The 1,064,131-nt window shown below is 42.0% G+C and overlaps 3 protein-coding genes and 4 long non-coding RNA genes across 17 annotated transcripts; 4 read left to right on the top strand and 3 right to left on the bottom strand.

Moving 5' to 3' along the window:
- Positions 1-52,769: 52,769 nt before the first annotated feature.
- GRAMD4 (GRAM domain containing 4) lies at positions 52,770-194,943 on the top strand. Of its 2 annotated transcripts, XM_048836252.2 has the most exons (20): positions 52,770-52,993; positions 94,103-94,313; positions 112,076-112,196; positions 156,553-156,673; positions 164,788-164,849; positions 167,675-167,807; positions 168,644-168,669; positions 170,137-170,228; positions 171,988-172,079; positions 173,513-173,561; positions 174,499-174,570; positions 176,558-176,601; positions 176,705-176,814; positions 179,293-179,447; positions 185,181-185,198; positions 185,797-185,944; positions 186,435-186,528; positions 187,686-187,770; positions 189,625-189,693; positions 190,966-194,943. In XM_048836252.2, exons 1-20 carry the CDS (start codon positions 52,965-52,967, stop codon positions 191,065-191,067), a joined length of 1,833 nt encoding a protein of 610 aa, XP_048692209.1. In that variant the 5' UTR covers positions 52,770-52,964; the 3' UTR covers positions 191,068-194,943. The 2 variants fall into 2 exon arrangements, with proteins under 2 accessions (XP_048692209.1, XP_048692212.1); XM_048836255.2 differs by lacking the exon at positions 185,181-185,198 and having other exon boundaries at positions 52,771-52,993.
- On the top strand, positions 79,708-81,061 carry LOC142070639 (uncharacterized). Its single transcript, XR_012666580.1, has 2 exons — positions 79,708-80,659; positions 80,855-81,061. It is a non-coding gene; the product is annotated as an uncharacterized LOC142070639 (long non-coding RNA).
- A 229,048-nt stretch (positions 194,944-423,991) lies between the features above and the next one.
- On the bottom strand, positions 423,992-489,634 carry CERK (ceramide kinase). Of its 3 annotated transcripts, none has more exons than XM_075124484.1 (13): positions 489,616-489,634; positions 474,828-474,941; positions 473,559-473,681; positions 469,640-469,765; positions 468,680-468,743; positions 456,706-456,851; positions 443,581-443,655; positions 442,472-442,624; positions 436,017-436,122; positions 434,194-434,264; positions 429,954-430,165; positions 427,323-427,531; positions 423,992-425,875 (listed from the first exon to the last, which is right to left on the bottom strand). In XM_075124484.1, the coding sequence occupies exons 2-13, from the start codon at positions 474,850-474,852 to the stop codon at positions 425,776-425,778; spliced, it is 1,410 nt and encodes a 469-aa protein (XP_074980585.1). In that variant the 5' UTR covers positions 474,853-474,941; positions 489,616-489,634; the 3' UTR covers positions 423,992-425,775. The 3 variants fall into 3 exon arrangements, with proteins under 3 accessions (XP_074980585.1, XP_048692214.1, XP_048692213.1); XM_048836257.2 differs by lacking the exon at positions 489,616-489,634 and adding an exon at positions 489,117-489,576 and having other exon boundaries at positions 429,954-430,162; XM_048836256.2 differs by lacking the exon at positions 489,616-489,634 and adding an exon at positions 489,117-489,574.
- Positions 489,635-539,867: 50,233 nt separating this feature from the next.
- Positions 539,868-994,208, top strand: TBC1D22A (TBC1 domain family member 22A). 7 transcript variants are annotated; one of them, XM_048836262.2, is made up of 13 exons: positions 539,868-540,107; positions 549,967-550,023; positions 560,015-560,355; positions 561,603-561,722; positions 612,056-612,126; positions 627,366-627,494; positions 632,064-632,126; positions 658,886-659,000; positions 710,548-710,654; positions 750,733-750,808; positions 806,861-806,988; positions 876,974-877,069; positions 990,910-994,208. In XM_048836262.2, the coding sequence occupies exons 1-13, from the start codon at positions 540,046-540,048 to the stop codon at positions 991,036-991,038; spliced, it is 1,494 nt and encodes a 497-aa protein (XP_048692219.1). In that variant the 5' UTR covers positions 539,868-540,045; the 3' UTR covers positions 991,039-994,208. The 7 variants fall into 7 exon arrangements, with proteins under 7 accessions (XP_048692219.1, XP_048692218.2, XP_074980583.1 ...); XM_048836261.2 differs by lacking the exon at positions 990,910-994,208 and adding an exon at positions 935,829-935,928 and having other exon boundaries at positions 561,543-561,722; XM_048836265.2 differs by having other exon boundaries at positions 539,869-540,096; positions 561,543-561,722.
- Positions 798,468-807,971, bottom strand: LOC142070638 (uncharacterized). 2 transcript variants are annotated; one of them, XR_012666579.1, is made up of 3 exons: positions 807,908-807,971; positions 801,511-807,081; positions 798,468-800,411 (listed from the first exon to the last, which is right to left on the bottom strand). It is a non-coding gene; the product is annotated as an uncharacterized LOC142070638 (long non-coding RNA). The 2 variants fall into 2 exon arrangements; XR_012666578.1 differs by having other exon boundaries at positions 798,468-800,408.
- LOC125630391 (uncharacterized) lies at positions 970,120-972,650 on the top strand. The gene is made up of 2 exons (XR_012666862.1): positions 970,120-971,407; positions 971,987-972,650. It is a non-coding gene; the product is annotated as an uncharacterized LOC125630391 (long non-coding RNA).
- Positions 994,209-1,019,820: 25,612 nt separating the features above from the next.
- Positions 1,019,821-1,045,741, bottom strand: LOC142070933 (uncharacterized). The gene is made up of 3 exons (XR_012666861.1): positions 1,045,677-1,045,741; positions 1,045,430-1,045,526; positions 1,019,821-1,020,938 (listed from the first exon to the last, which is right to left on the bottom strand). It is a non-coding gene; the product is annotated as an uncharacterized LOC142070933 (long non-coding RNA).
- Positions 1,045,742-1,064,131: the final 18,390 nt, after the last annotated feature.

The following is a 1,064,131-nucleotide window of genomic DNA, read 5'->3' as shown; positions in this document are numbered from 1 at the left end:
TCATTTAGTTGTCATCACTGCCTTACTTGTCAGAGTCAGGTTCTGAGGTAGAGGTTAGGTAGTATAATTAGCATTATATAGGTAATTATTATCTGGGAAGGTCTCCAAATGCTCCTTATAAATAAGGGTTAATCAACACTAGATGCACTAAAGGTACGTACGTTTGTACGTAACGTTCTTCTCACTGCTGAAGTAAGGGGTGGAGGATGTGCAACTTGCAAGTCAAGTGCAGAGGAGAATTTTTTTCTCCAGGTCTGGCCGCAGGTAATTTCTTGCATTGTCTGGTATTCCCAGAAACATCCTATTATCTTAAGATGTTCTAGCCTGGAAGCTGAAGTGAGGAAAGAGGACAAGAATGATCCCAGGAGCCTCCAGCTTTGTTCATGAAAACATCCTTCCTACAAACTTTGTACAGCCTCGGGCATGAGAAGGGCAGAACAGCGTCAAGCTTGTACTCTGTATCCATGTTGACAAGCCATTGTTTTCACTCAGTTTACATGCAGATGGTTTACAGACTATGGTCTGATCCTGTTTCTGTTGAACTTAGTGGTAAAATTCCCACTGACTTTAGTGAAAGCAGGGTCAAGCTGTGATGGGATATACCATACATCTGATGCCCCCTGCTGGAGGCCCTGTTGCTTTGGTGCAGCCTGCCCAAAGGTGTCCTTCAGGGTAAAAGAACAGTGAGTTTAGACCTTCAAGAAATGCCTAGAGACGCCATCCAGAATCACCTGCTGGCAGAATCAACAAGAATTAGTACTCCAGCGGCTTGGAGCAGGCAGTAGCCAATCAGAGGCCAGGAGGCAAGGTAAAAAGTGCTATCTGCTTCCTCCAAGGGGCAGTTTTGGGTGAAGCTGGGCCAGTGGAGGAAGGATTTTCCCTGTCTTAACCCAAAAGCCCAACTTGGTCAGGGGCCTACCTCTGACTTCACCTTTTGACTGAGCCAGCAAAGGATTGTTTTGGTTTACATTGTGGAATTTAAAGCCCAGGTGGCCATCAACTGCCTGCTGTAAAATTAAAGGGAGCTTGCTTGGCAAGACACATCACAAGTTCAGGTGATCCAGTGACACAGGCACTATGTTTATGTTCAATGGGATACTCTCAGTGTCTTATTCAGTTTCAAACCACATCGGCCGGTTACCAAATATGCAGCGCTATTACTGCACTACTCAGCAATGACTTGGCAAATGGCTAGTTCAGAATGGCAGAGTACGTCTACAAATCAGCTAACCAGATTGCAGGGAGTGGGGGAGGGTTGCCCGTCTAATCTGTGCTTGACAGCAAGGGCACGTACAACATTTTTAGCTCCAGAAAGCCCCTTGGGCATGTCTGTAGAATGGAGACTTCCAGCTGGCTATGGAACTTCATCCTTAAGCTGTTGTTTCAGCTGTCTTCTTGTGATGTGAGGAAAACAGCAAAGACGCCCCTTGCCTTTGCATGCCCCACATGAAGTCTCAGGCCATCATCCACACACCACATGTAACATATACACATGATCATATAGGGAGTTATTAATCACCAAGGTCAAGCACTGTGCAAAAAAAAGATGCCTGCATGACCTTCACTGCTTATTGCACTAACTACGGTGGCACGGACAGCATTTTTGGAAACAATGTCTAGAAGGTTGAGAGACAGGAGTGAAAATATTCTTGAAGCTGATGCTGCCCCTGCTATAGTGAGTTGCGAGCACTTGTTTTCTCCAAAGCCTTAAACAAACAAACCAGGCTGCGTATTTCCTGATGAGGCAGGGTACCTGGAGGATCTGGTCATGGTTCAGCTGGCAAAAGCAATGTTCCCTTAGGCTAGTCCACAAACACACGTGTAACTGTGCCAGTAGGAAACCCCTCCGAATGCCTTACAGCACATATTACTTTTCAGCACATAGTTCATAAAGCCATGGGATAGCGCTTTTCAAAGACTTGTGAAATATAACAGGAAATAGTCTCGCCTATTAATCTGATGAAAGGTTTGTTGGATGCTAGATTAAATGAAATGTAATGAGATGAGCTCTGCAGTGTTCTTATTCTAATCCTGCACAGCTGAGGGATTTGTTTTGCTTAATTGTTACTTTGTGGAGGGCCACTTTGCCTCAGATTCACCACTCCCTCTCATGCTGGAGAAGATTTTTGTAAAAATGTCACACAAACTTCTTCAGTGAGAAATGACAGTCAGCCTTGGTAAGGTGTGCGCTGGCCAAGAGAAAACCTCATGCTTATGAAACCCACTGGTCAACTCTAAAGTACGGGCTTGGCGAAAGGAGCCAAATTCTGCCTGCATCCAGCCAACCCTTTGGACTTCAGCTGGGGCTAGCTGGGCATAACTGAGTACAGAATTTGGCCTACTGTGAACAAGATCTGCAAGAGGGATGGTACTCGGGAGGGGTTATGGATCAGGGTGCAAATTGTATAGAATAGAGGGTGGAATGGAATAGGGGATAAGCAGCTGATTGAGTGGGAAGAAGGATGGATGAAGGGTGGATCACAGACATGGGGAAGAAAGCAGAATACTTTGAGAGACCAATAACCATCCAGATTTTTGTGGCGTATCTCAACTGATCCTCTCTCAGAAGTTACTGAGATGTAATGCAACAACAGGGACTGGCCACAAAGCTGTAGGTGGGAATAATACCTGTGGCAAGGGAGGGTCCTCCACAGATATAAAGCTGCAAAGCTAGCTTTTATGTCTCCCCTCCAGATAGCCCCAGTGCAGGGGGGGGTGTTGTAGTGGGAGAGGGATATGGCTGGAGCCTGGTCTGCTCTGGCAATTCCTAATTGCCAGATAGTCCTTTAGTGATCATTGCTGGAAGGTGCATTTGAGAGTATCCTCAGGCTCTAATCCATGCCTAGAGTCAAGGAGCCCTACCCAGCTCCCTGATGCTCCTCCTGTCACTGCACTGCACCTAATGGAATCTGGGAACAGCAGAAAATCTGGCCCAATATCTCTGTTTAGGTTGCTTTGCCACCCTCTGCTCTTTCCCTACACGAATCCACCAACTCTGGGAATGAACAAGAGGCTTCTTCTAGACATGCAGAGGCAGTGACAGTGGAATCCAACAGGTGTGACTTGTGACCCAAAATTTCTGTAGCAATTTTCCATTTTCATCCATCTTTGAATTCTTGTGATTGGGACAGGAGGTTACGGCCATCACGTACAATTGGAATACTTGTTCCCAAGCAGCTTGAATGTCTAATCACAACCAGCTGCCATGCAGTCCTCTCCTGCTTGTCCTCACCTCCAACATTTATCTAGGCTCCTGCACTATATATTAGAGACAAGGTGGGTGAGGTAATATCTTTTATTGGACCAACTTCTGTTGGTGAGAGAGACAAGCATTTGAGTTTACGCAGAGGTCTGTGTAAGCTCAAAAGTTTCTCTCTCTCTGTGTAAACTCAAAAGCTTGTCTCTCTTACTAGCAGAAGTGTGTTCAATAAAAGACATTACTTCACCCCGCTAGTCTCGCTAATATTTTGGGACTGACACGGCTACAACACTGCATACCACAATGGCGTCATATTTTAACAGTTTTGTTAGGAAGAACAATGCAGGGATTTGATAGTTACTAGTTTAAACATAACTGCTCTAGAATCATAGAATCATAGAATATCAGGGTTGGAAGGGACCCCAGAAGATCATCTAGTCCAACCCCCTGCTCGAAGCAGGACCAATTCCCAGTTAAATCATCCCAGCCAGGGCTTTGTCAAGCCTGACCTTAAAAACCTCTAAGGAAGGAGATTCTACCACCTCCCTAGGTAATGCATTCCAGTGTTTCACCACCCTCTTAGTGAAAAAGTTTTTCCTAATATCCAATCTAAACCTCCCCCACTGCAACTTGAGACCATTACTCCTCGTTCTGTCATCTGCTACCATTGAGAACAGTCTAGAGCCATCCTCTTTGGAACCCCTTTTAGGTAGTTGAAAGCAGCTATCAAATCCCCCCTCATTCTTCTCTTCTGCAGGCTAAACAATCCCAGCTCCCTCAGCCTCTCCTCATAACTCATGTGTTCCAGTCCCCTAATCATTTTTGTTGCCCTTCGCTGGACTCTCTCCAATTTATCCACATCCTTCTTGAAATGTGGGGCCCAAAACTGGACACAGTACTCCAGATGAGGCCTCACCAATGTCGAATAGAGGGGAACGATCACGTCCCTTGATCTGCTCGCTATGCCCCTACTTATACATCCCAAAATGCCATTGGCCTTCTTGGCAACAAGGGCACACTGCTGACTCATATCCAGCTTCTCGTCCACTGTCACCCCTAGGTCCTTTTCCGCAGAACTGCTGCCTAGCCATTTGGTCCCTAGTCTGTAGCTGTGCAGTCATGGTAGAGGCAGTCATGGTTTCCTGCCAGGTCCAATCCCAACATCTGTAGCTGGAAATCCAAATTATTATTATTATTATTGCAACAAGCATTTATTTGGAGCCTATCACTATTTTCTCTGCAACTCTTACAAGACTCAAACTGAAACAATAAAGTTCTGAACAAGAAAGACTGAACACCATGCTTCCCTGCCACCTGCAGCTTGACCAATCAGTTAGGAAATGTGGATTTAGAGTCTGTTCCCAAAAGATACTGAGAGCTTCTTCTGAGTTGCTGAACCCCCACAAACCAATGGGAGTCGAGAGCACTCAGCATCTCTCAGAGTTAGCTCTATAGGCTGAATCCAGAACCACTGAAGTCAATGGGAGTTTTGCCACTGACTTCAGTGGAAGCATGGAATGCAATGGGACTCAGAATGTGCATAAGGATTCACATTGGCAGACCCCTGGATGGATCAGAGTCTAAATATGACATGCACAGAACACACTTTGGACTTAAAGGGACACCATCAAGCAGTTTAAGCCAAAATTAGATTTGATAAAGGAAAAACGGTTGGAAAACCTTATATTGATGTAAGCAGAGTCAGGATGAGCTCCACCCTGACATCTGGTGGTGAGGTGTGGCAAGTTGTGGAAAAGAACTTCAGGGGCTGATCTCATTTGCATAGGCACACCCACCCCGCTTAGAATGAGGCCATAGCTGCCCAAATGGTCACTTTGGCTGCTGTGGGATCCCCAGTGTCTCTGTTATTGGGGCAGGAAGAATAAATTGTTATTACCCTGATTATGGGAATCAAGGACAGTGGAACTGTACTTGGCCTTTTGTTATGATGGAGTTACTCACCATCAACTAAGTAGCACTCGCTAGGCAAGGGACATCGGTTCCAAAACTCTGTGAATTGAGAGAGGCTTGAGACAGGCATTAGTACCTGGTGGTGTGGGCCCTTTGTGAGGGCCTGAAACACCAATTGCACCTCTGTCTCGCTCCACTGTGGAATGTCAGAGCTAATTTTGGGTCTATTAAGTGTCTCACTACAGGTGCTGTGCTGAATTCACTTTGGCCTTATGGTGCACCAGCACTAAGGCTCCCACTACTGTGAGCTGAAATCACTGAGCACTGTGTCAAGTAGTGGGGAGCCGGAATATCTAGAGTGCAGCGGTGCGTTCGTGAGATGGCAGAGCGGAGCCCTGTGGGACAGTCAGCTTCAGGTCACATAAGGTGCCCCTCACCTCTTTCCACCCCACACAGGCACATTTTTAGCCAGACTGGGGAGTAACACTCTGCAGATGAACTTTTGAACTCTGGGGCTGGACTTTTTGGACTTTGGGTGATTTTTTGGCTTGTTGGACTCAAGAGACGTTTGGATTGTGGGACTCAAGAACCCGAGGGAAAGGATGTGGCCCAATTTGCTGGGGTGGTTCTTTGCTTATGGTTTGGTTAATGAACGCTAGTTGGTGTTTTCCCAATTTAATGCTGATGTCGTTTACCTCATATTATTTAAGATTCTCTGCTGCACCGAGACCCTGTGCTTGCGAGAGGGGAAGTATTGCCTCTTTGAGGTGCCCAGGGGGTGTGTAGGATTTTCCCAGGTCACTGGGTGGGGGGCTCGAGCCAGTTTTGCATTTGCTTTGATGAGAGGGAACCCCTGTGTACTGAACCCGGCCCTTGCTGCTATCAACTTGGCCTGGCAGAAAGGTTACATTAATAAAAATTTTTACTGATTTTAGAGACAATTGCTATAAATTACACAAAAAATTATGTTAAAAGAAAATTATTATGGTTGCAAAGTCAAGCACTCAAAAGTCAGGAAATACCTCCTAGGCAAGCTTGCCTTTGTGATAGATGGTCCATTACACAATAATATTCAGGTTATGCCCAGTCACAAAGGACCTGTCACTTACCCAAGGTCAATTACACTTTAGATCTTACACCAAAGACAATGCTTGTAGCCAATCCTATAATAAAGTAACTAAAGATTTATTAACTAAGAAAAAGAAATGAGAATTATTTACAAGGTTTAAAGCAAGTAATCATACACACACAAATGAGTTACAGTCTTAAGTTTCAAAAGGTAATAGAAGCTGCTGTAATATGCAAACTCTCTATGTTCTCTAGGGCTAGCCAGCTGGGTTTGTTTATGCTTAGAAATCTTGCCCTCCCAAAATCCAAGTAGCATACAGATACAGTTTCTTCTTGTCAGGGATTTTTATTCCCTTCCCCCAGAGTTCAAGCTGATTGGACGAGTCCACCTGTGTGTCTCCTCTTCATGGGCATCAGGGGGAGGGGCGGGGAAGCAATCAATGAGGTCTTATCCTCTGGTGTTCCACAATGGTTTGTCTGGTATCTATGGGCCTTCTATTGTTGGGCAGTAGATAACACCCCCAGTGGCAAACTGGTACTTCATACTTGGTAATGCTTCTCTCCTGACTGGTGGTTTGTGTTTCAGAACAAACACTTTTGCAGTTACAGAGCAAACACTTAAATATTACCTTATACCATGGGTATGCATGCAGCAACTTCAGAGCATTTCGTAAAGTCTAAACACAAAACCCCCCTTTTTAAATCTAATACCTATTTCAACAATACTAACACACAAGTGAACCAGAACTGGTTTCCAGCTATGCATTTGTCACAGTGTTAAGGCCTAGGGACCTGTGCATGAGCGGGCACCTGGTCTGCATCACATCAAGCAGTTGAAGTTTGGCTAAAAGTTACAAGCATCTGAAAATGAGGTCTTATAATGGGAAGTGTTGAGCAACCTTAATAATAGGTAGACTACCAGCCCTGCCTATAACGAAAATAGGGTTGTTTTTTTTAATAATCCCATGCAATGTTAGCAACCTAAACACTCTAGCATTGTGCTAGTGTATGAGAAACTGATAATGAAATTGACTGGAAATTTACTATAATCAAAAGCAAAACTGCTTAGTGTATTTTCATCATGCAAGCGGAGAGAAGAATGCAAAAAGTAGGCAATGTCATCCTCCCTCCAGGAGGTTGATGGTGGGTGTGAAGTACAGAATTATACCATTGGTGCTGGATACTGGCATGCAAGCATTGTAAAACTGAGCCCTTGGGTAGGAATAATTTAGTGGGTTTCTGTGCTGTTGGGTGTGTCTTCTTATCCAAGAGACCCTTTTTCACAGAGTCCAAAAGCTGTGTTTAGTGTCATGCAATTCACTTTCCATCCACTGGGTAGAGGCAAACACTATTACAAAATAGATAAAATGACAGAAGAACTTTTCAGACGGTTCAACAGGTATTTCAAAAACTCTGATCCATTTGTCATTGAACGAAAGCTCCTAACAAATATGTGTTAATGGTCCTGTTTAAATAATTCTGGCTACATGCAAATATCAATATTATTTCTTAATCTCATCCTCTCTCCTAGTCAATTGGTTAATAAGAAGGCATTTCCAAGATATGAACAACATGTATCAAGCATGCTCTAATTATACACCACTGTATCCAGGATGTTGGAAAGAAGCACTGATTTAGGATATACAGCTGATTTGCAACTATACAAAATAAATCAAACCAATGAACTAAATATCTGACATCTCAAATAGCTTTCTCTGAAACAATTTAAAAGGCATTGTCTCCTTTTTAAGCAGTTAGCACAACAACCTAATAATATGCCAGTTAATAGATTTCTAAAACACTATCTCTTGTAATCAGATTTGATGAAAAAAGTAATGAAAACTTTCAAAATCTTGGAGCTACAAATTCATAAGAAAGTGTTAAATATAAATAGGAATGTACAATTTATTCCCAGTTTTTTCCTCAGTTTGAAAGTTGGTTTTTTTTTATGAGGAGCAAAAAACTAAAATGTGTATTATGGAATAATTCAGGACAAATTTTACTTATGTACTTTATTCACTATCTAGTAAAATCATAGGCCATGATCCTGCAAAGATTTATGCATGTGCTTGACTTTATGGACTGAGAGTATTTGTGTTGCTTGTGTTGCAGTAGCATCTGGGAGCTCACGTCATGGACCAGGATTCCATTATCTTGTAGTTCTATTGGCAGCAGTGGGACTGTGCATGGTGTATAAATATCAGGCCTGTAAGTATTTGCAAGAGTGGGGCCTTAATTGTTTGCATGCTAGCACCTTCAAATTGTTGAGTGAAAAACAACACATTCCTTAGTCAAACATACGTCTGAACTCAAAAGTTATTTTAAAGATGTTTGAAAGTTGAGGAGCTTTCTAATGCAACTGAAGTACAACTGCATCAGCATTTAAAATGTGGTGTAAATGATGCCAGAGAAACATCAAAAGACTGATTACACGTTATTTTATAGGCTATAAGATTATGTTTTAAAAGTACTGTACATAGAAGTGAACTTTACAAAATAATATGCCAGTTTGCTTTCTAGAATCTATTGGGGGAGAAATATACAAAATAGTTTCTCAAGAACTAAGGGAACATATCAGTAAATGAATAAAATTCTACTGATAGACTAATAGGCTAATATAACAAATACAGTGTGAGTGAAATCCTGGCTCCATTGAAGTCAATGGGAACTTTGTCCTTGACTTCAATAGTATAAGAATTTCACCCATATACACATTTACTGGGAACTTTGGAAAGACAGACTAATTAGCTCAAAAAAATGCAATTAACAGCCAAAACTTTCCAGTTTGTTTCCTATTCACACTGTAGCAACAGCTTGTAAAAGAACAGTGAAATGTTAATATGTAGAACTGGCGGCTCGCACACATTTAAGAGGCAGCCTTCATCAGTGATATCATTGCTTGGCATTTGGAGACAGTGAACATTCTAAAAACTGTTACCAAGTACAGGCAGGTCTATACGACCATTTAAGTTGATCTAACTTACGTCGCTCAGGGGTGTGAAAAAGCCCCTCCCCGAGCGACACAAATTTTGCACAGTCCACACTGGCGCTATGTTGGCGGGAGAAGGAGTAATTATGGGAGAAAACTCTCTTGCCGGCATAGTGTGTCTTCACCAGACGTGTTACTGCGGCGCAGCTGCACCAATGTAGTGCTGTAGTGTAGACATGCCCTATGTCATTTACATTCTCAGGCTTGCACGCACGCACACACACACCCACCCACCCACATCGTTATGTCCTGTGACCACATCATGCCGCCTTTCTCCTACTCTTCCATACCCAGTCCAGTGCAGACATAGATACTTACCATTGCATGGCAGAGGACTGTGAACATTTCTCCATACTGTAGATATCCCTACGCAGATGCGGTATGCTAGTGCTTTGCCTCTCCACGCTTCATAGCAGCCTGCAGAACTGCACCCCAGATGAATATCACAACTAATGGAACTAAGAAGGTGAACCTGACTTCATTGATTTTCAGAGGGAAAATAGAGCTAAGTGACCCAGATTTGATATTTATTTTGCTTTTAGGCCCTATCCTTGCAAACGCTTACATCTGTGCTTAACTTTACTACTAGAGAGACAAGGTGGGTGAGAATGAACCAGAGGCCCATTTATGGTTTACTACTCTGTGTCCTGTAAGGCCTGACATACTTACTACACCTACCACACTGTTGTCATCTAAAAAGTGGCATGTAAGATATAATTGGAAAACTAATAACTCATTGATCATTAATATCCTTATATGATGTATGCACAATGTGTTTACAAAAAGTTATGAATATATGCTAGAATTACATTGTTACAGTGCGTTTGGCAAGCAATGCCTAAGCACAGTCTGCCTTAGGCAAAGGAATGTGGGTTTAACCTCAATTTACATTGTGATGCTGGTACACCAGGTACTAGATCTTGACAAGACATCAGCTGATCACTCACAAATTCATAGCTGGAAACCAGACCAGCTCACCTGTATATTAGTGTCATTCAAGATAGGTGTTAGACTTGTAAAGATGTGTATAGTGTTTAGTCTCTGTCAAATGTTTGTCAGCTGCTGCATGCATTAATCTTACTTGTCATGTCTGTATCCCATGCTACAAGGTAAAATATAAGTTTGTTTTATAATTGTAAGAATGCTTGGTCTGAACTTGTGAACTCAGACAGGAAACGTGGCTCCTCCATCCATGCAGGAGGACTATCAAAATTAACTGGGCCATCATAGGATATAAGCTTTGTTAATTGCCCCAACTTCCCATGGAGAGGTACTGTACATGTAGAAGGCCTCATCCCATCAGTCTGAATGCTGCAGAGGTCAATAAAAATATCTGACATGAAGATTTTTCACTCTTTGCTGTTTGGACTCTTACAAGGGCTGGCGCTAAGAAACAAAAAGCAGAGATCCCCAAGGTTGACCTGGGTTGAGCCCTAAAAAGACATTCAGTTCTGACAGATTACTACATCTGTTACCTTTTGAATCACAGGCTGAGGGCTTGGCTACACTTGTGAGTTACAGCGCATTAAAGCAGCCCCAGGCACCCTAGCTCACTACCCATCCACACTGGCAAGGCACGTAGAGCGCTCTGACTCCACAGCTAGAGCTCTCCTGGTACTCCACCTCGGTGAGAAGATTAACGCTTGCTGTGTCTTGGATGAAACACCCGGGCGTCAGTGTGACTGAGGTGTTGCATTACTGCACTCTGATCAGCCTCTGGAAACATCCCATAGTCCCCTTAAGTTAAGTGGCCACTCCTGTCACTGTTTTTGAATGGCTGCAGGAATGTGGATATGCCCTTTGAAAGCTCCGTTTCTGACAGCCGACCGTTTATCTGCTCCGAGACAAAGCAACCACTACTGTGGAATGCTGTGTGTGAGAGAGGGAGGTGGGGTGGGGGGAGGGGGGTCTACTGCTCTCTGAACTTACAAGACAGCATGCTGACATGCTCTCAGCCCCCCAAAAACCCACTATCTCTCCCCCCACATACACACAACACACTCCCTGTCACACTCCACCCCACCACCATTTGAAAAGCACGTTGCAGTCACCTGCATGCTGGGATAGCTGCCCATGATGCACCGTTCTCAATGCCGCTGCAAGTGCCGCAAATGTGACTATGCCAGTGCGCTTGAAGCTGTCAGTGTGGACAGACTGCAGCATTTTCCCTACTGCGCTCTCCGAAGGCTGGTTTAATTCAAAGCGCTCTACATCTGCAAGTGTAGCTATGCCCTGAAACTCATGTGTATATATATTTGCTTGTTTTAAACCTGTAAATAACTTTTGTTTCTTTTTCCTATTTCATGAACCTTTTGTTGGTTTGTAATGGCATCAGCTATAAACACTATTTTTGGTGTGAGATCTAAGGTACAAATTGATCTGGAGTAAGCAACTAGTCTCTTGGGACTGAAAGCAACCTGAATATTCTGTGATTTTTGTGTGTGTGTGTGTGTGTGTGTGTGTGTGTGTAAGTGACTATTTATCAGTAAATCCAGCTTGCCTGGGTGGCAAGATAGACTGGAGAGCCCACGTGAGCTGTCTGTGACTCTATGGTAAGACTGTTACAGTGATCCAGCAGTTCAGATTTTCCCAGTCCAGTAACAAATACGATTATAGATCACACCACCACTTTGGGGTGTCTGCTCTGCTCTTTGACAGTCTGCCCTGAGGTAGGCACTCATGGCTGTGAACCACTTCAGACAGCATGAAATACATATAAGCAGTAAACAAGGTCATCAAACTAACAAGGGGGGAGATGACAGAAAACAGAACAATTTACATTTTAGCAAACACTGCTGGGGGAAGAAAGCATGGAGTTTCCTTCACCACCAGATTCTATGTTGCCTTTCTCACAGCTTGAATAAACTTTATCTTGAGGGGTAACCCTCAGAAAAATCAATTTAAAAGGTTTACTGGTCTATAAAGACAGGGGTCTGAACGTCAAGTGATAAGCCATTGGATCAACATACTGTATACAATATTACAGTATTATAGAAGTATATTGAATGAGGTCTTTTCTGGAAGCTAATGACACACTGGTGATTGATATAATTGTGAAGTGTATTTATTAACTCTGTAAGGAAATATGCATACTTAATGATATTATGCTTTAAAATCTGTGGCCAAACAGGGAGAAACACTTTCCCTCCCAGACAGGAGAGGGAACAGTTGTCTACTCATCTCCAATAGGATTAAGCCTGGTAGACTTAAAACAATTGAAGCCCCATTTACATACAGGGGGAGGGGAAGCCCACAGAAAGGAAAGAACAGCATGAGGCCACCCTGCCTTTTGAAACAAAGTCATCGAACTTTGGAAGATATAAGCGAGGACAGAAGCATTGTGGGCATCCATCACTAGACAGACACAAGGGAACAGAATTCTTGCAAGCTGAGAACAATGGCTCCTTCCACCAGGGTGTGTGTTTGTTGAAGTCTCTGGAAACTGAATACAGGTGAGAAACCTGCTTAGGCAAAAATCTTTCACCTAGGAAGACAAGGAAACCATAATCTTGTACATTTGTGGAAGGTCCTGACTGAGAGAAAGACAGCCCTGGCTGGGAAGAAGAATAACTAGTGAGATAAACCATCTCAAACAAAGCCTGCAGCTTGTTAAATTAAGCTTTAAACTTTTAAAAGTGCATTTTATTTTGTTTTACTTGTAACTCTTGCAACCTTCATTTCTTATACTTGTACTCACTTAATACTGTGTATATTTTGTTAATAAATTGTTTTATTTTTACTATAAACCAACTCAGTGCTGTGTTTAAAGGGTAGGCTCTATTTACCCCAGCAAAGTTAGTAAGTTGTGATGTGTTTTTGTCTCTTTAAAGGAACAAACCATATAATGTCTCTGAGCTGTCCAGGATAGGGCTGGACACTTCAGGGCACATGGTTTTGGGGAAAACTGAGGGCTAGGGGTGAGTTGGTGTCCCCTTGCTGGTTGTAACCAAGGCTGGAGGAAGTCAGAGTGGGGCTGCAGACAGCAGGAGCGGTGGAAGCACCCTAAATTTTTTTTTGGGGGGCTTACATTGCGCCACCCCAAGGTCCTGCCCCTGCACTGCCTCTTCTTCCCAAGTCCCCATCTTTGCACCGCCCATTCCCTCCGAGACCCTGCCCTCGCACCACCTTCCCCCCCCCCCCCCAAGAACCCACTCCAGCACCACCTCTTCCCTCCAAGACATGCTAGACAGGCTTCTGGGTTCAGAGCTGCTGAACCAGTGCCAGCTGCATAGCACACAGACATTCAGGGTGAGACCTGGATGCTTGTTGCTGAATGTGAGCATCCCAGGCAGAGAGCTACTGTAGCAAACTATTTTGAGGCACCCAGGGTTACAGGGTAAGAGATGCCACAACCCCTTACTGGTCTGAATTGCACCCCGAGCACCATGTCAGGGAGGTAATATATTTTATTGCTTAGCTAAATAGAAGATGGAACAGATTGTTGTGATGCCCTGAGTACCTTTCCCAGACCTGAAGAAGAGCTCTGTGTAGCTCAAAGGCTTGTTTCTCTTATCCAACAGAAGTTGTCCAATAAAAGATATTACCTTGCATATCCTGGAACAAACACAGCTACAAGAACACTGCAAATAACTTTACTAGTGCGAGTAGTCCTACTGAAATATGCTAGTAGAACTCAAAGTGTTTTTTGCAAATTTTAAAAAGGCCTAATGTCTTACAAAAATCAATATCTCTTTCTGAGTGCTACAATATTTGGGACTCCACACTGCAAGAAGATGTCTACTCAGGAGTTGAAGGTCACAGATATTTTAGGTTTCTTGTATACTATAGTTCTGTGCATATTCAGTGGAGTCAAGGCTTTGTCCCTTCCCTGCCCAATCTAGCAGAGTGGGATTAGTGGCCCCACCCACACCTGTGATGTGGTTACTGGGTAGCTTGTGCACTGGAGTAAGGAGTTGCTCACACCCATTTACTCCCCAGTTTGGGAGTGTTGAGCAAGCACCAGTCTTCCCTTAATTAGTGTGTGAAGAACTTTGAAGATGAAAAGTGCTATAGAACTCAGGATATTAATATGTAGATATCACATTTTGACTCCTTTTAGTGTGAAAAACACTCAAACGTTAACAAAAAGAGGTTTGGTTCTGGTTACAGACTTCTTCTGACTGGCACTCTGCCCAGAAGAGTTCTCAAAATTTCAAAGCCTCACAGCTCTTTAGGTATCTGCTTCCCTCCCCCAGGTTGCTATCAAAAGGGGAGATCTATCATTTGGAAGGGCTTATTAGTTTCCCAGGAGGATGTTCTGAAAGGTATTGACTCTACAGAGCTAGGGTGTGTTAGGAACAGCTCCATAGCACAGAGTGGGTAGGTGCCAAACTTAACACTGACTCATTATTAACTTTGCTGCAGTGGAAGAGGGCCAGTGTGTTTCCCCTGACCGCATCTCTTCTCCACCTGTGCATCCTCAGCCCTATCAAAGGGCTTTGTGGGAAACAGAGAAAAGGGGAAATGATGTCACATAGATAGCACTTCCTCATCTTCCACCCCCAACTTGGGTTCTGTATTGTTTTATTCCTGTCAGAGGGGGGATGGGGATTTAAGAGTTTATCTAAGATATTAAAATAATTATCATGTTCAGAAACAACAAGGAGTCTAGTGGCACCTTAAAGACTAACAGATTGATTTGGAAATAAGATTTCATGGGTGCCACCGGACTCCTTATTTTTTTGTGGATACAGACTAACATGGCTACCCCTCTGATACTTGGTATCATGTTCAGTCAGGCCAGTTTTCTATATTTAAAAAAAACAAAACAAAAAAAACACTGATGAGCCCTGATAGAGTAAAACTTACTCAAGATCATGTACCTGGCCTGGCTCAACCTCATTCCAGTTCAAAAGACATAAAGCAAATATATTAATTCTGAACAAAAGGGAGATGTGTAATAGGCTTAATACCCTTCCCAAGGCAGCTATTTCATAGCAGGTTGGTTGGTGCCTCATCTCTGGGAATGCATGGAAATGTTTGGGTGGAAGTGTTTTGGTATCCTTTTATACAAATATAATTTTGCAATTTGGCCATGATTTTAACCCCAAATTAAATATAGTAGGAAAAAAATATCACTTCACCTACCAACCCACCATTAAAATGCAGTCATGGTGAGAATCTAATGCTGGAGAAGGAACACCAGCTCAGAGAACTTAGACTTGATCCAGCATATCACTTAGGCACTTCTTTAGTTTAAAGTAAAGCACTGTGAAAAAGCTGGAGAATCCCTAGTACAGGATACCAATCTGGGAAATATTAGTGGCAGTCAATTGGCATATCATAGTGTAGAAAAAGGAACTGCTTGGCTTCTGTTCAAGCTGTACCACTGCTATAATGGTTCCCCGTTAGCCTGCTTTCATGATGGCTAGGAGTAACAGCTGGCATGTGTTACTGAGCTGCAGGGTTTTTTTATTTCCCTTGACAGAAAAAACACATGAATACTTCAGACTTCTAAATCAAATAGGAAGCATATGGTAAAAGAGAATGAAGACAGGTGACTTCTCCAGTATTCCCACCCATGAGAAGTCAAATCACATTGAAGCAATTGCAATTCAGCTGCAGGTGGTAAAAAAACCCTACTTACTAATATGCTAGGCACTATCTGAAATCAGGTATTTTAATTGCATTTTTGTTCCATTGCTGGTAACCACTGTTACCAGCAATGGAACAGTGAACTGCTGTGAAAACTGATCTTGTCGTCTCACAGGGCAGACTACTGTTAATGCTAGGTTGCAAAGTCAGATGCTCCAGTCTTCTTAATAGGAGATTTTTACAACTGTAATGTAAAACATTTTCCCCTATTGATTATCACGTGAGAACTACATAAGGAGGAAGAAAGAAAAGGAGTACTTGTGGCACCTTAGAGACTAAGGTTAGTCTCTAAGGTGCCACAAGTACTCCTTTTCTTTTTGCGAATACAGACTAACACGGCTGTTCCTCTGAAACCTGTCATAAGGAGGAAGGGAGCTGCTTCTTCTCTTTTATCTTATCTGAAGGGAAACAGAAAATGCCAGTGTGAGCCACTGATGAATCAGCAAATGTCACAAGCTACCACCAGGTCAGTGAGGAATTAGATTAGATTGGGTTACCGCTGGGAGTTTGTGTGAGACAGTCAGCACTGTGGAATTTTCAGCCCTGGGCCAGAGAGCTAACACTTATCAAACTCAAGGGTTTCATTTCAGCTCTTCTTTAACTTCCATACAAGTTAATACAGTAATAGCCTGTTTCTAAATAGCCTTTTTCTATGCAGAAAATTTAAGGACAGGACTAGATTAAGGCATGCATACTCTAGATCAGTGCCTAGGGCCTCAGCTCCTATAGTCATAGGATTACATCAGTATCTGAGCTTTCATTAACACCCTCCACACCCCTAAATCTCTAAAGGCCCCCTTGCTCCCATTCCTGCCTCCTGAAGCTGGGGAGGGAGGATCCTCTCACACTACCCCTGAGGGGAGGTTGGACTCTACTGCCACTCCTGGGGAGGAGAGTGGACACTGCCAGTTCAAGTGTGGGACTGGAGCATGACTGCAGGGCACATTTTAGGGCCGTGGATATTAATACATAATGCTTTGTATGGCTTGATCTATCAAATGCACCTGAAGCTTGATTAGTTTGAATAGCAGATTGTGACAGGGTGAGCCAAGCCTTTGAGGAGGTTAGGCCCCGTCAAGGTTCCTTCCCCACTCTGAACTCTAGGGTAACAGATGTGGGGACCTGCATGAAAGACCCCCTAAGCTTATTCTTACCAGCTTAGGTTAAACGCTGCCACCACCGAAGTGGTGCACAAAGAACAGGGGAAGTGCCCACTTGGGAACATCTCCCCCTCAAAATATTCCCCGCCCCCCCCCCCAAGCACTGCACCTCCTTTCCTGAGGAAAGCTTGATAAAAATCCTCACCAATCTGCACAGGTGAACATAGTCCCAAACCCTTGGATCTTAAGAACAATGAAAAAAGCAATCAGGTTCTTAAAAGAAGAATTTTAATTGAAGAGAAAGTAAAAGAATCACCTCTGTAAAATCAGGATGGTAAATCCCTTACAGGGTAATTAGATTCAAAACATAGAGAATCCCTCTAGGCAAAACCTTAAGTTACAAAAAGACACAAAAACAGGAATATACATTCCATTCAGCACAACTTATTTTATCAGCCATTTAAACAAAACAGAATCTAATGCATATCTAACTAGATTGCTTACTGACTTTTTACAAGAGTTCTGACCTGCATTCCTGCTCTGGTCCCAGCAAAAGCATCACACAGACAGAGAGAAACCTTTGTTTCTTCCCCCTCCCAGCTTTGAAAGTATCTTGTCTCCTTATTGGTCATTTTGGTCAGGTGCCAGTGAGGTTATCTTAGCTTCTTAACCCTTTACAGGTGAAAGGGTTTTTCCTCTGGCTAGGAGGGATTTAAAGGTGTTTACCCTTCCCTTTATATTTATGACAGGCCCAGATCCTCAAAGGCCCTTAACTTGCATTGATATGGAGGATCTAGGCCCAGCTCTCCAGTGAGCAGAAAGAGTGTAGGGGGTTACATGCCAAGGAGGAGCAAGATACTAACTCAGGCCTGCTGCAGAATATAGGGGCATCCTGAGCCCCCTCACTCTGAGTTGGGAAGGGAGTTTGGTGGGAGAAGGGTCGGTGATAGTTCTCCAGGCCTCAAGTATAAAGCCTGGGAGAAAGAGAAGCCTCAGCTGAGGGACCTGTAGGGAGCAGGAGGCTGCTGGGTAAGAAACCCAAGTTAGGAGGGCTGCGAAGGACTGAGCTGGAGGGAGATGAAGGGCAGGGGAAGTCCCCATTAAGGACCGTTAAGACTTTTGAGCCACCATAAGCTGAAAGGACTAATTGAGCCAAGGGAAGAGGGCTGGAATGTTTTGAATGTTTATTAACCACACCCAGCAGGAGCCAGTATTGTGGAAACAGCAGTTTGTTTGATGTGAGGCAGTGGATGGGCCTGAAGCCAGGCTGAATAAATTCCTGCTACACAGATAGGTATAAAAACCCAATGTGCAGTGACATGAATGTGACCGGAACATGCAAAGGCCATAAAGAGCTATGTGCCATAGTCTGCTCCACCTGATTCACTAGAATGTGGACTCACACGATCATTCACATTCTTGTCCTGCAAAATTTCTATTGCATATAAGAATGATTTACTTCCCTGTGTTTGGCAGCTGTGCAGTCTAACTCAAGCACCACATTTCAGGTAAGCGAGTAATGTGAACCGAAGACAATATGGCAAATTCATCCCTGGTGTAGTTCTGTTCAGATTCTGTTCTCCTGAAGTCCAAAACTGAGCTGAAGTGAACTGTGTGATGAAGAGCTGAGTTAACATAATTCCATATATAGGTATGCCTGAAAATGTCAGGCATGTATTACCTTTCACCCAGCAGACTGGTGTAGAGTTGACAGCTACAAATCAATCCTCCTTCTCTGCTTTCCAAAGAAAGACAATAAGCCACTCAAGCTCTGGCACGATCAAGTAACATTCAGAGCCAGCAAATAGCTTCCTGTTGGTCCGAGCATTACTTCTGCTAGAGTGATTTCTGAGAGCATCAGAGAGACGAGAATAAAAGGAGCTTTGGCTGTACATGAATTACTTATTGACTTTTTATTGGTATCACAAACGTCTTTATATTACATCTTTATATTGTGAGCCCAACTCAAACATTTGGGTGGATATTTGTTTATTTTAATGTGTGTTCCCACTTGTTCCAAGAGCAGGAAGTGAAGGTGCCATTGGAATGATGGAGGAAAAAGGCCAGGGAGCCTGGATTGTTTGCTTTTGTTTACTTTTACATGATCAAAGTATAAGTGTTTATTCTTTGTCACAGCATTTCCAAACACTATACAGTGTAGATTTGTACATCTCAAAATGTGCACACACAGCTGTAGGCCACTAACTCCAGCCAGTCATTGATCACAAGGGATCACATGTTGCCAGGGTCACAACTGCTTTAAGGGAAATTGCAAATCAGAGATTTTCTAATCAGAAGAGTAAATTACTGGAGATGTTGAAACATGTCTGACAATTTACAAGGAAAATGAAAAAAATCAAACAGGAAGCCATCAATCTGAGAAGCTGAAGATTTAGTAAGAAATACAAGAAATGCACCTTACCACTGACAACCATGAAAAAAGCAGAGACTTTCATAGCTTTTGAAAGCCAAATTATTACAGTACATTCCAGGGTCAAATTCTGCTGTCAGTTATGCTGGTGCAAATGGAGTAACACTTTTTACATCAGGAGAGTTGATCCAGATTTAAAGTGGTATAACTATGGTGAGATAAGTTAGCCAAAATTAATAGCAGCAACCAAAAAAAATTAAGCTTACAACAGGAGCTAGGTGAACAATGGAAAAAGTTAATCACGATGTGTTCCTAGAATTGTTTTTATGATATTAATGAATTATTTGCCCAGTGCTATGAAGTGGGGAAATGATGGGGGAATATTCTTTAAATTATTAAATTTTAAATACTAGAGCAAACACTATTCAATCAGTTCTGCTGACGCTGCGGGAGTCTGTACCTGTCTCATCCTTTCCAGGCGGAGCACCATCTCCTGTAGCTTTATCTACTTCCCAGCACAAGGTCTAATCTGAAGATTAAAGGGGAAGTTTGCTCCTGCCCTGTAGTACTGGCACAGAGTGGGTGTAAAGGGGCTGCACAGCCTGGGGTAAATTCCCAATGGAACAGAGTCAGCTCCACTGCTGCCACCTCTGCGGAAGTCCCAGTGCCAGGGGAATTGGGACAAAATGGTGCGGGGAGGGAGGAGGAAGATATAACCTGTGTGGACTTGGCCCCTAGCTCTTCTCCATTGCCTCAAAACTCATAGGAGCTGTGGCAGCACAAGGCATAGGTTAGGGCAATCTCAGGGCTGCCCTCGCTTGCACAGTGGCCTCCAGAAGCTGTGAATAGGGGAGGAGGTACTAGCAGCCACTCCTGTGTCCCAACGTCAGCCCAAGTGTTGGCACAAGGATGAATCCATCCCAGGGTGTCTGCTCCAGTTCAGAACTGTTCACTGAGGGGAGACAACAGTGATGACAGGCACCTATGAAAACTGCTTTGAAAGTTCTTTTGGCCTGTATTTTCTCATACAGGAAGAATTTCTCTCTCTCTCTCTGGGATTATAAATAAGCACTTCAGTTTTCCCTTAAGTGAAAAGGTTCTTCCTTTAGAAGGCAAAGCAGTGTAGGTAAGCTTCATGAATAGGATTAAAAACAGAATAGACATGATGTTTTCAAAGGGCAGGAAATTTGCCACCTCAGAACAGCACAGAATGCATCATTCAGTGTGTTCTGGTTTCAGATTGCCTGAATCATCTCTCAACAGTGGTGGGCAACCTGCAGCCCATCGGGGTAATCCACTGGTGGGCCGCGAGACAGTTTGTTTACATTGACCGTTCGCAGACACTGCTGCCTATAGCTCCCAGTGGCCGCAGTTCGTTGTTCCAGGCCAATGGGAGCTGCGGGAAGCAGTGGCCAGCATGTCCCTGCAGTCCACTTCGCTTCCCGCAGCTCCCATTGGCCAGGAACAGCAAACTGCGGCCACTGAGAGCTGCGGTTGGCAGTGCCTGTGGACAGTCAATGTAAACAAACTGTCTCGCGGCCCGCCAGCAGATTACCCTGACGGTCTGCGTGCGCCCTGTGGGCCGCAGGTTGCCCACTGTCTCTTAACGTTCAATTGTGTTTGTCACTTCAAATACACACACCCACAGTCACCATTTAAAGGCTAAGATAAATTAGTACAGAATGTTAATGACTGACATGCAAGATGGTCCCCGAGGGTCAAATCCATCCTTATTGTTTCCTTATACTCCTGTCTTTCCTGTTCCCACCTGTTGTCTCCTGTTTTAAGCTTAGATTGTAAGCTCCTTGATGCAGGGACCATCTTTTGGTTCCATGTTTGTACAGCAGCTAGCCCAACTGGGTCCCGCTCTGTGACTGGGGTTTACAGGCACTACTGTAATACAATTATTTATTAATAGTGTTGGTGACACTGGGCACTACTCTAGGTAACTCGGGAGGGTGGAAGACCACGAGTGTCGATGAAGCCCTCTTGCTCTAGGCCCAGGCAAACCGAAGCCCCTCCGCTCCTTGAACTTTCTGTGACCCTACACAACTATGAGGAAGCTAACACACAGACAGGTTTGCACACGGCTCGCTAGCCAAGGCCAGCTTCGGCCTGGGAAACTTATAGATAAGGCAGAAATGTTTAGCAAAAACCAGTAACAAATAGACCCAAATAAGGCAAGGCTCAGGCAATGCTACTGAGGAAAAACGTAACTGGCTGCTTTAGCTGATTGGCTACGGTATTGTACGGGGCAACAGGCAATTGGTTGCATAAGCTTGTGTAGTGAAGTAGGCAAAGGTAGAAAATGTATACTGGAATCTGCATGCAGGGCTGCAGGATTTGAGACAGCTCAGTCTCCCTGTGCCATATCTGAAGCTTCAAATAAAACTCTCTGCTTCTCCACCCCGTTGTGGTCATTGGCGCGACGCACACCGGGCAACGAACCCAGCTATTGCTTGCCTCGGGCACTCTGTGCCGGCAACAATAGTAACAATAATACATAAAGGGGCAGCACTAGACTAGCACCAGTGACATGTCACTATGGTGTGAGGTTGAGGTAGTGAAGATTCAGAGCCTGGCATACCAAGAATCCAGCTAGCCTTGAAAAAACATTTGGTTTTCACATTGTGAAGATGGTATACCCAGTCCCTGCAGCGGGACAGTGCAGTGTATTGAAATGGGATAGTTTGTGATCCCTCTAGTTGTATTCACTGGATTCTGTGTTTGAGAATCTGCTTGAACAGCAATATGTATGAAGCTAGGTCTTAGATGTTTGTGTATATTTAGTTATTTGGGACCCAGCTGGACCCATGCGGTTTCTTCATATTTCTTTTGTTGTGTAAAGAGCAAAGGACAACAGATTGTCTTTTCCATTACATAACTAACCTCTCAGACTGAAAAGGAGCTGTTTGCATAACGCACTGGTCTGCATGGAATACTGGGACTGGGGGGGGGGGGGGGGGGAGGGAGTCAAACTCCCCTGATTCCCCTCCTGGCATTCATTAATTTTGAAAGTGCCTTTTTCAGACTGGTATCGGACCACATGGAGGACACACTGCTGAGCCCCTCGGTCTGTTAATATGAACAGGATGCTGCATTTAAAATCATGCAGGCAGATGGATTTGGCTATGCAGTTTCATAGGGTTGTTGATGCTACAGTGATATGGCTAATGGAAGAGGATGAAGGAGAGCACGTATCTGGAGTTGCTTTACCCAGCGGAGTGCCACTTCTGGCCTCAACCAACTAGGAGTGACTAGTAGGAGATGGTAGTGATGCAGAACTGAGGTGACCAGAAGTGGCAGGAGAATTTCTGGATCATAAAGGCAACTTTTCTAGAAATCTTTGTAGCGCTCACCCTAGAACTGCAGTATCATCATACTAACATGGCAGTTTCCCTCAATGTGAAGAAGGGTGATGTCATCACCATCTGGAAGCTTGCCACTTCCAGTTGCAACCAATCAGTAGCTAAACAGTTTGGTGTTCGTAGATTGACTGTCAGGGTTGTTGTCATAGATGTCTGTGATGACATGAAGAGGGTGCTGCTGTGCCATGTTATAAAACCTGGCAACACACAAGAGGTTATTGATGGTTTTGCATGGATGGGGTTTGTGGCCTTTTTAGATCCAGATCCAGAACCAGAACAGAGACTGGGCAGATCAGCCATTTTTTATTATGCAGCTCAAGTCTTTGATCTTGGCAGTCTGTAAAAATAGTCAGCAGGCAGGCGGACAATTATCCTGTCCTCAGGGCTTAGCTTTAAAAGTCTGGGTTTTTGCATAACCAGAGCTGGGGAATTTGCATTAACCTCTCTAAAGTGGATTTCCTAGGGAATCCCTAAATACTTATTGTCCCAAAAGGCCATATTTGTTTGGCACATTTTCAATATAGTCTTTTGAACTCCCAGGTCTCACATCTCCCCCCACCCTTACCCTGAGAGGTTACATGCAGTCCTGGCCCCCCAATAATATATAAACTTAAAACAATAAGATGTTAAGAATATTACAGGAAATTGCCCTGTCTGTCACAGACCTGCTCTTCTAGGAAACCCACATCCTGCCTAGTAAGAGTGATCAGAAGCTCAGTTAATCTGCAATACCTTGAGATAAATCTCCTATAATACCCATTTAAATACAGTATCTGATACACCTGGCTGGCTGGCGAGGGTTGTGGGGATTGCCTGCTATGGTAGTTATCTTTTCTGGGTCCGTCTTTATGCAGAAGGTACATGCAATACAGCCTAGGAAAGACAGTTCTCAATGACAAAAAACTAGCACATGTCAGGGTCAGTGCCTGCTCACCGCCGTCAGGTTAACAATGTTCTACAGTTCTATGACAAAGTGTAAACTGGGAGGTGGGAATGGAAAAATAAATGTGCAAGTTGTATAAAAGTGTGTCTACTATAATTCATACTATATATAGTGCCAAAAATTTTGCTAGGCACTTTAAAAGGCAGGTTTCCATCCTGAATCTAGGCAGAGAGTTTAGGACCAGATTTTAAAGGTATTTAGGCACCTAAGAATGCAGATAGACACCGACAATCCTTGTGGGTGCCTAGGAACCTAGTGGGAATTAGGCATCTATCTGGATCTTTAGCAGACTAAAAGGCATTTAGGCACGAAGGGCCAGATTTTTAACAAGGAAGGAAACAATTAGAGTGTAAGGAGATCTGGAGTGGCTCCTGACAGTGTGCTAACCTCAGGGCAGACTGTCAAAAGCAGGGCAGACACCCTAACTACAGAACATACCACCAGTTCGGGTAAGTCTACACTACAAAATTAAGTTGACCTAAGTTACGTTGACATACAGCCACCAGAGTAATTAAATCACTTTTGCATGTTCCTTGTGTCAGTGGTGAATGTCCTCCCCAGGAGTGCTTGCACCAATTTTACTGTCAGTGTGGGTGTAGCGAAGTGAGACTCACCAGTGCGGCACCTCCTGCTGGTCGTCCTGGGAATTAGCTCTTTCCAGCCTTCAGAGTGCCCTCTGCAGGCTGGTGTCTTGCCTGCCGCTGGCCCCGTGTCCCTCCTGGACCCCAGTGCCCTTTATCCCCGGTGCGGTTCTGCCCCAACAGTACCCCCACGCTCTGGGTCTCCCTCCCTGGGCAACCCCCAACCCTCTAAACCCACCTTGTCTCAGTGGCTACTGCCAGTCATCATCTAACCCCCACTCACCGGGGCAGACTGCAAAGTTAATGGCCATTCATCATTGGCAAGGAGTTAGGCCTCTGCCTATTCCCAAGTTGCCCCTCTGCAGCCGCAGTACCTTTGTAGGCCTTCACCAAGGCCTGCAGCCTGGGGGTTTACTAGGCTGGAGCTCCCCACCTCCCTTTGCCCTTCCCCAGCACTGCTCCGCTTCAGATACCTTGTTCTCAGGCAGCTAGCCCTTCCCACTCCAGAGCTAGAGTAAGACTCCTCCGGTTTCTGGCCCACAGCCCTTTTATCAGGGTCAGCTGGGCCCTGATTGGGCTGGCCACAGCTGTGGCTGCTTCCCCAATCAGCCTAGCTGTTCCCAGCCACAGCCCTCTCCAGGGCTGCTTTAACCCCTTCAGGGCCGGAGCGGGGTGACCACCCCGCTACAGCGGGGCATTGTGGGACAGCTTCTGAAAGGCAGCAATAGTCAATGTAAGCAACGTAGTGCCTAAACTGACACTGCGTTGCCCTAACTACATCGACCTAAGCACTATGCCTCTCATGGAGATGGATTATTAGGTCGGTGTAGTGGGCAAGTTACATCGGTGGGACCTACATTTTAATGTAGACGCTTACAGAGTTAGGTTGATGTAAGTTACCTTATGTTGACCTAATTCTGTAGTGTAGACCAGACGTTAGATTTCACCAACCTAGTAACAAATATTAACTCCTAGATCACTATAACAGTCTTACCTTGGAGTTACAGACAGTACCCTTACATTCTCCAGCCTATTTTGCCATCCAGGCAAGCTGGACTTAGTGATACACGGCCACTTGAACACACACAAAATATTCAGGTTGTTCTCCGTCTCAAGAGACCAGTCACTTACCCCAGATCAATTTGTACCTTAACTCTCACACCAAAGGGAACACCTGTAGCCAATCCTGTAATAATAAACTAACAAAAGGTTTATTAACTAGGAAAAGAAAATGAGTTATTTACCGATTAAAGTAAGCAAGCCTACACACAGATGAGTTTCAAGCTTGGTCTACACTAGCAACTTATGTTGGTATAATTAAGTCTCTCGGGGTGTGGATTTTCCACACCCCGGAGCGATGCTGTTATATCGACCTATAGTGCGGGGTAGACAGCACTGTGTTGACAGGAGGGCTTCTTCCGGTGACATAGCTACTACATCTCAGGGAGGTGAATTCCCTAGACCAACAGGAGAAGTCCTCCCTCGGTGTAGGTAGTGTCTTCACTGAAGTGCCACAGTGGCACACCTGCATCAGTGCAGCTGCATTGCTGCAGCTTTTTAAGCGTAGATAAACCCTATGTCTGATTCAAAAAGATGACAGATGTAGTAATCTGTCAGCACTGAATGTCTTTTTAGGGCTTAACGCCCTGTGGGTCTCCTCTTTTTGTTTCTTAACTCCAGCCCTTGTGAGAGTCCCAACAGCAAAGAGATGAAAAATCTTCATGTCAGCTATTTTTGTTTCCCTCGTCCAGCATTCAAATCCCTGGTCTACACTGGTGGGGGGGAGGGGGCAGGTGAATAACGTAGCTGAAGTCGACGTACTTAGATCGACTTACTGTGGTGTCTTCACCACAGTGAGTCGACTGCTGCCGCTCCCCCGTCGACTCTGCCTGCTCCTTTCGTGGCGGTGGAGTACAGGAGTCGACGTGACAGGAGACTAGACGCAATAAATGGACCCCCGCTGGATCAATCGCTGCCCGCCGATCCGGCGGGTAGTGTAGACATACCCAAACTGATGAGACAAGGCCTTCTGCACATACTTCCCTATGGGTGGTTGGGGCAAATAAAGCTTTTGTCCTACAATAACCCAATTAATTTTTATGGTCCTTTTGGATGGACAGGGGAATTCACCCTTACTTCAGAATTGGGTCCATAATCTAAGATTTCATTGACAATACTCTTATGCTTCTAGTTCCTGTGGTTGTGAAGAAAAACTGAAAAACATGATCCAAATGGAAACTTTTCTTCCAAACAGCCTGAACCAATAGCTCATATTAGTTTCAATGGAGTGTTAACACTGAATGTAGGAACTGCCATATTGGATCAGATCAGTGATCATCCAGTTCAATATCATGTTATCAACAGTGGCAAGTAGCAACTTCCTCTGAAGCAGTTGGAAGAGACTCTGCAGCAGGCAGTTATGGGATAACCTGTCCCAAGGGAATGTTTCCTCCTGACCCTCAGTAGTTATAGATTGCCTTAGCTGTGAAGCAGGAGGGTTTGTACCTTTTCCAATTTTATGTTTTAGTATTTGCTATTAAAATGGGATGTTTTTGCCATCCATATAAGTGTCTAATCCCTTTTTGAATCCTGCTAAACTCTTGGCCACCATGATACCTTGTGGCAAGGAGTTCCTCAGGCCAATCATGTTGTTTGATTTTTATCAGTTTGATCTTTGCTACCTTCCCAATTCATTCAATATCCCCTTGTTCTTGTACAATGAAACAGGGTAGATCACCTATACCAGTGAACTACTGGCCCCTGCAGCTGCTGAATAAAGGTGCAAATTGCCTCTCCTCTGTTCCTACATGGGTGCTGTCAGGGTTCCTTCCCCACTCTGAACTCTGGGGTACAGATGTGGGGACCTGCATGAAAGACCCCCTAAGCTTATTTTTACCAGCTTAGGTTAAAAAATTTCCTAAGGCACAAATTCCGCCTTGTCCTTGAACAGTATGCTGCCACCACCAAATGATTTAGACAAAGAAGCAGGGAAAGGAGCACTTGGAGTCTTATTCCCCCAAAATATTTCCCCAAGCCCTACATCCCCTTTCCTGGGGAAGGCTTGAGAATAATATCCTCACCAATTGGTACAGGTGAACACAGACCCAAACCCTTGGATCTTAAGAACAATGAAAAATCAATCAGGTTCTTAAAAGAAGAATTTTATTTAAAGAAAAGGTAAAAGAATCACCTCTGTAAAATCAGGATGGTAAATACTTTACAGGGTAATCAGATTCAAAACACAGAGGATTCCCCTCTAGGCAAAACTTTAAAGTTACAGAAAACCAGGATAAACCTCCCTCTAGCAAAGGGAAAATTCACAAGTTGAAAACAAAAGGTAATCTAATGCGCCTTGCCTTATTTACTTACTCTTTTTGTAGTATCAGAGACTTGTACAGGATGGTTTATAGAAGGAGTTTTTTGACCTGATGCTTCTCTGCTTTCCCCAGAAAACACACCAACAAAGTCTCTCCCAAGATTTGAAAGTATCTTCTTTCCCCATTGGTCCTTTTGGTCAGGTGCCAACCAGGTTATTTGAGCTTCTTCACCCCTTACAGGTAAGGAGGAATTCTAGGCTACCCTTAGCTGTATGGTTATGACAGGTGCAAACATCAGTTCAAGAATGAATTGGTCCCTTAGTTCCTAAGCTTAAAAAAAGAAAAGAAAGATGTAACTAGGCAGCATATGCTAACAGGGTCAAAAAGGTGAGCAAGAGTCTTGAGTGAAAGGGAATGAGTGGAAAAATCTAAAATCTTTAGTCTTGGAAATGAAACTATAGCTTGACAGCTGTCTCTCCAGTTGTGGATTTGGAATTTATGATAAAATAAAACTCCAGCCCCCCTGAGAGGCGGTAGCTATGTCAGCGGGAGGCAGGTGTAACTTATGTCACTCAGGGGAGTGGCTTATTCACACCTGAGTGACTTAACTTATACCAACGTAAGCTGTAGTGTGTACATAGTCTTAGGGCAGCCACTGGGGTGGAGCAGGCTGTGATGGTGTGCTCTGAAAAAAAAGGCAGCCTTTAGGAAGAGAGTCCTGGGAGGGATTTAACTGGGGAATAGACCAGGGGAAGCTAGAAAGGGATGAAAGGTCATGTATGACAGAAGTGGGTTTAAGTTTATACCTGTTGGTTTGGGATTTTGTTGGGGGATTCCAAGGGAGGGCCCTGAGAGTCCTGGGCCTGAAGCTAGGGTGAACCTAGAGAGGTTGTTGGGCAGAAGGCCTGAGAAATGCTTGGTAAGAAGAAGTCTGGTGCAGTGAACCTTGGCTGCCTATCCTAGGGTCCCTGGACTGTAACCTGGTATGGTGGGATGGCCTGGGTTCCCTTACCAGCCACTGGTAAAGTGGCATGAGGCCCGAGAAGGAGACAAAGATGGTGGAGAGACCTGAGAGAAGTGTGCAACGAGAACAGGGCCCAGAGTTAGGGCTGAAGAACTTTTTGTAAGGACTATCTTACAAACAATATCTATTTGTTGGACTCTTGTTATCCTGAGGAGTGGACTAAATTGTGACTTGGTGGGAAGGCTGAGTTATGAGAAGAGAGACCACTGCAGGGCCAGAGTGACCATTGGCAGGGAGTGTTAAAGAGCAGAGAGCCTGCCATGCTCAGCCTTGAAGAGGCACTCTAGCCTGGTCTTCTACAGATCCTTAGAGAGGATGGGGGCCATAGTGGTGGGCAGGCTTATTTAAAAAGCAGTACTTGGACATTTTATTTGTAATGTTGATGACTGTGCAGAGACTAGTAAAAGCAGCTTCATATCTCTTCTGCATCAGAGGAGGCTGTTGATGTCTCAAAAGAACCCCCTCTCATTTAATATAAATTGAGTAAGTTACATGAAGCAGTGCTCAAAGAATAAAATCACTGATTATCATTCAGGCTTGAGGAGAACGGTTAATCTTAGGGAGAAATCAGTTCAAATCAAAAACAGTTATGCAGGCTGCCTCCAAAAAGCTAAGGCTGGCTATGGCGGAGGAGGCTAGTTCCAGAGCAGTGAGCAGTAGATGAGTTTGTTGGCAGCAGAGGAGAAGGCAGGGAGCAGGAGAGGAAGTGCTGAGGCACAAAGCCTCTGTGAAAGGAATACACAGATCTCTACAGGACCTGTGGATTTCAACTACTGACTCTCCTGGACATTCCATTTGTAGTGGGATGGGGGTGGGGGAATAAAGCCTTTCTCTTGGATGGAACAAAACAGAGGAAACACTACAAGTCAGGTGGATTGTCTAGAATTTTTAATCTCCTCTGCATGGTCATCCCACGCCCCCTTAGTATGTGATCGGGGCTGTGGCTAGGAGAGTTAATTCTGATATTATTAGAATTTTGTAATTATTATTTTGAACACAAAGTCTTGGAATTCTGGGTTGATTTTAAAAAGTCAACTGTTTGGGTGTGAGGAAATTTAACACTTTCCTGAAAAATTTTCTAAAAGAAATCAAAAGCCTCACTTCTCTCCTTTCCTCACACCATCTGTACAAAAATTTTTGAGACTGTCTTTTGTGAACAATCTCTTCACTCTATGGATTGCATTCACCTGGCCTACTGATGAGTTTATGCACATGGGTAGGAGTGGGATGAATGGTAGTGAATCAGAGCCAACAAATAGCAGCTTTTGTCTCATCCTGGCTTATGTAGTTTGTGGGGGGGAGGAACTGCCAGAAAACTCACCTCCTGCATTAGTTTAGGCTAGGCAGAAGCTCTGATTACAGCCTCAAACCTGCAGTGCTTGTAAACCAATGACCTTCTGTGATTCTACCCAGTTTATAAGCTCTGCAGAAATCCTTGCCTTAGTAGCTCTCCCAGGCCTGAGGAGAAAAGTGTGTTTTGCCAAACAGTTAGAGACCAGATTGTGCTGTGCCCTTATGTGAGAGCCCAAGCAGTGAGAGGAGGGTGGTAAGCATGGTGCCGCAGGCAACTCCCATTGCACACGAGGGGTGCTGGGAAGCATGAAGCCTGCCAGTCACAATGCCCTCCAGACCCCTCTGGGGCACCACACTGCCCCAACATGGATCCATACCCTAGCAGTACAACCTAGCCCTAAATTATTAAGTGGGCTGTAATAATTCTCTTACCACCCGACATGCTTGGTGAAGTTGAACATAGGCTATGTAGTAGTAGTATGGAGGTTAAAACTGAGCCAAACCTTGTAAAACCCTGCTTGGCTTGATAATCACATGGGGGGCGGGCGGGAGAGAAACCCAGACGCTTTCCAGAGCTCAAGAGCCAGATTTGCAGTGAAATAGCAAAAAGCTGGAAGAGCAGTGTGGGTCCTGCTGTGCAAATTAGCAAGACAAAAAGAAGGAAAGTCTACAAGAAAAAAAGAATCTGCTGGGAAGATTGTTACAAATTCAGATTACTAAATTATAGGTTCTTAAAATGCTTTCTCCCCTAATTACACTAGCCCTAGGGGCCCAGAAAATGTAATCATCACCCAGTTAGTGTACAAGATGATGTTCACTATTCCCTTAGCTATTATTTCTATTTTAAGTCCTGTTTGGATATTTGGAATTCTTTTCCACTATGTAACAGCTGTTTTAGTACTCGTCTCCCATTTCGTTGGATAAATCATCATGCTAATGTCCCACGGACAAGCTATTCACTTTGATGTAACTACCATTCACTTTTTAAAAAAGGCTTTCATATTAGGGAGTTTTCATGTGCTGTAGTCAACAGTCACCATCTCCATAACTTTCATAGCCCCACCTCTCCCATTTTCTAATGATCAAAGATATTGCTAATTGTAATGATTAATAATTAAAATCGGTAATACATGTATGTACTGTAGTACCTTTCATACCAAAGAATTCCGAAGTGCTTCTATATCTACAGTATACACAGCACTACCGAAATGTGCCACACCTGGGTCAGAGGGCTACAGCTAGGCAGAAAGCAATGTGGGTAGAAGTTCGGGTCAAAGACAGTCAGGCAAATTACTATTGTTAATACAGATAAGGGCTTCTTCTCTGAGGACCCAAACTTGCACCATTGAGTTCAATGAGAGCAGGCTTGGGCCCTCCCCTCCGCTTAATCCTGCAATGAAAATATAGTGCTAAATTCTACCCATCAGTTACACTAGGTGTTATGGGGCACATTCACTGCTAGAGCACCCTCTCAAGTCAGGGCACAGTACTGCAGGGATTCCCTCACTCTAGCCCATCTTATCCAGCCTCATTTCTTACCCCTCTGCAGCTTCTGTGGCCTATCGCTCTAGCCAGACCACCTCTTGGTCCAGGAAAGTAGGCAGCAACCAAGGGGTGCTGTGATAGTCTGTGAGGAGCAGCAACAGAACCTAGCACAAACAGCTGGGTCCCTGAAGAGAGGTAAGTGGCCAGGAGGCAAGGGAGTGACTCAATCCAAACATCCCATTTTTCCTGCCCTCATATCTCAGCAAGAAATGTGAGCCAGCCCGCAACGCCAAAACATCCCGTTTGGGTTACAGGAGGGTCAGGGGTTGAGTTCTCCACTGAGGCATAGCTTGTTCATTCACTCCTCACCGTTTGGAGGTAGAGCGAAGAGTAGGGCTTGAAATTTTCCTGCGCATCTACCTGCTATTAGTCTGGGTGGATCGTTTAAGCAGCTAGATTTTTTTTAAAAACAAGCATCACACAATATTATCAACATAGTTTTTAATCAACACTGATTTTATTCTGTACATATTCTACATGATATACTCCCTTTATATTGCTATCAGTCTCAACCCTTCTGTTTGTAAAGTGGGCCCAGTTGTATAGCTGAAGGACAGATGGGCATTGAGAAACCAGTGTTAATATTTCATGTTGAGGACAGTAGCCTTTGTGACCAGAGTCCCAGAGGGGCCACGCTGAGACTGCTCATTAAGGGCAAACTGCAAAGAATGGGGCAGACAATCTCCCAAACTGGTGGCTATTCTAATACTTAGATTCACCAAGATAGCAGCAAAACAGATTCTACAATACTTTACTGGTTACCCAGAAGCCAGAAATACAGATCCCTTAAAACTGTACAGAATAGAATCTTAATATATTGAAACCAGTCCTTTAGATAAAACTTTAGACAAAGACCTCATCTGTTAGTTTTAAATTTCAGACCCCTGGTACATTTTGAAAAGATTCTGAAATAAACCAGTATCCCAGTCAATATTTCCTCTCCCAGTGAACAGGTTCTAATGTCCAACCCAAGGCTGTGAGCGTAGTTGAGTAATAATGGCCATGCTATTTGTCTAAATATTTGTTGTCATTCTGCCATCTATCTCTCTGCTTTGTAGAGCACTGTGAGATGCTTGAAAAGTACATTATAATATCAAACTCTATTCTATTTCTTCCTCTGATGACTGATCTTATTGAAAGTTATAAGACTCGCTGAAGTCTAAGGTAAGTTCCCCAAGGCCCATTGCAAACATTTCTAATCTAGAGACGAGAGCTGGAATTTTTTGCACAGATGCTCAAATCCATGTGAACTTAGTCTAGTGCCAAGGGTCATATGGCTGAACCATAACACACAGAAGTCTCATTGGCAAACATGGACTGAAGCTGTTCACAAAACATCAGAAGAGAGTCACCAGCAGGCACTCTGACAAAGAACATAGTAGTTCATAGACTAGAATATCAGGGCTGGAAGAAGGAGGTCATCTAGTCAAACCCTCTGCTCAAAGCAGGACCAATCCCCAACTAAAACATCCCAGCCAGGGCTTTGTCAAGCCTGAACTTAAAAACCTCTGTGGAGGGAGATTCCACCACCTCCCTAGGTAACCCCATTCCAGTGCTTCACCACCCTCCTAGTGAACATTTTTTTCCTAATATCCAACCTAGACCTCCCCCACTGCAACTTGAGACCATTGCTCCTTGTTCTGTCATCTACCACCACTGAGAACAGTCTAGATCCTTCCTCTTTGGAAACCCCTTTCAGGTAGTTGAAATCAGCTATCAAATCCCCCCTCATTCTTCTCTTCTGCAGACTAAAAATCCCAGTTCCCTCAGCCTCTCCTCATAAATCATGTTCTTCACCCCCCTAATTATTTTTGTTGCCCTCCACTGGACTCTTTCCAATTTTTCCACATCCTTCTTGTCGTGTGGGGCCCAAAACTGGACACAGTACTCCAGATGAGGCCTCACCAATGCCGAATAGAGGGGAATGATCACATCCCTCGATCTGCCGGCAATGTTCCTACTTATACAGCCCAAAATGCCGTTAGCCTTCTTGGCAACAAGGGCACACTGTTGACTCATATCCAGCTTCTCGTCCACAGTAACCCCTTGGTCCTTTTCTGCAGAACGGCTGCCTACCCACTCAGCCCCTAGTCTGTAGCAGTGCATGGGATTCTTCCGTCCTAAGTGCAGGACTCTGTACTTGTCCTTGGTGAACCTCATCAAATTTCTTTTGGCCCAATCCTCCAATTTGTCTAGGTCCCTCTGTATCCTATTCCTATCCTCCAGCGTATATACCTCTCCTCCCAGTTTAGTGTCATCTGAAAACTTGCTGAGGGTGCAATCCACGCCATTCTCCACATCATTAATGAAGATATTGAATAAAACCAGCCCCAGGGCTGACCCTTGGGGCACTCTGCTTGATACCGGCTGCCAACTAGACATGGAGCCATTGATCACTACCCATTGAGCCTGATGATCTAGCCAGCTTTCTATCCACCTTATAGTCCATTCATCCAGCCCATACTTCTTTAACTTGCTGGCAAGAATACTGTGGGAGACTGTAACAAAAGCTTTGCTAAAGTCAAGGCATAACACATCCACTGCTTTCCCCTCATCCACAGAGCCAGTTATCTCATCATAGAAGGCAATTAGGTTAGTCAGGTATGACTTGCCCTTGGTGAATCCATGCCGACTGTTCCTGATCTTTCCTCTCCTCTAAGTGCTTCAGAATTGATTCATTGAGGACCTGCTCCATGATTTTTCCAGGGACTGAGGTGAGGCTGACTGGCCTGTAGTTCCCCGGATCCTCCTCCTTCCCTTTTTTAAAGATGGGCACTACATTAGCCTTTTTCCAGTCATCCGGGACCTCCCTGATAGCCATGAGTTTTCAAAGATAATGGCCAATGGCTCTGCAATCACATCCGCCAACTTCTTTAGCACGCTTGAATGCAGTGCATCTGGCCCCATGGACTTGTGCTCATCCAGCTTTTCTAAACAGTCCTGAACCACTTCTTTCTCCACAGAGGGCTGGTCACCTCCTCCCCATACTGTGCTGCTCAGTGAAGTAGTCTGGGAGCCGACCTTGTTCATGAAGACAGAGGCAAAAAAAGCATTGAATACATTAGCTTTTTCCACATCCTCTGTCACTAGGTTGCCTCCCTCATTCAGTAAGGGGCCCATACTTTCCTTGACCTTCTTCTTGTTGTTAACATACCTGAAGAAACCCTTCTTGTTACTCTTACATCCCTTGCTAGCTGCAACTCCAAGTGTGATTTGGCCTTCCTGATTTCACTCCTGCATGCCTGAGCAATATTTTTATACTCCTCCCTGGTCATTTGTCCAATCTTCCACTTCTTGTTGTAATAGAACTTATTTCTCTGGTGGGCCTTGGGATCAGATCCCTTTTCTTCTACATTCCTGTGTTTTCTTTTCCCTTCTCTGACTGCTCTCAATGGTGTGGGACCAATCTATGTGACAAAAACAAGTTTGAAGGTGACTCCAGTACAACACAGTTGTTCCCCGACCCAGATGCAGCTTTTTAATTTGTAGCATGGCCAAGAATTAACTGAATCATATAACTAGAATTCAGTTAAATCCCACATCTACATTACAAATTTTACTGGGTCAAAGGACAAATATGTTGTAATCTAGTCTCCTGACTTCAATGTTTTTGTATTGTAGTTGAATCCTTAAGAGACCTCCATTGCAAGCAAGCCTGCTCCAGCCCCTTGTTCCTGCTCTGTCTCCAGCTTCATCCCCAACCTGCTGTTGTATAGTCTCAACCCTACTTCTTCTTTGCTGCAAAAATTCTTTCCCTACACCTACCTATGGCTGGGGCTCTTTAGTGAGGAGGCGTGACCTCCCTCTGAGATTGACAGGAAGGGACCATAACCTGCCACCTGCTCGGCAGAGCTAGGAAGGCCAAGCCCCACCTGCTGGAAACGGAGGAGTAGTACAAGAAGAGGAAGTATAAAAAGTCGGCTGGCAGCTCAGATGGACTGGAGCTGCCAAGAGAGACAGATGCATCCTGATGGAGCCTGAAGAGGACCCTGGCCATACTGAGGACTGGCGAACACTCCCAGGACCACCAGAGACACCAAGGAGCTGCTGGGACTGCCTCCTGAGGACTGGCCAGAGCTCCCAGAGCCATTGGCCGACTGAGACCCAGACGAGCTGCTGGGGCTGCTGTTGGCCACCTACCCTGGGGAGACGGAGGACAACAACGTAGAGGTACCAAACCCCAGGGATGTAGGAAGTAGTCCAGGGAAATTAGACAACAGTCTGATTGACTGTTGGCCTGATACAAGGTCAATGTGTTGTGGGCATACCTCCACTGACCCAGTGGCGGAACACTTGGCTCTGGGCTAGGGCACGGTGGAGTCAGGTGGGCCTGCGTCTCCCTAGCCCCTGCAGTGGCAGTCTTCCCACCTTAGGCCAGGAGGCCTGTGTTAGTGTACCTTCTGCTGAGCCATGACACTAGACTGTGCTAGTGCTCACCCCTGCCTGAGCCCCACAGACTGTTTTGATGCGCACCCCCTGCCTCTGGGCCTGGGGCTTCCAGAGGTTGTTGCTCTGCCCTGGTTGCAGGCCAGAGCCCTATAGAATATTTGCTACCCCGCCCTGACTGAGCTTTATCGCTCTGCCTGGCCTGAGGGCCTGAACACTAGGAGCAGCTAATTCTCCTTTTTAGATCACCCTCACAGGTGTGCCAGTGAGGAGGCGTGGCCTCCCTCAGAGATTGACAGGGAGGGATGGCCATGCACTCTTACAGGCTCCAGCAGAACTTGGTTTGTGATCTGAATTCTGCGGAGGGTAGAAGAGACTGATGCGAATGGGGCTGAAATGCATGTTAAAGGGGATGGAGTGCAAACACAAGAGAGAAGAGGAACAAGAAGCGTATGTACACACACAGAACTACAGTACAAAAAAACAAACCCCGGATCAAATTAGGTGTATATTTGATTAGTAAGTTTTTGTTCTCCTTCTGTCTTTGGAGGGGAGGAGGTATGGCCCTTCACTCCATGCCTGGCAGACTTTTTGGTCGTTGGGCCAGACTTATCTCATTATATACAAATTTGTACAGAATGGCCAAGCTGTGCTTAGAAATACAACATGGTTGAAATGAACCACATTGCACCAAAGTATATCAAAAGTTGCCAGTATTTTCTGGTGGAGCAGACACCCTGCCGCACCATGTCGGGTTTGCTTGACCACTTTCAGATGGTAGCAGCCTCCAGCACCCCATTTGTATGAGAGATCCTAATGACAACAATTCCTCATTACAATAGACATGAAGGGCCAAATCTTTTGACCAAAATAAGTGCCCTGGAAGGTGCTGATTTCAGTGAAACCAGTGTTAGGTTAGGGCAGAATGTGGGGAGTCAGCACCTGCCCATGGTGGAGCTATGCCACCTGGGGGTCCTTCCACTTTAGGATGCATGGGAGTGGTATCAGGACCATAGGGACTAGCTTTCTTGCATGTAGCATCTTGATGGGTGTAAGAGGACCATCATCCCAGTCTTTTTATTGTGATGTCTCACAATGGCCCAATTAGTTTTGATAGTCCTTCTTGATGGGTGGGGGGAACCACTCCTTCTGCCTGGATTCTGAAGTTCAGAGCAGGCATTTTTACAGTTATAAAGCAAAACTTACATATTGCCTTAGCATCGGATCCAGACATTACAAATAAGATTAATGCATGCAGCAACTGAGAAGCATTTTATCGAGTCGAAACACTAAACGCATAGTTACAAATCTAACACCTATCTTGAACAATACTAACGTACTGGTCTGGTTCCAGCTATGAATGTCTCCAGCTATGACTCCTACAGCCTTGGCAAGACCTGGCACCTGGTCTACAAGTGTCACATGTGTTTGAAAAATTCATGTAGAACAGAGGGGTTTGGTGTTTAAAATCCTGTGTTGGCCCTCAAAATGTTGGGCATGCTTAGAAGCTGTGAGACCTAGCTATTTAAACAGCTTATTTTTCACTTTTGTGGGCCTCTTTCTCGGTAGTAGCTTGGGGGGAAAAATCATTCCACTTTTCTTTCTTGTTTGGAAACTTGGAGATATTTCTTCTCAAGGGGAAAGCATTTTTCCAAGAAAATAAACAACAGTGTGCTTGCCCCTGTTCTTGGATTGGCATCTTGACAGAAAAATATCACAATCATGGTCTAGAAGAATGTTTCACATTGGCATTTTTTAATGTGCTCTTTACATATTTATTAATTTTTATTCCCACCTCTGCCCCAGTTTCAAAGCGAACACAGTGCTCCTGAAAGATGCCAGATTGTTTATCAGCCAGGTAGAGCATGGGCAACACACTGTCCCATTAACTTGCTTAACCCCTCTCCTGGATATTGTGAGTAGGATCTTACTCATTCCAGTCATAGCTCAGACATCTGTTTTTAAGCTAAGCTCTATTTGCTTAATTGTTACTTCACCTTTTCAGTTCCTACCTTGTCCCTGTTTTTCTGATGTGCCCTCTCCAACACCCTAGATTATCATTTCTCTAGGGCAGGGACTATCTTCCTTGTAATTTGTCTGTACAGTGCTTAACACAATAGGACCCTGACCTGAGGAGGGTTCCTAGGTGTAAGCATAAAATAAATAATGCTAATAATGGCTGAAAGGGCTACCAGTAACACTATAAGCAGCTCTAGCTGAAAATTTCCCACTGAAACAGCTTGACTAAAAACTGGGTTATAAACAATTTTATTTTATTTCTTTTTTTGCAAAAAATGTCTGGTTTCCATGTGTAGCGGTTCATGCATACCCCGTCTCCTGTTGGGGTGGATAGTAGGTGTGCTAACACTGCGGTTACTGTCTACCAGACGGACTTGGGCCTCACCACAATGAGATCCAAGGATCAGAGTCAAAGCAGTGTACCTTGGGTTCTGGGCTGCGTGGCCTAATGCCCGGAATCAATACCACAGCCCTTGCATGCAGGGCAGCGTGGCCTAGAGGCCAGTGTCACTATAGCAGCCCTCAGGTACAGGGCAGTGTGGCCTCGAATGCAGGACTGTGTAGCCTAGTGGCCAGATCCAGGGAGCCACCAACAGAAGGAGTGGTGGCCTGGGTTGTGGGACTCAGGGACACCCGACTCCACTGGGTCCCAACCCAGGGCTCTAACAGTGTCAGAGTGATCTGCCAATGGATAAAGTGGGGAATCCAACTACAACACACTGACCTTACAAGGGTGAGAGATACCATTCACTCACCCTTGCTGGGTGACTTCCTACCGGCTTCCTGAAACAGCAGTCTATAAGGCATTGGGGTCTCTGGGCTCTTCGGCACAGGTAACTCCCATGGGACTCCGATGGCAACAGATCTCCGGTCCGGGTCTCGGGATCTCTGGCTCCCGCAGACAAGGGTTCTAATGGATCCAGGGCTGGAGCCTCCACCAAGTGTCCTTCTTTCTTGGCATTCTGCCCAGACTGAGCTGGGCTGCTCTCCTTTATACTAGTGGAGCAGCTGGAGCATGCTCAGTACGGTCTGAGGGACGGGACTTCCTCCGTCCATAATGTGGGATTAACCCTTCTCTGCCCAGCGTGGGGTATGCACAACCCATCACACCATATTAAAAAATAAAACATCTGAACACTTTTCAGTCTGCAAACCAAAAAATTATTTGGAAATGCTGCCACAAGGTCTGCTGGGAATTGTAGTTTGGGTGACTTATGCCCTCATTCTCCTCTTTGGGCTGATCTCCCCAGCCGGACTACATTTCCCATAACACACCACAGCCAGGGATTCCCATGGTGCATCGCAATGGTTCACCAAAAGGGGAAACCATGGTGCATCATATGAGATGTAGTCCAGCTAGAGAGCCTAGCCCATAGGAACAGGGACATGAAGCATGTAAACTATAACTCCCATGAAGCACCAAGGCAGCATTTCTGAATAGAAATGTTTGGTTTTCAGCTGGAAATTTCTGGTTTGCAATTTTGTTGTTGATGAAAATGACTTTTTAAAGTTCTCATCAAAATCTTCTGCAGAGTAAAAACCATTTCCCAACCAGGGTGGCTGCGACTACCCTCCACATCTAGGATAACCAGCAGGTTGGTAAAAGGTGTTAGATGTGTCCAGCTCTGTGCCAATTGTAATTTGCTTCAACAAAGTGAAGAAAATACTTCACATGCTTTTGGCTCTCCTGGTAAGAGGGGAAAGCAAAGTGGGGAAGGAAACAAGCTGAAGAAATCTGTCTATTTTTTTTTATAAAACATAAATCACTATAGTATCTCGATACCAATGGGGTCTAAAATGGGATGAGGCATCAACCCAGAAAAGCCTATTTCTGTCTACATCTTCCCTAGGTCCCGTAAATCCTGGCTGCAGCCCTGTCTGGAGAGAGCCAACTTAAGGGCTGAGATGGTGGTTCAGTGTCTGTGCCCTTTCCATTCTTGGTCTCACTGATGCAATTGAAACAAGGTGCCAGCTAGTACCAACTGTGGTAGGAGGGGAGTTTATTGGCTCATTTAGACTATGAGCCCCTTTTCACAACACTTTTCACATATGGAGCCAAACAGCTGTCAGCTTTTCAATTCCTATCAGGCTGGACCAGATTCAAAGCAGTGACCTCGAGCTGTTCAGCTCCATAGCCCATTCTAAATCCACAGCTGATCTCCAGTCATAATATATTAATGAACCTGACAAGTTATATTGGCATAATAATTTCTTTGTTTTTCTGAGTTTTTTATACGAAAAAAAAGCATGTTTGGGAAAAGCATGAGATCTTAGCCTTCAAACTTTATTAGAGTTTGAATGCTCCTGATATTTGTTAAATTTTTGGCAAGCTATTTTAGTTCTTGCTAGAGTAAATAAAAGCCATTTGGACACTGCCATTTACTCAACTCTTTACAGATGAATTGTTTTGTTAGTTCTGTCCAATTAATTCTCCTTTCTTTAATTCCTCTTGCAGAACCAAATCAAGCAAATCTGGCTTTAATCCTACATGTCAAGGAACTTAAATTGAAACTTGCTGCTACTCTTTCTGTTATCATCTCCCAAGCACAAAGAAGGGCTGCAAATTACAGTATGTTCCCATGGAAAGAAAATAAAAGCTTGTCGTAATGGGCTCTTTCATCTGTTCAGAAACATTTATAAAAGCACAGACAAAATGTTTGTAAAATGCAGTTTAGGAATGGCCAGACTGCCATCAAGTGACAGGGCTATTATTGGAATACTGTATTACTACAAACTTCAATCCATTCCTTTTTATGATACATGGTATTCTTTCTTAAAGGCACTCAACATTTGGATTATCTAACCCTAACACGTACTGTTAGGACTCACATTAATAGAATTCTAGAAAAGAAATGGACACTTTGAGATTACTTGGATCTTAAGTGTATCTCAGGGTATAAATGGGTTCCAATACTGATGATTCATTGTGATGCAGGAGGGCTTGCTTGCTCACATGAAGAACTGATTGCCACATTTCAAACCAGAAGGAATTATTTTCTCTGTCATATATTGTGAGAAACGTTAGTGGTGTTGTTATATTTGCCTTCTTTTGGAATACTGAATAGGGACCATTTATTAGGATAAGATGAGCTTATCCCAAATGACTAATTTCCTGCAATTGCAGGGGAGCATGGGGATTGGTAGATACCAATCCTTCTCATCTCTTTCTAGGCCTCCTTTTTAACAGACCATAATTTTTAAAAAATAATCTAGTAGGGAGGATCCACTGTATTTGAAATATGGGATTTTTTACAAAGTGATCATTTAATCACTGACAGCTAAATTCTATGTTTGGGTAAATGAAGGCAGTTCCAATTGATTCTAACCAGATGTTTTTGACCGTGAGAAGATTAGAATATTACCTGCCCTCGAGTTGCATATATGCGAGTGTTACATAGGCTGGAAACAACCAAGGATTTCTGAGTTGCTGCCAGCCTGTCTAATACTTTCACAAATCCTATGTAACCTATAAGAAACAAATTTTATGACTTATTATAGCCAGAGGTCTTTGTTCCCTGCCACATGATTGTGCTTATACTTGTATATGTTTTCCTATCTCAGTATTTGTTTGTAGTTTGGGGAAAACATGCATATTTTAAATACCAGAATAGCTATTTTTGTGAGGCCCATAAAAAACAATGTTTCATATTCCTTCTGCCAGAGCTGCAAACTATTCTCAGGGCTATTGTGACATCATAGCAAATGAACAAGCAAAGATATCTGAGCGTCATACGGTGCTGCATACAGGATGTATAATTTGAATTTTTAAACAAGGAAAAGTAAAGTTCAGCCCCACTTATAACACATGGAGAAAGAAATGTTTGACTAATAGAAAAGCACACTATTGGTAGAAGAAAAGCTTTTCTCTGTAGGCTAAATACTGTTGTCTTTATGATGGCTATTGAAAACAAGTAATGTTTAACCTGGACTGAACTCCACGGGTCTGATTTTTCAGAGATGGTGGTGGATTCACCTTAACTTCAGCTGGAGTTTGGAATGTCCAGCACCTTTGAAAATCGGGCTCTGTATTTTTTGAGGATTTTGTTATTATAAATAAGAGCATTTTAAAAAAAGTCCTTTTAAAAATTACATTTAGCTGCACGTTAATAAGAACACTATCAGCGTCCATTTTGGAAGCTCATTATCATGCACAGCTTGACTAAAGGCTAATACATGCAAACAAAGAATTAATGTTTTCCACAGTGTGACATTACACCCCATATTCCTCATAGAAATATTGTATATGAATATGGCATAACTAAGATATACTTTATGCAAGATGGCTCATGTAAGGTATCATTAGAAAAGTTATAATCTACTGAATGTGATTATCCAGTTTATATGCATGTATCATCATAAAGTTAGGAATATTGACCACGTATCTGTATTTCAAATGTGCTACTTTGGGTGACACCCACAACTAGCCATTCAGGTACATCAATGAAAAAGTCGGACAGGGCTGATGGCCCATCAGCAAAGACAATGGACTGTGAAAGAGCTTAGTCTTCCTGTGGACCCTCCAAACAGCGTGCAAGTAATGGCTGCTATGACCCTACCGAGACATGTGACTGAGCCACCTGTTACTGGACACCCACCCCTTCCTCCCCTCGAATGCCAGTGGTTTTTCCACTGGAAGACAAAGCGGTCCCACCATACACAAAAGCTATTTTAGGCAGGGGAATGACATCATCATGGTTCTTCTCTGCCTCCCCACCCAAAGAGACACTAGAAAACACCTGGAAGCAAGAACTGAACTGGGGGGAGAAGAGTTGAGCCCAGGATGGAAGGGTGTCTAGCCTGTTAGTCATAATACCTGAAGTTTCAAGCTGCAGGTCAATGCAGCTGGCTTTCAAGAATCTCTGTAATCTGCCTGAAAAAACTTTTAGGGTGAGAAATTACTATTTGTAGCCAATTTCTTTAGTGAATCAAACTTAGTTCGCGTTTTGCGTGGTTTTTTTTTTTTTTGCTTAGTAATCTGCTTTGTTCGGTTTGCTATCCCTTTAACCACTTAAAATCTGTCTTTTATAGTTGTTAAAATTTTATTATTGTTTATTATTTATTTGTTTATCTCTCTTCACATTGAGGTAGAGGGTAAATTTTTATGAGCTTGCACTGTGCAGATTTTTCTATACAGCGCAAGACAATATACCTTTGGGTCTGTACTCCAAGGGAGGTGGGTGCCTGAGTGCTGGGGCAAGCCCTTAATCTGAGTCTTCCCAGAGCTGATCTCAGTGTCTGTGTCTTTCTGCAGTCTGATATGGCCCTACCTGTGCGTGCGCTAGAGGAGGCTTAAGAGCCTGGTTTCGCAAGACAGATTAAACAGGACCCATGCTGGCAGAACAGGCGGGCTTAGTGGTATCTCAACACATCAGGTGGCACGTTGAAGGGGGGCAACCTGTCACACACAGATCAATACACATAAAATGTTTTAAGAGTACTTCTAGTATGGTACATAGCAGAAGCTTGAAATCATTACTCAGCTAGTTCTCCCAAAAGGAGATCCAGGGCTTTGAGATGTATGGTATATTACACTTGGAGAACCTTCACTTCCCAGGGCAGTCCTGAAGCATTCAAAGCAAAGATGTATTTACATTAAGGGGAGTGTGCATAGGCTGAGTCCCTAAACCATACTTCACAAAGCACACAGATCCTGAGTTAGGGTCCAAACTCATTCCCAGTTTGATGTTATTAGTAAATTAAATTATCACAACAGAACCTGCTACTCTACATTTCACTGTTTCTGGGATTGCTTGCCTTTGTCCTAGATCCCTTTACCTAAGGGGAGGCTCCTAACCCCTTTATATCCTGGCAAGAGCTAACTAGATTCACCTGTCAACCTGTCAGTACTAATTACCATAAATCTTAATGCAGGGTTTAGCACCTGCCCGGAGGGTGATTTAGCGGGGGAGTCCTTCATTCTCAGACAGGTCTTACGGTCCGCCAGCCTCTTTTAGGAAGATGACCTCAAACAGAGCTGCAGCAATCTAGCTTCGTGAAAAAAGAAAACAAAGCATCCCAGTAGCTCAGCAACCATATAATAGTGCCCAAGCCTGTACAAATCTTCTTTAGCATTTACAAAGCCTACAGAGATGCCAATCTGAAGGATGAAAAAGGATGTGAATAGGCAACCAGCTTCTGGAATAATATCTACATCAGCATACATATTAACAAGTTCTCACTTATTACATAATACCCAGTTCTACTGCTATTAAATATCAGAGAATTGAAAAATACATGTTTCCTGCTAAAGTATCAATACCAAGGCTCTTATAAATCACACTATATTTTTAATTATTTACAGTCATTGGGGGAAAGTAAAAGAATATACTCCAACTCCCTCTCTTATGTTTGTTTAGCACCTAGTACAAAAGGGCCCTGGTTTCTTGACGCTACCAATAGTACAAATAAGTGGTATCAGTTCACTTATTATTAATTATTATTTATTATTATTATTATACCGTCTATTTGAACCATTTATTCGGTCTTTTCATAATGGAAAGACTACTGAAGTCCCATGTTATACTGTACATTGGTGATGAAAAAATATATAGCCAGCCACGACCAAACATATAGGGAAAAAGAGGCACAACCCAGAACTTGCAACTCATGAGGAGGGGAGGTTAAGGCAGCTTTAAGTCACCTGGAGGCCTGATTCAGCCAGCTCTTCAGGTTGCCTTATAGGAATTTCCACAACACAGGAGTTGTGGTGCTATCCCTGACATGTCATTTCTGGCCCCAGCCAAAGCTTGGTAGGGGACCCTTGGAAGATATTCTCCTGGCTGTCTTCCACAGTGTTTGTGCCAGGGTGATCTTCCTCCAGCCAAACTGAGGCTTTTAGTGCCCTTTTATGCTGCTCTGGCCCCATCCCAAATACTTACTGTGGTCACACCACTTGGACTGGGTGAAATATGCCTGGATCTAAAAAACCTCCTGTAATAGAGCCTTCATAGCTAAAGCCCCAAGACATTCTTTTTAATTTGTATAATTTTTCAGTTTTATTTTATTGTCAGAGGCCCGGAGTGTCAGGTCCTGCCACTGGGTGTTCGTGTGGGAGGCCCAGAGGGTGGGTGTTTGATCCTGACCGCAGGGATGTGTGTGGGAGGGCTGGTGGCATTGCAGAGAGAGCCCAACACACAGTGGTGGCTTCTGCCCCACAGAGCTGGTCTGGGCTCCCCTACTCTGGGCATTGAGACTTGCCACATGGGGTTGCAACACCACTCACTTAGATTTGGCCTGGAAGCTCCGTCATGATAGAGCCAGGCCAAAACTGAGCAATGCTGCGATTCCGTGCACCAGGCACAACACCCAGAGTGGGGAGCTGGGACCAGACCCATAGGAGAAGAGCAGCCAACGTGGGGTAAGGTGATTTTTTTTGTTTTTTTAATTTTATGAGTTGTTTTTCATTTATTTCACACTTGCAAAAAACTTAGGGCTCTATTCACAGCTATCTGTTTCCAAACCAGATGGAAGAATATGGGCAAAGATCACACCTATACTGCCACTAAGGCCTAGAGAAGTTGCAATGATTGTAATGCCCACAACAATGTAATGCACTGTTGTAATGGAGAGTTCAGTTCTCTGTATCGTGGAAAGTATAGCATAGAAAGACTTTTAAACTGTCTTAATGTCATTTGTGTACATGTGACATATGCACACACAATCAAATAAGATGCCAACTGGGCAATAAATACCATGAACCACTTATTCTATGCAGGGAATTCTTAATGGTATAAAAGGCTGTTCCCTTTGGAGATTGAAGAGAGGCGGTGGCTGGTCCCTGTACACCAGTAATAAATCATGAGTGAAATTTCTTTTAAATGAATAACTTTAAAATCAGGTTTTATTTTTCAAGTTACCTTGCCCAAAAGTATACAGCCCTCTCTACATTTCAGAAGACTCATGAAAGATTAGCAGAGTGTGGGCTATTAACAAAAAGGTCTGGAATAAGTGAAGGCTTCTTTATCATTACTGTAAACTGTGGCTGCCTCAGAGCATAAAATTTAAACTCAGGCATTTTGGCTGAAGTAGAAAAGAAGTAAATGGTGTGGCAAGATGGCCGATTTAAGTCTGGTGGGTCCTGCGCTTTTCTTGGTGGGGAGCTAAGATGCCACCCTTTGTCCCTGCTCTTGGGTGCCGAGGGCCCCGCTACTAGCCCGGGAAGGTGGTAGAGGAGGGAAGCAGGGGAGGGATCTGGGTTTGCTCCTCGCTCTGAGTCCCAGCCCCTCTCAACCCCTGTGGGTTTCTTACCCCTCATCTCCCTTAGGTGGGGTTACCCTCAGTCCTTAGATGCTGGGGGAAAGGGAGTCTCCCTGTCCTGCTGGGCAGGGTCTCCCTTACTTCAATTCTCAGGTCTTCCAAATCTCTCAGCACACATCCAACCTCCAGTCCCTTCCTCCTCCTCCTCCCCTTACTGCCTGATGCAAGGGGTTTTATTATTATTTATTATAAGGTTCCTAACAGGGCCTTAATTGACTGCAGGTGCTCCAATTAACCTGCAGCCACCTTCCCTAGTCTACAGGAAAACATGCCTTAATTAGCCTTGAGCTCATATATTTCCCCTCTAGCACTCTCCCACTGCTCCATGGCCCTCCTGTATCACAATGGGTACAAACTCAAAATTATTACATACTCTGCCAGAAGCTACATGGAAGAGATTGGTAGAGATCATGAGATTTCATTCAATGTTACAACCAAGCTTTGAATAAGTAGTGATAATTTTAATGTATACGTTGTTAATAATACTTGGCACTTACATAGCAACTTTCACGCAAATATCTCCAAGTACTTTAAAAAGGAGAATAAATATTATAACAACCCATTTTACAGATGGGGAACTAAGAGACAGTGGAGTTAAGTGGTCTTCCTCACGTCACATAGCATGTCAGTAATAACAGGAATAGAACGCAAGACTACTGATGCCCATAACCTGCTCTTTCCACTAGATCAACTGCCCCCAGTTTGGGTGAACTATTGGTATTAAAGGTTATCTCAGAACTACAGTATTTAAAGGGACATTGTCAATATGTTGAGTTCTCTCATGTACTTCTCACTTTACTGTTCAGTTATTCTTATAATACCTATTATAAATGCTAACGTGTAATCAAAATCAAAGGTATCTTCGTAATGCCAATGCTCAACATTATTAAGTAGCTATACAGCCTTAGGTGAGGGGTCTGACCATTGGAACTACACCAGCTAAACAGATGAGCAAGAGTGTAGATTGCCAAATTAACATGCATGCATATTTTATTTATTTGTACGGCAATAGCCCGTAGGAGCTACAGTCATTGTCCAGGACTCCATTGTGATAGGTGCCAGACAGACACAAAACAAAAATTCCCTGCCCCAAACAGTTCACAGTCTAAGTTGGAATGCATGCCTGTGTACATCAAGCAAGGATGCTAAGAGCTCTGAACCTGAGACAGTCTCCCTCACTGCCACCACTATGCCAGAGATAAATATCAACTGAGCAGGTGGAAAAATATGTGCTGCAACAGGGGTGATGGTAATTCCTGACTGAATTCTAATTGGTGGCTAGAAACTAGGAGCAGACCACCAGTGACTGAGCTCACCTTGAAAATTACTGCAATTTAGGCTCAAACTAGGACCTTCTTAGTTCAAAAGCAGCAGCTCTAACATATGAGTTAAGAGCAACCAACTGTCCTTGACTGAGCCAGTGAGAGCCCGATCATCTACAACTTGCTTTAGTGTATCTGACAGTACTATGTCTCCTTTTAGACACAGTTGATCACTCCCACCTCTGCCACTTGTTCTCATGACTATGCTCTCCACACCTGCTTCTTCATCATATCCGTTGGTGATTGCCTTTCCCCCTTCCTTCCCACTTTTCTGTTGATGATTGTGTTCTTCATCCCCTCTTTCTCTGTATTCACTCCTGGGTGAGTTCATTCATGCTATGGGTTCAGCTACCGCCTCTATACTGATGACTCCTAAATCTATCTCCTCACACTGACTTCTCTCCCTCATTGATTATGCTCATTTATTAATATGAGAACAATAATCAGCATTGGACTGAGGGCCTGAATAGGCACATAATCTTTTTTTTAAGGAGCAGGGGGAGATCAGGTGGCTGCTGCATTTCTTCCTGTATCTTTAATATGTAGTAAAGACATATTTTAATGCTTATATAAATCTCAATCAACAAAACAGCACTCTTGTGCTAGGTGCTATATAAACACGTAGGAAGACTTGGCCCCTACCCCACAGAGTTTACAGTCTCAGATCTTTCACTGCCTCTCCAGCATCTCCACTTGGATGTCCTATCACCTCTCAAACTCAGCATGCTGGCAACTAACCTCATCTTCCCCTCCTTTCTGTCTTTGTAGGTAACTCTCTGTTCCCTTCAGCCAAGCTTGTAACATTATGTTGATACGAACTTCCCCACTCCACCTTCATCAATATCCTTTCTCTTGCCTAACTTTGTTTCAGAGTAATAAACATTTATAAAATATCCTTTCCCTACTGCTAAGAGTTTTGTTTCAACTTCAAAATAGCTTCAACTGCTGCAACTTATTCCTCTATGGCCTCCCTGCATCTCATTTCACCCCATTCCAGTGACAAAATGCTGCTAAAGCCTTCCTCTTCCCTTCTCTGGCTTCCTCTCACCTTCCATGTCAAATACAATATTCTTGACCTGATTTCTGAGACTCTATACAACTCCCTACATTTCTGTACTTAGTTCCTCTTAATGTCCCTCCCAATGCCTACAGGATGTTCCTCCTAAGCCTTACTGACACCATTGTATCTTTCTCTCACTCTCATCTTTATATCTTCTTCCCAGCAACCCTTTATGCCTGAACCACCCTCTGCTAACTCCAAATGATCCCCTTCCTCAACACACATTTCTTTCACTAAGCCTTTAGGTGATGATCCCCTGCATCGTTTTGAGACTGACCTTCCAACTTATGCACCATATTTCTGAAATGTCATGTCTCATTTCAATGTTAAGCTCTTTGTGATATATATATTGTATCCTATATATTTGTACAAGAATATTCAACCTTGACAGATCATATCTTAAAGAGGGTCTGTGAAATGACACGATAAGGGTGATGAATAACACTCGCTACAAAGGAAAACGTTGAGTTGCTGTAGGAGGCATATAAATTCCCCCTCTCTTTCTGACTCAGGTAAGCTGCCAAAAAAGTGGAGGCGGATACTGTGGTATGGAACTGTTTTGACTCCAGCCAACTGCTTGTGTGTGTGTGTGCGTGCGTGTGTTTTTAAGGAGAAGACAGTTAAATTGTTAATCAGATTTTTTATTAAGATTTATATTTAAAGATCCAAACCTAACACTTGGCTTTAGCACTCAGTCGAATTACTAGTGCACACTGAGTTAAAGGACATTGTCTACTGTAGCTTTCCAGCAGCACACATCTGCCCCTCCGGAGATACATGTGTTTCCACAATCAGATCTTCCTATTTCTGAAAGCATTTTTTTCTCACCAGCAGCTGTATGAAAACCAGGGAAATTGACTAGCTAAGGTCCCAGTCCTGCAATTACCTCCATAGAGGCAGATCTTGCACCCACACCAAGTTCTTTACAGGATCTGAGCCTAATTGACTGAAGAGGGAATACACTGACAATGACTATACAAAACATGCTGCCCATTGTACAAAAGAAGGAAACTGGGGACAGGGGGCAAGAGAAACATATTTCCACACTCTTACTTGTAACAACAGTAACTAAAAGTATTCACAAAAAGGAGTACTTGTGGCACCTTAGAGACTAACACATTTATTTGAGCATAAGCTTTCGTGAGCTACAGCTCACTTCATCGGATCCATTCAGTGGAAAAATTCAGACAGGAGTGTGACTTTGTTTTTTTTAAGTTGACAGTAGCCTGTTCATCTGAAGGGTTAAAGAATTCAACCCAAAAGAAACCACAGACAAAAAAAAAACAACCCAGAAGTTGTAAGACAGTGCTCATAATCATGGGTGTGGCGGGTCCAGAGTAATCCTCTAGCTCTTTTGAGGGGTGCAGGATAGTCCTCTTGCTTCCCTACGTTGACACTGTAGGCTCAACACACTACTTTCAGAAGTCCATGCCTGAATCCTCCAGAACATTCAGTCCAGTCAGTGCTCCCTATTCCTCCCTCTACCTGTTACTTATCTGTACATATGTTTCTGACAGGGCAGGGAGCAGAGTACTTGAGAATATGACAAAGTGCAGATCAGGAGATGCAATAGGACTGGATTAGCAGAGTGAGTCAGCACCCATGTGACAGCTGGGAAATGGAAGATCTGGACTGGATTAACATGGGTGTGTAAACCTGGAGAAAGGGTGGAGTGGGGTGAAGAAGGGCAAGAAAGAAAGGGATGAACAGAATGAGAGGGACAGAGTAGCAAACTGGCATGGAATTAAGGAGCAAAAAGAGAAAAACTGTGGCATGTGAAGTGGGATGAATGAGGGCAGAGAGCAAATGTAAAAGCAGAGAGGGATAGAGGGAGAAAAGAAGGAAGGGGAGGACACAGTAAGGGGGCTAGAGAATGAGGGAGCAGGCATGAGAGGGCACAAGTGGAGAGAAGGGAGGAGTTTGAAGTAACAGACCTACAATTAGGTGGGATGGAAGAAGAGAGAAACAATGGATGAGAAGCAGGAGAGAGGAGATGGGAGAAGAAAGAAAGAAAAACAAGAAGCTGAGGAAACTGAAGAGAGAATGGGCTGGAGAAAACATATCCTGCTAGAACACCACTTTTGACAGTCACAGAGAGGAGGCACTGCTGCTTCAAGGAGGGACGATTCCGGCAACAGGAAGTGCAGGAGATTAAAAAAGAGATGGAGAATAATCTCCTGATCTCAAGTAGGACATAAAAGAAGAGACCAAGGGAAGAAGAATGATTAATGTCCCTGTTTTATTGGTTTCAACATGCTTTCCTGTTACAGTCCAAAGCAGTGCCAATATATGGCTACACCTACATGTCAGGAATGTGCTCCTGGACCTCATTATGGCTAAAGCAGCCTTTGTCCCCATGTCCCCTTATGTTCCTGGGCTCTATTAAAATATTTCAACATCTGAGTTTAGAGTTCCTGCTCCTCCAAAATTACCACATCACCATTGCAGTATAGTTCAGGAGAGGATTAAGAAACAAAGAAGGATGGAATTTAGAGAAAAGTTAAATAACTAGAAAAACTTACTAGCATGTAAGGAAAAATTAAATTGCTGCTGGGTAAATAAACCGTCATTTCCTTGCACGTCAAATACTATGAACAAAGAAGGGTGTAGGATGTACATTCATGTTAAGAAATTCTTACTGTAATTAGCATGCATTCTGTGAAATATTTTAAAAAAACCAGGAAAAGAACAGGCTGTAATAAAACTGATACTGAGGAAATGGAGTAAAACCCCAGGAAGACCAAACAAGGTTCCCAGTGTAGACCAGTTTGAGAAACCAGAATTTTATTAGTAGTAACAGAAGCAGCATATGAGGCTGAATGAAACCATATTTGTAAATGTGATATGCAATTGCATATGCAATTGCACAAACTCCCTCCTTGGTTTGATTTTCCATCAGCTGACTCAGCCACTGCACAGATTGACTCCCCCACCTTTTGATTCATAAATTCTTGATAGTGTAAAAATAAAAAGCTAGCGTCAAAAGCATCATGTGAGCAAAAGGGCACAAGATGACATGAAACACAACAATGTTGGAGGACAAGGAACATGCAATGAATTATCACCAAGTGAACAAAAAAAACCCAACCAAAACATCCAACAACAACCGCTACCACCCTCAAAGGAGATTGCAAAAATATAAAAAAGTTAAGCTCATTCCCTGCAGCAGTCTGAAGGATACAACACATAAGAAGCTAAATCCTGTCTCCATTCTACTAGAGACAAAGAATGAGGTATATTAATGCATCACAAAGTGTATGACATATGGTTTAAATTGCACAAGTGCCCAATTATGTATTCCTTGTGTATCCAAAGTCAAAAGAAGCTTTTGATGTACAAGGAATGTGGTATAAGAGGGCCTTAAGTAGTATAACGGTCTATATTCTTGCAGTGTACAAAAAAGATAATATACAGCACAATATCCAGCAAATAATGCATGATAAAATATAATGTATAGGAAAGGTATGTAATGTTTACTAAATAACTACAATACATAAACTGTATATATATAGATATAAAGTGTGTAAGTTATATATAATGTATAAGAAAGGTATGTAATAAGGTATGTAAATAACTACAGTACATATATATCTATAATGTAGATATAAAATGTGTATATTTGAATGATTTTCCTCCCACCCTCTTTATGTCCTGGTCCTCTGAGATCCTAATCCTCCAAACATTTACGCACGGGAGTAACTTCGCTAACAGGAATAGCACCATTGCTACCAATGGGACTACTCACCTGATCCATGTTTGCAGGATCATAGCCTTAGACAGTGAGGCCCTGGGGGCAGGGAACTCCAACCTTGCACAGAGTGTGTGCTTAACGTTCAGGCTGGGAGCAGTCCCGCTGATTACAAGGGAGCTATTCACGCGCGCGAAGCGAAGTACAACTCTGGGGGGTGGGGAGGTCCCCCCAGGACAGCCACCCTGCGTGTTGGTAGAGCCCCGAGCACAACGGGGCCCGCACTTTGCTGGCGGCTTTCGGGGCGCCACCACAATACAAAGGGCTCGTGAGAGGGACACCGCGGGGCCGCGGCGCAGAGCGGCTGGAGGGAAGCCCGTGCCTAGGCACCGAGCAGACGCAGCCCAGCCCGCCCGGCTAGACTCCCCGGGCGCAGGCGCTCCCCCCGGGCGCAGGCTCCGCGCGGCAGCAGGTGCACCGGCGACAGGCCTCTCTCAACAGCCCGGAAGGACTAAAAGCTGCCTGGACCCCAGCCAGCCCCCTCCCAGGAGCCTCCGCCGACCGGCGGCGCCCAGACCGGCCTCCACCCCCTAGTACAAGGCGGGCGGGCCGCGGGTCCCGGAGCCGGCCGCGCCCCCACAGCACCACCCCTCGGAGCGCTGACGCGAGGGGGCGGGGCGCGGCTGCGCAGGGCGCGGGGCGGGGCGGGCTAGCGGCGGCGGCGGCGCGGGCCCGGCGGCCTGAGGACGGAGGCAGACGACGGGCAGCGCGCGTCTCCCTGCCAGCGGTTGGGCGCAGGGGCTGAGCGGCCCGCCCGGCCTAGCAGCGGCGGCAGCAGCGGCGGGGTCTCTCCGCGCCGGGCGGCCCCTGGCGGGCGGAGCGGCCCCTGGGCTCGGCGGGGAGCCGGACGGAGCCGCGCCGTCCGCGTGAATGAGAGTGTGCCCCGAGTGCCGGGCAGGGTGAGTCCGCAGCGCCCCGGGGCGGGATGGCGGAGACCCTCTCTCCTCGCCGTGAGGGAAACGCCCCCGTTCCTCCAGATCCCAGGAGCTCCCCCTTCCTCTCCGGTGCTGCGAGTTCCCTGCTCCCTCAAGGAGACACCCCCTCCCCGCCCCCCAGATCCAGCCCAAGGGGGCAGAGAGCTGCTGCCTTCCCATCCGCGGGGCCATTGTCTCTCTGCGGCCCTTTGTCTGGCATCTGGGGAGGGAGGAGCAGCTGCTCAGCCCCAGAGAGACCCTGTGGAAGAGGCTGACTCCTTTCTGTGTGACCCCCTCGCCCCTCCCTTGCCTTGGCCTGTGGGAGCAGCGCCCTGTGTAGATGCTAATGCCATTTGTGTAGTGCTTTCAGGATGTGAAGGGTTAAGTATATTGTGTGGGGTTGTTGTGTCCTCTTGGATGTGAGCAGGGGAGGGAACGGCTATGTTGTGCTTCACAATTTGCATGCAGTGGTGTGTTGTGTGGATTCGTGTATGTTTCATTATTGGGGCTATGTATGGGAGGGGATTGTTCACTACTGGGGGTTATGTGTAGGGGGATTGTTGGTTCACTGCTGGGTGTGACATCAGCATCCTGAGTATTGGTGGGTGTTTTGTGTCTTACTGCATGGAAGCAGAATCCTTTTTTGTGAGGGTGATGGGGTGGTGTATCTGCTGGTGAAAGCAGCACTGTGTAAGTATGTATGCTGTTGCCTGTCTCACGTGAGAGCAGGAAGGTGTCTGGTCAGTTTATTTGCAGTGTGGTTAGAAATGGGAACCTTGGGGGTTGTTTTTGTGCCACTTACTTGCTCTGTGACCTCTGGCATCTATCCTCTTTGGGCTTATGTTTCTCACTGTGTAAAACAGTGATTCTCTCCATCTACTTTTTTGGCCTGGTTGTTGCTTTTTTATGCTTTCTTTTCATATTGCTTTGGAAGGTTGTCGCGCTCTTCCCAATACAAGTTGTTATGAAAATTATCCCTGGCCCTTCTCATGTTGGAGAGTATTTGGCTTTAGATTCCTTTCAAAGAGTTAGGTAAATCAAGGTTTACAAAAAAAGAAAAAACTAATGAACTAGTTTATTTTTGTTTCCCTTGGTATTTCAGTAGCTATGAAGGAAGACTTAATAGTGCTGTGTCAGTACACTATGCAGGACACTAATAATCTCCATAAAGATCAGACACTGGGGGAGATGAAGATACTTCAGATGCTCCTTAAGCACATAGGGATACTCTTACATAACAACCTCTCCTGCAGGATGCATTCGTTTTCGTAGTGAGGGTTGGGGTTGATGGTAAAGTGACCCTGGCAGACTTGCCCCTTTTCTGATCCTGAGACTTTTCTCTGATCTGCAAGTGGAAGCTGGTTCTTGAGCACTGTAATGCATTCTTTGGGGTGACTGGTAGGGTCTCTCCTGAAGAAGTGAAGGACAGGAGTGACCTGCACACTACTGCCCTGCATATATCACCAGTGTCTTGTATAAAGAGCCTAATCTGGTCATTTCATGCAAACTGACTAAATTTTCATTTGAAAATAAAGACCTAGTGGAGTAAGACCTACTGCAAGGCATTGTCTAGTTACTTCACTAGGTAGAGATTGAATGTCTATCTTCAGTTTGAATAAGCATGCTTAAATGCAATATCAGCAATGTATTATCTGAAATGCATTGATCTTAGCAGTAAGGTGTATCGAAAAATGACTGACAATGTGGAGCAGGAAGCAGAGGAAGAATGAAGGAATGATAGCAGCAAATAATTGTGTCTAGGATTTCCTCCTTTCAAACAGACAGTGAAGGGAGGAGGATGGATTGAAGGGTAGAGGCTCATCTGAGTTCCATTGATAGACAAATGTCTGGTGTTATACAGGCGAAGCTGTATGCCAGTAAATTTATTGAGGAAAGGGTCTTCTGGTGGGTATGCCCACAAATATATCGGTAGATTCCTCTCTCCAGCCTTTTTTGAGTCTATTAGAGAAATCATTTACTCCTTACCTACAAAAAATTTTTGTGAAGTGTTATCAAGAGTTAATTCAATTACTGAAGCTGTAAACTCTTCTATACTAATGCATTTTAGATTGAGTAAACTTGAGTTTTAAGCATGTGTGTGGGGGGGGGGGCAGTGAGGGGGAAGGATGGGAAAGATTGATTGCATTAGACCTTAGCTTTCATGTCGGGGTAGGGGAGGGAGGTGGGCATGTTTATTAAACCAAAGATTCTAGTTACAGTACTTTAGAATGTCAGATATTCTAGAGCTGCTGCAAACTTCTGCCTTAGAGCTTTTATCTATGGATGTTAAATACTTGTTTGACAAACTGGGAGGAGTGGTAGATATGCTGGAGGGTAGGGATAGTATACAGAGGGACCTAGACAAATTAGAGGATTGGGCCAAAAGAAATCTGATGAGGTTTGTCAAGCTTCCTTCCCCACTCTGAACTCTAGGGCACAGATGTGGGGACCTGCATGAAAAACCCCCTAAGCTTATTTTTACCAGCTTAGGTTAAAATTTTCCCAAGGTACAAACTATTTTTCTTTTTGTCCCTGGACTTTTTATTGCTGCCACCACCAAGCGTCTAACAAATATAACAGGGAAAGAGCCCACTTAGAAACGTCTTTCCCCCCCCAAGTCCCCCCAAGCCCTACAGCCCCTTTCCTGGGGAAGGCTTGATGATAATCCTCACCAATTTGCATAGGTGAACACAGACCCGAACCCTTGGATCTTAAGAACAAGGAAAAAGAATCAGGTTCTTAAAAGAATTTTAATTAAAGAAAAAGTAAAAGAATCACCTCTGTAAAATCAGGATGGTAAATACCTTACAGGATAATCAGATTCAAAACATAGAGAATCCCTCTAGGCTAAACCTTAAGTTACAAAAAGACACACAAACAGGAATATACATTCCATTCAGCACAACTTATTTTATCAGCCATTTAAACAAAACAGAATCTAATGCATATCTAACTAGATTGCTTATTAACCCTTTACAGGAGTTCTGACCTGTGTTCCTGCTCTGGTCCCAGCAAAAACCAACACACACACAGACAGAGAACCCTTTGCGCCCCCCCCCCCCCACCTTTGAAAGTATCTTGTCTTTTCATTGGTCATTTTGGTCAGGTGCCAGCGAGGTTGTCTTAGCTTCTTAACCCTTTACAGGTGAAAGGGTTTTTTCCTCTGGCCAGGAGGGATTTAAAGGTGTTTACCCTTCCCTTTATATTTATGACAAGGTTTAACAAGGACAAGTGCAGAGTCCTGCACTTAGGATGGAAGAATCCCATTAACTGCTACAGACTAGGGACTGAGTGGCTAGGCAGCACAAAAGCACCAAGGGGTTACAGTGGACGAGAAGCTGGATATGAGTCAACAGTGTGCCCTTGTTGCCAAGAAGGCTAATGGCATTTTGGGCTGTATAAGTAGGAGTACTGCCAGCAGATCGAGGGACGTGATCATTTCCCTCTATTCGGCATTGGTGAGGCCTTGGAGTACTCTGTCCAGTTTTGGACTGAGGGTAACTTGGATTGTTTAGTTTGCAGAAGAGAAGAAAGAGGGTGGAATTGATAGCTGCTTTCAGCTACCTGAAAGGGGGTTCCAAAGAGGATGGATCTAGATTCAGTGATACCAGGTGATAGAACACAGGGTAATGGTCTCAAGTTGCAGTGGGGGAGGTTTAGTTGGATATTAGGAAAAACTTTTTCACTAGGAGGGTGGTGAAGCACTGGAATGGATTACCTCAAGAGAGGGTGGAATCTCCTTTCTTAGAAGTTTTTAAGGTCAGGCTTGACAAAGCCTTGGCTGGGATGATTTAGTTGAGCCCAGATTGGCCCTGCTTTGAGCAGGGGGTTGGACTAGATGACTTCCTGAGGTCCCTTCCAACCCTGATACTCTGATTCTTCTCTTTAAAATAGTAGAGATCTGTACAGCAAACCAGACTCTCTTGAGCACCTCCATGTGTATATGTCTGCAGTTACTAAAAATGCAGGAAAGTGATATCCTTATGAAAGTGCATTGGCTTCCAGCAACACATTTCTGTGGAAATCTTTTTTAAGCTTAAAGCAGTTTTAAACTTATGAGAATGAGTGTTTTAGAACTATGTTATTAGTAACATGAGCAATTATGCATACTAACTAAAAATCTCATTTACATTTCAGCACTTCCTTATGCTGCCTGTTATGGAGTAGGGAGGGAAGTGTGTGCAATACATTTAATGTGGATGGGGTAGATGAACTAGACTTTCTGAAAAGAAAAGGAGTACTTGTGGCACCTTAGAGACTAACAAATTTATTTGAGCATAAGCTTTCGTGCGCTACAGCTCACTTCATCGGATGAAGTGAGCTGTAGCTCACGAAAGCTTATGCTCAGATAAATTTCAGAGGAACAGCCGTGTTAGTCTGTATTCGCAAAAAGAAAAGGAGTACTTGTGGCACCTTAGAGACTAACCAATTTATTTGAGCGATGAAGTGAGCTGTAGCTCACGAAAGCTCATGCTCAAATAAATTGGTTAGTCTCTAAGGTGCCACAAGTACTCCTTTTCTTTTTGCGAATACAGACTAACACGGCTGCTACTCTGAAACTAGACTTTCTAGTTCACTTTCAGGTTCTCGTGCCCTACTATAGGGGCACATTAGGCCCTGCTTCAGCAAGGAGCAACATGCTGTCAGACCCTATGAGCCTGGTTCCTTTCAGGATTCTGGCCATTGGTTGTAAACTTGGCAAGAATATCCTTAAATCCAGACACACTTGTTTAAGTGGAAAACAGCTTTTGTCTTTCTTTCACCCTGGCTCCTGTAGGTACATCACAGTGATCAGACCCCATAGTGACTGATGGGGCTTTGAGGGATGGAGTGGAAGGGGTCTCCTGCAGCATTGTTCCTATCTGGCTTTGCAGATATATCCTGTAGAGCTCGTTGCCTCAGGTAGCACAGCAACCAGTTCCTGTGGAGTCCCATTCCCCCTTTGCGCTCCCCCCCCCCCCCCCCCGGCAAGGTTTTTGGATTGTTATGGGGGAATCAGATGAAGACAGCAGATTGCTATTGGAGTTGTGCTGTCAGGGTAGAGGTAATTGGAGGAGCAGCAGGAAGAGATGCCTGGAGGTCACTTGCTGTTAGACTGTAGGATTAGTAGGCCATGCCTTTTTCTTTCTTTCCCTGAGATCTCTTCTCAAACCTCTGCTAGGTGATGGTAGGAGGTCCTAGGCCCTGAGTGCAGCTTCAGTTTTCCAGCTTCAATGTCCTGCTCCACTTGCTTTTTTCCATGGGAAAGGCTAAGCTAGCCCTTTGTTAGGTATAAAATGGTTTCTCTGTCATTTCAAGCAGAACATTGATATTTAACACAAGGTATTAGCTCAGCCATACTGAGGCAGAAACTAAAGTGTGCATAGAATAACTTGTAGCATGTTTTTCCATATACAAATCTCACAGGATGATCTTGAAGCAATGACTTCATAGCTCAGCATGTGATGAACACTGCAAACCTTTCATACATTCTTATCTTAGGCAGTTCCTGTATTATTTCAAGAATGTTTGCTGTGTTGTTGTTGTGGTATTGGTTCTAGGATGTGATTGAGATAAGTTAGGTGAGGTAATATCTTTTTTTATTGGACCAGCTCTTGTTGGTGAAAGAGACAAGTTTTGAGCATACACAGAACTCTTCTCCAAGTAAGTTTGTGTTTACATATTTCTTTTTTTTAATCTCCATATCCACTTTTTTCTAATTGAATGAATATAGTGCCTTTGAAAAGTCCTGGTGTACTTGGCCTCTGGAGACTGAACTTCATGCACAGAATACATACATTTCTTTGAAGTGCCGTGCCTAGTGGCTTCAAACTTGGCTAGGAGGGGCCACTTCTAGAAGTGAGTTGTTCAGTCTCCAAACCTATTCAACTGGCTTCTTCTGCTGGGATGGCAAAACCTGCGATTCCACTTCTGGTGTGAACTATCAACCAGGAAATGGACTCACTCACACTTCATTCCATGTAGGCCAGCAAAAAGCCATCAGTTGGTAATGACTTTACCCTATGTTAAGTATCCTTACACCTTCTTGTCAGCTGTCTAAATGGGCCATCTTGATTATCACTACAAAAGTTTTTTCTTCTGCTGATAATAGCTCATCTTAATTAATTAGCCTCTTACAGTTTGTATGGCAACTTCCACCTTCTCTGTATGTGTATATATATATATCTTCTTACTATATGTTCCATTCTATGCATCCGATGAAGTGGGCTGTAGCCCATGAAAGCTTATGCTCTAATAAATTTTAGTCTCTCAGGTGCCACAAGTACTCCTTTTTGCGGATACAGACTAACACAGCTGCTACTCTGAAATCTACCAAACTAACTGTATTACAGTTGGTGATTGAGATAAAAGGATCCATCTTACATGACTTTCCAGTTATAATAATCTCTTATTGGAGTAACTTCTGTTGGTGAAAGAGAAATGCTTTTGAACTAAACAGAGCCCTTCAGATCTGGGAAAGGTACTCGGAGACCTTATCTACACTACCCAGTTTTGTCGGCAAAAGGCAGCTTTTGTTGATAAAACAGTGAAGGTGTACATGCTAGAATGCTCTTCCTGCCAACAAAACTCTCCTGCTTTGCTGACAAAATAAAACCACCTTGATCAGAAGCACAGAGCTTTTTGGGGCAAAGTTAGATTGACAAAATTAGATTTGGGGGGAGGGATAGCTCAGTGGTTTGAGCATTGGCAGGCTAAACCCAGGGTTGTGAGTTCAATCCTTGAGGGGGCCATTTAGGGATCAGGGGCAAAAATTGGGGATTGGTCCTGCTTTGAGCAGGAGGTTGGACTAGATGAGCTCCTGAGGTCTCTTCCAACCCTGATATTCTATGAAAGAATCAGTGTAAATGCTACATTCGTTACATTGCCGTGACTGGCCCCCAGGAGTATCCCACCATGACCGCTCTGCTCACTGTTTTGAATCCACTGCCCTGCATCCAGCTACACAGTCATGCACCCTTGCCCTTTCAAAGCCCCAGCATCGAGAGCTTACATAGCTACCACCCAGCTGAGCATGCCGGCTACCGGCAGCAAACTTACTCTTGCCTGGACTACAGGGGAAGGAGTGGATGGGGGGAGGGATAGCTCAGTGGTTTGAGCATTGGCCTGCTAAACCCAGGGTTGTGAGCTCAATCCTTGAGGGGGCCATTTGGGATCTGGGGCAAAAATTGGGGATTGGTCCTGCTTTGAGCAGGGGGTTGGACTAGATGACCTCCTGAGGTCCCTTCCAAACCTGATATTCTATGATTCTATGATCTCTTTGGTCTGTGGAGAGAGGAGGCTGAGAGAGAGTTTGGAAGGAATCACAGAATCAAAACATTAAGAAGTAATTCTGCTCTCCCTGACACTAGGACTGCAGCGGCAGGCAGGGTGGGCTGCTGCTGCTGTGGGGGGCAGGAGGAGAGCCTGGAGAAGGAGGCAGGGCTGATATCAGGGTGTCCCCCGCCCCCTATTGGTGTATTGGTCTCTGCTGAGCTGGGGTGGGGAATGGGGGACACCAGCTGTCTGTGTATCCGCTTCTGCCTTGGGATTGGTTGCTTGTGGCAGATGTCTGAACTTGGAGGCAGCGTGCTGACACACACTTCCCCAACACACGCTCTTGTCTGTCTCTCACATACACATTCCCCCCCAGTCTCTCTCACTCCCTCAACACACACACACTCTCTCTCACACCGCCTGTCACACACACTCCCCTCCACACACGTACACACTTCTTTGCGCTTCTTGTGTTAGTGCTCAGCAATGTCAGTTTGGTCAGATTACCAAGTGCTACTTTAAAAAGTGATTTAAAATGTCTTACTTTTTGGGCACACACAGCAGTAATTACAAGGTTCAGAGCATGATGCAAGCAAACAGTGCCAGGCTCAGCACACTACCTGCCCCCATGGAGCATTGCAAACCCTTCCCAAAGCACCCTGCAGCCAACTGCACAGTGGGATAGCTACCCACTGTGCACTGCTCTGTGTCGAGGGAAGAGCTGTTATTGTGGATGCGCTCCACTGACACAAGGAACATGGTGTAGGCATGCAACAGCAGTTTAATTTTAGCGGTGGCTGTATGTTGGTGTAACTTGCGTTGACAAAATTGTGTAGTATAGGCAAGGCCAGAGTGTCACAGCTAAATGCAAGGTAGAACAGATTGTTTAGCATAAATAGCTAACATATATATGAGACCATTCAAGGAGAAGCGGCCAGTTAACACCAATGCACATGTAGGACAAAATAGGGGAATTTAGTGGGTTACAAATAGTTGTAATAAACCATAAATCCAGTCTTTTTATTAAGACTCTGATTTTTATTATCTAACAAAGTTATGAATTTAACCTCCTGGGCTCATCTTTTGAAGGTTTTGTGTAGTTTTCCTTTGAGGACTGAGAGGTCAGATATGGATTGATCATTCTGTAAAAAGCATTCGCCCACGGGTGATATGGTGTTTTTAGAGTGACAAGGTGGGTGAGATAATATCCTTTACCTCTCCCACCTTGTCTCTCTAACATCCTGGGACCAACACAGCTGTAACAACACTACATACAGCAATAGTGTTTTTGTCTTTTATTATTTTTTCTGTGTGAGTTCATTTGAGAATGTAGTGATTGTCTGGTTTTGCCCATATAGTTGTCATAGGGGCAGTAGTCATATGTCTTAACTACTTAAGCTAAAGAATCTGTTCCACCTTGCATTTAGCTGTGACACTCTGGAAGCTCAAAAGCTTGTTTCTTTCACCAATAGAAGTTGGTCCAATAAAAGATATTACCTCATCTGCCTTGTTTCTTTAGTATCCTGGGAACAACATGCTACAACAACACTGCAAACAGTTCCAGTAACTAAATCTCTTTTTAAGTGAAACTACTCTGTTCAAGCAGATATAAATCATAGCTTCCAAGACTTTTCTCTGCTGCTGTTTTGTGTTTATGAATTTGGAACACCATTTACGAATGTTGGACAACTTGCCTAGGCCACTCATGATTGGCTGAAATTTTCTTTAAAGCTAGTTAGCTGGTCAGGATCCCCCATATTTATCAAGCCTAACAATGATGCCAACAGTAACTGAACCTTCCTAAAGCAGTAGCTACAGCATAAGGACCTGATTCTGCTTGCCGGTCTCCCATATGGGCTTGGAGAATAGGGTCTAAAGTTAACAGTTAAAAGTTCAAATGGCTGTTCCAAAGCTGTCATGCCCATATTCTGTGCCACTATCTTTTCTCCCTTCCTTTCTAAATGATTATTTCCCCCACTTCCAGTACCAGCCCATATTCTATAAACAGTCTCTAAGATTGCATTCTGACTAGAGCTCATTGGAAATCCTTCAGCAAAATGTTTTTCATCAAAAATACTGATTCATCAAAACCAAAACTTCTGGCAAGAAAGTGTTGGTTTTGATGAATTTCACATTTCAGATTTTTTTGAAAAGCTTCAGAATTGGCAAAATGTTCCATTTGGACATTTTTGAAACAAAGTTCTGTGTTTTTGGATCAAAATGATTATGCATTTTGAAATTTAAGGTATATATTAACCCCCCGCCAATCAAAACAGAACACTTTATCCTGAACTAATTATATTTTATTTTTTTAAATTTTTGGTTGGTAGAAATTTTTGAGATTCACTTTTATTTGGATTGGGGGAAAAAATTTCAAAATCTCAAATTTTCCTGGGGTGGAAAAATGGCTTCTTGTTCAGCTCTAGTTCTGATTGTGTTGCTGGAAGTTACTTTCACTTTACTTCCCTAATTTTAACTGATGAGGTGTTGGATCCGTGACATTACCACTGAATTATAGAATCATAGAACTGGAAGGGACCTCGAGAGGTCATCTAGTCCATTCCCCTGCACTCAAGGCAGGGCTAAGTATTATCTATACCATCCCTGGCAGGTGTTTGTCCAACCTGCTCTTAAAAATCCCCAATGATGAAGATTCCACAATCTCCCTAGGCAATTTATTCCAGTGCTTAACCACTCTGACAGTTAGGAAGTTTTTCCTAATGTCCAACCGCCCTTGCTGCAATGTAAGCCCATTGCTTCTTGTCCTATCCTCAGAGGTTAAGAAGAACGATTTTTCTCCCTCCTCCGATTTTTCTCCCTCCTCCTTGTTACAACTTTTTATGTACTTTAAAACTGTTACCATGTCCCCTCTCAGTCTTCTGTTCTCCAGACTAAACAAACTCAATTTTTTCAATCTTCCCTCATAGGTCATGTTTTCTAGACCTTTAATCATTTTTTGTTGCCCTTCTCTGCACTTTCTCCAATTTGTCCACATCTTTCCTGAAACGTGGTGCCCAGAACTGGACACACTACCCCAGTTGAGACCTAATAAGTGTGGAGTAGAGTGGAAGAATTACTTCTCCTGTCTTGCTTACAATACTCCTGCTAATACATCCCAGAATGTTTGCTTTTTTTGCAACAGCGTTACACTGTTGACTCATATTTAGCTTGTAATCCACTATGACCCCCAGATCCCTTTCTGCAGTAGTCCTTCCTAGGCAGTCATTTCCCATTTTTTATGTGTGCAACTGATTGTTCCTTCCTAAGTGGAGTACTTTGCATATGTCCTTATTGAATTTCATCCTATTTACTTCAGACCATTTCTTCAGTTTATCCAAATCATTTTGAATTTTAATCCTATCCTCCAAAGCACTTGCAACCCCTCCCAACTTGGTATCGTCCACAGACTTTATAAGTGTACTCTCTGTGCCATTATCTAAATCATTGATGAAGATATTGAACAGAACCGGACCCAGAACCGATCCCTGCGGGACCCCACTTGTTATGCCCTTCCAGCATTATTGTGAACCGCTGATCACTACTGTCTGGGAACAATTTTCCAACCAGTTATGCACCTACCTCATAGTCGCTCCATCTAGGTTATATTTCCCCAGTTTGTTTATGAGAAGGTCATGCGAGACAGTATCAAAAGCCTTACTAAAGTCAAGATATACTGCTTCCCCCCCCATCCACAAGGCTTTTTACCCTGTCAAAGAAAGCTATCCCATTGGTTTGACATGATTTGTTCTTGACAAATCCGTGCTGACTGTTACTTTTCACCTTATTATCTTCTAGGTGTTTGCAAATTGATTATTTGCTTCATTATGTTCCCAGCTACAGAAGTTAAGCTGACTGGTTTGTAATTTCCCGGTTTGTCTTTATTTCCATTTTTATAGGTGGGCAGTATATTTGCCTGTTTCCAGTCTTCTGGAATGTCTCCCGTCTTCCATGACATTTCAAAGATAATTGCCAATGGCTCAGATATCTCCTCCTTCAGCTCCTTGAGTATTCTAGGATGCATTTCATTAGGTCCTGGTGATTTGAAGACATCTAACTTGTTTAAGTAATTTTTGACTTGTTCTTTCCCTTTTAGACTCTGATCCTACTTCATTTTCACTGGCATTCACTATGTTAGATGTCCAATCGTTACCAACCTTCTTGGTGAAAACCAAAAAGTCATTAAGCACCTTTGCCATTTCCACATTTTCTGTTATTGTCTTTCTCCCCTCATTTTCTAACTTTGTCCCTACATACTTGTTTCAGAGTAACAACAGTGTTAGTCTGTATTCGCAAAAAGAAAAGGAGTACTTGTGGCACCTTAGAGACTAACCAGTTTATTTGAGCATAAGCTCACTTCTATTATTTATTTATATTCATCCTTTGTAATTTGACAGTTTCCACTTTTTGTAGGACTCTTTTTTTTTTGAGTTTTTTCACTTTGTTTCTACTGCCTGTTCCTCCCTTCTCACATTTATATCCAGACTACTTCTCCTTGTCCAGACCTATTCCACCCCCAACAATCTTCTATTCATTGAACTTTTTGAAACTTTGCACTTGTAGAGAGAGGTAAGGGATTGACTCAGTGTACTCAAATTTGCAGAGGGACAATAGGGTTGAGGTCTGTTATTTCTCACCTCTATATATTTATTTATTTATTTAAAACATTTTTTGCTGTTAACAAGCATGTTATCTCTGGAGACACAAATCCACAGTTTGAGAACTGCAAAACTAAGCATCTCTGATGGTATCTTTTAGACTGAGTATTGAGTACCATTGGGTAGATAGAAATATTAACCTAAATAATCTATACAGAAGCCCCTGGAATGCCATAAGATTGGATCCCTAATCCATGAACTATTGTAACTCATTTACAAAACTTTTCTTAAACATTACGTGAATATATTGTCTCATACCATAGAATTAGAATTTATAATCCCTATTCCACGATGAGATATTTTTGAGGTCTAATGTATCTTAATTAAAACGACCTTTAGATAGGTTTTTTCCTCAAAGCATTTTATCAAAAAAAATCCGATTTTTAAATTCATCGATTATTATCCACCCTGGTGACTGGGCAACAAAATGGCACATGAAATTCAATGTTGATAAATGCAAAGTAATGCACATTGGAAAACATAATCCCAACTATACATATAAAATGATGGGGTCTAAATTAGCTGTTACCACTCAAGAAAGAGATGTTGGATTAATTGTGGCTATTTCTCTGAAATCATCTACCCAGTGTGCAGCGGCAGTCAAAAAGCTAATAGAATGTTGGGAATCATTAAGAAAGAGATGGATAATAAGACAGAAAATATCATATTGCCTCTATATAAATCCATGGTCCGCCCACATCTTGAATACTGCATGCAGATGTGGTCGCCCCATCTCAAAAAAACAATATATTGGACTTGGTAAAGGTCAGAAAAGGGGAACAAAAATCATTAGGGGTATGGAGCAGCTGCCATATGAGGAGAGATTAAGACTGGGACTTTTCAGCTTGGAAAAGAGACAACTAAGGGGGGATATGATAGAGGTCTATAAAATCATGACTGGTATGGAGAAAGTAATTAAGGAAGTGTCATTTGCTCCTTCTTATAACACAAGAAGAGGGGTCATCAAATGAAATTAATAGGCAGTAGATTTAAAACAAATTGAAGTATTTCTTCACACACTGCACAGTCAATCTGTTGAACTCTTGGCCAGAGGATGTTGTGAAGGCCAAGACTATAACAGGGTTAAAAAAAAAAAAGTAGATAAGTTCAGGAAGGATAGGTCCATCAATTGCTCTTAGCCAGGATGGGTAGGGATGTTGAAGCCTCTGTTTGCCAGAAGCTGGGAATGAACAACAGGGGATGGATCACTTGAGGATTACCTGTTATGTTCATTCTCTCTGGGGCACCTGGCATTGGCCACTTTTGGAAGACAGGATCCTGGGCTAGATGGACCTTTGGTCTGATCCAGTATGGCCGTTCTTATATAAGAACATAAGTTAGCAAAAAGTGTCAAGTTTAATTTAAATATATGTTTAATAGCAAAGCAACTGTTTTAGTGGTTACCTATCAATGAAGATGATCCTTTCTTTAGGAAAATATCTAAAGTATAAATGCAAAAGTAGTTTTAAAATCAATTATTTAAATCAAGGTTTCTGCTTGCTGATTTAAATCACTGATTTTGATCACAATTTAAATCAATCCACTGTGGCTGCTGTTCAGAGTGAGCATTTCTCATGCTCTAGAAATCATGAGTTAAGTTGTTGTCTAAATCAAGATTTCACTAAGGGCACAGAAATCATGAAAATGTTCTCAAACTGTGATCTTTTAAATATTATTTTTAAAAAAGGAAAATGTCTGCAACAAAATTTTTAATAAAAAAAGTTACCTTAGGCTAGTCAGTTTCAAGGGTGGAAAGTAAAGCAGTACTTGTAAATTCATCCTACCCTTAAAATTGACTAAATTTGGTCATAAAATTCATTTAAAGAAAAGTCTGTGAAATTCAGTATTTTGATATTTACACTGTTGTAATTTTTTTTAGTGTTCTGCAGAGGGCCATAGTCATTAACTGTACAAGGTGAGGAGAGCGTGTTCTCTCTCCCCCCTCACCCCCCCGAAAGCTTTTTCAAATGGGCACTGCGTCTCAAAACACCAAATAACAAAAACCAAAACCATTGTGTGTAAAATGTTAGTTAAATTCAGTGTAGGACTTTCTAAGTTGAGCACAAATTTAAGTGGTATTTGTTAGATATAGCTGTAATGTAAGTCCACCTCTTGTCTGGTAACTTCACCCTTATTTTGTAGACGTGCTTAGTTTTTATTTTAACTCCATCTTGTTAAATTCTTCGCTACTGTTGGAACACAAGTGTACAGTTTTTGATGGCTTGGTGAGATATATGCTATGCTATGTCTAGCTTCACTGGATAAGCACAGTAATGGATGTAATTGTTATGTTACTTGGTGAAGAAATGGTGAGTTGTATTAGGAACAAGTGAACTGGAGTGCCCCTAGACTAAATAACCTATGATAACTATTTTCTTGGGCTACTGAATTCTGTAATGACATGGCTAAAGACGTTAATGAGGTCAACACTGGGCTTAAAAATGGAGATAAATAGAGTGAAGTTCAAGTTCCCTCCCTCCCCTTGCTTTTTATGTCTGTGGACTCTAGTGGAGCCTTCACAATATTATTTATACAGATGGATGAGCTAGTAATATTGGCATTGGTGTAAAGAGTGCTACATCCTTGTAGTGCAAACACAGCTTCACTACTCGTAGAACTACACTCCCTTCTCTTTCCTCTCCCCACCAAGTCTCATGAAATACTTGTTGCCCTAACAGTTTTTTCTTTATAGGGCTGTTGCTAAGAATTTTTGGGGGTGAGGGGTTGAATGGTGAAGCATCACCTTATCCTCACAATTATCCTCAGTCTCTAGTACTCCTCCTCTGTTGTTCTTCTCTCACATCTAGCTTTTTTTCGGTATGGTCTCTTTCATGAATAACTCAAGACTCTGCTTCCGTTCCTGGCTTTTCCTGGCCAACATCATTAAATTGTCACGATGGAAAGTTTCACAGCTACCCACAAGCAGCAGCAGTGAACCTGACAATCATGTAAGCTTCCCTCTGCCTCTGGGTAGCAATGCTATGATCCATAAAGGATGTGCTGGGGTTGCAGGCAGACTTGAGAACAGAGAGCAGCATATATATATAACAGTTTATAACATTTGCTTCATGTTTAGGATGTTCTCTACTATGATAAGAGCTAGAAACTCAATTTAAAAAAATGAAGACTAAAATCTATAGACATTTATGGGTAATGCCCTGGGGAAGCTTTCCACTCTCCTCTGGCAGGTGGATTTTTTCAGTCATGTGAGAGAGTATAGCTACAGCATGTGAAAAAAGCATTTCAATGTTGGATATAAGCAGGCTACTTGCTACCCATGTCAAAAACGGGCAGCCTTTTCAGTATACTTGGGGTTGCCATCAAAATACTAAAAACCCAAAAACCAAACCTGATTTTATCCAAAGCTGCCAAAGTATTAACTTTGTATTAAAAATTGCTGGGTGTTGCAAGGTGTACTTTAAAGATTTAGAGAAGTTCCTTGCCCTGAAGAGCTTAAACTGGGGGAGAGGGAGGGAGGGAAATACAAGAAAAACAACCATCACAGCAATTCAGATAAAGGAGATTGAGGTGAAATTATTAGTGAAAAGAAAAGAGGAAGAACTCCTGAAAGTTGGTTTTAAGGTGGCTTTTGACAGAGGTCGTTGGGGCTTGAAAACTCTTCTGTAGAGGTGGTAGTAAATAAGATATGAAAGTGGCTTTAAAAAAAAAAGCGAGCAGTAAAGTATGAAGATTTATGTATGTGGAAGAGCAGGAAAGTAGATCAGAAATGTATGTGAAGAAGGTTAGCAAAAGCCTTCAAGGGAAGGGCAAACTTACTTGACATTTACATCACTTCTGTTTGCTCTGCATCTTCATATGCTATGGTTATATGTGCATAATACATATATGCAAAAAATAGTTGCATAATATGAGAGGAAAGGCAATATTTATCTTAGAGAGCAAAGCTACTCCATGCTACTCTTATGCATACAGTTAGTGACTAAGTGCTTGCTTATCTCATTTAGCACAGATTTCTGTTTTCAGCCTAATGACCTGTTTACCTTCCTAATTCTGACCTACTGACTGCTATTCCTACCTACATGCCTCCAGCTTTCATCCAGATCACAGCACACGATCCATTGTCTACAGCCAAGCTCTACATATAACCACATTTGCTCCAACCCCTCAGACAGAGACAAACACCTACAAGATCTCTATCAAGCATTCTTACAACTACAATACCCACCTGCAGAAGTGAAGAAACAGATTGATAGAGCCAGAAGAGTACCCAGAAGTCACCTACTACAGGACAGGCCCAACAAAGAAAATAACAGAAAGCCACTAGCCATCACCTTCAGCCCCCAACTAAAACCTCTCCAACGCATCATCAAGAATCTACAACCTATCCTGAAGGATGACCCATCACTCTCACAGATCTTGGGAGACAGGCCAGTCCTTACTTAGACAGCCCCCCAACCTAAAGCAAATACTGACCAGCAACCACACACCACACAACAGAACCATTAACCCAGGAACCTATCCTTGCAACAAAGCCCATTGCCAACTGTGTCCACATATCTATTCAGGGGACACCATCATAGGCCCTAATCACATCAGCCACACTATCAGAGGCTCGTTCACCTGCACATCTACCACTGTGATATATGCCATCATGTGCCAGCAATGCCCCTCTGCCATGTACATTGGTCAAACTGGACAGTCTCTACGTAAAAGAATAAATGGACACAAATCAGATGTCAAGAATTATAACATTCAAAAACCAGTTGGAGAACACTTCAATCTCTTTGGTCACTCGATTACATACCTAAAATTTACAATTCTTCAACAAAAAAACTTCAAAAACAGACTCCAGTGAGAGACTGCTGAATTGGAATTAATTTGCAAACTGGATACAATTAACTTAGGGTTGAATACTGGGAGTGGATGTGTCATTACACAAAGTAAAACTATTTCCCCATGTTTATTTCCCCCCCCCACCCCCGTTCCTCAGAAGTTCTTGTCAACTGCTGGAAATGGCCCACCTTGATTATCATTACAAAAGGTTGCCCCCCCCCCCCCCCCCGCTCTCCTGCTGGTAATAGCTCACCTTAAGTGATCACTTTCATTACAGTGTGTATGGTAACAGCTATTGTTTCATGTTCTCTATGTATATAAATCTCCCCATTGTATTTTCTACTGAATGCGTCTGATGAAGTGAGCTGTAGCTCACGAAAGCTTATGCTCAAATAAATTGGTTAGTCTCTAAGGTGCCACAAGTACTCCTTTTCTTTTTGTGAATATAGACTAACACGGCTGCTACTCTGAAACCTTCCTAATTCTATCATCCAAGAAATGAGGCCTCCCTCCATGTGTTAATTACTCATTACAGGCCAGGCCTCAGCTAGAATAGTCATGCTGTGATTGACTAAGGGCTTGTCTACACTGGCAGTTTACAGCGCTGCAATGTTCTCGCTCAGGGTTATAAAAAAACTTATCTTATCAGCCCTGTAATATAAGACTGTGTCAGAGACTTGCGTTAGAGCCTCATATTATTACTTACCATTTATACAGTGCCTCTAAAAATCATTCTCCCTTTCATCTCGTATCCCTTTCAGGTACGAGGTTATTTTTACTTATTTTTTGAATTTATTATTTAAAAAAACAAAATAAAGGCAAAACCAAGTTTTGAAGGCTGAAAGTTGGCATTCGAGTTTTCAGTGAGGAATACACAAACCTGTGTATATAACAGTCTTCAACTAAACCAAAGATAATTTGAAGCTTGAAGTATCTAGATTAGAACTTCTGTTGTTTATGTGGCAGAAACAAATGCTGGAGTCTGTTTTCCTTCCTACAAGATGATGTGGTGGGTGAAAGACCTGCCTTCCTCTATCTCCAGCCTTTCTTTGTCTCTGGAGGGAGGCCCTCTGCCGTATACCACTGTTGCTGCTACAGGGACAGTTGGGTGACTACAGGTTTGTATGTCCTACTGCTAGCTCTAATGTTAGGGTGGCTTTGGATACTGATCTTCGAATCCCAGGTCTGATTGGTCTGGAGCCTATTTTTATTGTCAAGCCATATACCAACTTTGGCTGAATGTATTGCTAGGACCATTACCATTGGGAGGGGTAAGCATTAATGGAATTTGTCTAACTGCCTTCTCGCTTAACCTGATGGATGCAACTGTATTTAAAAACTGTTTTTAGGCTTTATTTCAGTCCTCTTAACTGTAATTTATAACTCTGCACTTCTATAGTACTGTTCATTCAAGGACTTCAAAGTACTTTTTATACGTTAATTTGCAATGCCCAACCCTCTTGAGAGACATGTGGGATTGCTTCATGCAGCCACCTCTGGAGTGAGACATAGCAGCTTGACAGCAGTGTTACTCAACAGTTTGGGTCAGGAAATGAAGAATATCGTATCTAACAAATTACAGAGGCAGAATGAGTTGCTGCCTCTTAGGAAAATTACAGACTTCTATAGTTGTCAGGACCTCTGTCTCTCATCCCAAGTGAGATTCGGGAGCAGTGTTCCTTAACACCGTGCTGGGGTGCTGATTTATTAGTGACTTGGAGATAAAAACGCCATTATCTAATCGCCAACATCACCTCCAAGATATCGGTGACTTAGCACAGCCCTACTTGGCTTCTGAGACCTGAAAGGATCACAGTGCAAAACTTTATGATTACAGACATACTCTTTTATATAGATATAGAAGGGACTTCCTGGGTCATGGAATCCAGCCACCTGCTATTTCAGGTAACACTATCATATAATCTTGTTCATAAATTTATCAACCTCCATCTTAAAATTAGGTTGGTTGTTTTTCCCACTACTCCTGTTGGGGAAGCTGTTCCAGAACTTCACTCCTCTGATGGTTAGAAAACTTCTAATTTCCATCCAAAATTTATTCATAGCCCGTTTATATCCATTTGTTGTTCTGCCAGCATTGTTTCTTTATCTTAAATAGCTCTTCTCCTTCAGTGATGTATTTATAGAGAGCAATCATATGCTTTCTTGGCTTGTTTAGCCTAGCAAAATGAAGGCTAAGCTCTTTTAGTCTCTTCTCCTAAGGTCGGCTCTGCATTCCCCGATAATTCTACAAGCTCTTCTCTACATGTGTTCCAGTTTGAATTCATCTTTTTTTGAATATGGGTGATCAGAATTGCATGTAATATTCCAAATGAGGTATTAATACTTCCCTAGCTGTACTGGAAATATATCACATGATGCATCCTAGGATAATATTTGCTTTTTTTATGGCCATATTACATTGATGAGAAAAGAGGGCAACCTTTTTTTATGTTGCTTAAGGCCCTTTTTTACTTTATATATTGTATTTTTTTATATACTGTAAATTATATTTTTATTTTTTTATTTTTTATGATCGGAAATTAATGTTATTTTGTATAAAAACATTTTACAATACTTTATATAGTTAAACTTACAGAGTTTTTGTTTTGTTTTTTAAAATGCAGTACATACGATGCTAATAGTGGCTGAAATATTTGCTTATGCAATAAATAGATGCAGTACTTTTGGTCTTAGTTGTCAGGTTGAAATGCTTGGTCTGGGAACCTCAAATTTAAACCCTTTCAGTGCCATTGCTAAACTGCTGGATTGCGATCTTTGATAATAAAGCTACATGTACAATAAACTATACGTTCCTGCTCCAGGTGAATGGATGTGATGATCCGAGTCACGGCACCACCAATGTTGGGATTCCCTCGGAGGCCTTTTCCACTCAGCTTATTCAGAACACCTCATCCAGATCTGGGAGAACACTTCCTTCAATTCTCTGGGATCTAAAAAACTCAGTTTGACTCTAGATTGCTTCACTTAGGTGTCTTTATTTGGAGTACAACAAAGCTACGCTGAGTTGGTCAGACTCAAACTAAGAGGTGGGTGGGTATAGGCATACCACACATTCAAAGTTTCACTGAATACCTCTTTCTTTAAAACATTTACACATTACGTTGCATTTACTGTACATTACATCTCACTTTTTTGGATTGGCTTGGTGACTTTTTAGGAACCAATCCCTGTGCAGCATGCTCTATCCATGCTCAACCTCATCTCTATATTGCTAACTGATCTTGTCCAAAGTTATCTTGTTTGTATTAAGTAAATGGTTCCCTGGGTGTTGTCCCTCTTATCCTAGCTGGCTCAGACGTTGTCTTTTTAGTCTACTGATCTGTTTACTTATCGTATTTAGCACAGATTTCTGTTTTCAGCCTAATGACCTGTTTACCTTCCTAATTCTATCATCCAAGAAATGAGGCCTCCCTCCATGTTTTAATTACTCATTACAGGCCAGGCCTGAGCTAGAATAGTCATCCTGTGATTGACTAAAGGCTTGTCTACACTGGCACTTTACAGCGCTGCAACTTTCTTGCTCAGGGGTGTGAAAAAACACCCCCTTGACCGCAGTAAATGTCAGCACTGTAAAGCGCCAGTATAGGCAGTGCCCCAGTGCTGGGTGCCGCGCCCCTTGTGGAAGTGGTTGGGTTTTTTTTAAAGAGCACTGGGAGAGCTGCTGCGTTCGTGCTTTAGTGTTGCCAGTGTAGAGAAGCTCTAATACACCTAGTGTTTCCCCTCTGTTTCCAGCTGGTGGAACCCCCAGCTAATAGCAGTGTTTCCGTGGGAGTCACTGATAACCTGTTGAATTCCTGTTGATGAAGAGCTTTGCTTCCTTCCATGCTGAAACCAGAAGCGTCAGATCCAAATTGGTGTCAGGGAAATTGAACTATCCTGTTTTTCTTTTGGTCAACATCTTTACAATGGAAATGAGTAGTTGCGTTAGAAAATCCAGCTTCCTTCTTGGGATGGGGATATTCATTTCTGGACGTTGCCTGTCTTTAAATTTTTTTTGGTGAACTTTGTCCATATAGCAATCTCTTAAAAAATTAAAACCTTTTAACATCAATTATCTACATTAGGATTTGCATCCCCTTGAGCCTCTTGTGCATTTCTTGGATGAAGTGAAGGTACCCTATCTCTGCCTCTTGCCCACGTGCATGTCTTTGTACATGTCTGTTACAATATGGCAGTGCTCAGGAGCCCTGACCCAATATTTGGGGCCCCATTTTGCTTGGTGCTATGCAAACATGAAAGACACAGTTCTACAGAGTTTACTGTTAAAACTATCAGCCTGTGGAAGATGGGGAAGAAGGATATTATTCAACATAGACTTGCTACTTTTGTAATTTATATAAATATTGACTTCCTTAGTTGCTTGCCCCCCGAGCTGTCACTCAGGATAGTCCTGCTACCTTAGTCAGTGGCACAAATACCCTGCCTCTCATCCTCCTACATCACACAGACCGTTATACACCAGTGACCCAGGTTCATTTAAGGCATAAACCATTATCTGTGGCTTATTGCTCAAATAGTGGCTCTCCTGTTTACATTTCCTCTTATGTCTGTTTTTCAGGATAACTGTGAATGCTTGAAGTAAAACCGATGTAATTTTTATCTTGCTGGTTAAGGTAGAACCTGCACTGAGGGCTAAACTTTCATATGATGGCTGGGATTTAGTTGCGTTTTAATAGGAGTGCTGTAAGAATGGCCGTATTGGGTCAGACCAATAGTCTGTCTAGCCCAGTATCTTGTCGTCTGACCGTGTCTGGAGCCAGATGCTTCAAAGGGAATGAACAGAATAGGGCAATTATCAAGTGAGCAATCCCCTGTCATCCAGTTCCAGCTTTTGGCAGTGAGAAGTTTAGGGACACCCGGAGCACGGGTTGTCGATGACCATCTTGACTAATAGCCATTGATGGACCTATCCTCCATGAGCTTATCTAATTCTTTTTGGAACCCAGTTATACTTTTGGCCTTCACAGCATCCCTTAGCAATGAATATCATAGGTTGACTTTGCTTTATGTGAAGTACTTCCTTATATTTGTTTTAAATCTGCTGCTTATTACCATATATACTCGTTCATTAGCCCATTCATTTATAAGCCGACCCCCAAAGATGGATAGGTAAATAAAGTAAAAACTGTATGACCCTTTCATAAGCCGACCCTGTATTTTAGGGGTTGGCAAACTTTGGCTCCTGGCCTGTCAGGGTAAGCTGCTGGCAGGTTAGGACGTTTTGTTTACCTGGAGTGTCTGAGGCATGGAGCCCCTCAGTTCCCTGTGGCCGCATTTCGCCATTCCCAGCCAATGGAAGCTCCGGGAAGTGGTGCCACACCCCGCAGCTTCCATTGGCTGGGAATGGCGAAATGCGGCCACAGGGAACTGCGGGGTTCCATGCCTGCAGACGGTCCAGGTAAACAAACCAGTGTATTAGAAATTCAATCCAATGATTTCATAGAGTTTAAAAGAATGAAATTTTGGTGTAGACCCGTTTATAAGCCGACCCCCGCTCTTTGATGCATCATTTTTTTTACCAAAAATATTCGGCTTATGAACGAGTATATACGGTAATTTCATTGAGTGACCACTGGTTCTTGTGTTATGTGAAAGGATAAATAACACTTCCTTATTCCTTTTCTCCACACCGTTCATGATTTTATACAGCGCTATCATATTCCCCTTTATCTGTTTTCTAAGATCGACAGTCCCAGGTTTTTGTAATCTCTCCTCATATGGAAGCTGTTCCAAACCTGTAACCATTTCTGTTGCCTTTCTATATCCTTTTTCCAATTCTAATATATTTTTTTTGTGATGGGGTGCACACAGAACTGCATGCAGTATTCAAGGTATAGGCACACCATGTATTTATAAACTGACATGATATTTTCTATCTTATTATATTTCCCTTTGACTGCTGCTGTTCTTGAGTGGATGTTTTCAGGGAACTGTCCAAATGACTCCTAGATCTTCCTTGAGTAGTAACACCTAATTTAGACTCCATGATTTTTGTATGTATAATTGGGATTATATTTTCTACTTTGCATTACTTTGTATTTATCAGTATTGAATGTCTTCTGCCATTTTGTTGCCCAGTCACCCAGTTTTGTGAGATCCCTTTGTAACTCTTCGCAGTCAGCTCCGGGCTTAACAATCTTGAGTAATTTTTTATCATCTGTGAATATTGCCACCTCACTGTTCACCCTCTTTTTCAGATGGGATGACAAGCTTTCTAATCATGTCTGTCAGTATTTGGAATAGCTTTGACATTTTTGCAGGTATAAATGTTCACAAAGCAATTCTGTTTTTGTTTTTTGTTGTTTGGGGGAAGAACAGGAAAACACAATAAATCTTGCAACAACTTATTAATTAAAACATGTTTCCTTACTGAATGGGACACAGTCTTTCTGTTGGGACCCAAAACCCAATTCTCTTCAGCATCCCTAGACTATTTTCTCTTTAATTGTTTGCATCCTCTGTCCTAAATATAGCACAAGGAAGACTGTCGCAGTAGCATGTGTGTGCCCTTGCTAGGCAAGCTAGCATTGCCTTAGCCCCTTCACTTGTACACAGAGTCTGTTCCCTACCCTTCCCAACCATACCCAATGTTTATCTAGTTGGACTTTAAGATGTTTGGAGCAGGGACCGTGCCTTCCTACGATTCTGTTCTCTTTTGATTCTTGTACTGGTACCAAGAACCCTCTGTTCTGAATGGGCTTTTGGACACTACCATAGTTTGCATATAAACAAAAATAGTCTATCTTCTAGGACATGCAGACATTCTTCAAAGCAGCACTTGCAGCAGTAAGTGAATCCTCATGAAATTTTTCCATTGTTGCAATGAGTTATTAGGAGCTCTGACACATCTAAATGACACATTGTTGGGCAGTGGAGCTGCAGAAAAAAAGAAAACCTGGACTATGAGGGACTCTCCTGCACTTTTGAAAATTCCTTTTATGGGCTGGTTATGGCTATTGCTTTGTTGTATAGTGTTCAGTACACCTTTCTGTAATTAGAAAAACAAAACCAACAACTTTAACCCCTTTTAGGAGTAAAAGAAAGGGTATGGGAGCTTCCAGTGCATGGGTGTTGTCATGCACAGGCATGTTAATTAGTGACTACTAAACTGTGTGTAAAATGCTTTGTTTTCAGGAGTTTTAACTAAATTGGAGAAACTCATTCAGTTTGAAAGTGAACTTCAGTCACATGTTTGTAAACTGCGAATTACAATACAAAAGTGTTTTTTTAAAAAAAAACTTAAGGTTGCAACAAACCCTATTATAAGTGAAATATCAATATGAGGTAGAATGTAACCACTGTTTGAAAAATGACTTTTCCCTCATGGTTAAAACCTCCATATAAATGTTGTTTTAAGTGCAACTTAATAAAAACAAAAAATTACATGGATATAAGGGAAAAATAATCCCAAAGGGTTCAGTAGGAACTTTGTCTTGCTAGTGACAGGATTGGAGATCTGTAAAAAAGGCAACTGATGAAGCTGAGGAAAACGTATTGTTTTCATCTTCAAGTGAAAAACTGCTGTTCCTTAATTGCTTATGTTGTTGTAGTGTAGGTATTTTTCTCAAGTACTCAAGGGTCTTGTAATGTATTGGGTTCTAACCTCTGTATTTGCATGAATGAGGGGCAAAAGTGCGTATCTGTCAATATGATGTTGAAAAATTGGTGTACTCAGATAAAGCGGAATGGCTAGCACTTCAGCTTGATATCTCACCTGTTTAAAACCAGAGGTCAACTCTGACAGCTGGCTAGGCTTTCAAAAGCTTTTTAACACATTGTCTCATTAAATATTTCAAAATATCTGTGACATTTCAGGCACTGAGTACATGAATACAATAGAAATGCCAAACTGGACAGGTAAATTACAATTTGGAAGAAGTTTCTTCAAGTTTCTGTCACTTAAGGCAGGGATTCTCAACCTTTTTCTTTCTAAGCCTCTTCCCCAACATAGTATAAAAACTCCACAGCCCACCTTCGTCATAATAACTGGCTTTCTGCATATAAAAATCAGGGCCAGCGTTAGAGGGTAGCAAGCAGGGCAGTTGCCTGGGACCCCATGCCACAGGGGCCCTGCGAAGCTAAGTTCAGCTTCAGCCTCGGGTGGTGGGGCTCAGGGCCCTGGACTTCAGCCACATGTGGTGGGCCTTCAGTTTTCTGCCCTGGGCCCCAACAAGTCTAACACTGGCCCTGCTTGGTGGACCCCCTGAAACCTGCTCATGGCCTCTTAGGGGGCCTTGGACCTCTGGTTAAGATCCACTGACTTAAAGCAACAATAACAAAGAAACAGATAAGGCCACTGCTTGTCTATTTCCACTGCTCTCTGGAGTTTAATTTCTACTCCTTCAAATGTCAGTTTCTGAACATACACGATATTAATATTTCCTCTCTTCGGGGAATTCCTTTTATAGGGAGTGCAGACACTGGGTTTTCATTTGTGAAGTTGCTCTTATGATCCTGCCATGGAGATGGAGTTGTCATCTTCTGCTTCTCTTTGCTGAAGTGGCACAAGATTTAGAAGATCCAAATATCGGGCTGGGGTAGGGGAGTATATCAGTTGGCGGGAAGGGGCATCTATGCAAAGGCACCATATCCATCTACATATGTCAAGGATCCTCCCCCACGCTGAACTCTAGGGTACAGATGTGGGGACCTGCATGAAAAACCTCCTAAGCTTATCTTTACCAGCTTAGGTCAAAACTTCCCCAAGGTACAAAATATTCCACCCGTCGTCCTTGGATTGGCCGCTACCACCACCAAACTAATACTGGTTACTGGGGAAGAGCTGTTTGGACGCGTCTTTCCCCCCAAAATACTTCCCAAAACCTTGCACCCCACTTCCTGGACAAGGTTTGGTAAAAAGCCTCACCAATTTGCCTAGGTGACTACAGACCCAGACCCTTGGATCTTAAGAACAATGAACAATCCTCCCAATACTTGCACCCCCCCTTTCCTGGGAAATGTTGGATAAAAAGCCTCACCAATTTGCATAGGTGACCACAGACCCAAACCCTTGGATCTGAGAACAATGAAAAAGCATTCAGTTTTCTTACAAGAAGACTTTTAATAAAAATAGAAGTAAATAGAAATAAAGAAATCCCCCCTGTAAAATCAGGATGGTAGATACCTTACAGGGTAATTAGATTCAAAAACATAGAGAACCCCTCTAGGCAAAACCTTAAGTTACAGAAAAGATACACAGACAGAAATAGTTATTCTATTCAGCACAGTTCTTTTCTCAGCCATTTAAAGAAATCATAATCTAACACGTACCTAGCTAGATTACTTACTAAAAGTTCTAAGACTCCATTCCTGGTCTATCCCCAACAAAGACAGAATATAGACAGACACACACACCCTTTGTTTCTCTCCCTCCTCCCAGCTTTTTTCTTGTCTCCTCATTGGTCATTTTGTCAGGTGCCAGTGAGGTTACCTTTAGCTTCTTAACCCTTTACAGGTGAGAGGAGCTTTCCCCTGGCCAGAAGGGATTTCAAAGGGGTTTACCCTTCCCTTTGTATTTATGACAACATATATTAAGCTCTGAGAATGCATATAGCTAAAATGTTTTTCTGTGGCTTCTGATTTGCCTTATTATTGCATTATTTTCTTTCTTGACTATTTAGGCAGATGAAGTATGTTTATAAATAAAAACTACGTTGACCTCTGGACCTTGTCATTATGAACTGAAGTTTCAGCATAGCAAAAATACATACTTAAATTCTGACTAATATAATTTTTGCTCTGCTACCAGTTTTAGAGGCATAAATATCAACCACCCTTCAACTTGCTTGAAAACTGGTTGGTCTAGTTATAGTTAAGCTCAAGAGTGGATTAATTGTTTTCTGTTATGGTGTGGTTTATATATTTCTTTCTTAAACTTCTTGTATGAATTTATTAGACTTCTGAGGTAGGATTTATGTAGTCTCAAAGAATTGCTAGATTATTCACCAGCAATTGAATTTCCTTAGTCTGTTGCAACATTTCAGGTATCTGACAGTTTACATAACACTAATGATGCTTTTTGTTTCCTTTTGTGGGGCAGGAAAATGTTTTATTTAAAATTTGGGTTTGAAGGATTAGGTTTTTCAGTGTCAGTAAACGTCGATTTCACTGTACACACCCAAGCCAATGGGAAGAAAAAGTTTCTATTGATGATGATGATAGGCAAGTAAGAAAATGTTTGACTTAAGGATACTTATTTGTATATTTTGACTCGTGTTTTTTCATAGATGCCAAGGCCAGAAGGGACCATTGTGATCACCTAGTCTGACCTCTTATATAACACGGGCAATAGAACTTCCTCCAAATAATTCCTAGAGCCTATCTTTAGAAAAACATTCTATCCTGATTTAAAAATTGTCAAGGATGGAGAATCCACCATGACCCTTGCTAAACTGTCCTGCTGGTTAATTACTCTCATAATTAAAAATGTATACCTCATTTCCAGTCCAAATTTTTCTAGATACATTTTCTAGTGATTGGATTGTGTTATACCTTTCTCTGCTTGATTAAAGAGCCCATTATAAAATGTGTTCCCCATATAGGTGCTTATACACTGTAATCAAGTAACCCTTCATCTTCTTTTTAAGCTAAATTGATTGAGCTTTTTGAATCTATCACTGTAAGGCATGTTTTCTAATCTTTGAATCATTCTCATGGCTCTTCTCTGAATCCTCTTCAGTTTATCAACATCCTTCCTCAACTGTTTGCACAGAAACTGGACACAGTATTCCAGCAGCAGTCACACTAGTGCCAAATATTCGAGGTAAAAAAACCCTCTCTGCTCCTGCTTGAGATTCTCCAGTTCATGCATTTTAGGATTACATTAGCTCTTTTTGCTACAGTGGAAGCTCAGTTTCAGCTGATTATGTACCATGACCCCAAAATCTTTTGAGAGTCTCTGCTTCCCAGGATAAAGTCCCCCTATCTTGTAAGTATGGCCTACATTCATTGTTCCTAGATGTATACATTTAGATTTAGCCATATTAAAATGCATATTGTTTGTGCCCAGTTTGCCAAACAATCCTGATTGCTCTAAATCAGTGACCTGTGTTCTTCATTATTTACCACACCCTTCAATTTTTGTCATCTGCAAACTTTCAGTGATGAATTTGTTTTCTTCCAGGTCACTGATAAAAATGTTGGACAACAAAGGGGCAAAGAACTGATCGCTGCAGATTGCCATTTGAAACAGACCTGCTTGATGACGATTCCCTGTTTACAATTAGATTTTTGAGACCTCTCTGTGAGCTAGTTTTTCATCTGTTCAGTGTGTGCCATGTTAATGTTGACAATTGGTGTTTTAATGGTTATAAAGCCTTAACTTTTTGAATCTCAGTGTCTGTCATTAATTAACTGCGTGGAGGGGGTCCAGACAATATTTCCCACAACTGTGAAAATAAGTTGATAAAAATTGGGGAAAAAATACTTAACGTGCATACTTTTGGTAACTGAATTTAAAATCTATTAGAAATATAAAAAACATGTAAAATATCCACTAAAATTATTTTTTAAAATTGAATTCTGCCGAGCCTATTTAAAATAGAGCATGTCAGAAACAGAGTGGATCAAGGAGTATGAGATGGGTATAGTACTGGGTTCACTTTAGCATCTGAAGTGGTGCTCCTCAAACAGTAAATAACTATGTTACTAAAGACAGGTTTCAGAGTAACAGCCGTGTTAGTCTGTATTCTCAAAAAGAAAAGGAGTACTTGTGGCACCTTAGAGACTAACCAATTTATTTGAGCATGAGCTTTCGTGAGCTACAGCTCACTTCATCGGATGCAGCTCATCCGATGAAGTGAGCTGTAGCTCACGAAAGCTCATGCTCAAATAAATTGGTTAGTCTCTAAGGTGCCACAAGTACTCCTTTTCTTTATGTTACTAAACTTGTTTAAAATTGAAAGCGCAACCTAAATTACCTGTGAGACTTATCTCCAAACACCCCATTCTTCCGAAGCCTGTCTTGTATAAAGCACCATTGCTAGTGGCAGTGTGTTCTGGAAAGAAATGATATCCAGGGAGATGGTGATGCCTGATACTACACTCTGTTATTGGGGGAAGGTTGCTTCCAGACATAGCTGTATCAGAGTTCATTTCAGAGGTGTGTGTGTTTGTCTCAGAGAGAGAATATGAATGAATGTAATGGGGGAAGGGGAGCTTGGATTTTTCCATCTGACCCTGTTCGCTTTAAGACTTCTTCTAGGATATCGAATATTTGAGCTTTCTACTTGTTTCAATCTCAAAGGGAAAATATGTTCAGCTGATCCTGCAGTTTAGAAGTGTTTTTTTTAAAAACACATTAGCCCTATATATTTGTAATTTGGTCAGTTTTATTTTCATTTGCTTGAAACTTTGCATGCAAATTGTCAAGCCAGATACAAACTTGTTTTTCTAAATAGAATTTAAATTAGGGCTGTCAATTAATTGCAGTTAACTCAAGCATTACCTCAAACCAAATTAACTTGATTAAAAAAATCATGATTAATCACAGTTTTAATTGCACTGTTAAACAATACTAGAATACCAGTTTAAATTTAGTATAAATATTTTTGGATGTCTTCCTACATTTTCAGATATGTTGATTTTAGGTTTTTTAAGCTCACAGTACTTTAAACCTAGGGTCTCTTATTGCACTATGCTGCCTCCTCTGCTATATTTGGTGACACTTCTCCAGAAGATTGTTTTTTCTGGCCAAGGACCAATGCCCTGACTAACTCCAAACAAAATAGTCACTCTGCTGCTATCTGCTCCTGTTAAAAAATATAAAAATTTAGGGGATTCTGAATCTTTTGCTAAGATGGAAGCAAGGATTTTGGTGGGGGGAATGGAGACCTAAACCTTGGGCAGCAAACTCAAATGAACTGAAAATTGCCTTCCTGAACCGCGAGGGCAGACTGCACAACTAGCAGAGGGCTGTATGGCTTCAGACACTGAAATGGAATGCTTAAACAATCGGTGAGGTCCAGAAAAGTTTGTGTACCAGGTGGCCCTTCAGAGCACAATGACTCAAACTTACTTCTGTTTTATGGGAAAACTCTGCTAGAAGTGCGAAGCATACATATATGCATAAAAGAAAATCTTACTTCATTCCTGGAGATTATGGGGATGATACATAACTCCCAGCGAGGCAACACTATTCTTGTAGTTCTGTCTAATATGAGTGATTGAGACAAGATTTTACTTACCACATATAATATAAATATAATGGAAAGGGGCAAAACTGTTTAACGCCCCTCTCCCATATCTCTGACTAGCTGCATGGCTAGGAGAGAGGATTTTGCTATTTTGAAAGAAATTTTGTGCACGTCCTTTGCAGCAAAACTCTATCATTTTGATGGGAAATAGTTATATTTTGGGATCAAATAGCAGCAGTCAGATGACACTACTATGATGATACTCATGGTGAGGACTGTGGTACAGAAGGAACTAAAGAGGACTGAAATAGGACTTGCTGTGTATGATACTTAACTCCCTTGGCCTCCTTTGACTTATTCACAACCGGCGAAGTCCTTGTTCTGTGTATCTTGCAACACAGCATTCTTTGGCACAAGGTGTCCATGTTAGTCCACAAGGCTGCTGGTGTGAACCTGTCTAAATGCTCGGTAGTGCTTCACTTAGAAGTCGGTGTGGTAAGAAAGTAGAAGACTACATCCCCTCCTGCACCTCCCCCTCATTGCAGGAGCATCTTCAGTTGTTTCACAAGTATTGTTTTTTCCATCCACACTTCCCCTCCCTCCAAAAATGGACACTGTTACATCATTGGCACTTTGAAGAATGGATACACTGTGTCACGGAGTCCCTGGGCGATGCTCTGGAACTGCTCCCCATGAAGCTAGTCAGGACTCTGGGGAGGTCTCCTTTCTGTGAGCAGCCTGTCTCCAGGACACAAAGCTCACACAGGTTCCACCTTCTGGGGTCTGACCTCGGAGCATTCAGCATCCTCTGCCCCTCCGTGTGCTTCCCACAGCGAGTCCACTCAGGCGGGGCTCCTGGGGAAGCCAGAGGGTCCTGCACCCCAACTTCACAGTCAGACGTGACTCTCAGCCAGCCTGTAAAACAGAGGTTTATTAGACAACAGGAACATGGTCTAACAGAGCTTGTAGGTGCAGAGAACAAGACCCCTCAGCTGGGTCCATTTTGGGGGGCCATGAGCCAGACAACCACGTCTGTACTTCACTCCATGTCCCCAGCCAGCCTCAAACTGAAACTCCCTCCAGCCCCTCCTCCTCTGGGCTTTGTCCCTTTCCCGGGCCAGGAGGTCTCCTGATTCCTTTGTTCTCCCACCCTTTAGCTCTCACCTTGCAAGGGGGAAGGGCCCAGGCCGTCAGTTGCCAGGAAACAGGGTGTTGGCCATTCTCTGCGTCCAGACCCTTGCAACACACCTGCCCTCCAGGGCTCTGCAATGATCATACACCCTTACCCCACCCCCTAGATACTTAAGAACTGCATAGGGGAAACTGAGGCACCCCCACACTATTCAGAGGAAACATTAAGAACAGTCTCACTTTGTCACACACTGTCCACTCCCTTCCCCCTTGTGCAATGATCTTGATTTACTAAAATGTTAACTATAAAGTTATACTTTAGAAATGTTTATTTTCTTGGATTATACTGACCTTGACCGTGTGTTTGTAAACCAGTGATACTATTAATCAGGATTATAGATGGAGGTCATAGCCTGTATGATGATTATTATATATTCTTGGAGGTCTCTTTCACCTGTGTACCAGAAATGTGCACATCTTCATTTTTCCCTTTCTCATATATTTAAAAAAAAAAAAAAACTGAAAGAAAGTGGCTAGAAGTGATACGCTATGGTTTTATTTAAATATAATAAATAACATGTCTCTGTTTGGATAACATTTTCGTGTTTTTTACAGTCCAGTTTCTTTTTAATGTTTAAAAGAATCTCATTCAAACTGCAGAACCATGCAGTTACAGGTTAGCAACAAATGTTCTATTCATAGTTACTACTGTCCTTGAAATGTGTGATTTCTTATGAAAGATCACCTTTGATCACAAAAGATATTCATGCAACAAACATCTAATTAATAGAGCTGTTTGGGGAAAATTTCAATGGAAAATTGTGTGTGTGGTGGGGTAGGGAAAGAATCTTCCTAATTTCCTGGTCAGGTAGTGCAGAAATGTTAGTTGTTAATGCAGGGCTCTGTCTTCTTGGATTCGCTGCTGTCAGTGTGTTGAGGACTGAGGAAGATAACGGTGGTACTATGGAGCAAGATCTGTTTCACTGCACAACAGGGTGGATTTGATTTAAATTTGAATGACGCTTTTCCTGCCCCAGTTAAAGAAGAATAGTGTCGTTATCTAACTACACCCCTTTAAAATAAATATATTTCAAGGGTCAGAGGACACATGTAGCCAAATCATGAATGTGTTTGCAGTAAGAAATGCAGGGCTAGAATCTCTGCTTCTTTGAGCTTCTGTACAGGGTGGATTTGATTTAAATCACTAGTCAGGAAGACTTGATTTAATCATGGATTTCTACATAAAAGTACATTGTTGTTGGTTGTTATAACCTTAATACATATTCTTCACAACTCAGAGATAGATGTAGGTTTCATTTTTAGAAGGTACACACTATACATTTTTAAAGTGATGATCCTTTCATCATCTTCAATGCAGCTTCCTCCTGAGCAGGAACGCTTCTCATGATGTTTCATTCGGGCAACGAGGCCTTGCATTTCTTTGTTGCACTGTTTGCATTTTGCACATGTGCCTGTCTTACCCACAGATAGAGGAACTTCATTAAAATATTCCCAAACTGGGCCTCTCTTACGGCCTGCTGCCATTATAGGTTTTCCCTTCTAGTGAGAGAATGGTGCGGTAGATCTCAAATCAATGAAGGCTACACTCAGAAAGACCTCAAGACTTCTGGAATATGCTGCTCAAACAGTTTCACTTTTGTTTCTGCTGCCTGTCCCTCCCTTCTCTCATTTATCTCCAGACTACTTCTCCTTGTCCAGATCTATTCTGCCCCAACAATCTTCTATTCATTGAACTTTTAGAAACTTTGCACTTTTAGAGAGGGATAAGGGATTGACTCTGTGTACACAAATTTGCAGAGGGACAATAGGGTTAAGGTCTGTTGTTTCTCACCTCAACATATTTATTTATTTTATTTATTTTAAAAACATTTTTGCTGTTAACAAGCATGTTATCTCTAGAGACACAAATCCACAGTTTGAGACTGCAAAACTAAGCATCCCTGATATTATCTTCTAGACTGAGTTTTGAGTCCCATTGGGTGGGTAGATGATTTAGGTTAATGCTTTTATACAGAAGCCCCTGGAACCCCATGAGATTGGGTCCCTAATCCATGAACTATTGTAACTCATTTACAAAACTTTTCTTAAACATTACAGGAATATATTGTCTCCTGCTATAGAATTAGAATTTATAATCCCTATTCCATGATCAGATATCTTTGAGCTATAATGTATCTTAATTAAAACTATCTTTAGATAGGTTTTTTTCCTCAAAGCATTTTATCAAAAAAATCTGATTTAAAAAAAATTTTTTTTAAATTATTTTTATCCATACTGCTGCACAAAAGCTAATTCTTGTGGCTGTACTACAGCTCTTCTGTTTTCACACCTTTTGATAAGTTGTTTGTAAAAATTTACTGCTTGCTAAAATGTGACACACAATCCCATGTGTAGGTGCTGGGGCATGTGACTCATTCAATTCTGTGAAGTTTTCCTATAAATGTGTGCATGCACAATTTGTCATATGTCATATGCATTTCTTGGGAAGGTAGGGGTGAATGAAAATAGGAAGGTGAATGATCACTGCTCCAGCAATGTAGCTACATACAAATGGCTGTAGCTAGACTCTGTGGTACTTTGGGGAGGCACAGAGATACTTGGCAAACCTATAACCAGCCTGCCTATCCTAGGTTGGGGGCGTGAATGCATAGTCATTCTCCTAAATTAGTCTTTTGATTTATGCCTTTTATTATGTTCTCTCCAATTGTTAGGTTGGCCAAGAAAATGAACTGAGTTAAGATGGTGAATTTTCACCCCTTGCTGACTTGCATGCATGTGTTTCCTGAGACTTATTTAGGGGTCTGTTTTGCTAATCCTGGATCCTGCCAGTTTTTCAAGACACCATTCACTATTTAGATCCTTGGTTTGAGGTTTTAACACCTGGACTCTGAGAGGTTTTGCTTCCTAAACCAGGCCTGTTCCCAGAATCTAGTGAATTTCTGCTTTTGTCTAGAAAACTTTGAACTGATTTTGCTCTGTAAGGGAATTTGGAGACCGTGGTTCTTTGGGTGTGTAAATGAATTGCTCCTCTTTGCCAAACACATCCTGCTGCCACTGCCACCACATACACATTTTGTTAATATTATCAGAGAGCCAAAATTGACTTGGTTTGAATCTAAATGGCAGTGAGCTAATGTGCCTCAATCCTCTTGCTCCTTGTTGGGGTAGATGGATAGGGATAATGGCAATGCTTCTGCAAAAGGTGTAACTGTTCTGTGGATAATAAGACTTCAAAATTCTGCCTTGCAAAGAACTACCAAAATGGCCACGTCTTAGTTTCTATATAAAATGTGCTGTCTTTAGAAATGCAGAAAAGATTATTTAGACACTGCTGCCAACTCAATCCGAAAGTAGAGCTTCTTTCTTGCTTATCACCAGTAACAAAGATTTTACAGGCTAAGTTATGGAATGCAGTGGGTTTGAACAGATGTAACTGACTTGGTAATTAGAATTCTTACACACAAAAAGGAATAAACCCCATCTCACTCTTCTGTAGCTGTAGTATCTCTTCAAGCAGAGGTGACTGGTAACTGCTGATAGTGGGCTCCCTGCTCTGCACTGGGCTGCCCCCGAGTCCTGATTTGCCCTTCCCAGCCGAGCTGCTGCCTGGGCTCCCCACTCCCAGCTGGACAGTTGCTCGGATTCCTGGCTCCCCGTTCCCTGCTGGGAGCATGGCAGCCGCCCAACGGGGAGCAGGGTGTTGAGGGGGTAGGGGCAGCTGTGCCCCTGGCAGAGAGTGGGGAGCCAAGAGCCCTGGTGTCTGCTGTGCTCCTGGCAGGGAGCGGGGAACCTCAGGGTAGCTGGGAATGGGAAGTCGGGAGCCGTGGGAAGCATGGGGGCAACCCACAGGGGAGCTGGGAACCAGGGCAACAGCCCGGCTCCAAGCAGGAAGTCCAGGCAGCCCCCAGGCTCCCATTGAGGAGGCCAGGAGTCTCAAGGGAGCCCAGGGGTAGCCTGGCTCCCAGGGAGAGCTGTGCTTGGAGCTGAGGCTTTCAGTCCCCCACACTGCTCCCCTTAGGTTGGTGGAAGCACTTCTGGTGAGGACGCACACCACCTACTGAAGAAGGGCAGTGTGGACATGAATCACCACAGGTAATTACTGTGGTGGCTATAAGTCAACCTAACATAGGTTGACTAAGTTTTTAGTGCAATATGCCTGTAATATGACTATAGTTACTGATTAAACTTGCAACATATTGAATCACCACTGCGTGCCCTCCCCCCTGAGCAATTTGTCAGAATGCACAGGAAGTGGTCACTCTCTTCCAACAAACTCTTGTTAGTCATCGTGTGATAGGTTTAACTAATAATATTTTAAACAGATTTGTTTGCCAGAACTGTCTCATGTTTAAGCTTCTTTTTCCCTAGAGCTCATGTAAGTGTGTTTATAATCAGTGTCTCTAGAGGGTGAGCAGGGAGCAAGATTTTTTTTTTAGTTTAAATTGTAGTTTTAGAAAAAAAGTTCCGTACCTCACAACCTTTGTGATTTGCTTTTTGTGACCAAAAGAGTAAGATCATGAAAAGGAAGAGTTGTTTGTGTTACATATGTATTGACCCTGGAAATGCCAATGTTATCTTATTGAAGGTCTGGGATAAAGTAATAGAAATCTAGAAAACATGGTTAATTGAGTACCAGCTTCAGAGTTCAGCGCTAAGACTCCCTTTCTGTCTTTGGCTGAAGTCCAATAACCAGTAATAACATTACTTGTTTGTTAAAATGTATAAAATCAATTTTTCTTAGGGGTTTCTTTGTCAGAATTTTACTTGCCCATCTGGAGTCACACCATGATGGGAGGGTGTCTCTTGCGATTGAACCTGTTGTAAGTTTTTTGGCCAATGCTTATAATTGTTGTTGCTAGGATATAGAATATAGGTGTGTGTATGTGCTTATATTTGTATTTTGGATGTAGCCAACATCAAGTGGCCTTCAGATTAGTAAAGGAATGCTTGGGTGGAAACTGAGTCATGGTAAAAGGAAAATTATTTCCAACACCTTGCATTCTGGGACACTGTTTCTACTTTATTTGGTCACAATGCACACAGTGAAATTCTGGTGCAAAAGGCCCATACGAGCCCCGAACCACTCTCATGCCCTTTAATGCTGGGCTTGAGAGGAAGTACACCCTTTGTACAGATGTAAAACTAACCCAGAATACTCTCCAGTTTTGGAGATCAATAAAAAACAATAATGCTCACAATCTTCAGTTTTCCCCTTCCCTACTCAGTTTTATGGCTTGGGGAAACTGAGTTCTGTTGCCTTGGGCAAATCACTCGTATTGCCAGTGGCAGAGTTAGGCAGAACTCTTGACCCTCAGTCTGATCCACTAGATCATGCTGTGCCTCTGATTTTAAGATTCCCTGTGGCCAAAAAGCAGAGGTAGCCAGAAAGGAGGTGCAAGGAAAAATAATGGAAATCTGTAATCCACTTTTAAAGAGATCCTCCACCCAGGGCTGGATTAAGGTAATCTGAAGCTGTAGGCGCACATGGCTCTGCCTCCTTTCTGTGGCCTTCTCCACCATGTAGAGAGGTGGTGGTAGTAGGGAGGATGCCACTTTTGTACTTCAGGAGAAATTGCATCTCTTTGAAAGCTTCTTGATATTCCTAGATGTCTCCTCTTGTTGAATGTTCTGAAAAATGAAGTGTCCTGCAGCTTGATTCTTACAATTCTGATGCCTTCAAAGATTTAACCTCTGTTTATCTTGCAATGGCAATTAAAAAAAGACAAGAAAATCAGAATAGCTTGAAACTTTTAGTGGCAATGATGTGATAATAAAATAACTACCCTACAGTATAATATAAAGCATCAGGAGTGTTTTTTCATGGCAGCGTAAGATAGAATTAAGGGCTAAATTTTTTAACTGGGTGGTGAAATGTAGCAATGGAACCTAATTTTAATCACTTAAATATGAGTGACATGATTCTTTCCCCCTTAACCTACTATGCTGAGTGTGATTCAGAAGTCTGTTGCTCTCTATTAATTTCATTGCTCTTGAGAACAGCTGAGGTCTTCGAACTGTCATCTGCAGCACACTGTTTTGAACACACTTTTCATGTAAATTACACACTCTGCCACTTCTATTTTGCAATGTGCTTTTTTTCCCTAGGGCTTATGTTCTAAAACTAGTCTATTGTAATTGTAAGGAGGAATGTTTCACCACAGAGCCAGTACTGAACTAGTTACCTGTTTCTGGAATTGTAGGTACTTGGTAAGAAATTAGAAATGGGTAAAAACAAAACCATTCATTACATAGTAGTATAATTTAGTTGCTGGACCATGCAGATGTTCTTGACCATGAGAATGTAAATAAAAGAAAATCTAATGGACACAATTTCAAAACAATGTGATAATTAAGCTCATAAATCTCATAAACCACTAGAATTGTGAGTTTGACTCCTTTTGTCATGCTGTGGAAATTTGATGGGCAGTGTAATCTGTTTCCTGTTACCAGAATTAACTTCGCAAAGGGAAAGGTGGGAGGAGGGAAGCTATTTAAACTACATAGTTGCGGGGAAAATATTGCTCTACATCTTTGGTTTTGAGGACTTTATTTTTCAAAATGTGTTTGTAGGAATGGCTTTTTTTGTGTTAAAGTTAATAAATATACACCTGAAAAACTCCATATTAGCAGATATTTCTGGCTTGCTACTGTGTGGTGGTGGGGTTTTGTTTTTGTTTTTTTAAGAAGGTTATTTTCCTATAGTCCTGCATACACAATCCAGCTATCAACTTTGATGCTCCCTAGTGGGGGAAAAATGACTAGAAGCAGTATGAAATTGACAGTGGAGATTGGGACATGCATGGCAAATCTTTTGGGGCAGGGTGGGGGTTTATTGTGCATGTTTGCAATGTATCTGTAATTTACCAGTAAATCTAATTCTAACCTGTGCTCCCATTTTTATAAATATTGCCGAAGTGTTTAGCAGAAGACTTGTTTTCAGTCTGAAGCTTACTTAATTTTCTAGCTTGGGATGTCCAAAGCTGTGAGAAACTAATTCATAATGCTGATCCTGGGAGTCTACCTAAGTGTTGCCATGTTTGTTGACTTCACTTTTTTAGCAGCTAGTTGCAGAAGTATGACACTAGGTGTGTTGTAATCAGACAATGCTGCACTTCTGTATAAAAACCGAGTTTACTTATGTCCTAGTAATGTTGCAAACATAGTTTTCTTAAAGGAATAAATTGTGAAGATGGTTGTAGCCATAAGCAATATTACGGAACCAGAAGTCGGGAGTTCTCCATAGTTTTCAGACCTGTACTGGAAAAAATGCTGCTTTAATTTGTACCACTGTTTTCAGTTTATAACTGAAAAAATCCTACTTCTGACCAGTAACATCTTTCCTGAAAAAGAGAGAGGAAAATGACTAAGAACTATTTCCTTTCCTTTTTAACTTTCAGCCTGATAAGCTGTTTTGGTCCCTGCCAATGTTTGTACCTTGTGGTAGCCTATTTTTGAGCTTAAAATTTAAATTGAAGACTTATTTTGATCAGCAGAGCAAGTTTGTTAGTATTTTACTTTTAAAATGTCTTGCATTTTCAAAACTACAGGTGATAATAACCCAATTAAAGGTGGACATATCAATTACAGTGGCAAATTAAGCAACCTGACAATGTTTTAAATAGAGTGGAACCTCAGAGATACAAACACCTCGGGAAGGGATGTTGTTCATAACTGTGAAATGTTTGTAACTCTGAACAAAACGTTATGGTGGTTCTTTCAAAAGTTTACAACTGAGCATTGACTTAATAAAGTGAAATTTTACTATGCAGAAGAAATATGCTGCCTTTTAACCATATTAATTTAAATGAAACAAGCACAGAAATAGTTTCCTTACCTTGCCATGTCTTTTTTTAAAAAAAATTCCCTTTATTTTTTTAAAAGCTTACATTTAACACAGTACTGTACTGCATATTATTTGTGTTTTTTGTTACTGTTGCTGCCTGATTAGGCAATTCCTGTTCTAAATGAGGTGTGTGGTTAACTGGTGAGTTTGTAACTCTGCTGCTCGTAACTCTGAGGTTCTATTGTATACCTAATGCAGAAATCTGCATTTAAATAACATCAAGCTGCCATTATGCCACTAACAGATGCAAAGAAAATATTTTTGTCAAAAATTCAGTCTTTAAACTTGTTGTGTACCATGAATCAAAACATACATGAAACTAGTGTAGCATAGATTCTTGACCTGTAAGTCTTAGCTTGGAAAAGACTTGTTTTTAATCACAGATGATGTTTTTAATACTCGTTACATGGGTTTCTTACACATCCATTCTCTGCTGTGCCCTCCCCAGCCCATATTTGTTTAATAGGTAAATGTCTTGTAGGCTATGGAAGGGGGTTACTGTGGGACTTTTGTCACTTTCAAATTCACATCTCTAATGTGTCAGTAGTCTTGTCAACATACTAAAAGGACTTTTGCCATGATATAAATTATGTGCCTTCTAAGACTTCACATCTGCTTTGGAGAGACCAGTTTTTTTTAGCTGAGGTGCTATGCTGGGAAAGCAAGGATTGTTTCAGGCTGCTGGAATTTGAAGAGGGGCCTCTGCTGGACTCTTTCTCCAATCTGTATTCCCAATATTATCTAACGTTGTGTTGGAATATGAGGCTGAAGAAGAATAGAACAAGCAGTGTATCATTGCTGAGGGTGACAGTAGGGGCAAGGCAGGTAAGGGAAAACTCGTTTGATAGCAAGGAAGGCTAACTTGTATTAGGCACACTGCATGAGAAGGGGGCAGGGGGCCTCCAGTCCTGACAGGAGATTTTGAAGTGGGGAGGTTCATTTTCCTGAGGATTGGGAGGGAACATTCAGGCTTCTATCTGATACAAAGAGGAGAGGGCCAGGAAGTCTGCCCTGCTCCAGTCTTTCAGTAAACAGCAAATATGCTTGCTTTTGGCTTTGTGAGTCAAGCTGCATCCTGTTCAAAAGAAGCTTTTGAAGTCAAATGCTTTTCTGCCTCAAATAATTGAATCTGTTTTAAGAATTAAACTGTGTTCCCTCAAAAATCAACCTCTCCCACCAAGAAAATATCTTGAGTGTAATGGGTGGATTTTCCCTGTTTAAGTTTAGCCTGGATACAAACTGGAAGGCAAAGCAGTTAAACCTCAGACGTTAATTTTTCCACCCGTGTTTTAAAATATAACAGACATTAGCTGTAGAGATGTTCTGGATGGTAACTAACTTATATCTTCGTCTTTGATGAAAGACTGAGTTCACAAATTCTTCACATGTTAATATGATGTCCAAACTATTCCATTTATAGAAAACTCTTAGCTGTGTGTCTTGCTCAGTTCCATTTTTTCAGTGCTTTTCTTCATGAAATAGTGTTTTTAAAAAATAATGGTTTGACTAATTTCCCTCCCCCACCCCGGAGAAGCAAGAGAGAAGAAGTCTCTCTTAGCAAGGCTTTGTTTCTCTAGAATTCTGTGTGGATCAGCGAGCAGTGGTGGTTTTGGAGATGGATCTGATGACTGCTTGCACAGATTGAATGTAGGTCAATGCCTCTGTTGAATACTCTTAATTTTGATGAAGTCTTTGATTCCAGTTGGTCGTCTAGTAGATTTCTTCAGTAAATCCTATGCAGTATCTATGCAAGTCCTTGAGTAATAGTTTAGCAGTGTGCTGGCCTCTAAACTACCAATTTCTTGCTATGGTTTGTAAGTCTCTTGAAAAATGTGATCTCAGCTATTCAGTGGAGGAGTGGTATATCTTGATTAGATGTTGCCGCAAGTCCGTATGTGTGTGAATTTACCCTCAGAATAGACTTAATAAAAAAGCAGAAAACCCAAATGAAACAAACAAAATCCTTTGTGGGTCACTTGAGTTAGCAGGTTGGTACCTGCTGGGAAAGGTCGCCATCAATTATCAGCTATTAGAAACAGGCTCTGCTCACTGTCATACTTGAAAATAAGTGCTTCTTGGAACGCTAAAGTGTTTCCTTCTATAAATAACTGTTTAACCAGAAAGCACTTGAAAAATGATTGAAAGCACTCTTTGTAATTAGAATGTTTGTATTCAGGCATACTGCAAATGTTTTAATAATAATCATTTAATAAAGCATATTGTTTTCTTTTATTTCTTGTAGGGACTCCAACCGTCATGTTAAGGTAAAGCAGAAAAGTGCAGTGCTGAACATGCTAAAGAGGTTAGACAAAATAAGGTTCAGAGGTCACAGGAGAGATGAGTTCCTTGATTTAGCAGAGTCTCCAAATGCTTCAGATACTGAATGTGGAGATGAAATCCCAGTGAAAATACCTCGAACGTCACTCAGAGAGAATGAAGAACTAAGAGACCCTGTAAGTATTCAATCTGGCTACATTTTTAAAGCTATTATCAGATTAAAAAAATAATGGAACATGGTAGCTGTTAATGCTGCTCTCCTGATTTTATTTTTTTTTTTTTTTGGAAGTAATATTTCAGGATTAAGAAAGCAAATAAGAGGTGCACAGTTTTGAACATGCTCATATTTTTGTAACTCTACTTCAGTTCTTCCTTTTTGTTTGTGGACGTTAAGCCTATTTACTCCAATGGTCCACTGCTATCTTTGTCATGGAAGTATAAAGTTGTATTTAAAATGTGGTGTTTCTTTATTCATGCTGTCCGCTCTTGCTTCCCCTGGATTTTGTGGGCCCATAGGTCTATGGATGTAGTTAGCACAGGAAAGGAAGGAGAATGATACGTAGCAACACCAGCTCGGATTTTTCGGGGCAGTTAAGTGGTGGCAGAATGTTAACCAAGTCTCCCTCAACAAACTAACATACTGTGGAGAAAAGGAGTACTTGTGGCACCTTAGAGACTAACCAATTTATTTGAGCATGAGCTTTCGTGAGCTACAGCTCACTTCATTGGATGCATACCGTGGAAACTGCAGCAGACTTTATATATACACAGAGAATATGAAACAATACCTCCTCCCACCCCACTGTCCTGCTGGTAATAGCTTAGGGAGGAGGTATTGTTTCATATTCTCTGTGTATATATAAAGTCTGCTGCAGTTTCCACGGTATGCATCCGATGAAGTGAGCTGTAGCTCACGAAAGCTCATGCTCAAATAAATTGGTTAGTCTCTAAGGTGCCACAAGTACTCCTTTTCTTTTTGCGAATACAGACTAACACAGCTGTTACTCTGAATACTGTGGAGAATGTGGGAGATTTTTGTATTTCTGTGAATATATTTGTCCCTTAATTTACTTGTTATTATTCTGTCTGACTGCCGTTGAGTTAAATCACAGGAGGTTGTTAGGGGAAAACAAATGAAACATTGACACGGGAAGATACCTCTAGAGAGAACACCAGCAGAACAATGGGGAGAGCAATTGACTGGGAGATACCCATCTGCCTAGCTCCTGCTAGGTCAAAAGGTTTATTTGTCCCAGGCCCAAGCCTAGCATCAGAGAGAGCTAAACCATTAAAGATCCCTGTCTATCAAGAAATGGGGGTGAGTAGGAAGCAGTGCTGGAAGTGAGATTGACACACACTTAGAGAATGCTGCTGGAGCTGGCTGTGTCTCTCCCAGTGCAGGAGTAGGGGTCTCTAGGCTGAGTGGAACTTACCTAAACCTCATGCACGTTTTGGCTAAGATGCATGAGTTTAGGCCGCCTTGTTATTTTAATCCATTTCTCTAACTACTGTATTCCTGTTGGGTAATACATAAACCTTCTGTTTTGAAAAGGCTGCACTGTGTTGCTGCATACGCTTTCTGGTTACAAAGCGCGCACTTTCTCTCTCTCCCCCTCCTCTAAGACTCCTGCAGGGAGCCAAGCCAAATTGGCTCTGCCAAAGGAGCCATGGTGAAATATGGGAGGAGGGGGGCTGAAGCCTAGGGGTCCAGTCTAACAGTAGCAGAGTTGCAGGATGCTTCCTTGAGTGAAGTGGAGACCCACACCCTCTTTCTAGGATGGGTGTACTCACAAGAGACAGCAAAGGGGTATAAGGCATAAATCGCTATGTGAGCCATGATGCATCGACTTGAAACTGCTATGTGCCTTTAACCTGAGAAACTCAAAAAGCTTTAAACAGCAATGTCCAGATCTAAAAAGTGCCCTATTCCCATTCAGAATAATAAGAGGTACTGAGGACTTGTGGAAAATCTGGCCATTAAAAATTGCAGTGGCCCTGTGTGGGGGTTGGGGGGTGTCACTTTTTAATTCTCTAATGAAATGCAGCAGCCTTTGGTGTGAAACACAAGGCCTGTTTAACACTATGCAGCAGCTGAGGAAGGGAGGTGAAGGACACAGGTCAAGACTTTCAAAAGTTACTAGTGCTTTTGGACACCTCTGTTTATGGGTCCCCAGACTGAGACACATTTTAAAAAAGAGTGACTTTTCAGAAAAGGATGAACATCTGTCATCTGAAAATCAATCCACTTTTAAGGTGTCTCAAATTGAATGTCCACAAATAGTCATCCAAAATCACTAGTTACACTTAAAATTTTTGGCCACTGTGTACAATGTAAATTGCAATGGAAATTTTTTGTAAAGACAAGTTTCCAGAATTGGAGTTGGGCCTGGACACCAGAACTCTCACCCCTTTTATTAAGAAATATGCTGTATTATCTTTATTGACCACCGATGGTCTTTGTTCTTACATGTTATCTGAAATTTGAAATGGTGCTCTCTAACTACTTGCTGGGACACTAGTTCAGTGTTGATGTATTTCTGCTGTACCTGTATGTCCAGTGGTTATCTCTACTCTATCCCATTTACTTAAAGGCTGCTGGCAACCTTACATTAAATCAGGTTAGCTTGATCAGCACAAGGCATGTATTTTTGTATTTTTAATGTAATGTTGCTGATTAAATATAATAATGTGTTGATAAATTCAACAGCTATCTGGCTTTTAAGTAACCATATCCTATCAGATGTCTTGCTATTTCTTTAAAGCATGTCACTTAACTTAGACAGGAATTTGGGTTGTGGATTTTTTTCCCTAAATTTTATGCAACAGTTTAGTTCTGTGTCCTCTTTAAATTACATGGAAATCAATAGCTATGCATTGCTTTGGGCAGGAAAAGTACACCAGAAAGGGTATCTTTCTTTCTATACAGGGAATTGAGTCATTCTGCATATAAAGTTAAGACTGTACCTCTTCCCATTAGACTTTCTAGGCTGTAAAGCACTCTGGTATGTGCTTATGTTCCGGCAGCTTCATGTTCTCAAAAATGGGCACTTTGCTGTATTTGGTCTATGTAAGAGAGTGTTTCTTTCCATACTGACTATATAAATGCAAGAAAGCTACTCTGATTTTCCTTCTAGGGTTTAGCAGAGTTTCTAGTTAAAATTAAAAGCCTTTTGTTTCTGGCCCTGCTTATGACTAATATGGAACTCCGAACTGCACCTCAGGTGGCAGTGATATCGGCACAAGATAAGAATGTCTGTAATGTTTGTCCTGGGTGACAAATAATCAGATTTATCAGGGAGGAAAGAAATTCTTTTGCTTTTAAGGTACTGGACTGTTAAATGGGGATAAAATAATTCTCTACCTTATGGGGGTGTGGAGGATAAGTACATTAATGGTTTGAGATTCCAATACTACAGTGATCGGGGCTGTATAACTGCTAATCAAAATGTAGGTCCTGCTGTCAAAACTCTTATTAACTGACAAGGTGTGTGTGTGTGTACACGCACGTGTGAGAAAGTGAGGGATAGAGATAAATGGTGCCTGGTTTTAAGGACAGTGACTGTAAATTGGAGGGATTATTTACCAAATGTGAGTACAGTAGAACCTCAGAGTTAATACCTTGGGAATGGAGGTTGTTTGTAACGCTGAACAAAATGTAATGGTTGCTCTTTCAAACGTTCACCCATTTATCACTGTATTGACTCAAATTATTGGGCTCAATACAGGGATAAATGGGTGAAATTGAATGGCCTCGGATGTACAGGTAATTAGCAGTGTTCCCTCTAATTTTTCCCACTACTGTGTGGAATAAATTTTGTTATGTGCACCAATATGGTGCACATAACAAAATTCATGTGGTGGGGTGGGGCCAAGGGGTTTGGAGTGTGGGCTGGGGCTCAGGACTGGAGCAGAGGGTGGGGGTGCAGGCTTGGGGTGGGGGTGCAGGCTCTGCGGTAGGGCCAGGGATGAGGGGCTCAGGGCTGGGGCAGAGGGTTGCGGGGGTGAGGGGTCTGGCTGGGGGCGTGGGCTCTGGAATGGGGCTGGGGATGAGGGGATAGGTTCAGTGGGGCTTCCCAGGGCTATGGTGGGGAGAGAGGACTCCCCACCCCCAGCAGCACCTGGGCTGGGGGTGAGGGGGAGGAAAGGTGCCTCTCCCCACCACGGCAGGTCCAGGCCAGGCTGGGTCAGGGCCGGGGGAGGGGCGCCTTTCCCCCTGTCGTGGCAGGTTCCATGCTGGGCTGGGTCGGGGTGCTGCGGCAGGTCCAGGGCTTGGGGAGAGGCATCTCTCCCCACCACAGCCCTAAGCACCTGCGTGGCACTTAATAGGCAGCCGCACAGCTTTGTGGGAACTTGGGTAGTCAGACTAGATGATTAACGCTCCCTTTTGGCCTTAAACTCTGTGTTCTAACTCTTTTACCTGAGGAAAAGAAATCTCTCAAGTATCAAAATCCCAAGGTTTGCTGGTAAAGTTTTAAAGAAAGCCCGACCACTGAACTGGTAGAATTCACTGGCTAAATACCTGGAACCAGAATTTGAAGTGCTTACACCAGCCTAGGAGTAGTCTCGTCTGTCAGTGAAGAGAGACTGTTTTCTTAATTTCATTCAGGTCATTTCAGTGAGTAGTTTATTCAAAGTTCAGAAACCAGTTGGTGGCTGAAAAAGAGGGAAAGCTTGTTTCCTCTTCCAATCATGAATAAAAATAAGGTGTGAAGATAAGTTCTTCTAGTTGTAAAATCTTAAAGGTTATGGTGACCAGACATAAGAAGATCGATGGATTAACTGCAGATAATCAGTTAACCTTCGCTTAATCAGTTTTAAATGCAAAACATGTTTTGAGAAACTTTACTTATGTATCCAGCACATTTAAATTAGTTTTAACTAATGAAAAACAACTTTAGAATGCTGTTCCTGTGTCTTAATTGAAGTTCAATTTCCATCCAAACGGAGCTTTGTAATAAAAAATAAAAAAATCATCAATCACCATCAAATAAGAAACGATAATAGAAGTGAAACTTAAGAATCTGAATGTTGTAAGCTGCATAACTGCTTAAATAAATGTGTGGCTATAGTGTACTATCCTGGTTGGTAATTAGTATCATTTTTAGTATGAAAGCTATGTTTAATTGCAAATGTACATGTTATAATGAAAGTGGATGGGTCATTCTGCAAGCAGATAACAAGATTAGCTAACACACCTGAGCTAGTAGTAGTATTAATAGGGGATTTTAACTTCCCTGATATCTGTTGTAAGATTGTTAGAGCAAAATATTATATGTTTTGCAAGTTCTTAGCATGTGTAGGGGACAACCTTCTGAGGAAACGACAAGGGGATCATTCATTTTGGATCTGGTTTTGACAAACAGGGATGATTAGTTGCAAACATGAAGGTGGTCAGGAACTTGGAAGGAAGTGATCATGGTCTAATAGAATTCAAGATCCTAAGGAATGGAGGACATGAGAACAGCAAAACAAGGACACAAGACTTCAGAAATGCAGACTTTAACCAACTGAGAGAAATAGGAAAGACCCCATTGAAAGAGCAATTAGAAAGAAAAGGAGTCAAAAGGGGCTGGCAGTTTTAAAGATGTAATACTAAAGGCTCAACATCAAGGTACTCTGATGCAGAGGAAAGATAAGAGCCACAAGAGGCCAGTGTGGCTGCACTAGGCTGCACTTTTTAGCTATCAAAAAACCTAAAGGGATACCTACAGGAAATGGAAGGAGGTATACATGGGAATAGCGCGAGTGTGTAAGGACAAAATCAGGAAAGCTAAGGCAAAGAATGTTTGTGACAACAAGAAGGGGTTCTACAAATAAGTCAGACGAAAAAAAGATAGTGTGGGTCTTCTGCTCAATGGAGAAGGTGAGCTGGTAACGGAAGATGATAGGAAGGCGGGGCTGTTCAATGCCTGTCTTGCTGCAGTCTTCTCACAACAAATAACGTGACTGGACAACTAGCAAAGTTATCATAAACAGTAAAGGGGAAGGGATGCAGATCAGGATAAGTGAAGAACACATCAGAGATCTTCTGACCAATTTGAATGAATTCAAGTCAGCAGGGCCTGATGCGATTCACCACTGGGTACTGAAGGAATTAGCTGAAGAAATCTCAGAGCCACTGGCAATAATATTTGCAAACTCATGCATGATAGGAGAGGTCCTGGAAGAGTGGAGAAGAGTATTGCCCATCTTTAAAAGGAGGGAAAAGGAGGAGCCAGGGAACTATAGACCAATCAGCCTGACTTCAATACATGGGGAGTTATTCAATTTGCAAATACCTGGAGGATGAAGGGGTAATCACTAGCAACCAGCATGGATTTACTAAGAATAAATCATGCCAAACCAACTTGATTTCCTTCTTTGGTAGGGTAACTGGTTTGGTGGATAGAAGGAATGCAGAGGGACATAATATACCTGGACTTTAGCAAGGCTTTTGACACAGTCCCACATGACATTCTGGTAGGTAAGATGGAGAAATGTGGGCTTGGCAAAACTGCCATTAAGTGGACACACATTTGGTTAACCAATAGCAAACAGAGTAACTATTAATGGAATGGTGTCAGATTGGAGAGAGGTCTCAAGTGGGGTTCTACGGGGATCTGTTGTGGGTCTGGTGTTTAACGTCTTCATTAATGATCTGGATGTAGGAATAGGGAGCACAGTGATCAAATTTGCAGCTGCCACAAAGCTGGGGGGGTTGCCAACTCTTGGGAGGATAGAGCTAAAATTCAAAGGGCTCTTGATAAATTGAAGAAGTGGGCTATAGATAACAAAATGAAATTCAACAAAGGCAAACATAAGGTGCTACACTTGTGGAAGAAAAATCAAATGCACAAATACAGAATGGAAGATAACTTGCTTGGTAGCAGCACTGCTGAGAAGGATCTGGGAATTGTGGTGGATCACAACCTCAACATGAGTCAGCAATGTGATGCTGTTGCAAAAAAAAAAAAAGGCAGCAAATGCAATTTTGGGTTGCATTAAACAGAGGCATAGCATGCAAGTCATGGGAGGTTATAGCACCACTCTACTCGGGTCTGGTTAGGCCTCAGGTGGAGTACTGTGTCCAATTTTGGTCACTAATATATTAGAAAGGGTGTAGAGAAACTGGAAAAGATCCAAGGACCAATGACAAAGATGATCGAAGGGATGGAATGCAATCCATATGCGCAAAGCCTGAAGGAAGTGGGTATATTTCGTTTGGAAAAGAGGCGATTAAGGAGGGACATGATAGCCGTCTTCAAACACTTGAAAGACTGTCTAAAAAAAGATGGAGAAAAGTTGTTCTCTCTTGCCACAGAGGGCAGGACAAGAGGCAATGGGTTCAACCTACAGCATAGTTGATTTAGATTAAATCTCAAGAAAAACTACTTAATTGTAAGAACATTAGCACAATGGAACAGACTGCCTAGGGAAGTTGTGAAAGCTCCTTCACTGGAGGTTTTCAAAAGGAGGCTGGATAGCCATCAGTCTTGGATGGTTTAGACACAACAAATCCTGCATCTTGGCAGAGGTTAGACTAGATGACCCTTATGGTCCCTTCTAACCCTATCGTTGTATGATTCTGTGGATACCAGTGAATGAGAATCAACCTTTTTTTGGGAAAATTGATTCAAATTAGTTATTTAAATCAAAGTTTGTTGATAAAAATCACTAATTTAAATCAATTCACCCCGATTGTAACCATGTTGCCTCTCAGTAATCTTTGTGATAAACTAAATAGATTGCGCTGTTTAAATCTCTCAGTGGATGGAGAAAATGCCTTACCTTGAATAATTTTTGTGGCTCCTTTCTGCACTCCTATGTTTCAGAATCCTTTTTAGGAAGTGGACATCTGAACTGTACGCATTATTCCAGTATCTTTCACTAATGCTGTATACGGAGGTAAAATCACTTCCCTACTCCTATTCACTACTCTGCTGTTACATATCCAAGGATCGCGCATTAGTCCTTTTTGCCATGTCATAGTCTGAGCTCATGTTGAGTTTGTGCACTGACTCCTAAATCCTTTTTAGAGTCATTACTTTCCAGGGTACAGTTTCTCATTCTGTAGGTATGGCTTGCATTCCCTTTTCCTAGATGGACAGTATAACTTTGCATTTGGTTGTATTAAAATGCATTAAAACATTAGTATTGCTGCTTTGTTTGGTAAGATGCAACCTGTTATAGTGGCTCGGGCTTCAAACTGGAAACAGCAGATCTGCCTTTTATTCCTCAGCTCTGCCACTGACTTGCTGTGACCATGGCCAATGTCTTGACTTCTGTGCCTTAGCTTTTCCTAGCTGTGAAATAAGGTGGTAATGCTTATTCACCTTTGTAAAACTTTGTGTCCAAAGGATGGAGAAAACATTTTACAGTGCTAAATGCTGTTTAATGGGATTAATTGATATTTGTGTGCAAAGGAACTGTGGGCAGTTTGTTTGTTGATAATTCATATAGTCTCTTGGAAAAACCAAGGTTCTGTGCAAAACTTATTAAGAACCTGCATTGAATGGACAAAGTGAGACTGCAAATTGATGCTGCTACTTTGTCCTTAACTGGGTACTCTTTTGTACCTGGCATGTCATCTGAAAACACAATGTACACAACTTACAATGAAAGTCCACCACCTGACTCCTAGGATTAAATCTGACCGAGTTATTGTAGTGTATAAAATGTGTAAAAAAATTAGTTGTTGAGCATCACTTTAAATTGAACCTTTAACATTACTGTCCCCAAACTATTTCTACATTGCTCTGAAGATGCAAAGCACCATGTGAATGCTACTAGTTCTGTAAAATGTCTTTCAGTATTTAATATCTAAACTAGAATAGTATTAGATTTTTGGGGTTGTGTGGCATGCAACAGGGTCCCTAGTTTTAACTTTTTGCTGTTCTTCAAACTCTGGAAATAATTCCAAATTCTACATGTTAATTCAGAGAGTTTTACCAACTTACCCACTTTTCCTTTCACTTTTCTCTCTCTCTCTCTCTCTCTCTCTTTTTTTAACACATCCCAGAGCCCTTTGTTCCAGACACACCGTCCTTCCAGTCAGAAGTACTGGGCAGTACTTGCCTCCCTTTATAACCAAGGCCACTCTTTGGATGGCCAAGTAGGTTACTTGAAATGACAAGTGGTATTATCTCCCAAGGGCTTGGTATGCTGCCTTGTCACTCGCTCACATGTTGTTGCCCTCGGTAATAGGAGACCAACTTAAGAATGATGTCAGTATCTAAGAAGGGTTTCTTTAGGTATGTTGGCAACAAGAAGAAAGCCAAGGAAAGTGTGGGCCCCTTCATGAATGAGGGAGGCAACCTAGTGACAGAGGATGTGGAAAAAGCTAATGTACTCAATGGTTTTTTTGCCTCTGTCTTCACTAACAAGGTCAGCTCCCAGACTGCTGCGCTGGGCATCACAACATGGGGAATAGATGGCCAGCCCTCTGTGGAGAAATAGGTGGTTAGGGACTATTTAGAAAAGCTGGACGTGCACAAGTCCATGGGGCCGGATGAGTTGCATCCGAGAGTTCTAAAGGAATTGGCGGCTGTGATTGCAGAGCCATTGGCCATAATCTTTGAAAACTAGTGGTGAATGGGGGAAGTCCCAGATGACTGGGAAAAGGCTAATGTAGTGCCAATCTTTAAAAAAGGGAAGGAGGAGGATCCTGGGAACTACAGGCCAGTCAGCCTCACCTCAGTCCCTGGAAAAATCATGGAGCAGGTCCTCAAAGAATCAATCCTGAAGCACATACATGAGAGGAAAGTGATCAGGAACAGTCAGCATGGATTCACCAAGGGAAGGTCATGCCTGACTAATCTAATTGCCTTCTATGATGAGATTACTGGTTCTGTGGATGAAGGGAAAGCAGTGGATGTATTGTTTCTTGACTTTAGCAAAGCTTTTGACACGGTCTCCCACAGTATTCTTGTCAGCAAGTTAAAGAAGTATGGGCTGGATGAATGCACTACAAGGTGGGTAGAAAGTTGGCTAGATTGTCGGGCTCAACGGGTAGTGATCAATGGCTCCATGTCTAGTTGGCAGCCGGTGTCAAGTGGAGAGCCCCAGGGGTCGGTCCTGGGGCCGGTTTTGTTCAATATCTTCATAAATGATCTGGAGGATGGTGTGGATTGCACTCTCAGCAAATTTGCGGATGATAGTAAACTAGGAGGAGTGGTAGATACGCTGGAGGGCAGGGATAGGATACAGAGGGACCTAGACAAATTGGAGGATTGGGCCAAAAGAAATCTGATGAGGTTCAATAAGGATAAGTGCAGAGTCCTGCACTTAGGACGGAAGAATCCAATGCACAGCTACAGACTAGGGACCGAATGGCTAGGCAGCAGTTCTGCGGAAAAGGACCTAGGGGTGACAGTGGATGAGAAGCTAGATATGAGTCAGCAGTGTTCCGTTTTTGCCAAGAAGGCCAATGGCATTTTGGGATGTATAAGTAGGGGCATAGCGAGCAGATCGAGGGACGTGATCGTCCCCCTCTATTTGACATTGGTGAGGCCTCATCTGGAGTACTGTGTCCAGTTTTGGGCCCCACACTACAAGAAGGATGTGGATAAATTGGAGAGAGTCCAGCAAAGGGCAACAAAAATGATTGGGGTCTGGAACACATGACTTATGAGGAGAGGCTGAGGGAACTGGGATTGTTTAGCCTGCAGAAGAGAAGAATGAGGGGGGATTTGATAGCTGCTTTCAACTACCTGAGAGGTGGTTCCAGAGAGGATGGTTCTAGACTATTCTCAGTGGTGGAAGAGGACAGGACAAGGAGTAATGGTCTCAAGTTGCAGTGGGGGAGGTTTAGGTTGGATATTAGGAAAAACCTTTTCACTAGGAGGGTGGTGAAACACTGGAATACGTTACCTAGGGAGGTGGTAGAATCTCCTTCCTTAGAAGTTTTTAAGGTCAGGCTTGACAAAGCCCTGGCTGGGATGATTTAATTGGGGATTGGTCCTGCTTTGAGCAGGGGGTTGGACTAGATGACCTCCTGAGGTCCCTTCCAACCCTGATATTCTATGATTCTATGATTCTAAGATACACATAAAACAAGCAAATACATTAGCTTACAGTGCAGTTTTGCAAGCCTCACCTGACACTCTCTTCTTATCCTAAGCCAGTTAATCAAACTGTGGTTTTCTTCATTCTCCATGGCTAGGTGCTCAAAATTAGCTGCAGACTCAAATGTCCAGACGCTCATTTTTGTACATAGTATTTTGATTGTACTGAACTTTTTGTATTTTTAACTCCTTTAGATTTATGCTTCCTAGAAAGTGTATCATATATTGAAGGCGTCCTAGACATTGTGCAAAGTACATGGCGAGAAAAAATACCAGATGACTGAACTGTGCCATTTACCATAAACCAAACCATCAAGCCAGGCAAATTACAACTACAATTACCCTCCTTGACCAACAGTGCACAATATTCACCATATTAAGATATATTTATATTAAATAAGAGGCACCGTTGTCCAATAGCTAAAGCACAGGATTGGGAATGAGGAGGCCTAGGTGCTCTGGTCAGTGAGGGCAATGGCCAACATCTTACACATCTTTTATCATTTCTTTAAATAATAGTTTAAGATCTCTGCTTTGGATGTTCGATGTGAATGACTAAAAAATGAGACATTGGTGGAATATAGCCTTGAGTAAGTCTGTTGCCTTTTACTCCTGGGGGAATTCTGCGTCACTGCGCTTGTGCAGAATTCATGTTCCCTACAGATTTCTTTGCTTCCCTGCAGAAAAATGACTCCTGATAGGGAAGCAAAGGGAAGCCGCAAGAGTGGTCCTGTGCCCCATCCCTGGCAGTGCAGGCAGGTTGGTTTGGGCAGCCAGAGCAGCCAGTAGAGACATAAATCACCGCCAGGGCGAGGGGGGATTAGGGCTGGGCAGTCGTGTGTGTGAAAGAGAGAGAGAGAGACTGTCCGTCTTGCTCGCTGTTGCGGCACACTCGGCGTGGAGGGGTAGGGCTTTGAGGTGTCTCTGAAGAGGTAGGCGTGGGGCAGGCTCTGTTCCCTCAGGCAGAGCAGAATGTAGCAGCCTGCCTGCTTAATGAATTGTTCCCATTGTTCTTAGTGAATTCCCCCAGGACTATAAAACAGGTGTAAAAAATTTTAAGGCTCCTTTACGTTGCTAGAGTGATGTAAAGGAGCCTTATTGTAAAGGCCAGTGTGGCCTTATAAATACTTATGGTGCTTTAGTGATTAGAATTGGTCTAAATCTTTGGACTGAAAAAGTTTCCTATGAAAATGTGCTCCATGAACTGTTTGCTACTGACCTTTTTTGAGATGGTCAGTAGCCAGTATAAATTGTGAGTTTGATTCCCCAGCCCTCAGTTGCCTATGATGTAACACTAAGCATATGGCTGCATATATTTGTTGACTAATAACTAGAAGTTAAAGGGGTCAACATGAGCTCCATTACTATTAGAGAAAGGGGGTTTGGTGATTTCCTCCAATGCTCCCCAGTCCCATTCTCCATCCATTGTATTGTAGTTTAAATAGATGACCAAAATAATTGAAACCAGCTTGATTATATTGTACAGATTATAATATGCAGAATTTGCAGAATTTTAAAATATTGTGCACAGAATATTTAATTTTGTGCAGAATTCCCCAAGAAGTAGCCCTTAAACTTGTGTATTGCTTTTAATGTAATGCATTGCCAACTACCATTCTCATACTTTGTGACTGAGTGGTGTCAATATCCTCAGTATTAAACAAGCAGAAGACACATAGTTTCTGGTTTAGGGAGTTTGCAATATGAATTTGAATGCAGACTGAAGCTGAGAGTTGCTTACTGTGAAATGCTTTTGTATGCACTACCCTTTAAATCCTGAGTTGGTGGGTTACTGCTTCAAACCACAGAACTTTGGTGGTGATCTGAAGCATGTGTGCCACTATCTTCCTTCGCGCTACTCCCTTCCATTGCTGAGCCGTCACTCTCTTGGCTCTTGTGATGTTGTCATTTCAGTAGTTGTCAGAAAGTCTTAGACCTTGTCTTCACTATAAAATTTAATTGTGTTCAAATGTTAACTACCGTGATGCTTCCTACAACTCTGTATATAGGAACACTTTGTGGTCAGCATCATATCAACTAGTCCTAATTTTGTCCGGGCTAGAGAGGAACTGAACTGCCTAATGTGAGAAATTAGCAGAAAACTATTCTGCTTGGGAATCTCTTTCCAGGCTTTTTCTACACATCACAAAGATGCAAGAAGGGGCATAAGCCTGATTTCTGCCTGCCTCCCTCTTCCACTTCCTTTTTAAAGTGAGCAATTTTCCTGCATTTGGCCACACTGGCAAACCTTGCTAACTCCTTTGTATCCTGGATTACTGGTAGCTTTGCTTCCCCCTTCCTGGTCGCTCCCAGGCATTCAGGGATGTATTACGTATTTGATATGAATCCAATTTTGAGATGTACTTTTTCTACACATCACAAAGATGCAAGAAGGGGCATAAGCCTGATTTCTGCCTGCCTCCCTCTTCCACTTCCTTTTTAAAGTGAGCAATTTTCCTGCATTTGGCCACACTGGCAAACCTTGCTAACTCCTTTGTATCCTGGATTACTGGTAGCTTTGCTTCCCCCTTCCTGGTCGCTCCCAGGCATTCAGGGATGTATTACGTATTTGATATGAATCCAATTTTGAGATGTACTTCTTTTTAAACTAAGAAAAATTAATCCCATGGTGGCTTCCAGAATCGCATGGAATTGACTTTGGTGGAGTGATTGAATAGTGGGGACTGGGTTGTAGCTCTTCAAAAGCAGTGTCCTTAGAGATTTCCTGATATGGTTCTGCTGGCCAGTGAATATTTCTGCTTGGTATGGCATCCTGTTCTGTGACATTATGCAGTTTGATGTGTGGTATGCTGTGGTACAGTTCCTAAAACAGCCCTGTATTATCTCTTTTACACTGGGAGTTGAGGATCTGTCACTTGTAAGTGCTTGATGCCGACTGCATAACTGATAGCTGATGCTTAAGGGTGTGGCTTTTTCACACCCCTGTGCACTGTAGCTATGTTGACGTAAGTCTTAAGTGTAGAGTAGACCTGAGTTTCTTCAGATGTCTTACAAATAATAACAAATGAAGTTTTGTAACAGCTTTGTAAGTGTACTAGATGATCCATATTTACAGATGAGGAAACTAGCCAATAAGATAGTTTTCAACAATGGTTTTAAACAGGTTGGATTGATTTTTAAATTAGTGATTTAAATCACCAAACAGGGAACCTTGATTTGTAAATCATAGACTTTAATAATTTTCCAAAAGATAGGTTGATTCTCATTGGTTAATAACAATTCAAATATGTTGCTTTTCAACTAAATATAGCCTTTACTCTACATTTGGGGCTTCTTTTTGCTAGCTAGGAGGATATATAGTATCTACACACACCTATATAATTGCTTAAATAACTTAATTTACATGTATTGAGATTTTTAATTTTTACATTTTTATTAGAAAATGGTGAATGATTCATTTCTTATTTACTAGATTAATATCTTGAGACTTGTGTCAAGCTCTACTAGGATTGAAATTCAAATTCAGTTAATGATCAAAAACAATTGTTTATTTTTATTTTTCTAATTAAATAAAGCTAACTTAAAGTTGTTGGATACATAAGGGAAATCATTTTTTTGGCATTGAAAACTGATTTACTAAACAAAGGAAGTATTATCTGTAGTTTAATATATTGAAATGCTTGTTTCTGGTAATCATGTCCTTCCGCAGTTTAGAACTAGTAGATCTGATCCTCTTACACTTAGTTTTTATTCATAGATTGGAAGAGGAAAACAACCTTGCCTACTTCTTAAACTTCCAGGTGACATTACTTAACTTTTGAATGAAGTAGTCATTGAACTGAACCAGTTGAATAAACTGAAATGAAGAAAATAGTCTCTCTGAACCTGCAGAAGAGGCTAGTGCTATCAAAAGTTGGGTTAGCACTTCAGCAAATTCTGGTTCCTGTTGTCTGACTTTCTTTAAAACTTGGCAGAAAAATGTACTGTTTAAATTAAGTACAAAAATATTAAATGATTTTAATAGATTATAATAAATGTAGGCCTTAACATAGGTTACCAATTTCAAATTTAATTTTATATTTTTTTAAAAGTAACCTTTGTTTGAAGTTAAAAAATCAGATTTTTTTAACATCAATTTTTATCAATCCTGATTTGAAATCTTGTAAGAATAGAATCTGTTATATTACAGTTCATTAGTGTGAAATTCAAGTTCTGCATCTTTATAACTCCAAGAAAACATGTACATTTAATAAAATGGTACTGTGATGGTTCTTGAGGTACCCAGGACTGAGAGTCAGGTTTCATGGAAAAACACCTGCTCAGCAAGATATCTCTTCAGTGAATGGATGCACGGAAGGTCTTTCTCTTCTCTTTCACATACTGAATCAGTCTTTTGTTTCTGTTCACTAAGGGCTTGTCTACATTACCCGCTGGATCAACGGGCAGCAATCGATCCCGGGGGAGGGGGTGGGGTGTCAATTTATCACATCTAGTCTAGACGCAATAAATCGACCGCCGAGCGCTCTCCCGTCAACTCCAGTACTCCACCAGGGCAAGAGGCGCAGGCGGAGTCGACGGGACAGCGTCAGCCATCGACTTACTGCAATGAAGACACCGCGGTAAGTAGATCTAAGTACGACGACTTCAGCTACGTTATTCACGTAGACAAAGTTGCATAACTTAGATCGATTTCCCCCCTCCCCCCACCCTAGTGTAGATCAGGCCTAACAGGGTTCGCAAACTCCTTAGACTAGGAACTATGTGTCTTCTGCTTCTGAGGATATTGACACCACTCAGCCACAAAGTCTGTTATAATGTTTCTTGTTACCTTCAAATGGCTTTGATTGTTTACAGTTAGTTTTCCATTGACTGTTCGGGGATGGGGCAAGGGTAGGCGATTGAACCATATATTACAAAATTGGCCTGCCAGGGAGGGGTAACAACTCCCTCCCGCTTGAAAGGGTCATCACCGACACATGATTCCCTGGATCACTCACCCAGGATCATAAGGGTATAATTTTCAACAGTTACGTTATTCCTTAAATATTATCTCCATACACACATCTTGTAATTATTAAGGGTATTGATAAGTTACAAGCTTTCAGTAGAGATCTTATAAGCTACTCCTTGTGGATAAATTATCATGAAACAGTATATTAGGTGTAGTGAGTTTCAGGTCTGATATAGGACTTGATCATAGAGAACAGTGAACCCTTTTGCCTGTTGGCACCAATGGGCCTCTGTGTTACAGGTACATTGACAGGGTACTTAAAAAGTGTAAATCATTCCTAACAGTGAAAATGTATATGCTGTGTATGTTGTGAATAAATCACTGATCTGCTTTTAAAACTTTTGGATGACATACAAAAGAACACTTTAAAAACTAAATACTTTGTTTTTAAACATTTAATTTATTTTAAAATTTAAAACAGTTCTATTAACTTGCTGAATTACTTGACTATATTTAGATCATATTATATTAATTCAGTTACTGGATTTTATTTTTGTATAAAATGTTTCATTTCTTTCAAAAGTACTCATGTTCTCACTTGAGTTCTGAATGTATACAGTTGACTAAACCATGGGCTAAGAATAAAAAATCACCTTTGCTTTACTTATAAAATGAATAGTATAAAAGCTTGCATCTGGTAAGCATTTAATACCAGGAGTAGCTCCAAGAACTTACACCCAAAATCAATCTATAGGGTTTGTACATTGCTAGTTGTGAGTGCACATGTTGTTTTAATTAACTGTCTTGCAAAACAGAAATCTGTCTTCCTTGTAATTTAACAGACTTCTATTTCCAAAAATGTAGCATACTCACCTGACTTTTACTATGAAAGTACATCTGTTCCTTTGTTGTTTCACTTTGTGCAAGCTGCTGCTGCTTCAGTTCGAAGCCATGCATTCTTTGATTTTCACATTCTGCAGTATTTCCAGTGCTTAGTTTATGTGGCCACTGCTGGTAAAGATGATGATAGATCACCTCCAAAAGATGCAAGAGCCTAGAGTTTTTGTCCTGCAGCATCATCTTTTGGACACTACCCATATTCATTTAAAAATGAAACAAAATAGCCCTGCTGGATTTTTATTGCCTTTCTTGCATCAGGATTGTAGATTTTCTTCTTTCAGGATTATGTCTTGATGCTAAAGTATTCACACATATGTGAGAGAGGATTTTGTACAGAATGGTAGTCGGTGCTTAGAAAATCTGTTTTTGTTAGGTAGGGCTTGTCTGCTACAGGGGATTACAGCACTATAGCTATGGAACTGCAGCTCTGCCTTTGTGACACCATAGTGTAGACATACAGTACCGCAACTGAATTAACTCCTCCTGTAGTAACTGCACCTCCCTGAGCAACAGTAGCTAGGTCAGCAGAAGAATGCTTTCATCAACCTTACTGTGTCTGCACTGGGTGTTGAGGTCGGCATAGCTGTGGCACTCAGGAATGTGGCTTTTTAACAGCCCCGAGAGCTGTAGGTATGTCAAACTAAGTTTTAAGTGTAGACCAGGACAAAGATTGTTGCTTGTGTGCATATTGGATTTTCTTTTGTTTTAATTGGCCATGTGTCAAATTAAAAGGAAAGGGGCGTTATTTGAAATGCACCTTCAGCCAGCAGGAGGGAAGTGAAATGATCATCATGTTGCAGCAACCATAGAATCTTTCTAGGCAAACACACTGAGCAAACCTGTTTGAGGGAGATGATGTATGTTTGATCAGCTGTTATTGATTCATTTTCAGTAATTCTAATGCTGAATAAGAGCGTTGCTGAGTTGTTGGCTTCAAATGCTTACACGTCTTTTCACACAGCTCTTTGTTTACTGTCTTTTAGGTAAATTGAAGTATTTAAATGATGCTTCAGGGAGAAGCTTCCTTCTGAGTTGTCAATGTTTTTTTCTTCTTTCCCTCCCGCCCCCCAATACTTTTTCATAGGCTGGTCCAGGGACCATCAACATGGCATCAGGAGTCCAGGATTTTAACAGAACAGAGTCTGATAGATTAAATGAGATCAAAGGTCACCTGGAAATCGCCTTACTGGAAAAACACTTTTTACGTAAGTAATAAAGAATGCTCTTGAATAAGAAATGTCCGAGCTTATTGAAATATGGCTTGGTGTACATGGAGAGTAGGAAAATATGGAAAACCTGTTTGGCAGTGGCTGAGTTTTTTTGGTGCATGCCGTCTGTCTTTGGGTTTGATGCAAGATGTGTACCACATATAAGGTGGTCTTCAGAAAAGTGACAAGGTGTATTTTTTTGTTTTTGTTTTTTTTTAAAAAGCCTCATCAGAATAATTCAGAGTGGCGGTAGGTTTTTGAAAAAATCTATTTATAAATTCGTAGGAAAAGGGAAAAAATAAGTGATTCTTTCAAATATTTTATGTACTATATGCAGTTGGTGAATGTTTCATACATATTGACATCTGAGGGTAGCTCTAAAATAACAATGTGCTATTTTTTTCCCTTATCCTAGTAGCTTAATTATGAGAAGGGGGAAAGAAGATTTTTTTTTTAAATAAGTCAAATTAAGCATTTCCTTAGCAAGTGCTCTGCTTTGCCAGACACATCTTAAAATATGTATGTTTTTCTCTTTTAATTATATAGAAACTGTTACTAAATATAAAATGTTGGTGGTCCGTAAAATAGCAACTAAATGAAATATAGGCATGAAAGAATTCCCATTCATACCCAGAAGTTATGGTATTGTGGAATAGAAAAGCTGTAGGAATCTGACTGCACTTCTATGTTAGTAACATTGGAGTTCAAATTTGTCAGGTAGTTGCATTAAGACAAACATTAAGGATAGGAGTGAAAGGCAAACAATTCTCTTTTTAGCTGATATTAAGAAAATCTGTTCTTCTGACTGATCATAAAATTTGGTGCTCATGTATTGTTAAAGTTGGTGTTCTCGCTCAATTGCTTCCCTACAAGAGGCAATTTTAATGCACTTTTTTAAAACTTCAAAATATTAAGTTTCATTAAGTTCATGACCTGTCCCTGACTTTTACTAAAAATATGCATGATAAAATGGGAAGGGACTGCCCAGCCACCCCGCAGCTGCCAGCTCTGGGGCCCCCACCACCCATGGGGACTCAGCTCCAGGGTCCCTCTGCCTCCAGCAGCACAGGGGAACTGCAGGGTCCCCCTCCCCAGTAGCGGGGAGCTATGGGAACCCCCCTGCTGCCACTGCAGTGGGGAACTGCGGGGGGTGCCCCGGCCCACCCCACTGTGGCAGCCGGGGAGCTGCGGGGGTCCCCCTGCTCCCCACCCCACAGTGGCGGCCAGGGATCTGCGGGGTACCCCCTGCCTCCGATGGCCTGGGAGCTTGGAGGCTCGCTGCCACAGCTCCCTGCCACTGTGGGAGGTGGTGGGACCCTGCAGCTCCCAGCCACTGGGGCTGAAGTCACAGAGGTCTTTGGAAGTCATGGATTCCATGACTTCCATGACCTTCATGACAAAATCATAGCCTTACTCATGAAATACAGATCAATTTTCCCCCGCCCCTTGTAAGAAACCCCTTGTCGTATTGCCAAAGCAGCAGCCTTGCTTATACTGCAGTGACAGAATCTTGTCCTGACTGAGGCTGGGTAGCAGCCAAATATGGATACAAAAAGGGGAGTTGTAGTGAAGAAATCACCAAAATTTTACATCTTAAAATACATTTCTAGCCTGATTATTCTAATCTGGCTGCTGATCTATTGTACTAGACCAGAATTTATTTTCCTGATATGGTTCCTTTCTCCTTTCCATTCCCTGCCCCCCTTGCTCATGCTCTCTAGCTTGAACAAATGCTAAGTGTGGTGTTGTTTTTTTTATAGATTATGGTATCAGCCCAGATAATGGTGAGCATCCCATGGTACTAGCAGTGTTTGGTTGCCTCCAGGGGGAGATACATGCTGAATAGAAGAATATGATTGAAACATGAAGTCTGTTTACTTTATCCTTGGAGGATAGATTTCAAAATGGAGGACGAGAGTGGGGCTGTCAAAAGTAAAATATAGAAAACAGTAAAGGGAGGCTTGTCATGCAGCTGTCTGCAAAATACATCTTGTATAAAGAGGGAATTTGATATTTTGAAAAGTAGGATAAATGGATGCTCTCTTCACCAATATATCTTAAGAGTCATTTATGTATAAACAAAAAGTACTCTTCCATTACGTCTCATTCCCATTTTCCCCAAGGAAGCCTACAAGAAACTAGTCAGCTAATAATGACAAGACAGGAGGATGATTGGGAGCTAGTTCATGAATAAACAAAAGGCAGCCCCATGGAACTACCAATATGTGTGCCAACTGTCAGCCTTTGAACCCTCTGTTTGTATCTTTTCCCTTCCTCCCCTTCATTACCTTTCTCCTTCCAGATTGTAAGCTAGTGTATTCTGGGCGCTACTGCATGCTGAATAATCATTCTGTTTGAACATAGAGAATTTATGGGTCAGTGTTCCCTCTAAGCCAGACAGCCACCAAGAGTCAATCAAGTGCCGAGCACTTGATTAGCAGAGCTGTGCACATCCAGCGACTGTGTTCAGATGCCCCTTCCCCTGCTGCTCTGCAGCCACGTTGCTCTTGCCCTCTTCCTTGAAGCCCCTAGCTAGCTGCTTCCGGGACCCTCCTGCTCGCTGAGCAGAGCGGGAGGGGATGCTGATGTCAGGGTGTCTCCCTCCCCCCGCCCAGGTACCCCATCTCTGCAGAGGGAGGAGGGACAGAGCTTGGGAGTTAGATGTGGCTGCTGCTGCTGAGGTCTGAGTGAGCCTTCAGACTGGTGAGTGCCTGTCTGATTAAAGACAGGTTTCAGAGTAACAGCCGTGTTAGTCTGTATTCGCAAAATATATACACACAGACCATGAAAAAATACACATTGTAAGGAGAGTGATCACTTAAGATGAGCTATTACCAGCAGGAGAGTGGGGTGGGGGGAGAGAAAACCTTTTGAAGTGATAATCAAGGTGGACCATTTCCAGGAGTTAACAAGAACGTCTGAGGAACAGTGGGGAGGGGGAGGGGGGGAGGAATAAACAAGGGGAAATAGTTTCACTTAGTATAATGACTCAACCACTCCCAGTCTCTAGTTAACTTAGGTTTGAATAGAGACTGGGAGAGGTTGAGTCATTATACTAAGTGAAACTATTTCCCCTTGTTTATCCCCCCACCCCGTTCTTCAGCTGTTCTTGTTAACTCCTGGAAATGGCCCACCTTGATGTATATTTTTTAATGGTCTGTGTGTATATATAAAATCTGCTCACTGTACTTTCCACTTTATGCATCCGATGAAGTGAGCTGTAGCTCACGAAAGTTTATGCTCAAATAAATTGGTTAGTCTCTAAGGTGCCACAAGTACCCCTTTTCTGTCTGCTTAAAGAGACAGCGCATGGTCTTTCATACGCTTCCCCAGCAGCTAGCTCGCTCTCTCTCTCTGGGTCTCACATACGCCTCTGTAATTTTATTCTTTCAAAGTGCTGCTATTTTAGTTTTTTGACTGGTCTATGCATTTCATAATTTTATTTCTTTTTTTAATTCTTTGAGTAGTGAGTTCTAAAATGCCTAACTTGTCCTGGCTGGGGTAATTATCCCAATGGTAACTTTTTAAGAATATATATTACAACTTGGTGTTTTGTTTCTTACTGGTGGTGTACATCCGCACATTACACCAATATCGGTGCACATGGATGAAAAAAATTAGAGGAAACATTGTAAAGGGCCATATTTTTTTGTGCATTTCCATTCCATGTAGCTTAGTGGAGGATGCACATATGGTGCAAGTGGAGCAGAAGTTTGACCTCTTGCGTTAAATTTTGACTTTTACATCTCCATGGCAATGAATTTGATGTCTCAAACACAGGACTGGCTTAGATAACAGACCAAACAGAAAGAAGCTGTGTTGTGAATGAGAAATATCTTAGAACATCTTTACAGTTAGCAAAGAAGTGTTGATGTCCATTTTTTGTTAATATATGTATGTATGACTTTTTCTTCCAGTTAGCACCAACGAGGGTCTCTTTCAAAAACAATTTTTGTTTCCTGACTGATTGTAGGTGGAAAAAGCAGGTTTAATGGCAATTGTGGTCTTGGTTTCCTTATGGGTATATTTTACTGGTTTTTATTTGTGATCAAAGGCTAAGGCTAATGCGGGACACTTTTTTTCTTTTTGAAATATTAAATGCAGAAAAGACTGGGTGTGTGGAGGGAATGAAGCAGTGGAGAGGATGACAGAAGTCTAAGTTAGTCCATCTGAGTGGCTTAGGCTAGTACCAGGGTATATCTGGGTTACCTTGATGCACTCAGAACTTGTTCGCTTATTCTTAAATAGTAATACATAATTGGGTGACTTGTATAAATTAGTGCATTTATAATTAGTACACTTACTGTGGTAGGTTTGCTAATACATCCTGTGTTGATGCTTAGGCAGTTTTTTCTTTAAGGTTGTGTGTTGCCCTTAGCTATCTGATATCTGTATGTGTTACATTTTAGCAAAGTGCCAAATGTGGTACCACAACGTGATACTAAACTAATGCTCCCATGCTGTGTATGTACTAGAAAAGAGTCCAAAGCAGCTTGGAGAATCATACTATGTTTTCTCTCTCATATGGTTAGTTAACACATTTCTGTCTTGTCAGCAAGAAAACACAGGGGCTGAGGTTAGGTCAGTTAGCCTTTGGAATGTCTCTAAACCTCAGTTTTAATTAACTACTTCCTCAATGCAAAACAACAAGCTTCAGGCAAAGATAATCTTGAGAATTATTGAGTAATGGCAAGGAACCATAAATCTTCACTTTTTAGATCCCAAATTAAGTTCATTGCATAAGGAGGAGGCAGTACCTATTTATTGATCTATATATTAGGTTTATAGAAAAGGTACATACAATAAAGCACAGAAATGTTCCTTTGGATAGTAAATGTTTTTATTCATTGTCACTAGAACCGAGATGCTAAAATTGTGGATCTGATGAAATATGGCCTTCAGTGGCTCTGTTTTTAATGTTAGTTGCACAATATATCCATCCAGTTCACCAAAGATGCAAGTTTGCATAACCACAAAGAGATGGAAGGCAAATGGTGTGTGCCCGCCTATAGTTGTTTTTGCTTAATTTAGCAAATGTCCTGGAATTAAACTTGAAGCCTAAAGAGATTTTGTAAAAGCTTTGAAAATGTCTTTAAATTGTTAACATGGCCAAATAATATTTTGTTATAAGAACATGAGTCATGGCATCAGCTGGGCTAAGGGAAAAGGTGTGTCTCCCTTTTATATATTATAGTGTACGAGTGTTCAGACAAACCTGAATTTCTCCTTTTGGTAGATGAAGGAAATGCAGTGGATGTAACATTTGATATTATGTCTTTCAAGTTCTTAGTTAAAAAAATTAACTGTTGGCTTGAATAGGAACTCTGTTTATTAAAAGGATAGAAACTCTGTCCTGTGGCTGAAAAGACTAAACAAAGGTGAGCTGGCAATGTATCAAATTGGATGGATAGTTCTAGAGGGGTACTGCAAGGATTGGCGAACAGACTGCTCTGAACTTATGAATATAATGACCTTAAAAGGTAAGAAAATGGCATGTTAATTGGATTTGCAGTTGATTCTAAAGTTGGAATTGTGAACACTCTTCAAGACCGAAGAAAATGATACAGAAGGACCATATCAGAAATATGGACAATAAATAACAAAATGAGATGCTATTTGGAAAAATGGAAGCTAAATTATGAGAGATGTTTCTGTTCAATATATCTTGTGAGGAAGAAACTTGGGAAGCAGTAATAGTGAAAAGAGACCAGGGTGTTGGCAAATTCACCACATGTTAAACATGTTCAGCAAAACCGTTCTGGGTTGTATGTGCAAATATATTACCTAATACAGTAGGAGGGTAACTGACTTTCTCTCTACTCAGCTTTGGTCTGACCATACTGGGAATATTGTGCGTACTTGTGTGCACTACATTAAAAGAGTGAGAAGCTGAAGCAAATTCAGAGTAGATCAACAAAAATTATCAATGAACTAGTGTGGTTAAATTACAAGGAAAGTTTAAGAGTGAAAGAAGTAGAGCTTGGCTAAGCAGTGATTTGGTAAAGAGACATAGCCTACAAATAATTTGAGGGTGTGAAGAGCGAGGATTTGGAGGAATAGTTTAGGGTGGTACACAAGGCTGTAACTAGTCATAGAAGGAGGAAATTGAGGGGCAGGTAAACTTTAGGCTGAATATCAGGAAGAATTTGTAAAAAATGAAAGGCTGTGACTGTTTTACTTGGTTCTTTTGCATTTAAAAGCCTTATTTTATCTACTGTGACACTTTTGTAGTATAAAGAACAGGAGTACTTCTGGCACCTTTAGAGACTAACAAATTTATTAGAGCATAAGCTTTCGTGGGCTACAGCCCACTTCTTCCGATGCATAGAATGGAACATATAGTAAGAGATAGATAGATAGATATAGATACAGATATAGATAAGTTGGAAATTACCATACAAACTGTGAGAGGCTAATTAGTTAAGAAAAGGAGTACTTGTGGCACCTTAGAGACTAACCAATTTATTTGAGCATGAGCTCATGCTCAAATAAATTGGTTAGTCTCTAAGGTGCCACAAGTACTCCTTTTCTTTTTGCGAATACGGACTAACACGGCTGTTACTCTGTAATTAGTTAAGATGAGCTATTATCAGCAGGAGGAAAAAAAGAATTCTGTAGTGATAATCAAGATGGCCCATTTAGACAATTGACAAGAAGGTGTGAGGATACTTAACTTAAGAAAATAGATTCAATATGTGTAATGACCCAGGCACTCCCAGTCTCTGTTCAAACCCAAATTAATGGTATCTAGTTTGCATATTAATTCAAGCTCAGCAGTTTCTTGCTGGAGTCTGTTTTTGAAGCTTTTCTGTTGCAAAACTGCCACCCTTAAATCTTTTACTGAGTGGCCAGGGAGGTTGAAGTGTTCTCCTACTGGTTTTAGAATGTTATGATTCCTGATGTCAGATTTGTGTCCACTTATTCTTTTGAGACTGTCCGGTTTGGCCAATGTACATGGCAGAGAGGCATTGCTGGCACATGATAGCATATATCACATTGGTAGATGTGCAGGTGAACGAGCCCCTGATTAGACAGCCCCCCAACCTGAAGCAAATACTCACAAGCAACCACACACCACACAACACAACCACTAACCCAGGAACCTATCCTTGCAACAAAGCCAGATGCCAACTCTGTCCACATATTTATTCAAGCGACACCATCATAGGACCTAATCACATTAGCCACGCCATCAGGGGCTCATTCACCTGCACATCTACCAATGTGATATATGCCATCATGTGCCAGCAAATGCTCCTCTGCTGTGTGCATTGGCCAAACCGGACAGTCTCAAAAGAATAAGTGGACACAAATCTGATATCAGGAATCATAACATCCTAAAACCAGTAGGAGAACACTTCAACCTCTCTGGCCACTCAGTAAAAGATTTAAGGGTGGCAGTTTTGCAACAAAAAAGCTTCAAAAACAGACTCCAGCTTGAATTAGTATGCAAACTAGATACCATTAACTTGGGTTTGAATAGAGACTGGGAGTGCCTGGGTCATTACACATATTGAATCTATTTCCTTAAGTTAAGTATCCTCACGCCTTCTTGTCAACTGTCTAAATGGGCCATCTTGATTATCACTACAAAAGGTTTTTTTTGTCCTCCTGCTGAGAATAGCTCATCTTAACTAATTAGCCTCTCACAGTTTGTATGGTAACTTCCAACTTACCTGTATGTGTATCTATATCTATCTATCTCTTACTATATGTTCCATTCTATGCATCGGAAGAAGTGGGCTGTAGCCCACGAAAGCTTATGCTCTAATAAATTTGTTAGTCTCTAAGGTGCCACAAGTACTCCTGTTCTTTTTGCAGATACAGACTAACACGGCTGCTACTCTGAAACCTTTCTTAGTGTAATTATTTTAATAGATTTGCAGATTACTCAGTCTCTCATCAGGTGTCCAGATGTAATCCTTAACTCTGATACACTGATTATCATGAATATCAAGCCCAGAAAATTAGTTATTTTCGTAGATGCTTCATTTTGGCTTACTCTTTTAACCTCTTATCTCATAGAATTTACATCCCCCTCACATCTTGGCTTTGGGCATCATTCAAATAGAGAATATGTATTATATTAATTAAGTGGCTTACTCCTGGCCAGGGTGGATTGATTTTAATCACTGATTTTAATCACTGATTTTAATCACTGATTTTAATCTTGATTTAAATCACTGATTTTAATCTTGATTTAAATCACTGATTTTAATCTTGATTTAAATCACTGATTTTAATCTTGATTTAAATCACTGATTTTAATCTTGATTTAAATCACTGATTTTAATCTTGATTTAAATCACTGATTTTAATCTTGATTTAAATCACTGATTTTAATCTTGATTTAAATCACTGATTTTAATCTTGATTTAAATCACTGATTTTAATCTTGATTTAAATCACTGATTTTAATCTTGATTTAAATCACTGATTTTAATCTTGATTTAAATCACTGATTTTAATCAGCAAGCAGGAAACCTTGATTTAAGTTGTAGACTTTAATTGTGCATTGTATTTATACTAGTTATTTTCCTAAAGAAAGGTTCATTCTCATATGCGTTAGATTCTGTTTTCTTTAAATGGCTGAGAAAATACGCTGTGCTGAATGGAATGTATATTCCTGTTTTTGTGTCTTTTTGTCACTTAAGGTTTGCCTAGAGGGATTCTCTATGTTTTGAATCTAATTACCCTGTAAGGTATTTACCATCCTGATTTTACAGAGGTGATTGTTTTTACTTTTTCTTCTATTAAAATTCTTCTTTTAAGAAACTGAATGCTTTTTCATTGTTCTTAAAATCCAAGGGCTTGGGTCTGTGGTCACCTATGCAAATTGGTGAGGATTTTTATCAAACCTTCCCCAGGAAAAAAAGGGGGTAAGAGGATTCTGGGGGGGGGAAGAAGGACGTTTCCAAACGAACTCTTTCTCAGTAACCGGTGTTAGATGTTTGGTGGCAGTGGAAGTCGAAGGGCAAAGGGTAAAATAGTTTGTGCCTTGGGGAAGTTTTAACCTAAGCTGGTAAAAGTAAGCTTAGGAGGTTTTCATGCAGGTCCCCACATCTGTACCCTAGCGTTCAGAGTGGGGAAGGAACCTTGACAGTAACCATTAAGATGTTTTGATTTACAACTTAATATAGTCTTTACACTAGATTTGGTGGTGCTTTTTGCTGCCAAAGAGGGTGCACTATATGTGTACACATTTAAATAATCATTTAGCTTAATTTACACTTATTCAGATTTTTTACATTTTTTGTGTTAGAAAATGATGAATTTATATATTAATGACTAGAGTTTAGTTTTGTGGTTGTGACATGTCAAGCTTTACCTGTGAGATGGTGGTTTTATAGGTATGTTAAGTGACTTGCACAGAGAAATACAGAGAATCCGTGTTGGAAATGGAAGTCTCCCACTTAATAAGGGCCCAGATCCTCCCATTCCACAGTAGGTGATTCTGGGTGAGGAACTCTGCATGTGGGTCTCCTTCTGGAGCTACCCTCAAAACTTTCCATAACAGGAATAGAGTTTGCTCCTAGCAGTGTTTGTGTGCCCCCCGGCCCCTTCAGAAAAGGCCATGGGGCCTGCCTCCAAACTTGGTGGATCTCCAGGGATTGATTTAAAAACAGTGATAAAAGCACTGGGCTCTGAAAGACAAATTGGGATATTTCTGGTTTTTAAGGAAATGTGGGTTATGTGATATATAAGGATTTTCATTAGGAGTTAATTATGAATATTATTCAACAAATGAGGCGTATGGAGGCTGCTCATACTGATCTTAGAGGGGCTATTACAGAGTGTGCTGTTAAATATGTTAAAAAAAATTAGCCAAATGTTAAGAGCTCATGGAAAAACTACAGGTAGCACTAAGTTCTGGTTTCCATTATATAACCACCTTTTTGCACATACTTACCATATTTTTGTCATATTCTCCTGTTTGTGTAGGCGTTTCCCATGCTTGGTTTCAGATTAGAGTTGACTTTAACTTTTTTGGTTTTGTGTTTTTGTTTTTACAAGTCTGAGCAAAAGTAATTTTGGCCATTTCAGAGTGAGGGAGATAATTTCCACTTTTTAAAAAAAAATACTTTTTTGCTTTCCAGTTCAATCTTCAAACTTTTGTATGCAGCTTTCCTCTACAAGGGAGTCCTTGAGAATTTGGGGGAAGTGGAGTAAATTAATGTTGCGAATGATTAAAGAATCACTTTGATCATGCTTGCTGGAGATCAGTGATATGCTGTCTGGAGTGGTTCACGACCATGAGTGTCTACCCAGGGCACACTGTCAAAAGCAGAGCAAAAACCCCAAACTGATGGTATGTGCTATAATTAGATTTCACCAACCGAGTAACAAATGTGAACTCCCAAAGTACTGCAGTAGTCTTCTAATGGAGTCTGAGGCAGTCTCCTTAGACACTCCAGTCTATCTTGCCACCCAGGCAACCTGGACTATGTGATAGATGGTCAGTTCCTCCAAAAATCACAAAATATTCAGATTACATACAGTCCCAAGAGACCAGTCACTCAACCAGGTCGATTTGCATCCCAGATCTCACACCAAAGACAGCACCATTCTGTAGTAAACTAACTAAAGGGTTATTAAGAAAAAGAAATGTGAGCTATTGAGGGTAAAGTGGGTAAAATATATGTGCAGGCAAGTCACAGTCTATAATTTCAAAAGGTAGCAGAGATGTAGTGTTTTTCAGGGCTACCCAGAATACCTGGGGAATCTCCACCTCCTTGTTCAGTTCTCTGCCCTATTAGAATCTAAACAGCCAACAGAGGAAGAATTTTTCCTTGTGACCATATTTATATCTTCTCTCAGAAAACAAATTGACAGCACCAGTTTCCATTCAGTTCCCTTATTCATGGAGCAGGGGAAGAACGCACTTAATTAAGTCTTTGATCCTTGATCTCACACAGTGGCTCATTTGCGTTTAATGAACAGGATTTAACATGTTGTTAGGGACCATCATTTGCATTATACAAGGCTTTTTCCCTGTCTGAGTTACATAGCAAATGCTTGCTATCACTTTATAACATGGGGTATAGTTGAGTGAGAACAATACGTTCAACATCCTACAAGCATTTTATAAAACACTACACATACTCTTATCAACTTAACATCTAGTGTTTATTTTGATAATGCTAACACACAGAGAAGCAAGACTGGTTTCCAGCTATGCATTTGTACGTTTGCAGTGAGGCCTGAGGCCTTGGCAAGAACTGGCACCTGGTCTGCCACTGTCACAATCAGCTAAGACATTTAAGCTATGGCTACACTACAGTGCAGATGCTCTCAGCTGACGGGAGAGAGTTCTCCCATCAACTTAATTACTCCAGCCTCTGCAAGCGGCGGTAGCTATGTCAGCAGGAGACGATCTCTCACCAACATAGCATTGTCCACACCAGTATTTAAGTCTGTGTAACTTACATTGCTTGGGGGGTGTGTGTGCTTATTCACACCCCAGAGCGACATAACTTATATCGACATAAGCTGTAGTGTGTACAGAGCCCTCCATGCCCTGTGTGACATTGCTAAAGGGCTGGACAAGCTTCTTATTCTCCCTCTCCATCTGTACTAACCCAGATTTGCCTCACTGCCTGGACAGTTCACTTGAAGAAAACTCTAATTTCTCACTGAAGCTCTTAAAATAAAATAAAAAAGCATTAACAGCAACAGAAAATTTTGTAGTTCCTGCAGTTCTAAATAGGTTCTGCAGTTTATTTATTGTATTAACTGTAGTACCTAGGAGCAATAGTCAGGGATCAGGACCCCCTTTTGCTAGGTACTGTAGAAACACAGAACAAAAAGACTATCTCTGCTCCATGGAGCTAACATTTTTTTGCTGCATTTGGTAAATGTCTGGAGCTTTACAACCATTAATTAAAAACCTTGCTGGTTTGTAAATTCAGCCAGAAAATGTGTCCCTGGCAGGCAAGATAGAAACGTACCTGTTCTTACCCTCACCCCCACACATTACATTTACTTTAGTAAGGTTTGCATGTCTAAAACTATTTAGGATATCTTAAATGTTAGTAGGCAGCTTTTTTCTTTTAAAGGTGATCTGTAAGGAAAACTAGCTGGTCTTGTGCCTTTTTGGTTTTTGCCTTTCACATGCTGTAACTGTGTTTGTGGTATATAGGCCATATATATAAGTAAAGCATGACTGTAATGCAAAGCCTATAGGCTGAGGCTTGTAAGATTTCAGCTTAGCCCCACAAGGCTTCAGGATGCTTGACGTAAGGGGGGTGACACTATAATTAACCACATAACTATCAATTCATTCAATTTAATCTCTTTCACAAAAACCCACCTTTTCTCCTTCTCCTTTTTTAGTTTTAGAAATAGGTTTTGTCTACCCTGGTGAACTCTATGGCATTTGACTATCTAGTGAAAATATGATGTTACAAGACAGTCAAACCTGAGCAATTGAGAGGGAAGGGGATTTTAGTCACTGTTTAATGTGTCATCCTCGCACATGCTCTGGGAGAAAGGGTTGTCTTCCTTACAGATTAAATGCCCCTTGCTCCCGAGACGTCCATGTCTTCCAGCAATTCTAGGAAGGCTAGGTATAGCATTCTTGATATTTCTAAGGTAAAAATCATTAGGGAAACTTATCTTTGAGGAAAAACTGCTCAGGGCTCCTTTGTGGCACCATATTGAAGTGCACCAGATCCCCACCCCCCAGAGAAACTTTAACCCAATCAACAAAGAATGCTTTTCAGGTCACTTTCCTCAAAATAAATAAATTTAAAAAACTAAGGAAATTAAATACTTAACTATTTGAATGTACCATTAATGTTTCAAATTTAAACACAAGTCAGAATGAGATGTTAAGGTTTTCACAGTGGCACAGTTCAGCCACACTCTGTGTGAATACACGTGGGAAGTTCCCACATCAAATTGTGCACATAGCAAGCCTCTTATCACTGCATGAGTTTATCAGTTCCTCTCCTTTACCTTGCATAATGACAGGTTTCAGAGTAGTAGCCATGTTAGTCTGTATTCGCAAAAAGAAAAGGAGTACTTGTGGCACCTTAGAGACTAACCAATTTATTTGAGCATGAGCTTTCGTGAGCTACAGCTCACTGGGAGTTAGTCTCTAAGGTGCCACAAGTACTCCTTTTCTTTCTCCTTTACCTGTGCCCCTGCCCATTTTTTGTTTTCATTCACTTGTGTCTCCAATTAGCTCTAAGGTCTTGGGGACAGGGACTGTTCGTTTTTCCTGTGTGTTTGTACAGTACTTAACACAGGGATCCTGATTGTGGCCCCTGGGTCCTGCAGTACTACAGCTTTATACTGGAGGTTGATATGAATGGGGAGCCAGTGGAATTCACTTGATAATGGGAGTGCTGTAGTCTTGCTGCTTTGTGTCTGTACCCAGGGCAGAGAGCAGGGAACAGTGCTTGCAAGTGAAAACAGGGGAAAGCGTGGATAGATGGGGAGGGTTGAAGAGGGGGAGACCTGCCCAATTGCGTGTGTACATCAAAGCCTGAATTTTCATCCTGAAATGCATACATGGAATTGGGGAAAGCAGAGTTTTTCTCTGAGAAAAATGATTGGTTTAAAAATGATCATGTCTTCAGGGGGGTCTGTTTTTGTGATTTCTGAAGTGTGAATATGTGTTCTCCCTTGTATGCCTAACTATAGCTCTGATCATGCAAATAATTACTAACTTTACTGTGGAAATAATTCCATTGAGTTAACTCATATAGGTCTACTCATATAACTAAAGTCTCTCACGTGAGTACTTTTGTGGAATTGGAGCTTGCGTGCAATATAAAATTGCTTGACTGTCTAAGAAGTGAATGAAATCTTATCCCACTCCTTATATTTCTTTTCCTTGTTTCCGTTCAGTTTCTATGATACGTCGCTATAGTCTGGCTGCATTGTGTGTTCTGACTTTGAAGTGAAATTGTCTAAAATCCTATTGTCAGAAAATCTGCTTGCCAGCACTTCAGCGAGCAGCATTTTAGGGAGCACCACTTGGCTGCTAGCTCACTGAACACAACAACAGTGCTGTGGTGGTGTATGTTAGAGAAATAGAACAATGAATCTTGAACAAGCCTGTGTCAGCTAGAGAGTCAGGTGATAATTGTGTCCAAAAGAAGTCACTGTATCTAGGCTTCAGGCTGTACTAGAAAAAAAGCACCTATTCTCTTTCCAGTGGACAGGTACATTGACAAAGTGAGTGGGCTTTTCAGACAGCTCTGGCTTGTAGTTAGAGAGCATTGCTCCCCGACTGCTAGGTCCTGCTGATTCACACTTACCTTCTCCATAAGGTCTTAGACTGAGCTGGTAAGCTGCCAATTTTCAGGAGTGCTCCCAGGAAGCCTTTAGGCATGGCAGCCAGGAAAGGCTGAGAAGTGGGTCCTCTTCTCTTCCCTCGCCCCAATGCACCAGTGTAGGGAGCAATCATGCACTGACAGCAGGATGGGATCAGATTTTGTCCTCCAACAAAACCAGGGAAGATATTGCTGATATTTCTAAGGTAAAAAACACCCAGAAACTAAATCAAAAAACAAGGTCTGAGGGAAGGGTGCCTTTTTGGTGCCCTTATACATCATAAAGAAGAAGAAAGGGGAGCAAACCAGTTTTCTTACCCAAAAAAACCCAATCGTCACCCCACACACACATCTCACACCCTTTGCTGTTCACCTTTAGTGTTTTTCGTCTTTTTTTGTATGATTCATATAGTAAACCCACATTCTAGTTTTTATAGCTGCTCTGTGATACTGAGCAGAGCACTGAAATCATTCTTGAAAGAGTTAACACTTCAACTACAGTGAATAGATCCATTAAATAGAAAAAATAGTTCTGAAAAGCATCTGTCAACTATTTCATAGCTGTGAAAACACTATTTGTAATCATAGTTTTTAAACATTGCAGCTAAGTCTTTTGTACCAGTTGTTGTCAGTTGGCAAGTGTGTGTGTTCTCGCCATGTGCTGTCCCAGCTCTGCACAGATAGCCAACCCAGCAGACCTCGATAGTATTATCCAGAAGGACCACAGACTTGGTTCTGTGGTGAAGGTGCTCGGTCAGGTTTATTGTCCTCAGGACACAGTACTGGCTTCCTGGATCAATGTCTACAGCTACACTAACACATGAGTGCCCAGTGGCAAGGACTTGGCTGAGTCAGTGGCAGGACTTTCCACTGCTCCCTATGCTGAACAAAGGGTTACGGTGAGGTTCCCTGAAATTTATAGGCTGAGACAACTGACATACCACCTTACGTGTTTCATGACATCTGCTTGTTACCTCCCCTTGTACCTTGCTCCAGATGTCTCAGGCAAAACATCCCTATTCATCACTTCTGTCAAATCCTCTTACCTTATGTTAGGTCAGGATGTACTGTGTCTAATCTTTTGAAGTGTATTCACATACATATTGTGATAGACCCAGGCCAGTTGGGTACAACAGAGTAATAGAAGGCAGATATACTGGCCACTGGATAGGTAGTTTTCTATTTCCTGACTGACCAGAGCAGGGGCTGCTCCAGGCTAGGGTGGACACCTGACTCCAGTTAACCTGCAAAGAGTCAGGTGAGGCTGTTAAGCTAATGTGAACACCTGACTCTAATTAAGGCCCCTCTGATACTATAAGAGGGCTCGCTCCAGTCAGGCCAAAGGGAGCCAGAGGAGAGGAAGTGTGGCTGAAGGGCTGGGTAATGAAGACACCCTCAAACCCCTGGAAAGGGAGCCCTAAGGTAAGGGTGAAGAAGGCGTTAAGAGAAAGAAAGTAGCGGGGGAACTGTGGGGAAGAGGCTCAGGGAAATGTAGCAACTCTGGCAGTGAAAGGTTGGCTGCCAACAGCTGCTGCCATTAGGGTCCCTGGGCCGAAACCCAGAGTAGAGGGCGGGCCCAGGTTCCCCCCAACCCACCACGACAGAAACCACCTCCTGGGAGGGGAAGACAGGCCCCTGTCAGGACAAGAGGCTAAACTGCTCTGGAATGAGCCGTAGGAACAACAGAGACTGTGGGAGTTCTCTCACCAACCTCCTTGCTGGCTTATGATGAAAAGGGCTCAGTAAACTGTACCCTGGCCATAGAGAGAGAGAGAGAGAGAGAAGGGCTATGTGGAGGGTCACAATGAGCCTCTGAGGCTAGCATAAGCCACCTGGAAGTGTGGGACCCATGGGGACAAGGTCAGAGCTCTGCCACAGTACCCAGTATCTGTTGCTTCTCAGGAGTGCCTGTATTTTAGTAACACTAGCAATACCTTTGCCAGTGTCATGTATTGGACAGTAAACTTGTAAGCATCTGCTTTAATACATGGCCTAACTTGTCTGACTGTGTTTCAGACCTCAGGTGCTACACCAGCCCTAAACTAACAAGTGAGCATTGAATTCCAAAGTACTTGGAATTCTTTGACTTCAGTTATCATTGTGATGTTTCTCTCCATATTCTTTATGAAAATATGCTGCTGCTTCTAATGCTTGTTCATGTCAATTCCAATCAGGTGTGTGCGCATGCATGTGCACAGTAGCCAGAAGATTTTCCCCCTAGTAGCAACTGTAGGGTCGCCTGGGCACCCCCTGGAGTTGCGCCTTCACGGTGCCCAATATAGAGCCCTGCCGACTCTCCACCCCCTCAATTCCTTCTTACTGCAAGTGACAGTAGTTGGAACTTCCCCTTGCTCTTCTCTTGCTTCAGCAAGTGGAGTAGCAGTGCTTTAGCTGTATGCTGTACATAATTAGTTTCCAGTAGTTACTATAGTTTAGTAGTTCTGTATAAGCTTCAGTTACAGGGAGTTACCTTCCCCCTTCACCTCCCCTCTCTGCCCCGCCCCATCTCCTCCCCCATATTTGTTACCAGGGCATGCTGCGATCCCTGGGCTTTAATACTTGCCAGATTTACGCAAAATGCATGCCAAAAAGGAAACTCTCCCAGCATGTTATCGTCAGTGCAAAGCTGTCCGGTGCTGTCTTCAAAGGATCCGGCGCCGAAGAAAGATGCTGGCAAGGAAGCTCAGCACTGGCATGGAGCGTCTCGGGGACATCCCAGCCTTTGGCACTGGTCCCAGTCACCGGCACAGAAGTAAAAAAGGTTAGAGAGAGGCCGATCTCCCTTGGCAAGACTCGGGGAACAGTCACCAGGGGCAGCTTAGTCAGGCCACGGCTCGGAGACTCAGTGGGACCACGTTGACTCCTGCCCAAGCGAGGCTGTCGAGTCTAGGCCCGTCTTGCTCAGGGCTCCCATCGGAACATTTACCTCTCCTGTCCATCCCAGAGGCTTTCAAAGTGGCGCAGGACCTATTGAGGCTCATGGTGCCATACTCGTCGCCGAGATAGGAGAGCATCCTGGCACCGCAGGTTCCATCCCGGCACCCTGTGCAGTCAAAGGGAAAGCTGGCGATGATGGCACGCCAATCTCCAGCACCGCCATCCCAGGAGCGCAGTCAGTCCCCTGCTTCTCAACGCTCTACCTCAAGGGGAGCAGCGCCACCCTGGTCCTCCTACTCGGCGTCAGAGTTGGACTCAAACCGCTCCAACTGTAGCAGGAGCAGAAGATCCTCCTTGTAGCACCATAGGCCGTCCTGTTATACCAATAAAATAAAAACCAGCAGGATCTTATTAAAGGGGAAAAGGCAAAATGCCACATTTATTGTGAATACAGAAAGAATCATAGTAAGTGGTTATAACATTATAGCTATAACATTCCATTCAATTTCATATTTATTCACACATTCATTCATACACACACACGCACAGGTTCTGCAAGGTTGTTATCTTAGTTACCAGCCTTAGAGTTGCTCATGCCAAGCCACTGGCCAGGTGGCCTGGACACGAGGAGGGAGCAGGGCCTTGTCAGATGCACTTCTGATGCTCCTGGAAGTTGGTTTGCAGAGTCAGACCCCAAAGCTCTCAGTTTCTAGAGTCCATTTTTATAGGAATTTACTCCTATGCCAATCTATGGGAATTGCTTCATCATGCTGTTGCTGAATCAATTAGCAGATGGCACATTCCTGACGGCTCTGTGCTGCCAGATGTTATCTTGTTCTTCGGTTCTCCCATCCTTGAGGCTGTTGGGTGGATTCCAGTCTTCCCTCCGGGGGTCCTCTGATTGTTTCCACTTGCCACCTTCTTCCGCCGATGGACACTGGATTCTTAGGCTGGCACCTCCCTGATCATTCATTTATTATCCACACCAAAAAGAAAAGGAGTACTTCTGGCACCTTAGAGACTAACCAGTTTATTTGAGCATAAGCTTTTGTGAGCTACAGCTCACTTCATCGCATGCATTCAGTGGAAAATACAGTGAGGAGATTTATATACACACAGAACATGAAAGAATGGGTGTTTATCATGCACACTGTAAGGAGAGTGATCACTTAAGATGAGCTATTACCAGCAGGAGAGTGGGGGGGAAGAAAACCTTTTTTGTAGCGATAATCAAGGTGGGCCATTTCCAGCAGTTAACAAGAACGTCTGAGGAACAGTGCCAGTGGGGGGGGGGGGGGTGGAATAAACAAGGGGAAATAGTTTTACTTTGTGTAATGACTCAACCACTCCCAGTGTCTATTCAAGCCTAAGTTAAATTGTATCCAATTTGCAAATTAATTCCAATTCAGCAGTCTCTCATTGGAGTCTGTTTTTGAAGTTTTTTTGTTGAATAGCCACTTTTAGGTCAGAAATCGAGTGACCAGAGAGACTGAAGTGTTCTCCGACTGGTTTATGAATGTTAAAATTCTTGACATCTGATTTGTCAGAGCCGCTAACCCAGGAATCTATCCTTGCAACAAAGCCCGTTGCCAACTGTGTCCACATATCTATTCAGGGGACACCATCATAGGGCCTAATCACATCAGCCACACTATCAGAGGCTCGTTCACCTGCACATCTACCAATGTAATATATGCCATTATGTGCCAGCAATGCCCCTTTGCCATGTACATTGGTCAAACTGGACGGTCGCAACGTAAAAGAATAAATGGACACAAATCAGATGTCAGAATTTTAACATTCATAAACCAGTCAAAGAACACTTCAGCCTCTCTGGTCACTCAAATTCTGACCTAAAAGTGGCTGCTATTCAACAAAAAAAACTTCAAAAACAGACTCCAATGAGAGACTGCTGAACTGGAATTCATTTGCAAACTGGATACAATTAACTTAGGCTTGAATAGAGGCTGGGAGTGGTTGAGTCATTACACAAAGTAAAACTGTTTCCCCTTGTTTATTCCCCTCCCCTTTTATCACTACAAAAGGTTCCCCCCCCCACTCTCCTGCTGGTAATAGCTCATCTTAAGTGATCAATCTCCTTACAGTGTCCATGATAAACACCCATTTTTTCATGTTCTGTTTGTATATAAATCTCCTCACTGTATTTTCCACTGAATGCATGCGATGAAGTGAGCTGTAGCTCACGAAAGCTTAAGCTCAAATAAATTGGTTAGTCTCTAAGGTGCCACAAGTACTCCTTTTCTTTTTTGCGAATACAGACGAACACGGCTGCTACTCTGAAACCTATCCACACCAAGCATCCATCCACATACATCCTCTGTTAACAATTGTGATTAAAATAGTGATAGAGATAAATACAACAAAAGGGTGGGGAGTCTCTGGGTGCTGTTTCTGTTGTTACAGAGTATCACTTTGACTCTCTCTGTATGAGTAGTTGTTGTTACTAAGTATTGCTATGAGAACAGATGCTGTCTTAGGATATACTAACACAATTAGCAGCTTGCAAGTTTCAGACAGAGAGGGAGAGAAACTACCAAAAACCGAGACCTCTTATTTAGTAATACCCTGGAATTTAAACTATGGGGAATCAAACTAATTTGTGATTTTAATACAGAACTTCTTTAATATGATCCAGCATAATCCCCCTTTTGACATTAAGATTTAAAATTGTCAGTGTCACTTTCTATGTAGCCTATTCAAGAGACGGTACTGTGGGGTAATTTGAGTTTGTGATTCCAATTCATCCCACATACGTGATCCTAGTGTTGTATCTTTACTACAAGGTTCTTGGAACAGGCAAGGTGACGCACACCCACTTTTGAGGAGTCCATTTGGTACAACCTTGAGTGTCCAATAGCTTTCCTCCCTCCCCAGCCCACTGGCTCGAGCTCCAGGGTAGCCAGAAGGATCCCATATGTAATATGGGGAGTGGGCTAACCTTCCATACCTTTGCCTCCAGGGACTGTTGGTGTACAATTTTGACAACAATTTCTCCCATTAACAAGTCTGGTTTTACAGTACTGGAAACGGATTGCATCCATTCATATTGATAAGTGTCAAACAATGATCTCTTTCTTTGCTTTTGTATTAGGCTGTCCTGTAGCTGGGACAGAGAGCTTAATTTATTCTTAATTACTTGCAGGTCTACGGTATTTTTTTTAAACACACAACAGTGCTAGCAACAAGACAAAACAAAAGACAAAACATAGAACACAAAACACAATTTCTATTGTGACAGTAGATTCATGGTATTGGGTTGCTCTTCAGCTGGCATCAGCTTTTCCTGATTTTCTGAAAGACAAAAAGAACATGTTTCTACCCCTTTTGGGGTGGCAGATTATTGCTTAAAATATTTCTTTTACAAATACCCTTGCTGATTGCAGGCAAAACAGAGGAATTACCCCTATATTTTCCTGTGTGTGTTCTATAGGTAGGCCAGGTTTCAATGGCTTCTATCTTTTAAGGGTTATGGGGAAATTATCCCACTGTTTAGTCATTAAATCCCTGAGGTGGGGTACCTCAGTTTCCCTTCTTATACAGTAGACCAAGTTTATAATGTTTTTCCTGCTGTGTTAAGCTTTACGTTTATTTACAGGTAATAGCTGAGAAGCATCATTACCATATGACCTTAAAGGATTTTTCCAAAAATCATACACACTATGCATTGTTACAGGGTACTTATTATCATTAAATTTATTAAAGTTACCTTGTTATACCATGCCTTTTATTTAGACAGCTTGTTTGCTGACCAGGTATGTCCTTTGTCTGCAGCTCCTTTGTGCTGCTAGTTCTTTCCTTCCTTTATCATTTAGGTGATTTGCATTTTCACAGACTATTCCTGCTTGCTTTTGGATATAAAGCCATCAGCAGCTCAGAGACTCTATCGTAAAAGGGACACAATCAACTTTCACCAGAGTTTTGATTACTTTTAACTTCTGCTTCCAAAACCCACAGTAATCTGAAAAAGAAAACCCAACCTATTGTGGCTCCCTGTGGAGCCCTAATAGCATTTTAATTAGGTTTCATGGTATGTTTGCATTTCTTTTGCCCCTTATACAATATACACTGCACATGTTCTGGGGAAAATGCGCATTCCTTCCATAGTGTAACTTCTATAACATTATCCATTATCAATTTTTACATAAGGTGTAACTATTTCTTTTGTGCTTACAGTGTTTTCATGTACCTTTATCAAAGTGACCGTCTGATTACTAAGAGCCATTTTAAGACTCAGTGTTTCTAACATTGCTTTTTCTTTTTAACATTTTCACAAAGTTTAACTGCTTAATTCTCTCCAGCCTCTGCAAAGTTAACTTTTCACTCTTTTCTTTTCGTAGTTTTGCCTGGGGGTGCCGTATATAAGACGTTCTCCCCCTTCACCCACTGTAATAGCTGCTACCTGGTTAGTGGCAAAGTCCAATTTTTGTCTGACTCTTCTCACGACAACTGTGATTTGCAGGTGCTCTGCCCTGCTTCAAGGTTAATTTCTTTACTGTACCTTGGAGCACATGATTCTCTTTCAATTTTCTCAAGGCTTTAGCTTGGTCTGCCAGGAATCTTTCTCTCTGTGCATTCCTGGAGTGTCTCTTTCACTATTTCCAGCTGACTCTGGGTATTTGTAGCCAGCACCTTCCAATTGTCTGTTCCCTTTTCCGTTTGGTTTAGCTTTTCCTGTAAAGATGCTGTCATAAATATAAAGGGAAGGGTAAACCTCTTTAAAATCCCTCCTGGCCAGAGGAAAAATCCTCTCACCTTTAAAGGGTTAAGAAGCTAGGATAACCTCGCTGGCACCTGACCAAAATGACGAATGAGGAGACAAGATACTTTCAAAAGCTGGGAGGAGGGAGAAAAACAAAGGGTCTGTGTCTGTGTTATGTTTTTGCCGGGGACAGAACAGGAATGGAGTCTTAGAACTTAGTAAGTAATCTAGCTAGAGATATGTTAGATTATGATTTCTTTAAATGGCTGAGAAATTAAGTTGTGCTGAATAGAATGAATATTCCTGTCTGTGTGTCTTTTTGTAACTTAAGGTTTTGCCTAGAGGGACTCTCTATGTTTTGAATCTAATTACCCTGTAAGGTATTCACCATCCTGATTTTACAGAAGTGATTCTTTTTTACTTTTTACTTATTCAGTTTCTGAAAAGGATTTTAATAGAAGGTTTTTTTATTATTCTTAAGATCCAAGGGTTTGGGCCTGTGGTCACCTATGCAAATTGGTGAGGATTTTTACCAAACCTTCCCCAGGAAGTGGGGTGCAAGGGTTGGGAGGATTTTGGGGGGGAAAAGACGTTTCCAAACAACGCTTTCCTAATAAAAATAAACCCAGATAAATGTTTGGTGGTGGCAGTGGAAGTCCAAGGGCAAAGGGTAAAATAGTTTGTACCTTGGGGAAGTTTTAACTTAAGCTGGTAAAAGTAAGCTCAGGAAGTTTTCATGCAGGTCCCCACATCTGTATTTATGACAGATGCCTTTTCCTCCTTACATGAAGACAAGCAGAGGTAGGAATCATTACATGCCTGCCACAACAACCAAATTGCTGCTGCATCTCTTTTGGCAGCACTAGGAGGTATGTATATGAGGATATACTGAGCCAATCTATCCTCTAGGTCCGAAATAGTGCAGACTTCAGCTAGGGCTTGTTTAGTCCAAGGACTGTGCCCAGATTTTTGAAGGATTTGTTTAAAAGGTGTAATTCCTTTAACAAAAGGTGTGGTTGGAGTTCCTTCTGACTCCATTCCTCCCTCTGGTACCGGCTTACCCTGTTTTCTTTTAAACATCTTAACAAGGGTATTTCAATCTCTTTGTCACTCCCAGTATTACTCAGCGAGTGACACAGCCTAGATTCTGAAATCGTAGCTCATCAGACTTCCTCATCACACCTGGCGCAGGTCAGCGAGTGACACAGCCTAGATTCTCTGATCCTGCTACTCCTTGTTCCAGCGAGCAGCACTGCCTGGCTCTTAGGCCTTCTTGTTGCCCCTGATACTTCAGTGAACAATAGGACTTGGATTCTGTAATTGTACCTTAGTAATATGAGCTCTGTGTATTTTACCTCTGCCTCCTGGAGGCCAGAAGGCTGGTTAACCAAATAGAAATGCCGAGTTCAATAGAGCTGATGGTATGCACACCAATATTTACAATAACTGAGGTTTTTTACCAATATTTCCCCTTTCGCAATTCTCCACCAAAATGTTATAGCAATAAAATAAAAATCAGCAGGATCTTATTAAAGGGGAAAAGGCAAAATGCCACATTTATTGTGAATACAGAAAGAATCATAGTAAGCAGTTAGTTATCTATAACATTCCATTCAATTTCATATTTATTCACACATTCATTCATACACGCACAGGATCTGCAAGGTTGTTATCATAGTTACCAGCCTTAGAGTTGCTCATGTCAAGCCACTGGCCAGGTGGCCTGGACACGAGGAGGGAGCAGGGCCTTGTCAGATGTACATCTGACGCTCCTGGAAGTTGGTTTGCAGATTCGGACCCCAAAGTTCTCAGTTTCTAGAGTCCATTTTTGTAGGAGTTTATTCCTATGCCAGTCTATGGGAATTGCTTCATCATGCTGTTGCTGAATCAATCAGCAGATGGCACATTCCTGACGGCTCTGTGCTGCCAGATGTTATCTTGTTCTTCGGTTCTCCCATCCTTGAGGCTGTTGGGTGGATTCCAGTTTGCCCTCCGGGGGTCCTCTGATTGTTTCCACTTGCCACCTTCTTCCGCCGATGGACACTGGATTCTTAGGCTGGCACCTCCTTGATTATTCATTTATTATACACACCAAGCATCCATCCACATACATCCTCTATCACTATTTTAATCACAATTGTTAACAAAGCGAGATGAATACAACAAAAGGGCGGGGAGTCTGTGTGCTGTTTCTGTTACAAAGTATTGCTTTAAGAATAGACTCTGTCTTTGGATGTACTAACACAATTAGCAGCTTGCAAGTTTCAGACCGAGAGGGAGAGAAACAGTACCAAAAACCAAGAGACCTCTTAATTAGTAATACCCTGGAATTTAAACTATGGGGAATCAAACTAATTTGTGATTTTAATACAGAACTTCTTTAATATGATCCAGCAGTCCCACCCGATGTAGTGGGCCCCTCAATGGAAAAATCTGCCACAGTGGACCTTTTATACTCCATGGGCTTTCCATCAAGCTCAGGGTCGGAGCCAGGATTCCCGATCGGGTGCAGCATCAGTGGCGTCTATGACGTTGGTTCCGCCACTATTGGCACCAGATCCAGTGTCTCGGTCATTAGCACTGGCACTGACTGCAGCACCGATATCGACTGCTTCGGCACTGGAGGAATCAGCGGCCCTGACTGCGGCTACGACGCACCCTCTGCACTGACGATGACACGGGTGCCAGCACAGACACCGCCTGCGTCATTGGCATTGGCTGCGATGGTACATACAGGAACCCTGGCACACATGCTGCACCAGGCATCGGCACGGGGCCCCACATGGGCACCGACACCACGCCTTTCACAGCACCTGGACCAGGCCAACCTACCGCAGTTTCCACGGGGTCAAGAGATCCCTCGGGTGGGTATGGTAGGGAGCAACCACCTCCCCTGGTGGTCTCCTCCTCACCAGATGAGTCTCTAGTGGGCACTTCAGTAGCCCAAGCTCTGGAAGACTCCCGGGTGTCTGAGGATTAAGGTGGAGGAAGTTGTGGATGATGTGGACCCTATGGTGGACATCCTGGCTCCCTCTGGCCCTGCCCATTATCACCTTACCTCTGATAAAGACAATCACGGAGATGACCAAGACCCTTTGGCAGACCCCGGCCTCGCTGCCCACCTATGGCCAAGCGCAATGAGCGCCAGTACTTTGTGCCCTCCAAGGGCTATGAACACCTCTATTCCCACCCTCAACCTGATTCCCTGGTGGTCGATGCCACTAAGCAGCAGGAGAGGCAAGGATTTCAAGGCCCTTCGCGGATGAATAGGGACACCAAAAAACTAGACCTTTTCAGGCAAAAGGTCTACTCCATGGGGGGACTGCAACTCCGAATATCCAACCAGCAGTCCATCGTCTGCAGTTACGCCTACAATACCTGCTCAGCAATGGCTAAATTTAGAGTTGCTCCCCTCGGATTCCTGTGCTGAATTTTTGGCTTTGGTTGAGGGAGGGAGACTGATCTCCAGAGCATCCCTACAGGCAGCACTTCGCTGGGCAGATGTGGCAACCAGTGTTATGGCTACTGGAGTGGCCATGAGAAGGGGCTCATGGCTCCAGGTTTCTGGCCTCCCCTATGAGGTACAGCAAACCATCCAAGACTCACAGAAGACAGACAAAAGGCTAAACTGCCTTAAAGATTCCAGAGTCACCCTCAGGTCCCTGAGCCTCTATATTCCTTCAAAGCAGCAGAGACTTCCACAGCCCCAGCAGCGGTTCGGTCAGCAGAACCGCCAAAACGGGTCCAGAAGGAGGAATCAGAATGGCAGGAGAAGGCCGCGCCAACCCTCTAGCCAGGGCTTGTGACAACCGAAATCATCTTCAGGGGGGCCAAGATGGCCTTTTGAAGGCACGGTCGAGGACAGTGTACCACACCTGACAATGGATCCATCCCATCTTACCTTCTTGTCCCAACTATCCCTTTTCTACGTGCATGGTCCCCTATCACCTTGGACCGGTGGGTGCTTTGCATGGTAGAGGGGGGATACTCCATCCAATTCTTTGCCCTCCCTCCCTTCCAGCCCCCCTCCCCGTCCCTCTTCAGGGACCCTCCTCATGAGCAGCTCTTTATCCAGGAGGTGCATGCAATCACCCCTATCTTTAGGGGCAGTGGAGGAGGTTCCTCAGGAGCATAGGGGCGAGGGCTTTTATTCCTGGTATTTCCTAATACTGAAAGCTAAAGGCGGCCTCAGGCCAATCCTGGATCTGCGAGAAATCAACAAGTTTGTGAAGAAACTCAAGTTCCGCATGGTCTCTTTGGCCTTCATCATTCCCTCATTGGATCCAGCAGACTGGTATGCCTCCCTCGACTTGAAGGACACATACTTTTCATATCACGGTCACCCAGCCCTATTGGAAGAACCTCAGGTTCGTGGTGAACAACACCCACTACCAATTTACAGTCCTCCTATTCAGCCTGTCAGCAGCACCTTGTGTTTTCACCAAGTGCATGGCAGTCGTTGCTGCGTTTCTGCACAGGCATTGGGTACAGGTGTTTCCGTACCTCGACGACTGGCTGATCAAGGGCCTTTCCAAGACCCAAGTGGAAGCTCAGGTCAGATTGATCAGAGCCACCTTTGACAACCTGGGTCTCCTAAACGAAGCGAAATCGCTGTCCCCTGTCCAGAGGAAAGAATTGACCCAGGCCAGGGCATACCTGCCTCAAGCGACACTTCTGGCCCTGATCGATATCATTCAAGGCCTCAGCCAGTTTCCCACTTCCACAGCAAGAAACTGCCTGAAGCTTCTCCGACCCATGGCTGCCTGTACCTACGTGGTGCAGTATGCCAGACCCAGACTTCGACCTGTTCAGTTATGGCTTGTGACAGTGTACCGCCCGGCCAGGGACAGCTTGGACAGGATAGTGATCCCGCCTCACCCGGTCCTCGACTCCCTCCTTTGGTGGCTCAACCCTCAGGAGGTATGCTCAGGGATTCCCTTTGCCAGTCCGCAGCTGTCTCTGTCGCTAGTGGCGGACACATCAGACTTGGGCTGGGCAGCACATCTAGGAGACTGCAGTACTCAAGGTCTTAGGCAGATCTGACTCTCCACATCAATGTCAGAGAGCTGAGAGTGGTGTGCCTGGCATGCCAGATCTTCCGGGCATACTTAATGGGACAACATGCATCAGTCATGATGGACAACAAACAGGGGTGTACGCTCCTCTCGCCTGTTCCAGGAAACCCTCATGCTGTGGGACTTCTGTGTAGAACATTCAATACTGCATCATACCTCCCTGGGGTACAGAACAAGCTGGCGGACCACCTCAGCAGGTTGTTTCACAGCCATGAGTGGTCGCTTCGCCCGAACGTCACAATTTCAATCTTCCAGAGGTGGTGCTTTCCCCAGATAGACCTGTTCGCCATGCGATACAACAGGAAGTGCCAGCAGTTCTGCTCCTTCCAAAATCACAGCCTGGGTTCCAGCACGGATGTGTTCCGCCTCCACTAGGGAGATTGTCTCCTATATACCTTTCCACCCATACTGCTCGTTCACAAGGTGCTCCTCAAGATCCAGAGGGAATGAGCTCAGGTCCTATTGATAGTACCAGCCTGACCCAGTCAGCACTGTTACATATCTCTCATAGGCATGTCCATGGAAACCCCGATCACCCTGCTGCTCTTCCCGGACCTTTTGACCCAAGATCATGGTTGTCTTCAACATCCGAACCTCGAGTCGCTTCACCTCATGGCGTGGAAGCTCCATGGTTGAAGATGGAGCTTTCCTGTTCAGACCAGTTTAGACAGGTCTACTTGGCAACAGAAAATCCTCTACAAGAGCCACATATCTTGCCAAGTGGAATAGATTTTCAGTCTGGTTGGCGCAGCGCCATTCGTCCCTGACACTAGCATCAGTGTTGTTTATTCTGGACTGCCTCCTCCATCTGCAGCAGCAGGGGCTTTCGTTGTCATCAGTAAGGGTGCACTTAGCTGCCATCTCGGCCTTTCACCTGGGCGAGGAGGGCCGCTTGGAGGGCCGTTTGCTAACCCCAGGGTCAGATGGTTCTTAAAAGTATTCGATAGGCTATACCATAATATCAGTCAGCCTGTCCCAGTCTGGACCTCAACCTGGTCCTTTCTAGACTCATGGGACCACGCTTCGAGCCCTGGGCAACATGCTCCCTCTCTTACAAGGTAGGATTTCTGGTGGCGATAACCTTGGCCAGAGGGTGTCTGAACTCAGGGCCCTATCGTCAGAGCCCCCTTATACCGTGTTCTGTAAGGACAAGGTGCAGCTCAGACCTCATCCTGCTTTTCTTCCAAAGGTGGTGTCCCAGTTTCATATTAACCAGGCCATCTTTCTCATGGTGTTCTACCCTAAACTGCATTCTAGCGACAGGGAGCAGATCCCACTGACAAGCTGTCCAGAGGGCGCTAGCTTTCTACATCGAGAGAATGAAGCCGTTCAGAAAATCGATCCAGCTATTCATGACGGAGAGAATGAAAGGCCTACCTGTGTCATCACAATGCATTTCATTATGGATCACATTCTGCATCCGCGAGTGCTACAACTTGGGGGATGTTCCCACACCCCCGATGGCTGCGCACTCCACCAGGGCACAGGCTTCATCAGCAGCATTCCTGGCGCAGATCCCTACTCAGGAAATCTGCGGAGCAGTGACGTGGTCCTCCATCCATGCCTTTACCACACACTTTGTGATTATGGAGCAGGCCAGAGATGATGCGGCCTTCGGGCAAGCAGGGCTCCAATCAGTGGAAGACTCTGACCCCGCCTCCTGAACTTGGCGGAGGAAGGAGTTGGCGGATGTGATTGCAGAGCCATTGGCCATTATCTTTGAAAACTCATGGCGATCGGGGGAGGTCCCGGATGACTGGAAAAAGGCTAATGTAGTGCCCATCTTTAAAAAAGGGAAGGAGGAGGATCTGGGGAACTACAGGCCAGTCAGCCTCACCTCATTCCCTGGAAAAATCATGGAGCAGGTCCTCAAGGAATCAATTTTGAAGCCCTTCGAGGAGAGGAAGGTGATCAGGAACAGTCAGCATGGATTCACCAAGGGCAAGTCATACCTGACTAACCTAATTGCCTTCTATGATGAGATAAGATGGCTCTGTGGATGAGGGGAAAGCAGTGGACGTGTTATTCCTTGACTTTAGCAAAGCTTTTAATAGGGTCTTCCACAGTATTCTTGCCAGCAAGTTAAAGAAGTATGGGCTGGATGAATGGACTATAAGGTGGACAGAAAGCTGGCTAGATCATCTGGCTCAGTGGGTAGTGATCAATGGCTCCATGTCTAGTTGACAACCAGTATTAAATGGAGTGCCCAAGGGTTGGTCTTGGGACCAGTTTTGATGATTTAGTTGGGAATTGGTCCTGCTTTGAGCAGGGGTTTGGACTAGATGACCTCCTTGAGGTCCCTTCCAACCCTGATATTCTATGATTCTGTGAAGTCATAGAAGTCTCTCTTTCTACAAATGACCTGAAGAAGAACTCTGTGTAAGCTTGAAAGCTGTGTCTCTCACCAACAGAAGTTGGTCCGATTAAAAGATATTACCTCACCCACCTTGTGTCTCTACTTATGTCAGATTCACCCATACTTTCCATCGTATGGAAATAGTTTAAACTATTTGTTTGGTAGCGGAGGGGATTGGTATGGAGGAGGAAATGCAGATATTAAAGAAGAAAAATGTTACATGCATTTTAAACAGGCACTTGAAATTTAATCTGTTTAAAAAAAAAAAAAAATCTAAACGTAGTTTCAGGTACAGCACCTGCCACTGAGTTCCCCCTGCCAATATTTATGGCTGTAACCAAATCATGTTTTCCTATTCTTAAAAATGCTTCTCTCACTAGTTACTGGGTAAAAGACCCATGCAGGCAAGAGGAAGACTGCCTGCCTGCACATGGGAATTCATTAAATTGACAATACACAAGTATGTTGCCAAACACATGAAGTAAACAAAACTAGCAGAGAACTGTTTTCTCTCTAATCTTTTGTGTATAATGACTTTAGGTATTTTTGATACTACCTATAAGGGACTGTGTCCTGTTCATGGCCCTTATCACCTTAGTTTCTGAATACCTTACTATTCTTCTGCTGAAAATAGTGGGTGTCAAACTTCAGACAGAAAAGCTAATAATGTCCCTTTCCTATCATTCACGATTGCATTTCAGAGGAAATCTGAATGAGGTGAAGAAGACTTCCTTTTCTCTCACTACAAACAAGTCTGACTAGCTGTGAGGACTAACTATTTGTATTTGAGAAAGTTAAATAGTTCACAATAACTAAGAATAAGATAGAGAGAGGTTATCACATGCAGAGGTGGCAGAAGAAGGAAGTGATCTGCCACTTCAAAAAATAATAGTCATGCCCATTTATTGAAAGATCACACTGAAATTCTTCAGGCAGGCAATCCTCTTTCCCCTCACCCCTTTTTGTTTCTTCCACTTCCTGTGCACTGGTAACAAATTTTGACTGCAATGGCAGATCTGATTGTCATCTTTTTTAGGTAGGCATGTTTATTATTTCTAAGCACACATTGCTTGAGGTCTTTCACTTTTGCCACCTATTTATCTTGCATTATGTATGGATTTCTTTCTTCTATTGAGGTTTACACAAAATAAATGTCTCTAATAAACCAATCATAATGACACAGGATATGCTGACCTACATTATCTTTTGACTCTGCAGTGCTTGGAGAGACAAGGTGGGTGATGTAATATCTTTTATTGGATCTGCATCTGTTGGTGATAGAGACAAGTTTTCAAGCTTATACATAGCTCTTCTTCAAGTCTGGGTTTCCATTTCAGATGGTAAAATCTGGTATCTTCCAACATTGCATATCTGCAATGGTTGGCAGTTCACCAAAATGAGTCTTGTTAAACACGCGTGATATTTGAAATTAAAGTACATTGTCACTAAGACATTATTCCTGTAAATTAATTTGTACAATTAGGATTACATCTTGAATGTAGGATGCTACTCATGACAGCTCAATAGAACAAACTAACCATGAGAATTTCCTGTACAATATATTTATTATAACTCAATTTTAAATGATTCTAGGTAGTAGTAATGAATCTGACACTCGTTACTTTGATTATATGTGCCCTGAAAACTGACTTTTGATTGAAAAATGAATCGTAGTACATTTTAAACAGACTAGTTCGGTTTGACTTATTTGGATGATGAATGAGTTGAGGGGAAAAAAAGACTTTATGTTCTTAATTCTGTTTTCATTGGAACTCTCAGCCAAGTAAGAATGGGGAAGCTGTTGCAGACACCAATACATTGGGAATTGCAACAGTTTAATATAGCATTCATCATACATGCAACACTGTAGTAACCTTTGTTTTGTGTTGTGTACAGGGGTAGCTCAAGTGGCTCATAAGCAGGAAGAGGATGATACATGCAATATTTAACCTGCTGTAAGTATACACCCTTACACAAAAACATGTAGGGCAAGATCCGTGTTTACTCATCATTCATCTGGGTATCTAAATATAGATTCAAACAAACAACCCCTTTCTCCCTCCTGTCCCCATCTTGTCCCCACCCTCAAAGCAACAAGTTTGGCCAAAGTCAGAAAGTTCCTGTCCCAAGAGGTTTATAGTTTAACTCAAACATAGACATGAGGTAGCAATATAAAAGCAAAGTGGCATGGTATGGGTACAAAAAGGTCAATTTAGGAAAACTTCCCCAAAGTCAGTTTTAAGGAAGAATTTGGAGGAGGAAGGTTTTTTGATGCCAGAATTGGTCTTTGTGCCCTGCAAAGTCCACAGTTATGGGCCTCTTTGATTTAAGGGAGCTGTAAATGTAAAGGAAAATCTCCGGGTACATGTATGTGTGTGTATTCCTAGCCCACTTCCTTGTAAGGAAAGCATTGAAATTATACAGTGATTGCTAGGCTTAAAAGAAAATAAGTACCTGGGCTCCAGGTTAGCAGCAGTGTACGTAGAGTGTAGGGACCTAAAGTGTGTGTGCGCATGTGTAACTGTGCCTTAGTGGGTCACAGCTGAGGGTGCCAAATTCAGGACAAACTGCTGAGAAATAGGACAAACACAACCCAAAACTGGTGGTTTAATCTTTTATAAGATATACCAAACCAGCAACAAAAGTAAACTCCTAATTCACCACACTGGCTAACAAGAAAACATAAAGGCAGTTTCCTCAGGCATTCCAGTTCTTATATCGCCACCAAAAACACTAGATTCAGAAATGAGTGGTTCTTTACAACTAGTCTCATCAAATAGGTTCTTCTGATCCCAAAGGACCAGCCACACACCCAGGTCAATATATAACTTACCCAAAAATCATGCCAATCCCTTAGTATATAAAATCTAAAGGTTTATTTATAAAAAGAAAGAAAGGTGAGAGTTAAAATTGGTTAAAGGAATCAATTATATGCAGTAATGACAAAGTTCTTGGTTCAGGCTTGTAGCAGTGATGGAATAAACTGCTGGCTTAGGTCAAGTCATGAATACATCCACAGCTTGGATAGGTCATTCAGTCCTTTGTTCAGATCTTCAGTTTGTAGCAAAGTTTCTCCAGAGGAAAGAAGCAGGATTTTTATGTAAAGTGAGCTAGTTAAGTTTGGTGTGTCTCTCAGATTCATCTTGCTAGTACTTGTGCATGATGGTGGACAGGAATTGGTTACATTTTGGAGGCAAGGGAGGAGGGACATGGAAACTGTTTCTCAGGCCTGCTATAAAATGCTAAGGCATATATGAAGTAGGGGGGAGAGGGGAGGGTCAGCGCTAAGTGTAGAAATCAAACATGAAAGAAGGCCTGAAGCAGAGAGATGATAAAGAAACCAAGGGAACAGGAAATAGAGAAAATGAGGAGCCTAGAGTATTGGTTTTGGGAGACAGTTGCTGTATATAGCAGCAGCTAGGTAGAGGTAAAGGGAGGATTAGTTTAATACTACACATGCAAGTAGGAAATTGGAATTTGTGTGAGGTCTTGCAGAGGGAGATGCGCCACTTACACAGGCTCTTGTTTGTAGCAGGTTAAAAACATAACGGCCATACTGGGTCAGACCAGTGGTCCATCTAGCCCAGTATCCTGTCTTCCGACAGTGGCCAATGCCAGGTTGCGTCAGAGGGCATGAACAGAACAGGCAATCATCAAATGGATCCATCCAGTCGTCCACTCCCAGTTTCTGGCAATCCCGAGGCTAGGGACACTCACATGCTATTACATCCCTTCCCATCGTCGTTAATAGCCATGATGGATCTATCTTCCATGAACTTATCTAGTTCTTTTTTGAACTCTGTTATAGTCTTGGCCTTGACAACATCCTCTGGCAAAAAGTTCTACAGGTTGACTGTGCATTGTGTGAAGAAATACTTCCTTTTGTTTGTTTTAAACCTGCTGCCTACTAATTTCATTTGATGACCCCTAGCTCTCGTGTTATGAGAAGCGGTAAATAACACTTCCTTAATTACTTTCTCCACACCAGTCATGATTTTATAGACCTCTGTCATCTTAGTTGTCTCTCTTCCAAGCTGAAAAATCCAAGTCTTATTAATCTCTCTTGATATGGAAGCAGTTCCATACCTGTCATCATTTTTGTTACCCCTTTTCCGTACCTTTTCCAATTCCAATATATCTTTTTTTTTTAGATGGGGCTGCCAGATTTGCACGCAGTATTCAAGATGTGTACATACCATGAATTTATATAGAGGCAATATGATATTTTCTGTCTTAAGGCCCTACCAAATTCACGGTCATGAAAAAACGCATCATGGACTGTGAAATCTGGTGTTTTGTGTGCTTTTACCCTATACTATACAGATTTCAAGGGGGAGACCAGTGTTTCTCAGATTGGTGGTCCTGACCCAAAAGGGAGTTTCAGGGGGGTTGAAGTATTGCCACCCTTACTTCTGCACTGCCTTGAGAGCTGGGCTGCTGGAGAGCGGTGGCTGTTGGCCGGGCACCCGTCTCTGAAGGCAGCGCCACCACCAGCAACAACGCAGAAGCAAGGGGAGCAGTACCCCCAACCCCCACTTCAATAACCTTGTGACTCCCCCCCCAACTCCTTTTTGGGTCAGTACCCCTACAATCACAACACTGTGAAATCCATATTTAAATAGCTGAAATAATGAAATTTACAATTTTTAAATTTCTGACCATAAAATTGACCGAAATGGACCATGAATTTGGTAGGGCCCTATTTATTTTCTATCCCTTTCCTAATGATTCCCAACATGCTGTTAGCTTTTTTGACTGCCGCTGCATATTGAATGGATGTTTTCAGAGAACTATCCATAATGACTCCAAGATCTCTCTCTTGAGTGGTAACAGCAAATTTAGATTCCATCATTTTACATGTATAGTTGGAATTGTTTTCCAATGTGCATTACTTCACATTTATCAACATTGAATTTCATGTGCCATTTTGTTGCCCAGACACCCAGTTTGTGAGATCCCTTTGTAGCTCTTCGCAGTCTGCTTTGGGCTTAACTGTCTTGAGTAGTTTTGTATCCTCTGCAAATTTGGCCACCTCACTGTTTACCCCTTTTTCCAGATCATTTATGAATATGTTGAATAGGTCTGGTCTCAGTTCAGACCCGTGAGGGGACACCACTATTTACCTCTCTCCATTCTGAAAACTGATCATTTATTTCTACCCTTTGTTTACAATCGTTTAACCAGTTTCTGATCCATGAGATGACATTCCCTTTTATCCTATGACAGCTTACTTTGCGTAAGAGCCTTTGGTGAGGGACCTTGTCAAAGGTTCTCTGAAAATCTAAGTGCACTGGATCACCCTTGTCCATACCCTTATTCTCAGGTTTTGGTATTATACTATGGTTCCCAGGCAGATCACTACTGGAAAATGTTTTGCCAGATTTTTTATTTGAAGAATATGTATTGGGAGTAGACAAATTCATTCCCATGTTCAAGGAGTTGTAAGCTTTCCTGCTTTTAGCCAGAGGAAACCCTTTGCTCAGGGTAGAGTGGTGGTAGGAGACAAAAAAACAATTTGGGTTTTTTTTATGGAGTTTTTTCTTTTGGCAGATCTGGCTGCTAAATATTGTGAATTAGAAAATGACAAGCAATGGCATGGATGCCTTTTAGGCTTTCATCTGTGTTTTCTCCTCAGGCAGAAAATGAGCTTTCCTCTGAATGTTTGAGCAATTGGATACACCACAGGAGATAGGGGGAAATGGGATATTGATCTCTGTGGTTGACTGAATATGTAAATGTTAGTTTATAGTTTATTTTTATTACTGATATTGGGGTTACTGGCTTTGATTGAAATCTGTATCAAAAATAGGAACAAGCCTGGTAGTTAATATGTCAAGAGTCCTATTCTGAACTCTGTCAGACAGATGCTGACATTCTACAAGCAGTACTGTATGTCTGACCCTCTTGGAAAACTTTTAAATGTTCGCTTCGGGGGAAAAAACAAAGCTGGCAATGGTAGTAAGTACTTGTTAAAATTATTTTACAGTGTCTGGCGCTGCCATTGTTGCTGACAGATCCAGTTTCCCAGTGTGTGACTGGGATTTAGTATGTTAGTCTGTACCAATTACACAACATGTTTGAACTGAAATAGTATTCAGGGAGTCCTAGCGGATTTACCATAATTAACACAGACATAGAGGAACTATTTCTGTCTTAAGCTTACACTGGGAAACATCAGTGTTTAACTGTCTATAACCAGAGCGCATATTTAACCTTTCCATTGCCACTTTTATTCAACTCATTGTCCTCAAAGTCAGTATAATACAGTGCCTGATATTGTACTGCTTTGGTAAACATAAATCTTGCCTTATGGGCTGTACTCCAGCACTGACCTGAAATTTGAGGTACTATCACACAAACATACTGTCAGGCTGCCTGGAGTGACTCATGAATGTGGGTGCCAACTTAGGGCAGATTGTCAAGAAGCAGGACACAAACCCCAAATCAGTTGTATGTTCTGTAATTAGATTTTGCCAGCCAAGTAACAAGTATGAACTCCACAAGCACAACAATAGCCTTAACATGGAATCACACAGTCCCCTTGGATATTCCGCTCTATCTTGCCGCCTTGGCAGTCCTGCCTTTGTGATAGAGGGTCCCTTACACCAAAAATCACAATAATATTCAGATTACTCTGAGGCCCAAAGGACCAATCACTTACCCCAGGTTAATTGCACTGCAGAGCTCTCTTTAAAGTATGCACTTTCTAGCCAATCCTGTAAAAAAAAACTAACTAAAGATTTATTAACTAAGAAAGGAACTAGTTATTTAAAAAGTTAATGCAGGTAAACATACACACACAAATGAGTTACAGTCTTAGGTTTCAAAAGGTAATAGTAGCTGCTATAATATGCAAATCTATCTTGTATCTAACTGTGACAATCTGAGTACATTTCCTGGACATGAAGAAGAGCTCTGTATAATCTTGAAAGCACGTATCTCTCACCAACAAAGGTTGGTCTAGTAAAATATATTATTTCAGCCACCTTGTCTCTCATATCCTGGGACTGACAAAGCTACCACAACACTGCATACAAGCTCTCTATATGTTCGTTGTGGCTAACCCAAGCGAAGGAGCTTGGGGATCCCTTGCTTATGCTTATAAATATTGCCCTCTTTGAATTCCAAGCAACGTAGTGATAACAATTTCTCCTTAGCAGGGATTTTTATTCCCTTCTCCCAGTGTTCAAGCTGTGGTGGGATGAGGGCTTATGCACATACCTTCTTCATGGGTGTGGGGGAAGCAATCAACAAAGTGTTTTGTCCACTGATGTTCAACAATGGTTTGGCCTGAGTCTATAGGCTTCTTTTGTTGGGAAGGAGATGACACAAGTTGTGGGAAACTGGTATTTCACACTAAGTAATGCTTCTCTCCTTACTGTGGGGTTTATAGTCTTATCAAATGTTTTTATAGTTACAGAGCAAACACTTAAATATTATCCTATAATGTGGGATACAGATATTCTAAATAAGATTACTACATGCAGCATCTGACAAGCATTTCATAATGTCTAAACACGTTCTTACAACTCTGTCTGTTTTAACAACACTAGGACCCAGACGAGCCAGACTGGTTTCCAGCTATGCATTTGTCAGTTAAGTGTTCAGTGCGGCCCAGTGACCTTGGAATGAGCTGGCACCTGGTCTGCCAGTGTGTCACATACCTCTATATTTAGCAAGCAGTGCTGCTACATAGATTATCTGGTAAAAGGCACAATAGATACTGCAGCAGTTATGATCGGTATTAAGAGAAGACTGTCCTCCTTACCGTGTGTGCATTTCTGATGAGATTAGAAATCTAGTTTACTGCCATAATGAGTCTTCCCAGTCTATAATGTAGTATGTTACTATTTTACATACAGACATTGCCAAAAATGACCTGCTTCACTTCAAAAGTATTCAATCTAATGAAAAGGCGGTCTTCTAGCTAACTAGTATCATCAAAGGATTTTTGATAAGGAAAACACTGAAATGTGCATTATCTGCACGGAGCTGTAGATGTCTGACTGACCTAACTGCCTTTTGTATCATTACAATCTCTAGACATTTTATTCTGGCATCAAGATGTTACCGTGCAGACAAAAATTCTTGGTGCAGACAAACTTCCTGTTGTCATATGAAGTTCTAGATCTAAGGCATACAGAATTTGGCTATCATATTTGAGGAAGGCATTGGTGAAGAGGGGGGATGCTTTGGAAAAACTGAAGACCCTACATTTATTTTGGAATCTCATCTTGCATCCAAAAGTTGTTTTGGAATCTCATCCTACTGCTGATGATTTCTGCTATTAGGGTCTATTGTACTATATACTTATCTAACCTAAACTATAAACTATTTAATTGTACTTAAATCTTACAATTTAAACTTGTTCAGATAATTTCCCTTCATTGTTTTAATGACTTTTTTAAAATAATTTTTATTTATACAGCACCCAAGTCTTTGTAATAGAATGAGACATGACCCTGTTACAGAAAAAATTGCAGGGCGCTTTTCTAAAATCACCTTTGGTGATGGTGCTAAAACTGTACATTGTAATTACTGAAAAATTATGCTGGTAGGTAGGTCCAGTATATAAAGTGTGTGGGAGTGTATGTTTGGGCCAGAGGGACGTAAGGAGCTACAACATAGAAGGTCCTGGAAGAAAACTGTAGCAAAAGCCAACTTAGACTGAGGTTTCTGGCGTGTGTATGTGTATCTGTATTCTGGGAACTGGGGGTGGGATCTTTAAGATCAAATCACAGGAGGGGGGGCTGAGTTTCAGGTACTAATTCAAGTTTTTGTCATCTGTTGAGGGTGCAGTAGGATTCACCCATTTGTAATACTTTACAGACAAGTTGCTGTGTACCCTGAAGAATTTTCCCCTGTAAAAGATTCTTGTGGACTTTTTTTGAGTAGCTCTAAGAACTCCACTGTGTGCAGCAGACCATTGAAATTCTGCAGGGACAAAGTCCTGGAGCTAGAGATGTGTCTATCTTTGTCCCATTAAATTGTGTTCAAATTTGCCCGAGTTACAAACTGTTGAAAACTGCCACTTACTCTTCAGTTACTTAGCAGGATTTGTAAGCATGAACGTTCTAAAGAGCCAGACCTACACTGCTGTCAAAAGTAGCAGACGTTGCATTGGGAGTGTCTGCTACTGCTCCAAAGCAGCTGTATTGGTGGGAAATTGGGGGAAGGAGGTGTCGTCTTCAACACCAACATATCCTGGACCAGTGCATGGTCCCTTTCTGCTTCCCTTCTGGGATAGGTCTTCTGCTGATGCTACCTAATGTAGTTAGTTATATGCTGAAGTTCTGAATGTCTAGAGTTCAAACTCCTCTGATATGGGGGCTGTTTTTACCATTGTTTTCCTTTTAGAAAAACCTTCCCCAAAAACCTAGGAAATCACATACTAAAAGTCTACATTAAAGGAACATTATTTGAGTTCCAAAATTATGAACTTGAAAGTTAGGAAATGTCAGATTTATGGTTGTCCTTGCAATCTTAATTTTGCTATCTTGTGCATATGCTTTATTGTACAGTCTTAAATATGATGATCACATATTTTTTCCCATAGGACCCCTGCCTCATTCAATGTATAGGATGAATGCACAAGAGACCAGAATTAAGGTTCCAACTTATATTCAGGAATTTGCTAACTGTCATACACAGCAGTGGTAGAGCCCCTCCTGGCTGGACACTCACCAGGTGGTTGTGTTTGGGGCCCAGCAAAGTGGGCTGTGTGCTTTAAACCTTCTGAGTCTGAACAAAGTCCAGGCACTGCTCCTGGTTGGGCTGTCTAGGCATACTCTTGATTGATCTGGCACTATCTTCTGAGAAATGAGACCCTGCAGTCCAACTGCCTAGTACCTGGGACAGTGCTGACCCCTCAGACTCTGCTCATAGCTTAAGCACATGCTCTCCCAGAACTCCAGCTGAGAGGGTGCTCTGGGTTTGCAGTTTAATTCTTCAGGGCCATGTGAAAGTGCAGGCCAACAGACACCCAGACAGACATCTTTTGCATAGGATTTTAAACACAATCACTCTACTTAGATATTACAAGAAATACAAATCTAGACAAAATAATAAACACACCTATACACATTTCTCTGTGTCAGTTTTGTCACTGTTCTAGAGAGTCCTTTGGATTGAGGGCAGAGACCTCTGAGGGGTCCAGGATCATGGAGTCCCCCTCTTAAAGTCAGTTAGCACTCTTCTTTCCTGGCTGGTCCTGAGGTAAGCAGGACCCTCTGCTATGAAAGCATTCTCCTCTCCTTTCCAAATTTCCTGTACATCTGGCTCTCTCCAGTTTACATGTCCCAACAACAACCTGGTTTCTTTATTTTGTTGCTGAGGGTTTTTCACTCTCCACTTCTACGGCCCTATGCAAACAAAACTTCATTAAATTGATTTCTCTTGGCATTAGCCAACCCATTGTCCCAAGGTGCTTCTATTTGAAAAGGTGACCAAAAATTATAGGTCCAACAATCCACCATTGCACCTGAACAGCTTCACCTCAGTCCCCAGAAAAATCATGGAGCAGATCCTCAAGGAATCTATCCTGAAGCACTTACACGAGAGGAAAGTGATCAGGAACAGTCAGCATGGATTCACCAAGGGAAGGTCATGCCTGACTAATCTAATCGCCTTCTATGATGAGATTACTGGTTCTGTGGATGAAGGGAAAGCAGTGGATGTATTGTTTCTTGACTTTAGCAAAGCTTTCAACACGATCTCCCACAGTATTCTTGTCAGCAAGTTAAAGAAGTATGGGCTGGATAAATGCACTATAAGGTGGGTAGAAAGTTGGCTAGATTGTCGGGCTCAACGGGTAGTGATCAATGGCTGCATGTCTAGTTGGCAGCCGGTATCAAGTGGAGTGTCCCAAGGGTCGGTCCTGGGGCTGGTTTTGTGCAATATCTTCATAAATGATCTGGAGGATGGTGTGGATTGCACTCTCAGCAAGTTTGCGGATGATACTAAACTAGGAGGAGTGGTAGATACGGTGGCAGGTAGGGATAGGATACAGAGGAACCTAGACAAATTGGAGGATTGGGCCAAAAGAAATCTGATGAGGTTCAACAAGGATAAGTGCAAGGTCCTGCACTTAGGATGGAAGAATCCAATGCACAGCTACAGAGTAGGGACCGAATGGCTAGGCAGCAGTTCTGCGGAAAAGGACCTAGGGGTGACAGTGGACGAGAAGCTGGATATGAGTCAACAGAGTGCCCTTGTTGCCAAGAAGGCCAATGGCATTTTGGGATGTATAAGTAGGGGTATAGCCAGCAGATCGAGGGACGTGATCGTTCCCCTCTATTTGACATTGGTGAGGCCTCATCTGGAGTACTGTGTCCAGTTTTGGGCCCCACACTACAAGAAGGATGTGGATAAATTGGAGAGAGTCCAGCAAAGGGCAACAAAAATGATTGGGGTCTGGAACACATGACTTATGAGGAGAGGCTGAGGGAACTGGGATTGTTTAGTCTGCAGAAGAGAAGAATGAGGGGGGATTTGATAGCTGCTTTCAACTACCTGAGAGGTGGTTCCAAAGAGGATGGTTCTAGACTATTCTCAGTGGTAGAAGATGACAGGACAAGGAGTAATTGTCTCAAGTTGCAGTGGGGGAGGTTTAGGTTGGATATTAGAAAAAACTTTTTCACTAGGAGGGTGGTGAAACACTGGAATGAGTTACCTAGGGAGGTGGTAGAATCTCCTTCCTTAGAAGTTTTTAAGGTCAGGCTTGACAGAGCTCTGGCTGGGATGATTTAATTGGGGATTGGTCCCGCTTTGAGCGGGGGGTTGGACTAGATGACCTCCTGAGGTCCCTTCCAACCCTGATATTCTATGATTCTATGAACTGGGAGGGACACACTACAGCACTGAAAGCACATGGCAGACTCCATTACTCCTGACAGAATTCTATGCTCCAGTCTGCATATTTTTGTGTCTCCCTGTGCAGAAAAATACAAAAGAAATCTGCAGGGGGACACATGCCTCTTCCCCAGTAGCCCAGGCAGCGCATCTGTTCTGGCGTGCCTGGAGCAGCCTCAGAGACGCAAATCAGTGCAGGTGGAGGGAACTGGGCATGCCTATGGGGGAGATGTTAATCATTGTCATGGGGCTGGGCTGGCTAACAAGCGAGGGAGAGACTGTCCCTCTCGCTTACTAATGTGGCTTGCCGGGCGTGCAGGGGGCTAGTTCTTTTTATTACGCATGAGCAAGACTCTGTCCCCGAGGCAGAAACGTAGCAGCCTGCCTGCTAGTTAATTGATCTCATTTGCTGAGGCAGAAATGTAGCAGCCTGCCTGCCTAGTAACATGCCTGTAACTCTTTGAGAATCGAAAAAACACCCAATTAAATAGTATCATTTTACTGAAAATTGTTTGCTTTGAAATTAAAGAAAATAGCTTTTGTAAAAAAACCAGCCCCACATTTTGTTAATGTTGCTGTTGATGCTTTATTGATCTCATTCCCTGAGGCAGATGTGTAGCAGCCTGCCAGCTTAGTAACATTGTTAATGTTCCTATTGTTAGTTAATTGTTCCCATTCTGTAAAACCTTTAAGGCCCCTACCTTGCCAGAGTGAGGTAAAGCCTTATAAATGACAGTAAGGGAATCAGCTAGGCAGATCTATGTGCTTTCTCACTTTTTTCCTGTGCCAAAGTGGCACAGTGAGGTTAGATTACAGCTCAGGATTTATTATACTTACTCATTTAAAAAAAAAGACTTTGAGGGCAAATAATACATTTACCAAGCAGTAAATAAAATGTCAGGAAAATCAGAACCAAATGCTTCCCAAAGTATCCAGCCAGGTCCAGGACAATGATTAGCGAAATGGTATGACTTTCATGTGTGAAAGTCTGAGCAATTTAAAACTACATTCTGTTCTTTCTTTCTTTGCTGTTTGGTGTTCTGTAATGTAATTTAAATGCAGGCTATTAGTTACCAAGTGTTTTGTAACCTAACTTCAATGTATTTAGGAAATGCTGAATAGTTATTCGTGACTTTTTTCTGTATTGTAGTTTAAATAACTTACCAAAACAATTGAAACTGGAGATTATAGTGTATTGTTTTGACAAAATTTTCAGGATATGTAATTTTTTTGGCACAGAATCCCCCCCCGGAGTACCACATCTATAATTATGCATTCCATGATACAGTAGTTTCATAATAACTTTATAATATCAACCAGAACTCATAAGTTATACATTGTGTGATGATTCAGGCAACATGTATGATTTTCACACGCTTGACTTTTTTCAATTTAATTTTGTATGACTGAATCAATGAAAACAAACTGTGGAAAGGAAATAGGGTCTAAGCAACAATCTTTCATGGTGATTGAGGTTTATATGCACCACTTGGTGGGTCTGCTGTGTACATCTACACTGTAAAATCATTTTGTCTTTCTTCATTGTAATGTTAATGTTAATCTGTATATTTCATTCGCTCTGGCCCATTACATTTTTACCCAGCACTGGGGCTTCACCTGATACTTTGTTGCAATATTTCACTAACTTTTAACTAGTCTGAATTGTCACCCCTGGCTCATTGACTGTTACGCTGAAACTGTTTTGTTTATCTACAAAACAGATACAGTTTGTGTAATAGCTGTCAAAGTTTCCTCCTCCTTCTTTCCCTATTGTGTCACAACACTGACACAGAGGAAACTCCTTTAGGGGTTTGAGGGTGGCTTTGTTTCCATGCTCATTCAATACTTGACCGTCTTTTTGCAGGGACTCCTTACAAGACATCAGTGGTATAAAAATTTTCATTCCCTCCAGACATGGGTGGCAATTGAACCAGTAACCTAGCAATAAATGGAACTGTATCCTATGATCAGTCACTTGAGTCACTTATTTTACCCCAAATGTATTGTAAACATTTAGTGTGTATTCAGAGTTGAGGGAAATGGAGAGTGGACAGAACATCTCCCTATCTGCCACCAACTCACTTAAAATATATTAAAATGTTCTTGCAAATTGCACAACCGACAGAACAGCTAGCCAGAGGACAGGACATATTATTATAAGCATGTGTTGTTAGTTTGTATGAAATAACTTATAGCATAGATCTGTTTCTGTGGGGATAGCAGGATTAGCTGGTTTCCCTTGTCTGGTTTGCTTTGAGTTTGAGACATTACAGCTGTTCTCCTGCTTATTGTCAAGGCAATTAAAAAAAAAAGCAACAAAATACTGAGCAGAGTAACTTTCATTTTTAAAAATTTAATGAGAATTCCTGTCTTGTTTTGTTTCATGCCTTTGTGCATCTGTTCAGAGTGATGTGCTGGAAGTGACATTGAATCCTTTTGTTCATTGGAGACTAATATGGAATTGTGAAAAGGATACTATTAGTAAACTCTCCAACCTCTCAGACTGCAAGATTAATTAGTCATTAAGTAGGCTTTTCATTGGTTGTACTGGTTGATTCAACACGACAGGCTTTTCTTAAAAGCATGTATCATAACACCCTATTGAAATGTAACCTACATCTTGGGTAGGAATGGGCCTCAGTGGCAAAGTTTATATTAAAAACTTGCCCAAATTTAAAAGTGCTCAGATCTAGGGTGTTGGTTTGGACCTATATCTAATGTAAAGGGAAAATAAAAAATTGCCTTGTATTTCCTGTGCTGTATCTTAATGTGAAGAACCCTTCTATCACTTGAGAAACTTCCCTGTTCCTGGGATCCAATATAGAAAACTGTATTGGGTACTGATAGCTTATGCCTCAAGTTTATTTCATGTTTCTTTTTTACTATTTTAACTGTTTTGCAAGTGCATTGTAATTAACCCCATCCTTTTAAAATAATTGTTAACCAATGTTACCTTTCTATGGTGCATATGGACATGTTGAAAAATAGACTTCCTTTTTATGAAGAGCATATTCAACAGCAATTACAAAATATTATATAAATTGGTCTTTCTGTTCTTCTGGACAATGTATTTGCATAGACATGCATGTAAAGCAGTCCATTTGGTTACTTATTTGTCTTGATGCGTTGCTTTTTTTAGATTTTTCTTAACACTTCAAGGTAATTAAACCTTTCTTCCTTCCTTTCTTAACAGAGGAAGAGCTCAGGAAGCTCAGAGAAGAAACAAACGCCGAAACCTTAAAACAAGAACTAGAAAAAGAACGTCAGAGGAGATTGGAACTAGAACAAAAGGTCAATGAAGTACTTAAAACAAGGTAAGAGAAATCACTGCATAAAGTATAGCTCAAGTGTCAGCTGAACTATCTGGGTGGCACTGAGTGAAGAGTTACAGAGAAACATTAAAAAACTCATGTTTGTTTATTCACCCAGGGTTTCACTAGAGAGAGTAGGGAAGTCAGAATTGATGGATTAAAAAGTTCAGAAGGGACCATTGTGGTTATCTAATCTGATCTCATGCATAACACAGGCCATTGAACTTTCCTGAATTAATTCTTTTGAATTAGAACATGTTTTTTTTAGAAAAACATCCAGTCTTGATTTCAAAATTTCCAGTGATGGAGAATCCACCGCAACCGTTGGAATAAGTTGGTGAACTGTTTCACTTGTTAATAATCCTTCCACCCACACACACACAAACCCCCTCTTTTTTTCTCTTTTTTTAAATGCCTTGTTTCCAGTCTGAATTTGTCTATCTTCAGCTTCTAGCCACTGGATCTTGTTATGCCTTTATCTGTTAATTTGAAAGAGAGTTCTTTAATCTTCTATTCTCCATGTAGGTACTTACAGACTGATTAAGTTGCTCCTTAAATGTCTTTTCAGGAGCTCAATCTGTTCAGCCTGAGTCTTTCAGTATAAGACACTTTTCCCCAATCCTTTAATCATTTTCATGGCTCTTCTCTGAACCCTTTCCAATTTATCAATATTCTTCTTGAGTTGTGGATATTGAAGCTGGACACAGTGCCAAATACAGATGTAATGTAAGCCCCACTACTACTCAAAATTCTCCTGTTTATGCTTGCAAAGATTGCATTAGTCCTTTTGTCCACAGAGTTGCACTGGAAGCTCGTGTTCAGCTGATGATCTAACATGATCCCTGTCACAGCCCTGGTTGAGCTCCTGCTACTGGACACTCACCAGAATGCTGTAGTTGGACCCACATGCTGGGCTTATGTAATTTTTAAGTTTCCCTTGGTCTGGGTAGGCTCCAGCACTGTCTCTGGTCTAGCCTCTCTGGCACACATCTTGTATGCCAAACTGTCTGATACCCCTTTTGGAAGTGGAGCCCCGAGGCCCAGCTACCCTAAGCCCCCAGGGCCAGTACTGACAGCCCAAGAAACTCCAGTACACTGCTCAAGTACACTCCTTCCCAGAGCTTCATCCTGTAGACACTCATACGTAGTTTACGCCTTTGGGAATATGTGATAGAATCATAGAATATAAGGGTTGGAAGGGACCCCAGAAGGTCATCTAGTCCAACCCCCTGCTCGAAGCAGGACCAATTCCCAGTTAAATCATCCCAGCCAGGGCTTTGTCAAGCCTGACCTTAAAAACCTCTAAGGAAGGAGATTCTACCACCTCCCTAGGTAACGCATTCCAGTGTTTCACCACCCTCTTAGTGAAAAAGTTTTTCCTAATATCCAATCTAAACCTCCCCCACTGCAGCTTGAGACCATTACTCCTCGTTCTGTCATCTGATACCATTGAGAACAGTCTAGAGCCATCCTCTTTGGAACCCCCTTTCAGGTAGTTGAAAGCAGCTATCAAATCCCCCCTCATTCTTCTCTTCTGCAGGCTAAACAATCCCAGCTCCCTCAGCCTCTCCTCATAACTCATGTGTTCCAGACCCCTAATCATTTTTGTTGCCCTTCGCTGGACTCTCTCCAATTTATCCACATCCTTCTTGAAGTGTGGGGCCCAAAACTGGACACAGTACTCCAGATGAGGCCTCACCAATGTCGAATAGAGGGGAACGATCACGTCCCTCGATCTGCTCGCTATGCCCCTACTTATACATCCCAAAATGCCATTGGCCTTCTTGGCAACAAGGGCACACTGCTGACTCATATCCAGCTTCTCGTCCACTGTCACCCCTAGGTCCTTTTCCGCAGAACTGCTGCCTAGCCATTCGGTCCCTAGTCTGTAGCTGTGCATTGGGTTCTTCCGTCCTAAGTGCAGGACCCTGCACTTATCCTTATTGAACCTCATCAGATTTCTTTTGGCCCAATCCTCCAATTTGTCTAGGTCCTTCTGTATCCTATCCCTCCCCTCCAGCGTATCTACCACTCCTCCCAGTTTAGATTAGTGTCTTTTCAGTGTTCCAGGTCTTGTTTATGCCTTCTCCTTGTAACATGGAGTCAGCTCTCACTCTTGTAGCCAGTTTCCTTCTCGTTCTCCCTCTGTAAAATGGCTGTTGCCTTCCTTCCTTCCTTCCTTCTGTGACTTCCAGCCCCCTTTATCAGGCGATATTCTGTTCAGCCTCAAACCCCCAGTCAGGCAATCAGTTGTCTGGATTCCAGCCCATCTTGGGTGGACTGGTTCTTCTTGATGATAGCCAGCTCATTGAACTAGGGTTCCTCCATTTAAATAGAAGACCACTGTAATCCTTGTGTTACCACCCATTGGAATTTCAGATCAAGATGGAGGTAAAAAGGCAGAGAAGGCACAGACCAGCCTTATAATCAAAATGGGGTTTGTAGTTTGATATAGATACATAGTCCATAATATCAAACAGAATTCAAAAGTTGCACATGGATTCTCCAAATTGTCAGAACCCCCAAGTTTGTTCCTGTTTCACCAGTTCTGCCCTCTGTTCTGTTTGTGAGGCATGCAGATGTGTGTAAGACAAAAAAGACAACAGCACTGAGAAAGTTTCCATGTTTATGCTCATGTAAGCTCAGTCTTTATTTTAAGGTGCCTTCCACTTGAGTGAATTAAGTGTCTTTTATTTCTTTTTGATCAGTTACACGTAACACAAAGTGTATTTTAAAACACCTTAAATGATTTTCATGCACAGACACAAACGATTTTCTCGCTTACAAATGTGAACAGCCAAACAAAACCAAAACTAATCAAGCTGTAGAGTAGGAAGAAGAAGATTGCTTCCATTTTTAAATAGTTAGGAGGTACTCAGATACTACAGTTTTGTTGGGTCCTGTAAGTACCCCAAGACGAATACAGATGTTGCAACTACAATTCAGTGAAGGCAAGAAAAGGGATGCTTAAGAGGACCATCTTGTCAAAAACCTGGCTTCTTTCTTCTGTTTCTCTCTATTGTTCTTGATTTTGAAGCTGTGGTGCCCACACCAACATACAGTATTTGGGAAGGAACTGTTTGAGAACATGAGGGCACCCAGATAGAGGCTTTTTTGTAGGGTTGTCCTTGGACTGCCCAGTCTTTGGTACAGCAGCTGCAGCTTGCAGTGCTTTGCCAGTGGAATGATGCATAACTGATCTGCCAGGTTAGCAAATGAGAGACCAGGACCCACATCACAGATTCTTTTGGCTCTTTTGGATGACAGTGCATAACACTCGTCTGCGAAACATCCAGTTGGCTGCACTTCTTGTTTTATTTATTTTTAATCTGCCTGAGATAGTGATAGGTTGCATGTACAGTACTACTCTTGAGAATGTTTTTATCTGTTGTGAAACCTTTTAACATCCCAGGAACATCTGTTCATCCTAAAAACACATGGACCAGTATTGTTTTGTTGACAGGATCTCCTGTGTGAGTCCTGTTTCTGTTGGCAAAGAACCTACAAGCATAGGATGTTAGCTACATAAAGTATGCTAGATGTTTACAAGTATGGGAGTGTTTGGTGGGCAGGGAGAAAGGGAAGTCAGTGTATTTTTTGTAAATCTTTAATCATTCCTCTGAAGTAAATTTAACATGAAAATAATGTTGGGTGTATTCAAACAAGAGGAGTGAAATCCAGAATATATGTAGCTGTTGTGTTAACTCACCTATTGCTGTACGTAAGATTACTCCAAGTTCAGAAACCTTTACTTTGCATGGGCACAATTTGGATGACACTTTTCCTGCCCCAGTTTGAGAAGAATAGTGTCATTGTCTACCTACACCCTTTTAAAATAAATATATTTCAAGGGTTGGAGGACACTTATAGCCTAACCCTGAACGTGTTTGCAGTAAGAAATGCAGGGCTAGAATCTCTGCTTCTCTGAGCTTCTGTAGCAGTCATCAGGAGGCCAGTTATGTCACCAGTGAAGTGCTGATGTTAGAATCCTGGCATTTTGGAGACCACCTCTGTGTTCTGTCCACATCATGATGCACTTTGTGGCAAAGTACACTTAATTTAATTTCAAAGTACCTCAGTATGGTTAGAATGGGTATACAGTGGCTCCAAGCTTTTAAAAAAAAATTTTTCCTCCAAAAATTGTAATGATATTGTCATGTCATGCAACTTCCAAAAAAACACTTGGGTTTGCGTAACACTTTGAGAATGTTGGAGTAAATGACCAGCATGTCTGGTGTCAGGTTTCCTTTTTAATTTATGCATCATGCATGCAGCTATAAAACTCATGCTTACTAATATCTTGATGTTGTTGCAGGGTGTTTCTATGGTTCAGAACTGAGTGGAAGCATGTGACCCTGTACGTTGCCACTGTGTAATATTACATGTTATTTGCTACTTATGAACAGCTATAAATGACATTTCATGCTTTCCTAATTGCAATATGCTTAAGCACAAATGAACCCATTTAAAAAAAAATCTGCATTTCTATTGGGTACAGTGGCCTTTTTATCAATTTAGTCAGTCCTTGCGTTCAAGTGCAGATAATTTGAGGTTGAGTAAGCATATGACTTACTGTAATCTTAATGCTAGTACCCCTTAGAGTTAGCCCTTCCTCTCTCCCCATTTTTCTGGGTGGGAGTTCCTAGTTGCAGTAGAACTGATGTGATTTTTTGAATTTGGATTTGGAGTGGATTTACGAAGCTTGTACCATGCTGCCCAGCTCCAGGTGGTGTGGGAGTTGTGGGGACAGTGATTAAGCCAGTGTGCCCCAGGATTTCCCTGGCTGAAGGAGGAGCTCAGGAGCTGCGGAGAAGAGAGGATGTCTCCAACCCAGCCTGTTTACTCAATGTGTCCTAGTTCTAGTACTTGGTCCACTATTTTACAAGTGCACAAGCCTGAAACAAAGGAGTTCATGGCTTCTCCCTATGAATCTGTCTGAAGCAATTCATTACAGTCCCTGTGCCACCCCACCCCCGCAGATGCAACTAAAGCTGCCATGGACTATCATCTCATAACCTGATTCTGAGCGGTCAGGCTGTGGGCAGAGGTGAGTGGCAAGCAGATGTTAGCTTAGTCATCTCAAGAAATTACCACCCAAGGTTGCATTAATCTTATTCAGATTGGCATTCAGAACTAATTTTAAATCATAAGTTAAAATCCTTTCTCCTTGCGAGAAATATGTGACAAAAAATGTCACTGTGCTGCTCGTGGTATTGTATTTCAAATAAGACTCAAAGCTGAGGACCTGACTGCTTATGGCCATTGGTTCCTGCGGCACTTTTGTGTACGTCTTTGTAAGAATGCAGGTGTGAACCCCTGTGTCCTGGCAGAATACTTGCTTGAATAATTATATCCTGCCTACCTAAACCTGATATTTCAGGGTCAGTAGGAGAAGTTGCTGGTGGCATTATTAATATATATTGCTTTACAGATTAAAAAAGACATTGTGCTACAGAGAGTTTACAATCTAAATGCCTGATTTTGCAAACACCATCATGTGTAGTGCAACATGAGCGGGCCTGTAATGAAGCTGACGGAACAGGAAGTAAAACAGAGTGGGGTAGGGAAAGAGAGCTGAGGGAGAAAATGAGTTGTATAGCAAGTGACTAAAGCTTAAACATAAATAGAGCAAGACTAGAGAAGTAGATAATACATGTGCAGAAGTCATAATTAAGCAATAAGACTAAATTAATGAATTTTCAGAAGGGGTTTGAAGGAGAGTTAAAATGCTTGATGCTGAAAAAGGAATGCCATGCAGCATGGAAAAGGCCCAGGGAGGAAGTAGGAGGCACATCACTGTCTTTCATTTTTTAAATTGTAATTTTAGCAGTCTGCATTTCAGAAAGTGAATTATTCCTCAATATTGAATCTGTAAAAGTTCTGTGGGAATTGTTCAGGATAGAGGAGGTTTGTAAAGTATTAGAATATATAAAGATGTTTGGAACTGAGATCTAAATTACCTGCCCCTCCTTCAGTTGTTCTCTATGTTCAGTTCTGTTTCTGAATAGTGTCATGTTGCTGAGTTCTTTGCATTTCGTATTCACAGACAAATAATTGTGTCTCTTTGCCCTTCCCTATGGTCAGATAGGTAGTGACATAACTTGGCTGTCTGAAGATCAGTTAGTTGGCAAGACCCAGAAACTTTCAGTTCTGTGGTATTGGATCTAATCCTTGTAAATCAATTTTGCAATTTAATTAGGTTGTGCATAACAGAGGCTTGTGAAGCATTGCCTCACATCCTTTTTTTATTGTAGTCACTTAGCTCACTAAGACATTGAATTCAAATTGCATTCTGGACATCTTTGGTGGAGAGAGCTGCCTGGCTTTCCTCATGCTTAATCTCCACAATGGCTTGCCCACATTATATCTGGTGTTCCTCCCCTGGCTGTAGTGGGGTTTAATCCACGTTGGAGGATGTTATGATTTGCATAGGTTTATCTTGTGGTGCACCACTTTAGGATGGAAGGGAGCTTCCTCCCCATGCAACAATAGGGTCTGGGCCTTTGGGAGATCTGTTAACCTTTAATTGCTGCTAGCTGACCGACTGATGCATCATGTCTTTGAGGGGCCATGTTCTACCTGTTACAGGATCCTTCCTCTTCCCTGGTGCTGTATATGCTGCAGCCTGCAGTGATCAGCAGCTAGGGGTGAACGCTGCTCCTGTACAGATAAGCAGCATAGCATCAGGCTAGTTGCACTTCTGAGCCCCACAGCCTATCCGGTGGAATTCTGCCTTGTATGCATGATTCCTGTAGTTAGAGGAAGGTTCATCTGCAGTTTGCTGACCTAGGTAGGATTTGGCTCTTAGTGTTTATGGAGAAAAATACACTTGAGAGCACCTATATCATAAAACTTTGAGAATGCGTTTATGTGACTTATCATACCTTTGCTTCAAGCAGTAGGTTTGGAAATCATGTAAGTTCATGTTAAAGAAGCTCTTATTATATCCTACACGGTCAGAGTAACTTCTCCAGTGGAGCAGTTTAGTTGCATGGTATCAGAGCCATGCTGTATGGATTGGAAGATGCCTGAAGGTCACAGTTTTATCGAAGAGCATCCTAGCAGCAGCTGGCTATGGATCGAAATAGAGTTGCTGAGAATTAGTGTAAAAATAACAACAAAATGGAAAACTAGGTATGGGAACAGACATGTATATGCATCTAAATATATTGTGATAACATTTGAATATAAATGTACCAAAGTTAACTTTTCAAACTGGCAGGATATTGGACTTGAAGGACCTTTGATCTCATCTGTTATGACCAATCATGTTTGCTGTAGGCATTTCAGGTATCTATCACCTCAGCTCTCCTGGTATGTTCAATATACAGAAATGTTGAGCTTTTGCATAACCTGTATTTTCCCACTAGTGAAATAATGATTAACTTAACTACAGCAAGTTTTAAAAGTAATTTCATCATAAGTTGATATCTGTGCACTCTGTATTGTTGTATAGGAATTTAAACAATACCATATTTAAAGAAACTCTTTGTCTTATTCTTAATTTAGTGAAAATAAGTAGCTGGTGGCTCTAGTAGTAATGATGGCATAATTAAATCTTTTGGAGTATTGTTCTAGAACTGTGCTTCTCAATCCCCCACCCAGTCAGCAGTATTGGAAGGAAGCATGGTCAGGAAATCCTGATGCATGTTGGGAACATCAGTTCTGGATCATTGTACTGTACATGCAACACGTGTACAGAGATATCTTGGAATGAACTGTAGAATGGCTGGCTGTAGAGCTAAAGGAAGGAGGAATTGAATAGTCAGGGAAGAGGGGCATGCTTTAGCCTTTCGCTGTAAACGTATTCTGTTTTCACAGATTCTAAAAATCTGTGAAAATAAATCTACAGTGAATATTTTACTTCCCCGTTGGCTACCAGCACAGCTTGCACTGCAATGGAAACAAACCTAACTCCTCCTCCTGCCTCCCTCCTCCCACGCTCTTGTGCTGCCTCGGCCATGGAAACAGACAGTGACAGCACTTCTCCCATTCCCCAGCAGAGGCAGTTCTGCAGCATGAAAATATGCATCTGGTTCATTCATGGGAAATTATAAGCATGAAATACTCTGATTCTACAGGAATTCATCTCTTCTTTTTGCTTTTTTTCTTTATAGAACAGAAGAGCTGCCTACAACACAGCAACCCGCAAAACCACCGACACAAGTCAATGGAACAGGTAGTTTTGACTAAGTCAGTACTAGTTATTTAATTCACTTATCAGTTTTTATTCACACGAGCTCTTCTCTCAAAACTGATCTGCAAGATGATACTGGAACATTTCTGTACTAGCTGTTGGTTCTTTATTCAGGCTTTTGGAAAGCTACATATGAAGATTATGTGGATATACTCTTCTGTTCACACAGCCATGGTTTAACTTAACAAACCTAAGTTTACAGGATGAAAGGAAAGAGTGCTCTGTGTCACTCTTGATTTCCTTTGAAGTTAAATGAGAATGCTGGTGTTAAAATGTTCTTTAGTATTTGACATTAAGTAGAATGTTTGTTTGTCCTCTTCTAAAAGCAAAGATGAACATATGTACATCAGAACAGCCATCTAGCCCAGAATCCTGTCTTCTGACAGTGGCAAATACCAGGTGCTTCAGAGGGAATGAACAGAACAGGTGATCATCAAGTGATCCATCCCGTCACCTGTTCCCAGGCAAACAGAGACTAGGAACACATTTTGGCATTTTGGGATGTATAAGTAGGGGCACAGCGAGCAGATCGAGGGACGTGATCGTTCCCCTCTATTCGACATTGGTGAGGCCTCATCTGGAGTACTGTGTCCAGTTTTGGGCCCCACACTTCAAGAAGGATGTGGATAAATTGGAGAGAGTCCAGCGAAGGGCAACAAAAATGATTAGGGGTCTGGAACACATGAGTTATGAGGAGAGGCTGAGGGAGCTGGGATTGTTTAGCCTGCAGAAGAGAAGAATGAGGGGGGATTTGATAGCTGCTTTCAACTACCTGAAAGTGGGTTCCAAAGAGGATGGCTCTAGACTGTTCTCAATGGTATCAGATGACAGAACGAGGAGTAATGGTCTCAAGCTGCAGTGGGGGAGGTTTAGATTGGATATTAGGAAAAACTTTTTCACTAAGAGGGTGGTGAAACACTGGAATGCGTTACCTAGGGAGGTGGTAGAATCTCCTTCCTTAGAGGTTTTTAAGGTCAGGCTTGACAAAGCCCTGGCTGGGATGATTTAACTGGGAATTGGTCCTGCTTCGAGCAGGGGGTTGGACTAGATGACCTTCTGGGGTCCCTTCCAACCCTTATATTCTATGATTCTATGAACACTTCAGAACATGGTTTTGCATCCCTGCCCATCCTGGCTAATAGTAATTGATGGACCTGTCCTCCATGAACTTACCTAGTTATTTTTGGAACCCTGTTATAGTCTTAGCCTTCACAACATCCTCTGGCAAAGAGTTCCACAGGTTGACTGTGCGTTGTGTGAAGAAATACTTCCTTTTGTTTGTTTTAAACCTGCTGCCTACTAATTTCATTTGGTGACTCCTAGTTCTTGTGTTATGAGGAGTAAATAACACATCCTTATTTACTTTTTCCACACTACACAATATTTTATAGACCTCTGTCATTCGTCTCATTTCCAAACTGAAAAGTCCCAGTCTTATTAATCTCTCCTCATAAGGAAGCTGTTCCATACCCCTAATCATTTTTGCCCTTTTCTGTACCTTTTCCAATTCCAGTATATCTTTTTTGAGATGCAGCGACAACATCTGCATGCAGTATTCAAGATGTGGGTGTACCATTGATTTATATAGAGGCAATATGGTATTTTCTGTCTTATCTGTCTCTTTCCTAATGATTGCAAACATTCTGTTAGCTTTTTTGCCTGCCGCTGCACATTGAGTGGATGTTTTCAGAGAACTATCCATAATGACTCCAAGATCTCTTGAGTGGTAACAGCTGATTTAGACCCCATCATTTACATGTGTAGTTGGGATTATGTTTTCCAATGTGCGTTACTTTGCATTTCTCAGCATTGAATTTCATGTGCCATTTTGTTGCCCAGTCACCCAGTTTTGTGAGATCCCTTTGAAACTCTTTGCAGTCTGCTTGGGAGTTAACTATCTTGAGTAGTTTTGTATCATCTGCAAATTTGGCCACCTCACTGTTTATCCCTTTTTCCAGATCATTTATGAATATGTTGAACAGTACTGGTCGCAGTCCTTGGGGGACACCACCATTTATCTCTCTCCATTCTGAAAACTGACCATTTATTCCTACCTGTTGTTTCCTATCTTTTAACCAGTTACTAATCCATGAGAGGATCTTCCCTCTTATCCTATGACCGCTTACTTTGCTTAAGAGCATTTGGTGAGGGACCTTGTCAAAGGCTTTCTGAAAAATCTAAGTATACTATATCCACTGGATAATCCTTGTCCACATGCTTGTTGACCCCCTCAAAGAATTCTAATAGATTGGTGAGGCATGAGTTCCCTTTAAATAAAACCACGTGGACTCTTCCCTCAACAAATTATGTTCATCTATGTGTCAGATAATTCTGTTCTTTCCTATAGTTTCAACCAATTTGCCCAGTACTGAAATTAGGCTTACTGGTCTGTAGTTGCCTACTGTATATAATTGGCAGAGTATCTGAAAGAGAAGCAATCCAGAAGAAACATACAAATTAGATGAACTACTGCTACTTGTAATAAAACTTTTTTATCTAGAAGCATCTACATTTAACTGTAATATTTCTCTTAAAAGATCAGGAGACACATGTTAATTTAAAAAAGTGGATGGCTCTAGATTGTTTTTAATTTCCAGAGTTGGTGGAGAAGGAACCATTCAATCCCATTGGAATCTGCAGTGGGGTTCTTGAGGGAGGTGATAACTTACAAAGAATGCCACTAAACTACAAAGAAAAACTAGATCTGGAGCAGTTCTAGTTGCATGTTACAAAATGAGTTATTTTCAGTTGATTTTTCAAAAGTTGTTTTTTGTCTAACATACAAAATATGCTGTTCGGATTTATAGATAAACGCAGTCAGATGATGTGTTCAAGAGTCCAGAAGTGGTTTTATGACAAATTTGGGGAGTATGTTGAAGACTTCAGATTTCAGCCGGAGGAAAACACAGTGGAAACTGAAGAGCCACTTAGCGCTAGAAGGTAAAAATACTTGTAGAACTTTTGTTTGTTTGTTTTTTCTTTTTGGATAAACCAGCATAAAACTTGTCACAAATGATTCTACTATAATGAAATACATGTAAGGAAATATATTTGTATAAAAAGTTATAGAAGTTGAAGAAGCAGGGCTAATTTTGGCTCTGTATGTATGCTTCTAAATTAGTGTTAGCAGCAGAGAGTTGAAATCCCATATTTTTCTGCATGTCTAGAATGAAATTAGACTTGGGGTATGTCCACACTGCATCTCAGTGTGTGCTTTCCAGCTCGGGTAAACAGACAGGTGCTAGCCCTGCTCAAGCTGGGCACTCCAAAAATAGCAGAGTAGCCAGGGGTAGCACAGGTGGCAACTTTGGTACATACTTGGGTGGCCAGCCTGAGGGTTCTGGCAGTTTTGTACTCAGGTGGTTAGCCCAAGCTGCCACTCATGCTATTCCTTGCTACACTGATATTATTAGCATGGTAGCACAAGCAGGGCTAGCGCATCTGTCTATTCGTGCTGGAAAGTATACTTCAGCTACAGTGTAGACATACCCATAAACTAGTTACTGGGTCCGCAGGGTGCAAGAAAAGTTTTCCTTTAGCACTGAGGCTAAGTACCTCATTAGGCTTGGTTTTGGCTTCAATTTTGATTTGATATCAGATAGGGCTTAGTTGTAATTCATTTTTAAATGCATTTTGGCAGCTGAGAGTAGCTTTACACCATTGATACGCAGTCTAATGTATGTGCTGTACATATTGTACTAGAACAGAAGTACAGGTATGTTGAGAAATGCTTAATATCTGCCTAACATCATGTTGTATTATCCATATTTTTCTAGGTTAACTGAAAATATGAGACGATTAAGTAAGTATCCAGCAACATCATTGTCTTGACATTAAATCAGATTTTTTTATCGCTTAACTTAATATTTGTGCATATAAACATGCAGAAGTCCTGAGAAATTCTTCTGCTAGTTTATAGGTGGAAGCATTTCTGAAGCCTTGAATTAATCTTTGTTGTAGATAGTAACTTAAGTAAGCAGTATAACACCAGGGATGATGCTGTCTACCACATTATTAAATAGTGGCAGAAGCTATTCCCTTGTTAAGCTCTAAGTAAACAAGACGTTCCCATAAAAACTGTAATACAGTATGCTAAATAAATACCCAGTCTGGTGAAACTTAACTCTTCAGAGCTGGGTAACTGAAAGCCTATCTTACATACCCTTGCTCCCACTTAGTTAATGGAACTATGAGCAGAGATAGAGGCCTTCTAGAGTCAGTAAAAGTTTGCAGGCATGAACCATAACTGACCAGGAGGAGTACTTCATTGTTTCCATCTATCCTACTGCTTTGTACAGTCTAGTTTTTAAAGTAAAATTATCATAGTGTGTTGCTTCCATCATTTGCTTTGGGAGACTATTCTATGGCTTGTCCTCCTTATTAGGAATTCGGGGAGTCCTGTCTGAGTAAAAAATGTCAGATTGCACCCTTGATATTTACGTAGGAGATCCGAATAGTTTTTAATTCCTTCAGGTGAGCAGTGAGGGCTAGACTGACTGACTTAAGTAAGGGGTTGTAAAGATTTCCCTAAGCCATCCAGACTCCTTGTGCCTAGGTACAAAGGAAGGCAAGCAATGCTAACTTCTTTTGAGGGTCTTGCAAAGGCTGGGCAGCCATCTTAATGCAGTACAGCACTGTTGACAGTAGCTGCTGTAGAGAGCAATTAAACCAATGAGCTCCTCTGGTGCTATCGCCCTCCCAGCTAGTTCCATGCAATCCTTAGGATGTGATGTTGGTCCTTAGAGCTACCCTTTTGCAAATCTAGCCCTGGTTGTTTAAGAACTTCCCATGGAAGGCATAGCAGGGATAGATGAATTTTGAGCAGTAGAAATTAAGGGCCTTGTCCTGTACTCCTGGAAGTTAACAGGAGTCTTGACTAAGGACGACAGGAGATCAGATTGGGCCCATCAATAGGGTACAGGGTTGGAAGGAGAAGAGTATTTAAAGGATCTAAGCCACAGTTCAAATCATATTTGTACTTCTTTGTGTTAAAACCTTTTTAGTTTGTGGGAGTGTGATTCTCTTTAATTGCTCAGTAATCTTGAAGTCTTTCTTTTGCTGTGTGTTTTTTTGTTTTTTTTTAACTAATTTGGGCGCTGAGATTTTGGGCAGCTCTTGCATTTAAATAAAAATGTATGTAATCCAATCCATAAATCTGTCTTTAACATTCAATAAAGATCTCAGATTATTTCCAATTTACTTTTGTTGTTTTACAAATGATTTAATTGCTGTTAATTATTTACCACATTTGTTTTTTTCTTCTGCCTAGAGAGAGGTGCCAAACCTGTTACTAATTTTGTGAAGAATCTTTCTGCCTTATCAGATTGGTATTCTATCTACACTTCTGCTATTGCCTTTATTGTAAGTTATCCTTTTCTTCCAGGTGTAATAACAGTTGAAAACTCTATAGCCATCACCTAGTGGCATTCTTTGAAAGTGTCTACTATAATTCAGCATTAGCAAACATGGCAAAGTCAAAACAGTGTAGTATAATTTTGTTCTATATTAAATAAAATGATTTTTCTTATTTCAGAACTATTTTTAATATTAGGATTCTTTGCTCATTTTTTAACAATGTCAGATATTCAAACAAAAGTTTCCATATTTGCAAATGGTTTACAGCCTAGTGGATATTTCATCCTGTTGCCTGCGATTGCCACCACTCCCTCCCCGCCCCCCGGAAAATGCGTCCAATCATCTGACTGATGTTCCTCTGTGAAATATCTTATCAATCTCAGTCCAGTTCCGAAAGTGGACAGTTCCACATCAAATGAAAGTCTTTCCTGTCAGTACCCCCACCATAACATCATAGTTTGCATTAATTTGGCGCTCTTTGTCAGAAGGGAGGCCCAGGGAATAGGCATACAGACTGAACTAGAATTGATGTACACTGGTGAGAGTTTTGTGAGGAGGACTTGTACTGCTTGGTCTGTGGATAATTACAGAACTTTGGTCTCTAGATCTGTCTGTGTGGCACACTTTATCCACACCACATCTAATTTAAAATATGCTGGAAAAATCTAAAATTCTAATTTAAAAATAAATTACAGATAACTGAATGGAAGAGTTCTAGCAATATCCTAAAACATGCAAGTGAAGTTTCATTATTTTATGTAGTTACAGCTGCACTTTCATTGATTGTAACCCCGCAAGTCTACATGGGTTGTTGATTTAATACTGTTTTTTAATACACCAATCAAGGAACATTAAAAAGAACCACCTCCATTCTGGGCTCCCTTACCCCCTTCTAACACTGCCTCTACACCCCTTTTCCCAAACCTCTATCCACCTCTTTCATCTCTTCATCTCTCAAATTCTTGCTTCTCATCTGAAAAGTGATTTATATAGAAGCAGTGTGGTCTGCTATATATATAGAAGAGCCTTATCTGGGAGCTGCTAGTCCTGATACTGGCTGGGCACTGTCTTGTTGTGTGGCTTCGAGTAGAACACCTTACTATGTTACTTGTCCATAAAGTGGCCTTTGCAAAGGTGGTGAGAGCAGTTATGTATGTAAAGCACTTCTGAAGTGTAATCTGTTATGCGAGTGCTAAATAATTTTTTCCCTTTTCTTCTTAGACATCTCACTTTTCCTTCCCCCGAATGGTATTAAACTTGGTGACACATTGGAGTATTGCTTCTGTGAATAAAATACAATTCAGTATCTTGGTGCTCATACTGCTTCCTCTCCCTCAAGTGCCCAGTCGCTAGAACTACCCTGACTTCCAGTCAGCACTCTGACTCACTGCTAGTGTGGCCTTGCTAGGTCAGACTAGATGATCATAATATGGCCCCTGCTGTCTTAAATTCTGTTAATCTAATGACTTTTTGTTATTGTTGTGCTCAAGCGACTATGAGAGATTCATCTGCCATGCATGCAGCTCAGAGCTGCTGAAGTAGCAGTTCATTGTGATTGACTGAATCTCCTAGTTAATGTTTGACCCTGGGTGTATGAATCAGCTGCGTTTTCATCAGTCACAGGGGTGCTTTCACATCCTTAAGTGTTAATAGCTTTGGGAGTTGTGTTTTAGCAGTGTACCTAGTAACACAGTTCAGGTATTGTTTCATGCAAATCATTGTAATTTAGCTTGTAATCTGCAACTCTTTCCTTTTTTATCTGCAGATTTACATGAATGCTGTATGGCATGGCTGGGCCATTCCTATGTTCTTATTTTTAGCAATTTTGAGGTTATCCCTAAATTACCTCATAGCCAGGTATTTACTTTGCTTAAATATTAAGGATTTAGCCATTCGTGTAACTTAATTTATCTACAGGCTTTTATTTTGTTCTTACACTGAAATAATTTTAAGCTGTTAACTTTGCTATCAGCAAGGGTTAAAATGTGGGTTTAAATAAATTTGTGGTTCTAAAGCTATGACAAATATGAAAAGGCATAGAATCCAAACTAGTCTTGTTGTCATAAAGATCTATCACCCTTGTAAGTAAATACTTTTGGTTTGCAATGACTCAGGTCGCCATAAGGGATGCTGCACATTCACTCACTTAATGCAGTGATTTATTGTTATAGTAAAATCCCCCAAAGGAGGCAGTTTCCATCTTCCAGAAGTACTGGAGGCAATTGGAGAGCAGCACGTTACAGGCTGAAGCCTGTTCACATTTTTATAGAAAGAACTTTTTCTTTCATCCAGGCATAACACAGGTTGAATTAATATTTTAACTTGGATACAAATATGTTAATGAAAAGATATTTCATTTTTTTCACAATTTTAAACCTAACTAGGCTTCCTGCTCTTAGATGTCATGGCATTTTTTGTTGTAAATGTAAAACTCAGCCCCTATATAAAATCTGTTTGTACAAGAAACCTAAAAATACAGTATATGCTGACTGTTCTGAGAAACTGAGGTATTTGAAAATGTCCATTTCCTGAGAGTCATGAAGAATCCTTCCTACTAAAACCTCAGTGTCAGGCTTAGGACTCTTAAGAGTGCAAAGTCTCGCTTCCAATACTGATCACTTATTTCAAGCTATAATATATATCAACAGTTCTGCAAAGGAAGGGGGAAAGCTCAGATCCCTGAACTAAAGGCTTTTCTAATTAGAACTTACCAGGTCAAATTTAGTGTGTGTGGGGGTGTGCAACTCCAGTGACTTCATGACAGCTTCATCTGTTTAAACCAGTGCCGACTTGGATCCATAATGTATAATTATTCAGTTGTTAAGAAAAAAATATAAACTTTGATGGTTCAGTTGCAAATGGCCTGTGCACCATTAGTATATATTTATGGAACAATACTGTAATTCCTTAATTACTGCTTATTGTCAGAAAGGGGTTGATGTGCTTATTTTTTTAAAATGGAACTCCCAGCACAAATGATGATTTTGAACAGTTGATGTCTATTCTAAACATACAAGTGGCTATCATTTCATTGCCATAAATCAGTGTAAAATGTTTGAAATATCAAGGCCATGTGACTGGTTATTGGAGAGAGAGAGAGAGAGAGAGAGAGAGAGTGTGTGTGTGTGTAGATTTGAAAGGACACTGTTAGCTACCCTGTCATAGATGTTTTAAAACGTCATTATTTTGTTAAAGTCACATAAGTGTTGGTTGCAGAAAAGCATTTTAAACCCTGCTTGGTAGACTTGTGGAGAAGAGATATCTACATAGTTTGTTTGTTTGACTTTTAGGGGTTGGAGAATACAGTGGAGCATTGTGCCTGAAGTTTCTGAGCCCATTGTAAGTCTTTAATCCTCATTTTGCACTGCATGTTGTAATGCTATTCCAAAACACACACAGAAATGCCTATGTGAAAATTGTCCTTTCAAAGGATTTTCCCATTTTTCATCATTCAATTTGGGAGGATGTAAAAATACACAGCTATTGCCACTCTTTGGTCTTTCTTACTTGCACTTTCAAAGCCAACGTTGGTTGTGGGTTGTTTTTTGTTTTGTTTTTCTGTTTGTTTTTTTACTGGAAAACGTTGGCAGTGTCATAAATGAAAGTGTAAATTGAATTTCTGGTTTAAACTGAGATTTGATAGAAGTCTCACAGTTGAATCCAGTGGACTTTCAGTTCAGGAAACTTGCTTATACCGCTGTTGAAAGTCCACTGTAACAGCGTGAAGCTGTCAGTAGCTTTCAGTATGTGAAAATTAATATTGACTTGATTTAAACAGCCCAGAAATTTACACTATCTGCAAGAGTTCTGGGAACAACTATTGATAATAGATAAAGAGCTATTTGAATGACAAACCTTTTCAGTAAGATGTATTGAGGATTTTGGGGTTCCAGGGAAAACCTTGTGGTCTTAAATGACAGAAGATATTTTTTTTTATCATAAGTTTCTAGACGTATAACTTTACTAAATAGTTTTTAAACAGAAATGTAAATGATTAGTATCTAGAGCAGGAAGGGCAACAAATTTGCACAACATTTGTCTAGGTCAGAGGAGAGCAATTTGTTAGTTAGCTACTGCTAATACAAATCATGGCTAGCCACAGAAGAACTAAAACCCGGTAGTGGAATGTAGTAAATTTAGGATACAGGATGCACACTTGGTGGCTTTATTGTATATTAAATATTTTTATTTTTGTCACTAGCAGTTTTCTAAAATATAAAGAGCAGTGACAAAGCTGAAAGTTAAATTTAATTGGATTTTTTTTGTCTTGTCCAAGGAACCTCCAAAGGAAGACCTGACAGTGTCAGAAAAGTTTCAGCTTGTTCTAGATGTGGCACAAAAAGCACAGGTACTGTACTCCATTCAGACTTTGTCTGTGTTTCCTGAATAAAGAGAGGATACATCTTGAAAGAACGTAGTGTACAATGTGTGAAAATGGGTCAGAACAAATTAATTTACCTCGTAATCTCTTGTACCCTTATATATTTAAAAGAAATACCCTGTGGAGAGGTAGGAATCATGCTAAACCGCTTTCGATTTTATGAAAACCGCATGCTGAAGTAGATAAGAAAACTTCAAATAAACTATAAAAAGAAATAAAATCCAACATACAAACTGCCGTAAGTGAACTTCCTGGCCATCCAGACCAATAATATTAACCCAGAATAGTAAAATAATAACCCCCTATAAGAGCCCACCATCTTCAACCACCATCCCTTTTTTAAAAAAAGCTGGAAATAGGTGGCCTCCTGGGGAAAGTTAATAACTTAAACTAACGCTTTAAATGCCACCTCGTGGTTAATATGCATTCACGCTCTGTTCTGGGCTTCCTTGGTGCAATGTGCTCTTTATGAAAACTTGATTAATAAGTGAGCTGCTGCATTCTGCACTAGCTTTATTTAACTGTAGCTAATGCTCCCAAGATGTAGACCCATGTTGCAGTATTGTAATCTTGAGATGACACAGACATGCAGCTTCATTTAGGGAGTCTGACATTTCCTCCTAAATGTCTTGCCATCATCTTGAATTGATCATACCTGAACTCCTTATCTTTCATCCCACAGCCTCTGTGCTCACCCCATTCTCTGTGATTGTTGAATACACTACCATCTGTCGTGTAACTTAAGCCTGAAGGGAATCATCAACTCCTCCCTCCTCCTCCGCCAACACCTTCCAGGCAGTCTCCACATTCTACTACCTCTTCATCCACACCACTATGGTCTGACATCCTTTCTCACCCAACAGCTAAAATTCGCATTCATGCCCTGATCATCTCCAGCAACTTCCTTGGCCTCCCTGACACCTACATCCACCCCTCTGTTCTGTACAAAGCATGGCTGCTAAGAACTTTCCTGGCTCATTGTTTTTCTCACAATACCTTGAATGCCTCTACCCTCTCCCCTACTTTCTCCCCTGCTGCATCAAGTTGAAGCTGCTTGTCTGTCTTCCAGTTCCTGTGTAATTCTGCCCCTCATTTATTCACATCTGTCTTTTTTCATCTCTCCTCACCCCCAGACCCTCATCCTTCTCTGTTATCATTGATGCCAACATCAATGTACTATTTATCTATTTCTCCCACAACAGTCAGAGACCATGCCCTGAGTATGTTTAGTAGAGCCTAATGTGGGATCTATTGAAAACTATGTATTTTATGGTGCCTCAATAGCAAGGGTCAAGGAAAAATGATCTTTAGAAAATTTTACTAGGCCATCAGTAGAGTGGTTACGTATTGGATAAACAGTGTTCTTCATCAGAGCTGTCAGAATCTAGCAGGCTCAATCTGCTTCAAAGAGTGTACCATTCAAATAGATCCACCACCCTCATGAGAGAGGTGGGTTCTGACTCCAAACCAAAGAAGCCAATGGTCAAACCATGACACATACAATAACGACTTCCCAAAATTCTAGTCCCATCCAAAACCTATTAGTTCAGATTTGACGTGTTGTCTACTTACGTAGTTTGTCTTTTGACCTCTCCATTATTCTGAAACTATGACCAGGACGCACGCATTTTTCAACCGTAACAATAAAGTTAAGCAATTCCTTCCACTTTCTTTAAATAACCAGTGATTAATAGGTCAGAAATTGAAGAACAAGGTATACAACAAAATGGAAATCCCCTGAATGCTGATTAAATAAATTTTAAAGGGAAAACATGCATGTTGTTAATAGTGCATATTTCATAATTCTCTAGACTTTTAACTAAAGCCAGAAGAAACTAAGTGGTTGGCTTTCAAGAATCACTTAACATAGAAAATAACTGAAACTGGTGGAAAGCAAAGTTCTCTGCAGGCAAAAAGTATATTGCAAATTAACTGTCTCTTGCTTTTAATGCAGAACCTATTTGGGAAAATGGCAGACATATTGGAAAAAATCAAGAAGTAAGTTTATATTTTTCTTTTTCTCCTAAATAAACCATTTGAACAACCTCTGACCAGCTGAAAACAAAATGCTGTAACAATTATTTCTGTTTTGTTTTTACAGCTTGTTCATGTGGGTCCAGCCAGAAATAACACAGAAGCTATATATTGTTCTATGGGCAGCTTTTATTGCATCCTGCTTCTTTCCCTACAGGATTATAGGGCTTGCAATGGGTAAAAATTACATATATGATGTTTATATCATAGGATAGATGTAGTTCTTTACATTTTAGAATTTGTTTCTTGAAATACCATCCAGTTTAAGAAGAAAATGTTTTGGTAATGTCATCCTTCCTTCAAAACTTAAGTCCATACATTAAAGCACCATATTTACTAAAGCATCAGCATTGTTCTTGGCACTGTGTAAGATACACAGAATAAAGGCACAGTCCCTGCCCCATGAGGCACACAGTCTAGAAGACAGAATAGACAATGTACCAGGAGAGCTAGTGAATGGTAACTTTGAGAAGTGGGGGATGTTGTACAAAATAGGCATGGTGATGATATGCTATTGACATGGGTTAGAGCAATGGTTTTCAAACTCTTTTTCTGGGGACCCAGTTGAAGAAAATTGCTGATGCCCGTGACCCAGCAGAGCTGGGTATGAGGGGTTTCTGGGGGAGGGGCTCAGGGCTGGGGGTTGGGGTGCAGGAGGGGGTTAGGGCTCTGGGCTGGGGGTGCAGGCTCTGGGGTGGGACCAGGGATGGAGGGGTTGGGATGCAGGAAGGGCTTCTGGGTTTGGGGGGGCTTAGGGCTGGGGCAGGTAGTTGGGGTACAGGAGGGGGGTCAGGGGCTCTGAGCTGGGGGTGAAGGCTCTGGGGTGGGGCCAAGGGTGAGGAGTTTGGGGTGCAGGAAAGGACTCCGGGTTTGGGGGCTCAGGCCTGGGGCAGGGGATTGGGACGTGGGGTTGGGGTGCGGACTTACCTCCAGCAGCTCCAGGTCAGTGGTGCAGCCGGTGTGCACAGGCAGGCTTCCCTCCTCTCCTGGCACCGCGGACTGTGCTGCATCCTGGAAGCAGTCAGCAACAGATCCGGCTCCTAGGCAGAAGCGTGACTCTCTGCTGCAGGCACTGTTTCCTCCCCCCACCCCCAGCTCCCATTGGCCAGTTTCCAGCCAATGGGAGTGAGGAGCCAGTGCTCAGGGCGGGGGCAGCACGCGGAGCCCCATGGCCTCCCACCTAGAAGCCAGACCCGCTGCTGGCCATTTCTGGGGTCCAGCGCGGTGTCAGAAAAGGTAGGCTGCCTTAGCTGGGCAGCACCGCTGATGGGACTTTTAACGTTGCAGTCAGCGGTGCTGACCAGAGCAAGGCAACCCAGTACTCGGTCGCGACCCACGGTTTGAAAAACACTGGGCTAGAGTTTGAAGGCCTCTCTGTTTTACACACTTCCTGAAAATCTGTGGCAACTTGGGATGTAAGTGTGAGGCATGGCGGGCAGCAGGGAAGAAGTCATGAAGCTGAGAATATTTGGGAAAAAAAAGAGCAGTGACCTCGTTGGTAGAACGAGGACATATTGAACAATAACAGTAGGGGCAAAGTTGTCCCTTTACATTTGTCCCTCTTTATATTTGATTGGTTTGGCCAGGGGTAGTCAGTAGGGGGTTTGAATAGGAAGGAAAGCTGTGTGAGCAGTGGCCAAGGATGCTTTTTGGCTGCTGCGTTCAGTATATTAAGCTCCTGAAGTATGGGGGAGAGAGGTGGGGTGTTTTTGAAATGAGAAATCAGGAGAGAAAAGCCTCTTCTGTGTAACATGTAACCATGCCCTACGAATTAGGAGTGCCCACCATGCACAGGTGCTGGAATTAGGAGTGTTAGGGGTGCTACCACACCCCCCAGCTTGAAGTGGTTTCCGTTATGTACAGGGTTTACAGTTTGGTTCACTGGCTCTCAGCTCCCCCGCTATACAAATTGTTCCAGCACCCCTGCTACCATGTATCTGTAATGAAGCTTGTGACTGTCGTGTGCAGTTCTTAAACTGTAGGTAATATTTTAAATGTGGCATTGACTTTACATTGCTGCATTAGATTAAACACCTACTACACATATTGGGTCACTTTATATGCTGATTGAATTGACTGGCTGGAATTTTTTTTCCAATGGCTTTCAGAATGAGATTTCACTCACTCTGAAGACTCCTTTTAAAATCATTAGTCTCTGTTAAGAGATTAGAGGTTTGAAATATGTTCAGTAACCTAGCATAAAGGAAGAGGATCTTTTGTGTAAGATAAAAGGACATAATCAGCTGTCCAAGAGCTCTCTGTTACTATTTAGATTATTATAGGGGATTACTGTTTTAATAGAAAAATAGGCAAAAGGGCATCTCTCATGTTTCTCGGTTTTGTTCTGAAAACAGCAGATGGATGTTTGAATTTTTTTTAACGCTTCTCAGCATTAAATACTAAACTTATGCAAAGAAACCAAAATTATAGCTGCAGAGATCTTGCAGTTGTAGCTCCCACGTTCTCCACTTAAATTACTTTTGTGAGATGAAAGTGTGTATGTGGGTGTGCTATATTTTTTATACAACATCGATTAGAAATATAATTGCAAAAATTTGGTTTATAGATGGACTTTATGGAAAAGTGATGGAAAATCTGACAATCTTAATGCCAGTTACTGTGTTTGCTAAAAACAGATTTTTTTCAATTGTTCAGGACTTTATGCTGGAATTAAGTTTTTCCTTATTGATTTTATCTTCAAACGATGCCCAAGACTTCGAGCTAAGTATGATACTCCTTATATCATCTGGACAAATTTGCCTACAGATCCTCAACTCAAAGAAAGGTCTAATGCTACAGTGTCAAGACGGGTAAGTAAAGTTTCATGTTTTTACATATCAGGCAAAGTCCACTTCTTTTTTTTTTTTTTTTTCTTCTCCGCCCCCCCCCCCCCCCAGTGACTAGAGCACATTGAGGGAGGGGTAGGTAATTGTTACACCTAATTTCAGCGTTCATACTTCAATGGCGGTCTGACGTGTCTTTATTTTTAAATCCAGGGTCCCAATATTCATAAAGTGACTTGCTTTTTTGTGGACAAAGAATTTTCTTTTAGTTAAAACAAAAAAAAGGGTGGAGGGTTTGGGGGTTCTAATGTTTATAACCAGAAAAATTACTAAAAATAACATATAGGTATCCATATTAATCTGTATTTTTATAAGAAATTTGCTTACATCACAAGTAAAAACAAGGGTTTTTTTCCATATGCCAGAAGTGAATACTCAATGTGCTATTTCATAGATACTAGGGTCAGAAGGGACCATTATGATCATCTAGTCTGAGCTCCTGCACAACGCAGGCCACAGAACTTCACCCATCCACTCCTGCGAAAAACCTCTCATCTATGTCTGAGCTATTGAAGTCCTCAAATCGTAGTTTAAAGACTTCAAGGAGAAGAGAATCCTCCAGCAAGTGACCCATGCCCCATGCTACAGAGAAAGGCGAAAAACCTCCAGGGCCTCTTCCAATCTGCCCTGGAGGAAAATTCCTTCCCGACCCCAAACATGGCGATCAGCTAAACCCTGAGTATATGGGCAAGATTCACCTGCCAGATACTACAGAAAATTCTTTCCTGGGTAACTCAGATCCCACCCCATCTAACATCCCATCACAGGCCATTAGGCCTATTTACCATGTGCTATTTGGGTTACCTAGATAAAGAATCACTGTGACACTTAAAAGTACACATGGGATAATAAATAGTTTAAGTTTAATAGTTTAGTTTAATAAATGATTAATAGATGGTTGTAAGAATGCTAGATATAACTAGTATGTCTTAGAGATGGTTATAAGTTCTTCAGTAAAAAACATGGTAGATGAGTATAAACCCATGGTCATAAAGAGCCTTCAACATTTTGGGCTTTAACAATTGATTAACCATTTATTAAAACATTATTAACTCTTTTATAAACTATTGATACATGTACCATTAATATAAACTGCAATCTTATTCTGCTTTGTACATAATTACTAGCAGTACAGTTCTTGGAATAAGAAACAATAACTTTGCTGATTCATGAAGCAAGTTGGAATGCAACATGCTTTTCCACATACTTGTTGTGAACACTGCCAAGCTCAGTAAAACTTTGCTGAAGATGTACTTACAAGGAATGCTTACGTGAAATAGAGCTAGATGGAAATAGAATTTTATCTTAGAATTTTGTATAGTGCCCCTTACCGTAATATCTGAGTACTCTGACAATCATTTATAGCAGTGGTTCTCAACCTGTTTTCATTTGCAGACCCCTAAAAAATTTCAAATGGAGGTAACACCCCTTTGGAAATCGTAGACATAGTTTGCGGACCTCCGGGTCTGCGGACCACAGTCTGAAAATCACTTTTCTATGGTAATGACAACCTTTCACTGACCCCTTAAGCATAATCTACGGACCCTCAGGCATCCACGGACCACAGTTTGAGAACCACTGATTTATAGGACTATAATCAACCTTTAAAGAACAGTATTATCTCTTTTGTTATCTGAAAGATTTTTAAAATACTAGTTTTCTAAAAGTACAATATTTTCCAATAGATGTGATTCCTCCCCTGCCCCCCGCTTTCCCCACTTTGATAGTGTCTGGTTTCTAAATTAACCACTAGCACTCGTAGAGAAAGTCATTGTCAGGTTTAACAAACCTGGCTATGGATCCAATCTGTAAAATTACTGAATGAAACCAAAAATGGTAGCCAACTTTATCCCAAACCCATCTACCCTCCACACAATCCTTAACTGGGGATAAAATGTTCATGACTCAAGACTTTTCTGAATCTCTGACAGGAGGACTCATGCTCTGTTTAAAAGTAGTGCTAACATTAAACCAGCTGCTTGCTCCTTAAGCAAGGGGCTGAGAATGAGGATATAATACAGTCCATGTACTACGAGTGAGAGACTTGCACTTTACTGCTTTTTTATTCTTTCCTATCCTTTTCCACTGAGGCATCCTTGTACTACAATAACCCTAAAGGCAAGATGATAAATAGCCCATGTCTGCTTAGCTGTTTTGTAAAACTTGATTCAGTTTCAGTGCACAGATGTCATTCGTTTTGAATTTTTTCATCTTGTAGGGCTCAATACTGAGAGTACCATGAACTTACAGAGAAATCAGAAGCAGCAGAGGGTAGTCAACTCTTCCCAGGATTGTCTCTTTATAGATTAAGGGCTCAATCCTGCACCCACATGTCGGGCATGTGTGCATTACTCAGCTGGTGATGCATGTGGGTGATGAGAATGAGAATGGAGCCCTTCATGTGTAATTTCTGTGAGAAATGCCAGCCTGTAGAACTGTGCATTGTGCTACCAGTCAAGACATAAGAAAATAAAGTGCAAGAAAGCTTTCCAAATTCAGCTGTGTGCTGCCTTGTCAGAATTCAGGCTTTGGGCTAGATCCACAAAGCGCCACAAGACTTGCAATGCCTAATTCTTAGGTGCCCTGCTTGCAGACAGAAGTCAGAGCACTTACTTAGGTGCCTGAGCTCCCTTTACAATGCATGGGAAGAATCACACACTCGAGAAGGGGATTCTCAGAAGTCAGAAAACTGAGCGGGGAGCCACCAAAGCTAGCTTGTAGGAAATGCCAAATCGCGCCCTCAAAGGGAGCTAGGCACCTAACTCTGGGGCAGAGGGAGATGACTGGTGGATAGAAAACTGGGTAAATCGTTGGGCTCAATGGGTGGTGATCAACGGCTCGATGTCTAGTTGGCAGCCGGTATCAAGCGGAGTGCCCCAGGGGTCAGTTCTGGGGCCGTTTTTTTTCAACATCTTTATTAATGATCTGGATGATGGGATGAATTGCACCCTTAGCAAGTTCGCAGATGACACTAAACTGCGGGGAGAGGTAGATACACTGGAGGGTAGGGATAGGGTCCAGAGTGACGTAGACAAATTGGAGGATTGGGCCAAAAGAAATTTGATGAGGTTCAACAAGGACAAGTACAGAGTCCTGCACTTAGGAAGGAAGAATCCCTGCTATAGGCTGGGGACCAACTGGCTAAGCAGCAGTTCTGCAGAAAAGGACCTGGGGATTACAGTGGACAAGAAGCTGGATATGAGTCTGCAGAGTGCTCTCGTTGCCAAGAAGGCCAATGGCATGTTGGACTGTATTAGTAGGAGTATTGCCAGCAGATCGAGGGAAGTGATTATTCCCCTCTATTTGACACTGGTGAGGCTACACCTGGAGTATTGTCCATTTTTGGTCCTCCCAGTACAGATGGGATGTGGACAAATTGGAGAGAGTCCAGTGGAGGGCAATGAAAATTATTAGGGAGTTGAGGCACATAACTTACAAGGAGAGGCTGAGGGAACTGGGGTTAGTCTACAGAAGAGAAGAGTGAGGGGGGATTTGATAGCAGCTGTCATAAATATAAAGGGAAGGGTAAACCCCTTTGAAATTCCTCCTGGCCAGGGGAAAGCTCCTCTCACCTGTAAAGGGTTAAGAAGCTAAAGGTAACCTCGCTGGCACCTGACCAAAATGACCAATGAGGAGACAAGATACTTTCAAAAGCTGGGAGGAGGGAGAGAAACAAAGGGTCTGTGTCTGTCGGTATGCTGGTTTCTGCCAGGGATAGACCAGGAATGGAGTCTTAGAACTTTTAGTAAGTAATCTAGCTAGGTATGTGTTAGATTATGATTTCTTTAAATGGCTGAGAAAAGAATTGTGCTGAATAGAATAACTATTTCTGTCTGTGTATCTTTTTTGTAACTTAAGGTTTTGCCTAGAGGGGTTCTCTATGTTTTTGAATCTAATTACTCTGTAAGATATCTACCATCCTGATTTTACAGGGGGGATTTCTTTATTTCTATTTACTTCTATTTTTTATTAAAAGTCTTCTTGTAAAAACCTGAATGCTTTTTCATTGTTCTCAGATCCAAGGGTTTGGGTCTGTGGTCACCTATGCAAATTGGTGAGGCTTTTTATCCAACATTTCCCAGGAAAGGGGGGGTGCAAGTGTTGGGAGGATTGTTCATTGTTCTTAAGATCCAAGGGTCTGGGTCTGTAGTCACCTAGGCAAATTGGTGAGGCTTTTTACCAAACCTTGTCCAGGAAGTGGGGTGCAAGGTTTTGGGAAGTATTTTGGGGGGAAGGACGCGTCCAAACAGCTCTTCCCCAGTAACCAGTATTAGTTTGGTGGTGGTAGCGGCCATTCCAAGGATAACGGGTGTAATATTTTGTACCTTGGGGAAGTTTTGACCTAAGATGGTAAAGATAAGCTTAGGAGGTTTTTCATGCAGGTCCCCACATCTGTACCCTAGAGTTCAGAGTGGGGGAGGAACCTTGACAGCAGCCTTCAACTACCTGAAGGGGGGTTCCAAAGAGGATGGAGCTAGGCTGTTCTCAGTTGTGGCAGATGACAGAATAAGAAGGAATGGTCTCAAATTGCAGTGTGGGACGTCTAGGTTGGATATTAGGAAACACTATTTCACTAGGGAGGTGGTGGAACCTCCATCCTTAGAGGTTTTTAAGGCCCGGCTTGAGAAGGCCTTGGCTGGGATGATTTAGTTGGTGTTGGTCCTCCTTTGAGCAGGGGATTGGACTAGATGACCTCCTGAGATCTCTTCCAACCCTAATATTCTATGATTCTATGACTCCCTGCGCTCGGGATTCCCAGCTATGAATCCTCTCCTTGAGTTAGGCACCTAAGCCAGGTCAGCCCTTTCTGGCAAAAAATGAGAGAGAGGTCCCCTGTAGCCAGTAGCCCAGTGGTTAGAGTTCTCACCTAGGATGTGGGAGAGTCAGGTTCAATTTCTTGCTCCAAATCTGACTGAGTGGGGATTTGAACTTGTGTTCCGTATGCTGGGCGAGTACTCCAAACCATTGGGCTACTGGATATTAATCATGAACCCCGCAGCTAGCCACAAAAATTCCCGATATGTGCATCCCCGGCTGTCTTTTGTGTATGGCCTGTGCTCTGACCAGGCCCCTTGGATTGGGTTCTGCAGATGAACTAGGAGAGGGAATGCCTCGTTTGAGAATCCCACCTGGACTAGGATTCAGAGCAGTTCAGCGGCATCAGGACTTAAGCAGTTTTGCAGATGCCTACTAGGGTTAGGCAACAGCTGAGTAGGGGCTTCAAGGATCAAAGGGGGTACCTAAATGTTGGATATAGGTGCCTAAAGTGGCTGTTAGCTGCCTAAGTCGCTTTGTGGATCTCGCCCTTTATTATGGGGCAGCATCCAATGACTTAGGAGCTTTGTTTGAAAGTTGATTTTGCTTTAGAACATGATGTTTGAGAAATCTCCATTCCTATCATCAGTGTTCAATAATAACCATGCCAGTTTTAAGAGTGTTAGCCTGGGAAATTCAGATCAGCTTCCAAAGTTGGAAGGCCAGCCCACCCTAAGATAATATGAATAAATTAAAATGGTGTGCTCTAACCACTGATAACTTGTTTTAAATTGCATTCATTGTGTGCAATTTCTTGGTATGTGAGTAAGATCTTGCAGCTTCATTCAATTTATGTTTTATTCTGTATATGATACTGTTAAATAGATTTCACTTTTTTTCTTTTGTCACTGTCACATTTGTGTTTGTTGTTTCTTTTCCTGCTAGCTGTCAGGGCATGAAAAGGTATGGATCTTAGTGTGGAAAACTTGCTTTCAATTTGGGCATTTGTGTTCATAATGAGCCAATGCTATTTTGTGTGTGCTTTTAATGTTTGCTTTTTTTGTTCTTTATTTAGACTGAGTGTTCTGGGTTTGGTTTTTATGTCTCGAAGACAAATCTTAAATACTGCTACTGGTTATATATTAACTGGGCGTGGGGAAGTCCCTCCTAGCAAATTAATTTGGGTTGTGTGCAGTGACATATCCACATCTAATCACATTCCTTGGTGTGCAGAGACTGTATTTAAATACAGATGCCTCTTGCAGAATGTTTTTTGGAGGCATGAGACAGCATCTGTCTGAAGAATAAAATTGCAGTGAACCAACACCCCTTAAAAATTATCTTCAGATGGGATATTAGTGTATTATGGTATAGCAAGAATACTATGGTATTGTACCAAGTCCAATTTGTGCTGGAGACAGCAAGAATGCTATTCAAGGTTATTTTTAGCTATCCTTTTTAATTTGATTTTAAATAAAAGTTAAAATTAATAATTAACTAATCATTTAAAGAGTGCAATTAAATATTGCTGTTCAAATTAATCCAATTTATTTCCCTGCAGGTTCAAACAGCATCATCGAGAAGTTATGTGGGCTCAGGTGCCCCAGCTGGAATAAACAAAGATGAAGACAGTAGTCGTTTTCATACCACCAAAAGAGGCAATTTCTATGAAGTCTTTAACCTGTCAGAAAATGAGCGTCCTTTGGCAGGTATTTGTACAGATATTAAGGTTACAGTCATGGGAAAAATTTTAAATTAGTCAGACATGTAATTTGAAGTCTGGGCCCTTGTCTGCATATCCCAGCACTATTTAGAAATGAACTGTATTGTAATAATATCTACTCTAAACTGGTATAGACGGGAGATCAAGTTAATCTTTTATCCATAAGATTCTCTGAAAGAACCCAGTGCTCACTCTTCCCCCCTATCAAATTTGTATTACCACAAAAGATGCTTAGTCAACTCAGAGGAAGTAATTTAACCCATTCTTTGAAACAAAGATTTTCACGTTCGCTATAGAGCAAAAGCTTTGCAATCGCCACATACATGAAGCTTCATTTGTAGAATATGCTGCTTTTTATAGGAGAACTGTCTAATTGATGGGGAGCCATCTCTCTGATTTTAAAACTTGTATCTTTCTTTCTGTCCTAAAACTCTTTCCTTGACACATTTGATTTTGTGTGTTGTATTTTCTGGTAGTATGTGAAAATGGTTGGCGCTGCTGCTTGATTAACAGAGACAAGAAGATGCCCACGGACTACATTAGGAATGGGGTTCTTTATGTTACAGAAAAGTAAGTCATTGGCACTTGGCAGTACATTGTTTGGGATGGGAGGACAGGGGAACAAACTTATTGGGAACTCATTTTCTTTTGTAAATAGAGTTAAACAATGAAATGCAAATTTAAATGTAATCCTATAGGAAAAGCTTTAAACTACCTAGCCTCCTGACATTTGGATATACAATGTTTTTTCATAATACTAAACATACAGAGAAACTGTACAGGGTAAGGACAGTTGGAAATTGGAGCATGGTAGGATTTAATAAATGCATTAGGTGTCCGAAATGTTTGTAGATGAGGAAACCATAGCATCAGTGTTTAGTATGTTAGCGCTTGTTACGGTGAACGGGACAACTAAATTATGAAAATTTAAAGCACTAGCTACTTTTATTAAGTGCTGTACAAATGGTTGCTCATTATAGTTTACCAAATGTTCTGTGTTTTGCTGTGTATTTTGAGTGCTGTGTAAACCCCGTTAAAAATGAATGTATGGCTTCTTTAAAAACAAAAAACACAGTTGAGTAAGTTAAGTTTTGGTTTCAAAATCAAAACCGTTTACTCCGCACACACTGAATGGGTATTACCAATGCTGTTTGGGATCTTAAACTGAAATTCCTTCAGTGTATTAGAACCTCGTGGAACTAAACCTAGGTTATCTGTATACTGTGCCCTCTAGTGATGGAAATAATTCTTCTAACATCTAGAATTTCAAGCATTATTTTAGCATATCTTCAGGTTTGTCTGCATTACAGTAGTGTGCAGCTAAGTCCAATTTTTCATTAGTTTTCACTTGGAAGGGGAGGAGGTTATATGGATTTGGTGGGTTTTTTTAACTTTCAGTACAGTGGCCTACTTTTGCTGTCATTTAAGATTTGTATGTTTGTTCTCATTACATAGACTTTCACTGTAAGAATATGAGTATGAAATATTTGTGCATACACTAGATTACTGATCCTTCAGAGGAATTAGATGTTCAACTGATGGAATTTATGAAAGTTTTTGATTTAACGTAAAATCATAATTGGAAATTACGTTTTTCACACAATTCCTTGCAAAGCTGTTTTTAATTTAGAGAATTTCAAAGCTCTTTGGAAGAAGGCAGAATTTTAAGAGTTTTGGTTTTCAGATTATTGTACCAAATAAACACTTTTCCCCCCCTTTGTCTTCAGTTACTTATGCTTTGAAAGCTCCAAATCTGGCTCTTCTAAGAGAAATAAAGTTATTAAACTAACGGAGATAACAGATATTCAGAAGGTATGTCTCTGTTTTGTTGAGTGTATAGTAATTTGGGAAGTTCACTTTTTCTGTTCCATTGCTAATTTTACTTTGTTTTCAAGGAGTGTATATTTAAGAATCAGACGGTGGGGTTTTAGATTTTATAATGCAAGTAGATATGCAATCATCTGAGCAAAGGTGACAAATTCATAAAACTATTTAACTGAACGTTGGGGTTTTCCTAATGCAAAATTGGGGTGAATGTGAAATAATGCAAAGCAACTTGAGTCTTCCAGCAAAAGATGTTTACAGGACTATATGGCGTGCTTTGAACTCATAATAGTTCAAATGCAAACAGGGTTCTTTTCTGGTGTTACCTCTGGTAATAGTCTTTTTCCTATTGAAGACTGATTATAATATAAAACTAAGTTGGAAACTGGGTTCTTCTAGTTCAGTTTCCTGAAATCCTCATTCCTCCCTATTTGATTTCATGGAATTAAAGGCCCGAAGTGACAATTAGATCAACTAGTCAGACCCTTTCTATATCACAGGCCATTAAATTTCATCCCCTGTTTTGCGCCTAATAACTTGGGTTAAAATAAAGCATTTCAATCTTTGGGAAAGTACATTTTTTACTTTGGGAAAGTAAATTTTTGTGTACCAGAGAACAGGAGAGACTGAGGTGTCCCCATGCCAGGCCTGTGGCCCCTGAAATGGCAGGGAATTGATTAGGTGGGATATACCCAGGTTACCTTTCACTTCCTTCTCAATCTGTCCCTCCAGAATTGAACTTCTTTCCTCCTGAGGCCTCTTTATCGCTACTGAGAGGTGAACTGCCCTTTCCATCTCAAACTCTCAGCCTCTGTTATGCTTGACTCTCTCTTCTGTCTCTTAGTATGTCATCACAGTAACTTTGTCACCAAAATTTTACCCTTTTCCTGCTCTCTTAAAATCGTGATCCACGCCAAATCCCTGTCCTATGGATTACTGTATCCTGCTTCTCGCTTCACCCCTTCCACCCCATCCAGAATGCGGCTCCGTACCCTTCTCCCCCTTGATTTCAAATCTTTGTCCAGCCTCTCATACATACAGCTATCTCCAGTATTTTGTCTAAGTATTCTTTTCCTCTACTTTAAATACTTCCTTAAATCCTGTTTCTTAAACCCAGTAATCTCTCTCCTCTGCCCTCTTTCATACTGATCCAACAGTGACAAAGATGCTTTCCAGCTCTCGTCATTAGGAATGAGGGTTTAATCTCATGTGGGGCCTTTAGGTGGTAGGGAATAAGAGACTGAAAACTGAACAATCCCACAAAAAACATGCCACAGAAGAAACTTACATTCTTGAATATTATTGTTGGCACTTCCTTTTGCTTGGCTTTGGTTTCTATTCAAGCGGTCCACTCTTGCTACAGTACTTACGAGAGGCAGCGTACAGTACATTGTTGGATTTTCAGTGTACTGCATTCACGTGATGAGAGTTCTTTAGCCCAATAGGAAGCTATGATTCCTGCCATGATTCCCGTACCTCTGAATTGTCACTTATCTATATTTCACCTTAATCATATCAGTCTGTGAACTCCTTAATGCACTTGCCGAGGCAGACCTCCACAAATGATCTTAGAACAAGCTGTGCACAAACATGTTAAAAGTACAAGGAAAACTTATTGCATTGATATATTTGGCTTAAGTTAGGACCAACTTAAGCCAAATATACCAGCCACATCTGACACTTTAAACAATATAGACACTTTTAAACAGTATAAGTAGGCAGTTTTTAGGCAAGCTTCAGAGGTGGGTGGGAGGATCCACAGTAGACAGGTTACATCACATTCTCTTTCATGCCCCTTTGTAATTGTTCAGCCTGTAAAGTATCTTCATTTGTTTTTTGTAGTACAAAGTGCTCTCTGTTCTCCCAGGATCAGGGATGGGTATTGCAGTATCAACGCCAGCTACACAAAAAGTAAGTAGCCTGCTCTGTCTGTGTTGCTGCACTGCACCCTCAAGTGCTCAGGGATCCTATTCTGTTTTAATAGCAACATAAATGCCCTCCATTTCTTTATAGCTTGTGTCGGGGGGGGTGCGCGTTTAAATTTTTTTCTCTCACTCTGCTATGTTTTATTCAGGTTAATATATTTTGGAAGCTGAATATATCTATTATATAGTATAGTTGACATTGTTTTAAAATGGATTTACTTCATCCCCTCACCTGCGGTGCCCACAGCTTTCTTACTCCAAACTTAAATTGACCATTTTCTTACCAACCTTCTTCATGGCAACCATAGGAGCTGTTAGTAACACTGCTGCAAACATGTTAGAAACTGGAGGCCACATTCTCTGTATATAGTGCCTTGGGGTAACAGTGTCCACAATGCACCTGAAGAGTAGTATAATTGGCGTAGTTTGAAGGCCAATATGATTTTGACAGGTCCTCCAAAGCGTGGCTGAAATCCACCAAGTTTTCCAGCTTCAGTCATGTTGTGACTTTCCAAGAACCTATAAACTAAAAAGTCATGAACGTTATCTAGTTTTTAATAAGCATTTCAGGTTTACAAAAAGCCATTTTAATAAGCAGGGAAATATTATTGAACCTTGATAACTAATCAAACTACTTCCTCGTAAAGAGGTTCCTTCTGATTCATATGCTAGTTAGTGTGCTGAGCCTGGGCATGCATTTGAAAATTATTTTTTTTTAAAGATAATTTTAATAGACAACTAATTACTCAGGATGTTTAAATTGGAAATCTAGTGATCTAAAACTCAGTGCCACTGCACCATTTTAGAAATCCTAAGACTATCTTAAAAGAGCTCTGTCTCTGGTTATCAGGAAGGCTTTATAGGTCCCAAACAGTTGGAAAGTGAAAAAGAACAATTGGTACAGAACATCTATGAACATTCTGTGCAAATGATAGTTGTGATCCAGTGCACTAGCAGAGGAAAATGGGAGATGGAAATGGAATACCTGGGGGAGGTTTTCTTAGGAATCAAACACTGAACGGATTCTTAAACTTTTAGGAAAAAGCCCCTTATAACTTCCATTTGAATCCTGCTTGTTTCACTGGACCAAAAAAACCTAAAAATCTAATATAGGCTTATTAAAAAGGATGGGGGGAGAAGGGTGTTAATTTGAAAGAACCTGGTCAGACTTTTTTCTAAAGACTTCAGGAAACTTTCTGATTTCCTTTAGCCTATAGTTTGGTTTCATTTTTTGTTTTGTTTTGTTTTTGTCTTGTAGCCATTAGTGTTTGGTGCCATGGTACACAGAGATGAAGCTTTTGAGACCATTTTCAACCAGTATGTGAAAATAATCTCTGCAGCATCGAACAGTGAAAGCTAGTATCTTATCTTCAGACGATCTAGAGGAGACTTTATTTTACAACTTGGTAGTGAATAATTGAACATTGTCATCTATTTTGCAATAATTTTTCCTGTCACATGGTTTATAGTCTATCTGTTACATGAATCAAGTGTATTTTATATATGCCTTCATGTTTGTTTTTAAGGTTTTTGTAAAAAAACAGTGAAAGTGCTATCATCACTATTAGCCTTGCACATTAAGCACTTTTAATGTTTATTTACTGACATTAAAAGCTAGGACGATACTTGGAGAACTGCCTAAATATCAGACACTGGGACAGATTCATCCCTTGGATACCTCCATTGATATCATCAGGGATTAATTTTGCCCACTGTCTGTTGTTTTTGCATGAGTAGAAACACATTACAATAGTCTGGTGTATGTTTCTTGAGTACAACAATCACTGAATTGGGTACTTTATCAAACCAGTATCACCACCTACGAAATATCACTATTAGCTGGTAAGAATATTAATATTAAGGCAATTTTTCTTGCTGATTTCTGTATTATAAAAGGGTTTATTTTTGAACAGTTTGACCTGATTCAATTTTTGGTGCATACATAGTTTCAAATTCCTTGTACAGTGAATTCAGCATTACAAAGCAGAAGGAAATGTTTGGAACCTTACCTTCCTTTTCTGATCAACCCAAGTGGAAGAAAAGAACTACTTGTTTTTTGAGGGCATCAAAACTTTGTTCATAAAATGTTAGGCAACATATATTTGTATTCCTGTTGATATTTGTCATGGAAGGGCTCAATAATTGTACTTGTACATATAATGTAGCAAGATGCACGTACGTTCATGCAAAAAGATTTAATGAGCATCTTTTTCTGATGCGGGGGGAAGTTGGGAATAATTACACCCAAGCAAAACTTGAGATCAGCTTTGTATGTTATATATTCATTTATATTTGGGATTGTGGGGGCGGGGAGGGTTTGCGAGAATCCCTTACAACAGAAATGTCAGGATAATGTAACAAATGAAGACATTATTTTCAGAAGAAATTATTCTATTTTGATCTCCCCTTTCTGTATTCCATTTTTCCAACAATAGAACCTGACTTTGTCAAATGGAGCAGTGACACTGTGCCTGCCTTCTCCATAGTTTTTCTCTGTTGAGGGGCAACGCATATAATAATATTGGTCTTACTTTAAATTTTGAAAGCTTGGCATATTCCATGTAATATAAAGCCCATCTGAGAGTTTAGGATTTCATCTGCATTCTCCTAAAGGCACAGCAGAATGTATACTAGCTCCCCAGTATATTTTCTCCCTACTGCACTTTTGAATTTAGTAGTATTTTTATTTCACAAACTTTCCCATAAGACAGATCAAGAAGATAATCCTGTTAGCCGATCTAAAAATTGTTGATTTTAAAGTCAATACACTTCTTAGCCATGTGTTTTCTATTTAAACAAGTTTTATGGGACATCATTACACAGAAGATCTTTAAACAAACTCCAGGGTTACATTCAGTTAAGGATAACAACAATACAAAGATCCAGGGAAAAATGGCACTCTGAAACTGTAGAAACCTATTTGAAGTGGCAGTGAAGATAATGTTAATATTAATATGAATAGTTAATGACAGTATTTCTCCATATTGTATTTAAAGTTCATGTGCATTGGGACTCACTCAATTGAATATTTAAGGCACAAAGTTGTTCATGTTAAAGCTCTGTGCTGTATAAATATGTAGCACAATCCATCTTAAAGAATTTAAAATTAATATCCGTGCACTGAGTTCAGGAAATCACTTAATCATGTATTCAAATGTCCTGAATAGTTATGGACCTCAGCACATGCTTAAATACAGTACGAAGAGGGATGTTTTCCTGAACCAGGGCCTTGAAAGTTTAGAGTGTAATTTAAATTGGTAGGTGATCCAATTACCCACTATATAACAGGGATGTTAACCAAATACCATTTTGAAGCTACTTTCATTTGGCAAATAGATATTCATTTGGCATATACAGGCTTATATTTAAGTAAAACTATTACTTTTAATTTTGAAGATTTTTTTTAAAAAGCAATTTGATTTAAAGAGAAGAAATTGTCATTTATACAACAGCAATTTATTATATGTTAGACTTTTATAAAGCCTCCTTTAAGGATCAAAGTGGCAGATGAATTACAATAAGTGGCGAATAAATAAGCATTAATATAGCTTAATGTTATGTACAACTTAGTCATATTCATAGTTCATTCAGTTTGTCTTAAAATCCCTTGGGTGTTTGTGAGGTTGTCATTTTTTGAAGAAACAGAAGATTATATTTTTTACAGAGCAAGTGGTTTTTCTTATTTTTGTATCATTTTCACGTGTAATTTTTACCTTCACTCTGATCATAAGGCAGTGGTTTTAGTGTAACTGCTGGTAACTGCACTTATTACCCCCAGTCCCCCCCTCCTCCCCCTCCCCCCCCCCTGACTGACTGACTAGTATGTAAAATTGTCCTATATTCTGGTACCTGAAAGACTAAAATATTGTTGTGTTGATGATGCCAGGACAATTAACAAGACTCATTTTTAAAGAAATAGTAAATCATTTGCCATCTTCCCAGACTTAGAATCCTCCTACAGAAAATATACTTTTTTAAAACTTTAGTTTGGTCAATAAAGATAACCGTCCTACTAATACTGATTTGTCCTTTAAAATTAATCTGCACTTCAACAATATGTACTTTAAAAAAAATTGTTAAAGCAGTAAACTTATTGCAAACTACAATGCAACATTGGTTCATGCTGATAAAAATAAAATGAACTGGATTTTTTTAAAGAGTAAAATGTGTAATATAACTGATTAAAGATTCATGTATATATTTTGCAAAGTTCACTTTACATTAGGTTATATGAATTACTGCAGAGTAACTGCTCTCGTGTTACATAATTAAAGGCACTAAACAATAACTTCAGTGCTCTTACTTGTGAGTATTGCTACACTTTTGTTTCTCCTGGGTCCTGAAATGCTGGGAGGCAGTGACAAATACATAATTTACTTGTGTAATTGCACTGAGGTTAATAATTTAAAATTTACCTTCCTGCATACAATATGCAGTATAGTCTTCTTTTGATTCAAGATTGAGTGGTGCCACTTAATGTAAAGTTACTTTTTGACAGCAAAAAGTGATGTTTTTGCCATACTATTGTTCATTTGCTGTCATTTGTTGTAATTCTGTTGATGTATGTGGTTTATTGTTGGATCATTCACATTTAATTGGTTTAACTTCTTTCCTAGAAGTGTAGTGGTTAGTTTGAGTTCCTTTCAAGAAAAAAAGGGAGATGAAAACTTACCATATTTATTATTCATCAGTGACCATTTAAATACAAATTCCTGATGAAAAGTTCAGATACAACATCATGTTTTTCTGTACTTTATCACTCTTGTGAGGTCAGATTGACTATAAATGAGCTACTTATAAGTGGCAACATTGCACAAAAAGCCAGCAGCAAAACCTTATTACTGTCCATGCAGACCAAGAGAGAAGATATTTTACGTGAGAGTTAAGAGGTGAACGTGTGTACATTTTTTTTTTGGCAACTTAAACTCCTGCAAAGAAAACTGGTAGTTTTTATCGAATTCTGTAAATTTTGGCTGATATTTAATTTCTATTACTAATCATTGAAATAGAATGGATGTTAAAATAGTTTTTATGTCTGAAGTTTGTCTATTTTGAAGTTGTAAATAATTATGCATTGGCAGTGTAACTTTTGTTCAACAAAAGACTTACACTGTGTGAAGAATTGAAATAATGAAACAATTTGCCTGTACATTTTTTAAGAATCTTGTTTGTTTAAAAAAAGTATTGTATAAATTATAATTTTTATTTAAATAAACCTACAAATGCTTTGTGCTAACAGGTATTTTTTAACAACTTTTCATCCTTCAGATAGTACGAACTTAGTCTTTCTTTATTTCCACAGACTAAGGTTAGTAAAAATTTTTTTTTTGGTATGTTTATAACCCCATCAAGAAGATTAAATAGGTAACAGGTTTTTATAAGTAGCAGTTTTATGTGCTGTTGCTTGAATTTTTACATCCACAAACCATTATTGAATTAGCTCATATAACTTGTTTGAGATTAAAAAAAAAAACCAAAACATTTTTCTGTCTTCATGCTGTTCAGATTTTTTTTATACAAATTCTTTTTGCAGTGGTGGCCCTTAACATTTTCTGGTCTTACCTGAGAATATGATGTATTCCCTTCTACATGGCTGTATTTACTGTAAGAAACACCATGAATGTTACAATTGGCAAGAGTTCACAGCCCGCCCACTGTAACTATCTATTGGTATGCATGTTTGTTTTTTAAAAGTATGGTCATTCAAAATGTTTTATAAAACACAACATGGGGAATTTTTTAAAAACTTTGCTAAACATTTGAAGTGTCTACATTATATTGCATTTAACACAAATAAATGTAAATGAGGAATAAATATTACCCATACATAATGCAAATTTCCCTAGTTTCTGGAAAGTCACCTCCCTTACCACCACTCCTTTCCTTTTCTTCCCCTGCCCCCAAAAACTCTGTTCACAAAACAAAATTCACAACATTTTTCTGTTCTGATCCTTTATTAAGGGCTAAGTTCCAGTCCCTCACTATAATCATACTAGCTGGATTTTTCCCAGGAGAGTTCCACAGGGCCTAATTGCACTTCCAGGTCAGGTTGTGCCATGGGCTGCAGTTACCCTACTACCTGTGTAAGGGGCGGGGGGGCGCTAGGAAATCCCATAATCACTGATCCAGTGGCCACTCCTGCACCTGATTCACCCCCTGCACTGTTGTGGTTGAAGCTTCCATCAGAGCATACTTCTAGTGTCCATGGTGTTAAGAGACTTTTCACAGGTTCACTACATCCTGCGCTTCTTGTGCAGCAGCACTGCGCCGTTCCATGGCCTGTTGGACGACACATGCCTCTGCAGCCAATTGATTGGTTTAGAAATACAAAATCAGAGGTTTGAGACTTCACAGATTAACTAGTCCAGCCACGTTGCTGTGCCACAACCATCCTCCTCGTGCATTTCACTCCATCATGATTTTTCTTTTAAATGAGTACATGTTGTTTCCCTTATTCGGATACCTTCTTATTCTAATAAAACAGCTGGCAATTTCCTGACTGAAATTTGTCAGTTCTAAAATTTTTTCTTTGAACATGCTCAAGTCCCTTTTGTGTGTGTTTCCATGAGTGTTTGTGCAAAATGAGTTTTATTTGTACCAGTACTCAGAAAGTGAATTCTAATCGGCATGCCGGAGTCTGAGGCATGCACACTTAAATGTTTGAAGCAAACAAATGTTGAACATGTTCAGAATTTGGACTTCCAGTAGCAAGCTACTGAGTAAACAAAACTTGTGATTTTCAATCTTTCCTAAAATAAAATCATGAAAATTGTGATTGTTCTGACAGTCTGTGAAAGTGATTATATTCATTAAATGAACTGTTTATTACAGGTTATTCACACAACTCTAACTGGGCTGGGAAGAAAGCAAGTATGCCAGGTCTTACTTGTACAGCATCATAAATGTATTCTGTGTTTTAAATTGGGAAATAGGAAACCATGGTATCCTGTGGTGCAGCATCCTATAGGCTTCATGGGAACCTTCATGGCCTTTACATTAGTTTACACCAGAGTTGAATTTGGGTACTTTAAAATGACCTCTAGAGCCAGAGATGGGAGTCTGGTTGACAATAACAGCATCTTCACCAGGGATCTTTATGATGCACAAACGCTCCTGTTAGCTAATCATAACTATCTAAAATAGTTTGTCAGCAGGCCACCAGTTCCTTTAAGAGATTCAAATGTCTTTCCTACATTATAAACAAACTACTAAAGCTGTAAGTGATTCCGTCTGTCTTCTGAATGACAGAAGTAGGGTATTTTCCAGTGAACAATCCCCCCAACTAGTTGCTGGCAGCCTTTTAAGTGCACGTGCACTTAATAGGATGTCTTAGGGAGACAGTTATTCTCAACATGTAGGTTTGAGAATATAAAGATTTCTTTAAAGCTGGATTTACTCTGTATTTGAATGACGTGTTGGAGGCTTCCCTGTCTTTGGACATTTATAGATATCTAAGCTGCCCTTATTTGGTTACATGTTCTTTACCTCTGTGCTATTGAGTTTACAATCAAGTCAGTGGTAAATGCCTCTATTTGGGATTTAAATAAAGGGTGCAATATTCCCTTAGCTTCTCTACTTTCCTTGCCCACTTCTAGGAGAAAACTGACCATATATAGCAGAGGTGGGCAAACTATGGCCCGCTGGACCATCCTACCCAGCCACTGAGCTCCCGGCCGGGGAGACTAGCCCCCAGCCCCTCCCCTACTGTCCCCCCTCCCCTGCAGCCTCAGCTCACTGCACCACCGGCGCTCTGGCCCGCTGCTCCTGCCGGGCAGGGCCGCGGCATGGCTGTGAGCTCCTGCTGCTCTGAGCAGTGTGGTAAGGGGGCGGGGAGGGTCTGGATAAGGGACAGGGGGTTCCAGGGGGCAGTCAGGGAGCAGGGGAGTTAGATGGGGGTGGGGTCCTGAGGGGGCGGTTAGGGGCGAGGGTGTGGATTGGGGTCGGGGCAGTCGGGACCGGGAGCAGAGGAGTTGGATAGGGGGTGGGGTCCTGGGGGGTGGTTAGGGGACCTGGGAGGGGGTGGTCAGGGGACAAGGACCAGGGTGGGTTTGGATGGGTCGGGGCATCTGAGTGGGGCAGTCAGGGGGCGGGAAGTGGGAGAGGGCGGATAGGGGGCAGGGGCCAGGCTGTTTGCGGAGGCACAGCCTTCCCTACCTGGCCCTCCATAAAGTTTCAAAATCCGATGTGGCCCTCGGAAAAGTTTGCCAATCCCAGTATATAGCATTACTTTTCTTCAAACTGCCTCTTTCCATACCCTTTCTTCTCTACTGATCCTAAGGTGTCCTGCTTGCCACCTGGCCTCTGGGGTTCACCCACTTCTCTCTATTGACTTCTCTTGCACCAGCTCTAATTTCTCCCTGTCATCTTCTCCTCCTGGCTCCAGCCTTCAGTGCATACTGGAGTGCCCTTCATCCAAGCCCCTTGACATCCGTTTTTTCCCAGTTATCCCTTTCTCTGTGATTTTCCCTCCTCTATATTTTGGTTTTGGGTGACCTCATCTGTTTACATATTTTACCTGCTACCTGCATGCTAACCTGACAAACTTTTCCTTCCATCCTGCCCTATCTTCTGTCTGATATAACTCCACTGTCACTGATACATTGTCATAGATGGCCTGGTGCAAGCTCAACTGAATATGGCTAAAGAGAAGTGGCTTTTTTGTCTTCCCATGTTTTCTTCACTACTCTTTCTCTAGTGCTCTGGACACTACAACCATTGTCAGTCACCCTGCTAGTCTTTGCCTTCTTTCTCCCTTCATATCTGAGTACGTTTTGGTGCATCTTCACAACATCTAAACAATCCATACCTTCCTGCCCTGCCAGCTAAAATAAGTGTGTACACCATAATCATTTCATGCTTTAGTTATTGCAACCTCCTCCTTTCTGGCCTCCATATCAGCCCCTCCAGATTGTACAAATCATAGCTGCTAAAATTATCTTCCTTGCCCTGTCAGCATCATGCCCTCTCTGATCTTTCCACTGGATCATATTTGCTCATCATATCAAGTTTAAACTTTTCACCCTTGCCTTCAAGGTCCTGCACAACTTGGGTTTAACTGAGGTCAGAGTATGGTCTATAATATTATGTATACTCTTTCCAGCACAGACAGAGAAACTATTTTACAAGACCTTCCATACAAATGCAATCTTTGGTTTCATCCAGCAAACATGTGCTTGAAGGAGGGGGAAAAGTTAAAGCATGCTGGATATTGCAAGATTATGTTTGGGAACATTTGTTTGAATTCCAAATCACTGTCCAACTCTCTTTGTCCAACCCTCTAAACTCCTGTCCCATTTGTGAACATTCAGAGTGGGACTGTTCAGTGCTGACCTACCTCTGCTCTGGGAGGGAAGTTAGGTGGATATTGAGTGCTTTGGAAAATCCCACCTTAGGTTTTAGTTCAGGTGAAGGTAGCAAGAATGATTGCTGTTTGCATAAATACCTGTGTTTGCATGGAAACAAGTATATACACTGATCCCTACTCATCTTTAATTAGTCTCCTGTGTAAAAAGTCTTCCAGTTTGCAAAAGATTTGTGACCAGGAAAAAAGGGCTAAATTTGCAATAAATATTTGCAAAGAATAATTCAACCAAGTCTAGGAAAAATTATTGATTTTAAGGAACACATGCTATTTTAATTGATATTTGCGAGTATTCTACTAGAAACTGGTTTTTGTCTTGTTGAAATGTGGACCAATGGCAAAATACAGAGAAATTTCTGGGGTAAATTTTCAATATAAATCGGATACATGGTAGTATCTGTAATTGTTGTTCACTTAAAGATGCATGGTATCACATGAGCTAATTTTCAACTGTACATTTTTCAGTTTGCTGCCTGAAAAACCAATTGCTCAAATACTTAGAGCAGTAAAAGAAGCCACTATCTGTTTAAAAGCCCCTATCTTTTTAATTACAATATTGGGAGATAAGGTTGCAAATCACTGAGATTTTTCTCTTTAGAGTTTCCCGTGTGCTTGTTCCAGCTCCAGCTAAAGTCTCACCTATTGAGCAGAGCTGCAGGAACTGAGCAAACTTTACCCTTCTACCTGCAAGGGTTTACTGGGGGATCTACACCAATGGCAGGGTAACATTTCACCTGTTCGCTTCTCTCTCAAGGCTCCCTCTGGTGATGCCCAGCAAATATGGAGCAAGGAGGAGGCAAAGCAGCTAGTTACCTTAGGGCTTTGTAATCAAGAGAGTGAAAGGTGAGAGGGCTCCAAAGGGCACAGGCTGGAGGAAGTATAGGGGTTCTCCTTTGAGTCCCTGTTGCTCCCCCGTTCTGTCCTACCGGTTTCCTTTGAGGACCTGGTCCTCTACTGGGACTTGCAGGCCACTGGCCTGCCAGTTTGGAACAGACTTTCTATGCCTGGAGAAGCTGTGTGCATAGAAACCAGCTTATCCATCTTTGAACCCTGTCAAGGGAAAGACCACTCTAGTGTTATGTACGTTATGGTGTTTGCATGCAGATGGGGCAGGTATTCTATTAGCTTTGGGCAGTATTGCCACACCCAGGAGGAGTTAAAACTCAGGAGTCAGCACTCCAAAGTCATGAGACTGAAAAACAAAATAGGGATTTGGGTAGTTTTTACACCTCCCCTTCCTGGCGTCGGTGTGTGTGGGAGAGAGACAGACACAATTACAGGTTGAAATCGCATTCAGCATGCACACAAATGTGATTGTGCTCTCCAATTCCCTCCCATTGCCCAATCCTCCCAGCTTGCAGCCCCTGCTCCCTTCCCCAGCATCTCCTGGCTGCCACCAGGCCTCCGTTCCCTGCTCCATCAACACCCAGGCTGGCTCCAGCAGCCTCTCACTTCCCAGCTCCCACCTCCCTGCAGGCTCCACACCTTTCCCCCTGGATTCCTACTTCCATTAGCCCACAGTGGGGTGGAGTGGGGGGTTAGGCTGAGATCACCGCAGGGTTGCTTGTTCCCCCACAGAGCACACAGGGATGCCCTGATATTGGAGGCAGAGGCTATGGCTGCCTGAAGCATAAGCCGCCTCCAGCAGCCAAAAGGGGGAAGTGACTAGCAGAATTCCTGAGGTTACTGTTTTATCACCAGAGCCTCGAGGGGCAACCCGACGCTGTGACCGGGCAAGTTCTGGCAAAGCAGTTAGGGTCCTAGCATTTCAGTAAAGTGCGTCTGCGTGAAATATGGGCTCTAGCATGTGGGTGGGTGGCACCTGAGTGGCTGTCTTGATAAAAGTCAGGGCAGGATGGCTCCCCAGCCTTAGAAATGATTTTGGTGAATGGAATAACCTGGGCTTTCTCAGGTGCCCAGAGGAAATCCAAGTGCATGAATGTTCTCCCGCCCTTAAATTATTTCCAAGGCTGCTGTGTTGCATGGTCTGTAAAATTCTTAAGCAAACTTCAAAGGATCAACCTTGGATTTGCATGAGTTGGCAGTAGATGCAAATTCAGCGCTGCCAGCCTGCATCAGAAGAAAGTTAATGGAAGCCTTGCCTTCCTGAACCTTCCAGTCTTTCTGGTTCTGTTCTATTGGTTTTACAAAGTGGAGGAGGGCACTAGCCTGAAAGAGGCTCGAGCATGCAATATTTTGCTACAGTGGATGCAGTCTAAAAATTTTATGTTTGCCCTTCTGAAGTGCAATTGCTTTGGAAGTCACGAAGGGATTTTGGGCTTATGTCTGCTGTTGAAATAGTGCCTTTAAAATATTTCTCCATATTTGAAATGTAATGACTGCATTTAAATGTGGTTTACAGGAAGAAAGTTTTACAGTAGGTGTGAAAGCTGGTTTCATATGAGTTGCTTTACATTAAGCTATTTATATTTTTCTGTAATTGGAATGCTTAGATGCATCCTACTGGCTGTATATTATAATCATCAGATGCTGATAACATTTTCCCCACTGACCATCACACAAAACTATAATGATCATGTTTTGGCTGCCTGTGCGTGTTCATAACTACTCGGGAATTAAGGCTATTTTTTTAAATTGGTGACAAGGAGTTATTCAGCTCGAATTGAACAAGAATGTTTTGCAACCTGTCAGCTTTTTTTATTGCAGTAATCTCATTACATTGTTCATAAACAGATCAGCTGCTGGGCAGCCCTATAATCCCTCATCTGAAATAATTTGAAGGTGCGTAAGTAAAGTGACAGGATTCTGAAGTGTGGGAACCCTTGTGATAAACAGCTCTGGGTCAGAGCTCCGTTTTGTCAGAAATTGCTTAATTCAGGCTCATTGTTGCCAACTTGTATGATTTTATTGAGGCTTGTGATTTAGTGTGTGTCTTCTATCCCCAGCTCCTGTAGTCATGGGAGTACATGACAATTTTATGTTTCACTTAAAATAAATGTCTCCAACCCTCAAGACAGCAGAAAAAAATCTTGAAAGTTAAGCGTTGACACAGCAGAAGGCATATAAAATGAAACATGACCAATGTGTGCTTTTAAAAACCCATTTTAAAGAGAGATGAACATGATGGCTGATGTGGTTGCAGAGCCATTGGCCATTATCTTTGAAAACGGTTGGTGATCGGGGGAGGTTCCGGATGGTTGGAAAAAGGCAAATATGGTGCCCATCTTTAAAAAAGGGAAGAAGGAGAATCCAGAAAACTACAGACAGTCAGCCTTGCCTCAGTCCCCGGAAAAATCATGGAGCAGGTCCTCGAGGAATCCCTTTTGAAGCACTTGGAGGAGAGGAAGTGATCAGGAACAGTCAACATGGATTCACCAAGGGCAAGGCATGCCTAACCAACCTGATTGCTTTCTATGATGAGATAACTGGCTCTGTGGATATGGGGAAAGCAGTGGACATGATATACAGAGACTTTAGCAAAGCTTTTGATAGGGTCTCCCACAGTATTCTTGCCAGCAAGTTAAAGTAGTATGGATTGGATGAATGGACTGTACAGTGGCTAGAAAGCTGGCTAGAACATCAGGCTCAACGGGCAGCCCTGGGCCAGCCACATCGGCCGCTGCTGGGGCGGTCTTGGGCTACTGCACCCCCTCCCACCAGTAGCAGCAGTAGTTTGGATGTGGGAGGAAGCTCAGGGCTGGGGCAGGGGGTTAGGGTACGGGGGAGGGGCTCCCCAGAAGCGGTCGGCACGTCGCTGCAGCTCCTAGGTGGAGGGGCCAGGGGACTCTGTGTGCTGCCCCAGCCTGTAGGCACCACCCCCACAGCTCTCATTGGCTGCAGTTCCTGGCCAATCGGAGCTGCAGAAGGAGCACTCTGGCCTTCCCCTCCCCATAGGAGCTCAGGGACATGCCGGCTGCTTCTGGGGAGCTGGGTAGGGAGCCTGCCAAACTTCCCCCCGAGTATGAGCGGGAGTCCAGGGCCGAGTGCTTCCGCCCCACCCCCCAGCACTTGCAGCACCCCCACCAGGGCCGCCCCTCCACAGCACCCATGCCCCACCTGGCCCAAGTTTCAGTTAGGGGTATATAGTATGTCATGGACAGGTCATGGGCCATGAATTTTTGTTTACTGCCTGTGACCTGTCCATGACTTTTACTAAAAATACTCGTGACTAAAATATGGCCTTAGTCACGTCCCAACCAAGATAGTGTCTCTTCATTTTTTCCTTGTTTTTGTGTGGCTTTGCAAGTCCAGCTGTTAGAAATCTTCATTAGTATGTGTAGCCCAGCTCTCAAAACTAAAAGGATTTGTGTTACAACATTTTTGGATTAGCTCCAGTGTTCCTTTTCTCCAGATGTCCAATCTTAGTTTCCTTCTCCTAATTTGCATGGGCAAAGATATAGCAACTAGATACTATGGTAACTATTGCTATAACTACAATTTAAACAGATTGCTTAGCCCCTTTGAAAGACCGCCATTAGCTGGTCTGCAAGCAGATGGCATTTCAACCCTGTTTCTAACACAATACATATAAACTGCAGATGAGATGAGCCAAATTTATCCCCTTCCTCGGGTTTTCCTTTGATGTTAAACTGAGGTTTGTTTGTTGTAATTTAAGTTAAGGTTTTCCTTGAGTAGTATCAGAGCCTCAGACAGAACTCAGATCCTTTTTTACTCGTGAATGTAGCCAGTGGTGCAAGTAGAAATAATTTCTTACTGGTACTGCATTCATGGGAGGGACACAAGGGGGGGCACGTGACCTCCCCATGTGATTCCTCCCCGCCCAGCCCAGGGTCCCATGTTGTCCCCGTCCCCTCTGACACTTCCTTTACCTGTCTAAAATTTTACACCTGCATCTGTTAAACATGCTCTAGTTGCTCTGAGTATCCTTAGTCCATCGTTGCCAAAGTTGTTGGATAGCTATAAGCAATGTATCATAGAAGTGACTGGCAAGGGGAGGGGGCATTTGCAATTCAATATTTTTATAGGAAAAGCAAAAGATTTTTATTCAGTGACAATAGCTCGTTTCATTCTAAAAACCCAATGTAAAACAACACCACCACTACCAAAAATCTCAATAGCTAGACACTTATTTTTCTAGTGCTGCAAATGAAAAATCTTCTGGGTGCAAAATGCTTTAATTCCACAATAGATATTCTACAGTTTGCCTTGTAATATGCATTTCCCTATAGCCTTGGTTTTATGCATCTGTTCATGTCAGTTCTAAATTCATACTTATTAGAACACACTCCACCATATTGGCTCCAAATGCTCTAGTGTGTTGGAATGTGACTAGTATTTTTATCAGGGATTTTAATTTCCAGAATATTTTATATAGTGTCTGTCTGCAATGACATTGTACAATGAAACAAATACAGGTAAGAGCCAGATTCTTGTCTCGCTTATGGTGTTGTAAGTCAAGGGACATATGCTGAAGTTACTGTGCCATAAAGCTTGTGTAAAGTGAAAGGAGAATCAGGCCCTAACTCACTAAAAATAGCTGAGAATGAAATAAATGCAAGCCCATTATCATTTAAATTGCGTAGTGCTGACCAGTATGCTTGGAGCTGTATAAGGCAATATAATACAGTTTCTCTCCAGCAGAGTTTCTTTTAGAACAGCGTTTCTCAAACTGGGGGTCCCGACCCAAAAGGGGGTCACAAGGCCATTGTAGGTGGGTCATGGTATTGCCACCCTTACTTCTGCACTGCCTTCAGAGCTGGGCAGCCAGAGAGCGGCAGTAGCTGGCTGGGTGCCCAGCTGTAAAGGCAGTGCCATCAGCAGCACAGAGGTAAGCATGGCATGGTATGGGGGCAACATCACAGCCTGAAATATTTTCAATGGGGGTCCCAGCAAAAAAAAGTTTGAGAACCCCTGTTCTGGAAAGTAGACACACCGAAGACAGGATGCAATGGAAAATCCAGAGGTGGGGGGGAATGGAAGGTTTTTTTCCCCCTAATTTCCTCCAAAATAAATTCACCATATATCAGATGAATGGATCATGTTAAAAAACTCCCAAATTAAAAAGGGCTTTAAATGGATCTGATTCTTTGGTCATCTTCCGTGCAGAAGCAAGAGCATTCCTTAGCACTGTCCCAGGGCCACAGAAGCAGAGAGACACTTCCCCTGCAAGCCTGGCAAGCCAAGCCTCATCCCCTTGCAGGGCAAACAGAGGTAGAAGTCCAAAAAGTATCTGGGACCATTCAAGCCTTAAAAATTAAAACCAAGATCTGCCCATGCAGACAGTAATTAAGGGAGCCCAATAGCAGGCAGGGGGGCGCAGAGTTTGTCTAATAAGAATGGAATTGCTACATTCTATACAGACTGGTTTCAGAGTAACAGCCGTGTTAGTCTGTATTCGCAAAAAGAAAAGGAGTACTTGTGGCACCTTAGAGACTAACCAATTTATTTGAGCATGAGCTTTCGTGAGCTACAGCTCACTTCATCGGATGCATACCGTGGAAACTGCAGCAGACTTTATATATACACAGAGAATATGAAACAATACCTCCTCCCACCCCACTGTCCTGCTGGTAATAGCTTATCTAAAGTGATCATCAGGTGGGCCATTTCCAGCACAAATCCAGGTTTTCTCACCCTCCACCCCCCCACACAAATTCACTCTCCTGCTGGTGCTAGCCCATCCAAAGTGACAACTCTTTACATAATCAAGTCGGGCTATTTCCTGCACAAATCCAGGTTTTCTCACATTCCCCCCACCCCCATACACACACAAACTCACTCTCCTGCTGGTAATAGCTCATCCAAACTGACCACTCTCCAAGTTTAAATCCAAGTTAAACCAGAACATCGGGGGGGGGGGGGAGGGGGTAGGAAAAAACAAGAGGAAACAGGCTACCTTGCATAATGACTTAGCCACTCCCAGTCTCTATTTAAGCCTAAATTAATAGTATCCAATTTGCAAATGAATTCCAATTCAGCAGTTTCTCGCTGGAGTCTGGATTTGAAGTTTTTTTGTTTTAAGATAGCGACCTTCATGTCTGTGATTGCGTGACCAGAGAGATTGAAGTGTTCTCCGACTGGTTTATGAATGTTATAATTCTTGACATCTGATTTGTGTCCATTTATTCTTTTACGTAGAGACTGTCCAGTTTGACCAATGTACATGGCAGAGGGGCATTGCTGGCACATGATGGCATATATCATATTGGTGGATGTGCAGGTGAACAAGCCTCTGATAGTGTGGCTGATGTTATTAGGCCCTGTGATGGTGTCCCCTGAATAGATATGTGGGCACAATTGGCAACGGGCTTTGTTGCAAGGATAAGTTCCTGGGTTAGTGGTTCTGTTGTGTGGTATGTGGTTGTTGGTGAATATTTGCTTCAGGTTGCGGGGCTGTCTGTAGGCAAGGACTGGCCTGTCTCCCAAGACTTGTGAGAGTGTTGGGTCATCCTTTAGGATAGGTTGTAGATCCTTAATAATGCGTTGGAGGGGTTTTAGTTGGGGGCTGAAAGTGACCGCTAGTGGTGTTCTGTTATTTTCTTTGTTAGGCCTGTCCTGTAGTAGGTAACTTCTGGGAACTCTTCTGGCTCTATCAATCTGTTTCTTTACTTCTGCAGGTGGGTATTGTAGTTATAAGAAAGCTTGACAGAGATCTTGTAGGTGTTTGTCTCTGTCTGAGGGGTTGGAGCAAATGCGGTTGTATCGCAGAGCTTGGCTGTAGACGATGGATCGTGTGGTGTGGTCAGGGTGAAAGCTGGAGGCATGCAGGTAGGAATAGCGGTCAGTAGGTTTCCGGTATAGGGTGGTGTTTATGTGACCATTGTTTATTAGCACTGTAGTGTCCAGGAAGTGGATCTCTTGTGTGGACTGGACCAGGCTGAGGTTGGTGGTGGGATGGAAATTGTTGAAATCATGGTGGAATTCCTCAAGGGCTTCTTTTCCATGGGTCCAGATGATGAAGATGTCATCAATATAGCGCAAGTAGAGTAGGGGCTTTAGGGGACGAGAGCTGAGGAAGCGTTGTTCTAAATCAGCCATAAAAATGTTGGCATACTGTGGGGCCATGCGGGTACCCATTAGCAGTGCCGCTGATCTGAAGGTATACATTGTCCCCAAATGTGAAATAGTTATGGGTAAGGACAAAGTCACAAAGTTCAGCCACCAGGTTAGCCGTGACATTATCGGGGATAGTGTTCTTGACGGCTTGTAGTCCATCTTTGTGTGGAATGTTGGTGTAGAGGGCTTCTACATCCATAGTAGCCAGGATGGCGTTATCAGGAAGATCACCGATGGATTGAAGTTTCCTCAGGAAGTCAGTGGTGTCTCGAAGGTAGCTGGGAGTGCTGGTAGCATAGGGCCTGAGGAGGGAGTCTACATAGCCAGACAATCCTGCTGTCAGGGTGCCAATGCCTGAGATGATGGGGCGCCCAGGATTTCCAGGTTTATGGATCTTGGGTAGTAGATAGAATATCCCAGGTCGGGGTTCCAGGGGTGTGTCTGTGCGGATTTGATCTTGTGCTTTTTCAGGAAGTTTCTTGAGCAAATGCTGTAGTTGCTTTTGGTAACTCTCAGTGGGATCATAGGGTAATGGCTTGTAGAAACTCGTGTTGGAGAGCTGTCGAGCAGCCTCTTGTTCATATTCCAACCTATTCATGATGACAACAGCACCTCCTTTGTCAGCCTTTTTGATTATGATGTCAGAGTTGTTTCTGAGGCTGTGGATGGCATTGCGTTCCGCATGGCTGAGGTTATGGGGCAAGTGATGCTGCTTTTCCACAATTTCAGCCCGTGCACGTCGGCGGAAACACTCTATGTAGAAGTCCAGTCTGCTGTTTCGACCTTCAGGAGGAGTCCATCTAGAATCCTTCTTTCTGTAGTGTTGGTAGGGAGACCTCTGTGGATTAGTATGTTGTTCAGAGGTATTTTGGAAATATTCCTTGAGTCGGAGACGTCGAAAATAGGATTCTAGGTCACCACAGAACTGTACCATGTTCGTGGGGGTGGAGGGGCAGAAGGAGAGGCCCCGAGATAGAACAGCTGCTTCTGCTGGGCTGAGAGTATAGTTGGATAGGTTAACAATATTGCTAGGTGGGTTGAGGGAACCATTGCTGTGGCCCCTTGTAGCATGTAGTAGTTTAGAAAGTTTAGTGTCCTTTTTCTTTTGTAGAGAAGCAAAGTGTGCGTTGTAAATGGCTTGTCTAGTTTTAGTAAAATCCAGCCACGAGGAAGTTTGTGTGGAAGGTTGGTTTTTTATGAGAGTATCCATTTTTGAGAGCTCATTCTTAATCTTTCCCTGTTTGCTGTAGAGGATGTTGATCAGGTGATTCCGCAGTTTCTTTGAGAGCGTGAACTTATCCTTGCAACAAAGCCCGTTGCCAATTGTGCCCACATATCTATTCAGGGGACACCATCACAGGGCCTAATAACATCAGCCACACTATCAGAGGCTCGTTCACCTGCACATCCACCGATGTGATATATGCCATCATGTGCCAGCAATGCCCCTCTGCCATGTACATTGGTCAAACTGGACAGTCTCTACGTAAAAGAATAAATGGACACAAATCAGATGTCAAGAATTATAACATTCATAAACCAGTCGGAGAACACTTCAATCTCTCTGGTCACGCAATCACAGACATGAAGGTCGCTATCTTAAAACAAAAAAACTTCAAATCCAGACTCCAGCGAGAAACTGCTGAATTGGAATTCATTTGCAAATTGGATACTATTAATTTAGGCTTAAATAGAGACTGGGAGTGGCTAAGTCATTATGCAAGGTAGCCTGTTTCCTCTTGTTTTTTCCTACCCCCTCCCCCCCCCCCCCCCCCGATGTTCTGGTTTAACTTGGATTTAAACTTGGAGAGTGGTCAGTTTGGATGAGCTATTACCAACAGGAGAGTGAGTTTGTGTGTGTATGGGGGTGGGGGGAATGTGAGAAAACCTGGATTTGTGCAGGAAATAGCCCGACTTGATTATGTAAAGAGTTGTCACTTTGGATGGGCTAGCACCAGCAGGAGAGTGAATTTGTGTGGGGGGGTGGAGGGTGAGAAAACCTGGATTTGTGCTGGAAATGGCCCACCTGATGATCACTTTAGATAAGCTATTACCAGCAGGACAGTGGGGTGGGAGGAGGTATTGTTTCATATTCTCTGTGTATATATAAAGTCTGCTGCAGTTTCCACGGTATGCATCTGATGAAGTGAGCTGTAGCTCACGAAAGCTCATGCTCAAATAAATTGGTTAGTCTCTAAGGTGCCACAAGTCCTCCTTTTCTCTATACAGACTGCAAGTGTTGGATCAGAGCATGCTGAGGCTGGTCAATGGAAGTGTCACAAAGGTGCTGATCACTGTTGCTGGCTGGAGCATGTAGTAAACCATCAGACGACAGCAGGCTTCTTCTTCGAGTAGTGTCCCTATGGGTGCTCCACTTTAGGTGTCTGTGTGTTCCTGCACCTCTAATCAGAGATTTTTGGTAGCAGTGTCCTGTTGAGCCCGGGGCATGTGCTCTCCCTCCCTCATGGCTATATAACACTGGGCGGGGGAACCCCCCTCGCTTCCTCATCTATCGCCTTCCGCCTCTGACCTAAGGAGCAGCTGTCCCTTCTTTATCTGTGTCATTAGCATAAGCATGTTTGTTTTGTTACCTTTGTTCTCCCTAAAAGTATTCAGGCTAGTGTTTTGTTTTGTTTTATTCCTTTGGTTTAAAAAGAAAAGAGAAAAAGGAAAAGAACTTCACTTCTCTTCCCTGTCTGGGGGCATTCTCCCCCCCCCCCCCGCATCTAGTAGACTTATAATTATTTTCTTTTTCAGTTAAAAAAAAAAAAAAAAAGTAAAGACGCTGTTCTTCTGCATATTCCTCCCTGCTAGAGGATGACACCCCATGCCCAGGGGCTTGCCTGGCTCTCTCTGCTCCTTAGTCTCTAAGGTGCCACAAGTCCTCCTTTTCTTTTTGCGGATACAGACGAACACGGCTGCTACTCTGAAACCTGTAATGGCCAGACACTCACTATGCCTGGGAGACCCTCACAAAAGTGCTTTACCTGCCACACCTGAAACTGCCTCACAGGAGCTGGGAGCTGAAGTAAAAATTCCTCCCTATGGAGAAAACACTTCAGTCTGCAGAGGACTCCGGTGAGTGTTGACCCCGGATCATCCCCGGAGCCTTCACTTCAAAAGGGGTCAAGTGGTGAAGAGGAGAAAGAGAGAGAGGAGGAAAAAAAAAGCCCCCAGCAGACTCATCCTGGAAAGGCTCCTCTGAGCAGCTGGCCAGCCAGAGGGGCGTTCCCCAGTGCGCCCATCTCGGCACCGACCCCCGAGCAGCTGGCCAGCCAGTGGGGCGTTCCCCAGTGCGCCCATCTCGGCACCGACCCCCGAGCAGCTGGCCAGCCAGTGGGGCGTTCCCCAGTGCGCCCATCTCGGCACCGACCCCCGAGCAGCTGGCCAGCCAGTGGGGCGTTCCCCAGTGCGCCCATCTCGGCACCGACCCCCGAGCAGCTGGCCAGCCAGAGGGGCGTTCCCCAGTGCGCCCATCTCGGCACCGACCCCCGAGCAGCTGGCCAGCCAGTGGGGCGTTCCCCAGTGCGCCCATCTCGGCAACGACCCCCGAGCAGCTGGCCAGCCAGTGGGGCGTTCCCCAGTGCGCCCATCTCGGCACCGACCCCCGAGCAGCTGGCCAGCCAGAGGGGCGTTCCCCAGTGCGCCCATCTCGGCACCGACCCCCGAGCAGCTGGCCAGCCAGTGGGGCGTTCCCCAGTGCGCCCATCTCGGCACCGACCCCCGAGCAGCTGGCCAGCCAGTGGGGCGTTCCCCAGTGCGCCCATCTCGGCACCGACCCCCGAGCAGCTGGCCAGCCAGTGGGGCGTTCCCCAGTGCGCCCATCTCGGCACCGACCCCCGAGCAGCTGGCCAGCCAGTGGGGCGTTCCCCAGTGCGCCCATCTCGGCACCGACCCCCGAGCAGCTGGCCAGCCAGTGGGGCGTTCCCCAGTGCGCCCATCTCGGCACCGACCCCCGAGCAGCTGGCCAGCCAGTGGGGCGTTCCCCAGTGCGCCCATCTCGGCACCGACCCCCGAGCAGCTGGCCAGCCAGTGGGGCGTTCCCCAGTGCGCCCATCTCGGCACCGACCCCCGAGCAGCTGGCCAGCCAGAGGGGCGTTCCCCAGTGCGCCCATCTCGGCACCGACCCCCGAGCAGCTGGCCAGCCAGAGGGGCGTTCCCCAGTGCGCCCATCTCGGCACCGACCCCCGAGCAGCTGGCCAGCCAGTGGGGCGTTCCCCAGTGCGCCCATCTCGGCACCGACCCCCGAGCAGCTGGACAGCCAGAGGGGCGTTCCCCAGTGCGCCCATCTCGGCACCGACCCCCGAGCAGCTGGCCAGCCAGAGGGGCGTTCCCCAGTGCGCCCATCTCGGCAACGACCCCCGAGCAGCTGGCCAGCCAGTGGGGCGTTCCCCAGTGCGCCCATCTCGGCACCGACCCCCGAGCAGCTGGCCAGCCAGTGGGGCGTTCCCCAGTGCGCCCATCTCGGCACCGACCCCCGAGCAGCTGGCCAGCCAGTGGGGCGTTCCCCAGTGCGCCCATCTCGGCACCGACCCCCGAGCAGCTGGCCAGCCAGTGGGGCGTTCCCCAGTGCGCCCATCTCGGCACCGACCCCCGAGCAGCTGGCCAGCCAGAGGGGCGTTCCCCAGTGCGCCCATCTCGGCACCGACCCCCGAGCAGCTGGCCAGCCAGTGGGGCGTTCCCCAGTGCGCCCATCTCGGCACCGACCCCCGAGCAGCTGGCCAGCCAGTGGGGCGTTCCCCAGTGCGCCCATCTCGGCACCGACCCCCGAGCAGCTGGCCAGCCAGTGGGGCATTCCCCAGTGCGCCCATCTCGGCACCGACCCCCGAGCAGCTGGCCAGCCAGAGGGGCGTTCCCCAGTGCGCCCATCTCGGCACCGACCCCCGAGCAGCTGGCCAGCCAGTGGGGCGTTCCCCAGTGTGCCCATCTCGGCAACGACCCCCGAGCAGCTGGCCAGCCAGAGGGACTCCCCAGAGCGGCCATCTCGGCACCGACCCCGGAGTAGCTGGCCAGTCAGAGGGACTCCCCAGAGCGGCCATCTCGGCACCCTGGCCAGCCAGTGGGGCGTTCCCCTGTGCGCCCATCTCGGCACCGACCCCCGAGCAGCTGGCCAGCCAGAGGGACTCCCCAGAGCGGCCACCTCGGTAGGACAATACCAGCAGAGGAACCTCCAGCTGTGAGCTCAGCTGCTGCATGGTTGGGCACTGAAGCTCTGGAAGCTGAAACCTGAGAAGGGGCTTCCTGCTGTGAGCTCTGCCCTGCTCTGGGCTCTGCTCTGGGCAGGGACGAGGGGCTTCTGTGGGCTCTGTGCTGCTCTGAGCTCTACTCTGGGCAACTACTGCAGGGAGAGGGGACAGTTACCGTACCATCTCTAAAAGAGCGGCATAGAGAAACCCTTTGGTACCAGCTGCAACAAAACTCCCATCTAGGAAGTGTTCTGCACCTTCCCAACCACTGATACCGACTACAGACATTCCTCTGGGGTTCCGGATGAGCCCAGGGTAACACAGGTGCTCTGATACTCTGCAGACCTGTGCTCTCAGTACCCAGGGAGAGACAATTACCATACCATCTCTAAAAAAGTGGCATCAACAAACTTTTTGTAGTGGGCAAAACTCTCATTTAGGGAGTGCTCTGCCCAACTATTGGTACTGACAATGTACCACAGACCCTCCTCTGTGGTACCAAATTGAACCCATGGTACTGCATGAGCTCTGGTACCCTGGAGACCTGATGATTGGGGAAGAACCACAATCCCCGTTACTTGGTACCAGGACCCCGGTATCAAGCACATCCCGGCACCCAGAATCGCTCTCAGCACTGGGCTGTATACTGCAAATACCCCAGTCAGCGGCACCCTTACCCACTGACGAATCTGACACTGGTCAGGAGGAGATCATTCCCTGGCCTCTCAGGGTGGGCCACCACCACACTACAAGGGTCACCCCCAATTCTATCACACCAACCACCCATGCCTACCTTCCTGCCTCTCCCTCCCAAGGCCATATTGTAACTCTTCTGGTATATACACACACGGTGCGAATGTCTCCAATGTCTCTCAGGGAGAGTCCACCAGATGGTTTGCTACAGCCTGGCACCTGAGCCAGGGCAGGAGAACACCTGAGCTAGGACAGGAGAAAGCTTTTTCAGAACAGGAAAGAAGGGCGGGGGGGGGGGGGGCGGCGAAAAACCTGAAGAGGAAGCTACCTCTTCAGCACACTTCTCCTCATCTCTCCCAGATGAGACTGTGCTGCCCACCCCTCATCACTAGGTGAAGATTTAAGAACTTTCTGGATCTTACCGAGAGGGTGGCAGATGAGCTGCAGATTCCCTTACAGGAGGTGGCAGATACACATCACAAGTTGGTGGAAATTCTGCACACTACCTTCTCATCTAGAACTGTCCTCCCAATTAATGAGCTGATTCTAGATCCTACCAAAATCATCTGGCAGAGCCAGCCTCCATCGCACCAACCAGCAACAGAGTGTAAACAAAAACAACCCTACATCTCTACCCAAAGAGGCAGACTTCGTTTTCAACATCTGCAACCCAATTACATCATAGTGGATGTGGTTAATGCATGAAGCAAGCAACATAATGCCAAGTCAACTCCATATGATCAGGCTTCGCAAGATGGCGTATTCATCAACAACATTACTGTTTAGAGTAATAAATTACCAAACTGTCATGGCCAAAACAATTTTGTTAATCTTGGGAAACTCAGGATGTTTCTGAAACATTACTGGAAACACAAAAAGAACAGATTCAGACTATTCTTAGAGAAGATCAGTTAGTAGTCAGAACGGTCCTAGAGATACCACTGGATGTAGCTGTTACAGCTGCCCACCCAGTCTCTATGACAGTGGTACTGAGGTGGGCTGTGGGTTTTTGTTTGTTTTTAGTTTGCTATACCTCTCTAGATTGTCCAAAGAGGTACAGACTTCCAATTTGAGGGCCAAACTCTTTGCGGAGAAGACAGATTTTCTCTCAACATACTGAAGGATTCTCGGACCACACTACGCTCCTTAGGAATCTACACTGTGGAACAGAAGAGAAGATATACCTCTCAACCACACCACAGATCACAATCTTCTCAATACTCACCATCTCTGTGCTGTTATGAGCCACAGTGTAAGAGGCCCAGGGCTCAAAAGTGAAAACAGTCTGCACTCCAGTCTATGACCTCTCTAACTGCCTCTTATAAGCCCTTTGATGAGCTGGTCGGGGGCCTGAACAATGATACCTTACAGCATCAGCTGCCATATGTACACCTGTCACGCCACTCAGAAGTCACCTTACCTTACTTCACAGCAGTTAGGACCAGCTCTAGAGCAAAGAGATTGATTTCTAGCCCTGAACCTACAGGGTGCCTATTTCCATATCTCAATACAACCATCGTACAGGAGATTTCCTACTGCTTACCTTTGGGGCAGGATCATTATAGGTACAGACTGCTCCACACAGGGTATTCTCCAAGGTTCACTTCATTGTAGAGGCATACTAACCCCGGTACAGTGACTGGACTTTATCAGCACCAACTTGATGCAGTACAAGTAAGAGCATTCCTTTCGCTACCCACATTCACCGCCCTGGGACTTGTCTCCCTAATACCTTGGGGAGCTCACCTACACAACCACAAGGTTCAAGACAAATGACCTTCCACATCACTCTTTTGGAGCTAAGGGCTGTCAGGAGTGCCTGTGCACAAACTCTGCCTTTCATCAAAAACAACACACAAAGGTTATGATGGACTTAATGTGACCTGTATGTTTTGTATAAACTGCCAAGGAGCTGCCAGATCTCCCTCCCTCTGCAAGACAGCATTCAAACTTTGGAATTGATACACTCATCACAATGTGCTCATCTCAGCTATCTGTCTACAAGGGATACAGAATGGGACAACCAACAGTCTCAGTTGGAATTTTCTCATGACAATGAGTGTATACTGAATTCAGAGGTGCTTCAAGATATAGCCACCCTTTGGGGAACCCAGCCTATGGATCTCTCCGCTACTTATTGGAACAAGAAAGGTCCTTGATACTGCTCCAGAGCCGGCTTGGGGAAACATTCACTGGCAGTCACCCTCATCTTCCCAGCGGACAGGGCCCACTTGTACGTCTTTTCCCAGTTTCCTACCCTATCCAAAATTCAACGAAACAAAGCGACAGTTATTGTGATTGCCCCTATTGACTACGACAAGTCTGACTCCCTTACCTGATGCAGATGGCAATATGCCCTCCTGTTCCTCTGACGTCAGCCCATATCTCACCCGATCTTTCAAAACAATGGGCTGACCCTTCACCCCAACCCATGGGTCCTCTGCCTCCAGGCTTGGATCTTTCTTTGTTCCAAAGCTTAGAAGCAGAATGCTCTGACAAACTGATACACATGTTGCAACACTGCCACAAGTTGACCACTCCACATACCTATCTACAAAATGGAAGCGAGTCCAAGTTTGTACCATTCCAAACAGACAGACCCAACCTCATCTTTCCTCCCTCTGATTTTGCGCTACATTTTAAACTCTCACTCAGTTCCCTTAAGGTAAATCTCATGGCAAAAATGGCTTCCCACTGGGAGTTTGCTCAACCACTAATGTGTAGATTCTTTAAGGGCATTGGGACTCTCTTCCCCCATGTAACACCACCCGCTCCAGCCTGGGACTTTAATCTAGTTCTCAGGGCTTGGACTAGACCTCCCTCTGAGTCCACAGCAACTTGTTCTCTCTTACACCTGTCCATGATGACGGCATTTCTAATTGCCATCACCTCAGCTAGGCACATAGGAGAAATAGTGGCCCTGATGGCACACCCATCATTCACGGCCTTACTTTTTTTTTTTTTAAACAAATTCTAAGGCCATATCCCAAGTTTCTCCCTAATTTTTTTGCACTTTTCCATATGAATCAACAGATCCATCTCCTTGTTTTTTCCCAAAACCACATTGTGACAACTGGGAGACAACTGTGCGTATGCTAGATATTAGAAGGACATTAGCATTCTACTTGAACAGGACTAAGGCCTTCAGGAAATCCCCTAAACTCTTCCTTTCGTCCACAGAAAGATCCAAAAGCTCTGTGATATCTCCTCAAAGACTATCCAAATGGATCTCTAGTTATGTTAATCACTTAGCAAGGCCGCAACTTGCTTCCGTCCATACGCACTCCATGAGATCAGTTCCTACCTCAATCTCCCCAATCTATAGAGCAATGATTGGGGCCTCTGTCCATACTTCTGCAGAACATTATGCGATCACTGAAGATTTGGTTGCTGACACCGTCTTCGGCTCCACAGTACTCTCTGTAGTAAAAGACTCCGCTCCGAGTCTCAGCCTCCAGTGGTGGGTACTGCTCCGGAGTCACCTAAAGTGGAGCACCCATAGGGACACTACTCGAAGAAGAGGAAGTTACTCACCTTGTGCAGTAACGATGGTTCTTCAAGATGTGTCCCCCTATGGGTGCTCCACAACCTGCCCTCCTCCCCTCTACTTCGGAGTTCTCTACAGGGCTCTGTGGTAGAGAAGGAAGTGAGGGGGGTTCGCCCGTGCAGTGCTAAATAGTCTCGAGGCAGACCATGAGGGAGGGAGAGCACATGCGCAGGCTCAATGGGACACTGCTACCAAAAATCTCCAATTAGAGGTTCAGGGGCACACAGACACCTAAAGTGGAGCACCCATAGGGACACACATCTCAAAGAACCATCGTTACTGCACAAGGTAAGTAATTTCCTCTTATGTAGATGAGAGGTAAATTTGGATTTAAATTAATGGGTGTACTGCATAATTGCTTTCAGCTACTTTAAAATACCATTCTCTGTGTAGCCTGGAGTAATCATCACTTACTTGGCAAAGATCAAAGTAGCCTGTGATTTCACTCACAAAAGCAGAAGAAATGCAGGGATGTTTAAAATGTTTGTAATAGCCCCACCTGGCAGATCTGGGATGCGGAGCAACTTTGTTTTGACTCAAAATCCATCGAACATGATATCTCATCCAACCATATGAGACTTCCAGTGTGAACGGTAAAGTACAATTGCAGGGCTGAAATTAACAACAAAGCCATAATGCCTTTGAAATATCTGAAAATTCAACAGGCACTTCATCATAAAAGTGCCAGAGTTGGAAACGGACAGCTTGCCAGCGGGAGGAAAAGGTGCATGAGAAAGTGAAAAGTAAGGGACTCTGATTGAAGGTTTGGATCAATATATTTGATAGTGCATCTAATTCTAGTGTTGTTCCATCTTCATGTTGATCTAGTGATTCAGCCCAGAACTGTGATTCTTCACACTTCAGTGCATCATGAGGCTTGCTTATCAGAGCGCTGTAGAAGAAACCCAGCTCCTCCAGAGCTTAAGCTCATTGTGCCAGGAGAACTGGTCTAACTAAAAAATCCAAAATGGATTAAAGTTGGTAATACATTTATTGGTAATACCTGGTATAAGAAGAAGGCCAAGAGGAGGTGGATATGGATTGCGCCCAACGCGAAGAACAAGAATGAGATTGACTATGTTCTGATCAATTAGCAGCACATTGTACAAGACCTCTCAGTAGTACCATCATTGAACACTAGGAGGGACCATCGCTTGCTCAGAGTAGGCTCAACTTCAATGAAAAGGTAGAGAAGAAAGCACTACAGACAGCAAATCAGAAACAGTGGCCAAAAATATTTGATGAGACAATCTTGAAAGCAGACATTTCCAAGGAAGACTGGAGTCTTATAGATAACTGCGATGAGGATTATAAAAACTTCATGATAAATTGAAGCAATGCGTGAAATTAACCAAGAAAGAGAGACCAAAAAGAGTGAAGGGAAGAATCTTGGAGGAAATGTGGAAATTTCTAGAGAAGCGGAGGAATATGAAGCAAAATGATGGTGACAAACTTGAGTACTCTCTCCTCTGCAAGTTGATAAGAAGAAGACTAAAGGAGGAATTCAAGAAGAACATAAGAACATAAGAATAGCCATACTGGGTCAGACCAAAGGTCCATCCAGCCCAGTACCCTGTCTACCCACAGTGGCCAATACCAAGTGCCCCAGAGGGAGTGAACCTAACAGGTAATGATCAAGTGATCTCTCTCCTGCCATCCATCTACACCCTCTGACAAACAGAGGCTAGAGACACCATTCCTTCCCCATCCTGGTTAATAGCCATTAATGGACTTAACCTTCATGAATTTATGCAGTTCTCTTTTAAACCCTGTTATAGTCATAGATTCATAGTTATTTAGGTCAGAAGGGACCATTATGATCATCTAGTCTGACCTCCTGCACAACGCAGGCCACAGAACTTCAACCACCACTCCTACAAAAAAAACAAAAAAAACTCACACCTATATCTGTGCTATTGAAGTCCTCAAATCGTAGTTTAAAGACTTCAAGGAGCAGAGAATCCTCCAGCAAGTGACCCGTGCCCCATGCTACAGAGGAAGGCGAAAAACCTCCAGGGCCTTCCAATTGTCCTGGAGGAAAATTCCTTCCCGACCCCAAATATGGCGATCAGCTAAACCCTGAGCATATGGGCAAGATTCATCAGCCAGATACTACAGAAAATTCTTTCCTGGGTTACTCAGATCTTACCCCATCTAATAACCCTCACAGGCCATTGGGCCTATTTACCATGAATATTTAATTACCAAAACCATGTTATCCCATCATACCATCTCCTCCATAAACTTATCGAGTTTAATCTTAAAGCCAGATAGATCTTTTGCCCCCACTGCTTCCCTTGGAAGGCTATTCCAAAACTTCACTCCTCTGATGGTTAGAAACCTTCATCTAATTTCTAATCTAAATTTCCTAGTGGCCAGTTTATATCCATTTGTTCTTGTGTCCATATTGGTACTGACTTTAAATAATTCCTCTCCCTCTCCGGTATTTATACCTCTGATATATTTATAGAGAGCAATCATATCTCCCCTCAACCTTCTTTTAGTTAGGCTAAACAAGCCAAGCTCCCTAAGTCTCCTTTCATAAGACAAGTTTTCCATTCCTCCGATCATCCTAGTAGCCCTTCTCTGTACCTGTTCCAGTTTGAATTCATCCTTCTTAAACATGGGAGACCAGAACTGCACACAGTATTCCAGGTGAGGTCTCACCAGTGCCTTGTATAACGGTACTAAAACCTCCTTATCCCTACTGGAAATACCTCTCCTGATGCATCCCAAGACCACATTAGCTTTTTTCACAGTCATATCACATTGGCGGCTCATAGTCATCCTATGATCAACCAATACTCCAAGGTCCTTTTCCTCCTCCATTACTTCTAATTGATGCGTCCCTAGCTTATAACTAAAATTCTTGTTATTAATCCCTAAATGCATGACCTTACACTTCTCACTATTAAATTTCATCCTATTACTATTACTCCAGTTTACAAGGTCATCCAGATCCTCCTGTAGGGTATCCCTGTCCTTCTCTAAATTAACAATACCTCCCAGCTTTATATCATCCGCAAACTTTATTAGCACACTCCCACTTTTTGTGCCCAGGTCAGTAATAAAAAAATTAAATAAGATTGGTCCCAAAACTGATCCTTGAGGAACTCCACTGGTAACCTCCCTCCAGCTTGACAGTTCACCTTTCAGTAGGACCCGTTGTAGTCTCCCCTTTAACCAATTCCCTATCCACCTTTCAATTTTCCTATTGATGCCCATCTTATCCAATTTAACTAATAAGTCCCCATGTGGCACAGTATCAAATGCCTTACTAAAATCTAGGTAAATTAGATCCACTGCTTTAGTCCTCCTCAGGCAAGGCGTTCCACAGGTTGACTGTGCGCTGAGTGAAGAAGAACTTTCTTTTATTTGTTTTAAACCTGCTGACCATGACTTTCATTTTATGGCCCCTAGTTCTTATATTATGGGAAAAAGTAAATAACTTTTCCTTATTCACTTTCTCCACACCACTCAAGATTTTATATATCTCTATCATATCCCCACTTAGTCTCCTCTTTTCCAAGCTGAAAAGTCCTAGCCTCTTTAATCTCTCCTCATAGGGACCCATTCCAAACCCCTAATCATTTTAGTTTCCCTTTTCTGAACCTTTTCTAATGCCAGTATATCTTTTTTGAGATGAGGGGACTACATCTTACGCAGTATTCAAGATGTGGGCGTACCATGCATTTATATCAGGGCAATAAAATATTCTCCATCTTATTCTCTATCCCTTTCTTAATGATTCCTAACATCCCCTTTGCTTTTTTGACTGCTGCTGCACACTGTGTGGACGTCTTCGGAGAACTAGCCACGATGACTTCAAGATCTTTCTCCTGATTAGTTGTAGCTAAATTAGCCCCCATCATATTGTATTGTATGTATAGTTGGGGTTATTTTTTCCAACGTGCATTACTTTACACTTATCCACATTACATTTCATTTGCCATTTTGTTGCCCAATCTCTTAGGTTTGTGAGATCTTTTTGAAGTTCTTCACACTCTGCTTTGGTCTTAACTATCTTGAGCAGTTCAGTGTCATCTGCAAACTTTGTGACCTCACTGTTTACCCCTTTCTCCAGATCATTTATGAATAAGTTGAATAGGATTGGTCCTAGGACTGACCCTTGGGGAACACCACTAGTTACCCCTCTCCATTCTGAAAATTTACCATTTATTCCTACCCTTTGTTCCCTGTCTTTTAACCAGTTCTCGATCCATGAAAGGATCTTCCCTCTTATCCCATGACCACTTAATTTCTGTAAGAGCCTTTGGTGAGGGATCTAATACACTATGTCCACTGGATTCCCCTTGTCCACATGTTTGCTGACCCCCTAAAAGAACTCTAGTAAGACACAGGGCTGGTGCAACCACTAGGTGAACTAGGCGGTTGCCTAGGGCGCCAAGTGGTTGGGGGTGGTGGTGGAGCGGAGGTGAGCTGGAGCTGGGGGGGCACGGGGAGGGCCGCCTGCAGCAAGTAAGGGGGGGGGAGGCGGCGCACAGGGGAACCGATCCCCACCCCAGCTCACCTCTGCTCCACCTCTTCCCCTGAGCACCGCCCCGCTCTGCTTCTCTCCTTCCCAGGCTTGTGCACCAAACAGCTGATTGGTGTTTTTTGGCTTTTCTTATTTCATTTTTACATTTAATTTGGCAGTGTTTATGCTACCCAAATGAAAGGCTCTTAAAGATGGCAGAAGCCTCAAAAAATGCAAAAGGGAATTGACATTGTACATGTCTACAATAATGGCGCTGAAGAACAGGGATGGAAAACCAGTAATTGACAGAACAGAGATGGTCTGCAAAGATTTCTACACTGAACTGTTTGTGTCTCAGATAAATGTCCCAGTACCAGCACTTCAACAGACCAACGAGCATGTGCTCCCAGTCCTTGTCAGTGAAGTTCGACATACAGTTCACCAAATGAAGGAAGAAAAAGCCCCAGATAAAGATGGACTGACAATCAAAATAAGAGCTGGAGGATCTCTGGGAAACCCTTGCTCAGAGGTTTAGCCATTACTTGGAAATGCAGAAGATACCATCTAGCTGGAAGGAGTCCAACACCATTTCACTATACAAGAAGGGCAATTGTGAAGATCTAAAGAACCATCATCCAATATGCCTGCTTTCACATGTCCATAAGCTGTTCACCAAAATAATAACAAAACGACTTTCGGAGAGTCTGGACGAGCAGCAGCTGAGAGAGCAGGCAGGCTTTCGAAGGAATTTCATCACAATTGACCATATTTTCACTATAAACCAGCTATTGGAATGCTCAAGAGAATACCAATTCCCTTTGTGTATTGCCTTCATCGACTATGAAAAAGCGTTTGACTGCGTAGAGATCATTGCAGTGTTGAAAGTTCTTGCAGAGCAGGACATTGACACAAACTCTATATCAAAGGAAGCTAATTCTGACTGCACTATAGATATAACTATATTTGATACCTCCCTTCGCATCCCAGTTAAGAAAGGTGTAAAACAAAGAGATACGGTTTCACTGAAACTCTTCACAGCCTGCCTTGAAATGGTAATGAGGTGGATGAATTGGAAGGCTGGAATCAACTTCAACAGAGAGCAGTTAAACCATCTCAGATTTGCAGACGATATTGTTGATCACTGAAAATACTATCAAACTACAGAAAATGCTGTGAGAACTCATGTCATAAATATAAAGGGAAGGGTAAACCCCTTTAAAATCTCTCCTGGCCAGAGGAAAAATCCTCTCACCTGTAAAGGGTTAAGAACCTAAAGGTAACCTCGCTGGCACCTGACCAAAATGACCAATGAGGAGACAAGATACTTTCAAAAGCTGGGAGGAGGGAGAGAAACAAAGGGTCTGTGGCTGTCTGTATGCTGCTTTTGCCGGGGATAGAACAGGAATGGAGTCTTAGAATTTTTAGTAAGTAATCTAGCTAGGTATGTGTTAGATTATGATTTCTTTAAATGGCTGAGAAAAGAACTGTGCTGAATAGAATGACTATTCCTGTCTGTGTGTCTTTTTTGTAACTTAAGGTTTTGCCTAGAGGGATTCTCTATGTTTTGAATCTAATTACCCTGTAAGGTATTTACCATCCTGATTTTACAGAGGTGATTCCTTTATTTCTATTTACTTCTACTTCTATTAAAAGTCTTCTTGTAAAAAACCTGAATGCTTTTTCATTGTTCTAAGATCCAAGGGTTTGGGTCTGTGGTCACCTATGCAAATTGGTGAGGATTTTTACCAAACCTTTCCCAGGAAGTGGGGTGCAAGGGTTGGGAGGATTTTGGGGGGAAAGACGTGTCCAAACTACGTTTCCCAGTAAACCCAGTTAGAGTTTGGTGGTGGCAGTGGATATTCCAAGGACATAGGATAAAATTAATTTGTACCTTGGGGAAGTTTTAACCTAAGCTGGTAAAAGTAAGCTTAGGAGGTTTTCATGCAGGTCCCCACATCTGTACCCTAGAGTTCAGAGTGGGGGAGGAACCTTGACAACTCAACACAAAAAGCAGCCAAGCTGGACTGAAAATTAATGACTCCAAAACTAAATTTATGCAGTCTGATACCTTGCCAAAAGCCCAAATAACAATCAAGGGAGACACGTTGCTCAACTTTTTATATTTGGGCTAAGAAATTAACATGCGCCACGATCAGGAAGGTGAACTTTTGCGAAGAAAGAAAGCAGGTTGGTGCGCATTCAATTCGAGGAGGGATGTCCTCCAAGGAAAAATCAACAGGGCAACACACGCCAGCCTCTTCAACTCAACAGTGCTGCCAGCAATGTTGTACAGCAGTGAAACATGGGTGCTGACAAAGACAGAGGAGCAGCAACTGTCTGTCATGAAGAGGGTGATGAAAAGAAGAATTCTGGGAATGTCAATCCATAATCAAGACCCCAATGAAGTGATCAGGCAGCAGAGTGGAGTGCAGGATGGCCTTTTGGAAAGCAAGTACAATAAAATGTGATGGGCTGGGCATATAGCGAGGATCACTGACAATCGATGGACTGCAGCTGTTGCCGAGTGGTACCCACGGGAACTGAAACGACCACTTGGCCAACCTCCAAAGAGATGGGAAGATTTTATCTTGAAAAGACATGGCCACACATGGAGAAGGAAGGCCAAGATATGAGAAGAATGGAAGATGTGCTGTGATCGGCGCAATCTATAAGAGGGCTGAAGGATGGATCAATCAAGGTGAATAAATTTTACATTTTATTTTCTGTAATAACCCTTCTTCACAAGTGTCTTAATGTGTTCACTTAACAGTAGACATGAGGGATATGTTTTGTTTTGTTTTGTTATTTTTTTTAAATGTAACATCAGATCAGTTGTCTTTATTACAGACCCGGATTTCTTGAGGGAGCAATCCTTAACTCATCACTGAAAGGAAGACAACTAATAACCAGATGTCTCAGTGAAGGAAGTCTCCACACTATCAAATCAACCAGCTTCCTCCTGTTTATTTGATTAACAAATGAGCAGGACGGCAAGACTGAAAGCATTTATTATTGGTATATATTTATGTTCAGTAATTAATAAATATAGAATTGGACTTCACTGCAAGTCAGTGAACTGCAGAAATGAGCCCTAAGCATGTTGGGGGAGGTCTGTTATTTGCATAAATACTAGTGTGAAATGTTGGATCTTCTTCTAAAGGGGATATTTGACATAGCAAAAATGAAGAGTTATTTTAAAATGTCACTCAAACTATTAGGCTACAGTTTGCCACAGACTTTGTTCTCTGTTTCTATGGGAGACCATGGGTAGCAACAGTGAGGAGAAAAAGTGAAGAGCATTTTATTAACTGCTTCTAATCAAAACATACTTACATCAATCTAATCTCATTTAACACTACGGAAAAGTTCTTGAAAAATGACAGCTTTTCTATAGATTTGTGAACCATCCCATAGAATCTAATAGCAAATCATATCCCTTCTTTAGGAAAGCTTAACTTAAAACAACCATTTGAACAGAATTAAATGCTGTAGGTTTGTAGAGTAATTTCTTTTGAATTCTGTTAACTGAATCTCTATTGGATTTTCCATAAGGGTACAGTTTACATATTGTAATGCACTCTGATAAACCAATGAGCTATTATTACCTAATCCTTTTGTATTCTGCTAGAAGTGTGGTGGACAAATCTTGTTTGGACAACCTCTAAAGCAGAACACTGTGCACTCGTTTTCTCTAGCCATAATCAGGGTCTACCCGTAAGACCACACATCTCTACAGCATATAATCCACTGAGGTAATACTTTATGCAGCATGCTTCACACAATACTTGTGTAAGCAGGGTCTGAATGAGTTCTCCCCTGACAGCTAGCTGGGAGCAAACTGTATTTATATGAACACACTTACTCTGCATAGGTATCCAGCAGACAGGAGCTGTGTTGCTCAACAGTGATCAACTTTGGCTGGTGTTGGGTTAAAAAACACTGTAGTACTGAATGCAAGGGAAGTGAAATGTTATCTTTATTGCATGAGTAAAGGGGAGCAGAACTGAGCTGAGCCTGTCCTGATTGAGGGGTCAGCCTCATTTGAAAGGAACTTGCTAAGGCAGGTGCGTGAAAGCCAGACCCCTGTGAAAGCAGAGATCAGTGGGGACAGGTGTCCCAGCCAGGAGGTATGGACTCTCCCTAAGGGTCCCCGGTCTGGTTTAACCTGTTCCTCCCCACTGTTCAAAGATAAGCTTCATTAGGAGCCTTTTGTTATTTTAAGTACTCAATAGGAGCTGAAATCACTTGTGGTGGGGCAGTGTTTTTGCCCAGCCTGCTGAGAGCTAAAAATCACTAAGCCCTGGTCTACACTAGGACTTTAGATCGAATTTAGCAGCGTTAAATCGATTTAAACCTGCACCCGTCCACACAATGAAGCCCTTTATTTCGACTTAAAGGGCTCTTAAAATCGATTTCCTTACTCCACCCCTGACAAGTGGATTAGCGCTTAAATCGACGTTGCCGGCTCGAATTTGGGGTACTGTGGACACAATTCGATGGTATTGGCCTCCGGGAGCTATCCCAGAGTGCTCCATTCTGACCGCTCTGGACAGCGCTCGCAACTCAGATGCACTGGCCAGGTAGACAGGAAAAGAACCGCGAACTTTTGAATCTCATTTCCTGTTTGGCCAGCGTGGCAAGCTGCAGGTGACCATGCAGAGCTCATCAGCAGAGGTGACCATGATGGAGTCCCAGAATCGCAAAAGAGCTCCAGCATGGACTGAACGGGAGGTACGGGATCTGATCGCTGTTTGGGGAGAGGAATCCGTGCTATCAGAACTCCGTTCCAGTTTTCGAAATGCCAAAACCTTTCTGAAAATCTCCCAGGGCATGAAGGACAGAGGCCATAACAGGGACCCGAAGCAGTGCCGCGTGAAACTGAAGGAGCTGAGGCAAGCCTACCAGAAAACCAGAGAGGCGAACGGCCGCTCTGGGTCAGAGCCCCAAACATGCCGCTTCTATGATGAGCTGCATGCCATTTTAGGGGGTTCAGCCACCACTACCCCAGCCGTGTTGTTTGACTCCTTCAATGGAGATGGAGGCAATACAGAAGTAGGTTTTGGGGACGAAGAAGATGATGATGAGGAGGTTGTAGATAGCTCACAGCAAGCAAGCGGAGAAACCGGTTTTCCCGACAGCCAGGAACTGTTTCTCACCCTAGACCTGGAGCCAGTACCCCCCGAACCCACCCAAGGCTGCCTCCTGGACTCAGCAGGCGGAGAAGGGACCTCTGGTGAGTGTACCTTTTAAAATGCTATACATGGTTTAAAAGCAAGCATGTGAAAGGATTACTTTGCCCTGGCATTTGCGGTTCTGCCTTTGCAAAAGGTTTCTGGGGAGGGCAGCCTTATTTCGTCCTTCATGGTAGGACACTTTACCACTCCAGGCCAGCAACACGTACTGGGGAATCACTGTAGAACAAAGCATTGCAGTGTATGTTTGCTGGCATTCAACCAAAATCCGTTCACGCGGTGGGAGGAGGCAAAATGCGACCTTGTAACGAAAGCACATGTGCTATGTATGTAATGTTAACTTTCAAGGTTTACCCTGAAAGAGTGTAGCCACTGTTTTATAAAATGTGTCTTTTTAAATACCGCTGTCCCTTTTTTTTTCTCCACCAGCTGCATGTGTTTCAATGATCACAGGATCTTCTCCTTCCCAGAGGCTAGTGAAGCTTAGAAAGAAAAAAAAACGCACTCGCGATGAAATGTTCTCCGAGCTCATGCTGTCCTCCCACACTGACAGAGCACAGACGAATGCGTGGAGGCAAATAATGTCAGAGTGCAGGAAAGCACAAAATGACCGGGAGGAGAGGTGGAGGGCTGAAGAGAGTAAGTGGCGGGCTGAAGAGAGTAAGTGGCGGGCTGAAGACAGGGCTGAAGCTCAAAGGTGGCGGCAGCGTGATGAGAGGAGGCAGGATTCAATGCTGAGGCTGCTGCAGGACCAAACCAGTATGCTCCAGTGTATGGTTGAGCTGCAGCAAAGGCAGCTGGAGCACAGACTGCCACTGCAGCCCCTCTGTAACCAACCGCCCTCCTCCCCAAGTTCCATAGCCTCCACACCCAGACGCCCAAGAACACGGTGGGGAGGCCTCCGGCCAACCAGCCACTCCCCCACAGAGGATTGCCCAAAAAAAAGAAGGCTGTCATTCAATAAATTTTAAAGTTGTAAACTTTTAAAGTGCTGTGCTTAAAGTGCTGTGTGGCATTTTCCTTCCCTCCTCCACCACCCCTCCTGGGATACCTTGGTAGTCATCCCCCTATTTGTGTGATGAATGAATAACGAATGCATGACTGTGAAGCAGCAATGACTTTATTGGCTCTGCAAGCAATGATTAAAGGGAGGAGGGGAGGGTGGTTAGCTTACAGGGAAGTAGAGTGAACCAAGGGGCGGGGGGGTTCATCAAGGAGAAACAAACAGAACTTTTACACCGTAGCCTGGCCAGTCATGAAACTGTTTTTCAAAGCTTCTCTGATGCGTACCGCGCCCTCCTGTGCTCTTCTAACCGCCCTGGTGTCTGGCTGCGCGTAACCAGCAGCCAGGCGATTTGCCTCAACCTCCCACCCCGCCATAAACGTCTCCCCCTTACTCTCACAGATATTGTGGAGCACACAGCAAGCAGTAATAACAGTGGGAATATTGGTTTCGCTGAGGTCTAAGCGAGTCAATAAACTGCGCCAGCGCGCCTTTAAACGTCCAAATGCACATTCTACCACCATTCTGCACTTGCTCAGCCTGTAGTTGAACAGCTCCTGACCACTGTCCAGGCTGCCTGTGTACGGCTTCATGAGCCATGGCATTAAGGGGTAGGCTGGGTCCCCAAGGATACATATAGGCATTTCAACATCCCCAACAGTTATTTTCTGGTCTGGGAATAAAGTCCCTTCCTGCAGCTTTTGAAACAGACCAGAGTTCCTGAAGATGCGAGCATCATGCACCTTTCCCGGCCATCCCACGTTGATGTTGGTGAAACGTCCCTTGTGATCCACCAGAGCTTGCAGCACTATTGAAAAGTACCCCTTGCGGTTTATGTACTCGGCGGCTTGGTGCTCCGGTGCCAAGATAGGGATATGGGTTCCATCTATAGCCCCACCACAGTTAGGGAATCCCATTGCAGCAAAGCCATCCACTATGACCTGCACATTTCCCAGGGTCACTACCCTTGATATCAGCAGATCTTTGATTGCGTGGGCTACTTGCATCACAGCAGCCCCCACAGTAGATTTGCCCACTCCAAATTGATTCCCAACTGACCGGTAGCTGTCTGGCGTTGCAAGCTTCCACAGGGCTATCGCCACTCGCTTCTCAACTGTGAGGGCTGCTCTCATCTTGGTATTCATGCGCTTCAGGACAGGGGAAAGCAAGTCACAAAGTTCCATGAAAGTGCCCTTACGCATGCGAAAGTTTCGTAGCCACTGGGAATCGTCCCAGACCTGCAACACTATGCGGTCCCACCAGTCTGTGCTTGTTTCCCGAGCCCAGAATCGGCGTTCCACAGCATGAACCTGCCCCATTAGCACCATGATGCATGCATTGTCAGGGCCCATGCTTTCAGAGAAATCTGTGTCCATGTCCTGATCACTCACGGGACCGCGCTGACGTCGCCTCCTCGCCCGGTATCGCGTTGCCATGTTCTGGTGCTGCATATACTGCTGAATAATGCGTGTGGTGGTTAATGTGCTCCTAATTGCCAAAGTGAGCTGAGCGGGCTCCATGCTTGCCGTGGTATGGCGTCCGCACAGAAAAAAGGCGCGGAACGATTGTCTGCCGTTGCTCTGACGGAGGGAGGGGCGACTGACGACACGGCTTACAGGGTTGGCTTCAGGGAGCTAAAATCAACAAAGGGGGTGCCTGTACATCAAGGAGTATTTCAGGCAGGACTGCACGGAGGGTTCCAATAAGAAATGGTGCACCTAAGTTATCGTTGTTATTGGAACAAGGAGGTTAGCCTGGCCTCTGATTGATACATGGCTAGATTTACCTCGCTGCACCTTCTCTGTGAGTGACTGCAGTGTGACCTAGAGGAATGAGTCCCCTAGACAGGGGAGGAGGCAAATGAGTACAAAACAAATCTGGTCTATTTCTTGTTTTGACCCACTCCATCTATCTTTTACATCTTTGGCTGGCAGCAGACGGTGCAGAAGGACTGCATGCCATCCACATCTCATGGCTGCTTGGCAGAAGATGGTACAGTACGCCTGCTAGCCATCCCCATCTCTTGCCTGCCTGGCAGAAGATGGTGCAATACGACTGCTAGCAATCCTCATCTCTTGCCTGCCTGGCAGAAGATGGTACAGTACGACTGCTAGCAGTCCGTATCGCCTGCCTGCTCACCATAAGACGGTTCAATAGGACTGACTGCAGGACTAAAGAGAATGACCTGGTCAAGTCACTCCAAATTTAGTCCCTGCGCCCATGTCTGCCCAGGCGCTCCCAGCCGACGCGGCCAGGAGCACCTCGGACACGATGAGGACGACTACCAATCGTATTGCACCGTCTGCTGCCAGAAGGCAAGGGGTTGCTGCTACTGTGCAGCAAAGCCGTACCGCGTCTGCCAGCACCCAGGAGACATAGGGTGACGGTTACCTGAGCGGGCTCCATGCTTGCTGTGGTATGGCGTCTGCACAGGTAACTCAGGAAAAAAGGCGCGAAATGATTGTCTGCCCTTGCTTTCACGGAGGGAGGGAGGGAACGGGGGCCTGACGACACGTACCCAGAACCACCCGCGACAATGTTTTAGCCCCATCAGAGCGCTCCATTGTGACTGCTCTGGACAGCACTCTCAGATGCCCGATTGTTTGCCATTGCTCTGACGCTGGGAGGGGCGCTTACAGGGTTGGCTTCAGGGAGCTAAAATCAACAAAGGGGGTGGCTTTACATCAAGGAGTATTTCAGGCAGGACTTCACAGAGGGTTCCAATAAGAAATGGTGCACCTAAGTTATTGTCCTTATTGGAGCAAGAAGGTTAGCCTGGCCTCTGATTGATACATGGCTAGATTTACCTCGCTGCATCTTGACTGCAGTGTGATCTAGAAGAATGAGTCCCCTAGACAGGGGAGGGGGGGGAAGCAAATGAGTACAAAACAAATCTGGTCTATTTCTTGTTTTGACCCACTCCATCTATCTTTTACATCTTTGGCTGGCAGCAGACGGACTGCATGCCATCCACATCTCATGACTGCTCGGCAGAAGATGGTACAGCACGACTGCTAGCAGTCCGTATCGCCTGCCCGCTCACCATAAGACGGTTCAATAGGACTGACTGCAGGACTAAAGAGAATGACCTGGTCAAGTCACTCCAAATTTAGTCCCTGTGCCCATGTCTGCCCAGGCGCTCCTGATCGACCTCACAGAGGCGACCAGGAGCACCTCAGACATGACGATGACGGCTACCAGTCGTACTGTACCGTCTGCTGCCACAAGGCAAGGGGTTGCTGCTACTGTGTAGCAATGCCGTACCGCGTCTGCCAGCACCCAGGAGACATAGGGTGACGGTTACCTGAGCGGGCTCCATGCTTGCCATGGTATGGCGTCTGCACAGGTAACTCAGGAAAAAAGGCGCGAAATGATTGTCTGCCCTTGCTTTCACGGGGGGAGGGAGGGAACGGGAGGCTGACGATATGTACCCAGAACCACCCGCGACAATGTTTTAGCCCCATCAGGCATTGGGATCTCAACCCAGAATTCCAATGGGCAGCGGAGACTGCGGGAACTGTGGGATAGCTACCCACAGTGCAACGCTCCGGAAGTCGACGCTTGCCTCGGTACTGTGGAAGCGCTCCGCCGAGTTAATGCACTTAATGCACTTAGAGCATTTACTGTGGGGACACACACACTCGAATTTATAAAACCGATTTCTAAAAAACCGACTTCTATAAATTCGACCTTATTCCGTAGTGTAGACATACCCTAAGAGAGGCAGGTGGCATCAGAAGGTGACTGACGGGCAGCTGGTGGGAGTGGCTGGTGAAAGTGGCGAGCACACTTGGCTGGTGGGAGCGGCCAGCAAATGTGGTGAGCAGTCGGCCAGCGGGAGTGGTTGGTGGTGTGGCCAGGTGGCAAGGAACAGCAGCTGTCAGAGTGGCCAGGTGGTGAGGAACAGTGTCTGCTCAGATGGTGGAGCAAGCTAGGTGCATTCTTCCCCCGGTTGGAGGTGAACTCACACAGATGCACCTCTGAACCCTGGGTCCTCACTGACCAAAGACAACCACTGTGAGTGGGTATGGTGAGGGAGCAGGGGGGAGAGGGCACTGAAAAGGAACTTTTGGTTGTAGAACTCAAGAACATGAGGCAGAAGACTTTGCCCTGCGCACTCTGGGGTGGGTGTCCTGCTCACAGTTCTGTTTATGAATCTAGTCCTGTAAATATGAATCCTGCTTGTGGCATTTTCCCTTATTAATGTCATGTGACTTCTCTCCTTTCATTAAAGAGGAATTTACTACTTACATGAACATGCCTAACCCTGACAATGTGAAACTGGATGTGCTGGCTTTTTGGAACAGTCATCAAGACACACTTTCCAACTTCAGCAAAGTGACACAGAGAGCTTTGAGTGTACCCCCTGGATCTATTGACGCAGAGAGCTTATATTCAAAGTGGGACTACCTCCAAGACAGCAAAAGGCTCAATATGAGTGAGAATACTTTGGAGAAAATTATGCAAGCATATGCAAATAAGGATTTCTGGAAAAACTACTAGCTCTGAGAGAGACAAAATACTTTTGTACATTTAAAAAAAAGCTTCCATTATACTGTAGTAAAATGAGTATATTGTGAATGGTTTTTTTTTCTTTTTTCCCCCGTTTTTTCCAATTTTTTTAATTATCATTTTTAACCAGATTTCAACCTGGTTTTAATACTTGGAAAATAAACACTGAAATATTCCTGGATTTATTTTTTTACAAATAAAAACTGAAAGCATGTTGTGATGTTACACTCCATAGTCTCTATGAAAATATGTTTATGATATGGATACGATAACTGAAATATACTGTATCCAAGATGGCTCGTGTAAGATATCATTGGAAAGGTTATGATTTACTGTATGTAATTATCCAATTTGTATGCCTGTATCATTTCTGTATCTGAAATTAGAAATATTGACCATGTATCTGTATTTCAAATGTGCTACTTTGGGTGTCACCCACAACTAGCCCTTCGGGTACAACAATGAAAAGCCAGACAGGGCTGATGGCCCATTAGCAAAGACAATGGACTATGAAAGGGCTTAGTCTTCCTGTGGATGCTCCAGACAGCCTGTGAGTAATGGCTGCCATAGCCCTACAGAGACATGGGTCTGAGTCACCTGGTATAGGACCCACCCCTTGGCATGCCAGTGTTCTTCCACTGGGAGATAAAGGGTTCCCGCCCTACACAAGAGCTACATAAGGAAGGGGAGTGATGTCATCATGGTTCTCCTCTGCCTCCCCACTTAGAGACACTGAAAAACACCTCGAAGCAAGAACTGAACTGGGGGGAGAAGAGTTGATCCCAGGCTAAAAGGGCGTACAGGCTGAGAGTGGAAATACCTGAAGTTTCAAGCTGCAGGCCAGTGCCGTTGGCTTTCAAGACTCTCTGTAATCTGACTGTGACAATATCCAGAGTGAGAAATTACTATTTGTAGCCAATTTCTTTAGTGAATCAAGCTTAGTTTGCGCGTTTTATTTGCTTAGTAATCTGCTTTGTTCTGTATCACTTTAATCATTTAAAATCTGCTTTTTATAGTTAATAAATTTGTTTGGGTTATTATTAAACTCAGTTTGTGCAATTTCTAATGGAGGCCCCCAACAAGTTGTGCATATCCTCCTCCTCACTGAGGGAGGGGGCAAATTTATGAGCTTACATTGTATAGATTTCTGTACAGTGCAAGAAAGTATTATTTTGGGTTTATTCCCCAAAAGGGGTGTACACATGAGTGCTGGGTGAATCCTCTAACACGGAGCTGACTTCAGTCTGTGTCTGTGGCTGGGTGTGGCCGTGCCTGTGTGTGCTCTAGAAGAGGCTTAAGAGCCTGGCTCAGCGAGACAGGTTAAAGGTGGCAGAACAGGTGGGCTCTGTGATATCTCAGCACACCAGGTGGCATCTTGAAGGGAGGCAACCTGTCACATGTGGAACACTACTGATCCTACAGTCAGATCTACACAGTCAACCCTTGTACCCAGATGGGGCCCCATATCTATTCAAGGGACACTATCAGTTCTAGTTTGTCCCAAATTTAGGCCTCAAGTTGATCTAAATTGCAGGAGCAGGGCTTACATTTGTGGCTAAACCACACTTGACAGTATTTCTTCAACAGATCTAGATGACAAGTTTTTAATGTTTGCAGCTTGAAAAGGGCTAGTAAGAATGTTTCACATTATGAGAGCTGAATTCACAGTTTAACCGCAGAAAGGAGTGAGGGTCACACATATGGGAGAGAATGTTCTTTCCCAGACTCTTATATAATTGGACCAGAAGAAACCACTTGGCCCATTCTGATCCCTTACATTTTTATAGGCTTGCTCACTATATGATTTCCTATGAAGTCTATCTCACCTGTTCATGAACATCTGCAGTAATCCTGAGTTTGCTAACTGTACTTTGGTAGTCTAGCCTATTGCTCCCCTGCCCAATTACTCTTAAGAACTTGTTCATAATTTCTAGCCTAAAATTTTCCTTCTTTAGCTCCTTGTTCTGTCGTCTTCCCATGGTTGGGAATTTTCTCTCAAAATGATTTTTTAACAGAAAACAGCTTCCATGAAATCTAAATTTTCCAAAGGGCTTCAGTTTTCTGTCAGGAAAACCTAAAATTAAATATTTTTGGTTTGGGTTGATTTAACCCAAAGTGAAGCATTTAGATTTGTCAGTTCAACATTAAATTGCATCTGTCTAAACTGCTGCAGTACCTCATGCCCATATTTTCCTCTGTGGGCTGGGTTCTTCACTGACCACATCTCCCATGAGATTGCCCCACCATCTCCCCTATGACTGATCCATGTGGAGCATCATGGGAGTCATGTGACTACAGGTGCATCTTGGGAGATGGAGTCCACCCTGGGAGTCCAGGACAAGAGGTACCTGAATTACAACTCCCATGAGGCACTGCAGCATCAAAGGCAGGCACAGTTTACTGTAGAACTAACTGGAAACAAAACATTTATATGTTTCTGGATCAAAAACTTTTCTGAATTTTTAATCCCATGAAAAAATCCCTGATATTTCAACTTTTCAACCTGATTTGGGACAAACTATTTTTAAAAATCAGATTTTCCTGTAAGACAGAAATTCCAATTTTCTCACAGTTCTAGCAAAGAATACATCTGCGATAACTTAGAGGCATAATTTAGAACAGAAAATATCTGTAGTAACAACTGGTAAATGTTAACTGTATAATGCCTTCTGCTAGGTGGAGCCAGCAGCGACCAGGGCCAGGTTCAATTTCTAGGGCTCCTTTTCAACAATACAACACAGACCTGGCTCAAGCCCCCATCCAGTAACCTGGGAAAATTACACACCACCCCAGGGTGCCTCTGAAAGGCAATACTTCTCCACTCACAGAACAAAGTCTGAGTGTAGATAAGAAACTTTTAATGGAAATCTGGTCCTGTAAATATTACAGTAATGCACAACTGTTTTTGTCAGTAAATTCAGAAACTGATGGTATATATCTGGGGGTTGGCAAATGCCTGTTAAATGGCTTCATTATCACTTGACAGGTTTCAGAGTAGCAGCCCTGTTAGTCTGTATCTGCAAAAAGAAAAGGAGTACTTGTGGCACCTTAGAGACTAACAAATTTATTTGAGCATAAGCTTTCATGAGCTACAGCTCACTTCATCGGATGCATTCAGTGGAAAATACAGTAGGGAGATTTATATACACAGAGAACATGAAACAATGGGTGTTACCATACACCCTGTAAGGAGAGATCAGGTAAGGTGAGCTTTTACGAGCAGGAGAGCGAGATATGGGGGGGGGGGGACCTTTTGTAGTGATGGCTCTTTAACAGGACAGCCCTGGATGGTAAGGACTGTGCAGGGGGCAGATGATGGGGTGGCAGGGGCCAAAGAGAAGGAATTTAATTCCAGAAGGTGCCTTCTAAGTGGAGGCCCCAAGTCCACTGTCCTTCCTCCACCCAGGCCACCCTCAGAAGCACAGAGAACTTCAGTCCAAGCCCAAACTCAGAGATGTCTTCTGTAACTAAATTGTGTGAGCCTAAAGTTTTTGGTATGGAGCTTGAAGCTTGATTGGGAAGATAGGTGTTGCCCTCTCTGGGCCCTGTGCCTTCCAGTTCATTGCCTTCCCAACCTATCCATGCTGTCACCTGAACCAATTTCGTCCACACACTCAACTCTAATTTTGCCTTCTATTGGCTGGTTCAGTAGTTTTGAGTATATATGCTTCATAGCATATGTTTTAAAAGTAGCAGGGTCTAAGTATCCATTTAGGACCCTGTTCAGCAAAGCTCTTATGCACTTGCTTATCGTTAAACATGGCTACGGCTACATTTTAGTCACGGGTATTTTTAGTAAATGTCATGGGCAGGTCACGGGCTATAAACAAAAATTCATGGGCCTGTGACCTCTCCATGACTTTTACTGAAAATACCCGCTCTGACTAAAACTTGGGCGGGGCCATAGGTGCTGACTCCGTGGGTGCTCTGGGGCTGGAGCACCCAAGGGGAAAAATTAGCTGGTGCTCCGCACCCATAGGCAGCCAAGCTCCCCCCTCCTCACCTTCTCCCCCCCAGCGCACCATGTCCCCACTCCTCCCCCTCCCTCCCATGCTTCCCTCCCCCCCTCCCGCTGCCTAACAGCTGTTTGGTGGCACTTAGGACTTTCCAGGAGGGAGGGGGAGGAGTGGGGTGGTGGCGCACTCAGGGGAGCAGGCAGAGAAGAGGCAGGGCAGGGGGTGGGGATTTTGGGGAAGGGGTGGAATGGGGGTGGGGTGAGGACTGTGCAGGGGCGGGAAGCGGCAGGGCAGGGGCAAGGCCGGGGTGAGGGGGGGGTCAAGCACCCACTGGGCAGAGGGGAAGTCAGCCCCTATGGGTGGGGGGGCTGTGGGTGTTCTGGGGTGGGGGTGGTTCAGAGGTGCAGTCCGAGGGCTCTGAAGGTGCTGGGAGAGGTGGCTTGGGACCCCTGCTGGTGCTGCGGGGTGGGGGAGGTTGGCAGGGCTTCCTACCCGGCTTCATGTCCCTGCAGCTCCTAGGTGGCAGAGGCAGGGGCTCGGCTGCTCCTGCCACAAGCGCTGGCTACCGCAGCTCCCATTGGCTGGGAACTGCAGCCAATAGGAGCTGTGGGGGCAGGCAGTGCGCAGTGTAGAGACACCCTCCTGCTGCTCCACCGCTTAGGAGCTGCAGGGAGGTCATGCCAGTGGGAATCAGGGAGCCCCCAGTCCCCCCTCCCCCTAGCCCTGAGCCCTTTCCCACACACCTAAACTGCAGCTGCTGGCCCAGGGGCTGCCCAGCTCGGGCAGCCACTGAGCCAGTACCAGTTGCTGCAGAAGTCACGGAGGTCACAGAAAGTCACAGAATCCGTGACCTCCGTGACAGACTCACATCCTTAAAAATTAGTAGCCTTATTGATTTCAGTGGGGCTACTCATGCACTTAAAGTTAAGCAGATGCTTAAATACTTCTGTGAATTGCCTAAGTTATGTAATATTGTATGAATTTTATTGTGAAGTGCTGTGCCATCGGAGGACACCTAACTGCTTGATAGATACGAGAAACATATTAGCTCATGAACATAACTGGAATGTTTGGTTATGATTATTTTGCAGTAATGTCTTGGTTACATGATGGTGGTGGACATAATGCTATATTAAAGTTGGAAGTCTGAACTAGTACAGCAAATACATATTGTGAGTGGATAATTCTGTGTAGTGTGCTATTGATATGTTCCATTGGAAATTTTGGAGAAAATATGTCACTGTTTTGACACTCATTGCTATGTATGTTAACTTTTGAAGCTTTAAAAAACATAGAATTGGTCAGGGATTTTCATCAAAACGGCTTTTCCAAAGGAAAACACAGTTTCTGAAAACAGTTTTGATTTAAAATCAAAACAAAATATTTCAAGTCGTTAACCCAAATCAAAACATTTCAGTTCGTTGATCTGCACTGAAACATTTTGGGCCAGTTCAACATCATTCTGTCCCCCTGAACTGCCCTGGTGCCTTGTGGGAATTTGGGTACCTTGTGGCACCCTTCTGTACGGGGTAGGATGTATCGCAGGCTCTTCTCTGGTTTAACTGCCATGCCTGTGGTGGATCATGGGAGATATAGTCCAGCCAGGGACCATAGCCCATAGCAGAGAATGGGGGTATGAGGCAACTGAAGTGCAGCTTCAAGGAAGCACCACTGTGGCTCAGGCAGACACAGTTCAGGGTTGAGTCTAGCTAGAATGAAACATTTAGGCATTTCTAGGTTTTTAACACCTTTATATTCTGTGAAAGATATCCATAGTTTGACTTTCCATCCCTGTAACCTGACGGGCTCCCTCACCAGCTCAGTTAGAATTCTGAGCCACTCCCAAGTCTCTTTTCAGCTCCTTCCTTTGAGGCACAGTTTCTTAACAAAACAAAACCAAAAGTTAGTGCCCCAGAGCTTACAGGCTGTTAGGGCCTAGACGCCTTTCCCTCTACACCTTTGGAAAGTACACATTCCATCCTTTTAGCCCACCTGAATCATGTGACAAGCATCCCCTCACCCTTTCCTGGCCATTCCCCCCTGTCACCGGTCACAAAGAGTTGGGTCTAGAGCGGACACTTTGTCCAACCCTCCAGGAAAAGAAATCCACATTCACATGGGATGCACCACAGCTGGGCTCTACTGCGAAGGCACAGGGCTCCAGAATCACATAACCAGAGGCTCAACCTGGGGTAGGACTGGCTCATAGCCTGTGGCCATTTCAGAGGGGCATAGCTGATCAGCAGGGTAAAAGGTGCTCTGAGGAAGTAATACTTTAGGGCCCCAGCTGCCTATTATTTTGATAAACACAAGTAATTCTTCTCCCTGGAAAGGAGCTTCCTCCTGAGATGTAATACTAGCTGCTCCCCAGCCTCGAACTCCTGTGAAAACAGCCCCAAGCCTTTGCTCAGAGGCACTGTGTGTAGGACAAACTCCTTGGTGAAATCTGGACTATACAGCACCAATTTGCTGCACAGGATCTACTTGAGCTCCACAAAAGCATCTGCACATGCTGCAGAGAAGTGTAGCTTCCAGGGTACTTTATTGTGCAGGATGTGCATTAAAAGAGCAGTTTTCACAGAGAACTGGGGCACAAATTGGTGATAACACCCCACTAATACCTGGCATTTCACAGCAGAGACAGAGGATTCTGGGCAAGGCCTTCTACCTTACTAGCCAGGGGTTTAGTCTGTATAATTCCCAGGATGTATCCCAAATACTTGGTCTTGGCATAACCACTCTGACAGTTGGTCAGGTTGGCTGTTAGTTCTGCTGCCCTCCCAGGATGTTCTGATCAAGTGGTCGAGTAGATCAGTGTTTCCCAATGGTAGGTCCACTGCGTCTCAGGAATGTTCTAGATGGCTTGCCAGATGCAGGGCTGGATTGACCCGTCACTAGGCCCTAGCCTAGGCAAACATACATTTCTGTTGGCCTGCCGCTGAGGGGAGGCCCTCTAGGGTTGGAGGGAGAGCTAGCCTCACACTCATCCCACAGTGATAGCTCCTGTCCTGTGAGGCTGCGCCCAGCTCCCTGCTCTGGACTTTGTGACCCAATGAATAAATCACAGCTCTACTCAGGTTTGGCCTGGATGCTCCTCTGTCATAATAGAGGGGTGGCTGGGCCAAACCTGAACTGTACTGTGATCCCATTCATCAGGTTGCAATGCCTAGAGCAGGAAGCTGTGCCCAGCCACACAGAACAGGAGCCACTGCTGGGGGGGAACTGCGGGTTGGGCTCAAACTTCCACCCCTTCTAGCCCCAGGGGCCTCCCCGCCGCACCAGGCCAAGATTAGCATTGCGGTGCCAGGGCTGAGGGTACATATATGTGATGGTAGATCACAAAAAAGGGCAAAATACAGTTGGTGGGTCACCTTAGTAAAAACTTGGGGAACTACTGGAGTAAATTACTACATCAGCTAGAGAGGCTTGGTGAAGTGATAGCACTCCCTTCATCAGCTTTTGAAATGTGGCCATGGAGCCCAAATTGTTGGGACATGTAAGGGTTAAGTAGAGACCTGGGAAACCGCTGGGAAAGGAAGTGAGGGGGGTGCTGACATGGTATTAGGGAATAGAAGCCCTGCCAATGTTTCTGCACTTGATAGATAAAGTGTTACCCCTCTCCCTTCTCTTCTCCTTGTTAAGGATTGATAAGCACTGCAGCTGCACAAGGAATGTAGGGATCTAAAGGATACCTTTGTGTAAAGCAGCATTACCCCCCCCCCCGCTTCCTTTCCCAGCTACATAAACGACCTTGGCGTCATGGCCCTTTCCTCCATTCCCTGCAAACTGCTGATCAAGGGAATTCTTGGCTGCAATTATTGCAAAGAAATGTATCTTCGAAGCAAAAATTATCTGTAGAATATGCTAATGCTGTAAACAGTAATCAGGTGTGGGGATAATTATATTCAGTATATAGCTATTAATATTCATTGTATAGGCATTCATATTACTCAATAAGGGTTTTGGGGGTGTTGTAGTAAATGTAAATATTTACATACTAACTTAGATAAAAAGTGTGCTGTAACTAACTCAGTGCTTACTCGACAATTGGGTCGAGGGGAACAGGTACCGCAATAAAGAACTCCATCTACTCAATCCACCTCTGGGTCAGCCTGCTAATTTTCTAACATCTGGCAGCACGAACAGGATCCCAGGGGAGAGTTGTGCCTGATCGCCATGTCTTGCCATGGATTCGATGAGTAAGTTGAACGGGCCCTTTACTGCAACCCCGGTTAAGGAGTTTATTAATAAACCAGTAGGGAAATGGGGGGGTCCTTATGCCCCCCCCTGCGATTGTCAGGATTGGCTAGCCATCCAGGGGTGGGTGGAAGCTTCCCTGGCATCCAAGTGCTCCCAGAATAAGAAAAAGGCTGTTTTGTTGCAGGCTCTGTGTGAGGGTCTGTCAGGTTTATGGGAGGAGGTTACCAGTCTTAAAAGCAAAGTTGAAATTCTGCAGCAAATTGCTGAGGAACAGCACATGGTAAATCATCACAGTGGGCTGGCAATCAGAATAGCTGAAAATGCATGGACGATTTTAATCATCTTAAGTCAAAGAACCTGATCCTCAAGTAGACGCCTTAAAGCAAAATTCTTGTTCCCTATCCCCCATTTCTCTCCCTCTACCCCCCAATTTTTGGTTTTCTGAAGTTTTAATGGACGGTACTTTGAATACTTAGGAAAAAGTTTGTTTGGACAAAGCAGGACAGAGTCTGCAGCATTCCTTTGACATTTTTTAGAGTAAAAGGTCCATGGGTGACCATGGAAACAAACGTTTTACTGCCTCTTTAAATAATCCCAAGGTAATGGAAGTACAGGGTGAGGCAGCTGTGTGTTGCAGGGTGGCTATGTCGTTACATGCAAAAGGTACCATCTTAAAGAATCGAATGCACAAGTGAATAATTTAAAGTGAGTGAAGAGTTACAAGTAGCTCTTGTAAAAATTAACACTGCAAAATTTGGGAAAAGTTTGGAGGGAAGTAAACACTTAAAAGTTGTGAAAATGTTTAAAAACTGGTGGGAAAATGGGGGTTGTAAAAATGTTAAAAAGTAACAGTTGTGGTGTTATAAAAGGAAAATTTGTGGTTTAAGAATAAAACCCAATTATGTAAATGTAATATATGTGCAATTCAGTACAGTCACATTAGGTGAAATCCTGGTAGTTAAACAAATTACACAAGGGGGTCAGGTGGCTACTACCACCACTGTGTTTTTGACCCCAGGAGACTTTATAGATATTCTGAGGGAAAATGGGCCCTTTTCCCACAGAAATGGTCTGTAAAGGACTGCTGCAGGCAGCAAGCAGCCAAATACTCTGATCTATATTATTTAACTATTGAACAAGTTAATCAAAATCACTAAAAAAATATAAGGGGTTTCCATTAAAACGTAACTGTCTCTAGTTGTACAAAATGGGAGTGTAATTGGGGAACAGTTATATAAAAACTAACAAAAGCCATCCAAGGGGTGTTGGGCAAAGGAAAATTTTTGTGTATGAATCTTTTTGTATAATTATGTGAGGGTTTAAGGACCGAAACCAACATTCATGGTTTGTAAAATCCTGTTTGTAGGTTTAAAATAAATTGGTTTTGTTTTTTAAATTAAAAAAAAAACAATGCCACTAAAACTCCATTTAAATCTCTCATTCAAAGCTGCAACACTGACAGACCCTTGTGCTGGACACGGGCAGCTTTGGGTACTTCCATGTTTTTTATAAAGTTTAATATCTTTTTAAATAAGGACCAGACAATGTGTTCCTGGCTGGGGCAACCAGAACTGGAAGAATGGGGAGAGATTCTGAATTCACTTTTTTTTTTTTTTTTGGTAATAAATAGCAGCTAAAAACTGCAGGAGAGGAACAAAAAAGTTTAAAAAAAGCACCCCTCTGGAGCAACAGCAGGGGTGAAATGCACAACACTGATCCTTAAGGTGGCTGTAAGTAATCTAACTGTCACAATGTTAAACCTTGGAATGAATGCTAGTAAGTAATCCCGTGACAATATATAATGTGTGTGATTTTTTGGGGGAAATTTTTAAGCATGCTAAAAACGGTAATTGAAAGCAAATTTCATGTCAAAGGTCTCATGGTAATACTGCCTCTCAGCTATTACCTGTGAATGAACTTAAAGCTTGGCACAGCAGAGAAACCATTACAAACCTGGTCTGTTGTACAAGAGGGGAAACTGAGGTACACAACCTCATGAATTTCATAAATGAACAGTGGAATAATTCACCCTTTCCCTTTAAGGGTAAAAACCTAGCCTGCCTATAAAACAAAACAAGAAAATTATGAAGGTAATTTTTCTATTTCCTGCAGTTAGCAAAAAGATTTGTAAAAGAAAGGACTATTTTTATGCAATAATCTGTCCCCACCAAAGAGGTGGGAAATGTTTATTTTGTTTTTCAGACACTCTGTGGGCAAGCTGGCACCAGTGGACGAACAATCCAGAACACCATGGGTCTACTGTCGCAGCAAAAATTGTGTTGTGTGTTTTGTGGTGTTTGTCTTGTTATCGTTATTTTGGCGGATATTGTACAAGGAGGGTTAACGCATATAGCAGCAAAGGTCAGTGCATGATATAACCTGCCTGGAGAGCACGGTCTACCCATCGTGGGGGGGGATCAAGTGTTGTACCGCATTCCAGGAGAACACCATCCATTCCCAGTTCCTAAATGGAGGGTTCCTTACCTAGCCTGTGACCAGTTGGAGCCCAGCTTGCTGCTATTAAAAACAAAAAATAAAGAACAAAAATGGGTTTATTGCACGCAAATAAAAAGGCACAAAATGGGAATTAAAAATGAAAATAAATAAATTCTGTGGCATGCATCTTACAGGTAAACCCACAGAGGGGAAACAAGAATGCCCTGGCCTGGAATAAAACAACGATTGCTGCTATTCTTGCTATTGTAAGCCCTACCCAAATCCAGCAATATAAAGTAGCAAAGGAAGGAGACACGTGAACTGTTACACCCCCAAATGGTGGTAATGAGGCAAATAAGGATTTCAAGGATTTACCCGTGAAAAACTGTACTATTAGCCCCCCATGGGAATTTGGCAATGTCGGTATGTGGTGTATGGATTGGAGGGGGAAATCCTAACCCGGTAAAAAAAATATCAAATTTATCAGGAAATATTGCATGGTATTCCTTAAAATATGCCATAATAAATTACAGTGGGAAACAGTCATCCTGGTAGGTGGTTTATGACAAAGGGCCCAAAAATATAACTCTCCGGCTTCCTGAGGTATTTGGGGGGGTTCCATCGTTGGAGTGTGGTATTACCATGTGTAATCATAATGGTACCTCTATAAAAGACAATCCGTAAGCTTGCAGTTATGTACATACCAGATGGGGCATGAAGTCTCCCCTAAAATGCTGGGAATATAACAATTTAACTGTTTTGCAGATAATATGGATGCCACGCTGGAAGGATCTTGATTTAAGCTGGCCACAGCCTGGAGCTGGAAATAGTTCCTTATAGGCAACCGTGTGGGAGTGCGTGCAACCAGAGCTTGTTAGTGTGTCCTTTCAGTCCATTACATGGATGGGTGGTACACCCCAGAGAATGGTGGGTGGACCGGGTACACCCCAGCTGCAGAACATACATCAAAGGGATCTATGGGCAGTTGGAACCACAGGGTTGGGTGTATTGAATCTGGGGGACCGTTGGGTAACTAAGCAATTAATAAGCCAAAATGTAAAACTTCAACCATAAATCAATGAACTACTAACACAACTATCTGCAATTGCAATGGAATGAAAAAGGGCAGCAAAGGTGAACCTGCAGTGAACTCAATGAACAGGGAACCTTGTGATACGGGTGGGAGGGGATAGCTTCAACAGGTTGCCTTGGGGGAAGAAGTGTATGGAAATGCAAAATGCTCAGCTAGGGGGCTAGCACCTCGGTAATAGTTGCAGTAGTAGTTTGGAATGAGATGGCAACTAAGGTGGTCCCCATGAGCCCTATGGGAATAATAAGAAAGGGAGGAGCTCACTGGGAACCACTGGGGGATAGATAAAGAGGATGAAATGGCGTAAAATAAACAATAATTAAATTAAGTAATTGTTTGTCCAAAAAAAATATTTAAATGTGCCCCTTCCCGATGGGTCTGCTCCTTCCCGGCCAATGGCCTGTGTCAGGGTGAATACATAGTCTAAGGGACCATTCCAAGTGGCCCATTAACACCTCTGTAGTCATAGGACAAAAACGGGGGGGGGGGGGAGGTTAGTAGGTTACAGATCGTTGTAATAACCCATAAATCCAGTGTCTTTATTCAGACCTTGTGTGTGTCTGTGTCTGTGTCTGTCTAGTAAAGTTATGAAGTTATGCTCCCAGGCTTGTCTTTTGAAAGTGTTGAGCAGGTTTTCTTTGAGGACAAGGACTGAGAGGTCAGATATGGAGTGATCGTTTTGTGAAAAATGTTCACCCGTGGGAGATAGGGTGTTTTTGACTTCTATCATTTTTCTGTGTGAGTTCATTCAAGAGCGTAGTGACTGTCTCGTTTTACTCACTTGGTTGTTACTGAGTCCTCAAAGGAAGCCAGCCCAACACTTTGAAAAGACAAACCTGGGAGCGTTCCTGTCTGTGTGTCTGGATGACTCTTACTGGGTTGTCTCCCTTGATCTTGAATTAGGGGTAGAGACAATCCTGGAAGAGCTGATAAAAGTACTTCATATACCCTAGCCAGCCATCCCTGGAGCTACGGAACACTGCATCATCCCACTGGCTTTGAAGAAAACCAGATCTGCTAGCTGTGGTCTGGGCATCTACCACAGAGGGATCTGGTCCTCAAGGGGCCCCGCTCTGGGGTCCAGATTACATTGTACTGTGATTTTTTTCTTTTCCCAGGGCCCCTTGGACTCCCAAGAGTCTCCTTCCTGGTATGACAATGTTCCCTTCAAGGCCTGGGCTGGGTACTGAAGAGTTTGGGAAGGATAAAGACCTGTTCTGGTTCACTCACCTGCTGGGTGTTGATGCCTGAGTCTGGGCCTGCCGCAGCTGCTTCCGGTAAAAGACTGGCTACAGAGCCCAAATCCCAGCCCCCACTGGGGAAGGCAGCTGTTTAGCTACAGTTACTATCCTGTCTGTATTAAGGCCGCCCAGTGACAGCCACAGTCATAGGTAGGGCTGGCTGTCTCCATGGACGCAGCCTATATTTAATCACTTTCTCTTGTGCAGAATCTCTGAGGTAGTTAGCTGTCCAGGCACATATGTCTGCCTTGAGCCTGAATCCACAAGGCCTAACACCTCTGTCCCATTTACTATGACTGGAACTACATAGGCTTTTGAATCAGGGGGCTCCTCTTGGGTTTCAAACGTTCAGGTTTAGGTATAATCACACTCCACACTGGGACAATCCCAATACCTGTGGACTTCTAGCCCACAACAGAAGCGAAAGGGGACACTCCAGTCCCGCTATGGAGCCCCTGGTCCATTTAGCCAGCAATCCCATCACTGCATGTTCCTTGTTTCCAGTCATAGGCTTGATACTGGGTCTAGCACAGGTCTCTACCTTCCCATAGCTTAGTGGAACCCTTCCCAGTGTAGGCCTTGTAACCCTGGCCACCCTCTCATAGTCCCAGCCACTACTGGCCTCACTTTCATAGAGGGACTGGTTTCAAAAGCCTCAGTAGTCCCCCAATCCAGTAGTACCTCCAAAAAGTTCTCCTGGTGGTTACTCGGTGGTGACAGACCCACTTCTGAGCCCCTTAGTAGGCTCTTAGTAGGATCTGACAAAATTTCTTCGGACTACCACCTCCACAATTTCAGGGGATAGGATCTCTGTCCATAACTAGTGAGAGCAGAAATCCCATAACCATTGAACCTCTGCTTGAGGCTCAGCATTAGGGACAAGTTTCATCTGAAACAGTCATGATATTCCTCCTCGCTGAGAGCCAAGCAGTCCAAGATGGCTGCTTTCAGCAGCCCATTGCTCTTTGCCAAGGCCCCAGCCATAGCACAATAAACAGCCTGGGACTCACTTGTCAGTTAAGGAGCAATCTTGAGGGCTCATAACTCCTGGGCATCTGTCACCTGTTCAAAGGTCTCTAGGAAGGCTTTGGGGTCACCCTCTGGCCCCATCTTAATGAGAAATGCTCCCCTATATATGGATAGCCACAACATTACATCCACCTGTGAATCCTAGCCATCCTGAGCCAGTAGTTGGAGCAGTAACTGCTGTGGGCTTTCCTGTTGCTGTTTAATCTGCAGTTGCTGAACTTGCAGCTGTTCTTGCTGGAGCTGTTGGTACTGCTGTTGCTGTCCCTGTGCCAAAAGCTGCCTCAGCTGCTGTTATTCTTGTAGGGCTTCAGGATCCGGTTTTGGGCTGTGGCAGTTTGCCTGTGTTCTCCACCATGTGTAAACTCATGGGCTCCCTCACTAGCCCAGGAAGAATTCAGTGCCACACCCAAGTCTCTTTTTCAGAGTCCTTCCTCAGGGCATGGTTTATGATTAAACATAAAACCTCACAAGATAACACAAAACAAAAGTGACAACAGGGCCTTCCTGCTGCATCTCTCTGACCTGGAAATGGACATACCCCTACCTTTAAAGTCCTGATGAATCATGTGACAGGCCACCCCTTAACCATTTCCTGGCTGTTCCACTCTGCCAGAGTCCTCGGGACAAACCCACCTGCAGAAATATCAGAATTTCCCATGGGACAGAAGTCTAAAAGAAGCAGTGTTAACACTGTTGGGGGTCAAGGCTATGATTTTGGTGTGAAGGTCACAGTGTTCACAGCAATTATGAATTTTAATAGAGTCTGTGACACCCCCTCCCCACTGGGCCGGGTCCTGTGGGCCCAGCTCTGGGCATTGGCAGGTTTGGCATGTCCTCCTTTCCATAGACAGGGGCAGACATGCAGCCCTAAGTGGTGTTGTGACCTAATTCATGGGGTTGCAATGCTTAGAGCAGGTAGCCAGGCCCAGCCCCATGAGACAGAATCTGCCACTGAAGATTGAGTGAGGGATGGGCTCGCGCTCCAGCCTCACCCTTGGGGCTTCGCTTCTTTGCTGGGGTTGGCTTGCTATACCAGACCCCACACCCTTAGTTGTGAACTTTTCCTGACTACCGGGTTTTTCTCAGCACCTCTGCCATGAAATTGACTAAAAATTTGCATGACAAAATCATTGCCTTATTGATGATGAACAATCCGCTATTACAGGGGTTCTCAAACTTTTTTGCTGCCCCCCCCTTTGAAAATATTCAAATATTTCAGGCTGTGACAACCCCCTCCAAAAGTGATAGCAAATTACTGTATGTACTCATAAGAGTATACTCATGGTTTTGCCACCCTTCCTTCTGTGCTGCTGCTGGTGGCAGAGCTGCCTTCAGAGCGAGGTGGCCAGAGAGCGGCAGCCGCTGTTCCCTCCTCCCTCTGAGCTCCCCTGCTCCCGGCAATACTTTTTGTGATCTCATGACCCCCTTTTGGGTTGGGACCCCCAGTTTGAGAAATGCTGAGCTATTACATAGAAGAGGAATTGACTGCATTCCTTATCTGGGCATTTTGAGAGTGACATTTTTGGTGTTAGCAGTATATGATAGGGAGTTTTAAAAATGGTTGAGTGTTAACTGAGGTAAATGCTAAACGCTGCTTTAAACATACAACTCACAATGCACACTTTGGGTCTGACATGCAGCTGGACTGGCTTGTGAACACTTTGTGACTCAATGCAATGGCTAGGTGCAGGGAAGGGCTTATTGTCTGTACTTTCCAGATCGGACAAGTCCTTCTGCTGAACATACTTACCTAAGGGCTGGTTATTCTCTCTATCTGAGGTAGTTATACGGGCCTTCATTACTGTAGAATTTCAAGTCTTAAATGTATTTATCCTCACAACACCCCCAGAGGTAAGGAAGTGTTAATTACAGGTGGGATATTGAGGCAAAGAGTTAGTAAGTGACTTGCCCAAGGTTGCACAAGAAGTCTGTGGCAGAGCAGGGAACTGAGCCTGGTCTCCCGAGTCCTATCTCTAATCACTAGACCACCCTGCCTCAACCTCCAGGAGGGATTTTGAGTATCTTTAGAAGCAAAAATAGCTGCTAAGTACTTCATTTATATTCCCAGGATCACATGTAAGTACTTGATCCCTACCCTCTGACCTCCACCCACTGAAATGCCAACTTTGAGTTCTGCACAGTAATACACAATACCAACCTTCACTCATTGCGCTCAGCCATTGATGGGTATTGAGCAGCTAGTTCAGCACCTCTGCAGTCTTAGGCACCTCCCTGCTTAGTTCCTTGCTGGTCTGGTCTGAGTGCAAATCAGGATGTCATCCATATAAAAAAATCACACTGTCTCTTTCAGGCATCCCATGCCACATCCTGATTACAGGGGGACCCTGGCAAAACACAACTGCTTCCCTTGAAAGCTAATGGCAAATTTGTAATAGCTGACCCGATGTCAAAGGATAGCAAAGAAAGCATTGGCCAAATCCAAGACTAAAACCACTGTGTTCCTCCCACCCCACAATGGATGCCATCACCCCCTAATACTTAGCTACTATGGGGGCTATCGGGGATGTTACCCAATCAAGGGGGCGAAAATTAACTATCAGCCTCCAGTTCTTGCCATCACTTTCAAGGACTGGCCTTGGGGCTTGAGTATTTCACTAAAATCCCTTGGCTTTAAAAGTCCATCAGTTGTTTCAGGCTGGCTTCTGCCTCCCTTGGATACCTGTACTGCTTCTGGGCTGGGGATGGGGGTCTGTAACTAGGATTCAATTTTGCCACATTCTGTTTTATTCTTGGCCCACACCTCTCAGTGTTTCTCTGCAATTGCCAACATTTCTGGAGTCCACGACGGCCACTCTAATTCTTCAGATGCCTTAAGGACCGCTATCAGGTAGCTTGCTAAAATCTCCACTGGTTCCTAGATATACCAGGAGGCATTTTCCATAGAACCCTGTTAGCAAAATCAGCTAACACTCTTCATTCTCTTAAAACATCAATTCACCAAATTCCTTCTCCCCCCAAATTAAGTAAGCCAAATTTCTCTTTATTTCTCCTCTTCCACACCTAATACAAAATATTTCTGCAAAAGGGAACAACATTCTTTGTCTCATTAAACCCCTATAAGGTCTTAACTCCAGCTGGAGGGTCAAACAAGTTCTCATTCTGGGTACTCATCAAGGAGTAAGTGGCACCTGTACCTAACAACAAATTCCGTCTGAACTCCCCTCCTTCAAACTCCACATAAACCATGAACCACCCCACCATCGGTGTCCAAATGTGTCACTGCTGTGGGGAGTTGGGGGCATTGGCTTCCCTACAGGGAGGCAACTGGCTGCAGTAGCAGGGCACTCAGGATTTTTCCTGCGTGCTCAGCCAGCCTCAACAAAAATTCTAGGGTGGACAAGGCTTAAAAGCTGTCTCCAAATTTCCACCCACCAGGGATCAAGAGCTTTGACTGGACCCTTGAAGGGGCCTGTCTTCATTCACTTTCCCTTTTTCCTTTTTACCCTCTTTTAAAATCTTATTTAGGAGGGACCATGGCTTTAAACAAGATTGCTTCATGTGGACACTAGCTTTTCAATCTTTGGGCCCGATCCTTCTTTTGCTAATTTACTGCTTTTTCTCAAAACTGCTTCCCACGTCCTAATCAGCATTGCCTGGCAACCATATCATCAAAGACAGTAAATACTTTCAGGGGAGAGAGGGGGGAAAGAGTGGGGGGGTTGGGGGCGAAGAGTTGGAGACAAGTAAAGTGGAGGGGGGGGAGAAGAAGCAGAGACGGGGGAGTGAAAAAAGAACTGCTTAGGGAGAAAGGACAACCTAAGCCAAGGAAAGTACAGGCAGCAACAACAAGTCTGGCAGTAGGGCTCCGCAGACCAAAGCACCTGGGAACCTGGACTTCCAACCCCTATCCTGGCTCCGAGAGGAGAGAGGGAGTTGCTGTAATGAAAGAGGTCCTGGGGCTCAGTCCTCGCAAGCCCTGGCACAAATTAAGCACTGGCTGGGTGGCTGGAGAGCGGCGGCTGCTGGCCAGCTGCCCAGTTCTGCAGGCAGCGCTACTGCCGGAAGCAGCACAGAAGAAGGGTGGCAAGGTGTGGTGTATTGCTACCCTTACTTCTGCGCTGCTGCTGGCGGCGGCTCTGCCTTCAGAGCTAGGTGGCCAGCGAGAAACTGCTGCTGGCCAGGAGCCCAGAGGTGCTGGGGCTCTGAACTGCCAAACCTAGAGGTGCTGGGGCTGACCCCGGCGCAAATTAAGCTCTGGGGTTAAGGTGCCTGAAGCTGGGCACTAAAGAACTGAGGCACCTGAAATCAGGATGACTATTTGAGCCCCCAGCCCTTACTATAACAATATCATACAATATATCTCAAGGTACTCCAGCTTTGCAGGGTTATGGCAAGGCTCTGGCCTGTTACGTAGAACACCTGGAGCAGTTCTTTTACAAAGGAGGTCCACCTATTTGTTAAGGAGCCAAATCACCTTGCATTGGGTTAGTTCTTCACATGAAAGTGTAGTGCAATATCCCACATAAGCACTGGATGGCAGTAAATGCACAATAAAAACTAGTATCAGGGGGTAGCCGTGTTAGTCTGTATCCACAAAAACAACAAGGAGTCCAGTGGCACCTTAAAGACCAACAGATTTATGTGAGCATAAGCTTTCTTCGGTAAAAACCCCACTTCATTTTTTTTTTTTCACTCCATGCATCTGAAGAAGTGGGGGTTTTACCGACGAAAGCTTATTCTCAAATAAATCCATTAGTCTTTAAGGTGCCACCGGACTCCTTGTTGTTTTAATAAAAACTAGCTGCACAAACAAAGAAAGTGATGACTTCAACGGGTTCAATGACCAGTTCTTTACAAATGGTTATTATATAATATAATATGCAATTGTAGTTGGCCCGATTCATTAGAAAGCTGTGTGTGCGAATACAATCCATCTGCTTTAAATGGCTAAAGAAAGAAGTTAGCTGTCTCAGATGTTATGGGAGTAACCAAATAGCAGGCCGAAGTGAAGGCCTTTTGTTTGCAGGACAATTGCAAGGGGATGACGTAAATCTATTTCTTTGACTATTTGAACAATTTAATACAGTTTGTTACTTGCTGAAGTTTTGTAGGATTGCTTGCTTTTGATGTATATGCAGGCAAATGAGTGCGAGGTAGTTCTCTGCCAAACCCGAGATCATTTGTTGAGGACATTACAAATCAGGCTGATAAAGATAACTGTTAACATAATATGCTTGGAGTGCTGTAAGGCATCTGACTTTAACACTGCATGACATTCCGATTTAAAAATTAGCACTATACAAAATCAATTCAGCCCATATTAAATGGATTAAAATTGGCTAACTGACAGATCTAATAAAATAATAGTAAATGAGCAATCATCATCCAATGGAAGTGTATCTACTGGGGCCCCAGGGATCTGTTCTTTGCCCATTCCATTCTATATCTAGCAGGGATCTGGAAGAAAACAAATTCAATGCTGGTGAAGTTTGCAGATGACACAAAACTAGTGGAGTAGTAAATAATGATAAAGAAAGGTCAGGACTACAAAGTGATCTGAATTACATGGGAAGATGGGCTCCCTTGAACAACATGTGTTTTAATGCAGCAAAGCACAAGGTCATGTATCTTGTACCAAAGAAATAGGTTGTACTTACAGGAGAGGGTAAGGTATTTTGGAAAGCAGTGACTCACAAAAGGACTTAGAGGGCATGGTGGATAACCAACTGACCATGAGCTCCCAGTTTAATACGGTGGCAAAAAGAACTACCACAAGGCTTCCATGTACAAGCAGGGAAATATCAAGCCAGAGTAGGGAGGTGGTATTATCATTATATGTATGGCATTGGTATAGGGTTGCCAACTTTCTGATCGCACAAAACCGAACACCGGGCCCCACCCCTTCCCTGATGTCCCACCCCTTCTCCGAGGACCCACCCCTGCTTGTTTCATCTCTCCTCCCTCTGTAGCTCGCTCTCCCCCCCTCACTCACTTTCACCAGGCTGGGGCCGGGGGCTGGGGTGTGGGAGGGGGTGAGGGCTCTGGGGGTGGGGATGCAGGCTCCAGGTGGGGCCAGAAATAAGTTGTTCAGGGTGCAGGAGACGGCTCCGGGCTGGGGCAGGGGTTGGAGTATGGGAGGGAGGTGAGGGTGCCAGCTGGGGGTGAAGGCTCTGGGGTGGGAATGGGGATGAGGGGTTTGGGGTGCAGGAGGGGATTCTGGGCTGGGGCAATGGTTGAGGTGTGTGTGAATGTAAGGGCTCCAGGTGGGGGAGTGGGCTCTGGGCTGGGGCAGGGGATGATGGGTTTGGGGTACAAGAGGGGGCTCAGGGCTGGGGCAGGAGGTTGTGGGAGTGAGGGGTGCAGGCTCCAGGAGGGAGTTTGGGTGTGGGATGGGGTTCAGGGTGTGAGGTCCCAGAGGCCCTTACCACTAGGCACATGGGTGGCCAAGGAGGCTCCGCATGCTGCCCTCTTGCCCGCAGGCACCGCTCCCGCAGCTCCCATTGGTCGTGGTTCCCAGCCAATGGGAGCTGTGGAGCCAGCACTGCATGGAGCCTCCCTGGCTGCCCATGTGCCTAGGGGCTGCAAGGACCTGATCACCACTTCCGGAAGCTGCACAGAGCTAGGGAAGGCAGGGATCCTGCCTTAGCCCAGGCCCCCGCTGTGCCGCCAACCAGACTTTTAACAGTCCAGTTGGCAGTGCCCACTGGAGCTGCCAGGGTCCCTTTTCGACTGGGCGTTCTAGTTGAAAACCGGATGCCTGGCAACCCTACATTGGTGAGACCATTACTGAAATACCATGACCAGTTCTGGTGTCCACACTTTTAAAAGGATGTTGATAAACTGGAAAGGGTTCAGGAAAGAGCAATGAGAATTATTTGAATCTGGAAAACCTGCCTTACAGGGAGACTAGAGAAGTTCAGTCAATTTAGTTTGTCCAAAAGAAGATTAAGTGACTTGTTCATGGTCTATAAGGGCCTATACAGGGAGAAGATTTCAGAAAGCAGATACCTCTTTAATCTAGCAGACAAAGGCAAAACAGGATCCAGGTGAAGCTGGACTAGAAATAGACTGAAGATTCAGATAGAAGGACAGGAACTTTTTGATTAGTATTTGTATAGTATCTTCCACTATGTAATACTGAGTTCTGATTGCAGCCCTTAAAGACTAGCAAAATACAAATATATAAGACTGTTTGGAGCTAATTCAGTTACACCTGTGGATATCTAGTAACTATGGAAGTCACCAGTTATTTTAGATATATAAATGTGTAAATCAGAGCAGAATTTTGTCCTGTATTAGCTATGCATACCTAAATGTTAATAGTTTTGCATACCATGTATATGTATAAAGCATAAAAAATTATGTTGCCATGAAATATGAATCTATTTGAAGTATAAGATTCACACACTATACTCAAAAAGAAAAGGAGGACTTGTGGCACCTTAGGCACTAACAAATTTATTTGAGCATAAGCTTTCGTGAGCAACAGCTCACTTCATCGGTTGCATGAAGTGGAAAATACAGTGGGGAGATTTATATACACAGAGAACATGAAACAATGGGTGTTACCATACATACTGTAACAAGAGTGATCAGGTAAGGTGAGCTGTTACTAGCAGGAGAGAAAAATAAAAGCCTTCTGTAGTGATAATCAAGGTGGGCCACTTCCAGCAGTTGACAAGAACGTGTGAGGAACAGTGTGTGTGTGTGTGTGTGGGGGGGGGAAATAAACGTGGGGAAATAGTTTTACTTTGTCTCCCCACTGTATTTTCCACTGCATGCATCCGATGAAGTGAGCTGTAGCTCACGAAAGCTTATGCTCAAATAAATTTGTTAGTCCCTAAGGTGCCACAAGTCCTCCTTTTCTTTTTGCGAATACAGACTAACACGGCTGCTACTCTGGAACACAATATACTGTAGTCAATATGGTCTATATTATAGATGATGAATATATACACTCTATTTGCAATAAAAGTATAACAGTGTGTAAAGAAAAGCTAAAGGACATCAGATAAATATTTCAGTGCATAGCTAAATAAGAGGGGGAAACCGTTCATATTCAATATGGTTTCTAAACACATTGTTCTGTCTGTCAGATCTGATAATGGCTGGTGACTAGACACTTCAAAGAAATGCTGCTTTGCTACTTATTTCTTATTTGTACTCCTGAGAAATCTCAAAACATTTTAAATTTGATTTAGAGAAGTTTCATGACATAAATTGAACATGCTACAGAGAGCAGTTTACTTTCATGGTCAATATGCAGACAATAAACTACAATAAAGGTAAAGTAATTTCATTTTGTGACACTTGCCTTGTATGTTTATGCTTTAGCTGGATTTTAATACCCCTGTCACTTGCTCTGAAGCTCCAGATAGATACTTTCTTTATGTTGAATCCTTTTGTCAAATCTAAATCTTCATTGAGTCAAGAATGTAAAGCAGATGTGCATAAACTTTGCCCATCTGAAGGTCACGTTAGTTAATTGCCTGAGAGCCACACCTAATCTACATAAAACGGAACAGACATAGTGGGATCACTGCATGCTAGGATTTGTAGTTGCAGATAGCGGCAATTCCATATTATTGAAGATGACAGCCATGCTAAATAACTCCATAGGCTGCTTTTCCCCATTCCAATGTAAGACATAGCATCAAAACGAGTGGCATGGAAACCATCAGCATGGAATGTAGGTATTACTGGAAAACAGAATGGGTGTGGGGGAATGCACTCATTACCCTTAACATTAAAATCCTGTAAACCTCCACTTGGAGTTTGCCAGCTTCTGGAGTGCCAGGCTGAGCCTCTAGGGCAGGAGTGGCCAACCTGAGTCTGGATTTACCAATGTACATTGCCAAAGAGCCACAGTAATACATCATCAGCCCCTCATCAGTTCCCCCCACCCTGCTCCCGGAGCCTCCCACCCACCGGCAGACCAGCCGATCAGCACCTTCCTCTCTGCACCTCCTGATCAGCTGTTTCATGGCATGCAGGAGGCCTTTGGAGGAGGGAGAGGAGCAAGGGCACGGTAGGCTCAGGGGAGGGGGAGGGAAGGGGTGGAGTGGGGGCACGCCTGTGGCAGAGCCAGGGGTTGAGCCGTGAGCATCCCCTGGCACATTGGAAAGTTGGTGCCTGTAGCTCCAGGTGGGAAGAGTGGTGAGTACTGGGAGAAGGGAAATTCGTTGGTGTGTTGGTACTTACTAGTTAACTCCAAACCTTTCCCTCCCAGATCTTATTTTCCTGCTCCTCCTTGGTTATATTGTTATTTTGGGGTGTGTCATTCCTTTGCTGGGGTTTGTGTTGATGCACTTTATTGTTTCTTGTGTACTGGGTTTATTACTCCTTGCCAGCTGTAGTAGAAGTAGTAGTCACTTTCCCAAGGGATAGCCTTCTTTGTGTCTCTGGCTCAGGGAGGAGGCATCAGGCATCACAAAATATAACTGGGGACCCAACCCCTATGAAGAGAGGGGAGAAGCCACTCCAAAGAGCAACCAACCCGGGCAGAGACTTGAGCCACATCTCAGGGGACAGGCTACAATTCTGAAAGCCCATAAAAGTGACAAATTGTAACAATCATAGGAGTGAAGGGCGGGAAGGGACCTCACTATGGAAAAATGAAATAATTGTCTCATCTAACCCAAAGCTACTTTGTTTTCGTACTTGTTATTGTTCTTATAGCTGAAATATAGGCCACACTGTGCTACCAATGTTATCATTCCCAGGCAAAAATTTGGCTAACCTGGAGGTAAGGGTGGCAGTACATATCAGTGATATAAAAGAAAATGCCTTACAAGAACATTGTAGTTATCAACAAAACATTAGAAATCTGGGAAATTCAGAGGTAAAATTGAACTTAAAAAGAAACAGAAACACTTGAAAGTATCGACATGCACAGCTAAGTTACCTGAACAATGTTACCTATGGCCCTTTAGTGGTACCCCCAGCCTCCCACCTTGCTATCGTAGTATCTTTCATACAGGTGGTATGGTGGGTTGGTTTGAATCAAGGGCCTTTTCCTAAGGGCTTTAAGAGGTCCGCAGCTATGGGTGCAATGCAGGGACCATGCACTGAGCATGCCTTCTTCTTGCCTTCAACATGTTTGTTCACAAAGGCTTTAAGAAGTGTGCAGCCTGTGGCGTTTGGTGTATTTGTACAGATTAGGGGTGGAGTCTCAAAAATGTGCATCACAAAGCATTAGTTTTGCAATTGGTTTCATGCATACAGTATGTCCCTGATGTTTTGTTGCCCCACTGTGTTTTTGTCCGGAGCATAATTAAGTGTTACAATTTCATGATCTGATACTGGGACATTTGGACATGCGGGCTACGTGTTTAATGATACATGTGTACATAGAATTTTAATGAAGACTGGCTTCAGTAAGCTATTGTCTAATCAGGAATTTGTGAAGTGTTTCATTTTCTGTGGATTCTGTGTGGCCATAAAAAAGACTATAGCTAGCATTAATGGTGTACAATTAAGAATAAGGCATTTTAGTTTTTTTTGTCTACCAATAAGATTAAACTCTTAGGGATGAATAAATTGGACTCAGAGTTTCTGATTTTTCTCAGGGCTTCTCCACAGGGACAGAGTTTATTGGTGACTTTAGTTATGAATGTCCATCCTTTGGAATGTTTTGGTCAGAGGGAACCCTGCGTGTAGTGGAGCTGGTCCATAGCAGCTCCTGGGGATGTTAAGAAGTCTATAGGATGTCAAATTTGGAAGTGAGAGCAGTAAGTAAGGTATGGGCCCCGTGGGAACAGGGCAGGCAGGAGGCAGATGACTTGGGGACGGTGCCTAACTCTAGGCTCAGAGGAAGCCATGGGACATTTAGGGTCTGAGTTGGGGCCAAATGAAGTGGGAGTCCACATATTTTCTGCTGCTGGTGACTGTTGTCTCCCTACTTTTCACTTGTACAGATGCACATTGGGCACCTTGTAACTCCCCAAAGGACTCTAGTAGTACATGAAGAGTAAGAAAGTAATTTTTTCATGGTGGTCATAGAAGTCTAGGATTCCTCCTGCTAGGATGAAAGAAGCCTCCTTGCCCTGTCCCTTCTATGCCTGTTGAGACAAGGCAGCTGCTGCTGAGAGGAGAGCAGAGACTGGTGCCTTAAGCCCAGGGGGAATGGAGGTGGTGGGAGGTGAGTTACCTAAGAGGAATGAAAGGGAGGGACGAGTGTTTCCTCCTCTCCCAAATGTAGCCTACAGACTTCTCAGCACCCCAGAAGTGACCTCCCCCTCCACTGTCTGGATTTCCTTTCTCCAGAAAGGAATGCTCAGGGATGAGCGGAAACGTATTGACATTTTCCTGGTGATCCTTCTGGTTCAGCCACAGAGGAGAAAAGTAGACATCAGAAGGAAATGGGGAATGAAAATTCCTTGGTGCCTCACTCCATGAGTGGTGTGGGATGAAAAGCAAGTTATGCCAGGAGCAAGCATTGAGTTAGGAGCTCTCATCGCCAGGGGCTGAGTAGGCCATCCTTGGCAAATAACTTACGGGGTGAATGTTGCCTCTTTTTACTCATGAGGTCTCTGCCTCTAGCAAGCTGTGATCCCCTCAGATTCCTTATCTGGAACTGGAAGAACTAGTTTTGCCTGTTGTTGACATCCCTGGATGTATCATGGACAGTTCTCTCTGCTGAGGATTTGTTATTCAGACTGTATTGGTCTGCTCTATACACACCCTATGTATGGCTATTCCCTCACACCCTGCTGCAGGAAGGACAGCAGGACTTTCCCTCCCATCTCTAGGGCATGACAGAGACTAATTTCCTTTCATCTGCTTTTGGGGGTGGGATGGAAGGGTTGAAAGTTTTCCTCCTTCTCTTTGTGGGTGGTGAGGACAGAGAGAGCCATTGTCTCTCCTCTGTTCCAGAAGGAAGTCTGGGGATGGGGAGGAAGGGCAGAAAGGAGAGGGCCACTCTCCCTGATCATTTTCTTCCCACCAGGGAGAACAGAGAGCCCTTGAGCCAACCTGGCCACTCCATCGTGGGGACAGTTTCCCTGACTCTGCATCACTGAATGTAATGCTGTGTGTTTGTGTAACGCCAACAGGCCCCAGTTCTTGGTGGGTGGAATCGAACCTGGAGCTTAGGGCATGAGCCTCTACTGCATGAGCTGAAAGTCATATGGCTGTTAACTAAGGCTGTAGAGCAGACTCATTAATCTCTCTCTCTCTCTTTCTCTCTCTCTCTTTCTCAAGTGGTCTCGGTGCACTAGATGGGACAGAACACCAGACCCAGGAGGTGTGTGGTTACATTTGTATACAATGGAAAACCAAACAATTCTTAAATAAATCCATATTGGTTTGCTGCTGGGGTTAATTTTTCAATGGGTCTCCTGACAAGAGAGTTTCCTTTTCAAATACCTCTTCTAAAACTTTATCTGCACCTTCTACCCACAAGACGCAAACATTGTCTCTCTACCTTGGCATAGGGATCTTCCCATGCCATGCTGTGTTGCTCACCTTTGCAAGTTTTCTGTCACTTAGTATTAGTAAATTAGAGAATTGATCCTAAATGTGACTATTTGCTTCTGTGAACCAGATACCATACTCATTACGCCTTTCTCCTTCCACTTTTTTGTACTTGTCCCTATCAAACTGCAGTCACATAGGACCACTCTTTGGAAGTCCATAGGATCCTGATTTCAGTGAGAGTTGAGTACATTCAGCGCACTGCAAGATGAGGTCCTAAAAATCATTCCAATTAATACTAAGTTTCAGCGGGTAACACAATGCAGTTGATGCACTCCATTTTCCAAATCTGCTTTTACAGAGCCAGCTGCATGCAAGTTTTGCAATAAATTGCACAGAAAGGTAACTCAAAGCCTTTTTTGATTTATCTGAAATCTAGTGGCTCAATTTTCCTGTGGAGCTTATATAGTAGTAGGGTGTTCTATAGTGCCCATTGACATCTAAGTGCTTCCTGTACTAGCTGTCAAACCTGCTGGTTTTGCCACAGTGATCTGGCATCCTGACCAAGCTCCAACCTCTGTGTATCCATTGATACCTAGGGGCCCAGTTTCGGAGTTTATCTCCTGTAAAATTCGCAGATACAATTTCTATGGCTGTGACACAGTTTACATTCCTCCTCCACCTCCTCCCACGGATAGTAAATTTAATTGCAATTTAGAATCATAGAAACATAAGGTTGGAAGGGACCCTGAAAGATCGTCTAGTCCAGGGGTTCCCAAACTTTTTTCGCTGAGGACCTGCTGTGTAGCTGCAACAGGCACAACTATTCACACTTCTTGAGGAAAATTGTTCATTTTTATTATTACATACACAAACCATAACACTGTAAATAAACTATGTGTCCTTTTCATTTTAATGTAAAAGTGCTAAAACCCACTTCATCAGATGCATGGAGTGGAAAATACAGGAGGAGGTACAAATACATGAAAAGATGGGAGTTGCCTTACCAAGTGTGAGGTCAGTCTAACGAGACAATGTACTATATGCCATCATGTGTCATCATGTGCCAGCAATGCCCCTCTGCCATGTACATTGGCCAAACCGGACAGTCTCTATGCAAAAGAATAAATGGACACAAATCTGACACCAGGAATTATAACATTCAAAAACCTGAAGAAGAACACTTCAATCTCCCTGGTCACTCAATAACAGACCTAAAAGTGGCAATTCTTCAACAAAAAACCTTCAAAAACAGACTCCAATGTGAAACTGCTGAATTGGAATTAATTTGCAAACTGGACACCATCAAATTAGGCCTGAATAAAGACTGGAAGTGGTTGGGTCATTACCAAACCTAAACCTAATTTCCCCCATAATAATTTCCCCCTACTGTTACTCGCACCTTCTTGTCAACTGTTTGAAATGGGCCACTCTCATTACCACTACAAAAGTTTTTTTCCTCTCCCTTGGTATCCTACTGTTAATTGAATTGTCTTGTTAGACTGACCTCACACTTGGTAAGGCAACTCCCATCTTTTCATGTATTTATACCTGCTCCTGTATTTTCCACTCCGTGCATCTGATGAAGTGGGTTCTAGCCCACGAAAGCTTATGCCCAAATAAATTTGTTAGTCTCTAAGGTGCCATAAGGGCTCCTCATTGCTTTTACAGTTTTGTATAAAACTGAGCAATAAGCAACACAACAGTAACAAAATTGTTAAAAAAACACATTGTGTTATTTGTTGATTTTAAAACAAAATAGTAGTCCAACTTTGAAGACTATATTGTGTTTTCAATTTTTGTGTGTATAAAATCTGAATTTCTGTGCTGTATAAATAAATTTCTGTGTTGTAGATGGCCCAGAACTTTCATTATCTTCTCCACCAGTGCACCCTTCTCATTTTTGACAAATATATTGATCCATGTCAGATTGAAATACTGCTTGCCATTTTTTACAGTTGTAAATGACAGACTGTGTGTACATTGCTAGGTTACCTTGCAATGCACTGTTGTACTCATGAAAATTAAACTTGACATATTGCATCTTGTTTGTTTTTTAAATAAATATTTTTTTTTCTAGACACTGTCCAACATATATAGCTCAAAACATTACATTTATCTAGCCTTTACTTAGATTACACGAGTCATGTAGAGTTAAAGATTTACTAAGAGCTTGACTGGAGAATGCAGTTGCATCGGCAGACCACCAGGGACTGTGTTGTGTCCCACCTTCAGGCTGCGGCACAGTTTGGGAACTCCTGTCCAACCCCCACGCTGAAACCCCCAGGATTTAGTATACCTAGATCATCCCTAAGAGGTGTTTGTTTAACCTGTTCTTAAAAGCTTCTGATGACAGGGATTCCACACCTCCTGAGGTAACCTACTCCAATACTTAACTATCCTTAGAGTTAGAAAGTGTTTGCTAATATATAACCTAAATCTCCCTTGCTGCAGATTAAGTCAATTACTTCTTGTACCTACCTTCAGTGGGCATGGAAAACAATTGATCATCCTCTTTGTTATAACAGCCGTTAATATATTTCATGACTGTTATCAGGTCCACCTTCAGTCTTCTTTTCTCAAGACTAAACATGCCCAGTTTTTTTAACCTTTTCTCAAAGGTCAGGTTTCTAAACCTTTGATCATTTTTGTTGCTCTCCTCTGGACTCTTTCCAATTTGTCCACATCTTTCCTAAAGTGTAGCACCCAGAAGTGGACACAACGCTCCAGTTCACTCCAGACCAGGAGGTCTCGCCAGTGTGAAGTAGAGTGGAATAGTTAACTCCAGTGTTTTACATGTGATGGTCCTGTTAATACATCCCACATTAATATTTGGTTTTTCACAACTGCATCATGTTGTTGACTCACATTCAATTTGTGACCACCATACCCCCAGATCATTTTCAGCAGTGCTACTGCCTACCCAGTTACTCCCCATTTTGTACTTGTGCATTTGATTTTTCCTTCCTAAGTGTAGTATTTTTCACTTGTCTTTATTGAATTACATCTTGTTGATTTCAGACCAATTCTCCTATTTATCAAGGTCGGTTTGAATTCTAATCTTGTCCCTTAAAGTGCTTTCAACCAATCCCATCTTGGTATTGTTCACAAATTTTATAAGTACTCCATTATTCTAGTTACTAATGAAAATATTGACTAGTGAAGACACCTATGGGACTCCCTTCCTGAAGATGCATCCTTCCAGTTTGACGGTGAACCACTGAATATGTTTTGTCAACCAGTTGTGCACCCACCTTACAGTAATTTCATCGAGAACACATTTCCCTAGTTTGCTTTTGAGAACATCACATGGAACTGTGTCAAAGGGATTACTAACAAAAAATCCAAGATATCCTATCTACTGCTTCCCTTCTGTCCATTAAGCCAGTAACCCTGTTAAAGAAGGAAGTTAGGTTATTCTGGCATGATTTGTTCTTGACAAATTCATGTTGGCTATTACTTATCACCTTATTATCCTCTACGTGCTTACAAATTGATTGTTGAATAATTTGTTCCAGTATCTTTCTTGGTATTGAAATCTGTAATTCAATGGGTTCTCTTTGTTCTTCTTTTCAACGATACAATGTTTGCCCTTCTCTAGTCCTCTGGGATCTCACCCCTCCTCCAGGAGTTCTTAAAAATAATCACCAGTTATTGTGAGATTGATTCCTAGTCAATATACAGCAGTGAGTTTTCAAGTTGGCAAGGCCTGATGACATTTACCCTAGGGTACTTCAGGAACTAGCTGAAGCAAATGGGGTCAACTGCTTGGAAGACAGCTCGGCTCACCACTATACTACCCAGGCAACAACGAACAGAAGGAGATGAAACAACTTATTACTTCCATGCACAGTAACTTCAAGTATCTGAGAATCTGGACAGTGCCTCCTCCTGCTCTTTCAAGTTCAATTTAAATATAATTGGTAGTAGGACTCTCCGGGTGGGGAAAATGCGCAGAAAGAGAATATTGACACAAACAGCCATTTGGCATAACACTCTCTGCTTTCCTTGCTTTTGCTGACAGTTATTGAAAAGCTGAGTTTTAAATGTTTCCTACTTTTTCTTTATCATCCTGTCATCTTCTGCTTAATTCTGCAGTGAATTCAAAATCCCATAGGCCTGATCCTACAAGTAGCTGAGAATCTCTTTGGAGTTGATGACAGCCTGCAACTACCACACCAATAGGAGTTGAGGCTTCCTACTGTCTTCTCCTTGCAGGCATTTAATGACAGGGTGGCCTGTTAGCGTGGAAATAAGCATTACCTCTTTCAGTTTCCTATGAGTGTTCAAGAAAAGCTGAGCAGCACTGGTATTGATCAGCAGTCATTTTTGAAGGTTATTCTAGGCTACTCAGTCTCAGAACTCACATCAAGCTCAGTCAACAAGAGATTATTGATGGCAAAAGTGCATCAGTATTGACAGAGATAGGAAACCTCTACTTTGCAGCGTAACTGTGCCGCACTCCAGTGAGCAGCATTTTAAGATCAAACATATTTCTATTTTGAATTCAGATCTTTACCCCAACAGTATGCTTGGATCTCCAGGGAAATCCTTGTGTACTACAGAATTTGCAACATATAAGCAAGAAATACGGAGAAAGGATATTTTTCTGTAGAGAACAGGGCCAAATTCTCAAGTAGCTGTAAATAGTGCAGTGTGGGGAACAATTCATTTGTTCTCTTGAACATTAGGGATTTTTGTAGCAATCCGACTCGTCACTCACCTATCATTTTTGCTTTAACAACCATTTGCAGGGGGTTGCACATGATCCATGAAGGTCCAATCATGTTGCGGTATATGTGTTTCTCTTATCTTTCTGCAGTTCTCCATTTCTGACACACAGTCCATAATCAAAGCCCCTGAATCTGTTGCGCTTAGCTGCTTGTATTTCAAGTCAGCAGAAGGCTGTAAAGCGCAATAGTTCCTGGGTGTTTAAAATATCTTCAACCGAATGGCCTTCACTGAATGAGTAACTGGGAACAGTGAGCTCTTGTGCCATGTCTATAAGCAACACATTTATAAAAATATCACTGTGGAACTGGCCTGTTAGGTCAATGCTAACTCACCATTTCCTCTTTTTAAAGCATGGGCTGCATAGCAAGCTATGTAGGGGGACACATTTCCAGGGGTTGCTCTTGCTCTAGGAAGATTCCCTCTCCCAGAGGGATCCACTGTCTTGGAAAACTATGCTCTGGGTCCCAGTCCTGGGAGCATATCTGTACAGGGAGACTTCTTCTAGCCACTTAAGACAACTTCCCTTTCCAGCAGAAAAGAGATGGGGAGCAACCCAGAAAGAAGGGAAGAGAAGGCAATGGGGATCATGATTCAGTGAGTAAGCGGAAGCACCAGAAACATTATTTACTTAACACAGAATATAATGAGGGCCAGCCCTGCTAATGTGGTAGGATGATGGTACCAAAAAGAACCTGAGCAGCATGGTCTGATGGACAAGCACTGAACTGAGGTTCAGAAGAGTGGGGTTCTATTCCTGTCTCTGCTACTGCAGGCTGGGTAACCTTTGGCAAGTCACTTCATCTCTCTGGGCCTCTGTTTGCTCACCTGTATAGTGTACATAACAGGGTAGCAGGCCCTTTAAATGAAACTGGGCTCCGCTCTCCTGTTGTAGCCCAGGTGCTTCCAGTTGGGCCAGTTCAGAGGGTGGTGGGTAGCATGTGGGGGGCTATAAAATGTCAGTCAGGAGCAGACCAGGCCAAGTCTGTCAGGCGATGAGAGCACTCAGAGACAGAAGGTGATTCCTGGGAGGATGAAGGCAGGAGAGCAGAAAGAGCGGTTTGCTGGCTGGTGTCTCAGAGCCAGGGACAGAGGGCTGAAGGCAGGGGGAGGAGGAGGAGCAGCAGCAGTAGCAGTGGGATATGCCTGTTGGCTCGAAACCAAGGGCCAAAAAGGGCTGAAGGAAGGGGGAGCTGCCAAGGGGCTGAGCTTGAGAATTGGACCTGAGGAACGGGGAGAGGGCCAGTGGGAGTGGGGAATGCTCCCAATGGAGAGGCTGTGGGAAGATCAGGGTTACACCCCGGAAGGAAGGGCTGGAGTGACTGTCCTGGCACAGGGATGGAGCTGTGGCAGAGGACACTGGCATGTGCTGAGAATGAAGCAGGGTTTTAAGGACTATGTGCACTGGGGGTGATATGAACTATTTGCATATGTTTTATTAATCAGCTATATTGATGGACTAGAGCAGTGATTCTTAACCAGGGGTCCACGGCCCCTGAGGGTCCGTGAGCCCTTTCAAGGGGGTTTGCAGAGGCCTGCAGCTGAAACCCGGTTCTCCCGAGGCCCAGCACTGAAACCGGGAGCGGTGTGGGGCTGAAGCTGGTGCCCCACCCTAGCTGTGAGTGGTGCGAGGCTGAAGCCAGCGTGCCCCCCACCAAGACAGGAGCAGCGGATGGCTGAAGGTGAGAACCACAGCAGCCCCCCCAATGAAGCTGGGAGCCCCACTGGGAGCCCCTGCCTGGCCCAAACACAGCCCCTAGCTACCCCCTGAGCTACCCTCCTGCCTACACACAGCCCCTAGCTACCCCCTGCATGCACGTAGCCCCTAGATATCCCCCTCTCTGCACCCTGAGCTACTCCCTGCCCACACGCAGCCCCAGCTACCCACCTCCCTTTACCCTGAGGTACTTCTCTCACTTCACACAGCTCCTAGCTACCTCCTCCCTGCACCCTGAGCAGTTTTCAAACTTTTTGAAGTGAGTCCCCCACTTTGAGTTGTATTTTTGGTTGCGTCCCCCCACAGCCCAGACAGCCTGGATGGCCTGCTGAGTGAGTCAGGGGATGGAGGTGGTGCTCCCTCCCTGGACCCTGCTGTGTAGAATTGGCTCAAGCACTGCCAGCCCTTGCCCTCTCCAAATAGAAGTAAAACTATGTGTATGCCCAAGGGTCCCCCCCAGCCCAGAGCCCCCAGCTCCACTCCCCACACTGTGCCTTGGTGTTTTTATAGCATGTTGAGGGGGGCCTCATCAAGAAAAATGGTTGAGAATGCCTGGACTAGAGGACAAGCTTGTATGAAGTTAGTGGGGACCCACGTGGGAAACTGAGGTTAGGAGTGTCTTACTTCTGCTGCCGCCAGGCTCTAAGGGGGAACCTGGGAGGGGGCCCACTCACTTACAGTGGTGTAGCTGGCAAGATCCAAGAGCCCCCTCCTGTCATGGAGGAATAATGGAGATGAAAAGCTCAGACCCTTTTTTAGATGGGAAATGTTCACCCTCCCAAGCTGAGCATGGAAGGATGGCCGCAACTGCATGAGTGCGTGATTCAGTTTCTGCCAACAGCCCATATCATACTTCCTGCAGTAATTTGCAGGTCTGGGAACTGTCTCTAAAGTGGTTAAGTTTTTTCTGCCTCTCAGACCCCATCTTCCTCTTCCCTAAGGTCCTCAATACATACAACTAAAACACTTCTTAGAGGGGGTTTTCTTCCTTCCTTCCTTGTCCCAGTGTACACATCTCCCAAGCCTTTCAAGGGACATGTCCAATGTGACCCATTGCTCATCTTTATGTTTTCATGGTGGGCAGACCCGTCTGATATGCCCCACCTCTTGATATTTAAAACACTTGGGCAGGCCCTTCCACCTCCAGGCCACCCTTGGAACGTCTCTTCCTCAGTCCCACTTCGACCACTCCACCTGACAGCTGGGGCACTCCACTCTTGTGACCAGGCTTTCCACATTTAAAGCAAAGCAGGATCTCCCTCACCAGCTGGTAATGGTGATCTCCCTGACCTTGCTGCTACACTGCCTGCTGACTCCACTGGAACTGCAGAAGAAATGCTTGAGTGCACTGCTGCTGCTCAACCAGTAGCCAGACTACATCCTCCATCTTGTCCACGGGCTACACTGTAGTCATTTCCCTACTTGATGGGAGGGAGTCTCAAAAATCCTGCTGACTACACCAGTTTGTAGCACTGTGCTTGCTATCCCAGTGCGCTGATCCTGTTTTCTCCTTCTTCAGGGTTTCTGTGGAGGTTAATTTTCTCAATCTCAGTTCCTGGGATCTGTTTCTTTTTGATTAAATTAACTGAATCCCCAAAAAATAAACAGGAGAAATCTTCAACCCAGCCTTAAACTGGGCATAGCCACTTCTCCCTGAGGTACTTTCCCTTCCTTGGGGACCACTGCAGGACGCGCTCTGTCCCTGTAGCTTCACTCTGCAGTCCCCTTGTAGCTCTGCTCTTTCTTTACTCTCACTCATAGACTTTATTGGCAATAGCTCTGCAGGAGCCAAACTTTCTCCTTGTAGCCGCTCATCCCAGCTCCACACAGTCTCCTGTGGCATGAGCTTCCCCAGGTCACTGTTACGCTTCCTGTCTCTTACAGCTTTCAACTCGTGTCCAATGCCGGATTGACCCTTTATTGCCCCCGTCATGGAGGGATAATAGAGTTGAAAAGCTCAGACCCTTTTTTGGATGATAAATGTTCACCCTCCCGAGCTGAGCATAGAAGGATGGCAGCATCTGCATGAGTTCCTGATCCATAGCCCCCAGGAGCTTTCCCTCCACACCTTAAGTGGGCCAACTGGGAGCCTCTGGACTAGAACAGGAGAGCTGAGCCCAGTTTCATTTAATGGGCCTGCTACCTTGTTACATTTGGATAATGGTACTTCCGTTCCTTTGTAAAAGGCTTTGAGTCTATGGATGAAAAAGCTTGTATATAGTGTAAGTACTGTATTATTATTATTACCTTTTCTATTCATGTACCCCATGACAGGACTGCTCTTTTTCTTTGCAGAAAGAGGAAAAGCTAGCTCCAACCTGAGGAATGGTCTACTGGAAATACCTTGCATAGTCTTAGGGGTGTATGAGTGTAGAAGCAATGCTCTTCTAAAGACAAGTCAGGCTCCCATTGAAGTCAACCAAAGTTTTGTCATTGCAGTGGGGGTGCACATTTAATCCCTGATAAATTTGCAGGACTACCAAAAAAAAAAAAGAGCAGGTATGGGTAGTGAAATGTGATCTTGTTACCTGTTCCTGGAATCAACCAGGCTATAACCACAGACAAAGGGTGAACTCGAGCAGCACCGAGGCTTGATTTATTGCTTTCCTTATTGCTTCCCTTATTTGTGCAGTCATACTCACACATGCAACACATTCATGCTGAGAGGCTGCAGGCGTGGATGTTGGTTTAGATTTCAATGGCTGGGGCTGGCCAGGCCACAGCTGCTAGGTGACGAGAGTCCCCAGAGTCACTTCAGATCTGCGGGAGGGCTCTACTGCTTCTGGTCCGGTCCTGAGTTTAGCGTGCTGTTACATTCCCTTGTTGGTAACTCACCTGGCAGCTCATCTCAAGATTTATACCTTCACCCAGATAACACCATGGTTCCATAAAAGGCGATATTTGCTTCTTTGCTTTGCCATTGGCTGTCACTCACACTATCTCACTCATTCCATACATCAATTGTTTACATATTTAGAAGCATGAATACAATTGGTAATATAGAGCACTGTAGCTTTAAGCAAGCATCTAATATACTTTCCGCTGCTGCTTGTGGTTTTGTAACAGCATAACAGAAAGCTATTCAGACTGCATTTGAAAGAGCAAATGGGCAGGGATATGTGTGTGTGTGTATGTGTGTGTATGCAGAGCAGGGCTGCCTCTGGTTACAATCTAGGTAGAATATTCATCTTTTGCCTTGATTCTTTCGTTGAGATGGGGAGATGTAATTACTCTTTACCCTTATGAATGCACTTTAAGCTATCATTTTGAAATGGAAATAATTTTTAACTAGCTTTGGGACTGAATAAGACATTGGAACAGAGTCAGATCTTAGTTACACTAATGTAAATCCAGAGCAACAACTCTAAGATTAATGGAGTTACTTTGCATTTATGCTAGTGTTATTGAAATGAGATGCCAGCAAAGTAAGACTCCATTGTTGCAATAGTGCATCAGTTGTTGGGTTGCTGACAGACAGGTGCATCAACCATAGACTTGTTTTGCTGTAATTTTGTATTTCTTGATAAAGAGCTTGGATTGCAAATATGTGGCAGACCCAGGGGCTGTAGCTTTAAGCCATTGGTTCAGTGCAATGTACCATTAGCAGGATTCTTATATCAGTCCTTTTTCTTTCTGAAAGGATGTGATTTAATTAGCTTTGCTGCCAGATACTTTAGAGCGGAATGAGGAGATACAGTTCACAATAAATCTCTAAGCTTTGTTAGGACGGGGAATGATGGCATTGCCTAAAAAAGGAAGGACCTGCAGAACAAACAGGGGAGAAAAGTGGACCAAAGTTGGATAATCAATAATAATGAGATGGGAGGATGTTTGCCTTGCATTTACCTGCTTCCCTGGAAAATACTACAGGGAAAAGAGCTGCAAAGGCTCTTAGACCATGAGAATAGAGCCCAGACTTTTAAAAATTGATAGTCAAATTCAAGATAATATTTACTGAAGGCTGCTGGTTTCAGTTCTAATATGGTGCTACCATAAATTATTGACTCCCTTTTAAGCCAGTTGCATATAGTAAATTTCAGTCCTCTATGTGATTATATGAACACCTACAACATTATTCTACAGTAATAGTCCAGGACTGGGATTTTCAGTGGAGCCTAAGAAAGTTGGGTGCCTAAATCCCACTGACTTTCCATGGGAGTTGGGCACCTAAGTCCCATAGGCTCCTTTTACAAACTCAGCCCAAACTACAGTTTACAGAAATGTTACTAGTGTTTAGCCCCTTACTGTAGAATATTTAAATCCTTTTAATTTGTAATCCCACTGCAATAATGGGAAGCTTAATTATCCTCAGTTACCAGGTAGGGGGCTCAGGCTCAGAGGTAAGGTGTCTTGCTCATGGTCACTTGTCAGGTCACAGGCAGAAAGAGAGTGCAAATTACCCAATTCCCAAAGACTGATCTTAATCCACAACTGCCCCTTTATTCCCCAGGGTTCTCGCATTAATAAATAATTGTAAAGGATGGCAGCGTTTGGTTGAAATACCTCCACCCTGTAAACAGTGTTGATGCCATTGGAAGGTAGTGAGATGGGCTCTGCTAACTCATTGGAGTAGGTAAGCGCTTAGAGGATGTAGGGTGCGGGCTGAGCAACTGTCCAGTAGAACCCAAGAAGCAGCCAAGCCTGAGAAGATTTGGGCTGAACTTTATTAATTTCTTTGATAGCCAATCCTTCAGGCAAAGGCTGACTGTTTGACGCTCCCATCTGTGGACTTTAGAGAAGGCTGGAAAAGCCATCTCATCACAGTTACATTGTCTCAAGTTATTTTTCAAAGTCATGAAATACCTAACGCCGAACTTCACTTTTTTTGAACTGATATTGTACTGCAAAACACAAAAATTGCCGCTGCAGCCTAAACACTACACAAAGAGCATTAAAAATCGGCACCAGTGGAACCTCAGCAAGGTATTGCCTCCCATGACTTCTACTTGCTGAAGCTCCAAGGCTATTATCTATGCAAAACATTAACAGCTCTGACATTATAGCTAGTGAAAAATCTGATGGAGTTATTTTTTAAACAAATTACGGATTTTACAGACTTAACCTTTTGTCCTAGAGCTTCTCATGACTTGTTTTAATAACACCCAAGAGATCTGACGCTCTGATTACTCCGGTTAAATAAAGTACAAAATTTAAATTATAGTTAGATCTTGGTTTATTCCCATGATCTACAGCTGCAGTTTGGTGTGGGTGGTTCACATTGACTACATAAGCTAAGACCGACTGTTTGGAAAACATATAGATTGCTACCTAAGGAGATTTCATAACTGGATGATAAATCCTTAACTTGAACATTCAAAGGGTACTGCTATGCTTTCTCACTACTCCTCAATATATGCTGCTATTTTGAAAGATTATACCGCTTGCAGCAGGCCCATTATTTCTATCTACTGGGGCTTTTTCTTACACAGTAGGGCAGATTCTGCTCTCATTTACACTGATTTAAATAAGGAGTGACTGTACCCAAGACACTGGAATTACACCACTCCATAATTGATCAGAATGAGGTCCATTGTTTCCTACTTACAGCTTTAAAACAGGCCCAGTTCTGCTCTCACTGAAGTCAATAGCAAAGCCGCTTTTGGTTTCAAGGTCAGCATGATCAGAAAGTGGAAATGATAACCTCCTTTTGTTGCATTCTCCTATATACAGGAAACAAGCAGATACTTCAGTCAGAGAGAACTTTCTTTTATATTAAGAGAACAATAAGGAAAAGTAGAAAGCACATAACTGGGTGCATCTACATTGCCATCATTTACCACAAGTGCAGGCTATAGAATAGAAAAAAGACTCAGGTGCTTTTACCACCATGTCATCTAGGCATCAACAAGTGGCAATTTACAGGCCCTAATTTTCCCAGTGCAGAAAAAGACTTATTTCAGCCCTGTAGCAGGTTGCATTTCAGTAGAGAAGATAAGCTGTCTCTGAAGGCAAGGGGGAAATGTATGCACATGTAAAAGGTGCAGCACAAAGAAAACAAGTTAGAATTAACACAAGCCGCAGCCGCCACAGTCTGGTGTGCTAGTTAATTTAGAGGCTATCTAAACTCCTAGATATTCAGTTGGTGCTTTGTGTAAATGTCAGACGGAGAATTATTAGAAATTATTGGAATTACAAAAAACCCAGAATTTAGATCATTCCAAGAGGCAGAAAGATAAGCACACACTCAACTGGCTTTTTTGACACAGTACCACATGACATTCTAATAGGTAAACTGGAGAAATGTGGGCTTAGCGGAACTACTATTAAATGGATACCTATTGGTTAATCAACTGCAAACAAAGAGTAACTATTAATGGAATGGTGTCAGATTGGAGAGAGGTCTCAGGTAGGGTTCCACAGCCATCTATTCTGCGTCCGGTGTTAACATCTTCGTTAATCACCTGGATAAAGGAATAGAGAGCATACTGATCAAATTTGCAGCTGACACAAAGCTGGGGCGGGGGTTGCCAGCACTTTAAAGGATAGTGATAAACTTCAGACGGAGCTTGATAAATTGAAGAACTGGACTATAGACAGCAAAATGAAATTCAACGCAGACAAATATAAAGTGTTACATTTTGGGAAGAAAAATCAAATGCACAAATACAAAACGGGGGATAACTGGCTTGGCAGCAGCAATGCTGAGAAGGATCTGGGAGTTGTAGTGAATCACAACCTCAACATGAGTCAGCAATGCGATGCTGTTGCGAAAAAAGAAAATGCAATTTTGGGTTGCATTAACAGAGGCATAGCATGTAAGTCACGGGAAATGATAGTACCACTCCACTTGGTGCTGGTTAGGCCTCAGCTTGAGTACTGTGTCCAATTTTGGACACCAACGTACAGAAAAAATGTAGAGAAACTGGAAAGGATCCAGAGGCGAGTGACAAAGTTGATCAAAGGGATGGACTGCAAGCCATATGAACAAAGGCTGAAGGAACTGGGTACGTCTAGTTTGGAAAAGTGGAGATTAAGGGGGGGACAGGATAATGGTCTTCAAATACTTGAAAGGCTGCCATATAAAAGTTGGAGAAAAGTTGTTTTCTTTTGCCACAGAGGGCAGGACAAGAGGCAATGGGTTCAAACTACCGCATAGCAGATTTAGATTAAATCTCAGGAAACATTTCCTAACTGTAAGAACAGTAGGACAATGGAACAGACTGCCTAGGGAGGTTGTGGAAGCTCCTTTGCTGGAGTTTTTCAGAAGGAGGCTGGCCAGCCATCTGTCTTGGGTGGTTTAGGCACAACAAATCCTGCATCTTGACAGCGGTTAGACTAGATGACCCTTCTAACCTTATGATTCTAACAGAACATGCACAGTGTGCATGCAATTTTTCCTCCAGGGGCATGCAGGCAGCACAGGGAGTGGTCAAGAGGAAGACAGGACTTTCAGAAATGGAGATCATGCAACAGCTGTAAATAGTGCAGGCCAAATGGCAGCACTGTTGCATGATCTCCATTTCTGAAAGTCCTGTCTCCCCCTTGATCACTCCCTGTGCTGCCTGCATGCCCCTGGAGGGAAAATTGCAACAGCTCATTCATCTGTAAATAATAGTTCACAGGCTCAGAGAAGACCACATGGGGATGGAATGGGCCCAGTAGGGGAGCATGAAGGGAACCAGTCTTGGAGAAAAATGATGTCGGAGGTCACAGGTACACATGGATGAGGCTTTCAGTAGATGAGACAGAACAACTGACAGCTCAAAAGCAAAGACAGAATCTCTCCCCTTTCCTTTATGGGGGCCCCTGGGCACCATTCGCCTGCCAGTTAGTGGTATCATTGACCCCCGTGAATCTAATGTAATTATCTATGGCATTTGTAGTGCACCTTTACTCTCATAGGCACCAGTCAGGGTTTGCTGAATGCTGTAGTGCTTGGCATGGCCACCCATGTCTCTCCAAATGCTGCTGTCCCTGCCTGTTGGTGGGAACACATCCAGCTGGCCTGTTTTACACTATGCTCATTCGGCAGCTTCAGCAGCGTGCACTGGCCCTGTCACCATTGGCCACACCTACGGTCCTGAAAACCAATCCCCTTTGCAATGCATGCCCCCAGGGAGTGCAGCAGCTATTCACCCTAGCCATACCCCACATAACTGTGAGGGGAGGGCACTAATTGCACCCATTTTGCGATACATTCAGGTCCCAATTATAGTCTGTAGCAAAATTCCCACTAACTACAGTGGAAGCAGGATAACCCTTTGGGGATGCAGACTCAAAGGTCTCCCTCTACATACTTTTCCTAGGTTGCAGAGAACATGGTTACAGGGACTGATCAAGACCCAGCTGTTGAAAGTTCAGTGAATTGCTCCTGTGGTTTTCAGGTTCTAAGCTTTTCAGGGAAGGCACCATGATTAGTGTTGTCTTTGCAGAGTGAATAGCACATCATTGGTGCTACTGAAATACAATCAGTAAATGATACTGTTACCTCCTCACCTTCTTATTTGTATTTCCCAGTTCAAGTGAAATTGGTCATTTCCATGAAGGGGGCAAAATCTCTGTACACTGGAAGAATATTTCTGTCTTGTGCAACTGTTTGAATACAACGGTGATCAGGGCATGGAAAGAAAGCCTTCAAATGGCTCCATATATAATTATTCCTGACCTCAGAGTGCAATGTTTAATACTTGTGCTTTGGATGTATTAAAAGATAAAAAATGAACCAATGGCATGATTGGAAGCTGTCTTCCTTAAGAAGAAAGAGGAAGCCTAAAAGTTTTATGAATCATAGAGTTGGAAGGGACCTCAGGAGGTCATCTAGTCCAACCCCCTGCTCAAAGCAGGACCAATCCCCAATTTTTGCCCCAGATCCCTAAATGACCCCCTCAAGATTGAGCTCACAAGCCTGGGTTTAGCAGGCCAATGCTCAAACCACTGAGCTATCCCCCCCCTCCCTTTTATGCATCCGTACATCAAAGTGTTATTACTAGCTGAGGTTTCTTTTTTATAATTTCAACTTGTATATGAATTGAATTTCAATGGGTTGGTTGTGCAATGTATTCCGATCTCCAGATCAGTCAAATTTTATGAACACCCCAAAGCTCAGTGGCTGTGAAAGACTTAGGGAAAAAAGCACATTTAGGAACATCAAATGGGAATGCAGGACTGATATCTTTTGTCAGTAGAAAGATTGTTTTAATACCCTGTTGGTCATAGTAATAACCTTAAACAAATAGATCACTTGTATTTACTTTGTAATATCAATGCTTTTACAAGATTGACTACCTAGTGGGATTGTCTGTACAAATTTCACAGTTGTCCCCAGGCAGCTCTGTGAAGAGGACACTTTCACTCCATATGCTATAGAAAGATGCCTTCAGTGATGCTCTATGAATTAATCATATCCCCAGGGGCTGGAGGAGGATAATCATAGAAAAACCCTGTAGCAGTGACTCAGAGAGCTTCAATAAGATGTAACAGCACCTGGCCACTTCGTACAATGAGGAGCAGTTATATCAAATAGGCTGCTGCCTCCGAGAGGAGATAGCTCTGAACCTCATGGAGTTGCCTGGGTTAGTCAGAGAGTAAATGAGATGAATCCACATGATTTACATTACAGATTTGTGCATGCTCCCCACCACCTGAGGCCAAGAGGTTTAGAAGAGAGAAAAGGCACAAACCATTTATCTAGCCGATGACTCATTTTTTGAAATCCCCCCACTGCTCTGGTATTAGAGAGGCACAGCAGGACAGACTGCACTTTATTCAATGTTGAAATACAAGTGCTAGATGGCAAACTGAAGGTTTTGGTGAAATGTATCTTCATCAGTTACGAGACTTTCATGCACATTTCTTCCTTTCACAGAGACACACTCACCCTCCTGCCAGGTCATCTTTCCCTGAAACTATCTATTATACACCCCTTCCCCCCAGCACATAGATTCAAGGGAGTTTACATTAGTCACTTGGCATCCATCAGAAAATAAAAAGTCATGTCACACACCGAGGAAAGATAAATGTATCATTAAAACTGTGTTTGATTTTCTGTTCTGGGCCTTCTAAGATGTTACAACCAGACTTGGTTAAGTTTTATTGCATCTCTACCGGACAATAAGAGGTTTCGTTGTGTGAAAAGAAAACACACAGATTACAGAATAAAGATGTTTGTGTGAAGAGCGTGCTAACCTGCAAGGGTATGGAGTCGGTCTATTTCTACTATATTTTAAGGCTTTTTGTTCCCCCTCCAGACAAATTCTGAGCTGTCTAAGTAGGTGCAGTTCTGCAAACCTCCATAGTTTTGCATCTACTTGTGTTGTGCCAGTGTTTTTACAACATTCAGAAAGTTTCTAGAAGCAGTGGCCTGATTGTCCTCTGATTTACACCAGTATGATTCTATGGACTTCAGCAGAGTTATACCTGTCAAAAGGAAGAGGCAAATGGGGGACACTGGTAAAACACTCATTCCCCCCACTCCTCAAATAGTTCATATTAATCAAACGTTCAGTAAATCTGTTCTTTTTAAAAAACAATCTTGAGCTCTCAGAGCTGAAAACTCAGCTGAAGCTTAAAGGCTGCCACATCTAAACACTTAGCTCTGAATTTGAAAAACTTTTTATAAATGGCTGCCAACTGGCACACTTGTTGGGAGTTTCAGCAGACAGATCAACAATTGAATGGATATAAAAGCTGAACTCCCCCCTTGTCCTAGAGGTCGGGAGGCACTCTGCCACAGCGCACAAGACATGTGCTTCCACTGTCCTTACCTGTTCTGTGGCTAAAAAGAAGACTTGGGTCACCAAAGCTGCCAAGTAGGCATATCTAGCAATCTGTTTCATATAGCTGCCCATCACCCTGGAATCTGGGCATCTTCCATTTAAAATTGATAATGAAGTCCTTAGCGAACTCCAGTAATGAAGTCCTTAGCGAACTCCATGGAGTTCCTGGCTCTTCCCTTTTTGACATAAAAACTCTGCTTGGGATAGGGGTTTTTTTGTGTGGGAGGGTGAGGAGGTTGGTTGATATGTTGTTGTTTTTTCAGAGTTCAGAGTAGCAGCCGTGTTAGTCTGTATCCGCAAAAAGAAAAGGAGGACTTGTGGCACCTTAGAGACTAACAAATTTATTTGAGTGTAAGCTTTTGTGAGCTACAGCTTACTTCAACGGATGCATTCAGTGGAAAATACAGGGGGAGATTTTATATACACAGAGAACATGAAACAATGGGTGTTATCATACACACTGTAAGAAGAGTGATCAGGTAAGGTGAGCTATTACCAGCAGGAGAGTGTGTGTGGGGGAACCTTTTGTAATGATAATCAAGGTGGGCCATTTCCAGCCATTGACAAGAATGTCTGAGGAACAGTAGGGGGGGAAATAAACATGGGGAAATAGTTTTACTTTGTGTAATGACACATCCACTCCCAGCCTCCATTCAAGCCTAATTTAATGATGTCCAGTTTGCAAATTAATTCCAATTCAGCAGTCTCTCATTGGAATCTGTTTTTGAAGTTTTTTTATTGAAGAATTGAGACTTTTAGGTCTGTAATCGAGTGGCCAGAGAGATTGAAGTGTTCTCCGACTGGTTTTTGAATGTTATAATTCTTGACGTCTGATTTGTGTCCATTTATTCTTTTACGTAGAGACTGTCCGGTTTGGACAAAGTACATGGCAGAAGGGCATTGCTGGCACATGATGGCATATATCACATTGGTAGATGTGCAGGTGAATGAGCCTCTGATAGTGTGGCTGATGTGATTAGGCCCTATGATGGTGTCCCCTGAATAGATATGTGGACACAGTTGGCAACGGGCTTTGTTGCAAGGATAGGTTCCTGGGTTAGTGTTTTTATTGTGTGGTGTGTGGTTGTTGGTGAGTATTTGCTTCAGGTTGGCAGCTGTCTGTAAGCAAGGACTGGCCTGTCTCCCAAGATCTGTGAGAGTGATGGGTCATCCTTCAGGATAGGTTGTAGATCCTTGACGATGCATTGGAGAGGTTTTACTGGGGGCTGAAGGTGATGGCTAGTGGCGTTCTGTTATTTTCTTTGCTGGGCCTGTCCTGTAGTAGGTAACTTCTGGGTACTCTTCTGGCTCTGTCAATCTGTTCTTCACTTCAGCAGGTGGGTATTGTAGTTGTAAGAATGCTTGATAGAGATCTTGTAGGTGTTGTCTCTTTCTGAAGGGTTGGAGCAAATGGGGTTGTATTGTAGAGCTTGGCTGTAGACAATGGATCGTGTGGTGTGGTCTGAAGCTGAATGAAAGTATGGATGAAAGCTGGAGGCATGTAGGTAAGGATAGCAGTCAGTAGGTTTCCGGTATAGAGTGGTGTTTATGTGACCATCGCTTATTAGCACTGTAGTGTCCAGGAAATGGACCACTTGTGTGGATTGGTCCAGGCCTGAGGTTGATGGTGGGAAATTGTTGAAATCATGGTGGAATTCCTCAAGGGCTTCTTTTCCATGGGTCCAGATGATGAAGATGTCATCAATGTAGCGCAAGTGGAGTTGGGGGCGTTAAGGGACGAGAGCTGAGGAAGCGTTATTCTAAGTCAGCCATAAAAATACTGGCATACCGTGGGGCCATGCGGGTACCCATAGCAGTGCCGCTGATTTGAAGGTATACATTGTCCCCAAATGTGAAATAGTTATGGGTGAGGACAAAGTCACAAAGTTCAGCCACCAGGTTTGCTGCGACATTATTGGGGATACTGTTCCTGACGGCTTGTAGTCCATCTCTGTGTGGAATGTTGGTGTAGAGGGCTTCTACATCATAGCTCACCCTACCTGATCACTCTCGTTACAGTCTGTATGGTAACACCCATTGGTTCATGTTCTCTGTGTATATAAATCTCCCCGTGGTCCCTTCCGGTAAGCTGGGGGAGGGGCCTTTAGAAGTGGGGGGGTGCACACCCTCCCACCTCCTGGGTTTTCCAACAAGACCCACACACTCCAGCCCTGGTACATGCTACCTGTTCTGGCCCCACCCACTCAGCAGGGACCCAGGCAGCTGTTACTGAATGTGTCAGCTGCCAAAGGGTGCTACGTGGGCTCTTAAAGGGGCCATGCTCCTTCTGGCTTGCACTCCCTGGCGGTGAGTATAGCAGCTTGGAACCCCTGTGGGCAGACTCTGGCATGTGCTCCCAGTATGGGGATGGCCTCACAACAAAGGGTACTGGAGTGTGGGCCCCCTTGTGTGCCAGGACCTGGCTCCTTACATAGCTGGGGGGGGGGGGACTCAGTCCCTAATCCTGCCTGGGTTCAGCCCCTGGGAGAAAGTAGCAGGTCCCATCACCCCATTCCCCCTTTCAGGGGAGGGGCGCAGTCCCTGGAGCTATCTGGGTTCTGCTGGCAACATAGTTACTGGTGTAACTGGAGGAGGAGCCAGGGAGCACTGGAAGTGCCAGCCAAATAATAAGTCTGGAAGGACTTTGAATTCCCCAGAACAGGAAGATTTTAGAGGGCAAACCACAAAGAGGAGATCTGAGAGTGAGTGGGGCCACAGACAGGACAGGGGAAGACACCACCGGAGGAGAGCACAAGGCTGGTGGAGCTAATCCCCAGCACAGCCAGGAGGAGGCGCCATAAGTGGTGAGTGAACCCCGTGATAGAGACTTTTATCCAGTTCAGGGATTGATGAACTTCAGCAAGTATTGGCAGTGACTCCATGCAGCCTTTTCAAAACAGTCGGGTTTATGAGTTGACTGGAATACAGCATCGCACAGCCCTTAATTTTTGCTTCTCTATGCCAATCTAAGGCCTTGTCTACACTACACAGTTTTGTCAGCAAAAGGCAGCTTTTGCTGACAAAACCATGGAGGTGCACACACTACAATGTTCCTCCTGCTGACAAAACTCTCCTGCTTTGCTGACAAAATAAAACCACCACGATGAGAGGTGTAGAGCTTTTTGGGGCAAAGTTAGATCGACAAAGCGTCAGTGTAGATGATGCATCTGTTATGTTACTGTAACTGGCCTCCGGGAGATATCCCACAATGCCCACCATGACTGCTCTGCTCACTGTTTTGAACTCTGCTGCCCTGCATCCAGCTACACAGGCATGCACCCCTGCCCTTTCAAAGCCCCAGGAAATTTTGAGACTGCTCAGTGTGGAGAGCTCACATAGCTACCACCCAGCTGAGCATGCCGGCTCCCTGCAGCAAACACACTCCTGCCTGGACTACAGGGGAGGGGATGGATGAACTTGGTCTGTGAGGAGAGGAGGCTGTGGGAGAACTTGGAGGGAATCACGGTGTCATAAATATAAAGGGAAGGGTAAACCCCTTTAAAATCCCTCCTGGCCAGAGAAAAAATCCTCTCACCTCTAAAGGGTTAAGAAGCTAAAGGTAACCTCGCTGGCACCTGACCAAAATGACCAATGAGGAGACAAGATACTTTCAAAAGCTGGGAGGAGGGAGAGAAACAAAGGGTCTGAGTCTGTCTGTATGCTGCTTTTGCCGGGGACAGAACAGGAATGGAGTCTTAGAACTTTTAGTAAGTAATCTAGCTAGGTATGTGTTAGATTATGATTTCTTTAAATGGCTGAGAAAAGAGCTGTGCTGAATAGAATGATTATTCCTGTCTGTGTGTCTTTTTTGTAACTTAAGGTTTTGCCTAGAGGGATTCTCTATGTTTTGAATCTAATTACCCTATAAGGTATCTAACATCCTGATTTTATATACGTGATTCCTTTACTTCTATTAAAAGTCTTCTTGTAAGAAAACTGAATGCTTTTTCATTGTTCTAAGATCCAAGGGTTTGGGTCTGTGGTCAACTATGCAAATTGGTGAGGATTTTTACCAAACCTTCCCCAGGAAGTGGGGTGCAAGAGTTGGGAGGATTTTGGGGGGAAAGATGTGTCCAAACCACGTTTCCCAGTAAACCCAGATAAAGTTTGGTGGTGGCAGTGGAAATCCAAGGGTAAAATAATTTTGTACCTTGGGGAAGTTTTAACCTAAGCTGGTAAAAGTAAGCTTAGGAGGTTTTCATGCAGGTCCCCACATCTGTACCCTAGAGTTCAGAGTGGGGAAGGAATCTTGACACACGGAATCAAACATTAACAAGTAATTCTGCTCTCCCTGGCACTAGGACTGCAGTGGCAGGCAGGCAGGGTAGACCAGGGTGAGAGCCGAGGACGGAAGAAGGGGCTGATTTGGAGATGTTCCCCTCTCCTTGCCGGTGTACCAGTCACTGCTGGGGTGCGGGGACATCAGTTATCTGTGCACCAGCTTCTGCCTCAGGATTGGTTGCTTCCAGCTGCTGTCTGAACTTAAAGAGACAGGGTGCCGACACTCACTTTCCCCCGAAACACACACACACACTCTCTTTCTCACTCTCTCCCTGTCACACATGCTTCCCACCCGTCCCCACTTCTGTGGGCTTCTTGTGTTAGTGTTTAGCAATGTAAGTTTGGTCATATTACTGAGTGTTACTTTAAAAAGTGATTTTAAATGTGTTACTTTTCAGGCACACACAGCAGTCATTACAAGGTTCATAGCAAACAAAGCCAGGCTCTGCACGCTATACCAATACACATTACTGTGGGTCAGTGTTAATATATTCCTTCAAGCCATCCCCAGCTGAATAGCCCCCTGTTGGGCTCCTCTTATAGCCTTGTGTTCATAAGGCACAGCACAATACTGAAGAGCAGTGCAGGATCCCTGTTTTCTGATAGACATGGCTGGGGTGTGGGTTTCCAGCGTACTTGAAAATCTAGCAGGATGTCCATGGAACAATGGGATTGGGAAACCTGCATCATGTGATGCTGAAACTGCCCCCATGAGGCATTGCAAACCCTTCCCAAAGCACCCGGCGGCCAATTGCACAGTGGGATAGCTACCCACAGTGCACGGCTCTCTGTGTCAATGCAAGAGCTGCTACTGTGGATGCGCTCCGCTGACACAAGGAGCATAGTGTGGGCATGCAACAGTCGTTTAATTATAGCGGTGGCTGTATGTCGGTGTAACTTGCATCAACAAAACTCTGTAGTGTAGACAAGGCCCAAGTCAGAGTTCAGACTGGCCAACACCAGGGATCCCTTGAGCCATGCTGCTGTAGGAACCATCTTTGCTCCTTCTCTCTCTGTTCCTTTGTCTTAGGCCCAGGTAAGGGCTCTGTGTCTCTGCAAACCCAGTTCTTATCTTTGCCTCTTGTCACCTCTGCCTATTATCCTCCTGCTGCAAAGCCATGTTGAGTTTACATGTGTAACCAGCTGGGAGCTTATGCCCAAATAAATTTGTTAGTTTCTAAGGTGCCACAAGGACTCCCCATTGTTTTTGCTGTTGATAAGTGTTAATTGTTCAGGTGCTGAGGTTTCCATTGTCTCTGTAGAGTCTTCCAAGATGGGTTGGCTCCAGCCAGTCCTGAATGACCCATTTATATAACCCAAGACAGCTACCTGCCACAAACACCTCATGTCTCCTGCTTTGCCCTGAGAGTCACAGTTTAACCCTTCTGAACCCACTGGATACCAGAGTGTTAGGTACAGAGTCATACCGATCGTTCATACAAATATTACAGAGAATCTCCACATCTGTCACAACATGCAAATGACTTTTGAAGCAATGGAAAAGACTTCAGAACTCCAGAACTATAGGAGTTGGCAAATTGTGCAAGCTGTCTGAAATAGAACTCTAATATTTTATACAAATTAAAGAACAACAGTTGTTGTTGCATGTCAGGGTTTTGGGAGGCTAATTCTAAGACGGAGCAGAGGAATAAGAGACCTTCTCATACACACAGGGATGAAACGAAGCCAGTGCAGCTGAGCACAATTTGTTAAAAATTAAACAAGTGAGAGAGAACTTGGCCGTGGTTTTCATGGGAAGATAAAAGCCCTTAATCCTTATTGAATCCTTGCAGGGTTTTTTATAATATTGAAAATAATGGGTCTCAGAAAGGATTTAGAGTTTTTACAGAGCGTTAAACTGTAAGCCGTGGACTTGTATTTTTAGCTCTGCTCTGGACACATCTGCAGCAATGAGGTCTGTGTGACTCTTCATACAGAGTCGGTTTTAAACAATGCTGGCAAAAATCATGCACCACATTTCTTTTCTCTTCAGTGAAATACAGAACATAAACTCACCCCTCTCCCCACTTCCCCCCTCACTGACTCTGAGGGGGTCTCATCTGTTCTTTACTTCTAATCTCCTCACCTGATCCTTGATCCATCCTCTCCTGGTGACTGACTCCATTTGCCCCCTCTTTCTTGCCCTTACACTTTGAGAAGGATCCAGAGAGTTAAGTGTCAGCCTCTCCAAATATTACACCGCTTCCTTCTAACCTGTCTTCTGCCTTCAACTCACTGAACGAGCCATCCACAGCCATTGCCCTGAGTTCCTCTCCTTTAACTCCATCCGAACTCTCCTCCAACCTGTTCTGCCTTCTGCAACTCCTGGCACCAAGTTTTCTAATGACCTTTAAATGAGGGACCCAGTCCACTTATCTGGCTTCATTACTTCTTCTTCATGCTGACAAATCTCAGATCTACCTCTCCACTACTGTCCTTGAGCCAATCTCAGATTTCAGCATGTCTGTGTAATTTAACCACCTATTTAGCTATAGGCATACCTAAACTGGAAAGCCCCATCTTATTGCTGTAACCCTTGTCCTTCCTCTCCTTCACCACTCTCCTTTTATTCCCAGTTGTCATGTCACATCCGAGAATACATTGCAAGTTCTTTGGGGCAGGGACTAGGCCTTTCTATCTGACCCGTAATGCACTTGCAACACTTTCGGATATTGTAAAAATAATAATACAGATGTAGCAATGTCCCTCCCCTCATTCTAGTTTGTTAATGATTGAATAATATTCTGTCATTTCTAAGGCTCCATACCATAGCAAAGGATGGAGTATTGTTTTCCATCTAGTGGCTATCTGTAATTACTTAGGAATATTTCTTTAAAAAGGGTATGTGGCTTACATTAAAAAAAATTGACTATAGGTACAAACAGATAGCTGCTGTCTTCTGCCCTTATCTGGAGTAAAATCAATTCCTTTTCATCCTCATGTGTTATGCCCTCAGCTACACAAAGGAAATGCAGCCTAAGCAGACTCAGCTTTCAGGTCTTTCCTGTCCTCTGCTCTTTTTCTCACATGCTGAGGTTTGGCTAGGGGTTTGGCTAGTTTTTCAGGAGCTGTTAGGAGAGCTACCTGTGCAAGTGGAGGCAGGTGAAACCCCTTGCTTTGGCCATTGCTGTGTTTAGTTTGACGAAAGAAGTTCCTCTAGCAGAGCTAATCTGGACTCTGCTAGATTTTATTTTTCATGCTCTATATGTGTTATCACTTAGTCAATGTGGCAGGTGTTTCTTCATAAAGGGAGAAAGATATTCCTGTACCTTTCTCTTTATTTAGTGTTTGACAACGTCTAAGTGATATGTTCAAACTTTGTCACCTCTAATAGCAGCAGGGTTTGAGATACCCCCCTGGAATATCAGAAGAACAGACATTAAAGAGGACTAGTATTATTAGGCACTAGTCCCTTCACTTTTCCAGTGCAAGATTGTCCCCTACCATATATTGTCAGTCTAGGGATTCCAGTTTTCAGTTTTAACCCAAAACAACTGGTTAAATTGCAAGAAATGTATTTATTCAAGTTCTGGTTTAAAAAAAATGAACTCTGGAAAAGATGAGAAAACATCAAGAATTCACGACTGTTGTGAGTTACAGCTGCTATAGTCCCCTGCTCATGTGCTGCATGGTTCCAGTCATGCTCATGCAGTGCAGCAGCAGGGTAAGGGGCTTATTTTTGTGGGGTTATTGTGACACAGAGGCCCACTGACTGTTCACTACTCTGTGTCAGCTGCTCTTGTCAGGTCTGACATATTCAATACACCTAAAATACTGTTGTCATGATAAAACTAAAAGGTAGCATGTAAAATATCATCTCAAAACTAATAATTTACTCGTCATTAATATTCTTGCATGATGTGTCTATGAGGTGTGTACAAAGAGTTTTGGATACATGCTAGAATTATGTTTTAAAAATGTGTTTGGCAAGCAATGCATAAGGCCAGTCTGTCCTAGACAATGGAATGTGTATTTGCTTGGCTCACCAGCCTTGCTGTCAGGCAGAGACAATGACACTACATTTATATAAAGGGTAAACAGAGTTATCAGCCTAGTGAGTGGTGGAGATAGCCTCTGGCGGGGGGAGGGAGTGGGGGGCTGAACCTCAAATGATATGCAATTGAATCAGCTGATTGTATACAATATTGCTCTTTATAAAAGTGTATCAAGTGAAGTCTTTTATGAAAGCTAATGACATAGGTGATTAATTTTATTGTGAAATGTATTATTAACAATGTGAAAAAAAATGGATACTCAATGATATTATGCTTTAAAGTCTGTGACCAATCACAGGGAGAAACAGGTTTTCACCCAGACAGGAGTGAAGGCAGCTATTTACCTGTTGCCAGTGAAATTAAGCAAAATGTGATCAAAAACAATGGAAGCCCAATTTACATACAAATCATCAGGGAGATGGGAAATCCACAGAAAAGCAAGAACAGCATGAGGTGATCCTGAGTCTGGGGACAAAACAGTGGGTTTCGGAAGATATAAGGAAAGAAAGAAACCATCCTGACACCCATCACTGGACAGACACAAGAGGCTAGAGCTCTGGCAAGCTGAGAAAGACGGGTCCTTCAGCCAAGAGGGTTGAAGTCTCTGGAAACTGAACATAAGTGAGACACCTTCCTAGGCAAAGACCTTTCACCTAAGAGGAAACAGGAAATTAGCAGCTTGTACTTCTGTGGAAGGTCCTGACTGAGAGAAAGTCAGTCATGGCTGGAAAGAAAGATTGGAGAGAAATCTACCTTGATCCAAGGCTGTAGCTTATTGAGTTGTCTTAGCCACTAGAAAATGTATTTTACTTTTATGTGCTTGTGACCATTTTTATATTTTATCCCTTGTACATGAACTCCCTTAAAACCTCTCTTTTGTTTTGTTTTACTTTTAATCTATGCTGTGTTTGAATTGAAGTGGTCATTAACTACAGTTAAAGTGATAAATTGTGCTTTTGTCTCTTTAAAGGTGCAACAAACCTCATTAATTCTCTGAATGTTCCAAGAGAGGGCTGGACACTTCAGGGCAGAGGGTCTTGGGGAAAGTTAAGTCTGGGGCTACGTTGGGAGGTCACCCGGCAAGTAGTCAGAGACTGTCGGAGACCAGGGGGTGGATGTTGTGTTGTAGGCAGGCTTCTGGGGTCAGAGCACTGAACTAGGGTTGCAAAGCACCCAGATGCTCAGGGACCTGCATGCTTGTCTGCTGGATGTTGGTGTCTGGGCTGTGAGCCACAGCAGCAGAGCATTTAAGGTGCCCGGGGTTACGGGGCAGGCAGTGACACAACCTCTCATTGGTCTGGACTGCACCCCAGAACATGACAGTTACATAACAAACCCTGCCAGCATAGGCTGTTGCTATACAGCATACAATAGCCAGCTGGAATGTTGTAGTGCCAAAGGAGATAGAACTCAAAAGAACAGCCCCCTAATACTTAAGCCAAAGGATAATCTTCCACAGTTGTGAGCAGTACAGCAGCTTATAACAGCTGAGCAGCTCTGAGCCTGTCCAGGAAGGGCAAGTAGCCCCATTGCTACCAGGAGACACTGGGAGATGCTGTTCCTCAATTGTTTAGCCAGCTTAGCTAGTGCCTCCTCAGCACTGTGTTGCTCTCTGCCTTGCAGCAGTGCCTTCCTCATGGTTCAGCCACCTGACTACAGATCCACTGTCCAACAACCAGCCCCATCCCAGCCAGCAGCCTCTCCCTTATAGCTGTACCTGTAGCAGGGGGCCCCAGCTCATCTCATGCTCTGTTTTCCTCCACTCCCAGCTCTGGTGAGAGAGCTCCAGGGCAGAGCACCCCTGAAGGGTAAGGAGGACAGCAGCAATGGGAGTAGGGCTCATTGCGGCTTTAAAGAGGAGCTGCCTGGTTCAGGAGCAGCTCAGCAGGCAATCACACAGCACTGAAGAGGAGGAAAACTGCTCATAGGCAGGGAGAGGCCAGAATTAAACAGTGAGTAGAGAGGGAAGTGCAGAACTAATGAACGGTGGAAAGGGAGGCTGTGAACTGGACTGAGGTATTAAGGGAGGAGAGGGAATCTGAGAATTAGCGGATCTGGGGAGGGGTGCTGAGAATTAAATTGATGGGTGAGAAAGAATGAAAGAGTAGCAGAATTGAGCTGTTTGGGGCAAGGAATAGCTAGAACTTATGAGGTAAGAAATTAATTGAATGGGTCTTGAAACTGAATAGCTTGGAGTGGGGTATAGCTAGAACTGATGAACTGAGGGGAGGGCAGCTGAGATGGGAAAGAATTGGAAGGAAGGGGCTGAATTGTTGAACTTGAGGCGTGGGACACAGGCTTGGTGAATTGCTTGGGAAAAGGGGCATTGAACTGATGGGAAGGGTTTTATAGAACTGATGAACTGGTGGGAGGGAATGAATTATGTGAGACAACTAGGAAGAAAAAGAATGAACAGATTGGGTAGAGAGCTCTGGAGGAGAGAGAATGGATTGGGGCAAATGGTGAGTGGAATGTGGGACAGAGAGATGGGGGAGAGGGATTTGGATTTAAGAAGAAGAGAAAGTGACAGGTTGTCAGGGAAAGACTGAAAGAACAAAGAAATTGTACCAAGTATTTCAAAATTGTTCTCTTCAGTTTCCTGAACTTCTGGGTGATTAAGGATTGTGTCTTGCTACTTGTTTGGGCAGTGCGTAGCACAGCATGGATACAACTAGGCTAATAACAATGATGAAGATAAATGACAGATGGCAGAGGAATAATCACACACTTGTCAGCTCATTACAATAATAATTACAACAGTAATTCTAGTGTTTTTTTGTCCAGACTCCAGTGATTTGGTTTCTGTCACCTTAAGTTCCTTGCAAGACTATAGCCCAGTCCTATAGATCTCGTAGTCAGAACATTTACACGTATGAAATATGTGATAAACCCAAAATATCAATGTTTTCATTACAAGTATACATATAATGATAGAAAAGGTATCTAGCCAAAAACAAAAGGGGAAATGTTGCTTTTAATAAAAGGTTTAGCAGCTCTTAAATTTTCAGAAAGTTGGTGTGTATCTAGATTCCTGGCTTTTGTTTTAGCTGTTAGCTTACTCCAGAGCTGTGATAGGCTGCAGATTGGTTTCCTTCTTTCCCTTGTAGTCTGAGACTGGAAATGTGTTTGTTCTTTTCCCTCAATACTCCTTTTTTCTTACTCAGCTTAAAGGGCTGTATTTCAAAATAAGGAGAAACACCACTATGGTTTTCAGTTCTAAAATATCGTTGTGCATTGTGAGTATCAAGCTACTGACAGTGAGAGAAATGACTAAGCAGGAGGTGCACTTTTCCCCCCAACTTACTTCAGAATTAACCTGACAGTTTTCAGCTAGTTCCTTAGCGACTGATTTCACCTACTTCGAATAAATAATTTTCAGTACTTGGATTTCTCCTTGGCATTCAAGGCTCAATCCCTCCACAATACTTAGCATGTCAAAGGCTGTCAAACAGCTCAGAGCCCTGCCTGTAAAACATATTACTACTAACAATAAAAAATAAACAAATGTAACAAGACTGTATTTTGGCAATAGGCTTAAATCTCATGCAAACATTCCAGCATGCAGATTAATTAAAAACAGCCCAAGTGTTACTTTAGCTTGCAGCAGTTTAAACTGGTGCATCATAAAGCATCCTAATTAATACTAGGAACACTGAAACAGGAGAGGTATTTTGGATTTTTAGTTACTAAGGGAAACCTAAGTGCTGTGCTAAATGCTTTGGCCTCCTTTTACTTGTAGAAAATCTGCTTTGTAACTCCACCATATGCACCCGCTGTTCTCTTCCTGATGGATGTTGCTATGGAAGCAAACTCGGGAAAAAAAATCAAATAGGTAATGTTTCTGCAAATGATTGCACAGGTGGGGTTGGAAATTACCGATGACACAAGATAGTTAAGCAGAAGCTCTGAACTATAACAGGAATTTGAGGTTTCAGAGTAGCAGCTGTGTTAGTCTGTATCCGCAAAAAGAAAAGGAGTACTTGTGGCACCTTAGAGACTAACACATTTATTTGAGCATAAGCTTTCGTGAGCTACAGCTCACTTCATCGGATGCATTCAGTGGAAAATACAGTGGTAATAGCTCACCTTACCTGATCACTCTTATTACAGTCTGTATGGTAACACCCATTGTTTCATGTTCTCTGTGTATATAAAATCTCCCCCCTGTATTTTCCACTGCATGCATCCGATGAAGTGAGCTGTAGCTCACGAAAGCTTATGCTCAAATAAATGTGTTAGTCTCTAAGGTGCCACAAGTCCTCCTTTTCTTTTAGCAATTTGAGGGCAGGCTTCAAACCTGTGAGATTTTTATTTTCCTTTCCTTTCACTTTGTGTGTTTGTTGAAGCTCTACACCCCTGTCAAAATCAGACCATGGAGGCTTTCTGTGCTTCTGGCTCACTGAATTTATTCAAAGAGTCAGGGATTCTCCAAACCTTTGGACAAAATAACAGAGGGAGGAGGGAGAGGGCACTAGATGAACGGGGGAGGAGCGCAATGAGTGATGTTCATGCATTTAGGGTGATATGGCTGAGGTTCCCTGAGGCTTGAGGATAACTGGCATATGACCTCATCAAAAGAGAATGTCCATTTTGTTTCATGTAGCAATTTGATATTCTTATGCCAAAGGTGGTAAAATGCATGCATGGAATTAGTGGATATGTGACTTTCCATTCATACATAGAGCTTTAGTTAAAGAACCTGATGTGAAGAGGCACATCTGGCAAAGCTGCTAAGGGTACATGGATAGATACCTGCACTCTTTTGTCTGGACAGAGACTCCCAGATAAGCATTCAAATCAATTCTAGCCACATTCAGCACTGAAAACAAAAAGAGCCATGCAATGGGGGGTGATGCAGCTTGCCTCCGACTTCTCTACTGCCTGTGCCTCACTTACGGCAGTGCACCCAGCCCTCTCTCTGGGATGGTCTCCCAGCTCTGTGCTCAGGCATTCCCAGGCCCCAACCCAGGCTTGCGGCCCGCACTGTGTGGTCTCGTTCCAGTCCCACCCTGTAGGCCTGTTTTCAAGGATACCTGGCCCAGCTGATTGGCCCAGTGGACTATAGTCAACAAACTATGGATTTGGGCAGGTCTGAGTTCCTCCTCTGGCATGCCATTTCCATCCTCCAAAAAGAGCAGGACTGACAGCTGGAAGTTGGAAGTGGGTTTCCTGTTGTCTCTAACCAGTTGGAGCACTGGAACATGGAAAGGGCAGCTCTTTCCCTCTATCCATCCCCCTAAGCACTTGGGGCTCAGGGAACATGGCTGGACCCATCACAGCCAGGCTGCCATTGCATGAAGTGGGGACTATGGATGTGAAAAACAAAGAGAGGCAGGGGTGAATTTAAGCTAAGTGTGCCCAAAAGGTGCCATCCAAACCATACTGTGGGGAAGGAGTGCAGGTTAAGCGGCAAAATTGTGGACCTGCAAATCTACTCGTGTGTGTTCAGGGAAAAGGGAAGGCACAAAATGTGAAGACCAATTTGCATTGTGTGCTGTGAATCACCAGCTCCAGTCAATCCTGCTTTCAAGCAAAATTATGGCAGGAGGCTTTAAAATGTCTCTTAAAGTGCCAGGACTTAAGCAAGGCTTTAAAGTGAAAGGTCTCAACCCGCTGGCACTCAGTTATTCCTTCCTATTGTGTTGAACCATTCCGCCCAGAACCTGCACCTGGAGTCGGATGATACTGAATCAGTATGGAGAGAGCATGTGACCCAGTTGCAGTTAAAAAAAAAAAGTTATTCAGAAAACAGTGCAACCCCTCCCCTCCAAATTACCAAACTAGAGATGGGCATGCCCTTCAGTTTGAACAGCCTCAAACTTTGGACCCTGATCTGAACTTTGTAGCCTTGCTTCATGAATAATACAAACTCTGCTGTATTGTACCTTGGGACCCGTTGCCACTAATCTTGCTTTAATAAAGACCAGACCTGAGTTGTTTCATATCTGTCCCCTGCTTTTGTCAGAGCACAGCTGGTTAACACTTTTTCCCTCAGAAAATGAACACACCCTAGCACAGCAGTTCCCATACAGTATTGGTTTATGTACCAGCTTCTTAAAATAGTTGTGACATGAATTGACTGAACACCAAGCTCATATACCACCACTAGACACGTCCCACACAGTGCTTAATTTGTAATGAAAGAGGTGCCAGGGCTCAACAAATTTTTTTACATTCATAACTGATGCAGCAAGGCCAGAGGTGTCGGGGCTATGAACTGTCAAAGCCTAGAGGTGCCATTGGCATCAATGGAGCTTTGCCATTGGTGTCAGTGGGTGCAGGATTAAGCCATAGAAGAATGGTTAGAGGAGAAATGAGTTTAAATGTTCAAATCCTTGTGTTCCCTCTAGAGACTAATACCTAATATTGCTGCATATAATAAGTCTACTAACAGTACAATGAGTGAGACATTGTTAGTTATTTTACGGTAAAATCGAGAGGTCCCAAACAGAATCCTGTCTCCATTGTTCAAGGTGCTTAACAAACTTTCTCTGCCTTGAAGAGTTTACAATATACATGATGCAGATCCTGGACTAGGCATAACAGGTTGCTGACTGGAATGTCCAGAGCAGCTGCTATAATGCAGAAATTGGGCTAAACCAAATCTCCATGGTGTGACTGAGGGGCAGCAAGGCAAATGGTCAAATGTGGTGGAGGAGTGCACAATCAGAAGATTGGAGGGTGGACTGCAACATCTTGATACCTTCTGATGCAGCAATGAGATGGCTGAACAATTTAGTTATCGACTTGTGACCCACACAAAAGAAGTGCCCTTAACAATCTCTCACTATTTGATAGAGCAGTGTCAGGTGTCATAGCATGGTTACCTTTCAAGATGATATTCAGGTACTACTGAATATAATGGCTACTATTCACTCTTTTAATGGATTGCTAACTTGCATGCTAAGATCAGAGTGCATGTCCTAAGTCCTATTGTTTGCATGTCTCTTTCTTTCAGGAAGGCAAGAACTTCAAAGGGGCTTCTTCCTGCTATTAGCTTCTGCCTTTTTGTTTCTTAAGATTTAATCAGAAATGCAGATACACAGTTTGAAATATGGACCTAATTCTTGAGATGGACCCATCCTCCAGGTAGAAGCAACAGTTACATTGTAAAAAGAAAAGGAGTACTTGTGGCACCTTAGAGACTAACCAATTTATTTGAGCATAAGCTTTCGTGAGCTACAGCTCACTTCATCGGATGCCACAGTATGCATCTGATGAAGTGAGCTGTAGCTCACGAAAGCTTATGCTCAAATAAATTGGTTAGTCTCTAAGGTGCCACAAGTACTCCTTTTCTTTTTGCGAATACAGACTAACACGGCTGTTACTCTGAAACCAGTTACATTGTAAAGGCAGACAGACCATATGTTATGACCCATAGGTCTCAAACCTGGGTCTGTAGGGTTTATAAGAACAGCCATGCTGCAACCTGCCATCTGGAAGCTTGCTGATGCATGCTTACTGGGACCTGTAAAGCCCAGCCCTAGTTTGAGGCTGTGTCCCTGCACCCTATTGGTGTAATCCTGGAGCAGCTGATTGTCCCCCTGGCCTTTCTTAAGTCAGCAGCAGGAACAGGAAGCTGTCTGAACAACTGGGCTCTGTATACCTTGTGCTTCCTCCTACCCTGGCTTAATTTCCTGGTATCCTGACTTAGTGTCACTCCTGGCATCTAATTTGTAGTTTTGACCTCCAGGTATCCTGACCTAGCTGACTCCTTTCTTATGACTGTGGATTCTTCCTCTGACTACTAGGTCTGGCTGCCCATGACCCAGCCATGACACCCTGTTGCAAATGTCTATCAAATATGCATTGTAACTTACAGTGGCAGTTCATCATTAGCGTTGCAGCATCATCCCAATGGATGCAGCTACAACATACAGAGTAGCTGGGTTGCACTGTTTTGCTGATAGAGCACATTTGCCACAAGCACACAACACTTGTGAGAGGCAGTGTCTAGGGTGACCAGATGTCCTGATTTTATAGGGACAGTCCCGATATTTGGGGCTTTGTCTTACATAGGTGCCAATTACCCCCCACACTCATCCCAATTTTTCACCCTGGCTATCTGGTCACCCTTGCAGTGTCACACAGTCACTTCTGCTCACGTTCACACACCAGCCATCAGAAGGCAATCAATCAATGCCATTTTGACTCACCAAACTATTTCTTTTATTAATTAATGCATTATAGATACTACAAGGATGAGCACAATAGAAAACCCTAAAACAGCTTCATTGCTGCACTGCAGCCTAAGAGTAAGCCCTAAACATTAACAGGTAGAAGGAAAATTCTAACATAAAACTGGAACCAGGAACTGAATCTGCTTAATATGCGTCTGCTAAAATGTGACTTGTTTGTGAACCCTCAGAACAGAATATCTTCCTCAGGCAGAGCTCAGTCTGCTAGAAATGGAAACTGAGCCTGTGAGTACCTTATGATTAGCACATTGAGTTGTCATGTTCTATATCAGTGTAACAGTCAGGTAACAGCAAGTGCAGCCTAAAGCGTGTATCTTGCTGGGCTGTGTTTGAACCCATTGGGGGCTGAGTAAGGCTGACCTTTCTGACAAGATGTGTTGGCAGTAATCTGTGAGAATATCTCCAAGTGAAGTTTAACCAACGACTTAGGATGATACATGGAAAAACCAGCTGAATTCTGCTCTCAGTGTCAGCCATGCAAACCCACTGACTCCAGTGAGAAAGTCCAGCTTTGGCTCACTGGGCAGTATTTGGCTCATCACACAGGATCATTGATGAGGTGGGATAGTAAGGAACTCCTGTCCCTGCTGATATACTAGAGGATAAGGAAAACAATTTTTAAATGTGTTCTTATTGTTGGATGTGATGTAGGAGAACTGGATGGGATGAAATGAGGTTCTCCTGAACCTTTGTCCAAACTCAAAACAAACCTGGACCCATGTGGCTCTTTGAAATAGTTCATTTAACTGTCATTTTTATTTTTCACATCTGTGCACTTGTCGTTTCTGGTTGGGCTTAGATGCAGAAGGGTCAAGAATACATATCCTTTGCACTGTCACATCAGGCAATTGATCCTTTAAGCACAGTGACCTCTCTCCAGCAGCAGTCAGCAGGGCTTCAATCCTGCGATCAAATATGTGTAGGCCAAATGTCGGCTACCTTTGGCACGCGGCCCATCAGGGTAATCTGCTGGCAGGCCGTGAGACATTTTGTTTACATTGACTGTCTGCAGGCACAGCCCCCCACAGCTCCCAGTGGCTGCGGTTCACCGTTCCCAGCCAATGGGAGCTGCGGGAAGTGGTGCGGGCCACAGGGACGTGCTGGCCAGCGCTTCCCGCAGCTCCCATTGGCTGGGAACAGTGAACTGTGGCCACTGGGAGCTGTGGGAGGCCATGCCTCTGGATGGTCAACATAAACAAAATGTCTCGTGGCCCGCCAGCAGATTATCCTGATGGGCTGCGTGCCAAAGTTTGCCGACCCCTGGTGTAGGCAGAGCCCTCTTGAAGAGAGAGGGACTGTGCATGGGCAAATCATGGTAGGATTGAGCAATACAGATAATTTGTACAGAATAATTTCCGGTACTCCCATTTCAATTGGTGAACTGTTTACCATCAAGTCAAAAATTATTTGCCACATAATTTTTGTTCATATACTTGGGGTGTCACTTATTCACAAGCAGTTTGTTGCAATTTATTTTGAGCTTGTTTTGATTGGACACAAGGGTCATGTAGTATGTTTAGTGCCTTGGATGGATGACCGTAATTTCTAGAATCAGGTTTCTAGTGCGACTACTCGGGGATACACATTCAGAACTTGCTTTCCAGGGAGATGCTGCCATAGTTATTTAAATTTGATCTCTTGGGGAAAATTCCTGCCAGTAATCCCCTTTACTTGGCTATTTTCAGGAACACCAGCGGGGAGTGTATACAAAGTAAATTAACTCAAAAGAAATTTGAATAGTTGCAGAAAACTTTGTGGCACATCCACCCAACCATTCTGCACCTGGCCAATTGTATAATGCAGCTCGTGGGAAGATGTGTGTGTGTGTGTGGGGGGGGAACAATAATAGAAAATGTGGAAATGGAAGGTGCTTAATGACTTCTTTGTTTTGTTTTCACCAAGAAGGTTGGTGGTGATTGGATGTCTAAAATAGTGAATGCCAGTGAAAATGAGGTAGGATTGGAGACTAAAATAGGGAAAGAACAAGTTAAAAATTACTTAGACAAATTAGATGTCTTCAAGTCACCAAGGCCTATGAAATGCATCCTAGAATACTCAAGGAGCTGACTGAGGAAGTATCTGAGCCATTAGCGATTATCTTTGAAAAGTCATGGAAGACTGGAGAAATTCCAGAAGACTGGAAAAGGGCAAATATAGTGCCCATCTATAAAAATGGAAATAAATACAACCCAGGGAATTACAGACCAGTCATCTTAACTTCAGTACCTGGAAAGATAATAGAGCAAATAATTAAGCAATCAATTTGCAAACATCTAGAAGATAATAAGGTGATAAGTAACAGTCAGCATGGATTTGTCAAGAATAAATCATGTCAAACCAACTTCGATAGCTTGATAGGGTAACAAGCCTTGTGGATAGTGAGGAAGCAGTAGACATGGTATATCTTGACTTTTTATACAGTCTCGCATGACCTTCTCATAAACAAACTAGGTAAATGCAACCTAGATGGAGCTACTATAAGGTGAGTGCAAAACTGGTTGGAAAACTGTTCCAAGAGAGTAGTTATCAGTTGTTCACAATCATGCTGGAAGGGCATAATGAGTGGGGTCCCGCAGGGATCAGTTCTTGGTCCGGTTCTGTTCAATATCTTCATCAATGATTTAGATAATGGCATAGAGAATACACTTTCAAAGTTTGTGGATGATACCAAGCTGGGAGAGGTTGCAAGTGCTTTGGAGGGTAGGATTAAAATCCAAAATGATCTGGACAAACTGGAGAAATGGTCTAAAGTAAATAGGATGAAATTCAATAAGGACAAATGCAAAGTACTCCACTTCAGAAGGAACAGTCAGTTGTGCACATACAAAATGGGAAATGACTGCATAGGAAAGAGTACTGCGGAAAGGGATCTGGGGGTCATAGTGGATCGCAAGCTAAATATGAGTTGTCATAAATATAAAGGGAAGGCTTACCACCTTTAAATCCCTCCTGGCCAAAGGAAAAATCCTTTCACCTGTAAAGGGTTAAGAAGCTAGGATAACCTTGCTGGCACCTGACCAAAATAAAGCTTATACAGGGTAAACTCATAAATTGTCTGCCCTCTATAAAACTGATAGATATGCACAGCTGTTTGCTCCCCCAGGTATTAATCACTTACTCTGGGTTCATTAATAAACCAAAGTGATTGTATTAAGTATAAAAAGTAGGATTTAAGTGGTTTAAGTTACCAAGCAAAATAAAACAAAACACGCAAGTCTAAGGCTAATACATTAAGAAACTGATTACTGGTACAATCTCACCCTTAGACATGTTCCAATAAGCTTCTTTTACAGACTAGACTCCTTCCTAGTCTGGGCCCAATCCTTTCCCCTGGTACAGTCCTTGTTAGTTCCAGCAGGCATCTTAGGTGAAAAGCAGGGTCTCTCTCATGACTGGGATCCCCCTTTGTTCTCTTCCACCCCCTTTTATAGCTTTGGCACAAGGTGGAAATCTTTTGTCCCTCTGGATCCCCACCCCTCCTTCTAAATAGAAAAGCACCAGGTTTAAGATGAATTCCACCATTCTTCCTGGGCTGGCTTACATGAACACAAGAAGTCTTGCAAGTAAACAGAGCCATTTACAGTCAATTGTCCTAGTCAATGGGAGCCATCAAGATTCTAATTTAAATCATCATCAATGGCCCACAATGGAATTGCATAATTCCAATAGTACCTCAGAGTTATACTTGATATTTCTAGCTTCAGATACAAGAATGATATATACATACAAATGGGATGAACACACTCAGTAGATTATAACCTTTGTAATGATACCTTACAAGAGACCTTTTGCATGAAGCATATTCCAGTTACATCATATTCACACTCATTACCATATTTCCATAAAACATATGGAGTACAACGTGACACATGTTCTGAATATTCTTTCTCCATGGGTGAAATGATTTTTTGTCCATTATCATTTCCCTGTGTGAGTTAATTTAGAAGCATAGTGATTTTTCTGGTTCCACCCAGTTGTTGCGGCCTTTGATGCACAGGATGAGGTACACTACCTGATGTTGGCATGTGTTGGACCTATGGATCTTAAAGGTGTTTTGTGGGGCTATTGATCATCATAGCTGTGGAGATATGTCTGCAGGTTTCGCATCTGTTCTGGCAGGGTCTGGTGCTGCTTTGAGTGGGTGGGTCTGGGTCCATGGGAATCTTGCTTCTGATGATGAATTTAATAAGGTTGGGGGGGGGTTGTTTGAAGGCCAGAAGAAGGGGTTCAGGAAAGATTTCTTTCAGAAAGTGGTCCCCATCAAGTGTGGATTGTAATTGTTTAATACCCTGTACAGGTTCCAGTGTGGGGGGTTAGGTGACAACTAGGAGCGTGCGGTCAATGTTGTTGTGGTTTTTTTGTTTTTTGTATTGAAGCAGGTTCTCCCAGGATATTTGGGTGACCCATTCCATGATGGAATCTACTTCTCTGGTGGAGTGTACTTGTTTAGTGAAGCTGATGGTAAATGTATTTGGGTGTATTTTCTTCAGAGAAAATTCTGTGGTACAACAACACTGCGAACATAACATTATCTACTGCCTTTTTATATCCATCTCCAGGATTTGACTCTAATCCTTCTGTTTTGTACAGACTGTTTGTATACTGTGTGAGCAGGCAGTCCCTTTTCTTTGTTTTAAATTTACCAGCTCTTAACCTTGTTAAGGGGGTCAGTATGTAAAAGGAGGTGCTGGTCAGTTTCTCTGTAATCATCATAATTCTAAATTCTTCAATTAAGTTCCCTTTATTTCCTCTCTTCAAGAAAAAGTCATCCTCATCTTTGAAATACCTCCTTAAACTAAACCCAGCTATTCACTAAACATTTTTTATCTTGGTGTACGTAGGTATTTATTATAGTAGTACCCAGAGGCTCCAGTCAGGATCAGGGTGTTAGGTACTGTACAAACATATCAAAGACACATCTCAAAGAATTTACAATTTTCATTGACCTTCACTCTACCAGCTCAACCTGTGGTGAGTTCATCAAAATGGCACACAATGATCCAAATGAGGATGTACTAGTACTTGTAAAATGTCATTATAAAGTGTTGTGGAAAATATATTCCATTAGGTTCTGCATTTGTGTTTCAAAAGAATGTGTTGGCTGCAGAGAGAATAATCACATGATAAAGGGCTGCAGGACTGGACCCTTAGTGGGAATTTTTATTGAACCATGTTAACTGGAGCAGTCATTTTTCACCCTTATTATTTAGGGTTATTAGTGGGGAAATTCATGGTGCAGCCATTTTTATTTCCTGCAGATTTTTCTTTTTTTGGCTTGATAGCAGATCAGAAGCTGAGTTCCTGTTTGACCAGGTTTGGGATGACAAAATAAGGGCTTCATGTAAATCAGATATTTATTGGTATCACTGTAGTTGGACAAAAGAACACTGTTTAAAGGAATGAAATATATTTATGCCATAGCAGTTAAATCCAATGTCCTAGAACTAATTAATTCATTATCTTATCCTAATTCCCCAGATGACTGTACTAATAGCAGCTTGATATATTCTTGGTGACTAGGACTTCTATATATTCCTGGAATATACGAATGCCAGAAATGTTTGTATTGAGGTACCTGTCCCCTGAATATCCCCAGAAGAAGGTAGCACTCAACAGTGGAAAAACAATTAAGCACTTTCACAGTACAAAAATGTGAATATTTCTCAAGGTAAGTGATGACCTAATCCTTTGGCTCCAGTTCCTTTCAGCTTTTGAGAAGTTAAAATGAGTTCAGCATTTGTATAACATTTTCTGCTGAACAACTGTGCTCTTATACATTTTATACAAGTTTCCTGGCTCTCCACAAAGCTTTCTGTAAAAATCAGGATATGTTCATCCATATGTGCCTTGCAAACTTCATTTATAGCTGCCAGTGCAGTGCTGCTTACTTGATGGCCTAAATACCTGGGAATGGATGATTTATAATTTCTTGGGCCTTGTGGTGTAACTTCTGGTGCCAGGCGTTCAACCCATTGTTTTCGCCCTCCTTCACTTGGTGTATACCAATGAGTTTGTGATCCTAGTTGTGCTGATTTTCTCTTAAGATGAGTGTGGGAAGAACTTCAAAGATTTTCTTTAGGAAACCCAAAGTAGAAAGACCTAAGGAGCAATAACTAAATTTTAGAGTTAAACAGCCTGCACCACAGGTGCTGGAACGAGGGTGCTGGGGTTGCTGCAGCACCACCTAGCTTGGAGTGCTTTCCATTAGACACAGGGTTTATAGTTTGGTTCAATGGCTCAGCACCCCCACTATACAAATTGTTCCAGCAGCCCTAGCCAGCACTAGATCAATCCTTATATTACCTGCAGATTGTACTTCCAGTAGTATGAATTTTGGCTTATCAAAAATAGATTTAATCTGGATGTAAATATTTATTGTAGGCCTGTAGTTCAGCCTATTTGTAAATGTACGTGCACCCATACAAAAACCACTTTGGGCCTCAATCAGGTTTTGATGAAAGATTCACTTATTTTCATAAACGAAAAGAGGCTTTGGCCAAACCTTTCTATTTTGTATATTGTCTAAGGAAGGACTTTAATCCTTTAAAAACCACCACCTACAACTGAACATTGTGTTAAAACACACCAGTATAGTCACTAAAGTCCCTGTGGTAGGACCGGGAGAAACCCATACAAACTGAGAGTGCATTTGCTAATTCAGATTATAAGGGCCTTAATTTTCAAAGGGTTTCACAAAATGTAGTGACATGACTCACAATGAGACATTTCATTGCATGACACCAACACATTCCTCCTGACTTCAACATGTGGTGTTGATGAGCCTGATATAAATGTGCACATAGATATATTGCAAAATGGATGAAGTGTAACTAGTTCTTATTTTAGGTGTAATAAGACCTTGGTATTTGCAATGTGGTAAATACTAGATAAGAAAGGCACAATTCCCCAGCATAGCTGGTGGATAGGGCATTATTCTTTAGAAATTGCTGCTTTCATTGTTGATGTTAACCCAGTACTTTGATTTGATTCCCCCTTTCTCTTTCTTACGTGTCACTATTGTGTGGACTTAAATAAGCTCCCAGTTCCAAGAGGCTCATTTATATGGTATTTATACCACAGTGACATCTTTCTCCTTTTTGTGTGTGCTTGTTTTGATTTAGTATATTGGGTCCCTTTAGTACCAAGAGAACACGGTGCTCCTCTCTGGCTGATAAATTCTGATGATTGCTCTCGTTCTGTTTTCTTATGTGAGGAGACATTTTAATATTGCCTTCTCATCCATCAAATCTCTTCTTCATCTCGGAGACTCAAGCAACTATCCTATTGGGAAGTGATTTCTTGCATTATTTTCTAAAGGTGAACTGTGTCTGGCCACTGCTTTTAATCATATTTTAAAGACAAAGTGTTTGCTGAGACATTATGTTTTAAAAAGAATCTTTTAGCACATCTCCCAGGGGCATTTCCAAACTTGGACTCTGTCTTTCGCCCACCCTTTCTGTTGTTTAGAAATTGCAGAGAAGTAAGGAATCAGTGGTATTAGCATCAACCTGTATATTCTTCCATTAACAGCTTAGAATTGGCTACTCCCCCAAAATACCAAGTTAGATACTATTCCTGGAACACACTGTGAGCCGCATCTCTCCTAAAAAGAGACATTTGTATTCATAACTAGGAAACGGATTTTAATTTCTTATATTGAGGCTGCAGATTGCAGCAAATAGAGATTTGTCCTTGTGTCCAAGGGATGATAAGATTTCATTTGTTTTCTGCTGGCAAGGATCAAAGATCCTGTTTTTGTCACTAGGTCTTTGATATGCAGGAACAGCCACCTTGGAAGCCAAAATGGCATTATGCTGATTCTTTGAACCTGAATGGTGTTATAGGTGAACAATTAGCAGACTCTTGCTTGAGAACCTCAAGAGACCATGACTCTAGACATTGTCGGGCTTCACAAACAAATGAAGAATAATGAAGCTGGGCACGACAGGAAGTGTATGTTGGTTAAATCAGCTTCTGGGTTACATCGATTGATCTTTTGTCAGACTCCACATTAAGTATTTGGAGTGAAACGTCTTTTGTAAAATCTCATTATTTTCAAAGGAACAGCGTTCTGCATGGCAGGCTGAGTTGCACCTGGTTACTGGCCAGCCACAAACTTAGTTGCAAGATGATCATTCCTTACTACTGGAAAGAAATCAGTATAATTTCTCAGTCTTAGAGCTTGGAGTGGCATCTGATGGGTGGTTGAAGGGCACTGCACCTATCGTACTCCAGCTTGCTGCAGAAATTGTCATTTTAAATCACAGCAGGAGATGAGATTTGGGGCATTTTAGGGCTGCAATTTATCCACTAGTGTACCTTGAGTTACTCCTGTGTATTAATGTAACAGACATATATGAAACATTCTATTACTGGTGAGCCTGGAGAGTTCTTGTCTGATCTCAGCTCGTGTGGCAGTGAGCAGTAGGAGAGATCTTCCATCTGTTCCAGAGGTGGCATTCCCAGCCCCCAAAGCCCCAAAAGCAAACATTTTTTCAAGAAGGTTTACTGAGGCCAATACAGTCCTGCCAATTCTACTGCTTTCCTGGCAGGCTACTGGTTTTTAGCACTTCCTATTGGGAAACCTAAGCACTCTGGGATAAACAGATGGTTATTTCATATCAGACTGGAGTGATGTATACTTGTAAAATAATAGAGCAGGCAGCTAAAGGTTTCCATCAAAAGTAATAATCTATTTCCTTGTTTTGCTCGTAATTTAGAGTATCCAGTTCCAGATTTGCCAGATTCTGTAACAAGACATCATTCTAAGTATATTTCTTTCTCTCTCCCCCACCTGCCCCCCATGTCCTTATTTCTCAGGTTTTCCATTTAATCCCTTTTAAGTTTGAAATTTGCTGTGAGAGCTTCTTGGCTCCCTTGTAATATTTCAGGTTGTCCCTTGGGTAAAAGATCAAACTGTTTTGCAGTAAAAGAAATGGAAATGAATTATTTATTTGGATCCTGGACTTTCCACAGGTGCAACTTCAAGAAGCCCTTCAGTGCTACATCTTCTAATATGCACCAGTACAGAGTGTTTGAAATGGCTTAATCCTTCTGAATTTCCCTTTGACAACCCCTCTGGAGTTGGCTGATATGCATAGTAGGGATGGTCCTTGTTTTCCTGTCTCACTTTTTAGGATATGTCACCATGAAAATTAAGAGTGTGAGAAATCTGATATGGACATTAATGTGTGATTATTTGCACTCTTTTGGCTTCTCTTATAAACTGTCTATACACTGTTGTTATTTATTCTTTTACATCCTGTCACGGGACAACGACTCACTGGTGCGGCACCTCCTGTCGGTCATCCTGGGAATTAGCACTTTCAGCCAGGAGCGCCCTCTGCAGGCCGGGGTCTCACCTGCCACTGGCCCCCGTGTCCCTCCCGGACCCTGGTGCCCTCCTCACCAGGGTTCTGCCCCAGCAGTACCCCACAATCTGGGTCTCCCCACCCAGGGGATCTCCCAACCCTCTTCCCCCACCTTGCCTCAGTGGCCACTGCCAGTCACCATCTAGCCCCCACTCCCTGAAGCAGACTGCAGTCTATGAACCACTCATCATCGACAGGGGGGGTTGAACCAGCTGCCTCTGCCTATCTCTGGGCTGCCCCTCTGCAGCCCTAGTACCCTTTCATAGGCCTTTAACTTGGCCTGCAGCTTTGCTAGGCTGGAGCTCCCCAGCCCCCTCATAGAATATCAGGGTTGGAAGGGACCTCAGGAGGTCATCTAGTCCAACCCCCTGCTCAAAGCAGGACCGACCCCCGACTAAATCATCCCAGCCAGTGCTAAATCATCCCCTCTGCCCTTCCCCAGCACTGCTCCACTTCAGGTACCCTGCTAGCTCCTTTTGTGTGTCCTTAACTAGGCCTGCAGCCTGGGGATTTGCTAGGCTGGAACTCCCCAGCTCCCTCTACCCTTCCCCAGCACTGATGCACCCTAGGTGCCCTTCCTAGCTTCCTAGGCAGCCGGGTCCTTCTCTCTCTAGGAAGCTAGAGAGAGTGTCTGTGTCCTTCTGGCCCACCGCCCTCTTATACGGGTCAGCTGGGCCCTGATTGCACTGGCTACAGCTGTGGCTGCTTTCCCAATTAGCCCAGATTTCCTCGCTGCAGCCCTCTCCGGGGCTGCTTTATCCCCTTCCGGCAGGAGTGGGATTACCACCCCACTACACACCCACAAATGCATGTGGTGCCACACAGGCACATAAACCAGACTCAGTTCATACTCTGGAGAATTTGGAATCTCGGCTTCTGATCCTGCACCATGATCTGTGTGGGATGCGCCCTCCATTCACTAGGAGCTCAATTGATTTCAAGAAGATCCCACTCCGGCATAAGGGACCACTTCTAGAGCCCTGCAAATCTGTGGATATCTGTGGACTGTGTTTGCAGATCATGGCTCAGATGGCAGATACAAATTTTGTATCTACGCAGGGCTCTAACCACCTGTAAGGATCAGATTAAAGGATTGGTACTGAAGTGCGGAGGAGACAGAACAGAAAGAAGAGAGAGGGGATATAAGCAACACGGGTCACAAAAACAGGATCCTAGTTAGCTTAGTAGTGTAGCTCATGTCTAGTTGCTGTTTGTTTTTTATAGGTTTATTTATATATATATATATATGTAATTCAAAACTGAATCTGGATATTTGTTTTTAGTGGTGTATGTGTACAGTAGGAATAGGTGATCATGAGATTGCTGGGGAGAGAAGGCAGGTGGGAGAGGGGATATGGTGGGGTATGGCAAAGGACAGTAGTACACAACCACAAGTAGGACAAGAAGACAACACTGCAAAGACTCAAATTGGAGAGGTGCTGTCATAAATATAAAGGGAAGGCTAACCACCTTTAAATCCCTCCTGGCCAGAGGAAAAACCCTCTCACCTGTAAAGGGTTAAGAAGCTAAGATAACCTTGCTGGCACCTGACCAAAAGGACCAATGAGGAGACAAGATACTTTCAAAGCGGGAGGGGGGGGGAACAAAGGGTCCTATCTGAATATGAGATGCTTTTGCTGGGACCAGAGCAGGAATGCAGGTCAGAACTCCTGTAAAGAGTTAGTAAACAATCTAGCTAGATATGCGTGAGATTCTGTTTTGTTTAAATGGCTGATAAAATAAGCTGTGCTGAATGGAATATATATTCCTGTTTTTGTGTCTTTTTGTAACTTAAGGTTTTGCCTAGAGGGATTCTCTATGTTTTGAATCTGACTACTCTGTAAGGTATTTCCCTTCCTTATTTTACAGAGGTTTTTGTTTTACTTTTTTCTTTAATTAAAGTTCTCTTTTAAGATTGCTTTTTCCTTGTTCTTAAGATCCAAGGGTTTGGGTCTGTGCTCACCTATGCAAATTGGTGAGGATTTTTATCAAGCCTTCCCCAGGACAGGGGGTGTAGTGCTTGGGGGGATATTTTGGAGGGGAGACGTTTCCAAGTGGGCACTTCTCCTGTTATTTTTGTTTGACACTTTGGTGGTGGCAGCATAATGGTTCAAGGACAAAAGGTAAAAGTTTGTACCTTGGGGAAGTTTTAACCTAAGCTGGTAAGAATAAGCTTAGGGGGTCTTTCATGCAGGTCCCCACATCTGTACCCCGAGTTCAGAGTGGGGAAGGAACCTTGACAAGTGCCCTGGGTAGAACTGAGTGTAGCTTCGGGAAGGGAAGACTGGGAAGGAAGCCTGATGCAGGGTGTGAGGTTTGGGCAAAGGCAGAGGGAGGGACAGTGGCCCATACTCACCCCATTAGTGCCTTATCTCCTGATGCTGCAGAGGCAGCTGGTAGTGGTTGAAATGCAATGGTAGTTGGTAATGTCACTGTCCTGGGGCACTGAATGGTGAAAGTGCACCCTAGTCCTCCAGCTCCTAGCAGGGACTGAGTCTCCCCCTTCCTAGGGCTGGCCTGGAACCAGTGGTAGGACCACTTCTCTGTGTAGTCCTGTTTGTGATGGGAGGGAAGGGTACAGGACACCTATCACCCTGGGAGACTCCCCATTGACTTTGCTGCTATGGTGGAAAGAGGGAACTGGCTGGTTCCCTCCCTCTGTCACTGGTGCTTTAGGTCCAAAGGGGGACAAAATCCTCCCCTTACTAAGGGGTAACTCTACCCCTAATATGTAGGGATGGAGCCATGTGATCTGCTTGGGATGGTTGTTGGGATACTAGGGACTTAATGTCCTGAGTGCCCTCCCCCCACCTCCACAGTGTCCTCCTACACTAAGGTTTTGATACAGCGTAATTTAAAATTAGAAGTGGTTTTCTTCTAATTGTTTTCCCCTGAATTTATGCAAATATATGAAAATGTGCACACCTGTACAATCCATGGCAGGTATGCTCATGTGCAATGGCTTCACTGACTTAAAATCATAGAATCATAGAATATCAGGGTTGGAAGGGACCCCAGAAGGTCATCTTGTCCAACCCCCTGCTCAAAGCAGGACCAATTCCCAGTTAAATCATCCCAGCCAGGGCTTTGTCAAGCCTGACCTTAAAAACCTCTAAGGAAGGAGATTCTACCACCTCCCTAGGTAACGCATTCCAGTGTTTCACCACCCTCTTAGTGAAAAAGTTTTTCCTAATATCCAATCTAAACCTCCCCCACTGCAACTTGAGACCATTACTCCTTGTTCTGTCATCTGCTACCATTGAGAACAGTCTAGAGCCATCCTCTTTGGAACCCCCTTTCAGGTAGTTGAAAGCAGCTATCAAATCCCCCCTCATTCTTCTCTTCTGCAGGCTAAACAATCCCAGCTCCCTCAGCCTCTCCTCATAACTCATGTGTTTCAGTCCCCTAATCATTTTTGTTGCCCTTCGCTGGACTCTCCAATTTATCCACATCCTTCTTGAAGTTTGGGGCCCAAAACTGGACACAGTACTCCAGATGAGGCCTCACCAATGTCGAATAGAGGGGAACGATCACGTCCCTTGATCTGCTCGCTATGCCCCTACTTATACATCCCAAAATGCCATTGGCCTTCTTGGCAACAAGGGCACACTGCTGACTCATATCCAGCTTCTCGTCCACTGTCACCCCTAGGTCCTTTTCCGCAGAACTGCTGCCTAGCCATTCGGTCCCTAGTCTGTAGCTGTGCATTGGGTTCTTCCGTCCTAAGTGCAGGACCCTGCACTTATCCTTATTGAACCTCATCAGATTTCTTTTGGCCCAATCCTCCAATTTGTCTAGGTCTTTCTGTATCCTATCCCTCCCCTCCAGCGTATCTACCACTCCTCCCAGTTTAGTATCATCCGCAAATTTGCTGAGAGTGCAATCCACACCATCCTCCAGATCATTTATGAAGATATTGAACAAAACCGGCCCCAGGACCGACCCTTGGGGTACTCCACTTGATACTGGCTGCCAACTAGATATGGAGCCATTGATCACTACCCGTTGAGCCCGATAATCTAGCCAGCTTTCTACCCACCTTGTAGTGCATTCATCCAGCCCATACTTCCTTAACTTGCTGACAAGAATACTGTGGGAGACCGTGTCAAAAGCTTTGCTAAAGTCAAGAAACAATACATCCACTGCTTTCCCTTCATCCACAGAACCAGTAATCTCATCATAAAAGGCGATTAGATTAGTCAGGCATGACCTTCCCTTGGTGAATCCATGCTGGCTGTTCCTGATCACTTTCCTCTCATGCAAGTGCTTCAGGATTGATTCTTTGAGGACTTGCTCCATGATTTTTCCAGGGACTGAAGTGAGGCTGACTGGCCTGTAGTTCCCAGGATCCTCCTTCTTCCCTTTCTTAAAGATTGGCACTACATTAGCCTTTTTCCAGTCATCCGGGACTTCCCCGGTTCGCCACGAGTTTTCAAAGATAATGGCCAATGGCTCTGCAATCACAGCCGCCAATTCCTTCAGCACTCTCGGATGCAACTCGTCCGGCCCCATGGACTTGTGCACGTCCAGCTTTTCTAAATAGTCCCTAACCACCTCTATCTCCACAGAGGGCTGGCCATCTCTTCCCCATTTTGTGATGCCCAGCGCAGCAGTCTGGGAGCTGACCTTGTTAGTGAAAACAGAGGCAAAAAAAGCATTGAGTACATTAGCTTTTTCCACATCCTCTGTCACTAGGTTGCCTCCCTCATTCAGTAAGGGGCCCACACATTCCTTGGCTTTCTTCTTGTTGCCAACATACCTGAAGAAACCCTTCTTGTTACTCTTGACATCTCTCGCTAGCTGCAGCTCCAGGTGTTTCACACTAAAACATGGTCCTATGCAGACCACTGGCTGGAAAGACACTGGGATTTCAGCTAGTCCAGGAGGGAATCAAGAATTTCCAAAAGGGAAAGCTAGAAGGCCCGGATGGAAAAATGCCAACCAGTGGGCACAAAACAATGTGTTGAAGCTTAGCTTTCAAGGCCTAGACTTTGCATAGTTTTACTACCATTCATGAGATTCTTAAGGAGAAAAAAGGTCACACTTTACACAAAAGAAAGCTATTTTAGTGATGAAAATGGACAAAGGTTCTTCTGGGCCAAATTTTTGCAAAAATCAGTGTCAAATCTCATAGTCCTACTCAAAGATTGAAATGCCTCTGACGTAAGTTAATGAGCAATATGCTTCCCTAGTGTAACTCCATTGTCAGTGAGGATGGAGGTATCTCTTCTAGTATAGAAGTCTTCTCTTGGGAATGGGGCTTAAATTAAAAAATGGCAAATTGATCAGGAAGGTTCAACCACTCATATTGTGTCAGCCCTCTCACACCATGGAGGTGCATCAAAAGGCATGGGGTTATTCATTGTTGAATCATTCTCAAGTTAATGTGAGATACTTTCCTTTTTCTCCCTTCTGCTCTGCAGAAATGAAAATGTGGCCTTTCAAATCTAGGGTGTTGGGAGCATTCTGCGTGCTGATTGAACAATAAGTTGATGACAGTTTCTATTCATTTTACCTCCTTACAGGGTAGCAAACTCATGCTAGATTTCACATCATTTTTTGGTAATAGGCACGTAAAAATGCTTTGGTAAACTCTCAATGTAATTTGTCTGTTTTCAGCATAATTTCTTAATACTTCAATGCTGAAGTGCCACTAAACACAGGATAATAATGTGACCAATATGGCAATTTCCTACAATATCCTGGACAAATCTTCTTGAATGAAATTAAACTTTACTAAATGAAGCCTAAGTGTCTTATGTGGTCATTGTATTATAATGAATATGTTTGTGTATTATTGTGGGATTGTATGTAGTGTCTCAAGGGGGGAGACATGACTAAGGTAAACCTGAAAATTGTTATGAGCTTCAAAGAACTATTTGAAACAATGTGAACTTTTACAGTTAAGTGGGTTTCCCAGGGGAGTGACATGCAAATGTAATTCCTGGTGTTATGCACCTGCCTTTTGAAGTTGTGCCCCAAGGAGAGTCCCATTGTCTACAGATTACCTATTCCCAGATCAAAGACACAGACTGTATAAAGGAGGGACTAAACTTTTCATGAGTGAGCTCATTCTGAGCTAACAGTGCTATGAACTTGTGACTGCAGAAAAACCCTTTGGTGAGGTTTGAAGGACTGTTCACCTGCCACAGACCTTGGTGGAGCTGAGGTGATCTCTGGTGATCTTATTAGCATGGGTGGAGACTCCTTTATTGTTTTTAATGTTTTCTCTGTATTGCTTTCACCTTAACAATAAAAGTGCTTGCTTAGAGCTGTGTGGTAACTTAACTGTGGGCAATCACACTGTTTATAGCCTGTAAGGAAGGAAAGCAAAGCAGGCCTGCTAAGGCAGTCTGACTTGCTGGGGAATTCCTAGTGTAGGCAGGGAACTGTGCAGCCAGGAAATACCCCCATCAGGAGGGAGTGAGACATGGGTCTCCACCCAAGAGAGATAACAGCTGGAAAGCCGGAAGCCTTGCAGGGCCACAGAGGGGGAATACAGGTGCAGTTGCCCTGAACTGTGGCAAATAGTATGATGGAAGTTTGGACAGCTTTGACATTCCTTATGAAACAGAGTTACAACACAGCGATAATTAACGAAGGATTCAATTGATTGATTAGATGAAAGTGAAAACCTCCAAATAAGTGTAGCCTAAGGTGCAGTGTGCTTCCACAGCAGCCCTGGGGACTACAAGTTTTGGACTACAAACTGCAGCATGTTGGGAGAACTTCCTTGTTCCTGCCAGGATGTACCCTCCAGCCCCCCAGCAGGACATCTCAGCACTGACTGAGCTGGGAGCAGGTAGCGGGCAAGCAGAGAGGAGGCTGCTGGACTGTAATCCTGTTCCATGTTCTTTACAGAATAAAGCCTTGTTCCTGGACGTTTGTCTGAGTGGGTCTGGTCTGAGGTGAACACACATTGACGCACAATGCAGAGAACAAAAAAGAGCCTCAAGTTTTCCAGTTTCCCAAAGTTGTGTAAAAAGTCGCAAGGCAGGCTTCCCCTATCTTGAACAAACTCGTACTGGGCCAATGAACAGGAGAGGGGGTTACATTTTTTTTAGTTGTTGGTGCCGTGACTCAAATAGGGGAAGTTTAATTTTTTGCACACAGTAAGGAAGCTGACACAAAAGAGAACCAGGACAGCATGGATTCACGGTTTGAAGCCCAAGGGGATTGGCCTGACTCTGGTTTGGTGTCAGTGAAATTAGAGACCCCCAATGGGTGTTGTAGCCAGGAGACTCCTGTTACTCAGGGTGAAGGTATTGGGGGGGCAGGATGAATCTTGGGGAGGAACACGGTAATGCCATACCTCCCTGCACAGCACCAAATCCTTGGTGTTCCTGTGTTCAGTGGTGGTGCAGATTGCAGAGTAGACATAAAGGACTGGATAAAATGTATACAGTACCTGCTAACAGCCACTGGCATTCCTGAGCTTTTGAAGTTCCCCACCCACATCAGATATCTGAGTGGGGGCCCCCGTAAATTAGTCCTTAATCTGCTGCCCCAGGAGCAGTTTCCAGCCCAAGCTATTGAAGAGCTTAAAGCAGAGTACAGTGACTGCCATTTATCTCTGGACCTCATGGCAGACTTTTATGAGAGACACCAACGCCCTAGAGAGACAGCTTCGTCTATGCCATCAAGTTAGAGGCACCACTGCGGGTAGTAGAGGAGACGCTCCGAAGGGCCACCCTTTTCCTGATTGGGACTATAAGTTGACACAGCAGTTCATGCAGGGCATCCGAGAGCGAGAAGTTTGGGACAGGTTGGCACCTATGCAGCCTTGCTGCATGACATTCTGGCAGCTGCAAGAAGAACTGCGCCAGCTGGCTTGGGAGAGGAATGTAGAGGGTAGAATGGATATGCCAGCCCAGAGGATAAACAGCATGCAACAAGCTGCCCTGTCACATGGTGCTGTGCAGGCTGTTCCCAACGTGCCTCCACCCAAGGTGCCTTCATTGCCTCCAGCCATATCACGTGATGTTGGAGGTAGTGAAGGGCCTAACTGGGCTAGTCCAAGAACTGACTGTCCTCCAGAGCCAGGGCCAGGAGAGAATGGGACAACTAGAGGCACAAGTGCTGCAGCAGGATGCAGTAGCGAAGACAACACCCCAAAATTCTAGATGGGGAAGTGGGTGAGGTACCCCCTGATCTTAGTGTCTGTGGCACCAGAGGCCATTTAATATACCATCGTTGTGGACAAGAAGGCCACATAGCCCGGGGCTGCCGTCAACCCCCTCAGCCCCACCCCATGGGGCCACGGCAAGTTGAGGCTCCCTCTTCTTTAAACTGCTAGAGCCTGACACCAAGAGGTAGGTGAAGGGCATAGAGCTGGTGAGAAGTCCCCCAGTAGCATCAGTGTGCACAACTTTCCAGCGTAATCTACCAGCTGCAACCTGTCATCCTGGCCTGGTGGGGCTCTTGAACGAGGAAACTGTTGAAGTGAATGGTATCCTGTGCAAGGCTCTAATTGATTCAGAGTCTCAGATCACAACCATCAGAGAGGATTTCTGGAGAAACCACCCTACCCTGGGCAAGTTGCATCCCATGCCTGTAGATATCCTAATAGAGAGAGCCAGTGGCCAAGGAATTTCCCATCAAGGAGCAATCAAGTTAGATTTATTTTTTCTTGGCTGAACCTACAAGGGAGTCCCTGCCCTTGTGGTGCCTGGGATGAAGTACTGCCAGGGAGTCCCCATGTTGTTTGAAACAAATGTCATCCGTTTCAAGTTGGCAGGATTTAGCTAACCAGTGAGGGAATCAATTCCCTGCCTGCCTGAAAGGGAAGTCACCAGTGTGGTATGCAGCCTAGAAGCAAGTGATCTCTGGCCAAGAGAGGCCATCCTTGAGATAAACTGGCAAGCGGCCCATCTTGTTAGGAGCTGGAGAAGGAAGAATTGTACCTGTGAAGGCCCCTTGGTGTACAGGATGGGGACCATACACTAGAAGCTGATGCTAAGACTTACCTGCCAGAAGACCTGAGGGTGGAGGAAGGCATAATGAATGTTGAACATGGGAAGGCTTATATTTATCTGCAGAATGTAGGACAAACAACAGAGGTAATAAAGAGGAACCAGCATCTAGCTACAGCTTCAGTAGTCTACAGCATGGCTAGCATGAGCAGCAACTTAAAATATTCTCCAGGACAAGCACTGGCCGACAAGCACAAGCACACAAGCACAAGTGGCACAGGCCGATGCTGCTGTGCAGGAAGTGGACCAGAGTCAGGTAGCTGTGCAGGACCAGCTCAATTGAAGATACTGGAAAAGTTCCTGAGGCGGAATGCAGACGTATTTTCTCAAAATGATCTCAACTTGGGCTTATGATGCATGTCTTTGGGGATTTAAACTTCTCAGCAGTACTGATTTACTTTGATGATGTCATATCATTCTCCCATACTTTTGAGGAGCTCCTGGAGATGGTTTTTGATAGACTCCGTCAACACGGTTTCAAGCTGAAGCCCAGGAAGTGTCACCTGCTACGAGAAGAGGTAGGATACCTTGAGCACATAGTATTGGCCCAAGGCATTGCAACAGATCCAAATAAGATACAGCAGGTGAGGGATTGGAAGACTGCTTCTAAGAGGGAAGTGTTACAATTTCTTAGATTCCTGGTTATTACAGGAGATACATCAAAGGCTACTCCAAACTGGCAGCCCCTTTATTCAGATTAACTGCAGGTGAACCCCAGACCAGAAGGAGAAATCAAAGTGGTTCCACTAAGATACCCAGTTTTGTTTGGATAGAGGACTACGACCAAGCTTTCACAGCTGAAGACAAAGCTGACTACTACACCAATACTGGGATATGCTGACTACAGCTTAACATTCATAGTCCAGACAGATGCATCTACAGAGGGGCTAGGAGCTGTACTGGTTCAGGTTCAGGCAGGGAAGGAGAAGGTCATAGCTTATGCCAGCATGGGCTTAACTCCCTCAGAAAAAAAATACTCTGCCCATAAACTGGAGTTCTTGGCGTTAAAATGAGCGGCAGCAGATAGGCTCTAAATTTATCTACTAGGACACCAATTTACAGAGCTGACTGACAGCAATCCACTGACCTATGTTACTACTGCTGCTAAATTGGATGCAACCAGTCAAAGGTGGATGGCAAAGCTGGCAGAGTTCAACTTTGACATAAAGTACCGGCCTGGGAGAAGTAATGCCAATGCTGATGGCCTGTCTCAGTTACCCCGGGAGGAGGTGGCTACAGTTCTGAATGCCGGATGCAATGTGTCCTCCATAGCAACCCAGGGTGAATGCCAAAGGAATGCAATGGTGAGAGATGAGCCACACCATAGGCTATGCATAGAATTAATCCCAGGCCTACCTAAGGAAGAACTGAGGAGGCTGCAGGAAAAGGATGCAGTAATCTCCTGAGTAAGGACCTACATGCCTAGGCAATGCCCAGGCAGTGCCCGGAAGAGGCAGAAGAAAGAAACACCAGGGCGGACATTACTGAATCAATGTAAGTGATTGCAGCTGGTAGAGGGGATCCTTTACAGGAGCACAACAATCCCAGGAGAGGGACAGATCCAACAGGTGGTGCTGCCCGAGAAACCTCAGAGAGAAGTGTTCAAAGCTCTGCACATGGACATGGGTACAGATGGGCATTGACCGTACAGTGGATCTCATCCGCACTCGCTGTTATTGGCTAGGCATGCAGTTCACCATCCAGGGCTGGTGCTTCTTTTGCGAAAGGTGCTGCCTAAGAAAGAGAGGCATCTCTGAAGGCCGAGCTCCACTTATCTCAATGCATACCAGTAGGCCTCTGTAGGTAGTGTGCTTCGATTTTCTCACCCTGGAATTGTCCAGGGGGTGCATCAAGAATGTCCTTGTAGTCACTGACCACTTCACTCGTTATGCTCAGGCATAGCCTACTCTTGACCAGCGCGCATCTTCTGTGGCCAGGGTGATGTGGAAACAGTTCATCTGCTACTATGGCATCCCTGAAAAGATACATATGGACCAGGGGAGAAATTTGGAAAGTAATCTCCTGGTCCAGCTTTGGAATCTATTGGGGACTTCAAAGAGCAGAACCATGCCCTACCACCCTCAAGGGAATGGGACTACTGAGTGTTTCCACCGAACACTCATGAATATGCTGGGAACCCGGCGTCTGGGCCAAAAGGCAAACTGGAAGGATTGTGTTGAGCCCATGACTCATGCCTATAACTGTACCCACCATGAATCCACTGGGTTTTCCCCATTCTTCTTAATGTTTGGCTGGCCCCCCAGGCTGAAGGTAGATCTGGCCCTGGGTATCCCTCACCGGGGAGATGAGGGGGTAGAGGTGGAGTAGTACATCTTCTGGCGAAGAGAATGCCTAGAGAGAGCATATCATCAGGGTGCACAGGCATCTGAAGCTGCCAAACTTCACCAGAAACAGTACTATGACCACCAGACGTGAGAAGCCCCACTGACTCCTGGAGACAGGGTGCTAGTAGTCAGGGAGAAGAAAGGGAGACAGAAACTGGGAGACAGATGGGAACCAATCCCCTATATTGTGATCAGGGGACTTGCCTGTCTATGCTGTACAGCTGGAATCAGGAGGAGGGGAATGAGTGATACACTGTAACCAAACTACATCATGCATGTTTCTACCTATCAGTGGAGTTAATCAACCAGCAGGCAGGGAGGTACAAATGGAGGAAGCCAAGCTGGGGCTTGAGGGAAACTTCCCATTGGAGGCAGCGGTCGGAAAGGAACTTACTGTTGGCTCTGTAGATAGACCAGCTGTTATAGGGGAAAGAAAACCAGTAGGGGGATGACGTACACAAGGGATACCCTGGACATGGGGGATGGGCAGTGCAATGAAGGGGTGTCAGGGCTACACTGTATTGAGTCACAAGGCCCAGACCCAGACCCAGACCCAGACCAAGACCATTTTGACTCAGACCCTCAGTACTCTGACCTGGAAGAGCCTGATCACACCATGGGGACCACAGGAGGAGACCGACCAAACTGAGGAGAGTCTGAACAAACCTAACTGAATTGGAGAAGGGCAGACAGAGTGGGACCAGATTGGAGAGGTGCCCAGAGATAGTTCATCAGCTCCTCAGCCCTCAACAAGACAGTGAAGGGCACCTGTCCAGCTTGATTTGGAACAGTGGGCTGCCTGATGAAAGAGAAGCAGAGACCGGGGGTTTGGCTAGTGTTGCTGTGGGGAATATTGAAAAGGGGGTGGCATATGATAATCAATCTGAGAGGTTTAGACTAAGGAAAGGGACGAGGTCGCCCTTTCGATAAGTGGGGGAAGGGTGTAGCCCAAGGTCCAGTGTGCTCCAACAGCAGCCCTGGGAATTACAAGTTGTGGACTACAAACTGTGGTATGTTGGGAGTACTTCCTGGTTCCTGCCAGGATGTACCCTCTGAGCCCCCTCCTCCCCCCAGCGGGACCTCTCAGCACTGACTGAGCTGGGAGCAGGTAGCTGGCAAGCAGAGAGGAGGCTGCTGGACTGTAATTCTGTTCTATGTTCTTTACAGAATAAAGTCTTGTTCCTGGTGGCTTGTCTGAGTGGGTCTGGTCTGAGGTGAACACACACTGACACACAGCACTGAGCACACAAAGGAGCGTCAGGCCCAGTTTCCCAAAGTTGTGTACAAAATAGCAAGGCAGGCTTCCCCGATCTTGAACAACCTCATACTGGGCCAGTGAACAGGGGGTTACATAAGAAAGCAAGAATGATACAAGTGAAAGCAAAGTCAAGGTAAGTGCATGTACTCTAGGACTCTGGTGGTCTAGCAAAACGTGGCAGATGGGAAGGTGTCAACCCTATGTTACTTTTATTATTGCTCTGTTGATTCCGACAGTGTCATTATTGTGTATTCTTTACAACAGGCTGTAATTTAAAGGCACATGACACTTAATGAACAGTGCATCATGTAGACTCTTGCAATTTGCAGCTTTTCAGATCTGGTGGGTTTCCAGAAGGGATTTGAAAAAGATCAGGAGGGGACTTGGGGAAGCAGAGTCATGGATACAGCAACAAAGACATTACAAATGGAGAGGAATTAGGACAATAAGGACAACAATACTGAGATATAGGTTCACTCACAGGCCCCGACTTTCTGATTTTCCTGATGGGTGCTCGACCCCACACTCCACCCCAGACTCCGCCCCCACTCCATCCTTTTCCCCCAAGACCCCACCTCCACCCTGCTCCCCCACTTCCCGCCCATTCCTTCCCCTCCCCCAAGCATGCCCCGCCCCCGCTCCTTCCCTTCCCCCTTCCCCTTCCCCCCAGTGTCTCCTGCCTCCAGCTTCTCCCAGCTCAGCCTAGGTGCCTCGCCAGGCCAAACTACCCTGCTCCTGGGGCCCATCGTGTGGGGCTTGGACACGCAGAGAGCTTTGTGCCTGGGGGTGGGGGCATGGCCCAGATTGGGGACAGCCAACACCAGATCAACCAGCCCCAGTGGGTCCGGCTCCTCAGCTGCCTTGGCCATAGCCTGGCCCTCTTCTCCCTTAGTGCGCTGAGCTGTTTCCTCCCCACGCTGCCCCACGGATGCAGTCTGGTCCCCCACCCATGCTGCCCCTGGATGCTGGCCCCTCCCAGTCGCTGTTCTGCAGCCCAGTAGCTGCCTGAGAGAACCTGGCTGGGGACGTGGTTTCTGCTCTCTGCCACAGCCCAGTTGCTGAGGTCCTTAGCTGAGCAAGCGGGGAGGGGAGCCTCTGGCTCGCTCGCCTCCGGCACCCTCGCCCAGGGGTGGGAGTGGCTCTCTCAGGCAGCTGCCAGCCTGCCATGCTGCAGAGCAGTTTCTCAGTGGCCAGAAGGAGCTGGTCCTGCCCCTTCCACTCCCTGCCAGTGAGTGAGCACCCAGGTTTTTTTTGTGGGTGCTCGAGCCCCAGAGCACCCATGGAGTCAGTGCCTATGCGTTCACTGGCGCTGCCAGGCATCCCAGGGGATCAACAGAGAATGCATAACCTAGTTCAATATATTATGTTACTCTGGTCATACTCATTCCCCAGCCAACAGCACTAACTTCTGGGACAGCTCAGGAGTTAGCTGTCCCCTGGTGGAGTGAGGAATTGTGGGCACTTTTCCTGCAACCCGCTTGTGGGCAGACTTCCAGACACTGGCTCCCTGAACCCTGGGATATGTCAGTGTGGCCAGCATGTCCAATGGCTGAATTAGGACTTACATATAGAAAATATTAAATTACCCTTGACTGATCTCAGAACAGATACAAAATATTGAAAAGGAAAATGTTCAAGCCTTTGGAAGCATCCCTTCCAGGCTTTATGTCTGTTTTAAATATGCTGCACTGCTGTGACAAAACAGTTTTACTATCATTTATTTGAAAAAAAAATGCAGGAAACGTCCCCTTGTTCTTTTGCTCTTCAAATCCTCGATCACCCAGGTTACATTCCCAGCACAATGACATGTTACAGCTGTAACGATGACAGGCTGCTTGATCTTGTATTAAACAGCAATTTTACTTTAATTGTTGTTTTTCATTGCTTAAACCATGGCAGCCCAATACTCTGTTGTTTCTGGCAATTCATGCTGACCATGCATCACACAAACAGCTCCTTTACTTGTTCTCTGTTTCCTTACTCATTCCCAGAGCCGGCTCTACGTTTTTTGCCGCCCCAAGCAGAAAAAACAAAAACAAAAAAAATCTGCCGAATACACTGCCGGCGGAGAGAACAGGAATATCGGAGGGAGCTGTCGCCGAATTGCCGCCATGGGAAACAATGGAGAGGTGTTGCCGTCAAATTACTGTCAGGGCTGCTGCCGGAGTGCCACCCCAAGAACAGCCTGAGTGCCGCCCCTTCAGCAGAGCTTCCCCAGGCACTAGCTTCCTTAGCTGGTGCCTAGAGCCGGCCCTGCTCATTCCCCTATTATTAAAGGCCTTATTACTGTGTCATCTCTTAACAAGTATGCAGACATGGCATATGTACAAATCCAGTTTTTTATTTCCTATGCACTGCATGCTTACATTTCTAAGAAAACTCTTGATGTGCAAAGAGCAGCCACCCCTTTGTCTGTAGTGGTTGTTTGCCTGTAACAGAGGATGCACATACAAAACAGTCTTCAACAATATTATCTGATCTCTTCACCTTCTAGCTTTTGAGGCAGTTCCAAAACACAGGTGGCATTGTGCTCGTCTTTAAAAAATGCGAGTAAGAAGGATGGATTTTCATTTGCTGCCATGAGTATAACAAGAGAAAATAAAAGTTTGAACATAGATTCCTCCGAAGAACCTATAGGGATTTATTTGCTGGAGTTTGCATTTCCATTGAAAAGCTCATTGTGGCCCCAGAGTATTTCTTTCTGTTCTAATGGTCTAGTCAAGTGCAAACGTTTGGGGCCTAGCTTGTTATAACTGCTTTTGAAAGTAATGTGCCAACCCAGAGCATGGCATAATGGAATCATTTATTTTTCCTGACCTCCTTACTTCTGCTGGTACCTTTTTGATTATGTAAAGTGATGAATCAACCGACAGCAACTTCAGAGACTTCCTGGCTTGCACAAAATCCCACTCTTACTGTAACCAAGGTGCAAGCAATGCACCCACTAATGAATTCATCGGAGGGCGGCATTCATTGTTTGGAAGGAAGCAAGGCTAGAATCACACTAAACTTTTGTGTCTAAGTCCTAATTTGGGAGACTGGGTAACTATCTAGTTATTTTTTGTTTTTAAAGAAGTCAATACATATTCTCAGTGTGACCCCATTAAAAGCTATAGTGACATCAAGTTTCACATAAGAATGTTCATATTATCACATCTTTTGGCTTTCCTACTTTACTTTCAGTGTGTCATGTCTCTTCATATACAGCATGTGCTGAGGGACTGCTGGAATTCAATTATCACCCGTCACTGTTATTTATATTGATTTGTAGATCATCCGTTGTGACAAGTTCATTGTGCAGCCTTAACAGGCCTTAATGGCGTTACTGTTTATTAATAGTAATGCACCAGTCAACTTCAAGTCTTACATTAAATGTAAGCTAGTTCATTGTCTGAAAGCTCAGTGGTGCCAATGTATGGTAGGTAGGGGTGACAATAAGACTGTCACTAATGTGCTACAACACTGCCCTTTATGCTAAGCCTCTACAAACATGACAAGGAACAATTCCTCTAATTAATGAGCTCCCACAGATTATTTTTCTTCTACAGATTTCTGAGCATAAAAAGCAGTTTCTTCAAATGGACAATTAAGTAATAAAGAGATGTAAGTAATCGAACATTTGTCATACAAATAATTGCCTGTTAATGTTCCTAATGTGCTAACCATGCTTTCTAGTTCTCACTTCTTTACAGTGTTCTTTGCTACGGCGTGTCTCCTTGGCCTGTGCAATTCCTCCCTGCCCGGCTTTTGGGCTGCTTCTGTAATGACTGACTGTGGTCAGTAGATAGCACTGCAGCATACAGGATCTTCTGAGCCAGTTTAGCACGCGTCTGGTGACAAACAATAAAAAGGGTGAAGATTAACATTCCAAATGGTTAGCACGTCAGAACAGAACACTAAACCCAAGAATATTACAGAGAATAGAGAGGTGAAAAATCATGTGCACCACGGGGCTCTTTTTCTGGCCAATTGTGTAGAGTTTTATAACGAGGGCAGAGTTCACTGGCAATTATTGCGGGGAAGAGTTTTCATGGAAGGCTATTTTTCTTTCATTCCTGAATCCCTGCTCTATTAAAGATCCATAGGAAAAGTGTGTTACATTTCTGTTGAACAGCACTGAGCCAGCTGTACCATGAGGCAGGAATGTTAAGGAACAGGACAACATAATGGATAAACAAATGTCCTGAATTGCTATATGATGGGTTATGTTTCACAGTGTATGCTGTTTACTGTAGCACACCAGCAATATTAGAGGGAAATACAGCTGCACCGTTCATACAAACCAGTATACTGGCTGTTTACAACATTTAGAGGCCTAATTTCCAAAATGAAGCTATGTGTGTTTGCCTGGATGTAGATTTGTATATTTCCCCTCTACGCTGTGATCCTGGCCATGTGACAGTTAACAAGTTGGGTTATTTTTTTTATCCAATACAACATGTACTGATAATTCCAGGAGGAGGTTGCCTTGAAAAAGCCATAAAATTTAATCAAGGCATGGAGCCAAGCTGTTGCATGAGCCTGGGAGGGAGTAGGTGCAAAGTCTTTTTCAAGATGAAGATACCAGCACATCAGACTCATCTGTAGCAGCACAGCTCTGCTATGTGAGTTATTTACTATGACAGCAGAGTCCAGTATCATATACAAGCCCCTTCCAGAAAGTGTGCTGCTTCCTGGTATGTTGTTCAGTGGCATTGAGCACCTTCAAAGGAATACATTTATGTGCTCAGTTTGCCATTTCCCTAGTCTGTTATGTTTCCCCACAGGCATCAGTCCATACATTCTTTCCCTTACTAGGGAATGAGTTGCATTTTTTAATAATATGTATATTAAAGAGAGAGATGCACGCGTATGTTATTCCTGTGAAATACAATTAGGATTTTTCCCCCCCTTTCTTGGATTCAGTTTTCTAAGTGAATTCAGCAGGAGTTGCCACTTTTGATGATGAGATGTGACCTGTTTTAATCACCACTGTCCACTGTCAAGCCTGTCAGGCAATTTAGCTTCAGGTGCATAATGGCAAGTTATTATAGGGAGAGAATCATTTTAAGTTTCTAGACAGTGGGAGCATTCCCAGAATCCATTACTGCCTGATTAAATTACCCAGATTTCTGCGTGTGAAGGTTTGTTACAGCAGCATGTAATCCACGGGAGTAACTAATCATATCATATTGATTTAGATGCTGCTAGAATGGGAAATCTAATTGTAATACTGTGAAAGCTTCTCAAGGAATCTGTACTAATGATTGCATTTGTAATCCCATTTGCAGGTGAAAGTTCTAAAAGACATCCGTGAGACGAATATCAATGCTGCAGTTTTGGACAGTGCATTGGAAATCAAGCTGCAGAAGGTGAGGCTGCTAGAGGTTATTTTGATGACTCAGTAGTGCCACAAGGTTCTACCATTCTAGCTTGCCCCTCTGCTGTTCTTTACCATACCTACAGAAAGAAATATGTGGGAAAGTTACATGCAAATATGAAGAAAATCTGAAGGATTTGACCTTCAGTCTTGCTAAACCTTAATATTCATTTCAGTAAGGTTGCTAAACTTTTATCTGTGCTTTTAAGGTTTGTGTAGAGAGCGATATCCTTGATCTCCTCCCTCTCCACATATGAGAACAAACAGGTCTGAAAAACACTTCTTATTCAGGGCAATGAAATGATGGCCTGCTTTTTATCTGGAGTGCTTTGTGGCTCTTTAGTTACTCTTTAGATGTTAAAAAGAAATTCTATAATCCTTTATTGGGTTCAGTGACTACCAGCAACTTAACCTTGTGTGTGTGTGTGTGTGTACGTTAGGCTATCCAAATTTTTTTCTATTTAGTGAAATCTATGGGTCATTTACTATAGATCAAGTATATTTAATGTTTTTAATCTGTTGTCTGTGTAATGTTGAAGTGGGGTGACCTGCAGACTGTATAAATACAATACAATGGCTCGTGTAGCATACTTGTTGACAAGGGATTATTTTACTAAACCAGGATATTCCCTCTTCTGAGCTGCAGTGATTGTGTTTTAGGAGTAATGTAAGCAGTTATACAGCATATCAAGCTAACTCATTCTTATCACTCACAAACAAGGTTTGTGTGTTAGCAAATGATTAGATGTGCAAGATGAGGACAAGTGATCTGACCGGTTACAAACCAGCTGTGCGTACCATTCTTTGGAAAGAGTTTCATATTCTTTCACAAAGCAAAAGCAAGGATTCCACTGGGCCATCAGATCATTCTTTTGTTTTCAGATGAATTTGGGACTGATGAAAATGACTGACTTGACTAATAGCAACGGCTAGTGCCAAGTGACTGGAGTTTTCTCACAAAACATTTAAAGCCTAATTTGCAACATCGTTGTGCCTTGGGTGTTAACTCAGTCCATTTTTTGATACAGAAAGAGACTGACATTTGGAGACAGAATAATCATCCCCCTTAAGAAAAAGGTTGTTGTTGGACTTTGTCTCAGTGGACCTTGTCATTGGACTTTGTCTCAATGGACTTTGTCTCAGTGACTGCTTCTTGGAACAGCTGATACAGGAACCCACAAGGGAAGAGGCAACTCTCGATCTAGTCCTGAGTGGAGCGCAGGATCTGGTCCAAGAGGTAACTATAACAGGACCACTTGGAAATAGTGAGCATAATATAATAACATTTAACTTTCCTGTGGTGGGAAGAACACCTCAACAGCCCAACACTGTGGCATTTAATTTCAGAAAGGGGAACTATGCAAAAATGAGGAGGTTAGTTAAACAGAAATTAAAAGGCACAGTGACTAGAGTGAAATCCCTGCAAGCTGCATGGACACTTTTCAAAGACACCATAATAGAGGCTCAACTTAAATGTATACCCCAAATTAAAACACACAGTAAAAGAACTAAAAAAGAACCACCGTGGCTTAACAACCACGTAAAAGAAGCAGTCAGAGATAAAAAGGCATTTTTTTAAAAAGTGGAAATCAAATCTTAGTGAGGTAAGTAGAAAGGAGCATAAACACTGCCAAATTCAATGTAAAAATGTAATAAGAAAAGCCCAGTGGTGAGCTGGAGCCGGTGCGAACCGGTTGTTAAATTTAGAAGCGGTTTTAGAACTGGTTGTTAGGGCTCCCTGAGCTCCCGGCCGGGGAGGCTCCCCCGGCCCCTCCCCCGCCTTCTCCCCTCTGGCAGAGCCTCAGCGTGCAGCTGGACCGCTCCTGGGCAGCTCTGGAGCGCCTGCCGCTTTGAGCGGCGTGGCCAGGAGGCGGGGCTGTGAGCTCCAGCCAGCCGCGCGGCATCCACACACGCTGCCCTGAGCAGCATGGTAAGGGGGCTGGGCCGGAGCTGGGAGGAGGGGTTGGATAAGGAGCAGGGAGCGGTTGGAGGGGGCGGAGGATCTGGGGGGGTGGTCAGGGGACGGGGAACAGGGGGGGGTTTGAGTAGGCAGTCGCCACCCCAGAAAGTTCCAGCCAAGCTGGGGCTCAGCTGGGGCAGCCCCCCGGGCCAAGGGGGCCCCGACTCGCGGCGCTAGGGAGGGTGCATGGTGTAGGGCTCAGTGTTATAGAAGGGGGCGCTTGGAGACAGGGCCGGCTCTAGGCACCAGCAAAACAAGCAGGTGCCTGGGGCGGCACATTTCTAGGGGCAGCATTCTGGCGCCGGCCATGCCGCCCCTAGAAATGTGCCCCCCGCCGCCCCAGCTCGCCTCCTCTCCGCCTGCTCCCCTGAGCGCGTTGCCTCTCCCTCGCCTGAGAGGGAGGGGGAGAGGCAGAGCGGCGGCGTGTTCAGGGGAGCAGGCGGAGCGGAGGTGAGCAAGGGCAGGGGGTTGTGGGGGGAAGCCGTAGGAAGCAATGGCGGGGGGGGGGGAAATGTGGCATGCTCAGGGGGAGGCGGTGGGGCCGGGGATTTGGGGAACGGGTTGGGAAGGGGCAGAGCTGGGGGTGGGGGCGGGGCATGAAAAAAAAGCTGGGGCGGCCAAAAATTTTTTTGCTTGGGGAGACAAAAATCCTATAGCCGGCCCTGGTTGGAGAAGGGGCTCGGTGCTAGAGGGGGGGTGCATGGAGCAGCACCGTTTGGGGGGTACAGGGCTATGGAAGGGCTGTGGGACCCCACGTCCTGTCTTGGGGCAGGGGCTGCGCTGTGGCTGGTACCTGCGCTGCGCAGCCATCCGGACAGCCGCTCCGGGGCCATGCGCACAGAGGCCGATCCGATGCCACCTCGCTCAGCAGCCGCGGCCGAGCTCCATGCTGCTTCCTGCCCGGCCCAGGAAGTGCGACCAGCTGCGCTGGGCAGGGAGATCAGGCACCATGTGACTGGGCGCCGCATAGGGCCGGGGAGCCAGGCCCCTCACAGCAGCAGCCTCCTCTGCCCCAGGAGCCGGGCAGGGCCGGCTGTTACCATGGCTGGGGGCTGCCTTGGGCGTGCTGGGGCGAGCCTCCCCCCCCAGTCTCTCCTGCTTCTGCGGTTTGGTGCTGTCCGGCCTCTGCCGCTTGGGGGCACTCACATCCTGCGGTGGGGAGTCGGGCAGACGGCAGCCTTTGCCTGCAGGGAGCCGCCGCCCCACATGCCAGGAGCGACCCCACTGGTGCAAGGACTGCAGGACTCCTGCGCCACCAGCAGGCACCTGGGATGGAGAACGGGCCTGGAAAGGGCAGGGGGGCAGGACAGAGCCTGGGGGGGTGGGAGGGGGCAGGACAGAGGCACATCCCTTAAATCAGAACTTTTTATAGGGAACCGGTTGTTAAGATTTTGGCAGCTCATCACAGGAAAAGCCAAAAAGGAGTTTGAAGAACAGCTAACCAAAAACTCAAACGGTAATAAAATGTTTTTTAAGTACATCAGAAGCAGGAAGCCTGCTAAACAACCAATGGTGCCCCTGCACGATCGAGATACAAAAGGAGCACTTAAAGACGATAAAGTCATCGCAGAGAAACTAAATTAATTCTTTGCTTCAGTCTTCACACCTGAGGATGTTAGGGAAATTCCAAAACCTGAGACATCTTTTGTAGGTGTCAAATCTGAGGAATTGTCACAGATTGAAGTGTCATGAGAGGAGGTTTTGGAATTAATTGAGAAATTTAACAGTAACAAGTCACCGGGACCAGACAGCATTCACCCAAGTGTTCTGAAAGAACTCAAATATGAAATTGTGGACCTATTAACTATGGTTTGTAACCAGTCTTTTAAATCAGCTACTGTACCCAATGACTGGAAGATAGCTAATGTAACACCAATATTTAAGAAGGGCTTTAGAGGTGATCCTGGCAATTACAGACTGGTAAGTCTAATGTCAGTACTGGGCAAATTAGTTGAAACAATAGTAAAGAATAAAATTGTCAGACACATAGAAGAATATAAATTGTTGTGCAAAAGTCAACATGGTTTTTGTAAAGAGAGATCATGTCTTACTAATCTATTAGCGTCCTTTCATAGACTGAGAACTGGTTAAAAGACAGGGAACAAAGGGTAGGAATAAATGGTAAATTTTCAGAATGGAGAGGGGTAACTAGTGGTGTTCCCTAAGGGTCAGTCCTAGGACCCATCCTATTCAATTTATTCATAAATGATCTGGAGAAAGGGGTAAACAGTGAGGTGGCAAAGTTTGCAGATGACACTGAACTGCTCAAGATAGTTAAGGCCAAAGCAGACTGTGAAGAACTTCAAAAAGATCTCACAAAACTAAATGGTTGGGCAATAAAATGGCAAGTAACATTTAGTGACACTAAACTGGGAGGAGACGTAGATACGCTGGAGGGTAGGGATAGGATACAAAGGGCCATAGACAAATTAGAGGATTGGGCCAAAAGAAATCTGATGAGGTTCAACAAGGATAAGTGCAGAGTCCTGCACTTAGGACAGAAGAATCCCATGCTCTGCTACAGATTAGGGGCCAGATGGCTAGGCAGCAGTTCTGCAGAAAAGGACCTAGGGGTTACAGTGGACAAGAAGCTGGATATGAGTCAACAGTGTTCAGTTTTTGCCAAGAAGGCCAATGGCATTTTGGGATGTATAAGTAGGGGCATTGCCAGCAGATCGAGGGACGTGATCGTTCCCCTCTATTCGACATTGGTGAGGTCTCATCTGGAGTCCTGTATCCAGTTTTGGGCCCCACACTACAAGAAGGATGTGGAAAAATTGGAAAACGTCCAGCAGAGGGCAACAAAAATGATTAGGGGCCTGGAACACATGACTTATGAGGAGAGGCTGAGGGAACTGGGATTGTTTAATCTGCGGAAGAGAAGAATGAGGGGGGATTTGATAGCTGCTTTCAACTACCTGAAAGGGGTTCCAAAGAGGATGGATCTAGACTGTTCTCAGTGGTAGCAGATGACAGAACAAGGTGTAATGGTCTCAAGTTGCAGTGGGGGAGGTTTGAGTTGGATATTAGGAAAAACTTTTTCACTAGGAGGGTGGTGAAACACTGGAATGCGTTACCTAGGGAGGTGGTGGAATCTCCTTCCTTAGATATTTTTAAGGTCAGGCTTGACAAAGCCCTGGCTGGGATGATTTAGTTGGGGATTTGTCCTGCTTTGAGCAGGTGGTTGGACTAGATGACCTCCTGAGGTCCCTTCCAACCCTGATATTCTATGATTCTATGAATGTGGATAAATGTAAAGTAATGCACATTGGGAAAAAATAACCCCAACTGTACATACAATATGACGGGGGCTAATTTAGCTACAGCTAATCAGGAGAAAGATCTTGGAGTCATCGTGGATAGTTCTCTGAAGACGTCCATGCAGTGTGCAGTGGCAGTCAAAAGAGCAAACAGGATGTTAGGAATCATTAGAAAAGGGACAGAGAATAACAAGGAGAATTCTTATTGCCCTTATATAAATCCATGGTACGCCCACATCTTGAATACTGCGTACAGATGTGGATCTCTCATCTCAAAAAAGATATACTGGCATTAGAAAAGGCACCTAAAATGATTAGGGGTTTGGAATGGGTCCCATATGAGGAGAGATTAAAGAGGCTAGGACTTTTCATCTTGGAAAAGAGGAGACTAAGAGGGGATATGATAGATGTATATAAAATCATGAGTGGTGTGGAGAAAGTGAATAAGGAAAAGTTATTTACTTGTTCCCATAATATAAGAACTAGGGGCCACCAAATGAAATTAATGAGTAGCAGGTTTAAAACAAATAAAAGGAAGTTCTTCACTCAGCGCAACAGTCAACCTGTGGAACTCCTTGCCAGAGGAGGTTGTGAAGGCTAGAGGGTAAACCCCTTTGAAATCCCTCCTGGCCAGGGGAAAGCTCCTCTCACCTGTAAAGGGTTAAGAAGCTAAAGGTAACCTCGCTGGCACCTGACCAAAATGACCAATGAGGAGACAAGATACTTTCAAAAGCTGGGACGAGGGAGAGGAACAAAGGGTCTGTGTCTGTCTGTGTGCTGCTCTTGCCAGGGACAGAACAGGAATGGAGTCTTAGAACTTTTAGTAAGTAATCTAGCTAGGTATGTGTTAGATTATGATTTCTTTAAATGGCCGAGAAAAGAATTGTGCTGAATAGAATAACTATTTCTGTCTGTGTATCTTTTTTGTAACTTAAGGTTTTGCCTAGAGGGGTTCTCTATGTTTTTGAATCTAATTACCCTGTAAGATATCTACCATCCTGATTTTACAGGGGGGATTTCTTTATTTCTATTTACTTCTATTTTTTATTAAAAGTCTTCTTGTAAAAACTGAATGCTTTTTCATTGTTCTCAGATCCAAGGGTTTGGGTCTGTGGTCACCTATGAAAATTGGTGAGGCTTTTTATCCAACATTTCCCAGGAAAGGGGGGGTGCAAGTGTTGGGAGGATTGTTCATTGTTCTTAAGATCCAAGGGTCTGGGTCTGTAGTCACCTAGGCAAATTGGTGAGGCTTTTTACCAAACCTTGTCCAGGAAGTGGGGTGCAAGGTTTTGGGAAGTATTTTGGGGGGAAAGACGCGTCCAAACAGCTCTTCCCCAGTAACCAGTATTAGTTTGGTGGTGGTAGCGGCCATTCCAAGGATAACGGGTGTAATATTTTGTACCTTGGGGAAGTTTTGACCTAAGCTGGTAAAGATAAGCTTAGAGGGTTTTTTCATGCAGGTCCCCACATCTGTACCCTAGAGTTCAGAGTGGGGGAGGAACCTTGACACAGGGTTTAAAAGAGAACTGGATAAATTCATGGAGGTTAAGTCCATTAATGGCTATTAGCCAGGATGGGTAAGGAATGGTGTCCCTAGCCTCTGTTTGTCAGAGGGTGGACATGAATGGCAGGAGAGAGATCACTTGATCATTACCTGTTAGGTTCACTCCCTCTGGGGCACCTGGCATTGGCCACTGTTGGTAGAAAGGATACTGGGCTGGATGGACCTTTGGTCTGACCCAGTATGGCCATTCTTATGTTCTTATGTTCCCTTGTGAAGGTTTTGTTGGAGGTGCCAATAATCAAGTGTCCTCTCAGAACCTGAAACTTCTGGAGGGCGGGGGAGGGGGCGGGGAGGAGTGTATTTTTCCTTCCCCTGTATAATGTGGTCAATATTCTCTGGTCAGGCTCAATGTGTTTCACATAAGACTGGGGACAGGGCAACGGTGGCTTTCCGAGCCCATCTTTCCTTGACCTGCTTACCCTGAAGACTGCACTAAACTGCACCAGCTACAAATGGCCCACAGGGTTCATTCTAGCAGCTGGGGATTGCTGGACTCCAGAGATGCTCCAGGGAAGACCCCTTTTTTCCTAGACACATTGGCTAATACACTAAGAGTTGGGAGCCAGGGGTGGAAGTAGAGACTGCTACAATGGCTCTATGCCACCCAAAGATTTCCTTGAGTAGGGAAGGATCCTTCACTGTCTGAATTTGCTAGGTTTAAGGCAGCTTTGCTCTGGAAAGTCAGCACAAAGCTAGCCTAATAGGCTGGAGAATTTAGCCTTATATGAGGGTTTGACTGATTTTTTCAATCAAAATTTTATGTAACCTTACAAAACAGAAAACTTTACAGCTGCTGCTTTGCAAGGCCATCAAGTCTCTTGTAACTCCAGAAACCCTGCAAAGGATATTGCCCATATGCTAGCCCTTTTTACAGGATAAAGATGCTTCAGATATTCCCTTTCAGTCTGCCTTCTGGCTGTGAAGAGGTAGGAGATTAGGAGAAATATAGGTGTCTTAGACAGACATTAATATTCTCCAAGCTGGGTTTAAAGTTTTTGTACAGTAAAGCCTTATTTGTGTAGCAGTATATTTCCTTGCATACTTCAGACATAGTTCAATCCCAGTCGTAACAGTAACAGGCTGCACAAATTCTGTGCACAGAATTTTAAAAATTCTGCATATTTTATTTGTCAAAATAACACAATATAATCACACCAGTTTCAATTATTTTGATAATCTATTTCCAAATACCTGTCAGCAAGTATGTCTGTAACAGTACAGACAACAAAAGATTCAGGAAATTATTTTTTGACAAATAGATTCCTTTCTAGGCATATTAATACAGAACTTTGAGTAATAATTCATTTAAACTACTATACAGAAACATATTTCCTGCACCCCTCAGAAGCAGTGGGGGAGTCAGGGGTTATGGAGGAACTGAGGGATGGGGAAGTAATTGCTGGGAAGAAGCCTGGAAGTGAATGTGGAGGGTTGTTGTGTGTGGTTGGGAGAAGTATTGAACAGTTCTTTATTTTTCTGGGGTGAGGGTAGGATTGTTAAGGAGTTGGGGAGCCTCCCCCATGCAAACCCTGGCTGACCCCAAGCCTCTCCCATTCGGTCAGGCACATCTGCCCTTTCTCTGTGTGTCCCTTCGCTCCCCCACCCCCATCCCTATGTGTCCCTGCACTGCCCTCCTCTCCCCATCTTCACGTGGTCTTGCACCGCCTCCCATTCAGCCCCTGATCTATGTCACCACCCCACTAGCTCCTGTGCTCCTGCCCCAGTTCATCCCCCTATTAGCCCTTCTGGACCCCAGTCTGTGATCTCCCCAGCAGCCCCGTGTGTCTCACTCTGTTCCCCCATATCCTATGCCTCCTCACCTGACCCCACGGGCATGTTGCTGTGAGGAATGCAGCCTCTGACCCCGCTCTCTCTCACCTCACTGTGGCTGGGTGCTCCTGCCCCTGAGCCACCTGCCATCTCTTCTGGCATCACAGCAGCCCCTGGTGGACGAAAGGTGTAATTGCAGCAATTCTCCGGCAGAATGTATTATCTGTGGGGGACATGGATTCTGCACATGCGCAGTGGCACAGAATTCCCTCAGGAATAACAGTAATAGCAAATTGTACAACTTTACATCTTATGTTTAGCAGCAATGGACCTGGGTATGACAGGGTAAGTCATCCTGTATCTATTCAAGCAGCTAAATTAGAAATTCTCTGTGTTAATTACCTAAGCTTACAACGTGTCACACAACTTCTGCCGCAGCTAATAAACACTATAGCTGCTTACTCATTGTTTATTTACTCAGAATTCAGGAAAATAATTAGTTCATAAATCATATGAATTTTGGTTAAACTGTTAATGAAGGTTTCACAAGGTGGTGCTGTTATACAGAGTCTTCTAATTTATTTTTTCTGGGGACATGTGACCAAATGTTCAGTCTTGGGACTGAACATGTTGTCCTAGTGGGAGCAGTGCAAGCACCAGAAGAGTTAACTCACTTTCTTGGTCACTGATTACAGCCAGTTCTTGAGGCAGAATTGCTGTCTGGGAGCCGGGCATTGGTGTTGGGCTGAGATTCCTGAAAGAAGGGATTGTCTGTCTGCAAACTGTATGACCAACTTTTTTTCTGGGACTGGTGTATGTGTCTAAATAAAACAAGTAACACTTAGAATATACCCAGATTTTGTGTCGCTGATTTCTCCTCCTGTGGGAAGCCGCCCTGGACATCTGCAATTGCTCGGCATTTGTGTAATAATATGGCATCTGCAATAATTTGCACAATTATTTGACCAATAATATTCCCAATAATATGGGGAATCTGAACTGTGCTCTCAATTGCAATTTCTCTCTGGGTTCCTCTTGGTGGGATATGTGGCTACTCTACTCAATGGACATATGGTCATTTTTATCAAGGCCTAACTGGGTTAGGATTTTACCTCCAGAACAGTCCACCAGATTTCTCATTGCCTTATCAACTGGCATAGCTACAGCTTAGCTTTGATTTGGTTTTCTAAAGTTCCCACTCTTTCGCCTGTAGTTCTATCTATCTATAAGTCATCTATGGATTGATTGGTTTTCTATAGTATCCATTACCATAGAATATGCAAGCAATTCCAATGTAGTGTAAATGATACAGAATCAGGCCCAGAAACTTCTAGGTATTTGATATGGAAAGTCAGCCATGACATATTAAGATGAGACAATGAATGTGGCTTTTTATTGTGAACAAAACAGGATCTGAACCCAAGAATTTGTACGTGAAAAGCTCATTAATTGACTCCTTGGGCTGGCCAACCATCACTGTAATCCTGAATGAGGACTGGCTCTGTTCAGAGTAACTGATAATGCAGTGGTTTTTAGATTCCCCCAAAAGCAGTTTAGCATGTAAGCTTATAGACCACTAGGTGTTAATAACTATATCTAAACTTTGGTTAATATATTATTAATTATTGTTATTATTATTATTATTATGATAATTCCCATCCTATACCCAGGTAATCTCTTTTCCTGATCTCCATAGCTACTGAAATTAAGTGCAAAGTAAAAGTTTTTTGAAAAAAGCACTGATAAATACTGGCATAACATCCCAGTATTGGAATTAAGAGTCAAATAAATTACCCAAATGTCTTAAACAGTTTTGAGTGAAGGACTTCTGTGTTCTCAATTAAGGTGCAAATTCATTGGGAGAGATTCTAAATAAATGAAAAAATGGTTGCATTGACATCAATGAGTTACTCCAGGTTAACACTGGTATAGTTCACAGTTTCACATGGTTTTGATCTAAACCAGGTTAATTTGAGAAGTTTGGGTTGAATTATGGGATTTGCTCAAAGCAGCAGTCAGAAAAAGTGAATCACACAAAAACAAAATCAAACAAAAGGTTCAAATGAACTCTGCAAACAAAACCTGCTGAGTTTTGCACAGCTCTAGTCTATCACAACAGAAGCCTCAATGAGTAATATTTCTCCAGTGGTGTTGCTTTTATTTGAACTGTTTGTAAAACATCGGAATGCCAGAGTATAGAATAACCCTGTAGGGATAGACATTGTAGTTAACCCTTTGTAGTCATTAGTTCTAGCACAGAGTCAGGCACTTTACCTAGGACTCATGGTGTGATATTTCCTGGACAAACAGGCTGCAGTGCTTACTCACATATTCTGCACAGTTTCAGGCATTATGTACCTTAAATACAGTTAATCTGTATCACAGATGTAAATCTTGATGGGCTACATTTCTGTTTCTCCAGTATGTTCTGTTTTTCTATCTCAGTCAGCAAATTACATTCCACCAGAGAAGAATTATTTCCACAATTAAATTAGTGCTGCATTTATACCGAGTCTGAAGTGTAGGGCTTTACTTACTTTATTATTCAGTTTGCTATAAATGTTGGAAATAAAATTCTGAGAGAGGGAATTGAGCAATTTCTTTTTCACTGCTCTGATACATATTTCTACTTATTTGCCATGTGTCTTTACTACATTAGAGTTGGTTGTTGAGCAAAGGCCAAACTGCGTTTAGAAAGATTGTAAGATCTACTGTGTGGAAATAACATCAGTAAACTATGTTCCAGATGAACAGAGCCCAGATAAGTTTCATGTAAATTTTCCCAAGGTAGGGTTGGAGTTTCATCTACACCAAGATGATTACTGGTCTTGAACCTGAGTGGTGATAAAGAGACACATCTTCATTTCTAAGTTGATGACACTTATGGTTTATTTACACACAACATAGGATCTGAATTGTGCCAAAGTGGTTCAGCACCACAGATTTCTCGTACAAACTTCTATATGCCTAGCAACTTTAAAAGGAATTCAGTCTAGCTGGAGTCTCCTTTTGTTCTGTACACTCTGCGCTAGCCATGGATGGATATGGTTAGTCTCAGAACTACATTCATGTTTTTTAGGACTTTTCTAAGCAGACATGTTGAATGCAGCTTTTTATTTCTTTAGAAGAGAAGGCATTAGCAAGGATAGAAAGGATTGACAATCCACTCATATGCCCCCTACACTTCCTAATAGTTTTACTGAGGGTTTTGCAAGCTTGTCAATCATTATTATGTTCCCTCACAGCATCCTGGCCCTTGTATCCTGTTCTCATTCCATGATCTTAGAAGGTGAATACTTTTACCTCTAAAGCTGTCTAAAATGGCAAATAAAAAAGTTATAAGTACATCATATAGTAAGTAGATGGATATATGCACTTCAGAGCCAGATTCTCAAATGTGTTTCTTAAATCACACATCTAAAATTTGCAAGTGCACAGCTTCTTAAGTGCAAACCACAACATTTGTGAGGGGTGAAAAAACAGTAATTGGGTTTGTAAACAGGCACTGGCCCTTGCAACTTCTTGTCATCCACTCAGAAAAGGGCACTTATGCATTCAGTTCCCTGGCTGCATGTATATATGCTAGCCTTTATGCAAATATACAAATAACTGTGTGGCGATGAGTGTACAGCAGAAAAATAGACATTATAAAATATAAAGATCTAGCAGGTCACCTATGTCATTCCCTTGCCAATGCTGAATCATTCTGTAGAATGGATTTCTAGCATTCTGTGCTTTCTCATGTAGTTTTAAACTTCTCCCCTTAAGAGACTGTTCCACAATCTAATAGATTTCACTATCAGGAAGTTCTTCCTGAGTCTGTCTGAATTTTCACTTCCTTAATAATTGTTTCCTTTCATTTCATTCCTAATAATATCTCCATGTACCATCCTAAATAATTCCTCTTCCTTCTTGGGTGTTCACAACTATCAGAGCTTTGTAAAGTGTGATCATGTGCTGGGCACACACACACACACACACACACACACACACAGAATTTTATAATGCATAAAAATGTCAAAGTGTATTGACATGAAATGCACTGTAGGTGCACAGCATAGCCAAAATCCTACAGCCCTTACTTAGCCAAAAACACCCACGAAAGCCAGAGCGAAGGATTTAGGAGTTGGGATGGTAACACATTTGTATGTGGGCACAAGACATGGCCCGTCACTATTCTGCTAATAGAGCTGTTTAAACTAAAAGCACGGAAGCAATTTGACTCATTTCAAGACTGTCTTATCTCTTCATTAGCCTTTGAATTACTATGAAAACATCCGTATCAGTTAAACATACCATCAAGCATTCTTGCTGCTGACCTACCCATCCCATAATATCCCAGAGGAAAAAGACTGGCTCACGCCTCATGCTAAAGACAGGGGACCAGTCACGGTCATTACAATATTCCAAATAGTTCAACACATTCCAAACTTGCTGCCTTTGAAGAGGAGCTGCTATTATGGGATCACTCAATTGGGGTGGCAAAGTTTTTCCATGGGGGTAACATCTGCAGAAGAAATATTCTTAGTGATATTCTCATGGTGTGCTGGTTGCTTCTGCACTGCTGCTGAAATACCATTAAAATAATAATTAATAAAAAAATCTTCCACTTTTATGGAACCTGAAGGTCTCAAAGCCATTTACACTCATGGATGAATAAAGCAGCTCAGAACCCCAGTGACATAAATACAATCACCCTCATTTTACAGATGACAAAAATGAGGCACAAAGAGACTGCTAAAATTTATCCCTGGTCACACATGAACTTTGTAAGAAATCTGAGAATATAATCCAAGCAGTTTGACTTTCTATCCTGTGATAACCACGAGATCAACCTTCCTTTCTAAACAGACAAGGCAGCGTGTGTTAAGTTCCTATCACCCAGTATCATATTTAGTGGCGTTACTGTACAAAACTCTCTATGCTGATAAGCTCAAAGAAAAGTGATTGATAGCTAGAGAATTTTCTCCTTCTCATAGTGTGATAATAATGGACAAAGACAAACAGGTTGGAGCAGGGAATTCACTGTTCGCGAACTATGTTGTTTAAAGTAACAACTTTGTGGCTTATTTCGTAGAGTTCAGACCCTTAGAGGAGGGTATGTTTGTGGCCCCCGGAGCGACCTGGGGATTCCTGACTGGGATTCTGAATCAGTTGGTGGATGACTTCATAGTTCATAGAACCTCCAGAGGAGCCTACGTGGAGTGGTGTTGATTGGTCACAATACAGAAAGTAAAATGAGTGTCAGATTAGTCCAAGAGTCAGAAACTCCTGGCTGCTCTGGTTATTTTGGGGGTTCTTTTTATTTTTCCCCACTGTAGTTGAGGACTAGGCCGACAGAGGTGACACATTTCAGAGGAACAGCCGTGTTAGTCTGTATTCGCAAAAAGAAAAGGAGTACTTGTGGCACCTTAGAGACTAACCAATTTATTTGAGCATGAGCTTTCGTGAACTACAGCTCACTTCATCAGATGCATACCGTGGAAACTGCAGCAGACTTTATATATACACAGAGAATATGAAACAATACCTCCTCCCACCCCACTGTCCTGCTGGTAATAGCTTATCTAAAGTGATCAACAGGTGGGCCATTTCCAGCACAAATCCAGGTTTTCTCACCCTCCACCCCCCCACACAAATTCACTCTCCTGCTGGTGCTAGCCCATCCAAAGTGACAACTCTTTACATAATCAAGTCGGGCTATTTCCTGCATAAATCCAGGTTTTCTCACATCCCCCCCACCTCCATACACACACAAACTCACTCTCCTGCTGGTAGCAGGAGAGTGAGTTTGTGTGTGTATGGGGGTGGGGGGGATGTGAGAAAACCTGGATTTATGCAGGAAATAGCCAGCAGGAGAGTGAGTTTGTGTGTGTATGGGGGTGGGGGGGATGTGAGAAAACCTGGATTTATGCAGGAAATAGCCCGACTTGATTATGTAAAGAGTTGTCACTTTGGATGGGCTAGCACCAGCAGGAGAGTGAATTTGTGTGGGGGGGTGGAGGGTGAGAAAACCTGGATTTGTGCTGGAAATGGCCCACCTGTTGATCACTTTAGATAAGCTATTACCAGCAGGACAGTGGGGTGGGAGGAGGTATTGTTTCATATTCTCTGTGTATATATAAAGTCTGCTGCAGTTTCCACGGTATGCATCTGATGAAGTGAGCTGTAGCTCACGAAAGCTCATGCTCAAATAAATTGGTTAGTCTCTAAGGTGCCACAAGTACTCCTTTTCTTTTTGAGAGGTGACACAGATTCTCTTCCTGTGGGCTGCTTCTCCAGATATTCTTTTCTCCACTGAAAACTGAAGTCATTGTAAATAACTCTCCAGCAGCTCTGGCACACAGTTATGTGATTAGGGCACTGACTTATCTGACGATATTGCTTCATATTACATTTGAGACAGTAAATGCATTCCCTCTCTTGGAACCACCTCGCTGAGTGCCCCAGGTGCTTAAGACTTTTACAGTAGTCTATGAATCCATCACGGAGCCCCTATAGCAACAACTGCATTCCCTCTCCCCGAGCCACTAACAAAAGAGATCCCTGAAGATTTTCACATCTCTTGGGGAGAAATATGTATCCATTTGTGTGCGGATTTGTTGTTTCAGTCCCAAAAATAACTCCCTGACACCTACCTACTTATTTTAAAAGTGTACGTAAGTTACAACCAGTGATCAAGGAGATGCTGTACAGTGGAAATGAGCCTTCAGTAGGGAACAAGTGCTGCAGCAAAAGAATTGCGGACGGAGCAGGCTTCATGCCAGTTACAGAAAGCAGCCTCGGATATGAATAATATTGAGTGAGAATAAAAGCAATTAAGAAACACATTCTATTTGTTGCTATGGACAGTATGTGCACAGCCCATAAATCCGCCGTACTCAGCGGTTGTTACACAACAGAAATCTGTTTTTTAGTCGGTACATATTGGCCACCAAAGGTTTAAATTAATCCATTTAAAGCAAACTTTAAACAAATCTCCCTGGGAACTAGTCAAACTTCTCACTCTTAGAGGATGACTGATAGTGTTTCTTTCCACTGTAAAACAGACCTTAAGCAGGTACCTGTTGAGCGCCAAAGGTCTGCTCAGTTCCAGTATTGGTGGGAGAACACCCCCTTATCCCTTATGGGCGAAATCTTGTCTATTTCAAAACACCATTCAGTAATAATGTGAAACCCTCTTAAGCAAATAAATGCTAGAGAAACAAGACTACCTAAACACTGTACATTTGCTGTTCAGCCGTGTCTGCGCTGGAAGCAGTTTGACCCTGTACCACTGACTTTGTCTGCTTTTTTTTAAGTAAAAGAAAGAGACAGTCCAGCATCTCTAAAGGAAACTGCTTGTGCAGATTTTGACTGTCCCTGATGGTGAGTGGGATTTCTGACTGTCACAGTGCTGATGGCTAGGTTCCTGTTTACAGAAGAGCCTTCTCTTTTAGCTACAACCTGTTAACTAGGATAAGCCCTAAAACATGCAACTCATTGTTCCTTTGAGAGTAACAGTTCAGGTCACATTTTATTTTATGGTCTCTAGCAATTTTTCCTCCCCTGTTAATTATGATAGCTGTAATGTAATAAGAAAAATATTCATTAATTGTTCAGATTTTGTATGCCCTACAGTGGGAGCTGCCCAAGATGAGATGTGCAAGTCTGAGGATGACACTAAGCTGGGGTGAGAGGTAGATATGTTGGAAGATAGGGATAGGGTCCAGAGTGACCTAGACAAATTGGAGGATTGGGCCAAAAGAAATATGATGAGGTTCAACAAGGACAAGTGCAGAGTCCTGTACTTAGGATGGAAGAATCCCTGCTACAGGCTGGGGACTGACTGCTAAGCGGCAGTTCTGCAGAAAGGGACCTGGGGATTACAGTGGACGAGAAGCTGGATATGAATCAACAGTGTGCCCTTGTTGCCAGGAATGCTAGTGGCATATTGGTAGGAGCATTGCCAGCAGATCAAGGGAAGTGATTATTCCCCTCTATTCGGCACTGGTGAGGCCACATCTGGAGTACTGCGTCCAGTTTTGTGCCCCCCACTACAGGAAGGATGTGGACGAATTGGAGAGAGTCCAGCGAAGGGCAACAAAAATTATTAGAGTGTTGGGGCACATGACTTATGAGGCAAGGCTGAGGGAACTGGGCTTTTTTAGTCTGCAAAAGAGAAGACTGAGGGGGAATTTGGTAGCAGCCTTCAACTACATGAAGGGGAGGATGGAGCTAGGCTGGTGGCAGTGACACCGGTGGTGGCAGGTGGTGGCAGATGACAGAACAAGGAGCAATGGTCTCAAGTTGCAGTGAGGGAGGTCTAGGTTGGATATTAGGAAACACTAATTCACTAGGAGGGTGGTGAGGCACTGGAATGGGTTACCTAGGGAGGTGGTGGAATCTCAATCCTTAGAGGTTTTTAAGGCCCGGCTTGACAAAGCCCTGGCTGGGATGATTTAGTTGGGGTTGGTCCTGCTTTGAGCAGTGGGTTGGACTAGATGACCACCTGAGGTCTCTTCCAACCCTAACCTTCTATGATTCTATGTTAATGATTTGGCTGCGCTAGGGCACTTCCTTGTTTTTGTTTATTGTATTAACGAAAGGGTTTTGGTCTCATTCAGATATAACTTGTAATAGTAAGTGTCATGTATTTTTGAATTCACCATGCATCACTTTCACAAGGTTTCAATGTGTGGTGGCACTTACAGTGAAGTAAGTTATAGCAAAACTATAACTATGCATTATAGACTCATAGACTTTGAGATCAGAGGGGACCATCATGATCATCTAGTCTGACTTTGTTCACATTGCAGGCCATGGAACCTCACCCACCCACTCCTGTAATAGACCCCTAACCTCTGGCTGAGTTACTGAAGTCCTCAAATAACGATTTAAAGACTTCAGGTTACTGCAGATGATGTTGGAGCAGGAGTTAAAATGATAGCTTATAATGAGGTAGAGTGAATTATTTGGAACCGTTTGAAAGCCTTGCAATAGAAAAACTCCATTCCTAGTGGTAGATAACTCTCTCTTGCAGTGTCATTGTTCTGGGAATCGAATCCAGTTTTAGCTACTGATATATTAATAGGCTGGTCACATAGTATCTAAGCACCAGAGAAAAATTAAGAATTTCAGTAGATCCATGAAAGGACCTTACTCTCCACCACTTTTTGATTCAACCACTATTACTTAGAGCAGGAGTTCTCAACCTTTTTCTTTTTGAGGACCCCCCCAACATGCTACAAAAGTCCATGGCCTAGCTGTGCCACCACAACTGCTTTTCTGCAAATAAAAGCCAGGGCTGGCATTAAGGGGTAGCAAGCAGAGCAATTGCCTGGGGTCCCATGCCACAGTGGGCACAAGAAAGCTAAGTGGCTCAGGCTTTACTTCAGTCCTGGATGGTAGGGCTCAGGGCCACAGGCTGCAGTTCTGTGCTGTGGGGCTTTGGCTTTATGCCCTAGGATGTAGCGAGCCTAAAGCCAGCCATGCTTGGTGGACCCCCTGAAACCTGCTCGCAGCCCTCCAGGGGATCCCAGACCCCTGGTTCAGAACCACTGACTTAGAGGATTCTTTGGGAGTGGTAGGACTCTGCTTGTCTTCCTCCCCCCATCATTATCTGGTCCACTGGAAACCAAATAGAAATGATGGCCTCATGACAGGGGAGTTCTCTCTACTTACAAACCTACAATTTGGAGGAAACAGTACCATTTCTGCCACCTTTCTCCAAAGGCCTCTATCCTGTATTAAGTATCAGGGGGTAGCCGTGTTAGTCTGTATCCACAAAAATTATGAGGAGTCTGGCGGCACCTTAAAGACTAACAGATTTATTTGGGCATAAGCTTTCATGGGTAAAAAACCCACTTCTTTAGATGCATGGAGTGAAAATTACAGATGCAGGCATTATTATACTGACACATGAAGAGAAGGGAGTTACCTTACAAGTGGAGAACCAGTGTTGACGGGGCCAATTCAATCAGAGTGGATGTAGTCCACTCCCAATATTTGATGAAGAGGTGTCAATACCAGGAAAGGGAAAGTTACTTTTGTAGTGAGCCAGCCACTCCCAGTCCCTTCTCTTCATGTGTCAGTATAATAATACCTGCGTCTGTAATTTTCACTCCATGCATCTGAAGAAGTGGGTTTTTTTCCCCATGAAAGCTTATGCCCAAATAAATCTGTTAGTCTTTAAGGTGCCACCAGACGCCTCGTTATCCTGTATTAAATGCTACTTAAGTGAAGACCTAATATCACAGTCTGTTGCTCAGCTCTCTCCCAGAGAGATCATAGGAAATAATGGTTTAGAACTGGCCCCACACTAGATCCTTTTTCTGTCCATCCCAACCCAAAAGTTGAACATTGAGATAAAACAGGACTCTGATTTCAATCATCCCAGATATGGGTTTTACAAAACCAGTGCCAGGCCTAAGTTTCTCCCCATTCAAATTTTTTTGTTCTGGGTATTAAAATGTTAACTGATATTTCCAAATGACTGTATATACACAGATTAGGTGCAGCTAATTTTGTTTCCTGTCAAATGACTGCTAGCCACAGCTCTCTCTCTCATGTGTGTGTGTGAGAGAGCGAGAAGATATTTTTCCACACAGTTCTAAGACTTCTATTTGCTGCAGAAAAGAGCCTTGATTTCAGAATAACATTTTTCCTGAGCCTCATGCCCTGCAGAGGGGAAGATTTATTCCATTATTCTTTACAATTTGTAAAACATACACAATCCATTAGGTGTAGCAGTTCTCAACCTTTTCCACACCAAGACCCCTTTTTCCATGGCTCTAGGTTCTCTCTCCATTCTAGCCAGGACCCTCCTCTCACTTACCAGTAGGAAAGGCAGGTTGACTGTGAGCCTCTGACACCTATTGCGATGCCCCAGTTGACAAACCCATGTCTTAAGAGCAAAGTTGGATAGGTGATTGGAGCAGGGTTCTTCATCTGTGATCCATTATTCATCTTCTCCCTTTTTCCTGGGTACCATAATGTTCAAGGGTGCTTGTGGTTGGGACTGTTTATGGGGTATGGAGGTGTGGGGGAAATTATTCATTCATCTTGTTCATTTGGTAATCCTGTAAATTTCAGGACAGTTGCCAATGCAATATAAGATGCATCTCTATGCTCAGGCCTTCCCTGAGTCAGCAGCTGTAGAAGAGCTAGAAGTGACAAAGCAAGTTCACCCCACTCAAGAAAGCAGTGATAATTAGGCTAAATAAACAGAGGACAGGGTCATTTCAGAGAGAACGGATGCTACTTTTAATTTATGTATCTGGAGCATAGCTGCTATAGTGGTCAATGCACTGAAAAATACTTTGATAGATACCATTAGATCAGAATAAGATAGCAAAGCTAAAACAGACCTTGGATGAGATATGGAAGCACAAAAACTAGAGAGGGGAAAAGACCTAATACTCTGTGCCTTCTATGCCCCCTGCCTATTTAGGAACATTCCCTGCCAAGCATCCCCTTTACAACTTCTGAAATATGTGTAACCTGTCTGCCAGTTGGAGTCAGCAGCAGCAGTAGCTAGAGGTTCCTCTTAATACAAAACAGAACTGACTCAGGCCCCCACCCAATAATCTGGGAAAATGTAACACTGCCCCTGGGCTCCTCTGAGAGGCAATATTTCCCTTCTCGCAAGCACTGAGTCTGTGTATAACAAAAGAGAACTTTAAATAAAAGGGAAAGGGAGCCCAACATTAATTTGGGAAAACACCACAAACACATTCAAAAGCATGTGACCATAAGCAGACCGGACTCCACAGTGTGTGGGGCAGTGTCCTTTGCCTCAGTTTCCCGCCTTGCAGTGGGAAAGTCTGACAAACAAATGCCCCTTTAACACATCACGCCCTTCTCGCTGCACTGCACCCCACTCACAGTTGGTGGTCCTTGGTTATGGAAGACCCAGAGTTCAGAGGTGCGTTCACAGTGGTTCACCTCCCACCCTTGGTGGGGGGGCATTGAGCAATGCCTCTGCAACTAGCTCACAGCTGCTGCTGTCTCTTTGCCACTGCTCTCTGCACATCACATTCTGAGGTTCCACCACTTAACTCAGGTCTCCGTGATTTCAGCAGGTAGCAGGGAACCTCACTGCCAGTGCAGTTGCTGTGTTGTCTGTCACAGCAACATTGTCCCCACAACAAGGTCTAAAGCTGAGCCCCTTCGACCTGCTCAGCTGTGATGTCTACACCAGGAACCACCCACCAGCGCAAAGGACTCTCAAATAAATCTAATCAGCTCCATCTTTAAACACTGGAAAAGGGCAGTCCAAATGTTAGCTAGGATTCTTCAGGTAGAGTCTGCACTCCCACCTGCCCCACCCCCTTTCATCTTCACTAGGATTTGGCATCCCTACTCCCTGCTTAGCAAGAGAGGTTCAGTTTAGGGTGACCCCCTCAATCAGGCCATGCTGAGCACAATTCTGCTGACCTTTACTCATACAGTAAGGATAACAATATTTCATTACCCCTGCATTCAAATACTAGAGTGATCTGTAACCCAAAGCCAGCCAGAGTTGATCATTTTGGCAAAGCAGCTCCATCATGGTGCGCACCTCGGCAGCATGTCTAAGCAAACACAGTCTGCTCCTGAAATCTTTTCCCCAGTGCATCACAAGATGTCAGGGGAGAGCTTGTTTAGACCCTGCTTACATAGAAAATAGAAGAAGAAATACAGCACTTGATTATTGCTTTGCTGTGTATGTGTAGGCAGCAACTGGTTTTCAGAGTGGAAATGCTAACAAACATGAGTTTGTGGGTGGTAAGTTTCTACTTACTGGTCAAACTGATTAGGATAGAGGTGGGAGACAGTGTGAGGACACTGGTTCCCTTCTTAAAATAATCAGTGAGTTTAATGTACGGAAATGACACAGAGATAGAGGAGTTCCTCTTATTTAATGGCATTTCTCCTTATTAAATGTTCTCCATTCAAGCCCTGGGGCTCATGTTCAATCTATGAATGTCTATTCTTCTATTTGGTTATAGAAGCTTCCCTTCTCTTTCCTTGTAAGAAGGCATGCATTTGCCTGAGCCTCTTGAAATCCCAACATGAATCATTCAATTCAGCTCCAGCCAGCGGACCACCCTGGTGGGGATGTGCCTTTGACAGCATGCTGTCAAAAGTGTTTCCCTACAGGCACACTCTCTTTTTAAAATTCCTGACAGAACGGTTTTCTGAAAGCTTTTGTTCGGTAAGCATGTTTAATTTGCCGCCACTCTCAAACCTCCTGAAAGCTGAATTAGCACCCCGCCAATGCCTCTGGGGTGTGTTTTTGCACCCCAAAAAGGGCCTCAGGTTCTGCAATCTGATTAGATGCATAATTTAAATTCAGCAGACATCTGGCAAACACATCTGAAGATTTTCAGTATGTGCCATCTCGAAATAGCTGGAGCAGAATCTACAGTGTTAATTAGCAATTACATTCATGTCCCAAAAATATGTAAATAAAGTACAACAAGCTAGAAATGCTAACGATCACAAAGACTGAAGGTACTCAGCAAAGCCTAATTAAAAATGTGAGGAGACTGCCAGTGTATCTAATGTATGCATCTTTCTTTTCAAGATGATCCTTTCAATAGGCAGGGCTATAAAATATGAGTTATTCCTATTCAGTGGAGATCATACACCTGGAAGCTCTCTCCATTTGGGGAATGAAATAAATAGAACTCATGTGATGAAAAGAAACCTTGAATCGTTAGCAGGAACAAAGCTTTTTGAAGAGTCATGGCCTTGATTGGTAAACAACTGCCTCTATGAAGGTTGGTTCAGTAATATGATGGACATCTGCTTCCTAAAAGCTTACAGTGCTATTGTGGTTTCCGTCATAAGCAGGAGCTGTGAAGAGGCTTAGCTCCTTTGGCTTTTCCCTGTCTATATTCCTGGCATTTTTCTTTAAAAAATGGTATAGTCTAAACAACACAGTGCTGGATAGAATGTCTTTGTAAGGCAAACACAGAAATGTAATAAAGTGCAGCTGAGGTACCCTGTAAATTGAATACACCAAATTGCCTCTGAATGATACTTGTAATTTCTTGTACAAATCACTGATATTCTCAAAGATACCTCCTGCTATTATGTCTGTTAAAAAAAACAAAAACGAAACCAAGCCTCACTTAAGAAGCAAGAGCTGTTGTATGTCACCCACTGGTCATTATTAAAGGAACATGAATGACTTTGAAGGCAAACCGTCCTGAAGTGGGACCCCAGGGACCAGTCATCATTTCATCCAGTGTAAAGGGGTATTCTGGAGGAGGAGGAGGAAAAACTTCCAGAATGAGGTGCATTTTCCCATTAAAAAACAATAAGCCTGGATGCACATGGTCTTCTGCCAATGATCTCAGTGCGTGAGTCTGTGATTAGGACCCAATCCTGCACACCCCCAAAACTCCCATTGATTTCAGGATCAGGGCCTTGAGTAGTGTGCTGGCGGTACACAGGAATATAACAGACCAAGCCTAACCTCATTGCTGCAGAAATCCAAAGCATTTGCTGCAAGAAGCGCTTGTCAATGGAAACCATTCAAATGCTGCTAGATAGAGAATTTTTTTAAGCCGGGGAGGGGGAATGATGTGCTGCAGTTTCATTTTTATTAAATAAAAATGTTAGTGCTGAGATTTGTGTGCAGTGTACTGTGTGTGAAGTTTGTAAAATGAGTTGTTAAATTCCTTTGTCCCTGGCTTTACCAGTGAATGGTGCTAGCTGCTAGGTTTTGTAGCCCTTCAATGGACACTGAAGTTAGGTAAACAGTGGATCCCATTTTAAAGGGTTACTTTTTTAGATGATAATATTTGAACATAAACTCTTTGAACTGCAAAACTTGGAAAACCAACCCCAGATTATTTTAAGCATGCAGCAGGCATGTTTGAATGGGCAGCCACATAGACTGTAAAGACAGGAAAAATCAGCCCCTATTTTTCTAACCAGTTACTAGTATTATTAATGCCCATTGACAGGTTTCAGAGTAGCAGCCGTGTTAGTCTGTATTCGCAAAAAGAAAAGGAGTACTTGTGGCACCTTACAGACTAACCAATTTATTTGAGCATGAGCTTTCATGAGCTACAGCTCACTTCATCGGATGCATTCCGGATGCATTAGTCTCTAAGGTGCCACTAGTACTCCTTTTCTTATTAATGCCCATTGTACATGTACTAGCAGTACATTAAGGTCCACATTTTTCCAAGTACTTGCATGATTTGTGCAACATCCATTGTGCAAGCACAAGTCAGGGATTTTCTTGTGCTCCTTCTGATGCACATGCATACTGATGCATACATGCACTGAGGGCCACTGAGCGTGAGGAGCAAAAGGGCATGCGTACTTTGAACATGGGGGTACAGAACACATTCACTCTCAGAAGGGAAAATGCCCTATCTGCCTTTTACCTTTACTCAACCAGGTTTTTATTTTTTACTACATTTCTGTGAGGGACAGGGGAATCAGGGGCGGAGAACTTTGCTTCCTTTTAGTGAGGGACTTGATATAGCTTTAACTTCATGTAATGGTGACTGGATATTATGGAGATTGATGCCTTGGAGATATGCCAATAAAATAAGATTCAGAATACCAGAGTGTTTGTGACGGTTAAATTGCACAATTGGACAAGGACAAAAACCTCTTGGGGAAAACAGCATTGAGGGGATATTGTCCAAGAAAAGGGAAATATATGTGTGTGTGCCCATCTGCAGATATGAGTAACTCAATACAGAGAGTAGTTAACTAACAGGCTGCGTAGTACTTAGCAGCAGAGATTCACGTAGGGTGATTTTCCACCCTGGCCTTTTTCAAAGCCGGGTGAAGCTGCACTGAGCTGTCTGTGTGCAGTTCTAAGACTTTTATTAGCAAAGCAAAATGAAAATTGATGCTCAGTTAAAGAAGGGGAGTACATGAATGGTGGTGTAATAAAGGCTCTTTCTGACATGTTGATGCATAGCTTTTTTTCTGAGTGCAGGTTTGGGGTGTGTGTGCAGATGAAATGTCTACATTAGGCCCACTGCCCAGGACAATAGACTGTCTAAAATGAACAACTCTGTAATGAGCTAGTTTTCAGTTGCCATGGTGGAGATTGTAGACTAGTGCTCTGCATGACTGTTTCTCGTCAAAAATTGAAAGCCTGAGGGTTAAGTTTCATTGCTCCCTGGGGAAGCACTTTGGTTGGGATCCCCATAGGCACTGGAGCACCCCAGGCAGATGGAATCTTCATAGAGCACAGGGGCTTATTTTCACTTGGCAGAGGGCATCATAAAAATGTGAGCTCAGTGTCGGAGAGTTTATTTCCTGGCCCCGGTCACCAGACCTGGGTCAGGGTACAAAGGTAAAAACTTGTGTCACATGAGAGGGGTCAGTATCCACTGGTTTCAGTGGAGGCAGGGACTCTACAGTGGCAACATGTTTGTGAGGTGTCGTAGGATTGCTGGCATCTGCTCTGTTTTATTTCCAGTTGAATCCCTGGCCCATGGTCTCGGGACTATGGATGTTCTGCAGTTTTCTTAGGTGCGGGAGGGGGATGGTTACCAAGAAGGATAGAGTACCATCATTTTGTATTAGCAAAGGAAATTCTATTCCTCTGTCTGATTTCCATCCTACATATTGATGCTGTAGACGGCTGACTACTCCTAAAGTCAGCCTTAGGGAGGAGAGAGCCAGGGGAACATTTTCCTCTCTGAAGAAGAGTGCTACACGATTGACTAGGAATAGAGCTTTGCTCTAACAGACCAACTACCTTGAAATAGCCTCACTTCTGCCAAGTCGGGCTGTAAATTGCACATTAAAAGGTTATGAGGGTTCAAGCGTCACTCCACAGTTTGAGTGTAGGTGCTTCTTCTTGGGTTGCCAGCAGCTGCAAAGATCTAGGTACCTGGGATGGGGAAAAGAAATTCTTGAACACTGCTTAGTACTGGAGGGAGAGGGGGCTTCTCTTGGAAGGCTTTTCTCCACAAGAGAGCTATTGGGTTTTCAGTCCCAGAAATTCAGCCTGACTAGGTTTTCCACTGCATGGGGGCTGTCTCCTGAAGAACAATCCCCAGGGAGCTGTCTGCAAAACACTGACGGCCAGAAAGGTGGGGGAGGATGTGCCACAGCAGGAGAGAATTTTTAATTAGAGCTGCTCTCGCTCAGAACATGGGATTGCAGGGAGCAGGTGGACTAGGCCCTTAAACATTGCTGCTGAACTGCCTTAATCAGAACAGCTGGTAAATCTCTCGAGGTGCTTTTGAACATGAAGGAGGGAATTCTTTTCTTTGCTGCTGCTGGGCTGTGGCTTCTCCTCCCAGCTGCCGAAGCTGAAAGTTAGCCAGGCCCTGGCTCTCAGTCAGGCAGAGGAAGGCATTTTTAAGTTGCAGGTCGGTGTGTGGAAAAGGGGGTAGGGAGAGCAACTGCTCAGCTGCCGCAAAACTTGAAAGGATCCAGAGTAGAATCAGTGCTGTGTATTTTAAGGGCTCTAACCTGGAAACCTTGGCTGTATAGTGCCTGCAATAGAGAGAATTTTATCAGAGCTGCACAGCGTCCCTTGTAGGAGTAAAAAGAAAAGGAGGACTTGTGGCACCTTAGAGACTAACCAATTTATCTGAGCATGAGCTTTCGTGAGCCACAGCTCACTTCATCAGAACAAAAAGAAAAGGAGGACTTGTGGCACCTTAGAGACTAACCAATTTATTTGAGCATGAGCTTTCGTGAGCCACAGCTCACTTCATCTGATAAATAAATTGGTTAGTCTCTAAGGTGCCACAAGTCCTCCTTTTCTTTTTGCGAATACAGACTAACACGGCTGTTCCTCTGAAACCTTGTAGGAGTGGATACTATTCATCTGTAACCTCAGGGAGGTCAGTGCTAAGGGTGGTATGGGATTTCACTGCAGATGCAGTAACCTGCCCAGGGCATTTCCGTGCCAGTGATTTCTGCTGGGTGTGTGTGTGTTTTCTCTTGCTGTGTAGAGGTAGCTGAAAACAGGCAGTGGCAAAATCATTATCCACATAGGCTCTCACTAGAGTAACATATGCCAGTGCAAGAACATCCAGTAACCATAAGATGGATGGATCATATCACGTAAGCTTCTGGTGCTTGGCATGTTAAAACTCACTGCATCATAAATGGCAGCACTGGTGCTCAGGGCTTCTCAAAACATCATGGTGTTGAGCGGTGTTAATTTGTGCTGACTTCAGACTGTGTACTCATCTCAGCTGCTGTTGAAAGCTCTGCTCACCTTATACAGCATCGGGGTGCACTTGTGCACAATCATCAGACATAAAACCAGCAGTCAGTGCCAGAGGAAGAGGAGAGCTGGGAGTGGCAGTAAAGCATTTGTTCCCCTGTAATCAATATAAATGCTGCTTCTCTACCCCCAAGTTACCAAAACAATGGGAACTTTCAGATTCTATTTTCAATGTGCAGCCCTACCAGGATGTGGATTCAGTACCTGTGTTTATATACTTGTCAACAAATAAAATTGCCTCTCCATATTGAACTCGGCTGCTATCTTGCAACCCAACTTTAATCTTACCAGTGGCATCAGCTACTTGAAACCAGCATTTGAGCACTGTCTGAAGAAGCTCAGAGTGTTTCGAGCGAGCAGGGTTCGAGTGAGCATCTTCCCAGCAAAAGATGTTGCAAATGGAGCAGTTTGTTGATACCCTATATCTATGACTGTCTGGCTAGCAGAGGATTTTAACTTCCATTGCTGGAACATCACAACTGGCTAGCAATAGTGATGCAAACAGTTTTGTATGGCTGTGTCTCGGGGATGCTTGAAAGCATTATATCTGTGACATGAAAGTCTATTTAGTAGTTCACTGTTAAACACACTGGCAGTTCTTCGCAGTCATGTTTGTGTGTTGTGGGGTATATGTATATCTGTTTTGCAAGAGAGTCTGGCTTTTCGACATAGACACAATCAGAGTGTACAGTACTCTTTTTGCTTCTTTCATCCAGTTAATGTAACTTTTGCCAGACAATGCTTAGAATGAATCAGAGGGCATTGTGTCAACTGATCTGTGAACAATGTAACCAATTTTTCATTAACCAACAGCTTACGGAGAAGTTGCTAAATTTTATGGGCCATTAGCAGCTTCTGATGCTGCAAATGACTATGAAAATCAGGGTCTTGCAGTTTTGAATCCTGCTCGTTTGATAAATTGCCTCATTGTAACTGTAGCATTTTGAAGAAATGTACTCAGTCAGTATTACCCAATTTAAACAAGTTGTTGAAGGTAAGTAAAACAACCCACCCAGTGGGAGGGGAAACGACTGTAACGGCATGCAGACACTCCACATCTTCAAATATGTGCTAGGTTTTTAAAAAAAAGTTAATTTTGAAAATCTTTGCATCAAGGGAGATCGTTCATTGTGGTTTGGAGCTAGGGAGGATAAAGAGGAACAGATATTTATATAGCAAATAAGGTGCCCCTTCATAACAAGACAGCTAATAATGCATAACTCTATTCATCCGTACATATCAAAGGACTTTATAAAGGAAGGTAAAAGTCATTATCCCCATCTTACAGATGGGAAAACTGAAGCCCCGAGAGGTAAAGTGAGACTTGCCAAGATCACACAGCATAAGTGGCAGAGCAAGGATTAGCACCTAGATCTCTGGACTTTCACAGAGCACGATCCACGGGCCATGTTGCCTTCTCCATGTGGGCAACAGTGGTGCTAGTTGCATCTGTTTTGAACTAGAGGTTAATATAATTATTTTTACAGCATCTCAAAGCATACTGGTCATTTTGCAATCTCTTCAGGCCAGGGACATTGTCTTTTATTTGTGTTGTAATCTAATTTGTAAGAGAAGAGCTGAAGCCACAAAATTTAAATCCGGAAATGAATTTTGAAGGACGTTTGGAGATAGTGTTCAGACCCAGGTTTATAGTCTACACTCATCTCTGATTTACACACAGTTTTTGTCCACAGGGTTCAATTGTCATTTCCCGGGGCTCTGTGAACATGCAATTTTTGTCTGGGAACTTCAAGACCACATTATAAACTACCAAAGGGTAGAACTTTTTCTGATGCTCGGTGGGGAAGAGGAAAATGGGGAAGCCTGTCTCATACTGGCCTAGAGCCATGCTAGGAGCAACCCAATAGCTAATATGCTTCTGTTCCCAGTGTTGGCTGGAATTTCAAACTTCTTGTCACAGCTGAAACAACTGTTAGCCTTGGTTGTTAAAACCAATTGAGGCAATTGAGGGTTTTTAAAATTGAGGCAGAAGTTAACTATGAGATGCTTTAGCTAGCCTAGGTGGATGGGGCTATGCTACATTATGGCCAGACTTTAAAAAACATGCATTCACTTGCTATGTGGGTAAAAGAACAATTGTATAACTGGGTTAATAACACAGGTTAGCCTTGTCCACACAGATAGCTCCTAACCATGTTATAACATAGCGGGACCACAGCCTAATTTAACAAACAGTTTTAAAATCAGAAGCTGTAGCTATAAGGTAGACTGAGCCATAGACAGCTTTCAGAGTAGCAGCTGTGTTAGTCTGTATCCGCAAAAAGAACAGCAGTACTTGTGGCACCTTAGACACTAACAAATTAGAGCATAAGCTTTCGTGGGCTACAGCCCACTTCATCTGATGCATAAATTTGTTAGTCTCCAAGGTGCCACAAGTACTGCTGTTCTTTTTGTGGATACAGACTAACACAGCTGCTACTCTGAAACCTGTCATTATGCAAGGTACTGAATTTAGCTGTATGGAATAGAAATCCATCAACTTCACAAAAAAACTCGTACAGATACAGACAGATATAATCTCCCATTCCAAATGCAAACAGATGGACATCATACCAAAAGGACTAAAGGTAAAAAATCCATTACAATCTACATATCACACAGACTATGCTGACAGCTTGTACCACACACTCTCAAAGAAACTGCAAAATCACCTGATCAACATCCTCTACAGCAAACAGGGAAAGATTAAGAATGAGCTCTGAAAACTGGATACTCTCATAAAAAACCAACCTTCCACACAAACTTCCTCATGGATAGATTTTACAAAAACTAGACAAGCCATTTACAACACAAACTTTGCTTCTCTACAAAGGAAAAAGGACATTAAACTATCTAAACTGCTACATGCCAAAAGGAGCAACAACAGAAGTTTCCTTAACCCACCCAACAATATTGTTAATCTTTCCAGCTATACCCTTAGCCCAGCAGAAGAGTCTGTCCTATCTCGGGGCCTCTCCTTCTGCCCCTCCAGGCCCACGAACATGATACAGTTCTGTGGTGACCTCGAATCCTACTTCCAATGTCTCTGACTCAAAGAATATTTCCAACACATCTCTGAACAACATACTAACCCACAGAATCCTTCCTACCAACACTACAGAAAGGAGGATTCTGCATGGACTCCTCCTGAAGATCAAAACAACAGACTGGACTTCTACATAGATTGCTTCTGTCGACCTGCATGGGCTGACATTGTGGAAAAGCTTGTCCCATAACCTCAGCCATGCTGAACACAATGCCATCAACAGCCTCAGGAACAACTCTGACATCATAATCAAAAACGCTGACAAAGGAGGTGCTGTCATCATCATGAATAAGTTGGAATATGAACAAGAGGCTGCTAGGCGGCTCTCTAACTTCACATTCTACAGGCCATTATCCTCTGATCCCACCGAGGATTACCAAAAGAAACTATACCATCTGCTCAAGAAACTCCCTGAAAAAGCACAGGAACAGATCTGTGCAGACACACGCCTACAACCCCGACCAGGGGTATTCTATTTGCTACCCAAGATCCATAAGCCTGGAAATCCTGGACTCCCCATCATCTCAGGCATTGGCAGCCAGACAATCCTGCTGTTAGGGTACGTGGACTCTCCCCTCAGGCCCTATGCTACCAGCACTCCCAGCTATCTTCAAGACACCACTGACTTCCTGAGAAAACTACAATCCATTGGTGATCTTCCAGAAAACACCATCCTGGCCACTATGGATGTAGAAGCCCTGTACACCAACATTCCACACAAAGATGGACTACAAGCTATCAGGAACAGTATCCCCAATAATGTCACGGCAAACCTGGTGGCTGACCTTTGTGAGTTTGTCCTCACCCACAACTATTTCACATTTGGGGACAATATATACCTTCAAGTCAGTGGCACTGCTATGGGTACCCGCATGGCCCCACAGTATGCCAACATTTTTATGGCTGACCTAGAACAATGCTTCCTTAGCTCTCGTCCCCTAACGCCCCTACTCTACTTGCGCTAAATTGATGACATCTTCATCATCTGGACCCATGAAAAGAAGCCCTTCAGGAATTCCACCATGATTTCAAAAATTTCCATCTCGCCATCAACCTCAGCCTAGACCAGTCCACACAAGTGGTCCATTTCCTGGACACTACTGTGCTAATAAGCGATGGTCACATAAACACCACCCTATACCGGAAACCTACTGACCACTATACTTACCTACTTGCCTCCAGCTTCCATCCAGGACACACCACATGATCCATTGTCTACAGCCAAGCTCTGAGATACAACTGCATTTGCTCCAACCCCTCAGCCAGAGACAAACACCTACAAGATCTCTATCAAGCATTCTTAAAACTACAATACCCACCTCCTGAAGTGGAAAAAACAGATTGACAGAGCCAGAAGAGTACCCAGAAGTCACCTACTACAGGACAGGCCCAACAAAGAAAATAACAGAACACCCCTAGCTGTCACCTTCAGCCCCCAACTAAAACCTCTCCAGCGCATCATCAAAGATTTACAACCTATCCTGAAAAATGATCCCTCTCTCACAGATCTTGGGAGACAGACCATTCCTCACTTACAGACAGCCCCCCAACCTGAAGCAAATACTCTCCAGCAACCACACACCACACAACAAAAACGCTAACCCAGGAACCTATCCTTGCAACAAAGCCCGATGCCAACTCTGTCCACATATTTATTCAAGTGACACCATCATAGGACCTAATTACATTAGGTACTCCATCAGGGGCTCATTCACCTGCACATCTACCAATGTGATATATGCTATCATGTGCCAGCAATGCCCCTCTGCCATGTACATTGGCCAAACTGGACAGACTCCATGCAAAAGAATAAATGGACACAAATCTGACATCAGGAATCATAACATTCAAAAACCTGTAGGAGAACACTTCAACCTCTCTGGCCACTCAGTAAAAGATTTAAGGGTGGCAATTTTGCAACAGAAAAGCTTCAAAAACAGACTACAACGAGAAACTGCTGAGCTTGATTTAATATGCAAACTAGATACCATTAACTTGGGTTTGAATAGAGACTGGGAGTGGCTGGGTCATTACACATATTAAATCTATTTCCCTACGTTAAGTATCCTCACATCTTCTTGTCAACTGTCTAAATGGGCCATCTTGATTATCACTACAAATGTTCTTTTCTCCTGCTGCTAATAGCTCATCTTAATTAGCCTCTTCCTTCTCTGTATGTGTGTGTGAGATTATATTTTTTACTATATGTTCCATTCTATGCATCTGATGAGGTGAGCTGTAGCCCACGAAAGCTTATGCTCTAATAAATTTGTTAGTCTCTAATGTGCCACAAGTACTCCTGTTCTGTTTGAGCCATAGACAGAAGCACAAGAACAGCTCAGGCATATATATGGCTTTGTCATATGAGAGGGGAGACGGTCTTTTTTCCTAAAAAATAATTAAACAGTCTATATAGGGTTCAGCCTCCAACCTTTGACTGACACCCCTTCTATACTGATGCCATTAGAGTCAGCCAGCATGGCCATTACAACTTGAACATCTTCCCTGAAATGCCAGTGCTACTACCTCATGTGGGATCAGAGGTAAAGGCAGAAAACTGCAAAGCAGAAATTTTTAATCCCATTCAGAATCCTTAGAACAAGCCTTTAGTCAAAATTCTTAAATGATTAGGAAAAAAGTCTGGTTCTGGGAGTTTCAGTACGGCTGCCTTTCAGTGAGAATCCCACTAGAGAAATATGTCCTAGCAGCAGTTCTAAGAAAAACCAATGGTAGGTGATAGGTTGGCCAGATGCCAACATGCCCTCCTTGGCCTGTGGAGGTGGATTAACAGGATAACAGTTCAGATGGGGATGTTTTCTGCCAAACCTTGGCAAGTGATTGGAAGATTTAGTGATTTAAAGAGACACATTTTGGCACCTTACTGTAGAGAGGCGATGGAGGAGATGGCATGTACATATACCCATGAGGGGGAAGTGAAAAGCAAGGATTGACTGTGAGACAGACGTATGCTAGACAGGATTTGAACTTTCCCATATATTGAAATTGTTGAGATTCCCCAGCAGCTCTCCAGCTCCCCACGGACACTCAAAGGAAAGCACATACACGATGTTTGCCAGTATTCAGTTTAGCTGAAGCAGAAATTCTTAGGGACTCTCCATGTAATCAGAGGAGATGCCTGGGCATAGGAGCGCGGCTCTGACCACAGTGCATGAGGGTGTTGAAGAGGGATGGAAAGGTGGTTTAAAGCTTACATTTGCACTGCTCTGTACCAGGCTGGTTCCCATTTGCTGGGATAGAGCAGCCCTTAGTTTGTTCTACCAGATACCAGGTAGCAATTGGCCACAGCAGTCCAAAAGCACAGCTGATGATCAGTAAGATAAAGGGTCATCCAAACCCCACTCCTCTGGCCATGCTATGCTGGTAGCAGGGTGGGCGAGCAGAGAGAGGTTAAGCCACTTTAGGGCCACTATGTTAGCAGAGAAGGGAAAAGCAGCTGCACCACACTAAAGACTTTAATACCTTTGACTAGCTGTGAACTGGTGTGCACCCCACAGCAGCCTGGGTAGAGCTGGCAAGGTCTGAAGGTATATCTACACTGCAGTGAAACACTCGCAGCTGACTTGTGTCAGCTGGCTCAGCTGCAGGGCTGTAAACTTGCAGTGTAGATATTCAGGCTGGACCTGGAGCCTGTTCTCGGGGGCCCTCCCTGCACCCTAGGATAAAGGAGGTTGTCATGGTCAAGGAGAAAGTCTAGGGAGAGAATAAGCCATGAAATCCTGCCCTGGAGTAAGGAGTCTGGGAAGAAGTTGGGAGGAGTGAAGTAACTATGGGGAGTAGAGTGAACTCCAGAGGTAAACCCAGAAACAGGCAAGAGAAGATAGAGAGTCTAGGTAGGAAGGAAACGAGAGAAATAGTAACAGTAACGGGGACTACTGGTTATAGGGTCCTTGGACTGGAACCCTGTGTAGAGGGTGGGCCCAGGTTCCCCTGCCAGCCACTGGCATAGTGACACAGAACCCTGAGCTGGGGCTGAACACCATCTGGAGACAGCATTTGGACCATTGTTCTGTTGGACTTTATAACTCTAGAAGGGGTGGAGTAAATGGTAAATTGGCCAGAGGCCAAGTTGACCAGAAGGGATTATCGCAGAATGAGCAACAAGCAGCAAGGGGACCCCCAATGCAGCAAGAGCTACATTCCCAGATCTAGATGCAAGGAGGTGCACTAATGGTGAGTGGCAGCCCCATTACACTAGCCTTGGAACTGACATTAAATACTTTCCTGGAAAAAAAAATCAGAATCCCTTAAACTTGTCTGACATAGATGCCAATGCCTGTTTGCAGATACTGAGGAGAAAAAAAAAATGCACATTTCAAGGGCTCTTCAGGGAAATGCAGGTAGTTTTAAAGATGTTTACTGCCAATGAAACTGGAACACTTAGCGCTAAGAAGGAAAAGAGTGTTCCAGCTCTAGCTGAGCTATCAGATATAAGTGCTAGTTCAGAAGTCCCTGCAGCTCAGCAGGAAACTTCAGCTAAGGAGGTACCAGAGAGTTTCACACCAGCTATAGTAATAAAGGTACTGGAAAGGTACTGAATGCGTGCCTAGAAAACCAGTGGTAACGTTTTCTGGATCTAATGAAGAGAAGCATACCAAACCTTGCTAGCTATTAGAGAAATAATAAGAAATGGAAGGACTGTAAACAGTGGAAGTCAAACAGACAACTAGTTTTAGTAAGACTGAGTGGTGCCATTTTTGCATGCAAACCAATCAAGTTTCCAGGGGCATTATTTGTTTAGAAGTGAAGTTGGACAGAGAATTAAAAGAGAGGAAAAACAAGAGTTAGCAGCAGCGAGTGACAGAGCATTGAGAATGGAACATGGAGCTATTCACGTCCAGGTAACTCATATCCAGCCCATGTTGGCATTGCCATGATGGTTCCTTGGTGGCATATGTGAAATGTGCTGATGCTGTCAGCTGATAGGTGTCCCTATCACAAAATGTGCCATAAAAATTGCAACCGTTGTTGGCAGTCCCAGATGAGAGGCCATTGACTGAATTAATTAACAATCAACTCATCTCCTAGGGTGTTCAAGACAAGTGGCACATTAGCATAATGGGCAAACATGTTCTGCTGAGCTCCCACTGTATCTGTTCTATAGTAGATTCCAGTCCCAGTACTGCAATCTGGAATCCGTCAGGAGCACTTACTATGTGTAATGGAATCCTCAGTAGAGAGTAGTGGACCTGTAAAACCGACTAATACAATCTGACAAGATGACAAAAATACATATTTAACAGAGAATGGATATTAAGGGGGAAAAAATAAGATTTGAGAACTGGAAGATATAGAATCGAAGGGAGGTCATCTAGTCCAGTCCCCTGTACTCAAGGCAGGACTAAGTATTATCTAGACCATCCCTTACAGGTGATTGTCTAACCTGCTCTTAAAAACCTCTAATGATGGAGATTTCACAACCTCCGTAGGCAATTTATTCCAGTGCTTAACCACCCTGACCATTAGGAAGTTTTTCTACTTAGTATGAGTCCCTGTAGTGGCATTAAGATATCACATGATGTGTGGACTAGAGATAGGTCACTTAAGGTAAAATATCAGATACTTAACAAGATCAAAGACATACAGGTTTCTTCTGATGTTTCATGTGTCAGAAATAATTCCATAGTAGCTTTTTTTTTTCCTCTCTGCATTTTGATACTTGTGCCTCTGGGCAAGGCCAGGAAATAAACAGACTTTTGAAACGCAAGGAGTGAGCCCTCTGAATGCTTTTACATTTTTCTATCTCCTGGATCACTTAGCTTTGACCACGTCTATAATTGTCCTTAGCAACTCTTCCCTGGCATTGTTTGAAGAGGGAGATGGCAGTCTAATCTATGCCCAACATCTCATTTCCAAGTATAGTATATTTGGCTGGGTGTCCTCAGAGCTTAAAGTACTTTCTCTGCTTGGGCCAACCATCAACTGTTTTCTGGTAACAGTTCAGATACCAAGTTCAAGTTGCCTTAATACAAATACATTTTATTTAAGGTTTTAGAGAAATAGAAAATAATAAAATATTTACAGATTCCAAGGCTTGAAGGGGCCATTGTGATCATCTGGTCTGAGCTCCTGTAGAACACAGGCAATTGAATTTCCCCAGAATAATTCCGAGATATTATATTAATTAATTAATTAATTAATTTTTAAAATCCAATCCTGATTTAAAAATTGTCAGTGATGGAGAATCCACCAGGATCCTTGGCAACTTGTTCTAATGGTTAATTACCCTCACTGTTACAGGCATACTTTTTTTTTTTTTTTTAGTTTCAGTCTGAATTTGTCTAGCTTCAACTTCCAGTCTTTTTGGATACAATTAATTTAGGCTTGAATAGAGACTGGGAGTGGCTAAGTCATTATTCAAGGTAACCTATTTCCCCTTGTTTTTTCCTACCCCCCCACGCCCCCACCCCTCCACCCCCCGTTCCTCAGACGTTCTTGTTAAACCCTGGATTTGTGCTGGAAATGGCCCACCTTGATTATCATACACATTGTAAGGAGAGTGGTCACTTTAGATAAGCTATTACCATCAGGAAAGTGGGGTGGGGGGGAGAGAAAACCTTCTGTAGTGATAAACACCCATTTTTTCATGGTTTGTGTATATAAAAACATCTTCTGTATTTTCCACAGTATGCAGCCGATGAAGTGAGCTGTAGCTCACGAAAGCTTATGCTCAAATAAATTGGTTAGTCTCCAAGGTGCCACAAGTCCTCCTTTTCTTTTTGCGAATACAGACTAACACGGCTGTTACTCTGAAACCTTTGGAACATGTTAGACCTTTCTCTGCTAGATTGAAGAGCCCATTATCAAATATTTCTTCCCCATATAGGAACTTATAGACTGTAATAAAGTCACCCCTTAACCTTTTCTTTGTTAAACTAAATAGATTGATCTCCTTGAATCTGTCACTACAAGGCATATTTTCTAATCCTTTAACCATTCTTGTGGCTCATCTCAGAACCCTCTCCAATGTATCAACATCCTTCTGTTGGCACTGTGAGCACAGTATTTCAGCACCACTTGCACCAGTGCCATCCCAGCATCACATTAGCTCTTTTGTCCAGAGAGTCACATTGGGCGTTCATGTTCAGCTGATTATCCACCACGAGCCCCAAATCTTTTTCAGTCATTGCTTCCCAGAAGAGTCCCGCATCCTGGAAGTATGGCCTACATTCTTTGTTCTTAGAGGTATACATTTACATTTAGCTGTATTAAAATGAATATTCTATACTTGCACCCAGTTTACTGAGTGATCCCGATTGCTCTGAATCAGTGACCTCCTCTTCATTATTTGCCACTCCTTCAATATTTGTATAATCTGGAAACTATCAGTAGTGATTTGATGTTTTCTTCCATGTCATTAATAAAAATGTTAAATAGCGTAGGGCCAAGAACCAATCCCTGTGGGACCCTTTTGGAAACACACCCGCTCAATGATGATTGCCCATTTACTATTGCATTTTGAAACCTATCGGTTAGCCAGTTTTTAATCCATTTATTGTGGCCATGTTAATTTTTTTAAATCAAAATGTTGTGCAGTACTAAATCAAACACCTTACAGAAGTCTTAGTATCTTATATTAACACGATTAGCTTTATAAACCAAACTTGCAATCTCATGGGGAAAAAGGATATCAGGTTAGTTTGACAAGATCATAGAATCATAGACTTTAAGGTCAGAAGGGACCATTATGATCGTCTAGTCTGACCTCCTGCACAACGCAGGCCACAGAATCTCACCCACCCACTCCTGTAGCAAACCCCTGACCTATGTACTGAAGTCTTCAAATCATCATTTAAAGACTTCAAGGTCCAGAGAATCCTCCAGCAAGTGACCTGTGCCCCACGCTGCAGAGCAAGGTGAAAAACCCCCAGGGCCTCTGCTAATCTGCTCTGGAGGAGACTTACTTCCCAACCCCAAATATGGTGATCAGCTAAACCCTGAGCATGTGGGCAAGACTCGCCAGCCAGGCACCCAGGAAAAAATTCTCTGTAGTATCTCAGATCCAACCCTATCTAACATCCCATCACAGGCCATTGAGCATATTTACCGCTAATAGTCAAAGATCAATTAATTGCCAAAATTAGGCTATGCCATCATACCATCCCCTCCATAAATTTATCAAGCTTAGTCTTGAAGCCAGATATATCTTTTGCCTCCACTGCTCCCCTTGGAAGGCTATTCCAGAACTTTACTCCTCTGATGGTTACAAACCTTCATCTTATTTCAAGTCTAAACTTCCTGATGGCCAGTTTATATCCATTTGTTCTTGTGTCCACATTGGTACTGAGCTTAAATAATTCCTCTCCCTCCCTGGTATTTATCCCTCTGATATATTTATAGAGAGCAATCGTATCTCCCCTCAGCCTTCTTTTGGTTAGGCTAAACAAGCCAAGCTCTTTGAGTCTCCTTTCATAAGACAGGTTTTCCATTCCCTGGATCATCCTACTAGTTCTTCTCTGTACCTGTTCTAGTTTGAATTAATCCATTTTAAACATGGGAGACCAGAACCGCACACAATATTCCAGATGAGGTCTCACCAGTGCCTTGTATAATGGTACTAACACCTCCTTATCTCTACTGGAAATACCTCACCTGATACATCCCAAGACCACGTTAGCTTTTTTCATAGCCATATGACATTGTCAGCTCATAGACATCCCGTGATCAACCACTACTCCGAGGTCCTTCTCCTCCTCTGTTACTTCCAAGTTTTGCGTCCCCAGTTTATAACAAAAATTCTTGTTATTAATCTCTAAATGCATGACCTTGCACTTTTCACTATTAAATTTCATCCTATTACTATTATTCCAGTTTACAAGGTCATCCAGATCTTCCTGTATGATATCACAGTCCCTCTCTGTATTGGCAATACCTCCCAGCTTTGTGCCATCCGCAAACTTTATTAGCATATTCCCACTTTTTGTGCCAAGGTCAGTAATAAAAGATTAAATAGGATTGGTCCCAAAACCTATCCCTGAGGAACTGCATTAGTAACCTCCTTCCAGCCTGACAGTTCACCATTCAGTGTTACCTGTTGTAATCTCTCCTTTAACCAGTTCCTTATCCACCTTTCAATTTTCATATTGATCCCCATCTTTTCCAATTTAGCTAATAATTCCCCATGTGGAACCGTATCAAATGACTTACTGAAATTGAGGTAAATTAGATCACGAATATGATTAAAGGCTTAGAAAATGTGACCTATGAGGGAAGACTGAAAAATTGCATTTGTTTAATTTGGAGAAGAGAAGACTGAGAGGGGACATGAAAACAGTTTTCAAGTACATAACGGGTTGTTACAAAAAGGAGGGAGAAAAATTGTTCTCTCTAACTTCTGAGGATAGGACAAGAAGCAATGGGCAGGTTTAGGTTGCAGCAAGGGTGGCTTAGGTTGGACATTAGTAAAAACTTCCTCTCAGGGTAGTAAAACGCTGTAACAAATTGCCTGTGGAGAGGTTGTGGAATATCCATCATTGGAGATTTTAAAGAGCAAGTTAGACAAATACCGGTCAGGGAAGTTTCTAGATTATACTTAGTCCTGCCATGAGTGCGGAGGACTGGACTAAATGACCTCCTGAGATCCCTTCCAGTCCTCTGATACTCTGACATGGTAAAATGTCTGCAATCCCCTCTAACATTTTTATAAGCAATTTCCCTTTACTTGTGTTCTCTCATTCACTGTGTCCTTAAACCAAAATGTAATGAAGAACATTCATTATTTAATTGTATGATTTAAATAGCGATCTCTCTTATATCAGCCACAAATTGGTAAACTACTGTTGGATAGGAAAAGTGTAATTCTTTGAGTTTTGGATCAAAAGTTCCTCAGGAAATATCTCAACTCGACATGAATCCCTGAGTAGCTACGTTTTTGTTCAATATAAAATGGCATGTATGCAGACAACTGTCTATTAAGGAGACTCATGTGGGTTGCATATTCCATCCAGGTTGCAAAACAGCCAGTGTTAATGAAGGTTGCCTCATATGGGACCTAGATCAGAGTATTTGAATAACTACAGTGGAACCTCAGAGTTATGAACACCAGAGTTATGAACTGACCAATCAACCACACACCGCATTTGGAACCCAAGTACAGGCAGCAGCAGAGACCAAAAAAAAAAAAAAAAAAAGCAACAAATACAGTACAGTGTATTCAATGTAAATGACTAAAAAAGGGGGGGGGGAGGGGCAAGCAGCATTTTTCTTGTGCATAGTAAAGTTTCAAAGCTGTATTAAGTCAGTGTTCAGTTGTAAACTTCTGAAAGAACAACCATTACGTTTTGTTTAGAGTTACGAACATTTCAGAGTTACGAACAACCTCCATTCCCAAGGTATTCTTAACTCTGAGGTTCCCACAAATGCAAATACTATACTTTTATTATTACTTTAACATGTTGATCTGAAGATAAAATCAAGTTCTTAATTGAGGAAGTAAACCAGCATTTGGTCTATACTTTGGTTCTATTACTATCTAACTGTACTGTCATCTGCTTTTCCCAATAACCGTTCCTCAAATGCATGACTAGTTTAGTGCACAGTATATGGCAACTGTAAGGGTATAATCACATGTTTCAATGCTAGCATTTCAAAAATCATAGACATTAGTAAATGACATGGAGTTAAACCCAGACAACAATGCACTTGTCTCTTAGTTTATCTTTTCACCATGAAATATTAATAAGCCAGCTCTACCACTGCTGCTAGCTACTGCTACATGAAATACTTTTGTATCATCAGAGCAGTGTAATTTACAAAATGCTTGTCTCCTGAGAAGAGCCTCAGAAGAAGGTGCTCTGTATTTCTTTCATATTTTCAAGGCAGCCTGGTATGGAATTTTTCTTACTTGAATTCCCCATTTTCTTCTTTGTTTGGTCTATGGTATATTCACTTTCATTATAAATCCCTTTTCATTGGTATCTATTATGAAAATTCATTAGGTGGGTTTAATTTTCCACAATGAAATGGCATAGTTCTGAGTTGCTTCAGAGTTTTCTTTGGAACCCTACTAATTTAAATTATGTGCAAAGAAATCTCACTGAAATATATTAATTCAGGAGACTGGAAAATGAGTCATCTTAAATATGCTTCCTGTTCATGCCTGTTTAATTGAACAATGTGCGTACATACACCATATCTGTGGTGGGGATATCCACGTGATAAACAGCTTTTAACATTTGCCTTGACCATCTCACTTGCACTCTATCATCTAAATCTACCTCTGCTGGGAGTATTTCTAAAATTCTAAGGATGAAATCCTGGCCCCATTGCAGCCAATGGTAAAACTCCCTTAGATTTCATCAGGGCCAGGATTTTACCTCATATCTCCAAGCTAATGCAAGCAGTTTCCAATGAGAAAACCTATCTAATACATTTTTTTCTTCCTCCCTTCAGCCTCATCTCCCAGTTCACTCGTCTGAGATGCAGGACAGGCAGTATTCTGTCCTATACAAATGATAGTCTTAAGAGCAGATATCTCACACCATTTTATTGCTAGGGATTGGTGCTACATACCATTGGACAGGGGAGATTTCCAGATTCCCAATGGAACCCAACATTTGCTCCTGACTCTAATAGGTTCTGAGAGGACCTTAAAATCATGACATTAGGTACAGAAAATCAATTTTTGACAATTATAGAAGTTTCTGAAATGGATCAGTTATTTTTCACTATGCATCTTATTCAGTGTTTATCGCCACGGTATCTCTCAGCACTACACGTGTGCAATGTGGTAAATAGAACACATGCTGGTGTGGTATAAAGATTTGATTTACACTCATTGGGGATGACCTGTAGAACTCACAGGTGGTCTCATCACTCATGAGTAACGTGAACATTTTGAACTCAAGCTGATAGAAACTGGATGACATACCACATCCATACGTATTCTCTCTCTCTCTCACTCTTTGTCATATTATATACTTTGTATCAAATAATTTATGTTGGTGTTGCTTAAGTATATGCACCTAGCACATTTTTGGGTGCTGTATAAATAAAAGTATTAGTATCTGATCTAGTTTTCACGTAATGGCAATTTGTTAAATAGTTTACTATATTCCTTCCCTTGAAAACTGCTTCTTCATGACTATATGTCAAAATCAGTCTAGGATTCATGTGTTGTGGGGTAACGTAATTTTCTTGGACAGGTAAAGAGTCACAAAGAAACAGACATTTTTCAAAAAAATGAAAATAAAATAGCCAGTTAAAGATCATTTAATCTCAAAGACACTTAGTTTAATCACACTTTTCAGCAAATATTCTGAGAGGTAACTGTAAACATTTGAAAGCATGAGGATTTTCTTCTTCCTCTCGAGTTTACTAGGGAGGATAGGATCAGCTTAATAATGGAACCATGATCTTAATGACAGAAGGGCTACCTTCTTCTCCATAATAATCAGCTACACACACCTGCAAAGCTGAGAAGTGAATCCTATTCTTTCAGCTCCAGAAACACTGGCATTTACCCCATTTGAGGTAAGTAACCAATCTTGCTATAGATACCGATTAGCTGTAGAAATACCCCTAATGTTCTTTCTGAGCAACGTGCAGCTAACAGAGCAACACACTCACTTACACATATAGAGACTAGTCCAAAGGAAAGACTCCTATTGACTTCAGTGAGTTCTGGCCATAGTGCTCAGTCATGCTCCCACTAAAGTCAATGCCCAATCAATCAATCAGTTAACAACGGACACAGGAGTGGGCCCATAATTCCCACTGAAACCAAAGTATTTGGCCCAAAACTATCCATAACAAACATAATTGAGAACTTTGCTTAACTTTGTCAGATGTAGCATGGAATTAGTAACCTTAGAGAAGCTGTGACAGTGAGCCAGCGAGGGTTAAACAACCAGTAGGCTAAGTGATCTAAAGATCAACCTTTAAGAACATATTAGGGAAGTACTGAAACGGTAAACAGGGCCATTTCTTGTAGATAGCTATCAAAGCCATCTTAGATGCACTAAAACCTTTGAAATGTAAACCTATATTGTCACAGAATTAGAAGTAAATACTAATTGTATTTGTCTGTGTTTACCTATATCTGTTAGGAATTTAACAATGTGATCTAATTAGCCGGTAGATGCAAAACTTCGGTTCCTGTTGGTAATATTTCATCACTATATTCTGTTGATTCAGAGATCAAAAGGGAATATTGTCAATTAGATGAAACGTGTGGTGTAGTAATATCATTGTCTTATTTCTCTTTTAAGTTTGTAGTAAACTACCTGTGAACCTTTGAATGGTGAATTGCCTTATGCTAATCAATGCAACTAACTACCAGTGTATAAATAGGAAATAGAAAGTTTACTTCAAAGCAACAATGTATATTACCTATTCTTCATCCAAGGAATGCCTGTGGTATTATCTGCTGTCAAGAGGATATTGTAGCCTGCCAGAGAACTCTAGGGCCTGATCCTGTCGTCTCAGATCTGCTTAAGCTTTGTCAGGAGAAGTTGAAGTCGCAAGACTGAGCTATCCAGCTCTATTCTGGATTACCCTGCAATTTCTCATGGAAGAATTTAAATACATGGCCTGCCTATTGCACTATGACTTAATGAATTGATTCTGGAAGGATTTTTTGCAAAACAGCAGCTCAACATCTGTGCTATGAAACTGACCTAAGGACTTTATTCATATCTCTGTGTATAATGATCTTTTAACCATAAGAACTCTCTTTTCTTTTTAATACAATGGAGATTAGTTAATAAGAATTGGCTGTAAGTGTATATTTGAGTAAAATCTGAAACACAGAGCATAATGTGTCCAATTTCTTGGGGCTGGTAAAACTTTATATATGGTGAATAAGATTTTCAGTGTCCTCCTCATATTTGATTTGGCTGTCTGGGTGGGAGCCCAGGGCTGGGTTGCTTTAAGGGAACTGTATTTTTGGTTTCTGGATAACCAGAAAAGTGTTGCAGAAGCTGTTTTGTTGCTGGCTCAGTGAATCTAATTATTAGAATAAACCATCAGTTTTGAGGATTGTCTGCCCCATTCTTTGCAGTTTGCCCTGACTGAGCACTCTCAGTGAGGCCCCTCCAGCAACCACGGTTATAGCAGCCTTCTCAGATTAGGGTGATTTTATGTGATTCAGAAACTGACAAAAAGAACAAGGAGTACTTATGGCACCTTAGAGACTAACAAATTTATTTGAGCATAAGCTTTTGTGGGCTAAAACCCACTTCATTGGATGCATGCAGTGGAAAATACAGTAGGAAGATATATATACACACACAGAGAACATGAAAAAATGGGTGTTGCCATACCCACTATAATGGGAGTGATCAATTAAGGTGAGCTATTATCAGCAGGAGAAGAAAACCTTTTGTAGTGATAATCAGGATGGCCCATTTCCAACAGTTGACAAGAAGGTGAGAGTAACAGTGGGGGCGGCGAGGGGGTGGGGGGGAAATAAGCATGGGGAAATAGTTTTACTTTGTGTTATGACCTATCCACTCCCAGTCTTTATTCAAGCCTAATTTAATGGTATCCAATTTGCAAATTAATTCCAGTTCAGCAGTCTCTCGTTGGAGTCTGTTTTTGAAGTTTTTGTTGTTGTAATATTGTGACTTTTAGGTCTGTAATCGAGTGACCAGGGAGATTGAAGTGTTCTCCGGCTGGTTTTTGAATGTTACAATTCTTGACGTCTGATTCGTGTCCATTTATTCTCTGTCTGGTTTGGCCAATGTACATGGCAGAGGGGCATTGTTGGCACATGATGGCATATATCACATTGGTAGATGTGCAGGTGAATGAGCCTCTGATAGTGTGGCTGATGTGATTAGGCCCTATGATGGTGTCCCCTGAATAGATATGTGGGCACAGTTGGCAACAGGCTTTGTTGCAAGGATAGGTTCCTGGGTTAGTGTTTTTGTTGTGTGGTGTGTGGTTGTTGGTGAGTATTTGCTTCAGGTTGAGGGGCTGTCTGTAAGCAAGGACTGGCCTGTCTCCCAAAATCTGTGAGAGTGAGTGATCATCCTTCAGGATAGGTTGTAGATCCTTGATGATGCATTGGAGAGTTTTTAGTTGGGGGCTGTAGGTGATGGCTAGTGGCGTTCTGTTACTTTCTTTGTTGGGCCTGTCCTGTAGTAGGTGACTTCTGGGTACTCTTCTGGCTCTGTCAATCTGTTTCTTCACTTCAGGAGGTGGGTATTGTCAAACTGACAAATTTTCTTTGACCTTTGCAGAACTAGTCTCCCTTTACTGCAGAGTAAATATGGAAATGTCCAAACTTAAGTTATAAGGGAGCGAAAATAGGGCTTTAAAATGGAAGCTGGTGGCAACTTTAATTTTTGGAAACCTACTACCTCTCCATAATACTAGAACTATCATAGGCTGGCAAGAGGAAAAACTAGATGATCGTGTTGGTCTCTGCTTCCAGTTACTAAAATACTATATATTCCCTAGTTTAGATATACAATGAATTCTTTTCTCCTTTTATTTGCAGTGTTCATGGCTTTGGCCAAGATTCTGCTGTGACTAGTAACTAACCATCCATAATTTAATTAAATGTAATTAGGTGACTACTTGCAATTTTGGGGGACAATGGAGTAGTTTCTGGATGCAAATCTCTGGTTTTACCAAAAGAGATTAAAGCACAAGTGCTGAAATACTATAGAGATGTATATGTATGACCTATAAGACTAATGCTGTGTAATGACGTCGTTCCTTTGTTTACTTTGATCTTTTGCAGTTCTTTCAAATTAGGACTTTTCTACTAAGTCTTAAAAGTATTTAAACTCTAATAGAAAAGAACCCCTGTGGATAAATTAGCACTCTCAAGGTATCTTTTAACTCACTATTATCTCTTCCCTGGAGAATGACTTAATTACAGCTACATTGTATGCATTCTATGTTGTCTAAGACTGTTGAAAGTGAAACCGCTAGTGGAGAGGAACAGGCATCATTTGAAGCTGATAATGAGTTAGGCATCAAAATCTCACCTAAACTAACACTAGAAATCAGCCTTGATGGTGATGATTAACTGATGTCTATTGCACATCTATAAATAACACCCCCCCCCCTTGCATAATTGCTGTCATTTTGCAGAAAGTATTTTCACCTTGCCTTTTGAAGTTAGAATAATCAGTGTCTTTTTTTTTTTTTTTTAATCAGGAAAGCAATTTGCGAAGTTGTTAGATCAGAAGCAGTATATGATACCTTGGTGGGCAATTTAAGCACAGATGTTTTTGGAAGATAAATTTGCCACACTATTCTCAAACCTAACCCGACAACGGTTTGTAGACGATCAAAATTGAAGTTTGCATATTTTGGTGGGTAAAGAATCTGAAGTTCATTTGCAAAAAGAATATTTCACTGCATGCCAAAAGGATTAACACTCAAGACGGCAAAGATATTGAGATGGAGGCACTTGCTGCTCGTTGAACTTTAGGAAATGAAAGATTTGAGTGAGGGCCCTGGGCATGGGAGACCTGATATGTTAATCCAACTGCCATTTGATATTAGAAAACAAAAGTGATCGCTTGTCATGACTCTTCCTCTTTTTTTTTGAGTAGGTTTTATTTAGAACTTCTCTTTCACCAGTGTCGCAGCTGCTTTTAATCCTGTATCTTGCAAAGTCAAAACATTTTTATTTTCTCTTATTCTGATGAAAAACAGAAGCACTCAAATAGCAGTTCCTGTTGGCTAGACATCACACTGTATGCAAGCCCCCAAGTCTCTAATAAAAATAAGGAGATGAATACTTAACCAGTCTCATTCATAACGTCAAATGGGGCAGATTCTCAGCTGGGCGATCTATTGCAACATGCTTTACAAAGGTAGGTAAGCAGAAAGTGACCAAAGATCTATCTTGTATGATATTCCCAAGAGCTTCTTTTAGGTCATCTGAGATGGTTTATTATTTTATTTATTATTTATTTATTTCATTAATCAAAATCTTTCGGGTTTTTTAATAACTACAAAATGTTCATGGTCACCACAGAACAATTTCTACCAAGAATAATAAAATAGCTTGAAAAAAACAATCAATCAGGTGAAATGAGTGTTCACTCTGATAAATGGGGTGGGCGTGAAAAGTTGAATGAGTGTAAACAATATCCGAGGCGTTCTTTTGCTCTGTATGAGTTTTAACAATGCTTGTTCAGGGTTTTGTGACGAGTTATTCAGAACACAAAGTCACTGGAAACAAATCCTCCATTATGAAAAATATCCATGTATCGCTACTGAGTCACACTCTGGCGCTCATGGCACCTGCACACCTTTTAAGAAACATTGTGCTTTTGGTATGGCTTTTTCATCATCCTAAGAATTGCCTCCACAAAAGTGTCCTGACTGTAGATTTTGAAAATATGGTCATCTTAACTAAAGATTACTATTCTATTTTAGAGGCAGAGGGAAATTGAGGCATTGATGTGTTAAGTGATTTGTCTAAAGTCACAGAAGTAGAGATTCACAGAGGCAGGCGTAGAACTCGGGTGGCCTATCTCACAGGGTATCTCTATGCTGCAATTAAATACCCAGGCCTGGCCCATGTCAGCTGACTCAGGCTTTGTCTACAGGGCTGTCAAATTGCAGTGTAGACGTTTGGGCCCAGAGTGGAGCTGGGGTTCTTGGACCCTCTCCCCATGCAAGATCCCACCTCTTGGGCTCCACATTGCAATTTTACAGCCCTGTAGCCTGAGCTACACGACCCTGTATCAGCTGACTTGGGCCAATCACAGGTGTTTAATTCCAGTGTTGACATGCACACAGTTTGGTCACCTATCCAGGAGACCATATCACTTGTGTTTTCTTTTAACACACAAACTGCTCCAGAACTCACAGCTAGTGCCAATGGCCAGAACTAACCTTAGATCTTCATCTGGTAAAAATACCATAATGATGGGTGCTATAAAAAATCCAAGATAGTTAGAAGTAGGGCTGTGAATTAATCACGGTTAACTCAAGTGATTAACTCAAAACAAATTAACTAGATTCAAAAAGTCACGATTAATCGCAGTTTTAATCGCACTATTAAACAACAATAGAATACCAATTTAAATTTATTATACATTTTTGCATGCTTTTCTACATTTTCAAATATATTGATTTCAATTACAGCACAGAATACAAAGCATACAGTGCTCACTTTATATTATTCTTTTTGTTTAAAAATATTTACACTGTAAAAAAAGATAAACAAAAGAAATAGTATTTTTCAATTCACCTCATAAAAGTCCACTCAGTCCTATTTCTTGTTCAGCTAATTGCTAAGGCAAACAAGTACTAGTGGCACCTTAGAGACTAACCAATTTATTTGAGCATAAGCTTTCATGAGCTACAGCTCACTTTCGATGAAGTGAGCTGTAGCTCATGAAAGCTTATGCTCAAATAAATTGGTTAGTCTCTAAGGTGCCACTAGTACTCCTTTTCTTTTTGCGAATACAGACTAACACGGCTGCTACTCTGAAACCTAAGAAAAACAAGTTTGTTTACATATACAGGCGATAATACTGCCCACTTCTTATTTACAGTGTCACCTGAAAGTGAGAACAGGTATTCCCATGGCACTGTTGTATCCGGTCTTGCAAGGTATTTATGTGCCAGATATACTAAACATTCATGTACCCCTTCATGCGTCAACTTGTAGGCTCTAAAGTTTTACACAGTTTTGTTTTTCAGTGCAGTTATGTAAAAAAAAAAAATTCTACATCTGTAAGTTGCACTTTCATGATAAAGAGATTGCAATACCGTACTTGTATGAAGTGAATTGAAACGTGCCATTTCTTTTGCTTATCTTTTTTTACAGTGCAAATATTTGTAATAAAAAACAATACAAAGTGAGCACTGTATACTTCGTATCCTGTAGTGTAATTGAAACCAGTATATTTGAAAATGTAGAAAAGCATCCAAAATATGTATAATAAATTTAAATTGGTATTCTATTATTGTTTAACAGCACAATTAAAACTGCAATTAATCGTGATTATTTTTTAATCTCGTGATTAAGTGCAATTTTTTTTAATTGCTTGACAGCTGTAGTTGGAAGAGATTTCACTATTTTCTCTCGGACACATTCCCACCAGGATTATACACATCTTTTACTGGAAAATTAGACAATTGCATGGCCTTCTTGCTGGTCATAACTTTGATTGACAATGAAATGCTTCAACTACTGTAGAATATGTTTACCCACTTTTTGAGTAGGGCAGACTGCTGAGAACTTATACATCAGTACTCTTTACCATTGAATGGCTACCTATACACTTCTCGAGGTGCTGGTTAAGGTCTTAGTTACCTCAAAGGCTGCCTCTTTGCCTATGCCCAGCCACCTTTCGTGTTTATGGCAGGAATGCTGTGGGTGTCTGTCCTGAGGTAAAAGTTAAGTCCCAGTAACAGGCTGTGACCTCTAATTAATTCCTGTCAGACATATATCAGAGCCTGAGCACTCTTAGGCCCCAATCCTGCAAGCTGCTCTGTGCAGGGGTCCTCTTCAGTCACAAAAGTCAGGATAGCTCTCTGTGGGCAGTGGGGTCAGCTCATATGATCCATACTTTAGGGTCATGGCCTTAGAATGCACTGTAAGATGCCTCTCTTTTTCTAGGCTTTAGAAGAGTGGTGGGCAATCTGTGAGCCACAGGTGGCCCATCAGGGTAATCCACTGGCAGGGCATGAGACAGTTTGTTTACATTGACCGTCTGCAGGCATGGCCGCCCACAGCTTCCAGCCACGGTTCTCTGTTCCTGGCCAACGAGAGCTGCGGGAAGCGGTGCGAGTTGCCAACCACTGCCTTAGAACCTCCTGGAACTGAACCTGCTGGTGACTCTTTCTCAAGTTTCTGTTAAGGTGACCTAATTTGCTGCTGTGTTTAGAGCCAAAATTATAGATCTGCATTCCATAAAGCTACAACAGCCATGATTCTGCTCAGATCTCAAAAGGGTAAAAAAATGAAGGCACAAATGAGCACTGTCTGACCACAACCAGGTACGCTCCAGCTGTGTCTTGCACCCAGCACTCCCCTATTCTTGACGTTGACAGTTGCTCTCCCTCGTCACCTTCCAGTGGGTTAGAACAAATTACATTATTTAAAGAAAAATAAAATAATCAAAAGATACGTTTGTTTTATGAGGAACTATAATGCTAATAAGGATGTAATTAAAGGAATAAAACTAAGAAAATGCCATAAGGAAAAATAGTTGAAGGTAGAAGATTTTTTTTCCTAATTAAGAAAATTAGCATTCATGTAGTGAGTTCTTGGCTGCTACCCCAGTGAGGTTGTGCTAGTAGTGTACACTTGAGAATTTCTAATAAAATTATTCATTTTGGGTTGTTAACTGCTCGTATTTTAAACTCCGTTATGAAGGTAACTTTTGATCATAAATGGCTAGGTACTGTGTAAAATCATTATTAAAAAACTCAGAATGCAAAGCAGCTTAGAAGATATTCTGCTCTTAGTAGAGCCTCTCCTTGCCTATAATACCAAATTAAAAGACCCCCCCCCAAAAAAGGGGGGGGACACACCAACCAACCACCTCAAAAAAATTGTCTCCAAAGTCAAGATAATAAACCAAAAACTCGCCTGACTAAAACAGTCTTGCAGTATGAGCTTGGCAAACTCAGGCTCCTGTTCGTTTTCTAATAAGTATCCTTATAGCAAATATCCTTTATTTTGAAGACCATGGTCTTGATTCTGATCGCACTTATGCTAGTATAAACCAAGTGCAAGTCCGATGACGTCAATAAGAGTTACATTGGAGTAAACTGTTTTGGCAGCAGCCCCTGTAATTTAATTACTGCTTGTGCTAGTACCCCATAAAAAGTGATGCCACTGATTTCAGTGGCAGCAAAAGCGGGCCCAAATGACGGAGAGAGGCAACAGCACCATCGAAAGGTAGACTGCTGCTTTTCATAAAAAAGACGAGACTGTTGTTTTTGATGTGTCAATGCACGGGACAACATTTGGGGGAGACAAAAATCTAGCTGGCTTAGCAACGTTCTTACAAGGCTCCATCAGGGTAGTAGGTCAGTTTCTGTTTCCTGGAAAAGTAAGAGAACCAGATGAACATTATGTATATAAGTAAAGTTACATAGTGTTAATATGGGGCCCAGTCATGAAATTGTTACTCAGGCAAGACTCCCACCTGTATGCAAACAGATGCAGTTGCCACTCACATAAGCTATGTGCTCAGGTATTGGGAACTCTTCTTTTAAACATTTAGGGCAAAATGATGGCTGCTTAGAGCACTGAAAGAAGGGCATGCCTGCACTCCAGAGCAGAGGAGAAGGAAGGATTAAGGTCTTTGCTATCATAGGGCCAGATTTTTAAAGGTATTTAGGTGCTTAAAGATGCACATAGACACCTACTGGGATTTTTCAGAAGTGCCCAAGTTCCTAACCCCCACTGGTTTCATTAGGAGTTAGGCACCAAAGTGCTTTTAAAAATTGCACCAGGTGCTTAGCTGCATTTTTAGGCACCTAAATAACTTTTCACATCTGGCTCAGGGTGGCTGGTGTGTGCAGACTACAGTGCTTTTTGCTACACCTGTCAGAAAGGGTGTGTAGCCTATGCTCATACTACCATGCAGCTGCCTGCAGACGTGCTATTAAGGGTGGGGGATTGATTGTCTCCCCCATATGGCTTCTGCCCTGTATGCATATGTGCAGAGGACAGGACAGGGTCTCTCAGCATCCTCTCCACTTCCTAGCACATCCATGCAGGGCTGGGGCATAACTTGGCCTTTAAATTCCCCAAGCAACATCCTTTCCCCTTGTCTTCACCCCCTTACTTTGGTATTTCCTAGTGAATGATGCACAATTAAGTGCATACATTTAATTGAGACCCATATGCCATGCATTCCTTTATCTATTTGTCCAGAGTATATTAAAATCACCACCTTTATGTGTATGTGCATGTCCTACCCCCTTTAACAAACTGACACCAACCAATAAATAACAATAGAGAAGCATTAGCATTTTCCTCCCCTCCTTGTTCATACCCAAAAGAGCTATATCCAAATTCAAATAGCATTTTAACAAAAGAATAGCACTGTAAGCTCTTCAGGGTAGGGACTGTCTCCTCTTCTGTGCTTGCATAGCTCCTAGCACATTGGTACTCTGTTCTCTATGTAAGGAAACATGTTCTACAAAACCTTATAGGAACAGCTTACTGATGCCAGTTAGACGAGCCTCTGGGAAATTTTAATGTGTGAGTATGCAGCAGACTTTTTGCTTAGATTTTCATTTAGAAATAAATACACATCATTTGCACATTTGAATGAAGCTCATGTTTTGTTATCAGCTGCTGGCGTCTCCTTTTCATGTTATGTTCCCTACAGGTCTGGAAAGTTATTATGCAAAGAAAGAAGAGGAATATGAAATATTAAAAGCAGATACTATTCAGGTACCTGCTTTCTATCTCTCACTTTCTCTCTGAGTAAATTCCATAGCAAAGCATGAAGAAAGATAGAAAATTTAAAAATGAGTCTATCTTAAAAGGCCTGTGTAACAGATTTTAATAATAATTACTTGGAGATCAACTGGAAAAAATACAAAAAGCCTTTGTTTTGTTTTAAGGACATTGTCGATCAGGCCCAACTGAGTAATTACTATTTCTAATTGCAAAAACTAACACAACTCATATAATGTATAAAAATATACACGGCATGCAACACAGATCTTTTTTAACATAGTTGTAAGTCTTCTATCATCAGCCGGGCAAGGAATTTGGATGAAAGTTGACTAAACCATAGTGGTTAGAAAGAGCAGTGGACTAAGAGTTTAGGCCAGATTCTCAGTTGATATACATTATCTTCAGTGGAGCTGCATTGATTTACTCTAGTTGAGTACATAAGCTCTGGCTCCTGGATTCTTTTCCTGACTCAGCATCTGATTCTCTGGCTGACCTGGGGCAAGTCACTTAACTTCTCGGGCCTTGTTTACAATAGAATTTTTTTCCTAAATTTTCATCAGTGGTAGCAGTACATATGGGCAAAGTAGCATCAGTGGCCACTGGTGTTTTAATCACCATGTCATTTATTTTGACTCTGAGCAGGATTAGACAATGGATATGAATAATACTCATATTATGCACTGAACTACCATTATCTTCACACCCCCATTGGGTGTTGGTAGCATTCCATGGTTCTCCTGTGATCTTATGCTGACTCTGTGCACCATGGATCATTCAAAAGGCTTGCCTAAGTTCATAAAAATAAGTGCTGTTTTTGAAACCATAGTTTAACAACTTGTTCTTGGCTATGCTTGCAGCTAAACTGTGTTTAGTAATGGTTCAGATGCTTCATTGTTAGGGCCCTACCAAATTCATGGCCATGAAAAACGCATCACGGACCATGAAATCTGGTCTCCCCCAGTGAAATCTGGTCTTTTGTGTGCGTTTACCCTAGATTTCAGAGGGGAGAGCCATGTTTCTCAAATTGGGGGTCCTGCCTGAGAAGGGAGTTGCAGGGGGGGTTGCGGTATCGCCACCCTTACATCTATGCTACCTTCAGAGCTGTGTGGCCGGAGAGCAGCAGCTATTGGCTGGGGGCCCAGCTCTGAAGGCAGTGCCATTGCCAGCCGCAGCGCAGAAGTAAGGGTAGAAGCATCGCAAGCCCCCCTACAATAACCTTGTGACCTCCCCACAACTCCTTTTTGGGTCAGGACACCTACAGTTACAATACCATGAAATTTCAGATTTAAATTGCTGAAATAATGACATTTACTATTTTAACAATCCTATGACAATGAAATTGACCAAAATGGATCATGAATTTGGTAGGGCCCTAATCATTGTTCAACCCATTGTCAGCAACAGTTAATTTTCCTAACACAGACCAGGCATTCAAGAGATAACTAGCATACTTAAGCAGAAGATTCTACTAACTCATTAATTTTTCTGTTGTCCTTCACCTTTGTTTGTGTCTGTCTCTTGAAAGAAGCAGTGTGTTAATTTGTGCTCCTCTGTGTTCGTGCTGTGACATATCTTGATCACTCATCCAGCCTTGCCTCTGGTCATCTCCATCCACCTGAGTCTTGTTTCAGCATCAGAATGTATAGAGGTTTGCCTAGGCTCTAGGCCCTCATAAGGCAAATTAAAGTTGCTGGAGAACTGATTTACAGCTGCCTCTCGTCTAGGCAGGCCATTCATCTGGTTTTCAGCTGGACAGTGTTGCTTTTCTAAGGTTGTCCCCCAACCAGTACTGAGACAAAACTAGACGTGGCATTGGATGGGAGATGCCATTTTGAAGAGTGCACTGCTTCCCCGCCCCTGGTGTGACACAGTGCATTAGAGGTCACACTGGTGGGGGCGGGGTGGTGTGTTCTTCAAAATGGTGTCCCCTCTGTGGCATCACTTCATATGGTCACACTGCTGAGGGAGGGGCCACATCATTTCCAGAAGTAGCAGACAGTCCAGTATTCTGGGGATGCGTGAGTGGCCACCCTGTGTCTAGTTTTTATGCCATACATTCCACTCTGGTATCTAAGCACCTTCTGGTAGCACAGCAGGCAATGAAACTAGCATCAGTCACATATGTTTTTCCTTCTCGCATGGGTGCTCTCTCGCTCTCTCTTTCTCTCACTTTTTACTTGTTCCAAGGTAGCCAGTTTATTAGGGCTGCATGTGATTTCAGTGTTTTCTTGATGATATCCCTCTCATTTATACAATTACCACACCTCCTCCAGAACCTAAGATCTGCATCACTTTCTGTGATAGGATGATATATCTGTATTTTGCCATAAATTAGAGTCTGACATAATTCTCCTTGAACAGTTTTGGAGTGTAAATCCAAATTAGCCAGCTTGACAGGGCAGTATATACCAGTTTATTTCTTTACATTACAGATTGGATGAGGGCCGAACCAAGCCTATTTTTCTTGAGAAGCATCTCACACAAATCACTTGTAGCAGATTATGCAGTGAGGAGGACAGGAAAACTTGGTGGGCTGGAAACTGAACAGGCCACAGAAGTTTCTTCTGAGAAACCACATGGGTGAAAACCCTTATGGTGTTTGCTATCTGAGTGGTGTTTATAATTGCAACAGCAATTCTTAAAATTCTAAATAGATGTTGACTGGGATAATTTACTAATTCTATGATTGTGTCCAGCCATTTCTGTCTAAAAAATAGAATAAAACACTTCTGAGTGTATGTGGCTGCTTTGAATCATTACAGTGATAGTGACATCAGAGGCATAGGGCAGATATAAGACTTTACTACAAATGTAGGAAGCATGATTATTCATATGACATGTGACACTCCCTTTAGTTCTAACCATCCGTTCCTACATTGTAGCCTGAAATACAGCTCTGGGCAGAAGGACAGCACAAAGTCTATGCACCCTGGAACTGAAGTGTGCAGGGCACCACACGGCTGAATTTCACCCACAGCACATACATTCACAATACATTCCCAATACCTTGTAAGGTAATGACGTTTGGAATTTATTTGCAATCAAAATAAGTTTAGGAAAAATACTTTAAAAAATGGAAGAGCAATTTAGTAAAGCTTTTATCAGCTTGTCATAGCTGACGGACTAGTCAAAGTTCAGGGTCCTGGGCATGCTCCAGTTGGGGGTAGAAATTCATGATGGAGTATGGTATTTGATCTGACGCATTCTTGTTTATTTACAAGGGATTAACAATGTCCGGCTTCTGCGAACACAGGAGGAGCCAAAAGCAAAGGGGCAATTTCTTAGATTGCAGGCCCCTTTCAGCCAGTACCCCCGACCTTTCTCTAAGCTTCTCCCAGGTCATATCATACTTACAGGCTGCTGCTTTGTTTTCTTTCTCCGCTCTTGGTCTCTCTCTTTCATGTCTTTGCTCTGTCTTGCCTGCCCCCCCACCCCCCACACCTGGTCAGGAAAATGCCCAATTGAACACCCTGCCCACATGATGTTTGTTTCTGGGCATACTCTAAGGGTACATCTACGCTGCAAAAAAAAGCCTCTGGCCAACTGACTCAGCCTCATGGTGGAAGAAACTGCAGGGTTAGGGTTATGGGCTACTGATATCACCACAGGAGACTTAAATTAGCCTCCTGTGGGAAGCATCACCCAGCATGACCTGAGTGGCAATTTTCTCACAGCCCACTGATGGGCTGGCACCAGTATTTAAGCCAGGAAGCCATGACAGGGAGTTGTCTGAGCAACTATACACACTGCCCACTTGTCTTGCTTCAGACCCTGCACATGAGAGATCCCAGACTCTGGCTTCTGGCCCTGCCTGCCTCCTGATGCACGGTTCATACTGTACGACAATGTACGGTCGGGACGCCATTTGTCCCGATATTGCGGCTTTGGCCGCTCTGGCTTTTTTTTTTTCCTTCCCCCATGTGTCCCGATATTTTCTCCCTTACATCTGGTCACCCTATCTACACTGGTATGTTTAGCCCCATCACTCAAGCCTCATGAGTCTGTCAGCTGACCCAAGCTCTGAGTCTCGGTGCCAGGGTTTTTTCCTTGCAGCATAGACATACTTTTTGTGCTTTGTTTGAGGTGTGGCCCCTTAACTTCTCTTGCAGCAATCTGAAGTGAATGATGCATTCACATATCAGTTTTGTTAACTCAACTCATAACAAAGTTTAACCCAGCTCATAATTATAGTTTAAACATAGTAAATAATAGTGTAGACAGATGGGACTTCCTCAAAGAAAAAAAGCTCATTCAAGCTATCCTAAATGGGATCCAAGCAAAACTGTTAGGCCCCATATTCAGCAAAACACTTAAGCATGTGCTTAACTGTAAGCATGTGTTGAAGTCCATTTTTATTCAACAAAGCACACTTCAAGGGTATGTGTAAGCCCCAATGACTTCAATATGACTTAGGCACATGCTTAAGTACTTTGTTGAATCAAAACGTTCATAGAGGGATATGGATATTAATAGCCATATCCCTCTATGAACTTTTATAAACAAACAAAAAACGTTATGGAGTTCTGCTTTTTATTTTGTGCGGGGAGTGGGGGAGTAAGAGGTGGTTTTTTAAAATTGTCTCTGAAATGAAAATACAAACAAAATGGGATTCATAATTTTTCTTTTGCATGGGAGATCAGCTCTTCCTGAATATCAGGCTCCTTTAAAGTGTCTCAGATTGAACAGTGAAAAGCTGACACTCTCAAAATTGCAAATCACTTTGGAAAAGTGTAGCTCTATTACTGTATCATTGGTGATTTTTGCTCTACCTGGATAGGCCTCCTTAAAAATAAATGGCCTAATTAAAGCAAGAGTAAACTTTATCATTTCTCTGCAGAGTAAGCCAGTAGCAGCTACCCTGGATAATCCCCCAAAGCAATCCTTCTGTGTACCAATGGCGTTACAAGCGAAGATGATTTTGAGAAACAGTAATAAGAATATTGTCTATCTTGATGCATTTGGTTCTAACCTCAGTGGGAGACCAAACTAGTAACTGCAATTATTCCTAATAGATTGGTAGAGTTTTTTATGCTCTAATTCCTACTGCCACAACAACAGCCCAGAGATGATAATGTCAGAGAACGCTAGCTTTTGCTCAAATGTTATTAGACTGGTCTTGGGCTTCAGAAAATTGCACTTTTTATGTAATAGAAGATGAAAATATCAAAAAAGCATGTGTTCTAAATAAAGTCTGTTGTTAACTGGCTGCCTGCAATTGCCTTTAATGTCTGAGGCAATTCTAGTCAAGTAACATCATGGTACATGTAATAGAGATATCATGGCAAAAAAGTACTGTGTGTTTGTCTAATCTTTTTCCAATGCGTCTCGTTTACTTGGATCAGACAAGTTGCCTGGTTTTCATTTGTGGGTTATTTAGTTTGGCAAATAATATACTTTAATTCTGAAAATGACTCAAGTTAAATTAGCAAGGTAGCCTTGTATATGCTGTTATATCTACAAAGGCTGGGAGTTCTGTACTTTTTCTTTGTGAAACAAGAATTTTTTAGTTGAACATTGATAGCTAAGTAAAGGTCATCTCTTCCTTTTTTGCTGTGTAATTGACTTGGCTGCTTATGCTCTTTGGCAAACAGTACATTAATTAAACTCACAGATTATACTAAACTGACAGCTGTTACAAAACCTAGTGTGGATGGCAAAATAATAAAAAGGGACCTAAAGAGGTTAGAGAGGTGGGCAGGTAAGAAAATGAGGTTCACCCTGGAAAAAATGTAAACTAGGAAAAAGCAACCCAAAATGCAGCTATTCATTAGGAACGAGGTACATGGCGATAAAAACCTAAGGAACACAGTATATTAGAAATGAATTCATAAATTGTGGCAGCTACCCCCAAAAGTCCTCACTATGATTCTGGGCTGTAGAAGCAGATAAATCATAGAGGAGACCATGTCTACATATCTCTTCTGTGAGGTGCCCAGCACAACTCTGGGTGCAGTACAAATGAATTCATAATTAGCTATTCCTGGGAACATAACATTATATGTGCATGGCTATTATAATATTATGTGATAAAGCATGGCCAGAGAGCAGTAGGAGAGCCTTATTCCTTGTAGAGGGAAGAAAGTTTGCTACAGATTAATTAAAACACCTGAAGCCAATTAAAGCACCTGAAGCCAGTCACCTGATAAATCCCCCTGCTTCAATCAGACAAGGGAAGGTGTTGAAGCAGAGTGGATTGGTGTTGGAGTAGAGAGCAGTTTGGAGGGAAGCAGAGGAGAGTTTGGAGAAGTGCTGTGGTGGACTAAGAAGACCAAGACCCTAGGTAAAGGGACACCTGATTTGTGCAGAGGGAGGGCAGGAAGCCCCACAAGCTGAAGGGCAGGAGAGGGAAGTAGCCCAGGGGAAGGAACCGCTAGTTCAAGCAGTTTACCGCTATCCCTAGGGCCCCTGGGCTGGGACCTGGAGTAGAGGGCGGGCCTGGCTCCCTCCCTCTCCACTCCCCTCCTCTAGGACCCTAGTTGGGCAGTTAATACCCCAGTTCAGGGGTGAGAAACTGTGCCCTGAACCCTCCCCAAGAAGGGAAAGTGTGAGACCCATCAAAGTAGTGCTGGCAATTTGACACAATTAGTATTTATTGCATCAGGCATTGTTATGGTGCTTCACACAACGAAAGTGCATGCTCTCTGTACAGAAGAGAATCTAAATAAGAAAGACATAAGAAATTATGATAAGGAAGCATGAAGGCCCCCAAAATAATGGACATGCAGGGTGAATAAGTGGGAATACATAGCAACAGAGCCGATATCAATAGTGGAAAGCTAGCTGGAGTTATAGGCTTTAAAAAGCAGTCTGAAGAGGATGGGGAAGAGGATGTTTTGGTGAGTGTTTGGGGGTGAAATCTTCTCTTGTGCAGAGCACCAGGAGAAGGCCTAGGCACCACTTACATTTCACTTCAGCCCTTATGTAATTATGAGCTTAAATAGGATTTAAGTGGTTGCATAGGCACTCTGCTGGGTCTCTGCACAAGGGGAATTTCTCCCTGCAGAAGGCATAAAGGTTCTAGACAGAGGGTTCAGCATGAGAAGAAGCCTGAAGGGTAAAGGAGACAAAAAGCATCAAGGATAGGAGAGTGGACAGCCAATAGGGGATGTGGAGCGGAGTTAGTAGAAACAAGGACTGAGATGTAGCTGGGGCAAAGTTGTGCAACATCCTGAAAGTGTGGATGAGGAGCTAGTGAGGACATCTGAGAATACATACATGGCAAGAGCAACACTAATACATCTGGCAAATCTAGAACATAGCATTTGTACATCTGGGAGATCAAAACTTGGTGGCCATTAAATAACTTAGTACTGTTCTGGAAGTACAAGTTTAGTATCCAATCATAGCCATGCATGCAACAGTAACTAACGGTGTCCCCCTTATTGATCTATGTTGTGTTAAAAATTTGCCATGAAAGAAGATAAATTCAAAATCCGAGGGGGGAAAAAAAAATCTATGTCTTTGAATCACTCAGAGCAGTAGAAATAGAATGGTCTTTCTCATCTAGTAGATAATAAACACAAGCCAATGGAGAAAAATTGCTGTATCCATCCCAAACAAATCAACGAAGCAATGTGCAAGGATTACTTGAGGATCTTGTTCAACATGTGTGGGAAAGCACAATCTACATTGTCTTTCGGCAATTTGTCGTTTTTTGTACATAGATAAATATCACCCCTGTAACTGTCTGAAAGGAATTGACTTTAAACCTGTGCATATTCAATTTCACTAAGCAGTTCAGTATTCTGATCAATTTTATTCAAGCACAGCTTTTTTTTATTAAAAGAAGATCCCAAGAAATTCATCTTTGGGGAAAAACTCATTTTAATTCACTACATGCTACAACATATTAGTGGGTAAACCTCCTCTTCTGTTGCATAATCTACAGATCAGATTTATGGGTTTTCACTATATTTCCAATGGCCCCACTGCCTCAAGTGTGAATTTGCTGTGTTTGGGACAGTGGGACCTAAGTGTGGCTGGCAAACATCCTCTCTACCATGTTCGACTTGTTAATGTCAGTAGAGGATGCTTTCTCTTATGCTGTTTTTCATCAGCTTTCTTCCACTTGAAGATCCACCTTGGCCATGCAGGTCCAGTTCTGGGTATGGTTCTGATCAATATCTTCACCAATGATTTAGATAATGGCATAGAGTACACTTAGAATATTCACGGATGATACCAAGCAGGGAAGGGTTGCAAGTGCTCTGGAGGACAGGATTAAAATTCAAAACGATCTGGACAAATGGTGAGAAGTAAATAGGATGAAATTCAATAAGGATAAATGCAAAGTACTCCACTTAGGAAGGAACAATCAGTTGCACAAATACAAAATGGGGAAGACTGCCTAGGAAGGAGTACTGAGGAAAGGAATAGGGGGGTCATAGTGGACCACAAACTAAATGAGTCAACAGTATAATGCTGTAGCAGAAAAGTGAACATCATTCTGGGATGTATTAGCAGGAGTGTTATAAGCAAGACACAAGAAGTAATTCTTCCACTCTACTTTGTGCTGATTAGGCCTCAATGGAGTATTGTGTACGGTTCTGGGAGCCACATTTCAGGAAGGATGTGGGAAAATGGAAAGTCCAGAGAAGAACAAAAATGATTAAAGGTCTAGAAAACATGACCTATGAGGGAAGATTGAAAAAATTGGGTTTGTTTAGTCTGGAGACGAGAAGACTCAGAGGGGACATGATAACAGTTTTCAAGTATGTAGAAGATTGTTACAAGAAGCAGGGAGAAAAATTGTTTTTCTTAGCCTCTGAGGCTAGGACAAGACGCAACGGGCTTAAATTGTAGCAAGGGAGGTTTAGGTTGAACAATAGGAAAAACTTCCTAACTGTTAGGATGGTTAAACACTGGAATAAATTGCCCAGGGAGGTTGTGGAATCTTCATCATTGGAGATTTTTAAGAACAGGTTGGACAAACACCTGTCAGGGGTGGTCTAGATAATACTTAATCCTGACATGAGTGCAGGGGACTGTACTAGATGACCTCTCAAGTTCCCTTCCAGTCCTATGATTCTCTGCCTGATTTTGGCCTACCTGTTCCCCAACTCTTCCTTCTACTTATGAACCTGCACAGTACCCATAAAGTTTCTGAGAAGAAGCCACTACACCCACATCCTGATATATGTAGCCTCCTTGTCTTTCTTTCTTTGCTGCTCTGTTATGTCTTTGTTTGCTCTGTGCCTGAGCAGCAGCCGGGGAACACAAAAACCTCAGTAATGCCAATTTTTACTTAAATGTTCTTACATTTTTTCTTACTTACTTCCTAATGATTTTAAAACCAGGCAGGAGTGAGCAGAACTGTTGAGTTTTACAGCATTAAGCAAACTGAAGGACAGATGGATTTACCTTTTAGTGTTTCCAAATCAGAATGGATTTCCCCCTTAGAAACTTTTACAGTGTCAAAAGCTGAAGTAGATCCTATTTAGAAAATATAATTGTTAATTGACCAGTCCCTTTGCACTATCTGGTTTGTGTCATTAAAATATTTATTAATAATATACATACATGGAGACCTTATTCCCAAAGGTCCCTAGGTTCCTTAACAAAGGATAATAAAAAATATTTACCAGAAACCAATGAGAATGTGATTAAGTAAATATATAATAAAATATCCATGCAGGTGAAGGAACAAAACTACATCATTCCTGACAACAGAATCTCCTGACAGGGGCCAGGTTCAGACCAGATTTCATTTTGGTTAAAAATTTTCAGTTTTCAATGGAACAGTGAAACAAAATGATTTTTTTTCATTTAGTGAAACTAAAATATTCGTTACACATTTTTAAAGAAAGGAAAACTCTGTTGTAAGGGGCATACCGAGGCAGAGTTGGGGGTAGGAGTGGTGGGGCTGTTCTGGAGGGATGCTGGGCAGCTTTGCAGCCCAGAGGACTGCCCAAGAGAAGGTGTCATAACATAAGGCAGTTTACGTCAATCTAGTTATGTCGCTCTGCATGCTACAGCCTTGTGTCCACCGATGTAAGTGCCCTACTACACCAACATCATAACTCCACCTCCCGAGAAACAAAGGGTTTATGTGAGTGTAGTTACGGCAATGCAGTGTCCCTGTGGACACTGTGGGTTACTTACTTCAGCTGTGGGCTCCCATTCTTGTCAATTTCATGGCTCCATGCTCAGACCTGCCGATTGAGGGGAGGCACGGAAGGGGGCAATTGCACAGGGGCTTGGGCATGGGAGGTGGGTGAACCCCAGGTTTGGGGAGGCTAGCCCCGGGCCTGGACCATCCCTTCTACCCAAGGCCCTGCCTCTCCCACCGGAGTCTCCCTCTCCCAGCACGGCAGCCAGCACTCCCCCACCCCAGGCCGCCCAAGTGCCACCAGCCTCAGAGCACCAGGTGGGTGAGCGGGCCGGGTGGCGCGGCACAGCCTCCCTCCCCCAGCCCCAGAGTGCAGCCCGGCTCCCATTAGCTCCCCAGCCCCAGCCACCAGGAAGCAGGAAGGGGCCTGGGTGTGGAGCATGAACGGGGCCACGCAAAGCTGTTTGGGGAGGTACAGCCTCCCCCTGCCTTTGATACCCATCACCCATAGCCCTGGGCTCTTTTAAATCACCTGGGCAGGCCACAGGGCTCCTAGGCATGCATAGGGTGGTGCCGGCAGTGACGAAAGCAAATGGGCGGGCATGAGGAAACACTGGCTGTACCGGAAGAGCGTGTCCAGCAGCGCAGCCGGCAGCTCACTGGGCACCAGCCAGAGCAGGCATAGCACCGCCCCAAAACCTCAGCCATCCCTTTCTAGGGGGCCCATTGACTTCTGCCCTGGGGCCCAGATTGCTGTTGGCGGGCCTGTCCATGCTGGAGCCTAAAACTGACAAGGAAGATGGGTGGTAGGGGGCTCCAGCTAGAGCCCAGTTCCCTGCTTGGAGCCGGGTTGTCCCCCCAGGCTCCCAGACCAGCTACTGCCTGGGCTCCCCACTGGGCTGAGCTTGCCTGGCTCCTCACTTCCAGCTGGGCTGATGCCTGGGCTCATGGCTCCTGTTGGGGAGCTCAGCTGCATGGAGGCTCCCCACAGGGAGCCCAGCTGCTGCCCAGAGGCTCCTGGGCTGCCCACCTGGACTCAGTGTGGACAGCTGGGCTTCTGGCAACGGGGAGCTAAGAGCCTTGGGGGGAAGTTGGGCTCCTGGGAGCACGGAGCCAAGAGCCCAGGGCCAGCGGGGCTCTCAGTGGCGGAGAGCTGAGAGCTCGGTGGGGGGGCGGGGACAAGCTGGGCTACTGGCAGTGGGGAGCCGAGAGCCCGGGTGTGGGGGTGGTGAAGCTGGACTTCCAGTGGCGGGGAGCCGAGAGCCCAGGGGGCAGCAGCCAGGCTCCCAGTGAGGAGTCACGTGTGGAGCTGACAGCCTGGTCTCTCAGCCCTCCACATTGCCCCTCTTAAATTGGTGGAAGCACTCCTGGTGAGGATGGGCACCACCAGCAGAAGGTGGGTAGTGTGGACATGAAGTCTAACATAGGTAGACTCAAGTTTCTAGTGTAGACATGCCCTTAGACAACCCCTTTCCCTCAACTATCTATACTTCATTGAGATCTGCTCTAGTCCCAGGAGCAGCCTGAGAGTGGAAGACTGCAAAGAGACCTTCTAGGCACCCTAGTCTATAGTTTGCTGGGTTGTGCGTTCTGGGCTGTGCTTTGCAATATAGACTCTCACCCTTTGTGTCTTTGAGAATTTTGGTGGAAAACAGTTTGTTTGTTTTTTACCAGCCCTCATTTCTGCTTAATAAAAAAGGTGAATTTTAAATATACATTCCTAACATTGATAAATATTTTCCTGCAAATGTACTGAAAACCACTCCAAGAAAAGGCTGTGTAACTTAAAGTTGGTGGTAATGTGACATTTGCAGAGTGCTGAGTCTCATGTTTGCCATAGTAACTAGGTGAGCTGGATTTAATAGATGTGTATAAAAAGTATTATGTAGCATAAACCAGATGATCTAGCCAAAATACATGTTTCATCTAAGAAAGTTAAAATCATAATGGTTACAGAACTGCGCACACCAAATTTGACTATGGGCGGCTGTCCCTGAAGGTTTGTCAGATTTAAGTCATCTGGGAAACCCGCTAGGCTTTGTTTATTTCCAGCCTCTGTAAACCAAATCCCATTGCAATCCAAGCTATGTAGGTTTCATACAGTCTGTCTCATCTATGCAGGTGAAGTAGACACATAAACTTTCTTTAAGTGGTCATGGAAATTATGTGTGTACATCATCCACATGTCTGTGGGAGAAAAGACACTGTGATCTTTTCACTGAGTCAGCAGTGTGCCCTTGTTGCCAAGAAGGCCAATGGCATTTTGGGATGTATAAGTAGGGGCATAGCGAGCAGATCGAGGGACGTGATCGTTCCCCTCTATTTGACATTGGTGAGGCCTCATCTGGAGTACTGTGTCCAGTTTTGGGCCCCACACTTCAAGAAGGATGTGGATAAATTGGAGAGAGTCCAGCGAAGGGCAACAAAAATGATTAGGGGACTGGAACACATGAGTTATGAGGAGAGGCTGAGGGAGCTGGGATTGTTTAGCCTGCAGAAGAGAAAAATGAGGGGGGATTTGATAGCTGCTTTCAACTACCTGAAAGGGGGTTCCAAAGAGGATGGCTCTAGACTGTTCTCAATGGTAGCAGATGACAGAACGAGGAGTAATGGTCTCAAGTTGCAGTGGGGGAGGTTTAGATTGGATATTAGGAAAAACTTTTTCACTAAGAGGGTGGTGAAACACTGGAATGCGTTACCTAGGGAGGTGGTAGAATCTCCTTCCTTAGAGATTTTTAAGGTCAGGCTTGACAAAGCCCTGGCTGGGATGATTTAACTGGGAATTGGTCCTGCTTTGAGCAGGGGGTTGGACTAGATGACCTTCTGGGGTCCCTTCCAACCCTGATATTCTATGATTCTATGATTCTATCCTAGTTGCTGCAATCTGATTGTCAATGCCTCCGATGGGTGATTGTTCATTACAACTATCCTCTTATTAAAGCTTCCCTAACGTGTGCAAAGTGGAAATGGGCACCACCCTCCAAACAGGCCCAGGAGATCCAATACTTCCTGTGTACTACAGATAAGAGCACAGTTGCAGCATGTAGCTGGCATGGTCAGCTGGGCAGTTACGCTCAACAATGCAGAGCTTTAGGTTTGCTCACCAAGCCAGGCAATCAGGACCAGGAATTTCAATTTCAATCCATTATGCTACTAATTTTCCAAGAGGGCAGAAAAAATCTGTAGCTTTTTCTTGCTACAGAAATGGAAACTGCCATAACCCAAATCCACTCTTTTGACAAAGGACATGTAACCGACACACGATATGAGGCAACACCTGGACCTGTCCTGTTTTTTTTTTTTTGTTACAGAGCTGAATCATGTTGCAGAGGCTGTAAAAGCCAGTCCCACAGATTGGAGATTATGGAAATGAAAGATTAGCTCACCAATTTGAGCACATAATTTTGTTGTTCTGAGCAGGAGTCTACATTGGGGGGATGGGCAGAAGAGAAGAGAGAACCAGTGTGTCACAATCTGGGGTGCAGTCCAGACCAGTGAGAGCTTGTGTCACTACTTGGGTTATAACTGAGTGCCCCACAAATGCTTCTGCTATGCGTGGCTCCCTGCCTGAGGGACACACACACACACAGCCAGCAGTCAGCATGCACTTTGTGTTGTGTATGCTGTACAACTCTGATCCAACCACTTTGAATCCAATAGCAATTAATCCTAAGCCTAACCCTAACCAGTCTTGGTTAATGTTTGCAAGTGATCCCAACACCCTTGTCCCCAGTCCTGAACCTTTCCAAACCCATGTGCTCTGCAATGTCCAGCCCTCTCCTGCAACATTCAGAGAAATAATATGGTCCATTTGCTCCTTTAAAGTGACAAAACCCAACTGGCATTAACATTCACTTTAATTCAAACACTGGGCTCTGGGTTTAGATCAGTGGTAAAACAAGTTTATTAATACAAGAAGATAAAGATAGAAATGGTTACAAGCAAATTAACATGAAAACACAGCTCTAAAAGTCTAAAACTTAATCTAGCCACATACAGACTTTGATCAAGACGGCTTTTCTCACCCACAGTCTTCTAGCAAGATAGTGGCTGACCCCTCCCCCTTGTCAGGATCTCAGCCCAAAGTGCTGGTTCCTTTGTTTGCTTAGGTGAAAGAGAGAACTTGGAGCTTTCTTCCTCTTTCTTTTATAGTCCTTTGCAGTGGATTCTTCTGAAGGTTACCCCTCAAAGTAAAGTTTATTCAAGCTGGGAGGAAGGTGACATGGAGTCTCATGTGGACGGAAGCTCCATGCTCTTTCTCCCACCTCTGGTGTTTGCTGAAATGAAAATTGTTCTGTTTCCTGCAGTCTCCCCTATTGTTAGTTTACTGCTTCTATGTATATTGAGGTAAACCCACATTCCTTTGTTTAGGCTAGACCTGCTTAACAACCCCCGACATGCTTGGTTTAAACATACTTTAGTCATAAGTCCAACATATATCCAAAACTCTTAATACACATCACGTACATACATCCTGTGAGAGTATTAATGAGCAATGAGTTGTTAGTTTTCAAAGGATACCTTCCAAGGCATATTCTGTACAAAGATAATTACAATGGTGTGTAGGGTGTGAATACAGGGTGCCTCGGGGCACACAGTGAACAAGTGATCTATAGCGCAGTCACTTTGGAATGTGCCTGCTGACACTCCAGTATAGTTTTGAGGCAGAGCAACCTTAGTTTAAGGAAAGAGCAAGTTAAACTCCCCCTCAAGGTGTGGACTGGAGGTGTTCATCTTTTAAATGGCAGAGCTTGTTTGACAAGCAATTGTAATCTATCTACACTATCAACGAATCAGATTTACAATGTTGCTGCTAAAAAATTTCAGGTTGAGTTTAAAGCTATTTTACAAGTGCTTGTGTCCTTGTACACATAAAGACATATGATGGTAATAGCATGGACCTTTGAGACAGCATCGTTTATGTCAATAATGAAAGCCAGTGCAGGAATCACTGGTTTGTAAGGCACATTAACTATCCTCCAGGGCAACAGGTGGCAGAAGTCCTGTTAAATACACAAAGGATTAACATTTAGGAGGGACGCCCTGGGCACAAAAGCTGTACAATAGGGGGAAATAAGCCCATATGTGATTAGGGTGATTATATTTGTAGGAACAAAAGCAGAGTTACTTTTATGCAATGCACTGTTACCAGGTACAGCATAATTAGATCTTTAAATAAGCTCCTGAATTTTACGTATCAGGGGGTGGTCCTGTTTGTTAGGGGGCTTATTCCTTCACCCGCTTACTTCCCTGGTCCTTCTCGCATGAACAGAGAGTAACAATACCCGAAGTCCAAAGGTGCAAACAATTTGATGTTTATTGGGGTGAACTTCCAGCAAGCATGATTCCAGTTTCCTTCGTGTCCCCCTTCCCAGCTCTGACACCACAGAGCCTTACCTGTGTCCCTGTTCCAATTCCCCCCCTTAGCAAAACATGATTCCAATTTCCCCACCCCCATTCCCTGTTCCCATTCCCCCCTTAGCAAAACATTATTCCAATTTCCCCACCCCCGTTCCCTGTTCCCATTTCCCCCTCCTTCTGATTGATTGCAGACTATATAGTAAAACTTGAGTTCTGCTTAGCTATACCTTAACCAATCATTTTACTGAAATGTAACTAACCAGTCCTAACATATTGTAACATGATTATTTAACCAATTATATCCACCACCTTAATTAGTTTACACCCAGCAAAATTAATTATACAGCAGACAGAAACAATCACAGAACCAGACGGATTATACAGACAAACAATAGGGAAATGGGGACTACAAAGATAGAAAAACACAGAAATGAGGATTTCATATCCCAGCTATTGATAAGTGAGTTCTTGCCAGACAGGGTGCTATCAGGCTAAGTTTCCTTTTATATTTTCTAGTCACTTCCCTTTCTCTGGAGGTGATAGGCATTATCAGGACAGGACTATATTCCGAACAGCCCAATAGCTCCTTATCAGTGTGACTAGTTTGGAATGTGAGGATGTGACCATTCACTTCCCAGCTTATTGCTGCCTGTGCTGCTTAGCCAAAGGCCTTAGCCTAAGAACACGGCTTCACACTGTCACAGTAAGAGAAGGCCCTTACACTGTCAGGCAGGGATTTTGATTCTCTCTTTTATACCTCTATAACTAGCTAAGTGATAAGAATACACCTCAATTCTTAGCGTATAGGCCTTTACAGACAGGTCTGAATATCTATATCCTAACACTGTTGCCTTTGAAATTAACAGAAAAACTCCCAATGACTTCACAGGCCTTGGCTCAGCAAAGTTTAAGCATATGAATAATTCCATTGTAGTTAACAGGATACCTGTGTGCTTGAAGTCAAGTTTGTTCTTAAGTGCTTTGCTGGGCCAGAGCCATATGGAGCAGGAGTTTGCCCAAAGAGTTGTAGGGTTTTTGTTAGCTCTTAGCTTTACAGCTCTACTGACTTTAATGGGTGTCACAGAGGGTCAGCCTTGTTTAACACTGTGGTCGATCAATATGTAACTGGTTCTAGGGGTGACATTATGAGTTGTTTGTGCAGCCTTTTCTATAGTTTTATGAAAGAGCTTTCATCTACAGCAGCTTCTTTCCTGGAGTAGAGCGGTTACATTCAGAAGACAGTAAGTTATTAATAAAGCACAGCCTGAAATATCCAGGCTTTATTTCAGGCTACTTGATTTCCAGGAGGTTACTGGCTTTAATGTCTTGCTATTTCAGTTCAGCGCATCCCTCCTTTTTAGAGATGACCACATTATCTGTCAAGTACTTTTGTATCCCTAATTGCTGTACTGTGAAGCTTGTGTTCTTCAATAACTGGTTTCTAAGGCTGATGGTCATTGTCCCTGTATAGGCAAATCTACTTCCAAAAGGACCACTTGTTTAAATTTGTGATAGATATTTAAAGCATGCAATGGCTGCTTTGAGGATCAACCAGCAAGCTAGTTGTAGTCTGGCTACTCATTTCCCTTGAATCTATTGAGGAAATAAGTGGGTAAATGTAGTTTAAATAAATGGCATCTACCATAGAAGTTACCTTTTCCCTAGAAATTTAGTGTGCTGTTTATTGTCTGTCTGATTTAGGGCTAGGTCCTTCACCCATTAGTATTGTTAAACTCGCAATAACTACAATGGAAGTAGCATCAGACCATTTCCTTACACTGTGAATGCTTATGAACACTGACAGAGAAACATATCATATCCAATTAATAATGATACTATTTCTATTCACATATGTGTAAGCATGGTTATTACTAGCATAGTTTCTCTGCGGTGTCAACAAGGCACAACAGAACTTTCTACATCAAAGGTAAAGTAAAGTGCCTTTTCTAAAATAAACTGAAAGCAACACATGTGTAAATAAAGATAATTAAAAAAGTCCCAAACAAAACACTCTCACTGCACACACTTTCCCTCTGTAGAGAGGAAAAGAGAACAAACAGATGTTAGTCCCATAGCTTAATGTGCTGCTGGAAGACATGCAGATATTAGTGTGATGAGCACAGTACAAGAACCTGTATAGAATAGCATAGACATTGAAATTTGCTATCTGTAAACATTCACATTGGTCAGGTTTGCTATGAAACCCCTTAACCCCATTGTCATAAGGGGAGGGCGGGGCTGTAAAATTTTCCTTGGCCCAGCCAGGGCTAAAGATTTGTTGTTGTCCTGTTGTCAGGCTACTCTACCTTAAGCAGAGAGGAGGCTGGAAGGATGGAACTAAAGCAGCAGCCCCAGATGTCTCAAAAGAGGGAATCTCTGGTTGGTTCGGTATCCCAGAGACTGGATGCCTGAGCAAGAGGAGATAGCTCCTCCCTCTGGGGTGATAGCTGAATGGGAAGAGAGTGGGAGGGCAGCAAACAGAACCAGAGAGCGGGGAGCTCCAGCTTCCCTCACAGAGTGACTGTTTTTTTTCAATTTTCTCAGGTGGTAGCGTTAGGTTCCCACAGAACCTACCACACCACTGTGAAGGGAGTGACTGTCCGATGGATAGGTTTCAGAGTAGCAGCCGTGTTAGTCTGTATTCACAAAGAGAAAAGGAGTACTAGTGGCACCTTAGAGACTAAGCTCAAATAAATTGGTTAGTCTCTAAGGTGCCACTAGTACTCCTTTTCTCTTTGTCCAATGGACAGTTCAGCTGACTCCCTCAGCTGCCTCAGCCTGCAACCTGATCAAACAGTTACCTCAGCCTGGAGGAAAAGCAGAAAGCTTATATCTAAACTTGTTACCCTAGTGTGGGAGCATTCAGACCATCCTCTGGAGCTGGAAATCTATGTCTAAAACCCAGACTGCTCTGCGAATCATTCGACCCCTCAGAAAAGACTGGCACTGGACCACAATGCCTGCAACATCTAAGTGCACCACCAACAGGGGCTGGACTTGGGACTAACATGTTAGAAGGTTAACTTAGCAACTAGAGTCAGGGAGACTTTGAGTGGGTGTGTTAAGTGACCGAAAAAAGAAATATATGGCATCCGCTATGGATGGCTGTGTATATATATATTCTAAAAAATCTAGAAATATTGACATATTATTATTTAGTATAACTTGTTCTTTGCATTTTTTTGTGTTTATAATTTTTATTGGTTATATAAAGTTTATTGGAGTTGTTCAGTAATTTGAGAATTGTGTCCTTATGTATGATGTGACTACAGTATCCACTGTTAAGGTAGATTACCCATTATTTCCCTGGAGGCACTGCCATTAGTGTAGCAGTTCAAATAATCCAGTCAGCAGAATCATGAGTTCAGCAGGAAAACCCACCTGGGCAGAATGACCAGGACCTCAGGAGGTAAAGCATACCCTGCGCATCCTGAGTTTGTATCCTGGAAGGCAGCAAGGGGGAAAGAGAGATCTGAAAGGTTTGTGGAAAGCAAGAGAAAAGGGGCTGGAATTTTGCAAAAGGAAATTCATTCAAAAATTACAAAAAGTATTTGTGGGAAATGGTTTGCTGAGTATACCATCTGTAGTCACTACTGGATCTTCTAGATACAAGTCATTGGTCTCAAACGGTAAAGATCTCAAGGGTCCTGTATTAATCCTAGCTATGAGATACTCTAGGAGGGAGAGGCCTATTGCTTCACATTATAATCATCTAGTCTTCTGTTGCTTCACTCATTACAGCAGGGGACATCTGTAATCTTTTCAGATAAGAAAATTTCAGTCAAGAACATAGCTGTCCAGTGAACTTCTTTTGGTTACCCAAAAATCAAAAGAAAGGATAAAAAAAGACACGCACCCAAGAAAATTCCATTCAAAAGACACAAATAATATAGGATCATTCATTTGGTTATTCTTGTCAGTTCTTAACCATAAGGGTAACCATATTTCGTAAAGTAAAAATGGGATGGCCTGTGGCTGACCCTCCCTCCCTGAACTCCGCAGCTTGACCCCCTCATTGAGCACCACAGTCACCTGGGGCTGACCACCTCCCGCAAGCTCCGCACCCTGACGCACACACCCTTTAAGCTCCACAGACACCTGGGGCTGGGGCTGACCCTTCCACCCTCACCCCTGTGCCCCATGCTGCCTGCAGCTGGGGCTGAGCCCCTGTGCCCCATGCTGCCTGGGGCTGGGGCTGATTTCCCCTACTGAGCCCTGCGCTGCCCGGCGCTAGGGCTGACCCTCTAACCAGCCCCACACTGCCCAGGGATGGGGCTGACCCCCTCCTTCCAAGCCCCACACCGCCTGGAGCTGGGACTGGGGTTGAGTGCCCAAGCTCCATGTTTCCTGTGGCTGGGACTGATCCCTGGGTTTCATGCTGCCTGGGGCTGGGGTGGACCCCCGAACCCTGCTGCCTGGCACCTCGCATCACACTCCAGCCCATTCCAACTTTTATGGTAAACTGGGCATTTGTTCGTTTGCTCTTCCCAATTTATTAGTTGGGAAGATCAAATGGGACAAATGTCAGTTTTTGTCAAAAAAGTCGGGATGGGGATGACGGAGCTTAAAAAGGGGAATGTCTCAGCCAGAATGGGATGTATGGTCACCCTATTACCCATTTGTATGGAGTGGTGCTCGCCTTTCAGAGATGAAGTGGCTAGTCTGGCCTCCCTGTTAACATAGAACTTGAAGCCGTGGACTCTGTGAATCTCATTCCTATGTTTACAAGATAGCTGATGAGTGGTGTCAATATCCTGCTGTAACTGAATGCACCCCTGTACTCACACCTGACATGCTTTAATAGGCAGCAGGTTTAAAACAAACAAAAGGAAGTATTTTTTCACACAACGCACAGTCAACCTGTTGAACTCCTTGCCAGAGCATGTTGTGAAGGCCGAGACTATAACAGGGTTAAAAAAAGAACTAGATAAATTCAGGGAGGATAGGTCCATCAATGGCTATTAGCCAGGATGGGCAGGGATGGTGTCCCTAGCCTCTGTTTGCCAGAAGCTGGGAATGGGTGACAGGGGATAGATCATTTGATGATTACCTGTTCTGTTCATTCCCTCTGGGGTACCTGGCATTGGTCACTGCCGGAAGACAGGATCCTGGGCTAGATGGACCTTTGGTCTGATCCAGTATGGCTGTTCTTATTGTAATAATCTTTGTACAAAATATCCCTTGTGAGGTATCATTTGAAAAGTAAAAACTCACTGGTCAATAATATCATGATGAAATTTGTGTAGCAAGTTATGAATTCCCTCTAAATGATGTTGGTAGCCCATGTTCAAGTCCACATAGCCCCGACTAGGCAGGACTGGTCAAGCAGGCCTTAGACAAAGGAATATATGTTTATCTCAGTTTACATATACATTGTAAACAGGGTTCTCAGACAGCAAGAAAGGGAAGACAGGAGACAAAGGAAATCAGCAAACAGGTGAGAAGAAACAGCATACAACCTCTTCCACTACCAGATCCCCTGCCTCCATCCTCACAGCTAGAAGGAACTTTATCTAGGGGTAACCCTGAGGAAAATACATTTCAAGGGGTAACTGAACAATAAAAGCGAGGGGCAAAAATGCCCCAACTGTTCTCTCCCTATCCATCTCTCTATATTCGCCGAAGAGACAAAAGAAACTTTCACTGGACTTTGGGAGCAGATCTTGGCCTGAGTGTTTGGTCAGCAATGCTAGTGGTAACGTGGTAAAGAACTTCACCTTGAACCAAGTCTAGTTTGTTAAGTTCAGAAAGCATTTTGTCTTTATTACTCTTATAACTATTTCTGATCTTAATGCCTTATACTTATACTCACTTAAAATCTGTCTCTTTTTCATTAAATAAACTTATTTTATTTAATTAAAATTAATCCAGTGTTGTGGATTGTCTGAATAACTTCATAGCAGGCAGCAGACTGTTTTATATTGATCCCCTTAGTGGGGCAACGGACCTAATATATCTGGACTGTCCAGGAGAGGGCTGGACAGTGCAGAACACATTTTTTGAGGGGAAAATCAGGGACTAGGAGTGCACTGGAGTCATCCTGCAGGTAGTAACCAAGGCTGCTGGAAGCCAGAGTGTGGCTGATGTTTGCTAACTGGCTGCTGGGGTCAGGGTTGCTGGACAAGGGCAGTAGCTGTACACAGACACTAAGGATGTACCTTGTTGGGAACTACAGTAGCAGAGCATTGTGAGATACTCCAGGTTGCAGAGCAGGGGTGACAGCCCTCATTGGTCTGGCTTGTACCCCAGAATGTCATACCTGCCCAAAGGATAGGAAGGAAAAAGCTCCCATTTCAAAAATAAGCTTTGGCTTTAAAAGTAATTCCCACCTCCCGTCCTCAGGTGCCCTGGTGTCAAGAGGCCTTCCTTGGCAGCCTGGTGTACCATGTTCTAAGAGAAGTCAGCAGAATGAAGACGAAAGACTTGTCTGTGCTTTAATCAGATTGTCTCCTGAAATCATGGTCTTTATTCATCTTTTTATAGGAGCAGCTTTTACCGTCTACCCTTGACTAGACTGGTGATAAATCACAATGTGGGCTGTAGTCGGCTCCCATTGTGTAACACATGGTTAATTCAAGAAGCAGCTGAAGAAATCTTCGTTCTTGAGTCTGGCTTGTGTTCCTCTGTGACCTACCTTATTTGGAAGAAAAAGGGCTTGGGTGAAAGGGGGAAGGTGCACTAAATTAAGACAGATCAGTAACTCTGAGTGGGCTGGAATTTTCAGAGAGGATTTTAGATTCTGAATGTCAGTCATTAGCAGCACCTCAACAAGACAGAATCCAGACAGCAGAAAATGAATATTGAGGAGACTGAAATTGTGTTGAAAAGGTCAGCGGTTCAAACATTCTCAAGTTAAAGTACAGTAGAAAGAGGTAATAAAGAGATGGCTTTTCAAAAGTTTGATTCTATCATGCTATTCATAAAAGATCTCATCTGGGGTTTTCATATTTTTTTTCTTGCAAGCTTGTTCATCTTTTTTTAACTCAAAGTACTGAATGGGGGGAGCAGATGGATGTGATGCCTGCTGTGCTTGAAGCAGTTCAAAAATACTGCTTGTCCAAAGGAACAAAAATAGCTATGCTAGTTCCTGATAGAAATTTAATATGAGAATCACATTGGTAACAATGATCCTGTGAGATGTGGGTGATAATAATATGTGTTTGTACTGCCCAATGGGGCCGCAGACTAATGCATGAGTATTAGTATTTATTTATATTAGTATTATATTTATATTAGTAGTAACTATTATTAATAAAATGAAAGAGGGGCTCAATCTGCAAACTCTGCAACCGGATCCTGATTTGGAATATTTGAGTTCAGGAATGTTTGGTCCTAGAGAAAGAATCCATTTGTAAAATTTGCATCTGGATCTACATGCAGATTTGGAACACATCCTCCATATTTCAAGGGTATTTGCATTAAGTATTATGGCCCAGACCCATCTCAAATCCATATTAATAACTGGTATCCGTGCAGATATATATATTTTCAGAGAAACAGCACCATTTACAGTTTCTTCACCAGACAAACACTGCTACCAAAATGTCATAACCAACAACATCTATGAACCCCTCATGCAGCCTGTTACAAGGAAATGCCTTCTACCATGCAGTGACACCTAATGTCAAGGACATTAGCAGATAGCATTCTGTTTGTGACATCTGACTGACATGTTGTCACAAGGAATCTCTGGTTGACAATATGAATTTGTGGATGAGGTTTATTTTAGGAAGTGGGATGACAATTTTATATTTCTGTCTGGTTTTGTAAAATGAACAGCACTGTGCTTTTTATTTTATTTTTTTAATATCCCACCTAAAATGTCTTTAGTTGTTTTAAGCAAAAGAAAAAAATTTCCCATGATATGCTGTAGACACCAGGAAACTCTTTTAACCTTGCAAATCTTACAGTGCTGTACACTAAAGTATCAGAAACTAAACTAATTAAACTGGAATGCTGCTTTCTCTCTCTCTCTTATAGAAGAGGGGAAAAGATATAATTACTGGAGGGGGAAAATGGCACTGAACATAACTGAAAATTATGTGCAACCCAGGAGCATTATGAATATGAAATCTTTGTTGTACAAATTATAGACTACATATAGTTCTGGACATCTACCTTTTAGAACAATGAAGACAAATTACAGGGAATTCAGAGAACAATGAAAAATAACTGAGGGACTGGAGAGATTGATTTATGGAGCAAGATTAAAAAAAACTAAATATTTAAACTGCCCCGAACAGTGCTAAGGAACTATAACTGTCTACAAGTATTTGAAAGCTGTAAACAGCAAGGAGGCAAAGGGGTTGTTTAGAGTGGTTCTAAGGGGTATAATTAAGAATACTAGGATGAAATTGAGCAAAAGGAGATTTATGTTGCCAAAATATCTAACAGTGAGGTCTAACAGATTGTGAAATAGCTTCCCAAGTAAAGTGGTGGAAGCCCCATCTCTTGGATGATTTAAAAACAGGCTGGACATAGTACTTTCAAATATACTGTCAGGAGTATAGAAAAAATGACCCAGTATGTCTTTTCTATCTCCAGTTTATATGATCCCTCAATTTTTTTGATAGTGTGGCCCACCTCCCCTTCCATCTGTGATTATGTGGACCACGTAACCCCCCATTGGCAATTGAATAACATCCCTGTGCAACTAACATGAACAATTAGAATAAGGAAAGAATTTAATGCATTATTAGCATGTGGAAACAAGGAGGAAGAGTCAGCAGTATGTGACAAACCAGCTACCACAGTTCAGAACTACTGCTGAAGCTTATATTTAGTTTCTCCTTATGAATCTTGCAACCATAAAATGACTGCAAAAATTCTGAAGAAGGAAAAATAAAACTACCAACCCATCAATGTTCATTTGAAATGTCTAATGAATTCACTGTGTTTGCTCCCTTTTCATGTTCTGCTTCTGCACACATTCTGATAGATGGAGTCACTGGCACGCGTGCTTGCCAAAGCAGCACATTTTAAGTACATATTGCAGAAAGTAACTTTTGTTCCTTTCATTGCCCCCAAGTCCTGGCTTTATTAAGCCTGATCTGGCAGGCTTAATATAAGCAGGCACTTTCCACTGATATCAGTATGATGACTTGCAGCAGTAAGGACTGCACCTGGGGTCCTTCAGGAAGGAAGGTGCTCCACGCATGAAGGCAGTAGTAGTCGTTAGTAGTAGTATGTATTGAAAGCAGTGGGAAATGATAGTTTTGTGGCTAAGATACAAAACCAGGAGTCAGGAGACTAGTTTCTATTCCTGGCTCGGCCACAGACTTTCCTTTGTGGCCTTAAAGAACTTGATAAATCTCTCTCTGGGCCTGAGTGCTTTCATCTGTAAAATGGGGATAATAATGTTTATCTACCACAGAGATCTGTTGTGAGGCTCAGTTCATTAGTGCTTTTCCTGAATTTAGACCCAAGTAGTTAGTGTTAGATGGGATAACTGTTATTACATTTCAAAGGTCTTTAAGAGCCTCAGGTGAGAAATGCTATGGAAGTGGAAAGGATTATTTAATGTCTCTTTGACTGCCTATTAGGCCAGCTGCTATGTGGAGAGATTCCTTTTGGTGTCTATCAAGCCATGAATCACCTTGCTTGTTATTAGTTGTGCAATGTTAGACCTGACAAATCTTGCTGGGAAGCAAATCTTGGTCTTTGGTAGCAGCGGGATGCTCTAGGCAAGTGATGTCCAGGACTATAGCAACAAGAGCTGGCTGAACGTTAGATGGTGTGCATCTGAAAGCAAAAAAAAAAAAAGTGAAAAATGTTATTAGCCTTCAGGGCCGTCCCACAAGATTTTGGCACCTGAGGCGGGGAGCTCAAATGATTCCCCATGGTCCCCTTGCTTGGGCCAAAACTTTGAAAGGTCTCAATTCTGCTTTCTTCCTGTTCTACTCCTCTCATGGTACTGCTCTGCTACCTACCCCAATAAAGGAGAACTAATAACTTAAAATGCCTTGTTCAAAATTTTTAAGTAACACTTAACTTTCAAATGCCTGAACAGCAAATGTAACTTTTCTTGTCTTCATAGTAAACACTGGCATTTTATCTGTTTGAATAATCAAAGTGGTGCTTTCCATGCCTTCTTGGTTGCAAAGATTTGAACTGCTTTCTGAAGGTCCACAGTCTGGGCCAGCTCATGCTTTATTGAGACGGCTGCAAGGCCAACCAGCCTCTCCTGTGTCATTGTGGAGCGTAGATGTGTTTTTATTAACTTCAGCTTGGAGAAGCTGCGTTCTCCACTGGCAGCTGTTACAGGAAGCGTTAGAAGTATGCGCAGAGCAACAAAAGCATTTGGAAAGAGGATGGTCATCTTATTTATGCACATATATTCCAGAACAGCCTTTGTAGTTGATCCTGCTGAAATGTAACTTGAAAGGGCTTTCAGTTCATCACCTAAATCACTCACATCAATATAGTACATGTCAACACTGTCTCTAGTGCCCTGCATTGGTGGTGTAGGTCTTCTTCAGGTAAAGTGAGGAGTTTTGGAATATCATACAACATCCCAAATATACTGCTGTGTTCCTTGAGCTGCATGAAACGTTCTTCAGCTGACTGTATTGCACAATCTAGCATCTGGTTAAAGAATTCAACTTTGAATTGTTGTTTGCGATCTCTTATGGGATTATCCCATGCCTCGTAAACAAAATGTCGTCGTCTTCTTCATGACGCTTGTATTCTTGAATGGGTGGGAAAATAGCTTCAGTGTGAAGTTCCTCTGCCAACTTCTGTGCACTCTTCAGAATGTTTTGAAATCCCTCATCTGACCGGCCAGACTGTAGGTATGACTTTGCTTTGTCCAGTTGTTCCATTGCTCCAGATATATCAAGGTCAACACCTTGGAGTCTCTTGCTTACAACATTTATTTCAAACAGTTTGTCATGCCACAATACTAAGCCACACAGAAATTTGAAGTTATGTATGTTTCTGGTGATTCCATTTCCCTCTGCCACTGTCCTCCCACAAACAGTTCCTGTCATAGCATTATTCTCCATAATGGCAACTATGGCATCATCTATCTTCCCAATTTGGTGTTTGATAGGCTTTATTGCCTCCACTTGACTTTCCCATCGTGTGGCACTCAGTGGTTTCAGTGTCAGAGAGGATGTTGCTTCAAAATTTGCCATCGATGAGTTGATGCAGAGAAAAATACATAGATGCTTTGAATTACATTAAAGAATTCAGCAGCCTCACTAGAAGCTGATGCTGCATCACTGACCACTAAGTTCAATGAATGAGAACTGCATGGGACAAAAAAAGCTCCAGGGTTTAATTTTCGGATCTGTGTCTGCACTCCTCTGTTCTTTCCTCTCATGTTGGCACCATTATCATAGCCCTGATCTCTCATGTCAGCTATCGCAATTCCCATATCTTCCAGCTTTTTAAGAAGCACATTTGTCATATCAGCTCCTCTGGTATCATCAATGTCAATAAATTCTAGAAAATGCTCTCTGACAGTCACCATTGCAGGGACATTTTCACTACGTTCTGTTGTTAAAAAATGCACCATTAAAGTAATTTGTTCCATATGGCTGATGTCAGGTGTGCAGTCCAGAATAACAGAGTAATATCTTGCTGACTTCAGATCTGCCACAATCTTCTGTTTGACTTTTGTTGCCAGTAACTATATGATCTCATTTTGAATTGTTTTTCCAAGGTAGTGGTGTGTGTACATTTCTTGGGTGGTGACTCTTCTTACATGCACCTGGAGTACAGCATCAAACTGAGCCATCAGCTCCACAATTTTAAGGAAGTTTCCATTGTTTGGCACATACAGCTGATCTGAAGTGCCACGCAGTACTAGGTTTTGGGTAGCGAGCATTCTCACAATGGCAATGAGCCTTTTCAGAACATTTTGCCAGTAAAGAGACTCTGATGTAATCTTCTCTTCATGCTGATCATCTATGGTGGCCTTTAATCTTAGTCTCATCTCAAGCTCTTTCTACCTATGGAATGCTCTCTGGTGATTTCCTGCCTTCTCATGGCATGCCAGATTTCTAGCCAGAGTTTTCCAGTCCTTTGTTCCTGTAGAACCCAATGTGGCTGGAACATTAGACTGGAAGAGTTTGCAAGAAAAACAGTATGCAGCATTCTGGGTTTTTGAGTACATAAGCCATGGCTTCTCCACTTTGTCACTATTGGGGATTTCACACCAGTAATGTGTTGGATGGAAACTTCTACTTTCATTGTCTTTGGGAAACATAAAGTTTTTCACTTGCTGTGGCCCATGCAGAACAAGGAAGTTCCTCAGGCTACTGCTCAAGTGGGTCCACAGTCCTGGATCATACAGATTTAAGGAACTAAACTCAGCAGCAGCTGTTTCTAGTGCCTCCACTACACTCTTCTCTGATCTACACTTTTCTTCAGGAATGTGCACGGTTACATCCATTTGAGATGGAGATATGGATGCTGCAGTAGCTGCCAGGTCACCTGCATTCTGACTGGAAGATCAGGCATCTCCTCACCACTCAGATCCTCACTGCGGTTGGAAGGCTCACCGTGAACATTTGTGTCTGTCTGTCAGGAGAGCTCCTTCCTGCTAAGATAGAAAAGCTCCCTTTGCTTCTTCTTTCTTTTTCTGAATGCTGCCCCAGAGGGGCGTTTTCTTCTTTCACTCATGACTGCTGTTCTGTGCCAGCTATAGTGGCTCTCAGCATTCAGTGGAAGGGGACAAATAAGCAGGCTGGTAGCAGGGCCTGAGTGAGGGAAGATACCAGCATCTTAACGGCCTAACTGGCTCCTACTACTTCAGTTGACTGCCTGGTCTCCTCAGTGGGCTTCAGGGAAGCAGCAGGAAACAGGAAGTTCCCTGAGAGGCTGGTGTTAATCAATCCAGGCTCCTGGGGGTGCTAGAGAGGTACATAAGAGGCTCCTCCTCCTCTCTCTCCCTGCGGCTCCTGCTGCTTTCTGTTATTCCCTCTCACCTTTTCTCCTGCCTGCCTGTTATGTCTCTTGTGCCCTCCTTCCTCCAGCACAGCACTCCACCATCTCTGTGCATCTAGAGCAGAGAGAATACATATGCACCAGCAGCAGACACAATTTTCTACACTCTGGGTCCTAGTGGCACTCGCCACACACAGTCTGGCACCTGAAGCAGCTGCCTCAGTTCGCCTCATGGTAAGGCCAGCCCTGTTAGCCCCACAGCCTTAAAACAATCTTTGCAAAGGAATAACAGTTATCTCCTCTGACACTAACTACTTGGATCAGGCTGTCCTGATTTTAAAAAAGAGAACAGTCAAGTAAACCAAGGGCAGCCATTCTGAAAAGTAGGCAATATCGTTACAAAACTGAAACCCAGAAAATTATGCATTGTGTTGAAAAACAGAAATACAGAACAAGGCATCAGGCTTCAATATACCAATAAACCTTCTACAAGCCAAAAATGGTACCGACTGCTCAGGCAATCTCTACAAGTGATCAATACTTGGACTCTGTTTAATAAATATTCCATAACATTGGAAATACATGTCTAAGCTGTAATGTGCTGCTAGCCACTTGAAAAATTAGCAATGGGAAATGTAGATCTGTCAAAGAGCAAATTAGGGAGGTTCTTGCAATTATGTGAGTTTATTTTTTTTTAAAAGTAATGTCAGGAAAGGCTGACTGGGAATTATATGTGGGAAGAAAGTCAGACAAGAGGAGATGTCCAAGAAAGGTTCTGATGATGGATTAATGTTATTTTGCTACCTTCATTCCATCATTACTACCATCAGCATATGACAGATTGATGGCTGCTGAAGTCCAAGTGTCTTAGAGAGCTTCTTTCTTCTCTAATATTTCCAACTGGCGGACTGCATTGCTCAGTGAACCACAAGGGATTTTTCTGGTTGAGATAGCATGTAAGCATCGTCTTGGAGGCTGTGCTGGGGAGAACACACGCTACATGTATTTAAAAGGTTAATAAGAGACCTTCTAAATCAAATACCCTCACACACCAGCCTGCTTCAAGCTCTAGGAAACATAGAGGCTGCTTTTATGTTTTGTTAAACTCACTTTGCAGCCCTGAGATGCAGGTAGATTGCTGGGGCAAAGAGAAGGAGCACAGTGGTTGGGGACTGTAGACAGCTGGCACAAGGTAGAGAAGCACCCAAGCTGTTTTAAACTAGGCCAGAGCCATGGCTGGGGCAAAGAGCCAGGAACCTGTGACCAGATCTCTGGGATTCTCCTTCCTGCTATCACCCTACTATGCTGCACTGTGCTGAGATTGCTTTGAGGAACGGTTCTGTGTATTAGGTCTTGCCTGCATGAACAGCATAGTTTGCAGCAATGTGGGGTGGCAATCGACTGTTCCTGTTTCAAAGAGGGGTAAATGAAAGTGCATTACAGAACTTCTAGTGTGTGGTACAGGGTCCACGTGGACATTTAGTGCTCAGCAGGCTAATGCATGGTAGATTTATGCTCCAGCTTGCCGTATTTATCTAGACCAACCCTTAGCCTTTAATGTGTCTTATGGTGCAATAAACACCCTGGTTTTAAGAAAATCTCTCCATCTCAGGCCTTCTATATCCCACTACTTCTGTGGTGGGCAGGGTCATTCTGATACCCAACCGGGGACTGTACTGCAAAGGGAGTATATTTAAAAGGCAAAGGTGATTTACCAAGCCCTTGTCTAAGGGAACTCGCCCATCGGTCTCAGAATGCTCCATCTGAGGAGCCAAAAGCAAGAGCAGCCCTGATACTCTGGTGATGTGGGGCACATAAGAAGTATGTAGACTGAAGACCCGGCAGCCCTTCTGCCCTGCTAAAGGTCAGTCCTTGATTGCTTCAGGATCTTGTCTCTGGCAAGGACCCAGGTGCATCTGAGGTGATCAGGTTCAGGTAATCATCTGTCCTGAAATGTTCCTGAGGTCACCACAGACAGACCCACTCAGAAAGGCGCTTGCAGAGTGTTTTTGTAAGGACTCATCGTGAGACCTCAGTTTCCCTCCAGATCTGCTGTTTGTGACTACCTAACACAGGGCTGCCTCTCCTTGACTTTCCTCCAGGACTCTTCACTCTTTCCCCTCAGGTAAGAGTCCTTGGTTTTTGATTAGTTCAAAAAGTGACCATTCCAATTCTTCAGAGCAGAGCGGGTGCTAGGCATAAGAAGGAGATATTTGGGAGATATTGTTTCAAGCTTCAGAATATTGTGTCTTCGTAACTTTCTAGTTCTTTTCAGTAGAAACTCCATATCAATATTTAGCTATTCCTTATCCTCAAGATACTATTTTCTGCACCAGGAAGACACTTCCGGTAACACCACAAAACTTTCTTTCCACGGTACTGAATGTGACGAAGCCAATAGAATACCTCTACCTTCCTTGCACATGACTGAGAGGAAAAAATTAGGTCATTCCTTTGAAACATTGAAGGTAAATTAATGCAAACTTTAAAAAAGCCTTAAATCAAACAAACATAAAAATGTGTACTTGCATTTTGACAGATTGTTATGTTGTGATTTATTGAAAACAGAAGAAGTTGAACCAGTGTACCTTGAAGGATCATATCACAGCAGTCATTAGATCATCTTGTCTGCTTCAGCTACTTAATCAAGCATGAGTCCATGAAACCACCCGGGTGGTTAAGAAACGTAAGTGACGATGTGAAGATTAAAGGAGCATATCAACACTAAAACAGTTGGACAGTGATGCATCCTGATACTTTTTCAAATGTGACCCTCAACGACCACAGCTGCAGAACCCGTCATGTTGTCTTAGTGACAAGTATCTACTTAATGTAATTTTTCACTTTTGAAGATAGGCTGCAGTGACAGGCAGTGGCTGCTTATTGTGGCACTTCTGCTGCACATTGTTACACTTACATGTCTTGCTGCATATTTGTGCTGTCCCAACTGACAGGTGCATATCTTAATAAGCTCTACCAGGGGTAGAAATTAACAGACAAGAGAGCCCGAAGCAGTGGAAGCATCTGGTAGAAAGAAAAAATGTCCTGTATTCCATATGCTGTCAAGTGTAATTAGAGTTGCCAGTTGTCATTGCTGCCAGAACTTAGCTAAATAAGTTACTCGGACGTTATCTAGCTGACAAAAGTCAAAGCCAGTCTATAAACTCAAAAGGTAAGATAATAACAAAATGTTAATAGTTAGTCTAATTATTTACTACCTCACAAGCTAATGGGTGAATAGCTAAGAAGTTTAGTGAGTTGCAAAACAGTTTTAATAAGTGTGCTTTTAAAAACATTTACTGTCAGCAATAGATATGTTAGTGGTAAGAGGATGTGTTCTTTGGCCCAGATAAGAAGTATACAATATGATGTCATATGTTTCATTTCATTTCTCTTAGAATGTAATACACAGCCCCAGAATTTACTGCAGATCTGTCATAAAGGGAAGGGTAACAACCTTCCTGTATACAGTACTATAAAATCCCTCCTGGCCAGAGGCACAATATCCTTTTACCTGTAAAGGGTTAAGAAGCTCAGGTAACCTGGCTGGCGTCTGACTAAAAGGACCAATAAGGGGACAAGATATTTTCAAATCTGGGGTGGGGGTGGAAAGGTTTTGGTCTGTCTGTTCTGTGTGCTTGGGGACACAGATCAAGGAAGCAAGCAATCCAACTCCATTAGAATTAGTAAGTACTAGCAAGGGAATGCGTTAAGCTTATTTTTGTTTTGGCTTGTGATTTTCTCTGTGCTGAGAGGAAGGTGTATTCCTGGTTTTCTTTTTGTAACTTTAAAGTTTGGCCCAGAGGGAAATCCTCTGTGTTTTTTTAATCTGATTGCCCTGTAAGATTATCTTCCATTCTAATTTTACAGAGGTGCTACTTTTACCTTTTTTCTTTATAATAAAGTTCTGTTTCTTTTAGAATCTGATTGGGGGTTTTTTTAGTGTCGTGAAAAAACCCAAGGTTGGTCTGTGCTCATCTTGTTTGTTCTCAAGCCTCCCCAAGAAAGGCGGTGCGGGGGCTTGAGGGGAGTAGGAACTCCAAGTGGTCCTTTCCCTGAGTTTGTATAAATCACTTGGTGGTGGCAGCGTTACCTAATCCAAGGTACAAGGGAGAATTTGTGCCTTGGGGAGTTTTTAACCTAAGCTGGTAGAAATAAGCTTAGGGGGTCTTTCATGAGGGTTCCCACGTCTGTACCCCAGAGTTCAGAGTGGGGAGGGACCCCTGACATCCCCCTTTACCACAGAACTGTGCTTCAGGCACTAAAGCTTTCATTTCAAACCATGTTATGATTGGTTATGAAGAAAGCCCTCCATATGTGAACCAAGCACAAAACCAGTGCAGTTCTATGCAATGCAGTCTTTCAGACTCTGCAGACAGTCCCATACAAGAGCTCTGACAGGGGAGAGCTGCCCACACAGCTTCATGGGATGCTGAACCCTCATGATGACAATATAAGAGTCAATACTGTTACTGCTGATCAGCTTGACAGTCGCGCCAAGTTTTCTGGAACCGGAGGTGTGACGGAATGCTGCATGCTGGGGCACTCTCATGGTGGAAAGCTGGCTGGAACGACTTCATGTCACTCAAAAGGAATATTTGTTGGAACAGTGATGTTTGCTAGACACACCTTGCTTGACAAAGCTGGTTAGAGTCAGTAGTTTCACTCTGTAATGGAATCACAGGAACCAACACTTCTTAAATGGTGCAAAAGAGGCTCACTCTGTAATATGGTGACACAGAGCTAATAGAATGATTATGTTACCGCACAATGTTTCTCTCAATAAAAAGATTATAAACTGTTGTAATGAGTATTGTTTTGTTTCTGAAATTTACACGGTAATGATTTGTAAACTTGTTAAAACTTTCTAAACAAATAAATAGTGAGAAGAAAAAGAAAGATAGTTAGTAGTGTGTGTGCTGAGCCCCTGTTCTGAGCACAACGGCATTCAGCACATATTGTTGCAGTAAAAAGGAATTTGGTTTTTGTTTTGTTTTTCACCTTTAACACAATCATCACTCTGTCTTATGACCTGTCCTTTTGAAACATGGATGAATTTTTAGAATAATTCATGAGCAGAGATCTCACACAAAAGTTGAGCGGGGTGGAAGCAGTCACAGCTCCTCTTGAGGTCAATGGGCATTGCACCTGATCCTGATAGGGTCGAATTAGGCCCTCCATCCATCCTGTTGCACTGGGCTTGTTCTTGTCAGTAGTTTTTTCCATCATTCCTAATTGGCTGTTAATGAGCTGTCAGCAACGGCTGCTCATTAGGTGGCAGCAGATATTGAAAGTTTGCTGTGGCTAGACTTGAAGTTTATCTGAAATATTACAGAATAAACGTCAAGCTGATAACTGTCATTACCCTTTTGTCCTGATGTACAGTACACATATAACGTGATCTACCCTACAGATGAGGTGACTTTAAGTGCCTTTAAAAATATTTAACGAGGTGAACAGAGGATTTATAAGTTCATATAAAGGCTGATGTAAAGCTCTGCTTTGATATTACATTACAGTACAGTTTAGTATAGTCCTGCATTGACAAGATGATATCAAATATCTCTTGTGGACACTTATTATTTAATAACAAGAAATTGGCCAAATGATAGTGGATCAGTTGAGAGGCAACAAAATGTGTATTTCTTAAAAAGGATTAGAGAGAGAGAATTCATATTTGGATACTCCACCCTTCATCCGTTCCTTGTCTTCTTAGACTGTGAGTTCTTCAGAGTATGGGCCAAGTCTCCCTAAGGTTTTGTACAATGGGAGCCTGCTCCTAGTTGGTGCCTTTGAGGCTACTGTAATATATTAATGAACAATTAATAATTACCAAGCACCATAACTGTCAAAGGGAAGATGTGGAATCAGGATTAAAAGCCAGGAAGGGGATGGGCCCCAACAGGTTCACTCTCAAGAAAGAAGTTTAATGTCAAACATGCAATAAGGCAAGACAGCAATCATTTACAAAGGCCCCTTCCTGCATGACACAGGAATAATGTGACTGTTTTCAGATGACAAGAAAAAATCCTATTGGATGAGACCCCAAAGTGAGGTGCTGAACCTCTTGTGGTCATTAAAGGTTCCATGTCACTTTCGTTGTGGACATGCAGGAAGAAAGACAAGATATGAGGAACAGGACTTAATTAGCCCTCATCTTTAACTTAATTCAGTTGGGAGGGCTCCCTCTGGAGGGATAGGGTTTATATACCCTTCCTCAGAGGCCCGGGGCCATTAGCTTACCTGAGCACCTTCAGCCAGCCCACCAGCTCAGTTGATGCCTCTCCCCTTCACCCAATCACCCTCCCTCTGCCCACCCAAGGGCAGTGGGGAACCCTTAAAGGAGCCACAACCCACCTCTTCCTGCTGATCAGAAAAAGAGCAACCCCTCCTCCACCAACACACACGCCTATACTTTTGAGGTCGCAGGGAATCCATTTTTAAGAGTAAGGATGTTGGGCGGGTGACCTCACAAGATTTCAGGTCAGATAATAATGTTCTGACCTGCCTACATTTTCCCTGTGTGTTCAGTTGGCTATTAGCATTCACTTTCTATCCTAACCTGATGTTTAGTGTTGCTGGAGAGGCAGAGGAAAGGGTTTGTGGAAATACTGATGTATGCTCAACGGTTGCGTGAGACGGTAATAAATAAAGTAGGGATAAAAGAGGCTTATGGGGATAAGCAAGGAGATTCATGGTATGATGTTTGAGGACATGATTGGCACAGAGATCAAGGCAGGAACATGATGGAAAAGAACCCAGATAAAAAATATTAAAGAAGCATAAAAATGAATAAAGAAGGGTAAAGTAGCAAATACAATGCAACTAGCAAAAAGAAAGTGAAGAGAAACACTAGCTTCTTTAAATACACTCTAGCTGGCCCAGTGCCTGCACACAGGAGTTTTGGGCTCTGAAACAACTTCAGCATTTTTGCTAGGGCTTGGAAAGTCTTTAGAGAGCGCAAGAGGAAAGACACAGTCATTAGCACTTTTCACCAATCGCCAGCTACTGGATACCAGTGCCAGGTTGTGGACATTTCTTGCCTTCCCAGTTACAGAGTAAAGTGAAGCCATCACAGCATAACATGGTAGATACTATTTAAGGACATGATTTAAAAAATAATTATATGGGGAAAATTTTAGAATGGCTGAAGAGCTGGGGTGACAGGCTTTGGTTTTACAATGCAACTGGCAAAAATGTAGCAGTGTCTAGTCACTCCTCTGGTAAAATGGTGGTTCCCTCAGCAGTTATCCCTTGCCGTGGTCAGTAGGAGTGGGATTCACAGTACACTCAGATGTGAGCCTCAGGAACAGTTTAAAATAGTTATTTTAGCACATGCATAAAGGCAGTAGGGCAAGAGCTGAAAGTTAATGAGAGCTGAATGATACTGCTGCAGACTGAAGAGGGGACAGGGGGGTCAGTGCATAGAATATGGGCCTGGAAACTGGGAGGTCTGAGTTGTAAGTGGCTGTGGGGTTTGTTACAATATTTAAAGTCTTTATTATCATTTCACAGGATTCCACCCAAGAGATCATAGACTGCAGCAGAGAGAGAAAAAATTCAATATGTTTCAATATGAATATGTTTTAAAACTTGCCAAAGACACGCAAGGTACCTGATGTTTGTAAGAAGACACGCTCCTCTTAAGGAACCTCTGTGTTCATACTGTTTTGAGTTGAAGCTGTCTGGGGTTAAACATTTGGAATGGGGTAGTATTCTTATTTGTAAAGGGTATTTTTTAAATGTTGCACCCACACATTTTGGGTGCACAAACATAGATTTAGTTAGACATCTAACTGCCTTGGTGCTTTAATTTTAGGATATTATGTTCATTCATCTTTAACAAACGCTGCATGAAGTTTAATAACTTACACTGGTTCATCACCCCAAGTGATCTGTTTGGTCTAGCTTTCTTTTTTTATGAGGATAAAGCAATAAATCTGGCAAAATAGCCATTTCCAGAACAAAAGCACAATGTGTGTAAAAATCTCACAATCTAATAAGCTTGGACTTAACATTTCTTGCAAAGAAAACCCATCTTTTTTCTAAAAAAGTGTTTCTGAAAAGTAATTGAAGCGCTTAAAAAAAAAAAAAAAAGACAGCAAGCACTTGTGCAATTGTGAAGATGAAGAAAGGCAGCTTGGGGACAGTAGCCACTCAATCCCTCTGGATTTTTTTTCTTCTGCAAGCGTACATGGTAACAAGCTAATGTAGGATTTTGACTGACCGCACCAAAGCTCTTGGCATTCAGTGGCAAGATGGAATGAACTGATTAAACTGTCTAAAAAGTGGAGCAGCTGTGTGAAAGCTTATTCAGAGAGACTATAGCACCAAGGCTAATTGGCAGTTAAATTTATGTTGCTGTGTTGAATGAAAGTTTAAGAACTGAAATTTCCCAGCAGGTATTTCCCCCTGTTGGCCTTTTAATTAAAACTCTGGTCTGCACTGACTTGGATATAGAAAATAAAGGTAAGACCTGTTATTGAAGGGTGCTGGTTATTTTTGTTTCACAACAGCTGGGCTTCCACTTACATTGTGTAGCCATGGGAGATAATTTCTGGGAGAAATGAGGAAAGAACAGGGCTAGAAGGCAGGAAACCTCATACCTGGCCTTGGCAAAGAATTCCTTTCGGTCCTTGACCAAGTCACATAGGCCAATTTCTTTTATCAGTCTTGGGTAGCTAATGTTAGGTATCTAAATCCACATTAGACAATTACACTGAGTGGCCTCGTTTTCCAGCTATGGATTTCACAGCTGCCACTGAAATCAAGTTTGAAAGAATTGGCCTTAATTTCACAAGGAAATTTGGGCTTTAATAAAGAAGTCCCATGCACTCTAAGCACAACATAAGCCCCAAACATGGGTCTTTGAATTCTGATCTGCACCTTCTGAAACATGTCCTCCTTGCTCCTCCTCAGTCGCTTCCTTAGCTGGCAGAGGCAGTCCGCCAGTGTGTAGGGGGTTCCCCAGAAGGCCACATCTGCAGAAGTACAAGAAACAATAAGCAGAAGCATGATTGTTAGTGCACTCACAGCATCGAATTATAATAGTAAAATACACCTCTTTATCATTGTTCCTTGGCAAGCACACAGCTCAGCAAGTGCCCTAAACATGGTAAATTCAGCCCGGGGGAGGAGGCGGATTCAATAGGGGGCAAAGGGTCTTGATGTTTTTTAAGGGGATCACTGCAAGTGACTAGGGACAATATTGTAAATTCTGCCACCATTTTCACAGGCCGGGGGGGGGGGGGGCGCCATCAAAACCAATATCTCACTCCTGAGGGTAAGCAAGGATGCAAATGTGCATCTCCTGCATGTGTGTCACTTCAGACTGGGTACTTATGCTGTTCACCTGTGTGTTGCTTTGGTCCAAGCACAAGTGATTGCCGATTGGTGGAGGAAAGTTTCCTGCAATGGGGGAAGGAACAAAGCAGCTCTGCCTTGGAACCTTAGGCAGCGGATTTGGCAAGTATTTCCATGAAAGTTTTCTAGCAATCTCTCTTGATGATTTCCATTAAATCTCAGTGTGTATTAACACTATATGTGTGTACAGTGAGACCCTGATCTCTCTTGGGGCCCCTAAGCACTACTAGAATACAAACAATAATAATATGTTCAAAAATCATGACTCAGGACCCAAAAATCATAAGATTAAAACTTACGAGATTTTAAAATAACAATAATAAATTTGGGCTGCTTTTTATTTGATGTCTGGTTTTGGGACCTTTGAGGGTCACTCAGGTCACATTTTCAAGCTTTGCTCCACAGCCATGAGGACTAAAAATAACTTACACTTGTCTAAAGTGAAAGCTGAGATTCTCACCTAATCACATAAATAAAATACCACCTATGGCGAGAGTTGGCAACAGTACTGCAGCAACTGTCCCCTCCCAGCTCTTCACCTGATTGAGACTTCATGGCTTCTGATGACATATCCATGTTACACAGGAGTGGTGCTCAAGGCTAGGAAGGCAAAGGTTAGTCTCTATCATGGTCCACTGCCTCTGAAGTCAGACTGGGAATTAAGACAGCGCTCTGCTTGTTGGAGTTGTGTGTGTGTGTGCATACATGTGACTATGCAGCTACATAGGCTTAAGAATGACCCTTTTTTTCCTTTATAATTTTTCCCCAGGTCTACCTTTATTTAAATGTAGGGTTTGGGGCGTTGTGAATAGCATGGTATGATGCATTTAATTCCACTTCTGTCTTGTAATATACATCATGTACATTATTTACCCCTTACCTATCACAAATTATTCAGTAAAGCATCATTTGGGTGTCAAAAAGCTTCCACTAAGTATGAACTATATAGTTATTATTATTATTTTATTTTCTGTTTTTATGAGTTGAACTTTTATATTTTCTCTCAGTGGATTGTGCAGTCAGTACAACTTCTGATTTATGTGGTAAGAAACAAACACAAGCTAATAGCAAAGGTGCACATTGTTGATAGGGTGTTGTGCCTTCAGTGCTGTGTGTACTACAGTTCTTGTTTTTCTTGGTCACAAGAGATGACAATATTAAGGAAATTACTTTTGCTGCACTGTAGTTGTGTCTATGTGCAGAGTTGCTGCTGGCATTCTTAGCACCCTCCCATCTATGCTGGCTCAGAGAAGGCCTAGATGTAGGGTGACCAGATAGCAATTGGGACAGGGTGTGGCGGGGGGGCAGGGGGTGTGGGGGTGATGGTGGTGGTAATTGGCGCTTACATAAGAAAAAGCCCCACATATCAGGACTATCCCTATAAAATTGGGACATCTGGTCACCCCACCTAGAAGACACAGTGGTACAAATGCTGCTGGCTAATCTACATATACAGAACTTGTGGTGTATGTGTGTGGTGGTGGGGAGTTAGGGGACATATTCCCCATCTCCAACTTTTTTACTACTTCATTGATGTCTCTCTCAATGGAGCTGTACTTCCAAAAATACCAGGCCACTTAATTTGGGTGATGACTAGGGACTTAAGTGCATAACTTTAGGCACCCAAGTTTGAAAACATTGATTTCCCTCTCAGTGCAGTTGCTGGTCTCCTGCTTTTTATCTCCCCTTCCTCCAAAATTAATAATGATATGGGGGTGCTTGCTCTCTATATTTATAAGTATCAGGAAAATGAATTTGTATATGTATAGATAGATACATCTGCATGGGATCTACATTTGATTTTATGGCTTTCCCTACCATCCCACCCTACCCCTTTGTATGTCACTTGTCTTCTTAGAGGCAAATGTCTTCTAAGCATAGACTTGCTAAGTGTTTATACAAATCCTAGTCCAAAGGATCCCTGATTCTGATTAGGGTTGTGCCACTGGTATTATCACAGTGTCAGTATTACATAAGCCCACTAGCCCTACTTCAGTTTCAACCTTGCAACAGAAAATTGCAAACACAATAAGTGTTGCACCAGACCAAGCCCACAAGGAGAGAGACCAGGATTTTGAAAACATAGCTCACAATAGCTATAAAAATTGCCATGCTGGTGAAGGGTCATCCTTATGTATGAGCACATTCAACGAGGCAAAACCAAGGCTAAATTCGTCTTCCATACTAATTCTGAGCTCAGGTTGTTAGTACGCACATAAACTTGTTAGGGGTCTGTACAGTTAATTCATTTCTCATAAACAGTGAATGGGTAGTGGAACACTGGATAGCTATTGGACCATGAAATTCTTTAACTCTGAAATTGTGCCAGTGGGCTGGGGAGGTGTGGAAGAGCTAGGGAAGGAGTCCCTAATAGAAAGGCCATTCTTGGACTCATGAAGTCATGCAGAATTTTAAACACCAGGTGCTTGTTACACCTGTAAGTAATTGCTGTGCTGTTGAAAAACCAGATTGTTCTCTAGGGATGCAAGTGTTCTTTACTCTGTACCTGGGGAAAATAAATGGCTTCTTTCTCTAAAAAACCAAAAATGTCATTTAGAGCTCAGCAATCAATCTTAAAAGGTGGTACTTGTCTGACACAGCTATAGCTTCAGGAATGCATCCAATGAAGTGAGCTGTAGCTCACGAAAGCTTATGATCATTATTATGATCATAACTGATGATTATGTTAGTCTCTAGGGTGCCACAAGTCCTCCTTTTTCTTTTTGCGGAAACAGACTAACACAGCTGCTACTCTGAAACCAGTTACAGAAGTGGCGTTCTCCTCAGGAAGGAGTTTGCATTGTTATTATCATAATTCCTGCAGGTCTGGCTGGCTGGCAGAATGCAGAGCAGCTTTAATCACACTTTTAAACAAAAGTGGCAGAAATTTATGCTAGGAACAACAGTGCTGTCAGCTGTGTTGGATGCTGTTACAAACTAACAATCAGCTGTCAGATATGCAGACAAAATAAAAAGAAGCAGGCCCCTCTTCAAATGGTGAGGTAATGTTATAAAAATATAAAGAACACAATTAAATTTAATCAAACATTTGCACTTATAAACGGCTGCCACAGAGGCCTCCTGGGGCTTTGATAAACACGTTCAGATTGTCAAGTGTGACTGCAGGAAGATTAGATAGAAAGGTATTGTAATGATAGGGGACTGGAGAGAAAGGTACCATCTCCTGCGGGCATACTCCCCAGTTCTCTAATATATAAATTATGTCCCTTGGTTGCTCGCTGCTACCTCTCTACCTCGTACTTGTGCTGATGATAATCAAGGATGCTCACTACTATAGAAGGGATAAAACCAGACAGAAACAGTGAGCAGTCCTCTAACATTTTACTCTAATGAGTCAGGTCCTTAAAATAACAGACCTCTGTGTAATTATGCAACATCAGCTGATATTGAACAGCCTTCTCCAGTATCACAAGCTGGTGGCAATGCCGATTATACCTTGTTCGCATTTTCTTATTGTTCCTGCTCTCTCTCCATTGTCCTGATTCTGCTGGACTGAGACCAGTGGTAGCAGAGTTTCTTGTCAAACACTGACAGGAACAACTGTCTCCTGAAGGGCAAGTTTCACATGGCAAAGTAGTTCAAGAGTTCACAGGGAAATTGATTGCAATTCCAATATAATATTTCTTCTTACGTAAATAAGAATATGTATCAATAGCAGGTTGGACTTGAAGTCTCTTTTCCTAAGTAAACAAGCAGATTGGCTTATACTGGATAAGCAATAGCCATGTAATTTAAAAACACAGCAACTTTTGGAGGCCAGAAAACAAATGGCAAATGAAGAAAGAATTTTCGAAGCACTGAAAGCATGCTGCTGATGGGATGGAATTTAATACCTCGGTGTTTGTTACAGGCATTTGGAGGACTCCTTGAATCATCCACACAGGTTGTATTTTCAAAGTTTATGAATTGTCACAAACCCTTTCCCCTCATGGTTTGTTTTTTTCCACCTTGGTGTCCACGTCTACTCCATGCTGATTAGGCCTCAGCTGGAGCACCGTGTCCAGTTCTGGGTGTCACGTTTCAGGAAAGATGTGGACAAATTGGACAAAGTCCAGAGAAGAACAACAAAAATGATGAAAGGTCTAGAAAACGTGACCTATGAGGGAAGATTGAAAACATTGGGTTTGTTTAGTCTGGCGAAGACAAGACTGAGAGGGGACATAACAGTTTTCAAGTACATAAAAGGTTGTTACAAGGAGGAGGGAGAAAAATTGTTCTCCTTAACCTCTGAGGATAGGACAAGAAACTATGGGTTTAATTTGCAGCTAAGGCGGTTTAGGTTGGACATTAGAAAAAACTTCCTAACTGTCAGGGTGGTTAACCACTAGAATAAATTGTCCAGGGAGGTTGTGGAATCTCCATCATTGGAGATTTTTAAGAGCAGGTTAGACAAACACCTGTCAGGGATGGTCTAGATCAGTGGTCCCCAATGTGGTGCCCGCAGGCGCCATGGCATCCGCCGGGGCATTTATGTGCGCCCACCATCAGGGCCGGCACCAAGGAATGGAGAGGAGAGGAGCATATCCACCAGAGAAGCTGCGGCTGAAATGGTGCCAAGGCATCGCTGCCTGCCACGCTCTTCTGAAGGCATGAATGTGCTCTTGGCCACAGAAAGGTTAGGGACCACAAGTCTACATAACACTTAGTCCTGCCATGAGTGCAGGGGACTGGACTAAATGACCTCTTGAGGTCTCTTCTAGTTCTACGGTTCCATACCATCAGATCTCCCCTGAAATAGTGGGCCCATAGTCTCACCTCTCAACCTAAGACCAATAAACAGGCTATTACTTCATTGCAGATGTACTCCTTTATTGGCAAATCCTGCCCTGTGCCAAGGCCAGGTATAGAGGAGTGAGGCAAGGGAACAATCCTGGAGCTGGAGAGAAGAAATCCTCGCCCCAAGGCTCCACAGAGCAGAAAGAGAACTGTCTACAACTGAACTCTTAGGGCTTCACTGGCTTCCACACTGCTTGCTGCATCCAACCAAGATGGGAAATGTCTGGTAGATCTGCACAGTCATGGGTCCAGTGGTCCTACCCATACTTCACCTCACCCCCATTCCCAGTTCAGCAGTGCAGGAGACGTCTCAAGTTGAGTTCAACAGGCAGACTCCCAGAATCCTCTTACCCCTTTCCTGAATCCTCCCTCACTCTCCCACCCTCATGCAGCAGCACCACAGGATATGTCTACACTGCATCTGGGAGTGAGCATAATGCCTGCATAGACACACTCACACTCGCTGATAAAACAACTAGCGGGCTCAAGCTAGCATGCTAAATATAGCAGCTTTGGCAGAGACTCAGGCTAGCCACCTGATCTCAAACCCAGGTAGGCCTGAGAGCCTGATCTGCCGCCTCGACTACAACATCCACAGGGCTATTTTTAGCACACTAGCTGGAGCCTGGCTAGTGCCTGGCTCTTTACCTGGGCTGGGAAGCTCGCTCCCAGCTGCATTGCAGCCATTCCTCCAATACATCCTCCATAGCAGTGGTGTGGGCCTGGATTTGGAGCAGGGAGTTCCTTTGTCCTGTGTTTGTACACCGCATAGCACCATGGGGATATCATAACAGTATCCAACCAAAATAACATTGAGAACAAGTTGTAGGGAGATAATCGGATCAATTTCAAAGATGACCACACTTTTCACCGTTTCTGTATATTTTTTTTAAATAGTAAAATTACTACACAGAAAGCAGCCAGTGAAGTGGGCTGGCTCTCTGCTTCCACACGTGTTACTCGGGAGAGTGCAATATGTGGAAGCTGGCAAATATTGTCATTTCAACTAGAAAGAATCAATGCAGCAGAATAAAACTCCTTAGAAAATCATTTGTACCTCACTGCTGATAAAACAACTAAAGCTGTCGCAGTTCACATCCCTCCGAGCTGGCAAGTCTGTACTTTTTCTGTCTCAGACCCGTTAACTCCTTGTCGTGGCCTGCAGTCATCCCTCCCCGTCAAGCTCAGAGGGAGGCCACTCTGCCTCACTACATCACACAGCAGATAGTCAATTATTAGGCTAGGGCTTTGGCTCTCTGGGTGGGGCTGAGCACCACTCAATGTATAGCCTGAGCCTTCTAGTGGGACAGGGTACTACAGAACTCAGTAGCAAGGCTGGAGTCTTGCAGCTGGCTAAAGCCATCTGCTTCCTTCACCGGTTCACTCCCAACTGAGCTGAAGGGCCCGTGTCTTATACTTCCTGTCCCATACCTCTGCTTCCAGTGTGTATGTGTGGGGTGAGGTGGTGCTGGCTTGGCCTCATCCACCAGGGGAAGTGTAGTTCAGAGGCCACTCTGCCTTACCTCGCTCCTCAACTGAACCCTAGCGTTAGGAGTTCAGAAATACATGCCCCTCATCTTTTGATCTTGGTTAAGTACCAATGCCATAATTCCATGCTTCCTAGCTCTTTCACACGTGCATCTTTCATGCATCTTTTTTCCCTCAGCATTTAAAGACTTCATCCTTTATTTCTTCCTATTGGTGATACTATTAAGTACACACACTTAATTGAGTTACAAGCAAATACATAGAATAATGTCAGGGAGTTTATCTTTGTCAATCCTAGATAGGTAATTAAATAGTATCCTTCACACTCTCTTCTGAGCAACCGGGACCCTTTAAACAGATATGCTGTTTTAACATAATGTCAATACATTTTCTTGTCCTTTCCTCTGTTGAGATGAGATTGTGTATTCCCTAGAAAATGGAGCTATGCCTAGCCCAAGACAGTGCCTGGAGATTAAAGTAACACTTCCATCAGATTTAATAACTGGGGGGTCACAGAACATCAAGAGAGAAGTGAAAAATTAGTTCTCAGGTAAAATTAACAGAAAACTATTCTATGTGTAATATAATAGCTACAAATGACTGTTACACAAAACAAATCTGGTGAAAAGAAGTTTGAAAAAGCACTTGGGTAGGATGTATATTGGCCAAAACAGATTGGGACAAATTCTTAGCTGGTGTAAATGAGTGTCGCTTGATTAAATCTACAGAGATATGCTGATTTACATCTGCTGAGTATGTGGCCCTTAACACTCAATTGTTTTTGTCCATGGTATCTGTAAAAGAAGAGAAAACCAGGTTGGTTTCAGTACCACCAACATTTAAGTGGACTGAAGAGGCTGTGTTAAGATTTGCTTGGATTTCAAACTTTTATGTAAGATTATTAAAGTAGAGTGGTCATATGCCAAAGGCTTCAAAGCACAGTCAGTTTGGATTTTATAATCAGCATGCTACTGGCCAAACCTTCAAGGCAAATCTGAGTAAACTCAGAGAAGCCTTGCCTTTGACTGGCAGCTTTTTTCTGTTGCATATCTTTATTCTAGTGCTCCCTCCAGGGCAGAAGGAAAAGTACTCCTCCCTACCTTTTTGACAGCCACCCTCAGCATTCCCACTATAGATCCAAATGTAATAATGTCCACGCTCACAAAGTCCTTCTGGCAGTATAAACAGCCATTTTCCTATTGATAGCTTATGATCGCTGACAAAATCCCATTACAACCATTGGGATGCTCTTCAGTCAAGTATTGTGTAGATTTGGGATCCCATTGTAAGCAAGCCACCTCATGGCAATAAATATTAGGAATATTTGCATTGTAATCACTCTATGCTATTTTCTGCAAAATTGTTTTTATGTATATATCATTGCTTTGCTATACAGGAAACAAGATATAGAGCATGAATATTGACATTCATATTATCCATACACTTAGACATCATAAAGAAACTGTGGTTTGTAAAGGCTTTCAATAAAGACTGGCTGTGGGAAGGTTAAGTAGAGTGGGAACAAGCATCTTAGCAGTACCCTGTGATACTTCTGTTTCCTTGGAGACTTTCTTAGATCTAGAAACAAGTAAGAAAATATTATTGTTCACAGTATAAGAACCAGAAGTTTCTGTTAACCCTCTCTTAGTGCGCATTAGGTAGATGCAATGCAAGTATGAATATGCCAATGCTTTACTAAAAAGGCAATTGCCCTGTGCTTCTGTACCAGCTATGGACTGGCTACAGAGCTGGGTTCTGTAAAGACACATAGTAAGAGCTCCTGCTCTAAAGAACTTACACTCTGAAGAGACAAGATGTGCTCATGATAAAGTCCTTTAATGTTCCGCCAGTCTGGCTCCAAATTACCTTAAGTAAGGTATTTTACACACAGCGCCACCTTGTGGCTGAACAGCATAATATAGTATAACATTCCACTAAGGCTACAGTAATGTTCTGTAATCTTAGACCACCTAGGGACAGTTCAATATTCAGGTATTTAAATATTCTCAAAGGTAGCATCTACCACCTTGTCTATTGAATTCCTTACACCCAATATTGTTTTCATATTACTATGTTAACTCAGATGCTGTACCCTCAATATTTCTACCTGACAAAGGGGTTTCAACAGGTAAATTGTACTGATTTATATACATAGCTATACATGTCATAGTTACAGATAAAAGCTTGGTCTCTGTGACATTTGTGTTATGTTGACTATTTTAATTATTGTTTGGATCAGACAACGTACCATTATAAAAAAAAGATACCGTTGTCACATGGACACTTCCAGAGGCCAAACAATTATAATACCCCTTCACTGGATTATAAGAGTATACCCCTTGTACCAAATTCAGGTCCATCAGCACTTGGAATATCTTTATCTTCAGAAAGTTGAGAAGAAACTATACAGAACAGAGGGAGCATAGAGAAGGACTAGAAAGACTGTCTGCTAGAGTGAGTGGCAGAGAACTGTGCCACAGGAATATCAAAGAAGGGACAAAAAAGCATAAAGGAGTACAGAGTAAGGGTGGTGAGGACAGGACTATAGGACCCAGGGACTACTGGAAGAGGGCAAGGGAAGAAATAAAAGGTAAGGATAGCATGAAGTAAAGCAAGAAGAGAAACCTGCACAGAAAAGCCAGACAGAAAAGAAGGGGGCCAGATGTAGGCTGGATAAGCTCTCAGAAAGGCTGAGTAGAACAGTAGCACTCAGAAATGATCTGCGGCATGAATGAGCACATAGGGCAGGGCATAGCCAGAAATTTACAGAGAGAAGAAAGCAGGAGTTGGACTTTCTGGAATTCCTGTACTTAAAGTGGCAGATTTCAGACAAGTTTGCCAAAGTGACTTCAAATGATGCAAAAGCGAGGGAGTGATTTTTACAGTGGGTTTCCTGAAAGGTGCTGGAGCGAGGGAACTAGAAACTTATCACCACTATTTACCTACATTCTGCCAATGTGCCTCAGGGGGAACCACCATCAAGGATGAAATGGTAGCCCCGCTTCAGACTCTGTTCATTTCTTGTCCTCTCTATTGCAACTGCCAACAAAAGCGCTAATTAGTATGAGTGATGGGGAGGCGCTAGTGGGTGGACACTTGGCAAATACAAATTAGACTGAGCTCACAGGCTCATTTCACATAAGTCATCATATAGCAGTCTGATGAAAATGGCCTTCATTAACAAACCACCAGCACTACATATGACCTGGTGAGAGAGAAGACATTACAGCCCATTACCAGTCACCAAGCCAGACTAAATCTACAGGAGCCATATAAAGAGCCCATGGATTCCAGACACAAAAGAGCTGCAAAATTGTTTTCATCTAGTGGCAAAAAACTATTTTTTTCTCATGTCTGTATGACATTTTTAAACATCTCTAATGAAGCCAGAAATCAGAAACCTTGTCCAACTCATTCATCTAAAAAAAGTAAGTAATTGGAAAGGAAACAACTATAGATCAACATAGTTTTATATGAGCTTTCCAGAATTATTTGCACTCAGTTGTCACTGCAAGGAAAATTAAAAACCAGAAAGTATCAGTTTGTAATAAAAGTGCATTTTTTTCTGAAGCTTATGAATTGACAGCTCTTTTCTTGGTCATTTCTTAACAATTAATTGGCTTGGCTTTTCCAGCCCACTTTCAGAAACGAAACCCCGCATTGGAATATACAGTATTTTAAGATAATTTACTTTCAGCAGAGGGCTCTATAGGACCACAAAATCTGCTGGTATTCCAGGGCACAGATTTTGTAGGTGCAATTTCCTATAAATGGCTACTTTTCAAATGCAGGCTACATTTCCGATTTTTTTTTGGTCATATTCTCCCGCTGCTGCTACTAGCACAGCTCCACCACGGCTAGCAATATGCCAGCCAGCCAGCTAGTATAGACCAACTGCCAACATTTCCCCATTTTGCAGCCAGTCCTAATGTTAGGCAGCCTTATCTGCCAAAGTGCTTTAGGGAATATCAAAAGCCAAGGGGGTGGCACGTGCTCGTTCAGAGGAAGAGCAGGTTAAAGCAAAATACCCAGTTTCCCACAGATAGCAGAACACATCCAAGCGCATGTTCAGTCTAGTTATCTGCTTGGAGATTTATCTGTTTGGCCTTTTCTCCTTTGCAGCTGCATAAAGAGACTTTAAAGACTTATCTCAAATGAGCTTTGTGCCAAATTACGTGGCTTCCCTATTGTCAAATTAGTGAACACAATAATGAAGGAGTGGGCTATTCCACCCATATCTCCCTTCTGGGGTTCTCAAAAAAAGTGTGTGCCGCGCGTGTGTGTGTGTGTGAGTGAAATATGAACAAATGGAGCTGTGTGAAAGAGAGTGAAGGTGAAGGAGCAAGCGTTCCCATCACAGCTGCTACCTGCACTGTCTCTTGCGACCTTGGACCTTCTTCATCCTAATCCTGGAGATGTCACAACCAGACTGAGGGAGCCAGATGACACCTCCACCAGCTACAACTAAATCCTGACCGGGGATATAACGTTTTGTCCCACAAATACCCTATTTCTTCTTTTTCCTATCCCTCTTCTTTTCCCTTCTCTCTAATAAGAGTCTGTCTTAGCTGGCAAAGACTGTACATTTTGCAACACTGCGGTCAGCCTGCGACCAGAATGCTAAATGCAATGCCCTAAACAGCCCCAACACCGGTACAAATTGGCCAGATCTTGAAGTGGCTGATAAGTCTGTGTACCGTGCCTGTAGTTTTTCCAGCAGAGAGGCTGCAAGTGAGAGTCAACACCAGAGACAGGAGCTGGGGATCTTTCTATTTTTAATGTTCTTTTCCTTTCCACTTTTGTGTACTTTTGGCTTGTTTTGTTTTCTAGGAAACGGGACTGGACTTTAACAGCGGCACCAACAACAGCTCCATCCCATCCCAACTAACTTCTCTTTTCACCAAAGGCCAGTTAGTACCATCTTTAATTCCAACTAAGTGACACCCAACCAGGGGGGGTTTATTTCTAAAAATGCTCTCTGGCTACTGGGAAATGGAACAAGGGACATTGTTAAAATGAAAGCCTTAATACTTTACATTGTAATTGCTTTAACTGCTTTTCCTTCTTTTCTATATCTTTGATAAAAAGTTAAAAGATTTTTAATGGTGTATTTGGCACAGTACTATGTAGATTGAGGTCTCTGTACACCAAACCCCAAACCTTGTTTAAAAACTCTTTAGTACTAAACAATTTCAGGTTCACGTTGACACCCTTAACTCTTTGGTCCCATATGTTCCTCTAAATTAACACAGCAGGACCCTGGGAGACATTCAGCCAAGGAACAGAAAGGAATGAAAGGTCAAACCTGAGAAGGGAAGCAGGGGGTTTACATTGATACTTTCAGTTTGGGTTTTCGTTGGGAGATTCCAGGGGAGCACCCTTGAGTCCTGGCCTGAGAGAAGGGTGTAAGGACTGCAGGGCCCAGTGTCAGGGCTAAAGATTTGTTATAAGGACATTGGACTGTTTATATGTTGTGTTGGGTTTTCTTTTGCTCTGGAAGAGGAGAGACTTTCAAGTTATTGGGCCAAAGGGCTAAATTTCAGGATGGGAGACCACCACAGGGCAGAAGCGGCTGTGGATAGAGAGTGCCAGAAAGGGGCAGGGCCTGCTATGCCATGCCCAACCACGAGGGGGCACCCCACCAGTGAGTTCACATTTCTACACCCTGGGCTTGAACTCAACCTGCTAATCCAAGATAAAAGCCAAGTTGCCATGTCTTTACTGCTATTTAACCCAGGTTACTTGACATGGGTTAGCTAACCCAAGTTAAGAACACACTTCTTCTTTGCAGCATAGACCTACTCGGAGACTAAATATGGAGGGGCCCCTAGTGGAGGCTGGAAGGCAGATAGTCACCACCATCTGGTCTAGACCAGCTCTGGTGTTTCAGCAATATGTTGTCAGAGGGGTAGCCATGTTAGTCTGGATCTGTAGTGCCACAGGACTCTTTGCCTCAATTATGATGTTAGGCTAGATTAAATGTTCAACCACTCTGTTGCTCCTTACAGCACTTCCTGGCACTGAGGGGATATGGAGGTGTTGACCACCTGTTGGGAGCTCTGGCAGGCATCCTTTCTGAGGAAGGCCTAGAGCTCCAAGGAGAGTCCAGCCTTTTAGAAGGATGCAGCATCCCCTCCCTCGGCACCCAACTAGATCCAGTAAGGAAGGGGCCTGGAACCATGGCTCTGCATTCTCACCAGCCTCACGTAGGCCCTTTGGAGAAGTGAGCCCCAGCCGGACTAGCATCACACAGACCTTGTACTTGAAGTGCAAGGACTGCTGTGGTGCCTGATCCCTGTGCAGCTACAGCGTGGGGGATGGGGGAGCTTCCTTGCCTCCTTACCAGCTCCCAATCCCTCCTAGAGTGCCTATGCACAGGCTAGCACAATCTAGTCCTAGAGAAGTTACTGGTGTTTACCTGGAGCAGGTGCCATTCACCAATGATTGCACAAAGGTCCAGTGACTGGTTAATCTTTGAGCATCAGGCTGTCTGCAGCAAATTGAACAGGGGCAGGGTGTAAGGGAGTTGCCCCCAAACTCATGGGCAAATGGCAGGGCTGCAACTCAACCACTCTTTGACTGCTACAGGTTGGAACAACTACTCTGTGAAGGGAGTTTGGACCACAGGATCTGCACAGTTGCAGATTCTTTATCCCCTCAGCCCAGCCCAACCCCTCTTGTGCATGGGCCTATGCAGAACTGGCAAGGAATTCCCTTTTCAATGCACTGGGGAAGTGCAGGACTACAGCCCAGCCACTCTGCCTATGGGTCCCCCTTATACAGTCTCACGCTGGAGTTGTCATAGCGCACACCATCTTGTGATAACCCTCAGCCAGAGGATCAGTTTCATCCATTGAGACCGAAAAATCTTTGCCTGGGGAAAAGTAAACTAACAGAACAGTTACAGCCAAGTTATCGAAGAGGCCCCAACTCCACTTCCATTTGTTGGCACGCAGCTTTGCGCACACATACATATGGAGACCTTGAGCAAGGAGCACATCTTGGCTGACGGTGGGGGTTAAAAGCTCTTTATAGGCCCCTGATCCCACTACTACTGTGCATAGGGCATTGGGTAGGGAAAGTGACTGCATCTCACACCCGAGGTTCTGACCCCAAGTTTTGAAACTTGGCACAGTGTATGATCTATTTGAAGACCCTATGCAAACGTGCACTGCCATTTCTGCAACAGCCAGGTAAATCGTGAATCGAGTTATGGATCACTTCTTTGGTGGCATAACACTGCTTAGCTTCAAGCTGTTTTCACTTACTACTGATTCTGCTCTAGCACTTTTTTCTTTTTGTTTGAGCAGGCTGACCTTCGTTTATATAAACTACACAGATAAATACCATGTAGATATTGCAGCGATAGGCACCTTGGAAATACAGCAGATAGTAGAGAGAAATAAGGAAATACCAAGAGAACAGATGGTGTCTCTCTCAAAAAGAATTCTGAGACACCTATTCTCATTCTAGGCTTAATGTGTTTCCATATGGGATATACTGAAAACATGTTTCATTTCCTAGTATTAAACAGAGATAGAGTTACTTATTACATTGACATTTTAAAAATCCATGTTTTTGCTTAAGGCAGATGTCTAGAAGATATTTTGTGTGTTCACTAGTTTTGTGGTTCACTTTGGTTTTATAAATTAGAGTACAATACAGTTAGTGCACCCAAATACTGAATTGCACTGTATCTAAAGCTTTGTTTGCTATTTTACAGTCTGTATCTTATAAATCAGTTATTTAAACAGACATCTAATTATTTTCAGTCGCAGACTAAGTTCTGGAAAGATAATTGCTAGAAGTTGCTATTGGTGTTATGGCAACAGTGTGTGCAAACTCAAAGAATTGGTAGATATCTGTACATTGTCTTAGTAATGGAATTTATACCAGATTGTGCACATTTTCCTTATATTTGGGTTTTGGAAAGAGTTACTGTTATTCACATGTATTACCTTCATATTAGAGAGTCTAGGCAAGTGCGTTAACATCTTTTATTGGACAAATTCATATTGTCATTTGTAATCTAGGCATTCTGTAAACTCAAACTTTATGAATTTGTTATACTCATTTCTTTCTCCAATGTGAATCAATATTGTTACTAGGCACCAAATAAGTCCTGTAGTCAGTTTTTCATGAGATGCATCACTGACCAACAAATGATCTGAGAACTGTATTAGCTAAAATTCAACCATGTTTCTTCCAGATGATTAATCCAGGGTGAATCATCAGTACAATTACTTAGTTTAAATGTAGAACATCCTTTTTATTTCCTATACAAACATAGTTCAGCTCCCAAACTATGACTTAGAGATCTTGACGGCTATGGCGAAGGACAGATGTCAGGATTGTACGGAATGAGCCATGATCAAATTACTTTTTCAGCAATATCACAAGACTGCAAAATATGCTGTGACCTTCAGAGTCACCACCCATAAAAATAAAATCCACTGACTAATTTGCCAGTTCCTTGTTCCTTTACTTCTGCAAACAACTGTATCTCACACTGGCTTGCTCACATGCATAAAGGATGATGCATACTCTTCTGTATTTGTTGCTCTGCATCAAACTGGCTGTATAGTTACATAGTTCTACTCACTATTTTGAATGTAGATCTCCCAGATGGAAGCCTGTTAATTAATTCTGTGTTTGGCTAAATCTGCTTATGTTGGTGCCAGCTAGCTCTTGCTATCACAAACCGACAGGACAGAGATCTGGTGATGAGCACATTTTGGAGGATGAAAGAATGTGGGTAGGTGAACAGGTCAGCTACAGGTCAGAACTAAGTATTTTATAGTTCACTTAACACAACTTGTTCTGAATTTTGAAGATCTGCTGTGCAGATCAGAGCAGCTAAAAAGTAGGGGAATTAGCATTGATAAAATAGCTCGGACTCAAATCTGTGGAAAAAGAACAGAATTGCTGGAGCAGAAACTTATGACAAAAGAAAATCAGCCATATTGTGTACAACATAACTTTATTTTTCAGAAGAGTTCACCTCAATGTGTCAGAACAAAATGTACTTTTCTAATCTTGAAGCCAGCAAGATTTTAAAAGTTAAACTTTTAGTTTTCCCATCTGTAATTTTCATATTGAGATGGATTTTAGAAAAGTATTTTAAAGGAAAATTATTTGCATATGTTTGATCAGAACACTGCAGTACGAATATCATTATAGCAATGATACAGCACACCATTTAGTAATTACACTTAAACGTAATTGCCTCTATTGCAAAAAAACCCAGCCATCTATGATAACTGTACTTCAAGTGCTTCAGCAGTACAATGAAAAATTATCAGAGTTTAAACAATACAAACAGGTGGGAAAAACAAAACTACTGCAGCTAAACAACAGAAATTTCAATAAGTTATTTAAATATGGTACTGTTAGTCGTTCAGACACAAAACAAACACAAACAAAACCTTTTATAGCAAAGCATATGCTCATCAAAAGGCAACATAGAGAGAGGGTGCTAAACTCTGATCTTCATTATGTAGGTGTGAGACTGGATAAAAGAGAATTCAGGCCAAAATCTATATTGACTTCAGATTTCAGCACAAAAGTATTAATACGCCAATTAATATACACATGTAAATAATCACTCCATATCTGTACAGGATCATCAATTTTCCCTGCTAAAATAGCAAGCTATTGACACAGTGAATTTGTGATTTATCAAAGGTCAGTTTTTCCCCATACAAAACACAGCAAATTAAGTTTTATTTTATTATTTTCCACATTTCACTAATTAAAAGTACCTAAAATCTTTCAGTCAATTAAATCACATTTAAGATGAACTTGTGGCCCCATGTTCACCTTGTATAATGGACTCTCCAAAGGACTGTGCCATTGTCAAGGAGGGAACCTTTTTGTGTATTAACTTAAAATACTTAGAAAATGTAGAATTTGCTGGTGCTTTATAATGTATTTATAATTTTTCTCTTGTCTATGCCTTTCTGGTATTATAAAATGCCCCTATGAGCTGCTTGAGAGATACTTCAGCTTGTGGTACTTGGTATCATCCAAACAGTTCACGAAAGCCTTTTATAATCCCACAAAGTTCCATAAACACTTTATAAGTGTTTATAAACACAAGATCAGGTATGCTTTATAGACAGATGTGCCTTTTATTTACTAAAATATTTCTAAACTCTTAAAATTATTACTTAAAGCCAGGAATGTATATTTGAATTGCATTGATAAGTTGCAAGATACAGTCAGAATCAAGTAATGAAAGATTAACCAAAAATAGAGATGAAGATGAAGTAAATGAAGATATATCACTACTTTCCAGTATTTAATCACAGGCAGCTATAGAATAATTCTAGCAAAGCAGATCGTTTCAAACTGACATTGCAAATATCTCATTTTGATCTACTCCAATGGTGTAATTTCAAAGGAAAGTACTCACACTACTTTAACACATCTATAATTATTACTGCAACACAGCTAGTCAATTAGTTATTTAAAAATGGAATGAACATCAGTCATTATGAAAATGTAAGCCAATTAATCCTCTTCCTGCCACACACATAATTTTGGTTGTTTCTCTGAAATATCACCTGATGACTCAGAGAAGGTTTAAAATCCTTTAAAATGTATACAGAGGAAATAAAATATTTATAAAATTATATTTTAACCGTCAAAATGCTTTCCAATTTTAAAATATTTGTTAACTTGAATGAAATTCATATTTACTCAAGTAATTTTCTTTAACCTTTTTTTAAACAGCCTGGAAGGATATCTATAGTAATTGCTCAGCTGTACTCTGGTTGTAGATAGCTTCATCGTTAGAGTTCTCCTCTATTCCTCTTGCAAAGAGTTTCATTAACTGACAGTGAACTCTGCAAAATAAAAAAATTATGTACTGAAGATTTTTTAAATTTTTCTTTTACTAAGAAGTAATCACATTTGCTATGGGCCTAATTTGGAATCACTGTGCATTCCACATAGCTGGGCTAAACATTTTATTCCGCAGCACAAAGCTATGGCCCCCTCCTGCTGGGACACTCCCCTTCTGCAGAGGATGTTGGACGGTGGAGTGCATATTCACAAGTTCACCAGCCCTGCGACCACCACTCCTCACAGAGAGTGTTCAATGGGAGTTTTGCATGAGCACACTACATCTGATTGATCACATCTGCTTATTCAAGTCTCTATGAAATAATATTTGATTCATAGATTCCAAGGCCAGAAGAGACATGGTGATTATCTAATCATTTGATTACTGTTTAATGGAACTCTGTTCTATGGACAGACTTCTGTAGTGTATTTCTGGTTCCTTTTACCAATTAAAAAAACAAACTCCAGCCTTCCACAGTCCCTCTCCCATCTGACTTGAACATTTACCTAGTTGTAAACATACTTCTGTACTTGCCAAGGCCTGAAAGTCACAAAGACCCAAAATCAGGGTACAAAGTGTCTTCATGGAGGTTAAGTAAAATGATATGGGGTTCACTCCTTTAGAGAATGTAGTTTCTATCATCTTAGTTTTATGATCCTTTATTTCTGATGCAAGTAATTTTTAACAATAAAAGTTAAGGGATAATGAATTTGTGTGGAATGTTGGTAACTTTGAGATGTATATGAATGATAACCCTGAAAATGAAGAATAACTGAAGGGTATTTTAAGATAATTCTATGCCTGAAAATGTGGCATAAAATAATGAAAACTATAAAACACCAATATTTTGAGGATATTCTCAACCCTTATATAACCTAACCGGAAGTTTGGCAAACTTGTGATGTTGCATGGAACTAGTTCCTCACTAGCCCAAACGAGCACTCTGTATCTTCACTGCTCTCTGTATCTTCACTGTGGAATCCTGGGAATTGTGGAAGCAACTAATAGCTATATAAGCTTTTAGATGAAGCAGGAAGAAGGGGAGTGAACCATCTTCATTTCCAACCTTTGCTATACAGGATATTTACAGTTAGTTTTACTTGGCAAACAAGAAGGCACATGAAGAAAAGCAAATGATCCCTGATGAAGCCAACCAATCATCGAAATTCCTGTCAGGATGTGATTTGAAACTGCTGTCAGATACATTTTAGTGTATTCTAGTGAAAGAGAAAGGATGCATTTAATATTTTCCTGGAAAGTATATGGTAAAAAGCAAAGGCTAGCATTCAAAGGAACTCTTCACAAAGATTCTAAAAAGCATCACGGAATTCTTTAGGAATATAATGTTATCTACTACCTATTAACTTCTTAAAACGGACTGACTTAAAAGCAGATATCTTAAAAGGATCACCTTGCTACAAATAATATACACCTTGACAGTTACTCACCTAACTTCAATTGTGGAGCTATCCAAAGTTTCTCCATCACAGTTCCAGATGCTGTTACTAAGATTGCAGCAACAAGCTGGATGGTCTCTGCAGAACTGACCAAAGCGTTTCTTTCCTACATCCTTGACATCAATGACACTGTCTTCTAAATGCTTTGATGTAAATTGAAACTTCTTTACCCGATAAACCTCTACAAATGTGAAGTCAAACTACAAAGAGAAATTAAAACAGGCATTCTACTAAGTATTTTATTTAAATTAATCAGTAAAGCTCAACACAGAAAGCGGCATTTAATTTTCACTGGGCTCTCCAATTTTCCAGAAGGGCTGATTGTGGCATGAAGTACAAGTGATATTTTCCTAATGTTACACAACAAGTCAATAGTTCTTTTCACATAAAACACATGGTCCTCCTGGCTTTCAGGCCTTTGCTTTCATCACCAGGAGATGGGTTCTCAAGGGCCTTTTTTCCAAAACCCTGCCCTTCTTTATGGCTAAATGGGGTAGGATCCTGAAACTATCCATAGGAGGGGGGTCCCAAAATTATTTTATGTTGTGTCATAGGGTTGCAATATGAAAAAGATTGAGGCCCCCTGCCATACCAGCCTATGATTCTCAACTTCCATACCCTATACAACTGCACTGACTTTTCTGCAACCCCCTCCCTCTGTGCTGTGTAACCTTCCCCTGAGGGCGGGGTCCAGTGATTGCCATATCTAGAGAAGTCCATGGCAGTACAGGCACTGTGAGGGAGCTGAGAATGTCAAGGGTGTGGGAGGAACAGTAATATTTATTTTCCAGTGAAGTAAAATCTTCTTAACTAGCTAACCTAATTGAAAACTAATGTGGTAATTAAGAGATTGTCTTAATTATCAGAGGATTAGAGGATTACTATGTGATAGTATACAACCACTTATTTCACAAAGTTGTTTAAAATAAGCTTTGTATAAAACATTAAGGGACCAATCAAGCTGCTGAGTGTCCTCCACTCCCAGGAGGCAACTTACAGGATCTGGTCTGAAATGTTTAAAAGTCAGGCTAATGTAAGGTACTCAGTTTAGCAACTGCAACACACGGGGGAAACAATAAAAGTGAGCAAAGGGACACCCAATAAAATGCATGCTAGCAAATATCAACTCATACCTGTTAACTAGTCTATATTAATGCAGAGACATCTCAATGTATCTAGGTTTTGGTATCATCTAAGCACCTAAATCAGAGTTTCTCAACAGAGGAATGCTAGACTAATCCAGGGACTGCCCAGGACAGAGAAGATGAGCAGACAGTGATATGGGGCATATCACTCTAGGTAGGCAGAGGAAAGAACAGAGCAGGTGGTGGGGGTGGGAAGGGATAGCTGCATGACCCTGGATCCATTCTGACTTCCCACTGCAAACATGTTCCTGTGGGGAAAGCTGTGGGAAGCTTCTCAAAGCCTATTTTCTCTCCCTGCTCATGCTGCATTCCTTAATATAGCAAGCCACAGCAGCAGCCCACAAGTACAGTGAGCAGCTTGCTAGTAACTTGTATTCATGGCCAGAGAGCCACCAATGGATGCCCACCCACCCACCCTGAGCAGCACATAGCCTTGTGATAAATGATGGAATAGATAGGGGGAGCAACCGGGGACAAGGAGCAAGGGGACAGGGAGGCAGGAACAAGCAAAAATGATTGAGAATAGAAAAGAAAAATAAAGAACAAGCAAGATCTGGGTGTGGACAAATGGAGGTGGGAAAGGAAGAGAGGGAGAATGGTATGAGGGAGTACGGGGCAAGAAGTTTTAGCCACTTACGTTGGGGAGAGGAGTGGGAATAGAAATAAAAAGGTGGGCTTAAATAAGCATTTTACAATGAGGTGCACCATTAATCAACTGTTTAGTCAATCATCCACACATGGCATTAAAGTCATTTGTCTGGCAATCATTCCAGGTAAGTCGGCATGCTGGCAGCCATAGATATGATCTCAGCACCCGAGCTAAGATTTCACCTGATAGTACATTCTAAACAAGACAGGCACACTTCCCTTGGAATTAATCCTGTAAAAATGTAACAGCATAATGCGAGAGAAATTTTGATGTAGGACAGGAAAAGCTCATATTCTAATCATGTCTGGTCATTGAAGATCTTTCAGAAGCCTGTGTCATGCGCAAATTACAGTTTTGCTAACTACATTCTGACAATTTACATACATTATGCAGTTTCCAATGAGTAAATTCTTCCTCTTCATTTCCGGTTCTGAACAGTTGTGTGATACTGCTGTGGGGCAGAAGTTCCTGCATTTCAGTGTTTGGTGAAACAAACAAACAGGTATGTGCCTACAAGCATTTGGGGATGAAAGGATTTCAAGTACTAACTGTATTCAACAGAAATTACAAGGGAAATTTTACAAAGGCCTAATGTAATTACCAAAATTGGAATTTGGCTTAGGACACCCTGGGAGAAGTCCTTTCTCTTATGTAAAATGTCACAAGATCTTCGATGGTCACGTGGACAAAATATTTCATCTAAAATGCATAAATGCTCTTGTTTATCAGTTCCACCACTAATGATTTTTGTGCCAGATAGTTTTACCAGCATTTAGATCCCCTTCACACCCTGAACAGTACATGGTGTTAGAAAGAGAGAATACATACCTGATCATCTTGGTTTGTATGTCTGACGAGATACCTCAGAAAATTGAATCTGGAGCATTTGCGAACTAGAATGAGGTCAATAGAGCCATCTGCCAAGTGAGCTGCTGGTGAAAGGCCTTTAGGACTCCGTGGACAGGCACAGCTCATATTGACTGCATTGATGGCCAGAAACTTTCCTTTAATAACCTTCCAATCTTCTCCTCCTTCATCTTCTGAAACACAAAGTGAAGCATGTCGTTAAGACTATTACCAATATACTTACAGGAGGAGTGAGATACAACCATGCTTAGCAAGTTTCAGCTCTTTAATACAAATTTTAATGCATTAGGGATATGTATCTAACGTAAGTAATACAATGTATTTTGTATATTTTACCATGAATTCATACACAAAGTTGATATTGTAATATTTAATACTTCTTCCTACTAAGCATTCTTTTATGAGTCTGTAGCACCAGAATGGTACACGCTCTTCTCCCTTATATCATAAATGTTTGACACTTCTACCACATGAACGTCAAATTCAGATTCCATATACTCCACATTCATGGTCATGGGATTAACCCACATCAAAGCAAAAAAAAAAAAAACCAAAAAGAAGTGGTGCCAACTGAAAAAAGGGAGCAAGGGGAGAGACAGCAATTTTTTTCAGTTTTAATTTCAATTTATTAATATATTTATTTATTAAGATGCTGATCCAGGAAAATTAAGGATGTGTGCATGTGGTGGTTTGCTTGTTCCATTCTGTTTTGATTTTTCCCATGCCACAAAATGTATTCAAATCAATTTAAAAAATGTGGGAGGGAGGATAAATGATTCAGGGGTCAGTGACAGCTGAAGTTTTGAGGAGGGAAAGAAGGAAATCTGAACGTTTTTCTGGCATCGGCAGTTACATGGGATTAACTGAGGGCAGAATTGGTCCCTGTGTGGTATTATAAACCTGCCCAGGTAACTGAAAGACAAAAATAGTAGATAAGCTTGTTTTCATCCAGACCAAGCTATGGGTATTATACCAGTCTCAGTTTAAATGTCTGGATGCATCAATTTCACTACCAGGTAGCAGTATTTTTTTCCCCCGACACAGTGGACTGTTACGCTGGAAACGCTGCATAAAAATGGCATTTAAAAAAAATGTAAGGAAAAAGAGTCAGACATGAGAAAAATAAGTTAAATTGCATGTTTTAGTTTTAAGATTACATCTTTTCTGCCTTATCCCCTCAATTAATTAAAAAGGCCATAAAAGCATTTTTAAACATCCCTTCCAAATATAAGTCGATTCAAATATTTAAGAGAGACTCCTCTATACAACCATCTACCCAGTCAAAAGATGCTTGGAGACTACGGTAATGAGCACTGTTTTAAGAGCCTACCTAGACAGAAAAGCAGCACTACAGATGATTAGGGTACAGTATATTAAAGGAAATATTAAGGAACCAACAAAGAAGATAAACTTGGATGATCAAGCTCAGTAATATACTGTATCAATGAAAAGGGGGGAGATGGAAGCCATGCGACATATCTACTTGAAGGGATTCTGCAATACAATATTCTTCCCCTCTACCCATTTTGGTAAATCAATAGCTAATGGTTTTCTTTCTGAGTTGGTTTTCTATGCCTCAAATGTAGTATTTTAGGACCTTCATTTGTACTATAATTCTGATATTCTTTGAACAATTTGATCAAATGGTGCCACGCTTGTTTTAGAGAAGAATTAGCCTGATCATGCAGCGTGAATAGCTTGTAAGCAAAAGCAGTATCTGTTGCGTGTGTTGGATTAATTCTGAACTGATCTTCCTCCAATCTAAACAGCAACAGAGAGACAGCGAGAGCCTGAGGGAGATATTTCTTGAAAGCAAATGAATTTTTCTAACTTCACTTGAATTTTCCACTTTTTGAATCTTCCACTCACCAGATTCGTTGGCAACTGAACTAAGGGAAACATAGCTACAGGATGACTGAGTGTTAAACATGGAGATGTTTCAGAGTATTTGATTGCAATATTCATTTGGGCCTTCCACAGGTTGCTGGAAGCTGCTGAAATTACTTGTGCAGACACAAAGAAGTGCTAGTACTCAATATTTGCTCAGCACCTGCACAGATACTTCTACATAGAACTGAGAAATGCATTCAGTGCTCAGCAATATGAGCAAATTTCTAAACCTGTGCTGAACTGAGCAGGGAGGAAGCGAGCATGACGGAGGGTAGGGAGAGCAATCCAGTGAATACAAAGCATGTGCGCAGTGGCCTTTTAAATCTTTTTAGTTATTTTTACTGCAAACCAAGACTAGCAGATGATTCCACTTTGCTTATTAGTTTCGCTTAGAGAAGAGCTGGGACAGCCATGAGGACCAGCTGCTGACAGTATCTGTGTTCTAAGAAAATAGTAATCTGCACAACCAGAAGCTTAATGCCTCATGACACGTGCTGGCCACAGTATTCCTGGCTCACTAGCTAGCAGGTCCCACTCTCTTGAGCCAGTGTTTATTGGATCATAACTAACATAGCACCATGCTTAGCAGCCTTCATGATGACCCTGAACTGCTCTTTCACAACTGTCTTCTAAATCCTTGCAGGGTTGAGTCTTTGATCAACACATCAGATAATTTTCTTCTAGTGTGACATGACACATTACCATCATCTTCCCACTTCTTTCTGCACATAAAGATGCTGAGTTAATGTAGATTTATAAGGAAAAACAGAAATTTGAAACAACCATTGAACTTTAATAAAGTATGATAAGCTCCTAAAACTGATGAAAATAAAACACTTCCTCAATATCATGACACATTTTTTGCAATTCCATCTTACCAGGGACTAGGCAATGTTACAATAAGTTACATAACCATAAAGAGAAACAAGAAAACCTGTGCCCTTGGTTTCAGCTGTATGTGGGGTGCATGTCCATAGGAAGAGCAGTGGTATGAGATACTGAATGAAAAACTGCTAAAAATGCTCCTTCGCTCCTGATCATGGGGATTCTGGGCCTGATCCAGTGCCCAGAAAAGACTCCTATTGCCTTCAACAAGCACTGGCTCAGGTACTCTGAGCAGGGTTGGTTCCTAGGCATAAGTCAAAGCAACCTGAGAGTTCTTCTAATTTACTACAGCTGCTAACTATCTTAAGGGGTTGAAATAGCAGTTGGGGATCAGTGCAGCCTGAAAACATCCCAACTCTTAAACTGGCAGCAGGAGGTGGGCCTGTCATATAAGTTGACACTCTTGGTGCTAAATATGCTAGTTTTATGACCAGAATCTACCAGCGATGTTGCACAAAATGACTGCAATATACTGGATGCTCTGGTCTACTATGTTTAAGGCCTTGATCCACTGAAGTCAGGCTTTGAATCAGGCTCTAAGGAAACAAAGAAGAACAGAAGTAGAGGTCTGCACTGGAAGTCTGTCCAAAAGACGAGAACACTGAAGAAGGATTTCCATGAGGAGATTGAGGCGGGGCTAGTTTCCAGTCAAATGGAATGCACCCATTTACATTAGTCTGAATTTGGCTCTGCTAGAGGCTCGAGGTTTGCCAAGATGGTAGAGCACAAGTGAGGGAGTAACAGGCTCCAGGAGAAGTGATGCAGCCAGGAGCAGAGCTGCACAGAGCCTTGAAGGGAAGGAGCAGTAGTCTGAAGGTACTGAGAAAGAAGACTGAAAGTCAATGCAGGAATTCAAGGAGTTGTGTATGTGTGTAGAGGGGGTTGACATGATTGGAGCACCAGATGAGGAACACCACGTAATCTGTACAGAGAACTGGTAGGATGTCACTGAGAAAGATGTTAAGTAGGTTGTTAACAGTCCATGTTCACAGCATGATACTTACAATTTTTAACTGTTTATTTAGGATGAAGTTTAGCTCTGACGAAGTATAAAACCTTAACTGCTATCTGCCGAGAAATCTATCTAGGAGGCAATTCAGCTTCCACACTAGCTCAGGGCTTGCCAATTAATTGTTATTTTGTGATTAAGAGTTCAGATGATTTAGGATTTAGTTGAGCCCACAAAATAAACTCTTCTTCTCAGGCAGGAGAAGCCTGATCCACTAAACTATTCAAGGAATTAGTATATTTATTAGGAGGATTGCTGGAGGGTGATCATTTCTTATGGTTTTTCTTTAAATTCTTCTTTTCAACTTGAATCCTAGTTTATAATAATTAAAACAAAGTGAAATTGATCTAGGTGTTCAAGAATTTTTTTGAAATGAAACATTACACATTCTTCACATTTATCACTTCAATATGTTACCATTATGTTCTAATCCATAATTCTTCTGTTGCTCCTCTGGTTGTTGCTTACTTTGCCTGCAAATGTAACACCTGAAAAACAAGAATATTGTTCAGTTTAATTTTAGTATGTTTTTCTCAACTATTGAAATAAGTTACTTAAATTATTTTACATTTGGAAAATGTTATTTTTACCACAGCCTACATTCATTGTTCTTTAGCATATAAAGAGTCCACGTGCTTCAAACAGAGTTCAGTGCTTGGACTTACACTAAAGAAATCTGTGTAAGAAATACCCAATCCCTAAAAGGGATACATACATAGTAATGGATTATTTTAGTACTAAACTATGCAAAAGTCACACTAAAACTTTTATTTTCTGCTATTGATCAGAATCAAACTGAGAGGCCATTCCAAGAGACCTGTAATGCACACCCAAGAGTCTACAGCAGAGTACAGATAACAGAATAGGATTGTGAGCACAAGTGCAGTATGATTCTCTTCCCCACATCCACACCATGGTCCCATTCCTCCAACTGGATCCACGCAGATGGATTCTTGTGCCCATGTAGAGCATCACTGATTTCAATGATGATCTGTCCTCTTGGATTGGACTGCAGGACCAGGGCTGTTGAGAGGGGCACATTAACAGCAGTACCAAGGGCTCAGGAAAGTCTGATCCCCAATTCAGATGACTTGTTTTTTTAAATGTATATTTGTTTGGAAACTCTTGTTTAGCTTTTACAAGGTTTTTTAATTTCATAATTATTTTTAGGTTCAACATTTTTAAATAGAAAAAAGTGAAACACCTTTAAAATGTAAGTAGAAAGAAAAATATCTGTACAAAATTATGGAATTTCATAAGGTCCCAACATGACATTAGTAGAGTGGGGATGGGACTCTCCCAGTGTAGGTCTTCAGCAGCAGGGACTGGACCCAGGATGCCTGGATCTGAAGCCATGAGCCTCTACTGTCTGAAATCAAAGACCCAGGTCCATTATCTCAAAGCAAGGAACAGATTCTTACACCTCAATGACTACTGACAAAGACAGTTCTACCTTAGAGCAAAATTATTAATAGAATTGGAAAAAAGGAAACTAGTGATTAATTAAAATATATTTGGCTGTATTAGGGGGCCCTGCCTCCAGTTAATGTGGGGTTTGAGTTTTGCAATTTACTTCAATGGGAAAAGAACAAGTCCCCAGACCTGAAACGACTGAACCATGTATGTAGTCACATTAATCTCAAGAGTCATATTTTGATAACTGAAAAGATTTTACCTCAATGGGACTACTCACATGCTTACATCTTTCCAGGATCTGAAGCCTCATAGTGTAATTACTTCCTTGTTTGTAGAAGCTAGAAGGCTTTTGGATTGGTCTTTTGCTCGTGTTTACATGACATGTGTCCTTGAGTGTCTCTTTGGTAACTGAGCACTACATTATTGCTTTATTTTGCTTCCTTTAGTAATGGAGGATGAAACACATCAGCTGGTCAATAGACACATTTTTGTAATGCAAACCAGTTCTAGTGTTTCTTTTTTGTTTTGAAGAGTTAACTTTGTCTACTGATTTAGGAAAATTAAGTGGTCCATTTGATAATCAAGGAACTGCACTTCTTTTTACAAAATTCATCTCTTCCATAGTATGTTTCTGGATATGGAAAAAACAAAATTGCCCTTATCTGTACCCAAAATAAATAAATACATAAGTGTTCTGTATTACTTTTCTTTGTTAGATCATGCAGAAAATGGAAGTGAATAGTTTATCAAAATAAAGGGATCTTAGTTCTGATCCCTTTTTAAACAGTTTGTGTGTAATTACCAATAGAGAGATATTAACTTACCCTGTTCTGCATTTTTTTTTATCTCTTGGAGATCCCAGTGTCTGTTTTGCTGGTAGAAAGGAAACTGTTCCCTCATAGTAATGATGAGAAAGAAACGTCTTGAAACCTTAAAAAAACAAAACAAAACAAAAAAACAACAGCAGAATTACATAGCTTTTAGTTGTTTTAATCGTGCATTTCATCCATCCCCTTGTTGTTCCATTTCCTCCACCAGGAATTGCAAGTGAACAGTTGCTCTTCTCAATTCCACATCTCTTTGCTATACTGGAACTTTTAGAATAGGTGGAAGGTGAAAAATACCTCTCCTTCATTTTCCTTAATTATTACTTGAATAAAAAAAATTGTGGCCCAGATTTTTAAAGCGTATGGCACTTAGCTATACAACTCCCGTGAATTTCAATGGCCTAGATGGGGCAAAAACATTAGTTTTTCTTTTTAAAGGAGAGGGGACATAAACAATACTTCCCAGGAGCATAATAACTGGATTTATAGGGTTCAAGAATGGAGAGTACAACCAAAATTAAAATTCAGTATTAATTTCCAAAACTCTCTGTGGAAGTGAGAAGCACAATATGAAGGTCAAATACAAAATTGAATGAGTCTATTCCTGGATTTACAAGCACTTTGGCAAACAGTCTTAAGAAAGGGGGAGGAGTAAGAAATACATGGATAGAAATATTTGAAGATCACTAGTTCACCCACCTTAAAAAAAAATCAAACCAAAACTTATTTTTTCTGGCCAATATGATTTACAGAATTTAGGAAAATAATGTTTTGGAGGTATGGATGCTTCCTCCACATCACTGTAGTTCCACTGCTCTTTCAAGCGCAACAGCCTCATTCTCTACAGTTAATCCAATACCTGGCTCCATTTTTTTTTCTCCTTGAAACTCTAATATATTTTCTATAAGAGGAACACTTGGGTTCATTGGTTCCTTTTCTACCCTCAAATGTTGCATCTTGCCCTTACTCCTTGTAGCACTAACATTATTTGTTCTCAGACAAAAAACATTCCCAAGCTCTCCCATTAAAATTGGTTACTGAATGTTAAGGTTGATATGTGATATCACTCTTACAAAGAGCACATAAACAATAACAGTGCTATTAGTAAAACCTGGACAATAACTATCATGGAAACTATCAGATGTTGACATTTAACAAATTTTGCTTAATCTGTCAGCTTCCACAGTGTGAATGGAAACAGTTGTGATGAATAATACTAGGAACTTTGTTCACTTTACTCACTGAGTTAGCTTATCAATGAAATTTTAGTTATAGATGAGGAGGTTACCTACTTGTAACTGGAGGTTTTTTGAGATGTGTGGTCCCTATCTGTATTCTGCTATGGGTTACGCATGTGCACCATGGGCCCACAATCAGAGAATTTGAAAGTAGTGTTGGTTGTTGCGCGCATGGGCCCTGACTCACATCATGCCTCTGACTGAGGTGATAAAGAGTGATAAAGGGTGGGGTGGACTGACTGCATATCCAGTTCCTTCTCCACCATGAATCTGACAGATCTGAAGTGGAAGGGAAGGAGGGCAGGAAGTGGAATACAGATAAGTATCACACATCTCAGAGAACCTCTAGTTACAGGTAAATAAATTCCTCTTCTCTTCTTCTTTGAGTGATGGTTCCTATTGTATTCCACTGTGGGTGACTGACAAGCATTCCAAGTGGGAGGAGGGTGCGAGGATGAGGATAGAAGGGTTGTGTGGAGGGCCGCCATTCCAAAGGAGGCAGCTGCCACTGCAACTTGCACCAAGGCATAGTGTGTTGCGAACATGTAGGCAGAACTCCACATGGGAGATTCTCTGGGTGGAGAAGGCCTGTCTCCTGATTCTCTTCTACCACAATAAACAAACAGTCTAGGGCAGGGGTCCCCAACGCGGTGCCCGTGGGCACAATGGCGCCCACCGAGGCAGTTGTGTGCCCCCGCAGGACAATGCACTACCGAAATGCTGCCGCACAGCGCGGCCGCCCTAAAGCCGCCCGCCGAAATGCCGCCGAGAAGCATTGCCGTTTCTCAGCAGCATTTTGGCGGTGACGCTTCTTGCTGCTGCCGCTTCTCAGCAGCATTTCGGCGGTGGTGTGTCCAGCACCCGCCACAGTCTTCTGGGAATAGGAATATGCTATTCCCACAGAAAGGCTGGGGACCACTGGTCTAGGGGACAACCTGATTGTTTTTGTTCTCTGCAGGTAAAGGGCCAAAGCTTGTTGGACATCGAGGGAATGGAGTCTACATTCTTCTGCAGATGTGTGTGGTTATGGAAAGAAAAACAGCTAAGTGAATGGACTGGTTAATATGAAACGGGGAGACCACTTTTGGTAAAAATTTCAGGTGTCGGCATAAGGAGACCGTATCCTTGTGGAATACTGTGAATGGCGTTGTGACACTATGCCCCATATTCTTCATAGAGATATTATTAGGATATGATTATGACGTAACTATGATGTATTTTATGCAAGATAGGTCATGTAAGATATCGTTGAAAAGGTTATGATTCACTGAATATGATTATCCTATTTGTATGCATGTATCATTTTGGTATCTGAAATTAGGAATATTGTCTATGCAGCTATTACAAATGAGTTTACACTAGGGGAATGCCCACTAGGCAGAATGTAGTCAGTCTAGATGGCAGGCTGGAAAGAGAGAACAATAGAACTTAGAAAATGCTAATCTCCCACTGGGAAGCCTTCCTGAGGATGCTACAAACAGTCTCTGAGTTATGGCTGCTATGACCCTACAGGGACATATGACCAAGTCACCTAGTACTGGATTCCATCTTGAAATACCATTGTTTTTCAAATGAAAGGCGTGGGAACTAAGCCTGGAGACAAAGGGTTACCGCCATATGCAAAAGCTATTTATGGCAGGGGAATGACATCATCGTGGTTCATCACTGACTCCCCGCCCAAGAACTCCTAAAAACACCTGAGAAACAAGGACTGAATTGGGAAGAAGGGCTGAACCCAGGCTAGAGGTATTTCTAGCCTGTGAAAAGAATACCTGGGGTTTTAAGCTAAAAGCAAGTGCAGTTTGCCCTCTAGAATCTCTGCAAATTGCCTAAATCAACATTTAGGGTGAGAATTTACTCCTCATATCCCATCTCTTTAGTATATTAAACTTAGATTGTGTTTTTGTATATTTGCAAGGTAATCTGCTTTGATCTGTTTGCTATCCCTTATAATAACTTAAAATCTATCTTTTCTAGTTAATAAACTTGCTTTTGTTTTGTCTAAAATCAGTGTGTGGAAATATAACTCAGAGCAGAAAGCTGCTGCATATCCCTCTCCAGATTGAGGGAGAGGGCGAATTTTAAGAGCTTACGCTGTACAGCTCTCTGTGCAGTGCAATGCGGTACAATTTTGGGTTTACCCTCAAGAGAGGGTATGCGCCTGAGAAGCTGGTAAGTGCCCAAGCTGTATAGCTTTCCCATGCAGGGGCTGGTCAGAAAGCCTGTCTGCATGTTACTACAGCTGGGTGTGTCCCTACCTGTGTGCTGGTGAAAGTGGGAGTGTGTCTGAAGCTTATCACAGCATTACAGGGTGGGAGCCCAGGCTGATGGGTCAGGGGGCTCAATGGTACCCCAGTTCCAGGCAGCACCCCAAGGGGAACCCATCACAGGTGTGTCTGCCATGATTGCTCCAAGTTCACCGATACTTCTCCCTGAAGTGATTAGATAGGATGGAGACCTTCATGGAGAGAAGGGATATGGAGCAAGACACTATTAGTTCAAAGGATGAGGGTTTCATAATACGGAGAGTACCAGATTCAGGTCCCATTGAAGCGTGATCATTTGGAGAGGGGAAAAGGTTCTTAGGAGGCCTTTCCAAAATCAAGCGTTAGCATAAAAAAGAGTAACCCTCCACAGAAGGATGGGACATGCTAATCGCCACCAGGTGGACTCACAAGATGCTGAGGGAGAGACCCAATGTCTTTAAAGATCGAATGTAGTCCAGGATTAGGGAAACTAAGCAGCTTCTGGTATAACACCTTTATGTTGTACCCAAGACGAAAAGCATTTCCATTTAAGTCCAATAACATTGTCTAGTGGAGTCTTTCCTACCTTTAAAGTCAATGTCCTCTGCTGCTGAGGAACATATGTATTCTAAGGTCGATGCCCATCAAATACCAGGCTCTGAGGTGGAGAGATTGTGGATTGGGATGCTTAATCCTGCTGGTGTACTGGGTGAGAAGATGAGGGAAGTTCAGGATGGTAATCGGTGGACAGGATGACATATGCAGGAGATTGGGGAACCAGAATTATCTGGGCCAGAAGGGGGCAATCCGAGTGACCATCTCCTTGTCTCACTGGATATTATGTATAACCCAAAATAGAAGGAGCAGTGGACGGAAGGTGTAGTTTATTTGGTCTGACCAGGAGAGAAGGAGAGAATTGCCCCAGGAGCAGTAACTGAGGGCACCTTTGAGCAATATATTGCTGTTTGTCTGAGAAGTGAATAGGTCTCTGTTTGGGGTCCCCCACTGCGTGAAGATGCATATAGCACTTCTTCGTGAAGTTCCCACTCATGGTCGATTGAAAAGTGTCCGCTGAGTGAATCTGTGATCACATTCTCTGTCCCCAGAAGATAGGCTATGGATAGAGTGATCTGATTGCTGATGCACCCGTTCCACAGACTGACTGCATCTGTGCATAGAGCGGTACATTTCGCTCCCGCTTGTTTGTTGATGTAGAAAACAGTGGTGATGCTGTCTGAAATGATCAGGATGAGAGTGAAAGAGTGGAAGAAAGAGTTCACATACCTTCCTTACTGTTCGAAGTTCCAGGATATTGATGTGCATCCTGGATTCTCAAGATATCCACGTCCCTTGTGTTGTGCGGTTGTCCAAATGGCCTTTCCAGACTAGCAGGCATGCATCGGTGATGATAGTTTTGTTTGGGGAAGAGGGAAGAAAGGGGACTCCCAAGCGTATGTGATGTGAGTCTGTCCACCACTGGAGGCAGGACAGTACCTTGGAGAGGACTGTCAGCATGAGGTTCATGGAATGGCGACTCACTGAGTACACAAACTGCAGCCCTGTCTGAAGGCAATGAAGGTGAAGTCTTCCAAATGGGGTCACATAAGTGCACAAGACCATATGGCCAAGTAGAGATAAGACAAGTCTTGGCTGGTACACAAGGGTTGTTCATGATGCAAACTATGATGTTGTTCATTGCCTGAAATTTGTCTGTGGGCAAATATGCCCATGCCACGATAGAGTTTAGGGAATCCTGAGGTGGGTGGAGGGGAGGAGAAAGGGAGCTGGAGAAGAAGCTGGAAGCGGTGGTGAAGATGATTACTGGGAGGGCTATGTCCCTGCTTGTCCCCCCTTATACATGCCCCTGCACGGACCAATGCACACTAATTTCAATTTCTCTGACTCCAGGCACATTGGGTTACACATGTGTAACCCAGAGTGGAATACAACAGAGACTACCACTTGAAGAACTATATTTATATACAACTTCAAGAGTTAAAACAAAGCCACTTGTTAATCACAATAGTCTGAAAAACAGATTAGACACCAGTTGTAACATTTCAAAAACCAAGTCCTTTTAAACTCCTTCCAGCTCCCAAAATCTTGAAAATATTAATTTATAACTTTCCAGGAAATTAATTTGGTATAATCAGAGTAAGTTGTCCACAATTTTGGTTATTTGAAACACTTATTTTTATCACAGATAAAATGTTAAGAAATAAAGAGACTGAAGCCCAGAGTTAAACCAGAAACTCAGTGTAACCTTCATTTTGGAGCTATTTAGGCTGCCTCTGTGTTATGATGCGCTATGTGTGCATGAAGATTCACAACAGGCTAGACTATTAATGACAGGTTTCAGAGTAGCAGCCGTGTTAGTCTGTATCCGCAAAAAGAAAAGGGGTACTTGTAGCACCTTAGAGACTAACAAATTTATTTGAGCATAAGCTTTCGTGAGCTACAGCTAATTTCATCGGTTGCATGAAGTGGAAAATACAGTGGGGAGATTTTATATACACAGAGAACATGAAACACTGTAAGGAGAGTGATCAGGTATTACCAGCAGGAGAGAAAAAAAAAGACTTTTGTAGTGATAACCAAGGTAGGCCACTTCCAGCAGTTGACAAAAACGTGTGAGGAACAGTGGGGGGGGGGGGGGGGAATAAACATGGGGAAATAGTTTTACTTTGTCTCCCCACTGTATTTTCCACTGCATGCATCCGATGAAGTGAGCTGTAGCTCACAAAAGCTTATGCTCAAATAAATTTGTTAGTCTCTAAGGTGCCACAAATACTCCTAGTCTATTAATGAGATCCAATGTGCTTGGTGGTGCCTTAGGGAATTTCCATCTGATGCAGTCTGGCTGCTATTTTTGAAAAGCTTCACAGAAGTTTACTTAGAGAGAAGTTATCCAGCGCTCCATTATCTTTCGATTTTCTACATAAAGATATAGTAATTACACAAAAGTTACCTGAAAAGTCATATCTGATCGTACCCATCCACCGCTTCTTTTCACTGTCTTTTAGTATATCGCCATAAAAACCATAGCCCAACAGTGACACAAAGTATTTAAGAAATGTATTGTTGTGATGTATGGAGGAGACATCCAGAGGCTGAGAATCACCTGTTAACAGAAATTCCAGGCTTTATCTCAGTTAAAAGTTTCTTTGTTTCAAACCTGATACTAATTTTTAACATTAAACATTTTTTTTTATTGAGAACAACCTTATAAAACATGCAACAGAGAAAAAGAGAAACATTCTGCAACGCTAATGATGCCATATATTGTTAAATGAGGAAAAATAATGAAGACACAAGGAGGCCAGTGTACTAATGTACTGGCCAGTGTACTGGGGGGTGGGGCAGAGACAATAGTGGCATCTTGCTGAATCCTAGCATTTTTGAAGTTGCTTAATGTAATGTATTTGAGCTAATTCTATATTTTAGCATAAGCAAAAAAAAGCAATACTTAAAAAAATACAAATATACACCTACATTTAATATCCTAGGCCAAACACTATGTCCAGAGCAAATGAGGGCCCCAATTCTGCAAAGGTGTCCACAGGTGCTTAACTTTATGCTCACTTCAGTGGGACTACTCACAGTGCATGAAGTTAAGTATTTGCATAGATCTTTGCAAGATCAGGTTTTAGGATTACAACAGTTAAGCTTTCGAAAGCCGAGAAATGCTGAAATTAAGGTTGCATGCAAAATCTTAACACTGCTCTTTATACTTCTGCATTACAATAATTTTAAAGTACATAATCATTTATTTCTTGTTTACAATATTACCAAAAGTTAAAGTTTCAGAAAGTTCTGATCATCCGAAAACAGTCGGTTAAAACAGAAATGCTCATCCAATCTTAATGCAGCTCTCTTTAGCATCAGATAGATAGATAGATAAATAAAGTATGAGCTGTTTGCTAGTGAGATACACACACACACACCTCACTAGCAAACAGCTCATACTTTATTTATCTATTATAATCAAACTATATTCTTACACAACAGAAATTATGATCATTCTGGATATGTTAAGGTCTTGAAAAGAAGTTAACGACCTGTAAGCTGAAAACCTACCCACAATAATATGTAGTGCTGATGTTACTGGATCAGTGACACCAACTGTTGCATAACATATGCAGTCTGTTGAACCTGTAAAAAATAAATGCTTTTCATTTTTTATCTTTTAATAATAGAGAGAATACTGCTCTATACATGTAGTCGTTCAGCTAAAAACATTCTATCCTCTCATCACTTTTTATTCCCTTTTCCTAAATGCGGAAATAGAATAAAACCAAGCAATAATATGGATAGGAAAATTATAACAAATAAATTAGAATACTGATTTCCTCCTTGAGTGAAATTTACTCCTCTCTGAACAAAGTCCACATACTTCCATTTTATGCACTGAAGAATGCTGGTTTTGCGGAGGTAGAAGCCGATTCTACCTCAGCGAAAGGACAATGGCACAGTCTTTATCTCAGCCTATGGACAGGAGTGGCAGCTTCTGCCACTTTGCACCCCAAGTTCAGAAATTCCTGCTCACTGGAACCTCATTTAAAAAAAAAAAAAAGATAAAGCAATCCACTCCATACCAGTCAATTCACAGCATTATGGCTCAATTCCTTAGGACATAGGGATGCACCTTTAGGTATTGCTTTTTCATCACTGCGGCCTGATCTATACTACAGAGTTAGGTCGATGTAAGGCAGCTTACCTTGACCTAATTATGTCAGTGTCTACACTACAGCCTTGTCCTGCCAATGTAAGTGCGCTACTATACCGACATAATAATTCCGCTTCCACAAGAGTTGTAGGGTTTATGTCAGTGTAGTTAGGGCGACGCAGTGTCTGTGTAGATACTGTGTTACTTACATCGCTGTTAGCTCTCTTGCCCAGTGGAGCTGTGAAATTGAAAAGAAAGCTGGGCAGCTTGGCTGTAGCTGCCCTCCCTCTTCCCTGGAGAGCTGGGTGACTGGACCCTGCTTCCAGCTGGGAGCCAGGGCAAGAATGGATCCTGCTCCCGGCTGAGCGATGGGGAAGGAATCCCAAGCAGCTGGACCACGCTCTCAGCTGGGACCGAGGTGAGAAGCCCAATTGGCTGGACCCCACTCCCAGCTGGGAACCGGGTGAGAATGGACCCTGCTCCCAGCTGGGAGCCAGGGTGTGAAGTCCAGGCACCTTGGCCCTGCTCTCAGGGGCCAAGAAGCCCTGGCGGCTGGACCCCACTCCCAGGGGGCAAGAAGCCCTGGCAGCTGGACCCCCGTCTTGGCGGGGAATGGGGAGGCGAGAAGCCCCAGGCGGCTTCCCCTGCTCCCAGTGGGGAACAGGGAGCAAGAAGCCCCAGGTGGCTTCCCTCACTCCCAGTGGAGAACAGGAAGACGAGAAGCCCCGAGCAGCTTTCCATACTGATGGCGGGGAACAGAGAGGCGAGAAGCCCTGGGTGGCTTACCCCCACTCCCGGGGGGAACGGGGAGATGAAGTGGGAGGCGGCAGCTCGCCGAAAGCCAAGGAGCCTGTGGGGCATCCAGGCTTCCAGCTGGGAGACCAGGCTCTCAGCTCCCCACACTGCCCCTCTTAGGTCAGTGGAAGCACTCCTGGTGATGACGCACACCACCGACCCAAAGAGCATAGTGTGTACATGCACCACTATAGTAATCACTGTCGTGGCTGTAAGTCAATCTAATATAGGTCAACTTAAGTTTTTAGTGTAGACATACCCTAACACATGAACGACTATTGCATGCATCATCCTCCTAGTCCACCAATCCTCACTCTTTTTTGAAAGGGCAAATTGATTTGGGGCAAATAGACTGTGTAAAGACCTTGAATATGTATTAAATATATTTAAGTTACTTATATTTTCACCCATTAATTTGATTGGGTCCTTACAGAAAATACTTGCAATCTTATTTTTTTCTGTACAAAAATCCCTTCTTTCCCACTTAAAAAAAAAATTGTTACCACAGTACAAAATTACTGGTTTCTAGACTCTGTATAATTAGTCAGTAACTTTATCTAAGCATCTGGATTGCACAAATGTTTGTCTGGAGTAAAGATACAACAAAAACTGCAAAAACTAGTAGATATACCTGTGCCTTTGTATTAAAGTAGCATATTTATTATTAATACATACTTTTGTTTGGAAGAGGTACAGCTTGTGATAAATTTAATATACTGGAAAAGAGTTGGTATGAGACAGAGATTCGTGGTCAAAAGGTCCCCCCTGTTCTTTGCAAACAACTCTCACCTCAGATCTGACAAACTCACTACACCAAACATGTCTTACAGGATATTTACCTATGTAAGGTACCTACAGAAAACTAATAACTTGTCAAGATTCATAATCGTGAGGTTTATGTACAAGTAATATTTAATGAATAATTTACTTATACTGAAAGCATGCTTTATGGACTTGGAGTAAAAATTAGTCACCAGGGGATAATGTGTGTTGATGATGGCCCATTCAAGCAGGAGGGAGTTACCACTCTGCCTATTTTGCTGGTGATACAATACAAAGCTCAATTGTTTGGGCTTGTTCAACCCCAAGATTTTCAATGGAAAACCATCAGAGGCAACAGCAGTCAATCTAAACCTCTTGAGGGTAAAAAAGAAATGTTACAGCAAGACAGGGGTTCACCCTATCTATGAACAGAAATAAAACACTGTTTCAGTAGAACACTAAGGAGGGGAAGGTACCCTGAATCCTTTCGCTGTGGAGACACCTAGAGAAGCAAGGTGTTCTCATGAAAAATTAGATCCTGGTTCACGTGAAGCCAGCCACAGACTGAACTTGGGGGGTGGGTGCAGAAATCTACTTTTTAGATAACAAAGGTAACTATTAATAAGTGTAGGCTCAGGTTCACGTTTTATTATTTTGTATTGTAATCATTTGTTTTTATCACTCTCTCTTGCTTCCAGCAGAATCTTTATTCTTAAATAAACCATACAAGTGCTGTGTGTTAATCAGGGGCAGTAGATTAAGATAAAACTGGTAAACTGCTCCTGGAATTTCTGTTAGTAGCCAGTGGCAGGGGCTGGATATCACAGGGAAACAACTCAAAAGGACAAGGGGTGCACCTCATGTTAGTCTGTAAAGTGAAGTCACAAGCTAGAGGAAAGTGCTTGAGTGGCTGAAAAGCTGGTGGCATTGGGGAGCTGACACCCAACTAAATACAGGCAAGACTCTCTCATGCTCGAGGCAGTGGGTAACACGGTGACTCTCAATTCTGGATACCCTGAGAACCATTACAGTTGTTAAAACTAAATTTTGCTCTTTATAGCAGAGCAAATAATTCATATTCTATTTTTGTCCCTACATAGGCTGGAGGGTTGGGGGGGGGAATAATTTTAGCTTTGTGTAAATAGGTTTTGCTATTTTGAAAGGATATAGTGAATTTTTGCTAAATATTTAGGTTTTATAAAAACAAATGTTTACAAAATCTAAGCCCAAGAGATTTGTTTCCATGCATTTTTAAGATTCCAATAGGACCGGTTGTTTTTTTTTAAAGTAAGCCCCTGTTGTGTTTAAAACTCAAACAGTTCAGTATTGTACAAACACATGTAAGCCTGCAAGTGAAGTTGACTAGAAAAGCAAAGTGTAAAGAAATGAAATTGACTCTAGTTTATTTTCAGTCTCCTCATTAATGCAAAGAAACCCAGCACACACAGTGAGGAGTACGTCTGATTTTTTCATCTTTAATAACCAAAGGTGTTTGCTGCAGCACAGATATGGAGGTTTTATTCAAAATGATTTTTTTATATGACAGCATCCCTTTAATTTTCAGCCTCTCTTATGTACATGTACTGTGATTATTTCCCTTCAGGTGAAGAACCAGCTTTTAATGCAGACTGAGCAGGAGGAAACTTGCCAATGGGAGCCCAAACAAGGGTTAGGAATGTGCGTTGAGAAAGATCAAGGAAGATTAAATTAGCCAAGTCAAAGATAAGATCTTGCGAGGAACCAACACCTAGGTGAGACTTGCTAAGGGTCTGTAGGCCCTTCTCCTCCCCAAACTCCTCCAAAATTGATAGCATAAGCCTTGAAAAACACCTTTGTCCACCTGCCTGTTTTCAGACACAGCACAGACAAACTGGACAAAGGCCAAGTCAGACTACTCCATTTTCACAAGGCCAATTCAGACGCTGAGAAACATGCCAAAGGATGAATGATTCATGGATTTCAAATCTACTCTCCATTCTTTTTTTTAATCACTTCAGAGGAAACCAGGGAATACATGCTGGTAGACAGGGGCAGGGGAAATCCTTCCCTATCTCTCACTGTCCAGGAGACTGTCATCACCACTTCCACTTAAGGACACAAGAGAGGAGGCTGCTCCATCTCATATGAACATTTTGCAGAAGCTGGCCACAGTGATCAAGAGGTTTTAATGAGTAAGGCCCTGACAGCAAAAGGAGGCAAACACACATAATGGAATCACACTCCAAAGGAAACAGTAAGTGTGATGGAGGGACTTTTCTGTGAGACCAGCGCATAGTTCAGGACACATTGTCATGGGCAAGTGGTTTGGCACAGCACACAGAACTCCAATTTCTCTTTTAAGGTGGTGACAAACATGATGGATGGCAGATGGTAAGGAGCCAAATTTGGGGCTTCGTAGTAGCAATAGCTGTTCAGAGATTTGGCATGTAGAAATGCTATACCAAATCTTTCCATTTCATTTTGCCTGCAGTTTGTGGAAGACCCTGATGCATGCATGAACTCTATCATATCTTGGTTCAGTTAGGGAAGAAAGCAGATGACCCTCTAGTTATCCTCTTAGTTAATATCATAACTGCTTGAAGATCTGAATAGGATCTGAGCATTCAGGTGTGAATTCCTTGTTTGTCACTTAGCCTTTCTGCCTTCATCTAGGTCAGGGATTTTGCAGTAGCCGAACAGAAACTTTAGTTCCATATTCAGACCTGGTCTAAGCAGATGGAACTCCATCAGTCAGTTAGCCACACAAGGTCTGAACAGTAAACAGCAGTGTGAAGCATTACTAATTTGATGCTCTCAGGTACTAGAGTATAGCCATCACAGAGAAACAAAACACTGATACAGCACATGGATGGCCCACTCCTTTAATAATTCTTCACATCATTCCAAGAGGGTATTGTGATGCTGACAAACCAGCTCAGATTAGAATCAATAGGCCAGTTCACCTGTCCGTAACCTTTAAAGGCATGTCAAGACGCACTGCAATTCAATCGTGTGTAAGTATCAAAGGGATGTTAAATGGGCTAGCAGACACCAGCTCCTTCACTTGTTTGGACAAGAAATCAAGGAAAATGGTGTTTGTATGCTTACATCTGTCTGTATCCTGTACTTAATTAGCCTTACGATCAAAGATGTGTATATACCGCAAGGAACTAATGAATATTTCCTGTATTGTCCTCATTTATCTGTCCATGTTTTAATGAATGGCCAGTCATTGCCTAATGTAAATCAGTGTAATTGAATTATTTGTGTATGTATGGGAAGTAGGTAGTTAACTTCAAACCAAGGGTCTTTGGCTTAACACTAGAGACACTCTAACTGTCTGCATTACCTATACTGTGCCAATAACCTTCACCAAGCTGCTTCCAACTACAAATACTGGACCATGGGAATGATCCTGCTCTCTGATTCATTTCTGGACTGCCTGAACTCTGGGCGAGCAGCGAGAGATCTACGCATACAGACAGAGATCCTCAGAATTCATTTTTGGGAAGCCCTGTGGACTTATGAAAAGATTCTAACAGCTTCTACATCTATGCTATCATTTGGACTACAACCTCTAATTCACCTGGAATGTATATTATTTGCTTTAATTTCTTAACTCTCATTTCAATTTTTAAATTAATAAATCTTTAGTTAGCCAATCCTTAGTAAACTAACACCATTGTTTTGGGTAAAATACTGAACTATCCAGTAACCAGCGGTGACTGATTGGTATTTGGAACTGGAATAATCTAATATGAAGTGGTTTTGGTTTTAATAACCTTACATCATAAAGTCCAGTTTGCCTGGGTGATAAACAGGGGCCTGTATTCCATGGTAAAACTAGTGTAGTGATCCAGGAATACTCTTATTACTGGCTTGGTGAATTTGGGGGTATTTGCCCTATGTTCTGACAATCTATCCTGAGTCAAATAGCTGCAGAGGGTGTCATTTAGTGGTTTGCTCACAATGTATGTAAACTGTCTTGAAAGAGAATGACTGCTCACATGTTCCTAGCCCCGAACAGTAACTTGTGGTCATGGTTGGATCAGGGTACTACAATTGGCCACCTGTATGAAAAGGTGCTCCATAGCAATTTTATAGGTGTATGGCTTCAGTATCCAAGGCTCATGTGGTACAGTATACCACTGCTTAACCAAATAGTATGTGCAACACAGATTTTATCTGGATAATTAGGAGTTCAGATAATTGAGGGGGCAGAATCCATTCAGCAGCAGGGTAGCCTCCCATGTAACCAGGGGCTTGCTCTCTCTCACTCTCTTCTCCTGGCAGTCTCAGACGCAGGGGTCTGCTCTGCCCCATTCACTTATTCCTATGACAGCAGGGCTGCAGAACGCTTGCTGTACTGCTCCCGGTAGGGGCAAGGTATGGGGCAGAAGAGAGACACCCTCCCCCCAGGACCCTGCTCTGCCCCCTCAACACCACAGTCTTGCTCCTGCACCTTGCACCTGCAGGGATCGGGGAGGGAGGGGGACAAAGGGGGCAGCAGCCCTATGGCAGCACAGCGAGTCCTCTCTAGTTCATGAGAAAAAGATTTACCACTCTGAGGTGAAGAGAAGCCACAGGATAACACTGCATTAAACAGAATACAATACAACTAAAGTAAGAAGCTTACCATTTTCCCTTTCATGCACCTACACAAGTGTTTTAAGACAGATAGTGCACAGGCACCACACACCTTTTTAAATTACTCTTCAATCTAGTGAGTTGACAAGGGAGATTGGATACATTCTTGGAAACCGTTCTCTGTTGGCATAGAAGAACTCATACTACTTCTCTCTGAACATAGTAAGACACCAAAGTAGTGTTATATTTGCTTTCTTCCAGTCCATTTGATGACACTGACAGAAAGCAATCCAGTGTTTCAAGAGAAGTTTTACAGACAGGTGGATCCATTGTTACTGCACTGCAATATAAAAGTCTTTTGTCAAGTTGTTACTAGTGCTGGAACACTCCTAAGACAGTGAAATAGGGTATGTCTAACAGAAGGAGGGAAGGTATTCTGAGCCAGAAGGATTCTCTGGATTTGTAAGAGGTAGTTGAATGGAGAAGAAAATGGAAGAAAGTGCATTGGCAGAAGCAGGATACCCCAAAAGGAGAAAGTCAGTAAGGAAAATGTAATAGGAAGCATGCTGAGGTGTACAATAAAGCTGGGGACAGTGTAAGAGAGGAAACCAACAAAGCAAGAGAGAAGAGTAGTCTGAGAAGCCTGTCTGAAAAAAAGTGCTTACCCTGGTAGTACTAAGGTCAAAGGTACAGCTACCATCGCCAAATAGGGCTCTCCCTATTTTACTTCTAATGAATCTGAACTGGTCTCAAACTATCTTTACCTAGAACTATTATTCAGTTTTATATATTGATTTAAAACATGAAATACGACCCAAATAAGCAGCATAATTCTACCTTAGTTGACCTTCATACTAGCAGAGCCATCACTTTTTTTTCCCTCCAGGGAGGTTATCAAATAGCTTTTTCCTTCCTTGCTTCATTGGTTCTCTCTTACACTATCCCCAGTTTTCTTGAACATTTTACCCTGCTTCCTATTACATTTTCCCTACTGACTTCCTTCTTAAGGGTATCCTGCTATCACCACAGCACTTTCTTCAGTTTTCTGTGCACACACAGGGGCATGTTCTGTCTAGATGAAAAAAAAAAGTGTGGTCACAAGGCAGAAGAAAGATGAGTGATGGGCAAAGATATAGGTGAATGAAGTTATGAGGAGTTTTGATGACAAGAAACTTGAATTTGATGTGAAAGAAAAAACTTTGTTTCAAAAGCAACACACGTTTAAGTTGGAATGGGACATTTTAAATGTAAGCTGTGTGAAGGAAGGAAGGGAAAATGAAAGGTTTGTAAGTAGTGTGAACACTTAGTTTAACGCTGTGTTTGCTGGAAACTAAGAACAAAAGCTTCAACTAGAATAATGGTTCCTGCTACAAACGCATCATCTTACTTTTATCTGCTCTTAAATGGTTTGTTTAAACTCTGGGGTATATTCTGAATTTCCAACAAAACTTTAATTGCACACTCTCTCTTACTATTAGGGGGTGTCAAGCGATTAAAAAATTAATTGGGATTAATCGCGCTGTTAAACAATAATAGAATACAATTTATTTAAATATTTTTGGCTGTTTTCTACATTTTCAAATATATTGATTTCAATTACAGCACACAATACAAAGTGTATAGTGCTCACTTTATATTTATTTTTATTAAATATTGGCACTGTAAAAACAAAATAGTATTTTTCAAGTCACCTAATACAAGTACTCTACTGCAATCTCTTTATCATGAAAGTTGAACTTACAAATGTAGAATTATGTGCAAAAAAAAAACTGCGTTCAAAAATAAAATAAACGTAAAACTTTACAGCATACAAGTCCACTCAGTCCTACTTCTTGTTCAGCCAATCGTTCAGACAAACAAGTTTGTTTACATTTGCAGGAGATAAAGCTGCCCACTTCTTGTTTACAATGTCACCTAAAAGTGAGAACAGGTGTTTGCATGGCATTGTTGTAACTGGTGTCAAAAGATATTTACGTGCCAAATGCACTGAAGATTCATATGTCCCTTCATGCTTCAACCGCCATTCTAGGGGACGTGTCCATGCTGATGACGGGTTCTGCTCGATAATGATCCAAAGCAGCGTGGACCGAAGCATGTTCATTTTCATCATCTAAGTCAGATGCCACCAGCAGAAGGTTGATTTTCTTTTTTGGTGGTTCGGTTCTATAGTTTCCGCATCGGAGTGTTGCTTTTTTAGACTTCTGAAATCATGCTCCACACCTCATCCTTCTCAGATTTTGGAAGGCACTTCAGATTCTTAAACCTTGAGTCGAATGCTGTAGCGAAATCTCACATTGGTACCTTCTTTGGGTTTTGTCAAATCTGCAGTGAAAGTGTTCTTAAAAACAAACCCGTGCTGGGTCATCATCAGAGACTGCTATAACATGAAATATATGGCAGAATGTAGGTAAAATAGAGCAGGAGACATACAATTTCCCCCCAACGAGTTCAGTCTCAAATTTAGTTAACGCACTATTTTTTTAACGAGCGCCATCAGCATGGAAGCACGTCCCTCTGGCGTGGTGGCCAAAGCATGAAGGAGCATACAAATGTTTACCATATCTGGTACATAAATACCTTGCAATGCTGGCTACAAAAGTGCCATGCAAACATCTGTTCTCAATTTCAGGTGACATTGTAAATAAGAAGTGGGCAGCATTATCTCCTGTAAATGTAAACAAACTTGTTTGTCTTAGCTGAAGAAGGAGGACTGAATGGACTCATAAGCTCTAAAATTTTACATTGTTTTGTTTTTGAGTGCAGTCATGTAACAAAAAAAAAAATCTACATTTGTAAATTGCACTTTCACAATAAAGAGATTGCACTGCAGTACTTATATGAGGTGAGCTGAAAAATACCATTTCTTGTTTATCATCCTTACAGTACAAATATTAGTAATAAAAAATATAAAGTGAGCACTGTACACTTTGTATTCTGTGTTGTAAGTGAAATCAATATATTTGAAAATGTAGAAAACCATCAAAAATGTAATAAATTTCAATTGGTATTCTCTATTGTTTAACAGTGCAATTAAAACTGTGATTAATAGCTACTAATTTTTTAATTGCGATTAATTTTTTTGAGTTAATTGCGTGAGTTAACGGCGATTAATCGACAGCCCTACTTACTATTAATTGGAAAGTTGGCATAGCATGACAGACTATATTGTAAAATTTCCCTTTTGTCCCACAATACAATACACTATACACAAGTTAATACACTAACACAACAGTTTCCAAACTTTTTCATGCCGCAGTCCCCTTGGGGCTCACCTCCAAACACAACCTTCCTGGAACGGAGTATTCAGGTTGGCTTTTCACAGATGAATGCTCCATCTTAACAGTCTACTCTGAAAACTATGGGGGGTGACCAGGCCCAGATTAATCAATGTGCACTCAGTGCACTTGCACAGTGCCTCCATATCAGCCCCCCGCTGTGCAACAACCAGATCCAAAATAAAGGAATGGCCAACTGTGGTCTACGGGCCACATCCAGCCCACCAGAATATTTCATTTGGCCTGCTGCCCCATGTACAGGAAGGGGGTGGGGAGTGGAAATTTCCTCTTTCCCCCAATCTTGCCACATCGCTCCTGCATCCTCCACGTGGAGCTTGTGACATGCTGCAGGCCACAGAAGGCATGTTGCTGCAGAGATAAAGCTCTATTCCTCCAATTGTAGATGGCGTTGAATAGCTGCCCCCAAACCTATTTGCTTAGAACTTCGTTGCATTTTTTCCCACCCTTCCCAGTCTTATGACCCCTCAAAAAGTATCAGATGCTAGACAGTATGCCTTTGCCTGCCACTTTTAAGATTTTAATTCTCCCCTCACTTGCCCCCAAAACACCCACTAACAGATAATTAAATTGAGAACTGCTGAGTATAAAAATTCAATACTTGTCTACTAATATGTAAAAGGAAAAATGAATAGCTATATGCACTCTGTAAATGACAGATTACAGAAACAGATTTCCATTTGCAATATGACAATGTATAATATTTTTGTAGCCATAGTTCTGTCCCATCAGTGAAAGACAGCACTACAGAAACTCTAACCTAACAGACATTGCACTCAGGTAAGCACCAGGACTACCGCTGTGAGTGGGTTCACCGGGAATTAGGGGAGAATTCTTGCAACTTTTCCTCAAGTATGTCACTGACTGATTCACATGTGGCCATCTGGTGCCTATGATTTAAGAGGACCTGAAACCGAGCCTTAAGATTTGTACAGTGCACAGATCTATATAAATTACTGAAAATATTAATGTATACACTATACGTATGTACCCCTTTACCAATTTCCCATCTTTATTTAGGAATAAAACATTAAGAAAAGACTCCCTGCCTTTCCCCCTATTTCCAACATTAAAAAACCAAAACAAAAAAACCACATACTTTACGAATACTTATTATATATAAAGGATTTATATTTTAAATTTGTTCTCCAGAAGAGTGTGTAACATAATTTAGAGGTTAACTTCCTTAAACATGTTCATTAAATATATTTTTCAAAATCACTATTCAGATCCAAAAGTAAAATTATGACTATATTAAGAGAATGTGTTTAATATAAAACCTTGCAAAATACAGGACAAGGATACAATGTAAATTCACATACAGCAAATGGCTGTACAGTGGACAAAATGAAAGCAAAAAGCAAACAACTCACATTTATAACAAATAGACTATAAAGGATTGTACAAGAAAAGAACTTAAGTTTAATACTGTTTTAACATCAGCGAAGATTGTTTTAAAAACAGACAGGAAAAACGATAACCCCAAATATGTACATTTAACAAATGTCAGATGGTTACAAATTGGTACGCTACAAAAGCGAAAGCATTTCAACTCCATTTTAACCTATTCCTCCCCACAAAAGTATAATTATGCCATAACCTAAACATTAGAGTTATGCTTTTTACCAGTACCTTCTTTAGATCACTAACACCATAAACAGATGAATGTTTTCAGATGAGCATGTGTCAAACCCAGAATACTTTACTCAGACAAAAAAAAATCTTTACTGAAGTCAATGGAAATTTTGCCCAAGCAAAGAGTTAAGGCGTGAGAAAGCAATTCAGATTTTGTTCCCATAAGTTTAATTGAGTTGCAAATGGATACAAGTGTGTCTCTTCATTAGTATTAATAGGAGGAACACATGAAAATCTCTCCACAGAGTGATTTATATAAAGCTCCTCAGATATACAGTACCTTTGTTTTACTCACTACACTATAAGACTAAATGAACAGGCGTGAGAGTTGGGTAAATAACAATTAAAATAGTAAATGAGGAAATTTAATATTTATGTTCACTAAAAATACTAAATTTCAGAATTTTTCATTATTTACCATCAGCACACTCAGTGTTTTGTTGCTTATCACGACTCTAACTTCAAATTTTAGTAATTTACTCAAAGGCAGTCATGTGATTGTCAACACAGGATAATTCTGTGCCTTACCTGAACAATTGTATGCCCACACTCATCTGTAGTTCTGGAGATACCCCTGAGTATTATTAATTCCAGTATTGGAAGAGGAAGCCCTCCCTCCAGCCCAGAGCACATTTTGAATGGAACCTTAGGGATCTCTTTTTTTGGCTCTTGGGTCATTAATTTTCAAGTGCCAAAGATGCTCTTTGGATTAGTTTTTGCAGTTGAATCTACTTTGTCAAAGGACTTCACTTAGGGAAAAGTTTTGAACAATGATGCTCACTAGCAGTGGTCATAATTAGCCTGAAAAGGGTGGCTATCATAGTGAATTGGAATGGACCAGCACCTCACTGAGATATTGAAGGAAGCTAGCAGCAGGGCTTCTGCAGGCATTATGACTACAGAGCAAGAAGAACATAATATGCACCTCTCTCTGGATCCTGTGGACTGGCTCTCCAATGGTTCTACGCTTCTTGTGACAGAAGCATTGAGAGAGAAGGAGAGGCTGTGGTTTCTATCCCACAAAACGGATTTCAACACTTGCACAGTTAGCCAGTGATGAAAACAGATAGAATATTGGGCTCCTTTCGCTGTACAGAATAAAGTGTTTAGCCTCTATTCAGTGGGTTTCAACTGATAATGCTTTCAGTGAGTGTTTGTTAGTGCGAATTTATAATTTTCCCTCACCATTCCTTTTTTTATAACATTTGTATTAGCATATGTAAGCCCCAGAACACTAAACAAGAAAGCAGTTCTTAGGCGCTACAATAATAATTTTATCAGATACTTTAATTTTTGCTTCCTCCCCCTCATGTAAATTCCCTCTCCCACAAACAAGACATTGCAGCCATCACTATTTATGCTGGCTCACCAATAGCTTTATGGAGCATTACTGTTCATATTTAATTCTACAGGCAGGCCTGACTACAGAAAGTTACTACATTAATAAATAACGTAAACTGAAAGTTAACCCTTTTTCATTCTTACCAGCAGGGATTATGCCAATCCTTATATTGCACTGGACTAATGGTGCTTTGGGATTATTTTGATCTATGCCAGAATCCTTCTGTATTCTTCCAATTAGACCATGCATCACTTCACTGAACATTCCGTCCCCACCAACACAAACAATACTGCCAGAAAACACAAGTTAGAATGCATGCTAACAGTCAAAAAACACATTAAATGTTCCAATTAGCACAAACGCCACTTACAGTCATCACTTTGTTCTCCCTATTCACCTTTATGATTTATAAAAAAGGGACACAGTCAACTTAAAACATTATATTTAAAACAAACAAACAAATAAAACAAGATAGCTGCAGGAACTACAGGAGTCCCCCTGCCTCATTTTGTAATTTTACAACAATTTTCTCCTGTGTTTTTAAAATGTGCTTTTTCTTTCCCCTGTTGCTTTGTGAACAGACACAAACATTAGTGGAAACTAACTATACAAGTAAAACACTGAAACAGACTGTACACAAAAAGCCCTCAAATACAAAATTAAACAAAGTAAAAATTCCTCCCCTCTTTTTTAATTGGTATGTTTATAAATAAATTTGTAAGTTAACATATGTAGTTTCAGAAAGAAGTACGATATTTGTATTCCTTTAATATGCAATTCCATTTAATCTGTTTTTTCTATTAATTTTAATCAACTGCTACATCACACACAATTACTATCAAAAGACATACTTTGAATCCTGAACTGAACATTTATACATTTAAAAACCATGTAAGTTTATAAAATGGTAGACAATTGGAGCCTCAAGTCTCAAAAGTACAAAGGCTTACATATTAGCTAAAGTGACTTATCTTTCTTAACGTGGCTGAATCCTGAAATCTTAAATTGTCTTGTTACACAAAAGCATAAAAGAGTTGGATAGATCAAGATGACAATTCTACAATCTGACAACAAGTAGTTTTAAATGTCTTCAGAAGCAAGAGTTTGTTTCGCAAAATTAATCCAGTTTAGCTGGAGTAGCAACTATAGTTAAAGCTCAGGACGGACAGACTCAAAGTCTGTAGCCAAGAGTAACACCAGAAACAAAGTATTACATGATGGTAAATAATATCTGGTCTGTGCATAAATATTAACAAAATGCACCCCCTTAAAAATCTTAAAGGGGCACAGAGCTATAATTTAAAAAAAAATCTTCCAATGAGATGCACTATGAGAATGAGCCTAGTCAAACCTTCAGAAAATTGCATATTAAATCCCTAACATACACATACAAGCAGTAGAAAGTTATATATGAAAACAATTGGATTAGTACAATTACTCTCTAGTTTGTTCAGTGTGTACTCTAACTTGCAGAACCTATTTCTATTTTGCACCCATTTCTCATGCAGAATACTCCTATTGCATATTCTGCACCATCTGTATGAAACAGACCAGTATGGGGAATAGGCACTCACAGTACAGATCAGAATAGAATTTGTTCTCACCATCATTCTCAACATACAGACCATTATGCTAATACACTTTTTCATGCTATTTGTTGATCATTTAAGCATTTAAATTCTGTCATCACTGAACTGCTGCACTGTCAAAACTGATCGAACTCTTGGCACAGAGTAGAAAAATAAGCAGTTAAGGGAAACTCCTGCATATAGACAATCCACAAGTGATATTTATCCTTTGAGAGAACCCTATTTTTGCTCCAGTACTGGAGTCACAGTCCTATAAATATATGTTAGCTTCTGCTCAATACTTGCTCTCTATGCCAAATACCTTGTTTTAAAAGAAAGATACAGTTTCTCAGTTGTATATTATTGAGCTACATTCTACCTCAAAAGAAAAGGCAGCTGCCAGTTTCTCACCTCCTTACGTATATTCTATACCCAATCAGATCCTTGACATATTCCTGCCTCAACTCTAGATTGGATCTATGGCACTGTGAAGGCAAGGAATTGGTTTGGAATTAATGTAGGACTGAAATAACGATAATCTTATCCCGCTCTCAACTAACAGTAAGTACAAATTCAATATTGCCAGGACAAAACAGATGCCTCTCTCTTCTGAGGATAATCCCCATTGCCAATAACAGAGACCAAGAAATTCATGGTATATTACTTTGACTCAAACTGGAAGTGAATACCAGAATATCAACATGCAAAAAATGGTGCTTTAGTGAAGAGTTTTCATACCTCCAGAGCTATTGCTCATTTTAATTAAATTCTTATGAACTGTAATCCTGGGGCCTGGCTATTATGGAGATATCTGGTAGCAGTGACAATTTTTATGCTGAAGTATCTAATGAGTAGGTAATAGACATAGACAGGTTTGAAAGGTTTTTTCTAACTGGAGAAAATGTGAAATAGCTAAACAAATATTTGTGGCAGTCATGTATGCAGTGGGAACCAGAAAGGGTCAGAGGTGCAGTCAGCTTGATAACTGTCACTATTTCTTCTAAAGATCAGACCTTCACTGTACCTGAATTATCTACTGAATTACTGTAAGACAACTATTTTTGCCTTTTTTTTGGTGTTGTTTCTTTTAGACCGTTCAGATTTTTCTCTCAGCCAGATCAAAGAAGTTCCAATTAAAAATCTAATGTTCTATCAACTTAGAGAGATCAAATGAGATATTCAGGAATAATAAAGACTACACACAGGGATATCTGGCTTTTTCTTAAGGAAGACTTTGAACAAAATACTGGGAGTGATTTTCCAGGAGGATAGGTCTTGCGCTGCATTAAGAGCTACTATATTTTGTCACTGCCACACCCTCCCAGAAAACATGAGGGAGAAAACTCATTGTGAGGATTGTTGGGTACAACATATACTAGACTACATTTTCAGAGGGTCAGTTTCCCTTTCTACAGGTGTGTAGATTTATCCCCACAACTGGCTTACAAACATGAAAACAGCACTTCAACCCACCTGTAAATTCACCCCTTTATTTTGGAGGTAAGGTAGCCATTCAGTCCATAGCTAAGGCTGAAGCTAGTTTTAAGGTACAAAACCTATTTTCAAATATCCACTCCATAACTTCTCCAAAACACACAATTTCCCTAAACTTAACATTCCTCATTTTATTGTAGAGTAGAATTTTTCTGGGAAGTCAGAAAAGGAGTTTAAAAATTTGTGGTGTTGAAATTTTTTTCCTGTTGCCATCGTAAAAATTATTCAGTATTTTGGTTCATCTCTCCAAAATGGCTTTTCCGAGAAATCACGGGTTTTGTTTTATTTTTCTGGGCTTCCTCAAGAGAAATATATTAGTATTCTGATGGAGTGATGACTGGTGGTAGTAGTAGTAGAAGAGTTTAAAAATATACAGTGCTTGTGATAGGATGCATATAGTTCACACTAACGTTGAAGTGGAAGAGAGGGACAGGAGAAGCAGAGTCTTTTATCCGTGTTAAACTTTACAGGGGAAATTTTCAAAAGAGCCTAAGGGATTGAGGATTTGTATTCTAAACTATCCTCCTTAATGCTTTCCTTTTCTAGATATAGAACTTAAATACTAAAAATTTGTGACATAACTACTTTTGGCTAAAAGATATGTTCTTTAGTACTGGAAATCAAAATCCAGTCCAATGATTGGCATACCAATGTGGCAGTAATGGAAAGGATCTCCAATCATAATAAAAATGATAAGTTCATTGATATATGGGTAGACTCTATAGAAATAGTGGAATACGTTGGTAGGCCATGTTATGACTCCTCCTTCCCTCTCCCTTTCTTCTCTAGATTGTTTCTTTCCCTCAGTCGCCTCTATTTTTATTACCTTTACCAATCTAACTTTTACACACAAAATTAAATACAAACGATAGAAGTCTGATCCTCTGTATGCTAACTTTCACCATAGTGTTTGGGTCATTTTAAATTATAATGCTTTATATAAATATTCAATTAAAATGGGGGGAAAAAAGACCAGAAATGGTTACTTACTGTAACTGTGGTTCTCTGAGATGTGATGCAGACATATATTCCACTTAGGTGTGTGCGCACCCAAGTGTGTCAGAGCCCGAGCCTTTTGCCTAGCAGTACCTGTAAAGGGGCGGTGCTTGTGCCTCGGAGCTGTGGCCCCTCCTCTGGCTATGTGAGGCAGCGCTGCCCCGATTCCCCCCTCCACCCGCTCAATTCCTTTCCACTGACAACCCATGAGAGGAGATTCCAAGGTAGAGGGGATGGAGAGTGGGTCAGGAAATACATGTCAAAGAACCACAGTTACAGTAAGTAACCAACCATTTCTTCTTCTTCTTCAAGTAGATGCAGATGAATATTCCACTTAGGTCACTCGCGAATAGTACACCAAACCGGAGGCGGGACTCGAAGTCTGCTGCAATAGGGATTACGGAACTGCCCTTCCAAGACCTGCATCCAGTCTGGAAGTTGCAGTAATAGCATAATGATCCATAAATGTATGTATCGACAACCACGTGGCTTCCCTGCAAACGTCCAGTACGGAAATGTCACGATCAACATCACTTGTGGCTTCGTAGAGTGAGCCTGTATCTGCTGAAGACGTGCAGTGAAAAGTATTTCATATGCAGCCTTGATACAGGATGTTATCCATCTAGAGATGGTCTGTGCAGAGATTGCTTGTCCCTTCATGTGGTCCGAACAGGCAAGGTAAAACATGCAACAGTTTAGCCCCGTCTATACATAGGGATTGGATATATTGGAATTAGAAAAGGTTCAGAAAAGGGCAACTAAAATGGAACAGCTTCCGTATGAGGAGAGATTGAAAAGACTGGGACTTTTCAGCTTGGAAAAGAGACGGCTAAGGGGAGATATGATTGAGGTCTATAAAATCATGACCGGTGTACAGAAGGAAGTGTTGTTTACTACTTCTCATAACACAAGAACTAGAGGTCACCAAATGAAATTAATAGTCAGCAGGTTTAAAACAAATAAAGGAAGTATTTCTTCAAACAACACACAGTCAACCTGTGAAACTCCTTGCCAGAGGATGTTGTGAAGGCCAAGACCATAACAGGGTTCAAAAAAGAACTAGATAAATTCATGGAGGATAGGCCCATCAATGACTATGAAACAGGATGCGCAGGAATGGTGTCCCTAGCCTCTATTTCCCAGAAGCTGGGAATGAGCGACCAGGGATGGATCACTTGATGATTACCTGTTCTGTTCATTCCCTCTGGGGCACCTGGCACTGGCCACTGTTGGAAGACAGGATATTGGGCTAGATGGACCTTTGGTCTGACCCAGTAGGGCCATTCTTATGTTCTTATGTCTATATAAAAGGCTAGACATTGCCTGTTATCAAGTATGGAGGTGTTGATCTTCTGGGGGAAGAGTGCAGCTTAGGGAAAAACACTGGTAAATAAGCAGCCTAATTCAGATAAAACAGAAACCACCTTGGATAAAAACATTGGGTGTGGTCGCAGCGTTACCTTGTTCTTGGAGAACTGTGTGAAAAGCAACTCAGCCACCACGGCCTGCAACTCGCACACCCTTCTTGCCAAAAGGATGGCTATCAGGAACGTGGTTTTCTGAGACAGGATAGGATACAATGGACTTGAACAGAGGGCCCATCAGAGCAACCAGAACCATGTTTAGATCCCACAATGGACGGGTTCTCAGACCAGAGGATGCAAGTGGACAAGCCCCTTCAGAAATCTTGTCACTATGGTATTAGAAAAAAACCTGACTTCCCTTGAATTGGGGGATAGAATACTGATATTGCTGCCAAACGCTCTCTCAGTGAACTGAGCACAAGTCCAGATTTCTGAAGATGTAACAAATATCACAAGATGTACTGGGTGGAGGCCTCTGTCAGGTGGGTCCCATGGGCCACACTGAGAACCTGTTCCATTTCACTAAGTAGGCCATCCTAGTGGAGGACTTCCCACTGTTGAGTAGCACTTGTTGGACAGGTTCCAAGCACTATTCTTCCTCATTTACCCATGCAACAGCCATACCATGAGGTGCAGGGAGCTGACTGCAGGATGGAGGGTGTGGCTCTGGTTCTAAGTGAACAGGTCAGGATGGAGAGGAAACAATATGAGACATTTTCTTGGAGGAACTCTACATGGATGCGCAGTGAAAAAGGTTCTTGTACACCTTAAAAATCCTTTGGAGCAGAAGAAGAAGAAGATGAACCAAGCAGCTCAGCATCATCCAGCAATGAGGACTAAGGGAGGAAGGACTCAACCTCCATGGGGAGGAAGACCTCTAATGCCCAGGCTTGCGGTTGATCCAAAGCCATCACTGTCAACCTGGTGGGTGACTGGCTTTGAATGGGATGAAGAATGGGATCTCCATGAACAAGTAGCATCCCACTGAGTTCAAGGCCACTGAAACGGGTAGGGCATTGGTGGCCAATAGGGGGCTGAGACAGGGACCTCCACCATGGCCAGAGCACACACGCCAACCCTGGAAGCCGTACTGGTCCACTGGCAGCCCCCAGAGTTAATCAGGTGACAGGGAGTGGTAGGATGATGACTCCGACTCTGAATCGGAGCCCCAGGATCTCAGCAACATTGGTGGAGTGACACCAAAGGGAGCCAATCGGCAGTCTGATTCATCCATCACCTAGAAAGTGGCAGAAATTAGCACTCCTGATGTGGCAGTACCAAGCATGCTGATGGCACAGGTAGTGTTGGTCCAAACATAGGTGACAACTCCATGGGTGCTCCGGGGCTCAAGCACCCACAGAAAAAACAATAGTGGGTGCTCAGCACCCAGGAGCCAGAGTTTGAGTGTGGAATGTGATGAGTTCTCTGCTGCTACAACTTCTGCTCTTGGGGAAGGGAGTTTATAAACAGAGGCAGGGTGATTAAGATAACAAAAGGCTTGTCATTAAATTAAATAAAGGATCTTTAGATGACCCTGAAAGCATGATCAGGCACTCCAGTTAAAAGAGAGGAAACAAAGGGCAGGAATAAATGGTCCATTTTCAGAATGGAGAAAAAGTAAATAGTGGTGTCCTACAGGAGCTTGTACTGAGCCCAGTGCTATTCAACATATTCATAAATAATCTTCAAAAAGGGGTAAACAGTGAGGTGGTAAAGTTTGCAGATGATACAAAATAACTCAAGATCGTTAAGCAGACTGCAAAGCGTTACAAAGGAGTCACATAAAACTGGGTGACTTGGCAACAAAATGGCAGATGAAATTCCATGTTAAATGCAAAGTAATGCACATGGCAAAACATAATCCCAACTATACATACAAAATGATGGTGCCTAAATTAGCTGTTATCCATCAAGAGAAAGATCTTGGAGTCATTTGCAGTACTCTGGAAACATTATGTTTCCAGAGTACTGCAAATTTATAAGAATCCTTCTCACCATGTCTGTATCATCCTGAACTCATTCTCCAACTTCAGAAGATTTAAAAATTATCTCCAGTCATCAATGGGACAGCCACAACTGAATAATGTAGCTGTCCTTAACGTGCATCAAGACAATACCAGGGAATTAGATGTAAATAAGATTGCTGACAGTTTCATCCAGAAAGCTACAATGAGACATAATGTCTTTAAACTGGGACATTAGTGAAGACAGCTTGTAAGTGATTGCAATGATTTTAATATACTGTAATTTATGATAATGTATTTATGTAATTCATAAGAATTGAATTATTAAAATAGTAAAGATATCAATGACATTCAATAACTAGAATATGGAAGAAGTGTATAAATATGGAGAAAATAACCTCTCCCCAAAACTGGCAGAGTGCCCCCTTCCACTCCCCCCGCCCCACACTCCTCTTCAAAAGCACACACTGGCAAAAACAAAAGTCAGTGCCTATAGGTCCAAGTGCAAACAGCAGTACCAGAGCGAATCGACATCAAGGATGGTGAAAGCCACCAGTGGAGAATCTGCAGTGTCAAATGCAGCAGGGCTGAAGACAGTCCTGTTGCAGAGGTCCCCTGTACCAATTCTGGTACCAGCTCCATCCTCACCATGGGGAGGGGAACGTCTGGATGCCTGCCAACAGACACGAGGGTTCAGCAGTTCACTCCATCGGAGGGGCTATACGTGGCACAGCCCTGGGAAAGTTCTGGACCAACAGGAAGGTCTAGACCAAAAGGCAGAGGTCGTCTGCGGCTGCCTTGTATGCTGATGACATGGACATGGTACCAGCATCTCCCTCATCAGTACTGGACTCAACAGATACCCGGAGTCTGAACCAGAGTTGATGGTACAGGGTTTCTACCCTTCGCATTTGGTACCAGGGAAGGGTCAGAAGTATCCATGCCATTCTGTGAGCCAGAACCAGTGCATGCTTTTCCTGGGGGAGGCAGAGGAGCTGCCCCACGACCTGGAGCAGTCATGATTGGTCTTATGAGACCTCTTCCTCAGTGCTGGCAACAGAACAGCTCCTCTGACTCTTTGGAGATGCGCCTGTCCTGGAATGAGAAGCGCAATGCTCTCCAAGCCCAAGGGTGATTTTTGGCCTGAGGAGGGCCTCAGTACCGGATCAGGCTGCCTGGCCTGTACTAGTACTAGCCTGTACATGCCTGCTGCATGAGGCGGAGGTCTCATGTCACCTGAGTCCACTTCTTGAATGACCTACAGATCGAACAACACTTTTCAAGTTGGGCCTTGCCAAGGCAAAGCAAGCACTATGTGTGGGAGTAACTATTGGGGATCACTCCTCCACATAAAGGACAATGTTTAAACCCCGGTGAGGGAATCACTGGGACCACTATCCACTGACTACTAACTAAATACATACAATAAACTAGACAAAGACTAGTGATTAATGTGAGACTACAACCACACAGAGCTCAGACTCCAGCCACAGGTGGTGAGAAGGAACTGAGGGGCGTCAGGGTGGTGCCGCCGCAGCACATAGCCAAGGAAGTGGCCACAACCACAAGCCGTTAGCACCTCCCCTCTACAGGTACTGCTAAGCAAAAGTCTCTGGCTCCAGCGCGCTGGATGCACACACATCTAAGTGGAATACACATCTGCATCTACTTGAAGCGGAATTTCTAGTGCCCATTTAAAAAGCCAAACTGGGCAATTCAAAAACAACAGCACTTTGTTAAAGAGCAACGTAAGGACAAGTTTTGGTGGAGTGCTGCCAATATTCAATATTAATGTTCTTTACAATGTTCTTGCATGGTCTGAATACATTTCCATTAAACCATAATACCAAATAATCCACGTATTTCATACCACCAAACAGATCGATCATTCCAATTCTATTTAAAAATATATTTTCATTTCCCCAACACACCACACTGTAAGAAAACAGAATTCTGATATAATTGAATATCACCCCTTTTGAATTCTATACATTTAATACAAAGTCAACAGCAGTGTTCCTTCTAATTTTTCCCACCCATGTGCGGAATGAATTTTGTTATGTGCACCAATATGGAGGTGATATATGACACATCACCTTCATATTGGTGCACATAAAATTCATGTGGTTGCGTGGGGCTGAGGGCTCTGGCTGGGGGTTCAGGCCCTGGGGTGTGGCAGAAGGTTGCAATGTGGGGGGATGAGGGCTCTGACTGAGGGTGCAGGCTCTGGGGTGGGGCTGGAGATGAGGGGCTCAGGGCTGGGGCAGAGGGTTGGGGTGCAGGAGGGTGAAGGCTGAGGATGAGGGATTTCAGGTGCAGTGGGGCTCCCTGGGGCTACGGTGGGAAGAGAGGACTCCCCCCAGCTCTCTCTCTCCCCCCACAGTAGCACCTGGGCTGAGTGGGAGAGGTGCCTCTCCCCGGGCCAGGTCACCTGGCCCACTCAGGTCCGGGGCTGGGCTGGGTTGGGGCTGTGGGAGAGGTTCCGCAGCAGGTCTGGGGCTTGGGGAGAAGCATCTCTTCCTACTGCAGCCCTGAGCACCTGCACGGTGTTTAACAGGCAGCTGTGTGGCTGTGCAGCTTAGAGGGAATTTAGGACACCAGTATACATCCAAAAGCATAATCCCCAACTACAGAACAAGTCAGGAGCAAAATTAAAATGGATTGGTGGCTAAATCAGGTTAGGTGTACCTACTGGTAAAGAATTACTTGGCAATGGGGAAAAAGTGACTGGATCCTGTAATTATTCATTGCCAGACTTTTTAAAGTTTTAGCTTTTAAAACAAAGTACAGAAATTTGGAACAAAGTGTAATATTGAGTGGTGGTTGAACTCTGCTGAAACGTGCTTATGACTGTATCTGGTTTTAGGCCCTGATTCACAAAAAACTTAAGCATGTGCTAATTGAATTGGGGCCTTAATTTAAGTGTTTTAGTGTGCTTATTTGGTACATAAAACTATAGACTAACTTAGCATATAAAGTTCACGTAAGTGTAAGAGGAGGTTATTTACCTGTAACTGGAGGTTCTTCGAGATAGGAACCACACATCTGTACTCCACTGCGGATTTATGCATGTGCACCATGTGTCCGGAGCCAGAGAATTTGAAAGTAGCATCCGTTGGTCTGCACATGCACCCTGGCTCACACCTCATGCCTCCGATTGAGTTGATAAAGAGCAAGGCGGACTGACCACCTTTCCAGTTCCTTTTACACCACAAATAATAGAAGACCTGAAGCAGAGGGGAAGGAGGGCTGGTTGTGGAATACAGCTAGGGACCATATATCTCGAAGAATCTTCAGTTACATGTAACTAACCACTTCTTCTTCTTCTTCGATTGATGGAATACAATAGGGACCACTCTAGTTGACTGCCAAGCATTACCTAAGGAAGAGGACGGTGTGGACAGTAGGGTTGAGCAGAGATCCACCATCCCAAAGGAGGCATCAGCAGCAGAGGCTTGCATCAGGGCATAATGCCTTGCAAACGTGTAAATGGAACTCCACATGGCCACTTTACAGGTGTCCAGGAAGGGTATGTCCTGAAGAGACTTTAGTTGTAGCTTGCGCTCTAGTGGAATGAGCTCTTACCCCTGGGAGGCCCCGGTGTTCAAGAGTTGATGGAGAGTAGAATGTAGCCAGATATCTATTTGGAGATTCTCTTGGTGGAGATGGCATGGCATGCTCTCTAACTCTCTCTGCAACGGTGACAAACAGTCTTGGGGATTTTCTGATTGGTTTTGTTCTCTGCAGATAAAAGGCCAAGGCTTGTCAAACAGCAAGGAAGTGGAGTCTTCGTTCTTCTACAGAAGTGTGAAGTTTTAGGATAAAAACAGGTAAGTGAATGGTCTGGTTAAAGTGAAATTCCAAAACTACTTCGGGGTGAATTTGGGGTGTAGATGTAAAGAAACCTGATGTTTATGGAACACTGTGCATGGAGGGTCTGCCATCATTGCTCCCAGTTCACCAACCCTTCTCACTCACATGCCAGCTATCAGAAAGGCAACCTTCATGGAAAGGAGGGACATGGAACAAGTAGCTAAAAGCTCAAAGTGGGGCCTTGTCAGTACTAAAGGAACAAGATTCAGGTCTCATTGGGGTGGAATCTTCTGAGTAGGCAGAAAGGTCCTTATTAAGTCTTTCCAGAATCTATTGATTAGAGGATGTACGATAATCAAGTAGCCTGAAGCAGGTAGATGGTATGGACTGACCACTGCTAAGTAAACTCCTAAGGAGCTGATGGATAGACCCGACATTTTCAAAGACAAGATATAGTCTAAGATGAGAGGCTGTGGACACGAAGGATTCCAACCTGGACCATACGACTGTGAGAAGGAAGTGGAGAGGAAGTCAGTCCACCCCGCCTTTAACACCTCAGTTGGAGGCATGAGGTGAGCCAGTGCACATGCACGGACCAACGGACACTACTTCCAAATTCTCTGGTTCTGGGTGCATGGTGCACATGCATAATCCCACCATGGAATACAACAGGGACCACCATTCAAAGAAGAATATTAATTCAGGGGGTTAACTGGACTCCCCTGAAACAGTCTATTTTTGCCTTTGAGAATAAATCCATATTCAGGTGCAGGAGACGGACGCCTGTTTTGAAATGCTGTTTATTACAATGATCTCATCATCAAAGTTATCACATTACCATAAACTATCTTGTTACAATAGTCTCTTCTCCAGAAATTAAGCTACATATGCCAGGAAAAATCAAATCAAATCACTTACCCATCATACTTGTAGATATTAACTTCTAATAAGTTATCCTTAGCATGGTTAGCATGTTCAGTTACTATGGAGAAAAACAAACACACTTATTCACTCAAGCCTTCCTATTAAGCTAAGTTTCATAAACTTATCAAGTAATGTTTCATAAGTTCCATAAACAAAACCAAATGAATGTGGCTGTCAAGCAGAAAACAAGAGACAAGGTAGTGAGGCAATATCTTTTATTGGACCAACTTCTGTTGGTGAGAGGTCCAATAAAAGATAGAGAGACAGGGTGGGTGAGAGAATATCTTTTACTGGACCTTTCACCAACAGAAGTTGGTCCAATAAAAGATATTCCCTCACTCACCCTGTCTCTCTAACATCCTGAGACCAACACAGCTACAACTACATTACATACAAGCAGAAAACAAAACCATTAAAATGTCTCGGTTTACCAAAATGTTTCATTTTAATGGATTTTACAACAAGGAAACAACTGAGAAATGCATGTACTACATACGAGGAAAATTCTTTGTTTAGAAAACAAAAAAATTAAATGTAAATGTAAGTGTCACATACATGTATTTTTCACTGTGAGTCGCTGTATCATTTAGTAATTATTTCATCAGGGTAACTACCTATGCAGTTTTAAATGGCAAGTTTTATTTATTTATTTATTTTAAGTGGAAAAAGAAGGATATCTGTTTTATAAATTAAGAGCTTAAATAGCTTGGATGCATCACTACCTACAAAATGGTCACTGAAATAAAATGGTACATTGCTACATCACCCTCATTTGTGAATTGCAGGGCTATAGCTAAATTAGCTAGAAATCAGTTACTGTTCCATTTCATGCACTTATTAATGCAGAAAGCAGAATTCTAAAAAGACATTTTCTTAAGTTGTAAGGAAGAGTTGCTTTAAAGATTTCATTTTATATTTAATGAGAGATTGAAGTAAAATATTAACATTACTCACTAATAACATCTGTAGAGATGGAAGCTAGACTAAACAATGGAGCCACTTTTTGTTCATAGATCCTCTTCCCTTGCCGTTTTCCTCCATATGGATTAATATATACTAGCAGTTGCTTTGGTCTAGATTCTGGGGGAGGAGGGGGAGGAGAGGGGAAACAAACACGCCACATTGTTAGGCACTTGAGTATAAAAACAAGCCAGTTTTGATAAATGTATTTTTTAATTCTAAGTTATTACATTTAAATACATACTCTTATAAAATATTTTGTTAGTGAACAGAGGCAATTTGAATAAAAGATTTTATTAAAACTCCTTAGTGTGAGGATTAAATGGGTTCCTTATTATATGGAAAGAGCAGCAGAAAGTTCATATTACTTTCAGGCAGTTCTGCATTCACCTTGCCTTTCCACTAAATGAAATAACAATGGCATCAGAGCTACCAATAAGATACAAGCTAAGGTGGCAACTGGAAAGAGGCATATTATCTTCTCCTTGGAAAAAATGAGCATAGTAACTGTATGCATCCTGTGGGTGAGATGAATACAGAAATATGTCTGTACAGAAGGTATTTTATGAATAGAATTCTAGAAAATAGCTTTTGTAACAGGCAATTGAATGATCCTTCATGTGATAGAAAAGTGGTAAGTATATTTTGTAAAAGCATATTCTGAACTGCGGGAAACTGCTCTGAAGATCTGAACTCAATATAATGTAAGAATATCTACCATTACTGTCTGAAGTCTGGCTGAAAGGACTTCAGTTTGACCCCAAAGTCAGTTGAGTCAAGGAACCAAAAACACCTATCACAACAGGGCTATTCAACTAGACACCTTAAATGAGAATGCTTTCCACTGCTAGAGGGTCTTAGGATATATCTGTGCTTTGATAACATTAATTAATTAAGATTCAAAGTTTTTCTATGGAGGTACTGATTATTATCCCTATTTTAAAAAGGTAAGATTAACGAAAATAGACATTAGTAAACTGGCCAAGAGCTAAGTGGAAATCTGCGATTGAAATAGAAATAGAATCTAGATCTCATGACAGACCTTCAACCACATTGTCCCTTTCTAAAACAGTTGGTAACCGAAGGCCAGTTAGCCCAAATTTTGAGACTCAAGGTGAGATGCTTTTCACAGCTTTGTATGTTTCAAACAACCAACCAACCAACACAGGACTGACTGAAAATTCCAAAATTTAAATCTTTGAGGAAAACACAAACAAATTTTTGAAAAAAAAAATTCACAGAAAATTCCTATATTTTGACCAGCTTCATCACAAATATCATCTGCACTGGAACATGGTGAAAAGCACCAGGTTGGCTGAATTAAGACAACTTTGAAAGGAATATAAGATAAATACTGAATGTATCACCTAGGTCTTTGCAAAGAATCAAGGCTATCCGTATTATAGTAACATGGTTTCATATATAGCCAAATTGGACATTGCATAGACAAGACTTTTTTCCAGCACTGGCTGTATATTGCAACTCATTCACTAGTCCCTGGAATCAGTCCTGCAAACCTAATGTTCAATTCATTCTTCGGCATCACAGAATAGTGTTACAGGCTGTACCAGAGAGATATTTATGCAAACACCTTTTTACACAAAGATATGTCCTGTGTGATTGTTCAGAGACAAAACTGAAAAAAAAAAGAGAGAAAGAAAGAAACTGGATTATACTCCTTTTTCTGCATCACCATGGTTTACTAAATTTCAGACACTTACACGTGAGCAAATCCATTGTAACTGTTGGAGTTGCACATACGTTGCTGAAGGCACAATCTAAACACAAAGCTGCAGAAATAATTTTGAGCCCAGTCTGCCCAGCAGAGCTTTTATTAATGGTGATATTGCATGAGAAGAAAAGCACCCAGCTTGACATTCAGAGCTGGCGGACCATAGCATTTATTTTTAAACTGAGTACATTTAATACAGAAATTATTTAGACAAACAAGGAAATCCTAAAGTACAATTTTTACAAAAGACATTCTGATAAAATTATGATTTCAGATGTGCTTGTCCTCAATACCAGAAAAGGCACACTAGCTTCTCTCTCAGACACCTATTCCAGAAGTGCAGATTTAAAACTGTATAATTCACTCTCTTGGTCCAACCACAAAAAGGGCATTCAGCAAGTTCACCTTTCTCAACGTCTCTAGCATGGTATTGAATGTAATCTGATAAATTAGTATTTTATTAGAGCAATGTCCATTGGCCCTGATCAAGATTGTGGCCCTGATTTCATGTCTTAGGATGCAAAATTTCACCACTGTGTAGATGTGGCAAGATAGAGGAAGATATGGTCCCTTTCCTGAAGAGCTTATCAGTATGTGTTATACCTGAGAGGAAAGTTGCACCTCTTAACCCAGTAAGGAAATTTTCCAGACGATATCAAATCATACATATTCATATGTGTGGCCATACACAGAGATCCCATAAGCCTTAAGCAAACTATTGGGCTCAACACTGGGGTAACTAGGTGAAATTCTCTGTCCTGTGTTATAGGAGGTCAGACTAGATGAGCCAATGGTCCCTTCTGACCTCAAAATCGATGAAACCAAAGGGTTCACATAATCAAGCTTCTGGACAGCTCACTGATAAGTACCAGAATAACATTAAAACCATTGAACAATAATTCCCTCTAGCTTATTTTTAAAAGTAGTTTTAAGCAATATTAAGATTCTGAACAAATACCCAAGGCAAGCAATTCCCAGTTAAGGCAAATGCCTAGTCACAATAGGTGCAGAATAGGAAAACTGAGTGAGGATTGTGTCTCTTTGGTCTCCTCCTTTCATAAGTAATGCATACAAAGTACTTCAAAAACAAAGCAATACTGGTATAACAGGAACTATGCAGCCAGCAACTACCAAGCACTCTGAAGTAGCTGACACTGGTGTGAGCACTGTAACTTGTTTTATTGGAAGAAACATTAACAAAGTTATTATCAGATGTTTGTTCCCAGTGCTTAAGGCTCTGGGAAGTTTACTATTACTAAATAGTTATACCGGGCTTGTAGTTAGAGGCCCATAATTCTAGGTGCTTTACAAACACATAGATCTGGTCTACACTAGGAAATAAAGTTGGCATGGCTACGCTGGTCAGGGGTGTGAAAAATCCACACCCCTGAGTGATGCAATAAACTGATCTAACCCCTCTCTAGTTCAACTAGATCACTAGATCAACAGGAGAATTTTCCCATCAACCTAGCTACCGCCTCTCGGGCAAGTGGATTAGCTACACCAACAGGAGAACACCTCCTGCTGGCATAGGAAGCATCTTTAGTGAACCACTGAAGCTGTGCCACTGCAGCATTTTAAGCGTAGACAGGCCCATAGTCCATGCTCCAGAGGATTTTCAATCAATACAAGTGATATGTGGGGTGCGGGGAAGAAGAGCTTAAGCAGCAGTGTGTTTTTGAATCTAATGAAGTTTCGGGAGGTGCAGGAGATACTATGGATGGAATAGCTATTCTGTAGCAGCATCACCCCTGGCTAACATACAAATGTTTATGCAGTGGTCCGGGATTCCTTGTCAGCATGAATGTATCCAAAAACTCCTCTCATTCATTCAAGTCACAATATATGGAAAGTCTGCAGGCCCCACATTCTCCAGTGCTCTTCACAGTCATTTACACTTAGACAAATGAATAAGAACCCTACTATTCTGATCTGTTAGGGTTTGACATTCACTTTCCACAGGTATTAATGACTATGCTGCCTTGCACCTTGTGACAGTGGAGAATCAGATACTTGCTAGTTCAAATGCAGCACACCTCCTATCCCCAACTGCTCTCCCTTAGGAGGGCATGAGCTGAGCTTAAGGGCTGAGTTAGCCACATTAATAGAAACTTAACTAAACTGCTGTAGGTGCCATGAAAATAATGTTGTATATTTCAGTAATTTAGTCGAACAACTTACTCTGTAACTCAAGTAATTCTTTAAGTGCCTGTATCCACTGGTTACACAGTTGCTCATCAACGCACGAAAATGTTACTTCGCTGCACCGCCAGCGGTGTTTTTGTGCTCTTTTCATGTAATATACTATATATAGTATAAAAAAAAGAAAAAGAAAGACATTTATGTATTCTACATTTATTGCAACAATGAAATATACTTAATTGTGTGCTGAAGCCCTAGTTTTAAAAATCTGTGCAACATATTTAAAAGACAACATATTAATGAACCAAAAGACACTACTACCCCCTTCTGGAATGTTTCTATTTCTCATAATTCTAATAGGAAAACTTTGTGTGTGTGTTTGTAAGAGGGCAACATTCCAAGTATTTTTCACAATTTAAAAACAGTAATTCCTCCCTGACACATTTCAGCTTACAGTAACTGCTCAAATGTGAATGATTTTTTAAAGATACTTCTCAGCATGCCCAGAGGAAAGGACAATAGGTTATTACATGGTTGCTTACAAGAGTTGCAGCATTCATACTGCCTGAATTTCTTTTGTTTTGAAAAATTTATATGCCATATAAAGCTTGCAAAGTTCATGTCAGAAAAAACACCCAGTCCTCTGTACCCCCTTTTAAATATCACATCAGTTTGCAGGAAGCTGAAAGGAAGAGGGAGAATCTGAAAGCCAATTTCAGTCTCTTGAGAAGCATGTGTGTGGGTGGAAGAGAACCACCAAATCATTACAGACTATTTTCTCACATTTAGTCCTTCCATAAAGCCTTGGACAAGTACATTCAAGTCCCCTTTCCACAGTTAGCAGTACAGAGGATTGCCATTATATCACTAAGCAGGTTAGAGTACCATTGTATCTCACTTGATTGTACATAAGTGCTTACATAAAAGAAAGTCTTCACACGTCGAAAAATGTGTGAAAGATCTTTTCTCACACAGTCTGATCATTAATAATGATTGGAGTTTTCGTGAGGACAGCATCTCTTATTTGATTTTCTAGTGGAGTAATACAGAATCTATGATGCCACAATATTTACTTCGCAACAGTGAGATGTAGTAAGTAAGGGTTATGACTCCATTGTGGGACCAAAGAGAAGGAGATGAGCCATGAAGGAAAGATTTGATTAAAACATCTTTAACAATAATAAAAGCCAGGCTCTTGACCAATAGTTCTGTTTATAAAAAAAACTTTGTACAGCTCTTAGATTCAAGTCCCCCTTACAATATCTACAGATTACTACAGCATTCTGAAAATAGGAGTAGTTTCCCTACCTGTGAAAGCATGCGGCTTTCCCATTTTTTGCCATTTTCCACTACTACATTGCTTCTCGTCAATTTCAGTTTCTTCTACAACAATAATCTCTGAGGCGGGCACAAAATAATTTCCTGTACAAACACAACATCCATACATGAAAACTGAACATTAACAATACAAAACACATTAAAATAGCCTCAAAACATAGAAGTGTAAAATGTGTATTTCATATCAAATGTAAAGACTATGTAGGTAAATATCAGAGAAACAGCTTTGAACTAAGCCATCCACAACCAAGGACATAAATCAGGAATACAGGGTCACAACACCACTCACTCAAAATTGGCCCAACCATGAGCCCATCACTCTCCCCGACCCTCCCCCAGTCATGACAGAAGGGCAAATAAATCTTCAAATAAAGTGTTTTGTAATTCTAATTGTTGTTGTTGTTGTTTCAATCCTATTCCTGGTACTGAAGAAAAGCTTACTGGTATCTAATTTCTACATCACCCTTACACCGTGATGATCTTGTTATTTCAGAAGCCTGACTATATTAAAAAAGTGGAAGTACATGGAAAAAAAAAAAGAGATTTCACCGTACAAATAATTGTTAAATTATTGTTAAATTAATTTAATTGTTTAATTATTGTTAAATTGTTAAATTATTCGCAGGATCCTCCTTCTTCCCTTTTTTAAAGATGGGCACTATATTAGCCTTTTTCCAGTCATCCGGGACTTCCCCGGATCGCCATGAGTTTTCAAAGATAATGGCCAATGGCTCTGCAATCACATCTGCCAACTCCTTAGCACTCTCAGATTGAACGCATCCGGCCCCATGGACTTGTGCACGTCCAGCTTTTCTAAATAGTCCCGAACCACTTCTTTCTCCACAGAGGGCTGGTCACCTCCTCCCCATGCTGTGCTGCCCAGTGCAGCAGTCTGGGAGCTGACCTTGTTTGTGAAGACAGAGGCAAAAAAAGCATTGAGTACATTAGCTTTGGATTGTTATTGAGCAGAACCCATCATCAGCATGGACCAGGGTGACCAGACAGCAAGGGTGAAAAATTGGGACATGGGGTGAGGGGATAACAGGCACCCATATAAAACAAAGCCCCAAATATCAGGACTATCCCGGGACTCTGGGCACCCTAGTATGGACACATGTCCCCTGGAATGGTGGTTGAAGCAGGAAGGGACATATGAATCTTTAGCGCCTCTGGTACGTAAATACCTTGCGATGTCAGCTACAACAGTGCCATGAGAATGCCTGTTCTCACTTTCAGGTGACATTTTAAACAAGAAGCAGGCAGCATTACATCCTTCAAATGTAAACAAACTTGTTTGTCTGAGCAACTGGCTGAACAAGAAGTAGGACTGAGTGGACTTGTAGGCTCTGAAGTTTTACATTGTTCTGTTTTTGAGTGCAGCTTTTTTTTGGGTACATAATTCAACATTTGTACATTCAGCTTTCATGATAAAGAGATTGCAGTACAGTACTTATATTTGGTGAACTGAAAAATATTATTTCTTTTGTTTTTTTACAGTGCAAATACTTGTAATAAAAATAAATACGAAGTGAGCACGGTACACTTTGTATTCTGTGTTATAACTGAAATCAATATACTTGAAAACGTAGAAAATATCCAAAAGTATTTAAATAAATGGTATTCTATTATTGTTTAGCAGCATAATTAATCGTGCGATCACAATTTTTTTTTAATCGCTTGGCAGCCCTACTTTCCTTATAAATCAGGCTTTCTAAACCTTATATCATTTTTGTTGCTCTCCCTTGGATTCTCTCCAGTTTGTCTACATCTTTCCTAAAGTGTTGTGCACAAAAGTGGATGCTATACTCTAGCTGAGGCCTCACCAGTGCCAAGCAGAACAAAACAATTACCTCCCACATCTTACATGACAGTCCTGTTAATATATGGTAAAATATTAGCCTTTCACAGCTGCATCACATTGTTGACACACATTCAGTTAATGATCCTTTCAGGAATGATCTAGTTATTACTTAGCCCTGCCTTGACTGCAGGGGACTGGACTAGATGACCTGTTAAGGTCCCTTCCAGTTCTACACTTCTATGATTCTATAACCCGCAGATCCTTTTCAGCATTTAACCTGATATTACCCATTTTGTAGCTGTGCCAGGATCACATTACCATGTGGAAGAATCAGTGTATTGTGTCTGAAAAAGAAGGTCTCATCAGCAATTTGAGAGAGAAAGGGAGAAGGAGAGCAAGACTTCATGTTCTGGATAAGAAACCACACACAGGCAGATGGCGGGAGAGACAGTGGACTCCTTAGAGGGCTCTGGTCTACAGCCAAACATGCTCTGGAGTGGTAAGGAAATGGAGGTAGGGTATTCTGTCTACATCTGTATCTCTCTTTTGGTATCTAAATAAAGATTAATGTTTAGAATCTTGTGAAAAGTCTTTGTGTCTGTTGGCTTCACTATCACATGCCCCTAAGAGTGAAACCCAACCCAGAGAACCCACGCAGCTGGAATTCTGGGATAGGGTGTGCTTCAGCTACAGGGGAGCCTGACAGGGTGTGGTGGGGGGGGGGCAAGCACTTGTCCCAAAGGCTAGGCAGTTGAACTGTGAGGTTACAGCTCTCAGAAATGGGTGCTAGACAGAGCACCTGTACCATAAAAGTGTGCCTAGAGACCCCAGCCAGGGGCAATGCCTGGACTCTGTTCAGATTCACCAGCTTAAAGCACCCAAATCCCAGTGAAGTGGGACCCAAACACAACAGACCGGTGAATATCAACCTAGGAGCTCTACCAGGGCTATAAATGTGCGACAGCAAGAGTGGAACTGTTTTCATTCAAACTGAGTACTGTACTCTGAAAATATTTCTTTATACTTCACATGTACTCACATTAAGAAAAATACAAAAGTAATAGGAAAGAATATTCACTTCAGTCCCCAGAAAAATCACAGTGCAAGTCCTCAAAGCAATCCATTTTGAAGCACTTGGAGGAGAGAAAGGATTCACCCAGGGCAAGTCATCCTGACCAACCTCATTGCTTTTATCATGAGATAACTGGCTCGGTTGATGTGGGGAAGGCGGTGGATGTGATATACCTTCACTGTAGTGAAGCTTTTGATATGCTCTCCCACTGTAAGGTGGACAGAAAGCTTGCTACATTGTTGGACTCACTAGGTAGCGATCAACGGCTCGATGTCTAGTTGGCAGCCGGTATCAAGTGGAGTGCCCCAGGGGTCTGTCCTGGGGCCTGTTTTGTTCACCATCTTCATTAATGACCAGGATGATGTGATGGATAACACCCTCAGCAAGTTTGCAGATGACACTCAACTGGAGGGAGAGGTAAAGATATGCTGGAGGATAGGGATAGGGTCCAGAGTGACCTAGACAAATTAGAGGACTGGACCAAAAGAAATCTGATGAGGTTCAACAAGGACAAGTGAAGAGTCCTGCACTTAGGACGGAAGAATCCCACGTACTGCTACAGGCTGGGGACCGACTGGCTAAGCAGTTGTTCTGCAGAAAAGGACCTAGGGATTGCAGTGGGTGAGAAGCTGAATATGGATCAACAGTGTGCCCTTGTTGCTAAGAAGGCTAACGGCATATTGGGCTGCATTAGTAGGAGCACTGCCAGCAGATGGAGGAATTTTTTATTATTCCCCTCTATTCAGCACTAGTGAGGCCACATCTGGAGTACTGTGTCCAGTTTTGGGGCCCCCACTACAGAAAGGATGTGGACAAATTGGAGAGACTCCAGCAGATGGCAACAAAAATGATTAGGGGGCTGGGGCACATGATTTATGAGGAGAGGCTGACCTGGGGTTATTTAGTCTGCAGAAGAGTGAGGGGCCTTCAACTACCAAAACGGGGGTTCAAAACAGGATGGCACTAGGCTGTTCTCAGTGGTGACAGATGACAGAACAAGGAGCAATGATCTCAAGCTGCAATGAGGGAGGTGTAGGTTGGGTATTAGGAAAAACTATTTCACTAGGAGGATGGTGAAGCACTGGAATGCGTTACCTAGGGAGATGATGGAATCTCCATCCTTAGAGGTTTTGAAGGCCTGGCTTGACGAAGGCCTGGCAGGGATGATTTAGTTGGGGTTAATCCTGCTTTGAGCAAGTGGTTGGATTAGATGACCTCCTGAGCTCTCTTCCAACCCTAATCTTCTAGGATTCTATGAATATATATGCATATTGCACTGAGTACTTAGTATGACAATTTCTCCGATTGACAGAAACATCAGCTTGTAGAACTTCTCATTGCACACTTCCTACAAGTTTTATTTTAGATTATTCAATTATATAAGTGATGGGCAACCTACAATACAGGGGCTGCTGCCACATTTCCCCATAATTTTCACTTACCCCATAGGAACATTAGCAATTCATTTGAATTTTATTGGCTGACCTAATCTTTGTCTAAAGACCTGCTGTCCCATACACTTTGAAAGTGTCACAATGGAAGTGAAATCAGACCAGACAGCAAATTGAATATCTGTATTACTTTGTATCTTAGAGGCTCCCACCAAATATGGCACCATAAAAGGTGAGATATCAGAGTTTACAATCTAAGGCCATGTCTACAGTACCCACCAGATCGGCGGGTAGTGATCGATCTATCGGGGATTGATTTATCACATCTAGTGTAGACGCGATAAATTGATCCCCGATTGCTCTGTCGTCGGCTCCGGAACTCCACCACGGCGAAAGGTGGAAGCGGAGTCGACAGTGGAGAGGTGGCCGTCGATCCCGGGCCGCGAGGATGCAAAGTAAGTGATTCTAAGTCGATCTAAGATACAGCGACTTCACCTACGCTATTCTCGTAGCTGAAGTTGCGTATCTTAGATCGATCCCCCCCCCATTCCCTGCAGTGTAGACTGGGCCTAAAACACAGTTAGAAACAAGGAGCGGGAAGGAAAGGTGAAGAAATGTGCCCAAGGTCACATAGCAGAGGTCATTGGCACGGCCAGAAATAGAACCCAGACGCTTGGTCTGATACCATGTTTGCTACACGATGCTCTCTATTATGAAAGTGCAGTCAAAAAGCTCTACACATTTGTATTGGTAAGCCAAACTCAAATGTTTCATATTAGATATCAGGTTTCAGCAAAAAGAAAAGGAGTACTTGTGGCACCTTAGAAACTAACCAATTTATTTGAGCATAAGCTTTCGTGAACTACAGCTCACTTCATCGGCTGCATACTGTGGAAAGTACAGAAGATCTTTTTATACACACAAGCCATGAAAAAATGGGTATTTACCACTACAAAAGGTTTTCTCTCCCCCCACCCCACTCTCCTGCTTGTAATAGCTTATCATAGAATCTCAGGGCTGGAAGGGACCTCAGGAGGTCATCTAGTCCAACCCCCTGCTCAAAGCAGGACCAGTGTCCAATTTTTGCCCCAGATCCCTAAATGGCCCCCTCAAGGATTGAACTCACAATCCTGGGTTTAGCAGGCCAATGCTCAAACCACTGAGCTATTCCCCCTCCCCCCCCCAGGGATTATCTAAAGCAATCACCCTCCTTACAATGTGTATGATAATCAAGGTGGGCCATTTCCAGCACAAATCCAGGGTTTAAGAAGAAAGTCTGGGGGGGGGTAGGAAAAAACATATTACATATCAGGGAAATTATAGCATCTCTACAATTGACTGGCAAAGCCACACCTAAATGATGAATTGATTCCAGACATTTAAACCAGGAAGAGATCAACAAGTTGTAGCGATTTTTTTTCAAAATACAATGATTGAAGACCTGGATGAACTGATAAAATATTAAATGTGAAGCTTGGCTACTCAATAACCAAATGTAATTAATGACTAAGGACTATGTATGTGATTTTGAGGTGTGGTTGTGGGGCAAGAAACCTTATATATTTGAAGAGCATTAATATACCAAGGAAGAAGTAGTGTAATGAAGTAACGGAGGAGCAAAGAGATATTTAAGGTAAACTTGAGGGAATTTTTTTTCCTAAACACTGAACTCTATTAGACCATAGTAGTCTCCCAAAGAAAGTGGAAGCCTCATTGTGTTGCTTATTTAAACTAAACTGAAGAAAACTCTTGAAAATATATTCTAGTTAATAACCCTGCACTGGCAGGGGTAGGAGAAACTAATAGGCTTTTTCATTTGTAATGCCTATGATTTAAATCCTACATACGACGGTATGAATATAGATGAGCTTTATATCTAACAGTTCATTAGAGGTCTTGATAAATACCCCATATAACTGAAGGTCAAAACATTTTTCCTGACAAAAGGAATTTTTCACAGAGTGAGCATACAAGCCTCAAGACTTTCCACAAATCCTCCTAATTTAAATTGTTAGTTTTTCAGATTAAGCTTTATTTTTAATCTCTGCATGTAGCATGAATTCTCCTCTCCTCCCTTGCGAACTGTTCCCTTTTGGGAAGTTTGAGCGAATTCTCTTTAGCAGTTTCTGTATTTGGGTAGGAAGGAGACAAGTGGGCATTTGAACACTCTTTATGAGCAGTCCTTTCCTGTTTCCTGCCCACCAGTGTTTTCCTGTTTTATAGAAGTACCAAATAACTTTCACAAAAGATAAGCCCAAGTCCAAAAGGTCAGATAATAGTTGGAAGGTCAACAGCCCTCAAGAAAGTGCTACCTTTGCTAAGTTTGAGACAATGATTGTTTTAATTTAATGATCACGTGATAACTGCAAACCACTCATAAAAATACATAATTTTATAAGCTGTGCACAGGTAAATTTATAGTTAGATATACTGCACAGTAATGCCCTGATCATGAAGGATCAACTTTTAAAAGGCAATCAATCTTTACCAAATTACTGCCTCTTCACTCAGGTACTTTTGGGTTGCTTGCCAATCCTCCTCATAAAAGTGTTCATTTATATTTTAGCAGCACACATTTCTTTCATATTCCCAAGTCCTTATAAAGACTGTACTGAGGCCTCCAGAGCACAGAGAACCTAAAAGGCAACAGGAGACACCTGTGAAGCTCCTGTAAATATTGCCTTAGTAGCTAACCGCACATTCCACAAATCACACATCAAGCAGTTAAAAGGAGGATGCACTTCAGATACGGAATTATTTTCTTCATAAAGTGTAGCTGTGCCTCCAGAAATGCACTTGCATATTTCCTTGTTTTTACTCTTTATTTACCAGTGTGTCTTAAATAGACTTTTGCAGGACTGCAGCCAAATTTGATAACAGGGACTGCCATGATTCTCCAACCTACCTAATGCTTCGGCACACATACCAAGAAAAGTCAAGTTCATTGTGCTTTTTCACAGCTCTTAGCCAACCTCAATTTTTTGCATGTAGAATGACCAGACACAACATTCTATTTGCAAAGGATTATGGGGGATACCATCTGCTTTGCAGCAACCATCTTGCCCAGTCCACGTCCCATCCCAGCAGAAAATAGTCAACAGCAGATACAAGCATATAAGCAGCCATTGGTTCCGAACGAAACTAGCGTGCTGGGAGCACGTCCAGTAGGTTCTGTGGTTCTTTCATGGTCTGGAGCAGGGGTTCCCAACCTTTTTCTTTCTGAGGCCCCTCCAACATGCAATACAAACTCCTCGGCACAAGCTGTGCCACAAGTGTTTTTCTGCATATAAAAACCAGGGTGGCATTAGGGGGTAGCAAGCAGGGAAATTTGGGGCCCCACTCCACAGGGGGCGCTGCGAAGCTAAGTTGCTCAGGCTTCAGCACGGGGTGGTGGGGCTTCAGCTTTCTGCTCTGGGCCCCAGTGAATCTAATGCTGGCCATGCTTGGTGGCCCCCCGGAGGCCTCAGACCCCTGTCTGAAAAGTGCTGGTCTGAAGGAAGTATATCATCCGCACAGAAGCCGCCAGTTCAAAAGCAGCCCCACTCTAGCCTATGCATCAGCTAACTACTAAGGGTATATCTACACAGCAAAATGAGCCCAGGCTCAAGCCTACCTCCCCTTTTAGCCACACACCAATTGTACTAACCTAGGGATCGGACCTAGGGTCCAAGATCCTGCAGGGCTGGAGAGTCCAAGCCTGTGTTAAGCTAGGACCAAAGGTCCAAGCCCTACTGCTTTCCTGTGTGCATGCAGCACTGGCAGTCTTCTGCATATATCCCAGAATTCCTGGTGGAAGAAGAGCAACGCTACTGGTAGCAAGCACAGAGGCCAGACGTACCGTTATTGCCTGGCTGAGTGCACTCCCCCTTCCTACTCCTGCTGCTCCTCACTGCTGCATGGAGCTTGCCTGGAGCAGGGAGCAAAGTTGACAGGCAGGAGGCAGCTGCCAGGATGTTGGGAGGTTGCAGAGCTGAGCCTGGAGCTCTGCCCCTCCCCCGCCCTGCAGGGCAGCCCTTTAGTCCCTGCTCCACTCTCTGTCCCTTGGTCCCCACTATGCCCGCCCACTGCTCCCAGGGCTGCATGTGCAGATTCACCCAGGCAGCATGCACTGTGAGGGCAGTGAGTGGGAGCCAGCCCTAAAACTTCCCCACTGCCTCCCGAGGATTCCTTATTTCTGCCTCCAGGGGTGCAGCAAGGGTAGGGATAAGAGATCCTGGGGGGTGCTGAAGCACACTGCACCACAAGCCTCGAGGATGCACTTCACTGGCTCTGCAGCTGGCAGCAGCCAGGCTGGGGTGTGTGTGTGTTTTTACTCTGAAACCTACATTTTATGTTAAGCTTCAACAAAAACAAAAAGCCAGACAACAATAAAATGAAAACCAACCAACCAAAGACACCTTCATTGATCATCCCATTTTAAAAATTAAGAATTGCAAAATTCCATTTTAATAGTCTGACAGCCCTGGAGATTGATGGCCTAATTATCCTCAGAATAGGTGCATATGCGCATGTTCCTGCCCATGTGACTCAGCCTAGAGATGGAGAGCCCAATGCTCAAATTAGATGGTAGTTCATTATAAAGACTTCCCAAACTTACTCCTGAGGGAATTCTGTGCCAAAAAATAAAAATTCTGCAAACTTATTTGTCAATAAATAAATGTAGAGGCTCCAGCATGGCAGTGGGGAGCACAGGCCACAGGCTGTATGGGAGTGGGAGAAAATGCATGGAAGTGGAAGGGGGAGGGGCAGAACGCAGCACACTCGGGGAAGAGGCGGGGGAGGAGCTTGACTGATGGCGGAGCCTTCCTTGCTTCTGCCCCCACAGAAGAGATCAGGGGAGGGGGTGGGGTGAAGAAGAGCAGGCCAGGTTGGGACCCCTTTGGACCGTGGACCTGGTGCCATGGTAAATCCGGTACTGATTAAGTCTGATACACTTTGCCGGACACCTTCTTTGAAATTGATTCTTTTCCTAAGAATTTACAATAAATCCTCAGTCCTGCAATTAAAGCCAAGTTTACATTAGAAATTTGTTAAATGTTGACATGTCAGACGTTTACATGAGCAAACATGGAACTGGTAACAATAAAATTCTTAGTGTGCAACAGACTGATTATGCAGATAGTTCTTAATTAGGACATTTAAAGGGACATTTACAAAACAAAACACGTATCTTAGATACACAGCTGATACCCGAAAAATATTACTCACTATTTAAACCTATTTCAAGGGTAAAGTTTACATTGAGTGCAGCCTGGTTTGTACTGAGGCATACCATTTTTGCAGAGGATTAGTTTGTATTCCATAATCTGTCATTGCATCTACACAAAAACTTATTAAAATTCAAATCAAAATATTTATATTAACACAAGAGTTAAGAGTAAACATAGTTAAGTAAGAGTAAATGTAAAGTTAGCCAATACTATGAGTGCACAAAATAGTGGGAAATGTATGTACAGCAGGAGTGGGCAACATGAAGCCCACAGGCCTAATGCGGCCCATCAGTGTAATCTGCTGGCGGGCCGCGAGACAATATTTACATTGACAGTCCACAACCATGGCAACCCGCAGTTCTCAGTAGCTGTGGTTGACATACAGTGTATAATTTGAAAGAACGAGGAGTACTTGTGGCTCCTTAGAGACTAACAAATTTATTTGAGCATAAGCTTTCATGGGCTAAAGCCCACTTCACCAGATGCATGCAGTAAAAAATACATACGAAGATAGATAGATAGATATACAGAGAGAGAGAGAACATGAAAAAATGGGGGTTGCCATACCAACTCTTAACAAGACCAATCGATTAAGGAGGGCTATTATCATCAGGAGAAAAAAATCTTTTGTAGTGATAATCAGGATGGCCCATTTCAAACAGTTGACAAGAAGGTGTGAGTAACAGTAGGGGGAAAATTAGCATGGGGAAATAGTTTTTAGTTAGTGTAATGACTCATCCACTCCCAGTCTTTATTCAAGACTAATTTAATGGTGTCCAGTTTGCAGATTCATTCCAGTTTTCCTGTTTCTCGTTGGAGTCTGTTTTTGAAGAGTTTTTGTTGAATAATTGCGACTTTTAGGTCTGAAATTGAGTGTCCAGGGAGGTCGAAGTGATTCCTAACTGGTTTTTGAATGTTATAATTCTTGACGTCTGATTTATGTCCATTTCTTCTTTTAGGTAGAGACTGACCAGTTGGACCAATGTACATGGCAGAGGGGCATTGTTGGCACATGATGGCATATATCACATTAGTAGATGTGCAGGTGAATGAGTCTCTGATAGTGTGGCTGATGTGATTAGGTCCTATGATGGTGTCCCCTGAATAGATATGTGGACACAGTTGGCAACGGGCTTTGTTACAAGGATGGGTTCCTGGGTTCATGTTTTTGTTGTGTGGCATGTGGTTGCTGGTGAGTATTTGCTTCAGGTTGGGGGGCTGTCTGTAAGCAAGGACTGGCCTGTCTCCCAAGATCTGAGAGAGTGAGGGGTTGTCCTTCAGGATAGGTTGTAGATCCTTGATGATGCGTTGGAGAGGTTTTAGTTGGGGGCTGAAGGTGACAGCTAGTGGCGTTCTGTTACTTTCTTTGTTGGGCCTGTCCTGTAGTAGGTGACTTCTGGGTACTCTTCTGGCTCTGTCAATCTGTTTCTTCACCTCAGCAAGTGGGTATTGTAGTTGTAAGAATGCTTGATAGAGATCTTGTAGGTGTTTGTCTCTGTCTGAGGGGTTGGAGCAAATGCGGTTGTATCTTAGAGCTTGGCTGTAGACAATGGATCGTGCAGTGTGGTCTGGATGGAAGCTGGAGGCATGTAGGCGAGTATAGGGTGGCGTTTATGTGACCATGGCTTATTAGCATCGTTGTGTCCAGGAAGTGGATCTCTTGTGTGGACTGATCCAGGCTGAGGTTGATGGTGGAATGGAAATTGTTGAAATCATGGTGGAATTCCTCAAGGGCTTCTTGTCCATGGGTCCAGATGATGAAGATGTCATCAAAGTAGAGTTGGGGTATTAGGGGACGAGAGCTAAGGAAGCGTTGTTCTAAGTCAGACATAAAAATGTTGGCATACTGTGGGGCCATGCGGGTACCCATAGCAGTGCTGCTGACTTGAAGGTATACACTGTCCCCAAATGTGAAATAGTTGTGGGTGAGGACAAAGTCACAAAGGTCAGCCACTAGGTTTGCCATGACATTATCAGGGATACTGTTTCTGATGGCTTGTAATCCATCTTTGCGTGGCATGTTGGTGGAGAGGGCTTCTACATCCATAGTGGCCAGGATGATGTTCTCTGGAAGATCTCCACCTCCCAGAGGAGCGGCGCTCCCACGGTGCCCCAGTAAAGGTCACGGGCTGTGAATTTTTGTTTATTGCCCATGACTTGTACTAAAAATACCCATGACTAAATTGTAGCCTTACCTATGCACACTATTTAAAATTTAATAGAAAATTTGATATCATTCATATTCAGGAAGTTTCCAAAAGATAAACTCCATTATTTCTAATACCAAATTTCCTCAAACTTGTCAGACATTTCTCTTCCAGTGAGTTGAATACTTATCCCAAGTTTGAAGTTAAGCTTTTTTACATACAAATAGATACACTATCAATTTTCTAACTATGTTAATAACTTCCCTTATCTCCCAGTGATATCTCATATGACCTAGGAGACTTCACAAGACTTGGCAAAAGAAGTTTCACTTTTCAGCTGAGGGATCATGCAACAGCTCAAAGGATAAACTTATCTGGAAGGCAATAAGTGCCCAAAGCTATAGTGGCTTAACATTAAAGTGCTTCCTCGACCATATCGAAATCAGCTAACAAACAAAAAGGAAAGGAATGTTTTCATCACTGTTTTGAAGCAACAGTTATTCTACTATATCCAGGTGCAATTAATTTGAATATGAAACAGAAAAACAACTATTTACTAAAACAATACTTAAGGCTTTGATGTTTTCAGAAAATAGTGTAAACATATTAGCCTGTGTTTTTGTACTCCAGCTAGACTGGCATGTGTTCTTGTGGTAGACAGAAAGAGTCAACATTCATACAAAGGATGCTCAAATCATATGGTCTGAAAAGTGTATTTACTTGCAGTTACAAGCCCTAGGATTACTTTAACTGACTAATTTAAGACCCATTTCTTTCCATGTCAAGGAGTATACATTGGCTAAGCAGTTGGTGTGTTGTGACTGCTGATTATACTAAACACGATAGTTCCACTTGTTATCTTGTCCTTCCTCATTTTCTCCTTCTCACACTTACCCGTTACCATGAAGCCAAAGAATATTTGTATAGGCACAGTGCTATCTGCACTGATATACGAGCAAGATTTAGTCCCAAGACTCAAAGTAGCACCGGCATAACAAGGCCTTGACCCTCAGTTATCCTGTGGTAGTAATTTAGAGGCCTCCTAACACCATTCAACTACAACCTTTACTCTTAAGAGGAACGCTGAGAAATGCTGGAATTATTAAGCAGTCAGTTCTGCAAACATACTGCAAGTTTCAATTTCAATTGCAAACACACTATTTCATAGATGCAGTTTTTCTGAAATCTCATATGGCACATCCATTACATGATAAAAGTACTAAATTACATTGTGGCTTGAATATTTTAATAAATATTCTTGTTTTAGATCTGCTCATTGCTGTAACATATTCCAGCTAAAACCCCTAACTCCAATGGCTCTCCAAGTGACTAAAAGCCACCTGCAAGATCCTCAAAATGAGTACTTTTTCTAGCTATTACTAATCTATGTTTAGTGCGCAGAAAGAGGACTATGCACACTTGGCTTTATATCTGCTGACAAGCTCTTCGGGCTGGGGGGGGCGGAGAAACCACTTAGTGTCTTGTCAAATCATTATGAGCTTGTCAATGTGGTCCAAAGTCTATGCATGCAGCCTTTCCCATACTTATGAAGAAACTTAGTGAATGAACCCAGGAGCAGAAGTTTGCAAAGCTGTTTTCCTACTATTAATTCTCACCAGCTGTTTAATTTATTTTAAATGCTGGACCCCACAGTCCTGCCCTAAATATATGGCTTTAAGAAAAAGTTGCTGATGGTGTGTAAACTAATCTGTATTGCACACATTTTTAAAATTTATTTTGCAGCAACACTCGAGAAGCCTCTAGTAAATACTACACCAAATATACTACAGTAGGCTAAACACCACCACAAAGAATCAGAACCCTCTGGGACAAGAAGAACATTTCTCAACTCCATTCTGGACCCAAAACGAGAGAAGAAAGAGCAGGAACCTTTGGAACTTTATGCCCTTTAAGAGAAGGCAGACCTGTGCGCAACAGCTTGCACTATTAACTGGTCTGTCCCTTTTCGTAAGAGCTGGTTGGACATAGGAAGGTGGTGCCTTATCTTTACAGTATGTGTGTTACCTCCCACACACATCTCAGTGATACACGTACCAAGGGCACAAGCAGACAAGAACAGGAACAGGTGCACTCTGACAACCTCCAGAGCCACTCCAACCTCCCCCACATCTATACAACCCCTCACATCTCAAAGCCCCTCCAAACCCGCACTACTGCCAGAGCCCCTCCAGTGTCCCCCACTATACCCCCACTCCCAGAGCCCCTCAAAACCCCACACTATACAACGCTGCACCTGCCAGAGCCTCTCCAGGGTCCCCCACTATACCCTCACTCCCAGAGCCCCTCAAAACCCCACACTATACAACGCTGCACCTGCCAGAGCCTCTCCAGGGTCCCCCACTATACCCCCACTCCCAGAGCCCCTCAAAACCCCACACTATACAACGCTGCACCTGCCAGAGCCTCTCCAGGGTCCCCCACTATACCCTCACCCCCCCCATTCTCCCCCCCAATGACACCACCCCCCATGGCCGTTCAGTCCCCCGCACCTGCCAGAGCCCCTGCAGTCTGCCCCGCACTATACCCTACCCCCAGAACCCCTCCAAGCCCGCCCTGTACAACCCCCATCCCCTCCAGTCTGCCCCAGCCCCTCCTCCCGCCAGGCCCCATCACTCACCGCCGTCCCGGCCCCGGGGCGGCTGCGGATCCCGCCAGGACAGCAGCCCCGGCTCCCATTCTAACGTGACCTCCCAGGCGCGCTGCCCGAAGGCCAACGAGGAGACGAGCCGGGGCCGCCGGCCGCCCGCGGGCTGCTCCATGGGCGCTCAGGGCCGGAGCACGCCTGCCCCGCGACGCATAGCCCGGGCCTAAGGGGCCGCCCAGCTCCTGGGCACCGGGATGGCGGCAGCCGGCAGCTAACGGGGCCCGGCCTCACCGCTATCCGGCTATTGCCTAGCGTAGGGGGACGAGAGCGTCAGCACGTATGAAAATCACCGCCGAGGGTGGAGCCTCGCCGTCTCTCTGCTGGCGGCGGCGAAGATACGGGCCCGGGTGCAAAGCTGCTAAGCGGCGCTGGGGCCAAGGGCCGCGACTCGCGATCCCCGTTGTGGCCAAGCGTCAGGCCGAGCCCGTGAGCCCTCCGCCCCCTGCCTCCCATCGCCGCCCGGGGCTCTCACAGCGTCGGGCCGTCCCCGTGTGCCCTCCGCCCCCTGCAGCCCAGCGCCGCCCGGAGCTCTCACAGCGTCGGGCCTTGCCCGTGAGCCCTCCGCCCTCTGCAGCCCAGCGCCGCCCGGGGCTCTCACAGCGTCGGGCTGTCCCCGTGTGCCCTCCGCCCCCTGCAGCCCAGCGCCGCCCGGAGCTCTCACAGCGTCGGGCCGTCCCCGTGAGCCCTCCGCCCCCTGCAGCCCAGCGCCGCCCGGGGCTCTCACAGCGTCGGGCCTTGCCCGTGAGCCCTCCGCCCCCTGCAGCCCAGCGCCGCCCGGGGCTCTCACAGCGTCGGGCCTTGCCCGTGTGCCCTCCGCCCCCTGCCTCCCAGCGCCGCCCGGGGCTCTCACAGCGTCGGGCCGTCCCCGTGTGCCCTCCGCCCTCTGCAGCCCAGCGCCGCCCGGGGCTCTCACAGCGTCGGGCCGTCCCCGTGTGCCCTCCGCCCCCTGCCTCCCATCGCCGCCCGGGGCTCTCACAGCGTCGGGCCTTGCCCGTGAGCCCTCCGCCCCCTGCCTCCCATCGCCGCCCGGGGCTCTCACAGCGTCGGGCCTTGCCCGTGAGCCCTCCGCCCCCTGCCTCCCATCGCCGCCCGGGGCTCTCACAGCGTCGGGCCTTGCCCGTGAGCCCTCCACCCCCTGCAGCCCAGCGCCGCCCGGGGCTCTCACAGCGTCGGGCCTTGCCCGTGAGCCCTCCACCCCCTGCAGCCCAGCGCCGCCCGGGGCTCTCACAGCGTCGGGCCTTGCCCGTGTGCCCTCCCCCCCTGCCTCCCAGCGCCGCCCGGGGCTCTCACAGCGTCGGGCCGTCCCCGTGTGCCCTCCGCCCCCTGCAGCCCAGCGCCGCCCGGGGCTCTCACAGCGTCGGGCCTTGCCCGTGAGCCCTCCGCCCCCTGCCTCCCATCGCCGCCCGGGGCTCTCACAGCGTCGGGCTGTGCCCGTGTGACCCCTGCTACCCAGCGCCGTCCTGGTCTCTGACAGCATCGGGCCTTGCCCATGTGCCCTCCGCCCCCTGCCTCCCATCGCCGCCCGGGGCTCTCACAGCGTCGGGCTGTGCCCATGTGACCCCTGCCGCCCAGTGCCTCCCTGGTCTCTCACAGCGTCAGGCCGTGCCCATGTGCCCTCTGCCCCCTGCCTCCCAGCGCCGCCCGGGGCTCTCACAGCATCAGGCTGTGCCCATGTGACCCCTGCCGCCCAGTGCCGCCCTGGTCTCTCACAGCATCAGGCCGTTCCCGTGAGCCCGCTGACCCCTTCCGCCCAGTGCCACCCGGGGCTCTCACAGCGTCAGGCCATGCCCATATGTCCTCTGCAGCCTAGTGCCGCCTCAGACTCTCATGGTGGTAGGTCTTGCTCAGGGGCCCAGGGATTTCCCTACACCCCGTTAATTTCCCCAACACCGCCACAGCGGTCAACCAGTTGTACTCAGTGTTGTCAATTTAGTCATTGGTTGGAAATTTCAACTGAAATGAAAGAAAAGGAGTACTTGTGGCACCTTAGAGACTAACCAATTTATTTGAGCATAAGCTTTCATGAGCTACAGCTCACTTCATCGGATGCATCTGATGAAGTGAGCTGTAGCTCACGAAAGCTTATGCTCAAATAAATTGGTTAGTCTCTAAGGTGCCACAAGTATTCATTTTCTTTTTGTGAATACAGACTAACACGGCTGTTACTCTGAAACTGAAATGAAAACATTAATACACACTTTAAAAGCACCCTCTACACCATTGCAGCACAATACCTCTGAGGTCCCTCATAGCATCAAATCATGCCCAGTGTACTATGCCCATGTGCTCTCTGCACCATTGCAATCTAGTATTTGTTAGGTCTCTTCAACTAGCTCTCCTATCTTGTACCCTTAAATGCCCATGCATAGTATCACCTAGTGCCAAATTGGGTCCAACTCTGCATGTGAGGGGAAGAGCCAATGAAGTAATTGTTGGGAGAAAGATGCAGTAAATGAGCCTCGCACAGTGCTGTGAGCAGATGCCTTTCCCAATCTCTCGTAAAACACAGTCCACTCACTGTCCAGAGTTAGAGATTCTACCCCTTCTGGCTTCATAAACAAAGTAATAAACCCTTAAGTTCTCCCCCGGCTTGTATGCTCTTAGGGCTCCTACTTCAGAGCAACCAACAGTCTTCCCTGACCCCCAAGCCGGTGAGGCTTATTTAAACAGCAGAACCCAGTGGATCCTGCTGGGAGAGGGTTAACATCTGCTGACAGGACCAGGTGTGTTACGCAAACATTGCTTGCCTTTTAAACTGTGTAAAGATTAACTAGAACAACTGAGGGTGCCAGTTTGCCTCTGTATATAGGTCAGTGTTCACGGCTGAATTAGTTTATTAACTGTTTCACATCTGAATACTATCTCTTCTAAATCAATTTGCATTTGAAGAGAGCAATAGAAGTGGCTAAACAAGAAAGTGTCTAGTACTTGGGTGCAGACAAGATTATGTAGGCCTTACCGAGCAGTTTGTAAAACTGTGACCTGTGGTCTACAGCAAAGTTGCTGCTCAGGGTGCCTAAGTCCCTGTTTTGCCTCCACTGTGGTTCACAAAACTTCTGCTGAACCCTGTAGGTGCCTAAACTCACCTAGCCCCTATGTTTTTCCAGAGTAAAAGTTCCCTGGGTGCCTGTGTTTCTGCCTCTGGGCACTGCAGCCTCCCCCTAACATCCAGGTACCTACCTCCCACCTAAGCCCCAGAGCAATTCACAAATCAGGGGAAGACAGGTATTTGGCTGCCTCATTTATGAGTAGGCCTGCTCAGAGGGAATCTAGCAGGTTAACTCCCATGCAAAATGCAGCTGGAGCTGATGCCCACCTTCAGACTCAGTGGTTAACCTGGTATGTGGGAGATGCAGGTTCAATTCCTTCCACCTCTGCCAGTAGGGGAAAAAGGATCTGAACAGGGATCTCACATTGCTTAGGACAGTGCTTTAATCCTGGAGAGCTATGGGATATTTTCAGGGCGAAAGAGGAGGAGGAACTCCCTCAATCTCTCCTGTTGAAGCTGTTCTGTTGTGGATCACTACTAAGGAAAGTGTGGTTGAAGCACGGGGACTATACCTAAGGCATCCCACCTCCCAGCTAGGTGCCCTAATCTCTGGACTACATAGTCATTCCCACTGTCTGGCCCAATGCTTGTTCCACTGTGGATAAATACTAGGGCTATCAATTAAATCACAATTAACTCAAAAAAATTGTAGTTTTAATTACACTGTTAAACAATAATAGAATACCAATTTAAATTTATTATAAATATTTTGGATGTTTTCCTACATTTTCAAATATATTGATTTCAGTTACAACACAGAATACAGTGTACAGTGCTCATTTTATACTATTTTTATTTCAAATATTTGCACTGTAAAAGATAAACAAAAGAAAAAGTATTTTTCAATTCACCTTATACAAGAACTGTAATGCAATCATGAAAGTGCAATTTACAAATCTAGAATATTTTTTACATAACTGCACTCAAAAACAAAGCAAAACTTTAGAGCCTACAAGTCCAATCAGTCCTAGTTCTTATTCAGCCAATTGTTAAGTCAAACAAGTTTGTTTACATTTAGTGAAGATAATGCTGCCCACTTCTTGGTCACAATGTCACCTGAGAACAGGGGTTTGCATAGCATTGTTGTAGCTGGTGTTACAAGGAGGGACCCCATTTCTGGATTGCTAAGCAGAGCTAACCATTTCCCTGTAACCTGGATTCAGGCACATCTCTCTGAGAGGATACCATCCCTCTGATCAGCATCTCCCATTGGATAGCTTAGGTAACTTCTTGCCTAGGGTGCTGACTGGTGAATTGTATTTTGAGGTACCTATTCATTGTATAAGGAGCCTTGGCACCTAATTGGCTTTGTGGATCCCAGTGTTGCTCTTCGACTGTGTAGGCACCTACAAGTTAGGTGCTATGATGTTCAGCACTGCAACATCTTAGTCCCTTCCTGGTTCCACCCTGGTGCTGGCTTTCATTGTTTGTACCTGCTAAGTCACACGCAAAGACATCTAAAACGCATACATCTTGTTAATTATCCCCGTAGGCAGAGTGGGAGGGAAACTGCCTACGCACTCATTTTTTTTTTAAGGAGTCACATTATGTGCATATTGAGAACTCCTGGTTTAAAAAGAAATGTTCACCATATTTAAAAGCCTGATTCAATAGAGACAATTTTCACTGTCTTGCTTTAACAACACAAGAATAATAAATAGTTGAAAGCTGTTGCATATGCAAGTCAGTAGAGTTACATCAGTAATGAATATGGCCCACATGTTTATCAAATCATTATCCCTCATGTCAAGGTTCCTTCCCCACTCTGAACACTAGGGTTCAGATGTGGGGACCTGCATGAAAACCTCCTAAGCTTACTTTTACCAGCTTAGGTTAAAACTTCCCCAAGGTACAAACTATTTTACCCTTGGACTTCCACTGCCACCACCAAACATCTGACCGGGTTTATTTTATTAGGAAAGAGCCCATTTGGAAACATCTTTCCCCCCCCAAAAGCCTCCCAACCCTTGCACCCCACTTCCTGGGAAAGGTTTGATAAAAATCCTCACCAATTTGCATAGGTGACCACAGACCCAAACTCTTGGAGCTTAAGAACAATAAAAAATGTATTCAGTTCTTGAAAAGAAGAATTTGAATTGAAGTAACAATAAAAAGAATCACCTCTATAAAATCAGGATGTTAAATAACTTACAAGAGAATTAGATTCAAAACATAGAGAATCCCTCTAGGCAAAACCTTAAGTTACAAAAAGACACACAGACAGGAATATCCATCCTATTCAGCACAGTTTATTTTCTCAGCCATTTAAAGAAATCATAATCTAACGTGTATCTAGCTAGATTACTTACTAAATTCTAAGACTCCATTCCTGTTATGTCCCCAGCAAAAGCCTCACACAGATAGACAGACAGAGAGAGAGAGAGAGAGATTTGTTTTCTCCCTCCCCCCAGCTTTTGAAAGTATCTTGTCTCTTCATTTTGGTCAGGTGCCAGCGAGGTTATCCTAGCTTCTTAACCCTTTACAGGTGAAAGGGTTTTTCCTCTGGCCAGGAGGGATTTTAAAGGTGTTTACCCTTCCCTTTATATTTATGACACCTCATTATCTGGGTTTGAGTTGTACAGTCCCCAAAGCATGGTTCCTCATCAGGATGTAAGAGCAGATCAGGGTAAACCAGTTTAATGTAACTATCCCAGAGATCCTAGTTAAGTCCTGACAAAGAAGGGGGACTTCACATTTAGCTGCTGTCAGTGTCTATTTGCTCAAGGCTAGCCACTCTCCTTATATGCTACTGTTAGGTTTCCTTAAATTAGCACACCTTTTAAGAGTATCTTTTAGGTTAATTATCCCTCAGCACTATAAAGCAACAGTATTTTCACTGGTAACAAACAGATATAAGGTTGGTTTACTTATATAACATAATATCAAACTTACAAGAAATAGATTCAAAATAAAGTGACTGCTCTTCTTCCTCATAGAAATGACAGAGTGAATTTTTTGAACATTTGTCAGTAACATACATTGATCTGTAGCTACTCAGAGCTTACAAATATAGCAATGAGATGCATAATACTGAGGGAACCCTTTCCCCATGAGCAGCTTACTTGGGTTTATTTTCCCTACTAATTCCCTTTTGCACAGAGTTGCCCTATTATCTAGTCTCTCTCACATGCTTTTCTGAGGCTGGCTCTTTCAATATGGCAGAACCAAAATGCTGCAGCTCTAAAGTGGGTATTTTGTAAGTGACAGCTGCATCTTTCTCTCTTCCAGTTGTAAGTATTTGTATGTTTCCCCCTCGCTGCCTCTCTACTTTCCCTTTCTTATTCCTGAGGTGACAGCATATTCTTACAGTGACTTAACAGACTTGCCTCCAAAGATAAGATTCTTCTGACTGAACTGTTAAGAGAGTGCTCTACAAAAGAAATGTCTATATTTGCAGATGTCCAGTTAATAGAAAATTTGCCAGTAGCTGGCATTCAAGAAATTGTTGGCATTCACCATTGTTCATAGGTTTTCTAGAACCAGTAAAAGTTGTTGCTCTTCACTGTAAATGACTTCTCATGTGCAGCTATTTATGTGGAGCTCTTACTGTAAATAACTTGAATTGAACCAGGAAGTATTGGTCCTGAGTCAAAGACTGTATTTGCTGAGTTGAAAACAATCCATTTGCTTCAGTGGACTGCAGAGAAGTAGCAGCCACTTACACCAGTGGTGAAATTGGCCCCTACAGTCTAAATTAAAGGTCATTTCAAAGGGAGAAAAGTGGGATTTGTGTTGCCCTCTGTTTCTTTATAGTGAAAGACTGAATTTTTTAAAGTTGAGATTTATTCTGATTCATTAAGTCTTGCATTTCCTGATTTTGCTGGAGGTCTCCCTTGGAAGATGCAGAGAAATGGTTTGGGAGTTCTCCGACCTTGAGTGAAGGCCCAGTATGTTTAATTTTTAACAAAGGGAGTTTTTCACCCTACAGTTTAAGGTTTAGTTAAGCAGTTGTTTGTTTTTTAAAGTGTAACAGTCTGAATAAAAATCCCTTCTTCCCCCAGTGAATCAGGTTTCACTTCCTTGGTGTCTGTGATGTCAGTAACACAAGCTCTCCAGCTTTCTAGGAAAAACAAACTAGATGAGACCTGAATATCTAGTGTAAAATTATTCAGAAAACAAATCTTTTGTGAACAAAAAGTGAAAAAAACCAACAGGAAGCTTTACAAGTTTAAAGCAGATAAACACACGTGCACAAATGAGTTACAGTCTTAGGTTTCAAAGGGTAATAGAAGCTGTGGTAATGTGCAAATTCTGTATGCTGTGCAGGACTAACCTAAACTAAGCATCTTGGGGATCCCTTGCTTATGCTTAGAAATGTTGTCATCTCCAAATTCCAAGCAGCACAGTGATACAGTTCCTTCTGGTCAGGCATTTTTATTCCCTGTCTCCAAACTGATAAAACGAGCGTTGGTGTTTGTCTCCTCTTTGTGTGTGTGTGTGGGTAGAGGGTGGGGGAGGCAATCAACAAAGTCTTTGTCCTTTGCAGGGCCGGCTCTAGGCACCAGAAAAACAAGCAGGTGCCTGGGGCGGCACATTTCTAGGGGCGGCATTCCGGCGCCGGCCATGCCGCCCCTAGAAATATGCCCCTGCTGCCCCAGCTCGCCTCCGCTCTGCCTCCGCCTGCTCCCCTGAGCACACCGCCGCCGCTCCGCTTCTCCCCCCTCCCTCCCAGGCTTGCCGCGCACGAAACAGCTGTTTCACGCTGGCAGCCTGGGAGGGAGGGAGAACCCACGCGGCCGTGGACTCGGGGGAGGCGGTGGTGGTGGAGCGGAGGTGAGCTGGGGCGGGGAGCGGTTCCTCTACTCCCCCGCTGTTACTTTCTGCGCTTCCCCCCACCCTCGCTCACCTCCACTCCGCCTGCTCCCCTGAATGTGCTGCCTCTCCCTCGCCTGAGAGGGAGGGAGGAGAAGCAGAGCGGCGGCATGTTCAGGGGAGCGGGTGGGGGGTTGTGGGTGGGGAGCAGCAGGAAGCAATGGCGGAGGGGGGGAAATGCAGCATGCCCGGGGGAGGAGGCGGGGCCAGGGATTTGGGGAAGGGGTGGGGAAGGGGCAGAGTTGGGACGGAGCTGGGGGCACGAAAAAAAAGTGGGGGCGGCCAAAAATGTTTTTGCTTGGGGTGGCAAAAATCCTAGAGCTGGCCCTGGTCCTTTGATGTTCCCCAATGGCTCCTTTGGTTTCAAAGGGCCTTCTTGTATGCAGGCCCAGCACTTTACATTAATTAATGTAGTCATTTCTTGTTTGCTGTGTTACACAATTAGAGAACTTCATGATGCAAACAAATTATCAATGTAACTTCATACCGTGGGCTACAGATGTTATGAATGAGATCAATATATGCAGCAGCCTACAGGCATTTAATTAAATCTAAACACATTCTTATCAACTTAACATCTATTTTAACAATGCTAACACACAGGTGAGCCAGACTTGTTTCCAGCTATGCATTTGTCAGTGTTCATTGAGACTTAGGGGCCTTGGCATGAGCTGGCACCTGGTCTGCCAGCATCACACTGAGGACTCGCACTACTTTAGCGGGTGCACCAGAAGGCTTTGTGGTGGAACTCCAAGGTAGCTAAGTAGCTGCACCATTCTTTTATAGGGTTCAGCATGTGCTTTCCTCTGTGCCAGCCTGGTTGGTATAGAATGAGGTGGGGCTAAGGCCTTGACTCCTCGTTTTCTATCTCGTTTGGGTAGTTTGCATCACTAGCCAGCTGCAATTGTGCTCGGTCCCTGAGCAGGGCTCAATCTTATTATCCTCATATTATCCCTATCCCCAGATAGGGAAGTGAGGCACACAGTGAAGTGACTTGAACAAGGTCACCAAGCAGGTCCATGGCAGAGCCAATTATGGAACCCAAGTCTTCTGATTCCCATGCCACAGTGCCTGGTTCCTTTGACAGGGGTGCAGTTGGGAGAGAGGTTCCTTCCATCTGCCCCTGCACATTCACATAAGGGCCAGCACAATTTGGATCAATGGAGAGATACAGGTAGGGTTAGTGGTGATATATATCCTGGAATTTAAAGGATAGTCCCAATTTCAAATTCCTAAGTGGCGGACTCACTGTTCACTGTGGACAACTTTTGGCATGGGTGTTTTCCACTCCCAGTTGGCAATTTCAACTTGTTTCTTCTCATGAGAAAGAACACCCTTCTCTAAGTAACCTTCTGGGAAATGTCTGAAATGTATCACTCAAAGCACCTCAGGAAAAGTGGAAGGTGTACACTTGGGCCAAAATTTTCCAAGTACACACGCACCCATCCCATTAAAATTGTGCACCTATATCTGAGGGGAGAATTTTGTCCTTTAATGCTTCTAAAGAGAGAAAACTAATGACAAAAGGTGATAATGTAGAGATAAAAATGCATTTTGACATTAAAATGCTGAATGACATTCTGAACTGATGAGCAAACAATGACCTAAACAGTAAGTGTAACAGCTTTTCAGCTGATGAAAGGGATGACATCATTCTCTCTGAAAATTCTTCAGAGCCATTTTACAGTCTTTTTATGCTTATATTTTAAATATCAATTACAGTAATTATTGGAAACAGTCTGGAAAAACAAATTCTGAAAGCTTGTCAAGAAGGCTTCTACACCTCAGGCCTTTTTTCATGCCTTTTTCATTTGAACTGAAAGGTAATTGAGGGAAAGTTATTGACATAGTGGAGGGTCTGGGAATAGATCCAAAAGATAATTTGCTGTCCTGTGAATGGCAATGCTGCACTTGATCATGATCCATGGAGATTTGGAGAGCAGCCTTCTTTCTTTTTCTCCTAAAGTCCATTGGTACCCCAAAGAGGTAGTGTTACAGGCTAAAGGGAAACTTGTTGTGGAATTCTGTCTTAAGGATTTAACAAGAACGTTGAATGAGATTCCTTGAGACATGGACTGTTTCTCCATATTCTCCGCATGATACCATATATATCCATTGTACAATGTATAATCATTAAAAATAATAGTGATGATTTGTTTAAGGTTGCTGTGTCCGTAGCTTCCATCCATAGTACTAGCCAAATGGAAAATGCCATTAGCATTACTACCATTCCTTCACTGAGTCCTCAAGAGAGCAAAAAGAAAAGGAGTACTTGTGGCACCTTAGAGACTAACCAATTTATTTGAGCATGAGCTTTCGTGAGCCACAGCTCACTTCATCAGATGTGTACCGTGGAAACTGCAGCAGACTTTATATACACACAGAGAATATGAAACAATACCTCCTCCCACCCCACTGTCCTGCTGGTAATAGCTTATCTAAAGTGATCAGCAGGTGGGCCATTTCCAGCACAAATCCAGGTTTTCTCACCCTCCACCCCCCCACACAAATTCACTCTCCTGCTGGTGCTAGCCCATCCAAAGTGACAACTCTTTACATAATCAAGTCGGGCTATTTCCTGCATAGATCCAGGTTTTCTCACTTCCCCCCCACCCCCAAACACACACAAACTCACTCTCCTGCTGGTAATAGCTCATCTAAACTGACCACTCTCCAAGTTTAAATCCAAGTTAAACCAGAATATCTGGGGGGGGGGGGGGTAGGAAAAAACAAGAGGAAACAGGCTACCTTGCATAATGACTTAGCCACTCCCAGTCTCTATTTAAGCCTAAATTAATAGTATCCAATTTGCAAATGAATTCCAATTCAGCAGTTTCTCGCTGGAGTCTGGATTTGAAGTTTTTTTGTTTTAAGATAGCGACCTTCATGTCTGTGATTGCGTGACCAGAGAGATTGAAGTGTTCTCCGACTGGTTTATGAATGTTATAATTCTTGACATCTGATTTGGACACTACAGTGCTAATAAACAATGGCCACATAAACACCACCCTATACCGGAAACCTACTGACCGCTATTCCTACCTGCATGCCTCCAGCTTTCACCCTGACCACACCACACGATCCATCGTCTACAGCCAAGCTCTGCGATACAACCGCATTTGCTCCAACCCCTCAGACAGAGACAAACACCTACAAGATCTCTGTCAAGCTTTCTTACAACTACAATACCCACCTGCAGAAGTAAAGAAACAGATTGATAGAGCCAGAAGAGTTCCCAGAAGTTACCTACTACAGGACAGGCCTAACAAAGAAAATAACAGAACGCCACTAGCGGTCACCTTCAGCCCCCAACTAAAACCCCTCCAACGCATTATTAAGGATCTACAACCTATCCTAAAGGATGACCCAACACTCTCACAAGTCTTGGGAGACAGGCCAGTCCTTGCCTACAGACAGCCCCGCAACCTGAAGCAAATACTCACCAACAACCACATACCACACAACAGAACCACTAACCCAGGAACTTATCCTTGCAACAAAGCCCGTTGCCAATTGTGCCCACATATCTATTCAGGGGACACCATCACAGGGCCTAATAACATCAGCCACACTATCAGAGGCTCATTCACCTGCACATCCACCAATGTGATATATGCCATCATGTGCCAGCAATGCCCCTCTGCCATGTACATTGGTCAAACTGGACAGTCTCTACGTAAAAGAATAAATGGACACAAATCAGATGTCAAGAATTATAACATTCATAAACCAGTCGGAGAACACTTCAATCTCTCTGGTCACGCAATCACAGACATGAAGGTCGCTATCTTAAAACAAAAAAACTTCAAATCCAGACTCCAGCGAGAAACTGCTGAATTGGAATTCATTTGCAAATTGGATACTATTAATTTAGGCTTAAATAGAGACTGGGAGTGGCTAAGTCATTATGCAAGGTAGCCTGTTTCCTCTTGTTTTTTCCTACCCCCCCCCCCCCGATATTCTGGTTTAACTTGGATTTAAACTTGGAGAGTGGTCAGTTTAGATGAGCTATTACCAGCAGGAGAGTGAGTTTGTGTGTGTTTGGGGGTGGGGGGGAAGTGAGAAAACCTGGATCTATGCAGGAAATAGCCCGACTTGATTATGTAAAGAGTTGTCACTTTGGATGGGCTAGCACCAGCAGGAGAGTGAATTTGTGTGGGGGGGTGGAGGGTGAGAAAACCTGGATTTGTGCTGGAAATGGCCCACCTGCTGATCACTTTAGATAAGCTATTACCAGCAGGACAGTGGGGTGGGAGGAGGTATTGTTTCATATTCTCTGTGTGTATATAAAGTCTGCTGCAGTTTCCACGGTACACATCTGATGAAGTGAGCTGTGGCTCACGAAAGCTCATGCTCAAATAAATTGGTTAGTCTCTAAGGTGCCACAAGTACTCCTTTTCTTTTTGCGAATACAGACTAACACGGCTGTTCCTCTGAAACCTCTCAAGAGAGCAGCAAATCAAATCCTAACCACAAAACCAGTAAAAAAGCATTACCAGGAGAAGGGAAAGAAAAGTGATTTGATACAGGTTGCCATAAATTAAGGTGAGAGAACTCTCCAATTTAAAAACCTGAGACCCACTTGATGCTAATCTGTGCTATGCTTACCAGGATACACTGCAGAACTACAAATCAGTATTCCAAAAGGGGGGGAAGTGAAAACACATGAAAGAGAAATTAAGACAAATTGAAGAGGCAATAGACAAATATTCCTTCCAGCATACCTGGGAAAAATGTAAACCAAATCAGAAACCAAACCTCACTGCACAGAATCGAAAAATCTGGAGAGAACATTTACAAGGCCTACCACAATCTAATCTGAGAAATTTGCTTGAGAACAAAACAGCCTCATGAAAGAAACCATTACACTAAAAAAATGCCATTTACAAACTTCCAACAATCCTGGACACCCCTATTACAATACAGGAAGTCAAGGAAAAAATCTTCAAAAAGTCAAACTCAGGAAATTATTGAGTCCTGAGAATGTAGCAAACGAGATGCTGAAACAGCACTGAGCACACTTGGGAAGCCTTCTCAATATTGTTTAACATGACACTCCGGTCCAGACACTTCTCTGAGGTATGCTCAGAGGGGCCAATTAACCCATTACATAGAAAGAGATGTTTCCATCTATAGGTGTCACATGACTCTTTCATTTGGAGAAGCTTATGTGAGCACTGGAAGATCCCAAGAAGCGTGGGGGGGGGGGCAGGCACGGGCACCTGGACCATGGCCCCATCTCCTGCTCTACCCTGAGGCCCCACTCCCATTCCACCTCTTCCCCCCAAGGTCTCCCCACCTGCCACTCACTCCTCTTCACCTCCTCCCGCAAGGCCCTCCGCCTGGTACTCGCTCTTCTCCCGTGGTTGCTCACCCATAAGGAGGGAAAAAGGTGGGCGGGCATAGTCCCAGCCCAGCTATGGGACTCCTCCTCCTGCTGTGCATGCTGATGCTGGGGCAACTCAGCAAAGAAGCGCCAGAACAGGGTGGGGAAGGGGAGGTGGCAGAGCAGAGGCAGGAAGAGGTGGAGCAAGGGCAGGGCCTTGGGGGATGAGGCCAATCAGGAACAGGGCCTCGGGGCATAGCAGGGGTGAAGCGCAGGCAGGGCCAGGGTCTGGGCACCGGTGGCCACCGCACTTCTAGGGAGCTTTTGATGGCAGCGCTCCAAAGCCAATGGGCTGGCATGCTTCCAAAGTGAGGTGACCCGCACCTCATCTGGCATTTTTTGCCCCCTGCATGGCCAGCTTTTTTGGGGGAGGCTTAGCCTCCCCAAGCCTCTCATATGCACCTCCCATGTTTCCATCCCAGACAACTATGTGTAAGCAGAGTCTGCGTGAGCTCTTCCCTGACATCTAGTGATGAGCTGGGAAAGAAGGCTTCAGGAACTGACCTTGTTTGCATGGGCATGCCCATCCTGCCTAGGGGCTCAGCATGATGGGACTGCTTTGCCCAAAAGATCACTTTTGACTGGTGTTGGATCACAAGTCACTTTGTTATTGAGTGCGGGGTAATAAAGTGTTGTTATCCTTGTTTGAATCAAGGGCAGCAGAACTGGGCTTGGCATATCCTGACTGAGGGACTCACCCTCAACTGAACTTCACTCTCTAGGTAGGGGAGAGGGTGGCCAAAGCCTAGTGGAGTTGAGAGAGGGTGGGGATAAGTATTTGTAGCTGGTGGTATGGATTCTGTCTTAGGAGCCTAGAAGCTTTTTGACCATTCTTTTTGCTACTGTGTAATAACAGAATGAATTAAGACTCAGTTGGGAATCTTTTGTTGTAGACCAATAGAGCTGAAATAACTGATAACTGGGTTTTAATATTAGATGCGGTTATCAGTGATAACTGATAACCCTGCTTTGGGACAGTGTTTCTGATGCAAGAGACTGCCCAATCTGCACTAGCAGTGAGGATCCCCCACTAACAGCTGAAATCACTAACAGCTGTGTTTAACTGGTGAGACCTCAAGATGTCCTGGAGGGCACGGAATGGCTGAGGCAGAGTGAGCACCCAGACATTGGAGTGAGCAAAGTGCCTTTCCCCGTGCCGGGGGAGGAGGAGAACTCATGTGAATGCACCTCTGAACTCTAGATCTTCACTGACCAAGGACAACAACTGTTAGTGGGGTGCAGTAGTGGGAAAAGGGAGGGGCACGTTAAAGGAGCATTTGGTTGTTGGTTTAAGAACCTGAGGCAAAAGACACTGTCCAACGTACTATAGGGTGGGTGTTTTTACTTATGGGTTTATGCTTATGAATCCTGCTTGCAGTGTGTTCTCATGTTAATGTCGGGTTACTCCTCTTTTAATAAAAGTTTCTTTTCTACTCTCAGACTCTATGCTTGCAAGAGGGGAGTACTGCCTTTTAGAGGTGTGCAGTAGTATGTAATTTTCCCAGGTTTCTGGGTGGGGGCTCGAGCTGATTCTGTGTTGTATCATTGAAAAGTAACCCCTAGATATTGAACCCTCCCCTTATTGCTACCGACTCCACCTGTCAGAAGGGTTACATATAGAAGCATCTATGTTAGCAGCAATACCAGTGAAGTATTCTTTAGCATCTGCAATAAAAGAGTAATAGGTTGCCTGACCAAAAGCAAAATACATTAGAAAGTCTTAAGAAATGAACCACTGAGCATACCTTTACTCTAGAGACTCTCATTAATAATATGTAAAAACAAAAAATGGAAATGAGATTTACATGCTTTACAGGCTTTAGAAAAGCTTTTACCTGGTCTCCAAGACTGAACTTTAAATTGCTACAAAATGGCACCAGTGGAAAAACCTGACAGAACTTAAATTTACATTAAAATAGTTTCCAAACCATTCTTTCCATCAGTCTCTCCTCCTACAGCCACTTGAATTCCATTTCAGTGGCCACGCTTCTTACTACAGAGCTCTCACTAGTTTCTGGCATTGCTGAGCAGCTGCACTTCCCCAGAGGCAAGTGAGGTGGTCAACTCACCACTGAACTCTAGCAGGTCTTCCTGCCCTGCATGGGGGGTGTCATAAATATAAAGGGAAGGGTAAACCCCTTTAAAATCCCTCCTGGCCAGAGGAAAAATCCTCTCACCTCTAAAGGGTTAAGAAGCTAAAGGTAACCTCGCTGGCACCTGACCAAAATGACCAATGAGGAGACAAGATACTTTCAAAAGGTGGAAGGAGGGAGAAAAACAAAAGGTCTGAGTCTGTCTGTATGCTGCTTTTGCCGGGGATAGAACAGGAATGGAGTGTTAGAACTTTTAGTAAGTGATCTAGCTAGGTATGTGTTAGATTATGATTTCTTTAAATGGCTGAGAAAAGAGCTGTGCTGAATAGAATGACTATTCTTGTCTGTGTGTCTTTTTTGTAACTTAAGGTTTTGCTTAGAGGGATTCTCTATGTTTTGAATCTAATTACCCTGTAAGGTATCTACCATCCTGATTTTACAGAGGTGATTCCTTTACTTCTATTAAAAGTCTTCTTGTAAGAAAACTGAATGCTTTTTCATTGCCCTAAGATCCAAGGATTTGGGTCTGTGGTCACCTATGCAAATTGGTGAGGATTTTTACCAAACCTTCCCCAGGAAGTGGGGTGCAAGGGTTGGGAGGATTTTGGGGGGAAAGATGTGTCCAAACTACGTTTCCCAGTAAACCCAGTTAAAGTTTGGTGGTGGCAGTGGAAATTCTAAGGGCAAAGGGTAAAATTAATTTGTACCTTGGGGAAGTTTTAACCTAAGCTGGTAAAAGTAAGCTTAGGAGGTTTTCATGCAGGTCCCCACATCTGTACCCTAGAGTTCAGAGTGGGGAAGGAACCTTGACAGGGGGTAAAATTTTCAAAGACTCCTAAGTGCTTAGGTCTCTTTGGATAATTGGGATTTACGCTCTTATGTCACTTAGGCACTTTTGAAAATGCTACTGTCCTCTCCTCAGAAACCCTAAAATGTTCATCTCACTCTTCTCAATCCTACAATTCAGTCTCAGCACTTTGGGACTGAGCTTCCACTCTTGCTCACACTATCTGTCAGCTCACACTCAGTCCAGCTCATCTCCAGATCTTTGATTGTAGTGGTTAGAGATGAATCATTGAGTCTGTCTCCTTGCAAGAGCAGAGTATAGGTCCTCTAAGAGAAGATGAATCTGATATTAAAATGATAGTACACTTGATATTAATTAGGAGTCCTGTACGACACCATACCTCTATTCAGTTTATTCCACCAGCTCAGTCACAGAAAGACACAGACATATACAACACAGTCAACTGAGGACAAAACAATTCAGAAAAGCTAAAAGAATATCAACAGTCAACAGTGTGCCCTTGTTGCCAAGAAGGCTAATGGCATTTTGGGCTGTATAAGCAGGGGCATTGCCAGCAGATTGAGGGTCGTGATTGTTCCCCTCTATTCGACATTGGTGAGGCCTCATCTCGAGTACTGTGTCCAGTTTTGGACCCCACATTGCAAGAAGGATGTGGAAAAATTGGAAAGCGTCCAGCGGAGGGCAACAAAAATGATTAGGGGACTGGAACACATGATTGATGAGGAGAGGCTGAGGGAACTGGGATTGTTTAGTCTGCGGAAGAGAAGAATGAGGGGGGATTTGATAGCTGCTTTCAACTACCTGAAAGGGGGTTCCAAAGAGGATGGATCTAGACTGTTCTCAGTGGTAGCAGATGACAGAACAAGGAGTAATGGTCTCAAGTTGCAGTGGGGGAGGTCTAGGTTGGATATTAGGAAAAACTTTTTCACTAAGAGGGTGGTGAAGCACTGGAAGGCGTTATCTAGGGAGGTGGTGGAATCTCCTTCCTTTGAGGTTTTTAAGGTGAGGCTTGACAAAGCCCTGGCTGGGATGATTTAATTGGGGATTGGTCCTGCTTTGAGCAGGGGATCGGACTAGATGACCTCCTGAGGTCCTTTCCAACCCTGATAGTCTATGAGTCTATGAATATATGAAACACAATAAAAATACTTGGGGCTACATAGTTTTTAAGCAGAATTCCCACTGATTTACAAAAAAGGTTGGACAGCTTACGTCTTCCGAAAATTGCTTCAAGGGTAGCTAGCATCCTAGGGCCAGTGTTCCTGCTTCCGGATTCTTTATTAAAGTTGTATTTATGGTTTAAAGCTAGGATGAGGGGAATTATTGTTTTTGTTTTAAAGTATTTCCAAAGCTTCTCCTTGAAACTGTATTGAGACAGCTCATATATATGTTAATTAATAGTATAAAAATAATTTATAGTACTAGACACTGAAATTTAAAGTGCCATATAAACATAAAGTAGATGCTTAAAGAAGTAAGCCAAATTATCTGTCAAATGCTGCTTTTACGTGCCGATATTCAGAACAGTCAGATATAAAACACATTAGAGCGGTTCGTGTTTGAACTGAGTAATCTTCACTTTGATTGTTGTTCAACTGAATACTATAGTGAAGAAGATGACAGCTGGGTACGAAGTTGTCTGAATCACTGATCCTAGAATGCAAATGCACTCCATTATTTTACATAAAATCTGCAAAGCAGAGCTATTTCTGCACCGACAGCTCAGCGTGCGTGTTAGGCTGAATAGGCCGTCTCTCTTCCTAATTTTCTCATACCAAAATTAGAAGGAAAGCTAAGAACACTATGAACAGAATACAAAATCAGGCACAGCTTACCCAAAGAGGTGGGGGAAGCAGGAGGAAAAGAGTTATTTCATATTTAAAGCTATATATTTAATTCTAGTAAACACATCTATTCAAGGAAATCTGCTCTACTTGGATTCAGAAAAGCAGAAAATCACCAGTTCAAAGGCAGGACAATGCTGAGATGGAGACATTTCTGAGTATATCGCAGGGAGGTTGAAAGGGGCAGGAGTCAGTTTGTCTACCAAGGTAGCACTGGCTGACAAATTAATTGGGAGTATCTCTAGTATTATGGGCCACTTGTCTAGAGCTGACTGGTCTACATGTCAATCTGCAACATAGAATAGCTAGTTTTGAAGACAGTAGGTTTCTATGAAAGAGGTACATTTTCAAAGGATTGCACAAGGTCTTAGTCATCTGTTCATTCAGTCAGAACTGTGAAGTTAAATACACTTTCCATGCTTTGAGAAATCAGTCTTCTTCAAGCTATCTCCTAACTGTTTTAATATGAACAAATTTGCAAAATCATGACTCTCTAAGGAATTATTTCAAATCTCTGTTGCTAAAATCTTATAATTGGGAGCATGAGTGGGCTATGAACAGCTGGCTGAGGGAGGCTAGACCCCAGCCTCCCCCTTCTGCCGGAGGCCTCACTCCTTACACACACCCCTGCAGGAGCCCAGAGCCCCCACATCACAGCCGCTGGCTAGCGCCCCCAAGCTAGCACCCACAGCCCCAGGATGGTGGGCGGCACGGCCCCAGCACCGGGAGGGCGGGCGGCACAGCCCCAGCCAGCACCAGGAGGGTGGGCAGCACGGGCCCAGCCCCCACAGCACTGGGAGGGCAGGCGGCACAGCTCCAGCCTACCAGTGCCAGAGCCCTGGCAGTGTGGCCCCAGCACCCCCAGCCCCAGAGCGCTGGAAGGGCGGGTGTCGCGGCCCCCACCCAAGCCGGGGCCACTGCGTAGGGAGACTGGAGCTGCATGCAGAATGGGAAGCAGGAGGGGGATTGAGGGTAGAGTGTGGGCGGGGCCATGCCTGGCTGTTTGGGGAGCCACAGCCTCCCCCAGCCTATGATAACCACCACCAATGACTGGGGGTAATCAATGTTGCTGGAAAAAAATCAAGTCCAAAAGAAACCATTCAGACTGATTGCTCATATGACTAGTATGTTTAAGAACAAGCCTGCAGGAAAAGGATTATATTGTTAAAGGCAGATTTTTCTCCCTTGATTAGAGGTGAAAATGCATTAATAAGACTTCTCAAACTAATAACGCATTCAAAATGAATTTAGTTGTGAAAAACTTCCTCCCCCTTCAAATAAGGATGGACATATGACAGCCTACAAAGTTTTTTGCAATGATGTTGGATCCAGAATATTAGATCCAGGATATTCCATTGGTGAGAAAGACAAGCTTTCAAGCTTACCCAGAGCTCTTGTTCAGATCTGGGCTCTGTAAAAAGCTTGTCTCTCTCACCAACAGAAGTGAGTCAAATAAAAGGTATTGTCGCTCTAATATCCTGGGACCAACATGGTTACGACAACACTGCATGCTGTCACTTTTATTTTGGCATGAGGGCTCCACGTTGAAACACTATGGGACAGCACATGGAGGGGAGGAATGAGAAGTGAGAAGCATTGCATGTGGGTTTCTCAGTGAGCAATAAGGGCCCAGCTAAGGGCTAAATTGTAGCTGGCCTTGCCCAGGTGCATCAGGGTAGAAATAAGGGAGAGGTCACAAAAGCCAGACATTGTGCAGCTGTTGTCCATGTTGCCCCACACTCACACTGCACCAGTGCAAAGAGGGACAGGGGCGGTGGTCCTCGGAGAAATTTTGTTCCGCTGTGAAAAGCTACAATATAGCTTATGTGCTGTGACCCCACTTCAAGCTGTTCCTCCATAATTCTGAATCACACCAACATAGTGTCCTAGCTGCCACACACAGGTTACCTGAAGAATATCAGAAAAAATAGCAGGTTTCAAAGTAACAGCCGTGTTAGTCTGTATTCGCAAAAAGACTCTAAGGTGCTACAAGAAAAAATAGCAATAGTAAAGGTGAATTAAAGACTGAAGATAGAGTGGCTGATCGATTCCCCTCACTTTATAAAGAAAATCTCCCTGGAAAATTAATAAGAATGTAGCTACTCTGAAAAGTAGCTTAACTGATGCCCTAAATTCAGTAACTCTTCATGCTGCTAAAGCCAAGCTGGAAGGTACCACATCGAGCCCACTATTCTATACAAAGGAGAGTGGTAGAAGTATAATGGAGTTAGATTTACTTTCCTTACAGACCTGACTATCCTAGTCTTAAAAGTTTCACCCTCCAGTGTTCCCTCTGAAATCTATTTAGCTGTTCAGAGGATGTGATGTTTGACAGTAATGGTAGTTGCCCCTCAAACACAGAGAAAATGAAGTGTCATCTGATGAAAATTTTGGAACTTGGGGCTGAACATTTGCAGCTATAAATGAGAACTGAGGTATTCAGCGTCACAGACTAGCCCAGTCCTGCTCTTTGGACTGACACCAGCCTGTTGGGATGGGATCTAACTGCTGAAACCTAATGTGCTTCTAAGCCCTGTAGGTCTGGATTGTGACTTGTCACTGTTCCTAGCTCTGGGTCTCACAAGCACACTTCCAGGTGCAAACTCCATGTATGACTCCCTGCCGAGGGAATAGGACCCTGCAGTCTGGCCACCTAGACAACAGAGCATCTCAGCTCTCCTGAGCCCCCCAGTTGCTTAGTCATATTCCCTTCAAATTGCACCTGGCTCTGGTTTCCTTTCAGGGACAATGTGGCAGTAAAGCAAAGGACAAAGGCTTAGCAAAGAAATTTCTTATACACACACTGCTAAAAACCACAAGACAGTTACAGATCTATGGAAAACAATAAACACCTGCATGCAACCCCCATCAGTGTTCTCACCATCCCATGAGTCCTACATTTGGTCTGAGTCCATTAGGCCAGGCCATTTTTCTGGACTTCTTGGCTTGATTGTCTCAACTCTGGTAGTTAAAAAGCTTCATTGGCTTAGGGACCATTCCTCTTTTAGAACAGCCTCTGACACCTATTCTTGCACCTATGCTTCTTTTGAGAAATTTTAGGGCTCCAAACCCCTTCTGGGCAGAGAGTCATTCAAAGATAATGGCCCTGCTGGTAGAAAACCCTTTGTTTCACTGGGATAGCACCATTCAATGTTGATGGCCCTTGATTACTTCGTCACAGCTTCCAAATGCAATCTGTCCACTATGTATTAAGTTCCTGCTACGGAATGAATGTTCAGCGCCACACTGAAGTTTACATTCAGAATGGTGGTTCACAAAACTAAAATGGAAATTCATAAGATGTCCCAGAAATACTCACCAAACTGTCACACTCACTCAGCATTTTTGATACTCAGCTATTAATATAGGCGCCTAACATTAGGCACGCAAGTTCAAATATGCTGGGCTTTGTATCCAACTATGTCCAAAAAGTAAAATCAGCACCCATTTTAGATAAAAGCAATTTCAAATTCAGTGTTCAGGGGGGCAGAAGGATTGTATTTGGGCATGCAAGAGACGTCCTCCTCCGCACTCACTTAGCAGCCACTCTGGAAAATACCAGTATTAACACAACCTTCCTGACCTTACTTATCTGCACTAGCTTCTTATCTTCCCCTCTCTGTTCCACCAACAGTGCCAACCTCTATTGCCTATTAATCCACTTTTACCACAAACTTCATCATGCTTTCTTCCATGCCACCGCATATACATGGTACATCCTCTCTGGTTCCTGTATACCATATTTTTCTTGGAAGACTCTATGTCCAACTAATTGGTCTATGACATCACAAATACCAAGCAAGTAAAAAATTACTAATTAGGAGGGGAAGCAATTTTTATTCAGACTTTACAAAGCTCTTTGTTCCTTTTGGTTTTATTAAGTAAACCCATTTTTTCCTTTCCTTTGCTTGTCACCTTTAGGGACATTTCTACCCACATAGTCACCCTCAGATCAGTGTCCAGTGCTGCAAACACTATGGTCACAATATGCAGACTTTCCTCACAATAAATATCAGTGCTGTTATCACAGTAGTTGCTTATAGATTCCAGCACCTGTGATGCATGCTAACATGAACAGTTTCCGGCCGGATGGTGATATGTTGCTATTCAGGAAATCCAGGTTCAAATGTTACTCCAGAACTCCTTGCTCTTCCACTGGCAGAGAGCAGGATATGCTACAAAGATAAAACACTTGATCTCCAAAAATGAAATTACCAAAACATTATACTATTGAGCAACCCCAGCTCATCTATTCTAACAGCTGCCTGGCTGGAAGACTCCAGGGAGACCTCTCATTAAAATCTCATAATGAGGTAATAACAACAACCTCCTGGGAAACCACTCACTATTCTGTCTGGAAGAGGTATTAACAGCAGACTCAGAGGAGACCATTTATTATGTCCTATTGAAGCAGCAGTATTTGGGACAACAAAAATTCCCATTAATTGTGCCCTCTTTGGCTCTGATGGAAGGCTTGAATAAGCCCCCTAGTTATACCTTTCCATTCCAAAGGTAAAATGGCACATTACAAGTCAAGCACTACGGGCAATGAAATGATTCCCATTGGTTTTGGATCAGGCCCTAAGAGAGAGATGGTTATGGAGAGGACTATTTGATCCACTCCACTGCATAATGGAGGTGAAATAAAGGAGTACAATAATGGCGAGAAAGGGCCAAATCGCCTCCATTCAAGACCACAGTAGGTCATTCTTGTGAAAATGCTATGGCTGGGACCTGCGGGAATTCTCAGAACATTTCAGAGCAGAGGGAGCTCAGGGAAGGGTGTGCTCCCCTCAGAATCGGGTGCACCTCTAAATGGCAGTGTGACGGGATCCCTGGGGTACAACCAGGAACTGGGGTACCACTGTGCCCCCTTAATTCTGCAGCATGGGTTGTCTCTCACAATGCTTTGCTTGTGACAAGCAGCAAGGCAAAAGCCTACGGATATAACTCAAGGACTGTGTTAACATCAGAGCTGGGAAACAGGAGAGCTGTGAGACTGGAAATCAATATATTAAAATTGGCATGTTGGAAATTAGTTCTCGGTGAACAACATAAAGAGGGGAGGGCCTATTCCACCCATCATGTGGGCAGATCCCTTCCCCAGTCAGGAAGGGGTGAAAGAGTGCCTCTGGGAACAATTAGACCCAACCTGGGGCACATGTAGGTATGTCTACACAGCAACTTGTGGGTATATCTGTGCCAGCCAACTTGAGCTTGCAGGATTTAGGCTGCGGGGCTGTTTCATCACTGTGTAGACTTCCAGGCTCGGACTGGAGCCTGAGGTCTGGGACCTTCCTGTACTCTATGAGGCTTGACAAGCCTAGAGATGGGTGGGTCCCTAAAAGGGAGGATACTTGTTCTGTGCAATATTCTTAAGGAGCAGAATTGCAGCTCAAAAAGGCCACATCATCTAAAAGACTGTCAAAAAAGGGAGTTTTCCTTATAAAAGGATCCAGCTAAAGGGAACTAAGGGATGTTAAAGTGAAAGCCTTAGCTAATATTTCAGATTTCAAATGCTTTAACTGTCTTTCCTTTCCTGTATCTTTAATAAAAAGTTAGAATGATTTTGCCATAGTACTGAGCAGGGTGAGGTCTCTGTACGCCAAATCTTTTTTAAGGTTGGACAGTGACAGGGTCATGTTAATACCTTTAACTCTGTGGGCTCATATATTCCATCAAAACTAATACAATATGTTTCTGAGTGCAACAAGAGTGATGTAGTGGTGGGAGTCTGCTATAGACCACCGGACCAGGGGGATGAGGTAGATGAGGCTTTCTTCCGGCAGCTCACGGAAGCTACTAGATCGCATGCCCTGATTCTCATGGGTGACTTTAATTTTCCTGATATCTGCTGGGAGAGCAATACAGCAGTGCATAGACAATCCAGGAAGTTTTTGGAAAGCGTAGGGGACAATTTCCTGGCGCAAGTGCTAGAGGAGCCAACTGGGGGGGCGCTTTTCTTGACCTGCTGCTCACAAACCGGGTAGAATTAGTGGGGGAAGCAAAAGTGGATGGGAATCTGGGAGGCAGTGACCATGAGTTGGTTGAGTTCAGGATCCTGACGCAGGGAAGAAAGGTAAGCAGCAGGATACGGACCCTGGACTTCAGGAAAGCAGACTTCGACTCCCTCAGGGAACGGATGGCCAGGATCCCCTGGGGGACTAACTTGAAGGGGAAAGGAGTCCAGGAGAGCTGGCTGTATTTCAAGGAATCCCTGTTGAGGTTACAGGGACAAACCATCCCGATGAGTCGAAAGAATAGTAAATATGGCAGGCGACCAGCTTGGCTTAATGGTGAAATCCTAGCGGATCTTAAACATAAAAAAGAGGCTTACAAGAAGTGGAAGGTTGGACATATGACCAGGGAAGAGTATAAAAATATTGCTCGGGCATGTAGGAATGATATCAGGAGGGCCAAATCGCACCTAGAGCTGCAGCTAGCCAGAGATGTCAAGAGTAACAAGAAGGGTTTCTTCAGGTATGTTGGCAACAAGAAGAAAGCCAAGGAAAGTGTGGGCCCCTTACTGAATGAGGGAGGCAACCTAGTGACAGAGGATGTGGAAAAAGCTAATGTACTCAATGCTTTTTTTGCCTCTGTTTTCACTAACAAGGTCAGCTCCCAGACTGCTGCGCTGGGCATCGCAAAATGGGGAAGAGATGGCCAGCCCTCTGTGGAGATAGAGGTGGTTAGGGACTATTTAGAAAAGCTGGACGTGCACAAGTCCATGGGGCCGGACGAGTTGCATCCGAGAGTGCTGAAGGAATTGGCGGCTGTGATTGGCCATTATCTTTGAAAACTCGTGGCGAACGGGGGAAGTCCCGGATGACTGGAAAAAGGCTAATGTAGTGCCAATCTTTAAAAAAGGGAAGAAGGAGGATCCTGGGAACTACAGGCCAGTCAGCCTCACCTCAGTCCCTGGAAAAATCATGGAGCAGGTCCTCAAAGAATCAATCCTGAAGCACTTGCATGAGAGGAAAGTGATCAGGAACAGCCAGCATGGATTCACCAAGGGAAGGTCATGCCTGACTAATCTAATCGCCTTTTATGATGAGATTACTGGTTCTGTGGATGAAGGGAAAGCAGTGGATGTATTGTTTCTTGACTTTAGCAAAGCTTTTGACACGGTCTCCCACAGTATTCTTGTCAGCAAGTTAAGGAAGTATGGGCTGGAAGAATGCACTATAAGGTGGGTAGAAAGCTGGCTAGATTGTCGGGCTCAACGGGTAGTTATCAATGGCTCCATGTCTAGTTGGCAGCCGGTGTCAAGTGGTGTGCCCCAAGGGTCGGTCCTGGGGCCGGTTTTGTTCAATATCTTCATAAATGATCTGGAGGATGGTGTGGATTGCACTCTCAGCAAATTTGCGGATGATACTAAACTGGGAGGAGTGGTAGATACGCTGGAGGGGAGGGATAGGATACAGAAGGACCTAGACAAATTGGAGGATTGGGCCAAAAGAAATCTGATGAGGTTCAATAAGGATAAGTGCAGGGTCCTGCACTTAGGACGGAAGAACCCAATGCACAGCTACAGACTAGGGACCGAATGGCTAGGCAGCAGTTCTGCGGAAAAGGACCTAGGGGTGACAGTGGACGAGAAGCTGGATATGAGTCAGCAGTGTGCCCTTGTTGCCAAGAAGGCCAATGGCATTTTGGGATGTATAAGTAGGGGCATAGCGAGCAGATCGAGGGACGTGATCGTTCCCCTCTATTCGACATTGGTGAGGCCTCATCTGGAGTACTGTGTCCAGTTTTGGGCCCCACACTTCAAGAAGGATGTGGATAAATTGGAGAGAGTCCAGCGAAGGGCAACAAAAATGATTAGGGGTCTGGAACACATGACTTATGAGGAGAGGCTGAGGGAGCTGGGATTGTTTAGCCTGCAGAAGAGAAGAATGAGGGGGGATTTGATAGCTGCTTTCAACTACCTGAAAGGGGGTTCCAAAGAGGATGGCTCTAGACTGTTCTCAATGGTAGCAGATGACAGAACGAGGAGTAATGGTCTCAAGCTGCAGTGGGGGAGGTTTAGATTGGATATTAGGAAAAACTTTTTCACTAAGAGGGTGGTGAAACACTGGAATGCGTTACCTAGGGAGGTGGTAGAATCTCCTTCCTTAGAGGTTTTTAAGGTCAGGCTTGACAAAGCCCTGGCTGGGATGATTTAACTGGGAATTGGTCCTGCTTCGAGCAGAGGGTTGGACTAGATGACCTTCTGGGGTCCCTTCCAACCCTTATATTCTATGATTCTATGATTCTATGAGTTCTATGAGGGTTCAGGAGAAACTCTGCTTCTCCCATGGAGTCACAAATTCCTCCCTGATAGATTCTCCACACCGTTTCTCATGAAGTTCTATAGTATTGTTCTCCACCTCAGTTTTTTCCATAGGAAGAGACCATTTGGCTTAAACATCTAAAGAAACTTAAATGCTCAACTTCTGTTTGCTTACCTAGTCTTTCTCATAAGTGAAGTTTATTTGTGGTACATTTAGCTTGACTTTTTTTTCTCCCTTTCCTCTGCAATGTTTCTTCCCTAAATATAATGGTACAGTAATTTAGGTGGAAGGTGATGAATGTGTGATTCTATTTGAACTTTAGAACCTCTTTTGGGTGGAAGGAGTGAAATTTCTTAATTAACTGAGTTAGCAGTATTTTTCACCCATGGTGCAACCCAATTGTCTAGGCTTATGTGAAGTCAAACAGAGCCCCAAGGTTTCACATCATTGCTGATATAATCCTTCCCTTTTTCAAAAATATCTGAACTAGTCCTTTGAATTTTCCCTTTGTGCCCCACATCACCTTGGTCTTGACCAAAGTTTGAGCCTGCTGCTCCCAATCCAAGTATGGGCACTGTAATATCCATGTGATAAGGTGGATGTCATTTGTGGAAACTGAGACACACGGGTGCCTACGAATGTATATTTTTGACAGTGTAGTCTGGGGCATTTCACCTCCTCTCCAAATCTGAAATATATAAATGCAGGAGAACCGATCAGTGCCATCCTGTCCTGCTCTAACAGAGGAAATTCGTCACCGGGTCTGTCTTACTCTGCTCCATCTCTGTACAGGTAAGTCACTTTGCCTTTCAGCCAACACCAGAGTCACTGAACCACACTCCAAAATGTTACCCCTCTGTTGTTCTAACTCCTCCTGAAATGCATTCTGGAATACCTTTTATGAAGGAGTGCTATAAAATTTAATTTATTGTCACATTTTCCCATGCATTGTACTATAAGCAATGGTATTTCATATAACTACAAAGAGACAATTTTAAATGTCAATTTTTAAAGTGATGCACAAAGAGCTATGCACAGCACTACTGTTTTCATTGTGCATGTAAATCCCCTATACATGCTATGAAGATTTACCCTTTAGCAGTCCTCCATTTCAGCCACTAAATCCCCTGTAGCCAGCGTAATAATGAGTGGGAGAACCAGCAGATGTAATCTGTTGGGATTTTCTATGCCTTACTTTTAAAGAGTCTTTATGTTTCCCAGAAGGAAATATTTCTCATGCATTTTAAAGTTTTCTGCAACCATTAGAATTTAAAACCTGTATTTCCATTACATTGTTCATCTCATTAAAGGCAAGCAAGTGCTCCGTCTAAAATAGTTTAACCAGTTAGTGGCAGGGTTGACTAAAACACTTTCTGTTTGAGACAATTAATTATGGAGAAGTGTGGTTCTTATACAGAAAGTTGCAGAACCAGTGTGTGAATTTGCAGGCTTCTTACATTTAAAACAATACAAAATAAAGGTTTTATAAATGGAAAATGCAATTGATGCAGAAGTATAGTGTCTACCTTCAGAGAGATTATATAGACAATAATAAACAATACAGCTTTCTTTCTAGGGCTAGGGTGAAAAACTAAATGGCTTATTTTTGGTACATAATTTACTTCACTGAATAACAGTATTGAAAATGGTCAAACCCTGAGAGCACTGAGCACCTGTAATGCCCATTAAAATCAATGAGTAGCAGCTGCTCAGCATCTTCCTATCACCTTCTCGAGCTCTGGATTATGCAAATATTAGCTTGTGCTAAAAGTATCTCCTCTTTGGAAATGACACTATACTGCTAGGAAACACCTACTCCGTAATGAAATACACCACACCACATCTATCTCGTAAATAAACTGTCTTTTGGAAACCTTTCAGAGTAGCAGCCGTGTTAGTCTGTATTCGCAAAAAGAAAAGGAGTGGCACCTTAGAGACTAACCAATTTATTTGAGCATAAGCTTTCGTGAGCTACAGCTCACTTCATTGGATTTTCCACAGTATGCATCCGATGAAGTGAGCTGTAGCTCACAAAACCTTATGCTCAAATAAATTGGTTAGTCTCTAAGGTGCCACAAGTACTCCTTTTCTTTTTGGAAACCTAAAACTCTTCACCTAAAGTACAGACTTTCCCGTTTGCAATACAAGACAGGGCTAACCAGGCACTTCAAGAACTGAGCATTTAAAGAATAATATTGATAGCAAATTATAAAGAACTGCGGTAACCCAGTATATGGATTAGTAACAGATGTTGCTAAAAAAGCTTCTACCATTTCTGGCAATGCTAGATTTCTCTCTCCTCTCGTCACTCCAGAGTCAAGGATTTATTGGTTTAATTCAACAATCCTCTGAAGTTGTATCGTTTTGTAATGCTATACTTGAACTTTCACTGCATATGCCAGCCAGAGGCTAATAATAAAGAGCACGATGTATGTTGGAAAGAGAGTATATTACATTTGCCAACTTTGCTATTTTCCCCTAGTCTTCCATTTGAGAGCTTTTTAGAGTCCTCTAGCCTCTTTCACATATTGCATCAGAATTTAAGAAAGGACCATTTCATGTAATAGAATGTCAGAAGGTGAATGCTCACAGGAACACAATGTGTTGTTATACACTGCCATTCAATAGAATGTGTCATACTGTCAGTTGATCCATTATTGCACTACAGGTGCTTTTGGGTTTTTTGCTTTTTTAATTGCATTGAATATAAACATGAGCCCTGCTGCTAGAATTTTGGTGAGTGGCAGATTTTATTTTTAAAGTCCCACGTTGATTACTCATCAAGGCAGAACAACATTGAACATTACCAGACATTTGCCCAGAGGGCAGCATTTATTTACACGCTCTCCTGATTCAGTTTTCTTCTTTCACTGTTACTGAACATAGAAAGTACATCATTCTACACATGCACAGTAGCAGCACATCTTTGCAGAATCTTGCTCACCTCGTGGCCATAATGGAAACAGATCCATCTATAGAACATGGCCAAAAATGGCCATATTAGCCATGCACATATCTATCTTCCGTATTTTTGTATGCAAAAGATGCAGTGTTAACTTAAGGAAATCACAAGTTTCCTGTGATTACTGAAATAGAAAGTAGTAGCAGTTTAACTAGCTAAGAAGCACTTATTATCCAAATAGGCGCTCTGATACTGTGCTTTGTGTTATCCTTTTAGGAGTTTTTCTGCTGTAAAGTGTAAGATCTTTCATTGTCAAGATCAATCATATGCAGAGATACCCAGAGTCTACAAATGATGGTTGACGTACATCAGTCTTATGCTTATGTAACTCCATCATAAATGGAGTTATGCCAGTTTTATGCTGGTGCATGGAGTGGAGAATTAGGCCTACTGTTTTTTAAGTTATCTTTATTAACAATCTTAAACAGTCTTCATCTTGAAGCTCTTTGGTATTTCTTTGAGGATGGTCACAGCCTAGAAGGGCGCTGTGCTTTCTAACGGAACAGAATTATAATCAAACACAACCCCACACTGCATTTTGATGCTCCAGTGTCTGTGATAGTGCCTTAAGGTGTATATGTGAATTTTGGTATCAATGGTTACTTGGCTATACAGACAAAATCTTGTCTGAGGAGTGAAAGTGAGTTCTAACATTCCCATCCATTGCTAGTATTCCCAGCTCTACCTATACTTCTCCTTCCCATCCACCCTAATCCTGATCCCACTCTGACACTCTCCTCCTTCCTGCGGATGATCTCTGCTCCAACGCTGGGCCTCCCTCTAGCCTCAACCTCTCTACATTCTGTTCTCTTCCCTGTCACCACCTTCTGCCTCATTGGTTCTTTCCTCCCAAAACTTCACAGCCTTCCTGACCCTTCCCCAGATCCCTCTGGCATGCCCATTTCCAGAAGCATAATAGTGAACAATGAGCTCTTCATCTCTCGCTCCCTCCATCTTCTGGATCCCTCCCTGATGCTATCTTTAAAGCCACGCTTCTGGTGGCCTCCATCTCTCACACTCCCTACCCAGAATTACCCTTAACAGACCATGGATATTGGGCCTCTTTGTTCTTGCTTCTTCCAATTCTTCGCTCTTCAGCTTTCCTACTCTTTCCTTCTGAGCAGCAATCCATCTGACTCTTTTCTCCTCTTTCCCCTCCATGCTGCTGCCTGCTGTCCCCCCGTGCCCCGCTTCTTGCCCCTCCCCAGCCACCTTCCTCTTTCATTTTGGTTCCTGGATCTGTCATCCTCTCATCACAACCTTCAGCTTCCATGCGGATCATTTGTCTGCCCCTTTACCTGCATGTCTCCTTGATCTCACCTCTACTTTCTCATATCCAGCTGGTTCTTCTATGATTTTCCCCCCCAATCCATCAGCATTGATGACTTCTCTTTAGCTCTCAGCTTTCCTCCATGCTCTCTTCCTTCTCCTTCACTGACATGGTTGTTGACTTCCTCCACTCTCCACTTTCCTAGAACCGTCTGTTTTCTTCATGACTCCTATGAAGCTGAGTTTCTTCGCTGGTAGTCCCACAACTATGCTGACTTTCTCCACTACAGTTTTGTTTTCTTCTCCTCTCTTGCCCTCACTTTCACCCCCTCTTACACTTATCCTCAACCTTTCCCTCTCCTAACATTCCTTCCCACCACAATACACATATGCTTTTGTCTTCTCCATCATGAAAAATAGACCTTGCTACCTCTCCAACATATGCTTTTCTCCCCAAATGTAGTGAATGTGTGTCTCTGCTCCACTGAAACTGCTCTCACCAAGGTCTTTAATGACCTCTTCCTGGCGATATCTCAAGGCCTCCACTCTATATTCACCCTTTTTAACCATATAAAGCAGAGGAGATGTCAATCATATCCTCCTCTCAATATTTTGTCCATCCTTGGCTCTTGTGATTCTGTACTTTTTGTTTTTCTGACCTCTCTGGCAATTCCTACAGTGTATCTTTTGGCAGGTCCTCCTCCTGCTGCTATCATTTTCCAGGGATGGGGATCCCACATTGTTCTATCCTGGGCCTCATCTCTTGTCCCTTTATATGTTTTCTTTGGGTGAACTTATCCTCAAACATTGCTTGCACTGCCATCTCTATGCAAACTGGCCACAAATCTACTGTGGTCCATTGCTGTATCTCAGCCTGTCTTTCTGAACCTCTTAAATGTCCCGCCATCTATTTCAGCTTACTAAGTCCAAAACTGAAATCCTCTTCCCTTCCAAACCATCTCCATTTGTCTGAATCCCTGTCACTTTTGAAAGCACTATCATCTTCCTGACATTCAGGAGTAACCTTCAACTCCTCCCACACATCCAGGCTGTGTCCAGAACTTGCTGCTGCTTTCTCCATACCATTTCTAAGAGCTGACCTTTTCTTTCTGTTCATGCAACTCAAACTCTCCTCCAGGCTCTCAGCTCTTGTTCTGATTACTGCAACCTCCTCCTGCCTCCCACACTGTACCTCTCCACTCCATAAAAAGGGCAATTGCTTGGATAATTTTCCTTGCTTGACTATTTGACCATGTTATGCCCTCTTTGAATCCCTCTAGCGGCTCCCCTCCGCCACAGCATCAAGTTCAAGCTTCTTGTCCTTTCCTTCATGGTCCTGCATGATTCTCTCCCTACTTATCTTTTAACCTCAAATCTCATTGCCCCCCCTTCTCCTCAAATGATGCTAGCCTTCATGCCCAGCCTGTCTGCTTCTCCCACCATGGCCTCTGTGCTTCTACCGTACTGTTCTTCTTTTTGTATAGAATGCCCTTCCTAAATTGGCCTGCTAGGCAACTACTATGACCCTAAGAGCAGCCCAATGCCAGATGACAAGGGGAAACCAGATATGTAACAGTAGATTTCAGCTGGCCTGACCAGCTCAGTACACCTAACACACTTAGATACCTTTTAAATAAATATATAATTTGAAAACTAATAATATGCTGGTCATTAATATCATTGCAAAATGTACATAAGGATGCTATGTGTAAAATTATGGATACTCTCTGGTATTATGTTTTAGAGTCTGTAAACAGACCAAGGAGGCAAAACCAGGATGGCCAACACCTCCTGGGCTCAATTGCAAATCAAGCCAGGTGTGGCCAAGAACAAAAGGCTATTCATTCACATTGTAAAATCACAGAAGACTGGAAAAAATAATGTTGTGGTGGCTCCCTGGTGGACATGGAAAGCAGGTCCCTCCAAGAGGGCTTCCTTACTTTTTGAAAACAAATATAAACTTTGAAGATAGAGAAGAAACTGCTGAAGGATTTTGGGGTATCTGTCATCTTGGGGACAAATGGATGCAGCACCCTCTGAGTTCATGAAAAGTGGATCCTCTTGGAAAATTATAGGTGAGAAACCTTTAGATAAAGATTGTAACTTGCTGAAATGAAGTTTGTCATTCACTAGAAAGCCATGTTTTGTTGTAACCATACCTCTCTCTTCTAGTCTTACTTATCACTTAAGTATCTGTTCTTTGTCAATAAACTTATTCTTGTTTTATTATAAAACCATCTCAATTCTGTGTATTAAACCAAAGAGTAAAATCCTCAACCAAACTACCAGACTGCAGTGTATTCTGCCTCTCTGGAGGCAGCAAACTTGATAACTACTGTGAGGGTCCGGTGAGCAGGACTGGACACTGCACGGGAGATGGTTTGGGGGACACTGGGAGTTGGCAGGGGTTTTGGTGTCACCCTGCAAGGTGGTTGCTGGAAGCCAGCGTGAGGCCATTGTTCTGTAAGCAGGCTGCAGGGGTCAGGGCTCTAAGCCAAAGCTGCACAATAGAGAAGAACCCAGGATTACACGATAGGCAGTGACATAACCCTTTCCTAGGGTGAATTCCCAAAGCATTACAATTACCCTCTCTTTGTTCAAATCTCTTCTAAAGAGCCATTTCTTCTGTGACATCTACAATAAATTAGCCAGCTGTGCTTCCCTCTGTTTCTACAGTGTTTACAATACTGAGATTGTAGTCTTTTGCACAATTATCTTATAAAAGTATTTACAGATGCTCCCCGGGTTACGCAAGACCTGACTTATGCAAATTCACACTTATGGAAAAAGTTCCATAAGCCAGAAATAGGATTTTCGAGTTGCGGAAATTTTTGCATAACGTATGGGTACACGTTTCTGACTTATGCAAAATTCGAGTTACGCAATGCTTTCCAGAACAGAACAATTGCATAAGTCGGGGGGCATCTGTATTATAGCGTATATGTCTTATGGAAGAGTGGACACCAAAATTATCATGATGAATAGCCATAATAAGAGGACACAGTGTGTTGTGTTTAGAAAAGGGAAAAAATTCAGATGAATATATGTCAAAGTTTGAAAAGTTTTCATGAGAATGAGGACTCTACCTTACTAACCGTTACAGTGTGAAACACTAGAGCGAATGGTTTAACTGAAAAGGCAGACTTTTAATGAAAGCTTGCACTATCACAAAAAATAACATATCCCTGTATAATTTAGACTACAGCCTTTGGCTACACACATTTGCACCAATTTATTTAAACTGCTGCAACCATATGTGCAGACATTAATTTCAGAGAAAGTGGCTTATTTCAGTTTGCTTAAACCTGCTCCTTATCAATTTACGCAAAACAGAAGTAAATCGAGTGTAAAGTGAAATAAGTGTCCACACAGCCTTTTGCACTGGTTTGACTGAATAAGTTTAAGATTACCTTAAGATAAATCAGTGCAACTCTGCCTATAGAAAAGTCTGCAAGAATATCTCCCTACGGCAGGAGTGGGGCCCACAGAACAGATCCGGCCCATTGCTTATTTTCATCTGTCCTGCGGCAAGTCTCGGTGCCCCTCGCGGGGCTGGAGCCACAAGTGCCAGGCCCGCCCACCGCAGTCCCTGATCTTCCTTGACCCCATGGGGCTCGAGCTGCAAGTGCTGGCTCTCCCCTCTGCAGGTGGGAAGCCCTGAGCCATGGCACCCCCCGTGGGGATCATAGAATCATAGAATATCAGGGTTGGAAGGGACCCCAGAAGGTCATCCAGTCCAACCCCCTGCTCGAAGCAGGACCAATTCCCAGTTAAATCATCCCAGCCAAGGCTTTGTCAAGCCTGACCTTAAAAACCTCTAAGGAAGGAGATTCTACCACCTCCCTAGGTAACACATTCCAGTGTTTCACCACCCTCTTAGTGAAAAAGTTTTTCCTAATATCCAACCTAAACCTCCCCCACTGCAACTTGAGACCATTACTCCTCGTTCTGTCATCTGCTACCATTGAGAACAGTCTAGAGCCATCCTCTTTGGAACCCCCTTTCAGGTAGTTGAAAGCAGCTATCAAATCCCCCCTCATTCTTCTCTTCTGCAGGCTAAACAATCCCAGCTCCCTCAGCCTCTCCTCGTAAGTCATGTGTTCTAGACCCCTAATCATTTTTTCCCTTTTCTAAACACAACACACTGTGTCCTCTTATTATGGCTATTCAAGCGCTGGCTCACCCCGCCATGGGTGGGAAGCCCTGAGCCTCTGTGCTCCCCCCGACCCCGGGTGGTGAGTTGAACATTTTATATTTCTCTCTCTAAAAAAAATCCCTAAATTAAGTTGCTTTTTACTTGTGTGTCGCCCACGATTGATTTTTTCTGTGGGTCAATGGCCTGTGGTAGAAAAAGGGTTCCCCATCCCTGCCCTAGGGAAATGTAGCTCACCAGCTGTAACACTAACAAGTAAGCACCTTGTGATGGGTTCTCATCCCATGGGTGCAGTCTAGGAACCGCTGGTGCCTTTCTAGTCACTCAACTGGGCTGGCCCTTTTCTCACACACAGCCAGCCTCTCCAGACCCTGTTATCACGCAACACAACAGCAGGTGGCTCCACACACCGACTGAGTTACCTGAGAGCTTTACCTAAGCCACTCAAAGACCGACAGACAATTTCCCAGCTCTCCAGGCTTGAAGACCCCGCTGGAGTATAAACCCAGAATTATACCATCTTGCACTGCACAAGGATCTGTACAATGTAAGCTCATTAATAAAGTTTGCCTTCCCCTTGATGTGGGAAAGATATGTAACAGCCTTTGCTCACAGAGCTGAGATTTTCCCCAGACACTTCACTTAAAGGCATGCTGGTTTAGATAAAACATAAAACAAGTTTATTGACTACAGAAAGATAGATTTTAAGTGATTATAAGTGATAGCAAACAGATCAAAGCACATTACCTAGTTAATAAACAAAACTGCAAACTAAGCCTAAAATACTAGATAGGATTTGAATCAATAATCTCTCACCCTGATTGATGAGACAAGCAGTCCACAAAGTTTCCTTATTCAGGCTAGACATCCCTTTAGCTTTGGACCAGCACTTCCCCCAGTTCAGGCTTTGTTCCTCAGGTGTTTTCAGAAGTTCTCTTGTGTGAGGAGGGAGGCCAAGAGATGATGTCACACCCCACCTTATATAGATTTTCCATATGGCAGGAACCCTTTGTTCCAGCCTCAGTTCCCAGTCCAGTCTGTGGAAAAATACAGGGAACAAAATGGAGTTCAGTGTCATGTGGTCTGGTCAAATGCCCTTGCTGAGTCATAGTAGTCATTATTCACAGGCTGGCTGAAACGTTTCCAGAAAGGCTAAGCTCTTCCATGGTCCATTGTCTTTGCTGATGGGCCATCAGCACTGTCTATCTTCTTCATTGTTGTACATGAAAGGCTAGCTATGGGTGTTTTCCAGAGTAGGAACATTTGAAACACAGGTACATAGTCAATATTCATAACTTCAGATCCAAAATGATACATGCATACAAATAAGGTAATCATATTCAGCAAATCATAACCTTTCCATAGACATCTCACAAGACATATCTTGTACAAGATGCATCAATAATTATGTCATAATCATTTAATAACCATACAACTATGAAAAATACGGGGTGCAGTGTCCCAGCATCTTACCTCCTGTTTTGTTCACAACAATTGCTAATGCAAGCTATAATACCCCTAGTTTGGTCAGCCAAGAAGAATGTCTAATTTAGAACACCAAATGACTTCCTGGGCATACCCAGTGGAGTTCCTCAATATCATTCTCAATTGTTGTATACAGAAACTGGGCTGAGCTCTGAGAAGATCCTTAGGAAAAGGGCAGCAAGAAAATCTTGCTAAATTAGGCATTTCATGACTACTGAACAATTTTGAGTCTGATACCAATGGGAGTTTAGGCTGAGTAAGAACTGCAGAAATGTCCCATAGGACCTTAAAAGGTGCACAGCACACGGGGCCTATGAAGCATCTTGAACCAACAGTTTACAGAAATGAATTTTTGCTAGAAAAGGTCCTAAAGATAATGCTGAAGGAAAAAGTACCAAATAAAAGCTACGGAATTTCCTTGTATTCTGGGAGTGCCATTTCTGTGCTTTATTAAAAGAAAACTCCAGAGATTTTTCAACAGTAAATAGATAGCAAAACCAATAAAAACCACACTTATAAAAATGCTAACATTTATGAATGTACTCCATAGCATAATGAATTTATTCCATGGAAGATATCATTGTCATCCTATCAGATTGGAATTACAGAAATTAGTACTAGACAAAATAAAGTTGCACTGAAATGTATTGGACGATGTCCAGGAATTTCAAATGAAGACAGGTAACCAGCTCCACATCCCTCAGCAATCGAAAGGCTCTTTCTGCTTTCCAGGAATTTTCAGCCTAGTACTTGCAGATCAAAACTCTCCAAGATCATTCTTCCTTGCATTTACTTCTCCCATGCACCTACAGCTGTTAGTTTTTACAGTCTTAAAAAAAATGTTGTGATGACATACCAAAGCTCCTATGAACCACTCATCAAAATATGCAGAAAATGACAGCCAGGCTCCTGGCGGAACAACTTTCTTCCTTCTTCTGTGTCAAATTTTTAAACTTCCACTTATTACACTAAAAACTGGTTTATACTGGTGCCAGAAGGATAAATAAAATCCAAGGATTGTGTATTACACTGCAAAAAAAGAGGGTCTTCTTGTATGATTAGAAAGATGAAAAGGTATGGTTTATTTCGAAAATGCATGCATATTTTCATTTTAATCAAAAATTTTATTTCATATTTCATTGTAATTAAAATTTGTCTTTAGAGTCAAGATAAACAGAATCTTAGCAGTACTTGGACTTTTAGAAAACAGATTATGCATTCTGTTTTCAAGCATTTAGTGTTACAAACTTTTCATTCTGGCCAATAAAAATTTAAATTTTAGAAGTATTGCCATATGCCAATCTTATATCAACAATTTGAGGCACTAATCCTGGAAATACCTTTGCATGTGAGTTATTCCATTTAAGTCAGTGGAGCTACTTATATTCTATTCCGGGGTCGGCAAACTTTGGCACGCGGCCCATCAGGGTAATCCACTGGCGGGCCACGAGACATTTTGTTTACGTTGACCGTCAGCAGACACAGCTCCCTGCAGCTCCCAGTGGCCGCGGTTCACGGTTCCTGGCCAGCAACTGTATACTTCTTTTCCAGTCTGATTCACCTCATCTTACAGCACGTTCTGCTTGCTGCCACCCCAAATTTACTTCCCTCAGTAATATTCCCCTCAGATATGCTCCTTTACCAATCTTCCAGCAAACACCCTCCTATCGATTTCCTCCATCTCCACGGTTAACTTCTGTAGCCCTGTGAAATTCTATTTAGTGTGCTTCTAGTGGGAAGCTCTGCAATGGTGGCACATAGCAGAAGTAATTTGAGGTACGGTGAAGAAAGCTCTCTTAATGTTTCACTTTTACAGCATTTTGTTATTGAAAGCGTCTTTCTAAGCTAATAGCATGCAAAACATCTTTTAATAGAGGACAGGCATTTGCATTACCATTGTAACTGCACTTACAAGGCTTGCCAGTCAGCACTGGGGCTTTGGTGGCATGGACAGAAAAATGACAGCATTGCATATGCACTATGTAATTTGAGTCTTTTAAGTATAATCTCACAGTACAACCCTCCTTCCTGCTCCATAGTGCAGGCTCTGTCATCTCACAGTGCTGGATCCGTTACCTGTGAAGCCTCTCATCAGCTGCATTCAGATTTAATATGCTGAGACAACTGTCATGGTTACAAGGCTAACTTCACTTCTGACCCCCATCTGGTGTCTGAGTGCATCCCACAAATGTCAGGTCCCCTACCTTTACCTTTCCTGGGGTGGAATCATCCAATTCTCCTGCTCTTAGATTGGGCACCACTGTTTTAAGTGAGGAAGAACAAGAGGAATGCAAGCAGGCTGCACGAAGGGGCCTGGAAGGATGTCTCCCTTTCTAATTCTTGCCTGGACCACTCCCATTTCTTGATTCTAGGCAACACAGAAAATAAAACAATGGGTTCAGTTATAAAATAAAGCGCAGAACAAGAGGGAAAATACAACCAAAATTACTTTTATAAACATTATTGAATAAATTAATGGAAATAATGAAATGTGGTTCCTAACCTCCAGAAAGGGCTGAGGCCCAAGCCTACGTGATTCTAACTCTAGAGACTACCCAGCAGTGGCTCATAGGAAAGCTTGTGACTCTCCACCATGGCATCCACACTGATTGAATGAAGGCATATCCCTGTCCCTCATTCTACAGATGTAGATCCATTTGTAGGACAGAACTGCTTGGAACAGTCAGTGGAACAAATCAATACAGCAGTTATTTATGAGTAAGGATACGATTTAGTCATGGAGGTCACAGAAGTCATGGATTCCATGACTTTACTGAACCTCCATGACTTCTTCAGTTTCAGCTGTCAGTGGCAGCAGCCCGGACCGGAGCCGGGGCTATGTGACCCTGCCCCATTGCTGCCGCCAAGGCTGGATCCAGGCTGTGCCCCCCCCATCCCCGTGGCACTGGGGCTCGAGTCCCCACGCATGGGGCTCCAGCTGTCAGCTCTCCCCCACATTATTTTTCATAAAAGTCACCGACAAGTCATGACTCCCATGAATTTTTATTTATTGCCCGAGACCTGTCCATGACTTTTACTAAAAATAACCATGACAAAATCTTAACCTTACTTATGAGTTTTCAGTACAGAATTCTGCAGCACATTGAAAATTATGCACAATATAAAATATATTGAATTAATATTTGACATAATACAATGAACATTATACAGAATACTATTCACGTCAATATTTAATTGAGTAAAATTCTCCATTTTTTAAATTTAACCAAATTTCTGTAGAAGTTCCCTGTAGCTGCTCTGGACTGCCACAATATTAGGGGGTCTTTGGTTAGAATTTGGTCAAGCTTTTCAAAGAGTTCAGGGGGACTTTACCTCAAACTCATTGACAGGCTCCCTTCTTTAAAACAAATATTGCAAGTCAAAGCGTAAAAGTATATCTTAAAAATCCTGTGTTGCTATTAATGAGAGTATATTCCTTTTATAGATATTTAATTTATCATTCTTTTATTTTAGTGTCACAGTCAAAAGTTGTGCATAAGATATTAATGGATACTGACAACTATGGATCTAATTTAAATTTATCGAAGTTAAGACTCAGCAAAGATTTTCTCATGACCTTGTCACTCACTCACAGGTTTTATTTTCACATTAGCTAGGGGAGGCAGTTCATATTTCATTAAGCCCCTTGTATATCCTGTGTAAAACTGCTGATACTTAAGGTCACAATGTGCTTATAGATCCAGAACCTGTAAAAAGTATCTCACTTAAAGGACATAAGTACAGAACAAAATACTACACTTAATAATCAGGGAATGGAAAAAGGTCAAACTTGCCTGCAGCCACTCTTCTTGGACTAGCAACTTGTTAAATCTTACAAGCTAAAGATAGTGGGGGTGGGGGAAAGTGAAGAGAGAGAGAGACTCTATAGCATGGAGGTTAAGCCACTACTGTGGCAAGTCGGAGACTCCGACTCCCAGTGATGCAAGTAGAAATCATTTCTGGCCAGTACTGCCCTCATGGGAGGGACACAAGGGGAGCATGTGACCTCCGCATGTGACCCTCCATGTGACTCCTCCCTACCCAACCCAGGGCCCCCACGCTCTCCCTGTCCCCTCTGACACTCCCCCTTACCTGTCTAAAATTTTACAACTGCATCTGTTAAACATGGAGATAAGCAAAATGGAGATGTTTCCAGGGCCTTTTAGACTTCTGCTAAATAAAGGGAAATCTCTTCGCACTGTAAAAGATGGTGTTTGGAGTCACATGGGCAAGTTACATGTCCATCACCCCCACCCATATTGTATTTAGAAAGTTCACAGGAAGAGTCCATTAAGTGCAGACAGGCGTTTTCCAGGGTCCATTGTGAGCTAAGTGTTCCTTAGTGGGCCATTCAACTTGACTTGTCCCTTCATGTGCTGGCTAAATACCTTGTGGGTGTTACCACAGGAGCAAACATGTAGTAAACATAGCTAATATTCATAACTTTAGATACCAAGATGAATATACATGCATAGAAATAGCATAATCATAAGTGCCAGCTATTTCACATACATGACTATTCCCAAAAGAGATTCTGAAAAATCACACCACGTACCTGAGACCCTATGTGCCAGCACCATGCCCCACTGGAGTTTTGTTATCTCTTATGTAACAACAGAGATGGAGGCAGTGACATGACCCTGTTTAGCCTAAAAGGGCAAGGTTAATTTTTAGCTGTTCAGGTGTGACTGAGCCTTTGAGCCTTGTCAGTGGGGGCATACTAGCACACATATGTAACCCTTCTGCCTGTCAGAGTTGGCAGCAACAAGGGCCGGGTTCAATATCTAGTGGATCCATTCCAATAACACAATGCAAACCGGCTCGAGCCCCCACCCAGTGACCTGGGACAAATATATACCACCCCCGCTGGGCGCCTCCAAGAGGCAATACTTCCCATCTCACAAGCACATAGTCTGAGTGTAGCAAAAAGCCTTTTAATAACAGAGAGAAACAATGTGGCATTATGTTGGGGAAACACCACCAACAGGATTCATAACACAACCCATGAGCAAAAAACCCACCCCAAGCAAATTGGGGCATGCCCTTTCCCTTTTGTTCTTGAGTCCAGCAACCCCAAATCACCCAAAGTCCCAAAAGTCCAATGACCCAAAAGTCTCTGTCCCTGGTCAGGGCAGCCCCAGAGTTCAAAAGTTTATCTACAGAGCTTTACCTCCCAACCTGGGTGGAGATGGGGGCGGAGGTAAGAGGCACCTTACATGATCTGAAGCTGACTGCCCCACAGCTCCATAGGCCTTTGCTCCGCTCCGCCAGCCGCCCCACAAACTGCTTTGCTCAGCTCCGATCTGCGGCCCACACGCAGCTCCCACCGTCCCACGAACTGCTCCACCAGCCGATCCACGAACTGCTCCGCGTCCCACCAGCAGCTCCCGCTGTCCTATGAACTGCTCCACCAGCCTGTCCACAAGGCACTCCAGCCGTCCCGCAAACTGCTCCACAATATATCTTCAGGCTCCCCCCCTACTTAACACAACAGTCAGTGATTTCAGCTCTTAGTCAGTTCAGCTCTTTGGTGAATTCAGCTTGTAGTAGGGGAGCCTCAGTGCTGGTGCACTATTAGCCCAAAGTGAGCTCAGCAGTCTGTAACTAGACTTCTAATGAATTAGCTCTGATATTTCACAGTGGAGAGAGGAGGAAGTGCAATTAGCATGTAAGGCCCTCACCAAGGTGCCCATGCCACCAAGTATTAATACTTGTCCCCAGCCTCTCTCTCCATTCACAGAGTTTTGGAACCCATGAACCTTGCCTAGCGAGTGTTACTTAGTTGATGGTGAGTCCCTCCATCATAACAAAAGACCAAGTACAGTTCCAAGCACAGTTCCCATAATCAGGGTAATAACAATTTATTCTTCCTGCCCCAATAACAGCGACACTGGGGATCCCACAGCAGCCAAAGTGACCATTTGGGCAGCTATGGCCTCATTCTAGGCGGGGTGGGTGTGCCTATGCAAATGAGATCGGCCCCTGAAGTTCTTTTCCACAAGTTGCCATACCTCACCACCAGATGTCAGGGTGGAGCTCATCCTGACACTGCTTACACATACAAGTTAATGGGCTTCAGTGTTCCTTTGCAGTTAATTTTTTAATGTTCATAAAACTGGTATGTGCTGAGGTGGTTTAAAGCATAACACAGGTGTTTAGGTTTGCAAATCTGTGAACCTCTGCCTCTTTGAGATTTTATTTATTTATTTATTGCTTGGTCATAATGTGGAAGGGTCTCCTCTCTGCCCTCTGCTCATAAGGTTTACGTGTCTTGTAGCACTCCTCTGAACACCAGTTGGAAGGAATTTTCTTTTCAGTAAGTGTGGACTGATTCTTTTCTCTTAGAAGGCATATAATTTTTTTCAGGTACACACTGATTAACACAGAAAACAATTGGGGCTGTTAAACTTTCTTCAAATTCCAGAGAAAATTAAGTTCAACTGTATTTTCCAGTACAGTGATGAAATGGGTTTTTGTATATTCAAACATCAACATGCTTAACTACTCTCCCTCCAAATATGTAGTATTCAGTCTGTTTATACGGAATATGCGAGTTGGGTGAGGAGCCATTTCAGCATATGTATGACCTATTAAAAGACAAATTTTAAGTAGAACTGTATCCTAAACTGCATTATGGTATTGTACCCAAACATTGCACTTCAAATGGGGGGATTCAACTTCCTTTATAGGAACGGACTTCTGAAACTCTTACCACAAAAGTAGTCCATAGTCATGCAAATAGTCCCATTGTCTTCAACGGGATTGATCAAATGATTAAGGGTTTACAGGATTAGGTTCCAAGTTTTTAAATTGTTCTGGGTGAAACTGGCAATGTCTGAGCTATCAGATCACAAGGAGCTTCATTTGAATAAAGGTGGGCAGATGTGTGATAAGTTTTAGCTCTGCTTCTAAGATGAGGGAACATATTTTCCTCAAAGTTCTTGGCAGATTCCTGAGGCAGATGGTTTAAGGCTATCTTCACTTATAGTTCTCTCATCCACAAAGCTGGAAAATAGGCATTTGTTTTTTGTTTTGCTGCTCCAGTTCCAGTTAACAAAATGCATATTAGACTAATTTGGCTGCAAAGAAGAATTCTATGTTTAATTACACTGGGGACAACACCACTGATTCCTGTCAGGTGGCTGACATCAGAATCCAAACATCCTCTGATCAGTGCAAGCGGAGGGATTCCTTTAATTATTTGGAACTTGATGTGATGCAGTATGCATGTCATGGATAATTCAGACCAATGGGGAGAAACAGAATCAAAAACACTGTTTTATAGATTCATAGATATTAAGGTCAGAAGGGACCATTATGATCATCTAGTCTGACCTCCTGCACAATGCAGGCCACAGAATCTCACCCATCCACTCCTGCGATAAACCTCTCACCTATGTCTGAGCAATTGAAGTCCTCAAATCATGGTTTAAAGACTTCAAGGTGCAGAGAATCCTCCAGCAAGTGACCCGTGCCCCATGCTACAGAGGAAGGCAAAAAACCGCCAGGGCCTTTTCCAATCTGCCCTGGAGGAAAATTCCTTTCCGACCCCACATATGGCGATCAGCTGAACCCTGAGCATATGGGCAAGATTCACCAGCCAGATACCCAGGAAAGAATTCTCTGTAGTAACTCAGATCCCACCCCATCTAACATCCCATCACAGGCCATTGGGCCTGTCAAGGTTCCTCCCCCACTCTGAACTCTAGGGTACAGATGTGGGGACCTGCATGAAAAAAACCCCTAAGCTTATCTTTACCAGCTTAGGTCAAAACTTCCCCAAGGTACAAAATATTACACCCGTTATCCTTGGAATGGCCGCTACCACCACCAAACTAATACTGGTTACTGGGGAAGAGCTGTTTGGACGCGTCTTTCCCCCCAAAATACTTCCCCAAAACCTTGCACCCCACTTCCTGGACAAGGTTTGGTAAAAAGCCTCACCAATTTGCCTAGGTGACTACAGACCCAGACCCTTGGATCTTAAGAACAATGAACAATCCTCCCAACACTTGCACCCCCCCCCCCTCTCCTGGGAAATGTTGGATAAAAAGCCTCACCAATTTGCATAGGTGACCACAGACCCAAACCCTTGGATCTGAGAACAATGAAAAAGCATTCAGTGTTTTACAAGAAGACTTTTAATAAAAATAGCAGTAAATAGAAATAAAGAAATCCCCCCTGTAAAATCAGGATGGTAGATATCTTACAGGGTAATTAGATTCAAAAACATAGAGAACCCCTCTAGGCAAAACCTTAAGTTACAAAAAAGATACACAGACAGAAATAGTTATTCTATTCAGCACAATTCTTTTCTCAGCCATTTAAAGAAATCATAATCTAACACATACCTAGCTAGATTACTTACTAAAAGTTCTAAGACTCCATTCCTGTTCTGTCTCTGGCAAGAGCAGCACACAGACAGACCCAGACCCTTTGTTCCTCTCCCTCCTCCCAGCTTTTGAAAGTATCTTGTCTCCTCATTGGTCATTTTGGTCAGGTGCCAGCGAGGTTACCTTTAGCTTCTTAACCCTTTACAGGTGAGAGGAGCTTTCCCCTGGCCAGGAGGGATTTCAAAGGGGTTTACCCTTCCCTTTATATTTATGACAGGGCCTATTTACCATGAATATTTAAGATCAATTAATTGCCAAAATCATGTTATCCCATCATACCATCTCCTCCATAAACTTATCAAGTTTAATCTTGAAGCCAGATAAATCTTTTGACCCCACTGCTTCCCTTGGAAGAATACCCCATCCACAGCCTCAGAAACAACTCTGACATCATAATCAAAAAGGCTGACAAAGGAGGTGCAGTTTTCATCATGAATAGGTCGGAATATGAACAAGGGGCTGCTCAGCAGCTCTCCAACACCACTTTCTACAAGCCATTACCCTCTGATCCCACTGAGGGTTACCAAAAGAAACTACACCATTTGCTCAAGAAACTCCCTGAAAAAGCACAAGAACAAATCCGCACAGACACACCCCTGGAACCCCAACCTGGGATATTCTATCTGCTACCCAAGATCCATAAACCTGGAAATCCTGGGCGTCCCATCATCTCAGGCATTGGCACCCTGATAGCAGGATTGTCTGGCTATGTAGACTCCCTCCTCAGGCCCTACGCTACCAGCACTCCCAGCTATCTTCAAGACACCACTGACTTACTGAGGAAACTACAATCCATCGGTGATCTTCCTGAAAACACCATCCTGGCCACTATGGATGTAGAAGCCCTCTACACCAACATTCCACACAAAGATGGACTATAAGCCGTCAGGAACACTATCCCTGATAATGTCACGGCAAACCTGGTGGCTGAACTTTGTGACTTTGTCCTCACCCATAACTATTTCACATTTGGGGACAATGTATACCTTCAAATCAGTGGCACTGCTATGGGTACCCGCATGGCCCCACAGTATGCCAACATTTTTATGTCTGACTTAGAACAATGCTTCCTCAGCTCTCGTCCCCTCATGCCCCTACTCTACTTGCGCTATATTGATGACATCTTCATCATCTGACCCATGGAAAAGAAGCCCTTGAGGAATTCCACCATGATTTCAACAATTTCCATCCCACCATCAACCTCAGCCTGGACCAGTCCACACAAGAGATCCACTTCCTGGACACTACGGTGCTAATAAGCGATGGTCACATAAACACCACCCTATACCGGAAACCTACTGACCGCTATTCCTACCTATATGCCTCCAGCTTTCACCCTGACCACACCACACGATCCATTGTCTACAGCCAAGCTCTATGGTACAACCACATTTGCTCCAATCCCTCAGACAGAGACAAACACCTACAAGATCTCTATCAAGATTCTTACAACTACAATACCCACCTGCGGAAGTGAAGAAACAGATTGACAGAGCCAGAAGAGTACCCAGAAGTCACCTACTACAGGACAGGCCCAACAAAGAAAATAACATAAAGCCACTAGCTGTCACCTTCAGCCCCCAACTAAAACCTCTTCAATGCATTATCAAGGATCTACGACCTATCCTGAAGGACGACCCATCACTCTCACAAATCTTGGGAGACAGGACAGTCCTTGCCTACAGACAGCCCCCCAACCTGAAGCAAATACTCACCAACAACCATACACCACACAACAGAACCACTAACCCAGTAACCTATCCTTGCAACAAAACCCGTTGCCAACTGTGCCCACATATCTATACAGGGGACACCATCATAGGGCCTAATCACATCAAGCACACTATCAGAGGCTCGTTCACTTGCACATCTACCAATGTGATATATGCCATCATGTGCCAGCAATGCCCCTCTGCCATGTACATTGGTCAAACCGGACAGTCCCTACATAAAAGAATAAATGGACACAAATCAGATGTCAAGAATTATAACATTCATAAACGAGTCGGAGAACACTTCAATCTCTCTGGTCACTCGATTTCTGACCTAAAAGTGACTATTCTTCAACAAAAAAACTTCGAAAACAGACTCCAACGAGAGACTGCTGAATTGGAATTAATTTTCAAACTGGATACAATTAACTTAGGCTTGAATAGAGACTGGGAGTGGTTGAGTCATTATACTAAATAAAACTATTTCCCCTTGTTTATTCCTCCCCCCCACCCCAGTGTTCCTCAGACGTTCTTGTTAACTCCTGGAAATGTGCTGGAAATGGCCCACCTTGATTATCACTTCAAAAGGTTTTCTCTCCCCCCACCCTACTCTCCTGCTGGTAATAACTCATCTTAAGTGATCACTCTCCTTACAATGTGTATTTTTTCATGGTCTGTGTGTATATAAATCTCCTCACTGTATTTTCCACTTTATGCATCCGATGAAGTGAGCTGTAGCTCATGAAAGCTTATGCTCAAATAAATTGGTTAGCCTCTAAGGTGCCACAAGTACTCCTTTTCTTTTTGCGAATACCGACTAACACGGCTGCTACTCTGAAGCCCTCATAAGACAGTTTTTCCATTCCTTGGATCATCCTAGTAGCCCTTCTCTGTACCTGTTCCAGGTTGAATTCATCCTTCTTAAACATGGGAGACCAGAACTGCACACAATATTCCAGGTGAGGTCTCACCAGTATAACGGTACTAACACCTCCTTATCTCTACTGGAAATACCTCATCTTATTTAAACATCTTCTGTCCCTCACACCTCTCCCCTCTTGAGGACTCCTGACCAAGGTAAAAAAGGCTTTGTTTAAGTTTGTTAGCATATGTATTGTGCTGTTAAAACCATAAGAATGAATGCCCTCCCAAGCCACGTTCTGCTCTTTTAAGGAGCAGAGTGCATCCCCGCCACTCCCAGTTGGGTGCTCCAGCAGGGTGGGAGGAAGGGATCTGGCCCCACGTCTTTCCAGTACCCCGTGCTGGCTGGAAATCTCTTGCAGGTATGGGGTACCGGAGGGTACCGTACTACTTGCAGTCCTGCTGACTCCAGTTCCCTTGCTCCCATAACTTCCTAATTATTTATCCAAAGTGGAATATCTTCAACAGGAGAGACTGAGGGAAACCTCCATCAAAATATTCTCTATCCCAGGGTGTGTGACACACTCTCCTTAGAGGCGTGAAAGATGTTTTTTCTTGTCAGGCAGAGAGGAAAATTGAACTAGAGTCTCCCACATCCCAGGTGAATGCTCTAATCGCTGGGATAAAAGTTATAAGAAAGGTAGCACCACCTCTTCCTCTGGCTGTTTTGTGTGGAGTTAGACAGTCACCTAATTCACTCTTGCAAGAAATAGTTTAGATGCCTAAGCCACCTGACCCCAGGAGCGGGGTTCAGAGCTATGAATAGAGAGCAGAAATAGGCACCTCTCTACAGCCCAGATTTAGGTGCTTAATTCCAAGAAAGGGGCAAGGCTTAGGTCACACCCCTGTCATTGGCATCTCCTATTGGCTATCTTAGGCAGCTCCCTAACCTAAGCCTGCCCTTCTGGCTTTTGTGGATTCCATTAATAGAAGCCTATCTCTCCTCATGTATTGTACAAGGAGCCTAACTCAGACTTTGTGGATCCCATTGTTGTTTCAGTGAGTTCCTAGGCACCTAAAAGTTAGGTGTTGCAACACTTAAATCCCTTTGTGGATCCATAGCCTTGTGCCTAACTTTAAGAGGTGATAAGCACCACACAATTACCATGAAAAAACAGATATCTACCTTTGGAAGTATTTCCTATAAAAAAATAACCAGATAGGTAATTTTGCTCTGAGTTTTTAAGAAATAGGAGAGAATTACAAACTGGAAAAGCTACCTTATAATAGCATTTTGTTTCAAAACTGCATATCAGTTACTCTGGTCAAAATCTGTCCTAATATCTTCCACAATCTTCATCATGGGATCTATCCTTTCAAATTAGAAGGTATGCCTTCAGAAATGATTGTTAGGATGGAGACTAAATTAGATCATACTTTATTTAGACCAATTCAATGGCGAGGGAATATGGAGTTAGCAAACAAATAAACCAAACCAAATCCCTCCCACCCCTGCCAAAAAAAACTAACTAACCAACCAACACCCTTCTCATCTAAATAAAACGAATCTGGAAAAAATAAATGAGTTACTTCATGTAGAATTGCCATTGTTAAAAATCTCATAGAAGTGCAACATAATTTTTTTTGTGCTGGCTAGACTCCTCAGCAGAGATTGAAGCTACATTGTGTTAAGTGTTGTACATACCCATACCAAGAGATGGTTCCTGCCTCAAAGACTTTACAGTCTAGCAGTGTTAGAAAAGAAATACAGTATTCCATTTTATTGATGGGACTGAGGCACAAAGAAATAAAGTAACTTGCCCCAGGTCACACAAGAGGCCTGTGACAGGACTGGGATATCAACCCAGATTTCCTAAATCCAATTCCAGTGGTTTAGCCATAAGATTATCTTTTTGTTATATTCAACATCTTATAAAACCCAACCATTGATGGAGTGCAAATACATAGTAAATAAACAGATAACTGTTCAGCTGGTCTACCTGAAACTGCAGCTTTCTTAGGGTAAAATGATTAATGTGAGGGGAAGCGTAGGCTGGAGAGAGAGAGGCCTGGTGTACCCTACACAGCTAGATTGACATAAACTGTTTTGTGTCAGTCTAGCGGTGAAAGTGTCTTCACTTAAATTTGGCTCCTGCTGACCTAAATGCCTCTTTATGCTGATTTAGTAATGCTACCTCCCCGAGTGCCACAGAGTCATAGTTGATGTAATTAGGCCAATGCAGTGCCAGTGTAGACACTGTGTTGCTTATATCGACTGTTACTGTCCTCCAGGAGCCATCCCACAATGCCCCACACTCACAATACAGTCGATACAAGAGCTCCTGGTGAAGACGCACACCACTGAAACAAGGAGTCAAGTGTGCACACACAAACAATTTAATAACTGCAGTGGCTATATGCCTATGTAAGTTAGGTCTACATAATTTTGTAGTGTAGACATGAGCAGAGAGAGAGAGAGAGAGAGAGAGAGAGAGAAAGAGATTGGGGGTGGGCTGTTATGGGCAATAAGGGTCTACAAGTGCTGCAGCTGCAGTTATGCTGCTGTAGCACTGTGGTGTACACACTATGATGACGGAAGCGGTTTTTCTGTCACTGTAGTAAAGCCACTCCTTTGAGAGGAGCGAGGTAGGTTGGTGGAAGAATTCTTCTATCCACAATGAGGGATAGGTTGACCCAACTACATTGTAGATGGTGTGAAATTTTTCACAGTCCGGAGCACTGTACCTATGGCTACCAAATTCTGTCACCATTTACACTACTTTGTTGCTCCCGCCAATGTAAGTTGCCCACTAATAACTCCACCGCTGTAAGAGGCGTAGCGCTTAGGTTGATGTACTGAGATTGATGCAGCAGCAGTGTAGACACCGTGTTGACAGTTCTGGCTGTCAGCTCTTGGCAGCTGGATCCCCACCGCCAGGGCTGAGAGTCCAGAGCCCTGCGACTGGGGCTGACAGCTCGGAGCCCCACCTCCAGGGCTGGCAGGCCAGAGCGTCACCAGGCTGACAGGCACAGCCCCGCTGCAGGCTGACAACTCCGGGTTGTCTGTGCCTCACGCTATCGGTTAAATCAGTGGAAGTGCTCCTGCTGAGGATGCGCACCGCCGACAGAGGGAGCGAAGCGTGGACGTGAAAAACCAATTTAATTACAGAGGTGGCTATACCTCGACAGAACGTAAGTCGACTTAATTTTTTAGTGTAGACTTGCTCGCTGGTGTTGGCACCCTAACCCGCCCCAAATGGTGGAGGGGAAAGGTCCTGGTAGGCTAGACCAACACCCTCCTCACCCCTGAGACGGTCTGTACCGTGCCCCCTGGAGACTATCTATGCCGAGCCCCTCGCACACACGGGAGGGATCAGCGAGAGGGGTGTGGGGAGACAGCAAGGGAGGGAACCCAGGGGTGGAAGGCGGGCGGGACTTTAGGGAGGGGGCGTGGCGACAGGCGGGGCCGGGGCTGCTCTGGCTCTCGCTCCCCACCTCCCTTTGCCAGCTGCTCCCAGTCGCCCGACCCCAGCTCGAGTGGCCCTGATTGGGTGACTCTGACCCAACCGTCAGTAAACTTACTTCTGATTGGTGCGGGACTCCGCCGGCCAATGGGGATAGAGCTTTTTGCCTGGTGTCAATATGGCAGCGCTCTGCGCTAAGTAAATGGGAAGCGGTTGGGATGGAGTAAACTCCCAGGATTTAGTCCGGGCAGAGCGGGCCGTGCCGTGCCGTGGGGAACCGAGCAGGCGGACACGGGGAGGCGCCGCGCTCCGGCGAAGGGGATGAGGTGACGGGAGCCATGGCGAACGACGGAGGCAGGAAGCAGTTCTGGAAGCGGAGCGGCTCGAAGGTGCCGGGGAGGTGAGAGGGTGTGAGTGGGTGAAGGAGGCTGGCCTGTCGGAAGGGAGGGTGGCAGTGGGGCGGCTGGCTCCGGGCTATGTGGGGTTAGTGGCGGGGTGGGGATGCTGGAAGGCGGCGGGGTCATTTGTTAGCGTGGGGTGTATATTAGGGCCAGAATGGTCCCTTCATCTGGTGCTGAGGGCGGCTCTGCACCCCGTCCCCGTGGCTTGAGGAGGAGGGTCTGGCCTCCGGCGTTGTACCCCAGAGGAGCTGGAGAACAGCTAACGCTTTACAGCAACAGCCGTGAAACTGACTAGCCTCTGGAAGTTGCACCGTGCTTCTGTAAGGGGTAGCTGTAGAACATGAACGCTGTCCTCTGCTGCTTGGCTTGAGTGATGTACAGTAAACCAAAAATAATTGACTTTCGTGCTCCACATGCCTTGAAGGTGGTAATATCTTTTTTATTGGACCAACTTATGTTGGTGAGAGAGACAAGCTTTGGAGCTTACACAGAACGTTTCTTCAGCTCTGGGAAACTTACTCAGAATGTCACAGTTAAACAGGAGGTGGAACAGATTGTTTAGCATAAGTAGTTGACACATATTTCAAGGTATGCAGTGTTGCAACCATGTCCACCCTCTTCCTTGACACTCTAAGTAAGTTTCCCATACCTGAAGAAGAGCTCTTTGTAAGCCAGAAAGCATCTCTCTCTCCACAGAACTTAGTCCAATAAAAAATATTATCTCACCCACCTTGTCTCTCTGAACCGATTCTTGTCAATTTCACTTTGATTGGGTGGCAGCCACAGTAGAGAGTTCTTTGCTCCTTGCTGGCAAGTGTGCTAGGATATCTTTCAATTCTTCTTTGTGGCTTTTCTTGTTGAATTAACAATTGGAATTTTTATGTGCCAAACTGTTCAGTTACTTGAGCAGCTTATCTCAGTAGCTTTCAGTTAGAAATCTTTGTGTGTGTCAATCAAGTAGTGAATAGAGGAGAATTAGTTGAAACGATTCATTACACTGTGTGTAGTAATTCATAGATTGTAGAAACAGCAAGGACTACTGTGATCATCTGGTCTAATCTCCTGCATATAGCAGCCCATAGGATTTCCTTGAATTGATTCCTCTTTGAACTAGAGCATAACTTTTAGAAAAACATCAAATAAAATGTCTTTTAGAAGTCTAAGGGCTGGTCTACACTAGAAAGTTGGGTCGAGCCAGCTACATTGCTCAGGGTCTGTGGAAAAATTCATCTCCCTGAGAGATGTAGTTAAGATGACCTATGCCCCAGTGTAGACTGCATTCGGTAGAAAAAGAATTCTGTTGACCAAGCTACTATTTCTCAGCAAGGTTGATTTACTATAGCAATGGAAGCTTTAGTGTCTATGCAACTGCACCACTGTCGTGTAGACGCAGCAGTATATTATGTCAACACTACTACCTTCATCAACCAAAATTGTAATCTCATCAAAAAATATGAGATTAGTTTGACACGATCTATTTTCCATAAAACCCTGATTAACCCTGGCATTAATTATATTTCCTCTCCCTTAGTTCAGGGTGGCTTGATTTTTAAATCAAAGCAATTTAAACACCAATTTTTAATCATGGTTTAAATCAGCAAAGCAAAAAACCTTGATTTAAATCATCAACTTTAATTGTGGTTTACATCTGTACTTTTTAGTTATTTTCTTAAATAAAGGTTGACACTCATTGGATGATAACCATTAAAACATGTTAAATATAGCCTTTACTAAATTGGTGCTGCTTTTTGCTAACCAGGAGGATACAATATATCTATACACATTTATTTAAGCAATAGTATAGCTTAACTTACATCTAGTCAGATTTTTAATTTTTACATTTTCTATTATGTTAGAAAATAGTGATGCATTTTTTTACTAGATAAATTTTTTACTAATGATTTGTTTATTTGGATAAATATTCAATTAAAATGCACAAAACCAGCTTTTTTTAAAAAAAACCCTACCTTAAACGTGCTGGATAAACGATTTTTAAAAAAATCTATCAAAACATGTTTTGCATTTAAAACCGTTGGTTTACTAAACAAGGAAGTGTTATCTGTAGTTAGTGAACTGAACTGATAGATTCTGGTTACCATGCACTTCAAGATTTTAGATGTCATTCTCTCACACCTAGTTTCTATGCATAGATTGGAAGAGGTTAACAAGCTTTCCTGCTTTTTCAGCTCCCAGTTGGTTTCTTAACTTTGAACTGCACTAGTCATTGTACTGAACTAGTTGAAAAAACTGAAATGAAGAAAATATTCCCTCTGCACTTGCAGAAGAGACTACTGCTGTCAAAATCTGGTTTAGTACTTTAACAAATTCTGGTTCCAGGTGCTTAGCCAGTTACTTCCACAAATTCAGTGGTTTGATTTTCTTTAAAACTTGGTTGCAAATATGTCCTGTTTAATATTATTTTTATATTTAATCTCAATGATTTTAACAGATTACAGTAAGTTTAGGCCTTAACGGGTTGTCAATTTCAAATTTAATTTTAATTTAGTTTATTTAAAAAAACCACACACCCCGTATTTAATATAAATTAAAAAAACATTGATATTTTTTAACAATTGATTTTTATCCACACTGTTTTGCCTGGGGTTGATATCAGGCCGACAGTCCTATAATTACCAGATCATTCTTAGCTTTTTAAATATTGGCACAATCTTAGCCTTCTTTCAGTACTTTGGAACTTCCCCAGTGTTCCAAAACTTATTAAAAATAAACATTAGTGGTCCAGAGAGCTCTTCAGCTAGTTATTTTAAAACTCTGGATTCCGTTGTACACCTTTCTGTTTGGCAGTGGTGCAAGTGCTACTGGAATACAGTGTCCAGTTCTGGTGTCCATAATTCAAGAAGTGTGTTGACATATTGGAGAAAGTTCAGAGAAGAGCTGCGAGAATGATTAAAGGATTATAAAGCATGCCTTATAGTGATAGACTCCAGGAGCTCAGCTATTTAACAAAAAGGGATGACTTGATTACACTTTGTAAATAGCTATATGCAGAACAAAAATTTAATAAAGGGCTGTTTAATCTAACAGATAAAGGTATAACAAGATCCGGTGGCTGAAAGCTGATGTTAGACAAATTGAGACTATAAATAAGGCACGACATATTTAACAGAGAGAGTAGTTACCATTAGAACAACTTACCAAGGGATGTAGTAGATTTTTCCATCACTGGAAATCTTTAAAATGAAGATTGGATGTTTTCTAAGAGGCTCTAATTCAAACAGGAATTATGGTAATTCAGAGAAGTTCTATGGCCTGTCAGTAGGCTTGGCAAGCAGGTCAATTGACTGCTTATTATTCGATTGTGGCGAAATATTGTCAAATGTTCCTGCAATAATACCCTTATGTAGGTGGCAACCTAATGTTCTGATTGCATCATGGTGCAATTTTCCTTTTCTTATACAACTTCATTGAATTGTATTCTGCCTTTTTCTGAGATAAAATAACTCTGTTAAGATACATTTTTTTAAAATTAGGCATAAGTATAGAAAGCTAAACCTATTTGAGACCATAAAGTTTTACTCTTTTTTTGTTACTGTTCTAGTAAACTAGTGCTTTCAAATATTTGACCAGTCAATTAACTAATGATTTTTTGACTGATCAAGTACACAACCCGAGGGCCTGGAGGGGTTATGGAGGAGGTCCGATTAGATGATCACAGTGGTCCCCTCTGGCCTTATAGATTATTCTGATTTTTAAAATGTCTAATTTCAGTAGCTTTGCTTTAACCGCCTCCTGAGTTACTGAGTAGAAAGTATTTCTTCTTTTTCATCATAATATCATATGTGAATATATCATCTGTCTTGCCCAATACAAAACAGGAAATATTTATTAAATGCTTTTGCCTCTTATGCATTGTTATTGATAATCCTACAACTTCTATCTAATAATGAAACAGTACCACTAGCAGGATTCTTTTTTGTTCTTAATACACCAAACTACTCCTTATTGGCCTTAACTCTACTGAACATAGATTTCGCCTTGTGTCCTTTTGCTTCCCTTATCAGTTTTCTATAATTCCTAGTTTCTTATTTATATTCCTTGCTATCAGCTTTCTCCCTCCTTTTGTTTTTTGTTTTTTTTTATTTATTTTAAAACTTCACATTTTTCTGTTAATTTTTTTTCCCCTCAGCTAATTTGGCTTATAATTGTTTTCAGCTTCATCACCACATTTCAAAAAAGATACTGTAGAATTATAGGGACCTAAAGAAGGGAGATGAGAATGATCACGGGCATAGAAAAACTCTCATATGAGAAGAGATTGAGAAAACTGCAATTGTTTACCTTAGCAAGGAGGTGAATCAGAGGGAACATGATAAAAGTACAAAATAAAGAATCGTATAGAGAAGGCAGAATAGGTGCATTAGTTTTCCCTTCCTGACAGCAGAAGAACAAGGGGGTAATTTAATGAAATTGAAAGGTGTCTAATTCAAAACTGAAAAAAAGAAAATACTTAATACAATTCATAATTTGGCTGCGCAACTCATTACCAGAGGATGTTAGAGGCCAAGAATTTAGCAAGAGTAAAAGAGGGATTGTCACTGGATAACAAGAATATCTATAATAGTTAATGTTAAAAATAGAGTATTGGGAGGTATATAAAACTTCATGCTTGAAGAGTTAAGCCAATCTCTAAACAGTAAAAACTAGGCTGGGACCTTCATTTGGTGCAGATTATCCCACATCTGCCTACTGTGTGGTTTCTTGCATCTTCTGAACCATCAAGTGCTGGTCACCGTTCAAAATGGAATGCTAGACTAGATGGAACTTGATCAGATCTAGCATCCAGCAATTCCTGTGTTCCGAATTGATCTGTGGTTTAGTGGGAGTTTTTGGAGCTTTAGCTGCACAGAGCTCGGAGGTCACATGCTACTAGTTGTTCTGTCGTTTCTAGCTATTAAATTTCATTAGAATATATATTCTAATGTGCTTTTAACTAATTATTCCTTGTCCATGCAAGCAATTACCATAATTGTCACAGGGATATTACATAATAAAAGGGGAGGTGATCCATCTGCTTGGGGATGAGAAGGGAAGCCATCCACAGTGATAAAGAACTTGAAAACTCGTCTTGTCGTGTCTTGTCCTGGCAGGGAAATAAGTGAATCCTGAACAATTCTTTCTTCACCAGCTGTATCCACAAACATGGTATTTTTCTGATGGCCCAAAAGGCACCATGGCCATTCAGATGGGAGAATGCCTTTTCTAATTGCCATGCGCATGCTCTTATTCATTCTAGGTGGAGCATATTGCCATTGTTCTATTTGTACTTTAACGTATGAAGATTCAATATAATGCCATACTAAGCTTATCTCTAGAGCCAATCCTTATTAGAGTACACACTACCCTTCAGAAGATATACAGGACGCACTGACTGTTTACCACTGTTGAACTCTGTTGTTTTTTTTTTTCCTTGAAGAGGAACCCTGAGGGTCCTTTTCTTCTTCTTCCTTTATTTTACATTATTTTTCAGTTCATAGGTGTTTGGAATCTGTCAGCATGATTTTTTGATCATCCACAGTACTTTGCTGAATGATGTCAAGCCCTCCTTTTCAAGGACTAAAGGGAGAAGGTCTGCAGCTGGTGTGAATTTGTCACTGCTCTGTTGACTTCAGTACAGCTATGACAGCTTACATCAACAGAGGATCTGCCCCTAAATATGCTGCATTCCTGGATCCTATCAGCCTTTGAATTTAGTCTGTGATTGGAAATCCACAGCATATAGATCTCAGGACACTGACAATTAATTCCACTGGGCTGGCCTGCAGGTGTCCCTTTTTAGTTTTCATGTCTGGGTGTTCAATCCAATGTCTGAGTCCAGACGTTGGCAGTGTCTCTCACTGTTGACCAGAATATCAGCAGGCAATGAACAAAATGATAAGCTTAGAAGTTATGGTAAGAGGTTGGTGTGGAGAAAAATGAATGGAGCACAAGTGCTGCCAATCATACTGATTTTCTTTTAAGAGCAAGAAAACAAATAATCGTTAAGGGTATTACACATTTTTCACTGCACACAAGTTTATAAAAAATGCATTTCTACCCAACCCTTAACACTGAATCAAAATAAATATTATTCTCTGTGCACATTTTGGTCATTTGTACCAAAGGAGCAGTGGAGCAACAATTCTTTCCCTTCCCCTCTTAGTTGCAGGTGTAACAGTACTTATCCAACAGCCAAGCCTCCGTGACTAATAATGTATTATCTTTGTCTATCGTGGGCAGAAGCCTTGTTTCAGTGGTGCACAACTGTTTTAGGAAGGACTTGTGGATGGAGAGCTGAATGCCGTCGGTGGGCTCTGAGTTGTTGATAGTTTTGAAGATGAGGCTGGGAGCCAACCAAAAGTGCAGAGTACAGGAGTGATGTAGTTATTATAGTAATATCGTAGCACCTAGGAGTCGCAGTCATGGACCAGGACCCCATTGTCCTAGGTGTTGTCAAAAATACAGTCCCTGCCCCAAAGAGTTAACAATATGTGTATAAGACTAGATATAACAGATACAGACAGATTGGGAATTGCAAAGAAAGAAAGAATAAGTATCGGTTAGCGTGGTAGGCAGTGGTCTGTATACCAACAGCCTAACCGTTGTCAGGTTTTTCTTTTTTTTTGTAGGCCTCACAGCAAAGTATAGTTTTGAAGGAAGATAATGAGTTAGTTTTGCAGATGTTTATGGGGATCTTCTCCAAAGTATGAGGCAACGCATGGGAGAAAGCATGAAGGTGTTTGTTTGAAAATGTAACAAGTGGGTGGTGGAAGCTGATGTGATGGGCCAGTTGGAGGCAGGAGTGAGAAATGATAGGCAGGGTGGGGATAGGTTATGACAGCCTGGAAAATGAAGACCAGTAGCTTGTGTTTGGCCTCCTCCTCTTCTCTGTCATATCAATGAAGGAATGCAAAGAGCGGGATGATATGGCCAATGTGAAAGGCTAAGACAATGATCTTTGCTGCAGCATTCTGAATGGATATCAGTAGGGAAGACTGTATTTGTCAAGACCAGTGAAAAGGCTGCTACAGTACTTGAGATGCTAGATGAAATAGTTGTATGCTGGATAGGAAAGGTTGCATCCTTAAGATGGTCTGTCCTGCTGAGAATGCAAACTGCTACACTCTGCTACATTACTTTGACCTTCAGCCCCAGATGCATTGGATTATAGTAATTTACTCTGAAGTCAGAGGCTAGGTTGGGGGGAGAGGAGCACACAGGATCATGTTTTCTCCTCCCTACCACCCTGATTTCTGCCAGAGTTTTCTGGAGCTGCTCAGTCACATGGTGCAGCCTTGCCCCTCCCTGCACGGCAGCTGCCACAGCCCATGAGCTACATCCCACAGAGATCAGGTTTCAGAGTAACAGCCGTGTTAGTCTGTATTCGCAAAAAGAAAAGGAGTACTTGTGGCACCTTAGAGACTAACCAATTTATTTGAGCATGAGCTTTCGTGAGCTACAGCTCACTTCATCGGATGCATCTGTATGAGCATAGCTGTAGCTCACGAAAGCTCATGCTCAAATAAATTGGTTAGTCTCTAAGGTGCCACAAGTACTCCTTTTCTTTTTTTATCCCACAGAGAGAGGCTGCTGCTTTCCTGGAGGGGAGACTGAGAGTAAGGGGAGGGAGCCTGCCTGTGTGAGTGTGACTCGAGCTGTTCTGGGGATGGTTGAACTTCCCACTATCAGTGAGGATGGGTCATCTCTGTCTGAAAGGGATATGAATTATGGTGACCAGATTCTTGATTGATAGGAAGTGGTGAATATTCCTAGCAAGCAGAAGGTAGAAAAGGGCATATCTCACTACTGTCACTACCTGGGCATCTAAGAACAGTCACTGGTTGAGTAAGACTTTGAGGCCACACAATTCTTGATGAATGAAGGGAAGATGCCTGTAATAGGAAGGGATCTCAATGTCCTGAGTAGGTGTCAGAGGTGTTTCCTCCTTCCAGCCAGCATTACTTCAGTCTTTCTTGAGTTTAGTTTGAGCTAGCTGTTCTTGATCCAGAAGTTGCTCTCTTGTAGCTTTCATATAGAGCTTTTAGTGTGCCTAATAGGTGTGAGACAGCTGTGTGTCATAGACATGCTGTTGAAAGCAGGGCACACAGCATCTCCAAATGAGCTCATGTAGATATGGAACAGGAGGAGGAACAGGGCAGATATCCATGAGTTTCTGCATTTTTCGTGGGGGAAAAATACCAGTTGCCCATGGCCAATCAGAATCATTCTTCTAAAGCAGGATCAAGTAAGTATATTAGTACTTCACAATGTACTCTGGCTGTGTTGCGTAAGAGGGCAAGTAAAAATACTTTTACTTTTTCAAATATCACTAAAGTCACTTTTATTCCATTTTCGGTTATGGACTGTGCCATGAGGAAGTAGTTTAAGTGCAGGTATGGCATTCTTTGTGTACATATAGCATTAAGATGAGTATGTTCATGCTACAATAGGATAGCCTGTGTCAGTATTTCCAATATAAGCACCACCTCTTTAATCTCCCTTGCTCTCCCTGAAGTTTTAATTTTAGTAGATGTTTGTCAGGTTGAAACTTGTAAGTAAATTTACTTTTATTTTGAGAAGGACAAAACTTATTATATTGCTTACATAGTAACATTTTTATAATCACTCCTCTTAAGGATGTTGTACATGAAATTGTATTTACAAGCCTATTTTGTTTTTCTTCGTGGCATTGCCATTGTGTTTGTTCTGTAATGCACGCTATCTTGTATACTGTGTCTCTCTTGAACTGATAGATCTTATGTACAATAGTGACTACAAAGGAGCCGTCATGATGATGCATGCTGTAATTGTCTAACATCGTGCAAATTGTTTATAAAGTACACGATACCTCACAGGGTCCTAGATCCCAGGCTCCAGCCTGACCCCGAAGATCTAGACTGCTGTTAAACAGTCCCTTAGCCCGAGTCCCAGTCAGCTGTGGGTTTTTAATTGTGGGGTAGACATACTGTGTATCTCCATTTTGTAGCTTATGATGTGACACTTTTATCCTGGTTTGGGGCAATTGCAGATCGACTGAAATGACATTGGATGTGAGTCATGGCTAGCTCATAACATGGCATCCAATATTGTGCACTTTAAAAAGCAAACTCTTTTTTCATTTTGTCATAGCATTTTAATCAATAGAATTTTTATGTTAAGATTTTCTCAACCCATTTCATTTAGTTGCTGCAAAACATGTGGTATGTTAGATCAGTTACCGTTAGCTGTAGTGTTAAGGCACATGGTGAGACTTAGATGTAATACTGATTAAGTCTAAATCAGATACTTAAACCACCCATTCAACATCCCATATTATGGGGGAATCTGAGGGGTTTGTAGGAAAGTTAGATGATGCTTAGAGATAGTTAAATTACTGCATTAATCAGGTAGCAACCAAGGTCACAAGGAAATGACCCATGCCTCCAGAAATAGGGATGATTAACTTCTTTACAATAAGCTCTTTCAGGCACTTTTATAGGATTTAATGACCGGTGAATGAAGAATGTGGTTAATTGAAAAAGGAAGGGGTTCAGAAGCAACATGCACTCTGTGTTTAAAAAAAAAATCTTTAATTTTTGTTTTCATTTTAATTCTGAGTTTAAGAAATAAAATTTTAGGTCTCAACAGTGTGCTCATACAAAATCCCTGCCCTGAGGAGTTTATGGTTTAATGGTAATCCTGATGGAAATGATTACCCCGCTTCCCATATACTGTGACTTTTGCTCACTCTTTATAATGGTATATTTAGCAACAACTCTTTTTATATGTGCTTCTTTGAGACAGAAAGTTGATGAAATATTTTTGGTTTGTTTTTTTTAAATCTCTTGTCAAATTTGTGATCGCTTCTTTTTCTGTCTTTAGTATCCAACATGTGTATGGAGCTCAGCATCCTCCTTTTGATCCATTGTTGCATGGAACGTAAGTTAACATAAAATTAAAAAGTACTAGATGATTCTGACCTGTTCTGGCCTCTCACCACCTCCTCCTCTTCCTTAGTTTGTCCAAAATGCTGCTGTTAGTCATCTTCCTCTTCCATATCTTACCACATCATGCTATTCCCTTCCCCATTCTAACTTCTGTTACATTGCTGATTCTTACAGTATCAACTACCTAACAGCAGTTCATTGTATCTTGCATGACTTAAATTGCAAACTCTTTTGGAGCGTCTTGTTTAAATGTCTTATTCTGTTTGCAAAATGCCCTGTACATTTACCATTTTACGTAAATGATTTGTAGTAATGACAATTTAAAAATATTTGTAGTTAAACTTGCTAAAATGAGGTTAATTTAATCTCCTGTTCTAGGCTGTATTGCTCAATTTTGTACCTAATTGTATAGTTGATGAAAAATATTGAGAATTTTTTCACCTTTCTTTTGGCATGTTGTGTTGTCGTTGCCACGGGAAAGATACCAGATTTTATTTTCTGATCAGGCATGGCAATCCCTGTGTTCATAAATCAAAATTACAGTTTGCAAATCTGTGTCTAAATTTTTTGTATCCAGTATTTCTTATTGGCTGTAATCTTTCGTGATGTGTACTGTGCTTGCTTAGTTTGTGACAACTGCACAAATGTTTACATCTTTATGCCAACTTTAAGCTTTGCTTGCTTATAACACAGTAGGAAATTATTAATGTTTATTCTTTTAACTTGTTCTTTTTATTCATGACAAATCTTGTATGCTCATTTTACTTAATGGGTTGTGCATGTGCCTTATGAGACTTCGAAGAATGTCTTACTAAATAGAATGTTTTTTTTTTTAATATTTTTATAATCTAATTAAATTTAGTATAATAGAGTGGAGAAAATATACAGAGGGAAGAATGAGTTTGTCAGATTGGTGACTTCTTTTTTAAATGGGACATACACTACACAAATTATTTTATTTCTGTTTTTCCAGTGTCCATCAAAAGCTCAAGGCCTTTCACATTATTTAAAAGCACCCACATTTAACATAAAACCTAAAATTTATCATACTATAACTATATCATTGATCAGAAACTGAGCCATGATCCAGCACAAAACATTGTTTTAACTAAATTACAAGGTTTTTTTTGAGAGGGGTGAAGGATCTCCAGTTGTCCTGGTTGTGAGGGAGTTACAAGGTCTGGGGGGTGTGTGTGCACGCATGCATGCGAGAGTGTTGGGTGGTGGAATAACAGAAGCAATGCAGGGAGAAGGTATATGTTGGCTGTTGGAGTTTTGAGCAATTACCAGTGCTTAAAGGCCAATAGAAATAATCCAGCAGGAAGAGGAGTGAGAGAACTTATATTAGGCATCTTTGATCTGGTAGGGTGTCTAGAATTTATGGAACTAAGTACATTAGAAATAGCTAGATAGAACTGTCAGGGTATTAAGGGAAGTGTTGTTTCTTGAGATGGCTCTCCATGACAGGCCAGGAACCAGCTTCTCTGGCTGGTAGTGTGGTTGTTCCAATCCACTCCTTTGTTCCTCTCCCTAGTGATGTCATGGGGACAGTCTGCCCTCTCTCCATGTTGGAGAGAAGTGCTGGTGAGAGCAGATGTCACTGTGGAGCGCATAAAGAGCCTGCTAAGAACCATAGTGCCAGAGAGCTGGGAGAAGGAGCCAATTCTTGACCTGCTTACAAGATAAAACTATATAAATTTAAAGCCAGTAAAGGGTTTGACTAGTATGTGTTCTTATACCTTGTCATAAATGTAAAGGGAAGGGTAAACCCCTTTAAAATCCTTCCTGGCCAGAGGAAAAGCCCTTTCACCTGTAAAGGGTTAAGAAGCTAGGATAACCTGGCTGGCTCCTGACCAAAATGACCAATGAGGAGACAAGATACTTTCAAAGCTGGAGGGGGGGATGGGGCGAACAAGGGTCTGGGTCTGTCTGTGTGATGCTTTTGCCGGGGACAGAACAGGAATGGAGTCTTAGAACTTAGTAAGTAATCTAGCTAGATATGTGTTAGATTATGATTTCTTTAAATGGCTGAGAAAATAAGCTGTGCTGAATGGAATGGATATTCCTGTCTTTTTGTAACTTAAGGTTTTGCCTAGAGGGATTCTCTATGTTTTGAATCTAATTCCCTTGTAAGTTATTTACTATCCTGATTTTATAGAGGTGATTCTTTTTATTGTTACTTCAATTAAAATTCTTCTTTTCAAGAACTGAATACATTTTTTATTGTTCTTAAGCTCCAAGAGTTTGGGTCTGTGGTCACCTATGCAAATTGGTGAGGATTTTTACCAAACCTTCCCCAGGAAGGGGGGTGCAAGGTTTTGGTGAGGATTTTGGGGGGAAAGACGTTTCCAAACGACTCTTTCCCAGTAATAAGCTGGGTTAGACATTTGGTGGTGGCAGTGAAAGTCCAAGGGCAAAAGGTAAAATAGTTTGTACCTTGGGGAAGTTTTAACCTAAGCTGGTAAAAGTAAGCGTAGGAGGCTTTCATGCAGGTCGCCACATCTGTACCCTAGAGTTCAGAGTGGGGAAGGAACCTTCACACACCTCTATATGTTCTTCATTTACTATCTGATGAATTCTGTCATAGAAATGGGAAAAGCACAATGAGATATTTCATGATCCCTTCTTCTTCATGCTACTCTGCTGTATGATTCTGTTGCAGACCTAGAAGGTGTTCCCAAGGTAGTTCAGATTTCAGGCACACAAGACCACTGATATGCAGTCTGTAGAGAGCAAGGTTGGTCTGAGAGTTAACTTTTTTTGTTTTTTAACCTGGCAGTCATGGTGTTTACACAAATCAAACAAGAAGAATAGTCCCATTACTATGAAAGAGGAACTAACTTGATTAGGGATTTGATGTAAGAAAGGACTCTATGATAGGGATGAAGATAACCTTCCATATTGTCTAAGACAGGGTTCTCAGATTTTTATCCTGGTGACCCCTTTCACACAGCAAGCCTCTGAGTGCGACGACCCCCCCCCCCCCCATAGATTAAAAACACTTTTAACACCATTTTAAATGCTGGAGGCAAAGCAGGGTTTGGGGTGGAGGCTGATGGCTCATGAACCCCCATGTAATAGCCTCGTGACCCCCTGAAGGGTCCCAACTCCTAGTTTGAGAACCCCTGATCTAAGAATTGCTGATGGACTTTTTTTTTTAACTTTTCCATTATATATTATTATCAATGTCTCAGGTGATAAGAGTATTTGGATAAAATAATACTCCTGAAATTGGAGTCTTTCTGTTTGACTAGATCCATGGCCATGATAAAACAGAAAAAATTCCTTGCCAAGTCTAACAGCACCAAAACTCTTAGGTGATGTCTATACATACAGCGCTGCAGTGGTGCAGTTTTACTGATATAGTTGGTGAAGACACTCTATGCTGATGGTAGAGTTCTCTCCCATCAGCATAAAAACCCCCCCACCTCTGCAAGCGACTTAAGCTATGTTAGTAGGAGACGTTCTCACACCAAAATAGCACTTGTGTGCACACTGTTATGTCTGCGGAACTTATGTCACCTGAGGGAAGAAATATTCGCAATCTTGAGCGACGTAAGTTTTGCTGACTTAGTCATAATGTAGACAGAGACTCAGTGCATTTAATATAATTTAAAAATGTTCTCGCTCTTGTGAATTAAAAGCATTAAAAAGATTTTTCAACATCCTTGCAAGTCCCAAGGCTTATTAGACAAATAGACATTAGCTGGCTTTTGGTTTAAAAAATACAATTATCTCATCTTTAATGGGGGGGGGAAAAAAGGAAAGTTCCAAATAGTAATTGAAAACAGTATTAATTTTATATTTTGAGTATGGACTTCCTAGGAATGCCAAATATTGTAAACTGAACATGGGCACCTATGACTGCTTCATCAGCAATAGCACAGAACTGTTGATACTTTCCACAAAAGCAGTTGAGACTGTCTTGTTTCAGGCTTCTGTAGGATTTTTATGTTCTATTAAATGTCGTAATATAACAGAATGTAGTATGACAGATGGATTACATTGTTAGCCAAAGGAGGAAAAAAACTTCTTTTTCTGCATTCTTAAAAGTACCATTTGCAAGTTACTAACAAGCTAGTGAGCATATTAAGTGATTTGAGTTAAAATCTAGTTGCTTTTGCATTTAATTCTGGTTCACATAAGAACTCAAATTAAAACTTCCCTGAGACTTCAGAATTAAGTCCATAGTCTGATCAAATGTTCCAATACAAGCAGCTATGTATGAACTTCAAGGTCAATGAAGGGGTGGAAAAAAGGAGATTAGGTTCTACACAGGTGGTAATGGTACTGTTATCTTTCTAATTTGGCATTGGTATTGCCATTTTTCGAGTTCTATTCAGTACATTCAGGCATTAATAAGGAGAATATATACAAGCTAAAGCAAACTGTGTCAAATTCCTTATCCCTACACAGGCTTCCGCCACTCCATTCTGCAAAGCCCAAGTAAATAAGCCTTGTAGTGGGACCTGCTGGCCAACAGACTTGTACACTAATGTGGGCAATGCTGAACAGCTCTCATGGAAACTTTTCTACTGGTAGCTCCTCTCTTAAACAAGGGAGCTCTTGCTCAGTGCCTCTGATCATCAGAGCTGTGGCAATATAGCACACAAGGTTCGGGGGGAGAGAGATACTACTGTCTCTCAAGCAGACAAGCTTTAAGCCATTTAGGGTTTAACAGCTCAAAACCGCTGCCTTTTAATCTACACTCACAAACTAATACACAGCCATGGCAGATCACAGAGTACTGGTTTCACATATTTCCACCAAGAAATGCTATTTAAGAAACAGGCTGCCATGTATATGCTGCACTAGTGTGAGTTTCTGGGTTGATTTAAGATGTAGCCCATATAGGGTGCAGTATGGTAATCTAATCTTGAGGGTGACAAAGGCATGGATTATATCTAACAAGCTCTACATCTGTCAGAAATTCTTGAAGTATCTTCGGTAGACAAAAAATAAAAGGAGTACTTGTGGCACCTTAGAGACTAACAAATTTATTTGAGCAAAAGCTTATGCTCAAATAAATTTGTTAGTCTCTTAGTCTCTAAGTGCCACAAGTACTCCTTTTTCTTTTTGCGGATACAGACTAACATGGCTGCAACTCTGAAATAAAAAATAGTGCATGAATTTTATCTCTATATGACTAACGGCAGCTGGGGAATCCAATAACCCAATATTATAAACTCTTATAATTAAAACATATGATACATATGTGCCCTTATCTGTGGGGGATACCATGTCTTTGGGTTGCTTCCTCCAACCCATTTGCTTTCTCTCATGTTTACCCTGATTGAGTTTCAGTTTGAGGCATTGAGGAGCACCAGCTGTCTCTCACAGATGTTGGGCTAAGTGTTTAACAGCTGTGATTGCATTAAGTGACAGACAGAGAGAGCTGGGTATTATCAGTATACTGAAAGCATTGCAACCATGCCGTCTGGTTTAACTTTCCTAGTAGCTCCAGGAGATGAGATGAGATGGAACACTTCAAAACTTCACCTGACGTCTTGACCAACTATGGAAGGTTGGATACTGGACGATAGGTAGTTAGCTACACTTGAGCTTCCGGCATTGGTTTCTGGAGCAGAGGCTGCACAAAAGCTTAAGTGAAGCTGGCAACCCACTCACCTTAATGGAGGTGTTGATAGTCTCCACCAGTATTGGACACAATGCTTCCCTACTAGCTTTCACCAGCCAGGAGCGAGACACGTCCTAATAAGAGACTGTGGAATGAAATACTACTAATGCCTCTCGTATCTCAGTGAGCATTGGTGGCCTAAGAGTAACCAGAGAAAACAAAAGACATCTCCTCCAGAATCCACTCCACAACCTCAGTAGCAAACGGTTTGGCCCAAATTCATCTGATTTATGTATTCACAAAATAATCAAATTCCCTCAGAATGGGAAGAACTTCAGCTGGCTACCAAGTGAAGGCAGCTCACATTGAAAAAAGCTATCTTTAGGTTAGTCAGATGACTGTAGCTAGAAATTTCACTTCTCTTATTCTTTCTTAGTCACTTCCTCAGACTACATAATCCAAAACTGAGACGAATTAGGCCAGTAGTTCTTAAATTTGGAATGTTAAAAGTGAGCAGTTTTCACATGCTGTTTGGTTTGGATGCTTCTAAGAACACCTTAATTCATTTGAGCTTCTATACTTCATAGGCCTATCATGTCACTCCAATTCAAGGAGTTAATGAGCTCAATAAAATAAATAGCTTCAGTCTTGTCTCTTCCTGTTAAAACAGAAACTAGGTGGAAGACATAGTTAGTATAATATTAAGGCTGAGAAATGAAGTGCTCAACAGTCAAAGCAAGAAAATATGGCTGTGAATCATGTGAAAGGGGAACTTCATTTTAAAAAAAATATCTTTGACCTATTTTCCATTTCCCTCCCTCCAGATTTTGACTCCATAATTCCTATTGTGTATCCTGTTTCTTATTTACATTGTTCCAATTCAGTTTTGATACACAGTGTAAGCAAAAATATGTTGACGTTATATTGGGCTAAAAGTCTTGTTGACCTTTATAGAGGAAAGAAGTTTTGGTAAAAGAGTGAATACAGTAGAGAGAAAATGGGTTGGGGTGGGAGGAGAAAGGCCAACAGTGCCATTGCTGGAAGTTAAGAATTAAGCTCAATTTAACCATGCGCTCTGTTGGAGCATGTTCACTTCAGACGTCCGTACTAAAGCTGCTTCTTTCTCCTTAGAACTCTACTTTTCCTTGGCCTTGGTTTATTCACCTCAGGATAGGGGTTGACAAGAAGTACCTTCAAGTTGTTGTTGTTTTTTTATATTGTGCAGTCTGGCCAAGTGACAGTTGTGAGGGAAATCTTAACTTTTAGAATTTCCTAACCCTTGTATGCATAACTTCTGATTTCTAATGCTGCATTTATGCTACTTTCTCACATAATGTTAAGAATGAATCTAATTTTAACAAATGTTTCCTAATTTCATTGCCAATTTTGCTAATTATCAAGCTTTCTCTGTTGGTGAGAGACAAGAATCTCATCAACAGATGTTGGTCCAATAAAAGATATTATCTCTCCCACCTTTTGTGTCTCTAATAGTGTAAACAGGAAGATTGACTAATATAAGAAGGGGACAACTTTTCAATAATAAGAGGAATACAGAAAGCTGTAGCAGAGTATCCTGATTTATATTGAGATTTTTGTTTTCATGCTTGTGTTTCCGTAAGTACAAGAAGTGCTTTTGATTTTCATCATTCTTCTGGAGCATGCTGTGCACTTGTGAAGAATACCACTGTGCAGACTAGCCGTGTCCTGTTTTTTTTCCTGTACAATTCCCCCTTCAGAGAAGATCTCTTGCTTCATTTATCTGTCCTTACTACTTGTTCCTCCTGTGAATCCTAATCTTTTCTGTTGTGGAGATAGTTACAATAGTTGAGACAACTGTAATATCACAGATTAAGTAGCAGGAGTGGACGAATTTCTGTGAAACAATTATCCCTATGCTTTTAGTAGCAGTAATGTTTTATCCCAAAATACAGATAAACAATTTGTTTTTGATAGAAATTTTAGTTTTACGTAAGCATTTCAGCATTAGTGGTATAGTAGCACTTTTAAAATAGTCATGTCACACATGCTTATTATTTATGAGCCGGCACCTTATTATGTCAGGTGCTAAAGAAACAAAGAATAAAAATATGGTCTCTTGCCCACAGAGCTTGCAATCTAAGTGTAAGGCCTTGTCTGCACTACAGAGTTTTGTCAACAAAAGTTATGTCGACACTTAAAAAGCACTATAATAATCTGTATTGCATGTTCATACTTGCTCCCTCTGTCGGCAGCGTGCATCCACAGTTGGGGCACTATCATCGACAGTGTGAGCAATGCACTGTGGGTACCTACCTATGATGCATTGTTTTCCGTCCTGGCATTCCATGGGCTTTCGGCTTTCTTTCATGATATTTTTCAACAGCCCTTGTTTGCTGTGCACCCTGGCATCTTTGTGTGAAGGGATGGATCCCTCACTGCTCTCCTATCCTCTGATAACCATCATTAAAACAACATGAATGGCCGTGCAGTTAATCATGAAGTTCCAAACTGAACAAGACTCCCAGTTGCCTGATATGGTGTGTGATATGGATAGGAGCAACTTTAGATTTCTTTTGGCATTCATGGAACAGCTGCACATGGTGGACCATCGCTTTTGGACTTGGGGAAACCAGCACTGAGTGGTGGGATCGCATTGTCATGCAGGTCTGGGATGATGAGCAGTGGCAACAGAACTTTCGGCTGCAGAAAGCCACCTTCTTGAAACTGTGTGGAGCTCGCCCGAGCACTGTGGCGCAAGGACACCAGAATGAGAGTTGTCCTGTTGGTAGAGAAGTACGTGGCAATCGCAATATGGAAGCTTGCGACTCCAGACTGCTACCAGTTGGTCGCAAATCAATTTGGAGTAGGGAAGTTAACCATTGGGGCTGCGTTAATACAAGTGTGCAGGACAATTAATTGCATTGTGCTACGAAGGACCTTGACTCTGAGAGATGTGCATGAAACAGCAGCCAGCTTTGCAGAAATGAATTTCCCTAAGTGTGGAGGGGCAATAGATGGCGCACACATTCCAGTTTGGGCACAGACCACAGTACATCAATAGGAAGGGGTACCTCTCCGTGGTGTTGCAGGTGCTTGTGGATCACTGTGGACGTTTCACTGACATCAACACCGGGTGGTCCGGGAAGGTGCATGACGCACGTATCTTCAAGAACACCTGCCTGTATAGAAAGATGCAAGTGGGACTTTCTTTCCAGACCAGAAGATTACAGTGGGGGATGTTGAAATGCCCATGGTGATCCTGGGAGCCCCAGCATGCCCCTTATAACTATGGCTCATAAAACGTTACACTGGAAACCTGGATAGCAGTAAGGAGTAGTTCAACAGCAGGCTGAGTAGGTGCAGGTGACTGTGGAATGTGCCTTCGACAGATAAAATGTGCACTGGCAATGCCTTTGGCAGATTAGACTTCAATGAGGGTAATATACCTGTGCTCATAGCCACATTTTATATGTTGCATAATATTTGTGAAGCTAAGGGTGAAAGGTTTGCTCAGGGATGGAGAGCTGAGGCAGACCGCTTGGCTGATTTTGAGCAGCCAGATACCGGGGCAATTTGAATGAGGGAGGCTTCGAGGCAACACTTTTTGAAAATGAGAACCAGTAATATATATCTCTGTGATTGGTATTGCAGTGTTGCATCTAGTTTTCATAGGAAGCAATTGTGAAATTTGGGGCCTTCAATTCCAGTAAGCAAATGATTAAACTGCTTGTGTATGTCTTGGTAGTGTTTGCTATCTCAATTTGTAGGACACAAATAAAGGTTAGTTATCGTTCAAAAACTTGTTTTTTATTTCCGAAAGGAGGTACACGGGAAGAGCAGACTTTCAAAACTCTGTGTAGGTCCAGCTATCCTTTTGAAAGTTGTCTGAGGGGGTGGAGTGAACGGGAAATTGAGAACTTGTGGAAAGCAGAAAGGACAGTGTGAGTGGTTTGGGGGAGGCATGGAAAAAGAGTTCTGAATGTGCCGCGGGGGGGGGGGGGGGGCGGGCCCACATCTGCTCAGTCTGCAGCGGCATTAAGGCTTTTAGCATCTGTGTTTGCTCCTCCATGACTTGAATCACCCACTCAGTAGCGTCCTTAACTCCACCTCGTCATAAGCCCAAGTCCAAACATCTATACTGCTATCTTTAGTCCCTGCGGCTTGAGCCTGAGTCAGGTTCAACAGTTCTCAGACTCGCTGTTGTGGGTTTTTTGCTGTGTAGCCATACACTTAGATGCCCAGCTCCGACTGAAAGTCAGTGACAGTTTATATGCCAACTGCCACTTGCGTCTTTGACCATCTTTGGGCTGATTTAAAATGTGACTGTTTTCCCCCTCTTGGCTTTGTTCACTAGTGCTCTTACTGCTGATAAACAAGTTACATCTAACTGTGTGTTCTGTTGTGTTTTTTGTTTTTTTTTTAACAGCTTGATAAAACCAGCATCCAAGCCACCAACAACTCCTGTGAAATTGAAGAAAGTCAGTACCTTCCAAGAATTTGAAAGTAACACAAGTGATGCTTGGGATCTTGGGGATGATGATGATGAACTCTTAGCAATGGCAGCTGAAAGTTTAAATACAGATGTAGTCATGGAAACGGCTAACAAAGTAATTCAGAATCACAGCAAGCTACAAGAACAGCATAAACTGCAGGAGGAACAGCTGCAGGAAGACAAACCAGTACCGTTTTCAGAATCGCCTTCAGTGGCGTATGGTGACAACAGGCTGGTTAAGTCAGTCAGTGAAAGTCAGACGTCAAGTTCTGCAGGTACGATATGATATGAAAATGATGCTGAAGTCTGAATCTTAGAGGCTTCAAAATGCTAAACACTTGTAGTGTCGATTTTAAAACTTAATACCACAAGAAAAAATATTGATGGTGAACATGAATTAATGAAAAGGACCTGGCATGTCAAAACAAGCTTTAAAATGTTGGCGTGAGAAAACAAGACGTTTCTTGTTTTCAAACTGTTACACTAGCAATGAGGTGGTTTAAATTGGATCTTTGAGTTTAGTAAAGTGGTCAACTGAATCAAGATGGTTTCAGGACTGGTTCTAAAATACATACCTTTTTTGGGTAAAATTCGCAGTTAAGATGCAGCTCAGACAAAAGGTTTTAAAATTCTATTTGTTTTATAGACAGCCTAAAGTTTCATTAAAAGGAAAGGTCAAAGCCTAGTTCTACCAACCCCATATTTCCATTCCTCCCTTTTTCTAATTGCACCATATTTCCTTACTGAGTCTGTCAATTACCTCATCTGTAAAATGTTGTAACTCTCTTGGGCCTCACAGGTGGGTTGTGAGGATAAAGTTTTTATTTATATATATAAAAATATAAAACTTTGTGCTTAGATATAGTTTGGAGACTCCTATAAAAATTTATCACTCTTGGTTTCCAGTATCTGTTTATCTTGTGGGTTTTTTTTTTTTTTTTTGGTTATCTGTTAAGATTGATGTTTTAAAACTACTTTGTTAAATTGTAGATGATGGGGAGGGGGCACAGGGCAGGGAAGAACTCCTCTGAAGCAGTGCAACCTCAACTGACTTTGACTGTGTGTATCATGCATGGTGGTCTTTTAAATAACTGGAGCTATGCTTTTTTTCACTCTCTCCACAACAGTTGCGAAAGACTGCTTTCAGCAGTATACTGGTCTTTATAGTTGGGCCCAAAAAATAATTAAATGGGCCTTAACCTTTGAGGTATGACATCCCAGACTGATGTGTTCTGTTGAAGGTCTTGTGAGTCCTGGAGGAAAAACTCTGATTTTCCTAAATCTAAGAAGCCATCTGCAGTTGAGACTGCTGGCTTGGTCTACACTGGGGAAACTTCCCCCAAGATTCTATTTTTAAAATTGATTGGAGTCATAGTGTAGAACAGATTAAAGGTGGCCTAAATTGACTTCCAGAGAATCTCTGAATTAGGGGGGCTTTAATACTCTCCTTTTTCTGTTGTAGAGTGTGTTAGTGAAAATTCTTCCATGCAGAGGTCACAGTCCCTTCCACATGCTCCAACAGATCCATTAGAGGGTGAAGTGGCAGACCATGATACCTCAGCTACTCCGGCACTAACTGAAAGAGAGGCATTCAGATTAGACAAATTTAAGCAACTACTTGCTGGTCCTAATACGAATCTGGGTAAGTACATGAAAAATAAAAATGATGTGGATTTTAACAGAAGGAACTCCTACTTTTATTATTTTGTCAGTTTGACATACCATATTATATAATGTGGGTGAGAATTTACAGTTGCTCTCCTAATCACTTAAAGTGTTTCCAGTTTTGAACTGGCTGAGTTAAGAATTTTAAGATGCAATTGTGATCTTGTTCTAATGCTTGTAGTATACAGTTGGTGTACATCAAAATGTTTTAAATTCTTTTGTTACCTGGTATAATGTGGCTTTTTTGATCTGCCCTGTCCTCCTTGCAGTATTTATTTCACTATACGTCCAAATAACTCGCTGAGTATTTTTTATTGGAATAACTCGTGGAAACAAATGATAGACTGAAGATAGAGGGTAGATTGGATATTGGAAAACATAATTCAGGTGGTATTTGACACTTAAAAATAGGATGAACATAAGAAAAAAAAAAAAGATTGCTCTATGTCAAGAAAAGATTGAAGAGAAATGGATTGTAACTCCAAGACCAATGAACTTGTGCCATCAACTGGAAGAATCGTGCGTACATCCAAACTCGTGTAAATGGGAAAAGGAGTCAAGAAGTGAAATGCTATATAGTATCAAAGTATCATTATTTGTCTTCCATATAAGCATTTTTTATGTTAAGGACTAATAGTTTCTACCATACCAGTACCATTTTTATATATGTTGCACTAATATCTGACAGTGCTTTTGTTTCTGTAACTTAATGCACAAAAAAAAGTGAAGATGAATTTACTGAAATAATTATCATACAGCGTGAGCAAGAGGTCTTCCAGTTGTTCACATCTCAGCACCAACTCCTGGAGTTCCAGGCTATAGGAAATGTAGTAGTCAGCTACGTCTTAAGGGCTTCTCCAAAGTCATAGCCATTTTCAGTATATGGAGAGTGGTAACAGAATCACTGAGGTTCATTTTAATTGCCAAGATAGAAAAGTAAGCCTCTAAAGAGGCTAGAAAGATTATACTGCACCTGGAGAAGTTGATTAAATTCTTCTGAACCACATAAATCTTTGGCAAAAGTAAAAAATAAGAATGGAAGTGGGAATATGTTGAATTGGGTCATCCTGGAAGATGTGTGCATGCAACTCTTGTTGAAAGCAATGAGAAATGTACATTTGCAGTTCCTGAGTTGACTGGCCCCTGATTGCTAATCCGAGTTCTTCCACTGCCTTCCTTTGCAGCCATGTGCTGACTATTTTAGAGGTCCTGGGATAAATGATTTTTGATGGGAGTTGCAGGTACTAGCCTCTTTTGAAAATAGTTCCTTTAATCCTTTTTTCATTATTTTTTCCTGCCTACTGTACCCACATCTAGAGCTTAAGGACTTTGCTGCGAGGGTTTTTCTTTTACCTATCAAGTGCTTAGCAGACGTTTGATATTTTTGTTGTTCTTATTCTTCTTATTCTTATTTATTTTATTTATTTGTATTACTGTAGCGCCCTAGAAGCCCTAATCATGGACCAAGACCCCGATAGAAAATCTTAATGTGCTGTTAGGCTTCATATTCTTCAAACTTCTGCAGTATAGAAGTATTCTGTTCAGTCAAAGTCATGGTGTTTGTTTTTTTTCCCCCTCTTCTATTATAGATTAATACAAGAGACTTGTTGATGCCCACAAAGTAACAGGATAAAAAACAGCAGCATTACAAGCAGATCAATATGAAATGAACATGTAACATCTTTGGACATTTTAAATTCTATTGTAACTAAATTAAAAGGTGCCAGAACTAATATATTTCTTTTTAGAGTGCATTATATAGACAACAGTAATAACTTCATGAGCTATGCAGTTGCTATAGGCCTTAACAGTCATACAATCATACATTTCCTATTTAAAACAGAGTATTCTAATAAGAGACGTAAGATTATAAAATGAGTATTGGAACTTTTTAAAATTTAGCCTTCTCTATTTAACTCTGACAACATAATCAGACACATACTCATGCGAATGCCTGTGTGCATTGAATATTTCCCCATACAGTCAATGTACTGGCCATATTCCTGTAGTTTAATATGTTATGAATAGCACAAATAGCTTAAATGTTTGAGGCCAAATTCTGCTTTGTTGCTGTTACACTAGTGCAGTCATACTGATTTCAATGGGAGTTGCGTCCATATAATCATAAGTAAAACTTGATTCTTGTTCTTTCCTGTTGAACTTTTTTAAACTTGAAAAAATAATACTTTTCCCATTATAAATGTAGATGTAGGAAATACAGATATGTTGTTTGCTTTCTACATGTAAAGGAATTGAATAGTTTCTCAATATTTTTTCTTGGAACTAAACAGGATCAAGATTAATTCCTTTTTTCCATATCTGCTCAAATGCAGTTTTGTTTGACACCTCATCCAGTCTAATTAGTGTGGATCTGTGTTCACAACTATTCTTCATCTGTTTCTACAAAGCTAAATTGATAAATGTAACTTCATAGTATTAAAAGGGTGAGTTAAAACTAAGAGCAATAGTGAATTTATAAATATTTTTTGTTTGTAGCTCAGACATTGGTAGTAGCATTGCTTCATAAATCTAGAGCTGTGGCTATTTTTTTGGGGTCTTTTTACTGATAGAGAATTTACATGGGTAATATCAATTTTCATACGTTATTGGTAACACTCTAATTTCTATGTAGTATACCTCCCTGTTAATACTACTGGAACATGCTTCAACATGCAATTTGACTCTGGGAGAGGACTACCAGAACTTTCTGGGGATGGGAGTTGGAGGAGAAGCTAATTTTTAGCTCACTGTTGCAGCAAAGACAACCTTTTTAAAAGGTGTTCTTGAACGTCAAATGTAAACCCAAAGTACTCTGGGAAAGTCAAGAGAATTTTGTGCTGAGGGAAATTGCTGAAAAAGAGGTGGTGGTGGAGCCAGATAATAGGCTGCAGGATGAGATTTGTATTTGCATTTGTAGGCAAGCTGTCCTGTAACTGAAGTCCAAAAGCTCTTACAAAAAGCTTCCAGAAAAATTGAGTGTTTATCTAATAGACTATCAAATATCCAACACAGACATGTTCTTATCTCAATGCTTTTGCTTCCATCATAATGGGAGAAATAAGTATCAACAAACTAGAACACAAAATAGAATAACTACCCTTGAAATCCTTTCAGTCACACTTGGAAGACCACTGTCCTAATGGAGACATTGTAAAATCTGTGCACCCATACAGGAAAAGCATCTATTCCTGCCATTTTATGTACTTTACTTGACTCTAAGTGCTCTAAAATCCAAATGTTTACCCAGATTGTTTTGAAATGTGGTATGCCGCGTGGGGTAGTGTTTGTGATGCAGATTTGGGGTTATTTGACCCACGGGTTCCTGAGTTACAGGCCCACCTCAAAAATGGTTGCCTTCTGCTGTCTTGTACTGTAGAACTGAGAGGTACTAATGATGGCTCTAATCAGACTTCTTGAAAGCTTGAACTTTAGTTAACGCAATTAAGGATAAATTAATCACAAGCCCTCACTGAAGGCAAAAGGAGTTTTGAACTGAGTAGCTGGATGTTGCTGTAATTTGTGAGTCATGGGTGGCATCTTATATTGGGAGGAACGTAATCAGGGTATTTGAGGGAGAAGGGGGGGGAGGGGAGGTTTGGGTTGCAGTGATGGGTGGGAGGTTATGTGGGGAGGACTATATGGGGATCAATGGCCAGACAGGTTGGGGGCTCAGGTGATGGGTAGGCATGGTAGCCCCCCGCTTTGTCAGTGCATCCCAACAACGTTGCAGCCCTAGTTCTGCCAATGCATTCCAATCACACTGTATCCCAACCTATTGCATTCCTCAGCTCTCCCAGGTTGAGGGTTACGGAGAGTGCATGGCACCCACTAAATCTTTGAGTGACCCAGACTGTAAACAGTACTTAGAAATGTGTTCACTACTTTGCTTGCGTAGATGTACAGTTTGGAAGGATTTTATATTGCATATGAACCAATAAAGGGAAAAACCTGAGTTTCTTTGCTTGCCTGGGTAGTTTGAGGGAATGTGCCAATCAATGCCTTTGCATGTGCTGAACATCCCACCCCTGGTGTTTCTAGTCTGAACCTTTGTACGCCTGTGTAATGAAGATTTTAACAACTCATGTTACTTTCTACCAGTTATCTGTTATAACATGTATTTATTTTATGGGGAGGATTACTGTGAACGCAGCAGAATAGTCAGCAACCAAAATTTGTGTTATTTTGGGTCGGGAGGAGCTGGAGATGGAGGACTGTGTGTTGCAGGGGAAGAGGGAGATGGGATGACAGGAAGAGGGCTTTGTAGCTGCAAAGGGGTTGGATGGGAGAGGGGACGGAGTGGTCGGCAATCCTTGGATTGGTTGTTTTGAGAATCTGTATTTTACTAGCATCAGTGGGAGGGGATCAAGTGGTTACTTCCTGATTTTGGAGCAGATTAATATGGGTGTTTCCAGAGGCCCACGGTGTCGAGGTGTGGAACTGACAGTGCAAGTAGCTTGATTGCTCAGGGAAAAGCAATATATGCACTGCCATGATTGCCAATATGTGGATCTTGGGAGATGACTGGATCACGAGGTTGCAGAAGTTTGCAGGAGAGCAAGGAGACTGCTGACTACAGGCTGATTTGGTTTGGTATGCAAGTTGTGGTACATATTATGGACTGCTAATTCCTACCAAAACATATCTTTTCCTCTTTGAATTTCCTAGGTTTCTTTTAATGGCCCCCCAAAATTAATTAATGCATAGTTAAGGCTAATTTGGTCGTATGTCATCCCCTTGTGGAATGTTGAGTTGAGCAAAACTCAAAACTTCTGAAAACCAGGAAATGCAGAGTTAAAATTGCCCATGCAAACCCTTTCAGCGGTGCTCCAATACACCCTATTAATAGGCATACGTTTACCTTGCCAGCTCCATAGTTGCTGAAATGTACAAGCTCGTTACTTCCTTTTACAGCACATGCATCCTCACCTACAGGTTTCAATCTATGACCTGGTCTGTGCCTAAAACTTAGGTCAATCTAGCTATGTCTCTCTGGGGTGTGAAAAAGACATTGCTAGGTCAACAGAAGAATCCTTCTGTCAGCATAGCTTCTGCCAGTTGAGGGGGTGGATTTACTACAATGGAAAACCCCCTTCTGTGACTCTAGCATGTGTCTACATTATAGCAGCATAACTGCAGCTGTGCCTTTGTTGCACTTGTAGCATAGACATGCCTGACTAAGATTAAAGCATCAAAAAAAAGTTGCCCAGGCTACCTTCTCTCTACTCTCTCTTTGAGCAATGCCTCAATACCCACATAGCACACACTTTTACTGGCTCTTGATGCTCGGTTCCAGATCCTTGCATACCTGAGCATACTTAACCACTGCCTCAGAAAGAATATGCGATATGTACAATTTAAGAACAACTTTAAATTTTTTCACAACTATATTCTGCTTTTTCACAGAATACCATCTCAACCTACAGTTTCCGTTAACTCTTGTTAAAGCATTAGAATCCTTTTATTTCACTCAGTGTAATAGAAGCCCTCTATAGGGAGCCAGGGTGGCTCCTCTCCGAACCAGAGGGTAAAGAGCCACCCTTGCAGCCTGAGTGGGCTGGGCCAGGCCAAGCTTCTGCCAATCCCCGGAAGGGGAAGGGTGGGACAGGAAGTACAAAGGGCGGGGCCCTCTGCCCAGTGAAGAGAGCACCAGGGAGGGAGACAGACACAGGCTGCTCCCTCGCGATCCTGCTGCTGACCCAGGCGAAGCCCTGGGCAAGGAGGAGCCTGACTGGGAGGAAGGCCTGTAGCAACCAGGGCTGCCAGCCGCTGAATACCCAGAGGACCTGGAGGGGCCTGACGGCAGCCCGGGCCAGCGTGAGTCCGATACCGAGGGGGAGCGGGAGTGGTCCACAGCGGAATACCCAGACGAGATGGAGGGACCGGAGTGGCCCGCAGCGGAATAGCCGGAGGAGATAGAGGGACCGGAGCGACCCACCTGAGAGACCGGGTAGGAAGTAGCCCAGGGGCCCAACTACACCGTGGGGTGGGTGTGTTTGGTCAGCGGGTTCGGACAGCCCCGCTGACCCAGCGGCGGGACTTTCGCCTCCCGCCACTGCCAGGGCCCCGGGCTGGAATGCGGTGGAGTTGGGTGGGCCTGCATTCCCTTACCCCGGCGCTCCCCTGCCCGAGGGGTGCGCTACTGACTCGTGCCGGCGCTCCCCTGCCCGAGGGGCGCGCTACTGACTCGTGCCGGCGCACCTTCCCCGCTAATTGCCCAAGCCCGGAAGGTGTGGCTGAGGCCTGCCACGGAGACCATAGCTCTCCATCACCCCAGGGGCTCGGCGGACCAACACCTGTGACACCCTTTTACTGATAACCTAAACAATGCTGCATTGAAATGATGTATACTGGAACCTGAAGGTACACATCTTCCCTGTCCTCTTGCACAAGTACACAAAATACAGATCTCCTTCATATCATAATGACCGCTTTCTCACACCTTAAAGTAATCCACACATGTCCTCATATCGTAAACATACCTTTCTCGAGTATGCCCAACTACTTCCTCCACCATTTCCTGTAGGTACATGTAAAACTCCGACTGCGCTGAAGTGTAAGTAAATAATTCCCACTGGCCACTACTAGGTCTAGCGGACCTGAGGGAAGGTGGCGTAGACAACTTTGTTTTGGTTCCTTTTTTGTCCTTAAATTGTAATAGCTAGAATCCTATGGGAGAGTGGAAAAGGAGACGAAGAGCTTGTATGTTTCGGCAACTGTGGGTTGGTGGAATGAAGGTATGTGTTAATGGGTCATACTGGGGAATTGCTGAAAGAGGGCAGAGTTAAGATTGCCTGGGCAACCTTAACTCTGCATTTCCTGGTTTTCTGAAGGTTGAGTTTTTGCTCAATTCAGTGTGGTGCAAGGAGATGACATACAACCAAGCAACCTTAGTTCTGCAATAACAGGTGTGGGGTGGGTTTTTTTTTTTTTTTTTTTTTTTTTTTTTTTTTGCCATTGAATAATGATCTTTAATCAAGGAAGATGACAAAAACTTAGTATATTAACTTTGGAAGAATTCTAGCAGAGATAAGGCCCCTAAACTCAGGTCTACCCTTAGTAATAGTTAAGGCTGCGAGTCTGTCACAGAGGTCCCCGAAGTCACAGGTTCCGTGACTTTCTGTGACCTCTGTTACTTTCACAACAGCTGTAAGTTGGTGAGTAAGGTACTTCCTCCTTGCTAATGAATTCAGTCTCATGTTTACAGATATTTACACATTCTAGGATGGAGATTTGATCCTGGTAGAACACAGTGATTGTCATAAATATTACTTGTCCCTTTTATATGATTCATTGACATGGTAGTCTGGAATTAAGGTATGTTATGTCCTTTAAAACTTTTTTTTTTAAATAAACTAATGTTATTGCAAAAATGTAGTAACTTTTAACTTGATTTTTTGTTTGTTTGTTCTTAGCCTCATTATCTTTAATTTCTCAGCACTGAATTTCATATGCAATTTATCTCTCTGTGGTCGTGGTCTGTCCAAGTCATTTAGAATTTTATTGCCCTCTACAGTTTTTGATCTGTAATTTATCACTGTGGTACACATGCCTTCTTTCAGGTCATCGATAAATAGTATGAAGTGAACAAAATCTGTCCCAGCACTGATCCTCGTGGCATGCCGCTAATCATTTCTCTTTCAAACTGTTACCATCCAGAAGTACCCCCATCTCATTGATGTTCAAGTCAGTTTATTATCTGTTCAACATGCTTGTCCCTTCACTTAATACACAGAACTAATCTAGCAGGTCAGTACTATATCAAACTGCAAAGAAGCTTTTGCTTTTAAAATAGCATGGATCTGTGAAAGGATTTTTATTTTAACTATCCTTAAATAACTTCCCATGTGTTGAGTATGTTGAAGAGGATTAGTGCCATGGTTTTAAAAGTGAGTATCATGGTTTGTAGTTTTCTGGATATTTCCCTAATTTTCCGATGTGTATATTATATCATCTACTTAACTGGGATGCATTTAATTGGGCTGACTACTTTAGTGAGATGTTTCCTAAGAAATCTATTTGGTGTAATGGTGAATGATAATGTTGGCTGCTTTAATCAGAACAGTAGTGGTCAAACCTTCAACTTAATACAATATTTTCAGATGATACCAAATGATTTTAGTATTTAACCAGATGTTAGTTAGATATGAAATGATAAAAAAATTATGAAATGAAGAATATTTGCACTAAAGTAATTAGTTCAGACTTACTGAAAATGGCCTTGTCTCTTGATCAGTTGTTTACTCTTCTTACTGTTGATTTGTTTTTTGTATTTGCATGTCTAAAAGGCTGATGCAAATAAATAGATATTACTCTTGAGGATTTAGTAATTTAGCTTTGAAATCATTGCATTCTCTATCTTTTCTCTTGCTTAATTTTTCCCATTTAACTTCATCAATACTTCCCTAATCCTCTCAAAACTTGGGTCACTGAAACTGAGTCTTGTCTTTCTCCTATTTTTGGTCTTGCTTTCGTTTTAATTTACAAATGTATCGTAATTATTGCATAGATGGTCCACTATCCCTTAATCTTCAATTCATTTCCTTTCTTCAATCAAAATAATACCTTTCTAAAAAAGAATGGGCAGTGCTTTATGGAAAAGCGTTTTCTACTGTGTCAACAAATTTATTGTTGGGTTTATTTCTTCTCTTATTGCATTGTTCACTGTTTGTCTGAGTAGGTGGGTGAAATCTCCCTTCACCCATATTCTTGGCTGTATTAATAATACATAAACCTCCATGTTTCTTCTGATGAAATGGTTGTCTTGTTCTTATCTGACTTTTTTTTCATCTTGTATTTTATGATTAGATCTCTTATTCCAGTTACTTTTTCCTATCTGTCTTGGTGAAACCCTGGCGCCGTTGAAGTCAATGGAAATTTAGTCATTAACTTCAGGGAGCCCAGGATTTAACCCAACCATGTGACTATTCCTCATCTTGCCTGCCATGAGTGACCTTTTTCCAATCTATTCCCTGTTTGCCTACCGATAATTATCTGAAATCTTGCATTGCTTCTTTGATTACATTGGTTTTACTTTTTCACTCTACTCCTCTTCTGTTTCTTCTTCCTGTTGTTCCTCTAGCCTTCATCTTGGTTTTTCATTTTACCTTCCATTTTCAAATATAATGCACAATCAACCCTTATTTCCAGGACCAATATGAAAGCTAGGTATCAAGACAGAATATTAGTTGAGGCTGTCAAAAATTAATTGCAATTAATCATGCCATTTAAAAAATTAATCTTGATTAATTGCACTGTTAAACAATAATAGAATACCATTTAAATATTTTGGGATGTTTTCTACATTTTCAAATATATTGATTTCAGTTACAACACAGAATACGAAGTGTACTGTGCTCACTTTATATTTTTGATTACAAATATTTGCAGTATAAAAATAAGACATTGTATTTTTCAATTCCCCTATTATAAGTGCTGAGTATCCTAAAAGTTGAACTTGCAAATGTAGAATTATGTACAAAAATAACTGCATTCAAAAATAAAGGAAAATCTTTAGAGCCTGCAAGTCCACTCAGTCCTACTTCTTGTTCAGCCAATTGCTCAGACAAACAAGTGTGTTCACATTTGCGGAAGATAATGCTGCCCGCTTCTTGTTTACAGTGTCACTTGAGAGTCAGAACAGGTGTTTGCATGGCACTATTGTAGGTGCCATCACAAGATATTTATGTGCCAGATGTGCTAAAGATTCATATGTCCCTTCATGCTTCAGCCACCATTTCAGAGGACATGTCCATGCTGATGAGTGTTTCTGCTCGATAATGATCCAAAGCAGTGTGGCCCGCTGCATGTTCATTTTCATCATCTGAGTCAGATGCCACCAGCAGACGATTGATTCTCTTCTTTGGTGGTTCAGGTTCTGTAGTTTCTGCATCGGAGTGTTGCTCTTTTAAGACTTCTGAAAGCGTTTCACACACCTTGTCCCTCTGAGTTTTGGAAGGCATTTCAGATTCTTAAACCTTGGGTCGAGTACTGTAGCTATCTTTAGAAATCTCACATTGGTACCTTTTTTTGCATTTTGTCATATCTGCAGTGAAAGTGTTCTTAAATGAACATGTGCTTGGTCATCATCTAAGATTCATATAACATGAAATATATGGCAGAATGTGGGTAAAACAAAGCAGGAGACCTACAATTATCCTCCCAAGGAGTTCAGTCACAAATTTAATTAATGCATTATTTTTTTTTAACAAGTGTCATCAGCATGGAAGCATATCCTCTGGAATGGTGGCCTAAGCATGAAGCAGCATGCGAATGTTTAGAATATCTGGCATATAAATACCTTTCAATACCAGCTACAAACGTGCCATGTGAACGCCTGTTCTCACTTTCAGGTGACATTGTAAGTAGAAGAGATACTACGTGGAAAAAGCTGTCTTGGTTACTGCTGTTGTTTGATCATCACAAAGCAGCTGGAATCTAACAGGACCCACCACAAACAGCAAACGTCATTAATAAATGATGGAGATAGATGATCTGGCTGAGATTATTTTGGGTCCTGATGGACTATCATGAATGCCCCAGGTTTTATATGAATTGAACTTTGAGCAATTCATTGTATCTGTGCCCCAGTCTGACCCAATCTTTGATAGACACTTGATTATACTCCTCACTCTGGATGAAATGGAGTGGGGAAGAGCAACTTTCAGGAAGCTAAAAATACTTTAGTCCATATGTCCCCACTAGCTTCTGATGGTCTTGCACACTGAACGTGTGCAGGCACAACATAGAATCCCATGATGACATTACACACAAGAACCTTTGGGGCAGAAAACCAATTGCTAATGTTACCTATAGGATTTCTGAGAGAAGGGAACAAAGCCACTGGAGGGCACTTATTTCCTACTCAGGCACGAAGTAAGAATTCCAGCTCCTACCAGAGTCCTAGCAGTAAGAATGGCTGAACTTTCTTTTGAATTATATACTTGGACTGTCTATTGCAATATTTAGCTTTTTACCTTAAAAAGTGAACTCTAGGACTTGAGGGCTAAATTAAAAGAAAAGCCCAAGAGATGTGTGAAAAGCACAGGAAAGAATATTTGAATGAACAGAATCTTCCCACATAAGCATATTTGCAAAGTTTCATTATTACTTTTGTACTTAACTGGAAGTCCAGTACAGGATATGTGATAGGTTTGGGGGAGGACCTGTGTGGAGGACCCTCTGCTGTCTCTCAACCTCAAGAAGTCAGTTAGACAGACCAATAAGTGGGTAGTTATGGCCATTTAAATTGTTTTCCTAAATGTAGCCTGGGGGGTTAACAGTGTTTGTCTTGAGGTGTGTTCACATTGAGTTAAATGGATTCAGAAGATAGAGACTAAAATCTTGAAGAATTTGATTAATGGAGATGGGGGACTGGGAAGGTGAAAGTATTGTCGTGCCTGATCTGAGAGCATGCAGAACACTTGTAGCTCTTATTATCTTATAGGCTGTGACTCCCATGACTTCAACAGGAGTATTTGGTGCTCAGCTGATCTATGGATGAGGCAGTTGAAAAGCTAAATAAAAACTAATGCCAAGCTAGTGTTGGGTGTGAAAGAGTAGAGTAATTTAGTTATATTTCATTGTACATACTAACAGTATTACATTCAAAAATGAGAATCAGGACCCCAAACCCTCCTCCCCAGCAGCAAAGTGAACTCCATCTCTGGCTCCCTTCAGCCTTGGCCCATTCAACAGTTTAGGAAGCATGCACTGTAATGCAGTTCTCTCTTCCTTGGGAGGAAAGCTAGTGAGCAGCTGTAGGCAGGTCCTGGCAGGCTAAACAAAGTATCGGGCTTTTGACTGCAACAAATGGGGAATTGCGTGGCATCCTGGGAAAATACCAAATTCTGTGGTTGAATTGCAGAGTCCATAGACCCTGATTGAGATAACTAGTGCAGTTCACACATCTCAAAGACAACCATTGCAGACTCTGCAGATTCACTGCAATGGTTTTCCAAGATTGTTTTCACGGTTATCGCTGCAATCAAAAGGGCTAGAAACATATATGTTTTTTAATAAAAGCTGAGTTTTAGGAGCACAGTTCTCTGGCAAGGAATGTGTTCCATGCCAGATTCTGTGACTATGGATACACAGGGCCCTGGCTATAATCAGAGCATTCTACACACATCACCATTTAACTTCCTAACGTCTACATTTGCACAATAGGCTCCTGTGAGCCAGTGTGTTAGTGCAATGGCAACTCTTCTGGCCAGGTGTGGCATGGCACTCGAGGTCACTCAGTCTGGCAGGGCTGTCAGTTGATTCTTGGTCTGAAAACCCCCTCGGCTCTTTAGTACCTCAGGGGATTGATAGGGGAACTGAGGTAGTATAGATATAGCCTTAGGGCTTGTCTACACAGACGATTTACAGCGCTGCAACTTTTTTCATGCCCCTGAGCTAGAAACACCCCTCTGAGCACAGCAAGTTTCAGCACTGTAAAGCGCCAGTGTAGACAGTGCACCAAGCGCTGGCAGCCAAGCTCCCAGCACTAGTAGCTACGCCCCTCGTGGAGGTGGCTTTTTTGTTTTTCTTTTGTTTTTTTAAGAGTGGTGGGAGAGCTCTCCCAGCACTGTGCCACGACCACACAAGCCACATTAAAGCGTTGCCGTGGCCGCTAGTTGCATGTAGATATGTCAAGGAAAGCTCTTTAACATATATTTTGGCAATAAAAAGGTGTGACACAGGTTGGTGGTTGTTGTTGTCGCCCTCCCCCCCCCCCATGTGACATCTGGACTTTTCATATCTCCCAAAAGTGATCGATTGTGGATTTTTAGAAAGCCAACACTGAATCTATTTTGTTTTGATAGCTTAGTAATGTGGACTTTTAATACTATCGTAAACACTTTGATTTTGTCTCACTATTCATTTGCTCCAAATTAATTATAAAATATTCATATAAACTTGAACTCTCATAATTTAAACAGAACCTTATTTCTAGACTTAGGCAAGAGCAAGAGAAATGCGGCGTTTTGTCATATATTTTTGGTATCTCAGAGCATCCTCCCCGTTACAACAGGTGGTTTTTTTGGTGGGGGGGCTGTCAATATCTCTAAGGAAATTGGGCAATTGACTCCATTTACCTCCTGCTGAATCTAGCAGGGGGAACTGTTGAGTGACAAGTTCTGCATTGTAGCTATAAAGACTAAATACTTTAGTAATGCCCAGTCTCTTAAACATTATATAATTAGTAATTGGTTCAATAGCTCTGAAATGAAAATAACAGAATAGTTGATGGGGATGGGGAATTGCACAGTGCATGAGGTGATGCTGGATACTTGTAATCGTGCTTAGAACTTTTTGCAGGAAAGGTAAGCATTCTCCATAATTTATTCTGACAATTTACTCTGGCATTATCACCTTTCCTACTTGAAATTTCTTTTTTAATGGTCTTAATCACTCTTGCACCTTTGTTTTCCTAATCCTAATGTTCACTTACTTTCTAATATCCACCTCATCCGTTTCGCTTCTCATTAAATTCTCCTACTTTCTACCTCTGTTAGCTAACCAGGCTTACTTTTTTTTTCTTTCTTCATTCCTGAAGAAGGCCTCAACTCATATTCACAATATTGTATCAGACTTTATTTTCAGTTTTCTGCATGCATTCAAGATAACTTTCTTCCATTGAGAAGATTAAGAGCAGTATTTGCTTGAAAAAGATGTAATGAAGCACCTAATGGAGCTATTTTTCATTTTAGAAACTAGTTGCTGTGGTTACCATAGTAATATAAAGCCCTTTATTAAAGCTCTTTTCTACACGTACTGCCTGTTTTTTAAAAAGCTGTTGGGGGAGCTGCAGTTCCATGAATCTACTATCTTGAAAGTATTTTCTAGCTCTACGCCTAAATTATCCAAGGAATTTATGTTATTGGAACATAAAGCTTATAAATCTGTTTTATCATATTTGTCGTTTAATTGTTCATGCAAGCCGTCGCTTCATATAGTGATTTACAGTAATCTCAGTGAAATAAGTTTTGTGTCACAAAGTGAATAACGCATACAGACAAATTGTTGGGTTCCTTAAAATCAACTTCTAAAATATTATCCTCTTTATTTGAAACTGAGAGAGTGATGAACTTGTAGTAGTTGTAAGCCAAACACTGTAGCACAGTGGGTCACCCACTAATGATCGCTCTCAGGAATAAAAAGTTGGCAAATTAATGTCAGTAATACAATATTTTTATTGTCAAAATCATGCTCTATGAAACATTTATTCAGTATGAATAATTTGTACATCAATGCAATTAAAGGTATTATCTTAAGCATAATACCTTTCAAATTATTTTTTTTAAACATAACTGTCTGGAAGAAGAAATGTTTGACTCACTGCTATGTGTTGTAGTAAAGTAAAATGCACTAATTATTCCACCATTAAATGAAGCATGGGGCACGGGTCACTTGCTGGAGGATTCTCTGCTCCTTGAAGTCTTTAAACCACGATTTGAGGACTTCAGTAGCTGAGACATAGGTGAGAGGTTTTTCACAGGAGTGGGTGGGTAAGATTCTGTGGCCTGTGTTGTGCAGGTCGTCGGACTAGATGATCATAATGGTCCCTTCTGACCGTAGTATCTATGAATTTTGTCAATCTGAGGCAATTACATATCACATTCTTTTATGATATTTAAACAGACACCCCACCTTTGTTTATGCAGAGTAATTGTTGGCTTGTAAACAGAAACAACAGTTAGCTGGTGCTAGCAAATTGATTATTGTAGAATGTAAATCAAAGTTACTTAAAGCGCTAGTCTACACTGGGAATCTACGTTGGCATAGCTATGGGTCTTGGGTATGAAAAATCCGCTCCACTAGGTATGCTGACCTAACCCCTTCTGTAGACAGTGCTAGCTACTGCCTCTCAAGGAGGTGGATTACCTACACCAATGGGAGAACCTCTCCTGTCAGCATAGATAGTGTCCACACCGAAGCGCAGCTGCAGACGTTTAAGTACAGAGAAAGATACTTGAATGATGAAACCGCAGAAAAGAGGGATGGTGACTTTTCTGGGTTTGGAGTCTTGCTTTTGGAAGTTATACTTTGTCAGTCTGAGAAGAGGTCTGGAAGACAGGAATTCTTGAATTCTAATCCTGGCATGTAACTGCTTTACCTCTGTGCACATACTTGTAAAATGGTGATATCCACTCATATCCGTGTTACGATTACTTTGAAGATGAGAAGTCATATGAGTGTTTTATGATTCTATAAACAAATTTAAGGAAAACATTTGTTTATATTGGAGCTATAGTCTTAAAGTTCTTCCTTGATAAATACAATATACACCTGATGTGAAGATAAACAGCAAGACTTCTGTGTAAATATTAAATATTTGCAAGTTGAAATATTAGTATAGCTTTTTTTTCTTGGGACAGATATTTGGCATTAGGTTAGTGACAGTGAGTCAATTGCTTAGCTGTGTGACCGTATTAAAATAATTTGGCTATTGAAAAATTAGTTCAAATTGCAACTCAACTCTTTTTAATATATAAATTGCCAAATAAGAGTTTGAGTATATTTCTTTAGTACTCAAGAGGTACAGATCAGAAAAGATGGCTCCTGCTTGCAAATAGCCGAATAGTTCCAGACTATAGAATTCCACTCCATATTTGCCTTTTTTGCAATCCACCTGGGCTTAAGTCTTGGAGAACTGTAGCTCTAATACTGTAGTTACTGATATCCCCATGTTTTAAACAATCAAACTGATTCACCCAAATTTACTGTGTATTTATGATGATGAATAGTTTATATCCTTTGCAACAACATTGGAGTGGGATTAGACTCATTCTGTCTCTATATGGCCCCATACAATCTTAATTCTCGAACAGCCTTGTACCAAGGGTCAGTTTTAGGACTGGGGCTAAAGAGATTGGTGTCTACAGCACTACACATCTGGTGGTGCCATGACTTGGGAAGGTGCTTCATTATAGAAAATCATCTGGCCATGAGAGTCCCATACTCCAGGAACTCATTGTGATGCTCTGTACCTCGGGGGAACACCGAACATCCCCATGTTCACCTTTTATAAAATGATTGTGTGGTATCCAATACAAAGTTTGTCATGTTGGGTGTCTTTGGAAGGCTCATAATGTACTGAACGTGGTTGTTATAGTAATTGTTACAGTAAAGTTATAAGTTATGAGGCTGAAAATGTATCCTCATGGCTAAAGCAAGCCCATGCAAAAACCCTCCAAGAACAGAGAGGCAGTTCACACCTTTTCAGGGCATGGATGGGACAAACCCAGCTCAGCCTCACAGGAACAATGGACACTGGCTTAGGCAGCAACAAAAGAATCTGTTAGACTCTCTTGAGGGAGTCACCCCCTTTCTTTGGGCAGTTTGGGACTGCGATGAGGTAATGCTCACCTGACTCTGAAGGGATTGGGGGTGGGGCAAAGCTAGGAGGAAAGAAAGGACATGATAAAAGGGAGAGCGATTTTGCTATGCTCTCTCTCTCCCACCTACATCTATAGACACCACCACCACCATGTGACTGAACCGCTGATTGCAGGGGAGAGCCTGGCTGAAGAGCCAGCCTGTGGTGAGAAGCATCTAAGTTTGTAAGGACATTGAAAATGTTAAGATCATCTTAGAATGAATTTTGCTTTTATTTCATTTGACCAAATCTGACTTGTTATGCTTTGACTTATAATCACTTAAATCTACCTTTATAGTTAATAAATCTGTTTGTTCTACCTGAAGCAGTGCATTTGGTTTGCAGTGTCAGAGACTCCCTTTGGGAGAACAAGCCTGGTATATATCAATTTCTTCGTCAATTTAACAAACTTATATAAGCTTGCAGCGTCCAGCGGGCATAACTGGACACTGCAAGATGGCGGTTCCCAGGGTTGTGTCTGGGACCGGAGATATTGGCTAGTGTCATTCGCTTGCGAGTAGCTGGGAGCAGCTTAAGTGCCAGAGGCTGGGCTTGAACAGCCCAGGAGTGGGGGTTCTCACAGTAGAGCGGGGTAAGGCTGGCTCCCATCGTCAAGGATTTGAGTGGCCTAGCAGATCACTGGTTCAGACAACACCAGAGGGGAGTGTCGCACTCCTATCTAATGAATGGACTGAAGGAGGTGCCAAGCTGACCAATAGCCAATCTTTGCCTTATTAATGGCCATGGGAAGAGCTTAGATAGAGAAATGTGTGAAACGTAATGAGCAATATGTGGGAAGAAAAGGGGTGATGGAACCCCTCAAAAAGAAGAAAAGAGAGAAGCTCACATTGATTTGGAAGAACACAAAAGAATCCTTCACCTAGGATGCCAGTAAAACATGGTTTGGCCATGCTTGCTGCCATGTGGTAGGCATAGAAGTCAGTGAGGGATAAATCTCCAGTTAACTGAAAATTTCTTTTACATCTTTGAATCTAATTTTTCCCTACAAAATTGTTGGTAGTCAGATTTTTAAGTAAGATCCTGAAATGAAGATTAGCACTGTTGTAAACAGGAACAGTGCAGTTATTTTTTTCATTAATTAGATTCTGTTTTATCTATGTTGATGAGGTAAGGAAGTTCATTTTACAATATCTCTGGCGCATATTTTATTAGCGAAGATAAGTTGTGTGGACAATTTGCTAGACAAATAGGAAAAAAATTATTCAGATTTCTAGTTATGTTTGGATGGACGCTGTCTTCAGAGTGGTGATATACAGCGGCGTATTAACACCTAGGCCAACAATCCTAGGCCTAGGGCGGCAAATTTGTAAGAGCGGCTAGAGGCGCCAACTTCCCCCCGCACCGGTGGGTGTTCGTGCCCCCCAAGCTCCGCCCCAACTCCACCCTCTCCCTGCCCCTATTGGTGCCCTTTCCCAAATCCCTGCCCTGGCCCCGCCTCTTCCCCTGAGTGTGCAACATTCCCCCCTCCCTCCCAGCCGCGTGAAGCTGCTTCATGCACAAGCGCTGGCAGGGAGTAGGGAGAAGCAGGACCCAGCGGTGCTCTCAGGGGAGGGGGCTGAGTCAGAGCAGAGGTGATCTGGGGCGGGGAGCTGCTGGGGGGGAATGGCAATTATTTCAGGGCCTAGGGGCGGCAAAATCATTAATCCGCCATTGGTGATATCTGATTTGACTTGACATTTGTACTTCTGCTCTCCTTATCATTATGAGCCCTGGTGAGGAGGCTTCAAAGATTCAAAAATATACTTGGAAAAAGCCTTTTGACAATCTGATGCTTTTTTCTTCATTTTAGACGCTCAACAGATACTAACATAATTTTTTTTGTGTGCCTCTTCTGTTCTCTTGTATATCCTATCGATATTATCTGCTAAAGGGTGACCTGGAATGAGGTTGGATTTCTTATGGTGTATTAAAAATGCCGAGGAGGACTCTAGTCCTGCTGCTGCTTATTGTTGCAAACTGCTTTATTGTGAGAGGTTTATATATTGAACATTTCAGTAAGTACCATATCAAATGATTTTTGGCAGTTTACTTTAGTTGAGGTTGTATTTAAGCCCTTACCCATGTTACTACCCTTAAACGCTTAAAAAAAAATGTGTAAAATAGTTTATCTTTTAGTATTGGTGTAAATGTGGATTTAATGTCTCTAGTGATAGTTGTGCAATGCACTACTTACATATCTCATAAAAATTTTAATAGGTCATTTGCTCCAGGTGCTTAACTTGTATTCATAGCTGAAAAGACTTTACTTTCCTCAAAATTAATCTTTCCTTCTAAAGTGTTAGTGTTTGTGGGGTCAATTGTGGTATGTTCAGCTCATTTAAATTTTGTGAATTTTTTTTTTTTATTGGGGAGAGAACAAAAGTAACTATTTGCTATCCTGTGAGAACAAGGTCTCTTTCAGGGGAAAACATTTTGTTCTATAATTGATATCTGTTTTTGGTTGCCAAACTAGGATTATATTTATTTGAACATCTGTTTTAGTCTTTTTATCTCCTGGTTGTATTAAAGGTTTTAGTGAGGTTTGCGAAAGTTTCCAAAGTGGGAAACTTTCCAAGTGTTTATGAAACCAGGATTTTTCTAAAAGGTACAATTGGTTTATTATTTTGAATTCTGTATTCTCAACTTTGTGCTGCTGCTTACCGGGAGATCTCTCCAGGCATGTAAACTTGCAAGACATCCCAGTAATATCAGAGATGGTGGAAGGGACCCTTTTTAGAATTTTTTTTAAAGGTTCTTTTTGAGCTACCATATGGACAATGTTGCCTATTCTTGGTATATGTATAACAACAATATGGACACATGACTAGTGGAAATATACAAACTAGTTATGTTTGGTGAGTATCTGCCACGTTAGGTCTCTGATGCTTGAAACAGTTTCTTCACAACAAAAAAGAGAAAAGTATTCTTTGCTGGGGGGGAAAAAGGGATTATAAGGATATAATTGTTCTAAGTCAGATATTATGAATAAGGCTGTGAGTTTGTCATGGAAGTCCTGGATTCTGTGACTTCCGCAGCGGCCGGTGTGCCTGGCTCAGGGCAGCTCAGACAGCCCTTGCACCAAGTGCACTGACTGCTCCTGGGGCAGTCTCTGGCCCCCGCGCCCTCTCATTCTCCCAGCAGCAGAGTTTGGGTGTGGGAGGGGGCAGGGGGTTGGGCATGGGACTGAGTGAGCCGGGGTCTGGGCAGTGCTTACCTGCGGGGGGCTCCCTTGAAGCAGTGACTCCCCCTCGCTCAGCTGCTAGGTAGAGACATGGCCAGGCAGCTCTCGGCGCTACCCATTGGGAGCTGTGGGGACGGTGTCCTGGGCAGCCACAGTGTGCAGAGCTGCCTGGCCACACCTCCACCTAGCAGCTGAGCAAAGGGGATGTTGCCCTTTCCAGGGAGCCCCCCAGGTAAGCGCCGCCCAAAGCCCGCCTCACCCCGTCCTGTGCTCCAACCTCTTGCCCCCTCCCACATCCAAACTCTGCTGCTGCTGTGGGGTAGAGGTGCGGAGCCATGTAGGGAGCCTGACGGCCCCTCCAGCTCTCCCCAGCACCAGCGAGTGGGGGTCCTGGGCTGCTTGCCGCCGTCTACACAATCCAACACCCCCTCCCCCCAGGATCTGGCTGCATGCGGGGCTCCCGGGCAGCTTCCTCTTCCCCCCCCCCCCCAAGTTTTAGTCACCCAGGTATTTTTAGTAAAAGTGATGGATGATAGGTCGTGGGCCATGAATTTTTGTTCACTGCCCGTGATCCGTCCATGACTTTTAGTAAAAGTTAGGGCTGTCAAGCGATTAAAAAAATTACTTGTGATTAGTCATGTGATTAATCATACTGTTAATAATAGAATACCATTTATTTAAATATTTTTGGATGTTTTCTACATTTTCAAATATATTGATTTCAATTACAACAGAGAATACAAAGTGTACAGTGCTCACCTTACATTGTTGATTACAAATATTTGCACTGTAAAAAACAAAAGAAATCGTATTTTTCAATTCGCCTAATACAAGTACTGTAGTGCAATCTCTTTATCATGAAAGTTGAACTTACAAATGTAGAATTATGTACCAAAAATACTGCATTCAAAAATAAAACCATGTAAAACTTTAAAGTCTGCAAGTCCACTCTGTCCTATTTCTTGTTCAGCCAATCGCTCAGACAAACAGGTTTGTTTACATTTGCAGAAGATAATGCTGCCTGTTTCTTGTTCAAAATATTACCTGAAAGTGAGAACAGGCATTCTCATGGCACTGTTTTAGGTGGTGTTGCAAGATATTTACATGACAGATGCGCTAAAGATTCACATGTCCCTTCATCTTCAACCACCATTCCAGGGGCATGGATCCATGCTGCTGACTGGTTCTGCTCAATAACGATTCAAAGCAGTGCAGACGGATGCATGTTCATTTTCATTATTTGAGTCGGATGCCACCAGCAGAAGACTGATTTTTTTTTCTTTTTTTGGTGGTTCAGGTTCTGTAGTTTCTGCATCGGAGTGTTGCTCTCTTAAGATGTCTGAAAGCTCGCTCCACACCTCGTTCCTCTCAGATTTTGGAAGACACTTCAGATTCCTAAACCTTGGGTTGAGTGCTGTAGCTGTCTTTAGAAATCTCACATTGGTACCGTCTTTGCATTTTGTGAAATCTGCAGTGAAAGTGTTCTTAAAATGAACATGTGCTCAGTCATCATAGAATATCAGGGTTGGAAGGGACCTCAGGAGGTCATCTAGTCCAACCCCCTGCTCAAAGCAGGACCAATCCCCAACTAAATCATCCCAGCCAGGGCTTTGTAAGCCTGATCTTAAAAAACCTCTAAGGAAGGAGATTCCACCACCTCCCTAGGTAACGCATTCCAGTGCTTCACCACCCTCCTAGTGAAAAAGTTTTTCCTTACATCCAACCTAAACCTCCCCCACTGCAGTTTGAGACGATTACTCCTCATTCTGTCATCAGCTACCACTAGATCCATCCTCTTTGGAACCCCCTTTCAGGTAGTTGAAAGCAGCTATCAAATCCCCCCTCATTATTCTCTTCCGCAGACTAACCAATCCCAGGTCCCTCAGCCTCTCCTCATAAGTCATGTGTGCCTGTCCCCTAATCATTTTTGTTGCCCTCTGCTGAATGCTTTCCAATTTTTCCACATCCTCCTTGTGTGGGGCTCAAAACTGGACACAGTTTTCCAGATGAGGCCTCACCAATGTCGAATAGAGGGGAACGATCACGTCCCTCGATCTGCTGGCAATGCCCCTACTTATACAGTCCAAAATGCCGTTAGCCTTCTTGGCAACAAGGGCACACTGTTGACTCATATCCAGTTTCTCGTCCACTGTAACTCCTGGGTCCTTTTCCTGCAGAACTGCTGCCTAGCTATTCGGTCCCTAGTCTGTAGCGGTGCATGGGATTCTTCCGTCCTAAGTGCAGGACTCTGCACTTGTTGAACCTCATCAGATTTCTTTTGGTCCAATCCTCTAATTTGTCTAGGGCCCTCTGTATCCTATCCCTACCCTCCAGCGTATCTACCTCTCCTCCCAGTTTAGTGTCATCCGCAAACTTGCTGAGGGTGCAGTCCATGCCATCGTCCAGATCATTAATGAAGATATTGAATAAAACTGGCCCCAGGACCGACCCTTGGGCACTCCGCTTGATACCGGCTGCCAACTAGACATGGAGCCATTGGTCACTACCTGTTGAGCCTGATGATCTAGCTTGCTTTCTATCCACTTTACAATCCATTCATCCAGCCCATACTTCTTTAACTTCTTGGCAAGAAGACTGTGAGAGACCATATCAAAAGCTTTGCTAAAGTCAAGGAATAACATGTTTACTGCTTTCCCCTCATCCAGAGAGCCAGTTATCTCATCATAGAAGGCAATTAGATTAGTCAGGCATGACTTGCCCTTGGTGAATCCATGCTGACTGTTTCTGATCACTTTCCTGTCGTCTGAGGGCTTCATAATTGAATCCTTGAGGACCTGCTCCATGATTTTTCCAGGGATTGAGGTGAGGCTGACTGGTCTATAATTCCCCGGATCCTCCTCCTTCCTTTTTTTTTTTTTTTTTTAAAAGATGGGCACTACATTAGCTTTTTTCCTGTCGTCCAGGACCTCCCCTGATCGCCGTGAGTTTTCAGAGATAACGGCCAATGGCTCTGCAATCACATCTGCCAACTCTTTTAGCACTCTCGGATGCAGCGCATCCGGCCCCATGGACTTGTGCTTGTCCAGCTTTTCTAGATAGTCCCAAACCACTTCTTTCTCCACAGAGGGCTACTCACCTCCTCCCCATGCTGTGTTGCCCAGTGCAGTAGTCTGGGAGCTGACCTTGTTTGTGAAGGCAGAGGCAAAAAAAGCATTGAGTACATTAGCTTTTTCCACATCCTCTGTAACTAGGTTGCCTCCCTCAGTCAATAAGGGACCCACACTTTCCTTGACTTTCTTCTTGTTGCTAACATACGTGAAGAAACCCTTCTTGTTACTCTTAACATCTCTTGCTAGCTGCAACTCCAAGTGTGATTTTGGCCTTCCTGATTTCACTCCTGCATGGCTGAGCAATATTTTTATTCTCCTCCTTGGTCATTTGTCCAATCTTCCACTTCTTGTAAGCTTCTTTTTTGTGTTCAAGATCAGCAAGGATTTCACTGTTAAGCCAAGCTGGTCGCCTGCCATATTTACTATTCTTTCTACACATCGGGATGGTTTGTCCATGTAACCTCAATAAGGATTCTTTAAAATACAGCCAGCTCTCCTGGACTCCTTTCCCCCTCATGTTATTCTCCCAGGGGATCCTGCCCATCAGTTCCCTGAGGGAGTCAGTCAGCTTTTCTGAAGTCTAGGGTCTGTATTCTGCTGCTCCCCTTTCTTCCTTGTGTCAGGATCCTGAACTCTACCATCTCATGGTCACTGCCTCCCAGGTTCCCATCATCTAAGTTCCCTCTAAGCTGCATATCTGTGCAGCAGCCTCTTAAGCGCCCCGCTGGTGTCCGAACCCCTTGGTCCCACCTCCACCACATGAATTTTGTTATGTGCACCAATATGAACATCACCTTCATATTGGTGCACATAACAAAATTCATTCCGCACATGCATGCGAAAAATTAGCGGGAACACTGGATCATCTGAGACTGCTATAACATGAAATATTTAGCAGAATGTGAGTAAAACAGTGCAGGGAACAAACGATTCTCCTCATAAGGAGTTCAGTCACAAATTTAATAGAACGCATTTTTTTTAATGAGTCATTAGCATGGACTCATGTCCTCTGGAATGGTGGCCGAAGCATGAAGTGGCATGCAAATGTTTAGCACAGCTGGCACATAAATACCTTGTAATGCCTGCTACAAAAGTGCCATGCAAATGCCTGTTCTTTCTTTCTGGTAACATTGTAAACAAGAAGCGGGCAGCATTAACTCCTGCGAATGTAAACAAGCTTGTTTGTTTTTAGCGATTGGTTGAATAAGAAGTATGACTGAGTGGACTTGCAGGCTCTAAAGTTTTACATTGTTTTGATTTTGAGTACAGTGATGTAACAAAAAAAAAATTGCCCTTTCACGACAAAGATTGCACTACAATACTTGTATGAGGTGAACTGAAAAATGCTATTTCTTTTATCATTTTTACAGTGCAAATATTTGCAATAAAAATAATATACACTTTGCAGTTACAACGCAGAATACAATGTATATGAAAGTAGAAAAACATCAAAAATATTTAATAAATTTCAATTAGTATTCTATTGTTAAACAGTGCGATTAAATCTGCGATTAATCACAATTTTTATGAGTTAATTGCATGAGTTAACTGCAATTAATTGACAGCCCTACTAAAAATACCTGTGATTAAAACATACTGTTAGTTATGAATAGTGTCTGTTATGGAAAGAAAGTATGGCAGATCATTCCATCTAGGTCTGCATCTTGAAAAGAGATTAGTCTTTCTTCAGAGTGTGCTGGGGTCCGGTATGATGAATCTTTGCATGGAGGTATGAGATTTGTTCTTCCTTTAATGGCGATAGCAGAGTTAAAATAACACAGGTTTGTACCTATGACAGAACTTCTCAGATAACTAGGATTTTCTTCTGCTTGATCTGATGCTCCAGCCTTCGTACGTCTTAAGACAGATATACTATTACAGTTTGCTTACTTGTATTTAATAAGCTTTTATGTATGTTATGTGCCTTTAAGTGAGATGGCACTTGTGTCTTGCAGTGATCCACTGCTCTAGACATAAGTCATAACTCATAGGGAATGGAGGCAGAGCTCACTTTTTGGGGAAAGAAAATAAAGTCCCTCTTACTGATAGATTTTTCAGAACAGACCACAGGCTCTCTGATGTTTCTGCCTCTACATAGAAAAGTAAATATTTCCTCTTCCAGCTCCCACTTGCTGTATATTCTATCCTTTGTAAAGATTCACCTAATCTAAATAGAGAGAAGTTTTTAACTAGTCAAAGTGCTGCAATGTATCAGCATTTGTAAGAGCACTATTCCACATTTCTCTTCTCAAAATATCTTTGTCAAGTCTTTTATTTAGTTGTGTTTTCCTGTAAAGTTCTACTTTCATGAGCAGACTGAGGTCCTAATGGTACCACAGATGTTTGTATAAAGTCAGATCTTTGTGGTGTTTTAAACAAAAACAAAAATCTTTTTTAGCCTGTACCATGTATTTCAGTAAGTATAGTTAGTGTTGAAAGAACTAATTTCCAGGGACTGTACTGGAATTTTCTTTCCCCTATTAAAGTTCAGTTCTAACTTGCTTGGTGCAAAGAGGCACATGGAAACTTAGCAGTGCTGTGACATCCTTGAAAGCATATTCTTTAAATTTGAAATTTCATGCTGCGGTCAGGGAAAATTTTAAAAAATAAAAATAAAAAACCTGTATCCTTTTATTACTTATTTTTTATTTTCACAGAGAATTGCACCCTAGTCTGACAGAATTTGATCACTATAGAGGAGTGTCTAGTCACAAGGTAATATGGGTCTTAGCATCTGACCCTACTCAATCTTTCTTGGAGGAAAAGTGAGCAGAGGAAATAAATTTAAAACAAACAAAAAAACCTCATGAGTAGAACAAATAAATGGAATACTGTGGAGTACAAATCAGAACTTGAATTTTAAAACACAATGACACTCTCCTCCTCCTCCCACACTTCTAGCAATATTTTGTACTGAACCAGATTCTACAGAAACTTAAAACTATCTGTTAATTGTCTTGCTGTGGCAGTATTTAGGTATTTCAGTTTGTGGGTAATACAATTTTTTTTTTTAATTGGAACACAAGATTAGTGTGCATATAGTAGTCACCATTCAAAGCCAATCATTTCCTGCACAGTGGTACCAGATAAATAATTGTTTCTTCCTAGGTTAGTCAGATAACTCTCTTTGGACTTTGTTGATAAACTGTAAGAACCAAAGACTAATTTGGGGGCGCTGATTAGGGTTTTAGGTTGGCCAGCCGATATCCACCCAGGGCTGCAAAGATTGTAGACTTGCATTGTTTATTGAAAGATATGTGGCTCTCTGTCAGCTTTATAGAAGTTACTAAACAAAATAAAATCACAAAAGCATGTCACCAAAACTAAGCTATCGTTAGTTGTATTGCTTTATCTTTGCTTTATCTATTTATTATTGCTTTATCTTTGCTTTATCTATTATTGCTTTATCTTTATCGTTGGTTGTATTGGTTTATCTTTTATCTTTATCTATCAAATCAACAAGTGTCAATATTTGATTAATACAACAAATAAATCAGCCCTTGTGAGAACGGATCTAAGGAGGTGGCTGTCAAATTGGTCGTTCTTAGATTTCAATTCCAATAACGTGGTTAACCCCCCTGCAACACAGATATGACAAGCAGGCCGTAAAATAGCTCTGGTGTTTGACAACTCTTATTCAGTAGTTTACAGCTGACAGCTTCAGGTTTCTCTTGCACACAGAATATAGAACACACTCTGAGTATCCTTTTGAGACTTTGTTTAGTGCAGTTTAAACCTGAAGAACTTATTTTCTGGATTCAGAGTAGCAGCCGTGTTAGTCTGTATTCACAAAAAGAAAAGGAGTACTTGTGGCACCTTAGAGACTTCACTTCATCGCATGTGCTCACGAAAGCTTATGCTCAAATAAATCTGTTAATCTCTAAGGTGCCACAAGTACTCTTTTTCTTTCTGGAGTCTTCCTAGTGTGAACTTTCTAGGTGCTCATACACACATCCTTTCACCCAACCACTCTTCCACATCTTGCTGTTAAAGAATGAAAGGCTGGGATGTCTCCAAAAGACATCAAATACAAAAGGAAAGAAATAAGATACTTAAGGTAACAAGGGATTCGTGAACTCTCCAGGTCTCATGGTTTTCTGTACTCCTTATGGAATAGGAGCTGGAACTGCAGTTAAGGAACTAGAGGGTGATGTTGCTGTACAGAACTTATTAGTGGGTTTTTTCAGCTGTAGCGAGAGGCTGGTCAAAGACTGGCATAGCCTGTTTGTTTGTCATGGCTTCCTCTCTCCAAGGATTCTGCACGATTAGGTTATTTGATTTAGGTCATCCTTAGCTAGCTTCGACTTTGGAAAAGTCTGTCTTAAACAATTAAAGTATTTGGCGTTACTGTATTGCACTGATCTTCTATATGCTTAAAAAATAGAGGTGAAAGTACTTTGCACACACACACACTTGGCATGTTCACATAACTCCTTGCTGCTAGATACTTTTCAATTAATCATTTTGATATCCATGTTGGTATGTGAGCTCTGGGAGTAACTTTCTTCTTATCACTTTGTCTTCTTTTGAAAATAGTTGACAGGATCCTTATGTGGTCCATTATCCTTAATGGAAGCCCAGTGATTACTGAATTAGAAACCTTGTCCTTTCTTGACGCTAAATGTATTTGGTGTGGCAGGAGTGGGAAGTGGTCATGAACAGAGAAAAATGGTCTCAATTCTCCCTTGCATCTAAGCTCTCCTTTTTGTAGGTTTGGGGATGAAGGTGGGGATTCAGCACCAGGGTTGGCATTAGTTTATAATTGATCCACTTTACCCCTGGCCATTTCCAGCCTGCCCTCACCATGTCTGCTCCCTTCCATGTCATTACCCCTAGGCTAGAATGGAGGTAGGGCAGCTGGCATAGGTGGGGCAGCTGCTGTCTCCACCAATCCCTCTGTAGGGAGGGGGAAATCTTTACTAGCTACTTCCTGCTGGAATCTAGCCACTGTGCACCATCGCACAATGCAAAGTGAACTGATTGTACTGAAAAATCTAGGCCAGGATCTGGGATAGTTCTTGAGCCCCATGGAACTGGTTGTACAACATGATTCCCCAGTATAGTACAATGGTATAGGTCTGTAGCTAACAAGGTATCGTACAGTAGTATATGCAGAGCTCGCAGATGCGAGATGGAGTTGACCCTTTTATTACATACCCTGAACAATATGCTGTTGGAAACGTGTCCTATCACCTTCATACTTCCACTTTGATAAATATTATAGATTTTTAAAAAGGAGGACTTGTGGCACCTTAGAGACTAACAAAATTATTTGAGCATAAGCTTTCGTGAGCTACAGCTCACTTCATCGGATGCATTCAATGGAAGATACAGTGGGGAGATTTATATACACAGAGAACATGAAACAATGGGTGTTACCATACACACTGTAACAAGAGTGATCAGGTAAGGTGAGCTATTACCAGCAGGAGAGCAGGGGGAGGGGGAAACCTTTTGTAGTGATAATCAAGGTGGGCCATTTCCAACAATTGACAAGAACATCTGAGAAACAGCCAGGGGAGGACGGGGGGGGATAAACATGGGGAAATAGTTTTACTTTGTGTAATGACCCATCCACTCCCAGTCTTTATTCAAGCCTAAGTTAATTGTACCCAGTTTGCAAATTAATTCCAATTCAGCAGTTTCTCATTGGATTCTGTTTTGAAGTTGAAGAATTGCCACTTTTAGGTCTGTAATCGAGTGACCAAAGAGATTGAAGTGTTCTCCGACTGCTTTTGAATGTGTTAATTCTTCACCTTACCTGATCACTCTCGTTACAGTGTGTATGGTAACACCCATTGTTTCATGTTCTCTGTGCATTCCATTGAATGCATCCGATGAAGTGAGCTATAGCTCACGAAAGCTTATGCTCAAATAAGGTGCCACCTTTTCTTTTTGCGGATACAGACAAACACGGCTGCTACTCTGAAACCTGTCTTCATAGATCTACTTTTTTCTTGCATTTTTGTGTTTAAGGGGTGGGAAAAAAGCCAGAAATATCAACCTACAACTATCAGTTTTATTTCAACTATCAAGAAAAACAAAAAGGATCAGTATGATATCACATAGTAGTAACCTTTTCTTAATTAAATCCTATATACTATTGGCTGTGAAATCAATGATATTGAGAAAGCAGTGTGTAATTAGACCCTTTTTTGAAGAGTTCCTTTAAAATTGACTGTGAATCAGATGCTCGTTTTCAGAGAAGGGGAGTAGTTGTAAATGGAAAACACTTAATTAAATTTTGTTTACTTGCAGGAGACTTGAAAGTGTGTAGTCAAAGGTGAATGAATAGTTTGTTCTTTATCCACTTAAATGCTTTGTGTGCTGTTTCTTAGTTTTAATCTTTATCCTTTTGCTATTTGAAATGGGAAACACATTCTTCAAACACTTTATTTTGCACTTGTGTAGCTCAACCAACTTCTGTTTTTAAAATCTCAAATTTGTCATATACATAGTGCAGAGTGAAGAGTAGTGTCTTGGCATTGTTCGAAAGAAATTTTGGCTTAGCATAAACGACTGAATTATTTCCATGTTTGCTTACATTACTTTCATTGACTACTTAAGCACTTTCTGAAGTGCATTTTAACCCACATGCTTTATACCACAGCATTTCCCTCTCTTTGTCCCAAAGAGAGGGTGGAGAAGCAATGGGGAGGAAAGATGGATTTTAGTTGGAATACTCTGTGTGGACACATGCAGAGAGAAGGACAGAGCAACTCAGCTAGAATGGGTCAGAAACATCCAGAGATGGGCTGTGGAAGTTACTAGACATGCTCAATAGCGACTTCTGAAGCTGTATAGGAAGTTTTCATTGTAGGCCATCTGTCTTGGCAGATTACATGCAGTCATCCTCCGAGAACTGAGCAAGTCATCACAAGGAGGAGGAAGGCTATAAATTTAGGATTTTTTAAAAAATAAATGGAAATTTACGACTGAAATGCTACCAATCTTCTCAAGCTCTGACGAGTGGAGGTGACGCATGCTACATATTATGGCTATGCTACAAAAACTACAAAATCATCTCCAAAAGAAGATCACAGGGCATGTGTCGATGCATGTTCTAAAGGACAGAAGTGTAGATGTTTGGTTGGAATCTTATATTTGTACATATATGACAGCAACAAGGTGGGGAAGTCTGTATGAGAAACACCAGTAGACTTACTGTCCAATAGCTTTTGTTTGCGAGTTATTCATAGTATTCCAAATACTATTTACAGTGTTTTATATTTGTTTTCTTTGCATTAAATCTTTGTTTTACTAAGAATGTATGTACCCTGTCTGAAGATGACTGGGAACTGTTAACACCTATTTACCAGGGTTTTGCCTACAATGGCCATGAAAATTAACTCTGTAATGCTTTCTGAAAAGACAGAACTTTGGTCAGTTCTTCAGCAAAGAGTTATACATAATATTGCCTAAGTATCCTAAAAAGAAAAGGAGTACTTGTGGCACCTTAGAGACTAACCAATTTATTTGAGCATGAGCTTTCGTGAGCTACAGCTCACTTCATCAGATGTATACCGTGGAAACTGCAGCAGACTTTATATACACACAGAGAATATGAAACAATACCTCCTCCCACCCCACTGTCCTGCTGGTAATAGCTTATCTAAAGTGATCAACAGGTGGGCCATTTCCGGCACAAATCCAGGTTTTCTCACCCTCCACCCCCCCCCACACAAATTCACTCTCCTGCTGGTGCTAGCCCATCCAAAGTGACAACTCTTTACATAATCAAGTCGGGCTATTTCCTGCATAGATCCAGGTTTTCTCACATCCTCCCCACCCCCATACACACACAAACTCACTCTCCTGCTGGTAATAGCTCATCTAAACTGACCACTCTCCAAGTTTAAATCCAAGTTAAACCAGAACATCTGGGGGGGGGGGGGGTAGGAAAAAACAAGAGGAAACAGGCTACCTTGCATAATGACTTAGCCACTCCCAGTCTCTATTTAAGCCTAAATTAATAGTATCCAATTTGCAAATGAATTCCAATTCAGCAGTTTCTCGCTGGAGTCTGGATTTGAAGTTTTTTTGTTTTAAGATAGCGACCTTCATGTCTGTGATTGCGTGACCAGAGAGATTGAAGTGTTCTCCGACTGGTTTATGAATGTTATAATTCTTGACATCTGATTTGTGTCCATTTATTCTTTTACGTAGAGACTGTCCAGTTTGACCAATGTACATGGCAGAGGGGCATTGCTGGCACATGATGGCATATATCACATTGGTGGATGTGCAGGTGAACGAGCCTCTGATAGTGTGGCTGATGTTATTAGGCCCTGTGATGGTGTCCCCTGAATAGATATGTGGGCACAATTGGCAACGGGCTTTGTTGCAAGGATAAGTTCCTGGGTTAGTGGTTCTGTTGTGTGGTATGTGGTTGTTGGTGAGTATTTGCTTCAGGTTGCGGGGCTGTCTGTAGGCAAGGACTGGCCTGTCTCCCAAGACTTGTGAGAGTGTTGGGTCATCCTTTAGGATAGGTTGTAGATCCTTAATAATGCGTTGGAGGGGTTTTAGTTGGGGGCTGAAGGTGACCGCTAGTGGCGTTCTGTTATTTTCTTTGTTAGGCCTGTCCTGTAGTAGGTGACTTCTGGGAACTCTTCTGGCTCTATCAATCTGTTTCTTCTTGTGTGGGGGGGTGGAGGGTGAGAAAACCTGGATTTGTGCTGGAAATGGCCCACCTGATGATCACTTTAGATAAGCTATTACCAGCAGGACAGTGGGGTGGGAGGAGGTATTGTTTCATATTCTCTGTGTGTATATAAAGTCTGCTGCAGTTTCCACGGTATACATCTGATGAAGTGAGCTGTAGCTCACGAAAGCTCATGCTCAAATAAATTGGTTAGTCTCTAAGGTGCCACAAGTACTCCTTTTTCTTTTTGCGAATACAGACTAACACAGCTGTTCCTCTGAGATAAGTATCCTAGACATTCATCCTCCAAAAAAGAGGCTGGCCTTTCAGACTGGCAGTCTGTGGCTACATTCCACTCTTTGAGGGCTCTCTAAATGTTCAGGCTCTCGGCTTTTCTTAAAATAAGACTCTCTACTTTTACAGAAGTAATATTAGAAATCTAAACTGATTGCATGTGATTTCCATATTGACTTTCCAAAAATCAAAGGCTATTGACAGTTCCTTCCCCTCTATCGTTACCAGAGGTTGACCGATAAGTCCTATGAAGGCCATGGCCATGTGTCACTTGAGGGGGTGCCACCATACCATTGTGTGACTCTTATAGGTCTCTGTAATCACCTCAGCATCAGAGGTCTCAGTGGAAATAGTCATTTAATTCAAATCTGTTGAGGAGGTAGAATCAGTGATTGGGTTCTGGTCTACACTAAAAATTAGATTAAACCAGCTACTTTGCTCAGGGGCATATGCGTCAACTCCATGGGTGCTCTGGGGCTGGAGCACCCACGGGGGAAAAAAATAGTGGGTGTTCAGCACCCACTGTCAGCTGCACACATCAGGTCTTCCCCCTCTCTCCCAGTGCCTTCCGCCCGCCCGGATGAGCTGTTCAGTGGTGTGCAGGAGGTGCTAGGGAGGAGAAGGATGAGTGGGAGGCAGGAAGAGGTGGGGGAGGGGGCGGGGAAGTGGTGGAGCAGGAGTGGGAAGGGGCAGGTGGTAATAGGGGCTTGGGAGAAGGAGTGGGGGCTGAGCCTGGGGTGGGGGGGGCAGGAAGGGGTGGGGAGGGTTGGGGAAAGGGGTAGAGTGAGGGTGGGGCTTGGGGAGAATCGGGGGTCGAGCATCTCTGGGATCTGAGTAAATCAGTGTTTATGCTTAGGTGTGAAAAATCCACACCTTTGAGCGACATAGTAAACTGACCAAGGCTGTGGCTGCTGGGGAGTGATGGCCCTCCTTCCTAGCCCCAGCTTGGGGGCTGCCTCAGCGGGGGACAGAGGGCACATCCATAACATTTGAAAGGTAAGACTATTGATATTAAAATATGAGTAGTGTGCTTTTATTTGTAGAACGAAAGAAGTTTAAGGTTTTTTTTTATATAGCGCTTTTATCCAAAGTGCTTTACAATAGTTAGCTAGTGGTACAAACAACATTTGGAAAGATCATTAAGTGGTCCGCTGAGACCCTCAGCAATTTTCAAGTAATCTGCGAAAAAAAAGTTTGAGAACCACTGCTCTAGTTGACTATTCAATTTACTCTACATGCTTTCATGGTCTTACTGGAGAAACATTATACACTAATGCACATTTTCTTCCATCATTATGCAAGTGCAGTAGAAACCTCAGAGGTCAGTTTGCAGCAACCATTAGAAAATAAGGGCTGCATTTTGCTCTCTTATATAAAAACCGAGCTGACACACAATTCTGATTACAAAATAGCTTTTGAAAAGCATGGTAGTGAACAATTTTTGTAGTGTTTTTCTGCAAAAATATGAAGTTTTACAATCTCAAAAGACACTCTCTTCAAATGTTCTCTTTCAACATTACAAGTGTCTTTGACATGTTTGAAAATCTGTCTGAAAAATGAGAATGAATATTGGAACTTCAGATATTTTTTTCTCCAGTTAGGTTTGGTCTGATTATTTGTAATGGTATCCGATGTTCATGAGTTCCCATCATTCTAATATTTGAAGTCTTCTTTAGGAACAACTGTATAATGGACTGATCTGTTTTTGCCAAACCTAGCGCGATTGATCCTAGCTGCTGGAATCTTATTTATCAACAGAATAGGCGGTAGCAATATGGCCATGCATGCTTCTCTGCCAACATGCTACAAAGTTCAGGAGGAACTTTTTTTTGCTAGGGATGTTCTTAATAAAAACATTGTTTTGGTGTTTTATGGCTTGTCTGCTCTTGAAATGCTAACGTTGCACCCCTGCTCCACTGCTTTAGCACTTAAGTGTAGACACCATCTACGTGGATGGGAAGGGTTCTCCCATTGGTGTAGATCAGGGGTCTCAAACCCACGGCCTGTGGGGTTCTTTTCGTGCGGCCTGCCAAGCTCCCCACGGCCTCCCTCCCCCATGCCCCTCTGCCTACCCTGTGGTGCTGCGAACCCCGCACCGCTCCCTGAAGCGGCTGGAACCATGCCCCTGTGGCCACGGAGGGACAGAGGGCTCTGTGCATTCTCTCTCTTCTAGGCACAGCTCCCATTGCCCGGGAACGGGGAACTGCGGACAATAGGAGCTTCGGGGGAGGTACCTGGAGGAGAGGCAAGAGCAACACATGGAGCTGTGTCTTCCCCCCGCTTCCCCCACTCCCAGGGACGTGGTTCTGGCCGCTTCCTGGAGCGGAGCAGAGTGGCACGGGGCCAGGGCAGGCAGGCAGCGAGCCTGCCCTGGCCCCGGTGCATGCTGCTGCCACCCCGGAGCTGCTCTAGGTAAGTGGCGCCAGGCTGGAGCCCACACCCTGAACCCCTCCTGCACCCTGCACCCCAACTCCTGCCCTAAGCCCCCTGCCATACCCTGCACATCTCCTGCACCTTAACTCCCTGCCCTGAGGCCCCTGCCACACCCGGCACCCCTCCTGCTCCCCCTGGAGGCAGGGAGGGGGCGAGGTTGGAATGTGGCAGGGAAAGGGTGGGAAGAGGGGGGGCAGGGGTGGAGCCCCATAGAAGGGGTGGAGTAGGGGAGGGGCCGGGGGCAGCAAGGGTGGGGTGTCAGTGATGTGGCCCTCGGGCCAATGCACTAGTCCTCATGTGGCCCTCGTGGTCACTTGAGTTTGAGACCCCTGGTGTAGATAATCTCTCTAAGAGGTGGTAGCTAGGGTTGACAGAAGCATTCTTTCATAGACCTAGTGCTGTCTATATGGCAACTTGGGTTGGCTTACCTACATTGCTCATAGGTGTGGATTTTTCATACCCCTCAGTGACCTAGTTAAGCTACCTAATTTTTAGTGTAGACCAGGCCTAAGGGTTTTTAAAATATTTATTCTGATTTTGCATTGGCTAATTACTAAACAAAGTGTTAAAAACAGCTTAACTGTTCGTTTCAACTTATTTCAACTTATTTTGTTTTACTTTATGTACAGTACTTTCTATTTTATAGTTTTGTCTAAATAGTATGTATATTTAGTATATTGTAGCAAAAAATCCTAATGAGTTTTTAATAAATGTTAGCAGGAAAAATCTATAAACTGATGCATACAATCTGTTTCTTTAAACCAGAATGCTAATATAAAAGAGATCGGAACAGGTAAACAATAAATAGTCCAAAATGACTAATGGAACAGTAGGAAGCACAGTTGTAGATCACTTTCTTTTTGAAGCTGGAGAGCCTTCATTCTTCATCCAACTCTGGAGCTCACAGTTAGATTCCAAAACTATTTTTACAGATGTAATCATGTTTAGTTAAGGGAAAATTTTGTTTCTTCATTCTGTGTACATAGACTATGTAAAATGGATATTTCTGAAGCAGTTCTTAATATCACAAACTTATTTTGCTGTTACTTGTTCTGATTGGGTGGCTGCCTTTTTGGGCTTGAGGCGTCCATAAAGGTGTGTGTTTGTCATATTCAGTTTTACCTTTCAGTGCTAGATTGCTAGACTTCGTTTGACGTCTAGTCTTGTATGTAATTGAAACCTCCCGCAGCTGGATATTGACATATCTAATTTACTACTTCATTGGTCCTTCATTTTCAGTCTTCTAATATCTCTCAATAGTTGCTGCTCTTGGTGTTCACTCAAGGCTTACAATATTGGAGTTGCATCTGACAAAGCTTTTGTTTTTAAATGGCTTATAAATGAAGCTAAGGGTTCCTGCTGCTGTTAGGAAATATTACTAGGCTCTCTCTGCTTGTGCATGTGTTTAAAACTGTAATGCATAAATTCATAATCTTTCACTTAGATTATAGTAAATCTTTTTTCTAAAAATGTCATATGAGGTGGAGTCATATTATTGGATCTCCAAGTTTTTTGACCCTTTGAGTTGCAGGCAGACTAAACTCCTGTAGTGCCCTTCAGAATGTTAATTTCTGGTTAATTTCAGCTGGATATGAGTCAGCAGTGTGTCCTTGTTGCCAAGAAGGCCAATGGCATTTTGGGATGTATAAGTAGGGGCATAGCGAGCAGATCGAGGGACGTGATCGTCCCCCTCTATTCGACATTGGTGAGGCCTCATCTGGAGTACTGTGTCCAGTTTTGGGCCCCACACTACAAGAAGGATGTGGATAAATTGGAAAGAGTCCAGCGAAGGGCAACAAAAATGATTAGGGGTCTGGAACACATGAGTTATGAGGAGAGACTGAGGGAACTGGGATTGTTTAGTCTGCAGAAGAGAAGAATGAGGGGGGATTTGATAGCTGCTTTCAACTACCTGAGAGGTGGTTCCAGAGAGGATGGTTCTAGACTATTCTCAGTGGTAGAAGAGGACAGGAGAAGGAGTAATGGTCTCAAGTTGCAGTGGGGGAGGTTTAGGTTGGATATTAGGAAAAACTTTTTCACTAGGAGGGTGGTGAAACACTGGAATGCGTTGCCTAGGGAGGTGGTGGAATCTCCTTCCTTAGAAGTTTTTAAGGTCAGGCTTGACAAAGCCCTGGCTGGGATGATTTAATTGGGGATTGGTCCTGCTTTTGAGTAGGGGGTTGGACTAGATGACCTCCTGAGGTCCCTTCCAACCCTGATATTCTATGATTCTGTGATTCTTACTATGGTCAGCTAAGGATCTCCATGTTGTGGCATTCTCTGCCTGTCTCAAAACCAAAAAACCCTAACTCACCCTTCCAGCTATTAACCTTTTTCTGTTCTTTTTTTCATCTATCTTTCTATCTTTCAGTTCTCTTTGACCCTATCCAGTCAGTCTTCTACCTGTATGCCTTCACTGAAACTGTTCTTGACAGTCTGTCCCTGCCCAAATCTGTCTGTATTCTGATCTCACTACTGCTTCTGGTACTGATCACACCCTCAGTGAGGTCTTGTTTTCTATGGCTTTTGTTAGTTTTTCAGGTTTTCTTATCTTTCTGCTTGCTTCTTCAGCGTCTTGCAGTGGATTCTCTCCCAGTCTCTGTGGGTGTCTCTCGGGTCCTTTCCCTTTGTCCTGGGTCCTTTCCTCTTTTCTCTGTAGATCATCTCTCAGGGTGATCTCTCACATCAGTTACCATCTTTTCTCTAGGACTCTTACAGCCCCTCTTGGATGTCTCCCCATGAGCTTACATTGAAAATGACTGAGCTCTTTAGTTTCTTCCTAAATGAGTCCCACTCCTCTACCTGTTCCCTCAGTGAAAATAGCACAGATGACAACACTATCCTTCACTCAGACCTTGACATGGGAGTCAAATTTGACTTCTCCCTGTCCCTTAACTCATGTGTTCAAATTCGGCTGCTGCTTCTGTGATGCTTCTGAAATCAGACCTTGCAACTACACTAAATTCACATTAGGCCCTCATAATTCCTCATCTTGAGTACTATAACTTTGCTGATGTCCAGATCACCCTCTTCCAATCCATATAAATTGCAGGTGCTAAGAAGAACATGAACTTGATACAGCAGTTACATTTATTAATTTAAACTTCAGGAGTGCAATATGGAAGACGCTGAGTTTGCTATCTCTAGTCCTCTTTGGGAGGGAAGAATAAAAATTCAATTTTTTCCCTAGCAAGCTCTTGTGCATATATTTTGATTACTCTCTTTTCCTTTAAATGATTCTCAATTCTTGAGATTTGTAATTGTGGCTCTTTACTGTTTCTATGCAAGGTGCTATTTATTAGTCGCTGTTCAAGGTTTTGAAGACCCATCAAAATCTCTTGGCTAACAGCCAATGCTGGGGGAGGACTTTTGGTAATATGGGGAGTGAGACCACCCTACAGTGAATGGGGGAAAAGGCTGGGAGACCATAAGCACTGGAAAGGAGTGGGGAACAAGAGTCTGAAGAGTGGGGGCAAGGGCTGACTGAAGTTGAGTCAGGGGAGTGACCCAAGCAGATGCTGGTGGAGCTTAAGGAATTAGATCGAGTCCTGTTTGAAAGTCAATGGGACTTGAGTGCCTACAGTCATTTTCCCCAAAGAACTTTCAGTCTAAATAGACAGTACAGCCACTCAGGACTGGGATGCAATAAAATGAAAACGTGATTGGTGAACTTTAGCTCAAATCATTTTAGTAGTGTTTTTCTTTTCAAGATTTTTGTTTTATTGCTATGAATGTGTCATGAGCTTGTCGGCAGTTCAGCAGTTTGTTTGCTTTTCCTGAAACATTTAAATTGACCACATTGTATACCCTGCATGCTTGATTAATTTTATAACAACCTAAAGAGTACAGTATTAAGCTAAACGTTTTAATGATAAAACAGCAACACACTCCACTAATGCAACCTCCACTGAGTTAATGTTTGTACTACTTTTTAGATTGCCTGACATCCTATGATTTCAAATTTCCAACTTTATTTCTGTGGTATGGCATTTTGCATTTAATTTCTTAGTTTTTTTTAAAGAAAAATAATAAACAAGGTAAGGTATCACTGGAATATTCCAAGATACTCAAATTCCACCTTTGTTTCATGCTCTTGCTGATCATGCACATAGTTATAAATGTGTTAAAGTTGCAACACAATGGTTAAAACTTACTGGATCACTGGACGTTTTAAAATCAAGTAACAGTTTTTTCCTTTGGTTGCAGTTCAAACGCACTCCTCATTGTGCAGAGTAATGAGAAACAAATAGATGTACCTGTAATGGACAAACTTCAGTGAAGTGTCTTCAAGAGACATCCTGATTAAACATCCACCAACAATTATATGGAAGAGGATTATACATGTAGGAATTAGTTACATTATATACTGGCCAAACAGAGCACAAATGTGCAAACTGTGAGGATTATACTCTTCCTCCCAGCAAGTAGAATTTCACAAGGCTGAATCATTTGAAACACAACTTCCAAATTTATATTCTTTTCATACTATTAAAGATCTTCCCTTCTACCAGACAATATCTAAACCCTACATTCACTCTCCATGCACAGTGTAATGCATCATGTTGAAATAGCATCATATACTTAACAAAAACATTCAGAACTTCTCCAACTCTCCAGAAGTACAGAGGTTGCTATATGAAAAATCAGCATTGACCTAGATTTACCACACTAGTATTTTGTATGGTAAAAGTGCACAAATGTTGACATTTTCAGATGTGGCCATTGTATATACAGAGCCTAAAGGTTTGGCATTAGGATGTATTTCCCCCAAGGAAAAGTTCCGATATTTATCAGAAACTATAAAGGCCCCTTCTGCACCTGTGAACCTTCTGCACACGCGTCCCTTTCTTAGACATGCTGTGGCTAGTTCAAAGAGCTAAGGTGAAAGCTTCTGGGAAAATACATACACAGTTCTTTTGAATTGTGAAATCCCAATCTTAGTTTTTTGCTGCATGTCTCCAGGACAGTTTTTGGGTGCTCAAATTTTCAAACTAGGTCATATATTACTCTTCAATAGAGCCACTTATATGCTATGTTTCAAAGTTGAGCTGTTACTGAGTTACTGATGTGGGGGTGGGGAGGAAGTGGCAATTTAGTTATATAATGCAAAACAACCATTTTAAGCACATTTTAAAAGACTGTAGTGAATTTCTTCAAATCACCTCTGGGAAGAGATCAAGCATGGAAAATTTCAGTCTCAAAGGAGAATTTCTTTAGGTTGATAGAAGTAATACAGGAGTGAGAAGGGCTATAATTGGGGCTTGACAAATCCACTTGCCAACAGTGAATAGAGAACTTCCCTTTTCAAGTGGAGTGGCTTACCTAGCGAAGTCTGTGACGTCATCTAAACTCTTCTTAAAAAAAAAAAAAATCTAGCCTGTATGAATACAACTAAAGCATTTAAAATATAATAAAAAAGGTAGTAGTATAAATGAGAATTTATTCAATACGACCACTTATTCATTGGGAATTGCTGTACCAACATTGTCCTGCCCTGAAGAGTTCTAGACAAAATGAAGAGTCATAAGGATTTGTGCTTGCGTGCCTTTGCGGGCAAATCATCAGCTGCTGTAAATTTGTGTAGCTCAGTTGATTTGAATGGCGCTATGCCAACTTACCCTGTATGAGGATCTGACCTGCTGTATGCACAATTTGATGGTTTCAAGTCTATCTTGATTTATATCCTGTATCAAAACAAAAACAAATAAGTAAAATAAAATAGCTGTTGGTGGCTTCCATTGTCTGTGTACCCATCCTGCATCAGGTGCTGTGCACCATGGGACCATTCCCAAGCTGAATGCTGAGACCTGCTTTTTAAGTGGAATTGCGTGATGGGAGCACATTTTACTAGCACCCCTGGATCTGCACTGGCTTCTAACAAGCTTGTGGGTGTAATTCAAGGTTTCAATGTCTAAAGCCCTAAATGATTTTGGGATCTGGTTACTTGAGAGAATGTTTTTCTCCCCATGACATATTGCAGTGGTTGTGATCAGCAGAGTCACTTAAGCAGGAGCTCCTTTGGTATAAATGAGATGGAACTGCAGGCAGGCTGTTCCTTGTGAGGGCTCCTCCAGTTTTCTGTTCTGGAACCCTTCTCTTCTTCCCATTTCTGCCAGAACCCTGATTTGCTGACCTACTGGGACACTGCAAACCCATGTTGTCTTTTTCTTTACCCAGACTTTTCTGGCAGGACTGGGCTGAGAGCTGGGTCACTGTATTCATGGGCAGTCCTTTTATATTATTGTATATGTTAACCTGTTGGATAGATTCCTAGAATATAGCATGGGTACCTATATCTAACTTTTATGAACTTAAATATTTTTTCCTGTAAGTAATTCCTGGGTATTGATGGATCTGATGATGGACAGTATAGTTAGTGGCTTTACAAACTTACTTTGGGCGTGGAGGGGGTTTGTAGTTGTATGGAATAGTGGAAGACAACGACAGAGATGCTTGTGGACAAATGGAAAAAAAAAGGCTGGAATCACTGGTCCGGAATCACTGTTCAGTGAAGGGTGGAATTATCTTGCTTTACCGTTCAGTTCAGTAAGAATGACTTTGTTGCCTATCTTGCTAATGCTACAGGTTTTTTGGTTGCAACAGGATTTTTAAACTAACTGTAAATACTCAATTTCAGCTGGTAATACTTGTCAATTTAGAACTTGCTTTTGTTTGATTTGTAGTTTTGTGTACCACATAATGTTCAGTAGATTCTGTTGGCTCTTTTGAAAAGGGATGCCAGTTATAACAAAATGTCTTCTAAATCTTTATAATTTTAGGAAAAAAAATTTCAAAATGTGTAATACAGTACTATACTTTGCATAAGTTGTAAAATGTTTTGTAAAGGGACACTAGTATGTGGTTTTTTTTTAGCGGAGTTATTTTCTAAAAAACAAGAATTAAATGCAATTTCAGATTGTACGCTTATGCTTGAGTTGCCGTACCAATTTTTTGTTGTCTTACAATCACCTTTTCCTGTTTACGATGGAATATTTTCTGCAATACATTACAAAAAATTATATACACATTTCAGTCATTACAGAGAATAAGGAGAAAACTATTCAACCACAGCAAATTAGAAAAAATAACTGTTTATATTTCACATATCCAGCCAAATGGAGTCAGTGTCTTTCAGATAAAATATGTAGCATAATTTGACTGAGATTTTGCACGTGTAAAAATTCCTAAATGCAATCAAATATCCAATATCTGTGCTGTAAGTGTAAGAAATTAACTTTCATAAACTCTAAATTAACTGCTTGAAAAAATGTCATCAATGTTTGCAGCTTCAAATTACAAAATTAAGTCCCATCAAAATGTGTAAAACATACGTGTTCTTGAAAGTTTGTAGGATACACTATTGTTGTTTGAGCATCTATGTTGCCAACATGTGTTAAGATTTTAAAGTGCATTGTCAATATTTGGGTTTCTGTTTGACATAGTTGTGGAAAAATTTCTCTCTCTCTCCCCTTCCCCCACCCCACAATCTCATCTTTTTCTTTTTGACACACTTTAACGCTTTCTTACCTTCGGTTTTGTGACTGATTACAACTTTCCCATTGGTCCCCTTGTTATTAAATAAAAAGTAGGTAATGAACAGGCATATGTTAAACAAAGCTTGACTTAATCTAGTGTGTATTTTGAATTGCATCATAAACTACATTGAATGAATGTTAAATTTGCAAAATCAAATACTCAAAAATTAAGGTTGTTGATATACTGGGTACTTGATATTCTGGCCTAGCAAAGGCAAAGAGTGAGAAAATAAAGCAGGATTAAGAGGTGGCCTGTAACAAGCTCTCCTCAGTCCTGCTTCTGTCTCAGTCTACAAACCACGCAAAGACCCTTTTTGCTGGTTCAACACCCTGTGAAGTTTATTTATAATTGAGTCCCACCAACTTCACAGCATATCTTTACAAGCAGGGGGAAAGCAATCTCTCTCTCCCTCTCACTGCCTGCTTTCCCCTTTTTTCACTTCCTTCTGTGCCTATTTTGTGGGTTCTGGCTAATGGCTTAATTAGCCTTTCTGCCCTGCCCCACGCACAAATTGGGCACAGGTCTGCCTGGTTAGCTCCAATCTGCTATGCCTGATTGTAGCTGTTGTGAACAGAGTGCTGACTCAGGCTTTCATAGCTAGCACTCTGTCACATGGCCCAAAAGGATGTGGACACAGAGTGAAATGGGAGCTGAAAGTGGGAGCAACAGGTAAGCGTGCACATGAGGTGCACGGGAGAATTGAGGGAGCCATAGTATACTAGGAGAAAGAGTTAGATTGGATCACTGCAGGAAAGATCTCAGTAAAAGGGGTAGTTTCTAAACTGAGATGGATTAGGAAAGGAAATAATGTAATCTCTGTCCTTTGAGGTTTTTAATGCCCGGCTTGACAAAGCCCTGACTGGGATGATTTAGTTGGGGTTGGTCCTGCTTTGAGCAGGAGGTTGGACTAAATGACCTCCTGAGGTCTCTTCCAACTCTAATCTTCTGTGATTCTATGATAGAAGAGGTCTTCTGGTGAGGCAATAGGAAAAATGGCATTTGGGATGGAGAGACTTGGGAGACTGGATTATTTTATTTCCTTACAGTATGCCATAATGGCGCAAGGAATTTATCGTTTAAACAAGGGACATTCCCTTCCCTGATGAGCTCAATCCTAGGAATAGAGAGGGAAACAGATGAGTAGGGTAAGAAAGGGGAATGACAGAAGGATTTTTTATACAAATGAATGCATTATAGGCTCTTCAAGAACGCAATCACTCAAAAGGGTGCTCGTTCTCTTCACGCAGCCGCTGAATTCCCTCCTCCCCCCCCCCCCCGTGTTGCCCTTCTTGAGCATCTTGTGTGCAGCTGCCCACTTCTGGCATCGGTATAAAGGGCCCAGGAAACCCTGAGCCCCTTCCATTCCTTCTTACTGCCTTTGACAGTCACTGGAATTGCTCTTCTTGCATTTGCAAGCTCCCTCAGTGGACAATGTTCTCTTGTATGGTAAATAGTGTTATTAAGGTTATTACTGTTTAGCTTGTTTTTTACCAGCTGAGGTTTTCGGTTGACTCCCAGGTGCTGAGGGATGCCTCAGTCACTGGGCTTCAAGCCCTGCATTTCTTACACGAAGGCTATGCTTGTGCGCTCAAATTGCTTGAGGTGCCACAGGGAAGTTCATATTGGAGAGTGTTGCCAAACGTGCAGGGACTTTAAACCTCGCAGGAAAAAGATTGTGAAGCCAAGCTATAGTTTCTATTCATCCGAGCCAGGTGAGTCGGACTTGGCACCAAGTGTCTCGGAGTTGTTAAGGAGTGCTCCTCCTACTTTCCCTGAGTCCTGACACCACTCACCATCCCCAGTGTCTAAGTAGAGGCATAAGAAGTGCACTGCCTAAAGGGAGAGAACCTTGGTATCGAAGTCTGCTAGGCAAGGGGATAAGAGCAGAGTGTAGTCTAAGTCAAAACACTCCTCTGAAGATGGCACAATTGACTCCAGCACCTTGGTAGATTCCATCAAGTCTGGAGCCGAAGGAGTCCCTTCTGCATCTGCGACACCCCACCATACTGACCACGCTGGAGGCGTTTACAACACTTGGTACTATGCTAGCCTCATGTACCCCGATTGCTCGCCCTTTGGTACCATCAAAGGTACCCCAATGCTTGCTGCTTTGTGGGCCTCAGCACCAGTCGCCAGCACTGTCTGGAAGTACACCACTGTTGTCAGCGGAAAGAGTCGTCTTCCAAATCTGAGGTCAGGTCGTACATTTCCCATCTTTGGAGCTGCTTGCTTGCTGCTCCTCCTCCAAATGTTTCCACCGTTCCATGGATCCTATCGCAGGCATGCCATTGAGTAGTTGGCCAGGAGGTCTTGGGAGCCTACGACTGTCCAGAGGGCTTTTCCCCCACTCTGTATTATATTCCAGGCACTCCTGTTCGGTGATCTTGGAAATGCCATTCCTGCTTGCAGTACTGAGCCTGGTACCAGACTCCAAGAGCTGGCTCCACAGAACGCTGCAGATCAATAAAGGGAGGAAGAGCATCCAAGCCAGTGCTGGCCACCTCCTTCCTCCTCCCCTGATGAGGCAATCTTGGGGGGGGGGGCAGGCAGGCATGTTGCCTCCCCCAGATGACTATAAGGTGCACTAGGAATCATTAGAGGGTTGCCTTAAGTCTGGGCCTACATGTGGAGGAAGTAAAAGAATCCTCTCGCTACCTGCTCAGTATTTTAGCAACTGGAGGTCTTTCCAGAGTGACTCTGACGGACAGGCTTTCCTACCTCATTTTGGGGGAGAAACCTGTTTGTCCTTATGGACAACATCACAGTGATATTTTACCTCGGCAGATAGGGAGGAGCTCGATCATTCTTCCTGTGTCAGAAAGCAATTCACCAATGGGAATTTTGCATAGTCCATTCAATCAACCTCAAGGCATCTTACCTTCTAGGGGTGCAGAATGAGCTAGTAGTTTGCCTGAGCAGGTCTTCCTCAGTCACCACAAGTGCTCTTTTCACCTGGATGTAGTCAGATGCATTTCCCAGCAGTGCCGTAGTCCCCAAATAAACCTATTTGTGAACAAGTACAACAGAAAATGTCGTCATTTCGGCTCTATACGTGGCCACAGCCTGGGTTCTGTCACAGAAGCCTTCCTGGTACCCTGTATAGGAAAGCTTTATTTTGCTTTTTCCACAATCCCACTCCTATGCAGAGTGCTACTGAAGATCATAATTAAATTAATTAATTAATATTAGCACCAGGATGGTCTCGCAAACAGTGGTTTTCCACTCTGTTGGCCCTCTCAGCGGTGACTCCAATCTCACTCCTGTTGCATCTGATCTCTCAGGACCACAGTTAGCTGCTCCACCTGAACTTGCAGTTCCTTCATTTAATGGCCTGGAAGTTTCATGGTTAAATCCCAAAGAGAAGGCTTGCTCAGAGCAAGTTTGCTGGGTCTTACTAGATAGCAGACAGGCCCTCCAACAGGTCAGCCTACTTGTTAAAATGGTTCTCTGTCTGGGCTTGTCAAACCAGAGTCTCATCAGTGCATTCATCCATCCAGTAAATACTCGACTGTCTGCTGCATCTGAAACAGCAAGGCTTAGCTATTTCTTCTATTAAGGTTCACCTGGCAGCAATATCCGCTTTCCATCCTCATGTGGATAACTGTTCTGTTTTTTCTAATGACATGACAGTTAGATTCCTTAAAGGCCTGGAAAGATTGTACCCTCAAATAAGGGAGCCTGTTTCCCCCGGAGAGTTGAACTTAGTTTTATCTAAACTTGTGGGACCAACATGCTCCTTACTACACCTTTCCTGGAAGGTGGTTTTCCGAAGGTGGAGACCTAAGCCCTGAGGTAAGTGGGATACCAAGGAGGGTGCAACAGGGGAGACCTCCTGATCCCTACTGAGAAGGTAGGGCAATCAGCTAGTTATCTTAGGTGCCTGTACACGAATGCAAGAAGCCTGGGAAACAAGCAGGAAGAACTGGAAGTTCTGTTACAGTCAAGGAACTGGTGATGTGGTGGGAATAACAGAGACTTGGTGGGATAACTCACATGACTGGAGCACTGTCATGGATGGGTGTAAACTGTTCAGGAAGGACAGGCAGGGGAGAAAAGGTGGAGGAGTTGCACTTTACGTAAGAGAGCAGTATGATTGCTCAGAGCTCCAGTATGAAACTGGAGAAAAGTCTGAGAGTCTTAAAGTTTAGAGGCAAGAGTAACAAGGGTGGTGTCGTGGTGAGCATCCACTTTAGACCACCAGAACAGGAGGATGAGGTAGACAAGGCTTTCTTCCGACAATGAACCAAAGTTTCCAGATCACAGGCTCTAGTTTTCATGGGGGACTTCAATCAACCTGACATCTGCTGGGAGAGCAATGCAGCAGTGCACAGACAATCCAGGAAGTTTTTGGAGAGCAATGGGGACAACTTCCTGGTGTAAGTGCTGGAGGAACCAACTAGGGGCCATGCTCCTCTTGACCTGCTGCTCACAAACAGAAGAATTGGTAGGGGAAGTAGAAGTGGGTGGCAATCTGGGCAGCGGTGACCATGAGATGGTAGAGTTCAGGATCCTGACACAGGGAAGAAAGGAGAGCAGCAGAATATGGACCCTGGACTTCAGAAAAGCAGACTTTGACTTCCTCAGGGAACTGATGGGCAGGATCCCCTGGGAGGCTGGAGTCCAGGAGCACTGGCTGTATTTTAAATTAGTCTTATTGAGAGTGAAGGAACAAATCATCCCAATGTACAGAAAGAATAGTAAATATGGCAGGCGTGTTTACAGAGAAATCTTCGGTGAGCTTAAACACAAAAAGAAAGCTTACAAGAAGTGGTAACTTGGTCAGGACTAGGGAGGAGTATAAAAATATTGCTTGAGCAGGCCAAAGCACACTTGGAGTTGCAGCTAGCAGGGGATGTGAAGGGTAACAAGAAGGGTTTATACAGATATGTTAGCAACAAGAAGAAAGTCATGGAAATATAGTGCCCATCTTTAAAAAAGGGATGAAGGAGAATCCACGGAGCTACAGACCGGTCACTCCCACCTTTGACCCTTTCCAAAATAGCCTGCAATGCTTGCAAGAGCATTAGCAATATACAATGCTGATCTGCCTTCTCCAGGGAACCCCTTGAGGGAGGGGGCCAATGGGTGTGACAGCCTCACCTCAGTCCCTGGGAAAATCATGGAGCAGATCCTCAAGGAATCCATTTTGAAGCACTTGGAGGAGAGGAAGGTGATCAGGAACAATCAACATGGATTCACCAAGGGCAAGTCATGCTTGACCTACTTGATTGCCTTCTATGATGAGATAACCAGTTCTGTGGATATGGGGAAAGCGGTGGATGTGATATATCTTGCCTTTAGCAATGCTTTTGATATGGTCTCCCACAGTATTCTTGCCAGCAAGTTAAAGAAGTATGGGCTGGATGAATGGATTATAAGGTGGATATAAAGCTGGATAGATTGTTGGGCTCAACGGGTAGTGATCAACGCCTCGATATCTAGTTGGCAACCGGTATCAAGCGGAGTGCCCGGGGTCTGTCCTGGGGCTGGTTTTGGTCAACATCTTCATTAATGATCAGGATGATGGGATGGATCTTACCCTCAGCAAGTTTGCAGAGGACACTTCAAATTTTTATATCAATCAATTTACTTGCCTGTATCTTAAACCACATGGAAATAGGGGTGAGGAACAACTATACATATTGAATGTTAGACAAGCACTGATTTTTTTTTATCTGGACAGGACCAAATCATTTCAGCTGTCAATCCAGCTGTTTGTCGCCAAAGCGGACAGAATGAAAGGTCCTGCACAAAGAATTTAATTTTGGGTAACTTCTTGTATCTGCCCATGTTACAATCCAGCAGGTGTCTCTCCTCCAGACAAGCTGACTGCCTATTCCACAAGACTGTAAGCATCCTCAACGACATTCCTAGTGCAGGACTCTTGCTGGACTCTTGCAAAGCAGCAACCTTGTCATCTGTGTTTAATTTCTCCTCCCATTATACCATCAGTCAATATTCAAGAGATCATGTCAATTTTGGTCAATCAGTACTGCAGAACCAGAACTCTGGTCCCTCTAACTAAGAATGGAATGCACATGTGCAATCACTCGAAGAAAAAATGGGTTCTCACCTTTTGTAATCTTCAAGATCTGTTGCACATGTCCATTCCACGACCTGCCTTCCTATCTGTCTGCATTGAAGGTTCCAGAAAGGAGGAACTGAGGAGGCTCAAGGTCAGCTGCGCCCTCTATACCAACACCAGCACCGTGTGGCAGTGGTGGGCGCTTGAGCTGTCCCAACAAGTACCACTGAGAAAAGAATTTCTGGTGACTGTGGGGTGTGTGCACACACAGAGAGTGGAATGCAACACATCTCGAAGAACAACAGTTATGAAAGGTTAGTAATCCCCCCCATATCAGAAGTAGATTTTAAGAACGATTTTGAAGTGGTGAAGATACGGGCCTTATGAATGAATTCAGGAAGGTGCAATCTTACATAGAAGGTAATGAAGGGATAAAGATGACTGTTTGAGAGGCAACAAATGGGATGATGGGGGTGATAACGCTGGCTGAGACAGAAGGCAACATGAAGCTTTACTAAGGAGAATAAGTAGAGAACTAGATTTATATATAAGCCTTGAAATAGGTGACCAGCAATTACAACTTGATGCAATAACAGATGGTAGGCAGTGGATGAATTCTAGGAGGGGTGGGGGATGCAATCAGACTAAGTAATGGAGATAATTTTAACAGGTGCATTTTGTATGGAATGAAGAGTGACTGGGTATGTTTGAGAAGCCAGAGACGAGGGTATTTGTCATTGCTGAGGCAGGCTATGGGGGCCTGAATGAGAGACTTTGATGTGGAGGCAGAAGAAAAGGAGGAATCTTGTACATGTAGAGGCATAAGAATGATTTGAATATGGCTTGGAAGTGTGGAGCAAAGGAGGGGAAGAAGTCACAAACATCCATCAGTCCTGAACTATGTGGAAAGTTTATGGTATTGCTGACAGTATTAGGGAAAGAAGAAAATGGAGAAAGCTTGAGAGGAAATGTCAGGAGTTTGATTTTGCTAGTATTCATTTTCTTTGACAATAAGACCCCAAACAGATGTTAGAGACAAGCTAAGATTGAGGATTGAAAGTGAGAGAGTGCTGATGGAGAGAAATTTGTCAATAATCAGCATAGATATGATACTTGAAGCCATTTAAGCATGAGATCTCCCAGTTACAGATGGTAGCTTTCCAGAGTTTTGGTCCAAGGGAAACTACCTGTGCCAATAAACTCAGCCCACAAGGTTTAAAAATTGGCTTTCTCAAAGACTGGTGACTCAAGTAATTTTAAATAAAATCTCATTAAATCTAATAGGAGTGATATCTTTTATTTATTTTATTTATTTAATTAAATCGATTTGAGTAGGAAAGACTCAACTCATTCAGTAAAACCACTCAGTGAAGTGGCAGATGGGAAAAAAAAAATCCTTGTCTGTTTCATAGAGTAATGCAAAGCTTTTGCACACAGCAGTGACTTTGGGATTTTTGAAATATACAAAATCTTTTAAAATGTTCACATAACTGTAAGAAATATTAAGGTTGTGTCAGTCATTTCAAGCAGAGGAAGGTAGGGCATCGTTTTTACTCCCAGTTCAGGAGAACATATGGCTATTTCTGTCTTAACGGTGACTCTCCCTACCCTTAAAAGTTGAAAACTTAAAAAAAAAAAAATCAATCCTCATCCAGAGAACATTAAAAATGACATTTGAAGACGCATTTGTGAAACTTCTTGAAAGCTGTGTACAGGAAGTAAACCCAGAGCTCCAACAGGAACAAAGCTATGTTCTTAAAAAAAGCAACAGCACTAGCTTGTGGTGACAAACCTTGTGATTTAACAATAGTCAAGAATATGCTATAAGCTGTCACAGTTAGAGGAGGCACTTGCTTTGTCTCCTCAGAGTCCCCATCATCTAATAATTTGTTTTCTGTACTTCTGGGTTTTCTTATTACAATTTTTGGGGTGGAAGTTTTCAAAGACTGACTAGAATGTAAAAATTGTGTATATTTATGTGTAGAACCTAAATCAATAAATCTAATCACTTGGCCATAATGTAGGATTTTCATCCTCACTTTCTGCCTACAATGAGAAGCAGCAAGAGACTGTCTTGCTTATAATTAAATCCTGAAGTTCTAGGTTTCTTAACAGGCATTGTTATGTATCTCTTGTCATTAAATATTTTTCATACTTTTTTGTTTTCACAACATTTTCATGCATTTTATAGATTAAACACAGAATTCGTACAGGAAAGTAATGAAAGTGCTTCTGGCTGGATAGATGTTCAGTGGTTTTAGAGGGTATTGTATTTGGTTTAGTTGGATATACTGTGTTGGATATGCTCTCTTGGAAACAGTTCTCTAGAGAACTGTTTATAAAGTTATAAAGTATGACTGGAAATGGAAATAACTTTTTTAAATTTAAGATTAAATTCCAGCATCAGAAAGTGAAACATTGCTGTTTGGGTTGCTACTAATTGTCACCTTTTAATCAACATCAGTATATGTAGAGCCTACATCAAGTCTCTCTTGTGCATATTAATATACAACATGTATGGTAAGAAATAACAGTAGGTAAATATACCAGGAAACTACCTTATCACACCAAATATCTATTTTTCCTAGGCACCTGTATGGATTCTCATATGCAATACCTTTTTAATTCACAGCAATATTGTGTAATTCTGATTTTACTTGTATTTTGATAAATATTATTAACAACTTTGTATTAATTTGCTTGTATTGATAAATATTCATTAGTAAAGTGTTGTTGACTTCTCATGAAATTGATTTTGTTTGACAGATGAATTACGGAAGCTGAGTTGGTCTGGAATTCCTAAACCGGTTCGCCCGATCACGTGGAAGCTTCTTTCAGTAAGTTCTGTTTGTGGCAATAATTGCTTTGTTTCTGTCACTGAAGAATTTTGCTGGAGTTATAGCCTATTAGTGATACTCCAAATTATTGCATCATGTTACTGACTGGTAAAAGCAAAGAATACAGTTATATTATTTGTTCAGTTTCAAGCTTGTTTTGTCAAATTAGGAGGCAATGACAATAAGCAGTAAATAACTGGTGTACTTTAATTTTTTTTGTTTAAATGTGTGTATTCAAAATTGTTAGCTTCCCACAAAAGGTATGATGTATTCTAGCTAAGAGTGTTTAGTTAGCAAAGTGTGAACTTGAAAATCATCGTCATAAATATGTGTTTTACCTATTTTCTATCTGTACATGATGGGGGGGTAGGGGAAGGGAGTGGTAAAGCCACTTGCATTGAAAAGACTCAGTGCTTACACTGTAGAGAATGTAGAAGAGACTTTATCAGCAAATGTTCATGAACTTAAGGTCTGTTTAACATTCTGAGCTATGCACACAAGAGTTTAACACTGTTAAATTTTTCAGGGAAGGCTTAGATTGTATTCCCTGATGATTTATTTTTTCAAAAAAGGAAAGCTAAGTGTTCACTTCAGATTGGGTCTGATTTTCAGCGTTAGAAAGGAAATCAGACGCAATCTCTCTTGCTAATGAGTCCTAATAAATTGGTTGTGTAGTGCTTTCTAATTCTAAATGCACATGCAGTTTTTAACAGAGAATATTTATTAATTAAATAGTCTCTTGCAATTAAAATTAAGCACAGTGTGCAATCACTTTTATTTTATATTTCAAAATTTGAAGTCAGAGCTTTGAACTGAGTAATGTGAGTTTCTCTTGAAACTGAGGGCATGTCTACACATAGGACAGTTAAACTGATTGTTTACATAGGGAGTTTAATCTGCAGCATATGAGTTAATACACTTTGAAATTGCTTGCATACACATGAGGGAATTCATTGTAGTACACTCAGGGCCGGCTCCAGCTATTTTGCTGCCCCAAGCGGACAAAAAAAACAAAACAAAAACCAAGCCTGGTTGAGCTGCCACCGAAGTGCCGCTGAAGAGGAAGAGAGGGGCTGCAGGGCCCACTGCCGAGTTGCTGCTGAAAAACTGGCTGTGCCGCCCCGATGACGGACGGAGTGCCACCCCTTTCTATTGGCCACCCCAGGCACCTGCTTCCTTTTCTGGTGCCTGGAGCCGGCCCTGAGTACACTGACTCTGTATTTAGCATGAACTGTGGAGTCCTCTTTCAAAGTGAATTAACTTTGCTGGAAAGCGAGTTAGTCCGGACTATTGTTTGTATGCATGCAATGCTGCTGCGAGCTACTTTGGTAGTCTTCCACTGGCTATGCGTGCCATGCTCTGCCCTGCGGTCAAGTTGACTGGATGCCGCCACCCCTGCTTATAAGATGGTGCACAGCCAGACTTCATCCATTTGCTCCTGGATCCCAGTTGATCACAATACCTGTGATGATGCGGCGTAAGGTCCTACAATATGTTTTGAGCAACTACTTGGAGCTGTGCCAAGATGCTGGTTCTTATCGCCATTTGGGGAGAAGTATTGGTGCATGAAGCTCCTGTGGCCAGCCTACAGAACAAAGACCGTTTTGTGGATCTTACTGGGCAGATGTCCACAAGGGGCCATGACTGGGATGCTGAACAGTGCTGGATAAACACCTGCTTGCACAGGAGCTGCACAGGATTTTACATAACTACGTAATCACTCAAAACCAGGCAACTTGAGGAGCCTGCTGGTCACTGCTTCACTACCCCCACACTTCCCTGAATATGACTACCAAGACTTATTGAAGGATAAGCATGAGAAGCCCAGTAAAGAGATGTCTCTGGAAAGCCAAAATCTGTTTGCGACTAATGCTGGCTAGGGAAAAGGAAAGCCTGATTCCTGCCCTGATGTACTCAATCCTGAATCCCAGCAACTCAGACTAGGATTGAGGAGGCTGATCCTATGGAGGGAACTGTGGCGTGTGAGGGTTTTTAAAATTACTTAATTTACCTTTTAAGTTTTTAATTCACTGCTGCTGTTCTGCTATACTGCCATAGAATATCAGGGTTGGAAGGGACCTCAGGAGGTCATCTAGTCCAACCCCCTGCTCAAAGCAGGACCAATCCCCAATTAAATCATCCCAGCCAGGGCTTTGTCAAGCCTGACCTTAAAAACTTCTAAGGAAGGAGATTCTACCACCTCCCTAGGTAACGCATTCCAGTGTTTCACCACCCTTCTAGTGAAAAGTTTTTCCTAATATACAACCTAAACCTCCCCCACTGCAACTTGAGACCATTACTCCTTGTTCTGTCATCAACTACCATTGAGAACAGTCTAGATGCATCCTCTTTGGAACCCCCTTTCAGGTAGTTGAAAGCAGCTACCAAATCTCCCCTCATTCTTCTCTTCCGCAGACTAAACAATCCCAGTTCCCTCAGCCTCTCCTCATAACTCATGTGTTCCAGTCCCCTAATCATTTTTGTTGCCCTCCGCTGGACTCTTTCCAATTTTTCCACATCCTTCTTGTAGTGTGAGGCCCAAAGCTGGACACAGTACTCCAGATGAGGCCTCACCAACGTCGAATAGAGGGGAACGATCACGTCCCTCGATCTGCTGGCAATGCCCCTACTTATACATCCCAAAATGCCATTGGCCTTCTTGGCAACAAGGGCACACTGTTGACTCATATCCAGCTTCTCATCCACTGTAACCCCTAGGTCCTTTTCTGCAGAACTGCTGCATAGCCATTCGGTCCCTAGTCTGTAGTGGTGCATGGGATTCTTCCGTCCTAAGTGCAGGACTCTGCACTTGTTCTTGATGAACCTCATCAGATTTCTTTTGGCTCAATCCTCTAATTTGTCTAGGTCCCTCTGTATCCTATCCCTACCCTCCAGCGTATCTACATCTCCTCCCAGTTTAGTGTCATCTGCAAACTTGCTGAGGGTGCAATCCACACCATCCTCCAGATCATTAATGAAGATATTGAACAAAACCGGCCCGAGGATTGACCCTTGGGCACTCCACTTGATACCGGCTGCCAACTAGACATGGAGCCATTGATCACGACCCGTTGAGCCCAACAATCTAGCCAACTTTCTATCCACCTTTATAGTCCATTCATCTAGCCCATACTTCTTTAACTTGCTGGCAAGAATACTGTGGGAGACCGTGTCAAGCTTTGCTAAAGTCAAGGAACAACACGTCCACTGCTTTCCCCTCATCCAGAGAGCCAGTTATCTTGTCATAGAAGGCAATTAGATGAGTCAGGCATGACTTGCCCTTGGTGAATCCATGCTGACTGTTCCTGATCACTTTCCTCTCATGTAAGTGCTTCAGGATTGATTCTTTGAGGACCTGCTCCATGATTTTTCCAGGGACTGAGGTGAGGTTGACTGGCCTGTAGTTCGCAGGATCCTCCTTCTTCCCTTTTTTAAAGATGGGCACTACATTAACCTTTTTCCAGTCGTCCAGGACCTCCCCTTGATCGCCATGAGTTTTCAAAGATAATGGCCAATGGCTCTGCAGTCACATCTGCCAACTCTGTTAGCACTCTCGGATGCAGCGCATCCGACCCCATGGACTTGTGTTCGTTCAGCTTTTCTAGATCGTCCCGAACCACTTCTTTCTCCACAGAGGGCTGGTTACCTCCTCCCCATGCCGTGCTGCCCAGTGCAGCAGTCTGGGAGCTGACCTTGTTCGTGAAGACAGAGGCAAAAAAAGCATTGAGTGCATCAGCTTTTTCCACATCCTTTGTCACTAGGTTGCCTCCCTCATTCAGTAAGGGACCCACACTTTCCTTGACTTTCTTCCTGTTGCTAACATACGTGAAGAAACCCTTCTTGTTACTCTTAACATCTCTTGCTATCTGCAACTCCAGGTGTGATTTGACCTTCCTGATTTCACTTCTGCATGCCCGAGCAATATTTTTATACTCTTCCCTGGTCATTTGTCCAATCTTCCACTTCTTGTAAGCTTCTTTTTTGTGTTCAAGATCAGCAAGGATTTCACTGTTAAGCAAAGCTGGTCGCCTGCCATATTTACTATTCTTTCTACACATCGGGATGGTTTGTCCCTGTAACCTCAATAAGGATTCTTTAAAATACAGCCAACTCTCCTGGACTCCTTTCCCCCTTATGTTATTCTCCCAGGGGATCCTGCCCATCAGTTCCCTGAGGGAATCAAAGTCTGCTTTTCTGAAGTCCCGGGTCCATATTCCGCTGGTCTCTTTTCTTCCTTGTGTCAGGATCCTGAACTCGACCATCTCATGTTACTGCCTCCCAGGTTCCCATCCACTTTTGCTTCCCCTACTAATTCTGTTCCAGATGACTCATGGCCATAGTCGTTGTAGGTAGATGAGGGCTAGAAGTTGACTCTACATTTCATTTTAGACTACTTGCTCCACTTGAAACAACAAGGCCTAATTCTGTCCTCTGTTAGGGTCCATATGGTGGAAAATTTAGCTCTCCACCTGTGAGTGAATGGCTGTTCTGTTTTCTCAAACTCTATCTGTAGTCATATCCTTAATGACCTGGAGAGATTATACCCCCAGGAACGGCAGCCACTCCTTCCTTGGGACCTCAACTTGGTGTTGGCAAGGCTAACAGGACCTCCGTTTGAACTGCTGGTAATGTGCTCTACATATCCTGGAAGGTGGCTTTTCTGGCGGCCATTACTTCTGCCAGAAGGATCTCGGCGATCCAAGCCCTTACATCGGAACCACCTTTATACAGTCTCCTTCAAGGACAAGGTTCAATTGCAGCCACATTCTCCATTCCTTCCAAAGGTGATGTTGCAATTCCATAGTAAGCAGGATATCTTCCTGTCAGTCTTCTATCCAAAGCCACATGCCAATAGAGGGGAACAGAGACTCCACTCGCTGGATGTCAGATTTGCACTTGCCTTCTGCATAGAAAGGACTATGTCATTTTGGAAATCTATTTAGCTTTTTGTAATCACTGCAGACCGAATGAAAGGCCTTCCAGTCTCAGCCCAGAGAATTTCTTCATGAATCACTTTCTGTATCCACATATGCTATGACCTGGCAAAGGTCCCATCTCTTCTTGCCCTGACTGCACACTCTCTACAATGGCTCAAGCTTCTTTGGTGGCATTTGTAGATCAAGTATCTGTACAGAAAATTTGCAGAGCAGCGTGGTCATCAGTCCACACCTTTTCATCTCATTATGACATCATCCAACAGGGTAGAGAGGATGCTGGATTTGGCTGAGCTGTGTTACAATTAGCATGTCAATAAACTCCGAACCCTCCGCCTGCATTACTGCTTGGGAGACACCAACACTTAAATGGACACAAGCAAGCACTCGAAGAAAACAAACAGTTACTAACCTTCTGTAACTGTTCTTCAAGATGTGCTGCTCATGTTCGTTCCCAACCCCCCCCCCCCCCCACTTGTCCCTCTGTTGGAGTTAGCCGGCAAGAAGGAACTGAAGGGACTATGGGTCGGTGGGCCCCTTTATACTGCTGCTATGAGTGCTTGACCCTAGGGGGCAGCAGAGCTGACCCAGCTGATACCACTGAAGGAAAAAAACTCGAGATAAGCACACACCTACATTGGAATGGACATGAGCAACACGTCTTGAACAACAGTTATGGAAGGTTAGTAATCATTTTTCCACCCTCCCCTCCTTGAATTAACAGCTGGATGTACAGCTGCTCAATTTCAAGCCTGAGACTCAAAATGAGAGTAATAGATGTCCCTGACAACATTGCCCAGCTGTTTTTGTATTGGTCACCTTGCCGGCTGCTGAAACCACTCCGTATTTCAGCCTCCCACATGCTGCTAAGGCTTCTCCTTTATTTTCACAAATACTATGCAAAATACGTTCTGCCAAGCTATCTGTGAATGGCTTAATTAACCAGGGAAACAAAGGATAAGCCAGGTCTCCCAGGATAACCAGAGCAATAGCCATACCATTAATGTCCATAGTGTTCCCTGGGGGCAAACAGTTCTTTCTCCATTAATTTAAATACAGCAGTGTTCCAAAAGGTCCTAGCGTCATGGACCCTTCCAAACCACCTAGTATGTGTCTGTAAACCTGGCATGGTGGTTGACCAGTCTTTCAAGCCCCATGAGGAAATACCCCTTTCTGTTTATAAATTCTGAGCTATGGTGGGGCAAATAATAGGCACATGGTTCCCATCAATTGACCCAAAACAATTTGGGAACCCCATGCATGCAAAACCATCAGCGACTTCCTGAGCATTACTAAGCTCGATTACCCAGTACAACAGTACCTTTTCTAATTTGTATTCTAATACTAAGTAGGGTCTTCCTGGGTCACTTATTTGATAGGAGACCATCAAAGAATGCTTCTGGTGACTTTCCTCATGGAGTTGGTATTTAATCAATGCTCTACTACATTTTTAGGAAGGTGACACAAAAAACAAAGGTCCTGAGTGCTAATGGTATCAAAAGATCTCATGATACTTTTTCGGATGGTAGGAATGTTAATCTTACTGACCAAATTGTATCTTCTACTTATTTCTTTTTCATCTAGTGGTAAATCTCCCTGCAATATCAATTGGATACTGTAGTCTTCACTTCCTGTTTTAACTACTGTGTAGGGGAGGTGTTACTTCAGTATGATACTTTGTATGCTCACTTCCATGCAGGTCATTTGGAAAAGAAGAACATTAAACAAAACTAAACTGAGGAGTGGTAACAATTGTAGTTTGGAATTGGTCAGAAGACTGGTTTTAAAAAATATAAACCATTTGTTTGGGGCCAGAGACAGATCCCCTCATCTTGTAAATCTAGTATTAAAGGTACATACGCTAAAAAGCAATTTACTATTAACAAATTGAGAGGCTTCTCACTAAACCTCTGGTTATGTAATGTTACTGTGTCTGTTCAAAACAATTTCCAATATGGAAAACATTTGAGAGTCAAGAAAATGCTCAGGGACTGCCACTATCATGTCTAATAGAGGCAACACTTTATAAAAATAAAAGGAGTACTTGTGGCACCTTAGAGACTAACCAATTTATTTGAGCATGAGCTTTCGTGAGCTACAGCTCACTTCACGAAAGCTCATGCTCAAATAAATTGGTTAGTCTCTAAGGTGCCACAAGTACTCCTTTTCTTTTTGCGAATACAGACTAACACGGCTGTTCCTCTGAAACCTGTCTTTATAAAAATAGTCACTCTATTCTTAAAGCCAGAATTCAATATTTAACTTAACACAAAGCATTGAGACAAGATTTTGAATTCAGAGAGCCTGCATCTTGAGACTAAATGCTGATGTAATTTAAAATATCTGGAACCAGCTATATGTCGGCATATTTCAAAAGATATGGTCTCAGTGAGGTACCTGTTGTAGGGGTGAAAGATCTGGAGATGTTATGTTTGATAGCCTCCTAAAATAGGATTAATTTTAAGAATACATTCTTGTTCTGTTGGAGAGAGAGCCTCACTGTGTCCTAGTTTTCTGTTAAAGCCATCCATACTTCATGCCAAGCTACGTTCGTAGTGTACTGAAAATGGAGGACTTTACCAAATTGTAACAACATTTTGTGTATCTTAAGATAGTGATTCAGTGCGTCCATCAAAAAATTGCTATTAAACAAAGAGGAAAAAAATTAAGTTAATACTGTAATTTTCTGACTGGTGGGAGGGGGAGGAATAATATATAATTGATCAATTCTTAATATTCTACAAAAATGATTGAGATTGTTCTTTATCTTTTTAATGTGTTATCTTTTTTAAAAAAGAAACAAAACAAACAAAAATCCAAAGAAATAGACTAGAAAACCATCCAATGATTGTTTCATGTTACAAAACAAAGCATAAATATTAGCAATTATAAAGAATAATTTAGTTTGTAACATGTGTAGGATTGAACGTGAAAATTTAATATGGTAGTGTTGTGCTAAGTGTCTTAGTTATACTTTCATTTGCATTTGCTGTGGCTTAATACATTATGATAACAGATTTTCTGATGAAACCCAGGAGTTGTTTAAGGACTATCTATGGCTAATATGATTAACATCTATTTTTAAAAAAACTCATTGGTTAATAAATATGGAAGTGTTAATTAGATTTGAAGATTTTTAGCAGTACTGGCAGGAAATGCAGCATTTAATCTCATTTCTGTGTGCTGGTGAGTGATGTGATATTATACAGTTAACATTTTTATATCAACGGTCCTTGGTATCAAATTTACTTTTAAGTTTAGCACCATCTCTGTTAAGAATGACACTTTACTGAAGTAATTTTTAAAGCCCCTCTTCCTCAATTTGTATGAAATTTGGAACTGAGGAGACAGTGATCACCGTCTCTTTGCAATCGGATGAAACACTAGTGTTGCTTGTTTGAATTGCAACTGCTTTAATTAGACTTCCTGTACAAAGCATCCAGTATTCATTTTATATGCATCTGAATACTCAAGAAGCATTCCATTTGCTAATTATGGAAACATCTTCTGACATAGGGTTTGTTTTTTAAGAAGGTTTATAAATAACTGCATATTTTTGGTTTCCTTTGATATATAGTATTATGTGTTTACATAAAACACTTAGCTGGAGACCTGAACTATCAGTTTGCATGGAAAGCAGTGATAGATACTGCATGAAGGGACTGTTACCCTCTGTCTGAGGGGATCTTTTGTGGCACAGGGAGAAGAGTTTTTAAAGTGGCACAAATATGTTTTTTGGTGAATCTGTTAATAAAAAAATCACATAACTCTGTCAAGGTAGGATCTGACTTCCCAGCAAGATATACCTAACTTGAAAGGGCCCGTATTTTGTGGCAAGGTCACTGTTAATATTTACTACTTAATCCTAAAGGAGGATCAATTTTTAAAAGAACTTATAGCCATAAAAAATCATTTTAAGGCTTTCATGTTTTGAAATAGTTTAATAAAATCCCTGAAATAAGTTGAAGGGTTTGAATATATGTTCTGTTCTAAGATAATTTGGATTGCAAGGGCATATGCATATGTACATTTTTTTTCTATTTTAAATGAGAAAAAAGTAACATGCAGCTTATTAAGTGAATGAAATGAAAGGAATAAAATAAGGGCCACCATGTGGTTGGCAGGTATCTGGTTTTCCACCGGAGAGTCTTGTCGAAAAGGGAACTGGGCAGTGTCCAGTCAACTCTGCTAAAACTGTTAAAAGCCTGGTTAGCTGCTGTAACCGGCCTCCACCCACAAGGGGCAGGAACAGCAGCAGGTGTTGCTGGAGCCTGGAGAAGCAGTGGAATACTCAAGAATGGCTCCAGCAGAGAGGTACCAGCAGCTCCCCTGTCCTGCCCAGAGTGCAGCTCTCCCTGCCCCGTTCTGCCTCACTCATCCCTCCACCCCCGGAGCGTGGCTCCCTCCCCAGCCCTTTCCCAGTCACACCCCCACATTCCTGGAGCACAGCTCTTTCCCTAACGTCTTGCCCCACTCACTCCTCCGCCCCTAGAGCCCTGCTCAGCTGCCAGGGGAGGGTGGTGGAGAGAGCAGTTAGCGACAGTGCGGGGGGAAGGGCATCAAGGGAAAGAGGTGGAGCAAGGGGTGGGGCCTCGGGGGAAGAGGTGGAGCAGGGGGTGGGGAGGTTCTCCCGCTCCGTGTCTGGTTTTCACAAATTAGAAAGTTGGCCACCCTAGGCCACGCTGAAATCTGGCAATTGACAAAATCGTTTAGCATTACTATTTTCTGTACGTAATTATTATGTGGTTTTCTTTTTGGAAGGCAAACATCTGCTCTGCATTTTGAGGAGTAATTACTACTTGTAGAAAAAAAATGCTTAAATCCTGTTTTTGAAAATGCACATGTTGAAGTAAGAATGTCTAAAGCTGTATTTTGTGTTCAGTTTGAACTGGGAATAAAAACAAAGGACTAGTTGAAAGATCCTTCACGTGAAGGTACTAGGTCTTGCCCTTCTAGCCTTTTCAGATCCATACAGGATTGCATTGTAATACTATATGGAATAAATTTACTGCAATACATAATGCAGACACAAACAGTTCTTTTTCAGACCCTAGTGATAGTTCCCATCTAATTGAGTGTGGTTTTCTGGTCATTTCATCATACTGGGTATCCAAAATTTTGATCATCGAAAGTGCTGCAGGCATCAAGCTTCCAGAGTGAGGAATATCTGGTAGCAGCTAAGTGGAAGACCCCTCTTCTTCCTCCCCCTCTTCCCAAAGTGTCTAAGGCCTGGTTCGACTACGACTTTGTTGGATTTAGCAGTGTTAAATCCGAATTAACCCTGCACCCGTCCACACAACGAAGCCATTTTTTTGACATAAAGGGCTCTTAAAACTGATTTCTGTACCCCCTCCCCAACGAGGGGATTAGCACTGAAATTGACATCGCCGTTTCGAATTAGCGTTAGCGTGGACGCAATTTGAAGGTATTGGCCTTCGGGAGTTATCCCACAGTGCACCATTGTGACCGCTCTGGACAGCACTCTGAACTCGGATGCACTGGCCAGGTGTACAGGAAAAGCCCTGGGAACTTTTGAATCTCATTTCCTGTTTGGCCAGGCGAGCTCATCAGCACAGGTGACCATGCAGTCCCAGAATCGAAAAAGAGCTCCAGCATGGACCGAACAGGAGGTACGGGATCTGATCGCTGTATGGGGAGAGGAATCTGTGCTATCAGAACTACGTTCCAAAAGACAAAATGCCAAAACATTTCAAAAAATCTCAGAGTCCATGAGGGACAGAGGCTACATCAGGGACGCAACACAGTGCTGCGTGAAACTTAAGGAGCTCAGACAAGTGTACCAGAAAACCAAAGAATCAAACGGACTCTCCAGGACGGAGCCCCAGACATGCCGCTTCTACGCTGAGCTGCATGCAATTCTACAGGGGGGCCGCTACCACTTCCCTCCCCCACCCCGTCCGTGGACTCCGATGATGGGATACTCTCCGCCATGGCTGAGGATTTTGCAGATGAGGAGGAGGAGGAAGACGAGCTTGAGGAGAGCACACAGCACACCATTCTCCCCGACAGCCAGGATCTTTCTATTACTCTGACTGAAATACCCTCCCAATCCAGTGAAGCCAGAGAAGGGACTTCTGGTGAGTGTACCTTTATAAATATAATACATATTATAAAAGCTAGTGTTTTTTAATGATTAAATAGCCCTGAGGACTAGAGATGCATTCATGGCCAGTACTGCTACTGGAAAAGTCCGTTAACGTGTCTGGGGAAGGAGCTGAAATCCTCCAGGGACATCTCCATGAAGCTCTCCTGGAGGTACTCTAAAAGCCTTTGCAGAAGGTTTCTGGGGAGAGCAGCCTTATTCCGTCCTCCATGGTAGGACGCTTTACCACGCCATGCTAGTAGCAAGTAATCTGCTATCATTGTATGATAAAGCCTGGCAGTGTATGGTCCTGGTGTTCTCTGGCATTCACGCAACATCCGTTCTTTATCTCTCTGTGTAATCCTCAGGAGAGTGATATCATTCATGGTAACCTGGTTGAAATAGGGGAATTTGATTAAGGGGACATTCAGAGGTGCCCGTTCGTACTGGGCTGTTTGCCTGTGGCTGAAAAGAAATTCTCCCTGCAGTTAGTCACGCGGTGGGAAGGGGGGCCATTGGTGCTGAGCTGTTCGTGTTTGGCTAGCAGGGATCTTCCCTGATACCAGCCAGGCGGTGGGGGGAGGGGAAAAGCGATCATCCCAGAGAATTGGATGGGGGAAGGGGGTTAGTTTGGTTTCTGCTGCTGCACGTTAACAGGAAAACTGCAGCAATAAATAGCCAACTCAACGGGCTTCGCTTGGTATGGGAAAGGAGAGGGCTGCTGTTTTGAAGGTTGCCGAAGCCGAAAGACTATGGCTTACCATGGCCGTCTGCAAGCTGAACTCTGTTGCCTGGCTCTGCGTGTGTGATCTCTAGCACCAAAGCCGCAGGCACTCAATATAAGATGCAAAATGCGACCTTGTACCAAAATCACATGTGCTATGTAACGTGAATAGTGTTCACCATGAAAAAGTATAACCATTGTTCTGTAAAATGTAACTTTTTAAATACTTCACTCCTTTTTCCTCCAGCAGCTGTAAATATTTCAAGCCTCCCTCCTCCATCCCAAAGGCTATCTCAGATAAGGCGATGAAAAAAACACACACACGATGAAATGTTCTCTGAGCTCATGCAGTTGTCCGACACTGACAGCTGTCTGGAGGGACACAATAGCAGAGTACAGGACAGTGGCCAATGAACGTGAGGAGAGGTGGCAGCAGGAAGATCAGAGGAGGCATGAGGAAATGCTGGGGCTACTGCGGGATCAAACGGACATGCTCCGGCTTCTGGTGGAGGTTCATGAACGGCAGCAGGATCACAGACTGCCGCTGCAGCCCCTGCTTAACCGCCCTCCCTCCTCCCCTAGTTCCATAGCCTCCTCACAAAGACGCCAAAGAACGCAGGGTGGGAGGCTCCGGGCACCCAACCACTCCACCCCAGTGGACAGCCCAAGCAACAGAAGGGTGGCATTCAACCAGTTTTAAAGTGGCCTTTTCCTTCCCTCCTACCCTCCTCCCACACCTCACCTGAGCTACCTTGTGAGTTATCTCCCTATTGTTATAACCAATTAATAAAGAATACATGTTTTTTAAACGATAGTGACTTTATTTCCTTTGCAAGCAAGCTGTGATCGAAGGCAGGAGGGCGGGTGGCTCACAGGGAATTAGAGTCAACGAAAGGGGTGGGTTTTCATCAAGGAGAAGCAAACAGAAGTGTCACACAGTACCCTGGCCATCCATGAAACTGGTTTTCAAAGCTTCTCTGATGCGCAGCGCTTCCTGCTGTGCTCTTCTAATCGCCCTGGTGTCTGACTGTGCGTTTTCAGCGCCCAGGCGATTTTCATCAACCTCCCACCCTGCCATAAATGTCTTCCCCCTTACTCTCACAGAGATTGTGGGACAAGCAGCAATAACAATGGGAATATTGGTTTCGCTGAGGTCTGAGCAAGTCAGTAAACTGCGCCAGTGACCCTTTAAATGTCCAAATGCACACTCTACCACCATTCTGCACTTGCTCAGCCTATAGTTGAACAGCTCCTGACTACCGTCCAGGGTGCCTGTGTATGGCTTCATGAGCCAGGGCATTAAGGGGAAGGCTGGGTCCCCAAGGATAACTATAGGCATTTCAACATCCCCAACAGTTATTTTCTGGTCTGGGAAGTAAATCCCTTCCTGCAGCCATTTAAACAGACCAGAGTTCCTGAAGACACGAACATCATGAATCTTTCCCGACCATCCCACCTTGATGTTGGTGAAACGTCCCTTGTGATCCACCAGTGGTTGCAGCACCATTGAAAAGTACCCCTTTCGGTTTATGTACTTACTGCCCTGGTGGTCCGGTCCCAAGATAGGGATATGTATTCCGTCTATAGCCCCACCACGGTTAGGGAATCGCATTGCAGCAAAGCCATCTAGTATGACCTGCACATTTCCCAGAGTCACTACCCTTGATAGCAGCAGCTCAGTGATTGAGTTGGCTACTTGCATCACAACAACCCCCACAGTAGATTTGCTCACTCCAAATTGATTACCGACTGACTGGTAGCTGTCTGGCATTGCAAGCTTCCACAGGGCTATTGCCACTCGTTTGTGAACTGTGAGGGCTGTTCTCATCTTGGTATTCTTGCGCTTCAGGGCAGGGGAAAGCAAGTCACAAAGTTCCAGGAAAGTGCCCTTACGCATGCGAAAGTTTCGGAGCCACTGGGAATCATCCCAGACCTGCAACACTATGTGGTCCCACCACTCTGTGCTTGTTTCCCGAGCCCAGAATCGGCGTTCCATGGCATAAGCCTGCCCCATTAATACCATGATGTCCAAATTACGGGGGAACATGGTTTTAGAGAAAAGTGTGTTCATGTCCTCATCACCGTGCTGCCGTCGCCTCCTCGCCTGGTTTTTTCAGGTGCTGGTTCCGCATATACTGCACGATAATGCGCGAGGTGTTTACAATGGTCATAACTGCTGTGGTGAGCTGAACGGGCTCCATGCTTGCTGTGCTATGGCGTCTGCTCCTGCTCGGGAAATCCAGGGAAAAGGATGCGAAACGACGGTTTGCCGTTGCTCTGGTGGAGGGAGGTGTGACTGACAACATGGTTGGCTTACAGGGAATTAAAATCAACAAAGGGGGTGGCTTTGTGAGAAACAGAATGGCCCCCTCCAGGATAGAACTCAAAACTGGGTTTAGCAGGCCTTTGATTTCACAGAGGGAGGGAGGGAGGAGAAAATGAATACCAAACAAATTTGGCCTATTTCTTGTTTTGATCCACTTCATCTATCTTTATACATCTTGCTGGCAGCAGACTGTGCAGTACGACCGCTAGCTATCGTCATCTCCTGGGTGCTCGGCAGAAGGCGGTGCAGTATGACTGCTGTCCATAGTCTTCTGCTGGCTGCAGATTAAAAGACAGTGCACTGCTGGTAGGACTGAATCGCCATGAAATGAAACTTAAAAGGGAAGTGACCTGGCTGAGTCACTCCCATGTTTGCCCAGGCGCCCCGACCTCATCGAGGTTGGTTAAAAGAGCACCCTGGACTACGTCGACGACGGCTACCAGTCATACTGCACTGTCTGCTGCCAAAAGGCAATAAACTGTTGCTGTGGAGCAATGCAGTACCACATTTGCCAGCACCCATGAGACATACGGTGAAGGTTAGCTGAGCGGGCTCCATGCTTGCTGTGGTATGGCATCTGCACAGGTAACTCAAGAAAAAAGGCACAAAACAATTGTCTGCCCTTGCTTTCACGGAGGGAGGGAGGGAAGGGGGGCCTGATGATATGTACCCAGAACCACCCGCGACAATGTTTTAGCCCCATCAGGCACTGGGATTTCTACCCAGAATTCAAATGGGCGGCGGAGACTGCGAGAACTGTGGGATAGCTACCCACAGTGTAACGCTCCGAAAGTCGACAGTTGCCTTGGTACTGTGGACACACTCTGCTGACTAAATACACTTAGAGCATTTGTGTGGGGAGACACACAATCGACTGTATAAAAACATTTTCTACAAAACCGACTTCTATAAATTTGACCTAATTTCATAGACAAAGCCTAAAATAACAAAGTCAATGTTTTGTGTACATTTGTTCTAAGTTAACTAGAGAATTTATTTTGGGCTGCAACCTATTTCTGCTTTTAAAACACGGAATAAATATTTTTATCTGAAAAAGTTTGAAATATAAATTTCATATTGAACTGTGTGTTTTTTGTATCCCTGTAAAAATCTGATGATGGAAATCTTTTTTTTCCCTCTTCATATTTTCAGGGTTATCTTCCCGCCAATGTGGACCGAAGAGAAGGCACTTTACAGAGAAAACGAAAAGAATATTTTGCTTTTATTGAACAATATTATGACTCCAGAAATGATGAAAATCATCAAGACACATACAGACAGGTAGAGTAGCTTATTGAAAACTCTGAAACTCTTAAAAGTTCCATGAAAAATCTTTTTGATAACGTGTTCAGTATGTTCTATATTGCTTTATTACTACTTCATAGCAAAGCAGAAGGATATTTTTGTTTAGCCATATGTTCAATAATTATTTTTGTGCTTTGCCACCATTTAAATCTAGCAAAGGATGTTCAGTAATAATGAGGCATCTTTAATTGATCTGTAATTTAGAAAAATGTTAATAATTTTATTTCTTTGCTTGTAAAACATTAAATATCAAGATATTAAATCATTTAGGGCGCTTGGTATGCAATACTACCACTTCCTGCACATGAGGAGAAACAGGCTTCAGAAAGCTTCCCCATCTCATGGGGCAGGGAGAGTCAAGAGCAGCAGCAGCTCCCTAATAGTAGGAGCCTCCCCGCGCGGCCCCTTCCTCCCAGTACCCTGCACCTCACTCACATAGCCCTCCCACTTTTAAAAGTCCCCCCCCCCCCCCCCCCCCCCCCGGACTGCCCTGTTTTTGTGCCCCTGGTTGGAGTGGAAGAAGGCGGAGCTTTGACTCTCTGCTCCCCAAGTGCACCCGGTGGCATAGCTGGGGGGAGTTTATGCTCTGACAGATACATGTCATACTTCACATTCTCCCCAGAAGGGTGGGCAGACTGGGGATATTGTGACCTGCTGCCCCTGATCTAGCCCTTAACATATTTACTGTAACAGGGTGGATCTGCATCTGTAGGTTTTTCTTTCCCCACTGAACACCAGTTTTACAATACAGACTAATTTTTGGTATTAATTCCAGTTCACGTTGGGACCTTCAGCTAACCTTTTTCTTTGCAGTTCAACAGTAATTTTTCCAGTTTTTTTCCAATTGAGTCTTTAGATTATTCCCCAGTCTTCCCGAAGTTGCTTTTCCAAATGCTTTGAGGTGGTGCTATAGCATTAGAATAGAGGACTTGAAATTATGACTGCTACTTCAATGAAAGTAAGGAAATTAATGGAGGGTGGAGGGGAGAAGTTGAGGAGTATGAGCTAAGTGCTTTTAACATATCCCCGTAGGACATGTGATAAATGAAACAATCATATTCACCTAAAGCTACCAAATGATGGTTCTGCATGCAATTGTGGAAATTCTTCCACAAATTTTAGATGATCGGTGTGTTCTATCTTTGCCACTAAAGGGTTTGAGATTTTGGAATGCATTGGGGTGGTGGAAGATTGATTAGACACTAGAGGGGTATATGCCCATATGATTAGTTCACAGGAATATAGGTTATATCTACACTCTGGACCTTACAATAGTACAGCTGTACCACTTCCACTGTGCCGCTGTAAGGTCTCCTGTGGAGCTGCTTTATGCCGGTGGGAGGAGAGCTCTCCCGCCGGCATAATTAAATCACCCCCAACAAGTAGCAGTAGTTATGTTAGCGGAACAGCATCTTCCACTGACGTAGTGTTGCCCACACCAGCGCTTCTGTTGGTGAAACTATGTGGGTCAGGGCTGTGTGTTTTCACATCCCTGACCAACAAAAGTGCTGGTGTAGCATCTCTAATCTATTATATTAAAAGAGCAGGAGAAAGATACAAGAACATGTTTGTTGATGACAGGAGATTGTATTTTAAAATTAAAAACCAACATGTCACAGTTCAGGGCAACTGCACCTCTATATCCCCCTTCTTGGTCCAGCAAGGGTACCCAATTTTAGGCTCCTGGCTTATAAGACATCATCTCTCTTGGGCAGAATTCAACCTCTCTCCCTCCTGACTGGAGTCTTTCCGGGCTACACTGTTTCCTGCCCACACTGAGTTGCCTAGCAAGCCAGATGGGCTAAACGGCTTGCATCTGCACTTTACTTTCTCCTCAGAGGCTATAAACAGCATAATTGCCCAGAGTTACAAAGTACCACGTAGCCCTTTCTAAGGAAGCATATTTATTCTGAAGGTGAAAACATTAGAGAGAAAAACATATATTAAAAACAATGAAAGAACCTACATGCATGCTAATAAGCTTACTAGAGGTCACACTCAACTCCAACAAGGGCTCTGGCAGGCGATAAGTCTTTCAAACCCCACCAAAGTGTTTTTCTGTAGTTACAACAAGCACAGATGTGAATCGGAGGCTGTTTACACAACAGCCTATGTTGGCATAACTTATGTCGCTCAGGAATGTGAATAAACCACCCTCCCGAGCAACGTAAGTTATACCGACATAAGCGCTTGTGTGCACAGCATTCGCAGAGGTGGTTTTATTATGCTGACGGAAGAGCTCTATTCTGTTGTCTTAGAGTGTCTTCAGCACATGCATTGCGTGGCGCAGCTGCATCGGTACAGGTCTGCTTCTGCAGCATGGTATGCATAGACATGCCCTGAGTCTCTTCTTTATGCAGCTTGGGGCATTGATCTTCAGATAATCAGCAGACAATGGGTTTCTCCTCAGGTCATAGTTTCAGAAGGTTAGATCCAAAGGTGTGAATTTGCATTCATCTTTTCTCTCTAGCATTTCCTAGGAAATCCAGTTAATTTCATTTGTCCCAAAAGTTCCTTCTTTCTGGTACATTGTTTAAAATAGTGATAGAATCATAACATCGTAGGACTGGAAGGGACTTCAAGAGGTCTTCTAGTCCAGTCCTCTGTACTCAAGGCAGGACTAAGAATTATCTAGACCATCCATGACAGGTGATTGGAGACTTATTCCAGTGCTTAACCACCCTGACAGTTAGGAAGTTTTTCCTAATGTCCAACCTAAACTGCCCTAGGCGCAATTTAAGCGCATTGCTGCTTGTTCTAGCCTCTGATGTTAGAGAACAATTTTCCTCCCATCTCCTTGTCGCAATCTTTTATGTACTTAAAAACCATTATCATGTCCCCCACATAATCTTTTTTCAATCTTCCCTCATAAGTCACATTTTCTAGACCTTTAATCATTTTTGTTGTTGTTCTTGTCAAGCTGTTTGGCGGTGCCCCCGATCAGCTACAGTTGGTGGGTGCTGAGCGTCCACTTCTCTCCCCCCTTCCCCCCCTTGGGTGTTCCAGCTCTGGAGCGTGCAAGGAGTTGGCACCTATGTCACTGGTGTAGTTTACTCACAAGATTGGACATCAGTGAGAAAAATATCCAATGGTTATAGCTACCTGCTGTGTCCTGCATGATATCTGTGAAGCAAAGGGAGAAAAGTATCTGCTGGAGTGGAGGGCAGGAGTTGAGTAGCTGTCTGCTGAATTTGAGCAGCCAGATACAAAGGCTATTAGAAGAGGTCATTGTGGAGTTATACATCTCAGGGAGGCTTTGAAAGACCATTTTAACAGTGAGACAGAAAGTATATGGTACTGTAATGTGCTCCTTTGTGGCTGGTAGGAATCATGTTGTGGTTGCTGTAAATGTGGCAGTTTTACATTGTCAATGCAACTGTTAATTTTGTTTGTGAATGATTCTATGAGCTGTGTCACATTGTGCAATAATGGGTAACTGCTTTCGGAACAGCTGAGCAGTTAGCAGCATATGTTGTGAACTAACAAAGATGAATTGTGTTCCAAATAATATAATTTTATTCTCTAACAAAATCAGTGTTTTTTTAAAGAAACCTATGCAGTTGTAAAACAAATACACCACCACCTCTTTCTCCTTGCTGTTTACAGCAGGGGCTTGTGACTCAGGCTCCTTGCAGCTAGCCATGGTACTGTTGTGAGTGGTGGGGTCTCTGCTGAGAATGGCATGCAGCTCTTTTGTAAAAGTGGCATATCTGGGACTCGGCATTGGATAGATTGGCTTTCTTGTATGCCTGTCGCAGCTCCTTGGCTTTCATGTGACGCTGCTGATGGTCCCTGCTGTAGCCTTTCTCCTTCATCACCATAGCAATCTGCTCGTAGATGTAAACGTTTCTGCCACTGGATCAGGTCTGTGCCTGCTGAGTCTCTTCTCTCCACAGGCCCAGGAGATCCAATATCTCCTGTCTCTGACAGGCAGGAGCGTGTCTGGAGTGTGTAGCTAGCATGGTGAGCTGGGCTGTTGCACTTAACAATGGAGAGCTGCTAGGTGTGCTCGCCAAGCCAGGCAATCAGGAAAACGAATTTCAAAAATTCATGTTACTTTAAATGGAAGCGGGGGGCTTCTGTATGACTCCTGGGCAGTGGAATTCAGTGGTAACCAAAGCGGTCAGTGTGGGGCATTGTGTCAAGCTGCTGGTGGACAGGTCAACATAAGTAATGCAGTGTCTACAGTTACCCTTTATCGACCGAAGTACATTGACTGTAGCTCAACGCTGCTAAGGGAAGTGGTGTTATGATGTTGGCATAACGGGGTATTTACAGCAGTGGAAGATCAATTTGAGACATATGCACAACTAGATCAATGTAAACTGCCTTGCGTCCACCTAACTAAGTAGTGTGGACCAGGCCCTAGAAAACTTTTAAGGGCCACCACTCTAAATGATGGCAGACTAGGGTCTCAGGATACATTTCTGGTTATATACATATTCTAACAAAAACAGTCAAGAAAAAATGAAAGTTCAATAATGTTAAAAAAATAAATTGTACGTACTTATTGATTTTTTTCTAAAATGTTTTCTGTCCAATTAGATTCACATAGATATCCCTCGTATGAATCCTGAAGCTTTAAGACTTCAACCCAAAGTAACAGAGGTAAGAATTGTTGTCAATTAATTTTAACTGTTTAGATGATTAATTTCTGAGTACTCCCAGACTGGCTATATTTTTTTTATTAGTAATTACATTATGCATATGATTGCCATCTTGGCTTGAGGACAATGCTTGAAAAGCAAATAATCAAGATAGAGAAGTGATATAGTTGCAACCTGAGAATAATGTTGAAAAAGGTGAGTACGCCAGTGAAAGGTTAAAGAGATGAATGGGGTCATCTGGACTGAGCCCCAATGTGTGAGTTTTTCCATTTTCTTTTTTGATCAACAATTTTTGTTGATCACCTATGGTCACTTTGTCAAATGCATTCTTTTCCATGATCCATGTATCCCAGGCTGCCCAACATTACTCTATTCTATCAGACAAAGTGATTTAGTCTGTGATGGCATATGTATGGCAGATTTTTTTTTTCTGGCTTATTTTTTGTATTCCATTATCTTGCATAATTGGTTGGTCTTCCTCCTATTAGGTTAGTTTTGGTTTTGGTTTGTTTTCGTTATTAATGTCTCTGGTTCTCTTCCCCCCTCTCCCCAGTAATTTAAAGCTGTTCTGTCTGTAATATTTAAATACTACATGCATACATAGTGTTGTACTTTTAAAGAACTTACTTACAAATATTTAATTAGAAATGTAAAATAGATTCCTTCATATGAGGTCTAAACACCTGTGTTTTTTTTTCTACACTGTTAAACTCTTTTCAGTTGCTGTTTGCAGGTTGTAAATGTTAGCATGGAATACAACTATTCCTTTGAACTCCTTAAAAACTTTACAGTGGGCATCTTTGGCCTAAATAGAAGTGTTGTACTTTGAAAACGGACTAAAAACATGGCATCTTTTTATTCAACGGGTCTGGTCCCTGCATATATTGAAAAAAAATGCCTTTTTTCTTTTTCTTCCAGTTAGCACTGCGAAGCTAACACTGAGTGAGCTGAATTCGGTTCTTGCACAGCAACTGTTTTGAGTGCATAGTCTGAAGATGGAGGGGTTGCACAGGTTGTAATTGAGGACTTAATTTCATCTGGGGGAACTCTATTACTAATGCTGATATCTGAGGGAAGGAATTCAGTTTGCCATTGAGTCCAAGTTGGATTAGCAGGCCTGACAGTTAAAAACAAGTAACCAAACCCATTAAACTCTTCTCAACCCCATCCCCTGCTCTTCCCCCCAAATGCATCATAACTCCCAAAATAAAATTTAAAATTCCAAATATTTTTTAACTTGTAAACTGAGCACATTTGATATGGAATGCCTACAATGCCATTTTAGTCATGTTTCAAAGTAGAAGCACTCTTTACTGTGTGACATCACTCACATTTTGGGGGGAGGGCAAAGTTTTAAGACAAGAATATACATGTGAACACTTGGAACCTCACCATGCCCACTTCTTTCTATAATTGCTGGTGCACCAAGACTTGAATGTGACGACTAACTCACTTGCAGAACTTGTTTTGATTCCACTTAAAACAAAGTAATTTTTATAGTAGGTATATCTGTCACTGTACCTAGAATGGGTCACAGCTGAGAGAGCTGATTGTCAGAAAAGAGGGTAGACACCCCAAACTGGTGGTATATTCTATCATTTGATTTCACCAAGCCAGTAATAAAGGTTCACTGCTGGACCACTATACTAGTTTTACCACAGAGTACAGACCATATCCTTAGGTACTCTAGCCACTTATTACCACCCAGGCAAAATGGACTTCATGATTCAGGTGACCAGATGTCCCGTTTTTAAAGTTTTTTAGGACTTTTTCTTACATAGGCGCTTATTACCCACCACCCCCGTCCCATTTTTTCACAGTTATCTGGTCACCCTATTCATGATGAAAGGTTATTGATACCAAATTCACCACACATTGAGTTCTTCCAGGCCCAGGCGGCTAGTCACTTACCAAGGTCAATAGATACTTCAGATCACACACCAAAAATAATGCTGTAGCCAATCCTAAATTCATACATCTTTAGTTACCTTACTAAGGGTATGTCTACACTACAAAATTAGGTCGATTTTATAGAAGTCGATTTTCAGGAATTGATTTTATACAGTCGATTGTGTATGTCCCCACTAAGCACGTTAAGTCAATGGAGTGCATACTCACTACCGTGGCTAGCATCGACTCACGGAGAGGTGAACTGTGGGAAGCTATCCCAGAGTTATCGCAGTCTCCATTGGAATTCTGCGTTAAGCTCCCAATGCTTGATGGGGCAAAAACATTGTCATGGGTGGCTTTGGGTACATGTCGTCAGTCTCCCCTCCCTCTCTCCATGAAAGCAACTGCAGACAATGATTTAGTGCCTTTTTTCCTGGGTTACCCGTGCAGGCGCCATAGTACGGCAAGCATGGAGCCTGCTCAGCTCATCACTGCTGTTGCGAGCATTGTAAACACCTCGTGCATTATACTGTGGTATGTGCAGAACCTGGCTAAGAGATGGCAGCACGAGGACGATTGTGAGGAGGACATGGACACAGATGTTCCTGAAAGCACAGGCTGTGGCAATTGGGACATCATGGTGGCAGTGGGGCTGGTTGTTAGAGTGGAATGCTGATTCTGGGCCCGGCAAACAAGCACAGACTGGTGGGACCGCATAGTCTTGTAGGTATGAGATGATTCCCAGTGGCTGCGAAATCTTTGCATGCGTAAGGCCGCTTTCCTGGAACTCTGTGAGCTGCTTTCCCCCACCCTGAATCATAGAATCATAGAATATCAGGGTTGGAAGGGACCTCAGGAGGTCATCTAGTCCAACCCCCTGCTCAAAGCAGGATCAATCCCCAATTAAATCATCCCAGCCAGGGCTTTGTCAAGCCTGACCTTAAAAACTTCTAAGGAAGGAGATTCTACCACCTCCCTAGGTAACGCATTCCAGTGTTTCACCACCCTCCTAGTGAAAAAGTTTTTCCTAATATCCAACCTAAACCTTCCCCACTGCAACTTGAGACCATTACTCCTTGTCCTGTCCTCTTCTACCACTGAGAATAGTCTAGAACTATCCTCTCTGGAACCACCTCTCAGGTAGTTGAAAGCAGCTATCAAATCCCCCCTCATTCTTCTCTTCTGCAGACTAAAGAATCCCAGTTCCCTCAGCCTCTCCTCATAAGTCAAGTGAAGTGCAGGAATACCAAGATGAGAGCTGCCCTGACAGTTGAGAAATGAGCGGTGATAGCCCTGTGGAAGCTTGCAATGCCTGACTGCTACCGGTCAGTCAGGAATCAATTTGGAGTGAGCAAATCTACTGTGGGGACTGGTGTGATTCAAGTAGCCAACACAATCACTGAGCTGCTGATATCAAGGGTAGCGACTCTGGGAAATGTGCAGGTCATAGTGGATGGCTTTGGTGCAATGGGATTCCCTAACTGTGGTGGGGAGATAGATGGAACATATATCCTTATCTTGGTACTGGACCACCTTGGCAGCCAGTACATAAACCGCAAGGGGTACTTCTCAATGGTGTTGCAAGCACTGGTGGATCACAAGGGACGTTTCACCGACATCAACGTGGGATGGCCGGGAAAGGTGCATGATGCTCGCATCTTTAGGAACTCCTGGCTGTTTGAGCAGCTGCAAGAAGGGACTTACTTCCCAGACCAGAAAATAACTGTTGGGGATGTTGAAATGCCGACAGTTACCTTTGGAGACCCTTGCTCCCACAGCTTAAGAAGCCATACATAGGCAGCCTGGACAATAGTAAGGAGCAGTTCAACTATAGGCTGATCAAGTGCAGAATGGTGGTAGAATGTGCCTTTGGATGTTAGCAAACCGCGCCAGCGAGCTTTTAGACTAGGTTAGACCTCAGCGCAACCAATATTCCCATTGTTCTTACTGCTTGCTGTGTGCTCCATAATATCTGTAAGAGTAAGAGGGAGATGTTTATAGTGGGGTGGAACGTTGAGGCAAATCGCCTGGCTGCCAATTTTGAACAGCTAGACACCAGGGTGATTAGAAGAGCACAGCTAGATGCGCTGCACATCGGAGAGGCTTTGAAAATGAGTTTCATGACTGGACTGGCTACGGTGTGACAGTTGTGTGTGTTTCTCCTTGATGCAAACCTGCCCACTTTGTTGATTTTTATTCCCTGTAAGCTAACCACCCTCCCCCCTTTATCACACCTGGCAAAGGAAATAAAGTCACTATTTTGAAACCATGCATTCTTTCTTTATTAATTAAAAAAAAAAAAACCACGGAAATAATTGATAAGGTAGCCCGGGTGGGGTGGGGGAGGAGGGAAGGACAAGGGCACATTGCTTATTGTAGCCACGCTACAAATCAAAACTGTTTGAATGACAGCCTTCTGTTGCTTGAGCCATCCTCTGGAGTGGAGTGGCTGGGTGCCCGGAGCCCTCTCCTCCCCCGCGTTCTTGGGCATCTGGGTGAGGAAGATACGAAACTTGGGGAGGAGGGCAGGCATTTGTACAGTGGGTGCAGCGGTGGTCTGGGCTCTTGTTGGCTTTTTTGCAGCTCCACCAGATGCCTGAGCATGTCGGTTTGCTCTCCCATTAGCCACATCATTGCATCCTGCCTCTTCTCATCACGCTCACTTAGTGCTTTTCTGGACTCTGCCACTGAATGCCTCCATGCATTCAGCTGTGCCCTATCAATGCAGGACGACTGCATGAGCTCAGAAAACATGTTACTGAGAGTGTGGTTTTTTTCGCCTTCTAATCTGCGATAACCTCAGGGACGGAGATAATAGGAGGCGCATCAAAGCTTTTGCACATGCAGCAGGATAAAAAGGGAGAGTAAAATTTAAGACTATACATTTCTGAGAACAAAAGGGAGACTTTCACAGTGAATCAAGTAATTCAAAACAGACAGCACATGTGCTTTAGTACGGTACAAGGTCTCAGTTTGCCTTTTATATTGAGCGCCTGCAGGTATGGTGACACATCACACATGGCTGGGCAACAGAATTTGGTTTCTAGGCAGCCATGGTAACCCAAAGAGTACACGGGTTTGGCTTCTAACGCCTTCATAACATGTGGGAATGTTTTCAAACTGCAGTGTTCTCCTTTCCCATAGAAGCAATGCCAGTTGGGCTTGCTATTTGAAAGGAGGGGCTTCCGTTTTTGGGTGGATGTGCTGCACACACCTCTGACCCCTCCGCGTGGCTATTTGGGATGATCTGTTCACCCCTCCCCCCGTTGCATAGCTATGGGATGATCCCTTTTAGCCAAGTGCAAACAGCTCAGCATGAACAGGGTCCTTTTACTGTTCCCATACAAAAATTCCCCTGTTTCAACCAGGTGACCATGAATGATATCACTCTCCTGAGGCTAATACAGAAAGATAAAGACCGAATGTTGCTTGAATGTGACCAAAACCCAGGACCATTTGCTGCCATGCTTTGTACTGCAATGATTCCAGACTACTTGCTACTGGCTTGGCGTGGTAAAGTGTCCTACTATGGAGGACGAAATAAGGCAGCTCTCCCCAGGAACCTTCTGCAAAGGCTTTCAGAGTATCTCCAGGAGAGCTTCATGGAGATGTCCCTGGAGGATTCCCGCTCCATCCCAGACACATTAACAGATTTTTCCAGTGGCTGTACTGGCCGCGAATGCATCCCAATTCTTCAGGGCATATCAAACATTAAACTCTATTGCTTTTAAACCCTGTACTGTAGTTACAAATGTGCACTCACCAGAGGTGCCTTCTCCACCTTCAGGGTTGGGGATCCCGACTTGGGAGCTGTCATAAATATAAAGGGAAGGGTAAACCCCTTTGAAATCCCTCCTGGCCAGAGAAAAAAATCCTCTCACCTGTAAAGGGTTAAGAAGCTAAAGGTAACCTCACTGGCACCTGACCAAAATGACCAATGAGGAGACAAGATACTTTCAAAAGCTGGGAGGAGGGAGAGAAACAAAGGGTCTGTGTGTCTGTCTATATGCTGGTTTCTGCCGGGGATAGACCAGGAATGGAGTCTTAGAACTTTTAGTAAGTAATCTAGCTAGGTATGTGTTAGATTATGATTTCTTTAAATGGCTGAGAAAAGAATTGTGCTGAATAGAATAACTATTTCTGTCTGTATCTTTTTTGTAACTTAAGGTTTTGCCTAGAGGGATTCTCTGTTTTGAATCTAATTACCCTGTAAGGTATCTACCATCCTGATTTTACAGGGGGGATTTCTTTATTTCTATTTACTTCTATTTCTATTAAAAGTCTTCTTGTAAGAAAACTGAATGCTTTTTCATTGTTCTCAGATCCAAGGGTTTGGGTCTGTGGTCACCTATGCAAATTGGTGAGGCTTTTTATCCAACATTTCCCAGAAAAGGTGGGGTGCAAGTGTTGGGAGGATTGTTCATTGTTCTTAAGATCCAAAGGTCTGGGTCTGTAGTCACCTAGGCAAATTGGTGAGGCTTTTTACCAAACCTTGTCTAGAAAGTGGGGTGCAAGGTTTTGGGAAGTATTTTGGGGGGGAAAGACGCGTCCAAATAGCTCTTCCCCAGTAACCAGTATTTGTTTGGTGGTGGTAGCGGCCAATCCAAGGAGAAAGGGTGGAATATTTTGTACCTTGGGGAAGTTTTGACCTAAGCTGGTAAAGATAAGCTTAGGAGGTTTTTCATGCAGGTCCCCCCATCTGTACCCTAGAGTTCAGAGTGGGGGAGGAACCTTGATAGGAGCGTATTTGGCTCCAGGGTGCCAGGGAGAATGAATTCACTGCTTGCCTGCTGCGCATTCCGCCCCGACACATCCACAAAATCCTCCACTATGTTGCGTGAGAATTCCCTCCCCTCCCCTCCCCCCACACCCGTTGCAGGTGTTGCGGACAGTGGTGGGGTAGTGGTAGGGTCTCTAGAATGCCATGCAGCTGATCATAGAAGCGGCAAGTATGGGGCTCTGACCCAGAGTGACCATTTGCCTCCTTTGTATTTTGGTAGGCTTGCCTGAGCTCCTTGACTTTCACGCGGCACTGCTGTGTGTCCATGTTATAGACTCTGTCCATCATGCCCTGTGCCATTTTGGTGTGTATATATATATAAGCATTTCCTCTCTTTGATCGGAGTTCGGCCTGCACAGATTCTTCTCCCCACACAGCAATCAGATCCAGTGTCTCCTGTTCACTCCATACTGGAGCTCGTTTGCGATTCTGGGGGGACTGCATGGTCACCTATGCTGCTGAGCTCGCCACGCTGACCAAACAGGAAATGAAATTCAAAAGTTCCCGGAGCTTTTACTGTGTATCTGGCTAGTGCATTGGAGTTGAAAGTGCTGTCCAGAGTGGTCACATTGGGGCACTCTCGGATAGTCCTCGGAGGTCAATAATGTCGATTTGCACTACCCCAAATTCGACCCAGCAAGGTCGATTTTAGCTCTACTCCCCTCGCTGGGGAGGAATACAGAAGTCAACTTTAAGAGCCCGTTCCGTCGACCTAAAGGGGTTGCTTATGTAGACGCATACATTATAAAATTGACCTAACGCAGCTAAATTTGACCTGTAGTGTAGTGTAGTGTAGACCAGGGCTAAGAAAAGAGCTGAGTTATTTCAGAGGTTAAAGCTGGTAAAGTACGTTACAGATGAATTTGAGTTTATAAATCCAAAATGCTAGAAGGGATGTTATATCTGCTTGTTTCTATAAGTCTATCTGGTTTCCCAGAATGGTTCTGGGGACCTCAGTGCGTTGTTCAAAATTTCCTTTTTCAGAGTTCATCAGTTTAGAGATGTGGTAGGAAAGAGGTGGTCAGGGGCCTTTTGTTCCCACCTTTTATATCTTTGCCCCCTTTCCTGAAAAAAACAGCTGTGTCATGGGGTTAGGCAGTCCATTGCATAAGTGCCGCGGCACACAGTTCCAGCGCCGTACGTGCTTGTTGACCAGCCCTTCATACGAATTGCATATTTTAGCTTGCACTTTTGCCTACCTGTTGTCATCTGAGGTGTTTTCGGGGATGACTTAAAGACATCCTTATTTTCAGCTCCTCTGTTTTTTCTAAAGAGCTAACCTGTGGGCGTTTCTCAGACCACAATGTGTTTGTGACTCAAACATACAGCAACGTTTCATAACTCCATGCACAGTGTCAATACATTCATTGTAATGAGATAATAACATACAGCAGATCATAACCTTTTCAATGATACCTCAGAAGGCGTTCTTTTTAGAAGATTTATCGCAATTTTATAAAACTTGTGACCACATTAGTGTAGATGGTCACCTTCCCTTTTATACAACATCACCATATCAATTTTGGTTTTCTGTAGATTTTCCCTTATTCTCTTGTAAAATATTATTCAGCAGATGAAAAAAAATTGCTGTGTGTGTGTGTGTTACACCAAAGCTTATGTTAAAAAACATAATTAAGATTACAAAGTTAAATGCTCAAAGTAAGGAAATGCTAAAATTATGGTTACCCATGCATCTTTGATTTCTCTCCCTTGTATATATGTATTACACAATCTTTAATTACAGATTATTTTTTTTCTGCTTAGACCCATGCTTCATTTGCTTCACAGGATGGACCTGCTTTGGAGATGAACGAGGGCTTTGTAGTGAAGGAGGCCATTGTCCATTGGGGTTCTGCCTCTTTTGTTGTAGAAATTGGCAGTTGTGTAGTGAAAAGAGGTAGGACATTGCAGGAAGAGAAGGGAGGTTCTGTTGTATTAACACAACTGATCTCTTTGCTAAGACAAAAAGAAAAGGAGTACTTGTGGCACCTTGGAGACTAACAAATTTATTTGAGCATAAGCTTTCGTGAGCTACAGCTCACTTCATGCTCAAATTTGTTACTCTCTAAGGTGCCACAAGTACTCCTTTTCTTTTTGCGAATACAGACTAACGTGGCTGCTTCTCTGAAACTTTGCTAAGACAGTTAATGCTGCCTTAGAGAAATAGATTCTATTCCTGTTTCTGTCACAGAGTTCCTTTGTGATGCTAACTTGGTCTTTTAAATCAAACTTCACAGATGGTCCCTAATTGTTGTGTGTTCCTCATTTTTGGGGTGCTTGACTTGAGACGCTGGGATCTGATTTGCAATGGCACAGAACACTCATAATTGGAAGTGAAGTCAATGGGAGCTGTGTTTTAGACGTATAAAGTTTTTTAGAATGCTAAGTATTCTGCAAAATCACGGCCCAGGAATCTCTAAGTGGGCACGCAAAATTAGTGTGTGTGTGTGTGTGTGTGTGTGTGTGTATATATATATATTTAAGCGTGCGAAAAAGCATGTTTATTTCCCTAGCCTCTTTCTTGGAAATGGCTGAAATTTAAAAATATATAATTTTTACACATCAGCTGTCTGCCTCAGGGGATGTTATATACACACACACACACACACACACACACACACACACACACACACACACACACACACACACACACACACACACAGCCTGAGGCAGACAGCTGATGTGTTAAATTTCAGTTCAAATGATTAAACTTTGGCAAATTTTGCAACTGAAAAGGGACTTGTAATGGGAGGAATTGGGTAACCTTAATAGGTGGTGCTACCAGCCCCACCTATAATAAAGTTGGCAATAGGACACATTTTTCTGAGTTTACCTCTCTCATAATTCATTTTTCCACCTTTGGGCTCATTTGATTGCAAATTGGCTACAGTTCACAAAATCCCCCTCCCCGCTGCCCCAGTCAAATGTCCTCTCTCTGTGGAAGTGGGTGTCTGAATGGCAAGTACATGGCCAATCTCTGGAGTCCTAAGGAATGGAGTTGGGAGCACACTCACGTGTACTGGTGCCTTTACCTTCCATTTATTCCTTCCCTTCCCATCCTAGAGCACATGCAGAGATCTTGCCTGGGAAATGGGAGAGCTTTCTTGAGCACTTCCTGCCACCCATTGGCCAATGAGTGGTTTGTGTTTGAGAAGCAGGTTGGCTTTCTTACATGCCCCTACCCCCATCAGTATTTAAGGCACTGCACCACCTTTCCTACCTTATAGTTGAGGTATTATTCCCAGTATGCTGTGGTTTTCATTAGATCCTCTGGTTTTGGGTACTGGGAAGGAAATTGGCAAGGTGTCTGGGGGACCTTTCATCTTCCTATTTTTACCATTCTCCTATGTGTCTTGATCAGCAGTCTACCAGCTCTGCTTTAGTTTAGGGTAACCAGACATCCCAGGGAAGAGGAGCAGTCCCAATTCTATATCTTGTTTTATTTAACTCACGACTCGTTTCAGTGAAGAGAAGGAGAAGAGTAAAACAAAACAGATACTGTAGGATAAAGACAGAGGATGAGGAAAAAGGAGAGGAGCAAGAATTTAAAGAACACAATGAGGATGAAGGAAAAGGAATTAAAAAAAAAAGAAGCTCAAATAAAGGTTTCTTGGGAAGAGATGGGGACAGATTAAAAATACACAAGAGGTTATGCAATAGACAATGGGATATAGAAAGGTAAATATTAAACATTTGAACTATCCCTATATTATATCTGCAGTACCATTTCCAGACAGAGGAATAGAAAAGGGCAAACTTATCTGAGATCAAATACTGAAAATATTTTTATTGTAAATGATTTTACAGGGATTTTTTTATTTAACCCACAACAGTTTTGCAACCCTTTTGATCATTTTATTTCAGAGAAGAAACTGCGGTATGAAAAATTATCTAATCTTTTACCCTGCCAGTCCAGGACTGCTCCTTATAATTTAATGTGCCTGTGAGTTAGGCCCTGATCCAGTGAAACACTGAAGTAGGTGTGCCAGTGTAAGCATGTAAAAGTGGTCTCACTGAAGTCAGTGGAACTATACCACATGCTGGATCAGAAACTTAGTGTTTTGAAAGTATTTTCTTCTACCTTAGTGTTGAAAGTTTGCAGGGTCACACATGCAAAAAATAATTGTCATTGTTTCAGTATAAACATAGAATTACCTTAAATGTTAGTGTAGCTATTAGAGTCAAACACAGCAGTTCAAGATCTGTTTTGGCTGCAAGATTTTGATTTGGGAAAACTATGATTTGGAGGGGAAAGAAAAACTCCTTAACACAATTCAAATTAAAACAATTCAGATTAAAAAGTTTTATGCACTAAGTCACCTGCTGTCCAGCAAGTCATCTACTGCTCAGTGATTTGAGGTCCAGATAAAGATGAATGTAAATTAACATTCTAATAAGATGGATGAACTGTTGATATGCTATTTTCTAACAAATGTAATACTTGAAGTGTAAATTACAAACTGAACAGGAAATCATTTCATGTTATACAAGTGCACTACTATATTAATACTGTTATGTAAATCTAAAAAAGAGCAAATGCTGTGGTATCTTACACGAATATTTTTCCAGTTTTAGAATTTGTGGTATTGTGTTGGTGCATACTGTGTGGTAGCTAGTTTATAGTCCAGTGTATTGACTTTTAGTTCTTAATTATTTTTTTTCAGGTTATATAGCTCAAATGAGGAATTGTTTTGAATAATTGACTCTCTCCTCATATTATAGTAGTGTGAGCTTTTAACAAATTTGAACTGCATTGGCATAAATTTTCTACTTACATTCAAAGATAACAGTTGCATGGTTCAATAAAACTAATTTTTAAAGCATCTTACCATGCCAACTGTCAAAACACAGGATTAAATACTTAATCTGCTTTGAAACAGGACTAGATCAAAGTGCATTAACTGATTGTTAATGCACGTCGGCAGGATCCACATGGAGAGCTAATTTGCTGCAGGGTAGTGAGGGGTAGATTCACATGTCGCCTTGCTGCAAATTAAATGTTTCTGTAGACAAGCCCTTGGATGTAATTCTGTATAGGTTCTATCATCGTAATATTTGAGTACCTTCCAATAGTGCATTAAATGATGTAACTGATAGCTGTCATGCATGGATTGTGTGCTACATAGTGTTTTGCTTTTTGGTACTGTTTTTTAATGTACACACTGCTCTGTGTGTATTAGAGAAGTCTTAGAGAGGTCAAAGAAGTGTGCCTTGCACTTGGAGTGCAAGGTATTGAAGTTTGTGGTGATCCTTATTTCTTGTGGGAATGTGTTCCACAATCTTCAACTGGCCCCGAAGAAGGCTCTGCCTCCTGCACAGTTCAGTTTTATCTTTGTGGTAGAGTGTTGAAGACAGCATTAAAGTTGAGGAGAATGAGGAAGGGAATAGGGAAAAAAGTAGCAGGAAAAAATAGTCACTAATTAAATGTATGAGAGCAGTTTCAGTACTGTATCCAACAATGAACAAGTATCGATATTAGTTGAGGATTTTGTTACATTAAAAAATGACAATACAGAGCGGAAAACTATTCTCTCAAGCATTTTTATTCAAAAAGAAAGGTTTGTGATGGACCAAGCATAAGTGTTTGGGTCAAGGGAAGTTTAAAAATAATAAAAATCTATTAATGTCAAAAGTAAATTGTTACAAAGATTTGTTTTGACTCAAAGCTAAAGATTTTGGAATTATTTTGTGTAATGCAGACAATCAAACTACAATATACAATATTACTATTTTACTGCATCATTAAAATATTACACTCAATATTCCTCTTAAAGGAATGAAGGTGAATTTAACTATTAATTGTTGCAGTTCACACACACAGATTCAGTTTTTTAACCAAGAGCTACAAAAGCCCAAATGGTATAGTTTACCCTTTTATATATATGCATGTGTATTTTTAGGGAAAAACATTATAGGGACACCTTAACTTGATGAGTCTAAAGATTTAACTTTCATAGAGGAAGGTAAATTATATACAATATTCCATCTGAGATGCCTGCTACACAGTGTGTGTGTATTTCTTTTTCAATTATTAATTCAGCCTCTGTTTTAAAACCACAATTTTTAAATGTGAATTTGAGATCAAATTAAGATATTTTTATCTACTTTGGCAAAATACATCGTATGGCCCTACTTTTAGCCAAGCTAAATTGGATAGGAGCTCAGGTAACTTTTTTCTTTTTTGGCAGTATTTGGTACTGCAAAGGAAGTAAAATATTCCAAAAAGACTTTGAAAGTAACACTTCAAATAGTAAAGAAATGAGACATACTTATACTCCATGGATGGGCTCCATTCTCCAGTGGATTACCCTTCTAGCCATAAAGTCAGAGGGAAGGGGAAGTCTCTAAGAGCTAGGAATAGTTTCATCTTCAGTGTATTTTGTTGCGTCTAAAGTAAAAGATGACTCTGTACTACAGTATTTGGTGGATCTGTGATGCCTGGCATATTACTGACTTACTGTTCTAGATTTCTGTTTTTTTCCAAAGGGCAAAAAGTGTCTAAATACAAATTTACATAATAGATTGTAACAACATAACTGTTTTGTTACCACAGGTTTCTGTTTTAGAATAACACAGCTGGAGACATGAGTGTTAAATGGATATTGTCTAGATATGACATTTTACTGTCTAGTTTTTCCAACAGATTAATTATTTAATTTGCACTGTGTGCATGAAAGAACAGGCTGTAACATTTCATTTTTAAAAGTGGAGGGGTTTGAGTTATAAAAAGGCAGTCTGTAATTTTTGTTGCATTCTTATTATCTTTGTGTGGCCAAAGAGTTTTTCATGTGAATTTATTAAAAAAAAATGAATGTAAAAAAAGGTTGTTCCTAGGCTATTGCTTATTATTAGCAGTCACAATCTAGAGGGAAATTTTAGAGCTGAGTTATAATCTTTGAAATTAGGCTGGTGTAATGAAAATGATGACAGACTCAACTTCAGCACTAGTGGGTATGGCCAGAGTAAAACATTTTAATAATTATTGTTTAGTAGAAATTACCGTAAAGAGGAGAGATGTCTTGTAGGTTAAAATGAATACAACTTTTAATTAATTCACTTTTGCCAACTAAAGCATGAAAATCATTTAAGTCAACAGAACTTTAATAGGCACTGCTAACCAGTAAGGATTCATTGTTAAAAGCAATTTCAGATTCTTTTGCGTGTTCATTAAACGCAGGCAGAATTATTTTGGGCTTTTTCTATTGATGGTCCTTTGGCAGATAACGTTGTTGCTTAAACAGATGGCGCGCTCATTTAAATATGAGTTAATGTACTGTAACTGAGATCTGGTTTTTTTCTTCAGTGTAGTCATAGATCCCAGGTTATGAGAGAGACCAGGTAGATGAGGTAATATCTTTTATTGGACCAACTTCTGGTGGTGGAAGTTAAAAGCTTTCAAGCTTCATCATGCTCTTTTTCAGGTCTGTAGAAGGTAATCAGAGTGTCTGAGCTAAATATAAATTGGGATTTATTAACCATAAGTGTTCACACATACTGTAGGAGACGACTTAAAATGAAGTGGGTAACTAAGGGTTAATAGGAGGTGGGGTGTGTTAAAAACTGTTGTAATGAGACATAATGGCAGTGTTTCTAAGTCCATGGTTTTTAGTGTCTAGCAGAGTTATGAATTTAAGTCCCAAGGCTTGCCTTTTGAAGGTGTTGAACAGGTTTCCTTTGATGATTGGGACTCGGAGATCAAATATGGAGTGATTGCTTTGTGAAAAGTATTTGCCCACATGGTAATTTGTCTTATCATTTTTCTGTTAGAGTTCATCTGAGAGAATAGTGATTGACTGGCTTCATCCACATAGTTGTTGCTGGAACATTTGATGCAGTGAATGAAGTACACCATATGTTGTTATAGGCATGTATAGGACCCATGAATCTTGAAGTGTGTCCTGGTGATATTGATCATATTAGCTGCGAAGATATGTCTGCAATTTTTCTATTGTTCTAGCAAGGTTCAGTGCCAATCAGAGTTAGTGTGTCCTGGTCTCTGGTGATGGGGTGGGGTGGGGGGTGGTGGTGTTTTAAGCCCAGATGAGGGGGTTCAGGAAAGATTTATTTCAGATTCAGTATGGACTGTAATTGTTAGATGATACCCCATATGGGTTCCAGTGTGGGTTGGTAGGTGACAACTAGCGGTATGCAGTTAGTGGGTTCTCCCACTCCCTTCCTGGGTATTTGAGTGGCTCTTGCCAAGATGTAATCTACTTGTGTCACACTTTAAACCACCTTCACTAAACAACGTCACTCCAACAGAGAACTAAATTGCATTATGGAAAGGACCACCCAGATACCCTAGGAGAACTTGATTCAATACAGGGGGAAAACCAAAAAACAATTCTGACTCTACACTCATAGTTGTCATAATCTGTCCCAACTTTTGTTTCGCTCAGATACTCCGGTTACCTTCCCCAGAGCTGAAGAAGGGCTGTGAATCTCAAAAGCTTGCACCTTTGACCAACAGAAGTTGGTCCAATAAAGATGTGACTGGATGCCCGGGGGAGCCAGCCGAGGTCACTGAGTTATGGTGTACTGCAAAGAATGGGGCAGACTACCCCAAAGCTGGTGGAAATTTCAGTACTTAGATATACCAAGCCAGCAGTAAACAGCTTCTGTTATATCTTACTGGTTACTCAGAAGTCTAAAACACACTTCCCTTGAAGTAACCCAGACTCAGGCCTCCACCTAGTTACCCAAGTCAGACGTGATGAAGATTCAGGAACATCTTATTTCATCATACAAAAAAGTTCTACCAGTCCCAACGGATCAGACACATTGCCTCCCAGATCCAAATACATGCTTAAAGCCAATTCTTAATAACTAAATTAAAATTTATCAAAAAAGAAAACTATAGGTTAAAAGATCAATATACATACAGACATGAGTTCAATTCTTGAGGTTCCGATTCATAGCAGAGATGGCAAGCTTTGTAGTTGCAAAGAGTTCTTTTAGAATTTAGTCCATAGGTTGTAGTCAATTTTATTCTGGGGTGTTCCAGTGTAGGACAGGGATCTTAATCCTTATGGCTTAAGCTTCCCATGTATGAAGCCTCAAGCACATCTGAGATGATAAGGATTGGGGCCAAAGGATCTTGTATAAAATTTCAAGCCTTCTTTGACAAGTTGGAGTACCTGGGGAACAATAGGTAATTAGGGCAACTTTGAAGTAGGTCCATTACCGGTACTTAGCTATACGAATTAACATAAGACAATTGCCTGTTTCTCCACCATTCACAGATGATTTGCTTTACATTTCAAAGAGAGATTAATACAGTGATATCCCATGTTTGCAATTCATTTAAATGCTAGGATGTTCTTTTGATCTCTGAATTAACAGAATTCAGCATAGACAGGGACTGTTGATTACATTGTTGATCACTACCCATATATATGTATATACAAGAACACAAACATTATTTCCCCATATGTCTTTAAGGGTTGAATGTGAGTCATTTATCCTGCAGGTTGTTTAACCCTTTCCGGGCATGTGGCTCAAAAGGATATTACCTTATGTAGCTTACCTTGTTTGTCTATTCTTTTATTTAGAAAATCTTTGTTTACATTTTCTAATTACTTAAACTCTTTCAGCCATTTGTGTTTTTCTTTTGCTTTTATAGATTCTTCTTTTTTACACTAAACTTACTATTTGCAACAAAAATGGAGGGACACCATACACCTGAAATTCACATTTCTATTTGCAGATTTTGTACCAACTATTGTTACAAGTAGCCCATGAGGTTACTAGAGCAGGAAGAGACTAGGCATTTTTTTTTCTGATTTTGTGTTTAACTTTGCGTATTTGGCAGCACTTGATGGATAGGCATTTTCACTGTTTGTTGATGGTGTGTGAAATTCTTTAAGCCATGTAAAAGAGGGTTTACTAGAACTGGCTGGAAATTTTTCAGTAACATGGTTTTTTGCCAGAAAATAGTAATTCTTTGACCAGGTAGAAGGACTTCTGGGGAACTCCCCTCCCCCTTGATATTTCCCCTGTGGTAATGATAGTTGAAGAGCAAACTAACAAACGTACAGTATCTCACGTTATATGCCTGCAAGCATGTGTAAACATCAGCTACTTGAAGCTTGGGATAACATGAAAAGGAGAGAGAATGATTTGGCTATTAAACATATAACTTAAAAGTGGGTGAAAGTCCATCTTTGTGTGGAATGTTACCAAAAGAAACTACAGCATTTGCTCAAAAACTTCCCTGAAAAAGCACAAGAACAAATCCGCACAGACACACCCCTGGAACCCCGACCTGGGATATTCTATCTACTACTCACGATCTACTACCCACGATCCATAAATCTGGAAATCCTGCGCGCCCTATCATCTCAGGCATTGGCACCCTGACAGCAGGATTGTCTGGCTATGTAGTCTCCCTCCTCAGGCCCTACGCTACCAGCACTCCCAGCTACCTTCGAGACACCACTGACTTCCTGAGGAAACTACAATCCATCGGTGATCTTCCTGAAAACACCATCCTGGCCACTAGGGATGTAGAAGCCCTCTACACCAACATTCCACACAAAGATGGACAACAAGCCGTCAAGAACACTATCCCCGATAATGTCACGGCTAACCTGGTGGCTGAACTTTGTGACTTTGTCCTCACCCATAACTATTTCACATTTGGGGACAATGTATACCTTCAAATCAGCGGCACTGCTATGGGTACTCACATGGCCCCACAGTATGCCAACATTTTTATGGCTGACTTAGAACAACGCTTCCTCAGCTCTTGTCCCCTGACGCCCCTACTCTACTTGCGCTATATTGATGACATCTTCATCATCTGGACCCATGGAAAAGAAGCTCTTGAGGAATTCCACCATGATTTCAACAATTTCCATCCCACCATCAACCTCAGCCTGGACCAGTCCACACAAGAGATCCACTTCCTGGACACTACAGTGCTAATAAGCAATGGTCACATAAACACCACCCTATACCGGAAACCTACTGACCGCTATTCCTACCTATATGCCTCCAGCTTTCACCCTGACCACACCACACAATCCAAGTCGCTACAGCCAAGCTCTGCGATACAACTGCATTTGCTCCAACCCCTCAGACAGAGACAAACACCTACAAGGTCTCTATCAAGCATTCTCACAACTATGATACACACCTGCAGAAGTGAAGAAACAGATTGACAGAGCCAGAAGAGTACCCAGAAGTCACCTACTACAGGACAGGCCTAACAAAGAAAATAACAGAATGCCACTAGCCGTCATCTTCAACCCCCAACTAAAACCCCTGCAACACGTTATCAAGGATCTACAACCTATCCTGAAGGACAACCCATCACTCTCACAAATCTTGGGAGACAGGCCAGTCCTTGCCTACAGACAGCCCCCCAACCTGAAGCAAATACTCACCAGCAGCCACACACCACACAACAGAACCACTAACCCAGGAACCTATCCTTGCAACAAAGCCCGTTGCCAACTGTGCCTATATATCTATTCAGGGGACGCCATCACAGGGCGTAATAACATCAGCCACACTATCAGAGGCTCGTTCACCTGCACATCCACCAATGTGATATATGCCATCATGTGCCACCAATGCCCCTTTGCCATGTACATTGGTCAAACTGGATAGTCTCTACATAAAAGAATAAATGGAGACAAATCAGATGTCAAGAATTATAACATTCATAAACCAGTCGGAGAACACTTCAATCTCTCTGGTCACGCGATTACAGACATGAAAGTTGTGATATTACAACAGAAAAACTTCAGAAACAGACTCCAACGAGAGACTGCTGAATTGGAATTAATTTGCAAATTTGATATAATTAATTTAGGCTTAAATAGAGACTGGGAGTGGTTGAGTCATTATAAAAAGTAACCTATTTCCCCTTGTTTATTCCTCCCCTCCTCTTCCCCCCCTCCCCCCACTGTTCCTCAGACGTTCTTGTTAAACCCTGGATTTGTGCTGGAAATGGCCCACCTTGATTATCATACACATTGTAAGGAGAGTGATCACTTTAGATAAGCTATTACCAGCAGGAGAGTGGGGTGGGGGGAGAGAAAACCGTTTGTAGTGATAAACACCCATTTTTTCATGGTCTGTGTGTATAAAAACATCCTCACTGTATATTCCACTTTATGCGTCCGATGAAGTGAGCTGTAGCTCACGAAAGCTTATGCTCAAATAAATTGGTTAGTCTCTAAAGTGCCACAAGTACTCCTTTTCTTTAAGTGGTCTCAGTGGCACTAGATGGGACAGAACACCACACCCAGAAGGTGTGTGGGTTACAATCACATTGTCTGTCTCCAAAAGTGAATGTTGCAGTTGCTTTTGTATCTGTTCCTGCTGGCTGAGTTTCTGCCCCCAAGCTGACTTCCCATGGGATCTGTTAATGGTGGATTTTATTTGTATTTCCACAGTCAAAGGCTATGGATTAAGGAAAAGTTACCTCCTTGGCACTGAGTGGAAGTAAACAAGGAATATTTGCTCCTTTCTTATGAGTTTTATGTATTTACTTTTACCGGAAATTGTCATGTGACGGTTCTGCTGACTAAAGTGGGAACTAAAATAGAAAATCCAGGGATAGAGGAGTAGAGAATCAACCAAGGCCATAAGAAAGGGAGCAAGACTATACTCTCGCTCCTAACTGTAGGACAATTGTCGGTCAACGTATTCATAATTAGCATTATATTTGAGGGTTTAATAACTGTTATAGGCGTGGTTTAAGTGAATTTTCTTAGTCATGGTGGCTATTCTTTCTGTGATTTATTGTTTGTTAAATATTTAATTATGTTTTGACAGCTTTTGATTGTAAAAGCTCCTTCAGACACTTGAGTCTATCATGTATGTGCAGATTTATGAAAAAATGTAGTTCAGAGGAACTTTGGACTTTATGGGGCAAGATTTTTTTATTTTTATTTATTTATTTTATTTTACTTTTTTGCTCTTTCTTTTTAATTCTAGTTAATATAAAAAGAAACTATATAAGATGAAAACCTATTGAAAATTATTCAAGGCCTGAATTCCTTTAATGTGATTAACTTTGAATTTCCTTGCTGTAATGTTTAAGATGATTGAATATTCTCCTTTAGATACATACATATAGTTCTCTTTAATACTAATGCATTAACTTATATCAAGGGAAAAATAGGCAGGTAATGGGCAGATCTCACAAAGTTCCATGTTTAATTTCAGATCAGCATCCCAAAGTTTGATTGTTGTTAGTTTAGGAATCAAGCTGGAAATTTCCCATGTGGTTAATCAGTACTGTGAGAACGGATTCCGTGGTGACTAGTGCAATGCTTTGTCTTGGGGTGCCCAGGACTCTGAGTCACCTTGTTCACCCTCTTGTCTCAATGAAGGAGAGATTTGCTGGTGCTTAACTGCATGTCTGTTCCCTGATACTGCCAGTCTTTAGCCACCCAAACAATCTCCTCAGAGCTTTGCCAGCCCTTACTTTGTATTGCAGGTTAACAATAAGTGCATGCCAATCCCCAAGCGCATCTGAAAGCATCCTCCTGTAATATTCAGCCTTTGTCACTGGACAGTCACAGTAATTACCAGGTCTGCTGTTCCCAAGAAAACAGTGTACGTACAGCTTGATTGGTGCAACTCAGGTTTGGGTCCTTTATAACACTACACTATGGAGATATATTTATAGTGAAACAATCATGAGTGTTGTTAAAGGTAAAGATTTAAGAGATACTGATTAAGGATAATGGAAAGAGAAATGGTTACATGTAAAACGAAAAGTACAACAGGCTTCTTAGAGTCTAGATTCAGCTTTAAGAGGCTAAAATCCTTGTCTAAAGTAGCTTCTTACCTAAAGCAATCTGCTGGTACAGGGATTCTCAAACTTCATTGCACCGTGACCGCCTTCTGACAGCAAAATTATTTTCAAAAAGAAAAGGAGTACTTGTGGCACCTTAGAGACTAACCAATTTATTTGAGCATGAGCTTTCGTGAGCTACAGCTCTGAGCCCAGGGGGAGGGCTGGAGCCCGAGCCCTGCTGCCCCAGGTGGGGGTGGAGCTCGGGCTTCATGACGCACATTGGGATCCTGACCCACAGTTTGAGAATTTGCTGTGCTAGCATCACCAGCCCACATGGCTGGGATCGACTGTTGTTGGATGTAAAAGGCCCTGTCCTTTTTGCTCCCTCAGTGATGGATAAAGATGTCCTTTTGCCTTCCTCTTGTATTCCCCCAAAGTCATTGTTTTCATCCCCAGAGTCAGTAAAAATCCCTAAAGTGTTTTCTCTAGTGCCTGGTGGCTTCATGTTGATTTCACATCCTCATGTTGTCATGTGGAAATTGGCTTCTATGATGTCTTATGATGATTAATTTACATTTGACAGAGGTACATATTTTATCTCTTGTCTGGAAGAAACCTGTTTGTTAGCTCTGTCTGGGATTCAGGTTTTAAAACATATGTTTAGTACATATACACAAGTTCTTAAATATCATCTGTACATACAGAACACAATAATTATGAAGATGTCACATAATATTCTTTACAGATAAATATTATGACAGCAATGTGCTAGGTATGGTAGAAGTTGTTATAGAACAGTGAACCTTTTGCCACTTGGCATTTAGGAGTTCTTAGGGTCACAATTAGTACTATAGTAGAAACTTACATCAAATAGCCTTTCTAGTAGCATTTTGGGTACTTCTGCTTCTGGATGAAATCAGTAAATCAAGTTTTATGAAAATGGAAAAAAAATTGTTTTCAAAACTCAGATGACTTGGTTTGGTTCTCATATTATCCATATGCATCCAGCCAGATGTAGGATGTAGTTCTGTCTTCCACTTAATATGTTTAATTATGGGGCTGCCCTTGTCACACAATAGTTAATTTGAAATGTCAGCTGTTAAGGTTTTGAGCTTTCTAAGTGCTCTAAAATTCACATGTATGCTCACACTGTATTAAATTGCTGTGCATTGCTGAGGCAGTGTTGGTAGTGCAAATTTGGAGTCATTTGAGCATTTTATCTGAGCTGTTTCCTCCATTTTTGTACCTTTTTTGGTCTACATTTATTCCTCCTCCCAAAGACATACAAACTGATATTGCCTGAACAAGTTTGATTTTGGCTAGCGTCCGGCACCCAGCAAACACTGTTTATATTGTTCTTAAGGGATTGAATTGCATCTATAAATTGTTAAACACCTAGGGTCTGCACTAGAGAAAGTGACTTGTGCATATACTGTGAGACTGCTGCTCTGTGGCCAGCAAGAGTATATAGACAGGTTTCAGAGGAACAGCCGTGTTAGTCTGTATTCGCAAAAAGAAAAGGAGTACTTGTGGCACCTTAGAGACTAACCAATTTATTTGAGCATGAGCTTTCGTGAGCTACAGCTCACTTCATCAGATGTTTACCGTGGAAACTGCAGCAGACTTTATATACACACAGAGAATATGAAACAATACCTCCTCCCACCCCACTGTCCTGCTGGTAATAGCTTATCTAAAGTCATCAACAGGTGGGCCATTTCCAGCACAAATCCAGGTTTTCTCACCCTCCACCCCCCACACAAATTCACTCTCCTGCTGGTGCTAGCCCATCCAAAGTGACAACTCTTTACATAATCAAGTAGGGCTATTTCCTGCATAGATCAAGGTTTTCTCACATCCCCCCCACCCCCATACGCACACAAACTCACTCTCCTGCTGGTAATAGCTCATCTAAACTGACCACTCTCCAAGTTTAAATCCAAGTTAAACCAGAACATCTGGGGGGGGGGGGTAGGAAAAAACAAGAAGAAACAGGCTACCTTGCATAATGACTTAGCCACTCCCAGTCTCTATTTAAGCCTAAATTAATAGTATTAATAGGCCCAATTTGTTATTAGGGCCTAATAACATCAGCCACGCTATCAGAGGCTCGTTCACCTGCACATCCACCAATGTGATATATGCCATCATGTGCCAGCAATGCCCCTCTGCCATGTACATTGGTCAAACTGGACAGTCTCTACGTAAAAGAATAAATGGACACAAATCAGATGTCAAGAATTATAACATTCATAAACCAGTCGGAGAACACTTCAATCTCTCTGGTCACGCAATCACAGACATGAAGGTCGCTATCTTAAAACAAAAAAACTTCAAATCCAGACTCCAGCGAGAAACTGCTGAATTGGAATTCATTTGCAAATTGGATACTATTAATTTAGGCTTAAATAGAGACTGGGAGTGGCTAAGTCATTATGCAAGGTAGCCTGTTTCTTCTTGTTTTTTCCTACCCCCCCCCCCAGATGTTCTGGTTTAACTTGGATTTAAACTTGGAGAGTGGTCAGTTTAGATGAGCTATTACCAGCAGGAGAGTGAGTTTGTGTGCGTATGGGGGTGGGGGGGATGTGAGAAAACCTTGATCTATGCAGGAAATAGCCCTACTTGATTATGTAAAGAGTTGTCACTTTGGATGGGCTAGCACCAGCAGGAGAGTGAATTTGTGTGGGGGGTGGAGGGTGAGAAAACCTGGATTTGTGCTGGAAATGGCCCACCTGTTGATGACTTTAGATAAGCTATTACCAGCAGGACAGTGGGGTGGGAGGAGGTATTGTTTCATATTCTCTGTGTGTATATAAAGTCTGCTGCAGTTTCCACGGTAAACATCTGATGAAGTGAGCTGTAGCTCACGAAAGCTCATGCTCAAATAAATTGGTTAGTCTCTAAGGTGCCACAAGTACTCCTTTTCTCTTTTCAAGAGTATATAGAGGCTTTCCTGATGTCAGTCAGTGGATGCCTCAGAGCAATGTTTTGTAGATATTGAAACCAAGTACCATCCAAGGACCTGTGAATCCAAGTCTTGCCCTTGGCAGATTTGTGTCTGCTGTGCAAATTACTACTCTACACCTGCATTCTACTTCAGGTTAGACTGAGGCTGCAGAGGTCTCTGTTTTGGAAGTTTTGCTTCAAGGGCGGAACTTTGTTTGAGCCAATATTTTTAAGCACTTTAAAATCTATATCCCTAGGTTGTTTTGGCAGTTGCAGTTCCTCATCAGAGTCAGAGATGGGGTAAGTGGGGGGTTATTGAGATATAGCCCCCCAATGACGATCTGATTTTTACTTTCAAAATGATCTAAAACCCACATCCATAGGGGCAATCATCTTGAAACTTATCATGTTGTAACAGAGGCTTAGGCCTGGTGTACACTTAAAATTTAGATCAACCTAACCTTGTCACTCAATGGTGTGAAAAATTCTCACCCTGGAGGGCTGTAGCTAAACTGACCTAATCCCCAGTGTAGACATAGTGAGATCTACAGAAGAATTCTTCTGTTGACCTAGCTGCTGCGGGAGGTAGATTAATTGCAAGGACAGGAAAAAAAACAACCCTGCTGTTGAGGTCAGGATTGTCTATGTTATGGACAATATAGCAGCATAGTTGCTGTGAGAAGAAAAGGAGTACTTGTGGCACCTTAGAGACTAACCAATTTATGTGAGTATAAGGTTTCGTGAGCTACAGCTCACTTCATCAGAGTACTCCTTTTCTTTTTGCGAATACAGACTAACACGGCTGTTACTCTGAAACCTGTCATAGTTGCAGTGGTGCAGCTGTGCCGTGGTAGTACCCATAGTGTAAATGTGGCCTCAGGTAGAGTTTGTGGGGAATGTTTGGGGTCACTTGGTCAAATGGTTCTTGAGATGCAACCCCATACAATGAGCTGCTAATAAAAATCTGAAACATTTTCTCACTTTTTTTAATACAGGCAAGGAAAATACTAAGGCTCTGACCTTCATAAAATTTATATTACTGAACCATCCCTGAGCTTGGCTATTCAATATTCAAGGACCAGTTTCAAAATATTTCAAAGATTATTACATTATAAAGGCTTTAGGACCCCTGATTACAGACAGTGTGTAACTCTGAGAGCTATTGTTTCCTAAGGAACTCCTTTTGCGAGTGACCTACTGAATAATGTATTCACATGGTGGCCAAGGACCATAAGTTGGAATCTTTTCCTCTAGAGTTTTGTGTGATGTGCACATTAGTCCCATCAACCCACCAATTGCTAGGTGTGTGGGCTACAAGGGAATTGTTTTGAATGGTGTGTGCAATTTTGGGAAAGCTCACAACACCACGGGTATACCCTCTATGTAATCTTCCCAAGTCCTATCCTAGGAAAGTTTGAGGGCAGTAATGTGGCCAGGATATGATCCCAGTATGGTGACTTGGATGGCTGGGCTGATATGGGAGGGTCTAACTGCCAAGTAGAAAATGACATCAAAGAGGCGAGTACAAGTGTAGGGGTCCAAGCCAGGTGAATTGGTTATCTACTGGGAGAAACTCAGTCAGTTCCTGCTGGGAAGCACTAGGCGTGGGCTGGGCACTGGGAGCAGGCATGTTCGGGTGGGGAGATTAAAATGGATGTACTCAGTGCATAGCACAGGCATGCAAGCTCTGAGATTGGGTATGGAGGGATGAGAACACTCATTGAGCTGAATGGAAAAGTTAACAACTCCCAGAGCTAATGCTTAGAGCTGCTTGTGCCCTTCCAGAATGAGTAAGGGGCTAAATGTAAACCTCTGAAAACTATGAAACAGAGCTAAACTGATGCCTTCCTCCATCACACCTCCACGTAACCTTAACTCTGCCCCCTGGAACTAGCAATAAGCAATGGGACAAAGCCAAACCTTACCTAACAAAATCTGACACTCTCTGCATTTTTGTGCTGTGTTGTCCAATAAAATTTTCAGCCATCATTCCTCTTTATGTGCTCTCAGTAATCCTCACAATGCTAGATGTGGCAGTATTGATTTTGGCATTAGTTGTAGCAAGTTGCCAGAGCTCACATTGCCATCTGGGCAGAGGTGCAGATGCAACTAGAAGAATCCCCCTACCCTCACTATTTTATGGCTTGATTTATGCAGGAGATCAGAGTCTTATGATCACAATGGCCATCTTGATTTTAAAATTTAGGAATGTTTTTAAAATCTTATAGAGTTTCAGGGCTGCTAAAACTGCTTCCTCTTTCATCCCTAGAGGCAGACATTTTACTTGGTGTGCCATAAAGATAGAGGGGATATAAGTGTGCGTTAACCCATTCTAATGTGCTGTTGTTTATTTTTGTTGCCCATCAGAACTTCTCGTCCACGTTGGCATGCACATGTTTCTCTACACCCTCTATGTGCTCATTGCAGCTCTGGTATTTTCTTGGCATACGTTACAAGGATGTACAGTGTCAGCTGGTACTTAAGCAAACTAAATCCTTAGGACAACAATGAACATCTGGCAAGTCTTAGGGGGTTTGTCTGAAGTAGGTGACGTGGTTGAGTGTAGGTCGGGCTTATCTTGCCTGTTTTTGCAAAACTCTACCTAAACTCAAATTATATCCTAGTCAAGAAAAGGTTTAAGTTTTCCTCACACTGTTGTTCTTCATGCTCTCTTCTGTCTTCAACGTGCTCAGAAAGGGTACAGTCCTGTGGTCTCTCACAAGCAGTTGTTAGGGCATTGCTCAAAGAGGGCAGAGTTAAGGTGGGGGGTGATGTGGGAGACATTGCCTTGACTTTACATTTCCTAGTTTTCAGAGATTTAAGTTTAGCTACCATACGTATTCTGGAAGGGTGCCAGGCAGTGCTAGACAAGCTTAACTATAGGTTTCTTGGGGATGAATTATTGCAAAAATCTGCAGTGACCTATCACAGAAGTCTGAATAGACCTTTTGTTGGTTTGAAAAGTACAAAGTATGGTTCTTAGTAATATATTTATCTTTGAGAGGGATTGGGGCGATGTGGAAAGGCGATGTAAAATTCCAAAAGGGGGGGAAAAATCTTACTTTTATTTTAAAAGCTCCAGTCATAAAAGTTGTGTTTTTTCCTTTCTTTTTTTTTCCAGTTACTAATATAACTGAATTATATACAAGGTTGGTTTTAACATGTGCGAATATCCTGAAATTCCTTTCTCTAAATAACTGAGAGACTTAATTAACGTTGACAGTTAACTATGAATACCAGTGTTCATTTATGCTTCCGTATGCATACTTTTAGTAATAGTTATTGTCTATGATATTAAATTTGTCCTTCATGCTTTTCAAGTATCGTGTTTAAAATGTGATAAATTTGATAAATTCCTTGCTTCACAGTTTCTTTAACTCTCTTTCAGATTTTTGAACGCATTTTGTTTATCTGGGCAATACGTCATCCAGCCAGTGGATATGTTCAGGGAATAAATGACCTTGTTACTCCTTTTTTTGTAGTCTTCGTTTGTGAATATATAGGTAAGATTTGGTACAATACTTAATTACAAATTGGTGATGATTTCAGAAGAATAGCTGCATTTTTAGTATAACAGTTTAGCTGGATAAATAAATTACATTTGAGCATATGAACGGTCATCTGGTGTATAAGAGGATGATATTTTTGGCAAATGTAACTGTATAACAGGTGATGCCCTTAAATATATATGGGCGGGGTATTATTTACTTATTATTTATTTATTTACAACTAAAACTATTTACTTGTTTAAAATGGTAACTTTAAGGTATCCAGACCTATGTTACAAACTAAGGTCCTGATCCAGCAATCTGATCTGTGTAGCTACCCATTGACTTTTGTAGTGTTCTGAAACTTTGTCCATATAGAGTCCTTTGTCCCCATTGGAGATGCAGGAGGAGTCCCTCATGGATCAGATGGCAAGGGTGAGACCTGCTGGACTTCTTAGAATTAGGGCATACCCTATATTATACTGTTGTCCTTTAACTATAATTTAATCCTTATTCGCAAAAAGAAAAGGAGTACTTGTGGCACCTTAGAGACTAACGAATTTATTTGAGCATGAGCTTTCGTGAGCTACAGCTCACTTCATCAGATGTTTACCGTGGAAACTGCAGCAGACTTTATATACACACAGAGAATATGAAACAATACCTCCTCCCACCCCACTGTCCTGCTGGTAATAGCTTATCTAAAGTGATCAACAGGTGGGCCATTTCCAGCACAAATCCAGGTTTTCTCACCCTCCACCCCCCACACAAATTCACTCTCCTGCTGGTGCTAGCCCATCCAAAGTGACAACTCTTTGCATAATCAAGTCGGGCTATTTCCTGCCATTAATCCTTATTATGATCATAAAGACTGAAGAATGTTTTTATAAGGACTGATTTTGTGTAAAAGCTGTAAATATCCAGGAATAATTTTTGCCATCATTTTATTTTAATTTCCATTATGCATTATACCTAAACTACTGAAGGGAAAGCTATTGTAAAAGTTCACTACTAATTATAAACTGTTGGGTTATGCTTGTGTAAATCACTAACATATTTCAGATTGCAGTTTTTTTTCATTTTAAATTCCTAATCTATTTTCTAGTTTGTGTGTACTGTGTAGACTCTTAGAATAAATATAAGTCATTATTAAGGGTAAGCAACAATAAGAGTGGAAAATAATATATTTGAAGTTAAAACTGTTTTACATTTCCCTTAATTTCTTTTCAAATATACATATAATGAAAACAATCACAGTTGCATATATAACTATGCAGAGCATTCTGTGCTCTATGAGGTGTTATATATGTATGCATATGTGTGTGTATACATAATATGTTCTACATTGTGTATATATCTTTTCTTTCCTCCTCCTCCTCGAGTTACCCCATCAATGTCCTAACCTAGATTAATTAGATTTAATGGGGGACAGATTACCCTTGAGTGGATGAAAGACTATCCATTTATTGCATGGAAACACCTCTCTTGCTTTGTTTCATTTCTTGTTAAATAGGAAGATTTTCATTGCTAAGCAACTAATGAGAACAACTGCTGCTTACTCCCTAATCATCTGTTAAGTGGGGGTAGAGGCCTACTTCTGAGAGTGCTTGCAGTTTCTGCCTTTTACTCCCTAGATTGACAGATAATGAAAATGTTGTTAATGATCCTAGAACAGTAGGATCTCTGTTGGTAGACTTTAGAGTTCTTAATTGAAATAAGAAGTTCAAATGAGATGTGATTAGAGAATTGATATTCCATGTTAAATAGACCATTTAATTAATATGGTAAATAAGTTTGTCTTTACTACCAACTTTTGTTGTGAGACCCTAGTGATTGTTAATGCATTTGCCTGAATGTCAGTATGATGAGATCGGAGAACATGTTTCAGTTCAAGTTCAGTTCTTCAGACTGTTTCGGTAATTGTAGTTTTTTTTTAAACTGGACAACAGCACAGCAACAAAAAACTAATAGTAGTAAAAGTTGATTTGCCAGTGAAAAGGTGTGTGCATCAGTGAATTACGTTTTAAAAGTCTCATTTCTATTTGTTACCTATTAAATAGGGATATGATATTCATGTGAACTATATTTTTCCAGTATATATTTGAGTATTTCTAACCCAGAATGTTTAAAAATATTCATTCTTCCTAAAATTGAGATTGGTTTAAAATCATTACATTTTAAAATCAACAACAAAAAATAAGCAACAGATTTGTTGTATTTGCCTTCTGGTTTTTGAGCCTTCACGGTGCTTTCCAGTTATATTTTCAAGTTTTTTCTCCACAATCAAGGCCTAGATTTTTTTTTTTTAATGAAAGCTGACATTCTTACCTAATCATAGGTTTCTAGAGGTCGTGCTTTAAGAAATGCACGAAAAATCGTTACACTCTTGATAAAGATGTGAGAATTGGCAGCACTGAATGCTTTTTTCCTTGATCACTAATTTCTTATAAGATTAAAACGTAGTATTGCAAAAGTATATTAAGTCTATTAAATTTGCAAGAACTAAATAACACACTTGAGTTAAAGTATTTCTGGAATTTGGATAGAGTATCAAAACTTGTGTAGTGATTAATCAACAGACGTATAGCACCATCTTTTACCCCAATGCAGATTTTTAAAAATCTTGTGCAGATTTTAAAATGGTACAATTTTATTTACTTTAAATAGCAAACTAAATAGTACATGTGAAAGAATAATTAAAAAAAAACTTTTAAACATGAGTGATTTATGATTACTGGATTACATTCCAGGGTAAGCTCTTTCGTTATTCTTCTGAGTCGCTTTGTTTAAATTCTTTGTGTGTTCTTCCACTGGAAGCAACTTGGCCTCATGTAATGAAGGTGTAAATAATCACTGCCAGTTCATAAGTAAGTGAGAATGTTGTTTAGTGTCATCTTTTGTACACTAATTACATTTTATAGAAAATGCACCATTGTGATGGCATTGTTCATTCACATCTGTGTAGCTTAATTTGATCAAAAACATGTTATAGAAGTGAGTCATTTATTAGTAAATAGTCTGTACTTTGTGAATTGTTGAAACACAATGATTCTCTATCATGAAGAGTTAAGATGGTTATTCATATTTTAGAAAATAGAAGTCTGTTTCTGCTTTTTCACAGGGTTTCCCAGCACATTAAATTCCTTTTCTAGGCACCTAAATTATACGTTTAGCTTCCTATAAAATGGTGTACACCTAAAATGTATTTCAACCTAGCTCCCACTGTAGATACAGCTAGACTGATGGAAGAACTCTTGCACTGGTGCATCTCTGTCATGGTAGCGCTTGTAGTGTAGACATACCCTAATAAATATGGGTTAAGATGCCTAACTTTAAGGCATTTTAAGTGACTGAATGGAGGAACTTACTTAATGAATGTGCCAACAACAACACAATGGTGGCTGTGTAATACAGTTATATCTCACTAATTCGCCACATATTTCCATATTGGATGTCCACTTTGCATATATCAGCAAGGTAGGTCTGAGAACCTGGACATGGATAGGAAGGACAGGAGAGCATGCAGGGAACAAGAGCGTGCCACGCAGGAAGAGATGCTGCGGATTATATAGGAGCAGTCAGACATGTTGCGGCATCTGGATGAGGTTCAAGAAAGGCAGCTGGATACTATTTCCTCTGCAGACTATGCTGAACCTGCTGCCATCATCACCCAGTTCTACAGTCTCCTCCCTCAAACATTCTGTGAGGTGGGGGGAAATCCTTTGCACTCAACACCAGGGGAGGGTACAAGGACCAGAAGGTGCCAATTCCCACACCTTTGATTGTTATTGCAGAGCATCTGTAAGCAAGCTCTTCTTGTCTGCCCCCCGCCCCCGCCCCCCCAGTGTTATCAGCCCTTTTGCCCCATGTTATCTTACTTTTCTTTGTGGTCTGTGTGTTTTTGTGTGCATAATAAAACTTACCGGATTGAGGAGAAAAGCCTCTTTATTCATTCAACATATGGTGGTTGGTGGTGGGGGTGGACTTTATGGGGGAGAAAATGCAGTGGAGGGGACAGTTTGGTATGGTGGTGTATTCACATCTATCTCAAAGGTAACTTTGATCTGTGGGACACCACGAGGAGCAGGAGGGATTCCAATCAAGTCAAAAGTACCCAGGAGATGGTTATCCTCGGTGAGAGGACGTTCACATTTATAGACCTTGTTTGCCAGCAAGAGGTTCACTTAGAAATGTTGAGCCAAGAAGTTAATTTCATTTAATTAACTAGGCCAGTATTTCTAGTTTAGCAATTCTTGGAAACATTTTGGTTTTTAAAAACCGTAAAAATCAAGGAATATGTTATCAAAGAAAATTGTAGGTACATTTTCCCCATTTTCCAGGAAAGAAAAAACCGGAAAAAATATTGTTGTGCTTGACAAATGTTTGTGGAATTTTTGTTTGTTTTCCAAACAGCTTTATCATCTTTTCTTTATTATGATAGCAATACCTCCAGTTAAGGTTGCCTGACTCTTCCTCTTATAAGTCCTATTTTCAGTTGCTTATAATTTTGCCACACTTCAACTATTCTGTATGCCAGGTGTCTGGCTTGGACTGAATTCTTCTGGAAAGTTTCAGCAAAAATGATTTTCCCATTTCCGAGAACAAGATTAAGGGGAAATGCTTTGTTTTGCCTGTGTTAACAAACTGGTTAAGAAATTATTTTTGAGACATTTTAGAACCTCTGGCTTTGGACAAAAAAAAAAAAAAAAAAAAATTTAAACGTCCAAAGGCACATTCCACCACCATTCTGCACTTGCTCAGTCTATGGTTGAACTGGTCCTTACTGCTGCCAGGCTGCCGGTATATGGAGCAAAGGGTAGGCTGGGTCTTTCAGAATCATGATTGGCATTTCAACCTCTTTGGAGGCATTTGAGAGAGAGGGGATCGTAAACGGAAAACAGAAAAACAGTAAACAGAAAAAACACGTGGCTGGTTTACCAAAAAAAAAGGGTTCTTGGAGAAAGGATAGAGAGGGCAAGGAAACTTTCAGGGCTGGGGAAGAGAGAGGAATGATTACTGGAGAAAAATCTTACCTAAAACCCCTTCTCTAAAATTTTGAATCCCCCTCTTTTTAAAAGTGCTGGAATTTTCTAAATCTTCAATTGTTTTTGGAAACTTGAACCTTGGTATCTTTCACCAAGGCTTGTTGGAATTAGTACACTTTAGATTTTACATTCTCCAAATTGGTGTTAGTTTTGTTACTTACCAATCCTGTAAAATCTTTGTCTGGGTTTACGCTTAATTTTTTTTACCAGTCTAACTACTTTGGTTACACATATGACTTTTTTACCAATACAGTTATACTGGTAAAAGCCCTTGCTTATTGTGTACACAATTATACTGTTACAAAGGTGACATTTATGCTGGTAATGTTATCCCCCTTCCCATACAGGAATAGCTGTACAAGTATAAAGTGCCTTTATAACTGCATCCAGTAGTCTAGCTACGGGGGAGCGGGGCAGTGGCCGCTCCCCCACTGAGCAGAAGTGGTGCCTTTTTAATTCTTTGGCGCCTTTTAAATTTTTACTCACCTGGCGGCGCTCCGGGTCTTCGGCGGTGGGTCAGCGGGTGCGGAGATTAAAAAAGGCGCCACCCCCTGGTACTCAGCCGGCGGTATTCCGGGTCTTCAGCAGCACTTCGGCGTCAGGTCCTTCACTCGCTCCGGTCTTCGGCGGCATTGTGGTGACGGTCCTGCAGTGCCGAAGACCGGAGCGAGTGAAGGACCCGACGCCAAAGTGCTGCTGAAGACCTGGTGAGGACCAGGGGGTGGCGCCTTCTTTTATCTCCTCTCCCCCTGTTTTTTCCACCTGGCTACGCCACTGACTGCATCCACACTCGAAATGGTTGTACTGCTTTAACTATACCGGTATAGTTAAAACACTACAATTTTCTAGTGTAGATAAGCCCTTATACCACTAACTTTAGTGCTCCTGGTGTTTAAAACAACACACTGTAGTGTCTACAGGATCAGTCCCTTTAGTTGTTCTTTCAGCTGACCTGCAACTAAAACTTAGATCGACCTAGCTATGTCAATCAGGACTGTGAAAATGTCATGCCTTGTGTGATGTAGTTCGGTCAATCTAGCCCCCAGCGTAGAGGCAGCTAGATTGTCAGAAAAATTATTCCTCTGACCTATCTATGCTACACTAACACAGCGGCGGCACTGTAGCTGAGCTGCTGTAGTGCAGACATACCTGTAGGCTTGTGTCAAAGCCTGATTTTTACTTACCCTTTCTGCATGCGTTGTCTCAGTTAGCCAAAACTAAACTCTCTAATTCTGCCTGAAACCCTAAATTTGTTCTTGTGCCAGGGTAAACGTTTTGGTGTGAAGTTTAATACTCATCAAACAAAGCAGTTGGGAAATATGAGGGCTGTTAATTTTAAAAAGGGTTACTAATTTTTATTTGCCACTTTGTATTTTTCAAATAATTTATAACAGAAACATTTGATTTATTTTATTTTGCTATCCTCAGGTAGGACAGGGGCATTTGACTATTTTGAGAGCAGATGTGGTGATTTAATTTTGGCATTTTGGGAGACTTATCCAGACCTCTTGGAAAAGTTAAAGTAATATATCATATTGCACAGTTTGAGAAATACATGCTTGTAGCTTCAGAGATCTTAGAGTTTCTGATTTTTCTTCATGCAGATGGAATACAGTTAAAGTTCATAAAATCTTAATTTTGCCTGCTGCCCTATTACACCATCCATGAACTGTAAGATCGCTTTTACTATAATTGTAACTTCTCACATGTTTACCTGTAATTTATCCTCTGTGTGCAATAGTGTTATATCCTCATTTAGTTTGCATTGGAAAAGGAGAATAGTCTGAGGTCTTCGGACAAAATTTGACCAAAGTATAAATCAGAATCTGTGGAAGATTAGGTTTCAGATCCATATTGGGGACAGGCCATATAGTTGTCTTTGTAAATATAGAGTAGATTGACAGGAGATTTGATTTTGTTCCAATTCTGTTGTTTTGACTTTGCAGTGTGGTTTTGTAGCTTATACTGGAATGGGAGATAGTGATAGGTGTTTAAAAACAGTATGTAGAGCAGGGGTTCTCTCAGCAATTTTTTTGGTGGCCTCAAGGGTGCGACCACCAACTCTTGCTGGTGGCTGCTCTGACAATTTTTCCTAAAATACTTAACTTTAGGAAAACCAAATAAATATGCACATATAAGTGTCCAAATCATAGTAATTTATTTATGTAGGTTTTTTTCCAGACTCGATAATAAATATAATGTATATTTGTCTCTCTCCTTTACTGGACCTAAACAGAATACAAACACAAGTAAGGTGCTTTGATGTTCTTGTCTTTTGTTTGTTTTTGCTTTTTTGTTTGCTGTTTTTTGTTTTGACTTGCTAGTTAGTAAGTCTGCTTCTGTGAAAAGTGCCTGCACCCCAACCCACCTGCCCCATCCCTGAGTCCCCTCCCACGCTCCGAGCCCCTCAGCCACAGCCTGGAGCCCTCTCACACGCTCCAAAGTCCTGCCCTATCCCAAAGCCCCCTCCCATACCTGAACCACTCATTTCTGGCCCCACCCGAGAGCCTGCACGCCCAGCCGGAGCCCTCATCCCCTCCCACACCCCTGCACCCTGCCACAGCCCAGGGAAAGTGTGTGAGGGTGGGGGAGGAAAGCAAGCGATGGACGGAGGGGAATGAGCCTGGGGTGAGACCTTGGAAAAGGGGTGGGGCAGGGGCAGAGCAGGGTACGTGGCCAGGGTGTTCAGTTTTGTGTTCTTTAGAAAGTTGGCAACTCTAGACCTTAACAAAGACTTTCTTTCTGAGATTTTTTTATAAAAGGGCTTAGGCTATGGCAAAATGAAGTAATAAGCTGGCAATGTTAAATTGGGTTTCTCTAGTAGCAATTCAGCATGTGCTGGAAAAGCAAAAGTGAAAAGAGAAAGAGTAATGTGAGATTAGGGTGCTGACTACACACCTTAAACCACTAGAATAATTTGGCTTTTGATTAAATGTCTTGTATAATAGAAACAATTTTTCATAACCTCTCATGAGGATCTGAAAGAATCTCTGTTAGGATCTGTCTTGTTAAGTTTAAGCAGTATTTGACTCGGTCTTTAAACAAAAAAAAGTGGATTCTTGATGGTTAATACTGAAGGGAAGAAAAAGGAATATGTTACGTAATCAGGGCAATAGAAATTAGAGTAGATGCAATCAGCATAAATCTATTGTCATATCTCTTTATATTTAAAACTTAAGAACATTTGAAATTTTCAATCACGTTAATGGGATTTCCAGATAATATTTTCGAATGCACCACATGATGACTGAAGTGCTACTGGAGTTGTAATTAGTGGACACTGGCAAGGAAAGTAAATTCCCATAGCCTATAAGGAACTACAAGAGCAATAATGTGTACAATTTATTATTAGATGAATTTCAGTGATAGTCATTCTTTCACATATTCCAATTATCAGAGTGTAAATTAAAGTTTGGATGACAGTGAAGGAAAGAAAAGCTATCAGTTATGTTGATACATTAGAGTTTTATGAAGCTGTTTGTAACTGTTGTTTGCATTTAATTTGAGCTTGATTGCTTTTTGTTTTCCAAGTGTTCAGTAATCTGCTAAATCGAAATAGGATTTTGCTTTTTTTTGTGAATATACTGTTCACAGTCAAGATGTATTTTTGTATTTAAATTTTGTACATCCTGTGAAATTTTTTAATACAAAGAATTAGGCATTTAACACAATTGTGAGGAAAAAAATCGAGTGAAAAGAATCCAAGTTTGGCATGGTGTAAAAACTTGTTTTTGCAGACTTTTGCCCAATAAATGAGAAGGAAGTAGCACTTACTTTGGCTGAGGTTTTTTGTTTTATTTTTTGTTTTAAAAGGTCTCTTTAGTCTATTTATATCAGGTGTCTTGGTGAAAAGCTCTAAACTAAATAGAATTCTGGGATAGTCCATTTGTCTAAGCAAAATTACACTACTTAAATGTGATCTCATAGACCATTGTGGGTCTATTTTGGGTGGGGGCAATTTTTTTTAACAAACACTAGTATAAAAAGGAAATATATATATTTATTTTAAATACCTTCTCTATTGTTGTAAGTGGTATTATAATTGAGAATTTCAATTAGGGATAGAACAGAAAAGCTAGACAACAAAAAGGGTATTAGGGTAGAGTGGTAGCAAGACCATAATTAAGGTTGTGTCAGGGATTTCAGTTTCATAGGATAATGATTTGTTATAAATATATTTTTTGGAGTGGAAAATAAATTATCCCTGTGTCTGACCATGAAGAGCAGGCATAGAATGTCATCAGAAATATTTCCCCTGTAGGAAAAAAAATTGTAGTCAAGAATGGCTTCATTTATTCTCGAGAGAGACTGCTTTTATCTGCTATATTGGGGAAAGAGCATAATTTGGTAGCATCATAATAATTTTTCAGAGAAATCTAGTCATGGCTTATGTTAGATAAATTCATCCCTTCAGATACACACACCACCTATGTGACTAAGCAAGAAAACTTGCTACTTCCTGTCTTCAAAAAGCCCAAGTCTATGACTACTTGATTTTCCCAATACATTAGTCTGTGTTTGTGAGCACTTTGCTATGTCCTGACATTAGCAGAAGAACCAGGTTCCAAGGACAGGATATGCCAGGCTATCCTTTAGCACAGTGCGTACAGTCTTTGGAAGGTTTAGCCCTCTCTGTCCCAGCCCCCCCTTTTTATTTTCACTTTTAATATGGCGTCCTAACTATTTACTACTTTTAAATTGTGTACCAGTGTTCAACGCAGACTGTATTAACGGAACATGGATGGGCTTGTTCCCTGAATCCATGGAACACATACAGTACAGTTAGAGGTCAGATTATACCTTTGTAGCTACGCCCTGTGAATTTTTTTAATACAAAGTATTAGGCATTTAACATAATCTTGTGAGTTAAAAATCAAATGAAAAGAATTCAAGTTTGATGACTTGAGCAATTGCATACATGCACCTATGGAATTGTTTGTGACAAATGACTGTGATGACAGAAGGCAGAACCTAGTATGCTGATTGATAAATACTCTTGACTAGTGTAGAATTCTATGGTTTTGTATACTCTGAGGTAGGAGTGGGGGCATTTAAAATATTTCTTTTACTAGCCCTCTTCCCCTCCCCCATCAGCCAGAGACCTTCACCTAAAACAATTAATTGAACAAGAGGCCCAGCTATTTGACTGCACCCTTTGCAGGAGGGACTTTAGACCCATATGTGATTTTAGTATACAGATTGAGACAATGACTTCAAATGGTGATAGGTGGCAGAAATTGACAGTAAATTCAATTAATGCAGTTATTAAGTATTTGAAAGAGTATTGTATATAGGATGACTTGACACAGAACTGGAACAACAGTTCCTGAAACCCCACGCTACAGGCCTAGCACCAGTGCAATTAAGAGACACAAGAGGGTGTCAGTTCAGGACAACTGCTCCTGTTTTTCCCTTTAGTTGTCCAGTGAGGGCACCTGCTCTCAGGTTTCCAGCTCTTGCCTTTCTTGGGTGGAGATCAGCTTCTCTCTCCCTAGTGACGGGGCATTCCCAGGCTGAACAGTTCCCTGCCTTCGTTGTGTTATTTGCAGCAAAAGACAGTCTGCCTAAGCAGACTTGCTCTCTTTCTTGTCAGAGACCGTGTAATTGCCCACAGATAAGCTACCACACAACTCTTTCTATGCAAGCTTATTTATTCTTTGGATAAAAGCATTGCCAAGGAACCATATTAAGAGCAATAAAAGAACCTACATACATTCTATTAAGCTCACCAGGGATCACCTCAACTCTAACGTGGGCTCTGGCAGGAGCAGTCCTTCAGAACTCTTCAATGGTCACATGTTCATAAGAGCCTCAGCTCAGAACTAGCACGCTCATGAAAAGTCTAGTCCATCCTTTATACAGTTTAGGGGTCTTTGAACTGGAGTTTCCACTAGACAGTGGGGTCTCTCCCCAGGTCGTAGCTTCTGGGAGGATTTGGTTTTCCCTTCTCCCAGGTATTTTCCAGGAAATTCACTTCACACATGTTGTCCCTCAAAGTCCTTTGAAATTCCTAAAACTTTCCAGAGATTGCATTAGTCTCCTCGAAGTTATATCCAATTCCACAATAGTTACATGCACAGTTGCATTTTTAATATGAAAGGTAATTCCGTAACGTTTATCTTAATTCCATGTTTGTCCAGGATATTGTCAGTCTGTCACAACACCACAGTGGAAAAACAGTTCCTGAATCCCAACAGTAAAGGCTAGCCAGTAGTGAAATTAAGAGAGAGACACTGGTAGGTGACCACTCCCATTGCATTTGGGATCAGTCTGCAGTTTAATTACTAAATTGTTTGACTGATCCTGATTTATATAAAGGTGATAGGGAAAAGGAAACTGGATAATTCATCCATGCACTTAATAGTATTTGAAAAGGTTTTTGATGGGGAGGAGACACTTAACCATAGGTGGCAATTTCCAAAAATCTCAGTGGCTGTAGATCTAATAGTTGATCAGTCCAAGATTGACAGTGGCACCCTCTGAACTGCACAGATTAACTATTGTGGCAAATTATGTGTTAATGTGTTGTAAATTGTGAACTGTGGATTTAATTAATGCACTAGTCGGATGTTATTGGCAGAGTTGATAGCACTGCCTAAAGTTAAGGTTGCTTAATGCATCACATTTTAAGACCTTCTTTGAGTCGTGTCCCTATGAGTGCTCCACTTGAGATGGAGTGCCTCTTGATCCCTTGTTTGGAGATGTCTAGCTAGCAGTGTCCATTAAACCTGTGCATTCACCCTATGCCTCATCAAGGCAGACTTCGAGTCTATATACGGATGCATGGGTGAACTGCAGTTTCTTTTCTACCACTTTAGCCTGAGACACAAACCTAGCATGTCCACCTTCAGCGTACTCGGCCTTCACTTTTCATGTATGCAGTTAGCTAGTTTATAGTTGTAAATTTAGTATTAAGTACAGTAACTCCTTACTTAAAGTCATCCCAGTTAACGTTGTTTCGTTGCTTATCAGTTAGGGAACATGCTCGTTTAAAGTTGCACAGTGCTCCCTTGTAACATTTGTTTGGCAACCTCCTGCTTTGTCCACTGCTTGCAGGAAGAGCAGCACGTTGGAGTTAGCTGGTCAGGGCTTGGAACCAGGGTGGACTGGCAGCCCCCCATCAACTCCCCACTCCCCTAAGTTCCCTGTGCAGCAGCCACCCAGTAGTCTATCAGTTTGTTGGGCAGTTCAGCTGTCCCTCCCCGCACTGCCTTGTGCTGCTACTGCCCTCTGCCTTGGAGCTGCTCCCTGGACCCTCCTGCTTGCTGGGGGAGGGGGAGAAGAGGGGTGCTAATGTCAGGGTCCCTTCCTTCCCCCCTGCTCCTTTACCCCATTTCCACAGAGCAGGGGTGGAGTGGTGTGGTGAACATGACAGGGCTTAGGACAAAGGGAGTTTGCTGGAAGCAGCTGCTGTCTCAACTTGCTGATCTACTTAAAAAGGCTGTGTATTTAGAGTGGGGTCAGCATACTTAAAGGGGCAATGCATGTCTCTCTCTTTCACACATGGTTTGTGTCTCTTTCTCTCTTCCATGCTGTCTTCCCTCCCTCCATTCGTGCTGTTTTGTAGAGTGTGAGGCTACGTTAAAAACAATGTATTAACCCTTGAAGGCTCAGGCAAGTGCTAGTTCATCATTTAGCAGTAAGGCATTCTCTGGGAAATATCCCACTCTTCCACCCTCTGACTTCACCACCTCAACCAAGCTTCACAATCATCATATCTGTGTACAGTATTAAATTGTTTGTTTAAAAGTTATACTGTGTGTATATATAAAATAAAATGTTTTTTCTGGCAAAAAAAATTTCCCTGGAATCTAACGCCACCTATTTATATTAATTCTTATGGGGAAATTGGATTCACTTAACTTGGTTTCGCTTAAAGTAGCATTCTTCAGGAACGTACCAACAATGTTAAGCGAGGAGTTACTGTACAGTATAGTTTTAGGTGAGAGGATTGTGGGTTTTTTCCTTCTGGGAGACTATCTTCCAACAACCAGGCATGCTTGGCTCTCCAGACTTCAAACACTGGGTCTTTTGCTGGAAGGCTATACTGGTAAGTGACAGGGCAGTCCAAGTGTGTCCATTGCCTGGGGGAGTCTCATGTCTCTCAGAATTGTTCCTTCTGTTTTGGCTCTTAAGTCCAGGGCTAAGGAGAACAGGGAGATAAAGCTCAGACTGGTCATGACACGCTCCCTGCAACCATCCTCTGAGCCAGGTTAGGAGATTCTCTTCCTTATCTCCCCATATATCTGTCCCTGGACAGATTCAGTGCCGCGTCAAGTTCAGGACATGCTTCTCCTAAGAAAGGGAAGTCTTTGGGGCCCACTGGGAAGACTCTTGGAAAGAGGACTGTGGACTCTTACTCTGAGCCAGCTCCAAAAAAAGACCAGGTCCCCATCAAGGTTCTCTGTCTCCAAGGGTACCGTTGAGGCCAAGGACTCTTCCCTTGATATTGGCAGGCCCATGAAGGCCCGGAGATCCAAGGACAAGAAGCTCAGCTCCAATTGGGCACCTGTACCCTCCACCAATAAGTAGGCTAAGCAAAGGGTACCATCAAGTTCAACCCTGCCATCGGCACTGAAGCATCCCGTTCAGCTGTTGGTGCTGTCATGTGCTTAATCCAGCCATCAGTACTGATGGAAGGAGTTCAGCTGGGGATACCTGTGCAAGCAGTACCCTCAGTACCAAGCAAGTATTGATACCTACAGTGCCTACAGTACTCCCATCATCATCCACATCGTCCACTTCAGCTACTGCAACCTCAACTGTGGCGTTGGTACTTGAATACTTCCTGGTACCTGAGGAATTTTGATACTTGATGGACCTCTCAGTGTCAGATAAACCAGAGTCCCCATTGTTGGTGGGTACTAAGCATTACATGGTACTAAGACCTCAGTCTCCAAGCGAACATTCCATGGCACAGGACTCTCCTCCTTCCTCAGTGACTGCCCCCACATGGCAAGAGGTGGAGGAAAAGGATTCCCAATCTGTCTAATCGATTTCAGTGCAGGGTTCTACATACCCCTTTGAGAATCCACCTTCTAGCAGGGAGGACCTTGTCTCATTATCCTTGGTGACCCACCAGCCATGCATTGCACCCCTGCTTCCTTAGGGCCCCTGCAATGGCCATATTAGGACATGTGGGGTGCCTATTGACAGCAATTTCAGAGACCATTGGTACCATCCCTCATGGAGACCAGGGTTTCACATCCCCCTACTCATCCATGACGGGAGACGTTTGAAGAGCTAAGGCAATGAGGAAGTCGCCCGCAAGAGTCCCAGTTCTACACCTCAGGGGATGGCTCCTGGAGGATTCTCAGGAGTAAAGGCTTCCTGCTTTATGGATGTGCAGCATTAAACAGTAGGAAAGCGTCAACCTGCACTACTAAATACCAGAAGAAATGGAAGAGATTTGTGCATTGGTGTGATTGCTGTTACTTCAGGACTGATTGGGCTTCCCTTTCTCTTAAGCTAGATTACCTGCTGGATCTGAAGACGACATCTGGGTTATTCATCAGTTTTGGTCAAGGTACACTTGGCCACCATTTCAGCCTTTCATCCCCCAGTTGAGGGATTCTCCATTTTTGCTCACCTGGTATCACCCAGATTTAAGGGTCTGGGTAATCTTTTGCCCCCTAATTAAATGTCCAAAGGCAAGGTGGGGTCTTAACTTGGTTCTCAACTGCCTCACAAGACCTCCATTTGAACCAATGGCTATCTGCTCCCTACTTGATGTATCTGTGAAGACAGACTTTTTAGTCACCGTCACATTGACCCATAGTGTCCGGGAGATTGGAACCTTAATGGCAGATCTCTCCTTTACAATGTTCTTTAATGGTAAGAAAAGGAGGACTTGTGATACCTTAGAGACTAACCAATTTATTTGAGCATAAGCTTTCGTGAGCTACAGCTCACTTCATCGGATGAACCTTATCGAGCTGTCAGCGGTAAGCCCCCTCCCGAATGGGGAGAACCCTCCGGCGCCCATACCTCGGGTGTCGTCGAGGGGTAAGCTGACAATGGTGTGCCGCTTGAAGACACCGTCCCGGCACCGCTCCTGGAGTTGGTCCCGGTCGAGCTCCGACGCAGCAGACTCGCACTTGCCAGCAGCCCAGAAGGAGGTTGCGGCACAGGCAGCAGGTCAACGCGAAGAAGAACCAGGAAGGGCACGCCGCTCTCCGGCACTGCCCAGAGACCGGCGCTCGGAGGAGTTGAGACAGCCCTCGCCAGAGGTCTCCCACAGACGGTCCCGGTCCAGGGAACGCTGACACCGGTCCCGGGTATACCGGTACCGCACCTGGTCCCGCTCAGCCAGGAGCCGCTCGTTTTCCTGCCGGCGCAGGTCGTTGGCACCGCCATGGCCTTCGCAATCGGCGTCACCGCAGTCCGGCATTGGCTCCAGCCGCTATAGCTACCCACACCGGGGCCCGGAAAGCAGGGACCCTCAGGTGAGCTGGCAACCTCAATGTGGGCCGCAGGCCATTGGCCCTTCTGGACCCCCTGGGCCTATCAGGAGTGCCAAGGAGCCCCGTCCAGGGCAAGATACTCAGTGCAGCGGTTCTGGTCCCCACATCAATGCCAGACTGTGCTGGAGGCAATAGTATCCAGGCCTCCAGCATCCCCCCAGCATAGACTGGAGAGTCTGGCACCGAGCCCAGTGCTGTCCCATGGACTCCCGCCCTGGCCTGAGCCGGAGGCCCCTACTACAGGAGACGGGGAGCAGGAGGACCAACCAGAGGGGGTCAAGGAGTAGCTAATCTCATCATCTTCCCCCGATGAGGCGGTGGCGGGTACAGAGGTTTGCGGCCCTCCGCTGATAGAACATAGAGCCCACCAGGAACCATTTGCAGAGTCGCCCAAAATTTGGAGTTGCAGGCCGAGGAGATGGTTGAGCGGGAGGACCCCATGGTGGACATTTTGAGCCCCGAAGGTCCATCCAGAACCGTGCTCCCACTCATTAAAACCATTCAGTCTAACTATAAGACTATATGGCAGACCCTGGCCTCCAGCACTCCAACAGCTAAAGTAGTGGAGCGTAAATACTTGGCCCCATCTAAGGGTTATGAGTTCCTGTTCTGCCACCGAATCCATGCTCCCTAATGGTTTCAGTGGTGAACGAAAGGGAGTGCCATGATCAGCAGGCCCCAACCCCTAAGGCCAAGGAGGCGAAACGCCTGGACCTTTTTGGTAGAAAGGTGTACTCACCTGGGGGCCTTCAGTTGAGGATTGCTAACCAGCAGGCCATCCTCAACAGGCACAATTTCAACTCCTGGGCGGCGGTGGGGAAGTTTAAGGACAACCTCCAACAAGGTTCCAACAGGAATTCACGGCCCTGGTGGACGAGGGCATGACAGTAGCCAAGACCTCTCTCCAGGCCTCCCTGGATTCGGTATCATAGAATCATAGAATATCAGGGTTGGAAGGGACCCCTGAAGGTCATCTAGTCCAACCCCCTGCTTGAAGCAGGACCAATTCCCAGTTAAATCATCCCAGCCAGGGCTTTGTCAAGCCTGACCTTAAAAACCTCTAAGGAAGGAGATTCTACCATCTCCCTAGGTAACGCATTCCAGTGTTTCACCACCCTCTTAGTGAAAAAGTTTTTCCTAATATCCAATCTAAACCTCCCCCACTGCAACTTGAGACCATTACTCCTCGTTCTGTCATCTGCTACCATTGAGAACAGTCTAGAGCCATCCTCTTTGGAACTCCCTTTCAGGTAGTTGAAAGCAGCTATCAAATCCCCCCTCATTCTTCTCTTCTGCAGGCTAAACAATCCCAGCTCCCTCAGCCTCTCCTCATAAGTCATGTGTTCTAGAACCCTAATCATTTTTGTTGCCCTTCGCTGGACTCTCTCCAATTTATCCACATCCTTCTTGAAGTGTGGGGCCCAAAACTGGACACAGTACTCCAGATGAGGCCTCACCAATGTCGAATAGAGGGGAACGATCACGTCCCTCGATCTGCTCGCTATGCCCCTACTTATACATCCCAAAATGCCATTGGCCTTCTTGGCAACAAGGGCACACTGCTAACTCATATCCAGCTTCTCATCCACTGTCACCCTAGGTCCTTTTCCGCAGAACTGCTGCCTAGCCATTCGGTCCCTAGTCTGTAGCGGTGCATTGGGTTCTTCCGTCCTAAGTGCAGGACCCTGCACTTATCCTTATTGAACCTCATCAGATTTCTTTTGGCCCAATCCTCCAATTTGTCTAGGTCCTTCTGTATCCTATCCCTCCCCTCCAGCGTATCTACCACTCCTCCCAGTTTAGTATCATCCGCAAATTTGCTGAGAGTGCAATCCACACCATCCTCCAGATCATTTATGAAGATATTGAACAAAACCGGCCCCAGGACTGACCCTTGGGGCACTCCACTTGATACCGGCTGCCAACTAGACATGGAGCCATTGATCACTACCCGTTGAGCCCGACAATCTAGCCAGCTTTCTACCCACCGTATAGTGCATTCATCCAGCCCATACTTCCTTAACTTGCTGACAAGAATACTGTGGGAGACCGTGTCAAAAGCTTTGCTAAAGTCAAGAAACAATACATCCACTGCTTTCCCTTCATCCACAGAACCATTACGTCAGACCGTTGGGTCTTACGCACGGTGTGGAATGGGTATTCGCTGCAATTCGCCTCCCTCCCCCCCCTTCCCTGTCCCTCTTCAGGGACCCTTCTCACGAACATCTCCTAGAGGAGGAAGTCCGCTCGCTGCTAGAGGCGGGGGCAGTAGAGGTGGTGCCTCACGGCCTAAGAGGAAAAGGGTTCTACTTCCGGTACTTCCTCATCCCAAAGGCCAAAGGGGGGCCTTCGCCCAATCCTAGACCTGCGTGGGCTCAACAAATTCCTGGTCAAGGCCCGGTTCTGCATGGTCTCTCTGGGCACCATCATCCCTTCCCTGGATCTGGGGGACTGGTATGCCGCCATCGACATGAAGGACGCGTACTTTCATATTGCCATCTTCCCAGCACATCGGCGGTTCCTACGCTTCATCATGGGCTGAGAACATTACCAGTTTGCAGTTCTCCCGTTCGGTCTAGCTGCGGCCCCAAGGGTGTTCACGAAGTGCATGGTGGTGGTGGCGGCTGCCTTCTTACGGAAGTAGAGAATCCTGGTGTACCCTTACCTCGACAAATGGTTCTCGGCAGGCCGATCCGAGGCAGAGGTGCAGGGCCATGTGGAGGTGGCCCTGAGATTGTTCTGCGAACTGGGGCTCCTGGTCAATGTCCCCAACTCCAAGCTCGAACCCACGCAGAGAGTGGAATTCATAGGGGCGGTCCTGGGTGTGGTGCAGGCCAGGGCAAGCTTTCCGGTATCCTGATTCCAGGCTATCCAACAAGCAGTGGTCTCCCTGCGCCAGTTTCCAACGACAATGGCCAGGTGCTGCCTGCGGCTGCTGGGCCACATGTCAGCATGCATGGATGTGGGTCAGGCATGCCAGACTGAGACTCAGGACTCTGCAGGCGTGGCTTGCTTGGGTGTACGGCCCAGGCAGGGACCCCCTGGACTTGGTAGTGTTAGCCCCAAGGGATGTGCTGGACTCCCTGCTGTGGTGGCAATCCCAGCCTGTGGTTTGCGAAGGCATCCCCTTTGCCACCCCACTTCCAGACCTGACGCTGGTGACAGATGCGTCCGACCATGGATGGGGGGCTCACCTGCAGGACCTCATGATGCAGGGGTTGTGGTCCGAAGCGCAGCGGTCGTTCCATGTCAACGTGAAGGAGCTCAGGGCAGTTCGTCTCGCCTGCCAGACCTTTTGAGTGGTCCCAGCGTGACAGTTCTGACAGACAACACTACTGCCATGTTTTATATAAACAAGCAGGGCAGGGCTCATTCCTCGTCACTCTGTCGTGAGGCTCTCCTCCTCTGGGACCTTTGCATAGCCCATGCAATTCACCTCAAGGCCCCTATCTCCCAGGGGTACGGAACGAGCTGGTGGACTCCCTCAGCAGGTCGTACCTCATGCACGAGTGGATGCTCAGGGCGGACGTTGTGCTTTTGCTCTTCTTCAGGTAGAGGTTTCCCTGGGTAGATCTGTTTGCCACCAGGGCCAATGCCCAGGGCCCATGGTTCTGCTCATTCCAGGGCCACAGCCTGGACTTGCTCGCGGACGCATTTGCGATCCCGTGCAGAGGGGGCTTGATGTATGCCTTCCCCCCGCTTCCCTTGGTGCACAAGGTCCTGCGCAAGGTGCGCAGGGACAGGGAGGCGGTGATCTTCTTCGCCCCAGCCTGGGCCTGCCAACACTGATACACGTCGCTCCTAGAGCTGTCGGTGGAGGCCCCAGTAGTCCTGCCCCTACACCGGGACCTCATTACACAGGATGGCGGGTGGCTTCTCCACCTTGACCTGCAGTCACTGCACCTGACGGCGTAGAGGCTCTGTGGCTAACCGCCCTGGAGAGCCAGTGTTCCCTTCCTGTGCAGCAGATTCTGCTTGGCACTAGAAAGTCCTCTACCAGGGCGGCCTATATGGCCAAGTGGAAAAGGTTCTCATGTTGGTGTGAACCCCGACAGGTGCGGCCAGGCCAGGCCCCGGTGCAGGCCATTCTGAAGTACCTCCTGCACCTCAAGCAGCAGGGGCTAGCCCCGTCCTCACTCAGAGTGCACCTGGCGGCCATCTCCACCTTCCATCTGGGGTTCTCGGGGGCTCAGTGTTTTCCCACTCAATGGTGGGATGGTTCCTTAAGGGGTTGGAGGGGGGTGTTCCCATACTCCCGCCCCCCCAGTCCCTCCATGGAACTTTAACCTGGTCCTTTCTAAACTCATGGGACCCCCTTTCGAGCCCCTTGCTACGTGTTCTCTCCTCCACCTTTCCTGGAAGGTGGCTTTTCTGGTTGTCGTTACCTCGGCCAGAAGGGTGTCCGAATTGAGGACCCTCACCTCTGAGCCACCGAACACAGTATTTCACAAGGACAAGGTGCAGCTCCGGCCGCGCCCAAAGTTCCTCCCTAAGGTGGTCTCCCAATTCCATCTGGGCCAGGACGTTTGTCTGACAGTGTTCTTCCCAAGACCCCATATGGACCCGAGTCACCGCAGCTTGCACACCCTGGATGTTTGTCAAGCGCTGGTGTTCTATTTGGAGCGCACCACGCAGCTGTTTGTGGCTGTATCCAAGAGGATAAAAAGCCTCCCAGTGTTGGTGCAGCGGATTTCTTCTTGGATTACAAGCTGCAACTGGGCATGCTATGAGCTCGCAGGTGTTCCGGCCCTGGTGGTCATGGCCCACTCGACCACGGCACAGGCGACTTCCATGGCGTTCCTGTCACAGGTCCCAATTCAGGAGATCTGCGGAGCAGCCACCTGGTCCTTGGTGCACACCTTCACGACCCTCTGTGCGGTCAACCAGCAGGCCAGAGAGGACGCGGCAGTTGGCAGAGCGGTCCTCTGAGCAGTTATTGTTCCGTGACTCGTATCCTCCTCCAGAGGTAAGCTTGTAATTCACCTAATGTGGAATGGACGTGAACAAGCACTCGAAGAAGAAAAAACGGTTACTTACTTTCTCGTAATTGTTGTTCTTCGAGATGTGGTGTTCATGTCCATTCCACCACCCACCCTCCCACCCGTCTGTTGGAATCGCTGGCAAAAAGGAACTGGAGGGGGTCAGGCCAGCAGGGGTATATATGCACCGCACAGTGGCCCCACTTGGGGGGCCCGCCAGCCCGCCCGGAGTCGCTAAGGAAAAGAGTTTCCGACGCTTGTGCGTGCGGTGCGCGCACACCTAATGAGGAATGGACATGAACAACACATCTCGAAGAACAACAGTTACAAGAAAGTAAGTAACCGGTTTTTTTGCATATGTACTCTTTCTTATATACTGTACATTACTATATACTTTTATATACACAAAACCATGTACAGTATACTGTACTTTATGGGCAATTTAAGGGTTTTTCAAGGCTAATTTTGACTATATGCAAATTTTAGCCTAAAGCACTGACTTTAGAACCTAACCCCCGCATGAGATGTGACTCCACTGTATTGACTTTTGAAGGGTGACCTCTGTAATTCAGTAATTACAGAAACTTTATTGCTTTAAGAAAAAATGTAATTTTTATCAATTGGGGGGGGCGGAGAAGGCTGTTACAGTTGTGAAAGGGGCTGGGGGAAATACAGCTATGCTGGAGGAGCTGTCGGTGTGGGATGTTGTCTTCTGGGAGTGGCAGCCCCACGTTCTGCTCCTTTCACTGCTGCGTGAGAGCCCTGTGGTCCCGTGGATACTGATTTATATCTGCGGATATAAATTTGTATCCATGCGGGGCTCTAACTACAAGCTCAACACAATCCAGGGATCTGATTAGTGGAATTGGGAGGGGTGGGGGGGGGGGTCCAGTTCATTACCTGCTTCTGTTTCAACCAAGCAGAGAAACAGTAAGTTGTCTGTGCAGCTGGGTTTCCCCTACATAGAACTGCTCCCCTGCTCTTATTGTCTGACTCTGATTTTCTGGTATCTGATGTGTCCTGGCTCCCAACTCATGCTCTGACTGTTAAGTCAGGTCCTAGTTGCGATAGGACGTTTACATGAGATGTGCAATGTGGATACTATTACTATTTTACATTCCTGTGTTGTCATGAAACATTGGTGTATTATGCTCCTTCAGGTTTCAGTTCGGATTTGGATTTTAGCATCATGTAGTGTACATTTCAGCTCTCTAATCTTGAGGTGATAAGGACATGGTTGGTGGTAACAAGTTCCACATCTAGAAGAAATGGTTGCAACTTCCCAGCTAAATGCAGCGGGGGAATATGTTTAGTGCCAACTATTTTTGCTCCTACCTGATGATCAAAAGGTATCTGGGAATCTGGACATCCGGATAGTGAACGTGAGCAACAAGAAGTGCTTGCACAGTCTCGCTTAAAGGTGCAAATATCCTCACCATGTCCTCCAGTTCCTTCCCCCAACTCATCAAAAACTCCACACTTTCATTCAGATTGAGCCTCGGTTAGCTGACCCTGGTTCTTTCCTTAGTCTTGGATGGACTCTGGATAAGGTCAAAATGTCTGGTATGGTCACAAGAGATGGAAAGATTGAGATGGATGTATATTGAAGATGTTGTAACCCATGTCTCCTTCGTAACCTTCCCAATGGTTTCATATATGTTTTAAACAAGAGGAAAGACTAAAGGGAACTGTGTGTAACCCACATGAATGCTATCCTGGTGGAAAAACAATTGCCCATCACAACTCTTTTTGAGGTTGCTCAGCAAGAAATTAAAGCAATCAGCCAAGAACAGCCTTGTCCTTTCCCATGGTTGTCCACAGGTAAATCACTAATACTTAATGATTAAAACATCAAAGGCAGATGATATCTAATATCAGCATGGCCATGAGGTGACCTCTACCCATGCAGAGTCCATTCCATACTTAGTATAGTAACCTGATTAACTAGTGAAGAGGTGGTTAGTTCCTGGGAGTTATCCTGTCATAGCCTTTTTTTAATAATCTTCACCAAAGTGGAAGATGAGATACAGAGTGTTAATTGTCCACTGTTGGGATTTGCCCCGAGACCTTTTATACTTGCCTTATCCAGAACATCTTGTCCATTTCTGGGAGAACACTTCATCCAGTTCTCTGGGATCCAAAAAACGCAGACACCAGATTTCATCACTGAGGTTCCTTTATTTGGCATACAGCAAAGCTATGCTGAGTTGATAAGACTCAAGCGTAAGGAGTGGACATAAGGTGTACCACACGTCCAAAGTTACCAGAAAACTTCTTCCTTTATATACATTATGTTGCATTTACTATAGATTGCATTAACATTTTTGGTATTGGCTTGGTTACTTTGTAGTAACCAATCCCTGTACAGCATACTCTGCCCATGTGCTGTTTCATGTATAACTTGAGCTTTACATTGCAGATTTATCTTGTCCATTATCCCTAGCCCTAGGGTGTTGCTGCTTATCGTAGCTAGCACAGGCATTCTGACTTTAACATACTGCGGGTAAAGTTTATTTACAACTTAACCTTCCATTCACCACCTCAGTCATGACCACTAAGAATTGAGGCAAGTTACTTATATCAAGCTAGGCCTACATCCAGATTTTAATGGAACTTTATACTTTATTAAGAAGATTCTGCTTCCAGCAATGCTGATTCCTGCTCTGACCCATATGTAACTGTGGGAAAACTGATCATTAGGGCTATGCTCCTTTATTCTTCATGGGGTGGTTCCTATTTCAGAGGAATTATCATTGGTAGAGCACCAAAAAGAAATGAAAATTCATTCCCCCCCCCCCCCAGTGGCTGTTTTGTTTGAGATTACAAATTTGGTTGATAAAAGTAATAGTGTTGATGTACTATATTTAGACTTCATAAGATATTTGACTTGGTACTACACAACCTTTTGATTTAAAAAAAAACCTAGAACAATATACAATCAACATGGCACACATTAAATTGTTTAAAAGCTGGCTAACTGTTAGGTCTCAGAATTTAATTGTTAAACCAGGGATCATCATTGAGTGGGTGTGTTTCTAGTGTGATCCTGTAGGGATCAGTTCTTGCCTCATGCTATTTAACATTTTATCAGTGACCTGGAAGAAAACATAAAATCATCACTGATAAAGTTTGCAGGTGACACACAAACTGGGGGAGTGGTAAATGATGATGAGGCGTGGTCACTGATACAGAGCAATTTGGATCTTTGGTAAGCTGGGGGTAAGCATTTTAATACATCTAAATATCCATGTTTACATCTAGGAACAAACAATACAGGCCACAATTACAGCATGGGAGATGATATCCAGGGAAGCAGTGACTGAAAAAAATTTGGTATCATGGTGGATGGTCAGGTGAACATGAGCTCCCAGTGTGATGCTGCGGCTAATACGATTGTTGGATGCATAAACGGGAATTTTGTGTTGGAGCAGAGAGGTTATTTGACCTCTGTATTTGGCACTAGTGCAACTGCTACTGGAATATGGGGGCCAGTTCTGGTGCCCACAGTTTAAGAAGGATATTGATAAATTGGAGAGGGTTCAGAGAACAGCCATGAGCATTATTAATGGATTAGTAAACCTTGCCGTATAGTAATGGAGCTACTTGAGTCTATCTATTTAGTTTAGCAAAGGGAAGGTTAATGTATGACTTGATAGCAGTCTATAAGTACTTACACAGAAAACAAATATTTGATAATAAAGAGCTCCTCAGTCTTGCAGAGAAAGGTGTGATAGGATCTAATGGCTAGAAGTTGAATCTAGACAAGTACAGACTGGAAATAAGATGTACATTTTTAACACTGAGGGTAATTAACCATTGGAAAACTTAACAAGGGTCATGGTGGATCATCCATCACTTGCAGTTTTTAAATCAAACTTGGATATTTTTCTAAAAGAGATGCTCTAGAAATCATTTTGGAGAAGTTTTCAATGTACATTCCAAATTTCTCAGGTAATAAGGGAGTAATTTATTTCTATAAATTATTGGTTTTAACTCTGGTTATTTTAACGTTTTAAATTATAACTATAATCTATTTTACTTGTTGAGGGGGAAAATCTACTTTAAATGAATAAAAAGAAACATGACAATATTAATTAAGTATTGCCAAGGAAGTCTGGGAGTTTTCTGTAAATTTAGCCTTGAGAATTGGATGTTTTTGTCCTATTTTTCCCGACTCCATCTCAGACGGTTATCTTACCTCTAATATGGATAGTTGATAATCATGTGTCTTACGTATCTTAATCAAAGTAGAGACATTCTAACTGAAGAAAAATCCAAATCCTCCCCGTTTCAACACTGTCATTTTTCTCAGTGCTGCCATAATCCTCCTCTCCTTCAGAAAATCCAATTAACCAAACGATGATGAGTTTGGCTGGGGATGGCTATTCCTGAAGATATGTTCCGTGTCTAAGCATTTATTATATACACTTGCTATTGTATTAACTACTTTGGTATGAATAATTCCATGGTACCAATTCAATCCCTTAGGTGTCCCAAAGATGTTGATTATTTCTTTGAAACCTATTATTGAGGTTATCTCATTTTTCTAACACAACCCTTTCAATTTATCTTTATCCCAGAAAAAAAGCAGACAATTTCAATTATTCAACATGCTACCTCTACTACTTCTGTTGTAAGGAAATCTTGAACACTGAATATGTCCTTCAACTTCATTTCTATATTCCTGTTAGCTCTGTTATTTGAACATAAATTTTACTCATGTTTGGGTATTTGCCTACTTCCGCTCATCCAAGACCTTAAAACTTTAGTTTGGTTCAGTGATATTTTTTTTGTGAGCGTGGAGTTATTGGCTAATGTTCTTTAGCTGGAGATTCATTTTTAGGGCTCTACCAAATTCACGGTCCATTTTGGTCAATTTTATGGTTATAGGATTTTAAAAATATTACATTTTATGACTTCAGCTATTTAAATCTGAAATGTCATGGTGTGGTAATTGTAGGGGGGTTGTGGTACTGCTACCCTTCTTCTCTGGTGTTGCTGCTGTTAGTGACACTGCCTTCAGAGCTGGGCAGCTGGAGAGCAGCAGTCGCTGGCCGGGCGCCCAGCTGTGAAGCCAGTAGCAGCTCAGAAGTAAGGATAGCATTGTATGGCATTGCCAGCTTTACTTCTGTGCTGCTGCCTGCAGAGTTGGGCCCTCAGTCAGCAGCCTCCACTCTCTGGCCACCCACCTCTAAAGGCATCAGTGCAGAAGGGTGGCATGGGATAGCATTGCCACCCTTACTTCTGTACTGTTGCAGGCAGGGCGCTGCCTTCAGAGCTGAGGGTCTGGCCAAGAACTGCTGCTCTGCGGCCACCCAGCTCTGAAGGCAGTGCAGAAGGGTGGCAATACCGTGACCACCCTAAAATAACATTGTGACCTTCCTACAACTCTCTTTTGGGTCAGGACCCCCAATTTGAGAAATGCTGGTCTCCTCCGTGAAATCTGTATAGCATAGGGTAAAAGCACGCACGAGACCAGATTTCATGAGGGGAATACCAGATTTTACAGTCCGCGATGTGTTTTTCCTGGCTGTGAATTTAGTAGGGCTCTATTCATTTTCTTATATCTCTACAGCCTATAGCTTCATCACAAGAAGCCCTCGGTTTCTCAAATCAACTGAGCCTTAAATGCCTTTCCAACCTAGGAATTTTGCATTGACTGTATTGTGTCCTACAGTTTGGTTATGCATCTTCAGTTTTTATACTGTATGCCTTTTAATATATTTTTTGTATTAGTTTGTGCAGAAAAATATAGGTCATTCTCAAATCCTCCTTGTTGGTAGCCAAAAACCGCTGTTACATCTCTCTCTTATTCTAAATAGTTACAGATATACTTTATGCTGGTAGAGTGTATTGGGTCACTTACCTAATTTTTATGTTCAGTAATGAAAGCTGAACAGTAGTTGAGAGAATTTTGTACTACATAAATAGCTAACTACTATCATCTGCTACTACTAATGAAAATCTCCTACTCTGATATGTACAACTCATTGGTTAGAAGAGTTGATAATATATCCACTGAAATGTATTTTAAATTTTTGTTGTTGTGCATCTTGATATAATATTCAGATTTCTGGGTAGTTGTTTGCATTATTATAGGGCTTTAGGAGCCCTCATCATAGGCCAGAACTCCATTCCCAAAGGTATCCATCTAGAGAAAATGTGCTGTGTATTACTTGCTGTTTAAATGGACAAATGTCCCCCCCGATTCTTTTAATCCAATGTAATTATTTATATAAAACTTCCTTAAAGGGTGAATAAGCTACTAGGAAAATTGAAATGTCTGTCATGGATAACTTTTTGTTTCAGGGTTGAATAATAGCAACTTTAAGAAGAAATATTAGCAGTCAATTGGTCTGAGGATGCAGGGAGAATTCACTGAAAGACATATTAACGGAAAATGCAAGTTGGAAAAATGTTATGCCATGAGAATAAATGGAAAGTAAAAGTTTGAGTAATGATGGCAGCAGCAAAATGGAGTTGTACAGAAGCCAAAGTACTTGTGCAGGTGTCAAAATGAAAGAATTATGAAGGAGTAGAAAACTAATTGCAATTAATGTAATTATGAGGAAAGAAACGTACTCCAAAGGGAGCTGCTTACTTTGGCATGTGCACTCTTCCCACTCTCCCTATGGTCTACATATAGTTATAATTAATGATCTTCATCTTCCTGTAGTGGAGAATGGCAGAGCTGGTTGTATTTTCAGAGCTGAAATCTTCTCGAACACTCTTAGCTCTGGGGTAGATGGTGACTCTAATTGCCTTTGGAATCTAAATGACACAAACATTGGATATCTAATTATAAAAGAACTAATAGCAAGAAAGCTAAAGATTCTCCAAGCAGAGATAACAGATGTATAACTCTTCAAGGATATGAAATTCAAATACTGCTAGTGAGGGTTACTAGTTTATCATCTTCCAAAAAGTTTTTAAATTAGAAGGAACTATACTTAACTCTTGTTACTCCAAACTAATACTTTCTGTATTTATTATTTAAAGAAATTATATTTTTATTGATACACAATATGTATAGTATTCAAACCATTATAATTAGTTGCCTTAAATTACTGTTGCCTATATCCTGTAAATACTGCTCGTTTTAACTTGATTAGACTTGTCTTGTAATTTAAATACAGACTACTTAATGATATACCTGTTTAATGCAATTTTAAAAAGGAAAGAGGAAGTCCTAGGGACAAAATAAGCAAGCAGAGCAAAGAGGGGAAGGTAATTTATATTTTTGTGTTCACCAGCATGGAAAGTGTTTGGCTTTTATTTTAGGGCAGGGAATTAAAATTCTATATAATAGATTTTAATTACCTTCAGGCTGATGCCTGTGGTGAATGATAAAGTGTAAAGCAGGAATGAAGAATTTAATTAATCCACTTAAGTATTTAAAGCACAAACTTACTGAAAAAGAAAAAACTCAATGTAATTTCAAGATTGTGTGTGTGTGCGCACTCAAATATATATATGTGTGTGTAAAAAATTCAAATTGACTCAGAGGACAGTGGAATTCATTAGTGTTTAAAAGCATATTATTATTATATTAAAGCATTATGTACAATTTTTTTTTTAAATTTTACGGTATTAGCTGGCTAAACTAGTACTGCAAAATGAAAATTCGGTTTCTGGAATTCCCTGCTTCTCAGAGTAGTTTTGTGAGAAATGAGAGATATGGAAAAGCTGGTCATTTTCTCCTCCAAATTAGGTTGTCCTGAAATAGTAGTAAGAAGAACTTTTTTTACATTTTTAGAGATGTGAAAGTAAACTTACAGGAAATCTTTGGGGCTCTGTGACATGTCCTGGCCAGGCAGCCTGGTCAGCCATGCTGGAACGGAGACTTGATGAGAGAAACTTCTTTGAACAGGAGATGCTTGTTTGTTAAATCAGGTTTTAATCTTAAGCCTTGTCTACACTGCCACTTTACAGTGCTGCAACTTTCTCACTCATGGGTGTGAAAAAACACCCCCTGAGCACTGCAAGTTTCAGTGCTATAAAGTGGCAATGTAGACAGTGCACCAGCACTGGAAGCTACTCTCCTCGTGGGGGTGGTTTTTTTACAGTGCTGGGAGAGCTCTCTCCCAGCGCTGGTGCCGCGACTAAACAGCCATGTTTAAGCACTGCTGCAGCAGCCCTTTCACGTTGCTAGTGAAGACATACCTTTAGAAGCTGAGTCATAGTAGAGGCCATTACCCATATTTTAGCTAGAACGTCCATAGGAAGGTCCATCAGGTAGGGGTAAGCCTCTTCTTTGGTCCATTGTGTGAGTTAAGTGTTCTTTGGTGGGCAATTCAGTTTGAATAGTCCTTTCACAATGTCCTGGCCAGACCAGAAATAAGCTGCCTTGTGGGTGTGACCATAGGAGCAAACACATTTGAAATACAGGTATACAGCCAATATTCCTAATTCCAGATACAAAAATAATACATGCATACAAATAGGATAATCATATTTAGCAAATCAAGCTTTTCTATAGACCCCTTACATGACATAATTTGTAGAATTTTGCGATTTATATAGCAATGGTAGCAACAGTTATCTACATGGTCATATTTTAATCATATAATACCACAGATGGTATTGGTGAAGTATCAACAATTTTGAGAGAGGGTTTGAATTAAACATGAGGGTCTGATAGATGCACTGGAATCATTTTGGTTATTGTCTCACTGCTTGACTGTATATAATACCACAAATATTGATGAGATTTAAGGATTTCTCGTGAGGTATTAGTATTCTTAGAACTAAAACTCCTGCTCCTATTCTCCATAAAGATGACTCCAGCAGGACATAATTCCCTAACAATAATACATGGTCCTTAAGTAAACTAAAGTTTTCTTTGATCATCTGTGTCGGTTCAGATGTTTGAGCATCATTCATTCTTGCCAGTAGATCAAGATAGCATAGAGTTTATAGAATCCTGAAGTGTAAGGCTGGAAGTGATAAATAGCTCACTTACTTCCTATTTATCACAGGTAGAGTGATCAGATAGCAAGTGTGAAAAATCAGGACACTTTTTTTTTTTGGGTCCGCGTGAGTACTACTCTTCTGCAAAGGATAATGTGATGCTTATTCACCAGTATTTATGAAGCACATTTATATTCTTTGATGAAAGTATGTAACCAAGTGCAAAATTTTTTTTTGCTGCTGTCTGTATGCCCTGATGCATCCAGGAGGAGCTGACGAGTCTTTCTGAGGCTATTTGATATGTTTCCCTCTGCTTCACAATCCTTCCTTGTATGAAGTAGATCCTCAGAAGTGGCAGAAGGAAAGCCTTCCACTGTTCTCTGCTGTTTCACAGCAAGACAAGTGGGAGACTGACTGTCCACTCCACTGTTTTTCCTTCCATCTGCAGCCCCCTGTATCATCCCCAGAGTGACTCCTCAACAAGTAGAAGCAGGTATTTTGGAAAACACAACATAAGAGAGTAAAATTAAATATAAAGTTGAAGTGTAAAAATAAAACAAGAAGCTTGAACAAAAATTTCAAACCATGAAAGCTCCCTACATTTAAAAATGCTTCTGGGAGTAGGTTAAGCCTTTAATCTTTTCTCCCTAATCTCCAAGCACATCACCTTTCGGATTTCACAGAAAGCTCACCTCAGGCACTCCAGGAAAGTGTTTGTTCAACAGTCTCTATGCTGTTCTTGTTAAACCCTGGATTTGTGCTGGAAATGGCCCACCTTGATTATCATACACATTGTAAGGAGAGTGATCACTTTAGATAAGCTATTACCAACAGGAGAGTGGGTTTGTGTGTGGGGGGGAGAGAAAACCTGGATTTGTGCTGGAAATGGCCCAACTTGATTATCATACACGTTGTAAGGAGAGTGATCACTTTAGATAAGTTATTACCAGCAGGAGAGTGGGGTGGGGGTAGAGAAAACCTTTTGTAGTGGTAAACACCCATTTTTTCATGCTTTGTGTGTATAAAAGATCTTCTATACTTTCCACAGTATGCATCCGATGAAGTGAGCTGTAGCTCACGAAAGCTTTTGCTCAAATAAATTGATTAGTCTCTAAGGTGCCACAAGTACTCCTTTTCTTTTTGTGGATAGTAATTGTTAGGCCTGCGTGGCTGAGGTTTGCTTTAAACTCACTTGACCTTTTTACAGTTGGCTGTTGACCCTTCCTTGATTTTAGCTCCAATTTAAACTTCAACCTGACCATTTGTCCATTCAGAGATGCAGGGCTTTGGAGCTGTGCTCCGGCTCCAGGCAAAAACTTGTAGCTCCACTGCTCTGGAGCTGCACTGCGCTCCAGCACTGGGCTCCGCTCCAAAGCCCAGCACAGATGTTTGTTGTCTTTCTTAGCTCTCCGGGTACATGTTATATATATATTTTTTTCTCCTTGGGTAAATTTAATGATTTACCTTGAAGGAGTAATGGTAGTAGTTTAAGCTAGATATGATGCTGGTAGGTGCAATGCAAACTTTTCAGCTGTGCTTTACAAAGGCTCCTCTAAAGTATTTTACTACCTAAAAATGATATTATTTTAGAGTATCTTTTTATAATTGGTAATATTTACACACAAATGTATAAACTTCCCAAAGTATGTAATAATGCTTACCCACATGTAAAGTGCTCTGACAATTACAGCTGAAAATTACTATAAAGGTTACCAATGTTTAATATTTCTCAGTGCTGTGAACCTCAAATCATGAAGCACATGTTAAAATGTCCAGGTTTACTAAAGAGCCAGTGGATGGCCTTTATCTAATTTTCCTTGATTCTTTTAGTTTTTCTGTAGCCTGGAACACCACTTTATAGATAGTCTATCTTAGAAGTCCTATATGCAATTCAAATAGTGCAGTCATTAGGAGTTAACACTGCTGTCAGTATAGTCTAGCTACAACAGTGATTTCGAATGAACAAAATCCTTACGTTTCAACAGATATTTTTTAAGTCATTACAAATTCATAAACCTGATTTACAACCTGGTTTGTGATGCTGGAAGCAAAAATGTCAAATATGAAGCTTTATTTTGTCAAGAGCCGTGTTTTAGTTTAGACAATCTAAACAGTCCCGAAGGATGAGCCTTTGTAGCTGTTGGCAGGGTTGACAATAAACACAAAAGAAGGGTATTTCTTCTTCTGATCATATTTAATTGTATCTTAAATTGCATTTTTAGTTTATAGAAGTCAAATGAAATTGTAAATTCAGTGTAAAAATCAGATAAAATGAGATCAAGTTGTATAGTTACTTTTTTAAATAAGATTTGTTTTGTTGAGCCAGAGAATGCCTTAAAGAAACACACACAAAAAAGATAGATTAGAGAAGGTAAACATACAAAAAATACTATACTTGCATTAACTTATTGTTAACAGAAATGGTACCATACCTTATTTTACAGTTTGTGTAAATTATAATTATTTTTCAGTATGTGTGAAATATAGATTTGTTTAAAAAAGGGAACATTGTCTAAAACTTATTTAACTGGGTTTGCTACAGTTGAAGTTTTTCATTAAAAAAGACTATATAATTCAGTATTGTATTCTTCAGATTCAGAATCATTTGGCATTGTCAGTTTATTTTGTCTTACTGGGGGAATATCCCTATAATATGTAACACCCTAATCTGTGTCATATACTTTATTTTTAGAATAGGTGTGCTAAATTTGTCTTATTCTTCTGAATCAGACTTTTAGATTAAATGGTCACTTACATAAGTATTTCTAATTAAAAACAACAAACCAAAACAATTTTTACCATTTTCCAGCATTGAGGAAGGGATATTAAAAATAATTGGACAGGGAAGTGCAAGAAGACTTCCAGAAAATTGCCAGCAGAACTGAGAATAGGCTTTTGATCAAAAGAGTGGACCAATTGAGAGCATGTTAAACATGTTGACAACGTACGTCCTCTGAAGCTCAGGCCATTTGGAAACTTGTTCCATGGATTTCATATGTGAGAACCAAACTTTGTTTACATACCACGTTGGTGTACATTGCATGTTAGGCATAAAACAAGGTCTCTGCCCAGAAGATCTTAGTATCTAAGGGCCTTTTCTTACTCTTGTTCAAATCAAGAGGAGCAGATCTGGCCCGAATGTCATCAAAATTAATGAAAGACAATAGACCTCATTGGTAGAAGTTACGGGAATGGGCAAAGGAAGAGGAAAAACTGGGAGAAAAATGTTAATGGGAAAGGAATATAGCTGTTGTAAGTTTTCCCAAGGTAAGAAGATTGTTAGTTTTTATTTGCTGTTTGGTTGTGATTAGTGTTACTTTAATGGTCATATGCCTGTAAGGGTGTAGATGCAGGAGTGAAAATTAGTGATGGAAAGCTATCTGAAATGAGGTTTGTTGAGGGATGTGAAGGTTAATATTGCTGGCAGACACCCAGTTTTATGAATAAGCTTCTTTAACTTACAAGAAATACAGATGCCATATTCTGATCCTCTGAGAGGGATGGATAACAGCAAAAGTAGGCCCAACAGAAATAAAAGGATAGTCATTCAGTCATTTTATAATAAATGAATTGTGACAATTTTTGATGTTTGCTTTAGAGATGTAGAAAGTAGAAAAATGTCCAGTTCAGAGTCAGCAAAAGCATATACATGGTGTGACGGGTTGGATCACAGAAACCCCCTTGGGGCTGCCAACTGATGTGCCAGGAATACTACTGCCCCTGCTTTCCTGCCCTGGCAGCTTGGGACTTCAGTGCCCTGCTTGGTTTGAGCCAGACCCGCTAACCTGCTGCAAACCCAGACCCAGGCTTGAACCACGTCCCCTAACAACTGTAGGCTTAAACTGAAAGCAGTTTAAGAAGTGTTCCTGTCTTTAACACTCAGATGCCAACTTCCAATGGGGTCCAAACCCCAAATAAATCCGTTTTACCCTGTATAAAGTTTACAGGGTAAACTCATAAATTATTCGCCCTCTATAACACTGAGATAGAGGTATACACAGCTGTTTGTCTCTTCCCCCCTCCCCAGGTATTAATACATCCTCTGGGTTAGTTAATAAGTGATTTTATTAAATACAGAAAGTAGGATTTAAGTGGTTCCAAGTAATAGCAGACAGAACAAAGTGAATTACCAAGCAAAATAAAATAGAACACACAAGTCTATGTCTAATACACTAAGAAAACTGAATGAAGATAAAAATCTCACCCTCAGAGGAATTCCAGTAATCTTCGTTTTACAGACTAGTTTCAGACTAGTTTCCTTCTAGTCTGGGACCAGCAATCACTCACCCCCTGTAGTTACTGTCCTTTGTTCCAGTTTCTCTCAGGTATCCTTGGGGGTGGAGAGGCTATCTCTTTAGCCAGCTGAAGACAAAATGGAGGGGTCTCCCAGGGGTTTTTATAGTCTCTCTTGTGCGTGTAGACCCCCCCCCCCCCCATGTGCAAAGTCCAGCTCCAAGATGGAGTTTTTGAGTCAACTGGACAAGTCATATGTCCATGCATGACACAGTTTCTCCAGACAGCAGCCATTGTTCGCATGCTACCTTGAAGGTCCTCATGTAGAATTCTTATGTGGATTGGAGCCTTCCAAGATCCATTGTGTGTTAAGTGTTTCTTGATTGGGCACTTAATTTGCACATTCCTTTCTCAAGAAACTGACCAAATGCTTTACTAAGGCTACTTAAAAATCAAGCAAGTACACAGCCAATATTCATAACTTCGAATATAAAAATGATACATGTATACAAATAAGATGAATAGATTCAGTAGATCATAACCTTTACCGAGATATGTTACATAGCATATGTAGCATAAAACATATTCCAGTTATGTCGTATACACATTCATGAGCATATTTCCATAAAGCCTGAAGGGGTGCACCGTCACACATGATGTTCATCTGAAGTTCCAAAATGATCCTGTGATTAGAAAGTAAATCATTTAGAGAAAGCTTGACCTTCAACAATAGCAAGTATTAAACACTGGGAGGGAAGGGGAAAGGGAGGACAAAATTAATGATTGGTTATATTGGTTAGCTGTTTGCATGACCTGTTGGTTATTTACATTAATTTTGTTTTTGTTTGGTCCTGCAATGGAAGGGGAACGACTGGTGGATCTGTGTAATGGCAGTTAAATTTTCACAGTCCTCCCCCACTTCTAAATCTCAGAAGCTTACCAGCATCCAGGGTGGCCTAGCAAGTGTAAGTGTCCTATATGCACTCAAATAATGCTTCCCCATGTGCAGCAGAACATCATGAGGTGCCAGCAGTGAATGGGAACAGGATTTGTCACATATTATTCCATGGCTAGAGCTCTAGATAGGGTCACTGACGTCTTTCTCTAGAAGAACACTGATCCATGTACCTTTGTAATTGTAGTTTTACCAGTTGGGCTGATTAAAATTTGTCTTTTGCATGCTCTTATGGTTCCCAGAAGCTTCTGCTGCTCCCATTAGATGAGGTATGAAAGTAATTAGGATTTTCGAAGAGGAGGACCTGGTATGTCTTTCACAACTTATTTTATTAAACATAAAACTTGCTGTAAGATGGAGAACTGGAAGTCTCAAGAGAGTGGCAATAGGAATACAGTGCTTTTAACCTCCAAAATTACTGATACGTATCTCGCACAGAATTTACCTTTTATAATGAGTCTGTGAAATGAAGTTTTCTTAATAGAGATGGTGGTTCTATTTGTTGGAAAACGGTGATTTGTCTAAACTGAAACTCCTCACAGGAACGTACCAGTTTCAGCAAAATGTTTGCTGGGAAAGTTTTCTCAGTCTAGAATGGAATTTTGTGTTCGTGCACTCACATACTCTAGTTCTAGTTTTTAATTCACTTTGTGGTATTCATCTGTCCAGAGTATAAAAACATAGGTAATACCACCACAATTGGTACTAGACAACGATATAATAAACTCAGTGAATTCACAAAATTCAAAGTTATGGTTTGATTAGTTACATATCCACTTCCTATGTATATTAAAACATTGAAGCTAGCCACACAATGTCATTTTATAGTCATTGCTATGGCACTTATCACCGCAGAATGAGAATAATTATTTTTTTAGGCTGTATAAATGTCCCTGGGTCTTAACAAACAAAAGATGGGATTCCTTCCCTGAAGAGACCATTTTAATTAAAATACCTGGTTCTGTGTAGCTAGATATATGTACTTTTCCTGTGGAATAACAAACACATGAATATGGTTCATATCAGAATTAGGAACACTTAATTGTGATTCACTGGACAGAAACCAAAGCTGTACTGGGAAACAACGAATAAGAATTCTAATAAATTGCAAACAAGAAAGAATTAGCTTTGTAGAGTTTAACTGCACCACAAATTTGTTTACAACCTGTGTTCAGTAGCAATTAAAGCAGATGGATTAAGAAAGTTTAATAGTTGAGAGTAGAAATGCAGTTCTCGACAGCTATATTTCCTCAATTTGTAGATGTACTTTATAATTCTAGTAACTGTATTGAGGCGTTGGTAGTTATATAATGAGTTGTGTAATTAAGTTAAGCTAATGGAATACACAGTCTAATGTTACATGGTATTTTATTCCTTATGAGAAATTCAAATTCAACTTATGATTTCTTGATTCATTATTACAAAAATGGTTTGTTAATTTGACTTTCACTTATCCAAAGATGCTTTAATTAGTTACGTATAGGTAATAGAATATATGTAGTTGGTGTACTTGAGTGAAATTACTATAACACTAGGAATTGTCAAAGAGCATATGGGGAATAGTGTCTTTAAAAAAAAGCTTGTTTTTAAAAGGTTGTTTGTATACTGTACCACATCTTTTTAAATCCTTTGCTTGACTCAGTCCTATTTTATGTAGCTTTACTTGCATTTTTATGTTGTATTTAGAACATTTTTACTGTTTCAGGGCGAGGTGTACCTTTTCACCCTCTCAGTCTCCCTGTACTTCCTGAGCCTGTACTTCTCTCAGGGTGGTATCCTTCAAATCACCCCATTTTTAGACTAGGCCTCAGCTTACAGCACTCCATTTCATCAGCTGAGTCTTCAGCAAGTCGAACTGGGTTTTGGTTGCTGCTATAGCCTTCCCTTGTGATCAGTATGAAAATGCAGTCAGACTGAACAGCCCTTTCAAAACAAAGTATTATTTATTTATCCATAGGAACCATAACCATCCGTGGGGGGAAAGGGCTAAAACAACAAAAAGCCTTACCTTACTGTTCCTTGCACCTTCTGTAGCCCTACTTGTTGTAAGTGCACACACCACTGGAGCTGGGGGGGACAGTCTGCACTCCTTGCTGCCTCTGTCTGAGTCTGACTGTTAGTCACTGTCTTCACCCTTGAGTTCACAGGCAGCCTTTGTAACCATTTCAGAGTTTCTTTATCTGATGTTGGACATTTTACACCTTGTTGTTAAGAGGTAGACTTCCAATAGTGGATTCACTGTATTATGCAGTAAACATCAGAAATTTAAGTTAGTCGCGGTCTGGCTTCCTGGAGAACCTCCCTGAACTAAGTTAACTGATTGTACCCATGTAGCAGACACATGGGTAATTATATAGACAGAAGTACCCACAATATGTGTTTTAAAAAATACAGTTATCTCCAACATTCTTAGTTTTTATATAAATGTTATAAAATTAGTAGTGTTTTATATAGTGAATTATAAGATTCAGGGGGAGTTGTTTTATACTATTGGATAAATATGATTTTAAAAAAACCTACTACATTGCATGTTGTTCATCCAGTAGAAAGAGTAAGTACAGTTTTAGTTCATTTAGTAGAACCAAAGAAGCTGGAGTCCATTTCTCTGTGCATACAGGATCATTTCAGTACTCTTTTTAGAATTTTGTCCAGTTTCGTCTCAAGTGATGGGAATTCTTCTATTTCCCTTTGAACACTTACTGGAGTAGGAAGAAAAGACTGCAGCTAACGTCAGCCATTCAAAACCCAGTGTCACGCTCAACCTTCCACAGCATCATCTACCCCCACCGGCACTGCATTCAGTTCCAGTACCCATGGGATTGTGTGCTGTGATTGCCATCAGTACTTTATTTGGCCATTTTGTGGATCACTGCTATACGGAATCATTTATAGACATTTCAGACTTTGTTTTTGAATGGATTTTTTTCACTATAAGAGACCTATTTTTTTTGTAAATCAAATGCCTTTTCCTACATTGCTAAGGATTGAATGTATTCCTTAGAAAGGAGTGTGTAGTGTAATGGTGTGGTGTGGTAGTGATGCTATAGTTAAGGTTGAGAGGACGTTGTGTCTGAAAGTTAGTCCAATAAAAGTTATTCTTGTTCAAGTGCTTGCTTATGTCCATTCCAATAGGTGTGTGTGCGTGCTGCCTGCATGATTGTTGGAAGGTTTTACCTTAGCGGTACCTGTTGGGTTGGCTGTGGAGTCCCTTGGAGTGGCGGTGTATATAGGTCCTTGCCGACCTGCTGCCTGCTCAGTTCCTTCTTACCACCACTGGTGGTCGTTGGAGCAACTTGTTTCTTACGTTAGCAAGTGCTTTCCTAGTGGTTTTTCCTGTACATAGTTGTTAGTCATTATTATAGTAGTTAGTAAGTTTCTTAGTTGGTTAGTTTAAGTTGTGGTCCGTCCCCCCCGCTAAGTTTTTCCCGGTCACCGGAGCATGCCACAGCCCAGGGGCTCAAGCCATGTGATAGGTGTGGTAAGCCTATGACCAGAGGGTATCCTCATGCCGCTTGTCTGAAGTGCCTAGAAGAGGAACATTTGCAAGACAAGTGTAGTATTTTCAGAGGCTTCAAGCCAGAACTAAAAGGGGGAGAGACTATCAGCTGAAACTCCTTTTAATGGAGTCCACTCTCTGGTCTCAACCGGCAGAAGAGGCGTCACCGGCTGCTTCGGTGTGGGACACCTTGGCACTGCGGAAGGACTCGCATAAGGAGCATCGGCTTCGCTCTCCCGTGCGGAAGGCCAGCTCGTTGGTGTGGCAACAACCACAATCTCTGGTGCTGCATAAGAAGAAAAAGGCGGAGAGGGGCCGATCACCTGCCAAGAAGAGCAAACAGGACACCAGTGTGGTGCGTCCCATGCTGGGATGCTTGATACCTGGTCCATCAGTCCTGACACCATTGACTCCGGCCTCAAGGGGAGGTCCGTCGAGTCTGGTGTCAGTGGACTCCATGGTCTGGGAGGTGATGGAGGAGGACCTGGACCTTCACTCCACACTAGATACTTTCGAGGTTGCGTGGGACTTGATTGCCATGACAGCACAGTCCCCTGCCTTGTGTTCCCAGGCATTGGATTAGCTGCAGATGGCGCAAGCCCTGGCTCATCTTGCAGTGCCGATGTCTGGTACATCTGCTGCACCACTTTGGGCACTGTCAGCAGCACTGTCTGCGGCACCGATGGTGGCACCACCTATCCTGCTCGGACTATTCCTCTGAGTCAGAGGCGGAGTCGTGTGTCCCCCAACACAGCTGGTACCACTCAAGATTCCAGCACCAGTCTCGGTACCATAGAGCAGAGGACCTCTCAGTACCGATGGTGTTCTGGCCACCTTGGTGGCAGGGCCTGGTACAATGGCCCTTTTGGGCACCTTGGGCCTATCACCAGGTCCTAGGGTATAGTTCCAGGGTGGCATCAGTAGTTTCCTTTGCTCGTACCTCCCTCCCCCCCACGACATTGGTCACCCCCGACATGTTCAGGGCTCCCGAGAACCCACTATGGGGTTCAGACCCTGGCCTCCTGGATCTGGTGCGTTGTCAGAGCTGCCAACGCCTGTGGCTCCCGCACCACCAGTTGCAGCGTCAGGCGGATGTCCCCGAGGTCACCAGGGAACCGGAGGGGCAGAAAGACCCTGTCCCACCTCAAGCCTCATCTTCTTCCTCGCCAGACAAAGCAGTAGCAGGCACTACTATGTCCCTCCTGGCAATGGACATGAAAGCCCACCAGGACCTCCTTAGGAGGGTGGCCCAGAACCTCAATGTGCAAACTGAGGAGGTTGTGGAGGACTTGTACCCAATGGTCAAACATACTTGCCCCTCCAAAGTGGTGCTGCCACTTATAAAAACTATACAAAACACCACGAAGTTGCTGTGGCAGACCCTGGCCTCTATATCATCTATGGGTGGTAATTCATCCCACAAAAGAGGTGTGAGCACCTCTTTACCTACCTCAAATCTGGGCCCTTGGCAGTTGATGCTGCAAACCACGGGGAGCGGCAGGGGCACCCGGGTCCTGCCCCTAAAAATAGGGAAGCCAAGAAGATGGACCTCTTCAGTCAAAAGGTATACTTGACTGAGGGGCTCCAGCTTTGAATTTCCAACCAGCAGGCGGTACTTAGCTGCTACACATACAACTCTTGGAACGCCCTCTCCAAGTTTCAGGAACTGCTTCCATCTGAGTCACAACAGGAATGTCCTGCAATCCTAGAGCAGGGCATAGTGGTGGCTAGAACCTCCCTCCAAGCTGCTTTGAAGTCCGGTGGCATGGACTATGGCTACGGCCATTACAATGAAGTGTAGCTCCTGACTACAGGTTTTAGGACTCCCGGCAGAGATCCAGAATACAATACAGAACCTTCCATTTGATGGTGCGGGGCTGTTGGCTGATAAGACAGACTTGAGACTGCACATTCTCAAGGACTCATGAATAACCCTCAAGTCTCTGGGAATTCACGCACCAGCACCCCAGAGAAAGCCCTTAAAGCCCCAGCCCCCCTCACACTTCTATCCAGGGCCCCCTAGGCAGGACTATAATCAACGGAGGGGCAGAAACAACAGGAGGCGTCCTCCGCAGTTGTCCTCGGCCCTGGGCTCCTCCAAGCAGCCCCCTGGCTTGAAGCCAAACTTTTGAAAGTGCGCCTGAGGACGGAGCCCCCAAGTCTCTGATCCTTTCCTTCGCTTTGTCAGTCGTCTGTCCCACTTCTACCATGCCTGGGGCCAGATTACTTCAGATCACTGGATCCTGACCACGTTAGGGGTGGGATATTCTATCCAATTCTGTGCCTTTGCGCCCTCCTACTCACCTTCCCGGTCCCTCTTCAAGGACCCTTATCACGAGCAACTCCTTCTACAGGAGGTGCAATCGCTTCTCACTCTAGGGGCGATAGAGGAGTTTCCTCAGTAGTTCAGGGGCAAGGGATTCTACTCCTGATATTTCCTCATCCCCAGTGCCAAAGGTGGACTCAGGCCTAACCTGGATCTGCAAAACCTCAACATGTATAAGAAAGCTGAAGTTTCATATGGTGTGTCTGGCCACCATCATTCCTTCCCTGGATCCAGGGGACTGGTACGCTGCCCTTGACCTGAAGGACGCGTACTTCCATCTGTTGATTATTCCGGCGCACAGATGATTCCTGAGATTCGTGGTCAGCGGCCGATACTACCAGTTCACTGTACTCCCATTCGGGCTTTCAGCGGCCCCTTACATGTTCACAAAATGCATGGCAGTTGTGGCAGTCTTCCTGCGCAAACGCTGGGTACAGGTTTTCCCCTACCTGGATGACTGGCTCATCAAGGGTGGTTCTCGAGCACGTGGCATTGGTACGCACCACTTTCAGCAGGCTGGGTCTCATTCTGAATGTGCCCAAGTCTACCCTACCCCCAACCCCAAAAATAGAATTTATTGGGGCTCTCCTGGATTCCACTCAAGCCAGAGCTTCCCTGCCCGAGTCCCAGTTCCAAAGCATCAGGGGCATCATCGAGAGCCTCTGCCTGTTTCCAACAACTACGGCCAGAAACTGCATGAAGCATCTGGGGCATATGTTGGTCTGCATGTATGTAGTACAACATGCCACATTGTGCCTTTGTCCCCTCTAGGCTTGGTTGGCGAAGGTATACAGACCCAGCCAGGACTCTCTGGACAGATCGGTTACCCTCTCGCCCCCCGGTTCTTGAGTCCCTCAGCTGGTGGCTACAACCTCAGGCGGTCTATGTGGGAGTGCTCTTCGCCAAGCCTCAGTCCTCCCTGTCACTGGTCACAGACACATTGGAGATGGGCTGGGGAGTGCACTTGGTTACTATCAGAACTCAAGGCCTGTGGTCACAACCAGAACTGTTGCTACATATCAATGTCAGAGAGCTGAGAGCAGTTTGCCTGGATTGCCAGATGTTCCAGATTCATCTTCAGGGCAAGTGTGTCTCAGTGGTGACAGACAACACCACAGCAGTGTTCTATATAAACAAACAGGGTGGTGCTTGCTCCTCTCCCCAGGGTCAGGAAGCTCTCTGACTGTGGGACTTCTGCATCACACATTCCATCCAGCTACAGGCCTGGAGCACAGAACGAACTAGCGGACCACCTCAGCCGCTTGTTCAACACTCATGAGTGGTCACTCAGAGCAGACATTGCCCTTCCCATCTTCCAGAGGTGGGGCTATCCTCACATGGACTTGTTTGTGACGCAGAGCAACAGAAAGCACCAGCTGTTCTGCTCCTTTCAGAACCACTGGCTCCATAGCGGACGCTTTTCACTTCCATGGACGGGTCACCTGCTATATGTGTTCCGGCCCTTCCCTTTCATACACAAGGTCCTCCTCAAGGTCCGGCAGGACAGGGCTTCAGTGATCCTCATAGCACCAGCATGGCCCCACCAACCCTGGTTCACTGCACTGCTGAATCTATCAGTGGACTGGTCAGTAGCCCTTCCTATGCTCCCAGACCTCGTCACGCAGGACCACGATCAACTACAGCACCCCAGCCTGGAGTCGTTCCATCTCATGGTGAGGAAACTCCATGGCTGAACCTGCTTGAACGTATCTAGTAGTACCCATTTAGAGAATTGCCTCTGGTGAGATGCATGTGGACAAAGAGCTGTACTTTGAGGGTTATGAATTGCCTGATTACCACTATCATGGGGCATGGACTAGATGCCTGCTTGAGGTCTCCACCAGCTCTGTATTTCTCATTTCTATTATCATGTTTACTTTTTAAAAGATACTCACATCCTTCTCTATATGAGGTATAGTCAAAATATAGTATCTATGTTGTTATGCCTACTAGGTGTAAGTAGTAGATTTGCAATGCACAGGGACATAAAATATTCCCCATGACTTCTTTTTCTGTCCTCTCCTTTTCAGTATCAATCCTGGATTTTTTCCTGTACTTCTGGACTGGTGCCTTCACGCTTTTAAAATCTTTATCTCTGTGTACTGTAACTTCTGGTGCAAAATCATTTCTTGGCTTCTTGTAGTTGTGCAAGTGCCAGTGTAATTTCATCAGTCGTTTGGTACGGACTGTTGAACGATGATCCATCTTGCATGTTTTCTTCTTGGGAGATTAAACACATTACCTCCTCTGTCAGCTGATACGTAAAATCCACATTCTGTAGCTAAATACTTACTGTCTTCAGCTCCAAAGGACATGTAATAACATTGTGCAGTATATATTCTATAATGGGCTTTAGAGATATTGCTGCAACTAACATTTTATTATTTAATTCCTTATTTGTTTTAGTCCAGTTGTGTTTATCTTTTCTTTCTGTAGAAATGCGCTGGTATCCATTTTCTTAACAAGACGCTTCAAGTTGTTTACATGCACCAATTATAACTCTTCCTAAAATCTGCATATTTTGCTATCACACAGGTACTTTAAGCCTTCCACAAAAGCTGCAATGGCTAGTGGCTCAGCAAGGTGACATGATAACAAACAACCCAAAGTGCTAAATTTGTTGTATATCCCTTTTGCCTCTATTTTTAAATAGTGGTGATCTATCTGGAAGAATAGAGATGTTTTCCCAGATTTCTGAGGTCTAAGGCTGTGCTTAAGATAAGATCTGGTGTATGTGTGGGGCTGGCTGGGTGGGTGATTGGGCCAAGTATGACCTGTGAGCAACCTGTGGCTGTAATATCAACTAAAATCTTGCTATTGTCTAAATATTGCTAGCTAGGTGACAGCATTGTTGCCTACATGGGTAGTAAAGGAGGAGGGTAAAGACTCTTGAGGATTCCATTACAAAATTTTGTAGATGTTCTCTTCTGGGTAGGTTTCAGAGTAGCAGCCGTGTTAGTCTGTATTCGCAAAAAGAAAAGGAGTACTTGTGGCACCTTAGAGACTAACAAATTAGAAATCTGCCATATATGATTTGACCTCTTTATCAGAGTATTCCTGTTTTGTTTCCATCCCTAGTTTTACATAAGAAGGTGGACTCACTTTAATGTCTGTATTTTTGGGAAGTGGCTCCTTTTATATTGGAAGTTGGGTGAGAAGGTTATGGCTACTGTACCTTCCTTATCTGATGTAGGATTTTGATATATTAATATATTTGATATATTAGGACACATAGGTTAGCTGTGACCTTATGGCATCATCTAACCAAATCTTGGTGATAGATTCCTCATTTGAGATAACGTTGACGTTATTAACAAATGTCTTCACGTTCTAGTTATGCATCTGTGCTAATTCAGTTCTTTTGGTTTTGCTCTGCAGAAGTGTGTGAGACATACCACATGTCCAAGATGCTGAGTGTTTGTTTGATTTCCTTAGGTGACTTCCTCGTGCCATTCATGGCTGGGATTTGGGTAGGTTTCTATTGTGTGTTCCAGGGGTTTGCTTTTCTTTAATGGCAGAGTCTCAGGCTGTAGTATCACTTTTTCGGCTTGATATCAAGGCACAGAGTGATATGACTAAGTGGGTGGTGTCCTGATTCTGTGCCACCTTCCTTTTCTTATATCCTGTGCAGACTATCTACGATGACTTTTCTCTTGTTCCTAGTTTTCCATCAGGCTTGTTAGTTTGGTTTTTAAAAAGTGACCTCTTACAGATTACTGATTTTTCTTACGGCTAAAAGTTACATATGACCAGTTACTTTATCACAGAGGTAATGGATTATTGACTCTGGCTATTGTGACTATGGTGATGACATGGCCCATGCTGAATGGAATTGACAATTTCCTAAAGAAGTAATGTAAATAGCCTTACTTTTCAGCCTGAGAAATAATGAATTAAAAATTAATCTGATTTATATGGGACTACTTACTATAAACAGTTATTCTAACATCCGTATTAGTTTGTGAAATTACCCTCTGACCTGAAGGACAAGGCAAGTGGCTTTTTCCAAAGTCACTGCAAGTGTAATTACTTTGAGTGGCCTAGAGGAGGGACTTCTACTACTTATGAAAACTGGTGTATGACCTTTCAAGTACTCTCAATTTCTCCCAGCCGGAGGGAGTATAAATGTTGTGTCTCGTCTTGAACTCTAGTCATTGTATAACAACAATCATTAGGGCATTGGGAGATCTCCTTAAATAGTTTAAGAAGCATATCTGGTACCATTGCCCATTTACCAGGAACATTTGCATTTAATCTTTTTCAGGACAACACTTTATATAATGTCACGAATGTATTTGCATTCAGTTCAGAAATTGTTCCTTTCGCCAATTTATTAACTATTCTAGGTGGCTAGAAAGGAATGTATTAGTTTGTCTTTATTTTGAGACAATAATCACATTTTAAAAATAGATAATCTCTCTTGACTCACATATTGCAAGCTAAACAGAAGGGTAATCTCCCCTCAATGTTTTTGACTATCTCTCAGAAATGCTAATAAGCTACATGTGGGGAAATGTACTTAAAAATGGGAAATTGAGGTACTGAGACATGAATATCCAAAGTGTACAGTAGTAGTATTTGCCCGCTCTGACATACCTGTTATGAGCTGGGTGATTCCTTGTTGTGGTTTGAATTAAAGCCTTTTTAAATTAATGTGTGAATAAATTTCCCATTTAAGTTGGTTATAAGGGGCCACACCTAAAACACAACCTAACGGTCTGCCCAGATACTAGTACCAGAAGGAGGGAATGGCGAGAACACACAGAAGTTGAGAACAGACTGAGAGTGAGAGACAGGCTGAAGAGTAGCTGAAAGTATGTGGCTGACCCTGGAAGAAACCAGGAGAGGTTTTTTGGGTCAGGGGTGCAGGCTGGAAAAGACTGCGCTTGGTGCTGTGAGCAAAAGAAGCAGTTTCCCGTGATTGGATTCCTTCTGCTTTCAGAGACAAAGGACTTTGCATGTTTTTTGTAATTAAACAAAACTGCAGCAAAGAAATACTTGAGCATCACCTACTTCTGCTCTCAACTGGAACACCCACAGGGCCCCAAACTTTGAATTACCTACCCATTCTGGGATGCAATCCAGACCAGTGAGGGATTGTATTACCACCTGCCCCGAAACCTTTGTTGCCTCTCAATGCTTTGCTGTTGTAGCTCCCAACCTGGCCTGCTCAGAAATAGCCAGGCAGCATACAGGTCACACCATGAGTGTCTGTGTGTAGCTACAGCCCTGGCCCAGTAACTCTGACGCTAGCAGCCTGTCAGCAACACACTACCCATGCTCTGGGTTTCAGCAGCTTTGGCTACTACCTGCAGGGTGACTCCGGCACACTGCACTGTCCCGCCCTCTCCTGAGACAAGGTGGGTGAGGCAATATCTTTTATTCCACCAATTTCTTTTGTTGAGAGAGACAGGCTTTCAAGCTCCACAGAGCTCTTCTTCAGGCATGGGAAAGGTAACCAGAGCGTCACAGCTAAATACAAGATTAAACAGATAGTTTAGCATAATTAGTTAGCACATATTCCAAAGTAAACTGCCTTGTCCTTTAGGTCAGAGGTACCAAAGAGGGAAGGGCGGCCAGCACGTTCCTTGGCCCATGCCACTTCCCGCAGCCCCCATTGGCCTGGAGCGGCGAAAGGCGGCCAGTGGGAGCTGCGATCGGCCGAACCTGCAGACGCGGCAGGTTAACAAAGCGGTCCGGCACTCTAGGGGCTTTCCCGAACAAGCGGCAGACTGGCTTTGAGAACCACTGGTGTAGGGAATGCAAGTAACTGTAGTGGGTTCTTTAAGGGCTTGTCTACACTTACATCACTGCAGCGGCGCAGCTGCACTACTGTACCACTCAGTGAAGATGCCACCTTTGCTGATGGAAGAATTTCTCCTGTCGGCTGAGGTACTCCTGCCTCTCGAGGGGGTGTAGCTGTGTCAAGAAGAGAAGCCCTCCCATCGACATAGTGCTCTCTGTATCGGGAATTAGGCTGGTATAGCTGTATTGCTCAGGGGAATAGATTTTTCCACACCCCTGAGTGATGTTATACCGACATAAGTTAGTAGTGTAGACCAGTGCTAAGAGACCTACTGTCAGTTGTTGGCATTGGGTAAGCAGCACTGGGAGAGCCTGAGATCAATCCTGTGATACTTCATTAACTTTTCAGTACTAAACAAGGCCCCTCCAACACTAAAGCCCTCCTTGTAGACTGCTCACTGCACAATTTTGCTTGTCTTGGGGTTTTCAGGATATAATGGGAATTTATCTCCCTTTGGAACAATTAAGAGTCTAGGTCTTGTCCTCCACATCCAATTCTGGCTGTGCATATTCACAAACTTTTCACAATAGTAGTGGCCTTTTAAAAACAAAACAGCCAAAAACTGCCCCTCTCATGCAGCAGGTGCTAATGCATTATTCTTGCTGCCATGGTAGATCTACTTAATCTCTGTTGAAAACTGTGGGGGTTCCTCTTCCAGCAATCAATAAGTACTTTTAAAAGGCAGAGAGTGAGGAAACTAATATGAATTTAATTATAGCAGTTAAACAGACCCACCAAAAAGAGGATGAGTGGTCTTAATCTCAATCTGACACTCATTCTTAAATCTGAGGAATTTGAATACAATCACATCTGTTTAACCTATTTATTTGATAGGATCATCAGGCAAATGTACATGTAACAAAGTATAATTAATTTCCTTTCATTTTGTCATGTTGCTGCCTGTGGAGTGTGCATTTAGTTAGTTTTCCTAAATGAGTTACGGACTTTCATTCAGAGGACAGTTTCACAAGCATAGGGTAATACACGGGGAGGGAGTAAACAGCAGCTAATAGCAATACTTGCAGTAACATACACACTCAGATCAGCATGTCACTTAACTCCATGTCCCAGCAGGTTTTCTTCAGGCATCTATTTTGCTGTCTTCTACACTTACATAGATAACATGATGAAAATCTCCACAGGAAACTGAAGAAAATGAGAAACATTGCTGTGAGACATTATAATTGGGAATTTTTATATAGTGATCCCCCTCCCCCACATACTGATACAAATGCACACTTGTCTGTTGCTTTTTTCCATCCACACATTATTTAATCTTTATATTATTATTATTTATTATGAATTGAACTCATTGCTTACAAATTTAAACCAGGCATCCTACAAATACTATTTGAAAGTTGTCTTTGTTTTCTGATAGGAAACTTAAAAAAGGTTTAAAATGAAATAGGACTTTGATTCATATTCTTTTGAAGTAATAATCCTTCTGCTTCTCTCCCATTTTATTTTGCTTTCTTAGAACTCTTCCCTTTTCCATTTTTCAGTTTCTTGATGTCATGAATGTTTCCTCCAGCAGTGCACAGAGTCTTTCAGGAAAAACTGTGTATACAACACTCGCATATTTAATGTAAAGAACAAGCAGAGAAAACAAAGGGTTTTTTAATGTTTGGAAATTTGCTGTGCCTTCTTAGTCCACTAGAAAGATGCAAAAAGTACACACACTCACTTTTTTCTTTTGCAGCTCACTTTAAAGTATTTGTCTGTTTGAGGCACTTCCAGAATGATTAAAACATGCCTTTATCATGGATAAAGGGTGGGTTTAGGAATATTTGTGATAGTTATTAATTATTTGTATTGTAGTAGCACCTAGGAACCCCAGTGTGGGCTAGGACCGCACTGCATTAGATGCTGTTCAAAACACAGAGCAAAAGTTTGAGGTTTGTCTTGTTTGTCCATCTTCACGCAATATTCACCATGCCTCAACGATAATTAAGGATACAATTCTGTTATGGAGGTCACGGATTGTGTGACTTTTTCTGGGGCAGGGCTGGAGCAGCTGTCACTCCAGGGCTGGCAGAGCAGCAGCCCCAGGGCTGACGCAGTGGCTGAGGTTGGATAAGGACCCCTGGGGCTGGAGGAGCAGCAGTATCAGCCCCTACCCTCAGGAGCGGTGGCGGGGCTGGAGCAGCTGCTGGCAGTCAGCCTCCAGTGCAGGGACAGGTTGCGGGCTTCTGTGAAGTTTTGTGTATTGCCCGTGACCTGTCCCTGACTTTTACTAAAAATACTCATGACAGAATCTTAACCTTAAAAATAATCATAATTACCTTAGATTAAACAAATCTCACTTAAAATGTAAACTATTTGGGGGCTATTACCATCTTTTTGCTCTGTGTTTTGAACAGCTCTGTGTTTTGAACAGTCCTAGCCCATAACTGTGGTTCCTAGGTGCTACTACAATACAAATAATGACTATCACAGATATTCCTATACCCATTTTCCAAATTTCAGATGTAGGGGAAAAAAGATGTCTTTACAAAATTCCCCAAAGTTATTAAATGTGGGCTATGGACAGCTCAGGGAGGGGGAAAGTTCCACATTTGAGGATGCCGCATAAAAATTGCCTTGCCTGCAGCCCATCACCCTGAAAATGCTTGGGCATGTCTTTGTTGATCACAGTTGTGGAGTATCATATGGTGAGAGAGGTGAAAAGTAACTGGTATGCATGGTGAAAAGTAACTGTAAACCTGCCAGGTAGAGGACTTAATAACAGCCCTATAATTAGGAAGCAGGGGTAGAGCAGGTCTGGGGGATGGTGGCAGGGGTGCCGACTTTGTGATTTCCCCAGGGTGCTGCCCCCGCTCCTCCCCCAGTACCTCCTGTATGGAGCTGATCACTGTCAGGCAGGAGGTGCTGGGGGAGAGGGGGAGGAGCTGATTGGCAGGGCTGCTGGTGGGTGCTGAGCACCCACTATTTTTTTTCCATGGGTCCTCCAGCCCTGGAGCACCCATGGAGTTGGAGCCTATGGATGGTGGCAGTAGGAATAGTGTACACGTCCGATGGCTGCACCTAACCGGTGACTCCTTGCAGCCTAACCCACTAGTTGTGCGATACCAGACTTAACAGATCTCTTGTTTTGTAGGAAAATGTATGATGTTTGCCTCCAAATGATTGCTTTTTAACTACAGAATTATTTTCATCTCATTGGTATGGGTTGTAGTGTTACCTGGGATGATGCAGTGATATCCAACGTTGTCAGAATGAGAGCCAAACGTTATTTCCAAAAAGCTCAAGGGACCACAATTAGTGCTTTGGGTCAGATTCTCAGTCTCATTCTGCTCCCTGTGTGAAACTCTACTCCCTTTGTGTCCCTTGAAATAGTTCATGAGTTCCCTGTTGGGGATTTCTCAGTTACAACTGTCTTCCTGCCAACAGCCTCTGGTGCAGCAGGCATAGTAGGGACCAAGGGGAAGTGGTTGGAGAGTGCAGCTATCCCAACCTTGGCTATTCCAAGCTGGCATATAGTTCTTTGGCCACTACAGCAAGCTGGGACAAATTAGAGCAGCACCCAAACTGCTGTAACTTGCTGCGGGTATGGGCCAGAGTATTAGGGAGTTATAATCTACTGTAGATTCTCAGTTTCTCAATTAATGCTGCTTTGTGGCCATGCAAAGGGGGAGATTCATACTTTGCTAGGCCACACACCTTGACTTAGGCAGCTCATATCCTGCTCACCTCAGGGCTCCCAGTAGGACTGGCTGGAAAACAAAAATTCCCTATTGCAGAAAATGTTGAGGTTTTGCCACGTTTTTGACGCGGAGCACATTTTTGACGCGGAGCACAAATGAGACATTTAAAAAAAAATTCATGAAAAAGAGAGAGACCCACTCCAGAATAGCTCAGAATAGCCCAGTGGTTAAGGACTCACCTTGCATGTGGGTGACCCAGTTTCAAGTCCATCCTCTGAATCAGGCCAAGCAGGAGTTCCCACATCCCAGTAATAACCTAATAACCGGGCTGTAGGATCTCTCTCTCTCCCACCCCTCTCCCTTCATCCTGTTGTAGCTGTTCCACTTTTATAAATAATCAAATATTCATTGGGCCAGAGAGACACTGACACTGTACCCTGGTGGACAGGGAACTCATCTGGGCTGTGGGAGACTCCTCATTAAGAGCAGGGACTTGAAACGGGGCGTGTTACATCTGAGGTAGCTAACCTCTGAACTGCAGTCTCTTGCTCTCCTTGCGGTTTAGACCAGAAATTCTATCATGGATCCTGAGAAACCTTCCCTATGAAAGTTTTGTCAAAAAGGATGATTTTCCCCTAAAAGTTTGTTTTGATGACTCGGCATTTTCTAGCAAAGTTTTGGTGGAAAAATTTCCAACCAGTTCTAGCTCCTTTAGCCTGGCAGACAGTGGGACAGCCGGAGCTATTGACCCTCCTGTGACGTGGCAGGTAGCTAGCAGGGGAACTGTTGCTCAGCTGCGGCAGGGAAGGGAAGGGACACCAACTACTTAGAGCTCTACCAGCTGTTTCTTAGGCTGCAGGGAAGTGGTGGGCGGCTGTTGGGGAGGTCGTGCCCCCTGTATTCTATTCAAACTCTCCAGTTTAAAAATTACAGGAAATAGCTTAGGGAGCACAATTTTCACATCACTATGATTGTTTAATGAATATCTAGGGCATCATAGTGGGTTGTAGCCAGCCAGTGTGACTTTGGGAACTTTAAAAAATATGCTTTGGGTGTATATTTGTGCTGAATGCACATCTTCTTACTGTCGCTGTTTGGGATGCATTGAGCACATGATTAGAATTTTTATTTATTCATATTTTTTTATTCAAAATATTTACATTATTGTAGTGTTCAAAGTCCCCAACTGGGATTCGGGCCATTTGTGTTGGGCACTGTACCAACACTGAAAAGAGACAATCCGTGCCTTGAAAGAATATTTTTAATAGTTATTTTCTTTAAAAAAAGAAAAAACAAAATAATACACGTGTGCACGTGCACACCCCCATACACAAAACATCTTTGCAGAGTAATCTGTTTTAAAAAAAAAAAGTTTATATATTTTAGAAGACTATTTTTATTGCTCTTGGTACTCCTCTCTCAGGTGTGAAATGTCTAGAATTATATAATTTATTGTATATGAATTCTAGTTAATTGGACATGATTCAGGATTTTCACAGTCTGCAATAAATTAAATATTCATTAACATTTAGAACCTGTAAATGACACAGTTGAGCAATAAATGATGCATTTAGTCCCTGTTAAAGAATGCATTTTGAAGATTGTGAATACAAGGTGGCTGTCTTTGTTATCAATTATTTTTGTCAACCTTGCTTTATTTATTCTGTGCACTTCATTGACTTGTCTTTTTCCTCTTTTTCCACAGCAGAAGAAGTGGAAAATTTTGATGTTTCCAGTCTGCCTGAAGAAGTACTGCAGAACATTGAAGCTGACAGTTACTGGTGCATGAGCAAGTTGCTTGATGGCATTCAGGTAAATTGATTTCTCCTGTTCTTAAATAGTGAAGATAACTGATTAATGTCATGGCTTTGAACTACTTTAAGGATGTTGCGAAAAAGTACATGTAAGAAAATAGAGGGAAAAATAAATTTCCCCAAAGTGGAAATCTGCCATGAGTTTGGTGAAGGAGGTTTTAAAAAGTGCTGTACAACTTCTTTTGTACTGAACTTCTACATGTCTCAATACATTATGATGTATGAGAACGAAATTGGAGGTTGTGATTCCAGAGACATTTTAAGCACTTGTGTCAATTAGTAGAGATTGTCAGCAGCATTTTGTTACATTTGTTGTTTGAAGTCTGCACATAAAATGGTCAATATGGGACAATGAGAAATGAGATTTTTGTAACTGCCAGAAAGTGGATTTTGTTTAAAATAGTCAGAGTAACCTTTAAATAGGCTATCCTGATTTAAAAAAAAAAAAATCATTTAAAAACCATTTCTTAGTACCCCAGTTTGTAGGATATCTTGAGCTGTTGTCTGATTTTATAGGGGAAACGATGAACAAAGTGAGTCAAATGGACCAAATAAACAAATGCAGTCATTAAAATACAGTTTTGTATATATGAACTGTTGGAGTAAAACTGTGTCTGTAAAGGTTACAGCCATTTACATGAGGAAATAAAGCCTCAGTTAAACTTATCTGTTTTGAATAGAGGGGACCAGCATGGTCCAAAAGAGAATAATCATTAGATCCAAACATAGTCAAAATATAACATTTTAAGAGGTTTAAATTAGTCTATGCCTTAACACAAACATACAATAAAATAGGTTATTAGGGTTTTTTAAATTTTCAGTTCAGAAAGCAAATTACATGCATTTAATTACATTCACTGCCTTATGCTATGGGCAAGTCTATACTACAAACTTTTGCTGGTGCAAGTTATGTTGGCATAAGGCCACTGCAGTTGGTAGATTGCTTGTGCGTGTGCATACTTGGCTCCCTTGTGTCGGCACTGCAGAAGTCCTTGTTTCAGTGCACAGTATGGTGCACTATGTGTAGTTATACCAGTTTGCAGCTCACCACCATCCAGCACTCTCTGTTTTGGCAATGTGTAATGGGGCAGAAACGAGTTGTTAAGGGATGTCTTGGACTGGAAAGACAGGTTCCCAATATGCACCTTTCTTCATCCCATAATACTATCTCTATCCCATAATTTTCAAAGTCCCACGAATTTGCACAGGACTTGTTGCTGTCTGCTATCTCTGGCAGAAGCCTGGAGCCTGTACAGCTCTGCACTATCGTCATAAGCATTGCAAACACAGGGTGCATGGTCCTCTGGTATTTGCAGAGCCACAGAGAGCATAATGATTTTCTGGAGGACAGATTGCTGTGCATAGCAAGAACCAATTAAAGATTGCTGGTGGCATTCATGGAGCACCTGTAAATGTTGGCCGAGAGCACCTGACCACAGAGTACATCAACAGAAAGGGCTATGGTTAATGCAAATTATGGTTAATGCATTTCTATGGTTAATGCAAATGCTGGCGGATCACTGGTGATGCTTCAGCAACATCAGTGTTGACTGGTCAGGGAAGGTGCATGACACTCACATCTCTAAGAACACAACGCTGTTTAAAAGGTACAATCAGGGACTTTCTTTCCTGACCAGCGGATTACCAGTAGCAATGCTGAAATGCCAGTAGTGATCATGGGGAACCCAGCCTACCTCATACTCCCCTGGCTCATGAAGCCGTACACTGGCCACCACAGCAAGGAAAAGATTGAGCTGTTGGCTTAGCTGATGCAGAGTGAGAATTCGGTGTATTTTGTGTAGATTGAAGGGGCACTGACATTGTTTACTCATGAGATTGGATCTCCGGGAGAAAAATATCATAATGGCAATAGCTGTATGTTGTGTCCCGCATAATATTTGTGAAGCAAAGGGGAAAAGTTGCCGCCAGCATGGAGGGTGGAGTGGCTTTCTGCTGAGTTTGAATAGCCACATACAAGGGCTGTCAGAAGAGTTCAACACAGCTGTATGGCTCAGGGAGGCTAAAGAGGACTTTAAGAGTGAGCCACAGTAATGTGTTCGGTGTATTGTGCTCTATCTGGCCCTGCTGTTTGGGAGCCTGTTAGGAATTGTGTGGTGCTTGGTACATATCTATGAATAGAACACTGACAATGCACCTATTAATTCTGTGGTGCTTGCTGTACATTTATGATTATTACACCATGTTTTATCACTGATCCCATTGTTACCCGGGGTTCTTTCAACCCAAAGCTCTTGTTAACTCTTACTCTATGCGAGGTGGTGTCGGGAAATCAGGGGAGACACGGCTGTCTGACCGATAGATGGCTGGCACAAACAGGATAATGCAAAAGTGCTTTCACTTAAAGCTAAACTTTATGTAGTCTCAAGCACTTACACATGTCCACAAAATATTAGTAAAACACCCTCAATGCTTGATAATTACCAAAGCTGAGTGTGGTTCTTGGGTGGCACAACAGCAGGCTTCTGGTGGCCAAATCTTCCATCTGCTGGTGGGTACTGCAAGATGTATCCAGATGGAGAGTCCAAAAAGAGTCCAACTACCTCAAACTTTCCCCCCTTATTTATACATTAGACATGTCCCTTAAAGAAAACTTGTTACAAGCAGTTTCGGTGGTCCAGCAAAAGGTTCCTTCTGATTATTGATTAACCAGGTGTGGGTTTTTCCAGAGTTTGCAGCCGTGAGGCCCCCAATAGACATTCCTGGGGCACATCCTGCTCTTCTAAAATGCATGTATCAGCCACTTCCACACAGTTCTTATCAGGAAGGACACGGGGTCAAGCTGCCCTCTCTGTGGCACCCAAAGACCCCCCCTCCCCTCCTGCCTTAGTTAAGCTAAGCCTGCTGAGTTGGCCAATTTGCAGCCTGCTGACTTGGCTGCTTTTAGCAATAAGCCATATTGGTTTCAGGCACTTTACTGGTTTGCCAAAGTCTCCCCGTACAGTTTCCCCTCCTTAAAGGTCACCTTTCACACAAGGGGACCTTTACATGTTCGATGTCGCACCTTTTCTGGATGCACCTGAGTTGAGATCCAACGAAAGCTCAAGGCTCTCAGCCGAGACCGAGCAAATTATCTTCTTGTTGGCATCCCATAGTTAGCACACCAGCACAGCAATTCACAAGCAATTGCCTTAGCCTCCTTTCCCAGGTGAGGGAGGGATGACAAGTTCGATATGTTCCTTACGAGTATCGGTGGCAGTAACCACTGACTCATCTGTTGGGGAACTTGCAATTGTGAGGGGTGGGGAAGCTTCTGCTCTCGGTGATCATTGGGCAGTGGAGTTCACAACTGTGATCAGAGCAGTCAGTGTCAGACATTGTGGGGCAACTGCTGGAGGACTGTTAGGGTTGACACAGGTAATGCAGTGTCTACGTGCACACTGCATCAACCTCACTACATTGACCATGGCTCAACGCTGCTCAAGGAGGTGGTGTTATTGTGTTGGCATAATGGAGAGCTGACGTTGGTGGGAGACAAATTTAAGTGTAGACACATGCACAGCTAGGTTGACGCAAGGCAGCTTATGTCAACTACCTTTGTAGTATAGAGTAGGCCTATGTCTACACTAAAGAACCTATGCCAGCATAGCCCTCTAAAATAACCACAGCATACACTGACAGAAGGAGTTTTTTCTTCTGGTGTGGGAACACTACCTGCTTGAATAATGTTAGCAGTGTTGACAGAAGCACTTTTCTGTTGGCATAGCTGAGTCTACACTAGGATTTTTTTCAGCATAGCTATGTCGGTCAAGTCTGTTTTTTTCCCCCCACACCCCAGACTACATAACTATGCCTATATAAGTTTCAAGCATAGACCAAGCATTACAGTAGTGTAGTAATAAATGGTGATGTATGCATACTTTGGGTATGTAATGTGTGACTAGGACAGTTCTCTGCTTGTTAATGAGGCAGCATGATCTTAACATTTGCCAAATACCTCATGTCTGAATGAGTGTGTTACTACATGTTCCCTTGAATTTGTGTGTGTGTGTGTGTGTGTGTGTGAAACAAATGAATCCTGTAGCTCAAGTTCAAATCTACAAGCATAGTCTGTCCCACTCCTATTCCCTCCCCTTCTTACTGAAGAGGGTACCGTAAGAAAATTAAGTTTAAATACTCTGTTTAGAAACAGAAGGTGGGATTACTTAACATCATTTGTCATCCAAAACTGTGGAAGTGTTTCCTTGAGTGGATTTTCCATAATGAAAGAGTAATGGGAGAGTAACAAGAGAGGAGTGATCCCAATGTAATTTACAGGTTTAACTATTTTGGACTGCTTTTTGGTGATAGCGGGGTGTAATTCAATCCTATATGCTAGTTTTAGATGTACCAATTGTTTGCCAGCAAGACGGCTGTAAAACAGAGATCACCCTTGCACGGGGGCAAAAAAGACATATATGAATTTATCATCTTATCAATAAGTGAAATGGAAAACATATACCATGTACATTGCCCAAACCGGACAGTCTCTACACAAAAGAATAAATGGACACAAATCAGACGTCAAGAATTATAACATTCAAAAACCAGTCGGAGAACACTTCAACCTCCCTGGTCACTTAATTACAGACCTAAAAGTCGCAGTTATTCAACAAAAAAACTTCAAAACCAGACTCCAATTAGAAACTTCAGAACTGGAATTAATTTGTAAACTGGACACGATTCAATTAGACTTGAATAAAGACTGGATGTGGATGAGTCATTACACAAACTAAAAACTATTTCCCCATGCTAATTTCCCTCCCTACTGTTACTCACACCTTCTTGTCAACTGTTTGAAATGGGCCATCCTGATTATCACTACAGAAGTTTTTTTTTCTCCTGCTGATAATAGGCCACCTTAATTGATTGGGCTCGTTAGGGTTGGTATGGCAACCCCCATTTTTTCATGTTCTTGTGTGTATGTGTGTGTGTATATGTGTGTATATATATATATATATTTGTATATGTATATATTCCTACTGTATTTTTTCACTGCATGCATCTGATGAAGTTATGCTTATGCTCAAATAAATTTGTTAGTCTCTAAGGTGCCACAAGTACTCCTCATTGTATATACCATTAAGGAATGCTTGCCAAAATGCAGCAAACAGCAGGCAAATGGCCACTTCAGGACTGTAGAGGCTTGTCAATGCCAAATTTACAAGGCCACCAATTAGAAAAATATAGAACAGGAAATTCTAGGTATTTTCTTCTTTCTGTGAGCTGACCATCATTACTTTATCTTCCAACCCAGAGCTGATATAATGCATGTTCTCTCTTAAGGCTGTATTAATTGATGACACACTTTTTAAAGAAATGCTCAGTCCCTGAAGAATCAATCTTGTACTTTTTGTTCTAGGAGTTGAACTGAAGTTGTAACAGATTGTGATTGGCATATTAATTGTAAATATGCATGTTCTGATGCTGGTTTAAGCAGTATCTAGAGTTTAAAGTGAATATACTAGCTCCACTTTTTTCAAATTATGTGGAGGTAACAGGGTTTGCCTTAACCCTTTCTGGATCTTGGTTAAAAATGTACAACCCACATTACTGTGTTTAAACCATAGAGTCTTATTGTGCTTTATTCATTTGTAGTTTTATTTTATCATGACTTAGTGTATGCTAGATTACTGAAATAAAAATTGTACATCTGTACGAAAGTAGAAAGGCTACGTATATTCTATGCCTATTTGGTAATTCTGTAGCCACAGTATTATGTCTTTGTTCTTATCATTCTAATGGTGACGAACTGCTGACTGCTACTGATCATCTTTGCATAAAACACCAAAGAATTTACAATAATTTCCTATTTGCGTTTGCCACTTAAATTACTCTGTGACTCAGCAAGGTCCTTAACTAGAGTGTATATACGGGAAAGGCATTGCTGTGCTCTTGGCACTATTACTATTTATAAAAGAATTATTCTTCCATAACACTTTCTTGCTTTATAATTTGAATGTTTCATTGGGTTAGGCATTTTGCAGAAGGACCACAAACTAATTAAGGTCAGAAGAAGTTCACTTTTTGATAAAATTGTTAATGAAATATTTAGGGAAGAAAAGTGTTCTACTTTCCCTAGGGTGTTTTAAACATAATTATCCTGCTCCAAGGTCAAGTAAATAGTAGCATGCTTTCTCTGCGTAGCAGCATCTGAAAAATTTAGCCTGTTTTGTTTTTTTAATTTGACCTCTGTAAATGTGATTCATTGCTTATTTGAAACTCCATAAACGACACATTTCAAAGCACATATAACTCAAACATAGAAAATAAGCTCTTGTAATACTTAAAAAAAAAATCTTATGAGGATGACAAAATAAATGTGTAATGTGTTCTCCAAATGAGAAAAGATGTATAGTACATGCTTGATAGAAAAAGTAACAAGGCATAACCAGTCATATGTAGATACAAAAAAGAGAGAAATAATTGCTTGGTAGTAGTAGCACAAAGAACGCTCTGGGTGTTATGCATAATAAATACATTATATTATTTTTTTCTCCATTGTTAATTAATACTGAATTTCTTTATCTGGTTTCACTGAAGGACCCTGAACAACTTAGTTGCACTTTCCCTAACATATGCTGCTATACCTCTCACCTACAAAAAGTGAGTTCAGTGATTACTTCTCCAAGTCTTACTTGTGTACACAAACACAAGTATGTTTGGATCAATAAATTATTTTTCAGTGAAGATGAAAGAAGAAGTAATAGGCTTGAGATGCAGCAAGGAACATTTGAAATATTATGTGGAGATGTTAAAACCTTTTATACAGTGTATTAGTTGCCACTGGAAATATCCAAGGGTGCACCCATCTGTCATGGGAGTATTTTATGATAACAAAATTAACCCTGCCAGTATGCAAAGAAGTGGGTGAGACTCGGACCCACTCTAGGTCCTTTTTATATTTACTCTGATAAGTTGTTGTTTTGTTTCTTTGCTTTACATCTCTTACATTTAAGTAGAATCATAGAATATTAGGCTTGGAAGAGACCTCAGGAGGTCATCTAGTCAAATCTCGTGCTCAAAGCGGGACCAACACCAACTAAATCATCCCAGCCAAGGCTTTGTCAAACTGGATCTTAAAAACCTCCTAAGGATGGAGATTCCACCACCTCCCTAAATAACTCATTCCAGTGCTTCACCACCCTCCTAGTGAAATAGTGTTTCCTAATATCCAACCTAGACCTCACCCACTGCAACTTGAGACCATTGCTTCTTGTTCTGTCATCTGCCACCACTGAGAACAGCCTAGCTCCATCCTCTTTGGAACCCCCCTTCAGGTAATTGAAGGCTGTTAACAATTTCCCCCTCACTCTTCTCTTCTGCAGACTAAATAAGCCCAGTTCCCTCAGCCTCTCCTCGTAAGTCATGTGCCCAGCCGCTAATCATTTTGTTGCCCTCTGCTGGACTCTCTCCAACTTGTGCACATCCCTTCTGTAGTGGGGGGACCATAACTGGATGCAGTACTCCAGGTGTGGCCTCGCCAGTGCCGAACAGAGGGGAATAATCACTTCCCTCGATCTGCTGGCAATGCTCCTAGTAATGCAGCTCAATATGCCATTGGCCTTCTTGTCAACAAGGGCACATTGCTGACTCATATCCAGCTTCTTGTCCACTGTAATCCCCAGGTCGTTTTCTGCAGAACTGCTGCTTAGCCAGTCGGTCCCCAGCCTGTAGCGGTGCATGGGATTCTTCCTTCCTAAGTGCAGAACCCTGCACTTGTCCTCATTGAACCTCATCATATTTCTTTTAGCCCAATCCTCCAATTTGTCTAGATCACTCTGGACCCTATCCCTACCCTCCAGCGCATCTCCCCCCATCCTAGTGTCATCTGCAAACCTGCTTGATACCGGCTGCCAACTAGGTATCGAGCTGTTGATCACTACCCGTTAAGCCCAACAATCTAGCCAGCTTTCTATCCACCTTATAGTCCATTCATCCAATCCATACTTTTTTAACTTGCTGGCAAGAATACTGTGGGAAACCTTATCAAAAGCTTTGCTAAACTCAAGATATAGTACATCCACCGCTTTCCCCATATCCACAGGCTCAGTCAGTTCCCCAGGGGAGTCAAAGTCCTCTTTTCTGAAGTCCAGGGTCTGTAATTTGCTACTCTCCTTTCTTCCTTTTGTCAGGATCCTGAACTCAACCATCTCATGGTCACTGCTGCCTAGGTTGCCACCCACTTCTACTTCCCCTACCAAGGTTGCCACCCACTTCTACTTCCCCTACCAATTCTTCCCTGTTTGTAAGCAGCAGGTCAAGAGGAGCACCGCCCCTAGTCACTTCCTCCAGCACTTGTACCAGGAAGTTGTCCCCAACACTCTCCAAAAACTTCCTGGATTGTCGATGCACTGCTGTATTGCTCTCACAGCACATGTCAGGGTTATTGAAGTCGCCCATTAGAACCAGGGTCTGTGATCTGGAGACTTCAGTGAGTTGTCTGAAGAAACCTCGTCTACCTCATCCTGGTGGTCTATAGCACATGCCCATCACCTTGTTGCTCTTGCTTCTAAACTTAACCCAAAGACTCTCAACAGGCTTTTCTCCAGCTTCAAACTGGAGCTCTGAGCAATCATACCGTTCTCTTACATACAATGCAACTCCTCCACCTTTCCTCCCGTACCTGTCCTTCCTGAACAGTTTATACCCATCCATGTGCTCCAGTCACGTGAACTGCCCCATCGAGTAGCTTGCTCTTGTCAGTTATTTTTCCTACTACTTTTGTCTGTGCGACCAAAGTTAATTTAATTCAGTTTGAACATTATTTATATTCAAAACCAAATAACTTGCTGCCTTCCCCTTCTTCCTTCCCTCCCAAACCAAACCCAGAATGATTGACCGTAGCACTAAGAGAGCCCCAAATAAGTTCAGGGCCCCATTGTGCTATGCACTCTACAAACACATGGTGAGAGACAGATTCTACCTTAAAGAGTTTACAACCTGAACAGGGATATTGATATTTTGTTTTAAGTGTGGCTGTAGGATGCTTAAATAATCCTACTAGTTCAAAAGTTTTAAGAGTGGGGTCAAATTGCTCAGATACTACAGGGATGAGTGCAGTGTAAGAACCTACCTACATACAATAGAGTTGATAGACTCCTATTGATCGGTAGCATTGTTCTATCTGCTGTCCATCTAGCATGCTATTCAGTGCCAGAGCACACACTGTCATAATGGGAATTGGAGCTTTAATAAATAGCTCGTTGCCAAGCTGTGTGAAGTCTGTTGTTGAGGAATGAAGTACCAGTTCATTTAGTTTTGTCTCTCCAAAGAATAAGAAGAGTCAACAGGAAAGTGAGGCCCAAATTTCATTTGCTTGCCTTTTTAATAGAAAAATAATTTCTTTGGTTACCTCTCTTCCCCTAGGCTGTCTGATTCTAGATTCCAAAGTTGTTCAGAAAGGTACCGAGGCATGGGTTTATCAGTAGCCAATCTAGCATTGTGAAGACTGAGAATACCTTTAGATTTCCTCCCCTTCTTTGGAAAATGTATGTGGATGCGTGTTCTCAGTTGGATGACACACTTTTCAGTATAGTACTGCTGCTGTAAGTAGCAGTGTGGCTGCTGAGTCCCTGAATAGATTAGGTATGTGGTATTTGCCTTCTGACATAGTTAAGATTCTTGTCAGGAACGGGAAGCCTACTTTTATGTTTGCTGCTGCTTGGTTTACATATAGATAAGTTGACCCAGTTTCTTATTCCTTATCTTTCACTTTAGAGGACTTAGACTGAGTCTGCACTTAAGCTATGCGTCATAAATATAAAGGGAAGGGTAAACACCTTTAAATCCCTCCTGGCCAGAGGAAAAACCCTTTCACCTGTACAGGGTTAAGAAGCTAAGATAACCTCGCTGGCACCTGACCAAAATGACCAATGAGGAGACAAGATACTTTCAAAGATGGGGGTAAGGGGGCGGGAACAAAGGGTCCTCTCTGTCTGTGTGATGCTTTTGCCGGGACCAGAGCAGGAATGCAGGTCAGAACTCCTGTAAAGGGCTAATAAGCAATCTAGTTAGATATGTGTTAGATTCTGTTTTGTTTAAATGGCTGATAAAATAAGTTGTGCTGAATGGGATGTATATTCCTGTTTTTGTGTCTTTTTGTAACTTAGGGTTTTGCCTAGAGGGATTCTCTATGTTTTGAATCTGACTACTCTGTAAGGTATTTCCCTTTCTGATTTTACAGAGGTTTTTCTTTTACTTTTTCTTTAATTAAAATTCTCTTTTAAGAACCTGGTTAGTTTTTCCTTGTTCTTAAGATCTAAGGGTTTGGGTCTGTGTTCACCTATGCAAATTGGTGAGGATTTTTATCAAGCATTCCCCAGGAAAGGGGGTGTAGTGCTTGGGGGGATATTTTGGGGGGGGAGACGTTTCCAAGTGGGCACTTCCTGTTATTCTTTGTGTAACACTTTGGTGGTGGCAGCTTTTAACCTAAGCTGGTAAGAATAAGCTTAGGGGGTCTTTCATGCAGGTCCCCACATCTGTACCCTAGAGTTCAGAGTGGGGGAGGAACCTTGACACTATGTCAGCACCGCTACATCAGTCAGGGGAGTGAAAAACCACACCCCTGACTGACACAACTATGCTGACAAACCCCACACTGTAGACACAGCTGTGTCAATGAAAAAGGGCATCTTTCATTGTAGCTATTGTGGGTCATGGAGGTGGTGGTCCTACACTGATAGAAAATCTTCTGTTGGGGTAAGCTGCATTTACACTTGGCACCTATACTGGCATAGCTTTGCTGACATAACTGTGCCTGCGTAGGCTCCATAATGTTAACATAGCCTTACTCATGCTGTTTTTTGATGTTCTGAGATTTCTGATGTAAGGGTACCTTTGCTCACAAGTTAGAGAGATGATTAGTCTTTGTATGTTTTCGAGCAGTCTCTGCCCCCTCCCTTAAGTGTTTGAAATTTTAATAGTGACTATTTTATCCTAAAATTCTCAGTGTTATCTTTGTTTCTTCAGTCTCTCTTCTTTTATATGTGACTAGTTACGAATCTCATCAATATTTATCTGTGTCTGACAAGAAAACAGGTTTCATCCTCTTTGAAAATGTTTTGGTACGTGGGACCCACGAACTCCTCAATGCCGACTGGTAGGGGATTACAAGAATATCCTGATTCTGGCATGTACATTCTGGTTCATAAAAGAATGTCATATGAGGTCTTAAATAAAAGCCAGGGTCACACTGGTCACAAATATTGTTGTGAAATGCATGTACAAATTTTACATAAAGAGTTATGTATGTATACTAGAAATATGTTCTAAGGTTTGTATCAAGGTAGAACACAAGTGCTGGCTTCTTCCTTTCCCCAGGGGTGCTCAACTCCTGCTCAGTCCCTGTCCCTGCCCCCACTCCACCCCTTTCTGCCCCACCCTGCCTCTTCTTGCCCAACTCCATGCCCCTCCCCCCCCCCGAGCATGCCCCATACCCGCTCATCCTGTACACCGCAGAACAGATGATTTTCAGTGGGAGGGAGGCACCAGAGGAGGAAAGGGAGGAGTTGATCGGTGGGGCTGCTGGTGCGCAGAAGGTGCTGGGGGGAAGGGGAGGGTGCTGGCTGCTGATGGGTGCTAAGTACCCACTTAATTTTTTTCTGTGGGTGCTCTAGCCTTGGAGCACTCACGGAGTCGGCTCCTATAAGGTAGAATTGACAAACAAGTTTTCTGTCAGAAAAAAATACAGTGGAACCCCATTTATCTGAGCCTCCCTTATCCGGCTCTCCATATTAACCAAATCACCCTCTCCTGGGTGGCTGGGGCTTCTGCCATGCCTGGGGCTGACAGCCCAAGCCCTGCCACTTATTCTCTAGTTTATCTGGATTTTTGGTATCTGATCTGGCTCCAATCCCAATTAGATCAGATAATCAGGGTTCCACTGAATGTTTGTTCACTTTTCTCTGTGTCAATATATAAATTAAGCATTCTAAGCCAACACAATGGGAGTCCCATTTACATATGAAGTTAAGGAGGGGGGATTTGTAATCAACAGGGAGGCAGCACACCAGAAGTTATGCAGCGAGCGGTTTTTCATGTTTTTTGGTACCAACAATAAATGTTGGGGGATATAAGGAGAAGGAAAGGAAGACACCCCTTTATCCTGTACGTAGGACGTAATCAGGCACTGCGGTTATATTCATGAAAATGGGATTCCAACCTGCCCTTGTTGAAATGCTGCAGAGGACATTTGGGGTAGTAAACTTTAGACAGGAGGCTGGCATGTTAAGTATAGTTTCTAATAATCATGTTATGATTTTGTTTATATGCAACCCTTTTGTTTCTGTTACTCTTTCTCACTGTCTCTTGAATCTTTGATAAATTTCCTGTTGTTTTCACTATAAATATACCTCAGTGCTGTGGTATTATATAGGGAGCTGAACTTGAGTTGAATCATTCAAGCTGGTGTTTACTCTGTTCCCATGGGGACAGCAGACTTGGTATTTCTGTGAGTGTTCAGTGGAGAAGGAGCTGAAGGCTACAGGAGACTGCTTCAAAGGAGGTCAGGATCTGGGGTGCACTTATTGTTAACCTGCAAGGTGAAATGAGGGGTGGGGTAGCCTAGAGGAGATTTTTTGGGTGGCTAACAGACTGGGAATGTCAGGGAGCTAACACTGGGTTAAGCACAAACAAATCTCCTAGCTGGAGGCCAGGAGAGTAACCGGGTGACTCTCAGTCCTTGGTACCTTGAGAATAGTCAAAGCATGGATTTGTTGAGCAGAAATCTTGAAGCTTTTCATATATTCACATTTTAGAGTGTCACTGCAGTCTGTATTCTGTTTTATAATTGAACCATGTCAGTCACTTTTGACTATCTATTCTGTGTGCTCAATCTTTACTTATCCATGACCTTAAATCACATAGAACCATAGAATATCAGGGTTGGAAGGGACCTCAGGAGGTCATCTAGTCCAACCCCCTGCTCAAAGCAGGACCGATCCCCAATTAAATCATCCCAGCCAGGGCTTTGTCAAGGCTGACCTTAAAAACTTCTAAGGAAGGAGATTCCACCACCTCCCTAGGCAACGCATTCCAGTGTTTCACCACCCTCCTAGTGAAAAAGTTTTTCCTAATATCCAACCTATATCTCCCCTACTGCAACTTGAGACCATTACTCCTTGTTCTGTCATCAGCTACCACTGAGAACAGTCTAGATCCATCCTCTTTGGAACCCCCTTTCAGGTAGTTGAAAGCAGCTATCAAATCCCCCCTCATTCTTCTCTTCTGCAGACTAAACATCCCCAGTTCCCTCAGCCTCTCCTCATAACTAATGTGTTCCAGTCCCCTAATCATTTTTGTTGCCCTCCACTGGACTCTTTCCAATTTTTCCACATCCTTCTTGGAGTGTGGGGCCCCAAACTGGACACAGTACTCCAGATGAGGCCTCACCAGTGTCGAATAGAGGGGAACGATCACGTCCCTCCATCTTCTGGCAATGCCCCTACTTATACATCCCAAAATGCCATTGGCCTTCTTGGCAACAAGGGCACACTGTTGACTCATATCCAGCTTCTCGTCCACTGTAACGCCTAGGTCCTTTTCTGCAGAACTGCTGCCTAGCCATTCGGTCCCTAGTCTGTAGCGGTGCATTGGATTCTTCCATCCTAAATACAGAACTCTGCACTTGTCCTTGTTGAACCTCATCATATTTCTTTTGGCCCAATCCTCCAATTTGTCTAGGTTCCTCTGTATCCACATCTATTTGTATCCTATGGTCTTTTGTACCAGAATCTGAGGTGCCTCGTCCCAAAGGAAACTCCTACAAAGCTCTGCTGCAGAATTGGATACTTCCTATTTTTATATGTTCATGTCATGTGCCATATATGAGTAATGTAGGCATTTGTGTTCTTTGCACACAGTTTGATAATTTCATACTTTAAATATATATTATGGTATTTTTAATATATAACTTATCTTTGAACATTCCTGAAAACTAGTGAATCTCACAACTTGTGCTTGATTGGACATTTTCCTTTGGAAATATGTTTACTTGCAGATATTGGCAGCCTGCTATAGCTTAAACAATGTCTGAAGACTTACTGAATATACTAATCATCATCCATTTGATTGCCAGCATATTCTTATTGACCCATAATTTAAAAATTCCTGAAAAATATATAGAATAGTTTCCAAATTTACAGATATTATTAGTTTGACAATTTTATAATGGGTTTGAACTTCAGCAAAATAAAACTGATCCTACAGTTTTCTCCTTCCACCTGACTAAATCAACATTCACTAATGCTTATTTTCTAATTACTTTTTTTGTTTTTTTGTAAAAACTCCTTACAACACGATCCCATACAGAATCCCAGTAACATGCAGATAAAAAGTTCACATTGATTTGTCTCACTGACAGGTCTAACATTTGTATATAAAATTGAGTACAACACCTCATTTAAAGTTCAGTACAGATTAACAATACAAAGTTTTTAAAAAAAAATAGGTACAGCTAAAATAACTTTTAACAGCAATTAAATAACCAGAGGCACAATACATAAGCATATGCTGCATAAAAGTTCTACTCAAACAGAATTAAAATAGAAAAATTAGCAATAAAATATTAATATGGTTACTGCAGGCAGGACCTGTGAATTTGAGACTATGAGACCGTTTACGCAGTTCCTTAGGGTGGGAATGACTTGTGTTGCTTATTAGCAACTCCTATGGCTGATTAAAGAGCAGGATTTACAGGCTTCAAAAGGAATCCCGTCCAGTCTTCTGTAATTAGATAATTGTTGAGAAAATGGGTCATCAAGGAGGGGTTGTAAATTGTGTGTGGGGTCGAGGAGAATGGATAGGCTTCTCTGGGACTTCAGGGCTCTGTAGGGGATCCACACTTTGTCTTAAGTAATACATTTCTCTTTAAGTTTCTCTCTAACATCAAAAGTTCTCTTTAACATCAATTCAAATACTTACCTTAAGATTGCTATATTTGTAGCTTTAGTTTATTAAGCTCTCAGGTGTTGGTTTCTAATTGACGCTGCTCAGTTTTGGAAACATCTGGGTTTCACTTGCTATTCTCAGACGTTTAAAACAGGTATTAACATAGTTACTCCCATACTAGCATTACAACATCTAACTTGCATACTTATTTCCATACTACAAACTAGATAACTGATCTTTCAGCAATTGCTGCTGTTACTCAGGTTTGTGAGACAGGTTCTGGGTAATTCCTATTTAGTGTCTTCTGAAAATGTAAAGGTTCTTTCCTTCTTATATTAGTTGCTTGCCTAAGTGGGATTTAGAAAGTCACATAGATTGATCTGTTTAGCTTTCTGCCTTTTTCCTTAAGCAGCAGCTACTTTGGGGAAAATGTTCTGGCATGGATTTGTTGAACACAAATCTGTTTGAAGAATTTGTGTAAATACTTAGCTTTTTTATTCTAGGGAGTCAGTCCGGTTTGTAATGTAATAATTATACAATTCTTTAGTGATTACATATTGCTAATAGCCTGCTACTAGGCTAACACAGCTGATTTTTTTTTAAAAGGCTATTGGCTGTATGCAGCTGATCATGCTGTCTGTTATCATACTGGGTATTACAAAGCTTGCATATAACACATAATGTTACCCTGTAATCCCCAGTAATGTCAGAAACATCTAGAACAAGGTTGGATCTTTCCTAGGCTTGTTCACCTTCATTCTGGTTCAGAATTTTGGTATTGTCTGTTGACAAATAGCAATACTCTTTCCTCAGAGATCATAAAAGATAGAATTTGTGGTGTTGATGATAATTGGCCAATATTATGGTTAAGATTGAGCATGTAATGGATTAGTGGGTCAAAACTCTTTCCTGCTTTGTAAATGCAATATAAAGTGAGTATCAATAAGCAGTGTCCCTTGCTAGTTAGGTGTACAGTTGGAATCCCATTTTCATTAATATAACTGCAGTGTGCTCGGTCTGGAATTGAGAGTCTCAGTGGACTCTGTCCTGCTGTTGCCAGTGGCAGGCAGGACCAGGGTATAACTTCCTTCTAAGTGGAGACAGGAAGGGAATGGAGGGAGAGGAGGAGGAGGATGGAGAGAGAGAATTTGGGTCACTGTAACAATACTGTCCAGACTGCTTTCTGTTGGTTAGTCTGGCTCTACTAACCAGTGGTTAGTCTGGCTCTACAGTGGTCAAGTAGAATTCACTGTAGTTCTTTGGCGAGCCCGAAATTCTGTGGCTTTTGCTGTGGATGTGGAGTGACAGAAAACTAGAAATCCTGCATTTAGTTGAAGAAAGGCCTAAATTCTGTATTGTAACTAAGGTCTACAGAAGACTGACTACTTTTTTGGGGTAAAACTTTCAAGATTGCTGAAGATTATCATTACAAGATACTTGAGAGCCTAAGGGCATGGCTACACTGGAAACTTCAAAGCACTGTCACGGGAGCGCTCCCACTGCAGCGCTTTGAAGTGCGAGTGTGGTCGCACGTGAGCGCTGGGACAGAGCTCTCCCAGTGCTCCTGGTAATCCACCTCACGAGGGGATTAGCTCCAAGCGTTGGGAGCACAGCTCCCAGTGCTTGGAGCCTGTTTACACTAGCGCTTTAAAGTGCTTGGACTTGCTGCGCTCAGGGGGGTGATTTTTCACGCCCCTGAGCCAGCAAGTTAGAGCGCTATAAAATGTAAGTGTAGCCAAGCCCTAAGTCTCCTTGAAAATTAGGGTAAAATTTTCAAAAGTGAGTTTCTCCTGCAAAATATGCTTATCCTGTTATGTCATTTTTTTCTACTCACATGTATCATTTTCCCCCTTCTTACTCATGATTATGTGTGTCTCAGATAAAGATGGTATATGAGAACAAAAAAAGACATTTTGTGACCTGTATGTTCAGCAACTTCAGTAATTAAAAATGTCACGTTTGAAGGGTGTGAATTTTTATTATAATATAATAAAACAACCCCCCAAAATAATCAAAACTAGCATCTATTTCCACTGTACATAAAATAATCTGAATAATCAAATACATTCAAATGTGTTTTTACACCAACAGATAAGTCAACATAAGAATGGTCATACTGGGTCTGGTCCATCTAGCCCAGTGTTGTATCTTCTGATAGTGGCCAATGTTAGATGCTTCAGAGGGAATGAACAAAACAGGGCAATTTTGAAAGATCATCATGTCCCAGCTTCTGGCTATTGCAGGTTTAGGAATACCAAGAGCATAGGGTTGCGCTGCTGACCATCTTTAGTAATAGCCATTGACCTGTCCTCCATAAACTTATGTAATTCTTTTTTGAATCCAGTTATATGTTTGGCAACAACTTTCACAGGTTGACCATGTGTTTTGGGACTTCCTTACCGTTATGTTAAATCTGCTTCCTGTTAATTTCATTGGGTGACCTCTAGTTCTTATGTTTGTGAAAACATAAATATAGCTTCCTATTCATTTTCTCCATATCATTCATGATTTTATAGATCTCTATCCTATACCCCCTTAATTGTCTCTTGTCTAAGCAGAGCAGTCCCAGTCTTTTTAATCTCTTCTTGTATGGCAGTTGTTCCATATCCTTAATAATTGTTGTTGCCCTTCTCTGCACCTTTTCCAATTCTGATCTATCTTTGTTGAGAAGGGCCATCCACAACTGCGTACGTTCTCAGATTAAATAGCTTATTGACATGACTGAGAAGTTGATGAGAAGTTAAACTTATTGAATCCTGTGTTTTTTAAAACCTGTCTAAAAGGAGAGGCCGGCATCTGTCTTCATAGAATCATAGAATATCAGGGTTGGAAGGGACCTCAGGAGGTCAACTAGTCCAACCTCCTGCTCAAAAGCAGGACCCATCCCCAATTAAATCATCCCAGCCAGGGCTTTGTCAAGCCTGACCTTAAAAACTTCTAAGGAAGGAGATTCCACCACCTCCCTAGGCAACGCATTCCAGTGTTTCACCACCCTCCTGGTGAAAAAGTTTTTCCTAATATCCAACCTAAACCTCCCCCACTGCAACTTGAGACCATTACTCCTTGTCCTGTCCTCTTCCACCACTGAGAATAGTCTAGAACCATCCTCTCTGGAACCACCTCTCAGGTAGTTGAAAGCAGCTATCAAATCCCCCCTCATTCTTCTCTTCTGCAGACTAAACAATCCCAGTTCCCTCAGCCTCTCCTCATAAGTCACGTGTTCCAGACGCCTAATCATTTTTGTTGCCCTTCGCTGGACTCTCTCCAATTTATCCACATCCTTCTTGTAGAGTGGGGCCCAAAACTGGACACAGTACTCCAGATGAGGCCTCACCAATGTCAAATAGAGGGGAATGATCACGTCCCTCGATCTGCTCGCTATGCCCCTACTTATACATCCCAAAATGCCATTGGCCTTCTTGGCAACAAGGGCACACTGCTGACTCATATCCAGCTTCTCGTCCACTGTCACCCCTAGGTCCTTTTCCGCAGAACTGCTGCCTAGCCATTCGGTCCCTAGTCTGTAGCTGTGCATTGGGTTCTTCCGTCCTAAGTGCAGGACCCTGCACTTATCCTTATTGAACCTCATCATATTTCTTTTGGCCCAATCCTCCAATTTGTCTAGGTCCCTCTGTATCCTATCCCTGCCCTCCAGCGTATCTACCACTCCTCCCAGTTTAGTATCATCCGCAAATTTGCTGAGAGTGCAATCCACACCATCCTCCAGATCATTTATGAAGATATTGAACAAAACCGGCCCCAGGACCGACCCCTGGGGCACTCCACTTGACTGTCTCTTGCATTGTATTGAATGATTGAAGATGGCCCTAAACAGCAAATCAGAGATGTACATTGACATTCCGCTTGGTGTTTCATAGTTGTAATGAGCATTCCTCTGATGGCATAGTATATTAACACTGAGAATATTTTCATGTTATGGATTGTCACAGGAAATATAGAAAGTCTTCAGAGAATGAGGATTAGTGTCTATTTAAATGTAGAGATTTTAGGACAGGGCATTACAGGAAAAATTATTTTTTTTTTTTACTCTCGTCCTTTATCAGAGGTAATAGTGTGTATGTACACATACAAATCTCTACTCAGTACGTTTGTGCATGTCTCATACTTGTCTGTATTTTTAGTGGTGGGTGTCATGCTGTCTGGAGTGATTCACGACCATGCCTGCCATCCTCAGGGCAGATACCCCAAACTGGTGGTATGTTTTATAATTAGATTTCACCAACTCAGTAACAAATGTGAACTGCTGGATCACAGTAACAGTCTTGCCATGGAGTCAAAGATGGTCCCCTTGTTCATTCCAGTCTATCTGGCCACCCAGAAGACCTGGATTTTAGTGATAAATAGTCCAAAGATCACAAAATATTCAGGTTGCTCCCAGTCCCAAGAGACCAGTAATTTACGTCCTAATCAGAGCCGTAATTAAGCATTTTAGCACCCGGGGCGAGCAATCATATTTGTGCCCCCTACCATTTTTTCATCATTTTTCCGCCAATTTTTTCCACCCCCGCAGCTTTGTGGCAGCCCCACTCACCCTGCCCTGGTTACAACCCTGCCTCAGATCAATTTGCACTTTAGCTCTCACACTGAAGACAGTGCCTGTAGCAGCTCCACACAATAAAGGTGCTATATTTTTATATTAGTGTTAAGTTGTTGTCACATATGTTATGTAATTGTACAAGTAGGACTAGGTATGAGTAGGAAGTTAAGTCCTGCCAGAGGACTTAGTGGTGCCAGAGTTGTTACTTGCAGTCTCTTAGTGGATCCATGATTATTATAAGCAAATATTACAACACTTCCTACTTTTTAGATCCTCTATCCTGAGTATTATTGTGTTAAACCTTTTTTTTTTTTTTTTTTAAAGATTGTCCACAGTGCTATGTGATTGGACTGCACATAGCAAAATGGGCCCCGGATTCTGATTGAGATCTTTAGATTCTATCAAACACAAATAATAGATTTAGTGCCTGTTTTTATAAGATATTGGTATGTTATATGGCTAGTACCAATGATATGGTATTGTGTTTGGAGAGCCTTGCGATTAGAAATCATGCAGAACCTCTCCTGTAATTTAAGAAATCGCTACAAGTTTTAAAAGTCAAGTTTTATTAAAATTAATGGTTACAGAGTACTCAAATCCACGTTATTCTGTAGTGGATTTGTTGGATGAATTGCAATGTGTACTACTGAGTACCTTCAAAAAAATTCTGCTTCCAACACAGGTGTACTCCAGGATACTGTCCGATAGTTCCTATATAATACTATAATTTCTATCCTCATGTTTTTAACTGACAAGAAATCTCTTAAGTGAGGGCAAAAAGTCACCTTTGGAGGAGTGATACCATTGACATACAAAATAGTGATCAGTATCTTAAGTTTTCTCTGGTTTTCTGACTTCAAGGAGTCATAAGATGAACCAACAGTTGTCAGAGTTAGAAGAGCAGTAGATAAGTGAGTTAAAATATTCATTACTCTTCAATATGAGAATTAGGATAATGTAAAGCCTTAAAGGCTTTTGTTCTTTTGTGCACCTGTGATGGTGAGAAAGGGTTAAAGGCCCAGTTAGTCACATTCACTTCACCTGGGTGGTAATTCAGTAGTTACTTGTCAGCCAGGGAGGTTAGGGCTAAAGAAAGATCAGATGATAACTCAACAGACACCTTGGCCTTTTATAAATAGACTTGAGAGAGTTCTGTCAGGGGAAGAAGCCACAGGGAGCAGACAGGCAGGCTCGTGCCTGAGAAGGACCAAAGTACTGAAAACTGTTGGAGGCTAGAGGACTCAGAAAAAGGTAGGTTGGATGGGACAGTGCTTGATCCCAGAGCTGGAGAAAGACAGTTGAACTACAGGAAAGGATTCATCACTAGGCCCAGAAGATAAGTTGATTTGGGACTTTCAGCTGCACTTGAACATTTTGTTATCCTGGAAAGGGTTTGAACTAGGAGCCTCTCAGTCAGAGGGCTGAGTGGCATGCAAAGGCAGATGGCCTTGGAGGGTGCAAGGGAGATGAAAATTCCTGCAACCTTCCACTCTGAAACAAGGAGACAATCTGGTGGTGATTGTGCACTTCTACAACACAAAGTGGGCCTGATTCTGCCAGGTGCTATGAAATTTGCATGGTACTTCAAAATGTGTCTCTTATTACTTGGATTATTTTGTCCTTAGTTCAGGTTAATTATCTGGTAATAACTTGTTAGTCTATTCCTGTAAAACCAAAATAGTGCAAACAGTCGGTTACATGTGGCATAAATGGAATAATTTATAAATCTGATTGAGTCTGACCTATTTGATTTTTAAGAAGGATACATTTTATTTTTTGTACATGTGGTAAAAGGAATACTTGACTTGGCAGTGGTAGATGTCTGTTAATATGAAAAAATAGGGCTTGCTTTTTGCATTCATTATATTAAAAATAAAGATTATAAAACCGTAAAAAGTGAATACATTGTGTGGTATTTTCAGTCTATTTTTGTAAATTGTATCTCTTACATTTTCATCAAGAATTTGTTTGTGGATATTTTGTCAGACCCAAAGAGGTGAGAAGTGCTGTAGTGTTGTTCTTATGCTTGGCTACATTATTATTATTATTGAAGTTATTGATAGGTGTACTTTTTAGTTTTAGCTGATTCCGTTTCTCCTTCAGTGACTACATTAAAAGCTGTCTTCCAGTTTTGTTTTTTCCTTTTCAGTACTTTTTCCATCACTGCAAATTGCATCCAACCATCGCAATTTTTTTTAAATGTTCATTTTCTTTAACCAAAAAACCCTAAAAACAATGCAGAATCTGACAGTTAAAAATAGAAAATATACCTGATAATTAATGGTTAGAGCAACTGAAAGCTCTAATAAGGCACATGTATTCATCATGTATTTAAAGCATCGCCGTAGTGACAGTATAGTTATGATTCAGAAGGCACATTAATTCTAAGCATCTATCTTCAGAGGCTGAAAGCTTCTCTGTTTAACCATTTTTTTCATTATCTGAGCATGGAATAATAATTTTGATCTAAAATATTATTCAGATGATTCTTTAAACTAGACTAAATTGGTTATTTAGTTTTTAGAAATTAAAACATCTAAAGTATATGGTCCTCAGTAAGGAATGTTGTTTTCCAAATTTGAAAACACTGGCTGAGAAACAGTATATAAAAAAATGGTTTACTGTGCAGGTTCAGTGTATTATTTTCCTCTGCTAGAGTAATTATACACCAAGTGTAGTTCCCAACCTATGCTTGTTTTTCCTTGTTGCTCCTTTGCACTTGGATAATTCAGGAGGTTGAAAAGAGGAACAGCCTTCAAACCTGGTGTCAAGGTTCCTTCCCCACTCTGAACTCTAGGGTACAGATGTGGGGACCTGCATGAAAACCTCCTAAGCTTACTTTTACCAGCTTAGGTTAAAACTTCCCCAAGGTACAAATTAATTTTATTCTTTGCCCTTGGAATTTCCACTGCCACCACCAAACTTTAACTGGGTTTACTGGGAAACGTAGTTTGGACACGTCTTTCCCCCCAAAATCCTCCCAACCCTTGCACCCCACTTCCTGTGAAAGGTTTGGTAAAAATCCTTACCAATTTGCATAGGTGACCACAGACCCAAACCCTTGGATCTGAGAACAATGAAAAAGCATTCAGTTTTCTTACAAGAAGACTTTTAATAGAAATAGAAGTAAATAGAAGTAAAGAAATCACCTCTGTAAACTCAGGATGGTAGATACCTTACAGGGTAATTAGTTTCAAAACATAGAGAATCCCTCTAGGCAAAACCTTAAGTTACAAAAAAGACATACATACAGAAATAGTCATTCTATTCAGCACAATTCTTTTCTCAGCCATTTAAAGAAATCATAATCTAACACATACCTAGCTAGATTACTTACTAAAAGTTCTAAGACTCCATTCCTGGTCTATCCCCGGCAAAAGCAGCATCACCGACAGACACAGACCCTTTGTTTCTCTCCCTCCTCCCAGCTTTTGAAAGTATCTCGTCTCCTCATTGGTCATTTTGGTCAGGTGCCAGCGAGGTTACCTTTAGCTTCTTAACCCTTTACAGGTAAGAGGATTTTTCCTCTGGCCAGGAGGGATTTGAAAGGGGTTTACCCTTCCCTTTATATTTATGACATCAACGCTGAAGAAGTGTCATGTGTGGCAGTTCAGAAATGTGTGTGAAGAAAAGGGGAAAGATGGGGGGAGGGATAGCTCAGTGGTTTGAGCAATTGGCCTGCTAAACCCAGGGTAGTGAGTTCAATCCTTGAGGGGGCCATTTAAGGATCTGGGGCAAAAATTGGGGATTGGTCCTGCTTTGAGCAGGGGGTAGGACTAGATGACCTCCTGAGGTCCCTTCCAGTCCTGATGTTCTGTGATTCTATGGGAGCAGTTTAAAATGTTTTTTTCTACAAGTTATTAAAGTTAAAAAAAAAAAAGTACTTAACAAAACCATAGTTCAGTTCAGAAAAGTACATAGAAAAGTTGCCTTCTGCCAAGTTTGGAAATTGAATTCAACAATTCAGTTGTGCAATAGAGGGATTTTAATCTTGCTTCAACTGCAAATCTCAACACAACTCTGTTATAGCAATAAAAATAAAAAGCAGCAGGATCTTATTAAAGGGGAAAAGGCAAAATGCCACATTTATTGTGAATACAGAAAGAATCATAGTAAGCAGTTAGTTATAGCTATAACATTACATTCAATTTCATATTTATTCACACGTTCATTCTTACAGACACACACAGGTTCTGCAAGGTTGTTATCATAGTTACCAGCCTTAGAGTTGCTCATGCCAACCCACTGGCCAGGTGGGCTGGACATGAGGAGGGAGCAGGGCCTTGTCAGATGCTCATCTGCCGCTCTTGGAAGTTGGTTTGCAGAATCAGACCCCAAAGTTCTCACTTTCTAGAGTCCATTTTTATAGGAATTTCTTCCTATGCCAGTCTATGGGAATTGCTTCATCATGCTGTTGCTGAATCAATCAGCAGATGGCACGTTCCTGATGGCTCCGTGCTGCCAGATGTTATCTTGTTCTTTGGTTCTCCCATCCTTGAGGCTGTTGCGTGGATTCCAGTCTGTCCTCCAGGGGTCCTCTGGTTATTTCCACTTGCCACCTTCTTCAGCTGATGGACACTGGATTCTTAGGCTGGCACCTCCCTGATCATTCAGTTATTATCCACACCAAGCATCCATTCACATACATCCTCTATCTCTAATTTAATCACAATTGTTAACAAAGCGAGATGAATACAACAAAAGGGCAGGGAGTCTCTGGGTACTGTTTTTGTTGTTACAGAGTATTGCTTTGAGTCTCTCTCTCTGTGTTGTTGTTGTTACAAAGAATTGCTTTGAGAACAGACTCTGTCTTAGAATGTACTAACACAATTAGCAGCTTGCACGTTTCACACAGAGAGGGAGAGAAACAGTACCAAAAACCAAGAGACCTCTTAATTAGTAATACCCTGGAATTTAAACTATGGGGAATCAAACTCATTTGTGATTTTAATTCAGAACTTCTTTAATATGATCCAACATATGTAGTCACTACTGACACTCCATAATGATGTGCAATATTACTGTGGAAACAGCTTTTGAATTCCCTGACTTTTACTTGCTTAATTTCTCAATCTTAGTTTTTTATTGCTAGTTTTTGCAACATAAGTTTTTTCAACTTATGTAGAGTCCTTCCTCCACAATATCACAGATAACTTTTTAAAAAAAAGTCTATTATAAGACAAAGAGAAGGTAATTTCTATAGCATTGTCCGAATAGAGGCAAGTATTGGGGAACTTAGGCCTGGTCTTCACTGTGGGTGGGGATCAATCTAAGATATGCAACTTCAGCTACGAGAATAGCATAGCTGAAGTCGACGTATCTTAGATCGACTTAGAATCACTTACTTCGCGTCCTTGCGGCGCGGGATCGACGGCCACTGCTCCCCCGTCGACTCCGCTTCCACCTCTTGCAGTGGTGGAGTTCCAGAGTCAACGGCAGAGCAATCGGGGATCGATTTATCGCTTCTACGCTAGACGAGATAAATGGATCCCCAATAGATCGATCACTACCCGCTGATCTGGCGGGTAGTGTAGACGTAACCTAAGGATAGCTGCAGATAGATGAGCCAGCACCAGTGAGAAAATTACACTCCACCGTATTCCTTTACAATTGGAGAAATGAAGTAGGTGGGTAAGAGGTCAGAGAGATAGTGGAGAACAAATTAACAATTTTGATAACCAAGACTGCTGTTTTGAATTGGATGCTGAGATGGGTGGGGTAAATGATCATTATCGACACCTTGACATGTAATTAGAAGGGGATCGTGAAGAATGAAAAAGGGAAAAGTTACAGAAGCATAATATATATAGAAGTTAGGATGTCCAGTGCAGTACTCCAAAGGAAAGGTTTACAGTGATCAGATAAATGGCTTAGAAAAGGACTTGAAAGGAGGTGTTTGTTAAAGGAACAAATGGGGGTGGTTGAGGACTCCTATGATTGGTATGGCAGGGAGCCAACCCCCATTCTTATAGCCCACCTTAACTCTCCTACGAGGTGGAGTGGATGGTAAGGTCCCGGCAGTGGATTTGCTGGAGGGACCTGGATAGAAAAAGAGGGGGAGCTGATAAAAGCCCCCCCTCCCCTGGGTAATTACGGAATAAACATAGGGTTACCTTCACTGTACGCTTTTATCTGACGGGTAGTCCCAGACATGTCAAATATCCCCTGTTGTTCTTTCGGTATAGCCAGACAATATATAGGTATACAATATATATTATTACAATATATACAATACCTTATGTCTAATACTTGAACAAGAATTAACTGCTTTTTTTTGTAGTTACACATCTGTAGTTTGGGTATATTAAAACATTCCTAAATTTGCTTGAAGACTAAATTGTGCCATGTTACCTTAATAATGACTGCATCCATAAGGAATAAACTAGCCATTTTCCATTTCTTGAAATGGATAGATTTTGAGTTCAAAACTATCCGTACTAAAGTTGTTGTTTTGGTTTTAATTATTGAACTGAATGCCATACAGAATTTGACTTTCTCTGATAAACTTGAAAGGGACTTTGTTGTAAGTTAAAAAGAGAACTAACATCTTTTTCTTGAGTGCAAGTTGAAAGCATTCTTCACACAAGCAGAAATGCAATAAAACCAACCCAGAGAGATTTTTAAAATTGAGACCGTTTATGTTAAAAATATCTGTTCTTCTTTGTGGCGCTGTTGGTTGTTACTTGCCTTTCATCTCTAAAGAATTGACTTAAAGCTTCAGTCAGTAAAAGCACATACAAATAGGAAACTACGAAGAGACTACCACGCTCTCCCACGGTTTCACATTTCAGCATATTTTGAAATCTGTGCTTTAGAGAAACTAATGTTTGGAGTAGCAGAGAAGTTTAGATCAGGATGGAGTGCCAGTGCCGAATATGTTCATGGAAGTAGTTTACCTAGTACCGGCCTGTAGTTAACTTGACTCAGCGCAGCACTATTAATTTCCTTAACGTTCCCGAGTACTAATTAACTCACTCAAAAAAAACCTCACCGGTCCCACACCTCCCCCAAATTCCTTTGTGGATGTCGTCCTTTCATTACTGGTATGCAGCCCTGCTAGTAAAATAAATATAAACTAATACCTAACATTCATACTGTTATAGCACTGATTGGAACTTCAGTGTTGTCCACACTCCTTAAATATGTTACTTTTTGAGTCAATGTGTGATTTTTTTTTTTGTCTCTAATGCAGGAATTTTTCGTTGTTACAGAAATTTAAGCCTCACATACAGGTTTACTGTCTATATATCAGTTGTGCTGTTAATACAGATAATTGTTTTGTTCACCTTTATTTGTAGTAATGGTCCATGTCCCATCATACAGCTAGTTGAACAAACTAATGTACTCATTCATTTGAAATTTCTTTTTACTACTGTTTGTTAAAGGGAAAAGCAAATAAAAATCGACCAATTAATATAATTCTTGACATTTCTTCTTCAAGAATAACCTTGGCAGTTCCTCATATTTGGGAATAGATATGACAAGGGTGTCTCTGCCTAGAAAGTAGAACCATGCCCCTTGGATCTGAATATTTGGCCTTGCATATTTAAGAGACCATGGATCAAATTATAACTTGGTTTCCTTAGTTCTGATCTGCACTTACATTGGTTAGGGGTGAGGATTTTTTTTTATACTGACCTAGCTATGTTGCTATAAGTCCTAGTATAGATCCAGTTATACCAGCAAACAAGTCCTTTTGCTGGTTTAGATTATTTTGTTCAGGAGACTGGTATAAATTATACTGGCAAAAAAGTTATTTTCCTGATATAAACTGTTTCTGCACTAGGAGGGTTTGCTAACATAGCTAAGATGGCAAACCTTTTTGAGTGTAAACAAATCCTATGTTTAAGGTTGGAGTAACAATAATGCACAGCCTCATGCTATGGAAGTGATTTTAGAAATACTTGAATTACAGTTTTCTAGCCACTGTGGAGGTTGGTCACATGAACTGTTAATGTAACATATCTTCGTTAATAGTAGTTTTCTAGCAAAGCTGGCTTTCATCTTGTTTTACTCCTATCTCCCCCAGTATGGCTGCAACCTAACCCTTTCATTTTGCCCACTGCTGCCTTCTCTCATACCTTTGTTTTTCCTTAATTATATAATCTATAATCCTCTTTTGTCTTTCTCCATTTTTCAGTAGACTGTCTTTAAAATTATGAAAAGATACTTGAATGTTTAACTTCTTACCCTGGACTCTTGGTTCCTAAGTATTGCCTTAATCAGAAGGTGTTGGCAAGAAGGTGTTGGCAAGTCGATTTTAAATTTTGATGTATTCATAACATATACAGAGTAAAAGTGGCAAAAAAAGAAGTTAGAAAATTCAAGGATTCTGTCTACCACATTAAAAATACAATCTATAAACTGAGATTTCTTATTCATGTGGCTCCTATTCATTCTTATTCATTCCTATTCATTGGTCCCTGTAACATTAGAAACTATTATACTAAGTGAGAAAATGTTTGCTAGAATTCAAGGAAAAACATTAATTGTAATGTATGCATTTTGTACGTAAACACTAAAAACACAATTTGAAAACGAAATGAGAGCATTTGAGATTATACAAATTATTTATATTTACATTGGTTTTCAGAGGGAGTTGCCTTGGAGTTAAAAGGTTCTAGATTTAAATCCTATATCTGGATTTTACTTTCTTTGCAATGTTGCCACTTAGTATAATACTTCAGTGTTAGAGGTACAATTCTTCAGATGAAATGCTAACCAGAAAACTTTGTTGCTTGTCTCTGGTGGCTTTTCACTGGGAAGTTTGAGTATGTGGCTCTATTCCAAAATGTTAAGGGATTATCCTTGTGTTCTGGCCAACATTTGCTCACTTAGTATAATAGTTTCTAATGTTAAATGGACTAATGGATGGCTGGTCTATTTGCAGACACAGTTACCAAACTACCAGTGTCTAATTTATCACTTTACAAAGCACTTTGGAGTTCCTTGAAAATGAAAGGTTCTGTACAGAACTATATTTTAATTTGATAATCTGCTTTAAAGAGCAGGATGGTTTTAAATCTTCTCTCATCCAACTACAGTGGATTAAACCTTGAATTTTGGATCTCATCCCCCCGTAGTTTCTTGGGGGAGGATCCTATCCTGAGGGACGGTACAGAAGACAGAACTTCATGCTTTATAACCAGAGTGCTCTTACTGGGGAGGGGAGGTACCTAAGGAACCAGCACATACTCCCATCTGTTCGTAAAATTATTTGTCATTTTCTCTGGCCTTCGCTGGAGGTTCCACTTTTCCCTCTTCTGATGCTTGGACAGGTTTCCCTTCAGTTTTCTCTGTGTTGCATTCTCCAATGCTTAACTCTCTCTGCAGTGCTCTTGGTGGTGTGCCTGCCACAGCACTTGCCTTTTGGCTTTGGTGTCTGTAATATCCATTGTTGAAGCACCGTAGAGAGCTTTAGCTCACTTTCTGGTGACTTTTAACGGTCTTCTAACAGCCTTCTGCCTCATATTCAGAGAAAACAGACTTCCTATCATATCCTTGTTCTGTCTTCCTCCTTCATGGACGTTACTTTTCTCCTGGGAAAATGCATTTTCCCACTCTCCTTGCTTCTCAGTATGGTATTAGGAGAACCTTGATCCTTGTGTTAACACTTGTGATGTGTTTTCCAGCTTGTGTTGAAGGGAATACATTCTTGAGAATCTGACTCTCATGGCAATCACTGGATAGAAGGAATGGGATAATTTTCATGAGTGGAAGCTCATATTACACCCAACTTTTCATTAATGGTATCTTTTCCATGCAGACTGACTTATTTGCAAACTGTTGGTTCTGTGAGAATGCAGTCTGGTCTTTAAAATCATTGGCAAAGTGAGGCACACCAGATTCTGGAAACCTTCATGAGAGTTCTCAGACTTTTCAGTCCTAATAACCTCCTTTGCAACACTTCTGCTGCTGCCCAAAGTACTGAGGAAGGGCAGTGAAAACCTGACAGTTGTGATTTTGCTGATTTGATGGTGACCCTGCCACTCTTGGTTTTCAGACCGAATATGCCTAGCAGTACTCTGTGGATACTTCCCAGGTTCCTTTACTTTCATTCTCAGGGGCTTGTACTCTGCAGTCACATTCATCTCAGATTGGCTATGGGGGTCTTGAAGCTGCATTCTCACTGAGCATGATCAGGCTGGTAAGCTTTTTCATGAGCTTATGAAATGTCATTTGTCTAGAGCACCCTTCAGTTCAGAGGCAGTGAGGACTTATTTCCCCATAATGCCATACAGAGTTATCAGAATACCTTGATAACTACGTAAAAGAATAAATGGACACCAATCGGACATCAGGAATGGTAACATACAAAAGCCAGTAGGAGAACACTTCAATCTTCCTGGACATTCTATAACAGATTTAAAACTAGCTATACTTGAACAAAAAAACTGCAGAAACAGTCTTCAAAGAGAAACCGCAGAACTAAAATTCATTTGCAACTTTAACACCATTAATTTGGGCTTGAATAGGGACTGGGAGTGGCTGGCTCATTAAAAAAGCAGCTTTGCCCCTCCTGGAATTGACACCACCTCATCAACTATTGGGAGTGGACTACATCCACCCTGATCGAATTAGCCCTGTCAACACTGGTTCTCCACTTGTGAGGTAACTCCCTTCTCTTCATGTGTCAGTATATAATGCTTGCATCTGTAATTTTCACTCCATGCATCTGAAGAAGTGCTTTTTTACCCATGAAAGCTTATACCCAAATAAATCTATTAGTCTTTAAGGTGCCACCGGACTCCTTTTTGTTTTTTTCAGAATACCCTGGTTTCTTTTCAGACCATGTACATCTTTCATCTTTGACTAAAGACTTATAAGGAGAGGAACATTTGAGTTTATACACAGTTTCTTGAGGTTTCCCTAGGCCTTTCCTCTCTCAGGAAACCTTTTTGGCTTTAAGATTTTGGTAGTAGCATACAAGGTAAACCCACTTCCTGGGGTTAATGCACTGTTGTCAGTCCTTACAATTTTTCTATCTGCTTTTCTGTCTTTCTAATATAAGGATTCTTATAAATTTCTGCATTCAATCTCTGAGTTTTGCCTTTAGCTAAAATAGCCACAGGCTAACCTTAGAAGGATGAACACCATGTCTGTTTGGCTTCTGCGGGTGAAGTGAGGCTGCCCTCACAAAGGGGGTCACCATCTCCCATTACACAGTCCATAGAACTTCCCCAACATAATTCCTACAGCATATCCTTTAGAAAAATATCCAAGCTTGATTTAAAAATTGCGAGTGACGAGGAATCCACCAGGTAAATTGTTCCAATTGCTAATTACCGTTGAAAATGTACACCTTATTTTGTTTGAATTTGTGTAGCTTCATCTTTCTGCCATTGGATTGTGTTATACCTTAGAGCCCATTATCAAATGTTTGTTCCCCAGGTTGGTACTTTTAGATTGTCATCAAGTCACCTCTTAACCTTCTCTTGGTTAAACTAAGTAGATTGAGCTCTTTGAGCCTATTACTATAAAGCATGTTTTTTAATCCTTTATTTGTTCTCATGGCTCTTCTTTGAACCTTCTTCAGTTTATCTACATACTTGATTTGTGGACCCCAGAACTGGACACTATATTCCAGGAGTAGTCATGCTAGCGCTAAATACAGAGGTAAAATAACCTCTCTACTGTTACTCAGGAATCCCCTTTTCATACTACAATGATAGCTTTAGCCCTTTTGGCCCAGTGTCACATTAGGCCCTGGTCTACACTAGGACTTTAGGTTGAATTTAGCAGCGTTAAATCGATGTAAACCTGCACCCATCCACACAATGAAGCCCTTTATTTCGACTTAAAGGGCTCTTAAAATCGATTTCCTTACTCCACCCCTGACAAGTGGATTAGCGCTTAAATCGACGTTGCCTGCTCGAATTTGGGGTACTGTGGACACAATTCGATGGTATTGGCCTCCGGGAGCTATCCCAGAGTGCTCCATTATGACCGCTCTGGACAGCACTCTCAACTCAGATGCACTGGCCAGGTAGACAGGAAAAGAACCGCGAACTTTTGAATCTCATTTCCTGTTTGGCCAGCATGGCAAGCTGCAGGTGACCATGCAGAGCTCATCAGCACAGGTGACCATGATGGAGTCCCAGAATCGCAAAAGAGCTCCAGCATGGACCGAACGGGAGGTACGGGATCTGATCGCTGTTTGGGGAGAGGAATCCGTGCTATCAGAACTCCGTTCCAGTTTTCGAAATGCCAAAACCTTTGTGAAAATCTCCCAGGGCATGAAGGACAGAGGCCATAACAGGGACCCGAAGCAGTGCCGCGTGAAACTGAAGGAGCTGAGGCAAGCCTACCAGAAAACCAGAGAGGCGAACAGCCGCTCTGGGTCAGAGCCCCAAACATGCCGCTTCTATGATGAGCTGCATGCCATTTTAGGGGGTTCAGCCACCACTACCCCAGCCGTGTTGTTTGACTCCTTCAATGGAGATGGAGGCAATACGGAAGCAGGTTTTGGGGACGAAGAAGATGATGATGATGATGAGGTTGTAGATAGCTCACAGCAAGTAAGCGGAGAAACCGGTTTTCCCGACAGCCAGGAACTGTTTCTCACCCTAGACCTGGAGCCAGTACCCCCCGAACCCACCCAAGGCTGCCTCCTGGACCCAGCAGGCGGAGAAGGGACCTCTGGTGAGTGTACCTTTTAAAATACTATACATGGTTTAAAAGCAAGCATGTGAAAGGATTACTTTGCCCTGGCATTTGCGGTTCTCCTAGATGTAGTCCTAAAGCCTTTGCAAAAGGTTTCTGGGGAGGGCAGCCTTATTGCGTCCCTCATGGTAGGACACTTTACCACTCCAGGCCAGTAACACGTACTCGGGAATCATTGTAGAGCAAAGCATTGCAGTGTATGTTTGCTGGCATTCAAACAACATCCGTTCTTTATCTCTCTGTGTTATCCTCAGGAAAGTGAGATATAATTCATGGTCACCTGGTTGAAATAGAGTGCTTTTCTTCAGGGGACACTCAGAGGAGCCCATTCCTGCTGGGCTGTTTGCCTGTGGCTAAACAGAAATGTTCCCCGCTGTTAGCCACAGGGAGGGGGGAAGGTTGAGGGGGTAGTCACGCGGTGGGAGGAGGCAAAATGCGACCTTGTAACGAAAGCACATGTGCTATGTATGTAATGTTAACAGCAAAGTTTACCCTGAAAGAGTGTAGCCACTGTTTTATAAAATGTGTCTTTTTAAATACCGCTGTCCCTTTTTTTTTCTCCACCAACTGCATGTGTTTCAATGATCACAGGATCTTCTCCTTCCCAGAGGCTAGTGAAGCTTAGAAAGAAAAAAAAACGCCCTCGTGATGAAATGTTCTCCGAGCTCATGCTGTCCTCCCACACTGACAGAGCACAGACGAATGCGTGGAGGCAAATAATGTCAGAGTGCAGGAAAGCACAAAATGACCGGGAGGAGAGGTGGCGGGCTGAAGAGAGTAAGTGGCGGGCTGAAGACAGGGCTGAAGCTCAAATGTGGCAGCAGCGTGATGAGAGGAGGCAGGATTCAATGCTGAGGCTGCTGCAGGACCAAACCAGTATGCTCCAGTGTATGGTTGAGCTGCAGCAAAGGCAGCTGGAGCACAGACTGCCACTGCAGCCCCTCTGTAACCAACCGCCCTCCTCCGCAAGTTCCATAGCCTCCACACCCAGACGCCCAAGAACGCGGTGGGGGGGCCTCCGGCCAACCAGCCACTCCACCACAGAGGATTGCCCCAAAAAAAGAAGGCTGTCATTCAATAAATTTTAAAGTTGTAAACTTTTAAAGTGCTGTGCTTAAAGTGCTGTGTGGCATTTTCCTTCCCTCCTCCACCACCCCTCCTGGGCTACCTTGGTAGTCATCCCCCTATTTGTGTGATGAATGAATAAAGAATGCATGAATGTGAAGCAACAATGACTTTATTGCCTCTGCAAGCGGTGATTGAAGGGAGGAGGGGGCGGGTGGTTAGCTTACAGGGAAGTAGAGTGAACCAAGGGGCGGGGGGTTTCATCAAGGAGAAACAAACAGAACTTTCACACTATAGCCTGGCCAGTCATGAAACTGGTTTTCAAAGCTTCTCTGATGCGTACCGCGCCCTCCTGTGCTCTTCTAACCGCCCTCGGTGTCTGGCTGCGCGTAACCAGCAGCCAGGCGATTTGCCTCAATCTCCCACCCCGCCATAAACCTCTCCCCCTTACTCTCACAGATATGGTGGAGCACACAGCAAGCAGTAATAACAGTGGGAATATTGGTTTCGCTGAGGTCTAAGCGAGTCAGTAAACTGCGCCAGCGCGCCTTTAAACGTCCAAATGCACATTGTACCACCATTCTGCACTTGCTCAGCCTGTAGTTGAACAGCTCCTGACTACTGTCCAGACTGCCTGTGTACGGCTTCATGAGCCATGGCATTAAGGGGTAGGCTGGGTCCCCAAGGATACGTATAGGCATTTCAACATCCCCAACAGTTATTTTCTGGTCTGGGAATAAAGTCCCTTCCTGCAGCTTTTGAAACAGACCAGAGTTCCTGAAGATGCGAGCATCATGCACCTTTCCCGGCCATCCCACGTTGATGTTGGTGAAACGTCCCTTGTGATCCACCAGAGCTTGCAGCACTATTGAAAAGTACCCCTTGCGGTTTATGTACTCGGCGGCTTGGTGCTCCGGTGCCAAGATAGAGATATGGGTTCCGTCTATAGCCCCACCACAGTTAGGGAATCCCATTGCAGCAAAGCCATCCACTATGACCTGCACATTTCCCAGGGTCACTACCCTTGATATCAGCAGATCTTTGATTGCGTGGGCTACTTGCATCACAGCAGCCCCCACAGTAGATTTGCCCACTCCAAATTGATTCCCAACTGACCGGTAGCTGTCTGGCGTTGCAAGCTTCCACAGGGCTATCGCCACTCGCTTCTCAACTGTGAGGGCTGCTCTCATCTTGGTATTCATGCGCCTCAGGGCAGGGGAAAGCAAGTCACAAAGTTCCAGGAAAGTGCCCTTACGCATGCGAAAGTTTCGCAGCCACTGGGAATCGTCCCAGACCTGCAACACTATGCAGTCCCACCAGTCTGTGCTTGTTTCCCGAGCTCAGAATCGGCGTTCCACAGCATGAGCCTGCCCCATTAGCACCATGATGCATGCATTGGCAGGGCCCATGCTTTCAGAGAAATCTGTGTCCATGTCCTGATCACTCACGGGACCGCGCTGACGTCGCCTCCTCGCCCGGTATCGCTTTGCCAGGTTCTGGTGCTGCATATACTGCTGGATAATGCGTGTGGTGTTTAATGTGCTCCTAATTGCCAAAGTGAGCTGAGCGGCCTCCATGCTTGCCTTGGTATGGCGTCCGCACAGAAAAAAGGCGCGGAACGATTGTCTGCCGTTGCTCTGACGGAGGGAGGGGCGACTGAGGACACGGCTTACAGAGTTGGCTTCAGGGAGCTAAAATCAACAAAGGGGGTGTCTTTACATCAAGGAGTATTTCAGGCAGGACTTCACGGAGGGTTCCAATAAGAAATGGTGCACCGAAGTTATCGTTCTTATTGGAACAAGGAGGTTAGCCTGGCCTCTGATTGATACATGGCTAGATTTACCTTGCTGCACCTTCTCTGTGAGTGACTGCAGTGTGACCTAGAGGAATGAGTCCCCTAGACAGGGGAGGAGGCAAATGAGTACAAAACAAATCTGGTCTATTTCTTGTTTTGACCCACTCCATCTATCTTTTACATCTTTGGCTGGCAGCAGACGGTGCAGAAGGACTGCATGCCATCCACATCTCAAGGCTGCTCGGCAGAAGATGGTACAGTACGACTGCTAGCCATCCTCATCTCTTGCCTGCCTGGCAGAAGATGGTACAATACGACTACTAGCAATCCTCATCTCTTGCCTGCCTGGCAGAAGATGGTACAGTACGACTGCTAGCAGTCCGTATCGCCTGCCCGCTCACCATAAGGTTCAATAGGACTGACTGCAGGACTAAAGAGAATGACCTGGTCAAGTCACTCCAAATTTAGTCCCTGCGCCCATGTCTGCCCAGGCGCTCCCAGCCGACGTGGCCAGGAGCACCTCGGACATGACGATGACGGCTACCAGTCGTACTGTACCGTCTGCTACCACAAGGCAAAGGGTTGCTGCTACTGTGTAGCAATGCCGTACCGCGTCTGCCAGCACCCAGGAGACATAGGGTGACGGTTACCTGAGCGGGCTCCATGCTTGCCGTGGTATGGTGTCTGCACAGGTAACTCAGGAAAAAAGGCGCGAAACGATTGTCTGCCCTTGCTTTCACGGAGGGAGGGAGGGAACGGGGGCCTGACGATATGTACCCAGAACCACCCGCGACAATGTTTTAGCCCCATCAGGCATTGGGATCTCAACCCAGAATTCCAATGGGCAGCGGAGACTGCGGGAACTGTGGGATAGCTACCCACAGTGCAACGCTCCGGAAGTCGACTCTAGCCTCGGTACTGTGGAAGCGCTCCGCCGAGTTAATGCACTTAGAGCATTTTCTGTGGGGACACACACACTCGAATATATAAAACCGATTTCTAAAAAAACGATTTCTATAAATTCGACCTTATTCCGTAGTGTAGACATACCCTAGGAGCTCATGTTTAGTTAATTATCCAGCATGGCCCCAAATTTTTTTTTTTCAAAGTCACTGCTTCCCAAGATAGAGTGCTCCATCTTGCAAGTAGGTTCTACATTCTTTGTTCCTCAACATGTACAATTATGCTTTGCCATATTAAAACATGTATTGTTTTCTTGTGCCCAGTTTACCAAGTGATCCAGATCACTCTGAATCAGTGATCTGTCGTCGTCTTTATTTACTCCTCTAATTTTTGTATCATTGGAAAACTTTATCAGTGATAATTTTATGTTTTCTTCCAGGTCATTGATAAAATGTGAGATAGCATAGGGCCAAGAAGCAATGCGTACAGACTCCACTAGAAACACATCTGCTCGGCAATCATTCCCTGTTTACAGTTACATTTTGAGAACTATCTGTTAGCTAATTTTTAATCCATTTAGTGTGTGCCATGTTAAATTTACATTATTTTAGTTTTTTAATCAAAACATACGGGACTAAATTAAGTGCCTTGCAGAACTCTAAATGTATTACATCAGCACTGTTACCTTTATGAATTAAACTTGTAATATCATCCAAAAAAAAAAAGGCAAGTTAGTCTGACAGGATCTATTTTCCATAAACACATGTTGATTTGGATTAATTACATTACCCGTCTTTAATTCTTCATTAATTGAATCCCATATCAGCTGCGGATCAATGTCGGACTGACAGGCCTATAGTTACTTAGGTCTTCCCAATTACTAGTGAAATGGAAAGTATGTTCTCGTATGATATGGCTACACCTCTTTTTTTTCCCCCACATACCATACAGAAATATTTATTGAACACTTTCTGAATTATTATTGATATTTCTCCAATTTCCATTTAGCAATGGACCAATACCAATGATAGGATTATTTTTATTTCTAATATACTTTTTTTAAAAAACAACCCTTCCTTCTCATTGTCTTTAACTATGCTGGTCATAGATTTCTCCTTGTGTCTCTTTGCTTCCCTTATACATTCCCTACAATTCCTGGCTTCTGATTTATATTAATTAATATCAATTTTCCCTTTATTCCATGTATTATGTATTACATTTTTAATCACGGTCTTCACTTCCTCTCTAAAGCAGGTTGGTTTTATTAACCAATATGCCCTTCTTCCACAATTGTGGGATTGTGGCTTTTTGGCCATTCAATAGACAAAGATGGATGCCATCTCCTGCTATTTCCACTGAGACTAAAACCAGGCTGCCCCGAGGGAAGCTGGGAGTCAGGCATGGGGAAAAGAGAATGCAGGTGTGCTAGGAATGGGTACTGTGAGAGTATCCGAGAATGGCAATATATTAGGGAACAGGGCAAGTAACTTTGAGGAATGTGTAGAGCAGGAGACTTGCTGTGGGTATGCAAAGAAATGGGAGGGGGGCGCAGGGAGGAGGCAGATTGAAGAGCCTACGAGTAAATATGGGGGAAGTGGGTTGCAGACAGGATGCAGGGAAATGTTGGAGGCCAGATGCAGTGTAACGTGTGTCAGAGGGAGAATAAGAAGGGAAAAGGAGGGCTATATGAGAGGCATTTTTAGTCAGATTATTTTTTTAACCCAGGCTCATGATTTTTTGGGTCTGACTTTTATGATTTTTTTTTTTAGCAGCACTATCACTGTTTGCTACATCTTCTGTCTGGTCCTTTATCCCTTGTCATAGGATGGGAGAAGAGAGAGATGTATGACAAGGGAAAATTACCGGTTATCTGTTCGGTGTAGTCCTCTCTTCTTCCATCCAATCCTACCCTATGCTGGATAATGTGCTGGTACTGTTTTGTTATTTTTCTTCCTGTTTTGCATACTAATTTTTATCTGGAAATGTCTCTAATTAATGGATGGGTGTAATCTGCGGGGTGAGAGTGGGACTTCACAAATCTGTACCTCGCTTTCCAGTTGGTGGCACCATATTGGTGTTGGGACCTCAGTTCACTGTTTTAGGGTGGGCAACAAACTACAGTACCTGTAAGTAATTTTCCCTTGTGAACTTTTGAATTTGCTTTTTCAAATTAGATTTTAGTATTTGTAAAATTGAGGACTAGTACAGGCTATAATCCAACATATTTTAAATGGTACTATGTAAACTTTCCAACACACCTCTGCCAGTATAGCTGATCTGTAATATCCATTTTAGTCCAGTTCTTGATTTCTGCTGATCAGAGGCTACTAATTATGCTAATTTGTCAGATTGTTTTTTTGGTAGTTGGGGAAAATGCACATTGGTGAACAGCTTCATATAATGTCTTGGGGAGGAATCCAAATCTCATTGAGGTTGGTAGAAAGAATCCCATTTACATCCATGGAATTTGGATCAGGCCCTTATTGAGTCTGCTCAAAATGAAACTCAGGTTACCAGAAAAATTCATTTAGTTACTGTATATTGTGTTTGTCCAGTTCACTATTATCCATAAGTTAGTACACTTTGTTTCCATATTCTGATGTGTTCTATTCTAACTTATATAACGATTGTTAAACACAAACAAAGCTTTAATATTTTTGTTCAGTTTTAGGACATTATAGATTTTAAAAAATCTAAATGACACTTTCTAAATTTTTATAAACCCCGTAAATATAATTGAAGAAATTAATATGTATGCATCAAAATTGTATTTAAAAAAAATAAGTACTGTTAAATGTTCTACACTGCATTAATGCAAAGTTAAGGTTACCCAGCTGAAATCAAGATAGGAATGGAAAGACTAGCATTCCAACAGCAAGGATGGTTTTATTAGCATGATTTTGGGATGGCTACACAGCTCACCAATGGCATGTCGCCAGTGAGTTATGCCAAAATATCTTTTACACTATATCACCTCATTAGATATTTTGTGTGTGCCACATTTTATAGGAAAACAATTTTTAAAATGTTTGCATTCTTTTAAAAAAAATTGTGTTGGTACTGGGGATTCTTTTATTCTCTCTCCATGTTTAAAATCATGCCATAGTAGCATGAGTCCTGCTGCACAGTGGCTGCGAGAGGAAGAATGCTACAAAATATTTAGATATTCTACAATGTATTCAAGTAACTTTTCTCTTCAAAATATTGACAGGTGTAGTGTGGAGGGGAGAGTTTCATCTCCTCTTCTGAAGTATAACCAAAGTGTGGTATTCCCTGTCTATAGACTTTCAAGCTATTCGCTCTCAATACATCAGAACTCACATCTGTACAACTACAATAATTTGCATGACCATTTGCCATTGTTTCAGATCAGGCATTTGCACATAAAAATATTCAGTCTGTCTGCACAATTGTGGAATTTGCATGTTGCACTTGGGTTCACAATTTTACCTGTGACCAGGTCTGCTAACAGGAATTCCGGGCCCCAGGGCCAGGGCTGTCCCTATGGAGGTGCGGAACCCGGGGCGGAAGTGACAAATCCATCACTTCCAGGGCCGACTGTGCTGGCCAATGTTGCCGGCCCGCGGGGCCCCCAAAGCGTGGGGCCCAGAGCGGTTGCCCTGATTGCCGTATCCTACGGACAGCTCTTCCAAGGGCAGAACAGTCAGTGGGCTCCCTAGAAAGGTCCTCTTGACATTTGGGCAGTGCTGCGCCTGCACTGTCTGATGCACAGTGAGCTGCCGGCTGCGCTGCTGGGCGCGCGCTTCCTGCACAGCCAGGGCTTCCATATTCCCTCCTAGCTGCCATCGCCACTGCCAGTACCACCCTGTGTGCCTAGGAGCCCTGCAGCCCACCAGGGCAATTTAAAAGGGCCTGCGGCCCTTTTGTTATCTGCTCAGAGGTTTAGAATCTTAACATAAATTCCAGTGGGGATGGATTAGCGATTGAAGTACAAGTGAGGCAGTCAAAAATGAAAGGTAAGCCACTGGACATGGAGATCACCACTACATCTATGGAATTTGATTAATTACTGATTATTAATAATAAATATATAGAAACAGAACTTTCATTTTTTAAATGCCATTGTCCTCATCTGAAAAGTTTATATTTTATATCAAACAAAAATATGTGGATTTAAATAAGCAAATGAAAAGTCTTCATAATTTTTGCTATTATGTATTATTTATATGATCTTTTCCTCCTTAGGATAACTACACCTTTGCACAGCCAGGGATTCAAAAGAAAGTGAAAATGCTGGAAGAACTTGTTAGCCGGATCGATGGTAAGTCTTAAAAGCTAACCTAGACTCTAAATGGTGCTTCACTGAAAGTCTTTAGTTAAAAGCTTTGCGAGTAGTCTAGCCAATATCAGTGCAGTTATCTACCATGAGAATGTAACACAGCCTTTCTTAGGCGAGGTGTCATACTCAATCAACTTGTGGCATAGTGGCCTTTGCAAGATCACTGTTGTGTATCGTTTAAAGGAAAGCCACTAGAGCATGAGCCACTTTCATTACTTTTTATTAAGGCAATGTAATCAAAATTCAATGGCAATCTCTTTGCAGCAGAGTAATGGCCACATACAAAAGGCAGCCAGCATTTATTTCACATTAAGCTCAGTGATTGTTGTAATTCAGCAGAGTCACAGTGGTTGTTTATGGTTGTCCTTCGGCACTATGTTTTGTTCCTTTGTGGATCGTTTTGCTATCAAGAATGCCTGAATAATTTCTCTGTGGAATCCAATTAATTACTAACTCTGGAAATAACATCTTTAATATTGTAGATAAATTACAGTAAGTTGCAGGGATAATTTTAGATTATGCTTTCATGTTTTAGCAGGGAACTTTGAAATATTTTCTACCTTCATCCTTAAAATAATTCCCTTCATGAAATGCTGACTGTCGTATTGGTATAGCAGAGTTTAATTAAATGAAATGCAAGAGATAATGCCTTGCGCATTCTAAACATATTCTCCTGGTAGTTTGTTAAATTAATGAACAGAGCATTAACAAAGTGATGCCAAGCAGAACTAAGCATATATTTGTGACAGTACCTTGTCAATGATGAGAGAGAAAAAGAAATGTTATTTCTTAAATAGCTTAATATTGAATAATCTTTTTGAAAAGATGAATTCTTTTTTCATTATACATATTGTAAGCTTTTCTTGCACCAGTGTTACTTGTTTGCACATATTTACATTCTGAATTCTTGACATATCTCTGTGTACCTTATTAGTGTCATAACAAATGACAAAATGAGGGAATGAAAACCAGTCTTAAAGATAAATTGTTTAGGAGACTGAAAATGTATAGCCTATTCGATATATGTATGTAATAAATTTTGTGTAATATACCAAGTTATTTTATCAAAATATTAGTGGATTTAGGTGGGAATTTCAGTTTGTTCTTCAAGTGATTGTCCATATATATTCCACTTCTCATGCATGTGTGCTCCATGCTTGTGAAATTGAAATCTTTTGAATGCCAGTGTCAATTGGAGCCATGCCTGCATCCTGCATACCCTACAGTGCTCCGTAGCCAATGGCATAAAGGTTGGGGTTGGCTCAGCTGCCTTTCAGTTTTTTCTTACTGCCCATGGTACTTCTTTGGCAGGTCCCATATCTCTGCACGATGCAACTGGCTTTTATTTATCTAGTGCTGTAGGTATTATTTGTAGTATAGTTAGATTAATATAGTTTTTAAGCTTGTTGGTATGCAATAAAAAGGAAGAAATCTTTTAGATAGGAGGTGCTCTAGCCACAGCCACCCCTGGACCTGGGAGAGTCAAAATCTCCCAGATTTAAGTCCTGTCCCTTTTGCAAGACAGCTGTTCTTATTAATGATGGACACTTGAAGTGCTGCTTCTGCCCAGGCGGAGCACATATACCACTTGAATGCTCAAAGGGGGAATCACTCCTAAAAACTTTTCTTCACGGCGTGGTCCATGAAGGCATCCTCCCAGCCGATTTGAGAAGATGACTTCCAAATGGTCACTAATTGCTTTGGTATTCTTAGGTCCACCCCCAGCTCCTGACTTCAGTCCTCCTCAAGAAAGTCCCATTCATTCACTGTGGAATTGGCAAGAGCTTCCCAACCCTCCTTGACGGTGTTCCGAGGAGACCGAGAGAAAACAAAATGGGTCACAGGGTGATAGGAGAGACTGATATCCCCAGTCTACTTTGTGCTGGTGAGGAGGTAGTTAAATGCAGAGATTGGGTTACCAGATGGTGTTGGTGCCATTTCATGAGCTGGAGCTGGTGAATGCCTCAGCTAGTACCAAAGTACTCACACTGAAACACTTGGCACGGTCATCCAAGCTCCGGCACCAAAGTACTCAGAACTGAAGCACCTGGCACTGACATCTGCAGCATATACCATGCTGCCCATTAATGTGCAGGGTATACCTGTGGAACTGACCATCTCTGTTCTGATGAGATTCACAGTATTGAGTGACTTGAAAGTAACTGTCCTCACAAGGTTGTTGTTGCTGACCACCATTAAAAAAAGCCCCGTTGACATCTGTTTTCGCTACATCAGTTCCTGCACAGAATATTCTAGACCCTTGTAGACCTCCCAAGAGAGTGGCTCCATGTATGGAAGAGAGATTTCTCTTCAGCATCTGAGCAAAATGGAGAGATGTTTCCCACATACTTACTGCACTCTCCTCACTATGAGCCAAGCTGCTCTGACAGGGAGTTAGATGACACAGGATGAGATACTAAGAACCTAGCGATGAGACCCTTCTTGGCATTCTCTGGGGCCTACTACATTCCTATCTGATGTAATTGTGGTGGTTCCAGGCCCCTTGGGGGATGCAACTCAATAGAAAGACTTCATTGGTTGTTCCTGCCTCTAAAGCCAGGTTCCCCTCACCTCTTAGACCACCTCATGAAAGGCAACTGGTCCACCATACTCTTTAGGATCAGAACCAGGATTTACAGCAAGAAGATCTGCTAGAGACACATGTCCACCCTATCACATTAGTGATATTGTCATCTGTACCTGATAAAGGCTCTTACGCCAATTGTGTCAACACAGCCAGATGACTACCAGATCTTGCGGGAGCTCCTCTAGTGCAGTTCCTTCAGTTCCTGGTAGGTCGCCAATGTGAATAAATGAAATCTTGCTGGATCCAGGAAGGGACCTATGGCAAACCCCAGCGTCAGCGATACCTACTTTGAAGATGAGTAGACGCTACCAAGTCCCCTTGAAGGGGTTTGTACATTTCTATAATCACCCGACACTTGAATCCATAGTGGTTGCAGTTGCCCACAAGTGGTCTAAACAGGGACCACCCCAAATGACCCCACTGGATAAAAACCCCAAAGGACTTGACCTCTTGACATAAGGCTTATCCCTCAACCAGTTTACAAATGTGGTTTTTGAACTACCAAGTTCCTGGCTAAATACAATTTCCTTAACAGGGACTGAGCATCCCAACAAGCAGCATTAGGTGGCGTCTACCCAGGCAAATTAATTAAAGATGTGAAGTCAATTTGCATAAATTAAAGCATGTTAAACCCTCATGTGAATGCTGATTTATGCAAAAAAATTGAAATTTCACTATTTGGACAGTGCAGAAGTATCTGTTATCTTACGAGATCCCAATAGCAATGATTCTAGATTAAATTTCTAATCCTAAAGCATTTGGGGCTCTGAATTATCTCCATATGAGTCCATTTGGCAGCTTTTCCTGCTCTTCCTTCCATAGAGGGTCTCAGTCTTTTCACCCATTAGTTGGTAAGTTCCTCAAAGATCCTTTTTGTGTGTTTCCATCAATCAAAGACACTTAACAATCCATTGAAATCCCAAGAGGGTGATCAGCATTAATGAGACTTCTCTTTGAACCTGTGGCAACCTATTCGTATCACCTGTCTGTGAAGACTACCTTCTTAGGTGCTACCATCTCATCCAGAAGAATAGGAGAGATGTAAGCCCACTGAAGGACCGTCATATACAGTGTACCGGAATGACAAGATAACCTTAAGACTTTGCTTGAAGTTCTTACGTAGTGTCAGATTTTCACCTAAATCAAGTGATTCACCCAGCAGTTAAGTTCCCTCAACGTGATGCTAGTCTACAAGAAACTAGGCTCCACAATTTAGATGTACCGAGAACTCTCTTCCACCATTTGGAAATTCACCATGATTGTTCCTGGCCTTTTCTGATGGGATGAACGGTGAGCCTGTCTCCACATGTTATCTAAATGGGTTTTGGACTGCATTAGACTGCAGTATAATGTAGCACATTTGGACCTACCTACACAGAGCAGAGGTTGTTCCACCGGAACTCAAGCAGCTTCTACAACTTCAGTAAGAGGCATTCTAATCTCAGAGATTTGTAGAGCAGCTACCTGGTTTTCAGTTCACACCTTTACACAACACTACTCAGTGATTGCTCAAGATCTGATGCTCCCTTGGCAAAGCTTTCTTGCAGTCCTTGTTTCAGTAGACGCAGAACACCCACCTCTTGGACACGAGTCCACTTCTTGTGAAGTACCAGAAATGTAAGACAAGTGGACAATCACGCTTGAGAAGAAAGAACAGTTCCTTATTCTACAGTAACTGCGGTTCTTCAAGTTCTGATGTCCCCAGTTATACTATGATCTGCCCTCCTTCCCCATACTACAGAGTACAGTATCACCTGGATTCTGTATTGGTGAAAGAACTGAAAGTTGATTGCAGCTCCCCGACCCTTATGCCCTTATCTACATGGAGCTGGAGGACACAGGCACAGACACGGACCCTACAGACACTTCTGTTCAAAAGAATCGGAGCTTGTGTGCATGTGCATCAGAAATGGAATTTAGGTGGATGTGGATAACATCTTGAAGAACCGCTGTTACCAGATTTGCCCGTTACTTTGGGGTACGCTCATTTATTAGGGTTACTCTTCTGGGGCGGGGGGACAGATTCTGTAATTCTATCCATGTACTGCTTGTGTCACTTGCGTTTTCATACGGAGCTGTACCTATCCCTTCTGCAAGTTTCCTCCCAATGGAGCTATTGCGCAGGAGCTCTAGGTTCCCCAGGGCTGGGTTCCTCCAGCCCCAGAATCAGATGAACACCACACATTAACAGAGCGCACTTGAGCGGACGGGTCAATCAGCACTCCCAAGGTGGCTCCTTATATGTCCCTGGACTCAGCAGGCTGGGTCGAACAGCACTTCCAAGCTGCCACCCTCATATGCCCCTAGACTCAGCAGGCTGGGTTGTGCAGTATTTCCAAGCTGCCACCCTCCTATGTTCAGCATGTCCCTGTCCCCACTTTCACATTACAATTGTGCTGGTAGTAACCCACTTGATGACCAAACCCCACAGGCTTTTTGTGCGCTACAGAGACCTTGAGGTTAGGTAAGAGAAGCATTGCTGCAGAGCAAATGGGGTAGCCAAGGAGCGGGGGGAGAGGAACAGTTGCAATATTAAATGTATCTTAAATAGGATTACAAAAGTCAGGTTTAGAAAACTATAACTGATCACACAAGTCAGGGTTAGAAAGCTATACCTAGAGTAGGAAAAAAAAAAAAAGAGAGAGTTAGGTTCTTACCACTCCGTGAACCAGTCGGGGTTCCCCGGTGGTGGTGGTGGTAGATAAGGGTCCAGAGTGCTGGAGACAGGCAGAGCCCCCAGCACGATCAGTCAGGAGAAGATGAAGTCCCAGTTGAACTGATACAGATTTTGGATCCAGACATCAGAACACTTACTTGAGCATGGGTAGGGGGTTTTTGTAGGAAAACAACAATGTTGAAGGGAGAACACTAGATTTGTTTATGGATAAACTGATGTTTCAAGGGAGTATACCAAAGTTGTTTTGTTCAGGCAATAGGAACTGATAATTCCTGGCTATGGGTGGTATTCCTTTGAGGGAGTTCGCAATGCAATTAGGCAGTATTTTGGATACCAATAACGGATTTATTACTTGAATTGTTCTGATAACTACTGAACTGGGTGTGTGCAGGCATGGGTTCATTAACATCTGGAGCAGAGATCCCCCATCATGCAGTGATTCCTTGCTTTTCTGGTACCAGAGTTCAATGCGGTTCTTGCCTTGGAATCTCCGCTCTCCATTCTGTGTGTTAATGGAGAAGCCTCCCTGTCTCATCTCCAATTCAAATGAGGCCAGGGGAGTTTACTTAATCCTGTCATCCTTCTCCGGAAGGGTTTAGGTGAGTCTCCCACTGCTTTTCATTGCTTTTTGTAAATCTTTCTTTGATCAGTTTTGGTTCAAGCAGAGGCTGGGGGGCGGGGAGGGGGTCCTTCGTGAGTCAGACAGGCTGGATACTGCGCCCTGGTTCCCCAAGAGCATAGAGCTGACAGGTAACACCACATTTACTGTTGAGTAAATAACCATTCTTTTCCCTAACAAGATACTGTTAAAGTAATCCAGCTCAGAATATAAATCACATTTACAATTGTCTCAGATTATCTTCTTGTTTCTGAATAAGCCTGTTTTTCATTTGTCCTTTCTTCAATATATGTTTTATTTAAATTATGTAACAATCAGTGTACAAGTCCGGGTATTTACACCAACTCTACCAAAAGTGCACCAACACCATTTTGTTTACTTTGAGTCTTACTGTACCTAAATTATTGTTCTGATTTTAAAAAGTGTGTGTGTGTGACAGTTACAACCCCAAAGGCAAAATTTTCTCTATGGTAGTACTTCCAAGGTAAGTAAATTTTAAGGCCCAAGGAACATGAGTGTGCCGTTGTTGCCAAGAAGGCCAATGGCATTTTGGGATGTATAAGTAGGGGCATTGCCATCAGATCGAGGGATGTGATCGTTTCCCTCTAATCGACATTGGTGAGGTCTCATCTGGAGTACTGTGTCCAGTTTTGGGCCCCACACTACAAGAAGGATGTGGAAAAATTGGAAAGAGTCCAGCAGAGGGCAACAAAAATGATTAGGGGACAGGAGCACATGACTTCTGAGGAGAAGCTGAGGGAACTGGGATTGTTTAGTCTGCAGAAGAGAAGACTGAGGGGGGATTTGATAGCTGCTTTCAACTACCTGAGAGGGGGTTCCAAAGAGGATGGATCTAGACTGTTTTCAGTGGTAGCAGATGACAGAACAAGGAGTAATGGTCTCAAGTTGCATTGGGGGAGGTTTAGGTTGGATGTAAGGAAAAACTTTTTCAATAAGAGGGTGGTGAAACACTGGAATGTGTTACCTAGGGAGGTGGTGGAATCTCCTTCCTTAGAAGTTTTTAAGGTCAGGCTTGACAAAGCCCTGGCTGGGATGATTTAGTTGGGGATTGGTCCTGCTTTGAACAGGGGGTTGGACTAGATGACCTCTTGAGGTCCCTTCCAACCCTGATATTCCTATGATTCCTTTTCAGTTTTTTCATACTGTCATCTGAAAAAACGTGTATATTGGTAGATTCTAACATCTTAAATTAACCTGGTTAACTGTATGCATTCTGCATAGTTAAACTCTAAAATTTACTTTCTTTAAATTCAGAACCAAAACAAACTCATTATTTTCAGTGGGGAAAAAAAAAAACCTATATTTGAACAGCATAAAGTGCTGCGTGTCTTAAAATACAAGGAAATATACAAGCAGCATGTGAATATATTTTTAAAACATTCTTTGAACATCAGCTGGGTAGCAAAGTCTAAGCACTATGACTTAATGGATCTGTGGTTCAGAATACATGAAGAATGATTATTTGCAGTGTAATTGTAGCCACCTCTATTTAGCTCAAAAGCTTCTGTCTTTCACCATCGGAAGTTGGTCCAATAAAAGATATTAACTCACCCACCCTGCGTCTCTGAGGAATCATTAGTAATACAATACACAGTACTATAGATTATGTACAAAACATTTGAAAGCATCAATCATTAAAAATCCATGCTGTGCCTCCTGTTGGACAGATTCCAGCAGAAAAAGAAGATCCAAACCTATGTATGTGAAACTGCCTGAATTGTATACTACAATCCTGTTGTTTTCTTATCACTTTTCACTGGCTGATTCACAAAGCTGCATTAGTGTCAGCTTTGAAGGAAGTTACTTGACTCCCATTTGATGATGAAAAGGAGATAAGCCTTATGAAAACAACTGTGAAGTGTGGCAGGAAAAATAAATGGAACGGTTTACTGTGGAGGTTGATTTGTGTGAGTACTCCTCCCACTCAATGTGTTTATTATGTTCAGTTTGTATCTATACAAACTTACATTCTAATGGGCGGGTCAAGAGAGCTGGTTGGAAGAATCGTGTTCAAGTAAGGTTCTGGTTAGCAGAGATGGAAAAGACTGAGCATAAAACTTAAATAGAGAAATATCTCCTAAAACATAAGGAGCAGGTGGAATATGTGTTTGGCTTTTTTTTTTTAATTCTGTTTAGTTAAAAAAAAATAAACATGTTGGTCAATGGATTTTGAAAACATGTACTTAAAGTTAAGTTTCTAGGCCTATGTTTTAAACTCCTACATAGTCTTCTGGCAGGAAAGTGCAATAAAATGTGGAAACGAATGAACATAATAGAGCTTTAATTTTTATATTGCAAGCTCTTTGATGTAGGGAGTATCGTTTACTTTGTCTGTACAGCACCTAACACAATGGACCTGTAATATAAATGTTTAATAACAGTATCCTTAATGTTGTGGGTCTGTTTTGCATTTTCCATTTCATTTTTTTCTCCTTTTGTCACTAAATTCTCCAAAATCCACATATGTAATCAGATATCTTGAAAAGTACTATGTCTCCTCCAGGCAATGGTGAGTCAAAGTTCCTCAGATAAAGCCTCCAAATAAGAAGCTGATTTTAATGTTCAGTTTGCTCTGAATTCCACATACATAGAAAGATTATCTTGAAAATTGATTGTCCATTGAGCACAACAATTTGATGCCCAATAACAAGAACTGGAGTTGGCTTTGGAAGAAGGGGGAGAACACATTAAGATGAAAGGGGCATTTCACACCTCTAAATTATTGACAGGCTGAATTCATATCCAGGGGCTGTTCTCATTTAGCTGAGAACATGCCATCAAAATGAATGGGGCAATTCACACATCTGTAGCCTTCCTATCCTGCAGAGGATTGTGCATAACCCTGTCCCCTTACACCAGCCCCCAAAATGGAATAGCGAATCCTAGGGCTTCTCTCTTTCTTTCTGCTCCCCCTTGTTGCCTCCAGCTTGTAGATAGGCTCTTCACAAGCTGGTTACCAGCTTCCTTCCTCAGACTCTCTAGCCATGCTGGAGACATGCAGGAGCCAGGGGGAGGGCAGAGCTGAGTGGTAATCAAGTATTCCCAGGAAGACCCCTTATTCCTGCCTCACACAGGTACTCTTCTCCCTCTTCTGCCCCCTCCCCCCACTACTGACTGAAAAAAACAAGGGAAATTCATTGCCCAGTTAAGGTTGGTTGGCAGTACCTTGTGCCCTTTCAGAATGTCAGAGGAGCGTCTTCATTTCAAACACGCCCTGTGAGATACAGCAGCAGACTTACCTTTCATGGCTACCCATGCTGTAGGTAAAAGTCAAATTAGCCTGAAGAGCAGAGTAGTTGATGCACAAAGTTGCGTGCTTACTTTTTTATAATCTGGCGGATTACACAAAATGTAACAGTAACAAAAATACCATAACCACAAATTCAATTTGTGGAGGGAAAATTATATTCACACAACTGTATTTTGCTAACAGAACTTTTGTGCATGTTCTTGCTAACATCATTGATTCTGGTGCTCACTGAATGAATAATGGAGGGAAGAACCTTAACAAAATAAGTAGCTGCTTGTGTAGATGAAATTTGTGAAGACTGCTTGCTAGTCATAATGGATTACCAGCATATGAAAAGATATATTTACCCTTGAGTGTGAATGCATTACATTAGCGACTCAAGCAGCCTTCATTAACCCAGTCTCATGGATCACAACTCCTCTCTTAAAGTAACTGTCCTGTGTGGACTGCAGAACATTGCATCAGACTTTAAACAGCCAAGCTTCTTCATTCATCGAAGAAAAAAATCTGAGTTAAAACAGAACTTCAAATCAATTGTGATTAAGGAAGATCTTACGAATTTAATTAATGTAATATTTTTATAGGAGACACAAAATTTGAAGTTATAGAATCATTGCTCCATCTAATTCATCCACTTGTTTGTTTACTACTTCTGTTAAAGTAAAATCAGTTGTACAAACATAGACAGACATGGTCTTTGCCTGAAAGAGCTTACAGTTGAATACAGCTAGCTCATTATTATTATACATCAGTGTTTCATACATATTTTTATTCCAAGAATGTTCATCTTTGTCTTAAACTGTCGTTCATTTCACTCCCTTTTCTTCACTCTGCCACTCCCTCTCATCATTTGTTTTGCCAATAGCTGAATCTTGTCTTTTGGATGTAAGCTGTGGAAGTCATGGACTATCTCATTATCTGTACAATGCCTGACACAGTGGGACACTGATTCTAATTTATAGCCTGTTGGTGCAATTAGGTAGTGGTATTATCAATGGGAAAATCCTTCTTAATTGGGCTGTCAAGAGATTAAAAAAATTAATTGTGATTAATCACTCTGTTAAACAATAATAGAATACCATTTAAATATTTTTGGGTGTTTTCTACATTTTAAAATATATTGATTTCAGTTACAACACAGAACACAGTGTACAGTGCTCACTTCATATTTATTTTTTATTACAAATATTTGTGCTGTAAAAACAAAAGAAATAGTATTTTTCAATTCATCTCATACAAGTACTGTAATGCAAACTCTTTATCATGAAAGTTGAACTTACAAATGTAGAATTATGTACAAAAAAAGTGCATTCAAAAATAAAACAATATAAAACTTCAGAGCCTACAAGTCCATTCAGTGCTGTTGCTTGTTCAATGAGTCACTCAGACAAACAAGTTTGTTTACATTTGGAGGAAATAATGCTGCCTGCTTCTTGTTTACAGTGTCACCTGTAAGTGAGAACAGACATTAGCATGGCATTGTTGTAGCCAATGTTGCAAGATATTTACATGCCATATGCACTAAAGATTCGTATGTCCCTTTATCTTCAGCCACCAATCCAGAGGACTTGCGTCCATGCTGATGACAGGTTCTGCTTGATAACTATCCAAAGCGGTGCAGACTGACACACATTCACTTTCATCATCTGAGTCAAATAAATTTGTTAGCCTCTAAGGTGCCACAAGTCCTCCTTTTCTTTTTGCGAATACAGACTAACACGGCTGCTACTCTGAAACCAGCAGAAGGTTGATTTTCTTTTTTGGTGGTTCAGGTTCTGTAGTTTCCGCATTGGAGAGTTGCTCTTTTAAGACTTCTGAAAGCATGCCCCACACCTCATCCCTCTCAGATTTTGGAATGCACTTCAGATTCTTAAACCTTGGGTCGAGTGCTGTAGCTATCTTTAGAAATCTGACATTGGTACCTTCTTTGCGTTTTGTCAAATCAGTAGTGAAAGCTGTCATAAATGTAAATGTAGGCTTCCTCCTACAGCTCCTCACACACATGCCCCACCTGACTAAGAAGGAAGCTTTTAACTAGTTTCAGCCAGCCCGTGATTGGCTTCGGATGTCCCAATCAACCTAGCTGTCTTTACTGCTTTCTGGAAGGATCTTAACTGGCCCCAGGGGTCTTGATTAACCTGGAGCAACTGCTCTTTGGCTACCATGGTAACTGGGATTTGTTTAGCCTGGGGCTAACATACCTGTTTCTCACTACTTTCCTATAGCCATCTGGCCTTGCCCCGTCACACCCCCATACTAATTTTCCCCTACTATTACTTTCACCTTCTTGTCAACTGCTTGAAATGGGCCACTCTCAGTACCACTACAAAAGTTCTTCTTCCTCCCTGGGTATCTTACTGTTAATTGAATTGTCTCATTAGACTGACCTCACAGTTGGTAAGGTAACTCCCATCTTTTCATGTGTTCATACCTGTTCCTGTATTTTCCACTCCATGCAGCTGATGAAGTGGGTTCTAGCCCATGAAAGTTTATGTCCAAATAAATTTGTTAATCTCTAAGGTGCCACAAGGACTCCTCATTGTTTTTCTTTTTTTGTGATTCAGTTCTGAGGTTTCCGGTATGTTGGTCTTTCTGAAAACATGCTCCACACCTCATCTCTCTGATTTTGGAAGGCACTTTAGATTCTTAAACCTTGGGTCAAGTGCTGTAGCTATCTTTAGAAAATTGACATTAGTACCTTCTTTACATTTTGTCACATCTACAGTGAAAGTGTTCTTAAAACAAACAACATATGTTGGGTCATCATCTGAGATTGCTATAACATGAAATACATGGCAGAATGTGGGTAAAACAGAGCAGGAGACATACTATTCTCCCCCAAGGAGTTCATTCAAAATTTAATTTTAAAAAATGTATTAACGAGTGTCAGCAGCATAGAAGCTTGTCCTCTGGAATGGTGGCCGAAGCTTAAAGGGGAATACAAATGTTTAGCATACCTGGCATGTAAATACCTTGCAATGTTGGCTACAGAAGTGCCATGCAAATGCCTGTTCTCACTTTCAAGTGACATTGTAAATAAGAAGCGGACAGCATTATGTCCCGTAAATGTAAACAAACTTGTTGGTCTTAGCGATTGGCTGAACAAGAAGTAGGACTGAGTGGATTTGTAGGCTCTGAAGTTTTACACTGTTTTGTTTTTGAGTGCAGTTATGTTGCAAAAAAAAATCTACATTTGTAAGTTGCACATTCACGATAAAGAGATTACACTTCAGAACTTTTATGAGGTGAATTGAAAAATACTATTTCTTTATCATTTTTACAGAACAAATATTTGTAATAAAAATAATATAAAGTGAACAATGTACACTTTGTATTCTCTGTTGTAATTGAAGTAGATATATTTGAAAATGCAGAGAAACATCCAAAAATATAATAAATTTAAACAGGTATTCTATTGTTTAACAGTGCGATTTAAAAGTGCAATTAATCGCGATCAGGGTGGATTTCATTTAAATCAAATTGATTTAAATAACTATTTAAATCACTAGTCAGGAAGACTCATATAATCATGGATTTCTACATAAAAGTGCATTCTTGTTGGTTGTTACAACCTTAATACATATTTTTCACAACTCAGAGATAGATGTAGGTTTCATTTTTAGAAGGTACACACTATACATTTTTAAAGTGATTTATTTTGAGAACTTTTCAGATTCCTTTTACAGCAGAAAATGAATGATTGTTTGGTGGTTTCATTTGCCAAAGGTAATTGAAGCAGATAGTTCACCTCCCAGTGACGTCATAAATATCTCCAATTCAACAGGTTAATCATCAGTATTTGGAGGATTTTCTTGCCATGCTGTGTTAGGAGGAGAGCGTCACCAGACAGACATTTAAATTTATTTAATTAAAACAACATTGTTTTCTGGATTTTTTTTCTTCAACAGCAAACATATAATATTTTAACAAAACAAGCATATGAATTTTTTAATTTAGTTAAATATTCAAGTTTTTTAAAATCATGCTTGTTTTTGTTAAAATTGTTTTTAACTAAAATAGTTAAATGAAATATTTAAAAAAACAAAAACAAATTGAATCGACTGTGTCAGCCAGGTCAACATGAGAAACTTAAAATATTGGCTTCTGCAGCTAACTCAGTCGCCTTCATCTTCATTTTCCTGTTTGTTCAGAATCTGGAAAAGAAAAACAAGTTTTCCTGCTTTTTCAGGTCCGAAACGATTTCTCAATTTGGAATGAATTAGTCCAAAGGAAGAAAATATTCTTTCTACGATGGCAGAAGAAGCTACTGCTGTTGAAAGTGAGATTATCACTTCAACAGTCTCTGAATCCAAGTGCTTAAGTGACTTCCACCAGTTCACTGGTGTGACTTTCTTTAAAACATCATCAGCAAACATATATTTCTTGAATGGTTCGCCCTTAGCTCTGAAGTTTATTATAGTTGGCATTATGGAGGGATGATTGCTGGATGTCCATGTCACAGCCAACTCCTCTTCTTCAGCAGTTAAGGTTTGACCCTGGTACCGAGTATTGAGACTATTTGCAAGAAAACGAGCGGGAGATAGTGCTTGTCCCATTTGTTTTTTTTTGGTTTTTTAATGCTTCTAATTTAACTCTGTCATTGCATATTTCTCTTTTTAAGATCTCACTCAGTTCCTTCCAAATTTCAGCAGTGTCAGCAATAAAACAGCTATTTACCTGCATTTTGTTCAAGGCTACAGAAATAGGATTCAGGGTACTCAGCATTTGTTCAATATTTCTCTTAAGCCCAATGTTGAGATCTTTGGCTGTGACAGTGTCCTCTATTTTTTTCATGATTTTGTTCCCAAACTGTCATCAGATTAGGCCAGTTCTTGATCTGGTGCTCAAAACAGTCCACTCCTGAGTTCCATGGCATGTCTTGTGGGAGAGTTAGCTTGGTTCCTCCCACTTTTTTCAGAGTAGCTGCAGCAAAGTGGTTGTTACGGAAGTATTTTGCAATTTCAACAATATTAGCCTTTATTTCTGGAGCACTGAAGTCTTTCGCTAGGAGGTGCATCAAATGAACACTGCAACTGTATGTTATTAGCTTGGAACTCTCTTCTAAATAATTTCTTTTCATCTTGGATACATTTGCAGCATTGTCAGTGACCAAGCTGCATAATAGACATTTGAATTTTTTTTCCACATTTTGTTATATGTTCTGCCCCCAACGATCTTCTATTCATTGAACTTTTTGAAACTTTGCACTTTCAGAGAGAGGTAAGGGATTGCCTCTCTGTACACAAATTTGCAGAGGGACAATAGGGTTGAGGTCTGTTATTTCTCTCCTCTATTTATTTATTTATTTATTTATTTATTTGTTTAAAAACATTTTTGCTGTAAACAAGCATGTTATCTCTGGAGACACAAATCCACAGTTTGAGAACTGCAAAACTAAGCATCTCTGATGGTATCTTCTAGCCTGAACACTGAGTCACATTGGGTAGATAGAAAGATTAACTGAAATAATCTATACAGAAGTCCCTGGAACCCCATAAAATTGGGTCCCTAATCCATGAACTATTGGAACTCATTTACAAAACTTTTCTTAAACATTACATGAATATATTTTCTCATACTATAGAATTAGAATTTATAATCTCTATTCCATGATGAGATATCTTTGAGCTATAATGTATCTTAATTAAAACTTTAGATAGGTTTTTTCCTGAAAAAGCATTTTATCAAAAATATCTGGTTTAAATGAAAAATATCTGATTTTTTATTTAAAAAAGTCACTGGTTTTTATCCACCCTGATTACGATTAATTTTTTTAATCACAGTTCATTTTTTTGAGTTAGTCACGTGAGTTAACGGCAATTAATCGATAGCCCAATTTGTTAATTTAATGCAGTTCTCTATTATCATAGTCCCAAAACATTACCACTATTGAGCTAAAACAGGATGGGGCTGCTTTAAAACTGTAAGCACTATGTAAAGGGTATTATAACTGCTTTATAACTCTAGGCTTGTTTTTTCCATTTGTAAAAAGCAACAAGCTTGTATATGCAGTCTTGTACCTTTTACTCTGAGTGAAAGTGAGGCTGAAGTGTAAACTAAGAAATGGACATATAAAAGATTTGAAACAGTCCATTTTACTGTATATGCCACTTTTACCAAATTCTGTTGTGCTCTAGAAATCCAAAATACCTGAACTCAGTGGAGACTGTATTTACAACTATTATGACTGAAGACAGAATTTACAACAGGAATAAGTGAAAACAGAATTTTGTCTAAACTATTTGCCACCATATTTTCCAACTTTAATTTTAACTGCCTTTTTTTTTTAAACCTGGAACAGTACCATATTGATTCACTGAAAAATACGAAGATGTCAAAACACTAGTAGTGTTCTCAAGTACTCATTCTCAAATTTTGGACATTTACTTTAAAAATAGGTTATGATTCTTTGTCTAGCTTTTTGTGTATGCTTTTTCCAATTTAGGAGGGGACGTGTTAGATTGCAATACATGCAGCATCTTCAAAGTGATCTTTACCTGTCATCTTCTAAGGAAATTGTTCTCTGGCTCCAGGGATTATAATTTTCTATTTAAGAGGATTTGTGATTTTACAATATTTAGAAGATCCACTATTATATTAGCTCAGTAAAGCTGTTAAAATCATATAATTTTAATTTTCCAAGGTATATACAGTTCCCTGATGCTGCACAATAATCAAATGTTAAGTTTTCTAAAGAGAAATAGCAAAGCTTCTGGTGCATAGAACAATATACTTTAATATCTTTTGCCAACAAGTTGATTGGTAATTTTGTTCTGTACAGTCTTTGCTGAACCCTTTTCACTGTTTGTCATTCTTCAATTTATAAAACTTTAGTTTGTTTAAAGGAAGTAATTTTTTTTTATAGTTAGTTGAAATATTAGCTCTTCATTAGCTAGGGAAAAATACTGCAGTGTGTGAAACTGCATATACTGCAAAATCCATATACTGCTAAGGATTTCTTTGCTAGCATTATTACACTATAGGTAGAAACTAGACACTGGCTGGGTAAAAGACTAGAGGTCACAACTTGAATAAAACACAATTTGTTAGATAGCTTTAAACCACTCTCTGCAGTCAGAGTGTCAGACCATATAGGCTAACAGGTACAAGTCTGCTGGGCTCAAGCACAACCCCTTTATTTTGCCTTTTACCTAAGAGGAAGAGTTGGGTTCTCTAAGACCAGCAATGAGATTTCCCTTCCCTGGCCCTTTTAAAAACCCTGTTCCTGGAATTTACAGCAGGAATTATTAGTGAGTACTCTTCTTCGCACAGTTGTGACAGTGATAATCTTCACAAATTTATGCATACCTGAAGACCGTCTGATGGCACCATTTTCTCCTATCCTGAAATAACCTGCAGATCTGTGGTTTCCTCGTTTTCATTTGTGTATATGTGGGGGCAGGGGTGGCAAGTTATGTGGGCTTATGCTGCCAGAATATTCAGGGCCCGGGGGTCCGGCTCCACCAATGTTCGGAGCTGGGTATCTCCCATCAATCCTACCTGCTGCCTCTGGGCGATTTATAATGGCCCAGGGGCCGCTGCTGCCACCACCAGCAGAGCAGTGGGGCTAAGGCGGCTTCCTGCCTGCCCTCACTCCACGCCGCTCCTGGAAGCGTCCAGCATGTCCCTGCGGCCCGGGGTGGATACGGGAGAGGGTGTCTCCAAGCACTGACTGCGCAGCTCCCATTGGCCTGTAAGTGCAGCCAATGGGAGCTGCGGGGACGGTGCCTGTGGGCAGCGGTACACAGAGACCCCCTGCCCCGCCGCCTAGGAGCTGCTGCCAGAGGGGTGTGTGGATTGCTTTCGGGAGCCGCCAGAGGTAAGCGTCACACCCCTCAACCTCTCCTGCACCCCAACCCCCAGCCCAGAGCCTGCATCCCACACCCCCTTTTGCACCTCACTCCCCCACCCAAGCCCAAACCTCACACCCAAACTCTCTCCCAGAGCCTGACCCTTCCCTCCTCCCACACCCCAACCCCCTGCCCCAGTTCAGAGCCCACACCCAAACTCCCTCCCAGAGCCGCACCCCATCCTGCACCCCAAACTCCTGCATTCCTTCTGCTCCCAAACTCCCTCCTAGAGCCTTAGGCAGGCGTGGGGGGGGGGGAGGGATTGGACCCGTTCTGGGCACCACCGAAAATTATACAAACCTGCCGCCCTTGCGTTGAGGGAGTGAGGGAAGAGATGGGTTCCCTCTATAGAGGAAACTGAACTCCTTTACACTGTGTTTCCTGGAGGAGGGGGTGCAGGAGGTTAAGTGATATCCACTTTAATAACCCCTGAATTGGTGGTTTTCAGATTGCTACATAGTTCCTTTCCTGCTAGACCAGGAGGAACCAAAATTCCTATTGAATTCTATGGTCTCTGCCCCATATTTTCCATTGTGCTGGTGTTTTTTTGTTTGTTTTTTAAAAGCATAGTTTCAACCACTTGTCATAAGGGCTGAATGGAAGTAGAAAAAATGGTATACCTTATATTGTGATTTGGGGGGTGGACAGTAGTTTCCTCTTTTGACTACATCTTCTCCCCCACTCCTTGCCCCTCTTTCTCATATTGCCCAAGGCTCCCCGTCCCCCTTTTCCCAGGAGGACTTCTCTCTTCTTGTCTGTCTCCCTATCCATGAAGCAAGAAATTGTCTCAGATGAGTGAAGCAGCAGATACGGTGAGACAGCAGGGAAACTGGAAACTGTGGTGTCTCAGCTACAGCGCAACAACAGAAATCTCTAGCGTGGTATGTAGGCAGCTACACCATCACTTTGGGCGTAGGATATGGGGACATTCTGACCCTCATAATCAGAATAAGACTCTTGCCAAATATGTGGCTGTTTTGCTTCTGTTCAACGGGGGTGGTGAATCTCACCTCAAACCATACTGGAAATTAGACACCCCTCATTTTTATTTAACCATCTATCAAGGATTACCTGGTAATGTAAGAGAGGCTTAAATGTGAGATTAAAGATCAAATTGCAATTAACGTACATTGCACAGCTGCAAATATTCACACGATACCGAGACTCAAATACAAGCTGGGGATAGCTCTGCTGCTAACCAACACCCCCCCACCCTCCACAAATGGTTACGAGCTAGCCAGTAGGAATCCTTGGATAAAGTTCACAACAGTTTAGCATGTGGCTGGAATGAGAAGCCCAATTTATACTCCATGCTTTCTCTTGTGGCTTCCAGAAATATAGGATGACCCTGTCCCCATGAGGAATTCTCAGAGCTGGAGCAGAGAAGATCAGAGAGGTGGCTCTCCAATTGTCTTTCTACTTGCCACAACCAGGTCCATTTATTAATTGCTAGATCTTTGCTTAGTTACATTTTAGAATACCTTTGCTAATTAACTTCAGAAAAATAAAAGTGTTTATAGTGCAAATTATTTATAAAAGCAGGGACAGAAATAGTTAATTAAAATGTAGGTATCTTCTCTAATTTAAACTACTACTTTGCCTATTTTACAGAATATTGGGGTCTGGGATTAAGGTTAAATATTTTAACAGTATGGTAATTAGCAGGTGGAACAATTTACTAGGGTGATTGTATTGTTTCCTTCACTTGAATTCTTTAAATGAAGATTGGATGTCTTTCCAGGAGATGTGCTGTGTCTCAACCAGATGTTATAGATCTCATGCAGGAAATACTATGTGAAATTCTGTGGTCTGTCTCATACAAGAGGTCAGAATAGATGATCGTAATGGTCCCTTCTGACCTTAAATCCATGAAACTATAAATATTGAATTAAGGATAGAAAAGTCTTCAGAAAAATCATGAAACTTACATCAGTATAATCCTCATTTTCATTCATTTGGGAATAATATATTTTTATCTGTTACTGTTTGAAAGATTGATTTTTTAAATTTTTTTTTTGAAGTTGGACTGTAGTACAGAATCGAAATAGATTTGGAAATAGTCATGTTCTCCTAGTTCATCTTCAAAGTATACCTTGGATAGAAAAATATTTTTTTAAGTAATCTGCATGTTAATTTATTTTTAAATTCTTTAATTGACACAGAGTGAAGTCCACATTTTATTTCTTTAGCTATGTCATGATAATTATCAATTCTGAATTTTAAAAAAATCATTTTATTGTTAGTAGCTATTTTGGGCTGATTTTAGTTTTTAATATCTTTAGCTATTCTGAGGACACTGCAAAAAATTTTGAGGCTGATTGCTACTTTTTATTGTAACAGAATGAAATTTATCAGAATAATAAAATATATAATTAGTTACACCTGTTTATCACCCCCTATCTGAATTCCACATAGACAGTGTAAATTGACTGTTGAAATCCCTCTCCAGATGTTAATAGTGGTAATTAACTCATTTGACTTGGAATCCTTGTGGCACCTTAGAGTATAACATATTTATTGGGCATAAGCTTTCCTGGGCTATAACTCACTTAATCGGATGTATGGAGTGAAAAACACAGTAAGCAGGTATAAATATACAGCACATGAAAAGATGGGAGTTGCCTTACCAAGTGGGGTGTCAGTGCTAACGAGGCCAATTCAATTAGGGTGGATGTGCCCCATTCCCAACGGTTGACAAGAAGGGGGTGAATATCAACAGAGGGAATTAGCTTCTTTAGCACTACAAAAAGTAATTTTCCCTCTGTTGATATTCGCCCCTTCTTGTATTTTTCACTCCATGTATCCGATTAAGTGGGTTATAGCCCATGAAAGCTTATGCCCAAATAAATATGTTAGTCTCTAAGGTGCCACAAGGACTCCTCATTGTTTTTACTGATACCGACTAATATGGCTTTCCCTCTGAAACCTGTCATTTCACTTGGGTTCCCTTATGAAATCTGTAGGGAATCAATATGCAGTATTACCAAACAGATAAACAAATGATGACTTTTAGCACTCTTATAGGCACAATACGTGGCAAGGATGATACTACATGCGACATTTCCAAAATTTTTAACAAAATTAAATTAGAATGTCTCATAACTGGAGGTTAATGTGGAATCTTAGGTATTGTCTACGGGGAGGCTTAGTTTTCACTGATTTGACACATTTGGTACATTATACATATGCTGTACTAATAGAGTGCCCACGGGACAGCTGTGCCATCTTTCAATTCACAACATTGTGGGTCCATTATGGGAGCTTGCTGTATACTAAGCAAGTGGCATTCTGGGAGCATATCCCATGGTCCTGTACTTAGCTTGTGGGCAGTGTGCATTCTGGGATTTTTTCTCACTGTGCGTTCTGAGATGCATAGTGGAAGCTAATGGAATTCTGGGACTTAGGGTCAAATTCAAAAAATCCCATGATTCTGCTCTCTGTTCCATACCGCTTCTCTTTATGCGTGGGTTAGTGCAATTTTTGAATTGCTGTCAGCCAACTTGGTCTCATCAATGCTCAATACCGCTATGCTGGCAGCCATGACTATGCAGGATCTGATTGGTCTCGAATGGTCAGCAGTTGCAAGAGAAATTCAGGATAGCAAGGGCAACCTTTTTAGATCTCTGTCCCCAGAGCTGCAGCTGCAGCGGTGCCCCATACCAGTTCAGAAGTGGGTCACCTTTGCCATCTGGAAGCTGGCCAACACCAAATGTTATCTATCCATAGAAAACCAATTAGACATATGGACATCAGTGGTTGGGGCCATTGTCATGCAGGTATGTGAGTAAAGGAGATTTTGCCCCCAGGATCACTATTGATGTTAATGGTGGGCAGGTCGCTCCAGTTCACCTGGGTCTCCCAGAATATCTTCTGCTTTCCGGGTGTTGCGTGAAAAATGAAATCCACTTCAATTCACTCTTAAACAGTTTCTTTTAGCCTTTATTTTGTACATTTTTAAGACAATTCTGTTACCACCTAAGAATACATACATGCAAAAAGAGATAAGGCAAGAGATAACTTGATCAAGTTACCTCTTCTGGGGACAGGGCAACTCGTTTTAAATCTTTATTTGTGCTATGTTCTTCCCCTGTGTCTTCTCCACTGTCCTTTTGTCAATCACCTGTCTTTTATCCCTTGTTCCATAACTTTGCCCAGATTCAGTTTACCCAGATTCTTTGTCTGTGTACCTGTTTATTCTAACCCCCTAATTAAAGCATTCTCATTTATAAATACTAACAATTAACCTAAATTAGTACATTTTTACTTGTCCTGCTAAAACTTACTTTTATCTGTCTACTTCTATCATCCATTCTTTGCTGTCAATTCTGCTGGTTTCATCTAGTCATGTTTATCTTGTCTGTTTTTGTGGCATTGGATTTTTACTTGGTAGTTTGTTTTGTTAGGAGGTGGAGTGGAAGTCATTTGACATTAACTATTACCTTATGGCACTCTGCTTCACCTTGCTAGTTATACCAGGTTTCCTGGTTTATGTGATCCTGAAGCTGTTTCAACTCAGTTCTGAAATGCTGCATTAGAGGAGAGAGAGAAAAGCAAAAAAAAATCCTTTGTAGTTTCTTATGGTACTATATATAATATTCACATCTTTAATAATATTTAGTGTAGGAGTACTCGTGGCACCTTAGAGATTAACAAATTTATTAGAGCATAAGCTTTCGTGGGCTACAGCCCACTTCATCGGATGCATAGAGTGGAACATATAGTAAGATATATATATATATAGAGCGAGAGAGAGAGACACACACACACACAAATAAGTTGGAACTTGTATGGAAGTTGGAACTTAACATACAAGTTCCAACTTATCTGTGTGTGTGTGTGTCTCTCTCTCTCTATCTATCTATCTATCTATCTATCTATCTATCTATCTATCTATCTATCTATCTATCTATCTTACTATATGTTCTACTCTATGCATCCAATGAAGTGGGCTGTAGCCCACAAAAGCTTATGCTCTGATAAATTTGTTAGTCTCTAAGGTGCCACAAGTACTCCTTGTTCTTTTTGCGGATACAGACTAACACGACTGATACTCTGAAACCAGTATTTAGTGTATATATTTGACTAACACGTTGATTACACAGTTTTCTAGCACTGGCTAATAGTCATTTACAGACAACTTGGACAGAAGGAAGGAACTGTTATCTACTATTATCTCAGTAGCTGCAGAATGAAAGTGAAGTGTGCATTTTGGCTGCCTGCAAGGATGGTGACACTATTTATGAGCTAGGTTGAAAGCTGCAAAAAAAAATCTTGCCTATGATTATAGCTGCATGTTGTATTTTGCCCAATATTTGTGAGAACAAGGGAGAAAGCCTTAATGATGGGTGGGAGGCTGAAGTGCAGAGACTTGTTCAGTGTTTTGAGCAACCAGCAAGGGGTCCACTAGACCAGTGCTACTCAAAGTGGTGGTCCGCGGACCAGTGCCGGTCCGCGAGCCATCGGCTGCCGGTCTGCGCTTACGTTAGAAAAAAAATTGCCGGTCCCCCACATCAGATAGTTTGAGAAGCACTGCACTAGACAATTGAAATAGCTAGGACAATACTATTGGGGATGCTTATTGCTCTTACTTTGAGTCTCGGGCTTGAAAATGTGTAGCTATACACCCAGCTCTTATCCCTTGGTGGCGGGGGTTGGGAAATGGATTGTGAGCACTGCAGTCTCTTATGGGTGCTAGAAGTGCACACTGTGACAGTCCTTATTTTCATCTTGTGTCTAGCCTTTATACTTTTGTAAAAACCTATGACTTATGCAAAGTTTGTTTTTTCTGTGTCCCCTGCAGAACTGACACTTTTTGAATGAATTTTATCTGCTTTAATTATTAAGCACAATTTAGTAGATAAAAACCAAAAATAAACCTTTAATTAAAGCAGCAGTGAAACAAATCTTTTAAATGATGAAGTCTGGTGGAGGGGAGAACACAGCAGTGGGAAGCGGCTCTCCAATTCACAGATGTCCTGCTTCTGCTTGTTGTTCTGCGTTCCAGCATTGAGTGTCGGAGCTCAAGGTTATCAATTGAATTGGCACAAACGAGTTGGGTTGTAGTTGTGTAATTGTTGTAATTGTGTGATGGTGTAATTATTCTCACTGTTGTGAACTTGGTCCAGGAAGGGGAATGGCATCTGGGAAAACAACTGCAGTGGTACAGAGGGGAACATATATTGTCGAGGGCCTGCAGAACATAGCTGGGTCCTGGTGGAGGGCACTGGGTTGCCTGTGTGCCCACTAGTAGCATGTGCTGCAACAGAACATTCTGCCTCTGTATTGCTTCCAGAAGTTGTCTTTGCATCTCCCCATCTTTCTCTACAGTGTCTTTTACCATGGCAATACTATCTCGGGCCACTGCAGCGCTCTCTCTTGATAACTCCCTGTCTTTTTCCATCTCCTACCTCAAATACAGCCTTCAGCTCTCTGTTTTCAAAATTTTGGGGAGTCTGTAAAGAGGTTTGTGAACATTTCATCCTGAGTTTTCTGTTTCTTCACCCTCAGGTTAGCCAGTCTCTCAGCCATTGATAGAGTCCTGACTTTGAAGGTGTGGGTGCTGCAGGTGTTGTGTCTGGGGAATTAGGAAAACAAAATAAGTGATTATTGTTCATATTCCAGAGGGGCTAGGTAGTTGGGCGGTGGAGGGGGGGGGGCGCGGGTAAACATGAATTTCTGATTACCTCTCCTTGAGGTTCTTCCTGGTCTCAGAGATGGTAAATAGTGTGTGCACGAGGATGGCTAGATTGGGATTTTTAGGTGTGCAGTATATGCCGTTTGGGTTCACAGTTGTGCCTTGGAAGCTAAGGGGGTTAGGAAATCTGTTCCTGGTTTGACCTTGCAGTTTAGGCTCTGGGAGATGAACTGGATAATAATCCCCTCCTGATTCTTGATGATGAGATGGGTGACTGGAAGGCAGAAAATGGCCTTACTCAAAAAGGTGAAGGGCAGACCAGTGAGATATATTGTGAAGTTACTGACCAGGATGGTCCACTCTCCCACCTCCAAAGTATTGAAGGAGTAGAAGCTATTGGGAGCTGTGCTGGGAGCAGTGACGATGCAGTTACATTGTAGACAAAAATAGAGTAATTTCTCAGCCTTAGGGTTTGTCTACATTTGAAATGCTAGAGCGACACAGCTGCACCACAGTAGCACTTCAGTGTAGACACTACCTACACCAACAAGAGGGGTTCTCCCATCGAGATAGATAATCCACCTTTCCTAGATTGACAGACTAATTTGACCTTTGACCTAGTGCTGTCTACGCTGGGGGTTAGATCAGCTTAGCTATGCCACTGAGGGGTTTGCATTTTTCACATCCCTGAGCTACTTAGTTAAGCCGTCTTAATATTCTAGTGTAGATTGTTAGGGGGCTTATTCCTTCACCCACTTACTTCCCTGGTCCTTCTCGCATGAACAAAGAGCAACAATACCTGAAGTCCAAACAATTCGATGTTTTTGGGGTGAACTTCCAGCAACCATGATTCCAGTTTCCTTCCTTAGTGTTCCCCTTCCCAGCTCTGACACCACAGAGCCTTACACCTGTGTCCCTGTTCCCATTCCTGCCCTTAGCCAAACATGATTCCAATTTCCCCACCCCCATTTCCTGTTCCCATTTCCCCCACCCACCCACTTCCTGATTGACTGCAGACTATATAGTAAAACTTGAGTTCTGCTTAGCTATACCTTAACGAATCATTTTCCTGAAATTTAACTAACCAATCCTAACATATTGTAACATGATTATTTAACCAATTATATCCCACCACTTTAATTAGTTTACACCCAGCAAAATTAATTATACAGCAGACAAAAACAATCACAGAACCAGACAGAGATTATACAGACAAACAATAGGGAAATGGGGACTACAGTGATAGAACAAACAGAGAAATGAGGATTTCACATCCCAGCTATTGATAAGTGAGTTCTTGCCATACAGGATGCTATCAAACTAAGTTTTCTTTTACATCTTCTAGGCACTTCCCTTTCTCTGGAGGTAATAGGCATTATCAGGACAGGACTGTATTCCTAATAGCCCAATAGCACCTTATTTCAATGTGACTAGTTTGGAATGTGAGGATGTGACCGTTCGCTTCCCAGCTTATGTCTGCCTCTGCTGCTTAGCCAAAGATCTTAGCCTAAGCACAGGGCCTCAGATTGTCACAGTAAGAGAAGGCCCTTACACCGGCAGACAGTGATTTTTGATTCTTTCATTTATACCTCTATAACTAGCTAAGTGATAAGAATACACCTAAATTCTTAGAGTATAGGCCTTTACAGACAGGCCTGAATATCTATATCCTAACATAGATCAGGCCTTATATTCTGCTTTATTTCCCCTGTAGGCATGCTGAAATTGCAGAGAAAAATAGATCAGGTTCTACACTTTTTGTTTGAACCCTTAACTGCTCCCAGACTTCTTATATGCACGCCTGTGCAAAGCCATTAAGAACGGTACGACTGTTGTCCCTAAGATAAACTTCTTTTTCTGTATGAATGCATGTTACAGGGCATATATACTTCAGGAGGGAGTTGTAGTCTTAGTACCTTTATGGTAATGCAATGCCCATGTCTGCCTCATGTAAACCGAGAATATTAACCACATTTTTTTCCTGTAACCATTGTCTCAAAATACTGCTGAATTTCACAAAACTGAATACTTTCATTTTTTGAATATACTGTGGGAGGCCACCATTTTGAGCAGATGAATGGGTTTGGAAGGGTGGGGTGGTTTATCGGGCAGGACAGATACAGAGAGGGAAAGAAACCTAAGTAGATGGTGATGTGTCCTCTGTGGTAGGGGTCTGTAAACAGTCAATGGTTGGGGTGTTACCATAAGACAAGCAGGTTGCACAGCTGGAGTAGCTACCATTTTGAAAATGTTTATTGGAAGGGCTGTATAAGAGTGTGGGCTGAGGGAGGTGGAGGCTGGAAACTCAGAAGAGTACCTAGCTCACGTCCACCCAAAATGGCTGTGGCTGTGGGGCACCCAGAACAGAAGTTGGTACAGCAATATGGTTAAGCTTGGAAGGACTGTTTTTATCGGTAAATGTAATTAAATGTTGAGGTGACTGATTCGATCACAGCGACCCTCTTGGGACTGTCACCTGATGTGATGAGATTACCTCTGAGCCCGTTTTCTCTGCCAGTTTGGGCCTCCAGATCCCTGCCTTGTTGAGCCAGACATGCTAGTCTGCTCCAGCACAGACCCAGGGTCTGAACCACATGCCCCAAAGCTGCAGACTTAACTGAAAACAGCTTAAGAAGTGCTCCTGTCTCTAGCACCCAGTGGTTCCCAATGGGATCCAGACCCCAAATAAATCTGTTTTACTCTGTATAAAGCTTATACAGGGTAAACTGATAAATTGTCCATCCTCTATAACAGTGATAGAGACAAGTGCACAGCTGTTTGCTTCCCCAGGTATTAGTCACTAACTTTGGGTTCAGTAATAAGCAAAAGTGATTTTATTAAATATAAAAAGTAGGATTTAAGTGGTTCCAAGTAATAAGACAGAACAAAGTAAGTTACCAAGCAAAATAAAACAAAAATGTGCAAGTCTAAGCCTAATACAGTAGGAAACTGAATGCAGGTAAATTTGTGCCATTTCCAGCACAAATCCAGGTTTTCTCACCCTCCCCCCCTCCCCAAACTCACTCTCCTGCTGGTAATAGCCCATCCAAAGTGACCACTCTCTTCACAATGTGTGGGGTGGGGGCGGAGGGTGAGAAAACCTGGATTTGTGCTGGAAATGGCCCAACTTGATGATCACTTTAGATAAGCTATTACCAGCAGGACAGTGGAGTGGGAGGAGGTATTGTTTCATGGTCTCTGTGTGTATATAATGTCTTCTGCAGTTTCCACGGTATGCATCCGATGAAGTGAGCTGTAGCTCACGAAAGCTCATGCTCAAATAAATTGGTTAGTCTCTAAGGTGCCACAAGTACTCCTTTTTCTTTTTGTCACAGACTAGACTCCTTCCTAATCTGGGTCCAGCAATCACTCTCACCCCCATAGTTACTGTCCTTTGTTCCAGTTTCTTTCAGGCATCTCTTCGGGGTGGAGAGGCCATCTCTTAAGCCAGCTGAAGACAAAATGGAGAGACTTCCAGGGCCTTTTATATTTTCTCTCTTGTGGGTGGAAACCCCTTTGTTCTTCTGTGCAAAGTCACAGCAACAAGATGGAGTTTGTAGCCACCTGGGCAAGTCGCATGTCTACGCATGATTCAGTTCTTTGCAGGCCGACGCCATTGTTTACACGTTAGTTTGAACGTTCCCTGGAAAGCTCAGATGTGGATTGGCATCTCCCATAGTCCATTGTTAAGTGTTTCTTGACTGGGCACTTACCGAGAATAGTCCTTTCTCAAGCAGTTGACCAAATGCTTCACTGCATTTAGAATCAAACACATTGCGATACAAGTACATAGCCAATATTCATAACCTCAAATACAAAAACGCTACACATGTACAGACAGCATAATCATAACCAGCAAACTACAACCTTTCCATAGACACCTCACTTGACCTCCTTTGTACAAGACCTGGAACAACCATAGGACCCTGATTGCATCAGGGATCTATACGGTCACAGTTCATGTCAATAACGTCACAGTTGATTTCACCAAATCAACAAAAAATACTTCCATCAATGATGATAAAAATGTGCTGATAGGCAAAGTAAGAAAAATGCTGCTTCAGAACTTAATAGAGTTTGATGTAAGCCTAAAATGTCGACATATGATGTTGACAGTTTGTTTTAATGGTTATAAAGCTTTCACTGTTTTGAATCTCAAATTCTGTCATTAAATAATTGTTTGATACACCCCATAATTTTGCGCAACTATGAAAATTTAACTAGACAAAAATAGAAAAAAATGCTTAAAAATAAACTTTGGTGTTATCCATTGAAATTATACAAAAAGTTGAATTCTGCCAAGTCTTAGCATAAAGCTGAATAGTTTACTAATTGTATAATAATAAATTGTAAAGGTTGATATTTACATGCCAAGGTTCCCTCCATAGGATGTGCCTCCTCAGTCCCGGGCTGGGTTTCTGTCTAGGAATTGAGCTAGCTTCCTCCCTGGCTGCCCATAGGATCCTAAATCCTGAAGAGATGCTGGCTTTCTGAAGAGAGACTCTTCACTGCCCTCCTTGTGTTCCTCCTCTGATGATTCTAACTGCTTGTCCTCAGGGTTGCGACAGAGTCCACAAAGTCTTTTGGTTCAGTTGTGGTGTAATTTCTCAAGATCCTATCTGGCTCCTCAAAAAATGGATAGGTTCCAGGCATCCCTGGTTTTGATGTAAGTTCTCTTGAGCTGTTTGCCCTTTATCGGGCTCTAGTCAACATCCCAGTTGTGACCACTCACAAATGTGTGACAAGCAATGTTCAGATATTTTTATTTTATTGGGTTGGCTCCAAAAGCTTGCTGTACTGACACTTCTTTCCAGATGGTGAGGAGATCTAGGGTCTCAGCACAGGTCCAAGCGGCTGCTTGAGGCATGTTGTGAAGGCTGCTGGAGTAATATTGCTGTATTACGAATATATTGGAATCCAGGAGCACATAGGCCAATCCTGGCACCATGCCACCTTTTAAACAGGGGAGGGATCATCTGGTCAGCTTGACCCCAGAGCAGTAGAGGGCACACAGTTGAACAGACAGGTTGGTCATGGACACCTGCAAATCAGTGTGGAATAGCAGTTGAAGTTGAAGCAATATTGTGTGTACTCGAAGAGTAGACCACACTAACTCAGTCTTCATTGAACTTAGTACACTTTGAAAAAGGACTCCAGAGTTCATATTATGTGCAGAGTAGTGTGCTGTAAATAATTGCTTTTGTGTACTTCAGCTTCTTCAGACCAGACTAACTCGTTCGGCTAGACTAAACACCCTGTGTAGATAAACCCTTAAATCTAGTGTTTGTTCTGAGCAATCACTTGATTTTAGTCCTTAAAATAGAGCTTAATTAAGTCGGACTTTGTGATTAGGACTTGTGCTAGTCAGCTGCACAAGTCCGCAAGAGGGTTGATGTCAGAATTCTAGAAACTAAATATAATAAAGGTTTGAGCCTGCTTGTCTATGTATGGTTTTCTATTAGAAGCAGTATTACGTATTGAATAATGTAAAATTATTCATATTTCAGGAACACTGAAAAGGTTCCACATGAGGCAGATATGGTTTCAATTTAGTGGTTTCCAATATTTTAAATTTTATCATCAATGCATACAAAATACCATGCTTTTTAAAAAGCACATAAATAATGTTAAAAACACCAATAGTATATTTTGTGTCAAATAATATTCTTTGCTGGTTCTGTGACATAGTTGATACATATAATTGTATTTTGTGTGGTAGTCTATTTATTGTGCATTATTCTTTTTCAACCTAGTAGATGGAGTATGCTTGTGTGTGGAGTGTAGTTAGGAGATTAGAGCAGTGGTTCTCAAACTTTTGTACTGGTGACCGCTTTCACATAGCAAGCCCCCGAGTACGACCCCCTATATAAATTAAAAACATATATTTTAAATATATTTAACACTATTATAAATGCTGGAGAGAATGCGGGGTTTGGGGTGGAGGCTGACATTTCGCGACCCCCCACATAATATCCTTGTGATCCCCTGAGGAGTCCCGACCCCCAGTTTGAGAACCGCTGAATTAGAGAGTGCTAGTAATTGCAGCTACCTAGTCTAAATACTGGGTTTTCTTATGGATAGAGTTGGTTTTCACAGTTGATAGTTATTTGATGTTTTGTTTAAGATCTACATTTAAAATCTAAATATTGGTTTGAAATAAATAATATAACATTGATATATCCACATATGAATAAGACTTACCCTAGAACTATGTAAAAGTGAGCTTTGCTCCAAAGAAATGTATAAACCAAAAAAAGTTGTAATGCTTTGATATTCATTAAGAGGTATTTTGTAAAGTGATACACCAATGAATATGTGAATGTTTACGTGCTAATGAGTAGTGTTATACACAAGAGTTGGTATTTGGCCAGATTATGGACCCCGGTTAGCTTAACACTGGCCATTGTTACTGGTTGCCATCAGTGCGGGTGCTTCATTTTTAGTTTTTGTTTCTTTGTTTTGTTTATAAAATGCCATAAATGAGTGAGAAATATAACTTTAGACTTCTTTTTGAATTTGATATTAGTTATGCATAACTGAAATTGCACATGCAACAGAGAACAAATTAAAATTGTCAGGTGATTTTAGGTTGTGTTAAAAAAATGGATTCACAAAAGCAAAAAAAAAAGATTCATTTTTAAACAAGGAGTTAGACATGCTTAAAATACTGTATACCCAGGCATCTTTAATTTTTGGAAGCACTAGCCCACAAGTTAAAGTCCAAAGAGCAACTGATTATAATATGAGGCAAAATTTTAGTAAAAATGACCACGTTTATAATGAATAGTGTTTATTCAAATACGAATACTGTCTGAATTCCATAGCATCTTTTGCAATTTTTTTTCTTCAGTCTGGGAAGTACTAAGCTAACTGTGCCTGGTGGCACAGAGTATTTGCTTTTCTTTTTAAAAAAGTTGATTTCTTTCCTGCCGAGAGAGAAACTGGCTGCAGTGGGAATGTAAAATTCTTGTTGTCACTCAGAAACTGGCTTCCTTATAAGGAGGAAAAGACAGTGTGGATGCTGGCTAATGAATCCACTCAGATTCTGAATCTTATTTGTTGGACTGAGCTTGGAGCAAAAAGCCTCATCATTTATCATATATTTTTGGATAACTCTGCTGGCCACTAGAATGTGGGAGAAATAGCAATAATTGCATCTTCTCTTTAGCCTGCAGTCAACCACAGTGTTTGAACAGAGGGCCTGGGAATGGTGGAGATGAGGATAGTAAGCATTTGTGCACATTTGTCAATCTTTTATTTAAAATGGGGATTTTTTTTTTTCTGTATCAATGGAACCTATTCCCCATAGGATTCAAGAGTTACTCTTCTGGAGAAGTGGCCAAGAAAATGTCTATATTCGTGAAATAGATTATTTAGCTAGCTACTGTGCAATTAGTCCATTCTTTTATCAATCAATTTTAACTTGATATTAGTCCTTCCTTCAACAGGACATTCAAATGTTGAGGTCTGGCCTGGCCTGGCCTGGCCTGGCCTGTATTCACTGTTGAAGTGGCTAGTTAACTTTTTTCCAGTTGGTATCTCTTTCGTTACTGAGCTATATTGCCTATTTGAAAGTTTGATTTCTAGCTATATTCCATTGGGTAAGAGTACTTCATACATTGTAAAAATTTCTGGTTTTCTTCCCTATTTTCAAATCCTTCACATGTTTCATTTACCCCATTGGTGAAGAATATGGATTTCATTCACAAGCAGAATTACTTTCCACCACTTTATCCATATAAATTACTCTCAGTAAGATGTGGTCTTTTATAGTCTGTAGCACAAGTCCTAGCAGATCCGATCCATGTATATCTATTTGAAAGCATGAGTGCTGTGGCCTCTCACATATATTTTTAAACACCCAAAATGTGGTAGGTGCTAACATGTTATATAGGTTTAAATTTAATATTTAAGGAAAAATAAGAAAGCATACTATTTTCTATTCTCTTTAGTTGATGTATAAATTAAATTTTGATGAGAGACTAATTAGTTTTCAAAAACCCTGCAATATATAGGAGTATAAATTGTATGGCTATCTCAGAATTCATATGACTTATCAAAATATGGATGCTGAAATCAGTAAGCAAGACACAAATATTGCTTGTCTGTATTTAAAATAAATTCTACAGATAGACAAGATTAGAGCCCACAAATCTGAGGAAATTGTAGAGTGCTGGTAATTCGGTTATACTGCATCTTTCCAGCATTACTATCTATATTATCTTCTGCATGCAGCTGCTGACTTTGCATAGATAAACACAGCTATTAAACTGAAGTTTAAAGAGCAGAGTCAACATTTTGAAAGCTGGTCACCCAGGAATGGCATACTTTATCCTTTTATATTCCATTATTTATTCCAAAAAATTGTTGCTTCCTGGTAATTAAAACTGAAAGTACCTTTGTCAATTTGTTCTATATTGCAGTACAAATATCTGTGAAGTGAGATCAATTTAATACCTCGTGGCTTAAATTATATTTAGCTGTAGGAAAGCAAGTATCTCAGATTACCTTACAATCAAAAAGATTCTGTAATACTTGTATTCAGAAAATGAAATGGCCATGTAAATCATTTGTACAAATAACACTATTTCTTTAAACATGGTTGTCAGCCAATTCTGATTATGTAAAGATCGAATTACAGAAAATGATGATGTATTCTGATTAGGATGCCTCTGACTTGCCAACTTTTAACTCATAATTTTTATTCATAATAAAAAGTTAAATTCTCTTAAAGTTAAATAAAGAGAAGCTATCATTCCTTGCATACATCACTGTGTTTAATTAGATTTTGCAGTTCTTATGGGCTAGGCTTTAATGTGCTGTGTGTTGCTGTTAGGTACAATGAAAAGGAGTATTTGTGGCACCTTAGAGACTAACAAATTTATTTGAGCATAAGCTTTCGTGAGCTACAGCTCACTTCATCGGATGCATTCAGTGGAAAATACAGTGGGGAGATTTATATATAACACCTAGAATATGAAACAATGGGTGTTATACACACTGTAAGGAGAGTGATCACTTAAGATGAGCTAATAGCAGCGGGGGGGGGGAAGAAAACCTTTTGTAGTGATAATCAAGGTGGACCATTACCAGCAGTTGACAAGAACGTCTGAGGAACTGGTGGGGGGGGGGGGGAAGGAATAAACATGGGGAAATAGTTTTACTTTGTGTAATGACCCGTCCACTCCCAGTCTCTATTCAAGCCTAAGTTAATTGTATCCAGTCTGAAAATTAATTCCAATTCAGCAGTCTCTCATTGGAGTCTGTTTTTGAAATTTTTTTGTTGTAATATTGCGACTTTTAGGTCAGAGATCGAGTAACCAGAGAGATTGAAGTGTTCTCCGACTGGTTTATGAATGTTATAATTCTTGACATCTGATTTGTGATCATTTATTCTTTTATTCATAGATATTTAGGCCAGAAGGGACCATTATGATCATCTAGTCTGACCTCCTGCACAATGCAGGCCACAGAATTTCACCCACCACTCCTAAAAAAGACCTCACATCTATATCTGTGCTATTGAAGTCCCCAAATTGTAGTTTGAAGACCTCAAGGAGCAGAGAGACTGTTTATGTAGAGACTGTTCAGTTTGACCAATGTACATGGCAGAGGGGCATTGCTGGCACATGATGGCATATATCACATTGGTGGATGTGCAGGTGAACGAGCCTCTGACAGTATGGCTGATGTGATTAGGCCCGATGATGGTGTCCCCTGAATAGATATGTGGGCACAGTTGGCAACGGGCTTTGTTCAAGGATCGGTTCCTGGGTTAGTGTTTTTGTTGTGTGGTGTATGGTTGTTGGTGAGTATTTGCTTCAGGTTGGGGGGCTGTCTGTAAGCAAGGACTGGCCTGTCTCCCAAGATCTGTGAGAATGATGGGTTGTCCTTCAGGATAGGTTGTAGATCCTTGATGATGCGTTGGAGAGGTTTTAGTTGGGGGCTGAAGGTGATGGCTAGTGACGTTCTGTTATTTTCTTTGTTGGGCCTGTCCTGTAGTAGGTGACTTCTGGGTACTCTTCTGGCTTGGCCCATAACCTCAGCCGTGCAGAACACAATGCCATGTGCCAGAATGCCCCTCTGCCATGTACATTGGTCAAACTGGACAGTCTCTACGTAAATGAAAAAATGGAGAACACTTCAATCTCTCTGGTCACTCGATTACAGACATAAAAGTCGCAATATTACAACAAAAAGACTTCAAAAACAGACTCCAACGAGAGACTGCTGAATTGGAATTAATTTGCAAACTGAATACAATTAACTTAGGCTTGAATAGAGACTGGGAGTGTACGGGTCATTACACAAAGTAAAACTATTTCCCCATGTTTATTCCCCCCCCCCCCCCCCAGTTCCTCAGACGTTCTTGTCAATTGCTGGTAAACATAGAATCATAGAATAACGGAGTTGGAAGGGACCTCTGGAGGCCATTTAGTCCAACCCCCTGCCCAGAGCAGGACCAATCCCAACTAAATCATCCCAGCCAGGGCTTTGTCAAGCCTGACCTTAAAAACTTCTAAGGAAGGGGATTCCACCACCTCCCTAGGTAACGCATTCCAGTGTTTCACCACCCTCCTAGTGAAAAAGTTTTTCCTAATATCCAACCTAAACCTCCCCCACTGCAACTTGAGACCATTACTCCTTGTCCTGTCATCTGCTATCACTGAGAATAGTCTAGATCCATCCTCTTTGGAACCACCTTTCAGGTAGTTAAAAGCATATCAAATCCCCCCTCATTATTCTCTTCTGCAGACTAAACAATCCCAGTTCCCTCAGCCTCTCCTCATAAATCATGTGTTCCAGTCCCCTAATAATTTTTGTTGCCCTTCGCTGGACTCTTTTCAATTTCTCCACATCCTTCTTGTAGTGTGGGGCCCAAAACTGGACACAGTACTCCAGATGAGGCCTCACCAATGTCAAATAGAGGGGAACGATCACGTCCCTCGATCTGCTGGCAATGCCCCTACTTATACATCCCAAAATGCCATTGGCCTTCCTGGCAACAAGGGCACACTATTGACTCATATCCAGCTTCTCGTCCACTGTCACCCCTACGTCCTTCTCTGCAGAACTGCTGCCTAGCCATTTGGTCCGTAGTCTGTAGCTGTGCATTGGATTCTTCCGTCCTAAGTGCAGGACTCTGCACTTATCCTTGTTGAACCTCATCAGATTTCTTTTGGCCCAATCCTCCAATTTGTCTAGGTCCTTCTGTATCCTATCCCTCCCCTCCAGCGTATCTACCACTCCTCCCAGTTTAGTATCATCCGCAAACTTGCTGAGGGTGCAATCCACACTGTCCTCCAGATCATTAATGAAGATATTGAACAAAACCGGCCCCAGGACTGACCCTTGGGGCACTTCGCTAGATACCGGCTGCCAACTAGACATGGAGCCATTGATCACTACCCATTGAGCCCGACAATCTAGCCAACTTTCTATCCACCTTGTAGTGCATCCATCCAGCCCATACTTCTTTGACTTGCTGACAAGAATACTGTGGGAGACCGTGTCAAAAGCTTTGCTAAAGTCGAGGAATAACGCGTCCACTGCTTTCCCTTCATCCACAGAACCAGTTATCTCATCATAGAAGGCAATTAGATTAGTCAGGCATGACTTTCCCTTGGTGAATCCATGCTGACTGTTCCTGATCACTTTCCTCTTGTCTAAGTGCTTCAGAATTGATTCCTTGAGGACATGCTCCATGATTTTTCCGGGGACTGAGGTGAGGCTGACCGGCCTGTAGTTCCCAGGATCATCCCTTTTTTAAAGGGCACTACATTAGCCTTTTTCCAGTCTTCCGGGACTTCCCCTGATCACCATGAGTTTTCAAAGATGCAATCACATCCGCCAATTCCTTTAGCACTCTCGGATGCAACGCATCCGGCCCCATGGACTTGTGCACGTCCAGTTTTTCTAAATAGTCCCAAACCACTTCTTCCTTCACAGAGGGCTGGCCACCTCCTCCCCATGCTGTGCTGCCCAGTGCAGTAGTCTGGGAGCTGACCTTGTTTGTGAGAACAGAAGCAAAAAAAGCATTGGGTACGTTAGCTTTTTCCACATCCTCTGTCACTAGGTTGCCTCCCTCATTTAGTAAGGGGCCCACACATTCCTTGGCTTTCTTCTTATTGCCAACATACCTGAAGAAACCCTTCTTGTTACTCTTAACATCCCTCGCTAGCTGCAACTCCAGGTGTGATTTAGCCTTCCTGATTCCATTCCTACATGCCCGAGCAATATTTATATACTCATCCCTGGTCATTTGTCCAATCTTCCATTTCTTGAAAGCCTCTTTTTTGTGTTTAAGATCAGCAAGCATTTCACTGTTAAGCCAAGCTGGTCACCTGCCATATTTACTATTCTTTCTACACATCGGGGTGGTTTGTCCCTGTAACCTCAGTAAGGATTCTTCAAAATACAGCCAGCTCTCCTGGACTCCTTTCCCCCTAATGTTATTCTCCGAGGGGATCTTGCCCATCAGTTCCCTGAGGGAGTCAAAGTCTGCTTTTCTGAAGTCCTGGGTCCATATTCTGCTCTTTTCCTTTCTTCCCTGTGTCAGGATCCTGAACTCGACCATCTCATGGTCACTGCCTCCCAGGTTCCAATCCACTTTTGCTTCCCCTACTAATTCTTCCCAGTTTGTGAGCAGCAGGTCAAGAAGAGCTCTGCCTCTAGTTGGTTCCTCCAGCACTCGCACCAAGAAATTGTCCCCCTACAGTTTCCAAAAACTTCCTGGATTGTCTGTGCACTACTGTATTGCTCTCCCAGCAGATATCAGGGTGATTGAAGTCGCCCATGATAATCAGGGCGTGCGATCTAGTAGCTTCTGCGACTTGCCAGAAGAAAGCCTCGTCCACTTCATCCCCCTGGTCCGGTGGTCTATAGCAGATGGTCTATAGCAGTAATGGCCCACCTTGATTATCACTACAAAAGGTTTTCTCCCCCCCCAACCCATCGCTCTCCTGCTGTTATTAGCTCATCTTAAGTGATCACTCTCCTTACAGTGTGTATGATAACACCCATTGTTTCATGTTCTCGGTGTATATAAATCTCCCCACTGTATTTTCCACTGAATGCTTCCGATGACGTGAGCTGTAGCTCATGAAAGCTTATGCTCAAATAAATTTGTTAGTCTCTAAGGTTCCGCAAATACTCCTTTTCTTTTTGCTAATATAGACTAACACGGCTGCTACTCTGAAACCTGTTAGGTACAATTTTGCTCGAGAAGCAGATTTTTTGTTTGTTTGTTTAAATAATCTTCCAGCATCATAGGCCAGTGTTTTATTTTTTTTTCTGAATAAACTGCAATTTATGATTTAAGGTTTTGGAGCCAACCCAATAGAATAAAAATATCTGAACATTGCTAGTCATACATTTATGAGTGGTCACAACCAGGATGCTGACTAGAGCTGGATAAAGGGCAAACAGCTCAACAGAACTTACATCAAAACCAGGTATGCCTGGAACCTATCCATTTTTTGAGGAGCCAGATCGGATCTTGAGAAATTACACCACAACTGAATCAAAAGACTTTGGACTCTGCCCCTACCCTGAGGACAAGCAGCTAGAATCATCAGAGGAGGAACACAAGGAGGGCAGTGAAGAGCTCTCTCTACAGAAAGCCAGCATCTCTTCAGGATTTAGGATCCTATGGGCAGCTAGGGCGGAAGCCAAACTGCAATTTGATTGTCAAGTTTGATATGCAAAGCAGCTCAGGCAGGATTAGTAATTGGCCAGGTGCCTTTCATCATATCTTAGATTCTAAAGGAAGTACTGGAGAGCCAGTAACTGGAACCCTTTGCTCTGAGTCAGTATTGAACCAATGGCCTACGTTAATGAGAGGGGACACTATGCAAGAGATGCTGTCTTTCAGATGAGACTTAAACCTAAGATCCTGGCCCCTAGTGAATCTTCATCCTATTTGACTATTTGTAAGTTAGGACTATTGTGATAATTGGGCCTACACATTTACCCTAATTGTAAAAAGTATGTGAAAGTTCATCATATGTCACGATAACCTATGATAACAAATGTTGATGAGGAAAAGGTACAAAAGAGAGACTGAATGACTGCAAACAACAAAAAGGCCTACTGGTATAACTCAAGGATTGTGTTATCATGCTTGATAAACAAAAAATGGTGTGAAATCAGTGAACCAAAATTGGTGTGTTGGAAACTAAGAACTCTGGATATCTCCATTGAGTCTTCCTCTCTTCTTGTAGGACTAGCCTCTCTTCTCTTCTTCCTTGCCCTCCCGTCTTCAGTTACTGCCTGCTGTGTGCCTTCTTTATTTTCTAACTCAGCAATTCTGTTCCCAAGCTTTACTTCTCCTTTACAAGCCAATCTTTTCCTCTGCCTGGTTCTCGTAGTCACTTGCTTCCATGGGCCACATTTCTTATCCAGCAGTCTCCCCTCAGAGTTCTTCAGTCCAGCTTGCATCTGCAAGTCTTTACTTTTTCCTTCAGCCTCCTCTTGCCTTCTTTCCATCATCTGCTCGAATCCCCTTCAAAACTCAACCAGACCTTCCACCTGCATCTCCAAACCTCAGATCTTCTCTTCCATCCGCTCTGTCATGCAGCACTTCATACAAATGAAGCTCTTTTCAGGTACCTGCTCCATGATCATATACATCCCGCAGCTTCCATGTCATCTTCACTGTCTTTTCCATTGCTTGGGTCACTACCACTGCTACTTCTGTATCTGTCATAGCCTTTCCACCTAAAGTCCTGTCAAGGAAAAAGAAAACATAGATTACATTTCCCTGAAAGTAAAAAAGCAGATTGTAGCAACGCGCCTACATTTAATTTCTAGATTTCTGCAAAGGGTTGGGGTCGAATTTACGGTGCCTGTATGAATGTCAGGTTTAATAGTAAAAATATTTTCCTTTTAGCCATTCAGGTCCTGTCTGCTGGTTAGCAACCCTCTTGGTTACTTTGTCTTCACACGCACAGTGTAATCCGTTTGGCATATGAGCTTTAGGCTTGAGCCTAACTTCAGCAAAGAGTTAAACTCTACACAGTGTTATTGCTTGCTTAATGGGGCTGTGGGGACCATGCCCTAGCCAGGTGCATGACTAAGTAGTGTGATTGAGATTCCTTGCGGCTAGATAAGAACCATGGTTTGATACCCAGTTTTTGTGCAAACTAGTTGGTAGAATCTTTCAACCTTAAGAGATTTTTTTATATTATCAAAATATTGTTCAAAGTATTGATCAAATATATATATTTTAAATCTTGTATTACATTCCTTTTCATCATCTCCTTGTCTGTAAATTATCCTAAGCCATGATTTCGAAAAGCACCCCTATTTAGGAGAGCACTTAAATGCGTGAAAGGAATATAAGCACATGCTTTAAATTATGTGCTATCCTGTATAGGGATAGATTTAAGTACATACATAAGTACTTTTCTGAATCAGGGCCTTAGTCCCTCATCCTACAAACACTTACGCACATGCTTAACTTTGAAGTCAATGAGGCTACTTGTGATACTAATGTTAAGCATGTATGTAAGTGTTTGCAGGATTGGGAACTTTACTTGTAAGATTTTGGTGCAGGGACTGTTGCTTTTTTGTGTCTAGCAAAAATTGAGAGCACTGGCGCTATTTGAGGAAAGCATTTCAGCACAGATTTAAGTCCATTACTATTTAGGAAAGTACTTAATCATTTCCTTAATTTTATTTAGTTAAATTGATACAACTCTCTAGTCTTAACACACTTATGTCCAACAGGCCTTATATTGACTTAGCTTAAATAAGGAATCAATGTTTCTAAACCGATTTAGTTAAAGAAGGCCTTAGTTTCCAATTGAGATCTGAAGATTTCCATTCAGTTTTTGCTTTAACATTGTATTACTAGAGATTCTGTAGACAAAGCCACTATAGTCAATGGTATTGAACCCAAAAGCTTTATTTTGACTGCAGTGTTCCCAGCAGAGGAATGGTGGATGGAATTACTTTAGAAGTCCTAGGTAGCTGCTGTTCTTAAAAGATAGTAGAATATCTTTCCTGTGGCATTCTATTTAAGATGATTATGAATGATTACACTTGCTGTTAGAACAAATATCTATAAATAGTGAATGCACTGTGCATAAACATACATTTTTATATCAATTTTTCACCTTCCTACTATGTAGTATAAATCTATATCCGATTGTATTGGTATATTTTTTATTTCTAATTAAGAAAACCTCTTTCAGCAATGTTTTCAATCTGTGGATAGGTTTTAAGAAAATGCTGAAAAGTGTGTTAAACAAATATGCTCCTTATTTCTTCTGCATTTTGATGTAAGCACTATTATTTCTTGTGACTTTAGCATAATTTTATTATCATAAATTGCTGTATAAGTATTTTATGAAAAATATTTTAAGTCAGAAAGATGACAATAATTACATCTGCATGCTCATTCATTACATGCACATACTTATTTCCAGTGAAATGGAAAATTTAAATTTAGGATTATTGTTATCCATATTACCTTTATCAGTGAAACAGCATCTGCTCACAGTTTCTTATAAAGTAGGAAGAATGAGTCTTTTCAGTTTATGCATTTGCTGTTGCGATCTATATAAATTGCAAGTAATGCTTAAAGTTTAGCATATTTTTCAATGTTTTTTAGAATAGAAGGCAACCGGCAAGAAATTCAGGACATTTATTAAAAACCGTAGTTGAAGTATCACAAGTGGCAGTTTATTGCTTTTCATTGCTTACGTCAAAGATTTCCTGTAAGCAGATGAGAATATGTGGCTGCTATATGAAGAGCAAAATCCCTGTCCAGTGTTCCAGAGTGAATGCCTCCATTAGACTGATTTTTTTTTTTGTATCTCACTGGATATAATGGATTTATCTAATTGAAAATCTGCAATATATGTATCTGACAATGACCTTTTTTTACTGCAGTAAGTTAGCATTGTCTTACTTCAATGATTTGAACTTGCTGCCAAATTTGCCTAGAGCAAGGACTGGCACACAGTATTAATTCTTTACTTTGCTTGTGTAGCAGATGGTGGCCGAAAGGTGTTCAGGCCCCTAATCGTGCGGAAGATGAAAGGGCAAAGAATTCTGAAACTTGTACTCCTTCAAAGTTTTGACTCTTAAGTATAGAATGTCTTGTTCCACTTTCAAAAATATACTGTTTGTATTTGTACTTTCTTGCTATTTAAAGTTAAAGAGAACTGACTGTTCTTTCTTCAGCATGCACCTCTCCTAGGGCGGCGTGTGATTGCCTAAGAGTTGAGAAGAGCATTCTAAAGTTGCATGCCACCATTGGAAGTTTAAGGTTTAAAAACAAACTCATTCCAGATGCAATATTCTGTATTTTTTTCATAATGAATGGTACTTGCCCTTCCTCCCCAGTTTTCCCACCTTGGTCATTTTCTTCATTTATAATACTTGTGTACCTTGTAACAATATCTAGTTAATTGAATATACTTTTAAGCATAGCAATAAAATAAAACCATTTAAAGTGGATGAAAAAGTTCATCTCCTCAACACTACTGCAGCTTTAAGAAAAGACAGCTATTATCTCTGATCTTTTAAAAACTTCACTAATAATTTTAATATGCATCAGGAGTTAAAAATTAATGTATATAACAATTAAAATTGGAAGGTAAAAATTGAAAAATAGAAAATTTTTTAATTTAAGTATATCTGGAAGGTGTGTTTTATTATGATTTTATATTGTGATCTTTTTTCTGGATCCTTATTTTTTTTTAAATGTGCATTTATACAATAAATATTTATACTCCAAGGCAAAATTCATGGAATTCTGAAGACGTTTAATTTAACGTTTTTAATCACTTTTTAAATTAGCTATGTATGAAAATAAACAATCATGTTAACACTACAATCTCCTGTTCTTTTAAATTATTTATTAAGGTCAGTTTATTTTGTGTTCCCAAGTTTTCAGTCTGATACAGATTTTTGTATTGTATGCAAGTTATTGGGAGCAAAACTGGAGGCATGGGAGGTTGACAGAGAAAGAGGTGAAGATAGTAAATGTGTGTCTTGCTACAGTGATCAGTTGTGAAATAGTCAATCGTGTTGACAATTAAATTGTCATATTTAAGTGTCAGCATTTCATTGCAAGGGACAGTTCAGATCTCTGAGCCATTGTGTAAGGCTATCTGCAGACTCTAATATGATACTGCTTTAGTTTACATGTTCAGTTCATGATTTCAAGGACTTTTCCCACAACCCTTAGGGCTAGAAACATATTTTTACATAGATAAGTAATTTAAAAAAATCTCAAATGTAATTCTGGAGTACAATTCTGTGGCAAAGGGTGGATTATGCAGCAAATTCCACATCCATTGATTTGTGGAGTTGTCATAAATATAAAGGGAAGGGTAAACCCCTTTGAAACCCCTCCTAGCCATGGGAAAGCTCCTCTCACCTGTAAAGGGTTAAGAAGCTAAAGGTAACCTTGCTGGCACCTGACCAAAATGACCAATGAGGTGACAAGATACTTTCAAATGCTGGAAGGAGGGGGAGAAACAAAGGGTCTGTGTGTCTGTCTATATGCTGGTTTCTGCCGGGGATAGACCAGGAATGGAGTCTTAGAACTTTTAGTAAGTAATCTAGCTAGGCATGTGTTAGATTATGATTTCTTTAAATGGCTGAGAAAAGAATTGTGCTGAATAGAATAACTATTTCTGTCTGTGTATCTTTTTTGTAACTTAAGGTTTTGCCGAGAGGAGTTCTCTATGTTTTGAATCTAATTACCCTGTAAGGTATCTACCATCTTGATTTTACAGAGGTGATTTCTATTGACTTCTATTTCTATTAAAAGTCTTCTCGTAAGAAAACTGAATGCTTTTTCATTGTTCTCAGATCCAAGGGTTTGGGTCTGTGGTCACCTATGCAAATTGGTGAGGCTTTTTACCAAACCTTGTCCAGGAAGTGGGGTGCAAGGTTTTGGGAAGTATTTTGGGGGGAAAGACGTTTCCAAACAGCCCTTCCCCAGTAACCAGTATTTGTTTGGTGGTGGTAGCGGCCAATCCAAGGACAAAGGGTGGAATATTTTGTACCTTGGGGAAGTTTTGACCTAAGCTGGTAAAGATAAGCTTAGGAGGTTTTTCATGCAGGTCCCCACATCTGTACCCTAGCGTTCAGAGTGGGGGAGGAACCTTGACAGGAGTACATGATGGAGACTTGATATGTATTTTACATCAAAACTTTGATTCTCACTCTTGCATCCATGATTTTTTTTTCGCTTAATCTATAGAAAAACTCTAAAGATTAGTTAGAGAAATTGGTTAATATTTTAAATGATTAATACTTTAAATGATTAAAGTTTAGAGAAATTGATTAATATTACAAAGTAGTGAGTGTATTCAATTCCTATTAAAATCAAAGGGTTTATGTAAGTGGTTTTTGTGACTATAAATCCTCTGTTATTGATGCAATAGTAAATAGTGCTAAAAATGTGCCTGCTACTGTTTGTGTTTATGCACATACTGTTACTCCATCTGTCTGTCTGTTTTACACTGCTGCATATCATTGTGGTATCTGAAAGTCTAACATGTAAAAATCATATATATAGTGAGGTAGTGGACTTCATGGAATCTGGCACTTCTTTCTTTTCAGGGTCAAAACTCTGCTTCTGGTAATGTTTTAGTTTTGTTTTTGTTTAGATTTTTTATTAATTTCCTTTGTTGTCTTTTGTTTGGTAGGGCATGACTCTTCCCAGGGATCTCCAGGGTTGTAAGGCACATTGCTACCACCTGCTCTTTAGCATGAGGGAGCTTTGTTTGTGCCTGCCATGGGTCAGTTGCCCAACTCTACTGGCCATGGGCAACACAAGCATTCCCCTCTAGGCCACACTTGCCCCACTGTTACTTTACAGTTAATGATTGGCACACCCCAACCCTTAAGCACTCCAAGCATCTCCTTGGTGAGTTCAGCACCTGGTCCGCTGCACACTCATAATAATCCCAGATTCTCTGCTTCTAAAGGATCAGTACACCCCAGTTTATCAGTTCCACCTCATATTAACACTCCACTTAACGTGCAGATCTTAGATATGTTTATTGTGAAATTGGGTATAAGTTTATTTAGCAAAACAGAGAGATTCAAGTAGTAGCATGTAGAAGAATTGGAAACAAATGGTTACATATAAAATAAAATCCTAACACACATTTTAGAGTCTAGACTTGATAACAAGGTCTCTTATGTCCAATCAAGTATTGTTTTCCCAGAATCCTTTCAAGTGCTCTACAGCCATACTGGCTATGATCCTCCTTTCATGAGACAAGCTCTCTTTCAGCTTGCCTCCTTGGTGAAGGATTCCATATGTTTCCTTGAACCCCAATATATACTATAACAATTCTTTGTCTTTATTCATAAACAGGAACTCCCACCTCCCACCGCCCTGCCTGCTATTTGTTTCATGTTGTAAATTTCTTCTCTTGTAGACTAGACAATCTTTCATTCCTGCCTTGGCTCTGCATGCAAATATGCATACATTGTGAGGCATCCAATGCATAAATGACCAGAAAGGGAGATACGTGTCTGTTACCTCCTGCCTGAAGGGAATAATTCCAAAGTATGTTACCTCCTGGGGACCAGTCTTAAGGACATAATTTTTAGTATATATGCTATTATCCATACACACATTTCACAATGATTATTCTGACCAGTGGGCTACTCTTCAGAGAAGCATAGGCTGCCACCGTATGGTGAACTATTATGCATAATTGATCCAGGGATCCTGATACAACTTTATGCCCCCCCGCCCTCTTCCTGTTGGCACTAACGGATCCCTGGATCACATATGGGTTTATGGGTAGGAGGAGGTGTGTCTGTTGTGAATCTCATTCTTATGTTAGAAAGGCTTTTTCGTAGAGGAAGATTTTGCAGCATTTCCTAAAAGTGGTCTGATTTGCCTGCTTTCCGGAAGTTTGTTCCATGTCCAATTCCTTTGACCAAGAATACTGTTGCCCCTAGGCCTGAGCAGTTAACTAATATTCAAGGCCTTGGTTGGTTGGTTGTATTGGGAGAAATTGATTAGGCATCTCAGGTATTCCTTTGGTGCCATCCTGTTATAAATAATGAATGCTTTTAGAATCATAGAATCATAGAATATCAGGGTTGGAAGGGACCTCAGGAGGTCATCTAGTCCAATCCCCTGCTCAAAGCAGGAACAGTCCCCAACTAAATCATCCCAGCCAGAGCTTTGTCAAGCCTGATCTTAAAAACTTCTAAGGAAGGAGATTCTACCACCTCCCTAGGTAATGCATTCCAGTGTTTCACCACCCTCCTAGTGAAAAAGTTTTTCCTAATATCCAACCTAAACCTCCCCCACTGCAACTTGAGACCATTACTCCTTGTCCTGTCATCTTCTACCACTGAGAATAGTCTAGACCCATCCTCTTTGGAACCACCTCTCAGGTAGTTGAAAGCAGCTATCAAATCCCCCCTCATTCTTCTCTTCTGCAGACTAAACAATCCCAGTTCCCTCAGCCTCTCCTCATAAGTCATGTGTTCCAGACCCCTAATCATTTTTGTTGCCCTTCGCTGGACTCTCTCCAATTTATCCACATCCTTCTTTTAGTGTGGGGCCCAAAACTGGACACAGTACTCCAGATGAGGCCTCACCAATGTCGAATAGAGGGGAACGATCACGTCTCTCGATCTGCTGGCTATGCCCCTACTTATACAGCCCAAAATGCTATTGGCCTTCTTGGCAACAAGGGCACACTGTTGACTCATATCCAACTTCTCGTCCCCTGTCACCCCTAGGTCCTTTTCTGCAGAACTGCTGCCTAGCCATTCGTTCCCTAGTCTGTAGCGGTGCATTGGATTCTTCCGTCCTAAGTGCAGAACCCTGCACTTATCCTTGTTGAACCTCATCAGATTTCTTTTGGCCCAATCCTCCAATTTGTCTAGGTCCCTCTGTATCCTATCCCTACCTGCCACCGTATCTACCACTCCTCCTAGTTTAGTATCATCCGCAAATTTGCTGAGTGCAATCCACACCATCCTCCAGATCATTTATGAAGATATTGAACAAAACCGGCCCCAGGACCGACCCTTGTGGCACTCCACTTGATACTGGCTGCCAACTAGACATGGAGCCATTGATCACTACCCGTTGAGCCCGACAATCTAGCCAACTTTCTACCCATCTTATAGTGCATAGTGCTTTTAGATTAGTCATGGACCAGATGTCAGATGGTAAAGCTCAAGTTTAGTTTATTAATCAAAGAGTAGCCATCTAGGCTCAAGCAGTACAAGCAGAAAAGGTGGCATTCACGAGTCCTGTGGTCCAGTCCACAGCTCATCGTATCCCAAGGTGAGCTAAGACTCTAAGGGTTTATGTAGACCCCCTTCTCCTTGATTATCCCATATTACAATTTGTGATTCTTGCTTCTGTAGCTTAGCACTAACAAATCATTATTAAATGTCAACTTGTTGTCAAAGGCTTTATATTCTATTTTGTCTATATTTCCATCAGCACAAGTTTATACATATAATGAAACTTCAGATCAAGCAAAAATAAGCTTTTTCATACACCTGCACATTGTTATGCTTTCCTCATATGTCTCCATCCTGTGTACTCTTTCTTGTGAGTTCAGTTACAGCTTAGTACAGTAGAAAGCTTGTTCAAAAATCTAGTGTGAAAGCATGTAATGCTTCTTTGTTTTCTAAAGTAAATTTGTCTGCTAACTTGAGTACATTTCTTTTACTTTCTACTTAGGATCATTCTCAAAACCTTATGGGAGTCTTGCATGACAATTCTTTAGCATAGCCCTGGGACTGCTTAGTCTTTAGGCCTCTCTGTGCCAACGCTGTTTGTTTACAGAGAATGTACACAAAGTCCTGTTTCCCTGAACACAGTAGTAACAAACGGCAGGCTATTTCCTTGCTTACAATTTCCAAGCCCGCCTTTCCAGTGAATATTTTGCCCCATGAAGCTCTGTCTCTGCTCCCATGCAGGACCACGCTTACCACTGCTTCTCTTGCTGTCTGCTGCTTTCTCCTTAGCCCACATGTTTTGGCCAGTGCCGTGGGTAGTGGCTTTTATTATTTCAGCTCTCTCTACACAGAGGCCTGTTAATTGCTTAGTACACTCATTGACTTTAATCATGTTTGAGATTGATGGCATTAACGCCTTCCAGCATAACAATAAGGGTTTTGTGATCTGTTACTCCTTTGATCAGGGAAGTATATTAAATAGCAGCAAAGCTTGCAAGTCACGTTACAGTAGTAAGCAACTATTCTACCAACCAGCAGTTCGTATTTTCTTCAGCTGTCCCCACTGCTGTTTGAATTTTGTGTCTTGATTGCTCACATTAAAATCTTGTCATTTTGACCATGTCTACATAATGAAGTTTGGTTGATACAAGTTATGCTGGCATACAGCCACCAAAGAATGCATATCATTCAGGTGTGTACATGCTTGGCTGCTTGCATAGGTACCGTACTCACCAGGAGTGTTTACATTGATGTAAAATGCAGTGCACTATGCAGTATGCAGATACTATGGGTAGGTATCCCAGTGTGCCCCATGCAGCCCTTCTTTGGGACATTTGGGAGTGCCTTTGGGACATTGTTTCAGTGATTTATGGAATAGGAACAATTTGTCCAGAGATATCTGGGAGCTAGGAGTCAAATTCCCACCATGCTGCTTTCTGCATTCCATAACACTTTCCACATCCTATAATTTTTGCACTGTTTTTTATAATTCCCGCAATCTCATGCGCTACTCTTCAGTCTCTGCCATCTCTCTGTCAGAAACATGGGCTGACTTCAGTACAGTTCTGCTACGTGGGGCAAACATGGCATGCACAGTTCTCCGGTATTTCCAGAGCTTTCATCTATTAGACTCATAGACTATCAGAGTTGGAAGGGACCTCAGGAGATCATCTAGTCCAACCCCCTGCTCAAAGCAGGGCCAATCCCCAATTTTTTTTTTTTGCCCCAGATCCCTAAATGGCCCCCTCAAGGATTGAACTCACAACCCTGGGTTTAGCAGGCCACTGCTCAAACCACTGAGCTAGCTTGAGGGAATACAGCTACAGTTGAGTTTGCGATAAGGAAGATGTGGATATGTTTGACCACAATAACAGGATACTGATAGACATAGTCGGGGGAAAAATGCCATTTTACTGGTGGTGTTCATGGAGAAGCTCCACATGGTGGAGCGCCATTTCTGGGCCAAAGAAATGAGCACTGATTGTTGGAATAGCATCTCAATGCAGGTTTGGGATGGTGAGCAGTGGCTTCAGAACTTTTGGATGCAAATGGCCACATTCCTGGATCTGTGTCTAGAGCTTGTCCCAGCACTCTGGTTCAGGCACACCAAAATGAGAGGCTCATTGACAGTGGAAAAGCAAGTGGCAATCTCTCTCTGGAAACTTGCAATGCCAGATTGCTACTAGTTAGTGGGCAATCCTTTTGGAATTGGAAAATCCACAGTGGGGGCCGTTGTGATACAAGTGTGCAGAGCCATTAAGTGTCTTCTGCTACACAGGACTGTGACTTTCAGTAATGTACAGGAAACTGGGGATTGATTTGCAGCAATGGGGTTCCTGAACTGTGGTGGGGTGAAGGATGGCACGCATATCCCTATTTTGGTGCCAACCCACCTGGCAACAGAGTACATCAACTGAAAGGGCTACTTTTCTATTGTTATGCAAGCGCTAGTGGATCATTGGAAATGCTTCACTAGTATCAATGTGGGCTGGTCAGGGAAGGTGCATGACTTTGTATTATTGAATTTCATCCCATTTCTGTTACTGTACTCTTCAAGGTCATCCAGTTTTTCCTGTACAATATTCTCATTCTGCTCTGTATTGACAATGCCTCCTAACTTTGTATTATCAGCAAATGTAATGAGCACACTCCTACTCCACTCCTACAGCTTGGTCTGTAGCTTTTCTCTACAAGATTTTTGCCTTTGCTTGGAATGCAAATTGCAAATAGTTTTTATATAGTTGATTTTTTAAATTAATTCTAAGCCTTCTCCACATTTAAGTCCTTAAGCTCTTCAGTGCAGTTGTCTTCTTTTACTACTTCCATTAAGTCTGCCTTTTTGAAATAAAAAGCCATAGTTGAAGACCTGGTTTTGATTATCCTTCCATTTACTTTAAATTAAATCAGCTCCTGATTATTTGATCCAAAGTTATTTCCTTACTACTTAGCAACACCAAGTTAAAATTGCACGACCTCTTGATTTAGTGACGATTTGATGAAGAAAACTGTTGTCATATTTTAGAACACAGGACTTTTCAAAAAGCTGCCGGCAGGGATGCTGGTGGTGATAAAATGCCAATGGTGATTCTGGGGGATCAAGCCTGCCCTTTGCTCCCCTGACTCAGGAAACTGTGGGCTGGACACCTCAGCAGTGCTCAGGGAAGATTTAGCTTCCAGCTCAGCAGGTACAGAATGATGGTTGAACTTGCTTTTGGTAGCTTGAAGGCACATTCCACCACTTCCTTCTCTGGCTTCAGCCCTGCAAACCTGCCTTCCACTCATTAGCAACTGCCAGATAAAGACAACTTTTTACTGGCAACCAAGGGGTTGCTAATAAGCGGAATCTACTTATGTGTTCTATGGTTCTCCTTGTTGTCCCTCAGCATGCAGTGTTGCGGGTAAGGATGTACACAGTGATGCCAGGTGGTATGATGGGGGCATGTAGGGAGCAGCAATTATGGAGTTCTCCAAGGGCTACAAGGCTGCTGAATATGAAATCTTTGAGCCTCCATGTCAACCATGATGTGAAGCATTTTTTTTCTTGTCCTGGTGCATATCCAATGTGCCTCTCGCTCTCTCTACCCTTTTTGCCTCTCCTGAAGCAACCATTCTCAGGCTCTCTTTATGGTTGTGTTCTGATGGGCCTTCCAAGCCCTTTGATTACTGGACGAGGCAATGGTGGGTTGGAGAATCTCGCAGAACGCATCCTTCCTGTGGTGAGGGGCACCTCCAAGGCCACCATGCCAGAAGCTGCTGATCAAAACAGACACACACCATTAGATTTACAGTCACAATGGAAAGGGAAAATAAGTCTGAAAAATTCCTTATTAGTACTAGAAAAACTCTTTATAAGAAATTCCTATTAACACCTTCCTACAGCTCCACTCTGCAGCTCAAACCATGGTGAGTACAGCTTAGAGCAGAAGAAAGGGCTTGTCATAAATATAAAGGGAAGGGTAACAACCTTCCTGAATACAGTACTATAAAATCCCTCCTGGCCAGAGGCACAATATCCTTTTACCTGTAAAGGGTTAAGAAGCTCAGATAACCTCGCTGGCACCTGACCAATAAGGGGACAAGATACTTTCAAATCGGGGGCGGGAGGGGGTTGGGGGATGAGCTTTTGTCTGTCCTGTGTGCTTGCCGGAGAGAGATCAAGAAAGCAAGCAATCCAACTCCATTCGAATTAGTAAGTACTAGCAAGGAAATGCGTTAGTTTACTTTTGTTTTGGCTTGTGATTTCCTCTGTGCTGAGAGGAAGGTGTATTCCTGGTTTTATTTTTGTAACTTTAAAGTTTTGCCCAGAGGGAAATCCTCTCTGTTTTAAATCTGATTGCCCCGTGAGATTAGCATCCCTTCTAGTTTTAAAGAGGTGCTTCTTTTACCTTTTTTTCTTCTAAAAAAGTTCTGTTTCTTTTAAGAGCCTGATTGATTTCTCTATTGTCCTAAGACCCAGGGGTTTGGGTCTGTGATCACTTTGTAACCAGTTGGTTAGGATATTATTCTCAAGCTTCCCCAGGAAAGAGGGTGTAAGGGCTTGGGGGAATAGGAACTCCAAGTGGTCCTTTCCCTGATTCTTTGTTAAATCACTTGGTGGTGGCAGCAAATAAAAAGTTTGTGCCTTGGGGAAGTTTTACCCTAAGCTGATAGAAAAGCATTTAGGGGGTCTTTCATGCGGGTCCCCACATCTGTACCTTAGAGTTCAGAGTGGGGAGGGAACCCTGACAGAAGTGTTCTGTGGCATGTTGCTATAAAGTCTAGGCCCCCATCCCTGGATATGGGTATAGGGAAATGGCAGAGAATACTGACACTATTTTCATGGGCAGTGGTGATTTTGGCTGGTATCTCATACCTAAAGGTGACAAAGGCATAGACAACCCAGCTGCTACTGGCTTCCCACAGCTGCCTGGTCCCATATGTTGCTAGCTTGTTTACTGCAATGGTGCTAGCCCAACTCAAATGTTTGGGAGAGGATTGCAGAGTATCCTCATCAAAGTGTAGTTGAGATATCTGAAAAGGATAAAAGGGACATTTCTATTCAGATATGCGGAGTACTCTGTAACACCCCCTTCTGCCCTTCCCCCCCCCAACCTCGCCCAATAAGAAAAAGAAATGAAATGAGGAGGCTGAGTCTATCTCTGTTCGACCTGTACCCAGACACAGGACATTGATCTACTGTAGGTTGTTACCGGACTGCCATACTACTCTTTTTGAAGGTATTCCCCAACATTTTACTTGATTATCTTATACCAGTAAAACAATGAAAAACAGATCCCTCTCTCTTAACTTGCAGGTAGGTTGGGGGCCATTTTTAAATGGGGAAGAAAAGTGAGGGAGAGGGAAAGATGTGGCTTGAGGGAAAGAAAAAGCAACAAAAACAAAAAATTGCAAGGAGTAATTTGTGTACGCACTTACCTGAGCTTCCTTCCCCATCATCAGTGGGCATCATCTGAGCTCACCTGGCAGAATGGGCTTGAGTGCTGGAGAGTTTTAAACAGTTCCTGGCTCACAGCATGGTTTGAGTTCCCTGTTATATCCCCTCCCTTCTTCAACTCCTCCTCCTCTCTCTTCATGGCAGGGGCCCACTTTTGGGCTCCTCTGAGGTGTCCACAGTCATTTATGGGGTGCTGATGAGGTCACCACCAAGTATAGCATGCAGTTTGTTGTAAAAGGAGCAGGTTTGCATGGCAGCATCAGATTTCTTGTTGCCCTCCCTAGTCTTGTGGTATGCCTGGCATAGCTTCTTCACTTTCATGCTTCTTATCTCTCTCGTACCCCTTTGCCAGCATTACCCATGTGATCTGCTTGTAGATATCGATGTTCCTATGGATGGTCCATAGCTCTGCTTGCACAGCATCTTCTCCCCACAGGCCAAGGAGATCCAATACTACTTTCCTGCTCCAGGCAGGAGCATGTTTAGGAGCTCTCCATGTGCTTTGGGTTGGGCAGTCAACTGCACACAAAGGTGAGCACTTAAGTGTGCTCTCCAAAATGAGCAATCAGGAAAGGGCATTTCAGAAACTTGCAAGGATTTTAAAGGTGGCATGGATTGCTTCAGGACTCTGTGACCCCTGGGCAGTGGAGTGCAAAATTCTGATCAGAGCAGTCACTGTCGTAGGGATGTGGGCATTGGAGGATGGTTAGGTTTGACACAACTAGTGCAATGGCTACACTTCCTCTGTGTTGACCTTAGTTAGGTCAACAGTGGTCAGAGTCACTCATGAAGGTGGTGGTACTGTGTTGCTGTAATGAGCCGCTTACGTTAATGGGCGACAAATTTTAATATAAACACATGCCAAACTTGGTCCAGGCAAATACACCTAATTTCATAGCGTAGACTAAGTCTTAGTCACTGTCCCAGCCACTCAAAAACCAGGTACTGGGGCCAAAGCACCAGGGCTTATTAGGGGATTGGGCAGTTGTATCGCCTCCTCTGCCTACTGCTGCTGCCTTGTTTTATAAACAAAGCCTATTTGAATTTAACCCCTTTTATCATCAGGTATTAAAGTGTCAGTTGTTAATGGCTCATCCAATTTTGAAAGCTGTAAAGGCACACATAGAGCATTACATAGGTAGTTATATTCCTCTCAGAAATGAGTGGGAAGTAGGTAGTGCTGTGAATCAAGGCATGCAAATAGTCTCACAAAAATGTGGTATTTCTGCACAACCTTGTGAGGTATAAAGTGATAAAAATAACCTGGGAAAAAATTGCTTTGAAATCTATAAGGATTTACTTTCTCCTCTGCTGGCTTTGTTCTCTAGCGCAGCATGCTGGGGTGTCATGTCATAGTGGGTGAACATCCCTAATATCTGAAAGAATTAAAATGTTCTAAGTTTTTAAAAGAAGATATGTTGAACCCCCCGTTTATCCTGGCATATGTGAACAATTAGTACATATAGGTTAAAGGTGATTATAATTTGGCACACATCATTAAGTATGTATAGTACAAACCTGTTTAAACTGAACACCAGTTAACATGAATGAGACGTTATTCCTTGGGTTTGTGCTGTATGCATGTGGACATCCTGTGATCTTCATTATGCTCCACACTAGGGACCAACATTGGAAAGCGAATTCTCTTGTGTAGAGAGGGCTCTGCTATGCTGGTTGGCAAAAATTCAAAGATTTCAGATGCTCTTCCAAAGCCTTTAGCTAACTGGGTTATCTCTTATTTTTAGTCTTTGCTGCCTTAAACCTATAGATTCTATGTTTCCTTACAACTGTACTGTATTCTCTTACTGCTGTTGTATTAATGTCTTTCTGGTTATTCCTGAGAAGAGCTAAATAAAAAAATAAAAGGGACGATAAGCATCTAGTCCCACTGTATTATCAGTTACTATGCCTCTATGAACGTGGATTAGAGGAAAGGACCTTTGAGACTCGGTGGCAAGATTCCACAAGAATACATTGATCCATAGGAATACTGTAGCTTGCCCATTTTTGGCCTTACAGAAAAGTTTTAAGTGAACATAAGACCAAAAAAACCAGATAAGTGTCCTGTTAGAAGATTCAGTATGTCAGCACTGCAGGAGCCATAAATATAATGGAACATACCATAATTTATAACCTGTTCTTCAAAAAGATGAGTGTTTCATTAGCTTGAGACCTTCTATTCTCAAGAAGGTGTCTCCCTTTGTTACCCTTTTGATGTAGATCTACAATGGCAAACTGTGCTTAATATACATAAGTCACGATATGTCAGGTCCATGAGCTATAGGGGAACCCATGTGGCTAATTGTCTCAGCCTCCAAACAATAAACTTGGCAATGTAGGAACATGATTTCTTTCCTTAAAAACAAAAAAGTGGTTGGAAATGTTGTGCTTTAGTGTGAGCAATACTAAAATCACTCACCCAAAACCATTTGTTTTGATTGTTTGTATTTATTTGTTTAACTGAACAAAATTAAGGCCAGTCAAGCTGTACGCATCAAAATATGTTCAGAGTAGCTCCTAAACATCATTCTGCTTCCCTACGTGCACGTTAATATTGGGGGTAAATTGATGTTTTGAGTTCGTTAGCTTACAAAGTACATACTTAACATTTATTGTAAAGGGCCTATGACCCTGGTACTTCTTAGTACTCCTAGTTTTTCAGTCATTAGAGAATTCTAGAACAGTGTTTCTTAACCTTTTTGATACCAGGGACCAGCATGCTTCCTTCCTAAACTGTGTCAGGGAGATCTCAGGGACCAGCACCAGTCCACCGTCATTGAGAAACACTGTTGTAACAGGCAGTTTGCCATGCACTCTTTCAATTTTTGTCCTACTATACTAATATTTCTCAACATCCTTGCTATAATGATTTTTATTAATTTTTGTTTGTTATCAAATCATTATTGGAAACCCATTGTTCTAAGTGTTTTACATGTGATCCCTCTCCTAAAGAGTTTAAGAAATAAGTGTGTATAATGATTAGGCAGACCTAGTCACTTTATACTGAATTATTAAAAAAATTGAAGTACTTTGAAAATCACTGGCATTACTCCAGATCTGTATTACCATGAATGAGACAGCAGCATTTGGATTATATTTAAAGATCCAATTTGGTCATGGAGGTCACGGATTCTCTGACTTAGATGTACATCCATGATATCTTCAGCCCACTGCAGCGGCAGGACTGTGATAGCTGTCAACCCCCGCCCAGGGCTAGAGCAACCCCCAGGGCCATGTCAGTGGCTTCCAGGGCCAGGTCAGCCTTTGGAGACCACCAGAATAGCCCCCGGGGCTGGAGCAATGGCTGGAGCAGCTGCCCAGGGCTGGTTGAACCCCTGAGGCTGCCGGAGCAGCGGACTGGGTCATCCACCCAGGGCTGGCAGCCAGCCGCCGCTGCAGAAGCAGCGGCTGGGACTGGAGCCATGGCCAGAGCTGCAATGCCGCAGTGTAGGAGTAGGATTTTATATTTGTACTATAAGAGTTAATGTCTGTCTTGATTTCATCCTGCTAGCCCTCCCCATTTGAATAGCAGAAAGGAATGACCCTCTGGATGATGAGATTCTGTTTTCCCATATGCATTACAATTAGGACCTGTTATAAGGTTTAGTTAATAAGAGACAGGATTTTTTATTGTGTCTATGTTAATTAGATTAAAGGAATGTTGAAGGCCTGAGCACAATGTAAACTATTTTTGAGCACAAGATTTAGTGAAGTTTAATTTCTCACTTCTCTGAGAGACTGTGAATGAGGAATGCATGCATCAGGAAAAGACAAGGTGTGAAAGCCATTGTTATAGCCAGATGGTCAAGGAAGGAGGAGTGAAGAGACTTAACAACACCAGAAAATCATCAATGCGCTTCCATAATGAAGGAAGGGCAGATTGATGGCCCTGAGGGGAAGGCTGTCACCCCTAAAGACAATTGATTAAATCAAAACCAGGACAGAATGACCCTCTCAAGGGTGTTTTGAAATGTTACTCCAAGCACGGAGTAACCGGTCAGAAACTGACACAGCAAAATCCATAGACTTCAGCCGAGAAAAAAGACTATTAGAACAGGGTGCTTGGCCATGAGACTTTGGGTTCGTCTTGCCACACTCCAGGAGCATCGGATCGCAAACGACAGAGCCCTGCTCCCCTCTGTGACCAATCTGGCTGGCCACTAGATTGATCCAGACTCTGGACTGGTAGCTATAAACATCAACTGGCAGGACTGTGTTCATGGTGGGTGGGGGTGTGTGTGTGAGAGAGAGAGAGAGATTGAAAAGCACATGCTAACTGTTGTATTTACAATAAACACGGCATTTTGCCTTATCCCTCTTATAAGATCCTATTGGTATTATTTTATTAGTGTAACAGCAGGAAGAGTATCAGGGCTGGAGCAGTGACCGGCAGTCATCCCCCAGTGGGGCTCCAAGTGTTAGTCATCTCCCCACCATCCAGGGTCTTTTTAGTAAAAGTCAAGGACAGGTTGCAGGATTCCATGTATTTTTGTTTATTGCCAGTGACCTGTCCATGACTTTTACTAAAAGTACCCATGACAAAATATTAACTTTAATTATAGTTGTGTAAACCACCTAGGGACAGTAAACTAAATGCAAGATAAGTTTGGCTGTACCTCTCTCCATTTTGTTCATTTTCTCTTTAACTGTAACAGTTTCTGTGAATTGTTTTTATATAATGTTTTATTTTTAGACTGTTTATTTGATAATTATAGCTGCAGACAAGGTTCTATATAAGTGATAAATGTTTCTTTGTTTTGTCTTCCAGAACAAGTACACAGACATTTAGATCAACATGAGGTGAAATACTTACAATTTGCTTTCCGTTGGATGAATAACTTGCTGATGAGAGAAGTTCCGCTGAGGTGCACCATAAGGCTATGGGACACATACCAGGTGAGCACTTGCTTTATGGTTGCATACTTCCAATTAGTGATGTAGGATGACATCATTCTGAGGTGCTCTCCTTTTATGTAAATGTACCTTTCCCTGTTTTTCAGTATGGGACAATGAATGTAAATTTACCTCATTGCTGTACACAGTACATAAAATGAATATATAGCTTTTCCATCCACTGGTATTGAAAATTAAATTATCTGGTTTGATTGAATACGTCACCTCAGACTTGCTGCTTTATTCTAACATAATTGTAACATAATCTACAAATTGTTGGTCTTTTACTGGCAGAAGTTAAGGTAAAGTGAGAAACATTTTATTTTAGCTGGATAACATATGTCAAGGCTGAATCCCCACTCTGTCACTTAAAATTAATACTTGCCACTCCAGGCTTGTATTAAACTCTCAAGGTTACAGGCTTTCTCTGACCTTGGCTTGGTAAACGCTGCCACCGCCCAAATACAAAAAATCCCCTTGGACCCAGGAAGGAGCACTTGGGAATTCTTCTCTGTGGGGTACCCTCAAGCCCTTTCACCCCTCTCTGGGGAAGAGCAGAGAAAGGAAACAAAGGAAGTTAGCTGTTGCCACCAGCTAATAAAACAGCATATGCACAAACCTCTTAAGACACCAAAAATCCAATCCTGTTCTTAAAAAAGGTAAATTTTATTAAAAACAGAAAAGGAGGAAAATACATCTGGAACTTAGGCTTTTGCTAAATTTTAAAAGAGCTATTGCAAAAAATTAAGCACCTAAAATAGCTTTCTTGGGGGTTCAGCTTAAAGTTTACAAGCAAACAAAAGCATCTGGGGTTAGCACAGAGGAGATCCACAAGCCAAAATAAAGAAATAAACCTGATCTCGTTATCTAAACATACCTAGTCAAATGATTCCTTCTAGGTATGGGAGATAATTTTTCATACCTGGTTCAAACCTTACACAGCATTCCTGCTTATAGTATTGCTGCTCTGTGTCCCTGCAGCCCAGAGAGAACAACAGACAAAGGGAAAGGGTTTTTTTCCCAATTTTAAAAAGTTCTGTCCTTCCCATTGGCTCGTTCGGTCAGGTGCTCATTTTTTTTTCTTTACCTGAGGGACTTTTTAACTCTTTACAGGTAAAACAAGTAGAGAAAAGTTACCAAGAGGGATTTTAAACTAACTGGCTGGCTCAGTGTCCATCAAAGGGAGCTACCCCCCACTTTATTTATTACAACATATTATACGGAATCAGTATTACCTGCTGGGTAAAGCAGGAAGCGGGGATAAGGACCTCTGGATTCTGTTGTATGCTATTTATTATATTTGGGGCATATCACTTAATTTCTCTCTCCCTCAATATACTCATCAGAAAAATATTTAGATTTATTTGTCTGAGCGAAATGTTGAGAGATTTGGCTAATGTTTTTAAAGTACTTAGATCCTCAGATGAAATGCACTATAGAAGTATTAATTTACTAGTTAAGTACAGGCTTGATCATTTATCCCACTCTGATTTGAAAGGGTCACATTTTGTTTGAATTACTGTTTACCCATAAGTAAAGGTGGTGACACATTTATGTGCAACATTGGTAGGCAAGTACTTTAACTATGATGGGTTCTCCCTTTTGGTCAAGCTGTTCCGAGCACAGGATTTGGGTAAGTTGAAGATAGACTTCCCCTATTCTTAGCTTCCTGAGACCTGCCTCCTTTCAAGAGAGCAACCTCTCTAATTTATGATCAGCTCTAACTGCCCCAACGGACTGTTTTTTCAGCTGAAAATATCCCATAGGATAGAGCATATCCCATTTTGCTGGGGAAATTCCCTGGTTGTTAGTTATGTCCCTTTTGCACTGAGAGCGCAACATAAAAGGCATCACTACCTGTGAGTGAATCAGGCTCTGTTTTAAGCTTTATTCTAGTAACTTCTCTAGTATATTATAATTGAAGATTAATAATTACCACAATAGTTAAAATAAACCTGAATGTGTAAATAAGGGCTGCAGAGACAATGAATTATAGGTATTGTTGGAGTAGTGTTATATGGTGTAGCTGTTGCTGTCACTGGAAACATTCGGTGTTCCTTTTGAGATTCTGCAGATTCCTGCAGCTTCTGTATGATCCGTTTCTGCAGAAAGCCATATTTTGTGATGCCACTTTCCTTGCTGTGCCTACAATATCTTTTAAAATCTTCAAGTCCTTTCAGTTAAAGACATTTATTTTTCAGCAGTTGCCTCTCCTTGGGCAGTATTATAAGGGTGAATAACAAAACTATACAAAATAATATGCAGTTTGAGGAATGACAGTTGTCTCATAAGGCACGTATAGTGGCTTATCATTGTTTATGTAATGAGTATTTTTGTTAGTGTTGTAAAAATTTATTGACGTGTAAGAGTCTCCCTCGCAGATTTGGAAGTTATGCTCTCTGTATATAAGGTTTATGAGAAATGCTTACATAAAGTGTGTGTCACAAACTGGCAGCCAGAATTCACTGTGGCTGATGTCTGTGACCAGATTGTTCACTAAGGGGTCGGAAACTATGTTGACCTCTTGGACCATCTGCTTTAAGTTGATTTTCCTGGAGAACCGAATATTTCAAGCTTGGTAGCATCTATCTGAGCTTCATCTGCCTTGGTAACATATGCTGTCTTGATATTTGCTGCTTTTCTTGGATGAGTCAAATACTAAGGAGGAAAAAAAAAGTTTGAAGTGATGAGTACCACTTCTTGAAACACTTGCTGTCTTCCTGCCTTTAAAAACAAGCACAGGTGTCATCATAATTTTCAGTGCTCAGATCTACATCCACTGATGCATGCTGTCGTGTCAACACCTCTTCATGCCTCTTTGTCATTGAAGAGGGTATCATGATTTATAAGAGAAAAAGTGGAATATGTAGAATTAAAATGCTAAACTAGCAATATGTTTCACTCTACATAGCATAGATTAGTAAGTGTTGATGAAAATATAGTGTGCAGATTGGATGTTTTTCTAAAGGACATATCTAATTCAAACAGGATACATTAATACAGGGAAGTCCCATGACGTGTGTTATGCAGCAGGTCATACTAGATGAACACGGTGGCTCATTCTATGAATGTATCTATGAATAATCTATTTTAGATTTTACAGTATCAAGCACAGTCTTGCCAGTATCTGACTTTCTGTCTAACTTAATTCAGATTTAATCAGCTGTGTGAAGTAGGTCATTGCATACATACTCCAAAATTATTGTAAGTAAGCCAGGTATATGAGAATAAATTTTCACAAAGGTTCACAAATTTCCCATAACAAAATGCATAGGTGTTCTGTAACTGTGCTTTTATAAATCTGTAAAAATATGGTACTGTCTTTACAGCAGAACTTTACAAACACAAAAATACATTTTGAAAAAGAAAACTGCTGCTTGACAACAACTTTTAACTTTAATTCCTACTAAAACAAGATAATTAGAAGCACTGTGCAGCTTGTACACACAACAAGGTGTGTGGTGAGGGCTTCTTAATTTTAAAGATTTAGTTTGGTTTATTATTTCCTTAATTTGGATTGTACTTTAACAAGAGGAAATTCAACTTTCTTTGGATTGGCCTGTTTTTTTATGTGAGAACGAATGCCTTTGATTAGCTACAGTGTTCCTTTCAAAGGTTAATTTTTTTCCCAAATTGCTAAATTACGCTCAGGACACCGAAGTTTTAAGTCTTTAGAACTGAATTATGTGAACTTTGTTGGAATCAGATGTAAAAAATTGCACAGTCAGAAACTGTAATACAAGACCTCAGTTTTATCTTCTACTTACAAGAGGTAGATAAAGAATTATTGGGGCCCTGGGCACAGAGAACTTTTGGGCCCCCCAAACCCTCCCTTGCACGGGGCCCCACTCCCTGCTCTTCCCCTTCCCGCAACAACTGCCCCCTGGTCAAGCCAGAAGCTGGAGTTGGGCCATGGTAAGATCCGCCCAGAGAAAACGGAGCCATTGGCAAACTTGTATCTTGGTGCCTCTGGCCACTATGGGCTCCCCAGCCCTCAGGGCCCTGCTGCCTCTCCACAGTGCTTAATTTATATCAAAAGAGGAGCTGGGGCTCAACCCTAGCAAGCCCCGGCACAAATTAAGCACTGGCTGGGTGGCTAGATAGTGGCAGCTGCTGGCTGGGTGCTGAGGTCTGAAGGCATTGCCACCACCACCAGCAGCAGAGAAATAAGGGTGGCATGGTATATGATGTATTACCACCCTTACTTTGTGCTGCACCATGCCACCTTTGCCCCTAACTCCTGCACTCCACTTCTGTGCCCACATGGGGAAACTGCTCCATGCATCCAGGTCAGCAGGCAAGCTGGTTGTGCACCCCCAAGAGGACTGGGCGGGGGGAAATGAGGAGCAATGTCAGGGCTTCTTGCATCCAGGTCACTTTCTCAACCCGGGCTGCATAAGGGGAGGACAGGAGAGCAACAGTTCCTGATGCTCATTTCACAGCACAGCCCAGTGGTGGAATGCATGGAGCACTTGGTGTTGCTTCTTGTCCCCCACTTACAGCTACCTAGGGGGGAATGGAGGAATGTTGGCGGGGTAGGAGGGGCGAGTAATATCTGTGTGTCACCATTCACCTTCCCCGTTTCTCCCCCATGCATAGTCACTGCAAGTTTGTGGTTCTCCCCTGCCAGCTGGCAGCTCACAACTCTGCACTGTGCCCCCCTAACCACAGCGCCTTGGGCGGTCACCCAGGTGGCTTGCCCCATAGGCCAGCCCTGAAGAGTCACCCAAGGATCTTGGGCCTCTGTGTAGAGCCCTGGACGATGGGCACATGGGCCAGGGGCTGCTCTTGGACCCCCACACAGGGCAGGTGGAGGTTCCTGGTTTCCCCACAGCAGCCTGGGCAACTCTTACTATGGCCTAGCTCCAGCTTCTGGCCTGGCCAGGGGGCGGGGCCTTGGGGGAAGCGGAGGAGCAGTGGGCGGTGCCAGAATTCCAGTGTCAATGGCGCCCCCACTTCCACCCAGGTTCCAGTGCTCTTGTGGGGGTCCTCAAATTGGCGAGGGCCCCTGGGCACGAGCCCCATGGGCCCGTGCATTATTCTGTCACTGCTTCTTACCCTCATGTCTTTTTATCTTGCATTTTCTTTGAAACCTGGGATCACCTTCTTGGCACAGTACTTTGGTACAGTGTAATATGCAATCCTGCCAATCCTGAAGTTACACAGATTTTTGTGCGTTTATGAAAAGGAAGTAAGACAAGTTGCATGTCTGCTCCATTCTAAAAGAGCCTGTGTTTGACATGATAATGATTTAAAGGTTTCTTTGTACGCTTACAACAAATACTATTGCTACTTTCTATCTTTGTACTTGCATGATTTAACCACTTTTATTAGGAACGGTAGAGATGTCAATCTGTACATCTTCCATGCTCTGCCACATTAGACAAATGTTACAGCATTTTATGCCTATCAACAACAACCCAAAAAAAGTACCCGTGATCTGATTTAAGGCATTTCATAAGAGTTAGTAACAACTTTGGGATTTCTTCTTGCCTTACTTCTGTTTAAATTTTTTAGATTGAAATTTGGTTTTTGTCTTTCAGAGCATATATCAAGATGTATCTTCTGTATTTATGTCGCTTACTAGTCTTTTGTGCAAAACAGAGTGAATAGTGTTATTCCAATAATTGAATTCACACGTGTGCATCACAGTCTCAAAATGGCAGTGTGGGGCTGAAAGTCAGAGGCTGTATATCAATTTGTATTGTGATGTTATATTCATTTTTAAGTATCAGGAAAAAAAATCTTTGATGCTGAAAAAAGTTAACATGCTATTTGAAATATTGAAATTAAAGTACTTCTGATTGTGAAGTAGTTATGAATGGAATCCTCTGACATACTGCCAATGTCACACATAATGTCAAGCTGGCTGCTATTTGCATTAGGGTCAGAATTTCCATTTGTAAGTCAGCGCTTTATTTTGAGTCTCTCTTTATCTATAGCAAGAGGTCCTTTTCTTTTTCCCATCCAGTTTCCTCATCCAGTTTCAATAGACTAACCATGATAAACACGTATTGTGGAGGCACTGACACTAGTTCCATTATTCGGCGTTTGGCCTTTGACAGGATGTTAAAACCTATATGGAACTGAAACAGTGGGTTGGTTAAAGTCTCAGATTTAGAGGATATTTTAGTTATAAACATAAAATACACACACAAGAATATATACGTATAAATATTTGTATGCGTGTATTTTCAAATATAGCCAAGCCACATTTTTAAAAAATGGATACAGTTATAAGTCCATATTTAGGCAGTTAAATAAGTAAGCTACTGAACTTCATTCAGTATTTTAGAATATTAGGGATCCTATTTAATTGCCTACATTTATTTGGGCCAAGAATTCAAATATTGATGTCTACAATTAGACCTCTAATTCCATATTTAAGAAGTTTGAGGTTGAAGTCAATGGAAAGAGCCTAACATTAAGCACCGATTTATTTATTTTTTAAAACTTGCAGATATATATAACACACACAAAAATATTATGTTAAAAGAATGTTATTTAGGTTGCACAGTCAAGCACTCAAAAGTTAGGAAATGCATTTTATGTTTGACCATGCACCAATCCGTCACCCTGTATGTCCATCCTGTGCACAGAATCAGTAGTTCTGTGTAAAACAAATGTGTATGTGTGTGATATCAAGTAATTAACGACTGTACATAATGCCTATTCACAAACTTGAAGTTAGGTGCTTGTATTTATGTATAACCAGTTTTTTTTTTAAAAATTGATTATATTATGTAAAAGACTTTAGCCACCCTTCTCTAGTCTCAGAGTGACAGCCGTGTTAGTCTGTACCTGCAAAAAGAAAAGGAGTACTATGAAATTAATTTTGCTTTATCTTAGAAAGAATATGCTCCTTTACAATGTCCTTGATGTTCATTTCCTTTGTGAACAATGCATAATATCAGCCCGTGTACAAGAGAGCTACATTAACTCACCGATATCAAAAGTCAAGATTTCTAGTAGTAAAGCATTAATGCAAAATGAAAGCCGCTGACCCACCTAATACCATGGGATTGACGGCTCTTTACTTATTTCTCATTGTTATTCTTTGAGTGTGATATTACAGATCATTTAACCAGAGCTATGGCAGCAGTGGTATCTAGCCTCAGGTCACCTCTGCCTATTGAGATTTGCAAGTCAGCCACTTGGAATTCATCACTTTTCAAAAGGCAGTTTTCCTGACAATGCATTGGAGAAGTTATGTACCCAGACTAGCTGCTGAAGTGCAGTGTGATGGTTCTCGGGGTCCCCAGAACTTAGTTACCCTGCCTCCAGTGTGTGGGAGGCTTTCTTGTGCTTGACTGGGTGTCAGTTCCCTGACACTCCCAGGCTATGCCAGCCCTTACTTTGCCATGCAGGTTCAAAAACAGTGTAATCCAATCCCTGAGTCCCTTTGAAGACCCTTCTCCACTGAACATTCATGGAAATACCAAGTTAGCTCTCCCCAGATGACATACCATCTTGTCTGATGCAACTCAGGATCAGCACCTAGGTTAATATCACAGCACTTAAATATATTTTGTAGTGAAAACTATAAGTTTATTATCAAAGATTCAAAAGATAGTAAGGGTAGTGGAAACAAAAGGTTACATATAAAACTAAGTCATAACATGGTTTCTAGAGATTAATCTTAACTATTAGGTTTATCTACTGTCTTCTGAAGTTTCTGTTACGCAAAGCTTTTTGCAGTGTCTTCAACCCAGGCTGGTTGTGATGTCCCATTTTCATTAGTATTTTTAGGTACAGGATGAGGGGGTGTCTTCTCTGTTCCCCGAATACAGTCCAGTAAACATTTGAAGTGTATTTCAGGATAAGATTTTTTCCCCCAGTGTGTGTTCTTCCCCGTGAATTTCACATCTTTCTTGTGACTTCATATATAAATGTGCCTCCATTGTGTTAAGGCTTAATTTACGTGCTAACAGAGATAAAGGTGAATAAACATCTTTTGACTGACAGGAAACTGGTTTCCTCACCTTTGCTTTGATACAGAATCTAAGAACATATTTTCAGTTCACATACATAGCTCCTTACATAGTTATCTGTACATACATTTCACAATGACATTAATGACCAGCGTGATCCTGGCTTTCATTTAAGACTTTGCAAGATATTCCTTGAAATATAATTTACATGCCAGAATCAGGATATTCTTTTAACCCTTTGCCAGTTGGCATTGAGGGGTTATTGGGTCACATGTAAATTCTACTTAAACCTCCTTTTTTAAAGCTTTGCATGTATCTATAAATGTTCATTTTAAGAAAACCCCCATGAATGCATATTATGACAAAGTTCCTCCTATACCTTGGTGGGTCTTGCGCTTATTAGCAGATTTGCTCGCCTTGGAACTTCACGGCAGCCCTCAGTTTGGCCGTTTTTCTGAACCCACAGTCCAGGTCAACTCCTCCTGTGTCTGACCAGGAGTTGGGAGGATTTGGGGGGAACCCAGGCCTGTCCTCTACTCCGGGTTCCAGCCCAGGGGCCTGTGGAATGCTGCTGTCTAGAGTGCCTCCTGGAACAACTGTGCAACAGTTACAACTCCCTGGGCTACTTCCCCATGGCCTCCTCCCAGCACCTTCTTTATCCTCACCATAGGACCTTCCTCCTGGTGTCTGATGATGCTTGTACACCTCAGGCCTCCAACAGTCCACGTTCTCACTCTCAGCTCCTAGTGCCTCTTGCTCCCAGCTCCTCACACGCACACCACAAACTGAAATGAGCTCTTTTTTAAAACCCAGGTGCCCTAATTAGCCTTCCTTAATTGATTCTAGCAGCTTCTTGATTGGCTGCAGGTGTTCTAATCAGCCTGTCTTAATTGTCTCCAGAAGGTTCCTGATTGTTCTGGAACCTTCCCTATTACCTTACCCAGGGAAAAGGGACCTACTTAGCCTGAGGCTAATATATCTGCCTTCTGTTACTCTCCTATAGCCATCTGGCCGAACCCTGTCACAATATTTAAAGATTTTGTGCTAAATAAGTTTGTGTATGTTAATGCATGCCATGTCACTTACAAGTTCCATGATAATAGGGGACAAATTTATAAAGTGATCTAAAATAGACATATCAAAGCCAGTACTGTGCACATTTTGTTGGGTATAGCTAACATCTTGTAGATCTTAACTTACCACTTATCAGATATTTGTAAATATAGAAACAATATAGACTATTTTTTCTCCCTACCAAAAATTGCCAGTAGCTGAGTAGATATAGTTTAGTTAAATAGATATTTTAAGATCAGTAGTTTTTCATTTGTACCTCATTAATTGACTGTATTCTTAGTGCCCAAGAATCTCCTCGACACAGGCACAAGATTTACTTTTATTAATAAAAACAAAACTAGTACCTGTAATAGATGACTTCCGTCGAAAAGATTACATTTGTACTTTTGCCTAATGATTTTGAGTAAATACTAGGGCTGTAAAGTGATTAAAAATTTATTGTGATTAATCATGCAATTAACAAAATTAATCCCGATTAACAGTGCAATTAATCATACAATTAATAATAGAATACCATTTATTTAAATAGTTTGGGATATTTTCTATATTTTCAAATATATTGATTTCAATTACAACACAGATTACAAAGTATACAGTGCTCATTTCATTTTTTATTACAAATATTTACACTGTAAAAAACAAAAGTATTTTTCAATTCACCTAGTGCAATTGTAGTGCAATCTCTTTATCGTGAAAGTTGAACTTATAAGTATAGAATTATATGCAAAAAATAACTGTATTCAAAACTAAAACAATGTAAAAGTTTACAGTCTACAGGTCCACTCAGTCCTACTTCTTGTTCAACCAATCGCTCAGACAAACAAGTTTGTTTACATTTGCAGGAGATAATGCTGGCCGCTTCTTATTTACAATATCACTTGAAAGTGAGAACAGGCATTTGCATGGCATTGTTTTAGCCGGCATCGCAGGTTATTTATGTGCCAGATGCACTAAAGATTCATACGTCCCTTCATGCTTCAGCCATCATTCCAGAGGATGTGTCCATGCTGATAACAGGTTCTGCTCGATAACCATCGAAAGCAGTGTGGACCGACTCATATTCATCTTCATCATCTGAGTCAGATGCCACCAGCAGAAGGTTGATATATTTATTTATTTTTGGTGTAGTTTCCCCATCGGAGCGTTGCTCTTGTAAGACTTCTGAAAGCATGCTCTAAACCTCATCCCTCTCAGATTTTGGAAAGCACTTCAAATTCTTAATTCTTGGGTCAAGTGATGTAGCGATCTTTAGAAATCTCACATTGGTACCTTCTTTTCATTTTGTCAAATCTGTAGTGAAAGTGTTCTTAAAATGAACAACATGTGCTGGGTCATCATCCAAGACTGTTATAAAATGAAATATATGGCAGAATGTGGGTAAAACAGAGTAGGAGGCATACTATTCTCCCCCAAGGAGTTCAGCCACAAATTTAATTAATGCATTATTTTTTTAATGAGTGTCATCAGCATGGAAGCATGTCCTCTGGAATGATGGCTGAAGCATGAAGGGGCATACGAATGTTTCACATATCTGGCACGTAAATATCTTGCAATGCCAGCTACAAAAGTGCCACGAGAACGCCTGTTCTCACCTTCAGGTGACACTGTAAATAAGAAGCGGACAGCATTATCTCCTGTAAATGTAAACAAACTTGTTTGTCTTAGTGACTGGCTGAACAAGAAGTAGGACTGAGTGGACTTGTAAAGTTTTACATTGTTTTATTTTTGAGTGCAGTTATGTAACAAAAAAAAATCTACATTTGTAAGTTGCACTTTCATGATAAAGAGTTTGCATTACGGTACTTCTATGAGGTGAATTGAAAAATATGATTTGTTTATAATTTTTACAGTGCAAATATTTGTAATAAAAATAATAATGTAAAGTAAGCACTATACACTTTGTATTCTGTGTTGTAATTTAAATCAATATATTCAAAAATGTAGGAAAACATCCACAAATATTTAATTTGAATTGGTATTCTATTATTTAACAGAGTGATTAAAACTGCGATTCAACACTATTAATATTTAATCATGTTTTTTATGTTAATTGTATAAGTTAACTGCAATTAATCAATAGCCCTAGTAAATATCCTATGAATGAAAAAAATTAATTGATTTGGATTTTAATTAGCTTTATTTCTACACATTTCTCTCATTTTTCCATCTTTTAACACATGTCCCATGTCTCCTCTGTAAACTTTCTTATACCTTATTTGTTCTTGTGTCATGCTTTAACACAGAATCAATATTTGATAGTTCTCAAAGTAGCATATTAAAATTAAATTATTAAAGCAGCCACTGGAATTGCCATGTCTTACAGAGGAAACCTAAAAGTTCCAGAAAAGTAAATAACAGCTTATAGTGAACTGTTTTTTCATATAGTATTTTCTTTAATATAAAAAATACTGCATTGGTATTTTCTGATTATATTTCATTACCTCTGTTCTTAGAAATGTTCACTATTGTGAGGGACTTCAGCATACCCATCTATGCAGTCTTGGGCATGCATCTATACAGAGATCAGGCCATGCAGGCAAATGAAAAACACAGATGGATTTTAAAGTGTCAGAATACAACAGAATTAACTTGAACAATTGGGAGTGGCTGGGGGTGGAAATGCAGCTCCTTCTGACCAGTCTGCCCTTCAAATACCAGGCATTTTATTAGGTTCAATGTGGAGTTAAATGGCATCACACTTTATAACCAGCAAATTTGGGTTGGCCCTCTTCTGACTGATCGCTACCACTTATCCCAGCAATGAATTCTCTTCTTCTTCTTCTTCTTTACCCTGCAATGTGGAATTGAAGGTACTTCTGATGGGTACCTCAATCTGTGAAGACTTGAGATCACTGCTCCTGTCATAAAAACAAAGGGAAGGGTAACCACCTTTCTGTATACAGTGCTATAAAATCCCTCCTGGCCAGAGGCAAAACCCTTTCACCTGTAAAGAATTAAGAAGCTAAGATAACCTCGCTGGCACCTGACCAAAATGACCAATGAGGAGACAAGATACTTTCAAATCAGGAGCGGGGGGAAACAGAGGGTTCGTCTGTCTGTGTGATGCTTTTGCCGGAAACAGATCAGGAATGCAGCCTTACAACTATTAGTTAGTAAGTAATCTAGCTAGATTAAAATAAAATAAGTAAAATAAACTGTGCTGAATGGAATGTATATTCCTGTTTTTGTCTTTTTATAACTTAAGGTTTTGCCTAGAGGGATTCTCTGTGTTTTGAATCTGATTACCCTGTAAGGTATTTACCATCCTGATTTTACAGAGGTGATTCTTTTACCTTTTCTTTAATTAAAATTCTTCTTTTAAGAACCTGATTTGATTTTTCATTGTTCTTAAGATCCAAGCGTTTGGGTCTGTGTTCACCTATACAAATTGGTGAGGATTTTTTATCAAGCCTTCCCCAGGAAAGGGGGAGTAGGGCTTAGGGAGATATTTTGGGGGAAGACGTCTCCAAGTGGGCTCTTTCCCTGTTCTTTGTTTAACACGCTTGGTGGTGGCAGCATAGGGTTCAAGGACAAGGCAAAGTCTGTACCTTGAGGAAGTTTTTAACCTAAGCCGGTAAGAATAAACTTAGGGGTCTTTCATGCAGGTCCCCACATCTGTACCCTAAAGTTCAGAGTGGGAAAGGAACCTTGACAGCTCCCTACAGACTGAAAGTTCTACCAAGCATCTTGCTAATATTTACCTCTATCTGCTGCCCTTTCCCATTTTATCCATTCTGGACACCAGCTGCAAGTAGTGCTATGGCCCAAGATCCTTTAATGCCAACTGGCAATAGGGTTACAAGAATATCCTGATTCTGGTATGCAGGGCCATCCCTAGGGCGCTTCGGGGCCCTGGGCGGAAGTGACGAATCCGCGGTGCCTGCCCAAACAGCCCATACTCCACCCCGCCAGGGCCCTGCTTTGGTTGTGCCCCTGGGCTCCAGAGTGCTGGGGCCAGGCCGCCCGCCATCCCAGGGCTGGGGAGGCTGCGGCAACACCACACGCTTTCCCTCCTGGCGCTCTGGAACTGGGGAGGCTACAGCAGTGCTGCTGCACGCTTTCCCTCGGTTGGAAGGGGCAGGGCTGGGGGGCTAGCCTCTCCGAGCCAGTGGTTCACATGCTGTCCATGTGCGCCAGCCAATCGCGGGGCCCCCCCAAAGCACAGGGCCCGGAGCAGTCACCCTGATTCGCCGTACCATAGGGACAGCTCCGCTGGTACGTACATTTTGATTCACCAAGGAATGTTATTTGAGGTCTTAAATGAAAGACAGGGCCACACTAATCATTAATAGTGTTGTAAAATATATTTACAAGTACTATGTAAGGAGTTATGTATGTATGCTGAAAATGTTTTAAAGTCTGTATCAATGCATGTTAATCTTCAAACTGATTAATCTAAGGTTATTGTCTTAATTCCCATATAAAGATGTCTTCTTTTTTTTCGTTCAGAGCTCAAGAAAAAAATATCAGACTTTATGGTATAGATGTATTCAATTTGTTTATAAGGTATAAACCTACATGAAAGTTCATTTTTGATTAACTTATGTCTTCATGCAGATAGAATTTGATTTTCTGTAACAAAGTATTGAAGGTTTCAGGTTTTAATTACTTATATAGCTCCTGTACAGTACGTTATACAAAAAGTGAAGTGTTTGTCATTTTTCATTGTCCAGCCTGCAGAACCAGAATCTTCAAAATTGCTAATAGAATGACTCATGATACTTTTAATGGAGGGAGTAGGTATCTCTTAATAATTTTATTTAGCTGACAAATGTTTTTATCCACGTCTCTTCACATTTTTAAATGGTATAAAAATTTAGTAATACACTGAAATAAGGAATGGAAAATCATGCAAAAGAGGGAAATAAATGAAGACATGCTACAATTTTTTCTGGTCTTCTCTTGTAATTATTTATTTAAGAGATATTGACAATCTGATTGTCTAGCAAAGATCTGAAGCAAAGCTAATATGCAGCAAAGTAAACTGAGATATGGTGTTTATTCCACTATATGGAGCACAAAGAGAAAAAAGAAATGAAAAGAAGCAGAATTTGGGAGAAGATACCCAAACACCAGTTTGAGAACAAAGTAGTATATGAACTTATCTTTGCGTGGGGTTGGTGAGAATTGAGTTACTATTTGATGTTCCTCAAAAGAAAGTATTGTACAAGATCATTCTTTTTAAGATCGTTCTCATTACATGTGTTTGGGATCAGAATGCTTTGGGCTGAGAACTGCCTCACCAGATAAGAAAAGGAGTACTTGTGGCACCTTAGAGACTAACCAATTTATTTGAGTGTGAGCTTTCGTGAGCTACAGCTCACTTCATCGGATGCATACTGTGGAAACTGCAGCAGACTTTATATATACACAGAGAATATGAAACAATACCTCCTCCCACCCCACTGTCCTGCTGGTAATTACCAGCAGGACAGTGGGGCCAGCAGGACAGTGGGATGGGAGGAGGTATTGTTTCATATTCTCTGTGTATATATAAAGTCTGCTGCAGTTTCCACGGTATGCATCCGATGAAGTGAGCTGTAGCTCACGAAAGCTCACGCTCAAATAAATTGGTTAGTCTCTAAGGTGCCACAAGTACTCCTTTTCTTTTTGCGAATACAGACTAACACGGCTGTTACTCTGAAACTCACCAGACAGTGACACAACCTAACTTCTGATGAAGCATGATGAGTAGGAGCTACCTTAGCTGTCATTTTTTTTCAATTTCAGACTGGTTAGGAATTTACTTCTGCAGGTGAAGTGTTGGAGTGCTTTGTCACTTAAATGTCTCTTCACAAGTTGGAAGCTGTCTTTCTCCAGATGAGTCTTACTCTTAGTTCTTATTCTTGCATAAACAAATTTTGGATGAAGTACATGGAATACTCGACACCTCAATTTTGTTTATTGCCTGATTCTTGTTTTTATAGTTTCTCTTTGTACTGTTTGTGCCCTTCAGGCTGTCCAAGAACCGATCAAGTGATGCCCTGAGCTACTCTTAAACATTGTCATTGTATTGTCTGGGATTTGGGGGCATTACTTATCTGGTTGCAAGGTGTGAAACATAGTTCCCAAAATTCTCAGGAATAGATAGTCAGTGGTTGGGTGACCACCGCTGACATAGCCCAGAATGCGACACAAACATTCAAAAGGAATAGATTGGTGTTATCACCTGACTGGCACATGTCTGATTGGATAGGCCTCACACAGTATTGCATTGCTCACTTTGGTGTCTCAATTCTCCTTCCTACTTCCTCCTTCCCACCATCAACTGGTGGTGTTACTTTGTCTTAATTAATGCCTTCCACTGTATGGCGGTAGCCTTAAAAAACATACAATACATGCATTCTACCAACAAGGAACAGACTGCTACTAAACTAGTGTTGAGTTTCTGCACTGAATGCATTGAAGCTGATTTCTATGCTGCTGTATGCAGCCCTTGGTATGTTTGGTTATATCAGTTGTGACAAAGTCTTGAGCCTGTATTGGTGGGTTCAGCGCTTCTGGGCAGTTTCAGTGGCTTCAGAAACTCAATAAGGCCCCAGTGTGACCTCCCTTTCTCAGTGTAGCAGCACGAGTTACAGTCTATTGAGTTACTTTCATCACCAGCAGTATGGAAGATGGGAAGGGGGAATACCCCACAGTCTCTGTTGCTCCGTAGAGCTCAGTAGGCGCAGTTCGGCCTCCGGCCTGGACCGAGTCCTACTTCCCTTCTCCAGGGGATCTCTGTAGAGAAGGTGGGCGGGGGGGACCTGGGCCCACCCTCTACTCTGGTTTCCAGCCCTGGGACCCTAATGGTAGCAGCTGTTGGTGGCTTTCCCTTCACCACTGACACCACTTTGATTCCTTGGGCCACTTCCCCCGTGGTCCCCTTTTCCTAGCTTCACCCTTACCTCAGGATTCAGCCATGCTTCCTCTCCTCCAGCTTCTTTCACCTCAGCCTCCTGAAGGGCACTGGAACGAGAGCTCTTAAACAGTATAAGTGGGACCTTGATTGGTTCCACTTGTCTCCATTAGCCTAACAGCCTTAACTAGTTAATTGGTGTCAGGTGTCTTAATTGGCTTTGAGTAGCCTTTGTTTGGCTATCCAGTGAACAAGGGCCTGCTCATTCTGAAAGCTGATATACCTGCCTTCTAGCACTCTTATATTCTTCTGGTCTGAATCTGTCACACAGTGGCATTAAGGGAGATGACATTCCGTGTCATCAGTCTCAAAACTTTCATTGTTATAATGAACTTCAGCTTTGTTTACACATCAACTTCTGTGACTGTTCAGCAACGTGAAGTACACTGGAAAGAGGTAAAAAATAAACAAGATTCTCAGGTAAGTGCTACTTGTAGACACTACACACATCACTGCTCATTTATCTTCTATTTTCAGTGGTGTGTTGTGTCTACAGGTAGCACTTACCTGAGAATCCTTTTCTTTTCTACCTCCTTTCCTCTTCTGTTAATGGTTAGTATAATATATATATATATATTTTTGCTTTAGAGCATGCCAAGGACTCAGTAAGCTAGAGGAACCCTTATATATACTATTTAGCAGGAGGATAAACCTAGGTCGGGCACCTCACTGTAGATGTTTTCAACTTTGACACAACTGAATGACCAGAAAAAATGAGACCAGTGGAATGACATTAGAATTCTTGGATACAAAGAGTACTGAAGGCAGAGTCCGTGAAAAAATATTTTGCTAACTAGTTTACTACACTTGCAAGCACTCCATAGTACTTGTAAGCTATGGAACTAAAAGTACCTTTTCTTTGTGGGAAAGGGGTAAAAAACAGAAGAAACATAATATAATAATTTATATTATCATATATTTACATACTGATTGAGTTTTGCTCATTTCGCTCTTCAGGAGTATGGCCAACAGCACAATTCCAAGTATTAATTATCCTGCTTGTTGCAGTCCAGTACTTGTCTGCTCCATTTCATAGAAGTCAACACCGCCAGGTCCTACCCTGATTTGTAGCCACCTGGTGGCTGATTTGTAGCCAGTTCCATGTCATCAGCTCTGCCATTGATCCTGTCAGGTCCTTGCTGTGCAGACAGCTCTGCTCCGCTGCCACCACCACTGGTTCAGCCTGGTCCAGTCCCACAGAATCACGCCACACACGGTTCAGAGTCTCCAGGTTGGGATACTAGAGCAAAACAAGACTCTTGCATAGAGTCCTCTCCTTGTTGAGAGTCCCAAACTAGAATCCACTATTCCAAACTAGAGTCTTACGTGTAAGGTCCAAGGTGACCTCCTTACTCTAGGATGATTTCCAACTAAGGCAACAAAACACAGTAATTATAATTAATGTAAATGAGACTGTATAGAGCTGTCTTTTCCCCTATAGAAGGAGCAGAGTTTTCTATCCCTGGAAGCCGCCTAGCTCTGGGTCTTACACATATACATGTGGTTAGTATTTTTGCTATTCAGTTTGGTATTTGAAAACTGGACTCTAAGTAGCTCACTCTGCTCTGAAGTGGCTGTTTTGGATTTTTATATTGTGGTTTCGGAACTGTTCTAAACTTGCCTTTTTATTAGTAAGATACATATTTTGGTAAGGTTAACTTCGTGCAAAGGAAGAATTTTAGAAGTGTAAGGCTCATAATAGATTTTTGACATAATGAGAAATCACATGAGTAAAGTCAATACCTTTTGAAAATAATGAAGAATTTTTATCACTGTTGCTCTGACACTACTTTCATTAAGGTTCTGTTGTATGTACTCAAGTCATAAGGCTGAGTTTTCACTCCAAACTCTTCAGTAAGTAAGGGGTGAAATGCTCATGATTCAGTTCAGCTAAGCATCTAAAAATTAAATGCTTCAACTTATTTAAAGCCTTTTGATTTAAAAGCTGAACTGGAATTCTTATAGGATTCCCTGTATCTTTTTCCATTCATTTGGAATGGAAATTCTATGAGAACAATGTTTCCTACCGTATTCTAGAAGTTCTGCTTGTACTAGACCAGGGAACAAAGGTGTGTCTCCTAATTCTTCTATAAAACTTTGGTAAATTTGAATTTAGGACAAATTTACTTCTATTTTTTTTTAAAATAGGATTAGCTTGTACTAGAGATGTAAGAACACAGTTTTGGGGAGAGAGCACAGCCTAATGGTACATACATGAAGGGATGGTTTCTTGAGTTGTTTTAAATCAGTTGTATATAGTATATGGCCCATAATTTAGGTTAAAATGTCTCTTCAGAATAACTGAATGTGATACATTACAGACATAGTGGAATAGAAAGAGATGTGGTACTGAGAGTATTGCTGGTTTGGAGTAACTTTGAAAAGTGTCCCATATTCAGTGATTAAAAATATTGGTTAATTTGAATGAGGACCTCTCATGTGTCTCTTATTTCTCATTTTAATGGAAATACGGAAGCAGCAAAAGCTCAGTCACCTTCAGCACTATGGCAATGTGCCTTCATTTGTGCTGCGGAGAAAACATGTTTAGACAGAGAGCATAACTCAGTTTCCATGCATATTGACTTTTTGTTATTTCTGCTGACACTTGCTAACAGTTATATTATTTACTGCCATTTGTAGTGGTAGATACTGGAAACTACGCTGGGACCAGCAATTAATTTCCCTTTGATTTTTAAACAGCTAATACTGGTCACTCTCAACCTGGGCAAATTTGAACCATTGATCCAGATACGAAAGGCGTCCTCTCCCACTGTTGACCTAAATATTTAAAGCTTTCTGTCCCCTTGCTTAGTTCCCAACTCTCCAGGCCCATATTAATATGAATAATATATTAAAAGATTTATACCTAGCATTTGATGTGTTTTGATGTAATTTTATATTATAATGTCAGAGGTGTTGCATAAAAGAGTAGATTTGCTCAATGTGGGAATACATGAAATGTTCTAATTAGGTGAATTTTAGATCACATTAATAGTTTGTCAAATTGAAAGTACTAATGGGTCTAAATTTATTAAATTGTATAAATAAAATGAATAAAAATGTAAGCATTTTCTTACCATTGAAAATGGACAGCTAAGGAATCCTAAACAGGTAATGATATTGAAAAGGTGGTGTATAAAACTGTGTATAATTGTATAAAAGCATGCATGAGCAATCATTTTGAATAGACTGCTCCATCAATGCAAAAAGAAGGCAAAAATACATCATAAATGATCCTTGATTGAAGTTCTTTCCTTCAAAATCTTAATTTCTAAAATCTAGGGCTTAATCCCACCTTCCAATCTTATACAGACTTTTTTACAATCTATAAAATAACAAGTACATATTAATGCCAGGCTTTTTCTGTACATTGCAGAACACATCGCTACAGCAAAGGTCATTAAGAAGTACCTGATAGCTGTGGGAAGGCAGTATATTGTTATGCAGATTATACTGATTTGCAACAACACAGCATGTAGTATTGACAAAGAACTTCTAAGCAGTCTGCAGGGGAAATTTATTAATTTGTCACACTTTTTCAGTGTTCTTCCTCCTTTTCCCATTGTTTAAAGTGTGGGTCCTATATTCAAAAGCATCCTATATAAAAATGGCAAATTCTTACTCAATAAATCTGTCCCCTGTGTGTATTCAGTAATATTCACTGATTTTTAGTGACATAAATAAGATTTTACTTGTTTGACTCCTGTTAGCACCCCAGAGTGAAAATAAATATATATAGTGTGTGTGTGTGTGTGTGAGAGAGAGAGAGAGAGAGAGAGGGAGATATTCATTTTTGCCTTGCATATCATTGACAGAACAGGTGAACTCTTTGGGTCTGTAACAGATTATCCTCATCCTCCTCCACATCTCTGGTTTTGGAATTATTAATAATTTCTTTTTCCTTGTATACAGTGTAGTTGCATACAAGGAAAAGAGAGGGTGGGTAAGGTTATATCTTTTTATTGGACCAGCATCCGTTGGTGAGAGAGACAAGCTTTTGAGCTTTCACAGAGCTCTTCTGTCCTGAAGAAGAAGAAGAAGAGCTCTGTGTAAACTTAAAAGCTTGTGTGTCACACCAGTAGATGCTGATCCAATAAAAGCGGTAACCTCATCAATCTTTTCTATCTTTCTTCTTTTATATCCTGACCTTCTTTGGTTTTCCTGTGGTCATTTGTGTCTCTCCTCTGCCATTCTGATTGTAATTCACTGTCTCCTTTGATAGATCATCTTCCACACTATGGAAGTCTCAGTTGGGATCTTGGTCCTTTACTCCCTCTACATTCTATCACTGGGTGAGCTCATCCATTCCTACAGCTTCAAGTGTCATCTTTATGTTCATAATATACAAATCTACCTCTCCATTTCCAACCTGTCTCCCTCAGATCAGGTCTGCATTTCAGCTTCTCTGTATGACTTCTCTCCAGAAAGCGTGTCACTTAAACATAATATAACTAAACTGAGCTCCTTGTTTTTTTCTCCTGAACTCTTTCTACTTCCCTCATTTTTTTTGTCCCATTCTTTTAGAGAAGCACCTACCTGATACCAAAGCGCATAATCTTTGGTTCTTCCACATTTTCTTCTCACATCTAGGCTGTGCCAAATCATGCTGTTTTTTCACACCACAATTCAAAGATCTCTCCTGTTCTCTGACTCCGGACAACTAAAACTCTTATCTCTTGACTACTGTAATCTCTTCCTCTCAGGCTTTCTGAATACCCACAGTTTCCCTCTTTAGTCCATCCAGAATACCGAATGTGTCTTCCTACCCAGTTGATCTCACTGTGAGTCACTATTTTTCCCATCAAAAGATTCTCTCTACTTTCCTCAATGCTATGACACAGAGGCTCCTTAGCAAACAGTCCCCTGTTCTTTGAAAACCACTCTCATCTCAGACCTGACAAACTCACTATACCATTTAAAACTTATATTTGCATTAGTTTCTCTCTCACATGTGCACGCACACACATTCTGCAAAGCAAAACATGCAAAGTTCAGATAAAAATTCCCTGATATAAATACAATTTTATACCAGTAGATTGCATGAACATTGTACAAACAGTGGACTTCACTTCAGACGTATTCCTTACCCTTGCTAATTTAAGTAGTCTCAGTGTTTGAAACTTTCCAAATCATTCTTTGAAGCATGCCAAACAATGCTGCTGTCATCCTTTTTAACACTACCACCATTTGCCCTAGGTGACGCTTCCATTGGACCAGTGATAGAATAGTGCATCTGACAGACTGGATCAGTTGGATAACTAATGAAGCCCCATTTAAGGAGTTTAAGTCATTAATCCAGTCTGATTTATTTACTTAGGAAAAATTAAGTAGCTTCTTGAAAAACTTTAGAATCATAGAGAAAAAGTACCATCCATGTACATTTATGTACAAACTACCTTGTCCATATCCTCTCCCATGCTTAGCCACTTTCCCTTTTAAAGAGCTATGTTATTAATGATAGAAACATAAATATTTAATGCAAGAATTGAATCATCAGGTCTTTATATTTATTGCAAGTCTAAAAATCATGTTGGACCCCACATAAATATGTCCACTATCTCTCTTCCTCTCGTGCTGTAGAGGCTTAAAGTATATCAGGTGTCTGTTCTCAATAGAAATATCTAATTATCTTCATTTCAGACTAATGATTAATTATCTTATTAAATTCAGAATCTGTGCTACTTCATAAATCAGTCTGAAATGGGGCACAGCAATATTAATCAATGTAGTCCGCATATTTTCCTTGAAAGGCTGCTCACATCACAAGCAGTTAACTGTGTCTTCCCACCTAAATTTGGCAACTGAAAACGGAGTCTTCCAAATGTCAGCTGAATTCTTACATACCTAATTATTTTACTCACGTTTGGCTGTTCTTCACTGTATAATTGGAACACACTGGTATGCCTATTTAATACAAAGCTGTGTTAAAGTAACATTAAATATCCTGCCATTAACCAACGAATAAACCGAGGTTCTAAATTGATGCTGATTTATCCACAGGGACAATATTTTTAGGGTTAGATCTGGTTACAGTTGCCCCATAACCATGTATATGTCTTGAATTAAACATGTTTACTGCCTGCATTTTGTACTTTCATTAACAATTAAAAGTCCTTTTAAAAAAAAATGTTTCCACTCATCAGTCCAGGGAACTGTATACCATCTCATCACTCCAGAAATCAATAAAGATGATTCTATCTCCATAAAATTCAAATCTCTGAACAAAACAGCATAGTAGAACAGGCACTGAGGGTGAAACTTGTTACACATTAATTCATGCCAGTAGTAATTATGGGTAACTGCAAAAACAATTAATTTATTCACTAATTAAACTCAAAATATTTTTAATTGAAAGCAAGGATTTGACTTTCTTCTCATGGAATGACCATTTTATTTATTTATTTATTTTGCATTTTTGTCCAATTAATGTATTCAGTTTGAAAAAATATAGGCACTCAAAAAATAGTGTTCATTCCGGTATTCATCTTTGTTCTGCCTGTTCACTGCCTCACTCATAGTACCCAACTGGGATGTTAAAAAAATAATGCAAGTTATCTTATACATGTAATGTGATATTCAGGCACTGTGCATCACATTCATCCCAGGGCAACTCTATTGCCTTCATTGGATTACACCAGAGATTAATGTATTTCCCTGAGACTAACCAATTTTCAATCTAGTGCAATATAAATTCACAAGTTACTATACCTATAAAATATGGACTAAAAATAAAAGAACTGCCAGAATCATAACTACAGCATCACTATCTACCTGTTCTACTGTATTCATGACTCTGTAAACTATTGAATAATTTACAAATAAAATAAAAATAGCCCGTGGGAACCATATCTTTCAGAAACAGTGATTCAGTGTCTGGCTCTGCTGTCTTTGAAAACCACAGCCATGGTAATAACGTGAAACAAGATAAAGCTCAGTCCAAGTTGGGAAGCCTTGGTTAAATACTGTAACTGTTTACCACAGTGCAGAGAAAAGTAGAGCTCTATTTCTTTCATACCACATTTTACAGAAAAAGAAATATGCTTTTATAGACTGTTCTTAGTTCACATTAGCCATGGCACTGTGGAAAATACTGCACCAGTTATCCATCTTTATGCATAGTGGTTCAGTATCATTTTCTGTTATTGCCTAATGGTATTGACCAAGATTTTCAGAAGTGATATTTGGGTGCCCAATTTGAAGGTGGCTGCTAAAGGACAACAGCCCCCTACCTGCAGGATGAGGCGTCATGTACCTGGTGAATCACTACCAATCTACACTAGTCTCGACTATTGACATGTTGGTTCCCATACAGTCCCTTTCTCCCCATCATCCACATAGATCTCTTTGGTTTTCTGCCACCCTGCAATGAATGGAGAGAGAAAGAGAGAGGAGGAAACTCAAGCACCAGTGGAAGGAAAAGAACAATTCAGACAATATGAAACATAACACATTCCTCATATCCTGTGCTGATGGTGTGTTACAAGCCAAGAAAACCTTCCTGCCAGCGTCAGTTGAGACTGCCAACTCCTACTCAAGGAGCTATGCAGGGAGGTAAACCGCTTCAATTCTGAAATCCTAGAACCTTCATCAGAACCAAACAGCAAATGTTGTGAAGAACTATCATCCTACTTCGCTGAAAAGATCATACGCATTTGAGAAGCCTTCTCAAGCAGTATGGAGCCATCCTGACGATATCCATCAGCCAACAACCCACCTGCATTCCCAAAATGAGTACATCGCTCCTCAAGAAGTTCTGGACATCCTAAAGGAGTCTTAACCAAGACTTGCTTATCCTACCCAGGGCTTTCTTGGCTTGTGAAAAAGAGGCATGAACACTTGGTGCGATTCCTGAGCAAAAACAGTAAATGCCTCATACACAGAGGAATTTTTTTCCCTTCTTTCATTATACTAACTGAAGTGAACGTTCTAGTCCTAGCACTATCTGGATTCAGACCAGGACATGGAACCGAAACAACCTTAGTGTTACTGATGAATGATCTCCTTCTGTCAATGGATAGAAAACAGACATACATTTTCATTCTCCTGGACCTGTCTGCAGCGTTTGACACTGTTGAGGATTTGATTTTGCTGTCTTGCCTGGGAGAGATGGCAAGGTCCAGGGTAATATACTAAAGTGGTCTGAGTCCCTACATGAAGGACACACCCAACAAGAAGTAATGGAAAACTGCACTTCCACCGCTAGATCCCTCTCTTGTGGAGTTCCACAAGGATCAGTTCTCTCTCTGGTCCTTTTCAACATTCATATGCAACCATTAGTTGAACTAGTCAGATGACATGGACTGAAGTACCAGCAATATGCAAGTGATGCATAGCTCTAATTCTCCTTCACCACACAAGACTACACCGTTACCACCAAGATGGCCCAGAGCTTTGATGATCGCTTGGATGAGCTTCATGGATGAAGAAAAGCTGGCTGAAGCTGAATCCGATCAAGAAAGAGGTGATGCTGATGGCCAAAGGAAAGTATTTTGAAAGGCTTGAAGCCATGGTGCAATCTCCATTGACTGAAAATACACACCCACAGTTGGTCAATTAAGTCCATAATCTAGGAGTACTCTTGGCTGCTTTGTTGACTGACTTACATAGCAGCACCTGCAAATAACGCTTTCTACTATCACTGCTTGGGTAGGAGATGCCATCCCATCATGGTGGATGAACACCTGACCTAAATTATTCATACTGACTTTGCTTCTCGGCTGGATCACAGAAATGCAATATACCTGGGCATGAAGCCTTCAGCATTTAGGAAATTCTAATTGTACAGAATGCTGTGGAATGTCTTCTCAGCAGCTCAGGCTATCAGGAACACATCAGACCTGTCCTCTGCTCTCTACACTGGCTTCCCAAAGAATTTCATATCAAGTTCGAAGTCTCAGTCCTTATCTTCAAAACACTCTATAGCCTGAGCCCAGGATATCTAAAAGATCATCTAAAGCACCAGGATGAGGACAGTGGTTGACAACTATGCTCTTTGGGCACAATGAAACTCTCAACAATACGAGTACATCTCATATGTCCACATACAGAACTTTCTCCAGGAATGGTCTGACCCTGTGGAATTAATTCCCCCAAAAACTAAGGGTCATCACAAATCTCACTATTTTCCACTCCAAGTGCACAGCACATTTCCTTGACCTTGTTTTCTCTAAAATAAACAAATAGCAACAGGTATATTTATATTTTAAAATGTAAATAAAAGCTATCAAAACAAGATACTCCATTGCACATGTTTCTTCATCTGGAGAAGTGATGAGAGAACAAACAACATATAGCAGATGAGTAGTCACGTTGCTTAATGAACTACTCGAGGGAACTCAGATACTACTGTGATGAGCACAGTATAAGAGTCTATATAGAATGGAAAAGATTTCAGAAATCAGGCCCCCCTTAAGATGTCTGAAATTGAGCACCGCAGAATGGATCGACTTTACAACATCATATGGTTGTTTTTTTTCTTAAGCAATTGTTGTGTGCTATATATTAACACAGGCAGTATTAATACAGATAGGGCCTGATTCTCATTTATATTAAGGTCACTTTACACCACTCAAGAAGTGTAATGAGACCTCTAGAATGAGCATAAATCACATTTACATAATTACATTTGAAGTCATTTTATTCTTCCAGAGTTGTGTAAAATGGCTTATGAATAAATTAAAATTAGGCTAATAATCATAGAAATTCAGGGTTAGAAGGGACCTTGAAAGTTCATCTAGTCTATTTGACTGAGCTGAAGTAGTACCAAATATACCTAGACCATCCCTAGCAAGTGGTTGTTCTTACCTGTTCTTAAAAACCTCTAGTAACGAAGATTCCACAGATTCCCTAGGTAACCTGTTCCAGTACTTAAGTATCCTTACAATTGGAAAGTTCTTCTGAATATACAACCTAAACCTCCCATGCTGCAATTTAAGCTGATTACTTCTTGTCCTACCTTCAATGGAGATGAAGAACAATTGATCGGTGTACTCATCATAACAGCCCTTAATATATTTAAAGACCGTTATCAGGTCCACCCTTAGACTTCTTTACTCAAAACTAAACATACATTTTTAACCTTTTCTCAGGTTTTCTCAATGTTTTATCACTTTTTGTTGCTCTTCTCCGGATTCTTTCCTAAAGTGTGGCGTGCAAACTGGACACAATATTCCAGCTGAGTCCTCACCAGTACCTACTAGAGTGGAACAGTTACCTCTAGTGTCTTAGGTACGATGCTCTTCTTAATACATCCCTGAACATTAGCCTTTTTTTTTTTTTTTTGCAGCTGCTTCACACTGTTATCTCATAGTCAAGTTGTGATGCATGATGACCCCCAAATCCTTTTCTGCAGTACTACTGCCTAGCCAGTTATTCCCCATTTTATAGCTGTGCATTTTATTTTTCCTTCCTAAGTGTAGGACTTTGCACTTGTCTTCATTGAATTTCGTCTTGTTGATTTCAGACCTGCGGAGATGAAGGAAGAAAGAGACACACATCAGGGTCCTAATTAAGCCCTGGGTGATCGCTACTTCCCTCCACCCAACACAGATGTAATGAGGTTGAGTGGTCCCTATAAAAGAGAAATTAAAACTACTAATTATTCCTTTAAAAAAAAGGTTTTTATTGATTTTTGGCTATAAAGGCAATACAGACAAAATAAGAAAAGAAAGATTAAAGACCAGCACTGAATAAGGATTAATATAAATGACAAGTTATACTGAAGACAAGTACATGCAAAGCTATCATACACCAGTCACTTACCACTGGTTTTACACTACAGTATTGATACAACTAAGATCAAATCAGCTCGAGCAACCAGACTTCTTTACTCCATAATCTTACCCTGCATTTGTCCAAAAATGTTACCCTTCAGTCTGTCGTTTTTCTACACTGACCAGGTACAGACGGTCGAGAAGTGCACGTCCCTTCGGTTCCGGGGTCTGGGTCAGGTTTTTCCGATACCAACTCACACACTTTAGTTCTGTGCCTTTGTATTTTTTATCTCATCTGTTGGCCCCGTTTTAAAATAGACCAACCAATCAGGGTGGACCACATTGTTAATGTGGTTAGTGTGGCTTATAATTGATGCATACTTATCTCCTTGTAGCCAATTGTCAGTTAATCATATAGGTTAGGAATGTGGGTATGATAAGTGCATAGGAGTCAACACAAAGTGTTATCTGGTTGAAGCGCATCCTGACTACAAGTTTCAATTTAATTCTGCAAAGCTTATTTTCTTGAAGCATCCAGAAGTTTGAGGCCTAACATTGCTAAAACCCTTGTTGCTAGCTTGAGAATACTTTTGTTCAAATTAATCACAAGACCAATTCATCCAATTTATCAAGATCATTTTGAAATCTAAGCCTGTCCTCCAAAGTGCTTGCAGTCTCTTCCAGCTTGGTGTCACCCACAAATTTTATAACATCTGCAAAGAAAGGGGTAGAGGGAGAAGCATAGGAAAATAGTCATAGTATCTCACAACAAAACTATTTTTAAGATTAAATGAGTTAATAATGAAGTTTTCCAATCTAATACAACATATAAAGAATCATTCTTGAGAATACTGTACTTTAACTTTGAGGAGGAGTTAGCCAGTCATTGCCCCTTATTATGCTTCATCTGGATTAATGATTAACTGTGTTTGAACTCTGTTGTGCTCTCATAATACATTTATACGGTCTCGTGGTTTAGCTGTGACTGTAAGCATTGGTACAGGGTTTCTAGATACAAAGGACAGAAACTGCAGAGTGCCAACACATTTTAGGAATTGTTTAATTTTTATCACAGCAAGATCAGAAGGAATCACTGTAATTAAGTTTGCAAAATGATTTCAATTATATAAAGCTTTATTTTCAGACCATTGTAACTTTGTGAAGCATTCATGTCCTGAGCTGAAATTTCCCATGCTTGGCCACTTCTCAGAAGTGAGAGAGCATCAAAATAATCTTCACTGAGAAGCAGTGCTCGCGTTTTCCAGTACAAATTGGTTTTGGTTTTACAGATGGATGTTTGAAACTCTCATGCTGAACATGCAAAGTAGATTTCTACTAAATTGATTGTGTACTCTTAAAGGAAGCTAACCTTGTGACACATGAGACTGCCCAGGCCAGTTTGGGGACTACTTTCCATATGTTTTGGAAAACCCAAAGAGCTAGTAAAGCTAGGGTCCTTCTCCATCAGTTCCTGCTGCTATTCTCATCAAAATATCCCATTAGCTTAGCATAGTGTTCACAAGGTTGGGAACCAGGAAGGCCTGAGTTCTATCTTTATTTCTTCCATTGACTTATCCTAACCAGCCAGGCCTCAGGATGCTGTGAGGAAGGTAGACAAAGAAAACACTAGGCATCTTTTCCAGAGGGAAACATTTCTTCCTGACTCCTGAAAGGGTGTTCTGGCCAGACTTGCAAGAAATCTAGAAACCCATTTCTGGCATTGCAACACCCTATAGGGAAGGGAAAGCCGGGTGCATATTTGACCAATTAAAATGGTGACTCAGGACCAAGAGGATCTTAACTGTTGCAGGGAAGGAGTGGATGGAGATAGTTGTCATCACCACCTAAAACTCAGTTCTGGGTAGCCATTGGAGGCAAAGACTCTTCCACAGCCATTCATCATCACCCCCTGCTTCCCCGGCTGCAAACTCCACATTCAAACATAGGAAGGTCCCATCTATCTCCCAAGTAAAGGACCGTAGCCCTGCCACTCTGATAAAGTCCCTTATTTCTCTCCCAAACCAGAGCTGGGAAGGCTGTAGGGGAGGAAAAATCTGTTTTGTAGTATGATACAATCTTGATGCCATGAGCTATTCCAGTTTATCGGCCGTATAGTACACATTTATTTTATTTAACCAGTGGACTGTGAATGAGCTTTTAAAATGTAACTAATGTTTAATAAAAGAAACAAAAATCAAATGGAAAAATCAGTGTACAATGTTAAAACTGTCAGAGCAACAACACAAACAGTAAAATGTTACGGCAGGAATGCTATGACATTTCTTTTTCTACAAACCTGTGAATCAAAACCAGTGTCAGTAATCAAACCTGTTGAATTAATAATTGCATCTTTTGATGTTGCTGGCTGGATATTTCTAGTTGAAGTCAGAACTACAATAGAAAGAGTTTCATATAGGTAGATAATGACATAGTAATTGCCATGAAAAACACAGCACTGTATTTCTTAATTAACATTGCAATTTGTGTGGCTTAAATAGTATTACATTTTTCCCAATAAAGCTCAGTAATTCAAAAAATGGCAAACATCCCTCTTCTAGTTAAAAAAACCCCCCAATTTTAAAATCTAGTTTTTCAAGAACACTTTTAAAAAACATATTTTTGTTTAAAATGTTTTACTTTCACCAACTTATGATTTTAATGAACAGGGTACGTTCACAAATGTCATAACCTCTAGTGAGATTCAGCCCCTTTTCAATGAAAAACTCCATTGGAAAGGCATGATATTGTTGCTATTATTTTAAATTCAGTGATATCCACTGCAGAACTAGCTGGAGCAACATTTCTGATGTCAACAAATGGTGTTAAAACTGATTGATTGTGTTAATCTAATCGAACTGGAAAAACAGTCTTCCTTACAACATCCTTTTTCATAATCCCGTCAAAAAAAATTGAACTAGTAAGCCTTTTATGCCTCTTCCCCCTCCAGAAAGCAAGCATGTGTCATTGCCAAAATGAAAAAGATTTTAAAAGGAGAATATTCAGAAAAGTTTAACTAGCAAGCAGATATGAATCTCTCAGAGAAGAGCAAGAAAATTCACTTATCAGTTGCTCACTAGAAGCAATAAAATTATGGTTTACTGTGGATTTCAATAAAAAAATTGTATCTGTTAATTATCTGCTTAAGGATAAGACTGCTTTTAATGGCAGTGATTCATAAAAGTCCACGCTATTTCTGATATATATGTTGTCCTTTTGGTACACTTGTTAACAGGTATTTTAGATTTGAGGTTCATTATAAACTTTCCACCTGAAAAAAAATCTGAATCTCTATCAGGAGGAGTTTGATAAGCATTCAGTATTTTGACATGGTTCATCCTGGTAGGAAAAGTAATCTGAAGTAGGAAAATTAGGCCTGTTTTCAAAATTCATATTTAATATGGTCTTAGATCTGGCATAAGTAATTTCATATATTTAAGTACTGCCTAACAACAAAGAGTACAAATGTTTTTTATTTTTCATTGTGGCTAGGGCCCTACCAAATTCGTGGCCATGAAAAATGCATCACAGACCATGAAATATGGTCTTCTGTGTGCTTTTACCCTATACTATATAGATTTCACAGGGGAGACCAGCGTTTCTCAAACTGTGGATCCTGACCCAAAGCAGGGGGGTCACCAGGTTATTATAGGGGGGTCATGGTATTACCACCCTTACTTCTGCGCTGCCTTCAGATCTGGGCATCTGGACAGCGGTGGCTGTTAGCTGGGCACCCAGCTCTGAAGGCAGTGCCCTACCAGCAGCAGCACAGAAGTAAAGATGGCACTAGCATACCAGGCCATCCTTACTTCTGTGCTGCTGCTGGCAGTGGCTCTGCCTTCAGAGCTGGGCTCCTGGCCAGCAGCCACCCCTCTCCAGCTGCCCAGCTCTGAAGGCAGTGCTGCTGCCATCAGCAGTGCAGAACTACTGCAACCCGCCCCTAACAATAACCTTGTGACCCCCCCACAACTCCATGGGTCAGGACCCCTACATTTACAACACTGTGAAATTTCAGATTTAAATAGCTGAAATAATGAAATTTACTAATTTTAATTTCTAATGACATTGACCAAAATGGACCATGAATTTGGTAGGGCCCTAGTTATGGCACTGTAACATAGTTTGAGAGAACTGTATTTAAAGATTAATCACAATTAAACTACTTTTGTTCTTTGAGCCCCTTAAGTCTCCTTAGCTTGGACTGTTGGGTATCAGTTAAAGTCTAAGCAATGTTATTAGCTTTTAGGATTAAAATGAGTTCTCTCTGCTGTAGTTAGCATTAGCTGAAAGTTAGTGTACACTAAGAGGTTATAATAAAGAATGGTTGACCAGTTTGAATAAATGTTATGGTACTTTAACTAAGTTCTTGAGTATTTATATTTATTTGATCACTGAATATATGCTCATGATAGTGCATATAGTGCACCGCTTTTCAGTGGTAAACACACTGTAACAAATTTTAAAAAGAGAGAAAACATTTCCTTCATATAGTTTGAAAGATAATTTTACTGGTGGTAACACCTGTGTTATTTCCCTATAAAATGCAGAAAATAAGGTTAACACAGTTAGCTGTCCATTTTAAATCAGTGTTTATTTAATTGTAAGTGACTAACTGGAGTTTAAAACCCCCAAAAAGTAGCTTGTGGCATACTGCATGAAATCTTTTTAGATGATAAAAGCACTTGTTTACCCCGTCCTCTTGATATTTTAAAAAGAACAATAATAATGAAAAGAAACACAAAAAGTCAGGCTCGGTGAGTGTGAGTTTAGAGTAATGTTTTGCCTACCATACATTTTTGGTCATGGTCACTCATACTGTGTGTCACCAGGGTCTTTGTAACACATCAGAAGCAACATGCCCCGAAGAAAAAGTAGTGATCCCGGTAGTTTATTAAAAGGTGATGCAGATGAAAAGTATGATGAAATGTGGGTGTTGGAGAGGAGCAAATTAGATTTTAAAAACTCAGACTCCAACTAAATAAATGGCAAGAAGGGACAGCAGACTGTTAAAATCCTTTTGGTGGTTGAAACAAGAAAGTTACACTCTCTAAGCCAAACATAATACAGTTTTTCAATAACCAGAGAAGTCACCTCTTAAACGAATTCCCATTTGAAAAAATGGCAGCATTTATATGAATTGTTTTAAAAGGCCACTGTCAATTTATGTGGGGGAATTTTTGGCACTTGGCCAATTTTTTAAATGCAGTTTTTAACAGAAGTCTTTTAAAATAATATGTCTTGACATACTTTTAAATTGTCATTTAAAAAGCCCACAAGTTTTCAATTTGCCTGCTGATGTTTAAATGAGCCTTTTCATCAGGGGAGAAACTGACTGATAATACATAGCTAACAGTAAAACTGACTATACCCAAATGTTGTCTCATGCACCCGTAAAAAGGCTGAAAAAAACAGAGAAAATATTTTTCATTGGCTTTTTTCACCTGAAGTAATCTTAACTGCTACTTATTATTACAGAAAGTAAAATGTTTTCAGACAATTTTTTTCAAGTTAATGGTGATCCTATTATCAGGAAAAGTCACCAGTCACTAGTCTCCAGATAAGTTTACATTTTGAAAATAGATGTTTTAGTTTGGGTCACAATATAATTCTGGCATCAAAAGATTGTCATCCTGTAACAATCACTTTACTTTTCAACTCCTTCTCCCTTTTACATAGGATCGGAATTGCACAAGATTCTTTGCCAGTCCTTCCAGTCTATAGCCCAGGCTTGTAGGTCTTAGAATTCCAGTGCTTTTCTCTTTGAACTTCTCTTGACAGTCTTCCCATCATATCATAGATCTTCCACATCCTTTCTTGCTGTCCTCTTCCTCCCATGATTTTTTTTTTTGCTGATTGTTCTTTTCCCATTCTTGTCTCATGTCCAGCCCACCTCAAACATGAATTCTCCAGCATATCACTGAGAGTCTAAAGTTCATCTTTTCCCTAATTTCTTCTGTGCACACTCTATCCTCCACTTCTCTGCCATACTCCTCAGTATATTATTTTCTGCTACCTGTATCTTCTTTTCTTCCATCTCCATAAGACCCATCATTTCCAAATCATAGAGCAGGCAGGGACATACACAGCACACAATTTTCCTTTCTGTCTGGCTCTTAAATGTCCCACTGTACTTCTCTTACTCTTTTCACTGTCGCTGCATGTTGGGTTCTTCTTTTCAGTTCTCCAGATCTTTCTCCAGTGGCACTAAGTGCACTTCCGAAGTACACAGATTCTTTCTTCTGATTCAGCTTCTCTCCTGAAACATCTTTTCTTCCACCTTCCCTACTTACGTAACTTCAGTTTTCTTTGTGTTTATCTTCAAACACAGAGGTCCACTCTGATACCATATCTACCAATTCATCTTTGCTATCAGCCAAAAGGACTAGATCGTCAACATACATTAGTTTTCTGTTTCCCCACAGGCTTGATTCTCCTACTAATTAACTCTATAATTAAGATGAAGAGAAGTGGATTCAGTACACTGCCTTGTCTCAATCCCATCATCACCTCAAAACTCTCAGAAATTCTATGTATTGTTACCAGTTTAGCTTTTGACCCTTCTCTCTCATCTCCATTTCTTGAAGTCCCCCCTCCCGTCTATCTCAATACTCCAGACACTAGATCCCTCAGATCAATGCCATATGCATTCTCAAGATCAACAAATGCTACATACATCCTCCATTTATCATTCTTAAAAGTTCTGTCTGATTGCAAATAGTATGTCTATAATACTCTTTCCCTTCATAAAACTGTTGCTCCTCTCCTATATTTTCCTCCACCTTGCACCTCCACCTCACCTCCAAAACTCTCTCAAGGACTTTGAGAAGCTGAGTCAACAGGTGTTGCTCTAATAGGTTTTTGGATCACGTACATTACTCTTAACATTCCAAAGAGGCGCCAGTCATCTGGTATCCTTGCTTAATCCCAGCAAGTACAGTAAACTATGAAGCCGCTATACTCTCCAGTATTTCCAGCTACCTGTAACAATGTTTTATGCTTTTGTCCTCATCTTCTCATTAAAAGATGTTATTACAGTAAAGTGTTATATTTAGATTTTGTTTATATCTTGCCTTAAGGAAAACAAAATATTGAATATGGATTTTTGTTAGTGAAGCAACAAAAGTCCTGCAGCATATATCTGCTTTGTAGGTACTCTTTGTTTCTTTACATACAGTTTAAACTAATATTTAGTTAAGTTTTCCATAGTATCATTTTGAATAATGCCCTAGTCTTTCTTTATGCATCACACGGGTGTTCGAGTAAACTGTCAGTAAAACTGAAGAGGCTTCAAATAGTGATTGTTAATTTAAGCCTCTGACAAACTGCATCTGAAGTTCTTAAGTTCTTTTTCACTTCTAAAATCATCTTTTTGCATGAATGTGTCAGAGTTTGTAATGATGTTGTTTGGATTACCTAAATGCCTATAAATTTTGAGATTTAGCCAAGTCATCCAAAATGGATACGCAGAATTAAACTGGGCATTTCTCTTCACATTACCTTTGAACTTTAAATATCACAGACCAAGGTGAACTGCTAATTTACAAACTGAGACGTACTTCTATGAAGTTTTGTGTTATTTTACCAGATATAAAGGACATGAATGGAAAACTATTGGTCTGGTGTGAAAGAAACACTATGAGGGAAATAGAATGAATACGTTTTAATTAATAGGATTCGTATCAGAAAAAAAGTTTTAAATTTGTATATATTTATGTATAATTGTTGAAAAACTAAGATAAAGGTCTTTTCAAGCAGCTGGGTAATGATTTGAAGATTTTAGAGTAGCAGTCGTGTTAGTCTGTATCCACAAAAAGAACAGGAGTACTTGTGGCACCTTAGAGACTAACAAATTTATTAGCGCATAAGCTTTTGTGGGCTACAGCCCACTTCATCGGATGCATAGAATGGAACATATAGTAAGAGTATATATATTATATATATATACACACACACACACACACACACACACACACACACACACACACACACACACACACACACAAAGGAGGTGGAAGTTGCCATAGAAACTGTAAGAGGCTAATTAGTTAAGATGAGCTATTATCATGAGAAAAAAACTTTTGTAGTGATAATCAAGATGGCCCATTTAGACAGTTGACAAGAAGGTGTGAGGATACTTAACTTAGGGAAATAGATTCAATATGTGTAATGACCCAGCCACTCCCAGTCTCTATTCAAACCCACATTAATGGTATCTAGTTTGCATATTAATTCAAGCTCAGCAGTTTCTCGTTGGAGTCTGTTTTTGAAGCTTTTCTGTTGCAAAATTGCCACCCTTAAATCTTTTACTGAGTGGCCAGAGATGTTGAAATGTTCTCCTACCAGTTTTTGAATGTTATGATTCCTGATGTCAGATTTGTGTCCATTTATTCTTTTGTGTAGAGACTGTCCGGTTAGGCCAATGTACATGGCAGAGGGGCTTTGCTGGCACATGATGGCATAGATCACATTGGTAGATGTGAAGATTGTCACACCACTATTTGAGGTGATTACCTGTTCCTTTTGGAAAGAAAGCAGTTTTCTTGAAAAAAGTAATTTGCATTACATTGAGAATAAACTTAAACAGTAGCTCTTCTGGACAATGCAGTAGAACTCTTGAAAACTGTGGGTTGTTTAACATTCTTCATTTTTGGTATTTTTTTCCTACTGTTCCTTTAAAGCATGCTTTCCATTGATCCTAGCAATGAAGGCAGTTGATACCCTATCTCTTCCTTGCGGGGATGTCTGCACTGCAGGATCTCCCAACCCAGATAAATAGATTCACACTAGCAGGTTTCAAACTAACATGCTAAAAGTAGCAGCGTGAATGTTTCGTCTTGGGCAAAGCTCAAACTCTCAAGCCCACGCAGCGCTTTAGGCTTCAGAGCCTGAGCTCCAGCCCAAGCCAGAACATCTACACTGCTGTTTTTAGTGTACTGGCTCAAGTCCCACTAGTACAAATCTGTCTATCCAAACTGGGAGGTTTGCTCCCATCTGTAAGGTAGACATACATGTATAGATCCTCTTATGTTATTGGCCACCAAATACATTGGGAACTGGCCTTTCCAGGTGTCTTTGACCTGAAGATTCGCTAGTTTGATGAAAAAGGAGAAATGAAATAAATTTAGATAAGGTCTGAAAAACATTCATTAGAAACACTTTACCTCAAATCTGTTTTCCTGAAAATTATGAGCAGATTAGATTTTTGTATGCCAGTTGAACTAAGTGATATATTTTAATTAGGTGACTTGCTGTTTATTTAAAGCACATTTTTGCATTGCATTACATTGGTTGAAGTGATTATGTGAACAAGTTCTCACTCTAAGAACAGGGCATGACTGATGGTACGTGTTTCCCCCTACCCCCCTGCTTTACGTTGCAGTAATGTGGATTGCTCATTTAATTCCAAAGAAGCCACGCATGCTTAATTGGTCATCAACCAATTATATACATGTTTGTGTGTCTGTGTGAATATAATAACTTGCAATATAGGTAAGAGGAACCACAGTATCTACTGGCAAAAGTTAACGGCATTTGTATATGGTGATGATTATTGTACATGGAGTTGGAAAAGAATATTTAATCCAAATGTTGTTTTCATCCTTTATAGTAAATATTTTAGAAATATACTTGTAAAAAGGTTGGCAGTGGCACCCACATTTATTAAGAAATAAACATTTTAATTTGAAACTGTTGGTGACCTCCCTTGCAGACAGAGCATTCAAATTGCTAAATAGGATCAATTAAGAACAAGCTATTCAGAGAAAGGAAACAAAGGCATAGGAGAAATGAATTGCCTTCTGTCAAATATTGCTAAATAAAATAGTTATGGTTATATAATGTAACTTCCCTCCAGAGCCAGTTTGGTTTTACAGGGGAAATTAGGGAAATTCATCTATTCAAGTCATTTGAGTACAGCATTTTGAATACATTTGCCTCTTGTTTGTTCCTTTATGTGAGAATTGTATACTGCATCATGAGGTTCACAGTCATATTGTTAATTTCTGGTCATTACCAGAAAATTACACACAAGAAAAATAATGTTGCAGGTGTTTTTACCATACAGATTTTAGTTTCCTTTAAGCAGATTTTTTATGGTGACTGATGTTTAACAATGGCTAATTTTGGTACTAAAATGTAATCAGAGTAATTTAATCATTTTCTTTTACTCATTTGCTTGAATTTAATTTGTATGAATCAAACTGTTTTATGTTTGTATTAAATTAACCTTTTTGCTTTTTCCTGATGAATTGAGATGTTACTATAAACACAATTGTTCCCTGTATCACTTTCAGAAAATTCTGCTCCAAATTGCACAAGAAAAGGGTAAATGGATTAAAATTCACAAAGCTATGTACAAGCAGTGTTACATATTTGATGTAATCAACAAATACACGGAAGCTGGATTTTCTACTTTGTCCCTGTCTTGCTTCATTGTGCAAAGATTTGCAGAAGGCTGAGGCCCTGATACAGAAAATAATCCCTATTTAGGAAAGATGCTTTAGTTCTTACAGTTAAGTACCCTTCTGAATAAGGATGGAGTTAAGCACATATTGAAGCACTTTTGTGAATTTGGCACATGGGTTCATTATACAATGTTGTATAGATATTGTAGGACATATTGTATATGTAAAAAGGCGGCTTCCCTTACGTTTTCAACCATGAGAATTGTCTAGTTCTTCTTGTAATGACTGTCCATACAGATTCTAATCTTGGTGTGTGTGAGGTTGGATTATTTTGAGCAGCAGCATCTGTAAGAGCTGCATCTGCACCCTGAGAAGCCTCAACAACCAAGTGATTCAGCTCCTTCTTACCATCTGTGGCTGTGAGCTAGAACATCTTCAATATCTGAGTCCCTTATGACTTTACCTTTAGTGTTTATTAATTATAGTTAGTATAGTTACCTAGTTCATTCTTCTTCTGTTGGTTTCCTTTGGCTATACTATGTAATCTGTCTCCGTGTAGATGTATAAAAATTGTAGGTAATTTATCGATGGATTTTCTTTATTCCTCCACCTTCCACCCTCCCATTTCCAGTATCTTATGTTACTCAGACACCAAGTCATTGGGATTCAGATCCTACCCCTCCTACGAGACACCAATGCCAGTTAATAGGCATTCTAGATGTCTAATTTGCCTAGGAGAGAGACATGTTGCAGAGCTCTGCTCTGTGTGCCAATCCTTCTCCAAAGGTTCTCAGAAAGCAAGGGAGGCAGGACTTAGGATTTTCGTCCTGGAACAATCGATGAAAGTCTCATTGGATCCTGGCACACTAACAAAGAAGCTTCACCAATAGGATCAGTCACATGCCTCCAGTGCCCAGGTGAGCCAAGACATCATTCCAAGCTCCTGGGCCACTTCTCACAATCCCATTCATCTGCACATAAGCGTCAACTTCTGAAAGGGGCTGTAAGGAGCACTGCTACCTTGATCAGAGTAGACATCACTTTCCTTCTCCAAATCGGAGGCAAATATCTTCCCTATAAGCCTCTTCTACAGTAAGCCTGAAGCCAGTCCTGCTTTGGTACCTCCAGGGTGAAATCAAAATAGATATAAATGGTTGTATTGCAGAATAAGGACTACACCGCCTCTAGTAGCGATCACTCAGCACCAATCTCAAGACCAAGTGCCTTTCTCTGTGTGTGGCACTATTGACCACTTTAGTACCTTCCGACTCAAGGCACCAGGTGCCCAGGTGCTCATCTTATTGGCATCGGTACAATTCACAGCAACTTTGCTGTAGGCCCAGAACCAGAGTCTTTTCTATCGAGAGGCTCAAGGAGATGATCACCAAATGTTCAACCTCTCACCAATCTATGGTACCAGCCACAATTCTCACCAAGCAGGCAACTTCTATTAGGACCACCCAGTCTCTTAAAGAGGTATGCACCTTTTCATCTTCCTCAAAGGAACATAGTAGTGTTGTTAGATGTTGCTAGACATCGGCTGCGTGTGTGTGTGTTCTCTCTGTGCTATCCCAGCTCTGCACAGATAGTTGGCACAGCAGACCTCTATCGAACTGCCCAATAATCACAGACTTCGTTTGTAGCGAAGACACTTGGTCAGGTTTATTGTCCATGAAGCACGGCCCTAATGTCCTGGCTCAGTGGTTTCAGGTGCACTAACATATGTATGCCCATTGCAATGAACTAGCTCAGTTAATGGTGGGACTTTCCATTATCCCCTAGGCCAGCCAAAGACACTTCCTCTTTATACACAAATACAAACAAGTTATGTATTGCCCCTATTGACATATCTAGGTGCCACCCATTAGGATGGGTCAGCATATTCCAGTTATCTTTAGGGAATGTGTTGGTATCAAGGTGTTTTGGTCCCACCCTTCTGGAATGTGTTTGCGGGAGTGCTCTGTGCCTAGTACTTCTTAGGAATGTGTGTTTCTGCAGTATCAGCTCTGTTCTTGCCAGATTCTGTGATTAGAACCTCTTGCTCACAACCTGGCTTTGCTTTATATCAGCAAAGCTTTGACCACTACTTTAGCCTATGCTTCTGGCCTCAGACCAGGCCTCTGATACAAGGGCTTATGTCTCAAGCTCTTTTCCTACTACAGTTTATAGCTAATCAGAAACCTAGTTCAGAAATAATGTCTGATTGATGAACCATACATTTTAAATATTTTTATGCATTTTATTGCCCCAAAACCAAAAATATATTTGAGCTAATAATGGCTTTTTAAAATATCTCTGTTTTTATTAAAAATAGATGTTTTTGAATTTAAAAGATATAACATACTGTCCTTGCTTCAGCATCATGTGCTTCCACATACACACAAAGAAAAGAATAATAAATGAGAGTTCAGCTTCCTGGTTTTGTCTGTCTGCTTTGCAAAGATGGTAATCTATGTTTTGAGGACAGGCTGGTAATGATCTTGCTAGATCGAAGCAGTGTACACAGTCGTATATGGAGGAGGTAGAGATTAAGAATTGCTGTTCATAATAAATAAGATAGTGAAAACCACGTCTGTGGATTTGCCCTTCTAGGTTTGTTATATAAATAACAGACACAGCTACTTTATATATGTTAAGCAGAAGTGTGTCTGTTAACAGATTTGGAATTTAGTATTGAAGTTCTGAATATACTTTTCATTATGAATAGGATAACTATTCAGGCCAGGTTTTCCCTCTGTATAATAGTAATTGAAACACAAAGGCTGTCAATTTGATTCCTGTTATCATGTTACATCAATCATATAAACTTCAGACCCCTCTTTTAAACTGTTGCATGTTCTACTTGATATATTATTTATATTTGTCTCTTGTAATCTGTACCTAAATGTATTTATTTTTGTTATGCATACATTCATCTGCAAGATTGAAGGAGTATGAAAGAGTGCCTTCAGTAGTGTCAGATGAAGTGAGGCTCATTGCTATTCTAACTGTGTGACTACTCTTCCTGAGCGGGACTATTCTGTCCTTGGTATTCATTCCCTCACAGTGATGTGATAACAGAATAAAGGAGCTTTACAACTGATTGAAGTCAAGTAGCGGGGCCATGGTAAATGCTCACAAGAAGATCACTGATGAATACTATTAATGTTGGAGGCTGGGCTAACAAATGTGGATATCTTTACTTTCCCCTTGAGGGTGGATCATGGCATGGAGGATGGGCTAACAGTTGAGAATATCCATTCTTCCCCCTAGAGGGAGGATCCTAGTGTCCTCTTGAGTTTTGAATGTTTAACATTTACATAGAAATGTATTTTCAACCTATTTTTGAGCCAATAAGAAGCCTATTTGGGCAGATGTTCTCAACATAGTCCCCCAGCTCCTGTCACTGCCAACCAGGAAGGTATTCTGTCTCAGGGAGTCCCTCCACGTAGCAAAATCCATTTAGAAAAGCCTCTTACAAAGGATGGCGGGTACTAATGCATGTTCCAGCTCTTTTTGTCTATAAAATCCTCATTTATGTGTCAGAAGAAAAGAAAACACTTATAAATTACTCAGTCTGATTTTTCTTAAGGTTGGTTTTATCTGTCTGCTCTGCTTTGCAACAGCCACCACCACCATTCTATCAGGCTCTCTATACACTACTGCATTCTCACATTGTTGCCAGCCCCAAACATTCAAAACTAATGTCGGACCCCCAAAATTGTGAGTGTTTTTTTAATTGCAGGAGTGGTGGTGTGGGGGGGGGGGGTGGGAGGATGGGTTATACCTTTTGGGTTTTGTGACTTTAGGATTTATTTTTTCATGCTTTTCTCCATAACCACAAGAGCTAGAAAGTAACTTACTATTTGTAACCAAAAAAAGAAAAAAGGCTGACATAATTACATCACACCAGGAGACAAGGCTTTAAGAAAAATCACCAAATATCACAAGACACAAAATCACACAAGATGGTGGCAGTGGTCCTAGCTGTGAACAGAAATTTTTAATTTTATATGCATCTCTAAACAGTTTTTGGACTTAGTCTGTCTTACCTTGAGTCCCTGTTTAAACATCTCTGGTTCAGGCTCGTTCATTTCATTTGTTTTGCTCTCTGTCAGTATGACGCTTTCTCCAGGAGCACAGAACTGTGGGTCACATTGTAACCCTGCTGCTTCAGGAAGAGAGATATTTGCTGTTGCTAAACTGGGTGACAGCTCTTTGTCACTCCAGTCTGTTGGTCACCTCTGACAAACTTCTCAGGACTCTGACAGCCCCACTTTGCCTTGCATGTAACACTTGGCACACCCCAGTTCCCAAGCCCCATGGAAAAGCATTCCCCTGGAGTATCCAGCCTGTCACTGGACACTCTCACAGAAATTACCAAATTCACTATCTTCAAAGAAACAGCTTGTTTGATTCAACACTTTGCTTAATGTTACAGCACTGAAATCTGTTTATTGATAGAACAAGGAAGTTTATTAACAAAGATAGAATGTTAAGTGATACTGAATAAGGATAGTAGAAGCAGAATTGGTTACAAATAAAACAAAAGATGTGTAACATGCCTCTAAGAGATTAAATATAGTAAACTATAATCCTCTGGCTAAAGGAAGTTTGACACTCTGAGTTTTTCTGTAGAGCTTACTGATTTTCAATCAAATCAGGATCCAGATTTTCATGATTTCCTATGCCCTACCAGGGGTCTCTTCAGTAAATGGAACACAAATTGTATTTTTGCTTCACCTTGTATTTTCCCAAAACTCATTGTTTTGACCCCAGGGACAAATCAACACTCTCTGTAGCCTTGGTGTCTCTCATACTGATTTTACTCCCCCCACCACCCTGTCTTGTGGACTTAATATGCAAGTAGGGCATATTGTGTGTTGGCTTATTGCTTACTTTACATCAGAGATTTAATCATGCAGGTAAATCAACTTCTCTTTGGTTACATAGTTTAAACATATTTTTAGTACATACATACAACTTTTTGCATAATACCTGTACATACATCTCAGAATGTTTCATGACCCATATGATATAAGCTTTTATTTGATACCTTATGTGAAATTTTTTGTAGATAAATACTATGCCAGCAATGTGTTAGGTGCAGTGAGTTTTTCAGGTCTGAAAGGAGTTGCCATTGCAGGACAGTGAACCCTTTGCCAGTTGGCATTGAGTGGATCATAGGATCACAGTCAGAGAACAATTCCTTCCAAAGTCGGTCATATTTTACATGGCTTCCTTGGCTTCCTTATTCTGTCTCAAACATTGTATAATCAGCACCATGTTAACACTAGAACAAATGCTGGTACAGAATTTCCTTGGGGTAAACTTTTGAACTGAGAACCATTTAGCAGGTTGTTCTGGTGTTTACTACATATGGTAGGGTGCTACTTGAAAGGGTGGTTGAGGTCTATAAACCTACCCAGCAGACACCACTTAGACATGATGGTCACAATTCCCCAGGCAGTCCTCTCCTTGTTAGAATGGAGGAAGCATCCTCTACTCATGTGCAGTGGAGTGCCCTTCTGTTTGCCTCTACCCACCCAGACTCTGATGACAGACACGTCCACTCTTGGATGGGGAGCTCCTCTGGATCACCTTTATAGCCAAGGCCTTTGGTCCCCTTAAGATGACAGCAGCAGCAGATTCACTTGGTTATGATGTAGCCATGATGGTGTGTAGGATGAATGTCCATACTGAACAGCCCCTTGCAAGTGTTCTTCCTTTGGCAAGAGTCAGTATGGGGATATTTAGGTTTCTTAAATCTCTCAAAATTGCATCTTCCAGGTTCATTCATGATCGGCCTTATGCTCTACTTCCTTTGGCCTCATCCTGATAAACTTTCTGTAAAAGTATCTTCTTCTGCATGTTACACAGGGCCCCACCCATTGCAGTTGTATTCTCAGCTGGTGCAAGACTGCGACTTGCCAGGATCATCTAAGAATCTCCTCATATGTGACAAAATCAAACCAACTGATGTTGAGAATATGCTCTAACTTTTGACACTGTTCAGTTTCCTCTCCTCATCTGTTTAATGGCCATGTTTCTGCTCCATTTAACAGAGTTGTCACACATATATCCCACAACTAAAGCAGAGGCCTTTGAAAAGCTGAAATGTCATTGATGCAAGACCAATCCAACATGTGACTTCTTTGGATATAGAACCTCTTGCTGTTAACTGACTATCCAGATAGATAAAACTATTCACTCATTCAATATCATTGCCATCTACATATAGCATTGGTAGGTCATTGGTTTGTTTTATAGGAGGCATTCATAGCTTTAGTTTTATCACCATTGACCTTAAGTCCCATAGATCCCACAGTTTTTCACATTTCTTCCACCAATAACTGTAGTTGGTCAGTAGCCTCTCCAAGTAAGGCAATATCATCCATATACTCAATCTCCTCCAGCAATGAATCTTTAAATTTCACACCACCTTCTTTGGCCTCAATCAGCTTTGTCATAGGATAGTCTAGTAGATCATTAAATAACATAGGTGAGAGAATGCAACCCTGCATACTCCTGATTCTACTGAAAACCAATCCATTATACAACTGTTGACCCTCACACAGCTACATACTGCTGTACAGTTCCTCCACTAGGCACTGTCATCAGGCACCCCATATTGATTTAGCAGTATCCACAGTGGTGATCAATTCACTGAGTCAAAAGGAGCTGCAAATACAATGTCTATAAATGCAATGTTAATTTCACTTTGTTGCTTTAGTATTTTTTCAGTAACATTCTGCAAAGCATATATAACATGGATTGTAGATCAACCTGTGCAGAAACCACACTGCTTGTGTCTCATTTTTGGGTTGAGACAGTATTTCAGTAGCTTGACTATAAACACTGGGACTGACAGCAGTAACATTCCCCTATATATTGAGCAAGCTGATCACTCTCCTGGGTTGAACAAAAAGGTATAATGTAGCCCATTTTCCAATCTTCTGGAATTTTACCTGTTTCCCTAACTTTTAAGACAACTGTGTCACAGTTCAGAGCAACTCTACCTGTTTCCCCCTTGTGGTCCTGCAAGGGCACCTACTTTTAGTCTTCAGCCTCCCCAGCCATCACCTCTTATATGGAGATATGCATCTGCCTCCCTCTTGAGTGGGCTATTTCCAGACTGCACAGTTCCCTGCCTATGCTGTGAATTCCGCAGCAAAATCAGATTGCCTAAACAGGCCTGCTCTGCTTTGCTTTCTCTTCAAAGGCTGTGAAGAGGGTAGTTGTCACAGTTATGAAGTAGCACACAGCTCTTTCTAAGCAAGTACATTTATCTTTATGATGAAAGCATTACAGAGAAAACATATTTAAAAAAAATAAAAGAACTTATACGCATGCTAATAAACTTACCAGAAATCAACAGCTGAGTCCAACAAGAGCTCTGGCTGGTAACCGTCCTTCAGACCCCACCAAGGGGGTTTTCAGTGGTTACAAACTCATAACAGCAGTTAGCTCAGAACAAGCACACACATGAATCTGAGTGTTACTCTTTTATCCAGTTAGGACATCTGACCTGGTCCTCTTGTAACAGGTGATCAACAGACTATAGGTTTCAGAGAAGCAGCCGTGTTAGTCTGTATCTGCAAAAAGAAAAGGAGTACTTGTGGCACCTTAGAGACTAACAAATTTATTTGAGCATAAGCTTTCGTGGGCTACAGCCCACTTCATCGGATGCATAGAATGGAACATATAGTAAGAAGATATAGATATAGATATATATATATACACACACACAAACAGAGAACATGAAAAAGTGGAATAAGAGGCTAATTATAATGTCTATAATGTCTTCTGCAGTTTCCACGGTATGCATCCGATGAAGTGAGCTGTAGCTCACGAAAGCTCATGCTCAAATAAATTGGTTAATCTCTAAGGTGCCACGAGTACTCCTTTTCTTTTTGCGAATACAGACTAACACGGCTGTTACTCTGAAACCTGTCATTTCTGGTAATGTTTTTCAGAGGCTTCCTCAGTGCATTGCACCATACTATTTTACCACTGATTATGGTCATTCTGACAGGCCCTCTTGAATGCTCATTCAAGATATTTATTTTTGTCTATTGCCCATTTCCTCCTCTTTTCACTAACTTAACTTTGACCTTTCAGTGTATCCCTTCTGCTCGGAGCCTCTTTTGCTTCTCTCCCATAGTCTGTGATCTTATCTGTAATCCAGTGTTGCTTTAATCATTCTCCTTAGTTTCGGTTGCCCTACAGCTATTTCTGTGATAGAATCCCAAAATCCCTTTCAGGTAAATCTTCACATAAATGTCCTTGAGCTAAGAGCAGTTCATCTAGTATACACAGCATTCTTACCCATACTCCAGGAACCATAGTGCAAATACTGACAGAAATAACTACAGCAATGTACTACATCAACAAGTATGTGTGTCAGGGTGGTGGAAGGAAGAGCATACTCTGCCTTTCTGCTGGAAATAAATCTGTTTCTGGAACTTGTGAATCAACCGTTAAGTACTCTACAGCTTCCAGGCCTACAAAATGCCCTAGCAAATCAGTTCAGCAGACAACACTTGAACAATCACAAGTAGCCATTTGAGAACTCCATTCTACAAAACATCTTCTAGATAGACCTCTTTGCCATGGACTAAAATAAGAAGTGTAAGTTGTTTTGCTTGAGGGAGGAGGCAGGAGGGAGTGAGCCAGCCCAGGGTGTCTCTCTCTCCAACACTTTCCTCATTTCCTGTGCACTGGGACTCATGTATGCCTACTCTCCCATTCCATTGGTACAAAAGGTCTTGAGAAAGGGCAGGCATGATACAACAAGCCTATGACAATGATAGCCCTATTATGGCCCTGGCAGTTTTGGTACTTGGACATGATGAGCCTTCAGTACAGCCCCTGATCACATCTGGCTGAACTGGAAGTGTCATTATGCATACTGAGGGTCACATTCTATACTCAGACCAAACATTGCTGCACCTCACAGCCTGGATGCTGGTTGGCTAATAGCAGAGAGAGCCTGCTCCAGGAAGTCCAAAACCATTCTAGCTTGTAGCAGAAAGAATTCCACTAGAGTGAGTCATGTAGCAAAAAGGAAGAGCTTCTCTGTGTAGGCAATGCAGACACATCTATCCCTGCTAGAAACCCCAATAGCTGCTATCCTTGATTACTTGACAGCTCTAAAACATTTGGGACTCTGTCCGCTCCATGAGTACATTTGGGGAAGAAGGAAAGGGGGGTACACAGAGCCTCTGCCATAAGGGGTATTGAGAATGTTGCAGGGGGTCCCTGAAATAGAGGAGGATGGTGAAAGTGTGGCACATAGGGAGCTTGCAAGGGAGAATGGAGAAATGCAAGGAGCCCCTATGTGTGTGCAATGATTTCAGCCTACAGAAGCAAAAAAGTGTATGACCTGCTAGCGGTTAATAATCTCATTTTTTTCACTGAAATCATGTTTTTGTCACACAGCTTCCTAGTTGCTGATTCTTGGGTTGTCTGTTTCTTGGGTTTTAATGCTGCATTTTTTACAAAAGGCTCATTGATAAGTTATACTGGTAAACATCTGTTGCTTGCATGCATACCTTGCTCATAATGTAGTTTTAGACAAAATTCATCTTGGTCTCTTTGAAAAAGAAAATGAGTTTTTCTGATAAAGCTTTTTATTACTATGTTGTTATAACGTTAACAAAAGGGGTTTTAGAAAAGATCCTTTGGAAAGTCATTTTTCTCATAATACTGTTAAAAGAACATATTACGTGAGAGTTGATTTCCACTGAACAATTTTAGACAGTACACTCAATGCTTTTTCTGAGGCTTGTATGGAGGAAATTTTTTTTTAATTTTTCTGAAGGTGATATAGAGCAAGAGCCATAAAATTCTTTGGGGTACAGGGTGTATAGCTCCCATTGAAGTTAATGGAAAGTCTCCCATTGACTTCAGTGATCCTTGAATTGGACCATTAGGGTTCAGCCTTGCCAGGTTCTGAACACTGTGGTACTGATCCACCAAAAGCACTTAAGCACCTGCTTAACTTTAAACATGTAACTCCTTGAAAATTTTGAATGCAATTAATTAAAATTTTAATCTATTAATTTTAGTAAAATGTTTTGTAAAATATTAATCGAATTTGGAATTCATGTCCTTTTTCTTTGATTATTTAGGTTTTTATGTGCACCTTGATATGGTGTGTTAGCTGAATTCTAAATGATTTATATCAGGAGTCTCAAACTTTGTCATTGAACGGACTACCATGTGACCTCAGTGGAGCCGCATGTTCCAAGCAACACTCTTTGATAATCACTGTATAGCATTACCATATTGAAGGCATGGCTTCAACATTAACAAAAGCTATATTTGACAGTTTAGGTTGCATGAGGACACACCTTAAGCGCATGGAGATCAGAAATTCAGGTAAATGTCTCCTGTAAGACTTGCCACTTTCATGTAGCCTGCAGTGCTGTCCGTAACACTCTTCAATGCCTCATAAGCCTTCACTTCCATCTCCAACACAAGTTCATCAACACCATGTTCATTAAACTTGAAATCCAATGCAAAGCCTTAATGGTGACCTCAATAGATTGGCACAGTTGGCTGTCACACATTCCAGGTATTTGGGAAATTAATCGGCTTCATCATTGCTGAGGTTGCTGTTCAGGTTTTACTTCAGAGTACAAGTTCTGAAGCAGCTTGAACTGTCACTAAACATAGTTTTTGTTTGTATTGCCTGTTTGTATTATTTCCTGGGGAGAGTGGGTTGTTGGACTTTTTTTCTAATCTCAGTAAATAGCTCCCCGGGATCAGAGAGGGACAGGGAGAGAAGTGGGAGCTGGATGTACCTGCCTAAGAATGGGAAGGAAAAACTGCACTACCAAAGTTTCTCCTGGCTATGTTGAACTTTCTGAAGGATATGAGAGGCTGCAGCATGCCTCAGTAAAATCTTTGTACCTCAAGCATTTTGTTCCTGTTTAAAAGCATGTAGTGAGTACATGGAGCAATCCTCCATATTTAGCAGTGATGACATATCTTGTCAGCTGGTGGGTGTGATGGGTTGCACCCCCCGTCCTTTTCCGGGATGCCATCTGATGTACTGGGATTTCACTGAGCCCACCTGCTCCACTAACCTGGGCTCCCTCTCCCTGTTTTGCTGAATCAGGCTCTCCGGCCTCTGGCAGCACATACTCAGGTAGGGAAGTACCATCTGTAGAATCACAGAGTCTGCAAACAGCTCACTGAGCTAGGAAATGCCCAGCACTCAAGTGCAGCTCCCTCTGGAAAATACACCCAAGAAAATATTGTCTTGCGCTAAATAGAAAGAACTGCACAGCACAAGCTCATAAAAATTCACCCTCTCCCTCAATGTGAAGAGAGATATGCGCAACTTCTTGCCCTCCCAGTTATAAACTGCACAAACTGGATTATGTTATAAACAAGAAATAAGTTTATTAACTATAAAAGGTAAATTTTAAGTGATTAAAAGCGATAGCAAACAGAACAAAGCAGATTACTAAGCAAATAAAACAAAACACGCATACTAAGCTTAAGATCTTAAAGAGGCGGGTTTCAAGAAGTAATTTCTCACCCTAAATGTTATTTTAGGCAAGTTGCAGAGTTTCTGTAGCTTAGAGTTCCAGTTATCTCTTCTTACAGATTGGACCCTTGTCTCAGTCTGGACTCACCCCTGCCTTTCCCCTCAGGTTAGTTTCTTTGTCTCTTCAGGTATTTTCAGCAGTTTTCCTTCTTGGGTAGGCAGTGGAGGAGAGAGTCCTGATGGCCTTGCTTCCCAGCCTTAAATAGAATTTACATAAGGTGGAAAGCCTTTATTTCCAGTGGAAAAGTACCAGCAGTGTCCAAGGTGGTATTTTGCATCAGGTGATATCACCTGACCTTGTAGTGTCAATGCAGCATCCCAGTAAACTTCTTAGGAAGGAGTGAGATTAGCATTGTCAAAGTTCTATTGTTCTCCTTAATGGCTTATCCAGGATGATTGCTTACTCTTTGGTGGGCATTCCCCCAAGTACACTCACAGTTGTAATTGTTACAAAGTCAATATTCCTAACTTCAGATACAGAAATGATACATGCATACAAATTGGATAATCACATTCAGTAAATTGTAACCTTTCCAATGATATCTTACAAGACCCATCTTGCATGAAATATATCTTAGTTAGGCCCTATTCATATCATGACAATATTTCTATGAAGAATATGGGTTGTCACTCCACAGTGGGAACCTCCATGAAGAAGCCTGTGTTGTCACTTCTGAAAAATAGATACAGCCAGGATTGGCTGCAGCCGTAGTATGCCTTCCTCCACTCCACTAGCCATTCTGCCCACTGTATTGCCTCTTCTTCTGGGTCACTCATCCTTGCCAGTGTGAAGTATGCCTCTCAGCATTCAAACCTGCAAAGCAAAATATGTGAGTGACAAATGACTGAAATGTGAAGCCACCTGTGTTTTTTTTATTCATATAATGATTTATAGATTATCATGGTTTAGAAGTACAGCCATAGCATTGGGTTGGCGCTCTGGAACTTTAGATTCATAGTTCAGACCCCTGCCTTTTGAGCCGCAAGAGTAATTGCTAGCCTCTTTGTAGATAAGACACTAATGGAAAATTTGACAAACAGCTTGCCAGTCTTTTAAACAACTATTTGCTGGTCGGCAGCAGAATATTGGTTACCAGGAATACTGGATTGTTTAGTGTGGTTTAGTGGTTTGAGACAGGATAATAAGCTGAAATTGTCAAACTAAGAGACAGCATGTCTTGAGTAGATCAGATTTGGGTATGCCTGTTAGAAGCTTGGGTTGAATTCCTGACTTTCACTGCAGTGACCTTGCATAGCCTCTCTGTTAACTTGAAAAAAGTAGGCAGCAGTTCATACTTGAGTACCTTTTGTATTCCCCTGCCTCAGCTTTCCAGAACTGAGACAGTGATATGGTAGAGAGAGCATGAGCCTGGAGTATTGTCTTTTTATAGGGAGGCTGTTTACCCATAAAGTGACACCACAGGGCTCTCACCAGAGAACATGCAAAGATGTCAGTGTTAACTGTAATGGGTTTATTTTGGTGTGCATACTCACATTTATTTCTAAAATATAACAAAATGTTCTCTAGACAAATACTATTTGTATATAACTGGTAGTCAGAATTGGCACAGGAAGAGCAAAATACAGATCCAGTGTGTCAAGAGTTCTTGCAATTGGGTTTTGAAAAAATGGTGAGATAGTCCAGTGGAAAAACTGCCAAAAGGGTGGTTTGGGACCACGTTCTCTGTTGTATCAAGTCATTTTTCAAATGACCATGAAAAATTCAAACACTGTTCATAATTGATCTTGTATCTTGTGGATTTTGTAATTTTTTATTAAATTTTTATAAGTTAAAGGTTTAAAGGCTCCTGTTAAGTTTGCGTTTAGAGATTTCAGCTCCAGTATAAGAAATCCTCACAGTACTTTTATATGGTACATTAATATAATTATCTCCATATTCTACAAAAAAGGGGAAATTGAGACCTGGGCGTTTTCCTAGATTAAGAAAAGAGGTCAAGATCTATTTTGGGTTTAGCTAAACCCCGAACCTCTCACATCCAGAAAAGTGGGTTACAATCAGAATACCAGCCTTCTTGCCACTGAAGTCTAGCTTCCATCTCCTGAGCTGATATGCCAAGGTTATGCATATACTTTGGGTATACTTATGCATATACTTATGGGTGCCTGTGACCATGGTTTTGATGATCATGGTAATAAATGTCTCTTCTGGAGGATATTGGAAGAAATGACTAAAATAATTTTAATATTGCTATCAAAATAGTCTATATTATCTTTGTTTCCAGTTTATATTTAATTTTAATACAGGATGTCATAATGGCCATTCAGATTATTTTTTGTTTAAGATTTGGGAACTCAAGTTACCCCTTTTTTTCCTTTATACTTCTGCCCTTTACATTTTATCTTGTAATGTTTATTAACCTAAAAATCTATTAATCAGACAGAATGTGAAGTACATTAGAAAAATGTCATAGTATCTATGAAACCCTAGAGCTGAAAACTCTAGTGATTGCCCTATTCATGTATTGTGTGTTGCAGTAAAATGTGGTAATTGATAAATATCTGTGAAAATGGATATGATTGTGTCCTCTTTAATGAGCTAAGAATTCCATGCACAAGTTTCATCAGTCCCATTGTCTCAAATAAAAGAAGACATGTAAATGAGGCCTATGCTTTAATTGTATTGAAACAATGCTGGCAGTTTCCTTACTGTATCCATTAATTTAATTTCCCAACATCAGGGTTCTCTGGGAATGAACTGGAAAAAAAATAATTAAAACGATACATGAGATAAATAGAAATTCAAAAGGTGAAGTAGAGAATTAGTTTGATTTTGTGTGCAAACACTTTTTAAATGGGTTATTGAGGAATTACGGGTCTAATTTTGATCTAGCATGATCTTGACTTGGTATCCTTTTTGACTTTTACCTCATAAGTGCATAGATTACCCTAATGAAAACTTTTTTCTAATAAATGGGCACCTGTCCTTAGTGCATTTTTAAACCAACTCTACATACAAAGCAGAACAATATTTATTTTGTAACATTTTGATTTAAAACAAATCAATTTAGGTTTAATTCAAATGCAAAACATCTTGCCATACTTTTGGCCTGGTAGTGTGCACTTCGTGAGATAGATCATATCTCTAAGCTGAGTAGAGGCAAAGGAATTGCAAGTTTTGACATGCAGTTTCCTTTAACTTCTTCTATCTCCAGGTATGTGTGACTGTACTTTTCACTCCACATGCTATGGAAGGTGAGGAGGCCTCCACTCTGCATAATGTCCCCAGCCCCACAAGCTCTTTTAACAGCACCGCTCTTATAGGAGATACTGCCAGGAGAGCTCTGGCTGTCCCCAGAATCCTCCTCCCGCAACGAGGATTCTAAATTGAAGAAGTAGAATCTTTGTAAATTGTAGGGTCCCTAGGAATTTACCTATAAAAGTCTCAAAAGGCTTTTTTGTTCTTGTTGGATGAGATTATATGCAGTAGCCAATATCATCCCTTCTCCTCCCAGTACATGCAGCCAAATTTCAAGGGAGGCCCCCTTGGAGGGACTTCCTTGGGATTAAGGAAAGTGGGGAATTTAAATTCTGTGCTCTTCTGCACCTTTAGGAGACAAGATGCAATGAATCCCTGTGCTGTTTGCTGGCAGCGAAGCAGGAGGTCCCCTCCAGTGCAGCATTCATTGCATAGTTAAAGATACTGGAGAACTGCATTCATTGCATTTAAACTATACAACATTATTTGGTATAAAAGTTGAGCTACTGTAATAATGATCCGAACTGGATTTTTTTCAGTCTTTTTTAACAAATTAATCACTGCTGCTCCAAAATTTTTTACCATAAATCACAGTGTCTTTCTCCTCAGCAATAGCCATTAGGAGAGCCAGTACTTGTCTGTCTTCTCTTGATGTTTTATATTGTAACCTATGTCAAGTCCCTTGTGGATTTCATACTCCTGTGCTCATGTACTCCTGTGCTCATGGTATTCAGAGGCTGTGAGTAAAGGTGGATACTCCCTGCATCCATGCCTCCCACTTATAAGGAATAGAAACAGGAAGAGCTGAAGGATGAGCTCTCCACTCAGCACAAAGAGCAGTTAGTGGACATCTTTAATGTCTCTCTGACTGGACTCAGTGGCATGGTGAGCTACCACAGAAGAAGATGGGGATGGAGCAGCAGCTTTTCTAAAAGCTTCCCAACATCAGATTGCCTGTGATTCTTCCTCATTCATGTTGTTCTCGTGGAATAGAGTTCTGATCATCCTATTCTCAGCCTCCTTGTATTCACATCAAGTGTATTCTCAAAGGAGACTGCATTATGGCTTTGGCTTCTGTGAATGCTTAATTCAGCATGGAGGGATTGATATGATGCTATTAAACCCACACACTGGCAGAAATATAACCATAAAAGAAAGATCTGTTTTGAGTGTCAGATCAGCTGCAGATAAGCTAACCATGTGTTTCCTCTTTGAGCAAGAATCTACTTACATCATACCATCCATGATGAATCTCATCAAAGGAAATCAGAAACACTTAATGTTTTATCACTATGGACTGTTGAATTTCTAGAGAAGCCAGAACCAAAAAAAAATATATATATATATATATCAGAGATGCACTAAAGAAAAGTTTTATTCCATTTAAATTGATCAGCCCATCAAGTCAAGACGATGGTGACTTCAATCTCTTTATTCTCAAAATAAAGGTTAATAGCGAAACTCCCTTGAAAGATGTCTCTCAAATAAGGAATACTTAATAGGAAGCTCAAGATTGCTCAAAGGTCTGGTAATGTGACTCATAGCCTTTCACCTGTAGATCAGTAAAATCCACCCATGCTTGCTCTTGATCAAAAGTTGTTACCATCTGGTTTCTGTTTGCTATGCTACATGAAATGAATAGGTCACAATCAAATTACTAACAAATGGATTAAATTTTAACCCCACTATAGTCAATAGGTATTTCACTTCAACGGGGCTAGAATTTCCTATGAGATGTTGGCATCACAGCCTTCCTCTTTCAAATGTACACTAATTTGGAACGTTGTGAAAGTCTCAGAGGGCTCCAGTATTGAATGGATTTGAAATCTGAACTGCCATTTCGCCTCTTCGGAACTTTCCAGAACAAAATTCAGGGACACTGGTGGGGCAATATAGGGAAACTTATTATTGTTTTTACATCTTAATATTTTTAGCAAAAATGGAGACTGTGAACGTACATCATGTAAGACTATTTTTTTAAAGTAGAATATATTATAATTGTTCTTCCATAAAGAACCCCACTCTATATATAAAATTCATTGAATGGCTTTATATATTATTCCTACCTATACATTTTAATTAATAGAAATAAACAGTTATGACAAATAATATACAAGGAAGAGTGTCAGAGGTAGCAGTTTCCCCATGGTATTTTGAATGTGGAAGAATCTGCTATCCTACAATTTACAATCTGAAAACTTAGTAGGTTCCATTGTCAGGTTCTAAGTGTAAGGGTTTGTAATTATGCTTGGACCAGACTTTGATTCTAAAGAGTGAGTGTGAGTGTGTGAAACCCACCACGATACCACAGAAATTACCTTCTTACTAACTGATAGGTGCTTAAATTAGGAAATCATTACCTTTTACTCTTCACTACATATTGTACATTGATTTTTCTAGAATTTGTTTGCATTTTGCCTGGTTTTCTGTAAAACACAGGGATGCGCTGCCTCTTCTTGCATGTAAGTTTTACAGTGACACTCTTACTGTTGGTGTTAACTGAACACACAGATTAAGTGTAAACATAAAATTGTGTTATATCAATTCAATAACCCAAGTTTTCGATCAGCAATTATTGAAATATAATGGCAGGGAAGGGTACATATTACTGTTGACTCACCTAGTGATAACAGTCATGCTGTTTACATGATCATGATGTAGTTGGGAGTAGTAATTTTATTTACTGTTGATTGAAAAGTAATACTTGAGAAGTGCAGATTTCTAAAAGGCTTTCAGTTTCAGCTAAAAATGTAATGGATCCTACACTCTTTCCAATTACTCATCAAACTTTAATGCTGCTATATAAATGATAGATACAAAAATTATTCCACGTGCACTGAGATTGAGGGACTCCTCTAGCAGTTTGACACAAAGTACAGACTTAGGTAACACACTTCAACTAGAATACAGAAATACTAGACCTGCATTTTGCTTCTCTAGAAAGGTTTTTAATGTGTTCCTGCCTTCAGAGGAAAGAATTTTTAATAGTCAGATATTATTCAATGCTAAAGGCATTTTATTAAATATTGAAGAACCACAATGGTGTGTGACTTTTTAAAATATGGGGTTGAAGGAATATTTTCAATAATTGATGGCTTGGCGGTACTGTAGATCTAGAAAAATGCTTTTTAACATTTAAAGTTTGTAGAGGTGTTTTATAGATATAGAAGTTTGTAGTCTCCGTTTGTGGCTGGGAGTGAAAACCGTAAACTGTTCAGCTGAAAACCTCTTGATTGGTGAGAACAGTACAGTGATAGTGTAAAATTAGGTTGATCTTCTAAACACACAGGGATATGTATGTAGTTCATAAATACTCTCTTCAAAAAAGGAGAGCTTGAAAAAGTGTTTTCCTTTTGAACTACTTTTAAAAGTTACATTTTCCCAAAGGAACTGATAAATTTAAAACCAGAGCACTTAAATGTTTTCTTTAAGTGGAGTAGTTAGAGATATGTCTTGTATCAAAGATTTGTTTTTGCAATCCTTTCCTAAGCACCTTCACTGGTCTCTGGAAACACACCTGCATTAAGGCAGTGTTGCAAAATTATTTCCTGTTCATTTTTTTTTATTCGACTGCCTTCTTTTGTGGCATTTGTTTTAATTATGCATGTAGGTGCTATTAAACCCAGAGAGGTGGCATGTACATATTGGTGATTTGTTTATAATGATGATTATCATAGGGGGATTATACTGTGATTAAAAATCTTTTTCTGTTTTCATGTGAACATTCTTTTTCTTGTTTAAAATTTTTAACTTTATAATACAGCTAAAGTATCTAATTTTCTGGAATTAAGATTCTTATTTCCAGTTCTCCAGTGAATTAAAAGGGGCTGATATAAAGCCATTCAGAGAAACAACACTTTTTTATTAATTTATGATTATAACTTAATTCCCAGCAGTTAAAAGGAGGAAACTTACATCCAATTAAATGCAAGAAACTGTTAAAGAATATTAGGTTGCAAACTCAAGCAGTCAAAAGTTAGGGAATACCAGATTTGTGTATGCCCATGCAATCTTAATTCTGCCCTTTTGTGCATCTCACTTGTGCGCTGAATAAGACCAGGGATATTGACAAAAAATGGCATGTGATCATGTAATTAAAGACCACGTGACAGAGTGGGATATAGTTGTAACAAATTATGAAGACCATTTTCCATTTTGTGTTGAACACGTCTAAACATACCCACGGCTAGCCTATAGAATTGCAATACAGTCAGTGACCCTGCCCAGCAAAGATGCTTGGCACCACATTGAAATACTATCACTGAGAAGCCGTCAAGATGGCAGTCGAGAGCCATTGGATTTGGAGCCCACCTCAGCCCATCCTGGGATCTGGAGGAGCTCCTGCCCCACATGGTGTTCTCAGAGGGAGGATGAGACACTGGGGCCATGTGCTCCGACCTGGGGGAAAGACCTGTTTCCCCCTCTCTCTCTTTCCCTCTACCCTGCCCCTAGTGATTTGGAGGAGCACTCGTCCCATATGATGACTCAAAAGGAGGAATGGGACACCGAGGCCATGTGCTGGGTCCAAAAGTGGGTGAAGGGGGAGTAATCTGTCTCTCCCCACTACATTTGCTCTGGCAGCTCACAAATGTTTTCATTGCATTCTTTGCTGCTGATGCCACTTTGATGGCAGCATTAGCCTGCCCTCCCTGTCAGAATGATCTATGATTTTGGCAGTCTGCCAAAATTTTCCTGAGGCAAGCAGGTTAGAGAAAGGAAATGGTGACTTTTAACACTTTGCATTTAGATTTCGCTACCTTTTAATTTCATATGACAAAGTATCTTCTGAGGGAATTTTCTCTACAGAGTATCAAAAGCCTGCTGCAGATGATGGAGGTGTTTAGAGCTCCTCAGGAGGTTGCAAGAATTCTTTGTAATGGAAAGTTTTAGACAACCTAAATATAGGGGTCACTACTAACTCCCCCTGTATTATTCATCTATCAATCATTCCCCTAAAATATGCTTCCCTTGAATTTGATGGTGAAGTTTTAACAAAGAAATCCTGGGAGACCCTGTGATTTCAGTGCAACAGCCATCACTGCTCAGACTAATTCAGTCAGTGGCTTAGTGAAAGGCTCTTTGCTTTGTATGATGTTTGCTCTTTGCAGAACTCAGTTGAAAATGTCAAAACTTAGGGGAGTAAGGGCATGCCAGATTTGTTCCTTAGGATTTCCAAAGTCAAAAAGAAGTCTCTCTGAAAGCAGAAGACACATCCAATTTGGTTTTGAAACCAGCACTTGGCATCCTGAAAATACGAGAAACAGTAGGATGGAAAGTTGAATTTTCCCAACATTTTGTAAAAGGACAAGGCCTCAAATTCTGCTATTGTATTTGCGAATCTAACAGGCATAATGTATCTTTCAAAAAAGATACTCATGGCACGCAATTTTTCCTTTCACTAATGATTTATAGAAGCATGGTTATGGTTAAAGCAGAGGACGAAGATCTTAAGATCTTATTTCTATTCCCACCTCTGCTGCAGACTTCTTGTGAGATGTTGCGAAAGTCATTTAACCTCTCTGCATCTCAATTTTCTGATCTATGCAGTGAAGATATCTATGAACAACATAGGGGTTCTTCTACTCTTTATTTATGAAGTGCTTTGAGATTCTTAAATAGAAGTCTCTGTGGAAATGCAAAATGTTCTTCCATTATTTTCACTCCATATCTTTAGTGTTATTAAGTATTGTTGGTCATTTGATAGTTTAAAATTATAACTTTGAAGTATGCCTACCTATTCCTCTTACAAATATAAATTACTTATAAACATAATGCAATTATATATTAGCATTTCATCTTCCCTGATGAAGTGTTGTGTATGGGCGGGTGGGTTAGATTAATTTTTCTCTGGTTACTACAAAATTTGCAGTCTGCATCCATTCAGTGATTGTCTAATTCAAGAAGTTCTGAGAGTGGAGTATGAAGGAGTGCCTTTGATTTCAGCTGAACAGAGATCAGCTTTTGCAGGACAATGTGATATCTCTGATGTTAACAATCTAAATGATTTTTATTGATGATGACAGATGGCTCTCTGATGATGTGCTCTGAGTCATGCATAATATGTTCAGAATAAATCTTCTGGAGGGTTGTACATCTGTCTTGAGACATTTTGCTAAAATATTTAAATCAAGGTCATTGTTTATATTTGATTTTAAACAGCCTTTAGCTTGTAGTCTGCATTTTTATACTTTTTAGCGATCAAACTGTTTGCAACTTCAAGGGCTACAAATGGAAAGGTATAATAGGTAGCAGGTGTTAGAAAAGGCAATTATGTGTTAGCTGTTTTGCTCAATTTCCAAAACTGTCTAAGACTATCCATTGGAAATACTTTGTAGCCTAGTTTTATCTCTGAAGCATGATGAATTCTTAAATCTAAAGGGAATAAGCATTTTTCTTTAATGAATAGAATATTTAAGCCTATTTGGCTTAATATAAAGGAGCCTAGGAAAATGGTATTGAAAAGAAAGATACTAGAGGAAAATTTCAAGAACAAATACAGGCCTTTGGTATTATACTGGATATTCTTTATGTATTCTCTTAAAAAGCTTTTTAACATTCCAATCAGAATGCTAGAGGTTTTGGATGTATTTTCTTTCAAGTTCTCCTAAACATTTTCTTTTGATCTTTTTCTATGATATGATTCTCTTCAGTATGGGACAACAAACAGATTATTTGCTTTCAAAATCTGGATCTTAAAAGAATAGGTATTCTTTTTTATTCCACAGAATAACTGAAGAACAAAAAAGCAGTTGTGCCAAGGGTTATGTTGAATTGAATTTTAGAGACATAAAAATAATAGCAAAATTTCAATATATCCTAAATTTAACTCATGTCCCTCTCCCCACCAGCAATACCTACAGTGCTTGACTTAAGAAAATTGAAATATCTGGTATGCACCATCACACAGAAAAATTGTCTGTTCATTTCTGTTCCCCCTTTTCAGCCAAGACAATACAATAAAATATAGGAACAGTCATACATAACAGAATTTTTAACCTTACGTTTATGTTACTTGCTTTTTTGTTTTAAATTATTTCTGTATTTTATTCTCATTAATTTTTCTTCTTTTCCTCTGTCTCATCCGCCTTTTCTCAGACCTGCCATTTGCCCTCCCAGCATCTCCAGATTAACCCCTCATCTTTCTGTTGCTTTTTCCACACAATCTCTTTCTGTCCTACCCATTCTCAGGCTCCCTCACCACCACAAATGGTCTTTTTCTTCTTTTTTACTTGTCCTTCCATTCTCCTTGTGTCTCTGTACTCCCTCCCTCCCATCCGCCCACCTCCCTACCACCAAACAATCTCAATATCATCTTCTCCTGTACTTGTTACTCCTGAGGGAATTCTGTGCCAAAAAAATAAAAATTCTGTGCACAATGTTTTAAAATTCTGCACATTTTATTTGTCAATAAATAAATGTGAGGCTCCAGCATGGCAGCGGGGAGCACACTGGCTGCACCGATGTGAAAGAACAGTCTGCAGCTCCCACATTGCAAGGTATGCTCAGGCAGGCTCAGCCCAGCAGGATCTAAGTGTGGAGGGGCTTACTGTGGGGGGGGGGGGAATCCAGATGTGGGGTGATTTTGTTCTGTGTGGGGCTAGGCAGATCTAAACTCAGAGCATAGGTTCATCAGGCAGCACTGGGTTGCTATCTTCTTCCATCTAGCTTCTTGATTACTGCCGTAGGCTCCGCAAATACAGATTCTTCTCTCCTTCATCAACTGTAGCCTGTCTTCTGGGGTGTGGGAATTTTATTTTAGGTCTGGAATGTGGGCTGTCTTATTTAGGCCTTCAGGTTTCCTACTGCTATGCATGGCCACAGGCCTTTTCTCTTGTTTTCATTGAGGCCAAAGTTTATTCTTACCCAGACTCTTGAATTAGTTTAAGCCTCATACAAAAGTAAGAGCATCACAGGGAGTTTACTGCAAGGTCGTCATTGATGTGCTAGTAAAATGTGGTAATTTGGCTTCCAAATGCATCATGGCACCATTCCAGTGGTGAATAGGTTTCATTTCCAAAGCAAGGAGAAAAAGGCAATAGTTCAAAACAACATTATTGAACTTTACCAGGCTTTCTTTAAGATAAAACTTATATTTACATGATTCTATGCAGTTTGAATTTAGCAGACAACTATTGTACTCACTGTTCCAGTTTCATGGGAGTAAATTTGAAGTGTACTTCTTACAAAACTCATTTTATTGATCCTGTAAATTTAACATAAACCTTACGTGCTCTCTTTTGCCTTTCACATTATGGTTCTTTTCCTTGAAATGTTAAAGGTATGTCGGTAACTTTTAAATGGCTATATATTATACTACTAATGAGTAACTATGCATTCATTAATTGAACGATTTAATGAATGCTTAAAAGGCGATCACATATCATGGCATTTGCTTTATTTATACTAAAGCAGAGACTGGCTGTAATCCTTTACTAGCAAGAAGTAGAACAAATTAATATTTGTCTATAATTAATTTAAAAGGTTTTGATTTTATTTATTTTAATTTCCTGATGTCAGCTGACATCTTTTTAAAATTATTATTGATCTTCGAGTGCTTGCGTATGTCCATTCCAGTGTAGGTATGCACATGCCGCATGCACTGCCACTGGAGAGTTTTTCCCTCAGTGATATCCATCGAGTCAGCTCTGGTGCCTCCTGGAGATGCACCCTCATAGCACCGATATATAGGGGCCTGTTGCTGCACTGCCCCATCAGTTCCTTCTTATCGCCTGTGACAGTCACTGGAAATTCTGTTCATCCTTGCGCTCGCACAAGTATTCTCCCCAGTGGACTTTGTCTCTTTTTCCTGCCTATAGCTCATAAAATAGTAGTTAGTTATGATCGTTTTAGTGTTAGTTAGTAGTAATAGAGTAGGACCCCACTTCCTGGGGTTTTCCCTTCCCTGGCACCAGGGCATGCCTCGGTCTTTGGGGTTTTAAGCCATGTGAGGCTTGCCATAAGCCTATGCCAATTAGTTACCCCCACTCTGCTTGCCTTAAGTGTTTGGGGGAATTTCACCTGCAGGACCGCTGCAGGATTTGTAAGGGGTTCAAACCAGCGAGACTCAAATTCTTCCTCATGGAGGCAGCACTTCATTCCTCCTCGGAGCCAAGTCATAACTCACCACCGAGTACCTCCACCTCGTTGAGAACCGCGCCGGCTTCTCTGAGAGACAGGGAGTGTAGCCCAGCCTCTCCGGCAATGAGAGAGGACTCCTTGTCTGTGTCCCAGGACTCAGCACTACCAGGGATCTCCAGTGCAGAGGAGATCTACCCCTCATGGGGATACTCGGCACCAATCTCAGTCACCAGTGCCACGCAAGGAACGACGACAGACAGATAATGGACACTCCCCAAATCCCAACCCATCACAAGGAGCCTGGCAGAGTGAGACCCATGTCAGGCCACTCACATCAATGGCTGCCAGTCTGGTACCGTCAACTCCAGCCTAGCAAGGGGAACCATAGAGTCTGGTACCATTGGACCCTCCTTGGAGGGAGAGCCATCAGAGTGTAGTGCTGGTACTTCCATCTGTTCCAGAGGCTTTTGAAGCAGCAGTAGACCTGCTATCCCTCCCAGTACCGCCTTCCCGGAACAGGCACTAGAAACAAAAACAGCTATGGCACCAAGACCACAGGTACTGCCAAAGGGAAAACCCACTATGAATTTGCAGCACTGGTCACTCCCCTCCTGGCACCATCAGACACAGCTCCCCTGTGGTCACTGGGGAGTGACTCCTTGCCTCGCCATCGGACTCCAAACCAGAGTCCTACAGCTCCCAGAGGAGCCAGCAGAGGTCTGACTGCCAGCACCTGATGGCTGATATGAGCTAACGGTTTCTACCAACGGCCTGTCCCGCACAGTGGCAGGTTCCTATGTAATAGCTTTTTTGGACCCAAGGGCCTCAGTCAAGGAAGTCATATTCTATTGTGTCAGAGGGTAGAGCTCCCCCACCTCTTCCGTCTGTTCAGGGACTAGGTCCCAGCACCGAGCCCAGAACCGAAATTCAGGACCTGGCATCACAGGATTCTTCAGGTGCCAAAGGGAAGGAACAGAGTCCAGTAGTGGTCCTAGCATCCTTCTCCTCCCTAGATGAGGCAGTAGCAGGAACTTCATTTGCTCCCACTCACGATGACCACAGGGTGCACCAGGAACTTCTAAAGAGAATAGCCCAGGACCTGGAAATCCAGGTGGAGGACATCTCAGAAGCCTCCCATTCCCTGGTGGACATCTTGGCCCCTTCAGGCCAATCACGAGTGGCTTTGCCTCTGAACAGTTTTATCCTGGAGCTCTTTAAGGCCCTGTGGCAGACTCCAGCCTCCTTGCAACCCATGACAAAGAGGGTGGAGAGAAAGTATTTTGTTCCCCCCAAAAGGGGGTTGAATATCTGTACACCCATCCTCCCCCAGGGTTGCTAGTGGTATCAGCAGCAAATGAATGAAAGTGGTAGGGGAAGCACGAGTGTACCTCCAAGACCAAGGATGCTAAGAAGTTGGATCATTTTTTGGCAGAAAGATCTACTCCATGGCGGGACTATGGCTTCGAATTCCCAACCAGCAGGTGCTCCTGAGCTGCTATGACTTTAACACCTTGGGGGGCACTGACTAAATGTAAGGAGTTGCTGCCACAGGAATCTAGGACTGAGTTCTATGCTCTAGTTGAGAAGAGCAGAGGAGTGGAGAAAGAGTCCCTGCAAGTGGCACTGGATGTTGCAGACTCATCTGCACAAGCCATGACTTTGGCTGTGGCTATGAGGAGAAGCTTGTGGCTGCAGGCCTCGAGCCTTCCATATAAAATGCAACAAACAATTCAGGACCTTCAGGTATGTCTCACTTTTCAGAGCAAACCAACTCTGAGCTCCACAGCTTAAAGGATTCAAGGGTCACCTTTAAAGTCACTAGGCCTACACACACTGGCCCTGTTGAGGAAGCACTTTAAGCCCCAGCCTTTGCCTTGTTTCTACCAACCTCAGTCCAGGTAGGATTATAATAGGAGGTGGGGTAGGAGCTACAAAAGGAGGCCTCCGCCCAAGCCCTCATCAGCCCATGGGTCTGAGCCCGCGAGACAATTGTCTCAGTCTAAACAGGCCTTTTGAGGGTGTGCCCAAGGACGTTGTACCAGGGCAGTGTCTGGATCCAACCTTCCTAATGTTTGTGGACTGGCTATCTCACTTCTATTGGGCATGGGCCCATATTACCTCAGATCACTTGGTGCTACGCATGATAGGACTGGGATAAACTCTGCATTTCAGTTCTTCCCTGCCTCCCTACCCTCCCTCCCCGTCCCTCTTCAAGGACCGTACTCACGAATTCAGGAAGTGTGAATACCTCCGCAAGTGGGAGTAGTAGAGAAGGTTCCTCCGAAGCCAAGAGGGCTTCGTCAAGGGGTTTTACTTCCATTATTTCCTAATCTCAAAGGCCAATGGCAGTCTCTGACACATCCTGGACCTGCAAAACCTCAATAAACTCATGAAGAAGCTGAAGTTCCGCATGGTATCCTTGACCACCGTTCTTCTCAGATTCGTTGTGGGCCAAGTACGCTATCAGTTCATGTTACTTCCATTTGGCCTGTCAGCAGCCTTTCAGGTTTTCACAAAATACATGGTGGTTGTTGCGGCTTTCCAAAGGAAACAAAGGGTTCAGGTATATCCCTTTCTCGATGACTGGCTGATCAGAGGGCAGACTAGGGCACAGGTGGAGACAGACATACAGCTAATATTGTCAACCTTCCAGAAATTAGGCCTTTTGATAAACATGTGAAAATCCACGATCTCCCCCGTCCAAAAGATTCATAGGGGCGGTCCTTGATTTGGTCCAGACCAGAGCCTTACTTCTGGAAGCCACGTTCCAGACTCTGGGCTTGATCATAGAGAGCGTCAGAAACCATCCCATCACCATGGCAAAAAATTGCCTGAAACTGCTGGGGCATATGGCATCAAGCACGTATGTAGTGAAACACTTGAGGCTGTGATTCAGACCTGCTAGCATCACTGTACTGACCAAGATGGGACTGCCTGGACATGGTGGTCACGCTTCCCTCTTCAGTGGTCACCTCCCTTTTATGGTGGCTGGATCGGGGGTCAGTGTGCGCAGGTGTCCCGTTCGCAAAACCACAGCTGTCAATGTCTCTAGTCACCGATGCTCCTGCCCTGGGTTGGGGGGCCCATCTGGGGATCCTCAGAACTCATGGCCTCTGGTCCCAGGAAGAGCTCTCACTCTACATCAACAAGAGGGAACTCAGAGCGGTGTGTCTTGCCTGCCAAATGTTCAAGCCCCATCTGAAAGGCACATTTGTGTCAGTGCTTACAAACAACACTACAGTGATGATCTAAATAAGGAGACAAGGTAGCAACATGCTCCTCTGACCTATGCCAGGAAGCCCTTTGCCTGTGGGAATTCTGCATAACCCACTCAATCCACTTCAAGGCCTCCTATCTTCTGGGGGAACAGAACAAGTTAGAGGATCATCTCAGTGGATCATCTCCAGTCATGAGTGGTCTATTCGCCCAGATGTCATGAAGGACATTTCTCAGAGGTGGGGAACTCCCCAGATAGACTTGTGTCATAAATATAAAGGTACGGGTAACCACCTTTCTGTATACAGAACTATAAAATCCCTCCTGGCCAGAGGCAAAACCCTTTCACCTGTAAAGGGTTAAGAAGCTAAGATAACCTCGCTGGCACCTGACCAAAATGACCAATGAGGAGACCAGATACTTTCAAAGCTGGAGGGCACAGGAGGGACACAAAGGGTCGGTCTGTCTGTGTGATGCTTTTGTCGGGAACAGATCAGGAATGCTCTCAAACTTCTGTTAAGTTAGTAAGTAATCTAGCTAGAAATGCGTTAGATTTCCTTTTGTTAAATGGCTGGTAAAATAGGTTGTGCTGAATGGAATGTATATTCCTGTTTTTGTATCTTTTTGTAACTTAAGGTTTTGCCTAAAGGGATTCTCTATGTTTTGAATCTGATTACCCTGTAAGGTAATTTACCATCCTGATTTTACAGAGGTGATTTTTTTACTTTTTCTTTAATTAAAATTCTTCTTTTAAGAACCTGATTGCTTTTTCATCGTTCTTAAGATCCAAGAGTTTGGGTCTGTGTTCACTTATGTAAATTGGTGGGGATTTTTATCAAGCTTTCCCCAGGAAAGGGGCTGTAGGGCTTGGGGGGATATTTCGGGGGGAAGACGTCTCCAAGTGGGCTCTTTCCCTGTTCTTTGTTTAACATGCTTGGTGGTGGCAGCATAGGGTTCAAGGACAAGGCAAAGTCTGTACCTTGAGGAAGTTTTTAACCTAAGCTGGTAAGAATAAACTTAGGGGTCTTTCATGCAGGTCCCCACATCTGTACCCTAGAGTTCAGAGTGGGGAGGGAATCTTGACAACTTGTTTGCAACGAGGCGCAACAGGAAGTGTCTGTAGTTCTGCTCGCTCACAGATATGGTCCTTCTCCCATAGAAGGACCATCTCTTTTATGCATTCCCTCCCATTCCACTCATAAACAAGATTCTGCTTAAGGTCATAAAGGAGGGAACAAGCCTGATAACCTCGGCCTGGCCCCGTCTACACTGGTTCACCACCCTCCTGGACCTCTCGGTGGAAACACCAATCACCCTACTTCTGTTTCTGGATCTCCTCTCCCAGGATCGCGGATGCCTACCTCATCCGAACCTTGAATCCCTCCATCTCATTGCCTGAAAGCCATGGCTCAGCCCCTCAGAGCTAGCATTCTCAGGTCAAGTTCAAGAAGTTCTTTGAGGGAGCAGAAATCCATCCACTAGGGCCATGTACCTGGCAAAATGGAAGAGGTTCTCAATTTGGTCAGTACAGAAAAAGGTCTCGCCCATCCGAGCATCAATGCAGTTTGTTCTGAACTATTTGCTACACCTGAAGCAGCAAGGCCTATCAGTGTCATTGATTAGAGTACACCTGGCAGCAATTTTGGTTTTCCATGCAGGGGTAAATGGCGGGTCAATTTTTGCTAACTTGCTCTGTAGATGCGTTCTTAAGGGGCTGGACAGACTGTACTCTCAGGTGAGACAGCTGGTCCCGCCCTGGGACCCTCACCAACTTTTCTCCCAAAGGTGATGTTGCATTTCCACAATAACCAGGACATCTTTCTTCCCATCTTCTACCCAAAACTGCATGTAGATAACAAGGAACAGAGGCTATATTGGCTAGACATCAGACGAGCATTGGTCTCCTACATAGAAAGGACTAAATCATTTAGGAAAACTTGTCATTGAACTCCAATCCCACCTCCTACAGCTGCTTGGGAGCCACCTACATTGGAATGGACATGAGCAAGCACTCGAAGAAAAACAAAAACTGTTTCTAGCCTTCTATAACTGTTGTTCTTCAAAATGTGTTGCTCATATGCTTTCCAAAACCCACCTTCCTACACCTCTGTCTGAGCTGGCCAGCAAGAAGGAACTCAGGGCGGCGGGGCAGAAGGCCCCTATATATCAGCGCTAAGAGGGCAAACTTTCAGGGGCACTAGAGCGGATCCGACGGATACCACTGAGGGAAAAGCTTTCCAGCGGCGGTGCCCACGGCATGTGCCTCCCTATATTTAAATTGACATGAGTAACATATCTCAAAGAACAACAGTTACAGAAAGTTAGTAACCATTTTTTATTAATTGTAGAGCTGAGAAAGCTATAAAGGAATTTTAATGATGCAACTAAACAGGAAAAATCTTTCATTTTCTGTTAATTATGTTCAGAATAAGGTAGAAAAGGTTTTTGACCTCTACATGGCTTTCTGGATTTTTAAATGTTTTTTTTTTTCAATTTCTTCATATTTTCTTGAACAAAAACTGATGTGATAATTGGTATTGAATGCTGTTCCTACAGCTACATCATCTTCAGGTGTCATTTTATTCAATTTCATATGTTAAACAATCAGCTCTGAACCCAGTATTTAAATCGAAATTCTCTAGGAGTATGTCTACACTAGGAAAAAAGTGTGGTTGTTACAATGAAGTAGTGAACACATGGTAGCTCATATGGTAAAAATCCTAGTGCAGAGCAGGCAAGTTATAATTTTACTCTGCTTAGCTGATCAAAATGAATCTAAAAGGGGAGTTTAGGTAAAACTACAACTTGTCCTGTTTCAGAGTAACAGCCGTGTTAGTCTGTATTCGCAAAAAGAAAAGGAATACTTGTGGCACCTTAGAGACTAACCAATTTATTTGAGCATAAGCTTTCATGAGCTACAGCTCACTTCATCGGATGCATACTGTGGAAAGTGTAGAAGATCTTTTTATACACACAAAGCATGAAAAAATACCGCCCCCCACCCCACTCTCCTGCTGGTAATAGCTTATCTAAAGTGATCACTCTCCTTACAATGTGTATGATAATCAAGATGAGCCATTTCCAGCACAAATCCAGGGTTTAACAAAAACGTCGGGGCGGGGGGAGAGTAGGAAAAAACAAGGGGAAATAGGTTACCTTGCATAATGACTTAGGCTTGAATAGAGACTGGGAGTGGCTAAATTAATTGTATCCAATTTGCAAATGAATTCCAATTCAGCAGTCTCTCGCTGGAGTCTGGATTTGAAGTTTTTTTGTTGATATATCGCAACTTTCATGTCTGTAATCCCGTGACCAGAGAGATTGAAGTGTTCTCCGACTGGTTTATGAATGTTATAATTCTTGACGTCTGATTTGTGTCCATTTATTCTTTTACGTAGAGACTGTCCAGTTTGACCAATGTACATGGCAGAGGGGCATTGCTGGCACATGATGGCATATATCACATTGGTGGATGTGCAGGTGAACGATCCTCTGATAGTGTGGTTTTAGTTGGGCGCTGAAGGTGACCGCTAGTGGTGTTCTGTTATTTTCTTTGTTAGGCCTGCGGAAGTGAAGAAACAGATTGATAGAGCCAGAAGAGTTCCCAGAAGTCACCTACTACAGGACAGGCCTAACAAAGAAAATAACAGAACGCCACTAGCCGTCACCTTAAGCCCCCAACTAAAACCCCTCCAACACATTATTAAGGATCTACAACCTATCCTGAAGGATGACCCAACACTCTCACAAATCTTGGGAGACAGGCCAGTCCTTGCCTACAGACAGCCCCCCAACCTGAAGCAAATACTCACCAGCAACCAGATACCACACAACAGAACCACTAATCCAGGAACCTATCCTTGCAACAAAGCCCGTTGCCAACTGTGCCCACACATCTATTCAGGGGACACCATCACAGGGCATAATAACATCAGCCACACTATCAGAGGCTCGTTCACCTGCATATCTAACATACTAAACATACTAAATCTCATTTGTACCATACATCAAATAAATCTAAACTACGGCCAAGAGCCATAGAAAATGACCTTTGTTGGGGATTCAAATAAATGACTCCAAAATGCATTAGGAAAACGAGCAGATTTGGTTACAAAATTGGGGCCTGCAACTGATTGTGTGCCAGAATTAAACTGTAGTGTTCATGTTATTAAATGCAGAGAGGGTACAATTTTTGTTGGATTTAATGTGATACGTTAGCAGCTGGTCAACACCCACCAAACTTTACATTTTATTTTTTCAAAAAAGGTAACAAATGGACACAGCACTGTATTACTACAGTGAAAAGGCTTGAGAAAGAAATTGTGACTGGGTTCGGTCACAGAGACCCCCTTGGGACGGTCACCTGATGTGCTGGAATTACCTTTGAGCCCATTTCCCCTGCCAGCTCGGGACTCCAGAACCCTGCCTTGTTGAGCCAGACACGCCAGCATGCTGCAAACACAGACCCAGGTCTGGTCCATGCCCCCAAAGCTGCAGACTTTAACCAAAAACTGCTCAGCAGATCACCTATCTCCATCACCCAGTTCCCAATGGGATCCAAACCCCAAATAAATCCGTTTTACTCTCTATAAAGCTTATACAAGGTAAACTCATGGTTGTCTGCCCTCTATAACACTGATATGCACAGCTGTTTGCTCCCCCAGGTATTAATCACTTACTCTGGGTTAGTTAATAAACAAACGTGATTTTGTTAAGTATAAAAAGTAGGATTTAAGTGGTTTCATGTAATAACAGAAGGAACAAAGTAAGTTACCAAGCAAAATAAAACAAAACACGCAAGTCTAAGCCTAGTACGTTAAGAAACTGAATACAGGTAAATCTCACCCTCAGAGATGTTTCAATAAGCTCCTTTCACAGACTGGACTCCTTCCTAGCCTCGTCCCAATCCTTTCCCCTGGTACAGCACTTGTTAGTTCCAGCTCAGGTGGTAACTAGGGGATTTCTCATGACTGACCGCCCTCTTTGTTCTGTTCCACCCCCTTTTATAGCTTTGGCACAAGGCGGGAAACTTTTGTCTCTCTGGTTCCCCCACCTCTAAATGGAAAAGCAACTGGTTTAAGATGGATTTCTGTATCATGTGATATGGACCTCATTCTTCCAGGGCTGGCCTGCAGGTACCCAGGGAGGTTTGCAAGTAAACAGAGCCATTTACCACCAAATGTCTTAGTTAATGGCAGCCATCAAGGTTCTAAACCACCATTAATGGCCCACACTTTGCATAATTACAATAGGACTTCAGAGTTATGCTTCATATTTCTAGCTTCAGATACAAGAATGATTCCTACATACAAATAGGATGAACACACTCAGTGAGATTATAGTGTTTGTAATGATACCTTACAAGAGACCTTTTGTATAAAGCATATTCCAGTTACATCATATTTACACTCATAAGCATATTTCCATAAAACATATGTAGTGCAACGTCACAGAAATGAATATTAGATTGAACTTCCACACTCAAAGTTGTGGACATGGGGCATATGGTTGTAACACTGGGTTTGGGGGAGTGTGCTTGAGCTTACAGTAATTCATAGAACATAGTTACTAAAGGGAAAAGCCTGGAATGGGCTGGAAAGAAAGTAGTTTAATTTTGAGAAATATGCACCCAGGCCTGGTTCTCAGTATAGGATATAGTCTATGGATGCTTATAGCAGAGATGAAGTCATAATACGTTTGGGATGTGAAAAATAGAGTTTTAAGTCCCTTAAATCTAATAAGATTCTAGACCTAATGAAGATTAAGAAAGCACATAGTCTGTGTTCTTTGTTTCTCTTAAACATTTGATATCGTCAACACCAAGTCAATATTGAATGTCTTATATATAATTGGGGTTAAATGACATAAGTAAAGTAATGACTCAGTAAATTTAATTTCTGTTTTTTTTTTTGTTTTTTAGTCTGAACCTGAGGGTTTTTCTCATTTTCACTTGTACGTCTGTGCTGCCTTTCTTGTCAGGTGGAGGAAAGAGATACTGGAAGAAAGAGACTTTCAAGTAAGTAAATACGTTTTTATTCAACCCTGCAGATATCTAGGGATATATTTTTCCCAGCAGGACATTATTTACAGGATTACTTGTGTATGAATTTGACAGAGCAACAACAGTTGTACTAAAATTGACCATGTTTGACTCTTTGTAAGTGTCAGCTCTTGTACCTGAAGTGATTGTCTGTAAACAGCAGCAGATAGTGGGGTGTGGTATGTGAGAGGAAGTACACTCTCAAGAAAGTTTTACTTAAACTGAGACAGTCACTGAGGCAAAGATTTCAGGAAACATTATAATAGGGAAACTTTGGGAATTTCACAGTGAGATTTTCTAAAAATGTAAGTGGCTGAGGGTAAATTGAGCTATACATTTTATCTTAAAATGTGATGGTGGTGATGCCTATTTATTATCATTAATATTTGTATAGCATCAATGATGTGCATGGCACTTCTATATAAATTAGAAAGACATAGGCCCAAATAAGCAAACATGCATGGAATGGCCTATTTTTCAAAAATGCTAGGCAGACACAATTCCACATCTTTGAAAACCAGACTGTTTACTCCAGTGCCTAACTATGAATATAGGGACTTATTTTGGGTGCCCACATTTGAAAACTTTAGCCAGTTTTTGGCCAAAAGAGCTTACAGTCTAAATGTGCCTAAAAAAGACAGGGGAAATGACATTAGATATGGAGCAGAGAAGAGGGAGTACACAGAATGAAGTTATAGAACTGCTTTGTTAGTACAATTCATGTTACATTAGTTTCTTCTTTTTAGAGATTATTCAAATTGTTAGCAGAAGAGAATGGGTTATATTGCTGGAATGATTCTGAAATAAGATGGATAGACAGGGATTGGGTTCCAAGATGCAGATATTAGTGAGGACATTGTAGTTGTTTGCAATGGGATTTACACCAGTGTAGAGGAGGGAAGAATTTGGCTGCTTTTTTAAGGTCGCCTATATTTGTAGAACTTAGATTGTTTGTTTATTTCACACAAAAATAGTAGTTTGATTTTTATGATGTTATTACTTTTCTCTAAATACTACATATGCAATAGCTAAGAAGATGTAAACTGCTGAAATATACTGCCCCCTTGCAAGCCATGCATGGGAGCCCTGCCCAGATTAATTAATTGATTTAACAAAACAAAATTAATTGATTTATTGAGGCAGTTTTAATTAACGTTGGGCGGCCCTCCTAACCACAATTAAAACACTTAATGCTGCCTCCCCACCGGTGAATCAACTCTGAGTAGCTCCCCATGAATAATTTAATTCATATTGCCTCCTAACATGCTACCAGGCTACTTCAATTTACGCCGTTTCCCAAACAATATCTTAATGCTGGACACCTCTCCCTCCCAATTATATGTTAGCACTGAGCACCATCCCCTCCATTAAATCCATTTATGCTGTTTTCTGCTCCCAGAGCCTATAGCATCTTCCTCATCGCCTACACACACTCGGTAGATAAGACACATATGTAAATAGAAAATATGGGGTGAAATATTATAGTCTTTTTTTCTTCTGCATGTATACATGGAGGGTAAGTAATACAAAGGAGAGTAACTTTAATACCATAATATAAGCATTAAATTTCAAAGCTTTGCTTGGAAAATTATTTACTTGCGACTGTTGCAGTTCATTGTTTTTTATGATCAATTTGATATGTCCTTACAAGATATTAGGATGATTTGAAAAATAAATGAAAGATGAAATACTAAGTTGGGATATTATTAGATTGGTTCCAGATCCTCAAAATGCTTAGTTAATTCAAGAGCTCAGAGGACATACTCAGCAGGAATATATCTGGCTCAAGATTGCCTTTTGCCTTTCGGTCAGCCTTCTTCGCTCTTGGAATAAACAAATTAAATATATTCATTTCAGCTACCAGGACTTTACTGTTCAAAGATCCAAGCTTTGATGCAACGTCTGAGTATTTTATAAGAGACAGCTGTACTGCTGCATTATTAATGTACAAATGAACAGATTCTGCCTGTTTGTGTGAGCACATTGCCTGCTACTGCTTTCTCCCACTCTTTCAGTCACCTTTGTGCCCCGCAAATGTTGGGAGTGAAATACATTAGACTCATTTCTTGTAGACACCATGGTAGAAATGATGCACCAGGTCTGATAAGTTAGTGTATGGAAGAAACTGTAAATATTCTAAAAGAAAAGGAGTACTTGTGGCACCTTAGAGACTAACAAATTTATTTGAGCATAAGCTTTCGTGAGCTACAGCTCACTTCATCAGATGCATTCAGTGGAAAATACAGTGGGGAGATTTATATACATAGAGAACATGAAACAATGGGTGTTACCATACACATTGTAAAGAGAGTGATCACTTAAGGCGAGCTATTACCAGCAGGAGAGTGGGGGCGGAAAAACTGTTTGTAGTGATAATCAAGGTGGGCCATTTCCAGCAGTTGACAAGAACATCTGAGGAACAGTGAGGGGTGGGAGGGAATAAACAAGGGGAAATAGTTTTACTTTGTGTAATGACCCATCCGCTCCCAGTCTCTATTCAAGCCTAAGTTAATTGTATCCAGTTTGCAAATTAATTTCAATTCAGCAGTCTCTTGTTGGAGTCTGTTTTTGAAGTCTTTTTGTTGAAGAATTGCAATTGTCCTCACCATAACTATTTCACATTTGGGGACAATGTATACCTTCAAATAAGCAGCACTGCTATGGGTACCCGCATGGCCCCACAGTATGCCAACATTTTTATGGCTGACTTAGAACAACGCTTCCTCAGCTCTCGTCCCCTAATGCCCCACTCTAGTTGCGCTACATTGATGACATCTTCATTATCTGGACCCATGGAAAAGAAGCCCTTGAGGAATTCCACCATGATTTCAACAATTTCCATCCCACCATCAACCTCAGCCTGGACCAATCCACACAAGAGATCCACTTCCTGGACACTACACTACAGTGCTAATAAGCGACGGTCACATAAACACCACCCTATACCGGAAACTTACTGACCACTATTCCTACCTACATTCCTCCAGCTTTCATCAAGACAACACCACACGATCCATTGTCTACAGCCAAGCTCTAAGATACAACCTCATTTGCTCCAACCCCTCAGACAGAGACAAACACCTACAAGATCTCTATCAAGCATTCTTACAACTACAATATCCACCTGCTGAAGTGAAGAAACAGATTGACAGAGCCAGAAGAGTACCCAGAAGTCACCTACTACAGGACAGGCCTAACAAAGAAAATAACAGAATGCCACTAGCCATCACCTTCAGCCCCCACTAAAACCTCTCCAGTGCATCATCAATGATCTACAACCTATCCTGAAGGACGACCCATCACTCTCACAGACCTTGGGAGACAGGCCAGTCCATGCTTACAGACAGCCCCCCAACCTGAAGCAAATACTCACCAGCAACCACACAACAGAACCACTAACCCAGGAACCTATCCTTGCAACAAAGCCCGTTGCCAACTGTGCCCACATATCTATACAGGGGACACCATCATCGGGCCTAATCACATCAGCCACACTATCAGAGGCTCGTTCACCTGCACATCTACCAATGTGATATATGCCATCATGTGCCAGTAATGCCCCCCTGCCATGTACATTGGTCAAACTGGACAGTCTCTACGTAAAAGAATAAATGGACACAAATCAGACGTCAAGAATATAACATTCAAAAACCAGTTGGAGAACACTTCAGTCTCTTTGGTCACTCAATTACAGACCTAAAAGTTGCAATTCTTCAACAAAAAAACTTCAAAAACAGACTCCAACGAGAGACTGCTGAATTGGAATTAATTTTCAAACTGGATACAATTTACTTAGGCTTGAATAGAGACTGGGAGTGGATGGGTCATTACATAAAGTAAAACTATTTCCGCTTGTTTATTCCTCCCCACCCACCCACCACTGTTCCTCAGACTTCTTGTCAACTGCTGAAAATGGCCCACCTTGATTATCACTACAAATGGTCGTCCGTCCCCCCCCCCCCGCTCTCCTGCTGGTAATAGCTCACCTTAAGTGATCACTCTCGTTACAGTGTGTTTGGTAACACCCATTGTTCTCTATGTATATAAATCTCCCCACTGTATTTTCCACTGAATGCATCCGATGAAGTGAGCTGTAGCTCACGAAAGCTTATGCTCAAATAATTTTGTTCGTCTCTAAGGTGCCACAAGTCCTCCTTTTTGCGAATACAGACTAACACAGCTGCTGCTCTGAAACCTGTAAATAATTTGTCACTGATCCCTTTGACAGTAGACACTATGCATTAGATGATCTTCCTAAGCAGGTGCACGGACCACTGCCCTTTGTTCATTCATATCACTCCTTAAGAGCCCCACTTCTACAAGAAATGAGTCTGTCATAAATATAAAGGGAAGGGTAAACACCTGTAAATCCCTCCTGGCCAGAGGAAAAACCCTTTCACCTGTAAAGGGTTAAGAAGCTAAGATAACCTCGCTGGCACCTGACCAAAATGACCAATGAGGAGACCAGATACTTTCAAAGCTGGAGTGGGGGTAAACAAAGGGTCCTCTCTGTCTGTGTGATGCTTTTGCCGGGACCAGAGCAGGAATGCAGGTCAGAACTCCTGTAAAGAGTTAGTAAGCAATCTAGTTAGATATGCATTAGATTCTGTTTTGTTTAAATGGCTGATAAAATAAGTTGTGCTGAATGGAATGTATATTCCTGTTTTTGTGTCTTTTTGTAACTTAAGGTTTTGCCTAGAGGGATTCTCTATGTTTTGAATCTGACTACTCTGTAAGGTATTTCCCTTCCTGATTTTACAGAGGTTTTTCTTTTACTTTTTCTTCAATTAAAATTCTTCTTTTAAGAACCTGATTGGTTTTTCCTTGTTCTTAAGAGCCAAGGGTTTAGGTTTGTGTTCACCTATGTAAATTGGTGAGGATTTTTATCAAGCCTTTCCCAGGAAAGGGGGCGTAGTGCTTGGGGGGATATTTTGGGCGGAAAGACTTTTCCAAGTGGGCTCTTTCCCTGTTCCTTGTGTAAAACTTTGGTGGTGACAGCTTTTAACCTAAGCTGGTAAGAATAAGCTTAGGGGTCTTTCATGCAGGTCCCCACATCTGTACCCTATAGTTCAGAGTGGGGAAGGAAGCTTGACAGAGTCAGAGATATTTTTATTGCATTTATTTTAAGAGTTGTTTTTTGCTCTACCATGCTATGCTCTAGCCTTTGCCGAGTCAGAATGTAATCTCATTGATGATTCTATTTCCTCTTCTTCCCTTTTATTTTATTACCCTCTTTGTTGAATTACCTGTACTTTCCCATTCAATATATTCAAAAGATTTCCCCCACAAATACTTTTACAGATCTAATTCTGCTACCTAAAATGGCACTCACTAAGAACTTGTCATGAATTCAGTCCTGTGGGCTGAGTTTTTGTGCAGTTTAAAATACAATAATATCTCTCAAAGGATTTAGGTTTTCAAAGCTCTATCTAAACAGTACTTACAACAGTTTGTGAAGGGATATATTATACATGAGGAACTTGAAGCACAGAGGTAAAATGATTTTGCCCAAGGTCCCATGGGAATGTCAGAGCCAAGATTAGAACTCAGGAATTCATGGCTCTCAGACCTAAACTCAGTCCAATAGACTACACTGCCTCATAAAATAACGCATTGTTTGGTGAGCCATACAGGATATCACTTAAAAGTAGGCTAGAGTATAGTTATTTGTTCTTCTTATGATTATGTATCCAACTTATTTTAGACATCTCTCTTAGTTTTATCACCATTATATTGTCAATGCCAGGAGGCTTTGACCTTAAAGAATAAGAGCTGTGATTTATGCTATACTGAGTATTTTTCCAATTGCAGTTTGCTATTTTTCTGATATATTACCACAATTATCATGAAACTAAAACTGTGTGTTTTATCTGCCGCAGTAACAGAATCATAGTTCAGGCTGTTACAATATTCAGTGGTAACAGATACTTAAAATCTTTATTTTGTAAAATATTTCACTGAGATGGGAAAATCCGAAGTATAGAATATAAACTTAGAGTACTAGTTGAATTTTTCATGGTGGCTTGATCAAAAATGAATTGATAGAGATAATAGGAGAATTTAATTGTAATTTCTATTTACATTTCCATTCAATTCACTACCCTTATTATTGACTAAAGCCATGAACGTCAACCTCAAAAGATGTTTAGGGAAGAGCTGCTGAACACGCCTTCCATTTTTTAAAAAAAGTTAGTACAGAGTTTATGCAAGGTCATTTCCAGCCCAGACCCCAGGTCTCTAACAGGATAAATCCCAATCTAGTTCACTGTACAATAATTCCTTTCAGAGTTTATCCTATCTCTAAACATTATAAATCACACTCTTCTCCAAAAGCTGGGGATAGAATGTAGGATTTCTGGTCACTGATATTCTGCTGTAGACTAGTAAATACCTGCAAAGCCCACAGAGAAAGTGTGTGTCAAGTTCTCCCCCATTGGCTAGTCTACAACAGAGCTAGTAATTACTCTCACAGCTACAGTAGGGGTATAAACTAGGGGTCTGAAGGTCTAGGGTTCAAGCCCTGCTGCTGATCTATGCAGGGAATGATGGTGTGGTTGTAGGAGAGCTATGAAGTGAAAAGACATCTTTTAATTTTTTTTTTTTTTTTACTGAAAAACTAACCTGCAAGTTATGGGCTGAATCATCAATACACATTGTAGTGAGATAGAGTGGCTTCCCTCCAGACTGGAGAGCAAGGGACCACTATGCTCCTGTTGGTTGGCGGAGCCAAACCCGCCCCGCCCCTCTCACCAGAAGGAATGGGGCGGGACAGGAAGTATAAAGGGAGGGCCCTGCAGCTCAGTTGAGTGGGAGCCAGCAAAGGAGATGGCCGCCTCCTTCCCCTGCTGCAGTGCCCAGGAGCTAAATCCATGCTTTGCCACACCCTGCCCCCAGAGGAGACGGACCCAGATGAGGTGTTAGTGGGACTACCATAGGCTGTCTACCCGGAGGAGCCCGAGAACTGGTGGATACCTGAGGTACCAAACCCTGGGGAGGGAGGAAGTAACCCAGGGGCAGCCGACAACTGGCCAGCTACAGGGCTGACTGCTTCTAGGTCGGCGTGTTGTGGCTGGGTTCCTGCCGACCCAGTGGCAGACCTCTGACACTGCTAGGGCCCTGGGCTGGGATGCAGTAGAGTAGGGTGGCATGTCCCCCGCCCCTCCAAATCCCAGGGTGGCAGACTCCCCACCTTAGGCCAGGAGGCTTGTGCCCCCCGAACACCCTTGTCAGCACCCTACACTGCGTGCTGGATGATCAACCCCTTTTGGAGCCCCCAAGACTGTGGGGGCGCTCACCTCCCCCAAACCCCGATAGTATATGGGTTTGCTGGCTGCCTGAGCTCCAAGCTTAGGCTAAAGCCTGCCCCCTGCTCTTCCCGGCCCAAAGGGCCAGGGCTTATTGATGGTGTGTTTGCTGGCTGCGTGAGCCTGAACCTGAACCTTAGGCTAAAGCCTCCTCCCTGTTCTGCCCTCCCGAAAGGGCTAGAGCCTATTGACTGTGTGCTTGCTGGCTACCTATTCCCCAGTTTAGGCTAAAGCCTGCTCCCTGCTCTGCTCTGTCCAAAGGGCTAGGGCTAAAGATTGTGTATATTTGCTTACTGCCTTGACCCGGAGGCATAGGTGATAGCGTGCTACTAGCCCAGCCACCCCACGCCCCAAGGGCAGGGGCCTCAGACTGTTACTTGTTGTCAGCCCCAGCTGAGTGAGCTGAGGGCTAAAGACTACGTCAGCGGGCCCCCACCCACGGGTGGGGACAGGAGCCCAGACTATTATTGTGTGGTTGCTTTTGTTAGACGGACCGTGTCGGCTTGAGCCCGAAGACCACCGCCCCTACAACAAGGCAGAGTGGCCTCCCTCCCCATTGGAGAGCGAGGGACCACTACACACATGTTCAGTCATTTGTCATGCATTTTGCCTGTGTAACCACTGGTAGCATGTATACTGTGGCCCTCTCTGTATCTGGTCCACTGAAAATGTGTATCTGTGACAGTTGTCAGCTTGAAGCTGGCCCCTTAACACATGCTGTAAAGACTGATTCAACTCTGGAGGTCATTTTTTCAGTCCCCACTGTTGGCCAAGATCGTGGCCTTCATGCTTATGGATTCCCACATTGGCACTGAACCTCAGCAGTGACAAGGCAGACGATCTTCCCAAATGCCTGGATTGTGTGATAGTCAGGTGTACTGATCTGTTGATATAAAACCAAGAGCGGTCACCATAAGGTTTTTTGTGTTAGAGAGCAAGTTTGAGGAAGCTGGGGTACATATTTCTTTTTTGGATCTGTTGGTGATGGAAGTGAAAGCCTTGTGAAGTTTTAGAATGCGTTATCAGTAGTGATATAGGCAATATGAAGGTGAAAAATAAAGTACAAGTCTTGCTTCTTCTTTCTATTCCTTTAACTTCTGGGAGAATGAAATGTGTACTGCTGCAACCTTAATTGGCACTAAATGTAGTTTTTGTTTGCTACTTAGCTTGTCTGAGCGAGAATAATAGACTTACACTGATCCTTTGGCGTGTTTTGTATCTAATAACGCACTTACAAAGAGACTGATTTTCTCTGCTGTGGTGCCGATGAGGTGGGAATATTGCAATTAAAGGAGACTGGCTGGGATTGCTGATTTGAAATGTTAGCACCTTAATAATAATTGGTACCTTGTCTTGTTTCTTAACTAAAGAGAATAAGAAAAGTGGCCCCTAAGCATAGGGAAAACAGGATAGAGAAAAGTTGATTCCAGTGGAGAAAACTATACAATGGAGAAATGAAAATGTAATAGTTGTTGAAGTAATAATATTGATTTTATTTGTTAGCTGCATAATAAAATTAGTGTTCTGAGACTGTGAGTTGCTTATGAGGATTTAAATATGTTGTGGAAAACTGAACTAAACATGAGAGGCAATGAAAGAAAGTAGAAATTAAATTAAAAATACACAGTAATACTGAGCAATGGGGAATTATTTGCAATTATAGCTATTTTGGAGCAATTATTTGAGAGCTATATAGTCAAGCAAAACTTCTCTCTGATAGAATATTGTAGAAAAAAAAAATTTAAAAGACCCAGTGTTCAGTGCCATTGTAATTTTTTCCTGAGGAAATAATTAATAGAAACAAATTATTTTCATAGAAACAAAAAACGAAAAACAAAAAAACAAAAAAGAAATCTGCTAAGAGAGAGAGAGAGATGATAAATGAACAGGAAATGTTCAGTTTATGTTCAAATATTTTAAAAGTTAGAAAAATTAGGAAGGAAACAGAAGTGAGTGTAATCAATCTTAGTCACTTGAGAATTGCCAAATGTACAACTATGGACTGAATTCTGCAAATGCTTACGCATGTGCTTAATTTTACTTGCTGCGATTAGTCCCATTAACTTAACTTCACGCACAGCGAGTAGTTTCATTTAAGTATATAAATCTCTGCAGAATTAAGGCCCATTTTCAGAAGATGTGTATCACCCATGCTACTAAATGTACCAGGTGCATGTTGATGTGCTGTGGTTTTCGGTGTGGTCAGTGGCATGTGAGAGCACAAGCATTGGTATGTCAAGGTGCAGTTTGGAAATGATAAACATAAGGTGTTTGATATTGAATTTGCAAATGTAAATCTGATTTTAACAAAACAGTTTTTTATTTCCTAAATTTTCAGAAAATCTGTTTAGCATGTGGTCTTTCCGTTTTAGGCTTGCTCTTCTAAGACACACAAAACATATGGGCAATAGTCATTGCATTAATTTAAAATGCACACTTGATACAAACCACTCAAAGGTATTTATTAAGGTCTTTATAAGGTTTGAAATGTTGAGCTTTTTTAGAGACTTGAATCCTTATTCCAATTATTTTTCAGTCTTTACAATAAAGTAAGCATGGCATTTACTTTACATTCTACGGGTAAAGTTGTACATGTGAGTCATCTGCTTTTAAAATGTGTTGTCCTCTAAATTTTCTTTGAAAGGCTATTTGAGAAAAAAGCAACAAAAAATTCACGGTCAGCACGTTAAGGTGAACACTTCTGCAAATCAATTTGGCCTGACAAATTCAAGATTTTAAATCTTGCAGTCACCTTAAATAAAGTTGTGCAAAGCGAACAAATGTGTTCAATAATAAGACTATATCCGAAAGTTTGAGGCCATATGATTTCTTATTCCTAAAATTAGTAATTTGTACAGATAAAATATCCTGGGCACTTCAGTGATAAACTGGTTAGAGAAAGGACTTACAGATCCTTAACACTGAGAATGATGAAACATTTTTTCCTATTAGTAATATGTCATTCCCACTTCCAGTGAGGAGCTCTATTAAATGCCTCAGCAGATGGAATGATGACTGAAAAGTAAACTGCAGTAATTAGTTATTTTGACATGATATGACAGTCCTTTGCAATTTTTCTTTAATACCAATTTTAATGAGAACAACAAAATCAGTTCACGTGGGGTTTTCCGTGAGCTTCACTTTGACTTGTCCATAGTTATATAACAGATGCTATAATTTAAGCATCTTTTAAAGCTGTTTTATATTTAAGGGTACCCTTTCTTAGTGTCTCTGACACATGTTACACTTAAGAAAATCAGTGTCTTACAGATGGATGTGTCTGTGCCATTCATTGTATCATTCTGAAGTAGTTGAGGAACACTAGTCAAGAATCATGGAAAAACATAGCCTAGTGCAAGACTTTTTGTCACCCTGTTCATTGGCTTACATCCAGAAGCATGAGAGCTCAAATCCCTTAGTTTTATTCTGTCCAGCGTAATGGGGAATGAGCCAGGTAAGCTCTGGGACAATCAGAGGGAATAAACTGGAAACCTAATGTGGTTACTGCTCTCAAGAAAATCAAAGGCAGTATCAAACTGCTTATTTTAAGAAACAACATCACAGGTAAAAGGCCTCCTCCTTTTCTTCTCTGATTCGAACAGGTAATTTATCATCTGAGAAGTAACAATGTTGGTGTTTTACCAGAAAGCTCAGTGTTAATCCATTTCAGTTCTGTTTGCCTTTTCCACTTACCTCATTTTCTTTCTGCCTGGAAGCCCATCTTAATGGACCAGTAGGTCTGAAATTACTGGGGTTGGGGGGGAGGGGAGGGTGTAGTAAATTGCATTGTCTGCTTAACCATAACTTCTTGTTTGTTTGGGAATTTCCTAATGTGTTTTTTAAATGCTCAAATGAGTCCAGTCCCCAGGAGTCTCTGGGGATTAGGGTTAGGGTTTAGGGTTTATGCTTAGGGTTAGGGTTTAGGGAACCTTTCAAGGTATGCAGAGATGGGCTCGATTGATTTCTATATATTCCCACCTTCCTGTGTATGACCCCTTGTGCATGTGGCTGTCACTCATCGCAAATGGTCTCCCTACAACTTTATGATCATATCCTGGACATCCAGATCTGGACCCTGACCACTCTGTAAAACACCTATTACAGACTGACTTATGTGTTTGAAAGCACAGTTACTTTCTAAATTCCACCCCCCAAATACAATATGCCTAAACTTAGACTGGCTTCAGTCCTGTCCAACATAATGAAACCTGTTGAGAGTTGATAGCTCAAGTTTCAGAGATGATTCAAAAAAAATTTAGGAGCATCTTTCAAAAGTGTGACTTCACTACATGTTTTAGTCCCCATATTTCCCCAAAGCTTTGTCTGATTTGCCTCAAACTTTCCAAGAAAATTTTAGACTAGGCCAAGAACTGGCATGGAAAATTTCAGTGGAGCTATTTTTGGTTTTTGCAAAGTAAGGTGAGAATGGTGGTAGGCTGAGTTTTCAAAATTGGGTTTATAAAAGGAAATTCCTTAACTATGAGGAGACTAGCATCTCGTTATATACCTCTTGATACAAGTCAACATGCTGCTTTCTTTCCTGCTCTTGATACCGATGGAAGAGTGTAAATGACTTTAACTGATTTACTGCAATTGAACCTATGTTTAGCTTCTTTATATTTTTCTAAGTGAATTAATTTGCATGCAGACACATCATATTTCATTTTCCATCTCTCAGGTTATTAATCCAATGTCATAGTCATCCTGGGGAAAAAGCCCTAAAAACATAATCTTTTTATATGTTAGTGTCAAAAGAGTATTCTGTATTTTCTTAAATCTGTGCTTTACATGGAAGAAGTCGATGGTGCAAGTAGTCTGAAGTGAAAAGATGTTTTGTTTTATTTTAAATAAGTATTGTGCTCTCTTCTTTAAGAAAAAGCTGATAGTTCTTGCAAAATAAAAAAAGAAATAGCATCAGATGAAACTCATGAGTAGGGTATTTAATGGAATGTGTCCTTGCTTGTAGCCATAACTATCATTTTGAACTGTCATGGGGCATTCACTCTTTTTTTTTCATGGGCTAACACCGCTGCTGCAAGTGAGACACAGAAGTTGTTGATCTTTCGACATTGGGCCTTGGTTCATCCATGGGGATCTAATTGTAGTGTGTATGGTAGGTCAGCATCATCCTCTGGGAAAAATACGGTCTGTGAGCCTTGGATCTAAAAATGTTACCTGCACTTTATACTCCACAAAGCTTTTTCTTTACTTCAGGTGAGTGTCCTGATGGCAGTGGCTGTCAGCATCTCACAGGGTAAGGTGGAGGGGACTAGTCAAACCTTCCCCTGCCCCTGGCCTCTTTGGGGCACTGCTTCTCCCCAAGCAGAGCCAAGATTTTAGGATCACATGGCCCCACCGTTTTCCTTCTGCTAACCCAAGAGTATTGAGGGGAAGAGAACCATGACAATCTCAAGACCCTCAGTGCAGAGATATCATCTGTCCCACAATATGAGCTATTTTGAATTGAGAAGCTGTTGAGTATGGAAGTGATTGAAAAGGGGAATAACTGAGTAGAGGCTTCGGTGGCATTAATGTCATCTTCCCAGCTCCGCACTATGGAGATGTCTGAAAATATGTTCCTTAATTGATCTTAATGCCCTCTTCTTGCACCTGATACCTGCATGGAGCCACTCCTGAAGTGCAGCAAAGTGACAATCCAACTCAAGGAATAAGTTTGTGAAAGTTCCCTCCTCATTTGAGGGAATTTGTAAGGATAGTTTTTGTTCCTTTTTTTTTTTTTTTTTAACTAATAACATAGCTAAAGGGGGTGATTGGGGATAGTTGGTGTGAAGTTGCATAATATTTTAAAGTAGATAAGATGTTTAAATAGACAGCAGTTTTAATCTTTAAAACCATAATTAAAAATGTTTAAATGATTCAGAAACATGAAGCTGTGCAGTATTAGCCTATATAACAATGTGAGATTATTACTTATACCCTTATCTTCCCTGACCATTTCCCTCTTATTTTTTGTTACACTCCATTGTCTAGGTTTCTCTATCAACTGTAGTCACTTCGGGGCAGAGAATATATCTGTGCTTAAACAGCACCTAATACAATGGAGTTCAATCCTAATTTACTATGCAGAACTATAAATAATACAATTTAAAGGAAGAATTAGCTGGGCCTGTTTGTGTGAAAGTTAACATTTATTATTCATTATTTTAAATCTCCACAGTCCTGTACAACTGTGTTGTGCCCAGAAGTGAAAGTGCAGAGAGAGAGGCCATATTTGTGATACTTGCTGCCCTACTGGAAGTAGGAATACCAGGAAACTCCTAATAGAACCTTATTCTCATGTGATTTGTAGCATAGTTTTGCAGATCTAAGATATCAGGATGCACTTTTTTGGGTTCTTATCCAAACCTTTTTTAAAAAACAAAAAATCAAAAACTTTATTTTTCATTAAACAAATAACATGCAAATTTGGAAATAAAACAAGAATCCATTCTAATCATATCAAACTATTTCCAAACCTTTTGAGTTCTGCTCATCAGTAATCATTAATTGCTTCAGATTGTTCTTGCATGCATAGCATTTTTCCTCCCAGCAGGCAAAAGTGGTGCAATCTGACTAAGACTGGCATCAGTGCAGCTGAACATTGAAGTGGTTTCCTATAAATGTGTCTTGACCTTTATTAATGCCAAGTATTCCCCATTACCATTTTACTGAATTGAAATATGATTAATGTTTTTGAAATGCTTATAATGTACAAGCCTATAGAGGATGGAGATTTACTTGGTCAGTGCCACCTCTGTGACTAGAGTGCAGGGTCAGGCTATTTGTTTATATGCATTTCTCACTAGGTATAAAGAAATGTGTAAAATGAAAAAAGAATTGTTTATCGTTGGGTAACAGCTTTTCTACATTCTACTTGCTCTAAAATTATGAAGAAACAAGTTAAACGGAACATAGCTCTTATACAGATTTTCTGTTCTTGATGGTAATGCACTGAAATAAACCTATTAATTTATCAAAAATAAAAAATCTTGACCAGGTGGAAGACAGAAAAATCAAGGGGTAAGCAACTCAAAGACTTTGTCATGAAACTTCTCCTACGTGTTTGCTTCTGTGTGGGATATTTCAAAGCAGAGTTTATAGTGTCACTTGCTAATGAGCACCGGTTAGTGAGCAATAAATCCAGCTTGATGCAGATATGTTCTCTGTGTCTTCTTTCGTCCTTGGTCCTTCTGTGACCCAGTCCCGCTCCCTTATTTTCTTCCAAGTATTAAATTATTGCAGTCATTGCCAATCGGATTTCTTCATCCTTTCTTTTTTTCCAGTTATGCCTACTGTATTTGGGAAAGGAAAAACTCAAATTTAGAGTTAGGTTTGAGTGCCTTCCTTCCTTCCTTCCTCTACAGATTGTGCCTGTGACTTGTAGCTCTTTCTCAGATACTGCCTCAGCAGCCATACTTGCAACTTGAGATTTAAATATGGATCAAAATATGCAACAAAAGCTCTTTCCCCCTCTTCATATCAGTTAGAGTTTCTGCCACAGCATAATGAAATTCACAGAATTTAGCAAAATATTATTTTTCTTTCCATTATTTCTGCAAATTAGCAAGCAACTAAATTGTACTAATGTCTTGTTTTGGTGTGTAAATTTTTGCTTGACTTTTAATACTGCCAAATAATCTACAATGCCTACTGATAATCCCTGGCTAAATCAGGAAGTTGTGGCCTCAAGACAAAATTCCAGCTAACCAATAGTAAAATGTGGTAGGACAGACAGACTGTAATGGACAAGAGAAGCCTTTAGTTGGTGGGGCTACTTGGTAACTAGGGAAAAGATACTTTCAAAACACGTTATGGAGTGTAGCCTGATTTTCCATTAAGAATAAAAAAATTAGATTGTTATAGTCAGTGAAATTACAGTTGGGATGAAGAGATGAGTCTAAATCCCTGAATGTTATAGCAATGGAGGAGGATCTTTACTGTGGATTCTTTTCAGAAAACTATTGAGGACCCTGGAATCTAAGCACAACCCAACAACTCAAGTATCTCGTTCAGGGTGTGTTTTTCAGGATTCAGACTTAAAATTTTTAAATTTCCCTACACAAATCTACAATCCTGAAAGGTAGGACTGATAAAAAAAAATGTAATTTTTGTCCTATGGGAAATTCCACTATTTTGGTATTTTGTTTTTGTCCTGAACCAGGACAAAAAGTTGAAATATCAAAACTTTTCACAGAACCAAATTTTGATTTGGAAATGTAGTAATGTTTCATTTTGACACTTTTGATTGAAAAAACTGATCTGAAACAAAACATTTTGTTTAGATTTTCCTGACAAAAACTGATTTTTTTTATTCCCCAAATTGATGTTTTTCCTGCAGAAAATTTTGTGGAAAACAAATCAAATATATTTTTGGTGGAAAATTTTTCAATCCGCTCTACTCTAACTTTTTAATTTAGTTCAATTATTTGTAGATGTGAACTTTATATGGCAATGCATAAATGTGTGTAGCTCTAACATTATATGTGTGTATGTATGCTTAGTGTACTGATAAGACATTCAAAAAGATGCATGATAAATTTAAATGTCACCACCACTCCACACGTATTTATGAAGACATATATAGTAGCTTATATAGAATACACACACACACGTATGTATATCCACCTATCCTGAGATCACTTCTAGCATTCCAGACTTCTGAGCAACCTCAAACTGTTGACCTATTTCTTTATATAAACTTGTGGGACAAATGTTTCCATTCCCTCCTTCTCCACCCTCTACCTAAAGTATGGAATTTCCTCTCAAAAATACAAAGGTGCAGTTTGGCCAATATTAATTCCTGGACCAGTAACATGTTTAAGATCTGTATCTCTCAACTTGTGATGGGAGAAATTTTGGAAACTGTGAAATCTTAATTTTCTAAAGGGGATAAGGAATTTCATTTCAGCTGTTAAAGGTCAAACATATCAGACCGTATAACTATGACATGGTTATGATTAAATTAATTGAGTCATATTTACAAGTTTCTTTATTTTAGTACAATTGTTTTCTCCCTTGGAGGCCAGTATTTTTAGATAAATATTCTAAGGGAGTCTGATATTATTGCAAAGTGGTTATGGTTAGGACTTGATGTCGATCGAGGAGACAGAGGTTACAAAGTTTGGGTGACGGAAAGCGAGTCGTCGACTAAGTGGTTGGCTCTGGTTCAGCTTGAGAAGTTGATTGCATAGTCTCATCTGCTGCTGGTTGTTTTCCTTGAAAAACATGGTGAGCAGCAACTGTCGCTGTTGTCTCTTGAGTTGCTCAAACATTTCTTGATACGGTCTCAAATCGTCCATAATACTATTTGTGATTTTGAGGCTTCGTTCCATAGAGGGATTGTATTCAGAAATTAATTCATTGAAGTGTTTCGCTGCTTGGAACACTTCAGCAAATTTATGAAGATTCCAACTTGCTGGCTCTTCCTGTTCATCGTCGTCGTCTTCATCTTCTGTAGAAGATTTTATCAGTTCCTCTAACTCTTCATTAGTCAATGTTTCTCTATGGCTCTCAATTAATTCTTCAATTTCTTCCTCAAGGATGTCGACGACGCCATCACCACCCACTTGTCTGGCCACCTGAACAATGCATTTAACTTCTTTGTCAATGGTCGGGAAACCCTTAAAATCATTCACACATTCTTTCCATAGGTTTCGCCAACATGCATTGATTGTTTCAGGCTTGATTGCATCCATTGCCTGTTTAATGTAAGTGATGCAATCGGCCATGTTGAAGGACTTCCAACACTCCATCACATTAAGATTGGGATCGGCATCCATAGTGCTATGTATCCATGAGAACATAAGCCTCGTGTACATGGCCTTGAAACAGCGAATCACGCCTTGGTCAAGAGGTTGGAGGTGTATTGGGGAGGAGCAAGACGACTTCAACGTCGTTATGCACAAACCAGAGTGCCGCAGGGAGGCCAGGAGCATTGTCTACGATCAGCAACACTTTAAAGTCAAGTCCTTTCTCTTTGAGGTACCGCTTGACCTCCGGAATGAAACACTTGTGGAACCAATCCAGAAATAATGGTGCTGTCACCCAAGCCTTTTTATTTGATTGTCAGAACACAGGCAGGAGATTTTTGTTCTTGCCTTTTAGGGCATGGGGATTTGCAGCCCTGTCGAGCAAACCCGGCTTTATTAAATGCCCAGCCGCATTGCCACAAAACAACACAGTCGCACGGTCTTTAGCTGCTTTGAGGCCAGGGGCTTGTCTTTCTGATTTCGAAGTGTAAGTGCAGTTGAGCATTTTTTTCCAGAAGAGCCCAGTCTCATCAGCATTAAAAACTTGTTCTGGAAGATAGCCCTTTTCTCATGAAAGCTTATGCTCAAATAAATTTGTTAGTTTCTAAGGTGCCACAAGTACTCCTTTTCTTTTCTTCTATGATTTTCTTTAATTGTTTGGGGTAGGCTTTTGCTGCCTTTTCATTGGCAGATGCAGCTTCACCAATAGTCTGCACATTTTTGAGGTTGAAGCAGTTCCTAAAACTGTTAAGTCAACCTTGGCTGGCTTTGAATTCCTTCTTATCAGAAGGCTGTCCCTCTTTGGTGGGAGGTTTGAACAGCGCATAGATGCTTAGAGCCTTTTCTCGCAATGTGTTGCCATTGATAGGCACACGTTTATGGTTCATGTCTTCCAGCCATAAGTTTAATGCCTTTTCAGTCTTCACTAAAATCTTATCACACATCTGGCTCGTCACCTTAGCAGTTATTGGACCACTTTGTGCCACGGCTTGACGAATTTCTCTCTCTCGAATCTTGATAGCACGGATGTTAGATTTATTGCGACCATATTTACGCGCCACATTGGAGACCAGCATACCGTGTCTCAATAAGTCCAACACAGCCAGTTTTTCCTCTGGCGTTGTAACAGGTCGCTGTTTCTTTGGCTGAGCACCAGATGAAGTAGTTGGCTTGCGTTTAGGGGCCTTGTTGTACGAAAAATACGTACAGTGTCTTTAAATCACACTCAGCGTGGCGAGATGCTCACACTACGAGAGGCACACGGGAACTGAGACCGACTGAGAGAACAGCAGATTCATCTCATGCTCGCTCCGGGGCATACGCTCATTGAGTGGAATGGTGGGCGGAATCTCCAGCACTTTTTACAGGTATCTTGTTGTTTTTCTTTTTTTTTTTTTTTTTTTGCTGAGCGTGTATAGTTGAATTCGCGCAAGTTAAATGCACGTATGATGCGACTCACCTGTATAGTATATGTTTGTTCTCTGGATGAGTATAACTCTCAGGGCATGTCTACAGTGCCCTGCTGTTTGGACTAAGGGGGTGTGAATAGCAGTGCTGTAATGCCAACATCTGGACCTTCAAGTTTGTCTCCACAGCATTCCCATGGAGGAGTTACAGCATGGCACTTTGATGCGCACTGCTATTGAGACCCTTAGTCTGAACTGTGGGGCAGTATAGACATGCTGTCAGATTCCAGTACAAATATTTTCATTCACAGATTCGTAAGTGTGTTCCAAACAGCTTAATAATTGCTGTTTGTCTGAATATTACCCTTCTTCCCTTGAATATTTGCATAAAGTGAACATAAAAGAGGAATAAATGCAATTAAAGGAAATCTGTTTTAAAGTGTGAACTAATGTTCATAGATTTTTTTTTCAAGTTTTTGCCTGGCTCTTATATTTTTGTTTCTTTAATGAAATATTTTAAATAAATACAACTTTTAAAAAGGCAGAAAATAGCAAGCATTAAAAGACTTAGGAAGAAGTAAAAGCTATGAAGTATTATGGACAGAACACAGATTTGATAGCTGTGTGAAAATTAAATATAACTAAGATGCAGAGAATGTTATGGCAGTTGAAGCTGAAAGCATCTTGGACTCTCACTGCTGCTGATTAGAATCTGTATCTTTAGAATACATGTCTTTGGAGTATTTATCATCACTTATACTTTTGTGTGGTTTTCAAATTATCTGGAAGAGCTTCTGCTACAGTTCCTGATCAAATTATTGAATGTTCTCTGAGAAGTTAAGAACCTCTTGCCCCAAGCTAACGGGTGTACAAAACCCCACACTGGGACAAACAAAATGGGGTTAATGTTCTGGTCTGCAGACAGACTGCAATCAGTCTTGCAACACCTGCCAGAAATAAACATGGACTTGATGCCCTATAACTAGGAAGTAAACAGGGAATAAAAGGGAGGAAGTAGACTTCAGATGGTTGGATGCCTTGGCAAGGGAAAGACCTTCTTTCCATTCCTAGGGGAACTAGATATGTGAAGCTTGAGAACTGCAGGCAGCTGTACACAAAGCCTCCCTGAAGAATGGCAAACTTTGCTTTTCCAGTGAGAGAGACTGCCCAAGTCTCCCTGAGCAAAGGAAAAATGTAAGGACAAAATTGCTTACTTTTTTTTTGTTTCTCTGAATCGGTTGATACTATTTGAATTATGAGTGTATGGAAGATGGGGGTGACTGTGACTCCCTGAGGAAAAGCATCACTTAAGGACAAGTTAAAAATTACTTAGACAAGTTAGATGTCTTCAAGTCACCAGGGCCTAATGAAATGCATCCTAGAATACTCCATGAGCTGACTGAGGACGTATCTGAAAGCAATTATCTTTGAAAAGTAATGGAAGATGGGAGAGATTCCAGAAGACTGGAAAAGGGCAAATATAGCGGCAATATAAAAAGGGAAATGAGGACAACCCGGGGAATTACAGACCAGTCAGCTTAACTTCTGTACCCGGGAAGATAACGGAGCAAATAATTAAGCAATCAATTTGCAAACATCTCGAACCACAGCCACTGGGAGCTGTGGGGGGCCATGCCTGCGGACAGTCAATGTCAGCAAAATGTCTCACAGCCCTCAATCAGATTATCCTGATGGGTTGCCTATGGCCCGCAGGCCACAGGTTGCCCACCACTGATCTAGAAGATAAGGTGATAAGTAATAGTCAGCATGGATTTGTCAAGAACAAATCATGTCAAACCAACCTGGTAGCTTTCTTTGACAGGATAACAAGTCTTGTGGGTGGAGGGGAAGCACTATATCTTGACATTAGTAAAGCTTTTGATACTGTCTCACATGATTTTATCATAAACAAACTAGGGAAATGCAACCTTGAGGAAGCTACTATAAGGTGGGTGCATAACTGGTTGGAAAACCATTCCCAGAGAGTAGTTATCAGTGATTCACAGTCATGTTGGAAGGGCATAATGACTGGGGTCCTGCAGGGATCAGTTCAAGGTCCAGTTTTGTTCAATATCTTTTTCAATTATTTAGATAACGGCATAGAGAGTACACTTATAAAGTTTGAAGATGACGTCAAGCTGGGAGGGGTTGCAAGTGCTTTGGAGGATAATATTATAATTCAAAATGATCTGGAGAAATGGTCTGAAGTAAATAGGATGAAACATCATTCTGGGATGTATTAGCAGGAGTGTTGTAAGCAAAACACGAAAAGTAATTCTTCCGCTCTGCTCCACCCTGATTAGGCCTCAGCGGGAGTATTGTGTCCAGTTCTGGATGCCACATTTCAAGAAAGATGTGGACAAATTGGAGAAAGTCCAGAGAAAAGCAACAAAAATTATTAAAGGACTAGAACACATGACCTATGAGGGAAGATTGAAAAAATTGGGTTTGTTTAGTCTAGAAAAGAGAAGACTGAGAGGGTAATAACAGTTTTCAAGTACATAAAAGGTTGTTACAAGGAAGAGGGAGAAAAATTGTTGTTCTTAACCTCTGAGGGTAGGACCCAAAGCAATGGGCTTAAATTGCAGCAAGGGAGGTTTAGGTTGGACGTTAGGAAAATCTTCCTGTCAGGGTGATTAAGCACTGGAATAAAATTGCCTAGGGAGGTTGTGCAATCTGCATCATTGGAGATTAAGAGCAGGTTAGACAAACACCTGTCACGGATGGGTGACATGAGTGCTGGGGACTGGACTAGATGACCTCTCAAGTTCCCTTCCAGTTCTATGATTCTACGATTAAGTGGTTATGAAGACCTACCCCAGCCCACACCTGACTCAAAGCTATGATCCTTGCTTAATTGATTTAATTTTTGGTTTTAAATAAAGAAGTATTTCCTTTTCCCTACTTCGCAGCAGAGGCATGTCCCTCGTATTGTCTCCAGCCGCATCTTATTGAGGTTTTATTGATGGAACACTCATACATCATTCATTGACACAGCTCATGAGAGTAGAGAGGAGAGATTTTGCCAATATGGAAAAACAGCAAAAGCCCAGGATGTAATCCATGCTGACTATCTACCAGCTGTACTGGTTCTAGAGACTTTTTATAAAAATTTCTGTAGTCCTCATGAACAAAATGAAGCAACAAAGGCATTTTTGTGGGCAGACAGCTCAGAAATCAGAATAATTCCAAAAAAGTAGGAAACCTCTAGAGAGGCTCTAATATTGCTAAATATAGCAAAATAATATTTATTTTGATGCCCCCCAATTTAATGTAAAACCCAGTCTAATGCTCTTAGGTGGATATGTGCAGGCTGTAATTCATTGCTTGGTGCAGTGGTTCTCAACCAGGGGTATTCAGAGGTCTTCCGGGGGTACATCAGCTCATCTAGGTATTTACCTAGTTTTACAACAGGCTACATAAAAAGCACTGGTGAAGTCAGTACAAACGAAAATTTCATACAATGACTTGTTTATACTGTTCTATATACTATACACTGAAATGTAAGTACAGTATTTATATGCCAATCAATTTATTTTATAATTATATGGTAAAAATGAGAAAGTCAGCAATTTATCAGTAATAGTGTGCTGTCACTTTTTATTTCTGATTTTGTAAGCAAGTACTTTTTAAATGTGATGAAACTTGGGGTACGCAAGACAAATCAGACTCCTGAAAGGAGTACAGTAGCCTGGAAAGGTTGAGAGCCACTGGCCTAGTGTATTTGTATGTCATTTCTGGTCTACAGTTGTGGTGCTTAACCCACAGGCTCCGTATAACCAATCAAATTGTTTGTGCTTGTGAAATCTCAGCTTCAGCAACATCTAAGTGCTTATATTTTTTTTAAAAAATGTCTAGGCCTTATAGTTACAAACAAAACATTCTGAATGCTAATGTGTCCACTTTTGTCTAGCTGAGTCTGTAGATGGACAACTTGAGTCACTATCTGTAAGAGAAGCATAATCTTCTCGTGTCATCTCAGTGAAGTTAGCTCACAAGCCTGTGATGACAATTGAAATATCAACATTATTAGTTTTATTCCTCATCACTTCAGCAGAAATATCCACCTAATGTGATTATCCATTCTGATTTGAAATCATGTTACTTACCAGTAGAAAAGATCCTCTGCATTCCTGGAGCCTTAACATTTCTCCTGCCCTGCAGGAAGGGTTTTATTTATTTTTAACAAATTTGTTAGTAAGGTTGATCAAAATATTTCCATCAAAACTGCTTTTCAATACAAAACTTTTTTGATTAAACACATTTTTTCTACAAGTGTTTATTTTCCACTGAGAATTTTGATTTTTTTAATAAAAAAATCTAAAAAACAAAAGTAAAACAAAAAATTCCCTGAAAACTGGAAAATTTTGGCTGAAAATGAAAGTTTCAGCTGAGAAATTATGGCAGAAAACCAAAAAGTTTGGTTTGGAAATGCCACCACGGTGCCTCACAGAGTTATAGACTGGGTGTCTCATGCCCCCATTCTCTTCTGTGGGATCGGCTCTGAATCTGAGCTATCCTCACCCAAGATGTACCGTAGCAGCTCAGCACATTGGAGAGAACATGGTGCATCATAGGAGATGCAGTCTAGCCAGGGAATCCCACCCATTGAGAACATCGGGGGCCAGACACACCCTAATTACAACTCCCATAAGGCATCAAGGCAGCATTTCCTAATCCAAGTTTCTGAATTTTGACCAAAAAGTAGAAATTTTCTGCAGGGGGAAATTTAAGGCTCCAGAATGACACTCCTATTCTCAACAGTTTTACAAGAGATCTTGAAAGAGATGTGTGGATCTAGCACTGACAATATAACTTTAACATTTCATATTACAAAGTTGCGATTTTTTACACATACGTTAATATGTCTTTCGTTTCATGCCTTTTGAACATGTTTACTATTTCTTCTGAGTCCTATCCAGTTGTTTAGAGATGCGTAAGAAACCAAACCAATGTAGAACTTTTAAAAGGTTTATTTTTATGTGAAACCACAAACCAAGCTCTTTGTATCAGCTTTTGCCTTACTTTTGCAAAATTCACTAATATGCAGTGTTTAAGATTCCACAAAAGCCATTTAATCTTCAGTGTTCAAAGAGAAAAGAAAACACTGGATTTTAGGTACTCTGTAAAAATGTCCATTGCTCTGTTTTAGTGTAGCTAATCCTGCTTTTGCTTGCTGCACTTCTGCAATTAGTGACCATTTCCACAGTGACCATTTTGCGCTTCTTCTAACCTACTTAGAAACATTTACTCCCAATTTGAAATAGGACAAAGTCTCAGTCAGATAGCAATGTTTTGCATGCAGTTTTGAAATGACCTAGTGTAGTTGTTTGATTGCAATGCATTTCTTAAGGTCGAAGAGCGGCAGCTTAAAAAAAAATGCAGTTAGCCTATATTATAAAGTAAATATTGTTGAAAAGAGAAACAGTGCTGTAGCCAAAATTAGAATTTTGGAGTTCCTTGCTCTCAGTTCTGTGCTCTGACCTGTAGACCATGGGCTGGGAGTGTGAGCCAAGATTTCATACTAAATATTCACACTATTCTGGCTTTTAATGCTTCAGTCTCTTAGGGATATAGGGAGTGATTGTGCTGCAGGAGCAGGCCCCAAAGCACTAAGGCATCTCATTGCTGAGTAAGCCAGAATGCTTCTGAGAGCACATGCCGCCAGATCTGCTACCATTGTACACTTTCATGTGGTTGCAGTGGTGCTCTTCCTGTACCAGTCTTTCCCTGCTCCCACTTTCTGTATCAGTTCTGGTTCACTAGGAGCTGGAAGAGGCCTTGGAGAGTCCAGTGCTGTGACTCCCCACTAACCCTTTTATTCCTTACATCTTTCCTTCTTGCATGCCTGCACTAGCCAGCCATATTCCAGCCCTAAAAGCTTAATTTTCACAGATTTGTGGGGTTTAAATTTGATAATTATCAGTATTTAAATGTATATTTGTCTAAACAACATAGCATATTTACAGAGTCACAATCTGTCCAAAATAAAAAAACATTTCTTCTGTAAACTTTTGCATTCTAGCTGATTTTATTAACTATCATATATATGACATTGCTTGATATTTTATTTAGATTTGTGCTGTATCTTCTAAATGTATGACAGCTACTGTCAATGTTAGTTTGAAATTTTTGACATGTACTGAAATGAGGCATTAGCTGAATAGTAAATTTACATACTACTTGTAAACAACCTGAGGCATATGTTGGGAACGTGTTCAAATAATGTTGTCGTTCTCATGAGACCTATAGCGAATAGAGCTTTTTGATTCTCCACTTGAGAAGGTGAGAAATGGCATGTGAAATTTCAGGTGGAGTGGCTTCTATTTGAGGAAGTTTGGTTGGGGGTTGGAAGTCAGGTGCATAATATTTTCAACTGTTAACTATGGAGTGATCATTGATGTTCTTTAATGCAATTCTGAACCCATAATTTGCCTCTGCAAACCCTGTAGCACAGGGGGTGGCCAACCTGAGCCTGAGAAGGAGCCAGAATTTACCAATGTACATTGTCAAAGAGCCACAATAATACGTCAGCAGCAGCCCCACATCAGCTCCACCACCTCCTGCTCCCAGCACCTCCCGATCAGCTGTTTCGTGGTGTGGAGGAGGCTCTAGGGGAGAGGGGGAGGAGCAAGGGCATGGCAGGCTCAGGGGAGGGGCAGGAAGGGGTAGAGTGGGGCAGAGCCAAGGGTTGAGCAGTGAGCATCCCCCAGCACATTGGAAAGTTGGCACCTGTAGCTCCAGCCCCAGAGTTGGTGCCTATAGAAGGAGCTGCATATTAACTTCTGAAGAGCCGCATTTGGCTCCGGAGCCACAGGTTGGGCACCCCTGCTGTAGCAATATGGTGATAGCTGCACGATAGTAAAGACAACTTAAAAGTTGAAAGTACCTGTTAAATCAGTTTGCCTAGAATAAACCTTCTAAAAGAAAGTAAGGTATCCAGCAGGATAAATCAAAGTCATTTACACATATTCACACAATTTTCTTATTTGAGATCTTCAAAAGTTATCAGTCATCTATTTGCAGAAAGATTTATAATTCTTGCATTTTGTGTACTTATGCATTAGTTATTTGTTATACCATATTTTGCCATTTTTCCTCACATTACCCTTTGTTCTGCATGATTTGAAATAGTAGAGTTCGCACTTCATCCTTTTACTCTCTTTTTCTACCCAAAGAGTCTACACTGGGCCAAATGTATTTACATCTTTTAAATTCTATTTGTGTGTGTGTGTACATGCACATATATAAATTACCAGGACTGATCCCAATCATAGTTTATACAGATGTAAATCCAGAATAACGCTATCAAAGATTAAATGGCATTACTCCAGATTTATATTGATGAAACTTAGATCAAGTCCTAGCAGTTGGTCTGTTACATCTTTAATCTCAGGAATTTGAAGATTTTGAAGAAGATTTTGTTTGTAAAATTTAAGGCTTTATCCTGTAATTGAATGTATGTATGCAGGTGCACCTTCATTGAAATGCACTGCAGGATTGTGGTGTAAACTAGTTATTACCAATAGTTTGAAGTTTGTTAGCATCTTTTTATATTCTATTTCATGAATTGCTATGGAAGACCAACATCTGGGCTTTGACTTTACCTTGCATGATGAGTTCAGCAAAGTTACATACTCCTCTCTCTCAAAACAGTAATTTGAATATAGTCTGAAACATGCTGAACACGTTCAACTCATAATGACTTCATTCAGTAGTTCACCATGCAGTAATTGCTCTTCACAATGCAGGACCTGGCATTTTATTCTTGGTTGTTGTCATCAACATATAGGACCTAACTAAACTGGAGTTCAGTTACTGACTCCACTGAGGCAGTTTGGGTTCAAAATCCCGTATTTCCGTACCTCCCTCCCTGCCTCAAAGTAGTTTACCTCACAGATGGAAAATAAAAAAGCCATATCTGAGACAGACAATAGCTGAAGTTAAAATATGACACAGTTTTCACATCCTTCCCTGCGTGTATTGAGATAGTCAATTGTGTAAAGCTTCCAAACAGCTGAGCAGTGGGAAAAAACAGGTAACTTCTGATTTCCAGTCTTTCACTTAGTTGTAAAAGTGCTCTCCATTAGACCAACCCTAACATTTTTTAAAGTACATATATATTATATTTTGAAAATTTTAAAGATGTTGTAAAATCTGATTTGAGTGCAAGATGTAAAATTCATTTAATTTGTATGGTCTGTGTTTAACTCATCACAGAACTAAATGATGAGTTCATATTCGTAAGCATGTTCATTTCCCTAACTGCTGCTATAATTCTGAATTTTTTATAGATTCAGAAGAAATAGATATGTGAATTGTTGCTGCTGTTAAAAATAAAATATTCATGCATTAAATTGAGCATATATGGTATTAAAATGCAAAAGGAAAAATATGACTTTCTGTTGATTTTAATAGCATTAAGCATAGTATAATGTTTGAAACATATGGAAATGAAAATAATTTGGGACCAAATTCTGCAGTAAATCCAGAGTGACTTTATTGACTTCAGTAATTTAGGTCCAGGTCTTTGACTAGTGTACACTGGCATAGGTCCTCTGGTTTCAACAGAGCTACAAAAATTTACACAAGTTGAGGATCTGGTCTCTAGTGAATTGTTCTGGATTTACACCCGTGGAAGAGCACAATTTGACCCATTAGTTATGCCCTAGATAGTTACATACAGAACCACTCCTGTGTCACATTGTCTTATAATAAAGTGATGTGAGTTCTGCATGATTAATCTTTAGAAATTGTTGTTACACTATCTTTGGTTGTTGAGGTCAATACCTTGAATTACTGAACTGCCATAGCCTGTACAGTGCCAGAGTTCAAATGTATAAAGTTTATTAATTGAAATTGAGCTTGTTCGTTATTTGAGATATGATCTCTTCCCTCATGCTGTGCTGTTGCATGTGTATCTCTTGAATGAAATTTTATAAATAAATAAGTATCAGGGGGTAGCAGTGTTAGACTGTATCCACAAAAACAGCAAGGAGTCCGGTGGCACCTTAAAGACTCAAAACATCAGCATCCTGCTTGTCATGCAGGCTCATAAGCTTATCGTCTTTGACTCGGGCCTCTCTAGGTCCTCACATCCAGGCTAGCCAATTCTTTCTGTATAATATCTTCAAGATATGGCCTTTCCTATCCATCCACACAGCTAAAACTCTTGTCCAGGCTCTCACCATCTTGTATCTTGATTACTGCAACATCCTTTTTTTCTTACCCCAGTGCTTGTATTTGCAAGAGGAATGAAAACACTTCCCTTAGATAAATGCAAAACAGACATGAGACCTGATATCCCCCTTTGAATTCTGTGGTTGTGGTACAGAAATCCCACTGTCTGTGTAAACGGACTGGATTGTTTTAAAGTGTTTTAAAACGGATTGTTTTAAAGTGTTTTAAAACGGATTGTTTTAAAGTGTTTTCAGCAGGGAGTCGTGCATGTTAGTTGCAAGTATTGGTTGCAAGTATTGGTCCTTCAGATGTGTGGGCAATTTTGGCTCCTTTGCTACCACAAACTCTCCTCATATCTCAACCACATCCCACCACTGTATGTGGCATGTACCCTTGATATGATATTTGAAGGAGGTGGCCATCCTGTTGCTAGTCTGACCAAACTCTGTCCCCCTTTTCCCTTGCTGAAACAGGAAGGGGCCTTACTAATAAATGATTTTAAACATTTGTATAGAAGCTGAAAGTAACTGAGCTGTGAATCTTATTTCTGGAAGCACAACAAAAGACCTATTTTATGGCTTGGTAGTAGCATTCAGTATACCTGATGTATCATGTACATTTGGAAAGTAGAGTAACCTTTGCTGGAGTGTTAGTTCAGAATATTATAGTACTGGAATCTTATCAAACCAGTGAAAACTAATACTGTGGAGCAGTGCAGGAGAACATACACCTTACCCTGCTCGCTGATAATTTTTCTGATCTCTGGGGAAAAAATCACTTTGTCTGCAGAGATATGTATTTCCCATAAGTCATCTCCACACAAACAGAGAAAGCAGCTCCTTTGTATAAAGCAGACTCCATTTGTGCTTTCATTTTTGTAACAAAACAACCTCAGTCAGAATTTTAAAGCATTTGGTTCCAATAACATTTGAAGGAAAACATTATTTTATTCCTGGTGAAAAAGGAGAAGATCAGTGTGCTTGTAGTGGTCATATTCTTTCCATTTAAATAGTGAATTAAATTGGCAAGCTATGTATTTCTAGCCATAAGCAAAGAAAATGCATTGCACGTACAATTCTGACTAGTCAAAACAGTGCAAAACTATTTAACTGTTCCAAGCAATTAACCTTTCTTTTTCCTAAGTACTTTATAAAAAAAAAAAAAAAGTGACAAATTTTCTTCTTCTTTTATTTCAGTCTTGGGCCTGACTAGTAGTTCTCTGCAATGCAATTTCATAAGCTTGTTTGATTGCAGAGTGCTTTCCAGGCAGCACTTATCTTTCTTTGGATTGTTATCTCTGTTCAGTCTCTCTCCTCCATGTGAACAAAAATTCCCAACAAAATACACATGAATGAAATTTTTCTAAAGAAACAGAATGTCCAATACTTCTTGGAGACTCCATCAAAGATTTGTATAAACATCTTCTGCAGAGATAAATTAAGTAATGCAAAATTGCACCCTAGATTAAGGGATAAGAGAATATGTTGCAGTGGTAACAGTGCCTAGCACAGTGGGGTCCAGGTCCATGACTTGGGCTCCTAGGTATTATGGTAATACAAATAATAAATAAGAGGTTGTTAATCCAAATTAGCGTGTCCTTTGGCAGTGTCTTGCTAGTGTTAAATACTCTCTTCTCCTTGAGGCCTTAATGAAAGATATCCAGGCACTTTTACTTACCGATCTCTTATGAAAGCTAGTATGAACAATTTTATTTTTTCATCTAAATAAATATCAATTATTTGGTTGGAAACTGCAGAACCGAGTCCTTCTCTTTTTGCTCAAACGTGTTCAGTGAATACTGTGAGGGCAGGAAGAGGTTGGATGCCAGACCATTTTCAAGTAAAATTACCAAAAGAAAACAGACAATTATCAAAATTGATAATTGGATGAAACAACAATTAAATTGAATTAATTAATTGCTTCTCATTAGACTAGTTCAGAAAAAACTGATCAAAAGATGGATTTGTTGCTTATGGTTATTGATAAGACTGCACTCATGGTAGTCCACATAAAATTTACTAAAGATTCTTTTTTTCTGTACACTAAAGGATGCCTCAGAATAAACAATTGAACTTGAGTTTGAAACAAAGAAAACATTTAAATAATTTAAAAATGATAAAAGAAACCAATAAACGATTAAATTGGCAAGGATTATGCAAATGAGTTATATCACGTAAAAGAAAAGTAAATAAAATGCAATATATCAATATTTAAAATCCGCTTCTAATTAACTATGACATTCTAAAACATAAAATGAAATCACAACAAAATTTGATTTAACTACGGTAGAATTAGTATCATAGATGGGTAAAACTCAAAAAGCCATAAAATCAGCAACCATGTTATTCAATCAGTTAATTACTCAAGGCACTAAACATATCAATGTATTTGTCTACTATTGAGAGAGGCTAATCACTAAGCATCATTAACAATTCAGTGAACAACTTAAGTATAATATCAAATAGCCAAGATAAATTCAATGAAAATAAACTAGTTTACAACACTATAACTTATCTAATATCAAAAATATCTTAAACCAAATAAAAACAATTATGATAAAAACTGGTAAGCTAAATGTGCTGATATACTTGAAAATAATACCAACTTAAACAGGATTAATAAAACAACTAGTAATTCTTCTCAGTTCTCTCAAGAATATAGAATTCTAGGACGAATCATAATTCTTAAGGCATATTTAGTCGTATGACCACTACAGCTCAAAAGTGAGCAGTGTTTAGATACATATGCCTAGATGAGGGATGGGCAATAATTTTCACAGGGGGTGCACTTCACAAATTTTGGTAAAACATCATGGGCCGCACATTTCTACTATATTAATGGAGGGGGTTTGGGATCTGGGATGGAGTTTGGGTGGAGGAGGGTTCTCCGTGCTGGTATAGTGTTGGGGTGCAGGAGAGGGTGAGAGGTGTGGGCTCTGGGATGGAGTTTGGTGCAGGAGGGGCTCTAGGCTGGGGCAGGTGATTGGGGTGCAGGGTCCCTGAGTGCCCACTGTGCCGTGGGACTTTTAGCGGCCCGGAGATTGCGCGGGGGCAGCCAACGAGCCTGGTGGGCTGGACAGAAATGTTAGATGGGCCGTATTTTGCCCACCCCGGCCTAGAGGAAGAGTGTTACTATGACATGGAAAGCAAAGATACAATAACCACATACAGCATAACTGTTAGAATAACACTGCAGAATGAACAAACTGGTTTGGGGTTCGGCGGGTTAAACAAGCTAAAGTTTGGAGATGGTAAAAGATAGTCATAGATTCTAAGTGAGTATTAGGGGATGTGTAAATTGAAGAAAGGTGAGCAGTTTACAAAATGGGTTAGGTGTGAACAGGTCCTTCTGTCTTTCAGTTACTTTGCATAAAAAGCAAACAGACAAAGCACGTTCATAAAGTATAAACACAAGCAAGATTAATATGCAGGAAAGTAATTAAAGCATGCTCTTAGTAATTGGAATAAACAAAGGTAAACCTGTAACAATTTAAGGGTATGTCCACATTGCAAAGAAAACCCTGTGGTGCCTGAGGCCAGGTCTATACTACAGACCTATATCACAGTGGCTTTCAATCTTTCCAGACCAGATACCCCTTTTAGGAGTCTGATTTTTCTTGCATACCCTAAATTTCACCTCCCTTAAAAACTATTTGCTTACAAAATCAGACCTAAAAATACAAAAGTGTCACAGAACACTATCACTGAAAAATGCATAACTTTCTCATTTTTACCATATAATTATCAAATAAATTGATTGGAAAATAAATATTTTATTTACATTTCAGTGTATAGTATATAGAGCAGTATAAACAAATCATTGTCTGTAAGAAATTTTAGTTTGTACTGACTTCACTAGTGTTTTTTATGTAGCCTGTTGTAAAACTAGGCAAATATCTAGATGAGTTCATGTACCCCCTGGAAGATCTCTGGGTACCCCCAGGGGTACACGTACCACTCATTGAGAACCGCTGCTGTATCAGTATAACTGCATCACTCAGGGATGTGAAAAACCCAAACCACTGAGCGACGTAGCTATACCAGCCTAACCCTGGTGTAGACAGCACTGTCAATGAGCGAGCTTCTCCCGTTGACATCGCTACTGCCTCTTGGGGAGGCGGGTTAACTACACTGACATAGTAGCATCTTCACTAACGTGTTACAGCAGTACAGTTGCACTGCTGTAGTACTGTACGTAAAGACAAGCTCTGAGTCTTAGAGTCCAGGTCAACTGGCTTGGGCTCTGGGGTAAAAATAGGCATTGTAGATGTTTGGGCTTGGCCGGGAGCCTGGGCTGTGACATCCTCCCCTCCTCACAGGGTTTCAGAGCCCAGGCTCCAGCCCAAGCTTGAATGTCTACATTGCTATTTTCAGCCTCGCTGCCCAAGCCCCACAAGCCCAAGTCAGTTGACCCAGTCTCTGAAACCTGGTGGTGCAAGGTTTTCTTTGCAGTGTAAGCATACCCTAAGTTATCACACACACAAATGGAAATGAGGCTAATTTGAAGTGAAAGAGCCAACACATGCAATATATTGTTACAAGGGAGAGAAGTCTGATGAAACATCTCTCACCAGCAGGTGATTCTCCTTCACACTGGCAAAGACAGCACAGCTGCAGGATGATGAGTGTGTTCAAATACAAGGTATGGGCAGAACAGTGATTTAACAAAGTTGCTACCACTCAGAAGCACTTAAAGTAAGGAATTAAGTTTAGATAAAACAGTAAACCATCAATCAGTGACTTTTCACAAAGATCTAACATAATACATTACAGATCCAGATTTTTGAAAATACACGGCAAGACAGTTATAAGTTCAGAGTTATTTCTTTAAGCAACAGCAAAATAGCTTTAGAAGGCTGTCAGCTGTCAGATCATCCTTAACATACCAAAAATACAAATATTATTTCCTCACAGTTACAGTGCTCTCTAGGTAGAAAACAGAAAATTGAATTTAGGCACAAGTACTTAGTTACACAAGATGTTAGGTTTAAATCCTGTAACTCAGTCCAATTGTGGTTCTTAGAAGATTTCAAATCTTAAGGCTACTTTAAGGCTCTATTTTTTTCCTGCTTCCAGCATAATCTTTCTTGGTATTTATTTGATATCCAGATATCTTAATAGTGTCTACAGAAGTTAAGTTTATTAATTTGGAATTTCAATTCCAGGATTCAGAACCGTGGTCTGGATTATTGAACAAGAATCTGAACTCTAAGGGAATTCAGAATTCTAGAAAGGCAGTATTTTTGCTTTCTAAAGCCAAATTCTGGTTTCCTTCAAAGCACAGAAATTCCCTAGTCTTAGCAGTAAATACTGACTTTTAAATTGTTGTGTGTTTTGGAGCAAAGTGGGATTCATCTCACCTTTCCTTTAGTTTCCAGGGAGTCTTCTGGTGTGGTGGTGGTATTTTCTCAGAATCTTTTATTTTCAGGAAATCCTTTGCTTTCCTAAAGCTGCTTATATATGGAACTTTGGCCCTTTAAGGTTCCAAAACCCAGATTCTTGTCTGTAAAGGATTTTTAGTTAAAAGAAACTCTGTTGGGAGAGAAACATCACTAAACACTACTTCCGTGCATAGGGGGGCTCATCTTGGGTCAGGATTGGGATGTCATGGTGTTTGGAGTCTCAGGACCTGCAGCAAAGACTGGATCTCTCAGATGAAGATTCAGATAATTTAAGTGGAGAGAGAACAATGAACAGGGATTTTGCCGAGCCTTTTATGCAGTTTTTCTTCCATGCAGTTGTAAGGAGGGGATTGATCTACAGATTTGGTGATTTTTTCATTGGACCTTTTAAACGGTGTGCCATTGTTGCCAAGAAGGCCAATGTCATTTTGGGCTGTATAAGTAGGGGCATTGCCAGCAGATCGAGGGACGTGATCATTCCCCTCTATTTGACATTGGTGAGGCCTCATCTGGAGTACTGTGTCCAGTTTTGGGCCCCACACTACAAGAAGAATGTGGAAAAATTGGAAAACGTCCAGCGGAGGGCAACAAAAATGATTAGGGGACTGGAACACATGATTGATGAGGAGAGGCTGAGGGAACTGAGATTGTTTACTCTGCGGAAGAGAAGAATGAGGGGGGATTTGATAGCTGCTTTCAACTACCTGAAAGGGGGTTCCAAAGGATGGATCTAGACTGTTCTCAGTGGTAGCAGATGACAGAACGAGGACTAATGGTCTCAAGTTGCAGTGGGGGAGGTTTAGGTTGGATATTAGGAAAAACTTTTTCACTGGGAGGGTGGTGAAACACTGGAATGCTTTACCTAGGGAGGTACTGGAATCTCCTTCCTTAGAAGTTTTTAAGGTCAGGCTTGACAAAGCCTTGGCTGGGATGATTTAGTTGGGGATTAGTCCTACTTTGAGCAGGGGGTTGGACTAGATGACCTCCTGAGGTCCCTCCCAACCCTGATATTCCATGATTCTATGAAATCTTGGGAAGGTATTTCCTTTTATTGCAAGTGATAATTTATTCACTGGACAATTTAAGTGTTATGGCAAGTTTCTACCCATCCAGTAGGTGGCATTATATCTTCACAAAAGTTTTTCTTCAAAGTTCCAGCTTTGTTCAGGTAAATATCTAATTTAAAGAGACAATGTTAGCAGGATTGTCTGAGAGTCTGCCCATTTAGTCTTTCATTGTTTCAAGAAAAAGTAAAAACTAAACAGCTGGCTTTCTTATATTTGGTTATTTTGGAGTTTATTCTTCTTACTTCATATGACTTTTATTTATGGAAAGGTTTTATTCCATCCCACTTCCAACTGCAGGAAGAAGTTATCCCCAGTTTGACTATAATTTGAAGACAGCTTCCAAGTTATTATAAAATTCCCATATTTTAACTCCAAGTAATTAGAAAATTCTAGCTTATTTTAAGGATTGTGCTAAATACTTCAAAACATTAGCAATACAGCAAGAGTGCTAAGTTTTATGAATCTTTTAATATCAATTCACAATTGCTACACTTAATGTTTATACAACATTTCTAGATTTACTGATATATGAGCATAACTGATTTTATACACCAAAACTGTGTGGTAATAAAAAATATCTTCTACTACATATATGAACTTATTCAACTATATATATTCCCACAAAGACCTACTTTATTACAGAAAGCCTCTGTCTGAACACCTTGAGCTTTAACAGAAATATCATAAAATATTATTTGGCTTTAAAATTTTATTGTTCCCTGGTTGTAAAACTAATATTGGTTGTTACTTTTATTAATTTTACGAATTAAGGAATGTTACGAGGGTATTTTTTAAACTACCTTATACTTTTGCATATTGTTAAGAAGTGTATTACAATATTTCTGCTAATGGACCCATCATGGCTAGTTAGTTCAAAGATAAGAAATGTCCCTAAAACAATTTTGGAGATGTTTATTTTGGAAACATTCCGGTTTATGGTCTCACTTTGCTGGCTAAGTTTTAATTTTGTAGCTTTTTAATGGGAGATCTTAATTCTTTTAGCAAGGAGATATTTCTGTGTTGACACAGAAATAGAATTGTAGCATCATATGTGTAGGTTTCTGTGTCATTTAGCTGGAGATGAATTGAAACATCTGTTTTAATATGAAGTATATTTTGAGACCTTTTGGTATGTTACTTTTTATTTCTGACTTCAAACATGTTTTAATTTAATACAGGCTTATTGGAAGTTTTAAATAGACGTCTAAATGAAGGGGGAAAGGAACAGGTGGTTTTTTTAGGGTTTGCAGTGCAGGGGACGTTAATGGTACCTTTGTTTATTTCTTCTCTTACAACCATATATTTCCTCTTGAAGGTAATAAGATAACATTCCTACAGTTAAACAGGTCAACTAGCTCAGGATGTAGAAAAAGGAAATGAAACCGTTTAAAGCATCTCAGCATTTATTTGAAGATAATTGGCCCTCAAAACAGGACTTTAAGTTTTAATGCAAAAATACATAGTTCAAGTGTTAACTCTTTCATTGTATTACCTTATTATAGCTTCCAAGTAAAAGAATATAAGAATTGCTTAATCAGGGGCCAAAATCAGACCATTTGGACACCATAAAACAGTGTTTTTAGACTATCCTAATAACATAATTTTGTACGAACCTGGAAAACCAAATTAATGAAAATGCTGGTAAAAGGGATGGATTGGTAATGGTGTGCAGAGCCTTTCACTTCTAGATTAGTATGTTGCTGGTGAACCAGGTCAGTAGGGGCTATAATAGGTTGCGAGCTCATGCTTCTGCAGTTGCATATAGGAAACAGTTTGGTATCCTCACCTGTTGCACTCCCTAATACATGATGTCCATTCGACAAAACACATCATTATACCTGTCACTATTATTGGCAACCTTGGTGGAGGATCCAGGCGTGCATGTCAAAAAGGAGGCAATTTCTGGAGGCTTCTGATCTCAAACTCTGGTGTGATTCCAGCAGGGCACTCCCAGAGAGGAGACTGTCCTTTTTCCCACCCTTTGTGGGTGTTTTGGTGTGTGTGTGTGTGTTGTGGCATAAAGTATGCAGCTAATGGATTTGTGTGGCAAGGAAGAGGGGAAATGAGCTAAAGAGAGATTATGGACCTGATGGAGTGAGATTCTGTAAGAGGCACGGCACAGCACAGAACTCTGAGTGCAGAGAGAAGGCAAAGGGTAGGAATGGTGTCCCTTGCCTGTGTTCGCCTGAAGCAGGGAAGGGGGGTGGGATGGATTACCTGTTCTGTTGATTCCCTCTGAAGCAGCTGGCATTGGCCACAATCAGAAGACAGGATATTGGGCTAGATGGACCTTTGGTCTGACCTAGTATGACTGGTTTTCTATGTTCTGATGTTCTTAGGGGCTTTAAGCCACCTTTGTGCTTTCCTAATTCTGATCTATCCCATGGTTCGTGGCATAACACAGACAGCCCTGGGGGCTTTAATAAGTTACAGCAGCTTGTTCCCAGCTGCCTCTGGACCACAGTGAAGCCCAAAATCTCTGGAGCACTGAGTGCTGTGGCCCTACCCATTGTGTGGCCAATGGCTGAGTGATAATCTGCTGGGATTCCGAGAATTGTGACTTACTGTGTTACCCCTCTCAGTCTCAACAAGAGAGGGTTTTGCTACTGCTAAACTGTATGCCTATTCCCTAACATATCAGCTCATCTGTCTTGCCAGCAAACTCTTCAGGACTCTGCCAGTCCAAACCTTCCCATGAAGTTAACGAACAGTGGACCCCAACTTCTGAGTTTCCCAGAGAAGTCTCCCCGCAGTGTCCAGGCCATTACAGAACAGTCACAGAATTCATTTGTTGCAAAGAGACAAGACACGACAGTCTGTTATCTTAACTGGGTATAAAGCGCCCGTCCCTTCAATCAGGGCACTGCAGGGCACTAAACCAATATTTAACTAATATTAAAGAAGACAGTTGGCATTTTTTCAGAGACATTATTAAGGGCACAAGAGCAAACTATCCCAGTGCATAGGAAAGATAGGAAGTATGGCAAGAGACCACCCTGGCTTAACCAGGAGATTTTCAATGATCTAAAAATCAAAAAATAGTCCTACAAAAAGTGAAAACTAGTTCAAATTACAAAGAATGAATATAAAGAAATAACACAAGTGTGTAGGGACAAAATTAGAAAGGCCAAGGCACAAAACGAGATCAAACTAGCTAGAGACATAAAGGGTAACAAGAAAACATTCTACAAATACATTAGAAGCAAGAGGAAGACCAAGGACAGGGTAGGCCCCTTACTCAATGAGGAGGGATAAATAATAACAGAAAATGTGGAAATGGCAGAGGTGCTTTATGATTTCTTTGTTTCAATTTTCACCCAGAGATTGGTGGTGATTGGACATCTAACATAGTGAATACCAGTGAAAATAAGGTAGGATCAGAAAAGGCTAAAATAGGGAAAGAACAAGTTAAAAATTACTTAGACAAATTAGATGTCTTCAAGTCACCAGGGCCTGATGAAATGCATCCTAGAATACTCAAGGAGCTGACTGAGGAGATATCTGAGGGCAAATATAGTGCCAATCTATAAAAAGGGAAATAAGGACATCCTGGAGAATTAGACCAGTCTTGTGTCCAGTTCTGGGTGCCACTTTTCAGGAAGGCTGTGGACAAATTGGAGAAAGTCCAGAGAAGAGCAACAAAAATTATTAAAGGTCTAGAAAATGTGACCCATGAGGGAAGATTGAAAAAATTGGGTTTGTTTAGTCTGGAAAAGAGAAGACAAGTTTTCAAATATGTAAAATGTTACAAGGAGGAAAGGAGAAAAATTGTTTTTCTTAACCTTGGAAGATAGGACAAGAAGCAATGAGCTTAAATTGCAGCAAGGGAGGTTTAGGTTGGACGTTAGGGAAAACTTCCTAACTGTCAGGGTGGTTAAATTCTCAAGAGAACAAGAACACCTAGCTCCTGCAGCTATGAACCTTAGTTTCTAAGGTGCCACAAGTACTCCTTTTCTTTTTCCCTCAGTTAGCTTATTTTCATGGACATTAATTATTAAACCCTTGAATGAAGGCACACCCATAAGTTAGCCAAAAACTCAGAGTATGAGATGAACTCCTGGCCCCATTGATTGCAATGGCAAAGTCTCATTGACTTCAGCGGAGATGTTCACCCCTGACCCCATTAGTCTCCAAGGAATGTGAAATGTAATTTTCCCATGTAGTGAACCTTACTTTTGTCTCCACTTGGCTAATTTAGACAGTTACCTTTGTACTATTAACAGACATTTCTTAAAACCTGCTTTCAACACACTCAAACTTTTCTAAGATGATATACAAATAACAGAATTTTTGCAGTGGGTTAGTAAAGTACATGCCACTGCAGTAAATACTGAATGATGTAGCTCAGAAATACTTTATGACCAAGCTGTATGGTGCTCAAGAAAATAAGTGGTTTATAAGCAGATATATTCTTCATTTGTTTATTCTGAAATGCATATTTGAAAAGGGGAAAAGCTGTTTCCATTGCTCTGAATAACCAGTCTTTTTTTCTGTTTAACTCTGGGCCAGTTGAAGAATTATATTTTTCTTTGTTCTGCCTTTATATCCAATGTTAGGTGAATATTTGAATAGTTTGGTTCTGTGTCAACCAGTGAATATATTATAATGGTTAATGGTTCATGAAAAAGTTTGAATGTGTGCAATGACAAGTTCAGTTCAGATTTCATGAGCAACTTGTTCACCAATTCATTTTCTTACAGTTCCCTTCAAACAGAAGTCTTTCCTAGTAGATTTAAGATGATTGACAGCTAGGCTCCATGGGACTTATATATGCGGGACTCAGTAAATCTTCATCTTTACACCTCCAGTGCTTTTCATAGTTCTTCAAAATGAACAAAGAAAGTATACGGCAAAATGGGTAGCAACTTATACTTGTCATTTCAATTATGTGCTACACTGATCATTGTTTACCAATTATTGTTTACCAATTATTTATCAAATATCAATATTTTCAAGGGGGAGGGGCAAAATGTTAATTATGGTCAAAGTTTAATGGAAACATTTATATGTGAACACTTCTCATGTTTGAGATAGGAGATAGGCTGGGAATTATTAGGTTATATACTGAACTGAATACCTAACTTTCTAAGATGATATACAAATAACAGAATTTTTGCAGTGGGTTAGTAAAGTACATGCCACTGCAGTAAATACTGAATGATGTAGCTCAGAAATACTTTATGACCAAGCTGTATAGTGTTTCCTACTATCTAATACCTTCTCTTACTTTTTTCTTGTTAAAAATAATCAGATATAATTATGGGGATTCTACGTAATATTCGTACCTAAAGTGTCTGAGACAGGTATTTAGATGAGATGTAGTTGCTACTGTTATTTTCAGTGAATCTTGACATGACTGGAGAATCGGTGTGAATACAATGGACTACTGGCATTTGTCGGTGAACATAATTACTTCTCTGTGAATTTGATAAGTGTGTAAAATATTATGTATAATTTATGATTACTTGTGACTGTTTCATAACAGTTACGTTAGTCATTTACAGACTACAATACTTATATATACTTCTCTCCCCCACCCCCTAATCACTGTAGTATTACCTGAGTGCCTCCCACCAATATTAAAGAATTTATTCTCACAACAACCCTGTGAGGTAGGGAAGTTTTCTTACCCACATTTCACAGGTAAGAAATTATGGTGCAGGGAAAGATTAAAGGACAGATTTAAAATCACACAGGATGTCTGTGCCAGACCCTGGAATTGAACGTTGATGTCCTGAATTCTATTCCTGTACTTTAACCACCAGACCATCCTTCCTATGGCTGGCTTTGTCATTTTAATTATTCCTGTAGTTAACAAATTGGATAAAGTAAAAAGATTTCAAGAGCTGAAAAGGCTATTTGTGTGGCAAGTTATAATATTTGAGTGAAAATGTGAAAGGGCAAGATGTTTATTTGAAAAGTAACTGTTTATTTTAGTCATTAATATTCAGAGTTTTTATCAGAACATATCTTTGAAACTAATGGAATGGATTCATACTCATTTTAGTAGAACTTTCTTCTGTCACGAAACTAGTAATTATGGCAGATGTTTCGGTGTCATCTTACATAAGATTCTTCTTATAATAATAATTATTAATAATAAATATTGTGCTTTTCATCAATACAATAGAACCTCAGAGTTATGAACTGACAGGTCAACCACACACCTCATTTGGAACTGTATGTACGCAATCAGGCAGCAAGCAGAGACAAAAAAAATCCAGTATAGTACTGTGTTAAAACATAAACTGCTAAGAAAAAAAAGGAAAATTTAAAAAAAAAATTGATGAAGTAAGGAAACTGTTTCTATGCGTGTTTCATTTAAATTAAGATGGTTAAACACAGCATTTTTCTTCTGCATAGTAAAGTTTCAAAGTTGTATTAAGTGAATGTTCAGTTGTAAACAACCACAGAACCAAAGAACAACCATAATGTTTTGTTCAGTGTTACCAACATTCTTCTTTCCCAAGGTGTTGGTAACTGAGGCTCTACTTTAGATCTCAAAGTGCTTCATAATCCGTTGCGAGCTAGGGAAATGTTGTTATCCCTGTTTTACAGATGGGGACTTGAGTCATAGAGAGGCTATATGATTTGGCCAAGGTCACACAGGAAGTTTTATGGTAAAGCGGGGAATTGAACCCCAGTCTTTCAAGTCCTAGGCGAGTGCCCTAATCACTAGATCATCTTTCCCCTTTATAATTTAAAGGAATCTTTGCATTTCTTTTTGAAACAAAAGAAATTACTTGTAAACTAAGTTAATAAGGATCCACTTCAGGAAACAACTTAAGTGCATGCTTAAATGCCCTTCCTGAATGGGGATGTGATCCTGAATTACGGCCAAATTTGCAATATTTTGAGAAGACTTGTTGTGATCTGTTTTCATAGCATTATAGAAGTTATAAATATCAGAGATTTCTTACAGTATATAGTTCAGCTGTTTTCAAACTGGAGGTCAGGATCCCAAAGTGGGTCGTGACCCCGTTTTAATGGGGTCGCCAGGACTGGTGTTAGACTTGCTGGGGCCCAGGGCCAAAGCCAAAGCCTGAGCCCGCACTGGGGCTCAGGCTACAGGCCCCCTGCCTAAGGCTGAAGCCTTTGGACTTGAGCTTTGGCACCCCATGTTTGGGGTGGTGGAGCTCGGGCTTCAGCTTTGCCCCCGCCCGGGGCAGCAGAGCTCAGGCGGCCTCAGGGTTCAATCCTCCCTCCTGGGGTCATGTAGTAATTTTTGTCGTTAGAAAGGGGTCATAGTAAAATGATGTTTGAGAACCCCGATCTAGTTCATTTCCCTGCAAATGCAGGAATGTTTTCTACAGTTATCTTTCTACTGTTGTAAAACTCAGAAGCTATGGATATTCAAGCCCTTTCATTGGGAGCTATTTCATATCTGCAAATATCTCACTGTGAGAAAAAACTATCATATCTTTCTCTCTCAATTTAATCAAAAAAGAACTAGATAAGTTCATGGAGGATAGGTCCAGCAGTGGCTATTAGCCAGGATAGGCAGGGATGCTGTCCCTAGCCTCTGTTTGCCAGAAGCTGGGAATGAGCAACAGGGGATGGATCACTTGGTGATTGGTTCTGTTCATTCCCTCTGGAGCACCTGGCATTGGCCAGTGTCGGAAGACAGGATACAGGGCTAGATGGATCTTTGGTCTGACCCAGTATGGCCGTTCTTATGTTCTTATCCCATTACTCCTGGATTACACTAAAAAAAATTCTCTGCTTCCTTGGCGTTGACCCTTTTAGAACTGAGCACAATATTTACACCAGAGTCAGATAGAAAAGGGGTCTCCTGTGCCATGATATGCAGCTTAAACGTGCATTGACCATTTTGCAGCCGTATCACACTGTAAAAGGTCATTTTATCATAGTATTACAACACTAGGTAATCTTATCTAGCTTATATGCAAACTGTCCCCAACAGAGATAATTTAAGTGTGTCATGGCATCCCTAACTCAACTTGTCGTCTTTTGCTTGTTTATGTCTTATACTCAAAGCTGTTTTAAAACTGGGTTCCTCCATTTAAATATTCTGTTCTTGCCATCTAAAATAGGCTTCTGGGTCCACAGTGTGAGGCAGTGTCATCACTGTGGTAGTTTGATTTTGCCTGAGTTCATCAAACTCCATTCCTGTGAAATAATTCCAAAACCTAAAATAATAAAATACTAATTTCTCTGCATTCTCATCTTAAACATCCCTTTGCACACAAATGTTTTCTTCCTTTGCCATCTGTGCCTTGCCAGTTATTAAATACTTGGTCATTGACTATTATTTAAAATCAACTTAATTCTAAGCAGTATTTTAATTTAAATTCAGTAGTACCTGCAGTTACTGTGCATCTTGAATGACAAGATTATTAATTTGTACATGATCTAGGGCAGATAAACTTCAAGAAGTATCCTGTTGAAAAATGTAATTACATTTCGGGCTTTATTGAAGTATCTCAATATCATCTCAGTTTCAACCATCACAATTTCAACCATCACACATTTCTTTTTTTCCAGACATTAGAGACATCCAAAACAAATCTAGTATGGAAATTAAATTACTTATTACCCTAGAGAGAGTGGACCTTGAATTTCTATGTTAAATTCATTGGATAGGCATTTTAAGAAATATTATTAGCTCTTTGTTCAACAAAAAAAGTTCTGTATAGTTTTTCAAGTTTCCATGGTTACATAAAAGACAATCCTAGATAATTTCTAGTTGGTAATGTTTGTATGTACTATATCCAATGTAACAGGCCTAAAACATCTTACTCTAAATGTTATTTTCTAAAAGATACTTGTTGTTTGCACAGCACCTAGTAAATTGGGGACTTTGAATGTTGTTGCAATATAAAGAATGAATTGTAATAATTATAGGTCTCAAAATTTAGGATTCCCAGAATATTGGTCTTTTAAAAACTAGTAACTTAAGTATTTAATTTCTAACAAATCCAGGAAATTTTGTGCAACAATAAAAGTTCAGCATCTACATATTTCTGTACATGGAGAAAGACAAAATTTTTAGTCCCATTTTTAGAGCTTTTGCTGCTGCCAAGTTTTGTTTTCAGAAAGTCTTTGTGGAATGTCAAGCTTCAGATAAACAAGAAAAAACAACTTTTTAAAGTCTCATTTTAACCAAATGAGGTGGACAGTGTTTCTTTTATATCAGTGAAGATATAGAACTGTATGCCAATAACTCACATATGTGAAATAACAGGGTAGCCAAGAAGAGGTCACTGAGCCAATGGTGAGCCATTTCCAGCAGTTGACAAGAACAGTAGGGGGGGAAATAAAAAAGGGGAAATAGTTTTACTTTCTGTAATGACACATCCACTCCCAGTCTTTATTCAAGCCTAAGTTAATTGTATCCATTTTGCAAATTAATTCCAATTCAGCAGTCTCTCATTGGAGTCTGTTTTTGAAGGTTTTTTTGTTGAAGAATTGCAACTTTTAGGTCTGTAATCGAGTGACCAAAGAGATTGAAGTGTTCTCCGACTGGTTTTTGAATGTTATAATTCTTGACGTCTGATTTGTGTCCATTTATTCTTTTATGTAGAAACTGTCCAGTTTGGCCAATATACATGGCAGAGGGGCATTGCTAGCACATGATGGCATATATCACATTGGTAGATGTGCAGGTGAACAAGCCTCTGATAGTGTGGCTGATGTGATTAGGCCCTATGATGGTGTCCCCTGAATAGATATGTGGACACAGTTGGCAGCGGGCTTTGTTGCAAAGATAGGTTCCTGGGTTAGTGTTTTTGTTGTGTGATGTGTGGTTGCTGGTGAGTTTTTGCTTCAGGTTGGGGGGCTGTCTGTAAGTAAGGACTGGCCTGTCTCCCAAGATCTGTGAGATTGATGGGTCATCCTTCAGGATAGGTTGTAGATCCTTGATGATGCGTTGGAGAGGTTTTAGTTGGGGGCTGAAGGTGATGGCTAGTGGCGTTCTGTTATTTTCTTTGTTGGGCCTGTCCTGTAGTAGGTAACTTCTGGGTACTCTTCTGGCTCTGTCAGTCTGTTTCTTCACTTCAGCAGGTGGGTATTGTAGTTGTAAGAATGCTTGATAGAGATCTTGTAGGTGTTTGTCTGAGGGGTTGGAGCAAATGCGGTTGTATCGTAGAGCTTGGCTGTAGACAATGGATCGTGAGGTGTGGTCTGGATGAAAGCTGGCGGCATGTAGGTAAGCATAGCGGTCAGTAGGTTTCCAGTATAGGATGGCGTTTATGTGACCATCGCTTATTAGCACAGTAGTGTCCAGGAAGTGGATCTCTTGTGTGGACTGGTCCAGGCTGAGGTCGATGGTGGGATGGAAATTATTGAAATCATGGTGGAATTCCTAAAGGGCTTCTTTTCCATGGGTCCAGATGATGAAGATGTCATCAATGTAGCACAAGAAGAGTAGGGGCGTTAGGGGACGAGAGCTGAGGAAGCGTTGGTCTAAAAGTCAGCCATAAAAAATGTTGGCATACTGTGGGGCCATGCGGGTACCCATTAGCAGTGCTGCTGATTTGAAGGTATACATTGTCCCCAAATGTGAAATAGTTATGAGTGAGGACAAAGTCACAAAGTTCAGCCACCAGGTTTCTTGTGACATAATCAAGGATACTGTTCCTGATGGCTTGTAGTCCATCTTTGTGTGGAATGTTGGTGTAGAGGATTGTCTGGCTATGTAGACTCCCTGCTCAGGCCCTACGCTACCAGCAGTCCCAGCTATCTTAGAGACACCACTGACTTCCTGAGGAAACTACAATCCATCGGTGATCTTCCTCAAAACACCATCCTAGCCACTATGGATGTAGAAGCCCACTACATGTATCCGATGAAGTGAGCTGTAGCTCACGAAAGCTTATGCTCAAATAAATTTGTTAGTCTCTGAGGTGCCACAAGTACTCCTTTTTTTTTTTTTTTAAATAATGTGATGCTTTTCTACCCAAAATTAATTGGATTATATTTAGGAAATAATCAACTATGATAGTTCAGAGTTACTGTTGCATGTCTGAGTTAATTATGACTCAAGATTGTTGAAATAACAGGCTCAATTAGAATTATTTAATCAAAGATTATCAATCAGCAATTAGTACAGCACTACACAAAATACAGAAAGAATAGATACGTTACCATCCTTTGATGTGATGATGATGATAAAGAGCTGGCTCTGTCTCTGTCCTTCACTGTGTCTGGAGGAGACAGATTCATTGCCCAGCTAAGTTCCCACACTAGTGTCATTATATAGGGTTTTCAAACAATGAAAACCTCTTTTGCCAGAAGAAATGTGTTCTGATGTTGTTTCTATAATTTTCAGTTTACCTAATTTCTGTGTGAAGGCATGATTATGTACAGCTGAGAGGGCTAACAAGATAATAGATTTCAGTGGGTCTTTCTTCCCCCATAATTATTCTTTTCTATTTGCTGTAACAGTTATCCCTTGTTAGTCGCCTAGGTTTATATATGCTTATGTAAGCATTATATATCTTAAGGGAATGGTTTCCCAGACTATCTGGAGTTCTATGGACATAGAGGCACTCAGGATTATTATATACAGTCATACAGAAATCCTAAATAGGGTTACTTGTTGGTCAAGGACCAGCATTCTGGGCTTTAGATAAAATTCAGCATATTCTTTGTTAATATCCTAAAGATTCTAAAGAATAGTTAATGTATAAATGAATCATATATACAGACAGTAAAAGACTAAAAGGGTTAATCATAGAATCAGAGCGTTGTAAGACTGGAAGGGACCTCAAGAGGTCATCTAGTCCAGTCCCCTGCACTAAAGGCAGGACTAAGTATTATCTAGCCCAGTAGTGGGAAATGTGCAGCCTGCTCACCACTGATCTAGACCATCTCAGACAGATGTTTGTCTAACCTGCTCTTAAAAATCTCCAATGATGCAGATTCCACAACCTGCTGAGGCAATTTATTCCAGTGCTTAACCATCCTGATGTTTTTCCTAATGTCCAATGTAAACCACCCTTGCTGCAATTTAAGCCCATTGCTTCTTGTACTATCCTCAGAGATTGAGGAGAACAATTTTTCTCCCTCCTGCTTGTAACCTTTTATGTACTTGAAAACTGTTATCATTTCCCCTCTGTCTTCGCTTCTCCAGACTAAACAAATTCAATTTTTTCAGTCTTCCCTCATAGGTCATGTTTTATAGATCTTTAATCATTTTTGTTGCTCTTCTCTGGATTTGCTCCAATTAGTCCACATCTTTCCTGAAATGTGGCGCACAGAACTGGACACAATATTCCAGTTGAGGCCTAATCAGCATGGAGTAGAGCGGAAGAATATTTACTAACAGTTGCAGTAGTGTTAATATATGGAGGTACAGTAAAGTTTCCAAAGTGCAAAATAGTATTTTGTTATATATTAACAGGAAGATTACAACCTACTATACAATACAAAAATTGAAAATTATCTTCTTGAATATGACACGCAAATTCTTATTATCCAAAGATGGGTTGATGCCAGCAAAGCTCAGATCTGGATCCCAGCTTCCCCAAAATTAAGAAATATTTAGATGCAAGACTTTGGTTCAAGTCCCTCTCTGTTTTGTAAAATGTAAAAACATTTGAATATCTTTTCATGCAGGTTACTCCATCAAATAATTACTTGCTTGTTAAACCCTCAAACCTTCATTTATTCACTGCATCAAATATGTCAATGGAAACAACAAAAATTGGGGAGTGGGTGAGGAGAAAAGTGATACAGAATAGCAGGAACGTGAACAGCAGCTGTGTATCTGTCAAGGTTGTGCTGTGTTCTTATTCATTCTTTTGTATTGTTGTCTGATTTGGGGGCTGTTAAAATATATTTAGAATTCCCCTCTAGGTTGGTTGTTGTGGTGACAATGCTAGAAAGAGGGTTAAAGAACCAAGGCACTTGTGAGAGACTGGAAAATTTAAAGACAATAAAGAAAATAGAATTTGTGGAAAGAGAATATTCATCTTTTCTGGAAAAAAGAAAAGGAGTACTTGTGGCACCTTAGAGACTAACCAATTTATTTGAGCATAAGCTTTCATGAGCTACAGCTCACTTCATCGGATGCATACTGTGGAAAATACAGAAGATGTTTTTATACACACAGACGATGAAAAAATGGGTGTTTATCACTACAAAAGATTTTCTCTCCCCCCACCCCACTCTCCTGCTAGTAATAGCTTATCTAAAGTGATCACTCTCCTTACAATGTGTATGATAATCAAGGTGGGCCATTTCCAGCACAAATCCAGGGTTTAACAAGAACGTCTGAGGAACAGTGGGGGGGAGGAAGGAATAAACAAGGGGAAATAGGTTACTTTTTATAATGAATCAACCATTCCCAGTCTCTATTCAAGCCTAAGTTAATCGTATCCAATTTGCAAATTAATTCCAATTCAGCAGTCTCTCGTTGGAGTCTGTTTTCGAAGTTTTTTTCTTGAAGGATAGTCACTTTATGATCAGAAATCGAGTGACCAGAGAGTTTGAAGTGTTCTCTGACTGGTTTATGAATGTTATAATTCTTGACATCTGATTTGTGTCCATTTATTCTTTTACGTAGAGACTGTCCAGTTTGCCCAATGTACATTCCTCAAGGGCTTCTTTTCCATGGGTCCAGATGATGAAGATGTCATCAATATAGCACAAGTAGAGTAGGGGTGTTAGGGGATAAGAGCTGAGGAAGCGTTGTTCTAAGTCAGCCATAAAAATGTTGGCATACTGTGGGGCCATGCGGGTACCCATAGCAGTGCCACTGATTTGAAGGTATACATTGTCCCCAAATGTGAAATAGTTATGGGTGAGGACAAAGTCACAAAGTTCAGCCATCAGGTTAGCCGTGACATTATCGGGGATAGTGTTCTTGACGGCTTGTAGTCCATCTTTGTGTGGAATGTTGGTGTAGAGGGCTTCTACATCCATAGTGGCCAGGATGGTGTTATCAGGAAGATCACCGATGGATTGTAGTTTCCTCAGGAAGTCAGTGGTGTCTCGAAGGTAGCTGGGAGTGCTGGTAGCATAGGGCCTGAGGAGGGAGTCTACATAGCCAGACAATCCTGCTGTCAGGGTGCCAATGCCTGAGATGATGGGGCGCCAAGGATTTCCAGGTTTATGGATCTTGGGTAGTAGATAGAATATCCCAGGTCGGGGTTCCAGGGGTGTGTCTGTGCGGATTTGATCTTGTGCTTTTTCAGAGAGTTTCTTGAGCAAATGCTGTAGTTTCTTTTGGTAACTCTCAGTGGGATCAGAGGGTAATGGCTTGTGGAAAGTGGTGTTGGAGAGCTGCTGAGCAGCCTCTTGTTCATATTCCGACCTATTCATGATGACAACAGCACCTCCTTTGTCAGCCTTTTTGATTATGATGTCAGAGTTGTTTCTGAGGCTGTGAATGGCATTGTGTTCTGCACGGCTGAGGTTGTGGGGCAAGTGATGCTGTTTTTCCACAATTTCAGCCCGTGCACGTCGGCGGAAGCACTCTATGTAGAAGTCCAGTCTGCTGTCTCGACCTTCAGGAGGAGTCCACCTAGAATCCTCCCTACCAACACTACAAAAAGGAGGATTCTAGGTGGACTCCTCCTGAAGGTCGAGACAGCAGACTGGACTTCTACATAGAGTGCTTCCGCCGACGTGCACGGGCTGAAATTCCTCAGACGTTCTTGTTAAACCCTGGATTTGTGCTGGAAATGCCGCACCTTGATTATCATACACATTGTAAGGAGAGTGATCGCTTTAGATAAGCTAATACCAGCAGGAGAGTGGGGTGGGGGGAGAGAAAACCTTTTGTAGTAATAAACGCCCATTTTTTCATGGTCTGTGTGTATAAAAACATCTTCTGTATTTTCCACAGTATGCATCCGATGAAGTGAGCTGTAGCTCACGAAAGCTTATGCTCAAATAAATTGGTTAATCTCTAAGGTGCCACAAGTACTCCTTTTCTTTTTGCGAATACAGACTAACACGGCTGTTACTCTGAAACCATCTTTTTCTGGAAATTTCATTAGAAATAGTTTCTACCTACCTAAAAAGAGAAGGTTTATAGAAATTCAGCACAATCTGAGGGAACAATTAACTGACCCTGATCAGTAAATTACCTGTGATGCTTTCACTGTGATTTTTACTCTTGCTGAAGATAGATATCAAGTGTTAAAACAAGTATGATTTAAAACAAACAAACCAAAGAAAGGTTTGTGTGCTTTGACAACAGGCTCAGGAAGAAAAAGCTTGACTTTTTAAACCTTTTTCTCTATATTGGAACAGAAGTTGCTGTGATATAACTAGCTAAACTTAGAGTTATATTAGAATATTTTTAATGTCCGTATTAAATTGTTGGATGTGAAAATGAGTACATTATGAAAAGGGAAAAAGTAAACTACTTGTAAGATGAATTTATTTAAGTAGGATATATGTAAAAGATTTTCTGAGTTGGGGATGCCCTAATTCTGCTTTCTTCATCTATGTTTAACATTACAGCTATATAAAGCATATGTGAAACTGCCAGATATTTGGGGAGTAAATATATAAAAAAAATACACATGCGCACACACACGCATGTGTATATATATATGTGTGTGTGTGTGTGTGTGTGCATATACACATCTGTATATACACGCACATAATATAAAATAACATTTTGTGGTTTATTTCTCAAGGGGTACCGGAAAAAAAGCATTTATATTTACCTCCTTCAGTGTCAGGCCTGAAAATGTGGGCTCTAGTCTGAAACATAGTTTTTAATATTGAGAGTCATCTACTTTTGATGTGCTTTTTTGTTCATACATATATCTTTTTACTGGATTTTTTCTTCAAGAATTACAAAACATTTAAAAGGTCCAAGAAGCCAATAGCACTGAACTCTAAAATCCCCATGGCAAAAACTTTTGGTTTTTTTCTAGTGGTTTGTTTTATAATCTCTTGTCTTTTTTATGATGTAGGAATAATATTCATAGCACTGGAGACTACTACTACTTATTAGATTTCCAATAGTGCCTACAGGCCCCACCTGAAATTCGGGGCTGGTTGTGCTAGACAATGTACAAAGTAATGGATGGCTACAATCTGAATAGACAGGACAGACATAAATTCCAGAGATAGAAAGGGACTGTGGTGATCAGCTAGTTTGATGTCCTGTATAACACAGGCCATAGAACTTCCCCAAAATAATTCCTAGAGCATAATTTTTAGAACAACATCCAAGATTGATTTAAAAATTGTCAGTGACGGAGAATCCACCACAACCCTTGGTAAATTGTTCCAGTGGTTAATTACTCACTGTTAAAATGTATGCTTTATTTCCGCTCTGAATTTGTCTCGCTTCAACTACCAGTCGTGTGTTAGACCTTTCTCTGCTTCATTGAAAAGTCCGTTATTAAATATTTGTTCCTTGTGAAGGTACTTAATGGCTGTAGTCAGTTAACCCCTTAACCTTCTCTTTCTTAAGCTACATAAATTGAGCTCATTGAGCCTGTCACTATAAGGCATGTTTTCTAATCCTTTAATCATTTTTATGGCTCTTCTCTGAACCCTCTCCAGTACATCGCCATCCTTGAATAGTGAGTGCCAAGACTCAACATGGTATTCCAGCAGCAGTATTCCAATCACTGCTTCCCAGGTTAGCGTCCCCCATCCTGCAAGTGTGGCCTACATTCTTTTTTCCCAGATGTATACATTTACATGTATCCCAGTTTCCCAAACAAGCCAAATCTCTGTCAGTGATCTGCCCTCTTCATTATTTACCATACCCCCAATTTTTGTGCAATTTGCAAACTTTATCAGTGATTATTTTGTTCTTTTCCAAATCATAGATAAAAATGTTAACTGGGACCCCGCTAGAAGCACACCCATTCATTGACTATTTCCCATTTAATGTTCTAGTTTGAGACCTATCAGTTAGCCAGTTTTTAATCCATTTAATATGTGGCATGTTAATTTTATGTCATTCAAGTGTTTTAATTAAAATGTTGTGAGGTATCAAATCAAACGCCTTACAGAAGTCTAAGTATATTATGCCAACACTATTACTTGTTTCAACCAAACTTGTAATTTCATAAAAAAGGGTATCAAGTTAGCTTGACAGGATCTATTTTCCATAAATCCATGCTGCTTTGCATTAATTACATTACTCTTTTAGTTCATTATTAATCGAGTCCCATATCAGCCACTCTGATCCCGGGCAAAATAGTGATGTCAGGTTGACAGACCTATAACTACTCAGTTCATCCCATTTTCCTTTTCAAAAAATTGGCACGACATTAGCTTTTTTCCAGTCTTCTGGAACTGTCCCAGTGCTCCAAGGCTTATTGGAAATCAACATTAATGGTCCAGTGAGCGCCTTTAACAGAAAGGTATAACATGATCCAATGGCTGGAAGTTGAAGCAAGACAAATTCAGACTGGAAATAAGGTGCACGTCTTTAATATTGAGAGTGATTAACCACGGGAACAATTTATCGAGGATTGTGGTAGATTCTCCATCACTGACCATTTTTAAATCAATCTTGGTTGTTTTTTCTAAAAGGTATACTCTAGGAATTATTTTGGAGATCTGTGGCCTGTACTATAGGGGAGGTCAGACTAGATGATCACAATGGTGCCTTCAGGCCTATGGATTTGTGGGTGAAAAACATTGTGTAAGAGCTACATATTTATTTATTTATTTAAAAGTCTGAACACTTTTATGGTAGATCCTTAGGTCCAGCATGTGGTGATGACCATAAGGGTGGTGCAGTTAATGCTCCCTGGCATACATAATAAAGTTGCCAACTGTGCTCTTCCCCCCTCCCCCACCAAAACCAAAAAATGTTCAAACAGAGTGAAAACTTTGTCCCATTAAAATAAGTACCTAACATTTCGTATGTGGATGCTTCCACTCTTCTTAAGAGCATTTTGGTCTTCTGATATAACAATTCTGTAACCTCACCAGCTTTACAGAAACCTTTAATCACCAGTTTTTAGTCTAGACAGAGTCAATTTACATCCTTCCTTTGAGTGCATTCTGTGCTTTCTTTCAATATCACTTTTATTTAGTAAGTTAGTAACCTTTTGATGACCTTTCATGCATATCAGACAACAAATTAAATTGTGATAATGATCAATGGAAGCATTGGATCGGAAGGGTGGCTTACTCTCTCCTTTTTATATGTCTGATATCTCTTTTTATCTTTATCATTTTTTATCTTCTCATCTTTGTAGTCTTAACTAGTCCTTTTAGTACCCATTCCTAGCAGGTTTATCTGTAGAGAGCTGTTAGGTGCCCCAGTCTCTTACGATGATTCTCTGATGGGGAAGAGCGTACTGTGGTCACAGTTCCTCTGGTTACATCAGCTAGACAGGAAGACCCAGTATTACCTCATTTCAGCTTTGTTGGTCACACTTCACATACATTAGAACTCTGGTATTTGGCTTCCCTGTGACTTGAGCCACAGAGTATACAGCACTGGAAAAACTCCTTTGCATTCAAGATCCCTCCTACCCTTTCCAAGAGCATCTGTCAGATAAAGTGAATTTGAACCCAATGGATAATCCTTCAGGAGGACAGATTCAGCTGGCAGTGCTCTTAAAGAGCACTGCTCGGATAAGGGGGAAGAGTCCAAAGAACACCTACAGTCAGAGGTAAAGGAAGCAGTTGATTTACTATTCTGGAATCTTAGAAACATTTGGCTTTGGGGGCCTAGGAGAATTTTGACTAAATCAATCAGTCATCCTTAATACAATTTAAAGATCGTTTTAATCCTGTCTTATCAGTAAAAGTTCTGATTCTTATATTCACAAATGTTCCTCTCTTGTCAGTGATTTTGTGGATGGAGTTTTTATAGAAGTTATTATCAGGGAGACTGAAGGAAACTCTAAAGTACCTAGGACCAGTCCCCTAGAACAGTGCTACTCAAAGTGGTGGTCTGTGAACCGGTGCCAGTCCGCGAGCCATCGTTTGCTGGTCTGCGCGCACATTGGAAAAAAATTGCTGGTCCCCCACATCAGATAGCTTGAGAAGCACTGTCCTAGAGGTCTTGATCTTTAGGAAAGAAACACTGAATGGAACTCCATTTTCTATAGGGAGCTATTGCAGAGAGCAGAGGACTGCGGTGATATGTTCATAGCAACCTAATTTAGCAGATAGGCATCTGTATTTGTACCAGCTAGAGTTTTTCAGAGGGTGTCGCTTCAGTAACAAATGCATGGATCACTGTAGTCAGATCTTTCTCCAGTAGGATGTGTGCAATCTTCTGGCCAGCCACAAATAAAATGGCCTTTTTTTGCCACAGAAGATTCCAGAACAACTTAATTCTGAGGTCTGAGGACCTCAAGAGAGGGGGATGCAGTAGGGTGGCTAAATTCTTCATGACCCTTCCCTCTTCTTTACCAGCATTCCTTCAAACTTGCCTAGGTTCAGTTTATGCTAAGTATTTTCATACAGTTGCTAATTTTTGGCTAGGCATTGAGAAAGGCTGTGATGCTGTTCAGGTTTTACCTTTTCAGTAAATCTAGTGCTGGGTGTCAGCCACATGTTGATGGCACTTCAGCCTGAGTTCTAATTCTCTCCAGGAGGTGGAACTTATTTGACTAAGATAGGAGGGAGTCCTTAGATTTTTATGTTCACATCCAGACCAAGGTACTGTAAGAAACCCAAAGTAGAAAGTTGGGTTAGGAGCTTTTGGACTAGTGTATCACAAGCTTCATGCAGATGGATATGGACGTTTCACAAGATATGAGGTCTTGTGAACTTCATCACCATGTCAACTTCTCTGAGCAGCTTTGGTGGCTGGAGGTTTATAAATTAGTAGGATGCTCAGATTAGTCTAGTGGATTTTTACTGTATTTCAGCTCGAAAAGGAATATAATGTTTACTGCACCTCTAGATTTGTCTTCCCTTTGTCTCGTCGTCTCTTTGTGGGTGTGTAAAGAAATAACCTTCTCCAGATTTGGGTAAACGTATTTTGGTACAGAAGATGTGAATCCAGCATTTACTTTATTATTTTAAGAGACTATTTTCAAAAGCACAAATGGTTTTAAGGTGTTTAGCTGCTATTAACATTTAATGCGAATTAGGTGCCTAAGTGCCATGTGTGCATTTCAAAATCTCACTCTTCACTATTAATTTTTAAAAAATTGTATTAGCTTTGTCTTTGGACTCAAATTAAATGGACACTCAAAGGATTTTGTTTTCCGTGAGCTTTTACTGCATTTTAGCCAAAGGAAAACATTGTTCAGGAAGAATTTTTATGGTTATTCTGTAAACCTATACAGAACATATGTATACTCTTGCCAAGAATTGATTGGATGTATTTTATTGATTTGTTTTAAATGCTGCCATTACTATTCACTTCATGCAGTAACTAATTAGATAATCACCATAACATAGCAACCTCAGAAGTATATCACTTGCATACTACTCCCTTTTCTCTGAATAACTGCAGTTATAGCATCTTCAGGGTCAAAGTTTATTCAGGAAGAAAACATAAAGGACGGTGAAGGACAGAGCTTGTGTGGTATAATCTGTATTTAAGGACTTTAGAGGTCACCCAGTAACAGTAACTTACTAAGAATTCTTTTCTAAGACTCACTTTACTGTACTAATTCTATGATCCTAACATTGTAATCCTGTAAATCTTAAGTTTCATACCTAGAATCATAGGACTAGAAGGGACTTCAAGAGATCATCAAGTAAGTATTAGACCATCCCTGACAGGTGTTTGTCTAACCTGCTCTTTAAAATCTCCAATGATGAAGATTCCACCGTCTCCCCTAGGCAATGCTTAACCATCCTGACAGTTATTTTTCCTAATGTCCAACATAAATCACCCTTGCTGCAAATTAAGCCCATTGCTTCTTGTCGTATCCTCAGAGGTTAAGCAGAAGAATTTTTCTCCCTCCTCCTTATAACAACCTTTTATGTACATGAAAACTGTTATCATGTCCCCATGCAGTCTTCTCTTCTTCAGACTAAACAAACCCAATTTTTTCAATCTTCACTCCTTCAATAGTCACATTTTCTAGACCTTTAACAATTATCGTTGCTCTTCTCTGGACTCTCTCCAATTTGTCCACATCCATCCTGAAATGTGGTGCCCACAACTGGACACAATACTCCAGTTGAGGCCTAATCAACATGGGCATAAAGCAGAAGAGTTACTTCTCGAGTCTTGCTTACAACGCTCCTGCTAATACATCCCAGAATGATGTTTGCTTTTATTGCAACCGGGTTACGCTGATGACTCATATTTAACTTGTGATCCACTATGGCTCCCAGATCCCTTTCTGCAGTACTCCTTGCTAGGCAGTCATTTCCCATTTTGTATGGCTGCATCTGATTGTTCCTTCCTAAGTGGAGTACTTTGCATTTGTCCTTATTGAATTTCATTCTGTTTACTTCAAACCATTTCTCCAGTTTGTCTAGATCATTTTGAATTGCAACCCTTCCCATCTTGGTATAGTCCGCAAACTTTATAAGTGTACTCTATGCCATTATCTCAGTCTGTGATGAAGATATTGAACAGAACCAGGCCCAGAACTTATCTCTATGGAACCCCACTTAATGTGCCCTTCCAGCATGACTGTGAATCACTGATAACTACTCTCTGAGAATGGTTTTCCAACCAGTTATGCACCCATCTTATAGTAGCTCCATCTATAATACTATATATAATGCAGTGTTTCGAAGTCTGATTATAATGCAGATTCTTGTTCACTCTTTGAAACTTGTATATTTTGAATGTGATTAGGTCAACTCCATTAGCCTTGCAGTGTCATGGGTCAGCTTTTGCTACTTGCCCCAGGAATCCTTTCTCAATTTTATAAATGGAAAGTGCATAATGAAATTTGTGCTAACTGAAGTGTTTTTATCTGTTGTCTTCATTAATTATTTTATTTTAATTGCAACATGTTTAATGTGGCATAATGTCCTTTACTTGATTATATTTGCCCAAGGTTGTCCTTTTAGAGTTTGAATGATCTGACACAGAACAAAAAGCCCCAGATGTAGCAACAATAAGTGAATAACAAATGCAACTGTTGGGGGCGGGGGATAGGGCACAAGCTGGCCTTGATTGAATGGAATTTAATCATTTTGGTTTTAAAGAAAATTTCATAGTTAACAATATTTTTAGTGACTTGAGTTCTCAGTTGCTTGCATTCTGATGTGTTCACAAGAGATGCGGGAATAAGGTCGTTAAGGATCAACTGTTACATTTTGCTGAAGTGAACACTGATACGTTTTTCTTTTACAAAGCATATTTGTATTCTGAATCTGTTTCTAGAGAGAGGGAACCATTTCTGGTGATTAGCAATGTTGTGTTCTGTAACACCAAATAATTCATTAATAATAAACTTTATACCAACCAGTACAGGAGTATCACCCAATGAACCTGTCAAAAAGCTAAAAACTTTGACATTTTTATTACATTATCACTCCTGATTAATTTCTTTCTGTTAAATACTCATCTGTGATTCTGTCTTGGCACCCAGCTACATTAATATCTCTTTATTATCTTTATTGGAATGCACCTCTGTCACTTCAAGGATTACAAGCAGTGATGAAGACTAAGTTGAAGCCAGGCAGTTTCTAAAAGAATTAATATTTGCTTTTACAATATGCAACAATGGGCGTAGTTGGCAATAAAGATTACAAGCTAGCTACTCATTTTGCCACCAACTACTTTAGATCAAACAGCTTTATCAGTTGACTATTCTAATTACACATATGCTGCTAGTTAGATTATAAAACCAAAAATATAGATATATCTCATCAGCTCTGTATTATATACTAAATGGCAAAAAATACCGACCTTCATTAACAGAGTTAAAGTTGCCTGATGATAGCTCATGCCTTTCCAGAATGTCAAGTTCTGCAAAAGTCCTAGTTAGGGTAAATGCCCACACAACCCTAACTCTGCCCCACTGGAACTGGCAGTAGCCAATGCGAATTACCTGTATGCAACTCCAGCTGCATTCACTGAGTTAAGCGTGGCTGTATTGAATGATGGAGGAGTAAGCTGGAGCAGCTTGGAAGAGGTGTGATTGTGATATGGGGAGATCTGGGTCTGAGCTCTCAAAAGAAAGAGGTGCATACACACTTTGAGGTTGTAGTCTGTATCATTTCAGTACAGAATTGTGTAGATTATGTCAGTAGCCAGGCACTGGGGTCATCTTGCCATGGGTATTGTCAGTAGTGAGGTGGGATATGAGAGCAAAGTGTGGATTTAATGATGGGTAGGGGAAAGTATAGGTTTAGGTGGTATCCTGTGTGCAGGGCTTGTAAAAGGGTAAGAAGCGGTTGTTAAATTTTCCAGGTGTAGTATTCTGTCGGGGGATTAGGCTCTGTGTTTGAAAATAGGGCAAGTGCAAATATCATCTGTCAGTTACAGTGAAAAGCTAGAGTGGCAGTGTGTGTGGTAGGGGCATATTGGGGTGTCACTGAAATAAGGTAGTTAAGGTTGGTGAGTGTTCACCTTAACTCTGTTATATCTTCGTTTCCAGAGGTTTGAGTTTTGTTGAACGCACTATTCTAGAAGGGCACAAGCTACATTATTCCCAGCAGCCTTAACTCTGTGCTAATGAAGTTTTTTTGCCATTTAATTTCCTAGTTTTTTAAACAGAGAAATATTTGCTGGTAGAAGTTTATCATTTAAACAGCTGTAATTCTCCCCTGGATTGCAGTTGATATGTTACTATGGCTAGGTAATAATCATAGAGGGGCTGGGGTGACCCTGGCAGATGGACTGGGAGCCCCCAGATCATTGCACATATCCAGAGAGGGGAACGTGGAGCTGACAAGCACTCCTGTCCTTACTCTCCCTCAGTCTTCCTGTCACTCACCCGTATGCCCCCCTTCCTAGTCTCCCACTAGTCCCCATCCTCTCCCAATACCTCCCAACCCCTACTGCCCATTCCTGCCTACTCTTCCACCTCAATTACCCTCCCCTCGCAGGAAGCTGTAGTTTATTTTTTTCCAAAAATAGTTTCAGTGCCTTCTGAATATTCTGTTATAATCAGATTACATTTCTCCAGAAGTAAAAATCCCCCTTTGATAAAGGGGGATTGATAAAGAGTGGAGCAATATGCCTGCTTTTTTTTATTATTATTGCAGATATCTGTCCTGTGTTGGATTTGAATTCTCGGTGGTTGGTATAAAGCTTGGGTTTGATGACTGTGACGTTCCATCATAGCTATTCAGACCCTTTGACAAAGATTGTTTTCCATAGAATATCAGGGTTGGAAGGAACCTGAGGAGGTCATCTAGTCCAACCCCCTGCGCAAAGCAGGACCAATCCCCAATTTTTGCCCCAGATCCCTAAATGGCCCCCTCAAGGATTGAGCTCACAACCCTGGGTTTAGCAGGCCAATGCTCAACTATCCCTCCCCTCAAGTTAGTTAGCCTCCCTTCCAGATAGTTAGCCTCTCTCTGCATATGCACAGTGTAATTCTTTTAGTGCAGCACTTAATGCACAAGGTTTTTGACACTCTAAATGGAAGAAGTAAAGTCTTTTGCAAATAACTTTTTAATTTGATTTCCCCCAAGGGGCTTGTGGGTGCCGTACACTCTGTTGGCTTAACCCTCAAGCACTGAATGCTCTGGTGAGATGATCTGTGCCCTTATTTGATCTCTATTTGTGAGCAAAAAAAAGATTGCAAGTATCTCTCAACTATAAGAAAAACTCCTCTTTTTTCCATAGGCTTTATCTTGCAAACCTCTTGGCCCCAAATTTGGATCACTAACAGAATCCTGCATGAGGTACGCCTAATTTCAATGCAGTCTGAGTAACCGTGTTGATTTTTTTGCTCTTATAAGAGTCAACTTGAAACAGAAACTTGGTCTTAGCTATAGTACTACTATTGCCCTGCTATAATATAAAATGCTGCTTTTAATGTTGGTCCCACATGAAAAGAATACTCTAGACATGCTGTTACTGCAGATGGCACATGTATACATCTGTGTTTGTTTTGAAATACCTTCCCCCACATTCACAAGATACAGCTCTGGTGCTGAGAATTTTAAAGTACTAGTACAGCAGCTAGCATGTATAGAAGTCCTACAGTTTTGTAGTGTTCTACTGCAGAAACTGAGGGGGAGGCTATATTTATAAACGAACCCTGTTCACAGAAATAGGCAGATACCATCTATGATGCTGTTGTACAGACAGATATGTGAAACTATCATGCAGTTCTACAACTTGCAAATCGATGTTTTACCAATAAGGATAGGATTAAATTGATCTGGGAAATAAAATGTATTTGTAAGTTTCTAAGACAGTATTACAGACAAAGAGGAATAAAAGCAAACTAATGGGGGGAAATATTTGACAAACTTTCTTATTAAATATATGACTATAATGAGCAGATCTGTTAACAGAATGTTGTACAACATTGAAAAATGTAGTTTGGGCCTAATATACTTAAGTAGTCCTTTATTATGTGTTTAAAAAAAGAAAAATAATATATCTATTGACAATTTATAACCATGATTTTACTAGGATGCTAGAGTTAAATAGTTCAGCATAACTTCTAGTTATAAAACTACATTTTAGATAATATAAATACGGTTGTATTTTTGCTTGTTCTAGTAAAAAGAATTAGTTGAAAAATATTTTGATAGAGTGCAATATGTGTAAAGGTTATTTGTATAGCAAGCATTTGTAACTGGAACACAGAATAAAGAATCATTTTTGTTCATTCATCCATAAAGTGTTCCCTTGTTATTCCTCTAGGTCTCTGGTTGGCATTAAGTGAACCTTTCGTTTTTGATTCAGCTGAGCTGTTTGATAAATGTTAGACTTTTATTGTTTTTACTAGATGTTACAGTCTACAGTTAAATTAGATAGTAGGGGAGAATGTATAGCACCTTTGAAGAATTGAAGTAGGTCCTCAGGATTGGGGGGGATTTTTCTGTATGGTAAGATGAAAGATTTTGGCATTTTAGAGCATGTCTTCACTACAGGGGTAAGTTGACCTAAGTTACACTACTCCAGCTATGTGAATAATGTAGCTACGTGAATAATGTAGCTGGAGTCGGCAAAGCTTAGGTCGAATTACTCCAGTGTCTTCACTGTGCTGCGTCAACAGGAGAATCGACTATGATCGACTTCCTTTACTATTCTCGGAGAGCTGGAGTACCAGGGTTGACCAGAGACTGCTCTGCCATCAATTTAGCAGGTCTTCACTAGACTCACTAAATCGATCCCTGCTGCATCGATTACAGCAGTGTCAATCTCCCCGTCATGAAGACCAGCCCTTAAAACTGTTTTTGACATGGGGAAATAGCACCAGCAAAGGTCCTGTCGTATAATATAACGTAGTACTAAGTAATTTAATAATCAAAGTATTAAACTACTAGGCTCTTCAGTTAATATTAAAATCAAGTACCCTCTACCCCAGTCAAATCCAGGCACAGTATGAACTGCCCTCTCCTTGTGTTACTCTGGAATGATATTCAATCCCACCTAATTTAGTTTCTCAGATACAATGGAGATGAATTAAGGATTGCTATTCCTCCATATATAATTGATGGGTTCAGAATGTGCTGCACTAAGGCTGTCTCAGCTGGTGGGAGGATCTTCCACCAAACGAAAATAGAATAGAATATAAAATTGTGTACCTTGATATCTTTGTGTTGGCCACTTTTTAAAGGTGGCTGAGTCCTCTTCAGAAAATGAAACCAATTGTGACAACTCCTTATCCCACCTCCCACCCCATACTAGGATTGCCAACTTGGTAATATTTAAAAACGGGACACTCCAACAGGAGTTCCAGAACCTCTCCTTCCCCCTGAAGACCCGCCCCTGCTCCCCGTTCACTCCTCTTTTGCCCTCCTTCTGTCACTCACTATTTTTCCCCTCTCCCTGCATGGGTTGGGAGGGAATCATCTGCAGAGCCAGGACTGGGAGCTGCAGCTGCCTGATGCAGATAGGTGTCCCTGGCTAAGTAGGGGCTGGCACAAGTGATGACTCAGTACCTTCCCCGCCCACAGTAACCAGACTTTGGGTGTCCAGTCATTAGATCTGACTGGATACCATCAGGCACTCCTTTTGACCAGACTTTCCAGTCGGAAACCAGATTCCTGGCCATCCTACCCCATACATGCCATCCCTTTGTTAAAGCCCAACATATCTCAAATTTTGCCCCAAACCTTCCCCTTTCCCTGCCCCTCTTTGAAAAATGCTAATGCAGAGCTTCATAATGTGATAATTTCCCTTTCTGACATGTTTTGAGCATTTAAATAGTTAGATGAGGATATTAAAGTACTACCATTGGCCTCTGAATTATCAACCTTTTGAATGGGGCAGTTCAAAACACACATTTATCATTTCAAGCTCTCTGCAAATTCAGCTGGATGTCTCTGCATCAGCCACAGGCTACATCTTCACTGCAAAATGGTGTATTTTATGTTGAGATACAAGTTTGATGTAAAAACATACCTTTTTGCAGTGAAGACATACCCACTCACTTCACATTTTGAAGGTTTTCTTCACAACCATAACAGTAAGAGAATAACTTACTTTTTTAGTGAAAACTGACACTTTGGAGTACAGTTAAGATGTTTGTTCATATCCCCCTTACAAACCCTGGATTACATTAATGTAAATTAACTTTTTGTAAAAACAGAAAATCAATTCCATTCCACATTAATATGTAACCTTATCCCAGTGCTAAAATAGAGAATATGTTATGTTAAAAATAGATTAGAAAAAAGAACAGTTATGCCTTAGGACATCTCTAAAAATACCAGATTAAAGAAGATGTTAACCATAGAAAAGCTATGCCAAAATATCAGCGAGCCAACACATTAGGTTGAAGCTAATGCAGCTGAAAGTTATGTTCAAGATATACTGGATAGTAACTACAGTTATGAAGTCAAGAATAAAGTAAAATGGCAAATGCAGGAAGAGTGAGAAATAGAAAATTATTTTAATATGGTATGATAATGCCCATTTGTATAAAAATATTGGGGGGGGGATTAGAAACAGAATAAATTTGAGTCTAACCTGAGAAACATTCCAAGTGATCTGAAAATATGTTGTTAGGTAATTTAGCCATTATCATGAATTTAAACCAATTGCAGAATAAATTGGGAGCTATTGCAATGTCTAAGAGGTTAGGAATTCAGCAGTGGGGTTCAATATTGCAGAATGGTACAGTATATTGAAATGATTACATGAATTTAGAAAAAAATTACTAGGCCTAAGTTAGAAAAGGGGATAGAACATTGCCTGGAGCTTTGTATGTAGTCTAGCATTTGTAGTATGTGAGCAGAATTATCTAGTGGTTGGAGCAGGGGCTGGGAAATTGAGATCTGGGTTCTGTTCCCCCCTCTACCACTAACTCATTGTATCTCCTTTGACAAATCACTTAAAGTTTACTTCTACTTTGAAAAATAACTATTGCTTAGAGTGTCTGCTTCCTGCATGTAGTCAATCATCTGTTTCATTTTAGCAAAAAAAAAAGTTTTTACTACTCTTTACTCTTTTAGGCTATGTTGGCTCTATGAAGTTAAGGGCAGCTAAGCTGGATTCTGTTCCTTCTGTGACCCGTCAACCAAATTGTTCACTAGATTAAAGTCAGTTGCACCACTGAAGAGAAGGCCTAATCTGAAGACAATGGTATTACATACATTAATTAACTTGCCTCATTGAAAGCTAAGATTCAAGCCAAGTTTGAAGAAAATCAGTTCAGTTTTAGAGCTTCTCTTCACTAGGTTTTACCTTTAATATACTGATTGCATAATTAACTAATTGTCCCTAACATGTTTGTAAGGGCTAATGTGGACACTTCCCAGAGGTTTGATCCAGGTTACAAACATTCTCTATCTTTGTCACATTTCAGAGCAGCAGCACCTGTATTTCCCCTCAATGGTCCAGCAAGGGCATCCACTCTCAGGCGTCCAGCTCCCCAGCGGTTGCCTCTCCTGGGTGGAGAGAGACATCTCTCTCCCTTCTGACCAGGGTATGTCCAGGCTGGACAGTTCCCTGCCTTCACTGTGTATTTCCTAGCAATACAATCTGCCTAAGCAGACCTGCTTGCTTTCTCTTCAAAGACTGGTAGCAGAATGATTTTTACAGATGTAAGTTACCACACAGGATTTTCTAGGCAAGCCTACTTTATTCTTAAGGTATAAAGCATTACAAAGAAAACACATTAAAATCAATGAAAGAACCTACCATGCAGCACCCCACCCTGGGAGTTTCTTTGAAGTTATAAGTTCATCAGAGCTTCAGCTCAGAACAAGCACACGGTCTTATGAGGTCTCAGTAGGCCAAGTCCTTCCAATCCTCCAGAAGGATTGAGGCCCTCCGTGGGCCAGAGGTCCTGTCCATTTGCTGGATCGGGAAGAGGGTCCTGAGTCAGCCTAAACTCAGACTTTTTATCCTAAAGTATTTTCTTTGTCAGTGGGTCTCTTGAGAATCCAGTTTGAACTAGCATATGTATATCTCTTTGGGGAGGCTTCAAAGGCTGATAAGTGAGGACATCTCTCCCCCACCCCCATTCAGTACCACAATAACATGTACACAATTGCATTTTAATCTAATGTACCCCAAGGATGTTAACCTTAGTTCATCAACATTTAATTTAACTCAGTAAACCTTATCTTAATTCCATGGTTTGTTCATATCTTGTCAGTCTGTCACAATCCACCCCTACATTTGTAATCTGGATCACATGAAGGCCACACTGTGAAATAACAATCAAGTTTCTGTGTCCACACTGGTGCAGTACTCTCTTATGTGATGCTAAGATTTCTGGGAGTACATCCTTTGATTCTTAGCGCTGCAGTAAGCTAAGTCACACATTTTATATCGGAGCAGTCATAGAAATCTAGAGCTGTCAAAGTTTAACTGTGAAGATACAAGGTTGTCTTGTCTCGTCTTTTATCTTCTTTTATGATTTTTGAGTTCCTTCACTAACAGCAAAAGACTTTTTCCTTTTGTCAAGTGGGTAAAATTATAAAAGGGAATGATTAACTATCTCTCTCTGCTGCTCAGATTCCTGTCAGTTATTCTGAAGTCTGGATTACAGCTGCTAGATAAAATTGCTGAAGAGGTACACCATAAGAAGCGCTAGAAAGATCTATAACAGAGTTCTCCAAGATGTAAAGAATCCAGCCATATATAATCTCTTTGGATCAAAAAAGGGTATCTCTATCACAGTGTTAACTGTAATGTAACTTAGGAGATAAATAACTAAATCCTTGGCTAGGCAAAACTACGTAGCTTTGAGTAATCATTCAGATATAATCACATAGGATTATATTTTAAACTCTAACTCTTCTTTATTGATAGCACTGATTTAAGCAGAAGTGTAGTCTTCATATATTTGAATGCAGACAAACAAGTGTTGTTTCTTCCTGACATGTAGTTCATCTTGCACTCTACTCTTCTAGCTCTGACCATAATGAAGGCCCCCATTGTAAAGTAATGTGATAGCAGCATAAATGTAGTGTTATAACAGCATGATTTAACAGCATGAATCAGCAAGTGGACTATTGTGGCTTTCCTACTCTGTAATACAACCCTGCTATCTCAACAGAATGTTCAAAAGTAAATGATGTGACATGGTTGGAGTGGTTCCAGTCATCTTAAGTAGACTAAATTAATGTTTTACTGATGCTGCAAGCATGCTGTCTTGTCCTATTGCAGTTTTGCTGAGTGTGTGCTACTATTTCCCTTGTGGCAGCATGATCCCTTACCAACAAGTGATATATTGTAGGTCATGAAATGTGCTACTGTAATGAAAGAATTTAACATTTTACTTCCTTTGTTTATGGTTTTTAATTCTGAGAGAATTTCTATTCCTGTGAACATTTTAAATAATGTTTCCTATTTTAGATATTTACTTTTCAAAGGTTTTGAGCATCCATTTGTGGTTTTGGTAACATCCACATATATCACAGCATTTCAAAATCCTTTTAATGTATGATGAATTCCCCCTTAGTAATAAGTATTTTATAAGACACAAGATACTAGTTAGTATTGTAAGGACTTCCTGATTGTCAGAGTAAAGAATCTATAACAAAAATCTGAATTATTAGAGTGGTAAAGTACAGAGGGATGCAATAATTAGTCTAGCCTTACTTTTTAATATAAAATTAAAGGTTACATGTTTCCCCAGAAATAGTTTTGTTGCCATTTTCCCCCTATATTGGCTTGTAATAGCAAGCTTGTAATAAAGAACAGGGTGGTTCCTAACTGTGTGGATCTTTATGCATAATTTGCAGAGAATGAGTGGTGAGATAGTGATATCGAGATCTTTCTGAAAAAAATATAAATGATTATATTTTGTTTATAAGTATTTAGTCTTTGGCCTTTAGGTTTCCCTTTGCCTATCCACATACTATAAGTGTTTATCTTTAATTTTCAGGTAAGGGTAAAATTGATAATACATTTCCCAATGTCATTCCGAAGACCTTAATTTCTGATTGTGTGAAACATTATCCCTAGAAGTGAACACTTCTAGGCATCAGAGTAAAGCCAAAAACAAATTTCTGTGGCCACGTCTGAGGGGGTAATGGGGGTAATATGGGGCTGCTATTGGGCCTGTAGAGCCCTGAAGATCCAGGGAACCTCTACAGTCTATGAAGTCACACAAGTAATTTAAGGCTGGATAGGCCCCTATGATGGCAGTGTATTCAGAGAAAGTGATAACATCGCCTCCATATTTACAGTTGTGACCAGCATTTCAAAAGTCTGTTTATGTAATTTCCTCTTTAAAATAAATATTTAACTATCTAAAATGGCCTCTTCCATTGTTGTATGCAGTGTTGTTGTAGCCGTGGTGGTTCCAGGATATTAGAGAAACAAGATTGGTGAGAGAGGTTCTGTTGGTTGTGCAGGTTTCCTCAGAGGATGAGGACTGTGGTGTTTTTGTCTTTTACCGTTTTCCTGTATGTATTCATTTGAGAGCATAGTGACTGTCTGCTTTCACCCACGTAGTTGCTGTTGGTGCATTTACTGCACTGGATGAAGTACACCATATGTTGTGATTGGCATGTGTAGGAAAAGACTAAAATATACCATACATCATTGATGGGTGAACACTTTTCACAAAGTGATTAATCTATGGGCAGGTCTACACTTAGAACGCTGCAGCGGTGCAGCTGCTGTTCAGTGAAGACACTCCTATGCTGACGGGAGCGCTTCTGTCATTGGCATAGGTACTCCACCTTCGCGAGAGGTGGTAGCTTATGTAAGAACGCCCATACTGTGTCAGACCAAAGGTCCATCTATGTGACACTAAATATTACAAACAAAGCATGTGCATTTACTCAGTAAGCATTACAAGATGGTCTCTGTTATCCCTATATACACCTAGTCATTTTATATAATTATAAAATTAAATCATGGAAACTACAGGACTTTTTGTTCTATAGGTCATCTTGCCAGTTTTCCTACCAGTGAGCCATATATTCTCTTATGTGTGGAAATACTGGCTAGGAGCAGGAATTCTGTGAGTTTCAACTCATAGAATTCCCTCCTTGCCATTCTTTTTGTGTGACAGGGCTACCTAACACCATCACTTCTAGAACAGGCAGGATGTTTTCCCCTCCTTAAACGAGCAGAGATCTACAGAGGCCCTTTAGAACATCATTTCTGCCATGCCTACCTTGCAACTGGCAGAATGGTTCCCTCAGCTGCTATTCTCCCATTAACTACACCCCCTTCTGTGCCCAGAAAGGGATACTGCAGAAGTTAATGTTTACACCCACAGTATTATCAGCATAGGATGCTGTGTATTGCAGCTGTTCTCCGATCTCACAGCCTCCTGCCCTGCAAAACCCCAGAGACGCAAACCCATAGAGATCTGGCAGAGTGGCTCCCCCTTTTCGGTATCTCTCGGACAGCTTTTTGGCTCCCCTCCACTTACCAGAAAAGAGGAGAAAATATGGCCCAATGTTTGTATAAGCTGTAGAGATTTTTCATGAGCCATGTTATATTGGATACACCTTACAAAGAGACATTATTAATTGTCCAATCTTAAGTCAGCTGCATTTTACAAGAGTTGGATTTTACTGGCCTGTAATTACCTAACAGAACACGTTCAAGTTAATTTGACATTTTTCCCGGATGTTTACATTTATTTTCAGTAACTGACACAAAGAAATCTGCATGTGTTCTCAATGTCAGTATAAAAGCCCGTTCAGGAAAAGAGACAAACTGCTTTGCTTCCTAACCAATTTAAGTGGCCGTCTCAACTAAATGCCCTGGCAGTGCTTCCATTTAGTTAGTAATTCACAGCTATCACTGGAGACACCTCTCTCCAAAGAAAACTGTTTTCTTTCCATGTTTACTTCTTCAGCAAAAATTGCTGAATAACATTGTCAATTATTGGCCTTATCAGTGTGTAACCTCCGAGAAGATGAAAATCACAGAAGCCTGTACACTTGGCTACCAAATTCAATCAAAACTGCTGATAAAAGAACAAATAGAAACCGAACACTTTCGGAGTATGAGCTAAATAATAGGTGACACATGCCTTTCTTTCAGACAAACAGATGGAGGAGGATTAATTTTCTTTTTCATTTCTTTCACTGCTCCGTCTCGTCTCTTATGGTTTATTAAATGCTGGTGCATGTAGATTTCATTATCTTAGTACAAGATTGTCACACAGCAACAGCAACACAGTAAAAAGACAAGAATTATAATGTTTATTGTTTTGTCATCTAGTTGTAAACAAATTGGATTTAAAATTCCTTACTGAAATGCTATTATAGCTGATAGATAGACTATTGTTGTTGTAACCCCTAGTTAGCTCTTGCAACTGCTGTAAAGCTGAAGAATTTTCCATATGACAGCTCATCTGCTCTCTTTTGAATTAGACCCCCAATACAAATACATTTGGAGTTTCTATTTGTCCTGATCTAATTCACCTTCTGCACACTTACATTAACATGCTGTCGATGGAGTAAATAGTAATGGCTAAATTCTGCCTTTAGGCCCTGATTCAGCAAAGCCCTTCAGTCCATACCTATTCAGCACAGCTCTTAAATACATGCTTAGCCTTGTTTAGCTTTATAGAGAGAGCTCTTAATTACTCATGAAAAATGATCACTGTAAGAACTATTCAATCAGTTTGGGCTGGTATTTTCACCAGAGCCTAGGGGATTGAAGCACTGTGACCAAAGAACCTCTTATGCCAGCTAGCAAGGGGATTAGAGGAATGTCCTAATTCTGGTATGTACATTTTGGTTCACCAAAGAATGTCATGTGACATCTTAAACGAAAGCCAGGCTCACACAGGTCATTAATATTGTTCTGAAAGTATATGTGCAGATACTATGTAAGGAATTATGTATGTGTACTGAATATATATTTTAAAGACTGTATCAAGGAAGTGTTGACAAAAAGGTTTTCTGTCAGACAAGAAATGTTTATTCACCTGTCTCTTGGTTGGAATATAAATTAAGCCTTGTAAGCTAACACAGTGGATAGATATTTACATACCGAGTCAACAGAAAAATGTAAAATCAACAGGAAAGAGCACCCAGGAATAAAAAGCCATGGGTGGTTATCCTGATTCTGAGTACAGACAATGAACTTTGGGGATATATGTAGAAAGCAAAGAAGACACTCCTTGATCCTGCACCTAGAAAGTAAATGGACAGTGTGGTGACATTCATGGAAATGGGATCAAACCCAGCCTTGGTTTAAACTCTGTAGAGGACTTTGAGGGTGAGAGAAACTTCTTTAGGCTGGAGGTTACTCTGTTAACTTAAGTTTGGTCTCTAGAAAGCATGTTATGATTTTGTTTTATATGTAATCTTTGTTTCCATTATCCTTACTCACTATCGATAGAATCTTTGGTAATAAACATTTTTTGTTTTCACTGTAAATGTATCTATATGCTGCGATATTAAGGAGGGTGCAGATCCTCAGTTGAATGAGACAAGCTATATACACTTCTTTTGGGGACAGCAGACTAGTGTTCAGTGGCGAAGGGGCTGGCCTTCTACAGGGGAATACTTCAAAGGGGCTTGGGACTGCGGTGCACCTATTGTTAACCTGCAAGGCAGAGTAAGGGCTAGCATTGCCCAGAGAAGAGTGCTTGAGTAGCTAACAATCTCGTGGTATGAGGGAGGTGACGCTCAGATAAGTATAAACAAGGTTCCTGCATGCTGGAGGCCTGGGGGGTAGCAATGTGATTCACAGTCCTGGGTACTCAGAGAACCATTACAGGCACCCAACCCAATTCCTGTTGACTTTCAGTGGGCACTAGGTACTTCAATCCCATAAGCACCTTGGAAAATGCCAACCATAACCATTAATTCCATTTCCTAGGATCATGTTTTATATCCGCTGCTATATACTGATTTACATTAATTAGCGAACATTAAAGAGTGATAGCTTATTAATGAGATAATAAAAGAAACTTTTAAAGTTCACAAAAAGAAAAGGAGTACTTGTGGCACCTTAGAGACTAACCAATTTATTTGAGCATGAGCTTTCGTGAGCTACAGCTCACTTCATCGGATGTTCAGTAATTGATTACATTAACTACAAGAACAGCATATCAGTGCTTAGTGCTCAGCACTTCAGTATTCAGTTGTAATTAGCCTTTTTCATATGTATCAGGAACACTTCCATATCCATGGGAGAACAGATGAAAATTATGTGCTCTTAAATGTTGATTCCCTCATGCCTGTCATGAAGGAATCCTCTCCCTCCCCCACCTTTTTGTGAATCTTCCCAGACAAAGCATAGGTTTGCACATGGCCAGTAGGGGAAATCATTAAGTATTAGTAGACTAAATTCTTATTTATGCCCACCAGAGTATCTTAAGAAATCAGGCTGCAGGTAGAGCAATTTTCAGTTAACACAATGTCTTCTCTCTTCTAAAGTAAAATGCTTAATCCCACTGGACATAGGCGTCTGATTCTTGTTATCACTATGCCAACATTATTCACTCTTTGCCAAATTCCATACTTATCCTCTGAATCTCTGGGGTTGCACAAGGGTAAGTCAATGTAGAATCTGGATCTTTATTTCTACTTTCTTCCCTTAAAATAATTTATTTCAAGAAAATTGTCTTTTCTGATGCCTGTCATATTAGTCCAGTATATTACATGTTTGTGTTCTATAGCTGGGTTGTTTCCAGTTCTTCAGTAAGTGTATTTTGCTGGGTAGTGTTTAGAGGAAGAGAGTCCAGAGGTGAGTATCTCTGGCCTGGGCAACTCCAAGAATTAAAAGTCATGAGTCAGGCCTCAAAAATATCATGTGGTGTTTGTTTTCTTTAAATAAATGTTGGTTTATGATTAGAGCTGGTCAGAAAATTGGGTGGGGGGAGACACGCTCTGTGGAAAATTTTGACTTTTTGACAGAAAAATCAAGTGAAAAATACTCAGCCAAGAACCAAAAATATTTCAGTGAAAAACTTTTTCTAAAACAGAAAATTTGGATTTGGAAAAGCTGCTATGGTTCCTATGGGAGTTGTACTTTAGATGCCTCATACTTCATTTTCCTCTAAAAAGAAGGCTCCCTGGATGGACTACATCTTTCATGATGCACAAGCGTCTCTCCTCTTACTGGGTCACTGTGATAAATTATGGAAGACTCTGGCCGTGGTGCATTTTATAAGATGTAGTCCAACTGGGCAACCCAGCCCATAAAGGAGAACAAGGCATGAGGTATTCGAACTACAACTCACATGAGCCACCAAGGCAGCATTTCTGAGTAGAAAAGTTTCGGATTTGGGCCAAACACCAGAAATGTTTGTTTTGAAGTGTTTTTGACCATAAACAGCAGACACGACTTGTTAAAAAAAATTTGTTGAACGCCCCGTTTTCCATTGAAAAACAGTTTTTGATGGAAAAATTTCAACCAACCCTTTTCATTATGTCTTCTGGTTTATGAGATTTAAGTTCAGAATGCACTCAGGTTATATTTTCAAGGTTTTCTCCATAACAGAGGACTAGGAAAGCTGTTTAAACTTATTGGCAAATTATGGTCAGAGAATTCAAACCAGGATGTGGAATAGAAAGAGAACAAGTGTTGTAAATGCTCAATTTGAATGTACTATACAAATATTTTGAAGTTGCTAGACTACAGAAAAATCAATAGTATTCAGTGGCTTACGTGTGGTAACACATTTCAGAAATGGAATTTTCCTGTAACTGCTACATTCTTGGTAGGTAAGTCATTAACTTCTAGTTCCACATAGTCTGCAGATAGAATTATCCTGAGTATATATAGCTGTGGAAAATCTATCTATTCTTTTACTTGCTAATATTAGTAAATAGTGACAGGTGGGGGGTTGATTTTCTTTTGAACTTTTTTTGTTTTTGCGGTAATGTATATTTGGCTCCCGCAGCAGTCCACGTGTCCAGATCCTTGTGCCACTGCTTTAAATTGACATCACATTAAAAAAAGGAACATCGAATGGGTGGCATATAGTGTTTACCAAATGTAATGAAATAGGATTGGCAACGGTTAACATACTAATTTTTTTCTAAAGCTGTGGTAACAAGGTTTGTTTTTCATGCGTGTCAGTCTACGTGGGTACTTGAACTACTAGTAGTACTTTGAAACCTGGATGGTGAAATACTAACACCAATGAACATAAGAACAGCCCTACCGGGTCAGACCAAAGGTCCATCTTCCGACAGTGGCCAGGGCCAGGTGCCCCAGAGGGAATGAACAGAACAGGTAATCATCAAGTGATCCCTCCCCAGTCACTCATTCCCAGCTTCTGGCAAGCAGAGGCTAAGGACACCATTCCTGCACACCCTGGCTAATAGCCATTGATGGACCTATCCTCCATGAATTTATCTAGTTCTTTTTTGAGCCCTGTTACGGTCTTGGCCTTCACAACATCCTCTGGCAAGGAGTTCCACAGGTTGATTGTGCGTTGTATGAAGAAATACTTCCTTTTATTTTTTTTAAACCTGCAACCTATTAATTTCATTTGGGGACCCCTACTTCTTGTGTTATGAGAAGGAGTAAACAACACTTCCTTATCTACTTTCACTACACCAGTCATGATTTTATAGACCTCAATCATATCTCCCCTTAGCTATCTCTTTTCCAAGCTGAAAAGTCCCAGTCTTATTAATCTCTCCTCATACGGAAGCCATTCCATACCCCTAATCATTTTTGTTGCCCTTTTCTGAACCTTTTCCAATTCCAATATGGGTTTTTTGAGATGGGGCGACCACATTTGCACACAGTATTCAAGATGTGGGTGTACCATGGATTTATATAGAGGCAACATGATATTTTCTGTCCTATTATCTATCCCTTTCTTAATTATTCCCAGCATTCTGTTAGCTTTTTTGACTATGCTTCACACTGAGTGGATGTTTTCAGAGAACTATCCACAATAACTTCAAGGTCTCTTTCTTGAGTGGTAACAGTTAATTTAGACCGCATCATTTTATATGTATATTTGGGATTATGCTTTCCAATGTGCATTACTTTGCATTTATCCACATTAAACTTCATCTGCCATTTTTTTGCCCAGTCATCCAGTTTTGAGAGATCCTTTTGTAGCTCTTCATAGTATGCCTGGGTCTTAACTATCTTTAGAAATTTTGTATCACCTGCAAATTTTGCTACCTCACTATTTACCCCTTTTTCCAGGTCATTTATGAATATGCTGAATTGGACTGATCCTAGAACAGACCCCTGGGGGACACCACTATTTACCTCTCTCCGTTCTGAAAACTGACCATTTATTCCTACTCTTTGTTTCCAATCTTTTAACCAGTTACTGATCCATGAGAGCACCTTCCCTCTTATCCCATGGCAGCTTACTTTGCGTAAGAGCCTTTGGTGAGGGACCTTGTCAAAGGCTTTCTGAAAATCTAAGTATACTATAAGCACTGGATCCCTTTGGTCCACCTGCTTGTTGACCCCCTCAAAGAATTCTAGCAGATTGGTAAGGTGTGATTTCCCTTTACAGAAACCATGTTGACTCTTCCTAGGTAAATTATGTTCATCTATATGTCTGACAAAATTGTTCTTTATTATAGTTTCAACCAGTTTGCCCGGTACTGAAGTCAGGCTTACAGGCCTGTAATTGCCGGGATCACCTCTGGAGTTCTTTTTAAAAATTGGCGTGACGTTAGCTATCTTCCAGTCTTCTGGTACAGAAGCTGATTTAAATAATAGGTTACAGTCTACAGTTGTTAGTTCTGCAATTTCACATTTGAGTTTCTTCAGAACTCTTGGGTGAATACCATCTAGTCCTGGTGACTTATTGCTGTTTAATTTATCAATTTCTTCCAAAACCTCCTCTAATGATACCTCAATCTGGGACAGTTCCTCAGATCTGTCACCTAAAAAGAATGGCTCAGGTTAGGCAATCTCCCTCAAATCCTCAGACTTGAAGACCAATGCAAAGAATTCATTTAGGGTATGTCTACACTATGAAATTAGGTCGATTTTATAGAAGTTGATTTTTAGGAAGCCATTTTATGCAGTCGATAGTGTATGTCCCCACTAAGTGCATTAAGTTGGCAGAGTGCGTCCTCAATATTGTGGCTAGCATCAACTCACAGAGCGGTGCACTGTGAGTAGCTATCCCGCAGTTCCCGCAGTCTCCGCTTCCCACTGAAATTCTGGGTTAAGCTCCCAATGCCTGATGGGGCAAAAACACTGTCAAGGGTGGTTTTGGCTACATGTCGTCAGTTGTTCCTCCCTCCATGAAAGCAACGGCAGACAATCATTTCACATCTTTTTTTCTGGGTTACCTATGCAGACACCAAACCACGGCAAGCATGGAGCCCACTCAGCTCACTGCTGCTGTTGTGAGCATTGTAAACACCTTGCGCATTATCCTGGAGTATATGCAGAACTGGGCTAAGAGACGCCAACACGAGGACGATTGTGATGAGGACATGGACACAGACGTTCCTGAAAGCACAGGCTGTGGCAATTGGGACATCATGGCGGCAGTGGGGCTGGTTGATACAGTGGAACGCCGATTCTGGGCCTGGCAAACAAGCACAGATTGGTGGTACTGCATAGTCTTGCAGGTATGGGATGATTCCCAGTGGCTGCGAAACTTTTGTATTTGTAAGGCCACTTTCCTTGAACTTTGTGAGTTGCTTTCCCCCACTCTGAAGCGCAGGAATACCAAGATGAGAGCTACCCTGACAGTTGAGAAGCGAGTGGCGATAGCCCTGTGGAAGCTTGCAACGCCTGACTGCTACCGGTCAGTCAGGAATCAATTTGGAGTGGGCAAGTCAACTGTGGGGACTGCTGTGATCCAAGTAGCCAATGCAATCACTGACATTCTGTTATCAAGGGTAGTGACTCTGGGAAATGCGCAGGTCATACTGGATAGCTTTGCTGCAGTGGGGTTCCCTATCTGTGGTGAGGCGATAGATGGAAAGCATATCCCTATCTTGGCACCAGCCCACCTTGCCAACCAGTATGTAAACCGCAAGGGGTACTTCTCAATGGTGCTGTAACCACTGGTGGATCACAAGGGACATTTCACCGACATCAACATGGGATGACTGGGAAAGGTGCATGATGCTCACATCTTTAGGAACTCAGGACTCTTTGAGCAGTTGCAAGAAGGGACTTACTTCCCAGACCAGAAAATTACCGTTGGAGATGTTGAAATGCCAATAGTTATCCTTGGGGACCCAGCCTACTCCTTGCTCCCTTGGCTCATGAAGCCATACACAGGCAGCCTGGACAGTAGTAAGGTGCAGTTCAACTATAGGCTGATCAAGTGAAGAATGGTGGTAGAATGTGCCTTTGGAGGTTTAAAAGCTCGCTGGCGCTGTTTGCTGACTAGGTTAGACCTCAGCACAATCAACATTCCCATTGTTATTCTGCTTGCTGTGTGTTCCATAATATCTGTGAGAGTAAGGGGGAGATGTTTATGGCAGGTGGGAGGTTGAAGCAAATCTCCTGGCTGCCAGTTTTGAACAGCCAGACACCAGGGTGATTAGAAGAGCACAGGTAGGCATGCTGCGCATCAGAGAGGCTTTGAAAACCAGTTTCATGACTGGACAGGCTACGGTGTGACAGTTGTGTGTGTTTCTCCTTGATGCAAACCTGCCCCCTTTGTTGATTTTAATTCCCTATAAGCCAACCACTCTCCCCCCTTTGATCACAGCTGGCAAAGGAAATAAAGTAACTATTGTTTTGAAACCATGCATTCTTTCTTTATTAATAAAAAAAAAAGGGAGATAACTGACAAGGTAGCTGGGGTGGGGTGCAGGAGGAGGGAAGGACAAGGCCACATTGCTTATTGTATCCACATTACAAATCAAAACTGTTTGAATGACAGTCTTCTGTTGGTTGGGCCATCCTCTGGAGTGGAGTGGCTGGGTGCCCGGAGCCTCCCCCCCCCGCATTCTTGGGCATCTGGGTGAGGAGGATATGGAACTTGGGGAGGAGGGCAGGTGGTTATACAATGGTCTGCACTCTTGTTGTCTTTCCTGCAGCTCCAATAGACACTTCATCATGTCCCCCATTAGCCTCAGCATTGCCTCCTGCCTCTGCTCTTTGTGCTCACCTAATGCTTTCTTGGCCTCTGCCACTGAATGCCTCCATGCATTAAGGTGTGCCCTATCTATGCGGGAGGACTGCATGAGCTCAGAAAACGTGTCATTGTGAGTGTGTTTTTTTCGTCTTCTAATCTGCGATAACCTCAGGGACGGAGATGATAGGGGGAGTAGTAAAACATTTTTACCTGGGGAGAGAGAAAAAGGGAGAGTAAAATTTATGATACATTTCTGAGAACAAAAGGGAGACTCTTTCACAGTGAATCAAGCAATTCACAGCAGACAGCATATGTGCTTTAGGTACAAGGTCGCATTTTGCCTTTTAAATTAAGTGCCTGCTGGTATGGTAACACATCACAAACAGCTGGGCAACAGAATTCGGTTTCCATGCAGCTATGGTAAGCCTTTTGGTATCCGGGGTTGGCTTCTTACGCCTTCGAATCATGTGGGAATGTTTTCAAATTGCAGCGTCTTCCTTTCCCATGGCAAACCCAACCAGTATTGCTTGCTATTTAAAAGAAGGGGCTGCAGTTTTCTGGTGGATGTGCAGCACACACCTCCCCCAACCCTGCCACATAGCTACTCTCTGGGATGATCCCTTCACCTCTCTCCCCACCGCGTGGCTATTCTCTGGGATGATGCCAAGCGCAAAGAGCCCAGCATGAACAGGGTCCTTTTACTGTTCCCTTACAAAAATTCCCCTATTGCAACCAGGTGACCATGAATGATATCACTCTCCTGAGGCTAACACAGAAAGATAAAGACCAAATGTTGCTTCAGTGCAACCAATACCCAAGATCATTTGCTGCCATGCTTTGTGCTGCAATGATTCCAGACTACTTGCTACTGGCTTAGCATGGTAAAGTGTCCTACCATGGAGGACGAAATAAGGCAGCCCTCCCCAGAAACCTTCTGCAAAGGCCTTCAGAGTACCTCCAGGAGAGCTTCATGGAGATGTCCCTGGAGGATTCCAGCTCCATCCCCAGATACGTTAACAGACTTTTCCAGTGGCTGTACTGGCCGTGAATGCATCCCAATTCTTCAGGGCAAATCAAATATTAAACACTATTGCTTTTAAACCCTGTACTGTAATTACAAATGTGCACTCACCAGAGCTGCCTTCTCCAGCTTCAGAGTCGGGGATCCCGCTTTGGGAGGGTATTGGCTGCAGGGTGATGAAATGGTCCTGGCTGCCGGGGAGAACAGATTCACCGCTTGCCTGCTGCACATTTTCCTCCTCCTCCTGTTCTGCATCCACAAAATCCTCCTCCTTGTTGTCTGAGACTCCCCCCTTGCAGGTGTCCATGGACAGTGGTGGTGTAGTGGTAAGGCCCCCCCATAGAATGCCATGCAGCTGATCTTTTGGAAGGCTTGCCTGAGCTCCTTAAGTTTCATGCGGCACTGCTGTGCGTCCCTATTGTAGCCTCTCTCCACCATGCCCTGTTTGATTTTGGCGTATATATTAGCATTTCTTCTTTTTGATCAGAGTTTGGCCTGCACAGATTCTTCTCCCCACACAGCAATCAGATCCAGTGTCTCCCTTTCAGTCCATGCTGGAGCTCGTTTGTGATTCTGGGGGGACTGCATGGTCACCTGTGCTGCTGAGTGAGCCATCCTGACCAAACAGGAAATGAAATTCAAAATTTCCCAGGTTTTTTTCCTGTGTACCTGGCTAGTGCGTCGGACTTCAAAGTTCTCTCCAGAGCAGTCACATTGGAGTACTCTGGGATAGCTCCCGGAGGCCAATACCGTCAAATTGCATCTGCACTACCCCAAATTCAACCCAGCAAGGTCAATTTTAGCACTACTCCCCTTGCCGGCGAGGAGTACAGAAATCGATTTTAAGAGCCGTTTAGGTCGACAGAACGGGATTGGTTGTGGAGATGCATTCATTTTAAAATCGACCTGACGTGGCTAAATTCGACCTAACCCTGTAGTGTAGACCAGGGCTTAATTTCTCCGCAATGGGCTTATCGTCCTTGAGTGCTCCTTTAGCACCTCGATCATCCCGTGGCCCCACTGGTTGTTTAGCAGGCTTCCTGCTTCTGATGTACTTAAAAAAATTTGCTATTACTTTTTGAGTCTTTAGCTAACTGTTCCTCAAATTCTTTTCTGACCTTCCTAATTGTATTTTTACACTTAATTTGCCAGTATTTATGCTCCTTTCTATTTTCCTCACTAGGATTTAACTTCCACTTTTTAAAGGATGTCTTTTTGCCTCTCACTGCTTCTTTTGCTTTGTTTAGCCATGGTGGCTCTTTTTTGGCTCTCTGTTTTTTTAATTTGGGGTATACATTTAAGTTGAGCCTCTATTATGGTGTCTTTTAAAGGTTTCCACACAGCTTGCAGAGATTTCACTTTTGGCGCTGTACCTTTTTAATTTCTGTTTAACTAACCTCCTCATTTTTGTGTAGTTCCCCTTTCTGAATGGGAGTGAATGGGAGTTTGGCCATCGATTTCAATGTGGCCAAAATCTTACCCCTTTCAGCTTTTCACCTCCAGTTTTGATTTTTAAAAACAGCAGTTTAATTTTAACTTTCTTGTCAGATACAAGTCAGAATTTTAATGAATAAGATGTTTTTGAGCCAGATCTAAAATATAGCTTATATGACCTATCCATATAACTCAGGATCAGGCTTTTTGAATTCAGAGCTGCAGTTGTGTCCTTACAGACAGACTCAAAGTTTTTTTGGTCAATATTATTTTGTTGTAAAATATTAATTTCACTTATATGTAGTGTCCTATGTGTATGAAAGGGTTGCTCATACATGTTAGGATAATTAGCAGTCAGTGACTTTTATTACCAAATTGCTAAATTACATATAACCCAAGGAAACAACATTGGATGGACTACATTAGTAATTGTTTCTCATGATGTAGCCCCCATTTTTTTTACCATTCCTAGGGGATGCCATGATGTAAACACAAGCACTCAAAATTTGACTACTCTACAAAGAATATAATATAAAATAAGTAATGAAACATTGTTTTTCTACTTACAATTCCTTCAGTTTTGTCTCCTTCTTGGACAGTGCCCATCAGATTATGCTTTCTATAAGAGTGAGAATTGTATCCTGTAGAGAGTGCTCTTTTCTAGATGTGCTGGCTCAGCGGTTAATTATCCCCCAAATTAATTGATGGTCCCTCTCTCTAATTATCTCATATAATCCTAACAATTTATAAATGATGAAAGGAAGTTTGTTTCAAGGTTAGTGAATTGTGTTTAGTTTATAATGGATTGTTTTATTAATGTATACATGGACAAAGGTAAGTGTTGGTATTAAGTCTTAGGAAACTATCTGAAGAAGAGCTTTAATTCAGTCATTTAAAGAACCCATATGACGAGCATTCTCTCAAAAGCTCAGCATATATTTTCACCCAATATTTTGCATAGAGTGATTTTGGACAGGCAGCATAGATGAAAACTCAGAATCTTACATTCAGATTACATCACACTCGATCTCTCTCTTTTACTGTAGTCTATTTACCTATCCTCTCTAGGAATACATGGTTCTGCTATTCAGGGTTAATAGGAAAAACTGTTCTCTTTCCAGTATCCAATTAAAACAATTTCAGTATTGAAATAAATACAACACTTGTCAGGTTACATGAGGGTGGGGGTTTTTACCCATGAAACATCAGGTTTGGTGATGGCATCCTCCTACAGAACACTACAGGAGCTGAAGGATTTTTCAGGGTTTTGGCCTCATTATTGGTCCTAGCTTTGTCAAGGCTCCTTCTTTTCTTCATAGTGGAGTGAGTTTCTTCTGGTCTTCCTTTTCTTTTTCTCCTCCCCCTTTTCTTGTACCATTCCAGTTGTTCCTTTCTAAATTGCATCAACTTTCAGTAGCTGTTATTTCACTTTCTTTCTCATTGTGTTCACTGTAGATGGAGAAACATACCTTTTAGATGCTTGCTTGGATTCAGTTATCAACTCTTGTCCCTTCTCCATTGGCTCATCTATTTATAGGGGTTTATCTTAGTCCTTTCTTCAGTACAGACATATTCAGATGGAATCAAATTTTTCTGGAAAGATATTTGACTTTCTTACCTGGCTGAGATAGATTTTAGAATCTCTTTGAAGTTTTGCTTTTAAAACTTTTTTTCTTGGATTCTTTCCTAAGTATCCTTTCAGCTTCGTAAATGTTTGAGTCCATAAAAGAGCCCTTTCACACGAATTTAAACATAGATTGGCTATTTCAGTGTATTTTTGCTTTGTAGATGCAGAACTTTAGAAGTTCATATACATTTATATGTGTTGTTCTCTTTAGATATCCTTTAGGATTCTTCTTACATCTTTGCATTACAACTTAATTGATTACCCATATAGTACGGTCATTTTCAGAGGTGCTGAGAACAAGGAATTGTGGATGCTCAGGACCTGTGTAAATCACACGTGTGTGTGTGTACATTTTCAATAAACTTAAATTCTAGCCAAAATATAGTCATTGACCCTCTGAAAATCAGTCCATTTAAGTTGGACTCGCAAAAATTGAAGCAATGCAAATCAGTAGTCACTTTTAAAATGCAATACTCCAGTTTTATGTTTGTAGCCCTTGTATATCATTATTCACATTAAAACAGCATTAAATATTTTGTTAAGTAATGCTTACATTTAAAAATGAAACCTTGACAGTTAAGGAAGTAGGTAACTTACAAAGCTTATAGAGCAGAGGTATGTATCTTTGTAAGATAATTAGATATTTAGGTAATTTAACCTCTTCTCTGGATACACACGTCATGCACATTTTTGTGAAGACAATTTTATTTATTTTCTTTTAAAACAGATCTTGGGAATCATTAATGATCACATCCAAGTTTGCATCTGATGAATTTATGGTAGATATTTTACATAAGCAGCAAAACGACTAAATATAGTCCTTCTAATACAGTATAAAAGAAAAGTATAAAATGTTCAGAAAAGAAAATATACATTTAACATAAATTATAATAATGTATATTATGGTAGCACAAATAAGGGTTTGTGATTATATTGTAGTAGGAACTGTCCAAATATTTATTAAAGCTCTAAGGAGTTTACAATCTAGGTTATAGCAGAACATGTATGGATGCAGGACAGCATGGAAGAAAGAAGGAAGATGCTGTGTTAGGAAAAGCTGGCAGGACAGTGAACGCCTCCAGTGGATTTCCCAAAATTCTTAAGTTCAACATGAGACATCAGAAAATGAGGACCTATTTGCTTTGATTAAACAGTAGAGAATAAGATCCGATGACTTTGATGGTATGTCTACAATGATACTGCTATTGCAGCACAGCCGCAGCAATACAGCTGCGTTGCTGTTGCGCTTCCTCAAGGGAAGAGCTTCTTTACAAGCTTGAAAGCTGGTCTTTTTCACCAGCGGAAGTTGGTCCAATAAAAGACATTACTTCACCTACCTTGTCTCTCTAAGTTGAAAGTCTGTTATGGTCTATGTCAATGCTTACTTAGTTTTAAATTTTATTAACCATGTAGACAGCAAAATCTTTGAGAAAGCTGCAACTTTCACACCGGTATTTTATGTTTTTACTTTTTCATAATGTATGAGAGTGAACATATGAACTACCTACCATATTAAATATTAGATAAAATGAAGTAATTTTATGTCGTTTTTCCTGTTTAAATTAATAAATTCTCACTATCAATCATATTTTCAACTCAAAGTCCAGTAAATGAAGATATAAATCCTCTTCCTGCTCCAAATAATAGAAGCAACAACTTTTTTGACCATGTTCTTCAAAACATCGTATTTTATGATTTGCGAGTAAGGCCGAAAATGCCATGAAGAAGATAGATTCGTACAGGATCAAACAAGAATCTAATTGCTGTTTTTAGTGTTTTAAATATGCTCTATAGTGATCAAAAGTCTTTGTCAGTATTCATGAAAAGAAAAACATGAAAGAGAAAAAAAAGACCATCAACTTGTCATAAGCTTTTATTTTCAGGACCCTAAGGTGCATTTCTCTAAATAATTATTTCTTCTGAAAAATATGAAATTAATTACAAGGACAATGCAACTCCATATGTTATCAGAAGATTAACAGAAGATTGTTCTGTCAAAGTGTCATCTTCAATTTTTCACCTTGTTGAGAGCCATCATACCTAGCCATTGGCCAATTTCAGAAGTTGGTATTTGAGCCATATCTAGCAATCACTATTTTCTCTATTTTTTAACAATGGTTTCTTCCAGAATATAACAAGATTTTCAGACTAATAAGTGGATTGTCAAATAAATCCTCTATAGAAGACTGTATTAACTAATGCTTTCAGGGTGGTGGTTGGGGAAGTTTCTGGCCCTGTGTCTCAGATCACTACTAATTTTGAGGAAAATGAGTAAAAAGTCAAACAGTGTAATCCGCAGTTCAAAATATTAATGCACAGAAAGACTAGTGACATTTAAAGGACATCAGAAATGCACGACAATTATAAAATAAGCATATTTTCTTCAGAGCAAGTGATCTCTGCAGTTGAATTATTGAGTGTGATTTGATGGCAGGGAAGATTTACTTTTATGTATTTGGAATCAAAAAATGAGCGTCTCTTAAGAGCTAACCATTCTAATCAGTGTGTGGAATGACCTTTTTGTCCATTGTTCGTTTATCTCTTCTGAGAGTCAGGTTGTGATCTGTGTTCTTTGATCCATTGGTTAAAAAGTCATGGAGTATGAAAGAAAGGTTAAAATAAGATAAATAATAAGAATCTTTTCATAGACAATTTTCTTAAAAAACACTTTGAAACCCCCTTGAAGGTTCTAATATTATAGAAGATACATACCTCATGTACTATTCAATAAACAAGATGCAAAAAAGCTCATCAAATGATACTGAATTTAATTAGTTGAATGTACACTGTTTCAGCAAGTATTGATTTCTTTCCATTAAACTATAATGAGGAAAAATATTGAACTTTTAAATGGCACCACAGGAGTTCTTAAATAACACTGATTTATAGCATGACTAGAATGTGTATCTCCTAAATCCTTTGAACTCAGTGTCTCTGAAATTTTGCAGCATATCTTGAATATACATAGAGAGATGAGGTAATGAGGTGTAATATCTTTTATTGCACCAACTTCTGTTGGTGAAAGGTACAAGCTTTCAAGCTACACAGAGAAGAGCTCTCTATCTCGAAAGCTTGTACCTTCCACCAACAGAAGTTGGTCCAGTACATATTACCTCACCTACTTTGTCTCTCTCATATCCTGGGAACAGCACAGCTACAATAACAAAGCAAATAGCTATGGAATATACATAGTAAAGAATTCAGAACTTTCTATTCCTACTATGTATATTGTAGACATACATAAAGCCTCTTACTTTGTCATACCTCAAATGCCACATAAATACCTACATCTACCTAAGTAGATAAACTTTTTTAAATATTGCAAATATTTAGGTTAAATTAGTATATCAATAATTTAGTCATATATTTTTGTAAATTTTTCATTACTACATTTTTAATTTTTTTTCCTTATCAAAATATTATGTGTTTGTTGTTCTTGAAAGTGACTCAGTATAATCACTGGCTAGAGTGTTTGTGCTAAAACACCTCTGTTCTGAACTGCAACACTGTCATTCCAGTTGCAAGACGGTTTGTTCAGAGGACACATGGATGAATGACAGACACTGGAATGGATTTTAACTGGCAGGCCACAACGCTATTAATTTAACACTGGGTATGGGTGGTATATGTTCACCCATCTCATATACTAGAAATTTAAATGGGTCCAATGTGGGGATAGCACAGCTCCTACCATATAACCAATAACTCTGAGTAGACCCTTTGGCCTGCTTTCAAGGATTTGGCTCACTTATGAGTCCTCAGCATTAGCCTAATTCTGCTCTTTGTTGAAGCAAATAGTTTGGTCAAGATAATACTTAGTTCATGACTGCAGGGGACTGGACTAGATGACCTCTCGAGGTCCCTTCCAGTCCTATGATTCTATGACTTCAATAAAAGCAGAATGAGGCCTATGTTGAGAGCTTTGAAAATCCCACCCATTGTAACTTAATTATGTGATGGACAGGGTGTTTTCCATTACATATTTATCACCTTTGCATTAGGGTAGATAGATAATTATCCTCGTACCTCAGTATTTGCAGAATGGCCTCTACTTCCCTGTCTTTACTGTACAGGGGTCTACGCTGCATATACTGCACATACTGAGGAAATGTTGAGTTACCAAAGAGAATTGGCAAGGTTTTGAGTGATTATTGTATATAATATAGCTGCTAATCTTCAATAAAAGTTTGTAGCATTTTTTTTAAATTACAGATTTAAATTAAATATGTAATTGGGGACTGTCATGTAAAGCTTTATGCACTTAAAATAACAGGTGTAAACTGAATGTTTTATGATAGATGTATTTGTGTTTGTCTAATAATGAAATGTTGAATTTCAAGTGGTCTAGAGCCAGACACCATGAGAGAATATTTTATTATCTCAAATATTGTGGAGTAAATATGTAACTGGAATCTTATGGGGTATTTAAATATCACAGTACTTTTTTAGTATCATGTTTTTTATTTTTCTGTAATAGTTATGAAATTATGTATTTAGGACCCAATCCAGTTCCTAATTTACATGGCAGGAAGGATGTGTAGGTGCCCATAGGCCACATAAATTGGCTTGTACTGGGCTGACTAGTTCTGATAATGGTCAGCACTATGCAGCAGAGGAATTGTGTGTGATGAATTGTGGAATCTGTCTGTACAATTCATGAATTCTGGTTGATGATGAGAAGTTGGTATCACGGAATTTCTGTATCATGGAAAGCCTATGTATGTGTATCTGCTATTGTGGACAGGGCCTGCAGCATGTACACACCAGACTGAAGACAATGGGAAATGCTCAGCTTTAAGACACCTAATGGTTATGCTACAGAGTAACTGCATCTTAGGGGAAACTACATTTACGCTCCCCCTTCTGGTTTGAGGGGAGAGGTTTTTGGAGCAATGGAAAGTTACCAAAATACAGAACAAAAAAAGGCACATGGTGGTAGGGGGATACATAAACAGATACCCAGAACCACACAGAAGGAGCTTGGGGAACAACACACAGGAAGTCCAGGCGGGAGAAGGGAAGGGGGTCAGACTGACCAATGGCAATGAAACAAGCTGACTTAAGGAAGTAAGGATCCATGTTTCAGGACAAGCCAGGCAGTGGAACAGGACTCTGGGTTATTCAAGTGACTTCAACCTCAGACCAAAGAATGCTTTGGAGTGGGGAGGAAACTGCGGCAGGGAAATGTGTGTAGAATTTATTTTTGTATGGATCTATGTATTTCTTGTGCTATCAAATAAAGACCATTACAGTGTTAGAAACATGTGCAGGGTTCTGTATGTGTTACATGCTTCACATCCCCCATCTGCCTTCCGAGACTTAATGGTAAATCAGAAGGGTCACACCTTAGGGTGGAGATCTGGGAGAGGTTGTGTTTAAGCTACAGGGGAATCTAAAGACTCAGTACTGAGCCCAGGAGTTAGGCAGATGGTCTCTGCCTTAGAGTGTGCCTAAGGACCCCAAAGACTGGGACAGTAGCTGGATGCTGTTTAGGCTTTGAGATGTTTAGAACATCTTGGGATCCAGAGGCTTGGATTCTCCTCTCAGCAGTCTAGTGAGCGACCACAAGGGACAGTTGACTGGGACCTGTGACACTGTGCCTGTTCTGTGTAGGAAATGCACAGCTACTCACAGAGCAAGGAACTCATGGGAATTAACATGCCCTTCCTATCAAACAGCTGTACAGATATTCTGATTTTCTTTTTTTCCCTGCCACTAGGACCATAGTGGGCAAGGGAGTTTCCCCTAGGGCTGTAGTAACTTGTGTCAAGGTTCCTCCCCCACTCTGAACTCTAGGGTACAGATGTGGGGACCTGCATGAAAAACCCCCCTAAGCTTATCTTTACCAGCTTAGGTCAAAACTTCCCCAAGGTACAAAATATTACACCCGTTATCCTTGGAATGGCCGCTACCACCACCAAACTAATACTGGTTACTGGGGAAGAGCTGTTTGGACGCGTCTTTCCCCCCAAAATACTTCCCCAAAACCTTGCACCCCACTTCCTGGACAAGGTTTGGTAAAAAGCCTCACCAATTTGCCTAGGTGACTACAGACCCAGACCCTTGGATCTTAAGAACAATGAACAATCCTCCCAACACTTGCACCCCCCCCTCTCCTGGGAAATGTTGGATAAAAAGCCTCACCAATTTGCATAGGTGACCACAGACCCAAACCCTTGGATCTGAGAACAATGAAAAAGCATTCAGTTTTTTAAAAGAAGACTTTTAATAAAAAATAGCAGTAAATAGAAATAAAGAAATCCCCCCTGTAAAATCAGGATGGTAGCTATCTTACAGGGTAATTAGATTCAAAACATAGAGAACCCCTCTAGGCAAAACCTTAAGTTACAAAAAAAGTACACAGACAGAAATAGTTATTCTATTCAGCACAATTCTTTTCTCAGCCATTTAAAGAAATCATAATCTAACACATACCTAGCTAGATTACTTACTAAAAGTTCTAAGACTCCATTCCTGTTCTGTCCCTGGCAAGAGCAGCACACAGACAGACCCAGACCCTTTGTCCCTCTCCCTCCTCCCAGCTTTTGAAAGTATCTTGTCTCCTCATTGGTCATTTTGGTCAGGTGCCAGCGAGGTTACCTTTAACTTCTTAACCCTTTACAGGTGAGAGGAGCTTTCCCCTGGCCAGGAGGGATTTCAAAGGGGTTTACCCTTCCCTTTATATTTATGACACGCCCCCCAAATCTCAGCTAGGGTGAAACACTGGCTGGGATTTCTTCCTGGAGCTCTAGGAAAAACAGAGTTAATAAGACACATGCATCTCTAAATATACTACCAAGTACATAAAGACTAACAATATTTTCCACATCTCAAGGACGATTTTAACCAGTTGATTCTGGGAAACTTTCACGGGAGAGTGCATCAGCCACTTTGTTAGAGGCTCCTGAGATGTGTTGGACGTCGAAATCAAAATCTTGGAGAGCTAAACTCCACCGAAGAAGTTTTTTGTTAGTTTCCTTGACGGTGTGAAGCCACTTCAGTGCAGCATGGTCGGTTTGCAGGTGGAAACGCCGTCCCCAAACATATGGGCGTAGCTTTTCCAGAGCGTAGACAATGGCGTAACATTCTTTTTCAGTGACTGACCAGTTGCTTTCCCTCTCAGACAGTTTTTTGCTGAGAAACACTACAGGGTGGAATTCTTGATCAGGTCCTTTCTGCATTAAAACTGCTCCCACACCACGCTCGGATGCATCTGTGGTTACTAGGAACGGTTTGTCAAAGTCTGGGGCCCTTAGTACAGGGTCAGACATGAGTGTCGCTTTAAGCTTGTTAAAGGCCTTCTGACACTTTCCGGTCAACTGAACAGCATTTGGCTGTTTCTTTTTGGTTAGGTCTGTCAGTGGGGCAGCGATTTGGCTGTAGTGCGGTACAAATCGTCTGTAATAACCGGCCAAGCCTAAGAAGGATTGAACCTGTTTCTTTGACTTTGGGACAGGCCACTTTTGGATAGCATCCACTTTGGCCTGTAGGGGGCTGATAGTTCCTTGACCCACCTGGTGTCCAAGGTAAGTCACTCTGTTTAGGCCTATTTGACACTTCTTAGCCTTAACAGTTAGTCCTGCCTCCCTTATGCGCTCAAGGACTTTTTGTAGATGTTCCAGGTGGTCTGCCCAGGACTCCGAAAATATGGCTACATCGTCAAGGTAGGTGACTGCATATTCTCCTAATCCCGCTAGGAGACCATCTACAAGTCTTTGGAAAGTGGCGGGTGCATTTCGCAGCCCGAAAGGGAGTACATTAAATTCATACAGCCCGAGATGTGTGATGAAGGCTGACCTTTCCTTGGCAGATTCGTCTAGCGGTACCTGCCAGTACCCCTTGGTTAAGTCCAAGGTAGAGATGAACTGGGCCCGTCCCAGTTTCTCTAATAGTTCATCTGTGCGTGGCATGGGATAGTTGTCTGGGCGAGTTACAGCATTTATCTTACGGTAGTCCACGCAAAAACGTATTTCCCCATCTGGTTTGGGAACTAGAACCACTGGAGATGCCCATGCACTTTCAGAGGGGCGGATTACACCCATCTGTAACATATCCTGGATCTCCCGTTCTATAGCAGTTTTAGCTTGAGGAGACACCCGGTAAGGTTGAACCCTAATTGGGTGAGCATTACCTGTGTCAATGGAGTGGTATGCCCGTTCAGTCAGTCCTGGGGTGGCTGAGAACGTTGGCGCGTAGCTAGTGCACAGCTCCTGGATCTGCTGTCGCTGCATACACCCAAGGGTCATGGAGAGGTTCACCTCTTCCACACCACCAGCACATTTCCCTTCGTAGTAAACACCTTCAGGCCACTCAGCGTCGTCTCCTCCCTGGGCTGTAAACTGACAAACCTTTAATTCTCTGGAATAAAAGGGCTTTAGAGAATTAATATGGTACACCTTAGGCTTTCGGTTGGAGGTGGGGAATGCTATGAGATACTTAACAGCTCCCAGGCGCTCCTGGACCGTGAATGGCCCTTCCCAGGATGCTTCCATTTTATGGGCCTGGAGCGCCTTTAAGACCATGACCTGGTCTCCTACTTTGAAGGAACGCTCTCTGGCATGTTTATCATACCAGGCTTTTTGCTCTTTTTGAGCATCCTGTAAGTTTTCTCTAGCAAGGGCTAAAGAGGTTCGGAGGGTGTTCTGTAGGTTGGTTACAAAGTCCAGAATGTTAGTTCCTGGAGAAGGTGTAAATCCCTCCCATTGCTGCTTCACCAACTGCAATGGCCCCTTAACCTCACGGCCATATACAAGTTCAAATGGGGAAAACCCTAAACTGGGATGTGGTACAGCTCTGTAGGCAAAGAGCAACTGCTGCAACACTAGGTCCCAATCATTGGAGTGCTCATTTACGAATTTACGTATCATGGCCCCCAAAGTTCCATTAAACTTCTCCACCATGCCATTTGTTTGATGATGGTAAGGAGTGGCAACCAAGTGATTTACCCCATGAGCTTCCCAAAGGTTTTTCATAGTTCCTGCCAGGAAATTAGTCCCTGCATCGGTGAGGATGTCGGAGGGCCAACCTACCCTGGCAAAAATGTCTGCTAGTGCCTGGCACACACTTTTAGCCCTGGTGTTGCTTAGAGCTACTGCTTCCGGCCATCGGGTGGCAAAATCCATGAAAGTCAGTATGTACTGCTTTCCTCTGGGTGTCTTTTTCGGAAAAGGACCCAGAATATCCACAGCTACTCGCTGAAATGTAACTTCAATGATGGGGAGTGGCTGGAGAGGGGCTTTGACCTGGTCTTGGGGTTTTCCCACTCTTTGGCACACCTCACAAGACTGGACATAGGTAGAAACATCCTTGCCCATTCCCTCCCAGTGGAATGACCCCCCCCAAACGGTCTTTGGTCCTGTTCACCCCAGCATGGCCACTAGGGTGATCATGGGCTAAGCTCAAGAGCTTGGCCCGGTATTTAGTTGGAACTACCAACTGTCTCTGAGGATGCCAGTCTTCCTGGTGTCCACCAGAAAGAGTTTCCTTGTATAAAAGTCCTCTTTCTACAACAAACCTGGATCGATTAGAAGAGCTGAGAGGCGGTGGGTTGCTCCGTGCCGCCGTCCAAGCTCTCTGGAGGCTTTCATCTGCTTCCTGTTCGGTCTGGAACTGTTCCCTTGATGCTGGAGACATCAGTTCCTCATGGGATTGTGGACCTAGGCTTGGTCCCTCTGGAAGCGATATAGGGGATGGAGCTGTTTCTGTTGACTGTGAACCGCTCTCCGCTGGTGCACTATGTTGGGATTCAGGCTCCGGCTGAGCCTCTTGGGTCGGGTTATCGGCTGCTGCCAGTTCAGGTTCGGTGGGGCCCTCCGTTGTTGAGGTTGCAAGTACTGGATTCAGTGCTGACACGGGGTCTGGTGTTGGTTGTTCGGCTGGTTCCGGTTCTGGGACTGGTTCCGTCTGGGTCTCTGGGACTGGATCCACTACTGCTGTTGCAGACATTGGCCTGGGGTCCAGGTCCATCACCTCTGACTGGGTCCTGATAGAAGTTTCCGGAACAGAGCTAGGCCTCACGGCTTGTTTAGCCTGGCTGCGGGTGACCATTCCCACCCTCTTGGCCTGCTTCACATGATTGGCCAAGTCTTCCCCCAACAGCATGGGGATGGGATAATCATCATAGACTGCAAAAGTCCACATTCCTGACCAGCCCTTGTACTGGACAGGCAACTTGGCTGTAGGCAAATTGAAAGAGTTGGACTTGAAGGGTTGAATCGTCACTTGGATCTCTGAGTTGATTAAATTGGGGTCCACTAAGGAAGCATGGATAGCTGACACTTGTGCTCCGGTGTCCCTCCACGCGGTGACCTTCTTCCCGCCCACACTCACAGTTTCCCTCCGCTCCAAGGGTATCTGGGAGGTATCTGGGCCTGTGGACCTCTGGTGTGATTCCGGTGCAATGAACTGTAATCTGTTGGGGTTCTTGGGGCAGTTGGCCTTTACATGCCCCAGCTCGTTACATTTAAAACATCGTCCAGCTGACGGGTCACTGGGGCGAGGAGGGTTGCTGGAGAACGGGGTGGTGGGACGATAAGGGGTCTGGAGGGCTCTTTGGGAGGTAGGTGGGGCTTTGGGCGGCCCCCGGTAATAGGGTGTGGTCTGGGGTGGTCCCTTCTGGTCTCTGCTCCAACTGCGACCAGTTTTCTTCTTCTCTGCCACCTCCACCCATCTGGCTCCAATCTCTCCTGCCTCAATTACAGTTTTGGGTTTCCCATCTAGGATGTATCTTTCTATTTCCTCAGGAACACCCTCTAAGAATTGTTCCATTTGCATTAGGAAGGGCAAATTTACTGGAGATTCAACACTTGCTCCTGATATCCAGGCATCCCAATGTTTCACAATGTGGTAGGCATGTCGGGTAAATGACATGTCTGGTTTCCACCTTAGGGCTCTGAACCTCCGACGAGACTGCTCGGGTGTTATCCCCATTCTGACTCTCGCCTTGGATTTAAACAGTTCATACTTGTTCATGTGTTCTTTAGGCATTTCAGCTGCCACCTCAGCTAAGGGTCCACTGAGCTGCGGCCTCAGCTCTACCATGTATTGGTCAGTAGAGATGTTGTACCCAAGGCAGGCCCTTTCGAAGTTCTCTAAGAAGGCCTCAGTATCATCACCTGCCTTGTAGGTGGGGAACTTTCTGGGATGGGAAGTGGTACCTGGAGAAGGATTGCTAGGGTTTGTTGGTATATTCTGCTGGGCCTTTATCCTCTCCATCTCCTCCACATGCTTCCTCTCTTTTTCCCTCTCCTCCTCCACATGCTTCCTTGCCTCCATTTCTTGTTCCTTCTTCAGCTGCATGAGTTCTATCTGTCTTTCATGTTCCCTTTGTCTTTCCTCAGCCTGAAATTTGGCTAATTCCAGCTGAAGTCGAGCTGAGGATTTGGTCATTCTAACCTCTCTGTTTTTAACTAACTTTACACCCGAGGTTTAGAAATAAACAAACAAAACTTGGCTGTAAAATTTTGCTGTGCTGCAATAGAATACCTATTCTCTGATAGTGATTGTCAGCCTACAGAAAAAGACAATTCCCTTGTCTCTGCTCTGGGCCCAAATTAAAGCAAAAAACCTCCAACTGCTTGGAAACCTGCTTACCCAGCCCAAAGAAAAAGCAAATGGGTAGAACACACACCCCCTATTTACTTTTAGGAAGAAAAGAAAAAAAAAACAATGGGTTGGAAGACTGTGAATTTCCCTGCAGGAGTTAAGTACCCTGCCTCCAGGCAAAAAAACCTGCAATTCACAAGATAATCCCCTTTTGTCTCTGCTTGGCCACAAAGCAGAGAGAAACCAAGCTGCTTTCAGTTTCAAAGCTGCTTTCTGGACTTTTCTTTCTTTCTTTCTTTAAAATTCTTTTAAATTTCCTTTTTAAAATCTGTATTTCTAGTTCAAAAAATCTCAACTGGATCTCAAATGATTTCAGGTTAATCCCACCACTGTGCCACCATGTCAAGGTTCCTCCCCCACTCTGAACTCTAGGGTACAGATGTGGGGACCTGCATGAAAAACCCCCCTAAGCTTATCTTTACCAGCTTAGGTCAAAACTTCCCCAAGGTACAAAATATTACACCCGTTATCCTTGGAATGGCCGCTACCACCACCAAACTAATACTGGTTACTGGGGAAGAGCTGTTTGGACGCGTCTTTCCCCCCAAAATACTTCCCCAAAACCTTGCACCCCACTTCCTGGACAAGGTTTGGTAAAAAGCCTCACCAATTTGCCTAGGTGACTACAGACCCAGACCCTTGGATCTTAAGAACAATGAACAATCCTCCCAACACTTGCACCCCCCCCTCTCCTGGGAAATGTTGGATAAAAAGCCTCACCAATTTGCATAGGTGACCACAGACCCAAACCCTTGGATCTGAGAACAATGAAAAAGCATTCAGTTTTTTAAAAGAAGACTTTTAATAAAAAATAGCAGTAAATAGAAATAAAGAAATCCCCCCTGTAAAATCAGGATGGTAGCTATCTTACAGGGTAATTAGATTCAAAACATAGAGAACCCCTCTAGGCAAAACCTTAAGTTACAAAAAAAGTACACAGACAGAAATAGTTATTCTATTCAGCACAATTCTTTTCTCAGCCATTTAAAGAAATCATAATCTAACACATACCTAGCTAGATTACTTACTAAAAGTTCTAAGACTCCATTCCTGTTCTGTCCCTGGCAAGAGCAGCACACAGACAGACCCAGACCCTTTGTCCCTCTCCCTCCTCCCAGCTTTTGAAAGTATCTTGTCTCCTCATTGGTCATTTTGGTCAGGTGCCAGCGAGGTTACCTTTAGCTTCTTAACCCTTTACAGGTGAGAGGAGCTTTCCCCTGGCCAGGAGGGATTTCAAAGGGGTTTACCCTTCCCTTTATATTTATGACAACTTGTAATTAGGTTAGTGCAGAAGATGTAGGGAGAGAGGACCAGGGATGGGCCCCCAATACTCTACCATGCAGTCAGATCCCAGGTTTGAGAGATGAACATGGTCAGATAGTCCACTTTAAGTATCCAGTGAAATGAGAGCACTTCAGAACCACACAGTGTGTGGAATATAATTTAGGCTACTGTCAATGCATTATTGCCAGGTACAGCTGACAGTCATTGGTCCACTAATTCCTCCCTGTGGCTAAGAAATGTTTTAGAACTACCAATAGTTTTGCTACAGATACCTCTTTAAAAGATAGTAGCTTTTGTCTGTAGGAGAGAGGTAGTGTTGATTACTGGATAGAGCACTGGACTGGGACTTTGGAGGCCCGGGACCTATTCCCAGTTCTGTCAATGGCATGCTGTGTGGCCTTGAGAAAGTCATTTCACCTCTCTGTGTCTTGGTTTCCCCAGCCGCAATAATTATACTGATCTCCATTTTAAAGTGCTCTAACATTTACTGATGAAAATGGCTATAAAAGGGCTAGGTAGTGTTGTTATTCTGTCACTTTGCAAAGTTGTAACTACAGTGAATGTCTTTTAATTAACTCTTGTGTCCTCTCTTTTTTTCTCTGTATTGTATTTAACAGCATCAGCCCACTGTCAGCAAATTCACATAATGCTTGTTTGGTTACCACTGTTACTAAACATGGTATATAAACAGAATAGTTTAGGAACAATATATCAATGGTAGCTGCAGAGTAAATAGGTAGACATCTCATAGATCTATAGGTTTCAGAGTAGCAGCCATGTTAGTCTGTATTCGCAAAAAGAAAAGGAGTACTTGTGGCACCTTAGAGACTAACAAATTTATTTGAGCATAAGCTTTCGTGAGCTACAGCTCACTTCATCAGATGCATTCAGTGGAGAATACAGTGGGGAGATTTATATACATAGCCCTGGTCTACACTAGGAGTTTAGGTCGAATTTAGCAGCGTTAAATCGATGTAAACCTGCACCCGTCCACACGATGAAGCCCTTTTTTTTTTTACTTAAAGGGCTATTAAAATCGATTTCCTTAATCCACCTCTGACAAGTGGATTAGCGCTTAAATCGGCCTTGCCAGGTCGAATTTGGGGAACTGTGGACGCAATTAGATGGTATTGGCCTCCGGGAGCTATCCCAGAGTGCTCTATTGTGACCGCTCTGGACATCTCAACTTAGATGCACTGGCCAGGTACACAGGAAAAGGCCCGCGAACTTCTGAATTTCAATTTCCTGTTTGCATGGTCACCTGCAGCTTGCCACGCTGGCCAGAGCTCATCAGCAGAGGTGACCATGATGGAGTCTCAGAATCGCAAAAGAGCTCCAGCATGGACCGAACGGGAGGTACGGGATCTGATCACTGTATAGAGAGAGGAATCCGTGCTATCAGAACTCCGTTCCAGTTTTCGAAATGCCAAAACATTTGTCAAAATCTCCCAGGGCATGAAGGACAGAGGCCATAACAGGGACCCGAAGCAATGCTGCGTGAAACTTAAGGAGCTGAGGCTAACCTACCAGAAAACCAGGGAGGCGAACAGCCGCTCTGGGTCAGAGCCCCAAACATGCCGCTTCTATGATGAGCTGCATGCCATTTTAGGGGGTTCAGCCACCACTACCCCAGCCGTGTTGTTTGACTCCTTCAATGGAGATGGAGGCAACACAGAAGCAGGTTTTGGGGACGAGAAAGATGATGATGATGAAGTTGTAGATAGCTCACAGCAAGCAAGAGGAGAAACCGGTTTTCCCGACAGCCAGGAACTGTTTCTCACCCTGGACATGGAGGCAGTCGCCCCCCGGACCCACCCAAGGCTGCCTCCTGGACCCGCCAGGTGGAGAAGGGACCTCCGGTGAGTGTACCTTTTAAAATACTATACATGGTTTAAAAGCAAGCATGTGAAAGGATTAATTTGCCCTGGCATTTGCAGCTCTCCCGGATGTACTCCCAAAGCCTTGGCAAAAGGTTTCTGGGGAGGGCAGCCTTATTCCACCCACCATAGTAGGACACTTTACCACGTCAGGCCAGTAGCACGTACTCGGGAATCATTGTAGAACAAAGCATTGCAGTGTATGTTTGCTGGCGTTCAAACAACATCCGTTCTTTATCTCTCTGTGTTATCCTCAGGAGAGTGATATCATTCATGGTCACCTGGTTGAAATAGGGTGCTTTTCTTAAGTGGACATGCAGAGGTGCCCGTTCCTGCTGGGCTGTTTGCCTGTGGCTGAACAGAAATGTTCCCCACTTTTAGCCGGGGGTGGGTATGAGGGGCTATCCACGTGGTGGAGGGAGGCAAAATGCAACCTTGAAACGAAAGCACATGTGCTGTGTATGTAATGTTAACAGCAAGGTTTACCGTGAAAGACTGTAGTCATTGTTCTAGAAAATGTGTCTTTTTAAATATCACTGCCTCTTTTTTTTTCTCCACTAGCTGCATGTGTTTCAATGATCACAGGATCTTCTCCTTCCCAGGAGCTAATGAAGATTAGAAGGCGAAAAAAACGCACTCATGATGAAATGTTCTCTGAGCTCATGGTGTCCTCCCACACTGACATAGCACAGACGACTGCGTGGAGGCAGACAATGTCAGAGTGCAGGAAAGCACAATATGACCGGGAGGAGAGGTGGCGGGCTGAAGAGAGTAAGTGGCGGGCTGAAGAGAGGGTTGAAGCTCAAATGTGGCGGCAGCGTGATGAGAGGAGGCAGGATTCAATGCTGAGGCTGCTGGAGGATCAAACCAATATGCTCCAGTGTATGGTTGAGCTGCAGGAAAGGCAGCAGGAGCACAGACCGCCACTACAGCCCCTGTGTAACCAACCCCCCTCCTCCCCAAGTTCCATAGCCTCCTCACCCTGACGCCTAAGAACGCGGTGGGGGGGCCTCCGGCTACTCCACCCCAGAGGATTGCCCAAGCAACAGAAGGCTGGCATTCAATAAGTTTTAAAATTTTAAACTTTTAAAGTGCTGTGTGGCCTTGTCCTTCCCTCCTCCACCACCCCTCCTGGTGCTTCTCTCCTCCACCACCCCTCCTGGGCTACCTTGGTAGTTATCCCCCTGTTTGTGTGATGAATGAATAAAGAATGCATGAATGTGAAGCAACAATGACTTTATTGCCTCTGACAGCAATGATCGAAGGGAGGAGGGGAGGGTGGTTAGCTTACAGGGAAGTTGAGTAAACCAAGGGGCGGTGGGTTTCATCATGGAGAAACAAGCAGAACTTTCACACCATAGCCTGTCCAGTCATGAAACTGGTTTTCAAAGCTTCTCTGATGCGCACTGCGCCCTCCTGTGCTCTTCTAACCGCCCTGGTGTCTGGCTGTGCAAAACCAGCAGCCAGGTGATTTGCCTCAACCTCCCACCCCACCATAAACGTCTCCCCCTTACTCTCACAGATATTATGGAGCGCACAGCAAGCAGTAATAACAGTGGGAATACTGGTTTCGCTGAGGTCTAACCGAGTCAGTTAACTGCGCCAGCGCGCTTTTAAACGTCCGAGTGCACATGCTACCACCATTCTGCACTTGCTCAGCCTGTAGTTGAACAGCTCCTGACTACTGTCCAGGCTGCCTGTGTATGGCTTCATAAGCCATGGTATTAAGGGGTAGGCTGTGTCCCCAAGGATACATATAGGCATTTCAGCGTCCCCAACCGTTATTTTCTGGTCTGGGAATAAAGTCCCTTCTTGCAGCTTTTGAAACAGACCAGAGTTCCTGAAGATGCGAGCGTCATGTACCTTTCTTGGCCATCCCACGTTGATGTTGGTGAAACGTCCCTTGTGATCCACCAGTGCTTGCAGCACTATTGAAAAGTACCCCTTGAGGTTTATGTACTCGCCGGCTTGGTGCTCCGGTGCCAAGATAGGGATATGGGTTCCGTCTATGGCCCCACCACAGTTAGGGAATCCCATTGCAGCAAAGCCATCCACTATGACCTGCACATTTCCCAGGGTCGCTACCCTTGATATCAGCAGATCTTTGATTGTGTTGGCTACTTGCATCATAGCAGCCCCCACAGTAGATTTGCCCACTCCAAATTGAGTCCCGACTGACCGGTAGCTGTCTGGCATTGCAAGCTTCCACAGGGCTATTGCCACTCGCTTCTCACTGTGAGGGCTGCTCTCATCTTGGTATTCTTGCGCCTCAGGGCAGGGGAAAGCAAGTCACAAAGTTCCATAAAAGTGCCCTTATGCATGCAAAAGTTTCGCAACCACTGGGAATCATCCCAGACTGCAACACTATGCGGTCCCACCAGTCTGTGCTTGTTTCCCAAGCCCAGAATCAGCGTTCCACCGCATGAACCTGGCCCATTAGCGCCAGGGCCCATGCTTTGAGAGAAGTCTGTGTCCATGTCCTCATCACTCATGTTACCACGCTGACATCTCCTACTCGCCTGGTTTTGCTTTGCCAGGTTCTGGTGCTGCATATACTGCTGGATAATGTGCGTGGTGTTTACTGTGCTCCTAACTGCCAAAGTGATCTGAGCGGGCTCCATGCTTGCCGTGGTATGGCGTCTGCACAGAAAAAAGGTGCGGAACGATTGTCTGCCGTTGCCCTGATGGAGGGAGGGGCAACTGACGACATGGCTTACAGGGTTGGCTTACAGGAAATTAAAATCAACAAAGGGGGTGGCTTTGTGAAAAACTGAATGGCCCCCTCAACAATAGAACTCAAAACCTCAAGGATAGAACTCAAAACTGGGTTTGGCAGGCCATTGATTTCACAGAGGGAAGGAAGAGAAAATGAATACAAAACAAATCTGATCTATTTCTTGTTTTGAGCCACTTCATCTATCCTTATACATCTTGCTGGCGGCAGACTGTGCAGTACGACAGCTAGCTGTCATCATCTCCTGGGTGCTCAGCAGAAGACGGTGCAGTATGACGACTAGCCATCATCTTTTGCTGGCTGGAGGTTAAAAGATAGTGCACTGCCGGTAGGACTGAATCACCATGAGACGAAACTTAAAAGGGAAATGACCTGGCTGAGTCACTCTCATGTTTGTCCAGGTGCCCGATTAAAAGAGCACCCAGGACTACGTCGGTGACGGCTACCAGTCATACTGCACTGTCTGCTGCCAAAAGGCAATTAACTGCTGCTGGGTAGCAATGCAGTACCACATCTGCCAGCACCCAGGAGACATACGGTGACGGTTTGCTGAGCGGGCTCTATGCTTGCCGTGGTATGGCATCTGCACAGGTAACTCAAGAAAAAAGGCACAAAACAATTGTCTGCCCTTGCTTTCACGGAGGGAGGGAGGGAACGGGGGCCTGACGATATGTACCCAGAACCACCCGCAACAATGTTTTAGCCCCATCAGGCACTGAGATTTCTACCTAGATTTCAGATGGGCGGCGGAGACTGCGGGAACTGTGGGATAGCCACCCACAGTGCAACGCTCCGGAAGTCGACAGTTGCCTCGCTACTGTGGACACACTCCGCCGACTACATGCACTTAGAGCACTTGTGTGGGGACACACACAATCAACTGTATAAAACCGCTTTCTACAAAACCGACTTCTATAAATTCGACCTAATTTTGTAGTGTAGACATACCCATAGAGAACATGAAACAATGGGTCTTACCATACACACTGTAACAAGATCACTTAAGGTGAGCTATTACAAGCAGGAGAGCAGGGGGAGAAAAACCTTTTGTAGTGATAATCAAGGTGGGCCATTTCCAGCAGTTGACAAGAACATCTGAGGAACAGTGGGGGGTGGAGGCGGGGAAATAAACATGGGGAAATAGTTCTACTTTGTGTAATGACCCATCCACTCCCAGTCTCTATTCAAGCCTAAGTTAATTGTATCCAGTCTGAAAATTAATTCCAATTCAGCAGTCTCTCGTTGGAGTCTGTTTTTGAAGTTTTTTTGTTGAAGAATTACAACTTTTAGGTCTGTAATTGCGTGACCAGAGAGATTGAAGTGTTCTCCAACTGGTTTTTGAATGTTATAATTCTTGACGTCTGATTTGTGTCCATTTATTCTTTTACATAGAGACTGTCCAGTTTGACCAATGTACATGGCAGAGGGGCATAGCTGGCACATGATGGTATATATCACATTGGTAGATGTGCAGGTGAACAAGCCTCTGATAGTGTGGCTGATGTGATTAGGCCCTATGATGGTGTCCCCTGAATAGATATGTGGACACAGTTGGCAACGGGCTTTGTTGCAAGGATAGGTTCTTGGGTTAGTGGTTCTGTTGTGTAGTGTGTGGTTGCTGGTGAGTATTTGCTTCAGGTTGGGGGGCTGTCTGTAAGCAAGGACTGGCCTGTCTCCCAAGATCTGTGAGAGTGATGGGTCGTCCTTCAGGATAGATTGTAGATCCTTGATGATGCGTTGGAGAGGTTTTAGTTGGGGGCAGAAGGTGATGGCTTTTGGCGTTCTGTTATTTGTTTTGTTGGGCCTGTCCTGTAGTAGGTGACTTCTGGGTACTCTTCTGGCTCTGTAAATATGTTTCTTCACTTTAGCAGGTGGGTATTATAGTTGTAAGAATGCTTGATAGAGATTTTGTAGGTGTTTGTCTCTGTCTGAGGGGTTGGAGCAAATGCGGTTGTATCGTAGAGCTTGGCTGTAGACAATGGATCGTGAGGTGTGGTCTGGATGAAAGCTGGCGGCATGTAGGTAAGCATAGCAGTCAGTAGGTTTCCGGTATAGGAGGGCGTTTATGTGACCATCGCTTATTAGCACAGTAGTGTCCAGGAAGTGGATCTCTTGTGTGGACTGGTCCAGGCTGAGGTTGATGGTGGGATGGAAATTGTTGAAATCATGGTGGAATTCCTGAAGGGCTTCTTTTCCATGGGTCCAGATGATGATGATGTCATCAATATAGCGCAAGTAGAGTAGGGGCGTTAGGGGACGAGAGCTGAGGAAGGTTTGTTCTAAGTCAGCCATAAAAATGTTGGCATACTGTGGGGCCATGCGGGTACCCATTAGCAGTGCCGCTGATTTGAAGGTATACATTGTCCCCAAATGTGAAATAGTTATGGGTGAGGACAAAGTCACGAAGTTCAGCTACCAGGTTTGCCGTGACATTATCGGGGATACTGTTCCTGATGGCTTGTAGTCCATCTTTGTGTGGAATGTTGGTGTGGAGGGCTTTTACATCCATAGTGGCCAGGATGGTGTTTTCAGGAAGATCACCGATGGATTGTAGTTTCCTCAGGAAGTCAGTGGTGTCTTGAAGATAGCTGGGAGTGCTGGTAATGTAGGGCCTGAGGAGGGAGTCTACATAGCCAGACAATCCTGCTGTCAGGGTGCCAGTGCCTGAGATGATGGGGCATCCAGGATTTCCAGGTTTATGGATCTTGGGTAGCAGATAGAATACCCTAGGTCGGGGTTCCAGGGGTGTCTGTGCGGATTTGTACTTATGCTTTTTCAGGGAGTTTCTTGAGCAAATGGTGTAGTTTCTTTTGGTAACCCTCAGTGGGATCAGTGGGTAATGGCTTGTAGAAAGTGGTGTTGGAGAGCTGCCTAGTGGCCTCTTGTTCATATTCCGACCTATTCATGATGACGACAGCACCTCCTTTGTCAGCCTTTTTGATTATGATGTCAGAGTTGTTTCTGAGGCTGTGGGTGGCATTGTGTTCTGCACGGCTGAGGTTATGGGGCAAGTGATGGTGCTTTTCCACAATTTCAGCCCGTACACGTCGGCAGAAGCACTCTATGTAGAAGTCCAGTCTGTTGTTTCGACCTTCAGGAGGAGTCCACCCAGAATCCTTCTTCTTGTAGTCTTGGTAGGAAGGTCTATAGGTGTCCTCCACAAATAATGGCTGTTTCTGTGTAATTCACAGGGTAGGAGTATTGATTTTAAAAAAAAGTATTTAGAATCTGCAAAATATTCCCCATGGGATTATGACAAATTTATGGATGGTAAAATGTACTATTGAAACAACTTGAGAATCCATTTAACATGCAGTATTATGAAAGTTATTAAAATGCTAAATGGGAAAAAGCTACAGACTTCTAATCATCTTTAAAAACCTACATGACACTACAAAGCTAGCTAAAAGTAAATAAATTGCTTGCAAAGCACTTCCAACGTGAAAAGTGTTATATAAATGCTAAATATTATTAAAAATAGAAAACACCAAGGTGATAAGAAATCTTGCATTTTGAAAATGTAAAACTCTATTAGTCAGATGTATCAGGTCCAACCTCATATTAAGGAGAGGACCAAATCTTTTATATCCTTTGTTCTTGCTCCTTATTGGCTGTGTTGAGCCACTATCCATTAACAGCTATCCTTTCAAAAAGTGCTGAGGCTGTGCATCATAACATGAGGCCCTAAAGGATGGGGATCTGTGGAAGCAGATGCATGAGGAGAAAATGTGACACTATGCTAATGAAAACTGGATCAGTTTAAACATAAATATGAAGTTAAAAAAAACCCTACCTGGCTAGACTCTATTAATTGTACCAGACTCTGTGGTGGCTTTGTGATGTGCTCAGATGGAGAGAGGAGACTTCCATGCTCATTTTCATTTGTAACCTGAGCAACAATAATAACCAGTCCGTTTGAGGTGAAAAGTACTGAGGGACTGATCCTATAAGGTACTGAGTACCCTGAACTCCCACTGACATCTTAGGGAGTTGAGGGCACTCAGCACTCCTATGGAAGTTTTCAGCATCTTATGACATCAGACTCCAGGTCATTGTGCTACTAGTTCAACTCATAACATGATGTTCAATGTTCTTATTATAGCTTACTTGACGGTATTATACAGCGGTAAATTGTGTGTTTCCCTTATGGAATTGAGAGGAGATTTTTAAAAAATTTTATATATATATATTTATATTTCTTATATTTTCTATATTTCTTTCTTTTTCTTTCTTCTTCTCTTTCTTTCTTCTTCAAAGCCACAGACCAAGACACCTACAAAGTTTCAGCTTGGAGCAAATTTCTATGAATGAATTACTAACCCTTAGAAAAGAAGGATTGCTAGTAGGGCTGTCGATTAGTCACAGTTAACTCGTGCGATTAACTCAACAAAATTAATTGTGATTAATCACATCACTAAACCCAGTGAAATGTATTAAGTATTTTGGATGTTTTTCTACAGTTTCAAATATATTGATTTCAATTACAACACAGAATACAAAGTGTACAGTGCTCACTTTATATTATTATTTTTTATTAAAAATATTTGCACTGTAAAAATGATAAAAGAAACAGTATTTTTCAATTCACCTCATACAAGTACTGTAGTGCAATCTCTTTATAATGAAAGTTGAACTTACAAATGTAGAATTATGTGCAAAAAATAACTGTATTCAAAAATAAAACAATGTAAAACTTTAGAGCCTACAAGTCCTACTTCAGCTAATCGCTCACACAAACAAGTTTGGTTACAATTTGCAGGAGATAATGCTGCCCACTACTTGTTTACAATATCACCTGAATGTGAGAACAGGCGTTCGCATGGCACTTTTGTAGCCGGCATTGTAAGATATTTACGTGCCAGATATGCTAAACGTTCATATACCCCTTCATGCTTCGGCCACCATTCCAGAGGACATGCTTCTATGCTGATGATGCTCATTAAAAAAATAATGCCTTAAGGGAGAATTGTATGTCTCCAGTTCTGTTCTACCTGGATTATGCCATATATTTCATGTTCTAGACGACTCGGATAGTGACCCAGCACATGTTCGTTTTAAGAACACTTTCACAGCAGATTTGACAAAATGCAAAGAAGGAACTAACATGAGATTTCTAAGGGGAGATACAGCACTCGACCCAAGGTTTAAGAATCTGAAGTGCCTTCCAAAATCTGAAAGGGACAAGATGTGGAGAATGCTTTCAGGTGTCTTAAAAGAGCAATGCTCCGATGCAGAAACTACAGAACCCAAACCACGAAGAAAGAAAATCAAGCTTCTGCTGGTGCCATCTGACTCAGATGATGAACATGCATCGGTCCACTCTGCTTTGGATCGTTATCGTGCAGAACCCATCATCAGCATTGACGCAGGTCTTCGGGAATGGTGGTTGAAGCATGAAGGGACATATGAATCTTTAGCACATCTGGCACGTAAATATCTTGCAATGCTGGCTACAACAGTGCCATGTGAATGCCTGTTCTCACTTTCAGGTGACACTGTAAACAAGTCATGGGCAGCATTATCTCCTGCAAATTGTAACCAAACTTGTTTGTGTGAGCGATTAGCTGAAGTAGGACTTGTAGGCTCTAAAGTCTTACATTGTTTTATTTTTGAATACAGTTATTTTTTGCACATAATTCTACATTTGTAAGTTCAACTTTCATTATAAAGAGATTGCACTACAGTACTTGTATGAGGTGAATTGAAAAATACTGTTTCTTTTATCATTTTTACAGTGCAAATATTTTTAATAAAAAATAATAATATAAAGTGAGCACTGTACACTTTGTATTCTGTGTTGCAATTGAAATCAATATATTTGAAAATGTAGAAAACATCCCAAAATATTTAAATAAATGGTATTCTATTGTTTAACAGTGTGATTAATCCCGATTAAATTTTTAATTGCGCGATTAATCACCCTTATTTTTTTAATTGCTTGACAGCCCTAATTTCTAGTAGAAATGCTGATAAACCTGTCACCATAGCAGTATTATATAATTATATAATATATTATATATTCTAGTATTATAAAATAGCAAGTGGGTTCATAGCATATTAAAACCTATGTCCATACCTATTGTATCATTTTCCAACACCTCCTGAAAGATTTATGGAGGAAATAAAGTAAGCAAAACAACAGGAGACTAAACAAAGAAAGAAAGAAGAATGAAGATAAGCAAATAAATAAGAAGAGTAATAAAGAGAAAACCTACCTTATTTTCCTACTTATGAAAAGGCTTAAATTAAAAGGATTTGTACAGTTAAAGTTCTACTAATATAAAAGGCATATAGCTTCTCATTATTCTGTAAATATTAACCAGGACATTGAAGTTGTAGGGTCAAGTTTTTACACTTCTTCAATTTCTAACCTATTTGAGAAAGTTTACTCACCTAAAGTCATTTCACCAGAGTCTTGCTACCATGAACAGATTATAATTCATCCTGCAGATGCATACACTCGAACAGCAGACAGTATCAAATCTCTTTGGTTATAATTTAATGTCAGATGATATTGTATCTTCCCTTTTTTACATTCTCTCTCTCTCTCTCACACACACTCACACACACACACACAAGTAGAGACATTTCTTATTGTAAAATTGAACCATACAAATTCAGTATTGTCATAAATATAAAGGGAAGGGTAACCACTTTTTTGTATACAGTGCTATAAAATCCCTCCTGGCCAGAGGCAATATCCTTTCACCTGTAAAGGGTTAAGAAGCTAAGGTAACCTTGCTGGCACCTGACCCAAAATGGCCAATGAGGGGACAAGGTTCTTTCAAATCTGGAGTGGGGGGAAAAGGCTTTTGTCGGTCTGTTTGTGCGATACCTTTGCCGGGAACAGATGAAGGATGCAAGCCTTCCAACTTCCAAAGTTAGAAAGTAATCTAGCTAGAAAATGTGTTAGATTTTCTTTTGTTTTTTTGGCTTGTGAAATTCTCTGTGCTGGAGGGAATGTGTATTCCTGTTTCTGTGTCTTTTTGTAACTTAAGGTTTTGCCTAGAGGGATTCTCTATGTTTTGAATCTGATTACCCTGTAAAGTATTTACCATCCTGATTTTACAGAGGTGATTCTTTTACTTTTTCTTTAAATAAAATTCTTCTTTTAAGAACCTGATTGATTTTTCATTGTTCTTAAGATCCAAGGGTTTGGGTCTGTGTTCACCTGTACCAATTGCTGAGGATATTATTATCAAGCCTTCCCCAGGAAAGGGGGTGTCGGGCTTGGGGGGATATTTGCGGGGAAGACGTCTCCAAAGTGGTCTCTTTCCCTGTTCTTTGTTTAAATCGCTTGGTGGTGGCAGCATACCAGGTTTTTAACCTAAGCTGGTTCCCAAGGCAAGAAAGAAATCTATGCCTTGGGGAAGTTTTTAACCTAAGCTGGTAAGAATAAGCTTAGGGGGTCTTTCATGCAGGTCCCCACATCTTTACCCTAGAGTTCAGAGTTGTGAAGGAACCTTGACAAGTATCATAAGAAATAAAAACTAATTTCATCTGTTAGTCTTTAAGGTGCCACCAGACTCCTTGTTGTTTTTGTGGATACAGACTAAAACGGCTAACCCCTGATACTTAATTTCATCTGTATAGTCTGTCAAAACGTGCAGCCATTTTTGTAAATACAAACACCTTCAAGTTACTTGATTTGTAGTGATTCTCTACAATTTCTAAAGTTAGAATGTTGGATACAGTTTTGAGCCTTTGTCTTCGGTGAATAATTTAAATAGAATTATGGGCTAATTGACAGATTCCCCTGCCAGATGCCTTTACAGAAAAAATTAAATGGACCAGAAAAATGACTGGTGGAAGCATGTTTCACAAACTGGTTTTCAAACTCATAGCGTCCTCATTCTAAAATATATTCTTCAACAGTTTATCACCAAAGAGTTTTTCATTAAAACAAATAATGTAAATAAAATAAACAAGGAGAGCAGCACAAATTAAAACTCTAAATGTGGATGGGAAAAGTGAATTACACTAATTAGTCTGGCTGCCTTACTTGCACGTAGACCTTAATGGTTCTTGCTTTATCTTTATCTGTGAGAAAAATCAGAACAATAATCAAAGTTTATCTCAGTCACTACTAATTCCTCATCTTTGCTCTGTTTTAATTATAAACTGCTAAAATGAGTAGCTTTTAAATAGCCTTGTCAGGTACTTTGTTAAATATTGGTTAGCAGATGCTATGTATCTCCTCTGACTGAAAGGCATAAAAACATACTTCTCTTAGGCTAGTTCACATTCAGGCTACAATGAACACTCCCCTGGCATGTTTGGCATTAAAAGAAAATGTCATTTTCTTGAGGAGGTATTTTTCAGGTTATGCTTTTTATTTTTAACAAGTTGTAAGGTTTATTTTTACCCAGATCTGTTTTGAAGCTCTGTTAAGCAATATGTCTGAGTAAGATCAACCTCATCTTAAGTAAATTACTGAAGTGATGTGTCTTGGTGATTGCTAATTACCTTACTTGGATTTATAATGCATATCTCCCGATCAGGACCAATCTTACTTTCTTGAGCAGTTACAGGGCCTGATCCTTTTCCTATCTGTGTTAATGGCAAAATTCCCATTTATTTCAATGAGAACAGGATTGGTCCCTCAACAAGTGACTTTGCCATGGATTTACGTATTCAGCACTGATGAAAATCATGAATTGAGTTTGGAAGTAATCATAGAAGCATTTAAGCAGAGTTGTTGTTTTTTAAGAGGAGCCCTCTATCTTATTTAAGCACTGTGTTAAATTTAGTACCGTGTTCAAATGAAAGATGAACTTTCATGATGTAATTTTGCATATGGCATTTTTCATGTGGTCTGGTGGATTGTGTTCTCCAGGAACTCCTGGGTTCTGAATCCAGCTTTCCAACAGACACATTCTGTGGCCTTGGAAGACAAGTCACTGTCTTTGGTTGTTTCCACATATGTAAAAAAACCACAATGTGGTTTGTCAATTTATCTGACAGGTGTGATGAGACAACCAGTAAGTTAATATATTTGCAGTAAGCTAATATCTACAGTGCTTTGAAAAAGATGAATATAGCATATAATAAATATTATGGAATATTATTTATTTAGTGGTAGTAGTTTTATTCCTTTTAATCATTGTGCAGTCAGTAAGGATTTATAAAAATATTCATCAAGATGATTTCAAGGGCTAAAAAAAAGAAAGTTAGTTTGTCACCATTTTATGATTTTCAAAATACAGTATAATTGTCACATCTATTTAAGGGAGAGTATTACACCTTGATGCTTTGTATTTGCAATAAGTGTTTTCTGTCTGAAATTTGTAACAATTTTTATCACTTGAAGAATATGAATGCATATTTAAAGAGGCTCTAAGTTTTAAATCTGTTTGAAAAGCATTATATTCTAAAATTATTTTTTCAGCATGTTTGTAACTTTCATAAAAATGAAAGCTATTTATCTGTATTAATATGTCCTTTTAAAAACACAGTCTTTTATGAATATTAAATGAAACTAAGTAATATATTAACAACAACAACAAAAGCCCACATTTAGGGCTGCTGACATATACAGGACTTCTCCTGCCGCTGATTTTAGGAACTTCTAAATGTTAACGCTAATCTCCACTTTCATTTTTAAAAAATTACCTTTCTTGTCCTTGTGCTGATAGCATTGCAAATGGAACTGATCGTTAAGGAAGAAAGTTTGTCAAGATGGCTTTTCCTACAGGATTCATATTTATTCACAGTGCCCACTCCAGGTATAGTGGGTTGCTCCTTGGGACCTATGAAACAGTTCACTCAGTTTTTAGGGAGACTTGCCCATATCAGCATAGGTGACTCCTTGCACGGCAGCAAATCTAGCCCTCTCTGGCTAGAAGGGTGGCAGCTCAGAAGCAGCCTGGCATAGTGAACTAAGTATATGACTGAGAAAAAGATTCCTCCTGCTAATTTTGGCTCTGAAACTGACTTCCAGTGTGGTCTTAGTCAAGTAATTTAACATATTTGCATTAGTTTCTTTATCTGTTGAATAGGATAGCAGACCCCTCTGAAGTAGTTAAGTGTTTGTTGTGACATTTAGTTAGTTTATGTTTTATAAAGCACTACACAAGTGTTAAAGTTCACAAAAGGAAGCACAATCCTACAATGGTTTTGGAGCTAGTTGGCTCCAAGCTTTTTTGGACATGAGCTCCCACTTGAAATAATATTTTCAGATTTTGTCAGTTATGTGTCAGACCCCAGTACAGGCATCTGAGCTGTACTTTTTCTGTTCTGGGAGGCTATTGGTAGTCCCAGAGATCCGCTTTACTGTTTATATAAGGTCAGTCCATTAAATTTGAGAGTGTTTCAAAGAATCATCTCTCTAAACTTTTGCAAAATCAACAGGCTGAGTCCACAATTTAGTGGTGTGAACCCTATGTAGAGAAGTCTTAGGTTTGTGGGTAAGTTATGAATAATAGTGTCATACAACCACCAAATAGGGTAGAATAGGCTCTGACAATAATATATTTTGAATAAGATAGGAAATTGGTTTAATATAAAGTTTGATCTCATGTAATGACACATCACTTGACAATTGAGTGAACATTTCTAAAAACTTTCTGTATGATCTTCATTAAAAAAGTAAAAACAAGGCCATATCCTTAGATGGCATACATTAATTATGCCAGTTTATACCATAGGAGGATGTGGTCCAGCAAATGTAGAGATTGTTGATGACAAGGTTAAAACGGCTAATTTCTCAGAACTGCATATGACCATAATTTAATTTTGTGACTGTGACTAGTGTATTGTTCAAAATAAATTTGTTCAGATTAACCATCTCAATTTTTTTGTGAACTCTGTAGTTTTCTCTGTTTAAAAGAGATTCCTACTCTATAGTGCTAATCTGTTAATTACAGTTAGCAACACAGCTGTCAAACAAGCAGAAGGAAATTCAATGACAAAAATTTTGGTAGTACTTTGGCAACTGTCTTAACACTTATATGACTGCACTTGCGAGAGCACATTTGAAAAGATATTCTGATGCTTTTTCTGTTGTACTGCTAATTATCAGCTATAGTTATGCTTGTCAGATTTATAATACTGCTTGTTTTACAACTTCCTTTTTCTATCTTACAAAACAAGATTCCTTAAAGCAAGCGATACCTTAAGCTACCGGGAAGCAGATGAAGCCATGTTAGATCCAGGTCCAGGCACCTGAACTGAGATCAGGGAGCCTGTCTCTCTTGGACTCTCGATGACATACACACACCCGCCACCCATGGGCCCATGCAGCCTGGAAGAGGGAAGAAGCTGCCTGATTGAAATGCAGAGGGGACAAGAGCTAGACCTGTGGTGGGATCAGGGAGAATATACTGGGATTAGAAGCTTGGGGGAGTGAATTGGAAACTGGGACTAGCTGGGCATGGAGACTGGGGTGAGAAGTGTAAGGAATGGAGACTGGGTCTGGCTGGGTGAGAAGACTAGGACTGGAACAAAGAGCCAAGGGTAGGGAAGAGACAGGACAGAGACAAGTTGGAGGGGATGGTGCAGAAATGGTCATGCTTAGCAGGAACATGTGGAAGAGTTTACATCCACTTAAGCAGAGGTCCCCAAACTGTGGGGCCCGAGGGCATAGAGGAACTTTTGGGGGGTTGCAGCTGGGGCCTGGGCCAGCCCCCATAGGGGGCAGGGAGGGAGCGCCACCCAGCTCTGCTCCCGCTTCCAGCTGTGGCCTGAGCCTCAGCCCCCTTACCCCTGTCCACATCTTTCCCGTCTCCACACCGTGGAACCGTGGCCCTGCTCCCAGCCCTGACTTGGGAGGGGGCAGACAGGGTAAGCGGTGGGGGCATAAGGTAAAAAAATTGGCCACAGCTGGACTAAAGCATGCTCCCCTCCAGAGCCTGGAATGGAACCCAAGTTCCCTGAATCTCACCATTCCTCTATTACCAAATAGCAATGAAACCTACTGGCAAAGTGTCCCATCCCCCTTTAGTTCTGGTCTACAAAGAAGATTACAACCTACTACTACTATCAGTTACTCAATTCACTCAAGAGACAGAAGGTTATGTGATGAATCTTAAGATTTGAACTCTGGTAATGACCCATATGGATATCAATATGTTGCCATGTAAAGGAATGTCTTTTCAGGTTCCTTTTTTAAAAACCTAGGAAATTATACAAAAAAGCCCTTGTGTTAAATGAGCATCATTAAGGTTGCAAAGTCATGCACTCGGAAGTTAGGAAATGCCAGAATTAAGGTTTTCTGTGCCCTTGTGAGTATGTATCATGATAGCCTTTAATTATATGATTCTATATTATGTTTTCCACAGGGCACAGAATGGACAGTGCTCACTGAATGAACAGCTATTCAATATTTTGTTTTCTCCTTGTTGTTCAATGCCTTATGTACTGCACACTATTCAAACAGTGCTCTGAAGGCAGAATTTCTAATTTTCTCATGCTTTCAATGGCAGTTATTGCTATGGAAGCTGAATACTTCACAAATGTTAGTTAATTTATTACCCAGCACCCATGTGAGATAAGTGGGTATTATCCCCATTTTACAGACAAGGAGCGGAGGCATAGAGGGATTAAGGTAAAAATAATCCATTGATTTTGGGTACCCTATTTGAGACACCTAAGATCTGATTTTTCAGAGTACATAGTATATAAAAAGAAAGAGTACTTGTGGCACCTTAGAGACTAACAAATTTATTTGGGCATGCGCTTTCGTGGGCTAAAACATGAAGTGGGTTTTAGCCCACGAAAGCTTATGCCCTCATAAATTTGTTAGTCTCGAAGGTGCCACGAGGACTCCTTGTTCTTTTTGCTGATACAGACTAACACGGCTACCACTCTGAAATAGAATCATAGAATCATAGAATATCAGGGTTGGAAGGGACCCCAGAAGGTCATCTAGTCCAACCCCCTGCTCGAAGCAGGACCAATTCCCAGTTAAATCATCCCAGCCAGGGCTTTGTCAAGCCTGACCTTAAAAACCTCTAAGGAAGGAGATTCTACCACCTCCCTAGGTAACGCATTCCAGTGTTTCACCACCCTCTTAGTGAAAAAGTTTTTCCTAATATCCAATCTAAACCTCCCCCACTGCAACTTGAGACCATTACTCCTCGTTCTGTCATCTGCTACCATTGAGAACAGTCTAGAGCCATCCTCTTTGGAACCCCCTTTCAGGTAGTTGAAAGCAGCTATCAAATCCCCCCTCATTCTTCTCTTCTGCAGGCTAAACAATCCCAGCTCCCTCAGCCTCTCCTCATAACTCATGTGTTCCAGACCCCTAATCATTTTTGTTGCCCTTCGCTGGACTCTCTCCAATTTATCCACATCCTTCTTGAAGTGTGGGGCCCAAAACTGGACACAGTACTCCAGATGAGGCCTCACCAATGTCGAATAGAGGGGAACGATCACGTCCCTCGATCTGCTCGCTATGCCCCTACTTATACATCCCAAAATGCCATTGGCCTTCTTGGCAACAAGGGCACACTGCTGACTCATATCCAGCTTCTCGTCCACTGTCACCCCTAGGTCCTTTTCCGCAGAACTGCTGCCTAGCCATTCGGTCCCTAGTCTGTAGCTGTGCATTGGGTTCTTCCGTCCTAAGTGCAGGACCCTGCACTTATCCTTATTGAACCTCATCAGATTTCTTTTGGCCCAATCCTCCAATTTGTCTAGGTCCTTCTGTATCCTATCCCTCCCCTCCAGCGTATCTACCACTCCTCCCAGTTTAGTATCATCCGCAAATTTGCTGAGAGTGCAATCCACACCATCCTCCAGATCATTTATGAAGATATTGAACAAAACCGGCCCCAGGACCGACCCTTGGGGCACTCCACTTGATACCGGCTGCCAATTAGACATGGAGCCATTGATCACTACCCGTTGAGCCCGACAATCTAGCCAGCTTTCTACCCACCTTATAGTGCATTCATCCAGCCCATACTTCCTTAACTTGCTGACAAGAAGACTGTGGGAGACCGTGTCAAAAGCTTTGCTAAAGTCAAGAAACAATACATCCACTGCTTTCCCTTCATCCACAGAACCAGTAATCTCGTCATAAAAGGCAATTAGATTAGTCAGGCATGACCTTCCCTTGGTGAATCCATGCTGGCTGTTCCTGATCACTTTCCTCTCATGCAAGTGCTTCAGGATTGATTCTTTGAGGACCTGCTCCATGATTTTTCCAGGGACTGAGGTGAGGCTGACTGGCCTGTAGTTCCCAGGATCCTCCTTCTTCCCTTTTTTAAAGATTGGCACTACATTAGCCTTTTTCCAGTCATCCGGGACTTCCCCCGTTCGCCACGAGTTTTCAAAGATAATGGCCAATGGCTCTGCAATCACAGCCGCCAATTCCTTCAGCACTCTCGGATGCAACTCGTCCGGCCCCATGGACTTGTGCACGTCCAGCTTTTCTAAATAGTCCCTAACCACCTCTATCTCCACAGAGGGCTGGCCATCTCTTCCCCATTTTGCGATGCCCATATGAAATAGTATCATATAGCACTCTTTTCTATTCAAAGCACAGCTTCCATTGACTTCAGTTGTTCCTGTGAGTGCTCAACACTTCTGCAAATCAGACCATAGGGTCTTAAATTAGGTGCCCAGAAAATGAGAGAGAGACTATTAGTGACTACCTATGAAAAGCTTGTTTAAGTAACTTAATGAGCATCACGTGTGAACTGTTTGACACAGGGAGGGATAGAATCTAGTTCTCCAGGCTAGTATTCAGCTTTCTTAAGGATGAGACCATCTTGTTTCTTTCTGCAATCCTCCGCCTCATTTGCTACCCACCTTCCAACGAGTGCAACAAATGAAGCCAGGGTCCTACAGACAACAGTTCCCTTAACTACACAGCCCTGATGCATTGTCTCTCAAGTGGTACAGGAATGTCCTAACTACTGACAGGAGATGAATTTGAAAGTTTGTAGCAAATACATAAACAAACACATAATTATATTTTTTAAAGGGAAGAGAAAGGTACAGATAAATTATTAATTATTACAATTGGAGAGGTGACCTACTGCCTGTCAGACTTCTTCATAATGTACCAGGGAAGGTGAAAGGCCCCTTAATAGTGGATCAGTCTTTATTATTGGGGGGAATTCCTTTCCAGCCCAGACATTCTGATTAGCCATGGCTCTGGCCATGTAAGCAAGGACAATTGTACAATGTCTTATACTGAAAGGTCATGCGAAGGTTAACAAGGATGTATTTTGGCTGACCAAAATCGATGTGTGGGGAACCATGCTCTTTCTGGTCACTGGGTGATAGAGCAGGAAGGAAACCGATTCCCCCAGTGACCCCTTATCCCCCAAAAAGTGAAGTCAACTGCCAATCCTTGTAAACCATTGGGATTTAATCTTATCCATGATGGATTTCACATACTCCAACCACAGCTGTTCAGTTGGCCAACAGCACATTTGAAATGCCTTCTGATACCATGTGGCCACAGTAATACATAATTCCCATAGTGGTAGGAATCCATATTTTAGAAAAATATTTGTATATGTTTTAGTTATTATTTCAAAGTATTGTTGGAAGTGAAACCTATTTTAATCTGTTAAAAAATTGATAATGAATGATGAAGTAAACTGAACTAATGTGATCTTCCAAAAAATCCCCCGAGTTGTGGGTATTAAGTAGTCTTACAGATACTTCAGAACTGCATTGTTTTTGTCAGTGTATAAATAAGGGAGCAGTTAAAAAAAATGCAAAAAGCTAGATTTTATCAGATTTAATTTTTCTATGTGTGCGTTACTTTATGTAAAGGCCAGCTGGATGGAATTTTAATCTCCAGCATTTCAGGTGGCTCAGTACTAGACAGTTCTATGCACCGTCCATTTAGTGAACCTGGGTTACAAAATTAGCTTCTGAACCTGAATGTGCAGCATAGTCAGTAAGTTACAGTAATGGTAGTGCACGGCGTTTCACCTTGAAAATAGAGAAGTTATGGTAACATGAAATAAAATAAGTATTTATTTTATAACCTTCTAAGAAATGAGTACAGGATTGATATGCCAGAATGATCAGAGCTAGCATAATGATGGTTGAAGTGACCTGGGTAAGAATTGTTAGTAACTGTAACTAGATTCTTGATTCAAATCAAAAGACCCATGGAATGTACAATACTTGTTTTCCATCTTAGCTCTCTTAAAATTCCAGACAAGAGGTGAGTGGAAATTGGAAAGAATTCTCAGTACTTACATGATGCTGTATTCAGTTGCAATTTGCAACTGTGGAACCAGAAATTGTGATTAAAATAACTGGGGAAATAAATTAAATTGCTATTTATATTAAGCAAATTTACTGTAATTTGATAAAACTAGATGGGAGGAAGGATAGTCCCATAAAGGTAGCAGATTGGGACTCTGGAGATGGGAGTTTAGTTTCTATTTCTGCCAGTGACTTTCAGTCTGACCTTGGGCATTAGATCCCAGTGCTTCAGTCCCCCATTTGTAAAATGTGGATAAGTATTCCTTTCCCCTCACTCTTTGGCTGCTTTGTTTATTTAGATTTGCTAGGTGTTTGTTGTTATGTGTTTGCCTAGCATGTTTAATGCACGAATGGAGGCCTAGACATTACCACAGTACAAATAATAATAATAGATTGTAAACTTTTCAGGGTAGAAACGATCTCTTACAATGTGTAGGGATAGCACTTAACACAATGGGGTCTCACTGTTGGTTGGGCTTTCACAAATACAAATAAATAATAACAAGCTCACTATATTACAATTCTATTTTAACACCATTCATCTTCCTATTTCTTTTTCTTTGTTTCTCCCCAGGAGTTGCTGATTTTTTTACAGAATTTGCCCACAATGCACTGGGGAAATGAAGATATGAGTGTTCTCCTAGCAGAAGCCTACAGACTGAAGTTTGCATTCGCAGATGCCCCCAATCATTACAAGAAATGAGTATAAAGAACCAGGAATTTTAAGACCAGCTTGTTCTGGAATATTATGGCTTTCTTTATTCTGGTTAGCACTTTCACATAATTACTAATCATTGCATTTAAATAAAGAATTTTGTGAGCATTTACAAAATGAGCCTGGAATACCAAAGAGATGGACTGACCAGGATATTGAATATTATATTAACATAAAAGTGAACTTTCTTGCTCAACATATAAAAGCAACATAAGTTCAATTAAGTTTCAGAGTATTTCATTTTTCTTACTTTGATAATTTCTGGAATTATGTATGAATATGGAATGCATTTTACGTTCATCTCTGCCTAGTGATTGTCATGTGTCCATGAGCCTTAAAATCTGTTATGGGAATGATTGTGAGCTTGTATAATTATTCCTATCTAAGCAATACTAGTCTCTGATACCTTTTCCTGCTTATATTTGTCTGTGATAGGAATGATTCCCCTTGGCAGAAAACAAGGACAAATCATGGGTATGAAGGTGAATTTGGAACAGTAGGGCTCACAAGTGTTTTCATTGTTTTTTTTTATTTTGAATCGGAGAGAACATTTAAATCTTATTTTGTGTTGATACAGAGAACCAAAATAGGAAAATTCTACAGTAATAACACAACATATGGAATCTGAATAGGTGGCACAATTTGCACATTTTCTAGAAGTCATTAAGGTTGTCCTGAAAGCTCTCTGAGGCCCTGTGCACCACTGTAACCACATGTTAAGGATTTAAGTGACGCTTAAGGATACATGTCAGTATTGGATGAAATTCTCCCATAAGCCTTATATTTTGGAATATTTCTAAAACACACTGAATAAATTAAGAAATATGCTTTTTCTGTCATGGTAAACAAATTCATAATTATTAAGTTTTAAAAGACTTGAATGTTTGTCCGCATGAAAGTTCACTTCTAAGGATTTTATATTCAATGGCTTAATTTACAATGCAAAAATGTTTGAAATATCAGATATTGCCTTATGATCCATTTCTAACATGTTAGAAAAGGAAAAAATATTAATACTTGTGTACTTCATCTATTTGTTGACTGGCTTGCTTGATGGTTTGTTCTCTCATTGTGATGCAGGGGAAGAGCAAAGATTGCTCCTATCACCAAGCAGCCCAAATCCCCCTTTGCAACATTAGAAGAATAAAAAATCCCCCCAAAACTTTCTACAGTTAATGTTCCTTCATATAATCACAGGGTTCTGAATGAATTTTTACAGACCCTTAATTTACTATACTGTAAATGGAGTGTTTATTTTCAGGGAAACTTATAAAATAGGAGTTCTGCCTGAAGTTGAGAACTGCAAGGGGCACAATATATTAGGAACTCACAGTTTTACTTTTAACACATTTCCAGAGTGAGTTACACAGTGTTAATAGCACAAGTGTAGATGTAGCAATGCACTTTGTAGTTAGGGGAATAAAGATCTTCAGGAGGACTTTGTCTTAAGATATAATAATAATGAATTATTTGCAATGTCTTACAAAATATTATCCCTAAGTTGGCTTGTTTCTTTTTCTTTTGGGGGGGGGGGCGGTTTGACATTAGCTAAATTACCTGTTTTGTGGGCCATGGTTCTTGACAGTGTTTTGACTAATTTAATAGCAGAATCAAGATACATCAGAATCAAGGAATCAGCTTGTGCTATTATATGGGATTTGTCTTTTAAAATGGCATGAAGTTGCTGATGGAGAGGAAGGAACCAACTTAATTCATAAACTGATGTTTAGTATCTAGGGCATGATTCTGTTCCATTGAAGTCAAAGGGACTCAGTCGAAGCAGGATCAGGCTTCTTGGATTACTGTATTTGTGCTTAAAGTACATAGACTGTGTGTCCATCTTAAATATTAGTGTAGTCTCAACGCTGGTGTTTATCTTTAATGGTCTAGTCACAGTGTGTCTAGAATTAACCTTAAGTTGACAAAGAATGTCATATTGTGCCTAACCGAATATCTACCAGTAACAGAATACACAAAGCCTGAAACTTTTATGTGACCATTTGTGGTAGTTTATATCTATAAAACATAAAAATAATCCATTAATAGAGATTCAAATTGTTGTAACTAATTCAAAAGAGAGAAAGCACACAGCAGTAAGCATATAATGTTTTGTGGGATTTGTATAGTTAACTTTTTTTATCAAGACGTTATTTAGGTAGTTATACAGAACATGAAAAGTCGACCCAAAGTTGTTTGCTGTGTTAGATGCTACTATGTAACATTTATAAAGCTTAGTATGTATTTTTAAAGGTTCCTTCACAAGATACACTGATGTTGATTGGTATGTCTTCCAAATTCAAGTGGTAAATATCACTTTCTTTAAAGGAAATGCTGTCATGCCCCCAAAAGGGGCCACATTTGCTGCTGTGCCCATGTCAGAATTGAAAGATTGTACTTACACACGTTGCTTAATGTGGGTGTTGGGGAGTTTCCTAATGTACTGATTATATAGAGAGGATATTTTAGTACACAGGAGGCCAACCTATTTTTATGTAAAATCTCTCCCAATTTATAATACCATAAAACTTAACAGAAAAAACATTTCACTTTATAAAAGTAATTGTCCTTATGTTTTCATAAATAAGCATCTCAGGCAAAGTGTCGTTCCAGCCACACTGTTACCTAGTGAGAGGAAATAACTTTCTCTGTCATTTTTACATCCATAGACCTATTTTTCAAAATCAAGAATCAGAATATTAAAATTGGTTTGTAATTTGTATTTTCTTATGGGTCAAAGATTTTAAACATATGGAAGGCATCTTGACACATCATTAGTGAGTCCAATCTGTAATTTAATAAAATTGATATGAAAACACTGAAGGCTGTGTTGTCTAAAATGCAATGTCTTATGGGATTTTTGTAATAAAAATGTACAATATAGAGAAACAGCTTTATGGCTTCAGTATTCACAAAGAAGTGTAAATAACAAATTAATCAACTCTGTAAATATAATACATGGGAGAACAGAAGATTCTCAGCTTGAACTCTTATGTACATCTCTAATACATTATAACAAATCATGTTACAATTTTCTTTGGCTTATTTTCATATGGAAAAACCCATGAATTTGTATTTAACTTCAGAACTATAAAATAAAATATAAGTATACAAAGTTCAGTTGTATTTTTTGACAAAGAGAGAGATCATAGTTTCAATAGACACTGCTTAAAAACTGTAAAATTAATAAAAGATAATACAATAAACACATATTTCTATAGTAATGTGTTATGTAGCATAGAAAGCACTTTTAAAATCAGAGATATTTGGAATTGTATCATTTTTATAGTAGTAATACACTTCCAATCCTGTATCACAAACCACTAAACTTAATGGGCCAAGTTCTGCTTTCATTTATATTTCTGTGACTCCCTGCCTTGAAGACTTTACAAGCTAATAAGACAAGCAACATACCACGGTATATCCCTGCATAATGAGCCACATGAAGGGAGGCACAGGGATGTTTCCACAAGAAGCAGATGAGGCAGGTATAGTTGGCAGAGCAGAGGTGGTGGAGGAGGGAAATGCAATAAAAAAACAAGAGCCAATCAGTGGGGAGTTGCAGAGTTGTGAAGGGCATTGTGAAAGTGAGGACAAGGAGCTTAAACTTAATGTGATGAAATAGCAAGAACCAGTGGAAGGATTGATTGGGGTGGGCGGGGGGGAAGGGGTGATTTGGTAAGAACAGTGAACTAGAAAGATGAACCTTCGGAGGATGATATGGGTATTAAGGTAGCCACAGTGCAGGTACAATAGTCAAGATGGGGGAATGTCGTTGTCTAGACAGAAAGAAAAAGGATGGCACATAAAAATGCTTTGCAGACCCAGTTTTTCTTCAAGAGCAAGAGAGAGGGAAGTGCTACAGACAACCATTATGTTCCATATTTGAAGCACAGGAAGAACTGTGACCAAGTTGAAGGTCTCACATTCAGTGACCCTTATGCTTCTACATCAGGTACGCTCTTTTGAAAATCTCACCTGCTTAGTTTAAGTTGATGATGACACCAGAAGGTGTCAGAGAGGCAGGATTGGGGAGAGAGATGAGAAAGAGAGGATGTAAAGTGAGCCGAGGATAGAGACAAGCCCAGTGAGTTATCTGAGGTAACAATGCCATGGAGAGCGAGAAAGTGGAGCCTCCAAATGAGATGATGAACAGCAGGAGGTGAAGATAAGGTCTGGAAAACCAACCGAGAATGAAATTTCAAGGAGGCTGAGGATGGAATAGAGGTCCTAAGAATTGACCAGGAAAAACCAAAAGCAGTTTATTTTATTTATGTATGTATTTTATTTATTTTGAATATATAAAATATAGCGACAGGTACCCATCCGATGTGCCGGGTGTGTCCTAAAGGTTTAAATATAAAATAATAGGAAAGGACTGTCCCAAACATTGGCCCACTCCTCCTTCAACAGCCTGAGACAGAGAGATCAAAAATGGGCTTTTGCAGCTTGCCTGAAAGGTTAACAAATCTAGGCTCTGGTGGGCGGGGAGTAAAGGGTGGACGGAGACCATTCGAAAACCAAAGGCCCCTCACTGAGAACGCCCTGCTAGCACCTTCCCATCCTTCATATCAAGGGACTCCACCTCAAATCCCTCTGCTGATCACAACTGTAGCAATGTGTCACGAGGAGAGAGATAATCTTGGAATCTTGGCTAGCCTGGTTCCACTAACTCTTCCAGCTACAACCACTTGCCACCCATCTCCACCAACATATGGTTATGTAAAATGTTCCAGTACACTTCAGGATAAAACAGCGTGTTATAGTGAACTAACAAACAGCATTAGGTGAAGCTAATTTCTTAGGATTTAAATGCACCCTTCCAATCCATAAAATTTGTGTGTGTGCAGCCTTTTAAACAGCAAGGTTACTTAACCTAGGGCTGTCTTAAATGTTCGAGAAATAAATCCTGTCACCATTCTCAAATTCTGTGGGTCTAATCACACATATCTGCATGTAAACATCAATGTTCCCTCTAATTTTTGACAGGCCGTGTGCACAAAAAATTTCTTCTGTGCACATTATTGTGCTTCTGTGCAAATTTTTGTGCACGTGGTGTTTCACCCTGTGCGCGGGGTTTAGGATCTGTGTGTGCGTGCACGCGCACAGCTTAGAAGGAACAGTGGTACACGTGTAACCCCCAAGGAGATTACCCAGATTCCTGGGGCTCCGTCTGCTGGCAGCTCAGGAAGAGGCACACTGTGCCTGGTAGGGAGGGAGAGCCAAGGCAAACTCAGAGACAGCCTGGCAACCAATAGGGAGTGAGATGCCCTTCCCAGGGAGTTCAGGAAAGGGGAGAAGCCATTTTGAGTCAGTCTGGAGCCAGCCAGGGCAAGGGCTAGCTGGTGAGTCCAAGGCCTGCATGCAGGGTTCCCTCTGAGAACTGGCCTCTTGGGACCTGAAAGCAAGATCCCTCAGCTGGGCTTTTCCCTCTCCACTGATGACTCCCAGTTTGTAGAGTTTTGCTGGGAAACTTCCCCAGCCAGGCTGAGTTCGCCCTCCAGCTCCCTAAGTGAGACCAGTCACCACATGGTCAGCTCTGCTCTGGCTACTAGTCCAGGGCTGCTGCCTGCTGTGTATGTGTCTGGACACTGGGCTGGGAGACTACCATTTGGATGTTAGTGTAGTTGTGTAACCTGCACCTGGAGCCCTGCACCCGTTTGTGGTGAGGGGAAATCCTGGGACTGAAGCAGCCTGATTCCTGCCTGAAGAGGATCCCTGCCAGCAGAGATCCCCTCAGCAGTGACTGAGGAGTCCAGAGTCATCTCTGAACCTGAGGATCTTTCATGAACTTTGTGAGTGCACCATATTTTAGTTAGGGAATTTTGGGGCGGGGGAACCCCCTACTCCCTGAACTGTGTCCTTGAGTAAGGGTTTGGCCATTTTATAACCTGCTGCATATTAAACCTGTGAGGGGATTTACCACCTTCTCCCACTTGTGAGTCCTTTGGGCTGTACTGAACCCAGTCAGCCACAGTGCTAAACCACTGCAGAGAAGAATTTTGTGGTCATAGGTCATCAAGGGCACCAATAAAGTACGCGTACCAACGGGACACTAACCTTACATTTGCTACATCAGGTCCCGTGACTGGGGAAAGTGCGGGGTATTATCACCATGGGCACCGGTAACCCTAAAAATAGTGTTTTAACCTGTTATGTTTGTCTCCTGTTTAATATAATTATTGTGTTTGTGTTATTTCTTGGAAGTCTCCAACTATCTGGTAAGTAAGTGGGGATTACCCTGTGGTTAGAGTTTTCCTCGAAAGCTGCCCTGGTGACCCTGCCAGGAAGGAGCGAGGGGGGTGAAGGCTCCGCCAAATAAATTAATAGGAAAAAATAAAGAAGATACACCCTGCTGAGTGGATGGAGGGATCCAGAAGAACCCAGACCTTTCCATCAAAACCTGAAAGCAGATAGGCATTAAAGAAGGTAACCGGGTGGAGAGGGGGCACTACACACACATGTTCACTCTGCCAGTTACCTGGTGGTTGGAAAAGAGGTGCAAGAAGATTCGCTAGAAGCATCCTCTGGCCAATAAACATTTAATTTTTAATAGATTTTTATGAAAAATGGTTGTCATGACTTTGTCATTCAGCTTCAGAAAGTTTGTACTGCAGATTTGCTGATGGTTTTCTTAGCTCAGCTGCTTATTGTCCATGGATTTGTTGGCCTGCCAGAGGCTTTTTGCTTGTAGATCATAGATATTGTAAGTTTCTCCACCTGTGCCTTCGTGGTCAGCCGGAGAAGTGGAGAAAGCACAGGCCTTCTTTTTCAAGGGTTTTGGAGTCACAAGGTCAGAAGGCATGAGCAATGGTTTCACCATTTCCTCCAACTTTTCAGGATTATGCATTCCTTTTTCCTCTCCCTTGTAATTTCTCCTCAGGAATTCCTTAGTTCAGTGGTTCCCAAACTTGTTCTGCCTCTTGTGCAGGGAAAGCCCGTGGCGGGTTGGGCCGGTTTGTTTACCTGCCGTGTCCCGAGGTTCGGCTGATCGCGGCTCCCAGTGGCTGCAGTTCGCTACTCCAGGCCATTTGGAGCCGCTGGAAGCAGCGTGGGCTGAGGGACGTACTGGCCACCGCTTCTAGCAGCTACCACTGGCCTGGAGCAGCGAACCGCGGCCACTGGGAGCCGCGATCGGCGGAACCTGTGGTCGCTGCAGGTAAACAAACTCGCCCGGCCCGCCAGGGGCTTTCCCTGCACAAGCAGCGGAACAAGTTTGGGAGCCACTGCCTTAGTTAATCAGAATGGGGCATCCCCCCTCTAAAGTCACCGTCATCACCTAATAAGAATCAGTTAGGTAATCTTTGTGCAAATGATTAGTCCTCCCAGTTTTAGCAGATGTCACAAAAAGCCTGCAAAAATCCCCCAAACTCAACATTCGGTAACTGTTGACATCAGCTTATTTTGGCCATGAAGTCCACCAAGGCGTTAGGTTATCAATAGTCTTGCAAAGACTGTCTTAAAATCTTATAAAATAGCTCAAAGATACAAAGCTAGCATAAAAATTGGAACTGAAATCACTCCAAACATCCAGCCTACATACACTCAACCAACAGAAAAACATCCTCATTTTAAGATTGTGCAACTGATTCTTTTTGAACCAGTGTTTAAAATTGTCTTTTATTTTTTTGTTGTCCAGTAGCTGTTAGCAACTGTAGCTTTAAACAGCATTTCACCACAAAAATCTGGGAGAAATTGGACTTTGTCAGCCACAACACTCTCTTCCTCTTAAAAATTAATTCAGTTTCTAAATAGGGCCTCTTGTGCCCCCACACAAAGTACCCAATAAGCAGAAGGATACACATTGACTTCTTTGTTGTGGCTACTGTCCTGTAACATCAACCTTACTTAGCTATGTTTTAGCTCCAGCTAGGTTTCTGCTCAGCCCATTAGCTTGCTGTTTATATTTGCTATTATTCACACTGTGAATAAACTATAAATCTGTGACACAGCCAGAGAGCTAACTTCGTATCCCTGTATGCAAACTGGAGCTCATGAGAAAAAGAAATTTTAATAAATAGTTTTATTTCAAAATGTTAATTGCACTGTTTAAAAAAAAATCTCAAAGCAAAAGCTAAAGGAGACATAATTCCATTCTCCAAGCCTGAAGGTAGTGGCGCTGGTTCATTATTTATATTGAAGTGGCATCCAAACAGTGCAAGATGTTTTCCAAACACTGAAGAACACCCAGTCTCTGCCCCAAAGAGTGTACAATCTGTTTCAAGGTTTCCTGAGAGAGCGTGCTAAGCAACATTAGGAACTGGAGGCCAGGATGGTTGCTCAAGGTGGAATAAGGGCTTCAGAAATATCCAAGATGATTCTGACTGACTGACAAGATTCCCAAGCAACAAATGTACCTACTGATTGTGAACATATATTATTGTATATTCCTCTGGATGCCATGTTAGTGGCATGTAAATGGCATGTTAAAAACAGAGTTTTCTGATTATTACTTAACTAAAAGAAATGAAGGTAGGTAGGTTAATTAATGAGGAAAAGCCTTGCAGAATAGTTTGCCATTGTTTTGAAACAAGATGGCATCTTAATTAGTCTTTGTTCAGATACATATCAAGCAAAAGAAATTATCAAGCAATCACAAAACTTGAAACTCATCTGTAAGTTTTTCATGAGCTCAAAAGCCATTAAATTGTATCAATAAGCTATAAAAAGTATTCAGCATAGTAGGTGAAATACGTTGTTATCTACGATTGTAGAGGTCACACTTAGACATCATGATTTTAAAGAACTTGCACAAAACTTAAAGTGGAGTTAATGTTGTTTCTGCATATCAGGGTCTTACCCTTCCAGAACATAGGATTTCAAAACCCCAACAAACATTTCTTGTTACCAAGAGCAGATTATACATCAACCAGAACAAGCTATCTGCTTCATTAAACCAAACTAGAGCTGGGAAGAGAGGAATCAAAGGAGAGCTATATGTATATCAAATCTTTAGAAGAAGCTAAAAGCATTAATCCTAATAGCATTAATCATATGTGTCTCGTCACATGCTTATGCTGATTTATTATTTCATTCTATAAAACATGTTTATTAAGAATTGGTATAGATAGTGAAAGTCTCCATGACTAAGATAATGACTGTACTCTTTCAATTTCAAATTATCCCAAACCCATTAACCAGCAGGGTCATGTCAAGGAGACCCAAAGGAAACTACATTCAGATTTATTGAGCAAGCTTATTCTGAAAGCACACAGTTTTTCATTCTGGATGATAGTTTTCCTTAACAAAATAATTGAGGAACCTACTGTACATTGGGTTTGTTTTATGTAGGTGTTGCACTGTGATCTGACAAACAAGACAACCCCAATTTTTTGCTCTAGAGATATCAAAAGTGTTGGGGGAAACGCTGGGGAAGATGAGGATGTTGGATAAAGCAGCATATCCAGTGCAATTGGGTAATGCACTGGTGATGGGGAACTTGACCAAACTGAAATTAACTGACAGGAGAAATTCACTGAAACAGAGGATGAGATAATTTTGGTTTCAAATAGCTTCTTTTCAGAATTCTGAGTCACATATTGTATTTCCATAATGTATGCTGAACACTTTACTGGCTACTAATAAACCTTGCCAGCTATAATTCTGTTTTAAGTTTAGAATTTAAAGGTACACCATTTAACAGCTGTTCTTTGTGGTGTTTTTTAAACCTATTCTTACATTGAATTCATTGGTAGTTCTTGCAGGCATAAGGGTCTGCCCATGGCAAATGGCTTGCAAAATTGGGGCCTAACTCACTTTCCCTATTTGCTTGGGTCTTTCACACAATGGCAAGGGAGAAAAAAATATTTTAAGAAATAGAAAAATGTGATTGCAAAACCAGAAGAATTGGCAGGGGGCCTGAGTGGCAGATGTAGGACCTAAAATTATTTATAACTCATTTCTTAAAATTGACTAGCTTTCAAGTTGCCCTTTAAGCAGAATGGTTAACTTTGTATGTCACTTATTTCTCCTACACACACATATACAATTTTTTTTAAACATATATTTCTGTCACAGTCATGGTTTATTGTACAGATAACTTCTATTGAGCTTGATAGAAAAATTACCCTGAATTACTTGGGTTTCTCTATTAATAGAAGTTTGCTATGGAGTGGAAGTAATGGAATAAAGTGTTAAGAAGAAAAAACGTATAGAAAATACTTTTTAAAGTGCCTTATTCCATTGGAAGTTGATCCACACCAGTGGTGTAGTATAGCTTTTCTACTTGTTCCCCTAATTTAGTGCTCCAAACCAACCCCTTTGTATAGTGTTTGTAGGCACCAATTCAATAAAGCACTTAAGCATGTGCTTAAAATTGATCTTTGTCAGCAAAGCATTTAAGCATGTCCTTAAATTTTAATTCATGTAATTTACTGAATTGGGATCTTGATCACTAAACTGTAAAGCAGTTCCCTACAATGGCAATATTATTATTAACCCTTCGCACCTTCCCTTGTATGTTATGTGCCCCAAAATCACCTGCTTTATTGTAACATTGTGTGAATGAAGGATTGTAAAATTATTAAAATGAAATGCTTTTTCATGTGCAAGAATAAGATTATGGTTAATTTTAAAGTCAGCACCCATCTTTTAACCAAACATTAAAAAAATCCAGAGTGACTCTGTGGTTTTCAAATAAAATTCTGGCAATTGGATGACTTCCAAATAATTTGAAATAATATGATTAGCTATAATCATAAATGGATTTCCTGGCAGTGCATGCATTTTTTGGAATTTCTCTAAGCATCAATACTATATTTTAAAAGTTTGTACCATAAAAACAACTTGCTAGTCATTCTTATTAAGTAGTGACTATACATTATACTCTAATTGTACTCTTTAAATGTACAGTATTTGATTACTGAGTAATCACATATATTTGGCAGATTCAAACAGCTTCTCATTTTATGTATGATGAAAGTTCCTTATAAGACACCTCTTTTTCTGGGCATCTTAGACATGCGAAAAGGAGCTCAAAAGGAAGTGATTCCTGGAATTACAGCAATGGTTATTGACCTTTTGAGAGGTGAGTGATTGAAACTAAGTGGTTGGTGAGCTGTTTTTCTTTGTTAGGAAGCTATGTTTCTGGGCCAGATTGAGTGAGTTGGATTTTGTCATTTTGAGGAGCTGAGGCTAGGTTCCAACATTGGAATAGAAAAAGAGAGAAAATCAAATTGGGTGAAAGAAGAGATACTGTTGGATCCTAAGCAGCCTGATGTGGAAAACATTCCAATTTCTTAATGAAGATCAGTAGGGTTATTTAGGTCTAAAGTCCAAATTAATTTCCTTTCTGAAGAAGGTGGAGAAGCTGAGACAGCAGCTGTGAAACCAGATACGTGCAGTGAAGCATGATTAGAGAAACTCCCAGCTGGAACAATGGGTGGGATAATTGTGGATGAGGAAGATGAAAAAGAACGTTGACTAGGAACAGTGGAAGAGAGCAAAAGGAAAACAGATACAGTATGTTTCAACCTAGATTCCTGCAATGGAACAAAGAAGAAAGACTTGACTGGAGGTTTTCCAATATGTGTTGTCCCTATCTGTGTTCCACTGCCCGTCCTCCTTCCCCTCTGATTCAGATTTGTCATATTCACAGTAGAGAAGGAACTGGAGACAGGGCTGGTCTGCCCCGCCCTTTATCACCTCGGATGAAAGCACAAGGCAAGCCAGGGTGCATGCATAGACCCAACGAACACTACTTTCAAATTCTCCAACTCTGGACACATGGTGCACATATGTAACCCTTAGTGGAGGAATACATATAGGCATGTTTTCAGTGCCTAACAAATAGTTATCTAAAATTACCGTGGAGTTGATGAGAATCATGACATAATAGGAAGCAGTCCCTCTAAAATGTCATTCGTTGTAGCCAGCCTGTCTCTGTTTTGTGGAAATTGCACAGAGTTGCTTATACCTCTAACTGCACTGAGGTTTACAATCTCAAACCAGTTATACATTATCTTAAAGAGATGTAAGAAGGCTAAAAGTCTCTATGATGGTAAACGCAGGCACTGCAGCAGAAATGAGTACTTAAAGGGCAGAACTACAAAGCAATACTGCTCAGATCATCTTCCTTGCCTATTCTCACTGCTTCACCCTTCTCTTTGAATCCCTCCACTGGCTTTCACTGCAGTAAGTGCAAGCCTTTAAGTCTCTTCACAACTCTGCCATCCTCCAGTTACTGGTAAATAACCTCCTCTTCTTCTTCGAGTAGCATCCCTGTGGGTGCTCCACTTAAGGTGTTTGTGCGTCCCTGCGCCAGAAATTAGAGATTTTCAGTAGCAGTGCTCAGTCAGGGCACGCATGTGCAGTAGTCATCTTGCAGTGCCTCATCTAGTACGCACACATGATCCAACCCATTCAGTTCCTTTTCAGCTGTCCTTGGCTGCAGACGGAGCTCAGTGGCAGTGCGGCTCTTCATTTACTCTAGAAATAAGTAAGTTAGTTGTAGTTTAGTAAGTCTCGTTTACTGAGTTTAGTTAGATACCTCTTCTCTCCTCCACCTCCCTCCTCCCCCCCCCAAAATATTTTTTTTTATTGTTAGCTCCCCTTTCCTTGTTGGAGAACTTTCAATATCCATGATATCCAGCTCACCCGGATTTAAATTAAGTGACTTTTGCCCTGAGGCAATACCAGTCTCTGATGGCCATTCTATATGTGTCCAGAGTTTGGGAGAGACTCATATCCGTCAAAAATGTGTCCATTGAAGTAACCTGAAAGCCAGGGCACAGCTCAATGGAGATCTTCGCCTCAAAATGATTTTAATGGAAAAGTCCCTTCAGCCTACCGCTACGGACCAAAACCAACCTCAGCAGTTGGTTCCCCAGACAAAACTTCTGCTAACGACAGTGCTCAGTCTTCCAAAATTTCTAGGGAGCAAGCCGCAACCTTCCCTCACGGGGACACTCAGAAAAAGAAGAGGTCCCCAGTGAGGTCGCTATCCTAGGTGCCGAGCTCGACTAGAGTTAGCATCTTTGAGGCTCCTGGCACCTACAGCACCATCCCCCTACGGGCCTCGGCCAAGCCCCACCATATTGACAAGGAGTCAAGGCACAGATGCGGCACCAACTACCCCGGTGCGTGACTCAGTACCGAGAACAGTACCACCGGAAATGCTGCCGGCACTGGCTGAGTCATCGGTACCGACCGACAGACGAAGAACGGCACCAACTCTCCCAACCAAGGCTACATGCAAGGTGATCACGGCACCATTACCAGTACAGAGTATTACCCTTTGGGCTTTCCACTGCCCCACGAGTTTTTTTCCAAAACCCTTCTGGTAGTGGCTGCCCACCATTTAAAAAAAGGGGGAATGATTTTCCCATACTGAGACAACTGTCTACTGAAAGATACAACTCATGAAGAAGAGACAAAGGTGGTGTAGACACCATTGCTTTGTTCCAGACCCTGGGATTGCAAGTAAATGTACAGAAATCTACACTGACCCCAGTGCAACAACTGGAATTCATTGGGGCCTACCTCGATTCCGCACAGGCCAGAGCATTGCTGCCTGACCACAGATTCATAACATTAAACAACCTCATCTCGACAGTGTACCAGCAGCCCTCAAACGTCCACCAAAACCTGCATACAACTATTAGGTCACATAGTGTCCACGACATTCATTGTGAGACACATGACAATGCATATGCATTGCCCACAGCACTGGCTGAGAATAGTATACATCACATCAAACACAGTCTAAACAAAAGAGTAACGGTACCTCCAAAGGTCATTGCATAACTACAATGGTGGACAAAACCAGAAGACGTCTGCACAGGGATCCCTTTCCAATAGGATTCACCGTCACTAATAATCACAACTGATGAGTCATTGATAGGCTGGGGTGATCACTTGGACCAGCACACCGTACAAGGCAGGTGGTCAGTGACAGAAACCCAACTTCACATCAATCTCCTAGAGCTCCGAGTGGTATACAGTGTGTGCAGACTCTTCCTTCTGATCATACAGAATGAATCGATCTGCATACTGACCAACAACATAGCATGCATGTTCTATATCAATTGCCAAAGAGGGGCTCATTCCTATTCACTCTGCACTGAAGCCATGAAACTATGGAATTGGTGCATACACCATAACACAACAATCTCAGCATCTTACCTCCCAGGGTGACAGAACACGATGGAGGACAAACTGAGCAGATATTTCTCCGAGGAACACGAATGGGAAGTACATGACAGCGTCCTCCACTTGATATTCCAAGAATGGGGCTTTTCATCTGTAGATCTGGTTGCATCAGCAACGAACCACAAGTGCCCACTTTTCTGCTTAGGGGTTGCCCACCCAAGTCCTTAGGGGATGCTTTTCTCATTTTGTGGGACACAGCACTCATGTACGCATTCCCACCGATACCTCTAATCGCACGAGTCATTCACAAAATTCCTACCATCAGGGCCTGGATCATACTGATTGTCCCAACCTGGCCGAGACAGACTTGGTTCCCTTACCTGCAATGAGCGCTTCCCTTGTGGGTGGATTTCCTCTCACAAAACAAAGGCTGGACTCTCCACCCAAATCCAGAGAAACGTCACCTCAAAGCATGGTTTATACATGGTTCCAACAAGATAAAGTAGCCTGCTCAGAACAAATGAAACATGTATTACTAAATAGCAGGTGATCCACCACTTGCAATATGTACCTTCAGAAATGGAAGAGATTCTCACTATGGTGCCAACAAAAAATGTTAACTACAGTCACAGTGCCTCTCCCAGTCATACTGGACTACATTTTGGAATTCAAAGAATCAGACTTATCCATAAGCTCAATCAAAGTACACCTAGCGGCTATCACAGCCTTTCACCATAAGTTGTATGGAACGTCAGTCTTTGCACACCCAATCACTAAACGCTTCCTCAGTGGGATACAAAACATTTACCTGACAACCTACGCCCCCATGGGACTTGAAGCTTGTACTTAAATGCCTCACCAGAGCATCTTTTGAACCTTTAGTGACCTTCTCACTCCTTCATATGCCCATGAAAGTCACATTCTTGGTTGCGATCACCTCAGCTAAACAAATCAGCGAGATTGGGGCACTGATGGCCAAGCTCCTGTACACAGAGTTCACTAAAGACAAAGTCACTTTGTGACCACACCCAAATTTTTTACCTAAAGTATCCACATCCTTCCATATAAACCAACCCATACACCTTCCCACATTTTATCCAAAACCACACGGGAACTTCCAGGAGACCATACTACATACACTCGCTGTCAGGCGAGCCATAACATTTTACTTAGACAGAACCAAACCCTTATGGAAATCCCCAAGACTGTTTCTACAGCAGAACACTCCAAGGGATGTACAGTATCAACCCAGAGACTATCTAAATGCATCTCCACTTGCATTCAATTTTGCGACTGACTACATAATGAGGAACCCCCGCAAGGGATCCGATCCCATTCTATGCATGCCATGGCTATGTCTATAGCTTTCCTGAATAGTGGCCCTCTAATAGACATATGCAGGGATGTCACATAGGATTCTGAACTCACTTTTGCAAAACACTATGCCATCACTCAATGTTCTATGTCAGATGCAATATTAAGCCTTACTCTGTGCTCTCTGCAACAACAAACCTGACTCCGAAGCCTCTACTGACCACAGTAGGGCGCTGCTTTATAGTCACCTGAAGTGGAACACCCACAGGGACACTACTCAAAGAAGAAGAGGAAGTTACTCACCTGGTGAATTAACAAGGGTTCTATGAGGTGTGTGTCCCTGTGGGTGCTCCACTACCTATCCTCCTCCCGTCTACTTCAGTGTTCGTTAATTGAGCTCTGCCGTAGAGAAGGAACTGAACCGGTTGGGTCATGCACGCGCTAGATGAGGCGCCAACAGCACAGTGAGACTACTACTGTGCATGCGTGCCTCCACCAAGCACTGCTACCAAAAATCTCCAATCTACGGTGCAGGGACGCACCAACACCTGAAGTGGAGCCCCCTCAGGGGGACACATCTCAAAGAACATTCGTTACTGCACAAGGTGAGTAACTTCCTCTTCTTGATGGATACTTCTGAGGGGCAGACAGCAAGTTGTTGGTCCGGCTCCCAAAGGGTCAGTTTACAAAACTACCTTGAAGCAGATGAACTCACCACCTTCTGCAGCCAGAAGCAATGACATGCCTGCTGGAATAGTGCATCAGAGGTTACATGCTGTAGCACTAAACAGTACAATGAGAAAATCAGCAGCGATAGAGGCTAGGAAGGAATAATTCGTTATCTGTTGCTGTTATTTATTATTTAACATTCATATTATGGGATCACAGCGAGGTCCCAGTCAGGATCAGGACGCTGTGGTGGGCACCTCTGGGGAAACACATATATAGACGAATGCCTTCCTAGGGAAACAACTAAGAGTCTGAATTGGGATTAAACTGAATTGAATTGGAATTTGGGCACCTAATTCCCTTAGGCTGCTTTGAAAAATCTCAGCCTAAGGCAACAAAGAACGTAAAGCAAAGTCTTACAGCAAGACACTTTTCCTTCTGCACTTTCCTAATCTGGCTTTTAGCATCTGCAGACCCATTCTGATAATCCCTTACTGAATGTTCCCAACTACTTACCTTTACTTTACACCTTGGGGCCAGATTGTGACTGAACCCGGCATGTGCGTCCAAAGGGGTGGAGGCAGAAAGAGCCTCCTTCTCCCTTGCACTCTTGGAGATGGGATGAGGCCTAATTAAGGTCTTTGTGCTCCCCTTGAAGGGAAAGACTGCTCTTGACTAATGGTGTTAGTCAGCAAGGCAAGAGGTGCAGCCATGGTCCAGCTTCCCCTGCACCAGCCAGCACTGCTGGCCAGCATGCTGCAAGTCCCTAGGAGCACAACTGAGCCCTAAGATTTCCATTGCCAGGTTTATGTTTCTTATTTGTTTCTGTTTTGAACCCCAGTGCTCTTCTGTGAGCAAACACCTCCCCTGGCAAATCTGTCTGAGATCTTCCGATAGCCTTTGCAATTATTAATGGAGCTAAGAAATTATCCAAAAGTAATAGGAGCCGCACATGGTCATACAGTGCAGCTATGGAGATTAAAATGGCAGCAAAGCCTAACAAATTTATCTGAAACTAGCTGGCAGCGTGGGCACTTCAGAAATGCAAAAGTTAAATATAACTGGTAGCCAGTAAGATGTGGGTTAGGTTTCAGTGTACAGACTAATTGTTTCCTTAATGGGGTAATGCTTCTGGAGGCCACAATTTGGAAATGCAATGGCTTGGAAAATGGAAGTCAATAAAACAATGCAAGGATAACTGGCATAACTAAAGGGGCAGAGAATTCAGGTGCAGACAGTTTAATCACCAAACTGATTCCTCATTTGTTAGGTATGGAAATGCTGGTTTGGAAGTTGATAGAGCACATCAGGAGTTATGGTTTAAGTCCTAAGAGTGCAGGGTACCAAGTGTTGTCATGGCAATGTGTACCCTTCAGGGTAGAGAACACCTTGCTTGCAGCAAGTAAAACAGAATGCATTCTTTAATTCTTTTTTCCAAAAAGATGTGGCCAGAATTAATTAAACAACCGTGTTTTTCGCAGGAGTGGGTGGGTGAGATTCTGTGGCCTGCGTTGTGCAGGAGGTCGGACTAGATGATCGTAATAGTCCCTTCTGACCTTAGTATCTATGAGATGTTTGTGCTGCAAGTCAGGTAAGAAAAAGGCCTCATGTGTGATGCATTTAAGCATCTGTGCAAATAGTTGCATAATTTGCCTTCTTGCCAAGTTACAATATAAATCTTTTTACCGCTTCAGTATTAAAAACTATTTGCCCATCGGTTGATCGTTTGTCAGCACTGTAGCTTATCTTCCCTTCATGGTGCTGAAGCACTACCTAGGTGAAAGGTGTTGGTGTAGAGAGGTCTCAGAGGAGAAGGCTACAGCTGACATCTGAGGCTCCTGCAAGAATTCAGCTGTATGTCTAGCAAGTGAACGTACCTAACAAGTCCCTTGGTTTGCTACATAGCTCCTGCTTTGCACATTGCAGTTCAGTTCTGCTTTGGTGAGGCTTAGGAGCAGTGGGTGCAGGGCCCTCCTTAGGCATACACAGCATACAGGGCTGCGTAGGGCACCCGAACATTTAGGGCACCCTTGGGTCTTAGTGTCCACCCTTCCGCCTCTTCCTATCTCTGTTCTGACCTTTCTTTCAGGCTCCCACCACAGCTGGCTGCTGCAGCCTGATGAGTCTTCCTGTGGAGGGGATCTAGTACTTAAAAGTGAAAAAGACTTCCAGCCTGCCAGACCTATTAGCACGACACTGAAACTGTTAAAGAGCCATTCAAGTGGTAATGAAGCCATTTAATCGGTATTTGCCAACCCCCAGGTATATACTGTCAGTTTCTGAATTTACTGATAAAAGGAGTTGAGCATTACTGTAATATTTACTCAGAACATGTTAGTTTACAGGACCTTGGTTTAAAATTTGCTTTAAAAATATTTCATTAGTGTGTTGCTGAAGATTATAAAATCACATCTCTAAAAAATCCTTGAATAGATTTTTAGATGCACAATCTGAATATTCATTTTTAACCTTAAATGCTTGGATCTTCAGACATATTTATTTAAATAAATCCTTCAAAAGACCATCCTTATCTAAAATACACATGTGAGGCCAGGCTGCCATCAGGCATAGGGGCACCAGTTTAATAATACTGCATAGGGCCCCATAAATCCTAAGGATGGCTCTGCCTGGGTGGGAGATGCCACCTCCTGCAAATCTTACCCCCGTTCTCCTACCATGTCACTCCTTCCTTCTTTGCCTACCCCAACTCCTCCCAGCCTAGGAACCACTCAGATTCTAGAACCATTTTGTTATCAGTTAACATCACCATAAAATGCCATATGATTCAGAGCAGACCTGTCACATAAATTGGGGGATCTTCTTGTAAAAAGAAGTCTAATATGCTGCTTAGTACATAGAGCCTTGAGTAAGAGGTATAGCATTTAATGCAAAGAACATGTGAAATAATCTAGTGTTCAGAATGCAATCTTGGTCAGGCTCCCCTGTTGAACAATACATGATATGGTACCCCAGGCTAAAAACACTTCTTTTTTTTTAAACCACAGTGCTGTGTGGTGGGTGTTTCATTTTATTGAAGCTTCTGCACTTTAAAAAAATATATATTTTTGCCATTTTTTTAAAATGTTTTCACTATCCCATTGAACATTCACAGTGCTGTGTGGTGGGTGTTTCATTTTATTGAAGCTTCTGCACTTTAAAAAAAAATACATTTTTGCCATTTTTTTTAAATGTTTTCACTATCCCATTGAACATTGACATAGCAGACTGTCCTTTGGACCTGCACAGTAAAATTGAGAGAAGAAGAAAATATATCAAAGTCCAGGGTGGTAATAGTTTTCAATATTATGAAAAAGTGGGGAGACTTTTGAGTCCGCACAGTGCTGAGCTTCAAAAGAATAACAGCCAAGAGAGAGACTGATGTACCAAGGAGAAGAGGGACAATTCTGGACAAAGGGAGTCAGGCAAGGTTACCTGACCAGAATAAGACAAAGCCAAAGGATACCGAAAGAGAAAATAATAGGACTATCAAATATGGAGTTAAGAGGTCAATAATATACAAAGGTTCGAGGATAAACAGTCTCTAATAAGGTAGGTGGTGAGCTATAATGTTTAGTGTGGCACTGATTTAACATGATGGGAACATCACTCTTGGTATTATATGATATCTGACCTTCTAATAGCAGTCTAAAGTGCGATCATCATTTGTGCTTCAACATTCTCAGCCAAATAAGTGGTGAAAACATATGGAGAAATTTGATTGAATGTGATCTGTACCAAAATGTTATATATAATAGCAAAAATATAGAAGGAAGAATTTCTGGAAAAATGCACCACAAAGCCAACAATATACCTGAGATACACTGATGATATTTTCATTCTCTGGACAGAAGACCTAAACTAACTCATAAATTTCCACCACAACTTCAACAACCATCACCCTTTCATCAGATTCTCTCTAAAATACTCTCACACCAGAACTGATGTCCTGGACAACATGTTTATATTAAACTAGAAACCCTACAGGCAACTATATACAAGAAACCCACGGATTACCACGCTTACTTCCAGAGATCCAGCAACCAACCCAGAAACTTGTTATCTACAGCCAGGTACTGAGATACTACAGAATTTGCTCCAAAGAGAAAGTCCGGGACACACCTTAACACATTTAAAACTGCCTTCACTAAACAAAGACATTCCACCAGAGAAGTAGATCACTTCATGGAAGAACCACCCAAATACCCTGGGAGAGCCTGCAGAAAACCTGACTGTACACCCCTAGGTGTCACTTGCCACCCCACATTGGAACCCATATGGGATATCATCAAAAATTACAACCCATATTTGATGGGGGCCACATCCTGAAAGAAATATTTCCTGAATGCTCTCAGTGGCCTTCAAACACCCCCCAAAATTTATCACCTGTGGTTGAACAGTTTTCACAAAGTGATCACTCTATATCTGATTTTTCAGTACTCATGATCAAAGGAAACTTGCACACTGCCTTCAAAAGGCAAGCTTGGGAACTTTAAATTTAGGGTGGTGTTAGACACTAAAAACCACAGACTAACTAGGGAGACTGGATTCACATGGCTCATTACAACAATCTGTAACACACACCTTCCTGCTAACCCTTAATGGCCCACTTCAAATGCTTTTGTATAACAATGTAACCCTTATTGCCAACTTCATATCAAGTGACTTCTTAAAATGCTTATGCTTAACTATCTGTCCCAACTTATATTTAGCTCAAACACTCTCATTCTTTCATTAGACTTGAAGAGGAGCTCTGTGTAGTTCAAAAAAGCTTGTACTTTCCACCAACAGAAGTCAGTGCAATAAAAGATACTACCTCACCTACTTTTGCTCTCTCAAAAAATACTATTGTCAGTTCTGTAACTGAAATAATTGCTTCTCTTGTGTTTAATACATTTTTAAACTGCTGGTTGGCTAATTTCCCTCAAAGACTGGATGAATTTTGGAAGCAGTAGCTGCGATGGAATTGGTACTGCTTTGTAATAATTTATGAATACTGTACATTGACCTATTTTACTGTATGTTGACCTGTTTATTGGGAAGTTTACTATATGAACGATTACTTTAATAGGGGGCTGAAAGGAAAAATAAGCAGGAAGAGAAAAGAATGATTCAGGATAAGCCACCTCTCAGTCAAAACTTGTCAGGGGCCTGCCACTTGAGGGAGAGCTCTCAGAGAGATCCAAAAGGGTACACAGATGCGGCTAGCCCTGTGACAATGGCTGTGAGCTCTGTTGTTCTTTCTTTGTAAGTATAAATATGAAGAGCTGCAGATTGCTTTTTTGATATTTCTGAACACTAGAAACAGATGGACAAACAAAAAACAGAGGAGAGCGATTAATGACTACCAGCCAAAACAGGAAATAAACTCTCAAACATAATAGAAGGTGGCAATTATAGTGTAGACTAAAGGGGAAATGAAGATGTTAGATTGCTGCAAACTCCTCACACCATATTGCAAGATCTTGTATTAAAATCTAGCAGCAGCTGGGGTCTTGTCTTTAATAAAGCACAGAATTTCAGACTCTGAAGCATTCCAACAGTGACCAAAAGGTCTTGTTCGATTAGCAAAACAACTTCATACTATTATGTTGACTTGGACCACAGTTTTGGATCTCAGCAGTGTTAGCTTAGCATTCAATCCTCTGGAGGCAGGATAAGTTGAGTTCCATGCAGTATGCTGTGTGTGTGGTCTTCCAGAGGAAAACTTTCAAAAACCCAACAAAGGATGCCATTTAAAAATAAACATTTGCCAACAGATACTTCACAGTTTTCTTTTTTTAAGCATAATGAAAAACTTATTTCAGATAGTGCTGTGAGGCAAAGGTGACTAAAAGTAACTTTTCAACAGCAACCCACAGGTGCCATCCCCACAGCTCCCATTGGCCGCAGTTGCCAGCCAATGGGAGCTGCGGAGCTAGCGCTCGGGCCGTGGTGGGGGCAGCACAGAGAGCTGCCTGCCGCGCCTCTGCCTAGGAGCAGCTAGGGAAGGTCACCGCTTGCAGGGAGCCGCCCGGGGTGAGCACCCCCCGGATCTGGTACCCCGCACCTCAACCTGCTGCCCCGCACTCCCTCCTTGGCCCCAACCCACTGCCTTGAGCCCCCTCCCATACCCAAACTCCCTCCCAGAGCCCCTGACCTGCACCCCACCCCTGCACCGCCTTCTGCACCCAAAGTCCCTCCCTCTTAGTTAACTGGCATTTTTCACTTACCGGCACCCCCCATTTCCCCAACATGCCTGATAAAACAGCTTTTACTCTATCTCCATTCTCACAGTTAGCACCCACCTCTGCAGTATCTGTGTACTTGCCAATAGACGAGAAAATCAAAATCACGATAGGCTGAGGATCTAATCGTCATAGATTTTAAGGAACTAAAAAGGCCAGAAGGAACTAATGTGACCATTTAATCTGACCTCCTGCATAACACACGCAATAGAACCTCAGCCAGTGATTCCTGCATCAATTCCATAACTCCTGATTGAGGTAGAGCATATCTTTTGGAAAGACATTAAGGTTTGGTTTAAATATTTCAAGTAACAAAGAGTCACTTTTCCTCTCTACTTTTCTTCTCTATTCCCGGGCAGTCAGAACTATTTTTTTTAAACTTTGTTCTTCTCTCCTCCTCTTTCCCTCATCACATTTTTCTTTGGAGTCCCTTTGAGGCAGAACGCCCTATACAGACATGCTAAGTATTATTAGTATTTATTATTGATGACTAGATTTTAAGGGCTGAAGATATCTGTTTTATCATATGTTTTTAAATGTAAGATATATCCACTAGGAGACTTTATAATGTGCTTTCTGTATGGTAGTTTCTTTATCAACAGCTCCTCAGGACTGACTTAGTTCACTCCCCTGCTGATAAAAGGTAAAACATTTCTCACATTATAATGATAAGCTGCACAAGAATATTAAAGAGAAAACATGGGTACACAAACAGAACACTTTGCCTGCCTTCAGAATACACTGCACTACATGATCTAGAAAAGAAAAGGAAACCAAAAAATCAGATGTTTTGGATATATTCCCCTCCTCCCCCGCCAAAAAAAACCTACCATTTATATGAGAGAGAGCCTAAGAGGTTCTGAACAGTCACAATTAAAATTTACACAAGTGACACTTGCCTGTCCAACACTTGTATAGATGCTGGAACTAGGGGTGCGGGGGATGATGCTGTACCTCCGGCTTGAAGTGGTTTCCATTATACACAGCGTTTACAGTTTGGTTCAATGGCCCCCACTCTACAAATTGTTCCAGCACCCTGAACACTTGAGCCTAGGAAAGAACAACCTCAGTCCTCAAAAGTATACACTAAACACATCAGTCCTGCTAGTAAAGAGACCCACCAGATGTAAATGTGTTTTTTTTCTAGGCTGACTGCCTCAACAATGGGCTTGTGCTGGCAACACTCTTCAAAAGGCTTCACTTTCCCTTGAAGTCTCAGCTGTGTTTCTTGTAACTGTGTTGAAAGCCACTTTGTCCCATATAAACTATCTGTTATTTATCACCAGTTGGGGACAGGACCCGTTAGAAGCAAACATACCCTATTTCTGATCATCCGAAAGACCCGCTAGCTTGATTTTTTAGGCATACCCCGCGTTTGCAGACAAATGGGGCTGTGTGCCCTCATCTCTTCAGAAAATCAGGCCATGAGTACTGAAGAATAGTCCCTGTAGAGCTTTACTGGGCTATAAATGGATCATGCTTTATCTTCACTCCAGGAATTCTTTCAGCAGCGTGTGGCTATTTGTAGCCAAAAGTGATTTTGGGTCAGGATGGCTCCACTTAAAACATCACCCTGCATTTGAAAAGAATTAGTCTGTCTTTGGCTGGTAGTTTATGTAAGTTACAGACTTTCTTCCCTCGGAGTGGGCTTACTTATCTTTAAAAATGTTTCTATTTTTTATCTAGTCTCGGGACTTGCTTATGTATTTTTCTTGAATCCCTGCAGTAAATCTTATCAGATTATCTGAAATTCAGAGGCCTTTGGAAGCTCCCGGCTTTGCCTTCATGCAGTAGAGGAATAAGGGGATGAATCTGAATCATACCTAAATAACTGACAGTTCTAATCCTATAGAGATAACGAGGGTCCCCCAACAGAGCTACACAATTAATACAGGCTACAAAATATACCATTTTACTCACAGCCACAGAATACTTGGGTGCCTATTTGGATGCAGAATTACTGTAGCACGTTATGATTATTAGCAATTACCTTTGAAAAGTCATGGAAGACCGAAGAGATTCCAGAGGACTGGAAAAGGGCAAATATAGTACCAATCTATAAAAAGTGAAATAAAGACAACCTGGGGAATTACAGACCAGTGATCTTCACTTCACTTTACTTTAGTAAGGCTTTTGATACTGTCTCGCATGACCTTCTCGTAAACAAACTAAGGAAATACAACCTAGATGGAGCTACTATAAGATGGGTGCATAACTGGTTAGGAAACCATTTCCAGAGAGGTTCACAGTCAAGCAGGAAGGGCATATCAAGCAGTGTTCCACAGAGATCAGTTCTGGGTCCAGTTCTGTTCAATATCTTCATTAATGATTTAGATAATGGCATAGAGAGTACATTTATAAAGTTTGTGGATGATACCAAGATGGGGAGGGGTTGCAAGTGCTTTGGAGGATAGGATTAAAATTCAAAATGATCTGGACAAACTGGATAAATAGTCTGAAGTAAATAGGATGAAATTCAATAAGGACAAACACAAAGTACTCCATTTAGGTAGGAACAATCAGTTGCACGCATACAAAATGGGAACTGATGGCCTAGGAAGGAGTACTTCACAAAGGAATTTGGGGGATATAGAATCATAGAATATCAGGGTTGGAAAGGACATCAGGAGGTCATCTAGTCCAACCCCCTGCTCAAAGCAGGACCAATCCCCAAAAAATCATCCAAAAAAAATTCCCCTCTTTTCTCTTTGTCCCAGATCCCTGAATGGCCCCCTCAAGGATTGAGCTCACAACTCTGCATTTAGAAGGCCAATGCTCAAACCACTGAGCTATCCCTCCCCCTTACAAATTCTGGCTTAGGAAGCGAATGCCTTATCCATTAGGCCACTGAAGTGCCATAGTGGATCATAATGTCATAGTGGATCACAAGCTAAATCTTAGTCAAGAGTGTAACACTGTTGCAAAAAAAGCAAATATCATTCTGGGATGTATTAGCAGGAGCATTGTAAGCAAGACACAAGAAGTAATTCTTCCACTGTACTCCATTCTGATTAGGTCTCAACTGGACTATTGTGTCCAGGTCTGGGCACCACATTTCAGGAAGGATTTTGACAAATTGGAGAAAGTCCAGAGAAGAGCAAGAATAATTGTTAAAGGTCTAGAAAACATGACCTCTGAGGGAAGACTGAAAAAAATAGTTGTATTTAGTCTGGAGTTGAGAGGACTGAGAGGGGACATGTGATGTGATATGATTGAATCATATATCATTAATATTGCCATTGTTAGACAATTGCAACAAATCTTGTACAAAGTGTATCATGTAAGGTATCATTGGAAAAGTTATGATTAGCCAAGTATGATTATCCTGTTTATATGCATGTATCATCACTATATCTGAAGTTATGAATAGTGACTATATAGCTCTATATTCAAATGTGTTACATCCAGCCTAGCCAGCACATCGCAAATGGACCATTTAAGTTGATGGCCCATTAAAGAATACTTAACTTTCTGAATGGGCCATAGAAGAAGCCTATTTCCACCTGGTGAGCCTTCCCAACAGGATGCCTTTGCCAGAATATGGGTCATGGCTGCTTCTGTGAGTCACCAAAGCATGCAAGGACATGTGACTTGCTCATGTGACCCTGGACTCCATCTTGTACTTGTAATTTTCCACAAACTAAGACTGAGAGCATTCCTTCCACATGGGAGAAAGTATACAAGACCCTGGAAGTATCTCCATTTTGCCTTTTTCCTGCTCTGACTTTGGACTATAGACTTACACTAAAAAGGGTATATTGACTATGGACTGAGGACCTGCCAATCTTTTGGAAGTTACCAGAGGCTTTACAATCCAGCAGTCTGCAACATCACTGCTGCAAGCCTGATCCAAGAATGTTGCAATGATTGTATATATGTGATTTCTTTGACCATTTTAACTCTCCTTATACTTTTCTCTTATAAATAAACCTTTAGATATTCGATACAAAAGGATTGGCAACAGCATGATTATTGGGTAAGATCTGAGTTATATATTGACCTGGATATGTAGCTGATCACCATCATCATTAAGTCTAGTGTCTTGGTGGTGAAATAAGTGCCGGAATGCCTAAGGAGACTGCATTTCTGACTCTTGTTAACCAGTGTGGTTAGGCAGAAGTTTATTTTTGTTAGTGGCTTGGTGTACATATATAATGGTAGAATAACTACCAGTGGGGGGGTGAGTCTGCCCTATTTCTCTGCAGTTTGTCCTGAATCTGGCATCCTCAGCCGTTACCCACTGAGGCACGGTGATGGGACATAACAGTTTTCAAGAACATAAAAGGTTGTTACAAGGAGGAGGGAGAAAAATTGCTCTCCCTAGCTTTTGAGGATAGAACAAAAAGCAATGGGTTTAAATTGCAGCAAAGTTGGACATTAGAAAAAACTTCCTAACTGTCAGGGTAGTTAAGATGCAGAATAAATTGCCTATGGAGATGGTGGAATCTCTATCATTGGAGATTTTTAAGAGCAGGTTAGATAGGATGGTCTAGATAATGCTTAGTCCTGCCATGAGCGCAGGGGACTGGACTAGATCACCTCTTGAGGTCCCTTTCAGTCCTGTGATTCTGTGATGCAAAGATAGTATGGAAAGTCTGGATACTATGACAGACTAAAGGGGAATTTACTATGAAATTAAACAGTGGTATAAGATAATAGAAGAGAAAATGGTAACTTAAGCTAACCTGTAGTGTGCAAAGGAGGATAATGTATTATTCCACAAGTAGAAATGACTTTGGCAAAGAAATACTGGGATGAGATGCAGCTCTGGAGAAGGGAAGAAGTGATGTGCTAATGTAGGTATAGCTAGTTCTAGATGTACATGAACACTGAAGCCCTTCAGCTGGGGGAGGACACGTAAATTAGTTTACAGAGTAGCAGCCGTGTTAGTCAGTATCCACAAAAAGAAAAGGAGGACTTGTGGCATCTTAGAGACTAATACATTTATTTGAGCATAAGCTTTCATGAGCTGAGCTGTAGCTCACGAACGCTTATGCTCAAATAAATTTGTTAGTCTCTAAGGTGCCACAAGTCCTCCTTTTCTTTTTTTAAATTAGTTTAGTTATTCTTTGGCCTTTAATCTGTTTCTGGCAGACTGGCAGCAGAGTGTTATCAGTGAGTTGTTAGCTATGCTAATATTCTTAAGGAATTGCATCTGTTTTTCCTGGAGGAAGATATTGGGAGAGAACAGGGTGGGTCTGTTATTGGCATTAATTAAGAAGTGTGAAATGTCATTTACAGCTCTGCATTATCTTCCAGATCACTCAGTAGGCAGCTAGGAAACTCAGAGGCAGAAACTTAGTGACAATTTGGGCTGATATTTTTTTTCTGAATAATTTGTTTTCTTTAATTGAAAAGGTTTTATCCATTTTAATTTTAAAAGATACAAATTAGTCTTTTGTGAAAAGGTTCAATTACCTAAAAGATAACACAATAAGGCTGTGATCTCAAGTGACCCCTCATGTGATATGAAAAAAGGCATGGGAAAGAGAAGAAAACATTTTCATTTGCTATCAATGAGTATGTATTTTTGTTTTTTGGTTTTTTTTACTGTCAAGGTTCCTTCCCCACTTTGAACTCTAGGGTACAAATGTGGGGACTTGCATGAAAACCTCCTAAGCTTACTTTTACCAGCTTAGGTTAAAACTTCCCCAAGGTACAAACTATTTTACCCTTTGCCCTTGGTTTTCCACTGCCACCACCAAACGTTTCTCTGGGTTCCTGAGAAAGCATTGTTTGGAAACGTCTTTCCCCCAAAAAATCCTCCCAACCCTTGCACCCTACTTCTTGGGGAAGGTTTGGTAAAAATCCTCACCAATTTGCATAGGTGACCACAGACCCAAACCCTTGGATCTTAGACCAATGAAAAAAGCATTCATTTCTTGAAAAGAAACATTTTAATAGAAGAAACAGTAAAAAAAAAAAAAGGATCACCTCTGTAAAATCAGAATGATAAATACCTTACAGGGTAATTAGATTCAAAACATAGAGAATCCCTCTAGGCAAAACCTTAGGTTACAAAAAGACACACAGACAGGAATATTCATTCTATTCAGCACAACTTATTTTCTAAGCCATTTAAAGAAATCATAATCTAATGCATATCTAGCTAGATTACTTACTAAGTTCTAAGACTCCATTCCTGTTCTGTCCCCGGCAAAAGCCTCACCCAGACAGACACAGACCCTTTGATGTTCTCCCTCTTCCCAGCTTTTGAAAGTATCTTGTCTCCTCATTGGTCATTTTGGTCAGGTGCCAGTGAGGTTATCCTAGCTTCTTAACCCTTTACAGGTGAAAGGGTTTTTCCTCTGGCCAGGAGGGATTTAAAAGTGGTTAGCCTTCCCTTTATATTTATGACAGTTACACTAATAAAATAATACCAAGAGGATCTTATAAGAGGGATAAGACAAAATGTCACATTTATTGTAAATACAACAGTTAGCATATGCTTTTCAGTCCCACAACATACATACACACACACGCACGCGCGTCCTGCAGATGGTCTTTATAGTTACCAGTCTGTTGGAGCTCAAATCAATCTAATGGCCAGTTAGATTGAGCATGAGTGAGGAGCAGGGCTCTGGTCACAATCCGATGCTCCGAGGCTTTGCAGGACTGAATCCAGAGTTCCATGGCAAAACACCCCATCTTTATAGTTGTAAATTCCCATTTGAGTCCATGCATTTTGCAATGTCATCCTGTAATCATTAGTCCTTCAGTGGTGTTAATCTTGGGGTTTTCTGCTGTTATCATTTATTTGTTGTCTCACCTTCAGGGTGCCTGCCTCACCTCTGAGGTATTCAGTGCTGCTAACATGTTTAACATGGATACAATGGATATTTTCTGATTGTCTCCTGCTGTTTCCAAGTCTCTCACTTTTTCTTGACCATCTGGACATTTGTGATGGCTTTTACACCTTATCTTTTCCTGATGCATGCATTCCTCATTCACACAAACAGTCTCTCACAGAAACCTTCAAAGGTATACAGAATACATTGTAAATTAAACCTTGCTAAATCTTATAACTAAAACAATTCACATTGGGGCTTCAGGCCCTCAACATTTCTCTAATCTATTTATCAGAGACACAATACAAAATCCTGTCTTTTTATAACTGGTCCTAATTGTAATGCATGTGGGAAACAGGATCCCAGTCTCAGACAGTCATTCCTTTCTGTTATTCAAAAAGGGTGGCTGGCAGAATGAAATCAAGGTTTACATCAATTCTTATAGTACAATTATAAAATTTAGCCCTACATTTTTATTTGTTAAAATGAGCCTCAGAAATATTTTATGTCATACTGAAGATATTTAATCATATTTACTATTAGCAGTCAAAAATAATGGGCCTGACTTTCAGAGGAGTTTTGCACCTGCAGCTTCCAGTGTCCTCTGCGGGAGTTGTGGCTGGGTCCATATTTCTGAAACTGAAGCTCAATTCATTTAACCCTCTTGCAATGTCTGTAATGCTAACAATGTCATATTCTCCAGGGAGTACTGATGATACCTGAATTTGTTTATTGAGATGTCCATTTGAGCTCATTCTGGCATCCCTTATGGCTGATCCTTTCAGCTGACTTTTGCACTGTTGTTGATCTGTTGTGATGAGAAGCACCAAAAAATAAAACGTGTATCAGTTCATGCAGTGTCCATCACTTTCATTAATTTCCTAATCCTCCTCTTCCTATCTTGTCTTCCTTCCTTGTTGTTGTTCAGTAGTTTCACCAGTGCCAACCCTATGGTACTTAAACTTTACGTCAAATTTTCAAGAAGTTAGGCACCTAAATAAATGGCCTGAATTTCAAAAGTGCTAAACACCTTCAGCTCTCATTGCCATCTGCATATTGTTGACATTTTAGTCCTTGCTGTATCAGCCCCCCCCTCTTTCCGCCCACCACCAGTGGCTTCACATAGATGTTGAACACAATTGGAGAGAGGATGGATTCCTGTGGGACTACATAACCAAGGACTCTGGAGACAGAGGAGTACCCATCATGACGCTGTCAGTGTGGTCTGAGAGAGATGATTGAAGCAATGTCAACACTGCTCCCCTACCCTCCACCCCATTTCAGAGGAAAAACAGCAGCCACCCTGGCAATTGTATCAGAGAGTTCCAGCCACATGAACAAGGTTCTTTGTGAGGGATCATCCATCAGTTCCTCCACCATTATATTCTTATATTGAACTCATGCTCAGTAATGAACCCTTGAGTGGCTTTGCATAGACAGGTTTCAGAGTAGCAGCCATGTTAGTCTGTATTTGCAAAAAGAAAAGGAGTACTTGTGGCACCTTAGAGACTAACAAATTTATTTGAGCATAAGCTTTCGTGAGCTACAGCTCACTTCATCGGATGCATAGACATTGAACCAAACTCTGTGAATAAATAATTCAATACTATTCTACTACCACTATGTCTGTTGCATGCCCTGGTCTAAAGCATGGCTGAGATGGGTTCTAGGATACTGCCTGTATCTAGATGAAGTAGGAAATAATCTTTGGGGAACTTCTCAGTTAACTTTCTCCAGACTGGAAGTTCACATAATGGGCAGTAGTGGAAGAGGTAGGTAGCAGTAAGCTATGGTTTAAGTAGTGGCTGGACTATGGCATGTTTTAAAGTAGAATGCAGCTTCCTCAGAAAAGATGCTGAGCATCTCGGTTTGTATGGGTCCCAATGCTTATCACTCTCTTTCACTAGGGAATGGATCAGCAATGCAGGTGGCAACTCATATCTCCTCTAAGACTTACTGTTTTGTAAAAATGTCAGGAAAAGTGCTGTGTTTCAGGTCTGTGTCCTGTGAATGATTCCCAGGGTATTGAAAAGCCACCTGATATGCTAGGTCACTTGCTTTGGACACCATGATGTTGATATTTACCAGCTTAACTGGATTGCTGAGCTTGGATGAGATTGGGTCGGAGTGTCCACACTCATTCCTTTTGAGTAGGTTCTAGTAGAATGGTACTGAATTATTTATTCACAGTGTTTGGTTCTGTCTTAGAATCATAGAATCATAGAACTGGAAGGGACCTCGAGGTCATCTAGTCCAGTCCCCTGCACTCATGGCAGGACTAAGTATTATCTAGATCATCCCTGACAGGTTTTTTTCTAACCTGCTCTTAAAAATCTCTAATGATGCTGTCAGGGTTCCCTCCCCACTCTGAACTCTGGTGTACAGATGTGGGGACCCGCATGAAAGACCCCCTAAGCTTATTTCTACCAGCTTAGGTTAAAACTTTTGCAAGGCACAAATCCTTTCCTTGTCCTTGGACAGCATTGCTGCCACCACCAAGTGATTTAGACCAAAATTCAGGAAAAGGGCCACCTGGAGTCCCCATTTCTCCAAAATATTCCCCAAGTCCCTTCATCCCCTTTCCTGGGGTGGCTTGAGAATAATGTGAGTACCGACCAGACCCTTTGTCTCTAGGACACTGAAAATCAAACAGATTCTTAAAGGAAGAACTTTATTTAAAGAAAAAGTAAAAGAATCACACCTTCAAAATCATGATGGAAGGTAAGTTATTTCAGCAGTTATTTCATATTTGCCCAACTCTGGACCATTAATATTTGAGTGTGCCTTTACCAGTGTGTGCCTTTACCTTCCCAACCCCAAGTCTGACATGACCCCAACCATCTGACAGCTACGACCCACAGCCCTATGACCATGAACAGCACAGTGCTCTGCCTTCAACAGAAGAGGGCTAGCAAGAGCTGCCCTGTATCTACTTGTGGCAATATGCCTCACTGTAATACCCAGAATACAGAGCCCTCTGAAAAGGCTGCTCCTATGACAGGGACAAGCAAGCAAAAAAAGCAAAAGCACCGAGGCTGTAGCTGCGTTCCCATCCCACTCCTCTTGTGAACACGTTGATATCGCACTGTCATGCCAACTGTTTTCTTTGACCGTAGACACCAGGCTGTTCTATAAACACTACATTCTGCAACCCTGTACCTGAGGGTGTGAGACTAATTTCACTGTGTACAACCCTTCTCGCTGCTCATGAACGGAATTAGTAGCAATCAGTCTGCCCTGGGAGCCCTGATGTTCAGCTCACTTGGGTGCTAGCTTTAGTTCCCAGCTCCACCGCCTGGTTTTCATTCTTGCACCACTTCCTCTTGCTGAACCCACAGCCCCCTCTCATTTTCACCCTTGTTAGCAGCATTCATTAATTCATGATGCATGTGTTCCCAGGCTAGGGTACTCCATACAACATGAAAAGGGGATACCCTGTTAATCTTTATAGGTACAGATTTATTGTAATGTGTCATGAGTCTGATGAAGACACCTACATCTCATTTTGAGAAGACCAGATGATCTTTCTATAACCATTCTGGCAGGTTTAAGTGTACTGTTATACCAGTAGTGTATCCTTGTATAAGGATTCACTACGGAGATGTTAAGTCTGGTTCTCAAGGAGGCAATATTAGACAGAATGAGCTTTCCACCATCATGTGCATGATTTTGTAATAATTAGGCCCACAAATTTACTTTTCACAGTTGAGCTCACAGTCAGGGTAAGTGAAAGTTGATAAGATGTCACATAATAACCAGTGTTGATGGGAAATGGTACAAAAGAGAGAGAGAGAGACTGATTTAGTTCAAACAAAAAGCTCTATTGATACAATTCAAGGACTGTATTAAGATTATGACTGGTAAACTAGCATAGTGTGAGACTGAAAATCCATAAACCAAAATTGAATAGCTGGAAATTAGTCCTAATTGGTGGACAAAATAATGAAGGGATGGGCTATTCTAACCTGCACTCCCTTATAGTTTTTTTTTGTGGGGGGTCCTTAAGAAAGAGACTTTGGGGACAAAAATTGACTACTGGAGGAGCTTCAGCATCATGGTTACCATCTACCCTATCTCCTGAGACCCACTGGACTTTTGTCATTTTGATCCTGAGAGGTGCCCTGACCAGACCAGGCCAGAAAGAGGGAACCATATGACATGGCCACCTCTACCAGCTTTGGCTGAATACCAAGATATAAGACTTTGTGTTCTTCCCACTTGCATCTTCTTTCCCTTCCCTACCTTATTTCTACTCTTTGCTATCTTTTTTTTCCTTCTGTCTAATAAGAGTCTGGCTTGGATGGCCAAGACTGAATATATTGCAACACTGCTCTAAGCTTGTGATCAGAGAGGCAACTTAAAAGCAATGACCTAAACTGTCCAATGCTGGTATGAGGTTGCTAGGTCTCGGAGTGGCTGATAAGACCAAGTGCTGTGCCCTGTTTTGTGTTTTTTCCAGCACTCAGACTGCAAGTGAGAGTCCACAACAGAGATAGAAGCTCAATTTTCTATCTTTGCTGTTTTTTCCCCTCCTCAGTTGTGTTTACATGTCTTGTTTTGTCCTAGGGGAAACGGGATTGGAGTTTAATAACAGCAGCAGCAATACCAGTCCATCTCAACTAACTTCTTTTCTTTTCCTCCAAATGACAGTGACCACCTTTAAGACCATTTCTTCCTTTCTAAAAACTCTCACAGGTAACAGGAAAGGGAACCAGGGATGCTGTTAAAATGAAAGGGTTAATCTAATACTTTGCATTTCAAATGCTTTAGCTGTTTTTCCTTCTTTTTTATATCTTTAATAATGGGTTAAAAGGACTTTCAATGGTGTGTATGACATGGTAATCAGGCTTAGGTCTCTGGGTATGTCTACACTACACTACAAACCTAATTTGGTCTATATTAGGTCGACTTAAAACCACCACAGCAGTTACTGCAGTGGTGCATGTCCACACTACACTCTTTGGGTCAGTGATGTGTATCATCACCAGGAGTTCTTCCACTGACCTCAGAGGGGCAGTGTGGGGAATTGAGAGCCTGGTCTCTCAGCTCTGCCGGCAGTTCCCTGCTGAGAATCTGGCTGCATCACAGGCTCCAGGGCTCCCCCTGTGGCTTCTTGCCTCCCTGTTCCCCGGGGCTTTTGATCTACTTTTCGGGGCCGAAGGTGAACTTGATGGCTCCACTCTCAATCAGTAAAAACAGGGGTGACTGGCTGGCACGTGGGAGCAATGGTATGATTGGAAAATCTGGCCACAACAGTGATAAACCGCAGCTGATGATCTCTCTCTCTCTCTCTCTCAAACATCATGTTCATGAAATACATGTGCATCCTACTTCTGTAGGGAATATTGTTCATCCTTCAACCACCTTCTCCACCTAGCATGGATGGGAAGTGGGCTGCCTCATGGAATCCCTGCATGCTATTAAATTGTCTCTTTCTCTGCATGTATAAAGTTATATATTGGGGAGCCTTCCTCACCATGGCATTAAGAAAGTCATCTAACTAGTGAGAGACAGCTGACTTGTCTGCTTCCAGTGATGTCTCCAATGATCCTCTAGGAGGACTCAGTAGCTGGTATGCTCAAGGCAGTGATGACCTTACTGCAACCGATAGGATGTGACTCCTGTGTGTGTGACCTTCTTCAGCTCGGCTCATCACACAATGGAGTAAGCATTTACTGGGATGAAATGTTCCTCACTGAAGGCAAGAATGGGGCTCCTTGGTTTATAGATGCTGTTTGGAGGACATTGGTGCCTTTCTGCCTATGCACAAAGATTAAAATTTACCCTCATCTAGAAATGACAGACCCAATTCCCTCTCCCATCCTTGCCTTTGTGAATCTCCTGACTCTTCCTGCCCTGACTTAGCTGTAAAGCCACTTGATCAGCTGTTTTTATTATTATTTTATTTTATTTATTTGCATTGTGGGAGCCCAGTATGGACCAGAGTCCTATTGTGCATGGAATTGTACAAACACATCATAAAAAGATGGTCCCTGCCACAAAAAGCTTATAATTTCTGTATACGGCAAGCAACAAGGCAAGAAAATTATCTTTGCTGTGGCATGTTGAAAGAATACAAGTGGAACAAGATGGGATTTGTCAAGGCCAGAGAAGAGGATGTTGCAATATTTGAGATGTGAGATAATGAGAGCCTGGACAATTTTTAACTGTGTGGATGGAGAGGAAAGCCTGAATCTTAGAGATGTTGTGCAGGAAGAACTTGCAAGATTTAGATATAGTGAGGGTGTGATGATCTAAAGCAGTTGTTCCCAAACTTGTTCCGCCGCTTGTTCGGCAAAAGCCCCTAGCGGGTCGGGCTGGTTTGTTTACCTGCCCCGTCCGCAGGTTCGGCCGATCGCAGCTCCCAGTGGCCCGTGGTTCGCTGTTCCAGGCCAACGGGAGCTGCTGGAAGCGGTGGCCAGTACATCCCTTGGCCCGCGCTGCTTCCAGCAGCTCCCATTGTCCTGGAGCAGCAAACCGCGGCCACTGGGAACTGTGATCGGCCGAAGCTGCGGTAGGTAAACAAATCGGCCCAGCCTGCCTGGGGCTTTCCCTGCACAAGCGGCGGAACAAGTTTGGGAACCACTGATCTAAAGAGAAGGCTGAAGTGAAGACAATGCCCAGATTATTGGCCTGAATGAAAGGGAAGATGGCGGTGTTGACCATGGTTACTGAGAAGGGGTGAGTTGTGGAAGGTCTTAGCTGAAAAGATTAAGAGCTGTGTTTTAGAGCTGTTTGTTCCCACTCTCTCTCTGGGTATCAGAAGCACTTCTGCTCTTCTGTTCCTCCTCCCATTTTCTCTGCAGCACTTGTACTCGTGGGGGTGGGTGGGGCATTTGATCAATTTGGGGAGGTGTTGCTTCATCTGTGTTGTGCTGTGCAACTAATGAGTGGCTGGTGCCTGTGTAGATTACGCTGCACCAAATTTCTTAGGAATGCCACTTACACAATTAAGTTAAGAGCCTCTGGCTGACCATGTGGAGGCCCAGGAGCAATTTTGAAAACCCTGATTAACTGCCAGCCCCTTACCCCTATGGTAGACTTGTCCTCAGTGAGTGCTCAGGCCTCAGAGTACTCCAGAGAATTTCAGCACAACTGAAAAGCTTCAGTGAAAATCCCTTTGGTACCCAAAGCTGTGCCCAGGCTCATTGGGAATGCAGAGCAGATCGCTGGCACTCCTGCAAGCTTCTGAAAACACTGGTAGCAGTATAGACACAGCCATTCGGAAAGAGAGGTATAGGCTGCCTTTGTCCCCAGCGCCCCCCCCCCACCCTTTCATTCTCAGACCCTGCCAGAGCAGACGTGTGTCTGACCAAGTGAAGAAAACAGGGAGGTGCAAGTGCTGGTGCGGAGCTGGGCTTCTGCAATCTTCCTGCGTGCTGCGCTCATATCCCCATGAGATCAGCAGCAGCAGAAGGGGTGAGAGGCTCAGATTCCAAGCTAAGCGAACCTAACGTTTCCATTAATACGACAAATTTAAATAATTACAGAGAAGCTCAATTAACATATTATAGCTAATAAAAAAGAATCTGTTACAACAGAAAAATGACCCTGAACTTGTTTTGGCACTTAACCTATACCATCAAAATGTAATGATATTAAAATCCTGCATTTACGAGCAAAATTGCACAGTTTCTTACTGGCCCTGACACTTAACAGCCATATTGCTGCAAAGATGTGATTTCTAGAATTTCTCACTGTTGATATCACCAGTTCAGCTCCATCACTGGAAGCATTAGTGTACACAGGACTCAAAGCATTCACTGGTGTTGGAAGCACTGTGTTGGCTGTACCCTGTTCACAGCAAGGTCTGCTTAAAATTCCAGCAGCCTCGGGGGCTGTGCCTATGCTAATGTTTCCACCTGTCTACCATTTGGTTACTCAACCACTGGTGGCAAGAGTGGGGAATTTTTTTTAGCAAATTGTATCCTCAAGGTCAAAGAATGCCAAGTACCATTTATATAGTGACTATAGGCCTGTTTCAATTCTACATTTCATAAAATAGGGGGTATTCATCTCTAAACGTATCCAGGTCACTTATATTAGTGTTCCTGGGAGTTATTGACATATATCAGAGGAAGAATATCCCTTACAATTTTCAAAGATATAAAGGGCAGGTAGGGGCCCTGCTCTCACTGAAAGTCAAATGCATAACACCCATTGGTCTCTTTGAAAATCTCCCCAAAATGTCTTTAACAAATAATACTGCTCCACTTGTGATAGTTACTCCTCCTCTCCTGTAAGTAGAATATTTGTTGTTGATTTAATATTTGGAATTATCCTAATATTTCTATGTGAGTAACTACAAATGCCCTTGTAAATGTTAATATAAGACAGAATATACAATCATCAAACTAAATATTTTCAACTCTACAGATGACACACAAAAGTAAATGTACAATATCAAGACCTAGATCTTCTCCCCATTGAAATCATACAAATTTGCTATTGACTTCAGTGGAGTTGGTGGTCCCAGTGGATTCAGTATGTGAAGATATGAGATGTCATGAATTTGTATTTCAAAATAGACTTTGTTCTCCTGAAATGGCAACCAGATCATAGAATCATAGAATATCAGGGTTGGAAGGGACCTCAGGAGGTCATCTAGTCCAACCCCCTGCTCAAAGCAGGACCAATCCCCAATTAAATCATCCCAGCCAGGGCTTTGTCAAGCCTGATCTTAAAAACTTCTAAGGAAGGAGATTCTACCACCTCCCTAGGTAACGCATTCCAGTGTTTCACCACCCTCTTAGTGAAAAAGTTTTTCCTAATATCCAACCTAAACCTCCCCCACTGCAACTTGAGACCATTACTCCTTCTCCTGTCCTCTTCTACCACTGAGAATAGTCTAGAACCATCCTCTCTGGAACCACCTCTCAGGTAGTTGAAAGCAGCTATCAAATCCCCCCTCATTCTTCTCTTCCGCAGGCTAAACAATCCCAGCTCCCTCAGCCTCTCCTCATAACTCATGTGTTCCAGACCCCTAATCATTTTAGTTGCCCTTCGCTGGACTCTCTCCAATTTATCCACATCCTTCTTGTAGAGTGGGGCCCAAAACTGGACACCGTACTCCAGATGAGGCCTCACCAATGTCGAATAGAGGGGAACAATCACGTCCCTCGATCTGCTCACTATGCCCCTACTTATACATCCCAAAATGCCATTGGCCTTCTTGGCAACAAGGGCACACTGCTGACTCATATCCAGCTTCTCGTCCACTGTCACCCCTAGATCCTTTTCCGCAGAACTGCTGCCTAGCCATTCGGTCCCTAGTCTGTAGCTGTGCATTGGGTTCTTCCGTCCTAAGTGCAGGACCCTGCACTTATCCTTATTGAACCTCATCAGATTTCTTTTGGCCCAATCCTCCAATTTGTCTAGGTCCCTCTGTATCCTATCCCTGCCCTCCAGCGTATCTACCACTCCTCCTAGTTTACTATCATCCGCAAATTTGCTGAGAGTGCAATCCACACCATCCTCCAGATCATTTATGAAGATATTGAACAAAACCGGCCCCAGGACCGACCCCTGGGGCTCTCCACTTGACACCGGCTGCCAACTAGACATGGAGCCATTGATCACTACTCGTTGAGCCCGACAATCTAGCCAGCTTTCTACCCACCTTATAGTGCATTCTTCCAGCCCATACTTCCTTAACTTGCTGACAAGAATACTGTGGGAGACCGTGTCAAAAGCTTTGCTAAAGTCAAGAAACAATACATCCACTGCTTTCCCTTCATCCACAGAACCAGTAATCTCATCATAGAAGGCGATTAGATTAGTCAGGCATGACCTTCCCTTGGTGAATCCATGCTGACTGTTCCTGATCACTTTCCTCTCATGTATGTGCTTCAGGATTGATTCTTTGAGGACCTGCTCCATGATTTTTCCAGGGACTGAAGTGAGGCTGACTGGCCTGTAGTTCCCAGGATCCTCCTTCTTCCCTTTTTTAAAGATTGGCACTACATTAGCCTTTTTCCAGTCATCTGGGACTTCCCCCGTTCACCACTAGTTTTCAAAGATTATGGCCAATGGCTCTGCAATCACAGCCGCCAATTCCTTTAGAACTCTCGGATGCAACTTGTCCGGCCCCATGGACTTGTGCACATCCAGCTTTTCTAAATAGTCCCTAACCACCTCTTTCTCCACAGAGGGCTGGCCATCTACTCCCCATGTTGTGATGCCCAGTGCAGCAGTCTGGGAGCTGACCTTGTTAGTGAAGACAGAGGCAAAAAAAGCATTGAGTACATTAGCTTTTTCCACATCCTCTGTCACTAGGTTGCCGCCCTCATTCAGTAAGGGGCCCACACTTTCCTTGGCTTTCTTCTTGTTACCAACATACCTGAAGAAACCCTTCTTGTTACTCTTGACATCTCTTGCTAGCTGCAGCTCCAGGTGCGATTTGGCCCTCCTGATTTCATTCCTACACGCCCGAGCAATATTTTTATACTCTTTCCTGACCATATGTCCAACCTTCCACTTCTTGTAAGCTTCTTTTTTATGTTTAAGATCCGCTAGGATTTCACCGTTAAGCCAAGCTGGTCGCCTGCCATATTTACTATTCTTTCGACTCATCGGGATGGTTTGTCCCTGTAACCTCAACAGGGATTCCTTGAAATACAGCCAGCTCTCCTGGACTCCTTTCCCCTTCATGTTAGTCCCCCAGGGGATCCTACCCATCCATTCCCTGAGGGAGTCGAAGTCTGCTTTCCTGAAGTCCAGGGTCCGTATCCTGCTGCTTACCTTTCTTCCCTGTGTGAGGACCCTGAACTCAACCAACTCATGGTCACTGCCTCCCACCCATCCACTTTTGCTGCCCCCACTAATTCTTCCCAGTTTGTGAGCAGCAGGTCAAGAAAAGCTCCCCCCCAGTTGGCTCCTCTAGCACTTGCACCAGGAAATTGTCCCCTACGCTTTCCAAAAACTTCCTGAATTGTCTATGCACCGCTGTATTGCTCTCTCAGCAGATATCAGGAAAATTAAAGTCACCCATGAGAACCAGGGCGTGCGATCTAGTAGCTTCTGCGAGTTGCCGGAAGAAAGCCTCATCCACCTCATCCCCCTGGTCCGGTGGTCTATAGCAGACTCCCACCACTACATCACTCTTGTTGCTCACACTTCTAAACTTAATCCAGAGACACTCAGGTTTTTCTGCAGTTTCGTACCGGAGCTCTGCGCAGTCATACTGCTCCCTTACATACAGTGCTACTCCCCCACCTTTTCTGCCCTGCCTGTCCTTCCTGAACAGTTTATAACCATCCATGACAGTACTCCAGTCATGTGAGTTATCCCACCAAGTCTCTGTTATTCCAGTCACGTCATAATTCCTTGACATCACCAGGACCTCCAGTTCTCCCTGCTTGTTTCCAAGGCTTTGTGCATTTGTATATAAGCACTTGAGATAACCTGCTGATCGCCCCTCATTCTCAGTATGAGGCAGGAGCCCTCCCCTCACAGACGTTCCTGCCTGCACTTCCTCCCGGTATCCTGCTTTCCCACTTACCTCAGGGCTTTGGTCTCCTTCCCCCGGTGAACCTAGTTTAAAGCCCTCCTCACTAGGTTAGCCAGCCTGCTTGCAAAGATGCTCTTCCCTCTCTTCGTAAGATGGAGCCCGTCTCTGCCCAGCACTCCTCCTTCATGGAACACTATCCCATGGTCAAAGAATCCAAAGCCTTCTCTCCGACACCACCTGCGTAGCCATTCGTTGACTTCCACGATTCGACGGTCCCTACCCAGGCCTTTTCCTTCCACGGGGAGGATGGACGAGAACACCACTTGCGCCTGAAACTCCTTTATCCTTCTTCCCAGAGCCACGTAGTCCGCAGTGATCTGCTCAAGGTCATTCTTGGCAGTATCATTGGTGCCCACGTGGAGAAGCAGGAAGGGGTAGCGATCCGAGGGCTTGATGAGTCTCGGCAGTCTCTCCGTCACATCGCGAATCTTAGTCCCTGGCAAGCAGCAGACTTCTCGGTTTTCCCGGTCAGGGCGGCAGATAGATGACTCAGTCCCCCGGAGGAGAGAGTCCCCGACCACCACCACCCGCCTCCTTCTCTTGGGTGCGGTGGTCATGGAACCCCCAATCTCAGGACAGTGCATCTCATGCCTTCCAACCAGCGGAGTCTCCTTTTGCTTTCTCCCCCCAGACATATCATCTGGTGCACTCTCCACAATGGTACCTGTGGAGAGAACATGAAAGCGGTTAGTTACCTGTGTCTGCGTTGCTGGAACCCAGACATTCCCCCTTCTTCTTCTGGAGGTCAAGCTTCTTCACTGGCCTCTTGGCTCCGCTCTGCAACCTGCTCTAAATCTTTAGAGCTTTGTGCCCGTAGAAGCATATCCTGACTTTTGTCCAGAAAATCCTCAGATTCTCGTATGCAACGCAGGGTCGTTATCTGTTGAAACAGCTGATAACCATAGTCGTGCTTTTATAGGCATCTTCTGAAGAGAATAGATAGTATTTTAAAAAGTTTTCAATTTTATAGCCTGAACAGAAATTAATTGACTAGACAAAACTGGTTTCATGAACACCCTTTGTTTTCCATTGTATTCTAGTCTGATCCTGGCTCTCTGATGAAGTCTTCATTGTTGAAAAGGTATGCTGCTGAGGCTGAGAGTTTGAGTGCTGATGTACAGAAAGGAAGTAGCTTTATTTAGAACAGCATCAAAGAAGTTGAACAGAGAACTGTGTTCTCTATAAATTTTACTAAGCCTCTGTGGTGTATTGAAAACTGCATTAAAATGGTAAGCGATCACTTTAAATCCGATGGGGGTTTTCCTGATCTTGCTTGCAGGCTCTGGGGGGCTCTGTAGGAAAGTGTGTAATCTGGGGGTCTCAGCAGTCAGTGTGCAAAGAACCAGCATAAAGGAAGGTAGGGTAAGTTGTGCTTCTCTGCCAAAGGGGAGGTCTACACTGCAGTTGGAACCGTGCCTCTCAGCCTGAGTAGACAGACTCGCACTAGTTTTGCTTGAGCTAGCAAGCTAAAATTATACATTGCATCTTTGGAGGGGGAGGAAGGGGAGGACTTGGGCTCGCCCTCAAGTCCAAGCCTGCCCCTCCCCTGGTCTGAGCTTGGGTGGCTAGCTTGAGCCACTACCTGTGCTGCAATGTCCATGCTGATATTTTTAGTGTGCTAGCTTGAGGGACGCTAGAGCAAGTCTGTGTAGCCAGACTGGGAGGCTTGCTCTCAGCTGCAGTGTAGGTGTAGTACAGTGAACCCACAGGGAGCAGCTTGCTTTGTTTCTCTCTGCATTGTGGGTCTCATGTGTTACAGTTCAGAATTCCATGCAATAAAGCAGTGTTACGTTGCAGCCTTCCAACAAGAGTATTTTGTGGCTTTCTCTAACTTCTCTGCATGTCTGCTGTGAACATAACATGTCCCAATGTGCCTCCTCTCTCATTTTTACTGAGCCTGACATTGTGCAAACAGATGTTTTCACTACAATCTGGGCTGCAACTGAAGGCAGGGCTTATTTGCAGTATAATCATTTAAAATTATATTTGAAGCGTTACACACTTTTTCCTTACAGTGATTTTTTTTTCTGTTTAGTTTTGCTTAGAGCATTTTTTTTAACAAGCTACTGTAGAATCTTTCAACAAGCTTGCAAGCTCAATAGCTTTTTGTAATAGATTGGGTCACTGCTGATATTTGATTTAACGCACAATCTCTTTCCAAAAATCTCAGCAGCCTACGGTCCTGCAAACGTTTCAGCATGTGAAACTTTAAACATATGAGCTCTATTGAAGCCAGTGCATTTACTCACTCAAATATGCTTTGCAGGTTTGAGGGCTTGGTTCTCAAGGGCTGCAACAAGTACTTTGCTTTCCTGCTCACCTGAGAAATACATGTAGTTGTTTTTTTTTTTTAAAAATTGTCGTTTAAGAGAATTTTAGGTGATTTTTTCCAGAATATTAATTTGACCCTCCTCATTTAATTTGTTGGTTTTAATTTATATTTTTAAAAATTTGGGAAGAAAATCATTTTCTATTTTTGAGACTGGGTTTATAATCAGGTATCTTTTAATTGCTCTCTAATTGATAGTTTCAAAAATAGAGATAAAAATCCATAATCTGCAGAGCTATATTTCTATTTTCCAGTTTCTGTTAAAAAAATCTCTGAGAAACATTTAAAATAATATCTAGATCTGGAAAAAGAATTAAAAGTGTGCTTCTGTGAAATCTGCAGCACGATTCTGGATAAAAGTATAATTACATAAAACTAATGCATGAGAAAGAGAGCCAATTACCAGTCTAACTCCTATAATTATACATATGATAAATATCACTCCTTCTCTTGGCATGTCAAAAAGGTGACTCACGAGGTACAACAACCACCTGCTTTTATAAATGGAAATAATGCAGTGTTGTAGGCAATAGATGACTTATTTTTATTTATGTAGAAGGTTTTTTAATACCATTCATCAGCCTTTGTATTGAAATGTTCCACATTTATTAGAATTGTGATGCACATATAAGTTTCATGCTCACCACTTACCACATGCTTCTTCCTTTTAACACTGATCACCCCCACTCCACTCAGGTTTCAGTTTTATTCTGATTTTTATGTGTACTTTTTCTGGCAGTAATATGCTCCAGTGCCAAGTTTAACAGTGGCAGGGTACCTGCTCAGCTCCATAGTTGCATTCCGTTCTGTGTTTTCTTCCAGTATTGCAATGATCTTAAAGTTTCTGCAACTGCAAAATTGAGAGCAAGCCCAGAGGATGATGTGATGCTCATGTGTGTCCATCAGCCACAGAAACGGTGGCCTTGGAAGTCTAATTTTAATCCTCGGACTGTATCTTTAATCAGCAGTTGAATAGCATGGGGGAATTACTACATTGAAGAGAGGTAAGATGGTTTGTTACATTCCTGGACTACCCATGCTGGTGGTATTTCAAAGTGCTGCTGAGCAGACACCTGCTTAGTTAGCTGTTAATATAACCTTCTTACTTTCTTTAACATTAAAGGTTAGCACTTCAAGAGGCAAGGCTGTGGAGACTGGAGTTTTGAAAGAGTGTCCTACCATGTACATTACCCTGCAATGTTGTACAAGGTTATTTGTTTGAGGTACTGTGGTAAATATACTGGATAGCTCCTTTGTGGTTGGGATAGCAACCAGAGCACAGTTGCTTTATATAAGGAGGGCAGATATAACACTCAGTCCCGCAAAAAGCTGGGCACTCTAGCGCTGATCCATCAAAGAACTTAAGCATATGTTCAACTTTAAGCATGTGAATAAATTCCCTTGACTTCAAAGGGACTATGGAGAGGCTTAAAATTTAACAATTTCTTAAGTGCTTTGGTGGATCAGGACTTACGTACTTAGCATCTTGCAAAATTGATTCCTAAAAATCTACCACTAACAGTACAAAAGAAAAGTTAAGGGTAGGGATTCTAATGAATCTTGAATCTGGAGAAGAAAGACCGGAAAAAAAAAAAGAAAAGAAAAAAAGAGGAACAGTCAAATTGGGTAAAAAGATCCTCCCTCTTAAAAAGGAAGAAAAATGTAAACTTGGTTCTAAAATTAGTATGAAGCCAATGGAGATCTTGCAGGGTGTATGTATATATTTGTGGAAAGACAATATGGGGATATTTATGAATTTAAAAGAGACGTGAGACAAATCTGAAGTTTTAAAAGCAAACTCACACTAAACCTAAAAATGTGAAGGAGAGTAGCATCTATGCTATGTGTAACATGGAAACCAGATTGGAAATTATCAGGAAGAGCACTAAAAGAGAGGAATAGAAAGGAGTGCTGAATCTAGTGTGGAATGTGCTACAAAATGAAACATCTTTAAAAAATATAATGAAGAAAAGTTTCAAATTCTTCTTACTTACCAATCAAGAAAGGAGCAAAGAGTGTGACATTAGGTGACAGAAGATGGCATGATCAGAGGAAAGAAGGTAACACCTGTGTAAGCAGAGTCAGGATGAGCTCTACCCTGACATCTGGTGATGAGTTATGGTGGGTTGTGGAAAAGAACTTCAGGGGCTGATGTCATTTGCATAGGCACACCCACCCCGCCTAGATGGTCACTTTGGCTGTTGTGGGATCCCCAGTTTCTCTGTTACTGGGGCAGGAAGAATAAAGTGTTGTTATCCTGATTATGTGAATCAAGGACAGTGGAACTGTACTTGGATTTTTGTTATGATGGAGGGACTCGCCATCAACTAAGTAGCACTCACTAGGCAAGGGACATGGGTTCCAAAACTCAGTGAATGGAGAGAAGCATTTGTATCTTGTGGTATGGGCTCCTTCTGAGGGCCCTAAATACCAACTGCACCTCCTCCTCTCTCCACTGTGTAATAGCAGAGCTAATTTTGATTCCACTAGGAGTCTGGTAACAGATTGCAGCGCTGAATTCACTTTGGGCCAGTGGTGCACCAGCACTAGGGCTCCCCTACTATGAGCTGAAATCACTGAGTACTGTGTTAAGTAGTAGGGGGCCTGAAGATATATTGGTGAGCGGCTCGCAGGATGGCTACCAGAGAGGAGCAGCTGGCGGAGCGGCTCGCAGGATGACTGGTGGAGAGGAGTGGCTGGCGGTGAAGGCAGCAGCAGAAATCCACAGAGAGGCAGGGCAGTTGGCTGTCAGCGCATGTAAGGTGCCCCCCCCCCCATTTCCACACAGGCTGGGGGAGTTAAAACTCTGCAGAAGAACTTTTGAATTCTGGACTCACCAAGGACAGAGACGGAGACTTTGGGTTGCTGGACTTTGGGGTTGTTGGACTTTTGGGACTTTGGGTGACTTTTGGGTTGCTGGACTCAAGAACCACAGGGAAAGGACGTGGCCCAATTTGCTTGGGGTGGGTTTTTGCTCATGGTTTCTGTTATGAATCCTGTTGGTGTTTTCCCAACAAAATGCCACATTGTTTCTCTCTGTTATTAAAAGGCTTTTGCTACACTCAGACTGTGCTTGTGAGAGGGGAAGTATTGCCTCTTAGAGGCGCCCGGGGGTGTGGTATATATATTTGTCCCAGGTCACTGGGTGGGGGCTCGAGCCGATTTTGCATTGTGTTATTGGAACGGAACTCCTAGATACTGAACCCGGCCCTTGTTGCTGCCAACTCTGACAAGCAGAAGGGTTAAACCTGTAATAGTATCTGCAGTGTAGAAGTGGGATTGCACAGACTGAAATGATTTCCTCACAAAAGGTCAGAGGGGGGATTTTTGGAGATCTCAGTGGACAATCTGTCAGCTGTTGCTTTTCAACTTTTCAGTGTATATTAAGATAAAAAGATGTGACATCATTCTATCAAGGTGACCTAGAGACAGGGAAAGTTGGACAGGTTTTGAGGCAGACATTTAAATTGTGTTTTGGGAAAGGATTAATTAGCAAATGCAGTCTTTAGCAATGCAGTTTGATGTATCAAAAGTCTTGAAGTTAACATTGCAAGGTACTGATGATGGTAATGGGTTTACTGTCTGCTTTATACTGCCATCCACCACGGATGTATCTGAGCACCTTCCACGTAAAACTGATACCAATATCAAGGCCCCTGGTGCACTTCATGGGGAGTCCAGCATTCCTTCCTTTTCCGAGTCAAAACTCTGTTTGGGGTCCTTTTTCAAAAGCTATGTTAAGCTCAATTTCATGCAGACATTTTATTCAGATTCAGTTTGCACTGTTCCAAAGCCCCAGACATACCCTGGGGTACTTCTGGGTTCCTGGCTTCCCTTCAGACTGTCAGGTACATTATTAAGGACTGAGGGCTTCCTGGGCTTCCAGATTCCCTGAGAGCCTGCCAAGGGTGTCTACCACGGAGCTGAGGACTTTGGAAGCCCTGGAAGCTGCAGACTGAGGGTATGGCTACACTGTAGTGTGACAAGGGCTCTGAAACATGTTTAAGCTCAACCCCCACCTCTGTCCACACACACAGTCCTCTGACATATCCCTGCATCCCCTCAGAACATGGGCTTACTGGCTCGTCCGGGTGCATAGGTATGAGTTCATGTTCTGTGACCAAGACCACCCACTTTGCAGTGAGGATGCAGCTAAAGCTCATGTTGCCAGTTTGGGACACTGACCAGACTTTTGTTATCCTGAGAAGTTCCTTTGGCACTATTCAGTGGTGGGCAGACATAGCACTGGCATGAATCATGTCAATTTCAGTCAGCAGCTGCTAGAGTTTCCAGGGTCCCCAGCTCTTTTGCAGCCTGCCAAGTGGGCAGCTGGCTATGCAGAGGCACATATTTCATTTTGGGGACATCCCATTGTGTCTAGGGTGACCAGACAGCAAATGTGAAAAATCGGGACGGGGATGGGGGGGTAATAGGAGCCTGTATAAGAAAAAGATCCAAAAATCAGGACTGCCCCTATAAAATCGGGACATTTGGTCACCCTGATTGTGTCACAAAATATTGAGGGATTCCAGTTCCATGAAAATGTTTGCTTTTTGGCTTTATTCAAGTTTATTAGTTTATTCACCAAAAAATTCAGTTGCAATTGATTTGAAACTATTCCTGAATTTGACATGAATTTGCTGAATAATTTTTTCTCTGGCGTGGAAGTGGGGGCTAGTTTCACCAAGCTAGAGATGTGTTGCGGTGCCCACCTTATAACTTTTAGTCCAGTGGTTAGGGTGTTTGTGTGGGAGGCCTAGGTTTGAATTGCTGCGGTGGAGCAGCGACTCGAACCCGGGGGTCTCCCCTCTCAGGCTATTCTGGGGTAGAGATTCTCTCACTCTCTCCTCATGAAGTTGTTCCACTTTGTATAAAATACTGGAATAGTCATTGGGTCAGTGACAGCAAGTGTGACAATGACTCTCTAGCCTCATGGTTAGGTCACTCATGTGGGATAGGGGAGACCTGGTTCAAATTGCTTCAGCAGAGTTGGGATTTGAACCTGGGGCTCCCACAGGGAGTACCTGAACCACTGGGCTAAAAATTATAAGGTAGGCACCACCACTCATCACCGGTACTTCTTCCTTTTCAGGCCAAAGGTGTGAGGGATATTCTTTAAAAAGTGGAGTTAAATCCTAGTGAGGCAAATAGAAAGGAACATAAACCCTGGCAAGGGAAGTGTAAAAATATGATAAGGAAGGCTAACAAAGAATTTGAAGAACAGTTAGCCAAGGACTCAAAAAGTAATAGCACATTTTTTTTAAGTACATCAGAAGCAGGAAGCCTGCTAAACAGTCAGTGGGGCCACTGGACGGTCAAGATGCTAAAAGAGCACTCAAGGGTGATAAGGCCATTGCGGAGAAACTAAATGAATTCTTTGCATTGATCTTCATGGCTGAGGATGTGAGGGAGAGTCCCAAACCTGAGCCATTCTTTTTAGGTGATAGATCTGAGGCACTGTCCCAGATCGAGGTGCCATTAGAGGAGGGTTTGGAACAAACTGATAAATTAAACAGGAATAAGTCACCAGGACCAGATGGTATTCACCCAAGAGTTCTGAAGGAACTCAAATGTGAAATTACAGAACTACTAACTGTGGTTTGTAATCTATCATTTAAATCAGCTTCTATACCAAATGACTGGAGGATAGCTAATGTGACACCAATTTTTAAAAGGGCTCCAGAGGTGATCACAGCAATTACAGGTCAGTAAGCCTGACTTCAGGACCAGGCAAACTGGTTGAAACTATAATAAAAAATAATTGTCAGACACATAGATTAACATAATTTTTGGGGAAGAGTCAACATGTTTTTTGTAAAAGGAAATCATATGTCGCCAGTCTACTAGAATTCTTTGAGGGGGTCAACAAGCATGTGGACAAGGGGAATCTAGTGCATATAGTGTACTTAGATTTTCAGAAAGCTTTTGACAAGGTTCCTCACCAAAGGCTCTTAAGCAAAGTAAGCTGTCATGGGATAAGAGAGAAGGTCCTCTCATGGATCAGTAACTGTTTAAAAGATTGGAAACAAAGAGTAGGAATAAATGGTCAGTTTTCAGAATGGAGAGAGGTAAGTAGTGGTGTCCCCTCACGGGTCTGAACTGAGACCAGACCTATTCAACATACTCATAAATGATCTGGAAAAAGGGGTAAACAGTGAGGTGGCAAAATTTGCAGATGACACAAAGCTACTCAAGATAGTTAAGTCCCAAGCAGACTGCGAAGAGCTACAAAGGGATCTCACAAAACTGGGTGACTGGGCAACAAAATGGCACATGGAATTAAGTGTTGATAAATGCAAAGTAATGTACATTGGAAAACATAATCCTAAATATACATATAAAATGATGGGGTTACCATTTAAGAAAGAGATCTTGAAGTCATTGTGGGAATGGGTGACAGGAGATGGATCACTTGATGATTGTGTGTTCTGTTCATTCCCTCCAGGGCACCTGGTGTTGGCAACTGTCAGAAGACTGGATACTAGGCTAGATGGACCTTTGGTCTGACCCAGTATGGCTGTTCTTATATATAGCATCACAGATCCTACCACCAAATAACAGCCATCCGTTTTTACAGGGACTGCTATTGGTCATGTCTAAGTTGTCTTAGAAGCTCCAGGATTGGCCAATGGCTGAATAAGCACATCCCATAAAAGATATCCCCAGGCAGAAGAGAGTATCGTCCTGTTCCACTCCACCCTCCTTCCCTTCAGTTAATTGGCTATGTGAGGTGTTAGTCTCTTAGTTATACTGATTACATGGCCTTATATACTGCCCATCAAGTTATTGTGGCTTTCACGGTTGGGATCATTCACTTGTGTGAATACAGGTGGACTTCGACAGTTGATAATTGTTATTTATTATTATTTGTATTAAAGTTGCACATGAAGGCCCCAGTCAGAGATCAAAGCCCCATTATGCTAGGCACCACACAAGCACAGAACAAATACTTGATCCCTGACCCAAAGTGCTTACTGTCTTAATGGTTATTACACAGGAATCTTTAGGTAGTTGGTCTTGGCGGCAGAGGTTAGTCTGCTTTCAGTTGAGACAGGATTAGTGCAGGGGAGGCTGTGTGTGTGGGGGGGGGTCCTGCTGATCTTGTGGACCTGAAACCTTCAGATAATATTAATTTCTGTGAATTAGTGATCAACCTTTTCTCTCAGTTAAGGGGCTGGTTTCGCAAGAAATCTCAAACTATTATTGTAACCTGCACAGGGCTGCAAAAATATTCAAACAAATATTTGTAGATTTTTTTAATGAATTCACCAAGCCGTAATAGTTAGCGAAAATATCTGACCACTTGAAGTATCATGCATGTCAACTTTAAAAACTCTGCAGTCCTTGTAATTAACATATGGGGAATGATTGTTATTCATATTTACTATTTGTATTATAGTAGCATCTGAAGGACCCAGCTAAGATCAGGATCCATTGAATAGGCCGAAACATATAGTAAGAGACTGTCTTTGCCTGTATGTCAGACAAAGGAAGTGTATATTATCCACTTTTTACAAATGGGAACCGAAGTACACAGGGGGAAAGTGACTTTACTAAGGCTGCATAAGTGACTGGTTTTAGAGGCAGTAGTCCTGGGAATTAACTTTCATGGGGGTAAGACTGCTGTGCTGCTCGGCCTTTTTTTTCCCCTCTGAACTCTGATTGGCTGGTTGTTTTTCATCTATTACTTGGCCAGCTCTTTTTGTGTGTGTGTGTGTGTGTGTGAGCTTGGTTTCTGGGGTTTGTATGAAAACATTTTTCACCCTGGACGGCAAAATGCCCTGGCTCTCCTGGTCACACAAGAACTGTGGCAAGGCCAGGTGTTGAACCCATATCTCCCATGTCCCAGGTCAGCCCCTTAACCGCACACTATCCTCCTTCTCTCTGCCTGTTCTCTCCCTTTCAGTTTAGCTCCAAGCCAGTTCTCTTCTGCCTCTTTGCCTCATACTACCATCACTCATTGTTACCTGCTAGTCTATATCTGAACCGTTTAATTTTTATTAAACTATTTTTTCCCTTGGTTCAAAGACCTAGTGTTGTTCAGTTCATCTTAATTTTTTTTCACTCCATAGCAAATTGCTTTCTTGCTAAAGAAGATATTTTTTGCTTGACTGAAACCTGGCATGCTGCTTCTGATCATTTTTTCCCATTCTGAATCTACTCATCCAAATAATGCTTTTCTAGAAGAGTATCACCCGCTGGCCTTGGTGGAACGGTGATGTTAATTTTATCCCAGTTCTGGGCCATATCTCCAGCTGGTGTAAATCTTCATAGCTCCTTTAAAATCCATTGGAGCTATGATGATTTACACCAGTTGAGGAGCCCCCCAACCCCTCTGTATTCACAGTTTCTTCCATTAGCTTCAGTAATTTCTGTGCACACCTTATTCTCTTGTCCTAGATTCCCACATAGCCACATTGCCCATCTACTTCTACCCTCTTTTCCTTGCTGAATTTACTGACTGCAGTATTTTTCTGAGCCTGCAGTTTTCTATTTGTTGTTTTACTCTTGCTATAGACATTAATATCCATTCTCAAGCCCCTTTTTTATTTTTCCCTTTCAAACTCCAGAAGTTTCATCCAATCTTGCAAGCCTCTTTCATAAGTGTGGCCATATTCTTGACCTTGTCACATGTTGTTTTTTTTATAAGAGCACAGGAGTTGCCAAATCATAAAACAATCAATGATTCATCTGGCCTGGTAGCCTTTCAGAGAGGGCAGGAGGCTCATAGTACACCGATACAGCAGCTCAATATTATGTCATGGGAAGTAAATCCTCTTTGACCCCAGCACTGATCAGTTTATAATCTGAGAATTCATAGCCTTTATTATTTTTATCTTAACTAGTCTTCTTACCTGCATTTTCTCCTGGTTATGCATGTGTATTTGATCCTTGTTGAATCTTAGTAAGAGTTTTGCCTTTGTAACATTGTGTGGCAATGAATTCCATAAATTAAATGTATGTTGTGTAAAGGATGATATTTTCAACACCAGTGAAAAGTTTACTCCTAAAATAAATCCATAATTTACCTACAAATAAACAACAACTAAAACGTGTTTATGTTGTGTTTTGCTTTAAGCAGGACCTTCCAATGAGATGCTGTTTTCCTTAGCTTTGGTGCTGCCTTTGTCCACTACTCTCAATTTCTTTAGTTTTGCTCAGATGTTAACTGTTTGCCGACCCTGCCTTTTTGTTTTTGCCAGCAGCATTGATTGATTCCATACTTCAGCCTCATCCAAATGCATCCAGCTGGAGTCGGGGTCCATAATTAGCCTGACAAAACTGCACTGCTTTGTCTCGTGTCAGTTCGGTCTCTTAGAAGCCTTTCACCAATTGCATCCCATAAAAGTCTGCTTACGAAACAGGGGAATCTCTGAAATTTCCCAAATGACAAGAGCAGTTGCTTAGGGATATATATGCCGTGTTTCTTTAAATCTATAGCAGGAAGCTATGCAGGAGGGAATATGAGGAAGGTTCTAAAGCAAAAGCTCTACAGGGAGTCAGTGAGAGAGGCCATAGCTTTAGGGAGGATACTGTTTTCCTTAAGAAGACCCCTTATTCAGCGTTGGAGGTATAACCTTCTGCCAGGTGGCAGTGACCAGGGCTGGGTTCATACTATGTCTAGGGGCCTGTTCCAAACCAGATAAAACATATAGTTCCAGCTAAAACTTTATTTTCTCCCAGGTATTAGGAACTTAATATATAAATGCCCTCGTCACCTTTAAAGGTAGCTCTTCTCCATTCACAAGCCCTTGGGAATATGATACCACAAGTACTTTTTATTTGGGCAAAACACAGGTACCACCTATGTTCCAACAAATAAAAATTAGTAAAACCTAGTGTGTGGGAGCATGGCCAACTCCACAGTCCCCATTAGCAGCTGTCTGGCTTGCTGACACCCAGAACTCTTACCATACAACATCCCCTCACCTGAAATCTTCACTCACAAATCTAAATAGGCTCAGTGATACTTGAATGGGCATCGGTGTTGGCTCTTCTTCTCCTGTCCTTTCCAGTGCAGCAAAGCATGCATCACCTGGTCTAGCCTCATGAATTGGCTCCGTTAGCTCATCTCTTGCCTGGCCTGGCCTCTGAGAAGTTAGCTCTATCTGCTCAGCTGCTGTCTGGTCCCACAAAGTCAGTTCCATCATCATTGGTCTGAACGGGTTTTGCAAAGTCAGCAAAGTCATCACCATCCGTCTGTCACTGCCATTTCACTCGCCCTCCCTGGTGCCAGGTGAGCTTTACATACAGCACAGGATCTGTGTGGGAAACTCAGAGCAAGGCAAGATTCTAGGACAGAGCCCCAGCTTTCTTGGACAAAGCCTCTCAGCTTAGCTTGTTGAATTTGGGTTCCTGGACCCATTCAGAATCCCCTTCCTGTTAGCTCAAGTTAACAAACTTTCTACAGGGTATATGCTACCCAATGCATGTGCCCTTTCATTAACAGTTACACAAATAGACCACTATAGTTCATGAAATCGGAAAATGAACTGCAGATAATACAGCACTACACACAATATGGAAGTATGGGTAGAAAAATGATTATTTATGTAAACTAAGCCTGCCAGTAGCTAGACTTTCCCCTTTCTCCTATAAGGGAAAGCAGAGTTCCATCCCCCTCAGCTTTCCAGCTCTGGGGCTTATAGAAGAAAGAGATTCTTTACCTTTGTAACATGAATCAGCTTTTAAGCTTTAGGAAAGTGAATCAAATTCTTCAATGGTCTCCTTTCCCTCTTGCATGCTCAGTCTGAACAAGTGACACCCAAAACTTTCCTTCTCTGTAGTACTACAGAATGCTTTACATTGTTCCTTTACAGCATTAGTGTATGGCTGTCTCCTCTTTCCCGTAAGGAATTTGATACTCTGATACACTCAGGTCCTAGCAACAGTAGGTAGCAGAACTACTTGCCCCTCTATTACATGGACTTTGATAGCCTTCATGTACAGAAGAAGGTGGTGCTTAAACATTATCCATGCTGCTTCCATGTTTCCTATCAACCACAGCTCTATCAGAGCTTTCAGTAACTGCGTTTTACTGACTGGAAGCCAAGGTGTTGGAAACTTCAGACACCAGGTGTTGTTTTAAAACAAAACCTTGTTGATTAGAGAAGCACCCAGAGAGACCAGCTGCATACAACCGAACCGAGGAGATCTAGCTGGCTTATTCCAGCCTGAATGAAACAGCTTCTCGTGGTCACACACACACTCTAGAGTGCTTCTTGTGTGTTGAACTGAACACCACTCATGATTCAGCATGATGGATAATTGCTCTCTAAATGTAGGTAGCATATGTAGACATTCATTTTGGTCACCTAATACAACTAGTGGGGAAACCTTTCCCTGTTTGATATATCCGCTCTACCCACCTGAACACATGTGATGCTAAATTCATATTGTTATATCTTTGAAATAGAGATTGTGTAAAAAAGAAAAGTATGCTCTTTAAAGAAACACTAACCTGTTATGTGTCTGAATGGTAGCTCATATTCGCGCTTTCAATGCTTCCTAGGCTGAAGAAACAGTTTACTCTTGAATGCTCAGCAATTGTTTCAACCCTGGCAGATTAGATAAAGACAAGAGAATGGAAGGATATTAAATCCACAGAGAGCTGTGGTGAGGATTCTAAGTAAATGAAAAACCCTTTATTGATAATCAATACATAGAGGATTCTGAACTCCCACATAATCAGCAACCCTTATACTCACCCCATCCATAGAATGCTAATGGAGGAGAGAATTCCTCCAAAACAGAAGTTAGACACTAAGCCTGCTATTAAAATAATTACAAATCTTTAATGCAGGGAAACAAAAAGTTGTTTGCAGTCTTTAATTTGCAGCTAAGATGCACACTATTTTCCTGTTTCCATAGTAACAGAAAATGTATGTATTTTCTTGAAGTGAGAAGGTAACTGCTTCTCTGTAAAGCAGTGAGAACCAATGAATGAAAGGATATAGGTTAAGTTATAATATTCAAAATCTCATTTAATTGTAATAAAAGGATTTTTCATGTAAAAGAGCCCCTGTGTCAGACTGGCAATATGCTGCAAGATCCTGGACAAATCTTGTGGAATTAAGATGAATGTTATTGAATTAAGTTAAACACAATTGAATCAGGTTGAATACCTTTGGGGTCCATTATATTAAAATGCAATTGTGTATGTGGTGTTGTGGAATTGTATGTAACTCTTCTAGGAAGAAGGGGATGCTAATGTAATTCCTCCAGTTATCAGCCCCTGTGAAGCTACCCCAGGAGAGGTTCACATAGACTACTTCAAATTGGATTATCCAAAGATCAACAGACAGAGAAGGGATTTTTGGATAAAGAGCCTGGTTTTAAACAGGCTTAGGTTTTCTTCCTGATCCAGCAAATGAACAGGATTTCTGGTCCATAGACAGCCCCAATCTCTAGAGAAGGGTTGGGCCTAATAAAGACCCATAAGACTCTGTTCTTGTTCTGAGCTAAAGCTGTGATGAACTTGAAACCACAAAGAAACCCCTGGATGGGGTGTTGAAGGACTGCTTTTGCCAGAGCCCATGTTAAGTTTGGGGTGATCTCTGGTAAGCATGAAGCATGTGTGTAGGTTCTTTTATTGTTTTTAATATCTTCTCTCTCTGGAGCTTTTACTTTCAGAATAAAATAGGCTTGCATAAAAAGAGTTGTGTGGTAACCATATCTGTGGACAAGTCACACTGCTAGCTGTCTCGGAAGAAAAAGCAAGAGGGCCAGCTTGGGCAGCCTGCCTCTGTTGGGAACAACACAGTATAGGCAGGGAACTGTTCAGTCTGGAGAAACCCAAGTAGATGTTGGCCAGAGAAGCTTGAGAGTGGGTCCCCTTGCTGGACTACTGAGGGGAAATACCATGCAGTTGCCGTGAACTCTGACAGCCCCTTTCATGTTGAAAGGTTTTACAACTGTATAAATATAACAATCACTGAAATTCAGACCCCTCTAGGCAAGAGGAAGGCCCTTATGTACTCTGTTGGATCAGGCCAGAGCCCTCAGCCCCTTGCAGGATTGAGCATTGTCTGTCTGACTTTCTGCTATGTGAGTCATGTGGGTTACTTGTAACAGTAGTAGGAAAAAGATTTTAGTCTAGCACTTCAGGAGTTAATCAGAACTCTCTCTCTAGCTGCCAGCCACTGTCAGCTAACCAGCAAAGGAGTAGGCACCAATCAGAGCCACCCATTGTGGAGAGCAGAAGGGTCTTCCTGCTACCCCGGGTTTTCAGAACCCAAAGCAGTGGTAACTTAACTGTTTCACTCTAGGCGGTGTCAGGAATAAATCAATGGGACCACAGCTATTCCATATGATGAAAGATTGATACAAGTAAGTGTGCTCTTATCTAAAACTACTATTTATTAGATTTGAGCACATACAGACATAAGTAATAGGTTTAGAACATCCCAAATAATTACCTAAAATCTGAGATGGTCTTGAGTAGTTAACAGGAAAACAATGGTTGGTCACTTCCCCACTGCAGAGTAAGGTGTCAGGAAAACGTCTCTCAGGATAGCTTCAGAGAACTTCTCCAAAGTATACTCTATTATCTAGTCTTTTTATAACTAGCTTTTTCAATACACACAGCTCATAGTGACCCCCTACTGGGTCATAGAATCATAGAATCATAGAATATAAGGGTTGGAAGGGACCCCAGAAGGTCATCTAGTCCAACCCCCTGCTCGAAGCAGGACCAATTCCCAGTTAAATCATCCCAGCCAGGGCTTTGTCAAGCCTGACCTTAAAAACCTCTAAGGAAGGAGATTCTACCACCTCCCTAGGTAACGCATTCCAGTGTTTAACCACCCTCTTAGTGAAAAAGTTTTTCCTAATATCTAATCTAAACCTCCCCCACTGCAGCTTGAGACCATTACTCCTCGTTCTGTCATCTGATACCATTGAGAACAGTCTAGAGCCATCCTCTTTGGAACCCCCTTTCAGGTAGTTGAAAGCAGCTATCAAATCCCCCCTCATTCTTCTCTTCTGCAGGCTAAACAATCCCAGCTCCCTCAGCCTCTCCTCATAACTCATGTGTTCCAGACCCCTAATCATTTTTGTTGCCCTTTGCTGGACTCTCTCCAATTTATCCACATCCTTCTTGAAGTGTGGGGCCCAAAACTGGACACAGTACTCCAGATGAGGCCTCACCAATGTCGAATAGAGGGGAACGATCACGTCCCTCGATCTGCTCGCTATGCCCCTACTTATACATCCCAAAATGCCATTGGCCTTCTTGGCAACAAGGGCACACTGCTGACTCATATCCAGCTTCTCGTCCACTGTCACCCCTAGGTCCTTTTCCGCAGAACTGCTGCCTAGCCATTCGGTCCCTAGTCTGTAGCTGTGCATTGGGTTCTTCCGTCCTAAGTGCAGGACCCTGCACTTATCCTTATTGAACCTCATCAGATTTCTTTTGGCCCAATCCTCCAATTTGTCTAGGTCCTTCTGTATCCTATCCCTGCCCTCCAGCGTATCTACCACTCCTCCCAGTTTAGTATCATCCGCAAATTTGCTGAGAGTGCAATCCACACCATCCTCCAGATCATTTATGAAGATATTGAACAAAACCGGCCCCAGGACCGACCCTTGGGCACTCCACTTGATACCGGCTGCCAACTAGACATGGAGCCATTGATCAGTACCCGTTGAGCCCGACAATCTAGCCAGCTTTCTACCCACCTTGTAGTGCATTCATCCAGCCCATACTTCCTTAACTTGCTGACAAGAAGACTGTGGGAGACCGTGTCAAAAGCTTTGCCAAAGTCAAGAAACAATACATCCACTGCTTTCCCTTCATCCACAGAACCAGTAATCTCATCATAGAAGGCGATTAGATTAGTCAGGCATGACCTTCCCTTGGTGAATCCATGCTGGCTGTTCCTGATCACTTTCCTCTCATGCAAGTGCTTCAGGATTGATTCTTTGAGGACCTGCTCCATGATTTTTCCAGGGACTGAAGTGAGGCTGACTGGCCTGTAGTTCCCAGGATCCTCCTTCTTCCCTTTTTTAAAGATTGGCACTACATTAGCCTTTTTCCAGTCATCCGGGACTTCCCCGGTTCGCCACGAGTTTTCAAAGATTATGGCCAATGGCTCTGCAATCACAGCCGCCAGTTCCTTCAGCACTGTCGGATGCAACTCGTCCGGCCCCATGGACTTGTGCACGTCCAGCTTTTCTAAATAGTCCCTAACCACCTCTATCTCCACAGAGGGCTGTCCATCTCTTCCCCATTTTGTGATGCCCAGCGTAGCAGTCTGGGAGCTAACCTTGTTAGTGAAAACAGAGGCAAAAAAAGCATTGAGTACATTAGCTTTTTCCACATCCTCTGTCACTAGTTTGCCTCCCTCATTCAGTAAGGGGCCCACACATTCCTTGGCTTTCTTCTTGTTGCCAACATACCTGAAGAAACCCTTCTTGTTACTCTTGACATCTCTGGCTAGCTGCAGCTCCAGGTGCGATTTGGCCCTTCTGATAACATTCCTACATGCCCGAGCAATATTTTTATACTCTTCCCTGGTCATATGTCCAACCTTCCACTTCTTGTAAGCTTCTTTTTTATGTTTAAGATCCGCTAAGATTTCACCATTAAGCCAAGCTGGTCGCCTGCCATATTTACTATTCTTTCGACTCATCGGGATGGTTTGTCCCTGTAACCTCAACAGGGATTCCTTGAAATACAGCCAGCTCTCCTGGACTCCTTTCCCCTTCAAGTTAGTCCCCCAGGGGATCCTGGCCATCCGTTCCCGGAGGGAGTCGAAGTCTGCTTTCCTGAAGTCCAGGGTCCGTATCGTGCTGCTTACCTTTCTTCCCTGTGTCAGGATCCTGAACTCAACCAACTCATGGTCACTGCCTCCCAGATTCCCATCCACTTTTGCTTCCCCCACTAATTCTACCCGGTTTGTGAGCAGCAGGTCAAGAAAAGCGCCCCCCCTAGTTGGCTCCTCTAGCACTTGCGCCAGGAAATTGTCCCCTACACTTTCCAAAAACTTCCTGGATTGTCTATGCACCGCTGTATTGCTCTCCCAGCAGATTTCTCCTAACTTCAATGAACTGCTTATCAGTAAAAGATTCCTAACAATGTTAGCCATAATAATCTTCTATATCAAAGCTGCCCAAACTCAAGGTCTCCATCCACTTATTTTCTTTCAATCTCATAATTTGTTGATTCTTTTCTCCCCTCCTCCCATTCTCATTAGCAGAAACTGCAACCCTGCAGCTAGCATTTGACCTTGCCTCTAAAAGCCCTGCTTATCCAAATTAACTGTTAACTATGTGGTGTTCTATTTTATTACCCAATTAATGAAAGCTGATGCACACAATATGGCTGCAATTAGCTTGATCAAATTCTGAGGTAACACACCCCTCAGTTCTGGGGTAATGTTCCCAGCTTCAGGCCCACCCTCCGATGACATTTTCATAGCTGAACAGTTGTTGAAATTCTCTGTTTATCCTCAGCCCAGCTGTCTCTCACTGACCAGCCATCTCTCTGCTTCCCCACCTTATTGACCTTCTCATTAACGCACTGCCTTTTTACTCGGTTGGTTGGTTATCTGTACAAATTGTTTTAGAGCTTTCTTTTTCCAGTTGACTTATTGCACTATGAGTTCTTGCTAATTAATTTCTCTGTCAGCCCCACCATTCACTTGGCATTAGTGTTCAGTCATACTTACCACACTGCTTGTCTGTTTCATTCTTTGCTCCTCCCATGCATGTCCCTTCTCACACCTGTCACCTCCATCTCCCAGTTTCTTCTACCACTCTTTCCTGTTCCCACCTCTTCCTTTCTATTCCTTCTGATATTATTCCCTTCCACTGCTGTTAACTCCACAAAGCCCTATGCCCACTTCTTCCTTTGGTTCTCCCTTGGTTCTGACAGTATCTCCCGCAAACACTGGCCCATGCCTGGGCTCTCTGTCCATTTCTCAGTCATCACCACTTCCTTGATCCCTTTCAGGCCTTGTCATTGCAGTGAAAAGAGGTGTGTTTTTAACGGAGTTAGCTAATCTAGTGAAGACAAAGCAGTTTGTAGTTCTCACGCAAGTTAGTGTGTCAAGGTACAGGCTAAGCTCCTCCATTGCCTTTAACTCAACCAGCAATCTTAAGTGAAAACAACAAACTACCTCATCTTCGCTAGGATTTTACCTTGAATCTGCTTACTGATCCCTGCACTCCAGAGAGACTGCTCTTCTATGCACAAAATCCTGTGCTAGGGTGATGATGGTGAGGCACCCCAGAACAGTGGTTGAAGTTGACGCTGCATTGAGATGTGTGGTACAGTTTACATATTTCAGAACTATTATTTCAGGCTGCCTGCAGACTCAGACAGACAACACTACATCAGTTACACCTGTGTCATACTTTCAAATGTATTTTTTTAACCACAAGGGCTAGAAACATATTTTAAAATGAAAACTGATGAGACGTTGATGTTATCACCCAACAGGTGGGGCCCTAGACCATAATCCAGCCTTGGTTCTGGCCCTTACAGAGCTTCATAATTCCCTACTTGTCAGGAGAGTGCCATGGGTGGCTGCTGTGCACTGGTCAGTTACCAAGTTGTGGTCAGGAGACATGTAGCAGAGTCTGGGTAGAGCTGAGTTTGGATACCAGGAAATTGGGGTCAGGTACCAGGGTACAGACAGGAGGCAAGTGGCAGACTCAAGGATGAACTGAGGGCAGGAGCTGGAGTCTAAGGGTCACAGTAAGGTGAGGTGTGGAATGGAAGCGAGCAGGAGGTCTGGCAACATCTGCCTGTAATGGTTACCTGGTTTATATACTGGCATGGACTGGTCAGTGGGCTATAGGAGGGCCACCACGCAGGGTGGTACTTCCTGCAGTGCCTAGCTTCACAGTTCATGCAAAAACCCAACCTGAGCTCCCTGTGATGATGCAGAGGTGTACAACCGAGAACCTCCATGTCCCAGGTTTTAGCCCATCAAGTGTTCACACTACTTAACTCCTCTTGTAATTTCCCATGTTACTCCCCCTTATACTCTGGCAACAGTGCCACCTTCCATCACCTGTTCGAACACTTCTGCAAGTACCCTTGTGCTTTGTACCATGGAGATCCTCCATATTAGCCCATAAATCCGCTATCCCTTTCCCCCCCCACAACCCCTTCCATAAGGCCCTACACCATTATATCTGTAGGATACAATAGCTGCTAAGCCAAGGTCCAATAGGGATTTCAGGTGTTTATCTTATTTATTTGCCTTACATAACTGCTTGTTCTTGTTACGGTTTTCCTGCCCTCCCTCTCTCATCCCCTTTGACTGTTCCACTGTCTTGTTGCATCTTGTCTTAGTACAATTGCAACTTTCATTCTGGAACCATCTTTTACTCTTTATTTTGTACAAAGTCAAACATGAGATCCTGATGGGGATGTTAAGGTACAGTCATAATTGAGATACATAATAATAATATAGAAGTGTTTATTTTACAGTTGACTTTATCCATTTGAGTGGGATGGAAATTTTCCATGTTCGTTAGTCTATTATTAAGCCTTTCATTTTAATTTTCTTAGTATAAAACATCAAGAGACCTTAGCATTTCTCATATATATCCTTGGATGCTTGGACTAGGTTGTTCTGCTTTAACGATGCTATTCATACTATCCATGTAAGATGGATTTTTATTAAATTGAAATAGCATATACATCGGGTGCCTTTCTTATTTATCTAACACACAACTTGTCTTCATCATCATAATTTACTTGCTGCTGGAGGATGAGACCAATGCAGTGACATTTGCATTGTGAAGTGAACATGGGACCATAAATCATATGTGACAAAAGACATTCTGGCAAAGTTTTGGATGCTATTGACCATTGTTTCCAGGTAGATTAAATTTACTGCCCTGATATTTGAGTGACAGATACTGCAGCCTATGAAGTGAGGTGTTGACCTTGTCAGTTACGGGGGCTACATTTTGGAGGTGCTTAACTGTTGCTGCATAATGTCTCTTAAGTTATTAGACAAAAATGTGCTTTTCATTGGCATCTGATAAACGTGTTCTGTTGTTCCAACCTGTTGTATGAGTCCAGAACATATATGTTTTATACAACTTCCAAAAGCAGAATCACACACTTCATATGATATCTCTCCCATCCCAAGATTGTTTGCTCTTGGTAAAGATCATGTTCATGTTCATGTTCTATACCTATATATGGTGTGAATGGGGTCCCATGGGGGCCATGCTGAGATTGCTCAATTAGGGCAAACTGAAAAGAATGGGGCAGACAATCCCCACAAGTGGTGGTTATTCTAATAGTTAGATTCACCAAGCTAGCAACAAAACAGCTTCTACAATACCTTACTGGTTACCCAGAAGCCAGAAATACAGTTCCCTTAAAGCAACCCAGCCCTGAGCTCCCACCCAGACAGCCAAGTCAAATATGATGAGGATTACTGAAAATCTTGTTCATCATATAAAATACCAATCCCAAAAGATCAGACACATTACCCACCAGGTTAATGAATATTTCAGATCTTACCCAAGTACATGCTTACAGCCAATTCTTGTTAACTAAACTAAAATGTATTAAAAAAGAAAAGAGAGAGCTTATTGGTTAAAAGATCATTATCCATACAAGTATGATTAGATTTCTTAGGTCAGTTTCATAGTAGAGATGATTAGTTTTAGAATTACAAAAAGTCTTTTCAGAATTAGTCCATAGATTACAGTCCAATGTCCAATATCAGGGTGATCCAGAATGGGACTGGAGACCTCAGTTTTGCGACAATTTCCCCTGATGAAGCTTAAGCAGATCTGAGATGAAAGGCTCAGGGCCCAAGAGTTATTTTTATAGGTCTCTGGTAGGCTATCCGTAGCCTCTTGACAGCATGCAGTCCTTGGGTGAACAAAAGGCAATTATCCTCCTAGTTTTGAAGTAGACCTACTATTTCTAAGCATCACTGGTAATTAGCTACATAGATTAACATAAGGCAATTACCTATCTCCTGCTATTTACAGGTAGTTTACTACATACTTCAAAGGCAAATGAAGACAGTGATATCACTACATTCACAAAAAGAAAAGGAGTACTTGTGGCACCTTAGAGACTAACCAATTTATTTGAGCATGAGCTTTCGTGAGCCACAGCTCACTTCATCAGATGTGTCACATCTGATGAAGTGAGCTGTGGCTCACGAAAGCTCATGCTCAAATAAATTGGTTAGTCTCTAAGGTGCCACAAGTACTCCTTTTCTTTTTGCGAATACAGACTAACACGGCTGTTCCTCTGAAACTACATTCACAGTTCGTTTAAATGTTAACAGCTCTTTTTGATCTCTGAATTAACAGAATACAGCAATAGACAGGAACTGTTCAGTTACATTGTCAACCTCTAACAATATATGTGTAAACGTATGTCTCTAAATGTTTAATCTGGGTTAATGGGCCTGCAGGTTGCCTAACCCTTTCTGGCCCGGTGTCGCATACGTTTTTTAGGATTCCCTTCAAACTCCATTGCCAGAGAACAAGAAGTGGTGCTTAATGATGACCTGCTTTAGTAGCTTTCAAACAGGAATCTAAATATAGTTTTCGCAAGTCAGTGTGTGGAAGTTCAGAATGACTCCCTTGTTCCATCAGCTGAGAGCATGCATTATCACCAACTCCACAGAACACAGAATCGGAAGATTTTCAGGATCGACTGGAGGATCTGCATGAGGAGACTGTATTGAATCAGTTCTTCAGCCCTATACCAGGAGTCTTATTAGCGTCTATGCATAGGCTGATGGAGGCTGTCCCTTTTGGGATAAATACTGCAGGACAAAGTGTACAGTTAAGACTTAGAATATGCAGCTCCTGCAGATGCTCTAAAGACAGACAATCTGTCTGCCCATATGGTAAACTTGCACCCAAGGATACAGGCAGTCAAATCCCTCTTAGGTGCCAGGTCAGGAATGTGCATTGTAAATTGTTTTCTACACTTCATCCATTTCAAATATTGGGATAAAAATTGATGATGTACAGAGTGGCGTACATTAGAGAGGTAATATTTTTTATTGAATCACCTTCGGTTGGTGAGAGAGACAAGCTTTCAAGTTTACACTGAGCTCTACAGGTCACCTCTTTCTAGGACCTATCCTGTCTGCTGATGTGTTTTTTATTTCACACTAGTTTATACTGCTCCCTACATAGTTAAAGCAGCCAGAGGCTATTTTACTTCACATGTTTTCACCTGAAGAAGAGCTCTGTGTAGGGTCAAAAGCTTGTCTCTCTTACCAACAGAAGTCGGTCCAATAAAAGATATTACCTCACCCACCTTGTTTCTCTGATATACTGGGACCAACATGGCTACAACAACATTGCATACAAGAGTGGTGAACCTGTCACATGGAAAATGGCGTAAGTAGGGCTGTTTGCTTCCAGTGAGTGTGTGAAATGAGTATGACTTGCATGCAAAAAGGCAATATGGGGGAGGGGAGGATGAAGCAGGAAAATCCACTAATGGGTGTGTGTGTGTTGGGGATGATTTGCTGCCTTTTAAAAAAAATTGCCTCTCTTTTTATTTGCTTTGGCTGCTATGCTGTCCTTTTCATTTCCTTGGTCTTCAAGGGCCAGGGTGCAAAGTGCTCAGCAGCCACAACTGGCATTGGATTTTCAAAAGAGCTGAGCACCGCATATGGACCCAACGGCCTAAATCTGGCCATTTAATTTGGTGCCTAAATATGAACTGAGATCTTCTGAAAATCTGGCTTCAACTGTAGGTGAAAATTCTTGCGTAAGCTACTTGTTTGACACACTCACAAATGGCAAACCAGTATCCTTTGCCACTTATGTACATTTTCTGACTCATTTACACCCACATGTTACTTACCTGTTGTGCATGTCATTGCTTGATTTATCTCTGAGACTTCCTAGGGGAATTGTCCTTGCTTATGCCAGGTCTGAATGTGGCCCAATGTGTTCGAATTTCTCACACATGAAGAAATGGCAGAGCTAAAAAAAACCCCATACATACTACCAATGTATAGGACCGTGTGTGGGGATCACAGGCTAGGAAAGGCATGTTTATTGGCAGTACCCTTCATGGATAAAGTAGCAGCCACAAGTCTGAAGGGATATGTGATGTGCATGTGGAGGAGAGAACCTTATTAACATGATGATGGTGATGTAGGTATAATTTTTCAAGGAGTTTGTCACATTAGAGTCATTCACAGAGATTTTCAGGAGTTCAAGGGAGTGAGACATCCAACTCGTATTGAATTTTACTGGGAATCGGGTGCCTAACTCCCTTGGGCTCCTTTGTAAATATCTGCCAATTATTCTAATGACACTCCTCTCCCCCACCCCCAAGTTCTCTAGGGAGGAAAAGCAATCTCCTTTTTTCTCCCACTTTCCTTCCTTCTTGGGTGGAACATTTGTCATTTTTATTATTAGTTCAGCGGTGTGGGCATATTTAATATTTATGGCATGCACTTGTGTGCTGTGTTTTGTTTATGCCACGTGTATGAAGATGTGCATATATACAGTATGTGTGTTCCGTTCTGTATGCTTGTGTGACTCCAGTGAGAGTTGTTGCCAGCATGATTTGTGATCGTTTGCATGGAGATCATCTCAATGCTGTCAGTGTACATTACTGGAGGCTTGGGGGGGGGGGGCTATAATTACTTTTGCCTAATGTATCTTTCTCTACCTAGGATTACAACCCAAATTGACTCCCTTCCCACTTCATTTACAGGTATAAAAACCCTAAATGAGCAGAAGTGCTCTGGTTCTGCTGCACAGTGTGAGTGGGTGGGCCATAGAAGAGCCATGCCATGGGACATAACATCGTCTGCACACTGCTTTTCTCAGAAGCTCTCTCCTTGGCAACATGTGGGCAAGACCAAAGTGCCATGTACAAAAGAAGTGCAAGAACAGCATCATTGGACTCTACTAGCAAGCTGTGGAGCACCTGCACTCGTGCTTTGCTGCTCATAGGAGAATAGATTCTATCCCCCTATGTGTTAAGCTTATTTTCTCAGGCTTTTTACAGGAGATCAGGATTTGACCCTGCGCACAGTTCTTTCTGAAATATCTCCTTCACAATCTTGCTTTCCAAACAATTCCGCTCTTCCAAGACTCATTGGGCATATATTTAAAATAATTTCAATATGTGGTAAACTAATATCTTAAGAGCAGGCTGGGAAATAGTCTATTACAGAGGATTTTAGTTGATTTGCCAAATTAATGGTTTAGCTCACCATGCGGCAGCAGATATAATTAAGTGTCAGAGACAGAGGGCTAAATACATGAATAAAATATCTTTTATTGTATCATTATACTTTTATAATAAGATTGAGTTGTCAACTTAAAATGTAATAATGTAACTAACAAGATAATTTATTTCTGAATATAATGAAGATGTGCAGGAGGAGGCAGCGGGGCCTTGCAAGATTCCAGCTTCACTCTGTTGGTGAGAGCCTGCCTCATGGAACTGTAACTATGCATTTAACAGTGGAACTCCCCATTGAAATAAGGAAGGGAATTGGTGGAGATGAGGAAAAAGAAGTAAGAACAGGCATGAGGTGGGAAACAAATGGAGGAGGTGAGAATAAAAGAAAAAAAAAGACTTTGGGGAAGGAGAAGGAAGAGAAGTAGGGAAAAAATTGGGATGACCTAGGAGGGGAAAATAATAGCGGGAATGGGTGAGGAGGGAAAAGAGACGGGGTTGAGTGAGTGGGAAGGGAAAGAAGAGCAGGGATGTGTTAGGCTGAGAGGAAAGGCACGGGTAAGGCAGCTGTGTGTGCACTTGGCAAAGTCAACATTCCTTAAAGACTGCCTGGCCTCCCTTTATCAGCCCCTTAGAACATAAGAACAGCCATACTGGGTCAGACCAAAAGTCCATCTAGCCCAGCATCCTGTCTTCTGACAGTGGCCAATGCCAGATGCTTCAGAGAGGATGAACAGAACAGGTAATCATCAAGTGATCCATCCCCTGTCACCCATTCCCAGCTTCTGGCAAACAGAGGCTAGGGACACCATCCCCTTAATTAGTAAGTAATGCAGAAGCCTTTGCTAGAGTGAATAAAAACCCCAACGTGTTTTCTTTCAACTTCCCTGAGCAATGCAAGAAAGTATTCTGGGTCATGAATTCCCCAGGCTTCCTGCTGTCTCAATATTCTTCCATTTCAGTTTGGGCCAGATTCTGCTGTTCTTTCTCCACAAATACCTCACTCCAGTTAATCAGTGGAACTACTTGTGGAATGAAGGTACTACTCAGTGTCAGTAAGGCTACATCCTTCAAGCTAGGTTTGCAATTTCCAGCTCATGTAGACATACATGGGCTAACACAAGCTAGCACACTACAAATAGTAATGGAGCCATGGCAGCATGGGCAGCGATGAATCGGCAGCTAAAGTACGTAGCCAGGGGGTCCAGGCAGGTTTGTTTGCGGGGCATCTAGCCTGTGTTACCACTTTCCACTATCCATGATGCCATGGGTGCACTACTATTTCTATGTGAGTTGGGAATCACACCCTTAGCTCCAAGGGTAGACATAGCCTGAGGGGAGATTGGGACAGGGTGCACTGGCTTGGCAAGAGTCAGCATCACCTGTCACAATGTGCATGCCAATTGATAGAATAAACGAATGTACCAAAGAGAAATCCATAATATGATACACATAACTTTGGATAGAAAAGTGACACTAAAGCTGAATAGGTTAAATATCAGGTAGAATGTCCCAGTGCTGACACCTTTTAGACTATAGAATAGCTTTCTGTGGTAAGAGGTGTCAGACTATCAATAGGAGCATTTTATAAATTAAAAGAAATAAAATAGAGAAATAGGCCCATGGTTTGAGACATTTAAACCTAGATTCCACAAGCACTGGAGACTGTACCCTAGGGAGCAATGTTGCACTTGGCAGGAGATAAAAACAATGACCTGCAAGGTCTTTCCCACCTCTGTCTCTTACACACAAAAAGGAAACCGTGTCTAAATGTTGCTAGTGCGAGAGCATGTTTATTGCTGCGCTCCAGACAATAATAATCCAGGACAACAGAAATATGCAGGGGATTTCTTCCAAAATTAAACAAATCAGATTGGGACTAAAATTTGTAAATCAAGACTGGATGGTTTTTTTCTGAAAGATTAAACTTGAACTCATCCAGATACTGTGGCCATGATGCAGTTATTAATGGGAGAAATTCTATGGTCTGTGTTATACAAAAGGTGAGATTAGATGATCAGAATGGTCCCTTCCGGCTTTAAAATCTGTGACTGAACAACTGCGCAGAATGTTTCAGTTTCTCTGTTTTGTTGTCTAGTTTGGCTGGCCCTCCTCACATATTTTATTAGCGCATTTTATTCCAAGAGAAGGTTATTCAGAAATATGTATAAGCTTATTAAATTGCTCTGCCTTTGGTCTAGCTGCAGTAAATTTCATAAAGGCCCCACAAATGCTACAAAAAGCCCTGGAGATTTATAAACTAAGACACTATGTGCAAAAATTGTGTCCATTAGCTCAATAATCAAAAGAATTTTTTACAGAATATTTAAATATCTCTATATTCAAATTGCACAGCTTTATTCCTGGGGGATGCCCATTCAAATGTATGACAAACCAAGATGCAACAAGCATCCAGTTGTGCTGTACAGATTCATGAGTTTGTAGTTTTTGCTATGACTGGGCCCAATCCTGAAAGATCCTGAGCACCACCAACTCCCTGTCAATGAGAAATGCCCTCAACCTGCTTTTAATGGGAGCTGAGGGGTATTAAGCACAGAGATGGTCAGCAATGATGCCAGCAAAGAACTTAAACATGTGCCTAACTTGAATCCCTCCAGTAGTCCCATTGATTTCAATGGGACACCTTACATGCTTCAAATCTGGCATATCCTTAAGTACATTGCTGAGCTGGGACCTTTGTTTTCCTAAGAAATCACAGCACCTATGTTTAGGAAGTCATACGCTGAGGATTAACTTTGCTATCTTTTATGACTATAATAAGCAATAAAATCCTGGGGCCAGAACCTCAGGTGGTGTAGATTGACATAGCTTCATCCACTTCAGTGGAGCTATTTTGATTTATACCAGCTTGGGATGTGGTCCCACATGACCTTCACATGGTTCCATCACGAATGGCTACAACAGTAAAGATATCCACTAGGGAGGCTATGTTAAAGTATAGTCCATTTTAGTGTGGCAAGCTGTAAAACCATTCTTGTGCACTATTCAAATTAACATACTCTGCATCTTTACGCTTCTGCATTAATAATAAAAAACCCTCCATGCCTGAGTTTTTCTTTTTTATTTAATCTGAGGCTTCTTATGAATGATTTTATTCAACACTAAATAGGAATAGCTATGTCCTGAAACTGTAACGTGCACAAAGAAAGTGATTCCACGACCTGTTAATTTAATAAAAGTCTCATTTTCTGGTTTTCTCATCATAAGCTCTTTGCCCTTTGAAAATCAAAGTTGCTCATTGATCACCATGGCAAAACATTACGTTTTCAGTAAAACTGATCAGTCAGGACATGTATGCAGTGTTGTCATAGTGGTGTCGGTGTCCGGACATGGGAGAGACAAGGTGGGTGAAGTAATACATTTTATTGGCCGACTTCTGTTGGTGAGAGAGACAAGCTTTCCAGAATTGCTCTATGTAAGCTCAAAACGTGCTTCTCCATTGAGAGGGCACACAGATTTTCTGCACAGTAATGTGAAAAATTCTAGACTGTGCTACAAACCACTTTATTGGCTTGGGTCTGGTTGACTTCAGTGTGGGGTTGTTGCCTAAGTTAAGAACATGTAGAATCAGATCCTCCATGCTGCAAAAGGATACATGCCTGCAACAAAATGTTAAAATGGTTTTGGTTCAACAAACATGTGGCTATAAAATGAAGGCAGCATGATGTGGCTATGCCTGTAGCACTTTGTGAATGTCCAATGAGTACCATACTGGACTGGTGCTAGGCAGTCATTTACATGACATCCTTTATTAAATGGGTAAAATATAAAAGATCATTTGTAATTGGAATGTGCTCCACATGGGTCCTCACCTTAAATCTATCCAGAAACTTAAGCTGGTGTGGTGTATGGTAGGGCACCTATTAAGTGACGCCTCTTGGTGGCAGCAGGTGTTGTTATTGTTCTGTGATCTCGGCTGGCTGCCTATTGCTTTCTAGGTGCAGTTTAAGGTGCTGGTTTTGACCTACAAAACCTTAAGCAGCTTTGGACCTGTCTTGCTGAGAGAATGCCTCACTCCTGCTTCCATATTGCTGCAGTTGTAATCAGCACAGCCTCTTGAGTGTGATCCCCGTTGTTTTAAAAATGAAGAAGGTTCCTGACAGGATTCCCCATAACAGTGCCTTTCTCTCATAATGCTCTCACCACCCTCAAGGTCTGAAATAGCCCAAAGTAGCTAACCTTCTGAATGTGCTGCAAAGCCCATTTGATTGAGCAGGCATTGGGGGAGGACTGAAATAGATGAGGGTGAAATTTCTATTGGTCAGGAAAGTGCAGCGGGGAGTTTAATCTCTGTGGTTCATGTGACTGGTGATCAGAGGATCTGGGGCAGAATGGGGGAAGTGCTGCACCTTGAGATGGCTTTATGTTATTATACAAAAAAAATGTACATCAAGGGACCCCAGAGCTTGGGCACCCTTTGTTAGGGACCAGAATCTACAAAAATAAATAAGATGAACATCTTCTATAATGATTTATTAAATCAATGCATTCCTTTCAGAATACAGTTTTCAATCACACCATGTTCTACTTAGTTCTCTCGTACTTCAAGTCTAGAACTGGGCTAAGAACAACTAGCTGTTGGGGGGAGAGGAGAAAAATGCCATTTATGATTATAAATGAACAGGTTCTCAATTTTACAAAAGCTGACACTTCCAGCAGCACAGTGCCTGGGTTTATAACGAGCTCAGAAGGAAAAATGGCACTTACTGAAACACCTGCATTGACTCCTGTCACCCCTAAATTTTCTTGGAGGCATTCCATCAAAGCATTGATTAAGCCTAATCCTGTTGATTTCAATGGAACTCTACATGGGTATAAGAATGCCCATGGATGGACACCTTTGGAGAATTAGGGCCACTGTTTGTGAGATCTGATGATATTCATGCATGAAGGAATAGGGAGACAGGCCTTGGGTAAAGAATGATGACTGCTATTTATAGCTAGTTATCTCTGGGTACGCACATGAAAGAAAAAGCATCAGTAGATGAATGATAGAAAAATAGCATGTACAGGATGCTTCAATTTCTGTGATGGTGCTCTGTGGAATGTATGTTAATAATATCATGCCTCTTGTGCTGTATGTCATGACAATTAGTAGATGATGGTACATTATTCAAGTGTAAAGTACAGTATCTGTAAATTATATTTTGTTTTCTCCTTGCAGCTGCCAGATGGTGTGGAACCACTTACACTACCTCGGAGTGCTGCTGAATTTTAAGCAGGCTTTAAGTAAGATTATGCTCAGCATTTTGTCTCCTTTGGATTCTTGGCTACATTGTCAGCCCAGTTGATCCTTGTGTGGAATAAAAGAGTTTGGTATGTTTTGTTGTCTTTGTCTCCTAGTGAATTTACTGGGAGAATGCTTTGTGTATGCTTTTCTTTCCAAAGGCACATAAAAGAAATTTCCAGATTTTACTTTTATAACAACTTTAAAATATAGAAAAGACTGTGAACTATGGTTTTTTAGCTTCTGATGCAATGCCTTGACTTGATGGTATCATATCTGGATTAGCAACTGGACCTGTTGTTCTCATTTCAGGAACAATTTGTGTCCTCTGTACATAGTAAAAACACGTGTACAGCACATAACCTATTTTGGTGTGGATTTAGTGTATCATTAAAGTGGCATCCTGTTCAAAATAGCAGGACGAGAAGAGAAGTTCACATGTTAATTCTGGTCATCATCAGTGGGCCACATCCTACACTCTTTCTGTATATTGTGTGAAAGACCCAGACCAGTGGGGTACATGAGTCTGGTAGATGGCAAATATACTGGCCACTGGATGAATAGTTTTTGTTCCCTGAGTGACCAGAGCAGGGGCCGCCCTAGAGCGACCAGGAACCTGCTAGAACCAATTAAGACAGGCAAGCTAGTAAGACACCTGGAGCCAATTAAGAACTTTCTAGAATAAATTATGGCAGGCAGGCTAATCAGGACACCTGGTTTAAAAAGGACCTTTTATCAGTTAGTAAGGGGGTGCACAAGGAGTGAGAAGGTGTGCTGCTGGAGGACTGAAGAGTACAAGCATGATCAGGCTTCAGGAGGAAGATCCTGCAGTGAGGATAAAGAAGGTGCTGGGGGAAGGCCCTGGGGAAGTAGCCCAGGGTGTTGTAGCTGTCACACAGCTGATACAGGGGACATTGTAGACAGCTGCTATCCACAGGGCCCTGAGCTGAAACCCAGTGTAGAGGATGGGCCCGGGTTCCCTCCATCCCCCCAACTCCTGATTGGACACAGGAGGAGTTTACCTGGTCTGTGAGAAATGCCAGAAGGGAAGGTCTAATTTGGAAAGGGATCTGGCCTGTCCCTGACCCACTAGGTGGGACACAGAGACTGCGGGGATTGTTCTCCATTTTTCCCATGCTGGCCAGTGATGAGGCTAGCTGAGTGAACGGCAGATTTGAGCCATGAAAGTGGCTAAACTGAGGGTTGCCATGAAACTCAGAGGCGAGCAAATCCGCCAAAAAGCACAGGACCCACCAAGGCAGAGGAGGAACTTTTTCACAACTGTAATAGGAACTCTGAATGTGTATACATAACCTTTGGGTGGTCTTGAGTTCACTTCATTTCCCATCTCCAGTGCCTTAAAAAAAACCCCAACTCCCATAGAAAGTAGCTAGAGACCCAGAGTTCAGTCTCTCTAAGGATTTTCAGCAAGGATTACACAAGGCTTAACCTCCCCACATTCAAGTCCCAAAAGGAACTAAAGAAATGAATTTAATTAAATAACTTTATAAAATCTTATTCTAAAGAAACTAATAATAATCTAATTTTACAGCATGACATGGCTATTTTATAATCCACAGCCATTACCTTCACCGTTATACATAAACACAAATAAAGAAAACGAATTAAAATCTGAACAGTTCAGTCCCCCACAGAAAGACACTGAGAGTTCCCAAAAGCTTAGGTTTTGTTCATCGAAGTCTCAATTAAAGTCTTTGATCACCAAATCTATACAGCCTGCTGAGTCTAAAACAACA

The sequence above is a fragment of the Caretta caretta genome, chromosome 1, assembly GCF_965140235.1.
Source record: "Caretta caretta isolate rCarCar2 chromosome 1, rCarCar1.hap1, whole genome shotgun sequence".
In the NCBI taxonomy this organism is placed as follows: domain Eukaryota; kingdom Metazoa; phylum Chordata; order Testudines; family Cheloniidae; genus Caretta; species Caretta caretta.
Note: the sequence above shows the minus strand (reverse complement) of the source record. Positions and strands in the feature narration are given on the sequence as shown.

Coding starts and splice junctions, on each gene's coding strand:
- GRAMD4 (XM_048836252.2), top strand. CDS start 52,965: ATGAGAGTGTGCCCCGAGTGCCGGGCAGG. Junction 167,808..168,643: donor GAGCCACTTAGCGCTAGAAG/GTAAAAATACTT, acceptor ATATTTTTCTAG/GTTAACTGAAAATATGAGAC. Junction 170,229..171,987: donor CTTCTGCTATTGCCTTTATT/GTAAGTTATCCT, acceptor TTTTATCTGCAG/ATTTACATGAATGCTGTATG.
- CERK (XM_048836256.2), bottom strand. CDS start 489,258: ATGGAGCAGCCCGCGGGCGGCCGGCGGCCCCGGCTCGTCTCCTCGTTG. Junction 442,625..443,580: donor AGCACTACATATTATTGTGG/GTAGGTTTTCAG, acceptor TTCTGTTAACAG/GTGATTCTCAGCCTCTGGAT. Junction 436,123..442,471: donor GATCAGATATGACTTTTCAG/GTAACTTTTGTG, acceptor TGTTTTTTTAAG/GTTTCAAGACGTTTCTTTCT.
- TBC1D22A (XM_048836259.2), top strand. CDS start 540,046: ATGGCGAACGACGGAGGCAGGAAGCAGTTCTGGAAGCGGAGCGGCTCG. Junction 750,809..806,860: donor ACTTGTTAGCCGGATCGATG/GTAAGTCTTAAA, acceptor TTTGTCTTCCAG/AACAAGTACACAGACATTTA. Junction 806,989..876,973: donor GGCTATGGGACACATACCAG/GTGAGCACTTGC, acceptor TTTGTTTTTTAG/TCTGAACCTGAGGGTTTTTC.